Raw genomic sequence first — 1,112,755 nt, 5'->3', positions numbered from 1 at the left:
GGCGTGGTGGTGGGCGCCTGTAGTCCCAGCTACTCGGGAGGCTGAGGCAGGAGAATGGCGTGAACCCGGGAGGCGGAGCTTGCAGTGAGCCGAGATCGCGCCACTGCACTCTAGCCTGGGCAACAGAACGAGACTCCGTCTCAGAAAAAAGAAAAAGAATTCAAAGCGTGGATTGCAAGGAAGCTCAACAAGATCCAAGATGGGGCTGAAAATCAACACAAAGAAACTTCAAAAGCAATGCAGGAAACGAAAGAAGAGATAAACATCTTAAGAAGAAATCAATCACAGCTACTGGAACTGAGAAACTCATTTAAGAAATTTCAAAATATAATGGAAAGCATTAACAAAAGGCTGCATGAAGTAGAAGAAAGAATTTCAGAGCTTGAAGACTGGTCTTTCAAACTAACCCAGCTGGACAAAAATAAAGACAAAAGAACATTAAAAAATTAACCAAGTCTCCAAGAAAGATGGGATTATATAAAGCAATGAAACCTGCAAATTATTGGCATTCCTATGAGAGAAGGAGAAAAAATAAACAACCTGGAAAACATATCTGAGGAAATAATTCAAGAAAATTCCCTAATCTTGTTAAAGAGGTAGACATCCAGATACAAGAAATCCAGAGGACACCTGCCAGATAATATACAAAATGAGCATCACCAAGGCATATAGACAGAGACTAAGTTCAACCCTAAAGAAAAATTCTTTAAGGCAGCTAGAGCAAAAGGTCAGATCACATACAATAGGAACCTCATCAGGCTAAAAGAGGACTTCTCAGCAGAAACCTTACAAGCCAGAAGAGATTGGGGGCCTCATTTTTAGCATTCTCAATGAAAAGAAATTCCAACCAAGAATTTAATATTCCACCAAACTCAGCTTAATAAGCGAAGGAGAAATAAAATCCTTTCCAAACAAGTAAACTCTAAGGGAATTTGTTAACACTAAACTAGCCTTATCAGAGGTCCTTAAGAAAGTTCTAAAGATGGAAATGAAAGAATAAATCTGGTACCACAAAAACACACAAGTGTATAACCACAGAACCTATGAAGCAACTACACCATCAAGTCTACAAAACAACCGGCTAACAACATGATGACAGGATTAAAACTACACTTATCAGCCGGGCACAGTGACTCACACCTGTAATCCCAGCACTTTGTGAGGCCGAGGTGGGTGGATCACTTGAGGTCAGGAGTTTGAGACCAGCCTGGTCAGTATGGTGAAACCCTGTCTCTACTAAAAATACAAAAATTAATTGGGCATGGTGGTGGGTGCCTGTAATTCCAACTACTTGGGGGAATGAGATAGGATAATTGCTTGAACCCAGGAGGCAGAGGTTGCAGTGAGCCGAGATCACACCACTGCACTCCAGCCTGGGTGACAGAGCAAGACTCCATCTCAAGAAAAAAACAAACAAACAAACAAAAAACCCTCACTTATCAATATTACCCTTGAATGTAAATGGTCTTAACACCCCACTTAAAAGGTACAGAGTGGCAAGTTAGATAAACAAGTCCCATGTGTCTTCAAGAGATCCATCTCATATGTAATGATACCCAGGGCTCAAAGTAAAGGGTTGAAGAAAGATCTATCACACAAATGGAAAACAAAAAAGAGCAGAGGTTGCCATTCTTAATATTGATAAAACAGACTTTAAACAAACAATGATCAAAAAGGTCAACAAAGGGCATTAAATAATGATAAAGGGTTCAATTCTACAAGAAGACGTAACTATCCTAAACATATATGCACCCAACATTGGAGCACCCAGATTCATAAAACAAGTACTTTTAGACCTATGAAAAGACATAGACAGCCACACTATAATAGTGGGGGACTTCAACATCCCACTGGATTGTGTTAGACAGATCATTGAGGCAGAAAACTAACAGAAATTCTGGACTTAATTTTGACACTTGAACAACAGGACTTAACAGACACCTACAGAACACACAACCCATCAACCAGAGAATATACATTCTTCTCATCTGCACACAGAACATACTCTAAGATCAACCACATGATCAGCCATAAAGCAAGTCTCAATGGATTCAAAAAAGTTGAAATCATACCAACCATACTTTCAAATCATAGTGGAATAGTAATACTAATCAATACCAGAAGATCTCTCAAAACCACAGAGTTACATGGAAATTAAATGACTTACTCATGAATGACTTTTGGGTAAACAATGAAATTAAGGCAGAAATCAAAAAATGCTTTGAAATAAATGGAAACAGAAGCATAACATACCAACATCTCTGAGATGCAGCAAAAGCAGTGTTAGAAGGAAAATTTATAGCTATAAAGGCCTGCATCAAGGAGTTAGAAAGATCTCAAATTAACAGTGTAATATTGAACCTAGAGGAACTGGAATAATAAGAACTAACCCCAAATCTAGTAGAAGAAAAGAAATAACTAAAATCAGAGCAGAACTGAGTACAGTTGAGACCCCAAAATCTATACAAAGGATCAACAAAACTAAAAGCTGGTTTTTTGAAAGGATAAACAAGATCAATAGACCACTAGCTAGATAATCAAATAAAAAAGAGAGAAGATCCAAATACGCACACTCAGAAACGACAAAGGTGTCATTATGACTGATCTCACAGAAATACAAAAGATACTCAGAGACTATTATGACCACCTTTCTGCACACAAACTAGAAAATTTAGGGGAAGTGGATAAATTCCTGGAAACACACAACCTCCCAAGGCTGAATCAGGAAGAAATCAAAACCCTGAACAGACCAACACTGAGTTCTGAAATTGAATCAAATAAAAAACCCAGCAACCAAAAAGAGCCTTGGACCAGATGAATTCACAGCTGAATTCTACCAGACATACAAAGAAGAGCTGGCACTAATCCTACTGATACTATACCAAATAATTGAGGAGAAGAAACTCCTCCTCAACTCATTCTACAAAGCCACCATGACTCTGATACTAAAATATGTCAAAGACACAACTAAAAAAGAAAAATACAGGCCAATATCCCTGCTGAACACAGATGCAAAAATCCTCAACCAAATCCAGAAACACGACAAAAAATTAATTGGCCATAATCAAGTGGGCTTTATTCCTAGGATACAGGGTTAGTTCAACACATATGCAAATCAATAAATGTGTTTCACCACATAAACAGAATTAAAAATAAAAACCATATGATCATCTCAACAGATGCAGAAAAAGCTTTTGATAAAATCTGACATCCATTCATGATAAAAACCCTCAACAAACTAGGCTTCAAGAGAACATACCTCAAACTAATAAGAGCCATCTATGACAAACACAGCCAACATTATACTGAATAAGCAAAAACTGGAAGCATTCTCCTTGAGAACTAGAACAAGACAAGGATGCCCACTACCTCCACTCCTACTTAACGTGGTACTGGAAGTCCTAGCCAGAGCAATCAGGCAAGAGAAAGGAAGAAAAGGCATCCAAATAGGAAAAGAAGAAGCCAATTTTCCCTTTGCTAATGATATGATTGTATACCTATGAAACCCTAAAGATACTGCCAAAAGGGTCCCAAAATTGATAAATGACTTCAGTAAAGTTTTAGGATACAAAATCAATGTACAAAAATCAGTTGTATTTCTATACATCAATGGTATTCAAGTTGAGAGCAATCAAAATGCAATTCCATTGACAGTAAACACACACACACACACAAACACACACACAAAATATCTAGGAATACAGATAACCAAGGAGGTGTACAGATAACCAAGGCATATGTACCCTCTGAACCTGAAAGTTGACATCAAAAAATATTTTCATTAAAATAAAAGCTTGACCTAATTGGCTTATGTAGAATCTCTTCTCCAACACCTGGTGAAATATTAAACACCTTTCTCCTAAGACATAGACAAGGTTGACCTCTATCACCACTTCTCTTTAATATTATTGGTTGGTGCAAAAGTAATTGCAGCTGTAGACTGTGAATTTTAAATCCTTATAACTAGGCTCATCTTTATTAATCAGAATAGAAACGATTGCAAACAACACACTTTTGCCAACAAGAAATTTGTTTATTCCTCTAGCATAAAAAATCTGTGCTTCAGGATTTGACAAACTCTTGGAAAGCATTTTCTGCATCCTGCTGGTTGTGAAGTATTTTCCCTGCAAAAAGTCATTGAAATGCTTGAAGAAGTGGTAGTCCGTTGGTGAGAGATCGGGTGAATATGGCAGATCAGGCAAAACTTCATAGCCCAATTCGTTCAACTTTTGAAGCGTTGGTTGTGTGATGTGTGGTCGGGCATTGTCCTGGGGAAGAATTGGGCCCTTTCTGTTGACCAATGCCCGCTGCAAGTGTTGGAGTTTTCGGTGCATCTCACTGAGGCACCCACTTATCGAGCTTTTTCACCTTTCCAATTTGCTTCAAATGCTGAACAACCATAGAATGGTCAACGTTGCTTTCTTTGGCAACTTCTGGTGTAGTTGTAAGAGGATCAGCTTCGATGATTGCTCTCAATTGGTTATTGTCAACATTCGATGGCTGGCCACTATGCTCCCTATCTTCAACTGTCTCATCTCCTTTGCAAAACTTCTTGAGCCACCACTGCACTGTATGTTCATTAGCAGTTCCAAATGCATTGCTGATGTTGCGAGTTGTCTCCACTGCTTTATGACCATTTTGAGCTCAAATAAGAAAATCACTTGAATTTGCTTTTTGTATAACATCATTTCCATAGTCTAAAATAAACATAAAATAAACAGCAAGTAATAAGTCATTAGCAAAACAACATAAAGTGAGAAATGCGCATTAAAATGATATATAACATAACCCCATTTATTTAAGAATTATTCCAATATCAAACGGCAAATGTCAACAATGCAAAAACTGTGATTATGTTTGCACAAACTTACTAAAGGTCCTAGCTGGGGCAAGAATTCAAGAGAAACAAATAACATTGTAAGGATTAAAAAAGAAGAAGGAGAAACAAAACGGTCACTCTTTGTAGACGATATGATGGTGTAGCCAAATAATCCAAAAGCTATTGAAATTAATAAGGGGATTTAGATGGTGGCTGAATATAATCAATACACAAAATTTATTTTAGTTATTTACACCAGAAACAAACTAGCAAAGAAACTTTGAAAGCCATACCACCTACAGAAGCGTCCAGAAACATAAATCTCAAAATAAATTTAACAAAATATGTGTTAAGACACTCCCAGCCAAGTTGGGAGGATCGCTTGAACCCAGCAGTTCAAGAATAGCCTGGGAAACATGGCATCTCTACAAAAAACGCAAAATTAGCCGGGGTTGGTGGTGCACACCTGTAGTCCCAGCTACTTTGTAGACTGAAGAGGATCACCTGAGCCTAGCAGGTGGAGGTTGCAGTGAGCTGTGATCGCCACCACCGCCCTCCAACCTGGGCAACAGAGTGAGACCTTGTCTCAAAAAAACCTCAAAAAACAAAAAACCTCTACACTGATAATTACAAAATGGTTTTGAAGGAAGGTAAAGAAAACTTACACAAATGGGAGAATATATTTAAGGAAAACGGCTGTGCTTTGATCAAGGAATAGGCTGACGCAGACACCCGGGCCAGAGTTACTCAGGGAGTTTAGAGTGCAGGCGTATAACTCCACTTGTTATCACAGCCATGTAGCCATAACATGGGAAGGCCATCTCTCGATCCTATGCCACTATTGTCTGTAAAAGGTATAATTGCCCTGCTGACACTGCACAGGCGCTGATGCCAAGAGAAAGAGAGAGCCAAAGCTGTCGGTCTTTGCAGATACACATAGGGGAGTCAGAACACAGCTCTGCTCACTCATGCCCAAAGAGAGAAAGAGTTAAGCTGCTGACCCTGAAGGCAAGGGAGAGCTGGCCATGCACGCAGCTATGTGGGAGCTGCGGGACTAAGCAGCTGAGACAGGGCAGACAGTGTGAGAAAGCTGTTGATGAGAGCTGCTGCTGAGTAAATTCATCTTTCACCTGCCCACAGCCTCCTGAGTGTTCTTTCTGCTCATCCACCCACTCCCTTCGGACCTCAATATGACATTTGGCGTAGTCATGAACCTGACAATATATTACATTCATGGATTGGAAGGCTCAATATTATAAAGATGTCCATTTTCTCCTAATGAATCTATAGACAAAACTCCAGTCAAACTTCCGTTTCGTTTTGTTTTAGTGGAAATAAACCTGGTTCTAAAATTAATAGGGCAATAGCCTAGAATAGCCAAGGCAGTCTTAAAGAGCAGAGTTCGAGAACTACTGAATACTAAACCTTATATTTAAGTTGTAATAATTAAGACAATGTGGAATTGGCACAGGTGAAACAGACCAATAGAATAGATTGAAGAGCTCGAAACAGACACATACATAAAACGTTTGATTTAGTACAAAAGTTGCAATGAAGAGCATTGGAGAAAGTTCAGTCTTCCCAACAAATGGTGATGGTCAATCCATATGAAAACAGACTTTTCCTCATTCCCTCAAGGTCAATATTGGTGGTGCTTATTTAGCAAGTTCAAGTAGAAATCCCAAAAGGATTTTTTTTAAACTTTGCCACAGTTGCCACACCATATGGAGCCTGAGTATCAGGGCTTCTCACGTCCCATCCTCTCTGAGATTCAGAAACAGCTGGACAGCCCTTGGCCTCAAGGAGACAGATTTGTAGAGCCAGCACTCATGAAGGTCAGGCAGTTCCACTGGCAAGTGTCCTCATCCAATAAGGTCAGGTGTCCCAAGAGGCAGTAGGATCACTGCTAGGAAGCCTCTAAGAAAGTCTTCTGTAGGTTTCCAGGAAGATAAGAAGAGTAAGGGGCCAATAATCCCCTAAATCTTCTTAGTATTTGAGTTTTCCTGGGCTTTAGTTTGTCCTGATGTTCCACTACTAGAGCTTTCACTGATCATTCATATTGATCTTGTCTACATCTTTGTTCATTTCCCTCCATAGTTCTAGCAGAAAGCTTTGAATTTGACAATAGCCCTTACTTTCTGTCTATAGTAATAATAATAGCTTCCATTTAGTGTGTATGCAATGTACATCAAGAAAATTATGTTCAATATATTATTTCTTATTCTTGTAACAATCCTCCTAGGCTAATATTTATTATTCCCATTTGACAAAAGGGGAAAAGTAAGGAACTTGCCCAATCTCATCTAGCAAGCAGGCAGTAAAGCCAAGGTTCAAATTCAAGCCTTTTTGATTCCAAAGCCCAAGACTTTCCACTGAAACATACCGCCTCCCGTGTCATCGATATGCCAGGGCTGAGACCCTAGGGATTTGCCTGGCCTGGGGTGAAGGTGGTACTTACTGGCTGCAGAACCCTTCACTGCATACTTCTGAGCTCAGCGGGGCAGTCCTCACCCACAGGAGGAGGGACTCGCAGGTGGGTGAGCTGACACACTGGGAAGGCAAAGGTCCCAGGATGTGCAGCAACACACGCAGTATACCTGTTTTATTACTTTATTCTCTTAACTAGTTTCTTTGGATCAGGTCTACATTTCTGATCACCTCCTGAATTTACAGGCACCTACTCAAAACTTTATGAACAGCTATTTGAAACAAACCCCTTGGCAACAGAGACATCGTTCTCTGTTTCTCCAACTAGTACCTTGCTGGTCACTCCTGCTCAAGTCTCCTTTGCTGATTCCTTATTATCATCTTGATTTCCAGTGTTGGAGTGCCCAGGTCTAGGTCCTTTGTCCTTTTTTTTTTCTCCATTTGTGCTCACTAGATGATCTCATTCAGTCCCATGCATTAAATACCATCTGTATGTTGATGACTTTCCCCTGATCGAAGAATCACACACCCACTTGTTTGATTGAAATTATGACTTGGACATCTAATAGACGTAGTAAATCTGATATGTCCAAAGCCGAATTCTTTATTTCACCCACTCCCTTAAACCTGCTCCTCCCATGCTACCTCCATTCTTCCCTTTGTTCAGGCCAAATTATCTTGGAATCATTCTTGGCTGTTCTTTCTTCTACCTCCATTTCAAATATGTCAGAGAATTCTGTCAGGCCTGAACTATTCTAACCACCTCCACTGCTATTCCCCTAGTCCCAACCACCATCACATCTTACTTGTATTTGGCAAATACCTCCTAATTGGTCTATCTGCTAGGATCATATTCCCCTACAGTTATTTTTATTTTTTATTATATATGTATAGATATATATGCATACACACACACACACACACACACACACACACATATATATATATTTTTCTTTTTTTTGAGACAGAATCTTGCTCTGTCACCCAGGCTGGAGTGCAGTGGTGCAGTCTCGGCTCACTGCAACTTCTGTCTCCCAGGTTTAAAAGATTCTCCTGCCTCAGCCTCCCGAGTAGCTGGGATTACAGGCACCCACCACCACGCCAGGCTAATTTTTGTATTTTTAATAGAGCGGGGTTTCACCATGTTGGCCAGGCTGGTCTCGAACTCCTGACCTCAAGTGATCTACCTGCCTCGGCCTCCCATAGTGCTAGGATTACAGGCATAAGCCACTGAGCCCAGCCTACAGTTATTCTTTTTAAAAATGTAAGCCAGATCATACACTTCTCTGCCCAAATGTCCAGTAGCTTCCTATCACACTAATAATCAAATCCAAAGTCTTCACCATGGCCCAGATGCTCTAGCTCTGGTGGCTGCTCTAACTGGTCACTTACTGCTCTGACACATCCGCCTTGTCCCTCTGGTCTCTTTGTTGTTGCTTGAACATTCAAGCACATTCCTGCCACAGAGCCTTGGTGATTGTAGTTCCGTATGCATGGACTACACTTTTCTAAGCTATAAGCATGGCTTGTTCCATCACTTCATTCTGGTCTCTGTTCAAATGCCACCTTATTAGTGAGGCCTTCCCAAGTAATGCATCAAAAACAACAGCCCCCAATTACTGTATGTCTCCCTTATCTTTCCTCATAGCACTTATTTATTGCCTGAAATATTACCAGTGTATTTATTTATTATCTTTTTTACCCTTTCCCCTACCCCTAGTGTAATTCCATGAAAGCAAATATTCTTTCACGTCCTGAAGGCCTAGAACAGTGCTGGAAGCATAGAGAGTATTGAATAATATTTGTTAAATAAATGAAACTTATATTGAGCTCCTACATGTATAAAGCACTATGCTAAAGGATGAAATAAACATGAAGTAAACACAGTTAACAAAAATCCTGTTATAAATGAGGACAGGATTATATACTCAATCATCAATTAGATTAACCCTAATCATAACTAAACAGAGGGATGGAGGGGATCCCTCTTTTAAAAGCTATACAGGGGATTGAAAATAGTAAGTGATTCCAAGTCATTACATATGTTTATTTTATGTAAAGTTTTAGAATCCAGCCTCAGAGGATGACCAGATTCTAGTGGTGCCTTAACTGGCTCTGGGGGCAGGAGAGCAGGCCGGGTGAGGGGCTAGTCTAAATTTTCATCTTAGGAGCGTGGTGGAGGGAAGAGAGTATTTTCAGGCCCAACAGAGATACGAAACATTTCAATCATCTTCTCCTACCCTTCTTTCAGCTTCTGTGAAACACTGTTCTCATGGACAGTGACAATGCCTCATACTGAAAATTCACTGTTTGATTTTTTTAGTTGAATTTTCACTAGAAGAGGCAAGCTTAAATTCCCAAAGAGAATAGCTATGTATAACTCTTCTGAAACTCAGAACATAAAACTTACAGGGCAGAGGATTCCTTTGGAGAAACTTGGAGCTTGATAATCTGGAGTTTAAAAAAGGTACTAGAAAAGGAACGTTTTCTCCTACTTTCCTGAGCCTAGAGTTTTCTGTTCCTTTTCATTATATTCATAGAAACTTCTACAAGTAATAAATGTCTATATAGTAGCAACTCTAAGTACTCATTTCCAGGCTGGCACCCCCAAACCATGAAAAATTATATACTGGTAAAAGTTTTGGTCAGTACTTAAAGGACTGTTTGAAATTTAAGGACCTAAGTTATTTAGCTGATTAAAATTAAGACCATATATGACAAAGTATACATGTCACAATATGGATTCTAAAGCAACTTATGAAATAAAATGAATCTAATGTGCTGAAGAGGATTGGAGCCAAGAATCTCTGAAACAGTGGTTGCCAGTTGTTAAGGACATGCCTGGAACACATGATCTAAAGGAGAAAGGGCACTTAGTTGCCCTGCTAGCTGGCCCCAGTCAAGTTAGTTATGCACATAAATTAGTTCATTTAAAATACACATTGTGCTTATGTGTGTCAGACAAGTGGAAGACACAGGAAATACGTTGATGTAGCATTCTGATCCTCAAAGAATCTCCCAATCTATCAGAGGATATAAATGCAAAATTAACAATTACAAAACAGTGGGGAAGTGCAATAGAAGGGACTTGTGCAGGAAATATGGAATCACTGAAAAAGTGTCTAACCACCCTGGGGGCAGGGTAGGGAGGAATAGTTAGGGAGGAAGAATGGGGAAGGCGACATCTCCTCTGAGTCTCAGGGGTGAATAGGAGTTGGCCAAACACGGAGGAGAGAAGGGCATTCCGCACAGAAAGAAGAGCATAAGAAGTGAGGCAGAAGCAAGAGAGAACATTTAGGAGGAATGAAAATCAGTTTAGTGTTGCTAGGATGTAAAAAAATGTTTCTGCTTTTGCTCCCTGTCTCTTATTTTAACTCTATCTATCTATCTATCTATCTATCTATCTATCTATCTATCTATCTATCATCTACCTGTCTATCTATATCTATCATGACTTTTCATTCAGAAGTTTTAAATTTTGATCCAATAAAATTTCTCAATAGTTTCCTTTATTTCTTTTACCAACTTTGTCTGATTCAAGTATGCTTTCCCTATTCCAAGTTAATAAAAAAAATCTTGTATATTTTGTAGTGCTTTTATTATACTTTTTTCTTTAATAGTTAGGACTTTAATTCATGTCTTTTCGTGAATGAGATTTAAAAGAGATTTCCCCCCATGTTGGAAGTGCCATTGTTTTTCATATATAAAATTAAGAGTAGACTGTAGCCAAATTGTACAGTGTCCTAGAGGATATAATAAAGACCTTAAATTTTGTTCAAAGTCTGATGACAATAGATTTAAGGGTTTTTTTTATTATTTTAAATTTATTTCGTATCCAGATATAGTAAAACACAGTCTTTTTGGTGTATAGTTCTATGAGTTTTGACAAATTCATAAAGTCCTGTAACCACCATTGCCATGACTATGATACAGTAGAGTTTCATCACTCTCCAAAAACTCAACCCCTTTGTAGTCAAATCCTTCCCTGCTCCTGAGAACCATTGGTCTGTTCTCCTCTATAGCACTGCCTTTTCCAAAATGTTATACGAACGGAGTCATACAGTGTGTAGCCTTTTGAGTCTGGCTTCTTCCACTTAGCATAATTCATTTGAGGTTCCTCCATGGTTCCTCCATGTTTCAAGTGTCAGTATATCATTCCTTTTCATTGCTGAGTAGTATTTCATTGTTCTATAAAGATACCACAGCTTGTTTATCCATTCACTAATTGACTTTCTGAGGCCCTCCCAATTTCCAGTCTCTGAAAACTGGGGTTTAGGGACTAAGGCTATTGTTCAAATATTATATTTTTTGCATTTCATGTTTTCTCTTTTAAAAATCATGTTTGTGCTGTTTTATAAACATGTTGATAACAACATGTAAATTTGTTTAACTGGCTTCAATGCTCACTGCCAGTCCTTTCGTATTCCAACTTCTTCATTTTTTTAATTGTCTAAAATGTTTAAGTTTTTACAATTTCAAAGTCATTAGTAAATCTCAGGTTAACATAAACAACAGGTATTCAATAAATTTTTGATTAATGTAAACCTTAATATGGCCAAATACATTCAGTTTGATTCTATGTTTTGTCTTAAGAACAAATTTTGGTGAATAACTTTCCTGGACAAGTGTAAAACTTGCCTTGGAATTATTTTGTTTCACTTTGTATTATTTCACAAACAAAATCACAATCTCAAATGGTATTTTTTGAATAGATGGAAGTTGCAAAGGGAACTTAAGCTCAAATTTAGTTTTTAAATTTCAAGTATAAAAACTCCAATTACCACTGTACCATGAATATTGACTAATTCATCTAAGTAAGCATTTTTTTTAACTATACTTTAAGTTCTGGGATACATGTGCAGAACATGCAGGTTTGTTACATAGGTATACACGTGCCATGGTGGTTTGCTGCACCCATCAACTCATCATCTACATTAGGTATTTCTCCTAATGCTACCCCTCCCCTAGCCCCCGACCCCCTGACAGGCCGGGTGTGTGATGTTCCCCTCCCGTGTCCATGTGTTCTCATTGTTCAACGCCAACTTATGAGTGAGAACATGTGGTGTTTGGTTTTCTATGCATTTTTATATGTTTTGAACCATCATTCTCAGGAAAGTCTAGATTTTTACAAAATCTTTGAGTGCAAAATGTTTAAGGTTATTCTCCAACTATTTAGATATGACAAACACTTTTACTTCATTTTAACATGGCAATTTATTAACAGTTTTTTAATCTAAGTTTTTCCATTTATTCAAGATCATGGAATTTAAATAAAATAAAGCTGCATTTAGAGCTGATAAGTGGATTCACAGGTGATACTTTGCCTGTTAAAATGAGCTTTTAGGCCAGGCGCGGTGGCTCACGCCTGTAATCACAGTACTTTGGGAGGCCGAGGTGGGCGGATCACTTGAGGTCAGGAGTTCAAGACCAGCCTGGCCAACATGGTGAAACCCCGCCCCTACTAAAAATACAAAAATTAGCCAGACACAGTGGCGCATGCCTGTAACCCCAGCTACTCGGAAGGCTGAGGGAGGAGAATCTCTTGAACCTGGGAGGCAGAGGTTGCAGTGAGCTGAGATACCACCACTACACTCCAACCTGGGCGACAGAGTGAGACTCTGTCCCAAAAATAATAATAAATAAAATTTAAAGTCAGGCACGGTGGCTCACGCCTGTAATCCCAGAACTTTCGGAGGCCAAGGTGGGCGGATCACAAGGTCAGGAGATCGAGACCATCCTGGCTAAAACGGTGAAACCCTGTCTCTACTAAAAATACAAAAAAAATTAGCTGGGCGTGGTGGCGGGCACCTGTAGTCCCAGCTACTCAGGAGGCTGAGGCAGGAGAAAGGCCTGAACCCAGGAGGTGGAGCTTGCAGAGAGCTGAGATCGCACCACTGCACTGAAGCCTGGGTGATAGAGCGAGATTCTGTCTCAAAAAATAAAATAAAATAAATAAAATAAAATAAAATAAAAAATTTAAAAATTAAATGAGCTTGTGGCACCTTAACTAGTAAACTGTAAAAAGAAGAAAACTATTGATAGAGATGTTTATCTCAATATAGGCTGCAATCTATACTACTAGAAAAAACGTTATTATTAAAACAGTAAATATAGTGTCCCATTTCAAAAAGACACAAATAATAAACTAGGGTCTGATCACATCCAAAATGAATCACATCCAAAATGAATAGGCTCATTCACATTGCAAACTATCTGTTAAGCAGAGCACTGTGAACCAGTTATCAGTCCCGGGGGAGCAAAGCATCATACTCTGATTACCAGTTCCAGGGAAGGACTCTAAATACTTCTGCCCTTTGCATATTGACATCAGAGTAGGCAAGGGAAACATAACAAAGTCAAGTGCTGGATGGAGCAACGGGTTAGCTTTAAGAGAAGAGACAGAGCAAGACCAGCTTCAGTAGTGTGTTATGATCTCCCATGCCCAGTGGGTCTCTTCTGGCAGCTGAAGTAGGGCAGTAGGCTACACGTGCCCCTCTCCTGGGGTTGACAAAGGACCCCAACCTCCCAGGGGAGTTTGAAATACTGAAAGCTGGTGGCATGCCTAAGGGCCACTAACGCATACGCTTATGCAGAACAAAGGAGTACATATTGAGTCTAAAACAGGGAAAGATATTCCTATGCAAGGTGATAAGCCCAGTGCAGGTTGTGTGGGCTCTTAGTAAGCAAGTGTGCCCAGCCCAAGGCCCTTTCTTATGTGGCTAAGCAGGAATGGAGAGGCGGCATGCACAATGGCTTTCCCAACACTATCCTTTTTTTTTTCTTGCTTGCTTGCTTGCTTTCTTGCTTGCCTTCTTTCTTTCCTCCTTCCTTCCTTTCTTTCTTTTTCTTTTCTTTTCTTTTTTTTTTCTTTTTTCTTTTTTTAGACAAAGTCTCACTGTCACCCAGGCTGGAGTTCAGTGGCGGGATCTTGTCTCACTGCAGCCTCTGCCACCCAGGTTCAAGCAATTCTCCTGTCTCAGCCTCCCAAGTAGCTGGGACTACAGGCGTGTGCCACCACACCCCACTAATTTTGTATTTTTAGTAGAGATGGGGTTTCATCATGTTGGCCAGGCTTGTCTCCAACTCCTGACCTCAGGTGATCCACCTGCCTCAGCCTCCCAAAGAGCTGGGATTACAGAAATGAGCCACCACGCCCAGCCACCCAACACTATCCTAACCAGCTGTACCTGGGTGACAACTTCTGCTCAACAAGACCGTAAGTCTGAGTACCTCTATGGTTTAACCCTTGACCCTTTTTCTTTTAAAAGCCATACATGTGAAAGCCATCACATAATTTTTAAAAAGATATGGGCAAAAATGAAACTTATGTGAATTCAGACTTTGATAGGTAGCTGCATCTCCCAGAACAAATATGGAGATCATAAAACAAATTAAAGTTACTGTAGGAAAATGAAATATCTATCATGCATATATAGAAACTTGATGGGTTTTAAGTAAATTTAGATAATAAGCCAAACAATTTACTAATGTAAAAAGCCACAAGTAAAGGACATAATTTGAACAGACAGCTATTTAATAACTCACTGAAGAAATATACAAAATCTTGAAACGTTTACCAAAAGTTAAAGATTGACGAATGCTATTGAAATGCAAAAGATTCCATAATATTCTGACAGGCTTTTTTTACACTCCTATCACGAAGATTTCCATTATGTTTTCCCAAATATAATCTCGAGAACACCGGACAGCTCTCACCCAGAGGCTGGTTAGGTTGACAGCTCTGGTCCTGAAAAGAACACTTCCCTCAGGAAACGGTAGTCACACCCCTCAGGTTAAATTTCAGAAGTCCTGCTGAAATACATAGAGATATAACCCTTGCGTTGCTTTATTTTATTTGTTCTAACTTTTCCAGCAGGTATTTCGAACGCAGATGACATTTCTAGGTTAATTATGATGTTATTTCTATTCTTCTACCGCTTATTATCTTGTCTCTGTACATTTCCGGGAGCTAGGGCGCAAGGGGGAGTTTGCTCTCCCACCTGCCCGGCAGGTGATAGAGGCAGGAAGGGAGCGCCGCCCGCCTGGTCTTGCACCGCGCGGGCATAGGATGCTTGGCTGGAGCTGGCGCCGACGCTGAAGGACTCGGCGCGATGCCACGAAGCCCGCGCACTTGCCCTGGATCCCTTCAAGCCGAAGCTCTGCTGCGGCAGCCAGCGCAGGTCCGGGGAGCCCCCAGCCAGCTGGAGCGGCCCCTCCAAGCCTGCAGCAGTGCGCCTCCTCCAGCCTCTTGGGCTCTTGCTTCTGATCCATAATCTCTCCATGAACAAGCCTGCATGTTCAGGTGATTTTTACCAAGTTCTGAGCTTTGCAATATCTTATAATTGGATCACTATTCTCTTTTTCATATTTATCATTTCTCTAATCAGTTTTCTTGTCCAATGTCCTCCACATTTGGGAAGTTTTCTGGTCTGTTCTCCAATCACTGATTTAAATTGCATTAGCCCCTCTAAGACAATGGCAAGTTCAGGAATGCAACTTCATTTCTGATCCAGAGTGCCTTTCTGCAGGTTTGGCATAAAATTTATTCTTAGTTATTCCTATGCTTTCTGCATCCTGGGGTCGTGCCATGCATCTTGCACAGTGCCAAGGGTGGGAAGAGGCTCTTCAAGCAGCCTGTCTCTGCTGCTTTCATGCCACATGTAGGGCCGGAGAAACTGCTCTGTAGCTGCCTTTCTTTCCTCAGGACCTAGGGCTCAGGGAGGAGGAAGAGGACAGGGCATGTCTGTTCTGGGTTAAACTGTTCTTGGAAGCCATTTTACCCCTACCTGGGAATTCTGTCCCTTTCTGGACTTAGGTTTTGGGAAGTAAAACATAGAAAGAAAGAGTTTTCAGGACAATATACCTTTCCATCCTATCTCATATCTCCTAAAACAATAGGCATAAACCCAACTACCTGCGTGAATGAGACAAAGGGAAAGGGGGAAAATAGGGAGGGAAAAACCTCACTGTATTACTTTTGAATATAGTAATATTTCAAAATGCTAAGTAGCCCTCTGCAAATTGTTTATGTCTTCCACCAAAGCCCAAGTCAGATTTCCATTTGGCTATTTAAATTTTGATTTACCTGCATTTCCTTCTTGTCTCTCCAGATCCCTTTTCTTCTCAACTTGTCTGCATCTTATCTTGATTTTCATTGAAGCATGATTTCTCTTTGGGCTTTCTGCTCCATTTTTCAAAAATCATGTCTTCTTTACATCACTTTTAATATACTACACAATTTTTCTGAAATTTTCCTCTGGCTCCTGAAAAAAATAAGTTATATTTGTTACCATGCTTCTTTTTTTTGTTTATTCGTTCTTTTCTTGTCGTGTTTTGGAGGTGGGGTGTTGCTGTGCTGCCCAGGCTGGCATGCAGTGACTATGCACAGGTGCGATCCCTCTACTGATTAGCAGGGCAGTTTTTACCTGCTCCATGTCTGATCTGAGCCAATTCACCCCTCCTTAGGTAACCTGGTAGTCCCATGCTCCCAGGAGTTCACTATTTGGTGCCTAACTTATTGCAGACACCCGATCGGCATAGCACACCATAGTCCAGAACTCCTGGGCTCAAGTGATCCTCCTGCCTCAGCCTCCCGAGTAACTGTGACAATAGGCATGCACCACCACACCCGGCTTATTCATTCTTAACCCAAGGGTGACAGACTAAAGTCTTGCCAAAAGAGGCCTATGCAGCTTATCATTGGCACTTGCTATGGGTTGAATTGTATCTCCCCCACCACCCCCCCCAAATTCATATGTTGAAGTAATAACTGCCAGTACCTTAGAATGTGACCTCATTTGGGAATAGGGTTGTTGCAGGTATAAAGATGAGGTTGTCAGGGTGGGCACTATTCCAATATGGCTGGTGTCCTCACAAAAAGGGGAAATTTAGACACAGACAGACACCCAGGGAGAACACCATGGAAAGATGATGAACACAGAGACTGGGGTGATGTTTCTGTAAGCCAAGGAACTCAAACCTTGACCGCAAACCACCAGAAGCCTAGGGAGAGACACGCAACAGAGTCTTCTCAAAGCCCTCAAGATTTCAATCCCAAAGCCACTCAGATCTATCTAAAACATAAAATTACCTTTGTCACTTCCTGATTTAAAATCTCCTCATTATTTATGAGATAGGAGGATCAAAGCCCCTGGATTTGCTCTGCCTCCTCAGGCTCAAGTCCAGTCTTTTGCTTTCCCCTGCCTTGCCTTTTATGGTCCAGAAATACCAATGAGTTTTTTTTATCCAAACTTACCATGGTGTTCCTTGACTCCTTGTCTTGGCTGTGCAGTCTCATCTGTCTGGCATGACCTCACTCCCACTTCCCATGCCCTCGTCTCTTGTCTGGGTAACTCCTTCTCACTCTTCAAGATTCGGATCCCTTTGCACCTTCTTTGGGAAGCCCCCCAGATGCCCACAGCCAGGGCCAGAAACTCTTCTTGTCTAATCCCGATTCACCTGGAGACATCTTTAACATTTTATTTGCCATGTTATATCATAATCATCTACCAATGTGTCAGTATCTCCAGACTTTAGCCCAGGGTATGCAGTGGGTGCTCAACACATGTGTGTGGAATTAGACATTTATTGAATAAACAATTGCTCCAAGAATGTTGGAACAGCTCTGCCCAATGAATAGATACCCCAAAGGCTGATCCCCTTCATCACTTACCAAGAAATCTTGAATAAGAATGTTTCTGGCAAAGGATCTAAACACAAAGGGTGCACCTCAAAAGGACAAAGATCCAAAAACATGAGGTGGAGATCATGCCAAAGGATGGCTTCTAAGGTGAACTAAACTCCAAGTACTATACGTCATTATGAAATTCAGCAAGGCAAAGAAACCCTCCAAGAGAGTGATCATAAGGTCATTCTACAGATCATAGGAAAATAATAGAAAGGAAACTTTACTCTTTTGTCTCCGAGATTCAGACATTCTAAAACAAGTCACATATGTGTTTCCAAGTAATAATTTTAACCACATGAGTAAATGTAAAAGAGTGAGCTTTTGGCCAGGCAGGTGTCTCACGCCTGTAACCCCAGCACTTTGGGAGGCAGAGGTGGGCAGATCACTTGAGGCCAGGAGTTCAAGACCAGCCTGGCACCATGGCAAAACCTTGTCTCTACTAAAAATACAAAAATTAGCTGGGCGTGGTGATGCGTGTATAATCCCAGCCCAGCTACTGGGCGATTGAGGCAGGAGGATCGCTTGAACACATGAGCCCTGATTGTGTCACTGCACTCGCCTGGGCAACAGAGTAAGACCCTGTATCAAAAAAAAAAAAAAAAAAAAAGTAAAGAAAGAAAGAATTAAAAAAGAGTGAGCTTTTATGGAATTTTAGGCATACAAATATATTTGTACACCTAGGTGTTTTCTCCCTCTGCTTTTCCTTCAGACGAAGCACCCTGGGCAGCTCAGATGTGTGAATTCCCTGCGGGAGGTTCCCCATTACCTGCTCACCATATAATGCATTTCACTTACTGTATAATAGCTCAAACAACAAAGTGAAAACTGTTGAAGGTAATGATTTCTTTTCTGTATTTTGCCCTGTTCCATCATGCTGTAGATGAAATAAAATCCTTCTTTGTCCTGGTGTGGGAGCTTCATCTTTCCCAGACACTCAGGATCAATAGACGGACACAGGAGGGCCTGCAGGGGTTTGTTCATAGAGGCAGGGCACTGGCTGAGAAGGCCTCCTGGCTTGTCCCCTGGCTTCCACATAGTGCTGGAAATAGGCAGACGACCACAGACATCACAAAGAATGCTTCCAATGTAACCTCAGTTCATCTTTGCTCCTTCCCCCACTGTCTGCCTCACATTCACTCTAGGGCTGCAATTCTTCACCTTTAACCAAGTCCTTTCTGCCAGGCAGGACGCACCACTCTGCAATTTCCATTTGTCCGGGAGATTAGAAAGAGGAGGGACAATGGAAGGAGAGGGCCCTGTCATTGGGCTGTGACCTCTCACCTGGCAGCCATGTCCTCATCTGTACAGGGGCCCTATAGTCACGGCATACCAGGAGCCTTGAGGCTTATTGTTAGCTGGAATGTCCCCATTTCACCCTCAGACCGTTCCTAAAGGGATCTAGGAGCCAGTCCTGCCACACCTCCCTGCATAGAAACTGTGTCCCAGCGTGGGTCACAGAATCATGGACTTGTAGGATCTCAGGATGTACAGGGCCTTTTTATGTTTTTTAGTGAAACCCTTAGTTCAATCTTTTGGTTCCCTGCAACAACCTACAAAGTGGTCATCCAAACTGTATCAATAGAAAATATAATTATAACTATCACTTATTATGCCCTTTCCAGGTGCCACTCTAGTTACCATGCTAAGATCTTTACAAGTATTCTTTAATTGCATTTTCACAATATCACTATAACAATAATTACTGTCCCCATTTTATAGACAGGAAAACAGGAGCTTTAAAAGATTAAAGAAGTTGCCTGAGGTCACATAGCAAATGGCACACTCAAATCTATATCTTTCTGACAATAAATCTAATGCTCTGAATGAATACTACATCAAACTGCCTGAAATATAATACCTGCATTGATAGAGAACTCATTACCCCAAATAGCATCACATTCTATCTCTGGATCACCATTTTTACACTTATCTAGAATTTGCCCACCTGTAGTTTCCACTCTTCGGCACTAATTATTTTGCTTAATTGCGTACAGAACAAATCTACCCCGTCCACTGTCTATGCCTTCAAGTATCTGAGAACAGTAATGTCCTGTTCGGTAAGTCATTTTCTCCTTTTCACTCTCTGGTCCTTCCATGGGGCTTCAATCCCCATACACCTCTTTTTTCTAAATTTCATAGGTCAGTTTTCCTGTCTCTTCTACCAGGTTCTACTGAAGATGAAAAAAAGTGCTTTTTTAAACCAAAAGTATTGCAATGTTTATTTTATCTTTGTAAGTTCCTTAGTAATATATACAAATCAAGTAAAAGATATATGTTGCATGTGATATTTTAACTTTTGATATGACTTATTGAAAAAATATATAAGGATACATAGCCATTGTGTGTCTTCAAATCATAGGAAAGTATCATGTCGCGAATGTATTGGGAAGGCAGTTGGGGTATCACGTAGTAGTTGAGAGTTAGGGGGTCAGGCAGATCCTCAGTGTACCATTTACTGGTTCCGTGACCTAGGAGAAGTTATTTAACTTCTCTGAGCCTCTGAGTTTCCTCATCAGTGAAGTGGGAATAACAATAATATATGCCTCCAAAGGCCGCAATGAGGACTAACTGTGTTAAGTTTTGTAAAATGCCTAAAATATTATAGTGTCTGGCACTTGTTCAATGCTATGTATTTGTTAAATACATGACATGAATAAATCTTTCATTGAGTTATGAGGATTAGGTACATCAGGTGCTTAGCATAAAGAGTGATTTATTAATAAGAATAGGCTCATGATGCAGGAATATTCATCACATATGTAAATAATCTGAAGCTCAGAGAAGTTAAGTAATTTGGCCATGCTTACCCAGTCAGTTATTATCTTAGTGAGAATTTGAACATGGGCCTCCTGGTCTCTTAATCACCATGCTATACCACTTATATCAGCATAGAAATGGAATATTTTCTCCTTAACGCAGAGTTTGATAGTCTTTGTCTCTTTGTATTGGGCTGGACTAAGAAAACCCAATCCTGTCCTCTTTCTACTTTTTCTCTGTTCCTAAGAGCACTCCCCTTTCTCTGTTGTATATCAGTTCCTAATGGTAGACACTTGAGCACCACTATTCTGTACAGCTCTCCGACAATCCCACATCTAGATGCCAAGCTGAGGTTGGCATTCTCACTAATTTGCTGTTATAAATATTAAGCTATCATAAGCGTTAGCCTACATATGACTCTTTCATATGTTAGTTAATTATTTTAGGGTAGAAATCCAAAAGTGGAGTTACCAGAAGTGGATATAGACATTCTGGCTGGGTGTGATGGTTCATGCCTGTAATCCCAGCACTTTGGGAGGCAGAGGCAGGCGGATCACTTGAGGCCAGGAGTTTGAGATCAGCCTGGGCCAACACAGCGAAACCCCATCTCTACTAAAAATTCCAAAACTAGCCAGGCATAGTGGCACATGCCTGTACTCCCAGCTACTTGGGAGGCTAAGACACAAGAATCGCTTGAACCCGGGAGGGAGGTGGAGGTTGCGGTGAGCTGAGATTGTGCCACCGTACTCCAGCCTGGGTGACACAGCTAGACTCTGTTTCAAAAAAAAAAAGAAAAAGAAAAGAAAAAAATAGACTTTCTCTTGGCTCAGTGTATACTGCCAAATTGTTTTCCAAAAAAATTGTGTCAATGTATAACACCATCACTAATATAGTATTGATATTATGGTTATTACATTTTAAAATTCATAATTTGTAATTATAACATTCATAATTTATTACTATTTATAATATTAATGTAAATGTATATTATATATAAATGTTATAGTAATTATAACTTTGGTAGTGACAAAGTATTAATTTATTAGGTGAAGTATATGCTTTTTTATTAGTGATAATAAATATATCCTCTCTCCCATTATAAAAGTTTGTATTTCTTCTTTTAGAAATTGATTCTTCTGTCATTTGCACATTTATCTGTATAATTATAACAGGGTATTTCCCAGTGGTGGCTAATGAGAGAATTATGGGAAAGTATAGAACACTATTCAAATGCAAAGCACTGTATGATTTTTATTTAATAGGAAGACATTTTGTGCAGCGATTTCTGATTGACCACAGTTTGATCAAGTGCATTTGTTAATGTGTTCTACATTTTCAAAAAGGAAAGGAGAATTTGTTACATTCAGAACTTGCTGCCACTCCTTTGCTACGTCATAAAGGGTCAGTTGCCCTTGCTCATACTGACCTATTCTTTACCTCTCTGCTTCTTCTTTGTGCCAGAAGAGTAGAAATCTGACCCTTTGGGGATACCACCCTCTCCCCTACTGCTCTCTCCAACCTGAGGCAAACTTTCTCCTACTTCCCAGAGCCTGTCAGAAGTGGTGAAGCCAGCCTGCTCCTTGGAATCCAGAACTACTTTCAGAATCTTGAACTTCTGTGACCTCTCAGGGTCCCCTTGTGTGAAGTTTTTGACGTCAGCTTCTCCTGTGACCCTTAGAAGTCACTCTTGTGTCTAGCACATCCCAGGTGCTCAGTCACCATTGAACTACAGTCATACTATCTCCTGGCAAAGGCTCTTAACTGTCCATGTTAGCCTGATATTAATATCCTGGAAGCTTATACTGTCGTTCTTCCTTCCAGGTTTAAATAAGGCAGCCCCTTTATCCTGTCACAGGTCCTCTCTCCCTACCTATCCTTACCTGTTTTGGATAACAACCTTTCTTATTTCTAATAGATTTATTTATTTCTCACATTTCCTTCCCTTATCATAGTTTTCCTCTCACTTTCTCCTCTAGTTTGTCATACTCTGGCTTTAAAACATGCAAACATGTGCCTTATGGGGAAAAAAAGACAATTTTAATTTACCTTGCTTCTTCTTTACAAATGTATTGTGGCTTCTTCTTATAGTCCAAATCTAAAACTCTTTACCCACCCACTGCCTTGAACTCCTTCCTCGTTGTGAAAGTAGGATGGGGCAAAGAGAGAATGCATGCCCCTCCCAACTGCTCAAACAAGTAAAGGTGCTGTTACAGTTATCTTTTGCTACCTTAATACAATAATTATTTTATTATATCTCACAATTTTATGGATCAGGAATTTAGACTGGGCTCAGCTAGGCGATTCTTCTGCTTTACTGACATCATAGGAGATCACTTGGTGGTATTCAACTGTCAGGTAGGCTTATCTGGAGGGTCCAAGATAGCTGTACTCTGGTGCCTGGTGCCTTGGTAAAGAGGGATGATGATGTGGGGCCTCTCCAGCATGAACAGCCTCAGAGAAGTTTGCTTTCTTACATGCTGGCCCAGGGCTCCAAGAGCAAATGTTGCAGTGAGTAAAGCAGAAGATACAAGGACTTTTATAATCTGGTCTCAGAAGCCACATGGCATCAGTTCTGTATTATTCTATTGGTCAAAACATTCATAAGCCTGCCAGATGCAAGGGGAAGGCATATGTACCCTCATCTTTTGATGGGAGGAATGTGATGGATTTGCAATTATGTTTTAAAACTACTACAGACAGAACCACTGAGAAAGATTCATGGGTAGCTTTGGGGTGAGGACTGGGAATTAACCTGTTGATAGCAGAGGTTCACTAGAGTCAACAAGGAATAAGGTCTCCTCTTGTACACTTTAGTCATACTATACCAACATTCTTAACCACTGCTTAGCCATCAGCCTCACAACATAACAACTCCATCATAGTTGTACTCCCTAAGATCACCAACAATGTTAGAGTCAAATCCGGTAGGTTTTTCTTTGTTTTTGTCCTCCTGACATTTTTTCTAAACTTGACACTGGTCAGACCCAATCTTTCTTTAATCATATTCTTAAATACCAGTTCTATCACTGGATATGTTACTGTTTCTTGTTCTCACTCTACCTTTGACAAAGCCATTCTTTCCAGACTATAACTCTGGGTCTGGGTCCCCCTATGGTTTGGCCCTTGAATTCTTTTCCTAGTCCTATTTGACTAGCCCCATTTTCCCGTGAAAAGCATGCCCCTTTCATTGCATCCATATCATGACTACCAAATACCTCCTCTATTTCTTCCTCTTTTAGCATGTTAAATGCAGCTTCCTAAGCTCTCTATCTGGATATCAACAGTATTCTCTCCAAATAATTCTAAGACTTTAAAAATTGGTTTAATCTTCTTACCCCTAAAATCACCCCCCTTACCAACTGCCTCATGACAATCATTGGTACTGTCACTGAGCTTGCAACCCATGTTCTTAAACATAGAGTAATCTTTGACTCCACATCTAATCATTCATAAAGCTGTATTGTCTATCAAATTAAATCTGACATTTATGTGAGAGCACTTCATAGTCTGTAAAGCACTACACAGGTGATAACATGAAGCTACACTCATAATGGATTTGCAGGCTCTGCTTCTCATTTGGCTTCTACAGCCTCATCCCTCACCAACTTCTTGCCCTACCTCTCTCTTTCTTCCCCATCACCCAATTTCCCAGTCAGTCAGGCCAACAGAATGCATTCTATATACGCGACTTGCTTTCCCCAACATCTTTGCCTGTATGCATGCCACTTATTTGCCTCAGTTGATCTTTATTTCAACAAGTGTTTGCAGAGGAGAAACCTCGCTGGCTCCTTCTCCTTTCTATTTTTTTTCAGAGGCTACCCGTCAGGTCAACATTGCCTTTTTCAGGGAAGCTCTGCAAGCCTGACCTCCCTTGGAAGTGCCTTAGGACTGGCTTCTTGCACAGTACACAACCTTTACTTATAGAGGGTTTGGAGATTATTCTTTATTCATGTCTTATTTCTCCTGCTCCTGGAGGAGATGACTCTGACTTCCACTGACTCTTTTGGGGGGCTTAAGTCAGGGTTGAGTACCAGAGGCCCTAAATAGCTGGACGTGGATTCTGGTAATATCAAATCCATCTTTGGCTTAACTGAGAGGTTCTGAAAGCTGGGACCTGACCTTGTCCATTTCCCTCTTTCTCCAGTTTCCTATTATTTCCCACTGTTTTTTTTAAAAGTTTTTTGTTTTCTTAAGTTTTCACAAGAATAAACATTGAAAATAAAATTTGCACAAAGATCGAACTAGGAAAGGCCACACAACCAACACATATTACATCATTATAGGTAAGTTAGCAGGGAGATTTCAGACCTGGGCTAGCTCTGGAACCACATTTTACACTGTTGAAAATAAAAGCTGGAGTACAGATGACTTTCCCAGGTTCACAGAGTTGGTAAGCTGGAGAGCTGCACCTGGAGCCAAGCAACCTGCCCTGTCCTTTCCACTGCACCCTCTAAGAAATCTAATTAGAAGGAACAGGTGGTATCTCATTTTGTACGGTGCTTTAGCAATGTACTATTTGCTTTCTAGTGTGTCTATTGTCTCGTTTGACATCTTCTCTCAAAAAGTGATGAAACGAAACGCTCTTTTTGACAAGTTCAGAGTGCTCTTGGTTCCTGTGTGGGATTCTTCCAAGTCTGAATTTGGTAGTGGGAAGAGAAGGAATCCGGAGGAAGGAGGATGAGAAGTTTAAAGGAGAGGAAAGGGAAGCAGAGAAGGCCGCAAGGTGCCTGCAAGATGTCTGGGGAGTTGGAGGAATGGAAGAGTGCCCCGCTCTTCCTTCTGGGAGAGCTCCAGCTAGGCAGAACCTTTCACCAAGGCTCTGATATCGTGCTGGTTTCCGAAAGCCCCAGCCGAAGGTGTGCAGCCAAAGGGTGACAGAAGGTGAGGCACGTGCGGGGGCGCGGGTGCTGACCGCCGCGGTGCGCCCTCCCTCCGACGTGCGGTGTGCGGGGCGCAGACAACCAGCGGCCGGCCCAGGGCTTTCGGGGAGCGAAGCAGGGCTCCCGAGGCACCGAGCGAGAATGGGAATGGGAGGGACCCGGTGCTCCCGGACACGCCCCCGGCAGGTCCCACGCCCGGGTCTTCTGAGACCTCGCGCGGCCCAGCCCGGGAGCGGCCCAGCTATATAAGTCCCAGCGGAAGACCGGAACGCAGAGGGTCCTGCTGGCGCGAGGGTGGGTAGGAGGGGACGCGGGGACTCGGCCCCCAACACCGCGCTCCGTCTGCAGCCGCCGCCTCTGCACCGCCGCTGCCCGGCGGTCGGTTCAAAAAACAGAAATCGGGTTTGCTGCCCGGCGGACAGGCGTGAAGAGCAAGGGAAAGGAACTTCCTCCACCTTCGGGGCTGGAGCCCTTTTCCTCTGCATCTCCAGTCTCTGAGTGAAGATGGGGGGCCTGACAGCCTCGGACGTACACCCGACCCTGGGGGTCCAGCTCTTCTCAGCTGGAATAGCGGCGTGCTTGGCGGACGTGATCACCTTCCCGCTGGACACGGCCAAAGTCCGGCTCCAGGTAGCTAGGCAGAGGGGTAAGACAAGGGGTCTCAGGACAGAGGGGACGCTGTTGCGTGCATTCCATTTATTCTCTGCTTTGGTGTAACCACTGTTTCTAGGTAGGGTAGGTGACCTTCCAAAGCAGTCTGGCCTTGTCCCAGGGCTGGTGCTTTAGGATGGGAAACTGGAACTTTTTCTGGGATTAGCTGAAGAACCACCAGGGCCACAGAGAATGGGTTGACCATGACTACTACCAAATTCTCCCAAAATTTAGGGTGCACTTAGTATTTTAAGAGCTGAGAATATTGGCCTCTCCTGAGTTTACTAGTCAGGTGCTTTTTCCTTTCTTTGATTCTTCGGGGGTTCTGTCCTATCCTACTGCCCTAGGGGTTCTGGAGAGTTCCTGGGGAGGGGGATATTCAAAATGTGCATTGTAGCCAGCCTCCCTCCATCTGCGCGTGAGCGAACACACACACACACACACACACACACACACACACACACACACACACACGGTAGAGGGAGGTGGATGGAAGAGGAATGTTGCTGAGAAAAGAAACGGAAAATAGGAACACAGGGGGAAATCTTGGCTTAAGAGTGAACTCAATTTCGCTCCCTTCTGTTCTGCACCTTTCTTATTTCCAGGTCCAAGGTGAATGCCCGACGTCCAGTGTTATTAGGTATAAAGGTGTCCTGGGAACAATCACCGCTGTGGTAAAAACAGAAGGGCGGATGAAACTCTACAGCGGGCTGCCTGCGGGGCTTCAGCGGCAAATCAGCTCCGCCTCTCTCAGGATCGGCCTCTACGACACGGTCCAGGAGTTCCTCACCGCAGGGAAAGAAAGTAAGCCGTGAGCGTTCCTGGGAGGGGCAGAAAAGCCTTGGGCTCCGCTCTGTTCCAAAAAGTGTAACACACAGAGGAGTGGTTTTCATAACAAATTGGCGAGAAAACATTCATATTTGAACTCTCCCTTCCCCAAACATTAGCTCATTGTTCATAGAAAAAAGTATGCAAAATCGATTTTTTAGATGCAGATATATACTTGTAAAGGTCACCCAGTCATGGAAGTTTTGTGCCCAGTTTGGATCTCCATCTGGAGAATATGGGTGGGCTACAGAAAAATGTTTAACTTAAAGTTCTCCAAAGAGGGAAGTATATCAGAAACATCTATGGAGCTTGTCAGAAATCCAAACGAGGACTACCATGGTCCTCTGAGTCTGAATCCTCAGGCTAGAGACCAGAGTGTCTTTCCACAAGCTTCCCTCATCATTTGTGTATGCAACAAAGTTCAAAGCCTTCTGTTTGAAGCAAAGAAAGCCAGACTTTGTGAAGAGAGTTGAAAGGACAGGAAAAGACATATTTCCTCTTAAGAGGTTCCTCATCAGGTCCAGGAAAGACCAGAGCAGAAAAAGTGGACGAATGCTGCAGGGAGTTTGTTTAGGGGAAAAAGAAAAGGAAACATATTTCCTGAGTGCCAGTGCACTCTAAGAATTCCTGTCACTTTAGGTAGCATTTATTTGAGGGCTTAACTATGAACCAGACATTGTTCTAAGTGCTTCAGATACATTATAACTGGAAGGGTATTAGTACCATTATCCCTTGGCAGATGGGAAAACTGAACACAGAGCAGATTCATCACTTGCCCAAGGTCACACAGCTGGGAGGGGGCAGAGCCAGGGTTCAAACCCAGGCAGTCTGGCCTCGGACTCCAGGCTCCTAACCCTGTTCTCTACTGCCTTCTGCACTTCTCATATGATTCTGCCCATCATTCAAACCGCACAACACTGCTGTGAGTAAAAAGTGTTAGCCGAATATCAGGGTAGTTAAGTAACATGCACAAAATCACACAGCTAATCAACATCAGAGGCACTTTCATGTGGAGTAGACAAGCCAGAGAGAAGATGTGCTGATGGCACAATGAATACATTAAGTGAAATCCACCTTGTAGATTTCATCATTTCTGCTGTGAGTAACCTTCAATACTATAATTTTATGGGATAATTTATAAATGTTGTCTATACAAATATATAAGTTATACTTATCCACACAAGTACTTTCAAAGTGAAGATAAAGTCTGGATGTTACTAGATCAAAACTGCATTTTTTTATTTATAGATGTAGCAAGAGAGGAAACACAAAGGAGGTAAAGCTGCCCGTTCAGGTGGTTTTCTTCACAGATTGACTGTTCTACCAATTGTTGTGGACTTTGGGCACCAAATTAATAGGATATATGTTGGCAGTGTTCTATGTTATATAGATTCAGTTTATTTAGTAGGCTTTATTGAACTGCCATGTGCCAGTAACTATGTTAGATGTTTAGATGGCAGATGTGTCTCTAGACAGAGCTTACAGTTGAGAGTATGGGTTGTGTGGGGAGAAGTGAATAGATGACTATATTCCATGATACATGCTGTATTACAATACAGTCCTACTTCACTTAACGATGGGGATACATTCTCAGAAATGAGTTAGGAGGCAAATTGGTTGTTGAATGAACATCACAGAGAGCACTTACACAAACCTAGATGGCATAGCCACACCTAGGCTATATGGTATAATCTATTGCTCCTAGGCTACAAACCTGTGCAGCATGTTGGTATTGAATACTACAGGCAATTGTTACATAAAGTTAAGTGTTTGTGTACCTAAAAATAGAAAAGGTAATGCATTACACTACAGTCTTATGGGGCTGGGATGTCACTAGGTGATAGGAATTTTTCAGCTCTGTTCTAATCTTACGGGACCACCATCATGTATGCAGCACATGACTAACTGTAATTACAAGATGGTGGCTATATTAAACAGAACTACTTAAGCTAGCCATGGAGGTATGGTCCGTGAGATTTTCCTGAAGAATTAACGTCTGGATCAATTCTGGAAGGGCCAGCAGGAGTACTCCAGGCAAAGGGGTGAGAAAGGAGCTTCCAAGTAGAGTGAAGGTCATGTGCAAAGACTCAGTGAGGAGTCGAGTGAACATAGCACAGGGAGGACATGTTGGTGAGGAAGGAGGGGTGAAGCCACAGAGACAGGAGGGAGCCAGATGACAGAAGGCCTTGCAGGCGGTGCTAAGGAGTTTGGATTTTATCCTTACAGTGGTGGGAAGTCATTGTAAAAATATTAAGCAAGGGAGTGGCATAAACAATTTACATTTTCAAAAGATCACTTTGGCAGCAGATAGAGTATATATGTAAAAGGAGTAAGAAAGAGGTAAGTTAGAAAGCAAGAAATGATCAGGGTATGCCCTAAAACACTGGCAATAGGGAAAAAGAGATGTCAATCAGAAAGATTGAGAAAGTATAATTGAATTGACTTGGTGAACAAATAGAAGTAAGGCATAAGGGACAGGTAGAAATATGAGATGACTTCCAAGTTTCTGTTTAAAGATACCCTTTATTGAGAGAGGATGTATAGAAGCTGTCTTAGGGGGAAGACAAGAAATTTGGTTTAGGCCATGTCAACAGGTAATGGCCAGTAGGCACATGATTCAGTTTATTTAGTGGGCTCCTTTTAGGAGAAAATCTGAGCCAGATTCCAGGAAGTCACAGCAGGGACTACCAATAGGGTCAAACAGCAGAGAGTGTGGAAAGGACTGAAAAGTGATCATTGTACATAACAAATAGAAGCTCACTGATTTTCTAGCAAAAACATCTTCAGCAGAGTAGCGTGGTATAAGCTATATTGTAGGGGACTGAGGAAGAAATGGGCTCTGAGAAGTAAAGACAAACAATATGTTTTGTAAATAAATTTCTTTTAGTTCTTAAAAAAAAAGCCTCTTTTCCAGCTTGATTGGGAAGTGAAGAGAGGGATTTGAAAGTTGGAGATTGGAGGATAGGATGAGTACATCAAGATACACTACGTTGTAGTGCAGTGCATTACAAATGTGAGCTAAAAGTGAAGGCATTTGTAATCATATGATATTGCTAATTAAAAGACAGCTGTCAGTCATATGCCCAGCTCCTGGTAAAGCATGATGAGAAGAGTACAATCATGGTAGTGATTTAAAAATTGCTGCCAGTTTTGTGGATTTTCTTTATGCTAGACAGTGTAAGCTCTTTATCAATATTATTTAACTCACACAACTCTAAGAGGTAGATATTATTATCCCTTTTTGACAAATTAGGAAACAGAATTATAATGACTGAGAAAGTCTCTGCTGAGTAAATGTTACTGAACCTTAATTTTATGTTTACTTAATGATAGAAATGAATATTGGGCTTCAAGACTATTTGTACTTAATGAAATCTGTCTTGAGCAACATAAGCTATTTTTTTCAAAATTTTAAGACAAAAATCACTTTCTTCTCTCCTGTCTTCTTATTTTTGTTCCCTTCACATGTTGTAGCCTAACACTACTTGATGGCCCATTTTGGTGCAGTTTGTCCACTGGGCTTCATCTAAGGCCACCAAGTCCCATAATTAACATGATCATTCGTGGGAGAAAGATCAAGCCTCATTGGTGATGGGTGCCTCCTCACAGTCGGATAATACTGAAAAGAGAGCTAAATGTGGGAAAGAACCAAGTTGAACACAGGAAAGAATCAGGCCACTGTGAAAATAAGCATTGTGTTTTCTTGTTCCTTGAAAGTCTTCATTTTTAAAAAATTTCAGACACCTGAAGTTTTCTAGCCTTACTCTGAGTTGACGCACATTTAGTACATGATCAACACATAAACAAGCATTAGAGAAATAGAAAAGCTGTAAGAATACAAAAATATGGGCCAGGTGGGTGGCTCATACCTGTAATCCTAGCACTTTGGGAGGCCGAGGCAGACGGATCACCTGAGGTCAGGAGTTCAAGACTAGCCTGGCCAATATAGTGAAACCCTGTCTCTACTAAAAATACAAAACTTAGCAGGCTGTGGTGGCACGTGCCTATAATCCCAGCTACTTGGGAGGCTGAGGCAGGAGAATCTCTTGAACCCGGGAGGCGGAGATTGCAGTGAGCCAAGATCACACCACTGCACTCTAGCCTAGATAACAGAGCAAGACTCCATCTCAAAAAAAAAAAAAATACAAAAATATGAACCACTGAAAATTAAAAAGACATGCATGCATTCTAGGTCTTTAATTTTTTTTCTTAATAATTTTTTTTCTCTCTGGATAGCAGCACCTAGTTTAGGAAGCAAGATTTTAGCTGGTCTAACGACTGGAGGAGTGGCAGTATTCATTGGGCAACCCACAGAGGTCGTGAAAGTCAGACTTCAAGCACAGAGCCATCTCCACGGAATCAAACCTCGCTACACGGGGACTTATAATGCGTACAGAATAATAGCAACAACCGAAGGCTTGACGGGTCTTTGGAAAGGTAACTAACTTCAAAATGGGTTTTATAACCACCAAAGCACATACATACAACTAGCAACTTATTGTAAAGTAGAGTTAATAAACATTTTCTTTTTTTTTTTCCCCAGGGACTACTCCCAATCTGATGAGAAGTGTCATCATCAATTGTACAGAGCTAGTAACATATGATCTAATGAAGGAGGCCTTTGTGAAAAACAACATATTAGCAGGTAACTTCCCATTTCATATAACAAACAGGTCTGCACCTTTAGAAGTTCATCTTGGAGCTTCTGCAGCCACCTTATACTCAATCTCTTAACTCCAATAGTTTTCTCTTTTTAAAAATTAAGTAATTTTGAACCATATATAACTTTGTGAGAAGCAGGAAAAGACCAAAATATTAAGTTTAAGAAGTTTTGCCACAACAAAAATATTTTGCAACAAAAATAACAGGCAATTTCATGTCAGCATTATTCTCATTTAATACTAATATATGGGACTTTTGTTAGAATCTTATTCTTTATACAGCAGAATTCAGGAGGTAAGTCCATCCTGCATACTATATCCAAAAGATCTAGTTATAAAAGGAGCTTATCAGTGGTCTCATCCAAAAAGTAATACCATAAGATAGGTTCTTAAAAATAATATTCTAACAACTTCTAGAGACATTGAAATTTCCCTTATTTCAATAAAAAAGTATTAGATGCTCATATATTAGGCATTATTACAGGCCTTAAAGGCACAGAGGAAACTAACAGTTTACTTTCCTAAAGTGTTAACAATCTATTAAGCCATTTACTCTTTACCTTCTTTTTCTAGTGCAATACCTTTCTTATTTTATTTTATTTATTTATAAGACATCTTCATTGACCTACTGTTATCAATAGGTTTATAAAGATATGACAGATAACTAAATTGCAAGCCCCCAAAAGTCTGATGTTGACCTGTTTCATCGATCCATTTTAGATGACGTCCCCTGCCACTTGGTGTCGGCTCTTATCGCTGGATTTTGCGCAACAGCTATGTCCTCCCCGGTGGATGTAGTAAAAACCAGATTTATTAATTCTCCACCAGGACAGTACAAAAGTGTGCCCAACTGTGCAATGAAAGTGTTCACTAACGAAGGACCAACGGCTTTCTTCAAGGGGTAAGATATGATCTTGTGTATCTGTAATGTGTTCTGGCTGTCTGTGTGCTTTGGGACACTCTCATGTCAAGCAACCGACATTTAGCTTACAAGCCTTAGTATATTCATATACTTAGTATTGACTTTTCCTTGCCACAGATTTCTCCAATCCACCAATTCCACTGTGCCAGAAAGTAAAAAGCCATGATATTCAAATTTTCTCAACTTTGATCAAAGGCTCATTCAAGACCAGTGCCTTTTCCACTGGTCCCAATCTACTGGAAATGCAGACAGTATTTTGCCTTCTCTGGGCAAGAAAGTTATAAAGTAGAGGGAAATCATAATAGAGAGCTATGAGAGAACAAGATTTGATTTGATTTAATTTGATGGACTCAAGTTTTAACATTGTAAAACTAGAGATAAGACATCACCACCAATCTAGAAAAGTGATGCAGAAAAGTATTTGATTTGGGTAATTATTACACTCACCTAGAAACAAGTGTTGTGTAATAGATTACATATTTCCATAATGCAATGTTGTATCAGAAACTACCTTCCTAAGAAAATATAGTATGGGCTCGGCGTGGTGGCTCGCACCTGTAATCCCAGCACTTTGGGAGATGGAGGCAGGAGGATCACTTGAGCCCAGACTGGGCAACAAAGCGAGACCCTGTCTCAACAAAAAATTTAAAAATTAGCTGAGTGTGGTGGCACGCACTGATGGTCCCCTCTACTTGGGAAGCTGAGGCAAGAGGATCTCCTGAGCCCAGGAGTTCAAGGTTTCAGCGAGCTATGATTGTGCCACTGCACTCCAGCCTGGGAGACAGAGCAAGTCCCTGTCTCAAAAAAGAAGAAGGAGAAGGAGGAGAAAATACAGTATTAAGTAATCTGTCAATATATTCCACAAGGATTACACTAGTGGTTTAATAATAAAATTATATTACCTTTTTAAATTGTAAGGCCATTCCTCAAGCTTTATAAATTAAGCATGAATGCATCATACACATTTTATAAAAAGTTCCAACTCATCATAATCTGTACTTATGATACATTAATACAAATGAAGTTCATTATAAAATTAACTTAAAATGGATATACCAGTTATTAAACCATTAACCATTTAATAATTTTATTTTTTTCAAATTTAAAAACCTTTTGGGGAAGAAATACTACAACATGGATGAACCTTGAAAACGTTATGCTAAGTGAAATAAGCCAGACACAAAAGGACAAATACTGTATGATTACACTTAAATGAGGTACCTAGAGTAGTCAAATTCATAGAGACAGAAAGAATAGAAGTTACCAGGGGCTGGAGGTAGGAAAAAATGGAGAGCTGTTTAATGGGTAGAGAGTTTCTTTTTGGGGTGACAAAAAGGTTCTAGAGATGGATAGTGGTGATGGTTACACACAATGTGTGTGTACTTAATGCTACTGAAATGTAATTTTATGATTTTTTTTTTTTGCAGCAAAATACCCCACATTGGGAAGTGAAGAGAAACATGTTAAGAGACTTGAAGGAAAAAAATTGGGGCAGAGGGGTGTTTTTTATAGGTTAAACAATAAAAGCCATTTAAACAGTAACAATTTCTCTAAGGACAAGAATCGTCAAGATTGAGACAGCACTGATTTCTTGACTCTACTCAATACTTCTTTGGTTTCTCTTCTTCCTTCCCCCTTCTAATAGTTTCCTACCTCCCATTCAGAAAGCAAAGCAAAACAAGCAAAAATTCCCCCTTCCCTCAAAAAAGGAAAGAGTTTTTGAAAAAGTTCATGTCAGTGAAGAAAAGACATGTTTTGGGAGTGAAGGATATTTGTGGATTTGTATAGATGTGATCATCAGGGCTGTGTTGTTTTGAAGTAATATAGGACATCTAGAGGAAAATTTATTTTCAGCAGAGGAGGGAAAGATGAAGAGTAGGTACTTTTAAGCATCTTCACTTGAGGAGTGGCAAAATGAGAAGCATAACCTGCTATAATCACTTTAAGAATTTCAGGCTGAGTGTGGTGGTGCAGTCTCTAGTCCCAGTTACTCCAGGAGGCTCAGGTGGGAGGATCACTTAAGCCCAGGAGCTCGAGGTTGCAGTGAGCTATGATTACACTACTGCATTCCAGCCTGGGCGGCAGGGTGAAGCCTCATCTCAAAAATTAAAAAAAAAAAAAATCAAACAAATTAATCGAACGATGACATGCACTTTTCTAGGTTGGTACCTTCCTTCTTGCGACTTGGATCCTGGAACGTCATTATGTTTGTGTGCTTTGAACAACTGAAACGAGAACTGTCAAAGTCAAGGCAGACTATGGACTGTGCCACATAATCAGCTTCAAGAAAATGATGTAACATACCAGTGGGAATCTTGCTGACTGGATCATAAAAACAAACAAAACTTATTCACTTATTTTAACCTAAAAAGATAAAGGAATTTTGGCAGAGAATTTTGGACTTTTTTATATAAAAAAGAGGAAAATTAATGCCTATTTCATATAACTTTTTTTTTTTCTCAGTGTCTTAAGAAGGGGAAAGCAAAACATTCAGCATATACCCTGGCAAATGTAATGCAGATAAGCTACTGCATTTGACCATTTCTGGAGTGCAATTGTGTGAATGAATGTGAAGAACTTTAACATGTTTTAATTACAATTCCAACTGGTGGAAAAGAAACTGAGTGAAATGCAGTTTATATTTATAAATACTTAAAAATGAAGTTATTAAAAATATTAGTTTTTATTAACCACAGTTGTCAGTTAATATATTCAATAAAGTATTGCTAATACCTTTTAAAGTTTGTCTTTTGAGATCTATACCTGGGTGTAAGAGTCAAGTTCACTAGAATACAAGACTGCCCAATAGCAAATGCAGGTCTTTAGAATCATAGGCATGAACCTACTCTGAATGTTATTAGTATAGATTTTTAATGTTTAGAGTCCAGATTTGATGACATCTCTAACAACTTCTAATCTAAGACACTATATTCATTTTGGCAGGATTGCTACTAGAGTCTTGGTATCTGTGCTAGCATCACATAATTTTAGAGCTGGAGGGTACTTCTGGGAAGACAGAGGAACAGTTTGAGATTCCTACTGAGATGAAAACGAATCTTCATGGAATCTTTCAGCAAAGCCAAATTCAAATTCATCATTAGCACCTGTAGTAACCTTTTCAATGCCTACAAACTGCATGCAGAAGAGATAGGGAAACAGTAAAACAGATATTAAAAGAAGTTTTTAAGACAAAGCCCAGCCTGATTTTAAGCTAAATCCAAGGATTGGCAGCTTGGATGAGCAGGAAGGTTACAGGCTGCCAGACATCATTCTAGTTCTGTTTTAATCAACTCCATGTTACATTTACTATCAGGGATTCTCACCTCACCCTCATGCATGTCTTCCCCATTCATTACCCGCAAAAGTGTCTTGTAGCAGATGTCTTCTGTGTCCCATACATACCATTTTGCTCTTTAGTGCTTGCTGGCCTGACTTCCTATTGTCATGTCAGCATCTGCCCTTTTTAGGGTCTCTGGCCACCAGAGCCAGCTTTACTCACCTGTGCATGGCATTCTAGAAGAGCAGCAGGGAAAATAACACAGCCCCAGTGCAGCCCTTAACCACCAATAACTGGTAGTAGTTGGTGTACAAATATCTCAGTTCCCTCAACTGTCAGGTGGAATACCGCTGAGGGATCAAACTCTAGTAACACACAGTAGTGTTTTGCTTACTATGGTTAACTAAAAAATCACAGGGTCTTCATGCATTTGGAAAGGATACTTTATTTCTTACAAAGGGTTACAGCCTACAAGGTGGTCATTCTGCAGGCTAGAAAGCGTAACCTCCAGCAAAGACCGGAGGCAGGCACTTCTAGGGAAGGAAGAGTAAGACAGAAATTTAAATTGAATGGGTTGGCCAAGTATACATATTCAACAGGCTACAGGTGGATTCATGAATATTCATGAAGGCAGTCCTGATGCATGCATGTTACACCTTGGGGTGGAGGCTTAACATTTAAATGTATTACAGTTAGGCCCTATACATGAAAAGGTGAAGCAGTAACACGAAGGCACACAATGCACCATTTCTGTAAACAGGCCAGAGCCAGTTCACAGTGGTTGGTCTCTTATCATGAGAAAGCTACTAAAATCCTCTTGTCCAGTTAAAACTGTAGTTATGGCTGGTGGAAAATGGGCTGGAGTCAGTCAACACTTGGTGAAGCTGCAGTTGCTTCAGACACTCAAGGCCAGTGTTTGTTTAGCTGCTCGAGAAAAAGAAAAATCTTGTGGCAGTTAGAACATAGTTTATTCTTTAAGTGTAGGAGTGTGTGACTTAATCCTGCCTGGCATGTCCTTAGATCCTGTTTATAATTTGGCATCTTATAGCTCACAAGTGATATGAATGTGTACACAGAAAATCCAAAAGAATTGGCATACATAATAAGAGTTTGGCAAAGTGGCTAATAAAATCAATATTTAAAAGACTAGATACCTAGATTTCTACATACCAGCAAAAGGAAGTTAGAAAATAAAGCTGTAAAAATGTGTAACAGCATTTTAAAATAGTACCTGGGAATAAATATAACAAAAGATGTGTCATATCACTATGGAGAAGACTACATTGCTACAAAGAATATTGCCACAAAGTGTCTGTTCCATCAGTCTGTGATCTCTATTTTAACATTCATGCTGGTCAGTTGCGTCTAAGCCATCCAACGGAGGGAGTATAACAAAGCATGTCTGACCTTCCATTCTATCATGGCCAGGAATTCAGTTTTGAGGGTTTCTCTGGGGTCCCCTTGACCAAGAGGAGGTCCTTTAGTCAGTGGGAAGCTTTAGGATTTTATTTTTAGTTTACAACGTTTGTGGGCTGACTTCTATTCCCTGTCTCAGTTCCCTACTCCTTTACCAGTGTTTCCTGGGATCACCTCCCAAATGAATTGCAAATCCTTTCCTCACGGTCTGATTCACAGAGAATTCAAACTAGGACAAATCACAACCTTCAAATAGCATGTTTCTTTCAAGAATAAGGAAGAAAACATATAACTTTATTTCTTTGCATGGGACCCTGGTCAGGCAACGGGCAGTTGCAAATGGAGGGAAGCAAGTTGGCCAATTCCTGGTACAGAGAAATGTCAGTCATCAGAAGATATTTGAGGATCTGCTATGCTCTAGACACTGTGCATACTACACAGTGGTACATAAAGCAAGCATAGGCTCTGCCCCCATACAGAAGGAAATATAAGGGAATCAATCTGGTATCAGATGGTACCTGGGGATTTACCAAGTGCTTTGATAACAGCCTAAGTGAGCTCATCTGATAGGGACACAACTGTCGGGGGAAAGCCCCTACAGGCCTAAGAATCACCACAAAGTTTTTCTTTTTCATGCAAAGTAAGTGGCAATAACCACAATCTGTTCCTTGTTTAACAAGGCAAGCCGTTACTTGAAACAAGGTAAGATATAAAGTCTACAAATCATTCTTGCTTCTTTTTGTCTTCATTTGTTAAAATTGGAAAATTTTCATTGTGGAATATAACCCACATACATGAAAGTGCATAAAGCAAATGAATATTTTAATGTATTATTACAAAGTGAACTAACAGGTAACCAAAGTGGAGCTCAAGAAACAGAAAATTGCAAGCACTGCAGAACCACCTCCACCCACGGGATCACAACTTGAGACCATCTTAACTTCGCTTTCATGGTAAATGGTTTTCCGCGTGTTTTTATATGGATTCACTATTTAAGTATACATCCCTAAATTATATGGCTTGTCTATTTTTAAACTTCATATAAATGGAATCATCCAGTATGTTTTATGTGTGCATCTTTTGACCAATATTACAAATTTAGAATTCACACAACAGTAGGCTAGTTAGGCAGCTGTGCTAATCTTAGCTGAATTCAGTTGGCCTTTAAATTCAGGCCATGGGTTTTTGACCAGTTCTGATCAACTCCATGTGGCTCTGATTCATCTGGTACCCATGGACAAACTGAGGCATGCTCTTTTTCATGGTGATGGCAGAGGCGCAAGAATAAGCCCAATTGCTCAAACCTATTTCAAGCCTTTGCTTATGTCCACTAACATTCCATTGATCTTGGCAAGTCACATGGTCAAGCCTAACATCAAGGAGCAAGGAAATGCACTCGTTATTGGGAAACGGAGAGGACTGAATATTTGCTGAATAAATCCAAACTGGCACAGCACATCTATTCAACATGGTACTAGAAGTCCTAGCTAGTGCAGTAAGACAAATAAATGGATGGAAAGAAATAAAAGTTACTGCTCACGAGTGATATGAATGTAGACACGGAAAATCCAAAAGAATTGGCATATATGAGTTTGGCAACGTGGCTAATAAAACCAATATTAAAAAGTCTATATACCTATATTTCTATATACCAGCAAAAGGAAGTTAGAAAATAAAGCTGTAAAAATGTATTATATAAAAGCATTTTAGGCCGGGTGTGGTGGCTCATGCCTGTAATCCCAGCACTTTGGGAGACGGAGGCAGGTGGATCACCTGACGTCAGGAGTTCGAGACCAGCCTGGCCAACATGGTGAAAACCTGTCTCTACTAAAAATACAAAAATTTTAGCTGCTCATGGTGGCGGGCACCTGTAATCCGAGTTATTCGGGAGGCTGAGGCAGGAGAATCACTTGAACCCAGGAGGCAGAGGTTACAGTGAGCCGAGATGGCGCCATTGCACTCCAGCCTGGGTGACAGAGCAAGACTCTGTCTCAAAAAAAAAAAGCATTTTAAAATAGTACCTGGGAATAAGTATAACAAAAGATGTGTGGTATCACTATGAAGGCTATAATTCTATTGAAATATTTTTTAAAACTATATAGGTATATAACATACTCTCAGATTGGAAAAAACTGTTTTCACATTTATCTTACAGATTTAATGCAATCTATAGAGTCAAAGCATTTATTTTTCTCATTAATGGTCTGTCCCTAGAGGGAAATGATCTGCATCAAACTGCTCCATAGGTCTCCAGTCTTTCTAAATTTGATTCCAATGTTTTACTGTTAAGTGTATTTGTTGTAGTTTATAAGGATATACTTTATAAAATTAATCACTATTTCTCATTTACTATTTTTTAAACATAAGTGGTGAATTTTTATCAAATGTTTTTTCTGCATCTAAGACCATCATGATTTTCAAATGTTAATATGAAAAATTACTTAGTTTTATTCTGGTGATCAACTGAACTGAGCCATAATTGATCACATATTAAAGCAATATATCTATATATGCAGGTCATTAATATATTTAGTAAGCTTCCAGATTCAGTATGCTAACATTTTGTTTATAATTATTGCATCTAAAGTGACATTGGCATACAATTTTTTTTCACACTGTTCTTGTTGAGTTTTAGTCATCAAGGTTATGATAGTCTCATGAATTGCAGTCTACACTCTATCATTTGCAAGAGTTTGTGAAAAGCGATTTTACTCCTTAGTGTGTCATTCAGCTCACTGATGCAAGCCATATAGAACTGCAGTTTTTAGTGGAAAGGGTTTGAATTGCTAATTCAGTTTAATAGGGCTAGGACTTTCCCCCTTCCTTGTACAGTTTTGGTAAGCTGTATTTTTCTAGAAATTTTTGTATTTCATTAAAATTTTCAAATTTTTGAAAAAATTAATTTTCACCATCTGTAGAATTTGTAGTGATGTCCCATATTTCATTGACATTATTGCTTTCTCTTTTATTCTTAACTAGTATCAAGTTTATCAATACTAGTCTTTCCAAGCAAAAGCTTATTTCTGTTGATCTCATATGCTTGTTTTCTATTCTATGCATTTTAAGCACTTATCTTTAATTCTTTAATATTTCTTTGTCTATTTTCTTTACGTTTATTGTGTTCTTCATCAAACTCCTTAAGATGGATGTTTTGTCTTTAATTTCCAGCCTATTTTCGAATATATACGTATATTTAAACCTATAATTAGCACTAACTTTAATAAAGTTAGTACTAACATATTAACGTAGCCTTATCCAACCAGATCCACCTATTTTTATTTCAAAGTAAGATATACACACATACACACACACACACGCACACAGAAATGCTATGCAGCTGTAAAAAAATGATGTATTAACATGTAAATAGATCCACTTTATGATGGATAATAGAACTTTTACGTAAAGTTAAGAATAAAACAGCGCAGTTTAGCATGAATTATTCCTACTCTTTGTAAGAAGGGGCAGGTGGAGGTGGTGGCATCTTTTTAAATAAAGGAAATTTTCAGTCTCATAACCACTTGTTTCTCATTCAACACTGTAAATAGGTAATCAGCAGTTAACAAGTCAAGAAAATCAAAACTTTTTTCTGTATATTCTGATTTACCTACAGCAACACGATAAGAAAAATAAGAAAAATGTTTAATGAGCATGAATGACTAAATGAGGGAATATGGAAAAAAAGAAGTATCAACAGGAAGGCTTACAACAATTTCAACATGTTTTTTATTTGCTCACTTAACATTCCAAACAAAATGACATTTTACACTATTGCTTTTACTTAAGAAGTCAACTGCCTTATCCAAAGTAGACAAAAATCCCAATTCCTTTAAGTGTCCAAGTGGTACTTTTTCCCCCAGAGAAAGCTACTTGAATACTTTAACAGAAACATAGAATCGTCCTATAATAGTAAGGTAGTAGTTGGGTCTAACCTGTACTACATTTAAAACTTTTCTCATTAAAAAATGAATACAGAAAAAAACCCCAAACACCTCCAGTCATCATTCCTCTCAGATTTTTAACAATTCCACTAACCTTCATTAAAAATTGCTTTTGTAGAGAGGTGTATAAATATGAAAATGGAAAGTAAGCCTCCCCACACCTGTTCATAGAGAAGTGGGGTAGAGCATTTATCCTGAGAAAACTGCTGCTGGTCCCTGTTATTTCAAAAAGGATAATAAACATTATGGCCCACCAAGTCAAACCTCCTATCTTCTGTGCCATGATCATGTGTAACCTTTTCTGTTCTGGCTACGAGCATCTACTTTTCACACTCATGCGATTCTTCTCCTTTGAGCAAATCTTTGATGAAGTTGTATTTCACTGAATGTTCTCAAAGGGGAGAAAGAGTGCATGAGCAATTATAGTACTGGAACAAAAGTGAAGAGTACATATATTTTCACGTAGAAAAAATACATACAAATCCAAGTAGCTCCTAAAAATAGAAATCAGATGGGCATTTTTAAGAAAAAGATTGTTTTCTAAACTGTAAATGGTGCCAGTAAGACACTGATTTTTATATCTAGCTACATCACCATATTTATGTACAAAGAGAGGTTGGTATAGGTTCACTGATACCCCCAATTTCTCCCATTTCTTTAAAGATTGTCTTTCAGATCCTATTAAAACCATAACTGTTAATTTTTTAGACTACTTCCTGTCACTGGCACACTCTCTTCAACCTGGCACATACAAAAATTCATTTCAACATCTATTTACTTTTTTGATGCTAAAACTAACAATTTTTCGGCTACTTCAATGCCACAATATTCTATCACTACTTTGGCATTTTACTAATTATTATAGAAACAGGTAAGATTCTAAATATGGATTTTAAGACTATGTAAAATTCCAACTACATATGTCAAAAGGGAAAGTAGGAAGGTAGACACAATTATATTTTTGTTTTCATGTATATCATTGTCATGAGTCTGAAGCCTCATGTTGCATTCTAATTTACAACTGACATTGGTGACAGTTTGCTTGGCTTCTAGACTCAAACCCTAGAATTTATTAGTGGCTTTTAGATCAATTTGCTGTAAAACTATCTGAAATGGTTGCAGATTATTTTAAGCAAAAACAGAATGATACCTATAATGTACAAATGGAGGTGGATTTAAAGAACATATTATTGAGCAAGCTCTATAATGACATTTTCTTAACATCATCATAGTTTTTCTTCCTAGAAGGGAAAAAACTTACTTAAAATTTTCCCCTTCTTTACTTAAAGCATTCTTAAGTATATTGACAAATGTTTAAATCAGTTCAAGCTCTCAGCTGTTGGAAGATCAAAACACAAAGATAAGCATTTTCAACACAAACATCAAAAGATGAACAGAATTGCTTTCCATGTAATAGTTAATACCTTAATACAATGAACTTGTCAGGATTTTGCGACATATTGTATAGCTGGACAATAAAGCATGAAAATATTTTTTAAAAATTAAGTGAAGATATTCCCAAAGTTGAGATGTCCCCTACAAGAAACCAATTTTTAAATTCCTGTAATACTGAAAAGCTAAATTGCCACTATTGTAATAAAGTGAACCAAATTTTTAAAATAATTTTATCTTATTGAGAAACTAATTTTAACGCAAGCACTTTAAATGTATGTGCTATACAACACTGCATCTTATTTTCCAATTGGATATGTCTTACCACTCTTCTAACAAGTTTGAAAGAAAGAGGTCTGTCAACAGACACGAGCAAATACTTATAAAGTCTCAGGTCTTGCTCTATCACATACTAGCCAGTCCTTAAACACTTGATATATACCCACATTAAAAGGTGTGCTAAATATCGTCATGTTTTAGATGAAATTATGTCCTTAAAAGGTTGGTTTCTGTAGGATTTAAGGAGAACTTAAACTTTGCTGCTTTAAACTTTAGTTTTGCTATCAGTACAAATGTGTAAAACGCACCAAGAAGAAATCATTCCCATAAAAATCTCATCACTATATAATCGTTGACAGCACTTGCTGCCCTCCTGAGATTTTAGGAGAATAAAACTATATAAAATGCACAGTCATCAAGTCATCTTCAAGCTATTTTAGTATCCCACAAACCATTAACATAAAGTTCATACATGGTTATCTAAAAACACCATGGAGTCAAAGAGAAGCAAGAGTTAACAGTAAGTCAAATAAACCAATGATGTTTAACTGAGATTTTTTTAAAACTTAAGCTTTCTTAAGTTTCAAAGACAGTTTTACTTAAACAGAAACTGTCTTTTATAATCTTTTTGTCTTTTATATAATCAAGATTTTCTTGGCAAATACATCTCTTTTCGTAAACATACATAGGTAGAGAAGTTTCATATGTAGGTAGAGCGGTTTCATAAGCATACATAGGTAGAGAAGAAAACACTAAGGTTCTTTTCTACAACTGATAAAAAGCAAATACTGAAGATGAGAAAATGCCTTTAAGCTTTCAAATAACACTGTGGCATTTTAAAGTGTGTTATTTAAAAACAAAAAAGCTAGTCACCAATACTGTCATTCTCTCATCAGTTATGCTCAATAATCACAGAAACCCAAAAGGAGGCCCTAATTCTTTATTCTCTCTGCTGTATCTCTGCTCTATTTGCTACTAATGAAGCAACGTTATGACATGTAATTAAGATGCAAACAAAGAAAACCATAAAGAAACACTTGCTGTTAATTAACCTAGAAATAAAAATCAGACAAAATTAAAAACAGCCATTTCCAAACTAAAAACCAAAAAAATCTTAAAGAGCTTTGAAAAAGATACCAACTTGACCCTATAACACATAAAAACGAAAATTGATTTTACACATTTTAATCAATTTAATACAAATACCTGATTTATACTTTTACACCAACGGGCTAAGTCCCAAGTTCCAAACTGTAGTTCGCATGACTCTACAGAGGGGATCTTTGGAAGGATAAGGTACCTTTGGAGAACAGTGTATAAACAATTGTAAACATACACTGATTGTCCACTAGCTTTCTTAAATAGAATTTCTGAAATATTTTTGTAGGAAATTATATATAAGAGTGTAATTGATCAGATAATTCCTATTACAACATATAAATTCTGTTGAATGTGCAAAATGTGGTAGAAATAGAAGATACAGTGGATGATTTATACTTTTAAAGTAAGTGCTACATTACAATCCAGTAAAAGTCCTTTAATCTTTTCATGAAACTTCTCTCTATACAAATTGAAATACATAATGCTTTCTGGTTCTTCTTCAAACCAAAACTTGTCAAATTCATAGACAAGATAACCTGCAGTTAAAGAAAAACAAAACATTTAATCCTCAATGTTGAAATCACATTCAAACCGTCTCATCTTTACAAAGTATATAACCATCCTTTAAATTCCATATTAGAATACAATAATCAAAAGTAATCTCAAAACTATTAGAAGCCTGAGGGACTTAATAAGACTTAATAAACGATTTAGTGTATATTTACTATTTGTCTCAAAAATCAACAACGTCCCTCAAGTTTAAAAGATATAGTACTTTCACCTGGGAGCAGTGACTCATACCTGAACTCTCAGCACTTTCAGAGACTTAGGTGGGCAGATCGCTTGAGGCCAGGACTTAAGAGACCAGCCTGGGCAACATGGTGAAACCCCATCTCTGCAACAAACACAAAAATTAGCCAGGCATGGTGGCATGCGCCTATTGTCCCAGCTACTTGGGAGGCTGAGGTAAAGGTATCACTTGAGCCCAGGAGGTCAGGGCTTCAGTGAGCCGTGATTGTACCACTGCATTCCAGCTTGGTTGAGAACCTATCTCAAAAAAAAAAAAAAAAAAAAAAAAAAAAAAGATGTAGTACTTTCAAAAGATACCTTGAGAAAAGTTTCCCGAGAAACTTCCAAAGCACAAAAATGCAAGTAACGAAAAAATGTTGGATAAGGTTAAAGTGTAGGAAAGTTATTTCCTACTCGATTTCTAAATCTAAGAGTTATTTCTACTTTTTTTTCAATGAACTATCAGCATCTTCTCTTTTTTAAAAAAATACATCCACTCTAAATCGGCTTAATATTTTTGGCTTTCAATATCCTCATTATGGTAGCCAAATTAACCCCCAAAATGTTAAATGTATTTCATGAAACCGAACTTGTTTATACACACACACACACACACACATATATGTAAACTTAAATGTGAATTTAAAACCACCCAACATCAAAATATCTATCAACAAGTACATAAACAATGTGTAGCATATAATGGAATATTGTTCAGCAATAAAAATAAATGAGCTAATATGTCAATTTTTAAAAAATAACAAATAAAAAAGCTATTAATACACACAACAAATTATGCAGAAAGAAACCAGACCAAAATGAGTAAAAACTGCATGATTCCACTTAAATACAATTCTAGAAAATAAATGCAAACTCATCTATAGTGACAAAAAAATTGTGGTTCCTAGGATGGTGGGGGGAGGAGCAAGAGGCATGGATTACCAAGGAGTACATAAAAACTTTCAGAGGTGGTGACTATATTCACCATTTGGATCATGGAGATGGTTTCACAGGTGTATACATATGTTAAAACTTATCAAATCATACATATTTAAATATGTGCAGTTTATCATATGTCATATAATATGTGCAGTTTATCATATACCTTAACAAAGCTGTTAAAAAGTAAAGCAAAAAATAAAACCACCCCAGTCCTACTTTGTATGTAATCAAATGTATTTATTGAATTATTTTTTAAAATATTTCTACAGTGCTCACTAAATGCTCATATACTGTCAGAGCAGCCCTAGGATGCAAGTACTATGTTGTTATTCCCACTCTACCAAAGATGAAAGAGAGGTGCAGAGAAGTTAAATGATGTGCCCCAAATCACACAGTTTGTAAGTGGTCTCTGTTGCAAAAGTCAATGACTTTACACAAAAGGGTGGCTAGACTATCATGATTGCTTACTATGTAAAATGGAAATCCCATTTTAATAATATTGGTCATACAGCAAACATTAATGGTTAAAATCATCATATTCCCACACTGAAATATCATTTCATAAGAAGGCCAGTTTAAGAAAGATTTTTGGATTATTCTCAATATATGATAAAACAGATTTTTGTCAACCATGATATATGGGTAAAATCAAGAAATGAAGCCTCTGGAGAAATACCATCTGCTATCTCTATCCCCCATACACTGTTAGGGATGTCTAATTAATACATTTAGAGATTAATGTTCTGCCTAGTATGATAAGGCAGATAGCTATCCAAATTTTATGGCCATACCATTTGTTTCAGTATATCTGGTTATTATGTTTTAGATATTTACCATTCTTATGTCCTTTAAATTGCTTTTTCATTACTGTCAGTAATGTGGCCCATTCAAATGACTACATGGGCCTGGAACAAACTGCTCAAGTTAAAGCACTAGGAACTTCTTGCTTCAGAGTGAGGCTATTGATCTATAATATAAATCAGTGTCAGAGAAAGACTAACTTGAAGAACGGAGACTATAATAGCTAAAGTGATTTAATGTGACATCAGGAAACCACAGGAAAAAATACTGAAATTCTAGGAAACTGGCAGGGCCATCCTTGGCATAAGAATCCCAAAGTTTTGCAAAAAGTGATGGAAAAGAGCTGTTTTCCATGATGCACATATTTTGTCCTTTTGAGTCCAGATGTTTGGAATACTTAAGACTCTGTAGAAATTACCATATGAAATGTCTAAACCTGAAATTCCCTGCATGAATTTACTGCAGAGGTTAAGGATTAGAAAATCATAGGAAGGGGGATTAACTGTAAACCTGTATCTCACTGGGGTGATGAAAATGTTCTAAAAGTGGATTATGATGATGGCTACCCAATTTAGCTCATTAAAATCCATTTAAGTGTATATTTAAGATGGGTAAATTCTATGTTATATAAATTATACCTCAATAAAGTTGTTATTGAGACATAACTTTATTATACAAACTTGAGGTGTTACTATTTTTTTTTGGAACCACCAAACCAGAAGTCCAGCTAAAATTTTGGCCCTACAAAACTAGAATGGAGACATCCTAGACCGGAATATACAAAAGACAGAGGTCCCAAAATCCTGAGCCCTCCTGCTGGACTAGTGGTAACTTCCCAGAATCATGGCGGATAGCTGCTCACAGTTTGGACGTACAAGATGACAATGGAGCTAAAAAGCTAAACTACAAACGTTTCCAGCCCTTCCTACACAGGACGCATTAAAACAAAGGCGATCAAAGGAAAAGAGGGAGATGAAGGCAGATCATAGGGAAACAAAAAATGTGGAAACTCATCTCTGAACTGTTCTTCCTTCTGGAGAGAAACTATGACCTTGGAACTAATTTGTGCAAACTAATTTATCCTACTCCTCTACCAAAAAAGTATGCACATTCAAAGACAAGGTTTCAAGTTATTATTCTAGTTAGAACAGGTTCCTCTTAAGAAGAAAAGCAGAACCTTATTTAAGATGTGAAACTTCCAATGGTAATGGGTATAAGAATGAAGTTTTTGGGAAACTTCTGCTTAAAAGGTACATAGGTATATGCATATGTGCATTTTAATGTCTCAAAATAATTGAAAATCATAAGCTTCACTGTTTCCAGGATGATCTACAGCTCTTATAGATTGAGCTGACAGGAGGCAACTGAAAGGGTTCTACAATGACTTTTCTACCTCAGATATTACACTTTAATGTCCTTCCTATAGAGGAGCCAGCCGAGATGGTGTCAGGGTGCTGGAGAGCAACAGTTCCCACAGATCCTCAAGTTCCCTGGTCTTTAGGGGAAAAATACTGCACAAAGGTCATTCTGCACTGCTTTCTAACCTACCACCCTCCTGTATATATTGAGATATGGGAAACTGCTTAATTGTTTGGGGAGTTTTCAAATTCTTTTTTTTTTTTTAATTTTATGAAGATTTATTTTTTAAGTTCTAAGGAACTTTAGTTTTCTTATTTGTAGCTAATTCTCTTCTTAAAATTTATTTATTTTTTACATTAGTCTCTTTACATTTATTTATATATATTTTTATTATACTTTAAGTTCTAGGGTACATGTGCACAACGTGTAGGTTTGTTATATATGTATACATGTGCCATGTTGGTGTGCTGCACCCATTAACTCGTCATTTACATTAGGTATATCTCCTAATGCTAACCCTCCCCACTCCCCCAACCCCACAACAGGCCCCGGTGTGTGATATTCCCCTTTCTGTGTCCAAGTGTTCTCATTGTTCAAGTCCCACCTATGAGTGATAACATGCAATGTTTGGTTTTCTGTCCTTGCGATAGTTTGCTGAGAATGATGGTTTCCAGCTTCATCCATGTCCCTACAAAGGACATGAACTCATCATTTTTTATGGCTGCATAGTATTCCATGGTGTATATGTGCCACATTTTCTTAATCCAGTCTATCATTGTTGGACATTTGGGTTGGTTCCAAGTCTTTGCTATTGTGAGTAGTGCCGCAATAAACATATGTGTGCATGTGTCTTTATAGAAGCATGATTTATATTCCTTTGGGTATATACCCAGTAATGGGATGGCTGGGTCAAGTGGTATTTCTAGTTCTAGATCCCTGAGGAATCACCACACTGTCTTCCACAATGGTTGAACTAGTTTACAGTCCCATCAACAGTGTAAAAGTGTTCCTATTTCTCCACATCCTCTCCAGCACTTGTTGTTTCCTGACTTTTTAATGATCGCCATTCTAACTGGTGTGACATGATATCTCATTTATGTTATTTATGTTCAATAGGTAGCTAATGAACAAGGGATATATTCATTTAAAAAAAAAATTAGAGGCAAGTTAGCAAAGTCCCAGCAACAACACTTTGGAATGGTAAAGGAAAGCATCTCACGCCTGCTAGAAATCTTCAGTACACTTGGGTAGAATCATCAATGCTGTCCTTAGGAACCTGAAATCTGTTCCCTCCATTTAAAGACATGTTGCATTGGCTCCTACTTTGTTTAAGCATCCTCATATGATTCTTTATCCTTATCCATTAAGGGAGAAAAAGGATCTGGACATACAGTTGCTGGGATTAAAGCAGAGGTTGGGCTGAAGATATACATTTTGGCATTTAATGCACATTTGGCATTTCAAGCAAGGGACCAGATGGTACCACTTAGGAAAAGTATGAGGGCTAAAGAGAGGAGTGGGCACAGGGCTGGGCCCTGAGGTGCTCCCTATATCTAGTAAGGCAGTGGATGTCTACAGGAATTCCTGTGGGGCAAAAGAAAAGCCAGGAGAATGTGGCATCAGAAAAGTCATGATAATGTTTCGAAAAGAAACGTGTGGTCATTTATGCCCAGTGCCACTAAAAGGATCAAATAACATGAAGAAAAAACATGGCGATTGTATTAGGCGGCAAAAAAAAGTTGGTGTCTGAGAAAAATCAGTGTGAGCAGAGTCATGGAGAGAGAAACTAAATTGGAATTAGATAAAAACTGGAGATGAAGAAATGAAAAAGCAATTATTGAAAAAGTTTCATGAACAAAGAGAGCAGAGAAATGAAGCAGTATCTGGAGGTGGACACTGCACTAGGGGGAAGTTTTGATTCTGAAGATGACAGCTCCTCACCAAATGCAGTGACTTTGTCTTCTTCTCTGCTACATCCCCAGGGCCTAGAACAACATCTAACACACAGTAAATGAATAAACTTCCCAGAGAAGAGCACGTCTAAACTGAGATTTGGAAGGCGAGAAGGCATCACCTGGAAAGAACAGAGGGAGCTGGAACAGTGTTCAGGCCAAGTGAATGTCACTTGCAAAGGCACAGAGTCAAGAGAGAGCATAATATATTTGAGCAACTAAAAAGAAGACTGGGATGCCTCCACTATAGAGTCTGTGGGGGTGAGAGGGGGGCTGGTATATGGCAAAAGATGAGCCTGGAGAGGTTACCAAGGTTCAGATTATGCAGGGCCTTATAATGGGAATCCTTTGAATAATTTTTGGGAGTGGAGTAAAACGATCAGATTTTCATTTTAAATAACTATACTTTCAATGTGGAGAAGAAATAGAAGAGTGTTACCACAAAAAAACTGCTAAAGGCCATTATAGTAACCTAGTAACAAAGGCCTGATATTGTACAGTTACAATGGGTATAGAAAGAAACAGACACATGCAAGAGAAAGTTAAGATGCAGACAAAACTGGAATTAGGGTGTAAGAAAAGGCAGGAAAGTTTCTGCGAAAAGGAGACATGGATATTTTCAACAATGGAGATGAAGAAATTATGATTTGGCCACCTATTATCTAAGTAGTTTCTTATATGCTACCAACATTCAAATGACATTCTAAAGACATAAAAAGATCAAGAAAAGTACTGTGTGAAGAAAAACTAGATTTGAGTTCTTTGCTTCTGAACAATAGCTTCAGAAGATGGACTCATTCAATTAAACCTTCAGTATTCAAATATTATCACTAAAAGTGAATGGAACAGAGAAAGTAAAGACAGCTTTAGGAACAGTTACTCAGTACCTCTAACCTACCACAAGAAAATTTGGCCTTGAAATTCAAGGCAGGGGGAGGCGAAAAGTTCCTCTAAATTAAATTTCCTTCCAAAAGTAAAAAAATAATCTGCAAATGGTCTGTCCTTAACAGCATTCATTAACCAGCATCCAAGAGGGAAAATACATTTTGTAGTTAGCTGGAAAATGAATGCCTAGAGAAAAATTACATGAATCTTAGATGTGTCTACATGTGAAATATTGCCTTTTATAATCAGCAAATATAAAAACTGAAGTATGGAATACTCTTGGGGACCCATCTTCCACTGTTTTCTTGTTTTTCAAAGACCCTAAGTAATAAAATGATAAACATAAGTTATATACTTCACAGAGACAACAGATTAAAATATATATTATACATTCCTAGTGGTTTAAGAATTATCTTAGAAAGATCTAGTTTTAACTCATTTTAATACTCACAGTAAAACTGATGAAAGTGTTCCATTGTTGGTATACCAGGAACAAGGTTATAGAGATGAAACTTCAAAGCTTCACTCTTCAGTAAGCTATAAGCCATCTCTGTAAGATTGATTCCAACTATTGCATAAGAATACCTATGTCAGAAACATTACCAGTTATACCAGCTAGCCAAATAACTCATAAAATAAATTAAAATTATGTTAGGAATTAGTAGAAAGTGACTTCAGGTTTAACACAGTATTGATTTTATGATAATCTCTACATGGTAAGAAAAATATACTAGAAAGAATTTAACATTTTTGCTTTTTAAAGCCTGTATATTTTTCTGGATATAATCTAAGAAATAAAAATAAAGCTCTGTTCACATGATATCTAAAACTAAAATTCTTAAATAAAAAAGGGGTCAGGGGGACTATAGACACCAAATCTCATTGATTTCTAAAATACACTGGATAATCTGGATAATCTGATATTTTCTTCTCCATTATCAGGGTACTTATTTTTATGATCTAACATTGTTACTATGCTTTTTCAAAGATTAGATACCATCAGAATATTTTTAAAAATAACGGTAAAGCTAATAAAACCACCTCAGTTTGAATTTCACTTTACAATTTTCAAAGCTATTTCCTATTTTCCTATTACTTTTCCAAACTATTTCCTCTTCCTATCTTCAAATCTATTTCTCAAAAGCATTTTATAAGGGCCCTTATCTCCATTGTATAGATAAACTATATCTTGTGATAAAAATATACTGAAATACATACAAAATTGGTTTACAATCACATTTTTCCTTAAAAATAATGTATCATGTAATATCCTTTAAAAAGTTCTTATTAAAATACTTTATTTTAAGAAATACCTTGATATACCTTCAAATTCATTAAATCATCTAATCATTATAAATGCAAGAGATTACGGCTTCTTTAATATACCCAGCTTACCCTAATTTTGGATGATTTGAACGGGAAAGAATCTGATGAGCTTCACTAGTGTAATTTTCACTGAAATACCTAAAAAGTTTAAGAAAAATAATCAAACAAATGTACGCCATTCAAATGTAAGATATCCAGAACCAATTTAAAAAGCTACTGTCAAAATCATAGTCCTAGTATTGCCATGAGTATCCTGATATCTGTCTCAAATCACTTCAGTGATTCACAAATGCTTCTGAATCAAAATTTCCCAAGCTATCAGGCCTATGTAGTACAGAATATAGGTCATTGACAAGACTGTAAAGTATTTTAATAAATAGATAATATAAAAAGAGACTACCTTAAAAAAAAAAAACAACCAAAGTTCTTTTTGTTTCTTTGCTGGTTCTATTTCTATGAAAGAGTCAATATGTACCTGTTAGGACACTCTTCCTTACACTTAGGTTCATTCCTTCTACTACAATTTAAGTCTGTGTTGTTTAGTGCCATTTTCAGTGCAATCAGAAGGGAGTCAACAATCTTTTTGCAATGAGAAACCTCCTTCATCAATCATATAACTAAAATACTAGCTATAAAACAGAAGTATTAGCAGTATAAGAGAGATGTATATGAAACTATCTATTTGTAGGCACATACATCCTTTTGGCCTACACCAAATCTATTTAACCTTAGGATCACCTCAAAATGATAGACACACACACAACTAGATGCTCACGTGAGGATAAAAATAAAAAATAAATGTCCATGGTTTATTTACATTTTAGAGGACAAAATCATTGACATTTTCATAAAGCATAGAAATTTCTAATTAACTCTTCCCTCTTTATTCTTCTAGAGAGTATTAATATACACTTCCTTATTTCTTCACTGGCTCTAATTTTCAACCCATTACACCAGGGGCTGTTAACTTAGAAGTCCATGAATTAATGATAATTTATGAATGAAGGGGAATCCAGGAACCATCTTACATTATGGACTTTTTCTATATATATATTTCCCGGGGAGAGAGTATACAAAGCTTTCATCAGATTCCCTAAGGGATCTGTAAACACCAAAATAGTTTTAAAAGTCTTGCTTAATGCAATGCTTTCCTAAGTCTCTAATTTTTCTACTTTATCCCTAGATTGACTCTAAAATGCCCTCAGTTGACTATTTATATTTCATTTTTGTAATAATTCAGCATTGCATTTTAATAGTCAAACTACTCTTAAAATATTCAATCTGTAATATAGAACAACTTTTAATTTCCTTCCTGAATTTAGTTAACCTCAATCTTAACAGTATCAAATGGTGAAAAATAAACATCTGTAAACAATTAAAAAAACCATCAATATTAACCTAATTTAGCCAATATCAGGATTTTTTCACAGTAAGAATTATCCAAACTTTAATAGTCTAGCCTTCCCATTCTAGACATTTTATAGTCTATAAATCACAATTTCATGGACAGACCCAAACACTACAATTTGTACATTTGCATATCCTTATAGGAGGAAATTAATCTTCCAGGCTATCTTCTAGAATAGTTTTGTCTATCAATTGTGACTTCACTTACATATTTGGGGATTTCGATACATGTAGCTAATCGTAAGTATTAAAGAAGATAAAGGAGAGAAAGTTCATACGGTAGTCTATACCAAGTCAGGAATGCAGGTAGGTAAGTTGTCACAGGTGGTGAAGAACATATATAAAGAGACTTTATTATCACCTTATCTGGTTATATTTGCCAAAATAGAATCAGAGAGCCGAGAGAGAAAAAGCAAGTGAATAAAGGCAGTAGGAGCATACATAATTCTTTAAGAGGTATCAGAATGGAAATCAGAAAGAAAAAGGAGAGGAAAGCATTGGTAAGTAAAGAAATCACATACACAATTATATTTCCACCAATGTCTTTTTTTTTTTTTTTTTAAAGACAGGGTCTTGCTCTGTCACCCAGGCTGGAGGTGGCACAATCATGACTCACTGTAAACTTGAATTCCTGGGCTCAGGCAATCCTTCTGCCTCAGCCTCCCAAGTGGCTGGACTACAGGCAAATGCCACCATGCCTGGCTAATTATTTTTGTAGAGACAGGGTCTCACTATATTGCTCAGATTGGTCTCAAACTTCTGGCTTCAAGTGATCCTCTGGCCTCAGCCTCCCAAAGTGCTGGGATTACAGGCGTGAGCCACTGTGCCTGGCCTCCAATATCTTCATATTGTTGCCAACACATTAGCAAATACTTCCAGCACTGCAGTTATTAAAATTCAGAGATAGTATGAATCAACTAGATCACTTCTTATTAGAAGTAACTAGATCAGAGATTAAATGTAATTTCATTTAGGGAAGAAAAGAAAGTTTACTTTCACTTACACAAGATTGATTAACCCAAGTATGCCCATGCCTCTGAAGTCTGTCTTGGGATCATCACCCTGAAAACCAATTTCAGCCCACTGCTTGGAGATTCTAGCGTTTAACTTCTTCGTGGGCATTAGAAGATTCCAAAGCTGTACAAATATATTTCCATTATTAAGACATTTTCTTTCTCATAGCTTGTAACTAGTAATTTAATGCTATCAAATAACTTTTGTAGAAAAACCATAGGTTAAGCAAAGACTTTAGAACATTTTTCAATTATCCTAAAACACGCAGCACATTTATTCCCATTAAAAAGACTGGTATAAAGAACAGATTTTGAAAAGATAACAAATAATACAGAAAAATATTAAACAATGAGATGTCTTTATTTACTAATTAATACAGATATGCCCAGAACTGGTAAACTGCTTGAGAAAAACACAGTATTTTAGGAACTTAGCCCTTGCTTCAGATACTGTATAGTTAAATAGGCTCTATTATAATGGTGGGTTAATAGTCCCTAATCAGAATGAAAATAGGTATAAGACAGAAGAGCATGAAGAAATGATACTGATAGCATTCCAACTTGTTTTACAAATTTTCAGTTTAAAAAAATATGATTTGGTTTTAAATAAATATCTTTAATGATGAGGATTTAAGAAAAACTATCAAGCTGGGCATGGTGGCTCATGCCTGTAATCCCAGCCCTTTGGGAGGCCGAGGCAGGTGGATCACCAGGTCAGGAGATCAAGACCATCCTGGCTAACACGGTGAAACCCCATCTCCACTAAAAATACAAAAAATTAGCCAGGCGTGGTGGCAGGCTACTCAGGAGGCTGAGACAGGAGAATGGCGTGAACCCGGGAGGCGGAGCTTGCAGTGAGCTGAGATGGCGCCACTGCACTCCAGCCTGGGCGACAGAGCAAGACTCCATCTCAAAAAGGAAAAAAAAAAAAACAAACCAACTATCAAATATTACATACCAATAAACTACTCAATGCAAAATAAAGAAAATTTATTGTTTAAATTCAATACCACAAGCCATCAAATGAAAGAAACTTACGGAAGTTGACTAAAGAAGGTTTGCGAAAATTTGCAAAACAGAAATACTTTCATTTTTTTCCCATTTCATTACCATTTAAAGCACTGTTGAATAAGGACCCCTAATGAAAGGAGTATTCTGTTACCTAAAATAAAATGTGAAGTGACCTTGCTTTAAAACAGGGTCAAGACTGGCTCTGAAGCTAAATCCAATCATTACATTAGGTTTACCTGGTCACTACTTTTATTATCAACACCTGTGACTTGCTTACATTAGCCTCTCTCCATGAATTCTGCAAGGAGTTTGATTATGCCAATGATAAGGCCTCAGTGATGTGGTGAGAGCCACAGTGTAGAACCACTAGTATTAAAAATTTAATATGCATGAATATTGAATTTCTGGGTTCCATTCCTGGAAATTCTAATTTTCTAAGTCTAAGGTGGAACTTTGGAGTGTACATAGTAAATGCTATTTAACGCTAGTAAAGGTGGTCCTTGGACTACACTTAAAGCAAGACAGATTACATAGCTCTTCACCCAGTAAGACTGCTGAGTATGTGTAGTGTAGAACTGAATTTCACCATGAAGCACCAAGGTAAAATTCCCTGGACTAGAGGGCTAGGACTTGTACTTTTTTCCCTCAAAAGGAAAGGTATCGTGTAGCAAGGGCCTAACATGAAGGGAAAAATGATGACAATGGGGACAGAAATAGCAGTTAATCCTCAGTAAGTGCCAGGTACTATTTTAAACACTTTAAATATAAAAACTCCTCCATACAATAACCCTTTGAGATACATATTTGTATCATCCTCATTTAACAAAATACACTTTTAATGAAAAAAAAGCCTTTATTGTTTTTAAACTTGTATCGCTTAGTGTTATTTAGATAGTATCAATGTTGTTTCCACAGTACTTTTTGTTATAAAGAACTCCTAATTCCAACTGCAATGCGCTATTTTCTTTAACGATTTTAAAATAAAATTGGAATAGGTGTAGAGGATGGGCAGGAGATTCAGCTCTGTTCCAGGCCCTACCATTCTAGTACTAAAGCAAATTGCTTCATCTCCCTAGTCCTTAGAGTCTTCATCCCTCAAACAAAGGGACTAGTCTAGATGATCTGTAAAGCTTACTCTAGGTCTATTACTCTTTAATTTTGGCACCTCATTGGCTTTATGCATTTATACTTTAGAAATAAGAAAAAGGAAAATTCTAAGTAAATAATTTTTACTTTCTTAAAGTTTAAATCTTTTGTGGCATTGCTTGGCAATTAACATTCCATAAGTCCCAAAAGATTGGACAAAATAATCTGAAAAGGGACACACATGTTTTCAACTTGTAAGTAGCTGAAAAAATGCTTAACTTATATGAGCAATTTGTATAAAAAGTAGGAGAAAAATCTGAAACTTGTAGACATATACTTTTTGGTTGAAAAGATCTCTATAGGTTTTTATTTCAGAAATAAAAACATTAAAATAAAATTTATTTGAATATATTTATTCATATAAATATATATTCATTATATATTTATAATAATGCTTATCAGAAAATGATAAAAATACCTAACTAAAAATCTTTCCATATCAGTGAAATCCAGCATAATAAAATTCTCTAAGGGCAAAGAAACCATATAAGCCTAGCCATATAAGCCTCTAGAATTTGCAGACTTTACTTAGCTGAAGCCTGATTTATTTTTCTAGCGTTCAACAACTCCACATAAAGAAAACAGAAATTTACCTTCATGAGTAGCTCTTCATGCTGTAGGTTATCAGAATCATATGGCCTTTTCCTCACACTTTCTACATCCAAATACAGCTGTTTATAACCAGTTATCTGCAGTAAGCACATCTTCATGCATATTTTAAAACTAAAAATGATAAAATTATTTTTAAAAAGCATACCCTCTTATCACAATAAAGTCTTTCATAGCTTGTGGTTCATATGTCTATTTAGAAAGCATTTCCTGGCTTTCAGTTTAATATAAGACCCACCAAAGGCCACCTTAAATACAAAACATTATGTAAAGTACTATATAGGATACAAGGCCTAGAAAGAGGGCAAGACATGGTAGGAATGGCAAACTTCACAACTGTAAGGATTTGTGAAGGATTTTCTCTTCATGTTTTCTCTGGGCAATCCTATACATTCCTAAATCTTTATTGCCAGATATCACCAGTAGACTTAATTTTCCGAGTATATATAAAACAAATAGCTCCACAACAGGTTATCTCAGCTCTAAATAAAACTGCTTCTCTTCCCTAAAGAAACATGCTCTTTCTTTAGTGTCTAGATCTATTAATGACATCGCTACCCATTAGTTCCCCAAGCTACAACACTCCAAGTTCTGACCTGCCTCTCTCCATCACAATGTATCAAAAGATCCCCATACGCTAAACCTTTCTATCTCTGAAATGTCCTTCAAAGCAATCCTCATAGCACTCTTTCTCCTACTGTATTTATGCCTTTGTCATTTCTTACCTGAATAACTCAAATTTCCTATTCTTTATTCCTTCTGCCAGCCTCCCACATTATCAAATCTACTCTCCATCTTCCTAAAATACATATCTAAAAATGTAGCTTGTTTGCTTAAAAACCAGAGGACAACATCTACATCCTTCAGTATGGCATACAAGACTCTGCAATGTATCAATCTAGCATTTCACTCATTTCTCCAGCCACTACTCTGCTCATATTCAATGATCCAGCTACAAATAATTCCCTATCATTCCAGATACAAAAGTATTAATATTTCTATGTCTCTGTGCCTTGTTGGCACTGTTCCCCTACCCATTCATCAAGGTCCAGTGTAAATACCACCTCTTGGGTGGAACTATCCTCAGTTCCCTCCTAGACCGTTCCTCATCTCAGCTGAAATAAATTGTTCCTTCCTCTATATTCACATAGAAAATGCTGAATGAAGGAAAAAGTGTGAAATACTATGTCAACATACCAGCGCTGGGAACACAGAAATGGGATAAGTCCTCTTCTTATGGAACTTAGAATTTACAGAGGGAAGGACAAGAGTTAATCAATGACTATAGTACAATGGGTTAAATGGTATGATAGCACTATGAGATGCCACAGCAATGCACCTAACTCAGAATGGAGGAGCCTGGTAGGACCTTACTAGAGGAGGACACAGGAACTGTATTTCAAAAGACATAGTAGCCAAAGTTATTAACCTTGGGAAAGTCATGGTAAGACATCTTGAAGAAGGCAGATGATATACTGGCATTAGTACTGGACTGGAAACCAAGAGATACAGGTTCTAGTCCCGATTCTATCACTGCCCTCTCTGGATCTCAACTGCTCCTCTTGTGAAGTGAGAGCGCTGAATCAGATGATCTCCACAAACCCTTCAGCTCTAAAGTGTTACAACAGTGTGTGATATTGATACCTCACAGGCTATAAATGCATAATAAAAAAGAATAATGTAAAAAACGCACACCTGGCATCCTTCTCAGGGTTAATATTCTTTTCCTTCATAATATCATCTACATATTTGTCCACTTCACTCTGAACAACATGTGTCGCCTTCTGTAAAACCTATTTATGTAAAAGAAAGCCAAATGAGAAAAATTCTTTGTAGCTGAAAAAGACATAGTTGTGAGACATTTAATCAACCTTACAAAGTAGATATTAAAAATGCAAAATAAACCCAGTTTGTTTCAACCAGTTTATTTCACATTTTCTCTAGGGCTAAATTCACATATATATATATAGTTTTATAATAAAAGAACAGCAACATGATGTACCAGAGGAAGGCTTCCTCAACTGAGTCAACAGGTTCTCAGCTGATGAGTTCTCAGCAAATGAGCTGCCACCATAGTGTTTACGAAGTAGATATTTTAATTACATAATAAAAATCTTGAATGCATAAGTTTAAAAAATTAAATGCAGAAAAGAGTTGAATCTCAAAATCTTGTCTCCAGAGATCACCACTGGTAACAAACTGGCATTGACAAAAACAAAATCAGATCAAATTTGAAAACTGTAGGAATTTACTGTGCATACTGAAGAACAGTTCACAAACTAAGACTTCAAATCAAAAATGGTAAGAAAAATAAAAATAGAGTCCTTAGTTTAGATATACCCCAAGGCGAGAGAGAGAGAGAGAGAGAGAGAGAGAGAGAGAGAGAGAAAGAAACAGATTTCCCCAGAGAAAAGTAAAAGGTGAGAAGAAAATGGTCAAAGATCTATTAATAACAATCAGTAAAGATACAGATATGGTCAACAAAGTCTAGCTTGTCCAATCCTGAGATAATATGAGTACAGGAAGAGTGTTGAAGCTTAAATACCAGCACTGGTAAAAGGACTACCTTCGCCATGGGTAGTCATGGCAAAAGCCATACCTTTTGCATGTATTACAAACTCCTAAAACATTAAAAATCCAGTTCAATGTCACTTCCTCTGTGAAGTCTTCCCCAGCCCTAGAGTTACCTACTTCCTTTCACAGTCATACTTCAGTTAGAGAGCACTGACCACACCATATTTTCTCTATGTTCTCCACCAGCATTTGTCTCTCTTATTTACTCTTATATCTTGAGCGTCTAGGATAGCACATTACTGATTACATGCTCAAAACTTTGTTAAATACATTATGAACAAATGACTGATTGAATGAACTTGCCCAAGGCATATATAAATTTAGGGCAGAGTCAAGACGAGAAACCACATCTAGTTTCTAAGCAAATACTCTTTCCTGTATATACTATTCCATTACTTTTTTAAAAATTGATTTATAATTTAAATACAGTGAAAGGCACAGATGTTGTCTGATCTGTTTTGACAAATACATACATCCAGATAATCCACATCCCTACTATGATACAGAACATTTCTATCATCCCAGAAAGTTCGTTTATGCCCCTTTTCAATCAATTCTTCCTTCAAGAAGCAACCACTGTTCTGATTTCTACCACCATAGCTTAGCTGTATGCCCATAAATGGAATCAAAGTACGTACTATTTTGTGTCTGGCTTCTTTTGTTCAACATAACGTTTCTAGGATTCATCCACATTCTTACTCATATCCACATTCTTTCTCATATCTGTAATTTGTCCCTTTTAATTGTTGAGTTGTATTGCATGAATATACCTCAATTTGCTTATTCATTCTCCTGGTACTGGAAATTTGCATTGTTCCCAGTTTGGGACCATACTTTATTATACTTTTGGTAAATATATATTTTCATTTCTTAGACACCTAAGAGTGAAATTACTAGGGCAGTATGTGTTTAACTTTGAATGAAATTGCCAAAACCACTTCCAAAGTGATAATATCATCTTCTGCTCCAACTGGTGTTTCCAACATTAGTGTTGTTCGTCTATTTCATTTAGGTAACTTTTAGGTATGTAGTGTCTTCTCACTGTGATTTTAATTTGCATTTCCCTGATGACTAATAATGCTGAGCACTTTTCCAAGTGTGTATACATACACACACACACACACGTATATATACACTTTTGTCATGTGACTGTTCAAAGCTCTTGCCCATTAAAAATTCTGTTGCCTTTTTATTACTGAGTTATAAAAGTTATTTACTAGATACAAGTCCCTTATCAGATACATATGCTGCAAATACATTCTCAGTCTGTGGCCTGCCTATTCCTTTCCTTAAAGGTATCATTGATAAGCAGTTTTATTTTGATGAAGTTTAACTTTTCAATTTTTTTAAGTGGCAGCATAACTCAAGGTGGAAGATATTCTCCTATGCTTGCTTTCAGAAACTTTAAAGTTTTAGCTTAAACATAGGTCTAACATCCGTATTAAATTAGTTTTCATGTATGGTAAGAGATTGAAGTTGAGGTTTCTTTTTTCCCCCATACATACCCAGTTGTTCCAGCACTATTTATTGAAAAGACTTTCTTCTCCTCATTGAATTGCTCTGATACTCTTGTTAAAAATTGTGACATATTAGGTGTGGTCAATTTCTGGTCTCTCATCTGTTATATTCATCTTTTGACTATAAAGTCTTAAAGTCAGGTAGTAGGGGTCCTTTTAGAAGGTTACGTGGGCTATTCTAGGTTCCTTCCATTTCTTTACAAACTTTAGAATGAGCTTGTCAGAATCTTCAAAAGTAGTCTGCAGGGGTTTTCACTGGAACTGCATTGAATCCATAGATCGATTTGGGAAATAACATCTTAATACTGAGTCCTCCAATGGATGAATACAGTGTATGGTTCCATTTTCATCTTTCTCAGCAATTTTCTCTGGGAGTTTTAGTGCAGAAGTCTTATGCATCTTTCATTAAATTTAGCCCTGAATATTTTATGTTTTCTGGATGCTTTTGTAAGTGGTATTGTTCTTTATTTTCCAAAAGTTTGTTGCTAACATACAGTAGTATACCATGTCCTGTAACACTATTAAATTCATTTACTAATAATGCCAGTAGTTTTTGTAGATTTCTTAGGATTTTCTACATTCACAAAGTACGTCATCTGTTAATATAATTTATTTCTTTCCAATCATTATGTCTTATATTGCTTCTTCTTGCCTTATTGCACTACTTAGGATCTCTAGTATGATGCTGAATAAAAGCAGAGAAAGTACATATATTTGTCTTGTTCCCAGTTAAATGTGGTGAGCATTCAATAATTCAGTGTTATGTATCATGTTAGCTGCAGGTTTTTCACAGCCTTTCATAGGTTGAGAAAGTTCCTTCTATGCCTAGTTGAGATTTTTTAATCATGAATTGGTACTGAATTCTGTCAAAACAGTTTTTCAGTATCTGCTGAAATGTCCATATTTTTCTGATTTACTCTGTTAATGTGGTAAATTACATACATTGATTCTGAAAACTCAACATGACAGGCCAGGTGCAATGGCTCATGCCTGTAATCCCAGCACTTCAAGAGGCAGAGATGGGTGGATCACCTGATGTCAGGAGTTTGAGACCAGCCTGGGAAACATGGTAAAACCCTGTCTCTATTAAAAATACAAAAATTAGCCAGGCATGGTGGTGTGCACCTGCAACCCCAGCTACTCGAGAAAGACTGAGGTGAGAGAACTGCTTGAACCCGGGAGGTGGAGGGTGCAGTGAGCCGAGATCACGCCACTGCACACCAGCCTGGTCAACAGAGCAAGGCTCTGTATCAAAAAAAAAAAAAAAACAACTCAACATGACATATTATCCTTTTTATGTATTACTAGGATCAATTTGCTAGCATTCTGTTAAGGACTTTTGCACCTATATTCATGAAGGACATTGAACTGTAATTTTCATATATTATATTGTCTATATCTGGCTTTAGTATCAAGATGATACTGGCCCCATAAAGTGTGTTTCTTTCTATTCTATTTCCTAGGAGTTAATGTAATAGTGGTATTATTTCTTCTCCCTTAAATGTTTAACACTTCACTAGTGAAGCCAAGATTAGAGATTTGTGAAAAAATTTTAAATTACAGTTTCTATTTCTTTTGTAAGTATACTACTATTTAGATTTTTAATCTCTTTTTGTGTTAGTTTGGTAAGTTGTTTTTCAAGGACTTCGTCCATTTTGTGTAAAATCAAACAATTTACTGGCATAAAGTTGTTCATAGAATCCCCTTATTATACTTTGAATGACTATAGGCTGTAGTGGAAAAGTAGAGGCCCAAAAATGCAAATGTGCATCACTATAGCATTAAAAGAAAACTAAACTAATGCCGTAAAATGTATTTATTATTCAACTATTTAACAGCTACATTATTATTTAAACCCTAAGACGGCAGCTGCAATAAAAAGACAGCCACCAAAAACACCAATAGATTGCCAAAGTATTCCTCCCTAACTTTCAGAAATTCAAATGCCTGTATATGCGTAAGTACAGTGGAGCTTTGCTCCATTGTCATATATTGCATGGAAGCCAGACTTCTTAGCAGAATATTGAATTAGACTCCTCAAATTCGAATAAGTCATTAATTTTTATTTATAAATCCCAGTTTGTTAACCCTTAATATCTAATTGATAAATAGTCCTTAATCTAAAATATAAGCAAATAAGATTCAATTTTTAACAAAGAAAGAATGCACACTGTGGAACAGTGCACAGTCCAACATGATCATACTTCAAGATCACTGCTTTAGGGAATCACTCTGAATAGATTAAAATCACTTTTATTCACAGCAATCATTGGTAATGCTAAGTACTCTCAAGTACCAAAGAGGTTTTCATGAATATCAAATTTCTAAAATGATTATGGTATATATTGGCTTAATTATATTATCATTAATATTATTAGTAACCACTATTTGTTGAATACTTACTAAGTATTGGGCATTCTCTTAGACTGTTTTCATAGTAATATCTCTAATTTCAAAACAACTATGTGGGTATGAATAGCTTTTAGAATGAGAAAATAAGTAACTTGTACACAGTCAAACAACTGGTAATTGATAATATCAGGATTTGAACCCAGACTTTTTTATCGAATAAAAATGTAATTAGGTAAACCAAAATATCACAAAATGAGAAATAGATTTACCCTACAAAGTAAATGGAATATACAAATTAGGTGCAATACACACATAAATTATATTTTTAAATTGATAAGGCTACCTCTGTTTATTGGAAAGTTTGTCTTAGATTTAAAACCTTAAAAGAATAAATCGTTAAGTGATTTAATTTCAGTATTTACCCATTTGTTGACCACTCTCTTTGCAGGATGCCCTCCAAAGTACTATAGCAATTTCTATTTTTGAATAATGAAGTTCATAAGAATACAATTTTAATGTTTACTTTTCAAGTGAACTTTTTAATAGCAAGAAACAGAGGTAAAAAATGATGAACATTTTATTTTTCTTTAACTTGTAACCACTACTTTAAAATCCCCAAACACTCTAGTCTACATTTACCTCTTCCTTCTCTAAACTTCTACTTACAATTACATTCAATTCCAGTCTTCTTTTGTATATCTTTTGAATATCCCAAAGACCCTGGTTGAATACTGAACATGTGGTAGTCATTCAAATCCTTGGACGGATTTGACCAAGGCACTGGAGTTCTTAAATGTAGCATCTTATGTATTGTTCCACTTAAGCTTGGCATGATTTTACCACACATACAATCCCATTAATAAATTCTGTGACCAAAACTGTTGTTACAAATGCAGTTATAACAATTACACTGATAGATGTGATACTGAGTCCCCAGTTCCAGAACCTCTACAGTAAATTAGTAAATAAAAGAAACACTACACTCTATTCTGAAAAAAGTTAATTTTCATTTACTTATTATTCTTTATCCTCTTATTTTTCTCACTTATTCATTCATTCACTCAATAAATATTCAGAGCCTTATCACATTCCAGGCACTGTTTCAGGTACTAGAAAAACATCAGTGAACAAAACAACAACAAAAAATAAACAATGCCTTTTTCTTTTCAGGAATGGAAAAATAAGTAAGTAAAATATTTAGTACGCTAGTGATGGTCTGTGCTATGGTGAAACAATTAAGGAAAGGGGATCATAAAGAGAGACAAAGGTATACCCTTAGGTAGAGAATGGTCATGGAAAATCTCATAGAGAATGTCATAACTGAGGAAAAACCTGAAAATGAGGAAGTGAGCTAAGCTTTTAAGCGGGAGAAGATAATTCTACTTAAACAGAAGACCTGGTGCAAAGGTCATAAACCAGAAGCATGCTGATGTGTTTGGAAAATAACAGGCAGCATAGTGGTGATGACCAGTGAGCAAGGCAAGAACAGTAGTAGATAAAGTCAGAGAGTAATGAAGGGGACCAGATAAGAGTTTTAGTGGACAGCAATGGCAGTGTTGGACAACTTCCAGGCTGAGAGATGTCAAGGTTATTTGGAGGAACACACTACTGAAAAAATTGGTTGGAAGCTGGGATTGTGGGTATAACATAAAGAGCTCAGCTATGGTTTTACTCTCTTTACAATGTCGAGGCTTAAAGAAAACAGATTTCACAGAACAATTCATTCTAGAGGGTTCAGCACCCAAATAGTTCCAAACCAACTTGTTTAAGGTCAGTTTGAAAAACATACACAGTTTCCTATCGAAACAAAGTTAAAGCAGTTATGATCCACAACAGTCCCCAGACAGCATACTAATATGCTATTAGTGCCTCAAGACACTGCCCTCACCAGCAGGAACGGCTGCAGCAGTATCACCTGGGAACATGTTAGAAATGCAATCAGAACCAGACCAGAAATTCCGGGGATGGGGCCCAATAATCTGTGTTTTAATAGGCCTCCAGAAGATTTTGATTCTTCCTTAAGTTTAAGGACTACTCTTGTAATGGACCTGAAATATAACACCTCCCCAAGTGCATCTGCTAAAATTTGTAATATTGTTACTTTGGGAAACTGCATCCTATGTTTCAAATAAAGGAACTATACAAATAAATAAGGTATAAATAAATTTTGAGAACCAGCAACCTGTTAGCTTTCAGGACCTCCACATCCTCATTTTAAAAAATATATTAATCACTCTCTAACAATTCTGAACAAAGGAGTGTAACTCTGGACTCTTCCCCCAAATATTCACTTATATATATGAGTTATTCTTAAATAGACCATTCTTAAAGAGTACAACTAAATCATTAAAGTACCTATTTTAAAGGTTACTCTTCAGAACATAACAGATATGCTTGCAACTCTCAAGAAGGTCTATTTTATTTCTGGCACGATTCATAATACTAGACAGTAGCAAATCAACATTTTTGACCTTGAGCCACATTTTACATCATGATCAATAACAAACATTCATGTGGATGTCCAAAATACACACAGATGTACACAGAAATATTTAAAATAATTATAATAGTATAAAAAATTCCTAAAATATATTTAACCATATTATGACCAATGGTTTCTAAATATTTTCTGTTCTATTCCTATTATTGTTTAATACTGGTTGTGTTCTATTATGGGATTTCAAACAATGGTCTAGATGACCCGTATTCTATCCTTGCCACACCAAATAATCTACATGTAGACAAAATTGTGAACTACAATAGGGAAGTAACAGCATGTGGTAGACTGAATTATTGGTCCCAATTCTTCATTACCTTGTAATTGAATTATACAACCTACTCCCTACCATAGCCTTACGGTGGGCATATCATATTTCTCCACCCCTTGACTTGGGCTTGGCCATGTAACTTGTTTTAACTAACAGGTTGCTAACAGACATGACACAAAGAGACTTAAAATATATTTGTGTAGTTGGGCCTTTAGTTATCCATGGTGAAAACATTCACCAGATACCTGTTAACCCCCTACCTGAGTCCCAGATGAGACAAATGGAATAGACAGGAACTTGGCCCCAGCTTGAAGTAAGGCTTCTCCAGCTGACCCATAGACATATGAGCAAGAAACAACGTATCGTTTTATGCCCCTGAGATTTTATTATAGTTTGTTACACAGCAAAAGCTGACTAATACATAGCATGAATTATGACTTATTTTAGCTCAAAAGGTACACAACCCAGGGTTTTCTCTATCCTAAGTTGCTTTTCTCTCATATAATCTATCCTGAGGACACAGTCTAAAAGACGACTTTCCTCCTAAGGCCCTGCTTTCCTAAAAGCTATCAACTCTTAAAGCAAAATAAACAAATAAAACCTCAGGACAGGACAAATTATTCAAGTATTTTCTTTGAAATACACACGAAAAACACATATATAGAGAAATGTTTGAAAACAGAATATTACCTCTAAACGGGGAAAATTTCACTCAATGCTCACTATAGAAAACACTCTTCTAGCAGGGCACTTTTTTTTTTTTAAGAAAAAATATGTCCACGTTAAGTTTTCTAGAGTTACCACCTTTATGTTATCCTACCTTATTCTTGGAGTATGTCAAGGAATTTTCTGAAATGACAAAAAAAAAAAAAAGATGTTATCACTTAAATGCTGTTTGTCAATTACCCTATAATAAACAACTAGTAAAAATATCAAACCAGTAACAAACTAATAGTTCCAGGAGATATAATTTCTATATAACAGGAAGCATTTTAAAATTTAATCTTACAGTATAAACATATGATTTCAAAAAACTCAACCAAACACAAAATACCTATTCAAAGAGGTGACACCAACCTCATTACCTGGGGTCATATGTTTCTGTTTAGACCCCAAAGTGTCTACTAACCACTGCAAATTCACCCATAATTGTGTCACAGTAGCTCAGGTCCCAGAAACTCATCTTAAGACTACAATGAGAGTGCTCTCTACTGCATTTTCATTTGTTAGCCTGAGCCTTTAGATTTGAGGTGATAGCAACCAAATCGTACAACAAATAGGCAAGGACTTCAGATTATCTGGTCAACCCTTCTGTCACCAGACAAATAGCTTCTCCATTCCTGGTTTCTATATCAAGAATCACAGGAACATTTTTATTGGTCTATTTAAAAAATTTTCTGGCACATTTACGAATAATCTTTTCTCAGCAATTTGAAAAATTTAGGAAAAATGCTTTTGCCACAAACAAATGCCTTTATATATATTCTTCCCCCACACTATAAAACACCAACCCATACTGCCTGAAGAGATTTCTTATCAAGAGGTACTTTGTTCTTTTGAGTAGTCAAAAGGGCAAATTAAAAGAGCAGCAATAATTTAAGTCAACCATGAAGTTGTAAGAAAACTAGGAAAGTAATTAAACTTAATCAACCAGCTGCTATGAGGCAGCGTCTGTCTGTCATTCTTCCGATGTTGTCTTGGATACAGGTTCCATTTGCCAATACTCCACTCTCTTAACCTGACAGGGGTTGATTTCTCAGTCGAAGCACACTTGATCAACACAAAAAAAAAATCTGGCTAATTCACAATTTTCCGTTTAACACAGAGAGCATGAGCTAGAGCACTTCTCTGCTCTTCCTTACCCTGGCTGAAAAGAAGCGACTTCAAAACACAGTTCTTACTCATCTGTGTTCAAATTTTAGAGTAAAATTTTCAATGAAGCACTGAAAACTGATGTATTTTAGAAGGTAACAGAGCAACACTGTTCAACAGAAATATAACACAAGCCAAAATGTGACCCATTTGTGTACTTTAAAATTCTGTATAGCCACATTAAAGTAAAAAGAAACAGATAACATTTTAATATATTTTTAACCCAACATATCCAAAATATTACCATTTCAACATACAAAGAATATAAACAATTACTGGGACTTTTTACATTTTCTTATAAGTCTTTGAAATACAGTTTATATTTTACACTTACAGCACATCTCAATTTAGACTAGCCACATTTCAAATGCTCAATATAATGTGGCTATTGGCTATGGTATTGGACAGTGAGAATGAGTCTAATAATCTTTCCTAGAGACCACTGGATACATAATTACAGGCCTTTCATAAGTAACAGTAAGAAAGTAAAAGACTGATGAAGGATCCTAAGTATAAAAATGGATGTAGACTGAGGCACTCATTCTTCCCACCATGTGAGTGAAAATTTCAAAGGGATTATGTAAGTATAGAAATTTTTCACCAGAAAATAGGTTGCAACTATAATCTAAGGAATAACCGATAAACTTCAGGAGCCAGAGAATTCTTTCCACACATAAGCAATTAAATAACCACTTTTTCTATAAATTCATACAATTTTAGAGCTGAAGGAGTCAAAGCGGGACTTCAGAGCTTATGAAATTCAGTTTAAGTGACTTGTCAGGATACAAAAGAAATACATCTGTCACTGTGAGTCCTGAGAAAAACACTCCGTTAAACTTTTATTAGTACTTTTTCTTTTTGAATAACATTACCTATCCTGTGTGTCCTTTGTGCACCTACATAGGTATCAAATATTCGCTGCAATTCACACTTCCCAGTCATCTGTCGTAATAGCCATTTCATCCAAAATCGAAAAAAGTGCCCATAGAAGAACTCCCACAAAGAAATAAACATTTTTTTTTCCTGGAGGAGGGAAACATACAAGACAAGCTTAATGACCTTAAACTGAATTTTAAAATTTAAAAAGTTTATACAACTGATCAAATCTCAAATTATGTATCTATCATTTCATTGTGTCTGTTTTGACAGTTTAATTAGGCATTTAAAAACAATGGCAGGTGTAATATATACCGCTATTAATTGATGATCAAATGGCCAATTAATCACTTTTTCAAAACTAAAATTCAAACAATGTACTCAAACTATTCAATGGCTTGAAAGAGTAACAGAATGGTTTGCACTTTTTGCTAAATAATTGTATTTCATATCTTAGTTTCCTAACTTCCCATTCTTTGAGAACTGGGGCTCAACAGTTCAAGATCAAGAGGACTCCAACTAATCAACAATTAAAATATATACCAAAACATCAGAGTTGTTTTTATAGAATACACTCTTCTTATCCCATGTGGATAATTCGTTACAACTGTCCCAGTCAGGTGATGCCAGCAAATAAAAACACTACAAACTTAAGTATACAAGTTGAACACTGAGTATATAACACCTTAGCTCATTCTTGATTTTCCATTCAATAGGTCAAGGGCAGAAATACTAACAAGTTTTTGTTTTGCTAAGTACACACTCGATACAACTATATCTTATGCCATAAGAAAATTCTTCAGCTTCTAAATGAAAAAGTCAGGGAGATACTAGTGAGAGGGAGATACTTAAAAACAAAATTGCTCGTCTCCTTCCTGCCTTAAACATTCCCACAGACACGTCACCTCTGGACTAGGGCCTGAGGAGGGACTGTCGAAGTTCGAAGTACCCGCAGGTCAGTGCAGAAAGAGCGCATAGCACAGCTGGGTTGATCATTATCTTGAAAATCAAGCCATCTAGTCCGCGCTCATTAGGACAAAAGCGCAGAACTGCCGAGCAGAGGGGATGCACGCGTAGCGGCGCCTGAGCACCCCAGGGCTCTGGGCGTCTCTGCGCCGACCCCCCTCGCGCGCCGCCCGCGAATGGGAGGGCAGGGCTCGCACAAAGACCCGCCGGCCCAGGCGCCCCCGGGTTCCCGCAGAACCCCGCGGGGCTCGCGAGCCCGCGCGCTCTCAGTGCAGCCGCACCGAGGCATCCGGGGCAAGAGGAAAAGAAACAGCAGCCACCTCACAGGAGCGGAAGAACTAGGGGGAGCAGGAGCTGCCTCGGTTTCCCCACTGCAAACAGCCGGCAACGGAAACGACGGAACACTCCCTTCAAGCACCGCGACCCGGAAGTCAGGGAGCGAGGCCGCGGACCCGCCTTCCCAGGGCCACTGCCCGCCCCGCCCCTCCGGCCTCTTCCGATTGGCCCGCGCTCCACCTATTGCTAACGCTGGAGAGAGGTCGAGCTGAGTGGCCCAGGCGCGAGGGCTCAGATACTAGGGACGCCCAGACGGTTTCCCTGGCAACGGCGGCCAGGAGCCCCGCCCCGCGCCGGAGTAGCGCCTCCTAGCGCTGCGCTGGAGACTTTTCCCTCCTTGAACCTCAGGTCCTTAGCGCGGGTTGACACCTTGTACTATTCCTAGGCTCCAAGCGCGGAAGAAACCCTGTGCTTACGGTAACTTATAGTGCCTTAGTTACAAAAGCGCTTTCATCTGCATTGAATCTTAATTCTGTGAAGTAATTATGAATAACTCCACTTTATGCACGAGAAAAGGGAACCGGCTACTTGACTGTGGCCAATACGTGGCAGATGAGGAAAGTCCATGTGTTGAGAAACGAAGTTTGGACTTTATCCTATAATACTATAGGTCTAAAAGTTAATTTATCAAATGTTTATTCCCTAACTGGTTGTTTTTGTTGAAAAAGTAATTTCGTGATTACTTTTTAAAAACCTCAAGCAGTAAGTTTCTTAATTCAACAAGTATTTGTTGATTGTTAGCACAGGCAGTGTTCCAAAAGGCAGTCAAACACGAAACAAACAGCCAAATATTTAATATGTCAGATGCTACTAAATGTTAAGGGTATAGGGGTTGTTAGCTAAGGGGTAATGGGGAGTCTGTGGGGGAAGTCATTGCATACAGTGTGGTCAAGGAAGTCTCATTATTAACGTGGCATTTTGGCCTCATTGAACGAAGTAAGGGAGTTTACTGTGGGAGTATCTGGAGGGAGAGTGATCCAGGCACCAGAATGACAAGTGCAAAGACCTTGAATTGGGAGGGTTTTTGAAATGTTGGAGGAAGAGCAAGAAGGCCGGGGTGGCTGGAGGAGAAAGAGCAAGGGGGAGAGTAGAATATAAATACAAAGGACAACTGATACTGAAAACAAATTTCCCCATCCACCCAAAACTCCTGATACCTCCGTCACCTTGCTCAGAAGCAACCAGTATTACTTTCTTGTTTCTAATTCCAAAAATATTATATGCAAGTGTATATATGTATATTCCTTCCAACTCCTTGAATTGAAGCAAGTGATACATACTTTCCCACATCTCAACCAGCGTTTAAAAAATGGACTAATTGTAGAACACTAGCCATGTGCAGGGTGCATAAGCCGTCATCCCTGTCCCATACCAACAATGAACTTGGTAATGAAGTCTGGATAGACACTACAATAGTAAAATCACAGAATCTTAAATCTTAAAGAGAACTTATAACTATCATCTAATGTAATTTTTAAAATTATAGATTAAAAGATTTAGAAAGGCAAAGTGCACAGCCGATTTGGCAAATTGACCTGTAAACTAACTTCTATTTCAGGAGGATCTCCATTATTACACAAACTTTTACATAGTAGAAGGTGAGATAATTCTATATGTAATCCTTTTGCCTTTTCAAAGTGCTATACTAAGTGTAGGCAGTGCAGTAGAGGAACTCTCTCCTCCTTGTTTCCCTGCTGCCTGTTTGCCCACTTCCATTTATGTCTTTCCCCAAGAGAAGAGAATGCTGATATGTTTTGTCAGAACCAGAGAAATTGATTAAGCTGCATTTATTATAAGCAGGGTCACTGTACATTAAAACTTCTTATGCATACCTTTTGCCTCTTCCCTTTTCCACTAATTCACTTGCATGTAACTGGCAGATACATTAAACAAATCCTGTTTCTCAGGAAAGATTGTCCATCTCTATTTCTTATTCTCTTTGGTTTTCTTCTTTCTTGTGGCTAGCTAAAGGTTAATTATATCCTAAGATTAAGATTCTGGTTTCATGGAGAAAGTGGGACCTTCTCCATCTAGGTCCCTAGGTCTCTCAACCTGTGTGCATCTACGTGGCCTTATCAGATACACCTACATACAAACCAAAGGCAATAGAGGAAGGAAATTTGGTTATATTTTTTAGTAGTACTGAGGAATCTCTGCTTTCTTGGATTCTCAGACTAAACAGCCATGGAACTGTTGATTTTAGAAACTGCTTATTGGAAAGAGTTCTTTGGTATGACTGTTTTTTGTTATTATACTTTAAGTTTTAGGGTACATGTGCACAACGTGCAGGTTTGTTACATATGCATACATGTGCCATGTTGGTGTGCTGCACCCATTAACATGTCATTTAGCATTAGGTATATCTCCTAATGCTATCCCTCCCCCTTCCCCCTTCCTGTCCCCGGTGTGTGATGTTCCCCTTCCTGTGTCCATGTGTTCTCATTGTTCAATTCCCACCTATGAGTGAGAACATGCGGTGTTTGGTTTTTTGTCCTTGCGATAGTTTGCTGAGAATGATGGCTTCCAGCTTCATCCATGTCCCTACAAAGGACATGAACTCATGATTTTTTATGGCTGCATAGTATTCCATGGTGTATATGTGCCACATTTTCTTAATCCAGTCTATCATTGTTGGACATTTGGGTTGGTTCCAAGTCTTTGCTATTGTGAATAATGCCGCAATAAACATACATGTGCATGTGTCTTTATAGCAGCATGATTTATTGTCCTTTGGGTATATACCCAGTAATGGGATGGCTGGGTCAAATGGTATTTCTAGTTCTAGATCCCTGAGGAATCGCTACACTGACCTCCACAATGTTTGAACTAGTTTACAGTCCCATCAACAGTGTAAAAGTGTTCCCAATTTCTCCACATCCTCTCCAGCACCTGTTGTTTCCTGACTTTTTAATGATTGCCATTCTAATTGGTGTGAGATGGTATCTCATTGTGGTTTTGATTTGCATTTCTCTGATGGCCAGTGATGGTGAGCATTTTTTCATGTGTTTTTTGGCTGCATAAATGTCTTCTTTTGAGAAGTGTCTGTTCATGTCCTTCGCCCACTTTTTGATGGGGTTGTTTTTTTCTTGTAAATTTGTTTGAGTTCATTGTAGATTCTGGATATTAGCCCTTTGTCAGATGAGTAGGTTGTGAAAATTTTCTCCCATTTTGTAGGTTGCCTGTTCACTCTGATGGTAGTTTCTTTTGCTGTGCAGAAGCTCTTTAGTTTAATTAGATCCCATTTGTCAATTTTGGCTTTGGTTGCCATTGCTTTTGGTGTTTTAGACATGAAGCCCTTGCCCATGCCTATGTCCTGAATGGTAATGCCTAGGTTTTCTTCTAGGATTTTTATGGTTTTAGGTCTAACGTTTAAGTCTTTAATCCATCTTGACTTGATTTTTTATAAGGTGTAAGGAAGGGATCCAGTTTCGGCTTTCTACATATGTCTAGCCAGTTTTCCCAGCACCATTTATTAAATAGGGAATCCTTTCCCCATTGCTTGTTTTTCTCGGGTTTGTCAAAGATCAGATAGTTGTAGATATGCGGTGTTATTTCTGAGGGCTCTGTTCTGTTCCATTGATCTATATCTCTGTTTTGGTACCAGTACCATGCTGTTTTGGTTACAAGCATTCTTATACACCAACAACAGACAAACAGAGAGCCAAATCATGAGTGAACTCCCACTCACAATTGCTTCAAAGAGAATAAAATACCTAGGAATCCAACTTACAAGGGATGTGAAGGACCTCTTCAAGGAGAACTACAAACCACTGCTCAAGGAAATAAAAGAGGATACAAACAAATGGAAGAACATTCCATGCTCATGGGTAGGAAGAATCAATATCGTGAAAATGGCCATACTGCCCAAGGTAATTTACAGATTCAATGCCATCCCCATCAAGCTACCAATGACTTTCTTCACAGAATTGGAAAAAACTACTTTAAAGTTCATATGGAACCAAAAAAGAGCCCGCATCGCCAAGTCAATCCTAAGCCAAAAGAACAAAGCTGGAGGCATCACACTACCTGACTTCAAACTATACTACAAGGCTACAGTGCCACATTTTCTTAATCTAGTCTATCATTATTGGACATTTGGGTTGGTTCCAAGTCTTTGCCATTGTGAATAATGCCACAATAAACATATGTGTGCATGTGTCTTTATAGCAGCATGATTTATAATCCTTTGGGTATATACCCAGTAATGGGATGGCTGAGTCAAATGGTATTTCTAGTTCTAGATCCCTGAGGAATCGCGACACCGACTTCCACAATGGTTGAACTAGTTTGCAGTCCCACCAACAGTGTAAAAGTATTCCTATTTCTCTACATCCTCTCCAGCACCTGTGGTTTCCTGACTTTTTAATGATCGCCATTCTAACTGGTGTGAGACGGTATCTCATTGTGGTTTTGATTTGCATTTCTCTGATGGCCAGTGATGATGAGCATTTTTTCATGTGTTTTTTGGCTGCATAAATGTCTTCTTTTGAGAAATGTCTGTTCATACCCTTCGCCCACTTTTTGATGGGGTTGTTTGTTTTTTTTCTTGTAAATTTGTTTGAGTTCATTGTAGATTCTGGATATTAGCCCTTTGTCAGATGAGTAGGTTGTGAAAATTTTCTCCCATTCTGTAGGTTGCCTGTTCACTCTGATGGTAGTTTCTTTTGCTGTGCAGAAGCTCTTTAGTTTAATTAGATCCCATTTGTCAATTTTGGTTTTGGTTGCCATTGCTTTTGGTGTTTTAGACATGAAGTCCTTGCCCATGCCTATGTCCTGAATGGTATTGCCTAGGTTTTCTTCTAGGGTTTTTATGGTTTTAGGTCTAACATTTAAGTCTTTAATCCATCGTCAATTAATTTTTGTATGAGGTGTAAGGAAGGGATCCGGTTTCAGCTTTCTACATATGGCTAGCTAGTTTTCCCAGCACCATTTATTAAATAGGGAATCCTTTCCCCATTTTTTGTTTTTGTCAGGTTTGTCAAAGATCAGATGGTTGTAGATGTGTGGTATTATTTCTGAGGGCTCTGTTCTGTTCCATTGGTCTATATCTCTGTTTTGGTACCAGTACCATGCTGTTTTGGTTACTGTAGCCTTGTAGTATAGTTTGAAGTTAGGTAGCATGATGCCTCCAGCTTTGTTCTTTTGGCTTAGGATTGACTTGACAATGCGGGCTCTTTTTCGGTTCCATATGAACTTTAAAGTCGTTTTTTCCAATTCTGTGAAGAAAGTCATTGGTAGCTTGATGGGGATGGCATTGAATCTATAAATTACCTTGGGCAGTATGGCCATTTTCAAGATATTGATTCTTCCTACCCATGAGCATGGAATGTTCTTCCATTTGTTTGTATCCTCTTTTATTTCCTTGAGCAGTGGTTTGTAGTTCTCCTTGAAGAGGTCCTTCACATCCCTTGTAAGTTGGATTCCTAGGTATTTTATTCACTTTGAAGCAATTGTGAATGGGAGTTCATTCATGATTTGGCTCTCTGTTTGTCTGTTATTGGTGTATAGGAATGCTTGTGATTTTTGCACATTGATCTTGTATCCTGAGACTTTGCTGAAGTTGCTTATCAGCTTAAGGAGATTTTGGGCTGAGACAATGGGGTTTTCTAGATATACAATCATGTCATCTGCAAACAGGGACAATTTGGCTGTCTCTTTTCCTAATTGAATACCCTTTATTTCCTTCTCCTGCCTGATTGCCCTGGCCAGAACTTCCAACACTATGTTGAATAGGAGTGGTGAGAGAGGGCATCCCTGTCTTGTGCCAGTTTTCAAAGGGAATGCTTCCAGTTTTTGCCCATTCAGTATAATATTGGCTGTGAGTTTGTCATAGATAGCTTATTATTTCGAGTTACATCCTATCAATACCTAATTTATTGAGAGTTTTTAGCATGAAGGGTTGTTGAATTTTGTCAAAGGCCTTTTCTGCATCTATTGAGATAATCATGTGGTTTTTGTCTTTGGTTCTGTTTATATGCTGGATTACATTTATTGATTTGCGTATATTGAACCAGCCTTGCATCCCAGGGATGAAGCCCACTTGATCATGGTGGATAAGCTTTTTGATGTGTTGCTGGATTCGGTTTGCCAGTATTTTATTGAGGATTTTTGCATCAATGTTCATCAAGGATATTGGTCTAGTATGACTACTAATCATCAACTTGTCACAGTGTACAGTATTTGATCCACAGAAGACCCAAATTAAATATCAATGCCCCTTTGGGAGTGTGTGAAAAGGGGCATTGATATTTAATTTATACTGAAAAGGAAAACTTTATATCCATTTTGTTAACAGTGAAACTGTTGCTTCTGTGGAAGCATTAAAAATATAAAGGGCAGTGGCAACCCTGCTTGGTTTTATGATGATTAGTGTTGAGCTTCCCTGAATAATATGCCTCTGCCCCAAACTATTGCAGAAATTGTGATTAGGGGGAATCCCTCATGCATAGGTTCCCAGTATGATACTTTTAGTGAGAAAACAAGGATTCGAATATACAGAATGCCAAGGCAGATTTGTTCTCACAGCTACCGATAATGGGTTTTATCAATAAAAAGAAAGTTTAAGCTGTTCAGAAGAAAGCTAATGGGCTGGGGTGAAGATACTGACCAGAATAAGAGAAATAAACATTTAATGAGGTAGAATGATCTTTAAAAATTTTTTGAAGGGCAAGTGAAGGGAGAAAATAGAGAAGGAAGAAATTGACGGGATCCCTACAAAGGGTTTGACAGCACATTAACAATAGCTTACAGAAGGGAAACCTACTCTAGCTCCTGCATCCAGCTCACCTAAGCTACCCTATCAGATCTGTTCCAGTTATCCCAGCCTGGAGGAGTTTAAAGGCAGCAATGATGAAAAAAATAGGAAAATACAGTGTGTTTAGCACAGGGTAATGATTTTAACTTGTCTATTAAGGTTGTGGGTAAAAGGATAAATAATGAGGGAAGGATGGGCACAGTGGCACATATCTATAATCCCAGCACTTTGGGAGGCTGAGGTAGGAAGATCACTAGAGCTCAGGAGTTCATGACCAGCCTAGTGAGACCTCTTCTCTACAAAAAATAGAAAAAATTATTCAGGTGTGGTGGTGCGCACCTGTAGCCCCAGCTACTCAGGAGGCTAAGGTGGGATCACTTGAGCCTGGGAAGTCAAGGCTACAGTGATCCATGACGGCACCACTGCACTCTAGCCTGGGCAACAGAATGAAACCCTGTCTGAAAAAAAAAAAAAAGAAAAAGAAAAAGAAAAACTTGAGAGAGAAGAAATCCTCATATGACCCCTGGCGGGGGGTCCAAGGTTGTATAATATAAGTTAATGTTGAGTGGCAGATGATAGTGGAAACCTTTTTTGGAATTATTGGATGTACCATAATGATGGTGCAAAATGTACCATAATAGCAGGGGAATAAAAAGACAATATTAAGGTATGAAAATGGAAGTTTGGAGCATATCGAAATATTACAGTAGATAACACCAGAATCACTGTGAAGCTACAGATGAAGAAATAAAAAACAAAAATCAAATTCCTGCCTTTACCTGTGTTGATGGAAAGCCAAACTCAGTAAAATATTTTAAGACATTTACTCTGAGCCACATGTGAGGACCATCACCTGTGACATACCCCCAGAGGTCTGAGAACATGTACCCAAGGCCACTGGGTTACAACTTGATTTTATACATTCTAGGGAGACATAAGGCATCAGTCAATACATGTCAGGTATATATTGGCTTGGTCCAGAAATGTGGGAGAATTTGAAGTTCTGGTGGGGAGGGGTTTATAGGTCATGGGTAGATTCAAAGATTTTCTGATTGATAATTGCTTGAAAGAGTTGAGTTATTATCTAAAGACCTGGAATCAACAGAAAGGAGTGTCTGGGTTAAGATAAGGGATTGTGGAGACCAAGGTTCTTATTATGTAGATGAAATCTCATAGGTGGCCGCCCTTAGAGGCAATAGATGGCAAATGTTTTTTCTATTTAGACATTTAAAAGGTGCTAGACTCTCAGCTAATCTCTTTAGGATCACAAAAACACCTGGAAAGGGAAGGAGATTCTCTACAGAATGCAAATTTGTCCATAAGAAACAGCTTTGCAGGGACATCTCAAAATATTTTGGGGTAAAATACTTTGATACTTCCAGGGCCTGCTATATCTGTTGTGTGATGCTATACTAGAGTAAGGTTGGAATTTGGTATCGTACTGCTACAAAGAGTCTGCTTTTTCAGTCTTAAGATCTCTGTTTTAATATTAATGCTGATCAGTTGTGCCTGAATTCCAAAGGAGGAGAGTATAATGAGGGATGTTTGACTCCCCACTTCCCATCATGAGCTTAACTAGTTTTTCAGGTTTCTTTGACATCCCCTTGACCAAGAGGAGGGGGTCCATTCAGTTGGTTGCAGGTGCTTAGAATTTTGTTTTTGGTCTACACCTGAATATGTAATGAGAATGGATGTGATGAAAGGTCTTGTCCTTACCAGCTTAAAGCCAAGCAAAATGTCTTTAAAAGGTAGAGAAGTCTGCCCTCCACTTGGTTTTAATTAGTCAGGCAATATAGAAGCCTTGAGACTCGCACAGACCCTCCTTTGTAGTAAATAATCAGGCAGTGTCAGATTCTGGAAGGACACAAGAAATCTTATCTTTCATTAAGAAACAATGGGAGGGAGAGTGCTAATCCCCACTAATGCTTTCTATTAATCCTATGTGGCCCAGGAGAAAAAGAACAGGCTTTGGAAAGAACAGTTAACTATCATGTTTTAAATAAGGTAGTTTCCATGATTTAAACAAGTGTCTGTTGTGCTAGGCATTGCACAAGCTGTACAAGAGGTCCAGCAAGATAAATTTGACTTTTTTTTGTGCTAGATTAGGCTAATGCTATCCTTTTGATCTCACTCAGAGAAGTCAAGCACAGTTTGCTGTTACATGAGAAGGAATGTAATATATCTTTAGGGTCCTTCCCCAAGGATAACCAACTGCTCCAACTCACTGCTACAATTTGGTGAGATTATCATCATTATCATCATCAAAATGAAGTTAATTCATTATATTGACACTGTGAGGATTTCCTGCTTTGAGGAAAAAACTCAAGGAGAGTTGAGGGCTACAGTGGCAAATAAGACTAGTGGGATGGTTAATCAATCTAGCTGAGATTCAGACTTTAGCCCAGTCCATAAAATTTCTAAAAATAACTTTGGGCCACCAGAGATATTCCACAAACAGTATTATGTTCCCTTTAGGACCCTGCCAATAGAAAGAAGACACAATATCTTGAGGGACTGTTTGACGAGCTGTGAAAATTTGTAATGGGCAGTGGCCCAAGTATGCTACTGGGACCTTAGGATTCTAGCACATTCACACATGATTTTAGAAGTTTCTGACACTGGAATACAGTACATGCAAACCACCTTGTGGCAGCCACTGAGATTTTTTTTAACTCAAGAAGTTCCTGATAATGGGGCTAGAGAGCCCACTTGCTGGCATGCTACTGGACTCCACTGAAATCAGTCCCCATAACTTAAGAGCATCAAATTATATTAAGACTTGAACTAACTGTTATATCACAAGTGATATAAAAATTAGGTTGTAATAAAGAGGAAGCTGCACAACACAATTTTCAAAAGGATTCATGTCAGGAGAGGTGTCTCTGGGGAGTTATAATTCATATGTGAGCAGGTGGCATCCTTGCTTTAGAACTAACTAATTAGGAGACCCCTTCTGTTGCTGAATGATCTAAACCTCATGACTCTCCACCAAATAGAACGAGTTTCTCGGTTTGTCCATGAGAGTTCCTGTATAGCAGGAATGCCAATATAAAAGTCTGCTATTATTTGCCTATGCCCAGTAAAAACTCAGTCAAATAACACAAGGTAAGTTCAGGCAATGGGCTGAGAGCAATGTTCATGACAGTGGAGGAAGAACCACTTAGTTGTTTACCTCAGGGCAATGTTTGGATATTTACAGAGTCAGATAGTAACCAATAGTCTAGCTATGTGGTCAGGAATTTGATTTTTTTCATTATACTTTAAGTTCTAAGGTACATGTGCACGACGTGCCGGTTTGTTACATATGTATACATGTGCCATGTCGCTGTGCTGCAGCCTTTAACTCGTCATTTACATTAGGTATATCTCCTAATGCTATCCCTCCCCACTCCCCCAACTCCATGACAGGCCCCGGTGTGTGATGTTCCCCATCCTGTGTCCAAGTGTTCTCATTGTTCAATTCCCACCTGTGAGTGAGAACATGCGGTGTTTGGTTTTCTGACCTTGCGATAGTTTGCTCAGAATGATGGTTTCCAGCTTCGTCCATGTCATCCTTTTTTATGGCTGCATAGTATTCCATGGTGTATATGTGCCACATTTTCTTAATCCAGTCTATCATTGATGGACATTTGGGTTGCTTCCAAGTCTTTGCTATTGTGAATAGTGCTGCAATAAACATACGTGTGCATGTGTCTTTACAGCAGCATGATTTATAATCCTTTGGGTATATACCCAGTAATGGGATGGCTGGGTCAAAAGTCCCACCAACAGTGTAAAAGCATTCCTATTTCTCTACATCCTCTCCAGCACCTGTTGTTTCCTGACTTTTTAATGATCGCCATTCTAACTGGTGTGAGATGGTATCTCATTGTGGTTTTGATTTGCATTTCTCTGATGGCCAGTGATGATGAGCATTTTTTCATGTGTCTTTTGGCTGCATAAATGTCTCCTTTTGAGAAATGTCTGTTCATATCCTTCGCCCACTTTTTGATGGAGTTGTTTGATTTTTTTCTTGTAAATTTGTTGAAGTTCTTTATAGATTCTGGACATTAGCCCTTTGTCAGATGGGTAGATTGTAAAAATTTTCTCCCATTCTGTAGGTGGCCTGTTCACTCTGATGGTAGTTTCTTTTACTGTGCAGAAGCTCTTTAGTTTAATTAGATCCCATTTGTCAATTTTGGCTTTTGTTGCCATTGCTTTTGGTGTTTTAGACATGAAGTCCTTGCCCATGCCTATGTCCTGAATGGTATTGCCTAGGTTTTCTTCTAGGGTTTTTATGGTTTTATGACTAATATTTAAGCCTTTAATCCATCTTGAATTAATTTTTGTATAAGGTGTAAGGAAGGGATCCGGTTTCAGCTTTCTACATATGGCTAGCCAGTTTTCCCAGCACCATTTATTAAATAGGGAATCCTTTCCCCATTTCTTGTTTTTGTCAGGTTTGTCAAAGATCAGATGGTTGTGGATGCGTGGTATTATTTCTGAGGGCTCTGTTCTGGTCCATTGATCTATATCTGTGTGTTGGTACCAGTACCATGCTGTTTTGGTTACTGTAGCCTTGTAGTATAGTTTGAAGTCAGGTAGCGTGATGCCTCCAGCTTTGTTCTTTTGCCTTAGGATTGACTTGACAATGCAGGCTCTTTTTCGGTTCCATATGAACTTTAAAGTCGTTTTTTCCAATTCTGTGAAGAAAGTCATTGGTAGCTTGATGGGGATGGCATTGAATCTATAAATTACCTTGGGCAGTATGGCCATTTTCAAGATATTGATTCTTCCTATCCATGAGCATGGAATGTTCTTCCATTTGTTTGTATCCTCTTTTATTTCCTTGAGCAGTGGTTTGTAGTTCTCCTTGAAGAGGTCCTTCACATCCCTTGTAAGTTGGATTCCTAGGTATTTTATTCACTTTGAAGCAATTGTGAATGGGAGTTCATTCATGATTTGGCTCTCTGTTTGTCTGTTATTGGTGTATAGGAATGCTTGTGATTTTTGCACATTGATTTTGTATCCTGAGACTTTGCTGAATTTGCTTATCAGCTTAAGGAGATTTTGGGCTGAGACGATGGGGTTTTCTAGATATACAATCATGTCATCTGCAAACAGGGACAATTTGGCTGTCTCTTTTCCTAATTGAATACCCTTTATTTCCTTCTCCTGCCTGATTGCCCTGGCCAGAACTTCCAACACTATGTTGAATAGGAGTGGTGAGAGAGGGCATCCCTGTCTTGTGCCAGTTTTCAAAGGGAATGCTTCCAGTTTTTGCCCATTCAGTATGATACTGGCTGTGGGTCTGTCATAAATAACTCTTATTATTTTGAGATATGTCCCATCAATACCTAGTTTATTGAGAGTTTTTAGTATGAAGGACTGTTGAATTTTGTCAAAGGCCTTTTCTGCATCTATTGAGATAATCATGTGGTTTTTGTCTTTGGTTCAGTTTATATGATGGATTACGTTTATTGATTTGCATATGTTGAACCAGCCTTGCATCCCAGGGATGAAGCCAACTTGATCGTGGTGGATAAGCTCTTTGATGTGCTGCTGGATTCAGTTTGCCAGTATTTTATTGAGGATTTTTGCATCCATGTTCATCAGGGATATTAGTCTAAAATTCTGTCTCTTTGTTGTGTCTCTGCCAGGCTTTGGTATCAGGATGATGCTGGCCTCATAAAATGAGTTAGGGAGGATTCCCTCTTTTTCTATTGATTGGAATAGTTTCAGAAGGAATGGTACCAGCTCCTCTTTGTACCTCTGGTAGAATTCAGCTATGAATCCATGTGGTCCTGGGCTTTTTTTTGGTTGGTAGGCTATTAATTATTGCCTCAATTTTAGAGCCTGTTTTTGGTGTATTCAGGGATTCAACTTCTTCCTGGTTTAGTCTTAGGAGGGTGTATGTGTTGAGGAATTTATCCATTTCTTCTAGGTTTTCTATTTTATTTGCATAGAGGTGTTTATAGTATTCTCTGATGGTAGTTTGTATTTCTGTGGGATCAGTGGTGATATTCCCTTTATCATTTTTTATGACGTCTATTTGATTCTTCTCTCTTTTCTTCTTTATTAGTGTTGCTAGCAGGCTATCAGTTTGGTTGATCTTTTCAAAAAACCAGCTCCTGGATTCACTGATCTTTTTTGAAGGGTTTTTTGTGTCTCTATCTTCTTTAGTTCTGCTCTGATCTTAGTTATTTCTTGCCTTCTGCTAGCTTTTGAATGTGTTTGCTCTTGCTTCTCCAGGTCTTTTAATTGTGATGGTAGGGTGTCAATTTTAGATCTTTCCTGCTTTCTCTTGTGCACATTTAGTGCTATAAATTTCCCTCTACACACTGCTTTAAATGTGTCCCAGAGATTCTGTATGTTGTGTCTTTGTTCTTATTGCTTTCAAAGAACATCTTTATTTCTGCCTTCATTTTGTTATGTACCCAGTAGTCATTCAGGAGCAGGTTGTTCAGATTCCATGTAGTTGAGCAGTTTTGAGTGAGTTTCTTAATCCTGAGTTCTAGTTTTTGATTGCACTGTGGTCTGAGAGACAGTTTGTTATAATTTCTGTTCTTTTACATTTGCTGAGGAGTGCTTTACTCCCAACTATGTGGTCAATTTTGGAATAAGTGCGATGTGGTGCTGAGAAGAATGTATATTCTGTTGATTTGGGGTGGAGAGTTCTATAGATGTCTGTTAGGTCTGCTTGGTGCAGAGCTGAGTTCAATTCCTGGATATCCTTGTTAACTTTCTGTCTCGTTGCTCTGTCTAATGTTGACAGTGGGGTTTTAAAGTCTCCCATTATTATTGTGTGGGAGTCTAAGTCTCTTTATAGGTCTCTAAGGACTTACTTTATGAATCTGGGTGCTCCTGTATTGGGTGCATATATATTTAGGATAGTTAGTTCTTCTTGTTGAATTGATCCCTTTACCATTATGTAATGGCCTTCTTTGTCTCTTTTGATCTTTGTTGGTTCAAAGTCTGTTTTATCACAGACTAGGATGGCAACCACTGCTTTTTTTTGTTTTCCATTTGCTTGGTAGATCTTCCTCCATCCCTTTATTTGGAGCCTATGTGTGTCTCTGCACGTGAGATGGGTCTCCTGAATACAGCACACTGATGGGTCTTGACTCTTTATCCAATTTTCCAGTCTGTGTCTTTTAATTGGAGCATTTAGCCCATTTACATTTAAGGTTAATATTGTTATGTGTGAATTTGATCCTGTCATTATGATGTTAGCTGGTTATTTTGCTTGTTAGTTGATGCGGTTTCTTCCTAGCATTGATAGTCTTTACAATTTGGCATGTTTTTGCAGTGGCTGGTACTGGTTATTCCTTTCCACGTTTAGTGCTCCCTTCAGGAGCCATGTAAGGCTGGCCTGGTGGTGACAAAATCTCTCAGCATTTGCATGTCTGTAAAGGATTTTATTTCTCCTTCACTTATGAAGCTTAGTTTGGTCGGGTGTGAAATTCTGGGTTGAAAATTCTTTTCTTTACGAATGTTGAGTATTGGCCCCCACTCTCTTCTGGCTTGTAGAGTTTCTGCGGAGAGATCCACTGTTAGTCTGATGGGCTTCCCTTTGTGGGCAACCCGACCTTTCTCTCTGGCTTCCCTTAACATTTTTTCCTTCATTTCCACTTTGGTGAATCTGACAATTATGTGTCTTGGAGTTGCTCTTCTCACGGAGTATCTTTGTGGCATTCTCTCTATTTCCTGAATTTGAATGTTGGCCTGCCTTGCTAGATTGGGGAAATTCTCCTGGATAATATCCTGAAGAGTATTTTCCAACTTGGTTCCATTCTCCCTGTCACTTTCAGGTACACCAATCAGACATAGATTTGGTCTTTTCACATAGTCCCGTATTTCTTGGAGGCTTTGTTCATTTCTTTTTATTCTTTTTTCTCTACACTTCTCTTCTCGCTGCATTTCATTCATTTGATCTTCAATCACTGATACCCTTTCTTCCACTTGATCGTATCGGCTACTAAAGCTTGTGCATGCATTATGTAGTTCTCATGCCATGGTTTTCAGCTCCATCCAGTCATTTAAGGACTTCTCTACACTGTTTATTCTAGTTAGCCATTTGTCTAATCTTTTTTCAAGGTTTTTAGCTTCTTTGTGATGGGTTTGAACATCCTCCTTTAGCTCGGAGAAGTTTGTTATTACCGATCGTCTGAAGCCTTCTTCTCTCAACTCATCAAAGTCATTCTCCATGCAGCTTTGTTCTGTTGCTGGTGAGGAGGTGCGTTCCTTTGGAGGAGAAGAAGCACTCTGATTTTTTAGAATTTTCAGCTTTTCTGCTCTGGTTTCTCCCCATGTTTGTGGTTTTATCTACTTTTAGTCTTTGATGATGGTGATGTACAGATGGAGTTTTGGTATGGATGTCATTTCCGTTTGTTAGTTTTCCTTCTAACAGTCAGGACCCTCAGCTGCAGGTCTGTTGGAGTTTGCTAGAGGTCCACTGCAGACCCTGTTCGCCTCAGTATCACCAGCAGAGGCTGCAGAACAGCAAATATTGCAGAACAGCAAATGTTGCTGCCTGATTCTTCTTCTGGAAGCTTCATCTCAGAGGGGCACCCGGCCATATGAGGTATGAGTCAGCCCCTACTGGGAGGTTCCTCCCAGTTACGCTACTTGGGGGTCAGGGACCCACTTGAGGAGGCAGTCTGTCTGTTCTCAAATCTCAAACTCCATGCTGGGAGAACCACTACTCTCTTCAAAGCTGTCAGACAGGGACATTTAAGTCTGCAGAAGTTTCTGCTGCCTTTTCCTCAGGTATGCCCTGCCCCTAGAGGTGGAGTCCACAGGGGCACGCAGGCCTCCTTGAGCTGGGTGGGCTCCACCCAGTTTGAGTTTCCTGGCTGCTTTGTTTACCTACTCAAGCCTCAGCAATTGTGGATGCCCCTCCCCCAGCCTCGCTGGGGCCTTGCAGTTCGATCTTAGACCGCTGTGCTAGCAGTGAGTGAGGCTCAGTGGGCATGGGACCCTCTGAGCCATGTGCGGGATATAATCTCCTGGTGTGCCATTTGCTAAGAACATTGGAAAAGTGCAGTGTTAGGGTGGGAGTGACCCGATTTTCCAGGTACCATCTGTCACGGCTTCTCTTGGCTAGGAAAGGGAATTCCCCAACCCCTTGTGCTTCCCGGGTGAGGCGATGACCCGTTCTGCTTTGGCTCACCCTCCTTGGGCTGCACCCACTGTCCTGCACCCACTGTCTGACACTCCCCAGTGAGATGAACCTGGTACCTCAGTTGGAAATGCAGAAATCACCCATCTTCTGTGTCACTCACGCTGGGAGCTGCAGACTGGAGCTGTTCCTATTCGGCCATCTTGGAACCTTCCTGTTTGTTTTTTTTTTTAAGAAATGTTGTCTTTCTCTGTCACCCAGAGTGGAGTACAGTGGCACAATCATAACTCACTACAACCCTGAACTCCTGGGCTTGAGCACTCCTCCCACCTCAGCCTCTCAAGTAGCCAGGATTACAGGTATGAGCCACCATACCCAGGAGTCTGAGAATCTTGGTAAGTTAACATTAAGAATACCCCAGTGCAGGGGATTTGACTGTGGAAGGCCCTACGGGATTTCCAAGGAAGGATGATAGTGGGTCAAACAGATGCCCAAGATAAAAATCAAATTGATTCTGAAGATGAAGAAAATGTGAAGATGATCACCTGCCATTCCCTAGAAGTAGTCACCTTGGCAATTTCCAAAGCCATGCAAGAATGTGTGAAATAATTATATATTCCACCTGTTCCTTACCTAAGCCACTAATACGACAAGAGACCAATGAATGCTAACCCAAAAATAGCCATTTAAAAACACCATTTGGGAAAATCTCCTGGGCACAGAAGTCTGAGCATATGGGCCAGTGAACTATATAGGATTACTATTTGTAGCCCCCCCAGAGGATTCAAGTAAGCTTAACACATATGTCATCTTGAGCTAAGGCTGCAGCCACAAACACTATCAAGGACTTGGAACAGTGTATTATACAACCATTTGGTTCCCTATCATACATCTCACTGTACAAAAGAAGGTATTTTATGCAGCCACTGTGCAGAACTAGCCCTCTCCCCAGAAAGAATCCTAACATGATATGGTCATGTCAATATCATATTCCACCTATGGAGTAACTGTCAAATTACTTTTGACATGAGAACAGATAATTGAAATATTTATTATTGAAAATACAGTATAAAACATGGGATATGAAGGGCTGGCTGGCTCATTCAGGTGACTGTGTGCTCTGTCCACATACGAGGGGAAGTAAGGGAGAAACAGATTTAAAAAGGCTTTTTAGTGCTAGAGGAGGGAAGGAAGAGGTGGAGGATGCTGCTCTGCTAGAACTCTCTCTCTTTCTCTCTTGCATTTGGATGATCCAGTGGAAGAAAAAATTGCTGCCCAAGACACAACTTCTATTGCTTTGAACATATATGTACATATTTTTCAGGAAACCCCTATGCTGGGTAGTGACTTCATATCATGTGGCCAAACAAGGATTGGCTGTAAGTTCACCCATTTTTCCACTCACCCCATGTAGTGGGAATATAGCTATGTTGCACTTGACTGAGGCAGCCCTGCCACTTCTTCCCAAGAATGGACAAAAGGCAAGGCCCTGGCAAGTTTCCTACTGCTGTCTTCTTTATGGGTTGATGGTATGACTGAACCAGAGGCCCCTGCCTGGGAGACCACATCTATGTTCTGACAGGTGACAAATGGAAAAAAGGTGAAATATTAAGAGAAGGAAAACAGGAGAACAAGTAAATGATGACTCTGGGGAAAGTACTGTCACTCTTAGCCCCCTAGAGTGTCTCAGGGTGAGAAAATAATACACCTGTGGCTCAGGTGTAAGGACACATCATGGTTGATGATGGAATAAATCTTCAGAACTGTTCTCCTCCCAAATCAAATTAAAGCTGATTTCCATGACTCAGGATCCCTGAACCCCTGCCTGAATGGTTGCAGATTGGCACTGTTTTTTCGGTTGTGATTTATGGGTTATGCTTATTTTTCTAGTTCTTTTCTAGGTACTCTATGTGGTTTCCTAGCCTTCATTGGGACCAGGGATGTGCCTTAGGCTTCTCTCACTGCTTCCAGGGGCAGTTGAGGCTTCAGGCAGCCTACACGATGCTTTTTTGTTAATTAGAAAAAGATGCACTCCTTACTCTAAACAGACACAGTCCTGCACCACAGTTTATTTGGAGCAAGTGCCAATCTTTAGCCTTCACCTTAGCCTTCCTTCAGGGCCCCTTTGGTAGGACACAACTCATATAACTATACTCAGTGATCCTGGGGCCTGATGTCTTATTTCAGAATGCCAACCTTGCTGGAAATTGTGTGTGTTTGTTTCTTCCTGGTGCTGACTGCACCTAGCTGAATCTCCAAGTTGTCTCTTATTTATAGATTTTCTATTACTGTCCTATACTTACCTGCTAGGTTCCCTGTATTAGTCAGAAGTCTTTCAGGTACAACCTATAGAAACCTTACCTCAAGCTGATTTAATTGATGAAAGAAATGCATTAGCTCATGCAACTAAAATAACCATATATTAATATAGATTTAGGCATGACTGGATTTGGTAGGTAATCAAATGAAATCCTTCAGAGCTGCTTCCACCCTAGTCAGCATTACCCTCTGGCAAGCTCTCACTTCCTACAGACAAGATGGCCCTAAAAACTCCCGGTCTAGATTGAAAGGTCTCATAATTTAGCCTCTTTTGGCTGATTTAAGTCAAGTGCTGAACTAATCTCTGTGTAAAGGGTCAGAGACTATGATGATTGGTCGGAGCTAGGATGTTTGTGAACCCTTCCTGCATAAAGTTGGCAGAGAGGGCATTAGTTCCTCTATCACTCACCTGTTGCTGCAAAACAAACCATTCCATATGTTGTGGCCTAAAATAACAATTTCTTATAAGTAGGTGGGTTTGCTGAGCTCAGGCAGGCAGTTTTTCTGCTGGTTTTTCTGGAGGTCTCCTATACAGCTGCATTCAGTTGGAGCTTGGCTTGTGCTGGAGTATTCAGGTTGACCTCTCATCACAGTGCTCCTCTCCAAGGAGCTTCTAATCAGTCAGTCGTTTGACTTAGACTTCTTCATAGCATGGCAATTGGGCTCCAAGAAGGAGGATGCAAAAGTTTCCAGTCCTCTTAAAGCCTGGTTCAGGAGACCCAGAATATCTCTTCTGATAATATGTATTCATTAAGGCAAATTATAAGGTCAACACGGAGACTTCGCCTCTTCTTGCGAGGCGCAGCACACAGAGATGAGAATTGTTAGTGAACTACCACAGTTCCCCTAAGAAAAACCAAAGTCATGTTACAGTGGGAAGGACAGTTAAAAGACCACATCAGGGCTGGGCACGGTGGCTTACGCCTGTAATCTCAGCACTTCGGGAGGCGGATGCAGGTGGATCACGAGGTCAGGAGTTCAAGACCAGCCTGACCAACATGGTGAAACCCTGTCTCTACTAAAAATACAAAAATTAGCTGGGCGTGGTGGTGCACACCTGTAATCCCAGCTACTCAGCAGCCTGAGGCAGGAGAATCACTTGAACCTGGGAGGTGGAAGTTGCAGTGAGCCGATATCGCACCACTGCACTCCAGCCTGCGCGACAGAGCAAGACTGTCAAAAAAAAAAGAAAAAGAAAAGAAAAAAAAATCAGTCCCTGTCACTCTCTGTTGGACGCTCTGATGCTTATTACTGGTCTGTACCCTATTCCTGTTTCTGTTCATCCAGTTGTTGGACCACACGTTCTGCTGACTGGAAGGGGCATCCTCCTTTTGTCTGCAGCTCGGACTTTCAATTTGGGACAATCCTAGAACCTGATGCCTCTAAAATTACTGTGTCTTTTTTCAGCTAATCAGGCCAGTCTTGGTATGTCCAAGGATAGTAGAGATAAATTTTTGTAAATATTGTTAAATTCCAGAATATAATGGCCAAGGGACATGATGAAATGTCCCTCACTGGCAGCAAGAAATGTGGTGTTGTTATTAAATAGGTGTTTGGGGATCATTTTGCCAAAGGGGATGGACTGGGTTTTTCTAAGTCTGATCTATGATTCTATGGAATGCTATTGTGCAATGATTCTCAAAGTATGGTTTCTGGACCAGCTGCATTAATAGCATGTGAGACCTGTTAGAAATGCAAATTTTGGGGCCCCAACATTAACTTACTGAATCAGAAATTCTGAGGGTGGGACCAACCATCACCTTGTGTTTAACAAGGTGATTCTTATGCATGCTGAAGTTTAAGAAGAATGGCTGTCCAAAGTCATTATCTTTCAGATTGTTTTCACCTTCAGGATCCTACATACAGATGACACTAGAAAGATCTGTCTCCACTAAGTTTACTTTTCTGTGCTAATAATAGTTATGAGACCACCATTTAGATTAAGGTTAACTAAAGAAGCCTTGATGGGTGTTTGTGACACTGGTAATATCCTCAGAGGATACTCTTTCCATTCCTATTATTTTAGCAAATATTTATCTTTAGCCTGACAGTTCTTGACTTCCCATGGTCTAGATGTAATGTTAACTTAGACAAAAATCACAAAGGAGAACTCTGAAGGTCCTTGAGGATGTTACTGCATCCTCTATCTGGATTTCCTGGAGTAAAATTTACTGTTGGCTTAACTGGTTTTAGGTAGGTTGACTGTAGGTGGAGGCTTATGTTTCAATCAATACCTTTGATCTGTAAGGCACCTTGAAATATGTAGTGTGGAATATGGTATGAAAATGTCAGCCAGGCACGGTGGCTCACGCTGGTAATCCCAGCACTTTGGGAGGCCGGGGCGGGCAGATCCCTTGAGGTCACAAGTTCGAGACCAGCCTGGCCAAAATGGTAAAACCCCATCTCTAATAAAAATACAAAAATTAGCCAGGTATGATGGCACATGCCTGTAGTGCCAGCTACTCAGGAGGCTGAGGCAGGAGAATTGCTTGAACCTGAGAGGCTGATATTGCAGTGAGCCAAGATTGCGCCACTGTACTCCAGCCTGGGTGACAGAGCAAGACTCCATCTCAAAAAAAAAAAAAGAAAAAGAAAGAAAGAAAATGTCATGATCTCTGTCTTCTAGGGACTCATAACATGGTAGAGGAAATAAAACGTGCATAACAATTATATATAATGCAGATTGAGGGCTCTGAGAAAGGGTCCAAGGGCTACAGGAGTTCAAAAAATGCTTCATGGAGGAAGTCCCATTTCAGCTCAGTCCTGACTAGTTTTGATAGGCAGGAATATGAATGTGTTTGGGGTGCAGTCTACATTTGAGCATAAAGAGGAAGCTGAAGTCAAGAACTAGCAGGTGAATATTTATATCCCCAGCACCTCATTCCATAATTGGCACAGAGTAGATGCTCAATAAATATCATGTGTCCTGGTTCATAGACAAACCATTGACCCATTGGCTGAGTAGCAGATTTTTTTGTTTTTTGTTTTTGGGAAAAAAAAGAAGAAATAATATGTTAAATGTAAACATTGATTGGAAGATACATTCTGATTTCAAAAACCTTAAAATGTGAAAGGAAAGTGCTTTTCTGAATTTTGAAAACATGGTATTTAGTGAGTTTGAGCAGAGTAGAACTTTTGAGTACTCCAACAGAGGCATATGCAGCTGGAAAGGCAGATGGAATCAGATTATGGAAGACCCAGGACTCTAGGATAACACTTTTGATTTTTCAGAAGGAATCACGGGAGGATTTTTGAACAGGTAGTCTGCTGTAGGAGAAGTAATAGAGTCAATAAGAAAATTATAACTGCTTTGTATGAATAGCAACAGAGAAAAAAAGAACAAGAACGTATTGAGCACTTACATTAAGACAGGAAGTATGCATATGCTAAGTTCATTTTTTAAAAAATTAAACAATGTTAACATTTTGCCTTTTCCTCCCAATGTACTTGTGTATGTACATGTGTGTATTTGTGTGTGTGTGCTGCATCATATGTATATATATTTGATACAGAATATTTGTACATATTTATGGAGTACTTGTGGTATCTTGTTACATGTCTAGAATGTGTAATGGTCAAGTCAGGGTATTTAGGATATTCATCACCTCAAGTATGTATCATTTCTATATATTGGGAATATTTCATGTCTTCTGTTTTGAAACATGCAATACACTATTGTTAACTATAGTCACCCTACTCTGCTGTCAAACATTAGAACTTATTCCTTATATGTAACTGTATGTTTGTACCCATTAACCAACCTCACTTCATCCTCCTTACCATTCCAAGCCTCTGGTATCTATCATTCTACTCTCTGCTTCCATGAAATCAACTTTTTTAGCTTCCAAATATGAGTGAAAACATGGATATTTGTCTTTCTGTGTGCCTGGCTTATTTCACTTAACACAATGACCTCTGGTTCCATCCAGAGTGTTGTTGCAAATGATATGATTTCATTCTTTTTAATCGCCAAATAGCATTTCATTGCTGAATTATTATGAATGTTATTTAATCTCAGCCAATTTGAACAGATATTGTCTATCCCCTCTTACTGATCAGGAACCCAAATTTAGGGAGGATTAAAAACTCTTCCCAACACTATGTTGCTAGTGAATGATGACACTGTTTACCTTCAAACAAAGTGTAAAAAATAGTTACATATTTAATATGGACATTCTGTTTTCCTTTCTAATAGCACTGTACTCCTTAGTTATACTAATTTCTTGAATCCAGAAACTAGTAATTGACTTATTTGGGAAAGAGGGAGATATTTTGAGAAACATTATCATTTTGATTTCAGTTAAGGTGATGTGTCAGAGATGGATGGCTGACCACCAAAGTTTTGTAATTGGCTTGTGTGGTAGAGGTGTGCAGGGGAAGCAGCTAGCCAACCAGAAACTAGAGTTTCCACTTCTTTTGCCTCTAGTTTTCTCACCAATAGAATTTGAGCAGAATTAAGTTGTGTCAATTCTGGTCAAACTTTCTTCTCCACATTCTTTTTCCTAATCCTCTGGTGGAATGAAGAGGATTTCTAAACCTTAGAGGAGAGAGGAAGCAACAAAATGGAAGGGGCTGTGCCTCTGACTGATCACGTGGAAAGCTACAAACCAACTGGAAACTCTGGGATTAGACATTACTTGAGCAAGAAAAAAAAACAACTCTATTACGCCATGGAGGTTTAGGAGTTTAGTTGTTCCTGGAGCAGGTATTAACTAATTTGTTGCTGATATGTTTGAATCAAAGTTAGGAAGCAAATAAATAGCAAATATGAAGAAAACGTGTTTATTTGGATTTGTGACTTGTATTAGTTATAAAGATTTGACTTATAATGGTATATAGTTTATATTAAAATGCCAAATGTATAGAAAATTTTAAAAAGCAGTAAGCTTTCCTTTTCACTCTTTGGATCTAAAAATATTGATCCAGTTCTAGTGTCTCTGCATTTAAAGAGTTTTGTCACATAAGGTCTCAGTGGTTTGATTAATTATTCTTCTGTGCTTAGCACCATGGTCTCTTCAGGTTTTCCAGTAGAGATGGACTATGTGGATAAACTAAAGCACTAGCTTTAGATAATTCTACTGGTTTTCTCCCTCTGATACCAATGAAAATCTACTGACACTCAGAAGCAATTAGAAAATCTATTGATATTCCCGAAGCAACTTAGAAAGATTTAATAACCAGAACCTCTTGATTATTAAACTAATTTTCCTCAACTTAGCAGTGGAAATGATCCCAGAACTTTATTTTTTTAGGCATATGTACTTGTCCTAGTAAACCTTTTAACACTGCAGTTTTTCTTCATACAACATTGGCCTTGTAAGCTATCGAGATGATTAAGCTTATCAAAATTTTGTTTGGTTCCCACTGTTTGGACTGACCCTACCCACATTATGTATGCCGTCTTGTTTCAATTATTTATTGTTTACTTGATGGCATTAGTTCTCTTTTAGAAATTTCTTTATTTTTAATAGACAATAATTGTATACATGTATGGGGTATAGTGTGAAGTTTTGAGGCATGTATACATTGTTTAATGATCAAATCGGGCTAATTAACATATCCATCATGTCACATACTTATTTCTTTGTGGTGAGAACATTTCAAGTCCACTCTTTTAGGACTTTAGAAATGTACAATACATTATAATTGACTATAGTCACCATGCTGTGCAAGAGATCAGTGGAAATTATTCCTCCTGTCCATCTGAAACTTTGTTGGGAGGGTTAATTCTTAAGCAGCTTTTCCTTCTCTGTTTCCCATGCTCCCTTGTAGAAATGGGATGTCAGCTTCTGCCCACAGCCAGGTCTTTTTAGAACTTGTGTATCATGCATGACTACACAGCAAAGGAATGAGGGAACCCTCTTTTCTCAGGCATCTACCGCAACTATCCTTCCCTAGACCTCCATAACCATTTATGCTAACACGTGTAAGTACATTTCTTTGGACAACTACCAGTAATTCAATCTGCTTTGAATATATTTCTCCCTCAACCATGGGTGTAACTTAGGATCATTTTGGAAGCTCCTATCTGCAAGTACCTAGGGATATATATCAAAATGAAAGGCAGAGGCTTTACATCACCTTGTCCAACCCATGGCTGGTGGGCAGCATGTAGCTCAAGACAGCTTCGAATGCGGCCCAAACCAAATTCGTAAACTTTCTCAAAACATTATGAAATGTGTGTGTGTGTCTGTGTATGTGTGTGTGTGTTTTAGCTCATCAGCTATCATTAGTGTTAGTGTATTTTATTTGTGGCCCAAGACAATTTTCCTTCCAATGTGGCCCAGGGAAGCCAAAAGATTGGACATCCCTGCCCTACATACTAAATAAATTCAGAGAAGGGGAAATCAGAGTGGTCTGCTGTAGCCAGGTTTTGATTCATGAAACAGATGAAACATGAGACCTGACGATGTGGAAAAAATTTCAATGGTCAGAGAGGACACTGGACATTGTGGGCAGGGGGCAGACATAAAGAGAAAAGGCACAGAAGGAGAGAAGTGAACATGACATGTTCAGAGTAGGATTGAAAAAAGAGTCTGGCAGGTGCCAGAGGCATGTAAGGGCGCCCTGGGAGATGAGAAAGCAGTGAGTGGCCTTCGATTGAGTGGGTCCATTTTCATTCAGGAGTGGAGCTACGTAAACAACAGTGACAGCTGACTGTGGTGAACTAGGAAGAGTATCTGGTATTGAAGTGTGGATTGCAGAGGGTAGATCCTGCAGACAGTGAGACCAGTTTGAATGTCACTGTGATCATCTGAGTATTGGGGATAGTAGCTAGCAACAGAAACACAATCCTTTAGGTAACTAAAGATTTTATAAATAATGAGATATAATGAACCAGAGTCCAAATGATTGTAAGAAGAACTATGATGCCACTGATAAAATCAAGGGACTCTGGGAAAACAGCTATTAATAGCTTGGTGAGGAAGTTTGGACATCTTGAATCTGATGTGGGACATTCAAGCTGAAGGGCTGGGTAGGCAACTGAAAATGCAAAAACTGGACCTCAAGTAAGAAGGCAGTGAAATGCTGAGTATGGAGATCTCTCTTTATGCTGAATAGCTTCCTTCTCCCACCCTAATCTTCCCTACGTTTTCTCCAACCTGCTCCACAGCCTAGAAGCCAGGTTTGGACCATCCAGTACATCAAGCTGAACTTTCTTGTCTTCTGGTTTTCAGTAGAGCTCAGCCAAAGGCAAGCACCGGCAACAGACTGAAGGGGTGAAGGAGAACATAGTTGAGGTGTCTCTCCTGGCTCCTTGTTTTGAGATCTGGCTGGGTCCCGGCTCAATGGAAAGTCACAGCTCCTAGCCATTAGCACATGAGAACACGCAGGCTATAGTGGCATCCTCAGGCTGGGGTATGTTCAAATCTTTCTTCCCCTTCAAGGGGACAGAAGCCAGCCCTTCCAACGTGCAGGGCTGATTTGAAGTAGAATGTTCAGATATTATAACAGACTGCCAGTGAGTCCTCAATGAGAGGAGAGCTTAGAGGGGAGAGATCAAGGAGTCCATAGAGAGTCTCATCCTACTGATGCTCTAGTGTTTCTCAGCTTGGGTAAAGCTTTGATAAGCCACTCGAGGAAAGTCACCTAACAGTTATTGCGCACCCACCACGTGCCAGGCAATGGGGCGCTTTCCCTAGTTTATCGTTTTTAACGACCAGTAGCCCTGGCCAGCGGTTTATAGCACGCGCTGAACCCTAGAGCAGGAAGCAAAAGGTGCAGAAGTTCTGTGGCAAGGCGGCTTCCCAGGGCGGGTGTGCTGGGGACCCACGCGGCACCGCGGGGAGGGGGCTCTGCGCGCTCAACCCCGTCCCTGGCATTATCCGCCGCCTCCACCCGCCGGCCTCCCGCAGCCTGGCCAGGGCCATGAGGACCAAGCAGGTGAACTTGCTGATCACCCTGGTCGCCGTCGCGTTGTTCAGCTTCTCTTGCTTCTCCATCTACAGGATAACTCAAACCAGTAAGCGGCGGGCCCTCCTCCCGCCTCCTTTCCCGCCGCGGGGGCTTCGGGGCTGCAGGAATGCAGGCGGGGCAGGGTCGGCGGGTGCGGAGGCGATGCGGGAAGCTGGCGGCGGCCGCCCGCGCTGGCACTGGGAGGCCCGCGTCGGTGCCTTCCCGAGGCCGCGCCTACCCCGGTCAGCGGCGGCTGGGCTGTAACCCGCGCCCCGACCTCCTCCTCCAGGGCCGCGTCCGGCCTGCACGCGCGCTAACGCATCTGGCCCAGGGTACCCGCCGCTCCCTTTTCCTCAAAGGTTCAAGGACCCCGTCTGTGCACTGCTTTTCCCCTCTCCTGTTCTTCCTTCTCGAAACTATGGCTGTCTGACCCCAAGAACTGCTCTTACACAGCCAGCATCTGTCCGCATCTTTCCTCCTTCGTGGTCTGGGTTACATCACCAGGCCCCGCTTCATGCCTCCCTCCTCCCTGGAGTGTTTTTTGCGTACCTGAAAAGAGGTGGTAGAAAGGAGAGGGACGTCCCTGACCACCTACAGCGCCGGCCCAGCGCCTGGACTTCTCCGATGGACCGCAGGCCTGTGTTCCGCTCCCACACACACTCAAGATGCAATTTCTCCTGGCCCATAGAAGTGCCAATTTAGGAAACAAAGGTACAGGTTGCCCAGTTTAATTTCAATTTCAGATAAACAATTATATATTAGTATAAAAAATTGCATGGGACATAATTATTCTAAAATATTTACGTCTTTTTTATTTTAATTTCAAATTTAACCAGGTATCCTATATTTGATCTTTTAACCCTAGTTGTCCGCGGTGTAAAATTTTAGCATTCAAGTAGTTAAATTTTTCAGTTTAAGACTTAGGAACCCTGTAAATTATGAACCCAGCCTTCCACGATTGCTCTTACGTTGTTTTCAGTTAAATTTTCGTTTATTTACACATGTATGACTTAAGTGCACACAAGGTAATCTTGGTAGGAGTGCTGAGGTTGAAGTTTGGGAGTGGCTTCATGTTTTAGCCCTCCAGTTAATACTAGATTTTATCATCATATACACAAAATATTCTATATCCTGCTTGTTTCAAAGATTAGGAATGCATATTAATTTATCTGCATTATAATATTTCTACTAATCTTTATAGTCATTTGACATAGTTTCCCTCCTCTTCATTTTCTATAAAGAACATCATCCAAATGTCTATTTTAGCACAATGAACAATAAGCACACTTATAACAAAAAATAAATGATTTCTTTTAATTAGAAAGCAAAATGTAAAGTTTTATAGTAATTTTTTTTTTAAGACAGAGTTTTCACTCTTGTTGCCCAGGCTGGAGTGTAGTGGCCACTGCACTGCAACCTGTGCCTCCCAGGTTCAAGCAATTCTCATGCCTCAGTCTCCTGAGTAGCTGGGATTACAGGCATGTGCCACCATGCCCGGATAATTTTTGTATTTTTAGTAGAGATAGGGTTTCACCATGTTGGGCAGGCTGGTCACAAACTCCTGCCCTCAGGTGATCCACCCACCTAGGCCTCCCAAAGTGCTGGGATTACAGGCATGAGCCACCACACCCAGCCTAGTAATTTTGGAAGGTAATTTAGAATGTTAACCTCAGAAGTTTTAATACCATTAATGATTTTATAATGAAACTGTAGACTTTGAGATCCTTACAATCATTTTGGTGTGTTTTCTGGTTATGACAGGGAAAAAGAAGTTCGATTCCTCAAAGCATTTATGTCATCATCATTCATATGTTCAAGTTCAGAAGCAAGATACTGTTCTTGAGAATGAAACACTCTTAAAATAACAGACAAATCAGATTTTTTCATTTTTTAGGTATGCCTTTCTGTGGAACTTAGCTCTAAAATAATTAGGATATCAATCCTATAATGAGCTGTTCTCACATCAACAAAAGAAAACACATACTTCACTTAGTTTCTGAAGTAATGATTTTTATAAAGCACCAGAGATAGTCCCAATGTCTTAAAAATTTAATCTATAGTTGTCATTCCTATCAGTGAAAATTTGGGAACGTTTATTAGAAAGATGGCCACCACCTAGTGCTTTATTTTTTCTCCCTCTTTAAAATTAACTAAATTTTGCCAGGCGCAGTGGGGTGGCTCACACCTGTAATCCCAACACTTTGGGAGACTGAGGCAGGTGGATCACAAGGTCAGGAGTTTGAGACCAGCCAGGCCAACATGGTGAAACCTAGTCTCTACTAAAAATACAAAAATTAGCTGGGCATGGTGGTGTGCCTGTAATCCCAGCTACTCAGGAGGCTGAGGCAGGAGGATTGCTTGAACCCAGGAGACAGAGGTTGCAGTGAGCCGAGATCACGCCACTGCCCTTCAGCCTGGGTGACAGAGCAAGACTCCATCTTGGAAAAAATAAAAACTAAAAAATAAATTAAATTAAATTAACAAAATTTTATGGATAGATAACCTTTTTGTTCATTTTTATGAGCTCATAGTATTAACAGTTCATAATTTGATGAACAAATATGCAAGCTCTGTGAGGACAGAACATACTTCCTGTTTTTACCTGTTCTGTTGTGTTCACTACTGTGTCCCAGCATGTGGAAAACTACATGGCATGTAATGAGCATGCTAAATATTGGATGAATAAATGAATGGTTGAAATAATGAAAGACTCAATGAGTTTAATAACTACCTATTCATGTTGTAGGCACCAAGTGAACGGCATCAAAGGACACCCCCTCCCTTTCATGAAGCTTACATTCTGCTTACGGGAAGTAAACAACAAACAAATGATATAATTACTATATGATATCAGGTGTTGGCAGGGTTAGGGAAAGGAAAGTGCTGTTTTAAAGGAAAGGGCTGTCAGAGAAGGATTACCTGAGCAAGTTATATTTGAATAGATTCTCAAATGAAACGAGGAAGCATCATGTGTGGATATCTGGGGGAAGAGTATTTCAGACAAAGGGAAAAGCAAGTACAAAGGCCCTGCGGTGGAATCTCCTTGATTTGTTCGAGAAACAGCCAGGAGGCCAATGTGAACAGGGGGGAGAGTGTTAGAAGTATTATATCATGGGGACCATAGTAAGGACTCTGCATTTTATTGTGAGTAAGATCGGAAGCCATCAGAGTTTTGTGCAGAAGAGTAACATGATCTCACACATACATTTAAATATTATTGGATGTGTGCTATGAAAGAAAGAAGAGAATTGCGGGATGCTCCAAGAATTTTTAATTTAAACTAGGGTTTCTCAACCTTAGCGCTGTTGACATTTTGGGTTGGGTAATTCTTTGCGGGGAGAGGGCAGTCCTATATATTGTAGAATGTTTAGCAGCATCCATGGGTTCTATCCAGGATATGCCAGGAGCAACACCCCCTCTCCCGTTGTGACAGTGTCTCCAGGCATTGGCAAATGTCTCCTGAGGGAGAAATCATCCCTGGTTGAGAATGAGTGGCTTAAATAATTAGATAAATGGAGCTGCCATTTACCGAAATAGCAAAGGCTGGGGTAGGAGCAGGTTTGGGGGTAAGGTCACTATTTCTCTTATGTATGAAGTGCTTATTAGAGATCCCAGTGAAAGTGTTGAATAGGCAGTTGGATATATCAGTCTGCATCAGGATTAGCAGTATAAAGTTGAGAACTGTTAGCATATAAAGCCATGAAATGGGATGAGATCCCCTAGGGAGTGAACAAAAGGAGTAAGTCTTGGGGAATTTCAGTATTTCAAAGTAAAGGAAAAGCTAGAAAACTGAAAGAGCTAAACCAAGAAGATATTTCAAAGAGGAGCGTGCAATAGTGTCAAATAATGCTGCGAGAACATTCTCTAGTAATGAAAAGCCATCTCACTCACAATCTTTGAAGTTATCATTCCCACATTCTTAGTGAATGCAGCAGGCCCTTGATCGCCAGAGTCTCAGTTTGAGTAGTACTTCATCCGGGTCACCTGGAGATGATAATTAAGGTAACTGTTTTGCCAGTGCCTGTCATGGAATTCTAGTGTCCTGTTTTCCATGGGCAGTGTGGTGGGTTGTCATTGCATTTAAGCTCAAGTACATCAGGTAACCAATTCCAGATTTTCTTCTTTGAGAGTGTTTCCTGGGTAATGCAACCACTCCAGGAGCCCCTAGTCATCTGCTAGCTACCTCCCTTGGAAAAGCCAACACTTGCCTGCCACTTCCATTGACAATCCTGGCCCTGTGGCTGGCCTGCTACTACTCTTGCCTCTGGCCACTGCCTCAATGTCTGACACCCCAGCAAAGGCTGGCAGTTTGGTGGAAGAATCACCAAAAGGAGAAATACTACCTCCTTTCATACACCCTCTATTTTAGCACAACTGCCTCCCATTGGCAAAATATAATGAGAATACCACTTGCAAGGAAATCTGGGACAAGCAACAGGTTTCCAGTTTGACCATACAAAGGAAATTTAGAGGGGCCTATAAAGACAGAGTGTCAACAGACACAATTTTTAGAAACTCTTGGAACAAAGAAAACTAAACAGCATCTTATATAGGGACATCCATAAGTATGATAAAATTACATTTTAAAAAATAAAGGAACAGGCCAGGCACGGTGGCTCATGCCTGTAATCTCAGCACTTTGGGAGGCCGAGGTGGGCAGATCACGAGGTCAGGAGATCGAGACCATCCTGGCTAACACAGTGAAACCCCATCTCTACTAAAAATACAAAAAATTAGCCGGGCATGGTCGTGGGCGACTGTAGTCCCAGCTACTGGGGAGGCTGAGGCAGGAGAATGGTGTGAACCCGGGAGGCAGAGCTTGCAGTAAGCCGAGATCGCACCACTGCACTCCAACCTGGGTGACAGAACGAGACTCCATCTCAGGAAAAAAAAAAAAAAAAAAAAAAAGTAAAGGAACAATAAACAGATACAGTTTGGGAGAGTACCGTAGTATCATCATGAGATGGGGTGGGAGAGGAATCAGAGGTGGTAGCCGAGGCATCGGGTAACTTTCAGTTATTAGCTTGAGTGATGAGCTATTAATTTTACATTATGTTGCGGAACTTACCTATGTATTACATGTCTTCTTTTGCATATATAACTTTTTAATCAGTTAAAAGAATTTGTATAGTGGGAATAAGGAAGCAAGAAAATGGAAATGATAGACATACAGTACCCAATTCACTTAAAGATGTAAAAACAATAAGAATGTATTTTTGAAAAAGTTCAACTTGGGATATAAATACAAATGACTTTTTATTTTTCCAGTAACTCCTCATATGTGTTCTATTGAGCCCCCTTCTCTGCTTAGATGTTTAGAGAGACAATGAAGACTTATTATGTGTCTTTTTTGGTCACTTTCGGTTATTCAGTCTCATTCCTGTTTTTAAAGAGCCTGTTTCATTATTTTTAAAACTTTAATCTCCTAGTCAACTTGAAACTTTCTTTTCCTTTCCCTGCTGGACAGGCAAGACTTGTGGTTCAAGGAAAATGGAATGGCAAATGAGAAAATGGCAAAACTTCCACAAACACTAGTGGCTTTAAACAATCAATTTTTTTTTTTTTTTTGAGACAGAGTCTTGCTCTGTCATCCAGGCTAGAGGGCGGTGGTGCAATCTTGGCTCACTGTAATCTCCACCTCCCAGGTCCAAGCAATTCTCCTGCCTCAGCCTCCTGAGTAGCTGGGACTACAGGCGCGTGCCACCACTCCCAGCTAATGTTTGTATTTTTCATAGAGACAGGTTTCACCATGTTGGCCAGGCTGGTCTCAATCTCCTGATCTCGAACAATCACTTATTTTAAACTCTTGATTTAGTAATCAGAAATTCACGAAGGGCTCCACTGGGCAGTTTATCTATAATCTGAGGTGGTGTCAACTGGGACATTTGGAGCTGAAGGCTCTACTACTAAGAAGTCTTTTTCCCTCACAGCTCCAGCATCTCTCTCTCCTCTCCCGACACAGTGGTGCATCCTCCAAAGCCTCTCCTCGTGGCTTGTGTTTGTTTCTCACAACATTGTGGTCTTAGCAATATTATACATTTTCCCCCCCACAAGGCAACTACCTTTTAAAAGGCAGGAAGTGGAAACTGCCAAGCCAGTTAAAGGCTGTACCCCAAGCTAGTACTGCATTACTTTTGCTATATATTACTATAGTGAAAGCAGTCATAGGGTGAACTCAGATTCAAGGAGGTAGAGAAATTGACTTCTTGATGACTGACTGGGAAGGTCAAAGTGCACAACACCATTTGACCTGGAGGCTATCTTTGGAGAAACAGTCTGCTGCACCCCCCTCCTCCTTTCTTGTGCTTCCCTTGTGGTACTAGGGTGGGAAAGAGCTGGGGGGACAGAGGTTTTCTTCCATGACAGGAGCCTGGTGGTTTCAATTTCTCTGGAAGACACTTGGATGTGGCAGATATCTGATGCTCTTGTAGGGGTAGTTTGTGGCTGCTTCTGAGGGCCTGCTGTGGTGTCTCCGCTCTCTGTTCCCTTAAGGGATATCCATCTCCTGCTTGAATTCTTCCTCCCTACCTCTGCCTTTGCCAGAGCCCCTTGTTGCTGGGAATCTTCTGCCTGGCAGATGACCTTCTTGTAGATGACCTGCAATATTCACTTGAGCCACAGCCGACTCCTATGTCTTTGGTGCTTCAAGCTGCATGCCTGCAGGCTACTTCATATGTTCCCCCTCTTGGCTTAGTAGGATCTCTCCCTTTCTCCTGCCCCTTTTCATCTGGCAGCATGAGAATTTTGGTAGGTCTAGCAGTTCCACAATTTTCAGGGTAAAAATGTTCCTCAGCCCCTGAATTGGTGAGGAGAGGGCTCATTCTAGAGCACCCAACTTTATTTCTTGGGGATCTCTCTTCCCTTGATGGAAGGGAAACACCCTCATCTCCATCCAGTTGGGGGAGTGTTTCACCAATGTGTATGACCTTGTGGGAATATGCCGACAAAATAGATTGTTATTACTGTCCATGGGGCAGAAGAGGAGTTCTCAGACGCAGCTGTAAGTAAGCAGAATCCAAGGTCCAAATGTGGGTTATTCAAGAGAATAATTGAAATGTCCTGTGGAATTTAAAATACATGTACAATAACAGTGTATGCCAGCAATTACAAGAAAAGGTAAGAGAGGGAAATGGAGTTAAATTGTACTAGACTTGTAGAACTATTGAGAAGTGAGAATGTAAGAATTGGTATTTGACTATTAAGTCGAGGATTCATGTTGGAATATCTAGTTGAACCACTAAAATAATAGTACAATAGCATAACTATATCACTAATTGCATTAAGTGTCCCAAAAAAGAAATTAAAATATTTCCTGATTGGATATATGACAAAATTCAACTTGATGGTTACTAAAAGAGACATATTTGAATTTTAAAGACAGAAATTTTGGAAGAAAAGGGATGGAAAAATACCCACAAACCCAAACCAAAATAAAGTTGATGTAGCTGCATTATGTTATCAAGCAAATGGGCTCATGGCCCAATGTATACAGAAGCCAATAACTTTAACACTGGCTTTTGAGAAAAGAAATTTTTTTTTGCAAAACCAGCCAGCAAGGAGATCAGACTCAGGCTCAAATGTTTGTCTCTTATTGGGTCTGGGCCAAGTTTTAAGGAATCATAGGACAAGGGAAAAGATTTAGGAACTTTGGCTTGGCAGGGTCTAATTGGAGGGCTTCCAGTCTGGCCATTGATGGTAAGGTATGTTGAGGCAAATTTTAGCTCCAGATCTTCTGGGCCAACAGACCCATCGCATATGAAAGAGTTCCAGCGTTCAGGTTCTGGTCACGTCCCAGGCTTCTTGATTCAGAGGGAGGATTCTTTGGTTCTGGGTGTGGTTAGAGGTCAAAGATTTTGCTATTGCACTTGCCCAGGCTATATGAATTGCAATTTTGGGCTCTGCTACACCTACAAGGTAACTGGACACCTTTCAACAAAGTAGGTCTGGTTTGGGCTGGTCTTGTGGTTTATCAATATCAGCAAAGAAGACTCTAAAACAAAGTGCAACATAAATGTTGAATAAACATAGAAAAACCACTAGCAATCAAGAAAATGCAAGTTTAAAACATGAGTTACCAGTTCATGCTATTCTGTTCCTTAAATCAGGAAATTGGACATTTAGTGAGAATGTGGAGCTTTGGGAATTCAAACTTCCCTTGGAGGAGTACACATTCAGTCTCTTCCGTTATGAAACATATGCCTTTCCTATGTCTTAGGAATTCCACTACTAGTAGGGTTGAAATGAGTGTACAGCCTTATCAATGGTTTATGGCCAACATATGTTCTCACTGATCAGTACCTATACCATATATGTTGTTAAATATTTTAAATAACATCTCTACCACCAGATATATCCTAGGGAAGCTCTTGAACATGTTTACTAGGAGACATGTACCAGAATATTCTTGGTAGCATTTCTTATAATTGTTACCAACAATAGAAGAGACAAACATGTTGTGGTATATTCAGTACATTGGAACATTTTACATCAGTAAAAATGAATAAACTACAGCTTGATTCGTCAATATAAATAAATCTCAAAAGCATAAATTGAGCTAAAGAAGCAAGTACAGAGTTTTATTTATTAAGGTATAAAACCAAGTGTAAGTCAGCTTGCAAAAATAGTAAAACTGTAAAGGAAAGCAATAAATGATTAATACAAAATTCAGGATTCTGCTTATCTGGGGGTAGGGAGGAAGGGGAATTGGATCTGGGAAGGAAACAAGTAGAATATCTAAGGCTAAGGTAGTTTGTGATGGGTTCATGGATGTTCATTTTTATTATTATCCTTTAAACTGTCTTATATACGCTTTGTAATGTCTAATATATTCTGCAATAAAACCTAATGCACAGAGGGGCCACTCACAGGGAATTTAAAGGGCTTAGTACATAGTTTGATTTGATTATTGCAAAGCATACATGGGGGGAGTAATCTGAAATGTACTTTATGTTTTTAGTTTCATCTTCTAGTAATTACCTTAGATATTCTTTATTTGGAACCACATTGGGTACAAGTATACTAATAATAAATTTAAAGTGACCTGCCAATGCTTTATCATTATACCTTTTGCCCTTCTATTTACCCCCTGAGTGACTTACGTACGTTCCCCATGATAAACTGTAGTAGGCCATTCTTGCATTGCTATAAAGAAATATCTGAGACTGGGTAATGTATAAAGAAAAGAGGTTTAATTGGCTCCCAGTTCTGCAGGCCCTACAAACATGGTGCTGACATATGCTTGGCTTCTAGGAAGGTCTCAGGGAGCTTTTACTCATAACAGAAGGCTAGGCCAGAGCAGGCAGGCATGTCACATGGAAAAAGCAGGAGTGAGAGAGAGTGGCAGGGAGGTGCCACACACTTAACCAGATCCCAAGAGAACTCACTATCATGAGGATAGCACCAAGCCATGAGGGATCATCTTCCCCCATGACTCAAATGCCTCCCACATTGGGGATTACAATTCAACATGAGATTTGGTGGGGATAGATATTCAAACTATATCACATACCATACCATTTCACACTCTATGCACTTATGGTGTTGTTTTCTGAGGCTGGAATGCCCTTCCCTTCTTTCTGCTGTAGGCAAGCTTCTGTACATACAAGTTCACAAGTCTTCCTTCTTCTCTGAAACCTTCTCCACCTCTCCTACTCCTCAGTTCTCCTTAAGAATTAATCATTCCTGCCTTCCTGTGCCTGTGGCACTTTGAGGATAATTCCATTTTAACAATATATTATAATTAGTAAAGTTTAAATATATGCACCATTCCCACATTCCTTGCAGTCTGATTGTCAGGAGCCAGATTTTATTCATATCAATTTAATTTAGAGCAGAAACCAGATTTTATTCATGTTTATTTACCTACCACATACATAGCACATGGCAAGTATTTAATGGAAGAATAGAAATCTCAGCATGCTTCTTGCTACTGGAGGTGTTTAGTGAATGAAGTGAGGTCAAGTCACGTTCATGGCCATGTTGTATAGGACCTGGTAGACCAGGGCAAGTAAGCACTCAGGGAACTATTTATAATCTTTGAGCAGTGTTTCCAGAAGATTAATCATTGATTGGAGATGAGAGACCAATTAAGAGGCAATTATAATAGTGCAGCTAAAGGCAATAAAGCTTGAGCTATGGTAGTATCAATGATGATAAAGAGAAAACCATGAAAGTGGTCTGTCACAGCCCTTCTCAAATTTTAATGTGCATAGTAGTCAACTGGGAATCTTATTAAAATGCACAATCTGATTGTCTGCATCTGAAGTCTGGGGTGAGGCCTGAGATACTGCATTTCTAACAAGCTCACAGCTGATGCCGGAGACTTATGCCATCCAGTGTGGTAGTCAGGTGGCTTTGAAGCACTTGAAATGCAGCTAGTGAGTGCACCTGAGAAACAGCATTTTTTATTTTATGTTAACTAGTTTGAGTCTACATTTAATAACTGAAATTGTGCAAAATATTTCTCCATTAAGCAAAACTGTACTGTTTTGGTAGGATTACATTTCACTGTAATTATTAAAATTTAGCATCTGAATTGAGATGTACTGTGAGTGTAAAATACACGCAGGATTTAGAATATTTAGTACAAAAATGTAAAATAGCCCATTGTTTACTTTTATGTTGAAACATTTTGGATATATTGTATTAAATAAAATATATTGTTTAAAATTACTTTCACTTGTTTCATTCGTTTCTTTTCACTTTTTAAAATGTGACTACTAGCAAATTTTAAATTACAGATGTGGCTTGCATTTTATTTCTACTGGAACACAATGCCTTGGAGCCTTGCTGTGAGAGGCACAAATCAGTGGCACTTAGGATCTAGCCTGGAACCTATTTTTAATGTGCAGAAGTCACATTCACCCATTGCACACTTGAACTGGTGTTTGTTTTCATAATTTCACTACAGAGATGCCCAATTGACTCAAAGCATCTAATTATTGTTTATTTCAAACCTTTGCAAAATAGTGTTATAACATTTCATCCTCACTAAATACCTGGGTAAATATGCAAGTAATTTCAATATTTTAAATAGAATATTGATGAATGAATTACCAGGGAAAAATGTACAAGAAGCAGATCTAAGATTAGAGATTATGTCCTTTAACATTTCTTTATGATTGTTGCTGTAAATACTGCTTCCTCTGGAGAAAACTCTTTCTTTTCATGTTTACCAAATTGATCCCTAGGGACTGACCTACAATGTAGAAACCCACATAGGTTGCATCACCCATGATATATTAACTCGGAACACACAATCCATTTTGCAGAGAGAACATTACCTGGGAAACCCTAATATCATGAGCTTAAACTACATCTCCCTCTAAGGTTTGTAAGCATCTTCAAATAGTATCTACAATATGAATATTTAAGGCTTATCTGGATAGGTGCAGTTCTTTTGATTAAAGCATGATTCAGTTTAAGAATCACTAAAATTAGTTCTTATACTGACAAGTCCATTCATTTCATTATTTATTCATCGAGCATATATTTGTATAAGAACTATATGCAAATCGCTGTTTCAGATAGTTGGAATTTAGTAGTAAAATGTTCTCGCTGCTCTCATTCTAGAAATCTCTGGAGTGAAACATGAAAGCAGTCAATACATAATATGAAGTGGTGGTGATAAGTTATTTGAACAATGAGAACACATGGACACAGGGAGGGGAACATCACACACCGGGGCCTGTTTCGGGGTGGGTGGCTAGGGGAGGGATAGCATTAGGAGAAATACCTAATGTAGATGACAGGTTGATGTGTGCAGCACATGTATATCTATGTAACAAACCTGCACATTCTGCACATGTACCCCAGAACTTAAAGTATAATTAAAAAAATAATAATAAGGGAAAGACGGCTGTGCTATCTTACAAAGGATGGCAGGGTAGGCTTCCCTGAGGTGGTAATGTCTTAGCAGAAAACAATGAAATTAGGGACCTTCTGCCACAACAGGATATGTGATAAAACAATGAAAGGATATGGGGGAAGAGCATTCAGTGCTGAGAACACTGCAAAAGCCAAAGCCCTAAGGTAGGAGAGTGTTTGGCTCGTGTGAGGAACAGCAAGGAGGCCAGTGTGGGTGATGCTGGGCTCCCTCAGAGTGAGGCAGGAAGGGTAGGAAATGAGACCAGGGAGGAACTCAGGACTGATCACACAGGGCTTTGTGGGTCATGGTAAGGACTTTGGTTATTTTTCTAAGTGTGATGAGAAATATTTTGGAGGGTTTTGAGCAGGGGAGAGGAATTATCCAATTTTTGCCACAGGCTGTCCACTTGTGTGCTCTTCTTCAGAAAAAACAGATAAGTGAAAAAATATTAAATGTTTCAACCCAAATGTATCATCATTGCTTTTTTTTTTTTTTTTTTTTTTTTTTTTTTTTTTTTTTAAGACAGGGTCTTGCTCTGTTGCTCAGGCTGGAGTGCAGCAGTGCAGTCATGGCTCCACTGTGGCCTTGATCTCCTGAGCTCAAGCAGTCCTCTCACCTTGACCTCCCAAAGTGCTGGGTTTACAGGTGTGAGCCATAACATCCATCCAACATACTGACTTTATTTCCTTTGAATACATAACCAACAGTGGGATTGCTGCGTTATGCAGTTCTATTTTTAATTTTTTTAATAAAATTTATTTTTATTTTTTAATTATTATTATACTTTTAAGTTTTAGGGTACATGAGCACAATATGCAGGTTAGTTACATATGTATACATGTGCCATGCTGGTATGCTGCACCCACTATCTCGTCATTTAGCATTAGGTATATCTCCTAATGCTATCCCTACCCCCTACCCCCACCCCACAACAGTCCCCAGAGTGTGATGTTCCCCTTCCTGTGTCCATGTGTTCTCATTGTTCAATTCCCATCTATGACTGAGAACATGCAGTGTTTGGTTTTTTGTCCTTGTGATAGTTTACTGAGAATGATGATTTCCAATTTCATCCATATCCCTACAAAGGACATGAACTCATCATTTTTTATGGCTGCATAGTATTCCATGGTGTATATGTGCCACATTTTCTTAATCTAGTCTATCATTGTTGGACATTTGGGTTGGTTCCAAGTCTTTGCTATTGTGAATAGTGCCGCAGTAAACATACGTGTGCATGTGTCTTTATAGCAGCATGATTTATAATCCTTTGGGTATATACCCAGTAATGGGATGGCTGGGTCAAATGGTATTTCCAGTTCTAGATCCCTGAGGAATCGCCACACTGACTTCCACAATGGTTGAACTAGTTTACAGTCCCACCAACAGTGTAAAAGTGTTCCTATTTCTCCACATCCTCTCCAGCACTGTTGTTTCCTGACTTTTTAATGATCGCCATTCTAACTGGTGTGAAATGGTATCTCATTGTGTTTTTGATTTGCATTTCTCTGATGGCCAGTAATGATGAGCATTTTTTCATGTGTCTGTTGGCTGCATAAATGTCTTCTTCTGAGAAGTGTCTGTTCATATCCTTTGCCCACTTTTTGATGGGGTTGTTTGTTTTTTTCTTGTAAATTTGTTTGAGTTCATTGTAGATTCTGGATATTAGCCCTTTGTCAGATGAGTAGGTTGTGAAAATTTTCTCCCATTCTGTAGGTTGCCTGTTCGCTCTGATGGTAGTTTCTTTTGCTGTGCAGAAGCTCTTTAGTTTAATTAGATCCCATTTGTCAATTTTGGCTTTTGTTGCTATTGCTTTTGGTGTTTTAGACATGAAGTCCTTGCCCATGCCTATGTCCTGAAGGTAAGGAGCCTCCATATTGTGTTCCATAATGGCTACACTAATTTATATTCCTGCCAACAGTGTGCAAGAGTTTCTTTCTCTCCATATTCTCACCTTTTGTCTCTGATAATAGCCATTCTAACAGGTGTGAGATGGTACCTTGTTTTAATTTGCATTTTGCTGATGATTAGTGGTATCAAGCACTTTTTTATGTACTTGGCCATATTCATGTCTTGTTTTGACAAATATCTATTTGAATCTTTTGCCAATTTTTTACTTTTTTTTGCTATTGTTTGAGTTTCTTATATATTTTAGATATTAACCTCTTTTCAGATGTATGGTTTGCAAATATTTTCTCCCACTGGACAAATTTTAACCCATAGATTGTCTCTTGGGTTGAAATATTTTCAATCCATGTTGTCTCTTCACTCTGTTAATTGTTTACTTTGCTGTACATAAGCTTGTTTAACTTGATGTAATCCCATTCATTTATTTTGTCTTTTGTTATCTGTTATTTTGGAGTCATATCTGAAAAATCATTGCTCAGACCAGGTCAATAAGCTTTTTCCTAATGGTTTCTTCTAGTAATCTTACAGTTTCAGGTCTTACACTTAAGTCTTTCATCCATTTTTAGTTGATTTTTTATGCGAGTTGAAATAAAGATCTAATTTCGTTCTTCTGCATGTGGATATCCAGTTTTCCAAACACGTTTTTATTGAAGACACTGTTCTTTCCCTATTGTGTGTTCTTGGAAACTTTGTCAAAGATCAAGTTACTGTAAATGCGTGAATTTCTGGGTTCCCTATTTTGTTCCATTGGTCTATGTGTCTGTTATTATGCCAGTACCATGCTGTTTTGATTACCATAGCTTTGCAATATATTTTGAAGTCAGGTAGTGTGATGTCTCCAGCTTTGTTCTTTCATTCAAGATTGCTTTGGCTTTTTGGGGTCTTTTGTGGTTTCATATGAATTGCAGGGGTTGTTTTTCTGTTTCTGTGAAAAACGTAATTGGATTTTTTTAAGGATTGCATTGAATCTGTAGATTGTTTTGTGTAGTATAGACATTTTAACAATATTCTTCTAATCTACGAACATGTGATATCTTTCCATTTATTTGTGTCTTCAATTTCTTTCACCCAGATTATATAGTTTTCAGTGCACCATTCTTTCACCTCCTTGGTTAAATTTATTCCCAAGTATTTTATTGTTGCCATTGTAAATGGTGTGGTTTGACTGATTTCTTTCCTGGATAGTTTGCTGTTAGTGGATAGAAACTCTACTGTTGATTTTGTATCCTGAAACTTTAGTTTATGTGCATCAGCACTACATCTTCACAACAGCTCTGAGGCAGAGATTTTTATGTATGCATTTACACCAGAAGGAGCAGAGGCAAATAAAAATTAAGCAATTTTCCCCAGATAACACAAATATTAAGTATATTATACATGATTTGACATCAGAGCCATCAGAACTCTTAAAAGAATATTCTGTAATTTATTTAGCAAATGTCCTACTGTTGGGCACTTTGGTCAGTTCCAATTTTTAAAAATAATGCTAAATACTACGGCCTATGTTAAATATCCTTAGTCCAAATCTGTGTACATATTCCTCATAATTTTCTTCAGATAATTTCTTAGATGTATTTTTGGGGGGTTAATGGGATTACACTGTAATACAAATCTGATACACGCACACCATGGAAAATTTGTAAAACAAAGAAGAGCACAGAGTAATAAAGGAAAAAATCATTTATAATCCCACCTTCCTCATATCACTATATTTAACATTTTGTTCTTTCTTTCCAGTCTTTTATATTTGTACCTATGCACGTATTTACACATGTGGTATATACTATATGTATATAGTACTGTATATATACACATATAATACATATATAGTACTATATATAACTATATTGAAACTTATACTTTACATTCTTACCTATTATAGAAAATTGTGTGACACCATTGCTACATGTACAAATATATACATATGTTTTCATTGCAGATAATCAATTAATTAACTGTAGAAACCATATTTTGGAGTTTAAAGAAAATATGCTACACTTAAGAAACAAAACTGAAAAAAATACCCAAGAGATGATGAAAGTTTTGAATCGAATGAAGTATGAAATTACAAAGAGAGAAATTTTGTCAGGAAACTTAGGTTTGTGTTGATTTTGTTTGTTTTGTTTTGTTTTTGGAAATGTAGATTCAATGTCTTATGATTTTAGGGCCTCTTCTCTCTATAAACTTAACTATATCAGTACTGGTTCTTTTATTGTGAGACGTGCAAAAATCAGGTAAGAGATATCACTGACCTACTTCTTCTCATCTTGACCTCGAAAGTAGTCTTCCTGTGCTTTGTGGCTCCGTGAATTGCACCACCATCCATGATCCATTCAAGAGATGCAACCAGAAACCTGAGGATCACCTCTGACCCCTCGCTCTACCTCTTGCATACTTCCATGTCAGTAAAAGCAATCCTGGTTGATTCACCATTCTATATATCTCAAAAATTTGTCCACATTTTCCATCATCATTTCTGCTACATTAGTCAGGCAACCTTCCTGCTTTACCTGAGTGACTAGTAACATACAGCTAATTTTTCTCATATAAACCTTCAGTGGCTTTCCATTTCTGCAGGACAAAAAGTCCTGCCTTATGCATCCCCTTTGTACTCCAATCCTCCCCCTACTCTTAATCCCTGGCAACCACTGCTCAGATCTCTGTTCTTATTGCTTTGCCATTTCCAGAAGCCATGCAAATGCAATCAAACAATGTGTAACCCTTTGAAACTTGCTTCTATCACTTAGCATAGATTTTCCCAAATTGTCATGTCACCAATTGTTCTGTTTATAGTGCTGAGTAGCATTTCGTTGTATCGATGTTCAATGGACATATTGTTTATCCTCTCACCAGTTGAAAGGCATTTGGGTTGTTTTCAGGTTTGGGCAATTACAAATAGATGTTACTATAAGCATTCATGTACATGTGTTTGGTATGAAGAGAAGTTTTAATTTTTTTAGAATTCATATGTAGAAGTAGGATTGACAGGGCATATGTAAGTATATGTTTAATGTTATAAGAAACTGCCATACTGTTTTCCAGAGTGGCTGTGCCATTTTTCACTCCCTCCAGCAATGTATGAGAGTTTAGTCACTCCAGTTTATTATAGCCATTTTTTTTTAAAACAGGCTCTTGCTCTGTTGCCCAAGCTAGAGGGCAATGGTGCAATCTGGCTCACTGCAGCCTCCACCTCCTGGGCCCAAGCAATCCTCCTATCTCAGTCTCCCAAGTAGCTGGGACTACAGTCATGTGCTACCACACCTGGCTAATTTTATTTTTTGTAGAGATGGGGTCTCTCTATGTTGCCCAGGCTGATCTTGGACTCCTGGCCTCAAGCAAGCCTCCCACCTCAGCCTTCCAAAGTGCTGGAATTACGGGACCATGCCTGTCCTATTATAGCCATTCTAATGTCATGATATCTCATAGCTTTATGTTGTATTTCCCAGAAACTAATGATGTTGAACATTTTTACTATTTGCCATCCAGATATCTTCTTTGGTGAAATGTCTGTTCAAACGGGGAATGCAATGGCACAATCATGGCTCACTGCAGCCTCCACCTCCTGAGCTCAAGGGATCTTCCCACCTCAGCTTCCTGAGCAGCTGGGACTCCAGGCGCATGCCACTATGCCCCACTGCGTGTGTGTGTGTGTGTGTGTGTGTGTGTGTGTGTGTGTGTGTGTGTGTGTGTGTGTGTTTAGAGATGAGGGTCTTGCTATATTGCTCATGCTGTTCTCAAACTCCTGTTTTGCCAGTTTCTTTAACTGGGTGATTTTGTTTTCTCATTGAGTTTTGAAAGAGTTCTACATATTATCCTGGATACATATCAGATGGATATGTGATTTGGAAATACTTTCTTTCAGTTGGTGACACTCTTTCATTCTCTTTCTGATGCTTTCAGGGGGCAAGCATTTTTAATTTTTGATGAAGTCTGATTTGTGAATTTTTCTTTTATGTATTGTTTTGTTTTTTGTATTGTTATATTGTATCTAAGATCTCTTTACCTATCTCAGGGTCATGAAGGTTTTCTTTTTTGTTTTTAAAAAAATTCATAGGTTTATGTTTTACATTTATGTCTATGAACATTTTTAGCTAATTTTTATAAACAGCATGAAAAACAAGTCAATGTTCAGTTTTTTCCATGTAGATGTCCAAGTGTTCAAACACCTTTATCAACTGTCTTTTCTGCATTCAATTACCTTTGCAACTTTGTCATAAGTCAGTCAACCATATTTTTGTGAACCTACTTCTGTATTCTATGATCTGTTCCATTGTTTATATATCTTTTTTTATATAATATCACACTGTTTTGACTACATTGCTATGTATTATGAATTAAAATTGGGCAATGTGCGTCCTCTAACATTTTCTTTTTCAAAATTGTAGAGGCAACTTCTAATGAAGTTTACAAATATAGTCATTAAATTTTAGGGGCTACAAAGCAAAGTTATAAAGATACAAATTTAATAAAGTGATATTAATCAAAGTAGCAGAGTAAGCCAATTACAGCATGTTTCAGTTATACTTTTTTCATTTGGAACTGACAGTTCCATTGTCCTCTGTGTATCTTATAATTCTAGGCTTAAATTACATATTACTTTATAAATAAATATGAATAAATAATAGTTGAGCTATATTTAGCATTATTATTTTAATAATTTACATTTTAGAGTATTTCTTTTATATATTAAATGCCAAATTAATCTGTGAGTTTATTAACACCTCTTTGAAAAAATTATTCCAGGGGGAGAAAAATCCCTATGATCATATACTCAGAAGCATTATTTTTTTCTTTCAGTTGCACAGAAAGCAGACATATTAAATAAAAATGAAACAGTATCTAATACATTTGAAGACTTAAAGTTCTTTTTTCCTCATCTAAGGAAAGAAGGTAGAATTTATCCTGATGTAATCATTGGCAAAGGGAAAACTGGTGGTAAGAAAACTTAGAATTGGAAAATTAAATAAAGGTATTTTGATCTTTGGGGACATACTTTTAAGTTTTAAGATGTAATCCATTATTATCTTAGATTGATATGCAGACTACAGCCTATCTGGCATTAATTTGGATTACTGGAAGTCAGTATATTGTCTGGCAGAAAATAATAGTTTCATAAACACTTGGTGACTTGAATTCAAATTTAGCATAACACAAATGCTTTGAAAATAAGTAATATAAGTCAAATATACATTAAGTATATGCCAAATGTTTGGCAAATCTTTTCTCGTTGTTTTTGGTAAATCTATTCTTACCTGGTTATTTTACTGTTTCCCAGTCTTTCTGGAGACCAAGGTCAGTAATAGCCTTATACAACAGGTGATGTTTGAGGTAAGCCTTGACAAATGAGTTCAAGTTCACCAAGTATACAAGACAAGAAGAAGCTTTGGAGTTTGAAGCAGGAATATTAAGCTAAGTCTCAGGATACCTGCCTTTCCTATAAACCTCACTCATTCCAGTGAGTGAGTCACTCTAGGCCAGGCCCATTGGCTCCATGTTTTAACATACAGTTTTGTTGGAACATAGTTATGCTTATCCATTTACTTGTTGTCTATGTCTGCTTTTGTGCTCCAATGGCAGAGCTGAGTAGTTGCAACAGAGATGGTATAACCCAATAGCCAAAAATGCTTACTATCTGCCCCTTTATTTAAAAAAAAAAAAAAAGTTTGCTGACCTCTGCTCTAGGCAGTTCCTTGGGAATAAGTAGTGTTGTTTTGTATCATATGCCTCTGATGACATCGTTTATCTATTGCATTCTGTGTTCCACTTACTGAGTTCTATGTTTTCTTACATTATCTCATTTAATCTTCACAATCCAATGCAATAGGGCCTATTACTGTCATCTCTGTTTTACACCTGAAAAAACTGAGGCTTAGAGAAATTAAGAAACTTCTTGAGTTCATACTTGTAAAACTCTTTACCTGTATATACATATACATGCATATGTGTTGTGTGAATGTATGAGAAAGTACATGCTAGACAAAAGCTGTAGTTTATAGGATGAGGAAAAGTTGAAAGACACACGCAAGAAAAACAATGCATAGAAATGATAAGATATTAGACACCAAGAATAAACATAACCTTGCATAAGCATCAGCAAATGTAAGTGGAAGCCCATGACACAGAGTGAAAGGAAGGAGAGAGAGACATGGTGGTGTTTGGGTGGAGCAATAGACCTCCTTGTGTAGGGGGTTGGAGGGTTGAGATAACCCAGTTATCAGAGCTGTGTTAAATCCAGAATAATTTTCTAATTCCCCAACAATTTATTGATCTCCAATCATGGTGTACGTATTTATCCTTCTTTTGAGGCCCTTTTGGTGGCTTTTCTCAATTACCAGAAGGGATTTAAGGAAGATTCTGTTCCAGGCAACTAAAAAAATCCTAACACATGAAACATATGTAAGAGGATTGAAGCCTGTGGCAAGGCCTACTAGGGAATCCATCATCAGTCTTGTTTATTCTGTATTCTAATAGATCTTGGATAATTTCTGCTCTCTGTAGCCCCTCTATAACTATTTTTTATTGAGCCCCTCATCATTTTGTGCCTGGTTTATGGAAACATATTTGTAATTTATCTTGTGATTTTAGTATCACCAAAGTCAATCCATTCTTCATACTTTCCTCGAAGATATGTTAGTAAAATTCATCACTGATCATACTTGACTCTTGCTTAAAATCCTTCAGTAGACCCTCAGTGCACATGAGGTGAAGTTAGCCCCTTGGCAGGGTATATGCAGAAAAGGCTGTATCTTTCAAATCTCAGTCTCTGCCATGCCTCTCCTTTCCAGAAACCACAAACCACTTGCAGTTCTCACAAATAGGCCAAGCTCTTTGAGAACAGATAGGACAAGCTTCATATATTCTGCATGTGCTAACCACTGCCTATAATGAACATACCTCCTCTGGCAAACCATAACTGATTTGTAATGTGACTCCCTTATCCAATATGACTTTTCAGCTTAAATGACAACTTCTCTGTGAATTCTTCCACGTCTCCTCATTTAATAAGCTTCTACTCTGTTCTGGGCACTTCTTAGGCCCTGGGATATGGGGTGAATAAGACATAGACCCCACCTTCATAGAGACAAATGATAAGGTAATTATAATATAAAGTGACTGGTGCTGTGATAAGGGAAATACCAGGGTGAAGCCAAAATCCTATGCTATGCTTTCTGGAAGAAGTGTCATATAAGTGACATGAAGGGCAAAAGAATTGGAGTAGACTAAGTAGGGAAGTGGTAGGTGGTGGATAGCGGAAAGTAGAGGGTGGTCATCCAGATAGAGGAAAAGAAACATGCAAAAGTCAGATGGCAAGAAGGCCTAGAAAGGATGTGTGTCTTGCATGCACTATTGGGGCTGGAGGGTATTAGTAGCAAGACCATGGACACAGGCCAAATAATAAAGGGGCTTGCCCCTTTATTATTTATTCAATTTCAATTTATTATCATTACCATGTATCAGTCTTTATGTTAGTGCTGGATTTATAATATAAGCACACATGAAGGTGTCTGCTGTCATCAAGCTGACATTCTAGATAGGAATGAGTTACAACAAAAGGAGTGATGAGTACTATGAAAGATAAGGTAAGAATTCATAGCTGGTGAAAGGATTAAGCATCAATTTGTGATCAAAATGACTAATATTTAGTTGAATCCTGAGAAATAAGTAGAATTATCAAAGGAAATTAGAGGAATAAGAGTATTCTAGGCAAAAAGAATGGCGTGTGCAAAGGCTTCGAGGTAAGAGTGGTATTTGGTCAATTCGAAAAGTGTGGGTAGTTGAAAAAAAGGGATAGATCAGTACCAGGTCACTAAGGGCCTTTTAAATTCTTGTAAATGCATTGTAAGGCATAGGAAGCCATTCCAGGAATTGCTTTCATACTGTATCTTACAGCTTGAAACTTGATTCCTGCCTCAATCTATCCATAAAAATCAATTCCAGGTGGATTGCAGCTCTAAATATGAAAGGCAAACAATAAACTATTAGAAAATCACTCAGAAGAATGTCTTTATGACCTGAAGATAAGCAAAGATTTCTTAACAAGACCCAGAAAACCCAAACAACAAAGAAAATGGATGACAAATTGCACTACATTACAATTAAGAATTTCTCTTCATCAAGGGGCAAAACATTGAAAAGGGAACCAAGAGTGGGAGATAATATTTAATAACACATATAACTGACAAGGGGTTCGTATTCAGAATATATAAAGAGTATCAATACAATCAATAAGAAAAATGCTGACAACTCATTAGAGAAATGGGCAATAGCTTAAACAAGGATTTTACAAAAAAGAATAGCCAAAAGCCAATAAGTGGCCAGGCACAGTGGCACATGCCTGTAATCCCAGCACTTTGGGAGGCTGAGGTGGGCAGATCACTTGAGGTCAGGAGTTCGAGACCAGCCTGGCCAACATGGTGAAAACCTGTCTGTACTAAAACTACAAAAGTTAGCCGGGCATGGTGGTGCATGCCTGTAATCCCAGCTACTCGGGAGACTGAGACAGGAGAATAGCTTGAACCCGGGAGGTGGAGGTTGCAGTGAGCTGAGATTGAGCCATTGCACTCCAGCCTTGGCAACAGAGTGAGACTCCATCTCAAAAAAAAAAAAAAAAAAAAAAGAAAGCCAATAAACATGTGAAGATATGTTCAAACTCAATAGCAATCAGCTGTTCCTTCCAAAGTTCCATAGTTTTTCTTAAGTAAGTACTTCTCAGTTTATCAGGGCCCTGAAATGACTGTTTTGACCTTTTTTTTTTTTTTTTTTTGCAGTTTTATTACCGCTTTCTAGAAAGAGGATTTTCTGAGTTTCTCACTTAGCCATTCTGGAAGTCCTTATCCCTATCTTAAAGAGGGGGACATAAGGCTGGAGATGTTGTGTATCTTGCCTAAGCCCATATGGCCAGGTACCAGTATAGTTACGATTGGTAGCCTCAATCTTAGCTGCACCTGTACAGCCAAGATGTGTACATCTTGGAGCCCTAGTGCTCCAGCTATTCTTGGGCAACAAAAGTTACTTAGAGATGTGGATTCATTCCATCAAATCATTTAGAAATTACTTCATACATTCTTTCACAGATGAAAATATTTCATAGTAATTTTTTCCTGTTTTGGATTCCAGTGTCTTGTTAGGAAAAGAAGAGAGAATCGACCAATATGTGACATTTTATACTCAGTTAGATGAACCTATAGTAAGTGGAAAGTGGTTAGTTTTATTTTTGCTACACCAAAATCTTTTAACATAAGAACATCTTGGAGTCTGTTTAGTGCTTTTACTAACAATCCACTGCAAATTTCCTCAAAAAGAAAATGAAATATGTGATAAAAATTAACATAGTTTGGATTATTTTTGTAATACAGTTTCAAACACTCATTTTGTTACCGTAAGACTAACCCAAACATAGGAATAAGCATAGAATGAATGGTAAACTATGTTTTTCTCTGTGGTATGGAATGATGATTTCATACTCCTATGTCCACAGTTTCTTTTGCGCTGGGTATTTCCACTGTTAACAGAGGAAATTATAGTTACCTGAAACAGACACTGACCTCTGTTGTCTCCAGGATGACGCTCTCCCAAGAGAAGGATTCTGTAGTGATTGTCTTGGTTGCAGATGTACGTATACAAAATAAGGAGCTCTCCTTATCCTCACCCTATGGTCTCCAAATTCCCTTCCTCAATGGTAATAATCATTGTACCATGTTGAAAACTGTTTTCTTAATTTTAAAAAGCTACCCATAGATGCCTTTTTTGGATACCAGACAACATACTTAATACTTCTTCGATACTGCTGAGAAGGAATTAAATATGTAAATCTAAAAGGACAACATAATGGCTTCATGTGGGAAATATAAGATTGCTAAATTTGAATTGCATTTAATATAGAATCCCTGAATCCCTGCCTACTATATGGCTCAGAAGTTATATTTACAAACAAAATTAAAATTATTAAAATCGATGCTAGTAATAAAATGTGCCCAGTCCAATAAGAGTTTGGTATATGAATCAAGAGATAATTTGTATTAAGCAACAACACCTATGATTGAGAGACTTTCTTATGCTTGAGAGATTGTAGATGATTTTTATACACATTTATAACCTGCATTACATCCCTGTGAGGTAGCTATTACTGTCCTGATTTTAGGGATAATGGACCTAGATCTTACAGAAGGTAAGTAACTTGCCCAGTAATTAACAGAGCAGATTCAAGCCTAGATCTCTCTAATGACCCCAAAGATTTCCACTGTTCCTAATACCATTTAAAACTATATAGTACTGTGTGAATATTAGCACCATAAGACTTTTTGGAGAGAAATTTGGCAATGTGTGTTAAATTTAAATGTATATGTACTTTGTCTCAGAAATTCAAATTCTGGGAACTTATCCTAAGGAAATAATCAGGCAAGTGTATAAAAACAGTAAAAATGGTGGGGCATGGTGGTTCATGCCTGTAATTCCAGCACTTTATGGTGCTGGGGCAGGAAGATCACTTGAGCTCAGGAGTCTGAAATCAGCCTGGGCAACATAGCGAGACCCCCATCTCTACTAAAAAAAAAAAATGCTTAGCTAGAAATGATGGTGTGCACCTGTAGTCCCAGCTACTTGGAAGGCTGCAGCAGGAGGATCATTTGAGCCCAGGAGGTAGAGCCTGTAATGAGCCATGATTGCACCACTGCACTCCAGCCTGGGCTACAGAGCGAGGCCCTGTCTCAAAAAACAAACAAATGAACAAGCAAACAAAAACCAGTAAAAATATGGCAGTATAGTATGGAAGTTGAGAACAGACTCTGGATTTAGAAGTCCAAGGTTAAAATGTCAGCTTCTCTACTTCCCAACCAGTGAACTTGAGCAACTTACTTAATTCATCTATGCCTCATTTTCTTTTATCTCTAAAATTGTGATAATCATATTGCCTATGCCATAAGGTTGTTGGGGGATGAAATTAGCTAATATATTTAAAGTACTTAGAGTGATGTGTGGCACATAGTAAGTGCTCAATAAATAATTATTTCAGGATTTTCAGTGCATTGTTGGGTTATGAAAGCATAATATTGGAAACAACCAAAATATCTACCCATAAGAGGCTGATAAAATACCTTGCTATATATCTCCACAATGCAATACTCGATAGTCATTGAAAGAAGAATGAATATCTGTACTCACTGATACAAAGTGATGTTCATGTCCTATTGTTAAGTGAAAAAAAGCTGTAAAGCATCATGTTTAACATAATGTTATCATTATGTTAAATAGGAATGAAGGAAAGAAGGAAAAGATGGAGGGAGGGGAAAATATATAGAAACAAATGAAATATATGAAGAAAAAAGAAAATGAGCAAACTTTGGAATGATATAAAGATATCATCAATATAAATAATGGTTATCTCTAAATGCTGGGATTAAGAAGAACCTTTATTATCTTTTCTTTATTCTTTTTGTTATTGCTTGAATTTTCTATAATAAAGATGTCTTTGAATGCAGAAAAAACTCGAAACAGAACAAGCAATAGAAGAACTATTAGAAAAATAGAAATGAAAGATTAAAATCATTGCATCCCAGTTTAATTTATTAATATTAAAAGAAAGTATGCACATAATCTCCAAAATGTTTCATCCTATTGCCTTATTTTATATATTAGAATCCTTACTTATTTGCTGTTAGCACAACCCATGTCTGTCTAAAATGTTTAGATTTGTAATAAAACATTGGAGGAAGATTTTTAAATGGAATATAAAATGCTTACGAAATATGACTTTGACGCCGTGTTTAAAATACAATATGTTTCAGTGTGAGACAAATAGCTAATGATTCAATTTATGGTTAAGAGCCTCCAGTACTATAAGAGATTTATCTACATCATGTCTGCTATTTTTAAACAAGAAACCTGAGTACATACATCTAGAGTTGCCTTTCAGAGTACTCAGATTCAACAACAGAACTGTGATTGTTCAAAATATTTTCAAAATTTTGTGTTGGAAATGCTTATGGGCCCTGAGGCTACATCTTGTAAATGCCACGTTATTTTTTTAAAAATTATCCCAAGAGGGTAAACCATCAAAAGCTTTTTGCAGGAGTCTGTCATCTAATCTAGCGCACTGTTCAATGAAGAGCAGGTCCACAAAGTTTATTGTCAGGAAGGCAAATTGGAATCAAGCTGAGTAATACTGTCTGGAGAAATATGATGTAATTTTGAAGTAGGCTTATTGTCATATAATACTCAGGAAATGAAGAGTAGTTTTCAAAAGGAGTAGTTGTTTGAAATAAGCCATTCACAGATGACCATTTTTAGACTAAAAACATCTTTAGATATATAATATTTTATGTAATCTTATATATCTAAAAAGTATATAAATTTAAGGGTAAATTTTGGATTGTAATATTTCACATTGTGGCAAAGGGAAAAGAATGAAATATTTCCTGTATTCAAGTCAAATTTTTTAAGAACATGGATATTTTTAAATCTTTTAATAGAAAGTAAAAACACTAAAAATTATTAGTATGCAATAGCATTTCACACACAAATTAGATTTATATGTAGCAAAAGAAGTTGTATTAATAGAACTATGAGACATGCTTAGTTTCAGTAAAATATTTTTCTCATTTTTAGAGTAATGAAGATTATTTACATTCTGTTGTTAAAATGATTACAAAAAAGTAAGTACTGTCTGATATATTTTTACATTAGCCATTCTTTCATTTTTCTATCTTATTTTTTCTGTCCAATTGTATAATTATTTTCTTAGTGATCATATTCTTTTTAATGAGTATAGCTGGCAGAAAGAACCTGTAGTCCTTTCTAAGCTGTGATGAAGTATGGCTTAATGGTTTTCCCAATTTTGCTGGATATCTACCAATTAGAATTTATATTTTTCATGTTATACTGTTTATCCTGCATGATAACCATTGGTACCGAGAGAAGCCCATTGAGTTATTTTTAAAACATTCCTGTATCCTTTACTGTATGAAGTTACTTCACCACTTCTGCTTATAATCTCCTTCAGCTGTAAGCAGCCGAAGCACGTACGGATTAACCAATATGAAGCTCTTTATCAAGCAAGATGCTGTGGAATGGACCCTGCCTTCCAAATCCTAAGTTCAAATAGGTGATACAACTTGAAAAAGAAACGAAAAGAAAAGAGAGAGAAGGAAGGAAGGAAGGAAGGAAGGAAGGAAGGAAGGAAGGAAGGAAGGAAGGAAGGAAACAAAAAGGAGAAAGGAGAAACGAAAGGAAAAGGAGGGCCAGGCATGGTGACTCACACCTGTAAGGCCAGTACTTTGAGAGGCCAAGGTGGGTGGATTGCTTGAGCCCAGGAGTTCGAGATCAGCCTGGGCAACATGGCCAAACCCCGTCTCTACTGAAAAAATGGCCCCCAAAATTAAGCCGAGCCTGGTGGTGTGCACCTGTAGTCCTAGCTACTAGGGAGGCTGAAGTGGAAGGATTGCCAGTGCCTGGGAGGTGGAGGCTTTAGTGAGCCAAGATCATGCCACTGCACTCCTACCTGAGTGATAGAGGGAGACTGTGTCTCAAAAAAAAAAAAAAATTATAAAATAAAGGAAGGAAGAGGCTAGCATTGTCCTAGTGGTGATGGGGAATAAATATGACAACATGTAGACGAAGAGGTATTTAATTTAACTCTACCTGCAAATATCAAGAAGGACTTTCCTGAGAAGGTAATAATTGAGCAGAATCTGAAGGAATAAGTAGACATTCTTCAGGCAGACAGGGGGAAAATGTCATGCCTGATAAATAGAATTGCTGAGGAAGGCAGAGAGACCAAAGGAGCATGCTAGACTTTTGAACATGTAAGTCTATTTTGGAAATGGGTATTTGGAGTTAAGGCGGAAGGACTGGTGGGAGATAAGGCAGGTGCTGTTGACATCACGCAGGGCCTATGCACCATGCTAAGAAATATGCACTCTGTGCTGTAGACCAGGGCTGCAAATGTGGCCTTCAGGCTGAATCTGGCTGACAGGCCGTGTTTTGTTTAGCCAGTAAAGTGTTTTGCTTTGTTTTATTTTTCCTCACCAAATAGCTCTAGTGGCTGAGGCAGTTAGTTGTTCTAGTCAAAACAATTCCAGCTAGTAAGTGTAGAATGAATGAAATTGGAGAATCACCGTTTTGAAGCGCGTCATTAAGTGAGAGGGTTGGGGGAACTTTACGAGGAAGGTATGCCGGTCAGTGTCCGCACAGGAAAACTCCTGGTCGTTCAAATAGAGGAAACAGGCAATTTCACACAAACAATTGGTCAAAACAAGTTTCAGAGGACTGAGAGCACAGAAGGGAGAAGAAAGAGCACACAGCAGCGGGAAGGAGAGGACATTAAACCCGGGGATCAGAGGCCCTGGAGATAGGCCTCCTCAGCAGCTGGAACCTCCGCCACCGCGGGAGCTGAAAGAGGAGGCGCATCCTTGGCTTCGACCGCCTTCCAGGCTCTTGTCACTTACTGCTTCCCGCAGGCAGAGGCCAACCGGTACCCCGCTAGCAAGGGCGTCCCGCAGGACAGGATGCACTGCAGAGCAGAGGGGTGCGATGTGCAGTGTGAGCTGTGAGCAGCCAGGGTCCAGGGACCCCACCCTCACCTCCAGCAGCTCGGGGTCGCTGAAAGTCTGGCGATGGAAATGATGCCAGGAAGAACTATTGAGAGTTATTCCCCCGACTTAAACAAAACAACAAAACAAAAAACCCTGAATGCAATCAAGCCTTAGGAGCTGAATTTCAGTTTACAGGATACACAGCAAAAAAAGGAAGCCATCTGGGGCAAAACAATCAAGAAGTGGGACCTTCTGTAGAAAACTGACCCAGAGTCTTTAAAAAGTGGAATGGGGATGGGGGAAGAAAGAAAAATGACGGTTACCGGTCTAGATAATAAATTTTAAAAAGAAATAGGGATAATCAATTACAATGAGCGACCTTATTTGGGTACTTGTTTGAGCGCCTACTCCCCCAAAATAGGCACTTTTTAGACGACTGGGGACATTTGAAAATTGACTAAGTATTATGTGATGTTAAGTAATCATTTATAGTTTTGCAAAGTGTGAATAATACCATTGTGCTTATTAAATAAATGTCCTTTTTAATATTCACACTGAAGAATGTAAGGGCGAAATGATATCCAGCATTTGTTTTAAAATACTTAAGCAAAAAAGGGGCAGCTGCGTAGATGAAACAAACGTGGCAGAAAATAAATGCTTATTGAAGGAAACTGATTTGGGGTTCATTATATTTCTATTTTTGTGGATGTTTGGTAATTTTTATAATACATATTTAAAGAATGAATGTAGACTATTATCAGTAAGTTCAACTGATAGGAAGAAAAGTCAAAACACCTGTCTTAAGGGACACAAATACTGTTTGGGAGGTTTTGAGGTGGAAGCACCTGGAGTTTTTACTTGTGCTGCAGTAGAGAGAGGAGGGGCTGATGAAGCAAGGCAGGAGGGAACTGGAGACTCAGGTGGAGGGAGCTTTAGACAGTACTGAGACCAAAGAGGAGATGAGAGCAGGTGAAAGAGTAGAAAAATTAATTTGTTGGGGGAAAGACAGTGTAATCATCTTAAAAATCCTTTTTTAAAGATTTCTCTTTTCTCTGTGAAGGAGGTAAGCCCCTGTGTTGAGAAGGAGGGATTCATTGGCAGTGAAGGAACTTAGGGTAGTGAAGGCTTGAAATAGGTGATTTATGTGAAGGGAGAGGGATTAAATAAAGATTAAACAAAACACCATATACATGTAGTTTTTCCCCTAAAAGACTCCCCAGGAAAAAAGTTACCTTATACTTGAACCCTTAAAAAATCTTCTCATACTCAAGGATGCCTTCTCAGTTGCTTTATTCTGAACAATAAACTACTATTTAGAGAAGAGAAGACACATTATCCTGAAGTGGCTTCAATCTATGCTAGTTTGGTATTCTTATAGGAGACTCCTGACAGAATCAATTAAAAAGAAGGCAAAGGTGTAAAACAATTCCTGAAGATATGACCGCATCATTGTAAGCCTTTTGAAGATCACTTAAAAAAATTAGAGTATGTGGTTACTTGTAAAGATCTCCAATAAAAACATTACCTAATGTATGAGAATACTTCTGATTTGCTACAAAATTTTCAGAGACAATGTCACTGGTTTTAGAAATTGCCGTATTGTAGTTAGAATTGAAAATCAAGGATACTGGAAAACTATGTCAGGTGATTCAAAAAGTGATTCTAGTGGTGATAATTATATTGATAATACCAATGCAGGATAAAGAGTTAGAATAAAATTATTTTTTGTGAAAGTAGAGTAAAGCAATAATTTAAAATGTGAATAATATAATAGTGAATATTCACTATTTAATATTCACTATTTTTAATATTCACTATTAAATTATAATAGAATAATTTAATAGTGAATATTAAATTTAAAACATTATCAAAGGTAATATAGACATATAACTTTTAAATTTACATGTCTAAACTTTTGCCTATTCAATTTAGCTAAAAACCCTTTTCCTAGGTTTTCTCATTAGGGTAATGAGAGATTGTTTTATATTTGGATTAGTCCTAGATTGAAACTATATAATTTTTAAAGGACTCATCTATGTTTGTATATAACCTCATATGAAACTGTATATAACTATACACTTTACATAAACCTATAGAGTTGTAAGATTTCCACTCTTGTATGACTATAAGGTAAAATCATTCATTTTTAATGGCAACAACCTAGAGTTATATTATTTTCTCCAGTCATTGGAAACTAGCAATTCCCATATAATTAAGTCAAGGGCTTTTGATGCTGTATATAAATAACCTAACAAGCTATAAAAGTTTTAGAGAGTCCTAGAAAGGTGTCAACACACAAAATTTCAAGTATCTTGCTTAAAACAGATTGAATAAAACCAAGACTGGAATCTTTCTCTCCAACATGACTGGGGAATTATATCATCAAAGTAGAAATTGTAACGTAACTTTTGGTGCTTTTTGGACTTTGGATGGAATTTTCTAGAGGACAAAATTTGTGTATCTCTGTAATCTAAACTTTTTGATGATTGTGTATGCTGCAACTTGATGTTATTTCCCTTTACCTCTACTAAATTGCCGCACAAGATCTTGTAGTTTAAAGTTACACAAATTCATTTAAAAATTTAGATATTATGTTACTAACTTTTACCACAAAGCAAACAACCAAACTCTCCATTCTTTTTTTTTCTACGCCAGTATTTTCTATTCCCCAAGGAACATATTAGAATTCGTTTTTTAAAAATCTTTTCATTTGATATATCATAAAATCAGAGGGCAGCCAGTAAGACTTTCATCCCCTTCACTCCTCCACTTATGCTCCCACCAAAATAAATGACCAAAAACTTTTCCACTAATGTACAGAGCCTGGGAAGAATTCCAGCATGTATTTTGAACAGTTCTTTCCCCCCAAGTTTTTAAGTTACTATTCCAGTTTTACAGATGAGGAAATTAAAGATCAGAAAAAATAAATTACTTCCTTGAAGTTAGGAAGTAAAACAAGCAAAATTGGCACAGAGACTTTTCTAGGTCTAAAACCCATATTCGCTCTAGCACAATATGCTATTCCAACCCCATTTTCGTGATACATACCCATTATAAAACATGAGCTTTCTTCCATGTGTGTTTGTGTGTGTTTATATATACTCAGGCAATCCTTGATTTGCAAGATAGCATGGGGCCATAGAAATGATTGTGCAAGTTGAAACCGTGCAAGCCAATATTAACAAACAATGGGAAAAAAATCACAATTGTTCCATGACCTTTAAACGTATGTTAAAACATTACTCTCTGTCAACTATAAATACATAGAAAAATGAAAAATATTGTTAAGCTAATTTATTACACTGTAATTTAAAACATTAAAATTATTGAGTATTAATGATTTGATTTCTTTTAAAAATTTTATCAAGAGTAATTTAAATGGTCCTTGCCTTTTTCTTATCACAGAACTTAAAATACTGAGCAAATGTCTTTTCTATGCTTCAGCAAATTGTTATACTCCTTTCTAAGTTTGGATCAGTTCCAGCATTTTATCATTTGTGTTTTCAATGTCATGAAATATCTCTGAGAGTTCCTTTAATGTGAAGTTTTTCAGCAGCATCATTTCCTATGTGACATAATTTCACCACAACCATTTTTCTTATTTGTCAGTTAGGTTCACCTTCACTAAGTTCCCTTTGTTGCATCTCTAGAGTCTCTCAAATAGAGGAGGTGTCAACATTCCCATGATCAGCTCTTTTACGGCACATCCAAATTCACTACCAGCATTCACCTTCTGCACTTTCATCTGTCAGCCAATTTCCTCTTTGGATTACCTACTTTTGTTAAATATCATGTAGGCTTATCACTGGGAGGCGAGGCAAGACAACCACATGTTTTGCTGTCAACAGGTGAACTAAATAGTAGATGTACAGTGACCAGTCACCAAAAGACTTTGAAAGAAGTGATGCAATTAGTCACTAATGATGATGTGCATCTGCTATTTATATAGTGATTTGTGCATTGAAGAGCTAGCAGTGAAGTTTGTACTTTACACAATTGTTCACAATATATCATGACTACAGTGTTGTTGTGGGAGACTGGTGTTATTTAACTAAAACACAGTAACTGAAGTTTATACATTCAGAATTGTACAAAGCAAGGACTATTTTGCCCATAATGGAGATTATGCATATAAAACTGTAAGCTTTTAAATTTTTTATGTAGTACAAAATAAACATTTCCTTGAACCTTTAACATGTTAATAAATAATGTAATGCCTAAATTCCAATCTCATTTAAAATCACATTATCTCTAAAGGAAGACCATTTAAAATTTTCTACTTGGTTTCCCATCCTTTACCTTGATGGTACAAGATTTATATTGGAATTTTTGTGATCATATTTTATGTAGTTTAGTGATGACCTTGTTGATCTATCACATTAACGTTTAAAAATAAAGATGCTAAAGAGTACACATAGTCCTCCAATGAGTGGTGGACAAGAGTCTGACTAAATCCTTGCTTGCTGGGGTAATCTAGTTTCAGGAGCCACATTGCTATTCAGTAGGACTCTTATTAAATTCAAAATTATGCATTTAAAAATCATCAAATATTCTTGCTTTCTTGCAGTCACTGTGTTCTCATAATCCATGAGTTTCATTGTTTCAAATGTCAGAGTACACATCTGGCTATAAACTTTAAAAATGTCAAAGTACCTGTAATTTTTATAAGAAGAAACTAATTTTATATTGTGTATTTTAATATGTCTGTTATTAATTTATAAAAAAATGCTTTGGCTAGTTTTATGATGCTGGTATCATGTATCAACATGTGAAATAATTCAAATCAAATATTATGTGGCCATGCATAAGAAAATTATTTTTAAGTATTTATGTTATTCTGGAAAATTAAATATTCAATTATAAGTCTGCATTTACTTCTATTTATAGATTCAAAAGGCAAGTGAGGTCTGGATCCTTAGAGGTCATTTCAATACCTGCCTTTTTATACTCAAGCATGTTAAATGCCAAGCACTTAGCTGAGGCCTCACAAAAATTAGCCAGGTATGTCATATTAGAAAATAGTAGCCTTAAATAACTAACTTCATCTGATAAAATCTTGGAATCAGCTCATATTAGAAACTATTTCAGACACAGTGGTGTTCTGGAGCTGGCTTCTACTGGGTTGCAAGACCCAACTATGTGCATCACTTCCCAACTCTGTATTCAATAACATCGAGTTGATAGCATTAGCCACAGTAGGAGTATTTATACCGTGGAAATGGGCAAAAGCTACAAAGCAGGATGTCCATCCCTCCACCCCCAAGTCAGTTGTTAAACATTTACCAGCACACCACTGATGGTCTATGTTCACATTTACAGACAATAATTAGCAAAGGTATAATAATGAGGAGGGGGAGAGCCTGGGATTATAAATCATTAGAGCTGGATTCTAGTCCCAGCTGTACTGTTTGCTGGTCATTGTAGGCAGGTAATTTCACCTTTTTTTCTTAGCTTTCCTAACTTTCTAGTGTGTATAATGACACCTATATTGCATAATTGGAAGAGTCATTATGAGAATAAAATACATTTGTGAAAGAATCTTAAAAAATTAAAAGCTCTATACACATACAAAGGATTATAATTTGGGGTATTAGTGTGGTAAGTATTATGGGAAATGTAATAATTTGGTCCCTCAAAACTTAATAAAGAAAAAGACATGCCAGAAATCAGAAAAAGGTCTTATCCCAGGAAACTGATTAGCCTTCTTTTGTGTTAAAATTATAAATGGTGTGTCAGAATCTAGGAATCTTTTAAGCGTTTTGTTTTGCTTTTAATTAGTGGTCCACATTATGCCCAGTTTTTAGAGTCACAAAGGTGGGAGTCATCCTGGATCTTTGTTTTTCCTTCAGCCTTTTATATCTCTGTCATTGTTTCTTTTTTAAAATCTCTCTACACATTGTCCCTCTCATCCTCCTTCCATTGGCTTGGATTTAGTTCAGGCCTTCACCATTACAGAGTCCCTACTCCTAGCCTAACCTAGCCTCTCTTACAATTCATTCTTCATGCTGTACCCAGAAGAATATTTTCTCATATGAGATCAAGTCCAAAGTTTCCCACATATCATAAAATATCCTTCATGATCTGGTCTGCCAACCTTGCAATCATTAACTTCCTTCTGTCAGCTCTCTGTGCCCTAAAACTAAGTGGCATGCTCTTCCACCCTTTCCACAACTTTGAAAACTTACTGTAAGATAGCCAACATTGTTGATATCTTCACGTAGCACTTATCTAATTGTTATAATTTTATTATTTTTTTTCATATGAGGTTATGAGACACAGAAGGGCAAGAATGACCTTGGGTACTGCTTTTTTTATATTCAGGACCTGGTCTGGTTTCTAGCTTAGTATGAGAAAAAAGTTTCTTTGGGTGAGTTTATATCCAGGCAACCCTACGAGCAGGGATGAGCTCTTGCCCCAGACTACAAGCCTCCCCACTGAGAAAGCAAGCAGGGCTCTCATGCCTCACCCCTCCCTGCCTGCCCACACCTTCGCACCTTTGGCAGTGGCTTCTGTGCTCATATCTGCATTTCCCATTCACCCTGCCCCCAGATTATGCTCAAGAAAATTTGTGCTCAGTCAAAATTATTACAAAGTTCAGCTAGGAGTTTCCTTCACCCTGTGACCCCTCCCCAGTTCCACTGGCTGCCTTCCCTTCCCCAAAGAACTCTGTGAGATAAGGCCAGGAATGACGTCCCTGGGCTGGGGTTGGGGACCAGGAGTGCCTACAGGGCTCTTCCCACTGCTTCGTCTACTTTTATATTTCTCTTGGCTTCCTAAATCCATTTCAGCTCTAGGTAAGGCTAAATCCTTCTCTCGTGTTCTGGATTTTCAGGTTCCTCAGTGGGGATGTGTGTATGGAGGCCAACTTTTCCCCCCTTACACTTTGGGAACTCGCAGTTTTTCAGCCATCTCACAGAGGTTGCAGTGGCAAGCCAGTTCTTTCAAAGGGTTTGTGAATTCTTTAGGTTTTCCTGGTATGTTGCTGCAGTGTTTCTTGAAGCAAACGTTCACAATGTGAGTCTCCAGGCACTGTTCTGCCTGGCCAAGCAGGAGCTGCGCATTAGTCCTGTCTCCTATCCGCCATTTTTTTGCTATAATTCTCTCCTTAATTCTTTTCAGTTATCATTCAAAATTTTTGACTCCCTAGAGTTCAAATTGCCCCAAATTTGGCCACAATCAATCCGCTGGAGAGTAGTAATTCATACAATTACTCCATTCCCTAGGATTGGGAGAGTTGGGGCAATGTGTGCTCACGCATTTCATCAGAGGCCAAACATAAAGTCACTTTGTGAAGGGAGTTAACATTGGGTTTCTTCAAGAGGACCATGAAGAGTTCCAGAGCTTGTGGAGACTACTTTCAAAATAAAAACAAAAAAAGCCACCTTTCCTTTCCAAGTAAACCAAGGGGTAAGACTTAGGGGAAATGGTTTAAAGACCCGTAAAAAGAAATATTAATACTCTGTAGCAGATAGTTAACCCTAAGAATTGGGGAGAAAACTCTTGGATGATAGAATCAATAAAGAAAGCTGTTAGTAGAGACATTGAAAAAAGAATAAAGTTTCTTTATACTTTCATTTGAACAAGACCTAAAATCAGAAAGAATATTAACACTATTATCTAGATCAAAACTTATCTAGATAGAAATGTAAAACAAATGGGTTGTGCTTATCCTGGTTTAGCAATGGTAGACACTGTTCATTGAATAAAGATGGAAAACTTTTTAGTATAAGATATTCAATTTTACTTAATTGAAATTAATTAAGTAAAATTAGTTACTTAATTGTAGCTAGTACTGTTAGTAAACTGCCAAAGAGTTTTTTAATTACTAAAGTATGCTTATAAATAAAAATTAATAATGACAAATATTAACAGATCTTATTGATTACCTTTAGTTGGCGAATCAAACAGGTATTGGATTTTTGCATTTTGTTGCTGTATGCCCAACCCAAGGCCAAGTATTATTTACAGGTCAGAAATTGTGTGTGTGTGTGTGTGTGTGTGTGTGTGTGTGTGTGTATACACCAATTATATCTGTAGATAGATATAATTTAAATTGAAAGTGTTACTTTCTCCCTCCTTCCTATAATTTCTTCTTCCTCATTGTATTCCTCCACCTTACTTTATATTCAGAAAATAGAAAATACTCACTGTATTAAAATGCCAAAGGAAGTTTAAAATTGATTATATATGAATATTCTTACTAGGTTCACTGTTACAGAGAAAATTATAGTTACCTGAAGCAAACTGAAAAGAAAATCTCAAAAAAACGAAATTGTATGCCTATATTTATTTCTTGGCTTACAATTTTATTAGATTAAGCAAATGCATTTTAAGCATTTGTCAGACATTGTATACACTTATCATTGCTACCCTAAATTTACTCATAATACTTTATGAGTAACACAGTTCTCAGTGCCTTACTGTATTTGTAAAAGTAAATAACTTATATATAGTTTGTACCCTATAAATCTCTCCACATTGTTAAATAATAATGTTGTGTTTCTAAATAGTAAGTATGGACCACACTACATAGACAATGTGCTCTCATTCAAAGAATTTGCAGAAGAGAGTTGTAGACTAGAGAGAAAGTTAGAGAAAGGCCTAAAGCAAGGTCTTCTCTTTCATTGGAAGAAAAAAAAGGTCTCTTTTGATTCCTAGTTAGTGGCAATGTCATGAAAACACAAGATCCAGCCAATGTACTCTTCCCAATTTGAAACACCACAGTTCTATTCTGTGTCCTCATAGTGTGCCTGAGGACTGCCACATTTTTCTTGATTACTTATGAGGCCCTCTTAGTCTACAGATTATGCATAATATATATTAAATAAAAAAGAAAACTCATTTCCATTGCCCTGTCTCTCTTATGGAGGATATTTTTAGGCTTACACCATTATTCTAACCAGCTAGTTGTGGAGTTGTGGATGAGAGTGCTGGTTGCTTTTTGGCTTCTCTTTGCTGGGAACTATCTGGAGATAGAACGTGGCACCTTTCATCACAAGCATAAAGCTACTTAGTCTTAGCTATGGTCTGAATGTTTGCATCTCTCCCAAAGCCTCCCAAAGTTTTGTTTTTGTTTTTTTGTTTGTTTTGTTTTGTTTTTGAGACAATGTCTTGCTCTATCGCCCAGGTTGGAGTGCAGTGGCACAATCGCGGCTCACTGAAGCCTCAAGTAGCTGGGACTACAGGTGCACACCACAACACCCGACTAATTTTTTGTAGTTTTTATATAGGCAGGGTTTGGCCATGTTGCCCAGGCTGGTCTCAAACTCCTGGGCTCAAGCAATCTGCCTGCCTCATCCTCCCAAAGTGCTTGGACTATAGGCGTGAGCCACGGCTCCTGGCCTCCCTCCCAAAATTAATATGTTAAAATTCTCACCCCCAAGGTGATAGTATTTGGAGGTGGAGCCTGTGGGAGACAATTAGATTATGCAGGCAGAGCCTCATAAATGGGATTCGTGCCCTTATAAAAGATACCTCAGAGAGCTAGCTAGCCCCTTTTACTGTGAGGACACAGTGGAAGACATCATCTATGAGGAATAGGCCTTCAGCAGACATAAGCCTGCTAGCACCTTGTTCTTGGCCTTCCCAGGCTCCAGGACTATGAAATATAAATGTTTGTTGTTTATAAACTACCCATTCTATGGTATTTTGTTATAACAGCTCAAATGGACTAAGACAGTCTTAAACTAGAAACTGAAGTATTTGTGAGGATGAAAGTGGATTTAGATAAAGAGACTCTTTCAAAGAGGGATTTAGATGGAATGTTTAGTATTTAGGAAAGAAACAGATACTCTCTTGTCTGGTTAATCTCAGAATCAAACATGGAGCAGGGTGTGGTGTCTCATACCTGTAATCTCGGCACTTTGGGAGGCCAAGGCGGGAGGCTCACTTGAGCCCAGGAGTTGGGAGGCCAAGGCAGGAGGATCGCTTGAGCCCAGGAATTCGAAACCAGCCTGGGCAGCATGGTAAAACCCTATCTCTACAAATAATGTAAAAATTAGCCAGACATGGTGGCACGTGCCTGCAGTCACGCAACTGCACTCCAGCCTGGGTAACAGAGTGAGACCCTGTCTCAAAAAAAAAAAAAAAAAAAAAAAGGAAATCAACTAACTGTAAATACCTTCAATTAATTGAAACTGAAATAAAATTATTATTTTATAAAACCATTTTCTTCAGTATATTCAGTTGTATTTTTTATTTTCAAGCTAATATAGCTTTACTCAATGGAAGCGTCAAAGATATTAATGTCTTTTTGGGTTTTTTTTTTCAGCTAGAAGATGATATCATAGCTAAAGAGATGTACTTTACAAAAATAACAGATTTTGTAGGTAATATCAGTTCAAATAATTGGTTTTTTATTGAGTTTTCAATGCTTGGATTCATAGGTAAGCAATGGATTTACTTTGTTGGATCAAGTTTTTTAGCACACAATAATTTAAAACATTTTAAACAGTTTATCAGTTTGTTTATTACTAAATGAAAAAGAATGGCATGATTTTTATAAAGACACTATTATCTTAACAGTATAATCAGATGCAAGTACCTAAATTCCAGATAATGTATTTTCTTAACCAAACTTTTTTCTAGAGAGATCAAATTGACATTTAGACACATAAGTCATAGAAACATAAAAGAGTTACCATTTATTAAATGCTTGCTGTGAGTCTGGCACACATGTTAGCTGAGTAGCTAAGATGTACTTTTCTCTGCTTTACAAGAATACTGAAACTCAGATAATTAAAATTGTAGAGAAAGGGACTTTAACTCAGTCGCTGCAATTTCCAGTATGCTAAAGCTGACAGTCTTAAAAAATATAAAAACATAATAAAAATTATACCCACCACAGAAAATTTCCAAATACTATACCCATTATGAGATCTTTTTTACTACCCTTCCTTAGATTTTCCTTTTAAATCCTTCAATTTTTCTTTCTTCACTTCCATGCTTTTTTCTTTCCTTTGAACCTCAAGTATTACCATACTGCTTATATTATGGTGCATGACATTATTGATTCATACAGGAGCTCTTCCTTATGTATTCTTTCCTTTTATTCCCAATCCCTACACCCTCTTCCTGCCACTCTTCAATATATTGTTCACTCTAATATGTTCAAAATACACTTATAAATATACAATATCCATGTGAAATATTTGGTGCTTTTCATGTTTGTATATTCCTATTCCTTACATTTTTGTCCTCAAAACTTGATTTCTAAATTATCAGCATGTTGTTTTATGTTCATTTAGTTTATTGGTTTTTTACTGCTACATAAGTGCTGCATAATGATGGTCACTGAAATTTATGCATTCAGAATTGTGCAAAGTGAGGACTACCTGTTTTGCACATAGAGATCATGCATATAAAACTGTAACCTGCTTTTAATTTTTTTACGTCAACAATCCCATGATCAGCTGTCTTATAGTCACATCCAAATTCACTTCCAGCATTCACTGTCTGTGCTTTCATCTGTCATCCAGTTCTTTCTTTTGATTACCTACTTTTGTTAAATGTCATGTGGATTTATCATCAGAAGGCAAGGCAAGGCAACCACACGTTTTGCTGTCTACAAGTGAACTAAATCTGGATGCACAGTGACCCATCACCAAAAGACTTTGAAAGAAGTGATGACTTATCACTTATCACTCACATTTGGCTTATCTATTTCCTGAGTGGCAGACCTTAATTGCTTCCAATTTTCTGCTGCCATGAAAAAATGAAGTGACATATATGTCCCCTAGAGTGGACCACTGAGGATTCACATAGCTCTAAGTACTGCCAATTGCTTTACAGATTGGTTATACGGTTTACGCTCTCATAAGCAGTGCGTAAAAGTTCGTGCTTCCCCATATGCTTGACAACACTTGGTTTTATCTATTATTATATGTATATATTTGCCATTCTCAGTATAAAGCATTTCTGGGATTGCTAGTGAGATCCATCTGTTTTTCATATACTCACTCGATGACTTTTGTTTTTCATGTTTTCTGTAAAATTTTAAGGGCCCAAAGGTTTTTCCTCAGCCTTGGTTAAAATAAGAAGGAAAATTATTGTTAACAGTAATACCCAAAGTAAGGCATGCAGACAAAGTAATCTTGCTGATGGATTAGTCTGAGAATTTAAAATTCTCAAAAAAATTTATCTTTCTCAGCAAAGTCAAGTAAGAGACACATAGAGAATGCTTACATTCTGATCACAAGAGCACATTGAACAAGGAGCACTATTTATGGGATGCCAAATCTTATTCAAGTTTTAACTTACAAAAGTTTTTCTTTTAGTTATCATAATAGCAATTCGGTTATTCATTATTTGCTAAAAATATGAGCTTGCCAACTAGAATTTTACAGCATGGTGACAGCAGGTTAGGAATTGAATCAGCTATTTTATACATCATTAAATCACTTGCTTTGGTTACTACATAAATAGGTGCAAAAAATTAAAAAATTAAAATACAATTATACATTTTATTAAGTGACTCATATAAACTTAAGTTCTAGTGAAGAATGAAGCATGCTTACATCCGACTTTCATATTTATCAAATCATTAGATGTATTTTACATTATTTACTTTGAAGTGAATATGTACCTGAATCTTATCCCTTCAACTTCATTTTAAAATTAAAGATGCAGTATATAAGAAAAAAACTATTAGACCTAATGGAATAATATTTAAAAATATAGTAAATCTTTAAGAATAACAAATATAAAAGAAAAATAACATCCTGTTAAAATAATGCTCAAATACTGAAATGAGAGTACTTTAATAAAATTAAGTACTAACAACGAAAAATGTAGTAGATTGATAAAGTGCTACAAAAATCAGGTAAAAAATACAGTTTGTACAAAATTAAGTAAAAGATTACAACGCCTATATATTTCATTCTATTCACTTGTCTTTCACTTGATTTAGACAATCAATCCTCATGAGTTATCACAATTGATTTCCTGAGAGTATTGACTATTCTAAACCTGCTTATATTCTCCTTCAGATGTGGTAATCCTTAATACTTAAGCAGATATAGTGTTTAATTTTATCATTGTCTAACTTCAGCAGTGCTTTAATCTTTATTTCTAAGGAATGGGACATATTTAAATTTTAATAACTTTTGCTTTTTCCCATGTTAAAGGAATGAACAACTACATATGAATTATTTGCATCTAATTGTATTTTTTTCCATAGGAAAGCTGTTTAGATCTGAGGACTTAACTCACTTTGTACGGTTTTTTTTAATGTTCTACAAAGAGAAACCCATAGACTGGCTCTTGAATGACATTTTTCAGGTAAAGGTGTGTGACGCAGGAGAAGATCTTGTGAGTATTTACTTTATGAATACCAAATATTTTAGGAAAAATATTATCTATCCAACGTAATTACCTAAAATTTGTTTACCAAACCAAATCTGATAAATGCACCAATTTTTAAAATTTCTAATATCCCAAATTTTGATCTTTCTACCTATTAAATGAAGTAATGAGAGACCCCTAAAATGCAGTGAAAAGTAGAAACAGAGGGACAAAAACAGAGTGAACAAATAGAAAAAAAAATGATAGACGTAAATTCAAACATGCCAATACTTACATTAAATATAAATGATTAAAATACACTATTAAGAGTTCATCAGGGTAGATTTTTCAAATGATGCAACTACTGAAGTCAATACTCAGTTCAAATATTATAGATAGGTTAAAACTTGTGGATGAAAAAAATATATACCATACAAACACAAATCAAAGGAGATTTGCAGTAGTAGCTATTTATTTATTTATTGAGACTCATTCTGTAGCCCAGGCTGGATTGCAGTGGCACAATCACAGCTCACTGCAGCCTCAACCTCCCTGGGCTCAGGTGATCCTCCCACCTCAGCCTCCTCAGTAACTGGGACTATAGGTGCACGCCACCATGCCCAGCTAATTTTTGTATTTTATGCAGAGACAGGTTTTTGCCATGTTGCCCAGGCTGGTCTAAAGCTCCTAGGCTCAAGCCATCAGCCCACGTTGCCCTCCAAAAGTGTTGAGATTACAGGCATAAGCCACAATGCCCAGCTTGTAGTAGCTATATTAATATCAGAATACACTTAAAAGCAAAGAAAAAAACAGTCTAGGGATCAAGAAAGATGTTATATATAATAAAAGGGTTAATTTACCAAGAAGACAACAGAGTCTTGAAATACATGAAGCAAAAACTGACAGAACTAAAAGAAAAAATAGACCGATCTACAATTACAGTTGGAGATTTCAACTGTCCTCTCTCTCAGTGATCAACAGAACTGATAGGCAGAAACCCAGCAAGGAGACAAAAGAACTGAACAACACCATCTGCCAACTGGATTTAATTGACATTTAAAAACCACTACATCCAATAACAGTAGAAAATACATTCTCAAAAAACAGATACAACATTCACCAAAATAGCCACATCTTGGATCATAAAACAAAGCTTAACAAATTTAAACTGAAATGATTTTTAATGTATGTTCTTGTACCACAATAGAATCAAATTAGAAATCAACAACATAAAGATAACTGAAAAATCTCAAGCACTTGGCAATTAAACACTTCTCAATAAACCCTAGGTGAAGGAAGAAGTTTCAAAGGAAATTAGACAACTCTTTGAAATGAATGAAAATACAGTGTTACAACGCTTCTGGAATGCAGCTAAAGCACTGCTTAGAGAGAAAGCTTATAGACTTAAATCTATATCTTAGAAGAGAAGAAAGATCTCATATTCATAATCTCCACTTCTACATTAACAAACTAGAAAAAAGAAGGGCAAAATAAAAAGCAAAGGAAGAGAGGGAAGAAAATAATAATAGTAAAAGAAAACAGCAAAATTAAAAGCATAAAAATAATAGAGAAAACCAATAAAACCAAAAGGTAATTTTTTAAAAAGAGCAATAAAACTGCTAAGTTTCTAATAAGAGTGACAAAAAATACAGGTTATCAACATTAGTAAGAAAGTGGGAGTTCCACAGCATACTCCACAGATACTAAAAGGATTTTCCATAAGGGAATACTGCAGGCACTTCCATGCATATAAAAGAGCAACTTAAAAATGAAATCCACCAAAAATTGTAAGCTATCAAAACTCATCCAAAATGAAATTGGTAATCTGAGTAGTCCTATATCTACTAAAGAAATTAAATTATTATTTTTAAATCCTGAAAAGGAAATTTCCATGTCCAAAGGGTTTAAAGGTGCATTCTACTAAACAGAGATGAAATAATAACAATTGTATATAATACCTTCTCCAAAATAGAAGAGGAAAGGGTACATCCCAATTCTTTTCATGAAGCTGGCATTATCATGACATGAAAACCAGACAAAAACAGAGCAAAAAGGGAAACCAAGGCCACATATCCCCCAAGTATATAGACAGAAAAATCTTCCCAGTAATAGTAAATTGAATCCAGCAATATGTAAAAAGAAAAATACACCATACTAATTGGTATTTATCCTATGAATACAAAACTGGTTTGTTTGAAAATCATACAGTGTAACCCACCAATTTAAGATTCTGAAGAAGAAAAGCCACATGTTAATATCAACTGATGCAGAAAAATCATTTGACAAAATTCAAAATTCATACGTAATAAAACCTCCCAGCCAATTAGGAATAGAAAGAAATGTCTCTGACATGTTAAAGAGCATCTAGAGAAATCCCATAGCCAACTTCATGTTTAATTGTTGAAAACTGGATGCTTTCTCTCTAAGATTAAGAAAAAAATAACCATGTCCATCCTCACCACTCCTATTCAACATTTTACTGGAAGTTCAAACCAGTGCAATAAAGGGAAAAACAAAGGCACGTGAATTGAAAAGCAAATGCCATGATTGTCTATGTAGAAAATCACAAAGAATAAACACACACACACACACACACACACACATACATCCTAGAACTGATAAATGGGTTTGAGCAAAGTTGCAAGATACAAGGTCTATACACACAAAACTCCATCATTTTTCTGCAAAATAGCAATGAAAAGTTGAAAACCAAATGTATTAGTCCATTTTCACACTGCTATAAGTAACTACCTGAGACTGGGTAATTTATAAAGAAAAGAGGCTTAATTGATTCACAGTTCTGCATGGCTAGGGAGGCCTCAGAAAACTTACAATCATGACAGAAGGTGAAGAGGAGGCAAGGGACATCTTACATGGCAGCAGGAGAGAGAAAGCCAGGGGGTAATTGCCACACATAAAACCATTAGATCTCATGAGAACTCACTCACTTTCATGAGAACAGCATGGGGGAAATTTACCCCATGATCCAATCACCTCTCACCAACTCCCTCCCCTGAAATGTAAGAATTACAATTTGACATGAAATTTGGGTGGGGACACAGAGACAAACCATCTCACCAACATTTTAAAATTACTTACAATATTTAAAAAACATTATATATAAAATATTTATATATCTATATGTGTATACATTTAACAAAATATGTATATTGTCTATATGCTGGACACCTTAAAATGCTAATAAAAAGAACAGAGAGACATACCATGATCATAGATTGGGAAGCTCAACCTAGTAAAGGTATGAATGTTACCCTAATTGGTCTATGGATGTAACACAATTCTAATCAAAATCTCAGCAGGAATTTTTTGGTAGATATTCTACCAAAGCTGATTCTAGAATTTTTAAGAGAAGACAAACGAAATAGATCTACTAAAATAGTTTTGAAAAAGAAGAATAAAGTTGGGAAAATCACATTATTCAATCTGAAAGCTTACTACAAAGCTACAGTAATCAAGACAAGCCACCTTTATTGGCAAAAGGATAAGCATAAAGTTCCATGGAGCAGAATAGGCAGTCCAGAAATAGGCCCACAAAATATAACGAACTGATATTTTACAAAGTGTATGCAATTCAATGGAGAAAGAATAATCTTATCACAAATGTTTACTGGATCAATTGGTGCCATATCTCTCAACCATAATGCGACCTAAACCTCACACTTTATACAAACATTATTTCAAAATAAATCATCTATCTAAACACAAAAAATCATCTATCTAAACACTAAAACTCTTGGAAGAAAATATAGAAAAAATGTTCAGGACCTAGGGCTGGGTGAAATTTTTTTAAATGACACTAAAAGCATTTTTAAAAATTGATAAATTGGACCTCATCAAAATTAAAAATTTTTGTGCTGCAAAAGGTACTGTTAAGAGGATAAGACACCACAGACTAGGAGAAAATATTTGTAAATTCCATATCCAACAAAGGACATGTATTCAGTATATGTATAGAACTCTCAAAACAGGTAAGCAACTCAATTTTTAAAAGGGCAAAAGATTTGAACAGACACTATCCAGACTCCATAAAAGTAGTGATTGTCCTTACAGCAATATGAAATAAGCTCAGCTTTATCAACAGGTTGTTTTGAGGGTGTATTTGCAAAGCCATTATTTTATATGCTAAACTGTAACTCCTCAACCAATTTTATCTGATGCTAATTTAGTTTCAAATTAAATTAACTCTAGACCATTAAATTACTTTACAGTTAAAAGAGAAACTGTTAATATTTCCTATGTATTAGTACTGGGTAGAAATGCATCTAAATAAATGTGTTATGTAAAAAATTACTATATATATACATTTTAGATTTATTTTTCTGAATCTTCTATGTATAAAAATATATAAAATAATTCTCAGTGATCATCATTATTTCAAATGTTTGTGGGGTTTTTATTGTTTGTTTTGTTTTTGTTTTTGTTTTTTAAAAATGGAGTCTCACTATATTGCCCAAGGTGGTCTCAAACTCCTGAGCAATCCTCCCACCTCACCTCTCAAAGTGCTGAGATTACAGGCATAAGCCACTGTGCCTGGCCTTCAAATGTTTGTTTTTAATAGGAGTGGTGCCATAGGTCATCCTTCTTTTTTTTTTTTTTTTTTGAGAAAATTATCCAGATTCTTTTTCATTGACTATAAATTGGTTCTTTGTTTTAATATTATATTTTTTACTCTCTAAGAAGAAATTGAGGTGATATAATTCAATAAAGAAATTAGTCAATGAATATAGGAAGTGAAAGAATGCTGTAGTCTGACAGATATGGATAGAAAAATAACAAGCATTTTATTTGAGTTATTGTAATTAAAAGAAAGAGAGGAAATATAATTGGTACAACACTAACCTGCTTTTCTAAGACAGAGTTCATGCAAATACATGTTGTAATGAAAACCCTTTTTTACCCCAACTCCTTTGCTCTATTCTTATGAAGAAAAAGCTAAGAATTAAATATTTTGTTTATATTTTTAAATATGAAAATAGAACTCTAGCAAAAACTAATATATAAAAATTCTACCATCAGTAAACGCAATACAAAGCAATACCTGGGTTTTTACAGAAGATTGTTGTTTCTTTTTCCCCAGAGAAACTGTATGAAACGAAAGAAGCAAATACGTATTCAGTATAAACCTTCTCTTTTCCAGCATGTGGGTATACATTCATCATTCCCTAGAAAAGAACAATATGAAAAAGTAAGATTTTGAAATGTAACTTTAGTAACATACAATGTTTTATAAACTTATAAAATACTATTTAGAAAAGAAGTGGTGACATAAGACACTATAAAATATGGTTGTTTAAGCAGAATTCATCTTATGACAGTACTGTATGTTGTGAAGAGCATTTATAAATTAAGCAATCATCTTTTAAAGCCCCAAGTTATCTATCATGGTAAGAAGAATTCAGCCTACATAAACTATTTTGCCTTACTGTTCCCAGTTGTGCAATTTTAAGAAGACTAAAAAAGAGTTTTGAAAATTATAATAAAGTTCACTCTTTTAGTCTAAAATTCAAAATTATACTAGAATATTTCAAAAATAAAATCCCTCTACTATTTAATTTAAATGTATCAGAATTTTTATTTCAGACCACTGTTCGTTTTGCCAGATGAAGAAAAATTTAGCGTTGCTTGAATTTTAGTCATTCTTAAAATTTTGCATCATTTTCAGATATAATATTTTTGATAATTAACTTAGCCCCTTAGTGTAGTAGAAGAAACAAGGAATTCAAGGTCAAAGCACCTAGTTTTCAGTCCTGGTGAACTAGGGAGTACATATATGATATTGGGCAGGCTATAACACTCCTCTGAGCTTTCTTCATCTATAAAAGCTTCAAAGAGTTTAAATGATCCTTCAGGTTTCTTCCACCCTCGACACCTCTACCCTTAGTGTCTTTACACTGTGAAAGAAATGCTTGCTTTAATCCTTTGTCAACTGAATGAGAAATAGACGTATACATCTTCCCATCATTCATGACTCTCCCTCTTTCTGCTTTTTCTACTTTGTGTATTGTAATGCACGGTTTGGAACCATGCCTAGAACATAATGTGAACTCAGTAAATGTTAGCTGTTGGCTATCAAGCAAGGTGGAATCCAATAAAGAAAATGTGTCCAACAAGACAAATATGTGCCTGGAATAATGAAAATGTAACTGTTGTGAATCTTTGTGCAAAAAGTCACACCATCAGAATGCATAGCTGTAGATGTGATGCAGAAATAGATTGGTCTATACCATTCTCTTTTTTGATGCTATTATAACGGGATTCTTTCATTATATTTTTTGGCCAGATATGATATTTTAACCTCACCTTTGTAAATTCATGGCATATTAAGTAAATGTAGACATAAACATTCATATTTTGATGTTATAATGCTGGCTTTTTTCCTTTTGATACCTCACACCACACAAAATAGAAGTCAATAACAATTTAATAATATGTCAAATGTGATTATATTTAAATTATTTGTTAAATTTTTAACAGGATGTCTATTAGGAGTTTCATGTTTCTAAAGCTTTAAAAAGTATCAAAATCATTCTTTGGAAATAATGACATAATAAGAATTAGACTATTTCTCAACTTTCTTAAGCGACTACATCATATTTTAAAATATTAATCCTTCAATAAAGTGGCAAGTATAAGAAAATTGGTATAAATATATAGACAATCATCAGATATTTATTAATTTAATTTTAAGTTATTACATTCTATGAATGTTCAACTTTTGTTGCTGTGTTTCCCTTAATATTCATTTCTTTAAGTCTTTTTAAAAAACTTTTGGGTAAAATTTGTTCTTTAACTAGTTAAATTTTGTTTTACCCTTATGATAAAACTTTTTTTTTTTGAGAAGGAGTCTCACTCTGTTGCCCAGCCTGGGGTGCAGTGGCACGATCTTGGCTCACTGCAAGCTCTGCCTCCCAGGTTCACGCCATTCTCCTGCCTCAGCCTCCCAAGTAGCTGGGACTACAGGTGGCCACCACCATGCCGGGCTAACTTTTTTATATTTTTAGTAGAGACGGGGTTTCACCGTGTTAGCCAGGATGGTCTTGATCTCCTGACCTTGTGATCTGCCTGTCTCAGCCTCCCAAAGCACTGGGATTACAGGTGTGAGCCATCATGCCTGGCCATGATAAAATTTTTTAAATGTAAGATAAATTTTCTACAGTTTTATTAAGCAGAAAAATAATTTTATTTATCTCTATTCATCTAGCTTGTAGTTCAAAAAATAATAACTTAATAAAACAAAAATATGCCTTTTTAGTGATGAACTTTCTTAAATAGTTTTTAAATTTTTTGAAATTTGCCTAGATTGTCAGTTTAAATGCTTTTTATCATTTCATATTCTATGTCTATGATAAACATACAAATTTCTTTTGGAAACAAAATATTTCCACATTTGTTAACAAAACCATACTTTCTGAAAATTCAAATAAAAACTTAAAAGAAAGTTTTTTGCTTAATTGATAAGCTAATCGTGTGTATTTCTATGATTTTCTACCTCTCCATTGTATACAAAAAGTCATTTTCCATTTATTACAGTGCACTGGGCATAGGGCCAATTATTTAAATGTACTGCCAGTAGGGTTGCCAGATAAAATACAGGACACCCAATTAACTTTGAATTTCAGTTAAACAACGACTTTTTTTCATGTATGTCTCATTTGTTTTGTTGTTGTAGTAGTTGTTGCTAAATCTACCAAGCCTAGTTGGAGGTGATGAAGGGGCAGGGAGTAGAAGATACTTCCCATAAAAATGCTTTAACTGAAAAGAATACCCACACTCAGAGAAGAAAGGATCAGCACAAGAACTCCAGCAACTCAAATGACCAGAGTGTCTTCTGTCCTGCAAATGACCACACTAGTTCTCTAGCAAAGGCTCTTAATCAGGCTGAAATGGCTGAAATGACAGAAATAAAATTCAGGATATGGATAGAAATGAAGATCTTCAAGATTCAGGAGAATGTTAATACTTAATCCAATGAATCTAAGAATCAAAATATAACAATACAGGAGCTGACAGATAAAATAACCAGTATAAAAAATAATCTAACTGACCTGATAGAGCTGAAAAACACACTACAAGAATATCCTAATGAACTTGTAAGTATTAACAGTAGAACAGACAAAGCTGAGGAAAGAATCTCAGAGCTTGAAGACTGGCCTCCTGAAATAAGATAGTCAAAAATAAACAAAAAGAGTGAAAAAAGAATAAACAAAGCCTCCAAGAAATATGAGATTATGTACACAGGCCAGATCTATGAATCACTAGCATCACCGAATAAGACAGGGAGAAAGCCAACAACTTGGAAAATTTATTTCAGTATATTGTCCATGAAAGCTTCTCCACCCTCGCTAGAGAGGACAACATTCAAATTCAGGAAATGCAGAGAACCCCTGCAAGATATTAGAAGATCATCCACAGGACACATAATTATCCGATTTACGGAAGTCAAAATGAAAGAAAGAATGCTAAAGGCAGCCAGACAGAAAGGGCAGGTAACCTGTAAAGGGAACCCCATCAGGCTAACAGTAGACCTCTCAGTTGAAACCCTGCAAGCCAGAAGAGATTGGAGGCCTATATTCAACATTCTAAAAGAAAAAATATCTTCAACCAAGAATTTCATATCCAGCCAAACTAAGCTTCCTAAGCAAAGGAGGAATAAGATCCTTTTCAGACAAGCAAATGCTGAGAGAATTCATTACCACCAGACCTGCCTTACAAAACCTCCTGAAAGGAGCACTAACTATGGAAAGGAAGGACTGTTACCAGCCAATGCAAAAACACATTTAAGTACACAGACCAGTGACATTATAAAGCAACCACACAAACAGGTTTGCATAATAACCAGCTAACAACACAATGACAGGATCAAATGCACACATATTAATACTAATCTTGAATGTAAATAGGCTAAATCCCTCACTTAAAAGGCAGAGTGGCAAGCTGGATAAAAAAGCAAGTCTTCAAGAGATTGGTATGCTGTCTTCAAGAGATCCATCTCACATACAGTGACTCTTATAAGCTCAAAATAAATGGATGGAGAAAAATCTACCAACAAATGGAAATCAGAAAAAAGGCAGGGATTGCAATCCTAATTTCAGACCAAACAGACTGTAAACCAACATCAAAAAAGACAAAGAAGGGATTACATAATAGTAAGGGGTTCAATTCCACAAGAAGAGCTAACTATCCTAAATATATATGCACTAAACTCAGGAGCACCCAGATTCATAAAGCAAGCTCTCAGAGACCTACAAAGAGACGTAGACTGCCATACATAATAGTGGAGACTTTAATACCCCACTGACAGTATTATACAGATCATCAAGGCAGAAAATTAACAAAAGATATTTAGGACCTAAACTCAACACTCGACCAAATGAACATAATATATACCTACAGAACTCTCTGCCCCAAAACAAGATATACATTCTTCTCATAACCACATGGCACATACTCTAAAATCGGCCACAAAATTGGACATAAAACAATCCTCAGCAAATGCAAAACAAAACCTCAAAATCATACCAACCATGCTGTCAGACCACAGTACAATAAAAATAGAAATGAAGACTAAGAAAATTGCTCAAAACCATACAATTACATGGAAATTAAACAACCTGCTCCTGAATGACTTTTGAGTAAATAATGAAATTAAGGCAGAAATTAAGAAGTTCTTTGAAACTAATGAGGACAAAGGTAAAACATACCAGAATTTCTGGGACACAGCTAAGGCAGTGTTAAGAGGGAAATTTATAACACTATATACCCAAATCGAAAAGCTAGAAAGATCTCAAGTTAACAATCTAACATCACAGCTAAAAAAAAAAAAAAAAAAAAAAAAAAAAAAAAAAAAAAAACTAGAGAAGCAAAAGCAAACCAGCTCCAAAGCTACCAGAATACAGGAAGTAACCAAAATCAGAGCTGAACTGAAGGAGACTGAGACATGAAAAACCATTCAAAAGATCAATGAATCCAGGAGTTGGTTCTTCAAAGAAATTAATAAGACATATGAACCACTAGTTTAATTGTAATAATGAAGAAAAGAGAAAAGATTCAAATAAACACAATTAGAAATGACAAAGGAGACATTGCCACTGACTCTACAGAAATACAAATAACCATAAGAGACTGTTATGAACACCTCTATGCACACAAACTAGAAAATTTAGAGGAAGTGGATAAATTCCTGGATACATACACTCTCTGAAGACTTAACCAGGAAGAAAGTGAATCCCTGAATAGACCAACAACAAACTCCAAAATTGAATCAGTAATAAATAGCCTACTGAACCAAAAAAGCCCAGGACCAGACAGATTCACAGCCAAATTCTATTAGATGTGCAAAGAAGACCTGGTACCATTCCCACAGAAACTATTCCAAAAAATTGAAAAGGAGGGACTCCTCCCTAAGTCATTCTGTGAGGCTAGCATCATCCTGATACCAAAACCTGGCAGAGACACAACAACAACAAAAAAACTTCAGGCCAATATCCTCAATGAACATCAATGCAAAAATCCATAATAAAAAACCAGCAAACCAAATCCAGCAGCACATCAAAAAGCTAATTGACCACAATCAAGTAAGCTTTATCCCTGGCATGCAAGATTGGTTCAATATACACAAATCAATAAATGTGATTCATCTCATAAACAAAACTAAAGACAAAAACCACATGATAGGCTTTCAATGGTACTGGTACAAAAACAGACACATAAACCAATGGAACAAAATAGAGAGCCCAGAAATAATGCCACACATCTACAGCCATCTGATCTTCAACAAAGCTGACAAAAACAAGCAATGGGGGAAAAGACTTCCTATTCAATAAATGGCGCTGGGATAACTGGCTGGCCGCGTGCAGAAGATTGAAACTGGACACCTTCCTTACACCATATACAAAAATCAACTCAAGTTGGATTAAAGCCTTAAATGTAAAACCTGAAACTATAAAAACCCTGGAAGATAACCTAGGAAATACCATTCTGGACACAGGAACTGATAAAGATCATATGATGAAGATTCCAAAAGGAATTGCAATAAAAACAAAAGTTGACAAATAGATCTAATTAAACTAAAGAGCTTCTATATAGCAAAAGAAACTATTAACAGAGTAAACAGACAACCTACAGAATGGGAGAAAATATTTTTTAAAAACTATGTATTTGATAAAAGTCTAATATCCAGGATCTGTAAAGAATTCAAAGTTACAAGCAAAAAACAAACAACCCCATTAAAAAGTGGGTAAAGGACACAAACAGATGCTTTTTAAAAGAAGACATACATGCAGCCAAGAAGCATATGAAAAAAAATGCTCAGTATCACTAAGCATTAGAGAAATGCAAACTAAACCCAAACCACAGTGAGATACCATCTCACACCAGTCAGAATGGCTATCATTAAAAAGTCAAAAAATAGGGCTGGGCATGGTGGCTCATGCCTGTAATCCCAGCACTTTGGGAGGCTGAGGTGGGTGGATCACCTGAGGTCAGGAGTTCGAGACCAGCCTGGCCAACATAGTGAAACCCCATCTCTACTAAAAAAAATACAAACATTAGCTGGGCGTGGTGGCACGTGCCTGTAATTCCAGCTACTTGGGAGGCCAAGGCCAGAGAATTGCTTGAACCTAGGAGGCAGAGGTTGCAGTGGGCCAAGATCGCACCATTGCACTCCAGCCTCGGCAACAAGAGCAGAACTCCATATCAAAAAAAAAAAGGCAAAAAATAAAAGATGCTGGTGAGGTTGCAGAGAAAAAAGAACACTTATACAGTGCTGGCAGAGTGTAAATTAGTTCAATCATCATGGAAAGCAGTGTGGCAATTCCTCAAATAACTAAAAACAGAACTATCATTTGACCCAACAATCCCATTACTGGGTATATACCCAAAGGAATACAAATCGTTCTACCATAAAGACACATGCACACATATGTTCCTCTATTCACAATAGCAAAGACACAGAATCAACCTAAATGCCTATCAGCGATAGACTGGATAAGGAAAATGTGGTACACATACACCATGGAATACTACACAGCCATAAAAAAGAACGAGATCATGTCCTTTGCAGGCACATGGATGCAGCTGGAGGCCATGATTGTTAGTAAACTAACACAGGAACAGAAATCCAAACACTGCATGTTCTCACCTATAAGTAGCAGCTAAATGATGAGAACGCATGGACACATAGAGGTGAATGACAGATACTGGGGCTTACTTGAGGGAGGATGGTAGGAGGAAGGAAAGGATCAGGAAAAATAACTATCGGGTACTATGCTTAGTACCTGGGTAGCAAAATAAGCTGTACACCAAACCCCCGTGACACAAATTTACCTATATAACAAACCTACACATGTACCCCTGAGCCTAAAATGAAAGCTTTTTTAAAAAAAATACTTTAACTGAATTATTACTTAAGGTCATGCCCTTGACTTTTATTAAAGGATGATATATTAGTACAGTATAACATTTTTGCATTTTCTTCAAAACTGTTATTTAAAGTTTTATGATTCTCTTTTATGTGAAAATACATGCAACAATTCTCTTTTAGAATTTGATGCTGGGAAAAGATATTTCTCAAAAAACTGTCATGATTTATTTGGTTTTGTGTGGGGTTTTTTCCCCTTTGACTAACAAGAAATTCAAAACTCATTTCATATGATATGTAGTATCCATATAATCTTATATTAAAAGCAGAATTTCTTCAGTCCTCATTTTAAATTTAATCTCTGGCTTTCTCTCATATATTATTATTAAAGGATTATTGTGTTTTCACTTTAAATTACCCTAAACCTTTACTATAGTTTTGTTATAAAAATCAAATAAAATAAATGTTTTAAACTATTTATATATTACCTACAATGTTTTGTTGGCTGTAATGATAATCTGACTATAAAGATTTCCCCGGAATCCCACAGATGGAAATCTGCTTTCAATCATTTTAACAACGTAAGAGTATTAAAATTGGCATTGTCTAATACATCTTGAGAATCTTATCTTCTCTCAATATAAAGTTACCTTCTCTATATAAAAAGTGTGGGTGGTATCAAAGAGGATACAATAAGGAAATAATATGATTAAGAAATTGCTATGAAAATAATTTCATCTTTATGAATTAATATATTATTTCTAGATGTTACATTTTTTGTTTTCATTTCAGAAAATATGAAGATAAATAAGAAGAAACTCTGTAATACCTGGAACCTCAGATAACCTTGATATCTAATGGCATGTTTCAGAAATTGTAGTAATGAAAATACATAATTATCTAGCAGATAAGTAAACAATGCATAAACTAGTAGACTTGAAAGTACTAAATGACTTCTTATGTCAAGACAAGGTAGAACATTTATATTGCTTTTACCCTATTACAATTTAATTTAAAAATACTAAAGGCAAGGAAGTTTTTTTTAAATTAAGAACTGCACTTTATTGACTTCGATAGTGAGACCATCACATAATCTCAATAAACAGTTAAAAGTTCGAAAGCTTGCTATTGTCAGGGAGAAGTTTGGGGTGAATTGGTATATGCCGTTATCCATTTTGTTAAGACACCTAAAGAAATAGAAAGCACAAATTTAAACAAGCCTGGATCTGACAGTGCCACAATGTCTTCTTGTCTATTAATAGATGCATTTAAAACTATAAACTTATCCCTATGTGCCATTTGAACCGATTATCAAACATCTTGATATATATGTATTCTTATAGTCATTTAGTTCTAAAGATTTCATAGTTTCTCTCATCATTGCCTTCTTAACACACAGATTATTTGGGAGTTTTTTTCCCAAATATATTGGTTTTCTCCATCTTTTATTGTTAATTTCTAAATTACTTGCATAGTGGTTATAGAACTTTACCTGTGTGATAAAATTTTGAGAATTGTTGTGAATCCTTGTGTTCCATATGACTTTGGAAAGAATGTATAGTTTCTGTATACTCCCTTTTAAATATGTTATATTCATTTGTTTTTAAAAGTGTTGGTTTTGTGCTTTAAAAATATCTCTTAAAAGTATTCCTATCTATTGGGTGCAAAATTCTCTTATATCAGGCTTTCTAATTTGGTTGTTGAAAACTTTTCACTCCTTACTAATTTCTATATGCTTGATCCATCAGTTTCTACAGGGGCCCATTAAAATCTATTTTTCTTCTTGATGTTATTCTGTAAGGTATTACTTATTTTGAGCAATAATAAGTGATATTTATTTGTTATCCTTTAATCAAATATTGTGAAATTCTTCATTTCCCATTGTTGCCTTATTCTTGAGTGCCAAGATCTCACACATTCGCCTCAGTATGAACTGTATCAAATACCAATTTATAAAGATAATATGAAAGACGAACTATTTCTGTGTGTCCATTTCATTCTCACCTTTGAGAAGAAAATAAGGTATTGTATGTATGTTAAAAAGATTTTAAATTTGACTTAAATTTTGAACTTTGGAAATTAAATCTGCCAAAGCATAGTCCCGGATAATATGAAGAATTACAACTAAGTCTAGGAACAGTATTTCTTGAAAAGATAGTAACATTCCTTGAAAAGGTGCTTACTTGGACTTCTTATCCTACCATTGAAGACTAGAACAAAATACCTAAATGATTAAGACCATAAGCTAGGATAAATACTAAAAGAGCCTATCCAACATTCTGCTGAATGTCAAGAGAAAGCTGAGATGATTCCAAGGGAATGCTGCTGCGGTGCTCAGAAAGAGGCATTTGAACCCTGACTGAGATACAGCGAGAGTGAAAGATGCTAGAAGAAAAAAGGGGGAAGAGAGTTAAAGACAGCCTTAAAAGTCCAACCCAATTACCATTGTCATTAAAGAAATGATTCTTGATTAAGAGTGGGTGGCCAGCACAAAGTATTTCTAGAAAATATTTCTAATGCAGCCAAAAGAGATGCCCCTAACTTCCGTCCTCACCCCTGCTGCTTGCAAATGTGGATGCTTAGAGGATCCATTTACCATCCATGGCCTTTGGTCTGAGATACATGAGGAAGGGGAGATTTGGAGAACCCCAGACACTTAATCTGGAGTAGAGCAAAGCAAATAGTGCTTCATTGGTTGGTTTGGGCATTTGTTTTATAGCATTTATGCTGATTTTGCTTTATTAAAATCACTCTTCTTCAAACCTACATGAAGACAAATGATGATGTATAATAGATAAGTTTGTAGAAACCAGATTCTCCTGAAATCTTTTTTCATAAATCTACTTTTGAAGCAAATAGAAGCTCTGCAAACATTAGAGACATAAGTAAAATTATCTCTATTGCCAAAATTTATCTCTCAAGTATTGAGATAAGAAAGCCACGAACACCTGCATTATTTATTATTGACTATATGAAGTAAATAGCAATGTAGAAATATTACTACTAATAATTAGTAATTAATAGCAATAGTCAATGTGGCTCCACTCTTGGGTAGAGGAGAAAGAGACACCCTCTACTAACATAGGTGTGTAAAAATGTCTCAGGGTTAATTGTGTACTCTTGCATAGACCTTTCACCCTGTAGTAGGTTTGTGACAATTGTGAACAAATTTACCAAGATAAATCTGGGCAGGCATTCCCGTGGGAACACATCTCCTTGTGTTTCCTTTTTTTAAAAACAGCCTTGGCTTACATTTTTAGACACCGTGTTCATTTTAATGGTAACTCTGGTAATGAAATATGAGAAAATTTATATAAGCTGACAGATTTTTGTTGTGCTGATATTAGTCTTCTTTCTATAAACCCAGATAAAATGTATACTTTCTTAGAAAACAGTTTACCAAAATTAATGCCAGTAGAGACAGAAAGCTTAAACTAACCAATTTTCATAGAAGAAATAGAGAAAGTTATCAAGAAAAAACAAATGATCACAAAGAGACAACAGACCCAGATAGTCATCTGCACAGGGAAATTCAACCCAACTTTTAGAGACCAAATAGTCCCAATATTTTTAAATTGTTTCAAAGCATGGCAAATAAAGAAAATTTTTAAATTATTTTAATGATATAAATATAACATCAGCACCTAATCCTGGAAATGGCAGCAAAAAAAAGAAAAGTATAGAGCAATATCATTTATGACAATTGATGCGAAGATCTGAAATACAATTTAGAAATAGATTCCCAAGCAACATTCAAAAAAAAAAACACCACAACCATGACTTGATATTTATACAAAGAATGCAAGAACCTGTTAGCATTCTGTTAGGAAACCTACTATTAGAGTGCACAATACTAATAGGACTAAGAAGAAAAATCACACGGTTACCTCCACAGATGCTTAAAAAGCCTTTGAAAAAAATTCAACTTATGTCCTATTAAAAAAAAGAAAATTGCAATGAATTAGTTCTTAACGTGTGGAAATAAACACTCTCATACACTGCTTGTGGGAATAAAAAATGACACAATTCCATGTACCTACAAGACATCCCAGCCATTCCACTCCTAGTTATTCAAGAGACTTGAATAACTCTGTATTAGGCCTTTTTTGCATTACTATAAGGGAATATCTAAGACTGGGTAATTTATAAAGAAAAGAGGTTTAATTGGCTCATGGTTCTGCAGGCTGTATAAACATGGCACCAACATCTGCTCAGCTCCTGATGAGGGCCTCAGAAAGTTCACAATCATGGCAGAAGGTGAAGGGGAGCCAGCATGTCACATGGTGAGAGCAAGAGCAACAGAGTGAGAATGGGGAGGTTCCAGACTCTTAAACAACCATAACTCACATGAACTGAGAACTCACTTATCACAAAGGAGATAGTGCTAAACCATTCATCAGGGATCTGCCACCATGATCCAGTCACCTCCCACTAGGCCCCACCTCCAACACTGGAAACACATTTCAACATGAGATATGGAGGGGACAAACATTTCAACCATATCAGCATCTTTATTTATAACAGCCAAAAACTAAAAACAATCCAAATGTCTATTAAGAGGTGAATGTATAAATAGTTTCATATCTGTATGGTGGAATACTACTGAACAATAAAAAGGAGCAAACTATCGATGCACACAAACACATGTATGGATCTCAGAATCATTATGCTGACTGAAAGAAGCCAGAGAAAAAAAGAGTACATGCTATATAGTTTCATCTATGTATAATTCTACACATGGCAATCTAATCAATAATGACAGCAAACAAATCTGTGATTGCTTAGGGATAGAGGGCAAGGAAAATTTGGGGGTGATTAATATGTTCATTATTTTTGTGGTGTTTCTTGGGTGTATATATGTCAAAAGTCATCAAATTGCATGTCACTCAATATGTCACATTGCAACTAAATATTTTCCCGAAATTTAGGGTTAATCCTGTCACTCTGCTGTTTAAAATAATCTGATGGTTCTATCTGAAGAATAAAGTTTAATTATCTGCCATGACATTCAAGCTCCTTAATAAACTGGCCCCAATGTACTATTCCTGAATCATTTTCTGACATTTACTTTCATGCACTCTACATCTAACTAAAATGGACTAGTTTCCATTCTCCGGATATCTCATGCTGTGACCATGATAGCCAGAATATCCATTTCCTCTGCCTTTGTCACACAGTTCTAATGTCACTTCTTTGATGAAGCTTTCATTTAGGAAGAATGAGTAACAACATACTTTATGCTCCCATAGCATTTTGTCTATGCTACTATTATATAATTTCTCATATATTATAGATATTTGGTTATATGTCTATTTCCCTAACTACATTATTAGCTATTTGAAAGCAGGAACCACGTGTTTGTCAGTCAAAATTTTTGCACACTGCCTAGGACACAGAAGATGCTCAATAAATGTTTGTTAAGACTTCTAGTAAGAAGTGAATAAAAGCACATGAGCCTTCCACTCTGAATTCTTATTAATATATTCATTAAAATAGATAACTAGGTACCCCCTGAAACAACATTCCAAATTGAGAATAAGAATTAAACACATATCAGAAACTTGGAGTTTTACATATTTTCACATCAATGGGTCAGGTTAACAACCTGTTTAGCTCACTTTCTGAGCTAAAACACTAAGACTAGAAGCAAGAGTAGGACTTGGCTGATTTAATGATAGCCGCAAACAAGGAAGGTGAGGAGCGGAGGGAAGCAGAAAGTAAAGCAGGGTCTCAGTGTAAAAGGCAAAAATGTCCTCATGAAAGTTTCTTAGGGAAAAGCTTTTTCTTGATGCTTGCTTTTACCTCTGTGTGCCAATTACATTAGATCTAGTGGTATTTTAAAAAGCCTTGTAACTGGTCTTCAATGAGAAGAACCGTATGTGATGGCATTGTTGTACTTACCACTAGAGAGGAAGCCTAGTGGAAAGCTTCATCTTTCCTTCCTCCAGTTTCTTGTCAATGCCTTTCATTGGCTGACCCCACAGAAACCATTAATGCCATCCATAAAGGCCACCTGCATGGGTCACAGAGCAAAGTGGAAGAGGATAGAGACTACATCTAGTGGGGCAAACAGAAAATATTTAGCATATTTCACCCCCTTTGTTAGCATATATTCTTGTTCATATATCTTGCCTTGGTGAAAAATGTATTCACACAAAATCCCCAGTAACATATCATTATGAGGTGATGCCAAGTCAGTTATACTCTTACCTGAAACCTAAAATCTTAGCTACCACCTGTGCTTCCACATAAGTAGCAAAGGAAAAAAAGGAAGCCAAAGGAAACAGATCACGAGACCCATTCTGAGGTTTGTGATGAGTCCTGGGTTGATTTTCAAACTTCCTTCTTTGATAATTCTTTTATGGTCCTCTTACCCTCTCCTGATAGTTGAATGGAAGGGGTTGTATGAAAATTGGTGTGACTCAACTTTTCTTCCTGTAGAATTTGGGTCCTTGGTGGATGTATCTTCCATTGATCAATACAGTTGAGTAAGGACTTACTAAGAAGTGCTAGGTTTTAGATACAGTTCTCTATTGCCCCCATTTTGTAACAGAAACCTATTTTCTCCTTGGTAATCAAGATCAATCACACTGTATACTAACCTTTCCTGCCTACTGGTTAAGCAGTACAGACTGTTAAGAAACAGCCACACATTCTAATTTAATGGAACTATGATTGTTCCCTCCTCAAAGCATTCCTCCCTGGGGCACTGGGACATTCAAACCCATTGAACTGAAAGTCTTGAGGATAAGAACAAAAATTGTGTTCAGGAGAGGATTTGTTGTAATGAGAGTGGCCACTTCCCCCTCACCCTTGTTTCCTACATTGGTCACCAGATTAAGACATAGTAAATCCAGTAGATCAGCACCCCAATCTCCCAGATGTTATTTTCACGAGGAGCTACAACTGAGTCTTCCAAAAGCCATTCCATCACTCTAACAAGGCAACTTCTTTTGGGTGATGTGGTACATAGTCAGACTAGTGAATCCATGGGGGTAAGACCATTATTGCACTTCCTTCTCATAATATGTATTTCTTGTTGGAAGCCGTATTGTGTGGGCTACCATGGCAATGGATGAGATATTCTGTAAGTTCATAAATGGTAGCTCTGGCAGAAAGGGAATAGACAAATCCACAACCAGAATGTGTATTTCTCCTCTGAGGACAAATAGCTGCTTTTTCCATCATGAAAGCATTCCAGATCCTCAAAATACTGCTAGACATCTGCCTGATCCCCATAAAAGATAATTCCAGCAAGACTTCCACACTGGCCTCTGCTGTTGACAGATTGAGAATTCAGTTACACTGGTAGCTAGATCACCCTCATGAATTAAAGCCCATTTTATTAAATCCATGCATGGCCTCAACACCTGCCTCCATGACCACTTTGTATATGGGGCCTTTGAGCTTGCATTTTTGGCCAGAAAAGGGGGCTGACGTGGATATTCTTATCCATCTGGATTTTGAGAACCTCCTCTGCAGTGGATACCTGTAGGGGGGCTTTATGTGGAACATACATATCTTCACACTCTGTGCCCACTCCAAGAAACCCATCCACAAACCTCTCTTACAACCTGCCTCGCGATCAGCATGTCATTCTTGTTCTTTCTACATCCCGGGTCAGCTAGCCTATCTGCTAGTCCACATATTATGAAGATCTATATTAAGGCTATCTTTCTTTCCACATGAGTGGACAACCAGAAATTCTGCCCACTGGAATGATTTCAGCTCACCCCTGCTTTTCTAGGACTTCCCTGAGTGGGGCTGTAATGTAGCAACTGTCCACTTCTCACTGCTACAAATATAGCAGGGCAGATCCATCCAGAAACCAGGTGGTACTTTTTCCTTCATTGTTAACTGGTCATAGAGGCCTCTTCATCAGGCCATAGATGCAGAGTGAGAGAGAAACAATAAGGAACCGTGTGAATCTGAGCCATCAGCATATGCAGTTTTGTTATGCTTCCTACACATGATCACATCTGTCCAATTTTGTGACTTGGTGAATCAGATTACCTCAATTCAGGTCACTTCATGTCTTATGGGCAGGCATTCAGTGTTTATGAAGATCCAGTAGTACACCAGGAGTTGCTTTTCAAGTGGAGAATTGTTGTCAGCAGAAGAGAGCATCTCTTACTGCAAAATCCTAGTGGTATGTTCTGTGATCCTCTTATTAGAACTTAACAGAAATTCCTCACCATGTCTTTATCAGCCATTGACACTTCTAATGCCACTGAATCTCCTGAGTCATAAGGCCCAAGTACAGGGACACTCTTTCTGTAGTCTGAACCTGTGGCAAGTTACAGGCCCCACTCAAATATGGAAGTTTTACAGATACCCAGGAAATGTGTCCTAGCAATCTGTCCAAATGTGGTGTATGTTATATCCCAAATCTGAGTAGGCCTGCCAGGTGTTGTGTCTCTTTCTTTTTGGGGGGTGGCCCAGGGTACAGCAACTTGTTTCTCACGAGGTGATATCTTGTCATAGCCCTCACTCCATGGAGCAGGGAACAAACACGGGGGATTCTGTTAGTTACTGCATATATTTAGCCCTATTACATATTCTGGAACTAGAGAAATACTACAGGTAGGGGGCTGTGACTTCACTGGACTCCTTTGGCATAGGGACTTAGGCCAAGACTCCATCTAGCATGTGACCTCCATAAATTCACAATCTGAACATAAGTACATGACGGTGCTTGGAGTCTTTAGGAATTAGTGTCAGTTCAGAAACAGTACTTTAAAAACTCTAGAAGGTCTGGATATTTCCCTTCAGCTAGTGCATAGTCACCCTGGTTGCTCTGGGGAAAATTTGGGGAAAGAATCATAATATACATGACTATTGATGCTGTAAGCTCCTTCCTCAAGAAAACAGCCTTCCCTTAGTACAAACGTGCGTCCAGTAACTTTGAATATCTCATTGAATGAATGGTTTTCTGGAAAAAATATTTAAAATTATATAGCAGAAAGTGGAAAATCTGAGTAAATGAATAATAACTCAGGAAAATTCAATGAACCAATCCACCAAAACATTAATGCCCATAAAGTTATAATAAACTTTTCAAAATCTCAAAAAACAATATAAAATTTCATACTATATAAATGATTCCAGGGCATGAGAGAATTCTTAAAACTTCCTAATTCATTGTATAAAATAAACTTAATTCTGTTATCAGATTCAGGCAAGAAAAATTATAGACTATCTCAATTATGCATACATATGTAAAAAGGCTAAAGAAACTTCATAAATAGAACTGAGAAACAAAATAATGGAATAATCAGTTATGAAAAGGTTAGTGTCTTATTCTTTTTGGCTGCTATAACAAAATGGCGTAGACTAGGTGGCTTCTAAACTACAGAAATTTATTTCTCACAGTTCTGGAGGCTGGGATGTTCAAGATCAAGGTGCTGGTAGATTTGGTGTCTGGTGAGGGATTGCCTCCTCAAAGATGGCACCTTCTCACTGTGTCTTCACATGATGACAGGGGCAGAGAGTTCCTGGGGCCTTACCCTTATGACTTTATCACCCCCTATAGTCCCGGCCTCCTAATACCAGACTGTGGGGGTTAGGATTTCAACATATGAATTTTGAAGCAACATAAACATTCAGACCATTGAAGTTGTCTTTATTCCCCAAATGCAAGATTGTTTCATATTCAGGAAATTTATGTATTAATAATCTCAACATGGGTTGAAAAGGCATGTACTGGAATTCAACATTCATTTCTAACTATTAAAAACTACTGAAAAATAAAAACAGGAAATTCATTTCACACAAAGAACAGTATTATACTATGATAATTTTTAATGTTATTTATTTAATTGTACAATTAATGCATAAATACATCTTTGTTATTAAAAAAAACTATTACCAACCAGGCAAAAGTTCTACCTGACAACCAACCAAAATCCCAGTCCTTTTCCCAGAAATTATTTCTGATTTCAATTTGGCGTGAATACTACTGTATATTTTCCTATGCATTTACATACATATGTACTTATTAGAATATATGGTATTGCTTTGGATTTTTAAAAGCCTTTGGTTAAAATGCCAGTTGATTTTTCACTCAATATTTGTTACTTAATTTTTTCTGTGTCACCAACATGGATCTAATTCTTTCTTTTTAACATCAACACAATATTCTAAAATATGAATAGAGCATAATTTATTTAGCATTTCCTCCTCTGATGCAGAAATTGATCCATTACTATTTAAATATTTTTTTCAGTGTTACAACAGTGTTTCAATGTACATTCTTCTGGGTGCCTACTTGAGCATAGAGTCTTTTTCCTAGTTTAAATAATCAGTAGTGGTACTGCTGACTCAAAAGGTATGAATATTTTTTATTTTAACAGATACTGCCAAATTGCCACCAGAAATAGCCATATCAACATATATCCCCAAGAGTAGTGTTTGAAAGCAGCAGTTTTCCCAAGTCTTGCCCTTTGCTATTAGTGAGCTTTGAAATTGTTGCCAGTCTAGTGAAAGCAGTATTTTGTTATAGTCTTAGTTTGCCTTTCTCAAATTACAAGTAGGGTTTAAATTTTCTCACATATTTATATCTTTCCTGATTTTTTATTTGAGATGGAGTCTCGCTGTGTCGCCCAGGCTAGAGTGCAGTGGCACAATCTCGGCTCACCGCAAGCTCCGCATCCCAGGTTCACGCCATTCTCCTGCCTCAGCCTCCCGAGTAGCTGGGACTACAGGCGCCCGCCACCATGCCCAGCTAATTTTTTTTTCTATTTTTAGTAGAGATGGAGTTTCACCATGTTAGCCAAGATGGTCTCGATCTCCTGATCTCGTGATCTGCCCGCCTCGGCCTCCCAATCCTGATTTTTTTAATGAGCTATTTGTCTTCTTCTTCTTCATTTAAATATGAGGTTCTTAAAACACATACAGGAACCTAATTAAACTCCTAAACTAAATATTAATAGTTTGTCATAGGCTAAAATTACTTTTCTCAGAAAGTCTTTTGTCTTAAACTTATTTTGTATTGTCTTTTGACATACAAAATTTTCAACTTTGAGATAGCCAAATATATTAATAATTTCTTTTATGACTTTTTCACTTTTCGTATTGTTTAAAACAACCTACCTACCCACATCAAGCATATAGTCCCATATATTATATTATAAAACTTCTATAATTTTTAAAGTTTAGGTCTCTATTTCCATTAAAATAGTGTGTGTGTGTGTGTGTGTGTGTGTGTGTAATGGTAGAAAATCCAACTCTAAATCTTTCCACCCCAAATGTAGAGCCAGATGGCCCCACTGATTTATATATTTATTAGTCCATTTTCATGCTGCTGATAAAGACATACCTAAGACTGGGCAATTTACAATAGAAAGAGGTTTAATGGACTTACAGTTCCACATCGCTGGAGAGATCTCAAAATCATGGCAGAAGGTTAAAGTCACACCTCACATGGTGGCAGACAAGAGAAGAGAGCTTGTGCAGGAAAATTCCTGTTTTTTTTAAACCATCAGATCTCATGAGAGTTATTCACTATCACAAGAACAGCATGGGAAAGACCCACCCCCATGATTCAATTATCTCCCACCAGGTTCCTCCCATGAGACTTGGGAACTGTGGGAGTTACAATTCAAGATGAGATTTAGGTGGGGACACAGCCAAACCATATCATTCTGCCCTGTCCCCTCCAAAATCTGATGTCCTCACATTTCAAAACCAATCATCCCTTTCCAATAGTCCCTCAAAGTCTTAACTCATTTCAACATTAACTCAAAAGTCTGCAGTCCAAAGTCTCATCTGAGACAAGGCAAGTCCCTTCCACCTATGAGCCTGTAAAATCAAAAGCAAGTTAGTTACTTCCTAGATACAATGGGAGTACAGGCATTGGGTAAATACAGCCACTACAAATGGGAGAAATTGGCCAAAACAAAGGGGCTACAAGCCCCATGCAAGTCTGAAATCCAGCAGGGCAGTCAAATCTTAAAGCTCTCCTTTGACTCCATGTCTCACATCCAGGTCACGCTGATGCAAGAGGTAGGTTCCCACGGTCTTGGGCAGCTGCACCCCTGTGGCTTTGCAAAGTATAGCCTCTCTCCCAGTTGCTTTCACAGGCTGGTGTTGAGTGTCTGCAGCTTTTCCTGGTGCACAGCGCAAGCTGTCAGTGGATCTACCATTCTGGGGTCTGGAGGATGGTGGCCCTCTTCTGACAGTTCCACTAGGTGGTGCCCCACAAGGACTCTGTGTGGGGGGCTCTGACCCCACATTTCCCTTCAGCACTGCCCTAGCAGAGCTTCTCCATGAGACCCCCGCCCCTGCAGCAAACTTCCACCTGGGCATCCAGGCGTTTCCATACATCCTATGAAATCTAGGTAGAGGTTCCTAAACCTTAATTCTCAACTTCTGGGTACCCACAGGCTCACCACCTGGAAGCTGCCAAGGCTTGGGGCTTCCACCCTCTGAAGCAGCAGCCTGAGCTGTACGTTGACCCCTTTTAGCCATGGCTGGAGCAGCTGGAACACAGAGTACCAAGTCCCTAGGCTGCACAGAGCAGAGGAGCCCTGGGCCCAGCCCACAAAACTGTCTTTTCCTCCTAGGTCTCTGGACCTGTGATGAGAGTGGCTGACATGAAGACCTCTGACATGCCGTGGAGACATTTTCCCATTGTCGTGTGGATTAACATTTGGCTTCTTGTTACTTATGAAAATTTCTGCAGTGGAGATTTTCATTTCTATCACATTGTCAGGCTGCAAATTTTCAAACCTTTTATTTTCTGTTTCCCTTTTAAAACGGAGTGCCTCTAATAGCACCCAAGTCACCTCTTGAGTGCTTTGCTGCTTAGAAATTTTTTACACCATATATCCTAAATCATCTCCCTCAAGTTCAAAGTTCCACAAATATCTAAGACGGGGCAAAATGCAGCCAGTCTCTTTTTTTATATATGCTGTGTGGTATGGATTGAAAAATGTACTTATTACATGTGAATATTCAATTGTACCACCACAATTTGTTGAAAAGACTAGGCTTTCTCTACCAACTGCATGTGTACCTATGTTGAAAACCAGTTCCCCACACTGTCTTATTCTGTTTTGTGTTGCTATAACAGAACACCTGGGAATGGGTAATTTATAAAGAAAAGAGATTTATTTAACTCACAGTCTGGCTAGCTGGGAAGTTCAAGGACATGGCTCTGGCTTGTGGTGAGGCTTTTGTGCTAGGCCAAAAGATGGCAGAGAAGGTCAAAGGGGAAGCAGACGCATGCAAAGAGGGAAAACCTGAGGGGCACCCAGCTTTATAACAACCCATTCTCATGGGAATGAATCCAGTCTCGTCAGAGCAAGAACTCACTCACTACTGCAATGGCATCAAGCCACCTACGAGGACAGGACCTTCATGACCCAAATACCTCCCATTAGGCCCCACTTTCCAGCACTGCCACACTGGGGACCAAATTTCAACATGAGTTTTGGTTGGGACAAACCAACCATATCCAGGCCATAATACATACACATGTAAGTCTATATAGAATCTATTCTGTTCCATTGATTTGTTTGCCTTGATACTAATACTCTTTGATAACTCTTTGATAACTATAGCTGTATATCATTCTATAAATCCTAAAGTCGGGTAGTGTTTCTGAGGGGGGTTATCTTGAGACACAAGAAAAAAACTCAGCATGGGCTCATTCTGCCAACTATATAGTTTAACCAGACGAATTCTGGGAAAAACAATGATGACTATTGTCATTACTATTATTTACTATTGTTTGATATTTTTGTTAAAGTAATAAGGAAAAAAACCTCAGAAAATAAGTATAAATATAAGAAAGAAAAGATCATTTTCTGCCATAGACATAATTATACATCTTGAAAATAAAAGTCAACCCACTGGAAATACTTGTGGAATACTTTGTTTCCTTTTCTCTATTTTCTGCACCATTAAAAAGCACATTCCTAAACATATGAAAATATACAAACATTTTTAAAGTATTATTTGAATTATCTAGGTTCTGAGTCCACTCATTGTATTTGAGTTAAAACTTCATTCTGCATAGCTCTTTAATCCTGATAATCGAGGCATTTCCTATATTCTGCATTTTTCAAGTGGCAAGGTGTTGTGGAAAGGGCACAGGCTTTGAATCCTCACTCTGCATCTTAAGATCTGTGTGAATAAGTTATGTAACTGATCTGGGTCTATTTCCTCATAAGTAAAATAAGGATGATACCTGTGGGTCAATTGCATATAGCAACTTGCACATAGTAGAACATTAATAAAACACAGCTCTGATTTTGATTACAAAACAGGCTTCCAACAGGACATCACTCTGTTCCATCAAGGAGCATGAACCTTTCTGCTTTTTTTTTTTTTTTTTTTTTTTTTTTTTTTTGACACAATGTCTCACTCTGCCATCCAAGCTGGAGTGCAGTGGCACTATCTGGGCTCACTGCAACCTCTGCCTCCTGGGCTCATCCCACCTCAGCTTCCTCCCACCTCAGCTTCCCAGGTAGCTAGGACTACAGGCATGCACCACCATGCCCAGTTAAATTTTTTGTATTTTTTTGTAGAGATGGGGTTTCATCATGTTTCCCAGGCTGGTCTCAGGCAGCTCGGCTCAAGTGATCTACCTGCCTCAGCCTCTCAAAGAGCTGGGATTACATGCATGAGCCACCATGCCAGGTCACCTTTCCTGCTTTTTATGTTTTTCTAGATTTCTGATTACTCTAGTCCCTCCAATCTTGATTACATTGCCTTGGTCTCTTCCCAAATCTCTCTTCAACTTTGATGTGTCAGAACACTTCACGACTCTACCATTCAGCATTACATTCTGGGACTCCTCCGCTTGTATTATTAAACACTACATCACTCTCAAAAGCCATACCCCTTGTCTTATTTGCAGATTATTCTTTCTCCTCTGACATTATCACATTGTATTATTCTGATGAAAAGTTGCCTATTAAACAAATTATAAATATTATATTCAATCATCCTTTCAATAAGTGGCAAATAATTTTGGAGATATGTTAAGGCCTTAAATTTCAAGGTTAGAGATTAGATTTCATGCTGTGGGTAATGAAGGGTCATTGGAAACTATTGAATGAGCTGAGGATTAAACTACGAAGTGTAGGTGGGAGGCTCTGAAGGGGGGCAACTAGTTAGGTAACTCTGAACAACAGTTTCTAAAGTAGTGAGAATCTAAACTAGAGAAATGGCACAGGGACTGGAGGGGGTGAGGACCTCTTTTAGATGATTTTATGGAGTTAGAGTTTAATTTATGGAGGCAGTGAATGTAGCAGCCAAAGAGTAAAAAAATGTTCTCAAGGTTTTGAGTACTATGTGACCAAGAAGATACTACTAAATCTTGCAAAAATTCACTATTCTTACATTTTTAGTTTTCAGCTTCCTCACTGCAAACTTTGAATGGATCCTTTAAAAAATCCCTCTCTAGCAGTTCAAGTGTATTTGTTATGGGCCACAGAAGTATGTTGAATAATAGAAGTCAGAAGGACGGAAGAAAGAAATAAAGGGTATAATATTGTTACAAAGTATCTCAAACAAAATGTCTTTTTAACCAGTAAATTTTAACACTATCCAAACACTCTCCCAGAGATGACAAAGTCAAAAGTTTAGAAATGCTGGTCTTAATTAGTGAAGCAATGTGAAAAAACTCAGTGATCTTGACCCCTAGCCAATAATGATACGTTGTGCACGGAATGCCACCAAACCCTTAAGATTGAAACTCTTCAACAAGGGTCTTAGACTCACAAGTCAATTAAATGTTGTTAATTAATCTTCCAATAAAATTAAATTGTTATACCAAATTCAAAGTCAAGATTTACTATAAAATATTAAGTAGTAAAATTAATATTGATCCAATATATAAAAGGCAAAGCAGCTTGTGATTGCATAATCATAGCATAAACTACGTTTATGCTAAGATTTATTTCAATGTGTTTGAAACTACAGGCTCTGAGAGAGACAGGCCTGATTTACATCCCGTTTCCACTGTTTACATGTTGTGTAACTTCGAGCAAGTTGCCATCAGTTTCATCACCTGGGTTGCCACGAAGGTTAAACAATGAATGTAAGCCCCTTAGAGCACAATGAACACAATAAATGTTAGCAGCTCTTATTAATAGTGTTGTTCGAGAGAAAAAGAACATATTGTTTTATATACAATGTATTTATTAACACTTAACGCATCTGTATTTGTCATATACACACACCAGACAGGAAAGCTCCTTATTAATCACCATGACTGCAGATCTGTTAACATCTAGAACTCTGGAGAAAACCTAGAGCCCTAATCTTGCTGCACTTATTACTGGACGTTGTTCATAAATATGATTTACATAAAATTCAGGACCCAATCATTGCGCAACAGGAGGTAGCACGGTCTGCAGAGAGGGCGGGAGCTCAGAGGAGGAAAAGTCTTCGGACTTGCAGGGGGAATTCCTCCTGGGCTAACCCGGGAGCGGGGTCCAGGCCACAACCGGCCGGCGGCGGCACAGGCTCCATGTGCGGCTCCCCCTGGAGGCGGTTGAGCCCCTCGGAGCAGGAGCGCGTAGCACACACCTCGGGCCGCCACCGCCTCCCGCCCGCCACCGCACGCGCACGCGCGGTTAGTAGTCGCTGCTGCGCGGCCGCCGGCGGGACTGGTCTGAAGAGACGCGGGGACCAAGTGGCAACGACTTGGACATCTGAGCTGTCACTGCCGAAAACAGGCCGCAAGAGAGGTGCGTGAGCAGCAGGCCGCGTTCCCGCTGTCCCGCTGCCCTTTGCGCGCAGATTGGGGTGAGGAAGCGGAGTCGTTGCTGCTTCCCCCAGGCACCCCGTTACTTTGCCGCCAGAGGGCTGAACCGGTCGGGGCCAAGTGAGGGTGGATGTTGAGTCTGGCGATGGGGCTGCAGCGAGCTAGGGTCTTGACTGGGCTCTGGCGGCCCCGTGGGTGGACGCAGGAGGTGGTGCCACCTGGGACCCTTTGTGTCTTCAGCACCGCCGCATCCACCTGCTGCGCCCGGGCTGGGGCGGACGAGCACGGGGACAGCTAGGTGCCTAGCCCGGCCGGCCTCCCCTGCGGGCTTGAGGAGCCACCGGGAGCCGAGGCCGTTATTCCAGCGGTTGCCATTGCAGCCCCGTTCCACGCTTGAGCCCGGGGCGCTCTCCCAATGGTTGTAGAGGGGGCCCGGGGCGCGTCTGGGCGCTGCTCACTCTGCTGACTGCTCCTTACAGAAACCCAAACGAGATCAAAATAGGCTCGGCTGTCTCAGTCTCCACCTATGTGGAAGCGAAGGGACCCCACTTCACGGCGGTGGGGCCAGGGACTGTTGGCCGCTCCCTCGATACCCGCGCAGAGCCCATTGTGCGCCGCCGGGGGGCGGGCGAAAGGGCTGGGTTGAATCCAGAGAGGCCCTAATTACTAGACTCATTATCGCCCCAGGCCTGTTTACCATCAATCAGACACTTTCGCTGATTTTATTTATAGCATCTGCCCAAGCAACAAAGAGGAGGTGTTTGCTTGGGAGTTAAAAGCAAATGGCAACCAAAGCTCAGGACTGGGAGAGAAAAGGTAAATAACGTGGCCACAGGAAGAAGTCTCAAATTAGAAAAGAGTTCATTAACGTATAAACTTTTTGTTGCTTAAAAGCAGGCAAAATCCCGATCTCATCTGATGATTTTGCTTGTTTTACAAATGTCGACATCACTCGAGGTAGCCCTCCTTTGGGTCATTGTAAGTTTGACCTGTTTTCAGTTTGGAGTTTTGCCTTCACGTCTTATTGGTTTGATCTTCCAGTAACATTTAGATCTCATCTCCAAATCCTCAGAACAAGATATTCTGTACTCTCTGTCTTAGCTAGTTGATAAGGTTAATTATTGTGTGTAAATGATGTAAGTATGTTGATGCATTTGTCTAGAAATTGAAGTGTTGTAAGTTAGCTGTAGTACTTTTTAAGTACCTAATAAATACTGGTGTTTTTAAATAGAAAACTAGAATTATGAACTTTAAAGAATCTTTGGATTGTCTAGTTCACGTCACAAATGAGAAAACAGGCCCACAGCAGTTTTTATCACTTGTCTTTTTAATAATAAAACTAGAAACTTGGTGCGATTGTGCCATGTTGGGTGTACTTTTTATTATATCATTCTACATTGCATTCCTGAAGCCACATGACAACTAAAACTTTAAGTAATAGGTGATTGTCAAACACCACTTCTGGAATATACCAGTGTTGGTCGGATCCTCAGTCAGCCATTAAAACTGAATAACAGCAGAAAGGCATCGCAGTTATAAGAAATAGCATGTACAAAAAGTGTGTTAAATAGGTGTGTTGAGAGTGAAAGAAGGCCCGGCGCGGTGGCTCACGCTTGTAATCCCAGCACTTTGGGAGGCCGAGGCGGGCGGATCACCTGAGGTTAGGAGTTGGAGACCAGCCTGACCAATATGGTGAAACCCCGTCTCTACTAAAAATACAAAAATTAGCCGGGCATAGTGGCGCGCGCCTATAATCCCAGCTACTCGGGAGGCTGAGACAGGAGAATCGCTTGAACCAAGGAGGCAGAGGTTGCAGTGAGCCGAGATTGTGCCACTGCACTCCAGCCTGGGTGACAGAGCAAGACTCCATCTCAAAAAAAAAAAAAAAAAAAAAAAAGGAATTACAAAAATGTGTCACAGAAACATAAAGTGACTATAGTGTTGGAAAAATGGCAGCTGTAGACTTGTTCAATGCAGTGTTGCCAGAAACCTTCAATTTGTGAAAAATGCAATAAATCAACGTGCAGTAAAATGAGGTATGCCTGTATGTACACACACACACACACACACACACACACACACACACACACCCTATTGATTCTGCTTCTCTGATGAACTCTGACTAATAAAATGACTCTCCTCCAAGTAATGATTCAGGGATTCTGCAACTTCCTACCTTGGAATTTTGCCGTTTTCAACCATGACCTTCAAAATTGCTTGCATCAAACCAGAAGGGGAAAGATCATAAAGAATTATAATTCATAATTATAGGAAGTTTTTATGGGCAAGGGCTGACAATGGCATACAGGTCTTCTATTTACATTCTGTTGGCTGGAACCAGGTAATGGTCACATCTAGTGCCAAGGAAATTACCCTTGTGATCAGCCAGCAACTTCTCCCACACTATACAACACATATTGCATATCCTGTGATTGTCTTTTCTTTGTGTGCCTTACTTACCTTTGATGTGACAGTGAGCATTACTTCAATACCAGTACATGAGCTGCACTTTATAATTTGTAATTTGGGGGTGGTAGTGGAGATCCAGTAGGGTTTTTAGGAGATATTGGTGTAATTATTTAAAGTAGACCAGACTACTTGATCTAGATTTCAAAGATTGGGAAGAATGGTATCTCATTCATGGATAAAGTTACTTGTGCTTCAATTTGTTATTGAACTACCACAGAAGCAGTGCAGAGAACATACATGAGATCAAAGATACGTGTTGGTGCAGAAGGATGTAGTTCTTCAGTGCCTCCCTTCTTATGAAGGCACAACTGATATTTAGTGATCTCAGCAAGCCTCATGGAGTGAGGAATACATAAGAAGCTTGGAACCCTGGGCATGCTACCTTTTAATTTATAAGGAGGGAAGAGGGTGACATTAGCACTAAATGTTCTACCCTATACCATATAAACAAATTCTTGCTGTACTAAAATTATATAACTTAAACAACCATACAGATCAATAAAGAAATAGATAACACCACAAGCCAACTAAACATAATAAACATATGGACAACACTGTACCCAACAATAGCAGAACACACATTTTTCTTAACTGCACATAGAACATTCTCCAGGATAGACCATATTAGACCACAAAACAAGTCTTAATGAATTTTAAAAGATTGAAATCATACAAAGTAAGTTTTCTGAACACAAAGGAAAGGAACTAGAAATCAATAGTAGAAGGAAAACAAGAAAAATTCACAAATATGTGGAAATTAAACAGCACACTCTTGAACAATGAGCCAAATAAGTCTCAAGAAAAGTTAGAAAAACATCTTGAGACAAATGAAAAGGAGAACAAAAGATACCAAAACTTATGGGATACAGTGAAAGCAGTGTTAAAAGGGAAATTTATAGCTTTAAGCACTTACATGAAAAACAAAAGATCTCAAGTTAACAACCTAACTTACACCTTGAGGAACTAGAAAAAGAGCAAATGAAACCCAAAAGTTAGAAGAAAGAGGGAAATAATAAAGATTAGAGCAGAGAGAAACAAAATAGAAAATAGAAAAACAAGAGAGAAAACAAGTGAAATCAAGAGTTAATTCTTCGAAAAGGTCAACAAAAAAATTAACAAACCTTTAGTTAGATTAAGAAAAATGAGAGAAGACTCAAATAACTAAAATTGGTAATGAAAGGACATTACATCTGATTCTACAGAAATAAGAGGGATTATAAGAGAATACGCTGAAGGATTGTATGGCAACAAATTGGATAACCTAGATTAAATGGATACATTCTTAGAAACACACACTCTATCAAGATTAATCATGAAGAAGTAGAAAATCTGAACAGACCTGTAACTGGTAAGGAGATTGAATCAGTAAACAAAAACTTCCCAGCAGATAAAAGCCCAGGACTAGGTGGCTTCACTGGTGAGTTCTACCAAACATTGAAAGAATTAACACCAGTCCTCCTCAAATTCTTCCGAAATATTGAAGAGGAGTAAACACTTCCAGATTCATTCTATGAAGCCAGCATAACCCTGTTATCAAAGCCAAAGACACTACAAGAAAACTACAGAGCAATATTCCAGATGATTATTGATGCAGAAATTCTTAACAAAATACTTGACAACAAAATTCAGCTGCATATTAAAAGAGTTATATACTATGACCATGTTGGATTTATTCCTAAAATTCAAGGATGATTCAACATAAGAAAATCAGTGTACCATGCCACATTTACAATGTAGGGAGGGGAGAACACATGATCATCTTTATTCATGCAGAAAAAGCATTTGACATGATTCAACACTCTTTCATAATAAAAAACACTCAGTACACTAGGAATAGAAGGAAACCACCTCAACATAGTAAAGGTCATATATGAAAAGCCCACAGTTAACATCAGACTAAATGGTGAAAGACTGAAAGCTTTTCCTTTAAGATCTAGAATAAGACAAGGATGCCTGCTTTTTCCACTTCTCCCGAGCCAGAGAAATTAGGGAAGAAAAAGAAAGAAAAAAGACATTCAAATTGAAAAGGAAGAAGTAAAATTATCTCAGCAGATAACATGATCTTATATGTATGTACAAAACCCTAAAGATTTCACGAACACAATACAAAAGTCTGTTAGAAATAATAAATGAAGGCCAGGCATGGTGGCTCATGCCTGTAGTCCCAGCAATTTTGGAGGCCAAGGTAGCCAGATCAGTTGAGTCTAGGAGTTTAAGACCAGCCTGCGCAACATGGCAAAAACCATCTCTACAGAAAAATACAGAACATTAGCTGGGCATGGTGATGCTTGCCTGTAGTCCCAGCTACTCGAGAGGCTGAAGTGGAGGATCACCTGAGTCCAGGAGTTCAAGGCTGCAATGGGCCATGATGGTGCCACTGCACTCCAGCCTGGGTAACAGAGTGAGATCCCATCTCAAAAAACAAACAAATGAATTCACTAAAGTTGCAGGGTAAAAAAACTAGCACACAAAAATTAGTTGCACTTCTGTATACTAACAATGAACAGGAAATTAAGAAAACAATTCCATTTATAACAACATAAAAAAGAATAAAATACTTAGGAATAAATCAAGGAAGTAAAATACTTGTACATGAAAAATTATGAAATGCTGCTGAAAGAAATTAAGAAACAAATATTAATCAATGGAAAGACATTGTGTTCATTGGGATTGGAAGACTTAATAAGATGGAAACACAACCCAAAGTAATCTACAGATTCAGTGCAATCCCTGTCATAATCCTAATAGCACTTTTTGCAAGAATAGTAAAATTCATATAGAATCTCAAGGGACCCCAAATAGCCAGAACAATCTTGGGAAAGAATAAGTTTGGAAATCTCACATCTCTGTTTCAAAACTTATTACAAAGCTATAGTAATCAAATCAGTGTGAGACTGGCATAAAGACAGACATATATATCAATGGGATACAATAAAGAGCCTAGTAATAAATTCCCACATATATGTTCAAATTTTTTTTATAAAAGTGCCAAGACCATTTTGTGAGAAAGGACAGTCTTCTCATGAGATGATATTGGGGAAACTGGCTATCCACATGCAAAAGAATGAGGTTGTAACCTTACCTTAAATCATAGACAAAAATTAACTCGAAATGGATTGAAGACTTAAACATAAGAAAACTATAAAACTGTTAAAAGAAAACATGGAAAGCTTCATGACATTGAATTTGCCAGTAATTTTTATATGACACCAAAAGCACAGACAACAAAAGAAAAAATATATAAATTGGAAAACTCAAAATTAAAAAGTTCTGTGCATCAAAGAACACAACAAAATGAAAAACCTATGCAATGGGAGAAAATATTTGCCAATCATATATTTGATAAGGGGTCAGTATCCAGAATTTGTAGGAACTCCTACAACTCAAAACAAAAACAAAACCTGATTTTTTAAATAGGCAAAGGACTTGAATAGACATGTTTCCCTTGAAGATGTATAAATAGCCAACAAGCACATGAAAAGATACTCAGTATCACTAATCATCAGGGAAATGCAAATCAAACCACAATATGATACTACGCCATATTAGGACCTATTACAATGACTACTATTTAAAAAAACATAATTTTGAACAAATGTTGGCAAGGATGTGTAGAAATTGGAACCCTTGTGCCTTGTTGGTGGGAAGGTAAAATGGTAAAGCCACTGTGGAAAACAGTATGAGGATTCAAAAAAAAATAGAATTATCATATGACCAAGCAATTCAACTTATGGGTATATACTCAAAAGAATTGAAAACAAGGTCTCGAAGAGTTATTTGTATACCCATATTCATTGTAGGATTATTCACAACAGCCAACAGGTGGAAGCAACCCAAGTGTCCACTGACAGATGAATGTATAAACAAAATGTGGTGTATACACACAATGGAATACTGTCCAGCTTTAAAAAGGAAGGAAATTTGATACATGCTACAACATGGATGAAGCTTCAGGGCATTATGCTAAGTAAAATAAGCCAGTTACAGAAAGACCAATACTGTATGATTCCACTTATATGCAGTACCTAGAGTAGTCAAAATCATAGAGATAGATATTAGAAAGATGGTTTCCAGGGGCTGGAGGGAAGGGTAGTGGGGAGTTGTTAAAAGTGTATAGCGTTTTAGTTTTAGAGCATGAAGAAAGTTTTGGAAATTAGTTGTACAACAATGAGAATGTTTTACCACGTGATTTAAAACAATTTTAAATGCATAAATTAACTACTTCATTTTCTTGTAGTATTACCCCAGCATCTGACCTCTCAGAGTTTCAGTACAGACTTGTCAATAGCATACCTCTCTCTAAGAAATGAGATGTCACAAACCTCATAGTTTTGTTTGGAACTTAATAACATGTTGGCACCATTGTGAGACAGATTTCAAGACTGTGAACTTCAGTATCTAATTCTCAATTGTCAGCTGGTGCAGCACTGAAGAATGATAGGATACTGCAGCATTACGCAGAAAGTATTAAGTCTGTATTTCTGATTTTTTTTTTTAAAAAAAAGAACAAATAAAAACAATAGAACTGCATTGTCTACAGAATGCCTTCTAACCAATTGCAGTTCTTTAAAACTCTCTGTTTTTGTTTTGTTGATTAGGAATAGTACCTACGCTATTCATGTCCTGGGCTGTAAAGATTAAATTAGCTAGTTCTTTGATGTAAATATAAGATCATAGAATTTTAAAGAAGAAACAAACTTTCAAGATAAAGTGTTTTCTGAACTGTTTTCTGAAGCATTGGCAACTATTTCTAAGGAAAAGTCAGGAAAAACTATAATATAGAATACAAATAAAACTGGGGTGCTCTGGTTGAGTTAAGGGTAGAGTTCCAGATAGAGCACTACCTGCTTGGCTTCCTCTTAACTCTTTCTTGGCAGCCCAGTACACCAGAGTTCAAACAAAGCACTTAGAATGTTTTTTTTTCAACAAATTAATTGTTTGGAACCTAAAGTGTACATTCATTTGAAAGAGAGGATATGGGTCTAAAGTTATATTAATGTTCATTATTAGTAGTATTATTTTATGTGTTTTTATTTTGCTCAAAAATGATTAATAGCCAGTCAAGCAAAGTGCCTTTTACTATGTAACATGGAAGGCCCTTAGGCTTTTAGAACAATGAAGCTTTTAGAGTTCACAATTAATAAGCAATTTGCAGATATACAAATTTCTGTGCCAATAACTAGGAAATTAAGGAAATAAGCCTATTTCATTGTGTCAAATTGATCCCTTTACATTTACTTCCTATCCCAGTTATACCTCTTTTGTGATTTAGAGAGATCAAATCCTAGTTAATGACAGCACCCATCATTTTTGTCTTTGTCCATAAATATATAAGTAATTATGTAATTGTGGAATTATAGGAATTATATATGCAAAAGAACTTTCTCCATAGCAGTCTACCTGATTACAATAAGCCCTATATTTGTTTGATCTTTTGAATGTGCTTTGATTTTAGTAAAACTCTACCACATTAAATTTGTGATAAAAAAATTTTTGTATCTTTTCTCAGCATTTATATATAAATGTATTTTGGTTTTATAATTATAAAATTTCCATTTTTATGTTTATATACACTTAAGCAACATTATAATAAAAACAATTTCAGTGAACATTTAGGAATCATGATACTTTTAAAGAGGTCTACATATTATTTGTGTTTGATAACTACTATCATCTTTATCTTTAGATTTTTTTTTTATTATACTTTAAGTTTTAGGGTACATGTGCACATTGTGCAGGTTAGTTACATATGTATACATGTGCCATACTGGTGCACTGCACCCACTAACTCGTTATCTAGCATTAGGTATAACTCCCAATGCTATCCCTCCCCCGTTCCCCCACCCCACAACAGTCCCCAGAGTGTGATATTCCCCTTCCTGTGTCCATGTGATCTCATTGTTCAATTCCCACCTATGAGTGAGAATATGCGGTGTTTGGTTTTTTGTTCTTGCAATAGTTTACTGAGAATGATGTTTTCCAATTTCATCCATGTCCCTACAAAGGACATGAACTCATCATTTTTTATGGCTGCATAGTATTCCATGGTGTATATGTGCCATATTTTCTTAATCCATTCTATCATTGTTGGACATTTGGGTTGGTTCCAAGTCTTTGCTATTGTGAATAATGCCGCAATAAACATACGTGTGCATGAGTCTTTATAGCAGCATGATTTAGAGTCCTTTGGGTATATACCCAGTAATGGGATGGCTGGGTCAAATGGTATTTCCAGTTCTAGATCCCTGAGGAATCGCCACACTGACTTCCACAATGGTTGAACTAGTTTACAGTCCCACCAACAGTGTAAAAGTGTTCCTATTTCTCCACATCCTCTCCAGCACCTGTTGTTTCCTGACTTTTTAATGATTGCCATTCTAACTGGTGTAAGATGGTATCTCATTGTGGTTTTGATTTGCATTTCTCTGATGGCCAGTGATGATGAGCATTTTTTCATGTGTTTTTTGGCTGCATAAATATCTTCTTTTGAGAAGTGTCTGTTCATGTCCTTCGCCCACTTTTTGATGGGGTTGTTTGTTTTTTTCTTGTAAATTTGTTTGAGTTCATTGTAGATTCTGGATATTAGCCCTTTGTCAGATGAGTAGGTTGTGAAAATTTTCTCCCATTTTGTAGGTTGCTTGTTCACTCTGATGGTAGTTTCTTTTGCTGTGCAGAAGCTCTTTAGTTTAATTAGATCCCATTTGTCAATTTTGGCTTTTGTTGCCATTGCTTTTGGTGTTTTAGACATGAAGTCCTTGCCCATGCCTATGTCCTGAATGGTAATGCCTAGGTTTTCTTCTAGGGTTTTTATGGTTTTAGGTCTAACGTTTAAGCCTTTAATCCATCTTGAATTAATTTTTGTGTAAGGTGTAAGGAAGGGATCCAGTTTCAGCTTTCTACATATGGCTAGCCAGTTTTCCCAGCACCATTTATTAAATAGGGAATCCTTTCCCCATTGCTTGTTTTTCTCAGGTTTGTCAAAGATCAGATAGTTGTAGATATGCGGCGTTATTTCTGAGGGCTCTGTTTTGTTCCATTGATCCATATCTCTGTTTTGGTACCAGTACCATGCTGTTTTGGTTACTGTAGCCTTGTAGTATAGTTTGAAGTCAGGTAGTGTGATGCCTCCAGCTTTATTCTTTTGGCTTAGGATTGACTTGGCGATGCGGGCTCTTTTTTGGTTCCATATGAACTTTAAAGTAGTTTTTTCCAATTCTGTGAAGAAAGGCATTGGTAGCTTGATGGGGATGGCATTGAATCTGTAAATTACCTTGGGCAGTATGGCCATTTTCACGATATTGATTCTTCCTACCCATGAGCATGGAATGTTCTTCCATTTGTTTGTGTCCTCTTTTATTTCATTGAGGAGTGGTTTGTAGTTCTCCTTGAAGAGGTCCTTCACATCCCTTGTAAGTTGGATTCCTAGGTATTTTATTCTCTTTGAAGCAATTGTGAATGGGAGTTCACTCATGATTTGGCTCTCTGTTTGTCTGTTGCTGGTGTATAAGAATGCTTGTGATTTTTGTACATTGATTTTGTATCCTGAGACTTTGCTGAAGTTGCTTATCAGCTTAAGGAGATTTTGGGCTGAGACAATGGGGTTTTCTAGATATACAATCATGTCGTCTGCAAACAGGGACAATTTGACTTCCTCTTTTCCTAATTGAATACCATTTATTTCCTTCTCCTGCCTAATTGCCCTGGCCAGAACTTCCAACACTATGTTGAATAGGAGTGGTGAGAGAGGGCATCCCTGTCTTGTGCCAGTTTTCAAAGGGAATGCTTCCAGTTTTTGCCCATTCAGTATGATATTGGCTGTGGGTTTGTCATAGATAGCTCTTATTATTTTGAGATATGTCCCATCAATACCTAATTTATTGAGAGTTTTTAGCATGAAGGGTTGTTGAATTTTGTCAAAGGCTTTTTCTGCATCTATTGAGATAATCATGTGGTTTTTGTCTTTGGCTCTGTTTATATGCTGGATTACATTTATTGATTTGCGTATATTGAACCAGCCTTGCATCCCAGGGATGAAGCCCACTTCATCATGGTGGATAAGCTTTTTGATGTGCTGCTGGATTCAGTTTGGCAGTATTTTATTGAGGATTTTTGCATCAATGTTCATCAAGGATATTGGTCTAAAATTCTCTTTTTTTGTTGTGTCTCTGCCTGGCTTTGGTATCAGAATGATGCTGGCCTCATAAAATGAGTTAGGGAGGATTCCCTCTTTTTCTATTGATTGGAATAGTTTCAGAAGGAATGGTAGCAGTTCCTCCTTGTACCTCTCGTAGAATTCAGCTGTGAATCCATCTGGTCCTGGACTCTTTTTGGTTGGTAAGCTATTGATTATTGCCACAATTTCAGATCCTGTTATTGCTCTATTCAGAGATTCAACTTCTTCCTGGTTTAGTCTTGGGAGAGTGTATGTGTCGAGGAATGTATCCATTTCTTCTAGATTTTCTAGTTTATTTGTGTAGAGGTGTTTGTAGTATTCTCTGATGGTAGTTTGTATTTGTGGGATCAGTGGTGATATCCCCTTTATCATTTTTTGCTGCGTCTATTAGATTCTTCTCTCTTTTTTTCTTTATTAGTCTTGCTAGCAGTCTATCAATTTTGTTGATCCTTTCAAAAAACCAGCTCCTGGATTCATTAATTTTTTGAAGGGTTTTTTGTGTCTCTATTTCCTTCAGTTCTGCTCTGATTTTAGTTATTTCTTGCCTTCTGCTAGCTTTTGAATGTGTTTGCTCTTGCTTTTCTAGTTCTTTTAATTGTGATGTTAGGGTGTCAATTTTGGATCTTTCCTGCTTTCTCTTGTGGGCATTTAGTGCTATAAATTTCCCTCTACACACTGCTTTGAATGCGTCCCAGAGATTCTGGTATGTTGTGTCTTTGTTCTCGTTGGTTTCAAAGAACATCTTTATTTCTGCCTTCATTTCGTTATGTACCCAGTAGTCATTCAGGAGCAGGTTGTTCAGTTTCCTTGTAGTTGAGCGGTTTTGAGTGAGATTCTTAATCCTGAGTTCTAGTTTGATTGCACTGTGGTCTGAGAGATAGTTTGTTATAATTTCTGTTCTTTTACATTTGCTGAGGAGAGCTTTACTTCCAAGTATGTGGTCAATTTTGGAATAGGTGTGGTGTGGTGCTGAAAAAAATGTATATTCTGTTGATTTGGGGTGGAGAGTTCTGTAGATGTCTATTAGGTCCGCTTGGTGCAGAGCTGAGTTCAATTCCTGGGTATCCTTGTTGACTTTCTGTCTCATTGATCTGTCTAATGTTGACAGTGGGGTGTTAAAGTCTCCCATTATTAATGTGTGGGAGTCTAAGTCTCTTTGTAGGTCACTCAGGACTTGCTTTATGAATCTTGGTGCTCCTGTATTGGGTGCATATATATTTAGGATAGTTAGCTCTCCTTGTTGAATTGATCCCTTTACCATTATGTAATGGCCTTCTTTGTCTCTTTTGATCTTTGTTGGTTTAAAGTCTGTTTTATCAGAGACTAGGATTGCAGCCCCTGCCTTTTTTTGTTTTTCATTTGCTTGGTAGATCTTCCTCCATCCTTTTATTTGGAGCCTATGTGTGTCTCTGCACGTGAGATGGGTTTCCTGAATACAGCACACTGATGGGTCTTGACTCTTTATCCAATTTGCCAGTCTGTGTCTTTTAATTGGAGCATTTAGTCCATTTACATTTAAAGTTAATATTGTTATGTGTGAATTTGATCCTGTCATTATGATGTTAGCTGGTTATTTTGCTCGTTAGTTGATGCAGTTTCTTCCTAGTCTTGATGGTCTTTACATTTTGGCATGATTTTGCAGCAGCTGGTACCTGTTGTTCCTTTCCATGTTTAGCGCTTCCTTCAGGAGCTCTTGTAGGGCAGGCCTGGTGGTGACAAAATCTCTCAGCATTTGTTTGTCTGTAAAGGATTTTATTTCTCCTTCACTTATGAAGCTTAGTTTGGCTGGATATGAAATTCTGGGTTGAAAATTCTTGTCTTTAAGAATGTTGAATATTGGCCCCCACTCTCTTCTGGCTTGTAGGGTTTCTGCTGAGAGATCCGCTGTTAGTCTGATGGGCTTCCCTTTGAGGGTAACCCGACCTTTCTCTCTGGCTGCCCTTAACATTTTTTCCTTCATTTCAACTTTGGTGAATCTGACAATTATGTGTCTTGGAGTTGCTCTTCTCGAAGAGTATCTTTGTGGCGTTCTCTGTATTTCCTGAATCTGAACGTTGGCCTGCCTTGCTAGATTGGGGAAGTTCTCCTGGGTAATATCCTGCAGAGTGTTTTCCAACTTGGTTCCATTCTCCCCATCACTTTTAGGTACACCAATCAGACGTAGATTTGGTCTTTTCACATAGTCCCATATTTCTTGGAGGCTTTGCTCATTTCTTTTTATTCTTTTTTCTCTAAACTTCCCTTCTCGCTTCATTTCATTCATTTCATCTTCCATCGCTGATACCCTTTCTTCCAGTTGATCGCATCGGCTCCTGAGGCTTCTGCATTCTTCACGTAGTTCTCGAGCCTTGGTTTTCAGCTCCATCAGCTCCTTTAAGCACTTCTCTGTATTGGTTATTCTAGTTATACATTCTGCTAAATTTTTTTCAAAGTTTTCAACTTTTTTGCCTTTGGTTTGAATGTCCTCCCATAGCTCAGAGTAATTTGATCATCTGAAGCCTTCTTCTCTCAGCTCGTCAAAGTCATTCTCCATCCAGCTTTGTTCCGTTGCTGGTGAGGAACTGCATTCCTTTGGAGGAGGAGAGGCGCTCTGCTTTTTAGAGTTTCCAGTTTTTCTGTTCTGTTTTCCCCCCATCTTTGTGGTTTTATCTACTTTTGGTCTTTGATGATGGTGATGTACAGATGGGTTTCTGGCGTGGATGTCCTTTCTGTTTGTTAGTTTTCCTTCTAACAGACAGGACCCTCAACTGCAGGTCTGTTGGAATACCCTGCCGTGTGAGGTGTCAGTGTGCCCCTGCTGGGGGGTGCCTCCCAGTTAGGCTGCTCAGGGGTCAGGGACCCACTTGAGGAGGCAGTCTGCCCGTTCTCAGATCTCCAGCTGCGTGCTGGGAGAACCACTGCTCTCTTCAAAGCTGTCAGACAGGGACGTTTAAGTCTGCAGAGGTTACTGCTATCTTTTTGTTTGTCTGTGCCCTGCCCCCAGAGGTGGAGCCTACAGAGGCAGGCAGGCCTCCTTGAGCTGTGGTGGGCTCCGCCCAGTTCGAGCTTCCAGGCTGCCTTGTTTACCTAATCAAGCCTGGGCAATGGCGGGCGCCCCTCCCCCAGCCTCGCTGCCGCCTTGCAGTTTGATCTCAGACTGCTGTGCTATTAATCAGCGAGACTCCGTGGGCGTAAGACCCTCCAAGCCAGGTGCGGGATATAATCTCGTGGTGCGCCGTTTTTTAAGCCTGTTGGAAAAGCGCAGTATTCCGGTGGGAGTGACCCGATTTTCCAGGTGCCGTCCGTCACCCCTTTCTTTGACTCGGAAAGGGAACTCCCTGACCCCTTGTGCTTCCCGAGTGAGGCAATGCCTCGCCCTGCTTCGGCTCACGCACGGTGCACGCACCCACTGACCTGCGCCCACTGTCTGGCACTCCCTAGTGAGATGAACCCAGTACCTCAGATGGAAATGCAGAAATCACCCGTCTTCTGCGTCGCTCACACTGGGAGCTGTAGACGGGAGCTGTTCCTATTCGGCCATCTTGGCTCCTCCCCCCATCTTTAGATTTTGTGCCATTGGCTCTTTGTTTTTGGATGAAGGCCTGCAGCTATAGAATCTGTTTCCTACAAGATTTGAAGTTTGTATTTTCACTTGCTCAAAGCACAATTTAAATAATTTTGTCAGTGATTTGTTTTAAAAGCCATCCTAGAATAAAGGAGCTATTATGGAGAAATTATTTATTTCTACATATACTTAACACTTATTTTCACAATTTTGTTTTATTTTCACTAATTACTTTTAATTTCACAGATAATCAATATGCATTTCCAAGCCTTTTGGCTATGTTTGGGTCTTCTGTTCATCTCAATTAATGCAGAATTTATGGATGATGATGTTGAGACGGAAGACTTTGAAGAAAATTCAGAAGAAATTGATGTTAATGAAAGTGAACTTTCCTCAGAGGTATGGTTATTGAGAAATGGGTTATAAATTATTCCTTTACATAGTACAATGAAGTGATTGACCTCTGGTGATTCATTTCAGTTCAAATAATCTTCATTTTAGAGCTAGATAGAAAAACATTGATTTTTTTTCTAAGTGTCTTATTACTTTAATTTTTAGAGTGCCCATGTAATTCAGAAATTTGTTCATGGCATCTAGCACAGTTTCTTAAACAAATAAATATGGGGGAGGTTTTTACTATCAAAACAGGAGTTTGTCACGGATTAAAGAGAACTAAGCTAATAGTAAGGTTTTTATTCATACTTTTGACATTGCTAGATCTTTTCAAATAAAAGGCTATATAATTTGCAGTTCCTTGAGAAGTAAAGTATTTGTCTTTATTTCTCTGAGAAAAGAAAATGCTAAGAAGGAGGATGAATTAGAAAAGGAAGTGAGGGTGAGGGGTGGGCATTTAGTAAACCTGACTCGTGTTTCTCTCAGCATTGTTAAAATGTATATTTTGAAGTAGTGATTAACAGGAGTCTGAGAAATTGCAGGGATTTTTGTATACCTTGATGATACATAAGAGCTTTTACATTGAGGAATATTCATATCTAACCTTGTGATAATCAGAGATATTTTTGGTGGTGAGAAAGCATTAATTGTATTCTGCCAGCTACTGTTTGAAGGGCCGAAGGGAATAATATGTAGTTGTTACAGATTTCTTTACTTCATTTCCTCTTATTAAGAATTTTTCATTGGCAAATGTGTTGTTTCATTGTTTAAGGTGAATAGTATGTTTCCCCTGTTAAATTGAAGCTCTGTAAGGACAATTTTTTTTAAAGCCTATTTCTATAATCTGCAGAAAGTAAGTACTCCGAGTACTAATAATTACTGACTTGGATACAGTTACTACAGGGTCTTTGAAGGTTAATATTAATACTTCAAAGAAATTGACAGGTAACTACCACTCGACTTATTTGGTGATACTTTGAGAATATGATAGGAAGTGGGAAAGAATGATTTTTGATGCTTCTAATTTTATAGCATGAGTAATCTACATAGGGTGAAGTATAAATAAAGGGCAAAATAAACTGATTTTAGGGGTGGCCTATCAGAAGGAAGCCTCTTGTGACACCACTGCCCGTTTTGTCAATCTATAAAAATATAGAGAAGAGTAAAGTTGTAATTCAGTAAACTTCATAGAAGATTGGCAGTTTTGGTAGCTGAATCTTGACCCTGTCAGTAATTACGTGGAATTTTGTGTAATTACTGATTTCCCTCCCTTAAACAGACAGGAAGTGTTTTGCTATCAGGGTAGGATAGGGACAGTGAAAATAGAAAAAGTATTTCTGCACCCTTTTCCCTAAAGCCTACTGGAAGAAATCTCACTAATCATACAGATACAATCTAATCTCACTAATCATACAGATACAATCACAACACGCTGATTCTGAGAGGATCCAGACTAACCTATTACTTTAGGCAAATTTTTATTTATTCATCCTCAGTTGAAATTATCTCTTGATAGTTTATCAGTCTTTACTCTTTTAAATTATTTTGTTGGTAAATTCTGTATCATGTAGTAAAAATGTATGAGCTTTGGAGCCAGACAGTCTTGGCTTTATATGTAAGTTCTACAATTATCTAACTGGACAGCAGTAAGCAAGTTACTTTGTCTGTCCCAGTTTCATCATATATAAAGTGGTTACTAATGATACTTCCCCCATAGAAATATTATAAGAATTAAAGGAGCCACTATATCATCAGCAATACCACTGCCACCATCATCATTATTGCCACCCTAACAGCTAACACTTCAAAGGCACTTGAAACAACGCTTTGTTGATAATTGCTTTGCAATGCTATCTCCATAGAATCTTTTCACTCTCTGGGTTCCTAATCTTGGAAAATTATATTATTATCTTTTAGGGTACCTAACAGTAAAACTTAAGAGTTAATTTTAAAAGCCTATGTGCTTACTAAGCTCTACATCTTACATGCTTTTCATTATGCTGTTTCCTTTGCTCCCAAAGAGTTTTATCCATAAATATTGTCACTTGTCAGAGTCCCTTTGTTCCTTCTGTGTTAGAAGGGGTCAGTGTATCCACTGTTTGTACGTATAGTATTTTTGTCATCATGGTATTTGTTATATTTTCTTGTACCTTATCATTACTAGGTACAAAGTTTTGTATCCTATTTGAGTTTGTCACCTCATATCTGTATTACCTGTATGTGCATTACATACTATGTTCTTCACTAGGAAGATTATTTAATTGAAATATTTGTGAAAATGAATAACTTTAGACTTGGAAAATCTCTTTTCTAGATTAAATATAAGACACCTCAACCTATAGGAGAAGTATATTTTGCAGAAACTTTTGATAGTGGAAGGTTGGCTGGGTGAGTATTCATTCAAGAGAATGTTTTCTTTGATTTATTAGCTTTTTTGAAGTTATTAGGTTTTGGCCTATGAAAATTATCTCTACTACAGATCTATAAAAAATTTTAAAGTAGTTTAATTGACAATGTAAATCAGTACTTAGTATATTTTTGTAATTGATAGAATGTTTAATTTGAATAGTTATTTATTCAAAGAAAATATACTAATTCCGAATGCAAAGATGAAATTTATAACATTTCTTTATTCTCTAGGACAGATTAACACTCTTAAGTTCAGATGACAAATATGAGTACTGCTCTACTCTAAATAATGGAAAAAACAAAAGTTAATATTAAATGATTATTATGTGTCAGATGTCCTTAAAAAAAGTAGATAATTACCATATTTAATCCCCATTTTACAGGTGGAGAAACCGAGGTTTCTTGTACCTTACCTGTGATCATACAGCTAGTAAATTATAGATTCCAAATTCGGTTTAACTCTAGCCCTTCAGGATTATGTGTAGGCATCCTTATTTAGCATCTAAGTATGAATTTATTGTTGAATGAAAAGTGACTGTATTGGGTGATCTTTTATTGTGTTTCTGTATGCCTTATATCTATAAATTGCTGCTTTTATTGTCAATGACATATATGTATGTTCAACTTTATTTACAGATGGGTCTTATCAAAAGCAAAGAAAGATGACATGGATGAGGAAATTTCAATATACGATGGTAAAATATTTATTTAAGTATTAGATATAACCAGTATGGCCTGGAGTTCACTAAACTTTGAGATTAGATTTTTGTTAAATTGTGTTGGCTGGAGTCCCCCACCCTGCCTCACAATAAAATGTTCAGTCTTTTATCTTGTCCCTCTTCAATATTTCTGAAAAACCCTTCGCTATTTCTGAAAATCTCACTCTTAAGCCAGTTAATCTAGTTTTCTAACTGAACAGTTGAATTTTCACTCTACTGCTGTTAGTCTTTTGCATTTCCTGAAGCAGTATTTCCCAGGCTACTGCTGTCTCTATGGTTTCATCTCAAGCATAGACACACCTTGATCTATAAATTAAATAAATTATAATTTATGGTAAGATTCTCCTAGCAAGTAAAAAGCAGAAGATAGCTAATGAGAGCTACAAGATATGTGGCTGCTTCTGGAATCCTCATCTCCAGGTCTATATCCATTATCATAGGGTGTCTAATAGGATTATCTTCAACCTTAGCTCTAGAAAGAAATGTCCTATAGGCAGGGGTCATATTGTCTTCCCTAATAGGACTACCCTAGAGTATGACCAAATATTTTCTTCTTTGTGGTCTAAAAACCAGCCTCCTTGATTGTTATATGCTGAAGCAAGATCAGCCTCTTCTCACAGTGACTGATAGTGGTAATTTCTTCTTTCTCAGAGGACCTCATACTCATAAACATGTGGCCCTGCACTCAGACTCTGATAAGCAGTTACATCACAACAGCAAAACAGATAGCATGTTGGATGTCAGCTGTCTGCTTCCTTTTCATAGTTTCTGTTTAGTGTAAGATAAAGATCATACCTGCATGTCTTCCTTTGCATGGTGTTCGCCATCCCAGCAAATCCCCTGTGTATATATATACACATATATACATATATACACAAATATATATACATATACACATATATGTGTGTATATATATGTGTGTGTGTGTATATATATATATATATATATATATGCTTATCAACTCCAAAAAGGACACCACCATATGCACAGAAAAAGCAGTAGTGGGATTTCTGGATCAAATAGTAGATCTACTTTCAGTTTTTTAATAAACCTCCATGCTGTTTTCCATAGAGGCTGTATTAATTTACATTGCACCAGCAGTGTATAAATGTTCCCTTTTTACCACATCCATGCCAATTGTTTTTTGACTTTTTAATAATGGCCATTCTTACAGGGGTAACGTAGTATCTCATTGTGGTTTTAATTTGCATTTCCTTGATGATTAGTGATGTTGAGCATTTTCTAAACATGTTCGTTGGCCATTTCTATATCTTCTTTTGAGAAATGTCTATTTATGTCATTTGCCTACTTTCTGATGGGATTAATTTTTTTCTTGCTGATTTGTTTGAGTCTCATGATTCTGGATACTAGTCCTTTGTCAGATTCATAGGTTATTAATATTTTCTCCCACACTGTGGGTTATCTGTTTACTCTGATGATTATTTCTTTCGCTGTGCAGAAGCTTTTTAGTTTAATTAGGTCCCATTTATTTATTTTTGTTTTTGTTGCATTTGCTTTTGGGTTCTTGGTCATGAATTCTTTGCCTAAGCCAATGTCTAGAAGAGTTTTTCTGGTGTTATCTTCTAGAATTTTCATGGTTTCAGATCTTAGGTTTAAGTCTTTAATCCATCTTGAGTTGATTTTTGTATAAGGTGACAAGTAAGGATCCAGTTTCATTCTTCTATATGTGGCTTGCCAGTTTTCTCAGTACCATTTATTAAATAGGGTGTCCTTTCCCTAATTTATATTTTTGTATGCTTGGTCAAAGATCAGTTAGTTGTAAGTATTTTGCTTTATTTCTGGTTCTTTATTCTGTTCCAGTGGTCTATGTGTCTACCTGAGACCATTACCATGCTGTTTTGATAGTATGGCCCTGTATAATTTGAAGTCAGGTAATGTGATGTCTCCAGATTTGTTCTTTTTGCTTAGGATTACTTTGGCTATTCAGGCTCTTTTTTGGTTCCATATGAACTTTTGGATTTTTTTTCCTAATTCTGTGAAAAATGTTTTTGGTATTTTCACAATAATCACACTGAATCTGTAGATGGCTTTGGGCGCTATGATCATTTTCATGATATTGATTCTTCCAATCCATGAGCATGGGATGTGTTTCCATTTGTTTGTGTCATCTATGATTTTTTTCAGCAGTGTTTTGTAGTCCTCCTTGTATAGATAGATCTTTCACCTCTGTTAAGAATATTCCTAGGGATTTTTTTTTTTTTTTTTGCAGCCATTGTAAAAGTCATTGAGTTCTTGATTTGATTTTCAGTTTGGTCGTTGTTGCTATGTAGCAGTACTACTGATTTGTGTACATTGATTTTGTAAGCTGAGACTTTTATTGAATTGATTTTTCAAGTCTAGTAGTCTATTGGATGAGTCTTTTGGGTTTTCTAGGTATGCAATCATATCATTAGCAAACAGTGATAGCTTGACTTCCTCGTTTCCAATTTGTATGTCCTTTATTTCTTTCTCTTGCCAGATTGCGCTGGCTAGGACTTCCAGATAAAGTTGTTACTTCTTAAAATAAGACCTTTATAGGGGGCGAGAGGCAAACTACAAGTTAGTGATAATACAATTCACCATCAATGTGAGAGAAAGAAAACCAAGTACATTAATCTTTTTCAAAAAAATATAATATGACCAAATCAGGGGGAGAAAGAAAAGAAACTTGGAAACTTAATAAAAACACACACATTTTTAAAAGTCTAAAAATGTATGTACAATTATAGACCAAAAATTACCCCTCTTTGATTTATAAGACTGTGTCTGGTTCTTGCATTATTTTTCTTAGAAAGAAAAAAAATGATATAAGAGCATTTGTGATTCAAAAGTGCTCATTAATGAATATTTTGAGTTGACACAATACTGGAAAATAGCCAGTTTTGTCGAATTGAATTTTCTTGGAATAGGCAATACCTATCATTTTCAAAACAGAAGATTTTACACAAACAAATATAAGTTGATTTTCTATTCTAAAACCAGTAAAGGAGTAAAGTCTAACATATAACTTTTGGGCTATAGGTAGCCCACCTAGCTTTGCATTGTATGTGGCCCATAATCTAATTTCAGGAATGTCCTGATCTTAACATGGAAAATTGTAACACAGAGAAGGCCTAACTCAGTTTTGCCTTGTTGTAGCTTAGCACTTATGCAGTGCTTTGCTGCCTTCCTGGCCAAAAGTTCTGAGAGCTGATTAGTGTACCCTGAGAAGGGTTTGTGTGAATTAAGCATGCAGTTTTCAAAATGAACTTTAAATCTTTACAATAACTGCTGCAAGTAAGAAAAGTAGCTGATGAGTATTGTGCATTTCAAAATAAATAGACTACTCATTTTGTGTTATGTGTCATATGCAGTTTCAAATATGTCATTTTGAAAATACAATATTGACATACCCTATTGAGACAAACCACATTTTATAATTTCATTGATTAAAAACTCTTTCATAGAAAAACCAAACTAATTCAGCTTTAAGAGTGACTTAATTAGACACTATAGTGTTTGCTATTAGTTTTCACAACTTTAGTTAAGAAGATGAAATCATTCTTTGATAGAAAAAAAAAGATAAATGAGCAGGCATACATATATAGTTGAAGATATTTCCTGATTTAAAATTTTTATTTTTCCCAAGTCAGGCTTCCTGGATAAAAATTATTGTTCACAACTGCTGATAAATAATTCTTAGGTCAATGTTTTCTGTTTTAGTTTAATTTGCTTTGCTTTATTTTTTAGGAAGATGGGAAATTGAAGAGTTGAAAGAAAACCAGGTACCTGGTGACAGAGGACTGGTATTAAAATCTAGAGCAAAGCATCATGCAATATCTGCTGTATTAGCAAAACCATTCATTTTTGCTGATAAACCCTTGATAGTTCAGTAAGTGTTGCTATGTTTTTGAATACTTTTTCTGAATTTTGTATTAGCTTTGGCTTCTGAATATAGCTTGTATTTTGAAAATGGATGTGAAAATCTAGATCTTCCTTTTTCGTTTCACTTAGTTAAAACACAAATGTGCATATACACACAAACATATCCATGCTTTCAATAAAAAGCAGGTAAATGATAAAATTATACAAAGATCAACCATTCTTATGGCCTAGTACTAATATTTATATTTGTTTATTTCAAGGAGTTGTATGTGGGCTATTAAGCAGCATATTTCCTTTGGTCTGAGTGCTTGTATTGACTAAATGAGGAATAAATAGTTTGGCTCTCTTAAAAAAATTTAAAAATTATGTGATATATACTGTAATATATACAATTCTGCTGTCATAAACTATATAATGCATAGTAAAAATCACCATTTTTGTTTTACTCTTAAAATTACTTGTTATCGCCGGGCGCGGTGGCTCACGCCTGTAATCCCAGCACTTTGGGAGGCCGAGGCGGGCAGATCACGAGGTCAGGAGATCGAGACCATCCTGGCTAAAACGGTGAAACCCCGTCTCTACTAAAAATACAAAAAATTAGCCGGGCGTAGTGGCGGGCGCCTGTAGTCCCAGCTACTTGGGAGGCTGAGGCAGGAGAATGGCGTGAACCCGGGAGGCGGAGCTTGCAGTGAGCCGAGATCCCGCCACTGCACTCCAGCCTGGGCGACAGAGCGAGACTCCGTCTCAAAAAAAAAAATAAAAAAAAAAATAAAAATAAAAAAAATTACTTGTTATCAAAATATTAAACAATATATTCAGAACAGAATAATAAAAATTGCTATTAAACCAGTGATAAGATTCAAAGGCAGAAAATTTATTTCAAAAATAAATGTTTATGAATACCAGTGTCTTTCAAGCAGGGACCCCTTTTAAAGGTCACATTCTCACAGATAATCCTTTCTTTCAACCTCTCCACCTCCCCACCATGCCTGGCATGGTGCCTCATGCCTCATGTGTGTAATCCCAGCACTTTGGGAGGCCTAGGTGGGCAGACAGCTTGAACCCAGGAGTTCAAGACCAACCTGGCAACATGGCAAAACCCCGACTCTACAAAAAAATTTTAAAAATTAGCCAGGCATGGTGGTGCCCGACTGTAGTCCCAGCTACTCTGGAGGCTGAGGTGGGAGGATCACCTAAGCCCAGGAAGTCGAGGCTGCAGTGAGCCAAGGTCACACCAGTGCATTGCAGCCTGGGTGACAGAATGAGATCTTGCCTCAAAAAAAAAGAAAGAAAGAAAAAAAAAGAGGACCAAGAATTGAATAGCAGTCTTTCATATGTTTAAAAACAATTCAAAGGAGAGTGAATGTTTGTCTCCTCTTAATATTGATAAAATGAAATGGGGTAAATAAAATGAAGAGATTTATATTCAATGCTATAAATGCTGATTTACAACATAACTTTACTATAAAGCTGCTTTTCCCAAATTGTATACATGTTAATATATATGAATATAATTAAAGATGAAGAATATCCTAACTCAAAACGTAGGAAGTAAAGGCCTGGCGCAGTGCTTCACACCTGTAATCCCAGCACTTTGGGAGGCCAAGGTGGGTGGATCACGAGGTCAGGAGATCAAGACCATCCTGTCTAACATGGTGAAACCCTGTCTCTACTAAAAATACAAAAAATTAGCCGGGTGTGGTGGCAGGCGCCTGTAGCCCCAGCTACTCGGGAGGCTGAGGCAGGAGAATGGCGTGAACCCGGGAGGCAGGGCTTGCAGTGAGCCGAGATCATGCCACTGCACTCCAGCCTGGGCAACTGGGCAACAGAGTGAGACTGTCTCAAAAAAAAAATAAATAAATAAATAAAAATAAAATTAAAAAAGGAAGTATGTTAGCTCATTAAAGACTGAGAAGTTCTACATATGAAAACCTGTTTTCAGCATTACTACTGTGTTTCCCAAACACATTTGATCACATAAGTTTATTTTCCCACCTAACAGTAATTGCTATTTCATGGAACAATTTGAGAAATGATACTCTAAAGAAATTAAGGTTACCATATACTCTGCATATGTCCTTGGTTTTCCTATGACTGGAAGTTTAGCAGTAGTCAAGCTGTATGATAAACATTTTGTTGATCCTCTAATCCATTGTGAATCATTTATACTAGGTAAAAGTTAATTATTTGAAAACTCTAAAAGTTTGCAGTATAAGAAATGGACAAGGTGATTGAATCTAGGCATAATGGAACAATGAAACTGTGTTCACATTTATGCAGCCACTGTACAAAATTGTTTTTTCCAATTCTTACCTTTTTACAGAATGCTCTGTCCTGAGATAATCTATTATAAAGCAAAATCTTTTTAATTTTTTTTCTAAAAACAGTGACCTTTAAGTCATATCATGCACCACGTGTTCTACTTATAGTCTTCAAATACTTAAATTCCATGAAAAACAAAATTTTGTCAGCTATTGCTTAAAATAAAGATAAGACTTTGAGGAAAACAAACTGTCCTCTATTTAAAAAATGAAAAAGAACGAAAGAATACCTTCCTTCTGATTATCATAGAAGCATTTTGAGCATGTATTTGCCCCTCATTGGGCATGATATCCTTTAATCATCATAACAATCCTTTGAGGTGTAAGTATGGGCCATGTCTGCATATTATAGATGAGCAAATAGAGACTTAGAGCTTAAATGACTTGCCGTTACCCAAGGAGTCACTAGAGTAAGTGGCAGAATCAAGAATAACTCTCAGGTCATTTTGACTTTAAAGTACATGCTTGTGGCCACTGTTGTAGATAGCTTAAGAAATAAAGCATGGTAAAAAGTATAGGAGAAAATCACCCCTTTCAAATCAGAGATACTTAAAATTTTGTTTCCTTTTTTTTAATACAAAATATGTACACCAATTGAGTTCAAACTGTTAAAATTTTGTATACTATCATGTTTTACCTTCTTGTCACTAAATTTCTTCAGAAACATTTACAACTATAGTCCTTTATTAAAATGATCATTATTTCTGGTTATTTCTCTAGTTTTCATGTCTTTTTGATTTAATTCATTTAATGAAATCATAACCTTTTTTGTTTTTACTGTTTGACAGCCATTTCCTTGTTGATTTTTGTCACATATAATTCGTTAATTTAACAACAAAAAATCTCGTAAGTCTATGCCTCATTGCCATAGCAAGGCTATTTCCTTTTAAAGTTACCAATAAAGAAAAAAAAACTTTGCTGAGAATTACACTGTGTTGTAAATTCATAAGAGACTCTCATGTTCATTCTTTTAGCTGTTATACTAAACAGTGAAAATTTCCCATATCTCCTGGCTGTTTAGGTCTGAAATCCAGCTTATTGACTGAGATTATGAATCTCTTTGCTGGAGCTATTTAATTAAATGTACAACTTATTTAACATGGTAAGGTGTAATGAACTCTAGGTATCTAAGATCATTAGCAATTTCGTAGAAATCTTGCTGTAGCTGTGGTTCTTACGGCCTTTATTTTTTTTTAGTTTATAAAGTGTAAGTATAGTGCTTACCTTATCAGAATTTGAAATTTCCTGTTGTAGTTTTAGTTACAGTATCTTATGCTTAATTTATCAGTTTTGATGGAAAAAAATTTAAACAAATTGATTGGTTTGTCTGCAGTTGATTGTAATCATTCTATTTTTAATATTTTAATGATGTGTCTTGTTTTAGAGTAGTAGAAAAGCGTTTCTGCTTATTTCCTATAGGTTGTAGATATGCTTTATATGAGTTTTCTGATAATGTAAAAAAATTTATACTTACATGAATTGAGAATAATAAGATTATATTTTAAAGAGCAACTAGTAAATTTTATTTATCAGTAGTACGGTTCTTTTTCCCTTTATTCAGATATGAAGTAAATTTTCAAGATGGTATTGATTGTGGAGGTGCATACATTAAACTCCTAGCAGACACTGATGATTTGATTCTGGTATGATATTTTAATATTTAAGAAAACCTTATTAAAGTTAATAAGTATTTTTAAGGAACAAATGATAAAACTGAATATTTTGTCTTCAACTGAAATTGAAAAGAATTGTAGATATCTTTTTTCAATGTGAATTTACATAGCTCTTACAATTCGCCTTCAAGTTTTATATAAAGCTGTGTTACTTGAAGGCATCAATTTTATAATCTTTAACAACATGAAAAAGTTTACCATGTCTGTAGGACAAAAACTACGTGATACTTATAAATTTCTTTTGAAATATAGCTTAGAGTTATTTTCTTTACAGAATAAGACTCTTAAGTTTGTTTAGAGAAGCATAACAAAGCATAGCAGTGAAACAAAATGGCCGAAGAACCAAATTAAAAGGGGTTAGCAACCCACAGAAAGTAACTAATTTTAAAAACTTTTCATGATGAAATAGGTTTATACTTCTAAGAGGTTGTATTAGGACCATTGGAAAGTTGGGGATATTTCTTATAGCCTTCTCCTGTAAAAGGCTGTTTCAGACTTTCTGCATATAACAGAAATACGATAGATGAGACATCAGGGGTATATTTTTCAGAACACTTAGCTGTACATAAGCTATGAAATGTAGATGGGAGACTTTTTCATGTACTACTCATTATTATTAGGATCAAGTGAAGGAGAGGCCATTGGAGTATATGTTGAAGCTCTTGTTTTAGATGAACACTTGAAGGTAGGATGACAAAAAAATCTAATGCCAAGTATTTCTATAAGCACTTTATCTGATTAATTCACTTAATCCTTAGAGAACTCTTATAAGGTAGGTACTATTATCATCTCCATACTTCAGAGGTGATGAAATGGAGGTGCAGAGAGCTTTAAAAAATTTGAGTCAGGGTGACACCCAACTAGTTTAAGAGGCAGTGGTAGGATTTGAACCCCAGTATCTGACTCCATGCCCCATGCTGTTAACCACTATGCCATGCCAAATAAAGAGAAATTCATGTCCTCGTGTCTGTTTTTATGTCTGAATGAATCTCTCTTCATCTTGTGCTCAGAGGGTCATTTTCTGGTATCTTCCTAAGTAATAGTAATGGGTGATAATTTTAGTCTTAAGGCCATAAATATGCTTTCCTCTAATGCCTAATTCTCTCAATAAAAATATTAGTAATATAGATTTACATAGAGAGTTAAAGCATATTATGGTGTTGCTAGAGTATTTTCAGCTTCTGTCCCACATCGTCAGGAAGTAGTGTGTACTTAAAAAAATCTATATTGAAGTAAAATTTGTCATTTTCCCATGTCCTTTATTGTCACTTGTATTAAATAGCTAGCTCTCTGGTGAATTACCATTTAATATATTTTTGTAAACTCTACCCATTGGATAAAATACAGAAATGCATTAAATAGTCTGTGATTCTGGACTAATGCCAACACTCATCTCTCTTTGAAGGAAAACTTTTATGATAAAACATCCTATATCATTATGTTTGGACCAGATAAATGTGGAGAAGATTATAAACTTCATTTTATCTTCAGACATAAACATCCCAAAACTGGAGTTTTCGAAGAGAAACATGCCAAACCTCCAGATGTAGACCTTAAAAAGTTCTTTACAGACAGGAAGACTCATCTTTATACCCTTGGTATACCCTTTTAATTCATTCATGTATTCAAAAATATTTGCTGACTATTGATGTATTCATGGCAAGTGCTTTACAAGAAAACAAATGTGTACCCCATCCTGAAGGAGCTTATCTTTTTCAGAAAATAGGACATGTATAATGACAGCACGGGTAGAAAATAAAGTACCATATAAGAAAGAGAGATGAGGCACAGCTAAGAGTTCACAAGCAATATTACTTCCAGCTTAGAGACTTGGAACAAAGCTAGGAAAGATTATATTTGAACTCGTCTTGAAGTACAGATAGAATGTTGAAGACAGTAGGGTGAAAGGACATTTTAGACGTTGTGACAGTGGTGCTGTAAGAACAGAAAACTAGAAAATAAAAAGGAAGAGGCCAGAACAGAAAACTAAAAAATAAAAAGGAAGAGGCCCTTAATGCCAGACTAAAAAGTTTAGACTTTATTCTGTAGGCAGTTGTGATTATTGTTATGTCCTACCTTGTGTTGGTTGTGGCATGTACTTCGAAAGGAGAAGCATTGAGCAGCCATATATTAATATACTTAAGTAAATAGGAATTTGCATAGATATGGGGGTGAGGGACATCATAAGCAGTTGTTTCTCCCATTCTCAAGTATAATGGCTGTAGAGCTCTGGTCAGCCCACTATCAAAATCAGAGCATATTGGAACCTAATAGGACATTTTGAAATGGCCCTATTGGCTTCCTTTCTCACGTCTCAACTCCACCCAAGATTAAAGTATTTCAATCTTTTTCCCCAAATGCTGCAGTGGTAGAAACATTCATTTTGTCTGCTCGGGCAATGCCCATTTCATCTTCAATATCAGATGTGATATAATAAATATCTTTATGAAATAATTGAAAAAACTAGGCATTTGGGGGAACACCAAGTAAACTGTAGAAATAATGAGAAAATATTACTAGAACAGAATAAATTAATTTTTTGTTATACTTACAACACTTTAAGATGGTATCAAAAAAATTAAATGCTGAAAAAGATTAGCTTGTATTTTGTAACTATAAAAGAGTGAAGCTGACTCGTTATGAGTCCCAAAACAGAGCTATTTGGTATTATTTTTTATTTGAGAAGTAATGGAGCATTTTATTGTAAAAAATGCAGTTTAAAACAAAATTTTATCTTTAGGAAATGTATCTAGTGATTTTAGAATGTTTTAGTTCAATACATTGGTTATTCCTCTATTTCTGGTTGGGAAAAAAGCTTTACCCATGGAGTTAAGGGTAGTTACATTATTTAGAAGATTATCTTTAAAGCGTATATCAAAATGATAACTATAATTTATTTAAATTGGTCCCTTAGTGATGAATCCAGATGACACATTTGAGGTGTTAGTTGATCAAACAGTTGTAAACAAAGGAAGCCTCCTAGAGGATGTGGTTCCTCCTATCAAACCTCCCAAAGAAATTGAAGATCCCAATGATAAAAAACCTGAGGAATGGGATGAAAGAGCAAAAATTCCTGATCCTTCTGCCGTCAAACCAGAAGACTGGTAAGCAAATAATTCGGTAGCAAAGCATTATCTGGCATAACTAGGTAATGAAACAACATATAAGTGAAGTTTACAACCCATGAAGTTTATTTTTTTAAACATCAGAACTACTTATTTTTAGTATTTTGGGTGAAATATTTTCTAAAATGGATTTTACACTTCCCTCCCTGTAATTTTTTTTTATTTCTATTGATAATTATGTTGCATTTTTTAATATATATTTATTTTTTATGTTTTCAATGCTGTGGATTAAAAATTTCATAAATCCAAAATACCAGTGCTTTAATTTTCATTCCTAGTTTGATCTTTATTGTATGTGTGTGAGAGTCCGAGGTGGGCAGATCACCTGAGGTCAGGAGTTCGAAACCAGCTTGGCCAACATGGCGAAACCCCGTCTCTACTAAAAACACAAAAATTAGCGGGCATGGCGGCGGGTGCCTGTAATCCCAGCTACTCGGGAGGCTGAGGCAGGAGAATTGCTTGAACCCAGGAGGCAGAGGCTGCAGTGAGCCCAAGGTCGTGCCACTGCACTCCAGCCTGGTGACAGAGCAAGATTCTGTCTCAAAAAAAAAAAAAAAAAAAAAAAAGAGTATGTTTGCCCTTAAATGAGAGAAACCACATATAACTGCTTCATTCTGATTGTTGAAATGTGTTAGAATTTGTTTTACAAAGTACTAAAAGAAATGCTCCATTAAATTTTAACTTTTGGTTACTCTGAGCACTCAGAAACTCAAGATGACATTGGTATCAGGCAAGCACAAATCTATACATTTGTAAAGTTGATTATTTCTGTTTATTTTGTAACTCATTTGGAAAATCATGAAGTGTCCTCTTGTTTAAAATTTCTATCTTTCTGTAATGATGAAAATTGTATTAGTAGTTCAGTACTTTATGTTTATATACTTCAGAATTTACTAAGTGTTTTGTTTTTGTTTTTGTTTTTGTTTGAGATGGAATCTCGCTCTGTCACCCAGGTTAGAATGCAATGGCGTGATCTCAGTTCACTGCAGCCTCTGCCTCCTGGGTTCAAGGGATTCTCCTGCCTCAGCCTCATGAGTAGGTGGGATTACAGGCAAGCGCCACCACGCCCGGCTAATTTTTGTATTTTTAGTAGAGATGGGATTTCACCATGTTGGTCAGGCTGGTCTCGAACTCCCGATCTCGTGATCCTCCCGCCTCAGCCTCCCAAAGTGCTGAGACTACAGGCTTGAGCCACCACGCCAGCCTAAGTGTTCTTTTTAAAATAAGAATGCTAGAATTAAATAAGGAGAGTTTTAAAAATTATATTGGAATAGGGAAGAACTTTCCAAATATGACATAAAATCCAAGAATCCTTTAAAAATAAGTTCAACTACATGAAAATAAATGATTTGTATATTGCAAAAAAAAAAACCTCCCTAAACTATTTCAAAAAACACACAAGAACCAGGAAAAATTATTTTCAATCATATAGCTGACAGAGAGCTAATTTCTTAGTATAAAGGTAATGAGCTAAGAAAAAATAGTTTTTGTGTATCACTTATGCTACTAAATGTACATTCAAAGTTCAGTGAGATACCATTTTTCACCTACCACATGGGCAGAAATCAAGAAGTTTGGTAACACTCTTCGCAAGGACAGGAGAAAATAGGTACTTTTGCATGCTGCTGGTAGAACCGGAAGTGGAGTGTAACCATTATAGAGAGTAATTTGGATGCTACTATCAAAATTTAAAATGTCCATACTCTTAACAATTATATTTTCACAGATGAGAAATGGCATATATTCTAGGACATTCACTATGGCATTGTTTGTATTAATAATAGTAAAATTTTGGAAACACTAAATGTCCTCCAAGAGGAGATAAGCTAAATAAATTATGGTGTATCCTCAAGTAGAAAACTATGCAACTGTTAAGAATGAAGCTATGTGTATATATATATATGTGTATATATATATATATACATATATATATATATACATATATATATATATATGTATATATATATGCTCCAGCCAGGCATGGTGGCTCATGCCTGTAATCCCAGCACTTTGGGGGGCTGAGGTGGGTGGATCACCTGACGTTAGGAGTTCAAGACCAACCTGGCCAACATAGTGAAACCCCATCTCTACTAAAAATACAAAAACTTAGCCAGGCGTGGTGGCAGGTGCCTGTAATCCCAGCTACTCTGGAGGCTGAGGCAGGAGAATTGCTTGAACCCGGAAGGCAGAGGTTGCAGTGAGCTGAGGTCGCACTATTGCACTCCAGCCTGGGAAACAAGAACAAGACTCCACCTCAAGAAAAAAATAATAATAATGGAGCTCCTCGAACAGTCTTGACACATAGTAAGCATGCAATATATATTTGTTGATGAATGACTGAGTTTTTAAGTAACAAAAGCAAGGTCTAATACATTATGTATAGAATGCTATCATTCGTATTAAAAAAAAGAATGTATACGTGTGTGCATGTATGCATAGAGCACAACAGGGAATATGTACCAAAAATTGGCAAGTTAGCAAAAGATTTAGGTGGGTAGTAGATGAGGACAAATAACAGGCACAAACAAAAGGGAGGGAAATAATTTTATGGTACCTTCTTAGTGTTGTAACATGCATTTTTAAACTTTCTGAATAATTAGTAATATAAAACGTTGTATTTACAGGGATGAAAGTGAACCTGCCCAAATAGAAGATTCAAGTGTTGTTAAACCTGCTGGCTGGCTTGATGATGAACCAAAATTTATCCCTGATCCTAATGCTGAAAAACCTGATGACTGGTAAGCACTCTTCATCTTCAAATGTCGATTTCAAATGTTTCTTACATGCATTTTTGTTACTAGTTTATATGACTGATCTGAGACTTGAGGTTACTGTATTTGCTTTGTTTTAATATCCTAAGGAATGAAGACACGGATGGAGAATGGGAGGCACCTCAGATTCTTAATCCAGCATGTCGGATTGGGTGTGGTGAGTGGAAACCTCCCATGATAGATAACCCAAAATACAAAGGAGTATGGAGACCTCCACTGGTCGATAATCCTAACTATCAGGTAACAACCGCTTGTTCCAATTATTTAGTGAAGTTAAAAATGTTGTGATCTTTTCTATTTAAATATCTAATTACCTATGTCAACTTTTGGAAGTTTCATTTTTAATTTTAAGATGTCAAAGAAAATAGACCTCAACTAATTTATATTTTAAAAGTAGAGCATCAATTATTTAATTTTCTGGGGAAATAAATCACTTCATACTATATTCTTCCCTAATTATCAGTTGATGCTCACTTTGAAATAAAGTTCTATTTTAGAAGTAAATATAAGAAGTGAATTTTGATCAAATAGACTCATATTGTACATTTTAGTAATTAATGCCTGTGCTTAATTAATGTACTTATTATTTAGTATTATTAAAATTCTGATTTTTGGCCAGGTACGGTGGCTCATGCCTGTAATCCCAGCACTTTGGGAGTCCAAGGCGGGCGGATCACGAGGTCAGGAGATGGAGACCACCCTGGTCAACATGGTGAAACCCTGTCTCCACTAAAAATACAAAAAATTAGCCAGATGTGGTGGCGCACGCCTGTAGTCCCAGCTACTCAGGAGGCTGAGGCAGGGGAATCTCTTGGACCCTGGAGGTGGAGATCGCAGTGAGCTGAGATCGTGCCACTGCACTCCCGCCTGGCGACACAGCAAGACTCAAAACAAAAAAACAAAAAAACAAAAAACCTGGCCTGGCGTGATCTTGGCTCACTGCAGCCTCTGCCTCCTGGGCTCAGGCGATTCTCCTGATTCACCCTCCTACGTAGCTGAGATTACAGGCACACCCCAGCACGCCCGGCTAACTTTTGTATTTTTAGCGGAGACGGGGTTTCACATGTTGGTCAGGCTGGTCTCGAACTCCTGACCGTGATCCGCCCACCTTGGCCTCCCAAAGTGCTCAGGTTACAGAAGTAAGCCACCGAACCCAGCCCTGATTTTTTTCTGATATCAATCGACATCTTTTGAGTGTACCTAGCTTTTTATATTAAAAGTTTCTATGTTATCCACTTAACCCTCTAGTTTTATCTTTGTAATTATTTATGGATACGTTCTAACATTATATATATGCAGTTTCATATTCTAATTACTCACTGTAGTTTTTATTAAAAGCATTTAACACAAAATGTTTCTTTTGGTAAATTTTTTTGTTTGATGTCTGTCTCTTTTATTTGACTTTAAACTCCATAATACAGGAACCATGTATGTCTCCATCATCTGGCATAGTGCCTGGCCCAGAATACATACATGTGATGGTGGAGTGAGTCAGTGAGCAATGATATTGTTGAATGTATTTGATTTAATGGACAGTTTAATCATTTAAGATCTAATGGAAGTTTTAGGTTGAGTAGTTGTGCCGAGATTCAACCATACCTGATTAATGATATCTGTCATGGGTATATGTTAAATGGAGTAACTCCATTTTTGCTATACAATGATCTTTCTGATTTGGACAACTTGAATAACATTTTGCAATGAATAACTTTACTAAATCTAAAAATTTGTCCAAAGTAGACAAATTGTGAAATTTATTCACGTTTCTGTTTATGTTGGATTTTCCCTTTTCCTTTTCTTGCAGAATTTAAAGTTAGTATCACTCGTAGGGAACATTGTGTACACAGCAAAAGAAACAAGATTTTATATCCAGTATATTACTAATGAATTAATATCAGTTAAAATTCTCTTTTTTCCAGTTAGCATTGCGAATTTCATTCAACAGCAGCTACTTATTAAGCAGCATTTATAATGAAGTTATTTTATTTGAAAATGTCTTCAATTACTTTTCTTCCAGGGAATCTGGAGTCCTCGAAAAATTCCTAATCCAGATTATTTCGAAGATGATCATCCATTTCTTCTGACTTCTTTCAGTGCTCTTGGTTTAGAGCTTTGGTCTATGACCTCTGATATCTACTTTGATAATTTTATTATCTGTTCGGAAAAGGAAGTAGCAGATCACTGGGCTGCAGATGGTTGGAGATGGAAAATAATGATAGCAAATGCTAATAAGGTATGGTGTTGACCAATAGCAGTAGTGATATAACTATGAATAATAATACTTGGTCTTGGTTGTAGGTTATTCAGATGGCTCTTTTAAATGCAAATAAATGTGCAGTAACTACTAAATGCCAAGGAAATGTGTTTGAATAAGTTTATGTAGACAGAATATTTTGCTTTTTATGTTACTTCATTATGAGCTATATATGCATATGTAAGTCCTCATTTTATTCATTAAATTATAACATCACTAATGGGATTTAATGCTTATTTACTGTTCATAGAAGAAGACTACTTAATATCTTTGTCATCTTGCCAGTTCAAGACCTAAGTGACAATGATAATCTAAATATTACTGTTTATTTAACTATTTTTTACTTAGAGGAATGTACAAAGAATTTATAGTTTAACATTATTAAATTCTGTTCCAGTTTTTTCCCGAAACCTTAACACTGTTTAGAAAAGGTTGGGCTAAATATTTCAACACAATGCATCTTAGAAAATGTATCATTAAATTCAGTTGCTATAAAGAAAAATTCTTACCTTACATTTGGTTCCTTGGGTCACTAGCGAAAAACCATCAAAAGAGTAGGTGAAGAGGGATTCTTGTTTTGAACCTCTTGTAACTAAAACATTTGATTTTTTAAATTTTATTTTAATAAGAGAAATAATATCCTTACTGAGGGTCTTATGTGTGAAATGTGTTTATATAAAAAAGAAAACAATTCTGAGGTATGATTTTTAGTAAGTTCTTTAAAAGTACAGAATGAATGATCAGAGTACAGAATGAATGATCACTTCAAATAAACCAGGTAATACATCCATAAAAGGTAGTTCTATTCTGAAATTTACCAAAAAGGAAAATTACCATTTTTCTTGCCAGTATGTTAGAAGTTTCCACTTTTGTCATAACATACCTTCTGCTATCAAGTCTCACTCAGTGATGCATGCTAATAATTAAATTAGACTTTACAAAGTATAAGGTGGGAAAATGAAACTTCTTTTACTTACGAGTTCATCACTCCTTAATGTAAAATGCCTGAGTAAATAAGTTTTTTTGTATCTTGTGTTACCCAGTAAAGGTTTGTAAAATTTGAATTGCATTTTTATGCTTATCTCGTCTATAGCCTGGTGTATTAAAACAGTTAATGGCAGCTGCTGAAGGGCACCCATGGCTTTGGTTGATTTATCTTGTGACAGCAGGAGTGCCAATAGCATTAATTACTTCATTTTGTTGGCCAAGAAAAGTAAAGGTAAAGAAAATGGATTTCCTTCAACTTTTTTCACCCAAATTTCTTGTTGTTTAAGAGTTCTATAAATTAAGCGATTCTTAAAAGTAATAAACTAAATGTCTCATAAGTTTTACTGATAGTTCATTATGTATGTTATCAATTATTGCAAAAAAACTTTCAAAATAGCACTCTGCCTTTAGTAAAAATAACTTATGTTAACTACCACAGAAAAAACATAAAGATACAGAGTATAAAAAAACCGACATATGTATACCACAAACAAAAGGAGTACTAGAGCAAGAAGAAAAGGAAGAGAAAGCAGCCCTGGAAAAACCAATGGACCTGGAAGAGGAAAAAAAGCAAAATGATGGTGAAATGCTTGAAAAAGGTAAGATGATGAGAGTGATTTATAATGGAGACTCTGGGTAAAGCTCATAAAACTGTATATGGCCTTGAAATAACTAGTTATTATACTTGTTTATTATCAAGTTTATACATCTGAATCTCCCAAGAATATGTGACTGTGGCAAGAAGGAATAATAGTCCTCTGAGCAGCCACCCTGTTTATAGTTTTTGCATTCTAGGAAGAAGGAGATTTAAATAGTGTTCAGTTGCTTGAGAGCCTAGCAGTTAATGAATCCCATAGGCCATAGCTTTTTGCAAGGATGTTTCTTGGCTCTGGGAGTGTAGAAGATGAGATGGAGGGTGATAGAGGGTGTATATCATGGCCTCTGTAGAAAAGGAATAGATATAAAACAGATGATTGCAGCAACAAAATCAACACCAAGTCTTCCAACAGCTATTGTTAGTCAGATGCTTATCATATAGAAGAAATAATTTAATTAATTTTCTGAAAGGATTGCTGAACCTATATCCCCTTCTCACCCTATGTTAAACTCTTGAAGATGTTAGAACTGAAGTCACCCTTTGGTGGCTGTCCGCTGAGACCTCCTTACATAAGGTAGAAATAAAACTATTGATTTGCCCAGTGTCCCAAGCCAAATGTCTTGAAGCACAGTGTTTAACTCACTTAATGAAACAGTTGACTTAAAAACACATATGTGTCTATCTATTTTTTAAGAGACAGTATATATATATATACACACATATACATACACATGTTCATGTGTGTATTAGGATAGGTATCTAAAACAACAAATGTTTCAGGTTGTAAGTTTCCAGCCTTGTTTTTGTAACTTCTTAGTGCTTAGTATATTGATGTCTGGATCAGCCTTATTTAGAGGGAATTTAAGTATCGGAGGGGCCTGCTTGTATAAAGGTACTTTCACCACTTTCATCTATACACGTAGTCCCACATTGGAACTACGTAGAAGAAGTAGAGTTGATTTTTCAACTTCCCTTTCCCCAAAGCCCATTCTTGGTAGGGTAGGAGTTTTTACTTTATATAGCTCCTAGGACGTGCTTAATATCTTTTGGTTAATAATGATGACAAAAGTTGGAGGTTCTGCTAAATGGAATCCTAAGGAGGGTCAATAACTGAAAAAATGCATGATGTCCACAGAGAACAAACATAAGTAAATAACATATTGAAGATTAAAAGATCACCAAAAATTAAAGGAAGTATTTTCCAAGACAGGAACACAGGAAAGATTATTATTTTTTGGTTTTCATATTACATACAGACTGAATGCTTAAGAATTTTTTAAACTTGTCCCCAAACTCAAATATGATTCATTTATAAAATATGATAATATAATGAGTATTTATAATTTTTAAAATTTTGAATGGAAGAAGTTGCTTCTAAATCTTGGAATAAATCTTGGAATTTAAATAAATCCCATTTATTGTATTTAATACTTTTCAGTAGCAAAATTCTAATTTATTGAGTCTTTGCTTTTAACAAAATCTGTATTCTAGAAGAGGAAAGTGAACCTGAGGAAAAGAGTGAAGAAGAAATTGAAATCATAGAAGGGCAAGAAGAAAGTAATCAATCAAATAAGTCTGGGTCAGAGGATGAGGTAACAGAAAATAAGCTGGTTTCTATGTATAGTTGTTATCCATAAAAAGTTTTTTCAATAAAAGCACCAATATGATTTATGAAAGAATTTTTGCCATATTTCTCTCAGCTTTTATAAGAGCCTCTATATTGTTTTTAAAACATATCCATAAGGAAGGAAAGAAAAATACTGTAATTTATATTGTCTCAATGCCTAGTAAAACAGTATAGAGCAAGCCTGTGGCGTACAAAATATAAAGATAGAATACATGTATCCAAAATTATGACTTTCTCATTGAAATTCTATTGAAAAGCATAATAAACACATTGTTTGAATATTTAAAAGATAATTATCATTATTATAATTTTTATAGCTGTTGTAAAACATCTTTATTGTCTCAACATTTTACTCTCACGTTTTAAAATATTTCATTCATTGGGTAGTTGAGTACTATCTGCCTGATAGGGTATTTTTCTCAAATCTTTAGTGAACTTTTCTCCCCCCTTATTAGTCTACCCCTTTTTGTGTCCTGATATAAAATGGAACTTTGCACAATGCTTTTTTTTTGTAAGTTATTATGGAATGAGAAATCCCGAGTATAATTAGAGCCAGAGCTGTCTTTTTTCTTTTTTGTTTTTAATCCAGCATAAACCAAAAACCAGTTTTCTCTGGCCCTTAAAGAGCTGGGTAGCCTTACCCCACAGAGTCACCATCCTAACATATTACATTCCAACTATGTAGGTAGGATAAAAGTACAGTTCTGCCTGCTCTTGCATGTGATGAAATGAATTTTGTATTTTATCTATTTAAAGAAATCCTCCAAATAAATTTGCAATTATTGTTAAGTCTTTCCTAATGTTTAATCAGTACACATACTGTTTGCTGGTCTTCCTGCCCTCTGAGTTTTTATAGGGACTTTGGGACCATTATTTAGTATGAATATCCATATTTAGGGAGAGCTAGGTGAAGAGAATTTCTTCCAGAGCCAAGTTTTAAATAATCATTGTTTCTGCTGTGACTTTCTTAAAATAATACCTGCAGTCATTTACTTGAATATGTATTCTATTTACATTTACTTTACAAAATATTTTGTGTACCTTCGAAAACATCTTAATTCCATCTTTCAGTCTTTCCGTCTTCTTATGTGTATGTGTCAGTGAGCTGGAATACATCGATTTTTGTATAGCCTTGAGAAATAACTATAACTTTATTTCATATAATACCTTCATAATAGCACTTGATTGATAGCACATATATTTTAGAGAATAATAAATATATTGTTTACTACTATCTACTAGTTATGTGTTATACTAAAAGAAACCTTTTCATAATTATTTTTTCTAGATGAAAGAAGCAGATGAGAGCACAGGATCTGGAGATGGGCCGATAAAGTCAGTACGCAAAAGAAGAGTACGAAAGGACTAAACTAGATTGAAATATTTTTAATTCCCGAGAGGGATGTTTGGCATTGTAAAAATCAGCATGCCAGACCTGAACTTTAATCAGTCTGCACATCCTGTTTCTAATATCTAGCAACATTATATTCTTTCAGACATTTATTTTAGTCCTTCATTTCAGAGGAAAAAGAAGCAACTTTGAAGTTACCTCATCTTTGAATTTAGAATAAAAGTGGCACATTACATATCGGATCTAAGAGATTAATACCATTAGAAGTTACACAGTTTTAGTTGTTTGGAGATAGTTTTGGTTTGTACAGAACAAAATAATATGTAGCAGCTTCATTGCTATTGGAAAAATCAGTTATTGGAATTTCCACTTAAATGGCTATACAACAATATAACTGGTAGTTCTATAATAAAAATGAGCATATGTTCTGTTGTGAAGAGCTAAATGCAATAAAGTTTCTGTATGGTTGTTTGATTCTATCAACAATTGAAAGTGTTGTATATGACCCACATTTACCTAGTTTGTGTCAAATTATAGTTACAGTGAGTTGTTTGCTTAAATTATAGATTCCTTTAAGGACATGCCTTGTTCATAAAATCACTGGATTATATTGCAGCATATTTTACATTTGAATACAAGGATAATGGGTTTTATCAAAACAAAATGATGTACAGATTTTTTTTCAAGTTTTTATAGTTGCTTTATGCCAGAGTGGTTTACCCCATTCACAAAATTTCTTATGCATACATTGCTATTGAAAATAAAATTTAAATATTTTTTCATCCTGAATACCCTATTTGACAGGTTATTATTGGGGAGGCTTTATATTATTTTCCTTATTACTAAGGGATTCTAATGGCTGATTTCAATTCTTCATGCTTTTATATATATATTTTTTTCTTGTTTCCAGTGGGGTTGGAATGCTTTTGTATATTTATCTTTTTTTTTTTCCTGAACAAGTTTCAATCTATTTTAAGTCTGTCATCTCATCTATGAATAGCTTCAAAGCTGCCACTGAGGTGGATAGGAGCAACTATTATTATTGCTCTTCTTTTTAAAGCAGTTACCACGTCACTAGACTACATTAAAATGGAGCTGTGTTGTTCCACTTAAAATATTTTATTTATGAAATTCTTGTGTCTGGGTAACAGGTTTAGACTCTTTGGAAGAGGATCTAAATCTTTGAGACCACAGAACTACTTGAATACTAACTACCTAGAAAACTTTCCGCTTGTTAGGTAAGATTTTGGATTCCTTCATAGACGTACACATACCCCATCTTTGGGCAAGCCCTAAACTATTACAGGTTCCCATACAACTCCTTCCCCAGTAGGTAAATTTAGAACTTATGAATAAGGAAAATAAGTCTCTAGCTTCTGCTTTTACTGAAGGAAGCCAAACATAGCCGCTAATACTATTCACTCCTTATTTCAAAGAGTGAATTGAAAAAGAAAATAAGTTATTTACTCCATTGCTATACTCTGAACTTCTATAAATTGGTGCTAGAAAATCTTAATACATAGTATTTAGCCATACTTTGTATTTATTTAATATGAACTGAACACATCTTGCAAGCATTCTCCCTCTCTAGCTCACTTTGCATTTGGAGTGTAATAATCCTAGATGAGAATATTTCTGAAGGTAAATCACTACTTCGGGACTCAAATTTTTTTTAATCAAAACCTTCTTGCCTGGGAAGTCTCTTGCATGTGAACATTTTTTCTAAAGATTGTTTAAAGCTTGTTTATGTTTTTTTACTTTCTTGATTGCAGATTCATTTGTTTGGTTAAACTCCATGAGCTTGCAGTGGTAAAATTTGAGCAACTGAATTTCCCAAGTCACTGCTAATTCCTGTGCACACACTTGTTTGTGGATGTACCATAACTGACAGGTTTAACCAAAACTAAAACTCTAATGTATGACCTGTACTATATCCATGCAATAGACAGTCTTTCTTAATAAACAAATGGCTTTTTCCTTTTACTCCCTGACTTTATTGTTCAAAATGACCTACATTTTATCCATAAAGGAGAGAAATAGTGTATTTTGCTTTTCTTTATTTTTGTTTGCCTTTTCAGAGGCTTTTTAACTTGATCAGTGTAAAGTAACATCCCTTTTCTTGAATATTTTTTACTGATAGTCTTGCTTCCATTAATCATTTCTCCAGGAAAACTTCATGTTTCTAGAATTAGTCTTTTTGAGGTATCAGTCCACATTTGGAGGAGAAACATGATGGAACTGCTTACATGCTAAAATGAACCACTAGAAATGAATTTAATGTATGGTAAAATTTCAGAATTCTAGTCCAAAAATGGTTTTGTATTCAATAGAAACTCTTCAGAATAGTTAAAACATAAATACTTTACACTCTAGGGATCTGTGAACAATTTTTTGTTCTCTTTTCAATTGTGGCTATATGTTTTAACTTTAGCAGGATTTAAAGATTATAAGATGGCTGAAGTAAGATAACTAAATATTTTATATGTGATTTATTAAAACATAAAAGAATATCTGCATAAATTTCAACAATTTCTTCCCCCCCAAAAGTATATAACTCCCATGTATTTCATAGTATGAAAGCTGAGTTTGGGAAATAAAATTATCCCTAATCTGAAAGGTCAGATATGGGGCAAGTTGATGGGAGAGAGAATGCATGGAAAAGCAGAGTAGTTTTAGAGAAGATGGGCAACATGATAACTGGAAAAATGGGCTTTTACCACCTAACATAGTTATCACATATTTTGTGTTTGTTAAATGAATACTTTTTCGGTAAAATTTGGGGATATTTCCAAGTTTTAATAGCACTTGATAAGCCATCTATAAAGTATACATTTTAAAACAAGATAAATACATTGTAAAATTGATTACAATGAATGTACAACTTCAGCTTCTGTTTTCTCTCAACCCACCCTTTCATAGGTCCAAAGGCCAATGGCCAACATAAAGTCCCTGTTATATTAAATGTGCCTTTTTTGTTTGGTTTGGTTTTTGTTTTTTGAGGAGACACAGTCTCACTCTGTTGCTCAGGCTAGAGTGCAGTGGCACCATGCAGCTTTGAACCCTGGGCTCAAACAGTCTTCCCACCTCAGTCTCCCGAGTAGCTGGGACTACAGGCAAGTACCACCATGCCTGGCTAATTAAAAAATCTTTTTTTGTAGAGACATGGTCTCACTATGTTGTTCAGGCTGGTTTCAAGATCCTAGCTCAAGGAATCCTCTTGCTTTGGTGTCCCAAAGAGCTGGGAATACAGGTGTGAGCCACCACACCTAGCCTTGTAAATTGGTCTTTTAAATACCATTAATCTCTGATTTCAGTGAAATAAACTACAGCTAGTTTTCTGATAAGAGTAAGAGGGAATTAAGTTTCTTCCAATTCTTAACCTTTCATGTCTTCACATTATCTGTTCTTTCATGATTTACAAATGGTCTTAACAACTAATCTCTGGTGTCCACTGGCAATAATTTTGGATGCATGCACATTGAAGAAGAATCTGATGACAATCACCACAAAGTGTTCAGGGAATAACAAAATTTTTATTGGGCAAAGTAAAGAATGGCTTTACATTCTAAAGATCTATTTTGCTTTTCTTTGGACCACAAAATTAATTTTAGATTTTATAATTCAACTACCATATTTCTCTTACAAAAGGGACTAGATCACAGGGAAGGGTGACAGGAATAGAGATGTGACATTAACTAGTTGGAACTAAATGCATACATGATTTTGGTTACTCTTCTACAAAAGGTTTTGTTGCTACAATTCCATGACCAAAAATCTCTGAAAAGTTAAAGATTTTCCTAGCATTTTGGCAACAAAACTCACCTGGTAGCTGAGCCTGACTTCCCCGGCAAGGTTTTATGTACATATGTAGTCTTTCTTTATCCTACTTTAATACTCATTTTGCTACAGAAATGTTAATATACTTGATTATAGGTGTTGCCCCAAACCATATTGGTGTCTGAGTCATAATATTTTATAAAATCTGGAAAACTCCAAATTCTAAGACATCTGGCCCTACAAGTTTCAGACGAGGATCTGTGATGTGTAGTAACCTGCTGTGAGTCCAAAGGGACTATAAAGAGGACACATTTTGCATAGAATGGCAGTGTCAATACTGGGGAAATTTGTATTGGGAAACAGTGGGGAAAATGGGTGCCTTAAACTATTTGGGATGCTATAACAAAATATAGACTGGGTGGCTTATAAACAAATTTATTTCTCAGTTTTGGAAGCTGGAAGTCTGAGAGATCAGTGTTGAGGGCCCTCTTCCAAGATGCAGACTGCTGTCTTCTATGTGGCAGAAAGAGAGCTCTCTGGGGTTTCTTTTAATGACACAATCCCATTCATGAGGGTTTCACCCTCATTACCTAATTATCTCCCAAAAGCCCCACCTCCTAAAAGCATCACATTGGGGTTAGGATTTCAACCTAAGAATTTTGGGAGGACACATTCAGTCCATAACAAGGAGTATGCTGATTTTTCCCTACCAAACATTATTCTACCAGCATGTAAACTAGGAAGTATTAAAGGAAAAACCATTCTGACACTTGTTAAAGCAGTAAAGAAGACTTTACTCAGGACTGTATATGTTAAGACCATCACCCAATAAGGGAAAGAAACTGGGCTCAACTAACACAGCAAATACAACTGAGGATTTATAGTCAATGAGCAGTGATGAGGTCAGTGGATGGAAAACTACTAACTGGAGACATCAAGAGTAGGGTGATTCTTGCCAAAGACAGGCCAGGTTGACGATCATCAGTTATTGAGGATGGGATTATCTCTAAACTCATTTAGCAGGATTTTTGCTAAAACTGGACTAGTCAAAAACAGGGCTCAGAGGTGCCTGTCTAAAATTTGGTCGAGTCTTTTCCAGAAGCTGGACACAGTCCCTGTGCACACTGTGTACCACCTATATTTCTAATGAAGAAATTATCCTGAAGTATTGCATAGCAAAAACTAAGTATATAGCATTAGCTTACCATTAACATGACAAGCAGTGGGGATATATTTTGACACCTACTAATCTGATAGCTCTAGCTGGAAAAAGCCAGAATGTTAAGTGAATTGGCTATTCCTTGCTTTCAGCAAGGTATCAAAAAAATTGACATTTTCAAGCAAAGATAGAAGGGAATAGACAAAGTTTTGATACAAGGAACCTCATGAAATTAAGCCAATTGTTTCTGAAGTCTGAATAGCAGCAAAGGTTCAAAATTATTTTTGAGGTGGGGGAGATTGGGGGGAAGCCCATGAAGACTTCTCTACCAATCGTTAAGCCAAAGGAACCCAGCTTTGCAGTGATGATCTGCATGTAACATTCCCAGTGTAATCTTATTTTTAGTTGATCTCAAGATAGCCTCCATTAAAGAAAGGCAAAAATAATACATACTTTGAGAATTTGGTCAAAAGCTTGGTTGTGGTTCCTCGGCATATGCAATCAGAAGCACACTGATAAAAAGGCTTGAGTTTTTGAGAGAATCGTATTCCACAGAAACATGAGCTTGGCCTTAAAATGATGGGCACCAAATTCACACCAGCAGGAAGTGGACTGTCTTCACAATTCCCATGGAGTGAACACCCAATCTCTACTTCTGAGGTAGCCATGGAAGAAAATGGATAAGGAGTAACTTTCCAGAGGGGAAACCATGGAGTTCAATGAACAAGGGAGTCCCCTGCCAGAGATCAGAATCATAGTTGAATCAAGGAACTTCTCCACTGCTAGGGACAAAATCTTCATACATCTCCCAGGAGCATTCCACAATTTTTACGTTTCCCTTTATTCCATTTTCCAAATTGAGACTTTTTATTTGGCCATCCTGTCCCAACTACATTATAAATGGGCAGCAGCAAGGGTGAGAGCAAATAATTTGCCTATCAGTTTAGAGATTGTCAGACTATTAGAAGCCACATGTAAAGGGATGGACCTTTAATAGAGATCCTAGATTGTGAGCTGAATCACTAGCTGGATGAAGAGGGATTACTTTCTGTGTAAGGGAAGATACTTGGTAGCACAAGAAGAGCTGTGGCTGAGGCTGCTAGCAGCCACCAAAATCTTGTATTTATAGCTGGAAGATGGCTTCCCAGCCAGGGACTACATTTCTCAGCTCCTCTTGTATCTAGATGTAACTAAGTCTCCACACCACTGGAATATGAGAAGATATATGAGCCATTTCCAGGCACAGCCCATAACACCTTGCATATGTACACTTCCATGTTCTTTTTCTGCAAATTAGAAGAATAACTAGAGTGACTTGAAAGCCATGATTTAAAATGGCAGCACCATCCTCAGCCAAAGTCCCTGAATAACTGTTTGAACAAGGGCTGCTAGCCTGCAATGCTGACCTTGGAACCACTGGTTGGGAGAGAAACTTCTATATTTATATTCTTTATCACTGGGTCTCTTGCTAAAGTAGCTTAGCCTACCCTAAAAAATACAACTTCCTTTTTCCCTGGAGATACTGGATCCTTTGAGTGCTTTGCTTTTGTTTTCCAAATTAATGTATAATAGCCTATGATATTTATATTGATAACCAGTTATAGTTGTATTAATAAAAATATTATTCCCCTAAATAATCAGTAACTGGGTACTTAAATAAGATACACTATTCTGTGGCATTGAATAACCCTGGATACACCACTATACCTAAATACCCCATTTACTTAGGCAACTATATCAAAACACACACAACCTCTGAAATAGCTTTTTATTAAACGGCAAAGCAGAACTGCAACACAATTTAAATGTCTGTAAATTAGGTCACAAAAGGGATGCAAAATGTTTGCAGTTTGACTATTATATATTCACACAGCTAAAGTCATTCATCAACTCTTACACCAATACATAAGATTATTCCATGATTAAAAGCCCAAATCTAATAACCTTAAGCTACATTAGTGGATCTCTTTTCATATTATAAGATTTTAGCAATACTTCCAATATTGATTTCCTTACCAAATGGAATCTAGAAGCTAAATTTTTAAAAATTGTTAAAGGATGACTAAAACTCTTCAAACCCAGTAGCAGGGTTTACAGAAAATTCTAGAACAAGTGAGATAAAATACTGAGCAAGATAATAAGTATACATGTATAACTTTCCCATTTTATTCACTATTCTAATACTAATACACCATTACGGAATTTTGCAGAAGTTGACCCACTGGGTACAAATCAACTTAGAGACCAAACTCTTTGTAACTGTTCTCATCCAGATGTGGCTAACATAAGGGTAGTCAAACTTAATCCACTTTCATATATATTTCCCAAAAGATCTACTCTGTGCCAGAGAAAACACAAATCTGGAGTGAAAATATTTGGTTACTACTGTTTACCGAGTACTTTTCCACCCTATTTCCATTTTTCCTCAAAATTTTCTATTTTAACATACACATGACCAGAAATTATATATTTTCAGATAATACAAAATGAGTTATTTTGGGCAAAAAGAAGTTTTTAACAACAAATATTCCCAAGTTAATTCAGTTTCAAAGAAAAACCTTCATTTTTAGCCTCCATCTATTTCCAATTAATTAAAGAGACACTAGCATTCCTATCTTAACACTAAATACACAAATGACAAGCCCTAGCTGAGACAGTATCTTATTTTGGTTAAGTTTCAACAATTAAAATACAGGTTACTCTCAGAGATGATTAACTATTAAAATTACTTTTACAAATGTGACACCAATTTTTTTCCTTAGCGGAAGGGAAATAGGAAGGAAGAGGCAAATGGAGAAGAGGCACAAGATGGTGGACAGGGTACATAAAGCTGTGCATTTAGTACATGATTTTGGTCACTTTTTCACAACACGGTGGTTATTTTCTTGTATATCTTACTAATCCTATAATAAAAGACAGTGCTAAACCTACAAATTCAATAAAACATTCATCTTTAAGTTTCATAAATATATGCAATTCTAATCATAAAGTCTCTACAATACATTTGCACGTTTTCATAGACTAACATAATACACAAACTTATGGAAGTCTCCTGTTATTGTGTTATTTTTGTCTACATCTGACATTATCTTCATAAATATTCAATGAAGCCACAAAGGTACTGTAACTTTTGGAATCTATCCAAGTTTTAAAGAAAAAATGATCAGCAGCAATTCCATAAAACAGAAGGGTGTCAATCCCTTACTTTCTTTTGCTTTTTGTGTCAGTTGTTTGAAAAACACTAGAAGCTGACATGAGATTTTCTATATATTGTCCAAGAACTTGGTTTTCTGATTTTAGCTTCAGATTTTCTTCCTTAACTGCATCTACTCTTGCAGAGAGATCTATATAAAAAATAAAAATGCCCATTATCAATAAAACAATGACAATGATTCCATATTACAAAATTCTTAGGATTCATTCTTAAAAGAAATAATACAATCCTTAAATTTTAAGAATTCGGATTTTAGAGACAGCAAGGTAAACAAACTGAGTACAAATTAGTAGACAAATTCCTAAAAAGATATTTCACATTAGACTAAATGCTATTCTTCATAAATAGCATTAATGTTGAGTAATTTTTTAAAAAGACTTTGTTTTTAAAATGTGAATTTTGGTTCATGTCTTATCAACATAAAACTATAACATCTTTACTAGAAATGTTTAAGATATATATCAGGTTAACACAACTGAATTCATATACTGAATACAGGCAGTCAGTTTCCAAGCAACTTATCATCTTGTATTGTAACATTATCAAGACATTGAACACATGCAGTTCCTGATGATCACATAAGAGGTTAATTCCGGCTGGGCACGGTGGCTCGCACCTGTAATCCCAGCACTTTGGGAGGCCGAGGCGGGTGGATCATGAGGTCAGGAGTTTGAGACCAGCCTGGCCAACATAGTGAAACCCTATCTCTACTAAAAATACAAAAAAATTAGCTAGGCATGGTAGCAGGTGCCTGTAATCCCAGCTACTCGGGAGGCTGAGACAGGAGAATCGCTTGAACCTGGGAGGCAGAGGTTGCAGGGAGCCGAGGTTGCGCCATTGCACTCCAACCTGGGCAACAAGAGTGAACTCCATCTCAAAAAAAAAAAAAAAAAAAAAGAAAAAGAAAAAGAAAGCTAATAGGGAAGTCACAGATGACTTTTATTAACTCTGTAAAATGTAAATCAGTGGGAGGTTCTGAGTGACATGATCTGCTCACTGTGGCACCAAAAACACAACCTCTTAATTTCATTAAAACTCAAAAGATGTTTCAGTGTATTAATTTTATGCAAGATTTAGAAAATGAAAAAATTCAGATGAATTCCTTTTTAATCTCCAAGGCTAATACATTGTTTTTACTTTAAAATAAGCTTTATTAAAGCGGACTTAGTAACACATTATGGGGACTTAAAAGGGGGTCTCATACTAGCCAGCATTATGTTAGGCTTCAAAGAGGGAAGCACAATAACAACATTTGACTTGACTGAAGTGTATCTGTTCTTTAAACTACCAAAGCAGGAAGATAGATATATATATGTGTGTACTTTGAAGTTCATTCTTTTAAAAATTATACATCCTAACAAACAAAATTTAGCAATATAAATTTTTACAAGTTCAATTAATTGGCTGTCATTCAAATAAACTACAAAATGCAAGCCAACCTTCAAGTGTGTGTTGGAGTTCCAACACTTGATTAATAAGTCTTGTTTTTTCCTCCAGTTCCACTTGATTTTCAGCATCAACTGCTGTAATATAAAGGTTCAAATTTACTATTAATTAGCATTAGGTACATTTGTGTAGGGTAGCACTTAAAAATCTGCAAAATGTTTTATATTCATTCTTACTTGACTTATACAAGAGCCCTGTGAAATAAAATTTTGTATCCCCAAATTGCAGATAATACCACCAAGGTAAAGAAGATAAAAACAACTTGCCAACCTCTCATAGCTAAGGAATGGAAGCTGCTTTGGTTGGTCCTTTCTAACACTAGATGAGATATAAATAAGTAATTAGCCAAGATCAAAGTCTTCTAAACATGGTTTCTCTGCCCTTTCCATTGCTTAATAAAGCAAAAGCATCCACAAAACCAGGAGTATACAAAAAAGAAAATGAAGAACATACCATCCATGTCAGCATTCATCATCTTGGGTAACAAACTTTTGGGCCTTGGATACAAAATTCTTGAGGAATGGTCTACAATAAGAAAAATTCAGAAATATAGACACATACAGCAATAAACTATAAGCCTGTTTTTCAAAGGAGGATGATTTTGTTAACTATGACATAGTAGGACTTTTCATATGCTTTACTAAGAATAAAATAAATGCCTAATGGGTAAATAAGCAAAGGATATAAATAGTTTGAGAAAATGTTGAGCTTCTTGATAATCAAAAAATACATAAATACCACCGTACAGTTATTATTTTTAAAGGAGATAATGATCAATACTAGCAAAGAGTTATGGAAAAACAAATACACAAACACTGGACACAAATTTTAAATATGTAATCTTTTTGGAAAGCAGTATGATAATAAGATTCATAAAAACATTTACATCTTTTTTAACTGAGTATTTTACCTTGGAAATTTAGGCTAAGGACAATAATGCAAAGAAAGTTATATACATAAAAATCACTTCAATTTTATTTACAATGAAGTCAATCAGAAACAACATAACTGCCCACTCAAAGTCTGGTAAATTACAGTTGTGATTTTCTTTTTAAGAAGACATATTTTTATTTATTTATTTAGAAATGAGGGTCTTGCCAAGTTGCCCAGTCTGTATTAAACTCCTGGACCCAAGCAATCCTCTTTCCTCAGCCTCCTGAGTACAGTTATAATTTCTAATGGAGTGGCTACTGAAAATAATTATGACTATACTACATGAAAAAATGTGTATAAAATTGTATATTCACTGATGTAAATTATGTGAAATATATATAAATATGCATAAAAAACATGAAAATGAAAAAATGCTCTGATATTAAGGATGACGGTATGGATGAAGATAAAATTGTTTCAAATATTCTTCTTCATTAAAGTATTGCTTTACATATACTGTTTAATTTTTTACAAATAAAATTCAAAAGATAAATACTAGACCATCTAAAATATTAATATGGAATAAATGAAAAAATGTCCATTCATCAGCTCCTAGTCAGGGTTAAATCAAAACAGACTAATCAGGATGTAAATAAGTAAATAAATACTAACATTTTATTATTACAATGAAGACTTCTAAATATTAGAACAAAAAATTTCTATAAAACATGTTCTGCTCCATTGCTAACAATCATTTCATTCAATATGTTCAAAATATATTAAATAATGTCACCAGATTATTACTGAAAACAGATTTGTTAACCAATCTAATCTACTACATTGAAGCAACCTAGACCTGTCAGTGTTATTCTTTCAACAAGTATTTACTGAATATCTTCTATGCCCAAGGCATTGTTATGCCTCCGTATCTTAAACAGTAGAAAGCAGACCTATTAAATAAGGATATCTACATACTAGAACTAGAATCACAATAGAGATATCAGTGTATTACACATTCTCTCACAGCTGTTAATACAAATCTTGTTGTACTTCAGATACTAACATGAAATTTGAAAATGCCCAGTGTACATCTACATAAATCCTGTTACACTTTAGATACTAACATGAACTTCAAATTAAAATGCCCAGTGTACATATACATAAACTTCAAGTTTATAGTTCAAGTTAGATAGCACTCACTAGTCTAGAAAAAAATATGAAATATCCCTTGTATAACATTATTAAATAATTAACTACAAATGGTATACAATTAATTTAATAATGCTGAATAAACCTACTCCAAGTCTTCTAGCATCTGTCCCCTTATCTAAACCGCATTTAAAGTTGCTCTGCCCGACCTCTTTTTCACATTATTTAATTCTCAGGTTCTCTGCATTTCAGATTACTAAAATTTTTCCAACAATTCTTTTTTTAAAAGTTATTCAGCCTACTGTAGTATTTAAAGACCACACTCCAAAAACTATTCCTCTCCATTGAATCAACATGTCTCTTTAACTATAATTGAAGAGGAAGAGTGTCAGTGAAAACTTGATTTGACATTTCCCTGACAGAGAAGCACACCTGTAACCAGGTACTACAGTCATTCTCTTTTCATACCATTTCAACCACTGATCCAGCTAAAAGAGGTCTGAGTAAGATGAGAGAGGCAACAGCCAAAAGCAAAAGTGATCGTGGGAGTGCTCAGCAAGAGTAAGCTGCAATTTGGCATCTGTCTTTGCTAAATAATAAATTAAAAGTGCTTCAAATTTCTCATATCCAATGATTTTAAGGCTACAGCTAGAACGAATTTTCATGATAGCTAAGAAGAGTTATAAGATATACAAGCCAAAGCAACAGATAATCAGAAAATCGACACAGCTGATTTTGAAGTCAGATATAATACAGTGATAGGGTAGTCTTCTTTTGCTTATGTTTCAGACTAATATTTAAATTAAACCAAAAAGTCTGCAAAAACACAAGTATTCCAAACTCACCAATATAAGAGGTAAAGAAAAAGAAGCCAGTTTCTGAAATTCTGACCACATATAATTCAAACAATAGAAAACCTATGCATGGTTTAGCAACAGTGTGACTTCATCTGAAAAAGTGAAAGAAAATAAAAAGCAGAAAAACAGGGTGGAGAGGGCTTATTAAAGGAAAAATTACTCTTACACTCAAGATTAGGGTAGAGGCAGGAGCACAAAAGTAGTGCCACAAGAACAGTGCTATAAGGGTATACAACGCGAGAGAGCACAATTCACACCACAGTCTACGTAAGATTGCATCCCAAGTGTTGCACAGTGAAAAAACCGCCCACTGTATCTGGCAGCCCTACGCATAAGGGCATTACTCTTTAGTACAGTGGACCACAGCATTACCTGCTGCCTTTCCACGACAAAAGAACAAGAAGCAATTGTATTTTATTGTGATGTGATCAAATAGACCCATCTCAAAATGCTACTATTGTATTAATATATATTCAAAGTCTTTCAGTAGATTTAGGGCAATAAACTGATTTGTTTGACATATGGGATCAAAAGACTTGCTGAGTTCTTTATGTCAAAGTATTTTAGCCATGGATTTTTTCTTTTAAAATAGTATTGATCCCCAAACTGCCCAAAGTCTACATTAACACAGTACTACATCATAACAGATACTTAATACTGAGCTTTTCAAATTTTTCAACTATAAAATCCTTTTTTACCTATAGTTGCTATAACATCAATCTAATTCCATGTCAAATATGCTCTTAAGAGTTCACTTTCAACTCCTTCTGCTCCTATATATAAACGCAAATCTGATGAAAAACGAGAAAATTAAGACCAAGTCTGCTCAAGCGTGGGAACACTGAAATGAATTTGGGGCGCTGAGGCTGCTCTGCCTATCCTAAACCACCTTACCCCAGAAATGGACATGGTTCGCTGAGATTCTTCAGCTCTGATGTATGGCTAGGTCAGACCTTTCAAAGGTTTCTCAAAAAACACAGTAAATTCGGGTATCTAGCCTTGGTTAGTGGAAGGGAATCTAGAATTACTTTTTTGATTATTTAAGTCCAGGAGGCAGAACGCATAGAGAGAATACAAACCAGGAAATGTGGCAAACATTGGGACAAGATTCATTTAATTAAATAATTTTTGCCATGCACACACACCTGTGACCAAAGACGATCATCTTACCAAATATGCCCCTATCTTATTTTACAGTTATCTCTAATAGTGTACAATATCCACAATATCACTCTCCTCAAGAGGCAGCCTGGCACAATGATTAACAATATGGATTCAGATTACCTGGATTCAAATCCTAGCTCTGCAATTTATAAGCTCTGGAACCCTGGGCAAGGTTAACACCTCGGCCTTAAGTTTCCTCATTTGTAAAATGTGGATAATAACCGTACGTATCTCATGGGTTTGTTGTGAGAATGAGTGGATAGATACAATGTGTTGGCAACAGTACCTAGTACATAGTAGGTATTCAATAAATGTCTGCTATCGTCTTCTCTACCTTTTAGCTCTAATTTGGGCAACAGAAAGAATTTAAAGAAAACCATCTGGTCCAGCTGCTTCATTTTACAAAATCAAGGCCAAAGATGACAATGGCTTACTGAAGACCACAGAAGTAGTTAGCAACAGGGCCAAGACTACAACAAATGCCCAGTGTTTTTTCCACCATTCCACCACAACTATTGTCACATCTGAGCCTGCAGATTTTGAGACTTTTTCCTAATACCCGTCCATCTTCAGCCACTCAACTTTTCTGCATCTAAAATTGATTTCACCATCTGTCATACTGGAGAACTACTAAGACTGCTAAAATAATGTCTTCGTGCATTAATGTGCTAAATGCTTTGCATATGTTATTTCATCAAATCAACAGAAGGAAACTGCAATTTACAGATATGGACACTAAATTTCAGAAAGTCTATATATCTTTCAGAAAAGCTGTTTCAGAGGTTTCACAGCCAATGTCTCTACCAAGAATTTGAACCCAGGTCTAACTTCACAGTCCATGCTTTTTCCATTATGCAATGGAAAAAACTTTAATATGGCCCTAATCTTAAGTTTGCCAAACATTTTGCTACCACTGATGTCAAACTCCTCTGGAATCTTTACTAAGCAACTGAAAATAAACTCCATTCCCTTCAAGCTACGGAACTTCAATATAATGTCTGTTCAGATCTGTTCAAGTTCTGCTTTGACTTGTCCTGGTTAAATAAATCCAGTTTCAAATTCCACAAGATCAAGGAACTGTTTGGCCAAATGAGGATTTAAATGGAAGCTATACTCTCAGAGAATGGCTAGCTACACTGATTTTAATCAGGAATAGAGGTACCAGAATACATGGGCACAGCTTTGGGTCCTCGGGCATAGAAAACGTGTTGGCAACCTGGAATGGCATCTGTCCTTATTGTTGCGTAATAGTGTGAGGTTGACACACTGTATAACAGAAGCCCTGCCTTTCAGGAATGTATCCTCTTTCTCCTTTCCAAACCTTTCTTCCCAAAACTTGTTCAGCAGGACTCTGGGGGAGAAGACGATCAGGAAACAAACCCAGGTGCCGCTTTCGCCGCCTGGAAAAATGGTCCAATCCTTATTTTACGGCTCTCTAGGCTCCCTCCCCACCTCAGCCTCCCCTCCCATCTCTCAGGCTCTCGCAGAGCAGCCACGGGAAGGTCCAGGCGTGCCAGGTCCCATTCCACCCAAACGCCCCTCCCGCAGTCCAATTCCAGAGCCGAGAGCTGCAAAGCGGCTCCCGACCCAGGAGCTGCGGGGAGAAAGCTACACGATGTCTGCGTCAGGGACCGCGAGAGGTCCCTCTCCCAAAGAACGCCTGGGCCTGACAACGAAAACAGGAGAAAAAGAGGTCGCGCAAGGGTTCTGCCGGGAGCCAGGCCTCCGCCGCCCACCAAATGCCCAGGCCCGAGACCGCTCCTCCCGGGCCCCCGGTGCGCAGGGCCGCGTCCAGCCCGCCCCGCCCTCCAGGCCCTCGGAGGTACTGAGGATGCAGCTCTAGTCGCCTGGGGCCAGGCCCTCCGCTGCCCGGGACGGCCCTCACCTTCCGCTTGAGGCGCCGGGAGAAGGAGGGATCCGGCCGACACCTCAGGCCGGGACACTTGGACCAACTGACCCCGGCAGCTCCGCCCACTCCGCCCACAGAACGTGCGCCGTGAGAAGAATCCCATCCCGTCCCAGCCGCTCGCCCGCCAATCCTGACTCGAGAATACACGCCTGCGCATTAGCTGCCCGCCTCACCCCAGTCGTCCAATCTCAAAGCACCGGGATCCACCTTTGCCATAACAAAAGGACACTGACATCCAATCAGGATTGAGGTCGCTGTGGGCGGGACCTGGAACAGCGACAGCCAATGACAGTAAAGAAGCGAAGCTAAGCGGCGCTGGTGAAGCGGCTCATCAGGTCTATCAGGAAACCTGAGAATTGGAGTGAGAATCCCAGTGTGGAAAATCAGGAAAGAGGCTGGTATGAGCGACAGAGAAGTCATTCAGGAAAGAGGTTGGTATGAGCGACAGAGAAGTCATTCAAGTTCGAGAAAAGAGCGTTTGCGAACCAAGCAGAGAAAGTCAACGCGACACCGTCGTTCCTTAATTCTAAAAGCAGACTTTTTCATATTTTTCTTATTTCCGAAATCGGAAAGCTTATAGTTGAGCTAGTGGAATGTTCCTCTCCTCACGCCCCTCCTCCGAAACTATTATTAAATCTGTAGTGCGTGGCCATTTAATATTTTAGAATTGAGAAAATACCCTAGTGGTACTGAGGCATAGCACTTGTGCTTACCTTACCCCTGTGGAGCCTCACAGCAACCCACAGAAAGGAACTGAAGCCTGAGCGTGAACACATTTCTTGCTCAAGGTCACATATACGGTATCAAGAGTGGAGTGTTCTTCGTGACACCGTTCATCGTAATCTAGTACTTGACACAAAGCGGCATCCTGCTTTAATATTCGTTGAGTACAAGGTAGACATCCACAGCAATACATTATTATTTTGGCTTTGGCACAGCCTCCTAAGCTGTAGAGACAAGCCTTATGTCTCCCTGTTTCTTGACTTTTTACTTCTGGCACAGTTTGCTGACACATCGCCTTAATCATTTTAAGAGCTATATAAAAATATCTTCTATTCAGTGTTTTGAGAACTATGCATTTGGCTGCGACTGCAATATTCAGTTTGAGGAAATTTACTAGAATGCAATGTAGGAGCTAAATAAATGAAAAAAAATCCAACATAAATCTAATAGGAGTGCCAAAAAAGAGAGACTAGAGAGAATGGATGCAGGCAGTATTCAAAGAGTAATAACTAAGAATTTTCCAAGATTGTGGAATATTTGAATTTTCAGATTCAAGAAGTACTTATTCTTGAGCAGGATTAATATAAGAATTCTATGCAACGGTGAAATTGCAGGACACCAAAGATCAAGAGAAACTATTAAAAGCAACCTTTTGTTTTTGCTAGAACAGTATTTTTAAATATTTTTAATTGTAGTGAAATATACATAGAATAAAATTTACCATCTTAACCATTTTTAACTTCAGTAGTATAAGATACATTCCACATTGTTCTCCAACCAATCTCCAGAACCAATCTCTCTTTTCATCTTGCCAAACTAAAACTGTATACCTATTAAAGAGCAACTCTCCATTTCCTATTCCCCTCATCCTCTGGCAGTAATCATCTTACTTTGTGTTTATCAGTTTGACTACTCTAGGTACCTCACCTAAGTGGAATAATACAGAATTTGCCCTTTTATGACTGGCTTATTTCATTTAGCATAATGCCTCAGAGTTCATCCATGTTATAGCATATTGCAGAACTTCCTTTTTAAGGCTGAATAGTTCTATATATCATTTATTATGTGTATTATGCCACATTTTGTTTATTCATCTATCAGTGGACGCTTAGGTTGCTTCCTCCTTTTGGCTATTGTGAATAATACTGCTATGGACATGGGTGTGCAAATGTCTCTTTGAGACCCTCTTTTCAGTTCTTTTGGATATACACCCAGAAGTGTGTGTTAATTTGTGCTGAATCATATGGTAATTCTATTTTAAAGCAACTTTTAAAAAAGTGGTATTGACACAAGAATAGACAAAAAGAAAATTAGGAAAAAAAGGGTACCTGGAAGTTGGTATACAATAAAGATGTCTGGTGAGGAATAACTGTTTCTAAGGTTGTGGGGAAAAAACTATTATTCATTACTGTTGGGAGTGTAAATTAGTATAGTAACTGTTCGTGGGATATAGAAAACACAAGTTATGGTGGTTCTAGTTAAATTGGCTATTTATATAAAAATAAGAAATTCAATCCTGATACCACGACAGAAATAAAACTAAATTCCAAATGAAATAATGATCCAAAATGTGACAAACAAAACTCTAAACTTTTAGAAGAAAAGCGTATGTCTGTATATCGCCGTAGGGAAGAAACAGCACGATTCATTAAGGAAAGATGTAAAATATTGATTATTTTAAAATTTGGAAGTTTTACAAACAGAAGAGAAGCCATCTCTAATCAAGTTAAAAAACAAGCCACAGGTTGGCAGAATATAGTAAAACTCTCAAAATATAAAGAATTCAGGCCAGGCGCGGTGGCTCACGGCTGTAATCCCAGCACTTTGGGAGGTCGAGGCGGGTGGATCACGAGGTCAGGAGATTGAGACCATCCTGGCTAACACGGTGAAACCCCGTCTCTACTAAAAATACAAAAAATTAGCTGGGCGTGGTGGCGGGCGCCTGTAGTCCCAGCTACTCGGGAGGCTGAGGCAGGAGAGTGGCATGAACCCAGGAGGCAGAGCTTGCAGTGACATGGTGCCACTGCACTCCAGCCTGGGCGACAGGGTGAGACTCCGTCTCAAAAAAAAAAAAAAGAATTCAGACAAATCAGTAAGAAAAAGACAACTCAAGATAAATATATGCAAATAACGTAAGTAGGCCACTTACAGAAGAGGAAAACTGAACGGCCAGAAAGGTTTTTAAAAAATGTTTACCTTCACTAATAATTAGGTAAAATAACATTAAAACAATTAGATAAAGGGGCATATTCATCAAGAAGACACAAAATCCTAACCACAGTGCTACAAAATAGAAATGAATCAAAAATTAATTGAATTCAAACAGTTCATTACTCCCTGCTCTGCAATTTGTAAAACAACTATACAGATAATTTAAGTATACAGAACTCAGGTCCCAAACTTTTCAGTATATTAGAATCACCTGGGAATCTTTTAATTATTCTAGTGAACAGACCACACCTCAGAATAAATTACAGTCTTAAGGAGTGAGATACAGGCATTAGTATTTTTGAAAGTTACGAAGGTGATTTTGAAAAAAGGCTGGCAAATTTCTGAACTATTGATATAGAAGACCTGAACAATCCTATCAGCCAACTTGACCTAATGGACATTTGTAGAACATTGCACCCAATAACTGAAGAACATGCTTTCTTTTCCAATGCACTTGGAAAATTCATCAAAATAGACTCCACTGTGTATCATCAAACAAATCTCAGCAAATTTAAAATAATTGAAACAGTAAAAATTATTGTCTCTACCCACAAATTAAACTAGAAATCAGTAACAGAAAGATATTTGTAAATCTCCAAATAGTTGGAAATCAAACTATGTACTTCTAAACAAACCATGGGTCACAGGGGAAGTCACACACAAAAAAATTAGAAAGTAATTTTAAACTAAAATGTAAACATAAAAAGGCAGCTCTTGCATGACTCAGCTTTCAGCTTATTTTCAGCTTTCAGACTTGGGAGGCTGAAGCAGGAGAACTGCTTGAACCCAGGAGGTGGAGGTTGTAGTGAGCTGAGATGGCGCCATTGCACTCCAACCTGGACAACAAGAGCGAAACTCCATCTAAAAAAAAAAAAAAAAAAAAAAAAAAAAAAAAAAAAAAATCCCCCTTCTGAATAAGGAAAGGCTATAAGTACAAATAGAAACCACTGAGATTGCATAGAAATATTTGATTATAAGGTGAACATTCATGCGACCTGGACTATGTGAATATTGATAATATAGTTCATCTAAATAAAGGCACAAAATTACATTTTTTTTCCTAGAGAATGGGGGAAGTCCTAATTGAAAACTGTACAAGGCAATATATTATGTGGGGGAAGAAATGATAAATAATGAAATAGAGAACTTCCAATATCTTTTTGATGTTCCAGTCTGGCACACTCTCATTGTGCACATACAAGCTGCTATTTTGTCTTAATTAGAGGGTTCTAAACGTACTGTGGATATTTAAGGTGAAATATGCTAAATGGAAGCATTTTTGATAACTTTCAAGTATAACCAGGTGTGTTGTCTGATGCTTTAAGCTCATTAATTTGCAGAACATGTTCCATCTCATTCCTAAATAAGAACTCACATTTTCTTTTTTACTCATTTTTTTCACTTGAAAGGTTATTGAATTCATTGGAGAATGAATGCTGTTCTGAATTTGGTGAGTAAAGAATATAACCTATTTGTTAAAACTTGATTTCAAAACTAGACGTAATTGTATACTACAGCCTAGTATACTATACTCAACAGTATACCATATAGCTATTTGGTAAATTAAGGTGTTCATGTATACTTTCTCAAGATTATAATTTCTGATAATAACCAAAAGTAAATAAATTTGATGAGTCATTTTCATTTATTTGTTCAATAGGTAGAGGGAATGTAAGAAATTACCAATGTACTTTTAGAGTTTTTTCAAGCAAGAATTCCAAAGGATTTCAAGGTCTTTATGGAATCAAGCTTTGGACTTTATCATAAAAATGGAAATAATTAGGAATGATTCTGTGCAGTCTCGGTGCTGTGAAAGGAGAATAAAAACGTGAGACTCCAGTTCACTCTGCCAGAAGGAAAAAAATAAGCTGAAAGCTGAGTCATGCAAGAAGCTGCCTTTTCTTCTGTTCCTAAGCAGATAGCTACAGATAAAAGGTTAAATATCTCCATAGGTAGCTACTCTATGTTCACCCTATTTCATGTAAAGTGCTGATTTGCTGCACACAAGATGAATGCATCATTCACCATTCCCCTACCTGCGCCTTTTCTCCTGCAACTTAGATTACTATACCCTCGCTCTTACCTCTCCAACCCACTTTTCCCCTTTAAATACTGAAGCTCTCAAAGTCATCCTTGGATAAAGGAACAGACCAGAGACTGTTTCTGTGATTCTGTGTTCTTTTCTTCCAGGTATGTCCTTAACCTTGGCAAAATCAACTTCTAAATTGAATGAGACCTGTCTGAGATACTTTTTGGTTTACAGTCCTTATTTTTCTCTAGATAGTATTTTCAAATTAGCATTTCCCCCAGAATTGGTATTTATACCTCTGGTTGTACAAGATGAATTTTTAAAAATAATTACATGTTTATTTTATTATAATAAATACGAATAATACAAGAAATTCTCAATTCACAGATGTTAACATGTTGCTTAGAATAAAGCTAAGTTCAAAACTGATTTTAATTAAATGGTTAATTTAATGTGGCAAAAATTATGATGTAGGTATATGATTGGTTCAGAAAACTCTGATCTACCAACAACGTGACAAGCATTGGTTTGAAGAAGAAGAAACCTGGGTTCTTGTTCTGGCTCAGCCTAGATTGAATTCATTCCATTCTTTGCTCATTTAAAAGTTTAGTTTTGTGACTATATCGTGAGCTAGATACTGTACAGCATTCAAATATTTGAAATTAACCATGAGACTGCAGGGAGTTAGTCACTTTCCTGTCCACCCCTGTTTCCTCAAGTGAGGGCTTGGAAGAGAGTTCATTTAGCTTCTTAACATGGTGTAAAATAACATTAAGAACTTTATCAAACAACACTACCAGTGAGTTAAGTGAATGGTTCCCTATATTTAAGAGTCAATCTTTGCTGGTAAGATTGTGTCTGACCATCCAGCTTTTGGCACCCTGCCTGCCACAGGTTCTCAAAGCATATTTTCTGAGTGAGTTGTCATTGAGCCACCTCATTCCAGCTTTTGTGATTTTGTGATTCTGTGATTCTCTAAACACGAATCTACATTTTCAATCATGTCAGCTGGGTACTTGCTCACTAAAATTTTATAAAAATAATCTGGCTTTAGACTGGGCACAGTGGCTCACATCTGTAATCCCAGAACTTTGGGAGGCTGAGGCAGGTGGATCATGAGGTCAGGAGATCAAGACCATTCTGGCCAACATGGTGAAACCCCGTCTCTACTAAAAATACAAAAATTAGCCAGGCATGGCAGCACACACCTGTAGTCCCAGCTACTCGGGAGGCTGAGGCAGGAGAACTGCCTGAACCTGGGAGGCAGAGGCTGCAGTTAGCTAAGATCACGCCACTGCACTCCAGCCTGGGCAACACAGCAAGACTCCATCTCAAAAAAAAAATAATCTGGCTTTAAAATCAAGATTAATCATATGTGTCTGGGTCACTAAAGGAGATTCTGTTTTTAACAAGCATAAAGTAATTCTCTGAAGAGCATAGAAGTCAGGGTTACAGTGATAACTAATATTTTTATTTATTTATTTATTTATTTATGAGAAATGGTCTTACTCTGTCACCCAGGCTGGTGTGTAGGGTCTTGCTCTGTTGCCCAGGCTGGAGTGCAGTGGTGCGATTTTGGCTGACTGCAACCTGCACCTCCCAGGTTCAAGTGATTCTCCTCCTCAGCCTCCCGAGCAACTGGAATTACAGGTGCCTGCCATGACACCCGGCTAATTTTTGTATTTTTAGTAGAGATGAGGTTTCACTATGTTGGTCAAGCTAGTCTCAAACTCCTGACCTCAAGCGATCCACCCACCTGGGCCTCCCAAAGTGCTGGGATTACATGCGTGAGCCACCACGCCTGGTCAATAACTAATATTTTATAAAAGAATGCACCTGGCCTTCTTCCTTCTTGCCAAACGCCACCAACATGGTGTTCAGGCGCTTCGTGGAGGTTGGCCGTGTGGGCTACATCCCCTCTGGACCTCGTGCCAGAAAATTGGTTGCAACTGTAGATGTTATTGATCAAAACAGGGCTTTGGTTGATGGACCTTGCACTCAAGTGAGGAGACAGACCATGCCTTTCAAGTGCATGCAGCTCACTGATTTCAACCTCAAGTTTCCACACAGAGCCCACCAGAAGTATGTCAGACAAGCCTGGCAGAAGGCAAACATCAATACAAAATGGGCAGCCACACGATGGGCCAAGAAGATTGAAGCCAGAGAAAGGAAAGCCAAGATGACAGATTTTGATCATTTTAAAGTTATGAAGGCAATGAGGAACAGAATAATCAAGAATGAAGTTAAGAAGCTTCAAAAGGCAGCTCTCCAAAAGCTTCTCCCAAAAAAGCACCTGCTGCGAAGCGTGCTACTGCTGCTGCAGCTGCTGCTAAAGTTCTAGCAAAAAGATGACCGCTGCAGGCAAGAAGGCTCCAGCTTAGAAGCTTCCTGCCCAGAAAGCCACAGGCCAGAAGGCAGCGCCTCCTCCAAAAGCTCAGAAGGGTCAAAAAGCTCCAGCCCAGAAAGCACCTGCTCCAAAAGCGTTTGGCAAGAAAGAGGTGATTAGAAAAGTAATAAAAGTTCTATTTGGGAAAAAAAAAAAAAAAAGAAAGAAAGAAAAGGAGGCACCCAAGATTGCAAGCAAGGCTCTAAAATGCTAGGCTGCTCATGGATTTTTAAAATTGCATTATACAAACATGATCTTTACAGTTTTCTGTTTCCCTGGTAACCATTTATGATAAAAATAATCAACTTGTTAGAGTTCCTCTGTCAGCTTTTGTCAGGATCTGGGATGTTACCCTACAGTTGACCCTTGAATAATGTGGGGCTTAGGAGGTGCCAATACCCTGTGTAATGGAAAATCCATGTATAACTTTTGACTCCCCCAAAGTATAATTGCTAATAACCTATGTTGACTGGAAGCACTACCAATAACATAAACAGTCAATTAACACATATTTTGTATATATGTTGTATTCTTACAATAAAGTAAGCTAGAGAAAAGAAAATGTTATTAAGAAAGTAAGAAGGAAGAGAAAATATATTTACATTACGTGGAAGTGGGTCATCATGAAAGTCTTCATCTTCTTCATTTTCACATTGAACAAGCTGAGGAGAAGGAGGAAGAGAAGGGGTTGGTCTTCCTGTCCCAGAGGCAACAGAGGCAGAAGAGATGGAGGAGAAAAAGGGAGGAAGGAGAGTCAGACACTCAGTGAAACTTTATGAAAATACATTGTAATTTCTGTCTGACTTTTTGCTCCTTTTCATTTCTCTTAGAATGTTTCTATATGGTAACACCTTTCTTCCACTGCTTTGGTTTCAGTGCCTTTATCAAAGAAGTTTCAGTGCCTGTATCATAGAAGCCATGCCATTCTTTTTGTCCAAGAAGTCAAAAGCAGTCTTGAATAACTGGAACCCTTCTGCCAGATTGTCTAATGTCAATTTTTCTGGCACTGCCTCTTCTATGTCTTCTTTCTCATCATGTGGCACTGGTTTGAAAGCACCAATCTCCACCATGTCTTCTTCTGTTAATTCCTCTGCTGTGGTATCTGTTAGCTCTTACATTTCTCCAAGATCCAGATCTTGAAACCCTTCACTTTTCACTTTTTTTTTTTTTTTGCCATATCCATATCTTTCATGATTTCTTTGATTGGCTCTGTGGTAAATCCTGTGAAGTCATGCACAATATCTGGATAGTTTTCTTCAGCAGGAATTTATTATTTCAATCTTGATGACCTTCACAACTTTTTTTTATAACAACGATGACATCTTCAATGGTGTAATCATTCCAGACTGTCATGATGCTCTCTCTATCAGAATTCTCTTCCATGGCATTGACAGTCCTTTCCATTGAGTACCCTGTGTAATAAGGCTTAAGGGTTCTTAAGAGCCAAGGATCTAGAAGCTGAATTAAAGACATTGTGTTTGGGGGCAAGTAGACCACATTGACAGCTTCAGTTTTGACCTCATGGGGTTCTGGGTGGCCAGAGGCACTGTCCAATATCAGAAAAAAATTTAAAGGTAGTCCCTATGGGCAAGGTAATTCCTGACTTCAGGGACAAAGCATTGATGGAAACAATCCAGAAAAAGGGTTCTCATTGTCTGGGCCTTCTTGTTGTACAGCCATTAAGACTGGCAGCTGATGTTTTTCTTTTCCCTTCAAGGCTCAGGGATGAGCAGCTTTATAGATAAGGGCAGTCCTGATCATAACCCCCCTGCATTTGCACAAAACAGTATAGGTAGCCTATCCCTTCCTGCCTTAAATCCTGGTGCTCACTTCTCTTCCTTACTAATAAATGTCCTTTGTGGATTTTTTTTCCAGAATAGGGCACTTTGATCTGCATTAGAAACCTGTTCAGGCAGATATTCTGTCTCCTCAATGATTTTCTTAATGGCATCTGGAAACTTGTCTGCTGTCTCTTGATTGGCAGAAGCTTCTTCTTTAATTATCTTGACATTTTTAAAGCCAAACCTCTTCCTAAAATTATTAAGCCATCCTTTGCCAGCATTAAATTCTTCAGGTTTACATCCTTCGCCTTCCTTTTGCTCTAAGTTGTCATATAATGACTTCGCTTTTTCTCAAATCACATCACAGTAGGTATGCCTTTCTTATAGCAATCCTGCATTCCCACAGAAAAACTGCATTTTCAATACTAGATAAAAAGGTATTTTGCAAAAAGTGTAAGTTTTTCATGCTTGCTGGTGTAGCTGCAGTGATAGCTTCATGAATTTCCTTTTCTTTTTTTACAATCTTTCTTAAGCTGAATTCATTTATCTTGAAACGGTGGGCAACCACAGCTGCAGACTTCAATCTGCAATACATATCAAGCAATTCAACTTTGTCTTGTAATGTCATGAATTTTCTCTGCTTCTTGGGAGCACTTCCAGCATCACTAGTGGCACTTTGTATGGGTGCCATGGTGTTATTCAAGGTTTACAGTATTGCACTAAACACAATGAAAAAACACTAGAGAACCACAAGAGATTACTTTTTACTGCTATAGGCAATTTACCAGAGAGATGAACTGCTCACACAGAGATAATTAGCATCCCATGGCATTTTAAGTGGATACTCACAGCACTTAAGCTCACAGCAATAGCAGCAGGAAGTGGCTGTGAAATTATGATGGTAGTACAGTATGTACTACAGTTAATTTTATGCACTTATGGTTTAATACAGCATCTGTACATTTGTTTACATTTCTCTCAACTGCAAATGGTGCCATGTGTGCTCTGTAAGCATGTGCATAAGTTTTGATAAATTGTAACTTTTTATAATAGATTTGTGATATTTTATGGTAATAGTAACACAGACTAGTATCTACATATGTTTATGCATTTGTGACATACCTAATTTTTTATATATTTCTAGGCTATGAAGTTTGTGAATTTTTCCAAATTGTCACAATCTCCAAAAAATTTTCCATTATATTTACTGAAAAAAATGCATACAAGTGGACTCATGCAGTTCAAACCCATGGTGTTCAAAGGTCAGCTGCACTTACAAGCTAACGATTGCCTGTTTCATGAATGCTGGCGGAAGACATGAGATGTCTGGGTCAGAGTCTAAGGACTCTCTTACTCCCAGCTCATCATGAGCTTCATGCTGATTTGTTGCTGTTACCTATGTCCCCCAAGTCCCACAGGGATGAGGCAGAGGGCCCCTGTAGATGCCTATACATGCAGCGGGTTATAATATAGGAGAGGAACATTGAGTTTGGGGAATCTTTGGCTTTTATGGCAAGTGGAAGCAAGCTTGCTCTTTAACCAGAGAGGCATTACCTCATCCCTTAAAGTTGCTCTCTGAAAACATACCTGAGTAAAGCCTGGGTTGACTGTATTCTTGGCATACCAGCAAGAATATGCAATGACACTCAGGGCCCATCCCAGTTTGCTTCTCCCAAAAACCTCTAAATTGAATGATCTTTAGTTCTGTGTCAAACTCCTGTTTTTCTTCCTCCTTCCTTATATAGTATCCTAAGGGAAATACCACAAAATGTCTCAGAAAATGTTGGTTGGATATCTAAAGTTTAAAAAGGAAGAGAACCACACCAGCTGGAGATTAAAGAAGCATCAGTAGAAGTCAGTGGCCATTAATAGAAATATTTTTAAAATAAGTCAAGTAGTATTTTTGTAGCTCCCTCCCTAACCTTTCTTTTCCACTATTTGACCAAACCCTACAACAATAAGAAGTAACAGCTGGGCACAGTGGCTCACGCCTGTAATCCCAGCACTTTTGGTGGCTGAGGTGAGCAGATCACTTGAGGTCAGGAGTTCCAGACCAACTTGGCCAATATAGTGAAACCCTGTCTGTAATAAAAATACAAAAATTAGCCGGGCATGGTGGCTTGGCCTGTAGTCTCAGCTACTTGGGAGGCTGAGGCAGGAGAATCGCTTGAACCCAGGAGGTGGAGGTTGCAGTGAGCCAAGATCACACTACTGCACTCCAGCCTGGGCAGCAGAGCGAGACTCTCACAAAAAAAAAAAAAAAAGAAGAAGAAGAAGAAGAAGAAGTAAGGACACACCTGTCTTTAGCCGGTCTTTAGTTTGTTTTAAAACAATTGCTTAAAATTAGTAATTACCAGGATAGTTAGTAACACTCATCGCAGTGAAGCAAATCATGCCCAGTGTGAAGCAAAGATATGGCCAGGCTCTCTCTTTCCTTCTTCAGTGAAGGCAGAAAACTAAAGAAAGCCTTGCTACTAAGGGATAGGGGCTGTGTCTGTGTCGTGCTCAGAATCACTCTCAGTGTCTGCTCTAAAGGCTGATGACAACCAATTTAAATCAAGTTCAAGTCCCCTTCAGCCTTAGAAGAAATAGCTCCTCAAGTTATTGAAAGAGCCCAGAATTCCTTGCAACTCATTCTTTATTATAGAATTATGAGTTCTAGAGTTTGTAGATTTTCTTTTTGTACTACATGAAGCGCATTACAAGAAAGTATCTTGTAGCTTTCATTTTGGGAGAAAATAGATGTAGTCCTCAGAGGTATTCTGAATCCATTCTTGTCACTCACAGAAGTTTCTTCACAGGAGATCTCCATGACTCTTTACGTTTCAAGGTATTAATTTTACTTGGAGCATTGTTTGTCCCACCCAAAGAGTTTTACGTTAAAATACATTATTTTATTTATTTAGAGAGAGGATCTCACTTTGTCACCAAGGCTGGAGTGCAGTGGCACAGTCATGGCTCACTGCAGCCTCAACTTCCTGGGCTCAAGTGATTCTCTTGCCTCAGCCTCTCAAATAGCTGGGACTACAGGCACAGAACCATGCCTCGCTAATCTTATTTCTTGTAGAGATGAGGTCTCATTATATTGCCCAGGCTGGTCTCAAACTCCTGGGCTCAAGTGATCCTCCCACCCTGGCCTTCCAAAATGTTGAGATCACAAGTGTGAGCCACTGCGCTGGCCTAAAATACAGTTTAATAGAGTTTTTCCTAACAAGCACCATTGGCCGCAACTGAAGTCAGCATTTTAACATTGTCACGTGACAGTCAGTTCTAGCTTTGATATAAAAGTCCTAAAGTGTACTCTTAGCATCACTTTCCAGAAAAAAAAAAAAAAACCCACTGCCGTGCTGCAAGGGACCATTGACAGAAATGGTGATTACAGTGCCTGTCCCTACAGGTCTGTCAGCAAGATAAAATAAGAAAATCTGAGAGAAGTTGCCTGGCATGGTGTCAGTACTCTTGGCATACCAGCAAAAATATGTAGCGAAACTCAGGGCCCATCCCAGCCTGCTTCTCCCAAAAACCTCTAAATGGAATAATCTTTAGTTCTGTGTCAAATTCCTATTTTTCTTCCTCCTTCTTTATACAGTATCTTAAGGGAAATACTACAAAATGTCGCAGAAGGTGCTGGATGGATATCTAAAGTTCAAAAAGGAAGAGAACCACACGAGCTGGAGATTCAGGAAGCATCAGTAGAAGTCAATGGCCATTAATAAAAACATTTTTTATTAAAATATTGAATCTGAATAGAAACCTCCTGTACTTCATTTCTTAAATCCCTTGAGGGTAGTAACTGCATCTTCTCCATTGATATAGCCCCTGCCAAGCACAGTGCCTGAAGGCAGGTCCACAGACATTGGCTGAATAAACGAGTGCTCTGTTCCCAGTCCGTACTTTCTCTGTGTCATAAAAAAGCTGACATGTCTGTGCTGCATTTGAGGATGACACTGGATTTCCACATTGCCTTTTCGCCTCAGAGCTTATATTACTTCCTATCAAGTTATCTCTCTGCCCCTCATCGCATCCCAGTGAGAAAGCAGAAAATCCTAGAAAGTCATTTTCCTTACTGTTCCGGTGGTGGCTCTTCACGCTTACAGAACGTTAGGTACACTGGGAACATCACCTAGAGGGACACTGACATCACCTCATCATAACATATGTCTCTGACAACTGTCAGGAGATATTCCAAGTAAATGAAAAGACACCGTGAATGCCACTTAGGGGTTCTACACAGGGAACTATTAGTGACAAAAGCCTATTTATTCTCTTTGAGATGGTATGCTGGTGACCTCTAGTGGCAAAATTGGTTCAAAATCAGCTTCTATTTCCCACAAAATTTACTTCTTTATTAATTCATACTTTAATTTTATCCTTTAGTAACATTCTCTACTTGTGGAATGTTCTTAATTATGCACAATGATTTGTGTCTGTTCATATCCAAGTAGCACAATTTTGGCATTTCACGAAATCACAGAACTGTTGAGCTGAAATAGTTCTCAAGGGACCTGTCAGTCTTATTTCATTATACCTGGAAAATGAGACCCAGAGGAGTCAAGTGGCTTGCCTGAAGCCTCACCACAAGGGGGCGACAAAAAGTCTTCTGACTCTAGCACACTGCCTGCCTGGTAGTAGAACCCAAGCGACTAAAGAAAAAATGGGATCTTGTTTAGAGTTCCATGCGGAGGAAGAGCATGTATGCTGTCCTATCCCTCACTATTGTATCCTGGGTGTGTGAGGAGCCTTTAATTCACAGGTCTTTAGAGAGAGTACAAAGCATCTGAAGGACCATCCCTGAGGAGCCTCACTCATATCTGCATGGGCATCTTTAGATCCCACGTCTCCAGCCTGAGTCTGATGTCATATTGAATGAGACTTCTGGGGCGTCTTGAGAGAGTAAATGTATTTTGCATTTGGAAGGATGTAAATTTAGAAGGATATAAATAATCTGTGTCCAGAGGACCAGCTGTGGTGATTTTTTAAATGGTCACAAATCCCTTGACATGCCCTCACAGACATCCTCTCCTACGTTCCTTCCCCTTGAAGCTGAACAGGCTTGGGACTGCTTCCACCCAGAGAGTGTAATGGAAGTGACGCTGTGTGACTTCTAAGAATCAATCATAAAAAGTACACACAACCTTCCTTGTTGGTCTTAGAACATTTACTCTAGGGAAAACTAGCCACCAAGAAGAAATACAATTCCCCCCAAACCACTATACTGAAGAGACCATATGTAGGTGCTCAAAATGACAGCTCCAGCTCAGCTCCCAGCCAGCAGCCAGCTTCCACCGTGGCTGTGTGAGTGAGCCACCTTGGATACACAGCCTGTCTAACTTCAGATGACCGCAGCCCCCACCCACATCTGACTGTAGCTGCAGGAGAGACCCCTAAGGGAGAACTGCTCAGCTAAGCCCTTCCTGAATCACTCAGCCACAAAATAGTGAGCAAAATGAAACGCTGTCGCTCTACAACACAAACTTGTGGGTAAATTGTTACACAGCCATAATATACAGAACAAATAGTTTCTTAAAGACATTTCTCTCATTCTGTAACAAACACTGAATGAAAATGCAAAATATGTTATATACATGTTAAATCCTGGTGGAATTGCACTTAATCTGTTCAACTTTCATAAATCAAAGAGTTCTTGGTCCAAATGAATAGGTATTCTAGGTGACAGAAATATAAGTTCTTCCTCTTTCTTGAAATGGTGATTCCATTTAATAGAATGGTGATTAAAATGGAATGGTGATTCTATTTTAAGAAGGCTAAGTAAATTTTATGCAGTTTTCCAAAGGGAATTTTCTATTTCAGAATCCTAGCCTTTCTCAACCAGGTTTCCCCAAATGAACCACAAAACACAGAAAAGGATTTGAGTGACTACTTTCTGAATTCTCCCAAGGGTGTTGTATAACTAGTACCTTTCTAGATGCAATGAAAGAATTTAATTCAATGCATACAATGAACACCTTAGGAAGGCTTAGTTCCCTCTCAGAACCCAGGCTGAGAAGGCTGGCAGGCACTATAGGCTAACTCAGCCATACAGTAGCCTTATCAACAGGAAACTGAAGTTTAGAGAGGTTAAATAATTTGCCCAATGTTACCACAGCTAGCTGAGCAAGGATTTGATTGCAGGGACTTCAACTCTAGAGCTTGGAAACTTAGTCATTACTCAGTGTTTCTAAGAAAAATACTCCATAAATGGGTAATAAACAAGGGAAATGTTAGCTCTTAGCAGCAATGTTTGTATGTGAACAGTTAATGGACTTAGCAGCAATGATCGTAACTATCTGGTAATGCAAATTACAAGTGCGTAAACTCAAAGTTATCTGAGCCAAAGATTTCTTTTTCCTTTTACTTAAAATAATAAAGGTAAAACTTTTTAAAAAAGTATTCAACTCAGGTGTTGCTTTATCTCCAAACCTGTAAGCCATCAATACAATAGGGAGTGTGAATCAGGGGAAGGACAGAAGAGTGGAGTGCAAAGGTCAGGCCCTGAGACCAGGGCGAGAAAGCAAAGGGATTAGGAGTGCATAGGCGTTAGAGAGAGAGAAAGGAAGGGAAGGAAGACAGAACACAGCAATGGAAAGGAGACATACACCACAGAAAGCACTCAAGAGAGGATCAGAGGCAAGATTACAACAAAGGACACAGTGGATAAAACATTTGTTGAGGGAATGAGGAAAAGGGGAGAAAGAGAAGATGTGGGGTATAACGAATTAAAGATGCTACTATTCGTCATTCTTTATTAGAATGACGAAAATAATACCAACTACGATGGGTTAGGAAAAGTAGTATAGTGAGATGGCAAAGGCAGCTCTGATCTGTCTCACCATTTTGACAAAGTGGCATATCTGATATGTAGAATTTAAGGTCATAATCCTAATGTGAGTCCTGGCTTTGAGATCCAAGTGAAAATACCAATGTTTGGTTTATAAACACCTTATCTCCTTAGGGAAATTAAGGTTAACAACTTCAGGAGCCCAGCCACATGGCAATAGGAACATGCATTGTCTACACCCACTTCCATCCAGTGGCATTCACTGCAGGAGGTGCCAGGCTGAGAGTCAAATCAGATACACGGAACTGACAGCTGGGTATGTAATGGGTGAATGGATAAAGGAATATTCCACTTTTCCTTGTTGAATGCCCTTCCCTATCTCTACTGGTGAAAAATTTGAAGACAAATTTACTGGAGAAGAAATGAAGTGAATATAAGTGTAAATTTGAATAATTCAAGGCAGTAGGAATAGAATCTCTGTACACCTGATTACCATATATAAAAGATTTTAAGGCTGGGTGCAGTGGCTCACACCCGTAATCCCAGCACTTTGGGAGGCTGAGGCAGGCAGACCACTTGAGGTCAGGAGTTCGAGACCAGCCTGGTCAACATGGTGAAACCCTGTCTCTACTAAAAAAAAGTACAAAAATTAGCCAGGTTTGGAGGCAGGCTCCTGTAGTCTCAGCTACTCCAGAGGCTGAGGCAGGAAAATCGCTTGAACCTGGGAGGCGAAGGTTGCAGTGAGCCGAGATTGCACCACTGCACTCCAGCTTGGGCAACAGAGCGAGACCCTGTCTCTAAATAAATGAACAAATAAATAAATAAAAGATTTTAAGGTACTATGTATCTCTTCCTTTTATCCTTCTCTAAGGATATACTGAGGATTATAACTCACTTAATAAATTGGGAAAAAGTAAATCTATTCTGATATAAATAAATAAATAGTTTGATGTGAAATGAAATATTTATATAGTCTCAAAATATCTCCCTCTAAAATACGTGCTAATTACTGAAGGAAAAATGAGTCAGACACCACCCGTAATCAAGAGCTCAAAGTTAACCTCACTGGTAAAGGGAACATAGAAATTATATACCACCTGACAGTATGCAATGAGAAGAACACAGTATCATTCTGCTATATTCTTGCCAAACTTATTGATCATGAGGAAACATCAGAAAACACAAACTGAGAACCATTTTACACAATGACTGCTCTATAATCTTTTAAAGTTATGAAAGTCAAGTAAAGATGGAGGAACTGTTCCAGATTGAAGGAGATGAAGGTGACATGACAGCTACATGCAACATATGATTTTAAAATGATACTTTTTGTAAAGGATATTATCAAGACAACTGGTGAAGCTTCAGTGGGCTTTGAAGATTGGGTGAGAGTGATGTAGGGATGCCATTTTCCTGATGTTATTGGTTGTGTTGTGGTTACGAAGGAGAAAGTCTTCGTTTGTAAGAAATATACACTAATGTATCCAGGAGTGATAGAGCACAGGCAACTTTCAAATAACTTAGGAACAAAACAGAATCTTCTTTAAGTTACTTGAAAATTTTCTATAGTTTGAGATTATTTCAAAATAAGGGATAAAATGCAAAAGACATGACTGTGCTGAAGGGTGTCGTTTACAATTTGTGCCGTGTCTCCTTTACTCTCCACCCTCCATGCCTTGAATATCCTGTAGCTAAATTTGCCACTTTCTCCATTTTATTTTTCCTAAACAACTTTTCACATGTATCACCATAGTGGTGTTGCGACAGATGTCCATAATCCAACCACTGATATTTTCACATGCTTCTGAAAATTATCACCCATGTTAGGATTAATACCTTAGTTCTATATATTAGAAAAACTCTAGTATTAATCTCATTTTTTATGAAAAAAATTGCATAAATATAACATGAAAATCTAATAACCTGTAATCCCTTCACACTAATACATACATTTTTCCGAGTTCCCTTCGCATTCTAGTCCATATATATAAATTACTTTTGCATGGTTGTAATCGCAACATAGATACAATTTTATATTCTATCTTTCATGTCTGAGCATATTCCAATATTGGTAGAGAGCCTCTGGGCTCTTCTTGCCCTCTGATTCTATGATTACATTTTTGAAACAATGACCTCATAACATAACTAGAGGACCATATTTCATTATTCAGTACCTGCAATGCAGGCACCTTATTGCTTCTACCTAGTCAGTACAATGCAGAAATGCTATCTATCTACTAATTTCAATTCTGATGCATTGTCATTTGACAGAGGCTTTGAAGTCACCTAGACCTGGGCTTGAATCCCAGCTCTGCATTGTGCAATGTACTAAACCTTTCCAAGCCCAGTTTTCAATCTGAAAAACAGGGATAATATCAATAGCATGATATTTGTGTGGACTGAGATAATGCATATAAATTTCTTAGCACAGTGCCTGGCATATAATACGTTTTTAATGAATGCTTATTATCATTATGCACCTAAGAGACTGTATTAGTCAGGGTATCATTGTTCTATAACATTGTTTTATATACATTATATATATATATATATATATATATATATATATATATAAAAATATAATGTATAGGCTGAGAAGTTGGGCCAGTCTCACCTTCTTACATTTTTCTGCCTGCTTTATATTCGCTGGCAGCTGATTAGATTGTGACCACCAGATTAAGGGTGGGTCTGGTTTCCCAGCCCACTGACTCAAATATTAATCTCCTTTGGCAACATCCTCACAGACACACCCAGGATCAATATTTAGCATCCTTCAGTCCAACCAAGTTGACAGTGTTAACCGTCACAGAGACACATGACTAGTTAGTAAAGTGTGGGGTTACTCCAAACATTTGAGACTCTTAGTTTTATTTGTGATGAGTGATGACGGGTTGCTTTTTAGATAGAAATAAATACCCAAATAGTTAACTAGGATTTCCAAAGAAACCAACTGATTTTCTAATTGTCACCAGAATTGAGAATCTACAGGAAAACTAGAATGACATTTGATTAATCATTTTTTCCAACTCCTGCATTAATCTTCCTCCCTCAAAAAGGTTTAAAAAAAAAAACCCTTAAGGATATAATCATTAGAACATGCAGTTTGCTTTTTAAAAATAATCAATTAGTTACGAATTTGTCGAATTCCTTTCACAGTCAAATGATTACACGTTACCTAAAAAGCATAAATGTCCCAACCTACAAAATGGACAAATAGAGGAGTTACTGTTTGTGTTGGTAAAAAATATCCTGCAAAAAAAAAAAAAAAAAAAAAAAGTTCTTTGAGAAATTCCTTGAAATGTAGGCTCTCCCAGGGCAATTGTATGTGGACGATCACTAAATATTTCACAGAGAGACACTGGCTGAGAAATGTAGCGGTTAGGGGTCAACAGTCACTGTAAACTGAAGAGTCTCTCAAATTATAACATTTTATTACAGAAATTCCATTTTTACAGTATGGCAAAGGGCTCAAAGCAGAAGGGACAGGAATCCACTGTGTCAGATGAGAAACACTGTGACAGCACAAAGCTCAAGTCATTTAAAATTCCAAAGTAAAAAAGAATGATAAGAAACATTGTTAAAAAAAAAATCTTCTAAACATTTTTATAAAGGAAGCTAACCTCCTAACCACAAATGAAGATGAAAGCAAAATATTCACACGGAGGAACAAACAATAGTAGAGCCTTTTGTCTGCTAAGAAAAGGTAGTAAAGATTTTCAAGAGGGATAAGAAAAGAAGAATGTGTTTTAAAATACAAGCTTTTCAAACAACTTTTACTAACGTCACACTACGAGCAATGAAAACCACGCATGTGCGCAGGCAAGTGCTCTGAGCCAAAGTCATTAAGCTGACAATGAAACATGTGTATGGAGAAAGAAGGGAACAATGATTAAATGGGGAAGAAAGTGAGTAAGGGCTGAAAAGAGCCTGCTGTTGACTGTGTGCATCCCAAGAAGGCTGGTGGAGGGAAGACCCAGGTCACTGTAACAGAAAGGCGGCAAGAGAGGCTCACTGTTCTTCCAGACCATTCATGTGAGCTACCACTGAGTCTTTTGTGTTCCCAATGTTGAGGACTGAAAATGAATACTAGGCCGGCATGGTGGCTCACGCCTGTAATCGCAGCACTTTGGGAGGCCAAGGCGGGCAGATCATGAGGTCAAGAGATCGAGACCTGGTGAAACCCTGTCTCTACTAAAAATACAAAAAAATTAGCCGGGCGTGGTGGCGTGCACCCATAATCCCAGCTACTCAGGAGGATGAGGCAGGAGAATCGCTTGAACGCGGGAGGCAGAGGTTGCAGTGAGTCAAGATCATGCCACTGCACTCCAGCCTGGCGACAGAGAGAGACTTCGTCTCAAAAAAAAAAAAAAAAGAAAAAGAAAAAAAGAAAATGAATACTAACGCCTATCTAGGAAAGCAAAACACCTCTTTCTGGAGCAGTTTTTACAATAACTTTGATTCTGTGATTGGTGGATATATTGTTTCAGCAGTGTCACTTATAAAGCTTTTGGATCATTTAAAATGTTTATTTCTAGGCTCGTGGAGCCCAATAGAAGCTGATTCATCTGGTTTGTCCTGTTCTTTTGGGGCCCGTGTCCTCCTTCTCTCTGTACCCAGACTATCTTTGAAGGCCAAAGGAACCCTTAAGTTCTCTAAGGAAACCAGGCTTTGACCCTGAAATTCTGAACAAGTCAAGCAGGCAGGAAGCCTGTGAGGGAAAGTGTGTCCAAAGCTGCTCCCATCCAACTGGAGCCTTTGTGAAATGAAGGGCCCTGTGTCAGCCCCTCTTCAGGAATGCAGACTTGAGACAGGTCAGCATCTTATTAGCTCATGAGCTCAGGTAAATAAAATTCACCCCTGATTTTCAGGATCTCCTCTGGATTTCTCCCTGGAAAAAATTCACCATAACTATGAAGGATTTTGTACAAATTTAACATGAGAAAATTCTAATGCCCCCCTCCCTTTTTTTGTGCTTATTCTAATGACGTAGAAAAAACATATAGGCAACCAATGGATGTTTTTTGTCTTTGAAAGGAAGAGTCAAAATATTACGACTTATCCTTTGCTGAGAAAATTAGAGAACACTCTCGATTACTGAAAACATTAGATACTGCGCTAACATGCCATTTCTTAAGCTTGTTTACTGAAACTAGTTTTTGCTTTATGCTAGATCATTTATTTCAGTTAAGTGGATTTCTTCTGATTGAAGATTTCTCTGCAGAAAGAGCACTTACAATTTCTAGCAATACACTGGTGACCCTAGAGCCATACCACTCCCAGAAGCTGCTGAGAAGCAGAGTTAATCTCCTTTTTCTTATTGAATCTCTTATGCTAAGTCTCTAAGGCATTTTGCTGGGCCAGGGGAGGTATTCCTAATGCCACTGTCCATATTATCTTTAGCTTACAGGAACAGATATTTTACTCTGCCAATGGCATTATCCATACTTATATGGATCCCAAATGCCAATTAAGATTTGCTGAAACTTTTTGCCATTGCTGGTGCAATTAACATACTTGTTTGATTTCACTAAAAACAACATTTCCAACATACTAGAGATGATCTTTTTCAATACCCTTAAGGATATGGGAATAATCTTTTAAATTAGTATTCATAGCCAAATTCATTGGAGGGTGTAAAGAGAAATGGCACTGGTGGCAGGGGGTTCTCTAGTCCTGACCAGAACACGCTCAGCCAGCGCTCGCCACTTCCTTGTGTACTTATTTAACCATGTCCCCACTCTGGGACTCTCATCTGCGCAGTTGTCTCCCAAGATGTCCAGTGTAACCCAGCAAAGCTGGCAATGGCCGCTTGGCAGACACTTGGGAGCATGGCGCTGGCTGCAAACACTGGCTCCATTCATATCAGAAAAGAAAGGCCTGCTCCCTTTTCACCGACAAGACTCCTGCTATGGCTCAGTGTTCTCTCAGCTGGGGAGCCACAAGTCTATTTCCTTCTTTAGCCCATATTATAATGGAGGATGAGATGAAAAGGAATACAGACCCTTGATACCTTTTACTTAGAGTGCTAACTAATGCAGGGCCTCGTGTCTGATCTTCTGCTTGGCTGAGGGGACGGCAGATGGCCTTCTGAAAGCTTTTCAAACCCGGGCTGCTTTCAGCAGGGCGTGAGGGGGTATTGTTACATTTTCCATATAGTGGTAGGAAGCATCACTGAATAAAAGCACACAACAATTGTGCCACTTCTCTGGGAAGCATATTACAACCTTACAATGAGGGCTAATTGGCCGACACCAAAAGCAGACGCAGACGCAGCTTTGAATATTATTCAGGAGAGGTTTTAGAGAGCAGAGTCAGGACGGAGGCTGAGGCATAAAGGAGAGGAGCGATGGGAAGGACATCGACGGGGAGGCGGCGAGGGCCGGCATGAAGAGGGGAAAGAGTGGCTTCATTATATTCATCAGAAAAGAATCGTGCTCTTGTATAAAGAGTTCCTTCATATCCATCTCCCCTTCCTTATCAGGAGGACGTCAACAGGCAGTCCCAGCTTACAGCGCCATGTCCACAGGACACTGTCGTTACCATGAGAACTGATGTGGCCAAATCTCAGAGCCTTCTTCTTCTTTTTTTTTTTTTTTAGATAAAGTCTCGCTCTTGTTGCCCAGGCTGGAGTGCAATGGCGCGATCTCGGCTCACTGCAACCTCTACCTCCCGGGTTTAAGCGATTCCCCTGCCTCAGCCTCCCGAGTAGCTGGGATTACAGGCACCTGGCACCACGCTCAGCTAATTTTTTTTTTTTAAGTAGAGATGGGGTTTCTCTATGTTGGCCAGGCTGGTCTCAAACTCCTGACCTCAGGCGATCTGCCGGCCTCAGCCTCCCAAAGTGCTGGGATTACAGGTGTGAGCCACTGTTCCTGGCCCAGATCTCAGAGCCTTTTAGGAAACTTTTATGTGAGCTCCTTGAAGTGGGCAACAGAGGAAGGAAAATGTACCAAGCACTCACTTTATGCCAGGCTAGTTCAAGACACCATCTTTATTATTTCATTTAATCTTCAAATCAATTCTGAGACTTACTCTTATGATCATTTTGCAGCTGAGGGAATGGAGGCTCAGGGATGGCAGATAGCTTGCACAAAGTCTAACAGATTCAAATCCAGGCATTTCTGACTTCAAAGTTCAAGCCCTTCCTGCCACACTCCCCTGTGCCAATTCTTCAAATAACCAGGTCCTGCCTACTACCTGGCATATGACAGTAGGTGCTCAATAAATGCGTTCTGAAAACAGAACTAAACTTACCCAGAAGTGTGGATAGAAAGAAGAGACAATAGAAAAGAAGTGTCTAAAAAGTAGAGACAATTTAGGAAAACCAACCCTAGGAGTCAACTCTCAGCTAGGGGCTGGCCTGCCTAAACTGGCACTTATCCCAACACACACAAATTCTATCAGAATTCTTTAATCAAAAGATGTTAAGCCATTCAACTTGTGCTGGATGCTGGGAATACAGATATTTGAAAACCCAGGCTGTGTTTTAGAAGCTCGCAGTCTATTGAATAGTCTGTTCATATACTATGAAAAAAAATGCAGACAGAGATAAGTTAGGGGTTCTTAGAAAGGAGAAAGGAAATCTAACACAGCCTGGGAAGATCAGGGAAAGCTTCCTGAAGGTGGCATTGCCTGAATGGGGTCTGAAAGGGTGAGTAGGAATTGACCAGACAAAAAGAAAGGTGGGTAGTGTTATTCCAAAGTGAGAAGCAGCACAGCATGCAGAGGCATGAACTAGGCACTGTGTGGAGGGAACATTAAGGGTCTCCTACTGAGCTCAAATGGTGTGGCAGGAAATGACACTGAAAAGATAGGGAGAGCTGGGAAAAGGGAGACCTTCAATGCTATGCTAAGTGAATCGGACTTTATCCTTCAGGGGCTGTGAGGCATTGATTGTTCTCTACAGGCGGAGGTAGTGATGTGGCCACTGTGGAGGGTAGATTTGAAGGGATAAAATTTGAAATAAGATAAACCATTGGGAGGCAGGTGCTGTGGTTTGTGTTGGGGATAATAAGGACCTGGTGAGGGAGGTGGTGGCAGGGATGGAGAAGGCCAGATTTATTTGAGAAACATTTCCAAGGTCAAGTCAACAAGAATTGGTGATTGATCAGATTGTGAGAAAGAAGGAATGACATATGGATTTCTAGCTTTCGTAACTGTGTGGATGGTGGGGCCATTAATTAAAATTATGAATATAGGAGTGGGAATAGATTGGGGGGAGAAGGTAAGTTTATTTGACACCTGGGAGATATCTAGGCAAGCAATTGGATTATGAATCATAAACTCAGGAGAGAGGTGAAGACAAGATTTGAGAACAGAAGTCTGAAAATAGTTTCCTCTGCAGTCACATCTGTCCTGCAGATGTGCTTTGTTTGGATCTCTATGCTATTGTTTTTAAAACTAGGATTAGGTGAAAAACATGGAAAAACCAGGAAATTGTACAAAAAATTGAAATATTCAGTGTCTCTTAAAGTTTCCACTTATTTGCATTTCTGTCCCTCCATGACAATAGTTAACCAGAAGCAGAAAGCAGCTCTGCCTTTTGAGCCGGGCACATGCTCTCCAGGGAGCCTCAACCCTCAACCCTCCTGGCTGGACCCAAGGCTCAGTGTTGGTTGTCATTCTGTCATCACAATTGCTCTGTTGTTTTCTTACTGCAGAGTTAAGAGGAAAGTAAACTATGTTGTTCCCTTACTTCAGTCAAAAGTGGAAAATGCAAGAAAACAAATATCCCAATTTAAAAATGGGTAATGAGCCTAAATAGATGTTTCTCAAAAGAAGACATACAAATGGCCAATGGGTATATGAAAATGAGCTCAATACCACTAATCATCAGAGAAATGCAAATTAAAACCACCATGAGATAACATCTCCCAACTGTTAGGATGGCTATTATAAAAAAGATGAAAGATAAGAGTTGGCCAGGATGTGGAGAACAGGGAATCTTTGCACACTGTTAGTGGGAATGTACATTAGTACAGCTACTATAGAAAAGTGTGGAGGTTCCTCAAAACATTAAAACTGGAACTACCATATGATCCAGCACTCCCACTACTGGTATATATCCAAAGGACTTGAAATCAGAATATTGAAAATATATCTGCATGCTCGTATTCATTGCATCATAATTCACAATAGCCAAGATATGGAAACAACCTAAATGTCTGTCGACAGATGAATAAAGAAAATGTGATGTGTGTGTGTGTGCGTATATATATACATATATATACACACATATATATACATACATATACACACACTCACACACACACATACATATAGTGGAAGAATTCAGCCTTAAAAAAGAAGGAAATCTTGCCATTTGTAACAACATGGATGAACCTGGAAGACATTATGTTAGCCAGGCGCAGAAAGACAAATACTATGTGATCTCACTTGTATGTGGAATCTAAAAAAGTGGAACTCATAGAAGCAGACAGTACAATGATGATTATCAGAGGTTGGAGGGTGAGGATATTGCGGAGATGTTGGCCAAAGGATACAAAATTTCAATTCGACAAGATGAATAAATTTAAGAGATCTTTTGTACATCACGGCAACTATAGTTAAAAACAATATATTGTATACTTAAATATTTCAAAGAGAGTAGATTTTAAGTGTTCTCACCACTAAAAAAAATAACTATGTGAGGTAAATTATATGTTCATTAGCTTGATTTAGCTATTCCACTACATATATGTATATGTGGCCGTTCCACTACATTATATATATAATGTACACCATAAACCATAAACATATACAATTTTTATTTGTATTTAGTAAATAAGAAAAAAAGTAGAAAATGAAATCTAGTCCAAGAGGACTGTGTCTCCTAAGGAAAATGGTGAGAAATGAAGAATGTTCCCATAAATTTAACATGCAAACAAAGCATGTCCTTGAAAGAATTAACCTTGAGATGCCATTGTGAAATAAACCATAGTAAGAGTAATGTCTGGTATATGTAAAAGATGCATGATGAAAAACTTGATAAACTAAAAACAGAATTGAAATGTCAATAGCTTGTTTTAGAAAAGTAGGGGAAAAAAATTATGATATACCATTGCCCCTTTCCCACATACACATTGCCTGGCCCTGAAGGTGTTTGAATTTGCGATTTCTGTTTTAGAGTCGCTGGGATATAGCAACGGGCGGTGAGAATGGAACTAGGAGTAGATAGGATCATCCAGAGCGTGTGTCCAGAGAGAGAACAGTAGCCAAGGACAGAGTCTTAGGGAAACGCTGGAGGACACAGGTTCCCAAAAGAGCCTGAGATGAAAGATGAAAGAGGCTGAAGAGGAACCTGAGCCGTGCGGTGGCATCAAAGCCAGGGGAGTGGAAGCATAGGAAGGAAGGAGAGATCAATGCCGTCTAATGTCTTTTGTCCTGCACTGTATGGCTCCCACCTCTAAGGTCCCAGAAGTGGGGCCAGTTCAGCTACAGTACAGTTGAGACCATAGATTCCTAAACTATCTTAGTTTATGGTGCCCTTGGTGTCTCAGTAATTTTTTCACAGTACTCCAAAGCCAAGATAAACACCAAACAGTTCCATATATTAAGTGTTTAGATCCAAACATCTTATTAACATTGTTATGTCCAAAAAACCTAGTAGCCATTAAAAAAAATTACTGTACCTAAATTGAAAGAAAATATATTTTTATTTCATTCTTAAAGGAACGCACTTATTTATGGGATGTGTGCACCTGTTGGGCACTGCATAACTTCTCCAGCCTTCTCAAACTGCCGCCCTCATTATCTGTTCTACAATTGACTTTCATACAGAACTTGCTTTTTATCACAGCAATTGCAGAAAACCCAGGATTGAAAGAGATGATGTCATTGAAAGATACATAGTTCAATCTAGTGTGAAACAATGAGTGACCACCAGCCAGTAGTCCTTTCAGTGTCTGAGAGAGGTTGAGATGCCCTCATAGAACCCCTGTGAGTTTGCTGCAGTGCCCTGGAGCATCTTGGCACACAGTTTGGGAGCCATGTGGTTAGATGGCATGGACAGGTCTGGAATCCTATCATTTGTAATGTTTCTTTGGGGACATTTGTTCTGAATCCATACAACTCACGTACAAGTAAATTTATGAAGCACAACTGGCTTGTGACTTGAGTAACTACTGGCATTGCCCGTTCTCACTGCTCCATACTACCAGGAAGTAGAATTACTTAAATAAATAAAATTCAAAGTAAATGAAAGTTTGATTAATGCCTTCAATCCTTTCCTCAAACAAACCTTCTCAAGAGTTAGTAGAAACTTCCTTCTCCTTTCTCTCGCCTTCCTCTGAATAAGAAAAGAAGCAGTATAAGGGGGAGGCGATGGAGGTAAAAGGAGACAGCGATAGGTCTGACCAGTCACACAGGGATCAGTGCCGGGGACTCGAGGCCTTTCTATTCAGAATTAGAAACAAGTGGTCCTTGTGTGAGAGCCTCTGTATCCAGCAGCTTCCAATACCGCACTCGGCTGGCATCCAGTAGCCGATGTCTTTCTGGACAATCACCAAGGCCAACCCATTAGGGCCTATAATCCTTACAGTTTTTAGAGTTCCCTAAAAGGTGCAAGGCTTTCTCTGGTATCCAGCTCCAACAATCTACCAAAAAGCCCAGCATGAACAAACACCGCCACTGCCACTCAATATCCATGCAGAAACTGTAAGATGAGAAGGGTGCTCAGATGGAATGCCCGCAACCATAGGAGACTTGGATTGGGACTTTGGCTCTATCACTTCCTGGAGAGGCCTTAAGCAAGTTACTAAAAAAATATGAGCTACAGTTTTATCATCTGTAATGTAGGACCATAATATCATGATGATGTTGTAAAGATGAAATAAGATGTTAAAAGGACGTAGCATTGTATCTGGAATCCAGTAAATGTATTGAAACTATTGCATTTAATATTGACTCTATGAATTTATTGAACATAGGAGTTTGAGAAATGCTTCCTTTCTAGGTAGTCTGGCTCTGCCTCTAATTGGCTCTGTGCTCTTGGGCAAGGCATTTAGACTCTCTGGGCCTCCCTTACATATATATATGTATATGTACACATGTATGTGTACACATATGTATGCATATATGTATATTGTAAAAAGAAAAGTAAGAAATTGAACTAAACTTTCTTTTAATATAAGCATACCTTTTTAATGCTTTACTTTTGCAAGGATTCCACAATTTGAATGAATGATGTCTGCTAAACAAGCTCCATTTTTTTATAATAATTTGTTTTCCTATTTTTAGTTATCAAAGCCCAAGAACGTTTTATTAACAAAGATGAACCAGTGTTACCAGGTCAAATGAATAAAATTGTCTCCAAAAGCCAAAGAAACATGGTGTCTTTGTTAACTGGCACATTTTCATCACAAATATATGAACAATTTCCATTTACCATTTTGAAATATGGAAACAGCAGAAATTAATACTAGTTCCTGAGTCCACCACTGGTTATTATGCTGGACCAGCTCCAAAGGCCTTTTGTGCACTGAGATTTTGTGACTCAGTCTAACAAAGGAGAAGGAGGCGGCAATTGGGAGCAAGGGGACGTTGGTCCTCTCGTGTGGTTGCCGGCACTCTCACTACCAACCAGAGAGCGTTGCTCACTCTTTCCTAGTTCTTCAGCGCCCATGCCCACACGTCCAGGCTCCATTAGCAAGCAGCTCCTATGCAGCCCTTCTCAAAACCAGTGCCAACAGTGGACTGGACACCTGAACTTAAATTTCCTGCCCTCTTGCTCTTTCCTCCACTGGAAGTGTGAAAGTGGCAGAAGATGAGACGTGGAGGGGAGAGTTGAAGGGGTGTGATGAGGTGCGTCAGAGAGTCGCTGTAGAAAGGCCTGGCACCACCAACAGTCCCCACTTTCAGGCTCAGCCCATGCAGAAAAAAATTCTGGGCTGAGTCACATTCTAAGCAAGCAAGCTTTCTCTACGAACTGCATCCTCCCACAGCATATAGGGCTCCCCATGCGCATGCTCATCTCGCCTCCCGAAGCTAAGAAACATGGGTTTCCCCTGTCTTTGTTTCCTTCACTGCCTTCTGCAGCTCTGTCTGCTTTCTAAAACACCCTGGTGGGAGCATGTTAAGGACAGCGGTATCCCATTTCTTCAACAGCCCAGTACCTCGTACCTTTCCTCCCCTTATAAAGACTGAAAATACTCCTCTTTGATTTCCAAAGACCCCAGCATGTTTATGCAGTGCCAGGAGGGAAGCTTAGGTCTGGCTGGTGGTTTGTGTTAATTGTCTGGCTGCACTTTAGAAAGACGCTTTTTGAATCTAAGCATTTAGGGAGAAAGTGGAGAAGCGTGGCTGTATGAAAGAGCAATTGATGTTAAATATTCATGCTCTTGCTCTCTGTTAATCAAAATTAGTAACCCCCATTGCTTAGCTGCAGTCTTGCTGGCTTCATACTATGATTGCGCTAAAGGAACTTGGATAGAAAGCAACAACCACCACACGCACACACACCCCACACACACCCAAGGACTTGGGTGCTTGTAGGTTTGAAGTGTTTCCAGTTAACATTGTGCAATTCAGCACTGTCTATTTTTTCCAAGATGTTGAATGAACCATGGTTATCCTTTCCATCAGCATTTTAGAACTGCTCTCCCACTTGGTTCCTTCTCTCATGTTGAATTCAGCAAACTTTAGCCTTAAAAATCAGACATTTTCTGCAATAATCCTTAAAGCTAATTGCAGCATAGTCTAGTTCAGTTTTCAGTAATGATACAATTATTTTACAAGATAGAAAAGAAACTGACTATAATTGAACAAAATGTGGCGATATTATAGGTTGTTTTCGTAGCAACTTTGACATCATGTTTCCTGAACTTTTAGGAAATATTTTGTTTTTATTTATTTTAAAAAGTACATGTTATATAATGACAGCAACTTTAAAATTATCACTTAATTTAAAAGGAAAAAGAAAAACAGCTCTTAATTAAAACCTGTTTTTGTAACTATATTTTTTCAAGTTTTCTACAATGAGTATGCTTTATCATTATACTGAAAATAATAAAAGTTATATTTTTAAAAAACTGAGCTGTTGTTGAATGTATGTTTGAGAAGTTATCCATTTTTTCCTTACCTATGTCATCTGCAAGAGAAATGTTGGTGAATGTGCTGTCTTCCTCCTCCTCTTTCCTGGACCCGTCCATCTTGTTCAATTTTCAGACCTGTTAGTAAGAAAAATGAGGGCAGAGAAAAGCAGCAGTTGTCCCATGTGACCGCCCTTGTTAAATCATTAATCAGTGAACTTCCAAGCAGGTGCTATCTGATCCTTGCACTAGCCACCCTCTTCCTGCTTTCCACCTGAGAAGTTCTCACCTGAGTGTTGCATTCTTAACCGGAAGTGGTAGGAGACCCAAGTTAATGACTTACAACCCTTGACCGGAGGCTGCTGTGCTGGCACGGCTGCTGTACCCTGGCTAGATGCCAAACCCTGCCTTCAAGTTTCCTTAGGCTGAATTGCTCAAGGAAATTGTCCAAAAAGCGTAAGGATAAGGTTGGGGGAAGAAATTGACTTTATATGATTAACATATCTTTTAGATACCCACGGTAAACTTCTCAAGGATTTATCAATGACCAGAGCATGACCTGGGGGTAAGTCACAAACCCTCAGAGCCTCAATGTTCTATCTGTAATATGAGGATAAGTCTGTTGTGAGGATTAAATGGAAACTGCCTGGTACATGTATGAAGAAATAAGATTCATACATGTACATATATGCCATACATATATGCCATACATATATGTAGAAATATATGAAGAAATATTTGAAGAAATAAGAAGAAATATATATGAAGAAATAAGATACATGAAGAAATAAGATTATATATTGAGCTCATCAATACACTCTCATATTACTGTTCAGACACCTCATCCTGTAAAAGTTCATTGAAACAGCAAGGTCTCCCTTTTCTGTTTCTGGAGTTGAGCCCAAGAGGAGAGATGTTGGCTTCATTAGCCCTTAGGCAGGGACCCTTTGTTTGAGGAGGAAGTATTTCTTTACAACTATTTATCCAGGTGCCCTAGTTCACATTTGTATACAGACACAAAGCAAAACTATTTTAGAATTTCAAATAATCACTCCTTTGCGGAAAAAAATAGCCAAATTTGATGAAGCATTTTAAGCAGATATTAAAATTGTTACTACATGCTACATTCTGCACTGTGCTTTGATACATATAATATTTTTTTTATTCAGGCAAGTTCATTGTTACTATATCAAGCAGAATGGATGTGAGCTGTTGGAAATCCTGAATTTTAAAAATTAAATTCACTAGAATAGAATTCCCCCAATTTTTCAATTATATTCTGCAAATATTAAGTGCCTATTCTATACAAGCTGAGCACTTTGGAGGTTCAAAATAAAAGGTTTATTTATTTGCTATTAATAAGCTTATAAAAGTGTTCAAAAACAAGAATCCTGGAGGTTTACAGAAGGGAAAAAAATATATGCAGCTGACAGGACCCTGAAAGGCTTAGAGAAGGGGACATTTGAGATGCATGATCAATGAAAAGTGGGATTCAACAGGCAAAATTGGTCAGGTAGTGAGTGCTTTCTCAGTGAAGGAGTATGGGCAAAAGCTCAGAGACAGGAAGGTATTGGGCACATGCAGAAACCAAGAGTATGAGATACAGGTAAATAAGAGGTGGGAGATATGGTGGAAAATAGGATGTCATATCTAAGAGTGGTTTGAATGCTAGATTGTGTTAGTTCAAGTCCTCTAAGAATCAGACACCAAGATGGGATTAAAAAGATGAGATAAAATAGGGAGGGAGGCAGAAAGGTTGGAGGGACATTAGCCCATGATGCAAGTCTGACAAAGTGAAGTGAAGTGAAGACAAAGTGGAATGGAAGGTCCAGCTTGATCATCAGAATAAAGAAATTTTGACAAAGATGTCAAAGAATACTTGAGCCAAAGTTGACCATAAGAGGAGTCCCATGTCTCCCAGAAATGACCTCCCTTAGTTTTCACACAGCACTTAGTTACTGGCTGGGAGCAGCTGGCAGAAAGTGAGACCTCTGTACAAATGTAGTTATGGATTTCAGAGCACAGTAGCTGAGGTCCTTGATTAGTTACACTCCCTGTAGTTGGAGGTCTACAGGGTACAGGCTCAGGGCAACCACATGAGCTGCTTTTTCTAGCAACTCTGTATATAATCATGGACCAGTATTTTAGGAAGCATAAAAATTCCTCTCTTGGCTGATCCATTTTCTGTCAGTCCTAGAAATAATGACACACACTTTTAAAATGCCTACTATGTGCTAGGCAACAGTCCTACAGGTAGGCACTAATATTATTCCCATTTTAAAGATGAGGGAGCTGAGGCATGTAGAGAGTTTAAAAAGTGACAGAATGTTATGCAGCTAAGCAAGTGGTGGAGCTAAGATTGGACTTCTTGCCCTCTGGCTGTAGGGTCTGTGCTCTTAACCATTCTATTATCTACTCATAATAAAATTATCATGTGAGGGAGGGCATGCAAGAGAAGAGTTAATTGACTTAATAAAAGAATTTATAAACCAAAGGGTGTATTTGCTTTAATGCATACACTTGGTTTTGTTTTTATTATTTACAACCAACTTTATGTTTTGATAGGATTGACTAAGCACTTGATTCTTTGCCTTTTTTCTGATATTCTTCAAGGATATTTCTTATGAAATGTCTATCCTAATGGATGGGGGAATGAAAAGAAAGAAAACTCGGCTGGGCTCATGCCTGTAATCCCAGCACTTTGGGAGGCCGAGGCGGGTGGATCACAAGGTCAGGAGTTCGAGACCAGCCTGGCCAGCATGGTGAAACCCTGTCTCTACTAAAAAAAAAATACAAAATATTAGCCAGGCATAGTGGCACACGCCTGTAATCCCAGCTACTCAGGAGGCTGAGGCAGGAGAATTGCTTGAACCCGGGAGGTGGAGGTTGCAGTGAGCTGAGATCTCGCCACTGCACTCCAGCCTGGGCAACAGAGCGAGACTATCCCTCTAAAAAAAAAAAAAAAAAAAAAAAAAGTTAGGCAGCATTGCTATCATCCCCATATTCACTGAGCAAAAGTTATAATGGAAAAGAGGCTCACTTTTAACTGAGGTAGAGAATTATCTGTGGATTTAAATTATCCATGGTGAATATTTTCCCTTTTGTTTTCTTCTACTAGTTGTATAGTTTTAGCTCCTATACTTAGGCTATTGATTTCTTTTGCATTAATTTTTATATATGGAGTGAGAGGTAGGGATGCAGCTTCATTCTTTTACATTCGGATATCCAGTTGCCCAAAATTTATTTGTTGAAGAAAATTTGTATTTTCACCACATTTTCTTTTCTTTTTTTTTTATTATACTTTAAGTTTTAGGGTACATGTGTACCACGTGCAGGTTTGTTACATATATATACAACATGTATATAACATGTGCCATGTTGGTGTGCTGAACCCATTAACTCATCATTTAACATTAGTTATATCTCCTAATGCTATTCCTCCCCCATCCCCCCACCCCACAACAGGCCCTGGTGTGTGATGTTGCCCTTTCTGTGTCCATGTGTTCTCATTGTTCAATTCCCACCTATGAGTGACAACATGAGGTGTTTGGTTTTTTGTCCTTGCGATAGTTTGCTGAGAATGATGGTTTCCCGCTTCATCCATGTCCCTACAAAGGACATGAACTCATCATTTTTATGGCTGCATAGTATTCCATGGTGTATATGTGCCACATTTTCTTAATCCAGTCTATCATTGTTGGACATTTGGGTTGGTTCCAAGTCTTTACCATTGTGAATAGTGCTGCAATAAACATATGTGTGCATGTGTCTTTATAGCAGCATGATTTGTAATCCTTTGGGTATATACCCAGTAATGGGATGGCTGGGTCAAATGGTATTTCTAGTTCTAGATCCCTGAGGAATCGCCACACTGTCTTCCACAATGGTTGAACTAGTTTGCAGTCCCACCAACAGTGTAAAAGTGTTCCTATTTCTCCACATCCTCTCCAGCACCTGTCGTTCCCTGACTTTTTAATGATCGCCATTCTAACTGGTGTGAGATGGTATCTCATTGTGGTTTTGATTTGCATTTCTCTGATGGCCAGTGATGGTGAGCATTTTTTCATGTGTCTTTTGGCTGCATAAATGTCTTCTTTTGAGAAGTGTCTGTTCATATCCTTTGCCCACTTGTTGATGGGGTTGTTTGTTTTTTTCTTGTAAATTTGTTTGAGTTCATTGTAGATTCTGGATATTAGCCCTTTGTCAGATGAGTAGATTGCAAAAATGTTCTCCCATTCCGTAGGTTGCCTGTTCACTCTGGTGGTAGTTTCTTTTGCTGTGCAGAAGCTCTTTAGTTTAATTAGATCCCATTTGTCAATTTTGGCTTTAGTTGCCATTGCTTTTGGTGTTTTAGTCATGAAGTCCTTGCCCATGCCTATGTCCTGAATGGTAATGCCTAGGTTTTCTTCTAGGGTTTTTATGGTTTTACGTCCAACATTTAAGTCTTTAATCCATCTTGAATTAATTTTTGTGTAAGGTGTAAGGAAGGGATCCAGTTTCAGCTTTCTACATATGGCTAGCCAGTTTTCCCAGCACCATTTATTAAATAGGGAATCCTTTCCCCATTGCTTGTTTTTCTCAGGTTTGTCAAAGATCAGATAGTTGTAGATATGTGGCATTATTTCTGAGGGGTCTGTTCTGTTCCATTGGTCTATATCTCTGTTTTGGTACCAGTACCATGCTGTTTTGGTTACTGTAGCCTTGTAGTATAGTTTGAAGTCAGGTAGCATGATGCCTCCAGCGTTGTTCTTTTGGCTTAGGATTGACTTGGCAATGTGTGCTCTTTTTCAGTTCCATATGAACTTTAAAGTAGTTTTTTCCAATTCTGTGAAGAAAGTCATTGGTAGCTTGATGGGGATGGCATTGAATCTATAAATTACCTTGGGCAGTATGGCCATTTTCACAATATTGATTCTTCCTACGCATGAGCATGGAATGTTCTTCCATTTGTTTGTATCCTCTTTTATTTCATTGAGCAGTGGTTTGTAGTTCTCCTTGAAGAGGTCCTTCATATCCCTTGTAAGTTGGATTCCTAGGTATTTTATTCTCTTTGAAGCAATTGTGAATGGGAGTTCACTCATGATTTGGCTCTCTGTTTGTCTGTTATTGGTGTATAGGAATGCTTGTGATTTTTTCACATTGATTTTGTATCCTGAGACTTTGCTGAAGTTGCTTATCAGCTTAAGGAGATTTTGGGCTGAGACGATGGGGTTTTCTAAATATACAATCATGTCATCTGCAAACAGGGACAATTTGACTTCCTCTTTTCCTGATTGAATACCCTTTATTTCTTTCTCTTGCCTGATTGCCCTGGCCAGAACTTACAACACTATGTTGAATAGCAATGGTGACAGAGGGCATCCCTGTCTTGTGCCAGGTTTCAAAGGGAATTCTTCCAGTTTTTGCCCATTCAGTATGATATTGGTTGTGGGTTTGTCATAAATAGCTCTTATTATTTTGAGATACGTCCCATCAATACCTAATTTATTGAGAGTTTTTAGCATGAAGGGCTGTTGAATTTTGTTGAAGGCCTTTTCTGCATCTATTGAGATAATCATGTGGTTTTTGTCTTTGGTTCTGTTTATATGATGGATTACATTTATTGATTTGCGTATATTGAACCAGCCTTGCATCCCAGGGATGAAGCCCACTTGATCATGGTGGATAAGCTTTTTGATGTGCTGCTGGATTCAGTTTGGCAGTATTTTATTGAGGATTTTTGCATCGATGTTCATCAGGGATATTGGTCTAAAATTCTCTTTTTTTGTTGTGTCTCTGCCAGGCTTTGGTATGAGGATGATGCTGGCCTCATAAAATGAGTTAGGGAGGATTCCCTCTTTTTCTGTTGATTGGAATAGTTTCAGAAGGAATGGTACCAGCTCCTCCTTGTACCTCTGGTAGAATTCAGCTGTGAATCCGTCTGGTCCCGGACTTTTTTTGGTTGGTAAGCTATTATTTGTCTCAATTTCAGAGCCTGTTATTGGTCTATTCAGAGATTCTACTTCTTCCTGGTTTAGCCTTGGGAGGGTGTGTGTGTTGAGGAATTTATCCATTTCTTCCAGGTTTTCTAGTTTATTTGCATAGAGGTGTTTATAGTATTCTCTGATGGTAGTTTGTATTTCTGTGGGATCGGTGGTGATATCCCCTTTATCATTTTTTATTGCGTCTATTTGATTCTTGTCTCTACATTTAATTATCTTAGTATTCTTGTTGTAATTCAATTGGCCATAGATGTTTGGGTTTATTTCTGGAATCTCATTTCTAGTCCATTGGGCTATATATCTACTTTTATGCCAGTACCACACTGTTTTGATTACTGTAGCTTTGTGGTAAATTTTGAATTTAGGGAAGTGTGAGTACTCCAACTTTATTTTTCTTTTTCAGTATTGCTCAGTGTATTTAGAGTCCCTTGCAGTTCCTTATGAATTTGTGGATCAACTTGGATTTGCCACAGGATTCTTAGATTGACACTAAAAGCACAAGCAACAAAAGAAAAAATAGATAAATTGGACTTCATAAAAATTAAAAACTTTTGTGCATCAAAAGACATTATCGAGAATGTGAAAAGCCAATGTACAGAATGGGAAAAAATATTTGCAAATCACATATCTGCTAAGGGTTTAATATTCAGCATATATAAACAACTCTCACAACTCAATAACAAAAAGACAACACAATTTTTAAAAATGCACAAGGAATTTAAATAGACATTTCCCCAAAGAAGATATGCAAATGGTCAATAAGCACATGAAAGGATATTCAACATCTTTGGTAATGAAGGAAATGCAAATCAAAACCACAATAAGCTACCACTTTATACCCACTAGGATGGCTTTAATTTAAAATGAAAACAAAACAAAATGGGAATTAAGCATTGGTGAAGATATGGAGAAATAGAAACATTTGTATATTGCTGGTGGGAATGTAAAATGATGTGGCCACTGTGGAAAATAATTTGGCAGTTCCTCAAAAAGTTAAACATAGAGTTATCATATGACCTAGCAATTGCACTCATACATATATGCCCAAGAGAAATGAGAACATATGTCCACACAGAAACTTGTGCATGAAGATTTATAGCAGCATTATTTATAGTAGCCAAAAGGTAGAAAAAACCCAAATGCCCATCAATGGAGAAATGGATAAATAAATTGTGATACGTACATTCAATGGAATATCATTCAGCAGTAAATAAGAACAAAGTACTGATACGTGCTAAAACTTAGATAAACCTCAAAAACAGTATGCTAAATAAAGGAAGCCAGGCACAAAAGGCCACATATTTTATGATCCCTTTTACATGATATATCTGGAAAAGGCAAGTCCGTAGAGACAGAAAGCAGGTCGATGGTTGTCAGGGGATGAGAGAAGAGGAGAATGGGCAGTGATTACTTAATGGCTATGGGGTGTGTTTCTGGGGTGATGAAAAAGTTTTGAAATTAGTGAAAAGTGGTGGTTGCATCACTTTGGGAATATCACTAAATGCCACTGAATTGTGTACTTTATAATGGCTAAGTTTATATTATGTGAATTTTATACCAACTTTAAAATAAGATTAAAAAATACAATTCAGAGAAAAAAATTATCCATGGTGTCCCTGTCTCTACATAGTATGAATAAATACATTATTTATAAGTGTATTAAATTGTAACTACTTTACAATTCAAATTCAACGGAAGACTAGTGTACCATGTATCATAGAATCAAGAGGGCCAGAATACACCTGCATCAAAGGAGGTCAAGATAAGAATGCACATCTTTATTATTGAAACAATCTTCCCTAAAACAGGACTCAAAAGCATAAACACTGAGGTCAATATGAATATATAATAAATCTCATTTTTTAAGTGGGCAGTGAGATATAAATGTGTGTGTATGTTTGTGTGTGTGCATGCTAATCGGTATTGGGGTTACAGAGCTGAAGAAAGCATAAAATGAGGAAAATTAGTAAATTAATCATCATTCTCACACTCCCTTTGTCATGATCTCAAAATATCAATATCAATAATGAAGAACACTGGAAGCCAGTGTTTGCTATGGGCTTTCTCAGAGCTTTGTATGAACAATAACCAGGGAAATATCTCTAAGAGCTCTCAGTACCAATTATGACATCTGGAGTGTATGCAATCAGGAGATTCCCGGAGAGAAACTGGCATCTCTAAAGAAGGTGCAAGCGTTCCTCTTTGGTATAAAAGGTTCTCTTTCTTTGGGAGTAATTTCATGCGAAACTATTTGGATATTTTTGACAAATTAGTGCAAATTGGATTAATTCAACCCATTAGCTACAAAAGGAGAATGTGATGGTAAAACTTTATTTTCATTATATATAGCTAATAGCAATAGCTAGTATTTATTGAGTGACTACTCTTTGTTCAGAACTATTCTCAGTGTTTTACCTCTATCATCTCATTATCCTCACAACAACTCTCTAAGGAAACAGAAACATGAGGACAAAATGGCTTGCTCATGACCCACAGCCAGGAAGTGGCAGAGCTGGGATCCATGCCCAGGCAGTCCAGGTCCCAAGCCCACACTCTCACAACAGTGGCGGCTTCTATAACACATAGGCATTAAAATACACAATCTGATTAATATGCATATTGTGTTTTTACCTCTACATGTTCATTTTAAAGATGAAAATCAAAGATGTAATAAAGATGTAAAAAGGAAATATTAGGAAATTCTAGATTTCTTACATGTATATATACCTAAACATACACACATACCAAGTGAAATAATCACTTTGTATAATGTCTTCAAGATTCATCCGTGTTGTTGCATATTGCAAGATTTCCTGTTTTTTATTTTATTTATTTTATTTTTGAGACAGGGTTTTGTCATGTTGCCCAGGCTGGTCTTGAACTCCTGGGCTCAAGCAATCCAGCCACTTCGGCCTCTCAAAGTGCTGGGATTACAGGTGTGAGCCATCATGTCTGGCCCATGGGGTGTCTAAAATAGTCAAACTCATGGAATCAGAGAGTAGAATGGTACTGGGGCTGAGGGGAAGAGAAATGGTGGGGAATTGCTATTCCATAGGTATAAAGTCATAGGTATGCAAGATGAATAAGTTCTAGAGAACGGCTGCATAAAATTGTGCCTGTAGTTAACAATATGGTACTGTACCCTTACAAATTTGTTCAGACGGTAGAACTCACATTAAGCGCTCTTACCACAATAAAATAAAAATTAGGAAAAAAAACAGTTTCGCTATTAGTGTTTTTTTAATTAAAATTTTCCCTTAATTATATTCTGTTTTAAATGAATTTATCTTTTTGTTTTCACAAGTGTATTTAAATTATATGTCATTTAAATTATGGATTCAATTTCAGTAAATATACTTTAATATGCTAACAGCTCACATCAAGACAGGAATCTTTACATAAGCAATTAGCTTTGGCAATAAAGTGATAAATAGAAACACAATTCTTGACTTTACTGATGGATATTCTCTTAGAAGACATCAGTCTGGATTCTTCAGCATCAGCAATAATGAAGCATGACATTCATAATATGCTTATTTAGGTAGGCAGATAATACATAGAAATTCTGTTTAATAATAGAATTTGTCTGGGCATGGTAGCACATACCAAGGCAAGATGATTGCTTGAGCCTGGGAGTTTGAGACCAGTCTGGGAAACATAGTGAGACACTATCTCTACAAAAAAGATTTTTTTAATTAGCTGGGCGTGATGGCATGCCTGTAGTCCCAGCTACTCAGGAGGCTGAGGTAGGAGGATCACTTGAACCCAGGAGTTCAAGGCTGCAGTGAGCTATGATCACACCACTGCACTCCAGTATCAGTGACAGAGCAAAACGCTTTCTCTTAAAAATATTAATAATAATAGTAAGAGAATATGGCAGCAATTGGTAAAAACAAAATGCAGTATATATAATGTTTCCTAATTCAACATAACAACAAGGGGTTAAATGATGTGGATTTGTAGCTTCCTGTTTTGTCCAATTATCTTTAAGCCATCTACTCCAGCAACAAGATGTCAGATTTCATTCCACATTCATCAAATATTCATGTGGCATCCACTGTTCTTCCAGGGTAAACACTGTATTTCTTTAAATGCCTTCCAAGACTCCCAGTTCTGCTTGGGCAACACAGAAAGTTTAACACATTTTATTTTACACATTGTATGTAACTTTTAGTCAGTATATAAGTTACCTAGATTCAGTCAACATTAATTCAACAAATATTTATCAAATACCTGCCATGTGCTAGGCATTGTTCCAGGCACTGAGATTATAACATAAATGAAACAAAATACTTCTAATCACAGAGTTTACATTTTTGGTGGAGAAGGCAGACAATGATTAAACAGATAGACATATACATACACAAATATATATACTACATGTGTATTCAAATATATACATTATATGTATATACAAATATATATACCACATGTATGTATACCTAAACACACACACATCCAATGGAGAGGAGAGAAGTGCTATGAAGAAAAAATTGCAGGGTAAGGCACACAGAGAGTGATAGGAGTGTGGGTGTTATTTTATATACGGTGTCAGGAAGGCCTGGCTGATGCAATGACATTGGAGCAGAGACTAAAGGAGTTGAAGGAGCCAGCCCGAGGGCATCTGAAGGAAGAACGCTGGCAGAAAGATCAGCAAGTGCAAAGACCTTGAGGTGGCATGAACAGGTTTGGCATGCACAAAGAAGGTGTTAGAACAGGGAGGTTTGAGTGCTGTTTGGAAATATATCAGGGACTGACCATGTAGAGCCTCACAGGCCCTTTTAAGTTCCTTGGGTTTCACTCTGTGAGATGGGATACGTTATGCAGAGGAGAGGCTTCTGGTTATAGCAGGATGACTCTGACTGTAGTGAAGAAAATAGACACTGGTTAAAGGGTGAGGGGTAGGGGAAGGCAGAGTCAGGGAAGTGAGTTTAGAAGACTATTGCAGTAATCCAGGCAAGAGATGATGCTGTGATCTGGACTTGAGTGGTCGCTGTTGAGGTGGTATAAAGTAGTCAAATCCTGGACAGATTTCAAATCTGGATCCAAAGGCATTTGCCAATATGGAGAGTAAGAGAAAGATCAGTCAAAGATGACTCCAGGCCGGGCGCGGTGGCTTATGCCTGTAATCCCAGCACTTTGAGACGCTGAGGCAGGCAGTTCAAGAGGTCAGGAGATCGAAACCATCCCGGCCAACATGGTGAAAACCCGTCTCTACTAAAAATACAAAAATTAGCTGGGCATGGTGGCACATGCCTGTAGTCTCAGCTACTAAGGAGGCTGAGTCAGGAGAATAGCTTGAACCCAGGAGGCAGAGGTTGCAGTGAGCTGAGATCATGCCATTGCACTCTGCACTCCAGCCTGGGTGACAGAGCAATACTCCGTCTCAAAAAAAAAAAAAAAAAAAAAAAAAAAAAAGATGACTCCAGAGTTTTTGGCATGAGCAACTAAAAAGGGAGGTATCATTAGCTTAGGTGAGAAAGACTATGAAACACATAGAAGGAGAAACTTAAGAGTTTGATTTTAGGCATGTCTCGTATGAGATGCTTTTAAACATCTGATATGGTTTGGATCTGTGTCACCACCCAAATCTCATGTTGAAATGTAATCCCCAGTGCTGGAGGTGGGGCCTGGTAGCAGGCGGTTGGATCACGGGGGCGGTTTCTAATGGTTTAGCACCATCCCACTAGTGCTGTTCACATGATAAGAGTTTTCAAGAGATCTAGGCATTCTAAAGTGTGCGGCACCTCCCCATCTCTCTCTTCCTCCTGCTCCTGCCATGTAAGATGCCTGCTCCAGCTTTGCCTTCCACCATGAGTAAAAGCTCCCTGAGGCTACCCCAGGAGTAGATGCTGCCATGCTTCCTGTACAACCTGAGAAACTGTGGGCCAATTAAACCTCTGTTCTTTAGAAATTACCCAGTCTCAGATGTTTCTTTAAGCAGTGTGAGAACAGATAATACAAAATCCAAATGGAAATGTTCAGTGAGCAGGTGAAGATGAGTCTGGAGTTTAGGATAGAAGCTAGGGGAGATATAAACTTGAGAGCTGTGAAGGTGTGTAAAGCCACAGGACAGATGCCTTGTAGCTGTCCACACTTAGAAATCAGGAAGATAAGGAGGAATCAAACCAGGAGACTGAGAAGCAGCAGCCAATTTGGAAGGGGAAGAAGCAAAAGACTCATGTTCTAGAAGCCAAATGGGGAAATTATCTCCAAAGGACAGAGTGATCAACAGTGTTAAGTGGTCAGATCAAATAAGGTAAGGACTGAGGGATGATCCCATGTAAGATGTTTAAATGGATGTCTGGTTTCAGTTTCTAACCAGCGAGAAAATCTGATGAAGATAGATAGTGGCTACAAAATAAGGAAGTGGGGAGTGATCAGGAAATGAAAACTATAAAGAAAAAGGCCACTTGGGAACTATGGGCAACTCTTTTCCAGCAGGGTGGATTGGAAGCAGAGGAGAACAGGATGGAAAATGTTTATTTTCATAGTTCAGTGGTGAATCCAGAATTTTTCTACAGGAAGAACCTGGGTCAACATTCTGATTGGCAGAAGAGAGGTGGGCAACTAGTCTTGGAAATGCATTTTATATTAGATTAAGAAAATGCTATTGTCCTTATCAAAGAATTGGAGAAAGGAAAGATTAAAAACTCTTCCAAGCATCCCCTTGGAGCCACCATTGCCCAGACTTGAGGGCTGCCACATATGGATGTTAGCCTTGCACAGAGCTGCCTAATAAGGGAAAGTGGGGTCTGAAATCCATCCCATGCTCTGCTCACCAAACCATGCCCTAAACCTCCCAGGTATGCCTTTTCCTAATTTGCATATATACCAGCCGTACGCTGCATTGATGCAATAAAAACTGTTTTTTTCATCCCAATGGGCACAAACTGTATTTATCTATTAAATTCTTGTATTAATGAAGAGAACTGCCAGCACTCAACTCTCTAACTGAAAATTATTCAGAATCTGTAAAGTGTTTTTTAAAGGTGAGCTATTCTTACTTTCATGTCCATATCCTCACAAGGCATTTATTAGTGTTAAAACTTTCAAAGTCATTTGACTCTTACTATTAAAACATGTCTACTATTGAGAAAACAAAGCCATGAATTAAATCTGACTTCAATAAATTTTCACATGCCTTCCTTGAACCAAGCAATTGATACTTGCTTATGTCTCAACTCTGCAGCCCTTGTCTGAAAATCTTGATTTGTAGCTCACTAAGGTCAGTATGTTCCTATTATTGTGGCTTTGTTGGCTCCCTCTGGTGGATAAATTATGGGAACCTTAATTTTAAGTGCTCTTTAACAAAAAGCTTCAGCATTTTTTGTTTTTTAATTTTTAATTTTTTTATTTCAGTAGGTCTTTGGGGGAACAAGTGGTGTTTGGTTACATGAAAAGTTATTTAGTGGTGATTTCTGAGATTTTGGTGCACCCAGCACCCCAGCCGTGTACACTGTACCCAATGTGTAGTCTTTCTCCCAAGTCCGCAAAGTCCAACATATCATATGAAGATTTGTATCTTCATAGCTTAGCTCCCACATATGAGTGAGAACATAGGATGTTTGTTTTTCCACTCCTGAGTTACTTCACTTAGAATAATATTCTCCAATTCCATACAGGTTGCTGCAAATGCCATTATTTCTTTTTATGACTGAGTAAATGGTATATATATACATATACCACACTTTCTTTAGCCACTCATTGACTGATGGGCATTTGGGCTGGTTTCATATTTTTGCAATTGCAAATTGTGCTGCTATAAACATGCGTGTGCAAGTATTATCTTTGTATAATGACTTCTTTTCCTCTGGGTAGATACGTAGTAGTGGGATTGCTGGATCAAATGGTAGATCTACTTTTAGCTCTTTAAGGAAACTCCACACTGTTTTCCACAGTGGCTGTACTAGTTTACATTCCCAGTTCCCAGCAGTGTAAAAGTTTTCCTTTTCACCACATCCATGCCAGCATCTATTATTTTTTTATTTTTTGATTACGGCCATACTTGCAGGAGCGAGGTGGTATTGCATTGCGGTTTTGATTTCCATTTCCCTGATAATTAGTGATATTGAGCATTTTTCCATATGCTTGTTGGCCATTTGTATATCTTCTTTTGAGAATAGTCTATTCATGTCCTTAGCCCACTTTTTGATGGGATTGTTTGTTTTTTTCTTGCTGATTTGTTTGAGTTATTTGTCAATTCTGGATATTAGTCCTTTGTCAGATGTATTTTTGCGAATATTTTCTCCCACTCTAAGGATTGTCTGTTAACTCTTCTGCTTATTTCTTTAGCTATGCAGAAGCTTTTTAGTTTAATTAAGTTCCATCTATTTGTTTTTGTTTTTGTTGCATTTGCTTTTGGGTTCTTGGTCATGAAGTCTTTGCCTAAGCAAATGTCTAATAGGGTTTTTCCAATGTTATCATCTAGAATCTTTATGGTTTCAGGTCTTAGATTTAAGTCTTTGAGCCACCTTGAGTCGATTTTTGTATAAGGTGAGAGACAAGGATCCAGTTTCATTCTCCGACATGTGGCCTGCCAATTATCCCAGCACGATTTGTTGAATAGGGTGTCCTTTTCCCAATTTATGTTTTTGCTTGCTTTGTCAAAGATCAGCTGGCTGTAAGTATTTGGGTTTATTTCTGGGTTCTCTATTCTGTTCCTCTGGTCTATGTGCGTATTTTTATACCAATACGATGCTGTTTTGGTGACTGTGGCCTTATAGTATAGTTTGAAGTTGGGTAATGTGATGCCTTCAGATTTGTTGTTTTTGCTTAGTCTTGCTTTGGCTATGTGGGCTCTTTTTGGTTCCATATGAATTTTAGGATTGTTTTTTCTGGTTCTGCAAAAGCTTCAACTTTTTGAAGCCTTGAGGGCTTTGCTGTTCAAAGTGCATACAGATTTCCTGTGATTATAAGCTAAGTAGATACAGGACATTTTTGGGAGCAGTAGGTTGGGAGATGCCAAGGAAGGGATAGCCAGGGTGGCAGTGACAGTCTTGTAGACATGTGTCAGATGGAATCACTCTTGATAGGCAAAAGGCTTTAAAAAATGTTTAACTGGGTATAACATACATACAATAAAGTGTGCAAATTATAAGAGTACAGATACGTAATATGTATCCAACACCCAGATCAAAACCATTTCCAGAACTTCAGGGTAAGAATTTTTTTAGTTGGTTTTGCTTATTAGCATTCAGGTCAATTTTGAAGCAGAAAAAACAACTTGTAATTACAGGATTGCAGCCAGTAGTGTACCCAAATGAACTGTGAGGAATAATTTGTTAAATGCATTGAGGTGAAAAAATGTTGGGCACAGAGGTCGACTCGAAGGTGGCACACAGAAATTATTATCCTACACTCTGAGGTGAAAATTACTCATTTTTGTCCCTTGCTTGGTTGTGTTCATCAATTTGCTCTTTTTTGAACAATTTTCCAATTCTATTCCCTTTCTTCAGTTCAAAACACTGAGTGTTGTATGCTCAGGACTGTGGATTCAGAGAGGAATAAGTTGTGGTCCCTGCTCCTCAAGAACTGATAGACCAGTTAGGTTTAAAGCAAAAATAGGAGATGGGTGACTGTAATCCAATGTGTTAAGTGTGTCAGTAAGAAGAGCTAACATGATAGAGCATGTCCTGTGTGCTAAGCTTTCTTCTCAGCATGTTCCCTGCATCTTCCCATTTAAAACTCATTACTGGTGAGGAAGCAGAAGCACGAGGAGTCTGGTGATGTCCCCAAGGACTACGTGGCTGGTGAGTGTGGCTGCCAGGACTTGGCTCACGCATATCCACTTCTCAAGTGTGGCGTTGGAGGCACCTGCTGGCAGGGAGATCTTTGAATATCTTGTCCTTTGAGCTGCCCAACAAGCAGCAATGCTCAACACTACAGAAAAAAAAAACATGCCAAACAGCTTCTTTCCCTGATACAGTCCTAGTCCAGCCCCAAACTTGCCATTTCACAGATTCAAACAAAAGCTGGCTGCATCCTTGTAAAAATTCAAAGGCATGTTTTATTTTCATATGGAATACAGCAAAGTGTTGGATTACTCCAGAGTGAACGCTTGACTATTCATTGTTATAGCATGGATTTCTCCAAATCATAGGTAATCAACATAATTAGTTGTCAAGCATTTCAAACAAAACATTTGTTTTGTTTGAAACAGGGTCTCGCTATGTTATCCAAGCTGCCCTTTACCTCCTGGGATCAAGCCCCAGCCTCCCAAGTAGCTAGGACTACAGCCATGTGCCACTATGTCTGGCTATGTGTCAAGCATGTTTTTAAAAATAATTTCTATTTAAATTGCTTGTTGAATTGTCCACTAATAAGTGATTTTTTTTTTCAGTATTGAAAGCACAGTAGAAAGAATTATTGTAACCTTAGAGAGCTCCATATAGTTCAAAACAGATCAGTTTGATGGTGCAGGATTTTGAAATCCCACCTGAGAGTGGTGTTTGCATCTTCCTCCTATCAGAATTTGCTAAAGCAGGCAAAGACTGAAGACAAAGACAGCAGAGCCTTCCCACATAATCACAGAGTCCTCGCTCTTCGAACAGAGGTAAATTCTGTTCATCAGCAACACTGTGATGGCTTCACACTTAACACTCCTTAGAGGACAAGGGCCAAATTTAACATAAACTAAATTTTGTTTATCACAGGTTAGATGCAGGTGGGAACAGGAAAATCATAACAAGGTCTAGTAGTAGTTTTGATGGTGCTGATGTAGGAAGTGATTTTCAACTTCTTCAAGCCATCCTATACAACATCAAGGTTTGCTGTGAAAATGATGTTTGTGTAATCATTAGAAGAGAGAATAAAGGTGGAAACATTTGAGTTCCAACATTTATCATGGCTGCCCACTTCCAAGACTAGACCACAGGCCTCAGGAGCAGAGTCACATTGTGAGCAGTGATTGAGTTTCACCAATGAATGTTATCAGATTGAGCTTTACTGGGGCTCCAGTTCTTTGTGTCTAATTCATAATTTTGTTATGGTCTCCTAGGTGTATAAGAATTGTAAACACAAGCATTTATATATTTGTATGTTTAAACATATGTTTAAAACAAGATAATAAAAGACTTTAGCATTAGAAGTCCACGGGAGGTTTGTTTTCTCCCTAACAGTGTAGGGGGGGGGGTCTGCCTATAACTCATTTGAGAAATGCTGTACTGTAAAGCGTGGGCCTACAGAGGGAGACAAACACAGGCCTTGCTTTTCAGGAGCTCACATTGACAGAATTCACCACAGTGGACACAAGTGAAGAAATTATAAATGAACTTTTTTGAAGTCATGCCACTATATTTATTGCTGTTTTGTTTTTTTGTTTTGTTTTCTTTTGTTTTAACTCTCTGGCACCTTTAAAAGTTGCTGCTCAGCAAATAACTTTTTTCTGTGTTGCCTATTGGGATCTCCCCCTAAACATCCTCGTTGATTTTTTTTTCAATTTGCATACAGTAAAGTTCACTCTTTGTAGACTACTGTTCTATGGGGTTTGAAAATGCATAGAGCCATGTATCCACCTGCCCAAGTAATGTATAGAACCGTTTCATCATGCTAAAAATTACTTCTCATCCAGTCCCTTTGTAGAAAACCTCTCCCGTTTCCCTCAACCCTGCTAACCACTGAACCACTGACCTGTTTTCTATCCCTATAGTTGTGCCTTTTACACGATGTCATAAAAATGAAATCATATAATATGTAGCCTTTTGGGTCTGGCTTGTTTCACTTACAGAATGCATTTAAGATCCGTGTTGTTGTGTAAATCGATAATGCATTCATTTTTATTGTTGAGCAATAGCCTACTGTACGGATATATCACAGTTCCTTATTCCATTACCTACTGAAGGACATTGCAGCTGTTTCTCGTTTGGAATGACTGTGAATAAAGTTGTTATACACATTTTTATATGAATTTTTGTATGAACATTAGTTTTCAACTCATTTGGATAAATGCCTTGGATTGGGATTTCTGGATCATGTGGTAAGTATATGTTTAACTTTATAAGAAATTTCCAAATTGTCCTCCAACCTGGTTGTGCTATTTAGTATGCTCAACAGCAATGAATGAGAGTTCCTGTTGCTTTGCATCTCACCATACTGCCACGTTTTTCTCTATTCCAGAAATTCTGATAGGTGTGTAGTGCTATCACATTATGGTTTTCATTTACATTTTTCTGATAACAAATGATGCTGAACACCTCTTTTATATTTATTTGCTATTGATATCTTCTTAAAGAAATATCTGTTCAGATATTTTGCCCGTTTGTAAGATTGGGTTGTTTCTTATTACTGAGTTTTAACATGTCATTATATAGAGAGAGACATATTATATATACACTCTGGAAACGAGTCTTTGTCAGATATGTGATTTGCAATTTTTTCCCCAGTCTGTGCCTTGCCTCTGTGCCAGTCTTTTTATTTTCTCAACTGCATCTTTGGCAAAGCAAAGATTTAAATTTTGATAAAGTCAAATTTATCAGTTTTTTTCTTTTATGGATTGTGCTTTTATTGTTGTATCTAACAACCCATTGCCAAACCCAAGATCACACAAATTTTCTATGTTTTCTTTTAGACATTTTATAGTTTTATGTTTTGCATTTAGGTTTATTATCCATTTTTAGTTAATTTTTGTTTAAGGTACAGGGAGATTCATTTTTTGCAAATGGACTATTCTGGCATCATTTTCTGAAAAACTATCCTATGTCCATTGCATTGTCTTGGCACCTTTGTTAAAAATCAGCTGACAATATTTCTGTAGATCTATTTATGAATTCTCTTTTCTGTTCCATTGCTCCATGTGTCTGTCCTTTAGCTTATTCAATACTGTCTTGATTAGTATAGGTTTTGAATAAGTCTTGAAATCCTAGCATGAATCCTCCAACTTTTTTTTTTCTTTTTCAGCATTGCTTTGGCTATTCTAGGTCCTTTGCCTTTCTATATAAGTTTAAAAATTAGCTTGTCATCATCTATAAAAAGCTTACTGGATTTTGATTGGGATTTCATGGAATCTACAGATCAAACTGGGGAGAACTGGCCTCTTAATAATATTAATGCTTCCAAATCATGAACACAGTGTATCTGTCAATGTGTTTAGATTTTTCTTTAATACCTTTCATCAGTGTCATTTTCAACATATAGACCATGCACATGTTTTAATAGACTTATACCTAAGTACTTAACTTTTTCAGTGCAATTGTAAATGATCTTGTTTCTTAATATCAAATGACAACTATTCATTTCTGGAATATAGGAATATGATTGGTTTTTGTATATTGACCTTTTTAAATGTACTTATGAGTTCTCGGAGTGTTTTGTATATTTTTGGAATTGTCTACATTGATAACCATGTCATCTTCAATTAAAGACAGGCTTATCTTTTTCCTTTCAAAGCTGTATGCTATTTATTTGTTTTTCTTGGCTTATTTCACTGGCTATGACTTCCAGTCTGGTGTTGATTGGGGATAGTCAGAGAGGACATCCTCGCTTTATTCCCAGTTTTGGAGGGTAAAACATTCAGTATTTTACTCTTAAGTATGATGCTAGTTGTAGGTATTTCATAGCTTTCCTATATAAAGTTAAAGAAGTTCTCTTCTATTCCTAGTTTTCTGAGACTTTTGTCATGAATGGATGTTGAATTTCATTGATTTTGTTTTTGTTTCTATTGAGATGAATGTATATAATATAATGAATTACATTGATTGATTTTTTAAATGTAAGCCTGATTTTCTTTCCTGGGATCTGCTATAAACCCCAATTGGTTATATACTATTCTTTTAATATATTGCAATGTTTGATTTGCTAATATTTTGTTGAGCATTTTTTGCATTTATTTTCATGACGTATCTTGGGCTATAGTTTTCTTTTCTTGCAATGTGCAAGCTGGTTTGAGTCTTAGGGTAATGCTTACCTCACCAGATGAATTCATAAATGTTCTATATTCTGGAAGATATTATGTAGAATTGGGATTATTTCTTGCTTAAGTGTTTTGTAGATTTTATCAGCGAAACCATCTAGGCTAGGAGTTTCCTTTTTAGAAGTTTCAAAACTATAGTTTCAATTTCTTAATAAATATTGGAGTATTCAGGTTAGGTATCTTTCTTAAGTGAGTTGTGGTAGTTTGGCTCTTTAAAATAATTGTTTCATTTTATCTAAATTGTTGAACTTATGGATATAGTGTTGTCTGTACTATTCTCTTATATTTTTAATGTCTGTGAGATCAGTAGTGATGTCCTTTGTTGCATTCCTGATGTTGAGAAATTGTGTCTTCACTCTCTTTTTCTTGGCCAGCTTAACCAGTGACTTATCAAATTTATGACTTTATCTAAGAATCAGTGTATTAGTCCATTTGAATTGCTATAAAGGAATACATGAGGCTGGGTAATTTCTAAAGAAAAGAGATTATTTGGCTCACTATTCTGCAGGCTGTACAAGCATGGCACCAGCATCTGCTTGGCTTCTGGTGAGGAAGTTTTTACTCATGGTGGAAGGTGAAGGTGGAGCACACATGTCACTTAGAGCAGGAGCAAAAAAGAGAGGGAGGAGGAAATGCCAGGCTCCTTTCTAAACAACAAGATCTCATGTGAACTCATTACTGTGGGGAGGGCACCAAGCTATTCATGAGGTATCTGCCCCTATGACCCAACCACCTCCCACCAAGCCCCACCTTCAACACTGGGAATCACATTTTAACATGAGATTTGAAGGGGACAAACATCCAAACTATATCAATCAGCTTTTGGTTTCATTGATTTTATGTATTGTTTTCCTATTTTCAATTTCATTTATTTATGTTCTATATTATTTCCTTTCATCTGGTCACTCTGATGATATTTCTAGGCCTAGCACTCTGGGCCTGTGGTGGGCATGGCGGCCTCTAAAGATCTCCAAAATGCCTTCGGGGCCATTCTCTTGTTGTCTTGATGAATAGCACCTGGATTCCTTCTATCCCTACTAATTTCCTTATCAAATGGTCACTTGGCCACACCCATGATTTTCTTTCCTAAACATGTTTTCTTATTCTTTACGTGGCAGACTGAGATTTTCTGAATGTTTATGTTCTGCTTTTCCTTTAATTGTAAATTCCATCTTTAAATTGTTTCTCTCTTCTCACATTTTACTATAAGCAATTAAGAGAAGCCACTTAGCATCCTAAAATACTTCTCAGCTTCGAGATTTCTTCTGCCAAATATCCTAGTTCATCACATTTAAGTTCTGCCTTTTCCATAAAATCCTAGGACATGAACATAATTCAGCTAAGTTCTTTGCTACTTTGTAACATGGGTGGCCTTTCCTCCAGTTTCCAATGTTTGTTCCTCATTTTCATCTACAACCTCATCAGAATGTCCTTCACTGTCCATACTTCTACCAGCATTCCGTTCATGACCACTTGAGTAATCTCTAAGAAGACTGGGGCTTTTCCTACACCTCTGTTCTTCTTCAGAGCTCTCACCAGAATCACCCTCAATGCTCTTAATGTATTCTCACGGCAATATAGGCTTTTTCCAGCATTCACTCCAAAACTGTTTCAGCCTCTACCCATCACCCAGTTACAAAGTTGCTTCCACATTTGTAGGTATTTATTACAGCAACACCTCACTCCTCTCGTACCAATTTCTGTCATAGTCTGTTTTAGACTACTATAACAAAATACCACAGACTAGACAATTTATTTTAAAGAAACAGACATTTATTTCTCACAGTTCTAGAGGTTGGCAAGTCCAAGATCAAGGTGCTAGCATCTGGTGAGCCAGATGCTAGCTAGAGCTCCTTGCTGCATCCTCACATGGCAGGAGGTGGAAGGGAGCAAACCTACTCCTGCAAGCCCTTTTTATAGCAGCATTTATCCTTTCACAAGGGCAGAGCCCTCATAATCTAAACACCTCCCATTAAGACCCATCTCTAAGACATTGTTGCATTAGGGATTGAGTTTTTAACACATGAATCTGAGGGGGATACATTCAGAACATAAGAATGTCTGTCAGTAATTAGAAAATTGCCAGCAATTATTTCTTAAACATTTCTTCTACCCATTCTTTCTTCTCATTCTGGGATTTCAAATTATGTATATGTTAGACTGTCTAATATTGTCCCATAGCTCTTGGAGATTTTGTCCTATTTTTTTCCACTCTGTTCTCCTTCTGTTTCAGTTTGAGTAAATTTTATTGACCTATATTCCACTTCATTAATTATTTCCTTGACTATATCAAGTCTACTGGTAAGCCCATGAAAGACAGTCTTCATATCTTCTACTGTGTTTTTGATGTCTAGCATTTTTAGTTGATTCTTTCTTGTTGTTTCTATCTCTCTGTTGAACTTATCTATCTGATCTTGCATGTTGTCCACCTTTTCCATTAGTCTTTAACATATTTGTCATAGTTATTTAAAATTCCCTGTCTGATAAATCCAACATGTTTATGAGGCTGGTTCTGTTGATTACTTTGGGAAACACAGTTTTCCATACTGTGTTTTTTCTTGCCTTTTTGTGTACCATGGGATTTTTTGATGAATGGTAAATATGTTATACAGGGCAGTAGATACTATGTAAATATTTTTATGCTTGGAACTGAGCATGCCTTTCCTTCTGCTAGACTTTTAATGTGGGAATTTGTGTTAATTTAGTCCAGAGTTGGACTGGAAGTTTGTTATTGCTATGGTTACCCTCAGGGGTCCAGAAGCTTTAAACTCCCCTAGTGATATATTGTTTCTGTCTCTTCTCTTGGTTTTGAGTCTCCCCTTTGCACTATCCTCCGGAGAGAGTCTGTAAGTAGTTCTCCAAACTATATTCTGATGCAACTCTTGTTAGCATGGTGGCAGAGAGAGGGAGAGGGGCGACCTCTTATATTCTTACGAAGCATCAGTCTTAGCAGAAACTGAAAACCTGGGTCTCAGTGGCTCCTGCAACTTTTCCAGCTGTAGTGCTGGCCTAGCAAATATTCCTGCCCTGCCCCCAAAGTGAAGCTTCTTTTCCCTCGTATTCTCCTCTCCTAGCTGCAGTCAGTTTCCAGTGGTACAGTTTTGACCAACTTCCCTTTGCAGATTAAAGCTTTGTTGGGTAGGGAAGATGAAGGGAATGTATCAGGGTGGTGTTTGGGCAGTGGCTGCTATTCCCCTTCTCCAGCCAGCATCTTGGAGGACATTTTCTGAGGCTTCTCCTTGATCTACCCTGTGAGCTCCTATTGTTCTTGGAGGGAAAAACTGTAAGACAGTGTGAACCCTCTGTGTCTGCAGCCCCTGGGACTTCACACTCTCATGCTAGTGTTACCGGAAACTGGTCCTGATCCACACCCTGAGAAAGGGTTCTTGGATCTTGTGCAAGAAAGAATTTAGGGCAAGTCCATACAGTAAAGTGAAAGCAGTTTATTAAGAAAGTAGAGGCATAAAAGAATGGCTACTCCATAGACAGAGCAGCCCCGAGGGCTGCTGGTTGCCCATTTTTATGGTTCTTGATGATATGCTAAACAAGAGGTGGGTTATTCATGCCTCCCCTTTTTAGACAATATAGGGTAACTTCCTGAGGTTGTCATGGCATTTGTAAACTGTCATGGTGCTGGTGAAAGTGTGTCAGTGAGGACAACCAGAGGTTACTCTTCGTGGCCATCTTGGTTTTGGTGGGTTTTAGCCGGCTTCTTTACTGCAATCTGTTTTATCAGCAAAGTCTTTATGATCCGTATCTTGTGCAGACCTCCTATCTCATCCTGTGACTTAGAATGCCTAACCATCTGGGAACACAGCCCAGTAGGTCTCAGCCTTATTTTACCCAGCCCCTTGGAGTTGCTCCGGTTCAAATGCCTCTGATACTAGCTCACACTTGGCCTTTAGCAATTCTTTAAACATTTCTAGCATAAGCTTCTTACCAGTTTTTTATGCATTTGGCAGTATCTGTTCTAGGTAAGTGTATGCTTGAATACTGTTTCTCCCTGCAGGCCCTTGTCTTTCTCTTGGTTTTAAGAAAGTTATTTGCCTATAACATAAGTTCTCTCATAGGTTCAAAAAAGTTGTTAATTTTGTAGTTTAGTTTTTTTTTTCTCATTGTTAGAATGGGAGAAGTACTTTTCTAACCTCTTAAATCTCCGAGCTTTAACAAGAACCATTATTTATTTTAGAATTTTAAATTTCTCCAGCATTAACTTGATCTTGAAAGTTTTAGAGAATTTTTGCAACAGCCCCAAACCATCTTTCTGTGTATATTTGGAAATTAGAACTGAGAATCACTAGTAAAGATGGTATAAAAATGAGAAAAAAATGAAATTTGGGGTCACTAAATTGTATTTTTTTTTCTTTTCTGTATGTTTCTCTCACTCAAACTTGGAGCTGGCTGTGTTTCATATGGGCTCAAGGAAATTATTTGGTAGCACAGAAAGCAGAAATAACTCCACGAAGTTCTGGGTTTTGGGCCAGGCACAGTGGCTCATGCCTGTAATCCCAGCACTTTGAGAGGCCAAGGTTGGCGGATCACCTGATGTCAGGAGTGTGAGACCAGCCTGACCAACATGGAGAAACCCCATCTCTACTAAAAATATAAAATTAGCCAGGCGTGGTGGCGCATGGCTGTAATCCCAGCTACTCAGGAGGCTGAGGCAGGATAATCACTTGAACCTGGGAGGCAGAGGTTGCAGTGAGCCAAGGTTGTGTGGTTGCACTCCAGCCTGGGCAACAAGAATGAAACTCCATCTCAAAAAAAGAGAAGTTCTGGGTTTTGTTTCCAGAAGCCTGAGCTCACAGTAGAACTTAGAGCGTTTACAATAAAGAAGAAAAAAATGGGAGCCTTGTTAGAAGAAACAAAAAGGATAACTGGAGGAATAGAAGGCTTCCTAGAGTAGAAAAAAGGTTCCTGCACCAGAAGTGGAGATGAAGGGAGGCCTTGGAATAGACAAGAAAAGATGCTGCAAGTGTAGCAGGACGAGCCACAGACAAAACCCCTCAGACACTGAGTTAAAGAAGGAAGGGCTTTTGGGTTGGTTCCAAGTCTTTGCTATTGTGAATAATGCCGCAATAAACATACGTGTGCATGTGTCTTTATAGCAGCATGATTTATAGTCATTTGGGTATATACCCAGTAATGGGATGGCTGGGTCAAATGGTATTTCTAGTTCTAGATCCCTGAGGAATCGCCACACTGACTTCCACAATGGTTGAACTAGTTTACAGTCCCACCAACAGTGTAAAAGTGTTCCTATTTCTCCACATCCTCTCCAGCACCTGTTGTTTCCTGACTTTTTAATGATTGCCATTCTAACTGGTATGAGATGATATCTCATAGTGGTTTTGATTTGCATTTCTCTGATGGCCAGTGATGATGAGCATTTTTTCATGTGTTTTTTGGCTGCATAAATGTCTTCTTTTGAGAAGTGTCTGTTCATGTCCCTCGCCCACTTTTTGATGGGGTTGTTTGTTTTTTTCTTGTAAATTTGTTTGAGTTCATTGTAGATTCTGGATATTAGCCCTTTGTCAGATGAGTAGGTTGCGAAAATTTTCTCCCATGTTTTAGGTTGCCTGTTCACTCTGATGGTAGTTTCTTTTGCTGTGCAGAAGCTCTTTAGTTTAATTAGATCCCATTTGTCAATTTTGGCTTTGGTTGCCATTGCTTTTGGTGTTTTGGACATGAAGTCCTTGCCCACGCCTATGTCCTGAATGGTAATGCCTAGGTTTTCTTCTAGGGTTTTTATGGTTTTAGGTCTAACGTTTAAATCAACTGGATTAAGAAAATGTGGCACATATACACCATGGAATACTATGCAGCCATAAAAAATGATGAGTTCATGTCCTTTGTAGGGACATGGATGAAATTGGAAACCATCATTCTCAGTAAACTATCGCAAGAACAAAAAACCAAACACCGCATATTCTCACTCATAGGTGGGAATTGAACAATGAGATCACATGGACACAGGAAGGGGAATATCACACTCTGGGGACTGTGGTGGGGAGGGGGGAGGGGGGAGGGATAGCACTGGGAGATATACCTAATGCTAGATGACGAGTTAGTGGGTGCAGCGCGCCAGCATGGCACATGCATACATATGTAACTAACCTGCACAATGTGCATATGTACCCTAAAACTTAAAGTATAATTAAAAATAATAATAATAATAATAATACAAATAAAATAAATAAAATAAAATAAAAATGCAAACAGTAGAAAAAAAAAAAAAAGAAGGAAGGGCTTTATTCAGCTGGGAGCGTCAGCAAGACTCATGTCTCAAAAACTGAGCTCCCCCAGTGAGCAATTCCTGTCTCTTTTAAGGGCTTACAACTCTAAGGGGGTCCGCAAGAGAGGGTCGTGATCGATTGAGCAAGCAGTAGGTACGTGACTGGGGGCTGCATGCACCGGTAATCAGAACGGAACAGAACAGGACAGGGATTTTCACAATGCTTTTCCATACAATGTCTGAAATCTATAGATAACACAAGCAATTAGGTCAGGGGTTGATTTTTAACTACCAGGCCCAGGACACGGTGCTGTGCTATCTGCCTGTAGATTCCATTTCTGCCTTTTAGTTTTTACTTCTTCTTTGTTTGGAGGCAGAAATTGGGCATAAGACAATATGAGGGGTGGTCTCCTCCCTAACAAGAACCCATAGAGAAAGAGCTGCATGCAGTATCTAGGCAAACAACACCCCTAAGCCATCTTACAAGAGAGTCCCCTGTCTTAGGTGTGGCTTGGAAGCATCAAAATGTCAGCAGTCCTGAAAAGCCCTTAAGATCATGGACAACGGAAGTGTTCGTGGAAACCTGTGGAACAGACGAAAACAACGAGTCTCCATAGACACCTTCACACTGCAGAATATGCTGGGCACTGACATGACCTTGAGAAGGGAGGGGAGGCTCCGACAATGACTCAGATTATATTTTCTCATGAGCCTGGAGAGATTAGTCAAATTTAATTGATTTCTAGAAAATAAAGAGATTTAGTATTGCTTGCATACCTTAATTTGTAGACTGAGAATCATACCTGCTACAAAAGTAATCCATTCCCAGGCACCTAGTTATCATAGTTTCATTGAAAATATTTTATATTTTAGTAACTGAAGAATTTTTCCACTCCAATGCATCTGAGGGATTCAGCATGCCCTCAATTGTAATGATTCCTTCTGGGGTGCAGTGGGGTGGTCAGGGCAGCAAGGGAAAGGCACTTTGAATAAATCCCCAGGTGATTCTGAAAAGGACTCCCTCCACACACTCACTCCCTTTTTCCACCCCTTCTCTGAGAATCTGTGTTCACCTCTTTTGGTCTACGTGTATGTTTTTCAATTAGGACACTAAAACAAAGACACAGTTTGACTCTTGTAAGCAAGAGGTGTGTTCTTACAAAGGTGCACATAAAGCAAATATATCTATATGCAAACATGTAATGCTATATACATAGATTGAAATAATTGCTGTTAATGGCATTACAGACAACTAAAGAATGGGTATGTTTGTGAATCTGTGGCTAAGAGAGAAAAATCCCTAGATTTCCTTCTAGGAAGTCGTTATTGACTTGGGAAACTGTCCCCGATCTGACCCAGCCTCCCACTGAGGTTGTAAGAAGGATCAAGTGAAACACACATAAGCATCTGAATGAAAATGTCCCCAGAGTGAACAATTGAGAGAATTACCACTATCCTCCCATTCACATCTGTTGACTGAGGCCCTGGAGCTGGCATACTGATGAGAGATGCTTGACATTATCATAACAGAGTTGTGTGACTTTTGTTGGTGTTTCTGCCAATGAGGCCTCATTGGGGGATGGCACATTATATGTTACATTTTCTAGAGCTTCTGTCTGGTGCCAGTGTGAAGAAACACAGCTAGAGACCTGGTGATGGGACTTATTTTCTTATTTCTGGAAATGTTTCACCACCGAAAAAGCCACTGCAACCTGCTATCTTAATGCTACAGTACATGTTGGGCCTATTTCTCTTGTCTAATAAAATCATATGATAGCACATCTTCTCTCCCCTGGGTGGAAAAAAGGCCTGAGGCAGGGATCCCTTGGAAATTGCAGTAAAAAGCAAGAACCAGGTAAAAGTAGAGACTTCGAAAAATCTGGGTTAAAGCGTTCAAAGAGCAAGCTGAGAGTGGTAGGTTATCCCTTGTGATTTTTCAGTGGAACACAGAACACATACCCTGGTTCCACTAGACAGTGCAGGGGTCACAGGAGGCCACTGCAGAAAGTCCTGGGAGTTGCCCAAAGGCTCAGCTACTTGGACCTACTAATAGAATAAATCACTGGGAACAGAAATATCCTGTCAAGAAATTGGATGAGATGTGTTTTTCAGAGTTTGCTTTTAGTATAGCACACTGGTTAAGAATTCAAGCTCTACAGTTAAAACCAAATTTGAACCCCAATTCTACCACTTAACTAAATTGGGTGATCTCCAGTCACTTACTAAAATATAAACAGGGAATAGGATTATACCCATCTGAAAGGGTTGTGGTGAGAATTAGATTAGGTAATGTATATTCAGTGCAGAGCCTAAAGAATCACACAATAAATGTTAGATACTGTTAGGCATACCCGTTCCTTTGAAAATACCTAAGCTACTGTCTACTACTTTGTACTGTTACTCAGAGGTCACTTTAGAATGAACCTCCTTGAAAAGGAATGTCTTTGACACACAGGGGAAGAGTGGAGATTTGCATTTTTATTATTTCACTCACTGAAGAGAGAGAATATGGAGTTCTTTACAGGGAACTTGTTAGGATCAAAAAACCAAGTTCTTTAAGTGGGAGTCCTAACATATAGGGACACTAAATTGCCCCTAGTCCTCAGATCCTTGATAGAAACTGTGACCCAATGTTAGATTCTTTTGGGTTCAAGGGACACAGACCCAAATTTGGTGGTTGGGGGTTATTGTAAGAATGAACAGGAAAGTGAGAAAATGGAAAGGAACATTCAGCAACCACACAACCACACCTTGTGGAGAACTTGGTGGGGGGGTGGAGTTCACAGCTGTTCGGGCTCTCAGATCCCAGTGGCACCCCTGGCCCTGGACATCTCATTGCCTTCTGAGGCCAACTTCTCATTGCTCCCCACGCTAGTGTCTCCACTTAGCACCTCGCTAGCTGCTCTGCCAACTTCCACATCTGCCTCTCTTGCTTCCCTCTCCCCTTAAGATTTATATGCAAAAGAGAGAATCTGCCTGGGATATTTTGCTATTTTCCATAAGAATTCATGAGAATTCTTACTCATGAAAGCATTGGAATCCCAAAAGAACACAAAGAATGAGATCTGGGCTGGGTGGCCAAGATGTAGCTCCCAGTATACTCCATCGCGACTGGCCACTCTGCCCTCAACCCTCAACCCAGCTGAATACGACATATCTCTGGAGACCCAGTGGGCACAAGCTGAGCGATTGGCCATAAGGGCCTGGCCTAAACAGGAATACCTGCTTCAGTACAACAACCCTAACCGCCAAGGGCTCATCCAAAATACTGCCTTGATTTGTTGGACCTATGCAAGATCAGCAAGTGTCTATCCCAATTTTAGACCCGCTCCCAAAAACCCTCTCTTGGGAGCTCTCTGTGGAATTGGGCCCCTCTTCTTCTAGTATTATGTTTTCAAAACTGACAGGGATAGAAAAGAAAAACTTATCCAGGAAGGAAAATTGGGCTGAACATTTAACATCTCATGTCAAGTCTGGCAATGGCAATGATGACCATATGCATTCTTTTTTTTTTTTTTTTTAAACAGGGTCTCAGTCTGTCACCCAGGCTGGAGTACAGTGGCGCAGTCTCTGCACCTCCTGGTTCAAGAAATTCTCCCATCTCAGCCTCCAAGGTAGCCAGGACTACAGGCGAGTGCCACCACACCCGGCTAATTTTTTGTATTTTTAGTAAAGACAGGGTTTTGCCATGTTGGCCAGGCTGGTCTGGAATTCCTGACCTCAAGTGAGCCACCCGCCTCAGCCTCCCAAAGTGCTGGGATTACAGGCATGAGCCACCGCACCTAGCCGACTGTATGTATTCTTGCTTAAATAAATATTCTCTTAATCATTTAAAAAAAAAACAGGACTGAATTCTTTCATGAAACGATGGCTTTTTTGCTTTTACTCTTGGCTTTACATTGCGTATTAGCAAGAGGGTCTTGAATTTAGTGGCTGCCTCCACCGGGATACTAGCTTAGGCTCTTAGGTCCGAGACCTCTATCTCTTAGGTGCAGATGGAAGATTTGCAATAAAAGATATCAATTTTCTGCCATTATTACTCTCCACACTTGTTCATATGCTAAGTTTAAAATCTATATTTCCGCCGGGCACAGTCGTTCATGCCTGTAATCCCAGCACTTTGGGAGGCTAAGGCAGGCACATCACCTGAGGTCAGGAGTTCGAGACCAGCCTGACCAATGTGATGAAACCCCATCTCTATTAAAAGTACAAAAATTAGCTGGGTGTGGTGACACGGGCCTATGATCCCAGTTCCTCAGGAGGCTGAGACAGGAGAATCGAGAATCGCTAGAACCCGGGAAGCAGAGGTTGCAGTGAGCTAGATCGCGCCATTGCACTCCAGCCTGGGCAACAAGAACAAAACTCCGTTTCAAAAAACAAATCCGTATTTCCAGTCTGATAACTTTTTGCTTACAGGATAAACTTCAGGTTAGTGACTTTTAGTTTATTTGTTCGGTGGAAGTACAATGTATGGCAAATGCATTGAATAACATCAGGATTCCCTGGCATGAAAAGGTGGAGGACTGACTTAGCGAGAGTTTCCCTAAAGTACCTCTCACATGGGCTTTCCAGCTGGAAAAGAGAAACAGAACCTAAATGACCATCATTTATGATGTCACTTTTACTCAGTTAACATGTAAAATGTCATCTCAATTTTACAGAAAATTCATATGAAGGCTGATGTGACCTTCAAATTAATTTCTGTCTTGATAGGTCTATAGGTTGTAAAATTCCTAGATGGTATAATGGCCAGAATGTTGAGTTTTTCTTAAAAATTCAGCAAAAAGGCATTCTCTTCTTGTTGTAGCAACAATTACAAGGTTATGACATGTGACAACAAAAATACCTAGATTTAAGGATAATTTTACTTCAAACTACCAATTAAATATATAATTATGTGGACAAGGCACTATGGCTCATGCCTGTAATCCCAGGACTTTAGCAGCCAAGTGAGGCAGAAGGATCACTTGAGGTCAGGAGCTTGAGACCAGCTTGTGCAACATGCCAAGACCCCAGCTCTACAAAAATATATTTTTTTAATTAGCCAGGCATGGTGGTGCACACCTATAGTCCTATCTACTCAAGACTGAGGTAGGAGAATTACTTGAGCCCAGGAGTTCGAGGTTACAGTGAGCTATAACGGCACCACTGCACTCCAGTCTTGGCAGCAGAGCTAGACCTGTCTCAAAAATAAATTAATTAATTAATTAAATAAATATATAACTATGTAATCACATATGTAAATCTTGGCCTCCTTGTACTTTCAGTGCCCCCAGTTCAAATGCAAAGGGTATTTTTAGTTCCTGTTTTTCCTTTTTATCAAGCTTGATCAGTGAACGAGAAAGTCTTATCAATCATCTACTTGTTGGAAAGCATAGAGCTTTTGAACCACACAGCTCATTTCAAAATTAGAAATGCCTCCACTGAGGGGCCCATGTCAAGACCTTCCAGAGGCAGTTGTCACTAGATCTTAGGTCTGACATGTGTCTTTGGGTAAAAGCAGCTAAGAAATGTTTCTGGAGATGGTATGGGTGGAGAAAGCAATAGAAGTCGTATTTCTAATTTTTAACAAGTAAATCCCAATTCATATTTGCCAGAAAGCAATATAACTATTTCTCGCTAAAAGTGTTTGTTCTAAAATGTTTGCAAAACAAAATTATTTTTAAAGTACGGCATACTTTCCCATTGACACATTCTAAAGATGCATCCTCAAGGAAAATTTTTAGGTGGCAGAAAAATATTTTCTTACTATTCATAATAATCACTGACATTTACTGAGGGCTAACTACTTGCCAGGCATTGTTCAAAGATCTTTACACAATTCTTTCATTTTATTTCTCACAATGATCCTACTAGGTATTATCTCAATTTCCCAGGTAAGAAATGTAAGACCAAAAGAGTTTAAGTAAGCAGCCCAAAGTCTTATGGTTGGGGTAAAGAAAAGATTAACTCAAGCAGTCTGACCCCAAGGCACCCCTGTTCCCCACACCACTGTGCTGATATCAACACACATCCAGGCTTACCAGGAGGAAGAGGGCATGTTCCTGGTCTGCCAAGCACTGAGATAAAAATACACTGTAAGTTGGATCATGGGGTGTGGGGTCCTCATCTCCACCCTTGATAACATCCTAAGAATTCATCTAGGATGAATTCTGTTTTTCTTGGCTTTAAACTCATTCATTGTAGATGACTGGATAATGCTAATTGCATGACATAGATTCACTCAACATAAGGGGTTATGAGTTAATGTACTCCCTCCCTAGGGGTATTTACAGCATTGGTAGTTGAATATTAGTTTATGTTAATTGAATGAAGATACTACAGTTTCACAAGTGCTACTGAGAAACAATTGGAGAAATCAGACAAGTGAAGGTTAAAAAAAATCTTTTTTTATTATTTTTAAGAGATAGGGGTCTGTTGCCCAGGCTAGAGTGTAGTGGCACAATCATAGCTCACTGCAGCCTTGAGCTCCTGGGCTCAAGTGGTCCTCCCACTTCAGCCTCCCAAGTAGTTAGTAGTTAGGACTGCAGGTGTGCACTACCATGCCTGGCTAAAAACCTGTTTTATTAAGGATAAGTTAGATTGAGGAGTAGGAGTTAACTGTGGCACAGGCAGACTCTCTAATGTTTTTCCCTAGGTCTAACACTTGGTACATCTCACTCAAGGAAGGGTTGGCTCCTCAGAGCACACACACAGAGCAAAACAGCTGCATCATCTGCATCTGCTATGTCTCTACACTGGAACAAAGTGAGAGCTAGGATTTGAGACCTGGCCCTGGAAGCAGAGCTGGCTCCTAACCCCATCATGACTGCCACCCACAAGACAGGAGGTGGGCAAAACACACCCACCCTCGGGGGGAGATCCGAAGAAGAAGGGACAGGAAGAGCAGAGTTTCCCATGAGCCTGGAGAAACTCCCCACTTCACCAGGCAGCTAAATCATGACTAGTCCCTCAGGGAAAAGTGAACAGGGCTGAGAGGGGCTAAAGCTACTTTTCCCAATGCTTTCAAAAGAATGAAAACTCCTATCATATTGTCCAAAGCAGGAATGCACGAGGGAGAAGGAAGGTTCCCAACAATGCAAGAAATTATGTCAAATGCTCTATGCCTACTGGTTGCTGCTTTACAGACACATTGCACATAGAGCGAAAGTTCCTGAAGGGTTTATTGTTCTTCAGAATTTATTTAAGATTTGACCAGAACCTTGTAAAAAAGGATATACCAATCCCACTGGCAACAGGCAGCTGGTAATGCACCCATAACGTCCTAAGAAGAGTGCTATCCAGGAGAGAAACTTGTGACTTCCCCCGGATGAGAAGCAGCAGAAGCCTATTTGAAATAAGGAAGCATCATCTTTAAAGAGCCTTTAATTAATATTGTATCACTTCCAGCCCTGTAGGAATTCAACAATGGAGCAACCCAACCAAGTACAACTGGTTGAAGATCAATCAGATTTGGATTTTCATGTGACAAAGATTTTTTTAAAATATAAAGCATAAGAATTTACAATAATCTCCTTCACCATATTTTAGGGAAGATTATTGTTTCAGTGGCTCAGTTCCTATGCCTTTGGATGCCTTTGGTGTGCTGGTCAGAGAAATGGGTAGAAAAGATAAAGTATGGGGAGAAAGTAAAGAGAGGTTTACTTGATCTACATGGGAAAGGGCATAGAGCCACCTAAGGAGGCAATGAAAACATTTAGAACTTGGCAAGGATAGCAAGACAGAGGGAAGGAGGGAGTGTCAAGAGAGGCAACCTAGGCTGGAGATTTTGAAAGAGAGAAGAGAAATTTCAGTAGCTGCCATGAGCTGTGGGGTTTGGGGGAGACAGGAATGGAAAAGTGGATTTGTTGCAAGTTTGAATAGGCACTTCAGAGTAACTCTCTTTTACTCCTGTTCAAGGAAAGCTTCAATATATTAATCATTCTTCAAGAATTTGGAATGGTATTTGTTTTTCTCTTGCATATGTTATCATGAGGTAATAGGCTTTAAGGAATGGCAAAGAAGCCCAGATTTATTTGGATATATCTATTTGAATCTTTCTAGAGTGAGTTATTCTGTGGGTACTGTGCTTGTCCACAAAGTATAAAGTGGTGATTGTAAAAGGATGTGCCTGGGAGGTGGCCAGAGTACAGGATGTGACAATGCCTCAGCAACAGAGTGGTGACAAGGCTATGTTAGAAGGGGGCCCAGCAGAAGCCAGAGACCTGAGTGCAGCCACTTCTCCAGCACACTTCCCATCACCTATCAGTGACTCCTCTGACAGAGACTCATGGTTGGTCTTCAGCACATTGTCTTTGGGTCTTCCATTCTGCAGGATGTTTGCCAGAGAATGGCCAGCTGTGAGGTGAGGCTCCACCTGCTGGGCACAGGGTCATGGAAAGTCACTGCTCTAGAATTAAAAGTGCATCACTTCAGGATCAGCACTGGTGCTGCGTGACTCTTCACCTACTTGGCCTCAGTTTCTTCACCTGTAAAACAGCTGTCTTGGGAAGATGGTATCAATGATCCCTTTCAGCTCTTATGCTCAATGATACCTTTCCAGATACTCATTCCTTACTGTAGCTATTGCTCCCACTTTGTCTTACCCCAGGGCCCTGGCCATCTCCAACTCTTCACCCAGATGTTTATTCTACTCACATCATGGCCCTCCCAGTTAGACCTAACTGGGCGTGAGCAAAAACACTGGGGCTGTGGCTAGAGTGCCAAAGCTGCCTGCTCCTGAACTGTAAGCTCTAGACTGGCTGGGGGAAAAAAGAGGGCATCTCATCAGTGACCCAGGCACTCTGGGAACCATGTTCTGCATGCCCCTTCTCCACACACACAGAACAAGACAGTAGAGCCTGTCTCTGGAGCTCAGACAGCTTGCATAGCAGGAGGAAGCAGCTTTGCTTTTCTCCAGACACTTCTCAGAGCCACTGAAACAGCAACTGGATAAATATAGGAGGATGACGCATCAACTCTCAGTGAATGTGAGTGCATGAGCGTGCGTGCACAGACAAGCCGGCAAGCTGCAGGCTGCCACGTGGCTCTCAACCTCCAAGAATCGACACACGGGCTCCCAGAGCCAGAAAATCTTAGCAAAACTTGGTGTCATCAAAGAATCTTGGCAGGAGGGTGATCTGAGGCCATGAGCGCAGTCATGTCCTTGGCTCCTTGGAGCATTCACGGAGGTCATCCTCTGCTCGGCCCTGGCTATATATAGTCCTGCTTTCTCCAGTGTGCATACAGTCTTTCTGAATGAAACACCAGAAATCCTCCCAGGCTCTGTGAAAGCATCAACTGAGTGGCATTTGAAGGTCCTAGAAAATGAGTGGAGGAAACAGAGCAGGTGTTTTGCTCATTGTGAAAGGCAAACGCTGACTTGGAAGGTTTTGAGGTAGGGAATATGGGCCAATCTCAGCACTGCCAATTTTTAATTACTAGCACAATTAGCAGCCTGGCCTAACAACAAGCCTATTTTGTAAAGCTCTGTTTAAGAACCAGCAAATTGTGGCAATAGCACTAAACAGATGAATAGCACATTCATCATATCCCACTCTCTGAAAGCAATGATCTGCCTGCACAGTCCTGAACTTATCACAGCCTCTACCACCAGCAAATACCTGACATCCTCTTCTTAGCCCTGACTAAATTGGCATAAGAGTAAGAATCATGTCTCCATAAAGGCCGTCTTCCTGTGGTTGATCAATCACATTAAGTGAACTATATTAAATCAATGCAATATACATCAACATTAGCTTCTTGGGATAAAATAAAATAGAATCTCCCTGTCCTCTTATTATCATCTCTTGTCATGACCACTATTTGAAATAATTTTGAAATATTTAATGTAAAGGCATACAATCCCTAATGATTGTGAAATAGCATCTCCTTGGAGATAGGATTTCTGTGAGAGACCCAGTATCCATGAGTGTCCATCCGGCCTTGATAGAACTCATATGTGGTTGAATCTGCTACTTAGATCAAACCTAAGAAACTCAGACAGGCCAAGATTGCTCCTCTGGGATGTGCAAGATCCCTGAGGAACAAGAGGGGCTCATAAACAACAATAGAGGATCTTTGTAAGGAAAGGGAAGCTGTAGACTTTTGTAGACCATAAGACTTCATCTCTAGGACTGAGTTAGAGAAGCAGAAACCATAGACTTTGATAAGCACCTCCTGAACTTTAACTGAGCCCCTAGCTCTTGTATTCTTGGGTCAAGACAAGTGATTGCTGATTCTTCACTGAGCTAAACTTTAGGCAATCATAGTGGAAGGAACCTCAGACTGCTCAAAGAAGATCTGGGTAACTCCCTACCTGCAGAACAACACTGATTTTAGCAGAGTATGCTCTACCAGAAGATCAGCAGAGGACTGAGTAGTGTTAATTGCAGAGTTACTGTATTAGGCTGCTGTAATAAAATACCTTAGACTGAGTAATTATAGGCAACAGAAATGTATAAGCAACAGTTCTGGAAGCTGGGAAGTCCAAGATCAAGACACCAGCAGATTTGATGTCTGGTGAGGGTCTGCTTCATAGATGGCCCCTTCTTGCTGCATCCTTGTTTGGTGGAAAAGATGAACAACGTCCCTTGGGCCTCTTGTATAAGAGCACAGACCCCATTAATCACCTCCCAAGGCCCCATCTCTTAATTGCACCATGTTGGGGACTAGGTTTCAACATATGTATTTGGGAGGACACAGACATTCAGACCACAGCAGTCACTAAGAAGAACTTGCTCCCAAATATTGCCTCACTTCATGCCTAATTCCACTATTATAAATCTATTTACTGGAGACAATCATTGCTTCTCTTTGAGAATCATCTACAAATACTGTGCAAGGGAATGTCGATCATTCCCCACCTTCTCCTACCTACAACATACTTCCTAGGGGTCCTGACCAGCTGGCTTCCACTTAAGTTAGGCCAGAGGGAAATCCTAGCAGGAATTAGAGGGCAGGGGAAAGAAAGAAGTGGTAGTATTCCAGCCCCTCTGTCTCTCTGTTTGGGGATGTCTCTGGCAGTGTCCACATTTCCCCTGTGGTCACACCAGGCCTCCAGTGTTGTCTGGGTGGTCCAGGCACATCTCCTTGATACCTCTAGTTCTTGCCATTGCTAATCTTTGCCTCTACATCTCCTGTTTGCTCTTCAGCTCTCACAACCCATTTGTAGCTGATTCCCCTATTCATTTTCTTTATTGAACTACCTGACTTGGGCTGTTTTCTTGTCTATATCCTAACTTACTCAGAGGGGTACTGATATGGTTTGACTGTGTTGCCACCCAAATCTCATCTTGAACTGTAGCTCCCCTAATTCCCACTTGTCGTGGGAAAGACCCGATGAGAGGTAATTGAATCAAGGGGTGGGTCTTTCCTGTGCTGTTCTCATGATAGTGAACACGTCTCACGAGATCTGATGGTTTTATAAAGGGGAGTTCCCCTACACAAGCTCTCTTGCCTGCCACCATGAAAGACGTGACTATGATCCTCATTCACCTTCCGCCACCATTGTGAGACCTCCCCAGCCATGTGGAACTGTGAGTCAATTAAACCTTTTTCCTTTATAAACTACCCAGCCTTAGGTATGTCTTTATTAGTAGCATGAGTACAGACTAATACAGTTAGCATATAGATGTGTTATAAGTGAGCTTAATTATTATTTTTTCTCTCCAAGACCCTATAGTAGAAGGGAAGTCCCAGGAAGCTCAAGAAAGAAGGATTTAAAAAGGGAGAAAAGGTGAATTTTCCCCAGGTCTTCTCTACCTATGAAAGGTCCCCCTGACTCTAGCGTTGTGTGGGAAAGCCATAAAGAAGCAGCTCCCTTCCACAATGCTGACTTGTTACTCTCTGGCTTTACATCATGGAATCTTTGCCCCAGCTGAAATCTGTTTGCTGGCATCCGTGATTCGTGAGCTCCCAATTGCAGACTTTTGCATACCCATCTCCTCCCCTATGACCACCTCTCCCCTACCTTCCTCTCTGTCTATATAGCTATATGGCTCTTCCTCCTTGACAAACCAACTTAAAGCCTAAAATCTGAGCACTGTTATTGTTATACAGCCTGTCAGCAAGTTATAGGTGCAATCTGAGCTTAAATCCTCCTGCATTATTTTGTTCATTTGTTTGTTGGTTTGTTCTTGCCAGAGATCTTGCAGTTTTGATTATAGGTGCTTTCCTATTTGGCCAATAGAATTTTAAGGTCCATACAGATATAAGACAATGTCTGCTATTTCTTTTGCTGCTTGTTCCTGCCCTTCCCTCTGTCCCTCCAGCTCCCAGCAATTATAACATCTAGAACTGCTCTAGTATGTCCAACAAATATTGACATGCTGCCTAAACAAACTTCCTCAGCTAGAAAGACTAGGCGTATACCTATTTGTCAAGACGGCATGCCTTCTGTAGGAGGAATGCTGGTCTGAAAACCCTCAGACCTGTTCTGTCTCTCACAGAACATCCCCAGTAGAATGCAGTCTCCAGGCACAGGGTTTGGTCAGTCATTATTTTCATTTCTCCCTGGGCCTTGTGTGCTTAAACTCTATCTGCAATGCGGTTGTTTTTCCTTCAGTACAAACCTCCTGAAGGGGATTCTTGCTGATGGCATCTGTGGCAGAGACGAGCTCATGCCTGAAGAGATAAATTATTTATGGTGAATGGTGCCCTAATGGATTGTGTGATCAATAATACTTATAATAGCACAGCAGTGGACAAATCACAGAAGGGCTAGAACACGTGTCTACATCATTCTGAGAAGATGGGGTCCACCAGATAGCAAAAGGAGAAAAGGGGTACTTATGTCAACCTCAAATCGGTTCTGGATCAGGAATAAAGGGCAGCGTTAGGTTTGTTGGTTGGTTGGTTTCTTGTTTAAAGGGACAAATCAGTTTCTAGTCATGGGGAACACTGCACCAAAATGCCCCTAATATTATCCCCTTCCCAAAGACCAGCCTTCCTGCTCTAATCTAGCTAAGAGTCTCCCCAAAGTTCTGAGCTTTCCAGCAGCTGTGCAGAGAACAGCCTGAGTTTCTCGCTGGGTACTGGTATATGGGCTGCCTGCAAGTAATGAAGACATTAGTATCTGTTGCTTAGAGTGTTAATTGCTTCACTGTAGTTCTTAGCCCCAGTTCCTAGGCAACATCCAATATCGCAACAGGCCTCTTTGTGCAGATGTATAATCCCAAGTTTAAAATTTCTCAAGACTCTGCTGTCTTTTATTTTTGTGGTTTGTTTTGTTTTGTTTTTTGGCCTGCAGGAAAGTCCTACCAGGATATCTAACTAGAATTTCAAAATCAACATGTCCAGAATCAGTGGCAATATCTCCATATCTCTCCCCGACCTCCTACCTGCTACCTCACCCTCCCACTCCCTGCAAAACAAAACAAAACAACAACAACAAAACCCTGTTTTTGCTCTTGATCTACTGTCAGCCTGTCACCAGTGTCTTGTAGTTATCCATGCCCAGCGCCATATGCTTCCCTTTCCAGGCTTAGCTGAACTATCACTCTCTTTCTGAAGTCTCCCCTTAAATCTGAAAAACATGGTGCTTAGGTTTCTCCCTAAGCACCACTCTTCACTTCTAGCTGATGTGATGGATAGTTGTATGTGTGTCATCTCTCAAATGATACAATGAACTCCGTTTAGGGTATGCAGCATGTCTTAATCAACTTTGAATGTCCCAAAGAGGCTAGCACAGCACAATAATAAACTTTCCATTAGAATTTGTTGAATAAATGATTAAATGAGCAAATCGTATGTAGGTAACGGAGGTGGCACCGGCAATGCTTGTTTTCTTTATCATCTATATCCCTAAAGTGTGCAACAGAAAATAGTGGGAAGGGACTAAGCCACATCAGAGCAATTCTAAGTGAACAGCCCTGAAACTCTGTTCCACTATACTGAGCTCCATTTCCCTATACCTGGATTTGCACAGGCGTTTCCCAAAGGAAGTAAGAGTTCCCAGTATTGTTCCCATAGCTCCAGCTGAACTGAGGAACTCAGAACTTTGAACTGAGGAACTCAGAACTTTCTATAGAAAGGACAGAGGAACCTGGGCTTTTCTAGGCTGATTTGGATGTGGAAAAGCTATGCCAGACATTCCCAAGGCACTAGATAGCTATAAAGGAAAGAGATAGATCAGGATCCTAGCCATGGGCACTGAAAAGTGTTGAGTGTCACCAGGGTCAGGGGCTTCTGTAGTCACCCCTGGGCTCCAATAACCAAGCAAGGTTGGCAGCAGGGCCACAGGGCCTGAGGTCCCATTTTCCCACTCTCATATAGGCATTGTCTCATCTTTTTGAATTGATGGGGTTGTCTTGGTAGGCCAGAGGTAGGAGATAAAGAAAGATAAAATTATTCATGGGTAACATTCATACATGCATCTAGCCAGTACCAGAACACGCAACAAATAATAATTTTTTTTCTGTAAACCCTTCAGTTGGTGCCATCCAAGATGTACTGCTGGGTGTAACTATCAAGATAAAGGCTCTTTGCATAACCCCCTAAAGAAAGCTTTTTTTTTAAGCTCTAGGTGAAGGGCAATAATAAAGTTGCAGCCAATTGTCTGGTCTAGATTTCAGGACCCACATCCCATGTAGTCCCAGCATGTGTGGCACAGCCTCTCCTTGTTAGTAGGGTCCATTGTTGTTGCAGTGAGAACTTTAATTTTGTATTTTCTCACTTGGGTGCAAGTAAATTTTTCAAACATAAAATTGAGCTAATGTCATCATTGAGCATTTCATTTACTTTTTTTTTCTTATAAAAGAAACCGCCCTTGAATATATTTGGCTGTGTGATTGCACAGTCAAATAAGGATACATTTAAATATTCAGCTGGGTAACTACGTCTACAGTCTACTTTTGTTACTGGCTTACAACACTATACGTGGATAGGAACACCTACCTTGATAATGTTCTTGATATTCACTTTGGTCTCTTCTGAATGACATAAGCCTTGCTTAGCTGATTTATTTCCTCTTCTAATCTTAGCAAATCACGTGATTATCATTGAGAATGACATCCATTCTGAAGATACCTTTCAGGATGACTTCAGGACTAGAAATAGTATCTGGCTTGTTTCTAGTACATCTTACCTAAAGTTTCATGTATGAATGGGAGAACGAAAGCCTCAGATTGTCAACTAACTCTACCAAGTCTTACAATAGTTCAGTGTTCATCCAAAAATCAAATCCATAATTCCAGATCATTTCTTCAATTCCTTCAACTCTTCTTTGAAGGTAAGAATCTCAAATCACTATATCCTCAATACTTTTTGGCAACAAGGTTCTCCTTCTCTGTATAATTTATCCCTGGGTCTGTAGTAGGTCTTCAACAATAAATCATTGTTGAGCGCAGGCAGAATGAAAAGACAAAGACCCCTTTGATTTTCTGTGGACAGGAGATGCAATGAGCTTATCTCACAGTTTTATAATCTGAAAAAAAAAGCTGACTCAAATCATTACGTGAGAAATCAAACGCATGTTCCTTGTGCTTTTGGCAATTAGGCTTCTTTTTAGAAATATAAATCCTGGCTGGGCGCTGTGGCTCATGCCTGTAATCCCAGCACCTTGGGAGGCCCAGGGAGGCCAATCACTTGAGCCCAGGAGTTTGAGACCAGCCTGGGTAACATGGCGAAACCCTGTCTATGCAAAAAATACAAAAATTAGTCCAGTGTGGTGGCATGCGCCTGTGGTCCCAGCTACTTTTGGGAGGCTAAGATGGGAGAATCACTTGAGCCTGGGAGGGCAAGGCTGCAATGAGCCAAGATTGTACCACCGTACTCCAGCCGGGGCAACAGAGCGAGAACTTGTTTCCAAAAAACAAACAAACAAACAATAAAAAGAATAATAGTTTTTAGAAAGAAACATAAATCCTCAGAAAAAGTGATTGTGTAATTCCATGGCAGGGAAACAGTGCGTGGAAAATGTAAACTTTGAGTACATGCACGTTCAGCCATGCCTCCATCTGTAACTTCACAGCTGAGACCCAGACTCTCGTCTGATTTTCTAAGCCAGGCAAGACTGATCAAGAATCCTACAAGAAGAAAGTTTTCAGAATCCTGACCTCACTCCAGCAGGTCCAGAACGTTGCTGGTGACAATGTTCTGGAAGACACCTCAGCATGAATCTCTGGAGCCAGCATCTGGTACCACTGCCATCTATGGGGTGAATACTGCAATTAAGAGCCTGACCCTCTATGGTGAATAAAAAGGTTGTGAAATTATATGTAGCAGTGAAGAGTGTGTTGGAATTAATATTTGTACATCTTATGAATATAAGTGTCAGAGGGAAGAGACTTTCAAATTTCATATACCTAATTCCCCCTAAATCCACAGAGATCAGTTGAAGACAGATCATGTTTTGTTGCTGAAAGACCCCGGAACAGAAAATCTAACACCTTACTGGTTTAGAACTTACTAGAAGTAAAACTGAAAGCACAACAGAGTTCCTTCACTTGTACATTCCGCCTCAGATACTCATCCTGCCATCCTAGGACTTCAACCATGCCTCCATCTGAAATCCTAGGTTAGCTTTCTATCACTCTCCATCCACCACTCCCATTCTTGGGTGACCACTGCCTTTCTCCTGGGACCATGAGCTGACAACCTTCGCTCCTTTGTTATAAGCTTGGCTCACTGAGGCAAAGGTCCCTTCTTTGGGCTCCCATTTTTTGAGGCATGTTAAGAAGATGGCTGCCTAAACCAACCAGCTCCTCACACTTGATCCATGGATATCAATGTCACTGCCATTGAGGAGGTGCCAGCCCTCTGTCCTGAGACTCATTGCAGAAGAAGGCTGCCTTGCATATACACACATGTTGTACTTGAAGGCAGGAAATAATATTTCATCTGAAACCACCAGGTTCATCCATTTCCTTAAAACCACTTAGACATTAAAGAGCAGATGCAGAATTCCCACCAGCACTGTTGACATTTTCTGTCTCAGAAGGATTCCCTTTCAATCAACAAAGTGAGTGCTTTCCTGGGCCTGGGCTTGGCTTGAACAATACAAGAGAGACCAAAACACTTCCCTGGCACAGACAGCCTCCATTCAAACACTCGGAAGGTTTTAGTTCCTTCTTCACCCCAAATGCCCAGCAGAGACACCCAGCTTTCTCTCCAGTGCTGTTCTGAGAATCTGCCAACTTCCAGTGATGAAGCTGGCATTCTTTAGTGCTGATGACTCACGTGCTGTCATCAGCACAGGCCAGGCACTGGGGAGTACCTGGGGGAGAAGCCTAGCTGTGACTGCTATTGCCTCAGCTTTCCTAAGAACCCTGTAAGGCTGCCCGTGAGTGTGCAGATGCAGGCTCTAGCCTTGCTGATCCATCCTCCTGAGCAGGGCAGACTGAGATCAGGAAGGGGAGCGAGGAAGTGAGGGAGGCCAGAGGGAAGCGCCATATCTCCCTGACACTCTTTATGATATGAAACAATTCTGGTTCTTTGCTAGCAAAGCTTTAATCACTGGGAGGCTTATGCAGCTAGAGAATTTTGCTCACAAATAAAGCGGGGATGATGCCATGTGCTCATCAAACCTGCGGCCTTTGTCTCCGGGACCCACAGCCAATGAGATTTCCCAGCTCCCTTCAATTAGATGAGCCATATGAGTGAGTTCTGGCCACTGAAAATGAGAAGGAACAATGTGTATTACCTCAAAGCTGGGCCTATAAGACTGTGATGTGATTTTGCACACTCTCTTACCCCCATTAGTGGGCTTAGTGTTCATACCCAGGGTGAACCTGGCAGCCATGCTTTAAAGGCAGAGGGTGGGCCACAGGTGACTGTGGAGAACAAAGGACTGTGAAGTGGGTGGAAAATAAGCATCGTTGTGCTAAGGCACTGAGACACTGGGCTATGATAGCAGCAGCCAGCCCTGCCCACCCTCACTACTACAAGCATTGCCTTCCACATTAGTCCCCAAATTGTGTGACTACTGCTCTAAATTTTTAATATTAGAAATAAAGTCTCATAAATAATAAAAAGACAAACGACGTTACAATTCTAATGGGGGAGGGGTGTACAAATGCTTTAGTTGTCTTAGAATTCGTTTGTATCCAGTACTGCTCAAAGTAAGTAAATTCCATGGGAAAGCTTTGATATCTCCAGTTGAATCACAGATTTGAGCTATAGCAACATTTGTTGATATAGACTCTGACTAGTGTTCTATTTAGCTTCTAACTTTAAGAAATTCCCACTGGCAGCTGAACAGTCCCAATTCTTTAAAAGAAAAAAATTGAAAAAAGAAAAGAATGGTAAAGTGTGAGGGTAATTCTGAACTGATTTTTCTTTCCTTATGAATTCATATGACTTCTGAGTTGGCATTTAGCACTACATTTCTGTGTATGTTTCTCACAAGCAGGGCCTATGCTTTACCACACTTTACATCCCTCACAATGGCTAGCACAGTGTTCTTCAGTTTGCTGGATTTTTAAAATGAAATCAATTGCTTGATTATTATGTATTGCATGCCTACATTAAAATTTCTCACGTAACCCATAAATATACGCACCTACTATGTACCTACAAAAAATAAAAATTTTTTTAAAAAGCTGGACATGGTGGCTCATGCCTGTAATCCCAGAGCTTTGGGAGGCTGAGGTGAGAGGATTGCCCAAGGCTAGGAGTTTGAGACCAGCCTGGGCAACATAGTGAGACCCTGTCTCCACAAAAAAATAGAAAAAATTAGCCAGGCATTTCAGTGTGTGCCTGTGGTCTCAGCTACTCAGGAGGCTGAAGTGGGAGGATCGCTTGGCCCCAGGAGGACGAGGCTGCAGTGAACCATGATCGTGCCACTGCATTCCAGCCTGGGTGACAGAGTAAAGCCCTGTCTCAGAAAATAATAATAATGAATTAATTTATTAATTAAAATTTTAAGAAATCAGTTCTTGTCCACCTTTTATCTTCCATCCCTTGGGTCATCCCTCTATTCAGTCACTTCACATTTTTGGCTTCAAGAAAAGATAACACAGCAAAAAGTTAGAGAAAAGAGGAGTCACTGATTGGCCACAGGAAGGAAGGGAGCTGGAAGAAAGAACTCAGAGGCTGGTGGGTCCCCAAGAACTCAGAGGCTGGTGGGTCCCCAAGAAACATTCCAGAGCCTCCTTTCCAGAGCTTAGCCTGGCACGGGCATGGGGAGAAATGACAGATGTCCTCCTTACCCACCTTGGTTGGTTCTGCCTGCAGAAGGAAGGAACTTGCATTCAGTTTCCCAGCTGGAGCCCAGGAAAGCAACATGATCCCACAGAATAATGGTATGCTTGTGTGCCAACTTAGTGTGAGGCACTGGTATGATCACACGAGTGGCAAAGAAATAAGAAAGGCTTTTGGACAGTCTCTTGGAGATTTCTGAGGCCCAGAATTCTGTGACAGAAACAGATAACACCTTTGTGCCCAGGAGAGTCCTGGAAGTAGCTGAGAGAGAGAGCTGGATGCGAAGAGCCCATGGTCAGGAACCAGGGACGACTCAGCAGCCACCTGGTGAACCAATAACTGAAGACCAGATGGCAAGGTGGACACCTCCGGGGAGGCCAGCATGGATGGCGAACGATCCCGAGAACCAGATGTCCCCTTCCCAATACCTGGCACTGCCTAAGCCTCCAAATGTAAATGCAACCCCAAGGAAAGGGGCTGGGGGAGGCTGGGGAGATAAGCCAAATTAATTTAGATTGAATTTCTACAACCCCAGAGGAATGGAGGCTTAAAAAGAAAGAAAGGGAAACAAAGAATTATGTTTCAGACACATCTGAATATGTGGAATGAAATTGATACCTGTGACGTGTGATCCAAGAAACGGGGGTTTCTATTAACCTTAAAGAAAAGGCAAGAAGGAAGTTAACGAGTCTTGTAATTTCAGGAACAATGGAGAGCCTCCCTCCCCCCACTGTCTCCTGCACCTCTGTGATGGTGTTTGAATTTTCACCATCATATTGTTTTTTTCCTTTGATTTAAAATTTTCCTCTGATCATACACATACTATTCAGTAATGTTCACCTTATTAGTCACTTATTCCTTGATGTATTAATAAATCAGTTTATCCTATGCTTTTTGACAGCAGGGTGCAATCAAGAAATGTTTTTCCTACACAAGGGAAGGAGGGAGAAAGAGGATGGAGAGGAAGGAAAGGTGTGGGAGGGCAGGAGAGAATGAATGAATCAAAGGACCAAATACCATGCAAAAAATGAAGAGTGGTAGCTCTGAACACAAACTTTGTCTACCTTATAATTTTGAGTAGGAGTAGCCAGAGATAAGGATAGAGCCAACTCTGTGTTATGAAAAACTACCTGCTTCTCCTCGAGGTGGCCGCCCTTCCTGGGGAGGTGCAGTGCTTTGTGTGACTCATCTCTAAGTGCTGCGTGGGCTCCGGCAGCAGATACTGACAACAGTGCCCCCCCCCCCACAGTCACCAGAATGCTCTCCTCTCCGGCATTTTCCCTCCGCGCCTCTCCAAAGACCTTGCAAACGGCAGCAAATTCATGAAGCCCAAGAGTACACCTGCAAGGCAGGTGCCAATTCAATCAATTAAGCACCAGTAAACATTATTTCATGGGAGAAATGGTGCTGCTAACTTAGGGCAGAAAATGTGATTCAGAGAAGTCCCAGGGCTTGTGAAATTAGGGCTTTCTGTTGAGGAGTTAAATCAGCCTTTTGTGCGATGAGGCTGCAGCAGGGACAGAGCATATAAAGCAGGTGTTTGCTCTTACATGAATCTGAAAAGTTAAGCCAGGAGAGAAATAGGTAAATAAAAGCGAATGTAAGACCTAAATCCCACAGCAAGGGCAGTGACAGGAGGAGAGTCACTCAGCAGCCACAGAAAGATACTGTTAAGATGGAAGAAAACAACGCCCAGTCTTTTGTGTTCAGGGATAGTGAATTATTAGGTTTTTTTTTTTCTTGTCGTGACCTTGTGATATTGAGTAGCCTCTCTTCAGACAATCAGTGTTGACATCAGCTACATGCTCAGATCAATAGACATTTCAGGGGATGTCGAGAAACTGTGTTCTCAGAGGCAAGGCAGGCAGCCTGCATACCTCGTTCACCCGCCATGTCACCCGGTTTACCAGGAGATTAGGATGTGGAAATGGGTCAGTGTCCTTCAATGGCATCAGCGAGAGAGGCTTTTCCACTGCACTTTTCAGGGATGAGTCAGTCTGTGGGTTATTTTCCACTAACCCAGGCACGTGGCCATTCATTAAATCTGGAAATAAATCATGCACGGCGCCCCTGGGGAACTGTATTTGTTTTGCACGGTTCTTATTCAGCACATCCAGCTAGAAAAGACAGCCGCTCCACCCTTAGTAGTTCTGAAAACATAAACTGTGGCTTATTTTCAGGCTTTCTGCCTTCAGAAATTTTGCCCATTGCTGGTTTGGAGTTTCCTAACAGCATCTCTCACGAAGAACATGCTCATTAAATCCATTTTGGATTTGATCCTTGTGAATATTAATGCCAGTGGGGGCTGTGAAGACCCCTCTGTGATGCGCCTGTCACAACCAGATAATGATTCACACCTAGGCATGTGGATCGACCCTGCCACAACGTGCCTGGAGCAGTGAGTCTGAAATCTTCATTCTCATAACAATCATCCAGGGAACTTTTAAAAAATGCAGATTCCTGGGCCTGGTTCCCACAGATTCTGAGTAAATAGGTCTGTGACAGGGACCCAGGCACCTGCAGCTTTATAAGCTCCAGGTGATTTTCTTTTTTTTTTTCTTTCTTTCTTTTTTTTTTTTTTTTTGAGACGGAGTCTCGCTCTGTCGCCCAGGCTGGAGTGCAGTGGAGCGATCTTGGCTCACTGCAAGCTCCGCCTCCCGGGTTCACGCCATTCTCCTGCCTCAGCCTCCCCAGCAGCTGGGACTACAGGCGCCCGCCACCGCGCCCGGCTAATTTTTTTTGTATTTTTAGTAGAGACGGGGTTTCATCGTGGTCTCGATCTCCTGACCTCGTGATCCGCCCACCTCGGCCTCCCAAAGTGCTGGGATTACAGGCGTGAGCCACCGCGCCCTTCGCTCCAGGTGATTTTCATGCAGGTGGTCTTGTGACGCTACTTAAGAAACTGTCCTGAGCCGGAGCCCAGCCAGCAGGCGGGGCCACGCCGTCTCACTTCTCTCCTTGCTGTTCTTTCTGTCTTTCAGCCCTTGCCCCCAGGAGCTATCCTGCCTGGATTTATTCTGTTACTCCATTGTCAGATCCCACTTGGCCAGCCCAACTCTAACAATTGGCTTCTAGAAAGCACGCCCCTGTGTGGCTCCAACCTCCACATGGCCAAGTATGGCAGAGGTCACATTCACATGGAGTGGTGGGGTGTGCTGATGGGCCTTCTGAGATTTTTTTTTTAACCCATGGTCCAGGCAACCATGGTTCCTTTTCTGTTATTTTACCCCTTACCTATAGACCAAAGATATCAGATGTAAGCTCCTACAAACTCCCACCAAGTGTAAACCTGAAAGGGAGGGATCCCCATCATTATATCATAAGCATTTTCTTCAAGAAGGAAGGAAATATACTACTAAAATCTCCCAATTATCTACACTAATGAAGAAAACCATGACACAGATAATCCAATTATTTTTTACTTTGAAATTAATTGCATGGTTACTTGACAGAAGATATGCTTCCTAACTGTGCTTTATTTAACTGGTGTGTGGCTATTTCCTAAGCTGTATACCAGCTGATTGCTGGTATGGGGTTTAATTTCAAATTTATTATGATAACTACACTTATGCACAATGTGTAAAGCCTCAAATCACAGGGTCCAGACATTTGGACACAGAAAACCTTGGAGAAGAAATAGTTATAAGAGCCAGGGCATGGACAAGTAGCTACTTTTAGCTGTTTCCAGGTCAGCAGAAAGGGAAGCAAATGTGATGTCATCAGGTCTGTACCTCTCCATGACAGTGTCATCAACATTTCAGCTTATGGTGGATTGGGCGGCACGGTTTATGTGGTCCTTTCTAACCTTGAAATCCCATGAACCTAGAACTTGAAACATAGTGGCCAGATGTGGGCCTAGAGAGGAGCATAATCCTTAATGGTCTCCACTAGCCCAAGAAACAGAGCACGGGTCACTAAAATTTTCTGCTGTCAATATTTGGACTCATTTCCTCCAAGTCTTTGAATAGGAGAATTTAGTTGGTTGGTCAGCTGGGTACAATTGTTTGTACCCACAAAAACTCTCTAGGGCCCATTTTTTCCTGACAATGAATTGGGTATTTAGATAGAGAATTGCATTCATGCATGTAGGGGACTTTCAGGCTTAGGCACACCCTGAAGCAATAATGTCTTAAATCAGGAATCACTTAATTTCCACAGTGGCATCCGGTACTTCCATGGGAAGTAAGCTGAGAATTATTATGCAGGTTACTGTCCCCTCCTCAATATCTTTCCTTGGTAGTGACACTACCTTATTCTGCTTCCACACATTCCTGTCCATCATTGGAGAGACTCACTGGAAGTTGAAGGGAAATGGCATTCCAAGTGAGTGATGTGGGCTGACATACCTGGGATGTCCCTGAGGCTGCCACTCTCAGCATGCCTCGGTACTTTGGATGCCATGGTAGTTACCACACCTGCCAGTGTTGGGTTTAGGCCCTGGTTACAAGTGTCTCTGTATTTTGTTTTTTAATGTGTTTTGGACCCAAAGGCCCTTCTTTAACTTCTTTCCATCTTAGCAAAGGAGTAAAAAAGTTATGGCTGAATGGGGAAAGCTAAGTTAAAAGTTGGCTTCTGGGAACCCTCACCCTAAGCTTTTGCTGCCTGGACAACTTCCCCTTACTTTCTGAAGAGCCCCCAGTCACTGGCTCTGCTTTACTCTCCCCTTGATGGCTGCCTCCATGAATCCTATACATGGGGGTGTTCCATCACCATAGTGGCCATGGAAGTGGATCACTCAGATCTCCTTTTAAGGGGATCTGCTGGGAGGCAATGGCTGATTGACAGCCCTCAGCTGCTGCACCTTTGGATACACTGTGGGGTTCTCTGGAGAGCTTCCAGCCAATGACAGGGAATGGTAGGTGTACTGGACCTATCCATTCCTGCCTGGCGTGGAATTCTCTACTCAGCAACTATGGCTTTGGGTCTTCCCATTGGCCTGGCCAAGACTTACCTAAAACTGCACTGTGGTCCATTGCAATCCTTCCTTTCTTCCTATCCAATCCTTCTTTCCCTCTCTTCTTAGTAGGTGTCAGACCGGCATTTCCATCTCAAGACTCTCTGACAACTCCTGCTCCTCTCTTATTCTTTTAGTTTACCTCAACAAATAGCTTACACCTCCAATCCTGTCTTGGCGTGCCCTGCTCAGAAGACACAAGACACACCAGGAGTGACGTGAGGAAACAGGCAGTAAAGATAAGCCTTTGCGACTGGGTTACTCAGACCCTCCCTGACAAGGAGGAGCCCATCTTGAGTGGTATGTGGGGTATGGTTATTCCCTGGCACCTAGTGGCAGCCCAGTTGTTTAAGATTTCATGTGAGAAAACATTCTGTTGGGGGAGAATGGCTTTGCATGTGCAATGATTCAGACTTCTGAAAGATATAGGGGGGAACACATGAGCTACACGTACAGTGGAGTTTGCTGGCTGCTACTAAGTGGTACAAGTGTTCTACAGGGGAATCGTGAGAAACCAAGAGCAGTTGACATACAGATAAAAGCTAAGAGTGGGAGCCAGAGGGCCTTGCTGGTAGTTTATAGGAAGCCTCTTCTCTCCTGCACTGGAAGAGCAGACACAGCTGAGCTGCCAACACAGAATTTGATAATTAAAGTTTCAAAGCCCCAGTGATGCTTAAACCAACTCAGATCTCCTATGAAATCAGGGTCCCAGTTGGGGAAACATGAGACCCTAAAAACTGAGATGGGTACATCTGGGTGGATGGTCCCAAGGGCTTTGTTGCTTTAGATTCCTCTGAAGCCTCAGAGCTTTCAGAGGTGGCTCCCCCAGAATAAGAACTAGAATTTTTCCAATTCAGAAAGATACAGCAACGTCCCCTCCTCGGCAAGGTAACAGGTGGTCCCCTCAGGAATTGTCCCATCTCTTATTCTGGCTTCCAGGCCAATAACTAAGATGAAATTTCAGCATACTTCAGTCAGGAATATGTTGGGTTTCATAAGGAAAAAGGAGATTATATCCCAATGGAGCTGTGAGAATTAGCTAGCATAAGCCATCAAGAACCAGAAGAGTACCAGTCAGGTTCAGTGGCTCATGCCTGTAATCCCAGCACTCTGGGAGTCCAAGGTGGGTGGATCACTTGACATCAGGAGTTCAAGACCAGCCTAGCTAACATGACAAAACCCTGTCTCTACTAAATATACAAAAATTAGCTGGGCATGGTGGCACGCACCTGTAGCCCCAGCAACTTGGGAGGGTGAGGCACGAGAATCACTTGAATCCAGGAGGCAAAGTTTGCAGTGAGCCAAGATCATGCTACTGCACTCCAGCCTGGGTGACAGAGAAAGACCCTGTCTCAAAAAAAAAAAAAAAAACCAGAAGAGTACCGCTGGAAGCAGATTTTGAGCATGCGTGATCAAGGTGGTTGAACATAAGATGGGGGGCAACAGAGATGGTCAGTCAATGAGGATGCTGCCACAATCAAAAGAAGGCAGGAACAGAGGAGCAGGAGGCAGAGGGTGGTCGTTCCAATAAACAGTCATCATCATTCACCTATTTCCCAGGTCTGAGATTTTCAGACCTGGGCCCCATTTACCTAAAAGGTGGCAGGATCCATAGGTAGAATGACACTATAAAACCATGGCAAGCATAAACTATAATGAGTTCTCTAGTCCTTTCTTAAATAAACTACATACACTGGGGAAAGGAAATTCATCAGATATTTTGAGGATGATCAGACACAAGGTCTGAGCTGGCATTGATACCTGGAGACCTGCAGTATTATCACAGCCCCCCCAATAGAGCTGAGAAATCAGATGGATCCTGGAGAATGACCGTTGCCTACTGAAGGCTTACCCAAGCAGTAATCCTGATCAAAGCTGCAGTGCCTGATGTGATTTTATTCCCAGAACATATTAATAAGCGTCAGGTACATGGTACATGGTCATTGATTTGGTGACCGAGAAAGGATATTGATTATAATTCTTTTTTGTTCTGTTGCTTTTCAAACTCACTCACCCTCTGCCATAATACAGTCCCAGGAGACCTGGACCTTGTGGACATCCTGCAGAATGGCATATGGATCCATTACAATGATGACATCATGCTGACTGGGCAAGATGACAAGAGGTTGCTATACACCAGAGGGCTTGGGAAGACACATGCCCTGCAGAAGGTAAGGTATATGAAGAGCCAGGCGGCTGCCACCACGTGAAGTCTTTAGGACTCCAGGATATAATCTCTAAAGTAAAAGACAAATGTCTTGCAGCCCCTATCACAAAAAAAGGAAGCATAGCACCTGACAGGCCTCCCGGCTTCTTTTGGAGATAGCACGTTTCATACCTACCAATACCACACTTAAGAATATTGGGAGACTCAGAAGACTGCCAGCTTTCAGAAAGCCCAGGAGCAAGAATGGGCTCTGCAGCAGATCCAGGCTTGCCCTGCCACTCAGGCCATAAGGTCCAGCAAGCCCTGTTGTGTTGGGAGAGCCAATATTAGAAAAAAGATATAGTGTGGAGTTTATGGCAAGTTCCCAGTGAGAAAACAATAATGCAGGCTTCTGGGGTTCTGGAACAAGGTTATGCCATCTATAGCAAAATTATTATATGCTTTTTGAGAAAGCCCCCACATGTTTCTGAGCACAGAATGCTTAGAATGGAATGCTGGACCATGGAACATCAAGTGACCATGCATACAGACTGTCCACTGTGATGTGGGGTTTGTTCGTTTGTTTGTTTGTTTGTTTTTGAGACAGAGTCTCACTCAATGTTTCCCAGGCTGGAGTGCAGCAGCACGACCTCAGCTCACTGCAACCTTCACCTCCTGGGTTCAAGTGATTCTCCCGCCTCAGCCTCCCAAGTAGCTAAGACTACAGGCACACGCCACCATGCCTGGCTAATTTTTGTATTTTTAGTAGAGATGGGGTTTCACCATGTTGGCCAGGTTGGTGTCGAACTCCTGGCCTCAGGTGATCTGCCCACCTCAGCTTCCCCAAGTGCTGGGAATACAGGCATGAGCCACTGCGCCCTACTCAATCCAGGTTCTTTTGAAACTGCCAATTCATGAGGTCACATAGGCTCAGCAGTAGTCTATTGTAAGATGGAAATGAGTGGAACCAAAGGCATGGGGGAAGTTGCATGAACAGGGAGCCCACCCTCCACAATTCCATCCACTATCCCCAGCTCTTACCTCTTGTCAAATGAGTGTCCCAAGTGACCAGCTGAAGAAAGAAAGAGGAGAAAGCCCAAGGTTGGTTTATGATCTGTGAAGGGTCTGAGATTTTACCCTGCCTGTAAGCTAACAAGTTATCCTGACACTGTTGTATGGCTGCTGGCAGAAGATTTAAGGTCAGAGACAAAGAACTTTATTATTCAGCACAATTGCAGCAGCCAGAGTATCAGCATTTTCTTACACCAGTTCCCTGGGCTCTCATTCCTATACAGCAATGCAAAAAAATGCTAGGTGACACCTGCACATGCAGTGGCTACATTACAGAAGAGACTCTGGGCTGGCCAGAAGCCTGGGAGTAAAAACACTGAAAGATTGGTGAGGAGTCCTGGGGTAGAGGCATGTCAATGGACATATAGCATTAAGCATTAAGTGTCAAGATTGCTGCACCACACTTTAATACCCACTAAAAGTAATGGGTGTTACTTATAATCCTCACAGAAGAGGTACTGAACAACCAAGTAGACAAAATGATGCAGCCAGCTGCTATTAGCCAGTCTTTGTTATCAGCTTTCTCTGAGCTGGCAGGATAAGCACATGAATGGAATCGCCACAGGGACAGAGATGGAGGCTGTGTATGGACCCAAAACTGCTGGCTTCCACTTGAAAAGGCTGATCTGGATACTGCTGCCTTTGAATGCACAACCTGTTGGCACTAGTTCTTAAGGAGCCCAATGGACCATTTGGTGACAAGTCACTTACACTGGGTCCCTGCCATCCTGGAACAGTCAGCAGTTCACAGGTATGGGTACCAATCTCAAAACGAATTTGCCCTGTCTGCCCACAGAGCCTCAGCCAGCACCACTCTCCAAGGGTTTACAGTATCCCTGATCCACAGTCTTAACATCTCAAGTAATACAGCATCCAACAGGAGACCCACTTCACAGTGAAGGAAATGAGGGGGTGGAGCCATGGGACACACTCACTCTATCACCTGTCACACCATCCAAAAGCAGCCAGCCTTGAAATCCCGAAAACTCACTTGAAAAGGGCGGCTGATATGCTGGCTCAGAGGAGATGGGACATCATTCTCTAGGACGCAGTGTGTGCATTAATTCGGAGGCTGCTTTGTGGTGTTGTGTCCCAGTGGGAAAAGTACAAGCAGGAGTGACCCTCCTTAATATCACTCTCTATGACTACTGGTTCAGTTGGTATTTCCTGCCACACAACTCTGGGCTCTGCAATGTTAGAGTTCTGGTCCCCAAAGGAGTACACTTTTGCAAGGGGACATAGCAAGACACATTTGTGTCTCCTAGCATCTGTGTTAATGGTCTGTGTGTGAGGTCATGTATGTTGTGTAGTAGTGAGTGTGTGTGTCATGTGTGTGGACATGGAAGAGATTTCTGCATGTGTGTGCATTGTGTGTGTTGTGTGATCAGGTATGTGGTGTGTGGCATGTGTATGTATGTGATGTATGTGTGGTATGCATATATGGTGGAGCTGTGTATGTATGTGGTATGGGGGTGTGTTTTGTATGAGGGGTATATAGACATTTGTGATATATGTGGGTAGTATGTGGGTATTTACGTGTACTGTGTGAACATGTGTGGTATGCGTAGGGGGTATGTGCATGAGGGTGATGTGTGTGGTGTGTGTACATGTCTGTAACTTGTATATGTGTGTGTAGGGTGTTGGGGCACATGTATGTATATGTGGTATATATACATGTGTGCTGTGTGGTGTTTTGTGTGTATATACTTGGTGTTATGTATGTGTATGATGTGTGTGTATGTGATGTGTGATATGTGAGTGGTATGGGTGGTACATGTGTATATATGTTTGTGGTACGGATATGTGTGTGTGTGCATAGGAGGATTTGTGTATGTGTGTAGTGTTTGTGGTGTGTACTTATGTGTGTAGTGTATAGGATTGCGTTATGTGTGTGATGTGTACATGTGTGATGTGTACCTGTGTGTGTTTTGTGTGGGGTATTTGCATGGTGTTTGCATGTGTATACAAGTGTGCACTGTAAGTGCAGTATATATATTTGTGTGACATGTAATATTTATGTAGGTGTATATGTGTGATCTGTAGGAGGTATGTATTTATATGATGTGTTTGTCTACGTGTACATAGTATGTATAGAATTGTGGGTGTGACACATGCATGTACATGGGGTGTGCATGTGTGATGTGTGGTGTAGGTCATTTTTATGCATGTGTAGTATATCTATGTGGTATCTATACATAAAAGTGTGTGCTGTGTGTGGTGCATGAGTACAGCATGGGGTTGATATGTGCATATGTGTGTGATAAATATAGATATGTATATATGTGTTGTATGTGGCATATGTGTGTGGTATGTGTGTAAAGTGTGGGGTGTATGTACATGTGTGGTGCATGTAGTATGTGTTCATGTGGTATGTGTGCACTCTGTGTGGTATGCATGTGCCCACACACATATGTGGTGCAGGTAGTATGTGCACATATGTTGTGTGTATGTGGTGTGTGATATGTGTGCATGCATATGTCTGTGGTCTGTGTGTCATAGTTATGTGCATAGTGTGTGTCTATGTGTGTGGTATATGTATAGAGTATGTATGTTTACATGCATGGTACGTATAGTGCATGCACATGAGTGTGGTTTGTGGTGTACATATGGTGTGGCCTGTGTGTGATATGCACGTGTGTCCATGTGTTTGGTGTGTGTATGTGTACATATGTGTGACATGTGGTATATGTACCTGCATACTCTGTGTGGCATGTGCATATGCATGTGTGTAGTGTGTGTACATATGTGTGATATATGGTATATGCATGTGCATGGTCTGTGTGGCATGTGTACATGATGTGTGTGTAGTGTGTGTACATATGTGTGGTGTATGGTAGATGTATGTGCATGGTCTATGTGGCATGTGCACATGATGTGTGTGTAGCATGTATGTACATGGTATATGTATGTGCATGGTCTGTGTAGTGTGTGTAGTGTGTGTACATATGTGTGGTCTATGGTTTCTACATGTTCGTGATCTGTGTGGCATGTGCACATGATGTGTGTTTAGTATGTGTGTAAACATGTGTGGTGTATGGTATCTATGTGTGCATGGTCTGTGTGGCATGTGCACATGATTTGCGCATTTAGCATGTGTGTACATGGTGTATGTATGTGCATGGTCTGTGTGGCATTTGCACATGATGTGTGTGTGTAGCATGTGTGTACATGGTATATGTATGTACATGGTCTGTGTGGCATGTGCACATGATGTGTGTGTAGCATGTGTGTACATATGTGTGATCTATGGTATCTATATGTGCATGGTCTGTGTGGCAGGTGCATATGATGTGTGTGTAGAGTGTGTGTACACATGTGTGGTATATGGTATATGTATGTGTATGGTCTGTGTGGTGGGTGCACATGATGTGTGTATGTCGTATGTGTTCGTGGTGTGTGTGTGGTCTTCCAGCTGGGTAGTCAGGGAGCCCTCTGGGGGAACAGCTAGTATCTCTTCTTTCTCTCACTTTCCTCCCAAAGTACCTCTGTACTCAGCAAGATCTTGAGAGTATTGGCTGATGAGAGTCAATTTCCCAAGTAGCTTAGAGGCTGCGTGACTCCCACAGTCGTCCTTGACAGCGGCTCCAGCGCCCCGCCTCCCGCACACACCACACCGCCCAGTATTGGGCCACAAGCTAACCAACCGTGATATTGGCAGTCATGCTTATGCGCTCAAGCCACCCATGTGCACGTGAGGAACGGCGCGGGCACACGGCTGCACATGCCGCCCAGTCTGGGCTCCAAACAGCACTGCATTTTAAATGAGCAGGCTGGCTCATTAGAGGGAAAAGCAGTCTCTAATTCCGTGTTACATCGCCTTTTGGCTCTGCTTTGTCTTTGCAGACACCAGATCTCATCTGTTGGAAGCTGCATATGGCTCGTTAAAAGGACAGAGTTTGGGAGGGGCAACAGTGGGGTTCGCAAGCCAGATGCCACCACCCTATCCCTCCCTCTGTTTTTTGTTTTTTGTGTTTTTTTTTTTCAGCCTTTAACATTTTTCCCTTTCTTGGCTTAGCCTTCTTTCACCTACCCAGTAAAAACGGTGGGCTGGTAATAACTACCATTTATCAAGTACCTACTCTATGCCAGCCACAATTGTATGTGATCTCTGATCCTCACAACAAGCCAGCAAGGTAAGCATTCTTTTTTTTTTTTATTTTGTGATGGAGTCTCGCTCTGTCACCCAGGCTGGAGTGCAGTGGCTCAATCTTGGCTCACTGCAACCTCCACCTCCCAGGTTCAAACAATTCTCCTGCCTTAGCCCCCGAGCACCTGGAATTACAGACATCCACCACCACATCCGGCTAATTTTTGTATTTTTAGTAGAGATGGGATTTCGCCTTGTTGGCCAGGCTGGTCTCAAACTCCTGACCTCAGGTGATGTACCTGCCTCAGCCACCCAAAGTGCTAGGATTACAAGCGAGAGCCACGGCACCCAGCCCAGCAATGTAAGCATTCTAACACCGTGGTGCAGATAAGGAAACTGAGTCTGGGAGATTGGAGGATATGCCTTCATAGAGATGCATGGATGGAAACCAGGTCTGTTTCCAACCATCTGTTGCTCTTCCCTCTGTGTCACTTAAACACAGGGCCACTATACTAACTGCTTAGCAATGTCTTGGTTCATTGAAAAGGGGAAGAGATTTCTAACCTACCTAGCCTGTATTACAAGAGAAATGCTGCATTCTCACTTAAGTATCTCCTGAAATTGTGAAAAGCCCTATTTCTGTACTACTTCTCTTGGCATCTCCTTAATCCAAAAGACAAAAGTTACAATCTAGAGATGCTTACAAAATGCCCTAGCTTTTTACCACCCCATCCTAGAATACAGTGAGCAAAAGCTCCTGTCCTGCCAGCTCTGTCATTGGTCTTTGTCTTTGAGATACTGGCCCCTTGGCCATTGCTGGTTTTCTATAGCAGTAAACCACACCCCACATCAAATAAGTACACTCTCTCCCATTTATTTTAGTTCAGTCATCTGGTATTTTCAAAGACCTGTTTGTGACAAAGATATGCTCTACCACAATTTTCCTCCTATCATCTAAATTATCTCTTCTCTCTTTTGGCTCCTTAAGAAAAACCTGCTCCTGATTACAAGGATATGTCGATTGCAGGGAGGCAGAGGAAGAAATACAACAGGATGTCTATCGAACACAACTTTGGAGTAAGACCTTGGGACCCAACTCCTGTTTGCTTCATATACAAGCTTTGAGACGTGATGAGTTTGCCTCGATTCTCTAAGCCTCAGTTTCCTCATCTGTTGTTGTGAGGGAAATAATGCATGGAAAGCTTTTAACACAATGGCTGGCACACAGTGAAAGTGCAAGACGTTAACCATTATCATGAGAGTTTTCAATTGGAATGAATAGGAGACTTAAATTTGCATGATTGTACTTTTACACTAAGCCATTAATGATGCATTCATTTAGTTTTCTACTCCCAAAGAACATAGATTTGATTAATTATAACAAGAATTTAAAAATATTTCCATTATTCAGAAATAACCTACAGAGTCTAAGCCTGTCCTTTCCTTCCTCCCTTTTTCCCAATCTTTTTTTTTTTTTTTTTTTTTTGAAAGAAATAGCAATTATGTAGTCAGATTCACTGGCTCTTTCTTCTTCTCCCTGGTAACAGGCTAAGTCTTAACCTTGATTAGGCAGCATCGCATCTGATCTAAGTTCTTCCCAGCTTTCAGCCCAGCCTGCTTCCCCAGGCTTCAGAGCGCAGCTCTGCACCACCCTCTCCACCCCTGCTTAGCATCAGAACATTGCCAAAGCTAAGCATCTATGCAATGTTTCTTTTGAATAGTTGTCTACCTACTTGGATATTTTTTTCCTTCTCCCAGAGGCAAAAATTGGACCACTTAATCTATGCTGTAGGACAGTCTTGCCCCTCAGAAAATACTTGAGCATATTAAGTTGTTATGAAATGGATCTGAGAAGCAGAGTTCTGAACCATGCCCGTGAATTTCCCAGCCTCATCACACTGGCATTCTTTCATAGCCCCGAAATACTTTCCACTTGCCCTTCCTATGAATGCAAGTAAAGCAAAGCCTCTTGACAAAGCAAATTAAGAGTAATCAATGGTTTGGGTTTTTTTTTTAATTATTATTTCCTGTGACTCAAATCAAACCTATTTCTCAACTGTAACGTACGAAAAGAGAGAGATCAAGTTGACATTTAGGAAAATTGAACATTGATAAGTAAATTGCCTTCACTCAGTCTCTTAGGTCCTCTCTCCTTTCCCCCTACCCCACGACACCCCGTGGCCCTGCTCTCTCTCACACACACAGCTGAAGGTATCTTTAAAGGGTACCTATTTCCTGCAGATCACGCTTATGTTAATCTCACTTCAAGTACAGATGCACCGAGGACATTACAGGGTCAGTCATTCTTATCCACAAAGCTTTAGATTCCACTACATTATTCAAACTGGACAATGGACTTCCCCATTTTGTGCCCAGACTTGCTCACTAATAGAGTGACCTCCTTGTTATGGGTGAGGATATATTTGATGCTAAAACTGCTACAAATTTTTATCAGCATTTAATCTTGAGACTGTGAATTACTACATCCTGCATGTGTTGGTACCTTACTTTGATTAAAAATGGGATAAATCAATGAGAGAGTCTTTTTATCCAAGGCCATGTTCCTTTCACATGAAGGTCATATACGGGCTAATTGGACAAAATATAAATCATGTTTCTTTCCACATTCAGTTTTAGATCCTGACCTGTTTTGTGTCAAGAAATCACAGGGAGCCCAACCTGTATCATCAAGATTGTTTTGATTTACAGATGATTTCCTTAAATCATAGCATGATGACATTCAATGCAATTCCAAAATTAAGGAATGGAGAGTTCAGAAGGACATTTAAAAAAAAAATGCTTGTAGTGTTATAGGAAAAAGTAATCAGAACTTTGACTCCATTTGCTTTCCTGTGTCATAGAAATGTTGAGGACAGGACAAAAATATAACTCCCACCAGTAACACCAGTCATACCCTCGCTGGGAGAGGTGATGTAGAAGAACTTCTATCATTTTGATCAATTGAGCAGCTGGTCTCTTCTTGCTTTAGGGTTTATTGGTCTGCTCTCTAATTTTTATAAGGTATAGAAAATTTGGCCTTTAGTAAAATGGGCAGGTCTCATTTATTTTTTTCATGTTAAATATTAATTTTGAAGATTTCAATGAAAATTGTGCTAGGATAGCTTAAAAATAAGATGGACATGCTTACAGAGAAAGAAAATGTATAAACCTGTTTCTTGAATGCTAGATCCAATCTTGATGGCAATGAAAAGAAACAAACTTCTTCTCCCTCAGCCTTCCATCTCCCAAATGCAGGTGACCCCAAATGGGGTTGCTAGATAAAATATAAGATACCCAGTTAAATGTGATTTCAAAGAGCAAATTTTATTTTTGTATAAGCATGTCACAAATATTGCATATACTGTTTCCTTTGCTGAAGTTGGCCACCCAACTCCAAAACCTTTAAGCAAATGTTCCACAGCTGTCCTGGGAGTCGGAGCTTAAGAGATTGATAATCCCACAGATTCAAGAGCAGGGAGGTACCTGAATGTCATTAAATCAACCTTTCATTTTACAGATGATCAAACAGAGGTTAAAGAGATAAAAGCCATTTTCTAAGAACACACAGCTGACGATGAAGAGTCAGGTGGAGCTGCATCCTCTAAGGAGCATCGCCCCCCTATAGTGTTACTTGAGGAGTTTGACTTTAGCATTAGCACATGAGCAAGCGTATTCTCTTTCTCTGTGCATCTGTCTAATAAAACAATAGGAATATAGCACAAGTAAACTCTATCACCTCCACAGGAAGGGAAACAGAACTGGCTACCTTCATGGGGACGGGGGGTGGGACAGGGGAGGCAAATTACAGAGAACAAAGCGTAGATTAGTATCTCAATAAATTATCCTGCCACATAGGCTTTCACATGTCAGGTTTTCTTAAAGTGGGGCACATTCATGTTAGCAATTCATGATTACTGTGGTTCATTATGGAATCTTCCCCTGGAGACCTTTCAGAATCAGATAGAAGGCCATTTGTCTTTGTTAGCCAAGTTGCAGCCCTATCAAGGGACCTGCAGGAGGATGAATTTAAATGATTTCCCCAGAACTCTTCTGAACCATGGACTCTATGAAAATTTAAACAACTAATATTATAATGTTCAAACCTAAGACTAGAATAAATGCAAAAGTAGCTTGGTGTTATTACAGAGCTTCAATATTACTCAAGGATTTACAGAATCATGGAAAATCCCTCCAAAGGCCATGGGAATGCCCGGATTGCTTTCCTGAAACATCATAAGGGGGCAGTGTAGCCTATTTGGTCGATGATGATTAAGGGTGTTATTTATATGTATATAGGATACCCAATTTCCTCACTTTTTGCCTGAGATGCATTGTAGAGAGCCCTCAAAACAGGAAAATGCATTTTCCCCCACAAACAGGGATAACTAAGGTCAGAGGCTGAGATACTAGGGTCCCCCCTCGCCCCCTGAGTTCCCCAGAGGCTCTTCCGTTGCTGATTGGCTGCATTTCCAACTCCCATTTCCCATTTCTCTTGCTTTTCCTAAGTAAGCTAGTGAGGTGGCAAGGAGAAGGCTCAAGTGAAACGCCACACTCCCCCTGCCCCAGGTGGTCCTGAGTTGGAGATACGGGGGAGGCCACCTGCTCCCCAGCACCTGCTTCCAGCTGGATGAGGAACTTGCAGGCCAGGTCAGGTTCTCTGGGATCCAGGATGAAAAAGACTGAGGCCACAAAGCAAGAAATAACAGCGCTGCCTAAGTATGCCCCCTACATAACCCAAACAACCAAAAATGTAAGCCATGAGTATTAGGACTGGAAATGTTTCCCATATGTGGAGCCTTGGGATGGCTTTGGAGCTTATTTCATCTAACCTATTCATTTTTCTGTGAACATATGAGGGACTCATTACCAGAAATCAGTCTTTCAATCTTCACTGTTAAGGGAGAACCCTTCTTCTGCACACCTGATGTGTCCCTCCAGGTAGAAGGAGTCTCATTAGCGTAAAATTCCTGGCCTCTCTCCCCACACCTGTTCCTCATTTAAGGGAAGAAAAAGTGACCTAATATGATGGGGACTTGGGGGAAAAAACCTAGGTGAGTGCCACCTCGCCTCTTCCTCCTCTCTTTTTCTTCTGTGGGGAACAAGTTGCCCAGAGGAACACGCTCTGCTTGCCTGCTCCAGGACAGACTCTCTCTCCTATAGAGAGAGGATGAGATGGGATGCCCAGACCACGTGCTGAGGAGTGAGTAAATGTGCATAAATCTTGTATTCAATATCAGAAGACCACTTGTCAAAACATATAAGCCATATTTCTTGAGTAGTAACTTTTGTAGCAATATAGATGAAATTTGACCTCCATCTGCCTCCGTCTTTTGCCTTATTTCTCCATTCTGAATTTCCGCAAATGTATTGGGAGCCCTCAAATCTCCACATCCATGTGAGGGGTTCTTAAACATTTTCAGGTCGCAAATTACTTTGAAAAATCTCATGAAGCGTCTCCTCAGAAAAACACATTTCCTAAAGCCCATATGTGGATCTCAGTTAAAATCTACCCGATGTGTTTTCATGATGAATTTTATAAGGTGATATATACAGAGCAAGTCAAAAAGACTTAATTAGCTCTTTTTAGGAGTCCATGAAAACACAGGCATTTGACAAACATCTGCCTTACCAACATTCAGTTATTCTAGACGCATACCAAGTTTGATTTATTTCATTAAATAAGCAATGACTGAGGGACTGCTCTGTAGCAGGCTCTCAGGTAGGCACTAAAGGGAGAGAGAAGCATAAAGAGAAACAAGACAATACTGTTGACCTCAAGAAACCCAGTCTAATGGGAAAACACAGTGGTGAGTAAAAAATCACAACATGGCCAGGCGCAGTGGCTCCCATCAATAACCCCAGCACTTTGGGAGGCCAAGGTGGGTGGATCCCTTGAGCCCAGGAGTTCAAGATCAGCTGGGACAACATAGCAAAACCCTGTCTCTACAAAAAAACAAAAATACAAATACAAAAATTAGCAGGGCATGCTAGCGCATGCCTGTAATCCAGCTACTCGGGAGGCTGAGGTGGGGGGATCACTTGAACCCAGGAGTTTGAGGCTGCAGTGAGCTGAGGTCACGCCACTGCACTCCAGCCTGAGCAACAAAGCTAGACCCTGTCTCAAAACAAACTGACAAAAAAATCACGACACAATGGACTTTGCAACTCACTGTAGCCATATGATTCAGCTCTTGCCAAAGGAGTGAAATTGGAAGTAGTATGTGCAACTTCCAGTTCACGTCCTTAAAGGGAAATAAAAAACCTTTCCCTTCCATTTTCTCCCTTCACAATAACTAAAATGTATTTGCTATGTTGAAAGCTAGAGCATCCATCTTGGGCCCTTGAGAGAAGCCACATATTGAGGATGGCAGAGCAAGAAGATACAAGAAGTCTGGGTTGCTGACACCACTGAGCCAATACACCTACCCTGGAATACTGGCCTGGGAGAGAGAAAAATGAGAGAGAGAAAAAAATATAAGTTCTGTCTTGTTTAAGCACTGCATTTTTAGGTCTCTTTGTTACAGCACCTAAGGTTTAAACTAATACACTGTGAAATGCACTGAATCACGGGAGAACAGCACAGTTCATGGGATGAGGCTGGTGGCAGCAGGCCTTTTTATTCTTAGGTTATAGACATAGAAACCAAGGCAAATACGTTACATCTTCCAGAAAGTCACAAGAATCGAATCGAAGCTCAAATTTTCCTCTTATGTTCCAATCTAGTACTTATTATTTAGCGTGTCCAGTATCCAAGGATAGTCCTTGAAACAAATTCTTTAAAAAAATTCCAAGCAGTTGACTAGTGGCTGCCATGTGCCAATCACTTCAGTGAGCACTGAGGATGAAATACAAAGCAGAAACAAAGTCCCTGCTTTCATGGCCCTTGTAGTTGGTGACAGAGGTTGCTTAATCACAAAAAATGAGTATACTATTACATATCCATATGAGTTCTCTTGATGAAACAAACATGGACTTAGGAGAATATGTCATAAAGAAATCTGACCTGGATGGGTCTCTGCAAAGGCTTTCCTGAGCTCATGTGCTTGAACTGCACCCTAAAGGAATAGAAGAACTAAACACAGTGGAGAATGAGAGAGAATATTCTCCAGGTGGCAACAACAGCTTGTGCAAAGGCCCTGTGGTGAGAAGCTGCATGAAAAGTGTGAGGAACTAGATGAGGCTGGGTGAAGTGCAGAGGAACAGGGAGAGATTGGTGCAAGATGAGGTGGAAAGGTAAGTAGGGCCAAACTACACAGGATCTTGAGGAGCATATTAAGAATCTTGGTCTTTCACCTCAGAATACTTCATCCCTGGGGAAGGAGAATGAGAGGAAAGGGGAGGACGACATGATTGGTTCTGTTTGTATCAAGAAGAACAGATGGGGTTGGGGGGGCAAAGTGAATACGGGGGAGTGATTGCAACTGCCTAGGCAAAACATTATGATCATTTGGGCCGGAGGTATGGCAGGGAGTGGAGATAGTTGTCAGCTGGAGGCCAATGTCCTGGCATAAAAGGGAATCTCACCTGCTATGATTTGAATATATGTGTCCCTCCAAAATGTATACATTGAAACCTAATCAACACAGTGATAGTATTAGAAGGTAGGGCCTCTGGGAGGTGACTAAGTCATGAAGGCTCCACCCTTGTGAAGGATGAATGCCCTTATAAAAAAGGCTTCACCTGTAATCCCAGCACTTTGGGAGGCTGAGGCGGGTGGACAACAAGGTCAGGAGATCGAGACCATCCTGGCTAACACAGTGAAACCCCATCTCTACTAAAAATACAAAAAATTAGCCAGGCGTGGTGGCAGACACCCATAGTCCCAGTTACTCAGGAGGCTGAGGCAGGAGAATGGCGTGAACCCAGGAGGCCGAGCTCGCAGTGAGCCAAGATTGCGCCACTGCACTTCAGCCTGGGCAACAGAGCAAGACTCCATCTCAAAAAAAAAAAAAGGCTTCAGAGAGCTGCCTCCCTCTTCCACTTTTCCACTGTGAGAGGACACAGCAAGAAGGCATCATCTTGGAAGAGGAGTGTAAGCCTACACCAGACACCAAATCTTGAGTCCTAGTCCTTGATCTTGGACTTCCCAGCCTCTAGAACTGTGAGAAATAAATTTCCGCTGTTTATAAATTATCCAGTCTATAGTATTTTGTTATAGCAACAGGAGCAGACTAAGGCAACACCTTTAGCCAACTATACTTAGTTCACCTAGATAAGTCAGAAGAAGCAAATATACATAGAATTATATAAACTGTGTGAACTGCAAATGTTTCAAGCTTCCAGAATCCACTATGGCAAAGATTTGCTTTTGCTAGAAGTTTTGCCACCTTTGTTTTCTTATTTTTGCATTTGTTTTACCTTCTTCTTCTTCCTCTCCTTGGTAGTGAAAGAGCCAACAAATCTCTAATCCTATAAGTTACATCCAGGATAATTCCCATTTGGGCCTTTCCCTAGAAACAAACATGCATCCTCTGTGTGTGTATTTGTTAAGTGACTAATGCAGAAATCAGTGGCCATCACATTCTCTGGGCATGCCCCTATTGTTTTTTTTGTTTCAGACTTTGTTTGTTTTTATGCTGCTTTTTTACTAAAAATTGGAAAATAATACTCTCTTTGTCTAAAAATATCTCTTTGTACATATTCTTCAAAAGCTTATAAGCTACTTAAGAGAAACTTTTTCCCTCCCTTTTCCACCAGAAGTAGAAAGATAAGTTACTCCTTGATGAAATTATTGACTATACATCCCACAAGACTTCCTTCAATAGCAAGTAAATATTCCCTCCATAACAATGGATGTGGAATGGAATAACAATGGAATAGCACGAAGAATAGGAAAATTCTTAGAGTTTTAATAAAAGATTTCTGAGAGGACCCAAGGAGGCTGGTTTTACACAAAAGAGACTTGGTGATTCACAACAGCTCCCCTACCCCCTGCCCCCCCCAACTCATACAGTGGGGAGGGGGGTCTGCAGCCTAGTTGTGGGTGGCCTCTACCTGAAAGTTATATTCCCTCTTGGCCTATTCCCTCTTGGCCTGTAGGTCATAGGCTTGAGTCTTTGTTAAGCTCTGTCTCTTTAAGCTCACAAAAGAGAAATCACACTCTGAGAAGTGAAATCTAGTTGCATTTCAAACTCTTACTAATTTTTACAAGGGGGAATAACAATATAATTTTTTTAAATTAAATTCTGAAGAGCCTAAAATTCAGACTAATTCACAAGAACTTTCTTTTGGTCCCTATCAAATACACAGAAATTCAGTTTAAGTTTGCAAATTGATCCTTAAAAGACCTCCATGAGGAGAGAGAGTAATATTATTAGCATTTACATTGTTGGTATGTGCATGAGACTTCTTGATCTGCAGTCCAATACTCTGCCTCAGAGCTATACCCCCTCCTGATATGTGTGTGAGACTTCTAACTAAGCTGACCAACTGTCCCAGTTTGCCTGGGACTAAGGGGACTCCCAGACATGGTTTTTTTTTTGCTTTAAAACTGGGAGAGTGGCTGGCCGAGGTGGCTCACGCCTGTAATCCCAGCACTTTGGGAGGCTGAGACAGGTGGATCACCTGAGGTCAGGAGTTCAAGACCAGCCTCCCCAAGATGGTGAAACCCAGTCTCTACTAAAAATGCAAAAAATTAGCTGGGTGTGGTGGCGCACACCTGTAATCCCAGCTAGTTAGGAGGCTGACGCAGAGAGAATTGCTTGAACCCCCGAGGCAGTGAGCCGAGTTTGTGCCACAGCACTCCAGCCTAAGCGACAGAGTGAGACTCTGTCTCAAACAAACAAAACAAACAAACAAACAAAAACCTGTGAGAGTTTGGCCAGGCACAGTGGCTCACACCTGTAATCCCAGCACTTTGGGAGGCCAAGGCAAGCGGATCACTTGAGGTCAGGAGTTTCAGACCAGCCTGGCCAACATGGTGAAACCCTGTCTCTACTAAAAAATACAAAAATTAGGCCGGGTGCGGTAGCTCACGCCTGTAATCCCAGCACTTTGTGAGGCTGAGGTGGGCGGATCACGAGGACAGGAGATTAAGACCATCCTGGCTAACACGGTGAAACCCCATCTCTACTAAAAATACAAAAATTTAGACGGGCGTGGTGGCGGGCACCTGTAGTCCCAGCTACTCAGGAGGCTGAGGCAGGAGAATGGCGTGAACCCAGGAGGCGGAGCTTGCAGTGAGCCGAATAGTGCCACTGCACTACAGCCTGGGCAACATCGTGAGACTCCGTCTCAACAACAACAACAACAACAAAAATACAAAAATTAGCCGGGCATAGTGGCACACACCTGTAGTCCCAAGCACTCGGGAGGCTGAGGCAGAAGAATCGTCTGAACCTGGGAGGCATAGGTTGCAGTGAGAAGAGATCATAGCACTGCACTCTAACCTGGGAGACAGAGCAAGACTCCCTCTCAAAAAAAAAAAAAAAAAAAAACAAACCTGAGCGAGTTCAGGGGAAACTGAGATAAGTTGGGTACCCTCCCTAATATGCAGTTCATTAATTTTCTGAAGGAATTTAAGCATCAATCCCTCAATACGTATTTATTAAGGACTTATGTCTGCTCAGTACTCTGCTAGGCACTGTGAAAGATAAAAAGGGTATAAAACTCATGAGCTCCATCCCTTGTCTGAAATTCTGTGACTCCCTGATTGCTTCCTAGAAGTTAATAATCTAATTTTTCAAAATATGCAACAACTGCTTACTAAACGTTACTTGTCAGGCACTGTGGTTGGCACTTAGGATGCAAACATAAATGAAAGACCAAATCTGGCCACAAGGAGCTTACTGATTTAGGGGGAAGACGGATGTTACAGATAATATGTAATACAATACAACTTGGTAAAGGCTATCATACATCTATGGCAAAGTCTCAGGCACACACAGCATAGCAGGATGTGACTAGCTGGCTGCAGCTATGTGCAAAGACAATGATAGTACCAGGCAGCATGTGATATGTTTCATGCAGGTGGTGGTCTACATTCTGCATAATAAACATTGTAATAGTTCAGAGACAGAAAGAGCCCTCTTAACAGGGTCATTATATCTGTGTATATAGGGAAAGACCTTATTGAAATGAGAGGATTTAAGATAGACTGGAGTAAAAATGTAATATGTATGGATAAATATAAAAGAAGCCTTGCATGGACCAATCATACTAGTTTGTTATGAACCTACGATTACGTTTTATCCAGTTCTGTGAATCTGAGGTGCAAAAACCAACCAACCACCACCAACAAAACATTAATTAGCAGAGATGGGGAAGATAAAATTCCATGCGAATGTACCAGCATCACCAAAGATCTAGATTAGAAGCAAGAAAGATTAACACCCTTTAGCATTAGATGGATTTAACAAAAAAGGAAAGCTTTATGTAGAAGAAAAAGAGAAGAAAAAATAGGCTAAGGTCAAATTATGAAAGATCCTGAATTGCCGAGAAGCTTGGAATTCCTTCCTTAGACACCGAGGAGTGGTTGAAGGCTTTTGAGAAGGGAAGTGCTAGGGTGAAAGTTGTATTTTAGGAAGCTGAATCTAGAAAAAGTGATAACCCAGGTCTTGCATGAATTAGAGAAGATTCTGAGTTAATTAGTTAAAGCCAAGGAAGTTTTATCATGCATGGAAGGGAATATTAAATACAGTTCTCCCTTTTTGCGGCAGAACACAGCTGCTGGCTGAAGGGAGGGAGAGGTTCTTGGCATCTCCCTAAGAGGTTGGGAAGCTGATGCACCTGCCGAGAGAGAAACTGGCACCTCTTCTACATAGAGAAGCATGGCAGCCATGAGTGAACCTTTTGCCTTCATCAGGAGCCCCCTCATAACTGGAGAAGGTCATCTCCAAGGAGAAATCAAAGAAATAAGACCTTCCACCTCCAATTTCCAAATAAAAAACCACCTAGAAAATGGTTACAGCTATATATGCCTAGATTGAACTAAAACAAACAAAAGTAAAGCGAAAGTCTTCCATATCATTCCATATTGTAGACACTTTCAAATTCCTTTCTCATAATCTATGTCTATTTCTAATTCTACCTGTACAAAATATAATCATGCCTGCTTGTAATTACTCATGCATACATGAATACTAGTAAGTTAAACTCGCTCATCTATTTACAAAGACAGGGTGATACATAGTAGCTTAGGAATTGCTTCTTTTCCCTATGATTTTAAATGTACAACGAGTTTCTTTCTAAAACACATATTTGCAGATGTCACTTTAAACACTATTTTCTGAGATTATATTTTCCATAGAAAACAGATGTCTGCAATTATCCCTTTTTTGACCTCTGAGACTTATCAAAGTCAAATAGGTAATCATCCAATCAGACGGGCTATCATTATCAGAAGAAAAGTAATTATAATCTGAATATGTTTGAACATGATTATTATAAGCTTTAAACTGTTACACTTTTGATTGGGGCAGAATTGGAAGACATTATCACTTCATAATTCAAATGATGTAACTTCTCTTGTTTTTGTCATTTAGAATCTGGAGAGCTAAATTTATTTAACAATATAATTCTTTAAACATGAACAAATTATGCAATAATCTCTTTAAAACCATGAGAATGCCTCTCAAAACCTTGACAGTGAAATTAGGGGATTTTTTTTTTTTCACCAGAGCAAATCAGAGCTCGGCACTGAGCCCCGTCAGAGTGGGAAGCTTGAGGCAGACATGTTCATTTCACAGACATTTTGTGATCTGCTTGATTCTTTCAGAGACCAGCTGCTTTCCTGCCTACCTGTTGAGGCCCACACACTGCTGGTCCAAAGCAAAAGGAGAAAATTAGGCCAAATACAGAAATGATCAGAAAGAAAAAAAAAGATGTGTAAAAGAAAAAAATATCTTTCCAAAGAAGATGTATAAACAGAGAAATGAATTAGAACTAAGGATATGAATTTAGAGGGAAAAGAATGTTGAAAACTAAATGTCTCATAGATATAGAGTAAAACATCATTTCCTATTGAAAATAATTTTATAAAACCTGATTACACAGCCCTTCAGTCCAGATGTTTGTTTAACTTGGTGAGGGGTCCTGATTTTTCTCCTTCATCTTTTCCAAGATCTTTTCCCTTTGTATTCTATTGTGTTTTCCAGCCGACCTGCTCATCTCCTCAGGAAGGAGCTGTGGGGATGCCAGGGCATTCCTGTGCTGTTGCTGGGGCCTGAATTAACAGTGACCTGGGGAACGTCGATAAAAATGAGCACGTGGGCCCGTCAGAGAATTTCTGTAGCTCAGAAGAGCTGGGTGTTTGTTTTCTCTGAACATGGCGGAAGGTTAGAAACAGTAAGAAAAGAGGGGCCTTCGGAGAATTTGAAAGGCACTGAATGGATATTTTTCCATAATCAGAACATTTCTTAGACCAATGGTTTAGGAGGCATCATTCAACTTATAATTTTAGTTCAGCAGAGTGAAGACCGGAGCCTTCCCCTCCCCGCCTTCCTTCCCCACCCAAATATAGCAGACCTTTGGAAAAGCCAAATTTGCACTTAATATCTTTCCACTTCCCGTATTAAAAGTATCCCTTTCTTCTTGTTGACACATCTTTTTGACTTAATTTCTTCCCCTCCCCTGCACCCTCCACATCTATGTTTCAATATGCTTCATTCAACAAAGAGCTACTAAGTGCCTAATATGGCCAGGCGCTGTGGATATACCAGTGAACAAAATAGACAAATACCTCTGCCCTTCTGAAGCTTACATTCTAGTTAGATTCTTATCAATGCTGGCTGCTCTGTTATTAACTGATAACAAAGGTATTAAAGGTGTTATCGAGGATGTAAGGTGGTGTTCTTTTATCATTCAGGGAACCTGCATCTTTGGTGAGGGGTAGGGCCCAGTAATGTGCATTATTAAGCTCCCTTGGTGATCTGGACCCTACTAAAGTATAAAAGTGATGACACAGGCTGGGCGCAGTGGCTAACGCCTGTAATCCCAACAATTTGAAAGGCCAGATTGGGAGAATCCCTTGAGCGTAAGAGTTTGGGACCACCCTAGGCAACATAGTAAGACCTGGTCTATAAAAAAAAAAAAAAATTAAAGGTAGGTGGGCATGGTGGTGAGCACCTGTAGTCCCAGTTACTCATGGGGGCTGAGGTGGGAGAAGCCCAGGAGGTCAAGCCTGCAGTGAGCCATGATCACACCACTGTACTTCAGCCTGGGTGACAGAGCAAGACCCTGTCTCAAAAAAAAAAAAAAAAAGTGATGATAGAGAGTGTGACTCCCGCCACAGAAGTGGGAGGCTTGCAAGCTAAGCCATAGGAGGGTCGACCTTGCGCTGCCATAATCTCTGTGGGTGCCTCCTGGAATTTCACCACACAGACAGGCGCCCGTTCATTCCACCTTTCCAAGGCTGGGCTGCACAGACGCCTCCTCTGCTCTCTCTAGTGTGCAAAGACTGTGAGCTCACTACTTTTTAGTACCTCAGTGGCAGAGACCCTGTTTGATTAGCATGACTAATGATGTATAACTCCCTATCACCTAGCACAGTGCCTGGGACAATGTGAGTGCTCAGAAGCATCTAAACGAAAGCCTGGCTGTCAGTTTCACTTCCCAAAAGCTTTGATGCTCTTTTTAGTCCACATGGAAACATCTTCCATTGTCTGTGTGCTCCCTGTTGGTCACAGATTCCCAGCCTAACATATTATCTCACAAGATGCCAAGCTGGAAATTCCCAGCTAGATTCTTACTCTACATTTTACCCAGCTCAGGCACCTAGATTATGGCACTACTTTTAGATGGAGATACTTTCTTGATATTTAGACCACAGTGCCAAACCTTTTGCACATCCATGCACTGCTTCTGATGCATTTAGCTCATTAAAATAGGTGGCATCCAGCTGCATCCAACTTCTGTCTCCTCCTAATCTACTTTCAAATAACCAAGGCAGCCTATTAACACTTGGTGTTTTCATCAGACTTTGCACACTACTGCCTTTGAGCCTTGTGATCACATCATTTCCCATCTTTTCAGAATGTTCTTTCTCCCCAGTTTTGCCCAGACCCATTCTATCCAACTTTCAAGACCCACCCAGCAAACACAATGCCCATCATCCATCGTCTCTGAGTGGGGGCAGCAGCAGTCTGAATGACCCTTTTCCACAAGTCTTCTGTGACCACTACAAGCAATCCCTCCTCCTTCTCATTGCTTCATGCAATTATTTTCTATAGAAATTACTCAGCATCCTCATTTGCTCTGTAAATTATCTTTTTATACAATTATAGATGCCCACATGTATGCTTAATTAGCTCGATGAAGAACAGAATAGCACATTGGTAAGAGCATGGTTTGGGGGGTCCAGCAGACTCAGGTTTAAATCTAGGTCCTCCCCTTGGTGAAGATATGACTTACTTCTCAGGATTTCAACTTTGCCATCTGAAATATAGGGTAATTGTATCTATCTGTATCAAGCAGGTCTTTTTATTCTAATTCTTTGATGTGTGGGACCTTGCTGACCCTGGAGAGATTGCTGCTCCCAAAACTAGCCAACTCCTAGAGATAGTAACCAACTGATCTGTGAATGTGCCTTTCTATGCAAACCAACCAATCTAAAGCCCATACCCACCCATTACCTCCTTTCTCTGGGCTCTCACATTTGGGTCACTAGTCCTGTATCCTAGTCATTGCCAGGGCCAGGTAGCAGGCAATGAGGGGTAGACCCTATGCCTCAGAGCCTGCTAAAATTATTCAAACTATCCAATCCCAGTACCAGCCTGGACAACATAGTGAGACCATCTCTAGAAAACAAAAATTTAAAAATTAGCCAGGCATGGTGGCACGTGCCTGCAGTCCCAGCTACTAGGGAGGGTAAGGTGGGAGGATCCCTTGAGCCTGGAAGGTTGAGGCTGCAGTGAGCTATGATTGTGTCACTGCATTCTAGCCTGGGTGATAAAGCAAGACCCTGTCTCTAAAAAAATAATAATCATAAATTAAAAATAAATAACCCTAACAAATTCCAAGGTGATGCTGATGTATTGTTTAGGTACCATACTCTGAGAATCATTAGCCTAATCATAGTAATACTTCAGTGAATGGTATCCCATAATTATTATTTTATCAGTTCCTTTAGGTCAGAAACTAAACCTTATACCTTGTATCCCCCATATCAAAGGGGCTTGCAGCAGGCACTCAATAAAAGATGCTGAAGGCTATTTGACACTAAAGCTTACTAAATAGTGAACTCTACCTATTAAGATACGTTTGTGACTAGTCTGGGCATGGTGGTTCATGCCTGTAATCCCAGAACTTTGGGAGACCAAGACAGGAGGATCAGTTGAGGCCAGGAGTTGGAGACCAGCCTGGGCAAGCTAGCAAGATCTGTCTCTACGAAAATTTTAAAAATTAGCCAGGTGTTGTGGTTATGCACCTGTAGTCCTAGCTACTTGGGAGGCTGAGGTGGGAGACTCGCTTGAGCCCAGGAGATTAAGGTTACAGTGAGTTATGATGGCGCCACTGCACTCCAGCCTGGGTGACAGAGCAAGACCCTGTCTCTAAAAAAAGAAAAAAGGTACCTTTGTGAATAGACTAGGAACTTGTCTAGTTAGGAATATGTTCTCGTTAGCCATTGCTGCATAACAAATCACCCCAATGCTTAGTGGCTTAAAATAACAACCATTTTATTATATCTCATGATTTTGTGGGTCAGGAATTTGGGCAAGTCTTGGCTAGTCAATCTTCCGTTTCATGAGGCACTGATGGAAGCCATGCAAAGATACTTGACTGGCAGCTGGGCTGATTCATTTATATGGCTGATACCTTGCAGGGATGGCTTGAAGCTGAGCTCCTCCGAGACTGTCAGCTGGAGCTCCTCCATGTGACCTTTCCAATGTAGTGGCTTCAGCGTAGTCAGATGCCTTACACGGCAGCTTAGGGCTCTACGAAAGAGTGTTTCAGTTTGTAAGATGAAAGCTACATGGCCTTTTATGATCCAGCCCCAGAAATCCCATTTTGTCACTTTCACTGTACACTATTGGTCGTCAAAACACTCACAAGCTTCCCCCACTCTCTCCCCAGATTCAAGAGCAGGAGATATGAATCCCTCATTTTCATAGGAGGAGTGTCAAAGAATTTGTGGGCCACATTTCTAAACTATCCCATAATGTGTGGTTGCAGCCCTGTGTCTAGTGAAGGGAATAAAACAAGTAAGCAAATGACCTAGGGCTTTATAATTGTACTCTGCTATTCTCCGTTCTGAACTTTTGATATTGAATCCTCTTCCCCAATATTTCATTGGAAGCCAGGCAGCTTCCCCATGACCGTCTTCATCTTATGACTGTAAGTTGGAATGAGTATCCATATACCCGTCAGAATCGCCTAGTGCAGTAAAACCCACAATGAAATGCTCTTCCCTATTGCACGTTCATTATACAGTATGAAAAATCGCATCCCCCAAGGACACAGTCCCAGTTGGCATTTCTCTCTCCCGCTGTAATCTACAATGCCTGGGATACAGGTGTGCTCCTCATCTGTGTCTCCAGTGTTGGGATGGGAGAATGAACAGCCAGATTCAAACCCCATGCCCCTGTTGTCTCTGAGGGAAGCACCAGCAGTCTGAATGACGCCTTCTCTCATGTCTCCAGGGCTGTACTCCCTTTGAGATCCCCTGCTTTCTGACCAGCACAACATGTCAGCAGGAACTAAATGATGACCTCAGCAGCAGTCCAAGATTATTTTGGTTACATTACTCTCTGTGATTATCCAAAAGGGAAAACAAAAAGTCATTTAAACATGCAGCTCGTGCTCTTCCAGCACAACAAAGGATCTCCTGGAAATCTTTCATTTTTTAAATGACATTATAATGTTATGCTTTGTTTTCATCACTTTTATCATCATTTCTTAGCAGAGGCCCAAGTGGCTCAGCTAGGGTAAAAGGGAAAAAATTATAATGATTCATTTGTATACATTTGTCCTAGTGGGAATTTGACGTGATGGAAACATAAGAATATTAAATTAGAGGCACTCACTCCCTTATTCTCTGTTCTATTTGAACCAGACACAAGATACAAACGTTATATGGGGCCCAAGAATGCGACAGTAATTCAGTGATGCATAAGCCCCCACCAGAACACTTGGTTATTTCTAAACTGAGAGGACATGAGCTTTCTCTGCTCTCTGGTGCCACTGATGCCTCTCTTTTAGTGAATCCTTCACCCCATCCCAAATCAATTCCTCCATTAAAGTCCCTCCCTTAAGATAACAGCTTATGTCGTTCTGGAGAGAATGGGGTCAAGTAAGCCACATACTGGACTGTCCTGAAGTCGGTTGGTTTCCCTACAAACCTCTTTCAGCAAGGCGTCCCCAGGCCGGTCCTTAGCAGCTCTCTTCTAGGAATCAGAGCTGACCAGCTCCGGAGGCCAGTGTATCGGTCGGGATCTAACCAGGAAACAGAAACCACCAGGGAATTCCAGACAGGACTTTGAGGCAGGGATCAATTACACAAGGGATGGAGGAGCCGAGAGGCCAGCCAGGGTGGGGTGAGGAATCCAGACTGCAAAGACAGGAAGCTGACACCACCTCGGGGCAGAGGAAAGGGAGGAGGGGGTTCCCGGAGCTCAGGGTGCCTCGCGGAGTCTCCACGTCACTGGGTGGAGGCTGGACCCTTAGTGGACCTGTCTGGCAACAAATGGAGTGGGAGAGGTGCGCGGCTGGGAAGGAGGGGAGAAGGCCTCGTTTCTCCCTCTCTACCTCCACCATCCAGCCTGTCAGCGCCTCCTATCATCCTCCGATCTTAGAAAAGCAACCTACAAGGGTCAGAACCCTTTGATTTAGAACAGGGTAGAGGAAGGGCAAGAAACAGATCCCAGGAAAACAGAGCCAGAATGTGCACTGCCAGTAACCCCGCAAAGCTGGTCTCACTCAGATCTCCGCAGTCTCTCCAGGCCCCTGCACACATCCACCCCTAGCTCACGTTCAAAGGTCTCAAGCCACTGACGACTATGCTGACAACACTGATGCAACCTTGTGGGATACCAGCCTTTCTCATGAAGGCTCCGCTCCCATCAAATCTCCAGCATCAGTCAACCCGCTCCTTTGGCCTCCCACCCAGTGCTACCTTTAGCTCACTGTGGTTCCCGCTGACTCACCAGTGTCTTTACCGATTTGACTTGATCTTAGATCCATTTCTGTAAGCTGAACTCCAGCTCTAGTGGGTGTGGTCTGGGTTTGGTATCAAATAACCTTCTTTCTCACCACAGAAATATTCTATCCTTTTCTCTTTTCCAGCAGAAGATGGTGTTTTGCTCTCATGATAGGCCCAATTCAAGAGGGAAGGGAGGGAGACTCCACCTCTTTGCAGAAGAGCTTGTAGGGTGAGAGAGATTGCTGTGGACAACTTTGAAAATACAACGAGCCCCAGGAAGAGACTTTATAGATCTCCTCAATACTAATTAATAGTTTTTCTCAAAGATTTCCTCTCTCCCTTACTTTTTCTCTTTCTCCCTTCCTCCCTTTTTATTTTCTTTTAGTACCTAGACACAGGAAAACTTAATCTTTGGGAACCAGCACATTTCTGAATACAGCGTAATTATAGATTAAATTTTGAAAGACTTAATGGCTCTTTATTTTGTCTTGATTTTGTCAGTCTAGACTCTAACACCTTTACCACTAATATATTCTAATATATTAATAGAAGGAAACTGAACTCAGGCCCCATCCCCATGTTAGAGACTGATTGTGCCCTCTCAAATTTAATGTTGAGGTTCTTCCTAATCCCCAATGTGATGGCATTAGGAAATGGAGCCTTTGGGAGATAATTAGGTAATGAAGGTGTAGCACCTCACTCTCTGGGGTGCCCTTATAAAACGAAGACTCCTGAGAGCTCTTAGCCCTCTTTTTAGTTACCAACACAGAAAAGGGCCTTCACCAGAACCTGACCATACTAGCACCCTGATCTGCTACTTCCAGCCTCCAGGTCTGTAAGAAATAAATTTCTGTTGTTTATAAGCCACCAAGTCTATGATATTTTTGTTACAGCAGCCCAAGCTGACTCACACCCCCAAGAAAGCTGTCTCTACTTGCCATCTTCCCCATGGCTATCAGGCAACACAATCATCTTCTAGGTATGACATTATTACCCACAAAGTTTTTCTGCAACTTCTCCGTTTCCATCTTTGGCCATGTCAGGGAGTAAATAGACGCTCTCCCTCCCTAAACAACAGGACTTAACAGCAATCAAATCAAAGATTGGGCCTCAGAATTAATTGTACCAGGCCTACCCAGCAGAGAGCAGGAGCCCTTGAGACCATGGTTCAGCTGGGGAGACAGCCCTGGACAGAGCAGAGGGCACCTCTGCCAAAGTAGGTCCTCCAGCCCTGGCTGCCTTAGTCTTTCCACCAATCCCTGGAAAAGAGGCTTTTCTGGTGTGATCTAGCTCCCACAGCGGGAGAGAGAAGAGTTCACATGCACAAAAGATGGTCTCCTCTTGAAGTTAAGTGTGCTACAGAGATGGGACAGATGGCCACATCTTAATCAGAAACTAGACTTCAAGATTATTGAGGGTAGTGTTAAATCAAGTTTAACCTAAAGCTAAAGGTTGCTCTGTACATCGTGAACTATAGCCTACATGGAAGTAAACAAACTGTAGTCTACTCTTGTGCCAATCACCAAATTTTGATCAATCAAATGTGGCCAGATGTTTAAACCATGTTCAAATAAGGCAAATGCTGAGCTATAACCAATCCAGCTGTTTCTGGACCTCACTTCCATTTTCTGTAAGTCAGTTTCCCTTTTCTGTCCATAAGTCTTCCACCACGTGGCTGCGCTGAAGTCTCAGAGCCTATTGTGGCTCAGGAGGCTGCCCGATTTGCAAATTGTTCATTGTTCAATAAAACTCTTCTAATTTTAGTGCCACTGAAGTTTTTCTTTTAACAGAAGATACATGCAATATACCGAAATGCTCTGACCACCACATAAGCATTTAAATACCCGGCTAAAAGAGAACAGGCAAACTGAGAGCAAGTGAAATACCCTTTCTTTGGGTTCTGATTTCCTTGACTCAGGGACCGACTTTTGGGAACTACAACCATTATGATTATGCTGAGCTTAGCTCCAAAAACCTATCACAGCTAAACCTCCTTTTTAAAACAACTGTTTTATAATGGCCTTTTAATATCCTCAATAAAATTAATATGCATAACTCATCCTCATACATTTCAAGAAGAAATCAACACAATGCCCTAACTGATATAAAAGAGACACAACATTATTTATAATAAAATCATGTGCATTTCAATATATATATATTCACGCCCAGGCATAGCTACGCTAGAAGTCACAATCAAGTCATGAGGCCTCATGATGCGTAGAGGCCTTAGAAACATAATAGTTACAAATGCAGCTCCGACAGGTCATTGTTTTTGTCATCAGTGAGGTGACTTTCTGAAATGGGGAACCACTCCTGACAGCACTCTAAACGAAGCAGAGCATAATCTTCTTGATTGGTATGATCATTCAAAATTCAGTGTATGTGAAAACAATGCAAAAAGAACTCATGAAATTTTTTAAAACTGAGTTAGATTCTAAGTTCCAATAATATTAGGTTTTTCACCTATCGGGATGTGTACATCCCAGATGAGAACACTCAAAAGTCATGTGGGATACAGGATGAATTGTTTTGGTTGGCCTCCACCCACTAAATGATAGTAGTATCCCTATCCTTGTAACCACCAAAAGAAGTCCCTGCCAATGTCCAAAATGACCTCAAGGGCATCGAAACCATTCTCTCAAGTGTTTCTCAGCTAGTCTTTTTGAATGTATTCTAACTGCTAGGAACTTAAGAGTGCTAGGAACTAAGATCTTTATACGTATGAAGGTCTAGGTACAATTATTATTTCCCTGTCACACATAAGGAAACCAAGGCACAAAGAGGTAAAGTAACTTCCTAAGGTCACAGAACAAGGTTGCAAGTTGGGGTGGGAGGCAAAAGTAAGCAGTCCAGAACCCACATTAACCACCACTTCCTTCCAGTCATGGTGGCAGGCACCTATAATTCCAGCAACTCAGGAGGCTGAGAAGGGATGATCACTGGAGCTGGAAGTTCAAGACCAGCCGGAGCAACATGGTGAGACCCCCATCTCTAAAAAACATGTTTTTAAAATTAGCTGGGCGTGGTGGTGCATGCCTATAGCCCCAGCTACTCAGGAGGCTGAGGCAGGAGATTTGCCTGAGCCCAGGAGTTCAAGGCTGAAGTGAACAGTGATTGTACCACTGCACTCCAGCCTAGGCAACAGCAAGCGACCCTGTCTCTTAAAAAACAAAACAATTACCACTCCCTTGCTTTATTTGCCTCTTCATTTGTGAGACTTTTCAACCTGTTTCCTACTGATAGGTCTAGGTTCTGACAAGATGAAAAAGACCTCCAGACAATCCCAGAAGACTCTATTGACTTATTCTGTCCTGTTTCTCTTTCTAAGCATGAAAATCCAGCAACACGGTTTCCACAGGCTCCTGAAAGTGTCCTCGGAGCTCGGTTCTTAGCTCACCTCTGTGACCCTTCCTGAGTTTGCTTTTCACCCATGGGTTGCTGACCTATTTCACCCATTCGGGGTGATATGATAACTAAGCCAAGTAAAAGGGGCATAATTTACTGCCTGCCCCTGCTTTTCCAATTATCCCATTTGAGCCTCGCTAATCTTTTCCTCACCTCTCTCACCTCTCCTCACCTCACCGAGTTCTTCCATTTGCTCTGTCAGACCACTGGGTATAGTGATGATAACCTGCTTTCACTCCCGGTGTCATCTCAAACAAAGGCCTGCTTCACCAAATGGGGTGTTTCAGCAGCGAGCAGCTCACCTCTCACCCACAGCTGCTCTGCACGTGGCTCAGGGAGAGTCTCTGAGCACAGATGTGGAATGCAGAGTCCCCGGCCTCATGCTCACCCTTCTTTTAGCTGTACATCAGCAAATTCTAGTTGGCTTACCTGTGCAAGTTGGTTGGAGTCTCTGTAACACTGATGGTCCTAAATTGCTCTGTGGAAGACAAGGTCTCATGCTTCTCACAGGAACATCATTGCCAAGCAAGTAAACATAAGTCACAAGGTCTTTGAAAATTTGCTAGGTACTCTGGCCATGAGCTCCACTAGACTTCCCTCCAAGGATGACATCCAGCTGTATGAGATAGTTTAAAGAGATGCAAATGCACCCAAACAGGATTATGCACAGGATTTTAATTTGCCTGTGCCTAAACAGTTACTCTAAGAAAATTTTCAAATCAACACTTTGGTGTTATTCTCTGATATGGTTTGACTCTGTGTCCCCACCCAAATCTCATCTCGAGTTGTGATCCTCAGGGTTGGAGGGGGGGCCTGGCAGGAGGTGATTGGATCATGGGGTGGTTTCTAATGGCTTAGCACTATCTACCTGGGGCTGTTTCCTGATAGAAGTCTCAAAAGATCTGGTTGTTTGAAATTCTGAAGCACCTCCCCCTTCACTCTCTCTCTCTCTCTCTCTCCTGCTGCCATGTAAGAGGTTCTTGCTTCCCCTTCGCCCCTCCGCCATAATTGTAAGTTTCCTGAGGCCTCCCCAGCCAAGCCTCCTGTACAGCATGTGGAACTGTGTGTCAATTAAACCTCTTTTCTTTATAAATTAGCCAGTCTCAGGTAGTTCTTTATAGCAGTGTGAGAACCGACTAATACGTTCTCTCATAGCTATTTCTTCCCCCACCTCGCTTTCCTCTGCTCCTATTCAAGGAGCCACTATCATTGAGCCCAACACTCTATAGCAGAAACAGGAGAAGATATAGAAAGACAAGCAAAGAGAGAAAGCACAGCACAAAAGGACTGTAGGGCAGTGTTTTGGAGATTATAGTTTTAATCCAATGTGCCAAAGATAGGAGGTCTTCAACATGGAGTCCTTCAAAGCCCTGAGAGCAAGCCCGGCCTTATAAAGAACACATTTCACCTCAAGCAAGTCACAATCAGAATCCACAATGTTTCTCCTCAATCTTCAGCAAACAAAGGTGCCCATAAACAGAGACCTTGTTCTCTTTCTCCTTTTTCCTTTCTTCCCTCTGTAGTTCCTTCCATTTTTTTCCTGAATAAAACAAACACGGAGGCACTAGTCTAGTACAAAAAGCCTTTCTTTCATAGGTCTAATAGAGACCCTGGTCAAACTACATGGAAATATTCAAAGCCCATCACCCAAGAAAAGGCAGGGAAACAATGAAAATGTATTTTCTGAGTTACATCAGGAAATGGAATGTTTTAATTCATCTTTCAAACACTAAATTCAACTTCTCAGTGATTAAATTGAGGTCTAATAAGAAAAGATGGCATATCTGAGACACCTCTCTTGTGTTTTAATTCTCCTTCTCTGGCCTGCTGCACTCTTTTGACAATAGAATCCAGTCCTGCTTCATATGACACCAGTGTCCCTTGCCTTTCCCTCCTTCCAAGCCCTGGTCACACATTCTCTAACTCCTTGCTGGTCATCTTCACCGGATATCCTTCAACACCTCCAGCCCAAACTCACCTCCCCTTTGCACAACACTCCTCACTCCTTATCCCTCTGTACCTTCAGCCCCCTTTCCCATTCCTGGCTGGAAGCAACCCCATGGTATATTTGCTTATATTCTACTTTGTAACTGGTACATGATGCATCTCAGCACTAGACTGTAAGCTCCTTAAGAGTAGAATCTGTGTTGGATTCATTTTTGTATTCATCACATCATTTAGCAAGTGCCTTGCACATTGGAGTACTCACTAAATATTTCATGAATGCAGAGGGCACTCAGCCTTTTCTGTTGGTGGCAGGGAAATCAAAGGGACCCAAATGAATGGGGAAGGCATGGAGCACTATTGTGGCAAAGTCTGGGGTATGGGAAGGGAGCAACATCCTCTGCAAATGCCTTACAGAGTGCTGGTCATTCCAAATGTTCAGTAAGACATAGTTGACTGACTGACCAATGCTCACTGCTCTTGGAGAGCTGTTGGAGTGGTGGGGTGATGGCATTTTCTTTTCATTAGCCCTAAAGGCACAGAGTCAGGAGCCAGAGCAAGGGGGCATGTTACATACTCTTCTGCCTAGTGCCACGGACAACAAACCCCAAGTCTCTGCTCCTGCTGGACTGCCACAAACATATATAATGTCTACAAACTTTGGATGAAAGGTAATAGGTCATCACCACCATTATCACAGTTTTTCACTTTCCCACTAAACTATGAGCTTCCTAAGAATGAGGATCAATCTACCTTAGTACCTAACTCATTCATCTTGATAGCTATGATGCCTGGCACATAGGTGCTCAATGAATGTGTTGAACATCGAGTTCAACTTAACATAGAGAGCTCTTAATATACATGAGGCTAAAAATATGTATGTAAGGAAATGCAATTATTAAGAAAAACTATTAATCAGCTGTTTTTTAATGTTCATGGCAAATGGTCCTGGAATGAATATGCTTAAACTAAAATTAAAAAAAAATAAATCAGAACAATTTCTTTTCTCTCTCACAGTGTGTTTTACAGACCACCTGCATCAGAATCACCTGGGATATATTACACATAAATAGAATATGTATGTTTCAGATTCATGTGTCCCCACTCCAGAATGAGTGAATGTTATTCTTTGGAGTGGGCCTGGAAGCCTACATTTTAAACATACACTGTAGAAGTTCAGCAAATTTGAGTACACTAAAATTTCAGGACATTGGTCTAGAGTGACAAGTGAGAGAACTGTTATGGGAAGAGCTGATACAGCCCTGAGACTCAATTGCCCAAAATACCTGAGGAATTTTCTCTCCAGGTTCTTCGAGCATATGATAGATCTTTTAGTCTCTGATGACTCAGAGCCAGGAAACTGGTCAAGATGACCTCACAAGATTCTTTCCAGATATGTAATGTTATGAAAAACACACTCGCCATCATTTCAACACGTGCAACTTCAACATGCACAGGAACGAAACTCTGGAACTGTCATTTCTTTGCTGGTGATGAAAATGGCTTCGCTAGTTTGTCTTCCTTTTCAGTTGCTTTCTCTTCTGTTAATTAAGTCCAATATTATTGAATACCTTCTTAGTGCAAGGCTCATGCAAAAGGCTTTGGAAGGAAGTTAGAATATGAATCAACCATCTGTGAGATCTGTGAGGAGTTCACCACACAGGACATATGATGAGAGGTATGCATATGAAAGTTAGGCAGCAACTCAAAACACTAGGGAAAATGTCATGGGACAGTGTTTGCTGAGTGCTCAAAATTAATTATATAAAAATAATGTCTCAGGGTATTCTGTGGAGAGTGATCATTTCAAGCTGGGAGTGAGATTTGACCCAACCTCAAGGAATGGGGGAGGATTTGGAAAGGCAGAAAGGAAAAGGAAGGGCGTATCCAGGAACTGGAATGGCATGAACAAATTTTAGATGAGGAGAGGTAAACCCATTTGACACGAGTAGAGGTTTAATCAAGAATGGCGGGAAATAGATGAGTAAATTGAAGAGCTGCTTCATGGAGGGTTCTAATGCTATACGATGAGAACTTTGGGCATCTTCTTAGAGGGAAATTGGAGGATTACAGGTAAGTAAGTTTTGAGAAAACATTATTTATTTAGCTAGTTAATTTTTGGAGACATGGTCTCACTCTGTCACCCAGGCTGGAATGCAGTGGTGTGCTCATAGCTCATTGCAGCCTGGAACTCCCAGGCTCAAGCCATCCTCCCACCTCAGCCTCCTGAGTAACTGGGACTACACTACCATGCCTGGATAACTTTTTTTTCTTTTTATAGATGGTCTCGAACTTCTGCCTTGACTGCACTCCCAAAGCACTGAGATTACAGGTGCAAGCCACCATGCCCAGCCGAAAAGTAGTACTTTTAAAAGATTAATCCAATGGCAACTGTAGGGCGATTTTTGAAGAGAAAATATGTGCAGTAGGTAGACAATGAGAAAGCTATTGCAATGGACCACACATGAGATAAAAAGAGTCTAACTAGGGTTGGAGCACAGTAGGAACGAAAAGCAAGAAAGAAATGCAAGAGATATTATGAAGTGAAGAAAGGACAACAAAACTCAGTGACCAACTGGACATGGGGTTGCAAAAGAGAGAGGAATCAAAGATGGGCATCCTTTTTCATCTTGTAAGTATTGATCACCTCTTAGCCATATCCAACCTTTTGTAGACAAAGGTGTTTCCTCTGTTTCTGAGCCTTGCCCATGCATTTTTCCCTTGACTTATATTAGCTTCAGTAATAACCCTGTCTGTGCATTTCTAGGCATTTCTGTATTAAATGCTGCTATGAAAGAGACGTCCAATTCCACTTGTTGAGAGCAAACAGAATCTGGTGAAAACCAGGCCATTGTTCAGCGGTAAGTCATATCTTGGCACATCTGCTTTTTAGTGAAAATACTCTGGCTCAGAGGTAAGTGTGTAGCCAGCAAGAAGCCATTCATGGATGATAGATCAATTGATAGATAGATACATGGTGGGAGAACCATGATAAGGAAGAAATGTCAGCACATATGATACGCCATCATTTCAAAAAATGGAACTATAGTTTCTACACTGGATTTGGTTCCTAAGGGAAGAAAATGCAAGCTATTCTTGGGGCTTACTCAACAACTCAGAAAGAGAAGAGAAAGCAGACCCTGAAGCCCTGGAGGAAGATTCACTGTGCTCCAACTCAGACACAATCTAAAGCGCTTCTTCAGCTTCTACAATGAATGAATCTCTGGTAAATAAGGAACTTTAAGTGGTGAGGTCAGAGGAGAGAGAGATTGGCATGGCATTCACCTCCCATCCCAGAGAGAAGGGCAAGTGCTTTGGTTAAGGACGGCCTAATTACATGGAGTGTGTCTTATCTGGAGGAGGGTAGAAAATGTCTTAGGGTAACCCTTAATCAAAAAAATCCAGTGTTTGACGGAGATAGGAATAGAGATGTCTCCTATACATTTGGAAACAGAAGCTGGCCTCAAGGAGAACCAAGGAACACTGCAGAAAATGGTAGATGAGGTTGTACTTCTGGAAAAGGGGACAAGATGAATTCTCCAATTTGATATGGGTAAAATCTGGGGAGAAATAACTACCTAATAAACATCTCATCACAGCCAGAAAATGGGGGTTATTTCCACCCTGGGTCTGGGCCCTCTAGAGCTGTGTGGGCAGAAAGACTCAATGGAGCTCAAGTGCTTGGCGGAGGGTGGAAAGAGCACCTCCGCAGACTGCTCTGGCAACAGTCCACTATGCTGTGCAGGTGTGGCAGGCTGAGAGTGGGAGCAGCCGGACGACCTATGTGAGGAACAGCAGTCAGCAGTGGAAAGAAGAGGCAAGAACTGTCTGAGGACCCCACTCATGCCTGGGATTGGAGTTTCTGCCAGCTTGTCACCAATTCCGCCTGTGCTTGTTCCTTGCCCAAGAGGCAGAGACTGATATGAAGAGTCATGGCACTGTAGCCAGAAGTGCAGCGACATCTCTGGTGTATGGATTCCTCCAGCAGTTCTAGGGACCTGGCAAAGCAAAAGGCTGCCACATGGAAACGGGAGGATAGAAACAGTCATGATCATGATGCTGGCTGGCACTTAAAAGTGCTTATTATGCACTAGGCACTGTGCTGAGCTCTTCACACATTCTATGCTTTCAATCTTCACAATGAACTTATGAGAGCTATTATTATCCCCAAAGAAGACTGAGGCAGAGACAGGTTAAATAACTGACCTATATTTACACAACCCAGGCTCCTCACCGCCGTGAGAGAGCTCAGATGACTCGCCCTCAGTTTGGAGTCTGAAAAAGAAACTCTGAAGAAGAACAGAGACACAGATTGCCAGGCTCTCCCCTAGGCCCAAACCTCCCCCTTAAATACTGGCTCTTACAAGCAGATGCCTTGAACAAAGCCTGTGCCCAGCTAAGTGAAAATCTTTCACTTACCTTCCAGAGGTCACCCTGATGCAGACGAAGAGAAAAGATAAATTTGCTCAGCTTCAGATGTAGCCATCGTTCCTATCATAGGCAAGAGCATCTCCGTAGTGATGAAAAGCTCTATAATTTTAAATGTGTTATTGGTCTAAGCACAATTTACACTAGGGATGAAAAAAAGGAAGAGATTTATGAGATGTAAGATAGAAAGATAAACTCTTGTCCCTTAGTGGCTATTAGAAACATTGCCAACATACCATAAATGTGTGAAAGATGACGTGATTATTTTGCATTTCCACTGGGCATTTCATATGTTGCAAGAATTTACTGGGGCCAAAGTCCCCAGTAAAGATGGTAGAGTCTGGGGAGGGGAGGTGGAGGAGGCCCCACTGACCAAGCCCCCATCTGGGATGGGTATAGGGCAGGTGGCTTTAGGCAGAGAGAGCACACTCTGTTGCCTAAGGTGCAACACCTACCAGCATCCTCTTTATTTCCTGCCTCTAGCCACCTGCTCTGGGGGCAGGTTCGGTGGCCAGGCACTGCCCCATGTTTCATCAGGCTTTGGTGTCAGATTCTGGGTCTAAGTGTTCCAGTCCATCACAAAATCTGAAACAAGAGAGGGCAGCCAGGACAGGAGAACTGGCAAGGTTCATCTAACTACCCCTAAAAGCCTCATAAACATAAGCATCCAGTGAGTTAGTGCCACCAACCTGGCCCCAAGAGACACAGGATATTTTATCAAAGAGAAAGAGATTGGTGATCAGAAAGTGATTTACCTGAAACCCACTTGAATTATTCTCACAGCTGGCCAATCTGGACCGGTTATCCTGGCAGGGACATCATCAACATCAACATCTGAAAGCCCAGTCACAGGAAGTTAGTCACAGGGCAGGCTGCTGAGTCAGGGCTGGGATGAAGGTCACATAGAGTCCTGGGGTTAAACCAGGTGATGTGTCCGAATCTCCTCTGACCCAGCAGCCAGTGTCTTGAGCAGGAGGTAAACTCCAGCTCTGACCCCTGGAGAAATGTGATAGCAGGCTTGGGCTTTTAATTAATTTACTTATTTGTAGAAATGGGGGTCTCATTATTTTGCCCAGGCTGGTCTCAAACTCCTGGCCTCAAGTGATACTCTTGCCTTGGCCTTCCCACACTCTAAGATTACAGGTGTGAGCCACCATGCCCAACTTTTGGTTTTGGTGGGACAGGACAACAACTATTGGGAAATTAGGGTTCTAAGATTTGCTCATGTTTTGGTGACATCAGTCATTTCTTGTGGAGCCAAGTACAGGGTATATGTCCCATGGCCTGTAAGAGAGAAGGCAGATGACTGGGTGAGGTTTCACTTTCTGCAAGTCAGATATCTTTCCAATGGACCCACCACTCTCAAATACAACTGTTAAGAGAATTAGCAATAGAACATCTGCAAGTCAATTGAGGTGTCCTAAGGGGAAGTGCTATGGAAATGGTCTCATGAAGCACTTGTGAAGTTAGCGATATGGAGTCCTTAAATGGATGGAAATGAGGACTACATGTCAGAAGTCCTGGATTTCACTATCGTGACTCCTGTATCTGACCAGGAGAGTACTTTGGTGGCTGTATCCTATATTTAAATTTAGGCTGCAAATGGAAAAACAGTTTTTACAACTCTAAATACACTTTCTACTACAGAGAATGGTGACTGAAGCAAAAGTAAAAATAGCTGCTCGCACCACGGTTTGAGAAAATCTAAATCTGAAAATGATCATTTTTATTTGCATGCTACCAAATAAGGACATTGGGGAAGCAATGAGTCACCAGTATTTTAGCATTTACCAGATTCCAACATGATGTGAGGATATTCTTTAAGATGAGATTTGAATATGCTCTAATCTACGTTAAGCTTTACCCTTGAAGTGTAACCCTAAGTTCCTATCTGAAAAACGGGCCATACTTGGGAGACTCAAGTGGGAGGATCGCTTGAGCCTGGGAGGTGAAGGTTGCAGTGAGCTGAGATTGTGCCACTGCATTTCAGCCTGGGCAACACAGTGAGACCCTGTCAAAAAAAAAAAAAAAAAAGGCCAAATCACAGCTCTACAGCACAGTTACAGCAGTGCTCCAATTAATGATTTCAATGCCTTCAAACGCTCAAATACAAGGGAGTAAGACCTCACATCTGAAGAGTACCTTAGGCTTTTTAAAGTACTTTCACCTACATTATCTCATTTGATCACATTTGATTCTCACAAAATCCTTGAGGCAAGGTGTTTGTAAGTGTGTGGTTGCCATATTAGAATATCATTGAACTGTGGATCCTTCTGTGGAGACAGGATGAATCAGTACCCTGTAGGAAAAAAAAAAAAAAAGGAACAAACAAAGGAAAACTAGGAGGTTTAGAGATCTAAGCTCCCTGTTAACAGGCCCCTGTCACATGGCCCCTGTATAAACCAGTTCTCTTAGAGTGCCAAAACCCAGCAGAAAGCTTTAGAAATTGTTTACAACCCAAGTGTGTTTTCTTCTTTTCTATGCTTTTAGAAGACAGTTTAAAGAGAGTTAGGGAATGCTCTGGCCTTTTGTTTTGAAATTTTCTCTGCTTGTTGTCTGGTTGTCTGCAGACTGTGAGATTGGTCTATTTGCTTTAAACAGACTGAACAACTTTTAAAACAAGCAGGCTGTTATGATGGGTTGACTCATTTTGGATGTGCAAAGATGTTTACTGAGCTTCTCATTTAAAACTTGAAAATTCTTCTGTCTCAGTGTGACACAGTAATAGTTTAAAGGGGAGCGCCGTCTGTTGTAGTGTTTTGGAAGGTGGCATAAGAAAAATGTCTCTGTTCTACAGCATGATCAGCTATCTGCCTCTTCCCAAGGATTTTTCATGAGCCTTAGAAAGAAATCCATATCATTTAAGTTCCCAAGGGCAAACCACCTTTGCCAAGAGACCACTGAGTACAATTTCCAAAGATGGAACACATTTCTTGTTATGCTTCTGGTTTAGCCCAGTATCAGAGGTGGCGCTCAGTCCCTGCATCCCAGGGGAGAATGTTTTCTGGAGAGTTGGGGACAACTGCAATAGGTTTTACATATTAACTTATCACAGCAAAATAATGAAATGAATAAATTAAGATGACACCCACACTGTTCCCCTTCTTCACGCTACAGAGGTGGTGGGGCAGAAAGGGGGGTAAAAGGGATTACCAAGCCAGGAAGCTTGTACTTCTGTCCCCTCGGCCTGAATTAGCACCCATCTTTGTGGAACACAACTCGCTGTGAGGGGGTTTCTCCTGCCAGAAAGGAGGCCATGGAATGAGCAAGTCCAGGAGTGCTGGGCATTAGGACATCAAATAGCAGGTCGTAGGGACCAGGGATTAGGAAACAAGAGGTCTGGTCCTGCCTCCCTCTCTAATTATTTGTGTGACTTTGGACTAGGCATTCTACCTCTTTCATCTGTAAAATGAGAGGGTTGGACTACGTGTTCTCCAAGGTCCCTAACAGCTTCTAAAAAAGAAACATGTAGAGAGGTTGTGAAGCAAAACATGATGATCCCTGTTAACTGTAAAAGGAATAGACCTTGGAAGTGGTGCAAAAATAATCCGCAAGGAATGCTTGCGGTGGGTTGGAAAACTATAAGGAAACGGAGAATTGTGCGTCGTGTATAACATGAGTGGAGATATATGAGACAATCTAAAATGGGGCACATGTAAGCTCACATCTTAAAGCAGAAAAGTCAGGCTTTTGAACCGAGGCTTGCCCTATTCTTTTCTACAATCTCTCCCCATGATAATGTAGCACCTTGTGCACACAATTAAATGTCAGCCACAGAAAACATTTCCCTTGGCTTTGTTGTTCCAGAACGGGATTCTTTTGTCCTCAATATAATGGATATGCAGAAACAATGATAGAACAGAGATTTTTTTTCTAAAGCGATGACAAACACACTACTGCTTCCTCCCTCCCTCCCTCCTTCCTCCTTATCCCCACCCCCAAAAATAAATCATTGTTCCAAAAAAAAAATCCCATTGTCTATTGTCCACGGAGATCAAGATCCGCCTAGGAACAGCTCTGGCGGCCGCCGCAGCAGCCCCGAGCAGCCGGTAGGTGGCGCACGAAGGCAGCGCAGGCGGAGCGCGGGGCCGAGCCCAGAGCCGGGGTCTCGCCGCCCCCACCCCTGCCGCCGCCGCCGCCTTCCACCCCCTCCTCGCGTGCTAATTGCTGGATACTCTACTGGGACTTCGGTCAGGGAAAAAGAAAGCGGGAATGGGAGGCGGGGGTGGCGGGGGAGGTGGTGAATCCGGTTCCGAATACACAAAGCCTCCGGGGCTTCGGCGACCCAGGAGCAGGGCGCCCTCGGCCTCTTCCCCTCCTCCTCTCTCCCTGGGCGCGGGGCTGCTGCGGCCTAGCCGGCCTCGGCTCCCGCCGGAGGGACACACAGACCAGCAGGAGGAAAATGGTGACCGCGTGCACAGCCCCACGCGCCGCGGCGCCTGACGCCTGCCCGAGCCTGGGCGCCTCCCTCCCCAGCTCACCCATCCCGGCCGCGGAGCCCGGACCCACCCCGAGCGCAGGCCCGCCCGACGGGAGTCGCCCTCCCCTCGAGGAATGCCGAGGCCCACAGGAGGATTCCTTGACCTGACCGCGGGCCCCTGAGCAGCGGGTTCTGCCCGAGCCCGAGAGCGGGAGGCCCCACCAGGGGGTGCCCGGGCCGGCGGGCGAGCCCCCTTCCCGGTGGAGCCGCGGGGCCCATGCCCTCTGTGTCGGGGCTAACGCTGTCAGTTCCTGCAAAGATGAACGGCCCATGTGGTCGCCTGACCCCCCAACCTCTGCCTGGTGGAACATGATGTTAAAGAGTTCTGCTGGCCCTAAAGTCAGAAGCCTGGATTGAAACGTGAGCATGGACACCCTGGAGCTCTGTGACCTTGAGGATGTTCCTAAAGTCCCCAACTCCGCACCTCCCCAGCTATCAAATGCGGGGAATAATACTTACTTCCTAGGAATGTTGTGAAGATTTTTAAAAAGTGGTTCTTAACTTGGCAGGAAGCCTGGCATAGAGTACCTATCATTATGAACAACCCGACTCTCCTTGCAGGAGGAGGGAGAGGCACAGTTTGCCGCCCTTGAGACAGACCTGGCATCGCTGTTGCAGAGACTCAGCAGTAGGGGTTCCCAGCCGAGGAAACGTGGCTCCTAACAGGAGCTCCCATCTGTCCTCCGCTGCCCCCAGCCCCCATCCTCCTCCTGCCCTGCTGCTGTGACTGTGTGGGGCACTCCCCCTCTCCCTCCGCTCCCTGGATAGACCTGTGATTTATGCCCCTTCTCTTTTGGAGAGTTCTGACAGAGCCCTATCACCCAGGCTTGGGAGGCAGACCCTGGCTCCCCCATTTGCTAGCTGGGAGTTTAACCTCTGGGGCTTCAGTTCACTCCTCTATAAAATGGTGGGCCTGATACCTACTACACAGGTTTTTTGTGATGATTAAGGGAAATACTGTGTATAAATGCCTGGCATGTACTATCTCTTCAGTACATTTGAAAATTTAAATTTTACAGTTGAAATTAGGTTAGATTATCTTGCAGAAAATGATGGTGGTTCATTGGAATTTCCAGATTTCCATCGAAGGTGAACCCAGCAACTGCTAACAGCTTCTTACTCCCATCTGAGTCAGCAAGGTTATTTCCCTCCAGGAAAAGAGCAGAAATCCAGTGAGGCCGCATTCTCCCCAGAGCCTCACAGGTGTAACTCAGACACTTACTTAGGTTTAGTTGGCCATTTTAGAGCCCGAAGAGTCTCTGGGGGTGGGCCTGGCTTTAAAGTCGCATTCTAAGCCATGATTGTGTGTCTGGCTCATCAGGGCCTCCTTCCTAGCCGTCCCCACATGCACACTGCCGCCCAGCCAGAGGTGTGGTGGCTAGGGCAAGGGACTGAGCCAGCACCCACCTGAGGCAAGTAGGTCAGGAGCTGTGGACCCTTCTCTAAAAGGATACTGGAGAATTTCCGTGAGCATCGGATTTATATAGCTGTTCAGGCATTGGGCAGACTGATTCCCAGAGGCAGTGGCAGGACCAATAGGCAGCTGTGGTTGCTAGCCTCCCAGATGACCTCCAGTGACCCTTGCCTCCTGGTATTTATGTTCTTGTATATTCCCCTCCCCTATGAAGCAGGGCTAACCTGTGTGACCAAGTGAATATTGCAGAATGACAGTGTGACTTTCAAGCCCATGAAAGGCATTGTGGCTTCCACATTGCTGTCTCTTGCGTCATTCATTCTGGGGAAAGTCAGGCACCATGTCATGAGAACACTCAAGCAGTTGCTTGGAGTGGTCCATGTTTCAAGGAACTGAGGCCTCCACCATCAGCCAGCAGCAACTCACCAGCCGTGTGAGTGAGCCTTCTAGGAAGAGGATCCTCTAATGTTAATCACACCTTCAGATGACAGCAGCCCTGGCCAACAGCTTGGCCTGGTAAAGAGACTCTGGGCCAAAATCATGCAGCTAAGCTATCCCTGAATTCCTGACTCACAAAACAACTGTAAGATAAAAATATTTCAGCCTATTTGAGGTGCATAGATGCTGTATAGATGACGAACATGGCAACATGAAAAAAGTCCCAGGCTTCCATTGGCCAACGTGGGGCTGATAATAAGGGTTCTGCCCCCTCAAATGATCAGCTCTGCTAGTTCCATATATGTCTGGGATCTAAAAACCTTTTTTTGACCTCACCTGAGGCCCCACCTTCAAAGGATCTAGGGGAAAAAAACAACAACAACAAAACTCAAACCAGAGTCTCCTAGTAGCAGCAAGTTAATAGTAACCCTAACCTGTGTTTTCAAAAAAGTGTTCAGAGTACGGTATCCCCCTCCCTCCCTGCACCTCTTCCCCACTGTCGGTTCTGGCACCTGGCCTAGGTGTAAAATTGTCAGCACTGTCACTGCTTTTTGGTCTTATTACGAGTGTGTCTGCTCTGATGTGCTGGTTCCAGCATGTCATGGGAGAAGTGTGAGCACAGAAGAGGAGGCTGTGTCAGATCTCTGTCTTCGTGTTAGCAGCCTGCCTCTAAAAAGGCTGCAGGTGAACGGGAGGAGACAGGTTATGATGACCTGAAGGGTACAGAGCCAGGCTGCTCCATGGATCAGGTGTGAATGCTAAAGTGGTCAGGTCACTTTGCTTCTTTCTGAAGTTTCCTGGGTCAGTTCTAGGACCAGTTACCTGTAGATAGAGACGTGAGGCTGAGTCCATGACCCTAGCAGTGGCAAACTCTTGTGTACCGCTATCTAATAGAAGTCTTACAAATTTTCACCATTGCTCACACTTAAGAATCATGTTTTTGGCCAGGCACAGAGGCTCACGCCTGTAATCCCAGCACTTTGGGAGGCTGAGACAGGTGGATCACCTGAGGTCAGGAGTTCAAGACCAGCCTGACCAACATATTGAAACTCTGCCTCTACTAAAAATACAAAAATTAGCTGGGTGCCTGTAATCCCAGCTAATCGGAAGGCTAAGGCAGGAGAATCACTTGAACCTGGGACACAGAGGTCGCAGTGAGCTGAGATAGTGCCATTGCATGCCAGCCTGGGCAACAGAGCGAGACTCGTCAAAAAAAAAAAAAGAATCATGTTTTTAATTTAAGCAAAGCTATTTAAAATAAATCACTAGATAATAGTCTTCGGCTGACCAAATGCTACTTGAAATCTGTACTTTGATGAAATATCTGCCAATGCGTATAGTTAACTCATATTTTTAAGTGTAAACGAATCTAAGATATCTGAGTGGGTGTTTATACTATTCTGCTAGAGTTCTAGGCTGGTTATTTGGTGTAGACTTTAGATCCCCTAGATAGCGGCCTGTAATGGGGTTGGCTTGTCAGAAAACATCAACCTCTTGAAAACCATCCCGATCCCCTAAAATCCATTTCTTATTTTTGATGTGACACTGTTTCAGCTTTTTATTTTTTTCAGAAAGTTTTATTTCTGCTATATTTTTAGATTCAAAAGTATTTATTTAAGGTGAACAAATGATACAGCATACACAACTGCTGGAACTGCTTTTTAATTGAGAACAAAAAGGGAATACCTAGGACAAGAATATGCAATTACCACATTTATTGTTTTCAGTGAATTTTTGTCAAGTTTTATCTTATTGTTAATGTGATGATACAGCAAGCCTTGGAAAAGAATAACACTTGCGTTAAAGAACAAATCTAGATAAAAATGGAAAACTGAGTTAGCCACAACCCACAAGGCCTTCTTTGGGAAGACTCTTGAAGAAAACCGACTCACACTTCACAGAAGAATATGGCACTGTCATTTTTCCCTTTATAGTGCCGAAGTGTTCCTGAACAAAGGCCTCAAGGCATTATCAACTCATCATCTATTTTGTGATGTGCTTTCTATTTTCAGGAACCTGCCCTCCTCCCTCTTTGTTCCTGATGCATCTGATCATTGGTGCCTACTACTTTGGTCCCACACACACTCAGTGTAGCCAGCCCCCACCCGGAGAGTTCACCATGGTGCCCAAGAGCCAGACAGGCAAGGTCATTGTCCACCCACAGGACCAGAGGAAGACTTCAGGCCCCACCCACTCCTCACAGACAAGCTGGAGCTATATGAAGTCTGAAGGAATATAAATTATTCCAAATGATCTGGAAAGAAAGTAATAGACTATAAGTACATTTCCAAGCCCTGGATATTGTTTAAAAAGCAAACAAAACAAAACAAAACAAAAAAACTTCTCTTTTCTCTTGCTGGGATTTCTGATGATACAGTAAACAAGTCCCAACAGGTGACCTAATCAAAAATAGCTATATAGCACTTAGAAATGTATATAGCTCAACCATCAGCCTTGCGGAGTAAGGAAAGAAGAAACCAAAGTATTTATACTTCACTGGTAAACAATGGAATAGATTGTTTCTAAACATGTCTTCCAGCTAAAAAATTCTGCAGTGTAGTTTCTATAAATGACTTCAATCTGATTTTAATATTCATCCATTCAGCCAGATATTCAAAAATTATTTAAGTGCCTGTTATACACTAAACACAGATATACATTAATGAATAAAATAGACACAGGTCCCTCCTACGGGCTACAGCCAACCAAATGACAAACAATTACAGATATACTTACAAACTGCCTACATCTGGGGGAAAAATTAGATTCAGAGATAGAGAATAACATAATGTATCTATATAGACAGACGGATTAGAAATGGCCTCTCTAAGCAGAAAACATTTAAATTAACATTTGAACAATTAAAAAAAAAGGTCTACACTAGCCATGTACAGGGGTGGGAAGTATTGATGTTCCAGGAAAATTTAAAAACACATACACATGGCACACAGCATAGGGAAAGACCCTGAGAAGGAAAAGCATGGTCTATTTAAAGAGTAGAACATTATGGGTACCGACATTTGCAGACTGGAGAACAAGCTAGAATCAAAGCCTGTCAGTGTTTGATTGGGTAATCTAATCTGGCCGTCTGAGCAGTTCTTAAATCCCCATCATAGTATGCCCTCTAAATAGCCAACCAGTACTAGGAGAGGGAGATGGAAAAATAATAAAAATAAACAAATAGCCAACCAGCTTGTGCTCAAGTCTCTCCAACGAGAGGGAATGTACTACCTCTTGAAGTATCCATGCCAATTTGGTTTTAAAATATGAATGTGTTTCACCTTAAGGAAGCTGGAACTGGAATCATGAGTTGTAAGTCCCAGGCCTGCACCTGAGAAAATTTTTTAGTTGAAATGGAAGACGCTACTTAGATAGCCGTATCTCTCATTCATTATTATATAGGATGCCAAGAACAGGCAGCAAGATTTCAAGTTCATCATCTTTTTTGAAGGAGAAAAAAATTTGAGAATGATAAGACAGCTCTCACAAGCTTTCCACACTTTCTGTTGTAGCAAAATTCAGGTCAGCATCCTGGCAAGCCAGTGATGGTCAGTTGTACTCTTGCAAGACAGCCGTGTATTTGGGCTGCAGTGGGGAGGTGGGAGTGACTTTCCTGTGGTACTTGTGGCATGTCACATGGAGGAAGTGCATCGTACCCTCCAAGTTTACAAAGTCTTTGATAACATGAGTTGGCTTCCACATGGCCAGTTATTGCCCTCACTAAAGAAGCTCTGTAGGATCCCAGGAAGATCCTGCCAGTTATTTGCTGGTATTGCCCACAGCCAGCACATACCACCAATAGTTTGAGGCTGGTTTGAGTATTTATTTGTTCCAGAGCACGTAAAGAAACCTAAGTTTCCAGGTCTTAAGGGAGGCACTTCCAACTTTACAGTCCACAGACCATCTTCTCTTAAAGTCATCTATGAATTTTCATATGGTGACCGTTGACCCAGCCTCATTGAAACAGCCTTCAAAGGATTTTGGCTTGTCTTTCAATCCCAGCACTTTGGGAGGCCGAGGCGGGCGGATCACGAGGTCAGGAGATGGAGACCATCTTGGCCAACATGGTGAAACCCCATCTCTATTAAAATACAAAAAGTTAGCCAGGCGTGGTGACGCATGCCTGTAATCCCAGCTACTTGGGGAATCGCTTGAACCTGGGAGGCGGAGGTTGCAGTGAGCTGAGATCGCACCACTGCACTCCAGCCTGGCGACAGAGCAAGACTCCGTCTCAAAAAAATAAAAATAAAAAAAATAAAGTGTGAAAAGTCAAAACATTGACCAAGACAAAATGCGAACCCATGCAAGGAAATCCAATTGGGAGCCAAAGAATTTCACCACTGAAACACAATTAAAAATCACCACAGAATTTCAATTCTCAAATAGGAGTAATGCTCTAAAAATATAAAAGCGATGGAAAAATAGAGAAAAAAATCAGAATATCCTGATGAGGCTGGCAGGTGGAATATGGTGTCCATATGCCTCCTGGTTTTAGACCAAACTAAATAAAAATCCACAGACCAGTGCCGCAAATATCACCGCCAACTTTTTGAGCCAGTTCACGAGCCTATTAGACTGCTTCACATTAAAGGATATGCTAGATTCACCAACATGCCCTGGAGTGCAGCCAGCCCACCAGGACTGAAGGGATGTCTTCTGGGCTGGCCAAATGTTAAGAAGGAATGTCAACAGGATGCTCTTAAAGTTGCCCTGTGGTGAGCTGCAGTGGGACAACTTGAAGGAGCAGGCCAAAGGACCCATGTTAAGACTTACTCAAATGTTGCTTTTTGTGATGACTTCTAGCAGTAACAGCTTTACAGAGACAGCAACAGACCTTGCTGGCCAGCAGCAGGGAGAAACAGAGCAGATCCTTCTGACCAGAGGCATTTGAGGACTGGCCCCGCAAGGGAGCCCATCTGGAAAGAGCAACCAGCCCTGTGAACAAAGATTGGAACCATAAGCCACAGGTCAGTCCTTGACTTTCGTACAACCCAGATGCAACCACCAATTGTTCATCAGTGGATTGTGGCAGTTTGGAACTCAGGTTATAGAATCAGATGGCCTGGGTTCAAATCTTGACTCTATTGTTTAGTAGTCAGATGACCACAAGAGAGTTTCTCAACTTTCCTAAGCTCATTTCTTCACCTATAAAATTATAATAATCATACCTACCTTATAGAGGAGTCTATGAATATGTATGCTACTTGTTAGAACAGCGCCTGGCACATAGTAGCTGCTCAATAAATGTTTGCTAGATTGTTATCAGTCTTTATGGCTCCTCACAGAGAAATGGAGGTCATATTATAGTTTGCCATCGACAGGTCTGTGTTCATATTTCTGCCATTTACTATCAAACACTGAGGGCAAATTATTAAGAATTTTACAGGTCAGTTTCTTCCTCTGGCAAATACAAATAATAATAATACCTTGTGGCTTTTACAAAGATTAATTAGATAATAGGCACTAAACACAAGTGACAGGGTGTGGTATGCTATTGGGGCTCAGTATATGGTAATTATTATTATTTGGTCCTGATGGCCGAAGGTCTGGAAGTTTCTGCTGTGACAGCAGTGTTCCATATCTGTACTGTGTAATGTTGTAGCCATTAGCCACTTCTGGCTCCTGAATACTTGAAAGGTGGTTAGTACAACTATGGAACTAAATGTTTAATTTTAACTTAATTTTAACTTAAATATGCACACATGGCTTGTAGCTCATTCATTGAACAGCATAAGCTAGGTTGCTCAGGCCTTATCCTGTCCTCTCCATATTCTTTCCATGCACATGTCATGTACATCTCATTGACCTCTAGTGTCTATACCAGGGGTTTGGAAAAGAGCAGAGGGTGTAAATGTAGATTTTGGCAGGTTCATAAGTCTTGTGGCATAATCAAAAGAAGAAAAGTTGGTGAGTCTAGGGAGACCATTCCCTTCCCAGCTCTGTGTAATGTCCTTGGGCAGGTCATTTAGCCTCATCTTCAGAAGGGAGGTTTGATACTGACATGATTTCAAAGTTCCCACTTATCATATCACTATGGGGAGTGGATAAGAAATACTACACAAGAAATACTACACAAACTTAGACTTAGATTGTTTTTCAGGTTCTATGAGTTGCATTTAGCTATGTTCAATGTCTCCCAGATTTAAAGATGAGTGATGTAAGTGTTGGTATACAAACTAATATAAATGAATAGGCACAGATAAAAAAGAAATTGAGGCCAAGCAGAAATTAACCTCAGAGCAAAGAAAAAGGATATTGATGAAAAAGCACGTGTGTTCTGTCGGAGCCGAGTGCTCCTGCCATATCTTTTTGCAGCGATGTGGCCTTGTGACAGTGTGGACCAGCGCAGAGAGTGCTGGGGAACACTTGACTAGTGAAGACTTTGGATACATAAACCCATAACATGATGTGTGGTCTCCAGCTGAGTACAAAACCTAAAGGAAATTCTGCAAAACAGATCTCAAATCCACACTGAGTAGAAAGAGCACAGGACAAGGAACCTGGAGGCCAAGATTCCATTCCTGGATCTCTGACCAACCAACTGGGTGACCCACCCTTCATCTGCTAACTTCTTGGAGCCACAGTTTAATCATCTACACAGTGAGTTGGTTGGACCCTACTCCTGCCAGCTTGAAAAATCTGTGATTATGCTTAGAACCCTAGAAATTTCAAAGATGCTTTTCTATGCCAGGAACCTAAAGTGTGAGAAATTACAGGAGCTAAACCTGGTAACAATTCCCACACACAAACACACACACGTGCACACATCTTCTGTTAATCCTGCTGAAGAGTGAGGCCATGCCCTATCTAATATGACCCTGCAGTCCCTATCTGAAGCAACATATGGACCATAGGTGGTGGTACCCGCTTGGTTATAAGCATAATTGTGATGATTAGCCTTGATGGTACCCAAGGAGTATTTTTAGATTATTTAAAGAGACAGAGCAAAGCAATTCTTTGCATTATCAGGTTGTTATTGGTGGTGGTGGTGATATGTGTGTGTCTGTGTTAAGGCAAAATGGGAAAGCTCACCACCTGCTTCTGTGAATGTTGAAATATAATAAACACTGTTCTCACTGGGGATGTGCTGGTTCATAGCAGGAAAAAACAGCCGTGATTTTCAGAAAAGGAAAACCAGTGGCTAATGAAAACCATCCAGATAATTGAGTTTATTAATCTATTTGGCTTTAAGTCATCTTTCTCCACCATTTCCTAGTCTCTAAGTTCACAAGCTGTTTTGAAGCTCAGCTCCCTCCCTAATTCTCCCAAGGCAGCTGTGCGATAAATAACACTCCTTGCCCTCTCCTCAAACAACAGAAAGTGTTGGTTTTGGAGAACACCTGGGGAGTGAGTCCCCAGACATGCACACACCATTTTCAGACCGGGAAGTCCCTTTGAGGCGGTACTCACTGGACCCTGAACCCCAATCATCTCAGGAAGGAAATTAAGAAACTGCAGTGTTAGCTGAGTCCTTTGCCCATGTTCATTCTGTGCTGCTTCTCGGCCTTGCTGCCCCTCCAGCACCCAGACTGGCTACACTCTACACAAGAGCAGTCTCCGCTGCAGCTTTTACTTCCTGGTGACAGCCTGGCTGCCCTAGTAGGCGGGGATTTTCTCTTTTGTTGGAGCCCTTACAACTAAATTTATGACTCTTTTATTAGTTTGGCAGGTGCTTTAAGTGAGAGAGGAAAGAAGTGGCATAGCTTGCAATGTAGTTTCCGTTTGGAAAACGAGGAAATAGAAGTATTTATCCACAGTCATTTTCTGCTAAAAGCTTGCAAAGTTTTCAGGTATCATTAAGAAGGGGCCTTCTCACTGCTTCAAGCCTAGGTTTCTGGAACATGAAGGCTAGAGGGAGTCTGTAAGATCATGAAAACTTCTGCTGGTAGGAAAGGGGCCTAGACAGAGAAGTTAAATAACATGCCCAAGATCCTGCATTGCACAGCGAGCGAGAGCTCCAACACTAATGCCTGGATCAGCTCATTTCCCTGCATCTCACCACAACCGCGCCCCACTTCCTCTTTATCTCAATTTCTCTCTCTTTTCCTCCCTCCTCTGTATCACCTTCAAAAGGAACCTTTTTTGGTGGGCCTAGGAAGAAACAGTAAATCTATGGAAGAGACAAAGAAGGTTGCCAGCCTTTTTGCTTGCCTGCCTTCCTCCCTCCACTCCTTCCTTCCTGCCCTTCCCTTCTTCCCCATTCTTCCTTTCTTGATATTCGCTGTTCTGTCCTTGCCCAGGAAATAAAACTGCATTTTAAAGAAAAGTGCTTGTGCATGTGTGTATATGTGAGTGTGTGTGTGCATGTGTGTGAAGTGTGTGTGTGTGTGTGTGGAGTACATGTGTGTAGTGTGTGTAGTGTGTGTGTGTGTGTGTGTGTGTGTGTGTAACCATGACTATCTTTCCGGAATAAGCCAAAAAAAATGTAAATGGCCTTCCAAGCAAGTGGAACATATAAAATGATAGCTTTGTTTGCCTGTTCCTTGAAAACCTTAAAAATCAGTGTGTGGACAAATGATTCACACACCACAGACCCTGGGTTGCTGCCCTTCCTTTTGTTTTTCGAGATCATCCCATTTCCTTTGGGCTTCTCCCGGCTCTCCTCCAATCCACTCCTACCCTTGCCAAGTTGTCTTTTCCATTATTAGACATCCTAATAAACACTCCTAATAAATGCAGACCCTATAAACCAATCCAGGATGCTGCTTTTGGCTCCTCTGCCACCTTTAGGAAAGACTGATACCTGCATTAACTTTGTCATCTGTCCTGGAGAAACCCAGCTGAGATCTCTAACATATTCTGCTGCAAGCTGCAATATAATGGACATATTTAGTGTACATTCTGTTGTTAAATGGAATCTGCATTTCTAAGTGAACTAAAAATGCTTAATTATTAATAAACTCCCCAGGGATTGGTGACATTTGGAATGATTTTATCATGCTGTAGATATTTAACAACACAATATGTATGGTGGTATCTAATTCAACCTCTTTTGTTTAAAAGAACCTTCCTCCCAAAGTCATTTGGACTCATACACTATGTAGATTAGTCTCTGAGCATCCAGACCCAGGTAGAGGTAGAGGGAAGTCACTGAAAAATGGGATGGAGTTGAAGCTAGGGCAACAGTGCAGGGAGGGGTGGAAAGAGGCACCGAGGAGCCACATCCTGGGAGCTGGAATTGGTTTGGGGTGGGCTACAACAGGAGCTTTCATTGAGGCGGAGGCAATGGTGGCAATAAAAAGTTAATGGAAAGATCACAGGACTAGGAATTAGGGTGCCAGGCTTCTAGTTCTGCACCAATTTGCAGCCTGACTCTGAGCAAATTACCTCTCAGAGACAGAGTTTTCTTCTATATATGAAAGGCATAATTGCACCTTCCTTAGCTACCTTATAGAATTGTACCTTCCTTAGCTACCTTATAGAATTGTGAGCAAGGTATATAAAAGTATACCTTGGCTCCAAAAACTCAAGCATTTCATAACAAACATATTCAAAGGGGGAAAAAGGAAATGGTATTCACTAAGCACTGTCTACGTGCCAGGGGTTGCTTCCAATACTTTTACAAACATGAAGTCAATTAGCCTTTGCAAAAAATCTGAGACAAACCTGACTGCTCCCATTTGCAGAGTAGGAGATTGAGGTTCAGGGCCTTTGCCGAAGGTCACAAAGCTAGTGGCTGAGTCGGGCTGAAAGCCTAAAGGGAACAGGTACATATTTGAGCCGACAATATGTGAAGGAAAATGGGTCACAACTTTAATTTTTAAATAGGAATGTTCCATCAACCTAAGCATTTGGTTGACTTATACATGGTGATACGCATGATCACAACATATGAACATTAACATGAAATTTTAATTATTTTGCCATCCATCTAATTCTTGGCACAGTTCTGATATTAAGGAAGGAAAATCTCTTAGTGTCAAAAATAGATTTTTAAATAAAGTAAATGTGGCTCGGTGCGGTGGCTCACGCCTGTAATCCCAGCACTTTGGGAGGCTGAAGCAGGTGGATCACAAGGTCAGGAGTTTGAGAACAGCCTGGCCAACATAGTGAAACCCCGTCTCTACTAAAAATACAAACATTAGCTGGGTGTGGTGGCACATGCCTGTAGTGCCAGCTACTTGGGAGGCCGAGGCAGGAGAATCGCTTGAACCTGAACCCGGGAGGTAGAAGTTGCAGTGAGCCGAGATCATGCCATTGCACTCCAGCCTGGGGAGCAGACTGAGACTCCGTCTCAAAAAATATATATATAAAAATAAAGTAAATGTTTAGGAAGTCCTGCCATTAGGTTTATAGGATCTTGATCTGTTAGTAGTGGATTGACTGATGATATTGAATTTAACACTCATTACTTCCTCATTTCTGGAATTTCACTGTGAGTCTGGGTTTGGATGGCGTTTTAGACTCCAGTAGTAACAATTATTTCTCCTTCCTCCATTCCTGTTCAGCACCCTGTGTTCTCCCCAGGATGGTGGAGAGCTCATTTGCATACAAATGCTCAGCACGTTGTGGGTCCTGGTTGGCAGCATTCAGCCTGGAGATAAAGTTATTAATGGCTGTTTATAAGAAAGACAAATTGGAGCAGGGTTTGGAGCAAGAGACCAGAAGCCAGTCCATCACCTGCTCCCTCGGTGACCTCGCGTCACCTCTTCATGCTTCAGTTTCTCCATCTGTTGGTGGAAAGAATGATACATGATACCTTGCTCTCAGACTGTCAGGAACATCTTTGGAAAGCACTAGGAGATGCTGGAAGAGGCCCGAAAACCTTCATAGTTGCGTTTATGTGGTAAAATAAAACTTCATCTGATGGTTTATAAATTACAGAAAATATGATTTTTTTCTCTCAAAATAAGAAGATGAAAAAGTACTTATATTTCTTCATTCATTGGTCGACAGTATTTCATTAAATCCACTTCCATGGCTGGACCTAATGATTCATTTAAATATAAACAGATAACCTGTAGAAGGTGCACAAGTAGATGCTATTATTACCAATAGTTAACTTTACTACTGCAAAATGCATTTCTACACTACTTTTAACGTTTTTAGCATGCTTCCTCTCTCCCCCTCACTCCACAGTCACAGACACACACGCTTCCCCATGGTAGAATGGCAGAGAAATGGTATAATCTCCTCTATTTTACAAATGAGAAAACCTAAACTAGAAGAAGTCAGTAAACTGCCAACTCCATGCAGGTAATTACAGACAGAGTTAGAATAATCTAAGCCTTGAAACCCAGCGCTTATCCTTCCCAACTTCATTTTTTATAACCCTGAAGACTGGCTTTTTTTTCTCTTTCTGTTTTTGTACATCTTTTTTTTTTTCCCCTCCACTTACTGATCTCACAGGGCTACAGGTGCCTTCTCCATATTCCTTCTCTAGGAAGGCTTCTAAAGCAACTCTCATCTCTGAGGTTCTCAAGTAAAGTTTGCAGGAAAGTGAGAACTCAGGCATGACTGTTTGCTTGTTAAGCTTGCTCCTCCTTGTAAGCCCGAAGAAAAACCTGCCGAAAATCATATTACTGCGTCACTGGGCCCTCCAGACTGCTCTAAGTGGAGGATCCAGTCATGCTGCACAAGTCATCTGCAGGCTGAAATAGCTGCGTCGTGATGCTATTACGGACATGAGCTTGTATGAGCTTCTAAAGTGTAGCCAGGCTTAAGAATCAGAAGAGAAAGCATGGGTTGAACACCAAAAGAGCACCTTAAACTGATACTTTTTTCCTGTCGGAAATTAAATTGTAAAGCTTATTAGAAACTGATGAAGAGACACAGAAAAGCTATAGCTGATAATGTACCAACCCCATTGTTCACACATATCCAACAACGACTTAATTCTCTGCATCCCATTTGCCAAACCTGTCTGCTATTATTCCTTCCCAGCAAGTGCCCCCGAGTACCTGCCCAGTACCACTCAGCCAGAAAAGTTTCCCGAGATTTTTTAATACTGAAACAAAGAGGTCTGCAAATGGGAAACCCAATATAATAGACAGCTGGCTGCTGCTGGCCATGGCATGACTGCCCAAGCTCAGACAGAAAGAACGAATCTTCTCGAAGATGTTCCTGTCTGCCCCACTTGAGCCACTACTGCCAGGGCAGGCATCCCTGGGAAATTGCCCTGTAAAATGAGCAGCTCCTTTTCAACAGCAGACTCCCAGCTGCTTCCCACCTCGGAGGCTGCTATTGGGCATGACAGGGCAGTCCTCCTGGCCTGGCTGGCGCTCAGTGGGACTATTAGGAGCCTGGGCTGGGAGGCACAGGTGGGTGGGGGCAATGCGGCAGCCCCAGGTGGCACACCTGCCCCTTGCAGGGCCCTCTCCAGCTTTAGATTGACGGGGCTGGTGATTCTAGGGTTGGGTGCCCTTTCCAAGTGTATTGATCTCCCCTCCTCTTCCCAAATTGCGCCATGCACCTTCACCCACGCTAAAGCCCTGCCTGGAAACAGAACGCTGTGGCCAGCCCTTCCCCCAAGAGCCAGAAGGGCCAGCTCTGGCCCACAGCCAGGCTCTAAAGAAACAGCATAGGGCAGAGAGAGGCGGTGGGTGGGGCCAAGAGCCTTGTGTTACACATTCAAAGCCTAATTTTGGATCAGAGTCATCCTTGTAGCCAAGCCTGAAAGATCACTGAGGCCCCAAAATGAACCCGCAGCTCTGAGGCGGGGCCTGGACGAACCCTCAGCTCTCTTGCCCACATGCTGCTCTCCTTAGGGAAGTTAAGTTAGGCTTGTTTGGATTTTCACTGGTATTTTTTTAAGCAACATCAGTTGTCTTTTAGCCTCATGCTAGCCGAGGGCAGTTCACGTTTCCTACCCCTATCTCTCTGTACACATTCACAAAATGCCTCAGCTGAGAGGCTGACCAGAAGCCAGGGCTCCTAGTGCTACTGCCTAAGACACGCCATTCTGCTGGTGGTCACACCAGTCAGACAATAGGCCAGTCGGATGAAGGCAGCTGCAGGTGAAAGCAGGCACCTTCCCATTAACAATAGAACCAGCTCTCTCTGACTGACATGCAAGAGTCTCTTGCGAGAGGAGAAACCGGACCAGAACCAGCGCTGGCCTCTGGAAGCCACAGGAGAGAGAGAAGGGCTGCTCCCTCTTCTTACAAGGGTGTGGGCACTTCCTTCAGAGAATTTGTTGCTGCCAAGATCAGGCTGTTGCCTCCCAGGAACTCGAGGTATCGGGATGCTTGTTTGCAGAGCTGGCCAGCCAGCAGCCCAGAGCAGCTGGTTGTAATTATGCGTTGCAGCTTCAGAGGAAGTTGCTGGCTGCGGAGCGTGTGCTGGGCCTGGCTGCACATTGGCTGCTGGGCTTAAGGGAACAATGGAGATAGAAACCAGTGGCAGCAGGGGAAGGGGAGGAGCGGGACGAGGGTGAAGACAGGCAGAAAGAAAGGGCAAGAGCTGCTCCCAGCGCTGAATATGGAAAAACCCACATCTGCACTCCAAGGATCCGTCTCTTGTTCCCAGACTTAAAACAAAGTGCATGCCCCTCTGTGAACAGCCCCCTGACTTTTCTTTTTAAGCTGTACCTGCTGCACACTGTATTTAGAGAAGTGTGCCTGGGTGACATATTGAATAGCACTCCTCAGCCTGTTTAATCTAAATTGACTGCATCTTTGTAGCAGCTGGCCACAGGGAAAAACAAAAGAATTCATGATGAAAAAGGCAAATCTCTCTTGACGAGAAAGTACCTCAGCAGTGGTAGCAGCAGTTAAACATTTCAGTACCTTGCTAAATGCTGTGCCCAGATGCGTACATCAGGAGGAAAAGAAAAAAAAAAAACTTTATAGAAGTGAAATGTGGGTTAATTAACAAGTTTTTTTTTTCCTGGATGGAGAAAAACTTATTAATGTCTGGTTCTTTATACTTTCCAAGATTTCTTCAGTGTTTCCTAATTAGAACGTAGCAGGAAAACGAACAGAGGGAAACCGGTGAGTTGTTGGGGGTCAGAGGGCTTTCTTCCTGCTGCCTGTGTTTGGAGCCCCCGCCCCACCAACTTCAAACCAGCAAGGATCTTCTATCACATATTTATGGACAGTCACATCTACTTAGTCTTTCTGTGGTTCCTTCCTCCTTCAGCCGGGAGCTTGCTCATAGCATTCACACAGCTCAGAGTTCCCAAAAAGTATGCAGAATCCCGTGTTTCTGCCAGCTCAGGGAATATGTTGAAGGCCCCAAATCAGACAGTGCACAGGCCTGAGAGTCCTGTGGCCTCTTGGTGACCCCTCTCTACTCGTACAACTCCTGATTTATGTTGTTTTAAAAGGGCGGGTGTCCTACCTGTTATTGGGCACCCTTGATGTATAAAACTGACAGCCACGCACAATGACACATTATTGGCTTGGGTTGGTAAATGAGGAGGCAATTTCATTACCTTTTCCTCTTATCCATTGCCTAGCACAAGATTACTTGAAATGCTATCAATCAGTAGGGATGAATGCAGGGAAGTGCCCAGCTTGTGTGTGGGCATGGCAGCCTTGTGCCCTAATGATTACAGAAAATAAATGATGACGCTACTGTCTTTAGGACTGATTGCAGGATCTCCTTATTGCCTGAGTGAAGAGATTATGGTGACAGGTCAAAAGGATTTTTCCAGTAAGTTCTGAGTAGGTACTATTTTTTCTTCTTTTTCCTTCCTTCTCTTTCCTCCCACTTTGGTCCTAGTTTTTTGAGGTTTTTTTGTTTTTGTTTTTTTGAGAGGGTCTCACTCTGTTGCACATGTTGACCATGCAGTGGCATGGTCATAGCTACTACAGCCTTGAACTCCCGGGCTCAAGACATCCTCCCATTTCAGCCTTCCAAGCACGTAGGACTACAGGCACATGCCACCATGCCTAGTTAATTTTTAAATAAACATGTGGTCTCACTTGTTGCCCAGGCTGGCCCTAGCTTTTCTAAACACACATGTACACGTACACATACACGGTTAGTTTTCTAGAGCTGGGCTGTTCAATATAGTAGCCACTTATGGGAATTTAAATGAATTAAAATTAAATAAAATGTAAAACTCAGTCTTACAGTCACACTAGCCATATTTCAACTGCTCAGTAGCCACTGGTGGCAGTGGCTCCCATATTGGACAGCACAAAATTAGAGACTACTTCCATCATTGCAAAGTTCTACTAGGCAGCCCAACCAAGAGCATCTATTTGCTCTTCTATCTCAGGACTCCTGTTCCTTTTAGAATCCTTTACCTATAATTTCTTTAAAGGTGAAACTTTTTTTTAAAATCACAACTTAAAACTAATTAGCTTCCTCCCAGCAACTAAGGGAAAGCTGTCCAGCTACTCTGCTGATAGATCTTCTAGAAGAGTTAGTTTGGCAGGGTGTGGCAGAGTAGACACTGAAAGGACATAAAGTCAGCTAAACTAGTTTCAGGCTGTCTGACCCTAACCTATTTCTTTAGATAATTTTCCTAGATAATTCTTAATAATAGCTAGAAGGAGCCACTCTGAAGCTAAGTGGTGTGTCAAGAAAGATACCGGGGTATCTCCATAAAAATTTGCACAATAAATAAAAAGTAATAGCTCCTTTAGAACTACACGGTACACACTGCACTACGAATTCCTGCAGTGAGGCTTTGAAGTTGGGCGGAGATGCGCAGAGCAATGAAGCACTTTGATGCAGCTGGAAGCATCTTCAAAGCTTCCAGAGGGAAAGATTAAAACAACTACCTGTAACCAATTGTTCAGGTCTTTTGTGTGTGTGTTGGTGGGGGTAGGGGCTGGACCACACAAAAATTAAACAAATAAACCAAAAACTGCATGGAAGCACTGTACCCAAACTAACTACAACAAAATGAAACAAAAGATGGGCTATTTAATTTAATACTTTTGCTGGGAAATAAACTGCACCAAAATTTTTAATTTTTATTTTTATTTTTGAGCTTAAAATATAACCTTGTTCGCATATGGCACATACGTTCAATATTTTTAAATTTTTCATTTCAAGTTCCTTTTGCAAATCTTCCAACTCTGCTTTGTTCTCATCTTTCCTAGTGATAAGATAAACTATGTATCTTATTAACAAGTTAGACAACATGAACACAAAGTTTATCCTGAGCCTCCCACAATTAAATTTAAGATGAAAGTGTTCAAAGTGCAGGCCCTATGAGTATGTTATTATTCACAAATTCTTATGAACTTTTATTCCACTCTATTGTGGTGAGGGTATTGGTGGGTAACGGTGCGTTCCTGGAAGCACATAAACAGGATATTGCCAAAGTTGCTTTTTTAGTCAAAGCTACTTTATCACAAAGCAGCCATTACATGTTACTGCCACAACCCTGGGCGATCAACTGGCCTGATTTTCCCAGTTTTCAAGGCATAAATGTGAACTTGGCCTTGTTGGACAGTGAGGCTGAAACAGGGAGGAAGAGCAGAAAAGAGACTAGACCAGTCAAGTCCAGCTTGGGAAGTTTCTAGGGAAGGAGTTAGAAACATTTAGAGTTCAAGATCTCAGCCTCTTCCTTTCTGACCCCTGCTGGGGAGACTGGGATGAAGATGCGGGGAGGGAGGGCTGTTGAATGTTCCCTGTGGACCATTTCAGAAAAACAGCTGGAGATGTTGTCCTACTCAGTGAGTCAGGGAGACAATCTGACAGAAGCTACTAGCCTGGGTGTCAATAAAACTTCACCCCTTTTTAATCATTTTCCCCATGCCTTGGGCTGTAGACCAAACTTTGAAGTAAGCAGTTCCAGGCCCAAACAATACCTCTGATAGTCAGTTTGGCAGGTTTCATCGTCACTAAGGCTCCTGTGGCAGGTGAAAGCCACAGATCTCTGTTTGTGGCTATCTGTTCTCTTGTTAAACTAGAGGTTCCCTTCTTTATGCTGGAAATAGAGCAAATGAGGAGGAGGGAGGCAGGAGGGTGCCCTCTGACCACTTGCTGGCTGAGGCAGGCTCACTGTTTCACTCAGAGAGTAAGCAAGAAAGGACCAAATGGTACCATGATCCTTGATGAACAAATCCTCTGAAAACAAACCCCCTTCGTAATGAAGCTGGCTGTTTTCTTTTTCTTTAAGTCTTCATAAATCATATGCAGCAGTGTTGGCATGAGTCATATGGCTCGATAGCAAAGCTCCTGCTAAGCCACACAGCTGCACGGGACAAAAATACCTCGGTGAATAGAGCATGTTTGTCCTGCATGGTTTATGGTATAAATAAGAAATCAGTGAAATTTAGGGTTTCCCCAGCCTCTCATTTCTGAGTCTCATAATTCCTGGCTGCCTCCTCTGTCCCTTCAGCTGCCCAGTGTCAACCCATGTCCCAGCATCCTTGCTTCTGTCCAGAAAGCCAAGGATCTGATCAGGGTCATCTTCATGTACTGACTGTCTCATTCATTAATGACCTACACTTTAGTCCAAGTCAGGTTTAGTCAACATGGAACCCCAGCCAGGTAAAAGTACTTGGTCCTTTAATTCTACAGACTAATGAAGGATGGCCACCTTATTAAAGGACTTTTTTTTAGACAGATTCTCACTCTGTTGCTGGAGTCATATGGCACTGGAGTGCTGTGGCATGATCTTGGCTCACTGCAACCTCCAGCCCCCTGGTTCAAGCGATTCTCCTGCCTCAGCCTCCAAAGTAGCTGGGACTACAGGTGTGTGCCACCACGCCCAGATAATTTTTTTTTTTTTTTTGTATTTTTAGTAGAGACGGGGTTTCACTATGTTGGCCAGGATGGTCTCAATCTCCTGACCTCATGATCCGTCCACCTCGGCCTCCCAAAGTGCTGGGATTACAGGCATGAGCCACCACGCCTGGCCTAAAGGACCCTTAATGGATGGGGCAATATGGAGCACAACGAGATTACATATGTGTAACTCCTACCCTGATTTTGCCCTTGTTGGGTTTGGGGGCCTCTTGTGAAAGGTGCCGGTGGGGGTGGGGGGGGGTGGGGGCAGTCAGAGGTGCCATCTCTCCTCTCCAGATAGTCTGTGTCATTGCAGAGACTGGGCCAGACCCAGCTCCCTCTTCAAAGCCTGTTCTGGGCTGTGGGGGGTGATCGAACAGGGCTGAGTTTATTCTGCTGTAATCCAGACTAGTCTAATCTAGTCTATCGCATAGTCTTCTTTTTCAAACCTTTTCTCTGCTTCCCTGGAGGGTCACAGGTTAGCCCTTTGATTCCAGCTTCTTTTTAATTATCTATCCCTATCTTAGAACTTCCAAATACTTGTTTTCTGGCGCTGTTTGATGTAATTTTGTTTAATATTGAATAATGTCATACTGTACCAACCTCTTTTCTGTCTTCCTTGGATGGGTCCTTATGGCTTCTGTGTTATTGCTTCATCAGGCAATGAAGTTTCTGACACTAAAGTGTGCTGCTAGAATGAATTTGCCTCATTAACGGAGGTATTACCATGTGTGTGGGTCACTGAGTATCTGTTAGGTAGCATATCTCATTTACCTTCAGATTAGGGTATCGTTTAATATGTATTTAGGGCCTTGGTTTTAAGAGATGTATTTCTTTAATTAAATACATATTTTGAGTCCTGACACTTGACATGTTTTGCTTATATATAAAATGTTTATATAATTTGCCTAAGTTCAGTGAAGTATAAAATACACTAATGAATGATAGTTAATCATTCTACAAATATAAGGCTAAATTTTTGTGGCTGGACTCGAAATAGCCTAAGACTTTTTGAACATTCTGGGCACTGTTGCTTTTGGATTTATTTTCCTCAATACACAGGATAGATTCTTGCCTGCAATGATACTTTAAAACAGTTTTCCAGCCACATTCTGTTTGGGGACTTTGGGTGTGGAAAACAAGGAGAAAGGTAGAAGGCAAGATGTTTTCAGTAATTGTCTTTTCTCTTTGAACTTTCTGTTTACTTCCCTGATCCTTCTTAATGTGGAAAGACAAAATGAACTTCAATGTCAGAAGGAACTAGATTTGAATCTATTAGCTTATAACCTTGAACAGGTTGCTCAACCTTTCTCATCCTTGTTATTCTCATCTTTAAAAGTGGATGATGATATACATTTCCTAGGTTGGTTGTGAATTAAGGGTGCTTAGCCCAATCCCTATCTATAATGGAATTCAGTAAATGCCAACTCTTTTCCTATCTCTATCTTCACTTAGATATCAGTATCAGATAACCATATTTAGAAGATAATACATGAAGGTGTTTTAGTTTTGTCCCCACCATCTTGTAAGGTAATTAAGCTACATTGTCAAATAGAATGTGCATCTAGAAAGTTCCATTGGTCTCACAGAATATGGATGTCAAAGCATCAAGCCCCAAGGCTCTTTTGTCTGTTCATCTGCAAGCGGTCACATGGAATCAATCCAGTGCGAAACTGGGCAACCAAGAGTCTAGCTAGTCTCCAGGCTGGAGGAGGACCGAGTGAGGTGCATACCTACCTGCTGCCATCAGCTCCTTTCTAGATGTGGTTTGAAGACCACAGACTATTGCCTGCTGCCACCCCACCTCCAACAAGTCTCTGCTTTCCTTTCGTTTAAGAGCTTGTCAGTGAGAAATATACAACTCAAACCTAGCTTTAAAAAAAAAGTTCGACGGGGGGGGGGTGTTGTGGAGTGGGGATCTTACTAGTTCACGTAACTTGAAAGCATAAGAAAGTGACACTGACTTCCAGTACATCTGGAAAACATGTTCACCCACTAAACTAAACCCCATGGTTGGGAAAGGCAATTATTTAATTGGTTAGACTTGAGTCACAAGTCTACCCCTGGAGTAAGGGGTAGAATCAGTCCTACCTAAACTACGTGGACAAAGAGTGAGTATGGGGTGGCTTGCGAAAATAAAAATATTGGTTTCAGCACATACAAATGCAATAGATACAGATTGCAAGCTACTCATAGAGGAGAAAATGTTGTGGGAGTGTTAACATATGAATCCAGATTGTCAGCTGGTATCAGTCGGGTTCAATCCAAAGGCAGAAACTAACCCTGTTATTTTAACAGAAAGAAATATGGTATAAGGAATTCAAAACTAGGCAAAACGTTGTTAACTAAGTAACTGTGGTGGTGGTTAATTTTATGTGTCAACTCGACGAGGCAAAGGGATGCCCAGATAGCTGGTAAAACATTATTTCTGAGTGTGTCTGTGAAGGTGTTTCCAGAAGAGATTAGCATTTGAATCAGTAGACTGAGTAAAGAAGATTGTCCTTACCAATGTGAGTGACCAGCATCCAATCCATTGAGGGGACTGAATAGAACAAAAAGGAGGAGAAAGGGTGAATTTACTCTTTCTGCTGGAGCTGGGACATCCGTCTTCTCCTGATCTTAGACATTGGTGCTGCTGGTTCTTGGGGTTTTGGACTCAGACTGAACTAGACTGACTCTCCTGGGCCTGCAGCTTAGAGATGGCCGCTCAGGGGATTTCTCAGCCTCTGTGATTGCATGAGCTGATCCCTCATAATAAATCTCTTTTTACGTATCTACATAAACCCTATTGGTTCTATTTCTCTGGAGAACCGTGACTAATATAGTAACTAAAAGTATAAAAAGAAGATATTAAGATACCCTAGAGGTCACAGCCACAGGAAGCAGCTTTAACTATTAGGCTTGGGGAAGAAGGGAAAGGATGGAATTGTTAAAACCTAGAAGATTGGAGGAGATGCCCTGCAGACCTAAAACTCAGCTCTCTGAGAAGAGGCACTGCTCAACAAATGCCAGTGACCAAGGGAACACAGCACAGCTGGTCCTGCAAGCGTTGGACAGAATTGACATTAGGTTCACTCATTGCTAGATGAAAAAGAAATGCTGCTTCTCAGTGAAGGAGCATAGCTGCGGGCTGCCCACAGCCATGGCAAGCACACATCAAGCCAAGAGGGAGCAAACAGGAAGGAGGTGGTCCCTTTGCCTCTTCCAACCTTGCAGGCTTCCTCTAATACCCTCTATTTTCAGAGCCTACCATGGACCTGCTGGTGGAGGAGAAACGTGGTTTGTAGAGTCTCCACCTCAGAATCATAAATCCAAGTATACGAGGGCGGGTGTGGAGCCCAGAGACAATACCTTCATGACTGGCAGGTGATCACACCCTAGTGTGCATTTGGTGCTTCCTTAAAGACTAGCAGACAGTGAATGTGCTAAAGAAATGGAAGTTTGCATATACACCATGGAATACTATGCAGCCATAAAAAAGAATGAGATCATGTCCTTTGCAGGGACATGGATGAAGCTGAAAACCATCATCCTCAGCAAACTGACACAGGGACAGAAAACCAAATACCACATTTTCTCACTCATAAGTGGGAGTTGAACAATGAAAACACATGGCCACAGGGAGGGGAACAACACACACCAGGGCCTGTTGGTCAGGGGGTGGTGAGGGGAAGGAACCTAGATGATGGGTTAACAGGTGCAGCAAACCACCATGGCACACGTATACCTATGTAACAAACCTGCACGTTCTGCACATGTATCCCGGAACTTAAAGTAAAAAAAAAAAAAAAGAAAAAAAGAACCATATTCAACTAAAAAAAAAAAAAGAAATGGAAGTTTGTACAGCATTGAATAATGCATGGAGAGCTCAATAATGTTTCTCTGCTACTGTCCAACTCAAGGTCCTTCCTGGGGCAGAGCAGACCTGAAATCAGAGGGGCTATACTAGGTGTGGCCATGAAATAAAGAGAGAGCGTTCCAAGGAAAGCATCTCATCACCTTGAGTGATGCTTTTGGGGGTCCATGCTACAAGTAGGTCAAGCTTTGCCTTTTCGATCCAGGCTGTAGGTAGTCAATGTCTTGGTAATTACTGAGCCATGTTGACCAAAGTTCATCGGAAACTTTCCAATGACTAAGCATAAACAACCTTGCCAGAGGAAGGAGACAGCTTATTTACACAAAATGTTTGTGCTTTTCTAAGGTAAGGTTCTTCTCTTGGTCAAAATTTTTCAATAACTCTGTCACTTGAGATTAGCTCTTGAAGCCCTGAAGTTTCAGAAAAATCTGATTTCTCTGGTTGTTCTAACCATACTAGGATGGCCACTTTGATATCCAAGCAAATTGTGTGTGTGTGTGTGTGTGTGTGTGTGTGTGTGTGTGTGTGTGTGTTTAATAAGGCCAGGTGGAAAACACATATTCTGTAAGCAATAAATGTCAGAACACCAAGTACAATTTGGTGAACTTTAGTAGAACCATTATTAAGCAATACAGCCCTTCTCCTTGCTGCAACAAATTGTAAGGGCACAGCTTTTCAAAAAAGGAGAAAAGCTGAACAGTGCTATTAAACCAGGGCTCCGTTTTTTCCTTATTGTTAGCAAGGGTTGTCGTCAAAACTAAGGTCATGTCTGTTAATAAATAGTAATAAATTACAATTGTTCCAAGTTAGGATAAACTTTTAGGAAAAAAATACGGATCTAGAAATCAGTCTTCGTAAGTGACTTTGAGCATAATAAAAATCATAAAATACTCTAATGTATTTAAGCCAACTGCTTTACAGTTTTCAAAATGGGTTCGTTATCTATCTTTCCATTCAATCCTCACAGGAACTGTGTGAGGTAGGTAAGATTTAGTGTTCAACTTTGCATACATACACATACACACACACACACACACACACACACACACACACACACACACACCCTGATGCTCAGATAAATGGAGGAGCTAGGGTCAAGAACCAAGTTTTTGAATTCTACTTTGGCCCTCTTTTCATTGTTGCTCCTTTATAAACTCCATGGCCAGATTTCATAAAATGTATAAAAGTAAAGGATCATAGTCTGCTATTTCTTACATACGCAAAAGTAGTATATCTATCATTTTAGATACTACACCTGAAATATAACTTACAAATAATTGGGAAGCAAGATTAGGAACCAGAAGAAGAATAATATGAAGAAGGAGGAGGAGGAGGGAAAGAATGGCAAACATGTACTGATGGTAGATACTTGCCAATTTTTCTCCTTATTGTCTTTCCATTTGTGTTGCTATAAAGGAATACCAAGGCTGGGTATTTTATAGAGAAAAGAGGTTTGTTTGGCTCACAGTTCTGCAGGCTGTACGAGAAGCATAGCACCAGCATCTGCTCAGCTTCTGATGAGGGCTTCAGGCTGCTCTCATTTATGGTGGAAGGCAAAGGGGAGCCGGCTTGTGTAGAAATCACAATGTGAGAGCAAAAGTGGGAGAGGGGGTGGGGAGGTACCAGGCTCTTTTTAACAATCAGTTGTCCTGGGAAACTAATAGAGCAAGAACTCACTCATTACCCAAGCACGGCACCAAGCCCTTCATGAGGGATCTGCCCCCATGACCAAAACACCTCCCACCAGGCCCACCTCCAACACTGAGGATCAAATTTTAAACTGAGATTTGGAGGGGCAAATATCCAAACAAATATCATTTATGTAACCCCTAAAACTACCTATGAGGTATATATTTTTTTAGCCTCATTTTGCAAATGAATAAACCAATGTTCAGGTAACCTTCCAAAGTCATTTAGCCAGTAAGTTGCAGAACAAGGATCAAGTCAAGGTTTGTCTGATCTAGAGCACACACTCTTCTCTACTCTTCCATGAAGCTTCAACCAGTGGCAAAGCTATTTTAAATGCTGATCCATCCCATTATCTCAGAACTGCCCAAACACAGAGTAAATAAATAGCATGAGGCCACAGCCTGACGCATTGCAAATATAGCCTCCCTTCAGCTTTGATTTGCTGTATGGTCTTGGGTAAGGCTCTCCTTCATGTTCTTCCTCTGTTAACAGGGAATGGCAATATCAGGGCTATCTCATTGGCTATTTGCCTCTGATTTACCACCATTACACCTGGCCACCAAAAGGGCAGACCACTGACCAGAAAAGTAGACATTTCCCTCTGACTTTGTTTAATAGCTTATAATGAAAGATGACATATAAATCCCCATTATTACCTAATTAACTGTAGTGGATAATATTTTTCATATTGTAGGCCTGAAGGCAGAAACTGAAATTCAATGCTGGTATAAGCAGTGGGGTTTTTTGAAATATTCTTCACAATATAGCATATTTCCCCGCAAGTAGTTTAGTTGTTCTTACTAGCTTTGTGTTGTCTTCATAACATACCAGAGGCATTAATCCATATTATGGACTTGTAACTTTCTTTTCTCTGCTTAAAGTCTAAGCAATTTTCAACTTATAAAACTTAAAAGTGCCTGAAACCACAAAACTTTTTTCAGCGCCCATAACTAAAAAAGAGCTGGCTTTTCCCCCCGGGAGATTTTCATAAGAACTTCGCTCATAGGCTGATGCTTATTAACTGGAGTTCTTTATCCTGACCAACTTTTAATTTCCTGAAAATTGGGGCTTATAATGCAGAGAAGACGCAAAGAAATCCTAATCTAGGATGATGAGCTGGATGGGTAGATGAGTAGATGACTGCTACCCGAAGATTATAATGTCCACAGGTTTTTTTTTTCTTCCAATTAAGTGTAGATGTGATTATCTGAACATGCAGAAGTATTCCTTTAGTAATTGTGCTAGACTAACAATCTAAATTTATTTTATGTAACATTCTTTTTAATAACAGTGTCTATTAAAGACATCTGTCAAAAGTCTGTAAAGCTTATTTCATGGGTAGGCAGCATAAAAGTGTCCTTTAAGAATTCTGTTTTCAGTTTAATGTTATGGGCTGTTAAGGAGAAGGTTTATGGGTGTAACATTATTAGTTGGAATTCGACTCAAATTGAAATCAGGCCCAAGAATTTACTTATCCATAATATTATGAAGGGCTTTTTAAAACATTAAAAAGTTTAACTAAACAAGAATATTAGTACAATTTAATGTTTTACCTGCAGTTCTCAAGGCCATTCAAAACACTTTCTAATCACCAGATTTCAAATTCATATGTTAGCATGTCTCTCATACTACAAGGCTTTTAAAAATCAGAGATTTATTATATCTGGCCAATACTTTAACTGTGACAGAAAAGGGAATATATGTTTTCTGAATTATGTGACTATAAATGAAAAGGAGAAAAATCCCATATGTCATGCACCCTTTGTTAGGATTTGAAGCAGTAGCTGATCCATGGGGATGGTGCTAGAATGGGGAGCCATAGGGCCCCAACCCAGGCTTGGCCTGGACAGAAGCCACCATCCCTAACACCATTGCCAGCTAGAAATTAATCACCCTAATCACCCTACCCATTGGCTAGGCTTAGCATTCCTATAATTTTATTTTAAAACCTCAATGATCAAGATTAAAAGAAAGCAATAAAACATATCAAATTTTTACTAGAGCAGTTTGAAGAGCCCCCCATTCTCCATGTCTGTGGCCTTGACACTTCTTTTGGCATCGCTATTAGTGACATGAGGAATAATTCACCACTGTCAGGGAATTTGGCTGTTTCATCACCTACATAAGAGACCTGCATAACTCCATGGTGATTGCTGTCTAGATGAATTATGTGTATCCTTCATGCACTTTTTGATTGAACAGTGATAACAAATAATGCATTATCCTGTGCCACTGTCGAAGACGAACCTGCTATTTTTTCTCACCGAGCAGTCAAAGAAAGACCTTATAGAGGCATTTAAAATGACATCATGATACCAATCCCAATTTATTACAATCAGTAAGAAGAAATTGCCAGGCCAGATTAAATATAATAAAGGTAAATCTCAGTGACAACACAGTCCATTGTTTACAGCTGCTGCTAATTGGTCATCACGTACTTAGAAAAGCACAGATTAAATAATGCCCAAACTGTGGCTGATAAAATTTATATTATAATTTCATATTCACACCTGCCAGTGGGGATCTACTGGCTTTGCGATTCATTTATTCATTCATTCAACACATATTGTCGCACACCCACTAGAGGCCTGAGCCGGGCACTAGTGATTCAGCAATAAACCAGACAAATAGGGTCATTGCTCTCCAATGGCTTATAGGCAGTTGGGAAGACAGAATTTCAGTACAGCTGACTCGAACAATATGAGTTTGAATCTGCACAGGTCCACTTATACATGGACTTTCTTCTGCCTCTGCCCCCCACAGAGACAGCAAAACCCACTCCTCCTCTTCCTCCTCCTCTTCAGGCTACTCGGCATGAAGACAACAAGGAAGAAGACATTTAGGATGATCCACTTCAGCTTAATGAATAGTAAATATATTTTCTCTTCCTGATAATTTCTTTTTTTTTTTTTTTTGAGACGGAGTCTCGCTCTGTCGCCCAGGCTGGAGTGCAGTGGCGGGATCTCGGCTCACTGCAAGCTCCGCCTCCCGGGTTCACGCCATTCTCCCGCCTCAGCCTCCCAAGTAGCTGGGACTACAGGCGCCCGCCACTACGCCCGGCTAATTTTTTGTATTTTTAGTAGAGACGGGGTTTCACCGTTTTAGCCGGGATGGTCTCGATCTCCTGACCTCGTGATCCGCCCGCCTCGGCCTCCCAAAGTGCTGGGATTACAGGCGTGAGCGATAATTTCTTAATAAGATTTTCTTTCTCTAGCTTACTTTATTGTAAGAGTACAGTATATAATATACATAACACACAAGGTATGTGTAAGTTGACTATGTCATCAATAAGGCTTCTAGTCAACAGTAGGCTATTAATAGTTAAGTCTGGGGGGAGTCAAAAGTTATACATGGATTTTCAACTGTGCAATGGTGCTGGTGTCCCTGACCTCTGCATTGGTCAAGGGTCTAGAGTATTTACAAGTGTGAAGAATATTGGGAAGAGATAGGCAGGATTCTCTAGAAGCATGTCGCAGGAAAACCTAACCCAGTCAGAGTCAGAAAGGCTTCATAAAAGAAATGATGTTTAAACTGAGATCTAAAGGACAGGAGAGACTGGGTACCGTGGCTCATACCTGAAATCCCAGCACTTTGGGAGGCCAAGGCTGGCAGATCACTTGAGGCCAGGAGTTCGAGACCAACCTGGCCAACATGGCAAAATGCTGTCTCTACTAATAATACAAAAATTAGCCAGGCATGGTGGCGCATGCCTGTAATCCCAGCTACTGGGGAGGCTGAGTTGGGAGAATCGCTTGAACCCAGGAGGTGCAGGTTGCAGTGAGCTGAGATTGCGCCACTGCCCTTCAACCTGGGTGACAGAGCGAGACTCCGCATTTAAAAAAAAAAATGGACATGAGACTGGAGAGGGAGCACCATCAGGCAGAGGGAAAGACAAGCACAAAGTCCCTCAGACAGACAGGAGACACAGGGCAAACCTGAGAAACAGAAAAGTCCACTGTGGGTGTGACATAGACAGTGAGAGGGAAGCTGGCCTTATATGAAGTTTACTGATGATCCAAGCTGAGCCGTGAACAATAAACCAAGAGGAAAAAAAAGAATTATTTTATCAATAAGACTTTATTATAGTATTATTACAGAGGCATGGAGAATCTTAAAACTTTTCTTTAATGAGGTATATTTTATATACCGAGGAACACACACACACACACACACATACATACACACAGTCATGCACTGCATAACAACAGTTCAGGGTTCAGTCAATGACAGACCACATATACAACAGTGGTCCTATAAGATTATAATGGAGCTGAAAAATTCCTATCGTCTAGTGTCATAGCCATCATAATGTCATAGGGCAACGTGTTACTCACAAGTTTGTTGTGATGCTGGTGGAAATAAACCTACTGAGCTGCCAGTTATATAAAAATATTGCACATACAATTATGTACAGTACATAATACTTGATAATGATAATAAATAACTGTGTTACTAGTTTATGTATTTACTATACTTATTATTATTTTAGAGTATACTTCTTCTACTTATTAAAAAAAAAAGCTAACTGCAAAACAGCCTCAGGCATGTCCTTCAGGAAGTATTCCAGAAGAAGGCATTGTTATCATAGGAGATGACGTGTGTTATTGCCCGTGAAGACCTTTCAGAAGGACAAGATATGGAGGAGGAAGACAGCGATGTTGATGATTCTGACCCTGTGTAGGCCTAGGTTAATGTGTGTTTGTGTCTTCATTTTTGTTGTTGTTTGCGACAGAGTCTTGCTCTGTTGCCCAGGCTGGAGTACAGTGGCACGATCACAGCTCATTGCTGCTTCAACCCCTTGGGCTCAAGCCATCCTCCCACCTCATCCTTCCAAAGTGCTGGGATTACATGTATGGGCCACTATACCCAGCCTGTGTCTTATTTTTTAACAAAAGTTTTAAAAATTAAAGAAAATTACATAGAATTAAAGCATTTTAAGGATAAAAAGAAAGAATATATATATATATAATTTTAGGAACAGAGTCTTGCCCTGTAGCTGGAGTGCCGTGGCGTGACATTGGCTCACTGCAGCCTCAAATTCCTGGCCTCAAACGATCCTCCCACCTCAGCCTCCAGAGTAACTAGGACTACAGATGCACAACACCTTGCCTGACTAATTTTTTCTTTCTTTTTCTTTTTCTTTTTTTTTTTTTTTTGTAGACTGTCCCTCACTATGTTGTCCAGGCCAGCCTTGAACTCCTGGCCTTAAGCAATCCTCCCACCTTGGCCTCCTAAAGTGCTCCGATTACAGGGGTGAGCCATCATGCTAGACCTGATCTAAAGAAAGAAAATTTTTTTGTACAGAGGTAGGATGTGTTTGTGTTTTAAGCTAAGTGTTATTATAAAGCAATCAAAAAGTTTTTTTAAAAGTTTGTAAGTTAAAAAGTTACATAAGCTAAAGTTAATTTATTATTGAAGAAAGAAAATTTTTAAAAATGAATTTGGTGTAGCTCAAGTATCCAGTATTTATCAAGTCTACAGCAATGTACAGTAATGTCCTAGGTCTCCACATTCACTCACTACTCACTCACTGACTCACCCAGAGCAACTTCCTGTCCTGCAAGCTCTATTCAGAATAAGTGCCCTATGCAGGTGTACCATTTTTTAATCTTTTATACTGCATTTTTACTATGCCTTTTCTATGTTTAGATATGTTAAGATACACAAATACTTACCATTGTGTTACAATTGCCTACTATCATGCTATACAGGTTTGTAGCCTAGGAGCAATAGGCTATACCTAGGTGTGTAGGAGGTTACACCATGTAGGTTTGTGTAAGTACACTCTATGATGTTCATACAATGACAAATCACCTAAGAGACACATGATTGTATATACAGTGTGTGTGTATGTATATATAAAATAAGTATTAAATGTAAATATATAAATATATAATATATATTAAATATATAGGCATATATAAACTATATAGGTATATATAGTTTAAATAACTTACTGAACTATTCATTTTCAGCTCCATTGCTACTTGGAATGAAGATGGGTAACAAAGGCCAGAGATATTAATGAATAAAAAGAAATTTGAAGATTGCCTCTAGATTTTCAAAATTCATAATATTTTGCTTCTTTCACCACAAATTAAAGCTTAGCTGTATATTGAAGTTCTATTCTATTGCCATGAAAGGAAATGTTTGTACATCAATGTGGATGAATCTCAACATATTTTGTGCATAAAAGAAAGTCTCAAAAAATATAGAATATAATTCAGTTTATATAAAATTCAGAGAAACACACAACCGATAAACTGTTAATAATATACATTTATGTGTAAAATAAAAATGAGAGAAAGGAAATATGTTGAAGAGGGTATAAAGAGTGATTTAAAAATTACAGTGATGTATTTCTTAAGCTGGTTGATGGCATGACATGATATAAAATAACCATTTTATTATTTTTATTTAACTTATAATTTGATAAATATATACCTATATAGTTTATATATGCCTATATATTTAATATATGAACAATAACTTTGCCAAATAATACCTGATATTTGCAAAAGACTTACTACTTTCTGCAAGGTGATTATTTAAGCCTCACCACAAATATAGGAAGTAGGCATACCCCAAGTTTTCAGTTCGACAGGTGAGGGAATTGAGGCTTCAAGATATTTGGTGACTTTACTAGGAAGCTCTTGATGTGGCAGAGAGGTACAAAAATCCACTGCTTTTCTCTCTCTCTGCTGCATGCCCATGGATTGATGGGAAATAAGAACAAGAAGGAACTACAGGCTTGAATGACTTGAAAATGTTGTGGTCGGGTGCAGTGGCTCACACCTGTAATCCCAGCACTTTGGGAGGCCGAGGCGGGCGGATCACGAGGTCAGGAGATCGAGACCATCCCGGCTAAAACGGTGAAACCCCGTCTCTACTAAAAATACAAAAAATTAGCCGGGCGTAGTGGCGGGCGCCTGTAGTCCCAGCTACTTGGGAGGCTGAGGCAGGAGAATGGCGTGGACCCGGGAGGCGGAGCTTGCAGTGAGCCGAGATCCCGCCACTGCACTCCAGCCAGGGCGACAGGGCGAGACTCCGTCTCAAAAAAAAAAAAAAAAAAAAAAGTGCCTGGCACATAGTGGGTGCTCATGAAAATTTGCTAAATGAAAGGCTAAATAAATACATGTTTCTTTTTCTCCCTTCCCATTTAGAAGAAATAGAATATCTCTCTGATCCTTTCATCTGTTCCTCCCAGCCTTTATGTCTTATTGGACACCCACCTGTCCCATCTACAATTATGCCAACATTTTCTATTTTCCCATTAATCACCCCATTCTATTGAACTCTCCTGTTTCTGCTGTGCTGTGCTCCTCTTGTCTCCCATTGTTCCAGAGGGTAGGAGACAAGAGGAGCAAAACCTCAGCTGGTTTGTTGTGCTCATCAGTGTCCAGACCCTCTTCCTTTCATTGCAGCCTTTTTTATTTCACATTAGTGTTGCTTAAAGTATAAATGAATGTCTTACAGAATATCCTGCCAATGTCCATTTGCATCCTTTGATTTGTGTGATGTCTCAAGGAACCTGCAGTGGGAAAGCAGCACTTGACTTCTCCCATGACTGGATGATCTTCTTTCTGCTTGACGGGACAGCACAGGTTGAGCCAGGAAACTTGGAGTGGCCACAATGCTTCCCGTTCCCCAAAGACAGCTGCTTCACACCCCCATGCACTGTCTCCTGCCTGTTCCTCCTTCACACAGAATCCATGACCTCTGTCCTTTATTTATTCCTAAGTATTTTCTTCTTTTTGCTGCTATTGTAAATGAGATTGTTTTCTTAACTTCCTTTTGGAGAGCTCATTGTTTTTTGTGTAGAAACACCACTTATTTTGGTATGTTGATTTTGTATTGTGCAACTTTACTAAATTCATTCATTAGTTCTAACAGATTTTTTTGGTGAGTCTTTAAAGTTTTCTACATATATGATCATGTCCTCTGCAAACAGAGATCATTTTAATTCTTCCTTTCCAATTTGAATGGCTTTCTTTCCTGGCCTCCATCCTCTATGCCTGGCCTGTTCTTTGGAGAATAGAGTGTAGCCATTCCTGAAGGTCTCCTCTCATTCCTTAAAGCCTCCTCCTCACAGCCCATCTGTTTTGTGTGAAGGAAGGCAGGGGACTGCCAGCTGCCCTGTGTTTGTTTGTTTGTTTTGAGACATGGTCTCATTCTGTTGCCCAGGCTGGAGTGCAGTGCCACAATCACAGCTCACTGCAGCCTCGACCTCTTGGACTCAAGCAATCCTCCCACCTCAGCCCCTCGAGGAGCTGGGACTATAGGTGTGTCCCACCACACCTGGCTAATTTTTGTATTTTTTGTAGAGACCTGGTCTTGCCATGTTCCCCAGGCTGGTCTCAACCTCCTGGGCTCAACCAATCTGCCTGCCTCAGCCTTCCAAAGTGCTGGAATTACAGGTATGAGCCATCGCACCCTGCTGCCCTGTGTTTTAACACCTCCAAAGTATATTATGTAGGACTCACAAATCCAACTTAAAGTACTTTAATCAAAAAAGGGAACTTTGTGGGAAGGGTACTGTGGAAACTCTTGAGAGTCAAGGAAGAGGCCCCAGGAGAAACAGGCATTCTGGAGCACTGCAGGAGTTCTGTCTCTCCTCTCTACTTCTTTTGTCACATCTGTGGCATTTCCCTCATGCTGCAAACTGGTGTCCTTTGCTCCTTGGTCCACAAGGCAGTTTCATGCGCGTCCATGTGAAGAGACCACCAAACAGGCTTTGTGTGAGCAATAAAGCTTTTAATCACCTGGGTGCAGGCGGGCTGAGTCCGAAAAGAGAGTCAGTGAAGGGAGATAGGGGTGGGGCCATTTTATAGGATTTGGGTAGGAAAAGGAAAAAGGGGGGTTGTTCTCTGGCAGGCAGGAGTGGGGTTCACAAGGTACTCAGTGGGGGAGCTTTTAAGCCAGGATGAGCCAGGAGAAGGAATTTCACAAGACAATGTCATCAGTTAAGGCACGAACAGGCCATTTTCACTTCTTTTGTGGTGGAATGTCATCAGTTAAGGCAGGAACCGGCCATCTGGATGTGTACGTGCAGGTCACAGGGGATATGATAGCTTAGCTTGGGCTCAGAGGCCTGACATTCCTGTCTTCTTATATTAATAAGAAAAATAAAATGAAATAGTGGTAAAGTGTTGCGACAGTGAAAATTTTGGGGGATGGTATGGAGAGATAATGGGCGATGTTTCTCAGGGCTGCTTCCAGCGGGATTAGGGGTGGCGTGGGAACCTAGAGTGGGAGAGATTAAGCTGAAGGAAGATTTTGTGGTAAGGGGTGATATTGTGGGGTTGTTAGAAGGAAAATTTGTCATTTAGAATTATTGGTGATGGCCTGGATACAGTTTTGTATGAATTGAAAAACTAAATGGAATAAGAGAAGGAGAAAAACAGGTATAAAAGGTCTAAGAATTGGGACGACTCAGGACATCTGATTAGAGAGTGCCTAAGCAGATTCAGCATAGTCCTGCCAGCAAAGATTATTTATTTACTTCAAGAGTTAAGAGTGGCAGTTTGGGGATAGCACCAGGAGATATCAGCTGTGATGGCTTGGAGAAACAGTGTAAACCGGCAGTGTAAACAAGAGCAGGGCAGGTATGAGTAGTTGAGAATGGTGAATAGGAGTATGACTAGATAGAAGATAGTAGGGATGACAAGTTTTTTGGGGGCACAGTCTAAGTTGGTCTGGTGTCTGGAATGAGACTGGGGCCTAATAAAAAGGAGCATCTATATAGGAGCTCAAATGGGCTGTACCTTGTAGCATTCTGAGGACAGGTCTGACTTCTGAGAAGGGAAAGTCATAAAAGTATTGTCCAGTCCTTTTTAAGTTGGTGGCTGAGCTTGGTGAGGTGTGTTTTTAAAAGACGTTTAGTCCGTTCTACTTTTCCTGAAGACAGAGGACCGTAAGTGATATAAAGGTTTCACTGAATACTAAGAGCCTGAAAAACTGCTTGGCTGATTTGACTAATAAAGGCTGGCCTGTTATCAGACTGTATAGAGGTGGGAAGGCTAAACCGAGGAATTATGTCTGACAGAAGGGAAGAAATGACTGCGGTGGCCTTCTCAGACCCTGTAGGAAAGGACTCTACCTATCCAGTGAAAGTGTCTACCTAGACTAAGAAGTATTTTAGTTATCTGACTCGGGGCATGTTGAGTAAAGCTAATTGGCCAGTCCTGGGTGGGGGCAAATCGTCCAGCTTGATGTGTAGGGAAGGGAGGGGGGCCTGAATAATCCTTGAGGAGTAGTAGAATAGCAGATGGAACACTGAGAAATTATTTCCTTGAGGACAGATTTCCACGATGGAAAGGAAATGAGAGGTTCTAAGAGGCTGGCTAGTGGCTTGTACTATAGCATAGCCTGCCTTTGCTGGTGTGTGGTGATTAGGCCTGGTGGAACTGCCACCAATAAATCAAGCGTGATCAGGGTGAGGAACAGGAAAGAAGGAAATATGGGGAAATGGGGTGAATGTCAGGTGGATCAGAGAGATACAGTCATGGGGGTCAGGTGTGGTATCTGGAATAATGTGGGAGGCCGGATTGAAGTCCGGGCCAGGAACAATGGTAATTGTGGGACTTAACAAAGAGTGAGTACAGCTGAAGGAGCCAGGGAACAGAAAGTATATGAGTCAGGTATGAGGAAGAAAATAGATTTTGGAAGTTATGAGAAATGTAGAGAGTAAGTTGAGCATAATTTGTGATTTTGAGGGCCTCTAAAAGTATTAGGGTGGCAGCAGCCGCTGCACAGAGACATGATGGGTAGGCTAAAACAGTAAGGTCAAGTTGTTTGGACAGAAAGGCTACAGGGTGCAGTCCTGGCTCTTGTGTAGGAATTCTGACTGCACTAACCATGCCTTGGAAGGAAAGGAGTTGTTGTTTTGTAACGGATTGAGGTTTGGGAGATTAATCGGACATGATCAGCAGGGAAAGCACGTGTGTTTTTATGAGAATTATGCCGAGATAGGTAACAGATGAGGATGAAATTTGGGCTTGATTGAAGTAATGGGGGCTGTCTGTGAAGCCTTGAGGCAGTACAGCCCAGGTAATTTGCTGAGCCTAATGGGTGTCAGGGTCAGTCCAAGTGAAAGCGAAGAGAGGCTGGGAAGACAAGAGCAAAGGAATAGTAAAGAAAGCATGTTTGAGATCCAGAACAGAATGATGGATTGTGGAGGGAGGTATTGAGGATAGGAGAGTATATGGGTTTGGCACCATGGGGTGGATAGGCAAAACAATTTGGTTGATAAGGCACAGATCCTGAACTAACTTCTAAGGCTTGTCTGGTTTTGGAATAGGTAAAATGGGAGAATTGTAAGGAGAGTTTATAGGCTTTAAAAGGCCATGCTGTAGCAGGCGAGTGATAACAGGCTTTAATCCTTTCAAAGCATGCTGTGGGATGGTATATTGGCATTGATCGGGGTAAGGGTGATTAGGTTTTAATAAGATGGTAAGGGGTGCATGATGGGTCACCAAAGAGGGAGTAGAGGTATCTTATACTTGTGGGTTAAGGTGGGGGAATACAAGAGGAGGATGCAAAGGAGGCTTTGGATTGGGAATAAGGGCGGCAATGAGATGTAGCTGTAATCCAGGAATAGTCAGGGAAGCAGATAATTTAGTTAAAGTGTCTCGGCCTAATAAGGGAACTGGGCAGGTGGGGATAACTAAAAGGAGTGCTTAAAAGAGTATTGTCTAAGTTGGCACCAGAGTTGGGGAGTTTTAAGAGGTTTAGAAGCCTGGCTGTCAATACCCACAACAGTTATGGAGGCAAGGGAAACAGGTCCTTGAAAAGAAGGTAATGTGGAGTGGGTAGCCTCCGTATTGATTAAGAAGGGGACGGACTTACTTCCCACTGTGAGAGTTACGTGAAGCTCGGCTTCCGTGATGGTCTAGGGGGCTTCTGAGGCGATCAGGCAGTGTCAGTCTTCAGCCACTAAGCCGAGAAGATATGGGAAGGAGTCAGTCAGAGAGCCTTGGGCCAGAGTTCCAGGGGCTCTGGGAGTGGCTGCCAGGTGAGTTGGACAGTCCGATTTCCAGTGGGGTCCCACACAGATGGGACATGGCTTAGGAGGAATCCTGGGCTGCAGGCATTCCTTGGCCTGGTGGCCAGATTTCTGGCACTTGTAGCAAGCTCCTGGGGGAGGAGGTTCTGGAGGAACGCCTGGCCACTGCGGTTCAGGCATTTGGAAGTTCTTGTGTGCTGGAGATGTGGCTGGGGTTTGTCTCACAGTGGAGGCAAGGAATTGCAACTTTTTTCTATTATTGTACACCTTGAAGGTGAGGTTAACTAAATCCTGTTGTGGAGTTTGAGGGCTGGAATTTAATTTTTGGAGTTTTATTTAATGTTGGGAGCAGATTGGGTAATAAAATGTATTTTGAGAATAAGACGGCCTTTTGACCTTTTAGGGTCTAGGGCTGTAAAGTGTCTCAGGGTTGCTGCCAAACAAGTCATGAACTGGGCTGGATTTTTATATTTGATGATAAAGAGCCTAAACGCTATCTGATTTGGGATAAAGAAAAAGGAGCATTAACCTTGACTATGCCTTTAGCTCCAGCCACCTCTCTAAGAGGAAATTGTTGGGCAGGTGGGGAAGAGCTAGTCACGGAACTAAACTGTAAGCTGGACCAGGTGTGAGGAGGGGAGGTAATAAAAGGATTATAGGGTGGAGGAGTGGAAGCTGAGGAAGAATTGGGACTTAGCCTGGCAACGAGCAGCCTAGGGAGGAGGGGAAAAGTCAGATGGGTCTGTAGAAAAGGAAGACTGGAAAGACTCAGCGACTCTTGGGGTTGGGACTGAGGGGACAGGGTGAAAAATGCCTGGATGTAAGGCACCTCAGACCATTTGCCCATTTTTTGACAAAAATTATTTAGGTCTTGTAGGATGGAGAAATCGAAAGTGCCGTTTTCTGGCCATTTAAAGCCACTGTCAAGTTTGTATTGGGGACAAGTGGTGTTGCAGAAGAAAATAAGGCATTTAGGTTTTAGGTCAGGTGTGAGTTGAAGAGGTTTTAAGTTCTTGAGAACACAGGCTAAGGGAGAAGAAGGAGGAATGGAGGGTAGAAGGTTGCCCATAGTGAAGGAGGCAAGCCCAGAGAAAAGAGAGCATAGAGACATGGAGAGAAGGGGTTCAGGGGTTCTTACCCTCCAGAAAAGTGGGAAAGGGGTCGGGGTGCGGAAATAAGGGATTGGGGGTTCTTGCCCCCTAGAAAAGCAGGACTTGCCGCTAAGGGTGAAGGAGAAGGGGTTGAGGGATACTTGCCCCTCCCCCAGAAAAGCAGAGAAGGGGTATAGACACGGAGAGAAGGGGTTGGGGTACTTGCCCCTCCCCAAGAAAAGCAGGACTTGCCGCTAAGGGCGAAGGACCAAGGCAGGTGTCCCTGCGTGGTCTGACACCTTTGAAACGTGGGTGAATAATCAGGCATCCCTGCAATGATTAAACATGAAGGGAAGGCTGCCTTACCAGTCTGTGACTGGCACCAGAGTTTTGGGTCCATGGATAAAACGTGTCTCCTTTGTCTCTACCAGAAAATGAAAGGAATTGAAATTAAGAGAAGGGAGAGATTGAAGTGTGGTGCCAAGACTGAAAGGAGAAAGAGGTTGAGGGATAGTGAGGGATAGTAAGTAGTGAGCTTCTACTTACATACAGAAAGCATTGTGCTAGGCAGTGAGGATACCACACTGACAGACTCATTTAGTCCCTACCCCTATAGAATTTATATTCCAGTAGGGAAGACACATCATACACATATACTACATTATTAAATTCATGAATTACAAATTGTGATGATGGCTTTTGCTGGCCATGAACATGTGCTGCTTGGTCTGTTGCAGCAAGCATGATTGACTGGTGGCCCCTGGCCGCTGCTTCTCTGGATTTACTGCAACATTTCTGCAGGGACCCACCCACTCCTAATGTGCAGATATACCTTATGGTGACCCCCAGTGAGTCACACCCTGGAAGACAACCCTCCCTTGAGTGCTGGCAGAACTTGTGACTCACTTCTAGCCAAAAGAATACCAGCAAAGGTGAAGGGATTTTGCAGATGTAACTAAGTTCCCAAATCAGTTAACTCTGAGTTAACCAAAAGGGAGATTATCTTGGTTGTGCCTGACTTAATCTGGTGAAAAACCTCTAAAGAGGTACTCAGATCCTCCCAGAGATCAGAGTTCTCCAACTGGCCTTGAAGAAGGGTGCTGCTGTGTTGACAGAGGGCTGAAAATGAGAAGTACACATGGCAGGGGCCTGTGGGTTCCTCTAGGAGCTAGAATGGCCCCTACTGACAGCCAGCAATAATATGGGGGCTTCAGCCCTGCAATCTCAAAGAACGGAATTCTATCGACAACCACGTGAACTTGGAAGAGGATCCTAAGCTCCAGAAAGAAAAACACAGCCTGGCTAACATCTATATTACAGCCTCTGAGAGCCTAAGGAGAGGACCAAGTTCAGCCCCACCCAGACTCCTGACCCACAGAAACTGTGAGATAATCAAGGGTGTTGTTTTAAAACACCAAGGCTGTGGCAATTTACTATGCAGCAGGAGAAAACAAACACATCTGGTAAGAGCTAGCACTTTCCCCATAGTGCCTCATTCCCAAGAGCAACAAGGAGCTGCCCTCCTCGTCTCTGGTTGCCAAGCTCAAAACTAGAGGTACATGTGGAAATCACAAGGTATCTGAGACAGGTCTCAATCAAGTTAGAAAGTTTATTTTGCCAAGCCTAAGGACTCACTCGTGACTCAGTCTCAGGAGGTCCTGACGACATGTGCCCAAGGTAGTCAGGGTACAGCTTACTTTTAGGCATTTTAAGGAGACATGAGACATCAATGAATATGTGTAAGATGTACCTCGGTTCTGTCCAGGAGGGCAGGACAACTTGAGTGGGGGGCTTCCAGGTCATAATTAGATAAGAGATAAAGGTTGCATTCTTTTGAGTTCTTGATCAGCCTTCCACGGAATACACAATTTAGTGTGGCTCAGTGAATCTGCCTTTTTACCTAAACAATAGGGCAGAGGAAGCAATCAGATATGCGTTTGTCTCAGGTGAGCCTCAGCGGGATGACTTTTGAGTTCTGTCTGACCTTTGTCCTCAAGGAATTTCCTTGTGGGCAAATTGTGAGGAAGGTGTGTAGCTTTTTACCTTTGTAGCTATCTTATTTAGGAATAAAATGGGAGGCAGGTTTGACTGACATAGTTCCCAGCTTGACTTTTCCCTGGGGTCCCAAGATTTATTTTCCTTTCACACAAGCCAGCAGAACCTGGCTAGGTATGTGCTGTTCTGATAAGGGAAGAAAGGATGATACACTGAAGGTATATCATCTCTGGTGCAAGCGTTAGTTGTCATGTACCAGCAGAAGCCAGGGGAGTACCCCTGGGATTAGATTTTGAGGGTGTTTGACGGATAGGGTCAAATGTAAGACAGATAAGTAGTATATTAAGGACATCTTCACAGGACACTGGTTTAACAACCTGGTGAGGGCCTCAGGGAGCAGCATGGTTCTTAGAAGCCTAGAGGTAGTGCTGGACAATGCTGGGCAAAGTGCAAATATCTGAGTTGTCCTGGCAGATAGTAGAGGAAGGAAGACAAAGGCTGAAGGATGTGGGCATGATGAAATGGATAGATATATTATGCCCAGAAAATCCATCAGGATTATGTCAGGTAGGAGGGCCCAGAGGACACCACACTGTTTATCAAGCCAATTCAGCTACTGTTGCCTGTGGTTGCCCAATTTGTCAGCAACAGAGGCCAATGCTGCACTCCAATGTGGCACTATTCCTCAAGGAGAACATCTGGCCACTTGGTGACATGTCAATTACATTAGGCTCCTGGTATGCTAGAAGGGCCAGCTGTCTGTGCTCCCCAGGATAGATTCCTTTTCTGGTATGACTTTGTCTTTCCTGCACATAGAGCCCCAGCCAGTACCAACCAGGAGCTTATACAAACATTATGTCCCATACATCATAACGTCTGACCAGGGAACTGATGTCAAAGCAAAAGATGTGTGGGAGTGGGCCTATGACGATGAGATCCACTAGTCATATCACATATTGTATCCTCCAGTCTCAAAGAACAGAAGAACAACCTTCTAATGTCACAGCTGAAGTGTTAGCTCAGATGTAATACTTTGCAAACATAGAGTGCTATATGCATTAAATCAGAGAGAACTGTCTCTGGTGATATGTCTCTAATAAGAGGAACCTATGAGTCCAGAATGAAGGGCTAGAAATAGGTGATACCATTTACCACCACTCCCAGTGACCAACCAAGGAATGAGTTCTAGCTCTGTGATCTTCAAGGTTGGAGGGTCCTAATCCTCTAATCTTGCCAGGGACATATCAAGAGTCCATTGAACTGTAAGATATGACAGGGCAATTTAGACCCTTAGTGTCCAGGGACCAGCAGGCAAAAGAAGGAATCACCCTAGTGGCAGGGTAATTGACTTGATCAGCAGGAGGAGGTAGAATGGTTTATATATAAACAGGGCAGGAAAGAGTATGTGTGGAACCACAGTGATCTCCTTGGATGCTTTCCAGTACCCTTTTTTCCCTTGGAAACTGAGAAGAGTGTGGTAACCAAGAGCTTAGACTCCTTAGGAATGAAGGTTTTGTCACATGAACAGGTAAGTCACCAAGACCTTCTGAGAGGATAGCTGAGCATAAGGGAAAGGTAGAATAGATGGTGGAAAGTGAGAGGATGAGTGTGAGTTGCAGCCCTGAGACCAATTGCACAGATTGGGACTATATTTTGTACCACTAGCTTCCCTTTTCTAAGTTTTCCCTCAGAAGGGGAGGACCATAGGACACATCAAGGAGCTGCTATCTAACCCTGCATGAAAAGGAAATTCATCTGGGACAAGGAGTAGACCCTGGTACCTTTGTCAGCTTGGGCTGCTGTAATAAAACACCTTAACTTGGGTGGCTTAACCACCAGCCACTTACAGTTCTGGAGGCTGGGAAGTCTCACAATTCTATAGACTGGGAAGTCCAAGATCAAGGTGCCAGCGTGTCTAGTGAGGGCTCTCTTCCTGGTTTGCAGAGGGTCCTCATCTTGCTGTACCCTTACATGATGTAGGGAAAGCAAGTTCTGGTCTCTTCTTCTTAGATGGGCACTAATTCCATCATAAGAGCACCAGCCACGTGATTTCATCTAAACCTAATTACCTCCACACAGCCTTACCTCTAAATGCCATTACATTGAAAATTAGGGTATTAACATATTAATGGGGGGGCAGGGAGCACACAGTCAGTTCATAGCACTTGGCAGCCATGAAAATGCACCTGTCAGCCGGGCACGGTGGCTTACGCCTGTAATCCCAGCACTTTGGGAGACTGAGGCAGGCGGATCACGAGGTCAAGAGATCGAGGCCATATTGCCCAACATGGTGAAACCCCATCTCTACTAAAAATACAAAAATTAGCTGGGCGTGGTGGCTGGCGCCTGTAGTCCCAGCTACTCAGGAGGCTGAGGCAGGAGAATCGCTTGAACCTGGGAGGCAGAGGTTGCAGTAAGCTGAGATCGCGCCACTGCACTCCAGCCTAGCGACAGAGCGAGACTCTGTCTCAAAAAAAAAAAAAAAAAAAAAGCCAGGCACGGTGGCTCATGCCTGTAATCCTAGCACTTTGGGAGGCTGAGACAGGTGTGTCACCTGAGGTCAGGAGTTCAAGACCAGCCTGGCCAACATGGTGAAACCCTATCTCTACTAAAAATACAAAAAAAAAAAAAAAATTAGCCAGGCATGGTGATGGGCACTTGTAATCCCAGCTACTTGGGAGGCTGAGGCAGGAGAGTCACTTGAACCAGGGAGGCGGAGGTTGCAGTGAGCCGAGATCACACCATTGCACTCCAGCCTGAATGACAAGAGGAAAACTCCATCTAAAAAAAAAAAGAAAAAAAAATGCACATGTCAGATAACTAACTGCAGGGTTGTAAATGACTAAAGGTCCCAGATACTGCCCTTCTGTACCCATCATTGTGTTTGCAACAAGGCCAAACCTGTGGGCTCCCAACCAATGACTGAGCATGGCACCGGTACTAATGAAGACCCACTCCTACAAGATGAGGGGCTCCTTCTCCAGTGGGTGCCTTTGGCTCAATGATTCCCTGTAGGCCTGGTTGAAACTTTCTCTGACATGTGCCAAAGTTTGAAGCTCTTCAACTCTACTCTTCTTCCTTCCTTTGCTCTCTCCTCACAGGTATCAGACCTGCACTGCAGTCTGATGGCACTCCTCACCTCCTCTTGCTCCCTCTCCCTTTATCCTTCACATGCAATTCCCCCAATAAATCTCTTGCATGTCTAATCCCACCTAACCATCTGCTTCTTATCAGACAAGACTAGGTATTCCATAAAAAATGTAAGAAGTTGGATGCTGTGAAGAAGAATGTGGTGATACAAGGAGGGGGGACTACTTTACATAGGCTAATTGGAGGAAGCATTGGTGAGATTTGATCCCAGACTCTAAGGAGGTAACTTTTGAGTTGGGATGTTAAATAAGGGGAAGCAAGAGCTATGCAGACAGCAAAAGCATTGTATTCTGACATGGGGGAGACCAGGAAGGTTGGAGTCTAGTGGCAAGGGAAAATGGCAAGAATAATATGGAGAGTTCTGCAAAGACAAACCCAGTAGGGTTTTGTTGATCATCTGGATAAGATGAGATAGAGTTACTGTAAACAAGGGGAAAGCAATACTATATGTGCAAATAACACCATAATATAGAATTTACAATTTTGTGTGGCAATGTCTTCCAGTACTAATTTATTCATTCATCTGCTATGTCATTCATGTTGAAGTTTCTACGAAACAGAAAACTATTCTCTGCATATTCATGTCAGGCCCACAGAGCAAAAGCTTGTTTATGGGGATTATAAAATTCTAGGGTCTAGACCTCAGCTTTTCAGGTTCAGAAATGCAATGTTTTCTGTGTCCTAACAAAATATCAGACAGTCCAGGATAGTCTCACTCTAACCAAACTCTATACAGGCTGATGTCTACCCCAAAATTGTACTTATAAAAGCCAAAATGTTAATTGGTCATGGTATTCTTGCTCTATAGCAGAATCTATCCAAAGAGTTAAAATTTAATCACAGAGTTATTTTTATCAACATCCATCTCCTAACAGATGAAACCATCCCTCACTTTCCTCTAATAGTCTATGTTCTAGATTTCACACAGATCATATCCACACTTCTGTTCACACATCATCGGACAGAGCACAGTGCAATTGATTAGATTAAAGCTTTCCTTATTATGATCTCATAACCACCATGCTTCCCTTAGCCTACCTTCCAGGTTATTATGAATGAGTTTGGGATTTTCCTGTAATTTTTCAATTGCACATTTATTGGAAAGCTTCTTGGACTATAAAAATAGTAATTAGTAGTAGCAAATACGATTATAGATGTCATATAATACTTGCTTATTATTGGTTAAGCCCTTTACATAAGTAACTTAATTAGATTCTTAAAACTACTGTGCTGGAAGTCCTAGCTAGAGCAATAAGACAAGAGAAAGAAGTAAACCACATCCAAATTGGAAAGGAAGAAGCCAAATTATCCTTGTTTGCAGATGAAATGGTCTTACATTTGGAAAAACCTAAAGACTCCACCGAAAAACTATTAGAACTGATAAACAAATTTAGTAAAGTTGCAGGATACAAAATCAACATACAAAAATCCCTGATAAGAAATTAATAACCAGAATATATAAGGAGCTCAAGCAACTCATAGAAAAAAATCTAATAACCTGATTTTAAAATGGGCAAAAGATCTGCATAGACATGTCTCAAAAGAACACATACAAATGGCAAACCAGTATATGAAAAGGTGCTCAACATCACTGATCACCAGAGAAATGCAAATCAAAACTACAAAGAGATATCATCTTACCCCAGTTAAAATGACTTTTATCCAAGAGACAGGCAATAACAAATGCTGGAAAGGATATGGAGAGAAAAGGGAATCCTTGCATCTTTTTGGTGGGAATGTAAATTAGTACAACCATAATGGAGAATAGTTTGGAGGTTCCTCAAAAAGCTAAAACTACCATATGATTCCAACAGTTCCACTGCTAGATATGTATCCAAAAGAAAGGAAATCAGTATATCAAAGAGATATCTGCACTCCCATGTTTATTGCAGCACTATTCACAATAGCCAAGATTGGGAAGCAACCTAAGTGTCCATCAATAGAAGAATGGAGAAAGAAAATGTGGTACATATACACAATGGAGTAATATTCAGCCATAAAAAGAATGAGATCCTGTCATTTGCAACAACATGATGGAACTGGAGGTCACTATGTTAAGTGAAATAAGCCAGACGCAGAAAGACAAATTTCACATGTTCTTATTTATTTGTGGAAGCTAAAATTTAAAACAATTGAACTCATGGAGATAAGAGAGTAGAATGATGATTACCAGAGGCTGAGAAGGGTAGTGGGGACAGGGGGGATGAGTGGGGATGGTAAATTAGAACAAAAATATAGTTAAATAGAATGAATAAGATCTAGTATTTGATAGCACAACAGGGTGACTGCAGTCAATAATAATTTATTATACATTTAAAAATAACTAAAATAGTATAATTGAATTGCTTGTAAGAGAAAGAAAGGATAAATGCTTGAGGTGATGGATACTCCATTTACCCTAATGTTATTAGTGTGCATTGTCTACCTGTATCAAAATGTCTCATGTACCCCATGAATATGTATACCTACTTTGTACCCACAAAAATTCAAAATTAAAAAACCCTACTGTGTGCATGAGACATTATAATCCGCTTTTTACAGAAAAGGAACAGGTTTAGAGAAGTTAAGTAACTTGTAACTTCCAAGCCAGTCCTTGATTTCTTCAATTCTCTGTTGTTTTTTGCCTTTTCTCTTCCCCTTTCTCCTTTTCCCTCTTTTTCTCTCTAATTTATATTTTAAAAACTATACATGCAACATATTAAAATATTTCAAAATTACAGAAGGGGATAAGATGAAAAGTAAAAATCCTATCTTATCCACTCTCACTTCCTTACCCCAGCTCTGGCCCACCCTAGAGAAAGTAAATCATTCAGTGTAACAGTTTCTTTTGTATAAATCTCATCATATTCTAAACACATGCACATATGTGTGTATATATGTGTACATGTGTGTATAGTATATATGTGTTTCCCAAAACATACATACTGTGCACAACGGGGTATCTTCAACCTTTTCCCACCTTATTTCTTCCTGATACATTTCACTCTTTTAAATGGATTCATCCAGACGCTACTATTTTCCATTGATCTGCCTATTTGGACAAAGTATTTTAATTGCTATAGACACATTTTAGTATAATATAATTCTTCTTTTCCTTTATTTTTAGAATTTTCTTGACAATCTTCACATTTTTTTTCCAAATGGATTTGAGACACCCCTTTTTCAAGTTCAAAACAATAAAATGATGGGAAAGAAAAAACTGCTTACATTTTGAGTGCGATTGTATTTAGATTACAGACGAATTTAGAGAGAATTGATATTTATATACTATTTTGTCTTGTTATTAAAAAACATGGAGTACATAGTTTAGTTACAAACAGAAAAAACACCCACAATTTTTAAAACTAGTTAACACAATAGAGTGTAATAAGTGTGGAAGCAACGTATGTGAAGGTGTTATGAGTGTGTGGAAAAGAAGAGAAGAGGAGCTCATGAATTCACCTTTGCGGTTGACTTCTGGATTGAAATCCATCTCCCAGTCATCAACTCCCTGGTTCTAGTTATGGCTTCTGAAGCTACTCAGAATTTTATCTCTTCCTAACTGTTGAAGAGAGTGTTCTCAACTCTTTAAAACTTTATTCCAGCTAAACATCACCAATTTTTTAAATGACACGATTTTTCTTTCTCTTATAGACATCAACCTCTGAGATTGTGGTGTCCAGAATTTGATGCAGTGGACCCTTGGCATGTGAGAATTTTTAATTTTGCAGTTTCAATAATTTGTGTGAAGTTTCATGACACCCAAATTTGAAACACAAATTTGAATCATGTAGGCTTCAGTGGAGATGTATATTCACTTATTCATCCATACTTGAGTTCACAATAGTTTATATTGATGCAAGAATAATTCCTTTGTGATACTCTCTGGTTTTCAATCATCTGCATATGAGCCTTACTGAACCGTATGCTAAAGTGCATATGAATCATGTGAGAAACTGTGTGAAAGTTCTATGTGAGGGATATCATCAAATACCTTGCTTTGTATGCTATCTTTCTTTTTTACGGTTTTTTGAGGTATAATTGATGTACGACACACCAGATTTTAATTGTACAATTTGATGAGCTTTTACATATGTAAAAATTCAGGAAAACTTCACCACAGTAAATATAATTAACATCTCCATCTCCCTGCTAAATTTCCTCCTGCCACTTTGTAAGCCCTCTCTCTCTACCCTCCCATCCTTCAGTCCATCCTGAGGCAACCAACTACTGACCTGCTTTCTGTCACTATAGATTTGTTTGCATCCTCTAGAATTTTATATTGATAAAATCAAATGTATATACTCTCTTTTGTCTGTTTTTTTTTTCCACTCAGTATAATTACTTTGAGATTCATCCATGTTGTTGCGTGTACTAATCCCTTATCCCTTTCATTGCTGAATGGTCTTCCTGATATGGATTTGGCACATTTTGTTTATCTATTCACCTGTTTATGGACTTATAGTTTGTTTCCAGCCTGTGACTATTACAGATAAAGCTGTTATAAATATTTGTGCACACATCTTTGTGGAGACATATCTCTCACTTCTGTTGAGTAAGTGTCTAAAATGGAATGGATGAGTTATGTGGTAGATATATGTTTGACCTTTTAAGAAACTGCCAAGCTGTTTTCCAAAGTGGTTGTACAATTTGACATTGCCACCAGCAGTAAATGAGAATTAGAACTGCTCATTATCACTGCAAATACATGGTATGGTCTGTCCTTTTGATTTTAGCCATTTTAGTATGCATGTTATGGTATCTTATTATGGTTTTATTTTGTATTTATCCAATGAACAATGATGTTGAGTATATTTGTCACCTGTATATTTTCTTTGGGAAGTGTCCATTCAAATCTTTACCAATAGAAGATTGCTTTTTTATTATTATTGAATTAAAATGGCTATTTTTTCTAAATACAAGTTTTTTCTTAAATATATGTCTTGAAAATATTTTCTGTAAGTCTGAGGCTTGCTTTCTCACTTTCATAATAGTGCCCTTTGAATAACAAGTTTTTAATTTTGATAAAACCCCATTTATTTGTTTTATCTTTTCTAGTTATGTCTTTTGTGTCCTATTTAATAAATATTTGCCAAAACAAAGGTCATTAAGATTTTCTTCTGGATTTTTTGTCTAGAAGTTTTATAGTTATAGCTCTAACACTTAGGTATGTGATCCATTTTAAGCTAACTTTTAGACATTGTGTCAGGTAATAGTCAGGTTTCTTTTCTTTGCATATGGTTATCCAGTTGTTCCACCACTATATATTGAAAAGATTGCTTCTTTCTGTTGAGTTGCCTTGGCACTTTTGTCAAAAATCAATTGCCCATTGTGAGTCTATTTGTGGATTCTTCTCTTCTATTGATCTATATGTTTATTCTTATGCCAATATCACACTACTTTGATTACTATAGTATTAGAATAAGGCTTAAAATCACATAATGTAAATCTTTCATACTTATTGTTTATAAAAGTTGTTTTAGCGATTGTAGGTTCTTTGCATTTTCATATACATTTTAGAATCAGCTTGACAATTTCTTTTTTTAAGAAGCTTGCTGGGATTTAATTTGGACTGCATTGAATTTATGAGGATAGTTGATGTCTTAATAGTAATACACCTTCCAATTTATGAACATTGGTATATCTCTTATTTATTTTTTTACTTTCTTTCAGCAATGTTTATAGTTTCCAAAGTACAGGTCTTGCATATCCATTGGCAAATGTATTCCAGTATATCATAAAAGTATTTCATATCTTTATGCTCATGTGAATTGTATTTTTTAAAATTTCCATTCCCAATTATTTGTTGCTAGTATATATGGAAATGCAATTAATTTTTCATTAACATTGTATCTTAAATACTTGCTGAACTTGGCCGGGGATGGTGGCTCACGCCTGTAATCCCAACACTTTGGGAGGCCAAGGCGGACAGATCATGAGGTAATGAGATCGAGACCATCCTGGCTAACACGGTGAAACCCCATCTCTATTAAAAATACAAAAAATTAGCCGGGCATGGTGGCACATGCCTGTAGTCCCAGCTACTTGGGAGGCTGAGGCAGGAGAATTGCTCGAACCCGGGAGGCAGAAGTTGCAGTGAGCCAAGATCGCACCACTGCACTTCAGCCTGGGTGACAGAGCGAGACTCCATCTCAAAAAAAAAATAAATAAATAAACAAAAACAAAAAAAACTTGCTGAACTTATTAAGTCTAGTTTTTTTTAATTTCTAAAAATGTTCTGCATAGTTGATCATGTTGTGGCCAAATAAAGACAGTTTTACTTCTTCCCATTAAATCTGCCTATTACCTCAAATACAATGCTAAGTAGAAGGGGTGAAAGGAGACACTTTTGTCTTTTTCCTGATCTTAGAAAATATCATTTTTTTCACCACTGAGTATGTTGCCTATCAGTTCATACTATAGGCATCACAGTATGCTTGTAGGTTCTTTGTAAATGCTTCCCTAACGGTTCTTTGTAAATGGTTTTTATCGGGTTGAAGATGTTCCTTTCTAAGCCTAGTTTGCTGAGAATTATTTTTAGAAGTGAATTTTGGCTGGATGTGGTGGCTCACACCTGTAATCCCAACATTTTGGGAGGCTGAGGAGGGAGGATCACTTGAGCTTAGAAGTTCAAGACCAGCCTGGGCAACACAGCAAGATCTTGTCTCTACTAAAAATTAAAAAAAAAAAATTTAGCCAGATGTGCTAGTACGTGAGGTGGGTGGCCCAGTTGAGCCCCAGAGTTTGAGGTTCAGTGAGATATGACTGCACCACTACACTTCAGCCTAGGCAACAGAACAAGGTCCTGTCTTAAAAAAAAGTAAAATGAATTTTGTCAAATGTTTTTACTGCATCTATTGAGATGATCATGTGGTGTTTTTTTTAGTCTGTTAATATGGTGAATTACATTACTTTTTTAATATTAAGGCAACTTTCCATTCCTGGGGAAAATCCCACTTGGTCATGATGTCATAAAATAATAAAGGATTATTGTCACCAATATCCTCCCTGTATATTATGAGATTTGATTTGCTAAATTTTTGTTGAGAATTTTTATGTCTATTTCTATGAGAAGCATTAGTCTCTAATTTTACTTTCGTGTAATGTATTTGTCTGGTTTTATATCAGGGTAATGCTGGAGTCATAAATAAGTTGAGAATTCTTCTATTTTCTGGAAAAATATGTTTAGCATTGGTGCTAATTTTTAAAAAAGATTTGGTAGATTCACAAGTAAAGCCACATGTGCCTGCAGTTGTTTGAATTTTTGGGTTTTTTTTTTTTTCTGTTAGAAGACTTCAAACTGCCAACTCAATTTAATAAATATAAGGCTAGTCAGATTACTATTTCTTTTTTAATGAACTGTAACAATTTGTGTCTGTCAATTAATTTGTTCATTTCAGCTAAGTTGACAAATATATGGGGATTCAGCTGCTCACTCTACTCTCTTATGTTTTCTTAATCTCTGTAGGAACAATTGTGACATCTTTCCTCTCATTTCCTATAACAAACCCATTTTTGATATAAAGATAGAAATAGGCTTATAGTAAGAGAATGGAAAAATATATACCACCCTAGCACTAATCAAAAGGAAGCTGGAGTTGCTACATTAACATTTTGTATCTTCTCTCTTTTTTTCCCCAACCAACCTGGCTGAAAATATCCTTTGGTCACATTGTTTTTTATGTATTGCTGTTTGAATTTTTAATTAATTTCTGCTCTAATCTTTACTATATTCTTTATTATATCTACTTGGATTTCATTCGTTCTTTTTTCCCTTCTTTCTTAAAGGTTGAAGTTGTTGATTTGAGATCTTTCTTTTCAAGTACTACAATTTAATGCTATAAAATTTCCTCTAATTTTAAATTTTCCTCTTTAGCTGCATTCCACAAATTTTGGTGTTTTCCTTTACATCAGTTCAGAATACTTTCTAATTACTTTTTTTATTTCTTCTTTGACCCATGGGTTATAGAGAAGCCTATTATTTCATTTTCAAATAGTGGAGGAATTTCCAGCTAGTTTTTAAAAATTGATTTTTAATTTAATTTCCTGTGGTCCAGCAACATCTTTTGTATTTTCTGTCTTCTCATTTTATAATTCTTAAGAGAGTTATTTGGAGTCTCATATTATTATAATTATAGTTTTTCTATTTCTGCTTTTGACTCTACCAAAATTTTGCTTAATATATTTTGAGGATCTATTATTAGGTACCTACATGCTTAAAATTATTATCTTCTTTTGATAAATTGACTCCTTTATCACTATGCCATTTAACCTTAGTAATATTCTTTATTTAGAAATCTACTTTGTCTGATGTTAATGTAGCACCTCCAGCTTCCTTTTGATTAGTGCTAGGATGGTATATATTTTTCCATTCTCTTACTATAAGCCTATTTTTATCTTTATATCAAAAATGGGTTTGTTATAGGCAGCTTAGAGTTGGGTCTTGCTTTTTCATGCAATTTGAAAATACTGGCCTTTTAAATGGAGCTGTTTACACCATTTACATTTAATGAGATTATTAATAAATTTGTATTTAAATATAATATGCTGCTAGTTGTTTTCTATTTGTCCCATGTCTCCTTTATTCACATTTTTATATCTTGAATTAACTACATATGATTTTCCCTGTTTTGGTAGCTTATTAGCTATATCTCTTTGTGTTTGTTTTTAGTGTTTGCTTTGGAGTTTATACATTTCCAACTTCAAGTAATCTATCTTCAAGTATTATTGTATTATTTCATGTAGAGTATAAGAACTTAGTGATAGCGTGCTTCCATTTTTCCCCTCTGGGCATTTATACCTTTGTCCTATATTTTATATGTAATTGTTGTAAATGCACAATACATTGTCATTATTTTTTGCTTTTAACAGTCAATTACATTTTAAAGACATTTTAAAAATAAGAAATAGAGCTTTTTATATTGACTGATGCAGTTACAATTTCTAGTGTCCTTTATTCTTCTGTACAGATACATATTTCCATCTGATGTCATTTTCCTTCTGCCTTAGCATGTAATATAGTACTGATCTGTTGGTGATGAATTATTTCAGCTATTCTGTATCTGAAAAGTCTTTTTGCTCTTGCTTTCAATAGGTATTTTATGGTGTATAAAAATATAGATCATATTTTTAAAAATTTAGTACTTAAAAGATGCTTCCCCATTGTCTTCTGGCTTGCATTTTTCCCCACAAAAGTTTGCAATAATTCTTATCTCTGTATGTAATGTCTTTTCACTGTTGCATCCTTTTAAAATGTTATTTTTATCACTCCTTTTAAGCAAGTTGATTGTGAACTGCCTTCTTTATGTTGTTATTATTTCATTGAACTGCTTTCATCTATGAATTTATGATTTTCAGCAAATTTGGAAAATCTTTATTCTTTCTTCATAGGTTTTTTTTCCATCCCCTCTTCCCACTCCTCTCCTTCAGAGACTCCAAATACATTTATATTAAGCTGCTTAAAATTATCCTACAGCTCACTGATACTCTATTTTTTTCCTCAATTATTTTTTTCTCTCAGTTTCACCTTCAATATAGTCTATTGCTATGTCTTCAAGTTCAGCATTTGCTATAGTGTGTATGTTGTGTCCCCTCAAAATTTATATGTTGAAACCTAATCACCAACATGATAGTATTAGGAGGTGGGCCTTTGAGAGGTGATTAGGTCATGAGAGTAGAAGGCTCATGAATGGGATTAGTGTCCTTGTAAAAGAAGCCGCAGAGAACTGCCTTACCCCTTCCACCATGTGAGAACACAGTGAAAAGTTGCCATCTATGAGAAAGAAAGCTCTCAACAGACACTGAATCTGCTGGCACCTTGATCTTGGATTTCCCAGCTTTCAGAACTATAAGCAATGAATTTCTGTTGTTTATAAATTTCTGTTGCCATGGAGCTTTCTGAAAGGGTTGCAGATTTATATGTCATAGAAATAGACATAAAAATTCTCAACAAAATTTTAGCAAATCAAATCTCATAATATACAGGGAGGATATTGGTGATAATAATCCTTTCTTATTTTATGACATCATGACCAAGTGGGATTTTCCCCAGGAATGGAAAGTTGCCTTAATATTTCCATTCCCCAGGAATGGAAAGTTGCCTTAATAACATATTAAAAAAGTAATGTAACTCACCATATTAACAGACTAAAAAAAAACACCATATGATCATCTCAATAGATGCAGTAAAAACATTTGACAATCTAAGGTATTTTGTTTTAGCAGTCTGAATAGACTAAGATACCAATCTTTTCTTCTAAACTCTCTAATCCATTTTTAACACCATCCACTATATTTTTCATTCCAGACATTGTTTTCTCATCTCTAAAAGTTTAATGTATGCCTTTTTTACATCTTGCATGTCTTTCTTTAACATGAATATGATTTCATCTACCTTCTTGAACATATGGGATATAGTTACAAGAACTATTTTAATGTCTTTGTCTACTAATTATATCATCTGTATCATTTCTCAATTGGTTTTGATTTTTTTCTCATGTTTCATTTTCATTTCCTGTTTCTTTGTATGTTTGCCGAGTTTTGATTGGATGCTAGACATTGTGAATTTTACCTTGTTGGGTACTGAGTATCTTGTATTATTTTAAATATTCTTGAGCATTGCTCTGGGACATAATTAAGTTTGAAAACACTTCAGTGCTTTCAAGGCTTGCTTTTAAGCTTGTTTGAGAAAACCAGAGCAGCCTTTATTCTAGGACTAATTTTGCTCCACCACTGAAGCAACATCCTCTGAGTACTCTACCCAGTGCCTCATCTACTATTAGGCTTTTCTACTCTAGCTAGTGGGAACAGGAACTATTCCCAGCCCTGTGTGATTTCCACACATTTTTACCTCTACTCTTTGAGTGGTTCTTTCTTGAGACTTGGGTTATTTCTTCGCATACATGCACCAGTGGTATTTAGCTGATTAACCAAGGAATACACTCTGAAGATCTCTGGAATTTTTTTTCTAGGCAGCTTTATTTTTTCTGATACTCTACCCAATGAACATAAGCGCCTTGGTCTCCTTGAGCTCCCAACTTTATCTCTTCAACGTAGGGAGATTGCCAGTCTCTTCCCGGGTTTCCCCTCCCTGTATTGTGGCCTGAAAACTTTATCTAGGTAGTACATTGAATCAGTTGTAAAGATCAGCTTGTTTGCTTCTCTCTCAGTGATCACTGTCTTGTGCTGCTTGTTATCTAATGTCTGAAAAACAGTGTTTCATATTACTTTCTAGTGTTTTTAGTTGTTTAAGGAGAGAAGGTAAATCTGATCCTTGTTAATTCATCTTGGCAGATGCAGAAATTCCTTATATATTCCTATTAGTGACAACTAAGATTGCTTTTACCCATTTTAAAAGCTAAGTTTTTAGCTTGCCATCTATCACAATCTATGGGTTTTTCATTCTTAGCATTCAAATTCCTGATAGGTAAAATCTCCTTGATCTTGTACTTGTATGATTGATTTATCCATGTGAACTCAGATCTTTTATTTATTCTGTTAAATTTTTTTATATTAATTTTGATCCTTAGGTATTTTTGAATATTGCTTCTGCCATGCATTCTACTGTCTATTCAATTTATGCAATGAATATTTATCGATGCCAGTTACGTGCCTGGAACTGTTCTAGATGATATGGGGCATACAAACACAGTTTTTGTTCTCATGGAATTGATTTTGGGGGTTGGGAAATAAACAATAAACAGATTAAAACAGAAACATAAGTACATTATTTCAGATTAGGATTTCAGCATACAAATTTGGGGGGTGGGAATGGGTACAATCGTTCACTTCTGTAATTCCAATACTTTGAGAGGCCGAGACAAAAGAATCACTTGAGCCCAGGAGTTTGAGGCTGCAGTGAGCTATGATCATGCCACTGAACCCCAGTTTGGGTGACCAAGTGATGCCCTGTCTCTAAAATAACCAAAAAAAAAAAAAACAAAAACAAACTTGAGGGGGCACTACCAATATTCAGTATATAGCAGGTAGTGCTATGAAAAAAATAAAACCGAATACTGTAACAGAGAATAAGCAAGACAGAGGAGTGGCTACTTTAGCTTAGATTTTTCAGGGAAGTTCTTTTAAGAGTTATTGGTTGCAAACAATAGAAGACAATTCTGCTTAACTTAAGCAGGGAAGACGTTTTGTGTAAAAGTGTCAGGTAGCCAATAACATTGATACATTGGCTATTGAACCCAGGTTCAGGAGGACCCAAAGGAGGCAAAGCACAACCAAGATAGAATCACTGGATAGTCTGCGTGTTCGCTCAACACCAACTAGCCACAGCCACTGCTAGTAGAACCACCACTCAACAACCATCACTGTGATGATCATCAACCATCATGTCTGCTAACATTCCACCAGACTATCACGGCACCAGAGTTGCCATGAAACTATAATTGCCCCTGCCCCAATACACCATGCTCTTGAGATATGAAGTCCAGGGTCAGGAACTGATTGGCTACACTCAAGCCCATGTCTTAGTTCTCACAGGGAGTGAAAGAGAACACCTGCCTCTTAGCAGTTTCCATAGTGGGAGCCAAGGATGTTTGTTGGGCAGATAATAAACCATATCTCTACAGCCTCTCTAAAAAGTGACATTTGAAGTGATATTTGAATAAGGAGTAAAGGCAGCCATGTGAAGATCTGGAGCAAACACACTCTCGACCAAGAGAGCAGCAGAAGCAAAGAGTCTAAAACAGGAATCAGCTTGGAGTTTTCAAGGGACAGAAAGTCCCTGGCTGGTTGGAACGTAATGGACAAGGGAAAGAGAGTCAACAAATGGGATCCAAAAGGTGGCAGAGACCAGATATGCAGACTCCTAAAGACCATGGAAGGACATTTGCATGTTATTTTTATTGAACAGGGAAAATATTGGAGAATTGGAGGATTATAGAAAAGGAAGTTATATGATCTTTCCTGACGTTGTGTCACTTAACATTTTAAAAACGTTTTTTCTTTTTTATATTTGGTTGTTAAAATGTTATAGCCACATTAAAGAAGTTTAGAAAAAAATCATTTTAAATTCCATTCTGTTGATCCTATTTTCATTCCTGCCTATTCTCTTCAAATTTGGCCTATGATTTTATATCACTATTTTTATATCACTGCCCATTGTACATTTAATTTTACATTTTATTATTTTTACTGAATATTATGTATTCTACATTGTTCAACACTAGGGATACTGCTATATTATAAATTTGCCCTTGCAAACTTTCTTTAGGATGAACATTTAGGAATGAAACAATCAGGTCACAAGATATGATGTCTTATTTAAAATGCAATGCACATTGCCATGGAGCTTTCTGAAAGCGTTGCAGATTTATAATGTTACTGAAGTCCGTGAGAATATTAGTCTCACTACAGAATAACTTTTAAATAACTTTGTTGACTTTGCAGATGTCGTATGATCAAGGCCACTGTCATTTTCATTTATTTGATGACTACAGCTATCCATGTTCATTGAGGCCACAAGGAAAGAGTGGAACGAGGCAGTGGACTTGTAGGAAGAAGTAAGAGGGGAGGCAGTGTATCTCTGGCCCAGCCTTTAGCCCTATCTATAATGGTGAAACCACAGCCTTCCATGCTGCTCCATTCTTTCAAGCTTGGGGTTCCTGAAGTGTCTCAACAGTGACTGCAAATGGCCACCACGTGGCGTTTTCTTCACCGTGGCTCCCATTAATGGCTGCTTCCAAGTCAGCTCCAAGCCTCAGAGCCTAGGTCCTCCTGCCTTTCTCCCTTTCCCTGACTTCCCACATATCCTCTGCCTTGCTCGACAGGCAGCCACTCCTCCCTTCTACACTTCCAGATCAGGTTGCCGAAGTGGGGAAAATTCCTGCCATCCCCACAGCCACTAGTTTTGCTGCAAAGAGTGCTTTCTGGTCATCTGTTTTCTTAGCAATTCAGAGTCATTCATTCATTCATTCAACACTAATTATTCAGCAATGTATCAATCAAAATCCCAGTGGGTAACAGATGGCACACTCAAACTGGGCCACTGAGAAAAATTTAATAAAAAATTATTTACAAATATGGGAAGACGTTAGGGAAACCAACAAAGGATGATGTAGTACCCAGGGGCTAGCAACAAACAGGAGCTATTGCCACCTAAAGGGCAAGCAGAGAGAGTGGTTACAGGGGTCCAGAGAGAGTAGCTTGAGGGAGAGGGCTTCCTGGCAGGAGCCGTGGCCTTGGAAAGAAGGATGCAGGCAGACAATGGCAACCCCACCAGGAGGACTTCAGGGGAAGGCACACTCCCTGAGTTCACCCTCCTCCTGTCCCTGGTACAGCACCATGCCTCTTACTGGCTGACTGCAACCACACACCAGAAGGCAAGGGAGCCTCTTAACAGATTCTGGAGTTGGAGGACAGAGTGGAAGTATCACTGACCAGGGTTTAACGATGGCCTGGGCATCCTGAGCTTCTCGTGACAGCTAATGTAAACAGGAATGAAGGCCATGATGAAATTCTTCATTGTCTCAAGGCAAATAATACTGCTGAGGCTGCCACTAATATTTGGAGGGGATGAAGGGAAGGATGAGAGTCTTGTCAAGAGTATGCAAAGTTCTGGTGCCACCTCTTCACTCTTCTTAATGATGAGAAAATGTCTGGGGAGGACAGGATTTTGCTGAATTCACCAGCTCTAAGGCCTACTCTTAGACTCACACCATGGGAGTGTGGAGGCCGGGTTGTAATTTTACTTTCTTTGTTTTGCTCAAATCACCCTGCGGCCTCCCACTGTCCCTCTACCAAGAACATGTATGCCACTTATTTCATAACTAACAAGTGTTGGGTCCCTATCAGGTACAGGACTCTGGGAATAAAAGATGCAAGCCATGGTTCTTCCACTCAAGAAGCTTCCAGTCTGATGGGGAAGATTGCACATAAACGTATAATTAGAATACAAAATAATAAGCACAATGAGAAAAATATGGAGAGGATATCGCAGGAGCACAAAAGGGAAGTATCTAATGGCGGAGGTGGGTGTAGATGTCAGAAAAGTCATCCTGGGAGAGGTGATCATCTCTTCTGGTGGAGGAGATTCTCTGCTAAGAGTCTTTTGTCCATTTCACAGACAGAGCTTAGTCGGATGATGATCCCAGACACTCCCTGAGACTCTCACCGCTCTGCACAGTGTGAACTGCTCCTCCTATGAATGTGTCTTTTAAAGAAGTATATTTCCTCCTCTGTGAATTATTGTTTCTATTCATCATGTTTTTTCTTATAAAATTTAACCTAGTTTTTTACATATTATAGATATTATTCTGTCATGTTTGATGAAAATCTTTTTCACAGCCTGATTTTTTTCCTTTTAATATTAGTGATCTTATTTTGCATTGTATGGAAGTTTTTAAATTTCACATATTTAAACCTGTTATTTGTCAGCCTTTTCTGTTTAGATTATGTTTCTTTATAGCTGAGAATATTATCATTCCTCTATAGCTCTACAAATATTTTACTCTATTTCTTTTTTTTTTAATTTTTTTTTTTTTTTTGAGACAAGAGTATCACTTTGTCGGCTAGGCTGGAGTGCAGTGGCATGATCTGAGCTCACTGCAACCTCTGCCTCCTTCGTTCAAGCAATTCTCATGCCTCAGCCTCCTGAGTGGGACTACAGGCATGCACCATTACTCCCAGCTAAATTTTGTATTTTCAGTAGAGACAGGGTTTTGCCATGTTGCCCAGGCTGGTCTCAAACTCCTGGCTTCAAGTGATCCACCCACCTCGGCCCCCTAAGTGCTGGGATTACAGGTGTGAGCCACCATTCCCAGTCTACTTTATCCTATTTTCTACCAGACTTTTGTATAATTTTTAATTACTCGACAATGAGTTTACATGTTTTTAACATATGGACATAAATTAATTCTCCTCCCAAATATGATATAGTTTCTATACCATCCAACTTATTGATAAAACTATGGGAAATTCCAGAGCCAAGCCCGCCACCCAAACCACTGGAAGCTTCCTTTGAGGCTTATCCAATCTATTAATATTCTTGGTAAGTCCCCTACAGATCACCCATTTCATTGTGTATATTTTGCATGGTACTTGTCTCATTCCTGCCAGAGATGGTAATGGTAGGCTCCATGAAGTCAGGAACGAACACACTTACCACCTGACACATATTATTTATTTGGCACTATAAACATTTGTTGAAAGAAAAAAAGAGAAAAGAGAAAGAAATTAGATAGCTGAGAATCCACCCACTATCTTATTATTCATCTTCCTGTAAGTACACAAGGATAATGTGAAAGACTCTCAAATGCTACTTAAGCCACCTGACTTATATTATTTCCTTGATCCACTAGTCTAGTAACCTTATCAAAAGAGAAAATTATGTTAGGCTCAACGCTTGTCCCTAGTGGACTCATACTGACTCCCAATAATCACTGCTGTCTTGTCTAAGTGCTCTCAAAACATCTGCTTAATAATCTTTTCTAGAACCTTGTCTGAAATCTCCAGTAATCTTCTTGACTTCCAGAATCCATTCTCACCTTGCCCTCACTCCTTTTTGAAAACAAGGACAGAGGCCATGTTCTATTGGACTTTGTATCCTCTTTGCTGAGTACTGTTCTGGAAAATAGAAAGTAGTTGCTTAATAAATGTTTAATGCACAAATGACCACATGAAAAATAACCGATTATCATCCAACAAAATCATCTAGACAGCTTAAGTGAAATTATTCAAATAAACATGCAATGTTGAGTAACACGTGCCAACAAATCAGCTCTGTTTCATTGTCCTTCTGGGTATGATGTACAGGCAGCCATGAAAGAGCTCACTGCATTAGAAGGGATTGACAGAGAGGCAAAAATATTAAGCTAGTCCCTAAAGGGGGTTCTGACATCAAAGAAAAGTGCTGCCTGATCAATATGGCAATCCCCAAGTTTAGGTCTTTTGAGCAAGATATGACCTAGACTGTGAAATGGTTGCAGAGATATGGCTTCAACACTGATTTGCTATTGTTTGAAAGGTCTTTTATTCTATTCCTTTGTCATTAAAACAAGGAAGAAAGAAAGCTTCTTGTGCCACAATGTCTTCTCAGGTCTGACTGCTTGTGCAAGGGTCTAAGTTGAATTGCTAGTCTCTGGGTGTACAGGAAAAAATATTTAAAAAGTGAAATAAGCTGCATTAGTGAGTTGTCTGCCTTTGAATATTTAACTTAATTCTTACAGTTATTGCCCACGGATGGTATGTTTAGCACCATTTGTCATAAAGCAGAATAAAGCTAATCTACTGAAGGTCAGGCTGAAGGTCTTCCAGTTTAATGAAGCATCAATATTAAATTGGAATGAATAAATTTGTATTAGGAGGATCTGATAAGCAATGCCCAATCTAGGAAGAGGAATGAATGCAAGGCTAACTAAGGCCACATTCTGTAATGACATGTTCTAACCAAAGATTATCAGGCCCCTCTGCTGGCCTGGAGACCTGTCGGTACAAGTGAAGAGAAAGGGTATACCCAGAATAAGCCCCCCACTCCAGAAGTGATGGGCAACAGGGGTCATGGGAGAGCCCTGCTTGCTGGGCTCCACACCTCCCTGCAGGACTCACATGCCAACCTCCAACCTCATCAAGCTCCTGAAGGCACCCTTGCCCTTCCTGTTCACAGCCTATCACCACCTACCTTGAGACTGTGAGGTTCAAGGTCTTCGTACCCGTAATCACTGTTCATGTCAGTCCCACAAGAAGCCCAAGACTCCCAGATTGCCTCCCAGTGCCAGACTGTCATCTGCAGTATCTCATGTTGCTTTATATGACCCCCATCTCTCACTCCTCCTTGCCTCCTGCAACCCTTTCCCTGTGGTCTCTGAAACTCAAGGTCAATAATCATGAATAAAATCCACTCCACCAGGGTTGGCAAGCTTTTTCTGGAAAGGAGCAAACAGTACATGTTTTAGGCTTTGCGGGCCATATGATCTCTGTTGCAGTGGTTCAGCTCTGCCATTGCAGCCCCAAAGCAGCCATAGACAGTGCATAAATCAATGGGCATGGCTGTGGTGGCTGCAGAAAACCTTTATTTACAAAAATAGGCAGCCCACAGGCTATAGTTTGTTGATATCTGCCCTATATTCTCAGCCTCTTCCAAGAACATTCCTTGACTTTTTTTGGCGGCCTCCTTGAGGATGTGTCTTCCCCTGCAGCCCTGTCGGGTGGTCTGATAGCTATTTATTCTTTGTGTGATGGAGTCAGAGGTGGAATAGATACTCTTCATGTTCTACATTGTTGCTTCAAGCCTAGTCTCCTTCACTTCTTCCTAAAAATGCTCAGCTTTAAATCTCATTAATCAGCTGCTATCACCTCCTCAACCCCTGGTTTCAGCCATCGACTGACCCCAAGGCCAGTACCCCTCATGCCTTCAAAACTGTAGCAACCAATTCACTATCACTCTCTTCAAAACCAGTCCAATTATTATTCCTGTGATTTTAATAATCAAATATTCTTTCCAATGCCTTGGCCTGGCAATTCCTTAATCTCCTTTCTCTAAAGGCCTTGTCCTCGCCTCAATCTCTGCTACTCCCTTCTATGGTTATATCTTTGATCTTTTCATTGTTAATAATTTCAACACCTCCAAAATCTTGATTTCAGACATCCTACTCTCTCACCACCACCTATCATCTCTCCAGCTTGTTCTCTTTGCACCCCAATACAACCAATCCTTCTACAACACCAGGACTTTAATGCAACGATCCTATCTCCTCCCTGTTCAAATCCCTCAGCATCCTCTCTCCCCTCCCTACCCAGTTTCATTCCATGGTCTATCTTTATAAGCATTCCCTTGCATGCAGATTTGACTCCTTTGCTCCTGTCTCTCTCTCTCTCTCTCTCTCTCTCTGGAACTGGCTTGGCTAAACCAAAACCTTAGTTAAATTTCAACTGAGCCTATTGGTCAAGTATCCCCTCACTACCAAATAATTCTTAGCAACAAGCATGTTGTTAGTTTCCCATTTGGAAAAAAAAACAACCCTCTTGACTCCACTGCCCTGCATTTATTAATATCTCTTTCCCTTTATAGCAAAACCTAGGAAAAGACCTGTCTATTCCCACTGTTTGCAATTTCTCTTCTCCCATTCTCCCTTAAGCCCTCTCTAATCAGGCTCCCCTGCCACCACTCCACCAAAGTTGCTCTTATCAAGTCACCACGTTGCTCAGCCTCAGTGGATGGCACTGAGTCCTCATCTCACTGAGCTATCAGCATTTTTTCTGCCTACACACACCTGAGAGTCTGCGGTAAACAGTGCCTCTGAAGAATGGAAATAGGGTTCTTGTTTTATGAAATTAAATTTGTGGGATATGAACAAACCAATCTATAAGAATATGTCTTATAGCTACTCACCCATCTGCCTTCTCCGAGTTAACGATGATTTATGACAGAGAAGTAGTAAGGAATGTTAATTGGCTTCACTTTAGTACACGAAGATTTCTTGCCAGGGACCGTGGATTGATAGGAGAAAAATTTTAAGGAACATTGAAATTTTTGTTTTCCAACTGAAACAGCTCCTCCACTCTTCTATCCATCTTAATAGTGGGAATCACAGAATAGTGTTAGACTTGGAACATATCTTACAAAACAACTAGTCAAACTTTTCATTTGACAGAGAAAGACTATATTAGTCCAGAGAGGCTAAATGACTTCCCAAAGCCTCATAGCCCATTTGAGAGTGGAACTTGAACTTCACATTCTGTGTCCTTTCTATCACACTCACTGCTGCTAAGTACCCTTACGGTTCTCTCAACATTTATATTCTGTGGTGATGCTTTTCATTCATTCTCAAGAATCCTTTTATTCCCCTGGACTGTGTGGGGTCTTTAACAATAACATCCCTTCCACTTGCAGCGCATAGGTTTTCCTTTTTTTTTTTTTTTTTTTTTTTTTTTTGAGACAGGATCTTGTTCTGTTGCCCAGGCTGGAGTGCAGTGGCACAATCGTAGCTCACTGCAGCCTCAAACTCCCGGGCTCAAGTGATCCTCTTGCCTCAGCTTCAGTAGCTGGGACTATGGATGTGTACCACCACACCTGGCTAATTTTTTAATTTTTTGTAGAGACAGGGGTCTCACTTTGGCGCCCATGCTAGTCCCAAACTCCTGGCCTCAAGCAATTCTTGCTCCTCAGTGTCCCAAAGTGCTGGGATTAGAGGCATGAGCTACTGCACCAAGTCAACTGATAGATTTTTGAATGTGTACATTCTATATTGATGCATTTCATTCACTCTTCAAGGGGTCCTATTGTCCTCTTGAATGAGTTGGGATCTCTGGTTCCATCAAGGAACACACTTCACTTATTAGGGCTAAAACTGACAGTGGCTCTGATTTGTTGCTTTGCCCCCAAGTTGTAAGAGAGATATACTTGGCAGAGTCCCAGACTGCATTCCAGAGCCAAACACTTAATGATATTCTTGATTGTGCAACATTTGAAAATACCCTCCTAACATGAAATTCTAGGCTTGCTGCCTGTTCAGCCACCAGTCGAATGCAGTTGCAGTGCTCCGGCTCCATGCTTCCAGGAGTCTTCTGGCCTCTGCACCTCCTGGCACTCTGAGTCCTGTCCAAGTTGTTCTGCAATAGAGTTGTTTTTCTATGTATCTGTATAGTCAGGACAATGGAAGGAGAAATGAGTCATCCTCCTTCCCCAACACACAAATGACAGACCTCTTAGGATGATGATAAGCAAAGACCCCTCTTTTTTAAACCACTTTATTGAAGTTAGATAAAAACGTGTACATATGTAACATATATATCTGGATGAGTTTGGGGATAGGTATACGCCCATGAAACTATTACCACCATCAAGGCCATGACCATGTCCATCATCTCCCAAAGTTTCCTCCCACCATCCTTATTGTTATTATTATTCCTGTTGTAGTTTGGTAAGAACATTTAACAAAAGATCTACCCTCTTAGCCAACTTTAAGTATATAGAACAGATTGTAGGCTATAGGCACTGTGCTATAGAGATCTGCAAAGACCCCTTAACGAGACCAACTGGTTCCAAGAACAGCATAAAGCTTGCTAAAGACTATTAACATACCTAAATTGACTGTGGCAGCTTAAAAGGGGGTTCTTAATAGCAGCAATAATGACGACTAACACTTAACTATGCATCAAATACTATCCCAGGCTCTTCATATGTATTATATTTAATCCACACAACAACTCTATAAAATAGGTACTATTATGGATGAGAGAGCAGATGCAGAGAGATTAAATATCTCCCCAATGTCACATGGCTAGTGCAATGGCAGGACAAGGTTTGAACAAGGGGCATCCTGACTCCAGAGTCTTCACTCTTAACCACTGCATACCCTGTATCTCTGGAAGCTATGAATAAGGGAGCCAGAATCTACCCTTGGCAGAGCCAGACAGGAATGTGAGGATAAAGGGTTTCCCTCTAAATAACCCTGCGGGCAAGGCTATCTCTTTGCTGGAGAAGAGTTCCTCAATGGATGCTATAGCATCTATTTTTCTGAATCTCCACTTATAAACTCACTTTAATATTGTAATTTGGTCCCTCATGAAGCTTAACCTGCAGAGAGAGAATGCCAATCAACACATGGGCATTCTGGTTTTCTTCTCAGACTCTGTGGGTTTTGGTTAACATGAGTCTAACAGTTCCTCTGAATTCACTCTCCAGCTGCTGACAGATCAAATTCAGGGCTGAGAACCAAAGGCCTGAATGTAGCAAGTACCACCCTGGGGAGATCCAGGTGCTGATCTCTCCTGGAAACTGCAGACATCTTGGCACCATGAACCTTTTCCTTTGAAACTTCAATGGGCTTATCTCCCTTATTAGAGTAGTGGCTTCTTGATGGAAACTACAGTATTTTCTATGCCTTGGTTTTCCCCCCTGTGCCTGTCATTGCCCTGCCCAGGTCCCTAGGACATGCCAACATGCTTCAGCTGACTGCCTACTGCCAGAATCTGCATCTCTGTACTGAGGGCTTTCCTGCCCCAGAACAGCAGAGAGGGAAGCCATGCAGCAGGCTGAAATTGCCTGCAAATTAATCTACTCCCCTCCCAGTAGCCCTCAACCAATGATTCTTGGGAATAGGTGTATAAATACCCCAGCACTCTCCTCCCTCGGGGGGAATAATTCTGAGGCTCTGTGTTACACTGTTCCCCTGCAGGATTAAGTTCCAGCACCCACACTGGTATCTGCTTAGTAATATATGTTTACTGGCAGCTTCCCAATCTCTGCTTCACTTCCCCACTCCCCTGCAGCATCCCTTGTGTCCTGGAATCCTTGTCTCTGGGTCTGCTGTGCTTGAAACCCAAAATAAGATAGGGAAGAAGGCAAGTAGTGGTTTCAGAATGCCTGTTGTGCCTGGCATTGCTACAGGTATAATCTTCTTGAGTCCTCACCACAGCCTTGGTATAAAAAAAGCTATTTCATAGAGGTGAAACCTGAAGCACAGAAGGATGCGTAACTTCCTCGTGGTCACCTGGCAGCTCAGTGGTCAAGCTGGATGCTGAATACTCATCCATTCTCTTTGGCCTGATGGCCATCCTGCTTCCATCCTATCCCCGTGGCCTAGGCCAGGGTTTCATACTCTATAATAGAGACGCAAAAATATGTGTAAAATAAATCTGTGGATATTTCTGGAATAAACTCTGATGACTTGCCATCCTATTACCTATTCTGTGGCTACAGCTGCAAAGATAAAACATGTATCAACATAAGCAAGTGTTTTCAAAACACCTTTTCCTCCTCTGTTCTGTCTCTCTTCATAGAGATTGAGACTGTGCCAAAGTTAAGGCAGGGAGCGGGCATGACTCATTAACAGCCTGCTCGGCAGGCTGGACTGTGAAACTCTCCATATACCCACTGATGACACAGACACAGAGGCGAGGAAAGGAGGAGACCAGGTGAGGCATGAAGGCGGATGCCCACACCGATGTGCCTGGCTTGACTCCTGCAAAAATGCTGTGCTTTTGTGTAGACATTGCCTGAACTCCACTGAGAAAGACAGCTCAGTGAAGGGTTAGTGTCTTCTCATATCTGGCAAGAAAGCAACCAGATTTTTTTTTTTAACCTCAGAGGAAAGCTACAGTTTTTAGTCTTTTTTTTTTTTTCCTCAAAGATCTCTCTAGGGTTAGTCAGCCAGTCATTATTGAGCATACATAGAATATAAACTTAGCAACAGGTTCTTATCCTCAAAAACTTTAGGGTCTAATCACAGAACTTAGCAATCGAATCCTCCAGTTGGACTGAAGGGTCCTGCTCTCCCTGTTGTCCTGCCTCACCTGCAACTCAGACCCAAGGGTGACTGCCTTAAGTTGTCCCAGGAGACAGCACTGCCCATTCTGCTGTCTTTTCGGTGATACTCTAGTAAGCGTCTAGCTTCTAGGCAGTCCTCAACCCCGGAGGCAAGGGAAGTGGTGTTGGCTAGGGATTCTCCATCCAGATCACCTGTGAAGACCTTCCCTCTTGATAGGACGAGATGGATTGTCTGTAAGGGAGTAATTGTCCTATATCGCTACTATTGATTAAACGCTGAGAAACATGCTTAGGTTGCATTTGCTGTCAGCCGAACTAGTGATGGTTCCGTGTCTTCCTATAAATTCTTTTCCAGCTGGGCTTTTTTGTGGTTTAGTATTAAAATAGACACTTCCTAATTAGACAGATCTCTGTCGTGAGGATCAATCTGAGAATTTCTGTGGTGTTTTCATATTAGATATCTCTTCACAAATCAGCCCTGTGCTCTCCAGCTTTTCTAAATCATAACTCACTGAATAGCTTCTTAAGCAGGCAACAGCCACATAACTAGTAATTAGAGTCCTGTCAGCTGATATCAGCAGCATTAGTTTTCAGCGGCTGACATCAGCAAGTCCATCATATATTTAAAGCCATAGCTACTCATAGTTGTGATGAATACATCAGGAATATCCAATTAATAAGAAAATTGTTTTTTTAAAAACAAGTAAAACCATGTTTGGGTGAAAATATAGAAAACAAGTTAAAATCAGAATTACAAGCCAAATATCAGCACAAAAATGAGTCTGTAAGAGCCCATAGATCCTAGACAGTCTTCCAGGGTCTGGCACAGACATCTATCATAAATCCACAAACAAGTCTGCTCTTTCTGATTAGAGAATGGAGTTGTTTGGTCAAGGTTATAGAGAACATCTGTTTTAATGACAGAAGTCAGGAGAAGAGCAGCACTTTGAGCATCTCCATTCTTTATTCAGATTGCTCATAAAAGAGCTAGTGATTATTTTCTTTCAAATATGTTCTGATTTAAAATAAAGCGTTGACTCTTATTTGGAAGAAAACACACCATAGAAAGCTTGTGTTTATTTAAAAATTCAAAAACTGAAATTTCAGAATAACACTATTTGAACAATAGCCATATATTTTTCTCAAAATAATTAAGAATTGATATGACCATAATACAGAAGAGGAAAAGTAGAATAATTTCAAATTAATTAAATATAAATATTATGAAAGCTATTTTGTACTTAGAAAATAATCAGAGAAATAATAGTTTTCTTTAAGGAATGTATTTCATCTATTATTTAACTGCTAGTCCTCAAAAATGCTATCAAAGTGATATCTATTTTTAGACTTTGTTCAAGGCTTTGCACCAAATGAATGATGGCTACACCTGCAAAGGCTTGCCTATCAAATTGAGTTAGCATGAACTAGACCGCAGTTGCAACTAAACCTATCAACCTCCAGGAAACTCTGTCTGCTGCCACCAAAATACAAGGGCTAAAATTTAATAAAGGAATTCTAAACAGGTAACATTTTTCTTTCTCCACAATTTGAGACAGCATTTGTTCATCATATAGAAATGGCAAATACGCATGTTGGAAATTCAGAAAACAAATATGTCAGGAAGCATTTTATGCACCATTTAAAATTATATTTAAACAGTTCCCTGGCTGTAAATTAAAGAAAGGAAAAATGATGTGCCTAAGCTTTCATAAATGTCATATACCAAATTCATAGAAATTAATAAATACAAATCAAGTACAATTTATCTTTTTTTCATTAAATAAAGCAGTAATTCACCAAGGCCAAATGAGAGTTACAGACACTAACACATTATTAAAGGGAACAACGATACTGTATTACCAGAAATGTTTGTAACACATTAGATATGTTGCCTCAAATGGACAGGAATAAATTAGAAATAGTATGTATATTTTATGACATATTGATAGTTTTTCTTCCTTGTTTAATCCACCCCTCTTTTCTCATAGTTTAACCCTTCCTCGGGGCAACAAATGCTATCAGCTCATGTCACAAACCAGTTCAAGACGATGCAATGGCTAATAAACCAAGGGCAATGCATAATAAGGAATATTTATATACTTGAGCCAGATCGGAGAATAAAGTGCTGATCCTTCACAAGCTCTTCTTGTTTGTTGACCCACACAGACATCTAATCCTGCTTACATTTTTGAGGATAGTCTGGACAAGGGGGCAATTTATAATGGTGGCTTGTAATTACCTGCAGTGCACTATAACCCAGGGATCTCTATGTGCTCTGTGACCTGGTGCCAATTGGACTAGAGAGGGAGACAAGAAAGGCACAGGGATGAAGGTTGTTTTCTTTATTTAAAAATAGCTTTTTCAGGCCAGGCACAGTGGCTCACGCCTGTAATCCCAGCACTCTGGGAGGCTGAGGTGGGTGGATCACTTGAGGTCAGGAGTTCAAGACCAGCCTGGCCAACATGGCGAAACCCCATCTTTACTAAAAATACAAAAAAAAAATAGCCAGCTGTGGTGGTACACATCTGTAATCCCAGCTACTTGGGAGGCTGAGGCAGGAGAATCGCTTGAACCAGGGAGGTGGATGTTGCAGTGAGCTGAGATTGTGCCATTGCACTCCAGCCTGGGGAGAAGAGGGAAACTCTGTCTCAAACAAACAAACAAACAAACAAAAATATATATATAGCTTTTTCAGATGATAAAATTTATGTTTGTTATACAATCTGGAAAATACAGAAAGATTAAAAAGTAAAAATCATCAATCCCTTAACCTCTCAAAGAAATTATTGTTAAATTTTGGTGTGTTTCCTCCTGGTATTTTAATATATATGTAAAAGACACAATTTGAAGTATATCTTATATCCTGCTTTTATTTGTGGGCATATTTCCATCTTATTAGGTATCTCTCAAATGTATGGGGTGTTTTGTTTGTTTTTTGGCTGTATAGCATTTTATTGCAAATACTGTCATTTATTGACATCCCCTGATATTGGGCATCTAGGTTGTTTCCAATCATTTTGTGCTCCAAATAATTTTGTAGCAAAAACATGCTTGCATCTTTTTTGCAAGAATACGTACATTCTATGTGCATCTTTGATTACTTCCTTGGAATTAATTTCCTATTATGGTAAATGTACTCTTATTACATCTTGCCAGATTCCTTTTTAGAAAATACGATACAGATTCAAGTGGCCAACATCCATGATCAAGGGTAAAACCTAAACGCAGGCTTACCATCACTCATTATTTTACAGTCATACATCACTTAATAACGAGGATACGTTCTGAAAAATGTGTCATTAGGTGATTTCATTGTTGTGGGACTATCACAGAGTATACTTACACATACTTAGATGGTATAGCCTACTACATACACACCTAGGCTATAGGGACTAGCCTATTGCGCCCAAGCTGCAAACCTGTACAGCATGTACTGCACCGAATACAGTAGGCAATTGTAACACAATGGTATTTGTCTATCTAAACATACCTCACCATAGAAAAGAAACAGTAAAAATACCATAGAAAATTTTAAAGTGGTACACCTGTATAAGCCACTTAATATGAATGAAGCTTGCAGGACTGGAAGTTGCTCTGGGTGAGTCAGTGAGTGAGTGGTGAGTGAATGGGAAGGCCTAGGACATTACTGTACAATACTGTAGACTTTAAACCCTGTATACTTAGCCTACACTAAATTTCTCTAAATTTTTTTCTTTCTTCAATAATAAGTTAACCTTAGCTTACTGTAACTTTTTCCCTTTATAATTTTTTTTTTTCTTTTTGAGACAGAGTCTTGCTCTGTCACCTGGGCTGGAGTGCAATGGCACAATCTCAGCTCATTGCAACCTCCACTTGCCAGGTTCAAGCGATTCTCCTGCCTCAGTCTCCCAAGTATCTTGGACTACAGGCACGTGCCACCATGCCCGGCTAATTTTTGTATTTTTAGTAGAGATGGGGTTTCACCAGAAACTTTTACACTTTTTTTAACTTTTTGAATCTTTTGTAAGAACACAGCTTAAAACGCAAACACACTGTGCAGCTGTACAAAAGTGTTTTCTTTTTTTGTATTTTTATCCTATAAGCTTTCTCTGTTTTTAAATTTTAATTTTTTTTTTTTTTTTTTTTTTACTTTTTAAACTTTTTTTTTTAGAAACCAAGACACAAACACACACCTTAGCCCTGGCCCACACAGGGTCAGAATCATCAATATCCCTGTCTTCCACCGCCATATCCTGTCCCACCGGAAGGTCTTCAGGGGAAATAACACACAGGGAGCTGTCATCTCCTATGATAGCAATGCCTTCTTCTGGGTACCTACTGAAGGACCTGCCTGAGGCTGTTTTACAGTCAACATCTTTTCATGAGTAGAAAGAATACACTCCAAAATAACAATTAAAAGTATAGTATAGTAAATACATAAATCAGTAACAGAGTCATTTATTTATTATCATTATCAAGTATTATGTACTATACAAAATTGTGTGTGCTCTACTTTTAGGTAACTGGCAGTAGATTTGTTTACACCAGCATCATCACAAACACATGAGTTGTGTTGCACTGCATGTGATACTATGACAGCTATGATGTCACTAGGCAGTAAGAATTTTTTAGCTCTGTTATAATCTATGGGAGCACTGTTATATATGTAGCCTATTATTGGCCAAAACATTGTTATATGTTAGACGACTGTAAATTTTTTTAAGTGAAAATGCAAATAAGTGAAAATTGTTTTTTAAATTTTAATTGACATTTCTAAGATAAGTGAATTGTGAATATCTATTTCAATAGTTCTTGTTATTTGTATAAAAATACACATGATCATTAAAAATATAGAAAAATTGCAAAGAACATCTATTATCTACTTATAACTGGAGCTAACCATTAAATTTTTTTATTTATCCCTTCTGATATATATATTATATAGATATGAAATTATACTGTACATATTTTATAATCTTTCTGTTCAACAAAATATTTGTACAACTTTCCATATGATATAAATTTGAAGCATCATTTTTAATATTTGCTATGTACTAACATCTTCTTAGCTAGATTCCTATTGATCGGCATTTAGGTGATTCTGAGGAAACTGAACATTTTGATGATTTTTCTTTGTCTTGATTTTAAAAATATAATTTTAAATTTAAATGTTTTAAATAAAATATTTCAAACCTACATAAGGGTGTAAAGAATAATGTAATGAAATTTCTATGCCTATCTCTGAGTTTCAACAAATTCCAACATTTTGCCATAGTTAGCTAAAATCTTTTTAAAGAAATAAAACCATATAAATATGGCTAAGGCCTCTTATGTATATGCTTTCCAATCACATTCCCTTTATTCTATCCCCCAGAATAATTGTTGTATCACGTTCCTATGGCTGGTTTTATTATAAATTATATCAGCAATTACATAGTATATCCATAAACAACATATGTTTTTTGTTCTTAAGCTTTTAATATTATTATGCTCCATATATTCTCCAACTTACTTTTTCGCTCAGCATTATATTAAGCTTTATCCCTATTGAAACATGTAGCTTTAGGTCCTTCATTTTCACAGCTGCACAGTATTTTGCTATATGACTGTATTTGACAATTTACATAGTCATTCTTCTACAGGCATACCTTGAAGATATTGTGTGTTCAGTTCCAGACCACTGCAATAAAGTGAATATCACAATAAAGTGAGTCACACAATTTTTATGGTTTCCCAGTTCATATAAAAGGTATGTTTACACTACATTGTAGTCTAGTGTATGAAATAGCATTATGTCTATAAAAACAATGTAATACCTTAATTTAAAATACTTAATTGCTAAAATATGCTAACGATCACCTGTGCCTTCAGCGAGTCATAATCTTTTTGCTGGTGGAGGGTCTTGCCTCCTTGTTGATGGCTGCTGACTGATCAGGGTGGTAGTTGCTGAAGGCTGGAGTGGCTGTGGCAATTTCTTACAATAAGACAGCAACAATGAAGTTTGTCGTATCAATTTCTTTCTTTCTTTTTTTTCTGGAGACAAAATCTCACTCTGTCACCCAGTGGCACGATCTCAGCTCACTGCAACCTCCGCCTCCCGGGTTCAAGCGATTCTCTTGCCTCAGCTTCTCAAGTAGCGGGGACTAGGTGTGGGCCACTAGGCTAATTTTTGTATTTTTAGTAGAGACAGGATTTCGCCATGTTGGCGAGGCTGCTTTCAAACTCCTGACCTCAGGTGATCCACCTGCCTCAGCCTCCCAAAGTGCTGCGTGCTGCATCAATTTCGAGAAAGATTTCTCTGTAGCGTGTGATACTGCTTGAGAACACTTTACTCATTTCTGTCAATATTAGAGTCAATCCTCTCAACCTCTGCTGCTGTTTCACCAACTAAGTTGATATAATATTCTAAGTAATTTGTTGTCATTTCAACTATATTTAAAGCATCTTCACCAGGAGTAGATTCCGTCTCAAGAAGTCACTTTCTTTGCTCATCCATAAGAAGCAGCTCCTCATTCATTCAAGTTTTCTAGCAAGATGGCAGCAATTCAGTAACGTCTTCAGGCTCCACTTCTATTTCTAATTCTCTTGCTATTTTCACCACATCTGAAATTACAATAGTAACATCAGAGATCGCTGATCACAGATAAAACAGGTACAATAATAATTAAAAAGTGTTAAATATTGCAAGAATTATCAAAATGTGACACAGAGACCTGAAGTGATCACAGGCTGTTGGAAAAAAATGGCCCCAATAGACTTGCTTGATGCAGGATTGCCACAAACCCTCAATTTGTAAACAAAACAAAACAAAACAAAACAAAACAAAACAAAACACAGTATCTGTAAAGAGCAATAAAGTGAAGTGCAATAAAACAAGGTATACCTGTATATTGAAGGTGATTTCTGATATTTTGCTACTACAAATAATGCAGTAATTAATATTCTGGTACATTATTCCTATGTAAGAGTTTCTCTCAACTAGAGAATGTTTTCTAGAAATTGAATTACTGGATGGTTAAGTATAAGCATCTCAACTTTCTGTTCAATTTACTCTCCAAAGCTGTTCTACTAATTTGGACTCCCAACAGTAATAGCATATGAGCCCCTTTTAGAGTCAAACTTTTAATTCTACTAATATGATAGATGTGAAAGGGTATCTCATTTTTATTTGCACATCCCTGATTGTTAGTAAGGTTGACCATCTTAACATATGCTTATTAACCATTCAGTTTTCTTCTATAAATTGCCTGTTTATGCCTTTTGCCCATTTATCTATTGTTTGTCTTACTAACTCTTTGTGAGTTAAATACATAGCAAATATTTCTCTTAGTCTATAGCTTGTCTCTACGTATTTTGGCTTTTGTTGTTGTGTGGTTGTTCTTTATCTGATGTTAAAGTTTTAAATTATAATATTATCATGTGTCCATTTTTTATGGTTTGTGCTCTTATGTCTTATCTAACAAATTTTTCCCTACACTGATTTATTGGAATTAAAGTCCCAAATTTTATCTTAAAAATTTTGCTTAAAAAATTTAATTCTCTAATCCATCAGGAATTTTTTTGCATAGGACTCTTATTTCTTCTCCATATGAATTGTTTTTGTACCATTTATCAAATATTGATATTAAATTGTGATGCAACTGCTCTCCTATACCAACTTTTCCATAGGCCAATTTCTGAACTTTCATATTTTGTCTCATTGATTTGTCTCTTCTTGCCCTAAAATCACACTATCTTAAATATTCTCAGCTGATATTGGTTTGAGATTGTGACATTTTGTTCCACTTCAGAATTTTCTTGGCTAGTTTTTATCCTTTACTATTCCACATGAATTTTAGGATTAGCTTGTCAAATTCTATGAAAAACTCTACTGTAGTTTTGATTGGATTTGTATTTACCTTGTACAATAATTTGAAGGAAATTGACTTCATAGTGTATTAAGTGTTTTTATCTAAGAACATAGAATTTCATTCCATTTTCTTCAAATCTCCTTTCATATTCTTCAACAATGTTTTGTGATTTTTTTCAAAAACTTCTTACACATCTTTGTTGGACTTACTCATAAATAGTTACCATTTTTATTACTCTTGTAAATTATCCTTTGCTTATTATATTTTCATATTTATCATTACTTATGTATAGGAATGCTATAGATCTGTACTTTGATCTTGTATTAAATGTATTTGAAATAGGTCAAATTCTCTTATTAGCTCTAACAGGTTGTTCAAAACTTTTTTTTTGCACTCCTTTTATAGACAATCATATGGTCTACATATAAAAATAATTTGTCTCTCAATTTCCAGTTCTTAGTCCTCAAATCATTGCTTTCATCTTACTGCATTGTTGAACAGCAGAGTAATACCAAATATTCTTGTACCTTTTCTTACTTTAAAGTTCTAAAATTGTTCTATTAAGAAAAGGAGTTCTAGCTGGGTGTGGTGGCACATGCTTGTGGTCCCAGCTACTCAGGAGGCTGAGGCAGAAGGAGCAATCAGCCCCAGGAGTTCGAAGCTGCAGTGAGCTATGATTGCGCTACTGCACTCCAGCCTGAAAACAGAGTAAGAGCCTGAAAAAAAAAAAAAAGATAGAAAGAAAGAAGAAGGCAAGCAAGCAAGAAAGAAAAAGAAAGAAAGAATGGGGTTTCTATCTTTTTAAAATATTTCATACCCATTATCAAATTTATTCTGCCTTTCATTCCACACATTCTTATTCAGAGCTTACTCTTTGCCAGGCACTTCTATAAGTGTTGCATATAGAATGGTCAATGTGACAAAGTCCTTCATGGAGCTTGCAAAATAGTAAACAAAAATATATACATTCTATATTATAGTTATATTATATGTAATAATTATATTTATATGTAATATACACTGTAACATATAATATTATATATGATATATTATAATATATGTTATATATATACACACACTTTCAGGTATGGATACATGATATGAAGGGAGATAAAGAGTGACAGATAATGCATTGTAGATAGAGTGTTCAGAGACAATCTCTCTGAGAAATTAACATGTGAGCCAAGAACTGAATAAGTGGTTTGGGGTGTATTTTGCAGGCTCTGAGACAGAATTCAGTATGCAGGTCATCCAGGAAGTGCCCTTGGGACCAACACCTATGAAAGCAAATGGAAGAAAAGAAGAATGGGTAGAAGGAGAAATTGAATGCATGGCAGGTCCAATCACAGCCTTGCCCAGTTCTGATAGGGAGCGTTGAGCTAAAATGATCCCATTTAGGAGTTAGAATAAGTAGGAGCAAGGGTACTTGGACTTTATAGCCTTGCAATGATCAGACGTTGAGCATGAGCCACCCAGAAAGTAGTAGGAACATGAGCAAGGTTGCTTTCTTCAACTAAGACAATCCCCTGAAGAGGCCATCCACTCAGGGCTGTCCATTGAGATTCTAGCAGGTCAGATAACAAGACCTTCTGAAAAGGATCTGGCTGGTGCACCACAGGCCATGTGACAATCTCTATGCAAGAGGCAATGAAAGAAATGACTGAGTTAGGTATGAGCCCGGTATGTCCAAGAAGCTGAATGAAGGGCAGTGTGACTAGAAGGGAGGAAGCACGGAGACTAGCAGGAGATGAGTCATAAGGTAGACCAGGGTCAGGCCACAAAGATGCTAACAAGAACTTCAGACTTCCTTGGGAGGGAAGACTTTAGGGAATTATAAAATGGAAAATTATATAAACTGAATTATGGGCTGGGCACGCTGGCTTATGCCTGTAATCCCAGCACTTTGGGAGGCCAAGGCAGGCGGATCACGAGATCAGGAGATTGAGACCATCCTGGCTAACATGGTGAAACCCCGTTCTACTAAAAATACAAAAAGTTAGCTGGGCATGGTGGCATGAACCTGTAATCCCAGCTACTTGGGAGGCTGAGGCAGGACAATCGCTTGAACCCAGGAGGCAGAGGTTGCAGTGAGCCAAGATCGCACCACTGCACTCCAGCCTGGGCGAGAGAGCAAGACTTCATCTCAAAAAAAAAAAAAAAATCAAATAAAATAAACTGAATCATGTTTTAAGAAGTTCTCTCTGGCTACTGTTGGTGGAATTAACGGTAGGGGAACAAGAATTGAAGCTAAGAAACCAGTTGGGAAGCAACAGCAATCATGTAAGAGATTATGCTGGCTTGGACCATGTTGGTAGCTATGAAGGTAGCATGAAATGGATGGATTAAGGATATATTTGAAGATAAAACCCACAGGATTTAATGGTGGATTTAATGTAAGGTTGGGGAAAAGAGAGCAGTCAAGGATGAATCTACATTTCTGGGCTTAGCAATTGGTAAAATGGAGTTGCCTTTACAGAGTTACAAAGGACTTAGGGAGGAAAGGGCTGAGGAAAGGGAGGATGTTAACTACAAGGTTGGAGCTGGATGTGGTTTGGATGTCATTAGTGTACGCATGGTATTTGAAGTCACAGGAATGAATGCAATCACAAGGATGGCTGATATAAAGAGACGAGGTAAAACTAAGAAAATATAGGGCTGCGCTCCAGGGAACTTTGATATTTAAATATCAGGAAATTATTGTGGCCCCAGAGAATGAGAATGAGAATGGATGACTATTCATCTAGGAGGAAAAACCAAGGGCATGGAGAGTCACAAAACCCCAGGGAAGAAAGTATTACAGAAAGAAGGGAGAGATTTTCCATGTCAAATGCTGCTAAGAGACTAAAATAATAATTGCCCAATAAATTTGGCAGTGAAATGGTGACGATTATACCCTGATTTAGTTGGGTTGAGGTAAAAATACTAGATAGTGAGTCTAGAAATAAGATAAGGAAATTCCCTTCTATTCATAATTTACTAAGACTTTAAAAAATCTAAAATATTTAATTTTATCCCAGTGTATTTGTGTGTGTGTGTCTATTGAGAATTGTTTTTCTCTTTCATTCTGATAATGTTGGATTACATTTATGTGTTTTATGATGTTGAAACATCCTTGCATTATGGGAAAGCTCCATTTAATAGTGATATATAGATATGCAATACATATGTGTGTTTAATTCAATTTATTCTTATTTTGCTTAAGATATTCATAAATGAGATATGACTGTTTTATGATGATCTTTTCTTGTACTCTCCCCTTCTACTCTTACTTTCAAAGTTATACTAGCTCCATAAAATGAAATTGGTAGGTTTTCTGCTTTTCTAGTTATCTAGTTATCATACAAAATAATTTGTATAACACTAGGATTATCTGTTTAATTTTATAGAACTGTCTGGCCCCAGGGTCTTTGGGGCAGGGGGTTAGGAAGGTTACAGAAGATATTTACCTGTAGATTCCATTGCTTTAATGTTACAAGTTTACTGTTGTTGGGTTTTTTGCTTTTTTCTTCTCCTTGATTTAATTTTGAAACTTGTTTCCTATTTGCTCTCAGGTCAGTTCTCTGTCTTCCTGCTGCAAATTAGATTTAGATTTCTAAGACTCCCTATCCAATCAGTTAGTTTTGATCAATGGGAGGCACTACTAGAAGACTAGTGGGATGGCAGAAAGAGAGAAACCAAGCTATTTCCCCTGCCCTCTTTTCTGCCTCCAGCATTGGCTGTCTCTTCCAGGGTTCCAGGTCCCCACTAGATCACTTTTCCCTGGCGTCCCAGTTCCCTTTCAGCCTCTGTCATAAGTCCAGTTCCCACCAGTGACCCTGGGTCTTACACTCTAGTAATGCCAACTCCCCTCTTGGTCCCTCCAGTCCTAAGGGTGTTAATAACTTCCTGATGTTACTAATCTCAGGGTTGCCTCATCACTCTCTGTTTCGCTTTGAGGTTCTCCCTTTGTAGTGACTCTTCTGTATTAAATTTCTTTTACCAGACTACCTGGAGAGGCTGCAAATCTATAAATCTCAATGTATAAATCTAACAAAATGTGTACAGAAGCAGTATGGTAAAAATTACAAGGATCCAATGAAAACTAAACATGATCTGAATAAATGGAGAGACATCAGGGGCTCATAGATTAGAAGGCTCAACATAATAAAGATGTGAATTCTTCCAAATTGATATACAGGCTTAGTGCAATTCCTATGAAAATATCAGTAAGATTTTTTTGTAGATATAGTTAAGATTATTCTAAAACGTGTATGAAAGGCAAACGAACTTGAGTAGCTAAAAATTTTGAAAAAGAATGAATTGGGAGGAAACAGTCTACTTGATTTCAAGACTTATATAGCTGCAGTAATCAAGACTGTGGAGTATTAGTGGAGGAATAGACGCATTAATCAATGGAACAGAATAGGGAACCCAGAAATGGATCCACACAAAAATACTCAACTGATTTTTGACAAAGGTACAAAAACAATTCAGCGAATGAAGGATAGCTTTTCCAAAAAATAGACTGAACTAATTCGATATCCATAGGCCAATAAATAAATAAATAAAGCCTCGACCTAAAGCTCACACATCTTACACAAAAATTAACCCAAAATGTATCACAGACTTAAATGTAAAATGTAAAACTATAAAACTTTGAGAATATCATTGGAATTTAGACCTAGGCAAAGTTTCTTTTTTTTTTTTTTTGAGATGGAGTCTCGCTCTGTTGCCAGGCTGGAGTGCAGTGGCGTGATCTCACTGCAACCTCTGCCTCCTGGGTTCAAGTGATTCTCCTGCCTCAGCCTCCTGAGTAGCTGGGTCTACAGGCATGCACCATCACGTCCAGCTAATTTTTTTTGTATTTTTAGTAGAGACAGGGTTTCACCATGTTGGCCAGGATGGTCTTGATCTCTTGGCCTCGTGATCTGCCTGCCTTGGCCTCCCAAAGTGCTGGGATTACAGGCGTGAGCCACGGCGCCCGGCTGGCAAAGTCCTTAAAATCTTTTTTTTCTTTTTTTGTAGCGACAGGGTCTCACTTGTTGCCCAGACTGGTGTTGAACTGACTTCAACCCCTCTTCCCACCTCAGCTTCCCAAAGTACTAGGATTAAAGGTGTGAGCCACCATGCCCTACCAAAGTTCTTAAACTTGATGCCAAAAGTGCAATCCATAAAAAGAAAAACGAATAAATTAGACTTCATCAACATTAAAAACCTTTGCTCTGGGAAAGATTCTCTTACGAGGATGAAAAGACAAATTATAAATTGGGAGAAGATATTTGCAAAACACATATCTGACAAATGACTTGTACCTAAAATACATAAAGAATTCTCAGAGCACAACAGTAATTTACAAACAATCAGATAAGAAAGTGAGCAAAAGACATGAACAGATACTTCACCAAAGAGGGCAGACAAATGGGAAATAAGCACATAAAAAGATGTGCAACCTCATTAGCCATTGCTACACATCCATTAGAATGACTAATTATTTTTTTCTTTTTCAGAGATAGGATCTCTCTCTGTCACTCAGGCTGGAGTACAGTGGTGCAACCATAGCTTACTGCAATCTCCAACTCTTCGGCTCAAGAGCTCCTTCAGCCTCAGCCTCCCAAGTAGCTGGCTCTACAGACACATGCCATGCCTGGATAATTTTTACAATTTTTTTGTAGAGATGGGTCTCTCACTATTGTTGCCCAGTCTGGTTTTTTGTTTTTTAAAAATCTCCTTCTTGTCAGGAATGTTCGCTTTTAGTTGATTTCTATAAATAACTACTCAGTTGTGTAAATATATATTTCTATATTGAGGTAAAGAAAATTTAGGACTTTGACTAACTAAATTTTCAAGAGAGTAATGCTTTAAACTCACTCATTCTATTTTACGTAGTTACAATATTCAGAAATTGAGTGCCTATTTTCTGTAAAAATCACTCCTTCGTGGTGATGAGGATTCTTAAAATATCTCATCTTGTTTAGCTCCCTATTTCATTACACTCAGGGAATCAACTATGTGCACCAAACATATTCAGACTGTTCTCACATTCCACAGAATATCAAAATGAAAGGTTGCAGCCATGCAAAAATATAGTGACTTATTTTACTTATTCCTTATTTCTTCTCAGGCAATGCAATGGGCCCGGGTTAATTCGCATGGCTCATAGAGGACAGTAATTGGGAGCCTCCTGGATTCAGAATACTACTGGTCTTGCCACAGTTCTGACAACCTGTCTTCAACTTCCCGTTAGAAAGCACCTCAGACTCATTCTTCTATGCAAGGGAGCCCAAGTTGCCGGGGCAGAACAAAATGTTAGGACGTATTTTCTTTATCAAAAGGAGGTTGACACCAAAGCACTTACTCAATGGTCCCTTTCAATCTGAAAAAATATAGCCGGTTGTCCTGGATTAATTCTGTTTCATCAGGAGTTCAGACTCAAAGTATCCTTTTTATCTCAAAGAATCCCAAGTCCTCAGAAAGTTATGTGCCAGAAGACAAGTCCTCATCTGAAGACCAGCCTCCTCTGAAGTGTTGGTCTGGACTGAATCTCAAATCTGATATTGATTTTTAACTGCTGTGAGGTTGGTTAGAGTCACTGAACAACAACAAGGAAGCCCTCAGTTTTCATCTTGTTGTAAATGGTATAAGATATAGTAGCATCTGCATTTTCAATAGTATTTAATACCCAAAGTTATTCAAACATTTTTCAAGGAGATGAATGTATCACATATCCTTATACTTTTAAAGGATGTATGTATGTTATTACTTTAATCCTTGTTACTATTTTGTTGTAGAGGCCTGTAGCAGTGTTTCCAACTCAAAACATGAGAGTCCCTTTTCTTATCTTTTCCTTGATAGGTCCCTGTATACCCAAATTCACTTTAATACACGAAGTGGAATAACTTTCTTGTTGATTAGCTTTATTTATGAGGAATAAGAGAATTCTGGAGCTGAAAGATGATATAGCTATTAACCTTCTGATATACATAGTCAAGATAACAAAGCACCAGTAAAGTCAAGATCAAACAATTAATTAGTATCAGGCCTAGGATTTTAGAATTTATGTCTCCTAACTCCTGGCCTAATGTTCATGAAAGCAGAAGGGCCTGTGAATAAACAGGAATATAAAGTCCATTGAGAAACCACCTGAGATATCCCTGTATTTTATAATGAGTCTATTAGTAGTATAAAAATGGTTACTTCTGACATGTTATAAACAAAATCAACAATCTCATGGACTCATTATGAAGCACTTAAAAACTATGTTTTGAGGGTTTGAAAGGCAGAGAAAGATAGCCAAAGGAGCTGTCTGCAAACGGACAGCTTTCCCAGATAGCCCCAGAAGGAAGAATCAACAAATTAATGAATCAGACTTCTTTTAATAGTTCTATTATGTTATCAAATCGTGAGTATAAGACCCTATGACTTCATCACAAGGTTTAGCATGCTGGCTGAAAATGTTAACTAAACTTGCATTTTTTTAAAACACTAAAATTTTAACAAGCTCTTGACATTTGGAGGAAAAGAAATCTACAAAGCTCTAAGTTCATCATATACACAAAACCACATTCAGTATCACAAAGATTTTATAAGTCTGGCCTCATCCTCACAGGTAGTTTATTTCTGAATTCTTACTATTTGTTCGTGTATCAGGCAAGCTCACATAATCCTCCAAATAAACCGGTGTGGTAGATCTTATAATCAATATTGCCTCCATGTTATAAACAAAGAAACTAAGATTTACGGAAGTTATATAACTTACCTGAGGTCAGGCAGTTTGTATTAACAGGGCTGGGGATTTGAACCCTAGTTACTGACTGCAGAGTCTAGATCCAAATCACTATGATATATAAGCCCCATTTCATTACAGGTAGAGAGACAGGAAATTTCTATATCTCCAATGCCCAAAATTGTGCGTGACACCTGTGAGTATATAGTAAGTATTTGTTGGATACCTAAATGAATAAATTTACAAAGGTAAAAAGGACGGACTGCATCTTCAAATGGGCTTATAAAGCTCCTACCAAATTTATAACATATGCGTAACCCACGAAGTCATTTCAAATAAGTCTTTGCTGTTACCTTGTTGTTCTCAACTAAATTGTTTCGAAGGTCAAAATGTGAACTGCAGAAGAGTCCACCAAGCTTTCCACTGTCTGTTTACTCTCTGCTGTGCTGTTTAGTCATAACACTGGTAGAGATACTTGATAGTAGGAAATATTTTTATCACTGAGAAGTAAATTTAGGGCATAAGTCTTTTCAATTCTTGCCACTTATTTAGTGTCTCTTAATAAATATGTGAGAAATGCATTCTAATTGGGAGACCTAGCAGTTATGCATGGTGCCTGGAGTCAGCCTGAGCTGGAAGCTAGGCTCCAACTCTTGTCACCTGTGGGACGTTAGTAAAATTATCTCTGCCTCAGTTTCCTCATTCAGAAAGTGTTGTGTGCCCCCTAGGTTGTTGTGGGAACCAAATGAGATAAGTTAAGTACAAGCTGGGCATTGTGCCCAATAAATAGGACATGATCAGTAAATGTTAACTATTATTACATCAAAAGGATTTTGCTTCCTTCAGTGTATAAAGAAAAACTTAATTCATTCATCAGCAAGCAGGTATGAAGTGCCCCTACCCAGCCCCCAGCCCTTACACCAGCCTCTGCTCCATGTGTAGGAAATTGAGAAACAATGCAATTGTCTGCTTTCATGGGCTCAGGTTCTAGAAAGAGAGTTGGAAGATAAATAAAATAAGATGCACTTATGACTGGTGGTGAAAAGGGGCTCAAAGAAGGGTAAGGGAATGTAGGGAGATGTTGGCCAAGAAGGTCTCTGAGGACCACATCTGAAGGAAATGAGGCATGGGCCCTGCAGACATCTGGGAACAGAGCATTTCAAAGGGAGTTCCGGGCATATTAAAAATTTTTTAGGCCAAGTGCAGTGGCTCACGCCTGTGATCCCAGCACTTTGGGAGGCCGAGGCAGGCAGGTCACCTGAGGTCAGGAGTTCAAGACCAGCCTGACCAACATGGAGAAACCCTGTCTCTACTAAAAATACAAAAAAAAAATTAGCTGGGAGTGGTGGCGCATGACTATAATTCCAGCTACTCGGGAGGCTGAGGCAGGAGAATCGCTTGAACCTGGGAGGCAGAGGTTGCAGTGAGCCAAGATCGCGCCATTGCACTCCAGCCTGGGCAACAAGAGCGAAACTCTGTCTCAAAAAACAAAAAACAAAACAAAACAAACAAAGTTTTAAAGGTCCTTGCCTTTTAAGGAAGAGTGAAGGAGGAATTATAGGAGATGGAGCAAAGGAGGGAGAAGGGACAGCCAGATCCTGAAGGAACTTGTACACCACAGTAAGGACTTTGGATTTTACCCTGAATGAGATGGGAACCATTAGTAAGCTTTGAGCAGAGGACGGACATGATCTGATATGTATGAGAAGAGTCACTGAGGCTGCTGTGCTGAAAATTGACTGTATAGGGGCAGGGGTAGTATCAGGGAGACCAGTCAGGACACATTGCATTGGTCCACGTGAGAGATGGCGTAAGTTTAGGCCATGGCGGTAGCAGAAGACAAGATAAGTGGTGGTCAGATTCTGGAAACATTTTAAAGGTAAAGCTGACATGATTTGCTTTTGACTGGATCTTACACATGAGAGAAGGAAGAGTAAAGGTGACCCCAGGGTTTCGTACCAAGGCTTGTAGTCTAGTGTTGTCACTGGAGAAAAAGGATGTGTTAGTCAGGGTTCTCCAGAAAAATAGAACAAATCAAATGAAGAGAGAGACAGAGAATTTATGATAAGGACTTGGTTGAGTGATTATGGAGTCTGTAAATCCCAAGATCTGCAGGGTGAGTTGGCAAGCTGGAGACCCAGGACAGCCAGTGGCATAGTCTCAATCCTAAGGCTGGCGGCCTTAAGACCCAGGGAGAGCCAATGTTTCAGCTCAAGCCCAAGGCAGGAAAAAAACTGGTGTCCCAGTTTGAAGGCAGTCAGGCAGGAGGAATTCCCTCTTACTCAGAAGAGGGTCAGCCTTTCTGTTCTTATCAGGCTGTCAACTGACTGGATGAGGCTCACTCATACTGGGGAGGGCAACCAGCTTTACTCATTCTGTGAATTAAAATGTTCATCTCATCCAAAGACACCCTCACAGAAACACCCATAATGTTTGACCAAATATCTGGGCCCTCCGTGGCCCAGTCACATCGACGCATAAAATTAAGCATCACAGAAAAGGAACAATTTTGGAGAGGAAATTGAAAGTTTTGCTTTGGTCATGTTAATTTGGTTCCATTTATTAGACCTCAAAGGAGACTTGTGGCTAAGCAATTGGGTGTAGAGATCAGTGTCCTGGAGATACGGTATTTTTCTTTTCCCTTGGACATTCCGTATCTAATCCTGATGTGAAATTCCTTATGTTAACATTGACTTTAACTGACTCTGCTTTAGTTCTTAAGATTAAATTGTTAATTTAATGACACTTATTTAGCTATATCACATAACTTATTCCTTAAGACATTGTGACTTCTCACTTTTCTGAATCTTCACTTTTGTTATTTCCTCTTTCTGGATGCCCTCTTCTCATCTGTGCCCCCTGCAAAATACCTATTTAAGATTCATGAGATGGCACCACACCCTCCTTGAATCTTTTCCTAAATAATTTAGGCAAATTTCAGACTACAGACATGGCCATTCTTTCGAAACTCTGTAAAGTCTCCCTCCCTTCCTTTCTTCCTTTCTCTCTCTTTTTCTTTCTTCCTAAAAAAGAGAAAATTGGCCTGGCACAGTGGCTCACGCCTGTAATCTCAGCACTTTGGGAGGCTGAGACAGGTGGATCATGAGGTCAGGAGTTCAAGACCAGCCTGGCCAAGATGGTGAAACGCCACCTCTACTAAAAATACAAAACATTAGCTGGGCATGGTGGCAGGCACCCGTAATCCCAGCTACTCAGGAGGTTGAGGCAGAGAATTGCTTGAACCTGGGAGGCAGAGGTTGTAGTGAGCTGAGATCGCGTCACTGCACTCCAGCCTGGGTGACAGAGGGAGACTCCATCTAAAAAAAAAATAAATAAATAAAGAACAGAAAATGTTCAGTTTCTCTCTTTATTACATATACGTATACAATTAAAGCAATACAGAAAAGAATAAGGTAGTAAAAATCCCAGAGTGGTGATGTTTAACTAGCTTTCTGAAGTTTATTAGATTCATACACACAAAGTTACATGATTTCATAAAATGAAAGTATTTTTGTAACTTGTTTTCTAACCTGCTTTTAATTTTTTGTTTAAAAAAAGTATTTATGCCGGGCATGGTGGCTCACGCTGTAATCCCAGCACTTTGGGAGGCCGAGGCGGGCGGATCATGAGGTCAGGAGATCGAGACCATCCTGGCTAACACGGTGAAACCCCGTCTCTACTAAAAATATAAAAAATTAGCATGGCGTGGTGGCGGGCACCTGTAGTCCCAGCTACTCGGGAGGCTGAGGAAGGAGAATGGCGTGAATCCGGGAGGCGGAGCTTGCAGTGAACCGAGATCACGCCACTGCACTCCAGCCTGGGCAACAGAGCAAGACTCCGTCTCAAAAAAAAAAAAAAAGGATTTATTTATTTTTAAATTGACAAAAATTGAATGTATTTATGGTGTACAATCTGATGCTTGAATATATGTATACATTACAGAATGATTCAATCAAGCTAATTAACATATGCATTGCCTCACATGCTTATTATTTTTTTGTGGTGAGAACACTTAAAATCTACTCTTGTAGCAATTTTCAAGTAAGAATACATTGTTATTAACTGTAATCACTGTATTGTCCAAGTGAACGCTTGAGTTCATTTCTTCTAACTGAAATTTTTTATCCTTTGACCAATATCCTCTTTTGTCCCACCCTGCCAGACCCTGTTAATTACATTTTTCTCTCTGTCTCAGTGAGTTTGATTTTTGAGATTCCACATGTCAGTGAGATCATGTGGTATTTGCCTTTCTGTATCTGGCTTATTTCATTTAACATGATGTCTTCCAGGTTGATGAATGATATTCCATTGTGTATATACTGTATACAATATTTTCTTTATTCATCTGTTCATGGACATAAGTTGCTTCCATATCTTGGCTAATGTGAGTAATGCTGCAGTGAACATGGAAATGCAAATATTTCTTTGACAAACTGATTTCATTTCCTTTGGATATATACCTAATGGTGGGATTGCTGGGTCATATGGTAGTTCTATTTTTATTTTTTTGAAGAACCGCCACATTGTTTTCCATAATGATGTACTAATTTACATTCTTACCAATAGCATATAACTTGCTTTTTAATATTAACAATATGCAATGGAGATCTTTTGATGTCAATCAATATAACTGAATATGTCTTAACAGTTGCTTATTTAAATGTTTATATACAATACATTTTATTTATCCAGGCTTCCAATAATGACACTCAGTTATTTTCACTAGTTTTACTATGACAAGTAATACAATGATTCGTGTGCAGCCTTATGTGTGTCTTTTAAATTGTTGCATGTATTTCATTATTTGGATACAATACAATTCATTTAGCCAATCTCTAATATATTATATTATTTGGATATAATACAATTTATTTAGCCAATCCCGAACATATTTCATTATTTGGATATAATACAATTTATTTAAACAATCCCTAATATAGTTCATTATTTGGATATAATACAATTTATTTAACCAACCCCTAAATGATGGCTATCTCAATCACACTGTGTGTGTGCACATGCACGCGTGCGCGCGCGCACACACACACACACACACACACACACACACACACAGAAAGAATAGAAGCAAGGGCCAGGCGCGGTGGCTCATGCCTGTAATCCCAGCACTTTGGGAGGCCAAGGTGGGTGGATCATGAGGTCAGGAGTTTGAGACCATCCTGGCTAACATGGTGAAACCCCATCTCTACTAAAAATACAAAAATCAGCCGGACATAGTGGCAGCGCCTGTAATCGTAGCTACTCGGGAGCCCTGAGGAGGCAGGAGAATAGCTTGAACCCTGGAGGCAAAGTTTGCAGTGAACTGAGATTGCGCCACTTCACTCCAGCCTGGGTGACAGAGCAAGACTTTGTCTCGAAACAAACAAAAAAAAGAAGAAGAATAGAAGGAAGGAAATAAGGAAAATGTAGAAAAATGGAGAATTATTGGCTTATATAATGAAAATTCTATGGCACCTGGCTTTAGGCTCAGCTGGATCCAGGGCAGAAACTGTGCCAAGAGGACTATCTCCATTTCTTGGTTCTGTTTTCTAGTGGGTTGGCTTTATTTTCAAGCAGACTTTTTCCTGTTATATCAAAGCTGGCAACTTTAAGCTTCTATGATCCTTAACTTCTGGATTCCTAGAGGAGGAAATGTCCTTTTTTTTTTTGGTAATTCCAACAAAATTCCCAGAGGGAGCTTTAATTGGACCAGCCTGAGTCACTGTCTTTGAATCAATCACTATGGTAAAGACAGACATGGCCTGGGTGAGCAACATGCCCCTGGGACCAGGGAATGTTCACCTTCCCTAGCCTTCTGCAAATTTCATGGGCTGAGAAGGTAGGTAGGATGGTTTTGAAAAAATATAAATGTGTTCTGTTACCAGAAGATACAGGCATGCTTATCGTGAAGCCAAAACCATCAATACTGAGGATGGATTAACGTAGTTAAACACTAGTGCTTCTGTGGGGAAGTTTTTAATGATTACAAATCTATAACATCTACCTGTAAGAAGGTGTTCATGGTTTGGAACTTCATTTTAACCAACATATGTTACACTGCTTCTCCATTAAGTTGGAGAAGATTCCTGCCCCTTGCCAATCAGACTTGTCTTCTTGCCTTTTTGCAACATCTGTTTGTTACTCATCCAATGGATGGCGAACAGCGTTGGTTCAATGAACTTTCACTGCCCTGGCCAGCTATTACTTCATCCCTGGGCCAGGTCTGTTCCTTAATGGTAGCTGAGGTATTATCGACTTTTTACTTCTTCTATGATGAAGATTCGTTGTTTTATTTAGTTTTGTTTAGTTTTTTTTAAATTATTATTATTTGAGATGGAGTCTCGCTCTGACGCCCAGGCTGGAGTGCAGTAGCAGCACTTCGGCTCACTACAACCTCCGCCTCCCGGGTTCAAGTGATTCTTCTGCCTCAGCCTCCTGAGTAGCTGGGACTACAAGCGTGTGCCACCATACCCGGCTAATTTTTTGTATTTTTAGTAGAGACAGGGTTTCACTGTGTTAGCCAGTATGTTCTCCATCCTTGATCTCCTGACCTCGTGATCCACCTGCCTCGGCCTCCCAAAGTGCTGGGATTAGGCATGAACCACTGTGCCTGGCAGTTTCTTTCTTTCTTTTTTTTTTCTTTTTTTTTTTTTAATTAAAGACAGAAGCTCACTCTGTTATCCAGGCTGAAGTACACTGGGGCAAGATCACAGCTTGCTGAAACCTTGAACTCCTGGGCTCAAGCTATCCTCCCTCCTCAGCCTCCCACGTAGCTGGGACTACAGACGTGAGCTGCCATGCTAGGCCTGAAGATTTTCTTTAAAAATAATTAATAGGAAAGGATGCAGGAGAAATGAAGAACATTCAGCCCAAAGCTGAGATCTTTGTTTTGAATCTCATGGGAACTAATAATACTCTAATTCTAAAATTGTTATATTTCACACTAGATTATTTTCTGGCATCAAAAGCCAGTGGGTAATCAGAAGCCTGACCGGACCAAAATATGTGGATGTCCTGGGTAGGTTAACCATTTGGTGGACCTGACACCACTTTGGCATTAATACAATGGAGAAACTAAGGATAATGGAAGAGCCTAGGTCACTGGTAGTTCTCTTTTCTCCATAGTCTTAAACTTGCATATCCCACTCAGTAAGATAAAAACCCTATATCAGGACACACCCTTCTTAGTAACCACCTACCTTTGCATGGTTCTAGGACCTCTCAAACTCTACCCCACCACTGCACCAGACAGATGATCCTAGTGTTTCTTCTGAACAGGGCGAGCCCTCTCCTGTATCATCCCCCCTTGATCCACCCTCTGCAGTTATAGTAAATTGTTTTTTCCATCTCCTCACACGTGTAGTTGGGCCATCCTTAAACCTTTCCAGCTCAGAGGAATGACAAGAAATTTGAGGGACCTGACGGTGCACAAGTGGATAAGTAAGCTTTGGAGCCACTGTGAACCACAGTTTGGTGACATTGAGAAGAGAAGTGGAAGAAGCAATCGTACGTGTGTGATGGAGAATGGGGGCTGGGCCAGGGAGGGAGAGAGAGTTTGCCAGCAAAAACAAGATGACTCACAGAACTATTTTCAAACTCTTTTTAGCTGTGGAACCCTTTATTCAAAGCATATCTTGCTCCAATTTGAAAAAGAAGGCAGCTAAGTTGAAGAGGAGCCAAGACCCAGCCCACTTCCCCCTTCCCATACAACAGCCCCTGAAACCCCTCGGAGGGAATTCTTAGGGCTCAACACGGCTGAAAAACTGCTGACCTCGACTGTCTACTGGAGTAAAAGTGAAGAATGCAGTTTGTTCAGAGACAAACTGATGTTGCCTAGGCTTTGTTCCAATGTTAGAAAGGGAGGGCACAGCTAAGGAACAGACAATAGAAACCATTAAACAGATAGATACCTCAGGGCGATTTTTCATCAGACAATGAAAGTGATGCTTTGTGTTCCTCAACATTGTATCTTATTTTTACTTTCAAATAACATGTACAGGATGGGAAACCTTAGTGTTAATATTGGGGGTAATTCTCACTAAGCTTAGGTTAATTTTTTGTTTTCAAATTCTGTTTTTTCTAGTTTCGTTTTAACTGTGACAAACCTTTTCCTAGTCTCCCTTAAACTCTGCCCAATCAAGAACTGACTATACTTCCCTCTTGCTAGCCTATTGTATTATGTACATTTCCTTCTCACCACCAGATTGTTAAGCTCCTTTAGGGAGGAAAATGTTTCTTTTCATGTATGTATCCCTCGCACCTACACAGGACTTGTCAATTGTTAATAAATATTTGCTAAATAAATGGCACTAGCAGAGACAGAATAGCTACGAGGCCCCTACAACAACAACCACCCCACAAATGGGAATTCAGACTGTGTGGTGGTAGGTAAGAAAGAGGCTTTGGACCTGATTTGAATGCAAGTTATGTAAACTCTTTAAGCCTTTGTTTTCTCATCAATAAAACGGGAGTAATAACGTGGTGGAGTTACATCTTTCTCAGGCCTATAGCTGTAATTACCTTAAAATCCCTATGCCTTAGCTTGAACTGCTATAACAAAAATACCATAGACTATTAGCTGGGTGTGGTGGTGCGCGCCTGTGGTCCAAGCTACTCAGGAGGCTGAGGTGGGAGGACTGCTTGTGCCCAGGAGGTCTGCAGTGAGCTCTGATTGTGCCACTGCACTCCAGCCTCAGCAACAAAGTGAGACCCTGTATCAAAACCAACCAACCAAACACTATAGACTAGAACGCTTAAATAACAGAAATTTATCCCATACAGTTCTGAAGGCTGGGAAGTCCAAGATCAAGGTGTGAGGCTGATTTGGTTGCTGGTGAAAGCTGTCTTTCTGGTTTGCAAGTGGACAGCTTCTTGCTGTGCCCTCACATGGCAGAAAGTGGGGGTGGGGTGGGGGGGAAGCAACCTCTCTCCTGTCTTTTGTTATAAGGGCACTAATCTCATTATGAGGGCCCCACCCTCATGACCAAATCACCTCTCCCAAGTCCCACATCCAAATACTATCACACTAGGGATTAGGGTTTCAGTGTATAAATTTTGGCGGGGGACACAAACTCAGTCCATAGCACTTTCTATCAACCATGAGGTAAAGTAAATCTAGTATACAGAGTTTGGCACATTCCTCTATAGACTCTTAGCAACTCCAAAATCTATAGCCCTCATCCCACCATTTATTTATTTATTTAGCTATTTATTTATTTGAGACAGGGTCTCACTCTTGTCACCCAGGCTGGAGTGAAGTGGCATGATCACAGCTCACTGCAGTCTCAACCTCCCTGGCTCAAGCAATCCTCCCACCTTGGCCCCACACGTAGCTGGGACAACAAGCCTGCCACCACACCTGGCTAATTAAAAAATATTTTTAGAGATGTGGTCTCACTGTATTGCCCTGTCTGGTCTCAAACTTTTGGGCTCAAGTGATCCTCCCACCTTGGCCTCCCAAAGTGCTGGGATTACAGCCACCACCTCCAGCCTCTCCATTGTTTATTTGAGTATGGATGAAGTAGATGGACCCATTGAATTAAAAATAAACATATGTTTATTGCAGCACTATTTACAATAGCAAAGACTTGGAACCAACCCAAATGCCCATCAATGATAGACTGGATAAAGAAAATGTGGCACGTATACACCATGGAATACTATGCAGCCATAAAAAGAATGAGTTCATGTCCTTTGTAGGGACATGGATGAAGCTGGAAACCATCATTCTCAGCAAACTAACACAGGAACAGAAAACCAAACACCACACATTCTCACTCATAGGTGGGAGTTGAACAATGAGAACACATGGACACAAGGAGGGGAACATCACACACCGCGGCCTGTCGGCGGGTGGGGGGCAAGGGGAAGGAGAACATTAGGACAAGTACCTAATGAATGCGGTGCTTAAAACCTAGATGATGGGTTGATAGGTGCAGCAAACCACCATGGCACATGTGTAACAAACCTGCACGTTCTGCACATGTATCCCAGAACTTAAAATAAAAGAAAAAAAAAGAGAGAAAACACACACACACACACACACACACACACGCACACACACAGTAAAAATAGTTTTAAGGCTTAAAAAAAAATATATATATATATATATACACACTTTTTTCTTTTTCTTTTTTATTTAACAAACCAGAAGGCATAGTTTAATTCATGTGTGTTAAAAGCACATTTGGGCCAGCTCTGGTTTCCATACATCCTAGGGTTGTTGGGAATATCACATTGGTTAATATATGGAAAATGCGTTGGCCAGTAGCCGACACCTGGCTGTGATGTACAACAAATATGAGCCCCTTCCCCACCTGACAGACAGCAGAGTGCAGTTGGGGTGAGGGGATCTAAGAGGCTGGTTCTCCTCCGCCTCTCTTCCACCTCTGCACCTCTCCAAGTCAATTTATAGAATACCCCAAACCCAGAGACACAGCATTTTGAAATATAAATCATATCGCACTATGATTTTCTTATATTGCATTCAAACAGTTTCTATAGGATGGCAGTGCAGTGCTGCTCTCCTCGGGGGCTACTGCCTGGCACTGGCCACACACAAGTCCCTTTCTGATTTTGTAACTTTGGTAAATTGTGTGCTACCATTCCCTCTTTCATTTACGTGTCCCCCACACACAGTTACAGAGCTCTGTCATGGACAGCCCTGTGTTAGGTCCCAAGACCAATAAAACACAAGTGAGACATAGACAGGTAAATAAACAGTTATAATAGAGTGTAATAATATAAGTACAAAGACAGAAAAATGCCCACTATTCTCAGAGCACTGAGAGGGTGGCTAGCTCAGAATGGGGGCTGAGGGAAGCATGGCCAGAGACAGCTTTCTACAAAAATGACTCCTCAGCTATAACCCCTCTGCAGCAACAAACTTCTGTTAAAATGAGATCTGGGTAAAACACAGTAATTTTATTTTATTTTATTTTATTTTTTTGAGACGTAGTCTCACTCTGTCACCCAGGCTGGAGTATAGTGGCGCCATCTTGGGTCACTGCAACTTCCGCCTCCCAGGCTCAAGTGATTCTCCTGCCCCAGTCTCTCGAGTAGCTGGGATTACAGGCGTGCGTCACCATGGCTGGCTAATTTTTATATTTTTAGTAGAGACCGGGTTTCACCATGTTGGCCAGGCTGGTCTTGAACTCCAGACCTCAGGTGATCCGCCTGCCTCGGCCTTCCAAGGTGCTGGGATTACAGGAGTGAGCCATCGCCCCCAGCCAAAACACAGTACTTTTAGTTTTGTAAAAAGGTAGAATCTTAAAATGAGAAGGAACCTTAGGAACTTGGTTACATATTTCTTCCATAGCTTGGTTCAAATTGGGTCTCTGCCATTTTTAAGCTGTGTGGTTTGGGGAAAGTTCTTTAAGTTTTCTGTGCCTCAGTTTCTATATCAGTGAAATAGAGGATAACAATAGAACCTGGAATAGAGCAAATTTTCAATGACTGTTGGCCATCACAATTAATTATTTCTAACGTTAACAGTTTAGCTGATTATGGGCCTTCAATAAATTTAAAAATTCATAAATATTTTCTTTCAGAAGTCTTCAACTTTGTATATGAAAGCCAGACATTGTTCAAGTCAGATGCCTTATTATATTATTTAACCGTGAGAGTAGAAATATATATGAAACAGAATGAGAGACTTTTAAAAAATTTCTCTGCCATGGACTTTAGATAACCTTTCCCCTAATAACCATGAAACTATTATATACATATTAAAATACATGAATAAGAAAATAAATCCTATTAATTCATACTCCTCTCAAAATTTATGACATGGTCTAGGACTTAGTAAACCCCTTCTTAATAAAAAATGAGAATTAACAACATACACAGAATCTTGCGAGAGGTATTTAAATACTTAAGAAAGCAAATTTTTGAAACACCCCTAGTTCATGAGGCATGTCACCTATATGCAATTGCTTCATAGGTAAAAGGAGATCATTAAAATAGCTCCAAGAGGCCAGTTTTGTTAGGCTAGACAGAGTGCATGCTTCAAATGTAATGAAAATCTATAGCTTTAAAGATATTACATAATCTTTTCAGTTAAATAAGGCCAACCTTTTCTCCTAATAAGGAGGTTTTATTACACAGGGATAGATATTAATATAACATACTCAAAGTACTAATGCTGAAAAAGGCTAGTCAAATTCACCCTTTTGGGATTTTGCCTTTGTGTTGCTACTTCCTCAATATTTAAAGGTCAGAATTCACACACCCAGCTGAGGTTAGGAAGGCCCGGGAGATCTGGACTAGTGATTCTGGTAGAGCAGATGGCAAGGGCCTTGTGGTCGTTGACTTAGGCTACGTGCCCAGGCAATTGTTGTAAATTTAAGTGGATTTAGAACTGCCTTCAGTTTTCACTCTCTCCTATACCACAGAGCTTTCTAGAGTGTGTTCTATTCTGTGGGACATAACAGGATTTTGGCAATGTTAGGTTAAACAAAGTTAAACATGCTTTGCTTCAAGATTTCTTGTGACCTTCAATGTGGTAATAACTCTTTGGAGAGATGCAGTACAGAACATGTCCTAAACTTACTTAGCTCAGAAGCCTTTCTGGTAAAGCATCTTACGGAACCAAGTTTTTCAGACACACTTCTGAAAACGCTATAATAATACATCCACTGCATTGCCAAAGTAAACAGTGTAAATCAGCTTAAGTCCTTTTAATGGCAGCCATTGTCCCAAGGATATAGTCTAAACTGGATGGCCTTGAACAATCCAGGTCCTGCTTGTCTCCCCAGCCTCCATCTCATTTCTCATCACACTCTTTCACACTCACAATCGTGTGAGAAGGAACTACCACTGGATTTTTTTGGAGACGGATTCTTAGCTCCTCCAAGCATGCACTCTTTTGCTTGTTCCTACACCCACTCCATATTAATTCTATTATGGCATATACTGCCCTGATTCTAGTTGGCCGTCATTGAGGTTGGGACTGTGTTCTATACACTGTTATTATGCTGTTCACCCAGTGCCTACCACAGTGTGTGGCACACAGAAGGCCATAAATATATTCATGGAATTATTGAAATGATACCTATTGCTAGACAGCTGAGGGCACATCCCCCGGCTGCTAGTAATTTAGGAGTGCCTGGGCCCCACTTTGGAAAGATATAAAGGTTTGGTTGCTCATATGTGGGCAGCAGAGGGTTCCTATTCTTCTTTAGCCACAAGATACTCTTTTATGAAAGCAGATCTATTGATCCATAGTAAGAGGGAAACAGAGGGGGCACATAGACTGGAATTTCCGCACAAAGGTCTCTTTCTTGTCACTGGGACACTAGGCCTTCTCAGGTGAATATAGGAAGATGACACAGACTTGGTGTAAAGGAAATGGAACCTGGTTGAACTCCTCAGAACTGCCAACTTTGGCTCAGAGCCAGGACAACAGGATAACCTGGTGTAGCTACTTATTCATCAAGCCCTTCTTTCCTTGGCATCCAGAGAGATATCATCACAGTTGGGGATGCAGTCATAGTAATTTCTTTCTCATCACTGCTATGGCATCTCAATTATTATTATTATTATTTTTTGTCATTCAAGAACAATAGCATTGATGCTGTGTCTACCGCTTTCATCCTGAAGTTTTGCCTTGTAGCAGGCTCACAGAAAAGACAAAGATGGTCATGCTGTCAGTGTTGTGCTGTGAGAAGGGACTAAAATTGCTTCTCCAGAACTTGGATTTCTCTATGACTTTCAAGGAGTTCTTTAGGAAGGTGACCAACAAAGCTGGAAACCTTGCAGGACCATATCATGGGATCTGGAAGTAGCCAGCATAAAGGTCTCTGTTTCTTCTAAGGTCACTGGAGTAGATCAACATCTCTAATTCAGGGTGACTGGCATATGTTGCTCAAGATGCAAGCCTTGCTTGCTTCTTGCTTCTTTCTTCTAATCTTCCTGCACAATGAGAATGGGGTTTCTGACCTCTGGTACGTCACAGCAGAGTCCTGCACAGGTCGGTTTCTCAAAGATTCTTCCCCTCTGGCCATCACACAGTTTCACAGTTCTTCCTTTCCCCACATCTGGGGCATGGAGCTTGTGGCTGCCACTCCCATTTTGGAGAGATGAAAGACGGGTGCCTGTGTGTGCGCTTGTTTGTGTGTACACATGTAACAGTTTTTCTTTTGGGTATAGCCCATTCATGCACTAAAATCAGGCAGCAAAGTATACTGTGGTTGTGCAAGAAGAGCTTCATTTGTCATTGGGGAACTCTGTGGTAAAACCACAAAGTGTGCTGTCCCACCTGCTGGTTCCCCAAAGGGAAGGATGCAAATTCTTGTGTCTTTTTGGTTTCCCTTCATGGTAGGAGAGGTAAACAGCTTGAAGGGAATACATGGTGCTGCTATTGTTGTCATTTTTTCCCCAGAATGAGAAACTCTCAATGAATAATTAAATTCTGAGTCACAGGAAAAAGCTAAAATGAGAACCCAAGTCTCAAAAACTAAAGACCCAGTGCTTAAGACCCTCAAATTTGTTGCCTCTGTAAATCAAACTGCAGTCTTTTGTGGGTGATGGAGGCAAGTGAAGGAGGAGGGATAACAATTAAACTACAGTGTGGCCAGGCGCAGTGGCTCACACCTGTAATCCCAGCACTTTGGGAGGCCAAGGCAGGTGGATCATCTGAGGTCAGTAGTTTCAGACCAGCCTGGCCAACATGGTGAAACCCCGTCTCTACTAAAAATACAAAAATTAGCCAGGTGTGGTGGCGTGCACCTGTAATCCCAGCTACCCAGGAGGCTCAGCCAGGAGAATCACTGGAACCCGGGAGGCAGAGGTTGCAGTGAGCCAAGATGGCGCCACTGCACTCCAGCCTAGGCAACAGAGCAAGACTCTGTCTCAAAAAAAAAAAAAAAAAAAAGAATTAAACTACGGTGAAGAGAGAGCAAAGCGAATGCAGAGTCATAGCTTCCCCTCTGTGGCGAAGCCATGTGTTTCCTGAGTTAATAGAGATATTATTTAGTGAATATGTGAAAAAGATAAAGGCCACTTTGCTACCTCTTTTTCTAATTTCTTAAAATTCTCTACATATTTTCAGAATCTGAACGGGCTCTTTTGCTACAGACGTAGTCCAGTTAAATTTTCTGACTGAGACTTGAAGAAGGGCAGTTTGATACAGAAATTTGTATATTAACTAAATAGCCTTCAGAAAAAGTGTGGCAACTTCAATGAAATATACACTCTCTTAAGTTGGTTTTACTGCTTAGAAGTAGCCTCACACCGTATTAAATATTTTGCTGCCCATTTTGCCATATATCCAGTGAATATTAAAAATATCGTTCACTATATAGAACTGATTAATTGAAGAAAAATATAGCTTCTTATCGCTGACATTATGAGGTTAGAAATAGCATCCTGTGCTAATCTGCAATGCCAAGAAATGAAGATGGTTTAAATCAGATCTCATGACTAATGCATAAGATCCAAAGTTCTTTTATTCCTGGCTATTTTAGAAAACTGGGGTGTATTTTTACCCTAAAAACTAATTCTTAAGATTTATTGAAATAATACAAAATGACTTATAATTAACATCTCACAATCAAGATTTATAGTTTACTGATTATTAGAGAAATAATAATTTCTCCATCTTAATTTTTAAAAATATGTATATGCAATGGTTTAAGTCCATATTCAAGAATATTTGATCCTTAGTTGTTATTTTTGTTTTTAGATAATATCGGGAAAGATAATGTGCTTTAATAAAATGGAAAGTTTAGATTGATTTCTGCAGTTGCTAGTCCATTTTAATTGTACTTATTGTGAATTCATTGAAATGGAAAGAAATATATCCAGCAATAAAGTAGGCCTGTTATTTTTGCTTGTTTTTGTTTTGGTCATGACAAACTGTGAAATGCTGTGTTTTTTCTATAGTTCTAGTCTATGAAATCTGCAATCTTTCCACTTGATTTACGAAGGACCTTAATTACTGCTGTCATTAGCACCTAGTGTTCAAAACAGTCTGTTTAAATGTACTGTTAGTCTCACCTCCAAGTCCCTGCTTGCTTTATTTTTTTCCAAGGGTAAGTAAAACAATAATTGACTTAGTAACAACAATCATTATGTACAGTGAGTTAAATATTACACATTTTTGATGCCTATTTCTATTTATTTAGAATTTGGTATTTGTGTGTTCAGTCTGGCCTAGACTTGGAACAAGTGTCCGTAAGTAGCGCTGTTACTAGCGCAGACTTATTACCTGGGTTTTAAAAACAAGTCACTCATTTGCCTTTTTCTTTCCACATGGATAGGGATGACAGACAACTGCTGTAAAGCTTCAATGTTTCTGCCTGGTCATGCACAGTTCTGCAATATAATGCATAAATGTATAACAACAACTTGGGATCGCTTGATACTTTCCTTGGAATAAGGAAACCCTACCAGGCGCGTCCCCGCGCACGCGCGCGCGCATACACAGACACACACACTCACACACGCTCTCACGCACACACACAGGTCAAAAGTTGATTTATTTCTGAGATCCCCCCAGAATCTTTCTTCTCTCCGTCGCCGACGGCTCTGGGCTTCTCGGCGGGGCGGTAGTGTGGTTGGGGGCGTAGGAGGGGCGCCGGGCGCCGAGGCGACGGAGACGGGAGCCGGGTGCTGGTGCGTGCCGCGCCCGCTCCTGCCGGGTGAGAGTCCGGGCCGGGTTTTGCGCCGTGTCCGCGGGCCTGTCTCACGGCCTCCAGCCGCCGCCGCTGCCGTGTTTACTGAGCTCGCGCGTCCTGATATCACTCCGCTGGCATGGAGGAGGAGGAGGAGGTGGAGGAGCGAGAGGAGGAGGAGGAGGCGGCGGCGGCGGCGGCGGCGAGCAGTTGATCATTGTGATGGTGGCAGGAGCAGCGGCGGCAGCGGCAGCCCAGCCGAGCGTTAGGTGCTGCTCTCTGCGCGGCGTTTTGCAAAGGACTTCACCGATCTACTTTTGCAGTCGCCTCGGACTGTCCATGTGTTTACTTCCCCCAGCCCGAGGATTCGATATCTAGGTTCCTGTGAAATGCAACTGAGCAGCCAAAGTACTTTGAGAACACGGGGCGGCATAAACACCAAAACTTTTTTGTGGAAGGAAAATGCAATAAGCAAGCTTGCCGTTTTCCGATGCGGTGTGGAGTGAGTGTGTGTCGCGCGTGTCCGCACTGGAGGCATATGCTTGTGTGTGTACATGGGGTGTGTTTTTCGGTATGTAGGGAGAAAATGCTTGCCAACCACCGGAAATCTCCTGGAATTTATTAGAAAATAATGGATTATAAAAAGAAGGCAAGCAAGGAGCGGATCTCCCCTTGAGTTGCAACCCGATTTGCTGCTGGCTCAGTTTGTTGTGATTCTTTTTGTTGATAGGTGTCTGATGGTATTCCGATAACGTTCCCCCCTTTTCTTCCCCTTGAGCTTTTACAGTTTAAAAAAAGGAAACAAAAACCACCCCAAAATCTCCCCCCCCGTTTTTTTCGCCCCGTCGGGATCGCCGTTTCCATCCATGTGCTTGCGTCTCCCCCGCGTTCCACTTAAACTATTTTAATCCTTGGACCCAAGGAGGAGGCTGATAGGGGGGTGGATAAAAAAAGTTCTTCCAAAATAGTGTGCCCGGGGAGCAGGATGGGGGATTTCGCAGCCCCCGCTGCTGCCGCGAATGGCAGTAGTATTTGCATCAACAGTAGCCTGAACAGCAGCCTCGGCGGGGCCGGGATCGGTGTGAATAATACTCCCAATAGTACTCCCGCTGCTCCGAGTAGCAATCACCCGGCAGCCGGTGGATGCGGCGGCTCCGGGGGCCCCGGCGGCGGTTCGGCGGCCGTTCCCAAGCACAGCACCGTGGTGGAGCGGCTCCGCCAGCGCATCGAGGGCTGCCGTCGGCACCACGTCAACTGCGAGAACAGGTACCAGCAGGCTCAGGTGGAGCAGCTGGAGCTGGAGCGCCGGGACACCGTGAGCCTCTACCAGCGGACCCTGGAGCAGAGGGCCAAGAAATCGGGCGCCGGCACCGGCAAACAGCAGCACCCGAGCAAACCCCAGCAAGATGCGGAGGCTGCCTCGGCGGAGCAGAGGAACCACACGCTGATCATGGTGAGGGCGCACGGGCAGCGGGCTTGCGGCGCGCGTTGGGGGTGGTGGTGGTGGTGGGGGGCGCGTGGAGCTTCTTACATGGGGGTACAAGGGTCTGATTTGCACGGTGGGTGAGGTGGGCTGAAGCCTAAGGGTTAACGTCAACTTTTCTTAGGGAAAAAGCTGCCGTCGTCGCTACCTGTTAATCTGTCAGGGTTGTCAGATTTGGGGAGGAGGGGGCGAGAGGGGAGAAGCCAGTCACGACTGCGAGGGGCGGAGGGAGCCTAGAGGAGCGTCGGAGTGAGGTGCTGGAAAAGTTTCCCCCCTTCCCTTTCTTAAGATACCGATTTGAAAGAGTGAACCCCTGAGTTGAAACCTTGCTCCTCCTCTTCGCCGCTCCCCACCCCACCTCTAGCCGCGCCGCCTCGCCTCCCCAGACCCGTCCCCCTACGCCCACCCCTCTCAGCACATCCGCCGGGTGCGTGGAAATATTGATGCTGTCGCAGGTTCTGGGCGGGCACCAGGCCCTCAACCCCTAGGGGGGAAGCGGGGAAGGAGAGCCTCTCGCCTCCTCTCCCCAGCTCACCCCCTTTGGGCTGAGAAAGTCTGAGAGTTTTGTGAATGAACTTTGAAGTGGGTGAGAAACGAGCGAGGGTGGCTGCGCGCGGGGGTGCTCGCGGGAGCGCGCGCGGATGCGGGGCGCGGGTGCGCTCCGCTCTTTGCTCGCGACTCGGGGCTAGCCCGGCAGGTGGAGCGGCTGGGAGGGTTAAGAGGGGAGCGGCCTGGAGGGGGCGGGAGGGGAAAGCAATACCCAGGGTTTGCGCCAAGAGGCCCCACCACACAACTTCGCTTGGGATTCTTTCCTTTTTTCCTTTTAAACTTGCGTGCACGGAGTCTTTCTCCGCTTGGCGCCCCCTGCCCCGCTGCCCGCCAACTTTGGGGGCCTGCTTAATAAGCCCAGAGCAATGGAAGGTAGCAGGGAGGTAAAAGAGGCTTAAATGGCTGGGTGGGCGGGTTCGAGGTAGGATGAGCAGCCAATGGCTTAACTTCTCCAGGAGGAAGGGGCAGTTCCCACCCCCCAAGCCGGAGGCTAGAATCCTTTCTCTTATCTCCCCTCTCCGGTTCTTTTGCTTTCCTTTCTGGGTGAGGGGAGGCCGGAAGCTTGGGAAAGGTGTGTGCCCCCCCCCCCCGCACCGCGCCGCCCGGGTGCTGGGTGGGCCAGGCGACGGGAATCCTGGAGCGTGCCGGGGCCGCGCGCCTTCGCCTGTTTCCCGTGCAGACCGCCCAGCGATCGGCGGCGCAGAGCCCGGCAGGGGCGGCCCTCCCGTCGTGCGGTTTAGAAATCGCACACGTTCCCGGTCTGTGAGTCCCCGGCGCCGGGGTGGTGCCAGTGCTGCCGTGGGCTTTCGCCGGGGGCTCGGGCCGGCGCTCGGTGACAAAGAGTCGGCTTGGGGGAGGGGAGGCGACGCCGCAGTGCTCGCTCCCCACGTCCCCCCACCCCGCACGTGAAGAGGAACAATTTGTTTATCTTGGGCTTCAAGAATCCTTCCCTCCTCCCAGTTCTCCGGGGGCGCTCAACCCCTCCTCCCTCCCCTCCCAGGTCGGCGCGATCCTGCCCAGTCCCGCCGGCAGCACCTTCCCTCCTCCTCTTCCTCCTCCCCCTCCCCTTCCTCCTCCCTTCCTCCTCCTCCAGCCACTCTTGCCCGCCTTCTTCCTCCCTTTTGGAACGTGGCCGTGGGGGAGGGAGCGGGAGGCGCTTTGTCCGCCTCGCGGCCCAGCTCAGACCCCGGGGCCGCTGGGCTGGGAGGGGTGCTGCGCCCCGTGGCCCTGCCCGCTTCATCGCGGCTGTCCCCGCCCCGCCGCGCCCCCCATGCCCCCGCGTCCCTCCTCTCCGCTCCCCCTGCGGCTGAGCCTGCCCCGAGCGCGAAGAAGGGGCCGTCTCGGTTGGTTTTGAGGAAGAACGACAGTTCGAGTCGGGGGAGGTTCTCGCTTTACAAACAGGAAACCGAAAACCACTGACACACTGTAGTTTTTCTGATTGTAGCCGGAGGCGGGGCCGGTCCCGCATCTCGACTGTAGCTCCGGTCCCTTTCTCCAACCTATTTCTCTCCCAGCCCCCGCCCCCCTAGCGCCCTTCCACGGAGGAGGAGATTCACTTTGTGAACCTGAGACTGAGAATTTAAGAGGCACTGAAGGTTTCATGCCTGCCCACCCCGCGTCCTCTTTTCGTGTATTTGTACACCCCACGCGCATGGATTGCGGAGAAATGGGCTCCTTTCGGGAGGCTCCAAAATTCCCGTGCCACAGAATCTCTCACAACCTTTGGGGATCAAGGACTGCTGTGGCGTTTACCTCGCCAGCTGGGGGACCCTGGAACAAAAGCCAGTGCCGTTCCCAGTGCCGGGTCTCTGGACACGGCAAGATGAGTAGAGTTTGCGACCAGAAACTTTCGGTGTTTGGGTTGTGTTCTCTGGTTTCCGCCCTGGTGGAGGGAGGGCTCGGGTGCGCGCGCCTGGTTTGTGATACACTCGCAGGTGGAAGCAAGCCCAGCCTCCTGACCTTACTGGGAAGAAGACAGCAAGCCCAAGCCACAGCTTACTTTTGAAAATAGAAAGATAATGCTTGCTTCAATAGACAGAGACATCAGCTGTAGATTTCATAGTGAATCCCAGTTTAGCAAATTAGCAACAAATAGACTTGAAAGATGACTGCGTGAAAATAAAATTTTCTGTCATTTTATGACAATGATTTAGCCTGTTGATTAGACTTACGCACTAATAAATGCCAGGGCTGTGTACAGAATAGGAGTGTATTTTAGCTTCAGCTGTTTCACATGCATCTCTCACTGGTATGTGTGATGAGTGTGATGAATGTAATGTAAGCCTTAACTCTTAAGCAGAGTTGCAAGTAAATTCTGTGTACCAAAAAAAAAAAAAAAAAAGAAAGAAACATGCTCTACAAGTTATATTTCCTTTTAAAATAATTAGTTTAAAAGTTAACCTTGGCTTCTGAGAGTATTTTAACAGTCTGTATTGAGGTAAAATCTCAAAAATAGAGGTTGTAAAGAAAACGTTGCTCTTCATTTTCTTGAATTGACTGCAGGATTATAGTTGTACTCCAGTGAGGCACAGAACAATTAAATGTAGTTCTCAGATTGGGCGCTCTATTTGGAAAGCCCTAAAGAAAAACAATGATCACCCACAACCAAATAATAATAACGGTGATATAAAAATAAAGATGAATAGGATTCTTTACTGTTTCATTGGTATTGTTTACTTTCTAAGGACCAATATGTCCGAAGTACTAAATATCGATTAATTATCTTTCTGCCTCGCTTGGATTAAGAAGGCAGTCTAATGAGGGCTTTGCCTCTTTTGATTTGTTTTCCTATCTTACACATTTACAAGAATGGGCATGAAAAACAACAACAAAAAAATAGCAAACAAAAAGCAGAGTGGGTGAGGGGTAAAAAATTTTCCTTGGCTCCAGGCTGCCACAGAGGGGGCTGGGTTCTGTGTGAGTCCTCACCAGCCCTGTTGATAGAGCAGGTGGCACAGACCTGGGTTTGAAGCTGCACTACCTCAGGTATTAGGTCCGTTCTGAACATGTAGTCAAATGATCCCATCCCAACCACCACCACTTTATTGACATAGTTTTTTTCTTCCCCTCAAAGACTTGGTGAAAATTATTGACTTCACCTATCAGAGAGCCTCAGTTGAAAAGATGGCTTTTAATTATTTGTGGTAACAAAAGGGGGCATTGTTTATTTGCTGTATTTGGAACTGAGGTCCTGGTTAAAATTTTAAGGCAAATTTCAATTGACAAGTACATTTTCAAGCTGAGCAGGCACATCAAAAAGCATGACAGTGCACAGTTTTCAAAATTTTAAAATGGTGATAGTCTTAGTTGACTTAGATAAGACCATATTATTTTCATGACCTCTTCACTGTATTAGCACCATCGTAACTTTCAGAGTGTGCTTAATTTATATACAGCTTACAGACTGCATAAATCTATGTGACCCCTGTTCTGAAGAGCTTATCACAAAAAATTCATAACATGCATTTAATAATAAATGCGTTATTACCGAGTATTGGAGACAACTACAACCCATCCAAAATGTTCCATCCATTCCTGGAATAGATTCAGGAAATGTCAACATATTAGTCCACTGCTGAATGTCCTTATACGTTAATCTGGCTTCCCATTTCTTACCCTGTTGAAGGTAAATTACTGGCTCTGTATCAATTTTTTTGGCAAGCTCGTATTACCAAGCTATTTCTACATCTTCCCTATGATAACCTTTTCTTTGGCTTATCCTGTTCTGCCGCTAGCATGGGTAACAGGACAGACTGTCTTTCGGAAAGCTTTCCATTGCCCAACACAGCATGCCTTAAGTTTGTGGAAAACTTTTTGAAATTTTGTTTTTTCTGTCCTTCATATGTATTTTTTTCTTTTAATTCTCAAGAAGCATTTTTTTAAGCTCCAATACATGTTTAATTCTATTATGTTATTTGGTTGTGGTATATTTTATTTAGTACTGGGCAGCCAGTGGTCAGAAAAGTAGAAGCAGAGTTAGTTAAGCATTAATCATAATCTACAAAATGCTCTTCAAGCTGAGTTCCTTCCCAGGGAAAGCCAAGTTTTCAGGAAGCTAGTATGCTTGATACTTTCTATCCTGTCTCATTAGAATTATAAGGGCAAACTTTAGAATCTTTTTTAGGATTTCTGCCACCTGATAGGAGAAAAATGGGCAGTCCTGTACATAGTTTACTGACATCTCTGGAAGAAGAAGGATGAGGAATTTAATAGTAAAATAGAGTTATATGGAGTTATTTTCTGAATATCGCTGTGAGACTAATGGCCAACTGTTGTTAAAGAAGTTTTCCTGCCCATTTGGTTGAGATAGGAATATAAGGCATTTCTCTCTCTCATGCATGCACGTGCACACACACACACACACATTCACTCATTCACTCACTCACCCTGGTGTGAGTGTCATAGAAGGGATCCAGTGTAAGAACCTGTTTTGCATGTTAAATAGTAATTCTTGGATATATTTGAAGTACTTGTGTGATTACTGTTCCCTGTTTGTTAAGTAACAGTCCTGTCTTATACTCTTGAGCTTAAAAAGGCTAAATTCTGTTGTCTTTTTCCACATTACCCATCTTGGAGAACTGTGAAATCAATCAAACAGACATCAGACTCTTATAAAGAGGAACATATTTAAAACTCACTGTCAAGATTTTCATAGTGTCTACCTTTTAAGTCTCCCAAATAGCTTTACATTTTTCACTCTATTATTCAAAGGCTGATGGTTGAGTTTTCAGATCCCCTGGCTGCTTGCTTTGTTTTTCCTTCCCCCCACCTGCTGCCAACCTTTTGGTCTTTTCAGTGATCTTTAACACCGTTATCAAAGAGTGGGAAGAAGCAATAAGAAGAGAAAAAATTTAATTTTGGTGCTCCTGACTCTCAGAACTAATGAAACAATCAGATACAATACCATTTTGGATTTAGTATGGATTTGCCTTTATTCTTACTTAGCACAAATAATAAAGACTGAGTTTCTAATTTCATTCATTCATTCAGCAGCATTGGTACATTGTCCATAGTGTTTCATGGAAGTTAAGATACTAAATCACGCTCTTGCATCCAAGACTTTGACAATATATATTCTCTGTAGATTTTCAGTATTATTCTAGCCAGATTCAAGGGCGTAACAATTTTTTTTTTTTTTTTTTTTTTTTTTGAGATGGAGTCTCACTCTGCCGTCAGGCTGGAGTGAAGTGATGCAATCTCGGCTCACTGCAAGCTCTGCCTCCTGGGTTCAAGTGATTCCCCTGCCTCAGCCTCCCGAGTAGCTGAGACTACAGGCATGTACCACCACGCCTGGCTAATTTTTTGTATTTTAGTAGAGACAGGTTTCACCATGTTGGCCAGGATGGTGTCGATCTCCTGACCTTGTGATCTGCCCACCTCAGCCTCCCAAAGTGCTGGGATTACAGGTGTGAGCCACCGCACCCGGCCAGATTTTTAAAAATCAGTATAGTCATTGGCACTAACGACAGCAGTTTCAGGCTTCAGGGTGTTATATCACCTTTCCATGATTTTTAAGGAAAATATTATAATATGCTTTACTTTCCTGTTGTTTCATACCAATTTGACATTGGTATCTGCCAAATAAGTTAATTTGCAGATGACTGCTCCAAAATTACAGTATCCCCCCACAAATTAAATTTTTATTACAAATACAGCCTGCTTTCCAGACAGATTCCAAAAATTCACTATTTAGTTTTGTGACTTGGAAATGTAGCTTCTGAAAAATCAGCTGTCACCAAGAACTGATTAATTTAGTTTAATTTTTTTGTTGTTTAAATCTAAGAAAGTTTAAAGAACAAAAGAAATAGGGTTAGATAAAATTATGCAGAAAATGGAGTTGAGGGCCTGCTGTATAATAAATACTTAAAGATCATGGGGTTCCATTCAGTGGATCAGAGAAGGAGCACACTTTTTTTAAAGTCTACTTGGCAATTCCATCTGTTAAACAGTGGAGGGGTTTTTGAGTTCCTTTCTCCATTTGGGACAGAAGCACAGCATTCGGCGTTCTCTGAGGGCCGCATGCACGCATGGATAGGAGCAGGAAGTTACTACTATGGCAAGCTGTGTATACTATTCTTGGAGAAATTTAATTAAAAAATCTCAAAAGGTGGCCGGGCACAGTGGCTCATACCTGTAATCCCAGCACTATGGGAGGCCGAGACCGGTAGATCAGTTGAGATCAGGAGTTTGAGACCAGCCTGACCAACATGGTGAAACCCCGTCTCTACTAAAATACAAAAATTAGCTGGGGATGGTGGCACACGCCTGTAATCCCAGCTACTTGAGAGGCTGAGGCAGGGGAATTGCTTGAACCTGGGAGGTGGAGGTTGCAGTGAGCCGAGATTGTGCCATTGCACTCCAGCCTGGGCAACAAGAGTAAAAATCCTTCTCAAAAAAAAAAAAGAAAAAAGAAAAAAAAGGCCAGGCGCAGTGGCTCATGCATGTAATCCCAGCACTTTGGGAGGCCGAGCGGGCAGATCACGAGGTCAGGAGTTCGAGACAAGCCTGACCAACATGGTGAAACCCCATCTCTACGAAAAATACAAAAATTAGCCGGGCGTGGTGGCGCATGTCTATAATCCCAGCTACTTGGGAGGCTGAGGCAGGAGAATTGCTTGAACCAGGGTGGCAGAGTTTGCAGTGAGCTGAGATCGTGCCACTACACTCCAGCCTGGTGACAGAGTGAGACCCTGTCTCAAACAAAACAAAACAAAACAAAACAAAACAAAAAAATCTCAAAAGGCTTGCAGTACTTCCTCTGACATAAAGAAAGTGATTCCTCAATAATAATTTAGGCACCTTTTAATTATATTGGACCTCCCATTGATTGGAAATGACCTTTATGCTGAAGTAGAACCTTTTAAAATGCTAATAACTAACATTCATCCCCCTTTTGCAATGGCTTAACAACTGTAGAAAACTTAAGTGAAATATTTAGTTTTTAACTACCAACTTCCAGAATTTTCCTAACTCCTTTTATTGCCATCCTGTTGAGTAGAATCTGGTTGTGTATCATTTCATGTTTATGGACCCTCCACCCCTCAACTGTTAACAGTGTTTTACTTCCATGGGTAAAGGAGGTTATTAGGTTACACTGCTGTGTATCTCTCCTTCCCTTTCCCAACATCTTTCTCCACCTCCCGAGCACGTCTGGACAGGGGCTTCTATCTCTTCAAAGGAAAAGGCCGAAGTGCTCTAAGTCTATTTGTGTAGATTCAACCTGGGTTGCAACTGTGACTCAAAAGGATTGCACAGCTCTGAAAGACATGCTCTGCTTGTGCCCTTTATTCTCACTCTGGTTGGTTATTTTTCTTTGTTTGTTAGATGCTGAAAGTAGCTCAGCGATTGAGAGTGAATCTAAAAGGCTGGGTACCCAGTAAAGGGCTTGAACTAGTGTTAAGGTAGGAGAGGCAAAAAAGGATGAGCATTTTGGAGGCATCACCTAGAATGGATATCAGAGGAGAGAGACATGTGAGAGCAGGTGTGGGTAAACAGACTATATCCTGGTGCTTTGGGAGTTTACAGAAGTAAAGCATGCTTTTAGTAACCTATTCTGAACTTGGAGAACTTGCTGAAACTCGAATATATATTTTTAAGAGCTAATGGCTATATTGTTTGTACCTGGAAAGCAAATCATGTTCCTGAAATATTTCTGTGCTCTCTTAAATTATTACTACTGCCATGTGAATGGATTTACTGTAGGATTCCTTTAATTCTTTTTTTTTTTTTTTTTGGTTTTGCTTTTTTTTTCGGAGACAGGGTCTCGCTCTGTCACCCAGGCTGGAGTGCAGTGGCACGATCCACCTCCCAGGTTCAAGCAATTCCCCTGCCTCAGCCTCCCGAGCAGCTGGGACTACAGGTGCTCGCCACCACTCCCAGTTAATTTTTTGTTTTTTTGGTAGAGGTGGGTTTTTGCTGTGTTTCCCAGGCTGGTCTCAAACTCCTGAGCTCAGGCAATCTGCTGGTCTCGGCCTTCCAAAGTGTTGGGATTACAGGCATAAGCCACTGAGCCCGGCCTTAATTCATTGATTATTAACTGGTAGAGGTTTGGCCATACCCCAGGAACATTTGGCAATGTAGGGAGACATTTTTGGTTGTCACAGCTGGAGGGCTGCTACAGGTGTCTAGAAGGCAGGGGTAGAAGTGGGTAGAAGGAAGGGATTCTACTAATATCCTACAAGAGATTACACCCGTAACAGAGAATTACCTGATCCAAAATATTGCTGCTGGTGAGGGGCCCTGCTTTAAACAAGGAGCTCTCCTAGGGTTTTGAAAATATGAAAGAAGATGGGTTTACACATGCGGCATTACTCTCAGCTTTTTAAAAACATCATTACTTGAAGAGCAGAGAGAGGCAGAGGTGCCGCGATGAGGTGAAGGATGCCTGGGAAGAAGTTAGAGGACTGCTGTGTTGCATGGCAGCGCCATCCTAGCTGGCCACGTGGTATGATGTTCTGGCTGTTTACTTCATGATTGTTATCTCTTCTTGCCTGTCAGAAAGGTGAACGGTTGTCTTTTTTTGAGACAGAGTCTCGCTCTGTCGCCCAGGCTAGAGTGCAGTGGTATGATCTCAGCTCACTGCAACCTCCACCTCCTGGGTTGAAGCGATTCTCCTGCCTCAGCCTCCCGAGTAGCTGGGATTACAGGCACCCGCCACCACGCCCGGCTAATTTTTGTATTTTTAGTAGAGACGGGGTTTCACCATGTTGGTCAGGCTGGTCTTGAACTCCTGACCTCATGATCCGCCCGCCTTGGCCTTCCAAAGTGCTAGGATTACAGGTGTGAGCCACCGCGCCTGGCCAGTTGTCATTCTTTTCACCTCACAGAGTCATTGATCAATGAGTTAGTATACGTAAAAGTCCTGAACACCTTATGGTGCTGCACAAATGCTAGGCATATTTTAATGAGTGACTTTCATTTCACTTAGTTGTTGCCTTCTGCCCAAATGCAGACTTAAAGTTGAGTGATTTGAGGCTTATTTCACTCGTGCACAAGCCAACGTCTCCTGAACATGTACTGAGCAACTGTTGCACGTTGGGCACTGTTCTAGCCACTGAGGATGCAGTGGTGAACAGGACGTCCTTATTCTCACTGGGCTGCAGCAGGACATAGTTTTACATTTCAAATTAGTTTTATGAAATGGTATTTGTTGTCTTATTAGACATGTAAATGGAAACACTTTAAAAAACTAACATTTAGGAAAATCCTAAGGGCGTCAGATGCTTTGTATCTTCTTGCAAGCATTGCTTTCTGTAACAAAATTCATTTCAAATAAAACTGTGCAGAGGAGAGGATTAGTTGGTGTGGTGGGGAATAAGATTAAGGTATGGTATAGTTGTTAAAAATGAGGCAGATCATTGTCTTTCTTTCCCCCCTTGTTTTTGGGACGAGGTGACCCTTGTAGCATCATGATCATGGCTTGACACTGAGCTTTTAGAGGAAACTAGACAAAGAGGAGAACATTTAGAAAGAAGCATACAGGAAGGTGCAAAGTCTTGAAACGATGTCACAGGAAGAACAGCTGGAAGACCTGGAGGTGTTTAGTCTGATTTAGGGGGTGACAGGATTGCTTTCTTAAAATATTTGAAGGACTGTCACTTGAAGAAGGGATTAGATGTGCTCTGTATGGCCTCAAGGGGATAAATTTAGGATCTCTGGTTGACAGTTATTAGGATCCAGGTTGTGGTTTAATAGATATATTTAAAAAGCCAATCTTATGAAAATTTAAGCTGTTCAAAGATGAAATAGGCTGCTTTGCTGAGTAGAACTGTCCCAGCAAAAGTTGTTCATTTGGCTGGAACATTGGAGAGGGACAGGGACTTTGTCTATTCATTATTATATTTCTATGACTTGAAAGGACCTACATGTACATAGGAGGAACTCTAAATATTTGTTGAATAAATTACTAAATGAAAGAAAATAGGTTAAGAAGTGACTTAATTCCTCCCCTCAATGTTATTTCCTTTCTCAGAAGTAGCTACAGTCTGGAATCTCTTTCTCCAGACCCTCTTCTGTTCACTTACATATATATTATATATTGTACATAATCACATATTCATTTTTTCTACATAAATGGAATCATATTATGTATACTTGTCTGAAATACACTTTTTTCTCTTTCATATATTTTAGAGAGCCATCCAAGTTGGTGCATATAGATCCTCAACTCATTCTTTTTAACTGCTATATAGCATTCCATATTGTGACCATTTCATAATTTATTGAATGATTCTCTATTGATTGATACTTTGGTGGTTTCTTATTTTTTGCTAATTAAATGTTTCTGTAATGAACATCCTTATTCATATATCCTTGTACATATGTGAGCATTTCTGTAGCACAGATTTAGGGTTCTTTCTATAGATATAATATGTATAAAGAGAAAAAAGTTGGCGGGAAAATCTCTTAATCTAATATGGTTTAATATAGCCCCTGAATCTTATTACAGCCCATTTTAGGGCAAATGATAATTATGTCTCCTTAACAATATGGCTTAAAAAAGTATCAACTCTAGTAACTAGTGTTGGTCTTTGCACAGAACATTACTAGTTTTTAAAGGCCGTGTATTTGGCAAATAACACATCTTACAGGAGTGACGTTCCTTTTTCTCAGCTGGCCCTTAAAGAGGTTTTACTGAAGGAGGAACCTGCTCAACCAGGTCCTGCTCATTCTGTGAAAGTGGGAAATTCACTTCCTTGAACAATTTTGTGGTTCTTTTTACCTTTCCTGAGCTTTGTGTTTCACAGGCTTGATTATATGGCTTTATTTGCAAAATGTATTTCAGTGGGTGATACAGAACCTAGGGTGTTCGTGGGTGCAGATTGGAGTGGTCATAAAAATCTCAGGTCTGTGAGTTGCCACTTCCTACAGGTTAAATTACCCTGACTAATCCAGTCATCTGTGTAACATGGTAATAACAACCTGCTGACCTGGCCAACTGTAGAAAATGCATCAAAATGGACTTGCTTCGACAGGCACCTTATAGCATTTGTTTAGACAGTGAGAAGTCCTATCAGTTTTCATTATACACAGGTGCTGCAGTGGTCTGAAGACTGCCCTTCATCAGAGTTCTTAGTTATTTTGCTTTCCCTTTGGCATAGCAGCTCCCTTACACTAAGATAATAATAATTATCGTCTATATTTTCACAGTAGCTGGAGCAACCTGGCTCCAGAATCTGTGCTCTTGGCTACTATATTTTTCTGTCTTCACCTGACTGCAGTGTTTCTTCTTGAAAAGGTTGTCTGAGCAACTGCATTTTCTAAATAGCCGTGTTTTGGCAAAGAGCAGTTCTCATCTATTTGACTTTCCTTTATTGGTCTGAACAGGAGCCACAATTCAGGGACATGGTAGTGCTGGTTCTTGCCAGGCCCTGCTGTTTTATGATGAGGTCCCCAACTTTGCTGTCTCCTGGCCTCACATACCCCTGGCCTTGAATGTTTCTCCTCTCCCCATCTCCTGTCCCACCATATCATGTTCCACCTTTGTGACAGTGACAATAGGACCTGGAACCTTGTACAAGGTACATGTGGCAATGATTTGACCCAGAGAGATAAACCAAGGGTGGGAATGTACGTGATTCGGCGCCTAAACTTTATATGTCATTCTCTACCAAATGATTCCAATAAACTAAGTATTATGCTTCAATTTATGATCTAGATTTGGTTTAGCCTTTTTTTTGCCATTTAGCTGGGCCCATAGCATCTTATTGCTTCCTTCTTTATTCTGAACCTTTGGCTAGCTAAGTTAATGCAGCTATGTGCTCACTGTAAGCTTTAGGAAAGGGGGCTTCCTCATTCCATAGATAGCCAGGTGCCTTCTGTTTCAGTGGCTTAAATAGCAAAAGTTGGTTGTATACATAAAATTAAAAACTTCTCTCTTAATCTTGCACCTAGGCCATCCAGTATGATAAATTAAGAGATTCTTTTTTATTTTAATTTTAATTTTTTTTTTATTTTTTGAGACGGAATCTCACCCTGTCACCCAGGCTGGAGTGCAGTGGTGCGGTCTTCGCTCACTACAACCTCTGCCTCCTGGGTTCAGGCAATTCTCTTGCCTCAGCCTTCCGAGTAGCTGGGACTACAGGTGCGTGCCACCATGCCCGGCTAATTTTTTTGTGTTTTTAGTAGAGACAGGGTTTCACCATACTGGCCAGGCTGGTCTCGAACTCCTGACCTCGTGATCCACCCGCCTTGACCTCCCAAAGTGCTGGGATTATAGGCGTGAGCCACCGCGTCCGGCCCCAAATAAAGAGATTCTTAAAGGTGCTGCTCTGGTCATGCAATAAAATTTCAACCTACAACTTTTCCTTAATTCTTTAGTTTAGCTACTCTACTGTCCCTCTGAGGAGTGCCATCTTATTTTTTGTGTGTTTGCTTCTAATATTTCATGGTTCTATTTCTTTTATTTCTAGCACTAGAATGTTTTCTTTCAAGGATGACTTTCACCTATATGCAAGGTAGACAACTGTCTTGCATTTTGCATGACGTACACTTCCCTTTATATTGATTATAGATAAATGGTTATCTAAATGTTTTGAATACTAGTTATTTCATAGCTATCTGATTATAACAACTATTAGATAAAAACTATTTTCCAAAGACTATCGAGATTACAGCTGTTGCAATAAACATGTAATTTCTAATTCCTTTGGAAAACATTTTATTTTTATTTGAAAGAGTCCGGAGATGATTTATAATAGGTAATAAATGACTAAAATCAAATCTTAACCTTACTATGGATTTTGTTGTTGTTGTTAAGAGATAGGGTCTTGCTTTGTTTCCCAGGCTGGTCTCGAACTCCTGTTTTAAACTATCCTCCTGCCTTAGACTCCCAAAGTGCTGGGTTGATAGGCATGAGCCACTGTGCCCAGCTGGATTTTTGTTTTTAATATAACTCAAAAAGTGAGTGTTTCAGACCGTTTCTTTAAAGAAAAATGTGGCAAAGTTTCAAGACTATTCCAGCCTGGGCAACAGAGTGAGACTCTGTCTCAAAAGAAAAGAAAAAAAAAGACAACAGGGACTTGCTCTGTCACCCAGGCTGGAATGCAGTGGCACCATCTTAGCTCACTGCAGCCTCCAACTCCTGGGCTCAAGGGATTCTCCTGCTTCAGTCTCCTGAGTAGCTGGGACTACAGGTGCCTGCCACCATGCCCGGCTAATTTTTAAAATTTTTTGTAGAGATGGTTTCTCACTATGTTGCCCAGGCTGGTCTCAAACTCCTGATTTTAAGCGATCCTCCTGCCTTGGCCTCTCAAAGTGTTGGAATTACAGGCATGAGCCACTCTGCCTGGCCTAAAGGCTAATTTTGACAGAATAGCCAAATAGCCATATGAATTTATAAATAGGAGTATCTTGTTAACATATACGCAAAGAAATTTGAGATATGTCAGAATTCAACAAAATTTTCTGGATACTAAGTCAAAGAAGATATGAAATTTTAATTCTTTATTCTTGAGTTTGGGCTTCAGGATGCCTAAGTGATAATACTGCCAGAGTCCCCAGCTGGGGCAAAGCATAACATTCCCTTCCTATGCTGCCATCTTCTGTTCCTGGCTCCTTTTGTGCCCAGTTCTAATCCACTGTGGGACTTCAGTCCATCGTTTCCCCTCTCTCACTGGGGAGAGTGTGTGGCGATAGCAGTGGACTCCTTTGCCAAGCATGCAGGTGGCGTTTGTCTTTAATCACTTAAGGTATTTCCTCACGGTGGTGTGTGCAGATCAGCACCTCATGGGTTGTAACATTCTCTTACTATTCCCATCCTGCAGTAGCCCTCTGCCCGGAGATTCTCTGATGTTTGGTAAACAGAGGTGGTTTATATAAAGAAGCAACTTTCTCCGTTTAGAAGTTGTTATGGCTAAATGGTTGAAAATGTATTTTGCAGTTTAACTAGGAATTCTTAAATGGTTTGCAGCTGCTATTGGATTTTTTCACGTTCATTTTCTTCAATGAAGCATGGAGACAATGATTTTAGATTTGGATTTCATGCTACTTAATTCTTAGAACCTATTGAAGGAATATTTGAAAAAGTTGTTTGTGAAAATCGTAAATAACCACACTCAGAAATACTTCTGGCAAGTTGTATTTGTTAGAGTGGAATATGTCTGGATCCCACAGTGAACTAGGAACATGAAATGGTGACTTGGTGGGTGACAAAATGTGACAATCAGGGATGTCTGGCATTCAAGCTATTGAAATTTAAATGGGCTATTGCTTTTTTAGTGTTGGCTCCTGTTCTTAGATTTAAAGGATTTATATGAATCATTCAGGGGCTTTTTATTAACTTTCAGTTTGTGGTTGAGATTGGAATTGGAAGGTTCAGAAAGATGTAACAGTAGTTTCAAGTAAAGGAGCTTAATGATTGTGCCTGTGAGAATCATGCCTTCGTGCCCTCCACGGAGGCACAGGTTGTTTGTGTTACTGGTTTGGTAGGGTTCGTGTTTATCTGTGGTCTGGAATGTCAAAGGATTGCAGACTAGAGAACTTTGCTTTCCTCTTTATTCTGAAGTAATGGTGTAGGAGTTTCTGGTATTGACTTCTGGGGGTGGGGACCACCATATATGGAAGAAGAAAGGAGGATTGGCTGGCTTTGATATTCTCATCCACTTTTTCTAATGCCGTTTTCATTACTCTATTAACAAAGATAGTGCATACTTTGAATATTTATGTCTATCTTTTCCTTCAAAGTGTAATGCACACTTGTTTTCTTCAACTTTTTGTAATATATGTGTTTATGATACACTAAAGAGCAATAAATTTGAGGAGCGAGATAATTAGCTTTGACAGACTTACAGGAATGAGACTGTAAGAGGAAGAAGCAAGAGGATTGCTTAGAAAAATATTTGATTACTGGGCTTGAGGAAAATTATCTAGAAAGAAAATTTTCAATGTTAAAACCCACAACCATATGGGTGGCACAGGTTGTAGGAAGAAGTGACTACTTTTGTGACTTTTTGAAAAAAATTAAACTTTGTTTATAGTTTAAAAAATCTTCTTTAGGCCGGGCGCGGTGGCTCACGCCTGTAATCCCAGCACTTTGGGAGGCCGAGGTGGGCGGATCACGAGGTCAGGAGATCGAGACCATCTTGGCTAACACGGTGAAATCCCGTCTCTACTAAAAATATAAAAAATTAGCCGGGCGCGGTGGCGGGCGCCTGTAATCCCAGCTACTCAGGAGGCTGAGGCAGGAGAATGGCGTGAACCCGGGAGGCGGAGCCTGCAGTGAGCCGAGATAGCGCCACTGCAGTCCAGCCTGGGCGAAAGAACGAGACTCCGTCTCAAAAACAAAAACAAAAAATCTCCTTTAAAATTTTCAAAATAGAATTTTTAAATGGAGAAATTCAAAATACTGAATAATGAAATGGGAGGAAGAAAAAGCAACCCAGCCACTGGTGCTAAATTTCCTAAGGTTGTTCACATAGCCCTTTAACTTTAACCTCTTTCTTAGCATCATTGTTTATCATTTTTTGAGGAATCTTTGTTTAATAGCTAGCTTACCTTAAGAAATAGTTTTCCTTTCCCTTTGGTGGCTCATACATTTGGGGAAGTGACCTTCAAGAAACGTGACTCATTTTGCACCAACTTGACTTAGTCATCCATCCAGCCTCTCCCAATTTGGGGATCCTTTGCAAAGGGAATGATTAAACACTGCCCATGTCTATAAAGAGGGAGATTAACCATGGGTTCGGTTAAATTACTCCTAATATCGTACATTATTTTGTATTTTCTGGACTAATAAGAAAACTTGACAAAGTATAAGCGGTTGATTATGGCACAAAGTGGGGAGGGTTAAGATTCATGTCATCTGAGATAAACACGGCTCCAGTATCGCCATTATTTCTGTGGCCCTTTCTCCCTGGGTTAAATTATGCCCTCATCCACAATGGAGGTCATGATAATATGCGGTGGGGGAGGAGGGGAAGGGATGTATCTAGAACATTTTGGGATATACTGGGCTTATTGCTTATGAGAGAGGCAAGAGGAGGCTTTTTAGGGGAATTTCACTGAAAAATAAAATGTGCAGACACTTCACAGTCAAGGCTATGGGATGAATTACATTTGGCTCCTGCCACCTCTCAGCAGCAGGGTCTCTACACATGAACTAGGGAATTGCTTGAAGGAAGCCCCTCCCAGGAATGAGTGGGGAGAGCCAAAAGGTTTGGATTTCCCTATAAATTGAACCCACTGTCACCAGAGATCAGTGTGAGGGGCTCTGTTATAACGTCCAGCTTTTCTTCTGTCCACACCCAGGAGTTGCTCCTCTTCCTGCCACCCCATTCTTAAGTCTTTTGTTCCTTGAATAAATATTATGTGGTTTGGTGCTCATTACTCTTTGTTATGAAAAAAGGCAATTCATTAGGTTGAAGGAGAAGGGGGAGGGAGATAGCATTTTTCACCGGCGCATCAAGCGTGGTTACACTGATTTGAATTCCCAGAAAAGTAATAAAACAGTGAAAATAATGATAAAACAGCTCCTGGGCTGACAGCTGTGCAGCACATGGGGACACTGAAGACAGGCCCCACTGTTGCAGCAGGACAATATTGTGGAGCATATGGTGCCATGGCAAGCCAGTTGTTGAACTCCGTGGCTGGCTTTTGTTTGGGGAACTCTCTCGGCATTGGGTGTATGGTGGCTCTTCAGAGACGTCTAGTCTCATTGGCAAGAGGGCTCTTGGCCCCATGCCAGCCTTGCTGTACGGTGGCTGACCCAGGCCATGTGGAAAAGCTCATGCTTGGAAAACATTCACTCCTCCTTACTTTGGTCACTAATCAAATCATTTGTTCAACAAATATAAATTGGAATCTTTTTTCACAGCAGCCCAGTGGCTACATTACAGAGGGACAGTTTCCTCCAAGGATGCCAATTAATTATTAAATGCGTTAATTCATTGGTGCTCAGTACTTCTTGTAGGAGTGAAAGTTGTTTTGTTTTTAATGCTTTCAGAGCACTTTGCACATGACATCTTTATTCTTAAGGCTTAAATAGCTAAAATCAGCAAGTGTCTAGAGCCAGGGTTGCTGCTAGAAAGGAGATAGAGTATTCGTCTATGTGGTTTTTACAAGACAGTGTTAAAATAGGCCTTTTGCTGAGCATGGGTCTATTTTTTAAATGTGTGAAGCCAGCATGTGTATGTGCATAAAAAGTCTAATTAACTCCACTTTCCTCCAGAGGGGTCTCCTTGGCTGCCCTGTGAGTGTGCTCCACTGTGGCCAGAGTTGCACCATCCTCCTGAGCCCTTTATGACTTCAACACCTCTGTAGTTATGGACACCCATTCTGGTTTCTTTTCTTTTGATTCCAAAGTGCAAAGGATGATCCAGCAGGGCTACTCGGTCCTGGGAGAGGTTCCTTCAAACGCAGCAGAAGGCGAGGCTCAGAGAGAATCACACTCCATGAGGAGGGGCTGTAGCCCGTGCCATTGTGATTCGTGCCTGAGAATATTTTTATTGCAAGAGCTAAAAGGAGAAAACGGGTGATATTCACACTCTGATCGAAGAGCACCAAATGTCACCATATTCTTGGTCTCTGTGGGACCTTTTTTTGCAGAACACCCATGAAGGTTGGTGGGGTTATGGTGCTGGGACAAGCGAATTTCTTTTTCTCATGAACAAATGTCATTAAAAGGCCAAAATCTACTGGAAAAAAATACACATGTATGTATATGTATATTTATTTCTGTGGTGTTTTTCTAATCACTCATCGGAGTTTATATTTTAACACTGGGCTCTGCAAGGGGAACTGATATTTTTTCAGGCTTTAGTTTTTACATTTTTAATCACTGGTCTTGAAAAAATGTTTTTAAGTGGAGAATAGATCTGTTTACAAATCTGCTGTAAGTAGATATGCACTTGCTGTAGCATTCAGGGTTGGGGAACATCTATGCCTGTGCCCTGGAGGTGATTCAGAGCATCTGGAGAAATGATTGGGGTTCTGTTTTCTTCTTGACTTGCCTCGCTTGACTTGGTTGTACAAGTTCCTTGAGTGTGGGAACATCCTTTCAACCTTTCCTTTCCTTAATGTGTTTATACGAGTCAAAGTTAGGGGAAGTATTTCTGGTTTTACTTTCCCCGTACTTCCTAAGTTAGGGGACCAATCTACATATTCTCCCTTTAAGAAATGGAAGCAAGAAGATAATGAGCCACAAAAGACCTGCAGTTGACTCTTCTTGCCCTGAGCACTGTGGAGCCAGTCATAGATAGCCAGTCCTGGAGGTTTTAATACAACTGTCACAACCTCCCTGGAGGGAGAGATGGGAGAGATGGCAGAAGGGATGAGTATGGAATAAGAAAGTTGGAGAAAGAGGAAAATGGTGAGGGTAAAAATGATCATACATTTTGAGGTGTTAAGTATGGGTAAAAAATCAAATAGATGAAGTATCCTTGTTTCTGTTTAAATCTGTAAATATCTGTATACATACAGCCATTTTATGTTTACAGAATGAGACAGACATTCTGATTATGCAGCATGCTTATAGGATGAGTGGAGCGACAGTGAGACCTAGCTTACTCACTAGGTCACCAAATAAGTAGGTGGCAAAGTAAAAGAAGAAACAGGTTTTTGACTGTTCTACCTTTGCTACAGGTTTTCCAGTTGGATGAAGAAATAGGAATCTGAAAATGTAGCTACGTTGTTTTACAGACTATTAGGAAATATAATCTTCCACGGTTATGGGGACAGTTCAATTAAAAAAAAACTTGCCCCTCCATGTGATTTGTATTATAATTATTTAATACCTGAAGGACTCTTATGATTGAATTTTAGGGTGCTTCGTTTACATTCTAGCTGGTGAGAGTTGCAATACTATCACTTTGTGGTCCTCTAATTGCTGTCCCAAACATTCAAAAAATGCCCTGTGATTCAATTATAAGTATCTTTTGGGGACTGTGTAATTATATACTATGTAGTTATCATTATAAAGCACCAGGGGACATTAAGCCAATCAGATAGCTTTAGTGGCTGGTTGTTCATAACCCTGTAATTGATACCACAAGGTGCTTTGGGTAATGGTACAAATTTTATAAGGCAGGACCACTGTAGTTTTAGGTTCAGGAAAGAGTTACATACTAATTTTTAAGTTACACAAATAGGACTTTTAAAGTAAACTCTCTTTTTTTTCTTTTTGTTGGCTTTTATTTAAACCTAGTCAAACACTGTAAATAAATATTTACCATGTATATGGCATGTAACAGCACATAGTGGCTCCTTTTGATAGAAATCCATCTCTGTTCTCCCCTCCTTTTAAAATAAATACAGGTATCAAAATAATCTTCAACATATTTTTGATAGTACTTATAGTCAGCACTCACATTTTGTAATAAACTCTTATCAAAGAGTGGACTGACCAATTTGTTCAGAATAAATGAAATAGGAAGTTTCACGATGTAGACCAAAAACCTCTACAGCTCTCATTGAAAGGAAGGGGGAGGGTACAGTTGCATATGTAAAGCTATGTCTTTGTGAAACTAAAATTAAAGCAAGAACAATACAAGAAAATATGCCGCATATAGGAAATAATTACTAGATATGTGTACCTAGTAATCTTTGAATTACAGAACAGTGAACAAATGTTTTCAGGGATGTTCGTGCAAAGTGAGAAGTCTTCAGCCTGCTCTTCCCAGGGCACCACGAAGGCATTTGCTTGCAGACGTTGCCTTCTTCGGAGCTCTTTTAAAGTGGTCGCCAACTCTCAACAGCAATTGCTTCTGAGTAGTGTTCAAACAGCCCTGACATGGGTCCCTTGGTATATCATTATCTAGTCTCATATTTAACCTTTTTCTAATAGCCTCCCCAAAGTCCAGAGTTTCCAGTTAGTGCCAGAGGAAGTTAGAAAAGGCGTTTTTTTCCTTGTCTTGACTGCACAGCTGTGAGAAGCACAGGTATCTGAGAGTCATCTTTGTTTTTCCTTTCTTTGTCTATGAGGGACCAGTTATATTGGAAAGTAAAGTGACTTGTTGAGATAGGCCAAGCTTTGCAACGAGTGTCAACACACTAATAAGAACTTCCCTTTTTCCAGTTTTTTACTGAGCTCCTTGTGGATTCACTCTTTTCTTACAGGAGAGAAGGGCAAGGGAGCACGAGCATTCGTGGACTGTGCCTCTCCTCCTTTTCTGTATTCTTCAACTTGCCATTGCAGGAGCATGTGTACCAGTAAGAGGTCCGTACAAGCTGCAGAGTGTGGGCCGGGCCTGAGGACAGTGATTGCATGGGTGTAGGCTCCACCCTGGCACCTCTGTGTGGTGAACAAGACCTGTTTATCCAATTGCCGCACATACACACTCATGACTGCAGTGCCTTTAAATGGATGTTACTTTATTAGGAGAAGCATATGGAAATGATGACATCTCTGATGTCTCAAATAGAGACTGGAGACAGCAATCCTGAATGTATGTGGGTGGAGAACACCCTGGTGTCTCATTTTGAGTGGAGACAAGGGTCAGATGACCCAAAGAGCCTTCACCTTCACCCTTCACAGCCCCTGGCTTGGTGCTGGGACAGCAGTAGACTGATTGCTGATGTTTGGGCACTGCTGCCAACATCACATACCACTGCTGCCCCTGAACTTGGACATGGAGATGGCAGAGGTGGATGAGATGGGCCATGGAGGGGAGAGCTAGATGGAAGAGGGAGGGAAAAAAATGAAATAGAGCAAGGAATGGTAGGTGACATTGGATGTTGACTATTACCCAGAATTAGTTTTTGAAATGGTGAGAGGAAAAGTTACTCCACTTTTCTTAGAGATAGCTTGTAGAAATTCCATTCTACTTTTCCTTCCTGGCTTGTTACCTTCTAAAGCATCTTTGTGGTTCTGCACAAATTCCAAGGTACCTTCTGCCTCTGTACTAAGTTCTATAGCAGAAGTAGCATGGAGGTCTGCAGGAGAAGTAAGCCCGCCTCTTGTGCAGAGCTCTTCCCTCTACTCCCTTACCACTGCTACAATGAACTTTGTGACCTTGAGCAAGTCACTTCATCTTTTAGGACCACACAACTCAAGGTTTGATTCAGTTGACTTTTAAGGGCACGTTACAGTGGAAGGAACAGATTTCAAATTTTTAGTAACTTTGCATAGCGTTATTGGTACTACCTTAAATCCTAGGAATATCTGCATCCTTCTTCCTGGCTACCTAGAGTCCTCCACCACTACAGAAACAAAAGAGGGCTTGACCTTCACTGAAATGACTGGAGGGTTTTGGCCAGCAGATAATAGTTTATTAATTGAATGTGTATGTGCATGCCCCCTGCTTGGAAGTAAGGTGAGTAGAATTAGGGCTAGTCAGCAAGATGTGAAGGGATTTTTCCTAATTCTGCTGGTCCTCTCTATTTAGAACCTGGGTCTTCCCTTTCCTCATGCTCTCCTAGCACCTTATACATGACGTGGCAGTTGTCCTGTGTTGCTTATGGGTGAGTGGCCAGCGCTGGGTGGTGAGCAACTTGAAAGCAAGGTTTGGATCTGACTCATAGGAGGAACTCAATAAATGTTTCTTGAATGAACCTGCATAATATTGACTATTTCATCATATCCTTATTAATTACAGCATTAGTCCTGAATTTCAGGGCTAGCATCTTGTAATATGGCTTGTAAGCTAGGCCTGTAAGCTTTTCTTCTGGTTAGTTGGGGCCACTTTTCTTGTCTTTCAGTTACACTTATCCGTCTGCTACCCAATGGTGAAACCAAGGCATACTTTAAAAATGCAATTTCTAAATGATTTTTAAGTAAAACTCTTCTTTCAGCAAGGCCAAATAATATCCAAAAGGTTTTAATCAGTTTTTAAAAATCATTGTATAAGCTGCAGTGTTCAGGCCTTTGTAGCAGATAGGTGACCCTCAGAACAATTTTTTAGACTCTCAATTTCTTCCTAGGAGACTATCTCATACAACATAATACTGTACCACTTTTAGTTGAACTTCTTTTAGAAATATGCATTTGGGCAGATAAAATTATGGGGGTGAGAAAATGGGCCAACCTATAGGACTCACGATATATGCAAACAATAGTCTGTAAGCGTAGACATTGTTCCTTCAATTCTAAGGGTTCATGTCTGTTTTTGGCCTGGGGTTTACATAGTGATTCTGCTGAGATGCACGGATAAACTGCTTGCCCCATGCCACAATTGAAAAACAAAAAGAGTACCTATTTGGTTTAAGTTTGGAAACAGAAGGTTTTTTTCCCAAGTTAACTTTCTTATCCGTCTTTTATCTTTCAATTATGTCTGTGCCTCTGCTAACACCTAGATTTATTATTGGTGCGTTTTCCACAATTGCGGATTCATTAGAATAGTAACAAATATTAGGTTGTTTTGTTTTGATTCTTTTTTTTTTTTTTGAGACGGAGTTTCGCTCAGGTCACCCAGGCTGGAGTGCAGTGGCACAATCTTGGCTCACTGAAACCTCTGCCTCCTGGGTTCAAGTGATTCTCCTGCCTCAGCCTCTCGAATAGCTGGGACTACAGGTGCACGCCACCATGCCTGGCTAATTTTTGTATTTTTAGTAGAGATGGGGTTTCACCATGTTGGCCAGGCTGGTCTCGATTTCTTGACCTCGTGATCCGCCCGCCTCGGCCTCCCAAAGTGCTGGGACTGCAGGCATGAGCCACCGCGCCCGGCCGTTTTGTTTTGATTCTTAATCACCAGTTAGACTTGGGGTCTTTTCGTTGCTGTATGGATTGCGCAGCAGCCTGAAAATTTCTGTTCTTCCTTTCGTTTCTACACGTTTGGTCTCTCTGGCAGACTGAGACTCAGCCTGTCTTTTCAGAGAACCAAGGGAAATTATCAAGCAGGCAAAATCTACCTGCTCTTCTGCTTTACCTTTTAAAACTATGTGCTGCAGCTGAAATCAGTTTTGATTTAATTTGATCAAAAATAAGTGTCTCATGCAAAGAAGGTATGCATAAGAATTGGGGGTAGGGGGGATTTAGAGTCACCTTCTTTGTAGAATTTTGGTTTGACCTTCAAACGGGACAACTTGTGTTCTAAGTTATTCCTGCATATAGCATCTACGTGGGGTCCACAATTTGTCATGGCCTAGAAGGGGGCTTCCATGGTCCCACTGATGGAAAAAAGTGATAATACTAACAGCTCACATTTTCTGAGTGTGAGACACTTTTAAATGCTTTGCATGTTATCATCTCTTTCAGTTTTCACAATGACCTTCTGAGGCTCGTCTAATTATTGTTTCCATTTAAAAGATGAGGCTACTGAGTCCCCCGAGAGTTTTGTTGATTTGTCACAGTTAATGAATGGTGGAACAGGGATTCAAACCTGGACATTATTGCTCCTGAGGCTGTGTGACTACGACTCTGATGACCTCTCGATGTTGGTCCTAGAAGGAGACCAGTGGATTTAGGTCTTCGGAAGACTACCTATGCTAGTGGAGCGTGATGGAAGGGAAATCTTGAAGGTTCACACCTAGTTGTTACTTGTTCCATTTACTCCCTGCCTGGGTCTCTCCACTCTGCCCTGACCTCAAGGACAGGGAGACGCTTCTGGCTTGCTGGGGTGTTAGTTCTTTCTCTTGCCCTGCATGTGGCCCACTAGCGATGGTTGTTGTGAAGATATACTGTCTACTTTATTTGTTTCCCTCCCAAATTGCCACAGTCAAAGTCTTCTCTGGGCTTGAGCACACATCTAGAGGACCACTGCAGCTGCCTTTGTGTGGGGATAGCCTGTGTGGGTGCACCCTTTTTTGACACACAGAGTGCTTTCCAAGAGCTCCAAGTCCTTGGTGTTAGAAGGATACTCCTGCTGCAAAGATCCCATTGCCCATGGGGAGCTCTGAGCTGACATTCCCTAACAGAACCCAAGTAGTGGTCAGAGCTTGGGGCTCCTTAAAGGCAGGGGTGCTGCTGGGTCTGAAATAGTACTTTGGATATTGCAGGTGCTCCATACATATCCATGGACTTAGTTGATTTTTAGCCCTGCAGGTTGTTCCTCAGCACATGGTTCTTCTCTGAGCTCCATACTGCCCTCATCTTCGCTCATCTGTGACTGTATCTAAACTCTTCTCAAACCTATGAGTATTTTTGGCTTCTGCACCTCCTGAGGTGTGATGAGTTCTCTGTTTTTATGAAGAAGAGATCTTACCTTGTATTGTTCTAAAGCACCATCTTAATTGAAGGTAGGAGGAGGAGTTTGGAGCAAACCAGAGAGGAATATGGACAAATGAGGGGCAAAAGAGAGCCAGGGCACAGCAGAAGGGGCCTCACCAGGGAGAAGAGGAGCTGCCTGTTCTGTCACTTAGCTCTCCATGATGTGCTGGGATGCTGTCTGTGAGGCACTGGACGAAGGCAATTTAGTGAAGTCACATTAAAGTGGCTCCAAGATTTGATGTCACAATAGGTCACTTTGACCTTCTATTTATGATCAGCTCTTGATGTACACATAAAATTTTGGGAAGTAAGTAAAATGTATATGGAGGTTTGGCTTGCGTTCTGGTGAATAAGGTCCAGGAGGTTAAATCTCTGTGCTTTTAGTACAGCTACTTGGTATCTGGGCCTCATTTCCCCACCTGTAAAGCAGGGGTAACAGTAGTTCCTTCCTCATAGTGTTGATGTGAGGACTGAGAGATACAGTTCTTGTAGAATTTTCAGTAAAGTTCTGGATCCACAGTGAGCCTTCTATAAATATCAGCTGTTATTATTAGCAAACCACCAAGATGCCCACTATTGTGCCTCATGATGGCAGGCTCAGTGGGAAGCCAACATGTTTTCTCCAAAAAAGTAGAGCATGACTCTAGGTTTGTGGTGCTTGTTAGATGGAAGAGTCGAGCTTTTGCTGGCTCTCTATACCTCTCGTGTGGAAGGTGCTTAGCATGTTTAGGCCCCATTGCAGTGACTATCAATGTGAGTCCAAATTCCCTCCACACTTTCTGTCACTCCTTTTGGACATACCATATACTGTCTCCCATCATTTATCACTGACTGGCCACATGGCACCGCTTAGGAGCCAGATGCTGGGCTAAACATTGAAGTGACAACCATCTGGTTTACTGCCCCTCCCCTGCAAGAACCTGAGGGCTCCATGGATGGAGGATGAAGGTACAAAACACAGGGCATGAGCAGGGAATCATGAGTGTTTTGGTGCTGTTGAAACAGAAAGCTCAGGACGTAAAGTGGTGGAAGAAGAGGCTGGTGAGAGAGGCAAGGCATTAGGACGTGGAGGGCCTTATCTGCCACGCTCAGAAGCATAAGCCCTATGACATAGGAGAAGAGAAACTATCAAAGGATTATAAACGAGGGTGTGATGTCATCATGACCATACGAAAGATAGGTTTGAGACCAAGACTGGGTGGAGGGAGGTCGGTGAAGATGTTACAGAATACTCAGCAGAAGATGTTGAAGGGCTTCAAGTAGGTGAGTAGTGGGTAGAGATGGAGATAGGAGACCATTTTCAAAATATATTAAGGAGTCCATTGAGTAGACAGGGGGGACTGAGAGAAATCAGGGATGACTTCCAGTTTTCTGGCTTGGAAAATGGTGTTACTAGCCAATTTAGGTTTTGGAGGGAAGATGTTTGGTTTTGGACATGCGACGTTTAATGGGTGTATTTATGGTCCATTCTGAAGGGATGTCTGGTAGTCATTTGGATGTATAGGACTAGAGTTTAGCCAGAGGTCTGGGTTGCGGGTATAGACATTGCAGATGGCTGAAATTTCAGAGTGGATGAAATTGGCAAAGCACGTATAGCAGGAAAAGAGAAGAACAATGGCAGGAACTTTGGGAAACACAAGATTCAGTGTATTTCTGAAGGAGGCGATCCTTCAAAGGAGATGAAAAAGGAACAGTCCAGTTGGCGAGGAGCACCAGGAGAGTGGTGTAGTAAACACTAAGGAGAATATAGTCAGCATAATCACATGCAGCGAGATAAGGACCAGTCTCCTGGGATTTGGCAACTGGAAGCTCCTGGCTTTTTGTTAGAGGGTTTACAATAGGATGGTGTCAGTAGAGGCAGTGGATGAAACGTATGGAAGAGGAGGGGCTGACTTGACTAAGGAAGAAACGGCATGTGTATGAGGGAAGAGACCTCACATTTAAGAGGGGCCCCTTTCAAGTAGTTGGTAAACCTTTTGGGGGTTGGAATGCCTTGAATATGTGTGGCTTCCTTTTTTTTTTTTTTTTTTAAACAATGCTTATTACAGTCCTTTATTATTATTATTACTCTTTTAAAAGAGGGTCCATTAAATGGAATAATGGTATTGCCTCTTTAACACCTGTACCTTGGCCAGGCGCGGTGGCTTACGCCTGTAATCCCAGCACTTTCAGAAGCCAAGGCGGGTGGATCACGAGGTCAGGAGTTCGAGACCAGCCTGACCAACATGGTGAAACTCTGTCTCTACTAAAAATACAAAAATTAGCTGGTGTGGTGGCACGTGCCTGTAATCCCAGCTACTCAGGAGGTTGAGGCAGGAGAATCGCTTGAATCCGGGAGGCGGAGGTTGCAGTGAGCCAAGATTGCACCGCTGTACTCCAGCCTGGGCGACAGAGCAAGACTCTGTCTCAAAACAACAACAACAACAACAAAAACACCTGTACCTTATGGCTGGGCACTGTGGCTCATGCCTGTAATTCTAGCACTTTGGGAGGCCAAGGCTGGAGGATCACGTGAGGTCAGGAGTTTGAGACCAGCCTGGGCTACATAGAGAGACCCTGTCTCTCTACAAAACAAACAAAGAGACAGACAAAAAACCTGTACCTTCTCCTCTACATAGGAGTGATGTGGTCAGTCAGTTTGCCTTGTGCATGAGTAAGTATATATGTGTCATATAATCTGGATTCTTGCAAAGGACAAATAAGAATAAAGTCATGTGATGACCAATACATTTTTAAACGTCTTTATTTTTTTGAAATTACTTTTTTAAAGTTTTTAAATTAAAAGTGAGTTTTAAAGAAAATTAGAGACAATGTCTTGCTGTGCTTCCAGGCTGGCCTCAAACTCCTGGGCTCAAGCAATCCTCCTGCCTCAGCCTCCCAAGTAGCTGGGACTACAGGCATGTACCACTGCACCTGGCTCCAATAAATTACTTTTTGTGGTGAATTCTTCATTGTTTCATATTATACACATTTGAGTAGCTTTTATTTTAAAATGTTCTTTTATTCAGTATATATCATTTATATGTGTTAATATTAATTTATATTCTGATATAAGTTGACATGTCTTTTAATAGAACATACATGAATTGAATGTCTAAATTTCAGAATATAGAAAAATAAGCTAAAGTTGGGCTTAATTAAAAAACCAAAGTCGATGCTCAAACTCTTTAATTATAATTAAAGGACATTAGAAAACAATTAATTTGTATGAATCATTTCTTTTGGAAGAATTTGTTGCTTCTGCGCTGTAGCATCTGACTCTTGGCATTGGATATAGGGCCTCTATCATCTGGGTATTTGCCTGTGAGGCTTGCTTCTGTGTGAGTTTCAGATACTGGAATTGCTCTCGTCATGACCCTAATCATGGCATTCAGGTTGCTCATGGCTCTGCCACCTGCACCAGGGCTTTTCTATATTAATAACAAGGTGTAATCCATGTTTTCTAGCAGTTTACCAGCTAAAGGACTGCAAAGGAGGGCCAACTTAAGACTAATTAGTATTGCAAATAGGTCTGGTAAACCCTGAATGTCCAAATGCTAAATCTACTTTTCTAGCTGTTCCTGCTTTTTAAAGAGGTGCTTAGGCCTCTATTTTGTGATAGCTTTTGATTTCTTCTATTCTTTCACCTAGATTTTATTGTGCTTTTGGGGGTAACTTGTGCAAGGTCTCCAGACGCTTAAGAGAACACTTCCTAATGGTTATATTTTCCCAAATTACGAGAAAACTTGGAGATGTCTGAGCGTGTTTCCCTCCTAGAAACTCTCCCAGCCATACCTAGTCAGTGCTGTTTAAAAGGGGTTTTCACTGCATTAGGCACCAGCTAAGAGCCACGAAATAAGTCAGTATGGCTCTGTCTTGGGCATATTGAGGAGCTAATCAAGAAGGTTGTATCTTGGGCAATGTTTCAGAGTAGCCATCATTTTCAGCTTTCTATGCACAGATTTCAAGGTGCTAACATAGACACGACAGTGTGCGTAGTGTGGTGGATTGAGACTAGATGTTCAAGAAGCCTCAAGGAAACTGGAGAGGAAGGGCAGAACGTGTGATTGTTAAAAACGTCAGAGAAAAGGGCAAGGTTAGGTAAGGCATTTTGACTACTCAAGGTAGAAGTCTGAGAAGAGAGAAAGCTAGTAAGTGGTTACTGATATATGTTTGGAAATTCTAGGGGAGAACTCTGGGTTTTTCCTAAAAACTGGAATAAAACAAGGGATTTTCATTTCAAGCCTTAGTCGCTTTGGGGTTCATTGTGAAATACGATGCAAAAACAGTGTTATTTGTTGTGAAGCTGCCTAAGAAAAGGTCTCACCTCGCACCACCTCAGAAGCCTTACAAAGGTGTAGGGTTTTTCCCTGCACCTTTATCCTTTTTATTATGAATGAGTTCTTTCTTACCTCCCCAACTTCATTTTATTATTCAGAGTCTATGCAGCACCTGCCTACACAAAAAGAAATCAACCATCTTTGAAAGATGTTGGCCCCCTCACAATAGAATTTAAAAACTTTTGCTCCTTAAATGTTTTATCTTATTCAGATCTAAGTGGTGGGGAACAATAATGGACTTCAGATGTGAGTCTTCTGATGGGGTAGGCTGTACTTTTTTTCTGTGGCTCGAAATGACATCCCTCTGGACGGATCAGACTTAGGAACCAGAAAACAGAAGACCTAATGAAAGTTACATTTGAAAGAGAGAAAGAGAAAATAGGAAAATATATTCAAGAAGTTCACCCACCTTGACATCTTAGAATAATCAATTTCTCACCTACTTGTAAAAGTACATCTTTAAAAAAAAAGTACTCACAATTATACTATTCAGTAGTGACATGTACTATGAAGTTGGGGTTTAACTTTTTAGACCTTTATAATTATGTGAATATAAACATAAATGTACCTTTTTCCTTTTTCCAAAATTGTCAATCCCTTATAAATAATTTTATGGTTTATTCTGTGTGTATTTTTGTAAGCTGTCTTAACAAACCTTGTTTGGGACAGGATAGGACTAAATAAATATGAAGTCACATTGTAGTAGAAAAGTAGCTGTGGTCTGAAATGTGCCAGTCCTTTGTTGATTGTAGCTGTATCTTTAAAAAGCTACAGAGCAAAAAAAAAAAAAAAACCGCAGAGCTTTACCTAGAAGAAGTTTGAAATGCTCAGAATTTCTATTTTTGTCTGATTTTGAGTATCATGGCCATATTGGTTTACTAGAGAATAGGAGAGATTGGAGTAGAGAGTAGGAAATAGGATGAGATAGTAAGAAAAGTATTTCAGGAAAGCTCAGACCTTACCAGCAGGTTAAAAACTCTTAAGTATTTGAAGTCCTTAAAGATATTTACTTCAAGTTAACTATTGGTGTGATTTATTTTAAGAAATGATGGCACTTTTAGATTTTCAAAATGGTTTTTTTTTTTTTTTTTTTTGAGACGGAGTCTCGCTCTGTCGCCCAGGCTGGAGTGCAGTGGCGGGATCTCAGCTCACTGCAAGCTCCGCCTCCCGGGTTCACGCCATTCTCCTGCCGCAGCCTCCCAAGTAGCTGGGACTACAGGCGCCCGCCACTACGCCCGGCTAATTTTTTGTATTTTTAGTAGAGACGGGGTTTCACCGTTTTAGCCGGGATGGTCTCGATCTCCTGACCTCGTGATCCGCCCGCCTCGGCCTCCCAAAGTGCTGGGATTACAGGCGTGAGCCACCGCGCCCGGCCCAAAATGGTTTTATAAAATGGACTTGTTTGGTAGGCTAAGGCAGGCAGATCACTTGAGGTCAGGAGTTCCATACCAGCCTGGCCAACATGGTGAAACCCTATCTCTATTAAAGATATGAAAAGTTAGCTGGGTGTGGTGGTTCAGGTCTGTAATCCCAGCTACTTGGGAGGCTGAGGTAGGAGAATTGCTTGAATTGGGAGCCAGAGGTTGCAATGAGCCGAGATTGCGCTATTGCACTCCAGCCTGGGGGACAAAAGCGAAACTCTGTTTAAAAAAAAAAAAAAAAAAAGTCTCGTTTGATTATTCCTGTGAGAAGAATCAATTTCTCACCTACTTTAAAAAATAAGTATTCAAAAAAAATCACTCAAAATTGCACTGTATTAGCCTCAAGACTTGAGTAATTCATAAAGGAAAGAGATTTAATCGACTCGCAGTTCCAAATGGCTGGGGAGGCCTCAGGAAACTTACAATCATGGCGGAAGGAGAAGCAAACACAGCCTTCTTCAAATGGGGGCAGCAAGGAGAAGTGCAGAGTGAAGTTGGGGGAAAGCACCTTATAAAACCATCAGATCTCGTGAGAACTCACTATCACAAGAACAGCATGGAGGTAACTGCCCCATGATTCAGTTACCCCCCACTGGGTCCCTCCCATGACACGTGGGGATCATGGGAACTACAGTTCAAGATGAAATTTGGGTTGGGACACAGCCAAACCATATCATGCACTATTGAGCAGTGGCATGTGCTATGAAATTGGGGTTTAACATTTTCTTTAGATAAATAGTTCCCTTCAGTACCTTTTAAGTATAAATACCTCTAGTATATTTAAATTTTGTCTTGGTCTTTAAAATTTGACTTAGATATCACTTTGAGGGATTAAAGCCAGTTAACAAAGTATGTCTGTAAAACTCTAGTTTTTGCTTTGCCATATTGAGTATCAGCGTAGGCTAAATCAGTGGCTAGTATATAACAATGAAGGCTTTCTCTCTACTTTGAGTCTACACAGCCTAACACCTCTTTTTCCCTTTCAAAGTGGTGCTTTAGTCATGATTGCCAGCCAAAGAACATTTCTGATTGATTGTAGAAATTGATTGTAGAAGAACCTTGGAACTTGTTTACTATTAGAATCAAGGGAAGGACGTGCTATGTCGTAAAGTTGCTGGGATAGTCTTCTAAGGCTTCCAAGAGTGCATTATTTATTGGAAAATAAGGAGTATTTAACATTTTAAATTTCACCTTGGCCATGGTAAGTGCCAGTGAAATATTAATATTTGTATCTATTTGGCACAATTAGGAATAGCTAAATGTCTCTGCTTCGGATACCACTGTGCAAGATAAAAACAATCCCAAAGCTTTAAGAAGCCAAGAAATTGAGCCTGAGTTCATCATAGTTTTATGCGTCCAAATGAAAATGACTTTGCTTTTTGCTATTTCTCTTTGCAGCATATCCACTGGCAGAATTTTCAGTGAAACAACTCTTCTGTAAACTTAGAAAAGTGCAGGCTATATTAGAAGCTTAAAGTTAAGTCTGTCCCTCAGTGTGGATTCGGTGTTTAGCCCAAAAGATTTTTGTTGATAGTAGAAGTACATTTTCCATAAAACCACTGTGTGTATTTTTAATAATGGATAAAGATTGCCACAATGTAACCCATTCCCAAGGATGCTATTGAGTTGTGAACCGAACGTTACTGCAGTGCTTTAGCCCTGGGAACAAGCAGTGAAGGACACCTTTTCCCTATCTGTTTGTAATTTCAAAATGAAAAGAGAGTAAAAAGACCAGTTAATAAAATAATCCATATGTTTCTCTATGAGGAAAAAAAAAGATTAAGGAGAAACTATTCGATCTTAGCTGTGACCAGTCTTTATATGGGAAAAGATTAATTCTGATGGACTAACTATATCTAAAATTAGAACTGTGGGAAAAGGATTATATGCAACAAAATGCAAAAGATTAATGTGGAGGCATGATGCCTAACGATTGGATACCCTTAAAATATTAATCTACATCAGGCACATTTGCAGTTTCATGTACCAATAAGGAAATAGAGAAACAGAAATGATATCATATCAAGAATGATACGAAGCCTTTTAACCAAAGGTTTTGTTAATTTGTCTTTGGTTAATAACTACTTTTATAAGACATCATCTAGCTTTTTGTATATGGTATCAGTAGTAACCTGTAATTTAATACTGCTCATTACTCATTAGGGGAGGCACTCAGATTCACATTGTAGGTGTCACACTTTGGTTAGCTTTTTTTTTTTTTTTTTTTTGAGACGGAGTCTCGCTCTGTCGCCCAGGCTGGAGTGCGGTGGCGCGATCTTGGCTCACTGCAAGCTCCGCCTCCCGGGTTCACGCCATTCTCCTGCCTCAGCCTCCCGAGTAGCTGGGACTACAGGCGCCCGCCACCACGCCCGGCTAATTTTTTGTATTTTTAGTAGAGACGGGGTTTCACCGTGTTAGCCAGGATGGTCTCGATCTCCTGACCTCGTGATCCGCCTGCCTCGGCCTCCCAAAGTGCTGGGATTACAGGCGTGAGCCACCGCGCCCGGCCTTTGGTTAGCTTTTAACCTCAGGAGACAAACTTGATTGTGATTGGAACTCTCTTTTCAAGCCCACAATAATTACTAATTTTCCTCTCTAGAATAGCTAATAGTAGTTGACTAAATAGAGAGATTGAGAGATGTTTGACCACATAAGAGATCCTGTCTTCAAATGCATAAATATTGTGGATCTTGTTTGTGCCTGTGGTCCCAGCTAGCAGGGAGGCTGAGGTGAGAGGATCCCTTGAGCCCAGCAGTTGGAGGCTGCAGTGAGCTATGATTGTGCCACCGTGCTGTATAGCCTGGGTGAAAGAGCAAGACCTCATCTAAAAAAAAAAAGGAAGGGAGGAAGGAAGGGAGGGAGGGAGGGAGGGGGAAAAAATTGTGTATCCCAAAGTGTCTCAGGAAGGAAGGAAGAAAAAAAAATTGTGTATCCCAAAATGTCTCTCCAGAAGATACGATAGAAGAAGTCTGTAATGACTGTATTTAGGTACACTAAACCAGCAGTGCATATCTGCAAATTGGTCATGAGATGTGAGAAAGAAAGGTAAGAAAAGTATATCTAGGAAGGTACTAGGTTAGTTAAATTAAGTTGATTTCTGTCTAATGTAAGACTTTAATGGCTGAATCTGGGTTCCTTTCATGCCTCCTGAAGTGAGTGGGCAAATGGTTACAATGCCATTTCAAGCGCACCTATTAAAAATTGTGGACTACAGTAACATCTTTTAAAGTGGTCTCTAGGAAGGGTTATGTAGTGGAAACTGAATAGGTTTTTCTATTGTGTGAGATTGGAAGTGAGAATAAGATCTTGAGGTTGACCTTATCGGGGTGAATTCTGAAAACGCCCATATACCACACCTGACTTTTGCCTTGAATTCTCTGGGGAATGCCACCATACCCCTTGCCTGTTAATGTATGTATTGAAGCTAGCTTTGACTGAAGCTGCTGCTTACTACCATTCCCCTGGCTAACAAGCCTACATTAATTTCCCAAATCCTTTGTCAAAAAAATGATTAGGTTGGTTTGAATGATTACACTTAGAATGTAGGATGCTGCATCCATTCTGTGTGTGCCGTCAGAGGCCTTGTGTGGGGGAGGTGAACAGAATCTAATCAACTTGGGTTACTTGATCAGAAGTGGCTCTTACGCATGTTATTTTTGCAATCGGAGAGAATGTTAGGCTCTCTTTCCCTGCTACAGCATGATCGTTTCCAATGGGCCATAATACTTTATGAATATTGACCAGAGGCATGAATCGAGGCTTTCCAAAATATATATTTTTAAATTTGAGATAGGATCTCACCATGTTGCCCAGGCTGGTCTTGAACTCCTAGGCTCAAGCAGTCCTCCTGCCTTCGCCTCCCAAAGTGCTGGGATTACAGGTGTGAGCCACCACACCAGGCCCCAAAATATTTTCAATGTTATATACTCTTGGTATCTGTATTTTCACCCTGGAATAGAGGTTCCACAAAGGTAGTCAAGGTTATGGTTCTGCTACCTCATCCTCATTTTCATTGTTTATTATTATTATTAGCTAATACTTATATGCTACTTACTATGTACTACACTGTACTAAGCATTTCATGCTTATTAGATCATTTAATCTTCAACCTAATGAGATAGGTGTATATATATATACAGATGAAGAAACTGAGGCGCAGAGAGGCTAAGTGACTGGATAAAAGTCATACAGCTAGTACACGGTAGGGCTGTGGTTTGGACCCAGGCATTCTGGTTCCAGAAGACTGCACTCAGGACTATTAATTTTTAAAAGATTGAACACGGTAGGGAAAAAAAAAAAACAAACCCACAAATATTTTAACCTGGGGGTTGGTTGTAGCTGATATCAGAGAGAACATTTTTTGTGGTGGTTGTCTAGCTGTAGGCTCTGAAGAAATGCCGGCTGTGGGTGTCATGATTCTCATTTTAGAAGATTAAAAAAAATAAATTTAGTGTGTTCTTTTAAGGTTTTATTTCTTTTGTGTATTTGCATATATTACCATGCGTGGTTATCTGTGAAAATCCTTAAAAATGTGTAACACAAATTACCCTTAGAATTACTAGATTAATCTTTCCTTCTTAATCTGAACTATTGACTTCTGATATTGTCTGATGTGCTTAGAGAAACTGTTGGGCTCCTTTGATAATCTCATGTTTTTGTAATTTTATTAAGGATATACCTATAATTTAGAAACATTTTATTTGTATTTTTATGAGACTTGGAAGGTGGCATCAGATTAGATCAATTTTTCTATTCTCTATTAATAATTTTGAGATTATATATACACATACGTATATATGTGTATATATATATATACCTGTATACACATACATACATACATATATATTTATATATTTTTTTAGACAGGGTCTCGCTCTGTCACCCAGGCTAGAATGCAGTGGTGCAATCATGGCTCACTGCAATATTTTGCAGTATAAAAAACTGATTTGGAATCCCTTGCTTTGTCTCTGATTAAGCATTTGTATATTTTCTTAAGGAAATAAATATTCTGTAAGTCATACTTTTAAAGTTATATAGTTAGAGTATGCTTAAAAACATAAAACCACATTAAAGTTTAACTTATTTTTGGAAGTTAGGTTTTAATGTGGTCAGCAGCACCAAGTAAAAGTGTAAATTTAGAAACAGCTTTTAAAAGTCTTACTTGAAAGAGAATAGTAAGTGTGTAAGAAAATACGAGGGAGATATTTGGATCAATATAATTAGGAACCCCAAACATTTGCTTTGGGTTATAGTAAATAAGATGCCAGATAATGGCTTTCCCCATAATTAGGATTTTGCTTGTAATAAGACCCTAAAAATCACCCCAGATCACACTAAGGGTAAAAGGAAGAGACTAGAGAAATCCCCATTTTGAGAACTTTAAAATTTTTCTAAGGAAGAGGAAATAGAGCTTTTTAAATTCTGCTGTGGAAGAGGAAAGACAGTCCAAGTCTGGAACTCAGCATGTTCTGCAAGCTAGAGATCTAACATGAGTGGAGGTCCTGGGTTAATAGTGAGAACACTCTGAGTGCTAGTATTACAGAAGGTGATCTCCATAGCTATACTCTGTGTCTGTATGTAAAGTGCCCTATGCTTTTAAAAAAATCTCATCTGTGAAGGGAGATGGAAACCCAAGTGCTGATCTTTTGTCATCAATAACAATCCCTAGTCACATCTTTACAAGGTAAGTGTTACCATTCATTTGGGTTGACTGTGTTTAGCTTTCTAAAAACCTGCTGCCATTTCAGTTGAGTGAAGCATGATTCACTTCCTGCCCTGTAGGGTATACACCAGCCTTAATGGTTTCGTCTGGATGTGGCCAGAGCTGTGGAGGATGGAGGGAATGGCAACTTTTGAAGCAGTGGGGTTAGAGGTTAGAGTGGCAGTCTCTAACGTGACTTTCTGAAGGAATTGAATCCAGGCAGTTGGCTCCACGTGACTTGTGTTCTCTTTTGTATTTCTTTGTCAGCCTCCCTGTCCTTTTACTGAAGTAGAATAGACACCGTCTTGGTTTCTGGTGATTGGCAATAGCCCTGAACATGCAAGAGAAATGTTCTCTATATAGGTGTCATTTTCAGGAGGGCTAGTTTTGAGTAAGGATCTTCCTGAATAGGAGCTGATTCCCTGGGGGCCCTGGATATTATAGAGTTGTTTTGAACACATGAACACATGAAAAAAGGTAAAGAATTCAGAAATTTAAGAACACAGTATAACTTGATTAATTTGAGCCCAGATGTTAATAATTTGTGGTATTGTCATAAGGCTTTTTGCCTTATATGAAGGAGTGCTTGTAAACAGACTAATAGTAAATAAAGCAGGCATGGGAAGGACATTTAACCTATTCAGCAAGATAAACTACTTTTATTTAGAATAATCTTTTTTAAAAAAGGGAAACAATGAAATAATTGCAAATAAAATTACCAACTAAAGGATCTTAAAGGACATTTATTTGGCAAATATATGTACTCTATATATTTGTATATACTTAAAAGTAATTCCAATTTTCTATTATTCCATGTCACCTTCCACTAGTGTGAATTAGTAAATATTTTCTATATTTAAATAGACATTTTCATTTTCAGTTTCTTTGTATTTGGTGGGAAAACTTTTTATATTCAAACCTAATTGAAAAAGAATGATTTTTACATTATAAAAAAGAATCTTAATTTCACAAAAATTTGACCTTAATATTCATCTAATGGTAAGATTTTGCCCTACAAATGTTTTGCAGAGACATGTCAATTGGATAAATTGAGTACACTTGCTTTTTGCTCTTTATGTACCTGTTTCCAATTCCAGATTAAGGAATGTTTTGTATGTGTCCAGAGTCACCAAAAAATGAACTTATGTACCTGCTCTTAAGTCTCTCACTTGCTTCTGAATATCTGTAGTCCTGGGGTCTGCTGAAGGCACTGATCACCTCCCAGATCAGTCTTGGTGTTAGTCTCCTGCACTCATTAATTTGTGTTATTGTGGATGAAAATATTTACTCTTATGCATTAATTTGCATGACCACATAAAAATTATAAGGGATATTTGTGGCTTTGCATATTTCATTTGTTTATGAATTGCTCATTGAGAGCAGTTTCTTTCTAGCCATAGTTTTATTTTAGAAGTGAAAATTGAGAGTGAAAGCATTTGTGTTAATTGAGAGTGAGCACTTGAGTTTCAGGAGGAAGAGAAAGAAGTAATTTAAGACTTAAAAATAAAATGTATTGTTATGAGCTATGAATAACTCAAAAATAGTGCTAACTCATATGGAAGTTTTTATGGGATAAAATCTTTGAGTAGAAAGGTAATGAACTGAAAACAAATTATTTTACATATCTCCATAGGACAAATGTTTAATAAAACTTCAGCAGCATAATTAGGGCATTGTATTAAAATGAGACTTCATGTGTCTTGTCCTGAGGAATGTTATGGTTCTATAGGATATGAATTCAGAGCTTTTATTTAAATAGGGCAATTTGTTTATGAGTTGAATGAAGTTATAATGTACTTTTACTGTTGAACATCTTAGTGCAAAAGAATTGGGGCAACTGTAAATTTTAACACTCATTCAATATTTGATGATATTAGGGATTATTATTAAATATGTTTTAGATGTGATAATGGTATTATGGCTATATTGTTGAAAATAGGCCATAACTTTTAAAGGTACACTCCACAGTATTCACAGATATAAGTTCTGGCATGTGCTTTCTATAATATGGAAAGGGAATGTGGGTTTGGGGTATGGATGAAACAAGATAGGCCATGAGTTGAAACTGGTCGCTGGCAATTTATTACATTCTGGCAACGCTTGTATGTTTGAAATTTTGAACAATCCAAAGTTTCTTAAAAGACATACGTGTATACACCCGGCTTATTGGGGAGAAATACATTGATACTTAGTCAAAGGTACGGAGGGTTTCAAGAGAAAGAGTTGCCTAAAAATATCAGAGGTTTGATTGCACTGCAATTATATGCAGCTATATACAGCTACGTAATTTAAAAACCCAATAATATTGTAGTTTTATTTTAATTAAGATAAGCTTCTACTTAAGTGAAAGGAAAAAGAACACTTGCCTTTTGGCTACAGTCTTTAATTCAGCAAACATTTTTTCAAGCCCCTCTGTGCCAGGTACTGTTGAGATTGCAGGAAATTCAAGGAACAGCACAGATACAGGTAAAGTAGCTGGTGAGATTTCTCCACATCATTCCACAGCGTGATGTGATAAGAGCTATAACAGACTTACACAAAAGTATGATTGGCACACAGAAGTTGGAATGATTTTATTCTACTTTCATAGGGTGGAGGGAGCAGGGAAGGGGCATATTTCGCAGGGCAGAGAGTGCAGGGAAGACTGCACAGGGAGTTGGCATCTGATCTGCCTTGAGGAATTAGCAGCATTTTTCTACCCAGAGAAGATGGGAAGGACTTTAAAGGCATAGGAAACAGCATGATCAGTAGCACGAAGGTGGGAAAATGAGTTCAGTGAATGGTGACTGGGTTCACTGAGTGTGAAGCCCAGGATGGGGTAAAACGGGGTGGGAGCAGATACTGAGAACATGAAAGTAAGACTCAGTATGTGGGTTTCTCCCTGCCTGGAGAGCAGCATTGCTTACACCTGTCAGCCTGAGTTTCTAGGTCCTGTTCCAAACTGTGCCTGTGACTTTGGATGGACTTTGATTAGAGCAGTTCTAGGTATCCTAGCTGCAGGGTCACTTCACTTGGGTAGACAAACTGGCATTTGTGCACAGGTGAAGTTAGCTTACAAACACCCAACAAGACTCTACTCCTCTGCCAAACAGGTTGCTCCCAAGCTTTTGTGGGAGTTCTGGTTGCTTTCCTGTTTTATGTTGAAAGATATTGGTGGAGTTTGAAGGCCACCGAGTAGGAATGTAGTTGGTACTGTCTACTGGAATAGAACCTGGAAGATCTGACTCTCCCAAAACAGTGGAAGGGCTGACTGGCATCGTTGAAGAAATAGTCTACTACAGTGCAGGACCTAGTGGTCCATGACAAGAAGGTGGAACTACTTCTGGGCAGAGGAGGACTTTTTCCATGAGACTAATGAAACTTGACCTCAAGTTCCTTCCCTTGCACAGCCCTTTACAAGGTTCAGCGAGGGGCCCTAGAAATTTCATATAGTCGTGCTTTACTTTTTTTTAATTAGTAATTTTATTTTATTTATTTATTTTTTTGAGACCGAGTCTTGCTCTGTCACCCAGGCTGGAGTTCAGTGGCCCTGTCTCGGCTCACTGCAAGCTCCGCCTCCTGGGTTCATACCATTCCCCTGCCTCAGCCTCCTGAGTAGCTGGGACTACAGGCACCCGCCACCATGCCCAGCTGATTTTTTCTATTTTTTAGTAGAGATGGGGTTTCACGATGTTAACCAGATGGTCTCCATCTCCTAACCCTGTGATCCGCCCGCCTTGGCTCCCAAAGTGCTGGGATTACAGGCATGAGCCACTGCGCCCGGACAGTTATTTTATTGTTAAAGGATAAAATATTATAGACTTCAGGCCCTACAAAACTCGAAACTCCCCTTGCTTCTGAGCATTGCATGCAAGTTTCTTTATGCTTTATTTTTTCTTTCTGAAAAGAACAAATAGCAATATTTTCTCTCTCATAGATGAGTCACAGATTACTATGCAATTATATATGTAAAATGGAACCAGATGCAATTTTCCCGACAAGTGGAATGTGATAAATAATTTGGTCCTGGCACAAGCAGGGAAGTAACCCACACCTCCTGGGCAAGCTCTACTGGTTCTGAAGAGTCTTTGCTACATTTGGCCCTGCAAGCAGACTGGCTGGTGTGCTGGCCCTTGTTGCCACCATCTTGCATTATTGCTTTGGAACTCTGATCTCTGTGTTCTCACTTTTCTCCTCCCTGACCTTCAGCTGCCCATGGCTTTCATAGCCCAGCTGTGTGTGGCCAGAAGCAAAGCCAGTTTCAATGTGACTGCAAGTGAGCACATGGAAAAAGCTGCACTCGCTGGCTACTTTCTGCAGATTGACCAGTGATGTTTCCATTCTGCACTGAACAGATTGATGCTTATTTTTATATTGGAAACCACCAAGTCAACATGTTACCTTTAAAAATATGGAGCATGACTTGGAGAAATGGCTACATTCTTGGGCTGGGGCAGGGAAAGTACAACATGGGCCTGAATATCTAGTTGAGCCAGAAAGTAGGGGGAATTGTCAAAGAATCAAAAAGACACAGGGGCCAGTTTGATGGGCTCCCACTGGACTAATTGGGAGAATTTAACCATCAAAATAAATATGGTAATGAATTATAACCAATTAAATAAAATAATAATTTATAAATCCATACTGATATAGAAATTGATGACATAAACAAATGAGGGGAGAGGTAAAAGCTCTTGTTTAGAGAGTCAACTAATAAGTATAAAAAAGGACATAGCATTATTTCTGTGTTAATGTGAAAAGTTACCAGAGTCTAATCATGACGAAACATCAGATGAACCAGAACCAAGGGTCAGTCTATAAAGGAATGAGCCTCTAATATTCAAAAATGTCAAGATCAAGAAGACAAAGAACTACTGAGGAGGGCAAGGGTGAGGGTTGGGGCCACTGACATGGCAAGCTGGAAGAGGAGAACAAATACTTCCACTCTTTCCATTGATTGTGGAAGCTTTGGGTTAAGAGGAGGTTTCTGAGCCAGTTTACAAAGTTTGCTCTTTGAGGTGGTATAGGAGAAATATTCCTTTTAAATGAAGATTACAGAAGACAAGTTACAAGTGGGGTATTCTCCCACAGTAGGGGTGAGTAACAGGAAATTCCTTTACCAATGGCAACTTGAGTTTTCCAGCTCTATTCTATCAAATCATTTATATTTATCTAGCCCTTGTTACCTAAATGATGTCTATCAAATTCCACTATAAGGGGAAGGGGACAAAGCTAGGATGACTAAGTGAAATCCACACACAATTATATGAAAATACTTCATTGAAGTGTTATAAATTGGCAGGATTGATTGGAATGTTCTAGTCCTGGATTGGCCATGTTAACCAAAGATGACTGAACATCCATGTGTTTGCACGCATCTCTATCTGTGATATCCTGTAGAAAATGATGCAAACTATTGAATTTTTCCATTAGTAGGCTAATCCTCAGTTGCATCTCATACTGTCTTTTTCCAGCCTCCTCTGAGGACTGCTAATGAACAAGGAGGTGGCCCAAGGTGATCAAGAAAAAGATAAAAAGGCCCATCCAGCAGCCACCAAATAATTAACGTGGCTGTGTTACAGAGGCCTTTGGCTAATCAGGCTTTCCTTGTTTGTTGTATAATGTACAATAATGTTGTTTAATTATTGTGCTATGCCATGTTTAATACATAGCATAGGTAGTGTCAGTTCATGACTATAATGTGCTGACAGCTGGTTAAATGTTTTATGGCTGTGGTTTTTAGGATTTAGCCATAAATAAAACATTTCGGGCCCATTCTGACAGGTGCACAAATACTAATCTAAGAATTCATTATTTATACTTTCTAAAAAATTACATCACTCTTGTCCTTTCATGGGTTGGTATGTATTCCATCATATGAAATTGCTTATTTTTTCTTACTAGGATATTTTATGCTAACCACAAAGCTAGGTACCACTTCATGTAACTTTATTGGTAGTTAGGGAGTGGATAATGGGCACGATTTTGTTCCTGTGGAAATGACTGACATTCAAGAAGGGTGGAGCAGTCTTACTAGGATTTGAGCTGCCTGCACCCGGAGGGTTATCTTTCTCTGTGCCCTTTTGTCCATTTTTTGCTTTTTGTAGTTTGCTTTTCAAGTCCATGTGACTTTGAATGTTGCCTTTAAATTTAATTACTCTTTCCTGTAAGTACTTTTCTCCACAAGGCTTTTTTCCACAGAAAGTGTTTGCTGGTCAAAGTTCACTTTTTAATACTGCATGAATGAGACTTTGCTCAAAGATGGGGTTGTACCCACCACCAGGAATATGCAGTACTGAATGCAAATGCCGGACAGTCAGGTAGCCATCTTATTATTAGAGCGTATCCATCTTATTATTAGAGCGTGAAGGAAAGGTGTGAAGAATGCTGGAAAAACGACGATAGGTAAAGTGTTCGTGTGGAAGGCATCTGCCGTTTCCCCCTTTCCACTTGCCTGAACCGTTGCACTGTGCAGTGTCGCTGTGCCTGCTGCATGCAGTCGTAGGGGGCTCATTGCCCCTGTGCAAGCGTTTTGTTGGTAGTAATGAAATGCCTTTAGAATAGGCCAAAAACTAGGACATTTTACCGTCTGATTTCCTTACTCAAATTTTAAAAAATCTTGAGATGATCATCGCTGAACTAGAGTTGTTCATGTATCCTTCTTGCTGGCTGGTGCATTCGTTGGCTGCAAAGGGACAGTTCACGCACAGGCGGCTCCACTTATACCAGTCACAGCCTCCTCTTTCTCCCACCCACCCCGTTTTCCACTTAAGATTCCTTTTAGTTTTTGCAAAGCAGCCATGTGAGAGGAATAAAATAATTTTGAAGAGCATTATATGGTGGGAATTTTGACAATGAGTGGAAGATGGTAATTACTCTCTTCCATTAGACTCAGTGGCTTTGGACAGATAAGCTGTATTGAAACGTGTGACCAGGGCATGGGATCATGGATTGTCTTTCACTGTTGTCATGGCGACAGTGATGCAGGTGGCCTATAACTGCCGGGCTGTCAGATCTTATACATCAAACTGGTGCTAAGTGAAAATATGTTAGAGGCATTGGGGAAAAAATTGCCAGCAGTGTTTATAGGATCAGCTGGAGAAAAGCAAGCCTAGTTGAAGGAAAGCTTTCTGTTATAAGCTCTAGGAGATTCTGAAGAAGTAGGAGTTACTTTTTATTAATAAGATGAAAGTGGACTATTAAAAGAAGAAATCGTTTCTGGGTGTTGCGTGGCTGTCTGCATACACATGGTTAACACGATGCCTTTCTGCTTCCCCCTTGATCTACTGTGTTAATGCAGTAGCTTCAGAGGAGGCAAGGAGACACCGTGTGGTCTAGAAGCTTTGCTTGGGGGCTAGGGAACTAGTTCTGCACTCTGAAAGAGGTTTCAGTCCTCCTTTTTCCAGAGAGCACCCCTGAATTTTTGCTAGTGAGAAGTATAAGAAATCATTATCATGAAATTCCAATAGGGCACTGTAACTACTGCATAGAGTATAGAGTTGTAGTCTGTTATGCATACTGGACTACATCTACTTGAATGTAGGAGGATACCTTCAACTGTGGAGGGGTTCCTTTTTGTCAAGCATAGTTATCACACCTCCCCTTTCCTCTTTTTTTCTTCTCTCTTTTCTTAGTCTCTTCTCTTTTAAACATTGATAAATGCCTTCAACTGAAACCTTCAAATGTTGAGACAATAAGTGTAACTTGTATGTGTGAGTGTGTGGTGCTTTGTCTCAACAAGTTGAAACTAGCTTTATAGTTCTCATTTAGCCATGCAGTCTTGTAAATAAGAAGGAAAATATGTTTCTATATCTATGCTATACTTGAGAAAAAAGAGGGACCAGGAAGTTTAAAAAGAAGTAATCCTGGGCTGGGCAGTGTGTTCCTTGGAGAGCCAGGCACAGCAGATGAGGCAGTGGTTGTTTCCTGGTAGGGCCCCTGAGTCAGGCAGTGTGGCCCCAGCTTCTGACATTTCACTTAAGTTATCTTCTTTGGCATATTCTTCAGTATTCAAATTTAACTTAACAAGAGTAGGTGAAAAGATTACTCTTATATCCCATGGGATATAACTGATCAGAGTATGAGAGATTCAGTTTAATCCACCACACATGGATTGAACATACACTAAATGCTGGGAATTTTGCTTGGCCCTGGTAATCAGAAGGAAGTAGAATCTAACATTTGTTGAGCATCTAGTATGTGCTAGGTCATTAAATCTTTTAATCTCCACAATAATCTTGAAAAGTAGATATACCATTATCATTTCGCAGATAAGATCCTTGACAAAACCAAGATTCAAATGTGGTATGCCTGACTTCAGACTCTTTGTAGTTTTTCTTTGATCTGTGGTTTCAAGAAATGTACAGACCAGCCTTGCCATCAGGGAGCTCACAGTTTTGTTGGAGACTCAGGGAAGCATTAAATGACGACAGTGCAGCTTAAGTGCCATAATAGACATGTACTGGGGAGCACGAAGCAGGGGACAGCCTGCTCCCAAGAGTAGCCCGTGGTAGAGCAGGTTATTAAAAGGATAATTTGAAGGTAGATGAAGAGGAAAGGGCATTTCAGGCTGAGGGGCAGCATGAGTAGAGACATAGAACAATGAGGCCGTGGCCCACATGTGTATGTTTGCACATGTGCATACATGGTGGGTTGGGAGGGATAGAGGATGGGGAAAGGTATATAAAGTGATCCTCTAGAGTTTGCAGGACAAGCCCAATATGTCTTTTGTCATATATGTGATTGGGGATTCAAAGATGATGGTTGTGGTTATTTCCTTTTAAGTCTTTACAGGCTAGAGGTTGTTAATTTGCATGGTAGTTCCCTGTAGATTTTGTTTTGTTTTGTTTTTTTCTTCCCCCATTTCTTTTTTGTTCCTCTCGGTGCCTTTTCTCAGCATATGTATTTGCTCACCCCACCGTCATTTTTTTTTTAATCACTCTGGCTGAGGGGTCTTTTCTACCTAAAGAAGCATTTTTTTGGTCGGGCATGGTGGCTCATGCCGGTAATCCCAGCACTTTGGGAGGGTGAGACTGGTGGGTCATCTGAGGTCAGGAGTTCAAGACCAGCCTGGCCAACATGGAGAAACCCGATCTCTACTAAAAATACAAAAATTAGCCATGTGTGGTGGTGGGCGCCTGTAATCCCAGCTACTCAGGAGGGTGAGGCAGGAGAATCGCTTGAACTCGAGAGGCGGAGGTTGCAGTGAGCCGAGATCGCGCCACTGCATTCCAGCCTGGGTGACAGAGCGAGAGTCTGTCTCAAAAAAAAAAAAAAAGCATTTTTTTCATCTATAGTCTGTGAGACCCTAAATAAGAGGACATATCAGACAGAACAGGTGAAGAGACTGGTAACCCATCAGTGCTAGACAAATAATCTAAATCATTAAAATGAGGAAGGTTTATACAGTCAAAGGACTCAATGGTGATGTAAGCCCCAAGTAACTGATTGAAAACTAGACTCAGATTTAATCTCTGTGTTAACCGCTGACCAATATATTTTCATTGTGTAGTTTATATAGTTTATATACATTAAGGAGATTGGTCCTCCATTCAGTAATGTTTATAAATTATCTGCTTTTTTATTTTCTTGTTTCTATAAAAATACCACTCTTTGGCTGGGCGCAGTGGCTCATGCCTGTAATCCCAGCACTTTGGGAGGCTGAGGTGGGCAGATCACCTGAGGTCAGGAGTTAGAGACCAGCCTGACTAACATGGTGAAACCCTGTCTCTACTAAAAATTCAAAAAGTAGCTGGGCATGGTAGCAGGTGCCTGTAATCCCAGCTACTCAGGAGACTGAGGCTGGAGAATCGCTTGAACCCAGGAGGCAGAGGTTGCAGTGAGCCGAGATCATGCCATTGCACTCAAGCCTGGGCGACAAGAGCGAAACTCCATCTCAAAAAAACAAACAAACACCACCACTCTTCTTAAACCTAACTTGTTTATTAACAGGTTTTACTCCAGAATTAATCTCAGGATTTTGCTAAGCCTTCATATTTTAGACTAGAAAAGAAAATCAGTGAATTGCTTTCAAGCTGTGATTGGTTGCCAGTGCTTTACAAATAGTCTGGGTAGTTGCAACACCAATGATTAAGAAAAAAGGTAAACATTAAAGCCATTAAAAGTGATGAAATTGAGTATTGGTGTGTAGCAGTCTCCATGCTGCAATGAATTCCTATACAATTTTAAATCCTAGTACTTTAGAGGTATTTGGAAATACTGATTTTTTTAAATAAGAAAGCAGAGTTAAGGTCACAGTTGCATAAGGAAGATTCTTCATGACTTTCATGGTCACTTCTCCGTGGGTGTGCACACACATGCCCACACACAAATGCATGCTTCTGTTGGATTGGTGCTTCTAAGACTAGGAGCATATAGCAGTTTACCATGTGTATCATGTAAGGAAATTTACTTGGGAGAGTTATAAATCCATTGACCAGAATGGGGGCTTATGATAGTTGAGAGCAATTAGAAGGAAAAGAGTATTTCTGTGACAACCAGGGCTAATTAGAAGGATTAGTCAATCTACCCTTGCTTCCAAGCAGGGAATGTCTAATCAAAGAGAAAGATTTTTGGAAAAACAGGAAATGGAAAATTAATTTGAGCCTCCTCTCCCCAGATTGTTTTAGATGCCTCAGGAGGGGCTCTTTTTTTTTTTTTTTTTTTTTTTCTTGAAGTCAGTTTTACCAAGAAATTTCCTGAAGTAAAGACGACGAGTGATTCCTTCGTTTTGGGATGACTGCCCCTAGTGTATAGCATAATGCAGAGTGATGGAATTATTAGTGAGGAGTCCTAAACGTGGGATTAGGAGTCATTGAGGTAGAAAAACCAGGCTGGCTCATTTCACATCTTTTGAATTTGGAAAGCTATAGCCACCTCGCATTCAGCTATAATTTTTTTAAGGATAGAAATGTTTTCTCCTAGTTATTTCATCAGGTGATTTGCACACCAGGATCCCAGGAATCCAGCATCCTTATCCTGGGCCAGGCCAGTGTCTCCATCACTTGATTGATGTGTGATGGGTGTATTGACCAGACTGGGGAAGAGGATTTTGTTTTTTTCCTCCATGTCCCCCACAGGCAACTTCCCAGAGTTACATGCTCACTTATTAATTTCTCAGTGAAACTATTTAAACAGGCAGCTGTTTGTTATACTTTATCAATACGAGGCTTTGTAAACAAGAAAAATGAGTGCGATCTAACTTGAAAATGCCCTGTAGAGAATAATCCTGTTTTGTCAGACAGAGGATGGGCTGACCCTTTGGGTTTTTTCATGTTTAATTCCTACTATTTATTCCATAAGGTACTAAGAAGGTCTGTGGGAATCCTTGATACTTACCTGGGCTTAGTTTAGCTCTAAAAAAGTAGCACAGGAGCAGGAGACTTGATGAGAACTTAAAATGAAGTGTCTGGCTAAGACCAGGATAGTCGAGTTGCTCATGAAACCTCTGGATTCACCGCTGGGTAAATCTGGTATCATGATTGTTTTGATCACCATTTAAAAATGTCTTTTCTCCAGTTACAAATAAGATGTTTTATCCAAGAATGTGCACTAGCACAAAAGGACTTTATTTTGCACAACATCTTCTCTTTGATAGGACACAATTTTCTCAGGCCTGAGTTACATGATGGGGGTGGTGGCTTTGAGGAACATGGAGGGTCTTTTTGTGGCAGCTAAGTCAGGGAGTTTCAGGATAAGGATGCTGGGACATATTTCTGTTAAGCAGGGGATTCTGGTGGAAATACCAGGACTTTCTTTTACTGCTTACATAAACACTCTGGATCCTCTGTGCCCACTCAGAAAGTTTAGGGAGAAAAGCTGAAAAGGCCTTGAATTAATATCTCAGATGAAGGACAGTGCCACTAACAGTCTATTAAAATACACATTAAAAATATGTAACTTTAAATCCCTTTGGTTTGGTTTAAAAAAAATTAAAGTTTTATAATGATGCCTTTATTCTTTTATTTAAGGTACTTAAAAAATGTATATATTATGGCCAGATGCAGTGACTCATGTCTGTAATCCCAGCACTTTGGAAGGCCGAGGCGGGTGATCGCTTGAGCTCAGGAGTTTGAGACCAGCCTGGGCAACATGGCGAAACCTCATCTCCACAAAAAACACAAAAATTAACTGGGCATGATGTTGCGTGCCTGTAATACCAGCTTCTCGTGAGGCTGAGGTAAGAGGATCACTTGAGCCCAGGAAGTGGAGGTTGAGCCCAGGAGGTGGAGGTTGCAATGAACTGAGATTGGGCCAGTATACTCCAGCCTGAGCCACAGAGCAAGACCTTCTCTCAAAAAAAAAAAAAAAATTATATATATACACACACATACATTTATATATGTATATACACATTCGTGTATATTATATATTATATTATATATTATATAATATATAATATATATATATTATATATATATATAAAATAGGTTTGGTTTTTTTTTTGAGACAGGGCTCACTGCAGCCTTGACCTCCTGAGCTAAGGCAATCCTCCTGCCTCAGCCTCCTGCATATTGGGACCATAGGTATGTGCCACCATGCCTGGCTAATTTTTTAAATTTTTTGTAGACATAGGGTTTCTATTTGTTGCCCAGGCTGTTCTTGAACTCCTGGGCTCAAGTGATCCTCCCACCTTGGCCTCCCAAAGTGCTGGATTACAGGCATGAGCCACTACATTTGTTCTTATTATTTATTTTTAATACCAGATGATCATCTCTATTAAAAACAGAAGTGAGTGATATGATGTGTACAACAGTGCACGTACTGTATCTTTACTGAGAGAATAGTGGAGAAATACCCTTGTTTGAGTCATTTCCTGAACAATAGGATGGGGTGGTTTGTAAACCAAAATTTGGTCTCTGCTTTGGTGAAGCTAAGAATGCAGTTTTGATCTTAATATGCTAGTAGCCAACACAACTGAAGGTGATGCAGCATTTTTACCTCATTAGCAGTGTCTTAGGCTTAGCTGGTAAGGCTTCACCAGCTTGCAGTGCCCAGGAAGCTGACGTAATAAGCAGCAGGTCATGGGCAACACGGATGTCATCTTGGTCCAAGATACATCCATCCTGCTGTGTCTCATATTTGTTGTAGAATGATTCACATAGAAAAACCATTTTGATTTTTCCTGTCTTTTAAAAACAATACTTCAGTTTGTCTTCATGCTTTCTGTAAAGTTGTATCTCCAATATGCCGGTTTAATTTTGTATGAAACTGGAATTTTAGATGAAAGGCTTTCTAATGCACAAAAGAACCTCAGCCCTTTCTCAGAAGCACAACAAACACACACATAAACAACAACAATAGAAGAGTTCCAATTAGGATTTTCAGAACACAAATACCCATTTAAATGTACCTAACATTTCTCTGCTAGAAGCCACTTTAAATTATTGTTCTTTTTAAAAGGAAAATCCAATATAGTTGAAAGCTTGTGCTTTATAAATATGTGATGCTTCCCTGCATTATCTGAAAGAGGGAGAAAAACCATGTCTTGCTTTTTGGGATTTAACCTGTTTTAGCTGATCACAAAATCTTTATTAATTGCATTTATTAGCTATATAGCACTCCAAGGTCTTTGAAATTTTTTGGTTGCAAAAATCTGATGAAAAAATTAAATTGTATATTATCTTGTAATTTTGCAAAAAGCATGTGATTGAGTTGTGCCCTGCCAATGACTTCTAGTAGCAGAGCAAGCAGTGGTCCTTCCTCACCATTGAGAGTGGCGTCGGGGAGTTTCTTGCAGTTACAACAAAGCCCAAATTATGGGGACGGTGAGGGGAGTCTTTGGCCACAGAATAGGTTTGGGTGTGAGCTGCACTTTCTGCCTTGCTAAGTGTCAGTTTTTCTGGATTTTACATTTGTCTTCCTATAGCTTCAGCTTCCCTTCTTTCCTTTACTTCCTACTGTGGCCTTCATTCTCTTCACTTGGTGGTGATGAGTAATTTTACACAAGGCCATTTTCTCTGGACATAGACTGAGGCAGTGATGGGATGGTGAAGTACCACGGATAGTAATCAGGGGGACCACAGATAATGGCAGGGAGCCAGGGTGTCTACCCTGGCTCTGCACTGACTGGCTTGGTGATTTGTAGAGTTCTTAGGGACTGACTCATGTGCCTGCAAAATTCATAGGCTGAAACCCTAATCCTCAATGTGACTGTATTTGGAGGGCGGGCCTTGAAGGAGATAATTAAGGTTAAATGAGGTCATAAGGGTGGGGCCCTAATCCAGTATAACTGGTGTCATTTTAAGAAGGGGAAGAGACATCAGGCATAAGCATGCACAGAGAAAAGGCCACATGTGAGGACACAGATAGGAGGCGGCCATCTGCAAGCCAAGGATAGAGGCCTCAGGAGAAACCAGCCTTGCTTGGCACCTTGATCTTGGACTTCCAGCCTCCAGAACTGTGAGAAAATAAATTTCTGTTGTTCAAGCCACCCTGTGTTATTTTCTTACGGCAGCAATAGCAATTGCTAAATACAAATATAGGAGAAAAATGAAGTCTCTCTAGGATTCCATTTCCCATCTTGAAGATGGGGCTAGAAATCGTTTCTACAATAGAGAGTTATATGAGAATAAACAACATAATGTAATCAATATAGTGCCTCAATTCATGCCTTCTCATAGATGGAGAATTTATGCCCACAAGCACAGGCTAGTGTCCATTTTCTAATAACTCAGCTTTTTGCTGAGTACTTAGCATTAAAACAAAACAACACAAATCATTTATACATGTTAAGTTTCAAGTTTCCCACTTCATTTTGCCTGGCTGATGGCTCTTAGAAGACACAAACTTATGGCACAGATGACTTCTTCTGGTTCTAACTTGTGTTATCTCTTTTTCAAAAGTTAGTTAAATTCTCCATATATTTTAGTGTTGTTCTATTGGCTAGAAAGACAAAACAAGGGGAATCTGGCAAATGTAAAAAAAAAAAAAAAATGCTCAGCTGACCCAGCACGTGGAATTGCATTTACTAATTTAGGCTATTTTATATAGTGGAATAACATATTTGCAAAATGATGATAGTACCTTGAGTTTACCTAGCCTTTTTTTGGCCAAGGAACTGAAGGTGTTTTCAGTCCATAACCTGATTTCATTTCTAATTTACACTGATCTAAGAGGTATCACGTATGCTTCTCTTCATGTGATAGCTAGGCAAATGAAGACACAAACATTTCTTCCTCATATACACAAGAGATGTGGATGGTAAAAGACTGAAATGGAGGGTCTCCTGGCTTCCTGAGTAGAATTCTACCAAATTGTTCCTGAAGTTATTAACCACATTTGCCCCAATATCTGTTGACAGATAGAACAGCTGTGGGTAAACTGAACTTATCTGAAAGAAATGTGTATTATACATTACACAAGTGCATTACAACTGCAACTGTCCAAGAGCCTGGTGAGTTTCTCATCCCTTCAACTAGACCATCAGTGACTTGGGAGCTCTATTCTACACAAGGCCACTTTCCTCCCTTTAGAGGAAAAGTGTTCTATTAGGTAGGGTAGGACGCTGGGCCAAAAGGGATTAAAATTGTGTTCCTGTTACCTATTGCTAACTAGCAAACCACACCAAAACTTGACGGCTTAAACAACCATTATTTGATTATATCTGTGATTTTGTTCAAGCAGGGCTCAGCTGAGTGATTCTTCTATTCCATGTAGCGTCGACTCTGGTCCCTTGCTGTTAGTCAGTCAATGGCTGCTCTGATCTGGAGGATCCAATATGGCTTCACTCACCTTCCTGGCACCTTGGCAAGGATGCCTGGAAGACTGAGCTCCCCACTGGGCCTGTCTGCCTCTCCATGGAGCCTTGGAGCCATTCCATGTGGTTTCTCCATTAGGGTACTCATATTTCTTACAGGGAAGCCCAGGGTTCCAAGAGACCAAGGCCAAAACTGTTAGTCATATTAAGCACTAGGTTTGGAAATGGCATAATATCACTCCCATATTCAAAATCACTCCCATACTTGATTGGTCCAAGCAGTTATAGGCAACTCACCTTTAAAAGTGGTGGACGCAGGTTGTGGAATAGACACATCTGTCCATGGAAGAAGGATCAAAGAATTTGTGGTCATTTTTAATCTACCACATATGGTGTATACCTCTGTGGTTTGCTGAGGTTTTTGAAATCTTTTTTTTTTTTAATACACCTAAGACTTCATTTTAAGTGCATCTTAGTTTTGCCAGAATTTGAAGCACTTTGGGAATGGCTTGCTCCGTTTTTACATTATACAAACATACACACACATATATATGTTTTTCCACTAAGAAATGCCTCTATTCACAGGGGCATTGTTTAGTTACTTCTATCCTCATTCTGTCCTTTCAGTTCAATAAATTATCTGTTTGGTTTTATTTTCTTCTTGCAAGGAAGGATAAAACTTGAGGACTGTTTGTAAAAATGAATACAATTTGGTCTCTGTCATGGAGGAACTGAGTCTAGGGGGGTGGACCCTCATAGATATGGATAACTGGAGAACAAAAGTTTAAATAATAAACTTGAGAAAGGCATAGACACATGAGTGGAGGCTTGAGTCAGCAGAGGAAATCCGGGAACGTTGCAGAGAGGAAGTGGCACTGGGGCTAAGCCTTGAAGGAGACAGTGATCTCTACAGATGGGAGGGGGTGGAGTGGGGCTGGCATCCCGGAGGAGTGGCAGTGAGAGTCCATGCACCAGAGCAGATGGCATGCTCCACTCACAATGACTGGGTGCCTGGAACGTGGGGGCTGCGGTCGTTCAAGGGGCAGGGGTGGGGTGGTCATGGGGGAGTTGAGGCTGAACAGATGGGTTGGGGACACGTGGACTTTCTCTGAATGCAGATTTGTTCTGAATGTTATCACCATAGGAGGATTTGTGACAGGGAGTGCCATGATCAAATTTCTGATTTTTGAATGTTGTTTGTAATAGCAGGTTTGGGATGGTTTGAAGGAGTAGTAGACAAAAGGCTGAAAACCCTGTCGGAGAGCAGTAGTCCAGGAGAGATGAAACTGAGTGATAGAATGGAAAAGAAAGGTTTTGAGAGGTGTGTTGGGGAAGGGAGGTTGGAGAAATAACTTTCTGATTGCCAAACATGTGTTCAGACATTCTGCTCATCCTTTATCTAATTTAATTTTCACCAAAATCCATTTTTCATATGCAGTAACTGAGGCTTTGAGATGTTTAAAAACCTCCTAGCTAGAAGTGAATAGGATTGAGATTCAGAGCCAAGCATGTTTGGCTACAAACTGTCTATGATTTCCCATGAAACCTTGCCTTACCCACTGAAAATAACTCCAGGCGGGAGGATTGCTGGAACCCAGGAGTTCGAGACTGCAGTGAGCTATGATGGTGCCACTGTATTCCAGTCTGGGTGGCAGAGTGAGACCCTGTCTCTAAAAACAAAGACAGAAAGAAAGAAAAAAAAGAAAATAGCTACAGATTTCTTACTTGTGAGACTGGGTGGATGCTTGTGTCAGTAACAAAATTAAGAACTCAGTATTTTGCTTAAGGCTTTTAAAAAAGTTTTGCTCCTGAGTTGTTTGTGTGCACGTGTGTGTGTGTGTGTGTGTGTGTGTGTGTGATATACTTCCAATGTGAACAGAGTTTTATGAACACTTAAAAGTTTTTAGCTAGTGTCTATCAATTCTATCAACAGGAATGTAACAGATCAAAAAGTACTGTAAAACATACAATTCATGTCAATTTTACTGTCCTTATTTTTTTGTGCATAAATTATTCTTGGCCTCATAACTGATTTTATTGCACATTACAATCTTGTAAACAAAGAGCCTATTGTACCACATCTGGAACAGACCGAGACATCAAGGGAGGGCTGGGAAGCAATGGGGAGGAAAAGTAAAAATGAGTCAGAGAAACAATGTAGCAGTTCATGTGGGAACTTCCTCTGAATAGAGGGTATCCCTCCCCCACCTCAAAATAAGTCACCTTTCTCATTTTAAGAGCAAAAAGGCAAGAGAGACAGCAACCTATGTCTCTTAAGTTCTATTTCTGTCTAAACCCTGGAGGCCAGGGTGTGGGTGGCTCCAGGGCTCTGCTTTTGGGTCCCCAGGTGAATAGCCCGATGCAGACCAGTAGCCACATGGCCTTTGTGCCCAGGACTCATGGGCAGCGTGAATCTCACTTGAAAATTCAATCCTTGGTGCAGAGCACCATGAGATATTGAAAATAATGGTGTTTGGCATTGGTACTGCGTCCAGTTGGTTTCATTTTCACAGGCTTTCAGAGCCCCTGAGAAGTCCTGGTGATGATACGGGAAGGATAAGAAAGGGGGAATCTGGCTTCTCCCTTTGGTTGGTGAGGCTCTGTGTTTACAACACAGCCTGGCGTATACGAGGTGCTCAATAAATATTTACTAAATGCATGATTGCTTGAATGCCATGTGCCAGCTTCTGTTAAGTGCTTGCCAGCTGATATTTCACTTAATCTTCATAAAAAATGATGAAACCTAGTTCCCCATTACACAGATGAAGAAAACAAGGTCTAGAGAAATAATTTGCCCAAGGACGTGCGCATTGTATGTAATAGAGCTCGGATTCAAAAAACCTTTGCCCTTTTGAGCATACTGCGAATATTTTGAGTGAACTACAAATGTTCTTTATCACAATATTGTTTGGGTATAAATAAACACACTTCACATATGCAAAATAGAAGTTCTCCCAGTTTTTGAAAATGTGAGAACTCTTAAGAACTCCCTGGACCGAGCACATAATTAATAGGTGTTCAGTAAATGTTGAATAAATGAACGATAGCTTATTCTCTCTATTCTAATACTTCGTAGTGGAGAAAAACGTGGAGGACTTGAAGGCTTTTAGCTTTTAATAAAAATGCTCTTTTCAAGACAGGTTTCTTAATACAGGCAGGTTGACAAAAATGCCAAGCCAGTCAGTGATAGCTGGTTCATGCCCTCTATCCTATGCCAGTTTGGAAATATTTGGTGGAAACACAGTATTGGAAATATTGTGGTAACTTTTCCCATCTGGTTAAAAGTCTTCACTTCCCTCTTGTCACCACGAAGGAACGTGAGCTTGGAGATGAGGTTGTGAAATTTCCAGTTTTGCAGGTATGGTCAGATAAGTGGCCAAACTTTAGCTTCTTTCCCATCATTCTGTCCACTTAACTCTTTGGTATTATTTATAAAATTAACCTTTTTTTTTTTCTGGCCACTCTTCACCCCGTCTTCCTTCAGTACATTCCTTCTTCAGTATCCGGTTTCAGGAAGATTTTCCCTTTAATACTTCCCAACTTTTTTTTAAATCCCATTTCAAAGCCCCATCTTTTTGAAAAATAACCAGGTAGCTCTCATCCTTCCCTTCTTTGGATTTACTTTGGTTGTACTTGCTGACCCACTACGGAAATGACCATGGGACTGTAACAACTCGAACAAAACCTCGGCTTCGTCTTCTCCTTCTAAGCAGCTCCTGTACACTGAAGGAGCTGAGATGAGGTGGTGAAAGGTGGAGGGAGAGAGGAAAGGAGAGAGAGACTGAGGAGAGTGGGTTATCAAGACCAAAAGAAGATTATCATTTCCCAAGTGGAACCTGCCTTGAAATAGACTCATCTCTTATGCTCTTGCCCTGAATTGAAATCTTAGTCCGTTTGTGTTTTGCATGGATGGGGAGGTGTGGGACATTCTATATTTGGTAGTTTTCTGGCAGATAGTGTTTCCTGTTTCACTGTGTTTTAAAATAAAACTAAATATACAAATGTATTCTCCAGGGTATTGGGCTGTTTTAGGCTGTGCACTCTTGGTGGGCAAGGCCTGTGCCGTGGCTACTTAATAGTTCCATGCTGGATGAAGTTAAGCAATGGCTCATTTGTCAGGTATCTCAGCAGCAAAATTTCCAGATAAATGCAATCTACTTCAGTAAATGCTAAAACTCCTTAAAAAAAATCACCTTGATAGAAATCATCTTAAAATATTCTCTCAACTTCCTTTTCTCTGCAGGTAGAAAATATTGCACAGAATGTAACTCTCTCGGTATCTTGCTCATCATCGTGAGGGTAAATATTGTACCTTTGTGTGATGGTGTCATTAGGGTTTGTTAATATGTGTGGAACTCATTGTCCCTCAACATGAGCCATCCCAAGACTACTATGTACTTTGTGTTCTTTTAAGGTTTGTCAGGGTTCTCTTCTGCACTGCTCCCACGTGTCAGTCCCCAGCAGCCTCTTGCCACCTCGCCTCTTCTCATATTTTACATCAAATAACTTGCTGTGACTGAGGAATGAGATCGCATAGATTATCAAGGTGAATGTTAAGCAAGAATAAATAGGCCCTGAATGCAGACTAGATGACCCCTTCCACAAGTTACCTCTTTAACTTGTGTGTGGACAAGCATGTGAACTTTCGGATACGTATTTCAGCTTCTCAGAAGTGTGTCTGACTGAGGGTCCATGCTGTATTCTGGTTAGTTAAGGTTTCAAGATAAATGAGCTGTCATTCTGTGACTCATCGAGAACTGTTTTAAGCAGCTACACAGCCTTGGAGAATAAAGGATGTCTAATCATCTCCAGTTTCCTGTCCTGGTTGACGTCATTGTCACCGTCATCATCTTCAACTCCATCAAGTTATTAAGTACCCCAAAGTGCGTAAGTTGCTAGACAAAATATGTTCCATAGACACAACCGTTGGTGTCTAGGAGTCTGCCTTCTTTAAATAGGTAGCACCAGAATGGGTCTAAGGCATACTTAGGTATTGATTGCCCTGTGGTAGGTAATAGAGAGCATCAGCTAGTAATCTGAAAGTACAAATGCAATATCCCAATTGCTGAGAACCTGCTGTGTGTAACAGGAGCCCACAGTGTGTAACTGGGTGCTGAGACTACACAGGGAAATATTACCCAGTCCCTGCCCTTTAGGAGCTTGATCCAATGACAGAAATGTGTATGAAGCACTTAGCCCAGTCTGGAGGTGGGGAGTCCGTGAACAAAGTCAGAGTTATTAGCTGGGTGAAGGGGAGGAGGGGCCTTTCTCTGGAGAGGGTGGAGCCTGAACAGGAAGCAGGAAGCTTCCTGTGGCGGGGTAGGAACCAGTGCAGGTCCCTGCTGCAAGGATTGAGTGGGTGACAGTGGAGAGGAACATGGGTTCTCAGATGTTATTGGGGGGCTCGGAGGGTAGGGCAGAGGGACACAGGGCAATGGAGTTAGAATTCTGTGTTAGGCGGCCCCTGGAAAGAAGAGGGGGCAAGAAGGGCAGTGAGGAGGATGGATTTGGGCTTGAACTAGGGCTGTGGTCTTATCTCTAGATTCTGGGGGCTGGATTTGAGAAATGTGTGTGAAATAAAATTTAGAAAGCTTGCAGAGGATGTAGGAGATGAGGAGAGGGGACAGTTAAGCCTGACCCTCAGCCTGGAGCGCAGGGTGTTGTTGCCAATTGGGGGTCAAGTGGGAGAGAAAGATGAAGGATTCAGGTTTGGATATGCAGATTTGACCGTCTGTGGAGATGCTCCAGAAGCAGTGGGGGGTCCAGACGAGGCTCAGTGTGATCTCCAACATGGACAGTGGTGGGCCTACTGATTTGCTCTGTGAAAGTTGGGGAGAGCAGCTGGGATTTCTGGGAATAGATTAGGCAGGAAGGAGAGGTTCTTCCTATTCAGGCAAATTGAATCTGAAAAAAGAGAGCAAAGAAAGATGTGTGGCACCCCAAGGGCAGGTACTCTGTGACGTCCTTTGAGAAGGAGGCGGGGCTCCTGCCTGAGGCAGGGTCAGGGCAGCCCCAAGGCTGTGGGTGGCTGCAGCCTGGCTGCGGAGAGGCACCTCTGCTGCAGTCAGGGGCTTGGATCCGTCCTGCTGATTGGCCTGGGTTTTGCTCTTGGCACTCAGTGGCAAGCGTCCAGACCTCCACTGGGCTGCCACGCACAGCTAGAAGGGTGGGAGAAGAGGAACTGGTCTTTCCATACAGCGTCTTCTGGCTTTGAGACAAAAGAAAAAGAACAGCTTATTGCACACTTCATGACACAGAGAGACAGCTATTGATCAGCTGAGAAACATTACAGACAGACAGACAGGAAAGGAGGAAGGAAGCGGGAAGATGATCAAATAGTTTGTTCAGCTTGAAGCCGCATTTTTACAAACACAAAGAGCCCAGAAGAAGAGAAAGTTACTTTTGTGTGGGTCCTTAATTAGGAAGTTCACGTTGGCCACCGGCTATCTTAGGAACTACTCTCCATTGTTTGAAGTGCTCTGTCTTCATCAGAGATGGGTCAGGGTGATGACTTAAATGAGCGAGAAAGGAGTAAATTGGTTCCAAGTTTAAGGTTTTCTTAATTAGAAGGCCTGAGAGAAGATGAGTGAGGACAAATCCGAGTTTCCCTGTGTGTGGCTGGCCATGGTTGGCGGTCGCAGCATCACAGCGTTGGCCGGCTGCTGCTTAGCTTTATTTTACTTGTGATTTTTCTTTGTTATGCACCGAACAGATTCCCCTCTCTGGTATTCAGTGGGGAGCATATAGCCGGAGGATAGCAATTAGCTATAGCTAGGCCTGCTCCTCTTTGCACAGCTCAAGATGACGTGTACAATTACTTTGGCACCTCACCAGCTCTTTCAGACCTTTTCCATGCATGATGGGAAGACAGGTCCATTCTCTGAGAGTCCCTCACTCCCTCCCCCTCCCAAATTCCCCCTTACCTGGATGAAATCCTGATGTAAATGGACCTTGCCTGCAAATAGAACTGAAGGGACCTGTTACGTCATCAGGCCTGGCAGAGCTCATTGGCAGAGAAGTTAAGAGTTTTATTTTAGACCCAGAGACCAGGCTGTGCAGATCCAGCTAGAACAGGTCTCTTCTGGCTCAGCCTCAGCTGCTGGCCCTCCTGCTGTGGTTACTGGGGCTCCAAAGGATGGAATGTCAGGGGGATCATGCTGCACAGTGAGCAGGACAACCTGACGGCCAGACCGAATGCACTCCAAAGGAAATCTCAGGCTAGGGTAATACAGCCAAGGTGCTGCCTCTACAATCATGGGAGGTTTCAACCTTCTGGGAGAAAAGCCCTAATGCAGCACATGATGGTATAGATTTGATCCAGGAAGGCAGAGTAAACAAACTATTTAAAGACATGAGTCTTGGCTGGGCACGGTGGCTCACGCCTGTAATCCCAGCACTTTGGGCGGCCGAGACGGGCGGATCACGAGATCAGGAGATCGAGACCATCCTGGCTAACACGGTGAAACCCCATCTCTACTAAAAATAAAAAAAAAATTAAAAAAAATTAGCAGGGCGTGGTGGCGGGTGCCTGTAGTCCCAGCTACTTGGGAGGCTGAGGCAGGAGAATGGCATGAACCCGGAAGGCAGAGATTGCAGTGAGCCGAGATAGTGCCACTGCACTCCAGCCTGGGCGACAGAGCGAGACTCTGTCTCAAAAAAAAAAAAAAAAAACAAACAAACATGAGTCTTAGCTTTTGTGGTTAGGATCCACTGAGCAACCAGAAAGGATATCTTTGCAGAACTGAAAAATCTGGACACATGGTCTGGCAAGCTTTTTTTCTGATTTAGTTATAAAAAGTCACATCTGGTTGTGCCTTGAAGAAATTTTTTTAAAAATGAAATTGTGTTACCAAGTATAGAATGTATCACCAGTCTATAATATGGCAATAGAATGCAAATATAATTTTTAGATATTTCAACTCAGGACCGCCTAAGAAAATTCATATGTTCCTCACACTTTGGGGCCAAGTTATAGATGGGTGAACAACATCGTGCCTGGAAATCTGCTCGCATAAAAGAGCAGCGAGACCTATAAAGTTTTCCTGTCTTCACATTTGTAGGCTAGCCCTGGGTGGATTTCACAATAATACAGTGCAGGAATCCTTGCCACTTCCTCTACTTGTCTCTTGTCTGCTGTCACACTAAGCTGCTAAAGTTTCTGTTGCTTTAATATCACCATCCTTATTATTGACTTGGTACTTAGGGCTCAAATTTTTCTTTTTGGTTGCCTCAGTGTACAGCCAGGCACAGCACAAAACTGGAGTGTGGTCAGGTAGTTTTGGGTCCCTTCTGGAGCTGTTTTGGGAGCCTCTGCGATAGGAGAATACCTTCCAAGCTCCCACAGAGCAGCAGGGAATGAGGTGTGGGCTCCACCCGCCTCTGGAAGCCAGTCGGCTCTCCTCCCGGTGTTTTCTGTTCTGCTGTCGACTGGGCCTGGCCCCTGATGGCACACATTGAAACGCAAATGACAGCAGTAATTGGCTGAGAGATAAACCACGATGAGTGAGTGAGCAGTGCGGCGGGGAGTTAAGTGGCTAAGTGACAATTACTGCTCTGCAGCCTCCGGGATCAGGAGCGGCCGCGCCGTTTGTTCTCGGTTTTAAAGGAGCAATAGCACATTAATTGGAGGAGGGCTTCTCGGTTAACATGCCTCACCCGGCTTCTCATCTGATGCTGCTTTGAGGAGTAGGAGTAGGTGAAGGATTGCCTTGTTGATGATCTTCCCCCAGTCCCACTCCCCCTTTTGGATTAGAATTTTGGAAACCGGTGTCCTTGATTCTGGTAGAATGATAGTTGGTTTACCTTGAAGATTTTCTGAAAGTTTCCTTGCAGGAGGAAGGCACCTGTTGATGCTCAGTCGCAAGGTTTCGGTGTCTGCATCGGGGAAAAGCAAGGAGTTAAATTAAGTCTGAGTTCCCATCTTTCCCTCCAGACAGTTCATTAACCCTCTGATATTATATATATATACGTATATATATATATACGTATATATATATATACGTATATATATACGTATATATATATAAAGTTTTTATCTCAAAAATGATCTATAAGCTAGATAGAGCAATGGACAACAGAGATGATACCCCACTGCTTTTTGGAGTGTATAGTCTCGTTTGAAGATAGGAAATAAATAGATAGGAAATAAATAAAACTATGGCCTGCTGTTTTACCTGCTCAGAGTGGGGATCCTTAGTAAGGAGAATCCTGGGGTCCTTGGAGAGAAGAAGGTTGCAGTCCTCGAAGAGAGGAAGGTTGCTAGCCTGGGTCTGCCCTGCTTTCTTCGAAAGGCCATTTGAACCCTGTTCTGGGCATAAACAGCCATTAAGATGATTAGTTTGGGCTTGATAAGTAGACTAAACAAACCCTTGAACTAGTTGGGAGCCCTTTCTCTCCTGTAATCTGCCTTTCTACTGCATTCAAACTAATTTCTCAGGGTCTGAATACCTTACAAGTACTATCTAATGGGTGTATTGTTTTTGTTTATGTGGTTTCCTTCAGCCTCAGCAGCTTGGTCCTTGGTCCTGTTTTTTTTTTTTGTTTTGTTTTTGTTTTGTTGTTTTGTTTTGTTTTACACTAATCATTCCCTCTAGTTGAAAGGGTTCTAACCAGCCTCTTGCCTTGTGCAAGGAATTAGTCATTTCAGGAACAGGAACTTGTCTGCTTTGGGACAGATTTCTACCCAGAGGCTTAAACCTACATAAAATAGTGAAAATGATTTAAAGAAAAGGTAGACCCTAACTGGTGGCAGGTAGGAGAAGCTCAGCCCCTCTCTTGGCTTATCTTGGAAGGCTTTAGGAAAAAAATCTTGCCTGTCAGCTAAAGCCAGCTTTGCTGCGAGCAAGGAGAATGGAATAGGAAAAAGCAGTTGTACCTGATTGTGTAAAATAGTGTATGTAGGGCTTTTTGCTATGCAGACTTCATGAAATTACCAGGCAGAGATGGAGATGCTGGCTTTTCCTAATTAGAAAAAGCCCTCTGTCCAATTTCTTTCTCTGTCTTTTTGTTGTTTGTTGTTGTTGTTTTGGTTTTGGTTTTGAGACAGAATCTCGCTCTGTTGCCCAGGTTGGAGTGCAGTGGCGCAACCTTGGCTTACTGCAACCTCCGCCTCCTGGATTCAAGTGATTCTCCTGCCTCAGCCTTCCAAGTAGCCGAAATTACACGCACTTGCCACCATGCCTGGCTAATTTTTGTATTTAAGTAGAGACGGTGTTTCACCATGTTTGCCAGGCTGGTCTCAAACTTGCAACCTTAAGTTATCTGCCAGCGTCAGCCTCCCAAAGTGCTGGGATTATAGGCCTGAGCCACCATGCCTGGCCTGTCCAATTTCTGAAGAAAGCCTAGATAAGAATTTGTGGAAGCATGTAGTAGTAGCCACAGACTCTCCACGAAGATGAATAAGTTATTCTTTCAATGAAGCTTTTCTAGGCAGCTTTAGCTTTGTGGTAAGAGTTAGACTGTCTAGGTTTGCATTCTGACTCCGCCACCCACGGGCCAGTTGACCTTGAGAACATTGTTTGATCTTCTCAACTGTCAAATGAGATAGCAGTATAACCCAGTACAGGATTGTTCTGAGAACTAAATGAGCTACTGTAGCACTTCAGCTGTAGGTAAGCACTTAGAACAGTGCCTGGAACTTACTAAGTGCTGATTAAATGTTAGCTGTTGCTATTATTGCTGTGTTGTTATTGTCATTCCTGTTGTGTGCCTCATATCTTTAGTTTGAATCACAAAGATAACAACAACATTCTAACATTCCATGAAGGCCACACAGGTCCTGGGCAGCCCTAGAATCATTTCCGCTAGAGTTCATTTCGCTGTTTCATTGTTGGATATTCCACACTGGAAAACAGAGCTACACAGAAGCACTCTGTAGAATGTCCATTGAAAGATTAACACCACCACCACCGTAAAAACACACCGCAAATTATTTGGGTGTAAACCTGTTCATCAGTCTTAAAATGGCGACAGTAAATCCAGAAGTTTGGTGTTAATTTCTTGGGGGATATTGTCCAGCTATTATGTCATCAAAGATGCATTGGATTTGGAAAAATAAATTTTCTAATACCTTAAATCATTTTAATTCACATCCAGTAAAATGTACTCTTTTTGGTGTACCTTTCTGTGAATTTTGGCAAATGCCTGGATTAACCGCTACCACATAGGGTAGGGTGCGGTGGCTCATGTCTGGAATCCCAGCACTTTGGGAGGCCAAGGCAGCAGGATGGCTTGAGGCCAGGAGTTCAAGACCACTGCCACAATCAAGATGTGGAACAGTTCTCTTACCCCACCCTCAAAGAACATTTCCTCGTGCTACCCCTTTGTAGTCAAACAATCCCCTGTACCTCCAATCCCCAGTAACCACTGATCTGCTCTCCATCCCTATGGTTCTGTTTTTTCTGGAATGTCATGTGAATATCATCATAGAATAGGTAGCCTTTCGAATCTGGCTTCTTCACTTAGCATTGTGCATTTGAGATTCATTCATGCTGTTATATATATCAGTAAAAAGCTTATTTTAAATACTCATAAATCATTGAATTCTGGAGCTAGATGAAATCTGAAAGATCAGAGCCAAACATTCTCATTTCCCAGGTGAAGAAACAGAGACATCCTAGGGTGAAGTGACTTGCCCAAGGTCATGAAACTAATGAAAGAAAGAACATGAACTTGGAATTCCAACTATGAGTTTAGACAGTGTCTGTTACATCATGCTGGGATTAAGGAGAATGTGTAACTGATTGTCAAGGGGGGGTTTCCATTCTTTTTCTTATTATTATTGGTCAAAATCTGATCAAGCAAACTAAGCCTTGCCTTACTTATAATAACAATTTTGGAAGGATTATATTTTTAGGACATGCAATTTCTTTAGAAAGTATATGGATTAGTGTCTTGGTAACACATTTCTTCCTGAGGCACATCCATATCTTTGCTGGTGTCAGTCATAGGTATGATATGATAATAGAGCTTCACCTGAAGGCCTGTCATTTATTTTGTGTTTACAATAATTTCTTTTCAAAAACAAATTTGTGGGAGTATTTTGAGTATTAGTATCTTCCTTGTCATTGATGTTTTAAATACCAATATGTTTCTAGGTGGCTTATTCTAGAGCACTCAACCAGTGGATTCAATAAAGAGCAATTGGTTCCGTAGTTCATTTGTTCAATGATGATTTGTAGAAATTCCACACTGAAAGCACCGAACTGTGGGAGATACAATTAAGATACTGATTTTACTCAGCTTACATCTGATGACTGGGTATTGTGAAATAGTACACAGAAAACTCTAAATTAGTTCTTTTGAGTACTCTTAGAGTCTTGCTAAGCACTATGATAAGCACACTCACATTCCTTAAGAAGCTTTTAAATACCAAAGGAGATACCAGTGAAGAGCTCCTGGCAATGCGTTTTCTTGGTGAGAGCCAGTTGGGATATGGTTTGTCAGTGCATAAAGCACCTCAGAATTTTGTACACTGCAGAAACAAGGTCAGAGCTGTACTATAGGAAGTTCCTCTGTTAGTACCACGTAGAATAGGACAAAGACTAGAAGCTGGAACATGAGTTTGCTAGTCTGGGCAGAAATGAGGAAGGCCCAAACCGTGGAGCAGTGGGAATGGAAAGGAAGAGGTGTTTTGGACATAGAGATAACTGTTGAGATAAGAAGGAGAATCATTCAAAGGATAAGACTACATCTTGATGACTTTTTGGACAGCCCTGTCATGATGGAGAAATTGGGGTTTGTCTGAAAGAAGGGGATAGGGGAGAGAGGAGGGAAAGGGTTCTCCCTCTTAGACCAGGTAAATTTTCCTTCCTCCCTTCCTTTCTTCCTTACTTTTCTTTCTTTCCCTCCCTCCCGTCCTCCCTCCCTTCCTCCCTCCCATCACACTTTTTTGCCCAGGCTGGAGTGCAGTGGTGAGATCGTAGCTCACCATAACCTCGAACTCCTGGGCTCAAATGATCCTCCCTGTGTAGCTGGGACTACAGGTGTGCACCGCTATGCCCGGCTAATTTTTTAAATTTTTTTTGGAGTTGAGGTCTTGCGATGTCGCCCAAGCTGATCTCGAGCTCCTGGTCTCAAACAATCCTCCTGCCTCAGCTTGGCCAATTTTGTTTTCATGTGCTTATGTGTGAACCTGTTAACAAGTATTTATGCTTGATTGTTACTCATTTTCAGAAGGCTAAATATAATCTCATTTTCCTGAAGTAGAGAATTCTGTTTTTCATCGTAAAGAGTTGGTTGTATAGTTATGATTAAACAATTATTTTTGGCCCCTTCCTCCACCTATGACATGATTCAGTGCTTAAAAAGAGGCAGTGTGAGTAGTGAAGGAGACCCAGGATGAAATATAGATGATAAATTATCACCCTGAAAAGTACACACCCTCATTAGGAGCTGAAAGAACATATATTAAGACAACTTTAAAGTGAAGTTATATGCCTAAGACACTTTAAAAAAATAAATGTGAGTTTTAAACCCAGCGTTGATTAAAATGTGGAAAAACATCTTCACTTACACTTTGGTGATGTTTCTGTAAATGGGTACAATATATCCAGGAAAGAATTTCACAATAATTAAAAAGAGGTAAAACTTTATTGTTCGTAGCGTAGAAACCACAGGAAATTCCAAATCATTGTGAAGAATAAAGTTTCTCATGGTAGCATTATTTCCAGTGAAACTGAAACAGTGCAAATTCCCAAATAACAGAATGTCAAGGCAAATATTGCTTCGTAAGACAAAAATGTCTTTAGAATGGGATGCTATGGCAGGGATGAGTATATGAAGTCATATTCATTGAGAGGATATATAAGATAGCATGGACCCTCTGATTACTAGTAAAAGAGAACATCACTAGTAAAAGAGTCACACAAAAAATAGAAAATTTCAATTCTGAGTAAGGATTGGTAGGAGAATGTTTTGTATTTTCTTTTTTGAGATGGAGTCTTACTCTTGCCCAAGCTGGAATGCAATGGCACGATCTCAGCTCACTGCAACCTCCACCTCCCAGGTTCAAGCGATCCTCCTGCCTCAGCCGCCCTAGTATCTGGGGTTACAGGCACGCACCACTATGCCCGGCTAAGTTTTGTATTTTTAGTAGAGACGGGGTTTCGCCATGTTGGCCATGCCGGTCTCGAACTCCTGATCTCAGGTGATCCACCCACCTCACCCTCCCAAAGTGCTGGGATTACAGGCGTGAGCCACCGTGCCCGGCCTATTTTCATTCTTTTTTCAAAGTGAGCAATAGGGACATAGCTTAAAAGAAAGAAAATTTCTTTTTAAAATCTCTCTTTTTTTTCTCTACTCCTACGACAGGTTAGAAACAAAGAAAATTTCTAGTGAAATGGTTTAATGTTCATGGTCCCCTTCCCCTCTTCTCTCGTTCACCCCACCCCACCTTTAAGTGGTTCAGTTTACATTTAGGTTTACTCTATATTATGAGAGAGAGTAGGAGGATGAATTCACCATATTCGTGAGGGTCTGAACACTGGTACTTTAGTTCTGATTCTGCCATACCTGTAAGATCTTGAGCTGATCGCAAAATAATTGATATTTTAAATGCCTTTTTTTTTCCCTTAAAGAATGATTGAAATTTCTTCATCCTCTCTGTTCTCACATTGATACTGAGAAGATCGTTGGAATAAAGCATGTAAAACCACTTGAAGCATTTGGACGACGAGACAGTGTATTGTTTAACTCTATTGTGGGACAAAAGAAAATGAAAGAAATGGATACTGGAGATGACCTGTTTGAGTCCAAGCATGTGTGCTTATCAAAGTGAGATTCAAGGAAGAGAAGTTTCAGGGGACGCTGATGGGGCAGGGTCTTACCCAGACACATTTGTGAGGTAGCGCCTATGTGCGGATGGTGGAGGGTCAGATCAGCTATTCCCGCCTTAGAGCAACTTTGGACACATCACTGAAGCTTTTAATGTTTTATGTATATGTACAGAGAGATCCTCTTAAATTGGAAAACAAACATTTGAGGAGGGCCTGTAAGAGCCATTTCTTAGATTAGAAAAGACTTGTGCTGAATCCAAGAAAAGAAAACATCACGGTGAAATGGAAAGTTTACATGAGTTTTAGTTAGAGCCAAAATTTTCTTCACTAAAGTAAATTTAGACCAGTAGTAGTTAAAGGGGAAAGCATAAATTTTCCACTGGCAAAAATGATAGAGGCCAAGAAGAAATCTGTAGGACAAATGGCCACAGATATAAAATAATTAAAAAACGACGGTTTTCAGTGCAACTGGAGCTACGGTCTCTGAGAAAATTTGACTAATGAAGGCAGCAGCTACACCCAATAGGTAGGATTTTGGGTGTCTTATTCTTTATTTTGAAACTGTATTTATTATACATGAACATTGAAAGGTACCCGTGGGTTAAGCATGCTCTTGTGTGAGAGACAAGAAAAGCAATCGGAAGTATTTTCAGAATTCTTTTCATGCCCATGTGTTTGCCCGTTTTGGCCAAGCAGCTCTGGAAACAGCTGCCCTGACCCTTCTAAGAGGTTTGCATAAGGGCGCAGAGAATGGAGTTCGTAGCGAGTGGGAGGAACCAGTGCAGGTATCTATCATTTGTTTTCCTTTTCCTGAGTCAAATGGGGGCAAAGTAGAGAACCTTTTAGCTTCTGTACATGTGCACAGTGTGATTCAGGTAACCAGGGGTGGGGAATGGAGTAATTCCCTCCTCGGGTTTTATGAGGGTGCCCTGGGGCCTGCGCTCTGTCCCCTGGGAAACAGATCCAAACTAGGGTGTCCTTTGAAGTTACTGGCTGCTCCACTTAGACCAGCTCTATGACTGCAAAGCAAGATGAGTAACTGGTCGCAAATGTTTAACTACCCATTACCCGTTTGTTAAGAGCTTGGGAAGAAATACGCAAGGAAAACACAAAAACAGATGAGACAACAGGCATTTAGACCTTATTTGTTTCTTCGTGCTGTGGCTGGTATGTAAACAAACCCTTGATTTTGTGAACTCTGTTCACATCCTGCTAACAGCTTCACTGTGGTCTGGGGGCAGATACTGGGATGCCAGAAGCATCAGAGGGGATATTCAGGGGAGCATTTCCAAATTATCACCAAATGATAGCAACAGCAGCCACAACAAGGACTATAACCCAATGTAAACCGTTATAGCTATCCTCCCCTGCCGCCCCCCGATGTTTTTAAGGTTACATTGGACTAGGGTGATGCATTGTAGGGGAAAAAAAGGTAGTATTTTAAATACTAGACCTTTGTATTTTTCCCATCGTTTGACAAAACCTTGAACACAATGTGTTCAAGTCATTTGTTAGTCCTCAAAGTAGGTTAAAGGATTCTCTTTCTTTGGAAAAGTAAGTTTTGTTTCTGGGGCCCAAAAATAGTTGCTAAAATTTTTTCCATTTTGTTTGTTTTGTTTATGAGTCGTTTCATTTTGGAGGTCAGGAAATAAATGCTGGCGTTAGGTCGTGCTTCATAGTAACGAGGTGAAAAGTGGAATATTAGGAATAAAGTGGTGGGAAAGGAGGTAATGGGGAAATCTGAGACATAAATACTCAGATACAGGAAGTTGAAGAATTTAGGAATAAATAAACCTTCAAATGGCTGATCTAGTAGTGAAAATGTATAAAGAAATACACAGCATTACTGTTGTCTTTGAGGAGCCTGCCTGATATTTAGGGTGGCAGTGTGCCAGGTTTCATACCTTCATTCCCTGTGTATACGTGCACATTAGGTTGTGCACGTGGCAACAAACCATCAAAAATAGTTGAGAAGAGTTTTGTAAACAAATAAAATATTTAAGTGATTGTAACAAGACAAGTAGGCCTGGCTGTAAAGTTGTGTCTGCCACTAAAGGGTAAATCCCTGAGTAGTCATCGGCCCTTTGCTTGTCTAGTAATTTAGATTTTCAGAAAGCGTTTGATAAAGTTTCTCTCACGTGCATATTATCAGATAATAGTAATCATTCATTCATGCATTCATCCAATAAATACTTACTGAGTGCTAAGTGATGGTGACATATTATAGATTTCAGATTTCTAGAAATAACCAGAACTGGGGAGATGGGGTTGGCCATTCTCTGCTGGCAGGAGGGTGAGTTCCATTATTCTCTCTCTCTCTCTCTCTCTCTCTCTCTCTCTCTCTCTGTGTGTGTGTGTGTGTGTGTGTGTGTGTGTGTGTGCGCGCGTGTGTGTTTCAATCTAGGGTGTTTCTTTTGCCGTTGGGCTTTTCTGTAGCCTACAGGAGTCAGTGTGTTGGGGCGAACTTAAGGCCTGGAGGAGGAGTGGAGTGGGCCAAATGCTTGTAAACTGCCTGGGAGAGAGGTAGAGAATGGCAAGTGGATCTAAAACAAAATAAAATACCCAGACCCTGCTGTTGGCAAAACATCAATTGGCCTAGTTAATACAGGGGAAACTTAGGGGAACCTTCTGGTTAGACTGAGAGGTAAAACTAAAGAATAACTGGAGTTGCCAGAAAAGTGGATGGTAGCATGATGTCATAAATTTGACAGGCAGACCTGCATGTTAGGAAAAGCACACGGTTCAGGAAAGGCTCAAGTGTCAGGTCTGAGAAGCCCAAATAGCATTTATGTGCAAACAAGGAACATATCCATCTGTATTCCTTCCTGTTTTTCTGACTACTTAAGATTCCATATTAGATGCTCCTGACCTCCCTAAATCTGGCCCAGGGCAAGAAGGGTGACTGTGCATTGGAATGGCATGCATGGGAGTGCTCATTTATTCAGAAATCATTTGCAGAGCAGCAACCATGTATTAGTTATATGTGTAAAAGTAGTGGGCATTTTCTTCCAGCACCTAAGAGGAGTGGGCAATGTGGGGAAAGATAGGGGAAATGTTTTACAGATGCCACAAAGATGAAGCTTCTTTCAGAAGGTGAGCTGTAATGTAGTGGAAAGAGACAGACAAGACCTGAGCTTTATTTGCGGTTCTTTACTTACTAGCTAGGTTCTGAGCCTTCGATTCTTTTCCATAAAATGGAGATAATAATTTCTATCCTTTTCCCTCCTAGATTTGTTGTAAACATGAAACTATTCATAGAAAGAATACAGAGTAAACTGTTAAGCACTATATACATGTTTGTATAATCAGACGATTGTTTTCAAAAAGTAGTAATAGCACACCCTGAGCGGTTAGAGTTGCTGATGAACCTTGCCTGTTTTCAGGGATTGCCTCCTTGGTGGAGCATCATGAGTCCAGTTCACTTGTAAATAGAACCTTCCCTGGTTCTTTTTGAATTTAGGGCTACTGGTACGAGCTCAGCCCCGGTGGGACCCAGGAGTTTCACAGTGGTCTCCAACTTCGGGATTTCTGACAAGCTCCTAATACAGTTTATTTAAAAAAAAAAAAAATCCTAGAGTGGTTGAGTTGCCTTCTGGGGAAAGCCTGGTGGGGGTGCGTTGGTGCCTTGGGATGAGCAGGACTTTGTGCCCGCCCCGTGTGAACTTTTACTTCCTGACAGCAATAGAGATGGACTTGCCTGTGAGGTCGGGAGCTGTATGCTGGGGACTGCAAAGGCCATGCCTTGGTATGGGCTAGTGGCCATAGTAACGACACTACTGTGGGCAGAGCTCCATGTTAGGCCCAACAGGCAACCAGGCAGGGAGGAAGGACGCTGGGAAGCAAATACAGGCAAACAGCATCTTCAGATGTGGAGGTGGTCCCAGCCAGTACTGCAGGCCCACCTTCCTCTCAGAGGCAGTCGCTGCTTTGGCCAGTGTGTCTGTGTGGTTTGTTTTAAATTAGACGAGGCCTGAAAAATGAAAGGAAAACGAGAAGAATTTCACTATGAGAACATATGGAGATGACCAGATTCGTCCCACTTGAGCCCCTGGGCAGAATAAACTTGCACTGCTAGTGGTGAACAGCAGTGTGCAATAAAACATTCTTCCCTTGAACCCTTTGACTGTGAAAGAGGCACAAGGGGAGAACGCAGCAGGAATTCTTTCTTTTCAGCTGCTTCCTACTCTGTTGCTTACATTCACTCCGCAGATCTTATTGGTCTGCTACTGTGTGTGAGAGGGAGAAAAGACTGAGTGTGTGTTTTATGGAGGAGACTGATTAGCTTTGGCCCTGTTTTTGTGTCATTGGTGGTGCTATGGATCCTATTTTATGTTTACTGCCCCTTGACATTTCTTAAAAGGAGTCTTCAAAGCAGAAGGTCCTATTCTGAAGATAGGTTTCTGGGCAGTAAAGTTGACAGGGTTTAACATCAGGAAAATAAACCTAATAGAAAAAGAAAGAAGCATAAACAACTCCAGCTACATTCCACAGTGGCCTTTGATGGGAAGAGGCCTTGTTTATGGAGATCTACGGGCAGCCTAGACGGTTCACATCCTCTGGTGTTGTGCAGTGTGAGGTCTGTTTCCTACCCTCCCCATTAGATGACCCCAGCATTTGTAGCAGCGGCTACATATTAAAGCCATTAGATAAAATCATGCCAATGAGACTTCAATGTTTACTCACAGAATTTCTCAAATTGGGGCACTGTTGACTTATTCCTCCCTCATCTATTTCTCCCTTAGCTCAGCCAATCCCAGTGCTCTCTCTTCTTCAGCCAACCAATGCCTGCATATTTAGTGAATTTTGCATTTATGTTATTGAACTTGAAAGCAACTTGCTTAATATAACCAAGGAAGTACCTAAAAAGCTTTATTTCAGTAAGCACGATATTGGTAAATAAGGAGAGTGTTGTCTTATGGTCCTTGGATATACTATTTTTCTTCTCAGTGATAAGACAGTGAGTTAATGAGGATTTTGCTTGTGGAACTTCGGGTGTAGGTTGTAGATGTGTGTTTACATTTTGTGTTCATGTACAAATGTGTATGTATATTTGTTTTTTTTTTAATGTGTTTAATCTCCTGACAAAGACATGTTATTTTCTTTTTTATACCCATACCTCTTATAAACAGAATTCCAGAGGGAAAAATCTAGGCAGAGGAAGCCTAAAATATTTTTAGCAGATAAAAAGTGATGTTGCTATAACCACAGATATTCAAACAGAAAGTAAAGTAGACGTGAGAGAATGCAATGTGGTCTATGCATTGTAACATTTTCCTTCATAGTAAGGCATGGGGGTTAGGGGGAAGAACCCACCTAACAGCTCATATATTTTGTGTTTAATGATGTGTAAATATTTGGCTATATTTAATAATTAAAACTATGGATTCCATTTTTCTATATAGACGCCTGCTCAATTCAGAATTTCTTTTTATATACAAACAAGCAAAAAGATTGAGTGGGATTTTACCTTATGTGGAATAGCACAACAGTATAAAGCCAGGTGTTGGTTTTAGTGGAATCAGTGTTTCAGGCAAAAATAGCCATCATTGCTGCCTTTTTTCATCAGTTTCTATACTAACCAGGCAGGCCTCTGCATTGGGAAAACATAAGTTGGAGTGGAAACCGAACAACGGGAAGTTTTCATATATTTTCTTACCTCCATGTTGAGTGCTTACCAACTGCAATTTTAGAGGGTAGGTTTTTTAGAGGTGCTCTGCAAACTTCCTATGGTGAAAGACCAGTTTCTTCTCCTTCTATTTCCAATCCATTTCTCACTGTTACATTTAGAAAATACAATAAAAATGTACTACTAGAAAAGTGATCATGTGCTCGAATGTTCCTTTAATTACAGATTGCTGTGGGCCTCTCACCATGCACTTTTAAATTTCTGTGCCCTGTGGGTGTGGAACATTACCGTTTAAAGGATGAGAACCAAGTCCAGACACCATGCTTTGAGTAACACCATCTTTGGGCACATTCAGACCCATGAGTAGAGCTCCTGTCTGTGATGGTTAAATGAGTGAAAAAGCCTAAAGAAGAGACATTTCAGCTGTTTGCCTTTTCTGCAGGCATTTCTGTGCTAGCTCCTTCAAGCTCCCTCTTTAGTCTTTGCCTCCCATTCTTTCTATTGTGTACCTTTGGGTTAATTACACATCTTAACTTCCCGTTTCCTGCAGATTAACCTTCACTTCAAAAATGTAAGTGATTACATGCACTTCTTTTTCCCAAAATTAACTGCCATACACTCCGTATTCATCATTCAAGGGAGTATCGTATTTTTTATTAATACATTTGAAATAAATCCAAACACCTGTCTTGCATTTTGTAAACATTTTCTCAACTCCATGTTGAGTGCTTACCAACTGCAATTTTAGAGAGTAAGTTTGTATCTTAGAGTGAATTACACCTTCTATGAGTACATACATTTTACAGGTCAGTCTGAGACATTTACATAACAATTAAGAAAATTAATATATTGCTGACTTCCTCTCTTTGGCTTTGAATGCCTATAAATGGCACTAAATAAGAAGGTCATGGTATTAGTAATGCAGAATTCAGTCTTTGGTCTGGGGTCATTTGGGAAATATTAACTACTTTCTTATATATGGTTAGACCTTGACTAAATGCTTTTTAGTATTCTTAGGATTTTTGGGGGGATGGGAGTTGTTTACTCTTTAGTTTCCCAATGCAAGGAGGAAAAATATAAATATGTAGAACTATGGCCAGGTGTGGTGGCTCACGCCTGTAATCCCAGCACTTTGGGAGGCTGAGGCGGGCAGATCACTTGAGGTTAGGAGTTTGAGACCATCCTGGCCAACGTGGTGAAACTCCATATCTACTAGAAATACAAAAATTAGCAGAGTGTGGTGGTGGGTGCCTGTAATCCCAGCTACTCTCGAGGCTGAGGCAGGAGAATCTCTTGAACCTGGGAGACGGAGGTTGCAGTGAGCCGAGATTGTGCCACTGCACTCCATGCCTGGGCAACTGAGCAAGACTCCATCTAAAAAAATTTTTTTTAAATTAATTAATTAATTAATAGAACTATAATTTGCTTCATGTTTCCTCCTTTCAGAAGGATGTTCATTCACAAATCTAATTTTCCCTAATTTAAAATTCCTTTTTTAAAAAGTCGGTTGACTATCATGGCTGAAGAGGTTACCTTCCTTTCTGGAAACTGAGTCAGAGGTCTCCTTACCAGTGGTGGGCACTGTATAAAAGAAGGCACTGAGCTCTTGATTCCTGCTTTTGCCTTCCTTCTTATCAACTCCAGCATGGGATTCAGAAGGTGGACTTCCCATATCTGTATCAGCAGAGACCTGCGAGGTTTTTCATATACCATTGTAGACATAATTATAATTTAACACCCACCCAGACTTTCTCTCTCTGTCTGCTGCCTCTTTTTCCTCCTGTGACAATGGTCTCTAAGGCCTGGTGGTTGGAAATGACCCCTCTGTTTCCTTTCCTTTCCAGCCCTCATGGTGGGCCCTGGGAGTTTGTGCTGAGCTGGGAGGGTGAGTCCCTTTTCTTGGAGTCCGGCACGGAGAAGTTCCTTTCATCCTGGCAATGGGAGCTGGAGACAAAGCTTAATTTCTTTGACTCTCTAGCTTTCTTTTCATTTTTATGCCTGCCTTGTCAATTCTTGCTCTAGTCCCTCTTTTCCAGGAATCTTTAGCTTTCCATCATTTTACTGTTGTTCTGAAGGCACAGATTGCTCATCAAACCTTCAGGGAGTTCTGGGTCTTCCGCCCAGGCTCCCTCCTCCAGCCCCACCCTCCCCCATCCTGTGGCAAGTGAGATCCCTGAAAGCAGAGAAGCTTGGAGTGGCCTTCTCTGATTACCACAACATCGCTGGTGTCACATTAACAGCCCTGAGCTCTTGTAGCTTTCCTCAAAGCTCTGTGTGGGAGGCATAAAGTGTAATACAAATAGTAATGATTAAAAGAGTCCTATTTTTCTCTAGCATTCTCCCATTTCTAAAGTAAAGCAAGGGTCGTACGGCTCCTGTTTAGTAGCTTGATAAAGTTGGAAATTATTAGTATGGGAGAGGGTGATTTTTTTTCTTAAAACCAAAACATCTGATGCCTTTTCCTTGGTGCTAGAGCTATGGTGCCTTCTTGTCCTTTGCCTATACTTTTTATCCCTGTTGTTTTCAGACCCTGTTACAAGGACAGGGAGTGAAGAAGGGAGGACTTAACTTCTAGGAAAGACTGTTGCGACTGATTCATTTCCAGAAGTGTTTGGGAACAGAAAAACCTGTCTTTATTTATTTATTTATTTATTTATTTTTTTATTTATTTGAGACGGAGTCTTGCTCTGTTGCCAGGTTGGAGTGCATTGGCACGATCTCGGCTCACTGCAACCTCTGCCTCCTGAGTTCAAGCGATTCTCCTGCCTGGGCCTCCCGAGTAGCTGGGACTACAGGTGCCCGCCACTATGCCCAGCTAATTTTTGTATTTTTAGTAGAGACAGGGTTTCACCATGTTGGCTGGGATGGTCTTGAACTCCTGACCTCATGATCCGCCCACCTCGGCCTTCCAAAGTGCTGGGATTACAGGCGTGAGCCACCATACCCGGCCCCTCTCTTTATTTTTAACCCTGCTTTGCTCAGAAAGGGATAGTGGCTACCTTGGTAAATAATACTAGCCTACTTCTATGTTCTCTGTGCAAAGATTTGATATATATTCTGCCTCTCAAACCCCACCGCAACTGTAAGATAGTTACTATCTATCATCAGCCCCACTTTGAGGATAAGTGAACTGAGGCTTGGAGTGGTTTAGTGGTCACAGAACTTTATGATAGTTGGAATTTGAATTCTAATCTGTTTGGCTCGAAAATTCAATGTTGTATTGAGAAGGGGGCAACGTGATGGAAGAAAGCATTGGCCTTCCCAGTGGAGTGATGCTTCAGGGCTGCCTTTGATGCGGGGCTGCAAGATTTTGTTGGGTGAGGAGGGAACAACCCTCTGCTTCCTTTTATGGCAGTACTGATGGGGGAAGTTTTGTATGAATCAGAAACATTGATTTTGTAAGTTATGTTGATAAGATTCCTGCTTAGACATGGAGAGATCAAGAATGATTCTCTATGGCATTTCAGGTTAAAGAACTTGAAAATGTTTGTTGGAGATAGGATTCCTGCTAGGTGCGGTGGCTCATGCTTGTAATCCCAGCACTTTGGGAGGCTGAGGTGGGTGGATCACCTGAGGTCAGGAGTTCAAGACCAGCCTGGCCAACATGGCGAAACCCCAAAAATACAAAAATTAGCCAGGTGTGGTGGCGGGCGCCTGTAATCCCAGCTACTTGGGAGGCTGAGGCAGAGTGAATTGCTTGAACCCTGGAGGCGGAGGTTGCAGTGAGCCGAGATTGCGCCACTGCACTCCAGCCTTGGCAACAGAGTGAGACTCCGTTTCAAAACAACAGCAACAACCACAACAAAAAAGAAAAAAACAAAAACAACAACAAAAAAACAAAAACGAGATAAGATTCCTTCCCTGTGTCTGCCCGCGAGCTGTCTGGAACCATGCACCAGTCAGGAAATGGCAACTTGTGGCAGCCCATCTTGGGGAAGAACAAACTGGATGGTTAGAAGGGACAGAAAAGATGCAGACAGGTTTCAGGGAAAGATGGTGTCCACACAAAGGCCCATGTGTTAAAGAGGCCAAATACTAGCTCAGAATCAGCAGCTAAGAAAAGGCACTTTCTGGAAGCCTCAATAAATCAGGCAAACCAAATGGCAGCAAGAGAAGTAGGCATAGGTGAAGCAGGACTTCCAGGGGCCTGGAGCCTAAGACTTTGAAGAGACAGGAGAAAACTGCAGAGTCAGTACAGGATGGAGGAGAGTTTTTTCATTTCAACCACAAAAGTCTCATTTGTCTCCTTTTCGTGCTCACACCTTATCCTGAGATCTCCACCAGCCAGGAAGTTTGCCTGAGCTTTATTGCTCTTGTTTTACAAAAAAATGCATTTTCACTTTGAACGTACAAAATTAAAATGGTAACTTAAAAATATATTGGAGAAAATATCTAAGGGAGCATCCTTAGTCCCCATAATATCTTATTTGATCTTCACAGACCTTGGTTGGGGGATAGAGAGGGAATATTCCTAGAAAGAATAAATAATAACTTTTATATTATATTATATATATATAAATGGGCCAGGTGTGGTGGCTCATGCCTTTAATACCAGGGCTTTGGGAGGCTGAGGCAGGACGATCACTTGAGGCCAGGTGTTTAAGACCAGCCTGGGCAACATAGGGAGGCTGGGTGTGGTGGCTCACGCCTGTAATCCCAGCACTTTGGGAGGCCAAGGCAGGTGGATCCCTTGAGACCAGGAGTTCGAGACTAGCCTGGCCAACATGGCAAAACCTCATCTCTACTAAAAAGACAAAAAATTAGCTGGTTGTTGTGGTGCATGCCTGTAGTCCCAGCTACTCTTGAGGCTGAGGTGGGAGAATCGCTTGAATCCGGGAAGCAGAGGTTGCAGTGAGCCAAGATCATACCACTGCACTCCAGCCTGGGCGACAGAGAGAGACCCTGTCCCCCTCCGCCCCCACCCCCAAAAAAGACTAGCCTGGGCAACATAGGGAGACGTCATCTCTACAAAAAAAATTTGAAATTGGCCAGTCATGGTGATGTGTGCCCATGGTCCCAGCTACTTAGGAGGCTGAGGTGGGAGGATTGCTTGAGCCCAAGAGTTCCAGGCTGCAGTGAGTTATGATAGCACCATTGCACTCCAGTCTGGGTGATAGAGTGACATCCTATCTCTAAAAATAAAATAAAATAATATGTATCTATGTTTAACTTTCACATTGTGCTTTAAAATATATAAAGTGCACATACATATATGTTCTTTATAACGCTCTATGAGGAAAATTGGTTAGCGAACTCATTAATTGCTAAACATCTAGATTTTGATGTTAAGAGCACAAGAGACTTGCATTTTGTTAACTTGTTTTTTTCTACACATCTATATTTTACTTTTTTCTTAATTCTTTAATGCAGTTAATTTTGGAAAATCTCAGACAGGTGAAAAGTACCTTGACACTGGAAGGAGACATAACCTGGAACAAATTCCTGTCTCTGCCACTTGCTAGCAATGTGACCTTGGCCAAATAGCTTAAATTTCCCAAACTTCAGCCTTCTTATGGATAAATTGGCACTAATAACCTGCCTCACAGAAATGTTATGAGCATTAAATGAGATGATAGATCTAAAGCACTTAACAGTGCTGAGTCTATCATAAGCGTTCAGTAAAGTAAACTACAGGTTGAGTATCTCTAATCCAAAATGCTTGGGACCAGAAGTGTTTTAGATTTTGGATATTTCTGGATTTGGGAATATTTGCATATATATAATGAGATATCTTGGGACTGGGACCCAATTCTAAACACGAAATTCATTTATTCTTCATATGCACCTTGTACACATAGCCTGGTAATTTTATACAATATTCTTAATAACTTTGTGCATGAAACAAAGTTTGTGTACATTGAACTATCAGAAAGCAAAGGAGTCACTATCTCAGCCATCCATGTGGGCCATCTGTGGTTGTTTGGCATCACCGTCATTCCTGACTGTGAATTTATATGGCCCCTATAAGCAATCATTTTCTTACACTTACACACATAAGTACTTAACACTAAAATATGACATACTATGAATACAGTGAAAACTAATGTGCTCAGGGTAACTAAGCAGCACAGTAGCATCACCAGAAGAGCTGGGATGCGGAATAGACTGCATGTTGTGTGCTTGTATTTTGACTGCGACCTGTCATGAGGTCAGGTGCAGAATTTTCCACGTGGGGCATCATGTTGGCACTCACAAAGTTTCAGATTTTGGAGCATTTCAGATTTTAGATTTTTAAATTAAAAATGTTCAACCTGTATGACTGTTGCTGTTAGCTGACCCTTCCGAGGTCATTTGTGGTGGCAGCTGAGGATTCTGCCTTATATGTTTTCAAAGGACCAGGGGGTTGCTGGTAGGTACAAGGAAGGAAGAAGCTGGGGAATAGCTGGGGATGAATAATGACCCTCTCCCTCATAGTACACATGTCCTCTTTCTTTCTTTCTTTCTTTCTTTCTTTCTTTCTTTCTTTCTTTCTTTCTTTCTTTCTTTCTCTTTCTTTCTCTCTCTCTCTCTTTCTTTCTTTCCTTTCTCTCTCTCTTTCTTTCTTTCTTTTTCTTTCTTTTTCGAAGTCTCACTCTCTCGCCAGGCTGGAGTGCAGTGGCACAATCTTGGCTCATAGCAACCTCCACCTCCCGTGTTTAAGCTATTGTCCTGCCTCAGCCTCCCGAGTAGATGGGACTACAGGTGAGCGCCACCATGCCCGGTTAATTTTTGTATTTTTAGTAGAGATGGGGTGTCACCATGTTGGCCAGGATGGTCTTGATCTCTTGACCTCGTGATCTGCCCGCCTCGGCCTCCCAAAGTGCTGGGATTACAGGTATGAGCCACCACACCTGGCCACGTGTCCTCTTTCTGATTACTTTGCTCCCTGCTCCAAACCAGGCCTCCTGTTTGATTTTGGTGACCCCAGTTTCTCATTAATATCCTCCTCAGAACTTTCCAATCAAGGCACTAAAATGAGTTGCAAAAAGCAACATATGGATTATTTTGAAGACTATTTTTTCTAGCTTTAGAAGCTGTGAATGTTGCTTGACTCACATACACCCCCTGTCCCCAAAATGGCAGGCGGAGGGTATGGATATCCCCATATCTCATGTCTCTTGTATACTGTGGGTGCCTGGCACAATACCTCACAGCCAGGAAGTAGGTGCTCACTGCAGGGTGGGAGAAAGATCAAAACACCAGGGAACTCATCTATAGTACCAGAGTCTCTCTGATGGAAGTCTATAAGAAATTTTGTTGAAAAAGTGAAGGGTTGGGCGAGGTGGTTCACGCCTGTAATCCCAGCACTTTGGGAGACCTACGTGGGTGGATCACTTGAGGTCAGGAGTTTGAGACCAGCCTGGCCGACATGGTGAAACCCTGTCTCTACTAAAAATACAAAAATTAGCCGGGCATGGTGGCAGGCGCCTATAATCCCAGCTACTTGGGAGGTTGAGGCACGAGAATTGCTTGAACCCAGGAGGTGGAGGTTGCAGTGAACCAAGATCTTGCCACTGCGCTCCAGCCTGGGTGACAGAGAGAGACTGTATCTCAAAAAAAAAAAAAAGAAAACATGGATATAAATTGGTATGGAAAGCCAGATGGTTGCAGATTTGTTGATTTCCAGTTCTCCCATAGATTTTATAGTGCTCATGACCAGCCATCCTCCTCCCTCCCTAGACAAACACACTTTCTGTTGGTCAGGTTGAGAGGCGACTTAAATTTAGAGAAATTTCACCCAGGAAATGCTCATATTGGGATGAACACATAGGACCCCCTGTTTCTTTTTACATCTTCTGTGTTAGCCCAGAAGAAGTGACAAAGAAGTGGCAACTTCATGCAGCGTATCCTCTTCTACCTCCCTTTTATATTTTTCTACTGGTGAGGTACAGCTGTCCCTTGGTGTCCATGGGGGATGGCTACAGGACCCCCTGACAGACACCCAAATCCAGGGATGCTAAAGTCCCTGATATACAATGGTGTTGTATTTGCATATAACTTACGGACGTCCTCCTGTATACTTTTTTTTTTTTTTTTTGAGACGGAGTTTTGCTCTTGTTGCCCAGGTTGGAGTGCAATGGCACGATATTGGCTCACCACAATCTCTGCCTCCCAGGTTCAAGCGATTCTCCTGCCTCAGCCTCCCAAGTAGCTGGGATTACAGGCACGCGCCACCATGCCTGGCTAATTTTGAATTTTTAGTAGAGACGAGGTTTCTTTATGTTGGTCAGGGTGGTCTTGAACTCCTGACCTCAGGTGATCCGCCCACCTTGGCCTCCCAAAGTGCTGGGATTACAGGCATGAGCCACCACGCCTGGCCTGTATACTTTAAGTTATCCCTTGATTTCTTATAATACCTAACACAATGTAAATGCTATGTGAATGGTTGTTACACTGTATTGTTGAGAGAATAATGACAAGAAAAAAGTCTGTACATGTTCAGTACAGTCATAATTTTTTCCTTCAAATATTTGGAAAATATTTGGAATATCTGTTGGTTGAATCCACAGATGCAGAATCCATGAATACGGAGGGCTGACTGCACTCATGTCTAGAGAAGGAAGGATTATGGCAGCTACTGAGACCTATCAATGGTTTTCTTCACTTTTAATACTGTTGAGGGAGTGGGTGGAATGAAAGCCGGAAGTGTCTGGGTGACAAACCAATGTTGAGGTACTTGTGGTTGCTTTTTGGATCACAACAGGCTGTCTGTTCTCCCCCTTCCTCCCCCACGTCCACCACATGGGTTCATATCTCAGACATGAACACATTCTTCAAATATTACATTCTAGGACATTCTTGCACCCCACACCAGCCTGCCCAAGGGACTTTCTGATCATGAATGAGAGCTTTCTTAACTAACAATATTCTTGACCATCTGTTCAGCTGGTCACTGAGAACATAAAGCAGATGCGTGCCTTCTCTCTCTCTCTCTCTCTCTCTCTCTCTCTCTAATCCTGGTCCCTGTAAAATTATAAGTGTAAAGATTTTCTGTGTATTGGATCTGAAAGAGAATGTACGCTGATACGTTTCACTGTGGATTTTTTTTTTTTTTTAAACTGTGAGATCTATGTGGCTGTGGGTCTAAGAAATGAAGGGATTTGTTTTTAAGTCCTGGGCTATTATGTATGTGTTTATGTTTATTATCATAGGCCACTTTGCATTTCTTGACATTAAAAAAGTAGATGTCTTGAGTTCTCTGTTTTTAACATTTAAAACTAACAGGGTTAATGGGAATGTCCACGATAGCAGGGCTGGGGACAGGGGTGTCACCTCAGTGTAAAAGCTGTAAAATTAAAAAGCTGGGCAAGTATCTGTGCCTGGATGGTTTCATGGAGCTGCAGGAATGTGTCTTCTGGAGATCCATTTCCTTGCTAAAGAAGGAAAAGGCTGGTGGAGTCAGCTGGATGGGACAAGTTCTGGGCAGCCATGCAGCTCTCTCAGATGGTGTTCCTGAGGGGAAGAGAGGGAGAGAAAGAGAGAGAGTGTGTGCGGAGTCTGTGCACACATGGGTCGTCTGCAGCAGCTCTTTCAGACAGCTTGTGAGAAACGCCAGTTGTTTTTGTCCTCCCAACAATGACAAGGTGCACAGTATGCATCCGATAGACAAAGGAGGCTTCAGAAGATGAGACCTAGGCGAGTGATCCTGGAAGCTGGAGTTCAGGGCAGAAAAATGCTGCCTTCCTCCTTAGGTGGCACATTATTATCTGCTGTGGGAAGTTTGGCAGTGCCCACGAAGACCCCAGCGCCACATTGCAAGGTGGCTGCAAGGCCAGACCTAGCTGTGTGGTTATTAGCACAGAGGAGGTTCCCCTCTGGAGAGGGAAGGGGCCTTTCTACTTCCTAATGATGTTTAATGGATGACTATCTTAACCAAAGGGAGAGGGGAAAAGTCATTTGTGTGTGTGCAAGTCTCAATCAAGTTCGAATAAAGATAATAAGCTAAAGTATGAAGAAGTTGCCTTAGGTAGGAGTCCTACCTTCTGAAGTGGCTCATCTGAAGGCATTTGTCCACTGAGTGTTGAGGCTTTAAAACTGTTCATTGTCACATAGGTGCCATTTGTAGTATTTCGAGGAGTTTTTATGATTCTGACTTGGGCTTTGCTGAACAAATTCAGTTTCATTTCGGTTCTTGGGTGTCAGTTGTAGAGATGCTACAAGGCAGTTTGTCTGCCTTTTCTTTGTGGGTTCTGCTTTCAGTTTTGAAGCTTTTCTCTTTTTGTTCTTCTAGAGTGTGTTCTACTTTATTCTGAATATCTTCATCAGTGAACTGAAAAAGTAAGCTCACCTTCAAAGAGAAGCATTTTAATGATGGCAAAACAGGCTTACTAAAGATTAAAATGAGATTGTCTGTAGGCCTCAAAACCAAAGTACTTGGGCTAAAATATGAAGAGATTTTTTCCCAACCATTTATTTTAACATGAATGTATGCTACTCATTCAACAAGTATTTCTGAAGCACTTGCTAAGTGGGAAATATTGAAGCTGGAATCAGAAATGCAGTGGTGACCAAGACAGTGTCCTTGTCCTCACAAAACTTAGAGTCTGGCTCTTTTTTAGATTTTTATTTATTTATTTATTTATTTATTTATTTGAGATGGAGTCTCGCTCTGTCTCCAAGCCTGGAGTGCAGTGGTGTGATCTTGGCTCACTGCGACTTGTGCCTCCCGGGTTCAAGCAAATCTCCTACCTCAGCCTCCTGAGTAGCTGGGATTACAGGTGTGCACCACCACACCTAGCTAATTTTTGTATTTTTAGTAGAGACAGGGTTTCACCATTTTGGTCAGGCTGGTCTGGGACTCCTGACCTCAGGTAATCCGCCAGCCTCGGCCTCCCAAAGCGCTGGGATTACAGGCGTGAGCCACCATGCCCAGCCTAGATTTTTTTTTTTTTAAGGACTCCAGTTCGATCTTTCTCCATGGTATGATTTTACTATGTATTCTATTCTGTAGTCCTTCTGCTACTAAATGCATCCCGGCTCCTTCTTCTTTCTTCTTTCTTCCTCCTTCTTCTTCTTCTTTCTTTCTTTTTCTTTCTTTCTTTCTCCTTCTCCTTCTCCTCCTCCTTCTTCTTCTTCTTTCTTCTTTCTTTTTCTTCTTCTTCTTCTTCCTCCTCCTCTTCCTCCTCCTCCTCCTCCCCTCCTCCTCCTCCCCTCCTCCTCCTCCTTCTTCTTCCTTTCTCCTTCTCCTTCTCCTCCTTCTCCTCCTCCTCCCCTCCTCCTCCTCCTTCTTCTTCCTTTCTCCTTCTCCTTCTCCTCCTTCTCCTCCTTCTCCTCCTTCTCCTCCTTCCCCTCCTCCTCCTCCTCCTCCTCCTCCTCCTCCTCCTTCTTCTTCTTCTTCTTCTTCTTCTCCTTCTCCTTCTCCTTCTCCTTCTCCTTCTCCTTCTTCTTGGACAGAGTCTTGCTGTGTCACCCTGGCTGGAATGCAGTGGCGCAATCTTGACTACTAGAGAAAAAGCCAGCCCCTGCATAGTGCAACCAAGTCAAAAGACTCCACATTTCCCCTTCTACTATGGGACAGAAATGTTTTGAAGTTGCAATAATCAAGGTGAAATTTTTTTCCCATGTAAAGTCGAAGCTGATAGAATCACATATTGATTATGTGGTTATTCAAGCTACTTAGAAAACCTGATTTTTCTAAAAGCTACCCATCTTGTGGTATTTCCATTGTTCTTTTTCACCTTTTTCAGAATATAAAGAAGGGAGGAATGAGAAGTTCAGAAAGTTTGACCTGTCAAATTATAAAATTCGTCAGCAACTCTTTCAATGTTTGGTTGCAATAGGGAGGTAGAGAGGAAGATAGAAACCAGACAAAGCGAGGGTAGTGGGTCCTAATTACATTAATAGCTAACATTAACTCAATGCTTACTATGTACTAGAGAGTGGCCTAAGACTCTTCAAATAGTAATAATGATACAAAAACAACACATATTTATTGAGTGCCACTATGTGCCTGGCTCTGCTCTTCATCTTTTATAGGTATTTACATATTAAATCCTCACAGCAATATGAGATAGGTGATATTATTTGTTATTGTTTTAAAAATGAGAAAACAGATTTTAGAGAGGTAAAGTAATATATTTTAAAGTCCAGCTTGGAAGTGACCGGGTTAGGATTTAAATCCATATTCGTTTCATTCTAACACTGGGAGAGTGAGCTCCTGGTAGAGTTCTCTTTCCAGAACAGTGCTTGTTTGCATTCTCTTGCAAATTTAAGAAATGACTCAATCAGTCTGAAAAGTGCCTAGGTAGAGAGAGACCCTTGTTTAAGCACTCACACCCACTACATGTCTTTGAAAATTCCTTTGTGAGTGCCTTCAAGTTAGTGATCATACTGTACCTTCCCCTTGAGAAAATAATTCATGATATGCTTTCCAAAGCATTTACTGTGTACAAAGCCTGTGTGTGCTCAGGTTGATGGGAGAGTAAAGTATCTGCAAAGATTATAGAGAATGCAAAGATTAATAAAGCCACTGCGGCAGTTGCAAAACATGGCACCAAAACTAGTTGACACTCTTCCCATTGAGAGGTGAGGTCTATGTCTCCTTGCATCTGGGTGGGCTCGTGACCACTTGGACCAAGAAAATACGTGGGAGTGATGCTGTGTGACTTCCAAGGTTTCCAAGGCTAAGTCAGAAAAGGCCTTTCTGTTCACAAAAAGCAGATTAAGAAAGGTTAAGATTGCCAGGTGCGGTGGCTCACGTCTATAATTCCAGCACTTTGGGAGGCCAAGGCAGGTGGATCACCTGAAGTCAGGAGTTCGAGACCAGTCTGGGCAGTGGTGAAACTTTGTCTCTACTAAAAGTACAAAATTAGCCGGGCGTGGTGGCATATGCCTATAATCCCAGCTACTTGGGAAGCTGAGGCAGGAGAATTGCTGGAACCTGGAAGGCGGAGGTTGCAGTGAGCAGAGATCGTGCTGTTGCACTCCAGCCAGCCTGGGCAACAGGAGTGAAGCTCCATCTCAAAAAAAAAAAAAAAAAAAAGATTAAGATTGACATTTATGTATTACCTGAAATATACATTTTAAATGTTTGAAAGCTTTAAATGTGGGAAGAAATTCAGACTTATGTTATATTTATTATCACAAATAGAATTAGCTGCCTAATCTTGGCCATTGAGTATGCTTTTTAAATATTGAGACAATACAGAAAACTCTGCTGTTTTAGGAACTTAATTCTATCAACCATACCCCTCCCCACCTTAATTATGTTTATATCCTAGGACATGACAATTTAACTACATATAGACATTGTTAGCAAGTTTTATTGTAAATAATACGTATGCTGTCTCCCTCCCTAACCTTGTTGGCTATCCCAAGCACTTCTCTAGAATCTGTGTGACAGATTTGCAAACTCTTGGCCATTTTGATAACTGGGCTCAAGTCATATCCCTGAGCAGTAGAGTAAATTAAATCCTTTCTGAGAGTCTTAGATGTTTTTCTATGTCTCTTCTTTCTTATTCTCTCTCTGTTTCTTTCTCTCACTCACACACACACACACACACACACACCCCTAAAATTTGTTCTGAATGGCCCACTAGGGCTGAATCATTTAGTGACTTCATTGATTACTATCCTGAGTTCTTCTTCCTGCTTCCAGACTAGTGAAAATATTCCAGAAAGCTTTAATATTGGAGAAAAGGCATGCCAAAATGTATTATTCAGGGATTCATAGATGAACATTATTGTTGCGGTTGCTCGTAGAAGTCATGCTGGCCCTAACCCATTTACATAAAAGATTGGAAACCTTTGAGATTAAAAATAGCCTGTGTGGTATAAAATCCCTTTCATTCTGTATCTGAAAAATTGGCACTAAAAGATTTGCAGTTCATCTCTCAACACAGATGTGCAGATATTAGGTTCAAACTGATACTAATTGAGACTTAAATTGGATGGGTTCTCCCAGAAAGGAAGCAGCAGTTGGTGGGATAGGTAGATCTGGGGCAGTCCTGGCACTGCCTGACAAGTGTTTGGCTATTCTAGGCCAGGTCCACACAGGCCTCCTGTGCTGTGTATATTCCCTGCCTCTGGTGACCTTGCAGGAAATAGAGTCATTTTTCAGCAATACGATTTTTTTTCCTGCTCCTGTTTTTGTGGATATCCTTGTATTCTGAACTAAATTGGAATTCCCTGCTCTGAGATTAATTCCTAGGGCACATCTTTCCACATACATGTCAAATTGGGCAAGCTGACTTGTGTGGCCTGAGAAGTCTGTACTTCATTAGGGAGCACTCTGGGTTTTAAGTGTCAGAATGGTGCTTTCTAAAACCTCTGTCAAGAACAGCAAGTAGAGCGATGCCAACGTTATCCAGGGAACCTGTTGCACATATCAGGAGCTGGCCTTTATTCCATGTCTTCTATGCAATAAGGCACTATGTTAGCTACTTAATGATGTAGTTACTCCTGACAGCAACTTCAAAGGCATTATCCCCACCTTCATTGTTAGAAAGCCAAGGCTAGAGTGATTATCAGTCCTGTTTGATAACAAAGTTGTGATTCATACTCAGGTCTGTTTGCTGCTCAAATTCATTCACTTCTCATACACACCAGTTTTGAAAAGCAAAGGTCTAATCTGGGAAGTTTCATATGTCTGATTCACTTATTTTCACACATCTTTTTTGGTCTGGTTAGTGGACACATGGATGTGTTTCTGAAAATTGTGTGTGGGTCAGTCACCAGTAACAGTGTGCACACCAGTTGCACATATCAGAGGTCTGTGTAAGCTCTTACAAATGAGGAAAACTTTGAGTAAATCCTTTTGTAAAGTTAGGATGTCATTTATGCATGGAGCAGATATTTATTGAGCAGCCTCTTCATGCCAGGAGCGGTGCTGTGGTATGTTTCCTTATGGACCTTCCTGTTTGATGGAGGTGCTGGGAATCGTGGTGGTGAGGTGGGCTGGGCAGAGGAAAACCCTTTTTATGATGAGAATAATCTCACATGGATTCAATTGGTCTATAGCTTTTGATATTCATGAGTTCAATTACTTTTTAAAGAGGGAATACAACTTGTAACTTTTGATAGCCTAGGAGAGACATAAGGCAGGTCTGTTCCAGAGTGGGTTCAAAAACCTTAATGTGGATGAGTCAGGGTCCAAATTCTCACAACAAACTCTGCTAGCCTTGCTAGTCTGACAAGTGGTGAAGGTCAGCAGAGACTGTCTGCATCGAGTTTATTCCAGAAGGTCTTGAAGATGGGAAAGCCACGAAGTGTTGATTTTGAAAAGTTACAGCTCTGTGGGTGAAAGGCTGCTCCTGGTTTCCAAAAGCAGAAAGAATGGGCTGTGTTTTATATGAGAAACAGCACCATCAGTAGAGCCAGCTGATATGTACAATAATTACTTCTTTTCTTTCCGCTTCTATAAAATAAATACTAGAGAGATCGGCTTCTACCTTGATGAAATTTTTCTCGGGGAAAAAAAAAAAGCAAACCGTAAGTCCAAATACAACTGAGTGTTCAATGTTAATTTAATGTATACTTTTCACATCTCTCACTATATGTAACTTCACACAGTGGCTTTTGGATTTTACTCTGTAGAAAAGCAAGTTTATACTTCTGTTTTGCTACTAGGTCTTGGCATTTAATGGTAGAGACAACTTCATGGATAAGAGTTTTACCCCACAAGTGACTTTACATGTCCGTGAAAAGGCAGAGACGACCTCAATCCAGACTGACTGGTGGTGATTAGAAAAATGTCATCTCTGTTTTCAATTTAAAGAGTAATTGAGTGATTTGGGTGAAAGAATCTTCATTTTCAGCAGATGGAAAGTTTGGAATCTTTGGAGCCTTCCAGCAATTTGAAAAGGGCCTTGAGAAGACCTTCTAGTAATTAGAAGAGCTTCAAGAAACAAAACTTATAAGTCTCCCCTCAGTTTTAGGGCATAGCTGTTGTTCTGTTGTTTTTGGTAAGGCGAGTAGGGATGAAGGTCAGGAGAGAGAAGTGGTGATTTGCTGATAGGTGGACAGAGAAGGAAGGCGAGTTCTTCTTGAGGGACAGACTGAGCTGATGAATACACTCTACTGTTAAATATTGGCTTCCAAAGAGGACCAGGCCACAGCAGAGTCAAAAGGGACTCAAGTTTTGTTCCTTATTGATCTGCTGGGAACTAGAAGCCCAAGCTGGATGGTTACCTTTTACCTTTCATCGAGGAATCAGCCCAAAAAACTCGTTCTTGAAGTGTGGAAAAGCAGAAAGCCACCCTCTAACCCAACTATGTAAACAACAGAAACATTTACACATCAGTAAAGCACTTTTATGTGCCACCAATTGAGAAAGTTTGGATACTTGTGTTCCCTTTACATTTCATCTTATCAAAACGCAAAAGGCTTTGAATGTCCTGCTTACATTTCCCCTGGCATGAGTGTTATATCAGAATGCTAAGATACCTTGCTTATGAAATAATTGGATTTACCTCTCAATTCAGTCATTGCAGTAGGTACTTTATAGAATACATTTTTTTTCCTGAAATACCTCCACAATGACCATAGATTCTTCAAAGAACCAAATCAAAGGGGATTGTTTGAAATTTAGAAAGCAGAGGCCCATTTATGTGATTAAATATGGATTAGAACCAAATTATTAAAATACAAAGTTTACGTCTGATTTTCCCCAGTAAGAAGTGGGGACGATGTAAGAAATGGGGACAAGGTAAGAAATGGAGTTTTCCCAGGAGTTCTAAGGAGGAGAAGGGGTCTAAGAAGATACAGGGTGTGTCTTGATGCTTGATGAGCACATTCTTAAATAACCTCTTTCAGCATGCCTAGTGTGACTTATTTCATATCCACCTATAGCATCTGTTTGTATATTCAGTGTTCTAGAGAGCACCACACAACGTATCATAGTGCTACCGTATGTTTAGCAAAATCTTGGGCTAAAAGAAAGACAACTTGAAATCTTTCCTTTTACTTTTTTTTTTTAAAGCAAGCAAGCAAACAAATAAACAAAGTAAGAAGTAAAGAAGACATTTATAGTGTTCCAGATGGTCAGTTACTGTCAGTTACAGTATTTCAGTCTTCTGCTGGAAGATTCTAACTTCATGATGTCTGCAAATAAGAAGATGATGTGTGTTTTAAACAAGCTTAAATAATAACTGTAAAGACCCCAAAGCAAGCTATAAAAGGGAATATTGGCCCCTGTGGGAAGTAAATTGGGAAATCCATTAAGGCTACCCAAAATGTGGACCAGGTAGGAAGCAGAGATAGTGCTGAGAGGGCCCCACAGTGAGTGTGTGGGAGGAGGACAGGGGACCTCTCTTACCAGGGACACTGGCAGGCTTTGGCTTTCCAGACAGAATGGCATGACTTGAGTCACTTGTCTTCCTGATTATTTCCTAGGAAGGATCTATCTATGCATCTTTAAATACTGACGGCTTATTACAGTCCTGTCCTCCTCTTGAGATTCATTTTCTCTCTCTGTGGCTTTCATTCCCTCTCTGTGTCTCTGTCTTCTAAGTTTTGAGTTCCGGCCTGGCTGTCTCTTTCCTGCATGGTCAAGAGATATTAATAAAAATAGGTAAAATTGTTTGGCTTTGAAATCCAGCGAACTTGAGTTCTGGCCATGCTTCTTAATAGCCCTATGGTCTTAAGCAGATTACTCAATAGCAAATTGCCTCTGTTTTCTCATCTAGAATGGGGCTAATAATACTTGCATCATGTTGTGAGGAGCTAAGTAAATAATGTATATAAAATGTTTAGCACAGTGCCTGGCACATAGCAAATATTTAATGAGTGGTAATACTTTCTATGAAAAATATTAAGATAAATGTTGCAGTTACTCACTTGTAAACTACAGAAACGTGTTTATCGACCAGAATTCAGTATCCAGCAACCTCTTCTCCTGATGAGTAGACTCAAGGAAGTACTGTGCAGTTGAGGAAATAAGTGGAAAAGACTTCTACATAACCAAAATAGATACTCAAAATCTATGTCCTGGAACTGTGCACTTTCCTCATAGCGGTGCTTTTCCCATTCCTAAGCAGTTGTTTACTCATTTCATCCTACCTATTTGTATTGTATATGTGATTTTAGCAACTGCAACAACTGATTTCTAAGCTTATAGCAGATTAGATACAGCAAATTAGAAGAGAGTAGAACTAACAAAGGCAGCTACCTGGTGGGCAGAAATAAATAATAATAGCAAGTAGTAGGAAAACCCATTGAAAGCAGACAGAAAACTCTCAGAGCGCAGCAATTTAGAGTCATTTAGTAGCTGACACTGGTCGTTAAACCTTAGCCTCCATCACAGTCATCTTGTGGGCTTGCTTAAACATAGATAGCGTGGCCCTGCCCCAAGAATATCTGATTTAATAGGTCTGGGAGGGGTCTGAGTACAGTATTTGCAGTTCTGTCAAGGTGATGCCAGTGCTGCTGGTCCTGGAACCATGATGGTGTGGGAGACAGTTCACCACTGCCTGTTAAACTGTCTGATTTTCATGATCCAGAGATCAAGAAAAAAGTTTAATTTTGTTCATGTTCTCTGCTTAAGAAGGCAAAAGGGTCTGAAGGTATGTTACTCAAAATAATTTTTTAAAAAAACCTTTTTCAGTGTGTGAGGAGGGAAACTTTGAACTATCCAGAAGAGAGATTGCTGTCCACAGTGATGCGTCATCTGAGGCTCCTAAGTAACCAAGTCTGCTGGGTGTTGTTATAATGGGGGCGGGAGGTATCTGTTCCTACTTGACAATGCTATTTATGGTTTTTTGGAGGTATTTGTGTTGGGGATTGCTGTACATTCTCCTCCTTTCTTAGTGACTTTCTAGACAAAAAGACTTCAGAAACAGATGTTTTTTTCTGCCACACCAACTGTCTGATTCAATGTAGCTCTCATAAATAGTTGAGTTTGTTTCAGTAACAATGTCAAAACACTGGGCTCTGTGGCAGTTGCATATACAGGCACCATATTGTCATTCTCTTCTCAGTTCCTTTTGCCAGTTAGTGGTAATTTCTGCCAACACCAAATGAAGTCTAAGTAACAAGCTTTGGACTAAGGTGACCGCTTCTGAGAGAAGCAACAGCCTTCCTCATGAAAACCATTTCCATTCTGAACATCATATTTTCTTATTTTTCATTAAATAGGTGAAAACTATGTCTAGGTTGGCACAAATTTTTACTGGCCAAGGTTGTATTTTAGTAACTGCATGCAAACTTGGTCTTGTTACTTGCCTTGAGTTGACGTACTGGAATTCTTGCATCATGGTGAACTTTGATCATTGTTTTGATTACAGAAATCCTTCAGAATTCTTTCATACCAGAACTTCTAAGAACAGCATTTTGTTTCCTGCCAATCTTAGCTGTGCTAGATTGCTGTCTTCCTCCTGTATCAGAGGCAGTATGTTTTTTGACTAGACAGTGAATGCAGTCTCCCATATCGTAGTTAGGAGGTTACTTTCATTAGGCAGATCTCTCTCTCTGATAAATCTCCTTGGTGCACTGAACTGTTTAACTTACTTAGGGACTGTGTTTTCTTTTGAGTCCGATTCCTGTAAAAAGCGATGACTGTTCCCAGGGTGTTCACTGAAAAATGAAATACGGCTCTAGGATTTGGTGCTGGTGGCTGAGGGAACAGGAAAAATAAAGGGAAGATGAGTAGAGCTTTGACAATCCAATTCTGCTTGTGGGGACCACGTAGAAGTCCACATCAAACGTGCGTGCCTTTTTGTCACTCCTGACTGTATAAAACCTGAGCCATCATATTTCTTCATGGTAACTTGGAATGAAAACAAAGATTTCTGGGGCTCCAGTTGCTGCTTTTCCCTTCCTATTTAACTTAGCAGATGATGCTCTGCTGAATTTCAGCTAGAACCTGGGCCCTGTGACTGAAATCCAATGGCATATGTATGTAGATTTCCACTATTATATGTGGTCACGCTGATTGTTATATTAATATCGTAATTAGGAATAGGTCAAACATTTTACTTTTATATGAATAACAAAATATTCAATACCTGTATTTAAATGAATTCTAGAATATTTGAGGGCATCAGAATATCATTTATAATAGTGACATTTTACTTAGGCAATGGTTATTCAAACACTATTTTATAACATTAATAAAGGATCTGACACTCTTTGTAGGAGAAATCCGTAAAATAAGCAAGACTGTTAACTTTCCTTTTAATTTAGTGTCTGTCTTTGAAATGGCATTCTATGCATTTGCTGTGACTAGACATGCCCTGTTCAAAGATCTAATGCCCTGTTCAAAGAAATTCTTATAATGTTTTTCAGAACTGTGTTACTGAGCTGTATTGGGGAAGCATATTGGGGGTTAAATTAAGAGAACTTAGCCCATCTTGATTCACAGGCCTGACTTTGATTTCAGGCTTGTGACTTTTTTTTTTTTTTTTTTTTGAGACAGAGTCTTACTCTGTCGCCCAGGCTGGAGTGCAACGGCACGATCTCAGCTCACTGCAACCTCCCCCTCCCGGGTTCAAGCAATTCTCCTGCCTCAGCCTCCTGAGTAGCTGGGATTACAGGCACCCGCCACCACACTCGGCTAATTTTTGTATTTTTAATAGAGACTGGGTTTCACCGTGTTGACCAGGCTTGTCTCGAACTCCTGACTTCAGGTGATCCACCCGCCTCAGCCTCCCAAAGTGCTGGGATTACAGGCGTGAGCCACTGCGCCCAGCCTAGGCTTGTAGCTTCTAATGGCTCTATTGTTCCTTTGTTTTGATGTCCTTGCAAACCCCAGCTAAACTTTTCTAGACCTTTATTAATTGAAATAAAAATAGATATTCTATCATATATATCACATCATATCAAAAATTGGGGATCTTTTGACTTTCATATATCATAATTATTTTGTTGGAGAAAAACATTTTTGCCAATGCTTTAGATGCCTTTTGCTGTTCTTTTTGAAAAAGATGCATATTTGATTTTGCCATTATAATGCTATAGAAACCCTGACAATTTCTGCAAAACTAACAAATCCTTTAATTTTTTCCTATATCTTATCTTGGTCTTTAGCTCTTGTAGACACACTTAAAATTATATAGGTCAGTTTTCACCCCAGCCTCCTCTCAGTGAGGAATATGCTAATATGAATTTATGAAATTTGACCTATATCAGACTATCTTCTGGCCTAGATGTGGTAATTCCTTTCTTGACATTCAGCCATTTCTTTATGCATTTCTTTTATGAGTTTTTAAAATAATAAGTATTTTTAAAATCTCCTTAATAATCAGATAATGAGAATGTCAGAGCATTTCTTTTCACCTTTGCCCTAAATCATCCTCAGTCAGCAGCTGTTCCTGAGCACATTCCTTAGGAACTGGGTGTTATCAGATGTTTGAAACTTTTCCATCCATAAGTCTGTGTACAGTAAAGAGAAGTGATTTCCTTCAGGGAAAGGAACACCCTCCCTGCCAGCAGGCATTGCTCTCAGAAGTGTTCATTGAATCCCCACTTTGCCTTGTGACTGTGTTGATTTTACCTGGTATGCTCCCGTGACTGTGCTAGGGATATTACAATGAGTAAGAAAGAGGTTTTCTTTTCTTCCTCAAGCTTAAAGATGCCCTAAAGCTTTTGGTAATATAAAGGTACCTGTTTCTTTGCTTCTTTTAGACAGATTTTTTTTAAATGAAAGTAAAGCTCCAGTAGAAATAATGAGAGTTGTCCTAGAAAGCACTGCCTTCTGATTCTGCTCTGCATTTAAATAATCTAGGCAAAAGTGAAATCACATTGAAAAAAACAATCTTCACCTGAATCACAGTGTTGTTCAGCATATGCAGAAGAACAGATGCCATTACCGGCGTTTTATATAGAAGATGCCATCTTCTCAGGAGAAAACATAGCCCCAGACTCTTCTTTCATTTGTCTCATACCGATTCTCTTTTTCTTTTTCTTCCTTTATTCTCTGTTCTAACTGTGTTTGGATTTCTTATTGGGCCAATAACATGAAGGTCCTTGTTTAGACCCAAAGGATTAATTCAGAAGAACAGGAAAAAAATTATAAAACAAATTAAATGCTCAAATAGGAGACTAATGAAACAAAATGATAGTGGATTAAAATAATGGGAATACCAGAAAGCTAGAACATGATGAGTTAGACACTATGTTAAAACATGAGAACATGAAATAACTGAGACAGGCAAGATACAAATACTAAGAAAATATAGATTAACAATAATGCCATATATATATATATACATGTATTATATCTAACAATATAATTTTATTATATATAATATATGTGATTGTTCATTTTATGTCCAATATCTATCTACTCAGCAGGAATAATGAAAAAATTACATCAAATGTTAGGTTCTCTTTTCTTAGCAAAGAAACTTAAATTAGTAATTTTTAAAAATACTCTAAACTTGGGGCTAGGCACGGTGGCTCATGCCTGTAATCCTAGCACATTGGGAGGCTGAGGTGGAAGGATTGCTTGAGCCCAGGAGTTTGAGACCAGCCTGGGCAACATAGACCCACTACTAAAAAAAAAAGTACTCTGAGCTTGAAGGGCTTCAAAGACAAAGTGTTCCAAAGGGAAAACATGGGTCTATTTTACTTTTTGAAAGAGTCATGCAATTTTTTCCTTCCTTGTCCATTATTTGTTAATATTTAATTTTGAAAGGGTATGGTACCTTTTAACTTCTTAAATGAATAAAGTAAAACTTCTTCAGTAATCTACATTCCATTTTTTTTAAAAAAGCATTTTTAAAAAGGGACAGAGTAACTGTACGTTTAATCAGAGGTCTTTCATCAACCTCAGTCATCTGAACCTGGAAGTGAGTTGAAAAAAAAAACCCCACAACTCAGAGAAAGGTGGTGGTGGCGGTGGGGGCCTTCACACTGAACCCTGGCAAGGCATGGAGTCACTTTGAGATCCTCCATAAGCCAACCATGTATAAAATGAGGAAGAAGACTAGAAGCAGGGTGAAAGCAACAAGGACAAAAATAGCAGAGAACAGGAAGAAAAGAAATACAAAAAGCAGACTTGGAGACCTGGAAGACATGGTATTTGGGGTCCTTGAATGCAAGATCAAAAAGCCCTAATGAGTTTAATACCTCCCCAACCCAAAGATAATTGAATTGCAGCCCATTATTACTACTAATATTCATAACGATGATCTCATAATAAACCATCAAGAATATGGTATTTTCTGTTTAAGAATACAGGAATATAAATATCTAATGTTTTAGAAAGATTTCCATAAAAGTGCCTTTTACTTCAGCGATAATCTTCAAGTTATCTGGATATTCAACTATGCGGAATATTGCGTTTCTCTTAAAGACTGATAAAATATTATCTTAGCCATCACCTTAGAACATTCTTTTGCTGACCAAGGGGCTGTTCTTAGGTTTCTTCTGTTTTAATGTTGGTAAAACAGAAAAGATTTAAGACAAAAAGATTTTGTCTTCTTTCTGTAATTTCAGAAAAAAAAATCTTCTGGCAAATACTCCTGGAGTCCATATTAGTCTTTTGGGGAAATATATATATAATAGAGACAAGATCTCGTTCTGTTGCCCAAGCTGGAATGCTATCATAGCTCATTGCAGCCTTGAACTTCTGAGCTCAAGCGATCCTCCCACATTAACCGCCCAAATAGCTGGGACTACAGATGCATGCCATCCCACCTGGCTAATTTTTAAATTTTTCGTAGAGACGGGGGTCTTGCTTCATTGCCCAGGCTGGGCACTGGTTGGCTTAAATCCTGACTTTGTTATTTATTATGCTTCTGATTTGGGCAAGTTACTAAGCTTTTCTAATCTGCATTTTTTGTTGTTGTTGTTGCCCCAGAATGGACCCCATGTAATAGGACTGTTGGGATAATCCATTAATGTTCCTGGCTTCGTGCCTGCACAGAGTAAGCACTCAATAATCATAAGCTATTATTGTAACTCCTGATTGGTTTTTATGATCAGAAGACTTAGAGTGGGATAGAACCTTTTTTTTTTTTTGAGACAGAGTCTTGCTCTGTCGCTGAGGCTGGAGAGTGCAGTGGCACATCTCGGCTTATTGCGACCTCTGTCTCCCGGGTTCAAGCGATTCTCCTGCCTTAGCCTCCCGAGTAGCTGGGACTACAGGCGCCCACCACCACCCCTGGCTAATTTTTTGGTATTTTTTAGTAGAGACAGGGTTTCACCATGTTGGCCAGGTGGGTCTCGAAATCCTGATCTCAGGTGATCCGCCCGTCTCAGCCTCTCAAATTTCTGGGATTATAGGCGTGAGTCACCGCGCAGGGCCAGAACCTTTTCTTAATGACTCTAGGAGAATACAAAAAGAAAACTAAGGCTGAGGCAGGAGAATCTTTTGAACCTGGGAGGCAGAGATTGCGGTGAGCCGAGATCGCGCCATTGCACTCCAGCCTGGGCGACAAGAGCAAGACTCTGTCTTTAAAAAAAAAAAAAAGAAAAGAAAAGAAAACTAAGATTAGCTGAGGGCATGCTGTGTGCCAGGACTTGAAATAGGTGCTTTTTAGAACAGATGTCATGACACCCTTAGAAAGTACTTGGGAAACTGGAATGTAGAGAGGTGATTTCTTACTCTGAACACCAGTTAATTTGGTAAAGGGAATTCCCCCTGCAGCAGGAGCCATGCCGCATGGAGGACTGCATACACACATGGAGCTGGCGCCCCAGTGCTTTCCAGTATTGGCCTCTGGGAACATCTCAGCCATCCTTTCTTCTCTGTCAGTGTCTGGGGCTCCCAGCCCTTACTTCTAATGCCACACACCCCTGTTGCTGCAGCTGATTCTCATCTTGCCTCATTTTCCCCTTTCTCTTCTTTCCATGTGCTTTTCTTTTTTCTGTTTTCTCTCCTATCATCAGTTCTCCATTTCTAGGTTTTTGGATAATGTCTTTTATAGGTACTGCAAGCCAGTCAATGTATTTCTTACCTTTTTTTTTTTTAAACTACTAACTGGCCCTTCATTTGGTGACCAGTGTAAATCCTTCAGTTAGGATCTGGGTCTTTGGTCACCATCTGTCTCTGGTACTTAGAGCACTGCCTGACTGCCCATGGTGGGTACTGAGTAGATATACTTGATGAAAGAACTCATGATGTGTAATTTTGTACCTTTGGCTTTTTGTAGTCATGTTTACATGTAGCTGAGTGCTCAAGGAGCTATATTTTTACCTCCCAAGAGGTGGTAAAATATCTGTTTCTAAGCTCCTTTTGAATCTGGGGATTTTGCAGAATTCTAAAGGTTCTAGAAAGCCAGATTCAAGATAAGCAAAATATAGATGTATTTATGATTTACATGTTGTCGTCCAGGCAGCTGATTAGTGACAGCAACCCAGTAATATAGTGAAAAGAATAAGCAAACAAATAAACAAAAACAATAAGCAAACCATCCCCAGGGATCTTTCTAAATAAGGGGCAAAAAAATTCTCACTGCTCTGGGATTTTTTTCTTCAGGTTAGTGCTGGTGGTTTATCATACATACCAAGCCTGCTTAAAACAAACTAATTAATACCATCTTTATATACCCATAGAATTTCAAAAAATGACAAAGAAGTAGGTTTTTTTTTATTATCTGTGTTGTGAACTTGTCACCCCTGTTACTTTGAATCACTTAATTTTAAGAAATAAATGAGATATTTGGGGTAGGGGAATAGAGTTCATCAGAATAAGAGATTCTTGAGTGAGAAGGGACTTTAGAGGCCGTGTGGTCTGACCTAAATAATACAGGAATTCCTTCTACAGAATCCCTGACAGATGGTCAGACACTTGTGTTTTGAATACTTTTTAGTGTCAGGAAATTTGTTATTTCAAGAGGTAGCATATTTCATTGTTGGACAGTTCTAAAAGTTAAGAAATATGTTTAAAAATGAAGACAAAATTTCTATCTTTCTTTCATCCACTGATTCTAGTACACTTTAAAAATATTCTACAGTTGTGTTTTAGCATAGGTTGACCAAATCAATAGCTGTCCAGTATTTGTGGAAGACAGAGGTGGGGACTCATCGCTGTGCTTGGTGCCTTGGAGGCCACTGAAGATTCTAAGGTGGTCCCTGCCTGTGGGGAGCTGATATACTAATTAGGAGACGAGATTAAACACACACTAAATTAACTGACAAGTGATGATCAGATGACTGAAGATTTCCCCATACTGTCATAGATGTGGAAGCCTTGCAGGAGAACGTTAGGAAATAAGAAATAAGCCTTGAAATATGAGTGTGATTTTGCCAGGCAACAAACGTGTGAAAACAGGAGAGGTGCAAGGCATCTTAGGCAGATAATGAAGAGACCACCATCCTCATAGAAACTAAGTTAAATAGGAAGAATATGGAGGAAACTGAAAGCTCTAAAGAAATCTTTATTTTAATCAACAAACCAATGAATCAAGTCTTATGTTACTGTTTTTCTTTTTTCTTTTCTTTTCTTTTTTTTTTTTTTTTGAGACGGAGTCTCCCTCTGTTGCCCAGGTCGCAGTGCAGTGGTGCAATCTTGGCTCACTGCAGCCTCTTCCTCCTGGGTTCCAGTGATTCTCCTGCCTCAGCCTCCCGGGTAGCTGGGATTACAGGCATGCGTCCCATGCCCGGCTAGTTTTTGTATTTTTAGTAGAAATGGGGTTTCACCATGTTGGCCAGGCTGGTCTCGAATTCCTGACTTCAGGTGATCTGCCTGTTCCGGCCTCCCAAAGTGCTGGGATTACAGGCGTGAGCCACTGCGCCTGCCCATGTTACTGTTTTTCAGAACATAAAAGTAATATATGTCTATAATAAAATACAGACATGTCTTAATTTAAAAGTGAAGAGAAAAAACCTTGTCTTTTGTTCTACTTCCTCTTCTTAGACCTAACCACAGTTTTAACCACTTGACGTACATTCTGACCCATGAGCCAAAACCCTAGCCTGCCTGATGTTTTGTATGGCCCATGTGCTAAGAGTGATTTTTGCAAGTTTAAATGGTTGAAAAGATTTTCAAAATAATGGTAATGTTTCATGGCATGTGAAAGTTGAACAAAATTCAGATTTTAGTGTCCAGAAATAAAGTTTTGAATTTTGCCAACCAAAAATTTGTAGAAATGTGTTTTCTCCCTACATTAGAGCCTCGATTTTGTCCTTTGGCCCTCAGAACCTAAAATATTTACTAAATGGCTCTTTACAGAAAAAAAGATTTGCTGGCCCCTGATATATTCAGTCAAAAATTTTAAAATAAATATGTGCATGCATGTATGTTACCATGTTTGGTTTTGTTTATAAAAGTAGAATTGCATGGACCATGTTGTGGTGAAGTTCTTTAGATATGGCACGATTAAGTTAAGGTATCTCAAAGCCCGATGGCCCAGAGGAGAAAAGCCAGGATCTGGGAATGTGGCCCCTGCAGTAATACTGGTGTAAAGTGGTATGCTCCCAAACAGAATTACCTAATTCGGATGGGAATGGGAAAGCCAGATGTGAGACATTCCAAAGCAGTGGTCCGAGGGGCATGCTGAGTCAGTGAAGGAGATGAAGGGGAGTAGTAGGAGTGCCCCCCATTTCCAGGTTGGTGTTGAGAGAATGCTGCTGCCATGAAGACATGAAGAATATTGGAAGGGGCTGTTTGGAGAGACAAGTTTCCAAACAGCCTATCCAACACTAAACCAGGAGCACCAGTTGTCGGTGGCTGCTGTTCATATTACCGTCTGAGGAATGTGTAACTACCCAGAGTGTATTTGTCTCTTATCATGATTGACTTAATACACTTTTAGGTTTTGAATGAGGGGGTTTCTGTGGGCCTCTTTCAGCTCTATATACCTCATAAGTGCTGTCTGTTAGGGTGATACTGGATATTGGGCTTTATATTAAAACAGTTTCTGGAAAAGAACTGATTCATGGAGACAAATTTATCACCACTTACTCACTTTCCCTGTTAGGAGGAAATAGTTGCAGATATAAGAATATTTTGAGGGAAGGAGCTTCTCATCAAATAGAAATATATGGGTTTTTTTGCCAGGCACGGTGGCTTACGCCTGTAATCCCAAGACTTTGGGAGGGCGAGATGGGTGGATCACCTGAGGTCAGGAGTTCGAGACCAGCCTGGGCAACATGGTGAAACTCTGTCTCTACTAAAAATACAAAAATTAGCCGGGTATGGTGGTGTATGCCTGTAATCCCAGCTACTCAGGAGGCTGAGGCAGGAGAATCACTCGAACCTAGGAGGTAGAGGTTATAGTGAGCCAAGATCACACCACTGCACTCCAGCTTGGGCAATAAAGTGAGACTCCACCTCAAAAAAAAAAAAAAAAAGAAATATATGGGTTTTTTGAGGGACATTTAAGGATGCCATTTTGAACACCCATACCCCACTGAACAGATTCCTACACGGGGTCTAGGTGATCCATGGCAGAGTCACACAATTACACTTTGCACACCCCACACAGATGTGTGTTCAGGTGTGTTCTGCCAGTGGGAAATTCTATGGAAAAGAATGAAAATGTCACTGTTGTGCTATTAATTGGTTATGTAGCTGGCTACCCCGCAGTGGCTCCACCTTGTGGATCCGTGTCTCAGTGGAGAGCCAGTATAGCTGCTTTTCTAAGTATCCTTTCACTTAATACTCATTTTAGTGCTAAAACATTAGAGTTAGGTAGGTATAGGTGGGTAAATTTAGCCTTTTATTTAACTTATGTGTGAACCATTTCTGGGCTTTTCGTAGGTTTTACTTAAGCCTCCCACATTCTCATTTTTTTCCTTAACCCATTTCATGAAAGCAACTGATAAATGAGGTCACAAAGTAAGAAACTTAAAGAAGAATGGAAATAGGGCCATTGCAACTCTGAGACGGTAACACAAATTAACACACAGGGGTGAGGTATCAGTAAGAGGTCTGAGATAGTCCTCACAGGGCTTCAGAGAGAATTGCCTGGTTCTGGTGGCCCAGTGGCTAAGTCACGGGCTTTAAATCAGGAAGCCTGGTTCTTATCCCGGCGCCTCCACTAGCTTGCTCTGTGACGTTGGATGAACTGCTGAGCTCCTCTGTTTCTCAGTGGGAAAATGAGAATAGCACAATGTAACATCCAGTTATTCCAAGTAGAATGGTTGGGAATAAAAAGCAAAATATTTGCATAACACTTCAAGCATCCAGAAAGAAGGGTAATATTTAAATTTTCAGCATTACTTCTGTTCAGTGTGTACCTATCTTGGTGAAGATTCGTTAGATATTCTTTGTCAAAAATGAAACAAGCTGTACCTCCTGAACCATTAATTTAATTTTTTTTTTTTTTTGAGACTGAGTCTCATCTCTGTCACTCAGGCTGGAGTGCAGTAGCTCGATTTCGGCTCACTGCAACCTCCGCCTCCTGGATTCAAGCGATTCTCCTGTCTCAGCCTCCCAAGTAGCTGGGATTACAGGCATGTACCACCACGCCTGGCTAATTTTTTTGTATTTTTAGTAGAGACAGGGTTTCACCATGTTGGCCAGGCTGGTCTCGAACTCCTAACCTCAGGTGATCCACCTGCCTCAGCCTCCCAAAGTGCTGGGATTACAGGCATGAGCCATTGTGACTGGCCTGAACCATTAATTTTATAATCATCTGACTTACTGCTCTTGACACCTTTAAGATGGTTTTAAACTCAGTGTCTATTTTAGGGTAAGTCAAGGGTTCTGTTAATGATTTTGTTTCTTGCCCTTCCTAGACTTATAGATATTGTCCTCAACATAGAGGAATTTTTGCTATGCCTTCAGAGAAGTATAACTGACTTCCATAATTAAATGGATTTCTTTCTCAATGGGAGGGAATTTCTGCCATCTGACTAAATGCATAGAGTAGAAGGGATGGATTAACTAACAAGCTATTGTATAAACTGGAAGTGGAGTTTCTAGATACCTTGATTGTACTAGTGCTTCATATCATATTTTTCCCTGTATAGCAAAATTCAGTGGATACTGAGTAAAACTTTCATTTTTTTTCCAGGATAACTTCATTGGGTATCAAACAGGATTAACAAGTAATTTCAAGGTAGCGATTCTGAAGGAGGTGTGGGCTCTTCTCAGACTATGTTTTCTGCCTCTTTTGTATAGAATCGCTGCGAGAGTTGGTCACTTTATAGATTGACAGCGTGTTGTATTCCCATGGGTGAGGACTCCTGCCTATAGAAGGCCCTGATTTATAGGTTCAGAGGCCATCCTTAGAATGAGGGGGCTGAAAATTTCCTTCTCCAGGTGTTAGCCCAGAGCAGAGAGAAATGTGTTCAGTGGAGCCCACGGCAGTGGAACACATGGCTGCTTTGGAGAACCTGGGAGGCGGTGCGAGGATGTACAGCTGTACCCCGAGCAGTAGGTGTCACTGTAGTCAGTGGCTTTTACTCCTCAGAGCCTAAGGGGTTAATTGGGTCTGGTTTAGAAGGGCAGACAGAGGCCCATCTGTGCCCTCCAGAGTGTTGGGCTTTGTCTCTAGGGCACCAGTTGACTCCAATGAAAGACCCAAGTTGACTCCCATTTTTTTCTCTACGAACGAAAGAAGGATGCTTTCCCATTTATATTTTAGGGTCTAAGGCTAGGCTGTTAGATGTTATGCAGTGGGGTGGGTTGGGATGGATAAGTAGGTGAGATAATCCTTCTAAAGTTTGGCGGGAAGACCTAGAATAGAGGGGAAGGCAAATTCTATTAAGAGAAATGAAAGAATATGGAATAGCAGAATACATTTCCTTGTTGTTATTGGCAATGAGCCCTGTTATATTCAGGCAGTGTGAGCTTTCAGAACTTCTATCAGCATCCTTCTTAGAAATTTCCCTTTTACCACAAAGGAGGCAAAGGAAAAAAAAATCTTTCTAGCAGAGATGTTTCTCTGCTAGATTTCTCTTTTGCCACTTTCCACTCCAGAAAGTTAATTTTCAAATGCTAAAATGGATTTTAAGATTTAGAAATAGCTACTGTGTTGACTAATTAAAAAAAAAAATCCTGTGATTACGTAGCCAATTGCTTTTTCAAGTACACCCACTTTTACTTTTTCTTTTCTAGTAACACCCTGGTGTGAAAACAAAGTAAAACCGAGTAAACTCACTGTAGAATTTTAGATGCATCTTATCTCTTATTTTTTGCCTAGATAACCATCTTTCTCCCCACCCACCATCCAGGCAGCACAGTGTAGTCTGTCCTTTTAAAAAAAAAGGAAGGCAACATGTATGATTTATACGTAGATACTCATTAAAAATAACTCCTGTCCAGTCTTTGCTCTTCCCCCATAGCCTGCCTGTTGGTTGTTGTTAACACCCTGATTAAGCCTTGCTCTTAATAGTACAATATATTAAGCTCAGCCTGCTCTCTCTTCCCCCCTCCTCTGTTCTCCCTGTGAGTGAGTGGCTCGTTTTAAACCATCCGCACACTTGCTGAGCCAGGTGGCGTTGCTTCCTGCCTCTCCTGCTCGCTGTTGCTAAGTGAGAGGCACCATATCACACATAAAGCTGAACCAATAGCATCCTGACCCCCATAGGCTGGTAAAAGCTGAAGAAAGAGAATCCCACAGCGTTGTCTGTGACCGGTGGGTCCTCCTCTCCCTCCCACCTTTTCTTTTCCAACAGGAAAGGGAGGCGGCGAGGGAGATGGTAGGAGGAAGAGGGAAGAAAGAATGGGGGAGGTGAATCCTAATATGCCTTGCTGTACTTGCGATAAATGCCATTTTTTTTTCTTTGTGAAGAAAAGGAGTGGTAGCTTCTCTTGTGCAATCACAGAGCAGCAGATGCGCTTCTTTCTGCCCCCAAACTGCCTGTGTTGACAAAGCTCAAACTCTGAATAAAGACGTCTGTTGACCTGCATATCTGCTTTGCTCCTCTCTCTTTTTCTTTCTCTCTTGCTATGAATCTTTGAATCCCCACAGTTTTGCACATCTTGGCACCCCTGTTCATTCTTCCTCTTCACCTTTCTTGTTTCATTTCTGTCTCACAGTATTCTTTCCAGAAAGCATTTCCTTTGAATGTAAAAATTAGCAAAGTATTCCGTATATCGTCTTGTGAGGAAGTCATCAGATCATCCTAGGGAATGGGGCAAGGGAAGGGGAATATTTATAAAGGGGATTTTAAAAAACTCGTTACGATTTTCAGTCTTGGCAGGGTCTAAGCAAGCACAAAGTGAAATGTGAAAGGCTGTTCTTAACTGGATAACTGCCAGTATAGACAGCCAGTGGTATAGTTGAGATTATACAGAGGAAATGACCTTTCTCCTGTAATTACCTGGATATTTTTGGCAACATCAGACCCAAGTTACCTGGGTAATTATGGCTTTGTAGATCTGACCTTAGGACAAAACAGATTCCAGTTAAGTTTTCCATGGAAAACATTTGCTATCTTTGGTAATAAACCTAGTGAAGGCACCCACTGTTTTTGCAACCATGGGAAGCCCAGTTACAAGGAGACTTTCTTCAGTTCTATGCCCAGTAGGTTCCCAATAAATTTCTCCTGACCTTTTGGAGATGGCTTTATTATTTGGTCACTTGTATGCCTTTTGAAAAGATAACCTGTGTTTATTTCTGAATCAAGGGTATTGAGGTTTCCTGTAACCTCTTGCTGAATTTGCACATGTTTTGGGAAGATATCAAAAGAATGATATTCATCCTTAAACTGTCCATTTCCCTCAAGAAATTTCCCTTTCATTCTTGAAATACTGCCCTACTATTGGGCCAGAAATCCAGTCCACTCACTCAGGATCACACAGAAAAGTGATCATTAGTCTCCCACTCCACCTGCTTTTTCCCAGCGTTTACACTAACTTTTGTGTTTGTTTGAACCAAAACTAAAATGTCTTCGTAAAGGGACATTTAAAGGAAGTATGTGGGGTCAGATTAAGCAAAAGGGAATTCCTGGGGAAAAGCCTTACCAAATGTTGAGAACTGGAATGTTTTTGTTCTTGTCTGAAGAGCCTATCTTTTTCTTAGTATCACGAAGTTAAAGATGGCCATTGCCGCCAGCGCTGACTTACAATATTTAAAGCTAAAATTCACAGACAGTCTTCAAACTTCACTCCATTTAAGTTCAGTCTCCTCCAAGCTAAACCAGAGCTATTTACAGGTATCCAAATGCTTAGATCTGAGCAGCGCGTCCATCTTCTGCTGTGCCCATTTTGGGGGTGGGGGGTGGGTGTAAATATCAAACTCAAGCTCCAAGAGCGGGCAAAGAAGTTTAAAAATAAAGGACTGGCCGGCAAGTCCTGTAAAACTGGCTTGTCCTGCAGTTGGCCGGTTGGTTGGGATATTATTAGGTATTATTCATTCATCGCTCTTCTATTTTGTGCTCAGCCCTGTGCTGAGAGTTTGGAGCTGGAAGCTCAGCGTGAGCCACGTCCTGGCTCCGCGCCTTCATCTCTGGGTTGCAGCCCTCTCGGTTTCACCAACTTCATTATTCAGATACGGGCGCTGCAATTCCGCCAAGTAAACCTGCCAGGACCAGCTCCTCTTGCTTCTCTTCTTCCTGGTGTATAATTCTCTGCCTTGAAATCCCTGCTTCACACCCACCTCCGCTGCCCTGAATTTCCTAACTCAGCCAGCCAAGCACAAATCCCTCTAAGTCCCTCAGTGCGTTCCCCCCAAATCTGCACTTGCCCAACAGTCTGTCTAGGCACTAGCTATGACATCGCTCTGGATACCTGATCAGTCCTCTGCTTTGTCCCCCTGTGTCTTTGCTTAGGCGGCACCCTCCTTCCAGACCGTTTCTCCCCTGATCTCTCCCTGTGGAAATCTTGGCCTCAAAAGCCCATCTCAAATGCAGTTTCTTCACTGAAACCCTTCTCCCAGTCTCTCAGACGGCATCTTCCAGTCCTTCGAAACACCATGGCCACTTTTTTCCGACCTCTCCTTCAGAACTTTCCACCTTCTACTTAGAGTTGTCTTTACTGTTCCCTTGGTAGTACCAACAGCAGCTCAGAGGAGGTGTTTAGCCACTCTCCTATATTCCACACGAGCCTCTCTGCAAAATTGCCTCAAATAAATATATAATATATATAGACTGCATTTACTATGCAAACACAGCTTCAGTACAGTCCCCCCTACCCCTCCCCCTGCCCTTTGCGACCCAGTTGCCAACCCTAAATTCCTCCTTTGTAGAAAATGTGAAACCGGATCCTCCCTACTTTATCTTAAGTGATTCAGGCCCAGAGCTGTGTCTTCCTCATCTTTGTATTTCCCAGTATTTGTATTTCTCACTTAATGTAACTGTCTTGCAGCCAGTAGGCACTGAAGAAATGCCTGTTGAATTGTTACGTAACGAAGACCAGAAAACCTGAAAGATTATGTCTATAATTCGCCAGGTTTTCAAACTGTATGTGTAGAGAAGAATGAAGTTTTCTGTGAATATTTTAAATTAGATAATGAGATCACAAAGAAGTTCAATTAAATCTTATTTATCAGTCAGGAGAGCCTAGGTGATGGTATAGTAACAAAGAACCCCCAAATCTTAGTGGTTTAAAGCAACAAAAATTTAGTTCTTGCTCATGTTTATTGTGGGTTGGTGGGGAGACGAGATTCTGCTTATCATTGTTACTCAGGGACCCATTCTCACAAAACTAGCCACGATCTCACACTAGTGGTTACGCTGAAGGAGAAAGAGCTCCAGAGGGTCTAACATCAGCAATTTAATGTCCCTGCCCAGAAATGGTCCCCATCACTCTGCTCACAACTTATTTGTCAGAACTAGTAACATGACCTCATCTAACCACACAAGAGCCAGGAAGTACAGCTCTTCCATGTGCCTGAAAGATAATTAGAAATATTTAGACCATAGCATAAATAACTCCCATGTTTTATTATTCTCTCAGGGTTTTTAGAGGGCATTTATATTTCATATTGACTTTGGAAGCATAGAGAATATTCATGCAATTCCTCTCCCTTTGCATATACTATTCTTTTTCTCACGCACCAAAACATGTTGCTGCGCTTAACCCTAGAAGACTAGGCCACGGCAATTAAGGGATAAGTGGTTCTATTTTCTCTAAGTATAAAATGGAGAACTTGCCCATTGTTTATAGCTCTTCAGCTGCTCTTACCAATACTTCAGAGGCTCTTCTGATGGGTCAGTGAGGCTCGAGACCCCTTTCCAAGGGCTGCCCCAGGTTTACTTTGAGTGTTGCCATACTCAGGATCATAGGAAATCAGTACAGGTTTTATAAATTTTTTTCTAAGAAATTAGTCAGAAAGTGTGAAAACATTATATAGTAGCTGAGTTATTTTTTATAGTGAAAAGCTGCAAGGAGCATAGATGTCCAACCACAGGAGATTAGCTGTGTAAGTTATGGTATATGGAGAAAATGGAATACATATAATCTTTAGAATTACACTTTAGAAGAATATTTTAGATTGAAAAAAAGTCCCAATACATTGATTGCAATATTAAAAAAAACAAACAAACAAAAACAGGCACTAGAACACAATATATAGCAGATTCTTTTTTTTTTTTTTTTTTTGAGTTGGAGTCTTGCTCTGTCGCCCAGGCTGAAGTGCAGTGGCACGATTTCAGCTCACTGCAGCCTCCACCTCATGGATTCAAGCGATTCTCCTGCCTCAGCCTCCCGAGTAGCTGGGATTACAGGCACCTGCCACCATGCCCATCTAATTTTTGTATTCTTAGTAGAGACAGGATTTCATCATGTTGGCCAGGCTGGTCTTAAACTCCTGACCTCAGGTGATCCACCCATCTTGGCCTCCCAAAGTGTTGGATTACAGGCATGAGCCACTGTGCCTGGCCCAGATTCTGTTTTTTAAAAATACATTAAAACTGGGAAGAAAAACACTAATATGTGAATGTGAACAAGGCTTATCTCTTTCTCTCTGTGATGATATTTTGAGTAGTTTTTGTGCTTTTTTTCTTTGATTTTTCTTTCTTTTTGTTAAGTAAGCAGGCATGACTTTTGTTGCACATAAGGAGATATGTAAATATCTCTGGCCTCTGAAGTGTGTTAATTTCAAGTAGCTTACATGGTGTTACTTCTTTTAGGTGAGTAGTTTGATATAAGAGGCACACAAATGACTCTCATATGTCTGTGGTGGAATGAGCCTGGTGCCAAGACAGAAATTCAGGAACAGTACTCCTGTGGATCGGGAGACAGTTTGACGTCAGTTCACACATGTCCAGGCATAAGCATTTTACCATTTCTTGCCCTTTCTTCTGCTGAGGCGTTGTATAGATCTTCCATGGCATTTTGACTTGACATTTCACAGCTGCTGCAAATCCACTAAGCAGGGACATGACACAGGCACTTTGAGGCCGCTGGTAGCACATTGGTTTGTAAAGAGATGCTAAATTTGCTGAGATAGTGAAAAACTGGCATGTATTTATTTTGGGATGAAACGGACTCTTGCGAAATAAGGGCCCATTCTGGAAGAACTTGTAACACTCATTCATCTTGTGTTGTGCACTGAGCTATAATGCTACAGCTGTCATCCACTTTCAATGAACGATTGTCATATTGTCAATCCACAATAATACAAAACAATTTTCATTCCCCATGTTGAAGCATCGCCATTGTAATATAATTCAGTTCATATTAACAATGCTTTGATGACAATTCCTTTCCACTCCACCCTTTAAGCCCTCCCTCTCTCCTTTCCTTAACCAAAGGGAAATGTATTTTGACAATATATCTCCAATGTTAACAGTTTTCTGCTTTTAAAACGTCTCGGGCCCATAGCCCTCATTGAAACTGCCGAGAACACACCAATCTTTTTTTTTTTCTTTCTTTCTTATAGAACTGTTTTGGGATTAGGTAGTGCCTTATTCAGGAGAACTGAAAGTATTTTTACCCATTTGTCTTGTTTATTCTTAAAACATCTCCATGAAAAATGAACGGGTATTATTTATTCCCTTTTTATCAGGAGCACAGTTAGAACTTAACTCAGTTCGCTTTAGATTTATAATCTTTTCATTAAAAGACGCTGCTTACTTTTCCTGGTATTAACAGTGATGTCAGTTGCTATTTACATGGAAAAATTAACTACCCTAATGAATTTATATTCGCTGATTTTCTCTAGAGGGGAAATTGATTCTATGTGTGAGTCTTCACTGATTTTCAACGTACTTTTCTGTCACAATAGACTATTTTAAACTGATAGTGTTGTCTTAGTTAGAATAGTCCCAAGAGCTGAATCTAGGTGGGCACGATTGATAAGATTGAAATATACTGTGTGTACCCGTGTAAGCTCTTCCAGGGACAGTGCTGCCATTTTTAAAGAAAAATTTTATTGTGGCTGTTGGCCACTTTCACTTTTCTCATTTTTAAATTCTTTAGTAGCTCAGATACTTGCCTAAAAATATGTGGCAGAATGTGGGGATATGGAGAATTTGAGGAAGGGAAGAAGTTGAATGTCAGAAACCACCAGAAATTTTTGGAAGGTCATGAATCCCCCAGATGACTGCTTGGAAAATGCTACAGTATTGCTTTCCTGGGGCCTGTTTCTCGGCATTCCTATAAAGTAAAAATTAGGGCTTTCAAAACAGCACATTCTTCAAATATAGGAAAACAGATTGAAACTGAATGAGGAAAAGAATTGTGTTTGGGATCTAAGAGGTGAACAGAGCCGTAGGTAAGTCAGTCTAGATAGATTTAGCAGACCTAAGTGTCTCCTATTCTGCATCCGTAAGTGAAGACTTGAGAAATAAAGAGAGAAGAGGGGTGAGAAGCAGAGGGAAAGGGAGAGATACATTCATAAAATATGCAGGTCATGTTCAATTTGTCATGTCCTTAGTGCTATAGGGCATCTGGGAACAGTCCTGAATTTGAATGGCTTGTCTTTTTTTCCCTGTAGGTAGACCTGTTTTTTGTTTTTTGTTTTTTTAAAAAAAATCAGATTTGGGTCCTTGTTCCTGGCTTGGGCAGCATGGTCACTGAGCCTGTAAGGGCATTACACCACTCAAGTCTAAATGCCTCTGAGACTTGAATTATGAGACTCACCCAACATCTTGGAACAGGAAGTGGAGACCCTGCCACTAACCGAAGCTTCAAACTTCATGTAAAGTTTGTGCCCGGGTTGGAATGTTGCCAGGACACCTCTCCTCTAACAGTAAGCAACATGGGGCCCACAGGAAGCTCCGCAGTCCCTTATGCATTTTCATCTCATAGCCAAATCCCCGCAACACTGTCTTGTCACATGGCCCCTGTGTGACTGGGTCAGACAAATGAGACATCAACCTTACTTTTAACTTTGCCACATTTTTTTTTTCTTTTTTTTGAGATGGAATCTCTCTCTCTCACCCAGGCTGGAGTGCAGTGGCGTGATCTCAGCTCACTGTAACCTCCGCCTCCAGGGTTCAAGCGATTTTTCTGCCTCAGCCTCCCAAGTAGCTGGGACTACAGGTGCCTGCCACCACACCCAGCTAATTTTTTGTATTTTTAGTAGAGATGGGGTTTCACCATGTTAGCCAGGATGGTCTCGATCTCCTGACCTCGTGATCCGCCTGCCTCGGCCTCCCAAAGTGCTGGGATTACAGGCGTGAGGCTCTCCCTCAGAGTGGGGTGTGTTTAGGGGAGGGACAACTGTGAGGCATAGTTTTGTTAAGCCATGGTTTGTTCATAAGGCTGTCCTTTGTGGTACAGAAAACTCTGCCAGCAGCCTTTAAAGCCACAAGTTACAAACAGCGAGCATAGCTTTTGCATTCATTCACTTATTCACACATCCACTCATTCACTAATAAAATGGCTGGGTGCTGGGTTGGGAGTCGGATACTTGGGTTTGAATCCCAGCTCTGCCATTTCCTGACTGCATAATTTGGGTACATTACTTATTTCTTATTAGTAAAATGTGGATAATAATACTTCGTACTTCACAGGAGGTTTGTGAAGGTTAAATGAGTTAATACATGTTACCAATGGTACCTTATACCTAGTAAGACCTTAGTAAAGGTTAGTTGTTCTATTTTTATCTCTTGAACAAGAGATTGCTACCCATATAGTCTTACTAAGAACTTCTCTATTAAAAGGTTTCTCATGAAATAGGCTCTCTGGATGAAGGAATTGCAGCCTTCCATTTAAATCCAGAGGTGTGTTTTTTTCTTTGTATTTATCATTGTCTGGACTACTTAAAAAAATATTTTCCCCATGTTAAACATGCTAGAGGTAAGATCATTCCTCCAGTTGTTGGAAGGAGGTGGGATGGATTTAATTCCAGTTCTTCAATTTGGAGTAGTTGATCCTCCTGCCTTCCTTGCCCTCTCTTCCCTTCTCTTCCACTCCCCTTTTCTTTTTGAGGCAGTGTCTCACTCGGTTGCCCAGGCTGGAGTGCAGTGGCGTGATCTCGGCTCACTGCAACCTCTGCCTCCCAGCTTCAACCTGGTCTGCCTTAGCCTCCCGAGCAGCTGAGATTACAGGTGTGCACCACCAAGCCCAGCTAATTTTTGTATTTTTAGTAGAGACGGGGTTTCGCCATGTTGGCCAGGCTGGTCTCAAACTCCTGACCTCAAGCAATCCACCCACCGCTGCCTCTCAAACTGCTGGTATTACAGAGGTGAGCCACCATGCCCTGCCTCTCTTCCACTCTCTGTTCTCTTTCTTCCTTCTTTTCCTTCCTATCTCTGGCCTACTCCATGAAGTCTGAGCTAGCAAAGGCATATTTATCCAGTGGTATGTATATAACCATTCTCATTCAAGTTGATGCTTCAAGACCCACTCACAGAATGTGTAATTTACCTCTCAAAAATTCAGATACCTCTGTATGCATTTGTATAGAAATGCATATTATTGGACATCAAATAACTCCCATCTATATAAAAGAAAATAAAATCTTATTTTAAATGTTGGGAATATAAGCATTTTAAAAATGTTCACAGTCAAATCATTTTGTCAAACAACAAAATGATTCCTTGGTGTCCTCCATGAAAGTTTCATAGACAATTTCAGAGACAAGCAGAATGGGTCAGACACTCGCTAAATAGTAATTGTAGTTCTGTTCTCTCAGGGACTTGAGTTGAATTAAATGTATTAGCTCAGATTGTCATAACGTCTCAAGAATAGAAGGAGGGTAATGTTTTATGTTTATGTAATAAGTGAAAGGAGACTATTATTATGCATAATATATATATTTGAATCCTATTTAAATCGGCAAAGAGTTCATTCTTGACACTGATTCTCCTACTCTGGCAAGATAAGGTCAGTAGGAAAGACATAAATATGGCAATTACTCTGTGTGTAATTTAACATTTGCATTTTCCACAAAATTATAATGTCCTTTTGTTCATCACCGTACCCTGTATTGTTGATTTTTTGAAGGGGTGTGCTTTGAAGTTTCTAATTTCTGTTGAATGTAATATTTTAGTGTGGCGCCCAAGGGCTAGAGGAAGGAGGGATGGACAGATTGGTGGATATCAACCATATAAACGTTGTGTAGGAGAGGGAGAGTTGCATTACTTGTTGATGTTCAGGTGGGAGGGACCCTTGTCCTCTACCTGGAGATGAGTTCTGTTTGTGAATCCCACATAATTTTTGAAGACTGCACTTGATGAGTACCTCCCTCTCTGGAGTTTAGGCAAGTTTTAAGATGTGTCCCGGAGTTCACGGTATATTTCTTTGTTTCCCTTTGCCTCCCACCCAATAGCCATTCACTCTTTCAGATGATTGGAGCTGCTCTCAACACTACAATGGAATAGAAATGAAAATGGGAAAACATTCCTGCCTTCAAGGATCTTGTTAGATGCTCTCTCTCCCACTTCTTCTCCCTGTGTGTCTCTGAGACCAGATATAAGTAAATACCTATAAAGGAAAAAAGTCAGAATTCGGTAGCACCCCACCCCTTTCCTGGGCCTTTTCGACCCTAACCCCTCTCTTGTTGACTGCATTCTGGTCTCACTGGTCTGTCCTCTCATGTCTTTGTGCACTCCATTTTCCTCATTCACTTATTTAGTTTCTGTGAGTGTGCGTTGTTTGCCCGCTCCAGCAGTAGCAAATGAGTTGGCCTTTGAACTTCCTGCGTGTTTCCATTTCTTTCTTGAGGGGTAGGGATAAGAGGAGAGGTTGATAGTGGTGATAATAGAGTATCTTTGCTCCTAAAAGGTAAAAGAGGAAAATCCCAGGCATTGTACAGCAGTGCACTAGCACCCATGTCAGAGTAGCTCTTGTTGCTTGGTGCGTATTAACTCTGGGACAATCCACTGAAGTGGCCTCTTTGTCAAATGCATGCCTGGCCCTGCATTCAGACAGCATTGCAGGGCAGTATGAAATACAGAGATGGAATGAGACAAGCAGTGGCAATGCCATGTCACCTGCACAGTCGGGGTGGGTGGGCTGTGCCTACAGTGCTATGGGGGTCAAGAGGAGGAGCAGATAACGAAAGCCTCTGGGAGAGGAGACATAACCTTCAAGGTTAGGGGCCTGGTGATTCAGAGAATGGTAATGCTTCTGATCAAGGCATGTTTAGTCCTCAGACCACTCATGGCACAAGGGTAAAGACCACCATGCATGGTCAGCCATGGTTCCATGGCTGTGGGCTGTGGGAGTTAGTGGGCCTGTGGATTTCCGCTAGAACATGCCCAATTGACCGTACCAGGGAGCAGTCCAGCAGACAGGTTGGGACATGATAGGACTGTCATCCAAAGCTTCAGCGATGCTTCCTGAAATTTCTGTGAGGCTGGTGTGGTTCTCCCCTTTGAATTTACTCTTCTTTCTGTGATTTCCCTCAGTCTTCATCCCAAGAAAGTTATGGCATTGTGTTTAATTTGCCTTAATTTATCTTTTCTTTTTTTTCTTTTTTTTAGACGGAGTCTTGCTCTGTCTCTCAGGCTGGAGTGCAGTGGCACGATCGATCTCGACTCACTGCAACCTCCACCTCCCAGGTTCAAGGGATTCTCCTGCCTCATCCTCCCGAGTAGCTGGGATCATAGGCGCATGCTGCCACACCTGGCTAATTTTTTGTATTTTTAGTAGCCCGTGTTAGCCAGGATGGTCTCGGATCTCCTGACCTCGTGATCTGCCCACCTCAGCCTCCCAAAGTGCTGGGATTACAAGCATGAGCCACCACGCCCAGGCCTTATCTTAGTATTATTCCTGTATATGCAGAAGTTGCCCTGTCGTTGCAGCTGTCATTTCACAAGCACCTTCATGAATAATAATAGCCGAGCTTGCAAGTGCTAGCCTCTGTTCCCTGTGTTTTATGTAGACTAACTCTTAATTATTGTCATAACCCTGGGAGGTAGGGACTATTATCCTCTTTTACAGATGGGGAAGCTGAGGTACAGGGCATTCAGTACTTGTCCAAAGTCACACGTGTAGTAAGTAGCAGAGCTGGCATTATGGACCCAGGCAATCTGGCCTAGGAGCCATTGCTCTAAATATGTGTGATACTTCCTCAGGACAAACAGTGATCATGTTTGGCCCTAGGAAGTCAGGGAAGGAAAACATATAATCCTTGCCACCAGTAGAGAAAAAAGACACACCCATAAAAATATCAGAAGCCATGTAGGATCTCTCCATACTGATGTGCTGCCTGTTTTGTTTGCTTTTATCAGTCCAAATATTTTTCTTTGGAGCCACAAGAGGTGCACCATTGCCAGCCAGCTGGGTGACCTTGGACAATTCATTTCACTCCCTGCCGTATCTGTAAAATGCAGGTGTGAGATCAAATCATCTTCAGGGTCCTTTCCAGCTCTGAAGTTCTGTGGTTCTGTGGTTTTGGAATGTTTTTGCGTAAAGCACTTGGCAGCACTAGAAACAGTCAGCATTTCCGAGTGCATTTCTTTCTGACTCTCTTCTTCACCCATGTAGAATTTCTGAAGTATCCTGTGATCTTTATTAATCACATAGGGACTGTCATCTTCTCAGACTAGTGGAATGGCTAAGGTGCCCTCTGCAGAAGATATCTTAGCTAATGTTCTCATTACTGACTAATTGGCTAACGAGACTTCTCTCACATTGCATTTAGGCTGATTGATAGTTTTCTATCACCTGATGGGTGGAATGGACAGCCAAACCAATTATCACCACAAAGAGAGCCCCATACAGCAGAGCAGTGTAGCTCGAGACAAAGGGCCCTTATAGATTATGTCTAATCAGGGTGCCTGCTGAGAGTTTGTTAAACAAAATGATTTTCTGAAAAGTACAGTTTAACATGCGTTGAAATACACGTACCTTAGGGTCATATGTAACTCAGTGGGCCTTGTCTTATTGAAAGCAATGTGTTTCTGATTATGTAAATATGGATAGCCTGCATAACTAGTTAGCTGTATAACTAACACTAGTTAGCTTTGTGCTGAATGAAGACGTGCGTTTGTTTGTTCAAAACTGAAGCTGCAGGCCTCCTGTGAGTCACATTGTGGGAGACATGCTCTACTTAGATGGAATCTTGTAGACATAGGGCATTACTCAGATTCCTTTTTGTATTTTCTTTTCATGTTGCTCAGGCTATTTAAAGGAAATAATATTCAGGTCACTTGCTTAGTCATTTAAATTGAGTCCATTTCTTTGTAGCTAATGCATTAATTTATTGAAATCTCTATTTAAAGTGCAAACTCCAGTTTTAGAGCAGAAAGATAATAATGTGCTAAGGATTCGTGTTAAAACCTAACCTGAGGAACTTCTTGATCCGTTCTTAGTTTGTTTTTTGTTTTGTTGCTGTTTTGTTTTTGTTTTTTTTTTTTCAAGCAGAGGGTCAGAAGTCATTTATAGTGCTTCCCTATACACAGTCTTGAGCTTCAGGTTTTCTGGGAACAAAAACATCAGGGTTCTTAGTGCCTCACTTTCCCAGTAATCTACTGAACTGTGTTATATGATCGTCAGTGGACTAAAAGATACCAGTGAATTAATATAAAGTCTTTTAGTTCTATTTCCCCCAAGCAGGGCCACAGCGATGTCAGCTGGGATCCTTGGAACTTGTGACAATATCAGTCTGATATAAATTCTTGTGTTGAAGCAAGTTTCAGTATTGGAAAGTGGGACTGAAGAGCACAGAGCACTGACCATAGCAGCAGCATGTACCATAGTGTGCTTCTGAGCCACCGTCATCTTCAAGGTGTTTTCTAAAATACACACCAAGAGTTGGATTCTAAAGATTGGCTCTAGGAGACAAACTTTTGGGAAAAGAAGTGAAAGAAAGCATGGTTATTTTTATAACTTAACAATTTTCCAGTAAATTATTCTTGTCTGACTGTTAAATAGAGGGACAGAGGAAGAAAGGATATGCCACTTGGAATGGGAAAAGGAGGGCTGGAGCACAAAATTGGCCGTGGTTGAGGTAGAAAATAGGCAGCTGTTCTTCTCATCTTCTCCTGAGCCTTCTGCTCCAGGAGATTCCTGCTGGAGCTGTGCTTGGACTCTCTGGCACACCGTACAGTCTACACTGAGCCATCAAAGAAGTTGCAGGAGAGGTGCTGATCTAGCTCAGCACCCGACTTGAAAGGGTCATTGTGTGGCACAGCAGTGGCATGGCTGTTTTCAAGGGAGCAGGTTTTTAATCGCGGTAGCTGTTTCATCCTCCCTGTAGTATTCTCTGACAGTGAAGATGGAGCCAGTAAATACTCATGTTCCTGCATGCTGGGTGACGGAGGTCTTGCTTTACATCCCTCTCTCCAGCTGCTGTGTCCACTTGAGGCAAATGTATCCAGGAAAGCAGTGAGGCAGGCAACGACAGGGGCCATTGGTAGATGTTCCCTTGGCTCATTTTAATACATACTGCGTCAGAATGGGCCTCACATGTATTAGAAATCACACACACTTGTTATTCAATGAAAACCTTGACTGACACTGTGTGTAAGCTCAGTTAACAGCAGAAGTACTGTTGACAACAGAATAAGGCTGTAACAGTGGCCAGTCATTTAGAAAAGGAATCGGTCCTAATCCTTACTTTCCTGTATAATCTATTCCCTTTCGTGGATATGCTTTGTTTCTGGTTTGAGTTCATCTCAATTCATTCTCAACTATGCTCTTTGTTCTTTGAACTCCCCAGTAAGAAATACATCAGGATAGAACTCTACCCAAAAAGTAGATAATGTGTTCCGAAGGGAATTAAACTAAAGCATTACCGTTCAACCTCAGGTAGAGCAATTTGGTGCTAAACTTTATTAATGTTAGTTTTTTGTTTTTGGGTTTTTTTTTTTTTTTGAGACGGAGTCTCGCTCTGTTGCCCAGGCTGGAGTGCAGTGGTGCAGTCTCGGCTCACTGCAACCTCCACCTCCCGGGTTCAAGCGATTCTCCTGTCTCAGCCTCCTGGGTAGCTGGCGTGCCACCACGCCCGGCTAAATTTTTGTATTTTTAGTAGACGGGTTTTCACTGTGTTAGCCAGGATGGTCTTGATCTCCTGACCTCGTGATCTACCTGCTTGGCCTCCCAAAGTGCTGGGATTACAGGCGTGAGCCACTGTGCCCAGCAATGTTAGCATTTTAATGGAAAGATTTTTACATATATTCCCTAGAGGTAAGGATGTGGTTTGTAATTTAAAAGCTATATGTTATTAAGTGATGATTGCAGTAATTATACTATTGGATAAAACAAGGAGGAAAACCTGGGTCCTGTGTTCAGATATCTGATTTGGAAAGGACTCCGTTGATTTCACATATTTGGAACATGAACTTTCTGTTTTTCAGGGTTTCACCTTAGAATTTCCTTGGCTTGGCCGGGCGTGGTGGCTCATACTTCTAATCCCAGCACTTTTGGAGACTGAGGCAGGTGTGTCACTTGAGGTCAGGAGTTCGAAACCAGCCTTGCCAACATGGTGAAACCCTGTCTCAACTAAAAATACGAAAAAATTAGCCAGGCATGGTGTGGCAGGCACCTGTAATCCCAGCTACTCAGGAGGGTGAGACAGGAGAATTGCTTGTACCTGGGAGGCAGAGGTTGCAGTGAGCCGAGATCATGCTACTGCACTCCAGCCTGGGCAATAGAGCAAGACTCCATCTCAAAAAAGAACTTCCTTGGTTCATATTGTTGGACAACTGAATACATTTTTAGCTTGTGTCTGGTAACTGTTTCCCAGTGGGGTTTGTAGATGTTGCTTTGCCTGCCTCTACCCATGTATAACCTCCATCAATATGTTATTTGATTTGGTTGTATATTATTAACTGGAACTTCCTGGAATTAGACAAGCAGGGATTCAAACTACAATCAAATAATAGCAATGCCCTCTTTGTTACTTTCCTTTCAAATCTAAAGCAAGACAAAAATTCAGCTACTGAATAGTTGAATACTGAAAATCAGAGGTATCTTCACAGAGCTAGTAAGCATCAGACTTGGTTTGAATCCAGGTACTCTGATTCCAGATCTCAGTGCTCTTAACCACTGTGCTATATGGCGTTATGGAGCATCTAGCACAAAATAGACATTCAGTGAGGTGATCAGACATCATTTGGGAGTTGAGGTGCTCCTCAGGTTGGGCCCACCCAGCCTTTCCTTCTGATCCTTGTTCTTCAGTATTCTGCCACTCAAACCCAGTAAAATCTTTCTTTCTCATACCATATGTCTTCCAACTCCATCTCTTTTTCAAGGTATGTGTGAACATTGGACATCAAAACTTCAATGGTTTATTAAGAGTTTAAATTTCTAAGTAATCTACTCCATTTCTGTCTAAGTCAAATCACAACCAGACTATCTCACATCAGATGTTCATTTATAAGGAATTAACTTCCAGGTTGAGTCTAAGGATCAGTTTGTATTTGGTCTGTCTCTTCATAGGCTACTTTGTAAGCTATAAAGAGTCCTAGACAAGAACGCAGAAACCCTGGGTCCTCGTCTTGCCTCCATCCTGATTCTTGTCTGGCTTACCTCATGGAATTCTTGTGAATGAGATAGAAGCCTTTTGTAAACCCTTGGTTGCTATACAAAGCTGTTGTTGCTGTTGTTGTTGTTATTATTATTGGTCCACACTGTGAGAAGGGTGGTATATAATGATGACTCTGAGACCCATTGCAGGGTGGTTAGTCGTCAAAAAACAACTCATTTATGTTCAGGCCATTGTAGTTCCAAAGGTGGGCACATTCTTTTATAGACCTCACAAAGATTTTAAAATAAGAATGCACACTTTAAAAAAGTCTCATAGCACTGCTTAATGCAAGCAGACATTATTCCATTGTGTGCCCAGTGCCATGCCAACATTTGAACATTTATTCAGTCCTTACACATGCATACTTAATCATCCCGATAACCCTGTGTGGTGAGTACTGTTGTTATCCTCATTTTATATATGTGGAAACTGAGAGCTTAGGTGACTTATCCAAGATCACAGAGCTAGTAAGCATCAGAGTTGGTTTGAATCCAGGTGCTCTGATTCTAGAACTCAGTGCTCTTAACCACTGTGCTATATGGCCTTATGGAGCATCTAACATAAAATAGACATCCAGTGAGGCGATCAAATGTCATTCGGGAGTTGAGATGCTCCTCAGGCTGGGCCTGCCCAGCCTTTCCTTCTGATCTTTGTTTTTCAGTATTCTACCACTCAAACCCAGTAAAACCATTCTTTCCCATACCGTACCTCTTCTTGCTCCATCTTTTTTTCAAGGCTGAGCCCTTCTCTGCAAAGCCTTTCCTCGCCACTCAGGTTTTGCGTGAGCTTCTTCCTTTTCTAGATACCTACATTTTGTATTTGGAAATTAATTACGGCCTCTATTCATGGTCATCTTTTCATATGTTTATGTCATTGCCACAGGGCTTAGTTATAAATGGCATGGAAAAGCCCTTGCCATTTGTTTCGAATAGCTCTTAGTGCAATGATGTTCACAGGATGTGTTCAATAAGTGCTTCTAGGTCTATTGATTATGTGCAATCCATATAGGAAAAGGATGTTCAGCCAGAGCCTTATTCTTGTATGCTTTTTGGAAATTCCAAAACAGACTCATGCTCTGAACACCCGTTCATGGTTAGAAGCTGGTGGCTTTTCCCAGGAAACACAGTTTCTCCCTTTCTACAAACTTTTGACCAGAAAGAAAAAAATCACCCAGTGCACAAGAGCCCGATATTTTCTTGAAGGATAAGCAGCCAGTTGCATTCTCTCACTTTTTTTTTTTTTTTTTTTTACAAACAATGAGAGGTTTTTTTCCAATGGTAGAAATGACATAAATTCATTGTAAGGAACTTTGGAATTTATCAAAAAGTGTAAAGGCAGAAGAATAAAAATTGACCATATTCCTAGATGTCGAGTAAGTTTTCCTCAGAATAAATCTTTAGAAATGACGTTGACAGAATGAAGAGGGTTCAAATATTAAGTTTTTGGTAACATACTGCCAAATGCCCTTCAGAAAGTTTGTACTAATTTACCCATTTGTATCATTGATATGGATGTGAGTCTAATACTTTCAGTATTATATAATGTGTAATAAAAATTATTTTCAGATAACTTACAGGTTTAATAGTCAAAGTACAGTACCCAATTGCTTAGACTTGATGAGGAACTGAATGGAAGTAAAATGATTTTAAATATCTGGTTTACTAAAACCAATTAACAATTTCACTTTCCTTAAAAGCAGAATAATTTCAAGTCTGAAGTTTTCATTCAGGTTAAAATCAGTCTACATTCAATGCTAGAGGTTCAACAAATTCTAAGACAGGTCATCCGCTACAAAGATAGGCTGGAGCAGCCACTTTCAATTTTGCCTGAATTTTATCACTAACTGTGATAAAAGGGCACTTAACCTCTTTTAGCTTCCCTTGCCTTGTCTTTGAAAATGAGTGGGTTGAACTAAATTATATCTACGATCATTTCCAATTCTGTGATTCTAGAACCATCAATCTAAATCTACATGGATACAACCAGAGCTATAGGAATACTGTTTAGTGGGTGGGAAAATGAAATGTGCACAGACAGGTAAATTTAAGGCTAAGTAGAGTTAAGATCCAAGTTTCATATTTTCTTTGGAAAAATTTTGATTTATTTAGTGGTTGCTATTTATTAAGACCGTTGGCCAGTCAGCCAAGGCAGACAGAGACTGCAAGTTAGTTCCAGTTGCTGAAAAAGTTGCTTCCAGTAAGAGTTGGGGGTGAGGGAGAAGGCAAGGCTGGAAATAGAAACGTAGGAGAATTTGAGCATATCTCAGAGTACAGAGAGATCACTCTCAGCTGGGGGAGAAGGAAAATCTCTGTGAAAGAAGAAATTTTTCAGATGCACCTTGGCAGGCAGAAATAGTAGAAGGAAGTTTCTGATGAAGGTAATCTTGTCATTCCCAAAATATCATGATGACTAACCCTATGAAAGTTTAAAATGTATGGATAAAAGTTTCCATGCCACTACAGGGTTATTATAAAATTTAACTTAAATCCCACTTCAACAAATGTCAGTCATTGAAGATCTTTGTATAACCAATATTGCAAAACCTTTGCTGATGGATTACTTATTTGAATCAAAATTTAATATAGCAAAATTTCAGTGAAGGAGATGTGACGGGCTCATAGGGTTTGTTGTCTATCCTCTAATAACTTTGTAGTCTCCTCACATCCAGTCACAAACTTCCTCTGAGTTGGAAGCCATATGAAACTTTTTGTTCTCTGCAGCAGTCTATAAGAAAAAATTACTTAGTCCATTTTTAAATATTTATTCTTTCTATAATAATATTATACACACAAAATCTCAGCTTTGACCCTCGGAGGAGAGCCGAAGGTCCAACGTTCTGATGATTTCATATGGACATACACTAGCTGTTATTTGAAGAATAAATATTTAAATCATAGAATGAGTAAGCATTGGAAGAATAATGATGGCGTTTTCTTTGTTGTTAATCTATTTGTGCCTGAATTTGCTTTAAATGCCCCTTTAAATTTTTTTCTAATATAGTGGGACTAAGGAGAGTAATCATAACTCGTGGCAATATCGGAGGACAGGGGTGTGACTGTGGCCATTTAGTGCAGGAGCACAGCATCAGTACAGTCTGCGGCTGTTTTCTGGTGGGTTTTAATCTCTGCTGTCGCTGCCTATCACAAGATAACTGGAGCCCAGGTTTTTCAGACGGTATTATATGCTGATGCTGTGTTACCAACCTCTGTAATTTCTGAGTTTCTCATTATCAAAGGTGGGAGCCTCATCTCTGCTTAACACAGCAGTGCCTGGAGAGGTAATAATGATGATGATTTTTACCATCCCTGGGGTTTAGAATGTCTCCTCTGTTATGAGGCTTGCCCAGTGGCGGGAGGTAGCCTCAGAACTCCCTACCCCTGGAGCACTTAGTTGGCAGCATTTGGAAGTGTGTGCTTGTATCTCCGCAAGCTGGGAGACTGGGATGGAGAGCCAAAAAGGGAGGGAGGAGGTGAAATGCCTAGGGAGTTGAAGGGAAAGAAGTGAGATGAGGTAAAGGAATCTTGAGTTGTCAGGAAATACAGAAGCAAAACCAGGTAGAAAAGAAAAACAAAAACATGGGACAAAAAGGAAAAGGTGGGAGGAGGTGGATGGAGGTGAGGATGGCATGCTTTGAGATAGCTGTTTGGAGCCTGGCCCTTATTTTCCTCTGTCCAGTAAATAAAACTGAATTTTGTCTTCCTGTGGCATTGATCTTCACTCTGGGCAGGTAAGACTTTCCCCTGGTAAGTGTTGAACAATTTAGGGCAGGCCCCCTGCCAAAGCTAGTGTGTGTTGTCCAGTGCCTTATATGGTAGTTTATCAATAGGTGGTTGTAATTTTAAAATAATCTAATCTCCTGTCTCCAAGGAAGCTGCCATGAAGTCACTGACGTGTGATCGGTGGGACATTTAAAGATGAAGAATACAGTTATCCTGAAAATGGGAGGGGAGGAGGGAAATGAACCAGGGACCGCATCAGCACCAGAACTGAAGGAGTGGAAAATAATTAGAAGGGAAATAAGACACAGAGAAACCAGGATGGGCAAAGAGAAATGTGTGATTGGGGAAAAACAATATCCTTACCTCATCCTTTTCGTTTCTTCCTACTCACAGAATGTTAAATGCACTCCTAAATGAAAATAGTGTGGATGTGTGAGTGGCTGTCACTCAGACAGAGGAGGGAAAAAACCCAACTTATTTCATCTTCATCATCTTATTTTGTCAGACCAAGCAGAATCCTCCTCAAACTATCCAGAGTAACTTTGGTTAAAATATGGGTGTGTGGCCAAAAGCTTTGGATAGATTTATTTTGTACGAATTTTAAAAAACAAAATGTTAGCATCTTTGCTTATGGTAGTTTTGAAAGAAAAATATACATATTTCCTAAGCTGATATTAAAAGTGGCATTTATGTAATAATTATGGGTGACTTGTTTCAGTCTTTTTAGAAGACACATAAAATTGAAATGATAGATGTAATATTTATAAATAGTATTATGCTTACTAATATAGTAATAAGCCCTCTTTTTCTGTAGTTTATCCCTAATGAAATATTTTCTCAAAATTTTCCCTATTTTAAAAAATTTATTTTTGTGCTACAATACAAGGTGAAAATTAGTTGGTAATTAATCCAGCAATAACAGTTAACAGTCTCAAATTCAGTTACCACACAAATAAGAAAGGAATACAAAAAGAAGGAGGGGATGTACTTAAATCCAAATGTGAGCATGGATATCACCCAGAAAGAGAGAGAATTCAGCATTTCTCCTAGTTTGTGGTCTTTGAGGCATAACTGATAAGTGGGAAAACAGTTGTTCTAATCGCAGTGGCAGTGTTCAAGGGAGGAACCATTGCTGGAAGTGACCAAGTGTACTATTTTCAGGTGGCAAACTCACCAATAGGGATCATTTCCCTTTTCTCTAGTTGAATTGGTGTTGCTGCTACCCTGTGCTGAGCAGGGTTTGGTTTTACTGATTGACTGAGAAGATGGTACCTGTCCCCCTGGGCTGAGAGCAGGTGTACCTGGGCAGTCTCTGACCATTTAGCTGGGTCCCGTGGTTCTGCAGCACTTGTTACCTTGCAGAATTGGGGCAGGTGCTTTACTCAAGGTCAGCGGTTTCACCTCGAAGACTGGACATCATTGTAAAAACCAGACGCAGTCTAAAAGTGACAATGACAACAGTGCAAAAATAGAAGGAAAAAAAGGAGAAAGCTGAAAGTAAATCAAGTCTGTCTATAGGACTCTCACAGGAGAGCATGAATCATCAAAGAGGTTCCAGAGTTACAACCAAGAAGTATTTATGGCGATCAGTGGTGCAAAGGGTAATAATACAAACATAATAAAGAAGAGAAAGGAAAGCATACTAGAGATAAAGGAGGCCTAGCATTAAATGAATAGGGAGATAAGCTTAATGATTATGCTCAAATGTCTGAGCTATTGATGGCAAAATGGCTGAGCTTTGGAACTGCTTTTTAAAACTGGCCTTTAAGAAGATAAATAAGGATAATTAAACAGTAATGAAGACCCGTTTCATTAAAAAAAGAAGAAAACAAATAAATAGGCAAGATCTTAGATGATGTGTTAGCCAGTGTTAATGGAAATAATAATGAATTCCTCAAAATATGGTAGCTCTCCTTTGGAATCACGAAGAATAATGAGAAAGAGAGAGAGAGAAGGAGAGAGATGGGGAGGAAAGAGAGAGAGAAACAGACAGACAGACACTGGAGTAAAGACTGCATATCCAGTTCTCACTTGTTCAGAGTATCATTGGCAGAGATATCTCAGATTCATTCTCTTGTCTTATTTTAGCCACTTTTTTTTCAGAATCCTTACCCCAGGAACCTCTTTATCAGAACTGCCAGTTAGAAGCCACACATGCTTTCTCTCTTCTTCCTGCTTCATCTATGCTCCAGTGTTGCTAATGTATAGTAAAAATAAAATGAAAAATAGTTTAGGAGAGACATTGTCCTGTACACTTCACAGAACAAGAGCCCCTGAATAATTAATTTCTAAATAGAATTAGTGTTAAACCTATTCCAAACATAATACTTGCCCATAATAAGTATTCCATAAACATTTGTTGGATAAATAAGTGAATTAGGAAAACTACATTGCTAACAAATACTAGAACATTTGAGAGGGTAAATATGTGAACATCTATGAGGTATTAGAGCCAAGAGCTACAAACAGCATAAATCTATAAAGCTTTTTCATGTTATACCAACTTAATCGATTTTTTGTTTTGAAAATTGGAAAACAGTGGACAAAAAGAATACACTAGATATATTATTATATCTAAATACATCCAGATGTTAATGGAAGAATTGATAGCAGGTCTCATGAAATCTAGTTCAGAAAATGAATTCAAATTGACTTGAATGTGTCAAATTGATTGAAAACTGCCTGAAGGACTGAAAGTGTAATGATAAATGGCAATGTATTGAATCTGGACGAGTGTTCAGCATGGTCTTATTTAACATCTTCATTAATTATCTGGGAAAGGATATAAACAACACATTCATTAAATTTGTAGACGCGAACGAGAGAGGTGTTTTTAAGCACTGGGTAGGGCAGAGGGCAACTTGAAGGGAACTACCCTGCTCAAGAACAGAATGATGTTAATAATTTGATGAAAATCTGCTAATGGCCTGGCAGTGTTCTGTGCAGAGCACGATCCCAGGCACTGTAGGTGATTAAAAGATGAGTTAAAGCATCTCAGCAGACAGAGTGCAAACAACTAAAGTATACCACGGGAGAAGGGGAAGGAAGTGCTGCATTAGAAGTGCAAGCAAACTGCAATGGAAGCAAAGAAGTGATGAAATTCTAAAGAGAACAGTCAGGACTGCAAATTCACATTGTTACACCATGAGGAAAACAACTGGAGCAAGAAACATCCCAGAGAAGTAACTAGGGTTAGATAAAGGATAATGCCATGGGCTACCAAGAAGCAACAAGACGGGGATATTTTTCTTCAAGCACGCCATGTGAGTCACAGATAATAGAGTCGGGACATTGGGCTCAGCCAGTGCAAACTCACTGCTCAACAGAACCTGTCTTTTTTTTTTTTCCTTTTTCTACTATTTTTCTTTCTTGTGTTAAGGTAAACTACTAGGTACTGTTTTTAATTTAGTTTTTAATTATGATCTAAGGATCAGTACTATGGAAACACACATAATTATATAAGAAAGTATTGCACATATAAAGCATTATTTATTTTATAATATTAAATAAATGGCAACAATCTAATGTTCAATAGTAGGGGAAAATTTACAAAACTTTACTGTCTGTACTTAACAGGATATTCTCCAGCTACTAATGGGTGTTTATGCGGAATTAGAACAGGAAAAAATGCCCATATTTTAATGTTAGGTGAGAAAACTGGGATGCAAAATTTACCATAGAGTGTGATCAAAAGCAAAAAGCTAGTGCATTTTTAGCAACAAAATGTATCAGTGGCTGTCTTTGTGTAGGGGGAAAGAGGAGGCTAGAAAATAGTATTTGTTGAGTCCAACCAACTAATTTGTTCAATGTTTCTTTCTGTCGTAAAGGTTTTTATTTGCATTTTAATATATGTTTTGACCAGATGTGGTGGCTCAGGGCTGTAATCCCAGCACTTTGGGAGGCTGAGGCAGGTGGAGTACTTGAGGTCAGGAGTTTGAAACCAGCCTGGCCAACGTGGTGAAACCCCGTCTGTACTAAAATACAAAAATTAGCTAGGTGTAGTGGCGCATGCCTGTAATCCCAGCTACTTGGGAGGCTGAAGCATGAGAATCGCTTGAACCTGGGAGGTGGAGGTTGCAGTGAGCCAAGATCACGCCACTGCACTCCAGCCTGGGCCACAGAGTGAGATTCCGTCTCAAAAATATATATAAGTAAGTAAAATAAAAATTTAAAGATGTATATATGTGTATATGCACACAGACACACACACACACATATATATGTTTTGATGAGCCTCTAATAAGGCACTTAAGGGAAGTTTAATGATTTAGTTATATGGTTATTTTCTTGGAAAAAAAAATCGAGGTTCCTAATCATTAAGGGATATTAGTTGTCTTGAAGATTGACGTATGTTAAGCACACCTGGAATAACAAACAAATTTGGCTGTTAGGTATAACCCAATGAGTAAAAGACAAGGATGTGCATTATGACATAGCCACAGTGATCAGGGAGGAGCTGCCCATGCACACAAACTCACACATTCCTGCACACAGGCATACCTCAGTAATGAAACCACGTACCCCTAAGGACTGAGAGCCAATCCATGGGAGAGGTTTTTAAACGCCAAAACACATAAGGTGGGCAGAGATCCGAGACTCATTTTATGTAGTATTTTTCAATCGCGGTTGAGAGCATTGGGTAGAAGGACACTTCTAGATGAAGTCGAAAGTGGCAACAGTATATCTAGAGCTGACAGCTGGTGTTGTAAAATCTTCCTGAAACAATGTTGGCACCGTGGCTGTGTTTCTCTTGTCTTCCTGTCTGTCTCTGGTCCAGGTTGCCCTATGCTCTTCCCTTTATTTCTTATTCTTTTTCCTGGCCTCAGTCCTAGGGGAAGTGAACTGTGTACCCAGGTGTGTATCTGGCATTTCTCTAGCAGGTTTTTAAATAATTTTATCTATCATAATTATTTTCATCAGGACAGAAATCTTTCCATATTCTTTATCAAGATACTCTATCATGAAAATTGTCAAATATATGCAAAAACAAAGAGAATGACCCTTCATATACCATTACTCAGATACACTGAGTACCAAGATTTTGTCATACTCAGTTCATCTGTCGTCTCCCTCTTTTTTGTCAAAGTAAAAATCTCAGATGTGTCATTTCACCCTTATTTACTTTAGGTTATTTCTCAGAAAAATGGAGAGTTCTCATATAACAATGATGCTATTATCAAGCCTAACAATATTAGTATCATCTAATACCTAACCCATAATCAAATTAACTCAATTGTCCCAAAACAGCCTTTTCCAAGTAGGTTTGTGTCAATCAGGATCCCGACAAAGTCCACACATTACATTGGTTGTTATATCTCTTGAGTCTTTTTAATCTGTCTCTGCTTCCTCACTCTCCCCCATTAACACATTAGGGAACATGTTTTGAATAATTTGGAAACATAGCCATCGAGTACTCTTAGGAAAGAGTAATGGGGTTGAGGATGGTTAATTTAGCCCATCCTAACTTCTGTGAGATTTTTTTCAGAATATTTTGGATGGTTCTCTCACTTTTGTTATTAAGCATTTGGGAAGAAGATTCTGCAGCCTACTCAGGTGAGCCAATCTCATGGCATTGAACAGAGAAGATATGTTTTCACGTCTCTAACCAGTGTTTTTCATAGTGTAAGTCAGGCCTTTCTCCTTTGATCTAAGTGGAACCAAGAGGTTAGATACTCCCTTTTCTTTAGTTATATTATGGGCTTCATGTAACTCCAAATTGTATTTCTTCCTCAGCTATTTATATATATTTTTTGGTGGTGGTTCTATTGTTTTACAAATTTAAGCAAGAGGTTGAATAGCAGAGTGATTAAGAGCAAAGACTGCTGGAGTCAAATCTTGACTCTGGGCCGGGCTCAGTGGCTTATGCCTGTAATCCCAGCACACGCCTGTAATCCCAGCACACGCTTGTAATCCAGCACTTTGGGGAGCCAAGGTGGGAAGATTGCCAGAAGCCAGGTGTTTGAGACCAGTCTGGGCAACAAAGTGAGGCACCCATCTCTGTTAAAAATTTAAAAATTAGCCAGGCACAGTGATGTGCACCTATAGTCCCAGCTACTCCAGAGGCTGAGACAGGGAGATCATTTGAGCCCAGGAGTTTGAGGCTGCAGTGAGCTGTGATAGCACCACTGCACTCCAGCCTGGGCGACGGAGCAAGACACTGTCTCTAAAAAAAAAAAAAAAAATCAATCAATCCATCCATCTTGACTCTGCTGCTTACTACTGGTATGTGACCTTGGCAAGTTACTTATCCTATCTGTGCCTCAGTTTCCACATCTTGAAAATTGGATAATAATAGTATCTATTTTATAAGGTTGTTAAGATTGATACACACATATACATTACTTAGAATAATGTTTGTCACATACTAGGCATGTAGATGAGTGTTAGCTATTGCTGTTATATCATTAATATGCTCTTGCTATAAAAACAAGAAAGTAAAAAGTCAGTTTCAACTTGTAGAGAGGTAGTACTTTCCACACTGTTTTAAAGGAGAGTAATATGTAAATAAAAGTAAAAGGTGAATAATTTTGTGAAACTGTGTGACAGTAATATATTTTCAATATTAGGGACAATCCTTTGGCTTATGATAATTTTTCCAAAAGAAAAAGTTAAAATGTCAGAATTAACAGCATTTCAAGTGAAAACATCTTAGAATGTGGCCTAAGAGTGTAGACCTAAAGAATCAGTTGTAAGAATTTGCTTCATTTCTCTGTTTTGGGTGAATTATGTTTATTAAACTTGCATATTTAAATGAAAAAGCACAAGAAACTTTTTTAAAAGCCATGTCTGAATGCCAGCAAATATTTGAAAGAACAAATATAAGCTTGTTTTAACAATTCTCTGCAAATTTCCTCCCTCCACATATCCCCCTGACAAATAGCCTTTGCAATGTGAGTACTTCGCTTGGGCATAAAGGACTGAATGTGAAGATGTGTAAAAGATCCATTGTCTAGGCTGCTCCTGGGTGATGGAAGTCGCTTCTGAGGTGGGCTTAGCAGGAGGGCACATGCTCACTCACCAAGAGTGTATCCACAGACCTCAGCTTCCATGCGCATTGATGATGGCCATGGAAGCACATGGGTTGAAAATACCCTTAGAGCTGCATGACTGGACAGAACGTCTAGCTATTATGTGGTCCATCTCTCAGGAAATTGAAGTCCAGGGAAGCTGGGCAACTTCTCTAAATCACACAGGAAAATAAGATAGGAACTTGATTTGCTCTCTTCCTGGTTCAGAGTTCTCAGTATCATTCTGCACAAAGATGTGAATAGGGGTTAGGTAAAAAGGATTATATGGTCAAAAGGCTTGGGAAAACCTGGGTTCCATATATTATACAGGTGTCTTTCCTGCAAGATGTCTCAGAGCCTTCAATATCTTAAAAGGGGGATTATTATGCAGCATTTCTCAGATTTATTTGACCATGGAACCCCTTTCTTCACTGAATATGCTTTGGGTAAAAGCTACTCTGTGCTGTCCCTTACTTGAATAGAGTATACAACATAAGAACTGAGAGAGAAAGTCACAGCATAAGCTCATAATATTTATAATAGCCATCTTGACCTGTATTTGAACTAGGGTTATACATTCTTCTATTGAGTTAGTAGTGACAGATGAAGACAAGGAAGGAAAGGTAAAAATTGATTAAACTGCTTATTTAGTGGGCAGAGGGAAAAAGAGATGGGCATATTTTGTCTATTCTCAATTCCTTGAATCTTATAAAGAAGAGATGAATTTTTCTTCTGACTGTGCCTCCTGTCCCATTGCTTCTTGTCTGGCCTACACACATTTTGCTATTTCTAGAACCAAGTTAATACATTGTTCTTTGCTGGGCATCTTATTGATCTTCCATGTTATTAATATTCACTTTTGGCTGCCAGATTAGCTCTAATGAACCATTTACATTTATTTTTAGCACACTTAGAAAGTTGGGACGTATTATCCAGATTGCATTCTACTGTGCAGGAATTGTATCTACAAATAATGAGAAGTCTTACTTTCCTCCTTTTTCCGATTTCCCTTACTTTAACTTTACCCCAAACAGAAATAAAGGAAGTCTTCAATTTATGAACAGGCTGTTCCAATAGTTTTTTGGGGGTAACTCAGAATTTATGTTCCCATAAAAACAGTGTTCCTAGGCTAACCCACTAAAAAAACATTTTACCCATAGTGATTTTAAAAGTATACATTTACATGTTATTTACAACAAAAGGGAAGCAATTTGGTTTCACACATCATAGAATGTATTTACCCCTATTTGAAACAGGTCCTCCTCTCTCATGCTCACACTCACTTGCTGGAATTTGCAACTTCCCTTGGGTCCCTCCAGGGCTGTGGCACCGTCTAGAGTAGGGCTGGACCAAGAACTCTGGAGCCAGACTGTTGAGGTTAGCACTCCATCTCTGCTACTTCTGTGTCCTGGTAGGCTATGTTACCTTTTGGTGTCCCAGTTCCCATATCTCTAAAATGGGGATAATAATGGTATCCATCTCATAAGGCACCTGACACGTAGAAAAGTGCTAATAGGTATTTGCTCTCATTATGATGACAGTGCTGATGGAGTGGGGTGGACCTGATGGGGCAGTGGGATTCAGGACAGGACTTAAGCCAAACAAAACTGGAGGAAGGATTGGGATCAGTGGCACCAGGAAGCGGAGGAAGAAGGGAGGTTGGTGAGTGGATTCAGGAACGTTAAACTGGATAAAGAAGAGAAAGAAGAAAGAAATGAGATTCCCAATGCAGTTATGACCTGAGTAGGATTGGAGAAAAAGGAATCAGAGAGGGAAGAGAAATTCTTGGGTCATTGTTTTAAAAATAAGGAAAAAAAATTAGGTAAGGAATATGGGTAGATATTTTTGCCACTTTTCAGCTTCAAGACGTAGATCTAATTACTTAGCTACTTTGAACCTTATAAATTGGGAATAATAGTATTAACCTTGCAGGGATGTATAAAGATTAGAATAGTGTATCCAAAATGCCTGGCACACATTAGGTAGGCCCTCAATAAATGATGATATTTGTTCTTACATAAAGGTTATGCTGCTGAAGTACTTCCAGCAAATCATTCTTTTTTTCCAGCCCTAGTTAATTTCTATTGCTTAAGTAGTCCATACTCACTTCTAAAAGGTAGAAAATTAAAAATAGTTAAGTAACTTATCTAAGCTCACACAGTAATGGAATGGTTAAACTGGGATTCAGAGCTTGCAAGTGTAACTCCAGAGCCCGTTCTCCTAAATAACACACATATTTGTAAGTCCCAGCAGGTACAGTTGTTTTATTTCATATGGCTATAGCTACAGAAGAGAAGCAGTCTTCTTTTCTCCACGTATTGTCTATTTTCATCTCTCTGTAACTCCTTGGGTACTTTAAAAATGAAAAAGTGACCTACACCTTTGTTTCTCTGGATCGGATGTCATCTAGGAAGTATGTATTTGGCTTCAGTTTGTTTCACTGGCAGTTTTTTGCAACTATCAGAGGATGGAATTTTGCTTTGTCATCTGACCCAAGCACAAACTTAGGTAAATTTATGAGAACGGGCCAATTTCTACAGAAAAGCTGACTCTAGTGAAAGATTTTTCTTCCCCAAGTCAATTTTTTAATTTGTATTTGATCTGTTCTGCATGGTGTTTGGCCCTCCTCTTTGCAAGTTTTGCAATTTCACTGTCCAACAAGCAGTATCTGGTAGGAGTTTTAATAAGACTCTTCACCCTTCTTTGTGCTCAAGAAAATATTGTCAGCACTCTTCCATTCCCTCAGAAACAGGATCCCACCCACTCTGACATAGCTGTTCCACACAAGAAACCAAACATGTAAACCCTAAACAAAGAGAGTTTGATGCCAAGGGTTACTTTTTCTCTTTATTCTGTAATATATTTATACACTTTTGCTCAATATCAAACTATTTGAAGTCATTATAAATAAATCCAGAAATATGTGCTTTATAGCCTCAATATGAGCAAATACCAGGCCAGAACTGACCAAATGCACAAACAAAAAAAAAAATCAGCCTCAAATTAGATTTCATGGTGCAATTATTTCATATATTTCTGAAAACTGTTCTTTTAAAATATCTACTGTTTTCTTCCATCTTTTCAATTGTCTCCAAGTCTTCTGCCACCCCCACCTAGAAAAAGAGTCTTTTGTTTGCATTAGGACATTTACATAGGCATTTCTTTTCTGGAGAAATATGACAGCAGCTGAGATAGCACAGGCCTTGTTAATACTTAACACTGAATAAACAGGGCAGGTAATGACCATTGTAATACTTCCAAATGCAGTACAGCAACACAGTTGACAAAGGTCAGGAGGGAAAAAAAATAGCATTGGTGTTTGCAGTGGGAAGAATCTTCTGAAATGAGACTTGAGAAAACAAGGCATATGTCCTGTGTCTTAAAGCCTTTGTTGAAGGGAAGACTACCAAGCTCCCTCAGAACTGGTGTTCCAAGATTTGTAATCTCAATACTGAGAAAGATGGAAACATAAGGACAAACTTTAGTACTAGGAAATCCTCACAGTACCCAGGGCTTTAATATTTCGTCATATAAATTAGGCAGTCAGGTCAACCTACCTAAATATTGTATTAAAGGCACCCTTTTATACCAACTTCGCCCAAAACACTCCCAGCTGCTCATTGTACACTGAAGTTACACAGTGTATCTTTTCAAGGACCTTGCAGTCTTTGTGAAAAGGACTTCGGTGCTTCCAAGAGTAGCTCTCAGGAGACACCTCTTAGATGAGGTGTTGTTTTCTGGAAAGGTGCCTAAGTTCCTAGATTGTATAGCAGTGGAAAGATTGAGGCTCTAACATATATTTCAGAGAGCTGCCTTATGTTGTTGGCCGTGTTCATAAGCAAGATCCAGTCATCTGGGTGAATGAGGAGCTGCCCATCTTCCTAGGCCAGAGGCTTAAGAGTCTATTTGTTCATGCATTCATTCCTCACTCATTAGGTATTTATAGAGTAGCATCTGCTATGGGTCAGGCTGTTTTCTCAGCGCTGGGGATAAATAGTGAACAAAACATTGTCAAAGAGCTTTGGGTCTAGTGGGGAAGACAGACAAGTAAACAGATCATTGTAATATGGTGAAGTAATTAATTACAGGGTGACTAAGGTATACTTCACTCAGGCTTCTGAGGGACCTGCAAAGGTTTTACATAAAAAGTGTCTTTGAAGCCCAAAGATTTATTAGGATTTTGTCAGTGTTGTGTAGGGAGAGTTTTCTAAACTGAAAAAACATATCCAAATCCCTGGAAAAAGAATATGGTCAGTTAGGGGAACTGAAAGTAGTTCAGTGTGGGCGGAGGGCAGAGTTAACCTAAAAGATTAGTGAACAGAAAAACAATTAGAACCCAAGTTTGTCAAGAGGTTGAGGTTTAAACAACAATTTGGAAAAGAGAAAAAAAATTATTCTTCAGTTACTAATTTTGCACATATTAGCAATTTGAATTGAGAGGTTTTGTAAGACTTCATTTATTTTTAAGTATTTTTTCATTTTTCTTGTCTTTTTTATTTCTAGTTTATTGTCAGTTATGACTGCTCTGTGTTAATTATAATTATGAAAAGTTGAGAAAACATATATGTGCCCCAACATTAAGGGATTAGTTACATAAGTTATAATAAGTTAAAAACACTATGTCCCAAAACATTATATACAAAACATTAAACTAAGCCCATTTATTTAAAACATAAAATCATAAAAACATGATTAGCAGAAACCATTTCTATTTTATCTTCTTGCCTCTCTAACTGCAAAGTACCTGATAATAGACTTCCAAAAATTCTTGTGGATGAATTAATGAATGAATGGAAAAAAAGTAAGCATGGCTGCAAGCAACTATTAGACTTTACCTTCCACAAAGAAATGCAGAAAAGTTGACAGAATATTTTGATTATTATTTGCTTGGAGTTTGTAACTCGGGGCCAAATACCTGTCCTTTGCTTTTTCCTATTCCTTCCATGTAGTGACATTATTAATATATTAAGATAAACAAGATTGTTTTCTTCTTTAAAACATTTGCTCTTTCACTGCTACAAAAATATTATAGTTTATGCTTTTGTTTGATCTTTCCATGAGTAGATACATGTGTATTTGTTTCTAATATTTGCACATTCATTTTCCACTTTGACATTGTGTAAAGGGTTTTGGTTTTTTTATTATGCGTTATACATTTGTTTGGCTTTTGTGCGGTTACATATACCAGCAGAAGCTGCCACATAGAAAAGGGGAGCACCCAGAGGTTTAAATTAGAATCTGAGTAGTTCTCAAATTAAAATTTTAGGTTATTTGAATTGGAGATAGCTACACCAGCAGTTGTCTGTAGAAACCCAATTAGACTTAATAGAAAATTAACCCCACCCTAACTAGCACTAATAATCTAGCGTATTCATTCCTTTTTGTATTTTTAAAATTAACCTTTTTATTTTGAGATAACTAGATTCACATGCAGTTGTAAGGCATGATACAGACACATCTCATGTATTCTTAGCCCAATTCCCCCAAATGGTAATATTTTAAAAAACTATAATACAGTCTATCAACCAGGGTATTAACATTGATACAATCAAGATACAGAACATTTCCCTAACCACTAGAATCTCTCATATTGCCCTGTTATAGCTACACCTATTTTTCCTCTATCCCCCTTTCTTAACCACTAGATACTCATTTTTATAATTTTGTCATTTCAAGAATGTTATATAAACAGAATCACATACTGTAAACTTTTGGGATAGGTTTTTTCTTTTTTTCGCCTGCTCAGCATGATTCTCTGTTGTGTGTATCAATAGTTCATTCCTTTTTATTGCTGAGTAGTATGCCATAGTATGGATATGCAATACTTTGTTTAAGCATTCATCCCTTGAAAGATAATTTGTTTTTTATAGGTTTTGGTTATTTATGAATAAAACTGATATGAGCAATCATATACAGGGTTTTCTGTGGATATAATTTTTATTTTTCTGGGATAAATATCCAGGAGTACAACTGCTTGGTCATATGGTAGTTGCATGTTTAGTTTTTAAAGAAACTGCCTATTTTCAACAGGGGCTGTATTATTTTACTTGTCTACCAGCAATGTACAAATGGTCCATTTCTCTAAATCTTTGCCAGTATTTGGTGGTGTCACTGTTTTTTATTTTAGCCATTCTGCTAAGTGTATAGTGATGTCTCATTGCGGCCTTAATTTGCATTTCCCTGGTGGCTAATGATGTTGAACATCTTTTTGTGTGCTTATGTGCCATCTGTATGTCATCTTCAGTGAAATGTCTGTTCAAGTCTTTTGCCCATATTCTAATTGGAATGTTTTCTTACTGCTGTGTTTTGAGAATTCTTTATATAGTCTAGATAGAAATCCTTGTTAGATATATGGTTTGCAAATATTTTCTCCCAACATGTGATTGTTCTTTCGTTCTCTTAAGAGAATCTGTCACAGAACAAAAGATTTTTCACAGAACAAAACTTACCAAATTTTCCTTGACTCGTTATGCTTTTGGTGTTGACTTTAAGAATTCTTTCCTAGCTCTAGCTCCCAAAGATTTTCTCTTACTTTTTTTCCTAAAATCTTTATAGTTTTACATTTTACATTTAAGTTTGTGATCCGTTTTGAGATACTTTCTGTATAAGGTGTGAGGTTTAGGTAAAGGTGGGTATTTTTGGTTTGGTTTTGTTTTATGTTTGTTTTGCCAATGAATGTTTAGTTGCTCTGGCCATTTGTTGAAAAGTCTGTCCTTCCTCCGTGAAATTGCTTTTGCAACTGTCAAAAATAAATTGAACATATTTGTATTAGGTGGATCTATCTCTGGGTTCTCTATTCTGTTTCATTGATCTAGTGTTTGTCTCTTCACTAGTACCCCACAGTCTTGATTACCATAACTATATACAGTAGTAAGTCTTGAAATCAGGTACACTGATGCCTTCTACTTTATTCTTTTTTTCAAAATTGCTTCCATTATATCAGTCTCTTTGCATTTTCACATACATTTTAGAATATTTGTCTTCATCTACAAATCTATTGCTGGGATTTTGGTAAGAACTGTTTTAAACTTGTGTATCAAGTTAAGGAAAAGTCACATCTTACTATGTTGTCTTCCAATCCATTAATGCAGTATGCCTCTCCATTTATTTAGATCTTCTTTGGTTTTTTTCATCAGAATTTTTTAGTTTTCAGCACATAAGTCCTGTATTTGTTTTGTTAGAGTTATACCTAAATATTTCATCTTTCAGTAAGTGTAAATGGTACTCTATTCTCAACTTTGGTGCTCACATATTTATTGCTAGGACATAGAAATATAAATTATATTTTGTATGCTAATCTTGTATCCTGTTATCTTGCTGGACTCACTAGTTTTAGGAGGTCCTTTTTTTTTAAAGATCTCTTGAGATTTTCCATTTACACAATCATGTCATTCATAAACAGGAACCAATCCTTTTTCATCTGTATACCTTTATTTTTATGTATTTTTTTGAGATGGCGTCTTGCTCTGTTGCCCAGGCTGGAGTGCAGTGGCACAATCTGGGCTGACTACAACTGCCGCCTCTTGGGTTAAAGCGATTCTCATGCCTCAGCCTCCTGAGTACCTGGGATTACAAGCGTGTGCCACCACATGTGGCTAATTTTTGTATTTTAGTAGAGACAGGATTTCACCATGTTGGCTAGGCTGGTCTCGAACTCCTAACCCCGAGTGATCCACTCACCTCGGCCTCTCAAAGTGCTGGGATTACAGGCGTAAGCCACCACACCTGGCCCATCTGTATACTTTTAATTTTATTTTCCTGCCTTATTGCCCTGGCTAGCACTTCCAACACTTTGTTGAATAACAGGAGTGAGAACAGACATCCTTGCTTTGTTCGTGGTATCAGGGAGAAAGCATTCAGTCTTTCAACAATAACTATTTTAATGATAGACTTTTTTTAGATGCTCTTCATCAATTTGAGGAAGTTTCTCTCCATTTCTAAAAATTAAGAATTTGAAGAGTAAAGAAGTTCGAATATTATAAATCTTATAGTTTATTATTTTTTACCTTAAGAAATTATAGAGCTTCTGTTCTTGCTAGTTAGTTATGTCTTCAGGACTTATGCAAAACAGGGTAACCCAGAGTGATAGACATCCTTTTTATTGATGTTTCATGATTTTAAATTTCATTCTCTTTTTTCTTTGCGTACTTGACTTTGCTTTTCTTTTTCTGACTTTTTTCTTTTAAAAAGTGCATCAGTAGACAATACTTCTGTGTTGTAATTGGTCAGTGGAAGACTTTTAATTCATACTTTAAAATAATGTATGCTTACAGGGAATATATATTTCAAAGAGCTATCTGAAAATTAGTTTCAATTGGAATTCAAACTAATCTTTATTTGATTTGTACTTGCCTCATTTTCACTTTAAATTTTTAATTACTTTTTAAATTTTTTGAATTTTTGAATTTTGAAATACTTTTCAGTTTTAATTTGAATGTGCAACTTTACTTTCTTCTGTAAAATTTAATATTGCCAGACCAACTCACTTGGATGTCTACTTTTATGAAATAATGCCAGCTTTTCCATTCTTCCTATACACATATAATTAGGTCTTTCAGTATTTTAGTCTTTTCAATATCCTAGTGTCCCTAAGGAAGGGAGTGATTGAAGTTTACCACTTCCTATGACGTTAATGCTGAACTTAAACATCTTCAAGGCAAGGTGTGAACACAGAACAAATATATCTTCAAGTTATGAGCAACAGCAACAACAAAAAAACTAATTCACACAGATTTACTCTATTGTAACCTACCACGTCACCCAGCAATATAAAATTGTTTTTGTCATTATATATACTTCTGTATCATCATTTAGACTCTAAGCACCATGAAGGCAGGTATCATTTCTTTTTCATTTACCTCATGTACATGAGGCACTCAATGAATATTTGTCGAATGACTAATTTCTGATGACTGTGTGGTATTCCGTTGTTTGGACACACCATTGTTTAGTTAAGCAGTCCCTTTCTTTTGGACATTTAGGCTGTTCCTAGTTTTTGCAATAATAAACATGTAACTAATCTTTCCAGCCCCTCCCACTTTGATGAGTCTTCTAATTTTAAATTGTGTCTACATTCGGCTTTTGGACATCTATATTTTTTGATCATTTATCGTGCTTTGTCATTTTAATTTCTCTACTCTCTGGTTGGTTGGATATTTATGTCAAGCTGCTTAACAAATGAGCATATGGCATTGCTTTACTGCTTTACTACAGTGTTGGGAAGTCAGAATAGTGTTAGATGATGAGCCCTTTAGAAGAATTTAGAAAGAAGTTGACTAGAAAAGATGTAAAAGTTGTGAAATATATAAGGCCAATTTAGGAGATCACAGAAAGATGGTTCCACATTGTGGAGCATCTGTAATGTTGCTCCTGCAGCGATTGGCTTTGCCCATACCACTGAAAGAAGCCTCATCCCATTCTCAAGTGCTTTCAGAACAGCTGAAAGTGTAATGGGATCCACACCGCATTCCTATCAGAAGGTCCAAAGAATCTCAGCACCATCATTTATATACCTTTGCTGAGTATCTGTTATGGTCCAGAAAGGTTCTCTATTGGGGACTGTGGAGAGGCACCTAGGTACCCAAAACACAGTGCTTGTCCTCAAGTAATGAAGGAATTTACACTGGGGATGGGGAAGTAAGACTGAAGCCCTATGGCATTATGGTCAGAGCTCATGCTCCAGAAATGGACACACTTGGATTGGAATCAGGCTTTTTCTTGGTTGTATGACTTTGAGCAAGTAATCTAATTTCCATAAAGCTCAGTTTATTCATCTAGAAAATGGAAATAATAGTGTCAAAGGTTATTTTGAAGAATACATGGAAAAATGCATTTAAGACTCTTAGAAAAAAGTTTGGCATGAGGTAGGTGTATATTTTTTCTTGAAAAAGAAAAACGGGCACAAAAGACAGTGTGGTATCATGTCAGAGATAACATAGGATTTGCGGTAACAGAGACTACTTAATGGCTAGTGAGAGTGAGGAGGATGTTATGGAAAAATGTAGAAAATCACTTGCATCTTAAAGAACAGTTAGGATTGCAGGTGGCTGAGGGAAAAGTAAGGAAGATATTCCAGAGGAAGAAACGGCATATGCATAGGCAAGGGGAAGAATGCAGGCTGTGTTCATGGACTGTAGGGAGACAAGATGGCAAGGGTGAAGGCGGACTGAGATGCGTGCGTGCCCCTGATGAGCTAATCATTTGACTCCTTAAATATTTGACATTTTCTAGTGGAAGAGTAAAGGAAAGAATGGTTTTCTATTAATAAAATAGGTATACCCAAATAGTTCTTTCTTTATTTTCAAAATAAGATGTCTGTTATATGCTGGGAATGCAACATGACATTTTAACCTATTTGGACTTGTCTTTCATTTTTTAAAAAGCACTCATAATTGGATATGATTAGTCATACGCACCACGGATAGAGGTCATTTCCGTGGATACCGGCACTTGATCTCTTTGCTCAGGGTATATTGTGTGCTTTTATGGGAATGGCTCTTGTTTACATTTTACCAATGAGTAAGGAGTTTGAGGGTAGAAACCTGAGTTAACCGGCGCTGTATTTCTAATTGATTAGTGGTGTTTCAGTGCCCCCTATGGGATGGTGCCAGGGCAGTTGTCTCATTGGATATCTGCATAATTAGACTCAGGATGAAGGAGAGGAATAGAACCTAGACCTCAAGAGGTGGTTAGGGCCAGATCCTGGGGAAACTTGACTGGCTGGGTAAAAAGGTACAGATTTTAAATTATTAAGCAAAGCGGTCTATAGAAAGGCTGTTAAACAAATGCCCAAGATGGAACTTAGGAACATTTTATTTGGTGGTGAAGTTCATGAGACAATGAAGACAGGAAGCTGATGTGGTGGTCACTTTAGAAATACAAGTGTGAAGTCCTAAGTGCTGGCCTTGGACAGGAGTAAAGTGAATGGGAGGAAACTGAGAACTGTAGGCAAGAGGAAGAAAGAACTGATGAACTGGACGACTGATTGCATACAGGAGGCTGGGAAGAGGGAGCATGCTGAGACAACAGAGATCTTGAGTCTCGTTGACCTTCCAGGTATGTCTGTCACCTACAGCCTATAACACTCATAATTTATGTCCTCTGACACATAAAATATAACAGGTTATTTTCTACCTCGTAGAAACCAAACCAAAGCTTAAATTTCACAAGCAAAACTTGTTTTTCACTCTATACAACATTAATTCTTTTATCTTCTTTTTCTCATTGAATAGCTCCAAAATAAAATTTTTTGGGTTGCCAAACTTATAAGAATTCCCTGTTTTTCAAAACTTTCTATTTTAAGACCCCTTCCTTGCAATAAAATATGGCTGATTGAAGAGGCATTACATAATAGGTAATTGCCTAAAACATCTGTAGACTTTTTTTTTTTTTGAGATTTAGATCACTTCTGTAATGTATGATAAAAATGAACTTAGACTTACTAATTTGGAACTTTTAATAATTTAGGCAGGAAGAAATTTCCATTGTAATTCTCCATAAAAAAGTTTTTCCTCCCTTTTCACCTTTTTTCAGTGGTGGAATGTTTAAAGTGGATTAAATATGAGAATGAATCATTAATTGCATTTTAGAAAAGTGCTTAGTATACTAAAAACACCTGTCCTCTGCATATACAGAAACTGCAGTGCACAAACAGGCAGAGAGGTTAGATGTATTTAGCCAAACCTGAAGCAATAGTAAAAATCATTAAGGCCATTAGTTCACCTGAACCACTCCTCAACCTCCCATAAAAACAAGAAAACGGCCGGGCGCGGTGGCTCACGCCTGTAATCCCAGCACTTTGGGAGGCCGAGGCGGGTGGATCATGAGGTCAGGAGATCGAGACCATCCTGGCTAACAAGGTGAAACCCCGTCTCTACTAAAAATACAAAAAATTAGCCGGGCGCGGTGGCGGGCGCCTGTAGTCCCAGCTACTCGGGAGGCTGAGGCAGGAGAATGGCGTGAACCCGGGAAGCGGAGCTTGCAGTGAGCCGAGATTGCGCCACTGCAGTCCGCAGTCCGGCCTGGGCGACAGAGGGAGACTCCGTCTCAAAAAAAAAAAAACAAAACAAGAAAACCTTGAGTAAAACCAATCAATGTCTTTTCTCTGTTTGGTAAAGTCATCAAAGTAAAGTTTTTTGGGTCTGTTTGTCATATATATATATATATATATGCACACTTTATATATATAACAAAATATATATTTGTCAGATATGTATAAATATATATGACATATATGTCATATATATAAATATATATGACATATGTGTATATATATATATATACACACACACTTTTTTTTTTTTTTCGAGACAGAGTCTAGCCCTGTCGCCCAGGCTAGAGTGCAAGCAGTGCAATCTTGGATCACTGCTACCTCCGCCTCCTGGGTTCAAGCAATTCTCCTGCCTCAGCCTCCCAAGTTAACCAGGATTACAGGCACTTGCCACCATGCCCAGCTACTTTTTGAATAGAGACGGGGTTTCACCATGTTGGCCAGGCTGGTCTTGAACTCCTGACCTCAAGTGATCTGCCTGCCTCGGCCTCCCAAGGTGCTGGGATTACAGGCTTGAGCCACTGCGGCTGGCCTCATGTATATTGTTTAATGGGATCATTATGTCATTCATTTCCCTTAATTCAAGTTAGAAATAGCTTGATATTTTTATCAAATGCACCCCGTTTCAAAATATTTTGGCATTTTTTTTGTTTTCACTGATCTTAAAGGATTTTTCCTAACATGAGCAGACCTTATGAAACTGTTGTAAGTATATGAACATACTCAACAAAATAAGTTCAAGTAGACATCTTAAAAACGTATTACTGGGCAACACTTATTGACTTATTTCTAGTTAGCAATGCACTTAAATAGTATTTCTTTAAATAAAACTTCTTGGTTCTAATTTTTAAATTGTTTAAACTGATCTACCCCGATGAAAAGAAGGAATTAAAAAGCAAATATGACTATACCAACAAATATACATATAGTTACATATTCACTTTCAATGAACGCTGACATTTAAAAAACACCATACGGCACAAACATAAATATGTGTGTGTGTATAGGTGTGCTTAACAGTGGTACAAATTTCCAGTCACCCCAGTCAAAACATCTGATTTAAATTTGTTCCTTCTGCTGAATGCCAGATATGCAGGTTAGGATCAAGTGAAATGAGCCCATTTCAATAAAGTCTAGAACTAACCAGTGCCCTCATATTTGTGGTACACATTAATTTTTTTAAGTGAAGCATAGTAGAGAATCAAGAATGACGTTTTTCTTTGTTCCTTCACTTTATGTTGTAGATTTGATGGTACTCTCATACATGTAAGGGTAAAATTACCTCTTTGCAATGGAAAACAAAATTTTTTGGATGTGGAAGCACCCAATAAAAGCAATGCCTATTTCCACACAGTCTAAGTTGAAAACAATTTCTCTGGATAACCAAAGTTGCTTAATTTTCTATACCATCCAGCCATTTGCTAAACCAGTGGTAAGCCCAGTCCTAGAATGTCTAATTAATGATATTATGAGAAGATACATTCTATCCCAAATGAGTTTAGCTTGAACTGATAAAATTCCTGTGAATCTAAGTACCTTCCCAGATTCTTATGAATCTAGGCAAGCATCTCAGATGTCAGCTCCTTAAGGACAGGGATTTTTGTCTCTTTATTCACTTCTGTATCTTTGACTCCTAGAATAGTTCCTGGTGCACAGCAGGTACTCTTTATGTATTTGTTGAATTAAATCAATGCAATTAAATCTTGTGCCTGGATTGCTCAGAATAGTTTCCTTGACTTAGGGAGAATTTAGTGAAGTGATGTTTAAAATATTATTATAGCATGTTACAGTTGAATGGAAGAACCAACTAATGTAATGATTCTTAAACATTGGTCAGCATGGTTAATGGAGGACAAAAAAAATTATAGGAAAAGATCTCTTGCTAAGAATAAGATTGCCCACAGACAAAGGCTGAGAGAGTGCATTCTCCACTGGACTGTAGTACAGACTAGGGAAAGTGGGTCAGGATCGGGAACATCTGTGAATGGGAGGGCAGCGGGAAAGCTTGTCCTATAGAAAATTAAAAAACAAAAAACAGAGACACTTCCTGTGCAGCACAAGGCCTGTGGGAGCCTGGGGCTTGTTGGTTCGTAAATTTGACCACTCTCTGCCTTCCTGGCAATTCCCATTTAGTAAACCAAAATTCTAGGGACCAAAATGCACATGACTTGTAACAATAGGCACAGGCTGATGTTTTGTCTCAGCATTAGGTGTTGTCAGATTTGAGCATGTGTACAGTAGTGCAGATACATACTATATGTTGGGTATCTATCATGCTATTATATTAAGAACTCAAAGTCACGGAAATTAACTGTAACATTAAATCACAGTTTAAAAGGTATTGGAATTTGGGAAAGATGACCCTTTTAGATATGCAAAGGTTTTAAGATTAAGCCAAATATGCAAATTATAATTTATGAACAATTTTGCGGTCCCTTTTCTGTCAGATTAATTGGTAAAGAGTTTTCGTGGTGGCGAAATAATACACATGGATCCACATCCCTGTAAAGGCTGCCAGGTCAGTGCCTGACAGAAGTGTCTTTTATCGCAAGGAGTCAGTTGCAGATCAGGTTAATGTTTGTGTGTGCGCGTGTATAAAGGTTGTTTACAGATAAAAATTCATCTCTTTTTTTCCATTCTCATAAATTTTATTTGTTTATTGGAGTAAGACACATTGAGATTATCTGGAAGATGAACTATGTATATTCAGCATCTGAAAATCAATATAAAGGCAGGCTTTTAACTTGTGAGAGAAAAAAAAGAGTAAGACCTGTCATTTGCTTTTTCATCTCTTACCAGCTCACAGTTCCACTTCGTAGTTCCTTCAGGGACCAATGTCAAAAGGGAATGATAGGCTGTAAACCGTGTTCCTGATAAACCTACCTTATTTGAAAAAGTGTTTGGTCAGAAAATGCTTGGTCCTTACCATGTGATAGGATTCTAAAAGGTCAGAAACCTGTAAACACCATGCAAAAACACTTTTAAAGATTCTTTTTTTTTTTAATTGAGACTGAGTTTCGCTCTTCTTGCCCAGGCTGGAGTGCAGTGGCGCGATCTGGGCCCACTGCAACCTCCGCCTCCTGGCTACAAGCGATTCTCCTGCCTCAGCTTCCCGAGTAGCTGGGATCACAGGCATGCGCCACCACGCCCAGCTAATTTTTTTGTATTTTTCGTAGAGACGGGGTTTCACCACGTAGGCCAGGCTGGTCTCAAATTCCTGACCTCAGGTGGTCTGCCCACCTTGGCCTCCCAAAGTGCTGGGATTACAGGCGTGAGCCACTGCGCCCAGCCTAAAATCTAACTCTGGGACTAGCCTAGGGTAAATATCACAAATATTAATCCTAGACGTTTGAAATCTCTTTACTCAGCAGTACAAATTGACAACGCTGCCCAACAGTGCCATTTCTTACCGATGAAAAATTCTCTTTGATAGTAGAGCCAAATAAATGACTGTGAGTTACTAGATTAAGGTGACCTACAGGGCCGTGTCCTTAAAATGGCAGGAGGTTTCAGTGCAAGAGCAGAGAAGCAGTTCTGGTGGATGGAAGTCAGTGGCTTCTTCAGGATGGTGTGGGAGAAGGCACAGGGTCAAGAATTGCAGCCTGGTAAGGCTGGTCGCTTTCCCTGCCTCTCTGTTAGCTGTGGAGGAAAGAATGGGATCAGCTTGGCTTTCCCATTTCCAGGCCATCCAATGGCTGGTGGCTTTGGAATATAACCTGATCTTACCCCGACCACCTCCCTTTTGTTCCAAATGGGTGAGAAGGTAAAAGAAACAGATACAGAAACCTTTTTTTGCTGTTTCTCTTTCCTCTTTCTTTCTAGATCTCTGAGGCATTCCCTCCCCACTGCCCTCCCTTTACTGGAATATAATGGAATACAGAAACGTCTCCTTTCGCCTCATCTTCCATTCCCTTATTATTATTTTAGCTACTAGGAATTAGCATTAGGAAGAATCCCAGGAAGGAAAAGCTGTAATAAAGATTATCATTTCCAAGAAGGGACCAGCCCAGTGTTTTGTTTTGTTTTAGATTTTAGGCTCTTTGAGTGCAATTTTCCTCCAGTTGGTGATAAATTTTTAGCCGCTATGAGGTCTTTTCACTTTTTATCACGTATCCTCTTGTTTTCTCTAATCTCTTTTAGATCTTACTTTTCTCTCTACAAAGATTAGTATTCTCTTCAGTGGAAATTTATGAACAAGGCTATTTAAAAAAATGCCGATAAGCTATCCTTGTATGTTTTCTTCATATAAATATTTGCCCCAGCAATATATACGGCAACATCCTATGTTATAGGATATGTGGACTCAGATTCCTTTTCAAAACTATCACCTACCTCTATCCTATTTTACCACCAAAGCTTATTTTACCAAAAAGCTTATGAAGCTTTTTGTTCTTTAAACATAACCAAGTTTATATTCATTTGTATATGGCACCTACCTCAAGGGGTTGACGGGAAGATTAAATGAGTTAATATATCCAAAGTACTTGGATTAGTGCCTGGCAGCGGGTAAGCTCTATGTAAGTCTTTGCTATTATTATTTTTTATTAGCTTTTATTATTTTTATTTGATAGACGACTATAGAATATCAATTTTAATTCATCTCCAGCTATGGTTGGATGCAGTTAGCCCTGCAATTGTTTGAACTTTAGAGGTCAACAGATGTATTTCAGTTGAATGAGAAAATATGCTAACCACCTTTTTTTCTGCTCTGCCCAGGGGTCTTCAAATGTCTCCTAATTCACTTTTTCACTTTTTTTTTTTTTTTTTTGAGACAGAGTTTCGCTCTGTCACCCAGGCTGGCGTGCAGCGGCGCCATCTCGGCTCACTGAAACCTCCATCTCCCAGGTTCCAGTGATTCTCTTGCCTCAGCCTCCAGAGTAACTGGGATTACAGGCACCCGCCACCATGCCTGGCTAATTTTTGTATTTTTAGTAGAGTCGGGGTTTCACCATGTTGGTTAGGCTGGTCTCAAACTCCTAACCTCAAGTGATCCACCCCTCTTGGCCTCCCAAAGTGCTGGGATTACAGGGGTGAGCAACCGCACCCGGCCTGTTTCCTAATTCACTTCTTGTTCACTCTAATACCAACCAGGAGAGGGGAGTGCTATGGACCCCTCCCCCTTCCACTCCCTTTCTTCCTATTGGCCCCCTCGAATTAGGAACAAGACAGAAGCATATGTTTTGGCATCTTATGTGTTCTCATAAAAAAGAGTCATCTTACTCGATAAAGTCCACTTAAATCTGGAAAGCCCTTGCATGGCACACGATATCTCAAGTGGCAGCCTCCAAACAAAAGATGACTATAGAACCCCCGAAATTCAAGGTCAGGAGACTGAATAATGAATGTCTGTTTATCCACCTGGTGCTTTAAAACTGACCTATGTTTCCCATAAGATGTCTTGAGGTTGAATTATGTCACAGCAGTAATGTCTTTAACACTATTGGGTGAGATGATTTGAGAGAGATCAGATTTCATCTGGTGAGTGACAAGGCTTCACTCCCTCTTGCAGTGTATTAAAACAATTAAACATCAGATGCATTTTACTGCAGTCTGTTTGACTCACGTGTGCATATTAGAATATTTTTTTCAAAAACCTATGAAATAGGAGCCTAGCTCCCTGTGAATGTTTATGGCGCTCATTAACAAAGTTCATCTCCAGGATGTATGATTTTCAGTTTTCTCTTTCTAATCTTCTTTTGGGAGGATGGAGGATGGGTAGAAATCAATTTTCCCAGCTAGATCTGCATTTTTCCAGTTAGAAAAGATGTTTCATTTTAATTTGTTGTCTGATGGTATTGAAATATTTTTCCAATCTGTTGTTATTTAAAAGAGCAAGCCCTATTCCTGTCATCATCCATTACCTGGAGCGTTATTTAGTAAGTGCTTTGTTTGTAAACAGATAGTGGTTTTAAACAGATCTAGTCCTGTGGTGATCATGTTTCCAACATTGGAGGACAGCTGCCTGGCAGCAGCACTTTTCTATGTTTAGTTTTTTATTTCAGTTCTTCTGAATTGATTATTTCCTCCTAATGTTTCCAGGTTAAGGAATATTTTATGCATATTATTTGTCAAATTCACATTTCTCTTTCTGCCAAGGAGGATTAGGAATCTCTAGTGAATCAACCTGCTCCAGATAGTTTCTGGGAAAGAGGAGAGGTGAAACAGGAAAAATCCTAGCCCTCTGCATTGTCTTAACCATTTGAACTAACCAGGACAAAGGGTAGCAACACCACTGAGTTAACCCACTGCATTGTTCAAAGCCCGTCCTCCACATTCACCAGCACCCCAGCACACTTAACCAAAATGTTTTCTACCTGTGTTTTTTGAAGTACAGATTTTAGCTACTTTGCTGAACTTTTGTTTTCTTCCTGATTATTTTGTTTCACAAGAATTTCTAAACTCTTAAGGAAACAAAAATCATTCTGTTTGGTTTTTGGTAGTTGAAAATACAGCTATATCTGGGGAATATGATGATAGGGAGGAGTTATTTCTTATGTTAAAAAAAAAACCTAAGGAAAACGGTAGCCCTCCTTTCGGCTAGGAAATGACCATGTGTCTCTCTACTGGGGAGCAGCTGCTGGGAGCCCTGGGCTGGCAGGGAGAGCGGGTCTGGGAAGGGAGCTGCGCCAGGCTCCCTCGCCAGCCCCGTGAGCGCTGCGTTTTTCCTGGAGCCGTCATTGTCTCCCTGCGAGTCTCATGGCGTTCTTTGTCTGCGGTGGGTATCTTGTGTCACACACTCGCAGCCCGTTGCACTAAGCCACTGTTCATCCCATTTTCTTTCTTTCTCTCCTCACTACTCTCCCCTGCCCCCTCCCCAAACCCCTCCCTTTCTTACTGGTTTTGTGATTCAAGGAATTTGAGATCATTTAGGTGAAGTAGACGCTCAGAAGGAGAGGTTTCTTATGAGCTTCAAAGAAGTGAGGAAACAAGATGCGATGCCTTTAAAACTGACAGTGCCCCTGTGTGGATCTGGGAATTACGTTCTTGAAGTAACAGCTTTTAGTTAAAAATACTGGGTGCTAGGGGAGTGGGGGTAAATGGTCCTTCCCTAGCACATTCATAATAAGTAAAGAAACTGTGCCATTGAGTAATACCCCCATCCACCAATATTCTGGGGTGAGAATATTGAGAGAACTGCCAGTGCCTTCTGTGCCATTGTTAATATGAGACAAAGTGTGACAACAAATGCCTTGTGAATTTAAATAGCCAGGTATGGTGTTCAGAAAGGCTTCTGAAATAAACACGCTAATCCACATTCTGTCTCGTGCAAAGTAAAGCATTAAGGGCTTGGTGCAGCCTTACCTTAAAGTGCCTGTGTGCAGTCTCTCTCCTTTTCTTCCCATTGCCTATAGCTTACAATGCTTTCTAAGTGATTCTCTTGCTTGTGCGGAGAGCAGGAATGGGAGGAAGGTTGAGTTGACAGGGCTCTTAAAGCCATTTGTAATTTACACAGAAACTTTCCTTGTGGGAACTTAAAGCACTTCACGTATGGAAATCATATACCTGGGGCAGACTTAATTCAAGGAGCCCAATCCTTGATTGTCACAGACATGGAAACTGAACTTAAGGGATGTTTTGGGATGTTTCCTAGGACACAGAGTTCTAGCTGAGCTAGGACTTGAATCTGGTGCTCTTTCAAGACTCCTTCAGAGGCACATGTTAGTATCTCAGTCCCCTTTGACAGACGTTGCTGGCAAAATGTTATTATCCTCACTTTAAAATGGGGTACACGAAAGCACAGAAAAAGAAAATTGTCTAGTGTTAACCCTTTGTGACAAAGCCAGTGAGATAGGACACTGTATTTCTTGCAGCCCTTCTCAGCTATTCGAGTTGAATCATATTGGCCTCAAGGACATCATCCTTGGCCCCTGACATGCCAGGATTCTCATGTCTGCTTGTCTTTCCTGCACTGTCCCCTAGCCTATTACCCCCCAATACTATTTCGTTCTTTTTCTCCTTATGCCCAAGGAGTGTCTTGTGTTTCTCTTTTACTAGGTACTTTTCTCCCAGTATATCTGGAACTTTGTCCGAGAGCTCCCTCTAGAATTTTCCCTTAGGTAACCCAGACCCAACCATGTTTACAAAGGAGCAATGCTGCTGTCACTTCCAAATGCACCCCAACCCAGTGGTGTAGTAAAAGCAGAACTGGCCTGGGGGCAGGAGGTGAAGTCCTCGTGCCATCAACAGTTCATGATACTGATTAACTCCCATGCCAAGTTCCTTCCAGCTCTAGAACCCTAAATCTTCATAGAAATTTGCAGAGAGGAATTTTGAGAAAGAAGTGGTAAATTGAACCATCCACCAAGTTGAATTGTTTTAAAAGCCTCAGACTTCTGGACATCCAAATTGTTAGTCTGACTTTGGAGCTGGGTGCTTGTCCTTGCCATTACTTTCCTGCCACCGTAGTGGGCATGGTTCCAACAGACCCTGCCAGTGCCTACCTGGGGAACCACTGCTGCTGGTAAAGTAGGTCCCTTGGGAATTCTGCAGTACAAGGGTCACTGTGTAAGTGGACAATGAATTTTAATATGCACAAGTTTCCTTTCTGCCAACTTGGACTGGGTATACCTAGTAAACAAATCAAGCGGTACTTGCCACTATATTGTTTTGGTTTTCTGTGGTGTGAGAATATTGTGACTCTGCTCCAGGGCATATTATCCTTGAGGGCAGCCACATAAATGATACTGTGTTAGGCAGTGGGAGGTTGCTGCGTAATAAGTAGTTAATGATGACAAGTCCTAGATCTTCCGATTATAAGGCTAGTATTTAGAACCTATAGTATGGTGGAATTTAAAGCCATTATTGTCTTCTGAACATTTACAAATGTATCATGAAAATAAATTTGATAGAAAGTTGACCAGTCTTACTGTTTCCCATCGTGACTTATTAAAAATCATATTTGTGTTTTCTGCTTTTGCTTCCACCTCAGACCTCAATGGAAATAACTTTTCAGACTTTACATCTATTCAAAATGTAATTATAAGTTAAACAGGGCAGACATCAGGTAGAGAAAAAAATAAGAAGAATCCAGGCACAGGAAGACAAATGTGCATGATCTCTCTTAAATAGAGAATCTAAAAAAGTTGAACTCCTAGAAGCAGAGAGTAGAATGATGGTTACCAGGAGTTGGGAGTATGGTGGGAGGGGGTGAGAGTTGTTGGTCAAAAGATACAAAATTTTCAATTAGACAAAAGGAATAAGTTCAAGAGATCTATTATACAACGTGGTGACTATAGTTAACAATGTATTGTATACGTGAAAATGGCTAAGAGTAGATTTTAAGTGTTCTCTCCACAAAAAAAAATGATAAGTGTGTGAGGTAATGCATATGTTAATTAGCTCAATTTAGCCATTGCATAGTGTATACATATTTCAAAACATGTTGCACACCATAAACACAATTTTAATTTATGAATTAAAAATTAATTTTAAAATAATACTGTTCATTTGAATTATTTTCATCTTTCCTTTGAAAAAAGCATAGTAGTCTCTGTGTAAACCTGGTTTGTTTTTTTGAAAAGGAAAAAGTAAAAAGCCTCCCAGTATAGACTGGCAGTATTTGTTAGGCCAAGGATATGATTAAATAGAGGTAAACTTTTGTGAAGTACAGATACATTTCATTATCCAAACAAGTTACAGTACCTGGGGATAGACTCACAGTTTTTATAGAATCATCTGGATATACTGGGAAATATTGTTGGGTTAGTTAATACACAAAATAAAACCTTTGGTGGATGCCTGTGTGTATGGACATGCAGACAAGCAGATTATTTCTCTGGCCTTTTGTCCCTTCTGATTTTGAGCTGTTCTTTACATAAGTGGTGACCCAGGACAGGGCCAGCTCGGTGTCTTAAACACAGCTCTGTGCCGACCCCAACAACTTTGACTTTTTCTCACTCTGCGACTTATTAACTCTGAGACCTCTTGGGGGTATGTTTTAAGCACTTGGCTCTTCTTTTACTGGAATTATAATACCTGCTCCCTACCTTCCTTAAATGAATATTGTAACAGTTATCAGGATATATGGGATAACATCTCCCATAAGAAAGCAATTTGGAGCCTTCAAACTGGTTTCATTATAGAGAAGAAGCTCTGCAAATGTGTTTTAACATGGTAAGAACTGAACGTGGCTAAAACTGCAACTGCTCATGGAGAAAACTGGAGTAGTATGTTGCAAATTTAACACACATCTATTCCATTCCAGGCTGAAACAGCAAAATCAATCTATGTTTTGATAGTTTGAGATTTGGTTCTTTGATCATACTTGCTTTGCATTTAAAGCAAAAAAAGGCCAAATCTTTTCTTTTCTTTTTTTTCTTTTTTTTGAGACGGAGTTTTGCTCTTGTTGCCCAGGCTGGAGTGCAATGACATGATCTCAGCTCACCACAACGTCCACCTCCCAGGTTCAAGTGATTCTCCTGCCTCAGCCTTCCCAAGTAGCTGGGATTATAGGCATGTGCCACCAAGCCTGGCTAATTTTCTATTTTTAGTAGAGATGGGGTTTCTCCATGTGGGTCAGGCTGGTCTTGAACTCCTGACCTCAGGTGATCCACCCACCTCGGCCTCCCAAAGTGCTGGGATTACAAGCGTGAGCCACCGCACCCAGCCAAGGCCAAATCTTAAGTCTTTGTTCTTTTTCAATTGAGGGTGTTATTAACACAGCTAGATCATTGAGCCAATCTTTGTCCCGTTCCCCACCGCCATTCTTCTTCTCCTTTAGGAAGAAAATTCTCAAGAAGTGGGCTGGGATAAAGGTTTGGGTAACTGGCCCTATAGTTTGGTTTTGATGTAAGTAGAGGGAGACTGGGCTGTGGTGATTAAAGGTCATTCTGGGCCATTTTTCTGGTTGTTGAACCAATTTGTTACATCATCTCAGGCAAGTACGTTTATGTGCCTTTAAGGAGCTAGTATTGATTTTTAACTTCACCAGCTGTGGTGAGTTTTAGTTGATGATGGCAAAGCTCTTTTTATTCCCAGGTTGAATCATGCCATAGGAAGTGCTGTGTTGTTTTTTTTTTTCTTCAGGGATAGGGGAATAGAGGTTATGGATCTTCTACTGCTTTGCTGGCTCTTTTTATCTCATAATTTTAGTCAGATAGCAATAAAGAGCCATTGAAAGTAATGAACAGTCTTTACTGAGGTAAATGAAGATGACTGTGACAGTTTTAATATATTAATCAAATGGTATTGCTGTTTAACCTTAGCAACATCTCAATCAGATGCTTGCCTGAGATTAACTGAAAAACCCATTGTGACTTTGAAGAGAAAGATCATTCCAAAAAGTAAAATTAGTTATAATTGGATGTTTTGGGGGAGAGACTTTTAAAAAACGGTCATTAATCATATTCTTCATATGACACACTTGGTATACATGTTTGGTGAAACATAGTGGGCAGAAATATCATAGAAATAGGGGGAAAAGCACATTTCTTCCCCAAATGTACCTGGTAATCCACATCTGTGAATCGTGGGTCATTTACTGAGTTCTTAATGTATATCCAGAACTGAGGCCCCAAATGGCTTAACCTAAATCTTTAATTTATCAATTGTGTTTTTATTCCCTTATAAGAAAACAATCCACAGTTTCGAGTTGGTTCTTAAGCACTCAAAAAGACAAATGTTTTATCACACCTACAAATAACTGCATGACATTTGACACTATACAAGTTATATTGGATGGGATGTCAATAATCTAGACTGCCAAGCCTCTCTGTAGTATCCCCAGCATTTAAAAATAAATGTTGGGTGGGACTTCCAGCTATAGCCAAGTAAGGAAGTCAACAAATCTTCTTAAGAAAGCAAATATAAGGCTGGACAAAATGAACAAAAACAATCACTTCAGTGCTTTGGAAATTGAATAAGGCATACGACAATCGGGGAAGCATTTATACTAGAAAAACTGCTGAACTTTTGTTAGAACAGTGGGAATCTGTGGAATTGTTGCCTAGGGTTGCATCCATCCCTAATGCAGTTCAGTTGTCATGGAGATTCTAGGAGTAGAGGACCACAGTCCATAAAGGACAGGCAGGTTGCTGCTGCTGTCAAAGGCCCATTCAATTTGGATGGTGGACAGTGCTCATGACTAGTGGCATTGTCAGTGGCCATAATGATCTTGGTGGCTGTGGGTTGGGTATGGCCAGTGGGCTCTATTTTCCTGAGGTTGCAGTTGTGGTTGGAGTAAGCATATCCCCAGATGAGGCTGCCCACGTATGCAGCAGACAACAAAGAGAGCCCAAGCAATCTACACACTCCTATCTAGTCTTGAGGCTGAGCACATGCATCGAAGAGATGAGGAAGAGTCTAGTGGAAAGCATAGGCTGATATCTACTTGAAAATGGCCTGAACTTAGAGTGTGCACCTCTACCCGCAGATAGATCCATCAGCAGAGAATGGAAGTCTTCCTGGCTCAAGGTGTTTGATCACAATTTGTGTCCAATCATTGGCCAGCCATTAAGCCATGCAGAAACAGGGGTAACAAATAGGAAGCCAGGATTAAAAATGAAAAGAAGAGTTTTTTTTTTAAAGGCTGAGAAGAGACATCAGTGACCTCATACTGCCAGGGAGACAGAATTCACAGAATTAATCCAGGCCAGTTACTAAAGAAATAAACAAAAACAGAAGCAACAACTTTCAGGGGAAAAATACCAGAATCCAGAATTGCTGCATTGTATCATCTTTAATGTCCATTTTCAACAAATATTATGAGCTATGCAAAGAAAGAGGAGAGTGTAACCCATACTTAGGAATAAGAGAAGTCAATAGAATCTGAGTGTCCCCAGATGTTGGACTTTCAGACAAAGACTTCAAAACTGTTACAAATGTGTTCAACATTATGTATAAAACAAGTATAAAAAGACTTTGAAAGGTTGAGGAAAGGCAGACCAGCTTGGGACAAGATCTGGAAGAAACCATGTTTAAAGCATTAAAGGAAAGTATAACAATACTGAATCAATCAAACATGAATCAATAGAGAATCTTAATAAGAAAACAGAAATCTATTTTTAAAAAATTAAAAAGGACCAAATTCTGGAGTTAAAAGTATAAAAATTTAAATTTTAAAAATCATTAGGTGGTCCAACAGCATATTCAACAAGACAGAAGAAACCATCAGCTAATGTGATAGATCAATAGAAATTATCAAATTTGAAGAACAAAGGAGTAAAGGATTGAAAAATTAGCAGAGCCTGAGAGACTTGTGAAACAATTTCAAGCATGCTAGCATACATATAATGGGAATCCTAGAATGAGAAGACAGAGAAAGGAGCAGGAAAATATTTGAAGAAATATAGTCAAACACTCCCCAAATTCCTTAATATACACACCCAACAAATAGAACTAACTCTGTGTAGGATTAATATCTAGATACATCATAGTCGGATTGTTCAAAGAGAAGACATTGACAGCACCAAGAGAAAAATGGCTTACCACATATAGGGAGCATCAGTCTGATGAATGGCTGGCTTCTCATTTTTAAAAAAAAGAATGACAGAATACTAAAAGAAAAAGATATCAGCTAAGAGTTCTGTACCTTCTGTACCTAACCAAACTATCCTGCCAAAACTGAAGGAAAAATTAAGACATCCCGAATTTAAAAAAAAAACAAAAACAGAAAAATGGCTGTTAACATGCCTTTCTTACAATAAATACTAAAGGAAATCCTTAAAGCTAAAAAGATGACTCCAGATAACTGGAATCCATAGGAAGAAATAGCACTGAAAATGGCAAATATGTGGGTTCATATAAGTGACTATATAATTATATTTATCTTATTTTTATACCTTCTTTAAAAGACATGAAATGATATAAAGTAATAATTTTAACACTCTACTATTAAGTCTATAGCAAATGTAGATGTATATGACATATAATATATATCACAGTAACAGCACAAAGAGGGTGGGAGGGAATGGAGCTCTATTGGAGCAAATTTTCTATATTTTACTGAAATTAAGTTCGTGTTAATCTGCAATAGATTGTGATAAGTTAAGGTGCATATTGTAACTTTCAGAGTAACCATGAAGAAAATAACTCAAAAATTAGTAAAATGGAATTAAAGGAATTAAACTGGTAGTCAGAAAATATGTATTTAACACAAAAGAAAGCAGTAAAGGAGGAACAACTACAAAAAAAAGTGACATAGAAAAATACCAAAATGGCCTTTTAAAATCCCAACTGTATCAATTATGTATATATATAATGTGTGTGTATATATATATACACATATATATATAAATATTTTTTTGAGACAGAGTCTCAAAAAAATTTATTTTATTTTATTTATTATTATTATTATTTCTTGAGACGGAGTCTTGCTCTGTCACCAGACTGGAGTGCAGTGGCGCGATCTTGGCTCTTTGCAACCTCTGACTTCCTGGTTCAAGCGATTCTCCTGCCTCAGCCTCCCAAGTAGCTGAGATTACAGGCACGTACCACCACACTGGCTAATTTTTGTATTTTAGTAGAGATGGGGTTTCACCATATTGGCCAGGATGGTCTCGATTTTGTGACCTCGTGATCCGCCCTCCTCGGCCTCCCAAAGTGCTGGGATTACAGGCGTGAGCCACCGTGCCTGGCCCAATAATATATTTAATGTGAATGGTCTAACCACTCAAATCAAAAGGCAGACATTGTCAGACTGGATTAAAACACACACACACACACACACACGATACAACTATATACTGTCCATAGAAACGTTACTTTTGACTCAAAACATATTAGTATAAAAGTAAAAAAGTAAAAAATCATTTGCTATGCAAATACTAATCATTATCATCAACAAAAATATATTTTAAGAACTATTACTAGAGACAGGGATATTTCATAATTATTGATATTTCATAATAATTAAAGGATCAATGAATCAAGAATATACACCAACTATGTATTTATTAATATATTAAACTAAGTACAGAGCCTCAAACATGAAACAGAAACACACAGAACTGAAGGAAGAAATAGACAATAATTCAACAACACTAGTCAAAGATTTCAATACCCCACTCTCACTATTTGATAGGATAACTAGAAAGCAGGGCTTTCTCTAATCACCAATGCTATAGAACACTTGAACAACACTGTTAACCAGCTTAACCTAACTGACATACATAGAACAATCCATTTAACAATTGCAGAATATACATTCTTTTCAAATGCACAGGGAATAGTCTTCAGAATATACTGTATGCTAGGCCATAAAACAAGTGTCAATGAATTTAAAAGAAATCATATGAAATATGTTCTCCAACCACAATGTAATTAAATAATAAATCAATAATAGAAATATTTGGAATTGGACAACACTCCTGAATAACCCATGAGTAAAAGAAAAAGTTAGATAATATTTTGAACTTAATGAAAATGAAAACACAACATATTAAAAATTATGGGATACAGCTAAAACAGTGCTTAGATGGAAATTTATAGCTTTTATTGCCTATTTAAAGAAAGAAAAATGGTATCAAGTAAATAACTTAAGCTTCCACTATATGCAACTAGAAAAAAGCAAATGAAACTCAAAGCAAGCAGAAGGAAACAATAAAGATTAGAGCAGAAATCAATAAAATAGAAAAGAAAAAAAATAGAGAAAATCAGTGAAACCAAAAGTTGTAGCTAGACTGACCAAAACAAAACAAAGCAAAAGACACAATTTAGCCAATCACGAATGAAAAATGAGCCATACTACTGACCCAACAGAATTTAAAATAATTATATGGTAGTATTGTGAGCAACCTCACACCAACAAATCAAATAAATTAAATCACAGACAAATTCCTAAAAGATACACATCACCAAAACTGACTCAGGAAGAAATAGAAAGGATAGAACTATAATAAGTAAGGAAATCAAATTAGTATTCAAAAATCTTCCCACACCGAAAAGCACAGGCCCAGATGGCTTCACTTGTGGATTGCATCATATATATATAAATCCTTCATTAAGCCATTCTGAAAATAGAGAAGGGAACACTTCTGAACTTAGGATACTAATGCCAGACAATGATATTACAAGAATGTCCTCATGAGCATAGATGCACAAATCCTTAACAAAATATTAGCAAATTGAATCCTGAAATATAAAAAAGATAATGCACCATGATCAGGTGGGATTTATCCCATTAATGTAAAGTTGGTTAACATCTGCAAATTAATCAATGTAACATAATGTATTAATAGACTAATGGGCAAAAACCATGTTATCATTTCATTAGGCAAAGAAAAATCATTTGACAAAATCATTTGACAAAACCCAACACCCATCCATGATAAAAACTTCAACAAATAGGAATAGCAGAAAATTTCCTCATCCCGATAAAGGACATCTATAAGAAACCCCCCAGTTAACATCATATATAATGATGAAAGATGATATGGTTTCCCACTAAGGCAGGGAAAAAGTAAAGGGTGTTTATTCTTGCCACTTACATTTAACATTATACTAGAAGTTCTAGACAATGCAATAAGGCAAAAATAAAGGAATCAAAAATGGAAAGTTTATTCACAGGTGACTTGATCCTGTATGTATAAAATTTTAAGGAATACACATACACACACACACACACACACACCCCCCACCAGCACCACCACCACCACCAATTAAAACTAATAAGTGAGTTAAACAAAATTGCAAGATACAAGATTAATATACAAAAACGTTCCATTTCTATTAATTAATTAATTCATTCATTTAATTTAGAGACTGGGTGTCTCTCTGTTGCCCAGGCTGGAGTGCAGTGGCACAATCATAGCTCACAGTAACCTCAGACTCCTGAGCTCAAGTGATCCTCCCACCTCAGCCTTCCAAGTACCTAGAACTTCAGGCATGCACCACCTTACTCCACCAATTTTTCTTCTTAGAGATGGAGTCTTGCTATGTTGCCCAGCCTGGTCTCAACCTCCTGGCCTCAAGCAATCCTCCTGCTTCAGCCTCTCAAAGTGCTGTGGTTACAGACGTGAGCCACTGCACCTGGCTGCATTTCTATTATAAAGAACAAACAATCTGAAAGTTAAATTAAGAACCCAATTCCATTCCCAATAATATTTAAAAAGAAAAGACTTAAGACTAAGTTAGCAATAGAAGTGTAAGACTTATACACTGAAAACTGTAAAATATGACTGAGAGAAATAAAAGATCTTAGTAAATGGAGAGACATTCCAGTTCATGGATTGGAATGAAACAGAATTTTGGGAGTCCAGAAATAAATGCTTATATTATGGTCAGTTGGTTTTCAGCAAAGATGCCAAGACAATACAATGGAGAAAACTATTGTCTTTCATCAGGAACAATTGGATATCCACATTACAAAAAAAGTAGACCCCCATGTCACATGAAACACAAAAATTAATTCAAAATGTATATTTGGCCTCAGTGTAAAAGTTAAAACTATGAAACATCTAAAATCATAGAAGAAAATCTTTGTTACCTGGGTTTTGGCAAAGAATTCTTAGATACAACACCAAAAGTGTAATCTGTACAAGAAAAATCGGTAAGTTGGACTTTATAAAAATTAAAAACTTTTTTTTTTTGAGACAGAGTTTTGCTCTTGTTGCCCAGGCTGGAGTGCAGTGGCACGATCTCAGCTCACTGCAACCTCCGCCTCCCAGGTTCAAGCAATTCTCCTTCCTCAGCCTCCTGAGTAGCTGGGATTACAGGTGCCCGCCACCACACCCAGTTAATTTTTTTGTATTTTTAGTAGAGACGAGGTTTCATCATGTTGGCCAGGCTGGTCTCGAACTCCCAACCTCAGGCAATCCACCCTCCTCGGCCTCCCAAAGTGCAGGGATTACAGGAGTGAGCCACTGCGCCAGGCCAAAATTAAGAACTTTTGAGTATCAGAAGAGGAGATTAAGAAAAGGAAAAGATAAGAAAAAGAAAAGAAAAGAAAAGAACCATACTGGGAGAAAAATGTTTGCAAATTATATATCTGATAAAGGACTTTTATCCAGAATGTATCTATGTAATATATGTGTGTATATATGTATGTCTATTTTTTTTTTTTTTTTGAGATGGAGTCTCACTCTGTCACCCAGACTGGAGTACAGTGGTGCCATCTCAGCTCACTGCAACCTCCACCTCTTGGGTTCAAGCGATTCTCCTGCCTCAGCCTCCCGAGCAGCTGAGATTACAGGGGTGTGCCACCATGCCTGGTTAATTTTTGTATTTTTACTAGAGATGGGGTTTCATCCTGTTGGCCAGGCTGATCTCCAACTCCTGACTTCAAGAGATCTGCCCGCCTCAGCCTCCCAAAGTGCTGGGATTACAGGCATAAGCCACTGTGCCTGGCCCTGTATGTCTATATTTTAAACACTCTTGCAGCCAAATATTAGAATATAAACAATTCAATTAGAAATGAGCAAAAGATTTAAATAGACATTTCACCAAAACAGATAAACATGAAGTATGTGCTCAATATTACTAGTTACGGGAATGTGAATTAAAATCCAAGGAGACACAATTTCACACCACTGGAATGGCTGTATTTAAAAAGACACAAAATAGGCTCGGTGCGGTGGCTCACGCCTGTAATCCTAGCAGGTTGGGAGGCCGAGGTGGGGAGATCACAAGGTCAAGAGATCAAGACCATCCTGGCCAACATGGTGAAACCCCGTCTCTACTAAAAATACAAAAAATTAGCTGGGCATGGTGGTGCATGCCTGTAGTCCTAGCTACTCAGGAGGCTGAGGCAGAAGGATCACTTGAACCCGAGAGGCTGAGGCAGAAGGATCACTTGAACCCAGGAGGCAGAGGTTGCAGTGAGCTGAGATCGCACCACTGCACTCCGGCAACAGAGTGAGACTCCATCTCAAAAAAACAAAAACAAAACAAAAAAAGACACACAATAACAAGTATTGGTAAAAGTGTGGAATCTGAAATTCTCATATATTACTGTTGGGAGTGTAAAATGGCACAGCCGTTTTGGGAAAAAAAAGTGACAACGTCTTTAAACTCTAAGGAAAACTTAACCGTGTGGATCAGCCATGCTACTCTAAGGCCATGACACTCTAAGGAATCTATCCAGGAGAAATGAAAATATAGCCACACAGAAACATACACAAATGTTCATAACAGAATCATTCTTAGCTAAAAACTGGAAACAAGCCAAGTTGTCCATCAACTAGTAAATAAAATATGATACAGCCATATGATGGAGTACTTCACAGCAGTTATAAGGAACTCAATGCCTGCTACAAGATGGATACCCCCCAAAATTATGCTAGTTAAAAGAATCCAGATACAAAAAACTACATTTATATGATTCCAATTGTGTGAAATGTCTAGAAAAGGCCGATTTGTGGAGACACAAAGTTGATCTGGGGCTGCTTTGTATTGGTTGTGGGAGTGGAAATTGACCCTAACAGGCATGATGAGACATTTTTGAAGTGATGGAAGTGTCCTCAAACTGGATTGTGGTGATGATTGCAAAGCTCTCAAATGTATTGAATTGTACACTTGAAATTTTTTTTTTAATTATATACTTAAAATAGATGGTTTGTTGTTGTTGTTTTTCTGAGACAGGATCTTGCTCTGTCACCCAGGCTGAAGTACGGTGGCATGATCATGGCTCACTCCAGCCTTGACCTCCTGGGCTCAATGATCCCCCTGCTTCAGCCTCCCAAAGCTCTGAGATTATAGGTGTGAGCCACTGCATCTGACCTGGTGGACTTTATATGTAAATTTTACCTCAGTAAAACAATTTTTTTCAAAAGAAAATCTATTGGCACAGAAGTAACTTTTTAACCTTCAATAATAATATTTTCAAGAACAAGATTTATGTTGGAAATATGTATTAAATGATATTAGTATTACCATTTAAAGTTAGTAAATACTATTCTTATTCAACATCTTTTCAGCACATGTTGATTCATGATTATTAGAAATAGTTTGGTGACCTAGGTTTTCTTGTAGGGTTTTTATGGTTTTAGGTCTAATGTTTAAGTCTTTAATCCATCTTGAATTAATTTTTGTATAAGGTGTAAGGAAGGGATCCAGTTTCAGCTTTCTACATATGGCTAGCCTGTTTTCCCAGCACCGTTTATTAAATAGGGAATCCTTTCCCCATTGCTTGTTTTTCTCAGGTTTGTCAAAGATCAGATAGTTGTAGATACGCGACTTTATTTCTGAGGGCTCTGTTCTGTTCCACTGATCTATATCTCTGTTTTGGTACCAGTACCATGCTGTTTTGGTTACTGTAGCCTTGTAGTATAGTTTGAAGTCAGGTAGCGTGATACCTCCAGCTTTGTTCTTTTGGCTTAGGATTGACTTGGAGATGCGGGCTCTCTTTTGGTTCTATATGAACTTTAAAGTAGTTTTTTCCAATTCTGTGAAGAAAGTCATTGGTAGCTTGATGGGGATGGCATTGAATCTGTAAATTACCTTGGGCAGTATGACCATTTTCGTGTTATTGATTCCTCCTACCCATGAGCATGGAATGTTCTTCCATTTCTTCGTATCCTCTTTTATTTCATTGAACAGTGGTATGTAGTTCTCCTTGAAGAGGTCCTTCACGTCCCTTGTAAGTTGGATTCCTAGGTATTTTATTCTCTTTGAAGCAATTGTGACTGGGAGTTCACTCATAATTTGGCTCTCTGTTTGTCTGTTATTGGTGTATAAGAATGCTTGTGATTTTTGTACATTGATTTTGTATCCTGAGACTTTGCTGAAGTTGCTTATCAGCTTAAGGAGATTTTGGGCTGAGACGATGGGGTTTTCTAGATATACAATCATGTCATCTGCAAACAGAGACAATTTGACTTCCTCTTTTCCTAATTGAATACCTTTTATTTCCTTCTCCTGCCTAATTGCCCTGGCCAGAACTTCCAACACTATGTTGAATAGGAGTGGTGAGAGAGGGCATCCCTGTCTTGTGCCAGTTTTCAAAGGGAATGCTTCCAGTTTTTGCCCATTCAGTATGATATTGGCTGTGGGTTTGTCATAGATAGCTCTTATTATTTTGAGATACGTCCCATCAATACCTAATTTATTGAGAGTTTTTAGCATGAAGAGTTGTTGAATTTTGTCAAAGGCCTTTTCTGCATCTATTGAGATAATCATGTGGTTTTTGTCTTTGGTTCTGTTTATATGCTGAATTACATTTATTGATTTGCGTATATTGAACCAGCCTTGCATCCCAGGAATGAAGCCCACTTCATTTTCTTACATGTTATTTTAAGCCTCTCAAGTAAATGTAAAGATTTCTCTATAGTGAGGTTGTCTGTATGACTCTATAGAGGTTGTAGTCAGCAATACTTCAGACTCTGAAAAATGTGAAAAGTGAAAAAAATCAAGATTACTTTGTCAAAACAAAACAATTAATTTCTTCTGATTCCATCCTATTTCTTTTCTTACAGTCCTGATTTTTTTCTTTTACCTGACAATATACTTTAAAGATACTTAATATTTAAAATATTTAAATTATTCTGGAAGTGATGGAAGTGAATCTCTCTCTCTCTCTTTCTCTCTCTCTCTCTCTCTGTGTGTGTGTGTGTGTGTGTGTGTGTGTGTGTTTGTTTGTGTGTGGTGGGGTGCAGGGGTCAGCAGTGGTACCAAGGGCAGAGACTGGATGAATAAAATTGTTAAATTACTGGCTACGGCATGAATATATTCACGTGTTCCCTGCTGCTATCCAATCCTTTAAAGGCCTTGGCTTTCAGTGAAGAAGGGTAGCCTGACAAAAACACCTGGGTAGGAAGACAAACAGGAGGAGGCTTTTCACCAATGGCTTGGTGTTGCATGTGGGATAGGAAGCAGGCAGCATTTCTGGGCTTCACTGTGATTCCTGTGGGCTCCATGACTCATGGACCGTGAGTCATAGCATCCCACACTGAAGATGGCTGAGCTGAAAGGTTAGACACATTCAGTGGCAAGTTCAACAAAAACTTTGTCCAGATTTGCATGATACGGGTAATAGGGAGGAAGATCAGGCAGAAGGCAGCAGAAGCCGTCGGGCGTGTTTCATCCTTAGATGCTGCCGCAGGGGAGGCCGATGGTTCTGATTTTCCTGGCCGCCTCTCTGGGCAAGTGCTCCAGAGACCTCATTATTTCATTAATTCTTACAGTGCCCTTGTAGCATAAGTAAGGTGGCACCTATTATTAGCAACACTTTTGTTAATGGGACATGAATGAGTCCATTCAGAGTGGTATTTTATTGGCGGACAATGCCTTTGGTAGTTCTGGAAGCTTTGTATCCTTGGCCAAGATTCCTGCTTCTGTCCCGTCCAGAGCCCTGTCTCTGGAGTGTGCTCTCGATGGACAGAGTTTATAAATCGTCGAGAAGGGGCAGTTCTGCCAACTGAGGCGACTTGCAATTTAGTAAGTCTGTAGCCAGCAGCTGCCTCTGCGAGGAATCAAGAGAAGAAGCAGGTTCAACAGTGAGCAGTCACTTCCATCAATGATGCTGAGCAGGGGTAGAGCAGGGTGATTCCTTCAGGAATGTGTGGTATTTGAAAGTGATTGCCCCCTGTTTAACAGGGGTAAGTAAGATAAGGACACGTCCTTCTCACTTCCTCAGCCAGTGATCTTGCTTGTTAATTGGGAGTTGCTTGTTAGTCCAGAGTGTTTAACCTCAATTTTATTGAGATGAAGTTTACATACAACAAATGCACCAATTTTAAGTACACAGTTTGAGTTCTGACAAATGCATACACCCTTATAACCACCACCCCAGTCAAGATGCAAATATTTCTACTCTCTTAAATGCCCTCTTTTGCCCCTTCCTGTCCCTGTTGTATATAAGTTTACGATGGGACAACTAAAGAACTGAAGTGATCTGTAAATGGCAGTTGGATGGCACCGTTTAATGAACTTAGACTTTTCTGTGCTCTCCAGCTCATGAAACGGGAATTTTTGCTTGTCTGGAAAAACTGTTAAAACCCAGCAAAAAATACACCTCAAGGATTAAGTGTGGGACAACTCTTCTAAGGCGTTTCCCCCATTTCAATTAGTTCCCATTATTGTTAAGCCTAAAAGTCCTTCAAAGTAGTAATGGTGGGACAGTTCACTGTTTCTTTTTTTTTTTTTTTTTTTTTTTTGAGACGGAGTCTCACTCTGTCGCCCAGGCTGGAGTGCAGTGGCGCGATCCTGGCTCACTGCAGCCCCTGCCTCCCAGGATTCAGTGTTTCTTCTGCCTCAGCCTCCCGAGTAGCTGGGATTACAGTCACACACCACCAGGCCCGGCTAATTTTTGTATTTTTAGTAGAGATGGGGTTTCGCCATGTTGGCCAGGCTGGTCTTGAACTCCTGACCTCAGGTGATCCGCCCGCCTCGGCCTACTAAAGTGCTAGGATTATACTGTTTCTTGTTTCTTCTTTCTTCCTTTTTTTTTTTTTTTTTTTTTTGAGACGGAGTTTTGCTGTGTTGCCAGGCTGGAGTGCAGTGGCATGATCTCAGCTCACTGCAGCCTCCACCTCCTGAGTTCAAGCGATTCTCCTGCCTCAGCCTCCCAAGTAGCTGGGATTACAGGTGCCCGCCACCATGCCTGGCTAATTTTTTTGTATTTTTAGTACAGACAAGGTTTCATCATGTTGGCTAGGCTGGTCTCGAACTCCTGACCTCAGGTGATCCACCTGCCTCGGCCTTCCAAAGTGCTGGGATTACAGGTGTGAGCCACGGGGCCCAGCCACAGTCCACTGTTTCATGAAAGACTTGTGCTGAACAAAGTGGCCAGGCGGGAAGGTGCACCAGACTCCACGTACTGACAGCTCTGTGATTCATGCCGAGAACTCCCACACAGTATCATCTTCTAAATGGAGATGACCGCAGGGAGAACAAAGATGCCACACCCCAAGAAGAGAAGGAACAGGTTTATATTTTGACATGCTAGAAACACAGAGAGGCTGATTTTTCTTTTTCAACTTCTCATGGACACCATAAAGAACGGCATAAGATAGAGGCATTCTGAACATTCAGTGATGACGCACGGCGTTCCCACCACAGAACAAAAAGATGAGAAGTGACATCATAACAACCCAATGCTATGGTGACCAGCAGTATTCAGAAACAATCGACATCTGTTTTTCTGCCTTACCATGGCCTCTGCCCAGTCATTTTCTTTGAGGCTGTTTGCTTTCAAAAAACTGCTGACCAGGAGACGTCGTATGATGCCAAAATATTTATAAACTGTCCTCCCTCTGGGAGTGAGGGAGAGGGATACTATTGCTTGTTTTAAAATAAACCTTAATGTAGGGCAGGTGAGTGGCTAATTTATCCATTTATCTTTTTAACACGAAGAAAAAGCAGCCTGCTTTTCTGCCTGGTCTACAGTGGGAACAGTGGCTAGCTCACAGATCGTTTCTCACACAGCCCAAACCTTTTCTAAGTGGCAGGTCGGCAGCCCTCAGGTTGATAGTGCAGAAGTGCTAAGTGCATTTGATTGGTATCATTACTGGTCTCTAGTAATTGATTACTGTCCATGGTGAAATATTCAGGGCAAGCACACAGCCAATAGCAATCACTTAATCCATCATGGCTGTTTGTTCCTCATCTCCTGAGACCTATCAGCCACATGCTATCCAACCCCACCAGGCAAATTGCCGATGGCTGCTTTGTGTGTACAATTTACTGTGTATTTACTGTGTTTCCTGCGTTAACCAGAGCCACTGGCTTTAGTGAACAGGGGAAGGCAAGGGAGGCTCTTGCTTTCCAATGTCAAGTTTGCTCTCCGGTTCACCTCTTTGGCCTCTATTTTTGTAGAGATTCATGATTCATTGGCATTGGTTTTCATTGCTTAAAAAAAAAAAAAGTAAGTCGAACAGTGTAGTGGTTATATTAGGAATATTAATTGTAAGACTTGAGATAGGTTGATTGGAATAAGATCCTGGAGAGTTGTTTGTAATGCTGATTTTTTAGAAACAAGAAGTGGGAGAATAATGAATAACAACCAGAACTAATCAGTTTTGTGTGTGTTTAATCCAGTGATAATGACTAAAAGTAGTTCTGTAGTTCTGTTAAATAAAAAGAAGCAGAAATTCAGTGGCTACACCATTTTCTCGGCTTTCTTCCAAAATGCTTTATCCTTGGATCTTGGCAAATATGCCTGTCCCTGATGTTTGCTAAGGAACTGTGATACTCAGCCCAAGCAAGAACATAATAGGAGGAGGAGGAGGACAGCTGAAAGAAGAAGAATAAACAAATGACTACTACGTGTGACAGCACTCTGATGACAAGGGATGACCCTGTCCACAACGAAACTCGGAAAAAACCCGTTTGTATTTATCAGTCCATAGGAAACAATGAGAGCCATGGGAGGCAGAAAGCACATGCTGGTCTGCTCTTCTGCTTATCCTGACCCTGCTTTCCATAGAGCTGGAAGAAACATAATGAGGGCTAGATATCTGCAAAAGAGGATGCTCCTAGTGAACTTGGGAAGCCAGCAGGAGTGAAGTTGAGAAGAGAATGACGAGGCATGGCCTCAGAGACAGCAAAGAGATCTGGTCTGTTTCCATAGCCACTCTTGAAGAGATTGCATTCCAAAATTTATTTAATGAAATTGCTATTAGGGTCTCATTGGAGATCTTTGTTTCCTCTTCTGGTGTGGTTTGCTTAAACTCTCCCTGGTGTCTGTAGCACATGGTAGAATTCTAGCTAATTCCCCACAGGCTAGGGCAAATATGGCCATGTGTGTGGTGCCTCTGAAGGAGCCTTTCCATGGGCACCTCCCTTCACAGGGCAATCCCTAAACAGCACAGAATCTTAATCTTTGTTAAGATTAATCCCTAAATAAGGAATCTATGCATTCCTTATTTGGGGCTACTTAGCTAAATGACATAAACAGCTGGTTTAAGTGATTCACAAGTTAGTTGGGCAAGTTTCACTGTTGCTTACAATCTATTTTAGCTCAAGGAAATAAATTTGCACACCTAAAGGCACTGACCTTTTGTTGTATACAGTGAGACTTCAGTTGTTGCATAGATTATTGTAATAATCCTTCTGCTTATTGGCCAACATGTGATGTACTTTATGATTTGAAGCTCTTTAAGATTTGAGCATTCCTCCTCCAGAACTCTGCTCCATGGTCATGATCAGGTTTTCCTTCTGTGTCTGGGGTTATGTTCCTACGCTCACTCTTGAGTCATTGGCATTGAAAACTAAAATAGTTGCCTGTAAGAAAGATCAACTTTATTACTTCTAGACTTGGCTTGTGCTGTGCTAATACCTGTCACCTTTTAGGAAAGTTTTAAAACTCTGTCAGCTTGGCCTGTTTTTAAAACTTTCAGAGATAGTCTTTGAGGATGTCTTACTATGCTAAAGAAAAGCTAACTTTTGTGTATAGGAAAATATAATCTAGTGGTGTTTCCATGTCATAATGAATGTCCTCTAATCAAAAACTGCCAGAATCTATATTTGCCATATTAAATTGCAGAAAGCTGCAACAGCTGTCTTGTTCTGTGTTTGCTGTTCCATTTATACCATCTGTGATGGTTAGTCTTATGTGTCAACTTGATGGAGCTATACTGCTCAGTTACTTATCAAACACTAACCTAGCTGTTGCTGTGAAGGTATTTTGTAATGTGGTTAACATCACTAGCCAGTTCACTTGAAATAAAGGAGATTACCCAGGGATATCTGGGTGGGTCTGATCCAATCAGCTGAAGGCCTCAAGAGCAAAAACTAAAGAAAGTCTGTCTCAAGACTGAAGCATAAAATCCTGCCTGAGTTTTCAGCATGCTGGCCTGCCCTACAAATTTCAGACTTGCCAGCCCCCACAGTCGCATGAGCCAATTCCTTAAAATAAATCTCATGTTGGTTCTGTTTTTTTAGAGAACTCTGATACACTATCTAAATAGTATATTTGAAAGAGTAGGAGCAAAGTATTTAACCTTGTCTTGTGATCCTCTTTTGTGTAGGCTATGCTATAATAAGTGGATGCCTAATCATGTCTGAAAATTAGGTATGTTGACTTTTTCATACAAAGCAAGGAACACAGAAATTGGTATCCATGCTTGTTAAAATATGTATGAATCCTCTGGCTACTCCTCCCCATTTACAGTTAATTTTAGCACCTTGGTTACTATCCTTTTCTTTCCATCTCAACCCCTGTCAATATATTTGATGATATCACCATCCATCTATTTTCATGGCTTTGTGGCTTCTTGATCTCCGCATTTGCAATATATTCTCCTCCACCCCATGCGAACCATCTATTCTCAACGCCACACTGTTGACCTGTCATCAGCAATAACTGATCTTACCTTCAAGTAGCCCACTACTCCAGTGCCACCTCCTGTTCTGGCCCCCACTTCCTGACTTTATCAAAACTCATCCCATCTGTGGACCCCACCGTGTTTTCCTGATACATTACTTCCCTCTTAAACCAACTCAGATCTCAGGGTCCATTATTATAATTGCATCTGTATGTCTACCCATTACATTCTCTCCCATCTTATCCTCCATTAAACTTGACTGGCAAAGTCTGCCCTGGTTAAATCCATTTACCCAACTACTGTGTGCCTGCATTGCAGCAGCTGAACATCACTGGAGTAAAACACATGGGGGTGCTGACCATTCCCTCTTGAAACTCTTGACCATGGATTATCAAGTGATACTCCACTGCCCAGCACACTTCTCTGTCTTCCCTAGTGTGTTTGCTTTTCACTTTCCAAATGATATTTTACATCTTCACCCTCCTCTAATACTGTTTTCCATGTTACCAAATCTAGCACAGATCGAGCACCCCAAATCCAAAAATCTGAAATCTGAAATGCTCCACTATCTGAAACTTTTTGAGTGTTGACATGAAGCTCAAAGGAAATGCTTGTTAGAACATTTTGGGTTTCGGATATTTTTTGGATTTCAGATGCTCAACCAGCAAAATACAAGGTAAATATTCCAAAATCCAAAAAATCAAAATTCAAAGCCTTTCTGGTCCCAAGCCTTTTGGATAAGAGATAATCAACTTGAAGTCACTCTTCTGTATTTATTTACCCCTCAGCAACATTTAACCTGTTGACTATTACCTCTCTATTATAACATAGGTATTCTAGCTGGTCTGAAAAGGCTATATATTGTATGATTCTATTTTTATGACATTCTATAAAAAGCAAAACTTTGGAGATGGTAAACAGAGCAGTGGTTGCCAGGGATTTGGGAGGAAAGGAGGATTGAATAGGCGAAGCACAGGGATGTTTTAGGGTGGTGGATATACTCTGTATAACGCCCTAAAGGTGAATATGTGACACTACATTTGTCAAAATCAATGGAGTTTTACAGCACAAAGAATGTACCTTAATGTGTGGAAATTTAAACAAAATATTTAGGAGGTCAGAGGATCCCAAGAAGGAATGCAGACTGTGACAAAAGAATCTAACTATCACGAATAGATGAAATTACCTCACTGAAGGAATTGGGCGATAAAGGTGCCGACCTAAGTAACTTTGAAAATGCATAGAGACTGCAAAACTGAAGGCAAAAGCAGTCGTATTTAAGCATTGTACTCTGATTGATAGTTTTTTCCTAAGGGGGGTGCAGATAAACACTTCTGAAACAACATATGATATATTGGAACTGAATGATTAAATAAGTAGATGGTGGGAGGCAGGTTTCTCACTATTGAAGTGGAGGTTACAGTGAAGCTAGGAGAGTAGGCTAGAGTGGTCTATGTGGTGATGTATTGGAGTTGAAAACATCAGTATGAACTCTTGTTTAGCTTAATATAGATATAGATGTATGCATATACATCAATGTTATAGATACTTTTGTGTATAGGAAAAAAGTGTATGGTATAAAGTATCATATGGTATAAACTATCATATGCTAAAGTATCTATATGGTAAAAAGTATCATATGCTAACCTATGTGGTAGGTTAGCATTCATGTATATATTCCCTTGCTCTGTCAATTGAAAGGGCCTAGAAATGACACTACAGCAACAATGAACACATGTGGGACCCAGACCTTGGTTTCTAATACCATTCTCCAGTAAAAACAACCATAGCTTCTTGAAGGAAGTGGCTGATTGTAGGGCTGGGTGGGGGGAAATATAGGAGCCTGAAATATCTTGTAACAGCAAGAGTTAAGGAAGTATTCAAAAAAACTCCCATAATAATAGGGGTATGTCAAAAGGGCACGGGAGCCAACTGAACAAGTGCCTAAGGTCAAAGCTGGGACAATCTGAGCAAAATAAATAAAGTAGCATGGGATTATAACTGAAAGTATAAAGTAAACATCCATGAATCTATACTGGTATAAATAAATGATGGGAAAAATCAATGTGGAAGAAGACAAATCTATCACACAGAAGAATTTCAAATAATTTGTGTAGAATCTCCACCATCAAGGAAGTGGAGTATAATTTCCCACTCTTTGAATAGATCTGCACATAGTGACTTCCTTTTGAAAAGTACAGTCGAAAAAGGAGGCGGAAAAGAAGGAGTCACTTTACAATGAGGAAAATGGCAAATACTCCCTCAGCCAGATGATGAAGCTTCACATCAGTCGTGATAAATCATGTCGATATCATGCATTCTTGATATGACGTGATGAGAATGGCACTTTATCTCTGTGGTCTTCTTCCTGAAAATCTATAACACGGGTCTAGTCATGAGAAAAACATCAGACAAATCACAGCTGAGACATTCTACAAGCTTGTCAGTCTCCAAATAGCTGGCCCATCCTCTCCAAACTGGTTATCTATAACAAGGAAAGCCTGAGGAACTGTCCCTGCCAAGAGGAGCCTAATGAAACATAATGACTAAAGGTAATGTTGGTATCTTGGATGAGATCCTAAAACACAAAAGTGACATTAGGTAAAAATGAAGAAAATCTGAGTAAAGTATGAATTTTAGTTAATAATAATGTGTCAATATTTGTTCATTAGTTGTGACAAATGTACCATGCTAATATAAGACGTTAATAATAGGAAAAACTAGGTACAGGATATATGGGAACTTTCTGTATTATCTTTGCAAATTTTCTTTACATCTAAAACTATTTATCATGGGCTGAACTGTTCCCAACCCCTGCCCACAATGTTCATATGTTGAATTCTAAAGCCCTAGTACCTCAGAATAGAACCATACTTGCATATAAGGGCTTTAAAGAGGTGATTAAGTTAAAATGAGGCCATTGGGGTAGGGCGCTAAGCCAATATGTCTGGTGTCCTTAAAAGAAAAGAAACACCGGGGTGTCTGTGCACAGAGAGATGGCCATGTGAAGAGGCAGCAAGAAGGCAGCTGTCTGCAAGCCAAGGAGAGAGTTCTCAGAAGAACCCAACCTTGCCAGGACCTTGATCTTGGGCTTCCAGACTCCAGAACGCTGAGAAAATAAATGCCTGTTGTCTAAGCCGCCCAGTCTGTGGTATTTTGTTGTGGCAGCTCTAGGAAACTAATATACTATTTCTAAAATAAAAGATTGTTTTTAAAAACAACATTGGCATTCTTTCTGTTCCCAACCCAGAACTTTTGCCTGGAACTCTTCTTGTAATTCAGATTTTAGCTTAAAATCAACAGAGAGGAGTATTCTCTGGCTACACAATTCTCTACCGCAGTAGCTTATTTTACTTCTCTGAGTGAGGCTGACCACCAATGGTTTTATTATTGTTATTATTATTATTACTTGTTTATTCATGTATTGCCTGTCTTCCTGCAGCAGAATACGAGCTCCTTGAGAGGAAGAACCTTGGCTGTCATGCTCACTGCTGAATCCCTAACACCAAATGCCACCATCAGTGCTGACTACATAGCAGACACTCAGTGGATATTTGTTGAATGGACAATGAATACCCCGGGAGTCTGGTGACTCTTGATTTGGACAACTTAACTCGATCATTAGACTAAAAGCACCTTTATGAGTCTTCCTAAGTTAACCGGGATCTAGAGGGTGAGCAGACTACAATCAGGGTAGCCCAGGGCATTAGATTTTTAATATGTTTGGACTCCATGTAGAGAAGTAAATCAGCCTGGGTCTAAACCAGGAATGGAGGCTAGGGAGATGATGTCTTAGCCAAAACTCTCACAAAGCTTCAGAGACTGGGGGAAAAAATCAAGTCAAAATAAGGCCACAGTAATGGCCAAAGGAGGTGTGTATGCAGAGGGTGGGGGAAGGGAATTTTCTCAGGGATCAAGGTGGAGGGTGACAACTGATTCTTAGAGTGGACCCAGTCTTTATTGTCTGTGGGTATTGAGGTTGTAAAGCCAACAGGATCCTTCTTCCAGATGACATGAGGGATCCCAGAAGCCAGGCCTCAAGCCCTAAGATAAAGAGGCTTGTCTGAACTAGGGCCTCCAGACAGCTAGCTGGAGTCCGGGCTGGGCTTGGCCTCTGGAAGATGCCGAATGCATAAAGGGAGAGCCCAGATCCCAGAAGCTCTGTAGCAGGCCAGCCAAACAGATAGTAAGATAGTCCAGAGAGAAAATAGCTCAGTGCTCAGTCAAGCCCTGAGACTGTCCGTACTCACCTAGACCCTGGGTGGGACAATGGGATATTCCTACTTACTATTGGCAGTTGTTCCAGAGAACCACTGCCTTAGTCCATTTTGTGCTGCTGTAACAACATACCCAGGACTGGGTAATTTATCAAGAACAGAAATTTGTTTTCTCACAGTTCTAGAGGCTGGGAAGTCCGAGATCACGGCACCAGCAGGTTCAGATGTCTGGGGAGGGCTACTCTCTGTCTCCAAGATGGTACCTTGATGCCACATCTTCTAAAGGGGAGGAACACTGTGTCCTCACATGGCAGAAAGGTAGAAGATCAAGCTAACTGAACACTGTGGGAAGCCTCTTTTATAAGGGCCTTACTGCTATTCATGAGGGAGTAGCCTTCATGGCCTCTTAAAGGCCCTGTTACCTCTTGATACTGTCACATTGGCAACACCTGAAGTTTTGAGGGGACACATTCAAACCGTAGCAACCACTAACCCAACTGTTAGTGGCTGGGCATGGATAGAGCTAAAGCAGCAACTAGAGAACACATGTGGACAGTATAGAAGGAGCTCAGCAGACAGGGGCAAATGGAGCTGGGAGGCAGTGGTGTCTATGGAGGGGTGGTTGGACAAGCTCTGCCTCCAAGCAGAAAAATGTGAGAAGGCATGTTTAAATGAATGCCATGTAAAAGAGCTAAAGAGGGAGCTATGAGCCAGGTAAGTCTAGACTCATTTCTAGCATGTTGAAGAGAAAGGCAACTTAGACCAAAATGTTTAAAATTTTATTTACAAGTTCTGTGGTCTCAAATCATTCTAATCCTTAGTTCTCTCACCTTTACAATGGGAGTAAAACTAATACTTTCCTTGCAGGATTGATGAAAGGCTTGTAGATAATGCAGGTGTAACACCTAATACAGAGCCGGACACATACAAAATGCTTCATAAGTAGTGGCTGATATTATGATTTTACTAGTACCACATAAGCAGGCTTGTTCCTTTGTTCTGTCAGTTTCTCTAAGGTAACTAGTCATAGAGCTCTTTGAAAGTAGTCATAGAGCTCTTTGAAAGTAGTCATAGAGCTCTTTGAAAGTGAAAGGAGGATGTGTACTTGTTTCAGTGCCATCTGGAAATGGAGAAGTGGCAAATCCGTTTCCTGCTATATAGCCAGTTCTGTGGGGAGGCCAGGTGGGCAGGCTGACTGGCAAGGTCTCTGGGGGGGATGTCATCCATGGGAGGGCCAAAGAGAGACACCAAGACAGATTAGGGATGGGGGACAAAGAGACCCAAGTCTCTTTGATAACCTGCCAGGGCCCAGATTGGAGCCCCTGAAGGAAGAGAATGTTGTGAATGCCTAGCGCAGTTGTGTGCTCTCTCTCTCTCTCTTTTTTTTTGATGTGGTTGATGCTGGGAAGTCATGGGAGGCATTTGGAAGACATAGTGAGGGTCAACTGCCCTTTACCCAGGAGGAGAAAGGGCAGAGACGCCATCCTCTGCCACTCGTTTTTAAAGCATTTGCAGATTTTCATTTTTGCAGGACTTTCCTTTCAGAGAGAAGTGGCACTTGAGACCACTTGCCACCTGTTGAGGCTCTTCTCTGCTCACTCCAACAGGCTTCCTGGAGAGGTCTTGGCTAATGCAATCTGGGCCTTGGGATAGATCTGCAGCTAGAGTTGGTGCTGAATCTTCCTGTGCTTGGGAGGCTCACCACTCCCAAAGATGGGGAGCCAGGAGTGCCATGCATCTCCACATTAGCTCACTTCCTTTGAGGCTGAAATCAAGAGAGAGACTTTGGTCCAAAGACTTTTTTTTGTAACCTTCTTGGGCTCCATTCTTCACATTTGCTTCCGAGTCAAGGAGAAGGAGCACAGACCTGAGGGATGGAGTGAATTCTAATCCAAGCTCTGAAACTGACCAGCTGGGGCCTGAAAGCAAGACTGTGACCTCAGTCTGCACCACTTCCCCTCCCATCAGTAAAGTGAGAGGATCCATTGTGCTACCTTCTGCAGTCCCTTTCAGCTTTGGTGTTCACTGATTCTGTGATGAATTTCCTGTAATTTCTGTGTAGGAACAGAAAAGAGCATAGAAGATCCTTTTTTTGTTTTTTTTTTGTTTTTTGTTTTTTGTTTTTTTGTTAGGGAGTTTCACTCTGTGGCCCTGGCTGGAGTGCAGTGGCAAGATCTTGGCTCACTGCAGCATCTGCCTCCTGGGTTCCAGCAATTCTCCTGCCTCAGCCTCCTGAGTAGCTTGGATTACAGGCACATGCCACCACACCCAGCTGATTTTTGTATTTTTAGTAGAGACGGGGTTTCACCATGTTGGCTGGGCTGGTCTCGAACTCATGACCTCAGGTGATCCAACCGCCTCGGCCTCCCAAGGTGCTGGGATTACAGGCGTGAGCTACCGCGCCTGGCCAGAACATCCTTTTAATTCTTATCTGGAGACTTAATCTATATGTTCATAATTAGTATTACCAGTAAGGGCAGAATGTTCCAAAGTAGGGTCTGACTGCATTTTTAAACAATGCAATTTGCAGAGCTCCACTCTTCCACTCCTTAGTCTTATGTGAAGGACACACTTGGACTAAAATGGTTATTGCTTTATCATAATTTGGGGATCTCTATCAGAGATGATTTAGGCCAGAGTTTCTCACCCTCGGCACTATCAGCATTTTAAATTAGATTCTTCTCTGTGGCGGGGGCCGTCCTGCGTACTCTGGGATGTTCAGCAGCATCCCTAGTCCATTTGGGCTGCTATGACAAGATACCATTAACTGGGTGGTTTATAAACAACAGAAATTTATTTCTCACAGTTCTGCAGGCTGAGAAGTTGAAGATCAAGATTCAGTGTCTGGTGAGGGCCTGTTTCCTGGTTCATAGATGGTGCCTTCTTGCTGCATGTCTCCTGGTGGAAGGGCCGAAGCAGCTCACCAGGAACTCTTATAAGGGCAAATCCCATTCATGAGGCTCTGCCCTTACGACCTGATTCCCTTCCTAAAAGCCCCACCTTCTAATATGGCACATTGATGATCAGGTTTTAACATATGAATTTTGGGGGAATACAGCCATTCAGACCATAGTACCTGGGCCTCTGTTTAATGGATGTGACACCCTCTTCTCCCCACAGTCGTGAAAACTATCTCCAGACATTGCCAGATGTGCCCTGGAGGGAAAAAAAAATCACCCTAGTTGAGAACCACTGATTTAGTTTTAATTTAGGGTATGTATTTAAAAGGCAGAAAAATAAGTATAGAATCAAACTTAATTAAGCAAATGCCTCTAAAAAACACTGAATTTTAAAAGAGGTAATAGTAAAATTTGAATTTGCAGAAATGTAGGACTTGCTTTTAAAGCTCATATCTTAAGTACATACTAACCACATATGGCTTCTCAACTGTACTTGAGATTTCTTCAATCAGGAAATAAGATCATCCACCTTTTTTTTCCTGAAGGTATCACCTATGATTCTAAGTAATATTGGATGACTGGATGTTAATGTACTATGCCTTCATAATTTCTAAAGAAATGTATGAATAAGATATTAACCTGACATAAATAGTACTTTCTTGCTGTGGCTCTAGTAAAGTCTTAACATCTGCACAGACTGGTAAAGACTTCATCACATCCCCTCTTGCTTTTTCCATTTCCAAGATGCTTATTACACCAAGGCTGATGTTAAAAAGATTTCTTGTCATCTGCTCTGATTACTGTTTTTGGGGGAGGAGAAAACATAATGAAGAGAAGAAGAAGAAAAGAAAAAAAACCAGAAGAACAGGATCTGTCTTTCCTGTATTTTGTGTTCCTGAGAGCTGATAGAGAACAAATTGTGAAATGTGGGAGGCTTTGCCCAGCATTCAGGCTGAAGTTGCCTTAAAAGGAAAGTATGGCACGTTACACATTTCCCACTTCCTTCTTTTTTAGTTTCCTTTTAGCCATTCTCAGAAATGTAAGCAGGAAGAAAATAGCAATCAATTATGTTTGGAAACAACTGAAGTTAAATCTGACTGATATTTGTTTATAAAACTATGCATCATTTTATTTTCAGTACATTTTCAGTTCCTCTTTTGCCCCTAACATTCTCCTAATTCCCATGGTGAATATATTTCCTTTAATCCAGGCCTGAACACTGAGATAGTTAACAGCCCCTGGTTGTTATTTCTTGATGAAGTCTCTCCTAGTCAGCTCCTTTTTTCTTCCCATTGCCTTCCTTTAGTCCAAGTTTTCATAACCTCTAGGCCCTCCACTTTGCAGTTCAATCTGTGAGGTTAATGACTTCACACCTTTTTCATTATATTCATGCCTTCATTCACTGGACAAATAGTTCCTGGGCCCCTATTCTAGGCCAGACACTGTTCTAGGCTTGAGACATACAGCAGTGAATAAAGCAGACAAAACCCCCTTTCCTCATGGAGTTTATACTACCTAAGGGAGGAGGGCAGTGGATAGAGACATTTTAGAAAGTAAATAAATCATATCACATGGTAGAATATGGTAGATGTAATGAAAAAAGTAGAGCAGGGAAGGGAGATAAGGAGGTATATGGGGTGTGTGTGTGTGCATGCCTGCACGCGTGTTCATGTGTGAGCCTGTGTGTATGGAAAGGGTAGGCTGCAATTTTAGATACGGTGATAGGGAAGGCTTCACTGAAAAGTGACATTTGAGCAATTACATGAAGGAGTAGCCAAACATGGAGATACCTGAGGAAAGAGCAGTCTAGGCAGAGGAAACGCATGTGAAAATGCTTGAAGTGTGCCTGGTATATGAGGAAGACTCTGAGGAGGCTGGTGTGGGAGAGGAGGACATAAGGCGACAGTTGATAGGGGTGGAAGAAGCAGATGCTGCAAAGCCTTGCAAGCCCTTGCAAGGACTTTGGCTTTTATCTGAGAGAGATGGGATGCTGCTGGATGGCTCTGAGAAGAGAATGGTGTGATCTGACTTGCAGGTTAATAGGATCATGTCACCAAGTCGTCATATCACTTCCCCTACTTAAATCCACCACTTGACAACATATAATCCCTTTATCCACAGAGACAAATACAAACTCATCTTCCCTGTCCCTAATCAAGAATTTTTCCAGTCACCCTGCACAAGCCCTCTGCACTCTTAGTAAACAGTGACCACCTCCTGCCCCTTTCACATTCTACCCGTCCTTCAAGTCCAAGCTGAAGTTTCTTTTTCCAGAAAACCTTTGCCACCTCAAAATTGATCTCTCTCTTCTCTGACCTCCTATCGTATTGATTATTTATCAATAAATACAATATAATATATGGACTTGACCATATATTATCTGGACTTCACCATATATTATCTTGGATTGTTTTCTACGTAGGCATTGAAAGGTTTATAGAACTTGAGACCTAGAAGAGTCTCGGGAATCATCTCTTCTGACTCCTTCATTTTACCAGTGAGGAAATAGAAGCCCAGCAATGTTTAGGATATTGCCAAATTCGCTCAACTAGCTGTTTAATGTGTACACTGCCTTTCTCAATGAAATTATAAGTACATTAAGGAATGATAACATGCCTTATACTTCTCCAAAATCTCCTATAATAGTGGTTAACATAGTACTCATGTAACAGACACTTACTAAGTTCAATTAAATGGCCGGGCGCGGTGGCTTACACCTGTAATCCCAGCAGTTTGGGAGGCCGAGACGGGCAGATCACAAGGTCAGGAGATCGAGACCATCCTGGCTAACACTGTGAAACCCTGTCTCTGCTAAAAATACAAAAAATTAGCTGGGCGTGGTGGTGGGCGCCTGTAATCCCAGCTACTCGGGAGGCTGAGGCAAGAGAATGGTGTGAACCCGGGAGGCGGAGCTTGCAGTGAGCCGAGATAGCGCCACTGCACTCCAGCCTGGGTGATAGAGCGAGACTCTGTCTCAAAAAAAAAAAAAAAAAACTATTAAATGTAAGAATAAATTGATTTTTAGGTGGTTTGGTTTTAAAGGAACGTTGTAGGCCGTTAATTCATCAACCACATTTTGAATTAACAGATGTTCTAAATGCAAAAAGCTATGTAAAATACTTGTATGTAATTTGGCTTGAATTTTAGGGATTTGCCTGTGAATGTAGTTAGATGGGAGAATGAGAAATTTTGCCTTTCTTGGAGGTTTTTGTTCTGATGTAATGGTGAAAGGTAATTCTATCATCTCTGCATGACACAGCTATTTTTGTTGCTTCAGCAAGATTTATCAAAGCAAGTGGTTTTTGACCATTCTTTGTCTCCAAGGGAGAGACAATTGTGGCAGCATCCCATCCTCTGAGCTGGTTTTTGTTTTTGTTTTTTGGAGAATAAGTGGTTTTGATTACAGGTGTGAACTTGTGGTATTCACAGATGTTGGTGGCCTGTCAGGACTATTTTAGGAGACCTCATTTATCCTTTGACCAAGAAATATCCTGACTGGGGCCTGACTTGAATATATAGCTCCCTGTGGGGGTGATGCCAAGGCTCCCTTCCAGTAATAACTGCTCAAGGAAACAAAGAGTTTCCAAGAGTCTGTGGTCCAGAACCTACACTTACTACACTTAACCTTTACGACGTAGACCCGCCCAAACGAATCAATAATGACTTTCCAGTGTTTTAATCTTCGCCGATAGATTCAGCACTGTTTTGAATTTGGCCTGCATGTGACCTAAACAATGGACTGAAGTAGGGAAAGCGAATTCAGCCTGCCTTTGCTATTCATGCACTGCAGCCAAAACAAAGCTCCTGAGGTTTGAAATGACTTGTTGGAGAAATCCTGCTGGTTTTAGAGAACTCTTTTAAAGCCCAATATTAGTGACCCACGGCCTGGCCCTATGACTGGGTCACTTAACTTAGTTGACCATAGCATGATTTCACTATGCTAAGAAGAAGGATGAAACACCTGAATGAGCCAAGTAGCTTGATTTATGGCTAAACACTGGATTCTTACTCTAAGTAGTCATCCAACAGCTGAATATCAGTGGTCACAAATCCAAGATAAAATGTAAATGGCTCAATGAACTTCATCAGAAACACAGTCTTACTGAAAGAGAATCCAGGTAGTATATTCATCTGAAAGAGAAAATGAAATACCTGGTATTTTTGGTGCATAATCTAGGTAATGTATTCTGTGTTGTATTTTGTTTATAAGTGTATAGTTCTCTAGCTAATCTAAATGATTGTTATTGTTTTGCTCCTTTAGAATTATCAAAAGCTTCATTCATTTATTTTCATACTTAAGATATGGATAATTCCTCTTTGCAAATTGTCGTCAGAATTCACAATTTAAAACTTTTAATTGAGGTATAATTTACATAAAGTAAAATTCACTAATTTTCAGTGCATACTTCTGTGAGTTTAGATAAATGTATACATTTGTATAATCACCATCACAATTATGATATGGAACATTGCCATCTTCCCAAAACCTTCTCTCATTTTAGCACACTTTTGCTATTACTGTTATTTGGTGGCAACTATTTTAGTGGCTTGACTTTGCAGGAAGTGAAAAAAGCATAAGGAGCCAAGTCTAGTGGCTAAGGTGGTTGTTGATCACATGGAGTGATGCATCTCTGAGTCAAAAACAAAATGTGACTATAAAGTCATGGGCCTCTGTTTTCTGATAAGGCTTGTAAACTGGTTCTGATGGTCATTTCAAAGTTGAACTTCAAGGACATTTTGAACAAAGGATTGGATATATTTTTATAATAAACCTTAGAAATGTTGCCCAATGTGGCTACCACTGTAGAGGGCAAGATTTATTTGGTTCCTTAATAGACACCTGGTATTTGCAGATTTAACATTTTGTGGAGAGTGGTGGGGGAAGGAGGGAGAGGATCAGGAAAAATAGCTAATGGATACTGGGCTTAATACCTGGGTGACAGGATGATCTGTGCAACAAACCACCATGGCACACATTTACCTATGTAACAAACCTGTACATCCTGCATAGGTACCCCTGAACTTAAAAGTTGGAAATTTTAAAAAAAAAGAAAAGCATTTTGTGTATTTAAAAGAACATCAAAAGTGTGAGATAGAAAGAAATCTGTAGTTTTGCCAAAGCATAAATTTGAATCTTGAATTTACAAGCTAAAATGGGTTCTGAGAGCAAGTGGGTCCACTAGTGAATGAGCCACGCCCACTGCTGATCCTCCCAATCTCATAGGGCCATGAGAAAGGTCCATTCCAAGTCTGGACCAGGGAATGCTCACACTGTGATTTTTTTTAAGGTGTCTTCTTTAGAAATGGCTCCCCAAAGAAAGTCAAGTGCTAGTATCAGAGATGGAAGTGAAGAAGACTAAGAAAGTAATTCTACCTAACCCAGAAAATGGAAGTATTGACCAGATTAAAGAGTGGTTAAGTCATGGCCATGAATGAATTTACCATATGAAAATAAGAAAAAAAATTAAAATTATTTCAGAGCAAAATATGACTAATGCAAAAATCACTCCTTAAGAGGGAAATAAGTCATTAGGGGTTGAGGAGATCCCTTACATTTTCAGTCATATTTATATTATGAAGCACAAGGCAAATTATATGCTATTGTATTTCTGAATTTGGGAATTCATGAATATTGAGGGTTTATTCTCTAAGGTTCTGTTGTGTTCATTCAGATACCAATATCATTAAATATAGTTATACCTGGTGTGCAGCCAAGAATTTGAGGGAAGTTGACATTTGAAACAGAATCTGTGGAGCTGGAGATAAAGAGAGTCCTTTGGACACTTTCTGTGGTTTAGTCCACAATCACCAAATGAGAGTTGATTGAGAGGGGCCTGGGAGGCTCGTGATGAGTTGTAGTTGCAGTGCAGTTTAGGTAGCCCAGAAGGTACAGTGAGAAGAGTTAGTAATTAGAGGAGATAACTCAGTGAGAAGAGTTAGTAATTAGAGGAGATAAAGAGGTTGGAAGCTGGTGGTTCCACTTTTTGAGAACTAGAAAGGAAAACTGGGATATGAAAAGAATGTGAAACTAACCCCTCGGTCCTTAATACATAGACACATATCATAATTCTAAGGCTTTCTAGTTCTAAGACAGAACTAGTTAACAGTAGAGACAGGAAATTTGGATTTTTTATTTTCTCATCTGTGATTATGGGCGATTCCATATCTTTCTCTGGAAATCAAAACAAATAGAGTAGCATGATTGGGATGTTTGACTGACTGCCATATGCTAGGTGCTCTTCTAGGCCTCTGGAAACAGTGAAAAGCCATAGGCCCTGCTTATAAGGCACTTTTAATGGTAAGAAGACAGACATGAAAGTGAACTGTGAAAATTCAATGGGAGCTGCTGTGATGAAGATCATGTACCAGGTGCAGTTAGAACCTCAGGAGAGTGAGCCCCTAAGTCCGCCTCAAGATATTTAGGCTTGTTGCTTCTCTAGCTGACCTTGTTCCCTCATTTGGAGAAAAGGAGATGGTGCTAAGTCCCTGAAATTGAATGACTTTCCTCATCATCTATTACCTAAACTGCTTGGGCGTCCTCCTAATCACCTTCTGCTTACTAATCTCTTGATTGTCTGATCCATTTTTAAAACCCATGCTCCATTTTCCTCTTAAGACCCTGGGTGGATCTGCACTGCCTGCACAGTAAGTCCAAAGTCCCTACCATGATTTCAGAGCCACCATCTACCTCCCTGTCACCATAGTCCTCCACAGACTGTGCTTCAATCCCCCTGGCTACTCTCCTGCCTTTGTGTGCTGCCAAGCATTTCCTACTTCCAGCTTTTGCTTGTGTTTTCTTGCTCATCTTCTCCACCTATCAAAATCCAACTAATTTCATCCAATGCTCTACTCAAATGCTACCTTGTCCGTGAAGCCTGCTCTAATCCTCTCAGTTCAATTTAATTATTGATTCCTTGCATTTCCACAACACTCATTTGCAGACTTCTCTGACAATAGTTGTACTTTGCTTTGATTGCAGCTCGTGTTTCTATGTCTACCTTTTTCACTAGATGGCAAATATCTGGAAGGCAGGGACTGTATCTTTCATAACCCACTGACCTCATACCCAGTAGTTAATGAAAAATCTTCATCAAATGCTGTTGAATATTGCCCAAGGTCAGATGTTAGTGGCAGATCAAGGTCTGAAAACTTGATTTATTTATATTTCTATCAAAATTTTAGGAACTCCAATATGTTACTTAACATGTGTCTACTCCATCAGGTGCTTCACCTTGGAAACACTTTTTTGTGAGTCAGTGGTGCGGAATCGCCGGTATAGTCAGGGCTGCCAATGTTTATAGTGGCAGCGAGGTTGAGGAGATAGATAGGGGAGGCATGTGTTTAGGTAGAGCATGCTTTTCTCATCTACAGTAGGCCCTATGAATATTTGAAGGGGAGTCTGGAAGCTGTTTCCTATGAGCGAGGTTAAGTTGAAATGCAAGAAGTAAAGATTAAGGAATATTAACATAAAATCTGTATTGTGAATTCTTTTACATAAATATGTTACTATTGCCAGAAGTGGTGTCAGGGAGCTTTTCATATGTCTACATTTTAATACCCAAATGAAAAGTTTGCTGTAAATTATCAAATGTGGAAATTCTTCATGCTTATAAAGGTCCTTGACAAAAGAATGTGCTGAAAGAAGAAAGAGAGAGAGGGTGTGTGTGTGTGTTCATTTCTCCAAACATATTTTTCTGATGCAAAAATGTGGGGAAGTAGAAGGGAGCAGGGGTGAAGTGAGGAGTGACTGGTTCCATCTTGAGTATTTTAAATCAGTCTGTCTCTCTTCCCGTGCCCTGCCTCTCTATCTACCTACCTACCTATCCCACGGCGGGGATGGTGGGAGTGTGCTACAAATCCTGGTCAGCCCATCATTATCTGGTATGCAGTGGAGGGTCTGCAAAGGGGAGAAGGAGACTGCAAACCTTCCCTCCCTTCCACTCAGGAAGCTCCTTCCTCTGCAGGTTATCAAGATCAGTGCTGAGTTCCTGGACCATTCACCTCAGGTCTCCCATTCACTGGCTGGCTGGCTTTGCTCCATCTCCATCCCTTCCCACTCTGGCTGGGATGGGAGGGCCGGCACCCTCTACTTCTGTTTCTCTTGCTCTGCTTGTGTTTTCTGTCAGGTCTGGCTATAGTCACTTGAGTGCTTCCAGGTAGGTTTGGGGCAGCACGCTGCTCTGCTTGCTACCCTGGGACTGGAAAATGCTGGTAGGATACAGCCTCCTCTGTCCTCCAGACATCAGCGGTGGGATTTGCTTTCTGTACTCCCTGCAACCACTAAAGTGTGTGCAAATGAAGGCATTTAAATGGTCATGTATGCTGAAAAAGTTCTTACTGAGAGATGGTAGTTAAGAGCTGGTTTCTGGAGTGGAACTACAGGATTTCAAGCCTGTTCTTCCTCTCAAGGTGGCAGAGTACTTGACCTCCTTGTGCCTTAGTGTCCTCATCTGTAAAATGGGCCTAACAGAACCCACCTCAGGGAGTTTGTGAGGATTAAGTAAATTAATACAGAAAGAGCACTTAGAGAAAGTCTGGACTGTAACAAGCACTATGTAGTCATCAAACTTATTACTGTAAGAATGGTTTTGCCTGCTGACTTGCCAAGGGTCATTAGTAACATTCTTGACCCAAGGAGAAACTGAGGCACTAAGATAAAGCAGCCAGGTAATGGGGGTCAAATTGAGTCCCTAGTGTTGTTTAACTTCAATTGCAAATAAACCTCATATGGGCTCTGGTCTACACTTCACAGATTCTTTTTTTTTCTTTTTTCTTTTTTTTTTTTTTTTTAAGACAGAGCCTCACTCTGTTGCCCAGGCTGGAGTGTAGTGGCACGATCTTGGCTCACAGCAACCTCCACCTCCGAGGTTCAGTGATTCTCATGCCTTAGCCTCCTGACTTAAAAATGTCATTGTATAAAGCCTCCTGACTTAGCCGAGACTATAGGCGTGTGCCCCCATGCCTGGCTAATTTTTGTATTTTTAGTAGAGACTGGGTTTCACCATGCTGGCCAGGCTGGTCTCGAACTCCTGACCTCAGGTAATCTACCCGCCTTGGCCTCCCAAAGTGCTGGGATTACAGGCATGAGCCACTGCACCTGGCTTTTCTTTTCTTTTCTCTTTTTTTTTTTTTTTTTTGAGACAGGGTCTCACTTTTCACAGATTCTTGAGGAAGGACAGATGCCCTAACGTGACTTGAAAGTCATGTGGAGCCTAGGGTGTGTATCTGTGGGGGTGTCTGTTGGGAAACAGAGGTTGACTTTAAATACAAGTATGGCAAGAAAACAATACAGAGTGAGATCTGAATGCAGCACAGGGCTGGCCAAGAGGCAGGGAGGCTGTTTCCCCTTTGTCCAGGCGTTTGAAAAAATCAGTTCCAAACCTGTGCCAACCAGAATCCAGTCCTGCAGACACTATGATTTTGTAATTTGCTTGCATCTGTGTTTTGCTAAAAGCTTTCAGTTTTAGATGCCCTCAAGAACTCTTCAGGCCTGGCAGGAGAGGCACACTCTCTCTCACCGCCTTATGTATGCAACCTCATGATGGCAGATCTCATTTGGGAAACTGCCGGGGATGAAGAATAGAGTGTGTGTGTGTGTGTGTGTGTGTGTGTGTGTGTGTGTGTGTGTGTCCCTTAAAAAGAAAACTAACAACATTTTTTCCACGTTATTTTTTCAAAAGGGGAGTACTGTAGGCCACAGGGAAATAGGGTAAGATTGTATTTTAATGCCAGCTTGATTCTCAATCCCTTTTCCTTCCCCTGTTTCCCACATGCTACCCACAGGAAGGGCACCAGTGAAGAGACAGAAAGGTGACCTCAGGGAAGAGCTGTGAATTTTGAGGGGGCGACTGCCTTTCATTGAACTCCTATAACTCCTCCTTTTCATCATCTGCTTCTCCTCTTTTTACTTAGCAGTGAGAAATTCCCAAATATTTATGAAGTGACCCTCAGAGAAAAAAAGAGCCTCTCTTTTCCATTGTTGCTGTGTTGATTCTTCTAATATTAGGACTTTTTTCAATTTTGATCCTTACTTTAAGTATAATTAAATTTCTTCACAATTGTTAAAAATGGCATGAATATTCTTTTATTTACCAGAATATATCTATGTGTACATGTATGTCCATGTTCATGTCTATGTCCCTCAGATCTTTATTCTTCATGTCTCTTTTTTAGTTCTTGATGTAGCTTCAGCTTATATCCAGGAGGGCTAGTGCACTTGATTAGTGGGAAGTCAGGAGGGCTGTATCGCAGTCATTCAAGAAGGTCCAGTGTTGTGAACACTTTTTCCTTTCATGATGGGTATTTTTGTCATTCTTAAAGCCTGTTAACCAAAGACTGCTCGTTGATGTAAAAAAAATTTGTTAAAATAATGCTGGACTCCAATTTAGTGACAATAATGTTAGCAATTTTGCTCTGTAACTGATCACTAGCCCACATCTCTGGTTACTGTGAAGATCCGCTGGTAGAGTCATCAGGCATCGGTCAGAAACACGTAAGATAGTAAAAGGCTTTTCTGTGGCTAAGAGATTCATCTACATGAGTGGTAAGCCCATCCTATTAATAATCCTGTCAAACTAGAGACAAACCAAGTGAATGTAAATGCATCTTAGGAAAGGCAAAGGCAGGGACATATTCTGCCTGTTTTACCTTTGATGAGCTGACTTCACCATTTTTCTAACATGAAAAATCCTTGCATGTTTCTAGTTCCTAACATCTGGAGAATGGCAGGGGGTGTACTGTGCCGTGTTCTGCATGTGTTAAAACCTAACGTGTTCATCATAAGTGGGGTGCTCGGTTAAAATGAATTTTAAGAAAAGTTCAAAAAATTGGAAGACTTTAGAAGATTCATTTTCGAAGAGTTAACAGGTACACATGATACATATTTCAAATGGTATGAAAGTGAATACAATGAAAGCAAGCAGGAAGACTTGATTGGAAGCAATTTTTTCTTGGTTTGTTTCAAGCAGTATTTTTTCATGTTGACTGCACTGCCAAAATCATTTGTGTTCAAGGTGGTGGGTGAATGGTGGTGGCTTTTTATTTGCTTGGTTTTGGCTTTTGCTGATGGAAAAAGACACAAGTATAGTTATGATGCAAATGTTTTTCTTCAAGTTAATTATATTACTTGGCCAGATAGTTTTTCACCAGTGCCCTCCCTTCCCCCAATCCTGTGAGCTGTAGCCTTCTGTGCTTTTGTGTTCTTATAAGAACCTCACTGGAGCTGGCAGTGGTGGTGTGTGCTGGTAGTCCCAGCTACACGGGAGGATCCCTTGAGCCCAGGGGTTCTTGGCTATCCAGGACAACATAGCAAGACACTCTTTTCTCTAAAAATAAAATAAAAAAGACCCTCACTGGTAATAAGCAGGTGTACTTGTGACTAAAAATATAAAAAACACAGTTTAATAAAGAATCTCAGATAGATTAAAAATAGAATGAAGAAATGATGTGTTAGAAACAGTTATATATGTTAAGTGTGCATAAAACACACCATTGTTACAACATTTTGGCTACAATTGCAGTTTTCTCATTCTGTTGTCCTTTTTAACATAAGACAGCTTTTTAAAAAATTGAAGCAAAGCAGTTCAGATATAGGAGAGGACATGAAGATATTAAGCTGCCATTCTCAAAGGCAATTGTAGGGAACATTTTAAAACATGGTGATGTTTTAGTATTTTCTGCAGATTGTTATGGCCACAGAGGCTGCCTGAGCCATGCCTAATACTTACGGAAGGGAGAGCTTATAATAGTAGGAAAAAACAAAAATGGAAAGGTTCAACTCTCAAGTTCATACAGAATTCCAAACTTTCAGTATGTTTGTGTCATGAAAATCCAAATGGCTTATAAGATTCTGTGGTAATTACACAGATCATGAGACTGTCATTAAAAAAAAAAAAAAAAACTAGCAGGGAGTTATTTTGGGTTTATAAAAACACTCATGGACTTCTACTTTTCAGTAACAAAGTGAAAGCAATTTAAGAGACAAGCTGTCTTGGAATTGTAGAATACTTTTACCCCTGCTAGATTTTTGTAATTTAATTATTAAAACAACAATGTTTTATGTCTTTGGGGTCACTTGCTGTTATGTACTGGAGCAGACTTGTGATTATGTACATTTCTTCCTAATTTTATATTCGGTAAAGCCAAGTTGGTACTTGAAATTGGCCATGCTGAGAGTATTTACATCATCAAAATTGACCAAAGGTACATACCAAGACTTCTCTTTCTTTTTTTACTTTTCCTGGAGAGCTGGTTGTTAGCTATTTGCCAGCATACCACTGGATTTAAAGCCTAATTGAGTTGCATTAATCAAGATATGGAAGAAATCTAAAATAAGTAGAAGTACATCTCTTGTGTACCAATAAAACAGAAAATAAAATTAAAAATAAATAAATAAATAAAGTAAAAGGACCATTGTTTGGAATTCAAACATTGTATAAAGGAGTAAAAAACCTGGTGGAGAACTAGACATGTGGCATTTGTGGCAGTTACCACAAATTGTAAAAAATATGGTTTTTTTTAATTTTTGTTTTTCTTTATTCTAAAAATAAATGGGACACATGTGCAAAATGTGCAGGTTTATTACATAGGTATACATGGGCCGTGGTGGTTTGCTGCACTTATTGACCCGTCCTCTAAGTTCCCTCCCCTCACCCCCATCCCCCATCAGGCCCTGGTGTGTGTTGTTCCCCTCTTTGTGTCTATGTGTTCTCATTGTTCAACTTCCACTTATGAGTGAGAACCATGTGGTGTTTGGTTTTTTGTTCCTGTGTTGGTTTGCTGAGGATGATGGCTTCCAGCTTCATCCATGCCCCTGCAAAGGACATGATCTCATTCCTTTTTATGGTTGCACAGTATTCCATGTTGTATATGTACCACATGTTCTTTATCCAGTCTATCATTGATGGGCATTTGGGTTGGTTCCATGTCTTTGCTGTTGTAAATAGTGCTGCAATAAACGTATGTGTCTTTATAGTAGAACGATTTATATTCCTTTGGGTATATACCCAGCAATGGGATTGCTGGGTCAAAAGGTATTTTTAAAAATATGTTTTTCAGTGGGTGCGGTGGCTCATGCCTGTAAAAATATGTTTTTCAGTTATTCAAAGTCATTAATGGCCTATCTTACCATTTTGGATGGAGTGAAATGAATCATATTGTTGTCAAGTGAATGTCAGCCATATGGCAGGGTTGTCTCCTGTGGAACATAGCCATCATCATCTCTTAAAATGACAGAGTACCTCTGGGAGGCTCTAAGAGTTGTGTGACATTTCTTCCTTAAACTCAAAATATTACTAGTTCTAGTTGCTAATATTGTACAGATACAGAATTTGAGGTATGAGGAAACATAGAGTCCAAATAATAAATAAAGATCAGATCATTGCTTTTACAATTGTCTCTGATGCCTCCCTATCATGGCTGGGGCACTTTGAACAAGAATAGTTACTTCCATTATTGGGATTCTCTGAGCTAATAGTCTGACCCAAGGTATAATGCCATTTTACCAATGCATTTTGAAAATTTGACACAAGGTATTATTGGCCAAGGAAAATAGAAAGTGAGTATCTGTTTGTTGGCAACTGCTTCATACCGATGTTTCATTGTCGGCCACGTAGACAAGATACCATGGTTCTACTTCTGGCCAGTTGCACTTACTTAATTACTAGTTTTTGTACCCTTGCTACTCAAACTATGGTCTGTGGACCGGTAGCTTTGGCATCAAATAGACGCTTTCTACAAACACAATCTTGGGGACCATTCTAGACCTCCCAAATCAAAATGTGTTATTTCACAAGATCCCTAGGAGATTTGTCTGTGTGTTTGTTTATTTATTTAGTTAGTTAGTTAAGACAAAGGGGTCTCGCTATGTTGCCCAAGCTAGTCTTGAACTCCTGGCCTCAGGCTATCCTCCTGCCTTAGCCTCCTGAATAGCTGGGACTACAGGGATGATCCACTGCACCCAACTTGTATGCACATTAAAGTTTGAGAAACCCTGCCTCACCTCTTCACTAACTTCATTCCCAAAACGATCTGAAGAGCTCTTTCTTCCAGGGATGTTAAAAGAAATGGTGGGTTTAAAACACGGAAAAATAAACTAGAAGTTTGGATGAATGGTTAAAAAAAAAATCAGTTTTATTCATGATTATTGCCGTTCCCTTTACCTGGCTGTAGTCTCCATTACATACTTATTTGCAGTGGTAAAAAAAAGAAGCACCAAGGCATTCCCCCATGTAACAAGAGGGTTAACCTGGAATTTCCAGAGGAACCATATTTTCTAAATGAATTGACTACTTCTAAAAGCTTGCTTTTACATGTTATGCTGCTACAGTTGAAGCCTCACTTTCAACAGCCTCTCTCTCTCATTCCTCTCTTCCTCTCTTTTTCTTGGTTTTTAAAAATTAAAGTTTTAATTTTAGAACAGTTTTAGATTTACAGAGAAGTTGCAAAGATAGCACAGAGAGTTCTCAAATACCCTATCCCTATCTTTCTTGCTTTTTGACCGAAGTTGTATTTCTACTTTTCCTAGATTGGCAGAGTTTCCTGGCTAAGAAAGCAAAGTTACAGCACCTAACACAAATAGTATTTGATTAAGGCTAATTACAGTGCTGTCACATAAAAAGGGGAGAAAAGAAAGCTGGCTTTTTCTACCAGCAATGAAATAACCTGCTGTCTATCTACTGACTTAATAGCTTTAATTGCCAGAACATAATCAAGATCTGGTGAATTTGTTTGAACATATCAGCAGGCACCAAATATTTCAATGAGATCAAGTTGTCTAACTAGTTATGCTCTAACTTGAGCTGAAATAGCTCTGACAAAGTGAGTTTTGTAGGCTAAACGGCAACACCTATTGAGAAAGGCCCACTGATATGATGAGTTGATTTATTAACTCTCTGGACAGAGAAAGTTATAGGTTTAACATCACCACTTTAGATAAGCCATAACCCTCTAAAGTGTCTAACTTTAAAAAAAAAAAACAAAAACAGGATCTCACCCTGTTGCCCAGGCTGGAATGCGGTGGCATGATCTTGGCTCACTGCAGCCTTGACCTCCTGGGCTCAAGCAATCCTCCCACCTGAGCCTCCAGCCTCTCAAGTAGCTGGGACCACAGGCACATGCCACCATGCCCACCTAATTTTTTGTATTTTTTTATAGAGACAGAGTTTTGCCATGTTTCCCAGGCTGGTCTTGAACTCCTGAGCCCAAGTGATCCACCTGCCTCAACCTCCCAAAGTGCTGGGATTACAAGTGTGAGCCACCGTGCCCGGCTTTGTGTCTTAGTTCTCATGATGCATTAGGTTAGGAATGTACTTATACTTTATTTGGAGACTCATTTTACTTCCTGTTTATTGAAAACTTTTTTCCAAAGAGTGACATAACCAAATATGGGCATTTCCTTTAACAAACTTTGTAAATACTCTTCAGATCATCAGTAAGGAAGTCACACGTGAAAACAGCCATTCTTCTACATTTTATTGTATTCTACTTTCTGGCTCATAGGAATGCGGAACTAGAAATCCAGGCACATCTAAAACAGTCTGTCCCCAGGAAGTGAACCTAACAAATGACTTCCAAAAAGGGGGGCCCACAACAGGCTCATTGTGGGACCTTGCCAGGATGATGGAATTGACTGGGTCCTCCCCCATTCTGTTTCGACTCCAGGATAATCTAATGGAACGTATTTGTTGGTAGTTGAGTGTGTATACCCTTGAGCTTTTTGAAAACATCTGGTGTTCAGGTGAAAACACCTCTTTCTGTGGAAAAGTAGGAATAATTTGTTCTCTATTTAGTAATCATTGAATTCCTCGAAGGAGTTCAAACTCTTAACAAACAAAAGCATCCAGTCAAAATAATCTCAAAAGAAGATAACTGCAGGTGATGTTTTTAGTAGCTTTGAGAAACAGGCAAAATTGCAGAGGCAAGAAGAAAACACAGCTTAGAGCCCCCATGTTGTTTCCCCAGAGAGGCCACCTCTTCAGGGAGGATGGCTAGTGCTTCTTAGCTGGTAGTGCAGTCGAGAGGTGGTCGTTACCTGCAAACCCAGATCTTTTGCCAGACTGGAACCAGTGACGTAAGCACATCTGAGAAGGCTCCATGCACCCAACAGAGCTATCTCCTGGGTCTTGACTTGAGGCTGACTGACACCTGTGGCTCCTTTTGAACTCAAGTCACCTGGGTTACTGTTGACAGAGACTTGAGGAAAAGGACTTGGGCTAAAGAACATTTGCCTCATTTTTTTTTTCTCTTCCTTCTTTCTTAGCCAGGATTATCTTGACCTATTTGCCACCAGGTTTTCCTCACAGGTCCAAAGTTAAGCAGTGGCTTCTAGGAAGCAGCTGTGGGACTCCGCTCTTTCTGCCGATTTTCAGATGTGCAGAAAAGCTAAGGATGTCAGGAGGACCCTGGGAAGGAACAGAAGTCTGGGGATTTTGCTTTTCAAGTTCCTGCTGTTAATTTTTCCCCCATTTTCCTTTGCCTCATCTACTAACTCTTTGAGGCTTAAGAGACCCAAAGAGAAGTTTGTCCTAATTTTAAACTTGCCTCTGTGGCTGCCCTGTAATTTTCATCCCACAGCCTAAATTGGAACGTGTCTCCATAGGTTGGGCTCAGAACATCTCTTTCTGTGAAGCTTTACCAACCTACCCTTGGTATAGCAGAGGAGCTCCAGCATAAAATCCAGGATTCTGTTTTTCTCTGAAGACCACCATGGGAAGAGCTTTGTCCAATTTTAAAAGGTAGTGAGGGAGAAGGGGCAAATGCAATGCTGAAGCCAATTATCTTTTAAAACAGACACATTTCAGCAGAGTGCACAGGACAGAATGTTCATATTCCTTCTTTGACACAATGAAATTCGAGAATTTTCTATTGAGATGATCCAAGCAAGATTCTTATTCTCTGTGTACTTCCAAGATTCAAGCTATGTCCTTTGTCATGAAGATCATGTAACTCCCTCATTTTCTGTAAAACCCAGCTCCATACCTTCCTCCCCCAATGTAGGGTTTCTGGAATGACCTCAAACCATCACGAGCTTTCCTTTCCTCTGAATTTCTAGGACAAGCATGTACTTGGATCTCTGTGGTTCTCTCCAGCTAAATGATAGTCTCTGCTTTTCAATTTGTCTGTGTCTATGACATGCCAGGCACAGGGTAGGGTATAGAACATGATCCTAGTGAATAGTTTTTTAATTAATGAATTCATTGTTATCTCCTGTAATGATCTAAAAGTCAAGAATTTCCTTACCCTTTTAATCATGGGTACTAATGACCTTAAAAAGTTCTACTTGCATTAGAAAAATGGAATATTTATACTTGTTATACATAAATCTGCCCCTCAAACAAAAGATACATTTATATTTCACTAGCAGCATGGAAGAAATCAGCAGTCATGATCCCAGATAGTTCTTTCCTCAATACCGTCAATGTTTTCCCAGATTAGTCCATTATAGGTAAGCTGTTCACTTCCTTCAGGACCCAGAGTGCCCCGGAAACTTCAATACCTGCCACTCGCTGAGGCGGAAAAGGCTCACATGCTCATTAAAACTGCTGCTGGCCAGTTTTTGTTTGTTTGTTTGTTTTTTAATTCCATGAGCACACCTGAAATCTCACCTTGAAAGCAGCTTTCTTTTCTGCCATAGAGCAGTACCCAGTATGAAGCAGATATGTCTTGAAACATTTCCAAGGCATTTTAAGAACTAAAGTGCTATGGAAGCCTTGGAATAAGGATTTCTGCCTGAAAGCCCCCATAGTCTGAATTCCATGGATGCAGAATCAAGACGGTTAGGAAAGGTCCACACTCCATGCCTGTTCCTTGAACGCACTGATCTATGGGCTACCTGGTTTTTACAGGTAGATGTCAAGAACTGTGAGAGCTCTGAGATTTTACCCCACTTACAAGCTACTCAGTTAACTGCCTTTCTTCATCTAGGAGATTTCAATAAAATGCTTTAGTTCTTTCTCCAGAAAAGACATATCAGTTAAACTAATGTGGTTGGTGAGAGCAGGTAGTTATAATCTGATGCCCAAAAGACCACGCTCCTTGATTCAGTCTCAACACAGACTAGTGAGCCCCACCTAGAAAAAATGGTCTCAGAACTGCAAATCCCATCCCTCACCCAGGATAGCCATTTTACAAAAGTATGCCACTGGTAGCAAGAAAAATCAACAAAGAACAATGGATGTGCTGGCATGAGTCCAATACTATTGCAAGAATAACAATGCAAGCACAAGCTCTACGAAGTAATTAGTATCATTGTCCTATGTGTGAAGGACAATAGAGTATTATTATCATTTTGGTCCTGATATTAGTAGTTTTCTGAAGGCCTGAAAACGGATAAGTACTTCAGACTCATTAAAACAAAATGGGGGTGGAGTTCTATGGACCACAGACGTAGCACAAAATTCAAGACCTGAACGTGAAGATAGGCATCAATCTGGCTCTGGTTTCTTGCATAAGTGACTCTCTTGACATGCCCCAAATTTGCCAGATCTGCTTCTTCTAGGATCACTAATGTCCTGCTTCAATGCCACCTCTCTCATGGAGCATTTCCCAGTCTTCCCCCTGGCAGAAGTCTATTCCTCTTCTGAGTAGGGTTTGGGCTCTGGCAATTGTAACTGTACACCGAACCTTTTAGCTTTATGAGTGCACTATCTGTCTCATCTTTCCTGCTAGACTATGAATTCTTGAGAATAGAAACTCTGCCATATTCATGTAGGTATCCTCCACACTGTCTTTTGAACATAGGTTACACTCAATAAATATTTATTGAAAGAATAAATGAATGAATGATGACAGAATTCAGAGAGAGGTACAGCATCTCTGGAATGTCAGCAGGAGTACCTCATCTAAACATTCTCCATATAAGATGGTCCACATGAAACACCCAGCAAGGAGGGTAGCCAGAAACACAAAAAAGAGGAAATGGATAAATGAAGACATTCATAAATAAAGAGTGATAACGTCCTTAGACTCTACTGTGTCTGGGTCAGCTCATAGAATCCCTTATCTTCATTTTATTTTTGTTATCAAGGATGGGTATTGTTTGTGGAATTCACTCAGGAAAACTTAGTAATTTTCCAACATAGTTAATATTCAGATATGAAAAATCTCTTACAGTTTAAATGGTGAATAGATGCTAATTTATACATATATACTTATGCTCAGAATGCCTAATTAATGATCTTCTGTGTCAGTCACGGATATGTTAATGAGCTTCTTTTGCTCCTGTGTCATAATTGCATTGCTCCTATCTAGCTTAAGGTTGGGGGAACATTTTAGCTGTGGACTAGCAAATGATGCAAAATAACAACAAAACAACTAATAATTATTTGGTGCTTCATAAGTTTTGGAAATGGGGAAGTAAATGATCATAATAATTTAGAGTGAGAAGATGTAAAGACAGCCAAAGAAAAAGCAGTTGGCTACTTTCATAGTAACTCTCCGTTTGTTGGGTATAAAAAGATTTGCTTGATGTGCAGGACTGTCATTCTTTGGTCCAAACACTGGATTCACCATCTTTCTAACACTGTAAACACTAAGGCTCTGTGATAAAGGGAACTCTACCAACAGGCATTATCCTGTATTTAGATGGGTTGTTTTTCTCAGGAACCAGAGGTACCAGCTTCTAAATACGTCCCATGGTCTTTGTTTCCTCTGCCTTCTTAATACATTTTGTTTTCTTCCCCAAACTCATGCTTATTTTCAGCCACAAACTTTCACACTTTAGTCTAGCAGAGCCTGGTTGGATTTGATTCCTAACTTGCTGCATTTTGGCTTTGTGACTTTGGGCAAGTTAATCAACCTCTCTGAGCCTCTGCTTCGTCACCTGTAAAATGGAGTAAGAATGCCAATCATGTTAGAACAGATATCAGGATTAAGAGAGTTAATGTGGCTAAAGCCCATTGCAAGGTATCTAGCAGGTGACAGAATTGCTCCCATTTTCCTTCCGTTTTCTGTTTCTTCCTTAGAAATGGAGTGGTTAAGACCACAGCATCTGAAAGTAGACTGGGCCTAACTCCTGTTTCTGCCATATTCCAGCTGTGTGACGTTGGACAAGTTGCTCAGCCTTGCTATGCATCAGTTCCTTGAGATATAAAATGTCACTTCTTGACATTTAGTAAGTGTGCAAAAAAAGCCAACTATTAATATCTAGCAAGCTAAGCAGCTGGGTGAAAATGGACTGCTAGCAAATCAGTGTGTGTGGATTGGTGTCATCTGTTCTAAGGGTCAGGAAGCCCTTCTCCTGGGTTCGAAGCAGAGTGTCTCGACCTTTTGTCAGGGACAGCAGGGAACACAAGCCCTTGCCCTACTTCTAGATCTGTGTGGAGGCCATTTCTGCTATTTCTCCTTTCCTGTGTGGAGAAATCTGTTTTCTCTGTGAAAGAAACACAAGAATAGATTGGTACGACCTCTCCTGAATGTATATCGCTCCCCATCGCTTTGTGCAGGGGTGGAGTCTGGAATGCCCAATCTCTCTGTTCCTTCCTCCCTCTCCCACTCTGACAGGCTGTGGGAGGAATAAAGGGCTTTGTGCCAAACCTTTCATTCGGGGACTCTATTTTTCCTTTCTTTTTATGCCAAAGGCAAATAGTTGAGTTTGCTTGTTGGAAGTGAGGCTTCTGAAATCATTCAGCTAGCCCTGACATTTTAAAGATTACAAATTATTCTCCAAGTGGTATCAGAATTTGATTTTACATGATCCTTATCTATCACTGAAATGTATTGCTCGACTTTTTAAGAACGATGAAGCAATGAATTCTAATAACTGACCCCAAAGAAGCAGTGAAATTTAGCCCCTTTTCTCCAGCTACATCCACAGCAATAATGCTAGTATTTTACATCTAGAGTTGACTTACAGATTTCAAAACACTTCCAGAAAAACTCATTTGATCCTCTCATATCCGTGAATGGTAGACATGCCAGAAATTATTGTTCCCATTTTACAGTCAAAAAACCTGAAGCTCAGAAAGATTAAGTGACTTGTCTACCAATTATATAAGTAGCAAGTCCAGTATTCTGAGTAGAATTCAGAGATTTCAAACCAGTTGCTTTGCATTAGAAAAGGTAAGGTTGTGCCACAGTAACAAATCTACCCTCCTCTAGCTCCCTTCTTGATTTCACTGGCTTAAGTACAGCCAAATATTCCCTCTATATTTCCAATTCACGTTCGTAGGGGAAGAGTGGGGAGGCTGTGCTCCACCTAGGCACTCAGGGGCCCAGGCTGACAGAAGCTCCACTATGTTATGTGACCTCCATGTTTGGTGCAGCCTGGTAAGGGAATACAGAGAACTCACAGCAGCTCTTTCTCATGGGCTATTGGCCAGACTAGTAACATGACTCCCAGTTAACTACCTGAGAGCCTAGCAAGTCTTCCCACATGCTCAGAAAAGGAGGAGAACCAGCTACCATGAGCTCCAGAAATCCCCATCACAGGCTTTTAGGTGGTCCATTTAAAGAGACTGTGTAATGCATGGGACCCATTTGGAATTAAGCACATTTCATAATAAAATTGCAGCCAGAGCATTTCATTTTTTTGAGAATGATGAAAAAAGAGAAAACAAATGTAAGTAGCACTTGATACATGAGTCAGTTGTTAAAAAGAAGAAAGAAACAATTGTAATCACAGTAGATCATGTTCACCTTATCCTTTTTGGACCTGACCTTTTAAAATTTGGGGTTTCTTCCAAAAGATGACTGGAAAACTTAGGATTTAAATTGAATACCTCTATCCCTTCTCTCCCTAATCTGTTGTACAGAGAAACTTTTAGATTAAAAAAAAAAGTAAAGTTTTCCTTAGAAAACATCAGGTTTGCTCCTAAGATATTTTAAAAATTTAGCAAATCAACCTAAAGTTTTATTATCCACTCAGTTTATTTCCCAGGGAATAAGCATCTATTTAGTTTCCCTTTTCTCTATTTTTGGATAATTGATGTAGAAAAAATTTGCAATCAGGGACTCTGAGTAACATTGAGGGGTTGGGGTTGGATGGCCTTTTAGTCCCAAAGATCTTAGAATATTCAGAGATAAAGACTAGACCTGCAAGCTGAGCAGAAAATAGAACTGTCCAGGGCCAGCCTAAGACTCCTTAAGACATTTCTCCTGCTTTTAAAAAAATGGTAGATGTTAGCTTTCTTTCCCATTATTATTATCATTATCGCTTCTTTTATTATTATCATTGTTATTCTTTAATTTTTAAAAATTTTTATCGATACATTATTTTTGTATATATTTATGGTATACAGGTACTATTTGGTTACATGCATAAACTACGTTATGATCACATCAGAGTATTTGGGTAATGACATGTGCCTGTAATCCCAGATACTCGAAAGGCTGAGAAGGGAGGATTCCTCGAGCCTAGTAGTTTGAGACCAGCCTGGGCAATGTAGTGAGACCCCATCTCAAAAAAACAAAAATAAAGACACTTCTTACGCAAAGTGAATCTCTTGCATCCACCCCCGTTCCATAAAGCAGTCTGCCATAGACCAGTTGCTGCCTGGATTTCCTTGTGTTTGAGCTGCCTTGGCTCCAGCCTCTGGACTCACCTTAATGCAGGGCTTCCCTTATGGCTTATTCCCCACTCCGTGCATTCTGGAAGCAGCTGTACTTGTCATGGGTGGAAGACCCACTGATGCGGACTCCCTGCTAAACACCTAGCAACACAGCAGAAATTCTGACAAAGGTGTTCCACGGAAACACAGACATGTTTTCTATCCCACCTTTTCTTTTTAAAATGAAGTATTTTTGATAAAGTGAATTTTAAAACACAAAATAGCAATCCCCAAAGCACAAGCTAACAATAGTAATTATAATCATAATTGGCACTTGTATATAATGTCATTTTGCAGGGGGTTCAGCCATTTTCACAGGCATCACCTAGTCTCAGCAGACACGTTTGAGTTTCCTAGGTCGTAAATCTCATTGTCTGTATTCTAAGGATATAAAATATGAAAGTGAAGCAACTTATCCAAGGTGGCAGGGAGGACACATGGACAAATGAGAACAGGGTTTCTCAAGTGTGCCTGAGCACAAGAGTCAACTGACACTTGTGAACAATTTGGTTTCCTGAGCTCCACCTCAGAACTACTGAATTAGAATTTTCAGGAAAGATGCCCAAGAATCCTTTTTATGAAGGTGTGTGGTTGACTTGTGGTACCTACATTTAGGAATAAATTGATCTAATAGAAGAAGCAACCCCTGACTCCTCTCTGCTATCAGCCTCCTGTCGCCGTTGGAATGAAAGGAGAGTCTCTAAGAGCATGAGAAAGTTAACCCCAAGAATTCAGATGCAGTATAGGAATAGCAGCTACTGCTACCCCTCCCTTGAGTTTTCAAAGAAAGTACACTTTTATGTATTTTTAAATGTCAACACTTTGTACCACTGGTTTCGAAAAAGGCCCTGGGGACTAGTAGTAGTGTGCATAAGCATTCTCCTGCTGATCTAAAAACTGGATTCTTTTAGAACTTGTGTTTTGTTTTCTTTTTTATGAGACGGAGTCTCGCTCTATCACCCAGGCTGGAGTACATTGGCGCCATCTCAGCTCACTGTAGCCTCCCAGGTTCAGCAATTCTCCTGCCTCAGCCTCCTGAGTAGCTGGGATTACAGGCACCTGCCACCATGCCGTGCTAATTTTTGTATTTTTAGTAGAGATGGAGTTTCACCATGTTGGCCAGTCTGGTCTGAAACTCCTGACCTCAAGTGATCCACCCGCCTCAGCCTCTCAAATTGTTAGGATTATAGGCATGAGCCACCGCACAAAGTTGTTTCATTAAATGTAACTTTTGAGCGGTTAACATATGCCTACGATACAAATTCAAAAGGCTAAAAACAAAATACGGTGAGAGATAAATCTCTTTTCTACCCCTTTCTTCCTGTCTCCTAGTTTCCTTCCCCAAAGGCACCCACTGTTACTATTTTCTAGCGTTTTCTTCCAGAGACGTCTCAAGCATATAGAAGTGTATATGTAGGCACATTCTTTTTTAAAAACCCAAATAATAGCATACCACGTTTAACATCTATGTCATTGTGCCTAATTAATAATTTCCCTCTGACATCACTTAGTGATTTTGTGCAGTTAAAATAACTTTTGTGATAGAGAAACCCTGAAATCCCCAGTGACCTCAAATATGAGTTTTTTTCTCTGTCATCCAACAGTCCAAATCCAGGCATTTTTTGGACAGGCAGCGAGCTCCTTCCACCTTGTAGCTCCTCCACGGATCTTGGAATCTTTTGCTTCCAGCTGGTTGGTGAGAAAAGAGATAGCCTAGGGGATTTGGGGGAGTCCTGACTTTAATGTGCCAAGCCAGGTTTTTATGGGCCAAGCCTAGAAATGGCACACATCATTTCTGTCCACAGTCTTTTGTCAAGAACTAAGTCATATATCCCCTTCTAGAGCAAGAGGAGGTGGGAAATGCAGTCCTTGGCTGGGCAGCCACTCACCAGCATCAAATTTACACAGCTGAAAGGGTGCAGACATCTTTGGTGGGCCACTAGCCATTTCTGCTGCAATTTTTATTCCCCCCAAATGTACTTGGTTTTGTTTTTTTTTAACTGCAGTGGATGGGATTTTGTTTTCCTCTTGGCACATGTGAGGACAGTCCGAGGTTGGTAGGGATTTTTACACCCCAGGTGTGGTCTATAAACTGCAGAGTTTGAGAAGCACTATTTTACGCAGGAGGCCAAACATTAAGTTCAGCTTTTGTCCCTGCTCATGTGTAACCCCAGGTCCCAGAACTGCCCCACTGCATATCTCTGGACAGAGAGACCCCCTGCCTACCTGATCACTTCATACATTGAACCACCTCGAACTAAATAACTTCCCTATTATCTAACCCAGATAGAGCCAAGAAAAGAGGGATTCCAGAATCCCCAACTCACAGTCTGCCTATAAAGCATTATAGTGATATTATAATGGCCCTTCTTTTTGTTTGTTTGTCTTTTGAGATGGAGTTTCGCTTTTGTCCCTTAGGCTGGAGTGCAATGGCACGATCTCGGCTCACTGCAGCCTCTGCCTCCTGGGTTCAAGCGATTCTCCTGCCTCAGCCTCTGAAGTAGCTGGGATCACAGGCACCCGCCGCTACACACGGCTAATTTTTTGTATTTTTAGTAGAGACAGGGTTTCACCATGGCGGCCAGGCTGGTCTCAAACTCCTGACCTCAAGTGATCTGCCCGCTTCAGCCTCCCAAAGTGTTAGGATTACAGGTGTGAGCCACTGCACGCAGCCTAATAGCCCTTCGTAAGCTTTAATTTAATGGCTCCATCCTTCTTCACCCCTTGGCCCCCCTTAATACTAGACTTGCTACCCAGAAATTTTCTGGGATCTTTTTTTGCTTACCAAACTTTCCTGCTACTGGAGACAAAAAAAAAAAAAGAACAAAAACAAATTAGCAATGTAAAGAACATTTGTTGAGTTCAGTGTTGGAGAGAGCAGTTCACAGAGCTGCCGAGAAGCCACAGCTGACCCTTTCCTCTCTCCTCTTGGTAGGAGCCAGCTGCAAGGAGAGGGACCTAAGGTGGTAGAGGGAATGGCTCCCTCCTCCACAGCTCTGCATGCGTCAGCCCCCAAAATAGAAATGCGGGGACCAAGTTGTGATGGCAGGGAAACAGCAGAAAGAGGTGAGGCTGCCTGTGCTCCCTGCCCTCCAGGCCTCCACAGGCCAACCTGTGACCTCACTGGTGGGCCTCCAGAAGCAGGGAAAGACAGAGGCCCAGCATCACCTTTCCATTTCCGCATTTGTTTTCTCTTCCTTGCTGGTGTGCATTGACTCTGTGGTCACTGTTCTCCATGTCAGCACATTCAAAATTGCTGACTGTCAACACTGAAGGCAGCGTGGCTGCTACTGAAGAAGCCACAAGGAAAACAGCTTTGGGCAATGGTGGATGTTCTTGGTGTGACACATTTCTAGCTCCCAGCACAGGCCCTTTACAAAGAACAGGGCTTTGTGGTTTGGGTAGGATGGGGAGAAAGAAAGAGGGAGGGAGAGAGAGAAGGAGGCTTGGCTTGTTGAGATCTTTTGTTAAGGAAATAAATATTGGTTTCCTAGAATTTGAACAGCTGAAATGGGAGATTGGCAGTAAGCAAAATGTGATTGTAACAATCAAACCCACGTGCAGACAGAAGTTGGGAGTCATTAGGGCAATGAGGTTGTTCTTCACGATCTTGGGAGGAAAGAAAAGGTGACCAAAATGCCATTTAGTAACCCGATGGCCTCTTCAAGCCCTTCAGGCTGGCCCAGAGCTGCAGGCAAAGCTTTGATGGTGTGGGTGGTGCTGTTCCCTTGGGCAGAGCTTGGCTGGAGGACTCTTAGCAGGGTGGCCGCAAGTCTCTGGGGCCCCTACTTGGGGACTTACACAGACCAGGCTGTATGTCTTTGTAGCTTGTCAAACCACAACTATTCACAGAAGGCGTGTGGTTTAGAATCTACCACAGTCAAACCCGGGAGAATGTGTTACCCAGTTCCAGAAAGGTTGCTAGTTTGTGTGCTGTAATGGAAAGTGGCCAACTTTATCTTTTCTTATAAGAACTACAATGGGCAATCAGGATGGAGGCTTGATCTACAGGACTCTCTACTGAGGGTCTCCTGTGAAAAAGGTGATAGGAGGGAGGTGCTGGTTGTATTAATCAGAGTCCTCTAGAGACAGAACAAATAGAGGATAAAGAGAGAATTCATTTTAAAGAACTGGCTTATTTGACTGTGGGGGCTGGCAAGTCCAAAATCTGTAGACCAGACTACCAGGCTAGAAATTCAAGTTAAGAGTTAATATTGGCCAGGCATGGTGGCTCATGCCTGTAATCCCAGCACTTTGGGAGACCAAGGCAGGCAGATCACGAGGTCAGGAGTTTGAGACCAGCCTGGCCAGCATGGTGAAACCCCGTCTCTACTAAAAATACAAAAAATTAGCCGGGCATGGTGGTGTGCATCTGTAATCCCAGCTACTCAGGAAGCTGAGGCAGGAGAATTGCTTGAACCTGGGAGGCGGAGGTTGCAGTGAGCTGAGATCACACCACTGCACTCCAGCCTGGGCAACAGATCAAGACTGTCTCCAAAAAAAAATCGTTAATATTGCAGTCTTGAGTCCAAAATCTGCAGGCTGGAAGCATAGGCAGGTTTTCTGTGTTGCAGTCCGAAGGCAGAATGCTGCTTCTTTGGGAAACCTGTCTTTGCTCTTCAGGTGTTCAACTCACTGGATGAGGCCCACCTACATTATAGAGAGTAATCTGCTTTACCCAGAGTCTACTAATTTCAACGTTAATCACATCTAAAACTAGCCTTCCTAGCAACATCTATATTGGTATTTGACCAAACAACTGGACATCATAGCCCAGTCAAGTTAACAACTAAAATGAACCATCACATGAGGAATTCAAGGAAAGTAAAGGCATGAAAATGTCAAGCAGTTAACAATCTTGTCAAAAGGAATTTAAGACAACATTGATATTTTTAGGTTTCATATCTTGATAAATTTCATGTCAATTAAATTTGTGTTTGTAAATTAAAAGTACAACATAATATTCAGATTTCCATAGTATCAAATGATGGGTATTTCTTTAGAATAAAAGTTATGTTACAAGCCAGACTGTTTCAGTGACATGCTTCCTGGTTTTTTGTGACAGATTGTACGTGGCATAATCTCTGATCTAATGGGCATTCATTGGAAATAGTCTTTTTTATCTTGGTGTCAGAAGAATAGTACATGGGCTATCACAGAGCACTGAAAGAGTGGGAGTTCAATTCCTGATACCGCTTCTATCTTATGATAAGAGTCTGAGACTAATTAATTTCTACTACTGGCCGGGTGTGGTGGCTCACGCCTGTAATCCCAGCACTTTGGGAGGCCAAGGCAGGCGGATCACGAGGTCAAGATACCAAGACCATCCTGGACAACATGGTGAAACCCCATCTCTAGGAAAATACAAAAAAATTAGCTGGGTGTCGTGCCGCGTGCCTGTAGTCCCAGCTACTAGGGAGGCTGAGGCAGGGGAATTTCTTGAACCCAGGAGGCGGAGGTTGCAGTGAGCCGAGATCGCGCCACTGCACTCCAGCCTGGCAACAGAGCAAGACTCTGTCTCAAAAAACAAAAAAAGAAAAAAAAAATTTCTACTACCACTTTTGTATTTTAGAAGCATGTCAATAAGGCGTAGAGGCTGCATGGCCATAGGGAAGAGCTTACCCCTGGAGTGAGACTGCCTGTGTTCACATCCCAACTCTGGCACTACTAGTGTATTACCTCTCTTACCTGTGCCTCGGTTTTCTCACACGTACAATGGGGATGATAGTTTCTACCTTACAGGGATCTTGTGAGGTTTAATTGTATTAATATACGTGTCCATACATAGTGTCATGTAAGTGTTTGCTATTTTAACAATTACTGATGGATAATATGAAGAGATAGAGATAAAGTATGAGAAAAGGGTTGAGATGATTGAAGACAAGTTTTTAGAAATAGATTACACTTTGGAGCTTTGCTATAATTCAGTCCATGTTTGAGACCATTTCTAGTGTCATCCTTTAGGGAATTCGGTTCATAATCCTCTTACATGAATTGAAACCAAGATGGAGCCTCCTTACATCAAATTCTGCACTGTAGTTAATAGTGTCATGGAGAATTTCCAGAGTATTAATAATGAGCTAATACACCTATGAATGTTAAATGTCTTGGAAGCAGTTTCCTGATGAGAAAATAGCAGATGTGGCAATGGCCATGGTCTAATTGCCCAAGAGGCAGTTAAATATAGTTTTTAGTCCTTTTCAAAGCAGTTATTTGAAAGCTGAAATATTTTCCCTAAAGGCCCATCAACTGTTCTTAACAGTGAAATGAAGTATTTGGATAAAGCAAAAGTGCTCAGGAGTGTGTTTGCTTCCTGTAAATCTAATTTACCTTTGTAAATTGTTGGGTTTTTCCACATAGACTTTTGTTTTGTATATTTCCACGTTTGACTTTTTAGTGTAGAGTGGTAGTTTTTATTATTTATTTATTTATTTATTTATTTATTTATTTATTTTGAGATGGAGTCTCGCTCTTGTTGCCCAGACTGGCGTGCAATGGCGTGATCTTGGCCCACTGCAACCTACCCTCCCAGGTTCAAGCGATTCTCCTGCCTCAGCCTCCCGAGTAGCTGAGATTACAGGCATGCGCCCCCACACCTGGCTAATTTTGTATTTTTAGTAGAGACGGGGTTTCTCCATGTTGGTCAGGCTGGTCTCAAACTCCCAACCTCAGGTGATCCGCCCACCCCAGCATCCCAAAGTGCTGGGATTACAGGAGTGAGTCACCATGCCCAGCAAGTGGTAGCTTTTAGTGTTCTAGAAATCCTAATTGAGAATAATACTAGTTATTGTTTTGTTTTGTTTTGATTTTTGAGACGGAATCCTGCTGTCGAAACTGAGGCATAGAGAGATTAACTTGCTCCAGGATCACAGCAGGTAGCTAGATTCTAGATACACTTTACCACTAACCCCTAAATTAAAAGGTTAATTAAGCCCCATAAATTAAAATCAGCCCTCCTTTCTGCTAGGGACATGTGGGTGCTTTGCAAGGTGTGGATTGAGCTGCCCTCAGGTCTACAGTTCTTTTAATAAATAGGACAGAGTCCAATCCACCATGCTAGAAAATTGTAATTTTTGTAGCAGCATTGTTAGTGTTACATGAAACCAGACTTTCCCAGGTTCCTGGTGGCAGAGATGTGTGTATAGCTTCTCTTCCATGGACAAGTTTCATCTCTGGAGGCGATCAGGGCAGCCTGTGTAGAAGACTAAGACTTAGGAATTGGGCTGTGAATAGCTATCCATGTCCATTTAGCAAATACCACTTCGCTATTTTAAGAGCAAGAAGGAAAATGCCATTTAAATAGTGATTTAGACTTACAGGAAGGACAAGGCAAGGATAAAATCTACCGAAGATTTTAAGAAAATCTCCACCCTAAATAAAAATTGAAAGCAGTACAATTTTCATGTCTACTGTATGTGTATTTTCAGAAAGGGACTTTTTTATGCAAAGGACACACTGACATCAATGACTAATGTTAAAAAACAACAATTGGAAAGGTTGTGCAATGTGGAGATTCTTCCTCTATATTTAGAATAAAACTTTGTGTTTTTACTGTCAGGATGTGAGCTTAATTATAGCATGTTGCAAACTTTGCTTTTCTAAAGAGAGAGAGAGAGAGAGAGAGAGAGAGTGTGTGTGTGTGTGTGTGTGTGTGTGTGTGTGTGTGGCTTACTCTGCCTGGAGAAATTTGGGTGCTATTTTTGTTTTCCTTTTGAAACATCAAGGGTTGATATAAGGTAGTTTTAGAAGTGTAGTATTTCTTGACCCTCAATGAACTGATGACCTCCCTGAGGCCAGGAAGGATGTTTTATTCAGCTGTTTTAGCTTTTATATTTTATAATCATTATTTACATGAATAAAACCAAGGATGTCACCTGGGCTGTTTGGAAGGATTTCACTTTGATTTTTGTTTAAGCAATGCACAAATTATTCTTCTGGAGATAAAATTTTTTTCTGGCATGAAAACTTGCATTTAGAAAAAAATCTGTAATTATTCATTATATTATTCCCATAATTAGCAGTTATACGTTTGGTATAGTTATTTATTGACTATTCAGGAGTTACCTTTGTGCGTTTGTACATACCTGTGTGCTTAACAAAAAAAAAATTATTGCACTGAGATTATTCACATTGTCAGGCTCGTTATACAGACTGAACAGTATTTGGTTCTAGCTGTAAGTCCTTCATATCAACCATGAAAATTTGCTCAAGCCCACATTCCCTGAATCTGAGAGAATCACCCTAGATGGTTTGTGGAAATAATTAATAAACTTCATCTCACCTTCAAAAACGGCTATTATGAAACTGATGCATATATTATCTTTATCTTTAGCTTCTGAATATAAGATTTCATCACACCTTGCACACAGTAAGTTTTCCAATGTTACATATCTTGAATGATTAATGCAAAAGAAATCAAGGTGGAACTAAGATGAATTCTTTTACAAGCTCACATTTTGGGGCGATAGCGTTCACAAGGTTTGTTGGTATTTTCCATTCTGATTCTACCATCATACCATTTGGGGAAACTTAACATTTTCTCATTAGATGTCTGGTGCTAAAATAGAATGTAGTTAATCAGGACTGAGAAGGTGTGCAGTGCATACACTTATTAAGGAGCAATCCACTGGCTCCTTATTACAGCTATTAGTTCCCAGGCAACACCTTCCACCTTTTTTTGTTTGTTTCCTACAATGGCTTATTAAAAACCACTGCCTGAATAAATGCCTTCGTATGATGTACAAGGAAAGGTAGATGAAACTGCATTGGCAAAATCATGATCTGGAGGAATTAAGCATTTCAACAATTTAAATAAAATTTTAATTTGGTTTTATTATTCATGGGAAAAATACACATTGGACAAATTTATTAAATATCTATCCTATATCAGGCTGCTTAAAATCAGTGAAACAAAGTTTGTGAACCTAGTTTAAAGTTAACATGATTTATTAATATTTGAATATTTTCATGCAATTAAACCTTTGACTTTATAGCTGAAAGAATACAGTGTTGTGGAATATGCTGGCAGCTTGTCTGTGGTTTGGTTTTCATATTAAGTATAAATGTTTGGCTATTTGAAAAGAGGTATTGGCATCCAGCAGTAATCATTCCCTAATACCAAATATGAAACTTCCAGGTATAAGGATAAATCTTTTTTAAAAAAATAAAAATAAAAAATGTTTCTTAAAGTTTTAGACAGTCATATCAGTGTGTTGCTGGAAGTCATTTAAACATCTGAATTCATCAGAAGCACATAAAATGATAATTCAAAGAATCTGCAGAAATAGGAAGAGTTGTTTGCTTTGGAATAATTCAGTCTTAATTGAGAACCTATTATTTAAAAAAGAAGAGAAGCTCATTTTTACTTAATAGCCCAAGTAAATAAGGAGAAAAGGAAGGCTGGGAGAGTCAACAGACCTTATATCAGAACTTCCTGGAAACTGCCTTGGAGGGTTAGGGGGTGGAATTTTCCTTTTTAAAATGTTGTCTTTCATTGTTGGACATTTGGGTTGGTTCCAACTCTTTGCTATTGTGAATAATGCCGCAATAAACATACGTGTGCATGTGTCTTTATAGCAGCATGATTTATAGTCATTTGGGTATATACCCAGTAATGGGATGGCTGGGTCAAATGGTATTTCCAGTTCTAGATCCCTGAGGAATCGCCACACTGACTTCCACAATGGTTGAACTAGTTTACAGTCCCACCAACAGTGTAAAAGTGTTCCTATTTCTCCACATCCTCTCCAGCACCTGTTGTTTCCTGACTTTTTAATGATTGCCATTCTAACTGGTGTGAGATGGTATCTCATTGTGGTTTTGATTTGCATTTCTCTGATGGCCAGTGATGATGAGCATTTTTTCATGTGTTTTTTGGCTGCATAAATGTCTTCTTTTGAGAAGTGTCTGTTCATGTCCTTTGCCCACTTTTTGATGGGGTTGTTTGTTTTTTTCTTGTAAATTTGTTTGAGTTCATTGTAGATTCTGGATTAAGAAAATGTGGCACATATACACCATGGAATACTATGCAGCCATAAAAAATGATGAGTTCATGTCCTTTGTAGGGACATGGATGAAATTGGAAATCATCATTCTCAGTAAACTATCGCAAGAACAAAAAACCAAACACTGCATATTCTCACTCATAGGTGGGAATTGAACAATGAGATCACATGGACACAGGAAGGGGAATATCACACTCTGGGGACTGTGGTGGGATGGGGGGAAGGGGGAGGGATAGCATTGGGAGATATACCTAATGCTAGATGACGAGTTAGTGGGTGCAGCGCACCAGCATGGCACATGTATACATATGTAACTAACCTGCACAATGTGCACATGTACCTTAAAACTTAAAGTATAATAAAAAAAAAAATGTTGTCTTTAGGCCGGGCACGGTGGCTTATGCCTATAATCCCAGCACTTTGGGAGGCCGAGGCAGGTGGATCACTAGGTCAGCAGATCGAGACCATCCCAGCGAACATGGTGAAATCCCCTCTCTACTAAAATTACAAAATATTAGTCGGGTGTGGTGGCGCACGCCTGTAGTCCCAGCTACCTGGGAGGCTGAGGCAGGAGAATCGCTTGAACCCGGGAGGCGGAGGTTGCAGTGAGCTGAGATTGCACCGCTGCACTCCAGCCTGGGCGACAGAACAAGATTCCGTCTCAAAAAAAAAAAAAAAAAAAAAAAAGTTGTCTTTAGGCCCACAACCCAACCTTAAGTTACCATATTGTATTCCAGATGTTTTATAGTGGATAATCAACAGATCGTGTTATCAGAAAGGTGGTATTTAGCATACAAAATCTGCTACTGCAAGAGGATCTCCATTGTACATATTCCAAACAGGTAAATCCATGTACATTCAGTGTAGGCATTGAATTCAAGTTGATACACATCCAGGTTAAGAAGCAAACTCTTCATCCTGGTTCTTTCTATTTGCATTTTAGCCAAACATGATTATGAATGCAATCACTTGGATCCAGAGCTGGCCATTCTCTAGAATTCCAGGAATGCTGCAGTAAGCTTATCTTCTTAAGCCTAAACCAACCTCATGTGTGCCCATCCCCCATAACCCACCTCCCACCCTATGGCTCCAATTACATGGGCTTCTTATTCTTCTCTAGTACTCTGTTTGTTTCTTCTCTACTTCTTTTCTCTATTTTCAAATCGTAGACATTTTATTTTTCCAGCCTCTGGCCACTTGTGACCCCTCTCAAGTCTGTCTCCAGGCACCAACAACTGTGGGCCCTCTTTGTTCTTTTCCTGTCAATCGTGGCTGTCTTCACCAATATCTTGTTTTACATCTGTATGCTGTAAGGATTATGAACTTCATCTCTTCTGTAAGAGAAGCAGCATTCTCTTCTTCAAACTGAAATGATTAGAAGGGGGAGGCGCTATTCAAAACAATCCTATATTTTAAGTTTTTTATTTTGGAGGAATCTTTTTATTTTAGGTGAAACATTCTTTAAATTTTTGTCAGCACCCCCATTTCACATATATAAATGAAATAAATTTTGATCGTACATTTTTGTTTAAAATTATATGGCTTTTGTTGAACAAAAACATTCAAAATACAAATATATCTCTATAAACATTTTATCCTGCAAAAATGTAATATCAGTTGTTTTGAGTTATGATAGCTGTTCTAATAGAACAGAGCAGAAAATGTTGCCCAAATTAACCTGTCAACCTGAAAATGGTTTGTCTCTGTGTGATTTCACAGATATCTGCTTTATTTAGCTTTGGGGAATAAAAGGACCAAATCACGATTCAGTTTTCTAATGTAACTGTTCCAACATGTGTTTCTATATAGTTTACACATAAGAAATATACCTAATCATAGAAAAACTATAAATCTGAGTTGGTTATAATTAATATTAGGAGTATAGACAATAGGGACATAGTTTGGCAAAAAAAAAAAAAGTAATGAAATTATATCTTCTTGAAGGTTGATTTAAATCATCTTTCTGATGACTGATTTAAGTAATATACAGCCTAAAACAAAGGGGGCCGAGTGACCTCATGGCCATGTCATAGGGCAGTGGCTCTCAGATAAGATGTGTCTGCTCCAGTTCCTCTGGACAGTGTTATGTCCACATTAATCACAGAGAACTTACTGCAGTAATCACAAAGTGGTTCCAGGCCACATGTTTGTAGCAGGGCATAGGATAGAAAATAGCAAGGCGTCTGTCTACCCTGTGTTCATCAGCCTTAATGACATGACGCTGTAAGTGGGCATGGACTCCTAAATCTCTTAGCTGGGCTATTAATGTAATAAAATCTTCTGGGTTGTGTTCTTCTTGATATTATGGCTCTTTGTTCTGGTATTAAAGGATGTCTTCCTTCCTGCCTGCCTGCCTGCCTGCCTGCCTGCCTGCCTGCCTTCCCTCCCTCCCTCCGTCCTTCCTTCTTTCTTTCTTTTTGATGGAGTTTTGCTCTTATTGCCTAGGCTGGAGTATAGTGGCACGATCTTTGCTCACTGCAACCTCCGCCTCCCGGTTCAAGTGACTCTCCTGCCTCAGCCTCTGGAGTAGCTGGGATCACAGGCGCCTGCCACCATGCCCAGCTAATGTTTTTTATTTTTAGTAGGGACGGGGTTTCACCATGTTGCCCAGGCTGGTCTTGAACTCCTGACCTCTGGTGATCCATCCACCTCAGCCTCCCAAAAGGTTGGGATTATAGGTGTGAGCCATCGTGACCGGCTTGGTATTAAAGGTTTCTAATGTGAAGTAAGAGAAGATTGTGTAATTCCTTCAGTTATGTGTAATCCTGCTGAAATATAAGAGCATATTAGACCATCGGGCGCAAAGCTGATCATCACTGTCTTGCTCCTAACAAGGTTTAGCATGTATCAACCCCCTAAACACACACATGTACTCAACATATGCTTGCACACATACATGTACATTTTAGTTGATGTCTAGTCATTACTATCATTCTTACTGTCCCCAGAATTCTCCCCCAACCCTGAAAAAATCCACTACCAATACCACCACCACCACCACCACCACCAACAACAACAACAACAACACATTAGGGTTATTAACTTGGTATCCTAGTTTTGCGTACCAGAATTAGGCTACAACATGACCCTTAGGAAGACAACTTCTTAATAAACATAAGTACTCTTGAAAGCTATGTAACTAAAGCATTAACCTGTCTCTGCATGTTGATGACTTTGTTTCAGAAACTTACATTGATACACATCAGTGGATGAGTCCATGGATCATTTTGCAGAATTTGCATAATACCGTAAGAAAACCAAGATTAAACACATATAACTAAGGCTAGAAAGTCTTCCACCCTGAAAAGAATTTTCAAAGATAGTAAAAACATAATTTATTACCAAATTCCATAATCTGGGCAGTATGTGTTGCCAATAATGTACAGCTAAATCTAAAAAGAGAAAACAAGTTTTAAAAAGCAGCATGTTTTTATGAAAACTAACAGTACTAACTCATCATATTGAAACCCTAGACCAAATCTACATTGTAGGGTGAAGAACATTTGAACATTTTAATTTATGATTGTAAATTGAACGAACACAAATGAGAGATCCAACCCATTCATCAGCATCACTTGTGATCTATATTTAACATAGATTATAGGACAATATCATTAATAACAAAGTCTGAAAATTGAACCAACTCCTAAGTTACACAAGTGAATCTTAATCAACAGCAATTCCCTGGTATTATGTCTCCATGTGCTGGGACATGGAAAAATGCAGTGTGAGTTGCAGTCTGCTCTTAGAGTGAAGGGTGGTATGTGCCAGTTATTGCATCATGTTGTGTATGTGAAGAGGGATAAGTAATGGCATCCACATCAAATTATTCAGGAATTCAGTGTGCTATGGAGAAGCCAAGTGGGGTCCCAAGAAAGGGGTCTGGTTTTGAACATGAGTATCGGGGCTCATTCGTGAAGCAGCTAACACAGATTTTGGGAACAACTTGCTTCCTTTCTCAGCTTTCTTTGGCCTGGTCTAAAAGGTACCACATACTGTTTATTGAATGCCTTCTCTGTGCCAGCTGACTTTCTCATATTATTGCCAAAGTAGTCATAACAGAATTGAGGAATTATTATCCCTTTCTACTGGAGAGGAAACCAAGACTCAAAGCAATTAAACACCTTGTTGAAAGTCACATAACCAGGAAGTGAGTTCAGATTCCAATCAATCTTTAGGTGCCCTATTAAATCTTTACATAGTGTGCAGATATGACATAGATTGGGTAGGATACACGTAGAGAAAACAAGCTTCCCCAATACAAGTGTATAATAAATATAAATACTGTTCCTAGTGAGTTAACTGAAGCAACCACAAAGCAGTATTGGTGGTGAGGGTAGTGGAGAGGAGAAGAAAGGAAGACTGTAAGGATACACCTAAAAAACAATTTGAAACAATGTGAAAGAGCTATGGCAGCTGGAAAATTAGGGCACTGACAAATTATTTGGCATGTAGAGGTACAAAACTGGTTTCAACAAGTGTCTATTGGGCTGGACGCGGTGGCTCATTCCTGTAATCACAGCACTTTGGGAGGCCGAGGTGGACGAATCACAAGGTCAGGAGTTCGAGACCAGCCTGGCCAACATGGTGAAACACCGTCTCTACTAAAAATACAAAAAATTAGCTGGGTGTGGTGGCGGGCGCCTGTAATCCCAGCTATTCAGGAGCCTGAGGCAGGAGAATCGCTTGAATCGAGGAGGCGGAGGTTGCAGTGAGCCGAGATCGCGCCACTGCACTCCAGCCTGGATGATAGTGCGAGACTCCATCTCAAAAAAAAAAAAAAAAAAGCAAGTGCCTGTTGAGAACCTACTGTGCACAAAACACTGTACTATGCCTTGTTCAGAGACAGAGGAGGTATCCCGGCCCTCACGGAATGTATAGTTGAATGGAAAAAAGTCACAAATAACAATGTATTGGGAGCTATCATTGGAGATATTAACAAGGTGCTATGGAAGGACAGGAGACAAGAGATTAAATTTTAACAGCAAAGACCCCCTTGTTGAGAATAGGGTTTTGAGCTTGGATTTGGAGAATAGAGAGAGCTGACCAGGGGAGGTGGGGGATGAGAATGGGCGAAAAGGGCATTCTAGACACTGAGATCAGTAGGCAGAAAGAGACATGGTGGGAATCCAAGGAGTGCCCAGAAGATTGGGCCTCAGGCAGTAAACCAGAGACTTTTAGACTCTATTAGCCATGGGGAGCCATGGAAGATTTCTGAGCAACTTAATGACATCTAGAGTTGGACTCTAGAATGATAATTCTGATGCCTCTGTCAAGAATGAGGAGAAGTGAGAATAATTAAAAGGTTTTTGCAATAATAATTTATACAAGAGGTATGGGAACCTCAAGGTCTGTCGCAGTGTGAAAGGAAGAAGCACATACAATCATTAAAGAGGTAGCCTCAGATGAGATGTAGAGAATGAAGAACTGCAGAGTCAGTGATAACAGCTATAGGTCTTCTCAAATAGAGGTATCATGTGTTCCCGAAAGGAAAGAAATAAAGCTGTTTGTAGACCGCAGACTTAAATGAAAAGCCAGTCTTCACAGTGCGCAGAGCGGGGAAGGATGACTGGTCACTGAGCTGTCTTTAGACATATATGCATTAAGAGTTATAAAAAGTTATTAGCAGAATTGCATCTGGGAAAGACTATAGATTACCACACGTTGCATTAATTGGGTTTGTGTATATTCAAAGGTGATTGTGCACTGGGTAGGCACTATGCGTACTGTTCGTTGAACATAAAAATTAGTCTCGTTATTTTAATTACAATACATATAATATCCATATCTTTAAAACACCTTTATCAGGGAAAAAGTGGCCTCCATTGACTTGAATTATCCATTTTTTTAAATTTAGAGTTTTATCTTGATCCATTATGTAACCCTTGAGGCAAAATGAAGGTGTGCCATTTTTTCAGAATGCAGCAGGCTATTAAAAGAGTTCATCCTCTTTCATAACCACCATCACTCTACTCCCACAAGCCTATCAGATCTCATCACCCAGGCACTATTATGATATGTTATGTGCTGACATCGTATGGGTATTAGAATGTCATTGTGTTTTCTGATTGTCTGATCTAGAGGTGGCTTGAATGAGTGTAAAAAGCCTTACTAACTGATAGTAGGCCCAGGTTCTGGCCTTAGCCTGCCTCATACTGGCTTTGTGACCTTGAGCCAATCACTTCATGACTCTGGATCTTAGTGTCCTTTTCTGTAAACGGATGGAGTCAGGCTAGATGGTCGGTAGGGTCTCCCCGACTTGTAGGATACTCTGTGCGCTTGAGGCCCAGGGCTTAGCATTGCTGTTTCCTTTCTCCCAGTCCTTAGTATTGATCATCTACCCAAGAACTGAGAGCAGTTCAAAATGTTTGCTATTGTAATTTCAGAATATGTCATTGCTTATATTTTAAAATCTTTCTGCCTTGGGGGCCACTCATAGCCCTTGGTGCCCAGACTTAGTAGGGATGTAAATATATACACACTGGCATGGGAGGCAGGGAAAGTAGGAGCACTGGGTATATGGATCAAAGCAATGCTTTTACCTTGCAGACAGCCACTAAATCAGTGTTAGTCTTTTTAGCCTCAGAATACAGCAAGGGACATCGAGTGGAAGCCTGTGCATCTTGATCTCTCTGGTTTGTAAAATTTTGAAGTCTAGGAAAATTGCATGTAGGCAGGAAAGGTGTGATGTAATTTATGGATGTAGTTCTCCTAAATTCATAAGCAGAAAGCACATCTGTGTGCAGACAAGCCTAAGAAGAAGAGACACATTAGAGAAGGGCCACCAGAACTAGAGAAGGGACAGCCAAAAGTGGAGTTTCTGCATTTGTTGCCTCTGAGGGTAAGTAATAAATACCCTTTGCTGGCCAGGCGCAGTGGCTCATACCTGTATTCCCAGCACTTTGGGAGGCTGAGGCGGGCAGATCACTCGAGGCCAGGAGTTCAAGACCAGCCTAGCCAACATGGTAAAACCCCATCTCTACCAAAAAATACAAAAATTAGCCAAGTGTGGTGGTAGATGCCTGTAATCCCAGCTACTCGGGAGTCTGAGGCAAGAGAATCCCTTGAACCTGGGAGGCGGAGGTTGCAGTGAGCTGAGATTGCACCACCACACTATCCTGGGTGACAGAGCAAGACTCCATCTCAAAAAAAAAAAAAACTCCTTTGCTAGATCATTGTCTAGACCAGACTTTTGCCACTAACTCTTAATTCACTTTATGTCATCAATAATATGAAATCTTGTGGTGTTTTGTTGTTGTGCATTGAATCTATGAAAGAGGTTAAGAGTAAAGGATTTCATTATAGGTAACAACAATGCAATAATCACATTTCCATGAGGGGCAACATTCAATAAAATTATACAGATTTAATTCATTACTGAAAGAAAAGTATCACTATAAAACTTTTAATTTGAGTGTATCTTTTAGAAAATTTGGCTAGCAAGAAAGACAGGTTAGCAAATAGCACTATGAGCCCTCTCTTTTTTGAAAAACAAAAGTAAAAATTAGCAGATGTTTTCTGACTTATTTTGATGGGAATGTGATAGAGTTGTTTGACACTGGGTAGAAACTTGACTCTCCCTTGTTTTCATTATATAGCAAAATAAACTCCTGGCTCCTGAATTCAGCCTCTTGCCTCCCTTGAGCAAGATGAATTTCTAATGGCCTTGGTTCTTGAAAAGCTCTACTGAAGCCACGATTTAAATAGGACTTTCTTTCAGGGGGGTCACTTTTTAAACGCTATTTAAGTGGCTTTGTTGAGGAGTTGGGGGAAAAGATAAAGAGGAGGAGGTAAGGGCAAACAAAGATATCTCAGGTATTTTTTTCAACTTTTGTTGTTTTTTAGAGACAGGGTCTCACCATGTTACCCAGGCTGGAGTGCAATGGCTATTCACAGGTATGATCATAGCACATTGCAGCCTTGAACTCCTGGCCTCAAGTGATCCTCCTGCCTCGGCCTTCCAAGTAGGTGGAACTACAAGTGTGTGCACACACAAAAAAGAAGATATCTCAGAAAATTTCTGAATTATTTTAGAACAATATTGGTGAGCATGTAAATTGGTACAGCTATTATGAAGAACAGTATAGAGGTCCCTCAAAACATTAAAAAGAGAACTACCATGTGATCCAGCAATCCCACTTTGCTTCCGGATATGTATCTAAAGGAAATGTGTATGTCAAAAAGATGTTTGCACTCCTGTGTTAACTGCAGCATTATTCACAATAGCCAAGATATGAAATCAGCTTAAGTATCCATCGACTGATGAATGAATTTAAAAATGTGGTGTGTGTATGTGGCTGTGTGTTTATACACACATATAAACAATGGAATATTATTCAACCTCTAAAGAGAAGGAAATCCTGCAATTTGTGACAACATGGGGGAAGCAGGAGGACATTATGCTAAATGTAATAAGCCAAGCAGAGAAAGACAGATACTGCATGATATCATTTATATGTGGAATCTAACTCCGATAGAGTAGAATGATGGTTATCTGAGGCTGGGAGGCGGGGAAAATGAGGAGATGTTGGTCGAAGGGTACAAAGTTTCAGTTATGCTGGATAGATAAGTTCCAGGGATATAATGTACAATATGGTAACTACAGTCAGTAATACTGTATTGTATACTTGAAATTGCTGAGAGAGTAGACATTAATAGTTCTCAACACATAGAAAATAAATGGTAACTATGTGAGGTGATGGATATGTTAATTAGCTTGTGATAATTATTTTGCCATGTATACATATATCAAAACATCATGTTGTGCACCTTAAATGTATACAATTTTTATATGCCAATTATGCTTTAAAGAAGCTGGAAAAAATTAGCAGAAAGCACAAAAATAAATTATGAAAAATTTAAAAACTAAAACCCCACAACAAGCAAAAACCAAACCAAAAAAAAAAAACAAAAAAACCCTAGGAAAGCTGAAACACTTGAAACACTGAGAATAAGTGTTAGATAAAGGAAGCCCTATTTTTCCTCCAAGAAAGAACCCCAATATTTGATGTGATGGATTTATGATTTTACCAGGGAAGAGAAGGAGGGCAGGGAGTTGAGGGCTTATTAAGATACTGCCCAAGTAACTTCAGCTTGGTGAATATTAAGCTTACTGGGTATTGTTTGCAGAATATATTTTTATTGCTTAAATCTATTTCACGTATGTTATTTATTTATAACTTTAAAGATAATTCAATATATAAAACCTTCTCTGCTGAAACGTGGGTATTAATTTCCAAGCATCATTTATTGCACTTATGGCTGATGGATTGTTATGAGTCAGAACTAATAAACTTGTAAGGATTAATAGAATATCAGTCCGAAAAAAAAAAAAAAAAGAGGTGTCTTGATGGTTGCCATGTAACTGCATCTGCCTGGAAGGCTGAATTACATGAGAAGTCGGCTGTGTTCTGTGCCTTGCTGAGGAAGGGGGGTGATAGGCAGTAGGGGGAGAGCAGTAAAATGCATGATTAATACCTTCTAATTGAGTGGATATTGGCAGCCGTACGTTGCCCAAGACATTAAGTAGCTGGCAAACTGATACCTTTTGCTAAACATGGTTACACTCTCATGGAAGTGCCTGTTCTGTAGATTAGGCCAGGTGATGCTAAGGAAACCTGGCTTTGTTGAAACAAACCAGGCACAAGATTCAACAAGCAGAAAATTACTCTATGCCTTAGGGTTTATTTTCTCTCTGCAAAAAGAGAATCTTGCACTCCATGTATGTTACAAAGTGTTGTTAGGGCAAAGAGGTTTAGAAAAACAACATCAGCAACCCACCAGATTTCTTTGACATTTAGGGAAGAACACTTTAGTGGTTGAGTTTGGTTTTTTCCTTACTCCCTTGAGGAATACTCTTTAGGAAAAGCTGAAGTCCCTTAACTACACATGCTTTTAAAGTCAGGGGTGGAGACAGCCACATGGTTCATATTTGCCTTTCGATGGGGGTAGAAATAAGAAAGCCGAAGAGCCCCGTGGACGCCCTCACCCTCTTTCTGAGGGGGTGATGGAGAGAAGGCAGCCAGGAGCATCTGCTTCCTGATTAATGGAGAGTGACATCACCGCCGCATGCACAGCTGAAAACTCGGGTCAGGGTTGTTTTTTGCACATGTTAATCTGTATTTCCAGTTGAGAAGAGAATTGCCACATTTTCACACACCCTCTTATTTCCCTTTTATTTTTCTCCTTTTCCCTCCCTCCTCAACACTCACAAATATGCACATTCATGTTCACTCACACGCACACACACCCATAGTCGCACACACACCCATAGTCCCACACACTCTTACACACATTCACACATGCATAGTTATACATTCACATATTCATAAATACATACATCACACACAGACACACACATTCACACACACTCAGACATGCACTCACAAATATTCATAAACACATTCACACATGACATTCACACATACACGTATTCACACACATAGACACACACTCATTCACACATTCATATATTCACACATTGGCACACAAATTCACACACTTAGTGTCACACAGTCCCACACACATTCATATACACTCACATACTCATTCACATATAGTCACACATTCATAATCACATACACTCACAGATATACACATTCACACATATTCACATATAACAGTCACACTCATAATCCCATGCACTCAGACACACACTCGTTCACACACACCCCCACCCCATCCCTCTTCCTTTGGGACGCCTCTTCCCTGCTGTGCTACTCCTGGTTTTCAAACAAAGCCCCAGGCTGACCTCAGGAAGCGGAAGGGTTCTCTGGGTTACAAGCTGCCTGTTACTGTAATCATTTACTACACCTGAAGTTTGATTGGCCAAATTGGATTAATATTTAGCAGGCAGAAGCTGTCCTGACTGTGAACATCAAAGGAGTGTGACAGACTCCACCATGTTGCTGGCATCAGGCCCAAACAGCGTAGCCGCCCCACCAGCTTTACTCACTCCCAGGATGTAGGCCTTGAGAAGCCCAGAAAAAGACCTTTTTGTGGTGCTGTCTTGGTGAAAATTTGGAAATATTTAAGCAAATTCACGTGCATGAGAAGGAGGCTTTTCCGTGTAAAATGCATTACGTGTTGGATGTCTCCCCATCCTGCCCTGTCCCCACCCCTTGCTCCTATTTGGAAGATGGTTTGGGGTGTTTTCGTCTCTTGACAGCAAGTTACAGAGTAAGGAACAACAGCGCCCCAGTTTACCTCAAAGGACAAAGAGGTTGGCTCTAAGGATGCTCATGGGCGGGCCCTGAGTAGGAAGAGCCAACCAGGGAAAATATAGGGACAAACCACTCCCTCCAAGGGGCACAGGTTCCATCTATCATCTGTCTTACATGTGTGGCTATGCGTGTGTCCCTTTCTTTTCTTCCTTCCTTCCCCACTCTTTCCCTCCTTCCTTCCTTGCTTCCTTCTTTTCTCTTTCTTTCTTTCTCTCCACATCTCTGTCTCCTCATAGGAATTTCTTAGTTTCTTGGCTTTCGAATGTGACTCAACCCCTCCCTTGGCCTGTCTGTCTGCTGTGTCGCTTTTAGGTTCTGCTGCCACGGCTAACTATGTTTCCCTGTGTTTCCAGATAAACTTGTGAGGGTCAGAAGCTGACAGACCAAGCTCATTTTTCAAGCCAATCTGTGTCATACAGAGACCACGGGTTTTCCTTGGGTTGGGTCCTTCTACCTGGTTCAGTCAGCTGTGAACAAAACTTGTGGAATTTGGTCGTTTTCCTTAAAATGGAGATACGAGAGATCACCATGGCTGGCGTGAAACTAGTTCTGGATCTGATTGTCTTTTCAATTGTTTGTCCATCAGGTGAACCCACTCTGAAGGGACTTTTGGTAACATTTTCCCCAAAATAAAGATCATTAATTAATTATACTTATTTGAAATGTGTGGTGATTTTAGCTTTTTGGTTGATATCTCCTTGGACTAGCAAAGACTTGGTTCAAAGATAGTGTCTATTAGTATAGAGATAAATGATCTGTAAGGGGGGCATTTAAAACTCTTAACAAGCTGTTTTCCTGCTCCCCTCAAGCACTTTGGAAGCACTCATTTATATGTAAACAATCAATATGCTAATTGCAAATAAGCCTTATCTACTTATTAAAGCACTTAACTGACTCCAAGTCCCTGTTAACGAAGCAACACTTTGTTAACCTTAGTTTGAGGTACTGCATAATCTTGAGATCAATGAAACTTAGTTTCTTTGAAAGTATTTTATGTTTTTCCCCACATGATTACATCCTTCCATTCCAGTTAGTTCAAATTAGGTGACATAAAAAAATTCCAAGATATCAAAAAAAAAATCAAGATAACAAAAACAAAAGCTTATAAACCATCGAGGAACTAATGTAAAAAGTAAGCAATGAAAATCTGAGGAGAAAGTTACTGTCCCTGTTGTGAAAAATAAGAATTGAGTACCTTTTATTTGCATGATGTTTTTTCTTACAAAAATTTGGGCAAAGAAAGGCAGGCAAAAATACTATTCAAAGTAGTAAGCAAATCAAAAAATTATTTCTAAAGTACTTTTTTTTTTGAGACAGAGTTTTGTTCTTATCGCCCAGGCTGGAGTGCAGTGGCACCATCTCGGCTCACTGCAACCTCCGCCTCCCAGGTTCAAGCAATTCTCCTCCCTCAGCCTCCCGAGTAGCTGGGATTACAGGTGCCAGCCATCATGCCCAACTAATTTTTGTATTTTTTTTTTTTTTAGTAGAGACGGCGTTTCACCATGTTCGTCAGGCTGGTCTTGAACTCCTGACCTCAGGTGACCCGCCCGTCTGGGCCTCCCAAAGTGGTGGGATTACAGGCGTGAGCCACCGAGCCAGGCTTATTTCTAAAGTACTTTTACAAAGTTCTTTTTATTCTGCAGAAGGGGAGATTACGGAAGGAGACTGCACAGGAGGATTGTTGAGCCTGGGGCAGAAGTTTAGGCAGAAGGAAGACAAAGGCTTCTGATGAAGAGGATGCAGTCCATCCTAAACTAGTGTCAGGAACTTTATTATAGTAGAAAAAATTAGAGGATACGATCCAGAACATCAGACATCGTATTAAAGCATAAAAACCTAATTAAATATTACCTAAAATAACATGGAGTAGAAAGCATTTTAATACATCCCTGCAATTTTTAGACGGTACAAGGTAAGAGGAAGAAATGACAGCAGGAACCCTGTCGTGTCCTAAGTGTGCTGGTTCATTTTAGTTGCAAGAACGATAGACTTGCTTGGGTTACCACATCTCTCATCAGTGAAGGTTTACGGAAGGATAAATGAGGTAGCCAGAAGAGGAACGTAAAAGGAAGAGCTGAACTGCAGAAGAGCGAGGCTGTGTGGCGCCTGGGACTTGGGGCTTGTTTTAATGCTCTGCTGGCGCTGTCTTGAGATTTTTTTATAATTTTTGATCAAGGGGCCCTGCATTTTCATTTCACACTGGGCTCACAAATTGTACAGTCAGTCCTGCTGCAACCAGAGGTTCCTTCCCAACAACTTGGGACACGAGCCATAACCTTAGGAGAAAGAAGAAAACACAGACTCTGCATTGCTTCTAATTCTTCTCCCCCACATCTGTTACCCCTTTTTTTTAGAGAACGAAAAATGTACCTATAGCAGTCTTTCTCATCTCTGTCAATATACAGAGCCTACTGGCCGAGCTTGAAATGCCTATAGCAATGACGGAGCCTTCAATTTCCTAACTAGAAGCTTAAAAAAAAAATCATGAAATCAGTTGGTAACATAAGAACTGAAGTAACCAACATACTAACATGAAACTAGTAAATAAGTACAGATGTCTAGTGTCACGTTACTCCTCATTTAAACATAAGAAAAAGGGACTACGAAGAGGGTACCTGAGAGCATAGAGACCAGGGAAAGTGGTGACTGAGGGGAGAGTGTGTCATGGGAGGTATGGGGACAGCACATGTGGGTAGAAGATGATTACCACGTCACAGTTTCTGCCTCTACCTATTCCTTGCTACTGTGTTTCAGTGCTTGCATTGACCCTTCAATCCTGCCAACCCTGCTTCCTTTAATTTATAAAGATGTTTCTTAATATGGCAGCTTTGTAATGAGGGAACTTACATCCTGGAGGAGTGGCTGTTTAGTATCTTCCAAGCTGCTGAGTTCCCTGATGGCTGGGACCGTTCCTCTTCGTCTTTGCACTGTCAGCCTGTCTTTGTACTAGTGAAGCCCAGCGAACGGTCTTCATCCGCACCTTTGTGAACTCTGCTCACAAACTCTGCCTGGAAACGTATTCAGGCCATGAGCACCCTTAGATTTTTTAGCATCTGTTGTGAACCTCTTCTTCAATGTGGTTCTTTTGACTCTCCTGAAGAAGAAATAGTTGGCCTCCATCTTCCACGTGGTACTTTCATATCCCAAAGAGGATAATTAAATAATGTCTTTATCTTCTTTTCTGAAATGAAAATTATCTATAATTCTGTGGGAATTGTGTCTGTTTTAGGAACCGTTGTAGCAGCTTTGTTCTGTGAGAGCCTTTGGGGCAGGAGAGACACTTTGTCTAAAATAAGGCTTGAAGTCACTCACCTGTACAAACGGGGAGATGGGAAAGCAGGTGGATGCAGGAGTACTCAGTGAGGACCCATTCCCCTCTGGGGCAAGGCTGGGCATTCACACCAGACTTCCTTATAGCTGACGGGTCTGCAGTTCCAAACTCCTTCCCAATCGAATAGAAGAAAAGTTGCTTGCTCTTTTTCCCTCCACTTCTGTCCTTCCTGTTGCCCTATGACATGGTTAAGTTGTCTATCATCCTGCAAACACATGAACACATTTAGCTCTTTCCTTTCATAATAAGAAAGATAATAAGAACATAATAAACAGAGACTGTGGCACGACAGCAGCTGACTCGCCATTGCTTCTTGAGCCTGAAAGACAGATAGTCTCCGGCAAGCACAGCCTCTGCCCATACGTTATGTACCAACTAATAAGTGTTGTCATGATTGTATAGATGCTAGTATATTTGAGTTTAAGCTGTTCCCTGCAATAAACTGCATCTGAATAGTGATACAACATTAATAGAGTAGCGGTGATGGTTCCATTCTAACTTCAGTGTTCTAAAACTCCCTGGTGACTGAAGTTATATGGCTCTGTTGTAAAAGCCTCGGAGTCATAATGGATAAAATGGGGGCAATTTCTAGTTTAGAGAGTGCTAACTATCTACCTTCAAAGAAAATACCGCTGTGTGGTGATTATCAATGCCAATGGCTAACCGCAACCACAGATAAATTCAATTTCATTGCCATCTAGAAATTTCATTTTGCTTTTTAGTGTAGTTTTCTCCTCTGCTAGAGACTTCCAGTGCTGCTAAAAAGTAACAGCACTGTTTGATATAAAGTCTAATTTTTCCCTCCTTTTTTGTCCACTCACAACAGAGCACTGAAATAGTCACAGGGAAGCGATCTATCTCAACTCTGCATTTGGGGGGCTATTGAACACTTTCCCACCGTCTTGCTTATCTCCTAGTTTCTAGCTTTGGTTTTTAATATCTCCTTTTGAAATCCTGAAGTTACCTTTGACTCTTTTCTTGCTCTTATCAAATTTGTTGTCAAAATTGATTATGCTCATATACTTCCCTTCCTCTTCACAGCTGTTGCCCTTGCCCTAATTCAGACCCTGTCTGATATTCTAAACTATTTCAGTAGCTTCCAAATATTTATCTCCTCCAAAGATCTTCTCTGTCCGCCAAATCCCCCTCCATTCTGAGTTCCACTGTGTCACTCCTGACAGGTCACTTCTCTACTCACAAACTTGCAGGGGCTCTCAACGGCCCACCAGACAAGGCCACATTCCACTGCAGCCAGCAGTTCATGGAGCTCCGGGACCCAGCTGTCCCCACGTGCTTCCCTCACAGGACCCATTTCCCACCCAGACACACAGCTTTTCTGTTTCCTTGACATGCCTTGCCTTACTTCTGTTCCTTTTTGTGCTTTTACTCAAGCTATTCCCATTTCCTTGAGTGCTTTCCCCTAATCTTTACAGATCCATATCCTCCCCATCCTTACAGATCCACAGCTTCTCCATGAAGCCTTTCATTATTTTTTCAATGGGAGTGCATTTCTCCTTCCTCTACACTCCCAGAGCAATTTAGTTGTTTCTCCAAACAGTCCTTACTCTCTGTATTCTTTTAATATGTTTTCTTGTAGCCCATAAACTACCTGAGGGCAGGGCCTAAGATTTCTTTGTAATCCACCCAGAGTTCTACTCCAGAGCCCACGGCCTTCAGCGTGGTACATGCCAAATTAATATTTTCTAAATGAATAAATCCATTTCCAAATCAATCCATGAATGAGTTTAGAGCTTATTATGAAATGTAACTATCTTCTAAGTTAAAGGAGGGTAGTAGAGGTATCGCATTGATGGAGAAACAGTTATGGATACAGAAAGGAGAAGGCCAGCATGAACCCTGTGATGTTGGATTGGAATCAGGCTAGCAGTAACTCATGTTTTTAAATGTACATATATACACACACACAGACACACAGATAGACAGATGCAGAAATATAGCTGTATGTATATAAATGGGTTAGCATACACACGTATATTACTGAGCGCTGTCTGTTGATAAGGCCTAAAAGCAACAGCCCAGTAGCAATAAGCTCACTCAGCACCTGTATCTTGTTTCTAAATGTCATTGTCCAATAAAAGGAACTAAGCCACCCTAGCAAGCAGTTGATTCCAGAGTTCAGGCAGGGCAAACACAAAATAAACCTGAAACATCTTAAAGTGCCAATAAATAAGGAAAGGCACAGAAAAAAGACATGGGCTTGTCAAAAGGACATAGGAGTCCGCATAAATGTGTTCCCATGGCCAAAGACAGAGGAATTTGAGCAGCAAGATAAAAAATGATAGCATTGGATTTTCACCCACAGAATAACGTAATAGCCAGAAGTCCATAGTTATATAAATAAATAATTTTAAGAATACATAGGAGAGAAGGGACAACTCTTTCTTAAGTAGAATTCCAAAGAATACATATAAAAGGAAAGTGGAAAACAGAACCACCATTGGGGAAATAACTGTTATAGACAAGATTCACAGATTGGTGCTAAAATTAGTGGGCAACGATTTGAGGAGAAACGGAATTTGCGTAGTCTCAGCATATCTCACTTAAAATGCTTATTTGCTACCAAGGGAAAAATTAAGTAACTTTACAGTGAAAAAACCAGCATAAACCACCCTAAGCAAGTGATCAAGTGAAATATCATATAATAAGACATATTGACATCATGAACCCCTTTATATGATGTACGAAGAAGGACACAACATCATTTTTATACTATTCTTGCTAAAAATACGTAACCTCATTCCAGTCCATTAAACAAGCCAGGTATGGTGGCTCACGCCTGTAACCCCAGCACTTTGGGAGGCCAAGGTGGGTGGATCACTTGAAGTCAGGAGTTCGAGACCAACCTGGGTGACACAGTGAAACCCTGTCTCTACGAAAAGTACAAAAAGTACAAAAAAAAAAAAAAGAAAAAAGAAAAAAACTCATTAAACACACACAAACTGAAGGACATTCTACAAAATCATTTTCATCAGTTCTCCTCAAAAGTGTCAAGGCCAAGAAAGGCAAGGAAAGACTGAGGAATTGTTATGGCCTGGAAGGCAATACTTCTCTATGGAGAAGTAACAACTAAATGCAATATGGGATCATCCGGAATAGGATTCTGAAACAGAAAATGACAGTGGTGGAAAAGATGGTGAAGTTCTAATGAGGCCTGTAGTTTAATTAATAGTATTGTATGAGGATAATTATGCTATGGTTATGTAAGCATATGGTTAACCTTGAGGGAAGTGGTGTGAAGAATACAAGCTTTGTACTCTGCAACTTTTCTGTAAGTCAAAAAAGTTTAAAGTTTAAAAAAATTAGAGGCTTTAATTAATTACATAAATTGTCATTAATATAGTAGGCATTTCTTTTTTGTTTGTTTGTTTGTTTTGTTTTGAGACGGAGTCTCGCTTTATCTCCCAGGCTGGAGTGCAGTGGTGCGATCTCGGCTCACTGCAAGCTCCGCCTCCCAGGTTGAAGCAATTCTCCTGCCACAGCCTCCCGAGTAGCTGGGACTACAGGCTCCCGCCACCATGCCCAGCTAATTTTTTGTATTTTTAGTAGAGAGAGGGTTTCACCCTGTTAGCCAGAATGGTCTTGATCTCCTGACCTCAGGTGATCCGCCCGCCTCGGCCTCCCAAAGTGTTAGGATTACAGGCATGAGCCACTGCGCCTGGCCCTATAGTAGGCATTTCTTTAACCAAAAAGGATCTAAACTACCTTTAAAGAAAGTCAAGCAGTCAAATATTCTTTTTATTCTTTCTATACATGACTTCTTTCCATGCCTTACATCTATTGTTTCCACTTGTTTGTAGATATATGGGTCTGACAGCGTGAGCAAAATCCTTTTTCCTTCAGGTCAAATAAACAGAGCATATGCCTTCTCGGTATATGGGTGTTTGGTTTTTGAAGCTGATACAGCTCTGTCTGAATCCTCTGTTGAGGGCAAGATGCAGCCAGCAGCATGTCCTCCTTTTTCTGGACCTTCCCATCACCCTAAAAAGTTCTTTGAGCAGGACCGTGGGCTGCCCTCCTTGCATCTGGCATTTCTCCGTCCTCCTCTTTCTTCTTGCATTGTGACTTGGCAGATTGCTCACGATTTTCAGTCCCAAGGTGAATGGACTGACACCCTTCACTTCCTTTGCCTTCTATGCATTCTTCTTTTCTAGTGAACCAGTCAACATACTTTTTATAAAAAACTTTTTATTTTAGAAATGTTCAAACGTACAGAAGAGTAGAGAGACTATAATAAAGCACTTGTCAACTTGATCTTAACCAGACAGGCACCCTTTCCAAAGAAAGGCAATTGTGACTACCTGAAATTAGATGTCATCAATGGTGAGGGTGAAGGTGGCACACTAGCCCCAGTTCCTATCATTCTCTCATCCTTATTTTTATACTCTCAGTTTTTGGACAACACCTTGTTTTTTTTGGCCACTTTATCTTATCAAGAGTACAGGGACTGGGGCCGGATCCAGTGGCTCATGCCTGTAATCCCAGCACTTTGGGAGGCCAAGGCAGGTGGATTGCCTGAGGTCAGGAGTTCGAGACTAGCCTGGCCAACATGACGAAACCCCATCTCTACTAAAAATACAAAAATTAGCTGGGTGTGGTAGCGGGCGCCTGTAATCTCAGCTACTCAGGAGGCTGAGGCAGGAGAAACGGTTGAATCCAGGAGGCAAAGGTTGCAGTGAGATGAGATTGCACCACTGCACTCAAGCCTGCACGACAGAGTGAGACTCCATCTCAAAACAAACAAACAAACAAACAAAAAGAGTACAGGGACTCACTAATCCTCTCTCCCACCCCTTGCACATTGCAGATTGAGGTCATTTCTCGGGATGGTTAATGAAAAAGGAACCTCTCTAAATGTTTTGCTTAGGGGTCCAAAATTTAGTTTGTGCTCAACTCACTTTTTGCTCTAAAGGTCTCATTTTTCTAAAGGAAGCTGAAATCATGTTTTGCTGATTAGGCCTCTGTGTTACTAAACACTGAAAAAAAAAAGTTTAGCGAAAGGTCACCGAACCGGAGTTCCTTCCGTTGTTAATTTGGGTTTTTCCATCATCAGTAATGCAGATTTGGGAATCTCAGGTTTTATTTCTCATGAAGCATTCTAGTAATTTTTGATCCTCAGGAAGTAATGAGCTAAATGAATACTGAAATGAGATCAAGGAAGCTCTTCCCAGAGAAGGTAGTAGATGAATAATAAGATGCTAGTTTCCTAAGGGGAACAAAGATTTTTACATCTGTGTGCAAGTAGGATATCAAAGTGCAAACCCACCCCTCTTTGAGAGAAGTAGTAGTTGGGAGTGAAGTAATGGAACCTCTGGCTTGTTATTCAATATAATCTGCCAGATGATGAAAGTACACTTTAGTATACCTGACTCCAATGATTTTAGTAATCATTTAACAATTGTACAATAGGATATGACTTCTGTTTCATGTTGGTGAGAAGGATAGAATGCTATTTCTTGATCCAGGATAACATAATTCAAGATAACAGAATAACATGGAGAAAACATTTCGTGTGTTACAAATTAGAAAAAGGGAGGAAAAGTTTTATGTAAATAATATGAAAGGTAAAGATTTCAGAGATAGTTCTTTATATATTTGAGGGTAAAATACCTTCTTAATGTACACACAAAAAAGCAATTAAAAGAAGAATACCCTGTCCATTTGTGATTGCCTCTACTCTGATCATCTCAGAATCGCTGTTAACAAAATAGTATCTTTTACCACATTTCTCCATCACTGGAATAGAATTTCCTTCTGTGATTTTATTACAATTCAGCCACTATCTCTGGATTAGAATGACATTATAGAAGCACAGGGATTTTGTGAGTTTCTATGTCTGGGGAGAGGAAAAGAGAGTAATAGGTTGAAGAAGTTTGGCGTTGGTATCACTTTTTTTATTCTGTGGTGATATGTCAAACACTAGGAAGAGAAAAGAAATTAAAATGTTTCTGCTGAGTGGAGATGGGAGTGAGTTCATGTCTTACTGAGGAACAGATCTAACATTCCTACAGACTTTACAGTCTGGAGATATAGCAAGGTACTATCAAAACAGGGTCATAGGGAGTCTCATAAATGTATTGGTCTATCATCTTTTGCAACGTTCTCTTCCTTCATAATAAGGGTAGCCAGTAATCAAGTAACTAGCTTTTTTCCCCTAGACAAACAGCAGATCTGTAACCAACAATAAGGTCAGTAACTTATGACCCTATGAGTTATCAAAAAAAGTTAATTATCTACCTTCTAATAAAGCAGGGAAACATCCAAATATTTTTAGAAAGCTTTTGATCACAGAGGTTTAAAGTCTTTAAAAATTGTTTTTACATTTTTATTAAAAGGTGTACACACACACACACACACACACAAAGACTACCCCTTAAAATATGTACATACAAAACTTAAGTAGAACACTTTGCTTCCCAATATACAAGACGAGCAAGGCATTTATCAATTTTCAGAAGGGGTTTATAATGCACTTATCCATATTTCCAGGCCTGAGATAATGAGGCTGTTCCATGAATGTTAAGTCAGGAAACTAAGGAGAACACAAGAACCAAACATATTGTGTATGTATAATATATGTAAAATCATAATGCCTCACCTGATGTCAACAGTTATGGGCATTGAAGATGACAGTCCTCTACAAGCTCTCATGACTGTTCCCAGTCAGTAACAGAGGGAAGGGGGCAGAGTGTGGTGCCCTACTGCAGGGTGGGGCTGGTAAAGCCTTGCTGTTTGCTTGGTGGAGCTTCCACCGTCTGGATCCCGGGGTGTGGGGAGCTGGAGTTTTTCTAAAGCTGGTGCAGTAAGAAATACAAAGTCAAGTCTAGGGTACAAGGCCAGACCCTCTACTGTTCCAGGGACTCTCAAAATGTGCTAGTCTAGAGACCCTGTCAATGTGCTTTTATAGTGAATACTTTTCAGTGTGTTACGTATCCCTCTGGCACCCTATCATGAGCAGAGCTCCCTCCCCTTCTGAGCACTGGGGTGCAGGGGATCCCGTGAGATTTCAGATCTACCCGGCACCCCTGCAAGCACTCTGTCCTCAAACCCTTTGAAGGAACAGCTCTATCCTTACACCCATTAGATAGGCACTACTGCTGGCCAATGCTGACAGCAGCCCTCTGCTCCATCTTGGCTGTGTCTCCTGTGCCAGGAACCTCAGGAAATAGACAAGGATTTGGCAAAATTCCTGGTGAATGGATGGCACCACGTGAGCATTGTGGGTAGCATTTCTCTGTGTTGCCAGACACATACATTGCTGCTTTCTCACTCTTCCTTGGGAAAGATGGGCCATTTTGGAGCTGATTTTGAAATGAAAAAGAAGGAGAAGTAAAAGAAACCCTAGGCTCCATATCTTTTCATATCCAGAACTTAAAAACAGAGGGAATGATTCACTTTTCTAACTTCTGCTTCTTGGGTGAGAAATAAATGTAAATCGTATGTCTAATTCCCCTGATTTTTCAGACTTAGCTAAGGCAGAAAACCAATCCATTGCATTATCGACTGGTATCATTAGCTTGAGGTTAGGGACCCACCGTTCTCTCTGAAGCAGGCCTGCCTTCTTCTCTCTGCCTGTATGTTATCCCTCTATCATTTTTGCTGTCTCTCTCCATCGCCTTTGATATGGTAATGATCTTGCACAAGAAAAGCCATTTTTTAAATATGAGTGCTTAAGGAATTAAAGGTGAGTGAGAAGGTGGAGGGTGTTAAGAAGGATGGTAGTTTGTCATTAGCAAATAAATAAGTATACCCCTTGGAATTAAAAAGCAAGCAAGCTGAAGGGAGCAGAAGGGGGAGGACAGGCGGGTGTCTTTCCAAACGCAGGAGACAGTATTACTAACAGGCTGGCTTAAAGCCCTCTTAACAATGTGCACTTGCTCTCCCTAGCTCCTGGATTGATTTCCCTCTGCCCTCCACAGACCTGGCTGCAGTTAAGCCTTGTGTCCTCCACGTGATGCTGAGCCGAATCAGATTTTCCTTTTAGTTGTTCGATCAAATTTTCCTTCCTAGAGCTTAGAAGGCACACTTGGGACCATATAGTAATTGCCTCCCCACACTGAACTGCTGATACCTTTATTGGATTGGCATAGGGTTTCAGAGGACTGTGTTTAACATGCAGTGAGCCGCAGCAATGCAAACAGCTCCAGTGTTTAAACAAGCATCCGTTAGGCCAGGAAACAAGGCAGTGCCAGCCCATTTGGTGCTCTGTAGTGCTGGCAGCTTAAGGTGAGCGGGCAACCCAGGTGCTGCAGTGGGAGAGGGCAGGCTCCAGGGAAAGTGGAGGAATTGTAGTGTCAGAGGAGGAGCTGATTCTCTTTAGATTTGCTGAAGGGGGTTTGTGGTGAGGGGGAGAGAGAAGTGTTGTGGCTAGGGACATGTGCAGAGCTCATTAATATCTCATTATGTTAGAATTGCAGTCTCCCCACAGATCGGCGTTAACGTTGGCAGTGCCAGAGGAAGGGCTTTGGGAAGCAGCAGCCCCCCTCCCTCTTTCTGCAAGCCCCAGCAAGCTCTCTATGCTTGTTTTGCACTGAGGGAATGGTGGTGTTGAATTTGTGAAAGAAGGCTGTGAGAAAACCCCACAGGAGCGATAGTGAGCAGCTCAGGAGAGGGTATGAGACTGAAAACTATAGTTTGTAAATAACAAAGTGACCAGATTTCACGTGTGCCAGCCAGCCATAGAGAGGGAAGGAAACTGACCAGAAGCTGGAAAGGAAAATCGTGGAAGTTAAGCACAAGCCACTTGGAGTCTGGATGTGAGTTGGGAGTTCGTGTCAGGGGCAGTAGATAGGCTAGCTCCAGATTCAGACCTCGATTTCCCAGAGAATGTGCCACTGGCCCACTGAGTTTGTCCAGGGCTCCTGGAGGCTCCTGGAGTGTACCAGAGCAAGTAAGGTGGACAGGAGAGGGGGAAAAATGAGGAGGAAAGAGAGCAGAAGAAAGCAGGATTCAGCCAGTGGGATTTGGTGAGACTGCGTTTTCAGCTGATCCCACCTGCCCATGTTGGTGTGAGTGGAGCAAAGGGAAGATTCTAAAGCAGAGAGAAGGTGGTGTGCAAGGGCCTATTCTCCAGATCTGACCTAGCTGAGCCCAAACCAGTCTTTATCCCAGAGATTAAATCCCCCTGTGTGCAGCCCTGGCCCCAGCTGGGCTCCTGCAGGTCACTCACCCCAGACAGTCATCCTGCGGACTCCAGTGCCGGGACTGGGGCCTCCTGGGAGGAAAAGTTGGAGCCATGCTCTGTAGAAATTACAGCCTCCCTGCAGACACTTAATTCTGCTCTATTAAGGATCAGATGTCTCCGTCTGCCCTGGACAACTGTGTGCCCTCCATTAATGAAAGGTGGTTGATGGCCACTTTAGTGAACAGTTATGTAACAGGATGTACCAAAACACAACAGTGTGTGCATGTTGTATTATAAAGGCCCCTTAATGTAATTCATAGTAAAGTTCTTTGAGAATATTCTTTTTCTGCCTTTTTGTTTTGGGGAGTTCTTATTTCTACCTTAGAATGTTCTTTCTGTGGATTTTGGCATTTGGCTTCCACTTCTAGCACCAGTGCACAGACACACCTGCACACATCCACAGAAGTGTTGCTGGTGTGGATACACAGCCAGTCCTGGGCTCAGTAAGCAAATGAAGAAGCACGTGTCCTTGGTTAATATCATATAAAGTGACAGGGCCACAGTTTGCAAGCATGTTTTGTGAAGACCTTTCTGGTCACACTTTGTTCTGACTTAACACAATATTCCATTAAAATATGGATTATTCATTAACTTACAGAAAGGCAAAAAAAGTGAATGTCATTGAAATCTGTGTTCCCTTTGGAAAAAAAATAACTAGAGTCATTAGTCATTAGTTTGTTATGAACAACAGTGCTTGTAATGAACATTTAAAAATAAAATGTATTTGATAATCGCAACCAAGTTTATTTAGGTTAGAAAAACAGTTATGGCATACAAATAGTGCTGAGAAACAAATTTAACAAGGCTTTTTTACAGCATGGCCTCTATAGCAAAAATAGTAAGATTCAGCCTGATGTGTATTAAAATCTATTATTCTTTTGACTCTGCAACTTTAATAAATCAAGCAAGAGTCATAAGAACAAAGAGAGGAAACAGCTGAACTGCTGTAATTTCCTAGCCAAATAGAAGAAAAGTCTGCCTCTTGTCGTTTACATGACTTTACCAAGCTTAATCCCATGAAAACAAATGAACAAACAAAAATGAAGACTCAATAGTTATAAATAGTAAACTAGACCTCTAGGGCTGAACTCCTGTGTTCAGCTGCACCAGGTCCCTGTTGTGGGATGTTCCACATTCCATGAAGTCTTGGCCTGTTTTTCCATGTGCTGTTCGCCTCCCTCAGTCCTTCTCAGTGGCAGGAGCAGAATCCACGCAGAGATTCTCACTTCTGCCTGTCATTCCCAACCTCTGAACTTGTCCATCTTACATCTCTTTGCTTTCCTTTCTAAGAAAGAAAGAAGGAAAGTTAAGTTCCATCCAAACTTTCTACATAAAAAAGTTATGACATCCAAATTGCCCATTTGAAGAGAGAAGGATAGTGATTCAGCAGAATTACAGTTCAAAATAAAATGGGATTTAACTTTGAGATAAAAAGAAAAAGTGAATCCTAGCTCCTTTAAGGCATTTGCCATGAATAAAACTTTAAAGTGAAATATCAGAAAATCAAGGATGAGATGGGACTTAGAGAGATCCTTCATCCCCCTTCCTCCCCCTTCTTCAATGAAGACCATATCTAAATCATCCCAGATGGCTGTTCTATTTTTAAAGATCTCCAGAAAAGGAGATTCTACCACCTCCTCAGTAACTCATTCCAGCATCTCTTGTTCCTCACTGCCAGAATATTTTTTCTGAGAGCCCTCAGAGGAAAAAAGACACACTATCCTAGATTTGGGGACCTGTAGTATTTCTCTTTAGGATTTAACCCCACTGTGCATATAGGAAACTAAGAGACATGGATAATGTCTTTCTCCAGTGAAAAAGATGTTTTTTCTCTAATATTTGGCTTTAAATTACATTTGTGTGCTTCTTGGGGGTCAATCCAAATTTCTCTTGCAGGCCTGAGGTATGCGCGGTACTCTGCTAGGTAAACAGAGGGAGCATTAAGAAACGATTCCTGTTTACATTCTAAGGAGTGAGGTCACACTCAGCTCCAGAGCCCACCTACTATGCCGGACAGAAATGTTCATGTAATCACTTATTCTTTCATTCCAAAGATACGTACTGACCACCAGTCGTGCGCTTATCTCTGCTAGACACTGGAGACAGACACATTAGTGAGCAACACAGACTAGGTGCTTGTCTGCAAGGAGCTTACACTCAAATGGGAGAAGACAATACCAAGGAAAAAGGAAGAAACAAAATGATTATAAATTGTGATCAGTGGTGTGAAAAAGACAAAACAGAAGGACACGATAAAGTACAAGTGGGAGGTGCAGCTGACTGAGCCAGGGTGGTCAGAACAGCCTTTCTGGGGAGAGATGTGAGCTGAAATCTGAAGGATGACAATAAGCCCAGCAAGGAGCTGGGATAAGCGTGTTCCACGTGGAGAGAAGCACCGGTGCAGATGCAGAGGAGGGGAAGAGCCCTCGGAGAGGCCAGCGCGGCCACCTGGAGTGTGGTGGTGAAGGGGAGAAGGGTATGAAGGAGCTGGGAGACACCAGACCATCCAGCGCCTCTTAGGCAAGTTTGACTTTCAGAGAAATGGGAGTCTATATAAGGATTTGAGGCAGAAAGACATACTCTGAAGAATGTTTTTCAACAGTGACTCTGGATGCTGGTGGAGAGTAGACTGGAAAGGGTAAGATGGGAAAAACGGCTAGTGGAACAATAGCGCAAGAGTCCAGGCAGGGAGCAGGCAGGGGAGACTCAGAAAAGGTGACAGATGGAAGGTGTGTGTGCTGGCCACACAGACACAGCGTCCGAACATAGGTGTGACCCATTCTGAGAAAACAAAATACATAAAAATCAAAACTTAAAGAGAAAGTCTGATTATTCCCTTTATAAAGGGACTCGCCTCAAGTATCTATTCTGTAAAGTAAAGGAAGATGTCTATGGGTCTTTGACTATAAATTTTAATAAGAGATATAAAACCTTAATAGACGGATCATGGAATTAGAAGGAATCATAGAGGTCATTTTCTCCTACTTTCCACCCAATAAAGAATCCCCTTTGCAAATCCCTGACAGATGAACATGCAGCCTTGGTATGAAAACTTCAAGGGACAGGAAGCTCATTAGCCTCACAAGGCAGCCCTTTCTATTTTGAATCTCTCTAATCGTTTTTTAAAAGTTTCTCCTTATATAGAGGCTGAATTCTTTCTCCCCATTACTTGCATCCATTGATCTTAGTTCCATGTTCTGGAGCTACATAGATCAAATCTAATTCTCTTCCTACATAGCAAACCATTACCTTTTCAAGAGGAGCTGTGGCATTCCCCCTCCTCAACTCTCCTCTTTCTCTAGCAAAATATCCTCAGCTTCCTCGCCTCCTTTTCACTTGACATGGTTTCTGGGGCCTTCTTTCCCCTGGTACTACCCTCTTGCTGCCCTGCCACCTGATGAGAGTGATCATTTCAGAATGGAAGCCAACCTTATTGGATGGCATCAGTTCAGAGCATAACTATGTCTCCCTGGACTCAGAGAACATACATACATTTAATGCAACCTAGAATTTCAAGAGCACACGGCTTCAAACTTCAAGGAAAACAAAACTGCTTATGAGACAGGTTTTCCTGCCTTAAATGCAAGACTTTACAGCTAGGCCCAGCAAATCTTGCTACTGCTAACCTACAGGAGAGTGGTTCTTGAACTTTTGGAGAGTCATGGGCCGCACTGAGAATCTGAGAAAAGCTTTGGACCTTCTTTCCTGAAAAAGACACATACCCACAAAATTCTGCATACAGTTTTCTAGCATTCTCAGAACTCTGGAAATCCATTTTTATGTAAACCTCCAGTTTAAAAATTCAGCATTATCAATGTCACAGAACCCTTGTTCTGTCATCTAAGAAATGTATATCTGCATTATCTCTATATTTTATTATGGTATTGTACGGGAGGTTAAAGAACGCCCACTTGAAAATCCCTGCAAGTCACTATAAAATTGTTAATGGGAGAGGAAAGTTACAAAAAGTCTTCAAGTACCATTGGTGGATACATTTGCTTATGTACCTTATTTAACCCCTACAACCCTTTTCTGAACTAGGCAATATTAGCCTTATCTTATGAATAAGAGGAAACGTAAAGCTATTAATAAAGAAAAATAGAAAGACCTGGGTGAAGGCAGTGGCTGCCGAGTGCAAATTTTTACAACTCTTGCAATAGAACCATGGTTGGTGGCCCTCTCGACTTTTAAGTGCTGAGGCCATGGCCACCTGGAGCACAGCATACATGCTTACGAGCAGGATTGGTTTCCTGGGAAATGTGTCCTTATATCGGCGCTTCAGTAGTGATATCCCTGGAAAGTGGTCACCAGTAGGATTAGCCATTACCATGACCCCACACAGGTGGCCTGCTGTCACCAACACCATTCTCTTCAGGATCAGGCTGGCATTGGGTTAGTGGCCAATGTATAGTTATAACTCAGTAACTCAGTAGCAGAAATGTTCTGAGAACGGCTGAAAGAACAACAGCCCTCATAGGAGATCCAGTTTCAGAGAGTAACTTCTTATATGCCAGCCAATCATGGAGGGGAGAAAGCAGTTCTGAGGATGCCTTCCTTTTTTTCCTATCTCAGGAGCCAGGCTGTGGAATAGTTTGGAAATGAGAAACACATTTTATTCACAAGTGGTGAGGCTTGTAACAGAGAAGCACAGGCTTTGGAATTCAAATCTCACACTAGCTGTGTGACCTTGGGCAATTTGTTTAATCTCCCTGAGCCCCAGTTTCCTCATTTGTGTAAATGATGTTTATTAACCTACCTTGCGTGGTTGATGTGGGAATTAAGAGAAAAGATCTTGAATTTGCCTGGTATTTAATGGATGCACACACAAGAAAAGCTTGCTGTTTGCTGATAACGTTGAGGAGTGCATAAATGGTTGGGGCCAGTCTGAGTAGCAGTAAATTTGGTTCGTCTGTGTTAGCAGGGTTACTCTGGCTTGGACCCGGATTCCAGAGTGATTCCGGAGGAATTCCTGTCCCCATCCCTACCCCTCATCACCCCAAAATTTTGCTTAAGATAACGAGGAGGTCAGGGCATGTTCACTGTGAACCCCCACTCCATATAAGGTGCCATGTTATAGTGGGTTCAGAGGATCCCCGCCCCCCCGCCAATGCTGCTTAGCCACCAGACTTACAAGGGATACTGGATGCTTTCGTACCTTGGATTCATACACACAGGTTTCTGAGATGAAGCAGTGTGGTAACTTAGCCATTAGTAGATCTCAATCGTAGCCTACACGGACATTTCTGAGAGAATCCTTGGTTAAACAGTACTAAGAGCAGAACTAAATACTGGTTAGGGCAAGTTCTGCCCATGAGGTTCTATGAGGCTCTGTCTGAACGTTAGGTTTAAACATAGAGATGGGGCCAGCTAACCTCATCATTCTGAGTCGTTAGATAGAGACTAGACTTGGTCATCTCCCTTTGCTAATAAGGAAACTGACATAATTAACTGAAGGAAATTAACTTGGATAATTTTGCAGCATGAATCTGCTTCCAAAGAGGAGTTGGTTTTTTTCTCTTCCTGTGAGCTGTTAATTCAAGAGGCTGTGTTAACCTGCTGCTGTTGCCAACTGACAAATGTAGTATTTTCCTGATCAGCCTCTCAAGCCTTTTTCCTTGCTCCTCCAACAACAGAGAGCAGTAATAAACTATCCAGAATATTTTGCAACATGGGAGTCATTTGCATGTCTTTGTAATATGGGAGTTGAATGCCTATTTTCAGTAAATATAAGCCTCCCGGTTGACTTAAGGTAATTGAATGATTTTAGATTCATTGTATATGCCCTTTCTCCTTAGCCACTGGTTTTAAGCAGGCATAAAATCACATCAGAGAAAAAAAAACCTGACTTTTGATATTCAAGTTGGCTCATCTGAATTAAAACCAAAACATGTGGAAATTGGGTTATCCACTCCAGACTTGGCTCCCTTTGTCTGTGAAACCTCAAAGTCTCCAGTGGAGCTGAAGGTAACGTCTTTCTTCAGGTGACACTCTGGGGCAATTCTGGGGAAAAAGACAAGGAGGGAAAGATGTGTTTAACTTTATTCCAGTTGGTTTCATCTTCCTTTTTAATTGATTTTTGTCCTCTCCATCATTTTCTCTCCCAATTAACGTTGAATTTCTCTCATTTAGTTCTAGCTGTTTGTTGTGGTCGGGTTTGGTACATCTGGGTTAGGCATGTTGCTGTGTTCTTTTCTTTCCTTGCCATTAGTTTAAAGGAGGTCTAAGCTCACAGTCTAGCTCTATTTCTGGAGAGACCTGCCACCTTTACAGGATTTACTGTGGTCATTTTCTTTTTTTTTCCTCCCCACAATATGGCGCTTTGTGAATTAAAATCAAGGTTCCTGGGGGCTGGAGGTAGGAATAGGGCAGGAGAAGCCTAGCCACATTATAATCAATAATAATAATAACTGTCTCCCTCTGTTGTGAGCTCTACCAGGCAGACTGTGTCTTATTCATCCCTAGCTTCTTACATAGGTCCTAGTGTATAAATGATGCTCGATGAGTGCCTGTTGAATGAATGAACTAATTTTTGCCGAGCCCTTTATAATGTATAAAGATGCTTCACATAGCAACGTGGGGTGATTGTTTTTAAGACCTTCACAAAACCATTTCCTCCCTCATTTCATTATGATTGTGAAATTGCTTTGGAATTTTGGAACTGTGATACTTTTACTGTATGCCTTTCATAAAAAGCCAAAGTCTAAATGCTTTTAAAAATATATATACGAGGAGCTGTGGAAGGAAGGGAGGAGGGAAACAATTTGTTACTGGATACTTTCTTGTAAAAAAAAAATTTTAATGTAGTTATCACTGGATGTTTTTTCTTTACAATTGCAGTTCACAACTCTTTTCCTCCTCTTTTACTAGGATGAAGGTGAATTTTAACAAAAGCAAGAAATATTTTAAAGGCAGAGAGCAAGTGGGCAGCCAGGGAAAGCTTTGTGTTTGTTTTTATGACTTGTGTTTTGACTTGGCAGATGTTCAAGGTTATTCTGCCTAACCAAATAATCCACACTGCTTCCATATCAGCAATAGCTGAGCTACCCTTCCAAGGGGCGCCCGCCGTAGTCTTCTGTTAAGATGTTATGCGGGACCTAAACCCTTGTCTTGCACTGAAATCAGTGCAGCGCTGACACCCCCACAGCCCCTTGGTTCTTTTGCTCTCACAGCCATTGAACGTCTGCTTCTGAGAGAGTCACCCAGGAGTACATAACCGACAGCTTTTTCTTAGATGGCTTCATCTGTTCGCACTCATCACCAGACCATTAATGCTGACTTTTCCCCCATGAAACTCAAGTGTAAAAGTAGGAAAATAATTGGATTTTTTATCCAAAAATCATTGGCACTTAGGACAAAGACCAAAGTCAGAAAAAGGAAAAAGCAGACAGATTTAGAAATTTTAAAAATTAGATATGTCTTTGACTTTTACAGGTGAAGTAAGAGCCATACTTAGGATTATAATCCATAAAAAAAAATTAGGGGACAAATTAGGTGAAATAAAATCCAGAACTTCCAGATGATGACAGCACTAAGGCATTACTTGTACACATCTACTCCACATATTTCTGCCCCAGGATACTGAGATTTTTTTTCTCCCCTCTTGGTTCTTAGAAGCATACAATTTAGTGTGTTCATATGCATGCCTCATTTATGCCTGGAAAAGACAGAAAGAAAACCCTTTAGTAAGGACTGTGATTCAAAATATGTATTACATTGACTTATTACCTACATTATCACTGTGTGTCAGGAAGCATATTGCTCACAGGTGGGATGCACAGTAATTTGGAAATACTCATTTTGGCCTTGGCATAGGATGACCTTGTCCTACTGCAGATTCATGCCCTGTGGCTATATTAGTTCCTAGGGCTGCCATAACAAATACCACAGACTAGGTGGCTTAATACACTAGAAATGGATTGTCTCACAGTCCTGGATGCTCGAAGGTAAAAATCAAGGTGTCAGCAGGGTGAGCAGGGCCGTGCTTCCTCTGAGACTCTGCAGAGAATCCTTCCTTAACTCTTCTTGGTTTCCAGAAGTTTGTCAGCAGTCTTTGGCATTCCTTAGCTTGCAGCTGCGTAACTCCAGTCTCTGCCTCCGCCGTCAAACGGCACTCTCCCTGTATGTCTTCGTGTTTTCACATGGCTGTCGTCTTATAAGATGATACCAGCTGTGTTGGGTTTTGCCTGTTCTACTCCAGTATGACCTCATCTTAATGAATTTCATCTGCAAAGATCCTATTTCCAAATGAAGTCACATTCTGAGGTACTGAAGTTTAGGACTTCAATATATCATTTTGCTGGGGAGGACGCAATTTAACCCACAACAGTGCCTAGACTTCTGCTTCAGAGCTCAGAATGTTACCTGTTTTCCTGTAACGGACTAGCTGTACGAAACCTTCATTTACTTCTCTCCTCAACCTTTATTTTTTCCTCCTTAGCAGTGTTCTTCCTTGGAGATGATAACCTTGTGTCAAGGTCATTGAGAAAAGAAAGACTATTAGAGCCAAACTTCTTTGTCTCCACCTCTCCCCATTCCATCTCAACAAATCTCTCCCCCACATTTGTTTTTTAATCACTCTTCTGATGGCATTGATATGCCCTTCCTCATTGTCTCAAAAACAAGCACCTCTATGGGAATGTAAAATGATGCAGCCACTATGGAAAACAGTATGTCAGTTTCTCAAAAAAAATTAAAAACAGAATTACCATAAGATCCAATATTCTGCTTCTGGATATTTAGCCACCAGAACTGAAACAGGGTCTACAAGAGATATTTGTATACCCACATGCATTACTAGCATTATTCACAATAGCCAAAATGTGGAGGCAATGAATGAATGGATAAACCAAGTGTGGTATGTACATATGTTTTAGTCTTTCCAGGCTGCTGTAACAGAATACCAAATACTACATGGCTTATAAATAACAGAAACTTATTTCTTACAGTTCTGGGGGCTGGGAAATCCAAGATCAAGGTGCCAGCACATTCTTGTCTGGAGAGGGCCTGCTTCCTGGATCATAGACAACTGTCTTCTTCCGATGTCTTCACATGATGGAAAGAGTGAGGGGGATCTCTGGGGCCTCTTATAAGGGCACTACCTTTCATGAAGGATCCACTGCCATGACTTAATCACCTTCCAAAGGCTGCACCTCCTACCTAATATTAATACCCTCACCTTGGGGGTTAGGATTTCAACATGTGAATTTCAGCAAGGAGACAACCATTTAGACCATAGCAATATACCATGAAATATTTTTCCGCCTTAAAAAGGAAATTCTGGGCTGGGCGCAGTGGCTCACGCCTGTAATTCCAGCACTTTGGGAGACCGAAGTGGGCAGATTGCCTGAGCTCAGGAGTTCACAACCAGCCTGGGCAACACAGTGAAATCCTGTCTCTACTAAAATACAAAAAATTAGCTGGGTGTGGTGGTGTGCGCCTGTAGTCCCAGCCACTCAGGAGGCTGAGGCAGGAGAATTGCTTGAACCTGGGAGGCGGAGGTTGCAATGAGCTGAGATTACGCCACTGCACTGCAGCCTGGGCAACAGAGCAAGACTCCATCGCAAAAAAAAAAAAGGAAATTCTGACATGCTGCAATGCAGGCAAAACTTGAGGACATGATGCTAAATGAAATATTCCAGTCATTAAGAGATAAATATCGTATGATTCCACTTATGTGAGGTACGTAGAGTAGTTAAATTCATAGAGACAGAAAGTAGAGTGGTGGTTGCCAGAGTCCGGGGAATGGAGAGGATGAGGAGTTGTTTCATGAACACAGAGTTTCAGTATTGCAAGATGAAGATTTCTGGAGGTGGATGGTGGAGAGATGGTTGTACAACAGTGTGAATGTACTTAATGCCACCGAACTGTACACTTAGAAATGGCTAAGATGGTAAATTTTCTTTTACTAATATTTTAACCACAATTATATATATCTGTATGCCTGTATTATACTTCTCGGACTTTCCAACACACATTTTCACTTGTCCTTCCTTCCTTAGTGTCAATAGGTCCTGCTTCCTGACTTCCCTTCTCCTTCACACCCACTCAGAACTTACTTCTCCTGAAAAAGCCTTTAACTTCACCTCATGACATACAACCTATGATGCCTTTTTTCCTTCTTGCAACAAGATTTCTTATATAGAAGAGTCACACCTAATATCTCCATTCTTGTTCCTAATATCTCCATTTGCCTCAGTTCCCTGACCAAAAACTGGCATTCATTTACAGTACTATTCTACAACTGTGCTGTCCAATATAATAGCCACTAGTTGCATGTAGCTACTTTGAATTTATTTAAAAATAAATACCTCAGTATTTAAATAAATTTGAATTTAATTTAAAAGCCAGTACCTCAGTAGCACTAGCCACATATCAAGTATTCAGTAGCCACATGCAGCTAGTGACTGAAGTATCGCACAGTGCATCCTCTCAGCAATGTTGGACAAACAACACAGTTCTTGTGCAAGGATTCTACTCATCACAGTCATCTGGAGGGTTTATTAAACCACAGTGTGCTGGGCCCCACCCTCAGAGTTTCTGATTCAGAAAGCCTGGGGACTGGCCGATAATTTGGATTTCTAACAAGTTCCCAGGTGATGTTGAGGCTGCTGAGTGTCATAGAGGAACCCTCGCTCAGATTCTCAGTGAATTACTTGGTTACTAACCTAGTGGTCTCTTAGTTCTCATTTCAGAGCTGCAACTGACACTACAAATTTGACCACAAATTATTCTTCTTTGTTTTGTCCTACTTTCTTGATGATGTTTTATGTTGATCTCTCACCAATACTGTTTTTTTTTATCTCTTTGCTGACTCCTCTCATTTAATTAACAGGACTCATTTCCAACTATGCATTTACTTTCTTAGGGAACTTCTGTGCTTATATATTGTTCAGGCAGACTCATGTGTATGGCTGGATGCCTCATTTCTACGGCCTTATCTTTTTTTTTTTTTTTTTTTTTTGAGACGGCATCGCACTCTGTGGCCCAGGCTGGAATGCAGTGGGGTGATCTCGGCTCACCACAACCTCCACTTCCCAGGTTCAAGCGATTCTCCTGCCTCAGCCTCCTGAGTAGCTGGGATTATAGGCACATACCACCATGCCCAGCTAATTTTTGTATTTTTAGTAGAAATGGGGTTTCACCATATTGGCCAGGCTGGTCTTGAACCCCTGACCTCCACCTACCGCGGCCTCCTCAAGTGCTGGGATTACAGGTGCGGGCCACCGCACCTGGTTTAAGGCCTTATCTTTGGGTTTGTGGGATAACTGTATTTGGCTATACCACTGGTCTTGAACAGTATGATGTTAAAAACTAAGCTGTTCTATGTCTGCCCTCTCTGAGTGGTGAGTTGATGCTTCCCAGGTCTTTGATAATTGTTGGTATGTATTTCTTTCAGCGATGTTGAGATACTTGCATCAAAAGCTCCATAGACGTGTCAAGTATTATGTATACCTGTTCGTTAAATATTCATGCAGTTAGAGAAGTCACCACTGCAGAGGGCTGAGTAATTTCCTTAATGCTTTTCCTCATGGTGGCCAACTGTTTTATAGACATAATCTGACTAATCCTTTCCATGAGGTATAGTAGGGGTCAGATGTGAATATGCCTATTTTCAAATTAGGAATTGAGGTACAGAAAAGTTTAACAGAGTGATCAGAGTCACGAAACTGGTTCTGCTTCTGCCAAGGAACTCCAGTTCGAGTGCAGGAGTCCTATGCTAAGCCCCAGACCTCCACGCAAACCTCTAACTACTAGACAACACTAAGCTTGCAGGTTTAAAACATAAAAAGAAATTGCTAAATGTGATTCAGGGCGTACTTCGCATAATGTATTTCTGTGACACTTCATAGTAATGAGATAATTACCATGGGTACTGTATTAGAGTATACATATTCTGTTAAGTTACAGCTGCAAGAAATCAGTAATGGCCATTAATCATTCCATGTTCATTCTCTGCGAATCTCAGATAGAAGTTAAGCTCAGAGTTCCAACAAACCTAAGACAAATTTTATAGTCATCATTTCTGCTGTTTACATGAAGTTTATGAATACAATAGACTTTCCCTAATTTAAACTAATTTGGGCAAACAGCTGCCTGAATTGAGAAGAATGTGAATTGAAGTATGGTAGTAAATATATACTGCTTGTGATATATTTAAAAGTAACAACAGTAATTCAAACTAGACTAGTGAGCTGTTAGTAAATAAACATCCTTGGGGAACTACTTAAATATCTGAGAAGAATTCATAATACATGTATCAATTGCTTATTTAAATTTGAGTTCTTGAGTTTTTGAGACTCATTTCTATATTAAGTAGGTTAAACATTCCCCTTATAACCTTTATTATACCTATTCTTTTACACAGTAAGCTTTTATTGTACATAAGGATAAATATTCAATTGGCCCTTAGCCAAGTTACAGCTAAATGCAAAATTAGCAGGAATTGGATTAATCAGGTTTTACTACACAGTATACAGAAATAGTGATAGACAAACTTACTATTTTCAAAATCAGGAATTAGTTACATATTTTAGAAGAGAATATGTAAACATATGGTTTACATAAAGTTGAAAGGAAATCTAAAATGTCAGTTTGTTCATCTTCCAACTATACACAAGTAAACCTAGACAGATTATACAATTCTGGGCTGTTAGATCTATAGGGGACTTCAGAGATTTTGTCCAGGGCAAAAATGGCAGCAGAGCATAGTTAACTGAGTTCCAGAGAGGATACAGCTTGGCCATGAGAGACGTGATTCTAGGTCCCAGAGCCCCTCACTCTAAGCTTACAATAGGTCCACCATCCATCTGCTTATTCTAGGTAATACATGCAATGTGGACACCCAGAAAAGGTAGACGGCTTCTATATGTAACCTGGTCCAGTATCTAGTTACCCAAACTGACACGTTCAGACCCTTGATGTCACTTAAGGCCGTTTACTCAAAATCATTCACGGTGAAGAAGAATAGTGCACAGTTGTATAAGTTAGCCAAGTTGTGGTTGCCAGAATGGGATACAACATTGTTGTCTGTGTCAGACAAGTGTTATGCATGAAGGGGAGCATTTTCCAATAGACAGGAGGAAAATTAAAACATGCAACAGCCTACAAATTCCTTTGAAATCAGGAGACTTGTGCATCTTTTGCATCCTCTGCACTCAGCTCAACACCTGACACCCAATGGGCCATCAAAAAGTCACAAATTCTTTTGAATGAGTCATGTAATTTAAACACTTGGTTTTCTGGCATTTTTATAAAAGATAATTGTGATTAGGATTCAAGTGTAATTTTTCTTTCATGTTTACCAAAGTCAAGAAACCTTGGCAGAAGAATGTAATGAATTCTTGTTCTCTGATGTAAAATAAGGATCTTATTTGGTAACTACCTGCCAAGTTCAGAGTTAAGAGTGCCTTCCAGGGTGACTTTGAAAGTAAGTTATTGATTTGTATCCAGAGTCCAAATAGGGACTCTTAGAGCTGGAACAAACCTTGGAGATCATGTAGTCCAACCCTCTCATTTTATAATTGAGGAAACAGAGGTCTGGAAAGGTTAAGTAACTGCTGCCTGATCACATAATTAAGTTTCTTTAGTTACTGTGCTTTGCTGAAATCTGGAAAACACCACATGCATATTTTTGCTTTTCAAGTTCCTGACATTTTCTGTTGTGTACACTCAGGGTATTTTTAAATACTGATAAGCATGTGAATGCAAACCTCATGTAGTCAAATCTGGCAGTGTGGTCAGTCTTCAGTGAAATCTATTACACTGCCTTGCTTGATACCTTTCTGTTCAGCTCTTTTTGATGTGTGGTGTTTAGACAAAAGGTAACAAAATATTCAATGCAGTAAAAATCTTCCTTTCTTTCACATTCACATGACTTCAAAAATATCTCTAAAGTCATCAATTGTTATTACAAAAAAAAAAATTGCTTCTGAACTGAGACCAAGGTGAAAAAACTCTGTCCCAGGGGAGTTTTAGAGAGCTATAACCATGCAAAAGTAGGTAGTTACAGAAAATATTATGCAAACTTAACTGTAGCATTATAATGGAAACTGCATAAATAATATGTGGATGGCTAGGTAAGAAAGATAAAACCATTGAAATACATACTTTTTACTCTACAGTTTTACAGTACGTTTACAATGCACCACAATTTGAACAGAAAGTTGACAAACTCTGAACCTGTTTTAGGCAAAGTGATTTATCGCATGAGGCACTGGGCTGGCGCAAGAATCCTAACCATCATTCCTTGTTCTTCCTCTGAGTTACATTATGGCCCTGGTCTCTATGCCTCGATTTTCCCACTGTACATCTCTCTGCAGTCAAGTGGATTATGGAAAATCATCGTAAAGTGACATTTACTAAGCTGCAGGGAACAAACACTTACTATTCAGAGCCTCCTAAAGTCATGGCAGGCTAACTTTTGCCTCCTCTGAGGTTTTGCTTAGAGTCATCTCTGACTATACTTCTTTGCTAATAGTTAAGGAGTGAATGTGAAGTTTCTTCTGAATTTGGGAGACAAACACTTTTGAAAATATATACATGCTGGGCAGGTGGTATGCACCCATAGTCTCAGCTACTTAGCTACTTAAGAAGCTGAGGCAGAAGGATCACTTGAGCCAGGAAGTTTGAGGCCAACCTGGGCAACATAGTGAGACCCGCCCCCCATCTCAAAATAAGTAAATACATTAATAAAAATAGGAGTATACATATTGTTAAACTCTGAACCAATAGCAGTTGTTGAGTTACTTGCCTCAAGACCAAGTCTGAGCTGTATTGATATGTACGTTAAGGATGGCATTGTCTGTTTGCTTAACCAGCCATGCAAGAATGATATTGGATCATGTAATGGGCTGAGTTGTGTCCTCTCAGATTCATTTGCTGAAGTCCTACTCCCCAGTTTCTCAAAATGTGACAGTATTTGGAGATAGGGTCATTTTAAGTTAAAATGAGGGCATTAGGGTAGGCCCTAACTGAAGATGACTATTATCTATATAAGAAGAGGAAATTTGGACCACAGGAAGATGCCAGGAATGAGTGCTGACAGAGGGAAGACTGTTCAAGGACACAGTGAGAAACTGGCTGCCTGTAAGCCAAGAAGAGAGGCACAGGAGAAACCAACCCTGCAGATACCTTGATCTTGGACTTCCAGCCTCCAGAACTGTAAGAAAATTAATGTATGTTGTTTGAGCCACCCAGTCTGTGGTATTTTGTTATGGCAGCCCTAGAAAACTAATACAGATCACTTCGAATATTTTACCTTTTGTAACCAGCTATAACTGATTTAACTGATTTTTTTTTTTTTTTTTGAGACAGAGTCTTGCTCTGCCGCCCGGGCTGGAGTGCAATGGCATGATCTCGGCTCACAGCAAGCTCTGCCTCCCGGGTTCATGCCATTCTTCTGCTTCAGCCTCCTGAGTAGCTGGGACTACAGATGCCCACCACCACACCCAGCTAATTTTTTTGTATTTTTAGTAGAGACAGGTTTCACCGTGTTAGCCAGGATGGTCTCGATCTCCTGACCTCATGATCCACCCACTTCAGCCTCCCAAAGTGCTGGGATTATAGGCGTGAGCCACTGCGCCCAGCCCTATAACTGATCTTTATCATTACAAAATCAGAAGTTAGCACTAGAAGTGACCATTTTTCCTCCAGTGTCTCCTGAAACCTTCTGGATAAAGTCCAAGCTTCTTACCATGGTACACAGGTCTATACAGCTCTTTCTTCTGCAAGCTTGTTTCTCCACACTTCTGCCCTACACTCTGGCTCAAGCCAGATACAACCACAGTCAGGTGCTACATAATGACATTTCAGTCAACGACAGGCCACATATATGATGGTGGTTCCACAAGATTGTAACGCCACATTTTTCATGTTTTTACTGTACCTTTTCTGTGTTTAGATATGGTTAGATACACAACCAATTACCATTGTGTTACAGTTGCCTATAGTATTCAGTACAGTAACATGCTGTACAGGTTTGTAGCCTAGCAGCAATAGACCCCAGGTGTGTAATAGGATATTAGGCTTGTGTGAATATGATGTTCACACAATGATGAAATCACTTAACACATTTCTTAGAATGAATCTTTGTCATTAAGCAAGTTTTCACTTAAAACCATGCTTCCTTCTCCTCTGACCCAAGGTGGTGCTCTCTCTGCCTGGGCTGTCTTCACCTCACTATGAATGCTTAAGTTCTCGGGTTGTGTGTCAGCCCCAGCAGGAAGCCTTACTTCATCTGGACTGAGTGGCATGTGGTGCTTTGTGCTCCCACAGCGTGGTCGCCTATGCCTACTGCAAACGACACTGTCTTTGCCCATCTGCATTTCTTTCCTCTCCATTCTGAAGGAAAGAGATTGGCTTTTGTTCAGTAGCGTGTCCCTACTTGCTGATACAGAACCCAGCACCCAGTAGATGTTCAGTTAGTTAAATCTAAGCATGAGCAAATTTGTGCAAAATATTCCTTTAAAATATCAATTGAGAGCCAAACCCATCTAAGACACTGAGAGGACAGAGACATGTTCGAACCAAATTATCAGTTTCATTAGTTTGCTAGAGTTGCCAGTACCACACACTGGGTGGCTTCAACAAGAGCAATTTATTCCCTCATAAGGAGGCTAGAAGTCCAAAGTCAAGGTGATGGGATGGTTTCTTCTGAGGCCTTGCAATGGTCTGAATGTTAGTCCTCCAGAATTCATGTGTTGAAACATAATCTCTGCTGTGGTAGTAAGAGGATGGGGCCTTTAGGGAAGTGATGAAGTCATGATGACATCACCCCCATGAATGGATTATTGCCTCCCAAAGGGCTGGAAGGAACTAGCTTAGGCCTTTCCCTTTGCTCTTCTGTGTTTTCACCATGGGAGGACACAGTGTTCCCTTTTGCCTTTCTGTCCCTTCTGCCATGTGAGGATACCTAGATGGTGCCGTCTAATGAGTAATGGCCGTTCACCAACACTGACATTGTGAGTGCCTTGATCTTGGACTTTCCAGCCTCTGGAACTGTGAACAAATACATTTATGTATAAATTACCCAGTCTCAGGTATTTTGTTATAGCAGCACAAACAGACTAAGATTGGCATCTCCCCTTTGCTGGTAGATGGTTATCTTCTTATAAGAACACCAGTCATATCACATTGGCGCCCACTCTAATCACCTCATTTTAACTTAACCTCTGTAAAGACTCTGCTCTAAATGTAGTCACATTCTGAGATACTGGGAGTTAGGACTTCAACGTATGAAGTGGACACAGAATTCAGTCTCTGATCATTAGTCATGAGCACTGGCTTCATAGGTATTTACCACCTTTGTGTATCCCTAGACTGGACGTAGACTGCTACATTGCCGTCCAGAAGGTTATTAGCCGTAAAGATTCTGTAATAAGGGTACATTTTTGTCAAGAAAGGAGCATTTTGTAGTTTGTTGTTTTCAGAGGTTGGAGTAGGCTATTATATTGGGAATTCTACAGCCCCAAGAATAAAGTCCTGGAAGACTGATGTTATGAAATTACTGCAGAATTCATTGCTGAAGCTGGACACAGTGGTTTAAATCTCTAATCTCAGCACTTTGAGAGGCTTAGGTGGGAGGATCGCTTGAGCCAAGGCCTGGGTGACAGAACAAGACGCCATTTCTAAAAATAAAAATTTTTTAAAGAATTCATTGTGAACATTACTGTCTTCACTGGAAATTCCTGTTCTGAAATGGCCAGTACTTGGTTAACCCAGGAAATTCAATGGTCACATGTCCAGTTCCTACCCAGGAGATGAAAACATTGGATCGGAAGGTTTTCTTCCTGTCTTCACTGCTCATTGGACTTTCAGGACTGGAAGAGGTCTGTGGATCACGATGAAGTCTTGTTGTCTTTTAGCTTCAGATTGGACACAGAGGTTTTAGGCTGCCACGTCTTAAAGGGGCACTAAAGGGTCCACCCGGGCTCAGCCTTGGTCACTCCCTGTACATAATTGAAATCGCTGCCCACAGAAGTCAGTGAGGTTGTGCGGAAGAGGCTGTGTAAATGACTCTGACTGTTGCTATAACAACAGTACCTTGGTCTAATTTCTTTTGAAAAATGAATTTCAGCTGGTGGGATGAAGCCGAGCCGCTTTGCCCCACAGATGAAAGCTCTGCCGCCAGGCTCCAGAGCTCTGCTGTTTACGGGCTGAATGTGTGGTGTGTACCTCCGCCTGGCTGAAAATTTTCAGAGCGGCTCAAATGACTTCCATGTTTGCCTGTATGTGAGAACGTGCCTGTCTGTCTGTGGGTATCTTCTTCATCCATGGGGGATTCATCCCGGAGAGAAAAATTCTCTCCTCCTGCCTTGGTTTCTGTTTATTAACAAAGTTACTCAAAAGACATGCAAATAATGACAGTTCCGTAATTGGTCAATGAAGGCAAGTCCCTAAGCCCCCTCAGGTTTGGAGTAAAAATCTGTTGTGAAATGGAGGATGGAGGCCTGGGAGTCAGATGCTGTCTAGAAATAAGAATTATGTCCTGTTTGCTCGCTCATTGAGACGTGTGTGTGTGTGTGCGTGTGTGTGTGCGTGTGTGTGCGTGTGCGTGCGCGCCTGCGTGTGTGTCCAGGGGAAGGAGAGAAGGAGAGAATGAGAGAAACTGGAAATTCTCTTCCAGGAGGGTAGCTCTTAGCTGCCTGGGAGTACTGCTTTATGCAAACTGCATCTCACAAGAAAGAGCAGTGTCTGGCCTCTTTGAGGGAAACACGAGGCTTTTTATCGAGTAAGAGATCTTATTTCAATACTTTTGTTTTCCAAAGGGAGATAAACATGTGATGGGATTTTATTCAAAAGCAGTCTCAGGTCTGGGCACCCTGGCTGTTCGCATCCTGCTAGGCTGGTGCACGACTTCAGTGCTGTTGAGGAAAACAGTCTTTTGGAAGGGCTGAAAACAAAAATGAGAATTCCTTATTGAAAAGAAAGGACATTTTAAGTAAACAATGAAATAAAAAGATTGTTGAATCCTCCCCAAGGGAGAGAAAAATACTCAGCCTCCCTGAAATATTGCTCCTTCCCGCCTCCCTCCTTCCAGAAAATAAACAAATCGAAACCTCACGCTTAGTTCTAACATGCCTATTCTTTGGTCTGTGTTGTTGGTGTAAGTCTCCAGCTGTGAATGATGCAGATAAGATCTGATCTTTTCATTTGCCATCCTCCTCCCTTATGGGGAGGAAAGCCTTCCCTTCTTCCTCACCAACCTCCTTTACCGGCATTTCTTTACAGCTCTAAATAAAATCCCATTAGGAATTTCAGATTGTAAGGCAAGGTCATGTATACAAGCATGTTTGAATAGAAAATGTATTCATGACTTCTAGTGGGAGATTATCAGGAGATATTCCTAAGGATATTGTTTCTTGTCCTTAAAAATAAATGTAATGTTATATGTGTGTGTATTTATGTATATGAAACAACAGAGCAGTACAGGGTTCAGATTGTGGAATGCTGATGGCAACTACCAGTCTCAGTGGAGCTTTTTCCTACAGAAAGCTACTGAGTGAAGGAAGCTACCGCTGGGATGCACACATTTGCTCTCTTCTGAAGTTTTCAGGGCTGCAGCCATCATCACTTCTCAAACACATGCTAAATTTGCAGAGTGACATCTTTCCTTGTAGAGGAAGCACAAGGCTTTTCTGTGAATCAGCCAGATCTGACTCAAAGACATGAACACATCCCCTTTAGAGCGTCATGACACAGGTGTCTAAAACACTTTCCCAGAATTTCTAAGCAGGTTTGCTGCAGTTTGATTGGGACAGAAGTCATCAGATGCAAAATAGCAGAGTAGGTGAGAGCATAGATTTGAGAGGCAGGCATAACTGAGTAGGGCTGTGCTGTGTGCCCTAGGACAAACTACCTGTCCTCTCTGAACCCATTCCTGTCCTTTAAGTTATTGTGAGGGTTAATCGAGGTAAGATATGTAAAGCACTTAGCTCAATGCCTGGCTGGTTAGCTCTCAGTCAATTAGAATATTGTATGACAATAATATATTGAAACATTTAGTAAGCAGTGAGTCAACTTCTGTGATAAAAACTTAGAAGTTTAGAGCATTCTACTGAAAACTACGTGAGATTTGAAAATCATATGGCCTTAGCATTTGCAAAGATAACAGTCTTGCTTTTAATGAGTAGTTGATAATTTTGTTAACACCAGTTTAAACTGCACGTATAGAGTTTGTGAAAAACTTTATAACTTCGGATACAGAGACTACACAGGATTCCTGTGACTTGTGATGAAAATATAATTTATTCATTCCACTGGGAGAAAGCCAGGAGCCTGTAAAAACATTTATGTATTTGGAAATTTGGAGATTTGAGGGGATCTTGGAACTTAGAGTTTCTAAATGTGGAGGACTTCAGCTGCCACTGCTCCTGATGTTTTACGATCCATTCCCAATATGTTGTTGTGCATTCAGTTGGTACTTATTACATGTTTAAGCATAATTAAAGGATAAAAACATACCTAAAGATTCAGCCACACCCCCAAAAAAGATTTAAAATATTTTTAAAGAGTCATTAAATCAGGATGTTGCTTTAGCACTTACAGCTGGAATTGGATGGGTGCTCATGTTCCAAACATTGAAAAGAGGCACCATCAGCCTTATGTACTTCCAAGACTTTTTGGGAATAGAGTTTTAAATGTGAACCATAGCAGAAAGAAAAAAGATCATGGTCATTTCTAAAAATAACCTCAAAGTACCTTAAAATGTTTTGAGTGGTTCTGTCCCCTGGGCTGGGGGCTCCGCGGTGCCCCCGTAGTCCCTTGGGACTCTGCAGCTATTATTTCAGATGCCCACTAAGAGGGTGAGGCCCCTTTAAAGAGGATCCTTTTCTTCCTGGAGGATTTCAGAATGGAGATTTTTAACTGCTTACGGCTGACACCCCCTCCAGAGATCCAGCATTTCCCACTGAACAGGTACAGGGAAGCCGCATTCTGGGATGGTCGAAAGCAGAGGTTTTAAACACTTGGCTCTTATGGCAATATTATATGTGATATATACAGATTATATACATAATTTTAAAATTCAAATTCATTTACTCATAGAGAGTAAAGTTGTTTTCTGTCTAAGTAATGTTAGGAGTCTATAAGATTACCAAGGGAGGCTTCGGGAGTTGTAATAAGATTTTTCTTTTTCTTTTCCTGTTAGTCTGCCCTGCACATAGATCTCTCTAAAACAAATGTATCCAACTTTTTTCAACATATGTGTGGCATGTGGTCACTTTTTGGCATAGACTTTGCTCTGGGGAGTGAGTTGAGCCTTTGGCACCTGGCGCAGAGCCCGACACGCAGACACAGAGCACCCCTCAGTTCACTGAATGAAAGTGAAGGGAAATATATAATGTGGAGGGGGAAATGGTCAGGGATATTACTGTGCTCAGAGAAACCTAAAATGTTTTTAAAAATACACATTTTTATGAAAAATATTCTAGAAATCCAGCAAGCTTCTGCAGAATTCAGAATCCTCTAAGGTTTCAAAAAGCCCCATCTAGAGCACTGTTTCTTAGTTCTGTTTATGAGAGCCCCCAGAGTATCACCAATCAACTCAGGAACATTTTGTAGTGACATTGGATTTGTATGTGTATGCATACTTAAAAAAATCACACCACCAACCTCACAGTGTCAGAATCCAACAGAATTATTAATCTAGATCAGAATTTCTAAAACCTGGGGAATCCTAGGCCAACAGCCCCGGAAGAATCAGGTTTTTATTCAGTTTCTTTAGATACCTGTGCCCCCACCTTGTGTCCCAATCTGGGCTACTTAATTAGAAACTATGAAGGTGGGATCAAGAAATCTGCATTTTTAACAGGTTCTCAGGTCACTAGTTACATTAAAGTTGGAAAATTACTAAAGAAAATCAAACCTCTAAATAACGCTCAAGATCCTTTCTAAGGGCACTTAAATCTAGAAGACAGTTCTGGAAATGTTTTGCGCACTCTTCCTATTCTACTCATTAAAATATCTAGCACATGAGTATTCTGGGTCATTCATTACATAAGCAGGTCAAATTCATCCATGTGTTCATAGGCTTATTACCTGCTGGTAGAATGGAAAGAGAATAAGCATGTGATAATTGATTCCAGTGAATCATCTTCTAGTTTGACCAGAACAGATCAAAATGACCAAAATGTTCTCTTTGAGCCTCTAAACTAGTTATAGCATCTGCAAGCTAAGACTCTCTTATCTTCAAGCCTTGGGAAAGACTTGTGTCTCTACCAGCTGGTGAAGGAAGCTCACTCACACTTTTGGTTGAAGAGGCTGCTATAGTGGGTGAGAACCACTTGAAGCCTTTGTATGGAAATTTAAAATTCAAGTCTGAAAATAAGCAGCGTTTGGGGTTTACATTCATGTGAAAACATGTGACCATGGTAATGTCGCTTAAAGTCTCTGGATTTCAGTTTCAGTTTTCTTTTCCACAAATCACTTCGTATGTTCTCTAGTGGTTCTCATCAGGGATTCCCTGGACCCTTAGAGTCCTCAAAAATATTAAGGAGATAGTCCATTTTCAGTATTTTAAACTAACCAACAGAAATTATACGTTTATTCTGAGAACACTATGCAGTCCAACATTTTCAAGAGCCTGCTTTGGGGATCAATTACACTAACTCATTGTGGTTATTTGAGAGCTCTTTTTAGCATTCATTCATTCATCCATGAAGGAAAATAGTTATAGTGTGATATGAATTAGAATGTCATGGAGGGTCTCTTAACCAACATCAGGAGTTGTAGGAAATGGCTGTCAAGAGAGACTGTGGAGTAGGTAATGTCTAAACTGAATTGTAAAGGACACATAGAATTGGTCAGGTGAAGAAGTTGGTTAAGTGTAAAATATGCAAAGGCTCAGAAAGAGAGAAAACAAATGTGGTATGTCCTGGGAACTGCAAATAATTAAGCATAGCTGAAAGTTTGGAGTTGAGTGGGGTTGCGGGGTAAGTCGGGGAAGATGAGAGGTAATGGCTAAGCCTGGAGAGTTTAGCTGGGATGAGGATCCAGTCAGAAGGCCTGTGTGCCAGACCTGAATGATGCTGAAGATGGTGGACAGCTTTAGAAAAGCTTAAAGTGAAGAACGGGCATGATCAGATTCACAATGTATGGAGAAAACCACAGCCACGATGCAGAGAATGGGTTGGAGGTGGCGAGACTGAGGCTGGTCAGGAGCTGCTACAGAAATTCATGAGAGACATATTGAGACTCTGAATGGGGTAGTGGCATTGTGGGCGGAAGATGAGACTAAAATTCATAGAATGGATAGTTCTTGAGGTTTAATTGGGTATGGTTGGTGGGGAAATGCTGGAACCAAGGAAGATCCCCGAAAGCACAATCTGAGAAAGCATATCACAGGTGGCATCAGAACCCCATGCCTTTGATGAGGGCATGACTGTGCTTCGTCCAGTCCTGGATGAGGGTGCAGTGTGGCTTATGGAGGAGTCAGACCTGAGTTTGAATTTGAATCTGGGTTTAGCCATCTTCTGCCCAGCCCCCTGAGTTCTGTAATTTCAGACACACTGCTTAACCCACGATGCCTCTGCAAGATGATTGTAATAAAACCTATCTTTTAGAATCATTGGGAGCAGGAGAGAAGGAATATGGTGGTTTACTAGAGTTGGACATTAGAAATTGGATGTCTTCCATCTTAGAATCTTCATTATTAATAGTAGCATCACTATCTTTATTCCCAAGCTCTGTGATCCTGCCCAACTTCGTGCAAAATCAGGGACAGGACAGTAAGAGTTTATCTGACTTGCCAGCACTGCTAAAAGTCTAATGGAATAAAAGACCTCTTTGTCATGGACACTCTGGCCCATGGAACACCTCAAGAATCTGCTAGGATTGGGGGCCCCCGTGTCAGCAGAGGCCTGGTAATCTTAGCCATGCTCCTCCTTGCTGTGGGTGTCATGCACCCTCGCCCACCACACCCTCTCCAAAACACTGCCCCTTTCCCTGTAGAACCATCCAGCCAGCACATAGCCTTCCCCACAGGTTTGTGGTGAGGATAAAATATGATTCTGTGTGAAAGTTCTTTGTAATTCCAAAGGCACAGCTATTCTTATTACTACTGGTTTGGACATAATGCACAACCCTCCCACTCCCCATTCTGTCTCTCTCTGCCTCTCAGTTTCACTGTCTGTCTTTCTCTCTCTCTCTCACACACACACACCACATACCACACACACACACACACACACACACCAGTTTCACAGAAACAAGCCATCAAGCCACACTAAATGAGGGACTTGCGCTGGAGCCATTATGGAAGATGAATTGTTTCCTTCAGAGTAATTGACACATGATAGCAGCCCATATTGTCATAGGCATTGGATGAACAGCATACTTCAGCTCCTGGCACCACAGCTTCACCTAATGGGAGAAAACATTTATATGTAATAATAGTAATACAAGAGCAAGGAGGCTGATGCTCAGGAAAGAGTTTCTGTGATTCTTCCACGAGGGTGCAGTCATACTAAGAGGCTTCGGGCTTTGCGAGGCAGAAGGGCCAGGGACTTCCTAAGATAAGGCTATTTGGGATGAGACTCTGCCCTGAGTCTTGAGGAGAGGAAAGTCACAGGGACATTTCCCTGTGCGCAGCCAGGCATTCCCATGTTCTCTGAGCAGGGAGCTTGTGAATCAGCCTTCTCAGCCACATAGCTGGCTCTGTGTCTCCCTCTCCGCCTCCCTCTGTCTCCCATGAGGAACATAAAGAGAATTAGACTCCCAGACCACCTTTCCATATAGCAAAGGATGATGAGGCAGACAGAAGGGATGCTAAGATTGCTCTGCTATTTTGGACATAACAAAACAAAACATAAAAATTATAGCACAGCATCTTCGATAATGTCTTTCTTATATTCCAAAATGCAGATACATGAAATATATAAATCAAGATTTGGGTTAAAGGGGCATGCAGTGGAGAACTTTAGGCCCTGGAGGAAAGGGAACACTCGGAGGCTCCAATCAGGTGGCATGCTGAAAATGTATTTGATTCGAACCTCAACGATCTAGCCTCTGCTGTTCTACAATCTAGGACATGAATGCATTAGCACTTGGACTTGAATTGCAAATTTGATTTTTGTTGTTCATATTAAAAAAGCTACATCAGATGCTTAGAAAACATTAGGGTTTTGCTGGCTAGAGAACAGAAATACCCTACCTATTTGTGTTTTGAAGATCCAGTAAGCATTCCTTCTCAGTTGCAGTTGTAACTATTTGTATCACTGAATTTTGAAAATGGTAAAGCTAAGACTTAGTGGGTGTTTACTGGTATCAGGTGTGAGGCTAAGTGCTCCCTACATTATTTCATTTAACCTCAGACTCACGGTAACTCTGTGAGCTAGATATTATTGACCCACTTTGCAGGTAAGGAAACCAAGGCTTAGGAGAGGTTAAATAAGTTTTCCAGGATTCATTTATTCAACATGTATTTATTGTCTATTCTGAGCTACTGGAAACAAAATGGAAGAACCCCTGCCTTCATGTAACTTATATTCTAATGGAAGGTATCATAGCCAACATTTCTTAAGAACCAGACAATATTGATATGTATTAGCTCCTAGGTAGGTGATGTTGGATTTGAACTCAAGCTTTCTAACTCCAGAGCCAGTGCTCCTGTTTCTCTAATTCTCACTGTACTGCCTCACCCAGCTGCTCACTCAGCCGTAAGAGGTGAAACTTGGGTTTCCAGCCAGAACTGCCTGACTGTATGGTCTTGGCCACCACCATTTTACAGAGAAACAAATGGACCAGCTTCGTTTCCTTCTCTGTCCTGCTCCATTCATTGCATGACCTGGAACAGAGTCATGGACTTGGACTTTCTAAAATCGAGTCAGTTCATTGTTAAGACAAATGCTTATGTTTTGAAGGTTAACATCACTCCAGGAGGTGCCAAAAGCCCTAACCTTCATTTCCTTTAAGTCCTAAAGCTGTGATATTTGATCTTGCTGCTATGTTTGGAGCTATGTTCAAGTATCTTCCATACTTCTGATCAAAACCATGGTATCTTGCCTTGTCCAATAAATAATATCATTTTCTAGCAGTTTCTGTGTAATACAATGAGTTGAGCCAGTATTTTTTTTTCCGTCAAATTCTAACATGTTCCCGTTAGGGCCTTGTGTTCAGCAGTTCGAGGGTCTCTATCAAATGACTATGGGCTGTGTTTGATGTTGTAAAAATATAAGATTTAGGAACAAGGGTTAGACTGGACTTTTACTCAAGGGCCCTTTCTACTCTGTTTACTTTTCTTTCTTTCTTTCTTTCTTTCTTTCTTTCTTTCTTTCTTTCTTTCTTTCTTTTTTAAGATGGAGTCTTGCTCTGTCAGCAGGCTAGAGTGCAGTGGCACGATCTCAGCTCACTGTAGCCCCTGCCTCCCAGGTTCAAGTGATTCTCCTGCCTCAGTCTCCTGAGTAGCTGGGACTATACAGGTGTGTGCCACCACCCCAGCAAAATTTTGTATTTTTAGTAGAGACGGGGTTTCACCGTGTTGGCCAGGATGGTCTCAATCTCTTGACCTCGCGATCTGCCCACCTCAGCCTCCCAAAGTGCTGGGATTACAGGCGTGAGCTACTGTGCCTGGCCATACTTTTCAAATATAATCATCTACTTATGAAAAAGCACCTAGCAGTAAAATGACACTTTGTGAACTTTACCGCATCTGCACATTAGTTTTATTATCCATGGTGCTCCTCTAGAGGCCTGGCAGTTTCACATGTGAGTGTTCAGGTGTCAGGGGCAGAGGGAATCCTCCCCCTCTCTTGCATTGGTTCTGTAATACACGGCACCTTGCCAAGAATAAGAGAGTACCCGAGTGGAAAGACCACTAAGCCTTTTCTCTCCTACCCTGTCATTCTGTCTTCTGCCTGCAACTATGTAAAGTCACTGAAACCCTTCTAACCCCTCCCAGTTGCCCCTCTGTCACTCAGCAAGCATCTCCCCAGTAGCTATTCTATGCCAAGCTCTTTCACCACGGCCACATGCACTGGCCCTTTCTGACAGAAAGGAAAGCAGCACACAGATGAGTTAGGTTTATAATTGATAAATCCATAGAGTTAGCAAGACTTCATAACTGGACTTTTAAAATGAGTCCAGTTAAGTGGATAACACTCTTTAGGGTAAGAGATCTATCACTCCCAAAACCAGGAATGTAGAGGCTGGAATCAGGCATTCCTTATGGTCAATGGGGCTGCCTCCTGCTCAGATTCAAACTCTTCTCTTAGCCCTGTGAATTAGACAATAGAATGATTCATTCCATTTGCAATTGTTTATTAACCCCTGCCATGAACCTGAGGACTGGGTGCAGGCCTGTGGTGCTTACACAGTAAGCACGTCAGCCACGGTTCCTACCTTCTTGGAACTCACCAAACAGACACTTAAGCAGCTGCCCCAAAGTGTGAAAAAGCTATGGTAGTGAAGTACAGACTGCTTGGAAAGACCTATTTCAGGACATCCAACCTAGTATAGTTGGTCAAGGAAGGCACCTAACATATAACTAGGGTGGAGAAGAGTATAAGAGAAGATTTCCTAGAGTAAGTGAAATCTAAGATCTAACCTGAAAAATAAGCAGCTATTACCCAGGGGAAGAGGAGAGGGAGCAGGAGGACGTTCCAAGAAAACAAAACAACATGGACAATGCCCTAGAGGCAGAAGGAAGCTTAGCACCGTAAAGGTGAAAGAATTCTAGGCTCTGAAGAGAAACCGGAGTATCAGCACCTTTAAGGAACTATAAGTCTCAAGAGAGTTTATGGAAAATGTAGGGTAAGGGAGAAGAGGGGAGGAGATGCTGAATAGAGAGGCAAAAAGGTGAGCCTGGAAAGATGAGCAGGAGCCAGGTGGTTTTTGGCAAGAGTCAGTTTGGACTTTTTTTTTTTTTTTTTTTTGAGACGGAGTCTCGCTCTATCACCCAGGCTGGAGTGCAGTGGCACGATCTCGGCTCACTGCAAGCTCCACCTCCCGGGTTCATGCCATTCTCCTGCCTCAGCCTCTCAAGTAGCTGGGACTAAAGGCGCCCGCCACCACGCCCGGCTAATTTTTTGAATTTTTTTTTTAAGCACAGATGGGGTTTCACCGTGTTTGCCAGGGTGGTCTCAATCTCCTGACCGCGTGAGCCACCGCTCCCGGCCCCGATTTGGACTTTAACCTAAAGACAGTGGAAATCATTGCAGAGTTATACACAAGAAAGGCAGTCTATTTTTTTTTTTTTTTTTTGGAAAATGTGGCATTATAAGGAGTAGATTCAGGGAACACAAAACAGTAAATAAAAAAATAGACTAAAGAGCAAATGAATGGAGGCAAAGCGTAAAAGACGAGTTAGAAGATGGCTGCAACAATCTAGTAAGAGATAATGGTATCCTGGCCAAGGACAGTAACAGTAAGGGAGGAAGGAGATGAGGGGGCATATTAGTTATATTTTGGAGGTGGAATCCATAGGACTTGGTGATTGCTGACGTGGGAGGTTTCAAGAAAAATGCTCAAGTATCTGACTTGAATAAATGGATAGATACTGAGATGGGGAACAGTGATGAGGATCTGGTTTGGGTAACAAAGGATAATAAGCTCAGTGTTGAGACATGTTGAGTTTTAGATGTCCATGAAATATCCAGCAGGAGAACATTGGATTTAGTGGAGCTGAGCACTAATCCAATGAGCCTGCTTCAACTATCTTCTCTAGGCTGACGACCCCAAAACAATGTACCCAGCCCAGTTTTGTGAGCCTGGGAAGATGAGCATCTTTTGGGGCCGTCAGCCTAGAGAAGATAGTTGAAGCTGTTGTAATCGATGAAGTTGTCTAAGAAAGAATGTAGAGTGAGCAGAAGGAGAAAAAAAGCTTAAGACAAAACATTGAAGAATCCCATCGTTTAGGAAAAAGAAAGACTACATAAGAGATTGAGAAAGAGCTGGTAAAGGGAGAAAGGAGGAAATTGAGAAGAGTGTGATGTTGTGGAAACCGGTGGAAACGTGCTTTTAGAAAAGAGTGAGCCTATCAAAAGGTTCTGAAAGGTGAGGTCACATAAGAACTTAAAGTAAGTTTGGGATTGCATTAAACATTAACTTTCAATTCTATGCTATTTAGTACATGTGTTAAATTCCATATTCTTAGAAGTTTTTATTTTAGCATTTTTTTTAAATGTTGATTTAATTCCTTGATGTTCTCATTTAAGTTGTGGCAAGAATTTGGGATAGGTATTAACATCGTTTTCAAGTATGTTACATTTTGGTCCAAGTCTCATGTCTAGCATTCATGGTGGCTCACACTTGTAATCCCAGCACTTAGGAAGGCTGAGGCAGGCTGATCACTTGAGGCCAGGAGTTCCAGATCAGCCTAGCCAACAGGGTGAAACCCCATCTCTACAAAAAATACAAAAATTAGCCAGGCATGGTGACGCGTGCCTGTATCCTAGCTACTCTGGAGGCTGAGGCAGCAGAATCGCTTGAACCTGGGAGGTGAAGGTCTCAGTGAACCAAGATAGCACCACTGCACTCCAGCCTGGGCAACAGAGCAAGACTCCATCTCAAAAACAAAAAAAGAAAGAAAATAATAACAGATTATTCTTCCTTGCTGAGAGTATTGCCCTTATTAACTATCTCTTTTCTTTTGTTTCCCACCCTTCAATCTTTTGTTTGTTTTCTATCTCTTAGCCCTGTGAGCTCTGCTTTTAGATAAAACCTTTTCCCATACAATTTGAATTGCAGCGTTGCCTGATTTTGAAATTATAAGTATGACTTCTTTCCTGTGTGTCGTAAACCACTTAAAAGTTAGTTCATCGCAATGCACATCTCAATCCTTAAAGAGTAAAATATGACTTGGAGGTTTAGTCATCCTCTTTCCTGTTTCTTTTCCAGCTACAAGAGACTGTGAAAAGGAAGTTGGAAGGAGCTCGATCACCACTTAATGGAGACCAGCAGAATGGTGCTTGTGATGGGAATTTTTCTCCGACTAGCAAACGAATTCGAAAGGACATTTCTGCGGGGATGGAAGCCATCAACAATTTGCCCAGTAACATGCCACTGCCTTCAGCTTCTCCTCTTCACCAACTTGACCTGAAACCTTCTTTGCCCTTGCAGAACAGTGGAACTCACACTCCTGGGCTTCTAGAAGATCTAAGTAAGAATGGTAGGCTCCCTGAGATTAAACTTCCTGTCAACGGTTGCAGTGACCTGGAGGATAGCTTCACCATCTTGCAGAGCAAAGACCTCAAACAAGAACCTCTCGATGACCCTACTTGCATAGACACATCAGAAACATCTCTTTCAAATCAGAACAAGCTGTTCTCAGACATTAATCTGAATGATCAGGAGTGGCAAGAATTAATAGATGAATTGGCCAACACGGTTCCTGAGGATGACATACAGGACCTGTTCAACGAAGACTTTGAAGAGAAGAAGGAGCCAGAATTCTCGCAGCCAGCAACTGAGACCCCTCTCTCCCAGGAGAGTGCGAGCGTGAAGAGCGACCCCTCTCACTCTCCCTTCGCACATGTCTCCATGGGATCTCCCCAGGCGAGGCCTTCTTCTTCTGGTCCTCCCTTTTCTACTGTCTCCACGGCCACTAGTTTACCTTCTGTTGCCAGCACTCCCGCAGCTCCAAACCCTGCAAGCTCACCAGCAAACTGTGCTGTCCAGTCCCCTCAAACTCCAAACCAAGCCCACACTCCAGGCCAAGCTCCACCTCGGCCTGGAAATGGTTATCTCCTGAATCCGGCAGCAGTGACAGTGGCCGGTTCAGCGTCAGGGCCTGTGGCTGTGCCCAGCTCTGACATGTCTCCAGCAGAACAGCTCAAACAGATGGCTGCACAGCAGCAACAAAGGGCCAAACTCATGCAGCAGAAACAGCAACAGCAACAGCAGCAGCAGCAGCAGCAGCAGCAGCAGCAGCAGCAGCAGCAGCAGCAGCAGCAGCAACAGCACTCAAATCAGACTTCAAATTGGTCTCCCTTAGGACCTCCCTCTAGTCCATATGGAGCAGCTTTTACTGCAGAAAAACCAAATAGCCCAATGATGTACCCCCAAGCCTTTAACAACCAAAACCCTATAGTGCCTCCAATGGCAAACAACCTGCAGAAGACAACAATGAATAACTACCTCCCTCAGAATCACATGAATATGATCAATCAGCAGCCAAATAACTTGGGTACAAACTCCTTAAACAAACAGCACAATATTCTGACTTATGGCAACACTAAACCCCTGACCCACTTCAATGCAGACCTGAGTCAGAGGATGACACCACCAGTGGCCAACCCCAACAAAAACCCCTTGATGCCGTATATCCAGCAGCAGCAACAGCAGCAGCAACAGCAACAGCAGCAGCAGCAGCAGCAGCAGCCGCCACCTCCACAGCTCCAGGCCCCCAGGGCACACCTGAGCGAAGACCAGAAACGCCTGCTTCTCATGAAGCAGAAAGGAGTGATGAATCAGCCCATGGCTTACGCTGCACTTCCATCCCACGGTCAGGTAAGTGTGAAAGTGACACACTCTTCGAGCAGTTCTTGTGGTGCATTTCAGACTGTCGATGTGTGATGTTCTACAAGCTTCCACTGTAGTGGGGTCTAATTGCCTGCAGAAAACCTCTTTACACATCCTCAGGTAGTGGCCAGGTTTGGAGTGTTCTTTTTCCATTTCTCCTAAGAAATGGAAAAGGGTGGCATGATAAACTTTCGTGTATTTCAGTGTCTAGGAATCAAACTTCTTTTATTCCCAACTGCAGATAAGAATTACATAAAATTCTCACTCTGAGGGAGGGAGGCTGCAGAGGTCACTCCACCAAACACGGCACTACCTCTGTAGCTTCTCTCCCAGCTTGCATGATCCCAGGCTCTGGGTGGTGGGAAGCAGGGGACATTCAGGGCTGTCTACAACAGTTTTATAAGGCCCTGAGCAGCCTTCAGCTGTCCTACTGAATTATGAATAATGGGAAATTTGGCTTGTTGATATTCAAATATAGGAGAGCTTTCTGGATTTTCAAAGTGAAGTGGAGGGTAGATTTTTGTAGGACCTTATAATGTTTAAACACTTGCTGCTAGACTAGCAACAGTTAGAAGCTGGTTCAGTCTTCTTACTTGGGAGTGCAATGAAACCTCTCTGATACAATCAGCTCTATTTCAGGAAAATGTGATGGTGAATATATCTTAGTGCTGTATTAAAGTCTCTACTTTCCCACTGTCCTCCTTCATGGGAGGTTGGGCTCTTGGTATGCATGGTAAAAAATGAGCAGCAACCAGTCGGGAAGTGAATAGTCATTGACAAGCTTTTCAGTCTCTTCATCCTGACCAGTGGCAAACAGCCAAAGCTCCTTTAATATAACATTTGTTCTACCCTGAAGGAGAGAGTGGGGAAATGCCCATTAAAGCGACTCCCCCTGCCCTACATGGATGAATTCAAGAGAGATCATCTTACTGCCAGTTGCTGTGCTGTGCCTCAATTCTTCCAGGATGCAGACATGGTCATTTTACTTGGAGAATTTGCAGAAAAGTCTTTGCTTTAGAGGCCCTCATGTCTAAACAGGTTCTAACTAGTGCTTGGGTAGGTGTCCACAGTTGAGTACTTTAGAAGCACTGGGAAATAACGCAGGCAGATCTTGCCTCACTTGGTTATTTGCATCTTGTAGCTCCTGGAGTGCCCCACCCCACCCCCGAAACCCCAAGCTTGATGGAGCTGCAGGGCTGGAGGTGGTGCTGGCCTGCAGAGACAGGCCTGAGCTCTGTGGCTTCATTCTTGTCCTCAGCCTTACAACCCCCAAACCTCACAGTGGCTTCTTGTCTGCACATGCCAGCCGGCTCTAAAGATTCCGTCTGGATAAATAAAAGTATAACTTGGTTTACATTGACTGCAATCAGTAGCTACTAGAAAAATATCATTGAAATGTGAACTTCTATATATTATCTTAGTTTCATTAAGAATATATACCATTGGGGAGATAACAGCATTTTATATACTCCAGATTAAGTTCTGAAGCAGGCAGAAATATAGGCAATATACATGAATGTTTGTAGTAGCCCAGGCGTGTCAGAAGGTTTATGAGATCACAAGCTGTCAGAATGGTCTGTTGTTAATACAAATTGTGCTTCTACATTCGCTGTTCTTACACTAGCTACAGTAGAGTATTTCCTTCAAGCCAGACCAAAGATGAATAATTAATTCCAGTTCACAGGCTCTGCAGACATGTGAGTGCAATGATGCACCTATCCTCACCCCCACTAAATGTCTTTCAAAATGTGCCAACTTGGGACAAGTTCCTGTCTTTGCGGGAACATGAGTTTTAAGGGTACTTCTTTGAGGTCCTTATGCCTGCCTAACTATGTGTCACTGAAGCTGGTAGCTGCAGAGGTCATGTTTTGAAAGAGCTCAGTCAGCTGAAGAAGCAAAGTGATGTTTTTCTGGATTAAATCTGTGTGCTCCTCCTCTCTTCTCTCGTCTCACGAAGTATTTTCAGTGTGGACAGAATGTTCTTTTGTGAGTCCTCATTAGAATAATCACTTCTTAACCTCACAAAATCTCATCAGGTAAAAGCGTGCTTTTTAATGAAATATTAACTCACCACTGTTTGAAACGAGCTTCAAAATACATATATAAACATGTGAATGTCTTTCTGCAAACATATCATTTATTTCTTGTTTTTATCTGATTGTGAAGCAGTATTTACATAGTTCTCAGAATAGTTCATTACATTATATGCGGGTACATTCCACAAATACGAGCACGAATTACAGGTACGATATAAAATATAATTATACATAGGTTTAGTTCAGTTTCGTTTTCTGCTATTGCTAGTGAAAACTCACTTTATTCTTTGTTGATCACAATGACCATGATCAACATTTCGTTTTAATGAATGACTTCAGCAGCAAAGCCTTTTAGGCACGTTTATTTCAAGAAAATTGTCTTTTACAGATGTTTACTTATTTGGAACATTTGTATAAAATGCCATCTCAGAAATGAATAGGAATGCGCTTACTTCCTGTATATTTCAAAAAACAGGGAAACAAAAATAGAAACAAAAGATATTTCAAAATTTTGAATGTGTTTTATCTAGTAATTGCATTTCTCAGAATTTACATATTATTCTTTTTGATCAGATGGTTGAACAAAGATTATGCTCATGGTGTTACTTATGATAGTGAAAACTTTGATCCAAAAATAAGTATTTTGGAAAAATAAATACGTACATGACATTCATGATATAAATGAATGACTAATCATATGGAAATGCTCATAATATGAATAAAATAGATCATAAAACAATTATATGTTACAATCCAAATTGTGACTTTTAATATGTGTAGAAAAATACTGAATAACTAAAATGTTATTTTAGGAATTCTAAATACTGAATTCCTAAAATGTTAGGAATGATATTTATTTCTGGCTGGAAAAATTATGAGTGATTATTGTTTTCCTCTTTATATTTAACTGAATTTTCTAAACTTTCTATCATACATGTGTATTAATTCTACCCTCTGGGAAAATACTTTTTTAAGGAAGGGAAACTCCCTACTTAAAAAAGTTTACCCTTCGTTAATTCTTTTTTTAAAAAAATTCTTAGTTGAATTGATTTGCCAGTTGGATTGAGACAATATCATTATTTGCTATTCATTGACATATATTAGTTGTGAATCCCTGCTTTAGTGAGTAGTCCTAAAACCTGCCTCCCACACTCAGTTTCTTTTCCATTCTGTCTCCTAATCCCTTTACCATGTTCTCATTCCTAGAAAATTTTAGCTAAATTAGTGACAGTGAAAGTAGCAATAACATTTTTTACCATTAAAAGTTTTTGAATCTTCTCTGAGATATGTTCTTATATTATTTCTTTGTTCTTATATTATTTCTTTATTCCCTTTACTTTTTTTCTCTTTCTTTTTTTTTTTTTTTTTTTTTTTTTGAGACGGAGTCTTGCCCTGTCGCCCAGGCTGGAGTGCAGTGGCGCGATCTCTGCTCACTGCAAACTCCACCTCCCGGGTTCACGCCATTCTCCTGCCTCAGCCTCCCGAGTAGCTGGGACTACAGGCGCCTGCCGGCACGCCTGGCTAATTTTTTTTTTTTTTTTGTATGTTTAGTAGAGACAGGGTTTCACCGTGTTAGCCAGGATGGTCTCGATCTCCTGACCTCGTGATCCGCCCGCCTCAGCCTCCCAAATTACTGGGATTACAGGTGTGAGCCACGGCGCCCGGCCTACTTTTTTTTTTGTTTTAAAACCTTCTGGAACTTCTATTCATCATGGACTAAACCTCCCAGATTGTCTCTAATTTTCTTCTTACCAGCTTCACTTTTTAAACATTAATACATAATATTTACACATATTTATGGGGTACATGTGATATTTTGTTACAGGCATAGAATATGTAATGATCAAGTCAGGGTATTTAGGGCATCCATCACTGTATTTATTCTTTCTTTCTTTCTTTTTTTGAGAAAGAGTCTCACTTTGTTGCCCAGACTGGAGTGTAGTGGCACTATCATAGCTCACTGCAGCTTTGAATTCCTGGACTCAAGCCATCTTCCCACCTCATACCCCAAGCAGCTGGGACTACAGGCATGTGCCACCATACCTGGCTAATTTTTTTTTTTTAATTTTCAGTAGAGACAAGGTCTCACTATGTTGCCCAGTCTAGTGTCCAACCACTGAACTGAAGCGATCTTCCTGCCTTGGCTTCCCATAGTGCTGGGATTACAGGCGTGAGCCACCGCACCCGGCCTGAGTATTTATTATTTCTATGTGATGGGAACGTTTCAAGTCCTCACTTGTAACTATTTGAAATATACACTACATGTTCTCCAATTTTTAAAATATGTGTTTTTGTTATGAAATAGAACTTACTATGGTCACATCTGGTTTTTTTCCGTCCTAATCCTGTTGTTTCTCAAGGGCAGGATCTCTCTCTCTTCTCTCTTACACACACACTTTAGCTGATTTTTGCATAGTGCCTAGCACTGTGTCTTAAACATAAGGATATTCAATAAATCATTTGATGGTGATCATCAAAGTTTGGGTCAAAAATATGATTACAGTTGATTATCAGCTCCAATGGAGAAAGCATTAGCACAAATAACACAGAGCCGCTTTTGAGATCAAATAGAAAAGCTGAAAAGGCAAGTCTAGAATGAATCCTTTGATAGGAGGTGATTATCTTGAACCAGCGGAACAACAGTGAGATTGCTGGGAAGGCAACCACAATCCCTGTGTCTGACAAACAAAAAACAATGGAGCAACTATGAAAGAAGTAAACCAAAAGCAGAGACCACTTGCTGGTCAAGGACGGTCACAGGCCAGCCCAGAGCCCAAGAATAACTCCTGTGGGGAAGAGCAGAAAGGGAATCATTTCCAAAATGTGGTGTTAATTTTTCATACTTGCAGTCTTAGGACTAGATACATCATAGGTGACTCTGCTACTTTATTCTTTACACGTATGTTTTCTACATGTGGCTGTGTGCATCATAATGAGTATATGTGCTCATATTTTACAGAATGTTTTTCACTTTCAATTTTATTTTACCAGAATTTGTGGAATGCCCTGTGTGGTATATTATTATAAGCTTTTTAGTCATAAAATCTCCAGAGAAAGAACAGAGCTGCAAAATTCATAGCCATCATGGAAATCTCTTGGAAGATACATTTTCCTTAACTTTAAGCAGCCAGGCGCCGTGGCTCACGCCTGTAATCCCAGCACTTTAGGAGGCCGAGTCGGGTGGATCACCTGAGGTCAGGAGTTCGAGAGCAGCCTGACCAACATGGTGAAACCCCATCTCTACTAAAAATACAAAAAAATTATATGGGAGTGGTGGCAGGTGCCTGTAATCCCAGCTAATTGGGAGTCTGAGGCAGGAGAATCACTTGAACCTGGGAGGCAGGGGTTTCAGTGACTGCCCATTGCACTCCAGCCTGGGCAACAAGAGCAAAACTCTCAAAAAAAAAAAAAAAAAAAAAGACAAGCAATTATTTAAAAAAAAAAAAACTTTAAGAACCTGGAACCCCTTTTTTCAGTTTCCTTGATGTATATATTATTTACCTTATCCAAGTAATACACATGCACAGCTCAGAAAGTCAAATACTGCTAGGGGGATTTTGATGAGAAACAGTAGTCTCCTGCCTCACCCACGCCACTCTTAATTTCTGCTTGCCAAAGGCAGCCACTTCCATGTTGTCTTCTCATTTATCTCCATAAATTGCATTTCTCAAGTTTTCAGTTACTCAATTCTACAGAAGATGGGGGGTGCAGCTACTTATACTACCTCCTGACAAACATACACAACCCCCCCACACACAGTCTCTCTCTTTCTCTTCCCCATCCTCTCAGTGTAACTAGCTATATTACAAATCATGATTTTAAAAAGTAGCCCATGTTTAAAAGACTAATTTTTGCATAGTGCCTCACAGTTTAGCCATGTAGTATACTATGATTTTGTTTCCTTACTTGTATAGCTTTTTGTTTTCCTTGGAATTTATGATTGCCCTTTTGGGCAGGGTGAGGGGCATGTATTGTCTCTGTACCTACTTTTGATCCATCCTTAAACTTTTCTGACCATGTAAAACATTCAATATGATCAAGCACATCAGATAATATAGTTTTTCTCATGTTTCCTTTTCTTTTCCCTCTCTCCCTCCCTCCGTCTTTCCTTCTCTCCTGAAGTTCTCTGCCCTGTTGGTTCTGTCCACTTCTGTCCTGCAGTTTTCTTGGTCTGCTGCTTAACGGAAGTCTTGCAATCACCCTTCACCATCATTCTTGGAACGTTTCACCACCGTTCTGTGTTGCGTCGTCTGTTTTCTCGATCCCACCTCTTTCTTGAATTATTCCCTCAAATTGGTGGAAGTCCTCATAGTTTCTTACAAAAGGGTAAATGGGAGATTGTTCCTATGGAACCAATTTTTGAGACTGTCTTTATCCTTACATTTGATTAATAGTTTACCTGATGTAGAATTATAGGTTTTGTTGTTGTTGTTGTTGTTTGTTTATTTGTTTGTGTTTTTAAGACAGAGTCTCGCTCCATCGCCCAGGCTGGAGTGCAGTGGCTCGATCTTGGCTCACTGCCACCTCTGCCTCCCAGATTCAAGTGATTCTCCTGCCTCAGGCTCCTGAGTAGCTGGGATTACAGGTGCGTGCCACCACACCCAGCTAATTTTTGTATTTTTAGTAGAGATAGAATTTCACCATATTGGCCAGGATGGTCTCAAACTCCTGACCTCAGATGATCCACCTGCCTCGGCCTCCCAAAGTGCTGGGATTACAGACGTGAGCCACTGTGCCCAGCCTATAGAGTTACAGTTTAGAAAACACATTTAATTAGAATTTTAAAGGCATTTCTTCATGGTCCTCTGACTTCCCTACTATTAAGTCCAGGGCCATTTGGATTCCCCACCCTATGTGTGTAACCTGTTTTTTTTTCACTCTGATAACTTTTCTAATATTCTTTACCCTGAAATTTCATGATGATACACCTTATTGCAGCTCTTTTTCATTCACTGTATCTAGTACTATGCACTTTTTAAAAAAAAAATCTGGAATTGTGTGTCCTTAAGATCTTGGATATGTTCTTAGATTATTTCTTTGGTAATTTCTCTCTTCTTTTTTCTCCTTTTTTAACTTTCTGAAACTTCTGTTTATTATGTATTAAACCTTCTGGATTGTACTCTGATTTTCATATCTTTTCTATTTTTCATGTCTTTGTCCTTTTGCTCTATGCTCTGAGATTTCCTTCATCTTCCAACCCAATTATTAAATATTTCATTTTATCACATTTTTAATTTCCATAGGCTCTTTCTATACTCTAATTTATCCTTTTCAATCCAAGGCTATTAATTATCATTTTAAAATGAAGCTTTCCAGGCCTGGAGCAGTGGCTCTCACACCTGTAATCCCAGCACTTTGGGAGGCTGAGGCGGGCGGATCACTTGAGTTGAGACCATCCTGGCCAATATGGTGAAACCCCGTCTCTACTAAAAATGCAAAACTTAGCCGAGCGTGGTGATGCATGCCTGTTGTCCCAGCTACTCAGAGGCTGAGGCAGGAGAATCACTTGAACCCAGGAGGCAGAGGTTGCAGTGAGCGGAGATCGCACCACTGCACTGCAGTCTGGGCAACAGAGTGAGACTCCGTTTCAATAAATAAATAAATACAATTAAGCTTTCCTGTGCTTCCTGCTTTGTCTGTTTCTCCTAAGCATATTTTTTCATATGCTTGTTTTTCTTTCTTTCATAAAAGAAGCTTTTCTCAAATATCTGTTTAAGAGAGAGGCAAAATAAAGCTAATTAGTTGCTCTGTGTGCTTAGATGGGGCTTGTAAAGTGTGGTGCTTTGTTATAGGGTGATTCGCCTAGAACCTGCCCATTTCACTGGGTCAATGTTTGTAGATTGTTTTCCCTTAAGCTAGACAGGAAAGACTTCCATCTCATGGCTGAGGGTTGTAAACTTGGATGCTGGCTTTCTGGAGCTGAATAAGGGTAGGGAGGTAAGAAATGGTGGTGATGCTGAGGGGCGTGTCTTACTAAGTTCTATGTAGACTTTCACTTAATCTCCCTGTTTTCATATGGCTCCTCAACCCACTCTGGCTAGGCCTGGGATCCAGGATTCCAGAGTCCTGTGGTTTCATCTCTGCAGAGTAATCCACCCGCCTTCTTCTTGTCTGAGGGAGGGTATCTGGTCCGATTCTTAATTATACAGGATTGCAGCCAGTTTTCCTTTTTGCACTCCCATCTACCCTGGCATTCAGAGGTGCCTCTGGTTCCTAAGTCTTCACAGCGTTGTTTAGCTTGAATCATCTTGCTTGATTTTTGGCTTCTTCTACTGCAGGATTAGATTCAGCTTTCTCTAAGCTGCTAAGTCGTTTACCACTCAGCCAGCTGATTTTCATCTCCCAAAATTTTGTTGACACCCCTCAATTCCTATTGCCATCTCCCATCTTCTTTGTTCTTAAATATTTATGTCATTTTTATTCCTGTATTGTGATTGTACTGGAGCATCGGAGGAAGCCAAGATTAATGTGGGTGTTCATTCTACCAGAGGCTCCTTCAGTGATTTTCAACACTTTTCTGTTGAATATCGAATATTGTCCAAATTGAAATTTATAATTTTACAGCAGAATTCACATTATTGTTTCTAACACTTTTGGCTCCAATAGAGTGGGTTTCACAAAACCAAAAGTGCTCTCTTAACACAAAATTTACACATGTCAAATACATGTATTGAAAAAGACAACAGTGTCAACATGATCATCATGCTATTTTGGAAGAAGATTTTGTGATTATAACTATTGAGTAGTTTTCAGAATCTTGAAATACTGACTTACTTCAAGGACTATGAAAACAGTTTAGGTTCATGACTCTGACTAAGCCAGTAGTACCTGGCCACTCAGGGGCAAGGTGGAATATGGACAGAACACTCCTCACTGACTGAATCCAGGCCTTCCCTGCTGAGGGGAAACCAGCAAGCAGAAGGGCCCCAAAATCCAGATCTTAAGTGCAGTGCCCCTGCTGATGGGTAAAATACCTCATTTCCGTGTACATCCTGGCATATTTTGGAAACTGATATTCTGTCAGAGTTTTAGAAATATGAGGCTAAGAGAAAGCAGCAGAAAAGGAAACATTTTAGGAAAGGAATGAGCTTTCTAGAAGAAAGAGGTTTTTTGTTTGTTTTTTTTTTTTCAATTTTGAGATGGAGTCTCACTCTGTCACCCAGGCTGGAGTGCAGTGGCACGATCTGGGCTCACTGCAACCTCTGTCTTCTGGGTTCAAGCAATTCTCCTGCCTCAGCCTCTTGAGTAGCTGGGACTACAGGCACAGGCCGCCACGCCCAGCCAATTTTTTGTATTTTAGTAGAGATGGGGTTTCACTGTGTTGCCCAGGCTGGTCACAAACTCCTAAGCTCAGGCAATCCACCCACCTCAGCCTCCCAAAGTGCTGGGATTACAGGCGTGAGCCACCACACCCAGCCCGAAAGAGGTTTTAATTGCACTCCTATGAAAATACTCCTTAAAGGTTTTAGGGGATGAGAATATTCTTGTTTGCTGAGAGAGCTGATAACCCATCGAACAGTGGTTCTGAAACATTTATGGGCCTAAGAATCACCTGGGGAAAGCATTCAAGATGCAGGTAATCAATCAGATTCCACTGCCAAAGGCCCAGAATCTGTAGATCTGGGATGAGGCCTGGGAATGTGCATTTTAATGAACATCCCCACCCCCCCGCCCACATCTCCCAACCACTATCACCACCACGACCATTTTCTCCCAACCACTACCACCACCACCATTTTCTTTCTCTTTTTTCTTTTCTTTTCTTTTCTTTTTTTTTTTTTTTCAGTCAGAGCCTCACTTTGTCACCCAGGCTGGAGTGCAGTGGCACAATCTTGGCTCACTGCAACCTCTGCCTCCTGGGCTCAAGCGATTCTTGAGCCTCATCCTCCTGAGTAGCTGAGATTAAAGGCATACACCATGATGCCCCACTAATTTTTGTATTTTTAGTAGACATGGGGTTTCACCATGTTGGCCAGGCTGGTCTCGAACTCCTGACCTCAAGTGACTCATCTGCCTCAGCTTCCCAGATTGCTGGAATTACAAGCGTGAGCCACTGCACCCGGCCACCACTACCATTTTCAAATGGAGAAATAGTACATAAGATAACACTGCGGGCTGGGCGCAAAACAAACAAACAAAAAGCAACATAACACTGAGACTGCAGTTCAAGCAGCCTGTGTTTATTTCATTGCTAAATATTTGTATATGTTTAAATATGGCAGTTATTGTCCTGTTGATTCTCTGAATAGGACAAAGTAGTCTATCCTCCAGTGGTCCCTTCTCCCCAGTCCCAATGTGGTGAAGAGTGGGATTTTTCCTCCAAGAGAGGGTTTGTTATTCATTTTTCTGTCTCAGGATTTAAGGGCACAGTCTTATAGTGCCAGGCTGCTTTCCTTAAGATCTATAGAAAGACAGACCGCAAAGGAATGGATACTACACACATTAAAGGCGACACAAGGCTTATGTAGGGCCTCTTTCGGGCTGTTCTCCTCAGAGCAAGACTGCTCTCAGGCACAGAGGTCAGCCACAACCCTGTGTTCCGTGTTCTGATGCTCAATCACATCAAGGATGGCAGACAAGCAACTTTCCCAGGTGCTCCTGAGCTTCAGGGAGATGTTGCCTCAGCCGGATGCCCAACTTCATTCCATTTCCAGACTCTTAGATTCCCTTCCTTTCAAGGTGCATTCTGCTACACCCTAGGCCCCTACCCAGTGCACTCACAGGTAAGAGAGTAGGCCCAGCTTTATTTTTTCCCAAGAGGAGCCTACTAGCCTAAGGGTTCGACACAGGTGTAGAAAATTGTAAAATGGCCAATCATATCCTCCCTGTGTATATTCACTCCTCAAAGTCATGATATTATGGACCAAAGCAAGATACCAAAACAGTGTAACCTAGAGTGTCCAGCAATGTGCAGTCTGGTCAGGGAGATAAGGGCGATACAAGGGAGCGAGTAGTCAGTGCTACCTTACTAAATTTTACATTCAGGATTCAGGGCAGGGAGAACAGCAAGGGTCAGTGCAGCCTGGAGAAGACAAGAGCAGCCTCCAGAGGGCAACTGAGCTTCGAGATAGACCAAGAATGAGTAGGAGTTGGCGGGATAGAGGGTGGGTAGAAAGGCATCCTGCTGGCGGCAAAGCATTATTCCTTCCGTGGCCAACTTAGATTATAGCCAGGCTGGAGGGAAGGGTTCCGGTGCGGAATAGCGAGGCAAAATTTGAATGGGAGAACATTTAGAGGACTTTCTACTATTTTGAGTGTGAGACAGTAAGAATGTCTATCTGGACACAGCAGTTAAAATTTAAGAGAACAATGGCCATAGTGGCATTTAGAGGGAAGAAGTAACAGAACTTGGTGCTTGAATAAATGACAAGATAAAAGGAAATGAATCAAATATTTATGATCATAAGATTAAATATTGGGATGGTATAATAGTTTCTGAAAGATGATCACATGTATACATGTAAATAATCAAATCTTATTTACAGTATATTTAAAAGCAATTTAAACACGTAATTTACTTTGCTATTATTTATCTTATTCTTCTGTTTTATATTTCCAGTTTTCTGAGGTACTACTTGTCCCACACTCTGCAAAAGGTGTGAAGCAAGCTCATGGCTATTTTTTAAAAAGTTTTCGCAGCATTGAGCCACAAATAGCTACTCTGTGCTTTATGGTTGGGCTTTTTGTTTTTAGGTGTTTATTTTTTAGTAAATTCATATCACTATGAAAGTGGTTGTTTTTCTTAGAGTAATAACAGACTATCATATGTTCCTTTTGCTTAATATTTTTATTATAAAGATTTACTTCATCATATCTTAGCAATTATTTGAAGAGAGTCCTTTCTAAAGATAGTCTTTTGGAGCACACTTTAAACAGTTCCAAGCTTTAAAGTATATTATGTCATCGTTCATTAACTATTCATACAACTCTGGGCTCTTCTAGAGGTTATAATACTCTTCGGGGGGTGGGGGGAAATGCTGCTTTCCTATACAAAGATACTCTATTATATTTTGGTTCCTGGGCAAGATTCTCTAGAATTCATCCTCTTTATGACAACAAATGGTTTGCAGCGGATCTAGTACATAGAGAATCAAAATATCTTTCATGTTAGTTAGATTTCCAATACATTGTCATGATTAGTTAATATGACACATGAGATTATGCAATTTACCTATATGTTTTATTTAGTCAGCAGTAAATAGTGACCCCAAATTATATCCAAACTAATAACTCCCATTTATTAATATCATGATTTCCTACAGGAGGTTTTATAAACATATCTGCATTCTCTAAATGCTCTTCTTAGATCTGAGATGTTTGGGAATTTATATGGCCTGCTTTTCTGCACTGGGCTCTGGCCAATTCATACAAAGGATGTTTTAATGGGCTTGCTAGGCCAGGAGTACTTTCAGTGCCATGTGGAAGTTAGTCAGGGGTGCAAGAAAAAAGATTGCCTTGGGTGTAGAGTGCAGTCCACTTCAGGCAACGCCTCTGAGCCGATAAACTGCAGCCCCAGCCTGCAGGCACCCCAGGTGTGATGGCAACCCCTTGTGTACCCTCTGCTGGACACTGTTGTGCCAGGCACAAACTGCACAGCCATCGGTGGCAGCCTGGGTCCACATGATCATTCCCTAAAAGCCACTGTGAGTGAGAGCTAGGTTTTAGATCAGTGCAATAAGAATGAGTTACATGTGCCACAGAGTGCCAAAGTGTGCTCTTGCTGGGGCCAGTCAGAGCCTGTACTTCAAAGCCTGCGAATAGAAGGGTGATTGAAGGCCCTGGAACAGGAGGCGATTCACATCTGAGTGTATTGCAGCCTTCCTGGTAGATAGTGTTAGTTTCAATATCACCCATTGGTAAGAGTTTCATTAGTGTGGCAGAAAAAGTCCAGAGACAAGACTTGGAAACACACTTGCCCCTTGCATCCCTCTCAAAGCAGTGACAGGTTTAGAGTTTCCAAACTCTAGAGCAGCACTGTCCAATCAAAATAGAATGCAAGCCACCAGTGCAAACTATGTGATTTTTAAATTTCTATTGGCCATGTTGCAAAAGGTAAAAAGCAGCTGGTGACATTCATCTTAATATATTTTTATTTAACCCAGTATATTTAAAATATGATTATGTTAACATGTAATCAATATAAAGATTACTAATGGCATATTTTACATACTTTTTTTTTCATACCAAGTGTTTGAAATCTGATGTGCCTGTTATGCTTATAGCACAGCCCAATTCGGACCAGCCACATTTCAAGTGTTCAACAGCCACATGTGGCTAGTGGCTACTGTGTTGAACAGCGCGAGTTAGAAAAACACCAAAAATCAGTTCTGTGATCAGAAAAGTAATAGGCAAGACCAGAGGTGATTTTTTTTTTTTTTTTTTTTTTTTTTTTGCTGTTTGTGAGTCTCTTACTCTTTACATTGCCTTTTAAAAACTATGTAATCCTACACTGGATGGAATGAATTAGTGCTTTCCAGTGCCCTCCGCCTGGCCAGGCTCTGGATAAGCCAACCCAGCCGGCTTTGTGCCCATGCTGTTAGAATTCACCTGATCTGTGTGGCTCACTGCCTTCAGAGATTTCCATGGCCATTTGTGTGTAGTGCAGCTGCTTACTGGGAAAGGAACGCCCTTATTCATGACACCCTGTAGTCAACATATAACATTTGTGAGCAGCCCTGGGGCCATATAAACATCCTGCTGTGAGGTCAGGAGCACCTGACCCCCTATTAACATGTCAATGAGAGTGGCTGGTGCGCTGGGCTTGTTTTCTAGGGTTTTGATGAGCCTCATTAATTATGTTGAGAAAGAAAGGTGTGCAGCTGGAGAAGAACCCACTTAGCTCCACGTGAACATGAATAATTGGACAGTTGGCAGAGTGTTAAATTGGCGGTCTAGTGAGAGAAACTGGTGAATAAACACAATTCCCCAAAACACTGCAAAGCAGTCACAGTTCTCTCCGTTTTTGCAGCGCTCCCACCACTTCCACCTTCTCCTGACTTGAGAACTGCCTAGGTATGACATCAGGTAGGATCATATAAGGAGCTGCCTTCGTAGGGAGGGTGGCAGAGTGTAGAGGTCGGGAGTCAGCTCTGAAGCCACAACAGATCTTCAAATCCTGACTTTACCACTTCAGAACTTGCAGGACCTTGGGCGGGTTATATAACCTGTTTGTACTTTAGGTTTTCATCTAGAAGATGGGGATGATCAGCTGGGCATGATGGCTCACGCCTGTAATCCCAGCACTTTGGGAGGCCGAGGTGGGCAGATCACGAGGTCAGGAGATTGAGACCATCCTGGCTAACATGGTGAAACCCCATCTTTACTAAAAATACAAAAAATTAGCCGGGCGTGGTGGCAGACGCCTGTAATTCCAGCTACTCGGGAGGCTGTGGCAGGAGAATGGCGTGAACCCAGGAGGAGGAGCTTGCAGTGAGCTGAGATCGCGCCACTGCACTCCAGCCTGGGCGACAGGGCAAGACTCCATCTCAAAAAAAAAAAAAAAAGGAAAGATAGGGGATGATAATCAATAGAGATATTAGGATGACTCTGTGTATTAGTTTACGTTAAGCATTTAAAATAGTATCAGACCCATAGGATGTACTGTGTTTTTAAAATTAAAAACATTAATCATATCGTGTGATTTGTACTTTTTTAATCCTCTAGGAGAGTGTAAGTTTCTTCAGTTTTCCTTTAAGCCAGTTTCATTCATTCATTCATTCATTCAACATATTTTATGTGCCTGTGGTGTCTAGGCATTGTGCATACAAAGATAGAAAGATTCTGGAAGAAATATATTATCATATATATGTGAAAATTTTATAGACAGGGACTGTAAACAAAATGGTAAAAGTGTATTACTGTTCTCTTTTAAAAGCCAACTGTTAGCAAGTTTCACTGGTGATTTTTTTAAAAAAAATCAATCTTGGCTCTGACAAGATTGTTCCTCCTGCATAATTTACCTCTATTTAAAATAAAAACTATTTATTTTTCATATTTTAAAGTACAATATTAAAATGCCATCTTTTTTGTTTATGTTAAATGATTTTAAATGAGGAAAACATCTCAAGACATAATCTAGCCACTCCCCACTCCTAACTCTAGAGGTCTGTTAGACTCTTTGAGGCCTTACAGTACCCTCATTGTTTCTGGTACCTCAGTAGATGAGAAAAATCATTTCTCTTTGTTAAAATCAGAAGCTAAAAAAGAAGGTGGGATTTAATTTACCTGAACATTTTATAACATCTGATCCATTTACATATTAAATGCAGGTAAACACATATTCCAAAATAATGAAAAGACCTTTTAATAAAACTTAAAAACTTAACTCCAAAGTAAAGAAGAGCTCTATTGGAAAGATTACCATATTAGTTATCTATTGCTGTGTAACAACTTATGCTCAAAACATAGCCACTTCAAACAACAAACATTTATTATCTTACATGGTTTTCAAGGGAATGCAGGAGCAGCTTAGCTGGGTGGTTATGGCTCAGGCTCTTCCATAAGGCTACCGTGAAGCTGTCAAGTGGGCTGCAGTCATCTGAAGGCTTGACTGGGGCTGGAGACTCTACTTCATATGTGGCTCCCTCCCATGGCTGCTGACTGGAGGCCTCAGTTCCTCACCACATGGACCTCCCCACAGGGCTGCTTAAGTTTTCTCATGACATGGCAGCTGGCTTCCCCTGAGTCAGCTTCAAGAGAGACCAAGGAGGAAGCCACAGTTCATTTCATGACATACTATCGAAATCACACACCTTCGTTTCTTCATTGTTTCATTCATTAGAAGCAAAATAATTTAAGTCCAGCCACACTCCAGGAGAGAGGGATTAGGTTCTCCCTTCTGAAGGGAGTGTCAAGAATTTGTGAACATATTTGTGGACACCATAATGACCATGAATGGCTTTGGCATTTTATAACATGCTTAAGTGGTACTGGCTCAGGAAAGCTTAGGATGGGAAGAACTGAGCTGGCAAAGGTGAGCAGCTCCATTTTTGAGGATACATAGATCAGATGTGCTGGAGTGAGAGGAGGGATGAAATCATAGGCTCCAAACATACCAGAAATTTCTTTTCTTTCACTTAGCAGTCCTGGACCTGATATCAAAGCTGTGCCACATAGCAGAGAAGCAATACAACATTCTGTGGTCAAATGTGAAGCCTTGCTTTTATTTAAAGTAGGAAACAAAATATCTGCGTGATTATTTATTTATTTATTTATTTATTTATTTTTTGAGATGGAGTCTCACTCTGTCTCCCAGGCTGGAGTGCAGTGGCACAATCTCAGCTCACTGCAACGTCTACCTTCTGGGTTCAAGCAATTCTTCCTGCCTCAGTCTCCTGAGTAGCTGGGATTACAGGCGCCCACCACCATGCCCGGCTAATTTTTTTAATATTTTTAGTATAGACGGGGTGTTGCCATGTTGGCCAGACTGGTCTCAAACTCCTGACCTTAGGTGATCTACCCACCTCAGCCTCCCAAAGTGCTGGGATTACAGGCATGAACCACTGTGCCCGGCCGTGTGATTATTTTTTTAACTCTAAACCCAACCTTGTTATTGATAGGATTTTTATTTCTGCCTTAAGAATTCTTTCCATCACCTTTTCATTTTAAGACACTTATCATTTCTATCCCTTCCTTTGTCCCCTGTGCTGTCCTTCCTTCTGAAGTTCTCACCCGGAAAGGCATTACATCTTTGATGCTGCAGTTCACTTCTGTGTGCACCCCTGAGTTCTTCCAGTACATCCTCCAGTTCCTCTGCTTTCCATTTCACAACCTGGTTACAGTTAGTCACACTGTAACTTCCTGTTACTGAGTATTTCAGGGGCCAAAGCTCTCTATGCCCTATGCTGTCCACTTAGTCATCTCTCTCCACATTTGTATTATTCACAGCAAGATGCATGCACACAAATCCTTTAAGTCCGTCAGGCTTTTCTTTCCATTTCCCATTCAAATATGAATCACCTAGCAACATTTATTGAAGACCAATTGCACATGAAGCTGTGTTCCCATTATTGTGAGCCTCACAAAGGAAGTAAAAGCCATGGTCCTTGCCATTAAGAAGTTTATCCTCTACTAAAAGCTGGATTAAAAAATTTTTTTTAAAATAATAACAGCATACAGATTCCCGTTTATATTCAATAGAGTGAAATGTTGTCCAAGTTACAATGATCAAATGCAAGGGTTATTTCTCTGTATACCTTTTAACTGAGAAAGCTAGCCATCTTTTGGATTAGGTAAATGCATGTGCCTTGATGAGAAATACTGCTACAAAAAATTAGTGCCTGCTGTTCACTTCCTAGTATTGTAAACACGTTTCACCCAATCTGGTGAAATTTCAAGGCATGTTTTTGAAACTAAAATAAATAAATAAAACATTTATTAATCCTCTGTAACAAAGATACACCCAATTAATGTAACAAGTAGTTACAACCGATAACTGAAGCATAAGCAAAAGGATAATTGTATTAGTGTCCTAGGGTTTTCTTCTTTTTAAAAAGACGTCAGCACTGTGCATTGTTTTACCTTATTTTTAATGGACTGTTGATCAGAAAGGGGAGTAGGGAAACTGGGTTGCGAAGGGTTAATAAGGAACAAAAAGTGCAACCTGAGGAAGACACAGCTCAGGGAGGAGGACCCAGGGGAGTGTGGAAGCCCCTCAAAGCTCATTAGAGAGATTCAGCTTGTGATACAAGAAGCAATGGGTAGTCATTGTAGGTTTCTGAAAAGAGGAGAGTACTATCTCGATCAAAGTGATTGGCAGGAGAGATGCTAGGAAACAGCATACCTGGAACAAAATAATTAGGACCTGACTGCGTGTGACCCTGGAAATAGGTCCAAAGAAAAAGCAAGAGATTGTGGAAGTGACTGTGGGCAGGGGTGGGGACAGGAAAGGAAGAAAGGCGTCAAATTTGACTTCCAAACCTCCATACTTAAAAAAAACTGAGGATGGCCATTGGTTCCTGGCAAAGTGAGAGCTGAATTGACCAAAAGTTGTTTACTCTAATTGGCTTAATTGTCATTTGTACATGTAATGAAAGTTATTTTTCTGTGGAGAAATAAAGGAGTAACAGTGTGAATTTGGGGCTTATCTAGGTGGTAGGTAAAGAAAGACATATGAGTCGAACCACTTCTTGAGGAATGTCATACATGAGAAAAAATGTATAGTCTAGCATCAAGTCTGGAGATAGCTAGAACTAATGACCATGAAAAAATGATATACCATGAAAAAATGATAAGCACACAAGAAATAAAATGTGTGTATTGTGTGACTGCATGTATATTTGTGTATGTACACACAAACATGCATTCCAAAAACATCTGAAAACCCACTCATCATCATGTTAGCCCTAGGTAGTTCTAACTAATGGAAACACAACTGATACTTCTTTTCCTTTCTTTCTTTTTTTGCTTATCTGAATTTCCTCATTTTTCCTGTTGAATGTATATTGCTTGTATAAGTTTCTTCATAGTGAGAAATTGTTTTAAATCTTTGGTGAAATGAAAGATATAGATACAAAAATTAGTCAAGTGTGGTCCCAGCTACTTAGGAGGCTGAGGTGGAAGGATCTCTTGAGTCCAGGAGGTCGAGGGTACAGTTAGCTGTGATTGCGCCACTGAACTCCAGCCTGGGCGACAGAGTGAGACCCTGTCCAAAAAAAGAAAGAGGTAGGAATAGAGTTTTCAAGGTCAGAATTTAGAACAGAGGGAGCCTTGAAATAAGGCTCAAGATGAGGAAACGAAGACCCTGATAGTTATGGGATTTATTGCTAGGCTTTCAAAAGAAGAGTATGCATTTTCTAATGCTTAAAAAGCAATTTTTCATTTCAAGGCTTAAAAATATTAATAAATACATCAAAAGAAGAATGGAGTTATTCTCATCTGCTAGAACTTGGATTGATCTAAAGCAGTGGTTCTCAACCTCAGATGTTTTGTTCCCCAATCACCAACTGGACATTTGGCAACATCTGGAGATAGTTTTGGTTGTCACAACTTGGGGGCCAGGGGTAGGGTGGGGTGAGGGGAACGGGGAATTGACGCTGCTACTGGCACCTAGTGGGTAAGAGAGCAGAGATGCTGCTAAATATCCTACAATGTACAGGACAGTCTCTGCACAACAAAGCATTATCTAGCCCAAAATGTCGATAGTACAGAAGCTGAGAAACTCTGATCCACAGTAAGGTACATATTCACAGTGACCATTCATGGAGCGCTTTATGTGCCAAGACCTGTACTAAGCCCTTGACATGAAACATTTAATCTTCAAACGATCTTGAAATTCAGACATGTAAAGTTAAGTAGTCTGTTTAAGGTCATATGGTCAACACTAGAACTAGGAACCAAAGCAAAGCCTATTTGAATCCAAACCTGAGCTCTTAAACCTTATGCAATTTTGCCTACATGTTGACACTCACCGAATGAAATGGGCACAAGAAAGCCATCTCAAGATCACAGCCAACATTCTGATCTCATATTTTTTTCTACTGTTGCCAAGGCAGTGGCCTGTTAGCTTCAGAACGTTTTATCTCCTAGAAGGTAATAGGTGGTAAAACAAATTGCAATTCTTTTCTATATTTCTTCCCCCTCACTCTTCCCTCCATCCCATCTTTCAGATAAAGGTTTCTTTTTTAATGAATATTACGTGTGTTTTGTTGGAGTTTGGCCGCGGGGGTGGGGTGGTATTTGGTTGGTCATGCACATAGGTGCTGGTGTATTTCTTGTCTGCATGCCTTTTGATCATGGAGAAATACTCTGCAAATGTCTGAGAATTAGTACTTTCTAGCATCATTTTGGCAAGACATTTTTATTTAGCTCTTATCCAGCTTCTTGGGTCTTTTCACCTTTATCTCTGGATAAAGAATTCTTGTCTGCAGCATCCTAAAGTTACTTCAGCCTCCTTGTCATTTTCACTGAAGGACACTGCATATTAAAAACAAAAATTTTATTGCCTTCCAAAAGCTGACTTCCTTGGGTCCTTGAGAACATAGATCCGCAGCTCGATGGATCTAATTGCTTGCTTGTCAACTGGAGTAAAGAGTAGAGTTCCCCAGTATCATGTACCTTCTGCTGCCAGCACTCAGCCTTTCTTTTCTGCAAACTAGGATTTTTAAAGAAGTTTGACTTCCATATACTAAATTGCTATGGAAGCAAAAGAATTGGAACATACCAATCAGGCTTGTCAATCTATCTTCTCTTTGCATGCTTTCCACACAAACATGGGATTGAAATAATCTGTTCTAATGCTGACATGCAGAAAGACCATAGCACAGTTCTTGAGTGCCCCACCCATTTCTGTGGCTCCCTTAAGATTATTTTAGCAATTAAACGTCAACAGCAATAAATAAAATTGAGAAAGAAATTTGGATAAACCTATGCACAGGAAAAGACTTATTTTAGAATTCTTTTCCTGTGAGCTTTTACTGTAAGGATTGTGTTTTAATACCACTGCTATCACTCGTGGAGAAGGAGAATTTTATTTGTCTCCTTTATCCTGTTTTGATTTTTAGAGAGAAATTTTACCAGTTCATTTTTTTTTCACATTCTATTTCTTTTGACACAAAGTTATAAAGACAAAATGCCACAATTTTTAAGTGAAGACAATGTTTCAAGCATTGTTCCACATACTCTGCACACATTTCCTCATTTAATCTTCACAAGGCTTGTCATAAAGGTATTATTACCTCCATTTATATATGAGAAGACCGCGGCCTAGAAACATCAAGTGAATTTTTTCTAAGAGCACGTATCTAGTAAATGGCAGAGCAGAGATTTGAACTCAGAGACCTTTGAGTTTAGGGCCCAGGCTTTGCTTAACTTCCGTGTAAAACTGCCTTTTAGGTGACATATTAAACTTGAATTTCAATGTTATGATCTTTCAAAGAGCTAACAGCACTTTCACATTTTAATTTATTTTCGTAGTATCAAGCTGAGTAGCTAAGTGGAATGAATTCATAATGTCAAATGAATCTTGAATGATCCTATGACCAAACTTCCATATATATCCAATATCAACAGTACTGTCTCTAAATTCCTGCTAAATTTGTAGGTAGTATGCCTTGCAGATTGAACAGGGAGTGTTTCTTATACAACTTGCACAGTTGATTGCACAGTCACCATTTTCCTAAATAGCTCCTAAGTGTAATCAGATGGTCTAAAACAATATGTAGGATTTTAGTTTAAAAAGTGTGGCTGTTTTACATGTATACATACACACACACTCACACCCACAGATGTGTTTCCCTGTTTCCCACAGTGCCTAACACAACCCTAGGTACAAAAGAAGTGCCTTATAAATGCTTGACAGATTGGACTTCTCTCTAGAGAAATGTGAAGGAAGAGAACTCAATTCCAGAAGAATAATTATGGTATGCTGAAGCAAAGACCCAGTTCACTGATTTTTGTTTAAGAGTCCCGGGGCAGCCAGGCCATCCCACAGGGGCTGTGAAGGCAGTGTGGGGCGGTGGCCTCAGCCAGGGGATGGACCTTCACTTACCAGCTGCAGGGTCTTCAGTAAGTTATTAGCTATCCTTGAATTTCATACATATTTCTTAACTTCAGTTTTCTCATCTGTGAAATAGTGATAATAATATTCTCAAAGTTAAATTATTATTTTCATTGTCATCATTATTATTTTAGGTAGGGCACCAGAGAAACAGAAACCATTTTATTGAAAACTTCCAAATTTGGAATCAACAGATTCTGGTTCAGATCTCACATTTGATGTTTAACAACTATGTGCCTGGGGCAAGCCTCTCCAGTTTCCTCATTGGCCAAATGAGATGATAGTGCCTACCTTGCAGGCAACATTAAATATGGTGACTGTCAGGAGCTTGGTATGTAGCAGATGCTCAACAAATGTTAACTCTGATTATCATTTTCTGCTTACCAAAGCTGGTAAATTACTTTCCTAGAACCTTAGCTTCATTTCTGTGGCACCCTCTAGGCCTATGGATTTTAACTTTTTTTTCTTTTTGAAGTAACACATCCCTTTGAGAATGCAATGAAAGCTACAGCAATATCACCAGAAAAATACACATTCCCAAAGCAAACATGGACACATTTGCAGGGGATTCAATGATTCCTGGGTTAAGATTTTCTGGTTTAGGTCCAAGAGGGTAAAAAATACATGACAATCCAGACGGAATGGTTATTGGCTTTGTAAAAGGATTTATTGTAGTATTCCCATTGCAACTTTCCCAGTATCATTAAAATCGGATTCCATTTACAAAAACTGACTTTATTTAGCACATTTCAAGAACACATTTTATTTCATTAAAGCAAGCCTCTTTTAACAAAACATATTTATCAAATGCCCATTATGTGCCTAATAAGGTGGTGGGTGCTGCGAGGAACAAAAGAAGCTTAACATGTGGTCCCTGCCCTCTGCGTTTCTTTCTAATTGGAAAGGCAAGTGAACAAGGCAGCATGAGATGTATTAGCGCTATATGCTGATATAATCAAGTACTAAATTGTGTATGCTTGTGTGGGTGGGCGCACAAGCCTCACATATCATTCTCTGACCTTGAATTGTACACAAATCATTAGCGTCAAACTGGAATTGCCGACTGCTCCCCCACCCTTCGTCTTCGCTTGGCTGACTTCCATCACAGCCTCTCCCTCTATGTCTGAAACATACTTTAGAAAAGAGGGGTGAAACAAGACAGTGAGGAAGAGAGAAGAATCAATAAAGAAAAAAATAGGTCACCTGTCTGTGGTTACTGCCGCAAATAGATTCCATCTTGGGCGGGGTCTGACCCAGGAGCCCCCAAGCTCCGTGAAAACCTCTCTGGGGGACACACAGCAGCTTATCTTCCTTGTTTACAAATTAACTGCCTTCTGTCGGTGACTGAGTCTGAAGAGGCAGAGGGATGGTGCAAAGAAGGCCTGGCTACCAGGAATAGGCACTCAGCCACACTGAAGGTCCAAACTTTGTTCTGTATTCACTGCCTAAATCCATGTGCATTTAGCACTGGAGAAGATCTGCAGGAAAATCGCTGGGTGAGGAGAGACAAGCGTGTCCCTCCCTAACATTTGTGGAGCCCAAGGCAAGAGTGCAGATGTACCACAGGCCTCATCCTTAATTGTTATACTTCAAGCTAACAAACAATTAAGTACAATATGTCCTATCAGCTGATCTTGACAAGTATACCTTCGTGGCCACTGGGAAGGCCAGTTTGATGTAGAATCCCTGCCTCCTGGGGGTTCTGCAGGTTGGGTTCCCTGGACCACCCAATTCCCTTTCCATCCCTGGCTCTGTGTTGTACCTCAGGAGCTTCCTACATTTGTGGGACATTCCTGGCCATACCTCCAAGGTCCACCTGCATGCCCCTTGGCCATTCTTTGGGCCTAGAGGTGCACACAGCTGTGTGGCCACCTTCCAGAAGACGGACCTGGGAAAACAGACTTGAAATTCTCTAAGCAGAGAATCTGGGGCTCCGGGTATCCAAAGAATGGTCTAGAGGTGGGAACACAGGCTCTTGCCTTGCTTCTGCAGACTACTTGCGGTGGTAGACATGTATGTGGTCAGAGGAGGACCCAAGCAGGCTCTCTAAGGCTGAGGCCAGCTCAGGAGCCCCTCAGTGCGCATGTCTAAGGCGTAACTGCAGAAAGGAAGAAAGACTTGGTGAGGAGATTAAGGCAGAGTCATTAAGACTGCCTAGTTCATTTTGGGGGGAAGAGGATAAGTTGGGAAGAGTTAAACAAGAGGAAAAAGAGGCTGATGAAAAGAAGGGAGAAGCCCAGAACCTGGACCACTTCTACAAAGATAGGGACTCCTAATTTATTATTGTGTTTAGTTAGAGAATGAAAAAAAAAAAAAACAAAAAAAAAACCTTTTACAGAGGTCAAAGGGCTCTGTAATTCAGGGACAAGGGATATGAAAGGCAAAAGAAGGATGGTTTTGGAGCTAAAAGCAGGGACTAGGAATGATTTCTCCCCAAGGTCACCTGGATCCATCTTATTTCTGCACCTTCCCCTCTTTCATGATGGATACTGGACCCTTGAACCATTCAAGAAGAAACATTCCACCTTATTGTATCCCCTAAAAGAAAACACAACTGAAGGTTAATTTTGATTCTCCAAGGAGAAAAAGAATAACTATTTAGACAAATAAAGTGAAGTATTTCATTGAATTTTTAGCTAGACAGAGAGAAGATAGTTGCTGTATTTGAAATTGCACTATTTGCAGAATTAAAGAGGAAAGGATATTTTAAATTTTGCCCAAATATGCTTGGTAGAACTGAAGGAAACTCTAATGATATTTCAACATTATAATTTGTCTCCATTTCACAAATTCTTTGTTTTATAAATAAAATGTTTGAGTGATTTAAGAGGGAAGAACATAACAAGTAAAGCTTTGTGGCAAAAAAAAAAAAAAAAAAAAAAAAAAAAAAGCAAGTTTGCATTACTATTTTCCTAAATGTATTTTTATCCATATTTCACTTTTTTTCTGATCAGCTTACTAGTCAGAGAATTTGAGATTCCTTGAGAGTCCTATAATTCTGCGTAACATTGTCCCTCTTGCTCCCAAACATGTTGATGGCAATTATAGGAAGTGAGTAAGTGAACATAGTTGACTTTTAGTCATCAGGAATTTATCATTCAAGATTTCTTTTTCTTTTTTTTTTTTTTTTTTTTTTTTTGAGACGGAGCCTCGCTCTGTCGCCAGGCTGGAGGGCAGTGACGCGATCTTGGCTCACTGCAACCTCCGCCTCCCAGGTTCAAGCAATTCTCCTGCCTCAGCCTCCCAAGTAGCTGGAATTACAGGTACACACCACCACACCCAGCTAATTTTTGTATTTTTAGTAGAGACAGGTTTCACCGTGTTGGCCAGGATGGTCTTGATCTCTTGACCTCGTGATCTGCCCACCTCGGCCTCCCAAAGTGCTGGGATTACAGGCGTGAGCCGCCGCACCTGGCCCATGAAAGATTTTTATTCATCACAAGTGAAGCCAACAAGTAAGTCATAGTATGAGTAATTAATTATTATACTGGAGTGTGAATTTGAAGCCTGTGCAAGGAACACACCCATCAGAAAGTTTGTGAATGAGCCACACCATGGCCCAGAGTCTGTATCTTCCTGCAGCCTCTGCTTCCCTGCCTGTCACCCACCTCAAAGTAGCTCTCATGAAATGATCATTTGTTATTATTCTTCATCACTATTTACCTTTTACAAATGTTATTAAGTTCATGTCTGAAATTGCTACAATAGTGATGTCATTGACACCTATGGTGAAAAATTATATTTTATGGCAGATATTATTTTACAAGCTTCTGTAAGTTTCTTTGGTCCTGTATTTGTCACATCATTATGGACCTGAAGATGTGCCCACTAATGAAATATTTTGTTACAATTTGTTGAGTTTTGTGGGGAAACTTGTCTGCTCTTGCAGTTTGTTCAAATTTGGCATCAAGAATGTTTCTGGATATATTCCCCTCCCATGTCAAGGGTTTTTAGTACAAAAAAAAAAAAAAAAAAAAAAAACCCATGTTCTGGTATTACCACAGAAAGTGAAGGTACAGAAATTAGGAAGTAAACACAAATATAGCACACTAATTGTAACTTGTTACATTTGTAGAGCATTTTATGTTCTGAGTGTTTGAGCAATCACCACTTTCATCTTCCTTTTGAGAGAGGAAGAAACAATGTTACTCTGCTCATTTTATAAATAAGAAAAGGCAGCTGGGCACGGTGGCTCACACCTGTAATCCCAGCACTGTGGGAGGATCACCTAAGGTCAGGAGTTCGAGACCAGCCTGACCAAAATGGAGAAACCCCGTCTCTCCCAAAAATACAAAATTTGCCAAGCATGATGTCACATGCCTGTAATCCCAGCTACTCAGGAGGCTGAGGCAGGAGAATTGCTTGAACCCTGGAGGTGCAGGTTGTCGTGAGCCAAGATCACACCATTGCACTCCAGCCTGGGCAACAAGAGCAAAACTCTGTCTCAAAAGGAAAAAAAAAAAAAAAAAAGGGCACAGGAAAAAGTGTGTAATGTGCCAGAAATCAGAAATCTCACAACAAACAAATGAACAAAGAATAAGACTTACCATATTTTTTAACACCTGAATGTTAAACATTATGCTAAGCATTTCACATATATCAACTCCCACCTTCACAGCAACCCTGTAATGAAGGTACTACTATTTTTTTTTTTTTTTTTTTTGGAGACAGAGTCTCACTCTGTCACCCAGGCTGGAGTGCAGTGGCGCAACCTTGGCTCGCTGCATCCTCCGCCTCCTGGGTTCAAGCGACTTTCCTGCCTCAGCCTCCTGAGTAGCTGGGACTACAGGTACCTGCCACCACGCCCAGCTAATTTTTGTATTTTTAGTAGAGACAGGGTTTCACCATGTTGGCCAGGGTTATCTCTATTATTATTCCCATTTTGTAGAAGAGGCAAGTGAAACTCGATGTATTTTGACAGCCTGAGAAGGGTCCCATAGCTAATAACTGGAGCCAAGGTTCAAATCCAGCCTGTACTGCTCCATATTCCGAGCTTTTCCACTCAACACTGCTACCTACATTTGGGTCTCCAGAGTCCTATTCTAGTTCTATTCTAGTCCAGTGCCCTTTCCACTTCTTATATGGGTATTCATTGACTTATTAATTCATTTGTTCATTACAGAGCACCTCCTCTTTGCCATGCATTGTGTTCTGGGTGGCAGCTACAGAGATAGTGAAGAGGAGGAGTATCCACTCTTACCCAGCACATGTCTGGGGAGACCAATGGGTCAACAGCAAGATTACAGCATAGCATGAGTGGTCTGTGACAAAAACAAAGGGCAACATGAATGGTCAGAAGAGATATTTGAGCTGAATATCAAAGGATGTGGAAGTTTGTCCAAGAAAAAGGGAATTCCGAGACAGTGAGCTGGATGGTCAAACGCAGTTTGGAGTTGGGGAGGCAGTTACTGGAGAGATAAGAAAGTCAGAATGTGAGGGGCATCTGTGGATAACTCTGTGGTTTCCAAACATGTTTGCCCACTAGAATAACCTAGGGTCTTTAAAAAAATGTCAAAATACAGGCCACATCCCTGACCAATGAACTCTTAATCTCTGGGGCTGGGACATAGGCATCAGTTTGTTTTTTTTGTTTGTTTGTTTTTGAGACAAGAGTTTTGCTTTTGTTGCCCAGGCTGGAGTGCAATGGCACGATCTCAGCTCACTGCAACCTCCGTCTCCCAGGTTCAAGCAATTCCCCTGTCTCAGCATCCCAAGTAGCTGGGATTACAGGTGCCTGCCACCATGCCCAGCTAATTTTTGTATTTTTAGTAGAGACAGGGTTTCACCATGTTACTCATGCTGGTCTCGAACTCCTGACCTCAGGTGGTCCACCCCCCTCAGCCTCCCAAAGTGCTGGGATTATAGGATGAGCCACTGCACCCAGCCGGCATTGATAATTTTCAAGGCTCCCCAGGCGATTCCAGTGTGCAGATGAGTTTGGTAACCACTGGCCAAACCAGCTCGTAAGGTCTTAATCCTGGAATGTAATCAACAGGGGCTTATAGAAAAGGAGAGACATAATCAGATTCGTTTCTGGAAAAGGTAACTAGGCCCACTGAGGGTACACCAAGCAGGGAGTATCTGGAGCCACCAGCAGGTGGGAGAAGCAGCTGTGCAAGAGCCCGACAGGAGTTGGAGAGGCTGCCCTTGAATTTCAACAGACCTCAGTTCAAAATAAAGGTCCACCTTTGCCAACTTTCCATTTCAGGCTATTAACTAAACCTCTGTGAGTTTGATTTCCTTATCTGTAATGTGGAATTTCTAATACCTATTTTGCTTGATTGTTGTAAGGCCTGTGAGACTACACACACACACACACACACACACACACACACATCGGCTGGTTAGACATTCATACATCTTAGTACCCTTACACAGAGAATAGTGATAGGATATGTTGGGGTAGACTAGGTGGAATTTCAGATGGTGAGGCAAGCTTGGAGGAGCAGAGAGAAAAATTAAGAAGCAGGGGCCAAGGATGTCTGAGATGGATAAAATCATACAGGGAGAAGAGAATGAGTTGAGGATAGAGCCTTCGGGAATGCCAACATTTAAAGACAGGGCAAGTAAAGAGAAAACAGGGAGAAAGAGAAATAAGAAAGAAGTGATCCAGGAGGTATGAAGACAGCTGGGCAGGAGTGAGATCCCGAGGTCTCAGGGTGGCTACTACAGAAAGATCAAGAGTCAAGGACTGGAAAATGATGCATGGATCGCATTGTGGTTTCAGGTCTGCCAGGGAAAAGGAAGGTCTCATCTTTTAGTATATACAGATGTATATATCTTTATGTATATACATGTATTGTATATACATATATCATATACATCTATGTATATAAAACTGCCTGAGTTTAAAAACACTGAGTACCTACAATACCTCAACACTGGGGATCTAAATGGACACTGAGAAATTTAGAAAATGAACCACAGTTAAGACTGAAATTAATCATTACCGGATCAAAAGTCATCTATAATGAAGAGTTTCAAAATGAGCAGTATCCGTCCACCACAAACAGGACAGAACAAACTCAGTGTTTTTACTGAGTACCTACAATACCTCATACTGTAGGTATATGTATACATAGGTATATGTATACATAGCTTTATCCAAAGGCTCCACTGAGTGCCCTTGCATGCGTATTGTGTGCGCACAGCCTAAGCTGGAGCCAGAGCTCAGAAGATTGATGACGTCACACCTGGCCCAGTCCCTGCCTAAGTGGGTGCAGGACGGTGGACAAAGCCCGCCTTTCCTGAGGTTTGAACAAAATCAAGGAAACGGTTGTCGTATTTGTCTTCATTTTGTGGGAAAACAAAGGTTGGCTTGACTGGGGCAAGAGAAAATATAAGAGAGGGAAGATGAAGAGCCACTGGTGTCCCAGCCTCGTGTTCAGCGAGGATGCCCTCCCGCAACTGCCTGCCTGTTTCCATGGGCTCCAGGGCGCAGGAAATGCCTCATGGAGAACTTTCTGGAAGATGGCCAAGAGAAGCCCCTCTCTCAAGGGCTTTCTGGGAACCCAGGGGACTATCTGCAGAAGAACGTTCTTTGGGGCGCGGTGGGAAGCCAAGCAGGCCTCCTCTTTTGGGCGCTGGTGAACGCAGGATCCGCATGGAAGCGACTCCGACCCCACGGCGTTTCCACGCCTCTGCGGCTTGGGAGGGAGCTAGGGGCTTCAGGAACTCAGGCTGTGGGTTTTCGAGTTGCTTTCCTGATAAATGAAAATCCTCCTGATAACATTTAGATTTTGTCTCTCCAATAGAAACGGCAGCACGTCTCGCTGAGGCCCGCGCCTGCCCCCGGGTACTCGAGGCTCGGTGGCTGCTCCTCTAGCCCCTCCCGCGACGCCTTCGTCCGGTCACTCCGGCCTTGCACCCTGTGGCGCTCAGGCCTCTCCGCTCTCGTTTGCTCTCGTACAGACGGTTTCCCTAAAAAAAATCTTTACACGTTTAAAACCTTCTCGATGTCGATTTTTTGGAAGACCTGAGCTAACACATTATTTAAGAGGATGCGTTTAACAATGCAGGATTCAAGCTTTAGTTCTCAGCTAATTACAAGCAAGGTAATTAACCTCCTTACGTCTCAGATTACTCATCTGTAAATTGGGAATAATTTTAGTATATTTCTCATAAAATTGTTGTGCCTATTAAATAAGAGAATGCCTATAAATCAAGTAACACAGTTCCTAGCACTTAGTAGATACTGCTTGTTATTATTTTTGAAGTTAACACTATTTTCAGTGTTCTTTATCACAATGGTAATAGGTATACTATATGAAGTATACAAGGTATTCTACATAAAATATAGTAGAACTTGGCTGGGCACGATGGCTCACGCCTGTAATCCCAGCACTTTGGGAGGTCGAGGCAGGTGGGTCGCTTGAGCCCAGAAGTTCTAGACCAGCCTGAGCAATATAGTGAAACCCCATCTCTGAAAAAAAAAAAAAAAAATTAGCCAGGCATAGTGGCCTATGCTACTCCGGCAGGAGGATTGCTTTAGCCCAGGAAGTGGAGGTTGCAGTGAGCCGTGATCATGCCACTGCACTCCAGCCTGGGCAACAGACCCAGACCCTGTCTCAAAAAAAAAAAAAAAAATGTAGTAGAACCTCTGCTAATGTTGGTGTCATAGGGTAAAATCAGAGATGTTTTTCATGTTTTTCCTGGAAGTGCATGCCTGGGACATGATTTGACTAACTATATTAGCAACTCCTGGTATCCTGAGGTGCTTTTGAGTGTGGTTTTAATGACTTGGGCTGCCTTTTGATATTCACTGAGAGCTGGTATAGTCATAATCATGATGGTATTCTCAGAGGTGAGGGATATACCTCAAACTTCTGTTTTTACTCTGTTTTCTAGACTCCAGTCTTGTTCATAGTAGACAGATACTGCTCATCTTGAAACCCTTCATTGTAGATGACTTCAGATCCAGTAATGATTAATTTCAGTCTTAACTGTGGTTCATATTCTAAATTTCTCAGTGTCCACTGAGATTCCCAGTGTTGAAGGCATTGTATCCTGGATGTGTTCGCAGGGTTAGTGACATGCGGAAACCATAGACTGGCACATGTGAATAAGAGCTGCCCGGGTGATCACAGAGCGGTCGGGAGCAGAGACACTGCTTGAGAGGAACCCAAAGACCTCAGGCAGTGCCGCCCTCTCAAATCTACTCCATGGCTTTGTGCTTCAGAACACAGGACTCCTTTCAGTGATTTTTACTGAGTATTAACTAGCTGTGTGGGACGCACAAAAGCATGTGACATGGTCTTAGCATTCAAGGAACGTACAATGAATTCATTTTTTAAGTGGAGTCTCATAGTTTGACTGAATGGAATAATTTCCATTGGCATTGCAAAAAAAAAAAAAAAAAAAAGCCAAGAATCATCAGGCTACCCAGCCATAGTTCTGTTCTGGTCAAAATTGTTATGAATGACTTGGATAAAATTATAAAGGGCATGTTTATCAAATTGGACATGACCTAGGGCTGAGAGGAATAATGAATACAGTACATTGAAGAAAGGAATGGAGATCTAAAAAGATCTTCACAGTTTCAAAATCTATCAAATCAAAAGTAGGTGCATAATGAATCAGTGTAAAGCACACCAATTACTGTGTGACTTTAGACAAGTTACTTAACCTCTCTGTGTCTTTGTGCCCTTGGGTGCAAAATAGGAATAATGGTAGCACTTACACATAAGGTTTTGAAATCAGTTTGAAATCAGCACATTAAAGTGCTTGTCTCGCCTGTCACATTGTAGATACTCAGTAAATGAAGCGAGTACTCTTTCCAGTCTGCAGTTGCCTGATGGAATTATATGGTAACCCAGATTAAGGTGGGGTGGTCCACTGTGACTGCACTCGTCAGACCACGCTAGGTGGCATATGTCCATTGAATGCCACACTTGAGAGAGAGAAAGAAATTGGATTTTCAGAGGAAAGTAGCTACAATGGTGAGAAAACTTAAAATCATATGATGGAAGGTTAAAAGAACTGGGTCTGTTTTGCCCGAAGTAGGGAAGACTCCAGTAGTACATAATAGCATTTTCTATTATTTGAAAGGTTCTCATATTGTAGATGGCTTAGATTTATTTTCTATCTAGGGGCCAAAGGTGGATATTTCAGAAAGACAAATTTTGGCTCAATCTAAAGGAGACTTTGCTAATATTCAGAGCTGCTCAAGGATGGTAACAACCTCCTCAGGAGGAAATGAAGTCCTTGTCACTGGAGGTGGTCATAGGCCAAATAGCTACTTGATTAATTGATGGGGAGACTTGGGTACCTTAAATGTCTAACCTCTGAAATTCTGTGATTCTGAGAATCAACAGAGCTATTTTAGCCAAACAATAGGTAAGAAAACTTATTATCAATATGTTGGTTTATTATACACCAATGAAGAAAATCCAAAGTCACTAGATCAGAATCTGGCAGTGGCAACTTTCCTTTCAGGTTTGAAGGGGGTGGGGTGGGGGACCTCTATCATGTTCTGGAGCAAGCGCCCTCTCATCCTCTGTCTCTTGGCTTTGTCGGATGTATTTGAGCCCTCTAGCTCAAAAACAGACCTTCCGCTTGGCTGGGTGCACACAGCCAAATAAAGAGTGGCTCAACAGACAGCTTACTGTTTATCTTTCTTAATCTCTTTTAAACCTCTTCCTGCCTCAGCCAGCAGTAAACCAGTTGCAGAGGTTAAGCTGGCTCCCCACTCCTCTTTCTTGTTGGTGTTTAATGTCGCTGATATTTGTATTTCCTATTTGCTTTGGGTGGAATTTATTGTTTAAAATTACAAAAACTTCATTATGCCTATGCTAATTAATTATCTTCTTTTATGTTTTGTTTTCGTGACTTTTTCTTTCTTGGATTTCCTTCATTTTTTTACTCCTACAATTAAAATTCAGAACCACATAGACAGTTTTGCTTTCCCCTTTGTGTATTTAGATTTATTGTTGCCTTAAGCATCTGTTAATGTTAGAAAATAGCATACAGATATGGGTTATTAGTTGTAGTCTCCTAAGAGTTACAAATTATTCAATAATAACAAAGATTATACTTGTTGATGTACTTTCTTTTGGTGCATAGAATGGGACACCATAATTCTCCTGTACTCTTCACAGAATCACAAAGTTTAGAGGTGAAAGATTGCCGATTTTCTTAAAGGTACAAGCTTTTCAGGGCTTATGTGTGGCTTCAGCTCTGACTCCAGCACTTTACAACTTCACAGAAGTTCGACAAGAGACTTTACTTCAACCTTTAACTACCTGAGTACAACGTATCAGGATGAAGACAACCATTTGCTTTGTGATCACTGACAGTTGACTCTCTGAGTGCTACCTGCTCATTCTGCTTTCCCAATATCTCCATCCAGAAAACTGCTTTATGCTAGAGGAGAGAGTTAAAGTCAGTCGCTGCTTGTGTCCGTCCAGGTCTCTACATTGCAGGTCCTTGTAGTTCTCCTTTTTCCAACAGGAGGATCCCTCTCCTGAGTTCTCTCCTCTGTCTCCATTTGAATTCGACTTCGTAAATGACAAGTTAAATTCATCTTATTGCTTAAGAATATTTTTTGACTGCACTAACAGGCACCCATTTATGCTATACACTTTGCATAAGATCCTCATTTCCAGTGGGCCTTTCTCTCCATTTATTCCACATATACTGGACAGCTACCAAGTGCCTTGCATTGTGCTGGGTAGGAACAGGGGAGATAAAGACAAGACATTGGCATGGCTCTCCAGGAGCTTTTAGTCTCTTGTGGAGATAGACAGACAGTTGCACTGCAGTGTGGAATGAGCTAGAGTCCTGGTAAACACAGGTCCATCTGGAGTCCTGAGGGATGGTCCAGACAAAGGGGACTGAGTCCGTGTATAGCAGAAGGAGTGGGATCCAAACAGTGTTAAAGAGTGACTGGGAGTTTTCCCGAGCCTACATTTGGAATAGAACAATTTTTATACGGAATTTTTATTAGGAAGCATAGAGTGGTTTCCTCATAATAACTTTATTCTGTTTTCCTGTGGACTCATAAAATTTTTTGCTGCCATATGAAAATTAGAACTTAAAAAGAAGGGGTTTGTAATGTAGTCTCCACAGGCCTGGACCAGGCACATGCTCTCCAAATGATAGCAAACCTTTGATGCCCATGATAAAGATGAGATAATGTATATAAAAGCACTTCATAAGGTAAAGGAAGCAATACAAATGTGAGGTTTTACAACAATCAAACATCCTTTTCAGAATATTTTTCACTCCTTATAAATTCTCCGGTGATTTTTAAACCTGAAAAACTGAAATGCTTTGGAAATATGAAGCAAAGAACACTATGCAATGCATGTAGATATGCCACTAGGATGATAAATCTAATACATGTGTTGAAAAACAGAGGAAAAATAGAGAAAGGTCTTTCTAAAATACCTTAACTGTAAAACATCCCTGAAGCCATTTCACTTGGACAAATTTCTTTTCTCTAATATATACATTGATAAACTTTTTATTCTGACGTTGTTTCATCTCTTTGCATGAAATGCTTTTCATCTTACTGCAGCTTCATTCCCTCAGACCTCCAAATGTGTCAGACCCTGAGATTTATTATACACCAGCACGTAGCATAGGATGAAGTTCATATTCAAATAGAGTGAGGACAGAATTGCTTAACATGTAACACCTGCTCCAGCTATACCCCATTCATCCTCTGATGAATCTCCTAGAAACTGCAGACGTCTGAACATGCTCAATTCTAGTGGTAAGAGATGGAGCCGAAGATGCAGAGCCACCCCCAGGCTCAAATCCATTGATTTAGAATTGAAAGTGGATCTACATTAGTGATTAAACAAACTTCATTTCCCTTTCTCCTGGGTGAGAGCACATGGCTGATTTAGGAAATAGAAGGAGGCTGTGGCGGGGAGTTGAGAATGGTCCCAATGAACCTGAGGAGTCTAAGGCTCAGATTCCACAACCAGGCTGGGGCCATCAGCACAGCAGGATATCCTTGCAGTGGAGTCTCACAGCTATACCATGCTGCTGGAGAGACCACCAGATGACCTGAGTCCCCACCACCGTGTTCTGCAACAAAGAGCAGGCCTTCCTCCTGCACTAGCACTCAGCCCTGTAAGTGATCTTGGGCACGGAGTGAGACTGCCCTTAGGACAGAGGTCTCCTGGACTGGGGACTGTGGTCGTGCTCTCCCTGTTGCCACCAGGCCTAAACCAGCATTGAGTGGGACATCTGCAGCTTGAGACTATCCAAGAAAATGTTCCTCACCATTAAAAAAGAGCACTGAAAGATGGTTTTATGGATGATACTGTCACTTAACATCACTGATATGGTAGACCTAGAAGGGCCCTGAGAGCACATCCAGTCCCCTCAATATATGCCTGTCCCTGGGCACACTAGATATCACAATTAGCATAGAATGTGGGGGGAAATTGACTGTAATAGTGGCCACAAGATTAGGTTTATAGCCCATATTTTGCCATTAATTTGAACCTTGTGGATTTAAGCAAGTCACTACACCTCTCTGGCCCTCCATTTTCTCACTGAGAACTGAGGAAGCTGTATAGGTAATAAAACAACTGACATTTCTTGAACACTTCTACATGCCAGGCACTGAACTGAAAGCTTTGTAGACATCAGACTTAATTCTCAAATGACCTGTGAGGCTATATTCCTCAGTTTTTCAGGTGAAGAAACTGAGGCATAGAAAGGATAAAAAAAAATGTGGCCGGGCACGGTGGCTCATGCCTGTAATCCCAGCACTTTGAGAGGACGAGGCGGGCGGATCACCTGAGACCAGGAGTTCGAGACCAGCCTGGCCAACATGGTGAAACCCCGTCTCTACAAAATTACAAAAAAATTAGCTGGGCATGATGGCGCATGCCTGTAATCCCAGCTACTCAGGAGGCTGAGGCAAGAGAATCGCTTGAACCCAGGAGGCAGAGGTTGCAGTGACCCGAGATCGTGCCACAGCAGTCCAGCCTAGGAGACAGAGCGAGACCCCATCTCAAAAAAAAAATAAAAATAAAATAAAAAATTTATCCAAGGTCTCATAGCTGCTCATAGCTGGTAAAAAGCAGAGCTGGTATTTAAACACCCCTCTCCACTCCCACTCCCCCAACCTTGGAAGGTAATGAAGTTTCTTCCCCCATTAACATCTCTGATTTTCTGACTGCAGTGCCTAAAGTCCTCAGCAAGTGCTAATAACACTGAGGTGTTATTATCAGCTTGGCTGTTCTCTTCAGCTTCTCTGGGAGATAAAGCTTGGGGTTGATCAGAGATCATTTGCCTCCTCCTGAAGAGGCTTTTGTGTTCTTATCACCCAGCCTCTAAAGAATGTCCCCTAGGTACCTCCAGGCCATCTCCATCTCCATAATCCTCAAAGCCTCCTTCCTGCTTCCCTCCCCCAACCAAACTCAGCAAATACACCTGCAGGCCCCCCACCTGCCCTACTGTCTCTTTGTTTATTCAAGAATACAAGGATTATTTATTCCCTACCTGGAACATATATACAAGCATCCCCAGCAGGGTTAGTTTAGTTTGATTTTTACCATTTTCAAAAGGGAAACGGATACTATTATCTTGAGGAAAGGAGCAACTTTTTAAATGGTACCATTTGAAATGGATGAACTTTGAATACAGATTAGAAGCCTGTCCTTAGTCTGTATGTATAAGGGAAGCAGAAATGAGAAGTGTAGAGTTCCCTGGAATGTGTGGATACTAGGGCTGACTGTGGTTCTGTAACTGAATCACTTTCTGGTTCTGGTCACCTAGTCATTCTGTAATGTCAGGTCTTGTCTGTAACACAAGAGGGTAGTAGTAAAGTGTGTACTGTGTGTTCCTATTTATAAATCACTTTCACATACATTACTTCTTTTCAATTAGAAAATAAATAAGAGAACTGAGGCCCATCATAGAGAGTACAAGACTTGCCCAAGATTGCCCAACTGGTAAAGGGAAACAAAGCAAGGAGACAAACCTAAGGTGTTCTTTCCATTTCACAATGGCTGAGTCAGTGAGAAAGGCAGAGACATAACCAGAATGCTGCATTTTGGCAAATGTGACGTTCCTGGAATGGATTACTAACAGTCTAGAAACATAGAAAGTACCATGCAATTAAAAACACACAGTCCAGGCCAGGCACGGTGGTGCACACCTGTAATCCCAGCACTTTGGGAGGCTGAGGTGGGCGGATCACTTGATGCCAGGAGTTCGAGATCAGCCTGGCCAACATGGTGAAACCCTGTCTCTACAAAACTACGAAAAAAATTAGCCAGACATGATGGCAGGTGCCTGTAATCCCAGCTCCTCTGGAGGCTGAGTCAGAAGAATCGCTTGAACCCGGGAAGCAGAGGTTGCAGTGAGCCAAGATCTCACCACTGCACTCTAGCCTGGGTGACAGAGTGAGACTCTGTCTCAAAAAAAAAAAAAAAAAAAAAAAAAAACAGTCTTCTGAATTTTGGTGAGCTTTGGAAATACAGAAAGTTACCGACAATAGGTTTCACACTTCTTTGGACCTATGGTGCTTTCTATGTCTTTTACATTTTACTCTGTGACCATGACATGGTCATAAGTTGATTTGCAGAAAGGTTATAAAGAACCAAGAAACTTACCCCCAAAATTGCTATGCCCTGCAAAGTTTTCATCCAGCTTTGTTCAGTACCCTGGCGAGGATATGCTTGATTAAAGGATCTTTAGCAATTGAGAACAAGTGTTCAATAATTCCAAAGTTTGTACTTCCAAATTTGTAAATCTATACATCTGTATTATTCTGTATGTTTACTCTAGCCTGTGACATAGAGCCAGAGTGAAGATTGCTAAGGTGCCAGTCCTGCTCAAATTTCAATTAGCAGCAAGTCCTAAGGTACTCAGGGTCTTAGAACCCGTTGGTTTGTTTTGGAGAGAGACCACGTACAAACTTAGAAGAGCGGCTTTCACTTCTCTGTTTCCTATCAGCAATCCCTCAGCTATTCACTCAAGAGATCTCTAAGGTCAGTTTCTGGCAGGAACATCCCTTCACACTCCTCCAACAATCAGTCATTCACAAGTGGCCATTATTTTAATATGAGCACATATACCTATGCGCCAAGATGATTACAGTCTGCAAGCATAGCCATGTTTTCCTATTTCCTTTGTAATCTCAAGGGTAGTCCTAAAGCCATGTACACAAAATCCATTTTCCACTTAAAGGCCTGAGCCAATGCCCCCAACCAGCCTATCTTACTTTTATTCTTTATGTTAGCCCCATATCGCCAAGTAGGAACATGGTCCTCTGTTTAGAAAACGGAAATAATGAACTGTATGTTGGTTGTCATTGTTTGAAAAGAGAAAACAACCCAAAGACATTCTACATTCTAAGACAATTTGGTTGCTGTTTCTCTTGCTTTTCTTCCAAATTTCTCTCCAAGCTCCAGGGCTTACAGCCTTGGGCACTGGCACTGTAAAGTGGATTTGCAGAGCCAATAGGAGCTGGCCTTCCTCTGAAGAGTCTTAAAAGGCCCTGAAGAAGGAAGTAGTCCAGGTGGCGTGTTATATCTGTGATGTCAAACATGCAGGGCAAACCGGTAGCTGACCTAGACCATAGATAAACAACACCTTTAAGAAGTTGGATGGTCATACTGTCATGCTGTATATTTAAGAAAAGGCTGGCCTTCAGTTCCTAGTTCTGGTCAGTTCTAAGAGCCCCAGAAAGAAGGCTGTAAGATTATAAAACCATTGGTACCTTCAGAGAGCCTGGAGGGACAGTATTTGAAAGGAGAGCATACTTAAAGTTCTAGAACCCAAGTTGCCAGAGTAGTGAATGCTAAAACTCCAAAGATAGTTCATGTAAAATTACCATAATTTCCCACTTTTCTGGAAAGAGGCTCTTAAAATATGGGTAATTTTCTAATGTCAACCATATCTTACATTTTGGTAGAGGGCTCTCTCTCTCTTTTTTTTTTTTTAATCTTGCAAATAATCCTCTTTCTGTCTTAACATAAGTATATGTGTACATCAAAAGCTTTACTCTCAACAATCATTTTGGAAGCAAAGAAAATATACATTGGGAGGCTGAGGTGTGTAAATCACTTGAGCTCAGGAGTTTGAGACCAGCCTCAGTAACATGGTGAAACGCCCGTCTTTACCACAAACACAAAAAAATTAGCCGGGCTTCGTGGTATGCACCTGTGGTCCCAGCTACTCGGGAGGCTGAGGTGGGAGGATCGAGGGTCGTTTAAGTCCGGAAAGCAGAGGTTGCAGTGAGCCGAGATTGTGCCACTGCACTCCAGCATAGGCACCACAGTGAGACCCTGTCTCAAAAAAAAAAAGAAGAATATATAAGGTTGAGGTTTATACCAGTGCTAGGTGTTGATAACAACCTAGCTTATCTCATGGGCTAATAGCCTTGGACAAAACCATCTAATTTATTATCCAAACCAGGGCACTTTTGAGAGTGAAAAGGGGCACTAACCAAAGAGGTCACCAGGACAACTTCTGTAAGCCAGGAAGGTCCTGGCAGATCAGGATGTATGGTCACCTTAGTCATGCAGAGTGAGATTAACTGGATGAACGAGGAGTGCTGAGACAGTAATAGTGACTTGAAACTATCCTTTAGGATGTTGTTTTGCTTTATTTAAATGTTTACATCTATTTTACACAAAATGATATAGAAACTTAGATTTTATAAAACACTGCTTGCTTTTCTTTTTTTAATTGTGATATCAGGTACAAGACAACTGGCTACAAATACATAGGGTGTAGGGGGGGAAATATACTGAATTGAATAAAATTTAGTGTCAGGCAAGTAAGAATTTTAAGCAAACTGAAAAGTTGGTTGACAATACCAGTGCTATTTGTCTGTAAATCTCATGTAAGACATGAAACACATTTTTTATATAGTATAAAGGTCCATGAGTATATTTGTTTATAGTTAGCATATCAAGCCATGTTTCTTCATAAGATCATTTTCTCTGTAACTCCTATAAATGTACCAAATATTATTTAAAATGTTAACAGTTACAGAAAAATCTCCTTTCAGAATTTTATGTAACATTACAAGGAAGCATGCTGATCCACAAATGAACCATAAAAGGATATTTTGATAGGATAGAGCAAACATGACAAATTAAAATCTGAGTGGTTAAGTTACAGTGGATCTCATTGGATTAACTGTTGTGTACTTCAGGGTTCTGTTGCCATCACGTGCAATATTGTTACAGTGCAAGTAATTTTCAGACTCAACATTTAAAATTCTTCTTTCCTACTGAGGCTCCTTTTACCTTCATCATCACCCATTCCTGCTATTCCTCCTTCCTGTGAACAAACTCATGATATAACCTCTTAACTGGGGAGCGCCAACCCCAGAAGCACAGTTTAACCTGTTTATCAGCTTTGAGGTCAGATCTTGTCTTATTTGTCTCTGCCCCGTGTTTCTTGTAGACACAGCGTCTGGACCCTCCTTTCAGTTATTTGCTCTAATCCTTTTCTACAGGAAGTTCCTAGGGACCAATCATAGCCAAGCAGTTCATACAGTTTTCCTTTTAACCACTTAGTCTCTGGTCCAGAGAACCCCTAGAATCCTAATATAGAATCACAAACCTAACTTTGCATTCACACCTACACAGCAATTCAAGTATGTCTGGTTTTGCTCTCTATAATACCTATGTTTGTTCATTATTTTTCCCCTTTTCTATGATCAGGATAGTCATATATACTATTAAATAGGAATCCATTTGAAAAAAGATGATGTTAATGCACAGTGCAAGAAACAGTAAGATCTAATAGTGTTTAAATATATATGTCAGGAAGAACATTGCCAGAAAAGGAGAGCAGTGAAAAGGGGACATAGAGATTGCTGAGCAAGAAGGGAAAGAAACAAAAAGATGTAGGGGCTCATTCTAGCAGGCTGAAAATGGGGGCATTTTTCAATTCAGCTAATCTGTGTTAATTGTTTATAATCTGAGCCCAAAATCATGGCCAAAGAATACATTTGGTGTAATTTCATAGCGTAAAGCATGTCCCTTTTCTGATCACTATATCCTGTGTATTGAATTTCCTCTAGAAATTGACTTGCCTTTTCTCTAGTCTTAGAGGGAAAACAATCTTACTTCCCACCTATTTCATAGCTAAAACTTAGACAAAACTTACTCTATTCTCTTCTTTTGTGTTTATTTATATAAGACGTAAGTGCATATCTCTCAAGAATTTTTTAATGGTCAACATTTTATTATGATATTATTTTGCTTAGCTTGGGATTTTTCATGAACTTTTGTCTTCTTAGAAAAATAATTTGTACAGATTGGCAAAAATAAGAAAATTAAAATCACCAAAATTCACAGTGCCCAAAAATAGCCACTGTCAGAATTGCTGGTGTGTTCAATGTTGTTTTTTGTTCAATCATTAAAGGGCTATTTTTGAGGGAAGGACTCTGCTCATTTCAACATTGTTGTGTTTGTAGATGCATATATCTCACGCATTAATGCTTCTGGATCTATATGAGAATAATTTTGTTAATGACTGGAATATGTAACCAGAAAATATCTGACATATGCAGCTTCTGCCTCAGCTTTAACGGTGCCCTGGTGAGAAGCAGCCGTCGATGCTGTCATTTCTGTGCACACACACAGACATCCATCCATCATGAATATTTAAAATTCAATCATTAGGTGCAGCAGCAGCAGTGGCAGCATATTTGTTGCAACTGATCAGCCACTAATGGTTTAAAAACTTAGAAATTGGGGGCTTCTTTTGTCAATTGAAGAGGATTATTCCAAGCCACTGAAGCTCCTTGTCAGAATGGAAAAGTGTATTAAAAGAGATAAGATTGCACACCCCAGGGTCGCTTACAATATGTAATTTCCTAAGCACACATGCTTAAAAGAAAAATAGATCAAATGGATGAGATTGGAGATCCCTAAAATAGTCTCCTGTCCAGATCAAACATACCACCAAATAAACAAATAAACAAACAAAATAGCCTGAATTCTGTTTCTTCCTGAGTCCCATGTAGATTTCTGGTGAAGAGAGCTGTGCTTTGTGACCTAGGCTTGCCACTCAGTCATCCATCCCTCCAGATTAACTTTCCTTTTCAAGCAAGCTTTTCACAACAATAGAAGCAGCAGTGTATTCAGTTGTCACAATAATCAAGTGAAGCATGTTTTCTTCCATTACCATGAATTTGGTGATCAGCAACAGGGCATAGCTAGAAAGTATTTTTGAAGATTTTACCTCCTGTACTTAATTGATCCTGTTCACCAGGGCAATCAGCTTCCTAGTGCTAGCAATGGCACTTTGTTTCTTAATCAGTTCCCAATTCTCTAAATCATATTTAAAAGGCTTTGTACGGAAGCCCAGAAAACAGTGTTCCAGTTTATCTGATACCTCCCTATGAACTGAGCGGTCCCAAGTGTTTGAGGGAGAGACACAGTATCAGGTGTGCATGGAAACATGTGTAAAACAAGCACTGCGGGATTCCGTGTGACTCTTGCAGGACTCCTTGAACAATATTTTTATGATTTGCTCAACGGATTGAATCTGAGTGATCTTGTACTCTCCATGCTGCCCTCTGCACCCAACTTCCCACACTATTCTGGACAAACTGGGGTCTAGGCTAACCCAGAAGAAAAGAACCATATATATATTTTTGTTTGTTTGTTTTGTTTTGTTTTTTACACAATATAGATACACAATGTGAATAATGGAGGAAAGAGGGAGGGGGAAGAAAGCTGAGAAAGGAAGAAGAAAGGAAAAGAGGAAAGAATGGAGGGAGGGAGATTTGTCAAGTGGTGAAATTTGTACCATTTGCAAATCAGTCAGCACTCAGTCCCATTACCCTGTCTCTGGCCTGTCTTCTCATAGATTCGGAAAATCCTAAGTGTGAACTGTGAAAATCTTACTGAATGATGTGGGAAGAAGCAGATCCCTCCAGTCTCATTACACTTTTGGGGTTTTCCCCACCTTTGTGCTATCAAAGAATTGTGACATGGCCTCACTGGGGAAAACACACAATTTTCCTCCAAAAGATTACAATGAATCACCTTGATTTTCTAAATTAAAGGATATCCTAATAAAGCCATGCAATAGGTATTTGAAGTATACTGGAGAAGGCCAGAAGCAAAAATGTTTTAATGGAGCTGTATTTTAAAGACTGTGCCTGTAAAGAAAAGCTCTGTCTGCTACCAAAAGTCATATAAACTAATGGCTATTTTAAAATACATCTTTAGTCTGGGCATGGTGGCTCACGTCTGTAATCCCTGCACTTTGGGAGGCCAGGGTGGGTGGATTGCTTGAGCCCAGGAGTTCGAGACCAATCTGGGCAATATGGCAGAACCCCGTCTCTGCAAAAAATACAAAACTTATCCTGGTGTGGTGGTGCACGCCTATAGTCCCAGCTACTTGGGAGGCTGAGGTAGGAGGATCACCTGAGTCCAGGGAGGTTGAGGCTGCAGTAAGCTATGATTGTGCCACTGCACTCCAGCCTGGGTGACAGAGTGAGACCCTGTCTCACAAATTAAAATAAATAAAATAAAATACATCTTTAAATATAAAATAATATTTAAACTATTATTAGTAGGTTGTTTCTTTCTTAAACTCTTCCTCTTACAGACAAAAATATGTAGTTTGGTGATAGAGTCTGTCTAGTAAAATAAAAATAAAGTACAGTGCTAGCTTCTTATAAGCCATAGTTTAGTCACCAAGGCTTCTGGCAATCTGTAGGTAGGAAAATTAAGGCATAAAATGATCTATCAAGATTTGCATAAAAAGCCACTCATAAGCCGAGGAGAAAGCATTTCAGCTCCTGGATTTTTTGTCACTGTCAAGCTGTCACAAATAACTATGTCTGCTTGGAGCATTTCAAACTCTGAGTTCTCTGTTTATATAGATGTTGGGATTTCCTCCCACTCCTAAAAATATATTCTAGATGAAGGGGTTAAAGATCAACATTACCCTGCTAAACCTTACTCTGACTCAAGATTTACTTAACGAACTGTAATTTTACTACTGCACAGATTCAATCTGTTGAGCAAATAAAAATCATTTTGAAAATGACCTATGTATTTATTCAGTTTGTATTTCAGAATTATCATAATATCAGGTATAAGGGGATTGTGGTACCAATGAAACTATTCTATACCATTCACCATAGATTTATAAAGGAGACTACAAAAGAGAAAATAAGAGATGACATCATATGAAGTGCTTTAGTTCAGATAAAGGAAACATCCAAAAATACTGAGATGAGTAAAATTTTATTCAAAGTAGGTTCCTGCTTTGTCTTGATCTCAATCCATTCTAACTCCTGATGTCATTTACCGTGTGAGATCTTAGTACAATCATGAAAAGAATATGAGCATTTATCAAAACTCTCTGACATCTGTATGTTTAGAAATGAACTTACACAGCAAAATATGATTTCCTTGCACTTATTTAATTTTTCTAACTTCAATTTCTACCTATGTGTCTCTGCCAGTTTGACCTGATTCAGACACCCAGAACTTGAATAAAGAAGCCCTCTTCTATTTTCATTCTTAATGAATATACCTTTTCCCATGTCCACATTGAGCCTCCCTTCTGTGTACTCTGTCTAATGCAGCCACATGTCTAGTTCCCCCTCTCTGTCACCACCCTCACTTCTTCTTTCCCATCTTCTTACTTCTTTGGTGTGACCTCTCTGTAGGACAACATGCCATTTCTGATTCCCCACACACATACCCTATCATTGATACCTACCCTCAGGATTAGATTCTGTCTAAGTAATTTGTAGAGCCATCAGGCTTTAGTAAGTATTGGACTGCAAGTCAACACCCATTATCTCATCAAAAGGGATGCTGTGTTGGGGCAGAGGGAGAGAGAGAGAGAGAGACAGAGAGAGAGACAGACAGAGAGAGAGAAAGAGAAATAGAAAGTCTCTTCCAGGAGAAAAACCATATTGATGATATCAAAAGGAAAGGAAGGTGAATAGTGTGAGCCAGAATAGGACTAAACAAATGGCAGGCTTTTGTTCAGCTCTCTGGCATCTGGACAGCAGCTCTCTGCTTCTTACTCAACCTGTCCCCAGGCTCTCTGCAGTCTTGTCTTCTGGTCTCATTTTATGTCATCCCACTATTGATGAACAGAAAATTTGGGCAGCTGCCCACCATCCCTATATCCCACCCACACTGTCAACAACAGCATGTGAAGAGGAGCCATGTGGCTGCAGTGGTAAGGAAGGTACAGTCTATGACCAAGAAAGAGACACTAAGTAGATGATTAAGAGCAGTACACACTGCTCTGACAGCCTTATTGTCACAACTGATTTTCAGGATGTTGGCAGTGATTCTGAAGCCTGTAGAAATTATCAGGTTTTAAGGGATTGAGAGTTCACCAGTGGTCCACTCTTGGTGAAGTAGGATGCCTTGCTTGGTATTGTTAACTCCCACATCATCTCTGTGCCAAGAAAAAGACAGCACAATGCCACCAACATCTAAACAGTGGCATCTAATTGATTTCAATCTTAGTTCAACAGTGTGACCAGAAGGATGTTTCAATTACCATCACCATATGGGACACTGAGTGTCTGATTAGTAGGGATGCTCCTGTTCTTCATTCTTTAGGCAACTACTCATTATTGCATAAGATGTTGTCTCTGATGATGAAATTGTATCCCAATGGACTCAAATAGTATGCATAGAAACTTGAAGGTGTTTCGCTTACAGCCAGAGTGCAACAGAGGTTTTGGAACAAGCTGGGTCCTACCAGAGCCAGAGGTGTAGCAGCTGCAGACTTCCACTCTACCCGCACCTCACATATTAGTTGTGAATTTGATAAATGCCATCCTGAAGAGCAATTGATTTATTAATTAGCTGATTCAGAATGTTCTTAGGACTCATTTGGGATATGGAGTCATTATAATTTAAAAATGTCAGCGCAGTGCAATAGAAGATGAAAATGGCACCTCCCAGGGGCCCTGTGGGCCAAGCTTTCTCCTTTGGTGAGTGGGGTTTCTCTCGATGGCTACAATGCCGTCCATGGGAAGTTGCTTCATCAGACCCAAACAGTGAGGTCTCAGGAAGTGAAGAAATGCTCATTTTTTGAAACAGAAGCTGAGGTCCAGACTAGGACGTGATCAGACCAAGCAGGACAGTAATAATTTGGTTATTAAACTGGAGATAGTAGCAATTTCATTAGAAGACTCCGAATTAAGATACTTCAGGAGTCATTTCTAGAGAAACCCCAACTGTATATAATTACCTACATCTATGAACAGGTAATCCTATAAATTTTCTAGCAAAACAGTTGGTGAACTAAGAAGGGAAAATATGGGCTAGATTAACTTATTATGAATGTTAATTCATCAGGTTTTGGGTTTTACTTTTGCCTTGTCCTTAAACATGGGTAATTAAGACCTGTCAGTAGTGTAAGTTGGGATTTGAGTTCAGGATTTTGGAAATATTCTAATTCCCTGTATTGGGACTAGGTAGTAAATCTAAAATTGTGATATATCAAGTTATTTTCTGGTGTGTTTTCTAAATTTGAGCACATGGACCCGAGAGTAGACACATCTTAGTATGTACTCAGCTTTGGGCAAAAGATAGATGGCGTCACCTTTCTTCGCATGCTGAGCTCCATAGTAGATTGAGGACTTGGGTTGGAAGCAGTAAGGTAATTGCCAAAGCCCCATTATCAGGTGGGTACACGTAGAGCTTTTGGGAGGAACAGATGCCATAAGTTATCAGTTTAGTCTTACCTTCTCTTTAGAGGGAAAAGAAGTTGGAGAAAGCGTCTGCAGCTAACAAAAGGAACTGGCCTTGGCTGGACGTGGTGACTGGGGACTGTAATCCCAGCACTTTGGGAGGCTGTGGTAGGCGGATCACCTGAAGTCAGGGGTTCAAGACCAGCCTGGCCATCATGGTGAAAACCCCCCGACTTTACTAGAAATACAAAACTTAGCCAGGCATGGTGGCACACACCTATAATTCCAGCTACTCGGGAGGCTGAGGCAAGAGAATCACTTGAACCAGGAGGCGGAGGTTACAGTGAGCCGAGATGGCGCCACTGCACTCCAGCCTGGGCAACAGAGTGAGACTCTGTCTCAAAAAAAAAAAAAAAAAAAAAAAAAAAAAAAAAAGGCAAGCGGATAACTTGAGGCCAGGAGTTCGAGCCTGACCAACACGGTGAAACCTCATCTCTACTAAAAACACAAAAATTAGCTGGGCGTGGTGGCACACACCTATAATCCCAGCTACTTGGGAGGCTGAGGCATGAGAATCACTTGAACCAGGAGGCGGAGGTTGCAGTGAGCCAAGATTGCACCACTGCACTCCAGCCTGGGTGGCAGAGCAAGATCCTGTCTCAAAACAAATAAAAATAAAAATAAAAATGCCTCCTTTCTAGGATTGTGGGAAGAATTAAACTAGATAATGAGTAGATGCTCATGAATGCAGTAAACGTGAGTTCTCTTCTCTTTCTGTTTTTAGATATGTGATACAGTCACTTACCCATTCCATAATTAGTTTCCTTGTATGTAAAATCAGGGGATAATAATGTCAACAAATAGTTATCTGCTTAACATTGTTTTATTAAAAAGCAGGTATGTTCGCATGAATAAAACAACCTTCCCTTTTAAACTCCTTGTTTGGCATCCTCAAACCTCTCAGCTTGTTTCAGATGGGAACTTCAACCCAATATCAGGTCACAGTGCCCAGGTTGATCTGTACTCCGTGTGGGCTCTGAAAGCATCACCCCTGCAGAGGCTGGAAGCCCTAGTCTTCCCAGGGGATGCCTTGTCTGCAGGTACTGCCCCCAGCCTGCAGTGAACTCTGGACCTTTTATTGATCCTGTGTGCATCTGGCTCCACTCTGATACCAGGAAGAATGGGGGTTGCTGGCCCTGGACTTGGTCCTGGACAAATAAATGTGTTTGTCAAAGCCCTTTCCTGACATCGGTTGTCTCTAGCCCAGGTGGCACTGTGGAGGGTAATTAGTTCTCTTTATTAGAGGGAACATCAGGAAGCTCTGCGCTGCTCACCGTGGACACATGTAAAAAGATTTTGTTAATGCAGCTGTTACTTGCCTTTTCATTATGCTAATGGGCAGCCTGTAAGAAATGTAACTTCCTGTCACTGGCACCAAGCAACACCTATCAGACAAAGCATTGTTTCTTCTCACTGTTGATAAGTGTGACTTGTGGGGACCAGCGATAGGATGCTCATTTTTATCTGCTAAGTGCACAGCGCTTGTAAAAAACCAGCAGTGGCCTTGTTACCACTTGACGTGACACTAGGTTTAGCTGTTTACATTGACACACTGCTGCACCCTTTTAGAGCTGCAGCCAGGGGTCAGATTCATTAGAAAGCGTCAGCGCCGATAGTGAAGCAGCATCTGGTGGGATTCTCTCTGCTCTCCTGTTGGAAGCAGCAAGGCAAGGCGCTTGCATCTTGAAATGGGTGATTTTTAAATCTTTTCTTCGTTTGATTATTTGAGAACCCCTGTTTGTTCCTTGACCCTACATGAAGAAGATGAGAGAGAAAGAGCTGGACATAGCATTCACCCCAGTGATGAAGAATGGGAATGTTGGGGCCTGCTGTTTGTTGCTTTTCTTTTTGCTGATGTGTGGCTCTTCGTTGCCCAAAAGGTCTGCAGAGAGGGAGTTAAATGCATGTGTTTTTCTTGCACAGCAGCAAGGCTAAAATGTGGAAGTAAGCTAAGTAAACCTTTATAATTAGTCCTTTATGTCTTTCTCCTTTTGCCTCCCTATGTATGAGTATTGCCTTGATAAATTTGGTGACCATACTTCCCTTATAATGCTGGAAGCCACATATCTTTTGGTTCTATGTTGTTATCCCTTTAGTCATTTAGGATATGGAGGATGATCACCCAGAATCCTTGGTTCATTTTGCAATCACTGTGACCAGATGAGTTGCTGATAACCTAGAGCAGCCAGAGTGCTTGTTGCATTAAGAGCCAGAGCCCAGGCCTTCACTTTTGCCACATGTGACTCTATGTCCATGAAACTATGTGCAGGACAATGCACACGGCAATTGAGAAGGTTCTGGAGACCTTTCATAATGTTGTGTGAGGGCTCGCTGGCCACCATGGCAGAGAGAGCAACATCCTCCTTACCTTCAGAAACCTCTGGCACCACCAGCATTGCTGACATATCTCACGCCCTGTCACAGCTTCTTAGTTCAACAGGCTGCAAAAGCTCCTCCCCACCTCCACCTGTTCATAAGGATGTAAGGATAATTAGTGCATTTTCTCAAGTTCAATGATACACTCATTTTGAAAAGCAACTACCGCATTATCCTGCCCTTGCCCTTGGGAACTGGATCCCTTCATTTGTCGAGAATACCCCTTGCCAGGCCTTTTCATCTAGCCGCTGCTCACACTGCACCGGGGCTTCTGTCTGGGTGATTCTTGCTGGGTCATGCCAGGAGGTATTTGGCATTTCCCTAAAGCCCATCATGTGAAGTAAGAGTACCACCGAATCACGAAGCTCTGAGAAGTTTTGTTAAGATCAGTCATGGCTTGATCAGTCCAAGCATTAGGATACCTAGTTTGCAAGTCCAGTGTTGTCCACCTGGCCTGGAATTTACCAACTGCTCTGTGGAGAGCTCTCATCCCACTTATGAACTGTGCTGCTTATATCTGCACTTTCTTTTTCTGTATGCCCAGTACGTAGCTATGAAGGGAGGATCCCAGGGGCCAGAAGCCAGGGGACCATGTAGTGTCTTAGTGTGGTTTATATGTCATTGCAGTCTCCATCCAGGTCTTTTCCAGATCCTGGGATGCTGCCAAGAATTTCCATGCACAGGAAGACAGAGATGGTCATGGTGATATACAGACTTATACAGAAGACGTTTTTCTATCTTTGGGGGGCTTTTGACCCCTTTCCACTCACTTGAATTCACACAGAATAATTATATGCTCTTCTGAGGGCTTACTGCTGGGTCAGAAAAGCAGGGAGAGTTGCTTTTGGATAGTAATCCCCACTGCTGGCCACCAGCAGCTGCAGCCTCCACAGCAGCTGCTTCCCCTCGCCTCCATGCCACCATCTCCCCTTCATATCCACTATCTCCTTGTCTCTCTGCAGGTCATTTATAATCAGCAGTCATGGCGTACAGGCCTCATTAGTGATATAGCCATTCCTTCAGTGCTTCAGAAATAATCATTTAGAAAAAAATGCACGGTTTCCATCCCTTGAGAGCCCATGAGTGATGAATTTATTTCAGTTTGGCTGGCTTGGCTGTCTTGCTCAGCCTTATTTCCATATTTATTTCAACAAACAATGTAGGGTGGGAACAAGAAAACACATGCTGGGTGTACACACACGCTGCATATCTGCTCCCTAAGTTGATTCCTCTTGGGGAAGGATGAAAAGGAATGCCAACGAAAGAACCCTCCATTAAAAAAAAAAAAAAAATCTGTTGGACTTGGATGGGGTGCTGTATAGCAGAAGATGAGCTAGTTCACGATGATTTGTATTTGAGAAGGTGTGGGTAACATGGCAAAAGCAATTGATCCTTAGCCCCCCATTCTGGTAGTGGTGTTTCAAGAGTACTTTTGCCCCTCAACCCCCTTGCTCCCGGAGGATCTGATTTATGTCATGGTGGACAGCAATGGACTTTTGATGCCAACAGAGGATCCGGTGCTGCTGTCTGAATCTTTCACCTAGACCTTGTTCCTTGTGATGAGTGGGGAGGGGCGTGTGTGGGGCTCACAGGCTGCTCTGATGAGGAATGATGCCAGCGCGTTCTTGATGGCAAGTGGTGTCCATGAATCAGACTTGCAGATGTGCAAGCCACCTGGCTTCAAGCAGTCAGCTCTCTTAAGACATTTAAGCTTGACTGAGGATTTGGCTAAGGCTTGGCACTTAGCCCACCTGAATTTTTTAGGGTAAATGTTTTCAAGTGACTTCAGCCAAGGGTCAGAAGAGAAGATCTCAGAAATCTGTTTAGAACTATGTTGCTGACACTATGTCAAGGGGCCAAGCAAACCACAACACCATTGTTAACCTCACCATTACAAATCAAGGGAAGGGAGGAGGACACCACATCTTGATTCTGTGGGGATGCTTTGAAAGTGGCAGTGCGTGTTTTATAGTAACAATAATAATAATAAAAGTTTTTCTATTCTAGGATGAAAGGAAATAGAACATGCAGAACAGTATCTTGTCCCAAACATAGCAGAACACCATTTTTCCTATGGAAAACTTGGACAGTGCAACCAATTTACCAGAGAAAGAATGGAAAAAGCATCTTAGAAGAACCAGGAATAAAAATTTTTGATTCAGGGACCTGAACAGCAACACTTTCAGAATCTCTTGTTCTCAGAAATGCATTTTACTAAGCTTAAGATTCCTTTTTCTAAGAAAAAATGGCTTGCTTTCCTCAAACTAAACAAAGCAGGGAGGCTCAGGGGTGAAGAAAAAGATGAATTGAGCAATATCTAATGGATACGCTCCTCCCCAAAATTAGACTCCAAATGATATGAGACAGAGGGAATATCTCAAGGGTAGGGAATCATCTGTAAGATAGGGCAATACTGCCGAAATGCAGTATTTTCAAGGAAATAAACCCCAAAATAAAGCTAAAAATCTAGTGCCTGGTCGAAAATTAACTGTAGATCCACTTACATGCTAATATCACAATTAAGAGTAGCCTTGGGACCAAATGAAAATCTCCTTTATTAACAGAGGGAGCCTTGTTAGAACAGCACATACAAGGTGGCCTCCAGCTACCTTGTGTCATCCTATAATGGTGATCTGGGAAAACATGTCCCAACCCAGGCTTGGCCGATGTACCCATGCTCTCGCTGGGAGCCTCATCTAACATGAATAGATCTCCCAGCCAGCTTATGCTCAAGCCTTTCCATCTAAGCAGACAGTACAGAATGACTCTTATTTACCCAGCCAAAAAGATTTTCATTATCCATATAAATATATATGTATATATTTTTTTCTTTTCTTTTTTTGAGACCGAGTCTCACTCTGTAGCACAGGCTGGAGTGCAGTGGCGTGATCTCGGCTCACTGCAAACTCCAACTCCCAGGTTCAAGCAATTCTCCTACCTCAGCCTCCCAAGTAACTGGGATTACAGGCATGCGCCACCATGCCCAGCTAATTTTTGTATTTTTAGTAGAGACAGGGCTTCACCATGTTGGCCAGTCTGCTCTTGAACTCCTGACCTCAGGTGATCCGCCTGCCTCGGCCTCCCACAGTGCTGGGATTACGGGCATGAGCCACAGTGCCTGGCCTATCCTTATAATAGTATTATAAAATATTCCTGTGATGTAGGAGAAAGTGCCTTTCTTTGCCTTATCTGATTGCTGAACTGTGCTCTTGCGGTAAAAGTGATTTTGTTTTGTTTGTTTGTGTGTTTGTTTGTTTGGTTTTGGAGATGGAGTCTTGCTGTGTCACCCAGGCTAGAGTGCAGTGGCATGATCTCAGCTCACTGCAAGGTCCACTTCCCGGGTTCATGCCATTCTCCTGCCTCAGCCTCCCAAGTAGCTGGGACTACAGGCGCCCACCACCAGGCCCAGCTAATTTTTTTTGTATTTTTAGTAAAGACAGGGTTTCACCGTGTTAGCCAGGATGGTCTCGATCTCCTGACCTCGTGATCCGCCCGTCTCGGCCTCCCAAAGTGCTGGGATTACAGGTGTGAGCCACCACGCCGGCCAGGAAAAGTGATTTTGATAGGGATGGTGTTGGGCTTAGTATTGGAGTTAGTAATTCTTTTTTTTTCTTTTCTTTTCTTTTTTTTTTTTTTTTTGAGACAGAGTTTCATTCTTGTTGCCCAGGCTGGAGTGCAATGGCATGATCTCAGCTCACAGCAACATCCACCTCCCAGGTTCAAGTGATTCTTCAGCCCCAGCCTCCTGAGTAGCTGGGATTGCAGGCATGCACCACCAAGCCCGGCTAATTTTGTATTTTTAGTAGAGATGGGGTTTCTCCATGTTGGTTAGGCTGGTCTCAAACTCCCAACCTCAGGTGATCTGCCCTCCTTGGCCTCCCAAAGTGCTGGGATTACAGGCTTCAGCCACTGCACCCGACCAGAGGTAGTAATTCTTTAGCAAATTAAAGATCTGAAAGTTTCTCATACTGTCTAAGAGAAATAGCCAAATAGCAGTAGCAACTTAGTAAGTGTGAATGATGCTGTATTCCACCAAGAACAACATAGGCCCGGGCTCTCCAGCATTCCTACATCTCTGGAGAAGGGCACAAGAGCCAGGAAGCCAGAAAGGCCCCTCGCCATTCTATCAAAGGAGGGCTCCAGCACTTGGCTAACCTCCTGGGGCTGGCTTGCTGGAACTGTGGTATGCCATTTTTAATTGGTAATTTGACCTCCCCAAAACATGGCATTAAGACAGCAGAAGTTGATAATTGAATAAAGAGGATCATCATTGTTGTTTTGAATTGGAAATAGTTCTCATAACAACCCTCTGAGGGTATTTCCTGTCACCACCCTACCTCCTGCCCCAGTAATCCTATACTGCAGAGGTCTGTGATTTTTATGGCATTGATGCTTTTCTCCCAATTGCCCCTTCTAGCTTTTTTCATTTACTGATGAGCTGGCAGACGATAGGCGGGTGAAACAGACAAATTGATTGAGGAGCTGAAATGTAGATGTGTGTCTGGTCTCTATAACACCTTTGGGGTCCTGTGTGAATTTACCTGTTTATTTATGTGTCTGTTATTTTGGTTCACTTTATGATGTAGTTTATCTATAGAAACTGCCGTGAAAGTGAAGAGACAGAATGGTGAGGTTCAATATCTTCTTACTGGCATTTCAGCCCTAGAGGGCCAAGGGTCACATGATCTACCACCTTTACTGGCTTCCCTGATAAGGTTCTGTGTCATCCGCTGTCTCCTGCACAGTCCCATTGGCCCCCTGTGGTGCAGTCCCCAGACCCCTCACCAGGCACCTTCATGAGTAAGCATCAAAATGTATTCCTGAGTCTCAGCTCCCTGAATTATAATGTTATTCTCTTTTCCATTATATAGATGGAATTTTTCCCATCATCTTTGCGTTTAAATTGACTTCCTTTGAGCCACAATCAGTTCCTTCATGAAGATAACATTTGACTCTTCTGTCATTGTATGAAGAAAATTAAGGCCTTCTTTGGAAAAGTTATATGAAACTTTGGGGGACATGCAGCAGGATGCAACAGAAAAAACTCTCAAGTCAAAGACCTCACCCTACCTAGTTACTCATTTAGCCTCAATGACCATAGGCCACCGAGTAAAAATAGGGCAGGTCCCCGTTGATAAATTGGAGAAGTCAAATTAGATCATCTCTAGTCTCCTTTCAGCCTTAAAACTATTTTTCCAGTCTGTATAGTATTATCATGGGTATCTGTATATTAGGACCCACACCAGAATGGACTTTTAACCTCAGTTATGGACTAGTCTGTTTTCTGGTTCATAGAAAGCCATAGGTTCAGAGTCTGGAAGGAATATAACAAGAACTGAAACAAAATCAGCCTCGGGACGCCTCAAATAATAAATGAAAGCTGAGCTCACATGTCTTTAGTCAGTCAGCAGTGTTCATTGAACACTTAGAATTTGTAGCATAATATCAGGCGCCCTGAGGCATAAACTAAAACTCATTCACTACCAACTTGGGACAGAAGTATAAACATGCATGCAACCAAGCGTGCTTATGCACACTGCTGACACACAGGGCCATCCCTGAGCTGGGATGAAGGGGTCACCTCTCTTCAGCCCCTGCTCTTAGTGAAAACATTTACTTTAGTTAAACTTTAGTTCATTCTAGTTAAATCCAAAACACTATGCAAGAACACACATCAGAAGTGGGGAGATCCCCCTTGTCTTGTTCCCCTCTCCCTATAAGTGGGATTTTTGCCAGAGCTGCTTGTTTCCTCAGCCAACAGGAAACATATTAGTACAACATGAATGAAAGTCCAGAACTCTTTTAAGATTACTTTTCCCTTTGCAGTGATCAAAATTAACTTCTTGGAGTAAACATAAAATCAGGGCCTATTTCACGGTTCATACCCTCTCTCTAACTAGACTTAACCCTCCCTCCCCCTTCTCCCAGAAAGGGGTAGTCACCCTTTGATCAATTTTATGACATCTCCGTGGTTGATACAGAGTTGTTAAAATTATTTTGACTCAAAATTAGTAAAATTCCTAGAGCAATTAAATGCACTGCTTCATGTTGGAGGAACTGTGCTATATTCCAACCTTTCCCCACATTAGCCCAACCTAATGAGGATTGGGCAGGTGTGTGTGAGGGAGGGTATTCTCCAGGGAACCATCAGCATCAGCATCACTTTGGAACTTGTTAGAAATGCAAAGCTCAGGCCCTAGCCCAGACCTACTGAATTGGAATCTGCGTTTGCCAGCTCCCAGTGACTGCAACGCACCTTCAAGAAGCGCTGTCTTACAGAGGGCGCTGGCCGGCCACGGGGATCCCCAGGCCACATACAGAAGTGGCCCAGTCTACGTGCTACCGCCACTAAACTGCCTAGTGGCTGGTGCAAAGCTACTGGGTAACCCCTCCCTCCAGAGAGCTGCCAGATCTTTCAGGCCCACAGTTGTGATCCACAGAATACAGTATTGTATTGTTGCAAGAGGAAGAAAGATCAATGTTTAACCACAGTAGCACACCACTATATCATCAGTTGTGTCTAGTATAGATTCCAACAGAAGTGTGTGAGTCCTCTAGCAGAAAGCTTTTGTGTAGGAATGAAGATAAGTTTCCTATTAAAACCCACGCTGGATTGAAGTCTCATTTCAAAATGGCAGCGTTCTCTATTTGCCATTTCTATTTCCCTTGTGCCTGTCACAAAGTTACATAAGTGATTTTGGGTTTTTGTTAGGATAAAGTTTTAATGTCAACTGAAAGCAGGGGGAGCATCCCCCTGCCCCCAACCTGATTTTTCCCCTTCTTTCACTGGTTTTTCCTCTTAAAGATCCCAAATTTCTTCCCACTCTTCAGGAAGCCCCACCCCCAGCCTAAGCACAATCTATTAAAGAGGCTTTCTGCTAATTCAGGTTCCCGTGTGAGAAGGGATACTGTGATTCATTCTTCTGAAGAGCTGGTGGAGAGCCCCCACCCCCATCCCATCAGTAGCCCCTGGGGACTGAAGCAAATGGGCAAGTCGGTCTATCCCCAAGCCACAACCCCTGCGTAATGATGATGGAGACCTTCAAGCGGCCACCCCTTGGCACTGCAGCCTTTGAATAACAAGGAAAAGCAACAGCTGTGAGAATAAATTCTTGCATGGTAAACTTAGGGCCTCGAACTCAGAGTCGAAGCACTGTATTTCTCATCATATTCCTTCCACTAGGGTTGTGATGATCTTGCCAGAAAGTGTTGTTTCTCGGTTTTCTCCTGTCTTTTCTCTTTCCCCTTGGCTGCCCCCCTTCTTCCTCCCACTCTAGCCTCCACGCCTCTGCTCTCCCACTCCCCAAATCGAACATGTACAGATTTTACGGTTCACTGGAGAATAAGTGGCTGTCATTTCACAGACGGGCCAGGATGTAATTAGCCACAATGCATTGGAGTAATGGAACAGATGTCTCTTTGTAAACTGAGTTTGCCGCCGAGCACCGCGTGTGTGTGACCTGCCGACTGCTCTAGGCGCTTCCACGCGGCCCCCTCCCCCTGTCTTTCTCTGTCTTCCCCAGCCCCTCTCTGGGTTCCCGGGCCAGAGGCTGGGCTAACTTGCGTGTTTGTGTGTTGACTGTTTTTGTTTTTCCTCTGCTTCCCTGGTTGGCTCACTTCTGCTGCTAAGAAGCTGCTGGTGACGTGACGAAGAGTGAGGGAGCTGAACCTCCGTTTATCGATGTAGTCATTCACAACAGAAAAGGTGATACCCCTCTTATGAGATAATTGGTAGTTTCAAGTTGCACTTATTAGTGGATGATAATACACCAGCAAAATCATAAATTACTGTTATGCTCTCTGGCCTGTTGTTTTTTCTTAACTAGAAATAAAGGAGATGCGTCTCCCTTCTTCCAAGGTTATTATTTAAAATTTAAGAGGAAGAATCCAGGCTGATCACTGCGGATGATGTGGACAAATATCAGATACTTAAACTGACTGCCTAATAACCATTGAGTTCATTTGTTTATACAGATTATGTGCTCGTATGGACCTCTGCCTTTCTGCACATTTCACTTTAAATATGAAGGTCATACCTTAAAAAAATTTTTTTTAAGTAATGACTTTTGTACATCCTTACTTTTGAGGCTGAGGATTTAGTAAGTAGGCACCAGGCACAATTCCTGTTGTTGGGTCAATCCCAGAGGAAAGTGTGGGTAACACAAGGTCCATCTGCAGGGGAAGAACGAAGTTGGGAAGAAACAGTGAATAAAGGTGGACGGTGCTTCACTTTTTATAGCTTCTCTTCCCACCCTAGGGGAATGAGTGGTACGGATGGTAAATACACCCAACTCCTCCCTCAAGCTTCCTGCACATTTGAGGGAAACAATCCTTATTAAAATATGGGAGGGGCCAGGTGCGGTGGCTCACGTTTGTAATTCCAGCACTTTGGGAGGCTGAGGCAGGTGGATCACCTGAGGTCAGGACTTCAAGACCAGCCTAGGCAACATCGCAAAACCCTGTCTACTAAAAATAAAAATAAAAAAAAAAATAGCTGGGCGTAGTGGCACACGCCTGTAATCTTAGCTACTTGGCAGGTTGAGGCATGAGAATCACTTGAACCCGGGAGGTGGAGGTTGTAGGGAGCCAAGGTGGCCCCACCGCACTCCAGCCTGAGTAACAGAGAAAGACTCTGTCTCAAAAAAAAAAAAAAAAAAAAAAAAAAAAGGGGCTGGGCATGATGGCTCACGCCTGTAATCCCAGCACTTTGGGAGGCTGAGGTGGGTGGATCACGAAGTCAGGAGATCGAGACCATCCTGGCTAACATGGTGAAACCCCGTCTCTACTAAAAATACAAAAAAATTAGCCGGGCGTGGTGGCGGGTGCCTGTAATCCCAACTACTTGGGAGGCTGAGGCAGGAGAATCGCTTGAACCTGGGAGGCGGAGGTTGCAGTGAGCTGAGATCGCACCACTGCACTCTGGCCTGGGTGACAGAGCAAGACTCCGTCTCAAAAAAAAAAAAAAGAGTGAGAGGGATCAACTCCCTGGAATAGTGCTGGCCTTTGTTCCTCAGGATATCATGTTCGGTTTAATTGATTTTTTTTCTCCTGGCCACACGCCCAGGATCTTGGCTTTGGGTACTCATAGGAGAAGGCGATCCCATGCTCGGGTCTAAGGTTAAGCTCCGGTGTGTGCATATATTTGGTTCCTTTGTCAGGTGAGAAATACTCTTCTGGTTCTCAGCTTGATCACTAGAGTCAGCAAGACCACACCCTCTTGGTCAGGGATAGAATATCTTGCTAGGCCTTTATCAATAAACAGACAGTGTTGTATTTATCATATGGGAAAACTAACTGCAATAAGAGAGTCTAATATTAAAGTCTCTAACTGGGATCTTGGGTTTGAGTTTGGCACTTGGTGTCAGTGAATCTTCAAATGTTTTCTTAATTTAGATTTTTTTATTTTAAGATTTTAGGTGTTATTTTTCCCAAAAAAGATCCAAGGGTCTTCATTTGGGTTTTTAAAAATCATTAAAAGTTTAAAAACAGCAGTCTAATGTTAATTTTTACCCTGAGGATTTTATGATAAATAATAGGTGGAAATAGATCTCTGGTGGATGAAATTGATACTGATACTGGTTTAGCAACAAGTAATTGGAAACCTCCTCACCATGACCTCATTGATTGTCCCTTGATTATGAGAAAGTTGAAACCTCTTCTATTCTCTGAGGGGTTTTGGTGGCCATGATTGTGTCATTGATACAAATTTGGGAGAGAAAATGTCTCATTTTTTACTGATCTCCTTATCGCCAGAATGTGGAGTACCCAATATGCCCTAAGCACTCTATCAATATTGCTTTTTTTGTTTGGGTTTCATAACTCAAAGGAATCCTTTGTATCCTCAAAGTACATTATAACCTCCATTGCTAGTATAACTATGTCTGAATGATTTCTGCTTCCTAATTAATGCCAAATTGGGATCACTCCCCAATTTTGTAAGAGGCCGGTGATTGTTCATGGGATCATTGGCATGCCTTCTTGAGGAAAGGAGAAATAATAGGATCGTGTCTTATTTTTTTTAATCCTCCTTAAAAATTAACACAGTGTAGGCCAGGCGCAGTGGCTCACGCCTGTAATCCCAGCACTTTGGGAGGCCGAGGCGGGCGGATCACGAGGTCAGGAGATCGACATCATCCTGGCTAACACAGTGAAACCCCGTCTCTACTAAAAATATAAAAAATTAGCATGGCGTGGTGGCGGGCACCTGTAGTCCCAGCTACTTGGGAGGCTGAGGCAGGAGAATGGCGGGAACCCGGGAGGCGGCGCTTGCAGTGAGCCGAGATCGCACCACTGCACTCCAGCCTGGGTGACGGAGCGAGACTCCGTCTCAAAAAAAAAAAAAAAAAAAAAATAGCACAGCGTGCAAAAGTATTTATTGATTATTTTAATATGAACTAGATTTCCAGAGATATAAATTGTATAGGATCATTGATTATTTTGAAATTGCAGTTATCTGATATAGCCAGGATGTACTGACATTTTAGAGAATCTTTGGGGAGAAAGGACTGTCAAGGTCCTCCACTTAACCTCTTGCCAAGAGCAGGAGTCTCCTCCAAAACTCTTTGATGAGATGGCCGTGGAGTCCTTGCCTGTCATCCAGTTTCATTTTTTGGATATGGAGTGATTTGAAAGTCCTTCCTTGCACTCAGCTGAAATCTATCTCTATATAACCTCCACTTTGTTCCTACGTTGTGACATGGAGTAAATCTACCCCTTTTTCATAGGCAACCTCTAGAGAGCTAACAAAAGCTTTCATATTTCTCTAGCTTCTCTTTCCCAGCTCAGACATGGCCACTTCCTTCCATTATTCGTTACGTTAACATGACCATCTGACCCATTGTCACAGAGGCTATCCTCTTTCTGACATGCTGATAATAACTGATATTTTTTTAAAAAGTTATATTCCCAGATCTGTGTATAAAATTCCAAATGTCATTTGACCAATACAGACTTCAATAAAAATTAGCAAAACTTGTTTGCTGCCTAAACGTGCTTGAATCCATTATAAACCTCACATAACATAACATAAACCACATACAGACAAGATTTTCCTAGCACAGCACAAGAGCAGTTAGCATTTGTGAATCTATTTGGGTATTAATACTTTCCTGAACTGGTAAGATTTGTATTTTTCTTGTCATTGTCATTCTTCCTGCTTACTCTGCCAGTATACAAGTCACTAATGCAAATAGGAGCAGAATTACTGTGGAGTTGCCCATCACTGCACAGTGGAATCCAGACCCCTTGGTATGTTCAGCTTCCTCATCTGCCTCCTGGCTTCATCTCCTTCCCCTTCCTCATAACATCCGCTGCGATTTACCACGCCAGTTCCTCAAACACAGGCTCTTCATGGCTTCACACCAGTTATTTCTCTACTTGGAATGCTTTGGCCACACTTGATCTGACTTAAAAACTTCTACTAGTCCTCAGTCCTTTAAGGTTTAACTCAGGAATCACCTTTTCTTTCCTTTCCTTTTCTTTTTTCTTTTCTTTCTTTCTTCCTTTCTTTTTCCTTCCTTCCTTCTTTCCTTCCTTTCTCCTTCCATCCTTCCTTCCTCCCTCCTTCCTTTCTTTCCTTTCCCACTTCCTTCCGTGCTTCCTTCCTTCTTTCCTTCCTCCCTCCCTTACTCCTTCCTTCCTTTCTCTTTCTTCCTTTCTTTCCTTTTCCCCTTCCTTCCTTCCTTGCTTCCTTCCTTCCTTCTTTCCTTCCTCCCTCCCTCCCTTAGTCCGTCCGTCCGTCCTTCCTTCCTTCCTTCCTTCCTTCCTTCCTTCCTTCCTTCCTTCCTCTTTCAACAGGGTCTTACTCTGTCACCCAGGCTGGAGTTCAGTGGCACAATCTTGGCTCACCACAACCTCCACCTCCTGGGCTCAAGCGTGGAATCACCTATTCTTAGCCCTATGTCAGGACCATGACAATGGGAGAGGCCACCAGATTTCCACTTCCTAACCAACCCTTGAAGTCAATGTTCCATGTATATTTTTGTTTTGTGAGTAAAGACCGTAATTCATTACAATAAAACTATGTTTTTAAAAAAAAAAAAAAAAAAAAGAAGTGCATCTTCTGCAAAGCCTTCTCTTGCCCATTTTCAACCTTCGTCTCCATGAAGTGCCTACTCCACACTGTCATTGCAACATTTATCATTTATTATGTTGTATTTAACTATTTGTTCATTTGCTTGGCGTCTCTAGACTTTCAACTCCATGATGCTCAGGGCTTTGTTTATTCCGTGGAGTTCCACTATCCAGACAATGCCTAGTCTTTTAGTAGGATTCAATGTGTATGTGATATCTGTACAGGTCCACTAGGACACTTAGCTCTCTCTGTCTAAAGGGATGGACAAAGAAGTTCTATCAAATGCTTTGCTCAAGAACACCCTGTCCTATTAGTGTAGTAATACCATTAAAAAGAAAAGTGAACTTTGGTGACATGTTTGACTTGAATTTTTTTGTTTTGCTTTGTTTTATGCTTTTTAAGAAGCTCAGGCTAGATCCTGGTGTCCTAACATCAAGGCTTTCTGACCATGTGGAGCATCCATGTCACTGACTATCACAAATGCTATTACAGCTCCATCCTAAGCCATGTTATAATTGTTTTTTTTCTAAATGTTAATGGGTTTATGATTAACTATAATTGTATGTAGGAACCTACATAGAGGACTAATTATAGGTGCCTATGCACTCACCTTTTAAATCCCTACTATGTGCAAGTGTGTCAGACAAATAACATCTTGGCAGCACCGTAATGACTATGAATATAATCAGAAGACGAAATGATGCTGGATTCTTCAGTTACAGCCTCACTTTTTCAAGAGTTGACACACCATCACTGTATTTATCACCAATTAAATTTCCTTATAGTAGTTACTTGCAGTAATTTTTGAGGCAATCACCTCAGCTCAAATTGCCATAGCAAACCACATCATCTTACCAAATAGAATTATTATCAGCAGTCATCATCCTCATCAATTCTTTATTAAAGACTCATTTCTCAAACCATTTTAAATCGTGGCTTAGAGTAAGTCATTTATAACCACATTTTGGAAATAGGCACATTATATTTCCACTTCATAAATATGTTTTATTAGTAATGAGTAGTATAGTATTAGATTACTATTAGTATTCTCATCATAGGTTGGAAAAATGCTTAATTAACAAAGATATTGGATTGGAAAAAAATTGACTCTGGGCATATTTCTTCTTGACCAAATTATTTTCTGTTTTTTCCCCCCTAGTCCTTTGTAATTTTTAATTGCATTCACCTATCCCAGAGACTGTGTTTCCAGGAATCTGCATAGAGAAGCTGGAATGCAATAGAAGCACAGGTTCTAAAAAGACATTCCTGTTACTGTGTCAGGATCTTTTAGCATCTTCACCTTAACCCAGTCCACAGCTCCTTTTCAGAAACCCTCAGCAGTCAGTCTTTGTTGGTGAATGGCATTGCTGAGAACTGTTCCTATTACACATCATAGAGCAGCTAGATTCCTGTTCTGGTTGTGGTCGTCTTAAACTGGTATTTGAAATCCAATGCCGTTTTTTCTGTCACTCTTTGGGTGTCTTTATTTCTGAATACATACACCTCCCTATTTTCTATGTTCTGATTTCACCTCACTTTCCAGAAGAACAGTAAGTGCCAGAGGTCACTGTGCCAGGGAAGCCACCAAGACGCTCCTATCATGCACATCAGACTCTGTATTAACCTTGGGCACTCACAGCCCTGCTTTAGCCAGATCCTTTTCTGAATGGTCGTTACTCATTTTTACCTAGAACTTCTGGCTTACTTTCTTTTTGTCCTCAACTCTTGTTGTGATTCTTCCATTGTTTCTTATTTTATTTCATTTGCAGTGGCGCGTTTAGTTTCCCTATCTTGTATGAGAGTGGCGTTCTTTTGATTATTTTCCATTCTTTTTCCAAAGGGAGAGGGATCTTTGTGTGATGGTGCCGTATGTGTCTGCAAGGGTCGAGTCTGTGTTCTCTGAAGCAACAAACCACATTTGTGGATGTTTTGCTAACACAAAAGAGCATGGGTTTGTGTCTCAGCCTAAATGATGGAGTTCTGGACAGCTTAAATCTGAAGTGGCTTGCTGGTTCCCTAGCAGGCAATTATGTTACACTCAGGGAGCCTCTGCGCAGGCTGTTCGTATGCAGATAGTTGTCTGAGGGAACAGGAAGAGCATTCGAAATATGTGAGAGCCATGTGACAATTCCTCAGCAATTGATTGTCCACAATTGTGTCCTAATTGCTGACGCCACCAGTCTATCCATACTACCCATGTTTTGTTCAGGTGTCTTTCCCAAGGTCCCTAGTTATGCGATTCGTGTTCATAAAAGCTTCTAATATGGCCCTTCTGTTCACCCAGCAGGTGAATAATCCCCAAGTTAATAAGAAGGTAAGCACTCTTATGAACACAGCTTTAAAAGGCTTGACCCAACTCTGAATTCACACTGTGAGGGAAAACTACCCTTCACTGATACTCCTTGTGGCATACACAAGCGAGCCAGCCCATGTCCGCTTTCCAGGGTAGAAGGGACATTGACCTGGGATGCTGAGGTGGGGCCCGGGGTCAGGATGGCTCAAATGGATGCCAGGGGAGGCTGCTCAGTAACAAAGACACCGAGAGCACAATCTTCTCACGTGCGAAGGAAAAAGCTTCTGTGAATCAGAGACCCATCCTAGCCAGTGAAGAGGCCAGCCCAGCTTAGCCAGAAGATCCACGACAGATACCCCCTTCCTCCCACAGGGCTCCCATGGAAAAGCCGACAAGAAACACGAAACTGCTCCCAAAGTGATATCCCGACCCCGGGTTACAAATGAGGATTGATGTTCCACTGAGAAACTATAATGGCCTTATCACAGCAATCATCCCAGAACACCCATGCCTCCTCTCTTCTCCCTTCACATCTGACTGGTTATCTATTGTTCCTCATTGCCAGTGCTTGTTTGAAGAGCTCGGCAGCATTTGCAGGTATAAAAGAACGTGCAACTTTTTTTTTTTTTTCCTTCTTCTCTTCCTTGAAGTCATTGTCTATATTTAGGTCAGTGACGTGATGAGAGATGTTGATGTGTTTTGTACCTCGCGCTGCAAATTGCCTCTCTGGATACAGGGGAATGGGGAGGCTCTAATGGCACTGGCCTGTGCTCCGTGCCTTGCAGGAGGAAGCTACCACCCAGCTCATGGCTGCCTGCGGCCGAGGGTAGGCTCTGCCTCCTGCCACCCACCAACGTGCTGCAAAAACACACATGGCCACGGAATCTGGCCTCCCAGATTCTCTGCATGATAGACGGGACTATCTTATAAAAAGATGAGAGGGAAGGTCGTAGGAAGTTGCTTTATCCTTTACCTGGAGTCCTTATCCAGCACTCTGCTCTATCAAGTAGAAAATGTGGCCCTGATAAATCCTGCCCACAAAGGCACTGTGCCTTTTTAACATGCAAATGTTCAGCCAGAGAAAGTAAATAGACATCTCCTCCTTCAGGGAACTAGGAGACAATCACAGCCACCCCTCACCCCACCCCCAATACCGTTTCCCTTTCCTCTTCCTATTCTAAGAGAAAGAAATTCTAATTTTTTTCCCATTATTCTTTTTTTTAAGAGGGAAGGGCTTGCATTGAATTGCTCTGAAGCCACTGTCTTCTACCCCAACTTCCTCCCGTCTAGATAGGCTTCATTAATTTGATAAGCCGACACCAAAAGAGAGGGGTGGCGGTGGAAGGGGGCGGGGTGCTGCAGGAGGGGCTGCCTAGGGGCTGCCCTGAGGTTTTAGAAGATGAACTGCTAATGATGTTGAAGACGTACCTTTTCAGACTGCATGGTCCCTCTGGAAAATCAGGGTCCTTTTTTACTTATTCTGATGGTACTGCAAGAACTGAAAAATAGAGGCCTGGTTGGGATGGAGGGGGTATATGGGCTGGGGCGGGGGTGGTAAGTAGACAGATGCGTCTCCAAGGAGGAATCCGAACACGTCAGTTACACAGCTTGAAGGGCCTTTTCTTTAACAGGGTGTCTGATATTGTCATGCTAAAAAGTCAGAAACTAATGGGGGAAAATAGATTAATTTGCTAGGTCATTTATTGAACAGTCTTGCTTGATACTTACAAACTACTGAAATTAGTGCAAATTGGCAATATGAATATTTTGATCAACATCTGTGACCCTTGAATGCAAACCACAGAGCTTTTAACATGTCAGAGGCACTAATCTTTGCTAGTCCTTTCCCATCTTCTAATATGATGGAAGTTGATTATACCTAAGAGAGCCATCTGTATAATCGTCCCAAGACAGTCCCAGTTTATGCCAGTTGTCCTGGCTTGGGTGAAAAATTATATAGTTACCCTAATTATTACCTCTCAGCAACTGGGAGACGCTGAGAGATGCCCAGCTTGGGTTTGATTCTATTTTTATTCTCTGTTCTCTTGCACACTTTCAAGATCATTCTCAAACATTTACTGAAAACAAATGCGTGCGGCATTCTGAGGATAGAAAGGCATTTAAGGTAGGATCTTTTCTGATTGCAGTTAGTGGCAATATAAGCGACTTGCAGGTATAACAAAAACCTTGAATATTCTCGAATCATAGATCAGAACCATACCCTGGCTTATTTCCTTCTGAAATAAATTCCAAGCTGGGGGTGGGGTGTCGATGGTCATCAGATGTTAAGAGAAAACAACCCAGGCTACTGAACCCCCAGAATTTCTGCTTCAGTATATATTTTACTTCCTCCTCAATTTTACCAAGTGGTAGTGATTGCTTTGTGGACAGCCAGCTGCTTCGTAGAGACCAGGAGCAGCTTTGAGCCTGAAGGGTTGGGGTGAGGGTAAATATTTCAAACACGTGAACAGGTCTTGGCCTGCAGACCTATCAATTGCTTAACTAGAATCTAAATTAGAATGGCTGATAAACATTCATTTATTAAACAAATATTTATAGAGTGCCTGCTGTGTGCCAGCCACTGCTCTAGGCACTTAAATCTGTGAGCGGATAAAAAAGAATAGGAACTCTGCCCTTGTGCAGCTTACGTTCTAGCAGACATTAAGCATCATGAATGAGTGTAAATTACATAGTATGTTAGACAGTTATAAGTGCTATGGAACAAAGAAAAAGCAGAGCGGGGTGAGGGAAGGCGGAATGATGATCCAGGGCACTAGGCTTAGACGCTGCTGATGTGTCTAATTTAATTCCACCCTTGTTCTGCTGCCTCCTGCCCAGAGCAGAGCCCACATGCAAACACCAAGGACCAGGAATGCCAACACGCACATGCAGACACACAGAAGCTGCAGACCCACAAGAGAAGTGACACAGGCAGCAGTCACAGTTCATGGCCTTTGTTGCTCCAGCCCTGGCTGCCACAGCCAGTGGTACTCTGTATGTGTGTCTTTATGAAAGAGCTCAGGGTTGGAGGGTGGGCAAGGATGGTTGTAGGTCCTGCCTTTGAGGTGGAGGGCTGGCCTCTGCAGTCCCAATTCAGTTCAGGGTTCTCAGCTGGAGTTCTGGGTTTCTTTCTGCCTTTGTCAGTGGTCCATCACGTAACCTTCTGTGTGAAACTTATCTATTCCTGACAGTGGTCGTATTCATAGAATCTTAAGGTAATAATAAAATCTGACTGACTTGCATAATGAGGAATCATTTACTGATTTTCTAAGAAGGAAGAAGCCAGCAGTATGAGTTATTTAACACTCAGTGATATTCCAAAGACAAAGCCACACAATGTCCAATATATTTGGTCTATTTCATTCATCTTAAAGCTATGTGTTTTTTTCCTCCTGTCATGTGTTCTACAATTTCAGCTGAATAGGAAGGATCAAGATAAATACCCCCAGGCCCCTGCCTGGTTTTGGAGCACTTTAGGGAGAGATACCACGCAAACTATTTCTTCTGCTCTTCAGAATCAGGGCTGTGCTTCATGTAGCATGGTAAAAACGATGTCATCAATTTGGTGGAAAAAGAAAACAGAATTCTGATTCTTCTCTCCCATTCATTAACTGGAACTGAAATTGGGATTCCTGTCTTCCTCCCTGATTAGGGTTCGAGATGTGGAGCTGATTCCTGAAGTGAGCCTGTTCTGCCCAGTGCAGGCAGCCATCCTGCTAACATCTTGATGTTTGTGTGTACCTCTGCAGCTGCTTTCTTTTTGTTTGTGGTCACTCAAAGGAAGGAATGCATTCAAAGGAAGCTCCAATTCTGATGGAGCAGATGCTGTTCTTAAGTATGAGAACACTTACCCTGGCATAAAAGCCCTGCTGGTATGTCTAGCGCCAATAAGGGGACTCTTAAGACTCAAAAGCACGAGGCCTGATTCTTCCTCTACCAAACCTGTTGCCCAGAGGGGTACAGTGCGGATTTCAGGAGGCCTGATACCCAGAACTTACCCCAGAAACTCAGCATTAATCACAGAACAGGAGGTACAGCTCCCAGCAGCAGCCCAGTCACTGAGCCATTGTCTCCATGGCCTCTACTCCCATATTTGCCACAATGATAGCAATGATGATGATGATGGTGGTGGTGGTGGTGGTGGTGGTGGTGGTGGTGGTGGTGGTGGTGATGGTGATAATGATAATGATGATCCTGATGATGATAATGGTGATGGTGATGATGTTGATCCTGATGATCATGATGGTGATGATGATGGTGATTGTGATGATGGTGATAATGTTGATCCTGATGCTCATGATGGTAGTAATGGTGATGATGATGGTGATGATGATTATCCTGACTTCCAATTGCTTTACCAACAGAAAGAGCTAAGAAAGCTGTGCAAAATTTAAAAACTGGTCCCAAATAGATGGTTTGCTTCTGGTTTTATCAGCTCTCCAAATACTGAACTCCATAGGCAGTTGTGAGCATGGAAATAATCATTTAAAAAAGTAAGTAGTTCTTGGATGCCTACAATTCACATAGTTGTGAATAGTATAGTACTGGGATAAGCATTTTATCTCACTTAACCCTCACACATCTTTTGAATATGGGCACTATTGTCCACATTATGTAAATGATAAAAATTGGCCTGGCACATTTTGTTGTTATCAGTTACTCAGCTACCATGCCACAGTCAGATTTTGAACTTGGAAGTGGCCAGTGGCCAGGAAGCCTAGGCCAGCTTCCCTGGTGTTCTCCTGCTCTCAGCCTCTTCTGTTCTTCAGGTGGAGTGTGGTAGAAAGGTGTGCCCCACAGCAGGGCCTTGCTTACTTAGGTTAGCTTGCTGCCTAATACAGTGGTCCCCAACCTTTTTGGCACCAGGGACCAGTTTCCTAGACGACAATTTTTCCACAGACCAGGGGTCGGCCGGGGGGATGGTTTCAGGATGAAGCTCTTCCACCTCAGATCATTAGGCATTAGATTCTCATAAGGAGCATGCAACCTAGATCCCTCACATGTACAGTTCACAGTAGGGTTTGTGCTGCTATGAGAATCTAATGCCACTGCTGATCTGACAGGAGGCGGAGCTTAGGGGGTAATGCTCACTCTCCCGCCACTCACCTCCTACTGTGCCACCTGGTTCCTAACAGGCCACGGACTGGTAGCAGTCCATGATCCGGGGATTGGGGACCCCTGGCCTAATACATATGTTTCACAACCTTGTAACAGACAGTTCATCTAATTAATTTGAATGGAAACTTAGTGATCGGCTCCATACAGACAGAAAAATAATCCATCCCATTGTGATAACAATAGATTTACTTAGATAATAGAAGTTACTGCTTCCGATCAATTTGGCAATGGTTTTTCTCATAGCAAATTTCAAACTGTGTCACCAGATACTTGAGAAATTACTATGGAACACATGAAAAATGGATATAGAACAATTTAGCAGTATGTGGAGAGCTCCTCAAAGGTGGTCCTACTCCTTGACCTACTGATTCTACTTAAAGAAATGTTTTCCTAAGAACATAATTAGAGATGTGATCAAAAATATATGTATAAGGATGTTTACTCTAGCATTATCTATAGTGGTGAAAAATTGGAAAAAAAAAGACCTTTATGACCAAAAGTAGAGAACTGGTTAAGTACATTATGGTATATTCAACTGAAAGAATATTTCATGGCTATTGAAGTATTTTAGAAGAGTTTTTGATAACATAGGGAAATGTCCACGCTGTAATAAGTGAAAAAGATAGAATATAAAACTACATACGATCCCAATATTTTCAACAAGTGAGAATGTAAATAACTTGAGGTTGGATTTTTGGTTTAGTGAAATGAAGAATAAGTATTTGTTCCTACAACTAAGTCTGAATCTAAATGAAGAATAAGTCTTCATTCCCGTAAACTAAAGATTAGTTTCCATAACTAATCTTTCTTAAAGATTTTAGGAAACAACCTAGAGAAAATGTTGGCAATTGAAGAAACACTTTCATCAGCCTAAGTCCCCAGTGAAATGAGTGATAGGATAGTTAAATATCAGCCTTGAAACTATTAAATACTTCATGTTTCTCTTTATTTTTCTTCTTGACCTTAAAACGAATTTAACCAGAAGTTATATTCTGATAAAAGGTGATGTTTTTGTAATTTCATATTTCTTTAAAAGCAGACTCTTTCAGAGAAAAGCAGAGATATCTATGACATTCGGGTCACAGTTGCTTCACTACCATGATATTGACACAGGTTGGTCAATTGACAAACCTTTATCTGATCAGAGAAATGGCACATTAGAGATTTGCACAGCCAACATGGAAGATGTCTCATATCCACCATCCTGTCTAGTGGCAGTCATATGGATAAGGGAGGCAATTTCTTTTTTATACTACAGGTGGAAATTGGAGAGAGAGGTAGGGTATTGGAGTGCTGAGTACAGCACCATTGCCTGAATGAGAAAGCCCAAGTCATCAAAATACTATCTTAATACTACGGGAATCAGAGCGGAAGAAAATTAGTGTGTTCTTCAACACATGGGAAAACAGCTATAAATGAGAACCATGTATGTCCTGGAAGGACTTTTGTCATAAAGTGTAAAATATCAACACTCATGGTCAGTTAAAGAAAGTCTTCAGATCTGGGTAGGATTAGATTGGAGAGAAATCTGAGTCAAGCATTTGTTAAGAAGCTACCAATTTATACTTAGCTATTTTTGCTAATCTTGTTTTCATAATCATATCTCTGAGAACACTTGGGCGTTTAGAAAATAGTGATAACTACGTGTGACCACTTATCGGGTGGCAGTATAGTCCAATTGGAAAAAAATACCCAAGAAGAAGTTAAAAGTGAGCTGAAGGCCAGCCTTGCAAATCTAGCCAATCAAATGATTGTAGACATCACACCTGTCTTCTTCCCTAAGCCAAATCTGAGAAAAAAAATAAGATATCGAAGCAGCTTCATGCAGGGGATACAATTGGAGCCATGCTACCTATGGAACAAAATACTAGCCTCTTAGCATTATATTCAAGATTATATATAATCTGATTCCAAATACCTTTCAGCTTCCTCTCTGTCTCACCATGTCTCTCATCACTGCAGGAACACTGTTCTTTCTCTTTCTCTTGAGTGAGCCACACACTTCAGGGAGCCAGAACCTCAGCCCATTAAGCTCCCTCCTCCTGGACTGGCCTGAAATGCTCTGCTGCTTTTCTTTGCTTGTCAAGATCACTCTCCCCGCTCCAGGCCCAATCAAATACCACTTCAGCCAGAAATTATCCATCCTTTTCCATACCTGTAGGTTTTATACCTGCCTTCATTTCATGCTTATTTTATTCGGCCTTACATTTTTGCTGGCTGTTTGTTTCTCTCCCCTATCGGATCATTATTCATTTGCGTGCGCCTCTGATGCCAGCCAAATGAGTTCATACAATAGGCACTTAATAAGTGTTTGCCGCATTTAGTCAAGTATAATATGCTGTATGAATATTAAAATGTTTGATACAGGCCATATGTACAACCAGATTTTCTAGACAAAATATATGAAGAAATATGACCTTGGGACAGAATATTTGAAATTGAACTGATACTACAAGACCCAGGTTGCAAAGGCTACTGTAATCCATAATAGTAGTGAATGTTTTGGGGTATTTGCTTCATTCTAGGTATTACACTAAGTTCTTTCCATATAATATCCCATTTGATCATCCCAACACAAGGAAGTGGGCCTCATAGCAGGCACTAGTGTCTTTTGTAACAACTTCCTTCGTTCTGACAATGACAATTTTTCTCCAACTCTCATTGGTATTCTGTAGTGTTTGATGATTTTCCTATTCCTGGGGAACCTCTAAAATGTATCAGCTCTTAGGAGGATGGACTTCTCCTAAGTAAAATAGTCATGAGTAGGAAGGAATTGTGATATGACCTCAATTAGTTAGAAAAAATCTCATGGAAGAGATTAGTCCTGCTTTAGCAAATATTTATGAGCACACACTATGTGGCAAAGTACTTAGTAAACACTGGGGACAGAAAACAGAGATGCTGCCTAACCACAGGCACAGGAGTTTAACCACAAAAACAGACATTAATGAAATAATCACACAGATACATAATTACAGCCCATGATGAGGACAGGTGCTGTGAAGGAAATGTGTAGACAGCCATGAGCATGTCTAAGCTAGCCTAGTGAGGGAGGTGCCAGTCAAGGAAGGTTTCTCAGAGATCCGGAAAACCAATAGACGGTAGCCGGGGCAGTGATTCTCCAAGCGTGGTTCTAGGACTAGCAGGATCAGCATCACCTGGGGACTTGTTAGAATTGTAAATGATCAGGTCCCACCTCAGGCCTACAGTATCAGAAATTCTCAGGAGTGGTGCCCAGTATTGTGGCATTTTAACAAACCCACCAGGCAATTGTGATAGACCCTCAAGTTTGAAAACCACTATACCAGCAGATGAGATGAGCTGGGGATGGTGCTGAGGCAGAGCATTCCAGCTACAAGAAGTCATAACTACAAGAAGCAGTAAGTGAGTCCCCAAGGCTGGGAGGAACACAGTGAGCAGGTGGAGCTGCCAGGAGGCCAGTGCAGAGAGCCAGAGGAAAGTGGGGTGGGGCAAAGCTGGAAGACATACTGGTCAGATGGCTTCAGCGTTGGTGGTAAGATTCTGCCCACTCTCCTGAGAGCTGTGGAAAGTCACTGAAGAGTTTCAAGGAGGAGTGTGATAGGATCATTTTAAAGCATCCCCCTAACCCGGCATAGAAAACTGATGGAGGGGAGTAGATGTGAAGAGATTCATTTGGAGGTGACTTCAGTCCTCTGATCTGAAAAATCACTGAATGGAGGGATAGGACATGTAAACAGAGGGAGGTGATATATATGGAGGAGGTGACAGTGAAAGGGCTTTGGCAATATTTGGAAATGGGGATGGAACCTAGGTTTCTGGCTTATGAAACCAGATTGACGACAGTGGTCCCAGTCACTGACATACAGAAGGTGGAGGTCATGGGTTTCATTTGGATCATATGGATTTTGAGGTATAACCTAGACCCTGGCAGAATTTGCATGGATGAAAGCCACGGAAAAAAAATTATTCTCGAAGGGGAGATATGGTGACCCCTGAGCCAACAAATGGAGATGGAAGTGAGTTTTTTGATGTTTGTTTGTCTGTTTTATGATTCATCCATCCATCCATCCATTCACTCTACCTATTACACCCTTCTAAGTACATAGAAGCATTTGAACAACAGAAGAGGAAGACTGGTAGATAGGATCAGAACCAGCTATGGCAGATCTTGATTTCCAAGCTAATGGTGTTGGATCACCATTGAAGGTAGTCAGAGTGACATCATGGCAGAGGTATGTTTCAGAAGGGTCGCCTAGCACCTAGCCTGTGTTGTACACAGGCGACAAACTAGAAGGAGGAAGACCATCACAGTAGACTCTAAGAATGCAAAAGGACTCTCATTCTTTCTAATTGTAATATAAAGTTAGCATTTAGGAATGACTAGCACATTCACATACATCCATTCATTATATTCCCTCCGTGTGGCTATGTATCTTTAACCTGTATAGCCACACAGTCTGGGAATAGGACAAGATAAATGTTGAGAGCGTGGAATCTAGGTCTTTTTCTCCCTTTTAGTTTTCTAGAACCAAGCAGAGGTTAGGTATTTTAACAGATGCTAATGTTAATTAGAAGTGAAAGACCTACACTTAGTAGGCACTCGAGATCTATTAAATTGAACTGGATTGACATCAGTGGTGTCTTGAAAGAAGATGCAGCACAACACTGGACTTCTCAGGGAGACAGGGCTGAGCCGTGGGGGCCCTTGCATGAGAATTAGGACCTTGGTGACCCCCGTCTGTTCCTCCTTTCCTCTCTCCCTCCCCCACCGCTGCCATGGCGACACGTCTGGAATCACAGTAAGCCTTATACCCCAGAGAAAACAATACTCTGTTCGAATGGTGTAAGTTGGCCTCTAAGCTCACGATCTGCAGGCCCCATCCCCCACAATCAGGGGATTCTTACAAAAGGCAGCTTTTTACCAGAGGGTCGGCCGCACTGCTGCTCATCGATTTCAGCCCATTTTATCCCTCGGCACTTTCACTTGTTTGTTTTTGAACTCACACCACAGCCTCGATGCTGCGGGTTTCATTTTGGCATGAAGTTACTGATGTGACCGTCTGCATCCCCTCCGCTCAGCCCCTCAGAGCACGGTGCTTCTTTCTTCTTTGTGTCTTGTCACTGCTGTTGACTCACCACGCTGGGCTGTTGGAGCTAAACTGAATTAGTAACAATGCAATCAACATCTCTATTTTTATCTTCGCACTCCCCTCTCTTCCTCCCCTCCTGACTGACTCACCATTTCTAGGTCTCAGAGCTTGGCAGTCTTAGAATTATATTGGAGCTGGGGTGAATATATGCACAGATGTGATATTTCTACCATTCGACACAATGAGTGTTTTATTTTTTTTCCTGGTAGCACAAGGGTTCAAGCGTTAGAAGTATTATTTATTATGCTCATCGTCGTCCGTATTGTTGCTGTGTTACTGCTCAAGCTGGTGTTTATCTCCTGAGGTCTAAGATGAATTGTAGGCAAGGCAGGGAGCCAGGATCTGATTTCTGAAACTCGTCTTCAGAGGAAACTTCAGTTTTGAACTAAAACTTTTAACTTTGTCCCAGTTGAGTTCTGGAAACCTGAACTGGAATCTGAAGTATATACTAAACACAAAGTAGTAGTAGTAGTACCTTTAAAAAATGCACCATGAATGCAGAATATCTTATTCTGCCTAGGCCTCTGCATACTGATCATTGTATTAATTTTATAATTGATGGAGATAGATCTATTAAGAACCTGGGCTTTTGGAGCCCAGATTTGAATTCCTTTCTGCCAGTTATTATCTGTAATCTTGAGCAAATTACTTAATTTCTTTGTGTCTTTTCTTTTATAAAATAGAAACTTTTACCTCTCACGCAAATGTCATAGTCCATATCTCATAAAATTGTTTTAAGGATTAAATAAGCTAGTATTTATAAAGCACTTTAAAGTGCCTAGCACATAATAAGCTCTGAATGAATGTGGGCTATTATTATTCAGCAGGCCATATTTACCTGTTGTAAGAGAAATGATTCATTCCTGAAAACAGTTTCTTTTAGCAAGCACAGTACACTTCAGGATCTTACCTTCCCTTATTCCTGAATTTACAAACCATCCATGTTATGGATACTAAGTGGACACCAAGTTCCAGAACAGACCTATTTGTCTTTTATTCATAAGTCGGGCTTTCTAGCTTCCTAGTCTGCCTTTTGCATAGCCAGAATTTTAGTTTCTCATCAAAATTAGGTTTTGGCTCTCATGTGGTCTAAATCCAAGTACACTCACTTTTCTTCTCCAGATAATTATATTTTACATAGAGTGACTTTTCCTTGGCCTATCTAATGCTGCCTCATTAGACTCTAAACCCTAATGATACTCTTTCATTTCTATAGCACAGCCATGGAAATAGCATATAAAACTCTCTGTAGAAAATTCCCTTTGTCTTCCGTTGCCCAGGTTCCTCCAGCCCTACGCTCTTTACTGGGTGTGGGAAGGAAGAGCAGTTGCTGGACTATTTTGGCAAGAATCCAAAGGGAGGGTCACAAAGCTCAGATGCAGGTAGGATTTGGAAGGTCCCCAGAAAACTCCCAGCCACTGTGTGCCCCAGAAACTACATTATCAGCATTGCCTACCAAGTCTTGGTGGTGGGGGGAGGGTGTTACCCACCTTTCAGCTATCGTAGCTGTACCAAAAAGTATCTGAACCACACAGTTCATTACAGTTCGTTCATATCTACACAGCAGCCACAAATCAAGAGAAGCTTGGGCACAGATCTGTGGGAAGCAGTGCTGGGAGTTTTGAAATCGTCCCCCGTGACAGGAAACCCTCTCGGGATGGCTTCCAAAGCCTGAGGGAATTAAACACACTCGAGTCACCTTCAGTCTGATTAGGTGTTCAGGGATAACTAGTTGGCTGTTTTGTTTTTTAGTCAGTATCTTTAGCCAGCTAGTAGTTACATAACTTGAGATCACAGAGTTCTGTAAGGCATAAGCCTTATATGATAGGAAGCATCATCGCCATCCTGATTTCTGCTCTCCAAAGCTTTACAAATTTTTAGCTACTTCTTCTAGTATGAATCTGTACTTCTAAATAACGTGTTTCTGCAGTTATCTCTTGATTATTATGTTTTAGATACTACTTATCGACTTTCTACCATGGAACAGGGAGACCTACCCACAGTTCTCTTTCTGCCTCTCAGATACGCTTCCTCTTCTTCCATCTTCCTACTTATTGATATATCACAACTTTTGGTGAAATCATCATTCTGTGTGTGTGTGTGTGTGTGTGTGTGTGTGTTTGTGTTTGTGTACTGTAGCTAGCTGCATGTTGGGCTTTGATGACATTTCTGTTGCCACTTTTGCTTTTTCTGCAGTTACTGGCTCTGTTTCCTTATTTCCTTGCTCAGTTTTTTGTGGTCCTGTCCTGAAATCATTCACAGAGTCTTCATCAGAAGGGTGAATCTTCTCTCAATACATTTGCAAACATCAGGTAATCAATCCATTTCTTTTTCTTTCTGGGATCCTTCCTTCTGGAGTCCTGCATCCTTTGGCCCCTGTCTGGATGGCTGCAGAGCCGGCACCCCGAGCCTTTGCTTCACCTTGATCCTGTGGGGACCCAGTTCATGGATTCCAAGTCTTCTCTGGCTTGGTTTAGTCCCCATTTCAGTGGAATGTATTCTCTGATCACTGCCTGAGAAAGGGTACATGAGAAGTAAAATTTGGGGCCTTGCATGTATGAAAATAGCTTTATTCTGTTCACATGTCTGACCAAATAGAGGATTCTAGGCTGTAAATAACTTTCAGGAGGAATTTTGAAGCGCTTCATGCATTTTCTTCTTGCTTCCAAGGTTGCCACCAAAAAGTCCACTGCCATTCTAATTCCCACTTTTGGAAACATTTAGGATCTCTTTTATTTTTAGCTTTCTGAAATTTCACAGTGGTGTTCCCTGCTGTGGCCCTTTTTGCACCCATTGTTCAGGGAATTTTCTGGGCCTTTCAACCTGAAAGTTCATGTCCTTCAGTTCTGTGAAAGTTTCTTTTATGATTTCATTGATAATTTTATGATGTTCTCTACTCTATTTTTTCTTCTCGTTTCTGTAACTCCTGTTATTTGGATCTTGTACCTTTTGGACTGAATCCCTATTTTCTTATCTTTTTCTTTTCTATTTTTCATATTTTTTACTTTTGTTCTATTTTTGAAAGATGTTTTTAACCTAACCTTCCCACCCTTTAATATTATTCCTATTACTATATTTCTAATTTATAAGAGTTTTATTTTAATTTTCTAAATGTTTATTTTTATGCCATCCTATTCTTAACTCATAGGTTCTCCCCTTTTTTTTTTTTTTTTACATTTCTGAGAATATATTAGAGATTTTTTAAATGTTCTGTTGCTTTTATTTTCTACTTTCTCTCTTCTCTGTATTTATTTATTCGGAGTCTGCATTTTATATTAGAGGCTTTCCTTAAATGTGTGGCAATCTTTACCTGTACCTTCATTGTGAAGAGTAAGATACTAACAGCCTAACTTGGAGCCCTGTGTTTTCATAAGGACTCTCAAGCGGCAGTGATTGGCCTGAAACCCAGCTGTGGGGAATCCAAGATCTGTTAGTCATTCCTCATAGGCTGGTTAATTTCCCTAGATAGGAGTCTACTGGGCTTCTGTCTAGAAGTTGTAAGACTGGCTGCCAGTGGCTGCCAGTGTTCTTGAAGCCAAGTGCCAGACAGGTTTGGAGTGAGGTAAGATTATCCGACCACTGAATTGTAGATTTCCACTTAATTCCCATTTCTATTACAGCACTCCCAACTTCAACTGCGCTTTGTGTCCTTGTGCCAGAACTCTCTGTTTCTACTTTTTCAAAGAGTAAAACCACCAACCCTTTTAGGGTGGAGAGGGAAAAGTAGGATGGCCATGTACTATGCACGGAATGAGGGATGAGGGAGAAGGTCTCAGGGTCTACGACTTCTAATACAGAATTTCAGCTAATCGTACTGTGTTTTAGCCCCATGTGCACCTTCATCATCAGAGGTACCTAGTGCCTCCAATTCCTAGACTCTTTAAGATTTTCTTTTTTTTGAGACAGAGTCTTGCTCTGGTGGATAGAGTGCAGTAGCACAACCATAGCTCACTACAGCTTTGACCTGGGCTCAAGTGATCTTCTTGCCTCAGCCTTCTGAGTAGCTAGGACTACAGGTGCATGCCACCACACCCAGCTAGTTTTGTAATTTTTTGTAGAGACAGGGTCTAGCTCTGTTGCCAGGCTGGTCTCTAACTCCTGGTGATCCTCCCTCCTCAGCTTCCCAAAATGTTAGGATTATAGGTGTGAGCCACCATGCCTGGCACCTCTTTAAGATTATTAACATACATTAGCTAACTTCTCCTTGGCTTTCCCCCACTGAACGTTTTAATTTCAGCTTTTCCTGCTCTACTGAATTAGTTACCACACATTCATCCACTTTCTAGTTCCCAAAATTATGTTAACACTTCATATATGTTTTTGTCTCCTCTCTGACACTTAATATGTAGAGTTTTGCTTTTCAGAAAATTCTGTCTTTTGTCATTTTTGTGGAGTGTGAGAAGTAAAGTAGAAAAGAAATGGAGATAAACATGTATTCAGTCCTCAATGTTTAACTGCAATCTATGATCTGACCCTTTATGTCTAAGAAATACCTTTACCATCTATGTGCATCAAAATAAAATTGTCAGGTTACTTGGCAAGTCCTTCATTCTGGAATATTTCCACTTGGAGCTGCCATAGTAATACGGGTCTGCCTCAGAATTAAGAAATGCAATGTGATTCTAGAACTATCCCAGGAAACCTAAGTCAGGTTTCCCTGGTTCACCAGTAAGTTGTCTAAAATTCACAGATCAGAACCAACCAATTCCCTGGATTCTGACCTGAGATCCAGACCGTAACTCCAGAGCAGCCTAAGTAGCTAATAGTACTCAAGCCATGGGCTGAAGAGACCAGCCCACACTCACCCCCTTGTCCAAGGCTTTTCTAGACTGTGTGCACTCTGGAAACACAGGATGATGGAGGCCCTTAGTAAATTAAATTTAGGTTCAAATTCCAGCTCTGCCCTGTAATAGGGTATCAGTTCAGATTGCTTTGTTTATATGTTAGAAGCACTCTATAACAGTGGCGTAAGTTTTAAAAAGTTTCATTTTCCTCATGTAATAAGAAGCCAGACACAGGCAGATGAGAGGAAATGTAACTGATGCACAATGTCAGTTATTTCATATCTCCTTCTGTCTTCCTACCCAATGCATGGCTTTTATCCTCATGCTTGTTATCTCAAGGTCACAGAATGACATCTTCACTGCTGGCCTTACGTCTGTGCTCCAGGCCAGAGGAAAATGAAGAAAACAACAGAAGAAAAGGGCAGGGCCAGTCACAAATTCCCAGCATACTTCTATAGACATCTCATTGGCTGGAACTGTGTTACACAGCCATCCCTAGCTGCAAGGGAGGCAGGAAAATCCCTCCTCAAGTACAATCAGGATTCTACTGAAGAGAAGGAATATTAGCTAGGCAGCCAGTGGTGTCTACCACAGTAGGCAACAAATTATTTAAATTCACTTGATTTTTATAACCCTAACTATAAAGTGAGAATAAAAAACCTACCACATAGAGTTGTAGAGAAGAATAAAGGGGAAAATATTTAGAAGATATATACCTGACACATAATGTGCCCTCCATAAGTGTTAGTTTCCTTCTCTGGGATCCTTCTGTGATCACTCACAGATCCCTCTGTGCTCTGATTTCTGAACACACCACAGTATCATATGCTGTGAAGACCTGTACAGATATATATTGATAAAAATTAATTTTAGGCCAGGCATGATGTCCCATGCCTGTAATTCCAACACTTTGGGAGGCCGAGATGAGAGGATCACTTGAGGCCAGAAATTTGAGATCAGCCTGGGCAACATAGCTAGACCCTGACTCTAAAAAAATTTTAAAATTAGCTGGGTGTGGTGGTGTGCCTATAGTGCCAGCTACTCAGGAGGCTGAGGCCAGAGTATCACTTGAGCCCAGGAGTTTGAGGCTGCAGCGAGCTATGATGGGGCCACTGCACTCCAGCCTGGGTGACAGAGCCAGATCCTGTCTCTAAAAAAAAAAAAAAAAAAAAAAAATCAATTTTGGTTTACATATTGCATGATACCTCTTGGCAAAGCATTAGGAAAAATGAAATTTGGAAATCACAAGTCAAAAAAAATGTATTTTTCGCTAGAATGTCTGAATATAAGACTATAAAGATGATTTTACAGTCCATGTCTTTCTTTATTTCTCTTCCCTTTATAACTATCCACCCACAACCTCTCTTTACTAAACTCTTCTCTTGATCCCTTGAGAGGTTCCTCAATTTGTATTTACCATTATTCATCTACAAAGCTTTATTATGCAGTCACTGGAGCATCCGTGTGTGTGTGTGTGTGTGTGTGTGTGTGTGTGTACGTGCAGGTATAAATGTGTATTTCTTTAATCAGCCCAACAACTGACCACCCCTGTGCTTTCTTCACACAGCAAACCAGGTGGGAGTCAGGAAGGTGGGGGCTCACATGTGGGGTGGGTTATGGCCAGCCAAGCCTGCAGCTGAGTATTTATGAAAACAACAATGCTCTGTTAGAGTTTGGGTCTCAGAGGGTGAGAACACATATGGTTTCCGTGGTTTTGGGTCCACAGAGTTTTCCTGCCTGTACTTACGATGGACTGTTTCCCATCCTGCCTTGTTTCCCGCCCCAGGCCCCGTGACTGACGTGTGCCGGTGCACAATCTAGCAGAGGGTGGGGACCAGGGTCACATCTCCATAAGCTACGTTGGAAGGGGCCTTTGTTTTCTCTCTAGCAAAATAAGCATGGGTAACAGAGGGTAGAGGTGTGGTGCTGTGGCTGCTTCTGTACAGTGAAAAAATAAACAATATTCCAATCCCGCATAAGCTAGGCTGCCTCCTAAAATCAGCAGCTAAGAGCACATCCTCTCAAGATAAATACAGAAGGGAAGGAAAGAAAGAAACCTCTCCTTCCCCATTTAAAAATGTTTCCCTTCTCTTGTGGCCCTTGTCTAGCTAGTCTTTGCCTACCTTAAGTTCTGGCTGTCTGTGTAGAAACCAAATGCCACAGTCCAAAGGAGAAGCTCTTTCACAGGGAAAACAAAAGGCAGCTGTCAGTTTAATCCCAAGCTCCCTGATAACATTCCAGCAGAGTTCCTTTTTCTGGAGATGAAATAAGAACCCTGGCAGGCCCTTTTGACTGGTCACATAAATCATTTGTAGTAATTGCTCTGAGAAAGGAGAGCCTCTCAGGCTCCAAAGAGTGAGTGGGGGAGTCACACACCGACATTCTTTCTTTCTCTCTCTCATAAACACACACACACATGCACACTCACAAACACACCCTGTGCCACTGCCACTAGCTGGTCTCACACATGTGTACATTCACCCACACGCACACCCCTTGTCTCAGGGATCGCTGAGAGGAGTTGCTCACACTGGGGTAAGCTCAGTGAGCCATGTATATTTTTCGAAAGCATAATACGGAATATCATAAACAGCTTATGTTTCCTTCTCTTTGAGATTGAGGCCGTGTAAATTATTCTGAGTACAGTTTGGGAGGGGATGTTGGGAGAGTTGACAGGAAATGTGGGAGGGAGAGAACACAAAGGTAAGAGGGGGAATGGCAGTGACTGGCTTTGTTAGGCTTATCCATTGCTGTGTATCCTATAATGTGTCACCTGCTTCCTCCTTTTTGCCTTTTCTGGTGAGAACTGAGATGTGGTCATAAAAATCCCCCATCCTGTGATCTGGGAGTTGCTGCTGAGGCTTGGCAGTTCACTAAGGACCGAACTCTGAAAAGCCACAAAGCTATAATATCCCTTCCCCTCTGTGGCCAATAAAGCTGGTGATAATCAAATAACAGGACTTAGAAGTGGTATGGTGCCTGCAGCGGTTGGCCACAGGCCGGTGATATACACCCTTCACTTGTAGGCTGATGTGTGTTCATTGAAAATATTGAGGCCACCAGTGATGTTGGTGGGGGGCTCCCCCAGGCACACACAGTTGTTTGAAGAATGAATGGATGGATGAATGAATACATGAATGGATAGATGGATGAATGAATGATGGATAAGTTGAGCTCACTGTTATGTTATGAAAATAGCTGGAAAAGTCAGAAAAATTGGATAGCTTGTCTGACAGATGAATGCCTCATCCCTCTCCACACACTGCAAGTTATAGCTGTTCTCAGCATTGTGCCCGTGGATAGAGAAGAGAAAGTGAAGGGAAGGAAGAGCCGAATATGAATGGAGGAGTGTACCTTTCCCCACTCCACTCTTCAGTCCTGATTATAGAACAGCCCTGGCTATGAATCAGTGCTGCTGTTGAACATGCAACTTGCTAAGCTAAAATTCACTGTCATTTTGTTTTGTTTGATAAGAAAATATATCAAATTTGGAGTGTATCATGTATGGGCTATAGGCTTTGTCAAGCTAACAATTGGAGTGTATCATGTATGGGCTATTAGCTTTGTCAAGCTAATAATAAAGTCAACCTTCTTTATTTCTTTCCCAACTTATTTGACACCAGTGATCTAACTTCAAAAGGAGAGCAAACAAGGGTTGGCAAAGAACTGTGTTCCTCCCAGTGTAGCTCACGTGTAAAAGCAGTGTGTTTTCCACCACAAGGCTCTTCTGCCACTGAGGCACGGACTGTTTTAGGGTACGTGTATGCTCCCTTGAGGTATCCTATGGAGTCTGAGCTCAGGCCATCCTTGGTTTGATCTTTCTCCCATCTGCCCCACGCATAGCCTTGGATGTAATTTGTCATTCCTCTCTTGGCTACCAAGCCAGTTGTTAACAGGCCGGCATGTGTAGGTGTACTGAACCAAAGATGGCTCCTGCATATGGCTAAACAAGTGCAGGGTTTAAGGTAATTCCGAATCGAGGCTTTCAGGTATGGGTTAGTAGATTTTTGCTTTAATCTATAAGGTCCACTTAGGTTGGAGTTCTAAACTCAGACATACACACACACACACACACAAAATAATAGCGTATATGCATATGATACTTTACAGTTTGCAAAGCAGCTTTCCGAATGGCAAGTCTTGTCAGTTGTTATTTTTAAGCTGAAGAAACCAAAGTTTAGAGAACGATAAATGGCTTATTTAGGGTCATAGAGCCAACAAGTGGCAGAAACTGGAATAGAAGCCAGGTGATGACACAGCTAATTTAGTTTGCCACTGAACGTATATTGTCTCTTTAAATTATTGTGGTGAATTTTAACAAATTCCTTTTTACATAATATTTTAAGCCTAAAAAGTCTGTTTATTTTAGAAATTTAAAGAACTATGCACCTGATGTGTTTTTAAAATCATGCATAATCCTACCATTCAAGATGATCTCTCTGTATCATTTGGAAGTGATGCATACTAGTTAATTTCTATGCATATGAGACAAATATAATGTCTTGATTTAGACAGCATTAAATCCAACAGCATTTGGTTTTGTATCCTACTTTGTTCACCTATATTATTGAGGTTTTTGGTCATTTAACATTCTTTATAAAACCTGATTTTTAATGCCTGCATAATTTTCCCATAAATTATTTAAAATTTAATCTGTCACCTATTGTTGAACATTTTAGTTGTTTACCTTTTGTTGTTTACGAACATCCTTTTAAATCTATCTTCAGTGGAATTTCTGACTGTTTTCATAGTGTAGATTCTTAAAAGAGCAATTTCTGGGTTGGAAGTTATTAACTAGGATCTTGACGTGTGTTGTATAATTGGTTTCCAGAAAGATCTTATCAATTTATGCTTGCCTACTGAATGAGCTCCCTTACCACATCTTATCCAGCTTTAGGAATTGTTATTTTAATTTTTTTCCAATATAATAGTGAAAAAATATATTTTGTTCTTTTAATTTGCATTTGTATGATCATTAGTGAGACTGAACATCTGTTAAGAATTATTGGCTAAATTATATTTTTCATTCATAAACTGTCTCTATTCATGTCTGTTGCCCATTTTTCAAAAATAGGATATATATTTCTTTTTCTAAAAAACTTACATATTATAAATTTGCATTTATGCCAATATTTTGTCCTAGCTTTTAATCTGCTTGTTAATTTTTAAGGGTTTTTAATGTACAGTTTAAAAATTTATGCAATGAAAACTATTAACCTCTTCCCTTGTAACTTCTAATTATTTTATACTTAGAAAGACTTTATACCAAAATCATGAAATACTGACTTTTAAAAATGTTTTTGGAGTTCATTTTTTACATTTAATTATATGCTCTTCAGAAATGTATTTTGGTATAGTTGCAAGGTGCAAATCTAACTTCAGATATCCCCCCTTATTCTTGTCTATTTCATAATCTTTCCTTTCCCCATATTTTTAACAGATAATGAATTCTTAAGATCTCCTTCTGGACTATCATTTCTCTTGCATTGAACTATTGGTTTTTCCACCGCTCGCATAGTATTCCATTATTCTGGTTTTACAGTAGGTTCTAACATCTCATATTGCCTTCTTTAGCTTCCTTAGCTTCTCCTCCCAGTTTATTTTTCCAGAATAACTATAAAAAATTTATTAAATTCCTAAATGAATCCCTCTGCAATGCTGATTTGAATTATATTAAATCTATAGAATGGTCTGGGAAGAGTTGACTTCTTCACAATATGCAGTCTCTTCATTCAGGAATAAGAACTATATCTCCATTCACTCAAGTCTTTTTTAAAGATTCTCTAATTTTCTTCTTGTAGTTTCTATTCATTTCTTATTAAGGTTATTCTTGGGTAACTCAAGTGTTTAATTATTTCTGTTTCTGAAATCATTGCAAAGTGGCATTTTTAAAAAGAGGGTCTTGATTAGCTAAATTGGGGTTAGACTATGAGAAAACCCAGCAAAACCTGACAAGCCAGAAGTCATTAGTAATTAAATAATTTCTATCTGAAAACTAATTGGATTAAATTAACCCATTTTAAGGTATTATTTCTCAGACAAGAAATGTCCAACTTCTATTTCTGTGTCACCATCAGTGACTATTCCTAATAACATACCACTTTTAGTCATTGCATAAACAGGAGACAAATGAAATTCATGCTTATAATAAATTCTTTTTGTTGTTGTTGTTGTTTTGAGACGGATTTTCGCTCTTGTTGCCCAGGCTGGGGAGCAATGACTACATCTCGGCTCACCGCAACCTCCGCCTCCCGGTTACAAATCAAGCAATTCTCCTGCCTCAGCCTCCTGAATAGCTGGGATTACAGGCCCCTGCCACCTAACCTGGCTAATTTTTGTATTTTTAGTAGAGATGGGTTTTCGCCATGTTGGCCAGGCTGGTCTTGAACTTCTGACCTCAGGTGATCTGCTTGTCTCAGCCTCCCAAGGTGCTGGGATTACAGGTGTGAGCCATCGCGCCCAGCATCATTTTTAAATTAATTGTTATTTGTGAGTACTAAACAGCACTGTTCTAGACACACTATCCTCTACTTCTAAAGCCACACTTCAGACCTTAGCCCAGTAAAACTTTTCTTTTGATTTCCCAAAACATAAATTGTTTCTGTTACAAATGTAAATAGTGTCCTACTACTTAAGTGTATACATACATATGAGACTATAAGCAGATATAAATTAATATGCTTGCAGAAAGAGGATGTATGATAGAATTTTAGAGTATAAGCAGACCTTAAAAATCAACTAGCCCAAGCCATCTAGTCTTACTGGGATCCATGAATGTATTAAAATTCTTAGTGAGGCTTGGCGCTGTGGCTCACACTTGTAATCCCAGCACTTTGGGAGGCCAAAGTGGGTAGATCACTTGAGGTCAGGAGTTTGAGACCAGCCTGGCCAAGATGGTGAAACCCCGTCTCTACTGAAAATACAAAAATTAGCCAGGCATGGTGGCGGGCACCTGTAATCTCAGCTACTCTGGAGGCTGAGGCAGGAGAATCGCTTGAACCCGGGAGGCGGAGGTTGCAGTGAGTCAAGATCACGCCATTGCACTCCAGCCTGGGTGATGAGAGCAAAATTCTGTCTCAAAAAAAAAAAAAATCCTTAGTGAGATCACTTGTGTATGTGTGTATCATGTGTGCATTTTTCTGAAGGAAGAGTCTATAGCTGAATTTCAAGTGGTTGCCAACTATTTAAGACCCTAAAAAGAGCTGAGAATGACTGAGCTACTCCAACCTTCTCACTCATCAGATGAGAAGACTGAGGCCCAAAGTGCTGAGGAGACACACCTTTGGGCACACAGCTCTTCAGGGGCAGAGCCAAGGCAGGAAGTTGGGTCTGCCGATCCCCAGCTTTTTCTGTAATACCTTTCTGCACTCTACATGTGAAGATCATATCAGATCCCTGCATCCTCAGTGTGCCTGCATGGTGTGAGCTGGGTGTGTTGAACTAGTGTGGAATTTGGAACCAAGACCCCACATTGAGATTTAGCTCTGGACTCAACAGTTGTGTGACCTTGGGCAAGATCTTCAACTCTGACCTCAGTTTCCTCTTCTATGAAATTGAGTTGCAGGAGTAAAACTGATCTTACAGGCTTTAAAAGAGGATATAATGAGGTGATGTGTGTAATGCATACATAGCCAGGCACTTTATAGACTGTAAAGTGCTGTGTGGTGTTATTATTTTCATCATGACTCTGGGAGAACTGGGGTAACAGAAGCACAGTGGGGGTATGTGGCAGTATTAGTAACTTTCAGCTGCCACCCTGCATACACCAAACATGTCATCCTTCACCAGAGCCAGGCTCCCTGTGCTAATTAGCCCTCTCTCCTGTTTTCCTAGCAAACATGGTTATTAACTTACACATCTCCCAAACGCCTGCTGACAGAAGTTCTCTATGATCCTATGCCCAAGAAAAAGAACACGCAACTCTTACAACTTCATAATAGGGGTTCTGTTTTTGTTTTGTTGTGCTGTATAAAAATCTTTTTTTCCAAAAATGGTAATCTGTAACATTTGAAGGTTTATGATAAACTATGATTTTAAAAAATTCTTTTAAATCTTCTATCCAGCAGCACTGCATTTCATTTTATATTTTATATATGATTCTTTTTTGAGACAGGGTCTCACTCTGTTGCCCAGACTGGCATGCAGTGACATGATCTTGGCTCACTGCAGCCTCTGCCTCTCAGGCTCAAGCAATTCTCCCGCCTCATAGGACTACAGGTGTGAGCCACTGTGCCCAGTCACTGCATTTTAAATTGGTCCAAAAACCTCATGGAGGGTTCACCACTTCCTGTTATTAAGCATGTTGGAAGAGCCACAAATCTGGATATTGGAGGGGGTAACATTTATAAAGAGAAATAGTTATACCGTTTCTCAGCACCATAATATGTAATCACTTAACACTGTTTGCTATAGAGTAAAATTAGGTATAAGATATTTTTGTCTTTTAGGTAATAATACCTCTTACATTTGGAACATGCTGCTCAGTTTCCAAAGCACTTTAAGTATATATTTAATGTGTAAATACACATCTTATTTAATCCTCTCAACAGTCCTGTTAAGAAGGAATGATTGTCTTCATTTTTAAAATGAAGGAATGGAAGTTAACTGGCTGGAGGCCCACACTTAACTGTCAGCACAGCCCAGACTTGACCCCACTCTACCATCCATCCATCTCTCACAGGCTGCAAGGCAGCCTCACCAGGAAGGCTGTGCCACTGCAGGGGCACTCAGGGAAGCCTGCTCCTACAACAAACAACTGTACTCATTTTGATTTCTTTTTTTTTAAGAAATAGGGATTGTTCGTTATCTTTGTAATTTTATTATTCCAATATTTAGGATAGAGGAAAATATAGAGAAGTATTCAGAGATTGAGTGAACAAGGGGAAAAGCAGTAAGCCAAAGGTAAGGTGATGAGAGGAAGTCGGGCATGGCAGCAAGCAAGGAGGAGTTGCTCATGGGAAAACAGTGAACAGATGCAACTGGATAGGAAGGATAGGAAGCCAAGGAAAGAGAGAAAGGAACACAGTGATAGATCCTAACCCTGCTGCAGCCAGACACTGCGGGGAGAGGTGCACGTTGGAAGATGTATATGATCTTCCAGGAGGCAGTTCTAGCCAACTTAAGAACCAACAAGCGCCATTCCAGTTGTCCCAGTTATAGGATATCTTCAGGCTATCCAGCCTCCTCTCTGCTACCCCATTCTGTAAGAAACTGGACCCCAGTGGAGCTGGAGAGTTAGAGCTCTCCCCCTTCACTAGACTCTGGAATTTAGAAGTAGTCTGTTGCCGATCCGAGCCGTAGGGTTGAAACCCTATAGCCAAAGAGAACCCTTGGTATTGAGAAATAATTACAACCCCCTGAATCACATGTGCAGCCGCATTCTGAAGTGGGCAGTCTGTCTGTCCATCTGGCCCCTTTCTGCTCAGGTCTCTTGGGCATCTGGGGAGCTCAGGCACCCATGGGGAGCCTAGACTTATACAGCAGCCTGCCCTGTACTTAGGAATTAACTCTTCACAAGACTGTACTCCTGTTTGTCACCTGTTCTTCTCATTTAACAACTTTCCCACCTTAGTCATTCTGTCTGCTGCTGATCCTAAGCACCACTGCTACCCGTAAGTTCCAAAGACACAAACATGAACAGACACATGTGCCTGCCCACACAGACAGACACACACACACAGACACACACACACACACACACACACACACACACACACACCCACACACACCCTGTTCCTGCTCTTTTCAAATTAGGTCTCCCTTGGATGCTGACCCAAATCTGAAATCTTTTCTCAGTTTTGCCATCTTCACTAGGATATACATTATGGCTTTCCTTTTGACGGAAAAAGTCCACTGTTTCTCAGCCCATGTTTTATGCTCCTCCCTTCCCCTCCCCTCCTGCCTGCAGGTTTCATCCCTCCCCACAGCGGTGGTGCAGCTGAATCCTGCCCTGTCAGAAGTTTCCTTGTCTTAGGAAAAGGGTTGGCAGTTTTAGAAAACAAACAAACAGAAAAAGGAAACCCAGTTAAATTTGAATTTCAGATGAAAAACAAATAATTCTTTAGTATATATGTATGTTAGTATAAGTTGTTCATCTGAAATTCACATTTAACTGGGTGTTCTATATTTTATCTGGCAGCCCTTTTTGGGGGCCATGTCAGGCAACTCAGTGTCCTCTCAAGAGGAGATCTTAAGAATGGTCACAGCCCTGTGCTAAAAGTGGCTTTTGCCATTGAAACTGGCACATCCCATAGGGAGCTCCTAGCTACTCTTAGAAGCCTGGTTATTTCTAAGAAGTAAGCAGATTCCAACTGGATCTGTCAGTCCAATCCAGGCATCTGAAGCCCAACATGCACCAGGCCAGATCCCTGACAAATCTCCCTACCTGCATAGAGCTCATTATCAGCATCCCAATGTCATTTTATGTTCTCTCTGCCAGGATTTCCTCCAACTTTGCAAATAAGGGCCAGAAACATCACGGATAGCTCAAACAATTTGCCAGCCTTGTCTCTCCTCAACAGGATTACTGGTTGCAAAATAAATGAAATCAGTGTTGTTTACAACTCATCATCTAAAATTATTATTCATTTTGGGCAAATGGCTGTTTGTAAAGCTAGTCTGCCATATTTTGAGTCATTATCTCTCATTTCTTTCAGAAATTAAAGCTGACTTTGAGTTTTCAAATGAAAACAAATCGGAGGCCTTTCTGATTGTTTTATCTTGCGTGTACAATCTTCCAGTGACGGAGGCCTCCTTCGTTGCTAAAGTCTGAGCAGCAGCTGAAGAGGTGCAGCTCTCTGTTCTCCTCCTCTTTTGAAAATCTCTCTCTGCTCTGTAAAACTTTTAAAACAGAAACTTTATACTTTTCAGTAAGTGATGAATTTCTCTTTTTCATCTTCATTTATTCTCATCATCAAGTCAATTACTAAGTGCACAGGTATTTGAGACAGCCCCTATACACAGGAGTTTATGTCCTGGAAAGGCAAAATCTTTATAAATTTGCCTTTGCTGAGACCACACAAGTAGACTTCTGTGCAACACTCTCTGCCTTCTTAAGGAAGACGGGACAGGTAATCATTAAACAATCTAGACATAGAAATGGCCTTCTTCCTGTTCTAACCACTCCTAAATCACTGCATTCATCAACGTTTACCAGGGAACATTCAAGAATATTTACTTCGGTTGATGCACGTAACATTTTTTTCTAAGTATGAGTTGTTAAGGTCTGAAAAAAACAGTCTGATTCTGCTTTTTACTGAAATGAAAATATGGTTTGTCATAAATTTAATAATATATTTATATATTCTTTAGTGTTGTGGAAGAATAAATACAATCCCTTGCAGTACAGTTTTGTTTCATGCAAAGATTTAAGCTTTTTCCTGATATTATAAATATTTTGTCTCATATTCCTTTTTTTCTCCTCTTTCCCTGACTTGTTCTGAAACTTAAGAGGGTAAATACTAAAGTGCATTTGCTTCTGTTTAAATAGGAGTCACAGGGTTTACTGAGAGCCCCTCCTCCAAAAATGAAATTGTAAAGGACTGGAATTGAAATCACTGACAGCTGTGCCTTGCCCTCCTCACTTGATGTCAGAGGGAATTGGTTGATTCAAAAGTCCAGTCTTGAGTTTCCACAGAATAGAAAATGTGCATCACTTTGACCTTGGGGGAAAGATAAGAATGCATCTCCTTCCTGTCTTCCTTCCCTTCTCTTGCCTTAGTCTCATCCATTTCTAATTTATAAGCTTCAATTTCACTTTTCCTTACATGAACCTGAAAATGTACTGTCTTATGAGGACAGAAAGAGAATTTAGTTAACTGCCTTCCTTGGATTTTTGGGTTTTCTTTCCACTGCCCAGGGTTTAAAGTATCTATCTATTTTTCCTTAATACACACATGCACAGTACACACTTTAGCTGTGAGCATTTGTCTAGTTATGTTTTGATTTCAGTCGTTTCAACCTTGAAAGTAGAATAGCTACCTTTATCATTAGCCAATTCATAGCATTAGGTTGATGTATAGTGTCAGGATATTTTTCTTTGCAAGAATCACTCCAAGGACGGTTGATCCCAAACAAATAGAAACAGTTATCACTCATAAAAGTGATTTGCTTTAGAAGTTGGTCGCTTAATTATGTGTAGTACTTCACAAAAAAATGGCAGTACTCACCTACATCAATAAAAGTCATGCTTTTCAATGTTCTCACCCAATCTTTGAACATAGAGGACCAGAGGTTACAATAAGGCTGGCTAGAGTTGGAATGCTCTTATTAACCATGGAACAGAGAAGCAAGCTCGGGATAGAAACTGAAAACCTTGCCCATAAGTTTAGGCTGCTTTTAACTGCCTACGCTAATCACTTACAGACCAAGGAATTCAGCTGCATTTAATCTGCCCAGGTAAATAAATAAACTTATTAGATAAGATATTTAAAATTACAAAATTTAATGGGAAAAGGCCATGAAAGGGCCTGGTAGGACATCAGGATGAGAAAGGAAATGTTTACACATCCCTGCTAAATTGGACAACTTTCCCTATTCTGAAGTACAATACCAAAAGTATTTGCTATTTTGTTTAATTTTGGAGGTAAGGCTAGGACTAAATTTAGAAACTGGCAGAATGTCAGTCTCTGAGGGTTTCTACCATCTGTACTAGGAGGAAGTGGTGTTTTTGTGGAATTGGCCCTGACCTGTTTTACCTCATAGACTATGAATGATGTGACACATGCATAAGGGAGATTCCCAGGTAAATTGCATAGGGAGAGCACATCATGACCAGTGATCAGGGCTGGCAACAGCTATGGCCTTTGTGATGACCTTGTCTTTCTGTTGCACTTGACAATACAGTTACCATAGAAGCTGTTGTTGAAGGTGGGCCAGTGTGGTACCTGTCCCTGCAGAGTATTGCCTGACAACTTTGGACACTGAACTTTTTGCAGAGTTTAGCTCTGTCTAGGATTATGGATAGAATGTCAGAGATGAAAGGCATTTTGAGAGTCTTTGGTTTGGGTTGAGTTCGACCATTTAAAGATGGTGATATTCAACTGTTTTTGATCTACAAAAATAGCAGTTTCATATGGCTCAACCTAATAGTTACCATTCATTCCAAGTACTTGGCACCAAGGCTCAGAAAGCGTAAGTGATTTTTTTCTTATTGTATTATGAAAAACATTTCAACAAAAGAAAGGTTGAGGGACTGCTTCTGTGAACTCCCGTATACCTGCCACCCAAATTCAATTATCAAGGTATTGCCATGCTTTCTTAATCCCTTTTCTTTCTTTCTTTCTTTCTTTCTTTCTTTCTTTCTTTCTTTCTTTCTTTCTTTCTTTCTCTCTCTCTCCTTTCTTTCCTTCCTTTCTTTCTTTTTTTCTTAAGTGCTTTAAAGCAACTCTTATACTTCAGGTCCCTTCACCCCTTCCTTTTTTATATATACATATACAATTCTAAAATATGGATATTTTCTTAGGTAATCACAATGCCATTATCACTGTTATCAGAATTCATAGTCATTGCTTCATCTATAAATACATTGCATCAAAAATGCTTTTTATTGTTGGTTAGGATTCAAACCATTGCACTGGGTGTTACATCTTCAAGTCTTTTTTGGGGGGTGCAGGGGATAGACATATTTATTTTGTTTATTCTTTTTTCCTCTTGTTGAAGTATCTTTAAAGCAAGTTCCAACCAAACATCATATCAATTTACCTCTATATACAGAGTATGTATTTCTGAAAAAGTGAACTACCCCTCAATCTGGTCTCTGCCTCTCTGTGCTCACAGCCAGCCAGCGATGCCCTGGCTGCTCTGTGTCCTTGCTATGAATGGGAGAACACCCCCTTCCACCAAGGATGTGGTGTTTGGATTAAGCCTCTTACTCTGGAACAGCATACACACTCTTTCCTTTGTAGTATATGCCTTTGATTTGTTGAAAAAAACTCAGCCCATTGTCCAGTGTCCATGGGAATGTGTGTCTTTAGCCATGTGACATTATTAGCTTGTACATGATCCTAACTGTGGCCTCTCACCTTACTTTTCTGACCCCACATCCTATATGTAGCATGACCCTGCTGACATGTTCGCTCAGATGGTCAGGATCACTCCATAACTGGACTCTTATTAGTTAAATGTCAGCATGTGTATATGTGTATTTTTATCATGTTTTTATGACTTTAAAATAATGCCAACTTAGGTTGAGATAAACTGTAAAACAAGTTTCACATGACATACATAATATTTTGTTCAATTGTAAGAACAAATTGAAGGCTGCAGCCTCAGTAAGCAATGTCATGTAGGGGGAGTACCTGCTCTGGCCAGGCATGTTGACATCATCACTTTTAGACCTCACAGCAATCCTGTGAATTACCAGGACCATTTTACAGATGAGGAAATTGAGTTTAAGGGAAATTAAATAACCTACTTATGGCTCTCTGTGTCCAAGCCCAGTGCTCAGATACAAAATAAGATCTGGAAAACCTAACTACTGGGTCTTTGTTGTAGTCATCATTCATTCATTCATTCATTCTTGCTGTATTCCAGTCACTGTGCTTGACTTTGGTGACTATCATTTCTCTTTTGATTTGCGATCATTTTAAAGCATATATATTGTAACCTTTTTGCAATTGCTGGTGTAGAGGGGTAGAACTAGCCTCTACCTCATGGTTCATTATATCATATTAGGTATTTGCTCTAGGTTCTGGTAGGGCAAGCTAAACCATGGTCTGTCCAAATCCATCTTGATCGGTTGGTTGATTTTTCAACACATTCGAATCACTAGATTATTCCCTTACTTCTGAGGGTGGAGCCACAAGGTTCACACCCATGGAAATCTCTGATAGGGTACTCTAGCCTGGAGGACATTTAAATGCTGTTGTAAAGCCTGGGAAGAGGGTAGTGTATCTTGAAATCCATGTAGGATCTTTGTACCAGCTGGGCTTCATTTCAGAATCTACTGCTGTCATTACAAAATAGCTATTTTCTCTTTAATCTGTGTGCCACATTGCAGCAATTTTCATCAAAAATATATTAAGCCCCTGCTGTAAATTGGCCCCACACACCCTTGTCAGACATGTGAAGTGTAAAATATCTTCTTTTTTCGAAGTTTCTTCTCTCTATAAAGCCCTAGTAGATATCAGCAGTTCCTAAAGCCTCATAATAGTCATCATATCTGTAAGCCAGAGATTATAAAGCATAACGAATCTGATCCAGTGTCAGAGACAGATCTTATCCTTTGTTTATACAAAATTACAGAAATGGCATTCTAGAAGAAAAAACATGAAGCTCCCACATTTCCATGTCTGATGAAACCTGACCTCACATTGCCCAAGAGAAACTAGTTTTCCAGCCTCAAAAAAGGTTACCACGTGCTACCCAAATGCCCTCAATTATTACATACCTGTGCTAAAGAAGATACAGTCACACTTATAGTGGGGTAAATGGGAAAGTCTGTCTGTGAGAGACAGAAAGAGAGAATGTGTGTATTTACATGTGCATTTGTGTGCACATACATGCGTAGTTACACACCACCCTCTCCTAGAGTAATTTAGGATCCTCCAGAAGGGTTTTACATCTCCACAACAATATGGTACTACCGCATGTTGCAAGTGGGGTCAGCTGGAAGCCTCATTCAGGAGGTCCGCTAAAAAGACAGAAGCTTGTTTCCTGCTTGCAGCTTTCAAGACACTGCATCTCTGTGGTAGGGAGATTTGTCAGGCTGATGCCAAGAATGTCTGCCAGTGTTATGGAGAAAAGAATGGAGTCCGTTACTTACCAGAAATTGTGACTTTTTGAAAATGTCTTCCACTCCCATAAAAGAACACAAGAACCGTGGTGCCTCAAACATTCCCCAGAAGCTCCTATAATAAGATGAATTTGACAATTTAACAGGAAATTGCCTCCAAATATTAAACCATTCTAATTTCACCCTTAACACTCAACTAAAATGCATTCAGAAACGTTTCGTGTATAATATGCATGGCACATAAAGCATGAACCACTCAATTGAATTCAAATTTAGTTGACATCCTTATACTTTTGTTTTTAAAAATCAACAGCCAGAAGTCTACACTTTAAGGGACTTCCAAAGTTACTTGCTTGTGTTCCTCTTCAATAAAATGTCTGTGAAATTCAACATTATGTTAGGTTATTGTCGAATTAGTCTTTTTTTATTACAATTATTAATGAAATTTCAAGTTAGACAGTTTTTCAGCCTTTCCTGAATTTCAGGATGGGTTATTGACATGCTGACAGATATGATGTAAATCTTCCATCGCTTCAGCTGTGCCTTCTCACCTAACTCTGTGGCTGCCCTTTCTGATCCCTGGGGAAGAAGCAATATAACTTCAGTCTCAGTCACTGTCTAAGCAGAGATAACTATATTGGTAAGGCACAGTGATTTTTTTTCCTCGAAAACTTCAGCTATTTGGGAGTTTCTAGGTGTCATTGCCACCAATTCTTACCTTCATTCAGAAAAGAAGCTTTCAGGACAGGCAACCTCTTGGCACCTGACCCTAGTCTGTTAAGCAGTACGAAGACAGAAACAATCTTGGCCAGCTCCACAGAGGAGCAAAGACTGTTGGCAGTGTCATCTGCAAAAATCAAAACCAGATGTGCTCTTCCAGCGTGGAACACAGATTTGCCACCTCAAGCTACATTTTAGCCACAACACAGGGAGCAGAGAGATTGGCATTTTCCCAGTAGGAAATCATTTTGAAAACTGGACAAGAGCTCTTCAGACCAAGTAAAAGCCCAAATTTGCAGGCTGCCTCAGTAAGTCATAGGAGTTGACATTTTAGAGCATAGGAATTGCTAAGGTGGAGATGGAAGCAGTTAGGAATAACAGTGTGCTTAAGCAAAGCCTGGGAGTTGATATAGAGGCAGGATCAGGACCAGGGTGAGGCCAGTAAGGCACCTGGTATCCAGTGCACAGTCAGATTGGGAGTGAAGATGATCCTACTGGGACACCAGGCACCCCACTGATGGCCTGGGTTGATTTTACTGATCGAATCAGCTGACTAGATGTCTGCCTCCCTCCTCACCTTCCCACATGTGGCCTTCCTGGGGCTGTATAGAGAGAAGAAGAGCCTTCCCAGATAGATCATTGTTCTTTGACCAGAAGTGTGTGATGACTTTGTCTGTTATCTGGGATTCTAAGAGAATATGGTGTTCTGGTTCATCTTATTGAAGTAACTAGAATACTGAACATGAATATTATAATTTTTCAAGCAAAATATGTTGTATTAAAATGAAGTAAGTACAGTGTAATCTTCTTTTGATAATGATTTATAAGTTGCTTAAAGATCATAACAAGGCCAGGGGATCACAGCCATGAATATGGAATATCCATGTAGGACTGTTCCTTAGGTACATGAGAACTTCCTGACAATGAGTTCTGGCTACTGTTAAAAGGTGAGTAGCCAAGATGTACAGTGCTGTTCGTTTTTTTTCTTTTCCTTCCTTATTAGAAAGTAATGTATTCTCAGTGTACAACCATAATAATATTCTCCTAGGGCTGTGCCTCACCATTGAACACCATTGGAATATTCAAACAACTACCTATAGATGTTTGCTGATCTAACATGAATAAATTACAGAAGAATGTGTTTAATACCCTCTGGAGCTAAAGATCTGTATTTCTGGACTCAGATAGTGTGTAAGTTAGGTTCTTTGATAGAAAGCAGTGAAAATCAACTCAGGTGAACCTAGGCAAAGCTGTTAGTTAGCCCACAGATTTCAGAACAATGCAGAGCCAGGCTTGGAAAAGCCACAGGAATAAAGAAAACTCTAGGGCTCTTTTGGCAGGAATTAGTATTTAGGATTTTAAGATGCCACCACTGAAATGAGTCGATTCCAGCTGTTTTCCATCCTTGCATCCATCTGCTTGAGATTCGAAGATTTGGGAGAGAGTGTCCACTTGGCCAATGGGTCATGTGTGCACATCTTGGTGATTGGAGAACTAGGCACCTTGCCTTGCAGTTCCACAAAGTCAATGGAGATTTCTCCCCAAGAGGACTCTGGAATGTTATTACTAAGAGGGAGAAAGTGCATACTAGCATTAATAAATGTCCTGTACGGGGAGTTCGCACAGTCACACTGAGTGTTCAGGTCTCTGATGTAAGCAGGTTGGGTTGATGCTCTTTCCAATGAACCTGTAACTCTAAATTTAAGGTAGAGGGGCTGGAGGGAGGTGTGGCTCAAGAGCATAGCACAGTAGGTAGCTCTACTATGAATAAATGTGTTTCGTTTCTTTGGATAAGTAAGAATGGCTCTACCAGTGAGGTAATGCCCACCCATCCTCATCAGCATTCTTAAAGAAAACCAGTTCTGCCGGGCGCGGTGTCTCACGCCTGTAATCCCAGCACTTTGGGAGGCCGAGGCGGGCGGATCACAAGGTCAGGAGATCAAGACCATCCTGGCTAACATGGTGAAACCCCGTCTCTACTAAAAATACAAAAAAAATTAGCCTGGCCTGGTGGTGGGCGCCTATAGTCCCAGTTACTTGGGAGGCTGAGGCAGGAGAATGGCGTGAACCCGGGAGGCGGAGCTTGCAGTGAGCCGAGATTGCACCACTGCACTCCAGCCTGGGTGACAGAGCAAGACTCCGTCTCAAAAAAAAAAAAAAGAAAGAAAGAAAAGAAAACCAGTTCTACCAGAACTAGAATTCTACTATCCAGTGCAATGTTAACAGTATTAATAGCTTTGAAAAATCATGTAACAAAGAGAAAAAGAAGGGCTTTTGGCTTAGTTCCACACTTTGTACATTCCATTTGTTTTGTTGCTGTCTGGGTAGCTTATAAGCAGCAAGTATATAACATTTTAAATGCTGTATATCTGAAAATACAGACCAGAACAGAATAGCTATGCCATGGTGGTTAATTCACTTTGTTTAATTGTGAGATATATTATTATAGAATGTTTGTAACTCAGATCCTTATGAGGATCATAAATTAATATCAAACAAAATTTTTATCCTAAATATTTTTAAACTAAGTTGATATTAAGACATCAGCTTAAATCTCTGTTCCAAAACCATCTATATTGTTTTAAATATGCTATCTGTAAAGGATATCGTTTGCTCATTGTTATAGGAGGAAGTGGAGTAGATGACTTCTCAGATCTCTTAGATTTAATCTACTATGAGTTTGAGTCTCAAACCTTTTGTGTGACAGTAAAAATGTTTTCATTCTGCTCTCTCCATATATCCATGAGCTGAATCGCATGCTTGGAATCCAACACAGTGCCTGAGTCTTAGCAAGTACTCAATAAATGTTAATTGAGTTAAATTGATTTGTTCAATGCAACAAAAATGTATGTAGCGCTGTCTGCATTAATATTTCTCTAGCCTCCAACATGCATCTGCCCAAATACTCAAAGGATCTAAGTTCAAACAGAGATCCCAGTATATCCAGCACCACTAACAGATGGAGCCTCCGTAATTACCATGTCCACCTGTCTGCAGTGGGCTGTTCTGGGAAGGAACACATTCATCTATAATAACAATGCTGGGGAGTTGGCTGCTAAACAATAGCTTATGTTGGTAAGGATGTGATACAGAACAACTGGCTAGAATACAATGGGCTGGAAATACTGTAAAATATGCTCAGGGTTCTGGAATAATACTGGTTTTAGAATAATGTGCTTTGTGACCAAATAGCTCAGTGGTTAACTTTCAGGAGGGACATTTCCCTGTATTATGAGTAAAGCTGCTTTGACTACTATCTTGAAAAGGTAAATAAATGCACTGAAGGGAATTCTTACATGTATTATGAAACTTCTTTATATTATATTTTAGAGGAAATATATTTATAACCTTATAAGTCAGTGACAGTTTATTTAGATAATGGGTGCCTTTTTTTTTTTTTTTTTTTGAGATGGAGTCTCACTCTGTCTCCTGGGCTGGAGTGCAGTGGCGTGATCTCAGCTCACTCACTGCAACCTCCACCTCCTGAGTTCAAGCAATTCCCCTACTTCAGCCTCCCGAGAGTAGCTGGGATTACAGGCACGTGCCACCATGCCTGGCTAATTTCTGTATTTTTAGTAGAGATGGGCTTTTGCCATGTTGTCCAGACTGGTCTCAAACTCCTGACCTCAAGTGATCCACCTGCCTCAGCCTCCCAAAGTGCTGGGATTACAGGCGTAAGCCACCATACCCAGCGGTGGATGAGATGATGTAAGGATAATGGATGAGAATGTACCTCATATATTTTGAAGATTTATATAAGGGTAAGTTTCCATTATTATAAAACTTTTAAAGTTCAGTACATATTAAGAGTTTAAAAGATATTTAAACAAAATATCTATCTAAGTTATCTTTAAGCCTAACTTAATTTTATATCAGTTTAGTTTTCTATTCAAAAATTCTGTTTGTTGCTAATCTGGTCTCTTTAAATGATATCATCTCTTCTGCAAAACTCCCAGAACAAAAAGAGGACACTATAAAAATTTTCAGGTTTCTGTATGTTTCTGTGGGAATTCAGTCAAGAGCTGGTTGGCTAAGGTGATTTTAATATAAAGTTACTCAGGTACAGCATTATTCACAATAGCCAAAAGGTAGCAACAATCCAAATGTCCATCAATAGATGAGTGGATAATCAAAATGTGGTATGTACATACGATGGAATGTTATTCAGTCTTCAAAAAGAATGAATGTCTGATACGTACTACAACATGGATGAACCTTGAAGACATTATGTTAAGTGAAATAAGCCAGACACACACAAAAAAACAAATATTACACAATTCCATCTATATAAGATACCTGAAATGGTAAATTCATAAGACAAAGTAGAATAGAGGTTATCAGGTGCAGGCGGGGAAAGGTGATGGGAAGTTATTGTTAATGGATACAGTTTCTATTTGGAGTGATGAAAAATTCCCTGAAATGGATAGCGGTGATGTTGCGCAACATCGTGAATATACTAATGCCACTGAATTGAACCCTTAAAAATGGTTACAATAGTACCTATGTTATGTATGTTTTCTACAATGAAAAAAAGTGGTTTGTTCTGTACATAAAGCAAAAAAAGAAAGATTACTCAGGAAATTTTTTTAATTTGGCAAGGTATATATATTATATATATAGGGTATATATTATATATAGGTATATATTTTATTTTATATATTTATTTATATATATATATATATATATATATATGTCACTAGGGTGGAGTTGACACATCTCACAGCCTAGGTGGGTGGCCCTTTCCCTCCTCGGTGACCCCTACCTGTTTCTCCCAAGCCGTCTGCCCCAGAGATGAGAACACCATCCTCAAAGAAATTTGTTGGTCCTGGGTCCTGAGAGAGTCGTTAGTTAAAAGTGCCTGAATAATTGCAGTTTTCCATTTGAGCTTCCCAACAAGGTCTGAATGTCCTACATTCCCACAGTCAGCTAGACTTCTCCTGGGATTCTCACACTGGCACCTCAGGCTCAGCATATTCAAAATCTAGTTGACAAGTTCACAAGCTTCTCAGTCACCCAAGTTTAGTCACCTTCGACCCCCATGTCCAAGTCCCTCCACACCTGTTTCATCACCCTTCTCCTTTCTGAATTCACCAACATTGCCATAGTTGAGGTTGGAAAAACAAAAACAAACAAACAAAAAACAACTTTTGAATTAACTTTCTAACTGTTCTGTTTAATCTTCAATACTTTCTCTCTCTGTTCCAAGACATGGTCAAAAAAAAAATTATATATCACTTCTTTGGTCAGAAGACTTTAGTGGCTCCTCAGTACTTACAGACTAATAATTTTTAAAACTGCTTACATGACATTCAAAACCCTGCAGTGTCCCCACCCAGGCCTTCCCCCTGCCATGCCTTCACATCCACCCGTGCCTAGTCACATTGGGCTGCTAGCAGCTCCTACACACGGACTCAACCTGCTGTGTGCTCCGCTTCGCTCATGAGGATCCCTCTTTCTAGATTCTGCTTTCTAGACTCTGCTTGCCCTCTACCCACCCCTCTTGTGAAATACTACTCTTCTTCCAGACTCAGCTCCAACACCCTTTGTGAAGACTTCTTAGGTCCAGACTACCCCACCCCAACCCCTAATCAATTCTAATCCTCCCAGTGTTTCCGTGGAACACTGTGAGTTCCTCTTTTAAGATGCTTGCCACATTCTGCCTGTGTTATTATCAGCTTAGTGATTAAATCTCCTTTAAGGGAAAAACCACATTTTGTAGCATTTTGTATACCCTATGACACCTAGTCTACTGCCTTTCATGTGATAGGTGTTCAGCAAATACAACGAATTGGCCTGTATTTGAAAAGATTGTATTTGATGATCTCTAAGGCTACTCTAGCATTAAAAGGCCTTGGTTATATGAAATAAACCTAAGTCAAGTCTTTCTGTATCAGTAAAAATTAAATACAGCTGCAAATAACAAAGGTCTTCTTTCCTCCTCTTCTTCCCCACAACAGTGGTTTAAACAGCATAGTTTATTTTTCTTTCACAAAGAAAGTGATCCAGGGCTACTCTGGCAGCTCCACAAAGTCATCAAGAACTCAAGCCCACTCTCCACTCTGCCATCCCTAGGTTGTGACCCTCATGGTCTATCAATGGCTTCTAGAGCTCCAGCCATCACATAAGAATTCCAGGCAGAACTTCTGTTCTAGGAACAAAAGAAGGAGGCATGTCCTCTTTGACGGAAATTTCTAAGAAAAGCTATTCAAAATTTCACTGTATCTCATAGACCAAAACTTAGTTTCTTGGCCATCCCTATCTGCAAGAGAAGTTAAAGATTATAGTCTTTTAGCTTGCTAGCAACAGGCCCAGCTAAAAATAGGGACAATGGTAGGCACCTAGCAGTTTTAGCCACACTCTTATTGGTAACTTTAAAAATGGGAGGATTTCATTCTGTCAGATGTGAGGTTCTCTTCAGGATATATAGAGAAAGAGATTGGAGACAGCGAGGAGAAAAGAACTGGAGACAGGATGTGACATATCTTTCTCTTGGTATCTAAGATAAGAAATCAGGAAATAATCATGAAAAAACATCTAGCAAACTAACTGATTCTAGTTTCTATTCAATTAAAAGAAATGCCACCTTGAAGAGAGAGAAATGGGAGGGAGTGCGGAAGGCTCCATTTGACAAGCCCCCTGTTGCCACCACAGGTTGGAAAAGAAGCCAGGATAGAAGGTGCCTGTACAGGAAAATGAGCTGTCTGCTAGGATTTCTCACTGAGTTTTCAATGTAATATCGAAAAGAAATGGGAAACATTTTAGGATCATTTATTCTCAGCACAGAAATAAAGGTGCTTCTTGAGGTTGAATTGGACTCTGGTGCCTCATCTTCAGGACTGTCCTCATTAACTTGTTGGGATCTTTTACATGTCACTTAGCATAGAATCTCACCAAATAATGCTTCATTCTACACCTTTTAAAACCCACTGGTTTCCAAAAGTGTAACAAGAATAGATGGCAAAAGCCCTAAAGTAGAGAGTTAAGTACAAAGCTTCAAATTGACATGGTTAATAAAAAATTAAGGATTGCTATGAGACACTTCAGGCAAAGCTAAACAAACTAGGGGATTGGGTAGTGTGAAAGCAGATGAAATTTAATTTGGTTAAGTGTAAAGTAATGCACTTTGGGAAAAATAATCCAAACTTCTCATAATCTCTGATAGGCTCTGAACTCATAGTAAAATAATTTAAGAGTCATGGTTGATAACTTGGGGAAAATATCTGTCTGGTGTGCAGCAGCAATTTAAAAAGCCAATAGGATGCTTGGGGTTAAAATAAAAAATAATACAGAAAATTTAAGATAACATATAAAACATTAGTGCTATTCTGTGTCCAGTTTGGGTTATCACAGGAGATATTAAATCCCAGAAAAGAGACTTGAAAATTGTTTAGAAAAGTAGTGAGACTTGGGATTTATATAAGCTTGCTGACTTGGAAAATGGCATTTTTGAAGAAGGAAAAGAAGGTGTGATACAGAGAACAGGAATAATAATAATTTAGAAAGGGCTACTTCCTCCTTGGTTCTAGTGTCCCATGGTATAAAAAGGCAACACTTAGTGAATTCAACAAAAAAGAATATGTAACAAAGATAGAAGATGGTCTTTAGCCAGTGTTCCGTAGTTGTAGATCTCCCTGTTCCAGGAGGGGACCTGTATTTGATTAAGGGGCACAGAACTACATTAACATTTATGTCTGTTCAGCTGAGAATGAGTAAGTGAAGTGTAAGGAAATCCCCTGTGGGGCGCAGGACGGAGCGCTGCTGCAGAACGAGGAAGGTTCAGTAGAGTGCTGCTCACAGCCGGGAAGGGAAAGCTGAACAAAAAGGCTCAGTGGCAAACCCAACTGAGGCATGTTCAATTTTTCTATTACATACAGAATATTTATTTTTCCTCCACCTGTACTCTCATGATTCAGCATTTCCCACTGCAGCAATTGGCAGGGCTGTGTCTCTGAGGCACAGTCTGGTGTAGGCTCTGACAAGGGATGTCCCCGGGTGGAATAAGCAGGGGTGGGGAGCAAGGCTAGAAACATGTTTCCCTAAAGTCAATATATCGTGCTGTCTTTCTCCAGTGGAAACTGTACTAGCATTAACCTGGCCCTTGACCCCACTTTAACCTCACCTCCTGAAACCCATAATCCCGGGTTATCCATTTCCCAAATATAAGTAACTACTGAGCCATGCTTCCTGCTGTGAACACAGCCTGCCCGGTGACGGCAGTACTGTTGTATTGACAGATATGTCTGTTACCAGCTGACACCTTGGAGAACTGATTGATTGGCTCAAACAAAAATCTAGAGATTTATTTGAAGGGCCAGATAGGTCCTTCACAGCATTTTCTCAGTTCAAGATGTCACTTCTGCCTTACGCACAAGAAGCTAAAGAGCAACCACACTTTTACAGGTATTTAGCCAACAGAAAACAACCCAATTTCCACCTAGTCCCTGTGAAATTAGCATCTGGGCTGAGATTTACTGGCCACTCTTCATAAGCCATATATCAGCTAAAATGATGCCTGAAATCAATCCCCCAAATACCGTGAGACTCCACTTTTCCCCTTTCCATGGTTTCTCACATCCTTAAAGCACATTAGCACTCATACGCCTTGTCTTAGTCTGCTTGGGCTGCCATAACAAAGTCCCACAGCCTGAGTAACTTAAACAACAGACATTTATTTTCTCACAGCTCTGGAGGCTGGAAGGCTGAGGTGAAGCTGTTGGCCAGGTTGGTTTCTTCTGAAGGCCTCTGCCTCGTTTGCAGACAGCCATATTCTTCCAGTCTTACATGGTCACCCTTCTATGTCTGTGTCCAAATTTCCTCTTCTTAGATGAACACCAGCCATATCGGATTAGTGCCTACCCTAATGACTTCACTTAATTACCTCTTTAAAGGCCCTGTCTCCAAATACAGTCACATTCTGAGATATTGGGGGTTAGGACTTCAACATATGAATTTTGGTGGGAGACACAATTCAGTCCATAACACCCCCATTTTACCATCGGGAACTTAAAATTCAAGATTTAATTACTTTCCCTAGACCATGTGGCAGGCCGCTATTAAATTGTCATTAGAATTCCCAGGCCCCCTTCTCTGTGTATGAGAAGCTTCCAAACCACAAGCTGCCCCCTGCTCACTTGCCAATCAAGGACTCTTCTTAAAACACAGCATAGCTCCACCACCCAAAACCCTCAGTAGCATTTTAAATTCAGGAAATCTGTTTTATCACAGGAAAAAAAAAATTAGTGCAGAGATATGTGAATGAAGGGACAGATCTCTCCATGCAGTGCCCCAGGCGCTGGGGAGCCATATTGTTCGTGCTGGGTGATATTTTTCCAAACAATACTCCGCAGTGCAGCACCAGCCAAGCAACAGCCCAGCAACCACATGCAACCTGTTCCTGCCAGTGGGGATCACCACATTCCGTACAAAAATAAAGAGCTGTGTTTACTGCCCAATTCACTCATCAAGAACACTCTGATCCCAGAGCAAGCATAGGGAACCATTATATTCCTCCTTCACAGCCCTTCCAGGGGAATTAGGAATACAGCTCTGCTGTCATTTTATTTTCTGCCCAGAGCCCTATGAAAGTGAACTCTGATTATTAATATTTTAAGCATGTAAACAGCAAAACCCCATCCATGTCCTCGGTCTTGGTATCAGGATCCGGCACCGTGTGGGAGGACCCAGAAGCTGAGGGGCAGGCTGTGGTTCAGACATTGAGCACCCAGGAGCCATGTGGCTGGGTGTCTGTCAGTTAGGAATCCAGGTATCGGCCCTGGCCTCATGAGTGTTTGTGTCCAAGCTAGCCGCCTTCTTCTTTTGTACAAATGTAAGGGGTACAAGTGTAATTTTGTTATACAGCTATGTTGTGTGATGATGAAATCTGGGCTTTTAGTGTATACATCACCCGAATAAGGTATGTACATAGTACCATTCAGAGATTTCCCATCATCTACCTTCTTTCCACCCTCCCACCCCTCCTCGTCTCCAATGTCTATCATTCCACACTCCATGTCCACGTGCACACATTAGCTCCCACTTGTGAGAACCAAGCTAGCCTTCTAAACCTCTCCAGGATCTTTCTCTGGTGACAACAAAGAAATGAAGCAAGAGAGTGATCGGAGATGAGGGCAGGGGCTGCAGACTTGGCCAAGGCGTAGCGCATAGCAAAGGCCCAAAGAACTGAGTACCCTTCCAGTTTAATTGGTCCTTCAGAAGAATGGAGAGAATAGTACATTGGGGGACTAAGTGGGAAGAGATGAGAATTGTATTAAAAGCAATACAAATGTTTCTTTTTAAGGAATGGAAAGAGATTCTTGAGAAAGGCGACCCACACACGCGCACAAGAAAACATCAGCACTCATGCAGGAACAACGAGAGGCCATAGGGAAGTATTTTTAGCAAGTGGAAGTCAATCACAGCAGGGAGAGAAGAGGGGTGGGTAAAGAAGGGGCCTGGAGCCTCGCAAGTAAGCCCAGAGCCCTGCAGTGGAAGCCACCTAAACCAACACCATTCTCCCTCATCCCGTGCCTCGCCAGGATCGCTTGGAATGCCACTGGAGAGGCAAGATGGTTTTAGAAACAGGAAATTGGAAGTGTTCTGCTTAAAATGCTTCAGGCTCTGTGTGAGAGAGAAAGAGAGGGTCTGTGTGTCGATAAGAGGAGTGCTTGTGTGGACGCTCCCAGGTCGGCTTGCGGGCAGCTGGGCGGCATCAGGCGGGCCTGGCCTTGTTGACTGCTCTCATCAACAAAGGCTCGCTTGTTTTGCTAGCCATTTTCCTTGCATTTCAGAACCAAGGGTCCTTTCTTCTTTTTTCTTCTCTTGCATCAGAGAAAGCTGTTGTGTGCGGATGCTCAGGAAGGTAAACATATGCATTTTAATATCTGTGGCTCCCCCACAGTCAGTGAGCTATTTCCTCCACCCAGGTGGAAAGAGGATAGCGGGCCTCTCTGACATGCTGGTTAGTCTGAAAACAGACCGCTAAATGCGTAATGAAGAGCCTCCGAGGAGTCAATCTGCATGTTAAAATGGTGTTCAGCAGCCCGGGCTGTCACACAACATAACTTGAAGATGAATGTGCATCCAATCAGACGGCCAATCGCTGACTGGGAGGGTCCTGGCTATTAGGATTACCTGACTGCTCGGTGGCAGTGGGGTTTCCAAGGGGCCACAAGTTAACCAGCACCCCCCAAATCTGTGACAAGACAAATGAGCCCTCTCTTGGGCATCCCCAGATTTGCATGGTCAGAATGATGCCGAGAGACAGTCTGAACCAGAGAGGAACAGTTAAAGAAGCGGGTATTGATCCCAACAGAAAGACACAGGGCTTTCAGCACGTTGGAGTCCAGGGGCTGGAAGCGATAACAAAGGAAAATGTTCAGCTTGACACTTGGAAGCAGAAAGGCAGGTTCTGAGCAGCCCCACACCAGCAGGTACTACCTGCCATAAGGTTTGTGTTGCAGCCACTGCAGTCACTGCTGCTGCCACCACAACTACAGTTCATAGCCAGTAACAGCCTTCACATGAATGATGTGTAGACACCACTTTTGTCTCTGAACGCTTGACAACAATTAGGACCTGACTCCAGGAGCAGGACGTCACAGGAACACCGGAATACTGGAGAAATGAGGTTAGAGCAAAGAAATTAGCCATCTGCCTGGTGAAGACTGTGTCCTCGAGGTAGCATTTACATAGGAACAACAGGCAACACGTATCCATTTTCATTATCCTGTGCTACAGATAGACAGAGGACAAAAGGGCTTTAAGAACCGTGTTTTCTTTAAGGCCCCTGTACTTAGCGAGGCTGTATGTCCTTTTTTCCCCTTCATTCAAAATGCCTGCTGGAGCTGCAGCTAAATGACAAGCCCTGGGGAAGGATTCCTATCAGCTGGAAGTTTTATGCATTGCTCCTTTTTTGAGGTTCCCAAACACTGAAAATAGGCAGCCTAAAGCCAAATTTGGAGCATAGGAAAGGGCAGCAAATACAATTGTAAGGCTCTACTTTGAATGTTGCAAATCTCCATCTGAAAGATGGAGGGAAAAAATATTTTTAGGTGAAAGGTGATTCCCAAATTGAGCCCCAAAGATGTTCCAGCAGCTCAGAGCTGTGGGGTTGACATCAGAGGCCTCCTGTCTTAAGTGAAGCCTCACCCATAGACATTGCAGGTTCTGGGTGCGCACACCACTAGCTCTGGCCAGCTCCTCGGCAGTAAAGAAGCTCAGTTTGCAGTTGATCCTTGGCTGAACTTTGCCATTCATTACAGGACAACCAAAAGGGGCACCAGGAAGGCCCACCTCCATTTAGCATGTCTATTGCCCTCCTAAGAGCCCTGTTAAAGTGGGGAAAGCCACTTTTCTACATATATATATCAGCTAACACTTTTATCTTTGTGTCCATGTAAACTGTTAATATTAGTTTCACCATGCCAGCTTGATCAAAAAGTCAGTCCCAGCACAGTGGCTCACACCTGTAATCCTAGCACTTTGGGAGGCTGAGGTGGGAGGACTGGTTGAGGCCAGAAGTTTAAGACCAGCCCGGGCAACATAGTGAGACCCCCATCTTTACCAAAACAATATTTTAAACTAGTTGGGCATGGTAGTGAGCTCCTATAGTCCAAGCTACTCGAGAGGCTGAGGCAGGAAGACTGCTTGAGTGCAGAAGTTTGAGGCTGCAGTGAACTATCATTGTGCCACTACACTCCAGACTGAGTAACAAAGTGAGACCTTGTCTCTAAAAAAATCATAATAAAAAGTCAGTGAAAGTATTGAAAAATGTTTGGCTGATTTTTTTAAAAACTGATTTGACTCGTCATGATTTACGGGATGGGCATATAAATCTAGATTTATTACTCAGATCTCTTTGTCCCCTCCCTTCCACTCCTCAACAAGTTCCCTCAATGCTGCATTCCATGGAACAGTTCCCCGTGGTATCCAGCAACCCTTCCATCCAGTCCAATTCAGCCTCTGTTGGACCAAACTGACACTCATATTATTATTCTATCAAAGAACACAGATGGGTGGTTGCACATGGGGATTTTCTCATCTTTAGCATTTTATGCTGTTCATTTTAGTAAACCACCTTGACCTTAGGGTGCCAGATATTTTCTCAAGTTTTTAAGGAGTAACAGCATCACCATGAATAGATGGCTGGTGTTGAAACCAGTGTCATGCCCCAGCCATGGAACAAGCTTGGCTTGAGCTCAGTGCCCTAAAAGTAAAACCACACTTCACTGCCCTGTGTGAAGCCCGAGTGTTTTACCACATTCTCCCCTCTTTGCCCACCTGTGAAATTAGAACAATATTAATAGTTAATCCTGCCTAATGCAGGAGAACAAATGAAGCTAGTAGAGAAAATAGCCGTAATGGGTGTGCTGTACAGACTATATATATATATATATATATATGAAAATGCTCTGCGATCATTAGAAGAGAGCTCCTACCACAACAATCTAGTAATAGAACTGGGATTTTGAGATTTACCAAACTTTTAAATATCATGAAGTTTGCCAAATTTAAACAGCATACCTCGACCTTTTAAACTATAGAACTCTCTGGCTTTATATCTATTTGTAGATATAAAAGGCTTTCCCTTTCATTGTTCAGGCCCCAAAAGTGAGGCAACTGAATTGTGCAGCATAAATTATGATCCAAATAGGAAAACGTGGGTGGGTTATATTGCTTCATGTTGTAGAGTGTTTCTGGGTTTTCCTCTGCAACTCTATTTTTCAGTGATGATGTACAACACCTTTGACGGTGGTAAATAAATTAAAAATTTAAGAATTTATAATACACAATTCAAGCAACATCCAGAGAGTAATGCATTTTGGGTAAGGAGCTAGTGAAACCAGTTATAGTAGTTGGGCATAGGGATGTGAGTGCTGAGCATTCTAACAAAGATAAAATGATGATTTTGATGGTTTCCTATGAGCAAAGGGGAATTATCAGAGCCTGTGTAATTCTTTGCCGTCAGAACTATGCAACACTTGTCAGGTGCAGTGGCTCACACCTGTAATCCCAGCACTTTGGGCAGCCAAGGCGAGCAGATCACGTGAGGCCAGGAGTTTGAGACCAGCCTGGCCAACATTGTAAAACCCGTCTCTGCTAAAAATACAAAATTAGCTGGCTATGGTGGCGCGCACTTGTAATCCCAGCTGCTCAGGAGGCTGAGACATGATAATCACTTGAACCCAGGAGGCAGAGGTTGCAGTGAGCCGAGATGGTGCCACTGCACTCTAGCCTGGGTGACAGAGCAAGAGCGAGACTCTGTCTCCAAAAAAAAAAAAAAAAAAGAAAAGAAAGAAAGAAATGGGCGACCCATGCACAGCCACATGTAGACAATAAAAAGCAGTTTTTTCAAGGATTACTCAGGAGAAACAATGAAAAGGGGGAAAATACAAGGTAAAGCATTCCACCTGTCTTCTGGAGTTTGGCAGAATAAGCACATGCACATTTGAGGTTGGTTAAGAGTCTCTCCTTGGCTTGAGGTTGTTTGAACTGTGTCCTGAGTGACAGTATTTGTGGTGTCTGCTTTCTAGGTAGATGCATGGCACCCAGAGAATTCTCAAATTCAGTACACCCAATTCTCTTCTTTACCGCAAAGGTAAAGACCTCAGAATCTGTGAACAAAGAAGGAAGGGCCTCCTGGCACCAATTGAGTTTTCTGGGTCAGAGCCGTCCAATGGAACTTTCTGGAATGGGAGAGATGTTCTGTACCTGCACAGCCCAATATAGTAGCCACTAGCCAAGTGTGGCTATGAACACTTGAAAAGTGGCTGACACGCCTGCAGAAATGAATTTTTAATTTTATTAAATTTAAATGTAAATAGTGGGTACCGCCTCGGACAGCATGGCTCTAGGTTACATGGTCTTCATAAGGAACTGGAAGTCAGGAATGGCAGCGCATCTGCTGGCCTAGGGGCGAGGGAACAGAGCAGAGTCTGCAAGCTGACAGAGAACAGCACTTACAGTAGCAGCATATGGCTTGCGCCCTACAACATAACGAAGACTGATCTGTGACAGATTCGGGGAAACATCTTTCCCTGTCGGCCTCCCCTCCTCCACTCATTCTGATTGCAGGGTGGAGAAAGGGCCTCCATAGTCAAGCCTGGTTATTGTCAAGCTCAATTTGCCATGACTTTTATTTTCCAAAAAGCAATCTGGCCAGCTGTGGCTGAAAATGAAATCACCAAAGTGACAGCCCCTCACCCCTCCGCTGATTATTGATTTATAAAGAATCCAGTCCGTGTTCCGGTCTGTCCTCCTATCCTATGGTCATGTGTATTGCTGGCAGATCCCAGGATACAGATGCAGTCTAAGAAATACTTTTTAATATGGGCAGTAAATAGTAACTTGTATTTCTAAATGTGAGGAGATTTTTACTGACCATTCTCAAACATTTTAGAAACAATCTTAAATGTAAAAAATCAGGGCTATAAACCTGAAAGACATAATTAAAATTGTGACCACTAGGACTTTTGGGGTGATGGGGCTCACAAATTATTTTTAAATTAAGTTTCTAAATTTATTTCCATTATCTTCCACTCCACCAGCCACCTGATGATAACACTTTGGGATTTTGAACTGAAGAGCAGCAAAGCCAACTAAAAACCTACCAGAGTTATGCCTTCTGTGAGGTGTGTGAATCAATCATTAGCATTTATAGAGCCCCCCCAAAGACTATTCCTCAGCTCTTTAGGGAAATTAGGGCAAAAATAAAATAGATTACATCAACCTTGCTCAAAAGGCCTTGGCTAACTGGCTGGGGCAATGGTCAGCCATTGTATGTGTGCACGGCCTACAGAAACCTTGCAGTCATATATTCCAAGAGTCCTTCCAACCCTCTTTTGTCCAATTCTGAATCAAAGTAGGCTGTGTAAAGGCAGATTTAGAATAGCTCACAGCATTTTCTTTTTCTTTTTTTTTTTTTTTTTGAGGTGGAGTCTCGCTCTGTCACCCAGGCTGGAATGCAGTGGCGCCATCTCGGCTCACTGCAACCTCCACCTCCTGGGTTCAAGCGATTCTCCTGCCTCAGCCTCCCAAGTAGCTGGGACTACAGGTGCCTGCCACCACACCCAGCTAATTTTTGTATTTTTAGTAGAGACGGGGTTTCACCATGTTGGCCAGGATGGTCTCCGTCTCTTGACCTCGTGATCCACCCACCTCGGCCTCCCAAAATGCTGGGATTACAGGCATGAGCCACTGTGCCTGGCCAGCTCATAGCATTTTCTGTGGGAACGTGGAACCACAAGGGCCTTATAAATGTTATGGAGGTAGTGCTAGAGATTCGCCCTCAGGAAGAGTAAGGGAGGTACCCAGTCTCTAACGATTCTTTATGAAGAAGAAGGAAAATAGTAACTTCAATTCATCCTGACAGGTGATCCAACTCAATGGTTTTCAAGTGAGATAGCAGATCTTAAATCCCCATCTTTTTCTCCTTCCACTGTGGCTGCCCTCTGAGACTTAAGGTCAGCCCTCTGTGCTTTTTCTCTTGCTCAGAGAAACTCCCCTAAAATTCTCTGACCCTGATAAGGATGATGCCCCACTGGGTTTTACTCTTCTCTGGGACCTCAATGGAGGAGGCAAGGCCCTCACTTCACTTCAAAAGTGCACAGCCCTGTGAATCTCTAAGTCCAAAATATCATCTAGTCCATGGTGGTATAAACCATGCACAACACTTTCTTTTTCTCATCTCCAGCTCTCTTGGGATAGCAAGTAACAACCTACTTTTATCACGGTATTCTTTTATTCATCATTTTATTTTTTCATTCAACCAATATTCATTGCATCACCCCAGCGTGTCAGTTGCCTGTCCAAGGCTTGAGAATACCGTCATGAACAAGGTGGATAAAGTTCTCACTCTCAGAGTGTGCACTTTCTAGTAGCCAGAGAAGGCCCATGGAGGTGACACTTGAGCTGAGACAGAATGACAAAAGGAGCCAGCCAAGGGAAGAGCTAGGTCAAGAGTGTTCCAGCCAAGGGAGCAGCTGGCACAAAGAGAGCAAAGCTGGCTTTTCAGGAACAGCAAGAAGGTCAATGTGGCTCAAGAGAGCAGCAGGGAGAGAAGGGTGGGTAAGATAAGGGTTCAGCAGAGGGCAGGAGCCAGCTGATGCACAGCCTGGAAGACCATGGTCAAAAGTGCGAGTTTTAAGCATTATGGGAAGTCTTTGAATAGTGTTAAGCAGGCAAGTAACATCGTCTGATTTATGCTCTAAAAAGCACCCGGGCTGGGCACCATGGTGCATGCCTGGAGTCCCAGTTACTTGGGTGGCTGAGGCAAGAGGATTGCTTGAACCCAGGGAGTCAGGGCTTCTGTGAGCCATGATGATGCTGCTGCACTCCAGCCTGGGCGACAGAGAGAAACCATGTCTCAGATAAATAAATATAAATGTTTTAAAGCAGGTGTCTGGAGAATGGATTGAAGGAGAATATAAGGTTCCTCCTGGCTGGGTCCAAGCAAGTGATGATGATGGCTTGGACTGGGGAAGTGGCAGTGGAGACTGAAGACTGATCAAATTCAGATCTTCTTGTGGCAAGGTCTGCTGAAGGACTGGATTTGGAGCAGGTAGAGGAGGGAAGGAAATGTGAATGATTTCTTGAAATGTTTACTTGGCCAACACAGTAGATGTTGGTATTGTTTTCAGGAGTGGGGAGCAAAGAACCGGAAATTCTATTTTGGACATATTAAGTCTAAGATCCATGTTAGTCAGCCTATATTTTGGGTTACCCTGCCTTTCCATAAGTTCTTCCTTCTGTCTGAAGAACCGTCAGCTTTTCCAGGGCCCTGTACCACATCAGCATTTCATTTAAACCTGTTGCTTTTTGTCAGTTCTTCCTCCCCCAAACCCTGCAGAGGAGTGGATGAGTGTCCCTCCAAAACCCTTCCTATATTTGAATACAGTCACTGTCACCCCTTAACCTTTTTTCCTCCAGGATAAACAATGCAATTCCTTTCATCTTGCTTTGGAGAACCTTTCTTCCATCCCTTTAATTATGGCTATTGCTGCCCTCTGTGCCCCTATAAGTTTTTTACATGCCATTTTGTAGATGCTGGAGCCAAAGTAGGACACAGAAGTCAAATAACAGTGTCACGCCAGTAAAACAAAGAGTGCTTCCTGGCCTTTACATGTCACTCTTTTTCTAAGCCATCCCAGGAAGCCATATCTGGCTGATCCTTGGCCCTGTGACCTCTGCCCCTGGCTTCTGTCTATGCCCAGGCTTTGCCATCCAGTTTTGGTGCCTTTTGTTTTGGGGTTTAAATGCACCATTTTGCGCGTATCTGCTTTGAGTGTGTTTCCATCCTGTTTTTGTGGGGATCATCCAAACACTGTTCAGGGAAAGCCTCAGTCTACCTAAGAGCCTCTGATAAAATGGCCAGTGGCTGCAGCTCTGCACTTTTCCCTAAAGCTGCCGGGAGCTTTGTTATTTTTCACTTATCTATCAGTGTGGTCTTCGGAGTGCTTTCTAATCACTTATCACCTAATCTGCAGAGTCACTTCCTTAACCCTCCCAAGAAGGGTTCCAGAGAAAGCAGAAAGGGAATGTAGGAGGTTTCCAGGGCACTGTATCACGACAGGAGCCATTTCAGACATAATCAGATCTCAAATTTCTCTCTAATTTAGACATATCAGCATGTTACGGCTCTTCCTAGACCATCACAACACCTCTGCAACAAAATACAACAAAAATAAATATCCCAAAATAAAATTAGAGCAAAATACCATAAATTAACAGCAATTGACATCAAAGAACTGTTGATTTACAAAATAATCATTTTTTCAGCCTACATGCATTGGAAGATTGTCTGTGCAGATGCATTTATCATTTGCCTTGGGTTAATACATTCTGATTTGGCATGCTATTTGGTGGGAAATATTTATGTAAGATTTTTATTTCCCATAAATAAGTTAAATGGCAGCCGTAGAAGCAGAGCTTATCTTATTATTATTTGGCTTTGCCCTATTTCCCTGAGTTGGGGGAAGGTGCAGAGTAGCCTAACAGTTGCAAGTTGTACCTTAGAAATATTTCCTAAGCAGTCGGAACCATAAAATGCTTTAAACTAAGCTGAAGGTAAAAGGCTTTTGAGGGAACCCTGAGTGTAGCAGAAAGAAAAATAGGATGGCAAAGGATGTCCACCGTGCTTTTCACCCTGTCAGCAGATGATAGCAACAGTTTGACGTGATATACCGGAAAGATAGAAACAACAACAATGAAACAAGGATGCCTTGGAAAATAAAATGCAAACCTGAAATCAAACGGAATCATTCTGCCCCCCGAACCACTCCTCTCTGCTGCAAACTGCCCCCTATTTTCCTTTCCGGGCCCACAGCTCATGGTTTAACCTGGGAGATTGTAAACTCCAGTTTCGTTCCTCATCCTTAATTTAGCTAGACAGAGCTTTGAAATGGCAACTAAATTACCTTTTGGTGAAATCAAATCTTCCCTACTAGCCTCAAGCAGAGAGGAATCTAGACCGCAAGGGCCAGCTAATGTGTCCCAGCAGCTCCCAGTCACTCTCCTGGAACCCACAGAGGGTGCGCTCTATTGAAGGGTTACTCTCATCCTTTGTACCCCACAGTTTATCCTGTAGGGGGTTATTTTGCACAGCCTTTTCTCTTCTGACTGCCTGCCTAGCAGGAGGTTGCTTAGGGCAGTAAAATGTTTATTACCTGTTTATTGTGTGAGTAACTGCAGTCAAGGAGGAGAAAATATTTCCCAGTTTACCTAGGGCAATGAAAATAGGATTAAGAGTTCTGAGGGCTAAGGAAGGAGCAGTATAAAACCCAGAGAATCATATACCATGCAGCCATGAGAAGCCCAAGTACCCTTGCATTATCCTTTCATTCTAGTCATGGTGACTTTTCCTCTTATTCTCAGACCCGTGTAATTCACCATTATGGATCTGGGGATTGCTGGTGTTCTAAAAGGAAGTCTTTCCCCGGAGAGAGTTTGGCCCCATCCCAGGTGTAGCTATCAAATTGCACCAAAAGAGAGATCATCGGCCTGATTAGCGTTTACATACACATTTATTTCTCTTTCCTCCAAAGTAAGTTACAAACAGCTTAACTTCCACCAACTTTGCAGTGTGGAGATTCAATAAGATATCATATAGCAGTTCAAGCCATTCTGCAACTGCCATTTGTAGTAAATTCTTTTATCATGGTTTAGAATAATTCACGTCTAAGATTTAAAAATTACTATCATAAATCTTCTATTAGTTCTTAAACATGATTTTCCTTCTGCCATCCTCCCCTCCGTCAATTTTTTTCTCTTCTTAAAGACTCTTCCTGTCTTGATCATTAATGGAGCGACAGAGTTTAAGTCCTTTTCAGACTTCACACAATTATACTTAGCCATCTCTGAAGCTGAAATACTAGGGCTTCCTAAAATGCTACTACTCTTAGAAGTGGGCTATAGGATTCAGCTGTAATTACTTCTGGAGTCTGTTATCTCTTCATTCATTCATTGGTTCATTTGTTCCTTTATCCTTTTGGCAGATATGGATTGAACTCCTACTACGTGCCAGCCACAGTGCTGGCCACTTCAGATAAAGCAGTAAACAAAATAGACATAAGTCATCCCTGCCCTCATGTTGCTTACAGACTTGGAGGAGACAGTAACAGAGTATCGCCCAGTTAAATAAACAATTACCAAGTGTAGTAGTTGTCAAGGAGGATTTGTTCAGATGAGACAGTCAAGGTCAGGAACATTTTGACCATTATTTCTGCTCCTGCAGTGAGAGGAACAGCCAAAGCCCAGCTCTGGAGCTCAGCATTCTGACTTGGAGCTGAGCCAAGTCCTGGTGCTCTGCTGCTCTTTTCTGTGGCTCAGGCACATCTCTTGTCCTTGTTTGTAAAGATGAAGCTCACACGGCCTGCTGCAAAGGATGGCCTGCTATGGCTTGCTTGAACTCCTGACCATGTGCTTTAGATCCCAAACTTGAAAACTGTTTCAGAAGTAAAGCACCCAGTTAGAAACAACCCATACATATGGTTTCACAGTGGTCCGGTTGTTTGCAATTTTTCATCAAATTGAACATTTCTCAGTCATCTTCTTCAAGTGCCTGTCTCAAATCTGAGTTCCAAAGCCATCGAGGTGTTTAAGTACAGTCCACACAACATGAATTGAAGAGTGGGCGGTTTGGCAATCTTTATGTCAATATGATACATGGAAAGGTTGCCAGATAATTCAGACTCCACAGATTCACTCTCCTGTTTATCTGAATTGTTAGTTTAATTGATTGAGGAACTTCAGAATCTCCTTTTTTATTTTGTTTTGCACAGGCTCATCTTCTGTACCCATTTACGCTGAGCCTTTTGGTAATGTGCTCACTGCTACCCCATCCTTAGCACTACCTAGGGTTGGAATTATTTTTCTGTAGTAGCAAAGATCCATGGACACGCACACTTTTGACTAGTGAAGAGGAAACTCTAGGGAAATGGAAAACAGGTGCCAATAACCAGCACAGTCAAGCATTTATCCTCTTGAAAATTGTATTTCCCTGGGCATTTAGTGATACCCTTTTGCAGTTGAAGAACCTGAAGCATTGCGAGAGATTTAAGTCTCTGATCTGATGAACACCACTCCGAAGAGTGACAAGGCTTAGCAGTCATCACAGTGCCATTAGATAACAGGATGCTTGGGACTGGGTAGGGCAATGTGAAGATGATGAACTCTTCTGCCTTTTTTCTGTTTGTCTTCATGAGCGTATGGTGAGCCAATACGTTTCAGAGCTGGAATTAAGGCTAAGAATCCTGAAGCCTGTTGATAGTTCTATCCTCAGCTTCTGGACTTCAGTTTTACAGATTGGCTTTCATGCTTCTTTTTAAAACTACCAAAAAAATCTGGGCATATGCTTAGACTTTTTAAAATGTAATACTTGATATATTAAAGCTGATTTTCTTATAATATTATCCTATGATCATAGAGCTAGAGGAAATGTGATACATTATTTTAGGGTTAGGGCCCTCTACTGATACTTTATTCTTTTTTTTTTTTTTAAGTAGAGATGGGGTTTCACCATCTTGGCCAGGCTGGTCTCGAACTCCTGACTTCGTGATCTGCCCTCCTCGGCCTCCCAAAGTGCTGGGATTACAGGCGTGAGCAATACTTTATTCTTTCCTATGGTATTCCTAAGAAGTGGCTTTCCAGCCTCTGCTTGAAGACCTCCAGTGACAGAACATTGACTGACTCATTTTACGTCTGGGAAGTTCATCCTCTTGATGCTTGCTATAATACAAGTTAATGGAGGGCCAATAATGTTAAGATAACTTTGGCCAGGCGCAGTGGCTCACACCTGTAATCCCTGCACTTGGGGAGGCCGAGGCAGGTGGATTACCTGAGGTCAGGAGTTCGAGACCAGCCTGGCCAACATGGGGAAACTGTGTCTCTACTGAAAATACGAAAAATTAGCCAAGTGTGGTGGCGGGCACCTGTAATCCCAGCTACTTGGGAGGCTGAGGCAGGAGAATTACTTGAACCCAGGAGGCGGAGGTTGCAGTGAGCCGAGATCGCGCCACTGCACTCCAGCCTAAGCAACAAGAGCAAAATTCTGTCTCAAAAAAACTAACAAACAAAAAGACAACTTTAAAAATATCTGTGAACTAGGAAAGCAAGAGCTACACCTGAAGAAGTGTAGGTCCTTTTACCTTTTTTTTTTTTTTTTTTTTTTTTTTTGAGAACGGAGTCTCGCTCTGTCACCCAGGCTGGAGTGCAGTGGCGCGATCTCGGCTCACTGCAAACTGCGCCTCCCGGGTTCACGCCATTCTCCTGCCTCAGCTTCCCCAGTAGCTGGAACTACAGGCACCTGCCACCGCGCCCAGCTAATTTTTTGTATTTTTAGTAGAGACGGGGGTTTCACCGTGTTAGCCAGGATGGTCTGGATCTGCTGACCTCGTGATCCGCCCACCTCGGCCTCCCAAAGTGCTGGGATTACAGGCGTGAGCCACCGCGCCCGGACTTTTTTTTTTTTTTACTTTAAGTAGAGGTGACCTGGTGTGGGATGTTTCTTTCAAGACATAGCAATGATTCCCAAACTTCAGTGTATCACCTGGTGAGCTTGTTCCAATTGAAGATACTCGGGCCCCATCCCAGAGATCCAAATCTGGGATGGGCCCCCGAAAGCTACATCTTCAAAGCACCTGTAGCTGATTCTGGTACAGGTGGTCCCTCTGGATTACCTAATTAAGAAACTCTGTCCTAGGCTGGGGAATTTGCAGTTAAATACGCTAAGGGTTTCCTGAGAAATCTTTTACAATCTTCCGTTTTCTCAACCAGAAAATTATTTCCGCCAGCTAAACTCTAGAGGAGCAGTGTATAAACTAGTGAACTCTGCCCTTTATTTTACATCCTGTAGTCCCAGATACTTACATAAAAAATAATGATTGAAGTTTGAATGAATTTCTTCCCAGCATTTGCTAATGAGAGAAAAGTATAGGAGCTTTTGTGTGCATGGCCACAGAATCTTATCCCGCTTCCAGGGAAGGAAAGAACTTCTTCACTACCTGATGTTTTATTTATGCATTGAGTCATTTAAGGTGGCTGGTCACTGGAATAGTTAGGAATGACACTGCAAAAAGGGTCCTTAGATATACAGGATGATCAGCCCATAACATGAGGCTCAGTCTTAGGAAAGTTCTAAGACATGGCTTTGGTTCTTGGACCCAGAACAGTGTACAGTCTATACAATGGCTGCCCAAAACCCTCTCCAAAATACAACCTCTTTAAAGGAAAAGGGCTTCTCGTTTGATGTGCAGCGTAATACATCACTGCCATTTTATAAACTGTAGCTGTAACTTTGGGTAAAGACTTCATGAATGGATAAAACGTAAGATTCCGAGTACTGTAGAGAGCTCTCCAGAAGGAGGGTGTGGTGTGGATCCTTCATGGAGGGTCTTTGAGGTTCCTTGCCACACTTGGTCCTCCTAGAGAATTTTCTAAAGCACACAGCCACATCCAGTTGTTAATCCTTTCACAACCTCTGGGCAGCGTTCCCAACCTGGTATTCTCTGTCTTCAATATCCCCCTCCTCTCCCTAGTCCTATCCACTCATCCTTTCTGCTGGATACATTTTGCTTTACAAATATACAGGCCATCCTATCCTTTCAAGAGAAACTTTCTCTGATGTCATTTACTTTACTGTGTAACATTTTATTGGGGGCCAGAATATCTGGAGGGTCTTTGGAGTTCACCTTTGGGCTGAGGGCTACTGAGCTAATTCTAAAAAGAGATCAGCAGTTGGCTGGCTTCATTCCAGGGAAGATCCCAAAAAAGCAGGGTCAGACTTTTATTTTTAGGAACAAAGAGCAACTTTCCAACTGAGCGCCTGCCTCGCCCTCTGACATCAGTATCCTATTCTGTCCTGCTTCAGCTCAGCCACCACCAATCTCCTCCTCCCTATCCACCAACTCCCTTAGGATCCTGGGAGGAGCTTGTTGCCAGGGACACAAACAGAATAGTCTTTTTAAAAGAAAAAGTATAAGTGAAGAACTAAAGTAGAGACTTCCGTTTTCCTTCCCCTACCTTTGCCCTGTCCATGGGAACAACGGTTGAACTCTTAAAGCTTCCATCCATTTAAGCCAGAAGTGTCCAAATATTTTTTGCCGATACTATATACTTAATTCATAGGCAAAGGTAATGAAAATTTCTAAGATGTCTCTGAATCCTCCTCACAGACAAGGAGCCTTGGCTGGGCACAGTGGCTCATGCCTGTAATGCCCGTACTTTGGGAGGCCAAGGCGGGAGGATCGCTGGAGCCCAGAAGATTGAGACCAACCTGGGCAACATAGTGAGGCCCTGTCTCTACAAAAATAAAATTAAAAAATAAAAAACTAGCTGAGACATGGTAGTATACACCTGTGGTCCCAGCTACTCAGGAGGCTGAAGTAGGAGGATCGCCTGAACCCAGGAGTTTGAGGCTGCAGTGAACCTTGATTGTGCCACTGCACTCCGGACTGGGCAACAGAGGGAGACTGTGTCTTTAAAAAAAAAAAAAAAAAAAAGAGGCTGGGCGCGATGGCTCACGCCTGTAATCCAAGCCCTTTGGGAGGCCAAGGCGGGTGGATCACCTGAGGTCAGGAGTTCAAGACCAGCCTGACCAACATGGAGAAACCCCATCTTTACTAAAAACACAAAATTAGCCAGATGTGGTGGCACATGCCTGTAATTGCAGCTACTCAGAAGGCTGAGGCAGGAGAATGGCTTGAACCCAAGAGGCGGAGGTTGTGGTGAGCCAAGATCACACCACTGCACTCCAGCCTGGGCAACTAAAGTGAAACTCCGTCAAAAAAAAAAAAGAAAAAGAACTTTGACATGGAAGGTCTTTAGACTCACCATATTTTATTGCCGGTTCATAAGTGTCATATTTACATGTAGATTTTCCTGGTGACTGTACTATTGAGCCTTGCAGTCTCCTGTAAGATATACCACTCAAAATAGTTTCCCTAGGAAAGGCTCATCATGGTCAACTAGAGCATGTCACTGCTGTGCAGATGGTCTTCTCTTGTGGATTATAGAACAAAATGGACAAGAGAGCACCCTAATCAAAGCAGCGTGTCTTGTGTTCCATGCACCTGAGATGTGTTCTCAGGAGAGTGTGTTTTGACTCTTCTTCTACTACCTCTGGATTCGGGGACCCCAGAGCCTCTCTGGGCATGAGGGATGCATCTCTCCTCCTGTAGGAGAAGAACACCCACTCTGTATCCCTGCCTGCCTGTTCCCAGCTCCAGGCTGAGTCACTGAAGCCCAAGTCTTCTTTCCCATCCTGAAGGGTTCTGCAAGCTAATGGTAGGACTTCTGCTTCTGCTGAGACTCAGAGTTCCTTTAGTAAACACCAGGAGGCGACCTTTGGAAAAGGACTGGGACTGTTCTTCCTAAACACCTTGTTGTTACCAAAGCAGTCACAGTCAGGACTGGGGCTCAGTCAGCCCCTGGTGCTGCCATTTCCCCATTCCCGTAGAGTCATGTACACCTTCTGTCAATGTTGACCGAAGCCAGGTGAATTTAAACAGTCACATCCTATGTTATCACCTGAAAGAAAAGGGGGGAAAATATATAATTAACCTGAGGGGAAGCAGGATGTTGAAGAGTGAATGCCCAGCATTCCTGTTGGTCCAAGAGAGCCACGATAGCTTTCAGGCCTTGATTTCTGTCTACCCAGACCCCATACATCAGCCAGCACCATGGGGTGCTGCAGCAGGACTGGTCTCTGCCCTGGCCCACCAAGGCTACCTTCTCAACATCAGCGTAGTACTAAGAGTAGCAGCAGGAATCCACATTGGTTTTGCTTTATTTCCTGAACATTAGTAGAACAGTTTAAACATCTGGTGTTACATTGCTATTGATTCATAAGGAGGTATTTACAACTGTAAGCCAAAATATAATACATCTTTATGCTTGAGCCCATACTGTAATATGGCCAAATTAATCTGAGCAATAGTAAATACTAAGACTTGGGAATTATAAAGCAACTTGTTTCTGAGAATCAAGATACTTATCAGATGTTATTTTTTACAAGAACCTGATATTTAAGCAAATAACTTAAACTTGTGGCATAAGACTATCAAAAATATATTTGAGAAAGTTCTAAGTCCTTAAAAGCAAGTGCAACAAAAACAAAAATTATCAATTAGGACCTAATTAAAGAACAGCAACACACACACACACACACACACACACACACACACACACACACACAACTATCAACAGAGTAAAGAGACAACCTACTGAATGGAAGAAAATATTTACAAACTTATGCATCCATGAAAGGACTAATATCCAAAATCTATAAGGAACTTAAATCATCAAGACAAAACTCATTAAAAAGTGGGCAAAGGACATGAACAGGCACATTTCAAAAGAAGACATATGAGTGGCCAACAAAGATATTCCACCAAAATAGGAGACATCATCTGGTGAAAAATTACAAAGAAAATAAAATAAACTTGTTCAGAATTTTGACATAACCTCATCTAGAATATAATATGCCATTCTGGCCATCACATCTCAAGAAATAACTAACCAGAACTAAAAAAGGTTCAAGGAGGAACCAAGTGGTCAAAGGTGGTGGTTCTTAACCTTTTTGGAGTCATAGACTCCTTTGAGATTCTCTCTAACCCTTTACTCCAGAGAAATGCATGTGTGCACACACACAGTTTTGCATGCACTTTCATGCTAATCTATGGCTAACTTGGGGTCCTCAGACCAAAGTTAATAACCTTTCATTTAAGAAATACTATGTGAGAATAAATTTAAAAGTTTGGATTCTTCTGTCTGAATACATAAAGACTGAAAGGAGCTATAATGGGACTCCAAAATCACCAGGTATGTGATTAATGTAATATATCACACACATGTTCACCAAATCCTGGTATAGTAAGACAAAGTCGGAAGGACCATTATGGAGTTTGAAAGAGGCAAATTCAAGAAGAAGAAAAAAGGAAGCATCACTCATTTACATGGCTGGTTTCATAAGCGTAAGGAATTTCATTAATGTAAGATGTGGTAAGACCAGAACTATAAATAGCTTTTAAGACAGCTTAAACCAATTTCATGGATGATAGATCTGTGACGAGATGTTAGCAAAAACTCAGTGGTTTGGTATGTGGCCCTCACAATTTGAGGTTGACATCAACATAGACAACTGTGCTTTCCTAACGAACACATCCGTCAGCATGTCCCTTGGTGCCACCAAAAGAGATTCCGTGCCAAGCTGAATAGCTGAGTGGTAGGCCTGACCCAATGTGGACTTTTTTGGTTAGAATTAATTACCTGTACCCGCTGGAAAGTTGTTGTGGTGCTCATGTTTTATTTTGTCTGTTTCCTTGGGAGGCAAAGGAATATAAGTTGGGTTACAGAGTAATCACATTGACATAATAATAAAGTGGACAATAATAGTCACGTGTATACTTGTTATGTGTAGATAAGGTATTTTTGTGAGGTGGGAAGGAACACATACTGTTACCCCCAGTTTTTCATGTGTGGGTACCAAAATACAGAGGGCAACTAGCTCAGCCTCGCACTTAACGTCTCATGACATTCACTGGCCCCCATGGCCGTGCCTGCAGAGCTGGTCTGCAGGGAGATGGCGCAGTGGCAAACCTTGGTCTTTTCTCAGTTTTGCTCTTCATGTGCCGAGTGCCCAGATGCCAGAACCTTTACCTTCCCTTGACTTAATTTACCTCTTTATCAAATAGAGGGGATAATTTCTAAATCATGGTAGAAGGAAATGGCGGACTTGGAGTTGTCGGGAGAAGAAGGAGAAGATCTGAGCCGTTGTCCATTCTATTGCTGTACTCCAGAGAAAGCAGCTGGGTGTGGCCGGTTACCATAGGTGCCAAGCCCTATTCTGTCATGGTTTCTGGTTGTTTATTGAAGGAACCAGAAATTGTTGGCAGTTCCCCTCATTGACACTACCTTGGCATCTAGAGCTTTAAAAAAATCACTCGTGACTGGGCACGGTGGCTCACGTCTGTAATCCCAGCACTTTGGGAGGCCAAGGTGGGTGGATCACCTGAGGTCTGTAGTTTGAGACCAGCCTGGCCAACATGGTGAAACCCCGTCTCTACTAAAAATATGAAAATTAGCTGGGCATGGTGGTGGGCGCCTGTAATCCCAGCTGCTCAGGAGGCTGAGGCAGGAGAATCGCTTGAACCCAGGAGGCGGAGGCTGCAGTAAGCCGAGATCATGCCACTGCACTCCAGCCTGGGTGACAGAGTGAGACTCCATCCCCCACCCCCACCCCCCAAAAAGAAAGACCATGAAGGGAGTTAACTGAGTAGTGCCTTACGAAACAACCAGTGAGACTCACTTTGTGGGAGGAGAAACAGGGAAAAGGGGGAACTAAGAAGAAATACACAACACCTTGCCCAATGTTCAGCACATAGGTGCTCGATAGACACTTCATTCTTTTTATTTATTTATTTATTTATTTTGAGAGAGGGTCTCACTGTATTGCCCAGGCTGGAATGCAGTGGTATGATCATAGCTCACTGAAGCCATGATCTCCTGGGCTCAAGCAATCCTCCCACTTCAGCCACCTAGTACCTGGGACTACAGGCACGCACCACCACACTTGGCTTATTTATTTTTTTTATTTTTAGTGCAGACAAAATCTTGCTATGTTGCCCAGGATGGTCTCGAACTCCTGGAGCGATCCTCCTGCCTCAGCCTCCCGAAGTGCTGAGATTACCGGCATGAGCCACCACACCTGGCCAATACTTCATTCTTCATTGGTGGAAAAGATTGTAGACTTCTAAGCATTTTCCAAATAAAAAAGCTATGATTTGATTTCCAACTTTTAAACATTGCATGTCCTTTGCCATTTACTACATTCTCCAAAAAAACCTTGAAATGAAGAAGGCCACCCTTAAAATACTTCAGAGGCTGAAAATATGATTATTACATTGGAATCCTTTAGCCTATGTGATATTTCTTTAACTTTGCACTTTCAGGCCCAGTAAAGCCAAAATCAGGGTAACCAATGTCATTTTACAAAATGTTAAAACCCTAATTGCAGTTCCTTTTTTAAATTATTTTAAAGATTACTTAACAACATTAGACAGTGCAAAAAAAGAAGCAAGGAAAGCATTCTTAATTCTACCATCCTAAAACAGCAAGTAATTTCATTTTTAATATTCCCTTCCAGTTTTAGACAATGTGCATACATATTTTTGTCCATGTGCCCCACAGTGACCATCATGGTGAACTTATCATTTTTTACCAGATATAACATGTAAGGCAGATGAGAAGGAGATGAGAACCAAAGAAAATAAATAATAATCCCTTCAGTCAGTGGCAGCCCAAACGGCAGCTGTTAGTGGGGCTGCCTAAGATAAGGTAGGCATCTCTCTCCTCCCAGCTAGGAGTACTGACCAGCCTGGGGGACTGGTCCCAGGGTAGGCACTGGTGATAACTTCATAACCATTCACACTGAGGCTGGGCTCACCTCTGTCTCAGCCCCTGCTTCCCCGTGAACCCAGGCCCAGCCCTGCATTGGGAGCTGCCCAGAGTAGGTGCAGTCACTGAAGCAGGAGTGTGGCCGCGATGCCGGCAGTGAGCCATGCCAAGCTCATTGAAAGCAAGCGGACTTCCTGTGGCCCCTGCTGCTCTCAGTGGGATGTGGACAGTGCTTGTACCTGTGGAAGATGGCACCATCCCACAAAAGAGAACACACTCAATGTCTGTGCACAGCACTCCCTTATCACCGGGAGATGTTGCTGTTCTTTCCCCGCGTTTCCAGTAGAATGCCCAATAACAACAGCAACCACATCCTCCATCAGGTTTCAGGCTTTTGGGAGTCACAAAGTGCTCTCGCATGCATTAGCTCACTAGATCTGCACAGCAACTTCAGGAGGCCACCAGGGTAATCTCTATTAGCCCCACATCAGGCAAAAGGGCAAGTGAGACTTGGAAAGATGAGACAATGTCCTCGGTCACAGAATGAAAGTTCAGTGGCTCTTGGACCTAATGGCCATTCGGGAAAAGGTCGTAGCCTCCTCTGCCCGGCAACATGCAGGGGCACAGACGTCCCCTTGTCCATGCTGTTTAGCAAGCAGCCTTGCCAGGCATGTGCACAGGAGTAAGTAGGGACCTTTCCAGCCGGGCATTGGTGAGCAGGGCGTGGAGTTGCTGATAAGGGAGTCTAGCAAAAGGATGTTTAAAAATAAATGAGTCTTGCCCATGATGGAAAAGGTTTGCTCGTCAGCAGGATTGCTTGTCAGCAGGACTACAGATCCAGGTATGCAGTGTCTTTTTGCTGCTACCATTTCTGTCTCGTGTTATTAAAAAATAATATATTGATTACTGCTACTTCAGTTTGCTCAGCTTAAGAAAGCTATTTATTTTTGAAAAGTGGCAAAATGAGGAAATGACTTTCACTTGGCATAGCTTCTGACACACTTTTTGGAATCTCAGAGCCTACCCTCTACCCCTTCACCCATTTCTTGTGGGTTGAGAAAAGGAGCATACCAGTTCAGTATTATTTTAGCAACAGAAGCACTTCCACTTTGGCTATTTTTAGCATGTCAGGTGCCCTCTGCCTGCCATGAACTTGGTATATTCAAGTGTTTAATTCAGCGGCCTCTCTCATTTGAAAGGGAGACTGTTCCAGCACTCTGCCCACCATAGCTCCACTTTTACAGCTGCTCGTAAATTTCTGAACATGCAGAGATATCTTTAGCTGTGACTCCAGATATTTCCTGTTGAGCTGCAAGATGCAATCCTGCAAGCACACTGAGGCTAAATATACCCTCTCAGTCCAGGATTCAGCCAAATAAACAGGGGCAGCATCAACATGATTTTTTTAATCCAATGCTGAACAGGATTTTTTAGTTAGATTAATTAAGCAATTCTGTTTATTTTGGCAATTGAAGTCATTTCGGCTCCCCCTGAACCTTTAACACCTAAGCATCATTTTCTCTCCTGATTGAAGAACTGACCAGAAGCCCTGGTGCAGGGAACTCACATGTTTGAATACCGTGTGCCTCTTTAGCTCCGTACTTCTCGTTGCTTAAACAGATGGCCCCCTCAGCAGCCGACTCCGAGCAGCTGCCTTGTTCATTCTCACAGAATCCAGACTCCTCTTCAGCTTTGCCTAGGGCCTTAGTCATTCAAGGGAGAATAAACTCTAGGATTCCCTATCAGGAATGTATCCTTTGGGGACTTGACAAAGGAAAAGAATGTTAAAATCTTTCCAGGTGTAATCCTGTGGCAGGAGGAATCTCCTCTGTAGAGTTAAGTTCTTGTCCACAAGGATGCAGATCTTTCAATCAGACCCTAAAAAGTTAGATTGTCATCCCTGGATAAGTCCCTGGGTTCCTGGAGAAAGTTCTATTCCTCCTGAATCTTTAGGACAAGCAGTATCCACCAAATACCACTGGTCAGTTTCCCTTTAACCAAGATCAGCCAGTTGCAGGCCTTCATAGACCAGGAAGACACTGTGCCAAGAGAAGCCAGAGGAAACAATGTCAGGAAGCCTAACTTTGGCACATAGACACGAAATATGCACACGCACCCCCTCTCCAGCCCTCCTCAGGAAAGAAAGGGGGGCTTTCTTTCCTCCATGGGCTGTGCCTGGCCACACCCCACCAGATTAAAGCCCCGTCAGATGGTTGTTAGGGTCAACGAGGTCTACAGAGAACAGTTTATTCTCAACCATTTCTACCTGCCTTTTATCCAGGGTTCACGGGGGTTAAAGTTTTGGCCATGAGTGTAGCGATGGAGCCTCATGTGACACTTGCATACTTTCTCGAGGAGGCCTGCCTGCAAACATAAGTTTTGTATTCCCATTGAGGAAATCAGTTCCTCGATTCTGTCCTTTGAATATCCTTTTTTGGTTTATGATGCTGAATATTTCTGTAACTCTCTGTAGGTTGGGGGCCTCTTTGGGGACCGTTATCATTTGGCAAACACTATTACTCATCAAAATGTATTAATCAGGGCCAGCCACAAAAGCAAAGGTACTATAAGCAGTGGGCTTGAAAAATCAACAAGACAGGAGAAAAAGAAATGCAAATGAATGATAATCACAATCACTGTCCCTTATTCATGCATGCTAGGGCCAAGTGCTCTAAGCATGCTACATATAGCACCTTAGGAAGCCTCACAAAAACCCTGTGAAGCTGCATCCTTTCTGTTCCCATTCTTCCTTTTTAGTCACCTATTGTGTCCCAGGCGCTGGGCTAGACACGGGGGATATAGTGATGAATTAGATGGACAAGGCCCTGCACTCATGGAACAGAGGACATGCATGGTAATGAAACATACAATTGCACAAATATTTTCTAGAGGCCAGGGACTAGTTAGGATTCTGCAGCTCGAACAAGAGTCCTTCATCCATGCAAGTTTCTGCATGTGGCATAGAAGCTCCTAGAAACCCACACTGGGCTCCCTGGGCTCTCGGTCCATCCAACCTCTCTAGCCTGACTTCTTCCTGTCTCATGCCCTATGCTTCACAATCCAGCAATATAGAACTGCTTGTCCACAGGGCTGTTCTTTACCTTCATTACTTTGCTCATGTTGTCCCTCTTCCTCTAACACATTAACCAATTCCCACACAGCTTCCAGGATCTACTCCCGGAGAAAACTCTCCCTGACTCCCCTTGACCCAGCCAGGCTGGGTTAGTTGAGCTTCTTTTGTGATTCCAGAGTCCCCCGTGCTAATCTCTATCACTGCACTTGCCTCACCGTTTCACAGGCATCTGTTGAGGGGCCTGTTTCTCACTAGCCTAGGTGCTCCCTGGGGATATACTTTGTTCATCTTTTTAGCCCCTGTCAAGTAGCACACTTCCTGACCTGTAGAGGGCCATCAGCGAATACTTGCTGGATGAATATGCATCTGTGCATGAGAATGTGCCTTCTGTGCTCTAGTGGAGAAGGTTAGGAACTGGGGGACTCTGTGTCCTATCTAATCATCATTAATGGGATGAAAGGAAGCCTAGTAAGGTCCAGCAGTAGAGGCTGTAGCTGTTGGAGCAGGGAGGAGGAAGAAGGGGAACAACTGTGAAAACCTCTCCAATTCCCCTAACGCCCCCTCCAGACTCTCTTTGATCACTTGCAGTGGTGGGAAATGAAGCAACCTGTTCCATGGTCCATTCTGTCGAAAAGTTTTCCCTTTTGTTAAACAAACTTGGCTGAAGACTTTTAGAAAGCTGTCCTCTAGGGCCGGGTGTAGCGGCTCATGCCTGTAATCCCAGAACTTTGGGAGGCTGAGGCAGGCAGATCACCTGAGGTCAGGAGTTCAAGACCATCCTGGCCAACATGGTGAAACCCCATCTCTACTAAAAAATACAAAAATTTGCCAGGTGTGGTGATGCGTGCCTGTAATCTCAGCTACTCAGGAGGCTGAAGCAGGAGAATCACTTGAACCCGGGAGGTGGAGGTTGCAGTGAGCCGAGATTGCGCCATTGTACTCCAGCCTGGGCAACATGAGTGAAACTCCATCTCAAAAAAAAAGAAAAAGAAAAGAAAAGAAAGCTGTCCTCTAGAACAACAGAGCAATTTGACTCTCTTTTCTATATAACAATTCCTCAAGTATTTCAAGAGAGTTGTCACGACCATCCTGTACTCATTTTTCTTTCTTAAATGATTCTAGTTGTCCAGCTGTTTCTCACTCTCATGTCACACCATTCTGGATACACTCCAGCCTCTTGGTATCTCTTTCAGAACGTGGTGTCCTGAGCTGAACAATATTCCAGATGGCTTCTGATGGGTATAGAATATAGTAGTACAGTTTCTTTCCTGAATCTGCAGCTTAAGTTCAAATTCACGTGTTTTACAGCCTCATCACTTTGTCAGTTCTTACTGTTCCTTTGGGCAATGAAGCGCCTTGGTGTTCTGTATACAATGAACTCTTGTCTGGCCACATTTAATAATTATAAAGTTATTGAGCGTGTCCTGTGCCCATGAGCCAGGCGCTGTGCTAAACATGGTGCCATCAGTCCCTTTTAATTCTCCCACCTACACTGAGGCTGAGTGAGGTTAAGTAATTTTCCCGAAGTGCTGGGATTACAGCCCAGCAGACTGATTCCAAAGCCCACATTCTATCTATCCCACTTCCCTGCCTCCCATCCTGAACTTGTGTAGCTGGTTTCTTGTTCACCTGAATTCTAGATTTACCTCTGTTAAGTTTGACCTGAGTTTCTGCTCAACTTTCAGCATCTTGGAAACTCCACAGGGAGAATTTAGCTCATCTTTTCAGGTTTGTATCATTGTATCTGCTGCCTTCATCTACATCAGTGACAGTGCCTTATCACTCCCCGTTAGAGAACTCTTTCTAGATTGACACCAATCTGGGTACCAGTAGGACCAGACTTTCAGCCAGCTTCCAAGGAACCTACTCTTGACTTCTATGCACTGTTTTCCATTTTGTCCAAAAGTTGTCATGAGAGAGTTTGCCAAATACCGTGTTGTTGAGAAGTATCACATATGTGGCATTCCCCTACTATAATCAGTTAACAGCAGTACAGAATAATGGGAAAGGTGGCCTCTTTGTTTTACATATTTTCAGAAATCCTGTTTAATCTTTTGTCCTAAAACTTTGCAAGAAATCAATATCATGTTCGCCTTTACCCCCTGTGTGAAAGTGGGCTATTGCCTTGCTTCTCTTCATGGTTCATTCCAGTATTCCATTATTTATTCATTCTCGATATTAACAGTGTTTCCATAACCACAGATGCAAAAAAATATTTTTATCTTAAATCATTTTTCTTTTCCCAAAAATATTAAAATAATGCATACTTCTTATAGAAAAATCAAAATAGGTAAAGAAAGCACAAAACAAGGCTGTCTAACAATCCTAGAGACAGCCTCTAACATCTGCAGTTCTTTTAATAACCTAGAAAGCAATTTGCCTAGGTGCTAAAACAATTTATGGCCAGAACCTAGAGTTGGTCTTCCACACCTAGAGCAGGACTACAGCCTAATAGCAGCTAGAAAAATTGTAAGGGAGAGATGCTGGTTCAAGGTGAGGAGTCAGGCCGGGACCTGGGGCAAGGGCAGGGTGGATGTGGAGGGGTAGGAAGCAGGAGTTCCCTGCCACGTGAGCCCCACAGACACCAGCCTGTTCCAGCAGGTTCATTCTGTTTCTGCTGCATACTTCAGTGTGTTGATATTCAAGGCAGTATATTGGAGTCCCCCATCCCTCTGGATGTTATTTCCCTGGGGGAGTAACCAGACTGCTCTTCTGCTGCGGCTCTTCTCTTTCTGTCATAACTGCTGTGCCCTGTACCATCCAGCTGGAGAGTTTTATCTGGACACATTTCTGTCTTCCCCTCAAATGTCAGTTTGAACATCAGGGATCAGAGGAGAAATCACATGGGCGAGAAGGTTCTTTCTGGGTGACTGTGATTTGTTGGACATCTGTCTCCCAAGTACATGATGTTCATTTTAGAACCAGTCTCTCAACCAATCACTGTGATTTTTCACAGATGGATGGATGGACAAACATCTAACAAAATGTCTTGTAGATTCTCATCAAGAGAGGTTCAGGTGCCACGATGCCCAGAGGTCCCTTCCAGCTCAGTGGTTCTCTGAGTGTGTGATTGATATTTTGGAAACAGGGATATCACTTGGTGTATTTGTCAGTGGCTGGTGATCTTCAGGAAACTTTAGTTTGGTCCAGGAAAAGCCTTGAGGAAGATGTGACTAGTATGGGGGAATTTGGAGAAGAGACAAGCTAGTCATCAGATGACATGGATAAGGTGGAAAAGCCAATTCTGAGACAGTTGTTGCTGGAAAATAAACGGGGACATCAGGAGAGGACCAGAAATGTTTGATAACGTACCGAGCATACTCCTGCAGCCGAACATGGCTGGAGGGGAGGCAGGAAACCTGCTGTAACTCTCATGTCAAGAGCTTGGCCCTAAAAGGCCACAATGGGTCATACAAATCGAGGTTTCAGACCCAGATTAAAGTGTGTGTCTGGTATCAAATGAACAGCTGGGCATACATCAGTCTTTCTGGCCACCTCTGCACACACAGATCGATAACAATCAGCTGTAGTAGCCATATCTTAAAATATTAACAAAAAAAAGTTAAAAGATATATTCAGATTCTACCGTGACTCCTTGGTTTTCTTCCTTTACACAGCAACGTATACTCAGGCCACATCTGCTGAGTAGGAAGGCATACCTTCCTTCCCTGGATGGCCAGAACTGTGATTTAGACAGGAGCCTCAGGAAATGCAGACGCCTCTCTCCCAAATCAAATTTTAAAAGTTGTCCTGAGTTGACCTGTGGAGGGTCAGGTAGGAATATAACAAGGTTGCAGGAAGCAGCTAATCACAGACCTATTTTCCATCATTTGTCTATCACTAAGTCATTAGGTCCTAACTGTATGATAGGCACTGCAAGAGGCGAGTGAATACAAAGACAAAGGCTGGCAAGGGACCCTCAGCCAGGGGGAGAGAAACTGATGGGCATGCGGTTGTGACACATGCAATGAGAAGGCTAGTGGAGGAAAGGCAGAAGGTGCTTTGGATATTCAGAGAGGAAGTGACCAGCCACGGTGATGGCAGGGAGGGCTTCCTGGGTGTGATACTAGAGCTCAGAGTTCAAGGATGAGTAGAAGGAGTTAGCCAGGTAAAGAAGGTAGGGGGACTGGAGGCAGAGAAAACAGACAGGGAAGAGCAAGACACATTCAGCCAAATACAAATAGTCTGGTAGGATCAGAGGTAGCATGGGGGCTGGCATGGTGGCCCTCAACAGATGAGGCTGGAGAGGTGGGTCATGAAGTGTGCCCTGATAAGGAATAGGATTCTTTTTTTTTTTTTTTTTTTTTGAAATGGAGCCTCACTCTGTCATCCAGGCTGGAGTGCAGTGGTGCAATCTTGACTCACTGCATCTCCCAGGTTCAAGCAGTTCTCCTGTCTCAGCTTCCCCAGTAGCTGGGACTACAGGCTCACGCCACCTCGCCCAGCTAATTTTTGTATTTTTAGTAGAGATGGGGTTTCACCACATTGGTCAGGCTGGTCTCGAACTCCTGACCTCAGGTGATCCACGTGCCTCAGCATCCCAAAGTGCTGGGATTACAGGGGTGAGCCACCACACCTGGCCAGGAATAGGATTCTTACCCTGCTGGAGTGTGAGTGTGAGGGGGAGTACTGGCAGGCTCAGGACCTGGTGGCTAGAGGGTGTATTGGAGAGAAACCAGAGTGAAAAATGGACAACCAGCCAGGAGAGTAGCAGAGAGCTCCAAGGGAAAGTTGACAGCCTGGACCAATGAAATGCCAAGTAGGGTGCTGTGGAGGAGGTAAAACGCCCTGATTCTCTCATAGCTTGGATATGAAGAGAGGCGGGCAGAAGATGAAGAGTCTAGGATGATCCCCCTGGCTCAGACATCAGGCTAGCAAGATGGCAACAGCATATTCAGAGGCCAGGAACACAGAGGCATGAGTCTGAGACCAGAGCGCAGTGGGCAAGGTCACTGATTTCCTTCTGGTTCTACGGTGAATTATCTGTTGGCTGTGATAATGCGCTTCCAAGCTGCTGTACTGGCGGGAGACTTAGTCATGCATTCATATGAGGTCCTGCAATGTTAAGAGAACCTCCATAAAAATGTTAGGGAGAAGGGCAGGGGTTTTGGCTTTGCAAAACCTGGGTGTTTCCCCAGATAATTATTCTTACTTTAGTTCTCGAAAATATTGTGTGCTGCCATTCAAAAGTAGCAACCTTTTCACGGGTGCCAAACTGTCAGACATTAACTCAATTCAGAGCAAAAAGTTGCAGAGAATGTAGGGGGAAGGTGCAGTGAGCAAAGAGCTGTCCATGCTGGTAGGAGCCTAAAGCACAGCCACAACCAAGTCATTTCCAGAAGTGTTTTATTACGAGCTTGAATTTGCACACCAACTTCTCCAAGGCAGCTTCCCTGTGAGGGAGAAGTTAGCTAGTGCCTCGGGGTCCCTTTAAGGTTTAAGGCTTGGAGTCCTTGACTCTCAGGTATAATTCTTGGGATATTCTATGAGAATGCTGACAGACAACTTTTTAAGGCCAACTTTCTGTCTTCAGCCATGTGTGATTCTGTTACATAGACCAGTATACTACTGGTTTTAGTTCCTGTGTCTTGATGGAGCATAATAAAAATCTCAAAATTAAAGATCCATTTTATTCAATACCATGGACTTTAAAAGTGAATAATGTTTTATCAGTGCACATCATATTTTTCAAAATCATCAACATTTTCATTGGGTGGAGGGAGTGTTCCCTTCAAAGCATACTAAACAACCAATACATTGGGATTAGAAGGTTCAAAGTAGCATTCTTCCCCGGACAACCTACATGCTTTGCTGTTCTTATACTCCTGCAGTATGTTCATGAATACTCTGCAGAAAGTTGCTTTTTTTTCTTCTACTATGTGCCGCTTTCCTAATGAATTATGTAGATGAACAGATAACTTTTGAGTTAACTTTCACACTTAGATTTATTCTTTCCCAGACCATAGCGGGTGTTTTGACGTAAGTCCTGCAGAGCTAGAAATTTAACTTCAAATTTGCAAAAACTATTTTCAACCAACTTTGGACCCCACAGTGTTCATTAAATGAATTAGAAATTACAGAGTTAGGGGGTTTTTTTATTTTATTTTAACTGTTGCCATATCTTGATCCATTGCCTAAAATTCATACAACCAGAAATTTTGGTAGAACTTCCTACACTCTTCAGGCACTTCCTGGCCTGTTGTAGTTTCTTCAACAGACTGCGCAGGGCCCTGTGTTAAATGTGTCAATGTTTACTTAATACTGACATGCAAAAGCTCACTCTTTCTCTTTCTTTTTCTGCTGTTGTAGTAAACCATATATAGGGACCAAAAATTAATTGGAAATCCTGAATCTTGCTCTGTCGCCCAGGCTGGGGTGTAGTGGTGCGATCTCCTCTCACTGCAAGCTCCGCCTCCCGGGTTCACGCCATTCTCCTGCCTCAGCCTCCCATGTAACTGGGACTACAGGCGCCCACCACCACACCCGGCTAATTTTTTGTACATTTAGTAGAGACGGGGTTTCACCGTATTAGCCAGGATGGTCTCGAACTCCTGACCTCGTGATCCACCCGCCTCAGCCTCCCAGCACGCCTGTGCTGGGATTACAGGCGTGAGCCACCATGCTGCGCTGGCACAGTTTTCTTAAATCCACATTGCCGAGGCAGTGGGAGGTCCAAGCCAAATAAGGAGCAGGCTTTCTCTAATGTCATTCCCAGTGCGTTTCACTCCCAGAGTCTACAGGTGCTATTCCGGCTTATGGCTGTTGAAATATGGAACAGCAAACCGGCTGTCATTCATAAGAATTGGTGCCGGCCAGCTGGCCAAGCCAACTACAGGAATAAAGACGTGCCTTTTCACTCTGATACACGGGGCCTTGCTCTGAGCAGACAGCTGAAGAATCTCAGGTGACAACCCCAGGGAAATGGTGTTTGTGGCACTCAGGCATTCGCCACGCCGAAGAGGCAAAGCAACAGACATAGGATGTCAGCGTGCTGATTAAGGAGAACAGAGGCCGACCATGCCTGCTCCTGGGACTTTGGGCAGAGGAAGAGAAACTGAGGGGAAAGCTTAGATGACTACATGTTATAAATAAACTTTAAATAATTTTAAAAATTAGTTTTATTTACAGTGTCTTCTTTATTAGGAAAGAATCATGAAGAATCACAATTGCACTGGGCTGGTCATTTTTTAAAAATTGAACCTAAAGTATAATCCAGACACCCTTGTATATTCCTGATGGAAGTGTAAATAGGTCATATCTTTCCAGAGGGTATTTGATAATATGTACCAAAACAGGAGCCTTAAACACATTCATGCTCTTTGACACAAAACTTCTACTTTTAGGAATTTATTTGAAGGAAATAATCAGAGATATACATAAAAGTTTATGTACAAGAATGTTCATTTCAGCATAAAGTAGTGAAAATTGAAAATTATTTAAATGTCCAACAATAGGCAATTGGTTAAATAAATGATAACAGCTTTATACAATGGAGTAACATGCAGCTATGATCCTTGTCTTGTTTGAATGAATGTTTTGGTTGGAAATACATTGAGTGACTATCATTTTGTGGTAATAATCAGCAGTGATTTTGCTTTCCCATTTTATATTTTTCTGTGTTGTCCACATTTTCCATAGTGGATAAATTTATAATCAAGAAGAAAATAATGTTTAAAGAACTATAAGAACATAAACATGTGATTAAAATTAGTGATTTTTTACATTTAAAAACTCACCCATAATTGACCTCCCTAATACACCTTTGTTTTGCATAGTAATATTGTTTGCATTATGCACTTGTTCAAGTTTTGCAGTTTCAGTCATAGGGCATATGCCAGTTTATATGTTACTATTCAACTAATATTTTAGTCTATAATTATCACATTCATAACTTTATAACATTACAACATATTAATGTACATGTGCATAGTAGGTAGTATTAATTCTTAATTCTGCCTTGGGCAAAGAGGTTTTTCATTAACTCTTACCCCTCCCTCCACCCCAGTCTCCAGACAGAGTTAATCATTCCCTTATCTGTCTTTTGCTCATTACACAATTCTTCATTTCCATTTGTCTCCCTTCTGATGTAGGAGTTCCTTGAGGGCCAGCCATACCCGTGCGTCTTGGTAGCCATGGTGTCCAGCGCTGTGTCTGGCATATGCATGAGAGAAAGGAGAGATGGATCCACAGATGGACAAACAGAAGAAATGAGTGGGGCTAAGCTTTGATAGTTTAACATCTATTTGACTTGAGTAGCCTTGTAAACTTATTAATTCTCACCTCAGCCTCAGGGATGTATGTAGGGAAGGAGCATAAAAGATCTGCAGTTGCCCTAATACAGATATTTTTCCCTTCACTTATTTTGTAAAATTATATTTTATTTTCATGGTAGTTTTAGACTCAAGGTTATAAAGGCCTGCTTATAATAGTTCTCCTACCAGCCTCTGAAACTCATCTTTAATTTTTTTCTGTCAGGATTTTCTCCATCATGCATATTAATCACATTCCTTTCCAAATTTGTATCAATACCCATAACAGCAGTTAAAATGCTCCTAACAAAAAATAGATAGATAGATAGATAGATAGATAGATAGATAGATAGATAGATTAAAAAGAAAAGAAAAAAGCAAAGAAAGGCAGGCTGCTTAATGGGTACAGAGTTTCTGTTTAAGATGAAAAAGTTCTGGAAATAGATCATGGTATCGATCACACAACATTGTGAAGTACTTAATGCCACTGAATTGTACACTTAAAAGGAGTTAAAATGATAAATTTTATGTTATGTATATTTTACCCCAATGAAAAGGGAAAGAAGGAAAATAGGAATTGAGTGGTGTGTAACCCTCTCTTTCTACAAATCTGTTTTTCACTGGCTGAGCCCTCTCCTGAAACAGGATTCAAGACGGTCATAAGTCTTTTTGAAGACAGGAAGAATAAATTCTTCAGGTCTGTATTGTATCCTCCTATTATCTTGACCTAGCAGATAGGTTCAAAAAAATCACCCCAGCCTGCAAAGACCTCGCCATCCTATTTTCTTTCCCCCTGTTAGCTCTTCCCAGTGTCACCACAAGGAAGTAGCTAATGACATCGCATTAACAGCCTGAAGAACTATGGTTATCAATGTAGAGGGACATTTTTTTCCCTTAAAATTATTGCCTGCCTCTAGCTTTTTTTTCTTCTATAATCCAGCTAAAATCATTTAGGTGTTAGTGCTGCGATCTTCGATTGGCCATGTTTCTTCTTATCTGTACACATGCTCTCTCGGGAGAAATATGTATAAATGCTATGTGGTAAAGGTTTTTTATTATTATCATTTAGAAAAATACAGAATGTATTTGTGCCAAGCCTTCTCTGAATGAAGACATGAGAAGTCCTGGCTTCCAAAGCTTCCCATGACCTGCCAGCCACTTTCCCAGCCATCCTCTTTTTGACCCCAAAGAAGACGGTGGGGAGTGGTTATCACTCACCCCCTTTTCATAGGTGGGGTTGTGAGCACAGAGAGAGCCAGGCTAGGTCCAGGGTGGGTGCCACACACTGGAAGAGGAGTTGGGTCCGCCATGCTAGACCTGGTGGTTGTATAGGAGCCTAGTCCCAGGCCTGCGCCCATGCAACCACAGGCCTAAATACCATATCTCATTGATCCTAAGATGCACATTTTTACATCTGTGAAATCAGGATACATCTTACAACTGATGGCACACCATAGTTCTGCAAGGTGCTTTTTTCTTTCTTTCTAGTAGTACGTAACGTGAGCCTTAAAATTTATGAGTCTTAGAGCTAATGAAATAGGAATTATTAGGGAGAACCTACAGATAGCCATCTGTAACATTTTGTAGAAATTGCTGAAGTATCTACCTGCAAGGAAAGTTAGAATTCGAATCCCAAAGTCACAGTCTAGAGAAAAGATAAGGCTATTCCAGAGTTAGGCAGTAATGATAAGCTTCAGATTTCTGCTGCTGGGCTCAGACCATAGTAGTAATAAATGCAATACAGGCTTCCTTTTATATGGAGGCTCCTTGGAGGTCTCTGCTTTGAATGTGTACCTTTCTTTATCAAAAGGAGCTATACTGTAACCTTACATGCAGACACTATAAGAGATAAGAATGGATACTTTGCGGATTAGAGGTCAAAGATGTCATTGTAACTCCATGGCTTGCTGTGGGCAAAATTGTGACCTGGGCTGAGTGTATTCCAGTGTCCTCTTTCCTCCTCCCTCCAGGCACAAGGTCTACCCACTGGCTCCCTGGGGTCCATCAAACCCACCCATCTGTGTACCACCCCTTAGAACCTAAGCACTATTTAGGGTTAGGGGCTATTGTGGGTTATATATACAGGTTGAGCATCCCTAATCGGAAAAGCTGAAATCCAAAATCCTCCAAAATCCAAAATTTTTTGAGCGCTGACATGATACCACATGTGGAAAATTTCACACCTGACCTCATGTGATGGGTCACAGTCAAAATGCAGTCAAAACTTTGTTTCATGCACAAGTTATTTAAAATATTGTATGTAATTACCTTCACACTATGTGTATAACGTGTATTATGAAACATACATGAATTTTGTGTTTAGACTTGGGTCCCATTCCCAAGATACCTCATTATATATATGCAAATATTCCAAAATCCCAAGAAATTCGTAATACTTCTGATCCCAAATATTTTGGATAAGGGATACTCAACCTGAATATGTTAGACTACTCCAAGTAATATTTTAAGTATCATAGTAGTCTCCTAGAAAATCTAAACCCAAATGGGAAAATGTTATATTTAGACAGGGACATGGGAGAGATATTTTTCAGAGGCATTTTGTTATTTGGAAAATACCTATGGGTGACTACTCACCCCATCTTTCTTTGCCTACTCTGCAGGCCAGATCCAGAGTTAGACCCTGAAGACGGACGACTGACCTTCAGGTCTAACAGTCTCTAACTTCAGGAAAAGAGTGATTGAATCACAGGAGGCAGCTTGCCAGGTGTTCCAAATAGGAGTAGACATCTCCACTCCCACTACCCATAAAAGATTGCTTATTTTCAACTGAGGCCTAAGTCAGAAATGTAAAAGCAAAACAAAAACCCTTCTTCTGAAACTTCCTCCCACTTCAGTTTTTAAAAGGGGGTAGGGAGTGGGAGGTAGTGATGAGACCTGAAGATGAGAAATGCTAGGATGAAAATCTATCGCTAACTTTTGAAATTCAAAATAGAGTGCCTTAGGAAGGCCATTTTTAGGTAGAATATACAAAGAAAGTAATTGAGCCTAAAGAGGACCTAACTACCTCTTTAAATTTATATTTTTATCAGCTGCAGGAGGGTAGACTTCTTCACTGGGGTCAGACAGAGTGAACAATGGAGGAGTGAATTCCAGTGTGTCGAGTTTCATCATGTGGCGTAATATGGTTCAGATACAGCTCAATCAGTAACTCTCAAATTCAAAGAGGATTTAAGGCTTAATATCTCCAAGGAACAAAGAGAAGAAAGCCCAAAACTGCACCAAAGGCCATTTCTAGAGTCCACCTGGTTTGCATTTAGTGCAGAGGCAGCAAATGCTGAACCATCCTCAGAAGGAGGACTCACGACCCACCGCCTAGGAGGCCTCTCTTTCCCTCTGATCGGTTGATTTTATTGAAGCTAGAGAGTGACCCACAGGGGATGCTGTGTTGCTTCTAAAGTTTCTAATGCCACCTAGGAAGGACTGGGGAATTGTCACCCCTTCTTCCCTGTCACTTGGAGCTATGGGAGGCACCCAGGGGATCTGAACCCTCCCTTTCTCTTCACTTAGCATTGAAATATCATGTGGGCAATGAGCTACCTTATCTTGGGGGTTTGGAATTCTTGCAGATGAATTCCAAAGCACTCTGCCATTCAGAGTTTCTTGTGTGTTTCACGGCTGTGTTTGGCATCCTATTGGCACTTCAGGGTACAATCAAATTCACTGTCACTCTAGTGACATGAATAATCCATCCATATTAATGAAATGATAGCTGTTCCTTGCCATCTCTTTTCTTATTCTTAAGTTGATTTCAAATAACATGAATTCCACTTTTGGCAGAATAGGGTGGGGGGGGGTTCTTATTCATCTCCACTATGAGAGTTGAAAGGGGGACAAAGAGATAATGGAATGATGGTGATGTAGAATAACTGTAAAATAATTACTGCATTGCTCAAAACTCTGTATTATTCATCTATGTAGTGAGAGCTCCTGTTTGGTACCACACTTGAGTGGCAACCTCACCAATTAGCACTGCCACCGCGGGTCTGTGAATTGCATGTGAAAATAGAATTTGTCCAGAAGTGCTCATGCAAATTGTGCAACACAAATGTGGCCTCCATGTCAAGTCCTTTCACGTGTTCTGACAGACTCATGTCTTTCCAGATTTCTCTGATCGGCGCCCCCCACCCCCTTGACAGTTACCAGAGCTCATAAGCCAAAGGAAATAGTTCCTGTTGCCATGAGTACTGTGTCTGTGGTGAGGTTTATGAGCTGCTCTTAGGGCTGGGTTTTTGCCTGAGAAAACAATCAGATTTCGCTTAGATCTGCAAGAAAGCAGATTAGGAAGGGAATATATGCAAATATCTATGTTAATGCCACCAAACCTATAACTTGGCCTCATGGTGCTTGTGTAGCAGTTCTCTTAGAGAAAACTTTTTTTGCATTTAATATATATTTCATGTTTTTGAAATCTGTGTTAATGCAAAGAAACCTGGAAAGCAAAAGCATTAGGTCAAATATGAACTTGGCTATAATTTTATATAATTGGGGTATATCATATCTTTGTGAACATAGAAACTGTACATTTATAAACCATTCTTTGCCTTTTCTCAATTTGAAGAAAATTCCAGTCTTTCCTGAGGAAGGAAATATATTTTTCCATTTGAGCTCTGTTTAGAGCTTTTGGATTGTTTTTAGTTGGCAGTTTGTGGGGGGCCAGATGGGAAGGAAGAGGTGCCCTCTGGAACTTCAAGGACGTGTGCAGCCACAATCGTGCCCACACTCTATTCACCAAAGAAGCAGGGTCAAAATGGTGTGCATGCAAAGAGGAGCCCCTAAGAGAGGCTCTCTTCGGAGGCCAGCAAAACAAAGCCGGGTTGAGTTTGCAGGCCTTGAAAATGGCCGCTGGCAAAATACCTGGTCAGGCTGAGACCTTCTTTCACTTTTCCCTGCCTTTCTACTGTTCAAAACCTCGGAGCTTGAAATTGCTCAACTTTCCAAAGCTAGTTGCATTCAGACTGAAAGAAAAAAAGAAATTTTACCCCAATTGTGCTTTTGCTCCTTACCCCAGAAACATATAGACTATAGAAAGCACAGCTGTGGTCAAGCTGAACCTCATCCTGATTTGGGGGACTGAGCCGGAAGTGTCCTCCCAGCCAGGGTCTGTTCTTGGCCTCTTCTCAGCCTGACTTTTCCCCAGCAGCCTCCTGCTCCTTCAGTTTTACTCATTTCCACTGATGCATTTTGTCCTGTTCTCTCCCCCTTGTTGTACGTTTTGATGTTCAGGACCAGAGATCCTTTCTCCAGTTGGTTCTCAATCTGAGCTCCACTTCTTTCCATTTCTAGACCCTCCTCCTGGTATTCAGGTCCCTTAGTGACTCTGTTTTGGGGTGTGAGCCTGTTTCTCTGAAGCCCCTGAAAGGAAAGTGATAGGCATCTTGGTGACCAGCCCTAGAAACCCCAGCCTAGGGAGTGTCTTCTCTTATGGCTCAAGTGCCCCAAACCTCAATTCCCATCTTCCTGTTTAGGCCCTGGACAATGTAAAGAGATGGAGGCCCTCTTAGAGCCTGTGGGTATCTGGAAGCTGAATATACCATGGGCAGTGTTCCTGTGAATTTGTTTTCCCATCCTCCTTTCAAAGGCCCACTACCTCTATATGTGCATTCTTTTTTTTTTTTTTTTTTTTTTTAGACGAAGTCTTGCTCTGTCCACCCAGGCTGGAGTGCAGTGGCGTGATCTTGGCTCACTGCAACCTCCACCTCCCGGGTTCAAGCAATTCTCCTGCCTCAGCCTCCCAAGTAGCTGGGATTATAGGCATCCACCACCATGCCCAGCTAATTTTTGTATTTTTGGTAGAGATGGGGTTTCACTGTATCGATCAGGCTTGTGTCGAACTCCTAACCTCAGGTGATCCGCCCACCTTGGCTTCCCAAAGTCCTGGGATTACAGGCATGAGCCACCACGCCCAGCCTATATATGCATTCTTATTACTCTTAGTAAGTATCAGTAATCAAATGATGTGTGCAAGGAATTTTTTTTTTTCTTTTCTGAGAGGGAGTCTTGCTCTCTTGCCCAGGCTGGAGTGCAGTGGCACTATCTCGGCTCACTGTAACCTCCACCCTCCCGGTTCAGGCAGTTCTCCTGCCTCAGCCTCCCAAGTAGCTGGGATTACAGGCACACACCACCACAGCCGGCTAATTTTTGTATTTTTAGTAGAGACGGGGTTTCACCATGTTGGCCATGCTGGTCTTGAACTCCAGACCTCAGGTGATCCACCTGCCTCGGCCTCCCAAAGTGCTGGGATTACAGGCGTGAGCCACTGTGCCCGACCTACAAGGAAGACATTTTTAAAGTTCTTCCCCCTAGAATTCATTCTCTAACTAAAGAGATGCATGCAGATGCTAAAAGGAAAAGTTTCTGTCTAAAAGGTGGGGGAAAGTTGCCCGCGCTCTGCACTCTTCTCCCTCCTCCCACCGGCGCCACAAACTCTCAAGTTACATTTCCTTCCTCAGTGATGCAGAAGGTGTGGATTTGGTATAAGCTTTAAGGGTTCAAATAGACTGGTATTTCCACCCTACAGAAACCATCATTTAAGGATTGACTTCCCTGCACATTCTGAGGACAGGGCTTCCCTCCATCCTCAACCCCTTTGCTTTTCCCAGAGCACAAGACAAAACCACTAAGGGCTGCACAGACTCAGTAGGTTCCAAACACAGGAACAGTGAGAAGCAATTGCTGCAAGCCTTGGGCCATGAGGGAAAGCCACGGCCGGTGGCCCACAATTTCTTAAGATGAACCCCCGACAAAAGCTGGCCTAGTCCAGGACAGCAGACGCCAGCAACCCCCTCCCACCCGATTCTCCCTAGGCTTTTTATTACCTTTACTTGATCAAAGGAAGGAAAGCAATCCGTCTCTCTTCTACTTGTTTCATAAAAGAAAACATAATCATAGTTTGACACATTACTTTTGGTGGGTGCACAGAAAGAATATGCTATATTAGAAAGGGAGAGAGGAGGAGAAGGGGGGAGGTGAAAGGAAAACAAATTGGCTGCCTGCGGAGGTCCAGTGTCAAACGTCTGCGGAATCTTGTTCCTTTAGATACTGTGGGAAAGACCATGGCAACGAGGGGCCCGCAGAGCGAGAGAGACAGATGGGGAGATTTGCAGCCCCTCCCTGGGATTAGAAGACAGAACAAATAGGTGAAGCAATCCATTTTCCAGAGCCCAGTGGTAATTTCAGAGTGTTGTGGACCAGGGTATCTGCTTCTCCTCTGTTGTCTTGATAAGGGGTAGGAAAATTTTTAAAGGGAAGATTTTTCATTTTTTTCAGAGAAGACACTCAGTCTCCAAGTTGGTGATATAAAACATGTTTTTACCTGAAACCACCAAGGTATTCTTAACTTCAATCATAAATTTTCAACAGTCCAACTGGTTGTGTACTGATGAATTATTTTGTTAGAAATTATTCTTATTACCATCTCTAGTTCAGATTTAAAAGGTTAGTGGAATACATGCCATGTTAATTATCTTACAAAAATATAACATACCATTTCTGTTGCAAACAAGATTTAGCAATAAGACCGAGAGTGATTTTCTGACTTTTTAATAAAAAATCCAACTGAGAGCTTATGCTTAGGAAATATTTAGTTATCACATTTGTTATGAAGTCTACTTGTCATGAAAAGTCTTTAATTGGGCCACCATAGAACTTTCGTTATTACTTGTCAGGACTTCTTGAAAAAAGTTGAGTGAATGAAACATTTAGTAGCAGGAGAAAGTTGGAGAAACAAGTTAAGGAAGCACAAAAACTAAAAGGTTTCTTCTTCTCCAAGTTGTTGTGGTCACATTTCCTGTTACTGCCTGCCATCTTTCCTCCATCCCCAGGATGTATTGTTAGGGCTTTGAAAATATTCACAGTATATACCTACTGTTCTACTCCCTGTCAAAAACCAGGTGGTATGTTTAAAATCCTGTATACTAAATTCACATTTAAATAAATTTAGTTTTTTAAAAATAGGGAAGACCAGAAAAACTAGCATTATTTTTACCTGATTTTAAAGCAGGGATCACTATATCTCTGCCAGGTTTCTGGTAGCCATGTGGACTGGGCAGAGCACAATAATAGAGAAGAGAAATGAGTGGGAGGAGGTGGGATCCCAGACCGGAAAATGACCCCAGATATTTGCACATGAGAATTCTTATTCTTGCAGGAATATGCCTGGCAGGTGCATTTGGCTTTTTTCAGTTCCCACAGTCAAGTGCCAAATCTCAGCCAGCTTCCCCTCACCTCCTGATGGGATTACCCCCATGGCTACCTCCCAACCCTTCCTGCCCACTTTTCTCCAGATCCAGCCCTGTTCTAATCTGACACTAGCTTACCTGACACTAGCTTAATCTCCTTAAAGTAATGCATTTAGCGTTTATTCCCTTTAAGAACCTGCTGTGGCTCCTGATGGACGGTGGTCGAGTCGGCTGGATCTGCCTGCATGCAGATCTGTCCATGGCCAGTCCCACCCTGTGAAGCTTTCCTCTCACACATCCCAGCAAACACCCCAACTTTGGGTGGCCACCTCCCTCCTTGCAGGTGGCCGCTCTCCTTCCTTCCTTCTCTTCTCACTCAAATCCAAATCTACACTTCCATCAAGGCTCTCAGTCAAGTCCCTGCTAATCCATGAAGCTCTTTCCAAGTGGAACCAGAGAAATGTTAGAGCGAGTAGAAACCTTGGAGATTACCTGGACTGGCTTCCTCATTTCATAAAGGAGAATACTGAAGCTTAGAAATGTTCAGTGACTTGCCCCAGGTCAAACACTGCCTAGAACTCATGTGCCTTGTATCCACATTTGGGCCTATTTCTACGCCATGCCACCACTCTGCCCATCCCGGGTCTGGTCAGCCTGGCTCTATGGAAATCGAATGGAAACAGAACACACGCCACACAGCTTGCCTCTTGACCAGCTGGTGTCATCTTTGAGCTTTTCCGTGAAGTGCACCTTGTCTCTGCACTAGGATTTCAGTCTCCCTCCAGGACAGGGGCCGTGGCTGCACTGCAGTGAGAGTCTGAGAGTCCCACCATAGCCCCTGCCATTGTGCTGGGGTACTGGGCCTGTGCAGACTCCTTGAGCAATAAAAGTTTTTCAAAAAGTGGGATGCATATTCAAATTGAAAGCAAACTTTAATAGCAAAATATACACGCCACACATTGTGTTCTAGTGCTCAGACTTCAGGGGGAGGTATACTTGTTTTCTGAGCAATATTTGCATGTTAGCCATGCAGTGACTTACTCCACATAAAATCCCAAGCAAAGCTATAACCACAACCCATGCTCCTGGGGGGTGGTATATCATATTAAGCAAGTGGGTTGTTTGCTTATTTGTTTTATTTGTTTGTTTTAGCTGTGAGTGTTCTTTAAGAAAAATCAACTCTAAGATCTGGAAGCTGAGACTGAAAATGACACTAAGGATATGCAATGCTGCACAGCTTGAAGGGAAGGGTCTGAGGCTCCATGTTCTCAAACCAGATCCCTGAACCTCTATTAGGTCAGCCACCCTGGCAATCAATTTAACTGACCTAGTCAGCCTTCCTTATCTAAGTCTCTTAGCAGAAGGTGAATCAGAGTATTCCAGACCTCTCTAGGTTCCTACCCAAGGTGTTTGTGCATCTGACTACAGGATATATTTGGGCTGTGTCCCCAAGAAACCTCTGAGAGGTACTAAGAGTGACTGGGACCCTGCTACAGCAGTGACAACTGTTAGTGACAATGACCATGGCAGGACTCTATGGCCATAGGGATGGCCCCTCCACATGTGAGCTCTCAGCACCCTGTACATGAATGTACATGAGGACTTACTTTTATTTATTAATGGGGACTCAGAGACCCCATCTTTCCTTCAAAATTCTCTGTGACTACATCAAAGAAAAAAGAAATCAAGATTGGCCTTGTCGACCTTTTTTATATGCTTCTAAATATGATTAAGAGGTAGTGTTCTCAAGGCTTTCTATAGAAAGTAACCTTCAGTACAAATTATCCCCTGAGAACCTAAGGAAAATAAAGAAAGGAATCTCACACTGGCTGGCTTTTCCCCGTGTGGTATCCTTGGGATCTGAGACAGATTTCAAGTTCAGTTTCCAGGTTTGTCATCCCCACTCACCCCTCCTCCACTCCTCAGCAAGTTTACAGCCATGTATATTTAGTGTCAGCTTCCAGAAAAGGTTTGGTTGACTTGAGAAAGGTTTAATAATTGCTGATTGAGAAATTGTGTATTCTTAAAATGGGGGAGAGGATAAAGGGAAACAGAAACACAAAGGGGAAAGTAATTATTTGGGCCAAAGTACAAGAAACGGTGTCTATCAGAGAAATGGTCCAAAGGGAAGGAAGACCAGAAACAGGATCCCTAGTGTCCGGGAAGCTTTCTCAGGTTGAGAAGTCTCCTGAACAGCAGGTTAGATCTCCCTGTCCTACTCCAGCATTAATCACCCTGCCCCTCCTGTTCTGCTGTTATCCTCCCACAAGCAGTCACCTTGGAGAGAAGTGGTAATGGTTGCAGCAGCTCTTAAAGGAGGCGTGTAACTTTAGGTGGAGACGTGTATATGTGAATCGTGGTTATGCTGTAAAGCAGCCTGCCTGGATCTGGGAAGCAGAGTGAAGGTGGGTATGAAGTCAACTAGCTAGAGGAGAAATTACCCCAGAAAGCTTTTGGGGAAAAATGAGGGGGTGGTAGTGGGCATTTGAGGGGATATCATGGTAAGGAGGTCAGACTTGGCTTCAGTTTCTGGTGGAAAGAAATTAGGAAACTGGTGCTACATCCCAGATGTTTAAGCAAAAATATTTATGCTTTTAGAAGGGATAGGTGGCAAAAAATACTTGGTGCATAACCTCCATCTTTGAAGGCCTCTATTGTTATAGTCAAAAAGGTGGATTTATTCCTCACTAAAAGTTTCCCATCAACTTCCCAAGGGCAATTATACTGTGCACAGGATAAACACAAGACGTATAAAGAATGTTTATTCTAGGGTCTCATTTCATATTTAGCTACCAACTTAACTTTTATCCTAAGCAAAAGTGGTCATTTGTAAACAGGGATGTTTTCCTTTACACAGCTGAGGAACTGATGTGACCGTTAAGAACCAACAAAATCTGAGCTGAAAATATAGGCCCCACCTAAAGTTTCTAACTTCCTCATTATTAATAGGGACGATACTAAGAGCAAACCTTTATGAGCGCCTACTATAAGCCAAGCACTGCTGAATCATGCTTCCCAAGAAGAGTTCTGATTAAAGAGTGAAAAGTTTAAGACGGCCAGGTGCGGTGGCTCTCGCCTGTAGTCCCAGCACTTTGGGAGGCCAAGGCGGGCAGATTACCTGGGGTCAGGAGTTTGAGACCAGCCTGGCCAACACGGTGAAACCCTGCCTCTACTAAAAATACAAAAATTAGCCGGGCGTGGTGGCACACGCCTGTAATCCCAGCTACTAGGGAGGCTGAGGCAGAAGAATTGCTTGAGCCCGGGAGGCGGAGGTTGCAGTGAGCCGAGATTGTGCCACTGCACTTCAGCCTGGCTGACAGAGCGAGACTCTCTCTCAAAAAAAAAAAAAAAAAGAAAAGAAAAGAAAAGTTTAAGATCTGTAGAGAGGATGATTTCTCATTGTTTCCAGATTCCTTTATCCAGGTTACCATGTGTATGTGTGGCGTGGAGTCAAGGGCTGTGTTAGACCTCTTTGAGTGCTATATTCTTTCTAAAACTTATTTTTATGCCCGTGTGTCTCCAAGTCTTTCAAGGTTAAGAAAATACCTGAGCCATTTCTATTTTTTGGAGTGCCCAGGTATATTTACAAAATGAAGAAATGACAATAGGGCGTTTTAAAAATGCAATGTTTTTATTTTAAAAAATACAGCATAGGGCAATTATACCGTGCACAAGATAAACACAGGACATATAAAGAATGTTAATTGATAATGGACTTAGAGCAGCCCGATCTAATAACAGGGCAGAATTTTTTTTGAGACAGGGTCTCACTCTGTCACCCAAGCTGGAGTGCAGTGGCACAATCACAGCTCACTGCAGCCTCAACCTCCCAGGCTCAAGCGATCCTCCCACCTCAGCCTCCTGAGTAATTGGGACTACAGGTGCACACCACCATGCCCAGCTAATTTTTTTATTTTTAGTAGAGATGAGGTCTTGCTGTTGCCCAGGCTGGTCCTGAACTGAACTCAAGCAATCCTCCCACCTCAGCCTCCCAAAGTGCTGGGATTACAGGCATGAGCCACCACGCTCAGCTCAGGGCACAATTTAAAGCTGTAAAATAGATGCTATTTTTCAATCCTCTCAGGATTTCTCAGTGACTATATATGTAAAACCTTGTTCGAAGAATATGTCTAAAAATCTAAACTCAAGGTTCTTGTGGATGCAAGGCCCAGGGTCAGGTGGTCTTATGCCCTGATCCCCCATAGGCCCTCACGGACCAGGTATGAGCCCTTCTCCTAGACTTGCTTCCTCTAAGAAGCTGGTCGTCAGCCACAATCTTTACATAAGGAGAAGTACCAATCCCAGATTTCTAAGTGTTTCTGTTTTTCATTCTGCTTCCTTGTTTTTCCCTGCTCTAAGTCCTAGCCTCCTCAAACCCCACCACCGCAGCTGGGCAGGCTTCTACTCATAGGAATGGGGGCCGAGGGTGGGGAAAAGGGTAGCCCTCCTCTCAGAGCCTCAGCATCACATAGTCAAACCCAGCTTCCCACAGACAGGTTCAGCAGTCGGGAAACCGGCAGAGCAGGCTGACACGGGCCCTCCCTCTCACGGCCTCTGGAAGGAAGGAAGGAAGAACATGGGGACACCAGAAAGGCAGCTTGTGGAAGGCCTCTTCTCAGGCAGTCAGCACTGATCTCTCTCAGCCCCCCTCCCAAGGCTGTGGCGGTTCTGGAGATGACGGCGGGAAGTGCCCTCGCCTTCCCTCCACAGCATGCCCTGAGCACTCAGCTTCCCTTCCCTTCCCTTCTTCCTGTCTTGTAGTGGTTGCAGCAGAGAGCTCCATTTGGCAGCGTGGTGGTGCTCTTGTCTATTAATGGAAACATTGGCCTGTCTCCCAGTATAACACAAGATAGGCCTATGCATCAGTTATGCAATCTTTGCTTTGATGACTTCATCAGAAAGGGTGGGTACAATAAGAGAGAAAGGCTCGGGTTGGGGGAAACAGTAGCTCAGGAGGGGGAAAAAAATCTCCCTAGCAGCTGAAGACAGCTGAGACTGCTCCCCCTCCCTATTTTTAAATCAAGGAAAGAAAGGTAGCAAACATATGGGTAAAAAAAACCTAATGGAGCAGCTGACAAACCACTTTCAGTCCATGTGTCCTGACAGCGGCCACTTGCATGCCGGCAGAGGCTGTGCTCGTCTCAGTGGTGCAGGTTTCCCAGCCCTGGTGACTCAGGTCTTCTTTCCACGGAGAAGACAGTCTGTGGAGGCAATGGCAGTTTTCACCCACCTCTCGAGTTCTTGAACTCCAAAGGTCTGGCTGGTTCTGGCCATGCACTGTGGCTTCAAGCCTAAGACAGAGAAAAGCCACAGAGAGCTGGGTGGTGCCACAGAGAGCAGGCTTGTCCAGGTAGACCAAAGAATTCTTGGAAGATGGTCAGTACCCTTCCTCTGGGACTTAGGAGCTCTTTGTGGCAGCAATGTAAAGCCGACCTAGTTGCTGAACCTGTATCCAAGCCCAGTTGTGGAAGCCATGTACAGGTTTTAAAAGGGGACCTGCCACTTAAGCATGTCTGTTACACCCTCTAGAGCGTAAGGTGGGCTCAGGGAGAAATAGTCCAGGTCCCAGACATAACCTGGGCCCCTCTTGAACTCTACATTTCATTCCATAATAGTTTAGCCTTATTCTTAACAAGCTTTTAAAAATAATACTAAAAGTAATATATATTCATAATATAAAATTTGAAAAAGTATAAAAATAAAAATCCCTTATAATTCTTGTCTAACAAGACTATCCAGTGGCTAGTGTTTTTAGAAACTGCTTTTTTCTTTTTTTTTTTTTAGTTTTAACACCTGAGGACATAAAAGAAAAAAAAAAAAAAACTGCTTTCCTCCCCTGCCTTTCTTAACTATATATGGTAAGCTTTTTCCTATGTGATTAGATAGTCTAAGGAGGCATGATTTTTATTGGCTGCCTAGTATTCATGGTATGGATGTACCATAATTTATTTAATCAAGCTTCTATTGTTGTACACTAATGAACTTTTAACCAATGTAGAATTGCTTTGGTGGTGGAATTAATCACAAGAAAGGGATCAAAAGGACTCTATAACTTACATCAAAGGCAGACGAAAAGCATAACTCTCAAAGTTGTGTTTCCATTGGAGGGACTTATGGTAACTATGTTCAAAGCACTGATAAGGACAAATGGTATTTTTGTTGCTTTTATCCCTGCAAAAAAGGGCCTTGAAAGGCTGACCTTCCTGTGGCTGGTGGCATTCTCACATTTAGCACTGGACTGCCAACTTTAACCCTTTCTTTAACATTCAGCAGAGGGTCAGCTCAGGAGCTCGGAGAAGCTGTCCATTATAGGGCCATCATTTTGTCATCTCCAGTTATACCTGATGTTGGTTTAGGCTAGAATTCATCCCAGCCAATTAGTCAGTTGAGTTCAGTAAATCTGTATTTTGCTGCAGCTGTGGCCCTAGCTCTGTGCTGGATACTGGGAAGACTCATAGTCTTGGTCCCAAAGGAGCTTAAAAGCCTTGCCAGGAAGGATGCCATAAGGATATCATCCTGCCAGGAAATGATCACTTGGAAGCACTTGGAAAGTTAGAAGCTTCTACCTCTCCCATGTTACTTAGTTAAGAATCAGTAGGTGTGTGTAATTGTGTATATACCATGATCATAAGCATAAAAATATGTTATTGCATCTGGGATAAAACTAGGAGGAAATATAAAAACACATCAAAATATTAACAGTGGTTACCTTTGAGTGTAAAAAATGAGTGTTAGCTTTTTTCTGTATACTTTTTTTCTATCTATACTTTTCTGCATTTTTTTTTCTCTGTACCTTTTTTTCTATCTATACTTTTCTGCATTGTTTTTCAAATGTTCCCCAGCAATTGGGCAGCAGAGGAAGGAATCGGCAAAATGTATATTTTTTAAGTAATTGCCCTATCAATTAAGCATTTAGCTCCTAAAATAATGGGGACCAAGACCTTTTTTTTGTTTGTTTGAGACAGAGTGTCGCTGTATTGTGCCCAGGCTGGAGTGCAGTGGTGCAATCTCGGCTCACTGCAACCTCCGCCTCCCAGGTTCAAGCAATTCTCCTGCCTCAGCCTCCTGAGTAACTGGGACTACAGGCACACGCCACCAAGCCCAGCTAATTTTTGTATTTTAGTAGAGATGGGGTTTCACCATGTTGGCCAGGCTGGTCTTGATCTCCTGACCTCAGGTGATCCACCCGCCTTAGCCTCTCAAAGTGCTGGGATTACAGGCGTGAGCCACCATGCCTGGCCTGACCATGACAAGTCTTGTTCCCCTTTATTTTAGGAGCTAAAGCTAGCACCAGAAACACAGCACTTCCCTCACCCTGAAGGATGCCCTGCATGATCAAGAGGTTTCGGCAGTAAGAATAACAACCACAAGCTGTTTGTTATGTGCCAGTCACTGGGCCCATGGTGGAGCTGAGTTTCTACCCAGGCCTGTGGGGTTCCCCCAATGTACACTGTTCCTTTCTAGAAGCTGAACCAAGAGCTTTGCTGGACCCATTTAGCAGCCTTCGCATTGGGCCCCAAGTTATTGCTGCTTCAGTGATAAGCCTCCTAAATTGATGAACTCTGCCTCAAACTCAATCATCTTGGGGACACAACCATCACACATCACAAAACAAACCTTTTAATCCAATCTTCTTCAATAATCTGCTGAGACAGAGGATATTAGATGGGGTGGGCCCTTTTGGAGCTCTGCTATGAATTTATTGTAAACACCTCTCCAAACCCACAGTAAAAATTTTTCTGGAAAAAGAAAGTTTGTAAAAGAAAACCAAATCACTGCCTTGACACCTGATCAACTTCAAAGGGAATTGTAAGGTTTTATTTTATTTTGTTTCTTCCTTCCACTTATGGTTGAATGATCTAATCTTATGCCCTTTCTTTAAATGTCAAAGTTGATACCACAGAGGCATCCCAATTTTGGGTACCAGACAACATATTAAAAAAAATGATGCATATTTTGGTGCTCTTTCAGTTGCATCCTTTGATCCCAAGGGTTTCTACCTTTTTATTCTATGCCCATTCCTCTCCCCACCCCCTTCCCATTTCTTTTTATTCCAACATCCTCCTGGGTGGTCCGCTCAATTTAGACCAGATGCATGTTATGGTCAGTGGAAAAGTCAGAATCCCAGAGACGCCACCACCAGACAAGTTCCTTAACCTCTCAGAAATTTGGGCTTAAAAAAAAAAAATCAACAAAATGAGTTAAACATACAGGTGAAAGCCCCTAGTAGAGTGTTTTGCAATGAGTAGGTGCCCCATAAGTGTTACATTCTTCATATTTGAAGAACTCTTTCAATCAGAGGGAACTTTCCTCAAATCATAGCTTTCCATAGTTCACCTTATTACACGAGGGACTTGTAAGTCTAGGGATGTCTGATGCTCCCCTTAGCAAGGGCATTATAGGGGACTCGCCCTTCCTCAGTCATGGATGCTCCTCAGCCTCCACAGCACAGTTGCAACTGGAGTAGTCCGTCCTGGAAGAATTGGCTCCTTTCAGCCATGGGCTCCTTTCAGAATTCTTGGGTTTGCATTGCAAACATCACTGGCCTGAGCAACCCTCTGAAAATTTTGAAAATTTTGTTCCAAAGCAGGAAATTTTGCAATAGAAACTAAGCAACTCAGCACCCTGACTTGCTTTTGAAAGTGCAGCTTTGCAATCTAATCAGGGCACAGGATTATTTGCCCCAATGATTCTCTATGGGACATCGTAACCACCTGGAGAGCTTGTTAAAACACCCCCAAAAGTTCTAATTCAGGAGGCCTAGAGGGGAGCCTGGGAATTTGCATTTCTAACAAGCTCCCAGGTGGGGACTAATGCATTTGATCCTGGAACCACACTTTGAGAACCCCTAATTTTTAGTTACTCATTTTTCCCAAATTGCCCATACTGGGAATGGGGAGGTTTTAGAGTATTCTTAGCTATTTCCTTTCTATGACACTTCATTAACTATGTCACCTCCAAAATTTCCATTGTCAAGGAGTCTTATGAGTATGGTTTTCATTTCAGGGGGTGGGGACTGAGAGAGGTCAGATGGCTTGCCTGAACCTCTGGGAGTCACAGCCAGGCGCCTCTGTCTAGCCATCGTGGGTGTTCGATTCATCCTGTGCTGCTCAATAACATAAAACTGCTGCGCTCTTTGGCCAAGCAATTGTCATGTTAGCTTTCACCTCTGATACATACTTTCGCCTTCTCAAACTTACTAATAAAACTTTCAATAGTATCTTTGCAGGAGAAAGCCTCTGGATTCTGGTGAGAGGTTGGATGTAGCTATCTTTTGATATATACAATTTCGTCGAAATCCCAGTTGGGCTAAAGATTCCTTCCTTTAAAAAAAATTTTTTTTTACTTGACCCAATTCAGAGTGAGTGAGTGAGTGAGTGTGTGTGTATGTGTGTGTGTGTCTGAAAAGCACAGGTTTTCTGGGGCATCCTTTTTGTTTATGCATTGATTTATTTTTACTCTTTCCTGCCACGAACAATCCTCATCTCTGTCCTCGTGTCCTTCCCAGCCACTAACACACACGATGTGGCGGGGCCTGGGAAATGCGCCCGCTGGAGCACACCGCAGCCTCGCGGGCTCCCGAGCGGCGCGCGCGGGCCGAGGACCTCCAGGGCCCCTCGCGGGTCTCCCGAGCGCCGCCGCACCGCCCCTGCCCGCGCCCGGGACCGCCTCGTGGGCTTCTTTGTTAGGGCCGCCTGCGCCGAGAGGCAGTCTAGGTCCTGCCGGGGACGCACGGGCCCCACTCCTGACTTCCTAGCCGGAGTCCCCTGAGGACTTGTAAGCATATAGGCTGGAGTCGAGAGGCTAAATTAGGCCCCAGGGGACTTTTTCAATAAAACCCTAAATTTCATTTAGGTTGTTCGTAGGCCAAGCGATTGCAAGGACTCTGAGCCGAAGCAGCGGTGCCGGGCCGACCCGAGGCTCGCTCCTTATCGCCCCCTCCCCGGGCCGGCTTTGTGCAGCTGGGGTCCTGGAACCCGGTCCCTCCCGGGCTGTCGGCCCTGGGGTCTGGTGTCCGCCACCCTCCCCCCCCGGAGGTCGCCACTGCCCCCCTACCCCACTCCCAGCCCTTCCGTTTCCCTCCACGTCCCCTTCCCGCGCCCTCCCCCACTTGAATTCTTCCTCCCCTCCGGCTGGAAGAAAAGTCGGTAATGAGAAACCAGTTCAGTGTCAGTCGGAGGAGGGGGGCAGATAACCCCAGAGATACACGGCAATGGAGAGAGAACTCATTTTGTGCAAAGAGGGCCTCGAGTCACCAGGGAATTCCTGGATTGTCTCAGGCTGTCGTGTGTGATGTCCATCACGCCGTGCGAACACCATCTGCTCGGTATTGTGCTCTCAGTTGCCAGGCTACCTGCTGTACGCAGTAACACTTGACTGCCTGGCTCCACGTTCGCAGCGCTCGCCCAGACGCGCGGGGCGGGGGCCGCGGAGGGGCGGGCGGGAGCCCTGATTAAGCCATCTGCGAGGGGAGGGGGCGCGGGCGCAGCGGCGGCCGGGCACGAGGCCGGGCTGACACCACCATCTGCTGGGGCGCGGGAAGAACGGCAGCTGCTCTGCGTTGCCCCGGCGAGGGACGCCTGGAAAAGGCTGAAGCCCTGGGCGTCCTCAAGCCCGTTATCCACGGGGTCCCCGTCACCCCAGCCTGCTCGCCGCCGGCCGTCTTTTGTGATTCCCTGCTCTTTGGTTCGCCGCCAGCAAGGCTGGCCCCTCTCACCCAAACACTATGCATGTTCTTGAAAACACTTCAGAAAAATAAAGCTTCCCTACGCACAGATTTATAAATAAACAGCTGGCTGTTCTTGGGAGATATTTTTACCACAACTGTTTTTTGAAGTCGAAAACTGCCTGTTTGGGGGAGGTAAGGGTGCTTTTGACACCTCCTACCTCACTCTAGCCTTTAGAAAATTGCTAAGATCTTTTCCCTGGAGGGGAAGATATGTAAAATAGGTTCGTTGGTTTTGATTTCTTTCTCCTCCCTTTATTTTACTGAAGAGTCAGAGGGTTGGGCGAGTAGTGAAGATCTATGTAGCCACAGTTGGATTTTTGAGGGGAAGAAACTGTATTAAGATTCTTGGGAGAAGCAAGGGAGGTCGTTGGGCAAGGAGTGGATTGGAGAACAAGCCAGTAATTACAACTAAAAATACTGCATCATTTGGCTTCAAGGCATTACATCTCGCATGACGAAAGCTCAGCCTGGTTTTCTCTAATTGCACAACACAGTGTGTGTCCTTCTTAGAAACAAGAGCAGTGGCTTGAAATCCTGAAATTTGACAGACTATTTCTCATTAAGCCCTCTGAGACTGGAGGTTAAAAGAAGCCATGTATTATGTTAGTGGCCTCGGCCAGCTTAATGTGTAAGTCAAGTCACTGAGTACATTTTCACACTTTGGAATACACCTCAGAGTCGGGGGCTGTAGGTGTCTCTCATCCACTGTTGAATGCCGCAGAGCTTTGTTGCGAACTAAAGATGTTTCGTATGGAAGGCAGTCCTTTAAGAATGCACATAGTGGCTGGGAGCAGTGGCTCATGCTTGTAATCCCAACATTTTGGGAGGCCAAGGCAGGAGGATTGTTTGAGGCCAGGAGTTCAAGACCAGCTTGGGCAACACAGATGGGCAACAACCCATCTATACAAAGAATTTAAAAATTAGCAGGGCATGGTGGCTTAAACCTGTAGTCCCCCACCTACCCAGGAGGCTGAGGCAGGAAGATTGCTTGAGCCCAGGAGTTGGAGGTTGCAGTGAGCTATGATCATACCACTGCACCCCAGCCTGGGCAACGGAGTGAAACCCTGTCTCTAAAAAATAATCATAAAATAATACATACAGCCCTTCCTGCCTGTAGGTCTTCAGTGAGAAGCCTGAAGGCAAAACCTCTGGGAGGGAATTATTTGGGGAAATACATAATCCTATCCCTTTGGGAGGGTTTTTTTTTTTTTTTTTTCACACTGTGCTTTTGAAGTATTTCTTCTTGGCCCAGGAAGACACGGGCAAAAAGTGGTTTGATGTATCGTCGTCACCCCATTTGCCTCTCTCTTTCTTTTCCCAGTGGAGAGGAGGCTGGGAAAGCAACACTTCTTCACTCCTTACCACTTCCCCAGCTGTGCGGGCTGGTCACACAGGACAAGCATATCTCAAAGTGCACAAAGATAAACAGGGCCATCCCAGACCAACCCTCTCAAAAAATCAAGCTGAAGAAAACTTTATCTTCCCTTGGGCCTCATTTTCTTTCCAACTCTCTCCTCCTTATCAAAACTGGAAAGTATCAAATATACTGAGACAGAAAAAACAAACTACATATCTGCATTTTTGCTGATTGGCTGTTTATATGTCAGTGTGAATTCATTTGTTAAAGTGTAAAGCCAATCAGCCATTTGTCCCTAAAGGTGCCAAGAAACAGCTTTATTTCACTGGAAGGAAGGGCTTGGAAAACAGGTAGCAAATATTTGGGGGAAAAGGGAAGACCCTGAAATATCTAGGCCCCTGCAAGGGTTAGTCCTGAAGTAAACTTTTTGGTAGCACAAAGGTTCCTGGCATTTTTTAGTGTAAGATCTTTTTATTAACATCAAAAATATTTCCTAGCTGTCTTTGTGTATTTATAGAGAAAATACACAAAGGCAAAACATTTTATTAATTTCAGCTACAGCATTTACACATAAAAAATAGAACGCAGTACACTTATGAGAGACACAGTATATAGGTCTACAGGCTGTTCTTAGGTGCACACTTAACACCATGAAGACACTGCCTGGGAGAGGCCTGAGCTAGTAGGAATACTGAATTGAGAATCAAAATCAGCGTTCTGCTTACTCATGTAACCAAATACCACCTGTACCCCGATAACTTATGGAAATTTTTTTTTTAATTTTAAGTTACATTTTTTAAAAAAGTAAAGACAAGCTATCTGTTACAAAAAAAAAAAAAATAGCGTTCTAGTTCTGCTAGTTCTGTGTCTTCCATTCATTGATTGTGTGACCTAAGCTACTGCACGAACAAACCAGAGCTTCTTGGGTGATTGTTTCTAGGGTAAGAGGAGTAGCGTTTTGGTTTGGTTTGGCTTTTGTTTGCTTTGCTGTTTTGTTTTGTTTGGAGGGAAGAAGAGCAACTGAAGATGCAGTTGAAGTCAGTCATAGTGGAGAGGGAAGCCTGCATGGTTCTACAGCACACCACAGAAGGAAGGGAGGAACACAAGCCCAAGCCATAGGGAATCAAATCCAGGACGGTCTCTCTAGGAGAGACAGAGAGAAACTTCACCTATTTGCTTTGAGAAAAAACTGCCAATATGTTTAACGGTATCTGCATTGGAAAGGCAATAAAGTAAAAAGAAGAAAAATGTTAAAATCCAATTTGGATTTAAAAATTTTTAAATGACAGAGTTATTCACATTTGCTTCTTGCTATTTAGGTCTCATAATAGTGCTTCACAAAATGACTGTGAATGTCCTTATATGTGTGCCCATTTAATCTGTGTCAACTCCTCCATTTCACATTAATTACTTGAAACTTCAGTGAGGTAGAAGGAATTTCTGCAGAATGTTCAGAACATACTTGCCACTGCTAGGTAGTCTTGGTAGAAAAAATAGGAAAGGAAGTGTCTAGAAATTGAATCTGGGCCACACACCTTTTCTTCCCATTCACTGTTTTCCCCTAATAGTCTACACTGTCCAGCTCAGAGCATAAACTTCGCCTTTGAGCACATTCTCCATGTAGTCACCTGGGCTGTGTGGAATTAGGTCTTTACCACTTGACCTCCTCTTCCCTAAGGACCAGTCCTTAAAAGTTGCCATCATTCGACTGGCTGACATATAATTATAGAATCAAGAGACCCAATCCAACACCCCATGTTTAAATTATCCCAGACATAGAAGACTCAATTCTTTTTTTTTGAGAAAGAGTCTCACTCTGTCGCCCAGGCTGGAAAGCAGTGGCGCGACCTCGGCTCACTGCAACCTCCGCCTCCCGGGTTCAAGCAATTCTCTGCCTTAGCTTCCCGAGTAGCTGGGATTACAGGTGCCCACCACCATGTCTGGCTAATTTTTTTTTTTTTTTTTTTTTTTTTTTTTTTTTAGTAGAGACAGGGTTTCACCATCTTGGCCAAGCTGGTCTCGAACTGACCTCGTGATCCACCCAAAGTACTGGGCCTCCCAAAGTACTGGGATTACAGGCGTGAGACACCGCGCCCGGCCGACTCAATTCTATTTTTAAAAATATTAGGAGATTACATAGCTTTGATCGGTGTAAAACATTCCCAGTTCTCACCATCAACAACTCTGGCCAGGAGGATTTTTCTTTCTGACATATATCTAAGCTCTCAAATGTTGCAACTCGTTAGAATTCCATCAAATATCAGATCTGTTGATTAACAAATTCCTGCAGTTTTCTGCAAATGTCCCTCCTACTTGCAAAGAAGACGTCCATTTTGGCCAAGTAGACAGTAAGAAATAAGGATTAACAGGTGAGGTCAGGATGTGTCTCGTGTTCCAGACTTTAGGTGAGCTCAGCCTGAGGGCTTATTCCCTTTCCTTGGAGGAACACAGGATGTTAGTTGAAAATCCAGTCTATATGCAATAGTCAGTCCCATCCGAAACAGACTGGACTTGGCCTTGGACTTCCCAGAGCCATGCTCTCTTACTGTCCCTTGTGGCCTCTCTCATTCTACTCAGGTAAGGTCGGGTTTGAAGCTACGTTTATGGAAATGCAATGCGTGCCACTCAAAAACCCTCCAGTCCATAAGCTGGGACTTCTGCCCCGTTCCCTTTTTCCAGGGGCTTCCCTTCAAACAGCAGTGAGTCTCTATGGGGAATCCCTGCATCTCCCTCTCTCTTGTCTTCCCAGGAGCAGCATCCAGTTGGACTTCCCCGAACCACAGGCCCCATGCAGTCCTCCGTGCCCCCAGGCTCAGGTGGCATGGTCTCAGGAGCCAGTCCCGCAGGCCCCGGCTTCCTGGGCAGCCAGCCCCAAGCAGCCATCATGAAGCAGATGCTCATTGATCAGCGGGCCCAGTTGATAGAGCAGCAGAAGCAACAGTTCCTGCGGGAGCAAAGGCAGCAGCAGCAGCAGCAGCAGCAGCAGATTTTGGCGGAACAGGTAACATGCCCCTTGGCGTGATTCATTCATTCATTCAGCAAGCACTTATTCAGCACCTGCCTGCTGCCTGTGAGGAAGTGGCAGTTCACATCCTCCATCAAGATGCTCACGGTCTAGCATTTCCCAGGATCACAAGAGAACCTGAAGAATTTAGACCTTTCAATTAGTTAGGGTTTTTCCTATAATGAATTAATTTGTTCTTAAAAGACAGGCTCCAGCCATCAATTTGAAGGCCTGTGTGCCAGAGACATTTCTTTGATTCAAGTCTGACTCCTTTCCTTCTGATTTCTGGTACAGGGGTCTGTGTAATCAGCACATGGCGGGGACTGTCTCACATGCTCCATAAGCCGTAATATTTCTAGCTTGAAGAAAAAAATAATAATTCAGAGAACTCTGTTTCTTAGAGGAAATTGACAGGAAGAGGAATTGAGAAGAATTCTATAGAATGGGTAATGAACAATGGATCAGGAACAATAGCAGAATAATAAGGCCTGCAGAACTACCTGGAAACCTGAACTCTGGGTCACACACAGGGTGCAAACTTAAGAAAACTCCCCACAGCTTTTAAAACAGCTCAGGAAATCTGTGAGTTAAAGGAAAGCCTAACACAAATACAGCTTTACCTTAAGCATCTTTGTCCACCCTCGCCCTATAATTCCTCAGCTTTGAGAGAAAGCCTTCCCTGCAGACTGCTACTGTAGATTTCAATTTGTTTTGTTTTTAGAGATGCCCATACCTGACTTAGCATTATCCTAGGGAAAGGCCTGAGGCTGTCCACAAGAGATCCCCAGGCGGCTTCTGTGAGGGTCTGCACAGAGAATCTTGCACAGCAGGCTCTTTCTTATAGGAGGTGTGAGGTTGTCATATAAAGCTGAAGGCCCAACATAAGTCTGCCTCACAGTTATCCTTCTAGAATATTCCTGATAGGGTCAGAATTTTATGAATTTTTTCTTAAAGAAATAGAGACGGGGTCGCACTATGTTGACCAGGCTGGTCTCGAACTTCTGGCCTCAAGCGATCCTCCCATCTCAGCCTCCCAAAGTGCTAGGATTACAGATGTGAGCCACCACGCCCTGCCAGAATTTTGCAAATTTACTAAGCATCCACCACCGTGTATCCTGTGTAGGACACGGGCCCATGGAGGTCCCTATTAACCAAGAATAGCAGTTCAAAGTAACACCAGGCATCCCCCAAAGAGAAAAATTGTACTGCTGAGCACAGTTCACTTATGTTCCCTTTTTTTTTTTTTTTTTTTTTTTGCTTTTGTTCCTGAACAGCTGTGTAATTATCTCCCTTTTTACCAAGGTCAGTCAGCCGCCTGGCAGCTATTGTACAAACAAACCTCTATCCCTCTCACCTACATAAGGTGTGCGACAAGGAGCCATGCTAATCTCTCTCAGGCAGTGACAAATGGAGCTGCCGAGGGCAGCTGGGCTCTGTAAATCCTCTCCTCAGCCAATCCCAGGAAATCTCAGGTGTGCCTGATGTTTTGAGTGATGGCTTTTGATATGTGTGCTGTGACCAAAGACACAAAGAAGGCCCAGGGCAAGCAGGCAGAGCTCAGCTGTGCAGCCCAAGGGTGTTCCCACACGGTGAGGCCAGCCCGACCCTGGGGAGCACAGGGTGTGGGAAGAGTGTGAGAAGAGACACGTCAAGATGATGCCCCCAGACAAGGAGGTGAGAGGTCAGGGGAGACCCCTCAGAATCCAGAGCATGGAGAGAGCTGGGGCTTCTTGGGAAAGACAAGGGAAATGGGAAGCCGTGACCTGTGGATCATTCCGTAGCAACTGTGTGTACCAAAAGATGATGAGGGATGAGGGGAGGATCACTTTCCTCAGGGCCAAGATTTGTCCGTTCTTTTGCATGTGATGTGATTTTGGAAAAACCACTAACTTCCCTCTTCATCTGCCAGATTAGGTTTTAATAATTTCCCAGCCCACCTCATGTAGCTGCTTTAAGGATCACATAAGATCATGTGTATAAAATGTTTTGGAAGCTGTATGTGCTGCACACATGTATGTGGGGGCCTGTCACGTGGCCCTGGTGTCAGCGAATGTCATGTGAGAGCTGCAGCCACATGGCCCAGCCAGGTCAGTGGAGCGTCTTGCCTGTACCTGAGGAGGGTGCAGATTTAGTGCAGGTTGTCCAAGTGCAGGTCTACAAGGAGTAAGTGCTCAACTTTTTTTTGTTTGTTTTGTTTTGAGACAGGGTCTCACTTTGTCACCCAGGCTGGAGTGCAGTGGCATGATCTCGGCTCACTACAACCTCTGCCTGATGAGCTCAAGCAATCTTCCCACCTCAGCCTCCAGAATAGCTGGGACCACAGGCAAACACCATCACGCCTGGCTAATTTTTGTATTTTAGTAGAGATGGGGTTTCACCATGTTGGCCAGGCTGGTCTCGAACTCCTGGGCTCAAGCAATCTGCCTGCCTCGGCCTCCCAAAGTGCTGGGGTTACAGGTGTGAGCCACGGCACCCGGCCAGCTCTCAGTTTTTCGTTTTGAGAGTGAATACTGCCAGATCAACACCAATCTTGGTTGCTGCAGCATTGAAAGTGTCCTCACACTTTGGATTTTGGAAACAGATTTTGGGTTTCCTGAAAGGACATGTGAGGGAAAACAGAAGGATTTGGGATCTTACATATTTTGGGAAACTTTAAAATGATTCTCAGTAGACTTGGCAATCAGAGCAGTGCAGGTTGAAAGTAGGCATGAATTCACATTTAATGCCGTATTCTCCAAAAGTTCAAAGCACATAACCTCTCATCCATTCACAAAGGTTAGACAGAACTTAGAAACATTCTACATCATGAAGTCCCATCATTTTACAAATGAGGAACTGAGGTTATGTGGGGAAACTGAGCTTATGTGATTTATATGAGATCACAGAGCTAGAGAGAGACAGAGCCAGGATGGAACTGAGGACTCCTGATTCCTGACTCCAGGATACACCCTCAGTCCCCCACAGGCTGCCAGGGGCTCATTCCTAGTCGTAAGTGGGACAGTTAAATTCTTATATTATATGGGAAGTTTGACTGAGGAGAAGCTGTTAAATGCTCAGCTTACTCTCAGTAATGCCCTTCTATTGCTGCCTAAAAGATTTGTGTGGTTTCTTGTCTACACTTTAATGGTCTACACAATCAATTAATTTCAACAGTTTTCTGTAGAACATTATGGTAGGAACCATGGGATGGGGTCAACGAGTCAGAGGCTGTTTTTTCTTTGGTTGCCAGAATACTGGCTGGCCTTGTAGAGAAAGAGAAAAAGAAAAGAAAATTATAGAGCAGCCCAGGAACAAACACAAGAGAAAAAATTGAAATAAACACAGGCGTTAAGAGGTGGTCAGTGTGTGTTATTTTTATAATGAACACTCTAAAGAACAGGGACCTTGTTGTATATTCTTTATAGCCCTTGCAGATGAAAGGTGCTTAATGAATATTCAGCAGCTGCAGGGAGCAGGTTAAACAACATCCCCAAGGTCACGCAAGCTACTTGACGGCAGACCTAGAACTGAAACCTCTTTCTCTGCTCTTTCTACATCACTCTTATTTTCTTTCCCTTTGCACATACAGCATGATAATGATAATAGCCTTCCCAGCATATTGGTAGCAACACTAGCAGTGCAGCATCCCCGTGAGTGGAAGAAGAAAGACTAATATGCAGGCCTCCTGGTCTGCTGGTATATGTGGAATCCCACATGGTTTCCTCAAAGCAGTAAATGCTGAATAGTTTACATGTAGAGATGTATTTTACAGGCAGTGTGGCTTCATGGGAATAAGATTAGCCTTTTTTGTATAACTCCTGAGGATGTCATCTTCCTATGCCCAAAGCATCCACTTAGGTCATTAAAAAGCAGTTGCTTGTCCCTTTCAACTCAGTCCCCACAGCCTAAGGAAAGCATGCAGGCTGATGTTGGGCAGTCCATGTCAAAACCCCTTCCCTCAGCACGCATTCCTCATGAGCCAGCAAGTCCACACATCAGAAATACATACAGATGTTCACCAAAGGCATGTACAGGAATGTTCATAGCAGTCACATTTGAAACACAAAAACTAGAAACACCAAAGGTGACATCACTAGTAGAATGGGTAAATAAATTATGGTATATTCATATGATGGAATACTATCCAACAGTGAGAATGAACAAGCAACAAGAATTCACATCCACGTGGATGAATCTCACAAATACAGTGGTGAATGCAAGAAGCCAGACACAAAAGCAGCATCATGTGAATCCTTTTCTGCAAAGTACAAAAGCAGACATAACTGCTCTATGTTGTTAAAAGTTAGGACAGTGATGCCCATGGGTCAAGGGAGAGTGATGACTGGAAGGGGCACGAGGGGCTCCTGGCAGCGTTCTGTTTCTTGATGTGGGGGCTGGTGGCCCTGAGTGTGTTCGTTTTGTGAAAACCTACCTGACTCTATCCTTAGACTTTGTGCACTTGCCTGTATGCATATGATTCTTCAACACAAAGTTTAGTTTTGGGGAAAACACTACCTTCCTCGGAACTGCTGGGATATTGAATTGTGTGCTTGCTCCCTATCTCACCTCTCCACCCCTCTTGTGTTCTGTTGTTCTAGCAGTTGCAGCAATCACATCTACCCCGGCAGCACCTCCAGCCACAGCGGAATCCATACCCAGTGCAGCAGGTCAATCAGTTTCAAGGTGAGGCCAGTGCAACCTCTCTCATTTTATACCTTCCAGTGGTGAAGCGTAAGTGAATGTGTAGCCAGAGGCATTGCCTTACTGGCTGTATTTGTGTCCAGGAAATACTCAAAATATGTAACTACTGGTAGGTTAAGAGTACTAACCAATCAGAATGGATTCCTAGAGGCCTCCTGTTGTGCCAGGCATTAACCTTTTGGTCACTGAGTCACAGAGAGGTTCTAGAAGGCACAGGGAAGGGTCAGGGTAGCTGTCGGAGTTGGGACTAGAACAGCTGTTCTTTACCAAAGGTACATAGTATTGTAATAGTTTAACAACCAGTAAAGATATACTGGTGCCTGTTGGCTGCATATCAATTTTGTTTATGTTTAGATCGTCATCTTAGTGACTACAGGGGCAAAAATCTTGTGCCACATCTTTTTTGCTTATCCCAGCAGGTCACCTGACCAAAGCCCTTACCTCTAAAGCTGAAGTGGAAGAATCTGGCTTGCAACAACCACTAGTCTCTTTTGAATGTAGAAGACAAATAGGGCCTTGAGGCTGATTGAACTGATCCTGTAGCCGTTTGCGGGAATCCTAAATCATGACCTAGTAGCAGTGGGCGCACTGTATGTCAGTGTTGGCACTCCTTTATAAATGTGGAAGGCCCGTTCAAATATCAAACCCTTCCATCTCTAATAGAGAGAGCCCTTGGCCGGGTGCGGTGGCTCACGCCTATAATCCTAGCACTTTGGGAGGCTGAGGTGGACGGATCACTTGAGGCCAGGAGTTCAAGACCAGCCTGGCCAACATAGCAAAACCCTGTCTCTCTAAAAATGCAAAAAATTAGCCAGGAGTGGTGATGCATACCTGTAATCTCAGTTACTTAGGAGGTTGAGGCACAAGAATCGCTTGAACCCGGGAGGTGGAGGTTGCAGTGAGCTACTCCAGCCTGGGCAACAGAGCGAGACTCTGTCTCAAAAAAAAAAAAAAAAAGACCCTTGAGGGTCTTATATGGGGTGAAGAAAATAGCCTGAGGAGCCTTCCTAATCTTATCCACAGGAGTTTTCAGGGGGCTACAGGGGTCACCTAGCAGCAGAAATCCTAATCCCATCCTCTGCCCATTTTGTGGGATCTAGATCAATGTGTCCTAGCTTCTCAAAAGTTACCTATTCCTTTAAGTGTCTGCAAAAAGCTATGAAGCCTCTTGCAGAGAAACATATAATATGTAAATATATACAAACTTTTATATAATTTCACAAGTATCCCTGAACTTTATCAATAGACTGGGTGAAAATTTTCTGATCTAAGGTAGCATTTTTAACTTCTCAGATTGCAACACACAAGGTTATTGGAAACAACTTAGTGGGTCACAACCAACATTTTCAAAATGAAATACAACAGAAATTACCAGAGCATATCAGAAACTTTTCTTTCTGTTTTAAACCCACATGTATATATCCTAGATCATGAACTGTGAGCTGTAGTTTACAGTCTGAAAGCCATTGATATTTACTGACAGATCACATTGAAGATCACCTGTAAAAATACTGGGTCTTGAGTAGCTACCACTCCCTTCCACCTCTGGAATGCTTATATCACATTAGATCCTTTGGCCTTGACACAGGGAAGGACAAAAGGAATTGAGTTATCCACAGGTGTTCTGTGCACTAAATCAGTGCCAGTGGTTTTTGAAGAATTATGTTTCTAATTTTGCCATGGGTAGCTTCGGAAGAGTGGGGACTAGTCATCATTACATAGTTGTTGTTGCAGATACAGAGCCCTCCTTTGTATCTGTAGTTCTCAAACTTTAGCCTGCACTGAAAGCACCAGCGGAGCTTGTTAAAACATACACAGTGTTTCTGATTCAGTAAATCTGAAGCGGGGCTTGAGAATCTGCATTTTTTACAAGTTCCCAGGAGTCACTGATTTTGCTAGCTAGGGAACCACGCTTGAGAGCTGCTGCATTATATTATGAACTAATTAAAAACATAAAAGCTGATAAACCCAGCATAATGTCTCTTGAGTTTTCCAGGTTCATAACTCATGTATTATTTGTGGGGGAAAAGGGGAATTATTTAATAATTCCCCTGTGTTACAGAACATAGACACATATGAGCTATTCTGAATGTTTTGGGTCCAGTTAAAAACTTCTATTCCAGGCAGGTGCAGTTGCTCACTCCTGTAATCCCAGCACGTTGGGAGGCCGAGGCGGGCAGTTCACCTGAGGTCGGGAGTTCGAGACCAGCCTGACCAACATGGAGAAACCCCGTCTCTACTAAAAATACAAAAAATTAGCCAGGCATAGTGGCGCATGCCTGTAATCCCAGCTACTCCGGAGGCTGGGGCAGGAGAATTGCTTGAACTCAGGAGGCAGAGGTTGTGGTGAGCCAAGATCGTGCCATTGCACTCCAGCCTGGGCAACAAGAGCAAAACTGTGTCCCAGAAAAAAGAAACAAAAAAAACCAGAGACAAAAATTAAAGTCACCTGAAATCCCACCATCCAGAGATGATCAATCCTATTCTTTTGTTTCTATATAAATAGACACCCACAAAAATTGGGATTGTACTGTACATGGGTTTTTGAAGCTGACTTTTCCACTTAACAGATCCTGATGTAATTCTTGTTTATACTTCAGAAGCAAATTATTTCGCACTCATATAGATATGATATCATCCTCAACCAATAAGATACTATTTTCTTTGGAGGTGAGAGAGAATTCACCTTTGGGGCTAAATTAGAAAGAAATGGCTGATCACTTTGCATTTTCTATTCGTGACGTGGAACACGGTTCAGTAGAGAATACTATCAGTAAAGCCAGTGTGACATTTTAGGGTCCTTGAACTGATTGGTTTGAGATATATAATTTGTTTTACTATCTTCAGTATTTTCATGTGTTTACAGACACCCTAGATAGCATGATGTTATGCATCTGGGAAAATAGCAAACTGAAAAATAAGAAATATCATTCTTGGAGAGAAGTTTTGTTAGGTATAACTTGCATGAGAACCTATCCCATACTCTCACCATTATACATTTCAAAGGTCTTAATGACTGTCTTTCCCTCATTAGGTTCTGGATCTCTGGGCAATGTTACATGACTATGGGGAAATACTTATTTTTTTCACAAATACAGGCTTCTTGTGAGTGAAAATAGAACATAGACTTTTTTAGGAAAAAGTTGGATACTATCATCTGTATTTGAATATACAAGATTTTCTTGGACATTGTGATGTTAACCAGCAGACAAGAAAATTAGATTACAGTGTCTCACAATAATATCTGCTTTAGACCAAAAAAAGAAAAAGAAAACATAATCTGTTGTTTAACACATGTAGTAATCATGTAAAGACAAGTTAATTCCTTGGACACATCTGAATTTTTTTCCTTTGTATATTTAAAATCACGGAAGGCATAAAACTAGATTAATAAAAGTCCTTTTATTTCCCTTAGGTGAAAAAGAATGTGGCAATTGCTGATTTTAAAATGCCTTTTAAAAATAAGAATTACATCAAGATAGTGCAGTCATTTACACTAAATAAAAAATAAAGGTTGGCTTGGATTAATGTATCACTGCCTATTAAAAAGCATTGTAACGCTTCTGCCCTCTAAAGAAAGGAACCTATTTCTCATTCACAAAATTATTCCAGACAGTATCTAGTCCTTTACCATATCCATTATAAATATACCCCAAAATGGCCAAATTATAGATGTCCTTTCATCTATTTCTAGCAGCCCATCAGACTGTTTATATAATTTGGGTCTATCCAATCAATCTCTGACTCAGCAATATTTTTCCCTTAAACTTTTTTTATAAACAACTCAATAACCCATTTCACCACAGTTGATCTTATTGGCCATGCAGCCGATAAAAATTTAGTCGTTAAGGTCACAAAACTGCATGACAATATTACAAGTTGCAGTATATACTACCTTCCAGTGTTTTACTAGGAACTTTCGATTTTTCAAAAAATCACTTAGATATAATGAAGCTTAAAAAAATATATGAAAACATTTCTAGGGATTTCCCCCAGATCTTTCAGGTTTCCTGATAGAAATCGTTTCATTTTTCAATGCAGTATGATATTGATCTCAAGCCACAAAAACTTGAGACATAATCAAAATTCCAGTAATTTTCTTTCTTAAAGAAAGGAAGAAACTATGGAGACATATTTGCAGCCCAGAAATCAATAGCCACATCAGGAAGACAAAAACATGCTTCAGTTATCTACCAGGGTGCCAGGTTTAACAAGGTTAGACTATTCTCATCTGGTTTCTCATCACAGTTCCAGGTGGGATCAAATTTGCTTAGAATATTGACTGGCTCCCATGCTGCACCTTCTTTAAATGTCCAGGAAAAAAACTATTTTTCTTCTTCTCATAGACTCAATCATTAGCAGGGACATAGAAAAATCCGTTTTTGTGTACCTCCTAGACCTTTGCAACGTTGACTGGTGTTCTACTGGCGACATTTCCATTCCCTTGGCTGTTTGGAAATTTCCTGGTAACATGTAAAGAAGGACTCACTCAAATGCCTAATTAAGGTTGAATGACTTGGTATGGACACTCTGGCCACCTTTTAAACAGCATTATTAAAATTGTGTTAGCAATTTGCTGAGAGAAATAGTCGTTGCCGATTTGAAGGAATGGACTTTGCTGTAGAAATGCGTAAAGTTTATGGCCAAGTCGCACGTAGCAGGATGATTTCTTTTTCTAGCTCAGGAAGCTGGCCAGTTTGCAATGACAAGTTATGATTCAGAGAATCTGGAGCATGTTGAAATCTACAGAGTGGATCCGAAAAATGTCCTATCTGTCAAAATAGCTGCTTAGCAGAAGCAGTGGCCTTTAACCTCTCAAATCCTACTCAAGTCTTAAGGGAAATTAGTCTAATGGTCTTTATTGATAGTATTCTCTACTGAACCATGTTCCACTTCACAAATAGAAAATACAAAGTGATCAGCCATTTCTTTCTAATTTAGCCCCAGAGGTGGATTCTCTCTCACCTCCAAAGAAAATAGTATCTTATTGGTTGAGGATGATGTCATACCTATAAGAGTACGAAATAATTTGCTTCTGAAGTATAAACAAGAATTACATCAGGATCTGTTTAGTGGAAAAGTCAGCTACAAAAACACATGCACAGTACGATCCCAATTTTTGTGGGTGTCTATTTATATACAAATAAAAGAATAGGAATGATCATCTCTGGATAGTGGGATTTCAGGTGACTTTAATTTTTGTCTCTGTATTTTTTAACACTTTCAAAATTTTCACAATCAGCATATGCTATAATCAGAAAAATAATCATTTTTGTTACAGATTTATTATCAGAGTAGATCCTTTCATATAAAGGAATTTTGTCATTCCCAAAGAAAATTCCAACATCTTGTTGCAGTATATTGCTTATGGAGAAGAGTGAGTGGTATGTGTCCTCTTTTTCACTGCAGGTTCTCCCCAGGATATAGCAGCCGTAAGAAGCCAAGCAGCCCTCCAGAGCATGCGAACGTCACGGCTGATGGCACAGAACGCAGGCATGATGGGAATAGGACCCTCCCAGAACCCTGGGACGATGGCCACCGCAGCTGCGCAGTCGGAGATGGGACTGGCCCCTTATAGCACCACGCCTACCAGCCAACCAGGAATGTACAATATGAGCACAGGCATGACCCAAATGTTGCAGCATCCAAACCAAAGTGGCATGAGCATCACACATAACCAAGCCCAGGGACCGAGGCAACCTGCCTCTGGGCAGGGGGTTGGAATGGTGAGTGGCTTTGGTCAGAGCATGCTGGTGAACTCAGCCATTACCCAGCAACATCCACAGATGAAAGGGCCAGTAGGCCAGGCCTTGCCTAGGCCCCAAGCCCCTCCAAGGCTGCAGAGCCTTATGGGAACAGTCCAGCAAGGAGCACAAAGCTGGCAACAGAGGAGCTTGCAGGGCATGCCTGGGAGGACTAGTGGAGAATTGGGACCATTCAACAATGGCGCCAGCTACCCTCTTCAAGCTGGGCAGCCGAGACTGACCAAGCAGCACTTCCCACAGGGACTGAGCCAGTCAGTCGTGGATGCTAACACGGGCACAGTGAGGACCCTCAACCCAGCTGCCATGGGTCGGCAGATGATGCCATCGCTCCCGGGGCAGCAAGGCACCAGCCAGGCGAGGCCAATGGTCATGTCTGGCCTGAGCCAGGGAGTCCCAGGCATGCCAGCGTTCAGCCAGCCCCCAGCACAGCAGCAGATACCCAGTGGCAGCTTTGCTCCAAGCAGCCAGAGCCAAGCCTATGAGCGGAATGCCCCTCAGGACGTGTCATACAATTACAGTGGCGACGGAGCTGGGGGTTCCTTCCCTGGCCTCCCGGACGGTGCAGACCTTGTGGACTCCATCATCAAAGGCGGGCCAGGGGACGAGTGGATGCAGGAGCTTGATGAATTGTTTGGTAACCCCTAATCAAGAGAGGCCCCAAGATCCACAACTCGAGTGGTTAAAGCTTAAAAAGTGAAAAAGAAACAGGATGTTGACCCATCCTTGTTTTTTGTTTTTTTGACCCACGTAAACTGAGCAAAACTGCAGCTGGCTGACAATGGAAGATCCAGGTGCCAATCCACAGCCCCACCAGGCCTCATTTCACCTGATTTTCACACAGCAATCGAGATGAGACGCCATGCAGATCCCGGCTGCGAGAGAGGGAGACACCCGGAGGAGCAGGTGGGAAGATGAAGCCGGCCAGAGCCCCTCTGCCCAGCATGCCCTGTGATCGCCTGGCCCAGCAGGAGCTGCTTCAGCCGAGAGGGACTATTACCCAAGAGAGGTATCCTCAGCCCCTCCTGCCCCAGGTCGGGAGACAGCAGCTTTGGAGACACAAAAGAGACAGAGCCTCAGCCAGGGAGAGTGAGTCCCCCAGAAGAGGCTGGGTGGTTGCACAGGCCAGGTGCACAGGTTGGAAATGCACTGAACTCTGGGTGCCGAGAGATGTAAGGCTTTGAGACATGCTACTGAATTTGGAGGGCAGGCACGAAGAACAGTGAGATTGTCAAAAGGAGACAACCACAGATCCTACAGGACTGTCTGTCTCCTGCCCCATGATGACCCTCAGGAATTGCAAAGGCTCTGCTGTCACAAGGAGAGCAGGCTGAGTTTGGAGCAGGGTCCATCCGGCAGTCCTGGGACGGCTTCCCTCTGCTGGTGCCCCTGGTGGCAGTCCCTCCAGGTGGGGCTGGAGCCTGCTGGCGCCCAATACAAAACCCATACATCCAGGTGGGTCACATCTACTTCTGGCGGCCGCAGGGCAGGGAAACCCCTACTGGACCCTGTGTGTCTGCCAGCCTGGAGCCTTTGTCTCCAGCCCTGCCTTTATTCCTCCTTGCCTCCACACCAGCCTCCCCTTGCTTCTCCTTACAGACTATCCAAGAAGTGAAGCTTATGTCTTTAGGGAGCCTTGGGCAGAGTCCACATAAATGCAGGAAGAACTTAGACAATGCCTGAAATGCAAAGGCGACACTGGAGTCTTCTTTCTCTAACGTGTAGCGTTGAATGAATATCTGCCTGGAACCAAGAGGGCTGCTCTGATGTTTGGGAGTCGGTTTTTTGTGAGCCACATCTGATATTTCTGATATCCCCAGGAAGGAGTGGCCTGGAGGTCACTGGTTCAGGCTCCCTTTGGGCGAAATCCTGGGAGTGATGCTCTAAAAATCCACCTTTCCCATCATCCCTACTCATCAGAAAGACAAATATAAAATCCCAGAGAGGTGGAGGAGCTAAAAAAGCAATTGCTCCACCTTACAAATTTGGATAGAAAGGAGATGTAGTTTATTTCATATGGGCAAAGTAGTCCTCTTCCAAAGTCCTGTACAGTTGTTCTCTGCAATTGACGCACATCTGCCCTAAGCGAAATCTGTCAGAAGGAATCAACAAGGCTCCTTGCCTCCCCTCCCAATCCCCCTTTTGGAGGACTTGTGGCTTCGGTGTCGTCCTAAGTGAGAGTGGCGTGTGCTTTTTTCCTGTCCCCTCCTCCCTCCGTGTCCTAGACGCTGGCTGCCTTCTGTGCACTCCCAGGCAGATCACTACGGAAGAGTCGGAGCCTGTGGGGTTGGACTGGCCACACTCAGTCCTGAGAAGGCGAGTTGCCATGGAAAGCTGGGGGCAGAGGTGTTTTTGGAGAGGAGGCGGCAGGCAAACATTGCCTTTGACTTGCTCTCCGCGTACCCGGGGTTGTAGAGCTGCTCAGGAAGGGGCAGGATGTAAGGCCAGAGGTGCCTGGTGGGTGAGAAGCCCAGGCAGGGGCTGGGCGCCCTCTCCGAAGAGGTGGCAGCAGGGTGACCCTGAACTCCCCAAATGGGGAGTGATGCCACTGGGGAAACTGAGTGGATCAAAGAGATGAAACCAAAAAAAAGCAAACAAACAAATGAGAAGACACAAAACATAATTACCTTTTCCTGAAAGGTACAGGAAATAAATATATAAGCAATGATGAGAAACTGGAGGTGGCTAATGGAAGTGAGACAGACAGGGGTGGGGGGCTCCATTATCTTTTAAAAGCTTCCTCCAAATGCTCAGTACTGGGACCAACTAATAGGTAGATTTTAATATGGTGGTTTTGTTTTGGTTTTGTTTTTACTACGGTGCTGATGTATATGTAATGTCTAAAAAAAGTTATTTGTACATAAGTTTTTACAATACTGCAGATATCACTGGGTCTACTATCTGTAAAAAATATACATATAAATATATATATACTGTTTGTTTAAAATAGAGTATTTTTATTTCATTCCTTAACTCATCATCACAGCAGTGGTATTGCACTTCAGATGACATCTAATTACTAATTTGTACTGTATGACCTCTGGCAACTTGCTCCATTTTATTCAGATTTTTCTAGTTTTCTGTTTTTACTTTGTACATTGAGCATTGCTTATTTCCTTTTAAGAAATGTACAGAACGCTGAAATGTAGAAATGAAGTGATGTTGACATACCACTTTTAAAGAAAACAAAAACAAAAATAAAAGATTATCTGAATCAATCCAAAGTATAGTTTATTTTAAGATCCTCACTGGAGCTCCAATCTTAATTAAGCAGACATATTATTCCTGGGTTTTAATTAACTGCAGTTCTTTTCTCAAAATTTTGATATCATTCTTTAAACATTTATTTAATGGGAGAGATCAATCATTCCCAGCCTTTGCATTCAACTGCACAACTGATGATACTTTCTGAATTTACTGCCGCACTCTGAAGGATGTGGCAAAGGGAAGGGAGGAAAGTCAACTTTGCATGGAACATAGTGCAATCCATTTGTAGATTCAGTACCATAACAATTCCATTTCCAACTAGTTCATCTGGAGGTAGGGAGGCTCCACTGGAAAAATAAATATTTTTGTCAAAAAAAGAAAAATCGGAATATATTGAGGGGAAGTAATAAAGGTTCTTGTTCCACTGTAGTGAGCACTGTCAGTAAACAGCCTCCACCACCCCACTCCTACCAGGCCACTTCTTTGCATCTCAAACCATGGCCTGGCTTCACCTGCACCCACAGAATTGAAAGTGCTTAGAAGTTTATACCCCTCTGGATTGACTTTAGCCAGTGACTCACTGGTGCAGGAGTATAAAAGCCCAGTTGACTTGTCTGAACAAACTCAGATATAATTTTGCTCCAGAGCTCTACTGCAAGATCAGGCAAAGGCTGGGACTTGGTTTAAAGGTGCCCCCCAGACCGGGCACTGTAGCTTACACCTGCAATCCCACCCAGCACTTTGGGAGGGCAAGGCAAGCGGATCACTTGAGCCCAGGAGTTTTGTCAGAGGCGTGTGAACCAGAGCAACTCCATGTTAAATAGGAGCTGGGTAAAATGAGACTGAAACCTACTGGGCTGCATTCCCAGACGGTTAAGGCATTCTAAGTCACAGGATGAGATAGGAGTTCAGCACAAAATACACGGCATAAAGACCTTGCTGATAAAACAGTTTGCAGTAAAGGAGCCAGCCAAAGCCCACCAAAACCAAAATAGCGACGAGGGTGACCTCTGGTCGTCCTCACTGCCACACTCCCACCAGTGCCATGACAGTTTACAAATGCCATGGCAAGGTCAGGAAGTTACCCTATATGGTCTAAAAAGGGGAGGCATGAATAATGCACCCCTTGTTTAGCATATCATCAAGAGATAACCATAAAAATGGACAACCAGCAGCCCTCGGGGCTGCTCTATGGAGTAGCCATTCTTTTATTCCTTTACTTTCTTAATAAACTTGCTTTCACTGTGCACTGCAGACTCACCCTGAATTCTTTCTTGCGCAAGAGCCAAGAACCCTCTCTTGGGGTCTGCATCAGGACCCCTTTCCTGTAACACATTTCTCTGTCCTGCAACATATTTCTGGCAACCACCGAAGGGACAATAGTGTAGAAACCTAGACCCAACAGCTACCTTTGGGTAAGTATTGGAGTCCTCTAACATATTTCTGGAGAACGATGGGACGATACTGGGGAGACACCCCCTAACACAAAGGAAATAGACTGCAGCACTGATTGGAAGACTTTGGGTAAGTGGTGGGGTACCTGGGTAAAGAATGGGATTGGGTTAGAGGCCCAGCTTAGTGGAGTTAGAGTCTCTCCTAAGATAGAGGTGGTTAAAGGCTCCCCCTTAATAAAAGGCAAGGATGCTTGACCGACCTCTGGTTAGAGGCCCGACTTAGGAGAGTTAGAGTCCCTTCTAAGATTTAGCGGGTTAGAGGCCCCTCTTCGGTAAAGTCCCTCTCGGCTAAGAACAGGTTCGGCACTATGGGATGTTAACTGCTATTCTCTTTGGATTAATCTCCCTTGTACTTTGCTGATGGCTATGGGTGACAGAATTAGGAATGTACAGGATCCTGGGACATGGGGAGCTTTTTCCTCCCTAACAAGGGAAATTTGAGAGCTGGTAGGATTACTGGAAAAGATCCTTGCTCCACCGACAGCAGCCACCTGAACTTTTTAGTGTCGCTGCAATGGGTGGTTCTTTCTCTGGCCTCCCTGATCATTTCACCTTCCCCGCCCTGCCACAGGCAATGTTTTTCTCTCTCTCCTTTCTCTTTCTTTTCTATTACTCAGGGCGACCATCTTGCCCAGAGACCACATGTTGAAACTCCTAGTCGGAGGTTAGATTAAAGATGACAGGGCCCACCTGAGGGCAAATTTAAGCCTTGCCAGTTTGATATTGGATGCTAAGCAGCCTGGTTAATATCTATGTTTTATTACGCGTATTTTGCTTTGGCCAGAACAAAAAGAAATACTTTTCCTTTATGATGCGGCTTGGCCCCCAAAGGCAGTTGTGCCACAAGCCAGATCACTAGGGCCCCTCAGGGAAAGAGAACCCAGAAGCTTAGCATGCTGGCAAAAGGGTAGGAATTTCTTCCCAGTCAGATTTCTGGCTTCTGTCTCTGTGTGCAAATAGTTAAATGAATGGGGGGAAAAAATCAGTGTTTATGTCCTCTGTAAAGTTTTGATTAATGCCAAAAAGAATTCTAAGGCTAGTCTTAAGCTGGTGTATTTTGTGCCATGAATTCGTTTTTCTGTGTAAAGGGGTACTTTAGGATAAAACATGGGCTTAGAATACCTGTAAGCCCGCTTTTCAGGATGACCTCACAAGCTGGTCAGTAATAAACTTGGCTGCAGGTCCCTGAAACAAACAAAAAACTGGATGAAATCTCCACCTTGTTTTATGTCCTTGGGAGCTTGACCTTTTAACCATGTGGTGGTACCTTCCCGTGGTCTCCACCTTCCAGGAAATAGGAATTTTAGGATTCATGTCATAGCTCTAAAAATCATATTAAATAGTTAAAAGCCTTTGCAAGCTCAAAATTAACTACTCTAGACTCTTCCTGGGAAAGGAACTGGAGACCACGCTTTGCTATAGCTCAGTAGCTAAGATCGTGCACTTTCATATTGGTAGCCAGGGTTCGATTTCCCCGCCTACCATTTCTGGTTTCATATCTGCATGACCTTGTCTATTCTCTTCTTCTCCATGGACTGTCTTAAATTTTCCTTTCACTAAGCACCTAGGAGGTTATCTCTGGTAGAGTTCAGAAGCTAGAAATATTGGCCGCTTGGCATTGTTAAAGTCAGGTAATAAGAGATCCAAAAGTATTTCTTTTTTAAAGAACACTATGGTTAGAAGTCAGCTTAATTAAAAGTAGATAAACAAGCAATAGATATATTTAAAAGGCCATTAATGATTTTCTCTTTTTGGAACTTGTTTTTCTGGAAAAAGGTTTTTTCTTCTCAGTCAACTGAATTATTTTTCTCCTTTTTTTTTTTTTTTTTTTTTTCTGTCTTGCCACTCTTAATGAACACACGAGAGGCCCTAAGATAACTTCTGGTAGCCTGGGACTCCTTGGGAAAAACAAAGGAGGTGTCACAGACTCATTGGGAAAAACAAAGGAGGTGTCACAGACTCCGTTTTGGGAAAAAACCTGTTTTTATCTTGAAACCCCAGGAATTAAAAGCAGATGGATCCCTCTCAAAATCAAATGCTCTGTTCTGTTTTGTATTGTGTTATCTGATGGTTTTGAGTTTGGGGGGTATCAGAAATTACTTTGCATTTTGAGACAGCTTTGCTGTGAAATAACTAGGTAGGAAATATACTTTAAGGGATGGCTAATAGTAGTTATGGAGGGATACTTTGACTCCGCACACTTGGAACAGAGAAGCATGCTTTGCTTTGTTTTTCAGAGTCAAGGAAACTTTTCTTTTGAGCTATTTATAGCTTGTAGCAATTGAGTAAAGCATACTGCTGTGAACAAAATTTGGAACATATTTGTTTCTCTCTAACCTGACTTCAGAATTTGGAAATTAGTTGTGAGTATTCTTAACTTATGGCAATATACTTATTTGCATAAATGCAATACGAATCTGTTTTCTTTTGTAACAGGACACAATTGGAGAAATGGGTCATTTTACCAAGGCTTTGACTGGAATGGTGTGCTTTCCTTTAAGGAATCAAACTTGACTTGTAGAGCCAATAAAAACCCTTTGGGGAACTGGCCTCATACCTTGCCTACACAGTCCCTGTATAGGGTTTCTGACCTATGGTAAGTAAAGAATTTCACTTTCTCACAGGTCCAGGAGCCCCAAGTTATCTTGGGACCTCAAAAGGACAGGAATTTACCTAACTCATAGGTATTTCAGGGTACAAACCCATGGCAGGGCTCGGCTTTTTAAAAAGTCTTATCTGAGATTCCTTATGAAACAGAGTTCCATCAAAGCCAATTAAAATGCCTGTGTGAAAAATAATTATCCTTGCTGTACTTTATACAAATAATCAGGCCAAGTATAATAAAGCAAATCAGTCTTACCATAATTCGTCTTTAGTAAAAATGGGAAACTGGAGCGAGAACTATTATGTTTCAAGAACTATGGTACACTTGTTATTAAATTCTAGTCTCACTAGTTGTTTTTAAGTTTGTTTCTGCAATTTAAGCTAACCCTGTTTATTCCTGTGAACTAACCAGTGATCTCTAACTGCTGCTCAGAGGAAACAAGAGGGATGGGTAATGTAAAAGTCTGGATCAGTATTCTAATTCTGGGCACATTGCAATCAGCTGCCAACCCCATATCAGCTTGGTTTCAACAGTTGCACAGTTGATGGAAAGCCTTCTAATTTAGCTTGCTTGGAATAACTTTACTTATTTTGCTTTACTCTTGTGGAATACATTACTGCTATACTCTTTGTGTAGGAATACAGAACAAGCTTACTGAATGTTTTCTTAAACTAAACACTTATTAATCTTCCAGATATCACCTCTTGTCAAAACTCAAGAGTCATGAATGGCCCTCACCATACTGATGCTTTCTGACTGAGCTCCTCTATACCCTGAATGCAAGAGACCCTCATAGTTAGGCAGGAATATCATCGCCCCTATTCAGCCTGAAGAAGTTACAGAAGATGGATCTTTGTCCCTCTGCAACCCTTAGGATTAAAGGTTCTCTTATAAAAGAAAGGGGGGAAATGTCAGAGGCGGCAACTCCATCTTAAATAGGAACTGGGTGAAATGAGGCTGAAACCTACTGGGCTACATTCCCAGACAGTTAAGGCATTCTAAGTCACAGGATGAGATAGGTCAGCACAAAATACATGTCATAAAGACCTTGCCGATAAACCAGGTTGCAGTAAAGGAGCTGGCCAAAATCCAGCAAAACCAAAATGGCGACGAGAGTGACCTCTGGTCTTCCTCTCTGCTACACTCCCACCAGTGCCATGAGAGTTTACAAATGCCATGGCAATACCAGGGAGTTACCCTATATGTTCTAAAAAGGAGAGACATGAATAATCCACCCCTTGTTTAGTATATCATCAAGAGATAACCATAAAAATAGGCAACCAGCAGCCCTCGGGGCTGCTCTATGGAGTAGCCATTCTTTTATTCCTTTACTTTCTTAATAAACTTGCTTTCACTTTGCACTGAGCACTCACTCGTGCAAGAATTCTTTCTTGCACGAGATCCAAGAACCTTCTCTTGGGGTCTGGATTGGGACCTTTTCCTGTAACATATTTCTCTGTCCTGTAACAGTTTGAGACCAGCCTGGGCAACATGGCGAAACCCCATCTCTACAAAAAATAGAAAACAGCCGGTCATGGTGATGCATTCCTGTAGTCCCAGCTACTCAGGAGGCTGAGGTGGGAGAATCACCTGAGCCCAGGAAGTCAAGGCTGCAGTGGATTGTGATCACGCCACTGCACTCCAACCAGGGTGACAGAGAGAGACCCTGTCTCAAAACAAAAAAAAAAAAAGGGAAAAATAAAGGAGCCCCCTATTTTGGCTTGTTCCCCTTCTCTGTCCTGTTACCCCCACTCTCTTTCTTTTTCCCCTATTGAGAGCCCTTTGTTAATAAATCACATAGATGTGAATCCACCTCTCCACTTCTAGGAAATGACCTAAGACTCCTCATCAAACTTTAAAAAGCTTAGTATCACAACATGTTTCAAAACTGGGTTAAGAGGAAAAGTAGGCCACAGAATAAAGTCATCATCAAATTTAGGCACAAAACAAAGGTAAGTTTTAATATACACAAACCAAAAGAAAGAATTTAATTATGAAGAAGAGGCCATCGCTACCCTTAGTGGGCTATGGTTCCAGACAGGTTGGCAAATAACACCATGTAGGAAACAGCATGGCATTGGGCTTTGTTCTTTTGATATTGGCTTAGCACTCTCCCAGAAAACATGGGAGAGAAAATGAACTGATTCCGGGGTGGAGGGAGGGCACAGGGGGACGCTGACACTAGAAGTAAAAACGTGAAGCTCTGAGAAGTGTTGATTACTCCTAGTTCCAATCAATTCAAGCCACATATTCTTACTTATACTCGTTTGGCACTGGATGAATGGAATACCTTTCTCTTTTCAAATGAGTTCTTACATGTAATCTTACTGACCTTTATAAAATCCTAGTGCAGTAAGTATGGTGATGGGGGAAGAAAGAGGAGAGAATAAACATTTTTCTAGAAAGTCACTAGACATCTGCCCCCAGTGAGAAAGACGTATTTCACTGGTGATTAAGGAACATTCCATAGCATTCAATGAGCTGTTTCTGCCTCTGACCATTCTTTTCAAGGAAGATTGTGTCTGGAGAAAAAGGGTGAACCTCAAATGACCTGATTTTGTTTATTAATGACTTTTTTGGCCATACCCCACCCACCTCCAACCCCTAAAAGAAAAGTGGAACAAGAAAAATTATCTGAAAATGGAACAGAGCTACCTCTTTGGGTAACCAGTCTTTACCTTTTAATTTTCTTTTTGATTTGTTTCCTCTTTTTGTAAATCCGATTTTGTCCTCAATTCTCTTTTAAGTACTAAGGACATTAAATTCCTCCACTAGTGTCCTCTGGAGTAGCTGGCACAGACACCTGCCTCATTTCATGCAACAGGTGGAGGTAATTACTGCAGCTCTCACACATGTGGGGCCCAGGCATCTGTGCCACACCCAGGACAGCTGCCAGGCCAGCATGGATGACTGTGGATCCATCAATACCACTGGATCTCTTAACAATGCTCAACACAGAAAATCTTCAGGGCTACCAAGAATCTGATTTTAGGTTTTAACTTCTCTTCAGATCCTTTAACTCTTTATTATAAACATTTTTAAACAACCAGGAAAGTAGAAATAATAATACAACGAATACCTATACACTTACCAATTAGATGTAATCATTAACACTTTGCCATAAATGCTTCACATATATATTTCGCAGAACCATTTTAAAGTACATCCAACCACTTTACCCCTTAATGCCTCAGGACACAGCTCCAGAGAATTAGGGCATTCTCTTCTCTAGCCACGATATAATTATCACACCTAACACAATTAACATTAATTCCCTAATATCATCTATCTGTATTCCATGCTTAAATTGTTTCCATTGTCTGGCCGGGCGTGATGGCTCACACCTGTAATCCCAGCACTTTGGGAGGCTGAGGTGGGCGGATCATGAGGTCAGGAGATCAAGACCATCCTGGCTAACACGGTGAAACCCAGTCTCTACTAAAAAATACAAAAAATTAGCTGGGCGTGGTGGCGGGCGCCTCTAGTCCCAGCTACTTGGGAGGCTGAGGCAGGAGAATGGTGTGAACCTGGGAGGCAGAGCTTGCAATGAGCAGAAATCGCACCACTGCACTCCGGCCTGGGCGACAGAGTGAGACTCCATCTCAAAAAAAAAAAAAAAAAAAAAAAAAAAAATTTTTTCCATTGTCTCACAAAGGTCATCCATAGTTGTTTTTTTCTTTTTCTTTTTCTTTTTTTTTTTTTTTTGAGACGGAGTTTTGCTCTCGTTGCCCAGGCTGGAGTGCAGTGGTGCCATCTCCGCTCACCACAACCTCCTCCTGGGTTCAAGTGATTCTCCTGCCTCAGCCTCCAGAGTAGCTGAGATTACAGGTGTGTGCCACCATGCCCGGCTAATTTTGTATTTTTAGTAGAGACGGGATTTCTTCATGTTGGTCAGGCTGGTCTCAAACTCTTGACCTCAGGTGATCCACCCACCTCGGCCTCCCAAAGTGCTGGGATTACAGGCGTGAGCCACCGCGCCTGGCCCATAGTTGTTTTTTTCTAACCAGAATTTGATCAAGGATCTCACATTGCCATTTGGTTTTTATGCCACTTAAGGACTAATTTATAGATTCAATGCCATCCCCATCAAGCTACCAATGACTTTCTTCACAGAATTGGAAAAAACTACTTTAAAGTTCATATGGAACCAAAAAAGAGCCCACATCACCAAGTCAATCCTAAGCCAAAAGAACAAAGCCGGAGGCATCACGATACCTGACTTCAAACTATACTACAAGGCTACAGTCAACAAAACAGCATGGTACTGGTACCAAAAAAGAGATATAGATCAATGGAACAGAACAGAGCCCTCAGAAATAATGCCGCATATCTACAACCATCTGATCTTTGATAAACCTGACAAAAACAAGCAATGGGGAAAGGATTCCCTATTTAATAAATGGTGCTGGGAAAACTGGCTAGCCATATGTAGAAAGCTGAAACTGGATCCCTTCCTTACACCTTATACAAAAATTAATTCAAGATGGAATAAAGACTTACGTGTTAGACCTAAAACCATAAAAACCCTAGAAGAAAACCTAGGCAATATCATTCAGGACATAGGCATGGGCAAGGACAAGGACTTCATGTCTAAAACACCAAAAGCAATGGCAACAAAAGACAAAATGGACAAACGGGATCTAATTAAACTCAAGAGCTTCTGCACAGCAAAAGAAACTACCATCAGAGTGAACAGGCAACCTACAGAATGGGAGAAAATTTTTGCAACCTACTCATCTGACAAAGGGCTAATATCCAGAATCTACAATGAACTCAAACAAATTTACAAGAAAAAAACAAACAACCCCATCAAAAAGTGGGCGAAGGACATGAACAGACACTTCTCAAAAGAAGACATTTATGCAGCCAAAAAATACATGAAAAAATGCTCATCATCACTGGCCATCAGAGAAATGCAAATCAAAACCACAATGAGATACCATCTCACACCAGTTAGAATGGCGATCATTCAAAAGTCAGGAAACAACAGGTGCTGGAGAGGATGTGGAGAAATAGGAACACTTTTACACTGTTGGTGGGACTGTAAACTAGTTCAACCATTGTGGAAGTCAGTGTGGCGATTCCTCAGGGATCTAGAACTAGAAATACCATTTGACCCAGCCATCCCATTACTGGGTATATACCCAAAGGATTATAAATCATGCTGCTTGCTATAAAGACACATGCACACGTATGTTTATTGCGGCATTATTCACAATAGCAAAGACTTGGAACCAACCCAAATGTCCAACAATGATAGACTGGATTAAGAAAATGTGGCACATATACACCATGGAATACTATGCAGCCATAAAAAATGAAGAGTTCATGTCCTTTGTAGGGACATGGATGAAACTGGAAACCATCATTCTCAGCAAACTATCACAAGGACAAAAAACCAAACACCTCATGTTCTCACTCATAGGTGGGAATTGAACAATGAGAACACATGGACACAGGAAGGGGAACATCACACTCCGGGGACTGTTGTGGGGTGGGGAGAGGGGGGAGGTATAGCATTAGGAGATATACCTAATGCTAAATGACGAGTTAATGGGTGCAGCACACCAACATGGCACATGTATACATATGTAACAAACCTGCACATTGTGCACATGTACCCTAAAACTTAAAGTATAATAATAATAAAATAAAAATAAAAAAATTTAAAAAAGACTCTTAATGCAGAAAAGTTCTTCTCTATCCCCCACTTCCTGACACTGACTTTTTAAGGCAATGAATCTGATTTCTAAAAATAAAATTGATCAATTTAGTAATATACAAAAAATGTACATGTAATTGTCAAACCGATCAGAAACCCACATCTCTGTGGCCAGAAATGGTTGCTCTCTGTAGCCAAATCTAATAGGAATGAAAATAATCAAAAGGTTGCCTGGTGACAATGCAATTAGAACAAAGGAAAATCTATCGTTTGAATGTTTAAAGTGACAAGGCCTTGATAGTCTGCTACACCCATAGCTTATTTCCACGTGTTTAACCAAAGTGTGTGTGTGTGTGTGTATGTGTGTGTTTTACCCTGCCCAGAGCCAATTTAAGTGCAAAACAGAAATTGCTTAAAAATCTTCAGTTGTAAGATTTGGAAAGTTTCTTTTCAACTTGCAAAGGACATGGTTATGAAGTAATTATGCCTTAGTATCAAAAATTTGCATTCTCATCCTTCATTGGTCTCAGTGTATAAAACAATTAAAATGTCACAATCCAAGTCACGATCATAACTGAAAAGAATATTAAGTAAAAAGACCATAGAATCATAGCTTTTTAGCATATTTGCCCTATTTTACCTAAAAGAAAACCAAGGCAGAGAGCTACAAAGTGCTGGGGTAGCACAGCCAGCAAGTGATAGGACAGGATAGGGTGGTCTGGTTCTGGAGTCTTCACTTCTTTGATTCACAACCTCCTACTGATGGGGTGCCTTGTCCAAATTCAAATGACCAATGAGTAGGGGAACCTGAGCTAGTATGCAAATGTGCCCACTCCCAGGCCAGTATATTCTCAGTGTGCTTTGGGGTATTTAATACTGTACTGCTATTTGGGATGCAGGAGGTTATGTATTATGGGAACACTAGTATTTAAGTGTCTCTCTTTCTTTTTCTATTAATATTTTTCCCGGCCTTTTTAACTTCTATTGTATCCACAAAAAAAGAAAAGTACTACTAAACAATTTTTGAAGATGCCCACACCAGACTCAAGCCCTTTTCCTGACGTCAAAATGTGTTATGTATGCTCATAATTCATTTTGCCTTTTATTTGAAAGCTGTGAGGTAGAATCGTTCTCATTTTACAGATGAAGAAAATGAGGAAAAGTCATCTGCATTTTGCCAGACAATAACTGCACTTCAGGGTCAGAACAGCTTTGGGGGTTCCGCTGTACTTCCCGTATCACCCTCCAAACCCCACATGACACAGGGCATGCAGCAGAACCCAACCCACGTTCTACAGCCGTGAGCATGACCCACCTTCCTCAGCCAAGAGAAAGAATATTCTCTTCGCACTTGTCCCTGGGCAATTCCTTGAAATGGTATCCTTTTTTTACTTCTTCCTCTTGAAATTGTGCCCCAAAGAGTTCAAGAAACCAATAACTAAAGGAAATTCTTGAATTTGGAGGATGGCAGATAAGAAAAGAAATAACTTACTGAAACACTGAAACTCTCTCTCCTTATGAGATTAAAAAAAAACTGGCTGAAATTTGTTGGAACCAAGATGGCTAACTGGAGTCTGCACAGAACAAGCTTGCTGATGTCACAGCCTGAATTTCCATGACATTTCATACTAACTCCTCTGGAATTTGCACATGCTACCTCTGAGGCAGCATAAAGAGATAACTGGACATGCCCAAGGACTTTTCAGACCTCCCCTTTCTTTCCACCAATCACCTACTAATCTCAGAATTTACCCCCTGACATTTTCTAATAAAAATACTGCTTGGAAGCCAGCAGAGGGAGACAGATTTGAGCTTGACTCCTATCTTCCTGTGAGTTGACTTGCAATATAAAGCTTTTGTTGCCCGGGCAGAGTGGCTCACACCTGAATCCCAGCACTTTGGGAGGCTGAAGCAGGAGGCTCGCTTGAGCCCATGTGTTGGAGGCTCCGGCCTGGGTGACAGCAAGACCGTCTCTTTTTTAAAATTAAATTTCTTTCTTTTCCCAAAAACCTGGTTTTACAGTATGGGCATCAGGCAGCAAGCTCTTTTGGCCTGGAAACACTTTTTTCTTTATAAAGTACATTTTTATAATCTGTTTTTGTTTTTCTTTGGGTTTTTTGTTGGTTTGAGACAGAGTCTGTCACCCAGGCTGGAGTGCAGTGGCGCGATCTTGGCTCACTGCAAGCTCCGCCTCCCAGGTTCACACCATTCTCCTGCCTCAGCCTCCCGAGTAGCTAGGACTACAGGCACCCGCCACCATGCCCGGCTAATTTTTTGTATCTTTAGTAGAGACAGGGTTTCACTGTGTTAGCCAGGATGGTCTCGATCTCCTGACCTTGTGATCTGCCCGCCTCGGCTTCTCAAAGTGCTGGGATTACAGGCATGAGCCACCACGCCCAGCCTTCTATAACCTGTTTTGTTTTGTGCTATCAGTTGATGACTCCCTTCTCTGGCTACTCTATGTGTTTGCCTGATGTCCCCCACATGCCTTCCTATCTGTTGTTTTCCTATAACCAATGAAAGGGCTCAGCTGCTTTATCAGCTTCTGTCTGAAACTTTCCATCAAGAGAGAAGCAGTCAGAGTGGCAGGATATGTCAGTAGTCCTCGGAACGGCCAGCACACGGGTCAGGCTGCTGTGTCCCTACACAACCGGTCATGACTTCAGCATGCATTTCTAAAACTAGGGCACAACACACTTCCACTGATGATATGGATGTACCTACCCCAAGCAAATTTCAGTTCTTAAACAGGAAATGTATTCTCTAAAGTGTGTGTTTCTACAAAGCCATTTCAAGAAAAACAGAATAAAGACTTTATTTTTATTTAACAAATGATACCATATTACCTTCATGGTGGGAACAGCTTCTGCAAGTATTAAAGGGAAGAGAAAAAGTTAGAATTGCCGCCTCAGTTTCTTGGCAATATTGAGGTCCAGATATTCATCCAGAAAGCTGTTTGCAATTCCCAGGGCACCTAGGAGGGTCAACAAGGCCAAAATCCCCAGACTCAGTCGGAAACCGGTGATCCTGCAGAGTGGACATGAGGGAGAAAAGTGACAAACTGGACTGTAATAAGGAAGCTGAGAGTCCTGAGGTAGGCTGTCCTATCGTTAACACTGTCCAGAACTTCTATATTTTTGCAATTTGAAAATTTTAGCTCATCACATAAGTTAAAGGGAATGCCTAGCCATAGAGATCACTTGGTTTCTTTGAACATTCAAAGCATTATCAAGGCTAGGCAGGATTATTTCCTCGGTAACTTTCTGGAGACAATGCAAAATTTTTGCAAGGAACTAGAGTCCACATTCAGTGCACAGTTTTATACTTGCATTTTCCCATCTCATGCCTAATTGTGTATGAACTGGCAAGACTTGACCTCAGACAGTATGGATTACTTTTGCCACCACAACTCACAGTGCTGTTAATATCTCTCAGGAGAAGGAAACTGACCCAGACCTTATCCTGCTACTTTTTGCATAAATACAAAATTACTGGGTTCTCCTTACCGTTTTTTAGCAGCTTCTGAATATCCCCAGAAGTATAGGTGACGGCCATATATGTACACCAGACCCAGACAAGTAGCAAAAACTATAGGGGGGTGGGAAAAAAAAAGAAAAGGCACAAAATACAACAGCAGTCTCTTAAGATGTTGTACGACGACTGAGAAAATATTCACAAAACATATATTGGACAAGATACTTATATTCAGAATATAGAGAGAATCCACATAGGAAGGAAACAAATGTGCCAATAATCTCAAGAAAAATGTTTCAACATGATTCAACATCAACAAATTCCCACTTAAATCTATAATGAGGCTGGACGTGGTAGCTCAGGCCTGTATTCCCAACACTTTGAGAGGCCGAGGGGGGGTGAATCACTTGAGGTCAGGAGTTCAAGACCAGCCTGGCCAACATTGTGAAACCTCGTCTCTACTAAAAATACAAAAATTAGCTGGGCATGGTGGCGGGCACCTGCAGTCCCAGCTACTCAGGAAGCTGAGGCAGGAGAATCGTTTGAACCCAGGAGGTGGAGGTTGCAGTGAGCCAAGATCATGCCACTGAACTCCAGCCTGGGTGACAAATTGAGACTCCATCTGAAAAATAAATAAATAAATAAAAAACTATAATGAGATGGCACCACCACACATCCAACAGAATGGCTAAAATTGTAAAAAAAAAAAAAAAAAAAAAAAAAACCAGTAACACAAAATGTTGGTGAGGATGTGAAGCAACTGGAATCCGCACACATCATTGGCAGGAATGCAAAATAGTACAGCCACTTTGGGAAAAGTTCTGGTAGTTTCTTATAAAATCGAACGTAACATTTGACTCAGCAATCTCATTCCTATGTATTTACCCAAGAGAAATGAAAGCATGTGTTCACAAAAGGACTTGTTTAAGAATGTTCATTGCAGATTTATTCATTATAGACAAAAACTGGAAACAGTCCAGAAGCCTATCAACAGGAGAATGGATAACCAAGCTGTGATAGAGTCTATTCAATTAAAAGAAACAGATCTATGCAACACAACATTTTGCAATGAAAAAAAACAGATCTATGCAACACAACATTTTGCTGAGTGAATGAAGCATTATACAGGCTACATACTGTATGATTCCAATTATACGAAGTTCTAGAATGGACAAACCTAACTGATGAAAACAATCAGAAGTGCTTGCATCTGGGAGTGAGAATGGGGACTGACTGGGAGAAGCAGGAGGACACTTTCTGGGTGGTTGTCATGTTCTAGATCTTGATAGAGATCTGGACCACACAGGTGTGTGTACTTCTCAACATTCATTGAAGATTTATGCATTTTATTACATACAAAATTTATCTCAAAAAGAATTATGAAATACAGTATGATGATGTTCTATCATCGCATCCAGTGAAACATATCAATACATATCAATGTCTTCCCTATGTTAGGGCCCCACTCTCTTCCTCAGCACCTCACAGATGCAAGTTGCCAGAGCCCTACTGTAAACATTTGGAGTCTATGTGTGGGACTGCGATATGCTAGATTAAATTAAATTTATTATTTTACTTGGCCGCATGATTTTTTTTTTTTCTTGAGACAGGGTCTTGCTCTGTCACCCAGGCAGGAATGTGTGGCATGATCACAGCTCAGCACAGCTTTAACCTCCTGGGCTCAAGCAATCCTCCCACCTCAGCCTCCTAAGTAGCTGGGACCACTGGTGTATGCCACCAGGCCTGGCCAATTTTTTAATTTTTTTTTTCAGAGAAAAGGCCTCCCTATGTTGCCTAGGCTGGTCTTGAACTCCTGGACTCAAGCCATCCTCCTGTCTTGGCCTCCCAAAGTGCTGGGATTGCAGGTGTGAGCCACCACACCCAGCCCCGTATCTACCATAAACCAGGTATTACTTTAAGGATTGAGGTCGGCAGTGAAAAAGATACAAGCTCCCTGACTTCAGAGAGTATACATTCTCTCAGCAAAGACAGACAACAAAGAAAAAAATGAGAAGAAAAGTGCAAACTTGAAAGTGCTGTGAAAGAAATGAAGAGAGATGGGAGAGAGAGGAACTGGAGGAGGTTGCCAAAATGGGGTATAGGAAGGCCTCTGGAGGGGATGACATCTGTATCGGCACCACAGGACAGGAACGAGCGGACCAAGCAAAGAGCTGGGAAGGAAGAGCTGGTGGACCCTTCCCAGGGTCTGAGGAAGCCAAAGAGTTCTGAACATGGTTCTCAGTTTTGAGACTCCCTGTCTAGGGAGTTACTCCCAGAAAGCCAATGAGAACAGTTCAGGAACAGTTAGTAGGTGACTTACTTTGGATGAGAAAGAATGAAAAGAAATTTCTGACAAGATACTCAAGCAATCCTTTCTGACAGGCAGTCTGCCTCATTCAGCCTATCACAGAGAAATCCAAAGGGTCAAATGGCAGAGACAGAGTCCCATTACCAAAAGGCGCTTTTCTTATTAGTTGTTAACGTGCTCTTACGTGACAAGGAACAGCGGTTTCATTCATGCCCTTAAGCGACACAAGTATAGTTGTAATAAAGTGAAGAAGTCTTTCTCTAAAGGACATTGTACCTGAAATTACTCAGTTCACAGTAAAAACTAAAAGAAAGAGAGTGATGGGGTTGCCTTTGAAAGCAGCTGGATTTTGGTTTATTTAAATCTTGGCAATCAAGTATAGACCAAAATGAGACAGTGAAAGTTACCAGAAAAAGGAGATTGAATTTCTCCAACGAAGGTAGCAGGGGCTGGTCTGACTCACTGTTAAACGCATAAGCCAAGTTTGGAGAAAGCCCTCAGCTCACCAAGGATACCCCAGTCAAATAGAAAGTGGATGTTTGTAGAGTCGCTACATACAAACGGCAGCACTACATACTTGGAGACCTTTAAGAAAAGGTGCATGGGTTGTTGGTACAAATACTTACAGACCCGGCTCTGCACTTGAAAGGAAAAATTTCCCCACATTGGTGAATGTCAAGTTGGAAAAATTACTTAACATCTCTGTACCTCAGCTTCCTCATCTGTAAAGTATAAATTAATTATAGACCCTCCCTCATATGAAGGCTTTAAATCCTGTAAATCTTACACATGGGACAATGTATGCATAAAACTTAAAAACAGTACCTGGTGGCCGGGCGTGGTGGCTCACGCCTGTAATCCCAGCACTTTGGGAGGCCGAGACTGGCGGATCACGAGATCAGGAGATCGAGACCATCCTGGCTAACACAGTGAAACAGCATCTCTACTAAAAATACGAAAAATTAGCTGGGCGTGGTGGCAGGCACCTATAGTCCCAGCTACTCCGGAGGCTGAGGCAGGAGAATGGCGTGAACCCGGGAGGCGGAGCTTGCAGTGAGCCGAGATCGCACCACTGCACTCCAGCCTGGGCAACAAAGCGAGACTCCATCTCAAAAAAAAAAAAAAAAAAAAAAGCAAAACCAAAGACCAAAAAACAAAAACAGTACCTGGCACATAGTAAGGGCTCAATAAATAATAGCTATAATGATAATTATTATTATTTTCTTTTTGAGACAGGGTCTCACTCTGTCACCCATGCTGGAGTGCAGTGGCACTGTCATGATTCACTGCAGCCTGAAACTCTTGGGCTTGAGAGCTCCTCTCACCTCAGCCTCCCAAGTAGCTGGGACTACATGTGTGCCCAGATAGTTTTTTAAAAAAAATTTTGTAGACACAGGGTCTCCTTTGTTGCCCAGGCTGGTCGTGAATTTCTGGCCTCAAGCAATCCCTCCACCTTAGCCTCCCAAATTGCTGGGATTACAGGCATAAGCTTCTGGGCCTCGCCAGCTATAATTATTAATGTGAATTTTTCATTCTGTGTCCTCCTCCTTCAGTTAATTAGAATTATAGGTGACCCTTGAACAACATGGGTTTGAACTGCACAGGTCCATTTATGCATGGATATTTTCAAATAAATATATTGGATTGTGCAGGAGGTGGCTTTACAAAAATAAACATAAATATATTGGAAAACATTTTGGAGATTTGTGACAATGTGACAAAACTCACAAATGAATCACATAGCCCAGAAATACTGAAAAATTAGGAAAAAGGTCTGTCACAAATGCACAAAACAGATGTAGATACTGGTCTATTTTATCATTTACTATCATAAAATATACGCAAATTTTTACAAAGCTTCAGCAGAAAGACTATATAGATATATATATGAATTTTATGCAAAGTTAAAATTTATCAAAGCATACAAACACAGACCATAATGCATGATGCCACTTGTAGTTGAGAGAAATGTAAACAAGTGTAAAGATGCAGTATTAAATCATAACTGCATAAAATTAACTATAGAAATACTGTACTACTGTAAATATTTTGTAGCCACCTCCTGTTGCTATTGCAGTGAGCTCAAGTGTTGCAAGTATCTGCTTAAAAGGTGATGCTAATTATCTCCAACTGAGCAGTTCTTCTTTCCAGAAAATTGCGTATCGCAGTAAAAAGTGATCTCTCAGGGTTTTTGCCTATTTTTCATCAATGTTTAGTGCAATACCATAAACCTTGAATAATGCCATGATACCCATACAGATTGCTACTAGTGGTGCTGAAAGTGCTCCCAAAAAGCAGAGAAAAGTTATGATATTACAAGAAAAAATTGAATGGCTTAATATGTGTCATAGATTGAGGTCTGCAGCTGTGAGCTGTGGTTGACCACCATTGCAAGATAAATGAATTCAGTGCAAGGACCAGTGGAAAAAAAAAAAAGAAGATGAAGAAAGAAGAAAGGAAAAGATAAGAAAAGAAAAAAGAAAGAAAAAGTGATTTGTAAAGCTGTCACTTGCAGCTACACCAGCAGGGGGAAAAACCTTGCACTTTTTCCAAAATGTCTTTTTATCTCATATTGAAATGCAGCTTTTATGTGGGAGCAGGATTGCTATAAGAAACACATACTTGGCTCTCCAACGCCAGCGCCGCCTCTCGCTCGCCGAGCTCCAGCCGAAGGAGAAGGGGGGTAAGTAAGGAGGTCTCTGTACCATGGCTCGTACAAAGCAGACTGCCCGCAAATCGACCGGTGGTAAAGCACCCAGGAAGCAACTGGCTACAAAAGCCGCTCGCAAGAGTGCGCCCTCTACTGGAGGGGTGAAGAAACCTCATCGTTACAGGCCTGGTACTGTGGCGCTCCGTGAAATTAGACGTTATCAGAAGTCCACTGAACTTCTGGTTCGCAAACTTCCCTTCCAGCGTCTGGTGCGAGAAATTGCTCAGGACTTTAAAACAGATCTGCGCTTCCAGAGCGCAGCTATCGGTGCTTTGCAGGAGGCAAGTGAGGCCTATCTGGTTGGCCTTTTTGAAGACACCAACCTGTGTGCTATCCATGCCAAACGTGTAACAATTATGCCAAAAGACATCCAGCTAGCACACAGCATACGTGGAGAACGTGCTTAAGAATCCACTATGATGGGAAACATTTCATTCTCAAAAAAAAAAAAATTTCTCTTCTTCCTGTTATTGGTAGTTCTGAACGTTAGATAATTTTTTTCCATGGGGTCAAAAGGTACCTAAGTATATGATTGCGAGTGGAAAAATAGGGGACAGAAATCAGGTATTGGCAGTTTTTCCATTTTCATTTGTGTGTGAATTTTTAATATAAATGCGGAGACGTAAAGCATTAATGCAAGTTAAAATGTTTCAGTGAACAAGTTTCAGCGGTTCAACTTTATAATAATTATAAATAAACCTGTTAAATTTTTCTGGACAATGCCAGCATTTGGATTTTTTTAAAACAAGTAAATTTCTTATTGATGGCAACTAAATGGTGCTTGTAGCATTTTTATCATACAGTAGATTCCATCCATTCACTATACTTTTCTAACTGAGTTGTCCTACATGCAAGTACATGTTTTTAATGTTGTCTGTCTTCTGTGCTGTTCCTGTAAGTTTGCTATTAAAATACATTAAACTATTAAAAGAAAAAAGAAACACATACTTGTAGACTCTAATAGGATTCGAGAAAAAGCAAAATCCTTGTATGACAACTTTAAGCAAAAGGAAGATGAAGGATCTAAAGCTGAAGAATTTAATGCCAGCAAAGGATGGTTTGATAATTTTAGAAAGAAGTTTAGCTTTTAAAATATCAAGATAACAGGAGAAGCAGCTTCTACCAACCAAGAAGCAATACATGAGTTCCCAGGCACCATTAAGAAAATCATTGAGGAGAAAGGATATCTGCCTGAACAGGTTTTTAATGCAAACAAAAGTGCCCTGTCCCGGGGGAGAAAAAAAAAGTCACAAAGGACATTTATTAGTAAAGAAGAGAAGCAAGCTCCAGGATTTAAGGCAGGAAGGGATAGGCTAACTCTACTGTTTTGTGTAAATGCAGTCAGGTTTATAATCAGGACTGCCCTTATCTATAAAGTTGCTAACCCCCTGAGCCTTAAGGAAAAAGATAAACAGCACCTGCCAGTCATTTGGTTGTACAAAAAAAAAGCTTGGACAACAAGAACCCCTTCTCTGGATTGGTTCCATCAATGCTTTGTCCCTGAAGTCAGGACGGGATTACCTTCTAACATTCTTTTGATATTGGACACTGTCCCTGACCACCCAGAACCCCATGAGTTCAACGTGGAAGGCATAAAAGTAGTCTACTTGCCCCCAAACACAACATCTTTAATTCAGCCTCTAAATCAGGGGGTTATCAGGACCTTTAAGGCTCATGATACAAGGTACTCTATGGATATGATCGTCAATGTTGTGGAAGAGAACCCTGATAGAAACAGCATTATGAATGCCTAGAAGGATTACACCATTGAAGATGCTAGCATTGTTATAGGAAGGTTGTGAAAGCCGTCAAACCTGAAACAATAAATTCTTGCTGAAGAACACTGTGTACAGGCGTTGTGCATGACACTCACAGGATTTACAACAGAGCCAATCAAGGAAATCATGAAAGAGATAGTGGCTGTGGCAAAGAATGTGGGGGATGAAGGGTCTCAAGATATGAATCTTGGAGAAATTCAAGAGCTAATAGACACCACGCCAGATGAATTAACAGAAGATGACTTGGTAGAGACGAGTGCTCTGAACCACTGCCAGATGATAAGGAAGAAGACAGAAGAGGCAGTACCAGAAAACAAATTGACATTAGACAATCTGGCAGAAGGGTTCTGATGATTCAAGTCTGCTTTTTTACTTCTTTTATGACATGGACCCTTCTATGATACAAGCACTGAAACTAAACGTAACAGTGGAAGAAGGATTGGTACTATATAGAAACATTTTTAGAGAAAAAAAGCAAAAACGTCAGAAATGATATTTCTATAAATTTATACCTACTGCGCCTGCCAATTCTGTCTCCGCTTCCACCTCCTTCACCTTTTCTGACTCTGCCACCCTTGAGGCAGCAAAACCAACCCCTCTTCTTCCTCTTCCTCAGCTTACTCAACGTGAAAATGATGAGGATGAAGACCTTTATGATGGTCCACTTCCACTTAATAAATAGTAAATATTTGTTCTTACTTATAATTTTAATAACATTTTCTTTTCCCTAGCTTGCTTTATTGCAAGAATACAGTATATGATACATAAAACATGCAAAATATTTATTAGTAGACTGTACTCAGTAAGGCTTCCAGACCAATAGGATATCAGTAGTCAAGTTTTGGGTTATCAAGTTACATGCAGATTTTCTACTGTGTGTGTGTGGGGCGGGGGGTCAGCACCCCAACCCCTCCATTGTTCGAGTCAACTGTAGATTATTAGATTTGAAGACAAAGCTCATGTCGTTCTCATTCTTGAGTATCTAGCATATAGTTTGTCTCAATATTTTTTTCATTATTGAATTAAATTAGAATGAAGCCAAAGTTCATATACCTGCAACATAGCACTCTGATGCACACACTGTTTATTTTGTTTAGTCTCCAGGATTGGTAGCTATATAGTTGCATATCTGCTCCTTTTTTTGTTTGTTTTTTTGAGATGGAGTCTCTGTCACCCAGACTGGAGTGTAGTGGCACGATCTCAGCTCACTGCAGCCTCCACCTCCTGGGTTCAAGTGATTCTCCTGTCTCAGCCTCCCAAGTAGCTGGGATTACAGGCATGCGCCACCACACTTAGCTAATTTTTGTATTTTTAGTAGAGACAGGGTTTCACCATTTTGGCCAGGCTGGTCTCGAACTCCTGACCTCAGGTGATCCACCCACCTGGGCCTCCCAAAGTGCTGGGAATATAGGTGTGAGCCACCGTGCCTGGCCATATATCTACTCCTTAATCGTTTAAGCATCACAGTCATCATTAGAACACAGTTGACTGTATTTTAACATTACCTTGGTTGAAATACCACCCAGCCATCCACAATGTAATTATGAATATAGGATAAAACTCCACACAGTTTTGTCTGCAGAAAAAAATAAAGACATAGGTTATTTTATGAGAAAAGTATACACTGAAGCATTGATTTTTCATCTAGAGGTAAATGTTCAGCCTATTTTAACAAAATATAAGAACTTACAAAAGAGTTTAAATGACCTTTACATTTAAAATCAATCTTTCAAGGTTGAACATTGTTTAAACCTCAGAGCAGGGCCAAGAATATTCTCTTACGTATTAAGTTGCCGGTAGTAGAAGTGAGTTATAGCACTTTCCCAAAAGACAGGCCTCCTGAGCCTAAAGATCACTCCATATCTTATCTAAAGAACTTAAGAGATTACTCAATTCATATTCAAGAGATTTCTTATTTTAAAAATTCCCTCACATCCATTGCCTTCCACTTGAGTTACCCAGAACATTACAAAATGGTCTTTAAATAATTCCCTTAAAATCTCCTGAAGTAAATCAGTGAGCATATTTCATTCCCATTTTATGGAGGAAGAAACTAAGGCCTGAGAGCCCAGACTGACATGCATTGCAGAGAATCAAAGATAGACAGCATCCATCTCTAGATTCCAAAGCTCTGTCCTAATGTCAAGTCATATTGCCTCTATTCATAGAAGACGTGGATGGAAAATCTGACACTAATTTAAGCAAAAGGGAATAGTTCTCTGGGAACTATAATTAATTCATCTGCATCTAACAAAGGGGAAAAAGATGACTTATATTCATCCTCCCTCCTAAGGTATAACTCCAAGTGATCTTGGTTAGGTTGGCCGAGCTCTTTGCTGACAATTTCACCACCAGAAAGAATTTAACATAATGTGTGATGAGGTCTTGAGTAGATCCTGGTGGAAGGTCATAGTCTACAGGATTGTAAATGACCCCATATCTTTCCTTCAGTAAGCCTCAAAGCTTAAATACTTAATATTACAAGGCAATTGATCTAGAAATAGATGACGCTGGTTGTTGAAGACCTAGGTCTTTTAGCCTGGGTCACCATAAGTGATCTTTTTTCTCTGAATTTAAAAAAAAAAAAAAGCATAATTACAAAGCGTAATTCTTCCCTCATTCTCCATAATCCCACAGAAAACTGCGTCTAGGTCAGCTCAACCTTATCAACTTATGCCTCAACTACATGGGAAAAAACTCCCCAATAATAACTCCCCAGTAATAACTCAATCATCTTTTAAAGCTGGGTAAGAAACATGCATCATTAACAAGCTCAATGCTCACAGAAAGACATGGCTGAGGTAGAGTCCTGAAGCACGTATGGAAAATTTTAACCCCACCAGCAAAGACACCAGCGAGGTTACCCACACACATCTCTAAGGGCCAGGAGAGTGACCATCAGTCCCCTAAAAAATTGGAAATGGATAATATGAATGCAAAATTGCTTTCTTCTTCCTTTTTGGACTGTGGCCATTACCACCCAAAAGGCCACTGGTGACCCAAGGAATGTCTTGTCTAAAGCCTAACACTGATACTCTTGCAAACCGTAACTACAACTTTCTAGAACTCACAGAAGTAACCAAAGTTTTTCCTCCTGCTGCTTCTCGTTCTTGGCATGATTTTGCTTCTGATGGTTGTCTTTCCATTAACATCTTTTTGAGTGGCTATGATAGGTTGAGTGAAAAGATACTTGATAAAATTCATACTTTATATTACGGCTATGCAAGGAATAAACAGCATTCCCACGTTTCTTTTTCCTTGGCTAAATCCATAGGCCTGTTTCCCACGAGGTAAAATGTAGTAGTAGCAGAGGAAGGCTCTAGTCCTTCCACACTCACTGAAAATTTCTTTTTTTTTTTTTTTTTTTTGAGACGTAGTCTTGCTCTGTCGCCCAGGCTGGAGTGCAGTGGCACGATCTCGGCTCACTACAAGCTCCGCCTCCTGGGTTCACGCCATTCTCCTGCCCCAGCCTCCCGAGTAGCTGGGACTACAGGCACCTGCCACCGCGCCCGGCTAATTTTTTGTATTTTTAGTAGAGACGGGGTTTCATCGTGGTCTCGATCTCCTGACCTCGTGATCCGCCCACCTCGGCCTCCCAAAGTGCTGGGATTACAGGCGTGAGCCACCGCGCCCAGCCCACTCACTGAAATTTTATATGAACTTTTTTGGAAACATAACACAATTGTCCCATCATTTATTGTTTTGTAATACACCTTAAATTATTCCAAATGTAAGCATCAAGTTTTTCCACAACATATCTTTATTCAAAATTAGGTGTGATAAGATTGTTTTAAAAGCACCTTCAAAAATAGCCCAGGTTAGCCTTCATAAAAGTCTAATTATTTAGAGGTTTTTCTAGTGGCCTTGGCTTGGCATCTGGGGACAAAGAGATAATATTGTGTAAGAATGTCCTAAGTCCAAACTGCACTGCAGAGGGCAGAAGCCCTTTGGGTGTCTGTCCACATAAATTGATAGGCATGTGTGCTTTTGTGTCTCTTATCTGAAAGAGGAAGAAGGCCTTTGAGCAAGGAGAAAGGAAATAAAAATAGAGGGGATGTTTTGGAGTTCCCCTGCTGCCCTCACAAGCTAGGGAACTAGTTTCACACCTAATGGGAAACCAGAGACCAGAACAGATGCTGACGGATCGTCCTCATGAAAAACTTGGTGAGATTCCAGATACAAGTGGTGCCATGCCTCAGATGACAGAAGAGACAAAGTCGGGGAGAGTCACACCCTTAATCTCCCTCTGCCACAGACCCAGAGCAGCTCCTGGTGGTGGTGGAAGGCACTCCAGAACCTGGGGAGGGTATTGTACTCACAGAGGACTGGGGAGCAGGACAGTGGCATAGCCCCTTGCTTCAGCTGCTTGCCAGCAGGAGCTGTGTCCCTGGGCACATCCCCTGTATTCCCAGAAGGAATTGGGAAGATGGGGAACCGGGGTGCTGGGATCCTGGGTGAGCAGCAGGTGGCTGGAAGCCACTGAGATTTAGGCAAGGATGTGATTGCAGCTGCGTTTGTGCTCACAGGATGGCAACACCTGGAGTACTGGAGCAGCTCAGCACCATATCTCTGTACCTTTCTTTCTCAAGAAATAGGCCCTTTGTCCCCTACAAGTGGCTGGTCACTGCTGAGCTCACCCCAACCTCACGTCCCAGCTGTGCTCATTGTACTTTCACCCTGGTCCCTCTTTTGCTGACCTGCCTCAAGCCTTAGTCCCTTGGAAATGAGACTTTGCCCATTTCTTGCTATCATCTCTCAGAGATTGAAAATAATTGCTGGGCGCAGTGGCTCATGCCTGTAATCCCAGCACTTTGGGAGGCCGAGGTGGGCAAATCACGAGGTCAGGAGATCGAGACCGTCCTGGCTAACACGGTGAAACCCCGTCTCTACTTAAAAAATATAAAAAATTAGCCGGGCGTGGTGGCGGGTGCCTGTAGTCCCAGTTACTCGGGAGACTAAGGCAGGAGAATGGTGTGAGCCCAGGAGGCGGAGCTTGCAGTGAGCCGAGATCACGCCACTGCACTCCAGCCTGGGTGACAGAGTGAGATTCCGTCTCAAATAATAATAATAATAATCATCATCATCATCATCATCATCATCATCATCTGACTGCCAGTGGGGTGCCCTGTTTGTTGCTGACAGTCTTCCCTGCTGCCTGCCTGGTGAAAGCACCAAGTATTGGTTTGGCCTTGAAATACCTGGAATCCCATTCTACCTGCTAATTGTCACCTCCTCCAGCCCCTCCACCATGTGACCATGTCCTTCTGCCTGATTCTGGGTCCCTCCAGGCCTGGATGGTGTCCCACAATAACACGTCCTCAGTAAGCTGTCAGCAGGCATGTTTAACTCAAGGGGACCAAACTCTGAAAATTACTTCTTGACAATCCTGTCAGTGGCTAATTACAGTTTCATTGACATGAAAATAATTTATAGCCTCTTTTAAGTCATGAAGGCAGATATATTCTATCCTCTTATTACAGGGGATCCTCAGGAAAATTTCCCAAATGGAACAGCAAACAGCCTGCAGTAGCTGTCAATCTTCCCTTCCTGTGAGAACAGGGGGTAGAGTTGATTATGACCACTGTCTCCTCTCTGCATGTCCATACTGGAAAAACAGGCTGTCCATGGGAAAACAGGCTGTGTATACTCATTCCCTGGCGAGAGCCCTCTTTGAACAATCCCCTGCTCCTTTGATATTGAAGCTTCCCATGAACGCTATCTTGGTTTGCCTGGGACTGAGGAATTTAGGGGGACATGGAGCTTTAAGTGCTAAAACTGGGTAAGACCCAGAAGAACTGGAAAGAGTCTGGTGGGCACTGTGGAGATTGAGTAGTTAAAGCTGCTGAGACCCCTTGTTGTTCATCCCAGTACCATGGAGCCTGGGCCCTGGGGGCTCAGGACTACTGCACATTCCCACCTGGATCTGGTAACCAGGAGCAGTAAGGATGGCCCAAACTAAGTGCTATTTGGGCCTTGTCTCAGTCAATAAGTATACTACAAAGTTTATGTTATTTGGGGGTGGGAAAAAGAATCAAACTGTGGCCTGGCAGCTCCAAATGTGGCAGTTCCTTCAACACTAGTCTCCAAACTTTTCTGATTGCATAGCTCTAACAGTTGCACAGCCCCATAAAAATATGCACACATCCTCCTGCAGCAGAGGAGGCCCACACCCAGGAGCTCCCACATAGGACCAGACTTGAGCAAGACATGAACTTCCACTGTGTTAAACCATGGAGAATCTGGGATTTATCCATTAGCACAGCTAATACATTCAACTGGAAAAGAATATCATATTCATTATAAAACAAACATCATAAAAATTAAAGGATGGGGGATCAGGAAGCTGGTTCACACCTGTAATCCCGGGCCTTTGGGAGGCAGAGACAGAAGGATCATTTGAGCCAGGAGTTTGAGACCAGCCTGGGCAACACAGTGAGACCTCATCTCTATAAAAAAATAAAATTTTTTTAAAAAAATTTAAGGCCAGGAGCGGTGGCTCACACCTGTAATCCTAGCAGTTTGGGAGGCCGAGGCAGGTGGATCACTTGAGGTCAGGAGTTCAAGACCAGCCTGGACAATATGGTGAAACCCTGACTCTATTACAAATACAAAAATTAACTGAGCATGGTGGTGCGTGCCTGTAGTCCCAGCTACTCAGGAGGCTGAGGCAGAAGAATCGCTTGAACCCAGGAGGCGGAGGCTGCAGTGAGCCAAGATCGCACCACTGCACTCCAGCCTGGGCAACAGAGCAAGGCTCTGTCTCAAAAAAAATTTTTTTTAATTAAAGGATAGGATTTTAAGAATAAGTATAAACAGATGCTCCAATATTTTCCTCACCCTCACAGTGGATTACTTAGTGTATTCCTTCAATGTGGGCACATCACTTGGGAGACTTCTGGCCTAAAACTTTTTATGAATATTTCTCTATTTGACCGTGTCCAACGAACACAATATGCAACTTTGCTTGCAACAACTTTGTTCAGAAAATATGAAACATTCTCCTAAGGAAAACCTCATGAGCCATTTCTAATGCCAGGTTCACAGTAGATCTTTTTCTAAATAAAAACAGACAAAGCAATTCAAAGGAAGTTTGCTTCTTGCAGGTTTTCTGTTTGCTTCTGATTTTTTCTCTTCTTGTTTAGGTGACTCATCCTGAACCAGTGGGCTGTACACTGCCATGAGCCATTTGCACTCTGAATGGATGACCCGGCCTTGGTCTTCTGACTTTGGACCCTGGGCGGTCTTTTGGATGATTACACTGACTGGGATCAGAGCAACAGGTTAATATGCTCAGAAAAGGCTTGGGGATGAGAGGTTGCTGGAGTTAATCTTTTTATAAAGACGTGTAACTGTCTAAATTGCTCCTTGTCAAGTAACTCTGAGTGGGACACAATAGGGAGGTGGCGGCTGGTGGCAGGAGAGCATGAGTCCCACCACTGCCCTTCAGTGGTGCTGCTTGTAGGGAACACAAAGAGCATGCAGGGAAAGGAGATTTGCAGTTCCTCCACCTCCCAGCTCCCTCTTGTCCCCTGACCACCTGGAGAATCTCCCGGATTATGTGACAGATGCTGCTTGGTATTGGTAAGGACACTGGAGTTTGAGGAGCTCATCACACAGAGTCACTCTGTCATTTTGGGAGATCCCTTTTTTTTTTTTTTTTTTTTTTGAGATGGCGTCTCACTCTGTCACCCAGGCTGGAGTGCAGTGGTGTGATCTCAGCTCACTGCAACCTCCGCCTCCTGGGTTCAAATGATTCTCCTGCCTCAGCTCCCAAGTAGCTGGGATTACAGGCATGTGCCACCACGCCCAGCTAATTTTTGTAATTTTTAGTAGAGACGAGGTTTCATCACGTTGGCCAGGCTGGTCCTGAACTCCTGACCTCAAGTGATCCACCCACCTTGGCCTCCCAAAGTGCTGTGATTACAGGCACGGGCCACTGCGCCCAGCCCCCAGCCCTTTATAATAATTCAGTGGATAAGGGCATCTAGTGCTTTCTGCTATTGTCCATGATGGTTACACTTGTAAGAAAACAGGAATATGTTTACTGTCTCTTTTTTTTCCACTTATTACAAAAGCCAGTTGCCCACATTACTGTAATCTTATAGTTGCACAATACCTGAAAAATCACTATTCTTGTAAATTTTCTTTTTCTCCATAGTTTTTAGACATGCATTAAGGTCACTAGTTTTAATTTCCAAATTTCAGAATCAGAATTCAAAATGACATTAAAAAGTTAATAAAATGTAAAAAAAAAAAATACAGAATCACAGTAGAATGAGAAGAGGCTAATATTTCTAAAGGGTACCGAGATTCACGATGATCAGGCTTACCTGTGCCTTGTGGCAGGTTAATTTTGGAACAGGAACTGAATAATTCAGCATTAAGCAAATAGGAGTGCATTCACAAGAACTAAGAAGCAATTCTTCTGTCTTAACCAGCACCAAAGAAACCATTATTAGTATACTAGATATACATCTAGACTCCAGGTTTAGAAATAATATTAAAAATTTTTGTCTAAAGAGAACCAAAATTTCTAAATGGTTGGAGAAAAAAAGCTGAAGAATTAGTGCTCCCTAGCCTCAAAATCCAGAAGATGAAAGATGCTTAATAATGGTCTTTCAGCACATGAAAAGGAGTGAGGTCAGCAGCTATTCTCCCCTTCCAGTGAAGGTAGAATCAGAGGAAATGTATTTAAATTGCAAGAAAATCAATTTATTACTTGGATCTACTTTTTAGATTTTATAAAATGACTTTACTCTAAAGGGATCAAGGTGCTCAGATTAGATGAGATAGAATTTTCTAAATTCAGTAATAACGTAAAGGAATGGTCCTTGGTGAAATTATAGTTGCTATTTTCACAATTTTAAAAAATGTATTCTGGCAAAAGACGGCAAGACTCTAGAGACTGTCATCTGTAAGTCCTCTCCTGTAAGGAAGGGAAGAGGAAGTGAATGGAGATTTTAAGGAGCCCAGGGCTAGTAACTCAGAAAGGCTGGACTCCATATCAGCTCTGGTCACAAATAGATACCCACCCTGAGATGACCTTCCAACAAGAAACAGTCCTTTAGGATCAGTGAACCTTGAAGTGACGCTGATGAGATGTCCAGGTCCACCTAAAGATAGAATTAGTCATAACTTTGGGCTTCTTGGCTATGCTGAGGGCAAAATCAGCAGGAGAAAAGGGTAGGGAAAAGGCTGGACCTCTAAGCTCTAAGTCCTTCCAAAGAGGCAAAGGGAAACCAGTGCTTCTGGTCCAGGAGAGCCAGAAAAGACAGTGCATTCCTCCTCCAGGGAAAAAAACAGATAACCAAGTAGGCTTTGGACTGAACTGGTTATCCCAGGGAATTCTGCTCTAACTACTTCAGATAAAGTCTAAATGGCTTTGCAAGCAATGACTCTTGATTTGGTTTGGCCCGATTTATCCTACGCCTTAGAATCTAAGGCAAAAATTGGGCTAGGGCTGGGAAAATTCAAGAAGAAATTCAAAGTATGGAGTGGAGCCATCCCCATTCACTCTTCAGTGAGAAACCAGGGGAACAACTACTGTGTTGTTGCTCAAAGTATTTCCTGGCTCCAAATCTGTCCTGATTATTGATCGTCATTTTTTAACTACTCTCTGTTCTACCATGATTAATCCAACAAAGCAAAACATCTCTAACAAGGAAACTGGGTTTGTATACAGTACTTACTTTATAAATAGTAACTTGAGAGAAATACTTGGAAATGGTGTTCAGTTTTATTCCTGGGACAAGAGGATTCCAGATATAGAAGAGGAGGGAGAGCAAAATAACTTCAAAGAAAGTCAAATTTGTGGAAACTATGAGAATAAAAATAGAACCAAGAAGTGGCCCAGGGACTTAGCCTCCTTGATACCCAGTAGTTCCCAACAAGTTTTCAGATCATGAAAGACAAAGTGGGAAGATCCGGAATTTCCTCCCGTGATGATTTTTATAAATAGCATAGTGTCTCCCAAACTTCAAGCATTAATCTAACACTGTGAAAGTTTTAGCCTTTTAATGTATCACTATCTTTCTACAAATCAGCTTTTTTGCTTAAATTAAGAAAAAATAAATTTTACATCATTACAAGAGCAGAAAGAGTGTAGCTTTCTAAATAAAGGTTAAGTATAAAAATAAATCCAATGAAAGCAAAAAGTTACTAAATTCTAGTTAGATACTAATGATTGCTGACGGCTCTGACCATGAGATTCTTTCTCTGTTGAATAGGGTGTAAACCAAAAATTAAATTCTAAGGCCCCCCAACCATCTGAATGGACTTCCTCCTCAGCCAGGGCTCTTTTAAAAATTTAACCTGAGAGGCTGTTTCAGGCCATGATGGAAAGTGAGAGTCAGACATACCCCCTTATACCTCTTCAGCATTCACAGCAACACAGACTTTAAGGCTGATAAGAAACGTTTTACAAACTATTCTCTCTGAAGCCTACCATCTGAAGGCTTCCTCTGCAAACAAGAACTTTGGTCTCCATAATCCTTTATCTTAACCCAGACATTCCCTTCTGTTGATCCCAGGTCTTTAGATAAACTCAACCAGTTGTCAACCAGGAAAAATTTTAAATCTACCTATAAGCTGGAAGCCCCCTGCTCCCACCCCACCACACTTCACATTGTCCCACTTTTCTGGACAAAACCAATGTATTTCTTAAATGTATTTGATTGAAGTTTCATATCTCCCTAAAATGTATAACGCCAAGTTGCACCCCAAACAAACTGGGCACGTGTTCTCAGGACCTCCTGAGGGCTGTGGCATGGGCTATGATCACTCATATTTGGCTCAGAATAAATCTCTTCAGGCTGGGTGTGGTGGCTCATGCCTGTAATCCCAGCACTTTGGGAGGCCAAGGAGGGTGGATCACTTGAGGTCAGGACTTTGAGACCAGCCTGGCCAAGATGGTGAAACCCTGTCTCTACTAAAAATACAAAAATTAGCCGGGTGTGGTGGCACATGCCTGTAGTCCCAGCTACTGGGGAGGCTGAGGCAAGAGAATCGCTTGAACCCAGGAAGGGGAGGTTGCAGTGAGCCAAGATTGCGCCATTGCACTCCAGTATGGGCGACAGAGTGAGATTCTGTCTAAAAATAAATAAATACATACATAAATCTCTTTAAGTATTTTATAGAGTTTGACTCTTTTTGTTGACAAGGGAAAATGGGTGTGCACAGGATATCAAAAATGTATCATGATGACTTCCTGTTAAACATGGCAGATTGAACCCATGCTCATTTCTTCTCACTTCTGAAGCTTCACTAAAATGCTAGTTAAAGAAAAAAAAATAGATATGAGTAATCAAGAACAAAGAGAATGAGAGCAGACACAAGAGTAAAAGAGAGGAAGTGAGGGTAATCTGGCTGCAACATCTGTCACCCCATCAATTGCCAGGGTTGATTCGGCTGATCTGGCTGGCTAGGCGGGTGTTCCCTTCCTCCCTCCCCACTCCATGTGCGTCCCTCCCAAAGCTGCATGCTCAGTCAAAGAGGACGACCATCCTCCATAGAGGAGGACCAGTTTTCGGTCAAGGGTATATGAGTAGCTATGCTCCCCTGCTGGAACCTCCAAACAATCTCTCAAGAGTGGAAGAGAGCCATTAGCAAAATTCTGCGGGAAAGACAGCACATGGAGGAACAGTGGCTGGACTGGTAGAGTACAGAAAGCTGAAACCTATGTGCCTGCTGAAGGAAGAAGCAATGAAGACTGAGACCATCCTTACCCCAGAACCAAAAGAAGCTCAGGAATTGGGCACCCCAGGTACCTTAGAGGCCAAAGGCTGGAACTTAAGAGTGGTTGAAAAACTGAATAAGGAGGGCTTAGCTGCCCTCCACCTCTGCTTCCCACTCCTGAGCCCCAGCCTGCTCCCCATCACAGGAGGTGGGAGGCTTATTGCCTGGAGAAACAGAACCAGAGACTGTTAGGGACTTCAGGAATAATAGAGGGTGGGGGTAAAATTCTGTCCTGAAAACAGTCAGAATCTGCATGCTGCACACTGCACAGTCGAAAAACCTTCCTGTCTTTACTACTGCACTCTCAAAAGTCAGGCCTATTATCCTATCTCCACCCCTCTTTCCTTCAACCCCTGAAGGAGGTTTAAAGAGTTTTCTCTAGAGAAACTAAGTGGTACCAGAAAGATGACCTACAGATACTTTGAGGGTTCTCCAGAAGAAAGCTGCCTCCTGACCAATCATAAGCCCCAGCCATGCACATGGAGCTTCCACGTCACTCTCTAATGCCTCTTTCTTAACAGCCAGTTGAGAATTATTAATACCAGATGTTTGGGTAAAACCTCTAAGATCTCCTTTATTCAGATCTCTCTGCAGGACCCTTGTCATCATCTTGACCTCCTGATGCCATCAGGGCTCAGTCCTCTTTTGTTCTTTACCTACTGATATGGTTTGGCTGTGTCCCCACCCCAGTCTCATCTTGAATTCCCACGTGTTGTAGGAGGGACCTGGTGGGAGGTAATTGAATCATGGAGGCAAGTCTTTCCCATGCTATTCTTGTGACAGTGAATATGTCTCACAAGATCTGATGGTTTTAGGCCGGGTACGGTGGTTCATACCTGTAATCCCAGCACTTTGGGAGGCCAAGGCAGTCAGATCACCTGAGTTTAGGCATTCAAGACCAGCCCAGTCAACATGGTGAAACCCTGTCTCCATTAAAAATACAAAAAATTAGCTAGGCATGGTGGCAGGCACCTGTAGTCCCAGTACGCAGGAGGCTGAGGCACAAGAATTGCTTGAACCTGGGAGGCGGAGGTTGCAGTGAGCCAAGATTGTGGCCACTGCACTCCAGCCTGGGTGACAGGGTGAGACTCCATCTCAAAAAAAAAAAAAAAAAAAAAAACACAAAACTGATGGTTTTTAAAAGAGGCATTCCCCTGCACAAGCTCTCTCATTTTTTGCCTGCTGCCATCCATGTAAAATGTGACTTGCCTTTCTCCATGACTGTGAGGCTTCCCCAACCACATGGAACTGTAAGTCCAATTAAACCTCTTTGTTTTGTAAATTGCTCAGTCTCGGGTATGTCTTTATCAGCAGTGTGAAAACGGACTAATACACCTACACACACTCCCCTAAGTGATTTTATCCAGTCTCATGGCTGTAAATCATCTTCCTGTGCCAATGACCCCTGAATTTATATTTCCAGCTCAGCTCTCTCTCCTAAAATGCAGATTTGTTTATCCAGCTGCCTCTCTACTTGGAGGTGTAACCAACAATGTATTTGTCAGTTTATGATGCAATCATAAACAATCCAAATAGCTTAGTAGATCATAATGCTTAAGGCCTCTCCTTAAGTCACATCTCAAACACAACATGTCAAGACAGAACCTCCTAATACTTCCCCAAAACCAGTTCTCCTGCAGCCTTCTCCATCTCAGATCATCGCAAGGCCATCCTTTGGGATGGATGCTCAGGCCAATAATCCAAGAATCATTCTTGACTGTTCTCACACTTCACATTCATTATGTCAGAAAATTCTATGAGTCTACCCTCAAAATATATCCAGAACCTGACCACTTCCCATCATTTCACTGCTATCTCCCTGGCTCTAGCTGACAGAGACAGGAGACAGCCAAGGGTCCCTGGTGAAACCCCACCCTCAAGTCTAAAAAAGCTTGAAGGCTGAAAGCCTGGACTGCTGGTCCAGGATGAAACTTGCCACCCTGAGGGAGAACTGCCCCCGCTTGCCTGCCCTTTCCAAACTGATTCTTTCTGAATAAAGCCTGCATGCTCACTGGAGGAACAGGGTGGAGCCACAGGAAGTTCGAACCTTGTGCAGAGGGAGGAGCCTGGTCTCCAGCTCGTGGGTGGTGACCTGGAATTAATCTGCGAGGCAGGGGCCTGTGAGTAGGACCCCCTCCCGCTTTGTTGAGTTTCTTTTTTTTTTTTTCTTTTTTTCCTTTACATCCAATAAATTCTGCTCTACTCACCCTTCAATGTGTCAGCACGCCTAATCTTTCCTGGCCATGTGACAAGAACCCAGTTTTAGCTGAACTAAGGAGCAAAAATTCTGCAACACAGCCACCATCATCTCTTGCCTGGAATTCTAAATGCATTTTCTGCTTCTACCAATGCCTCTATACAGGCTCTTCTCAGCAAAGCAAACAGGATTCTCCTTTTAAAATATAAGATCATGTCACTCTTTTGCTTAAAACCCTGTCATGACTTTCCATTTCACTCAGAGAAAAGCCAAAGTCCCCTACAGTGGCCTTTAAGGCCCAGTGTGACCCAGCCGTCTATGACCTCTCTGAGTTGACCTCCTCCCACTCCCTGCCAGGCTCCCTGCAGCCCCCTAACCTCCTGACTAACCCACTGGGTGTATCCTCAGCTAAGGGCTTTTCTCTGACTATTGTCTCTGACCCAAGAGCTCTTTCTCTACATGTTCACAAATGCCACCTTCTCAGCGGGACCTACACCCATAGCTTTATTGTATATCACAGACCACCCAACTTACCCCCCAGGAACCCATCCCATACCCTCTTACAACGCTATCCTTTCTGTTTTTGTTTTTTTTTTTTTTAGCACCAATTACCTTCTAACATAATATATGATTTTCTCTTTCATTTTGAGTTGGGGTCTTTCGCTGTTGCCCAGGCTGGAGTATAGTGGCATGATCATAGCTCACTGAAGCCTTGAACTCCTGGGCTCAACCAATCCTCCAACCTCAGCCTCCCAAGTAGCTAGGACTGCAGGTATGTACCCACATGTGGCTAATTTTTTAATTTTTTTTTAATAGAGAGAGGGGGCTCTTGCTATGTTGCCCAGGCTGCTCTTGAACTTCTGGTCTCAAGCAGTTCTCCCGCCTGGGCCTACTGAGTCCCTGGGATTACAGGTGTGAGCTACTATGCCCAGCTTATATTATTTTCTTATAATATCATCTGCTTATTGTTTATTTTCTGGCTTCCTCAGCAAACTCCAAGAGGGCAAGGATTTTTGTGGGATTTGTTCATGGATCTAGGCCAAGCTATTATAACAATGCCCGGTACACAGAAGTGCTCAATAAATACTTAATGGGTAAATAATAAATACAAATGAAAGACAAAGGCCAAAAAAGACACAAAGATACTTGGAAGAAACAGAAATGTTACAGAGAATTTTTAAAATTATAATTAAAATCCTCAAATATAAGAGAATAAACTACATCAATGAAATAAAAAAGTGACGGTTTAACATCAGCACCAACAACTAAAAAGCAATCAGAGAATAAAAATAAGTTATTGGAAATTAAAATTATGATATCTCAAATTTCAGATAAAAAGTTAGAAGTTGAGGAAATTCCTCTGAAAGAACAAAAATCCAAAATTATGAAAACCTGAAGATAAAAGAAAACTAGAGGATCAGTCCTGGAGGTTAACACACAACTAGTATGCGTTTTAAGAATGAAAGAACAGAGAAAATGAAGGAGAGGAAATCTGGGGGAAGAAATAATATTAAAAAATATTCTGGGCCAGGAGTAGTGGCTAACACCTGTATTCCCAGCACTTTGGGAGGCTGAGGTGGGCAGATTGCTTGAGCCCAGATGTTTGAGACCAGACTGGGCAACATGGTGAAACCTTATCTCTACCAAAAAATACAAATATTAGCAGGGCATTGTAGCACAGATCTGTAGTCCTAGATACTCAGGAGGCAGAGGTAGGAGGATTGCCTGAGGCTGGCAGGTCAAGGCTGCAGTGAGGTGAGATTGTGCCACTGTACTTCAGCCAAGGCAACACTGAGACCCTGTCTCAAAACAAAAAAAAAATTCTAAAACAGAAGGACATGAGTTTTCAGGCTGTGAAAAGGCCTCACCTGGGGTTGAGCACAGTGAAGAAAAAGCCTCTCAACAAGCACAATGCTATTAACATCTCGGGACAGTAGGCCAGGCAAGATCCTGAAGCTTCCATAGTTTCCAAACAAAAGGTCCAGAATCAGAATAGCACAGAACATCTCAACAATATCAGTGGGAACTAGGAAGCCATGGAGCAAATTTTTTCAAAAACTCTAAGGGTAAGGATTTCTAATACAGAAATGCATTTAAACAAGCCATCCCTTAACTGTGAGGCAAGATAAAGGTGCATTTTCAGATATGTGAAGTCTCAAAACTTTACCAAACATTCACCCTTTCTCAGGAAGCTTCTGAAGGGTGCACTCCACTAAAAAGAGAGAGAAAACCAATAAACAGGAAAACAGGAGGTCCAGGAAATCCAAATCAGGACAGTATAAGGGAAATTTCTAGGATGGTGACAGGAAGTCCCAGGATAGCAGCTGTGCAGCAAGCACCAAGAGCATCCCGCAACTTGAAGCGAAAAGTGGAGGACTCAGGCAGAAATGACTCCAAGACAGAAAAATGTATTACTAGATTATCTAATGCATTTGAATGTAACGAAAGGAGATTTTCAGTTCTGCAGAAGATTTGGGCATGAAACTAAGCAAACAAAGAAATAAAGAGCAATTATTAACCCTAGGGAAAAAAAATTGCACAAGAAGGAAATGTAACCACAGTATACTATAAGGCCCTGCTTTCAACATTATTTTCTTAATCACAATAATTATAAACATTGGCTATTGATTTAACCTAACAGAGTGATATAATGTTACTGGAAGGATGAGGTAAGGAAAAGAAGAAGTAAAGGAGCATGAAATTATTTCTTCCATAAAAAGAAGCCAACTGACAATGTCTAAAATTTGTGAATCAATAAATAGCAGTGAAAGTATAATGTTTAGAAATACAGAAGTAAATACCCAAAGTAGTAATCAAAAAGGGTTATCTCTAGGGATAGAGGGAGAGGGGAGGTAGGGACAAGGAAGAGTTATTTGTTGTCATAAAACCTGTAATCCCACTTTATCTTCAGATCACGTACATAAATTACTTTGATAAAAATAAACATTAATTTTGAGGTGTGGGACATGCTGGCTCCAAACCAATACTTTCCACTTGACTTAACCATAAGGATTCAAAGATAATTGAAATGAGAATGACTTCTCATCATGTAGTTCAATGTTATTTAAAACCAAGTCTACACACCTCTTACAATTATCTCGTGTACTCCCGGTGGTATTCACCCCACGCTTTCAAGCCTAGGGAGTAGTCTGTAAAACCCTCCTTGGAGCAAGTGGATAATCAAGAGACCAATGTTATCATCTCAAGGACCAAGGCCTACCAAAATTGATTCAAGATGTAACAAAAAGCCTGCCTAGTCCAATAATCATTAAAGAATGCAAATCCCATAATTTAAAAATTTCCCACCAGAAAAACATTAGGCCCAGATTATTTTAAGGCAAGTTCTACACAACCTTGAAGGAACACACTCTTCCAACCTTATTAAAATTATCTGAGAAAGTAGAACAGGATGCTTCCTCCAACTCATTTGACACTAGGTTCATCTGTATCAAAATGAGACAAGAACCAGACAAGAAAGGCAAAGTGTAGGCCAATCTCACTTGTAAACATAAATGAAAAATCCCAAGATGGTAACAAAAGAACCCAATGATATATCAGTGGTGACGCATGAAATGTTTCTTAAAGCACGTATTTTGGGGGATGAAATATAAAGTACGCCCTAGCATTCCTGCAGCAGGCAAGTTCACGGTGTTTATGGTGGAACATTTTGTGTGGGTCTGAAAAAACAAGGAGCACAAGATGATCAAAAAACATGGCGCATGCATGTGAGCTGGCAAGCTTTCTCATTCTTACAGGTTTCTGATTTTAAGAAATGGTTCACAGAGAAACTGGCAAAAGATTAATCCTGATCTACCTCTGTTTTGAAGTAGGGAGGAAAAAATAAGATAGAAAATTGTAGCATAACGAATCCAACTTCAGACTATTGTGGTCTCACAAGGCTCCAGGGGGCCTCTTTGACCCAGTGACCCTCCTTGGGAGACACAGCAGTCCCTCCTGAGATCCCAGCCTTTTCTGTAAATATACCCTGCTGAATTGGTAATAGATGTGGGCAGAGACTTCATGCCCCGAACCCTTCAAACTTTCTGGATTCTGAGAACGGTCTTGGCTGTGAAGAGTGACTTGTTATAACTAGATATTGCACATGAACTTAGGGTCTTCTCCATATCCCTTTCCCCTAGTCAGGAATTGTGTCTGTATGGCAGGCACAGATCCATGAAGGGTGGAAGAAGCATTACTTACTGTGCCCGAAATACTCTCTCAAACTCTGGTGACCCAGTGACTGCTGGGGGCGTAACTTTGTATTTTAATCTTGCCTTTCCAACTTGCAAAGCAAAATAACCTGCAAGTAAAGGGAAATGTTGCGTTAAAGATGGGGCACGTCATTAGTCATTAGTGGAATGCAAATTTAAATCACAATTAGATAGTACTACATACCTATTACAATGTCTAAAATCAAAAAGACAGATGATAGCAATTAAAAAAGACAGGAGAGGATATGAGAGCAACTGAAACTTTCATACAATGCTGGTGGGAATGTAAAACGGTACAACCACTTTGAAAAACAGTTTGGAAGGGAGTCTTTTAGTTAGACATACCTCCAATGTATAACCCAGTCATTCCATTCATAGGTATTTCCCTAAGAGAAACAAAATTGTATGTCCATACTGTAGGGGCCAAAGCCCTTGGCCCCCTGGAGGTTCACTGAAAATCACTGACATGAGGCAGATTAATTAACAGACATTAAAAGAAAGATCACACACATTTATTTCATATGTATACATAGCAGCCTTCAGAACAAAGACCCCGCTCCACAGTGAGGTACAGAAGTTCATATGCCATCTTGAGGCTACAGAAATGTGAAAGGAAAATAAATCTCAGGACCCCAAAATCACTAAGCCAAGGGAAAAGTCAAGCTGAGAACTCCAGCAGGCAAACCTGCCTCCCATTTTAATTCCTAAATAAGATAGCTACAAAGCACAATTTGCCCACAAGGAAAAGCTTATCTTCACAGGTGCTGGACAGAAAGTCACCCTCTGCTCATCTGAGACAAACGCATATCTGATTGCTTATGTAAAAATGTGCCGATCACGGTGGCTCACGCCTGTAATCCCAGCACTTTGGGAGGCTGAGACGGGTGGATTACCCAAGGTCGGGAGTTCGAGACCAGCCTGACCAACATGGAGAAACCCTGTCTCTACTAAAAATACAAAAAATTTGCTGGACGTGGTGGTGCATGCCTGTAATCCCAGCTACTCAGGAGGCTAAGGCAGGATAATCACTTGAACCTGGGAGACAGAGGTTGCAGTGAGCCGAGATCATGCCATTGCACTCCAGCCTGGACAACAAGAGTGAAACTCTGTCTCAAAAAAAAAAAAAATGCAGATTCACTGAGCCAGACTAAATTGTGTATTCAGTGAAAGGCTTATCAAGGACTCAAAAGAATGTAACCTTTATCTCTTATCTATCTATGACCTGGAAGCCCCTGCTTTGATTTGTCCTGCCTTACCTAGACCAAACCAATGTACATGTTACACATACTGATTGATGTCTCATGTCCCTCTGAAATGTATAAAAGCAAGTTGTACCCTGACCATCTTGGGCACATGTCATCAGGACCTCCTGAGGCTATGTCACGGGCATGTCCTTTTATGTCACGGGCATGTCCTTAACCTTGACAAAATAAACTTTCTAAATTGGTTGAGACCTATCAGATATTTTGGGTTCACAGAAGCAATGCAGGCTCAGAACATGGCCAAAAAAACAGGTTATGGTGGTAAGTCAGGTTTTAGTGGCAAGACAGGATATGGGAGGGGAAGAAGAGGAGGCTCAGCTAGCCAAGGGAGTCATGTTATACAGACGAAATCTCACAGATAGCAGCCCCTTAGAGAAAATAGATGGTAAGTGTTTCTTCCAGATCTTTACAGGTGTCAGACTCCATTAATCTCTCCCAGATCTGGACAAGGGAAGGCCTTGCTGCATTCATGGAGATTCTCCACAATGCAAAGTTCCCCCACAAAAAACAGCTTTGCAGGGCCATTTGAAAATCTGTCAAAGAAATCTATCTTGGGTAAAATATTTTTATTTCCTTCAGTACAAAGAATTGTACACAAATATTCACAGCAGCTTTGTTTGTAACAGGAACAACTCTGTGATGGCTAATTTTATGCATCAGCTTGGCTAGCATACGGTGCCTAGTTGTTTGGTCAAACACCAGCCTAAATGTTGCTGTGAAGGTGTTTTTTTAGATGTGATTAATATTGAAATCAATTGACTTGGAGTAAAGCAGATTACCCTCCTTAATGTGGGTGGGCCTCATCCAATCAGTTGAAGGCCCTAGGAGGTAAGACTGAGGTCCCCCAAAGAGAAAGGACTTCTGCCTCCAGACTGCCTTCAACACCAGATTGTAACATCAACTTTTGCCTACCAGCCTTTCCTGCAGATTTCAGACTTGCCAGCCCCCACAACTGTGTGAGCCAATTCCTTAAAATAATTCTCCGTGTGTGTGTCTATGTGTGAGTGTGTGTATTGATTCTGTTTCTCTGGAGAACCCTGACTCACAAGAGTATCCATCAACAGGTGAGTAGATAAATAAATCATGATAGAGCCATACAATGGGATACTACTTAACAATAAGAAAAAGGAATAAACTATTGATACCCCCCAAAAATGAGTGAATCTCAAAATAATTATGCTGAATGAAAGCAAGGATTTTAAAAAAGAGTACTACTGAATAATTTCACTTATATAAAATTCTCAAAATGCAAATGAATCTATAGTGACATAAAGATTGCCTGGAGATGAGGAGGCCAGGAGGGAGGGGCCACTAAAGAGAGCAAAGACCACCTGGTGGCCATGAAGCCGACCATCCAGAGGCAGAACTCCTTATCTGAGGAGTTTAGAAATAATTGATCTTCCCTATATCTAAGGCCGGTTCCAGGCTTCTTTCCCCAAAATTTATATGTAACTAGACTTTCTCTACCTCTATACATCTCCGGAATGCATGCATGACAAAACTCATTGTGCAACCCTTGCTGACATTACGACACCAAAATGTCTACAAATGTAATCATTTATCATGACATATGTGGCTAATATGGACCAAATTACCCCTAAGCTCTTGCTTTAAGGTCCATAAATACCCCTAAGGAAAATCCTCCCCGGCGCGCTCAGTCCTCTCGCTGAGGCAGCCCGCTGCACTCTTCTGCAGCTTTCTCTCAATCTAATAAAACTTTCCTTTTCAAACCTATATTGTTGTCGGTAAATTCTTACTCCCTGTGGGCCAATCACTTTCCATTGCCAGGGCTCTGACACCTTGCCCAGCAGGTACAAGAAAACTTTGGGGATGATGGCTCCTACCTGCCGACGTTTCCCTGTTATAAAACAGTATGACTTTCTTCTCCTTTATTTCATTAGATAATCAACTCTGATGCCTGGGACCACCTTCATCTTGTGATGAGCTCTGTGGACTTCTTTCACTTCCACATCCATACTTCCTCCTCTGTCAGTTTTTGAGCCTTCAGTAGGTCTTGCCTCCTGTCCTTAACTTCCTCTTTTCACCCCATAATAAACTTCTGGCATGGAGACAGAGCAAGGAACACTCTTAGGGACCTGCTAGCCACCTCAAGCACGGAAATAAAAACTCTTGAGTTCCTTCAAGGGAAATTCCAAGCACCTTGCTATCCTTCAGTCCCGCTAAGCGAGAAGATAATAATAGTTTAAATAATAGTCACCCAAATAAGACAGAGTTACAAGACGTTCGGTTCCCTATAGAAACTAAAGACAACGTCTTCACATAAGTTCTTGAGTTGTTTCTCAGAAACCAGGACCTCCACCAGATGGAAAATGCTGACCACTGTCACACAGACCTCAGCTAAGCGGGAACTGAGGACTGAATTCTGACCACCATTCCCTGTTCTAAATTTCTTCCTGAGGGGCCTGCAGAGAATCACACACACGGGTTAAACCTCATGAAAGGAAAATAAATCTTAGGACCCCCAAATCACTAAGCCAAAGGGAAAAGTCAAGCTGGGAACTGCATTGGACAAACCTGCCTCCCATTCTATACCTAAATAAGATAGCTATAAAGATTTTGTTTTTTTAAGAGACAGAGTCTCATTCTGTCACCCAGGCTGGAGTGCAGTGGCATGATCTCAGCTCACTGCAACCTTCACCTCCTGGGTTCAAGCAATTCTCCTGCCTCAACCTCCTGAGTAGCTGGGATTACAGGCATGTGCCACCATGCCCAGCTAGTTTTTTGTATTTTTAGCAGAGATGGGGTTTCACCATGTTGGCCAGGCTGGTCTTGAACTCCTGACCTCAAGTGATCTACCCGCCTTAGCCTCCAAAAGTGCTGGGATTACAGAAGTGAGCCACTTTGCCTAGACACCAGATAAAAAAAGAAAAAAAAAAAAAACTACATAGCTCCCTCACAATTTACCCACAAGGAAATTCCTTGTGGACAAAGGACAGACAGAACTCAAAGTGATTCCTCTGCTCACTTGAGACAAATACATATCTGATTGCTTCCTTTGATTCAGTAAAAGGCTAATCAGAAACTCAAAAGAATGTCTCCTATCTACCTATGACCTGGATATAGACTTTGAGTTGTCTCGCCTTTCCGGACTGAACCAATGTACATCTGACATAAATGAATTGATGTCTCATGTCTCCCTAAAATGTATAAAACCAGGCTGTGCCCTGACCACCTTGGGCACATGTTGTCAGGAGCCCCTGAGGCTGTGTCACGGGCATGTCCTTAACCCTGGCAAAATAAATTTTCTAAATTGTCTCAGATACTTTTTAGCTTAGAACCTTAATATTTCTTTCTGCTGACCCAAGTTTTTAGACAAAGCCTTGCTCCCTTAACCAACTGCAAACCAAAGAATCTCTGAATCCACCTGTGGCCTGTAAGCCCCTGTGTCAAGATATCCTGCCTTTTGAGGCCAAACCAAGGTATAACCTCCATGTATTGATTTATTATCTTTCCTATACCTTCTGCTTTCCTGAAATATACCCCTGCCTTTAAAAACCCTTGCTTGGGCCAAGTCTGTTGGCTCACTCCTGTAATCCAGAATTTCAGGAGGCCAAGGTGGGAGGATCACTTGAGACTAGGAGTTCAAGACCAGCCTGGGCAACATGGTGTGACCCTATCTCAAATTTTAAAAACCCATTTAGGCATGGTGGTTCACACCTGTAATTCCAGCATTCTGGGAGGCCGAGGCAGGAGGACTGCTTGAGCCCAGGAGTTTGAGACCAGCCTGGACAACATAGTGAGAACCCATGTCTAGAAAATAAAAATACAAAAATTAACCAGGTGTGGTGATGGTGCACGCCTGTAGTTCCAGCTACTTAGGAGGCTGAGTAGGCAGGATCGCTTGAGCCTGGGAGGACAAGGCTGCAGTGAGCCAGGATCAATGCACTCCAGCCTGGGTGACAGAGCAAGACCCTGTTTCAAATAACAATAAAATAAATAAAATTTTAAAACCCTTGCCTGAAAGCCATTGGGGAGTTAGGGTCTTAAGCATTAGCTGCCCAGTTCTCCTTGCTTGGCACCCTGCAATCAATGCTTCCCTTTCTGTCACTGCAAATCCTGGTGCTTGTGTTTGTTTCTGTATGCTGGGTGAATGGACCCACGTTCAGTTGGGTTACAGTAACTATTATTTCGCTTCACATTATTTATTTCAGTTTTAGCTCCTTACCAGTTGTCTCCCCCACTATCTCCTTGTCTGACTTGTTTTAGTACCTCAATATCTGTTTCCTACCTGCTAATATTTTAAAAATGTTTCCTTTTAAAATTCCACACCAAGTGTATAGTTTGGGTCTCTCCCTGTGTTAAGAGTATTAGAGGCAATGTGTTTCCTACTGGAACAGGATATGATCTCCCCCTCTCACAAGAAGTCAATATTGATCCTGGTGTAGCAAGGGCTCTCAAAGCAGGCTCTTCCCTTCCACTAATCCCCTTCTGCTACAAATAAGCTGTTGTTTAGGATTTAAACATTGTCACTGAATATCTAAAGTGTGTAAATGCTGTCCGGGCCCAGTAGTAGCTCACGCCTGTAATCCCAACACTTTGGGAGGCTGAGGCTAGTGGATCACTTGAGGTCAGGAGTTTGAGACAAGCCCGGCCAACATGGTGAAACCCCGTCTCTACTAAAAATACAAAAATTAGCTGAGTTTGGTGGTGCACACCTGTAGTCCCAGCTACTCAGGAGGCTGAGACAGGAGATTTGCTGAAACCCAGGAGGCGGAGGTTGCAGTGAGCTGAGATCGCACCACTGTACTCCGAGTCAAAAAAAAAAAAAAAAGTGTGTAAATGCTTGGGATTGGAGTTTTCTCATTCATACTGCAGCCTGAGAGAGCAGAGTGAGGAGAAGGAATGTACAGATGGGCCCTGACTGTCTCCAACCCTGGGCTCCATCCCTCCAGGGCAGCATCAATCTGGAAAGGCCAATGACTCATGGGCTCAGCTAAAGGGATTTGTCCATTGAGGGGGAAATGAGGACTTGGCCACTCTGCACCTGCTATTACCATTGCTTCTAACATGCTTCACAGCCTTGCAGAAAATACTTGGCAAGTCTTCTTGTTTCCACCTATAAAATGGAAATAATGAAAGGTATGTGCTCCTAGACTTATGAATTAGTAATGCACAGGAGCCTAGAGCTTCAAAATGAGGCTGGGAGTAAGCAAGCCTTAAAAGTGCTATCTTTTCTTACGTTAATTGCACCCAATGGGCATCTGTTTGTGACACTAGCAAGTGTGAGGAATGAGCTTCAGTAAATGGAAGAGGTACTGAGATATCCCACCTACTCCCAGTCCAGCCCCAAGAAAGAGGATTCAGCTGGGCTCACCTCCAGCCCCAAGGGATAGAAGCCCTTCTGTTCTCTCAGGTGAGGGGCCTCAGAGAGACCATGGCTATTTTTGGAATAATATGATGAGAGTGGGGCCAGGTGCGGTAGTTCGTGCCTGTAATCCCAGCACTTTGGGAGGTTGAGGCGGGTGGATCACTTGAGGTCAGGTGATCAAGACCAGCCTGGCCCACACGGTGAAACCCCATCTCTACTAAAAATACAAAAATTAGCCAGGTGCAGTGTCGTGTGCCTGTAGTCCCAGATACTCAGGAGGCTGAGCCGGGAGAATCACTTGAACCTGGGAGGCAGAGGTTGCAGTGAGCCGAGATCACACCACTGCACTCCAGCCTGGGCCACAGAGTGAGACTCCCTCTCAAAAAAACAAAAAGAACAACAACAAAAATTAGCCGGGCATGGTGGCGCACCTGTAGTCCCAGCTACTCGGGAGGCTGAGGCAGGAGAATTGCTTGACCTTGGGAGGCAGAGGCTGCAGTTGAGCTGAGATCACACCACTGCACTCCAGCCCGGGCGACAGAGCAGTAGGTCTGAAAATATATATACGTATATATGATGAATATATGATGACAGTGGGGTGCTATTTCACCTCCTTTTCTGTAGAGTTTCAACTTTATTTCCCTTATGAGTTGATTAAAACCTCTAGATAATAATCTCCTTTTGCTTTGCCTGTCTTTCCTCTTTCCCTAGCTTTCTCCAGAGATACACATGTGCTGAGGAGAAACCAAAAATGAAATCCTAACCCCCAAACAACTGAACAGACCCACTCTTGGCCGAGGGAACCCCAGAGAGACCTGAAAAACTGAATTCCCTGCCGTGAGGGGAAGGGAGGTAGGACACACCTGGTTGTGCCCCCTCCCTTTTGGAGTTTAGGCACAACTGCCCAGGATTAAGGTTAAAATGGGGATCATAAGACTAACAAAGCCGGCTGCAGCAAGAAGACATCAAATTGTAGACAAGACCTAAGGCCTTACAAGGCAAGGGTTAAGTCACGCCCTACAAACCATCAAATCTCATTAGGCCAGTTCTTTTAAATTAACCCAGTATGTGGCTTACTTTCCAACTGACTCTGGTATAGCATCACATGACCTCTTTATCTTTTTTTTTTTTTTTTTGAGATAGGGTCTCACTCTCACCCAGTCTGGAGTGCAGTGGCATGATCTCGGCTCACTGCAACCCATGGACTCAAGCAATTCTCACACCTCAGCCTCCCAAGTGGCTGGGATTACAGGTGAGTGCCACAACACTCAGCTAATTTTTTGTATTTTTAATAGAGACAGCATTTCATCATGTTGCCCAGGCTGGTCTTGAACTCCTGGGCTTAAGTGATCTACCCACCTTGGTCACCCAAAGTGCTTGATTAAAGGCATGAACCACCACACCTGGCCACCCCTTCTCTTAATGTAAGCATTTCTTTGTGCTGAATTCAAGTCTTTAAACAAAGCTTTACTCCTTTAACAACTGCAAATCTGAGAATCTCTGAGTCCACTTATAATCTGTAAGCCCCCTGGCTTTAAGATATCCCACCTTTTGGGGCCGAACCAATAGATACCTTCCATGTATTGATTTATGTCTTTGCCTATAATTCCTGCCTCCTTAAAATGTATAAAACCAAACTGTAACCCAATTGCCTTGGGACCACCCACTGAAGGCTTCTTGGGTTTGTGTTTTCTCCGAGCCATGGTCACTCATATTGGCTCAGAATAAACCTCTTTAAAAGATTTCACAGAGTTTGGTATTTCTGTTAACCGCCCCCCCCCCGCCCCCCACCGAAGGAAATCAGAATATTACACCTCAAAATATGACTGAACTAAAGAAGCTGCCTCAAGGTCTTTGTGACCTCTCCACTGCCTCCTGTCTCAACCTGTGGTCTCTACCAAGGCACAGGATGCAGCTGGGCAGTCCTCTGAAACTCCCTTATCTACCTAGAAACCAGACCCCCTAAGACAAACACAATTGCCTGCCGTCTCCTCCCTCAGACCTCATTATCTCATGTGGAAAAGAAGACCGAGGAATGCACACACCTGGACGAACTTTCCCACCAGATTAAGCCTACCCCTCTGGCCAATCAAATTCCAGAGAATCATTGACAAGTTACTTTGTCTCCCAGTCCATTCATTCTCCCTAATAATTGTTTACTACCACTCAAAAGAATTGTCTGCATTCCCCATTTCCTCCCTCCCCTGTGAAGAATGGTATACAAACTGCTGTACCCCTTTGGATTATTGGGCAACCATTCTCTCATGCTGTGCATATTAAAATAAATTGTCACAGCCTTTCTCCTGTTAATCTGCCTTTTGTCAGTTGACGTTCAGTGAACCTTCAGAGGGTGAAGGGGAAGCTTTCTCTGCCCCTTACCCCCTGTGATGCCCACCCAGCCACAGCTGGGTACCTTCACCCTGTCTCTACCTCTCCATGCAGCAGAAACTTCTCTCTTCGAAGAAGGACCTTAGGATGGGAACTGACAGTGCTGAGCGCCTACATGGGGCCAGGAACTATGGTGGGATTTCCTCCCCAGCGTCCCATTAAACCCTCTTTGATGGTAACATTGAAGGGCAGTGTATCCTGAACGGGGACACCCAGCTGGGAAGTGGCTAGACCAACAGATACAGCTCTGTCTGTCTTCAAAACCTAAGCTGCTTCAACCATGGCACATGGTGTCCCGACTCCATGAACATCAGACTTGCAAAAGGAGCAAATTCTGGTTCCTAATGCCAGCTAAACAGTTGTGTCTTCCTCTCTCTGTCTCCCTCTTACACACTCTCTCTCTCCTTTGTAAACCAAAAATAAAATTCTAAGCCCCCCAACCATCTAAATGGAGTCCTCCTCTCAGCCAAGGGCATTCCAAAGTTAACCTAAAAAACGAGTTCAGGCCATGATGGGGAAAAGGTGTCAGATGTGCCTCATTATATCCTCCGCCCTTTGGAATTCAGGCATAACTGACCAGCATTAACATTGAAACAGACCTTAATGTTAGTCCAAACTACACCATTTTGTAAGCCCCCTGCCATTTCACAGGCCTTTGTCAAAGTGAAACATTCCATGGGGGTTCGGGCCCTGAGAAATCCTGCCTAGCCACCTGACCACAAGACACAGGAACATCTTTATCATACCCTGCCAAGCAAAGACCCAACTGAAGAAATATCCCTATCAAATCCTGACAGAGCCCAAGGAATATCCCTGGCCAAACCACCTGAACATAAGAACATCTTATCAATATCCTCCAGGGCAGCAAGCCATACTGCCCAAAACCCTCCTGCCCATACCTGTACATACCCCAGCCTGTAAGCAATGGCGGGCTCTGGCATTAAGCTGGTCCCCCACCTCCACAGGTTTTTGTAATAAACCTGTGTTGTTGTAAAGCCTCTCTCTCTCTCCCTCTCCCCCTCTACCCCCTCCCCCTCCTCTCTCTCTCTCTCTCTCTGTGTCTTTCTTGAACCCCACCTTCCCTTTAAAAAATCTAACACTTAAGACTTTTTGTAGAAATAAGACACCAAATTCCAGCCTGACTCCAGTATAGCATCACATGACAGATAGCAGGCCTTGAAAGAAATTGAAGTATTTTACCCTAAAATATATTTCTTTGTCATATTTTGAAATGGTCCTGCAAAGTTGTCTCTTGTGGGGAAAGTCTACATTCTGTAGAAAATCCCTTTCCCTTGCCAGGTCTTTTCTCTGATCCAGGAGAGAATTAACAGAGTCTGGCACCTTTTCAAGTCTCATAAGAAACATTTACAATCTATTCTCTCCAAACGCTGCTACCTGGAAGCTTCATTTGCATAGTAAGAACCTTGGCCTCCACAACCCCTTATCTTAACCCAGGCACTCCCTTCTATGGATTTGAGGTCTGTAGATAAACTCTTTTAATCAATTGCCAATCAGAAAATCTTTAAATCCACCTATGACCTGGAAGCCCATGCCCCACTTCCAGTTGTCCCGCCTTTTGGGACCAAACTAATGTACATCTTACATGAATTGGTTGATGTCTTATGTCTCCCTAAAATGTATAAAACCAATCTGTAGCCAGACCCCTTTGGGCAGATGTTCTTAGAATCTCCTTGGGCTGTGTCACCGGCCACTCGTCCCTCATGTTTGGCTCAGAATACAGCTTTTCAATTATTTTACAAAGTTCAACTCTTCATCAACATCTTTTTTTTTTCTTTGAGATGGAGTCTCGCTCTGTTGCCAGGCTGGAGTGTAGTGCTGTGATCTCAGTCCACTGCAACCTCCCCCTCCCAGGTTCAAGCGATTCTCCTGCCTCAGCCTCCCTAGTAGCTGGGACTACAGGAGCGTGCCACCATGTCCAGCAAATTTGTGTATTTTAAGTAGAGACGGAGTTTCACCATGTTGGCCAGGATGGTCTCGATCTCTTGACCTCGTGATCCACCTGCCTTGGCCTCCCAAAGTACTCGGATTACAGGGGTGAGCCACCGTGCCCGGCCCTAACACCTTGTCATTAAACATTCCCTGTCCACCATTAATCATCATTCACCCAGTCTCCTCTCCTCTCTCCCCACCCCTACCCCCACTCCATCCAGCCCCCTAACATTCTGGCCCCAGTTCACACAGCCCCCTGCACAAGCAGCAAACAGGGAGGATGAGCACCTCTGTCAGCTTTGGGACATCTGTGGACCTGCAGGCCTAGGATAAAGGCGCATGCAGGTTTGGTAGCACCTGTGAGTCAGGATGCTACCAACAGTGAGCCTTAGACCTGCTAAATTAGGTTTAGCCTAAAGCTGCCTTCTGACATATTTTAAGTTCAGCCTAAAGGTTTCTCCGTACATCGTGAACTATATGCTTCCGTTTTCTGGGAGTCGCTTTCCTTTTTCTGTCCATAAATCTTCTTCTACCACGTGGCAGCCCCAGAGTCTCTCTGAACCTATTCCGGTTCCCCATGCCCAACTGTGAATCGTTCTTTGCTCAATTAAACTCAGTTAAATGTAATTTGTCTAGGGTTTTCCTTTTAACAGATCTAAGTGCTTCTTTAATTAGAAACAAATATCCTGCTCTTCTCCACAACAGATTGTGTGAATCAAACCACAAAACGTGAGTCTGAAGGTTCAAGATCTTCATACAATCTCAAAACAGACTGGCTAGGCAAGACATTGAGCATGCACGGAGGCCTGGACTGGATCCTCAGCTGTGAGGCCTTCCTGCTTCTGGCTGTTTGTGTAACCTGAGCAGTCTACGGCTTGGCCCTATTTCCTGGTACAGGCATACTTGGAAATATAAAGAAATATGCATGCTTGGTAAGAAGTCTTGCACTCTTGCACTCGGACCCCTTTCCCCAGCTGACATTGTAGGTAAGATAATATGAATTGAGCAAATGTGACTCCCATGGAGTAAAAGCCCTCTATTTAACCAGGCAGTCGAGATATTGAATAATCCTAGTGGGAAGCTGTTTTAAAATTTAGAGCTAATTACTTAATCTAAAGCTAATATTTCTGAAGGAAGTTTTTTTCAATCTGATAATCATACCACCATAGGCAGTTTATTTAAGAAAACACATTAATTAAAACATCAACGTTCAAGAAATCACAACCAGGTTTAGAAGCAGGCACGTTTCCTTTGGAACACTTGTAATTAATATTCACACCACTTCCTGCAGGTTAGCAGGCTACTAACGCTCGTTTGAACGGGCTGTGGGTCGTAATCACAGATGATGCAGAATCGCTGAGCTCTGAGGCCCCACAGCGTTCCAGTTGGGAGAACTAATCTCTGGAATGTTCTCAGTCTCTGCTTGCCCCTGGGAAGGAGGGTAGCAGGCGGCATGGGTGACCCTGAGGCGACTGTGCTCTGAGGACCCAGAGCTACCTGCAAGGGCAAGTAGGAAACAAAACACCGGACCCATCTCCCTCCCTCCCTCTCTCTCCCGCAAGCCTTGTCACACACACACACACACGCACACACGCGCACACACACGAACTTCCCATGCCTCTTACTTTGCTGACAGGCCGAGAGAATAGAGACAGCAGCCAGCAGGATCGAGTTCCCGGCCATCTTTCTCACGGAACTATTTGTAGAGCGCACGGGAAGATAAATGGCGCTTCTTGACTTTGAATGCTGACCTTCCTTATCGGGTAAACAAAGTTGGGGACCGGGTGGGGGGAAAAGGCTGATTCAAGCGGCTGAATGACCTTTGCTCTGGAACAGAAGTCAGGAAGGCAGGCAGGTCTGGGGCTGCCGGTCACAGATCTTTATGGGGCTGGGAGTTGCTTCCGGCGTTTGTTTTAAGCCTCTCCCACGGCCAGCGGGCAGGGCTGTAGCTCACTGTGGGACCAGCCCTCCAGCCGCAGTGCCAGTTACACTATCTTCTCTGCCAATGCACAGACTCTCTGGATCCCTTTCATCCCCACGCCCTTCCCTCCTAGGGCCTTGCTGAGACCTTTCTCACCTCCTGTGGAAAAAGTGAGAAGGAACTACTTACTTAATCCTGTTGACATTTTAAATGCTAATTTAAGCCAGTTCTAATGTATTCACGCTCTGAATGGCCGATTTAGGATTTGAACCCAGTCTAGCAGATTACAACTGTGCCCTATCCCCTGCACCAGGCTGCCTCTCACTGTCACCTAGAGACTCTGATAATAATCATACTTTTTTTTTTTAAGACAGGGTCTTGATCTGTCACCCAGGCTGGAGTGTGTGGTGGCACGATCATAGCTCACTGCAGCCTCCAACTCTTGGGCTTAAGTAATCCTCCTGCCTCAGCCTCCCAAGTAGCTAGAACTACAGCCACAAGTCACTGTGCCCAGCCATTTTTAAAAAAATAAACCGGCCGGGCGCGATGGCTCACACTTGTAATCCCAGCACTTTAAGAGGCCAAGGAGGGTGAATCACGAGGTCAGGAGATCAAGACTATCCTGGCTAACACAGTAAAACCCCTTCTCTACTAAAAATACAAAAAATCAGCTGGGCATGGTGGCACGAACCTGTAGTCCCAGCTACGCAGGAGGCTGAGGCAGGAGAATCTGCTCTTTAGAGATGCAGATTCTGGCCTGGAAGGATGGCTCATGCCTGTAATCCCAACAGTTTGGGAGGCTGAAATGGGCAGATGGTTTGAGCTCAGGAGTTCGAGACCAGCCTGGGTAACATGGCAAAACCCCATCTCTTAAAGAAATACAAAAATTAGCAGGGCATGGTGGCACGTGCCTGTAGTCCCAGCTACTTAGGGGGCTGAGGCAAGGGGATTGCTTGAACCCAGGAGCCTGAGACTGCAGTGAGCCAAGGTCGTTCCACTGCACTTCAGCCTGGGTGACAAAGTGAGACCCTGTCTCAAACAAATAATAAAAATAAAGATGCAGCTTCCCAAAAACCAGAGCTGGGGGCCTTTCCTCACCCCATCCTACAGCACCATTAGAGGGTATATCTTGGCTCAAGCTGCTATAACAAAGATACCATAGACTGGGTGGCTTACAATAGCAATTTATTCGTCACAGTCCTGAAGGCTGGGAAGTCCAAGATGACAGTGCTGGCCAATCAGTTCCTGGTGAGGGCCCTCTTCCTGGTTTGCAGAAGGACACCTTCATGTTGGAGACAGAGAAAGAGTAAGCTTCCTGGTCACTTCTTATAAGGGCACAGATCCCATTATGGGGGCCTATGCTCATAACCTCACCTGTAGCTAATTATCTGCCAAATGCCTGATAACATCACGTTGGGGGTTAGGGTCTCAACATATGAATTGCAGAGGGGACACAAACATTTAGTCCCTAGCAGGGAGCTCCCAGTGTCTTCTGGGGAGGGCAGTTGCCTCAGCCTCACACAGACCCTACAATTTAATAACACAACCTTGGGCCTCTCTGAGCCTCCATTTAATAAGATAGGGCTAATAAGAGCTGAAGAGAAGTTTAAATGACATAATCCTATTCTAAGGATTGAATTAGTTAATACTTATAGAGCACTTAAAACAGCACCTGGCATATACAAATGTGTTCTGTGTGTCTGCAAAATAAACACATAAAGTATCTAGACAAGTACTTAGCATATAATGTACCTAATGTTAAAAAATACTTTCAGAGGCAAAAATCATGCCTTTCATACAACATAAAATGAAAACATATCAAAATTTTTATGTAACTCATTCATGAGGGAACCAGTAAGATGTTATAACCAGTTCAAAGTAGAATTCATGGAACTACACATATACAGGAAAGAAGGAATAACAAAATTAATTTATAAATAGTTGCAAGCCAGGTCTGCTCAAAGTTTCTGTTGGTCTTCAGGCTTCCTTGGCTGTTTGCTCTTGAAATCATTGACAACTAAGATTAGATAAGAAAGTAGAGCCAAGAAGCTGGGGCAGCACCAAAACATTCTTGTATACTCAGTTTAATAGTTTTGGGCTTCAGTACATGGCAGAGATTCTAAACTGCAAACTAGCTGCCCTGAACCCATATCACCATCTACTATAATAACCTCCCAAATGACAGATCTCGAAGGAGAGGTCTACATTAGGCCTGGGGACAGGCAGAGGCTCTCAAAGTCAGAGAACGGCTCGGGAAGAGAGGAACAACAGCAGGAGGAGCTGAGCAGAGAATTGTGGCCCTGGCTGATGACTGTAACTTTTGGGTGTTGGTAACTCTTATTTTGAGAAACTCTTGGGTACACCTGTACTAGTCAACTGGTTTAAAATCTACAACTTCCGGCCGGGCGTGGTGGCTCACGCCTGTAATCCCACACTTTGGGAGGCCGAGGTGGGCGAATCACCCGAGGTTGGGAGTTCCAGACCATCCTGGCTAACACGGTGAAACCCCGTCTCTACTAAAAATACAAAAAAATTAGCCGGGCGTGTTGGCGGGCGCCTGTAGTCCCAGCTACTCGGGAGGCTGAGGCAGGAGAATGGCGTGAACCTCGAAAGCGGAGCTTGCAGTGAGCTGAGATCGTGCCACTGCACTCCAGCCTGGGTGACAGAGCGAGACTTCGTCTCAAAAAAAAAAAAAAAATGAAACTTCCCAGCTTCTGGACAAATCCTGAGGTTCCCTACTGACTTCTCCCAGCCAATCTTAAGTCAGTCCCCCAAATCCAGATTCTAAGAGATGGTTGACACAAAGTAAAAAAATAAAAAATCAATTAATCAATAAAATCTCAAGTGCTTCAAAACCCCACGTGTCTATTTAAAAAGATCTTCATTGTCGGTATATGTAGTTATTGCCTCTAGGAAAGTATAAAAGAATAGAGCATTGTATAATGAAATGTTTATCACCTTCTGCAGTGATAAAATTTCCAGGTGACCCACAGCTGAAATACTGCCATAGCATTAACAAAAACTCACAAAAATTAGAGTTTCTCTGTACGTTTTCCCTGGATTGGTTGAAGAGGAATGGCATTTTCCCTGAATGTTGTTCCCATAGATCCTTCTAGTATGTTCCATTTATTACATTTTTCTATGAAAAGGAAAATAAGAGGACAAACAGCATACTGGTAATTGCTATGGTCTGAATGTTTGTCCCCTCCAAAACTCATGTTAAAATTTAACTTCCATTATAATGGTATTAAGAGGTAGGACAATAAGGGGTGATTAGGCCATGAGAGCTCTGCTCCCATGAATGGATTAATGTTGTTATAGGAGTGGATTGTTATAAATGTGAGCTTGGCCCTCTCTTGCCCCCCCGCTTTGGGATGACATAGCACAAAGGTCCTTACCAGATGCCAGCACCTTGATATTAAACCTCCTAACCTCCAGAACTGTGAGAAATAAATTTCTTTTCTTTATAAATTACCCAGTGTGTGGTATTCTGTTATAGCAACAAAATGGAATAAGACAGTAATGATAGTAAAATGTTTTTAAAATATTTTTATTATCTATGTAAACTCAAAAGAAACCTAAAAGACTTTCTGAGGACTTTGGTTACTACTGAATCACTGTTACCAAAACTATACTCTAGGTAAGGTGAAACAGAGAGGCCAAGATTTGATCACATAAAAACAAACCTGAACCATGTAAAAGAACTGCTTTCATGAAATGTGAACTCTAAATGTAACTCTTTCAGTATAATTTTGGTAATAGATGAAAAGAAATGATATATTAAACTATAGAAATGTTTTTCCTCAGCCGGGCATGGTGGCTCACACTTGTAATCCCAGAACTTTGGGAGGCCAAGGTGGGTGGATCACCTGAGGTCAGGAGTTCAAGACCAGCCTAGCCAACATGGTGAAACCCCATCTCTACTAAAAATACAAAAATTAGCCAGGCATGATGGTGCACATCTGTAATCCCAGCTACTGGGGAGGCTGAGACATGAGAATCACTTGAACCCAAGAGGTGGAAGTTGCAGTGAGCCGAGAATGCGCTACAACACTCCAGCCTGGGTGACAGAGCTTGCTCTGCCAAGCTCTGTCTCCATCTCAAAAAAAAAAAAAAAAAAAAAAAAAGGTTTTTCCTCAAACCAATTGCAACCCCCGCAAATTATTCCCTGGTCTCACCCTCTCTGTTCACTTGCTACCCTTCCAAAATTGACAGCACATCATCCAGGTTTCTGCTGAGCACTACAGCAGGGCTGTCCTCACTGCCATCAGGCCAGGTAGCAGAAAGAGACAGAAAATACACCTCTTTCCCAGGAACTATCAGAGTGATCATGATTATCAATGACCACATAACTCTCCATGTACCCAGAGTTCATTACATTATCTTGCTAGAAGTCCTGACTAGTTGAAGAATCTTGTAACTACACAGCAGTTTTTCTGTGTTTTGTTTTGTTTTGAGACAGGGTCTTACTCTATCACCCTGGCTGGAGTGCAGTGACATGATCATGGCTCACTGCAGCCTCAACTTCCAGGGTTCAAGCAACCCTCCCACCTCAGTCTCCTGAGTAGCTGGGTTTAATAGTGGCTTTAACACAGTAAGTTTTTAAGCAAAGCTCAGATAAACACAATTTGAAATTATGCTCCATTTTGCTACATGTTGCAAAAATTTAGGAAATTTTAGTCATCCTACGGAATATTTTCTCCCATTTCAGAAACTGCAGCATTTTGCTTTGTAGCCCTGAGTGTGAAGAAATGAGCTAAAGAAGGCAAAGGCATTTTATTCCCATTGAGGAGACTTTGCCCTGGACCAGACAGGGCAAAGGGTTACAGTTGAATGCCAGCTACCTTCCAGCAGAAACTGCCCACTACCCAGCACCAGTAATGACATATCAAGGCTCAAAGATAAAGACAGAAAAAGAGAAGAAAGGCAAGGAAAATAAAGATCAGTTACCAATGTAGTGTAGAAAAAAAGAGTACAAGGTTTAAGCTCCTATCTCTGTGTCACGGTGGAAAGTTGCTAAACTTCCTGGACATGTGTTTTCAAAGGGAAATAATAATACTGACCTTGCAGGGTTCCTCTGATGAATAAAGGAAGTCATGTGAAGGAAGCAAATAGCACAGAACCCGGCATGATGCTGGCTGTCCACAGGTGTCACCACCCTGCCCATTCTCTCTGCCATCCTGATGCCCTCCAACCCTGGGCGAAAGCAGAAGAGACTAGGCCTATTTGTTGAAAAGGCCATATTACAAAGCAACAGATGATTTTAGAATGCCATTAGAATTTCTGAGACAGCACAGATTTCCCAGAAGAATAGAAACAGAACATTTGAATTGCTTCAAAATGGCTTTTGACAGTAATAGAGGGTCTCAACCTGAGTTGTCTTAAGTTTGCATAAGGCTTAGGAGAGGATAAAATAAAGCAGGATCTAGAGATTGGTGAGGAGAAATAGAAGTCCCCATTCTTGACAGCTCTCAGCACATGCAGCCCTCCCCACACACACAAAGTCACACACACACACATCCAGATTCATACACATTCCTACGCACACACACCCACACTCATAAACACCCACACACACGCACACACACTTGTGCACTCACACATTCACATTCATGTACTCCCATCACACATTCAAAACACACACTCATACACTTACATACTCTACAAAAACTTACGTTCCAAAAGGAAATTTGTAAGCTGAATGTTTAGACCTCAGAACACATATTTTCACAAAAATAATATTATGGCCAGGAGCGGTGGCTCACGCCTCTAATCCCAACTCTTTGGGAAGCCGAGGTGGGCGGATCACTTGAGGTCAGGAGTTCAGGACCAGCCTGGCCAACATGGTGAAACCCTGTCTCTACTAAAAATAGAAAAATTAGCCAGGCATGGTGTCACGTGCCTGTAGTCCCAGCTACTCTACTCAGGAGGCTGAGGCAGGAGAATCACTTGAACCCAGGAGGCGGAGGTTGCAGTGAACTGTGATCGTGCCACTGCACTGCAGCCTGGACGACAGAGCCAGACTCCGTCTCAAAAAATAATAATAATAATATAAATGGTGGCCATGTTTCCAGGTTACCACACATGAAACAAAACTTTCTATTCTTTTTTTTTTTTTTTTGCTTTTGTGTTTTAAATCAAATTTGAACCCATAAATTAGGTAACATACTGCATATTGGCAATTAAGCAACAACAAAAACAACTAATACTATTGGTTTGCCTTTTTCATGGAATCATTACAAACTTTTTAAACTGAATAGTACTTTGTATTAGATACTTTAAAACAGGGTCACTGGCGTGAACGTGCCCTGGCTCCTGTAGGCCATGCTCAGAGCTCGACTGTTGAACTTGCTGGGATAGAGCAGCAAGAGACGGGACAGCCTGGAGCCCAGAGGCCTGAGGTGTTCTGGATGAGCCCAGGGCTGCTGAGAAGGCCTCACTCTGATGGGGGCCTCTCATGCCCACCCTGCCAGCTCCCAAATCCAGTCAACAGAAGGCACTGTACTAGGCCCTATGCCAACCACTGGACAGAATTATCTCAACTAATCTGCATAGTCAAACAGTAAAGTGCATATATTATTCCCATTCTTCAGATGGAGAAACTGAGGCTGAGAGGTTAGTGACTGGCCCAGAGTCAGTACAACCCAGTCCTGCTGCCCCAGAGCCTTTACTCTTAACTTTGGCTGCACATTGGAATCATGTGAGGAGGGGTCATTAAAAATTACAGAACTTCAGATTTAATTAGCTCAGGTTCAGCCTAGGCACCTGAACGTTTTAAAGCTTCCCAGGTAATCCTAATGCACAGCCAGGTGGAGAACCACTGTCTTAACCAATGTTTCTCAGCATAGCCCATACCACTGCTACCACACTGGAGGTGACAGAAACACACAGATGTCTGGGCCTCATCCAGGATCCATTATGACACGCCAGCAAAGCACACATGGTCTCATGTAACTTGCACAAAACTCCCAGGAGCCTGTAAATTATTCCCATTTTATAGATAAGGAAACTGAAACTGAGACCTAGAAAGCTTCAAGAGCTTGACAAATCACTCCATTTGACTGCATCCAAAAGAGGGAAGATGGGGCAGGGCTGTTGAGGGGGTGAATAATCTGGTAGGTGCCCAAAGTGAGCATCAGTGGTGCCAGGATAGAGGAGAAAGGGGTGTGGAAGGTTCTGCAGTGGCAGAAGGGAAGAGGTGAGGCTGGGAATAGATGGGACCTGTAGGCCTCACGGGTGCAGCCCAGGAGAAATGCTGGTTTCCACTGGAGGAGTTTACAGTATGCCTGGGTGGAAGAGAGAAGGACAGACAGACATGGGAGGGAAATCTGAGGCTGAGATGGGGCAACAGGCTCTGAGGCACCAGCAAAGGTAAGTGTGGCTGGAGCCGAGTCTCAGCTGATTGGGCCCAGTACTTCCCCGCCCACTGGCTTTGAAGTGCATGGAGACTGGTGATTCTCACATTAGAATCACCAAGGGCGTTTTTGAAATAAACACTGATTTAACTGAAAAATCTCCAGGACTACCAACTACTGCCTCAGAGAACTTACTGAGATTTCTATGCACCAGAGGAGAGTTTACTCTCTTGAAACCTACAGCATATTATGTGATTGGGCTACTTAAAGAAAAAAAGGGGTACCGTGGCTTCACTTGGTGTCTCTCTGGGGCTTAAGGCAAAAGAAAAAGGGCAAGCTACCCCTCTTTTGATGAGAAAACACAAAAGGTTGGTGGATTAAGAACAAACAGTTAAAAGCAGCTCTTATTCACTTTGAAATGTGGTGCTAAACCTGCATCTGGGCTGACACACCAAACAACAGTCATTTCAACACAGCACAATCCTGTTAGAACATGACTCACAAAAACACCGATGTGTCTAGATCGGAGGCCAAGTCACGTCCTGCACAAAAAGAAAGGAAACACAGCAAAACAAGAAACCTACTGGCCCCAAACAGGAAAGCCCTCCTGTGCATGCGGGCCTGTGACTGCATCCTTCAGCTACCTTAGCAAGATGATAAAGAACTTTGAAAACTGCTTGCCTGCTTCTCTTTTCTTTCTTTCTTTCTTTCTTTCTTTCTTTCTTTCTTTCTTTCTTTCTTTCTTTCTTTCTTTCTTCTTCCTCTTCCACTTCTTCCTTTCCTTTCTCCGCCTCTCCCTCCCCTCCTTCTCCTCCCCTTCCTCCCCCTCCCTTCTCCTCCTCCTCTTCCTCCTTCTTCTTTCTTTCTTCTTGTTCTTCCCTCGTTCTTCTTTCTTTTCTTCTTCCCTCCTGCTTGCCCTTAGGGTGTGCCTGGTTCTCACCTTTGCTTCTGGGACTTGGGCAGGATGATATCCTCAGAATTTCAGTTTCTGGCCATTCCCAGACAAACCTGTCTGGGACAGGAATTCCAGACAAAACAGCTTATCCGCCCTTCCACGCCCTCTCCTGCATGAGCCTATTTTTCATTCTCTTCTCAGAGGTCCCACTGGCTGGTCATCTAATTTCATCCCTAATTTGTAGTAGAAGGATTCTAACAGCCACACATTTAGAGCTAGGAGCTGCAGTTTAAGGTGCTCTATCAAAATAACATATTTTGTGAAACCGCTAGGGGGAGTCAATCCAGGGCTGCCAGACCTGCCGGGATAACACCACCAGAGGCAGCTCAGCTTCCAGGCAAGCCACCCTCTGAGGTCCCTGTGATAGCTTACTCCTCCAGGTTTCCAGAAGTCCCTACAGATGCACATCAGTGAAAATGGAACAAGTCAGTTAACACAAACTGTCAAAATCATCTCTAAATAATGTCCTATAAAAATTCAGTTTTTCAGGTATGAACACATTGACCATTTCCAGCAAGCGACCTGTAACAGTCAATTGCTCAAAACCCACAGGTGCTCAAATGTAAAAATACCAGGATTTAACCGTTAGTCCTGATCCACTCAGAGCTAGACGGAAGCCAAACACAGACGCTGCCCCAGAGACGTACATTCCATGGAGAAGGGTCAGAAAAGGACACTTTACGTTTGGCATCCCTGTGGCAAACTGCGAGGGGATAGAGGAGGGGTGAGAAAAGACACAAGGTTTCCACCTGGTGGTGGGGAAATCCCTAGCCAAGGGGATGCCCGTTTTTTGATCAATATTCCGAGGAATTGGATACCACACCTTGGACTTTGATTTGATCCCTTGATGTACCCCTAGCTTTTAAAGTGGCTTGGTTAAAAAAAAAAACAAAAACTTTGCAAAAATTATTTGGAAAGGAGTGGGTCAGAGAGCTGGGCAGTGTCTGAAGAGTTTCTCAAGATCAGGCAGACAGTTTGGTTGGTAAAACATCCGAGAACTGGGTTTTTATTCATACTGGAATGAGGGTACTGCTTTGCAATGAAAGAGAAAAATCTAAAGCAAGGAAAGGGGGCCAGGTGCAGTGGCTCACGCCTGTAATCCCAGCAACTCAGGAAGCTGAGGCAGGAGGATCGCTTGAGTCCAGGAGTTCTAGGCTGCAGTGAGCTATGACTGCACCACTGCACTCCAGCCTGAGCTGCCATCTCAAAAAAAAAAGAAAAGAAAAAAGAAAGAAAGAAAGGAACAAACCAGAAAATAGCAATGCACATAAGGCCGGGCGTGGTGGCTTATGCCTGTAATCTCAGGATTTTGGGAGGGCGAGGCGGGCGGATCACTTGAGGTCAGGAGTTCAAGACCAGCCTGGCCAACATGGTGAAACCCCATTTCCACTAAAAATACAAAAAAATAGCCAGGTGTGATGGCATGCTCCTGTAGTCCCAGCTACTCGGGAGGCTGAGGCAGGAGAATCACTTGAATCTGGGAGGCAGAGGTTGCAGTAAGCCGAGATCGCCCCACTGCACTCCAGCCTGGGAGACGGTGCAAGAATCCTTCTCAAAAAAAAAAGAAAAAAAAAAAGAATGTGCATAAGTTCATTTATTCATTCATTCATCAAATGCATTGAGTACCTACCACATGCCAAGCTCCATACTAAGTGCTGAGACCCAGGAATAAGCAAGACAGACAACAGCCCTGCTCTTACAGTATTTACAGCAGAGTGAGGAGGATGTACATTAACAAGCCATAACCAAAGCGAATTAATTCATGATCAATGTGGGGAGTGCTGTGAGAGGTCCCAACTGCCATACGAATGTATGTCAGGGGGCCTAACCTAGTCTGGGAGGCAAGAAGAGCCTTCGCAAAAGTGACATTTTGGCTGAGGACTGATCCTAAAGTGTTAGCTAGATGAATGGTGCACAGGTGTGTGTGTGTCAGAGGGTGGACTGGAAGGAGAAAGGGGAATATTCCAGGCTGAGAAAGAACAGGAAAAGGCTTGTAGAGGGAAAGGCTATGGCATGGTCAAAGAATCCTGAATGAAGTCCGGTGTGGCTGTTGCTTAGAGACCTGGAAGAGAGTAGTGTCTGCTGTGCCAGGGTTGGCCCACATAGGGTCATGTTAAGTATGCTTACTTCATACCGGCTGTTCTCAACCTGGGATGATTTTGTCCTCAGGGGACATTGGGTGATGCCTGTAGACATTTTACTTATTACAGCTGGGGAGTGAGGTGCTACTGGCACCTAGTGGGTAGAGTCCAGAGATGCTGCTAAATATCTTATGTTGCACAGGGCAGCCCCCACAGCACAGCAAAGAGTTGCCCCGCTCACAATGTCAGTAGTGCTGAGGTTGAGAGACCCTGTTTACAAGGAGGATGTGAAGCCTGTCATGGGTTTTAAGCTGGAAGGTTTTGTGATGAGATTTGTTTCAAAAAGATCACTCTGACACCAGTGTGGACTGATGGGGCAGTATCACTCGTGTAGATACGAATGGATCTGTTAGGAAAGCATATTATGGTCTAGGCAAGAGAAGATGTTGGCCTGGCCTAGGGAAATGTCAGTGTGGATGGAGAAAGAGATTTAAAAGAACAAATCAATTGCATTTCAGGGCAGATGGGTTGTAGAGGGTCCCTTAGCCCATGCTTTCTAGACAAGGCTGGAATGCTGAGGCTTTATTTGGCGGGTGCAGTATCAGGGCAGCAAAAGTGATGGGAGAGCCAAGTATGGCAGATTGGCCAGAAGCAGAGCATGTCCACGTGGGGTGCTGCTTCAGATGCCCTGTGATGAGATGTAGCCAGTCACTGCACAGGCACCCCAGCCAGCCCTCGGGGAATCTCTGGACAGGCTGAGTGGAGAAACTGCACCTCAGCACAATCCACTGAAGGGAGGAAAGGAGAGGGAACTTATTTTCTTTTATTATATATATTTTTTAACTTTTATTTTAAGTTCGGGAGTACATATGCAGGTTTGTTACATACATAAACGTGTGTCACGGGGTTGGTTGTGCAGATTATTTCATTATCCAGGTATTAAGCCTAGTACCCATTTGTTATTTTTCCTGATCCTCTCCCTCCTCCCACCCTCCACCCTCAGAAAGGACCTGGTATGTGTGTTCCCTCCATGTGTCCATGTGTTCTCAGGACTTTGTCTTCTACACCTCATCTCCCATTGGGGCAGTTTCCCCCATGGCAGTTTTTAAACAGAACTGCAAATTCTTTGCCATTTCTCCCGTCTTGAGGTGGGGACACGCAGCAGGAGTGATGCTGGGCAGCTTCTGCTTTATTCACCGGGGCCCTCATGCTTGGAGCCCTCGGCTGCCATGAGAGAAATCAGCTACCCGAAGGGCACCATGTGAGCCCACGTGTAAGGGCTCTGGGTGACAGCTCCAGCTATGGCCCCAGCACGCAGCCCCACCTGCATGGATATACGTTCATATGATTCTAGCCCACAGCTGTGGGGGCACTCCCAGCCATTGTCTCCTCAGCTGAGGCCTCAGACATTGAAGAGCAGAGACATGCCAGTCCTACCGTGCCCTACTGACCCACATAACTCATTAGAGCCTAATTAAATGGTTGTTATAAACCCCTAAACTTTGGGGTACTTTGTCACACCTGAGTAGTCACCAGAACAACCTCATTGCAAGGTAACAACTCAGCTTCCCAGGGTTCATCATTTGGCTCCAGTGATACCACCCCATGCCCTGCAAGTGTGGCACTTCAGACAGGAGCCAGGGACACCAGGAGTATGGCTGGTGGCCCTTAGGTGGCAGGATTGCAGAGGCCCCACCGGAAGTCAGCTGGCCACAGCAGAGCCAAGGTAGAGTGCATGATTGAAAATTCAGGAGACAGGATGAGCTCCAGAAAATTGGGCGCTGCACTGGACGTGCCTGATAAAGCAAAGAGGGAGAGAAAAGAGGAGTTAAGGATTTCCACATTTCTGGTTTCTGAACAGCTAGATACATTAATGATGGGGCAATTTACTGCCACAGAATTTAGACCAAAGGAGGGGGCTAGGTTTGAAGTGCCTGTGAGTCCATTAGAAATGACAAGAAGTGGGAGCCCAGGTCACCAAAGATGGTCAAGGTCATTGATCTTGAGACCACAGGGCCCCAAGAAGGCTTAAGGGTCTGTCCCTGATTCTTGTTTCCTGTGTGAGAAATATTTTGCAGGTGTCAGGCTGGGACTCTTGACCAGCTGAATTACGTATTTCCAGAACAGGGTGTTAAAGAAGACAGAAGCGACCCCAGGAAAAAGCGTGGCTTCCACAAGAGCTGCCATATACAAACAAGCATGCCCCACAACGCTGGCAGGAGAGATATCATCAGATTTATTTATTTATTTATTTATTTATTTATTTATTTATTTATTTATTATTTGAGACAGGGTCTTGCTCCATTGCCCAGACTGGAGTGCAGTGGCAAGATCTCTCTTGGCCCATCAGATATATATTTTTTAAAAACTGGGAGGAGAAGTGCAGGCGCAGTGGCTCACGCCTGTAATCCCAGCACTTTGGGAGACCAAGGCATGTAGATCACAAGGTCAGGAGTTCAAGACCAGCCTGGCCAATATGGTGAAACCCCGTCCGTACTAAAAATAAAAAAATTAGCTGGGCGTGGTGGCAGGCACCTGTAGTCTCAGCTACTCAGGAGGCTGAGGCAGGAGAATCGCTTGAACCCAGGAGGCGGAGGTTGCAGTGAGTTGACAGTGTACCACTGCACTCCAGCATGGGCGACAGACCAAGATTCTGTCTTAAAAAACAAAACAAAACAAAACAAAAAACTGGGAGGGGAAAATATTTTTTTATTTTCTAATATGTTAGAACCCTTTCTCAATGTGTAACTCTCCTCATTCTTCTCCCTCTCATCTTTAACCAAAATTGTAAATGTTCTACATGTGCATCATGTTAGTCTATCAGGTGTTATTTAGATAATTGGTGCCTTTGACTTACATTCTTGTAAACGTTGCTTTAGTTCATAAACTCATAATATTCCCAGACCTGAAGCCTGTCTTAAAATTGATAATGTAAATCATCTAGGTCTGAATGCCTAAAGTGATGGGGAGCTCACCACCTCTTGTTTCTGGTCATAGGTAGGTGAGATCCCTTCTGCAGCAAGAAGTCAGGGGCAGGCCTGTGACACTAGCTCTGATTCCTGCAAATGACCAAATGAGGGGCAGGGCCTGGTGGTCTCCCAGTCCCAGCTGAGGCTCCCATGACCTGCACCCTCCTGCCCTCCCAACTCTCAGGTTCTCCCAACAGCCCTCCCCCAGCTAATTTCATAAAAGGCACTAAAAACTTTTGATCAGTCACAAAATCATGGGAAGAGAAAGAAATACAAGAAGAGAGAAAGAAGGGAAAGTGGCGTGAATCATTAACAAAGGCACCACATCCCTGATACTGTACTGTTCTGGGTGCTTTTTTCTCAATGAATTCTCACAAAATCCTGTTGGTATTAGTGATTCATATTTCTTACATATAGAAACTGAGTCGCAAAGAGGTTATTACTTAACTTGCCCAAGATCGTACAGCTAATAAGATGCAGAGATAGAGTCCACTTTTGACTCCAGTCCAGTGCTCTTTGCACTATTGCTTTCTTCCCAGGAGTCATTGTATCCACTCCTCTTAAAGAAAGGAAGGCGTTAAGTTTGGGATAGACTGTGTATGCACAAGAACCACTGTACCTCTCCCTGAACGCCACCAGATGGCGCAGTGGAAGGCTAAAATCCTGTTGCTTTTTATCAGTTCACTTGGCGAGACAGGCGTGGGGGAGGCCAGCTGCAGGGAGAATGTCAAAACAGAGTTCTATTTAGGAAAATGAAGCCTTCTGCCTGCCCCGTCTCCCACCGGGATCCTTGGATGGCTCTCGGCAGACTATAAATGAATTCGCTTCTTTCTTCCTTCCCCATCCTACTGCTAACCCACATCTCTGATTCTATTTTCTCTCCATCTCTGACACAAGGGCACTAGTTCCACCCACATCAGAGAATAGTGTGTCCTGAAGACAGAGAGGAGCAGGCAAGATGGGTGGTAGGGAGAATCAAGACCTGCAGTTCCCTGTAGCAACTGGAGGGGCATTTCCCAGACATATCCCTTCCTGCCTGCTTACCCAACACGCACACACACACACACACACACACCATAACACAGACATGCACAACACACACATATCATAACACACACACATCTCATAACACCATAACATGCACATATCATAACATACACATACACATGAACATGCACACAACACACAAGTGCTAATCTAAGGGCCCTGTCTTAGCCTGATGTGGCTGCCATAATAAAGTACCACACACTATGTGGCTTAAACCAGCTTGAGGGAGACCAGCTGCAGGGAGAACGTCAAAAAAGAGTGCTATTTAGGAAAATGAAGCCTTCTATTTTCTCAGAGATCTATTTTCTCACAGTTCTGGAAGCTGTAAGTCCAAGATCAAGGTGTGGATAGGTTTTGTTTCTTCCGATACCTCTCTCCTGGGCTTGCAGATAGCTGCCTTCTCACTGTGTCCTCACAGGGTCTTTTCTATGTGCACCCTGGTGTCTCTCTGTGTGTCCTAATCTCCTTTTCGGACACCAGTCAGATTGCATTAGAGCCCATCCTAACAGCCTTATTTTAACTTCATCACCACAACCCCACCACCTTTTTTTTTTACTTTAAAGACAGGGCATCACTCTGTTGCCCAGGCTGGAGTGCAGTGGCGTGAACATGGCTCACTGCAGACTCAACCTCCCGGGCTCAAGTGATCCTCTCACCTCAGCCTCCGGAGTTGCTGGGACTACAGGTGTGTGCCACCACGCCCACCTAATTTTTAAATTTTTTCTAGAGACAGGGGTCTCCCTATGTTGCCCAGGCTGACCTCGAACTCTTGGCCTAGAGCAATCCTCCCACCTCAGCCTCCCAAATTGCTGGGATTTCAGGCATAAGTCACTGCACCCAGCCTATCACCCGGCCTATCACGTGGCCTGTCTCCAAATACAGTCATATTCTGAGGTACTGGGAGCTAGGGCTTCAACATATGACTTTGGAAGTGGGAGGATACAACTCAGTCCATAACAGGACCGAATCACTTATTTTATTTTATTTTAATTCTGAGTAGTGGGTGCAACTTTGTGCTTAATAAAGATGTTTGACCCCTAGAGGTCACAGGAGAAGTCCTAGGTTACAATATGCTCACTAACAAATGAAGCTCATCAATTGTGTGACACTAAGGGTAAATATGGCTGAAATGATCCAAGTAATTTTAAGATTAATCTTCCCTCCCAGGAGCCTCACATAGTTACCTGGATAGATCTGGTTTGGAGGTCTCTATTGATGACCAGAACATCACCAGTGTCCACTTCTTTGTGAAAAGCTGTCCTTTCTCTGTTCACTCTCCTTTGGATGTCCTCCAAAGCAGACCATTCCTGGAGTTCATAGAACTCCCTCATTCTCTGAGATTTTTCTAACCTGGAAGATGGTGCTGAGAAGGCGTCCTAGATCTACCTGATATAACCTGGGTGACTGTAGAGGTAGCAGAGTTGTCTTCAGGTTGAAAGTTTAAAGCAGAGGGTCTGTTCAACCCAGAAGTGTCCCAGGCCAGGCTACATGGTGCCTTGTTTAGAAGAAAGTCATATAAAATTAAGAAACCCCAAAGAATGAGGATCACTTGAGGCCAGGAGTTTGTGACCAGCCTGGCCAACGTAGACAGTCCACGTTTTACAAAAAAATAAAATAAAATTTTTGTAACTAGCCAGATGTGGTGGCAGACAACTGCAGTCCCGCTACTTGGGAGGATGAGGCGGGAGGATGAGGCAGGAGGATCACTTGAGCCCAGAAGTTGGAGGCTGCAGTGAGCTGTGATTGCACCACTGCACTTTGCAAGGGTAACAGAGCCAGATCCTGTCTCTAAAAGAAAAGAAATCCCAAAGAATTTGTCCCCTCCCAGAGGGAAAATTATATATATACATATATATAGAGAGAGAGAGAGAGAGAGAGTGTGTGTGCGAAGTGAAATAAATAAAGCAGCTTCTGCTTGATGAGGCCAATAAGGCCTGGGGTCTGGGATCAGGGTTTTCTCGAAGCTGGGCGGTGATCATAAGATCACTTTGATACCTGTGGACCTCCAACACCTGCTATTCCCAAAAACCACTCTGCTATCCCCTTAGATGGCAAACTAGCACTGTCTGCTGACCTAAGTAATTCTCAACCCACTCAATGGGGCAGCTTGCCTTATTTAAGACATATGATTTTTGTACTTGAATAAAGTTAAAGTTACATGAAGCTGAAATGCAGCCACAACTGAGTGCAGGCAATAATTGTGAGTCCAGCCTCCTACAGTTAAGAGTTGCTCTCTTTTGGCCAGGCGTGGTGGCTCACGCCTGTAATCCCAGCACTTTGGGAGGCCGAGGCGGGCGGATCATAAGGTCAGGAGATCGAGACCATCCTGGCTAACATGGTGAAACCCCGCCTCTGCTAAAAATACAAAAAAATTAGCCTGGTGTGGTGGCATGCACCTGTAGTCCCAGCTACTCAGGAGGCTGAGGCAGGAGAATCTCTTGAATGAGGGAGGAGGAGGAGGTTGCAGTGAGCTGAGATGGCGCCACTGCACTCCAGCCTGGCAGAGCGAGACTCCATCTCAAAAAAAAAAAAAAGAGTTGTGCTCCTTTGGGGACAGGGAGAGACAAGTAGCAGGGGGCACTTCCCTGAATGCTCTCCTTAGTGGTGGGAATTTGACCTGTTTAGAAGTTCTACTCCATGAGGGTTTTTTCTGGGTTGTTGTTTGTTTGTTTTCGTTTCTTTTTTTTTTTTTTTTTGAGATGGAGTCTTGCTATGTTACCCAGGCTGGAGTGCAGTGGCATGATCTCAACTCACTGAAACCTTTGCCTCCTGGGTTCAAGTGATTCTCCTGCCTCACCCTCCCGAGTAGCTTGGATTACAGGCGCGTGCCACCATGCCTGGCTAATTTTTGTATTTTTAGTAGAGATGGGGTTTCACCATGTTGGCCAAGCTCGTCTCGAACTCCTGACCTCCGGCGATCTGCCTGTTTCGGCCTCCCAAAGTGCTGGGATTACAGGCATGAGCCACCATACCCGGCCTACTCCATGAGGTTTTGATTAAACAGTTCAAAATTTATACTCAGGAATACCTCGTTTTATTGTGCTTAGCCTCATTGCACTTTGCAAATATTGTATTGGTTTGTGGCAACCCTGTGTTGAGCAAGTCTATCTGTGTCATTTATCCAACAGTGCATGCTCACTTTGGGTCTCTGTGTCAGCATTTTTCAGCAATAAGGTATTTTTTAATTAAGGTATGTACATTGTTTCTCCAGTGCAATACTATTGCACACAATAGACTACAGTATAGTTACTTTTATATGTACTAGAAAACCAACAAATTTTTGTGATTCAACCCACTCACTTTTTATGTTATTTGCTTTATTGAGATCATCTGGAACCAAACCCACAATATCTCCAAAGTATTGCCAGTAATGAAGCACTACATCACATCAGGCCCCATGCTAGGTGCTGGAAATACAAAGGTAATAGTCTGCTGGAGGAGACAGGGATCTAATTAAATTTATGTATTTATGTATTTATTTGAGACCAAGTCTTGCTCTGTTGCCCAGGCTGGAGTACAATGGTGTGATCTTAGCTCACTGCAACCTCCGCCTCCCAGATTCAAGCAATTTTCCTGCCTCAGCCTCCCGAGTACCTGGGATTACAGGCGTGTGCCACCATGCCTGGCTAATTTTTGTATTTTTGATAGAAACAAGGTTTCCCCATGTTGACCAGGCTGGTCTCGAACTCCTGACCTCTGGTGATCTGCCCGTCTCGGCCTCCCAAAGTGCTGGGATTACAGGTGTGAGCCACTGCACCCGGCCATCTAATTAAATTTAATACAGTAAGGCATGTGCAATAATAAAAGTTGGTGTAGGGTACAAAACCAGCCAAAAGAGGAAAGAGTTAGTTCTTCATGGAAAGGTCAGAGTGGGCTTTACAGTGGAGGTGACCCATGGACAAGGGTATTTGAAGGATGAGTAAGAGTTCACCACACAAGAAAGGGTGGAACAGAGAAAGCTCCACCCAGAAAGTGCACAAGGCATGGAACAAAAGCAGAGTGATGCAAGACAGTGTATCTCCGGAACTGCAAGCATTTTGGTAAGGTGGAAGCAGAAGTGTGTGTGAAGGAAGAATGTAGGATGAGTTGAGAGGGGTAGGAGACAGATCATCTAAAAGAGCCTCAGGTAAGCTCATGCAAAGAGTTTGAACATTCTTCTGAAAGTCTTTATATGATTTGAAGCAGGCTTGTGGCCTAGTCAGGTGGACATATGAGAACAGCCTGGGGGAGGAAGGATGGTGGCTACTGCAGTCGTCCTAGTGAGATCACATAAGGCCAGTGGCAACGAGCATGAAAAGGAGAGGATGCATTTACCAAATATCTGGGAGGGGTTTAGTGTGTGTGGGAGAGAGAGGGATTTAGATATGATTTCATACTTTTTTCTAGAGTGGCTGGGATGGTGGTGCCAGAGGTGGAGAATGTTAGAAGGGAGTCGATTTGGAATGAGAAGATGAGAATTGTCTTCAGTATGCCATGTTTTTCAGTCAAGTGGGAATGTCAATAGGCCTCTGAATATATGGGTGGTCTAGAGCTTGAGGAAACATCAGAATTGGCAGAAGAGATGCAGGCATCATCAACATATAAGCATTTAAACCACCTATGACGATGAAATATCCCAGGAAGTGTGAGTGAGAAGAGAGAGCAGAGGTTGGAACTATGAGAGGCAACAAAACATAATGGCTCAGCCCATAGGATGGGAGGAAATATTTGCAAATTGTGTGTCTGATAAGAGAATAATATCCAGAATATGGCCAGGTGCGGTGGTGGCTCATGCCTGTAACCCCAGCACTTTGGGAGGCCAAGGCGGGAGGATCACTTGAGTCCAGAAGTTCAAGACCAGCCTGGGCAACATGGTAAAATCCCATTTCTACAAAAAGTACAAAACATAGCTGAACGTCGTAGCGCATGCTTGTAGTCCCAGCTACTTGGGATGCTAAGGTAGGAGGATCGCTTGAGGCTGTGGTGAGCCATGACAGCACCGCTGCACTCCAGCTTCACCCTGCCTAAAAAAAAAAACAAAAAAACAAAAAAACAAAAAACCCAGATTATATAATGAACACTTAAAACTCAACAATATAAAAGCGAACATCTCAATTCAAAAATGGGCAAAGAATGTAAATAGACATTTCTCCAAAGATACGCAAATGGCCGTCTTGGTCTATTCAGGCTCCTACAACAAAATATCATAGACTAAGCAGTTTCTTAAAAACGAAAATTTGCTTCTCAAGTTCTGGAGGCTGGGAAGTCCCAGATCAAGGTGCTGGCAGATTTGATGTGTGGTGAAGGCTGTCTTCTGGTTCATAGAAGACTAATTGCTTCCTAAAGGCCCAGCTTCTTAATACTGTCACATTGGCAATTAGGTTTCAACATAAAAATTTGGGGAGTGGGGGACACGAACATTCAGACATGGCAACATGAAAAGATGCTCAACATGACTAGTCATTAGGGAAATACAAATCAAAGCCACAATGAGATGCCATTTTACACTTGCTGGGATAGCTATGGTATTAAAAATGGAAAATAGGTGTTGGAGAAATTGGAACCATCATACATTGCTGATAGGAATAAACAAATGGTGCAGCTGCTATGAAGAACAGTTTGGTTGTTCCTGAAAAAGCTAAGCACAGAATTATGATATGAGTCAGTGATGCCACTCCTAGGTGGGTACACAAAGGGATTGAAAGCAGGAACTCAGATACTTGTATGCCAACATTCATAACTGCATGATTCACAAAAGCCTAAAGGTGGAAACAATCTGTCTCCATCAAGAGACAAATGGTAAAACAGGCCGGGCGCGGTGGCCCATGCCTGTAATCTCAGCTCTTTGGGAGGCCGAGGCGAGCAGATCACCTGAGGTCAGGAGCTCAAGACCAGCCTGGCCAACATGACGAAACCCCATCTCTACAAAAAACAAAAACAAAAATTAGCTGGGTGTAGCGGCACTCACCTGTAGTCCCAGCTACTCAGGAGGCTGAGGCACAAGAATCGCTTGAACCTAGGAGGCTGAGGTTTCAGTGAGCCGAGATCGTGCCACTGCACTCCAGCCTGGGTGACAACGAGACTCCATCTCCAAAAAAAAAAAAAAAATGATGAATGGAAAAACAAAATGTGTTATATGCATACGGTGAAATATCATTCAGCCATAAAAAGGAATGAAATTCTGACACATGCTACAACACAGATGAACCGGAAAACATTATGCTAAGTGAAATAACCCAGTCATGAAAGCACAAATATTGTATGATTCCACTTATAGGAGGTACCTACAATAGGCAAATTCATGGGGACAGAAAGAAGATTAAAGTTTACCAGGAGCTGGAGAGAGTGGAGAATGGGGAGCTATTGCTTAATGGTTATAGAGTTTCTGTTTGGGGTGATGAAAAAGTTTTGCAAATAGTGATGATGACTGCACAACATGTGAATGTACTTAATGCTACTGAACTGCACATGTAAAAATGCTTAATGATAGGTTTTATGGTATATACATTTTACCATAATTTTCAAAAATTAATAATATAATAAATATGTAATAACTTAATAATGCAGTACACCAAAAACAATGGAATTGTATACTTTAAATGAGTGAATTGTATGCAATGTATCATATGTAAAGATTGAATGGAAGACCAGTCGCAGTGGCTCACGCCTGTAATCCTAGCACTTTGGGAGGCCAAGGCAAGCGAGACCTCATCTGAGGTCATAAGTTCAAAACCAGCCTGGCCAACATGGTGAAACCCCTAAAAATACAAAAATTAGCCAGGCATGGTGGTGCTTGCCTGTAATCCCAGGTACACAGGAGGCTGAGGCATGAGAATCACTTGAACCCAGGAGGCAGAGGTTGCGGTGAGCCAAGATCGCGCCATTGCACTCCAGCCTGGGCGACAGAGCGAGACCCTGTCTCAAAAACAAACAAACAAACAAAAAAGATTGAATGGAGATTTCTCAAAGAACTAAAAATAGAACTAGCATTCTATCCAGCAATTCCACTACTGGATATGTACCCAAAGGAAAAGAAATTATTATATCAAAAAGATACCTGTACCCATATATTTATCCCAGCACTATTCACGATAGCAAAGATATGGAATCAACCTAAGTGTCCATCAACAGATGATTGGATAAAGAAAATGTGCTATACATACACTTTAGGATGCCACTCAGCCATAAAAAGAATGAAATCATGTCTTTTGCAGCCACATGGATGGAACTGGAGGCCATTACATTAAGTGACACAAGTCAGACACACAAAGACAAATACTGCATGTTCTCACTTGTAAGGGGGAGTTAATAATGTGTACACACAGACATAGAGAGTGAAATGATAGACAATGGAGACTTGGATGGGTGGGGGATGGGAAGGGGGTGGAGGATGAAAAATTACTTACTGGGTACAATGTACATTATCCGGGTGACAGATACCCTAAAAGCTCTGACTTCACCACTATGCAATCTGTGCATGTAACAAAATTACACCTGTACCCCATACATTTATACAAAAATTTTTCAATAAGTAAAGATTGACCAGAAGAAGATTTCAATGAAGAAGACAGAGAGGGGCTGGCCCGAGCAGTAGGAGAAGAACCAGAGGAGTGTGACACCGAGGAACTGAAGGAGGAGAGTTTCGAGGAGGAAATGGTCAGCAGGGTCAAGTGCCACAGATGAGAACAAACAAAGCATTCACTGAATTATCACCATTGAGAAATTTACTCAAATAGGCATTCAACCCACTTTTATTGAGCACCACAACATGCCAAGCACTGTCCAGGAAACTGGGAATACAAGACAAATGAGTCCAGCAACTTACGCCTTGGTGACAAAGACAGACAGCAACATCTGTGAGCAGAGGTGCCCCCGCTCAGTGTCATGCAAGCTGGTTGCACAGGGTGCTGAGGAGGAAGAAGGAGAGGCAGCTATACCAGAGGGGAGAGCTCAAGGAGGGCAATGCAAAGCAGGTGACACAAACTGAGTTTTGAAACCTGTAGAAGACGAGGAGGACATTGGTGCTAGCAAGAATAGCACAGACAAAAGCACAGGGATATAAAATGGCTCCTTGCATTTGAGGAACAGCAGCTAATTCGCTGTGGCTGGAGCCAAGGGTGAGTGTGGGAGAATGAGGGAACGGCATTGCCCAGGGAAGGAAGTGTGATGAATGCAGTATGGGCAAGATCAGCAGGGCCTTGGGCTTGGAGGAGTTTGAGGAAGGTGGCGGGACTGCGAGTAGGGAAGCCAGTTAAAAGTTTGTTGCCATAATCCAGCAGAGAAGTAAAGCAGGCGTGAGCTAGAGTGGCAGCAATGGGAGCAGAGAGGAGGGAAAGGGCATTGGAGTACATTCTAGGAAAAAAATGTACTGAGGGCTGTTCAAATATATGGGCGGAAATAGAGGGTAGGATTTGGCTTGGATAAGTGGTACAGTGTGGTGCCTTTCATTAAAATGAGAAATACAGAAGAAATGAGTTTGCAAGAAAGATGACGAATTCATACGCTCAGAGACAAGGGAGCATCTCCCCAAAAACAACTATCAGCAAGAATTCCAGCCCTGAGCCATGTGTGGCTAAGCTAAGTATTTCAGATTGTAAGAGAAAACCAAGTTCCCATCCTCCTGTACTCCCAGCATACCTCAAATCCCTGTTTGCCTTAGTTACTGTCCTCTCACCCTGCAGCTAGGACCTCATCAGGAGCACCCTATGACCACTTGACTACAGAAGACAAAATTCAGGTCTGATTTACAGAGGGTTCTGCCAGATAGGCTGGGCACTATCTGAAATATGAATGGCTACTTAAGTCTGAAGCAGTGGCATGTGCAATACCACAGCAATGAATGAGGCATTCCATAAGTTCACAGGTCATGGTTTAGGCAGACACACTGCAGGCCTGGAAGGCAAATGAGTATCCAGAATAAGTGTCGATCGCAGTGAGAACAAAGTGCTGCCACTTCCATTATGAAAGTGATCTTTTGTAATCAGTCACCTGCTAGCAGGTGACTGGCCATGTTTCCCATTTTCTGAAAGAGCTGGCCTGATAGAATGGTGAGATGGCCTTTATTTTTTATTATTGTGGTAAAAAAAAAAAAAAAAAAAAACAACACCTAACATGAAATCTACTCATGTAACAAAACTTTAAGTATACAGTATTGTTAACTATATGCACACTGTTGTGCAGGGGGATGGCCTTTTGGTGGCCCACTTATGGTACCAGCTCAGTGGCAACCCTTTGTGGAACTGGGGAAATGTCCTCTAGATTGCATGATATTCTAAATCAGCAATGGTGTGGTTCTTTTTCTCCTATAATTAGGATTCACAGGCTTGAATCATTTCGCTATTACACCTAGTGATCCTCTAGGGAACATTTTGCTTCCCATCTATGCAACTTTAGGCTCGGTTAGCCAAGGTATGTTAGTTCCCAAGGAAGGACTGCTTCTTTTTTTTTTTTTTTTTTTAGAGACGGAGTCTCACTCTGTCGCCCAGGCTGGAGTGCAGTGGCGTGATCTCAGCTCACTGCAAGCTCTGCCTCCCGGGTTCACACCATTCTCCTGCCTCAGCCTCCTGAGTAGCTGGGACTACAGGCACCTGCCTCCACGCCCGGCTAATTTTTGTAATTTTTGTATTTTTAGTAGAGAGGGGGTTTCACCACGTTAGCCAGGATAGTCTCGATCTCCTGACCTCGTGATCTGCCCGCCTCAGCCTCCCAAAGTGCTGGGATTACAGGCGTGAGCCACTGCACCTGGCCAGGAAGGACTGCTTCTATCAGGGACACAGCAATGTTTCCATAAAACTGGCCGCTTTGTGTTCCTCATGTCAATGCATCAATAGAAAAAGAAGGGGGTTCTTTACTGGCTAAGATATTGGCCCTGATTATCAAGGGGAATGGGGTTGCAACCATACATTGGGAGTATGAGGAGTATGTCTGGAATGCAGGAGCTTCCCTGGAGTGTCTCAGTACTCATGACCTGGATTAAAGTCAACAGAAAACTACATCATCAGGACTGCTAATGGCCAGACCTTTCAGCAATCATGGCTTAGGTCATCCACCAGGCAAGGGATCATGTCCAGCCAAATTTGCTAAGTGCAAAGGAACTATGGAATAAATAATGGGAGAATGTAGTTATAAATACCAGCTATGAGCCGGGTGCAGTGGCTCACACCTATAATCCCAGCACTTTGAGAGGCCGAGACAGGCAGACCACTTGAGCCCAGGACTTCAAGACCCACCTGTGCAACATGATGAAATCTCATCTCTATCAAAAAAGCAAAAAAATACAAAAATTAGTGCACACGCAGCCCCAGGCTTGGCCTTCTGGCCTCTATCCTAGGCCTCCTCACCTGCCAACCTTGTTTCTTTGCTCAGAGCTCTCCACAGCTGCACTGGCCCCATGGCTGCCTCTAATCCTCTGTCTAGTCTCCTTCTTCAGCAATTAGTCATTTGCTGCTTAGACACCATATTGGATGAACCTTACTTGGGGTTTTGATCATCTCCCATCCCCTTCTTTTACCAAATGGCCCAAGCACTATCTCCTTTCACAGGCTGAATGGAAAGGGAAGCTGGGTTGGTGTACACTAGAGATCAATGAGGCAGGTTGCGCCTTTGCACAGTGGAGTCTGTGATTGTAGCTTTTGTGCCTTCTACACAAATATTTTTGTTTCAAAAAAAAAAAAATTAGTGCACATGTATCCCAGCTGTTCAGAAGGCTAAGGTGAGAGGATGGCTTGAGCCCAGGTGGCAGAGGTAGCAGTGAGCCATAATTGCACCACTGCACTCCAGCCTGTGTGACAGGGTGAGACCCTGTCTCAAATAATAATAATAATAATAAAAAATAAATAAATACCAGGTATAACCATGTGACTACTTTCAGAGGAAAATTGTAATAATTATGAGTATTTATTTCTTATTTTGATACAAATGTATATACATATAAACTATTTTTTCTTTTCCTTTCTTCCGTCCCCCTGCATCTAAATGCATCTTTACGTCTCAAGGAGACAATGTGACTCTGTTAGAAGACAAATAATCATGGCCCAAAGAGGGATAAAGGGACTTTGGATCCTCTTTTGGAGAAAGAGTTAGTATGGGTTTGGTTATATAATGGACAGTTGCATTATGAGATGAAAGAGCTCTTTATTTGGAAGTAAATCTAAGTATCATTTAAAGATGTGTACAGATTCCATGCTGGTATGAACTCTGGTGGGTTTGTAGCATGTTAACTTAGCTAAGCTGGAACTGAGTTCTCCATGTTCTACTCCCTTCCTGAGTAGTTCTGGGTTAGTCTGGGCCACAAAAGAGACATTATGTGTAAGATTTGGAGGGCAGAAGTGCAGCAGCAATGATTGACTTCTGCTACTTGGAAGGTCAGTGCAAAACACAAGATGATGTTGCAGCTCGGGCACATCATCCCTTGTGTGCTGGTCAGCTTGTTGGCAGCAGGCAGCAGGCAGCTGCAGCTGACATCTTGCCTCAGCTGCTTTGTCACTGGGCCAGGTACATGTTGGATTCCATGATGAAGGGCACCAGATTCCACTGGAGATCACTTGCATCATCAGTGTAGGAGGTGGGAGGGGATGAGAGACTGATAGGAGTTTCAGTCCGTCCTCGTGGAGTGTGGCGCATCCATGGAGGTTCATGTGTCCTTGATTCCCCCCTCACACCTGTCTTCCTTTCCCAACTGCCCAGTTGCCTGCCCTATAGCCTTCGGCCAGCAACTGAAGCAACAGCCACATGGAGACTGCATAATCAGTCCCACAATTGCACAAGGTCAAGCTCCTATAGTAAATCCCTTTATATAAATATATGTGTCTACACAGGCATCCTTGTGTGTGTCTAAGTATGTGCGTGTGTGTGTGTGTCTTTCTGTTTTTCACACTGAACTCTGGCTGACACAGAGTGGAAGGGTAAGAACGGATGCCAAGTAACAAAAGGGAAAGACTGTTCCAGTGGTTGGTCTCTTTTATCTTATATCTCTTTCTTATTCTTGCCCTGCTCTGCTCCATATTGTTGGAGCCTTACCCACATGGGCTGAGTTTTCCAGACTTCTTTTTCATCTGGCTTCCAGCTTGGTTTATACACCAGGAAACCCTGTCAGGAGCTAGGAGGATAGTGGGGAGAAAAACTCAAGGAATTTCTCCCTCACATTCTCTGGCTCTATCTGCGACTCTTGCCTGTCTCCAGCTCTTCCCAACATGCCCACCATGCTTTCACCTGTCACTCAGTGACTTTGTTCCTGGGCTGGTGATGTGGTCTCCTCCTTTGTCTCTCCAACTTAAGGGTGGTAGCAGCTTCATGCCGTTACATCTTTGGGCTATCTCACCAGCCCTTGTTTGACTTCTCAGTCCATCCGTTATCGGGGGAACCAGCCCTCAATATTTCTACATAGGTTGTTTCTATTTTCCATAAGTGTTGGCTGGCTGAGAAATAAAGAGAAAGAGTAAAAAGAGAGGAGTTTTACAGCTGGGCCTCCAGGGGGGACATCACATATCGGTAGGACCATGATGCCCACCTGAGCTGCAAAACAGGCAGGTTTTTACTTAGGATTTCAAAAAGGGGTGGGGTGCAAGAACAGGGAGTAGGTCACAAGATTACATGCTTCAAAGGGCAAAAAGGAAAACAAGATCAGATGCTTCTGAGGCCAATAAAGATCACAAGGCAAAGGGCAAAGCAAAGATCACAAGGCAAAGGGCAAAATCAAAAACTTCTGATAAGGGTCTATGTTCAGCTGTGCACGTATTGTCTTGATAAACATCTTAAACAACAGAAAACAGGGTTTGAAAGCAGAGAACTGGTCTGAACTCAAAGTTACCAGGGTGGGATCTTTTCCCCACCCTAATAATCCTGAGGGTACTGCAGGAGACCAGGATGTATTTCAGTCCTTATTGCAACCTCATAAGACAGACACTCCCAGAGCAGCTGTTTACAGACCTCCCCCAAGGAATGCAATTCCTTTCCCAGGGTCTTAATATTAATATTCCTTGCTAGGAAAAGAATTTAGCAATATCTCTCCTACTTGCGTATCCGTTTATAGGCTCTCTGCAAGAAGAAAAATATGGATCTTTTTGCCTGATCCTGCAGGCCCTTAGACCTTATGGTTGTCTTCCCTTGTTCCCTAAAATTGCTGTTATTCTGTTCTTTTTCAAGGTGCACTGATTTTACATTGTTCAAACACACATGTTTTACAATCAGTTTGTACAGTTAGATACAATTATAGTGGTCCTGAGGTGACGTACATCCTCAGCTTACAAAGATAACAGGATTAAGAGATTAAAGTAAGACAGGTATAAGAAATTATAAGAGTATTATTTGGGAACTGATAAATGTCCATGAAATCTTCACAATTTATGTTCAGAGATGGCAGGAAAGACAGGCATAAGAAATTATAAAGGTATTAATTTTGGGAACTGACATATGTCCATATTAAAATGAAATCTTCACAATTTATGTTCCTCTGCCACGGCTCTAGCCGGTCCATCCATTCGCAATCCCTGACTTCCCGCAACATCTCTCCCTTTGTTTTTATATAAATGTGCCATGGCAATGAAGGCTTGTTCATTCTCTCAGTTTTGACGCAGGATTCTTTGATTGGTCCAGCACATTAAAAACAAGCAGATTAAATAGAGAAACATAATTCCAAAATTTACTACAGTGAAGCCCCCAGTAGACTTAATCCAAGTCATGTGGTTTAGTCTAGAAAGACTTTCTGCCACCTGATCTAATGCCTCAGTTTCAGGCACAATGGATAAATGAGCTTGAGAGGATTTAAAAATTTGTTTCTTTAATTTGGTTATGTCCAAGGATAAATTATCTTCCCTACCCAGAAGTTGTCCTTTGACCATTTCCCATGAATGATCAGTCTCATTGTAGGAATATGGTGTGATACAGAAATCAGAAGTATTCCAATTGCACTGCATTTGCATGTGATGTTCGAGACTCATTAGCCAATCCCCAAGCCAAATAACAGACTGTCTTTTTTTTGTTTGTTTGTTTGAGACAGAGTCTCATACTGTCACCCAGGCTGGAGTGCAGTGGTGCGGTCTTGGCTCACTGCAAGCTCCACCTCCCGGGTTCATGCCATTCTCCTGCCTCAGCCTCCCGAGTAGCTGGACTACAGGCACCCACCACCACACCCAGCTAATTTTTTTGTATTTTTAGTAGAGATGGGGTTTCACTGTGTTAGCCAGGATGGTCTCGATCTCCTGACCTCATGATCCACCTGCCTTGGCCTCCCAAAGTGCTGGGATTACAGGCGTGAGCCACCACGCCCAGCCAGACTGTCTTAAATCATTAATTTGATTAGCTAATTTTTGATCAGTGCCTTGTTGAGAATTCCACATTTGAGTAGAATTGGCTTGCCAATCATTAACAAAATGAGCTGTTTGAAGAGATTGATGTAATGCCATTCCGGCAGTGGTGGACAGTGCAGTGACTGTAATTAGGCCCATGAACACAGCGATTAAAGTGAAAACAAATCTCTTAGATCTTTTGAGAATTCGTAGTAACACTACATTAATTAAATGTACTGGGGGGGAAGATTCCCAAGGTCTGGGTACGGTTACCGGTATCCAGATTCCTTCTCGAGTTCGAACCAACATTACACTTCTCCTGGAGTCAAAACGGGAGTTAACACAAGTATATAAATGAAAATTAATGCATTGGACAGTTTGATTGTTCATCCGAATTTTGATATTTCCCACTAACAGCATGTAAGGAGGCTTAACACAACTCTGTATAGGAATAGCCAGGTTAGAGGTAAACAAAGCAGAATGTTTGAATCTACATTGATACTGAGGGAGAAAAGCGGTGGTGGCCATGCCCGATGTTCTCCGCCATAAAGAAGCAATCTGAGATGCCCAGGGATGCCAAAGAGGTAGGGGGCATACCTGGGTTGAGAAGAATTATCATAATGCCAATTGGAGTCCCATAAAGGAGGATTGGCATCAAAAAGAGGAAAAGGATTCAAAGGGGATTTATCATGGGGTTCAGAATCATAGATTGGAGGGGTGGTAGGGAGGACAACAGACAGAAAAGTTTCCCCTTCCCATACTCGCAGTCCGTACATGGCAACAGCCAATTTTCAAAGTTCAAAGTGTTCTGGGCTCAGAATGGGGAATATCATAAGAGGCCTCAGGGGGCAGGGGTAATTCCCTTATCTTCCCATTTTAAGGGAAAGAATGAGCTGAACCTCCCATGCAAAGTAGGATGATGATCCTTGTCCTCCCAATAAGAAATAAAATAAATAGCCTCCAGGCATTCCCTTCCGCCAGAGGAGCAATTGTTTTTTAAATAACCCTTTGGTGCCCAGTCTATTACTAAACCATATGAGTCATTTTTTAATACTACTGCATATGAGTTAACACAATCTTCCCAAATTAAAGTTTTAGATGGGCCTTCAAAATTTTTAGGACATGGTTTTCCTACAGGTTTATATTGAAAGTATGGGGTATCTCCTATTACTCCCCTTTCATTTGTTTTAAAGGAGAAAGGGAGAGGCCGGAGACCAAATGTCCCCGTTGTCTTGTAGCTAATCTCTCCGGAAGATAAGCAGCCCAGACTTGAGTTTCTAGATGGATACAACCAGGTGCGTATCCGAGGCACAGAGGAGGGTATTTATAACCCATAGTAACATTAAGTGCAGTGCCTTCTTCTCCTGGTTGAGCGGGGCAATGGTCATCTGTAGCTCCAGGCATCCACACACTATCCTCAGTATAGATTTCCGCAGGAGCATCCATCCAGGTCAGAGGTCGAATAAGTGGAGGAAAAGGCACATAAGCCCAATAAGAATAATTTTGTGTAGCAGGTAAATCAGTGTGAGGGAAACTGGTGAGATAGAAAGTATAAGGAGGAGAATTATTAAATAAAACCTATTGTAACTGAAATTCAGTGCTAAAGGAGGAAGAGAAGAACAGAGAGATGTTATTTTCAGGCTAATAGAAAGGTTGAGATTTTTAGGTTTGTAAGGAGAAAAAGAAAGGTAATTAGGAGAAGTGGGATTAGTTAGGGGGTCTCCGTTGCCATTAGGGAGGATTGAACCAGACCCATTTTGATTTGGTGTGCCAGTTTCTGAGGAGTCAGCACAGATCTCACCACATATCAGGGCAGTCTCTGACACGGACGTCTTTTCCCTGTGGTTTTCTTTGTCAGTATTCACACGAAGTGTAAGTCTTCTAGTGGGCACCCATACAGGGGATTGATGATCTCCTGGTGAAGCGCAAGCATACCCTCTTTCCCACGTTATAATTGTTCCAGGTTTCCAGGTATTGGTTTAGGAGTTTTTCCATAACACTGGCTTGCCTTCATTTAGGGAGAATTTTTTGCCTGTATAATGGCATTCAGCTGCAGTCAGAGTATTGTCTTTAGGAACATTTAGAAAGTTGAAAGTAAACAATGCTAAATGTAATTGAGGTAAATTTTGTCATTGGACAGAACACATGGCCATTTTATGCTCATGATTCGCATTCTCAAAAGCTAACGTACGAAGGAGAATACCTTGAGCGCGCTCATCAGAGACAGGTTTTTGAACAGCATCTTGTAATTTGACCAAAAAATAAGGATATAATTCATTGTGACCCTGTTTAACAGTAGTAAAAGAAACAGGAGCTTGGCCTGGGGCACGTAATTTATCTCAAGCTCTCATACACACTTTGTTACTTGTTCCGTGGTGAGAGCATCAAAGCCTAGTTGGGCAGTAGTATCAGAGTAATTATCAGGGCCTGTGAGCTGAGCCTGAGTTATTAGAATGCCATCAGCCCGATTTAGCTGAGTCTGCAAAGGGGACTCCTCTGACTGCCTGGTACGGAATTGTAAATGCTGAGATGGACTTAGAACAGCTTTTGCCAAAAGATCCCAGTCTAAAGGAAGCAAAATGACCTCAGTACAAAGAGTCTGTAATACCATTTTAACATATGGAGAAGTAGGACCATACTGAGTACAAGCATCCTTGAATTCTTTTAAAAAGGTAAGATTGAGTGGCGCATATCGACGCACTCCTACCCCTTGAGCATTTGGAGGTTCCAGCGCAACTGGATAAGCCCACGCATCTAATCTACTTGCTTCTTTGCTTTGGCGTAATAAGCGTTGCATGGAAGTTTCAAGAGCAGGCACGTGAGATGGAGTCGGCATAGAAGTGACAGGAAAAGTATGTGTAGATAAGAGAAACTGAAGTTGAGGATGTCGGACTGGTATGAGAGTGTGAGAAGGGGCATTGGGGGAGCAGAAGAGGTAAAAGCATACTGGTGGTTATTGGCGCAATCCTGTGCAACAAGAATGGCAGGGGCATCCATGCATGAAGAAGGGTACAGAGAAGCAGGTTGAGTGGATGGCAAAGTGACCGGTTGAGGGACCGAAATGACAGGAGGATGAGGGGCTGCGGTGGATGGGGGAAGGCCTGCAGAATTACAGGTAAATTGTAGTTTGGTCCTGGGGCCATTAGATGGCTCTGGAGCCAAAGGCTGCAAAGCTTTGAAGAGGGAAAAATTAGCATAGTTATGATCCTGGGCTGTCCGAGTCCGGGCCTCGGGAGCTACAAGTATCGGCTCTTCATGGAAAGAAATAAGATCATCAGGGGGTGAGGTTAAGCCAAAGTCACCGGAGTTAGATATTGAATTCTCACCATCTTCAGGTGGGGGAGGAGTAGGCGAAGGGAGAGGCTGAGCAGATAACAAAGGCCGAGTGGGAGAGGAAAGCTGAGGAAGAGGTAGAGGGTTGCCGGATTCCGAAACTTGTGGTAACTGCAGGGGGTCACAGGATTGGTATGTCATTAGGATGGCACGTACCAAGGCCCAATCACCCCAAACAGTGACGGGAACATAATTCCCTGTTGGGACCAGTTCCCGGAATTTTGCAGCAACACAATCCCATAGTTTCACATCTAACGTTCCCTTTTCAGGAAACCAAGGACAGTGTTCTTCCACTGCCCTGAATAGAGTGACCATATTTTCCACGGGCACTCAAACTCTCCCCTGTTTTAACAGGAGTTTAATATAGCAGAGATAAGCATAACGTTTAGACTCCGCGTGACCCATAGTTACCCCGGACAATACACAGACAACTCAGCAATCGTCAGGGAGCCGAACAAGCGTTTCTGTGGACCGGACGGATGAACGTTTCACTGCACCTACCAAAGGGAATCGGGTTCCCACATGCACTTAGGAGAAAGAAAACCATGTTGGCGCACCAGATACCGGGGGAACCGGCTCCCAATATTTCAGCATAGGTTCTTTCTATTTTCCATAAGTGTTGGCTGGCTGAGAAATAAAAAGAAAGAGTACAAAGAGAGGAATTTTACAGCTGGGCCTCCGGGGCTGAATCACATATCGGTAGGACCGTGATGTCCACCTGAGCCACAAAACCGGCAGGTTTTTATTGAGGATTTCAAAAGGGGAGGGGGTGTAAAACAGAGAATAGGTCACAAGATCACATGCTTCAAAGGGCAAAAAGGAGAACAAGATCACATGCTTCTGAGGCATGATCACAAAGATCACAAGGCAAAGGGCAAAATCAAAAACTCCTGATAAGGGTCTATGTTCAGCTGTGCACCTATTGTCTTGATAAACATCTTAAACAACAGAAAACAGGGTTCGAGAGCAGAGAACTGGTCTGAACTCAAATTTACCAGAGTGGAATCTTTTCCACCTGTTCCCTAAAATCACTGTTATTCTGTTCTTTTTCAAGGTGCACTGATTTCATATTGTTCAAACACACGTTTTACAATCAATTTGTACAGTTAGAAACAATTACAGTGGTCCTGAGGTGACGTACATCCTCAGCTAACAAAGATAACAGGATTAAGAGATTAAAGTAAGACAGGTGTAAGAAATTATAAGAGTATTATTTGGGAACTGATAAATGTCCATGAAATTGTCACAATTTATATTCAGAGATTGCAGTAAAGACAGACATAAGAAATTATAAAAATATTACTTTTGGGAACTGATATATGTCCATATTAAAATGAAATCTTTACAATTTATGTTCTTCTGCCGCAGCTCCAGCTGGTCCCTCCATTCGTGGTCCCTGACTTGCTGCAACAATCCATCGCTTACATAACCAGTTCCCTGCATTACATTCCCACTGTTTGAAACACTTAAAGTAGTTTCTTTTTGCCTGGCTGGACCCAGGCTGACACAGCCCACTTGAAATTTGAGTTCATAAATTTAAAGTGAGACCCATTAAGATGGCATGTGACTTTTCCCAGTGGCATTCAGTTCTTCTTCAGGGGCAGACACAGAGTAGGCAGATTTGGGTGAACTAGGGCTAGAGTTTGGCTGGAAAATTTGAAGGAATGGGGGAAGTTGAAGGTGAAGGATGGCTTTTGGCCAAGTTAGGAGAGAAGTGAAGTTACGAAAGCTGAATGGCAATGTGAAGATGAGACCATCAGAGGCTTAAAAATCCATGTGTGGGTGATCATTGTTAGAGCAGGGGTGCTGCAACAAGTGAGCAGGGAAAATCCAAAAGGGTAATCAGGCATTTTAGGATGCTTGAAAGCAAAATTTTGGAAGAATGCAACAATTAGTAATGATAAGACATATAGTATGACCATGGGAGTGAGTGGCTAGAAGGATTGGAGGCTAGGTTCAGGGAAATGAGATGAAGAAGCTGAGAGGCCAAAGTGTTGAATGGATTCTTTATGGAGATATTGAACCAGTGCAACCCTAAGATTTCTAAAAAACTTGGGTCTCTCATCTCTCACTTAAACCCTAGAGAATGGGGCCCAGCTTGTTCTCTTCTCTTTTCTTTCTGCTGTTCTCTCTCAACCGTTACCCTCCATACATGGCCATGGCTGTTCCTTGTATTCCACAAGCTCCAGTAGCACATAGCTGTTATGTATAATAGACATTCATCAAATGTTTACAGGTAAAAGACCACAGCAAAGCACGAAGCTAGAAATAATTTAAAGCTAAACATTATGCATAATGTCCTAAAGTCCTTGAGAGGAATTTCTCAAGGACCATTTTCCCCTTAAATCTCCACCTCTGCCAGTTTTGTTCAGGTCACTTCCCTCTCTAGAGATTCTTTACGTTTCCTCCTGTCCAGGGCATCTGAAACCACCCTCACAGGTTAACAAGAATGACAAGCCATGCTTTAGGCAGAATTTTAGTTAGGCATTGACCAGGGTGCACAGGTGCACTTTGACCCACTTCCCTGCACCAGCTAACTAACCGAGAGTCACAGAGCAGGCTGACCACCAGCTCCTCTATTGTTCCTATCGATGGAATCTGTGACATTTGACCTTTTTACCCAAGAACTGCTTAAAGTGTTTTTCAGAACCTGAATTCCTGCAGAACGGCTGCCACCAATCGGTTTAAAGACCCCCACCAAGAAACTCACTCAGCACAGGAATGTTGTTTCTTCATCTCCCTGTCCCATGACTTCACTCCTCACTTCTGGACCAATCAACAATCCCCACACTTTAGCCATTTGCCCATACAGAGCCCTTAAAAACCTCATCCCCAATCCTCTCAGGGAGGTGGATTTGAGGTTTCCTCTTGTCTCCTCATTTGGCTGCCCTACCATTATTAAACCCTTTCTCTGTTGCAACTCCTTCTGTTTTGGTGTATTGATCTATTACTGCACAATGGGAAATCAAACCTGGTGTTCCTATAATATATATGATCCTCTGGCCCCCTCTTGCAAGCCTATAGGGAAATACTCTTAAATTCATGTACAGTGAATGTACATGCAGCATGCAGTCCTCTTTTCACAATCCCTGCCCCTGTGGCATCTCATTCTTATTTTTAAAAGTCTTTTCAAGGTATTTCCCAAAGAAAAGAGTCATCAGTCTTTATGATGAATTCTGCTCCTTCTCAGAAACGCATAATTGCAATAATCATAGAATTATTTTGATAAAGAACTTCATAATGTTGCTGTTACTCAAGACAAAATGACATCATGTAGGTGACAGTGTCGGAAATCTGAAAAGCACTTTTGTAATTCAAGTATAAAAGGAGAGAAATATTACATACAATCCCACAACCTAGTCTAGTTAAAAGATGATCCAAAAACTGAAGATCCATTGGTCTACAAGTCCTCAGACATGGCAAACTTGAAGAAACTGGGCTGTGGCTACATGCAATGCTCAGTTGAATGCATACTTAAATAAATGAAAGAAGTGTGCATAGGGTGTAACACAAGGAGATACTTAACTAGGCAGATTTTAGCCATTCCATTGAAAAATGTTTCAGAATCATCATGGAAGCCAGGCTAGGTTGGAGAATGAATGGGAGTGAGAAAATGGAGAAATCAGCATGGCTTTTGTTTTCCTAGAAGTTGAGTGTGAAAAGGAGAAAGACAGCATAGTAACCACTTAGTTTCAGCCATAACACTCCATGGCATGATCCACACTCTCCTCTGAAGTCTGGTTTTTTCACACTCATCCTGTCTCCTAGAGAAGATCCTAATAAAGGGTCCCTTCCAGCATCCAGCTCTCCATTCCTCAAGTGCATTGGGCCATGTCAGACCATTTCCTGAGTTAAGCTTAGTGTAACTGGAGAGACAAGTAAAAGGGACAGGCGTGCAAACATGGAAAGAAAAGCAGGGAGGTATGCTATGGACTAGACTGTGTCCTTCCCAAAAACCCTATGTTGAAGCCCTAATCACCACTGTGACTGTGTTTGGAGTTAAGGCCTTTTAGGAAGTGATTTCCTTAAAGAAGCTTCGAGGATCACTTGAGATTAAATAAGGCCAGAAGAGGAGGGCCCTCCTCCAATAGGACTGGTGTCTTTATAAGAAGAGGAAGAGACACCAAAAGGAAAGGCCATGTGAGGACATGGCAAGAAGGCAGCTAGCCGCAAGCCAGGAAGAGAGGCCTGCTGGCACCTTGACCCTGGATTTCCAGCCTCCAGAACTGTGAGAAAATAAAGTTCTGCTATTTAAGCCACCCAGTCTGTGGTATTTTGTTATGGCAGCCTGAGTAGACTAACATAGGATGGTTAAGAAAAACAAACAAACAAACAAACAAACCTACAGTCATCCTTGGTTATATACAGGGTATTGGTTCCAGGACCCCCACAGATATCAAAATCCGAACATACTCAAGTCCATACTCAAGTCCTACAGAACCCATGTGAAAAGCCAGTCCTCAGGTTTTGCATCCTGGGAATACTGTATTATCGATTAGCTTTGGTTGAAAAAAAAAATCCAAGTATAAGTGGACCCTTGAAGTTCAAACCCGTGTTGAACTGTACAGTGCAGGGGTCAACTGTAATAATAAAGGAGGAGGAGGGGGGAGGGATAGCTTTAGGAGATATACCTAATGCTAAATGACGAGTTAATGGGTGCAGCACACCAGCATGGCACATGTATACATATGTAACTAACCTGCACATTGTGCACATGTACCCTAAAACTTAAAGTATAATAATAATAAAATAAAATAAAAATAAAAAAGAGCAGTAAAAAAAATATAATGATAATAATAAAGGAGGGAACTTGTACTTTGTACTTTTCTTCACAATTTTGGGTAGGTCTGGCTCTAATGGCATAACTTGAGAGAGAAAGGGAGAAGGGGAGTATGTGACACATGTCAATCTGTCACAGCACAGGACACCGGCTCCCACCGGCCTCACCCTCCCTCCCCATCCCTATTTGCTGTCCTCCACTCCCTGGGCTTCTTGGCTGCTGGTCAGCCTCAGAGGTTGCTTAGTTTTAAAATATCCCTGCTTAGACGGCTAATGTTCCGTGGTGGGACTCGTGGATTTTTTTTTCTTCTGATTTATGCTAGGATCAAAAGAAGCTTTAGAGTCTTTCCTGTTGCTATCGACCCATTGAGATCGGCTCTGCAGCCAGAGGCCTCGCTGTGATCCGCCGAACGCCAGGGATTAGTGAAGATTCCACAAGAGATTTGAACAGTACCCAGTGAGTACACCTTGCATTCGTCTTTGAAAGTATATTATGGACCCAAAGTGGTGTATCACCCACAAATTCTTCCTCCTCCTTTTCTTTCTAACCTTAGGGGAGCAAGGCATTAATTAGTTAAACAGTCGAGCAGCTCAAAGGTTTCTTTTCAGCAGCAATGGCTCACGTGGCTGCTTCTCATATGGACAGGTTGCTGCTGCCAAGCGGGGGTAAGGGTGGGCAGCACTTACAGGGAGTGCTTGTTTAAACAAGGCCAATTTCCAGCCTACTTTGCAATGCAAATGCTTTCAAGAGCATCCCGATTGCTCCTCAGAATTAGCTGGAATAAAGACACTTAGGAGGGATGTAGCTTGGTTTGTTTCCAGCCTTTTCTTCTTATGGCTGAAACCAGTTTCTTCAGATTATTATTTGGCTTTGATGTGTTCAGAGTTTATATCATAAGGAAAATCATTTTATTCTACAAGGCAAACAGTTTAAAATGGGAATAATTTAATGTTGTTTTTGTTTCGTTTTAATTTAAAAAATAGTGTCTTTTAAATGGACATTTTAAAACTGTATGCCCTCGAAACGTTATTTTCGTGTGGCCAATTTCAGGCTTCTTGGGCTCTTGGTCATCATGAAGCCATCCTGCTTGCAGAAGCCTGTGGGAGGCCAACGTGGTCTTAGCATTTCTGTGTCTGTCCAGGTGCGTGCCAAGCCCACAGTAAGCCCTCTTTAAATAGCCCCTTTGGTGAATTATTTATAGTGCAATTGAATTAATCTTTTAACTCTAATTCACACCCTAAAATGTTGGTTTGGCCATTTTGCAAATATTTGTCACAAATGAGCTTTTGTCCTGTATTCGTCGGTTAGAAGTTCAACCAAAAAGTGTTACCATGTACTAGAATATGTTCTCTGGTTAATTTAACTTATTACTAAATTAATACCCTTACGTATTACTAAGATTGTCCACTTTATGATAGTTCTTCCAGCAGTGATTCTCCAACTCCTAAGTGCAATGAAGGAGGCACAGCTTTTTGTGTCAAGCTTAGTAATATTTTTAGGTGTACTCCTAAAAAAAAAAAAGCATTCTGGGGCATTTCATTAATTCTTTTGCTCATATATTGACACAAGCATTTTTTTTAAACATTTGTAGAAGTTTTTTATTGAGACAAAATTGTACATATTTATGGAGTACATGTCATATTTTGATACATACTTACAATGTGTAACGATTACATCAGGCTAACTGGAATATCCATCACCTCAAACACTTAGCATTTCTTTGTATGGAGAACATTTCAAATTCTCTCTTCTCGTTATTTTGAAATATACAATAAATTATTGGTAACCACAGTCACCCTACTTTGCTATCCAAAGCTAGAGCTTACTCTTTTTTTTTTTTGAGACAGAGTCTCACTCTGTCACCCAGGCTGGAGTGCAGTGGCGTGATCTTGGCTCACTGCAACCTCCACCTCCCAGGTTCCAGCCATTCTCCTGCCTCAGCCTCCCAAGTAGCTGGGATTACAGGTGTGCACCACCACCCCCAGCTAAATTTTTGGATTTTTGGTAGACATGGGGTTTTACCATGTTGGCCAGGCTGGACTCGAACTCCTGACCTCAGGTGATCTGCCCACCTCAGCCTCCCAAAGTGCTGGGATTACAGGCATGAGCCATGGCACCCAGCCAACTAGAACTTATCCTATCTAACCATATTTTGGGGCCTTTGTTTTTTAATAGAGACAGAGTCTCACTGCATTGCCCAGGCTGGTCTCAAACTCCTGAACTTAAGCACTCCTCTAGCCTCAGCCTCCCAAAGTGATAGGATCACAGGCATGAGCCACTGCGCCTGGCCTAACTGTAGCCATTAACAAAGCTACCAAACTCTCTTCATTCCCATCAGCCCCGTACCCTTCTCAGACTCTAGTAATTATAATTCTTCTCTCCACCTCCTTAAGATCAACTTTTTAAGCTCCCATAAGTGACTAAGAGCATGCAATATTTATCTTTCTGTGCCTGGCTTATTTTACTTATAATGTGCTCCAAGCTCATCCATGGTGCTGCAAATGGCAGGATCTCATTCTTTTTATGGCTGAATAATATTCCATTGTGTATCTATATCACGTTTTCTTTATCCATTTATCCATTGATGTACACTTAGGTTGATTTCATATCCTGTCTATTGTGAATAGTGGTGCAATAAACAGGGGAGTGCAGCTATCTCTTCAATATACTGATTTCCTTTCTTTTGGGTATATACCCAGCAGTGGGATTGCTGGATCATCTGGTAGTTCTATTTTCAGTGTTTTGAGGAATCTCCATACTGTTCTCCATAGTGGTTGTACTAATTCACATTCTCACCAACAGTGTACAAGGAGTGTTCCCCTTTCTCCACATCCTCACCAGCTCTGTTATATTTTGTCTTTTTGATAATAGCCACTTTAACTGGAGTGAGTAATATCTCATTTTGGTTTTGATTTGCATTTCCTTGAAGATTAGTGATGGTGACCATTTTTTCATATACCACACAGACATTCATTGAGTAGACTTCAGCTCTCCTATGAGAAACCCATAATCTAGGGAAACACATAAGCAAATGATTACAAAATAAAGTGATAATGATGGCCATTTTCATAGCTTTTTTATTTATTAAATATCACCATTGGGTTGACTCAGTAGCATCTCATATACCTACCTGATGGGCTGCAGCAGATATTGGCACTCAGACAAGCCAATTTTAGGCATCAGAGCCCTGTAGCCGTGGTAACCTCACCCCTGTGCTGGACGGGAGGCAGGTCGGCTAAGCAGAGGTGCTGGAAGTGTGTGTGGTACCAGGACTGGGCCGCAGGAGCTGCACAGCCTCACAGCACATTAGCCAATGGCCCCATGCCAACCCCCTTGGCTGGGTTTTCTGGAACAGGTACCTCCTTACCATTCCAAGAAAAAGTCTCCTCCTGCCCCCCAAAAGTGGGGGGCAGGTGATCCAAAAGATCACTAAGCAAATGCCTGTTTGTCCTTTGGAATACTCAACCCTGATCAGTGGTGAATACTCAGTCACCAACTATGTGGAAGAGGCACAACCATGGCAGACAACAGATATGGAAAGAGCAGGAATTCTTCTAGCAGGAATTCTTATATCAAATGCAATGGTGGCCATGCCCCCAACAGCTCTGCAGTTGGAAAAATGAAGCCTTCAAGTAAGGCCAAAGTCCTACTGTTTGAGGGCAATTCATCTGGGCCAAATCCCTCAGGAGCAGGGCCATGCGGGGGTTACAACTGTTCATGCAACACAACAGATTGGGCTTAAGCTGGCCAGGGCAGTGACGGGCTTTTCATCTTAATTGTAGTTGTCTGTGTCCCAAGAAAATGTTATCAGCTTTTCAGAAAAACTTTCAAGAGACTCGAGCAAGTCAAACCCAAGCTGCCCTCCTTGTCTGCATATCCTGCTCTGTTTTCCCATTTGGGAAATGAAACCAGCAGCAGCTGAGAGGGAGAAGGTTCTACACTCACTGGTTTTCTCCACTCCTACCACTCCCTCCTTCCCCCTCCTCTCTGTCACCCTGAAGAAATCTCCTTCTGGAATAAGGTGTCATTCATCCTTGTCACCTCCAGTATAGTTATGTCAGATGCAGTGAGGTGCTGGATTTAGATTACAAGAAGCGGGAGGATTCTTGCAAAGAGAGGACAACATTTGCTTAACTATGCCAAGGGTCCCCTTGTCCCCCGACCAAGAGGGCCTTCATGCTCCCTCAGCTTGACTGAACTTTAGGCAGGATTCTTCCTAACCTCCCTTTTTTTTTTAGAGCATTTCTTGTCATTGTACATTTTTTCTCTGCCCCTTTGAGATGTATGTAAATCTCTTCAAAAGCCTCCTGCCAGTTTTACAATCCAGGAATGTCTTTCTCAAGGACCTGGGAGCCCTCCCTTTGAAATGTAATCATCAAAGGAGATGGCACCCCTGTCTCCCAGTCTTTGTGGAGAGTTTTTGTGGGAGTCTAACTTCAGCAGGACACCTTCCTCCAAGTCATAAAACCATCCCTTGTCAAAAGATAGAAGTTTATTAGCAAACACAAATGGCCTACGACCTCTTCACAACATCCTCTGGCATGTTTCACTAGCCTTTAAAAGCCTTTAAAAACTTTGCACCCTCTGCATCAGCAGCATTGAGTTCACACTGAGTTCTAGTCCCTCTCTCCTGTTGCAATAACTTCGGATAAACTTCCTTGCGTGTTTAACTTTTCCAGGCAAGTAATTTTTTTTCTAATACTAATTAGAAAATTTTGCTTTGATGTCCCCCTCCTTACACCTCCAAAATCTGTCTCATTTCTTTGTAGCATTGGTCCTCAAATTTCAAAAAGCATGTTTTTACATAACCTGGAGGGCTAGTTAAAACACATTTCTGAGGATGGACGTGGTGGCTCACACCTGTAATCCCAGCACTTTGGGAGGCCGAGGCAGGCGGATCACTTGAGGTCAGGAGTTTGAAACCAGTCTGGCCAACATGGTACGACCCCATCTCAATTAAAAATATGAAAATTAGCCGGCATGGTGGCACGCACCTGTAATCCCAGCTACTCTGGAGGCTAAGGCAGAAGAATCACTTGAATCCAGGAGGCAGAGGTTGCAGTGAGCCAAGATCGCACCACTGCAATGTGGTTACCAGCCTGGGCCACAGAGCAAGACTCTGTCTCAAAAAACAAACAAACAAACACGTTTCTGAAGCAGGAGGCCTGGGATGGGGCTTCAGAATGACACTTTCAACAAGTTTCCAGATGAATTGGGGCTGGTCTAGAAACCACACCTTTAGAATGACGTTAGCATGTTTTTTGCACAGACAATCTTAACTCCCTGAATTCCCTTTAGTTAATGGAGACTCTAGTACACCATCCTGCAGTGGGGCCATTTCCATAGCTGGTGAAGAAATTTTCTTTCCCACAGTCTTCCTCCTCTCTTTTTCATACTTTTCCCTCTTTTGCTTTCTGGCCATATGCCTTCTTTTGCTTTCCTCCCCTTCCACCTCTAACTCACAGCAATTCTCTTCCCTCTACCAACCAGCCTGTTCCAAAAAAAAAAAAAAAAAAAAAAAAGGTCCCCTTTTATTCCTTAGGGTAGCACTTGTTTTTGTTTTTTAACATCCAAATCCTTCTTGGAGCCCCTTCGTATTCTCTCTCTGAGGAAGACGGAGGGGGCTTCCCTCATCCTCCCTTGTTACCTAGCAACTTGTCTTCTTCCTGACAAGTCACCACCCTGCCAGGATGCCAGCTGATGCACACACAATAAAGGGAAAGTGAGCAGACACCACCACTCCAGTCCACTCATAGAGGACCCTCTGCGCATTAGCACTCCGATGAGTGGCTTGCTATGGGCAGGTCCCCCAGACGCCTCTCCCCCAGTAAGCTGGCCACACTGCTCCTCCAGGGATCTCAGAGAGATGGCAGCTTGTCAAGTTCCTGAGTCGCTGGGTATGTACTGGGAATTTCAGATTTAATCCCTAATTACATCCAGCTCATCACCTTTGTAATAGGAGCCATAATCATCTTTTCATTGTTGTCTTTGAGTCACTGGGGCTGTGTGGAACACTATATCCATATTCATGCATGTGTTTTCTATTTTGCTACTACATCCTCTTCCTTAGACTTCAAAATGAAGGGGGATTTTCTTTTCTCCTGCAAAAGCCTTTATGAAAGAAGGTGTTTGCTTAACACTTTCAAGCTTCCCCATTGACATCCTTTGTTCTTTCTCTACACATTCATGGATTAACTACTTTGGGTCCAGCCGTGGTAACCAACTTCAATTTGTCACAGAAAATGTAGATGTTTTTAGGTAGGGCTTATATAGTGGAAAAGATATGGACACAAACTCCCTTCCTGGACCAACTGAGGAAGGAAGATTTCTCAACCTCACTTTCTGTAATCCTAAAAGAAACAGTAGAATAGGAAAGGAGGAAAGGAGAGAAAGATAGAAAGAGAAAAAAATTAACTCCACTCTAAAAAGGCATTCATAGCAATAATACTTATAACAGAGAACAATGGAAAACTACCCAGATGCTTGGTCAGGCGCGGGGGCTCATGCCTGTAAACCCAGCACTTTGGGAGGCTGAGGTGGGTGGATCACGAGGTCAGGAGTTCAAGACCAGCCTGGCCAAGATGGTGAAACCCTGTCTCTACTAAAAATACAAAAATTAGCCAGGTGTGGCAGTGCACACCTGTAATCCCAGCTACTCAGGAGGCTGAGGCAGGACAATTACTTGAACCCAGGAGGTGGAGGTTGCAGTGAGCTGAGATTGCACCATTGCACTCCAGCCTGGGCAACATAGCAAGACTGTGTCCCCACCACCAAAAAAAGAAAGAAAATTACCCAGTTGCCCAATAGGTAAATGGACAATCATTATAGCAATGCAACAGAAGATAATTAGATCAATTTCATAAATGACAGCCTATGTAAATGGACCATACAAATCACAGAGGTATTTTAATATATATTTAAATATACACAAGCATGCAATGTATAAATATAACTGACATATATTTTAATATAATAATTTATGGGAAAAGAATCCAATAGAGATTAAACACACTGGTTAGATTCATGCAAAAATACATTAGACTGTTCAGAAAAATTAAGAACAATATGTGAAAAGGTATGAGTAGTATAGAGCTGTGCTGTCCAATATGGTAGCCACTAGCCACATGTGGTTAACTGAGTACTTGAAATGTGGCTAGTCTGAATTGAGATTTAAGTGTAAAACTTGATTTCAAAGATGTACTATTAAAATATATATATAAAATATTTCATTAATAATTTTTATGTTGACTCTGTTGAAATGATCTTTTAAATATATCAGATTAAATAAAATATATTGCTAGAGTTAATTCCACTTGTTTCTTTCTACTTTTTAATGTGGTTACCAGAAAATTTTTAATTACATATTAATTAGTGACTTGCTTTGTGGCTTGCGTTGTATTTCTATTGAACAGTGCTGGTTTAGAGTTTAATGTTTACTAGTTCTTTTGTTCTACTAAATTACCACAAAACTTCCTGCTTCATTTGTATTTATGAGGTATATGAGTTGTGGAACGTGGACTGGTTTGAAAGCAATATTTCTGCACAGACAAATTCTAGGGTTGGCTTTTTGCATACTATAATAACTCTAGACAAATCATGGAAATTGTGACTTCCCCAGGAAGATGGGGACTGGGGGGAGTGAAGTATGGAGGAAGGGAAAGGAGGCTTGGAGAGGAAAGGAAGAAGGCCATATACTCCAGAGGCGATAGGATCACTGAAAAAAACTAAATGTGTGGCTTGCAAGAAGAGGAGGTGGCCTCCTTCTAAGATGTCCCTTGTCATTCTGAAGAAGACTTCCTCCCAAACCAACTCTTTCCCATTGGGCAGTCAGCTTGATCTCTTGAGGTTGAGGAAGGCCCTGCTATTAATTGTCCTAGGAGAAAGAGCATATCCACTGAGCTATGAGTCAATGATCTGTCTTAGGGTGGGATTTATTATTTTCATTATTTGTGTGTTTGATTTTCTTGTTAGAGTTCTTTCCTTAGGACTGTTTGTTGCTTTTAACGAGGTGGATGGGGGTGGTAGTGTGCTGAGCAGAGCAGTGCTGATGCTGACAACAACACCACAGCAAACAGCAAACAGGACATGCAAAGCAGGAGGCAAACTCGTCTTCCCAACCAACATTTAGCTGAGGACTAGTCAGGGTGTGTGGCTATTATGTTCTAGTAGCTAGGAGAGTCCCAGCATGTGCTCTTAGAGGCCATTTTGGAGAGGGTGAAATAGAGAAACTAGAAACATTATTCATCTCAGAGACTCTCTGGACCTGAGAGAGAACAGTAACTGTATTCAGGCCTAATCCCTCAGATGGCTGCCTTGGCGGCCACTCTCTTTACCATGAAAATTGCCCCCCAGATGGAAACCTCTTGAACTTGGAAAAACCTCTTTATTTCCAAACAGAAAAAAAAAAAATCACTATGTATTTCTTCTTAAGAAAAAAAAATTGTTATTCAACTACTGTGTCCCATTTTCCCAATAAACATTAATTGAACTGCTAGTGGGCACCATTCATCCATTTAACAAATACTGAGCCCCCACTATGTAGCATATATTGTAAATGAGACCCTAGACTCTGAAAGATCCTGAATTCAAATTTTGGCTCTACTATTTCCTGTCTGGGTGACCATGGAAAATTACTTAATCTCTCTGAGCCTTTCTTCATCTGTAAAGAGGGGAAATAATTAATACAGTGTTGTTCTGAGATTTAAATGAGTTAATACATAGAAAAATACTTTAAAATACATAATAAGCTAAGTGCAGTGCCTCGCGCCTGTAATCCCAGCACTTTGGGAGGCTGAGGCGGGCAGATCACTTGAGGTCAGGAGTCTGAGACCAGCCTGGCCAACATGGTGAAACCCCGCCTCTACTAAAAATACAAAAATTAGCCGAGTGTGGTGGTGCATGCCTGTAATCCCAGCTACTCAGGAGGCTGAGGCACAAGAATGGCTTGAACCCAGGAGGCAGAGTTTGCAGTGAGCCAAGATCATGCCCAGCCTGGGCAACAGAGCGAGACTCCATCTCAAAAACAAAACAAAACAAAACATGATAAATGCTTACAATGTGGAAAATACTGGCACAGAGTAGGTGCTGTAAAAGTATTTGTGGTTATATGCTAGCTAGTGTCTGTTAAGGATACAAAGATGAGCACAACACAAACTTTGCCCTCAAGGAGACTCCACCTGGTGGCCTTTCATACACACTACTTCACTGAACCTTCACTGCCAGACTGTGAGTTAACATTGTTAATCTGAGGTTCAGACAGATTTTTTTTTCTTTTTTTGAGGCAGAGTTTCGCTCTTGTTGCCCAGGATGGAGTGCAATGGCACGATCTTGGCTCACCGCAACCTCCGCCTCTCTGGTTCAAGCTGTTCTCCTGGGTCAACCTCCCAAGTAGCTGGGATTACAGCCGTGAGCCACCACATTCGACTAAATTATTATTATCATTATTATTATTATTATTATTATTATTATTTGTACTTTTAGTAGAGATGTGGATTCACCAGATTGGTCAGGCTGGTCTCGAACTCCTGACCTCAGGTGATCCACCTACCTCGGCCTCCCAAAGTGCTGGGATTATAGGTGTGAGCCACCACACCCAGCTGGTTCAAACAGATTAAATTATCTGCCTGAGATCACACAAATAATAAATGGCAGGTGTGATTCGGAGCTAGTTTTTCTAACCCTAAGTCCAGGGCTCTTTGCTCAAGAGTATGCTGCCTTTTTAGTCTTCTAGAGGCCGAGTCTTAGCTCAGCCTGTGAAGCAGAAGTCTCTAACCCCAAGAGCCTTAATATAGATATTTTTCTTCTGGCAGTATTAGTTAGGGTGTCTAGGGAAGCAAGTAACAGAAAATCCTAACTTACACATTAAGAAAAATTAATTATCTCACATTTTTACAAAGTCTCAATGTAGGTTGCTGCAAGGTTTGATGCTTTAATGACATCATGAAGGACCCAGCCATTCCATCTCTCTGCTTTGCATTCCTCAATGTGTCAGCTTTGTGCCAGAGTCACAAGACGGCTACACTCCTCCAGGCATTGTATGCAGATATAACGACATACCCCAAAAGAAGAGAAGACTTCTCCAGAAGCCTCCCAGGAGACCTTCACACATGGCTTATTAGATCAGAGCCCCTCCTTAAACCAATCACTAAAAAGGAAAATGGAATTGCCATGAGTGGCTCAGCAAAATCATGATTTACCCCTGGATGGGAATCAGGGTCACCTTCAAAGAGCATATGGACATGTGAAGGAGCATAAACACAATCACAAAATTGGGGCTCCCACCATCGGTTGCAGAGGCAGTCGGCAGTGTCTGCTACAAGTGACATCAAGTAGCATCTATCAAGTGGCATTACTTTAACAAATATTAACAATAGGGTCCTCATCTCAGTTTAGAAGAAAAATCCAAAATCAAAGTAGACTGAAGATAAGGTAAACGGTGATGTTTGCCACACTAGTGGTGAGGTTTTCATAGTTTTACCCAAACCAGTTTTTATTTTTAGTGCTTGGTTGGGGTCACTGAAACTTCCAGGTTGTCCTAACCTGTTAAAATCTTTTAAAACATTATTTGTGACTGTTTCTCTTTGGACAGTGCTTTTTGTTAATCACAAAAAACAGGGTAGAAGGTAATAACACATGCAAAGGGATGTGTAGCAATCAAAGGGAAATGTTATCCTTCCTAGGAGACAGGATTTATGGGATTCCTGGATCTTTTTTGTGTCTGATTGTTAAGGTCTTGACAGCCTTTCAATTGAGGAATACGGTCGTGTCTGTTAAACTAATTGTAGCTGTTCACTCCACTATATAATTTTACAACATTTCAGCTTCAAATAGAATGGCTTCAATAAACATAAAGCAGACTGACACATCCCAGATTTCTGCAGTTTATTTTACACCAAGAAATTACATTTAGAGATTTCCAGACACATACTATAAATGAAAATTCAACAGGAAGTTTCTTTCATTTCCTCTAGATCTGACCTATATTTCAAAAATATATGAGTGGGCTATAACCAGGAACTTCTTCTCTTGCTCCCATTATTCACACCGTTTTCTGAAGAGTTTTTTTCTCGTCCGCGACTCTAATGGCCATTAAGGGAATTGCAGACATTGGAAGACTATACAACCCTAAGTGAAATGAGTGAAATGATAAATGTTATCCACAAGATGGCCAAATTGTATGGTTCTGGGCTACCTATCTCCATCAGATTAACTAGAAAAGCTAGACCTCCTCGTGCTTTTAGCATGAAATAGACAACACTCATCCTTTTCCATTTATACAACCTTAGATTTTATTTATTTATTTATTTTTGAGATGGTGTTTCACTCTTGTTGCCCAGGCTGGAATGCGATGGTGCGATCTCGGCTCACTGCAACCTTTGCCTCCTGAGTTCAAGTGATTCTCCTGCTTCAGCCTCCCGAGTAGCTGGGATTACAAGCGCCTGCCACCACGCCTGGCTAATTTTTTGTATTTTCAGTAGAGACGGGGTTTCATCATGTTGGCCAAGCTGGTCTAGAACTCCTGACCTCAGGTGATCCACCTGCCTCAGCCTCCCAAAGTGCTAGGATTATAGGCGTGAGCCACCGCGCCCAGCCAAGCTTAGATGTTTTTAATGTGAGCAGCCATTTGGTAGCTACTTCCCCAGATCATATACCACCCATCTAAAAGAAAAATGTGATGATGAATTAGATCCAGTGTATGTAATTTCTATGGTTTGAATGTATGTGTCTCTTTAAAATTGTTAGAGCTTAAATCTTAAGGTGATAGTGTTAAGAGGTGGAGGCCTTTGGCCAGCATGATGGCTCACGCCTGTAATCCCAGCACATTGGGAGGCCAAGGCAGGCGGAACATTTGAGGTCAGGAGTTCAAGACCAGCCTGGCCAACATGAGGAAACCCCATCTCTACTAAAAATGCAAAAATTAGCCAGGCATGGTGGCGCATGCCTGTAGTCCCAGCTACTCAGGAGGCTAAGGCAGGAGAATTGCTTCAACCCAGGAGGTGAAGGTTGTAGTGAACCAAGATCCTGCCACTGCACTCCAATCTGAACAACAGAGCGAGACTCCGTCTCAACAACAAAAAAAGAGGTGGGGCCTTTAGCAGGTGATTAAGTCATGAAGGCCTCATCCTCGTGAATGAGATTAGTACCCTTCTAAGAAGGCTTGAGGGAACTAGCTAGGCCTTTTGCCCTTCCACCTTCCACCATGTGAGGATGCAGCAACAAAGTATAATGTTGGAAGCAGAGAGCAAGCCCTCACCAGACACCAGACCTGCTGGCACCTTGATCTTGGACTTCCCAGCCCCAGAACTGTAAGAAATAAATTTCTGTTCTTTATAAATTATCATTACTAAACAAGATCTAGTATAAAAGAACAGCTAGGAGAGGTTGAGGTTTTTGTTGTTTGTTTTTATTAGAGATGGTGTATCTCATTATGTTGCCCAGGATGGAGTATGGGGCTTTTCACAAGAGAAATCATCATAGACTGCAGCCTTAAACTCTTGGGCTCCAGTGTTCCTTCCACCCCAGCCTTCCAAGTAGCTGGGATTACAGGTGTGCATCACTGCTGGACTGGAAGATGGCTGCTTTTTAAGGTCTTGGGTATTTCTGCTTAAAATTCAACTAGCCAGGCTCTACGTCAGATAATGTGTAGAACATGGTGTGCGCTAAGACTCATACATAGTCTTGGGTTAAATGAGACGTTGCATGTGAAATCTCTCACAGTGCTCATCATCACATAACAACAACAACAGTAATAACCACCAACACTCATGCAGTCCTCACTACGTCCCAGGCACTCTTCTAAGCACTTTACATATATTAACTCTTTTTTGATACTCAAAACAACTTTATGAAGTGGACTCTACCATCTTATAGGTAAGGAAAGAAAGGCTCAGAGTCATACTATTAAGAAGTGGTGGAGGTTAGATTTGAACCAGGACAGATACTCACTCAATGCTTCTCTACTAAACTCAATATTATTTGAGCTTCAGAAGGATTTCAATGGCTTCCTCATGATCTGGGGATCACACTAACCCTAATTCAATTGATTTAAAGCTTGAATTTCAATCTTTAAAACATTTTTATAGTAAGAAATGCATTTTCCTCATAATCTAGTACACAAAATACACAATACAATACTCACCTTCACAATATGCAATGCACAGGCATTTTCTATTCTTTCCTATTCTGTACCTTTTCTTTCAACCTTGTCACAAATAAATTAATTTCTGTAATTTGAAAATCCCTAATAAAAGAATTTTTTTCTCAGCCCAAATGGATATATGGGTCAAACATTGATTGACATGATGTACAGAAAAAAAAACCTTCATAAGAATTACCACTATTGCCTGATTTTTACCTCCCAAAGATAGGCATTAGCATACTAGCAAAATAGTGAATTCATGTCACTCTCTGCAAGCACAAATACCTCTTTCACAATTGTCATAGTTAAAAAACAATTAGTATACATACAGCACCAAAGTTCGGTCCTTGCAGCAAAATCTCACACTACTGTCCTCTATTCAAATGTCACTCAATATATCTAACTTAAGTCAGCTAAATAAAAGAAATTCACTTTTTTATTTTTATTTTTTTGAGATGGAGTCTTGCTCTGTCGCCAAACTGAAGTGCAGTAGCGTGATCTCGGCTCACTGCAACCTCCGCCTCCCAGGTTCAAGCAATTCCCCTGCCTCAGCCTTCTGAGTAGCAGGGACTACAGTCACACGCCACCATGCCTGGCTAATTTTTTTTTTATATTTTAGTAGAGACAGGGTTTCACCATGTTGGCCAGGATGGTCATGATCTCCTGACCTTGTGATCCGCCCGCCTTGGCCTCCCAAAGTGCTGGGATTACAGGCGTGAGCCCCCATGCCCGGCCGCTTTCCTTTCTTCTTTCTTCACTTATTTTTGGCTTTTAAATTTTCTTTTCTTTTTTCCTTTTTTTCTATTTTCCTTTCTTCTTCTTCTTTTTTTTTTTTCACTGCAACTGTAATAGATAAAACTTCTTTCTTTTTTTTCACCCTTGAATTCAACAAATAAGTATTGAGCATCACCCAGACAGGCACATTCTCTGCCCACATGGAGCTTACAATTCCAATGAAAGAATAAAACAAAGTAGGCAGTTAGCTCAGATAGTTATGTATTTTGTTTTTGTTTTTGTTTTGAGATACAGTCTCATTCTGTCGCCCAGGCTGGAGTGCAGTGGTGCAATCTTGGCTTATTGCAAACTCCGCTTCCCAGGTTCAAGCGATTCTCCTGCCTCAGCCTCCCGGGTAGCTGGGATTACAGGAGTGCACTGCCACAACTGGCTAATTTTTGTATTTTTAGCAGATATGGAGTTTCACCATGTTGGCAAGGCTGGTCTCAAACTCCTGACCTCAAGTGATCTACCCGCCTTGGCCTCCTAAAGTGCTGGGATTACAGGCATGAGCCACCACACCCAGCCTTTACTTTATTTTATTTTTTAGATATTTAGATGTAGATGCCAGTTTAATTCCCTCTTTTTTTATAATAATTGACACATCAAAATATCTCGAGATCGGGCATGGTGGCTCACACCTGTAATCTCAGCACACTGGGGGCCAAAGCGGGCAGATCACTTGAGGTCAGGAGTTCGAGACCAGCCTGGCCAGCATGGTGAAACCCCATCTCTACTAAAAATACAAAAATCAGTCAGGTGTGGTGGTGCTCGTCTGTAATCCCAGCTACTCAGGAGGCTGAGGCAGGAGAATCACTTGAACCCAGAAGGCGGAGGTTGCAGTGAGCTGAGATGGCACCACTGCACTCAAGCCTGGGTGACAAAGTGAGATTCCATCTCAAAAAAAAATATATATATGTGTGTGTGTGTATATATATGTATATATATGTGTGTGTATATATATGTATATATGTGTATATATGTATATATGTGTGTATATATGTGTATATATGTGTATATATATGTGTATATATATGTGTATGTGTGTGTGTGTATATATATATATATATGCAGTTCAATACATATTTTATGTTAAGACACCAGGCATCTAAAGTGAAAACAAATACAAAACCCAATATTTCTCATGTATTATTATGCTTTTTCACTGGAAGAGTTCTGCACAATAATCAAGACCAGAGAAGAAATACATATTTGGCTTTAAAGTAACTTCTCTTCTAGTTCCCTAGGTCAGTTACCTATGATTGTTTATCTTTTCTTTTTTTTCTTTTTTGGTAGAGACGGGGGTCTCACTATGTTGCCCAGGCTGGTCTTGAACTCCTGGCCTCAAGTGATCCTCCCACCTCAGTCTCCCAAAACACTGGGATTACAGGTGTGAGCCACCAGGCTCAGCCCTGATTGTTTATCTTGTCCTTGAGTTTTATAGATATCCTTTGGATTGAGTCCACATACATATAAATCAGACATACTGGAGGCAGCGGGGAAGGACATCTCTGTTTTCACCTAATGTCCAAATAATTGAGACCAAGCTGTATATTATTGGTTACAGTTTTCAGTAACTTGATAATTTAAGTTTGGGTCCTCTGCTTAATAAAAATTCCAAGGAGCCTACAGATGGTACTGTAAGTACAACATCACCCTATAAATAGTAGGTAGCAGATATTATACTGGTGCAAATTTCACTGAGAAATTTTTACAACTATAGAAAAAGAGGAATTGGATATGAGCCCAAAAAACCCGCTCTCCTCCTTCAATTGTTGTCCAAATGCCAGGCTCTCAATGAAGCCTGTCTACGTAGACCCACTCCCCGTTCCCCTGCTCTCTTCCTTTTTTTTCCCATTGTGCTTAACACCTTCTAACATACTTTATGATTAATTTAATATGTTTATATGTTATTATGCTTACTATATTAATAAGATTAGTATGTTGATTGTTGGTTGTTTATTATCTTGGCCCCCCACTTCATCCCCACTGGAAAGTAAATCTCCAATAGAACAGGAGTTTTATCTGTTTTGCTTATTGATGTACACCAAGCCCAATAAATGAACACCCTGATTGATTGATTGATTGATTGATTGGATAAATAAACGAAGACTGCATCTACTGACTATCTAGTATAATCCACAGTGCAAAGTAAGGGCTTTGGAATCAAACTGCCTGTGTTCAACTCCCAGTAATTCTATTTATTATAATGCCCCAATGCCCCGGTTTCCTTAACAATAAAATAAGCACAATAATGATACCTAGCTCTCAAAGATGTTGTAAGAGTTAATTAGAATAATTTTCCTGATGCAGCACATAACTAAATTCTCAACAAATGTTAGCTGTAATTAAGTGTGTGCCTGGTCTCTTCACACACCCTATTTAATGCAGGATCCCAACACTGTGCCAGTGGAGTGCCCCGAAGAATTTTATAAGGACTCTTGGCTGATCTGAATAGAACCCCCAATTTGGGGATCCTTGGTAAAACCAGAATAATTAAAGAATGATCTTAGAATCACATGGAATTTTATGGGAAAGTAAGAGGTACTGACTTTTCTTTCCCCCAAATAGCAAAGAATGAATTCACCAATCATTTCTCCTACATATTAACTTCCCCAAATAGGGGCTCCAAAGTGAAATTCCTGTAAAGATCAGCAAGAATAAGGTTGTGAATACAAGGATAGGTTCTCTTATAGTAAAAATAAGTTGGTCAAGAGCACATTCCAGAAATATTGTCCTTTCAACTGTAGACAATTAATGAGAAAATCACATGTAACCGGCCATTTTCCATTGACAATGGGTCAATACTAAGAGAACCAAATGCTAATACTGTCCCAGCTATGAACATGCTCAGTGTAGGGGCTGAGTGAAATGGAAAGACTGTAATTATTTGCCAATTTTTTTTTTTTTTTTGAGATGGGGGTCTCACTCTGTCGCCCAGGCCAGAGTACAGTGATGGGATCTTGACTCACTGACTGCAGCCTCCACTTCCTGGGCTCAAGTCACCCTCCACCTCAGCCTCCCAAGTAGCTGGGACTACAGGCACATGCCACCATGCCTGGCTAATTTTTACAATTTTTTTGGAGAGACAAAGTCTCTCTGTGTTGTCCAGGCTGATCTCAAACTCCTGGACTCAAATGATCCTCCCAACTTGACCTCCCAAAGTGCTGGGATTACAGGCATGAGCCACTGCACCCAGCCTATTTGCCATTTTATGACAGGTGGGGATACTCACCACCATACTAACAAGGAAGACACTTTGCCAACATTTTAAAGTGTCAGAAATAAGACTTTGTATTTTGTTTTCTGTTGCCTATATTTAAAATAGCCCTTTAAACAGCCAAACTTCAGGGTTTCCAGATAAATAACCTGATCCAATATTTTAAATTTGTTTATAAAACATGAATATGAGTCATTATTCCAATGTTTCACTCCAGTCCCTATATCTCCTTACCAAGAATTGGCACTCTGAGCACATGGAGAGGCAGACCACCTGTGTTCCCCTGGGAATGTGGATTACTGTGGCTTCATCGTAGCTCACTGGAGGAGAAAGGGCAGACACAATTTGACCAAGAATATCTTGTGTTTATTTCTTTTTTCATTTTCTTTTTTTTCCCCACTCAATTCCGTCTTCGGAGAAGACCAGGAATTTCATTTCTAGAATTTACTCTGGGCATGTAATCTAAGACAGGTCCAATGAATTGCCCACAAGAATATTTACTAGAACATTATGTATTTTAATTTAAAAAATGGAGACAGCTGGGGGCAGTGGCTAACGTTTGTAATCCCAGCACCTTGGGAGGCCAAGGTGGGCAGATAACTTGAGTCCAGGAGTTTGAAACCAGCCTAGGCAACATGGCAAAACTCTATCTCTACAAAAAATAAAAAACTATCTGGGCCCAGTGGCACCCACCTGTAGTCCCAGCTACTCAGGAGGCTGAGGCAGGAGGATCGTTTGAGCCTGGGAGATCAAAGCTGCAATAAGCTAAGATCATGCCACTGCACTCCAGCCTGGGCCACAGAGTGAGACCCTGTCTGAAAAAAAAAAAAAAAAAGAGAGAGAGAGAGAGAGACAAACTGATGTTGCGCAATTGGAGATTACATAGATCAGGAGTCAGAAAACTACAGCCCATGGACCAAATCCAGCCTGCCTACCGGTTTTGTAAATAAACTTTTATTGGAACACAGGCCCGTCCATTCACTTATGTATTGCCTATAGCTGCTTTTGGTACAATAGCTGAATTAAGTAGTTGTAATAGAAATCACATCTATTTGTTTCCTATTGCTGCCATAACAAATTACAACAAACTTAGTGGCTTAAATAATACAAATTTATTCTCCTAAAGTTCTGGAGGTCAGATATCCAAAAATCAAGGTGTTGACAGGGCTGCATTCGTCCTGGAGCAACTAGAGATCACCTGCATTCCTTGGCTCTGGGCCCCATCTTCTATCTTCAAAGGAAGTAGCACAGAATCTTACAATTTGTCTCTCTAATCCCTCTGTGTCCCTCTTATAAGGACCCTCGAGATTACACTGTGCCCACCCCGATAATCCAGGATAAACTCTCATCTCAAGATCCCTAATTTACTCACAACTACAAATTCTCATTTGCCATATGAAATAATACATTCTCAGGTTCCAGTGATTAGAATGGGAACATTTTTTGGAGGGCCCATTTTTCAGCCTGCCATACCCTATAACCCCCAAAGCCTAAAACATTTACTATCTGGCTCTTTACAAAAATGTTTGCTGATCCCTGCCTTAGACCTTGGGACTGACACATCAGAGCAGTAACACATGGCCTGTAGAAAGAACTGCTCTGCCACGTAAACCCACAAGAGCTCCCCTCTAAGCCAGTCCTCACTGGAAACACTTACCTGTAATTAACTATGAAAAACCTCAAAAACATATTTAGCATTAGAAGAAAATCTAAATTTTCAAAACATAATCAGGATTGTTTTTGGCTAAACGGTGCCCTTTTTCTTGACTTAGACATCAATTTTTTTTTCTTCTCAATAATATTGGCAGGCATAGCTAATAGCTTAATCAGTATCCATTTTCCTCTTCTTTCTTACCAATGCAACCTCAATTTTTAACCAGGTTGCAATATACCCAGTTTATATTCATCTCTCTAGCCTTGCTTACAACTAGAGATGGCTCTGTGACTCATTTGATCAATGAGTTAAAAGCAGAAATCTGCTGAATGGAGCCTCTGGGAATACTATTGTTTTTATAGCTTAAAAAGAAATGGTGCTGACTCACTCAGTTAATCCCTGCTGCCCTTCACCATATCACACTACCCTGTCCTGCTGCCTGCACTACCCCCTTCTTGCCACTTCTATTCAATATTGTACTGTAGGTTCCAGCCAGGGGAGTTCAGCAAGAAAAATGAAAAAAAAAAAAAAAAAAAAAGGCATCCAGTTAGAAAGGAAGAAATAGTTGGCCGGGCACGGTGGCTCATGCCTGTAATCCCAGCACTTTGGGAGGCCAAGGCGGGAAGATCACCTGAGGTCAGGAGTTCCAGACCAGAATGGCCAACATGGTGAAACCCCGTCTCTACTAAAAATACAAAAATTAGCCGGGTATGGTGGTGCACGCCTGTAATCCCACCTACTTGGGAGGCTGAGGCAGGAGAATCACTTGAACCCAGGAGGTGGAGGTAGCAGTGAGCTGAGATAGCGCGATTGCACTCCAACCTGGACAAGAGCAAAACTCTGTCTCAAAAAAAAAAAAAAGACAAAAAAGGAAAGGAAGAAATAGTTACCTCTATTTGCAGATGACATACTCTTGTCTACAGAAAATCCTAAATAATCTGCAAAAAAATTGATTGCAGCTAATAAATGAATTTGGCAAGGTTGCAGGATACAATATGAATATATAAAGATCAATTACATTTCTATACACTCACAATAAATAACTCCCAAATGAAAACAAATCCATTAACAATAGCATCAAAGAGAATGCTTCTGCTTTACTTGTTTCCAAAATTCTCACCACTCCCTTTACTCTCTCTGTCTCTCTCTGCCTATCCAACCCCTACCCCGTAGCCTCCCAGCCTTCTACTTTCCCCACTTTACACACAAACACACACACACACACACACACACACACTGAATTTGAATTTGTATCACAACAGCAAACAGTTTATTGAAAGCATGGATTTGGATTTGGACTGATCTAACTTTGAATCCAAGTTTCGCTTTTTGTTTGCTTGTGTCCATGAGGCATGTACCTAAGCTCTCTAAGCTGTTTCCTTGTCCACAGAAAGGGGATAATAAGAACACCTACCTCAGGGGGGTTTTGTGATGTTTAAATTAGATGTATATAAGATGTTTAGCCCAGAACCTGGCACACTGTGTGTTCTCACCTAATGGTGTATAGTAGCTGTGACTGCTGCAACTTGCTAACCACCAGAGATGTTTGTAAAAACAAAACAAAAAACTCATCCTGGACTTGTTTCATTCTGCTGAAGATCAGAGAAGAAGAGACCCTGGCTTACCCATGGGATGGCAAGAATTATATCTGTAAATAATAATAATAATTAATAATAATTCCTTGTTCCAGTAGAAATTTTCCTAGACATAATACTCCAGTGTTAAAGTACTGAACTGTCTTGAGATGCTCTCAGTAAATACATGGTTCTATCAAATCTGTTGTTTCTTTTTACTTTTTTTTTTTTTAGACGGAGTCCTGCTTTTGTTGCCCAGGCTGGAGTGCAGTGGCGCGATCTCAGCTCACTGCAACCTCTACCTCCCGGGTTCAAACGATTCTCCTGCCTCAGCCTCCCAAGTAGCTGGGATTACAGGTACATGCCACCATGCCCGGCTAATTTTTGTATTTTTCATAGAGATGGGGTTTCACCATGTTAGCCAGGATGGCCTCAATCTCCTGACCTCATGATCCACCTGCCTTGGCCTCCCAAAGTGCTGGGATTATAGGCATGAGCCACCATGCCTGGCCCAAATTTGTTGTTTCTTAATAAGGAGACTTTTTGGCTTACATATAAAATTATTAAGGGATAGAGCAATAGATACTCTGTGAAAGAGATAATAGGAGCAGGATATGGCTTGGAAAAAAGAAGTCAGGCTATGTGAAATTAATAATGGTCTTCAATAAGGATTTAACAACCTATTATGAAGAGTATAGTGGTCAGTTCTGCTCCATTTCCACTAAAACACAGATGAAGTATGAGGCTTAACTGTGGCATTTAAAGTAGAGATTTAGTCAAGTCTGGATTATACATGCTTAGAAAAGGGAATCAAGGAATGGATAATGAGGACCATTTTATAATCTAAAACTGCATTTGGCCTTAAAGTGAAGTCACTGACATTTATTCAGGGAATGTCTTTATGAAAACAACCATATTGATTGTCTTGAAGATTTTTTTTTCTTGTTGCAGTTGCATTCATTAATTGCGCAATTGATTAGATCACTCAGTAGATCATTCTTGGTAATTTTTCATGCTAAAGCATCTGGTTAATTAGGTTTTATCACGATTAAAAAAAAAAAAGAAGAAAGAAAGAAAGAAACAGCCCATTCTTAGACTGGTTTGCAGACCACGGTCAGCCAAGGGGCACATTCCTGTATTCATCCCAGCCTCCTGGGACCAGGACTTCTCCACTCGCCTGTAAACTGCTCCATCCAGGCTCCTGTCTTTCAGTGAGGATTTGGGCTCCGGCTTTGAACTCTGTCCTCCTCAAGTACCATCAGCATCTTAGGTGACCTGAAGCCTACCTCAAGGACCCATCACACCTGAGTTCCTCACTTCTTTGCTTTTCTTCTCCCCTTCAGCCGCCAATGAGTTAAAAGTACAAATCTGCTGAATGGAGCCTCTGGGAATACTATTGTTTTTATAGCTTAAAAAGAAATAGTGCTGACTCACTCAGTTAATCCCTGCTGCCGTTTACCACATCACACTACCCTGTCCTGCTGCCTGCACTACCCCCTTCTTGCCACTTCTATTCAACGTGGTACTGTAGGTTCCAGCTAGGGGAGTTCAGCAAGAAAAATGAAAAAAAAAAAAAAAAGAAAAGGGGGGCATCCAATGGACACACCTTGATCTTGTCGTCCCAGATCCGCTCCTCTTCTGAAATCAGAAAACTGAAACTTCTTACCCTTCCAACCAGGCGACTCAGTTACTTCCCAGACACCATCTCCTTGACCCCTGCAGCCCCACCTTGTTTCTTGAGTCAACTCTCCTGATCTCCTGCTTCAAATCTCCACCCTTCAATTCTGTCAGCCCCACCTCACCCTCTCAGCAGATCACCCCACCCCATCAGAAGAAAACAGATACTCCCAGAAGAGAAGAAGTGGAACACGTGCCGTCATATCTCTACACTGCTTCCGCCTTCTTCCTTCCCTTCCGTTACGACAGAGGAAGTCACTCATCCGTCCTAGCTCCTGGACGCTGGACCGCTCCTCAACTCCCTGCTCAGGGGGAGACTAGCTCCTCGTATTATGTTCAGTCTCTACGTTTCTCTACAGAAAGGTAGGAACTAGGGAGCATTTAAACACATTTGTTTTTTCCCAATCTTGAAAGTAAAATCAAAGCCCCTTGTCAAACCCCCCTCCAAATCCTAAACTGTCTTTTTCCTCTCCATGGACAGTCGTCTCTTCTCTCCCTCTGCAGCCCTCCCAAGTCCCACGGCAGCTGGGTCTTCATCTCTCCACTGCACCCAGAATCACACGCTGACCCAGATAAAGCTCAATGCAGTGAACACTCTTGGGTTTGTATCTGTTTTACCTCCAGGCAACATTTGTTGCTACAGACTACTCCCTGTTCTCTTCCTTTCTGTAATCCAAGTGCTCTCTAGGTCTCATATTCAGTCTCCCTCCTAGACGCCTCCACCCTGGAATAATGTGTTTCGTGTTTTTTCTTAGGGCTGTGTCCTGCGTTCTTTTCTCTTCTCGCTCTTCCAGCTCTCACTGGCTGCATTTGTTTCCTCTCGAGGCTTCATTTACAATCTGATGTGTGACAACCTTCAGTCCTTTTTCCCTAGGGTAGGCTTTTCTCCAGAGCTCCATGTAGCTAACTAACCACTGGACACCGGTTCTTGGAGCCAGCTCCTTCAAACCGCTCAACTCATCCTGTCTCCAACAAAATCATCCTTAGCCCTTCCTTTCTCCCAAGTCACCCTGCAGGTTCCCTTGCTCCTAGTAATAACGCCATTGTTTACCCTGTTGCTCAAGCCACGAAGTTAGGAGTTACTCCTAAAGCCTCCCTCTCTTGACTCCTCAGATCCAATCAATCATCAAGTCTTCAGTTCTCCGCTCTAGATATCTAGCTAGCTATTTCTAATCCCCACCAGCCCTTGCTTTAGTATAGCAAAACCCTCCTAACTGGTCTCCCTGGTTCCTGCCTGGCTCTTGCACACAGCTTTGAATCTATAAAATGTTAATCCAATTGTGTCCTGCATTCCCTCCCCTTCATCTGAAACCCTCTAAGACTTCTCATGGCCCCTAAGGGAAAAGGCAGCCTCCCAAAGAGGGCTCAGAAGACTCCTGGGGCTCTGCACAATTTGGCCCCCTTACCCAAGCACCGGCCTCACTCCTCTGCACTCTCTGCTGCACTCCACACCTCACTCCAGGGCCTCGTTGCGCTTCCCGCTCTCTCTGGGCAGTCCTCCAGTACTCCTCTCCTTTCCCAACTAGGCTAACCCTTACTCAGGCTTCAAATCTCAGTTTAAATGTCACTTCCACGTGAAGCCCTCTGTATTGGGTGGAATGATGCCCTTTTACTCCTCCCCTCCACAAAAGCTATTCCACATCCGGGCCGGGTGGCTCACACCTGTAATCCTAGCACTTTGGGAGGCTGAAGTGGGTGGATCACTTGATGTCAAGAGTTTGAGACCAGCCTGGCCAACATGGTGAAACCCTATCTCTACTAAAATACAAAAATTAGCCAGGCATGGTAGTGGGTGCCTGTAGTCCCAGCTACTCGGGAGGCTGAGGCAGGAGAATTGCTTGAACCTGGGAGATGGAGGTTGCAGTGATCTGAGATCGAGCCACTGCACTCCAGCCTGGGTGACAGAGTGAGACTCTATCTCAAAAAACAAAAAAAACAACAACAAAAATGCTATTCCACATCCTAATCCCTGGAACCTGTGACTATCATCTGATATGGTAAAAGACGTGATTAAACTAAAGATCTTGAGAGGAAAAGCTTTTCCTGGAGTGTCTGGGTGGGCCCTGTCTCAGTCTGCTCGAGCTGCTGTAAAAAATACCACAGATAGTGTGGCTTAAACAACAGAAATGCTTTTCCTCTTGTTTCTGCAGTCTGGAGGTCCAACATCAGGGAGTTGCCGGGACTGGTTTCAGGTGAGGCCCTGCTTCCTGGCTTGCCTTTTCTCTGTGTCCTCACATGGTCTTTCCTCAGTGCTTGTGCAGGGGGAGAGGGAGGTCTCTGGTGTCTTCCTCTTCTTATAAGGGCACCAGTCCTATTGGATTAAGGCCTCACCCTTTTGACCACATTTACCTCTTTTAAGGCCCTGTCTCCAACTACAGTCACACTAGGGGTTAGGGCTTCAACAGATTTGATTTGAGGGGGGCACGATTCAGTCCACAACAAGTCCTAGATACAATCCCATGTATCCTTATCATGTAGACACACGGAGGAGGAGACACACAGAGAAAAGGAGGCAGTGATGTGACCACAGAGGCAGAGATTGACATGATGCAGCCGCAAGGTGAGAATGCTTGGAGCTGCCCCCAATAAGGGAGAAGGAAGGACCTGATTCTCTCCTAGGGCCTTCCAGGGGAGTGCAACACCTTACTTCAGACTTCTGGCATCCAGAACTGTGAAAGAGTAACTTTTTGTTGTTTTTAGCCCTCCAGTTTGTGATAATTTGTTACAGAAGCCACAGGAGGCCAACATACTTCCATGACCTCATGGATAAGATTAGGTCCCCTGCCAGCTGCTCCCAAGGTCCCAGTACTGTACTTTCCATAATCCCCACCACACTCGATGTTTAAAGTCAATCTCGACCTCTAGACTTTAAAGTCATGAGGACAGGGACTTTGCCTTTCTTGCACACCACTTCTTCCCCAGGGCTTGGTACATAGTAGGTGCTCAATAAATATATGTGAGATGGATGAATTCATGAGCTGATATTGAGAAGCTCTTGGCTGGGAGAGTAAATAACCAACTAGCCTATGAAAACAAGCTAGGGAAGTTCTTTCCTGTAGGAGACATTCTCAGTCCTTTGAAATAATTAGGTGAGGTCTTGTCTGCAGACCACAGGAATGACCTTTCAGGGAGTTTTCTAGTCCCTGATACTGTGACCCTGTGGTTTTCAGTTTTCCTAGCAACTTGAGCTTTGGTGCCCTCTGGTGACAGAAATTACTTGTCTCTTGGTCTCTTGTTCTACATCTGTCAAAACTGACACAAATCTAGTTACCTGTTGCTGTATAGAATTTTCTCATTATGGAGAAATTGAATTTTGTCTGTGCAGTTACAAGAAATCTGCTAGAATTGTGTGATTAACCAGTCTGTAAAAGTTTCATAAAGCACATAACCTCCAAAGACCTTACAGATGCCCATTCAAGTGTTTCCTTTTGAATATGAAGATTTTCTGATGAAACACAACGTTTCAGGTTACGTTTGCTACCATACTTTTCTCCTCAAATAGCTATGTTTTTAATATGAAATTTAATTACTATTTTGAAAACCAACATTGTATTAAGTGGCTGCTTATAATCACTGGAGGCTTACAGTGCTTTCCAATGCCTTTAAACCTTTATTGTGATTGAAAAGCAAGTTGTTAGAAGATTGTGTGTGTGCTGTTTGTAAATGAGAAGTTATGGGTCTGGCTGCCTGTCCGTAAACAGACTTGCTTTATCTCCTGAGCTCGTGCAAATGCTGACAGCTCCACAGTCTTCTGATTTTAATTCTGAGTGAGTGAGTTGTGATCCAGACTGTTCCACATGGCAACTGCACGCACAAGTGTGCTCGGCTTCACACCAAAGATGTGTTTCTCAATGTGTCATTTCAAGACGATTTGAGAGGAGGCAGTAAACACAATTTTCTTTCCTCACGGACAACATAATCCTCTTAGCAATAATTTATCATAATTTCTTTGAGCTTCAAAGGGACAAATGGGTTTGTAAATATTTCAGTTTGAGGGTTTTCTGACCCCAACCACTTAGTCAAATAAATAAGCTGCTATTTCCAGGAATTCAACATTGGTTTCCTTACTAAACTGAAGAATCCCTTATATAATGTAAACAACCACCCTCTTATTTTGTTTGTATATTCTGAGTTTCACTTTCCTATTTATATATCTGTACCTACCCACAAGACACTGATGTCCCCAATCTGCTTCTTACAAAGAGGCAGAGTTATGCAGGCCTCACGATGCAACTGCTTCTGGAAAATGCAACTGCGTGCATGGTGAATCTTCAGCTGGTGAGATATTACAGATTTCTTTTAAAATTTTTTCTAGAGAGAAATGGGTTAAGGAAATAAAGATATTGGAATGGGGCGGGAACGTGAGGTGATTATTTTAAAGACTTGGGAGGGAATAGAGTATAATAGTTGAGTATAGCTTCTAGAGTTAGACTGCCTAGGTTTGAAAGCAAACATTGCTATTTGCTAGTTCCGTGCCCTTAGGAAAGTCACTTAAGCCCCTGCACCTCATATTCCTTATTTGTAAAATGGTGGTAAAGACAGTAGCTATCTTTTAAAGTTGCTGTGAGAATTGAGTGACTCAGTGTTGTAAAGACCCTCGAATAGTGTCTGGCACATAGAAATATAGATATAGTACATATAAAATTATATATACATAATATGTACATATATAATAAATATATAAACATATACATACATGTAATATATGATATATAAAATATATCATATAATAGATAAATATATACATATAATAATTATATGTACATATTTATGTTATATAATTATTATATGTATATATTCATAAGCATATATGTATTTATATATACTTATATATATACATGTATTTATATATACTTATATACATACATGTATTTATATATACTTATATACATATATATTTATAAATATATGCATTTATATATACTTAAAATGTATATATTTATAAATTTTATTATAAATGCATACATATATAACTTATATACAATATATCACATTTATATATAATATATAATTTTTATATGCATATATGTTTATGTAAATTATATATAAATATGTATATGGGCTGGCGTGGTGGCTTATGCCTGTAATCCTAGCACTCTGAGAGGCCGAGGCGGGCTGATCACCTGAGGTCGGGAGTTCCAGACCAGCCTGGCCAACATGGTGAAACTCCGTCTCTACTAAAAATACAAAAATTAGCCGGGCATAGTGGCACACGCCTGTGATCCCAGCTACTACTCGAGAGGCTGAAGCATGAGAATCGCTTGAGCCTGGGAGGCAGAGGTTGCAATGATTTGAGCTGAGACTGTGCCACTGCACTCCAGCCCGGGAGACAGAGCGAGGCTGTGTCTCAAAAAAATGTTTATATATATATATAATCCTTCTCCCTCAGTTACTAAACAGCCTTCCCTGGACCTGACTATCAGCAATGAGAATTACTCTTCTTTGCCCCATTTCTCTCCTTCTGCCTAAGCCAGAACAATCACTTCTCCTGGAGACAGATTCATTATGAAAGGACTTTAATTCTGGTCTGACAGACTGCTTGACATTGGAGTGAATTCTCAAGGCTTATCAAAATCATCTCGTGGAATGATGAGTTGACTTGCACCCACTGAAACGGGGGCAAATCTCCTTCAAAAGATCATGCCAAAGACTGTGTGGGTACCGGAAAGGCTGTGTGGCAGGGAAAAGGTTTGCTCTAACCTAGAAGCCTGCAAGGTCCCCTCTGCACGCCCAAGCAGCGGGCCCGAGTTCATTATGGCCAGCAAAGCCAACTGACACCACAGGAAACAGAGCTCGTGGGACACCCCATGACACGAAGTTTTCAACCTCATTGCTTCCCCCTGAAGTCAAGTTTAGTCACCTGTGCTGTGCTGGACCAGCCATGAAAGTAATGAGGGAACTGGATCACTCCAGGGAAGCCCAGGTGGAATAATAGGTGTCACTCAAAAGTACAGCTTTCAACTTAAAAAGGAAGGAAATTCTGATACATGCTACGTGGATGAACATTGAAGGCATGATGCTAAGTGAAATAAGCCAGTCACAAAACAACAAATATTGTATGATTCCATTTATATGCGGTACTTAGACTAGTCACATTTATAGAAACTGAAAGTAGAAGGGAGGGTGGTTGCCAAGGGCTAGGGGAAAAAGGGAATGGAGTTAGTGTGTAATGGATGTATTTCAGTTTTGCTAGATGAAAAAGTTCTGGAGATTAGTTGAACAATGTGAATGTACTTACTACTGAGTTGCAGACTGAAAAATGGTTAGTATGGGCCAGGCGCGGTGGCTCACACCTATAATCCCAACACTTTGGGAGGCCAAGGTGGGCAGATCACTTGATGTCAGGAGTTCAAGACCAGCCTGGCCAACATGGTGAAACCCATCTCTACTAAAAATACAAAAAAATTAGCCACGCATGGTGGCGCATGCCTGTAATCCCAGCTACACAGGAGGCTGAGGCACGAGAATCGCTTGAACCCAGGAGGCAGAGGTTACAGTGAGCCGAGATCACGTCACTGCACTCCAGCCTGGGCAACAGAGATAGACTCTGTCTCCAAAAAAAAAAAAAAAAAAAAAGTTAGGATGGTAAATTTAATGTTATGTATACTTTTCCACAATTGTTAATTAATTTTTTAAAGTGCAGCTTCTGATGGCACACGTATCTCTCCCTCTTCTTTGTCTCCAGAAGATGAGAGGGAGCATGAGACAGCAGATAGGATGCGTCATCTTATTGCATTTATTTCTGTAGACCATGCATTGAGGCTGTCTGACCTTCAATTATTCATTAAACAAATATTTACTGAGTTGAGTACGTACTACATGCCAAGCATTGTTCTAGAGGCTGGAGTTACAGCAGTGAACAGAAAAAGATCTCCCCAGTTCCCTAGTCACAGGGATCTCACCTTCTAGCAGGTGGAGAAAAACAATAAGTAAATAAGCAAGTAAGATATATGGTATTTATATGGCAATAAGAGCTATGGAGAAAAATAAAGCAAAGAAGGAGGAAGAAGAAGAGTGTTTCAGGGTTGTATTTTTAAATAAGGTGGTCAGGGGAGACCTCACTGAGAGGATGGTATTTGAGTAAGACTTGAATGAGATTAGGGAGTTAGCTATTTAGGTATCTGCAGGAAGAGTGTTTCAGACAAAATAAAAAGTCAGTGCAAAGGCCCTGAGGCAGAAACATGAATGGGGTGTTTAAGGAAAAGCAAAGGGGCCATTGTGGCTGAAAAGGTAAGCAGCAGCAGAGAGACAGTCTAAGAAGAGGTTAGAAACATCACAGAAGCAGCCCAGATCATGAAGGTTGAGACGGAGTCTCGCTCTGTCACCTAGGCTGGAGTGCAGTGGCACAATCTCGGCTCACTGCAACTTCTGCCTCCTGGGTTCCAGTGATTCTTCTGCTATACCTCCCGAGTAACTGGGACTACAGGCACCCACCACCATGCCCAGCTAGGTTTTATTATTATTATTAGTAGTAGTAGTAGAGACAGCGTTTCACCATGTTGGCCAGGCTGGTCTCAAACTCCTAACCTCAAGTGATCTGCCCACCTCAGCCTTCAAAAGTGCTGGGATTACAGGCGTGAGCCACCCTGCCTGGCCCCATTATTTGTAAGAGTTTGACTCATACTCTGAGACAGTAACTAGAGGAATGATATGATCCAACTTCCATGTTAAAAGGATCACCAGGGGTTGGAGGCGGGGGTGTCAAGGGCAGGATCAGGAAGACTAGTAGGACTGCAATACTCCAGGCAAGAGATGCTGAGAGCTCAGCCCAAGCAGGTAGCTATGGAGGTGGTAAGATGTGGGCAGATTCTGGGTATATTTTGAAGATAGGGCCAACAGGATTTACTGAGAGACTGGAGGTAAGGCTCCACAGAAAGAGAAATAAGAGAAACATTAAAGATGACCGTATCGGTTTCCTGGGGCTGCTGTAACACATCACCACAAACTTGGCGGCTTAAAACAACAGAAATTTATTCTCTCACAGTTCTAAGGCCAGGAAGTCTGAGATTAAGGGGTTCTTGCTTCCAGGGGCTCTAGAGCAGCAGTCCTCATCCTTCCGGGGCCGGTTTTGTGGAAGACCATGTTTCCACGGACAGGGGCAGGAGTGCCGGGGGAGAGAGGCAGCAGGGTGGTGGGTGTGTGTGTGGATGGTTTCGGGATGAAACTGCTCCACCTCAGATCATCAAGGATTAGTTAGATTCTCATAAGAGCACGCAACCTAGATCCCTCACGTGTGTGGTTCACAATAGGGTTTGCATTCCCATGAGAATCTAATGGCACTGCTCTGACAGGAGGTGGAGCTCAGGTGGCAATGCTCATGGGGCCGCTCACCTCCTGCTGTGTGGCCCAGTTCCCAACAGGCCATGGACCAGTACCATCGCAGCCCAGAGGTTGCAGACCCCTGCTGTAGAGGATATTCTATTCCTTGTCTCTTCCAGCTTCTGGTGGATCCAGGCGTTCCTTGGCTTGGGGTTACATGACTCTAGTCTCTGCCTTCTCCTCTTTTCTGTGTCACCTGTCCCTTGTAAGGACAACTGTCATTGGATTTAGGACCCACCCAGATAATCCAGGATGATTCCACCATGAAATCCTTAACTTCATTAAATCTGCAAAGACCCTTTTTCTGGCTTACACAAAAATGCTTCTGGTTGTTTTAAAAGATAAACCAGTTTTGTTTAACTTTGTTTACTGCAGGCACTAGAAGTGCAATTGGCCCTCTTGAAATTTGGGATTATTTAAAAATAAAGGCTGGGAGCAGTGGCTTATGCCTGAAATCCCAGCACTTTGGGAGGCCAAGGCAAGTGGGTCACCTGAGATCAGGAGTTCAAGACCAGCCATGGCCAACATGGCAAAACCCAGTCTCTACTAAAAATACAAAAATTAGCCAGATGTGGTGGCAGTTGCCTATAATCCCAGCTACTTGGGAAGCTGAGGCAGGAGAATTGCTTGAACCTGGGAGGCAGAGGTTGCAGTGAGCTGAGATCGCACCATTGCACTCCAGCCTGGGTGACAGTGAGACTCCGTCTCAAAAAAAAAAGATCCTTTTTCCAAATCAGGTCACATTCTCAGGGCCTGGCGTTAGGATGTGGACATACCTTTTTGTGAGCCATGATTCAACTCACTACAGTGACTCTTATTTTAATCTGAGCAACTGTAAAGATGAACTTGCCATTAACTGAGATGGAGAAGAATGCCAGTTTGGGAGAGAAGTCCAGGAGCTCGGTGCTGGACATGTCAGGGTTGAGATGCTTGTCTGACATCCAGTGGAGCTGATGAGTGGGCAGCTGGGTGAATAAGCCTGAAGCTTGGGACAGAAGTATGGGTTGGAGATGGAAATACGAAGGTTCCCAGATGTGGACAGCATCTAAAGCCACGGACCCATGGTCTCAACCAGGGGAGGAGTGTGGACAGAGGAGAAAAACATCAGGGACTGAGCCCTGGGGCACACCAGGATTCAGAGGACCCAGCCAAGAGACTGAGAAGGAGCAGCCGGGGAGAGAGGAGGCAAAACAGCAGAGTGTGAGGTCCTAGAAGGCAAGGGAGGGAACTGCTTTAAGGAGAAAGGAGTGATCAACTCACAGTAGCAAATTTTCAGAACTGGGCATTCAAGTAAAAGTTGAAATTTCCTATGCAGTTTCCTGTAACAAGATTGTGCACTTTTCATGTCACTCCCCTCTTATGATGTGGGAAAGGCAGTGACATCTGCTTAAAATCATCACTAATACCCTTATGTTATAATGAAGCATATTTTCAAAGCGTGTCGTTACCATTTTTATCAGCATAGCTTTTCCTTGGTTCCATGTTCTATGTCTACAACTCAGAAGGGAAAGAAAGGCACATGTTTCAGCCCCACATGGGGTCAGGAGAGACTGTTATGACTGAGTCCTGAGCTGCTGTTGCCTGGAGTCACACCATTTTCCTAATTTTTAGTTCCTGCGGTAAAAGTCTTGTCCTTAACAGCAGCGGGGGCTGTGTGAGGAAAATCAATCAGGGAAACTGTTTTAAAAGGTTTTAAATGATTACCAGAGCATAGTATAATCACTTCAGGAACCAAGACAACAATTTGACAAGTGAAAAACTCCCCAAATTCCACTGGCTTGCCTGAAAGCCTGTTACAAAAAAACAAACATCTGACAAATCAATCAATCTAGCTTAAACATCCAAACAGAGGGCTTTGTCACTGAGTGAGGGAGAAGCAGCATGAGATGACTGGGTGGGTTTTCCACCAAATGGACATCCAGAAGAGACAACTTAAATCTTGAGCTGTTTGGGAGGTTTTTAGTGAATGATAATGAATGGTTAAATTAGAGAACTGAGTGCTAAATCCTGAAGAATAAATATGTTTTGTGGAAATTGTTTTTGTGTCTCTGCAGCCAAAATATCTCAGGCTTCACTCATCTGTGACCACAAATGCAATTGCATCAATATTAATATCCAAATCTCTATGACTCACAGCCTCCACCAGCTTGACTTCAAAATCCCCCTCCCTTAAGTGTATTTGGGAATCCTCAGGGTGTGTACTGTATTTATAGTGTCCCTAAACTTGCATGCCTGGCCAAGAAGGGACTCAGCCCCCACCCCAGAGAAGCCTGTCCAAGCTGATGGCCTCTAGTGGCCTCTCTGCCCACCTGGAGTCACTTGTCCACCTGGGTGCCCACAGGGCTGTATCTCACATCTGACGCCTGTGGAGCTGGGACTACTCTGAAACTCCACCTAGGAGACAAGCCTCATCTCCCTTGTGAAGTAAGAACACTCCCTGGCTACTCCCAGTTGGAGGGTTGACAACGAAAGGTCTCTTGAGCCTCAGATGTCACAAGCCTTAGTCACAAGCTCTTTCAATTTAGGCACAAAGCCCTTTTTTTTCTCCCCCAGGCATGAAGTCGTGCTGCCTGGGTGGGAAGCAGTTCTGGAAACAGCCCTCTTGCAGCCGTTCTACTTGAGTCTGCCTCACTGACAGCAGGTTCCTCTCTTCCTCAGAAGGCTTCTTACCTCTCAGATATATCAATAGTTGTGAATAGATTGATGGGAGGAGGCTACCACCTAACTTTACTTTCCAGAATCTCTGAGTCTCCACTGTCTCCAGCTGGGATACTTTTTTTAGAAAGTCTTTTGTCTTTTTTTAAATTTTTCATTGATATGTAATCATTGTACATATTTATGGGGTACAACATGATGTTTCAACACATGCATAAATTACGTAGCGGCCAAATCAGGGTAATTAGCATATCCATAACTTTAAACTTTTATCATTTCTATGTTATGAGAACATTCAAAAACCTCTCTTGTAGATATTTTGAAATATACAATACATTATTGTTCATTCTACCCATCCTACTGTGCAAGAAAAAATTGTATTAAGGATTGAAAATGTTCTGTCTATAATGATAGCCCAGTAGACTATTTTCAATTCTAGCAAAAGACAGAAATTGTAGGGAAATAGAAGCAGCAGTCAAAACCTTTTGGAAGAGATCCTCTGTTCCTGTTCCTCTGCAGGCCTCCATGCTCTCCACCTGAGGGAAACCCATGGCTTGCTTAGAGCAGAGCTGGGGACACCAGTGGGATTATTCCAGCCTTCACCCAGTCTCCAAGAACCCAAGCAAAGAGAGGGACTCTTTAAGTGGAGACCAGAAGTATTTCTTTCTTTACCCCCAACTCCCTCAGATACACACTATTTGGGTTATTTTGCAGAAAGGAAAGGATTCAGCAATCCAGAGCTTTTCAATAATCGGTCAAATTTACAATAGTAGTGTTAATAAGAAGCAATTTAATTTCTTTGAATATTTACTATGTGCCAGGCACTGTGCTAAACATCACACACACACACACACACACACACTCTCTCTCATTTAATCCACACACCAAGATTATGAAGTAGATTTATTATCCCAATTTTGCAGGAAAGTAAATTGAAGTTCAGAGAATTTTCATCGTCAAGACCGCACAGCTGATAAGTGTTGACTTGAGAAGCCCAACCCAGTAGAACTCCAAAGCCTGGGCTTTTAACCCAATACCATATTAGCTCTTCACATTCAGATGTAAATATCAATTCAAACTCTGGCTGGAAAAAGAAAAGCCCTTCACAAAACACTATTTTATTACAAAAAAAAAATTTTTTTAGAGATAGGGTCTCACTATGTTGCCCAGGCTGGTCTTGAACTCCTGGGCTCAAGTGATCCTCCCGCCTTGGCCTCCCGAAGGATTGCAAGCACATGTCACTGAGCCTATACATAAAACACGATTTTATTGAGTTCCTGTGGACATTATTGCAGTTTGGTCTGTGTTCCATGAAGACTAGTGTGAGTGAGAAAAACACACATCCTGGGGCAGATCCTTGCAAGTTGTGATGCTAGGAGGCCTTAGGAGATCTCATTTCCCTGAAGCCTCCATATCTCCAATGACTGAAAAACGTGAAGTTGCTTGGCGTACAACTCTCTAGGGAGAGCCATGTATGGTGCAGAGCTCTTCCCAAAAGTCTGGAGGCTCTGGTTTTACTTGATTCAGTGGCTGTGTGTCCTCAGAAAAGTGTTGGTGCCTCCCAAGGCTTCCTCACCCCATATCTAGAAGACCAGGCTGAGGCAGCAGGTGAGGTAATGCTCCCACCACCCGCCCTGAGGGAATGTGCAGGAGATTGGGCGAGGCTGCTGAGAGAAATGTTCTATATTGCCAGAGGATAATGCTTTTTATTATTTCAGAAACCAATGAGTTTTGTCTCTCAGGCTATCACTCTGCTTCTGTTCATCACCAAGTAATTTCACTAAAAATGAACTCAGAAATGAAAAATAAAATGGCCATTAAAAATTTTATTACTGTACATGCCCAGTGGCTATTTTAAAATAAAATCCCTTTGAAATTTTATTATTTACATTTTTTCCATCAAATGGTTGGGATTGTTTGATGGATTAAATGAAACTCCACTTTCGAATTATGTTGCTTTTTAACTGCCAAAAAAATGAGGTATTCGTTTTTAGCTCTGCTTCTCATCCAAAAGGAACATCAAATTCAAGTCTAGAGAAAAGCAGTTGTGACGATTTCCTCCTTTTCTACAACATAATTGTATAAGAATTTTAAATAAATCAGTTCAGTTATTAACCTTCAAGAAATGAGGCAAATGTTAAAAACTAGGATGGCAACCAAGACTCACAAGCACCTGGAATCCTTGCAGGAACTGTATGTTGAAGGTTTGTGATAAAATGCACCGACAGAACCAATTCATTTGCATCGCATTTTATAGGATACTAAGTAGAAAAGCTAGTGTCATAATTTTATTATCCTTGTCCCTCATGCATTCTGCATTATGAATTAATGTAGTAATGCAGCATTGAAATCAGCCTGAAAGGAGTAAACATGAAGCTCAGAGCATCTTACTCTAAGGTACATCAATTCTGTCAACTAAAATTTACATCGTTGTGTTATCTCACTCTCTTGCCATAACCTAATGACATCAGAGGCACTGAATCTGGAAACCCTGAAGTGACAGGACTTGCCTCTGTGCTGCATGTAATACTTAGGAGAAGTAAAAAACTGGAAAGAAAACCCACCCCTTGGGAAATGGACAGCCAATGGGAGATTGCTTTGGTGATGTCATGCCTTTTCTCTCTGGTGTGTCCTTGGTTAAATAGAAACAAAGATAACAGTAATGTGCTCCAAGAGTTTGTGAATTCCTTCTGCCTGAGCAACTCCTAGCACTTTGCAGTCATCTCATTGATCTCAGGAGGTGAACATGATCACTATTTAGAGAATGGCAAGGCTTTAAGACGTGGCAACAGGCGAAAGCCCAAAACGACAGATGGGCCATAGCTGCCTCAGAACAGCAACATGACTCTCTCTGTCCCTAGGGTATGCCAGTCTCCCTGGGATGGGTGGCATTACCTGCATTTTTCAGTGATGGTGGGCAAGGACCACTCCAGCTAACAGAGGTGGTGGCGACCCTCCAAGAGTGAAGATGGGCTCCAGGGCATGGCTCTAGCATCTAGTTTCACTACCTCCAGTCTCTCCCACCTGAGCCATTCCAGCCTACCTCCAACAAAGCACAACACTGACCACATCTCTCTCCTGCTACAAATACAGTTCTGGCATCATCGCTGCAATCTTGTCTTTGCAAATTTAGTACCAGCTATTCTCTACCCACACTCCTGCTCCAGCCCAGCCCGACTATTCCCTCACTCACACCTGCGCTTTCCCACCTCTGAGCCTTTTTCACACTGTTCTCTCTGCCTGCAGTGCTCTTCTCTCTCATTTGTATACCAAGTCCTATCCAGTTTCCATGTGACACCATCTTTAATGTGTGTCCCCATCCACTTTTTCCTCCAAGGGAAAAAAACCTCTCTTTAGTCTAAAGATGTAAAAAGGTGCAGGATATGGTGTAGTGGTGCTCAAATATTTTTGCTTGTATATTCCTCAAATAATTTTCTTGTAAGACCAGAAATGTGTAAGGAGACCAAAATATGTCTCCTTACACATTTTAAATTAACATAAAAATATTTTCATTATCAGTTTAAATAGCTGCAAAATATGTAATTTTTGATGCAGTAGTTTTCAAACTTGAATATGTATCAGAATCACCTGGAGGACTTGTTAAAGCCCACCAGTTCTCAGAGTTTCTGATTCAGTGGGTCTGGGTAGGGCCTGAGAATCTGGATTTCTATAAAGTTCCCAAGTGATGTCAAGGCTGCTGGCTCAGGGACCACACTTTGAGAAATGCTTGTCTGGTATATCATAAATATCGACATTTTAAAAATGTCATATCACTCCTTTGAATGTATCCAGTGGAATCTAAAACCATAGGAATTTGAGAGCCACCATGATTTATTTTTAATAATACAAAAATTGGCTGGGCGCGGTGGCTCACGCCTGTAATCTGAGTACTTTGGGAGGCCGAAGCGGGTAGATCACCTGAGGTCAGGAGTTTGAGACCAGCCTGGCCAACATGGTGAAACCTCGTCTCTACTAAAAATACAAAAACTAGCCCGGCATGGTGGGGCACGCCTGTAATCCCAGCTACTCAGGAGGCTGAGGCAGGAGAATCACTTGAACCTGGGAGGCAGAAGTTGCAGTGAGCCGTGATTGCGCCACTGCACTCCAGCCTGGGCAATAAGAGTGAGACTCTGTCTCAAAATAAATAAATTAATTAATTAAAATAAGCTCTTCTTGACAATAGGAAATTTTATATTCTTTTTTCTTTTTGAACTTTTATTTCTATTCGATTTCTCCAGCAAAATATTATGCTAATATAAGATATTTTACTCACAATTTTATCGATTGCTCTCTCACATATCTCTGCTGCAAATATATATAGAAATTGAAATGGAAATTTATTTAAATCTCCTGTGACTATTAGGCTCTGAGTGTTTAAAAATTTTACTCTGGATTAAGTTATCATGACAATTAGTAGTAGTAGATCATTGGAAAAACTAACATAAGTATATATACATTTTGTGAAATCATTATTTTAAAAAGTAAAATTTTATTGAAAATATATCTTAATAAGATAGGACTAGTTTTTCTTCCAAATACTTCTTGTTGTGTTTTTTTGTTTGTTTGCTTTTTGGTTAATATTTCTAATTACTAGAATGAGACAGGTTTCTATATGAATTCTATTCCTACTTTTATTTTTTATAGACACAAGCAAGGAATATTGTTGACATAAGTAGAAATGAATCTTGTAATTGCAATTTTACTTAATTTTCTGAATGCCTTCCAAGTTCTCAATCAACAATCACAGTGATCTGACATCCAAAATTATTTTTAAAATGTTGATACTACCAGCTAAAAACTTGATGAGATTCTCCTTTAATACAGTTGAAAGCAGAGAATTAGAAACCACCTGGCTTGCAAAAAGGTCTGTTACCCAAACATTTGAGTCATTGTCTATTTCACTATTAACATCATTATTTCAAATTCTCCTTTGGTTGCTGCACTGGAGGTTTTGCTTTATTTGTTTGCTGGTTTGGGGTTTTTGTTGTTGTTGTTGTTTTCTGTCTTTTTAACTATATAGGACAGGGGTTGGCAAACTAAGGCCAGTTTGTACTGATCAAATCTTGCCTAGCTTGCTTTCATGCAGCCCTCAGGTTAAGAATGGTTTTCATATTTTTGGTTTGTTTTTTTTTTAAAAGGAAGTACTACTTCTTATTGATCAAATAAATTCTGCTTTCTTATTATCATTATTTTGTATTTGCTCAAGGAAAGCTACTTAAAGACTAAGTAAAGAACAGAGTTGGGAGAGGTAAAGTACCAACTTCTTGACCACATGTAAGGAGTTCTTAGACTGGCCTTCCTGTGTGTATACTTAGGTCTCAATTCACCACCATGATAAGGCCTGCTTTGGCATATACTCTAAACTCAGGGATGATCTCAAAATTATATCTTCTTTTTTTTTTTTTTTGAGACGGAGTCTCACTCTGTCACCCAGGCTGGAGTGCAGTGGTGTGATCTCAGCTCACTGCAAGCTCCCCCTCCCGGGTTCATGCCATTCTCCTACCTCAGCCTCCCGAGTAGCTGGGACTACAGGCACCTGCCACCATACCTGGCTAATTTTTTTGTATTTTTAGTAGAGACGGGGTTTCACTGTGTTAGCCAGGATGGTCTCGATCTCCTGACCTCGTGATCCGCCCGCCTCGGCCTCCCAAAGTGCTGGGATTACAGGCGTGAGCCACTGCGCCCGGCCTAGGTTTTCATATTTTTGAAAAGATTGTAAAACATGCATGCATGCATCCCCAACACACACAGGAGAGAGCAGGTAGCCCACAAATTCTAAAATATGTACTATCTGGTCCTTTCCAAGTAAAGTTTTCTGACCTCTGATCTAGGACGAGGAAGCCTGGCAGGAGTCAGGAGAGGCGGGGACACACCTTTACTTTGAAAAATGAAAAAATAGGCTTTATAAAAGGCACTGTCTTGATCCCAGCTTCCCATCATGATCAATTTTAGAAGAGTATCCATAGAGGATTAGAATCTGGAAAACAACCCCCTATCTATTGCTGCATAGCAAACAACCCCAAACTTAGCCTAAAATCATCACTATCATTTACTCTGCTCACAATTCTATAATTTGGGCAGGGCTCAGTGAGCAAAGCTTGTCCCTGCTCCATGTGGCGTCAGGAAGCAAGGCTTGACCAAGGATGGAGAGTCTGACTCAGAGGTGGCTCCATCTCACAGATAGCACATTGTTATCTGCTGCCAACTGGGATCTCAGTCAGGATGGAGGCCAGAGACTCTGGGCCCTGTGCAGAGAAGAATGAAATAGCAAGTCTGACTGCTATCCTTAGAAAGACCTGTTTGCAAAATTGGTCTTTAGCTGGCATTTGGGAATTAGAATTTGGGGAGGGTTCCCACCACCCTATCACCACCCTGTGTTTAAACTACTTCTACCAAAAATGTGGTAGGCAAGGAGTGCCTACATGACTAGCCCATGATAAGAACCTCAGGCACTGTGCCACTAAACCCTTTCCTGACAGACAACAGTTCACACATGTGATTTGATGTGGTTTGGCTGTGTCCCCACCCAAATCTCATCTTGAATTGTAGCTCCCATAATTCCCACATGTTGTGAAAGGGACCTGGTGAAAATCATGGGGGCAGTTTCCCCCATACTGTTCTCATAGTAGTGAATAAGTCTCATGAGATCTGATGGCTTTATAAGGGGAAACCCGTTTCACTTGGTTCTCAATCTCTCTTGTCTGCCACCATGTAAGATGTGTCTTTTGCCTTCGTCGTGATTGTGAGGCCTCCCCAGCTACGTGAAACTGTGGGTTCGCCTCTTTTTCCTTGTAAATTACCCAGTCTCAGGTGTGTCTTTATCAGCAGCATGAAAATGGACTAATACATGGTTACAACTGGTTGCTGGAGGGATTAAGTGTGTCCTGTGGGACTGCCTGAGAAAGGACTGTTGAAAGCTTGTGCCTTGTTTCTTCCTGATTTTGCCCTGTGTGCCTTTTCCCTTTGCAGATTTTGCCTTATGTAATTGCACTGTAATAAATAAACCACAACCACACAGAGTCCTGTGAGTCCTCCTAGTGAATCATTAAACCTGGAGTGGTCTTGTGGGCCCCCAACACAGTGCCTTCATATGGTCCCCACATGCCTCATGCCTCCCCATGAGGTCTGGGCTTCCTAACTGCATGGTGACTGGGCTCCAAAAGTAAGCATCCTGAGAGACAGCCAGGTGCAAGGTTATGTTATGAACTGTTATGTCCACACCTCAGAAGCCAGGCAGCATCACTCTGCCAACTCTTAGTTGAGATGTTTCACAGAGGCTCACCCAGCATCAAGGGGAAGAGACACAGATTCCTCCTTCCAAGGAGTGAGGCAAGACACCAGAAAAGCAAAAGCAAGTGGATGGGAAATATTGTTTAAGCCATGTTTGGATCATATCCTTAAAACTATCTGTGCCCACATACCCTTTGAAATACCTTTGAATACGTCTGGATTAGATTCCCCAGTTTGAGACCATTGGTACAGGGAATAAAACATTGATTGTTTTTTTTTTTTAGACAGAGTCTTACTCTGTCACCCAGGCTGAAGTGCAACGGCGCGATCTTGGTTCACTGCAACCTCCACCTCCCTGGTTTAAGCGATTCTCCTACCTCAGCCTCCTGAGTAGCTGGAATTACAGGCGTGCGCCATCATGCCTGGCAAATATATATATATATATATATATATATTTTGTATTTTTAGTAGAGATGAAGTTTTGCCATGTTGGCCAGGCTGGTCTCGAACTCCTGACCTCAGGTGATCCGCCCACCTTGACCTCCCAAAGTGGTGGGATTACAGGCGCGAGCCACCACACCCGGCCTAAAACACTGGCTTTTGAGTTAGAAATACTGGATTGGAATCCTGGCTCTGTCACTTCCTGTTTATGTGATCTGGAACAGGGTGTCACTTGCTATCCCTAAACTTCGGTGTCCTTTATTATAAATATCTATCTCAAGGTTGTTTGGAGAATTGCATGAAGTTATTTCTGTAAACCTGCCTGCGGGGCAAGGATGAGTACAAATCAGTTTCCCTTTCCGGGTTCCCCACCCCCAGCATTCTATCTTTGACTCTGCTGTAGCACTTATAACCTTGAACTTGGTCTAATAGTTATTTACATGTAAGTCTAACCTTCCTTACTAGAGCATAATCTCCTTAAGGGCATCAGCTGGCTCTTCCACTTTCGGTCCCACCACCTGTCCCCCTCCCCACAAACACACACATACACAACTCCTAGCCCCGCATCTTAGGCATTGCAGTCATTTGGCAAATCTGTGAGTGCAAATGTATGAACATTTTCTACTGAGCTCAGTTTAGTGTGGATCACAAAGATTGCACAATCAGGGCTTATTGTCTGGCTCTCTGCCACAAGTCCACCCAAGTCACCACCTTGAGTTGCATTGAGGAGAATGTTAGAGCTGTGTGCTCCACAGGAGTGCATAAGCATGTGCTCGCATGCTACACAAATGCCCAGTAGAAAGGCCGTGTGGCTCTCTGTTGTTGCCTATGACTGGGAGAAGGTAGAGTGTGTCTGTACCCCTTTAGCCTGTGAGAGGCTGTACGCATCACGGTAAAGCACTGGCTTTGGAGTCAGACAGTACTTCTCTGATCATCGACCTTCTCGTTACCTACCTCTTTACCTAAATGTTCTCTTCTCCCCAGTTCCAGTCTCTCTGTCCCAGTTCTCTTAATTTCCCTCACCAAAGCCTTCAACTTCTCAAATACAGCAAGGACACAAAGTTAGCTCACAGCCGTCAAGAGCTGGTGGCCTTTCGGGGCCCTCAGTGAGCCCTGGATGAGTGGCCCCACAGTAGAGCTTGGAGTAGACCAGCTAGCCAGATGGAGAAAGTGGTGAGAAGCTCAAGCTTGAATTGGGACGTACAGACAAAATGTAGCCACTTTGTTTTGTCTATAATTAGTCTGATCTTCTTCCTGGGCTCTGACACTGGATATGTCAGAAGAAAATTTACTTGAGTCCTACCATGTTTAACTCTGTTTCAATCTATTCATTTATGTGGGTCATTTTAGGGCTCAATCTTTCTTGGATAAAAATGCGCACTCCTTCAGACTGACAACTGTTGTAGTTGTGGAAATGTTCTACATCTTGATTGGGGTGGTGGTTACACAAGTATGTTTGCCAAAATTCAAACTATACACTTAAAATCTGAGATTTTATTGTATGTAAATATCTCGGTGATGTGATTATAAAAACCAAAAAACAAACTCACTCTTTCAGGTAGCCTTTCCCATCCCTGTGTCTCTTCTGAAATGGCTCCTGGTGTATGGGAAAATGGGCCCCTGTGTCCCTGGCTTGTCTGGAATGGGGAGTCTAGCCAGTTCTCCAACAGAAGAGGAATGAAGAATCCAGCAAGACAAGGAAATGGGTGAGATCCGTGTTTGACTCCCCAGGAGGGAAGACGTAGGGTTTTCCAGCTTGGTGTGATCCAAGTAGCAAAATAGGGCACTTTTCCCCTGGGTCCCAATGTAGCTGTGGTCCAGAGTTCTTTCTTTGTGATCATTCATTCCCTTATTGATGACCATTTTCACCTGTACCGCGGCAGGGTAACCAGCCAGTTTAAAGACTTGCTTGGCATCCTTCTGATGTGTTGATTGGTGTATGTGTCTGTGCTTGATTGTTCTCATGGTGCTGGGTGAAGGGTGTGACCCTGGCTTGGTTCTTGTCTCTGGATGCAATCTGCTGGTCTCTAGACAATGTTCCCCTTCCCTCTGGTGCTACTGGCTTCCAGTGCTGAAACTGGCAACTGCTAGTTCAGCAACTCCAAGGCAGGCAATGCAGAAACATGGCGTGGGGGGATGGGGAATTCCTCTCTTACCAACCCTGCCTCATTTCAGTTTTTGCTTCAGAAGCTTGGGCTTCTCACCACTTTCTCCATCTGGCTAGCTGGTCTACTCTAAGCCCTACTGTGGGGCCACTCATCCAGGGCTCACAGAGGGCCCCAAGGTAAGGCCACCAGCTCTTGATTCAGCTTCCGCACAATGTGGGAACTTAGGACAGCTCAGGAAACCTAACTCAGGGCCTTCCTTCTCCTTACCATACTACTTTACTCTGCTATGGCTGTGTAAAAGACTGAATGGGACAGAGATCTTGTACCAGGAGAGAAACGCCCATTAGTAATTTCCAAGCATGCACACATGTTATAGGTTCTGAGGGCTCAGGAACAGTTGCATGATGTCCAGAGTTCGATTATGAAGCTGAGGAATTTACTAATGTATTCATTCGTTGAATATTTCAGTGTATTTTGCAAGTTGGCACTGTGTGAGTGCTACACTTGGCTCTACAGTGGTTAGCAAATCTGACACAGTCCTCATGGATCTTACATAAGAGGAAAAAACTGACAACCAAATGATCACACAAATGAGTAACTACACAGTATGCAATGCTCCACAAAAGGAGGGTCATGGTGCTATCTTCACGAGAATATAAGCACCACAGTGGTTTTCTTTATTTTGTTCATTGATGTACCTAGAATGGGGCCTCACACATATTAAGTGCTAAATAAGTATTTGTTGAATGAATGAATAAATAAATGCATGAAAGCTATGAGATTACTTCTGAGAGGTCGGGGATGAATTCCTGAGGCAGTGTTATTTTGGCTGATGTTAAAGAGAAAAAAAAATTCTTAGTTCGAATTCTGCTAGATAAATTTATATTAACCAAACTCTCAGAGGACTAATTTATACAATAGGAAACATTTATTATTTTGTAGTGGAAGATAGATCTGATTTAATATTTCCCTAGAGAATATCTCCCCAAAAATGCCAAGGGGAACTATCTTTGGTATTACTGAAATTCTGAAGAGATGAGCAGTACTTAGAGACCTCTCAGGGAGCCCAATTAATTATCAGAACACTAATTTAGAAGAAGTTTGAATTAGTAAAATGGTAAATAAACAGATTAAAGAGATATTCATACAAGTCATTTATACAACTGACATGAAACCACTTTCCCACTCCGGGCATTTCAGGGCATTCCTGAGTCATCATCACAGCTCTCCCGTCTTTGGGTTGTGCTGGGGAGTCACCTTGTCCTAGATTATGAGTGAGGAACTGCATTTTTATGAAATGCCAGGGCCCTATTATTTTGCTTTTGACTGTCCATTACTTATTCTCATCAGGGCAAGGCAGTCTTCTCCTTCTTGAGCTTGTGCCTATTTTACCTTTCTCCTAGTTCCTGGCATTCTCTCTTTTTTTTTTTTTTTTTTCTTCCTTGAGATGGAGTCTTGCTCTGTCACCCAGGCTGGAGTGCAATGCTGCAATCTCGGCTCACTGCAACCTCCGCCTCCTGGGTTCAAGCGATTTTCCTGCCTCAGCCTCCTGAGTAGCTGGGATTACAGGCGCATGCCACCACGCCTGGCTAATTTTTTGTGTTTTTAGTAGAGACGGGGTTTCACCCTGTTGGCCAGACTGGTCTCGAACTCCTGACCTCGTGATCTGCCCGCTTTGGCCTCCCAAAGCTGGAATTACAGGTGTGAGCCACCTCGCCCGGCCTGGCATTCTTTTAACTCAAGATCCACGAGGGCTTTCATGTGCCTCTTACAGCAAGACCCCCATGCATCCATCTGCTTTCTCTGGGTAATGTGTCTGTTTCTCTATGGATGTGTTTGTTGTTTCTGTGTGGCTCTCTCAACATCTGCATGAATGGGCATTTAAATGTATGGGTTTAGAGTCTGATTGCAATGTTTTGCCCCTGACTTCACAAGCTCACGTGAGCATCAGTCTCACTTGTGAGGCACACTGCCCAGTGGTGGATACATGCAGTACACGTCAGGGTGTGGAAGTGTGCATACATGGATTTACTATCACAGGTCCCCCAGGGCACTTTGAAGGCTGCTGGCTCTCCTTAAGTGATAATCTGTTTAAACCAAATGAAAACCAAGTCAAGAGAGAATCTAGAAGGCTGGGCTCCAGTTGGATTCCAGAGAATCCATCATTTGCTGAGCATGGAGAAAAGAAGAGAATGAGTTAATGTGAGTGCTGGCAGATCTCAGAAGAGTATTTTGCTCACTAAAACTGAAAATAGCCTGTGGAAGTAGGACATTTGAGCCGTATGGAAAAGAATTAAATGATATTTTGTAACAAAATGCTGTTAGGAAGGCAGGGGATCTCTACAGCCCCATCTGGATCTATGCACTCTGGATCCAAAGGGTCATTTTTAGCTCGTGAAACATAATAAAGCTAATTTCTTAAAAATGAAGATTTCCCCCATCTGCCTTAAAAAAAAAAAAGACGTTACTAATCATCTACTTCCATATCAACAATAGAACAACAAATTATTTCCTTCAAGCAGCAATGCTGTGGAACTCTTATGGACACCTAGTTCCCTATAATTTCCCCCACTAGATCTGGGAAGCAAGTATCAACAGAGCAGTAAGGAAAGAGTAAGAAGTCGTGGTTGTCTCAAATGGTCCACCCTAAGGCCAGGCACAGTGGCTCACACCTGTAATCCCAGCACTTTGGGAGGCCAAAGGGGGCAGATCACTTGAGGTCAGGAGTTTGAGACCAGCTTGGCCAACATGGTGAAACCCTGTCTCTACTAAAACTATAAAAATTAGCCAGGCATGGTGGCATGCACCTGTAATCCTAGCTACTCGAGAGGCTGAGGCAGGATAATCGCTTGAACCTGGGAGGCAGAGATTGCAGTGAACTGAGATCACATCACTGCACTCCAGCCTGGGCAACAGAGCCAGACTCCAGCTCAAAAAAAAAAAAAAAAAGAAAAGAAAAAAAAGAAAAGAAAAGAAAAAAAAAAAGAAAGAAAAATAAAAAGAAAAGGTTCACCCTAAGACCTCCAAGGTCAATATGTTGGCCTCTCTGAACTGCCCCCTGTGGCCTTGCACCTGCCTCCTCTTCCCCTCTGGGATTGGGCTTTGCCTTCTCATGAGTGTTGAATTATCTTAAATTTAACATTTCATTTTTTAAAAATGCACATTCCTCATGATGTATGGTTAAATCAAGTTTAGCCTAAAGCTTCCTTCTTACATATGTAAGTTCAGCCTAAAGGTTTTTCTGTACATCGTGAACTATAACAATTGGAGGTGTAAACCAACCGTAGCCTACACCTGTGCCACTCACTGAGTTTTGGCCAATCAAATGTAGCCAACTGTTCAAACCATGTTCAAATAAGGCAAACACAGAGCTGTAACCAATTCAGCTCTTTCTGTACCTCACTTCTGTTTCCTATACCTCACTTTCCTTTTGCTGTCTATAAATCTTCTTCCACCATGTGGCTGCGATGGAGTCTCTGAATCTGCTGTGATTCTGGGGGCTGCCCAATTAGCAAATCATTTGTTGCTTAATTAAACCCCTTTAAATTTAATTTGACTGAATTTTTTCTCTTTTTTTTGTTTTTTGTTTTTTGAGACAGAGTTTTGCTTTGTCGCCCAGGCTGGAGTGCAATAGTGTGATTTCAGCTCACTGCAGCCTCTGCCTCCCGGGTTCAAGAAATTCTCCTGCCTCAGCCTCCTGAGTAGCTAGGATTACAGGCACCCCCCACCACACCCGGCTAATTTTTTGTATTTTTAGTAGAGACAGGGATTCGCCATGTTGGCCAGGCTGGTCACGAATTCCTTACCTCAGATGATCCACCTGTCTTGGCCTCCCAAAGTGCTGGGATTACAGCCATGAGCCACCGCACCAGGCCGAAGTTTTTCTTTTAGCAGTATTAGTTACCTCCTCTGAGAGAATCATATTACATCAGGGCTGCTGCCAGTCCACATGGGACTTTTGGACAAATTAGAAGAGGTGGCCCTTATGCTTTACTTTCATCTGTTGAAAAATTGTCATAATATACTGATTCTGTTTGAATAAGACCCTTTAGCACCATCTGCAGGAAAATCATCTGTGATGTCTAACATGTGAACAGGGCTCTCTTAGAGTTAAAATCATGTGGCTTCAAAACCAAACAATTTGGATTCAGCCTCTAGCTCTGCATCTTCCAGCAGCTGACCTTGGGCAAATTGCTTAAGTTTTCTGAGCTCCAGGTTTCCCTACTGGTAAAATGGGAATAATATTTGTAATTATCAAGCTTGTAACCAGGATTAAATGAGATGATGTAAAGCATTTAACATTATGCTCATCAAATACTATGGGTTGTGGAGAAAGGACAGAAACATACACATTAGCAGTGCTCATGATGTACATTAAAAATAGGGAAAATGAGCAGAGAAGTAGCAGGGTGTTCATTAGGCTCTGAGGTCCCATTATCCCTAGAGAGATCCCCCAGCACAGGGCACAGACACACCATGGAAAGATCCCAAGAGTGGGAAACCATCTTTGCAAAAATTGTATCTAAGGAAATTATGATAGTGAAAGAGACCAGGCCTAACCAACTCCACCTTGCTTCTAACCTTTCAGCTGTCCTTGCTCATTCCTGGCCATAGGCCGAACTAACCTTGGGAAGGAATTTAGTTTATGGTTTGATTCTGAAACAAAATTGTTAATAGCCCTTTCCCCACAAGACTCCCTTCTTGCCTGGGGACCCGACTGCCTTTGCAGGACTAACAAATTAGCTACAAGATTACAAATTACAGTTTAGGGGTCTGGCAGCTTCTGGCTGCAAGAGTCTGAACCTCCCCAAATTGTTCCTGGGAATAACATCACCATCGTAAAACCTTAGATCAGTGCTTGAGAGATTTCGCAGCCGCTTCACTTGATGGGTCAGCTGACACCACCCAGACTGGTAATCTGGCTCAACCAGTTCTGCGATCCCACCCAGGAACAGAAGACGCAAGAAAACCTCACTTCAACCCCGCTATGATTCCATCTCCAACCTGACCAATCAGCACTCCCCATTCCTGAGGCCCTACCCGCCAAATTATCTTTAAAAACTCTAATCCTGGAATGCTCAGGGAGACTGGTTTGAGTAATAATAAAACTCCAGTCTCCCACACAGCTGGCTCTTCATGAATTACTCTTTCTCCATTGCAATTCCTGCCCTGATAAATCAGCTCTGTCTGGACAGCAGGCAAGGTGAACCCCCTGGGCTGTTACAAGAGGGGATGGGCCCAATTGTGCTGCACACACAGAAAGAGAAAAAAGCAGGGTGATATGGTTTGGCTGTGTCCTCACCCAAATCATCTTGAATTGTAATAACCCCCACGTGTCATGGGCGAGGACAGGTGGAGATAACTGAATCATGGGGGCGGTTTCCCCTATATTGTTCTTGTGGCAGTGAATAAGTCTCACAAGATCTGATGGTTTTATAATTGGGAGCTCCCCTGCACAAGCTCTCTTGCCTGCCACCATGTAAGACATGACTTTGCTCCTCATTCATCTTCTGCCATGATTGTGAGGTCCCCAGCCATGTGGAACTGTGAGTCAATTAAACCTCTTGCCTTTATAAATTACCCGATCTAGGGTATGTCTTCATTAGCAGTGTGAGAACTGACTAATACACAGGAGAACATCTAGATAACACTGTAGTGCTGGAGCTTCTCGAGCCAGGAAACAGCTTTGGTAGAAAGGGTAGGCTGCAGAGCTCAGTCTCTGGCATCAGCCTCTTTGTCCCTTTGGCTAACCCAGGCAAGATGCCACCAAAGGGGAGGAAATGAGCCCCTAGTGCCATGTGGATTTTCCCTCCTCTGTGAGAGTCACAGAAGAAAACATGAGGAAACAGAAGCATTTGCTCACCCAAGGAATGGGTTGAACTCAGCTTTGCCAGTTTCTATAGCCATGCTGCCTCAACTAACAAGTCAGGCTAGAAATCATTAAACCAGTTTAATTGAAATTAATTCAAAATCTCTTGGAGTCATAAATTGAAAAGGACTTCAGAGATAATGAAATTCGAGCCTATATTTGTAAACAAAAGTGAGACTCAAAGTGGGTTATTTATTTGGTGACCAGTACAAAGTGGCAGAGTCAGGACTTGAACTTTTATCTTCCAAATTCCATTTCCTCCTAAATTGCAATGAAGTGCAATTTAACACACAAGTCACAGAGATCCTATTAAAAGGGCTTTATAGCTTTAATCTAAAAACGTCTGAGGAAAAGAAAGTAGCTTCCAGAGCAAACCAAGAGAGCAAGGGAACCTAAAGATGATTGATTAATTTAGTTTAAAACCTTTGACTGCTGGCCAGGCTCGGTGGCTTGCCCCTGTAATCCCAGCACTTTGGGAGGCTGAGGCGAGCAGATCAATTGAGGTCAGGAGTTCAAGAGCAGCCTGGCCAACGTGGTGAAGCCCCATCTCTGCTAAAAATACAAAAATTAGCCAGGTGCAGTGGCACACACCTGTGAGCCCAGCTACTCAGGAGGCTGAGACACAAGAATTACTTGAACCCAGGAGGCGGAAGTTGCAGTGAGCTGAGATCACACCACTGCACTCCAGCCTGGGTGACAGTGAGTGACTCTGTCTCGAATAAATAAATAAATAAATGAAACCTTTGACTTCCATAAATAACAGGGAAAAACTAGATAATTTAGCAAATAATAAGGAAAACACTATTTATTAAAGCTTATGAGATGTAGTCAATATTTGGTCAAAGAAAAAGTCACAATCTTAAAATCATTTTAGCTTAAGAACAGTGAAGGTGAAGGAAGTAATTATCCAACTCAAGAAAAATAGAAAAAGAATATTTTTTAAAATATAAGGAAAATAGAAGGAAGGAACTAAAAATGAAAGAATATAATTAGTTTGAAAACAACGTTCAAGACCAGCCTAGGCAACATGGTGAGACCCCCATCTCTACAGAAAAATTTTAAAAATTAGCCAGGCATGGTGGCATGCACCCATAGCCCTAGCTACTCAGGAGGCTGAGGTAGGAGTATTACTGAAGCCCAGAAGTTCAAGGCTGCAGTGAGCTAGGGTCGCACCACACTCAGGCTGAGCAACAGAATGAGATCCTGAAAGGAAGAAAGAAAGAAAGAAAAGAAAGAAAGAAAGAAAGAAAGAAAGAAAGAAAGAAAGAAAGAAAGAAAGAAAGAAAGGAAAGAAAGAAAAGAAAGAGAGAGAGAGAGAAAGAAAGAGAAAGAAAGAAAGAAAAGAAAAGAAAGAGAAACGAAGGAAGGAGAAAGAGAGAAAGAAAAAAGAGAAAGAAAAAAGAAAGAAAGAAAAAAAAGAAAGAAAGAAAGAAAGAAAAAGAAAAGAAAGGGCATGAAAGAAAGGAAGAAAGAAAGACAAAATCAGTGGGATTGATTGATTGATTGATTGTTGGGAGACAGTTCTCCAAAATCTCTTGGTTTGTGAATACCTCAGGACAGGGGCAGAGGCAGAGGCACTGGCTGCCTTTCTTGTGGACCATCTCTTCAGGGACGTTTGTATAGCAAACAGCTTTGCAAGACAAAGAGAGGGTCTTTACCCAGAGCCAAGCGCCCAGCTTACTGTCCTTATAAAAGATTCCGGTTCCCTAAATTTAGGACTTAGATTCCTCTCCTGTAACCCACTCTGTGTGCAGACATTATGAGACTTTCATGATGTTAGGTGGAACTGGGGTTAGGGAACTGGCACAAATCTCTCACCTAGGAGACCACTGGCAGACTAACTTGTTAGCCGGCACGTAGGAGAAAAAAAAAATATCAGGCCCTTTGCAGGTCTTCATATGGATAAAGAAATCCAAGAGCTGGTTCCACTGAGGGGAAAAAAAAACAACCAGAAACAATAATAAATAATCCATTAACTGGTCTTGAACAGCGCAAGAAGACAGCTTCAACTCCCCATGATTTCATCTCTGACCTGACCAATTAGCACTCCCCACTCCCCACCCACCAAATTATCCTTAAAAACTCTGATCTCCGAATACTCGGGCAGACTGATTTGAGTAATAATAAAGCAACTCTGGTCTCCCACACAGTCGGTTCTGTGTTAATTACTCTTTCTTTATTGCAATCCCCCTGTCTTGATAAATCAACTCTGTCTAGGCAGTGGGCAAGGTGAACCTATTGGCTGGTTACAGTCTAATTTTAAAAACTAGGGGAAAATACAAATAGATTAACACATATATAGGAAACTATAATTCTTGTAAAAGAATTATTTGCACAACTATATGCTGATAGTTTAAAAATCAGAGTGAAATGGATAATTTTTAGGAAAATGTAAAATATCAAAATTCAAGCAAAAAGAAAAACCTGAACCAAAGGTTTTTCTGAACAGGCCAATCTCATCCAATAAACTGAGAGGCCAAAGCTAAGGTCTTGGTCTACTCAGCAGATAAGCCACATTCTTCCAGGGCCCACCCATTCACTTTCCCCTGGCTCTTAATCAAAGATTGAGACAGCCTCTTCAGTCCCCAGGCCCATGCTAGGCTGTGCTCCGAGTTGAAAATGGAGGTCAAGTTTGCCAGCCTTGACTCCAAACACTATAATATCATCATATGACCAAACTAATTGCATTTTTTTTACTAGAGCAAGAAGAAAGAGAAATAAAAAACAATTTTTATTAAATTATGTTGATATATAGTCCTTATGAGTCCTAACCTTTACATTTGGTGAAGTTTTCTTTATTTATAAAATAATACCTTTGCCCTGGAAATGCTGGCTCAGAAGCAACTGATTTTGATTTGACAGTAAGATCACCAGAAAGAGTCTTTTTGTGCATGTCAGTGCATTCTTTTGGTTTAATCTGCTGCTATATACAAAGACTCTTCCCTGTACAATCCACTTGTTAGAACAGAGCAGAGGGCTGGGCGTGGTGGCTCACATCTGTAATTCCAGCACTTTGGGAGGCTGAGGCAGGTGGATCATTTGAGGTCAGGAGTTTGAGACCAGCTTGTCCAACATGGTGAAACCCCACCTCTACTAAAAATACAAAAACATTAGCCAGGCATGGTGGCACGTGCCTGTAATCCCAGCTACTTGGGAGGCTGAGATAGGAGAATCGCTTAAACTCAGGAGGCGGAGGTTGCGGTGAGCCAAGATCGCCCCACTGCACTCCAGCCTGGGTGACAGAGCGAGATCATGTTTCAAAAAATAAAAATAAAAATAAAAAATAGAGCAGTGGTTCTCAAAGTGTGGTCTCTGAACAAGCAGCATCAGCACATTTTTGGGCCATTCGCTACTGTAATGGACTGAATGTCTGTGTCTCCCACAAAATTCATATGACAAAATCGTAATCCTCAAGGTGATGATGGTACTAGGAGGTGGGGCCTTTGGGAGGTGATTGGGTTATGAGGGAAGAATTCTCATGAATAGGATCAGTGCCCTTATAAAAGAGGCCCTAGGGAGCTCCCATACCCCTTCTGCCATGTGAGAACATAGTGAGAAGTCATTGTCTATAAACCAGAAAACAGGCCTTCACCAGGCACCAAATCTGCCAGCACCTTGACCCTAGACATCCCAACCTCCAGAACTGTGCGAAATAAATGTTTGTTGTTTAAGCCACCCCGTCTATGGTACTTTTTTATAGCAGCCCGACTGGCTAAGATACAGGGTGAATCAGGAACTCTGGGGGTGGAGCCCCGCAATCTGTCTTTCAACAAGCACCCCCAGGTGATTCTGAAGCACGCTCGAGTATGATAAGTACTGTAATAAGCTATATTCATGTGATCTCCTTTAGTATCCACCAGAGCCCACTTCCTGTTGGTTGCATCAACCCTACTCAGAAGGAAAAAATTCCATTCCTTTGCAGCCCCCCTCCCGCTATAAATAGTGAACACTTGCTCACCAGCAGCTGGAGTTCCGGCCCATCCTTGCTGGAGCTCTCCAGGCTCTGTGAGGCAGCTGCTGCAGAATACCAATAGCTGAAAGAACAAGGATATTCACATGTGCTGAAAATTTGACAATCTCTTAGGCCTTGCTCAGTAGAGTTATAAGATAGTTTTGCCTTATAGGAAAGCAAGTATTCCGCACCCCCTTTTTTTAAGTGATGGAGCCAATTCACAGCTACAGCTCCCAATTCTAGCTAAATGTGGGATTTAAAGAGGCAGCAAGATCCAAAGCTGAGGCAACAAAACTAGAAGGACCAGAAACTAGAATCCTTTCTCTGTCTCTGTTCCTAATTCACCATATGACCTTGGGAACATTAGGTAAGCTTTTAATTGTTTAATATTCCTGGATGTGAAATATGAGAGATAATGACCCCTTTTTCCTTTTTCACGGACCAGTATTTAGATTCATTACATGATCTAGAAAAACAGGTTTTAAAAAGAGCCACAGGCAGAGCTGGCCCTTGGTCTAGTCTCTACCCACCTTCTCCCAAACTCAGGGAAAGATTGGGAAGGGCTAGTAATGTAAAGACTCTCTCACTCATACACACACATGCATGACATGAGCCGTTAACCCAGCACCAAAGTCACCATCAAGACAAATTGGGCACTGCAGCCCTTGGCTTGTCTCTCTGACTTCAGCGGTATGAGGGAGGTATAGGGTGCATTTTCATGATTATCTTACCCTATGTTCACCCTGATCAAAATTTTTGAGCCCAAAATAGGGACACATAGCCTAACAAATTGAGGCGACCTATGGGGAAACTAGGCAGGATTTTTAAAATCAAAGGACATAGATTGCAATCCTCTCACCTCCTGGAAAAATCTCCCAGCACTTGCCCTTCCAAGGGTTCTTGTGATCTGCCTCCACCTGCCTCGCCTTGGGAGCACTTTCAGAACCCGAGCCTTTTCTTTGCTGTTCCTTCATGCGTTCCAGGTGCTCAATATGTGTTTGTCGAATGAAAGATAAGAGTGTCTGGATGGATTCTTCCCCTTTGAGGGAGTACTTGATGCACATTTTAGCCCACTTTCACCTGCTTGTTACAGATGGCTGCATACTGCTCTGTGTTAATCCCCACCACAGGCGCCTGGGGCCATTGCTTCTCAAGATGTAGGATTTGATCACAATCAGAAGCCTTAGTTGTTGCTCCTACAACCTTCTTTCACAGATAAACCAAGGCTCAGAGAGAAGAAATGACCTGGATCTATACTTGGTCTAGAAAATTCATTGTTAATGCATTAAGTTATTGAGTGACAATTGCTATAAAAAAAACTTGGAAATCTTCAGAAGCTAATAACGGATTTGGGATATAAAGGACATCTGGATATTGTCTTTGAGGGATGAGGAGCATACTTGCACGCAATTCGGCACTTACCCCTTTGTTACTACAATCAACTAATTCAGCTACAATCACAAAGAGCAAAAGATAACACTTTTGAAACTAGGGCTGATGCAATTTGGCTCCCACAGACCTGCCTGAGTCCTTTCCAGGATTATAGACCTCCCAAAGCTCCAGGCAAGAGGGAATGTGCCCTCAAGGGTTTCTTAATATGTCCCTCAAGGAACACAGCCAAGACTTTTATAGTTGCTCTTGATCTATTGCTTACTGTGCCAATCAGTTTATGAGGGAGGCCTTGGGTTTTAAGCATCTTTGTGTTGAAGAAGCTGGCATTTGGAGAGGGGCTTTCTGCCCGAGTAGAGGAATCATAATTAGGGAAAGAATTCAAAATTCAAAATGAAGGTGCAGCCCGTGCACAGTGGCTCACGCCTGTAATCCCAGCATTTTGGGAGGCGGAGGAGGGCAGATTACCTGAGGTCAAAAGTTTGAGACCTGCCTGGCCAACATGGTGAAACTCCGTCTCTACTAAAAATACAAAAATTAGCCGGGCATGATGGCTGGTGCCTGTAATCCCAGCTACTCAGGAGGCTGAGGCAGGAGAATCACTTGAACCTGGAAGGCAGAGGTTGCAGTAAGCCAAGACTGCACCACTGTACTCCAGCCTGGGCGACAGAGTGAGACTCTGTCTCTGTCTTAAAAACTAAAAATAATAAAGTTTAAAATGAAGTCTACCCAGCAGGGTGAGCCTGGGCAGAATTCTAAGAGGCAGGAGGCTGTCCTGTCTTTAGCATCTCCCCCTTCTCTGCTTATACTTGCCCTGCATCCTTCACAGAGGCTGTGTCTCCTCAACCTCATGCCTACCTAACACCTCAGTGTCCCCCTGGCCTGACTCCATGGTCCTCTCCAGATCCACCTCTGCCTTTGCACCCCAGGCTCTAAACTTAACCTTCTCTCCCAAATGAAAGTTGCTTCTCTTCTGCATTGATCTCATTTGTGCACAGTAAAGTGTTGCTATTTCAGATCTGCCTATGGTAGATCAGAAAGGCGGGTAGATGGACAGAGACAATACCTCCTCCTTTGATAGCAAAGTGACATTTTTGTCTATTCAAGTCCCAAAGGCCAGATTCAAATTATACCTTTTCCTCTGCTGATGTAAGTTACAGGCCCACTGTTGTGCCCTTGGAAGGGTATGTGCAGAAGGCCCAAATAAGTGATAGAAAAGGTCCCCCAAAGTTCCCCAAACGTTATTCTTCCATGATAATAGCACCATGATTTGCAGACTGTCTACCAGGCATTAGGCACTCCAAATCTCACCACCAGCCTATGAGGTGTTATCACCCTCATGTTACAGATGAGAAAACTGAGGCTCAGAGACGTTAGTGTACTAACTGGCTGTTGGTGATAGAGCTTGAATCTGAACCCAGGTCTGCTTGGCTTCAATGAGTAAAACAGGGACTTTGCTCTCTAGTGAAGACCAGGGACCATGAGGATAAATTCTGATGACCATTTGAAATCAAGACCCAGTGAGAGGCTCTGCTGCCAGCTAGAGCGGACAGGAGTGTTGTCTTGTGCTTGTCTGGGTGGAAGGCAGAGAACAGTTCACTGGAAATGAGACAGTTTGTAACATGTTCTTGACAGAGTCCTGCCTGAAAGAATGCTTCTCTCTTTAAACAAAACAAATAATTCGTTTTCAAGTTTACTCACAAACAGAACCAACTTAAGTTTTTGTATCCAAACATTCTTGATAAGTAACAAACTCTTTGGTGATAACATCTTGCAGGGAAGAGACTTTAGACAGCAAAATGTAAAACACTTTTCTTACTTTGGAGAATTTTTGAGAGAAAGAACTGTTACTGTTATGGGTTCAATTGTGTCCAAACCCTAACCCCCAGAACCTCAAAATGTGCTCTCATTTAGAAATACAGGCTTTGGCCAAGCAGAGTGGCTCATGCCTGCAATCCCAGGTGGGAGGACTGCTTGAGGCCAGGAGTTTGAGACCGGCCTGGGCAAGAAAAAATAAGAAATAAAAATTAGCCAGGCATTGTGGCACATGCATCTAGTCCCAGCTACTTGGAGGCTGAGGTGGGAGGATTGTTTGAGCCTAGGAGTTTGAGGCTGCAGTGAGCCAATATTGTGCCACTGCAGAAGGAAGGAAGGAAGGAAGGAAGGAAGGAAGGAAGGAAGGAAGGAAGGAAGGGAGGGAGGGAGGGAGGGAGGGAGGGAGGGAGGAAGGGAGGGAGGGTAGAGAGAGAGGAAGGAAGGAAGGCAGGGAGGGAGACAGAGAGAGAGAAAGAAAGAAGGAAGGAAAGAAAGAAAGGAAGGAAAGAAAGAAGGAAAGAAAGAAAGAGCGAGCTTGGGAGATGTAATCAAGTTGAAATCATGATTAGGGCGGGCCTTAATCCAATATGACTAGTGTCATATTGCGGAAAGTTAGACACAAAGACCGATGTGCACACAGGAAGGCAATGTAAAGACACAGGAAGAATGTGGTCATGTGCCGCCAGTGGCTCACGCCTGTAATCCCAGCACTTTGGGAGGCCAAGGTGGGCTGATCACTTGAGGTCAGGAGTTGGAGGCCAGCCTGGCCAACATGGTGAAACCCCATTTCTATTAAAAATACAAAAATTAGCTGGGCGTGGTGGCATACACTTGCAGTCCCAGCTACTCGGGAGGCTGAGGCACGAGAATCGCTTGAACCCAGGAGGCGGAGTTTGCACTGAGCCAAGATCACGCCATTGCACTCCAGCCTGAGCGACAGCAGCGACTCCATCTCAAAAAAAAAAAGAAGAAGAAGAAGAAGAAGATGGAAGATGGCCGTGTGACTGAAGTGACACATCTACAAGCCAAGGAAACACTAGAAACTTAGAAGCAAGAAAGGATTCCCCGCTATGGGTTTCAGTGGGAGCATGGCCCTGCTGACACCTTGATTTCAGACTTCCAGCCTCTTAACCTGTAAGAAAACACTTTTCCGCTATGTAAGTCACTCAGCTTGTGGTACTTTCTTTAGAGCAGCCCTAAGAAACTGATGCAATCACCAACCTAGATTTTAAAATAATAACAACAGAAGCAATAATGGTGTGAAATAACACGTCCTCATTTAATCCTCTCAATAAACCAGTGAAGTGGGTATTATTATTTTCCTCATTTTAGAAAGAGGCAGGCCGGCACAGCTAAGTAAGGCTGAGAAATTTGCTAAAAAGGGATGGGGCTTTGATTTGACTCTGGGCCACCTGACCTGGAAGCCTTCTATGTTATACTCCTGCTGACACTGTAGAGTAGGCTCCATGGAAAACCTCAACTGCCTGGAAAGGAAACCCACACAACTCCCCAGCCAGGGAGGCCAATATTTATGGCCTTGTCTTATTATTTCAGTTAAAGTAAAATTGTAAGTAGCTACAAAATGTAACTGTTCCAAACACATTACTAAATAAAATGTAAAGTAGTTTTAAATTAGTAATCATCTGGGATTATCTAGACACTGCTTCCCACTATTAGTATAAATTAGTCAATAATTGAGACTCTGTATTTACAATACAGATAATAAAAGAAGTTATGTAAGAAGTGTGACAGTTTTCATTTTTTCCATTTGATAAAACTGAAACGTGGAGAGACAACTGACCTGTCCAGAAGACGTGGCTGCAGTAATAAATCCAGAACTAGAGCCTAGATCTTTTTATCATACTTTTTTTTTTTTTTTTTTGAGATGGAGTCTCCCTCTGTCACCTAGCCTGGAATGCAGTGGCACAGTCTCGGCTTACTGCAACCTCTGCCTCCTGGGTTCAAGCGAGTCTCCTGCCTCAGCCTCCTGAGTAGCTGAGATTACAGGCGCATGCCACGTTGCCCAGCTAATTTCTGTATTTTTAGTAGAGTCGGGGTTTCACCATGTTGGCCAGGCCAGTCTTGAACTCCTGACCTCAAGTGATACACCCACCTCAGCCTCCCAAAGTGCTGGGATTACAGGTGTAAGCCACTGCGCCGGGCTTTATCATAGTCTTAGTCCAGTATGCTCTGCCTCTTTTAAAAGCAAACTTGTACTGATGTATTCCACATATGCCTTAATGCAAAGAGAGGACATATGTAATACAATTCTTATTTTTCCAATGAGATTCCCCTTCCTCCAAATTAGCCTAATTGGATATATAAACTATTAGGATGTAGACAAGATTCAAATGTCTATGATATTTCAGAGATTAATTTGGTTGCACATATATATTACTTTTTAATTGACACATAATTGTATATATTTATGGGGGACAGAATGATATTTTGATACACATACACCATGTGTAATAATCAACTCAGGGTAATTAGCATACCATAACCTCAAACATTTATCATTTATTTGTGTTGGTGACATTCAAAATCTCTCTGATAGTTATGTGAAAATACATAGTAAATTACTGTTAACTATAATCCTACAGTGCTATAAAAAACTGGAACTTATTCCTCCTCTCTAGCTGTAATTTTTTTTTTTTTTTTTGAGACAGGGTCTCACTCTGTGACTCAGGCTGGAGTGCAGTGGCGTGATCTCAGCTCACAGCAACCTCTGCCTCCCGGGTTGGGGTGATCCTCCTGCCTTAGCCTCCCAAGTAGCTGGTATTACAAGTGTGTGCCACCACACTTGGCTAATTTTTGTATTTTTAGTAGAGATGGGGTTTCGCCATGTTGGCCAGGCTAGTCTTGAACTCCTGACCTTAAGTGATCCACCCACCTTGGCCTTCCAAAGTGCTGGGATTACAGGTGTGAGCCACCGCACCCAGCCTCTAGTTGTAATTTTGTATGTTAATCAACCTCTCCCTATTTTCCCTCTCCCTCTACCCTTCCCAACCTCTAGTTACCACTATTCTACTCTCTGCTTCTGTGAGCTCAACGTTTTTAGCTCCCACATAAGAGTGAGAGCACGTGATCTTTATCCTTCTGTGGTTGCACATATGTTTAAATCACACATTACATAAAACAATACCTTAAGAAATATAGCTTTTTAGGCCGGGCGTGGTGGCTCATGCCTGTAATCCCAGCACTTTGGGAGACCGAGGCGGGTGGATCACCCGAGGTCAGTAGTTCCAGACCAGCCTGGCCAACATGGCAAAACCCCATCTCTACTAAAAATACAAAAATTAGCCGGAAGTGGTGACATGTGCCTGTAATATCAGCTACTCGGGAGGCTGAGGCAGGAGAATCACTTGAACCCAGGAGGTGGAGGTTGCAGTGAGCTGAGCTGGTGCCACTGCACTCCAGCCTAGGTGACAGTGAAGCACCGTATCAAAAAAAAAAAAAAAGAAAGAAAAGAAATACAGGCTTTTAAACATTTGTATTAACTTATCAGGTACAAATGTAATTTTGCTACATGCATAGAAATATAGCTATCTTCAATCCCACATTTCCTGAAACAATTTTATTCAAACTCTTCACATACATCTTTGACACTAATGTCTTCATCACTAGACCCCCTTTCAGAATCATCCCATATAATTTTCAAGATCATACTCTTTTTCCTGCCTAAGCACTTAACATTCCATATAAAACACTCTTGTTGGAAATGTTACCCCATTTTGTAATTTGTCCTCTAAATTTAGATTCATCATCTAAAATATAACTATTTACTGCTATTGCTTTTAAGTGATATTTAGGAGTTCATTTACTTGACATAAAACACTTAATAATTATGAAGTACTCCTTGCAGGAATAATTCCTAACTGTGTCTTCAATTTCTTTGCTTCCTTCTTTACCAGTTCTTCTGGGGTACTCTTTCTACAAGCTTCCAAAATTAGGCTTGATTTCAGGATAATGGGTCTTTCCCAAATAGAACACTTCCTTATTCAAAATAGGAGAAATTTCAAATTCTGGAAAAACGTGAGAAATTTTAGAAGACCTCCTCTATAAGGAGATGGCCCCTGCTTTGGGGGCCTTTTAGGAGATAAAAAGCTTTTGCCTCAAAGTAGCAGCACAAATATCAGATATAGGGGGGAAATGCCTGAAATTACCATGTGGTAAACACCAACGAAACTAAAACTGAGCCCATTATTTTTTTAAGATGTAGTATCATGCTTATACTCACATAACTCAGGCAGAAGCTCTCTGAGGAACTCCATGAGACCCAGGAGCCACCCCCATCACACACTCCAATTTCGGCCTCATGGAAGACTTTCTATAGGTTGACTCCAGCCTCCAGAATTCACTGGGGAGAAGTGTGTGCGTCAGCCCCGCCTGCCCTCTGCATGCTGTGCATCTGCAGGAATGTTCCTCACACGGGCTCAGACCTGCCCAGGCCCAGCTGCTCCAGGACAGACTCGGCTTTCGTCCACAGCCCTGTCAGATGCAGGACTGTGGCCTGGCCATGACAGCTGGGCTTCCACTCCGCTCTCTGAATCTTCCACACCCCTGACCCTTGCTGCTTCTTTCTTCTTTGTTGGAAGCTGCTTTTCCCCAAGCACTAATATTCAACATAAACATTTAAATTGTATTTCTTATTCATTTTCCCTGTTGTGTTTCCTAGAATTTAAACGCATTTTGTTTTCTACTTAGCATAGTGGGTTAAATAGGCTTTTGTGGGCTAGTCTGGGAACATTGTTTCCAATGAAAAATGCATTCTGTGTTGGAAACAAACAACATACACAATGAAACTTTCGGAACACAACCTCTTTGTAGAGTGGGGACTGCCTGTCCTGCCTCATGTATCAGAATTAAAGTCTGCAAAGGTTCTCTTTTCAAATCTCGGCAGCTTTAAAAAAAAAACACACAAAACAAAACAAAACAAAAAAACAATCTGGGATGGAAAGGTAGGAATCTAGCCACATCTTAAAGAACATGAGAAACAGATGTGTTTTTTTGTTTGTTTGTTTTGTTTTGTTTTGTTTTGTTTTGAGACGGAGTCTCGCTCTGTTGCCCAGGTTGGAGTGTAGTGGCACCATCTCGGTTCACTGCAACCTCCTCCTCCCGGGTTCAAGCGATTCTCCTGCCTCAGTGTCCTGAGTAGCTGGGATTACAGGTGCCTGCCATCACGCCCAGCTAATTTTTGTATTTTTAGTAGAGACAAGGGTTCACCACGTTGGCCAGGGTGGTCTCGAACTCCTGACTTCAGGTAATCCACCTGCCTCAGCCTCCCAAAGTGCTGGGATTACAGGCATGAGCCACCGCACCCATCGTTTTTTGTTTTTTTAAATCATCCTCTTTCTAATTGGGGGTAGTGGTGGAGGGTGGGGGATGTAGAAATAAAGTGACATAATTGCCCTCTGCCTCCTTAGGAAAACACCAGACCTCTGAGAAGGAGGTGATTAAACCGTTCAGTCACTTGACAAAGATAATCTAATTAATTAATGAAAGGATTTAACACCCATGTCTGGAGCATTTGCAATGTGCTAGACACCCTTCTGCATATGCCGTGACAGCTCTGACATGACAAACAAGGCCTGTGGAGAAACGCAGACTAGGTAACAGAATAAACAAGAATGTGTAAGGTGGTGACAAATGCTATGATGAAAATTAACAAAGGGAAGTATTAAACCAGAGAAGTATTCAATAGAAGTGTGGCTGGGTAGCTACCCTTGGTTGGGTGGCCAGGGAAGACATCTTTGAGGAAGTGACTTTTATGCTGAGACCAAAAACCAGCTAAGAGAAGATAAGGGGAGGGGAATCCCAGGTAAGGAGGAACTGTGAATGCAAAGGTCCCGAGGTAGGACAGAACAAAATGCAAAGGCCCTGAGGTAGGATAGAACAAAGCAGTCTCGGCCTCCCAAAGTGCTAGGATTACAGGCATGAGCCACCACTCCTGGCTACACTGGAAGGCTTTAAGCAGGGCAAAGCCTTATGTGATCTGACTTGAAAGGCCACTCTCCTACCCATGAAGAACAGGCAAGAGTAGAGGCAGAAGCACAAATGAATTAGATGACAGCAGGGATGCTGGTGGCCACTATGTAGTGTACACTCAACCGTGTGCCTGGAGCTCCTTAAAGCCCTTTATCTGCATTATCCATTAATCCACACAACCTCTCTATAGAGTAATTTCTAGAATTTCCATATTACATATACAGAAAATAAAGTCTAGAAAAGTAATGTGCCTCCAGCTGGTAAGGTTTTTTTTTTTTTAACAACCTCTTTTTATAACTATATAAGTCAATAATAGTCATCATAAGAAACATTTTTTAATGAGCAAAAAGAAAAAATTAAATCACTTGAGATCACATCATCCTGTGATAATTACTATTAACATTTTGGCTTATTTTTACTAGATGTTGTTCCATGCAAGTACATTATCTACTGTTCTCAAAAGCATATGATGCTTGCTTCTACACATTAAATAATTTCTAGATTACGAATGTTTACAATTTTATTATTAATTTTAAGAACACTGCCTACGAGTTCATTTTTTTTTTCTTTTAAGTAGAGACAGGATTTCGCCATGTTGCCCAGGCTGGCCTCAAACTCCTGGGTTCAAGTTATCCACCCATCTCGTCCTCCCAAAGTGCTAGTATTATAGGCGTGAGCTACCACTCCTGGCCTACAAGTTCATCTTGAATGACACTATAAAAAAACGGTGGCTTACACCTGTAATCCCAACACTTTGGGAGGCCAAAGTGGGTGAATCACGAGGTCAGGAGTTCAAGACCAGCCTGGCCAAGATGGTGAAACCCCGTCTCTACTAAAAATATACAAAAATTAGCCGGGCGTGGTGGTGGGCACCTATAATCCCAGCTACTTGGGAGGCTGAGGCAGAGAATTGCTTGAACCCGGGAGGCAGAGGTTGCAGTGAGCTGAGATCACGCCACTGCACTCCAGCCTGGGCTATAGAACGAGACTCTGTCTAAAAAACAAACAAACAAACAACAAAAAAACTGTGGCTGGGTGCAGTGGCTCATGCCTGTAATCCTAGCACTTTGGGAGGCTGAGGTGGGTGGATGGCTTGGGCTCAGAATTTCAAGGCCAGCCTGGGCAACATGGTGAAACCCCATCTATATAAAAAAATTAAAAAATTAGCCAGGTGTAGTGGTGCACGCCTGTAGTCCCAGCTACTAAGAGGACACATTTAATCTATGCATATATATGTATGTATATACGTATATATATGTATAGATATTTTTTTGAGACAGAGTCTCGCTGTGTCACCCAGGCTGGAGTGCAGTGGCACAATCTCAGCTCACTGCAATCTCTGCCTCCTGGGTTCAAGCGATTCTTCTGCCTCAGCCTCCCAAGTAGCTGGGACTACAGGTGCACACCACCATGCCCAGCTAATTTTTGTATTTTTAGTAGAGACAGCGTTTCACCATGTTGCCCAGGCTGGTCTCGAACTCCTGACCTTGTGATCAGCCTGCCTCAGCCTCCCAAAGTGCTGGGATTACAGGCGTGAGCCACCACACCTGGCTATGCTTATACATTTTTATAAAGTGTCTGAAAGGGCATATACCAGATTGTTTATCGTAGTTACTGTTGGTTGTTAGGATTTTGAGTGATTTTTACATTTTCTTTTTGATATTCTATTTAATATCTCTCCAATGAATGTTTTTCTTCTAAAATTAATAAAGTAAATGGTGATTTAAAATTATAGATTAAGACTGGATTTTTAAAAAATTAATGAAGTTCGGCTGGGCTCGGTGGCTCACGCCTGTAATTCCAGCACTTTGGGAGGCCGAGCGGGTGGGTCACCTAAGTTCAGGAGTTCGAGACCAGCCTGGCCAACACGTGAAACCCCATTTCTACTAAAAATACAAAAAAAAATAGCCAGGCATGGTATTGGGCACCTGTAATCCCAGCTACTTGGGAGGCTGAGGCAGGAGAATCGCTTGAACCCAGGAGGTGGACGTTGCACTGAGCTGAGACCGTGCCATTGCACTCCAGCCCGGGCAACAAGCAAACTCCATCTCAAAAATAAATAAGTAAATAAAAATTAATGAAGTTCTTCAAAAAGCATTTTTCTGTCTTCCATTTCCACAGCTCAAAAGTCATCTGTCAGCTGTAACTTGCTCCTAAGATGGTCCTCCTTATCCATGGCCAGCCAGCCTGCTCATAGTGAGCTTGTTTGCACTGGGCCCTCAATGGTAGAAGTTTTTCCTGGCAATATGCTTGCCAAACCTCCTGGACACCTGTACGTCCAGCAGCATGCTAGGCACTGTAAAGGATGGCACATCTGCTGCAGAGAGAATCTCTGCCCTCCACTCAGCCACCAGAACCAGAAAAACAAACTGAACAACTTGAACCCAAGAAGTATATCATCTCAAATAAGGGATGGGGGTCACTTGGGACACCTTCACAAAAGCATACCCCCAGAGACAAGACCAAAGCTCTCCTCTGCCACTAGAGGCCAGCCATGTATACGCTTTTGTGATTTTGTCATTTCCCCTGTGATGCAGTTTGGATGTTGTCCCCTCCCAAATCTCATGTTGAAATGTAATCCCCCATATTGGAGGTGGGGCCTGGTGGGAGGTGGTTGGATCATGGGGGTGGATTTCTCATGAATGGTTTAGCACCATCATTCTGGTGCTGTCCTCATGATAGTGAGTGAGTTTTCAAGAGATGTGGTCGTTTAAGTGTGTAGCACCTTCTGCCTCTCTCTCTTGCTCCTGCTCTGTCCATGTGACTGCCTGCTCCCCCTTCACCTTCTGCCATGATTGTAAGTTTGCTGAGGCCTCCCCAGAAGCTGAGCAGATGCCATCATTCTTACTGTGTAGCCTGCAGAGCCATGATCCAATTAAATCTCTTTTCTTTCTAAATTACCTGGTCTCAGGTATTTCTTTACAGCAATGTGAGAACAGATTAACACACTCCATAAGTCCATCTTGTATGGCACCATAAAACTGATGTAGAGCTTCTTTAAGAACTTTTCCTTTACTCAATAATCTAGAATTATTTCTCCAAAACTGTCCTGTTACTTCCATTTCCTCTATCTGTGCCTTTTCATGGTTTGCACAGCTGTGGTTCCAATCCCACTCTCACTACTTATGTGACTCCAGACAAGTTATTTGAACTCACAGTCTCGGGTTTCCTCATCTATAAATGGAGATCATATTCTGTAAGGTCATTTTCAGGATGAAATGAAATGATGTGACTCAGTCTCCTGGGAAACAGCAGACTGTCTCTAAATGCCATCTCTTGTTGCTTCACCCCTGCCCTCCGATGCCCACCCTCTGAGGAGTCTTGTCACTCTGCATGAAGTGTGAAGTATGGCTGAAGACCCAATGGGCCTTGATTTGAGCCTCATTTGGCCACATTTCAGTTGTGGGATCCTGGGAGAGTCCTTAAACATCTCTGGTCTTGGGGATGAATTATTGTGTGGTGCAAATGAGCTCAGAGATGCCAAATTACATTCCATTCAGGATACATTCCATTCACGATAAACCTTTCCAAATACTTGAAAGGTATATGTCAGCAATAAAAATAGCCCCTTAGATGAAAATGAGCCTATAAACAAGATGACTCTGCTTGGATATAACCAATTCCACAATTCTCAATGCACATTTTCAGAAGGATTATTTTGAAATATTAAGGAAAGTTAGTTGCAGATACTCCAAATTCTATAGGATTGGCGAGAAGGGAGAGATCACTGACTTGCCCCTCTCTCTTATCTTGTCTACAACTGAGAATGAACCTGACCTGGTTCAAATCACAACCTTTGCCACACCATCTTGGGGGAGAGCACAGAACAGGGGACACAGGTGAGGTCGAGGTGCCAAGACTTTACAGCTGAGTAATAACCAGGCTCCCTGCTCTGCTGAAGAACTCACACTATCTCAGACTTAAGACATTCCCCAGATGCCAGGTTGGGAAGTGATGCTTATAACTTCAGAAGACCTACTCTCAACTGGCATTTTTCTCCAAGGAGACAGTACAAGGCCTACCACAGGGCTGCTTTCTTTTTGGTCCTCTATCTTGAGCACAGGAGCATTTGAGCAGGGCTCTTTAAATTTGTCTGAAAGACATTCCAAAAGTTGGCCACAGCATCTTTTCCCAAGAATTGATCTATGGACTCAGCAAGGAGGATCAATAAGACCTTAAATGACCTGAAAGGACACGCCAGATCCAAAGAGGCTGCAAGACAGGTCTCCAGCAAATACATACAGGAAGGGCTGGCTTAGCATCAAGCACCTCCGGGTGAGGGCTGCCTGTAGATCGAGGGTTGTCATTTCAGTGCCAGGTCCCAGAAACACTCTAATCAACCTGTCTTTGTTTGTGACTGAGTGAAGAGGACCACATGGGTATTTTCATTTCTGGATATTGGATTCAAAGCCAGACAGTCCCATTTGGAAAATGAAGAGGACACTTTGCCCTCCATCTATGTTATAGTAGATGGAATCTGCATCCTCAAGGTGGCGTTCCGTTGCCTAAGCTATCATAGCAAAGAGCCAACCTCTCCACTCCTGCACAGAATAGAAATATCTTTGAGCTGAGTGCCCAGGAAAACTTGGATGACTGTATCACAGGACAGGCCACGTGGGTCTTAATATGTCTCTGGTCTCTTTCTCAGAAATCATGGTAGCCTAAGAAGGTTGGCCCACTGTTGATGGCTTGTGAAGCAGAAATGAGGTGCTTTCCCAAGAACTTGAGAACCAGGTTGCTCTCAGAAAGTTTGACTACCAAAATCTGCACACTCAATGGTTTTGACTAGAATTCAGTGGGCATAAACCAAGAGAGTGACTCAATTTGTGACTGAGAAGTTTGAGGATTACCTCAAATTCCCATTAAAGTGACTTGGCTGTAATGCCAGGAAGATAGAGAATGTCATTATGACTTAGAAAGTGTAAATCTGCCTAATGGGCTGTATAGGACGCTGTGTGGAGAATCAGGTTTGGAGAAACTAGAGCACGGAGAAAGAAGCTTGAAGCCTCAGAAGCCATAGGGCCCATCTAAGCAGAGGTGAGTGGGATGGGTGGGCAGCCTCATTCTTTCAGAACACTGTATCAGAGTATTTGTCTTGTGGACCACACAACTAATGTCCTTCATTCTACTCCAGATAACTAAGCAAACTTTTGGATGGAATTTGTCTTCTCAAGTGCATTTATTTATATAGAGAGATCTTTTGCCCTGACAGTGTGAGTATTCTGATCTGTCCATCATAATTCAGGCATACATCTCAGTCTCTCGGGGTCTAGTTAATGTGAGTCCACTTGAGGAAGGTCAAGAGCTGACCCTTGATGAATGTTATGACATTTGTGGTAAATAGGTCAGCTGGAAATACTCCTCTGCCCATCCTGGATATTGTAGTGTCAAAAGAGTATACCATGTACCTGCCCTCTGCAATGTCTACTTTTGCAGAGGACCAATTGCAGGACTCAATAATCTTAATTTTAGCCTAGTAAAGTAATTTTTCAAAAACAATTAGAGAAAATAATATCTATGAAAACACATTTGGTTTTGGTGGCGGTTTGTCTTTATTTTTCAAGTTTCTGCAATCCTATTGTTTTTCTAAAGTAATTTCTAAAACAGATGCCCCTTTGAAAACTATTTCCAATTTTTCTTTGTGTGTGTGTGTGTGTGTGTGAGGGTTTTTTTTGTTGTTGTTTGTTTTTTTGAGATGGAGTCTCACTCCGTGGCCCAGGCTGGAGTGCAGTGCAGTGATGCCATCTCGGCTCATTGCAGCCTCCGCCTCCCAGGTTCAAGTGATTCTCCTTCCTCAGCCTCCCAAGTAGCTGGGACTACAGGCATGCACCACCAGTTTTTGTATTTTTGTAATTTTTGTATTTTTAGTAGAGACAGGGTTTCACCATGTTGGCCAGGCTGGTCATGAACTCCTGACCTCAGGTGATCCACCTGCCTCTGTCTCCCAAAGCGCTGGAATTACAGGCGTGACCCACCGTGCCTGGCCTCATTTTTTTTTTTTCAATCATTTCACTCAGCAGCTTCACTAGGCCCAAGCCTGACATAAGAGTTTTCATATCCCATAATGCAAAAAACCCCAAGAACTCTGTGAAGGAACAATATTGGCCCAGAGTCGACCCAAACAGGGAGATCTGGGCTGCATCTTCCCTCCCCTCCCCGCCCCAGAAAGTCTAAATTTAGTTTACTGGATACCCTGCAATGACATTAACATGTCATTGCAACATTAACATGTTGCAAAAACAAGAATCAAGCAAAAGAGAAAGAGGAAGCTTAATGTGGCATGAGGTATTTTAATACCATGGCAACTGTGGTGTCTTCTCTATTATTTAATTCACTTCCTTAGGTCAGGTTATTCTGCCCTCTCTCTCTTGCACTTCCTGTTGCTGTAATCAAATCAGGTCACCCTGAATCTGTAAGTCTTCTTCCTGACTGCACTCATGTCTATTTCCAGCAGAATGAATTTTCTCCATTTCTTTCTTTGCTCCCTGGACCTTTATTTGGTGCCCTTGATGTCCCTGCTCTTCCCAGTGCTCCACAAGCTGCAAACGCTTCCCTTTCATCCCCATCTCCTCCCCCACCCGTCTCCTCCTCGCTGCTCCTCTCCCAGCCCCTCCCTCCAGCTTCTGCAGTTGTCACTAACACAGTTAGCCACTTGATTAGTGACTCAGTGATTCAGAACCCAGGAACCTTGGTTCTCCTAAAACTTCCATGCTTCCCTCCCTAGAGTCAAGATAAAGGTTCTCCCCTCACCTGCCTGCCCAGATAGAGCCATTAACGTGAGAGGACTTGAGTATTCAGTTTGTTGGAGTTGCCCTGGCTTCTTCCCATTTCCTTTTTATGTGCCTTTTCCTGGGGCTTCTCAGGCTCTATTTACCTTTTCTCCAGAAAAGGTGGACAGAGAAGGTTTGAGCTTCGAATTTATGTAGCCCAACTCTTCATTTACAGATGGGAAAACGAAGGCCCCCCCCCCGGCCCCCGCAGAACTGAATTGCCCAGTTGCTTGGCTAGTTCTTGGTGGAACCAAAACAGACAAAGCAAAAACTCAATCAAACTGGCTAATTTGGTGGGAAAAAATCTTGTGAAGGAGTGAGCAGTGCCAAAACGAGACTTGATGATTATTTAAAAGGTCTTTCACTAATTTTATCCTTGTCATCCTGCTGGCGGTGTAAGCAAGTGATGGAAACCAGAGCCAGGCCAGCAACCATAAAGCCACCAGGGCTTCTGGAGAGGCTCTGATGCGACTTCCTACCGCTGAGGTCTCAGAGGCTCCTCCCTCCCAAATACATGGAGACCCAGAAGACTGCTTGGGCCCCTCCACTCCCTGCCAGCGGGCAGGATGAGGAGTCAGTAACAGCCAACAGTAGTGAATCCCACATAAGTTCCACATTCACTACTTGTTTCACAATTCGCTTAGCATGCATAGCAGCGAATTGACAGAATTGTTTCCCCTAAATGTAGGAAGGTGCATAAAATACAAGAAGCTTGTAAAAATATATTTATTGCAAAAGTTATATCAGTCTTGTATGTAAGCACCAGCCTTCTCCAGGGAAAGACAGGGGTGGTAGAATGAATAAAATTAACTCAGTATTTTGACTGCTTGCTGCAATGGAAGAGGGAATTATGTTTCCCAAGCTGGGTATGAAGAGAAGGAATATAGCCTTGGAGGCAATGGAAACTAAGCCAGAGCAGCTTAGAAAAGTCACCCCTCCTCCTGATTCAAGACCAAAGACAGGGAAAAAAAAGTCACTCTCAGTGTGAACATGAAAGCAAGTCTCACCCAGCCTAGATGTTGGATGTCCTGTGCGGTCCCGTTCCTCCCTGGTAGAGCTTGTTCTGTCTCACTGGGATCTGCCAAGTTAGGAGCTGAGCCACACTACTTCTGCTGCTGCTGTTGCTGCTGCACATTGTTTGTGATTAAGAGTTTTATTGATTTTCTAGCCCATGACCACATTGGTGGGGACAGAGTACGACAGGGGAAACTGGTGGAAAGCCAAGTAGAAAGAGAGTTTATGAAATCAGCTCTCAATGAAGAAAACTGTGGGAAAGAATGCGATGGAAGCAGATTTGGGGCCAGTCGATGTGGGAAAGTAGAACAACTCAAAAATGCTCTTCAGATTTGAACTGAAACAAAGCACTTTGCCAAAACATAGGAGGAGAATCCAGTCTGTGAGAAAGCCTCAGCACTGTTTATATAAAACAGAATATTCCTATCTGCAAAATCATTGCTGACAATGCTTAACCCACATTCTGTACCAGGCACTGTGTTGTGTTCTAGGACCATAAATAAGAATCAGTCCGTCTAGAGAAGGAGACTCGAAACATACACAACATGATTTGTAAAGATACAAGTGGATCTTAAGAGAGTCATAAAAACATTTTGCCCCAGCTTTGGGCCCAGAGCCAGCAGGAATGAATGGTGGGGGAAGAGGGATGGGACTGTGTCCCTGCTGCTGCCTGCCTCATGTGCAGATCTGGTGAAGGTTCTCTGTAGTTTGACCCCGCATCACTACTGACTTTGCTAGAAAGACCCTGCTCCCTTCCTGTCCCTGCCTCTTGTAGGTCCAGAGGACCCCTGCTTCACCGACGGCGGGGGCCGGGGTTGGGGGGTGCCGTAGGCAGGGTTTCAGGTGTTCTCAAGGTAGTAGGTAGAAAGGGAGCGCTTGACAGTTTGGGTGCTTAGTACAGGCTGGGAAAACCTCACAGCACCAAGGGGACAGTTGGACACTTGCAACATGATTCCTCCCCTCTCCTTCACTCCCACACGTACCCACCCACCATGAAACTGTGTCTTCTGTACGTCTTGAGAGATTTCTTCCAGCCTCCCAGCCCTGCCTCACTGCCTTTGAGTAAGAGAATAAAGTCTTTTTGCTGCTTCCTTCAGCTTTCAGCATTGTTTTTCACCCTGAAAATCAACTGGAAACTGGGGAAGACGAGTATCTGGTATGTTTTAGTGCACCAGTATAATATGCAAGGGAGGGGGTGATATGTAAAAAGGTTAAATGAGAAAAAATATCATATAATTCAAAACCAGTGAGTGACCGAGCTCAGTAAATGATGGCTTTTTAAAAATCAGATATAAAATCCTGTTTCTGTGGTTCATGTTTGAAAATGATGTAACCTAAAGTGGCTCTTTCATCTTCCACTGCACGTACACCTTCTCTGTTTAGCCTTGGACTCCCAGTATCTGCACTGGAGGACTTTAAGGAGGTCAAACCTAAGCCAAGAGACTTCAGAGAGGTATAGACTAAGCTAGAGGGTGTCTTGCTTGAGCCAAAGAACCTCAGAGTGCTCTAGCCTAAGCCCCAAGGACCTTATGTCAATGTAGACTAAGCCTCTAATCTGGAGGAATTCAGGCTGGCTGGCTGGGCTCCCAAGACACCTCTGCAGGTGAGCAGCACCAGGACTCAAGTCTCCTAACTTCTGGTCCAGGACCCTCCCCTTTCTAAAACAGTCAAAGGGGCTGAAATTCCTGGAAGTGTGTGGGGCTAATGTCCCTAGCATTGTTCTCTTTTTCATAGAGGAAAAGCTGACTTTAAGAAACAAGCCGGCAATACTTGACAAAAATATCTACCATTTAAGCACAGAGCCAAAAGCAAGGAGTAGTCTCCTGGGCGCTGGAAGTATTTTGAAATCCCCAAAGTCTCATTCATTGATCAGAAAACAAAATGGAATTACTTTTTTTTTGCTCCCTCCTCCCCTCCATGCAGTAGCTGTTCTTGGCGGGTGCCCAGAGCGGCACCCGGTAATTCCACGGTACATTGTGTACATTTACATCTGTTTAATCGGCTATTTACAGTCGCCCTTTACCGCCACCTGTAAGAGGCAGCGCCATAACGACACTAAGTGGCCGGGCCGGAAGCCGGGTGCCCAATGGTTTTCTCCACTTGAGGACGCCTGAATCTGTGAAGTGGTTGGCACTTGGAGAAACAGAGAGACAGCTGGGGACATCACACGTACAGGGCGGGAGGCGCGGGAAAGAGGCGCGCCAGACGGAGGGTCCTTCCTTCCTCGTTAGCTCCACTCGGCGGCTCCTTTTCCATTACCACAGCAGCAAGGAGGAACCTGCCGAGCCTTCGGTGCGGCTTGTTTCCTGCCTGACAGAGAGCCCGCTGCCATTTGGATTTGATGAATTTCTGAATCACCCGAGGGCCTGGCGACCCGAAGGAGGGCGGGGAGTGGGGGCGCTGGGGTGGACCCGCCATCCTGCGGAATCCGGGCCAGATAACAGCCCCCGAGCTGGGGAAATCGGCTTGCGGATGTGATGCGGGACCGCGAGGACACCTGCGCTCCCTTGCGTGTCGCACTCGTGCAGCTCCCGGTGGCGACGGGGTGATGTGGGGGCGAGGGTGAGAGGAAGTCCAGGCGCCAGAGCGTCAGAAACGCTTCCTTAGCTTCCCTGGCACTTTGGAGGTTGTCTCGAGGGAACACGGACAGTGCACGACGGACTTTCAAGTTGCTCCCGGCACAACGGGAGGTCGGGAGCTCGGAGCCCCTACGGGCGGTCCAAGTGTCCGCGAGAAGCCCGCAGCGCCCAGGACCGCGTTGAGCGCTCGGGGCGCGCCAAGCCGCACCTAAGCAAAAGAGAAACGCTGACGGGCCGGAGGCGGGTTGGCTGGGACGCGGAATACGCGCGGCCCCGGAGCGCCTTTCGTTTTAAGGAGCCTTACTTCTGGAAAGGGACAGGGAACTGTCAATCAGCGAGGGAGGGAGCGCACCGGCGCTGGGTGATGTCAGCGGATCAGCTGCTCGATAACAAAGAGAGGGTATTACAGGAGAAAGTTGCAGCAGCGGCAGCGGCCAAGGCGGCACACCGGAGCCTCCGAGGCGAGGGGCAAGTGGGCGAAGGGAGGGGGGACGACGGCTGCTGCCGCAGCAGCTGAAGGCCAAGGAATTGAAAGGGCTGTAGGGGGAGGCAGTGCGAGCCAGCCCCGACTGCTCCTCCTCTTCCTCCTCCTCCTCCAAACTCGCGAGCCCCAGAGCTCGCTCAGCCGCCGGGAGCACCCAGAGGGACGGGAGGCAGCCGCGCAGCCCCGAGCTGGGCAGTGTCCCCAGCCGCCATGGATAGCGACGACGAGATGGTGGAGGAGGCGGTGGAAGGTACAAGCATTTCTCCGGGGCCGGGGGAGGAGGCGCAGAGGGCCTGGAGCGCGGAAGGAGTGGCGGGCTGCGAACAGCGCGGCGCCGGGCCCCGCGGCCGCCACTGTCCCCTACACGGGTGGCCGGTTGCCCGGCTCGGGCGGGGGCCCGACAGCCACGGTCACGCCGCCGGGAGCGCGCACTGCGCGGCGGGGCGCAGGCCGAGAATGGGGCTCCGCCAGGCCGGGGGCGCTGGAAACGCACGGCCGCTCCATCCCGCCCGGCCACAGCCTGCATCCACCCTCGGAGTTGCGAAACCTGCCCCGCGCTCTGGCCTTTCCGCCTTTGGGCGCGGAGGGTGGGTGCACTCCGCAGGGCAGCCCCTTGAGGCCGGCGGACTCCGCGGAGCAATCCCCTAGCCCAGTTTTGGCCACCCCGATCCCCTCCCGGCCGCCAGCCCTTCCCTTCTGCTGCCTCTGCGCCCCGCGGCGGCCGCGGCCCCGTCCGGGTAGGTCCCCCGGCGCAGCGCACGGGGCCAGACCAGGCACGTGGCAGCCGCGGCCCAGGCGGCAGCTCTTCCGAAAAGATGAAATCATTGTCGGGCGACGGACAAGTCTCCCGACCCGGGACTCGAACGTGCGCCGTCCGGGAGGCGGGCAGCCCTCCCCTCAGCTGCCCCCGAGCGAACTCAGTCAGGCCTCCCCCTCCCCCTTCCTGCTTGGCTGGGATGCAGCCGCCACGCTGTGCAGGCGCGCCGCGAGTCCGCACCGAGATTGCTGGGTGACACTTAACTTTCTGAATTCCATGCCGTTGGCTGTGGGTGATATCACCGCCTCAGTGTCGTGTTTCTCCGCCCCTTCTCTTCTACCGCCCCTCCCCCGACTTTTCTCGCCACTTTGTTTTGCTGAGTTTCTCCACCTTTTTTTTTTTTTTTTTGTTAGTTCTGAAAAAACGATGTGGGGACGTTATACAATCTCGTTGTTTGTATCATAGGATGTTATGATTTTGTAACAGCGAATACTGGAAAATACTCTTTAGCGTATTTATTTGGTTCCACTCCATACAGTACGTCGTGATGTTTTTCAGTGTGGTGTGGTATGATACCAGAATGTTTTAAACTAAGCATGTGAGTAAATAATTTTTAGCTGTTGGTTGAATCTGGTTTCTGTCTGATTTGTATAAACACAAGTTCTGACGAAGGATAAAGAAAAAAAGTGGCGACACTACAAATGCATAAGGATACATGGTTATTGTTACACTAGGGAAAAATCAGTTTTAATGTTTTCATAAACATAACTCCCTTTGCAGTGCTTCTGAGATCTTAAGGGGAGATTAAGCAGACTAATATTTCTGAACTCTTGAAAAGTATCCAATGTAATGCCAATATTAAAACTTATTTCTTCATCTAACTTCGAAGCCAATTAAAGACTGTGGTTTTTGTTAAGAAAATTTTCACCATGTTGTGAACTCACAGAGCTATTTATCTCTCTAATAAATAAAGCCAATGTTGGGGCTTACTGGAGTGAGGCCCAGATACATTGATTGAGTTGATCCACAGGGAGCCTTCTGAGAAGTTAAAAGTTGTTGACTTCTTGTGCCTCCATGTTGTGAAAGATAAAGGAAAAATGATCTCAGATTGTTAGGGCTTGCTCTCTTTCTTCAACGTTTACTTTTACTTGTAAAAATTAAATACAAACCCTTAATTGCTGGTACTGTTCTCCATGTTAAACCACATCCATTCCCCTTTGAAGCTGTTTACAAACATATGTCCAGTTGTCCATAGTCCTCAGGCTCCTTTGCAGACTGTGACCAAGAGCTTTAGAAATGGCAGTATTGTTTTTTGAGAACATCCACTGGATTCGAAAACAGGGAAGTTCATATAAACAGGGATGGTTTTGTTTTATAGGGTAATTATGTACATTATTGTCCAAAATCAGAACCCCCTTGAGAATGAGAGGGCACACTATTAATAATGATGCTGGGGCAGGTAGCTTAAGCCTTGAATGTCTGGGGCAATCTGGGACACATGGTCACTCAGTTGTAGCTAACTAAACAATTAGAGCAGCACAGAATCTTTAAAAGCCCCTAGAAGCATCTCAGGCTCTAACTTGCACAGTGCCAGGAGTGTGTGTGTGCACATGCAGTAAACCGTACCTGTGCGTGCACTCTTGTCCAGCCATTCTTGGCCTTTTTAGTGCTGTTTGCAATAGTCTTTACATAACATCTAACACTTACATAGGGGACTGGTATAAACTGCTTCTGTTCTTTCCCAAAGAGAAGCTAGTCTGAATATCTTAGTGTTTAAGTACCAACTAATCTACCTCTTTCCATAAACAGAGCCTCTGTTCTCAGTAGTTTCATTGTCATAGCTATTATTATCATTGCTATAATTGTTTAGTTCTTATTAAGTGCAGGCTCTGTGCTAAGTGTTTCACAGACATTATCCATTCAGTCTTATTCAGTCTTATGAGGTGGGTACTAATATTATCCTAATTTTACAGAGGCGGGAACTGAGGCATACAGAAGTTAAGGACTAATCCAAGAACACTCAGTGAGGTGGAGAGACTGGCTTGGACTTCCAAAACAGCCCTCCACCAGACCAAACTGTCTTCCTACATTTTTTATTTTTAATGAGTTAGTCAAATTTATGAAACACTTGATAACTGAGTTTGGAAGCAACAGTTAAATATTATGTCAGTGCCATTTTTTATCAGTGTAACTCTGTAGAGGTTGGTTCTGACAGAGTTCAGTGACTTTCAGAAAAATGTATTTGGGGAGAAAGAACCTGTGTCCTCTGCAATAGCTATCTTTTTTCTTCTTCATTAGAGATTTACTCTGGGGAAGAAATTAGTCTCTTCAGGATTGAGTTTAAATGTCTTATATATCATGTGCATTTGGTTCTCTGTCAGGGTATGATTGTAACTCTGGGAAAGTTCTGAACTCAGAGTGGACAATTCCCTGAGGTGAGGGGAGTGGCGGAGGCTGTGTCGAGAGAGTGTTCTGTGTACTGTGTTGGCTGTGCTCTTGTGGGAAGAAGGCAGCAAGCCCTGGGCCTCAGAGGACCTCAGAGCTCCACCTGAGCTCTGGTGTGGCTTTTGGAAAACACTTTGAGACACACTGGTTCAGTGAAGAGTGATGTTTAGTTTTCCAGTGTTATTCCCCTGGGCATCTGGAAACAGAAATTTATCACAGCATCTATTTCTTTGTCTACCCATAGATACAAAGATGAATATGATGTGGTCTCTAATATGATTTCAAATAAATATATCTATACAGATGAATTGTGATGGTTGAGAGGAAGTAAAAATTAGTTCCAGCTTAGGGAAGTCAAAGGGGAAAGATTTTCCAGAAGAGGTGCCATAGAGCTGAGTCAGGTTGAGAGGGGAACTTTGTGAGTGAAGACACGGAGGCATGGAATTCTGCGGGTGCACCCAGAGAACAGTCATTTGATTTTGCTGCAACATGGAGCTTACAAGGAGAAAAGTGGAGGGGAAGACAGGGAAAGGAGGCTGGGTAGCAGGCTGAGAGCATGGACTGTGTGCTGGAAGCCATGGAAGCCGTGGGGGCTCTTTAGAAAAGGGAATGACAGGATCAAGGCTCCACTCCGGGAAGAGGAACAGGCAGTGGCCAGCAGGACAGTCAGAGGGGCTGACACAGCAGATGAGGTACCTTGAAGTCTCTTTGCAGTGGTCCAGATGCACAGTTATGATGGCAGGAAAAACAGAAGGGCCTGGAAATGTGTAGGAGACATGGAGGAAGAATGATCAAAAAGGGGAAATATCAGAACAAGGGGCCAGAATGAAAATAAGCAGCTCAGTGTTCCACTGCCACAACCCCTTCAAAATATTAAGAATATTTTTTATTAACACTCCCCCTAATATCAGATTCTACTTGTCTCTGCTAAGAGTGCTCATGCCCTGTATCTAGGGAAAATGCATATGAAGTGTATTTGTAGCACCCTTTCTGTGTGGGCCACACATTAAAATCATGACCCTCACAATTAATAGATGAACCCTTGCCAACAATTACCCTTAAAAAAAATTATCCAGGTAACAAACTTTCATATGTACCCCCGGATCTAAAATAAAAGTTGAAATAATTTTTTAAAAACCTAAAAAATTAAAAAATTTTAAAAAGATCAAAACATCAAGTTATGTTTTTAAGAGTTGGTGATTGAATGCATCACCAGGAGGGCATGTTCTTTGCATTAAACAGAATAAGCTTGCCTTTTATTATTGTTGTTTTTTGTTTTTCAATTTATTTATTTATTTAATGAGATGGGGTCTCACTGTATTGCCCAGACTGGTCTCCTGGGCTCAAGAGATCCACCTTGGCTTCCCAAAGTGCTGGGATTACAGGCATGAGCCACCGCGCCCGGCCTATTAATTGTTGTTTTTTAAAGCAATGTTCTAGTGTACAAAACCAACAGTGTGTGCGTAGGGTCTCTGGTTCTAAGGGAAATACTCACACGCCACTCTCAGATCTCTTGTGAGTAAGCCTGAGACATTAAGCAGCTGGGTGTCTGATCCAGAGGGAATTTACTTTGCTGAGATTGAGATGTACATTGCTGCTTAGAATATAGGCCTGGCTCTTATCAGATTCAGGAAGAAGCTCCCTCAGAAGTAACTAGAGGGGAAAATTGTAACTTTCTATCTGTTCAATAGATAATGACCATAGAATAAAGTGAAAAAGTAGACTTGTGAACTGATACTTTTTTCCTTTCTCTAACTTCTGTAAATATTTAAAATCATGCTACAGACAGATACACAGAACATTAGCTCCGGCAACCTTAAAAACACAGAGCAGTCATTCAAGTTAATTTTCCCTGTTGCTTGGGCCTGGTATTCACCCTCTGTTCAGTGGGAACTCGCCTGGAAGGCTGTTGGCTGACTTGGCGCATTTTACAAATTGACCTCATGCAGAGCAAGGAGGACTAGTGTTTCCCTTCAAGTTAGATAACACTTGGAAGAGATAGGACTTTGCAACCGGGACATGCTGTTGGAAACCTGGTGGTTCTGTGTGAATGATCTTAACCACAAAGCCTTCTTCCACTTCCCTGCCAGGGACCTGGGGGTTCCTACCTTTTTAGAGGTACCTTCTTACCATCACCAAGGAAGAGTGTGTTCAACTAGTTTGCCAGTGTCTAGAATGGGAATTAAAGGATTTGGAGAAGGGGCTTTCAGTATTCATCAGCACACTCAGTGTGGCAATGTCTCTTGGGCAAGTCTCATAAAGCATTGGTGTCTTCATCTGTAAGATGAGAATATGGGAGACTGTTTTGAGGCTTACATTTGATAACAGGAAAGCATATAACCCAATGCCGATCATAGTAGATTCATACACTTTTTTTCTCCTCTGTTTATCAGTACCCCTGTGCATTAAATTGACTTACTGACATGACAAAATATTACATGATCTTATTGTCCAAATATTAATGATCTTATTGGCATTTGAAAAAGTTATGTCAGATTCTGTTCTAGCACTAATGTTGAAAGAAGATGTAAGAGCACTGCAACCTAGTCTCTTCTCTTTCTCATGGAAAGTCTCTGTTATTGTTTTGGTTGTGGCTGCTGTTTTAGACATAAAGTTCTACTGCTAGGAAAACTAATCCGGGATATTAAATATTCAGAGTGGAAGTCTCGAATGATCACAACCCTTAATCTCTAGTTCCTTTAATTGATCACACCCTAGGGATGTAAAGAAAACAAAACAAGCCAGGAAGAGGCTCCTGCTGTCGTCGAATAGATTTCAGAATTCTCTCACAACCAGCAATCTAAAAGCCTTCAGAATGATAGGGAGTGGTCACATGTCCAAGCACCTCCTTAATGTGCAAGGTCACCAGAGTAATGGCCATCATTTGGTAGCTCTCCCCTGACCTTGTCTCTCCCAAGAGATTAAGATGATGATAGGGCTCCTCTTCATTTGCCTGTTGAAAGGCACTGAGGCCAGGTGTGGTGGTTCTTGCCTGTAATCCCAGCACCCAAAGTGGGTGGACCACTTGAGCTCAGGAGTTTGAGACCAGCCTGGGCAACACAGTGAGACCCTATCTCTATAAAAAAAAATTTTTAATTAGCCGTTTTGGAGGCTGAGGTGGGTAGATTGCCTGAGGTCAGAAGTTCGAGACCAGCCTGGCCAATATAGTGAAACCTCATCTCTACTAAAAATACAAAAAAATAAGCTGGGCTTGGTGGCAGGTGCCTGTAATCCCAGCTACTAGGGAGGCTGAGGCAGGACAATTGCTTGCACCCGGGAGGCGGAGGTTGCAGTGAGCCAAGATCGCACCATTGCACTCCAGTCTGGACAAAAAGAGTAAAACTCTGTCTCAAAAAAAAATTTTTTTTTTTAAATTAGCCAGTTGTGGTGATGTCTACCTATAGTCCCAGCTACATTGGAGGCTGAGGCAGAAGGATCACTTGAGCCTACAAGTTGAGGTTACAGTGAACTATGGTCTCATCACTGCACTCCAGCCTGAGTAACAGGGTGAGACCCTGTCTCTAAAAAATAAAGGAAGGAGGAAGAGAAAGAGGGAAGGAGGGAGTGAGGTAAGAAAGGAAGAAAAGGAGAGAAGGAGGGAGGGAGGCAAAAAGGGAGGAAGGAAGGAAGGAATAATTCTTCATGGAGTGGAGTTGACATTTTTGTTGTCATCTCAACTGGGATCAGTACTATCCTCCAAGGGCTTACAGTATGTTATATGACACTTTCAACTTTCCCTAATATCTAAATTCCATTGCTGAGGGTGCACCTTCAGTGTTTTATTCAGAAATAGCACAGGGCTGAAGGAAGGTGGAAATTAATTTATATTGGACATTTTTTTCTTAGTGTTCAGATTTATTGTAATTCTCTCAATCTAAAGTGGAATAACACATTTTATCAAACATAAGCTTTTAAAACTCTGAAATATGTGAACTGTTTTCTATGGTGAAAGCATTTTCAACAAGTTAATAAATGCTCTAGTATGAGGCTAAACTGATTATTTGGATATTAATACCTAAATCAAAAGTAGGACACTGAATTTATATGCCTAAATTTAACTTGATCGCAACAACATTTCACTAAAAAAAGCTCTTAGCAATACACTGAGTGGCTTTTTTTAATGAAAAGAAAAAAGCAAATTTAATTTATTTCAATGAGAGAAATGGCATCAGATATTTAGAAAATAATTGTCCAAGTGATTTCATATGACTCAAATGTCATTGAATTTATGTCATGTACAATTAGTTTTTGAGCGAGAAGAAAGCAATTATGGCCTAGTTCCCTTCTGACCATTAATTTCCTGGGCCTTTCCTCTTTTGTGTTAAGAGGAAGGGATCCATATTGATTATGATTTATTTAAGTAGATGTGTCTTATTGTAAGATGTTCTAGGTAACCCATTGTATACAGAGTCAGATGTAGCAATAAAACACTGTAGTTGTTTGCAGCTATTTTATGTTTATGTAATTAATGATACAAATAAAGAGCATATTTATTCTTTTTATTGTTGTTGTTGAGATGGAGTTTCATTCTTGTTGCCCACGCTGGAGTGCAGTGGCACAATTTTGGCTCACTGCAACCTCTGCTTCCTGGGTTCAAGCGATTCTCCTGCCTCAGCCTCCTGAGTAGCTGGGATTACAGACGTCCGCCACCATGCCTGGCTAATTTTTTGTATTTTTAGTAAAGACGGGGTTTCACTGTGTTGGCCAGGCTGGTCTCAAACTCTGGACCTAGGGTGATCCACCCACCTCAGCCTCCCAAAGTGCTGGGATTATAGGCGTGAGCCACCATGCCCGGCCGCATATTTATTCTTTATAAGAGTGTGTACTTACCATCTTTTCCAAGGGCTAATATTCTTTTATCATGTTAGAATAAATTATTTGAGGAGACTAAAGCTTTCACTGTGGTAGTATGGTTTGTGTTGCCTTTTATGTCTGTGAGCCATCTGGAAGCTACATTTCAATGTTTAATGTCCCTGCATTAGACACAGTGTTTAATGTTTTCATACCTTTTCTCTCCATGACCCAGGTTATTACCCCAAGAAAAAGCCAGTAGAATAACTACTGCCTTCATTTTCACCCACCTCTGCAAAATCAGCTCACCAGAATGATTGGGAAGACACCAATAAGGTGATTCCTGGGTTTTGTAAAACATGTAGATAGTAATAAAAAGCATAAACATTGACTGTAAATGTCAGTATTAAACTATACCAATCTTTGACCTAGGAATAACCAGTGACTTAAAAGTCCATGTAATAACTTCTGCTGATGTTCACAATCATTGCTTAAATGACCATGTGCATACTCTGGCTCCATTTAAAACACAAGCCCTCTGAGACACAGTGGTGGACGGTATAGGATAAGGTTATTACTAAACATTCAAAGCTGAAAGATTTTGTAAAGTAAACCAGTAGGTTTAAGGTTAAGCTTAAGTTTAAGGTGAGAAGGACTCTGGGTTTCTGTGTTTGTACAATGAGCTATATAAATCTTAGGGCAGTTTTAAAGATATGACACTGTTCCTTGTGTGAATATAACAATAACAGTGAGATTTTCAGACTGGCTAGCAGTCCTCCACATCATATTATAGAATGATGTATAAAATCATATTGCATACTTAATGTTCTAGAATTAGATAATTTATTCCAAAGACTGTGTATGTGGCAATTGACTATAAAACAGTGGAATCTCAACCACACTTCAGTTAAGCATGAGAGATTGGAGGCATCAATTCCAAATATGAGGACTCTCGGGAGAGTACTTGGTAAATTGTGACATGCCCTGCAGATAATATTACTGATAATGACTCTCAGTTCCAGGTAAAAAGCAAGCTTATTTAAAGTTCATATTCTGGAATGTGTCTAAGTCTGTTCTGGACCTATCAGTTCACAAAGTGTACATAACAATCAATTTGGTACTGCTGGTGCCGATGAGGTGAGAAACTTTTGCACGCTGACTACCCTTTCTTTCCAGGGAGGGGACCCTTTGGCAGCTGGAGGGGAGTTGGGTGGGGGACTTGTCTGGCAGCATCTGAATGCTTAGACGTCAGATGGGAGGAGCACTGAAGATGTTAAGGTTTGCCTTGTGGTTCCCTTTCTCCAGGGCACCTGGACGATGACGGATTACCGCACGGGTTCTGCACAGTCACCTACTCCTCCACAGACAGATTTGAGGGGAACTTTGTTCACGGAGAAAAGAACGGACGGGGGAAGTTCTTCTTCTTTGATGGCAGGTAGCACTCACAGTTTTATTTTGTTCTTTGGGGGTACCGAATTATTTTATGTTAAGGACTAATACAAACGAAAGAATTCAAGTGGAAGTTTTTCTACAATTTATTCAATGGGTAAAATTAACCCCTACCTGTAGGCACTGCTTTGGTGACTGGGGAAGTCACCCTGTGGTTATGGGACAGCCAGCCTAAGGCTTAGCTCTTGTCATCACTGTCTCCCAGAGTGTGCTTGGCCAAAAGATACCAGATTTGGGGGCCCCCATCTTGCATAAGTTGGTTACATGGTCACCCAATTCTTTGATGGATTTCACTTGATCATTCCGGTAGCGCATCTCCCTGAAGTCACACAAGTGGGGATCGTTTTTGTCAGTGGCCAGTTTGCACAGTTCCAGTAAAGTCAGATTCACACTTTTTTCCAAGGGTCACACACACTCTATTGCGTTCAGCACACTCTCCCAGATGTCACAATCTGGCATCTTAGTACCCCGAAGCAAGATTCTGCCACCTTGTTGGTTCTTCTGCTTCATCGGTTTCTCAGCTTGTTGCCTCTCCTCATGAGATTGATGAAAAAATGCTTGGCAAAGTTCTTCAAAGCCACATCATTGCAGTCCCAGTAATAAGACATAAACAGGTACACACAGGAGGGCAACTCTCTAGACTTCAATTTTTTAAATGCCTGTCTTTGGGATAGTTGGTCTTTTTGTGTGATAATTTAATACTAATGTCAGAACTATGATTTTCCACAGTGTACCTCTAGTTACAGTATTTTTCACAACAGGATTTCTTTTATTTTACTCTCATCCCCTGTCTGAGGACACTGAGAGGGAGAGGCTCCTTACTCGCTTGTGATAGATAGGAATGACTATAGGACGTTTTTCTTTCAAGAAGAGATGGGGTTGCCCAGGCCCAGCTTCCCAACAATGACTTTTAGGCCCTGTCAGCTTCAGGAGCAAAGAGTGACCATGTGAATTTCTCAAGCATTTAGTGGAATTCAGAGCCGCAAAAGGGCTAGCTATTTTCAGACCCGTTGGTTGGGTAAAATGGAAACTGACTTCACCAAAGCAGGTTATAGGATTCTGTAGGATACCGCACCACTTACTAAACTCCTGACATTGGTAATAGGCCAGAGCTTCCTTTGGGAAAGAAAATGTCTAAGCTGACAACTGAAGGGTGATGTCAGGGACTGGTATGTGACCCAGAATCCCTTTTCTGCAGGCAAAGTGCGTTGTTTTAAAGGGGGTAACATTTCTCAGGCTCTCAATGATCTGATGCAATGAGGGGTGAGAACAGCAATAAAAACCTTCTAAATGACTTTTGTAAAATTTCATTTTAATTATAATTCCAACCTTCATTTCCCCGTTGCCCCCAACCCCACCTTTTTGTAAAGCAGAGTTTTGCTTACAAACTGTAAATTTTAAATTGTCAGATATTTTACTTCCTTTCTTTTGGGTGGATACTTGAGTGCCATAGAGGCCCATTTCAGTATGTTGGTATTGGCCTGGGCATGTTGGCTCACATCTGTAATCCCAGCACTTTGGGAGGCTGAGGCAGGAGGATTGTTTGAGCCCGGGAATTTGAGAACTGACCAGGGCAACATAGTGAGACCCTGTCTCTGCCACGAGGTGTAGAGACCTTGGGAACTGTGGTCCCAGCTGCTGGGGAGCTGAGGCAGGAAGATTGCTTGAGCACTCCAGCCTGGGTGACAGAGCAAGACCCTGTTTCAAAAAAAAAAAGTTGGTATCACTGCTTTTCTTTCCTATGACTCTTTTAACCTATCCAGAGGGAAACTTTTCCTGCCCCATTTCCACTGCAATTTTTTTATAGCTCTTTTTTCTGAAAAGTGTCACTTTTAACCTTATTCTGCAAATTTTTTTATTCGTTCAACAAGTACATATTTATGTAAATGTCTCCTTCATCTCCAAGGACAGAGGTTTCCTTGAGGGCAGAATCTGTGTCTATTACATCTTTTATGCTTCATAGCACTTTCTCTTAATTTGATACTAAAAAGAAGTCCTTGCTAAGTGAGAGTGGGAGCTGAAAGAGAGGGTAGAATTCACCCAGAACACCCCCTCCGCCTCCCCCTCCACACACAAACACACACACACACACACACACACACACACACTTTAAATCTGGTAGTTTGATGATGATAGCCAGTAACTGATTGACTCTGGGAAAACAGTCCAGCAGATTTGTTTGAATTTGGTGTTGGTTACCTGCTTGCTTTATGGGGCTGATACACAGAGTACTGATGGGCTAGACTAAAATTCTGAACCAGTGTGCCGAGAATGAGCTACTTGTTAGCTTCAAGATGCTGATCCCCTCAGCCCTAGGGTAAGATAGCAAAGTGGGGCCTGAGACTTCCTGGGCACCTGTCTTCTCATATCCAGCTAGTAACTTCTAGCCCCAAACAGCTTCATCCGCTTACCCCAGTGTGTCAGACAAATGCATTAATTTGCAGGTGTGTCACGATATGAACAAGCTGAAGCACCAGGCCAAGTGGCAGCACTAGCCCAGTAACTATCTATAGGCTAGAAATACATTCATTGATTTTTTTTTTCCTTTTGAGGCACGAATTCACCATTCTTTTTATTTTATTTTATTTTATTTTATTTTATTTTATTTTATTTTAGATGGGTTCTCACTCCGTTGCCCAGGCTGGAGTGCAGTGCCATGATCACAGCTCACTGCAGCTTCAACCTCCCTGGACTCGGGTGATCCTCCCACCTCAGCTTCCTGAGTAGCTGTGACTACAGGTGCATGCCACCACACCAGGCTAATTTGTTTTGTATTTTTTATAGAGATGGAGTTTTGCCATGTTGCCCAGGCTGGTCTCAAACTCCTGAGCTCAAGTGATCCACCCGCCTCAGCCTCTCAAGTGCTGGGGTTACAGGCGTGAGCCATTGTGCCCAGCCTAACCAATTCACTAATTTTTGTTTGTTTGTTTGTTTGTTTGTTTGAGATGGAGTCTTGCTCTGTCTCCCAGGCTGGAGTGCAGCGGCGCGATCTCGGCTCACTGCAAGCTCCGCCTCCTGGGTTCACACCATTCTCCTGCCTCAGCCTCCTGAGTAGCTGGGACTACAGGCGCCCACCACCACGCCCGGCTAATTTTTTTTTTTTTTTTGTATTTTTTTAGTAGAGACGGGGTTTCACCTTGTTAGCCAGGATGGTCTTGATCTCCTGACCTCGTGATCCGCCCGCCTTGGCCTTCCAAAGTGCTGGGATTACGGGTGTGAGCCACTACGCCCACCCAATTCACTAATTTTTATATCTACCACTCAAACACCAGTGGAGATGTTGATTAAATAGAATCAAGGAAAAATAGTGTTAGCGAGGACCTCAAGAGATTATCTTGGTTATCTTCAGATAGACGGGAGTTAATATCTTAAGGGGAAAATGTCAGTATCATTGGTTTTATTACACATGATGGAACAGTGTGGTGACAGGATCTCAAAAGGTCGTCCTCATCTTCTTAAACCCAAATACTGATCATGTTACGAGACATCTGCTAAAAGGATTTGCTGTAAAAATTAGTAAGAGAGTCTTACAACTGAATAAAAGGTCGAGAATCTACCAGGGTTTTCTAAGGCAGATGTGGGATTTGATTATGGATAAGTCAGTTGTTTCTACATGAAGCAGTTTTTATTTATATTTGTCTATTACTTTTTCTCCCTGTTCCCATCCCCGGCTTTTAGAGCTTGATGTGTTGGGTAAAATTAAGTGGGAATGCTTTGCCTTTATTGTCAGTCATCAACCTTTGGTCTGGAAAAATTCCTTAAGAAAGGCTGGCATTAGGTTTTGAATAACAAGCGAGGAGACAAAAACTTTGTATTGAAGAAAGTTGTTGAAACCTGTTATGCTGATTTGTGTCCCCATCAAAGAGTTTGTCTGAAATTGTGGGAACCCATGTTCCGACAAGGAAAGAGACAAGGAAAATCACAGTGTAGTAATGGAAGACTTGGCCTAAATATTCTAATTTTATATGAAAACTGAACCCCAGAATATGATTTATGAGAAGTATCCAAACAAATATAAACATATCAAGAAAATTATAGAATCAGTGTTTCCCTTGACATCGAATGAGATAAATCTGAATAAGAATTTCAAATATCCAGATAACTAGGAAAAATAGCCCTGTGAAATTTTAAAACCAAATTTGTAAATAGAAGCAGAATATTTTATTTTATTTTTAAATTGCAAACATAACAAATGCTTAGTGGAATAAAACAAAACTTCAAGAAATTCAGAAATGTGAAAGTGCTCCCCCCCGCTTTTTTTTAACCCCAACCCATGCCATAGAAGTAATTACTATTGGCAGAGAATTTGCACATCTTAACTAAACATATTCAAGGTAAAATATAGAAATAGGCATTTTTAAAGTTTTATTTTAATTGACACATAATTCTACATTTTTCTGGGGTAAAGTGTGATTTTGATACATAAACACATTGTGTAATGATCAATCAGGGTAATTAGCATATCCATCACCTCAAAGATTCATCATTTCTTTCTGGTGAGAACATTCAAAATCCCTTCTTCTAGCTATTTTGAAGTATACAATATATTACTGTTGACTGTAGTCACCCTGTTATGTAATAGAACACCAGAACTTATTCTTGCTATCTAACTGTAACTTTGTACCTGTTGACCAACCTCTCCCCATCCTTCCCTCCTGCCTTCTACTCCCCAGCCTCTGTTAACCACTGTTCTGTTCTCTACTTCTGTAAGATCAGCTTTTTCAGATTCCCCACATACAAATGAGATCATGCGGTATTTGTCCTTTTGTGCTTGGCTTATTTCACTTTACATGATGTCCTCTAGGATCATTCATATTGTCACAAATGACAGGATTTCGTTTTGTTTTTATGCTGAATAGTATACCATTGTGTACGTATATACCACATTTTCTTTATTCATTCATCTGTTAATGGAAACTTGGGTTGATTTCATATCTTGGCTGTTGTGAATAGTGCAATAAACATGGGAGTGCACATACCTCTTCAGCATATGGAAGAAATAGCTATCTATTTCTAAATCAGTTTAAATAGCAAAAATGTACATTGTTTACCTGTTCACAACTGTCTCAGATTCAAAATGTTTGCTAGTTTTGAGATCATAATATTTAGTCTTTTCTTCATTATATGACAAAATGTGGAAGAGAAAAGCTAAGTTACTACAACCAGCTTATTAAGTCAGAAACCTAAAATCAGAATACTCATGCTTTACCAGATGGTTTGCCCTACAAATAAGGAATGAATGAGAACATAACCTTATTTTAAAAATTGTTTTTAAAGTAGATATTGTGTCCATTCCCGCCTCCTCTATTAAAAGGGAAGAAGAAATTATCCTGAGATTCAGTAACTGGGACTTCTTTACATCCACTCGGTCCCGAGATAAAGGAATTGATGCAGCGTGGTGACAGGAATCTTGAGGCTTTGTTGGTGTGGATCTGGAGTCTGTCTGGTACCCGTGGATTTGCTGGAGTACCATGGGGTGTGATGAAAACGTGTAGTGTTCAAAATACTTTGATACACACATCTCTAATTTTTATACTAATCCTAGATTCTGGATGTTTATTTTCATGTATCTTTCTTTAATTGTTCTATTTTGACCATGATTTATGAACCTAAAGGCAAGACTTTTCACAATCCTAGAATGGTGAACAAGAAGGAGATATTTCTTCAGATTGGCTTTGCGGGGGCTATGGAATATTAGGGTCATGTGGTTTTTAGCCTAATTATGAGGTGGAGATGAGGTCATTCATTCAGCTTTATTTGTTTATATTGTTGATGCCTCTCCTTCACATGCCAATTTGATTTTAAAGGATTTACTACTCCACGGCTTCTTTCTCCTGTGCCCAAGTCCTTTTCTGATGTTGCTTGGCTACATTTGCCAAAAGGGCTCCGTGTAATTTATCACTGGCCAAATAACCTGAGCAAGGTCACCCGTCTGATGAGCCACTGAGAAAGGATGGCATTCTCCAGGTGTCAAGTCTATGCAGGATTTCTTGTGTTTAGTTTTCAGAAAGTGCTTGATCACAATTCAGAGAAATTGGAGTTGGATCGGATTTCTGAAGTCATGCATTCCAACCTCCCACATGCGGCAAAAGTTTCTTTTGTGTTCCTGACAGTCCTCTAGCTTTTGTTGGAACCAGACCCAGCAAATATATTCATCTGTATTCCAACAAACAGTTCTGATTGAGGCCAAAAATTTTTGTGACATGCAAGAAGAGAGTGCAAATGAAATGGGTAACATTGAATAACTACCATTTCTTCAACACTGGACACGTGGTCTTCATAACAATCTGGGAGGTGGGTTTTATAATCCCATTTGACATACGAAGAAACTAAGGCACAGAGTGGCTAAATAACTTGCCCCAGGTGACCTAGTTAAAAATGATTGGAGCTGAGACTCACACCAAGGCGAATTCAATTCTAGAACCAACCCTCTTTTTCACTACATCTGCTACCATCTTCCAACTTGAAACAGGGAAATAGCTGTGGGCCTGACTGCCTTTCTTCCATTCTTTAATTTTCCTTGAAGTTACTCATCAGCCATAGTTGTGAAATGTTAAAAGGAGTTCTGGAGTGAATTCAGTTATGTTCTTGTAGGGGCCTTAACAACTTGGGAAGAGCTTGGAAGATTGACAGAAGGTTTTCCTGAGGAATCAATTCAGAAGAATTCTGTTCTAGCTATTTGGCCTCCCTGAACTTCCATTTACTTAATTTGTAAAACGGAGATAATTATACCTGCTTTTCAGGATTGCTGTGATTGAATGAGAAAACCTGTAAAGACCCTTAAAGTGTAGGACACTCAGAAGGTGCTTAGGGGAAAAGATGGATTATTTTATCATTGTTGTTGTTACTATTATTATTAATAATTATTAGGAGAGTGTCTTAGTTTGGGCTGCTACAACAAATTCCATAGACTGGGTGGCTTAGACAACTGAAATTTATTTCTCACAGTTCTGGAGGGTGTGAAGTCCAAGATCAGGGCAGCAGTACACTTTGTGTCTGTCGAGGGCCCACTTCCTGGTTTGTAGATGTCCATCTTCTCCTGATATCCTCACATGGTGGAAAGTAAAGGGAGAGAAAACAAGCTTTCTAATATCTTTTTATAAGGGCATTAATCCCATTCAAGAGGGCTCTGCCCTTGGGACCAAATTACCTCCCAAAGGCCCCACCTCTTAATACCATCATATTGGGTGTTAGGAGTTCAACACAGGAATTTGGGGAGACACAAACATTTAGTCCGTAGCAGAAAGTTTTCTTGAGGTTTGTTTTTAGAAAGCAAAACTAAATTTCATTATTCACTCTTCAAATATTTTACTGTTACTTTGAGGCTTTGTAATAATTAGATCTATAGTAGACTCATAGATCTTTTCTTAAAGGATAGAAAAAGAAAACCTTCAAAGATAGACAGTATGTTATATTATATGGAAGCATTAGAGTTCTCCATCAAACTTGCTCCAACACCTTGGGAGAAGTTGAAGTTTCTGGCTGGAAATAGTTCTAGCAGATGGGTTGCATCTCCTTGTTGCTGCTCTTTGCTTAGTTTGCAGTGTTTCAAAAGATAATATATATTGTCATATAAAATAATTCCTAAAATAATGTATATACTAAGGGTCACAATTCAATTTGGTTAGAGATGGGAGTTTAAGGAGTGATTATTCATTTTTAAAATTTCCTCTCGGTTATTGTATTGCTATGGCTGACAAAAGGAAGGGAACACAGTGGAAGGAAGGGAACAGAATTTAGGCCCCAGGAGGCGGAAGGTCCAAAACCTAGACCCCAGAACCATGAAGAAAAGCCAAAACTGTTAAGTCTCTAAGAACAGTTTTCTATATTCAAACACTAACAGGAATTTTTAATGAAAATACAGCAATATCTGAATAAAATGCAGATATGTAAGTCTAGGAAAACAACTATAAAATTTATCCATTTCTTTGTAAGTTAGATTTCTTAACTGATTTCTCGAAATTTAACTCTTAAGTACAAGAGGTTGGATAAAACAGGAAAAATTGATCTATGTGCAGAAAAAGAAATTTAATTAAAATTTATGTTTTAATTTCCTCAACATTTTCCAGTTTGATTCAGATGATGGTACCAGGAAAATCAAACAATTGCAAGACCATTTTTGTAATTTCTTAACATACTAAAGAATTTGCCAAGATGTTGAAAGGAACTTTAAGAAAATACAAGTTAAGCATGTTAAGAACATTATGTATAGTATGATCCCATTTTTATTAAAATAACAAAAACAGAAGGTAGGAAAATGCGTGGTATAGAAATGAAAAGAGTGGCCAGGAGCGGTGGCTCACACCTGTAATCCTAGCACAGGCTGAGGCGGGTGGATCACTTGAGGTCAGGAGTTCGAGACCAGCTTAGCCAACATGGTGAAAGGCATCTCTACTAAAAATACAAACATTAACCAGGTTTGGTGGCACACACCTGTAATCCCAGCTACTCAGGAGGCTGAGGCAGGAGAATCGCTTGAACCCAGGAGGTGGAGGTTGCAGCAAGCCGAGATTGCACCACTGTATTCCAGCCTAGGCGACAGCAAGACTTCATCTTAAAAAAAAGAAATGAAAAAGTCTTAAATACTGTATGTGAAATTGGGGAAGAGGACTGAGAATTTCTACTTTCTGCATCTTAGTATTGCTTGAATTGCTTTTTATGTGTTTGTTTTACAATGAACACATATTGCTTTTTTTTAGAGGTATTTATTTTCTTCCAGTCAATTGGATCACTCATAAATTACTGCAGATAGGAATTTTTCTTGCTTGTTCTTTAAAAATAGATTTAATGCAGTTTTATAAATTTCTTTATTTCAGTGTTTCATAACTGTTTCTTTGATGATGCTTTTTTTTGATGATGCTTTTTAAACCCAGTTTTTTAGTAGAAAGCTTGCCATCATACACATGAATATGCATGTTTAATAATAATAGCTGCTCTTTATTTAAGCAATCACTATGTGCCAGACCATATTCTAAGCATTTGATATATATTAACCCATTTAACCGTTATAACAACACTCTGAGTAGTCCAGTTTACAAATGAAGAAATGAAGCATAGGAAGTTTAAGAAACTTTCCTCACGTACAGCCTGTATGCATATCGAATTCATATAAGAATGCTCCCTGCACTTGAATAACACTGTTATGTTCCTTCTCAATCTTCTCTTCTCAATGCAAAATGATCCCAGTTTCCATTTCTATTCTTTTGCTTAGGAATTATCAACATGAAGTTTATATGTTGGGGGGATACGTGGATGCATATTTCCTAATTTGTTCCCATAAAGGGCTTACAATCTAGTTAGAGAAATAGGACACGTAAATTTAACATCGATAAAGACATGGAGTGTTCTGTAATAGTACATGCCTAGGCTCTGATGAATAATGTGCATGGCAGGGCTGCCAAGATCAGGATAGATTTACTTTGTAGGAAAACAAGGTTCCCCGCGGATGATGAGTAGGCTCTGTTTAACACAGTGACCAGCAGACTTGCTCTGAAACCCAGCTCTCAATCCAATTTCACCAAGAAACATTAGAAGGCTATTTCTATGTACCCACTTTTCAAATATGACCCGATATTAACATTTTAATGGATACAAGTCTCGCTCTGTTGCCCAGGTTAGAGGGCAGTGGTGCAGCCAGGCGCGGTGGCTCACACCTGTAATCCCAGCACTTTGGGAGGCCGAGGTGGGCAGATCACTTGAGGTCAGGAGTTCGAGAACAGCCTGACCAACATGAAGAAACCCCGTCTCTACTAAAAATACAAAATTAGCTGGGCGTGTTGGCGCGTGCCTGTAATCCCGGCTATTTGGGAGGCTGAGGCAGGAGAATCACTTGAACCTAGGAGGCAGAGGTTGCAGTGAGCCAAGATTGTGCCGTTGCACTCCAGCCTGGGCAACAAGAGTGAAACTCCATCTCAAAAAAATAAAAAATAAAAAAGATTGCAGTGGTGCGATCTCGGCTCGCTGCAACCTCTGCCTCTTGGGCTCAAGCAATTCTCGTGCCTCAGCCTTTCGAGTAGCTGTGGTTACAGGTGCCTGCCACCATGTCCGGCTAATTTTTGTATTTTTAGTGGAGACAGGGTTTCACCATGTTGGCCAGGCTAGTTTCAAATTCCTGACCTCAGGTGATCCTCCTGCCTCGGCCTCCAAAGGGCTGGGATTACAGGCATGAGCCACCATGCCCAGTCTATTTTTTTTTTAAGACAGAGTCTCGCTGTCACCCAGGCTGGAGTGCAGTGGCACAATTTCAGCTCACTGCAACCTCTGCCTCCTGGGTTCAAGTGATTCTTGCACCTCACCCTCCTGAGTAGCTGTGATTACAAGCATGTGCTACCACCCCTGGCTAATTTTTGTATTTTTAGTAGAGCTGGGGTTTCACCATGTTGGCCAGGGTAGTCTTAAACTCCTGGCCTCAAGCGATCCACCTACCTTGGCCTCCCAAAGTGCTGGGATTACAGTCATGAGCCACTGCACCCATTGGCTTCTTTCTTTTTTGATAGAAAAATGCCAGAGATTTCAGAGTATTCATTATTAGTCCATGATTATTTTTGTTTTCAATGAAGAAAAAAGAAAAGAAAAAAAATCATAACTTTTTTTCCCCCGGCTGGCCTTAAGGATTTTAAAAGTTTGCTCCCATATGTATTATGGAAAGCAAGGAAAAATATAGTGTGGAAGCTAAGCTAAATAAAGGTCAGTGAGTAAACTTTCGATATGAGCAGAGCTTTTTAGAGCAGGGATTAGCAAACTTTTTCTGTATGTGGTGAGAGTAAAATCGAGGCTCCGTGGGCCACATACGGTCTCTGCTGCAGCAATTCAACACTGCTGTTGTAGTATGAAAGCAGCCATAGATGATGTAGAAAGGAACATGCATGGCTTTGTTCCAGTAAAACTTTATTTACAAAAGCAGTCAGCAGGCCATAGTTTGCCAGCCTCCTCTGGAAAGAACAGTTAGAGAGAAAGGTAGTGCCTTGAATGCCAGTCTAAGAAACGTATATTTTATTTCCTCAATGACAGAGGATTTTAAAAAATCACTTTTATCACCCTGGAGAACCCAGTTTATGTGTGTAATATGCCCTCTTTTGTCATCAGATTTCATCTAACTTACTATTAAAAGTTGCCAAGAAAGCTAAGCTGTGGCCTCAAGCAGATGGCTGAAAAAATAACGCAGTAAGATTTGCTTTCCAATGCCTTAAGAGTTTGCATTTGTGTACTTTGAGTCAGTTGGGCTAAGAGGGAAATAGCAGTTTGTTCTTCGTACTCTGATAGATGGGATGATGGGCTCCATGGGTAAGGGAGGTTAGGACAAGCCACTGAATACAGTTGGGGGAAATGTCTGCAAGTCCATATTATTTTTTGTCTGATTTGCAAGACCTGTTTCTTGTAGATTTGATCATAACCCTGAGAAATATTGGCAGACTAGTCTGTCAGGGAGTAATATTCTACCCAAACTCACACAGGAACATTTTGAATGCTGCTGAGAGTCCAAAGTCAATAGGGTTGCCAGGATGAGCAAATAAAAATCTAGTTAAATCCAGGACACCCAGTTAAATTGGAATTTGCTCAACAAAAAAAGTAAGTATAATTATATCCCATTCACTATTTGGGACATTCATAAACTAAAAAATTATTTGTTGTTTATCTGAAATTCAAACTTAGCTGGGAATCCTGTATTATACCTGGCAATCCTAAAAATGAAGATAAATGAATAGTTTCTTGCACTACATAAATTACATCATTATGTCACTTGATTAGTACCCTTCACCAATGATTTTTTTTTTAATTGTGGGAGTCTAATGACAGTTGAATCTCATTACTTCCAACCTCACTGTTTTAGAATTTTGATTATTTATGCAAGAGCTATGCTAAAGTGCACTTTATTCTCTTCATGAATTTAGGAAGCCTATTTGTCATTGATAGTACAAATAAAACTGAAAGAAAACTATTTATCTCCTTGGGATACTACAAATAGTATAATTACCTTTTAACCAGAAGCTATCATTATTTAGAATCTGCTTTTCATTTAATAATTATAGATCATTCACAGTTGTTCATTGAAATAAGTCAAGACTTTACCAGACAGAGTCAGGTGCAGCCACCTAAGTCCTGATGGCCCGCTTTGCGTCCCATCTGCTCCAGTTCACAGTGTGTCTTGCCAGTCTCTCCTATACCATTGTGTTTGTTTTGTTCCTTATCCGCTCTAGAGCCTCACACAATGCTTGCTACTGAGAAGGCACACTGTAAATGTTGACTAGTTGTGGCTGGGAGGCCGAGTTGGGTGGATCCCTTGAGCCCAGGAGTTCGAGACCAGCATACGTAACATGACAAAACCTCATCTCTACAAAAAAAAACAAAAATTAACCCGGTGTGGTGACACATACCTGTGGTCCCAGCTACTTGGGAGGCTGAGGTGGGAGGATGGCTTGAGCCCCAGGAGGTCGAGGCTGCAGTGAGCCATGATCATGCCACTGCACTCCAGCCTGGGCAATAGAGCAAGATCCTCTCTCGAAAAAAAAAATTACTAGTTGAATTAATGAATAAATACTCTCTGCCTATGTTAAAATAATCAAGCTGTCTTTGTTTCAAAATTTTCTTACATTTTAAATTTTAAAAATAATTTGAGTTGGTCTTTCCCTATTCCAAATTTTAGTACTTAAAGGGAATTTTGGGTGTTTCATTGCATAGGGCCTTTCAGAGGATAACAATGAAAACATGTTCCTGAACTTGCAAATATATATTACAAGGAGAGAGATGGAGAAGTGCTGGTAAAATCACGTGAGCATCCCTGTGAGCTTTCTTCTGGTATAGGACCGTGGGTCTCAAACTATCAGGATGCTAATGATATCAGCAGGGTGGAGCATTCAGTCTTCCTTACTTGCCCCTACTGGCCATGATCATGGATGTATGTATATACATAGATATACATACATACATACATACATACATAGATATATAGATATACTTAAATAAATCCCCATATGTCTTCCAAGGAGATGGAAGGGATTTCATTTGACTGGATACCAATTACGGCTATTAATGATAAATAATACATTAGTGACTTGAAACAAATGTGTAGACATTCACACACTTTAAGCCACATTTCTATCATTAGAGATTACTATATACAAGCCATCTGAAAGACCCTTGAGAACTACCAGTGAATTCTGGAGCACTCTTGAGGGAAATTAGACATGAATGGTTTGCTTGTGGAACAGGTAACACCAGAATTTCTATTGCCTGAAAACATACTCAAGTGAACTTGTTCTCAGTTTCCATCAGTAGCTTTTTTCTTCTCTATTTTCTCCAGCAGAGTAAAAGGATTCCCAGGAACCATGAGATTGGGTATTAAATCTCCGTCTTTCTTCTCAGTCTTACCCACGTCCATGAAGCACCTTTTCCTAGCAGTCGATGATAATTTAGGAGGCTGCGCTGAATCCATGTCAGGGCTGACACAGCTGGGCATGCAGTTCCTTGGATATGATCCTTTCTTCTAAGAGAGTCAAGTCATGGTCTGACTATTCCTTTTTGTTTTTCCTTTCCTCACAGCACCCTGGAGGGGTATTATGTGGATGATGCCTTGCAGGGCCAGGGAGTTTACACTTACGAAGATGGGGGAGTTCTCCAGGGCACGTATGTAGACGGAGAGCTGAACGGTCCAGCCCAGGAATATGACACAGATGGGAGACTGATCTTCAAGGGGCAGTATAAAGATAACATTCGTCATGGAGTGTGCTGGATATATTACCCAGTAAGCCGTGTGACTGTTCACTCTGCTGGAAAGTAACATACTGTGACTCTTCACAATGAAGAGTAAAATGTATTCTGTGTTAGAACTTGGGAGCTGTGAAACCTGAGAGTCACCACAGCTGACACCAAGAGTTTATGAGGCATGCCCTCTCACTGTTACTCACTATTGGCTTAGATTGTTGGCCCTTGAATCCGTTATTAATTATTTTTCAGCGTTGTTTTGGAAAGGAGTAATTAATCATGATTAAAACAAATTGAGACAAATTGGTTTTATTGTATCACTAATAAAGGCAAAATATATTGCTTTTAATTCTTTTGGCACATAGAGGGAGATAGTGGAAATTTTCATTGTTGCTATTAGTTTTATTTCCTGTTTCTCATATGTAAAAACCAGTCCAGCAATTTTTAATTTGGGAGAGCTTACTGCACTGTTGTTACTTGATTCTACAATTCCACTAACTGCTTTTTAAGGTATTTTATGGTTTATATTGTTTAAATTAAGGTGATTAAAATTAACTTACCTTTGAGTATTTGATAGCATTTTATGATATTTCTGGAGTCTATTAAAGTAAAAAGATATGGCAGAACCCATGGTTGGAAATTAATGCTCTAATTTTTGTTTGCATTTCAAATGTCCCATCTGTTGTTACTGAATTTCCAGAAAATGTTACAGAAAATACACCTTAGAAAACACTTTATCTTTATTTTATTTTATTTTTTATTTATTGAGACAGGGTCTTGTTCTGTTGCCCAGGCTGGAGTGCAGTGGCACGATCTTGGCTCACTACAACCTCCATCTCCCAGACTCAAGCCATCTTCCCACCTCAGCCTCCTTAGTAGCTGGGATTACAGGCCTATGTCATCACATCTGGCTAATATTTTTGTGTTTTCTTTTTTGAGACAGGGTTTCTCTAAAACCTAGTCTCGAACTCCTGGGCTCAAGCAATCCACCTGCCTTGGCCTCCTGAAATGCTGAAATTACAGGCATGAGCCATTGCACCTGGCTAGAAAATATTTTGCTTAATACTTTATTTTGTTCATAACTTAAGTCAAAATACTCTTTTTTTGTTTTGAGACAGAGTCTTGCTCTGTTGCCCAGGATGAGGTGCAGTGGTGCCATGTCGGCTTACTGCAACCTCTGCCTCGTGGGTTCAAGTGATTCTTCTGCCTCAGCCTCCCAAGTAGCTGGGATTGCAGGCACAGGCCACTACGCCCGGCTAATTTTTTTGTATTTTTAGTAAAATGGGGTTTCACCATGTTGACCAGGCACTGGTCTCAAACTCCCGACCTCAGATGATTTCCTTGCCTCGGCCTCCCAAAGTGCTGGGATTACAGGTGCGAGCCACCACACCAAGCTGAAAATATATTTTTACTCTGAAACCTTATGATTAAAAAGTGCTAATAAAAAGAAATGATCAGTTACATATATAACAAGAAAAGTAACCCCAGCTAAATCCACTTACACATCATTGTTCTTAAAAAATAAGTTATAATCTAGGAATAGGGCATAAGAAAAGAATGTTGTAAAACATTTTCTAAGAATTGCTAAAGCATTTAAATATCCTCTTGGTAGGATCCGTGATAGATCAAAAGTTGTAACACGTACTGCTTAGGAGAAGAGAAGCAGAAAGATCAGAAGCGGTGGAGGTGCTGCCCAGGGTAGGAGGACCGAAACCTGGCCTCGTGAGTAGCCAGGGTGGGCATCTTGCTGCCCAGTGCTGGGGCGCTGCTGATGTGACAGTGCATCTTGAAGTCAGGGGAAGTGGAACTCTCTACATAGAGATGAGTATAGGAAGCAGGCAAAGTGTTGGATTACTAGATTCTCCTACTACCTGTCATTTTACTTGTGACATAGTCAATGAAAGTCCCTAGATGGGATCAAAGATGCGCCAAGATTGGTGAATGGATTGGCGTCGCTCAACATGGTTGCATTTTGAAAACCAAAAATATAGCTACATTTTAACCTTTAGCCTTGATTATCATATTAAATCTCAAAGAAGACTCTGCCTTAGGAAGGAGCATTGGTGAGCAGAAAAGCAGCCTTTGTCCTCTTAACCCCTACCCAGTAGAGAAATGGGTGTCAGTAGGTGTCAGACCCTGGCTGCTCACCAGTCAAATTAATGATTTCTCCCCCCACGAGGAGGAGCCAGTGAGCAGAGGAGAGAAAGCAGCCGTTTCTTTCCCCACACTCCCTGACGCCTGATACAGCAGAGGAGGAAATTTCTGTAATGGGCCATAGCAGGAACAAGGGGAGAAAAAAGTGATGATTTTCCCTACAGTCCACACTTGTAAGCTCACCCTAAGGACAGTGTATTTCTTTCAAAAATTTACCTCGAAAAAGTTTTTCATATAAGGTTTTTAATTAAAAATATATAACTCCTTTTGGAAATGAAAGAAGAATTTCTACTTTATCATTCTGGACAAATAAATTCACTCCCTCTGAAACCAGAAATTTAAACATTTAAGGGGAAAGGTGTGAGACCCTGGAAAGACAGACTTCTGTTTTAAATAAATAGTAATATTATCTTATGTTAGTCATGGATTATAAGAAGCACAAATGCTCTTATACCCTTCCATTCAATAATCATCACTAAAAGCCTGAAAGCAGATCTTGCAGGAAGTATCATCTCCATTTATGCTCAATTATTAAGAATTAACTTGAAGAGAAGAAAGAGCAATGACTATATCCCTAGTGCACTTTCTATCCATTAAAAATGCTTCTAAGTATTTTTCTTTCTATGTAAGTGCCATGATTCATTTTTAAATTTACATCCCTTTTCCTAGAAGGCAAAAAAAAAAAAAAAAAAAAGGCAGCATTTGGGATCACTCAAAAGTCATCCTACATCATTGGCTTTGAGTAGCTAGCTGTTCCTAGATCCTCAAGTTGGAGAAATTAACCAAGCTTTTAAAAGATGTCATGGCATTACTATTGTTAAATCAAACTCCCTAAGGTCTTAAATTTTCAAAGTTATACCATGAGGACCTTCTGGATGGAAAAAAAAAAGAAAGAAAGAAAGAAACATCTCTGGCACCCTAGCTTAAATTATTCATTACTTTTTGGTAACCCTGTTCAATTTAAAAAGCGTTTAAGAATCACCTACTGTGTCCCTACCACTTATCAAGGTATAGAATTATATGATAGCCTCTTCCCTAAAGTACTCAATGACCCCTAGCAATGAAGTAAATGGAAGAGTTAAGCATGAAGCTAAGTGCGCTGCTCTGCTAAAAGGAGGCAAGAGGGAGCAGGAAATAGAGTGGAAAGAAAGAATTGAGATGGGAGTGAAATTTAGTTGATCTTTTTTCACTTTTCCTTCTAATTCTAAAAAAGGTGATGGTATAGGAGTCTCAGAAAGGCAGTGTCCAGACATCCTTTTGTTTGCCTCTGAAAAAGTGCAGATAACTCTCTTTACTTGTGTACACTAAATTAATTCTTAAGTACATTTGAACTGAATATTTTCCTAACACACTAGAAATCCAAAATTTAATATTGAGAAGGGAGATCTTATGAATAGTGGGTAGGAGTGTCTTGCTAAAGATCGTCATCATATTTGATTTTGGCCAAAAATAACACTTAGTTACATTTCCTTTAAATATTGGTAATTGATGTTACAAATATCAAAGAAACATCATTTATTTCTTAGTAAACCAACATAGAGTATCAGTAACTTGTCCCGGATTACAAACTGCAACGGAATTTCCCACTCTCTAAATCAGGCATACATGCCCCAAATGCGTATGACTTTCTAGCAGTATATTTGTATGGAGCTGGATGAGGAGCTATGCATCATGTTTTTCTTACCCAGGTGAAAAGCTCTGGGTTCCTAAACTGTTATTATCCCTACTGGTGCTATATTAATAATGGGACTGCAGAAGAGAAATTTCTTGGGACTCATGTCCTAGACATACTATATATAATATTTTCTGGTTTTTGGTTTCTCCCATCAGGATGGAGGAAGCCTTGTAGGAGAAGTAAATGAAGATGGGGAGATGACTGGAGAGAAGATAGCCTATGTGTACCCTGATGAGAGGACCGCACTTTATGGGAAATTTATTGATGGAGAGATGATAGAAGGCAAACTGGCTACCCTTATGTCCACTGAAGAAGGGAGGCCTCACTTTGAACTGATGCCTGGAAGTAAGTTGAATCTGCTTCAGATGGGTTGCTCCAATTCCAAAGCAGGTTGTTAGGGCTGATTTGAGACAAGCTTCTTTTCTTTTCCTCTCTGTATAGTTCTCTTTAATCGTGTTTATTAGTCAGGTTTTATTGCATAACAGACACTGCACCTCCCCAGTGGTTTACAACAGCAACCACAGCTCTGCCGAGCAGCTGTACTCCAGCTGGCTGAGGCTGGGCTTAGGGGGCCAGGCCAGACTTGAGGCTTCTGGTCAGGTTTGAGTCAGCTCTCTTTGTCTTAATTCTGGGGCCTAATCTGAAGGGACAATGGCAATGTGGGGCAACATTTTCCCACAGTGGATCACAGAAGTGTCAGAGCATAAGCAGATACCTGTGATGCCTTTTGAAACCTCACCTTGGAACTGACATGGTGGCACTTTACTCACTTTTCACTGGTCAAAGCAAGTCACATGGCCAAGCCAGACATCAGTGAGACAGGGAAATTACACCATACACATTAGTGGGAGATACTGAAAAGTCATGTGACAAAGGGCCTAGGTATATAATTCTCATATAGGGAGGGAATAAAGAAATGACAGCAGTAATTCAACTGATTTCAAATGGTTATCTCTCCAAAAAACTGTACTATGATAATAAAGAACCAAATCAAGTAGATCTCTAAACTGTAAAGTTGATTGAGCCTGAGCTGTGACTGGAAAATATAAATGCATATTGGCATCTCGAGCCCAACATCTTGCGTGGAGCACAATGTATGAGTGAACCCAATGGAATCCATATTTGAAAAAAGTATTATTTTCCTTTTAGAAGTACACATGTCACACTAAACATTTTTTCTGAGTATAAAATTACTAAGTGTAGAAAATCTGGAAAATATACAAAGAAAAATCAAGATTTTGCATTTTGAGTGGCACAGCTTAAGAAAGCTATTTGAATTGGTCTGATTCCCTGAAAACAATATATGCATGTATTTCTGAGCCAGGTTTGGTTATAGGGAGAAAAAAACAGAAAAGACAATAAATCTGGGCATTAATAGGCTTAAATAGTATTTAGTTATTTGGGATCTGAAGAAGAATCTCCAAAGGAAGCTTGTCCAAAAGTGGAAATTTTAGCATTTATATTTAGGTCCAATTTGGGTTGCTTTAAATGTCTTTTTTGTTTTTTTAAGTTAAAAATGGAGACAGTCTAAATGCAATGTGGGATTCTGGATTGGATCCTGGAAGAGAAAAAGGACATTAGTGGAAAAACTGGTGAAATCTAAATAAAGTCTAGAGTTTTGTACATAGTAATGTATCTGTGTTGGTTTCTTAATTTTGACAAATGTACCATGCACTGTAAGAAGTTAACATTAGGAGAAACAGTGAGGATGCTCTGTGCTTTCTTTGCGACTTTTCTGTATACAGTCATGGGCCCATAACAACTGTGGTACCATAAGATTATGCCATATTTTTGTTTTTATTTCATTTTATTTTTTAAGGGACAGGATTTCACTCTGTTGCCCAGACTGGAGTGGACTGGTGTTATCATAGCCCACTGCAGCCTTGAGCTCCTGAGCTCAAGCAATCCTCCTGCCTCAGCCTCCCCAGTAGCTAAGACTACAGGCATGCACCACAATGCCCAGCTAAATATTTTTAAATTTTTTTGTAGAAACAGGGTCTTGCTGTATTGCTCAGGCTGGTCTCAAACTCCTGGCCTCAAGCAATCTTCCTGCCTCGGACTCTCATAGTGCTGGGATTACAGACATAAACTACTGCACCCAGCTAAGATTATATCATATTTTTACTGCATCTTTTCTGTGTATAGATATGTTTAGATACACAAATCCTTCCCATTAGGTTACTGTTGTCTATGGTATTCCCTATAGTAACAAGCTGTACAGGTTTGGAGCCTAGGGGCAATAGGCTGTACCATTTATTAATAGCCTAGGTGTGTAGTTGGCTATACCATCTAGGTTTGTGTGAGTACACTCTCTGATGTTTGCATAATGACCAACTCACCTCATGACACATTTCTCAAAATGTATCCCCTTCATTAAGTGATGCATGTCGTATATTTGAAATTACTCCAAAATGAAAAGTTTATTTTTTTAAAAAAAGGAAGCAGTAATCTTTGAACTACAAACTGTGATATCTATGCCCTTGATCTATGTTCTGAAAGGAGACAGTGTTATAATATTTAGAAATGAGGAGGCTCGAAACAAGGGAGGATCCCAATTGGTGATGCCAGTTTTAAAACTTCAGAAGTAGCAGCATTTTTAGTGGCAGGTGCCTAAACTTAAGAATCACCTAATTTGAGACCTAGCTCTAACATTTACTATATTATCCTTGGGCAAGTTATTTATTTTTTCAGAACCTGTTTCCTCATTACCAAATGTGGATATTAGCACCTACCATAAAACACTGTAATGAAAGTTGTTATTACATTCTTCTTGCTATAAATAAGAAACAGTAGGCCAGGGCTGGTGGCTCACAGCTGTAATCCTAGCACTTTGGGAGGCTAAGCCAGGTGGATCACTTGAGCCCAGAAGTTCAAGATCAGCCTAGGCAGCATGGTAAGATCCTGTCTCTCCTAAAAAATACAAAAAAAAAAAAAAAAAATTAGCTGGGCATAGTGGCATGTGTCTGTAATCTCAGCTACTTGGGAGACTGAGGTGGGAGGATCACGTGAGCTCAGGAAGTCAGGGCTGCAGTGAGCTGAGTGCACTGCACTCCAGTCTGGGCGACAGGAGTGAGACCCTGTCTTTAAAAAAAAAAAAAAAATTGTTGAGAGTGAGAATTCTAAAGGGAATTATTATTTTTTTAGAATTTCTGGTTGCTTTAGCTGGGTGTGGTAGAGTGTGCCTACAGTCCCAGCTACTCAGGAGGCTGAGGCACAAGAACCGCTTGAACCTGGGAAGTGGAGGTTGCAGTGAGCCAAGATAGCACCACTGCATTCCAGCCTGGGTGACACAGAGACTCTGTCTCAAAACAAACAAACAAACAAACAAAAACAAACAACAACAACAAAAACCTTCTGGTTGCAAATAAACATTCACTTCAAATTAACTTAACGCAGAAAAGAAAGGGGGGATTTATTGGCAAGATTCCTGCAGACCTCAGGTGTTTTGAAATGTTGAATAGTTTGAGCCTCAAAAGGGCCAGGAACCATGGCTGCTCTGGCACTCTGAAGATCCTATAGACCGATCTTTAGTCTAATGTTCTGCCATGTTTGTATCTCTCCTCTGCCCCTTCCAGTTATAATTATTGACCTGCTGACTGGCCAGTGGGTTAGGGGGTACAGGGTCCTGTGACTGTAGCGTCCAATGGTTGGGGAAGGAGAGAAATTAATGCAAATATCTCACATAAAACACTCCTTGACCTGTCGCCTCACCAGCTTCTCCATTTCTCTGTGTGCTTTTGTAACCACAAACTACTTCTAATTCTCTACTTACTTCCTGTGGAGTTTCTCACCTATGCCACTGCTTCTCACCTGATCAGCCCTACTCCACATAGTAACTGCTTTCCTTGGCTAATTCCTACTCCATCTTTAAGGCTTAACTCACTTTTTATAATGAATGTTTGTCCATTGAATAAATGAATTCTAGTCAAAGGGCATAGCATACTATAGAGGAAAGGAGGGAAAGTAAAGGATGTGTAAAATCTGTAAAAGTAAAGGATGTGCCTGCAGCCTGGGCATGTCTAAGGCAGCAGAAGAAGAGACAGTAGGCATTGGAAGAGATAGTGTGCACTCCCTGAAAGCAGCAACAGAAGTTAATCCTTATTGTATCTACACAGTCCCTAGTGTTGTACATGTAGCTGGCACTCAGTAAATTTGTCATAAAAATTTTAGTCTAAGGAGCTAGATGGAATTCATAGGAAAATTTCCACTCAATAGAACATACATTCCACACACAATTTTGGTTATTTATAAAAAGTGACGGCTGGGCACAGCAGCTCACGCCTGTAATACCCGCACTTTGGGAGGCTGAGCCAGGTGGATCACTAGAGGTCAGGAGTTCAAGACCAGCCTGGCCAACAGGGCGAAACCCCATCTCTACTGAAAATACAAAAATTAGCCAGGCATGGTGACAGGCACCTGTAATCCCAGCTGCTTGGGAGGCTGAGGCAGGAGAATCGCTTGAACCCGGGAGGCAGAGGTTGCAGTGAGCTGAGATCACGCCATTGCTCTCCAGCCTGAGTGACAGAGCAAGACTGTCTCAAAAGAAAAAAAAAGTGGGGGAGGGTGGTTTAAATGCTTTTCGTGGATTGCTTGGTGGTCTGTTACCACTTTGCTCTCAGATCCAATCCATTCATCATTCTTTCACTGCCCGCTATTATTGCAAGAGGCTGCTGCCCCTTGCAGCCTGCATTTTTCAGGCTCCTGTGTGTCTGACTTCTGTCTGAGTTTGGCCAAAGGGAGGCCACTGGCTGGCTGGGGACAAAGCAGGAGAAGGCAGCAGGAAGAAGCCCTCTCTGTGTCAACCAGCATCTCCAGCAGTGGCCCCATCACCTCCTGATTCCATCTCCCATGAGGAAGGCCCAGGCTAGTTCCAACTACCCCAGCTCCAGAGCTCCAGGAGCAGCACTGTGCCCTCTGTCCCTCCGGCCTCCAGTGGCAGCTTCCTGCTCTTGCCAGTGTCTGGGCTCTTCACGGCTCCATCTGGCTTGTCAGCATTCCATCCCCTGTATGACCAATTCCCTGAACTGAATTCTTTTTGAAACACTCAAATGGTCCGTTTCTGTGCGGACACTGACTGATTTGGATTGGTTTCTGACTTTTAGTTTCAGGTATTCATTGGGGTTTTGGTTGTACAAAAAAAGCCACTCACAAACAAACAGAAAGAGGACCTAGTAACCATTAGTAACTACTGAAGAATTGCTTAATGGGATTATGAGTTTTCCCTCAGTGTATATAATCATTTGTTTTGCAGGAGTAAGCCCTCTGATTCTAAATCTTGTTTCTTTACCTATCAGTCTTCAGAGCATCTATCTTTAGTGCTGTCTGTGAGGATTCTCTAAAGCTAATCCTTCACAGAGAGCCAGTGTTCCTTCTAGGGTGGTTGTGTGCCTTGATTTCTAGAGTAAATTACTAATTGGCTTCTGAACTACCGTAATAGAAAGGAGATTACTTTGTTAATGCTTTATCAAAAGCAGTGCTGTTCTCCTTAATTCTGGTGAGGCAGAATTTTATTCTTAGTGAAGGAGACAACTGCCAGTGTTCAGTTGTTGGATTCTGTAGACTGTATCTGTAATGAAGAAAACCACCAGAAAAATTTAAAACCATCATCCAATTTGATCTGAGCCAAGAGATCTCAGAATTTCATGACAAAGCATTTTATTGATTCCCAAGCATCCTTTAAGTCATTTTAATAAGGAAAATTCAAGAGTGAATTGGAATGTTAAGAGATGCATCTGATGGCTGTTCATGAAGGCCTGAAAATAAAACTGAAGCGTAAATCTAAAATGTATCCATTTAAATTGAAGAACTTCATTCTAGTTGGTATAACTTGATTAAGATTTTTGGTTTTTTAACTCTTCGTTGTCCCATGAATAGAGAGAAGTGTTATAAATGCTCTTCCCTAACTCTGCACCTATACTGGTATTTTTGTTTGCTTTTCAGATTCAGTGTACCACTTTGATAAGTCGACTTCATCTTGCATTTCTACCAATGCTCTTCTTCCAGATCCTTATGAATCAGAAAGGTAATTTCCTCCTTGGGGTTTTAATTGCACTGTTTATGTGAGGTTAAATAAGCCTAGTGGTAGGAACTTATGCACCTCTTTGGCTCTCTGCCCAGGCTGGGTTCCAGCTCAGACCAAGCTCCTCATGAAAGTGTCCTTTTCCTTTGCCAACCCTCAAATAAATATTTCTATATTCTGAGGAAGAGTGTTTTTATTCTTATGTAGAATCTGACCCTGTAAGAGAGTTTCCTCACCCATAAATCACAGAACAGCTTGTGTGTCTGTCCTAGAGTAAAACCTCCAGGTAGAAAGAGCAGTTGAGGCCAGGCATGGTGGCTCATGCCTGCAGTCCCAGCATTTTGGGAGGCCAAGGCGGGCGGATCACTTGAGGTCAGGAGTTCAAGACCAGCCTGGCCAACATGGTGAAACCCCATCTCTACTAAAAATACAAAAATTAGCTGGGTGTCATGGCGTATACCTGTAATCCCAGCTACTCGGGAGGCTGAGGCACAAGAATTGCTTCAACCTGGGAGGCAGAGGTTACAGTGAGCCGAGATCATGCCACTGCACTCCAGCCTGAGCAACAGAGCAAGACTCCATCTAAAAAGAAAAAAAAAAAAAAAAAAAAAAAAAGAGCAGCTGGGCCAGGCAGCCAGCTGTGTCCTGGCCGAGCATTCCCGTTCTTAGGGTCTGTGCTGCAGTCACATGCTGGCCCTCTAGGGGAACATTTCATGCTCTTTAAAGCTCTAGCCTGTGCACACAGGATGCCTCCATTTCATCTTAGACCAGCGGAGGTGTTCTGGAACACAAGACAATTTCTTTTTTCACAAACAGAAGACAAGAGTGAAACAAAGAAAGTATAAGAGGCATAAAAACATTCTAGCTTATAAATGACAAGTTTCTGGTTTGTAAGCCCACTCCCAGAGGGTCACATCCTGTTCTACTTCATGTCTTATTTATGAGGATGGCTAAACTCTAGCTCTTGAGTCTTGATGTGGCTTTTTCTGGTACCCTCTCTGGGATTCTTCTTATTCCTTAGCAACAGATCTGTTTATGAATAAGCGTACTATCTGAAATTGGTTTTCTCTTTGCCTCGTGTTTTGTAAGCATGGCTTACCTCCCATTCAGTTTCTGTTCCCATCTGAGAAATAGGCCTCTTCCTCCATTCAACTGACAGGGCTGACCCCACAATGTCACAATGATGAATGGACTCTTTTTTGACATGAGGCTCTGGCCCAGTTACAAAGGGAAGGGTTTAGCTTCTTTGTTAGCTCCGAAACACAAGACCATAGCCATACGTGTTAGTCTTTTCTGTTATTATTGTTGTGATGAGGCTGCATAATGATGCCCTCAGAACTTTCAGTGGTTTACAGAATCAAACATTTTGTTTTACACCATAGTTCTATAGGTTGGCTGAGGTTCAGCCACTTCTGACTGGAATCAGCTAAGCTCAGCTGGCCTAGGCTGGACTCCAGGTTTCAAGTTGGGTTCAAGTCTGTTTCACATGTTTTCTTTACAAGAGAAACAGGGAGCAACAGCCCCCTAGGGCATATTCTTCTAATGGAGACAGTGAAAAGTCTGGAGGAGGCCAGCAGAAATTTGCCCCAGCCCTTCACACCTGAGACTTGCCTGCAGCCACTTCTGCCCATGTTCTACCAGCAAAGCAGATCAGATGGCCAAACGAGAAGTCAGTAGGGCAGGATGTATCCTCCACCCACCCTGAGGGAGGCACTACAAGGTCACGTGGCAAAGTGGCAGGATGTATATAATTCTATCACAGCGAAGAAATAAAGAGTTGAAAGCAATAAATCAGTCTTCCAGTTCATGAATAAGCATAAGAGCCATGTAACTAAAATTACAGATGATCAGTTCCTGTAGGGTCATTCCATCCCAGCGTCTGGTTAAATCCAGTTCCGTAATTATGAGCGCTTTTTTCTTTTTTTTTTTTAAGACAGAGTCTTGCTCTTGTCGTCCAGACTGGAGTGCAATGGTGCAATTTCAGCTCACTGCAATCTCCACCGCCTGGGTTCAAGTGATTCTCCTGCCTCAGCCTCCCGAGTAACTGGGATTACAGGCACCCGCCACCACACCCAGCTATTTTTTGTATTTTTAGTAGAGACGGGGTTTCACCATGTTGGCCAGGGTGCTCTTGAACTCCTGACCTCAGGTAATCCACCCGCCTCAGCCTCCCAAAGTGCTGGCATTACAGGCATCAGCTACCACGCCCGACCAGCTGTTTTCTTATAAACCAGTGGTTGGCAAACTTTTTCTGTAAAGGGCCACATAGTAAATATTTTAGGCTTTGCAAGCCATATAATATCTGTTGCAACTACTCAATTCTGCCTTTGTAGAGCTAAAGCAGTCATAGGCAATACTAAGCAAATGGGTATGGCTGTGTCCCAATAAAACTTTACTTACAAAAATGAGCAGCAGCCAGACTGGACCCTCAGGCCATAGTTAACTGACCCCTGTTATGAACCCTTTTGCTGGGAAATGCTTATTGGATATATCTTATTAATTGTTTGTCACTGTTGCATATAGAAGATACATCTTGAGGCTTAACTAAAACAGCCTCCTTTCCCTCCCATCTAACACTGACAAACTTAGATATAGCTTTAATTAACTTTGAAAAAATGTTTACTTGTCCAGTAAGGCAGTGAAAATTGTCATCAACTAAAAACATAAAATTCTTCCAAAAAATACCTCATATCAAGCACTGAGCATCTTTATGAAAATATAATGATAATTTCTATATTAGAAAGCAAATTTTAAACACCACTCCTAAAAGAGACATAACTACCGTTTGTTTAATTTCCAATGCCAAAATATTGTGGTTTAACTTTTTCTTCCTCCCTCCCTTCTTAGTTGGGTTATGAATTGACATTTTGGAATCAGTAGCCTTAATGATATTTTGGCAGTTGATGTAAGGAATGACATATTAAGCTGAAAAGGTCACTATTCAACTCTTTTTTCAATTTAGGGTTTATGTTGCTGAATCTCTTATTTCCAGTGCTGGAGAAGGACTTTTTTCAAAGGTAGCTGTGGGACCTAATACTGTTATGTCTTTTTATAATGGAGTTCGAATTACACACCAAGAGGTGAGTGGGGCTGACAGTGGAAAATCAACTTTGTTGGTTAAAGGGCTTTGCTTCAAACAAAATCCCTTTACCTTAGTACTCACTAGAAAGTTAAAGAAGCAGATTGGCTTTTTTGTAAAAATGATTGGACATTTTCATCCTCTTTATTTTAAGCCTTAATACGATTTTTTTTAAAAGTTCCAGAGCTATTTTATAGAGAGTGGGGTAATGCCATCAATAAGACAGTAATTGGTATATTAGACTGTACCAATGTCTTAAAAATTGAGATCCAGTCAGACTCTGTAAATAACTAACTCATGACCTTGGGTGGGGTGCTTTATAGGAAGGCCCCTTACATCTTCTTGTGCAAAAGCCATGCTATACTATATCCTACATTTTGTCAGGAAGAGTTCTTTTGTCAAAAAAATTAAAAACAAAATGTTAAAGAGTTGAATCACCTCTTACCTTTAAGATACAATCTTTGATATATGTCAAAGGCTTCATATATGTTTTCTGTTTTTGTTTCTTCACTTTACAGTTAATTTCCCTAAGTGTCTGCCTAAGGGCAAAAGTTCAATGTTTTTAGCACAGCTTATGCGCTCCTTCCTTGTCTGACTTATATTACGTGTATGGGACCTTAAGCTTATGGCTAATATTCCACATTTATGTTCACCTTTGCATTTATTCCGGTGGAACAGTAAGAGGGAAAATGCTGTGAAATAATAATAAAGTTATTACACTTTCAAAGCAGTTGCACAGGCAAAAGAGGGCGACGTATTCAAACTGCACTATGGTCTGTCAGACTACGTCCCATGCAAAGGCCAGACTTCTGTCAGCAATCCAGAGAAATTCAGCATACAAAGGGTGACTTTGGGATATTGATATATGATTTACTTACTCATTTTACAGATAGGGAAACGGAAGCCTAGAGAGATTACACAACTTGCTTAAAGTCAAAAATACAGCAAATAGCAGAGTTCAAGTAGGATTTCAAACTGCAGAATCTGGCTTTGTGCTGAACCTCAATATGCTCTATTGTATAAATGAATGTGACACCCTTCTTGCCCTAATGAAATTTAGATTCTGTTGGGGAGATAAGAAAAATACACAACTAATGGCAGCCTAAGGTAGATGGTACCAAGTGCCACATATCAGTATCACATGACTGGTTTTGAATATTAAGGTCCATGAGGCTTTTTTCCACTTTTGATCACTGCTGTATCCCCTGCACCTAGAAGAGTGCCCGGCACATGGTACCGCTTAGTAAACATCAGTTGAGGGACTATCACATATGAATAAAAGCACAATTACAATTTAATAGTGGGGGAAATGGTATACCTTGAGAGTCAACAGTTTTGTATGAAAATGTCATCCTGTTGGCTTCAAAAGGCTGGGCTGCTGTCATCACCAGCTCCTGGGGTGAGTTCATCAGGAGTGGTTTGGAGAAGAGAAGCCTGATTGTTACACTGTTAGTAACCCCTGTTGTAGATAAGAAGGCATGCTGGTAATCGATGGCTGCCTCCTGGTCACAGTGATTTCCCACCTGTAACAAAGGTGGAGGACTTGCCTAGAGTACATTCTTGCATCCCTTACATTTCTGGTTCCATTTGTGTTCTTACTTTGTTTTTTTTTCTTTTGCCTCCTCTTCTTTATCTACTTTTAATACAAGCTATCCAGTTATATTTGTGTGTGTTTTCATCAGGGACTTTAAATCCTTTTTTTTCATATAGAACAAGGAAAAATGAATAAATAGTTAAGTCGAGCTGCCTGGCACTGACCACACATGTCATTTGCACTCTCAGTGTGTGGAGACATGCCTTGTTTTGTTTTGTTTTATTTCATTTTGTAGTGCTCAAACCTTGAAGTTTTGGCTGAGTGTGGTGGCTTACACCTGTAATCCCAACACTTTGGGAGGCCAAGGTGGGCAGATCATCTGAGGTCAGGAGTTCGAGACCAGCCTGGCCAACATGGTGAAACCCCGTCTCTACAAAATATACAAAAACTAGCCAGGCATGGTGGTGCACACCTGTAATTCCAGCTGCTCAGGAGGCTGAGGCACAAGAGTCGCTTGAACCTGGGAGGCAGAGGTTGTGGTGAGCCAAGATCACGCTACTTGCGCTCCAGCCTAGGTGACAGAGTGAGACCCTGTCTCAAAAACAAAAATAATAATAAGATAAATGAGTTAATATCTCTGATGTCCTTTGACCTTTGGGGAGAAAGGTCCTCTCTAAGGCTCGCTTTCTTGTTTTCTGCAGGTTGACAGCAGGGACTGGGCCCTTAATGGGAACACCCTCTCCCTTGATGAAGAAACGGTCATTGATGTGCCTGAGCCCTATAACCACGTATCCAAGTACTGTGCCTCCTTGGGACACAAGGCAAATCACTCCTTCACTCCAAACTGCATCTACGATATGTAAGTATTACCCAGAGCTGCTGGGGCGGATCTATGCCTCAGGGCCCTGAGACGGAGGAGGGCAGTAAAAAGTGTTATTCTGCCTCAGATAAAGGCTGCTTCATCTGAATGACCATGGGTCCTCTGCTATCGGCCTCAGGGTTATGACTTGAAACTCAAAATCTAAACAGCCTCACTCTGTGGCTTTGGCAATCTAAGAAATGGAAAGTGCTTTGAAGAGGAGAAATGGTATGGAAATAGTATACCACACCGAGGGGTTGCTGTTTTATAGCCGCTTTTCTTGTCCTTCAGTTTTCTCGTTTTGGACAATTAAAGATAGTGTTATTTGAAATAATAGTAAAAATTTAAATTACTCTGCACAGTGGAGAAGATGAAGGAGCCCTTTTTTTTTTTTTTTTTTTTTTTTTTTGAGATGGATTTTCCTTCTTGATGCCCAGGCTGGAGTGCAATGGCGAGATCTCAGCTCACCGCAACCTCTGCCTCCCAGGTTCAAGCGATTCTCCTGCCTCAGCCTCTCAAGTAGCTGGGATTACAGGCATGCGCCACCGCACCCAGCTAAATTTTGTATTTTTAGTAGAGATGGGTTTTCACCATGTCAGTCAGGCTAATCTCGAACTTCTGACCTCAGGTGATCCACCAGCCTCGGCCTCCCAAAGTGTTGGGATTACAGGCGTGAGCCACCTCGCCCAGCCGGGAGCCCTTTTATGATGTGAAAGAAAGAAGGAAAATAAAGTCCTAAGCCTAGGGCATGACATCTCAGCGTTGGAAAAGACCTATAAAATCAGAGTCCCTATTATTTGATACTAAAAAGGAATGAAGTACTGACATATTCTACAACATGGATGAGAATTGTAGACACTATGCTAAGTGAAAGATGTATGATTCCATTTATATGAAATGTCCAAAATGTAGGAAATCCACAGAGATAGAAAGTAGATTAGTGGTTCCCTAGGGCTGGGGAGGGGTGATAAGGAGTGTGTGCTAATGGGTATGGGATCTCACTGCGGTCTCATTTTGGACTGATTAAAATGTTCTAAGGCGGGTGTTCTAAAATTAGATGATGGTGATGGTTGCCGAATTTTGTATGTATTTGTGATATTCAGTGGTTGAAAGGCCACTGAATTATCTACTTCAAAAGGTAAATATATATAAAGGAGTACATATATTTATACTCTGTATATAAATTATATATTAACAAAGCTGTTTTTTTTTAAAAAATCAAATAATCCTCTTAGAGTTTGAGCCTTCTCTTCCATCTGCTCATTGAACCTCTTCTTGGAAACCTCCATTGGTGTGGAGCTTACATTATCCACAAAGGTCCAGACAAATAGACAAATGAAATAGACATTACAAAATTAGCTTCTGGGCTCCAATGACTAGAAAATTCTTTTTCATTGTTTTTTTTTTTTTTTTTTTTTTGAGACAGAGTCTCGCTCAGTCTCCCAAGCTGGAGTGCAATGGTGAGATCTCGGCTCACTGCAACCTCTGCCTCCCAGGTTCAAGCAATTCTCCCACCTCAGCCTCCCGAATAGCTGGGATTACAGGCACCTGCCATTATGCATGGCTAATTGTTGTATTTTTGTAGAGATGGGGGTTTCACCATGTTGGCCAGGCTGGTCTTGAACTCCTGACCTCAGGGGATCCACCCGCCTCAGCCTCCCAAAGTGCTAGGATTACAGGTGTGAGCCACCGCCCCCGGCCTAGAAAGTTCTTTATAATAAGCCCAAATGGGTTTCCCTGAAATATTCAGCCCTTGGCTCTAATTGTCTCCCTTTTTTTCCTGTGTCCCATGTCAGACTCTCTTTTACATGGTAGCCCTACAAACACTTTAGTAGTTTTTACATGACCCCTGAACGTGTTCTTCCCAAAGCCAAACATCTCTGACTGTGCTCTAGAGGATATAATTGGGATTCTTTGTGCCATCATCGTTGCTCTCCTTAGCTTGGCCTGAGAATGCCAGCTCTTCCTGGGAGCCAGTGAGCTGCCTGCAACCTTTTCTGTTCAGTTATAGCTTGCAGTCCCTCGGTCATCTTGCTTGTTAGCATAAGCAAAATCAGATCATGTGCATTTAATCTGTAGGCAAATTGCCAGGATTTGGAGGTTCCTCAAGAATGTCCATCCCTGCATCCTTGAAATGGCTTAAAAATTTTCCTGGCAACGACTTGCTCTCCTTGGCAGCCCTTAACAAGCACTGAAGCTACAACTTCTGTTTAAAGGACGGGTAGAAATGGCAAAGGACATGTGTCATGTGAAATGAAACTGACACTGTGATTAACTCCAAGGCTTTCATGGCCAGGGTGAATTAGGCCAAAGTGTCATTCCAAGCTGCACACAGCTTAACAACAACCCTTTAAAGGGGTGGTAACAAACAATCATAAATGCTACTTAAGACCACTCCTTTAAAACAAACCAGGTTGTTGATTTCATTGCAAGGACATGATTTTTCTCACCAAAAGGAAGACAGCACAGGAGACAAGAGAAGATTTCATTTGTACAAAACCAAGTCCCTGTACTCTGCAGGTTTTCATTTTGTTTATTGTTGTTTGTTAGTTTGTTTGCAAGCAAGCCCAGGGTGACCAAATCTTAGTTATTTGGGGTAATGAGAAGACTACTTGAATAATAACCAAATATGAAATTCAGATACCAATTTATGGTATTCATTTGTTTCAAAAATCATTGGTATTGATATGTACCCTTTTTTTTTTTTTTTTTTTTTTGAGGTGGAGTTTTGCTCTTGTTGCCCAGGCTAGAGGTGCAATGGTGCGATCTCAGCTCACTGTAACCTCCACCTCCCAGGTTCAAGTGGTTATCCTGCCTCAGCCTCCCAAGTAGCTGGGATTACAGGCATGCGCCATCACGCCTGGCTGATTTTTGTATTTTTAGTAGAGACGGGTTTATGCCATGTTGGTAAGGGTGGCCTCAAACTCCTTACCTCATGTGATCCACCTGCCTCGGCCTCCTGAAGTGCTGGGATTACAGGTGTGGGCCACCATGCCTGGCCCTGATATGTACACTTTAACATAAACAAAACACTTCCATAAGCTGTTTGAAACGCAATCTAGTACAAAATGCCAAATGGACAAATAGATAAGAGCTGCTTTCCTAGACAACCTGTAGACAAGAGGCTAAGCCACTTGGCACAGAGGTTTGGTTTGACTGCTAATCGTGTAGCTCACGTTTATAGACCACTCACTACGGGCTGGTGCTGTGCTAGATGCTCTTCATGCATTGTCTCATTCAGTCCTCCCAGTAACTCAGTGAGGCCACTGCTATCACCATTGAGATCACAGACAGGAAAAGCAGGTCTCCAAGGCAGAGCAGTTAAGGCTCTTAACCACTGTGCCTTTGGGTCATCTTCAACAATCAACACCTGAAATTGAATTCTTTCTTTTCAGTCTGTCCCTTATCTACACTCTGAAAATGATGATGATAATGAACAGGAAAATGTAAATAAAAGAGGATTATAAGAGAAGCTCTAGGCCTGGAAATTCAACACAGGGTCTGTTTTTTGGTTTTTTTTCAGTGTACCAGAGGTTAACCAACCTGTATTTCAGGAACATTTTTTTTAGTGAAATATGTTAATTTACTTTAATTTTTTTTTTCTGAGATGGGTTCTCTGTCATCCAAACTGGAGTGCAGTGGCATAATGTCAGCTCACTGCAACCTCTGCCTCCCAGTCTCGAGCGATCCTCCCACCTTAGCCTCCCAAGTAGCTGGTACCAACAGGTGCACACCACCACCCCTGGCTAATTTTTTGTATTTTTGGTAGAGGTGGGGTTTCACCATGTTGCCCAGGCTAGTCTTGAACTCCCGAGCTCAGGTGATCTATCCGCCTCAGCCTCCCAAAGTGGTGGGAATACAGGCATGGGCCACTGCACCCAGCCAAGTGAAATATTTTAATTTAAGCAAAGAGTTGTGATTTTCATAAGGAATTCCTGAATCCACAGTCCACGCATCTCTTTGTGGTGGAGTACAGGCTGATAACTGTTCACTTTTGTGTTCACACATGCATGCTCACAGGCAGGCAGTAACCAATATTAGTTGAATCCTACTTTGTGCCAGGCACTGTATAAGGTGCTTTCTATATGTGACCCCATTTTGTCATGACAAAGACCCTATGGGATAACTATTACTAGTATTATCATGATTTTACAGATGAGGAAAGTGAGATTCAGAGATATAAGGTGAACTTTCCAAGAGGATGCAGTAAAAATGTGTTGAATCAGGACTCACACCAAAGTCTTCTGACACCAAGTGTCCTTTCCACAAAACATGATATGATACCCAAGAGGGTGGACATAGAGGCCCCTTTGGTGTGAGGTAAAGGTTGTTCCTTTTTACTCCACATAAAAGAAGTCCCAAAGCTATAGACATGCCCATTCCTCCACCACTGATAGAAGGAACCAGCCAAGTACTTACTATCATGCCCCAAGCACCAATCTTTTTTTTCTTTTTTTTTTTTTTTGAGACAAAGTCTCACTCTGTCATCCAGGCTGGAGTGCAGTGGAGCAATCTCAGCTCACTGCAATCTCCACCTCTTGGGTCCAAGCGATTCTCGTGCTTCAGCCTCCCAAGTAGCTGGGATTACAGGTGTGCGCCACCACACCCAGCTAATTTTTGCATTTTTAGTAGAGATGGGGTTTCACCACATTGGCCAGGCTGGTCTCCAACTCCTGACCTCAAGTGATCCACCCCCCTCAGCCTCCCAAAGTGCTGGGATTACAGAGGTGAGCCACCATGTCCAGCCGCCAAGCACCAATCTAACTTAGGGCCTGGAACCTTCTCCTTTGCTGTCTCACCAACCCTTTGTGCAAAATATGACTATAAACTGGGCACAGTGGCTCACACCTGTAATCCCAGCACTTTAGAAGGCCAAGGTGGGCCAATCACTTGAGGCCAGGAGTTCAAGACCAGGCTGGCCAACATAGCAAAACCCTGTCTGTACTAAAAATACAAAAAATCTTCTGGCCATGGTAGCACACACCTGTAATCCCAGCTGCTTGGGAGGCTGAGACATGAGAATTGCTGGAACCTGGAAGGTGGAAGTTGCAGTGAGCCAAGATCATGCCACTGCACTTCAGCCTGGGCAACAGAGCAAGACTCTGTCTCAAAAAAAAAAAAAAAAAAAAAAAGAATAAGAAAAAAAAAGACTCTAAATGAATGAGATTGATTTGACCAGATGCATATAAAAATAAAGCTGATTTCTTCTGGCCATGCCTTACATGTATCCATTTCAGCAGCTGTTAGGTGAGCTAAGTCTATTTATTGCTTATTTATCTGCCTGTTCTGCAGGGAGCTGTGCAGATGAACAGGATTGGGAGCCTTCGGCAAATGAACATAGCCATAGTGTTAACCTCGTTTCTGGTCCCAAGAGGACTTGTTGTAGGAAGGAGATACTGCTCTCTTCATAGGATGCTTCACAGGGAAATACTAAATAAACAGGTTGGCAGAGAGGTCTAGACTTCCCTCTTGGGAAGAAATCTTCATCTACTTTCATGCTAGAAAATAATATTTCCTCTCTATGTATAGGGTGGAATACAGAGTTTTTGCCTTTGAAAATCCACAGGGCTCTTTCTTACAACTCCAAAAGCACTCTGGTGAAGCCTTCTCCCTGAGATACAGCCACGTAATCTGATGCTGCTGGCCAGACAAGCTCAAATGCTGGCGGGCTGCACTGGATCTGATTTCTCATTAACGACAGATTTTTGTTGTTGATCATGATTGTTGGTTTATAAATGCAAGGTGCCAAATATGCTTTAAAAAACAGAGCAGTGCTTTTCAAACTTTAATACACCAGTGGATCGCCTGGGGGTGTCGCTAAAATGCAGATTGCAATCCAGCAGGTCTGGGATGGGGCCGAGATGCTCCATGTCTAATAAGCTCTCGGGTGAAACTGATGCTGGGTGACCACACTTTGGGCACATACCAGGTGTGCCCAGGGAAGAGTGCCTGGGGGTGATTCCTGTATCAGCCCCTCCCTAGCCTTTGCTTCCAACCTCCTGGTCTGGCCCGGGAATGACTGTGTGCATCTTGATGTTTAGGTTTGTCCACCCCCGTTTTGGGCCCATCAAATGCATCCGCACCCTGAGAGCAGTGGAGGCCGATGAAGAGCTCACCGTTGCCTATGGCTATGACCACAGCCCCCCCGGGAAGAGTGGGCCTGAAGCCCCTGAGTGGTACCAGGTGGAGCTGAAGGCCTTCCAGGCCACCCAGCAAAAGTGAAAGGCCTGGCTTTGGGGTTCAGAGACCTGGAATAGAAACTTGGATCTATGCACTACGTTTATCTGACAATGGGACAACCAGGGACTGCTCATGCTGTGACGTCACATCCTCTCACCATGCGTTAGCAACGACTTTCTCGCATACTAACTAGGTTTGACTGTATTACTCATACCAGATTTAAAATTAGCTAGCCTTGCAACAACGTCCTACTGAGAGGTATTGTCGAGCATTTGACATAAGACAGCGTGATGTTCTTTGGTGGTTCAAGTCTAAATCTGTACCACATTCGGAGATGCCAAATGATTAGACTGAAACAGGGAAACGGGGTTTTTCAGTCATTTTTAGTCAGTGGTTTTTCCATAGTGCTTTTTTCCTATGGCCAGTGCAAATTGTGTTAGCACACTTGCATATGTGCCGTATTAAGGGTTGACAATTACTACATCTTTATTCTCTAAATGTAGTATAATTTGCCTTTTAACCTTTGATCTGTATCTTGCAATAGAATGGCTTTGGTTTTTTTCTTAGTAAATAGGAGCCCACTTCTAAAGTCATTTCACCCCTCAGCCCTATTCTCTTTCTTAGATACCCTTTACAAGAGAAAACTTCCAAATGGATTTTTGCATCAATAGCAGTGTGTAGGTCTCTCTGGTTCTTTCTATATCATCATTTTATTATTATGTCCTAATATAAAGTACTGGCTCATAGGGCCAGGGTATTATTATAGAATATTATTCTCGCATGTAAACAAAGATATCTTTGCTTTAAGATGTGAGAAGAAATGAATTTACTTTGTTTGCATTAAGTTATGGAAGAGTTGTAATATATACTTTAAGAAAGAAGAGAAGAAAACTAGTATCTCTAAGCGGTAACTATGGCAATTTTGCAATATTTTCAGTAGTGCTAGTAATTTTTTCCTCCTTGAGTACACATTAAATGTACATAACATAGCGCGGTCAGGCTTGTGGCACAGTGCATTGAATTCAAAAGTCAAACAGCAAATTTGAATTCTAACAGAATTCAAAAAAAAATTTTTTTAGTCAGTACTACTAAGGCAGACACACTGATTACTAGGTACAAATCAAACCTTGATGCTAAAACTCTTCATCATTGTAATTTCAAAGCACTTACCTGCTTCAAAACATTGTAAACTAAGACTGAACACCTGTATAGTTTAAAAGCAACACTATCAATAGCATTTCAGCCATTTTGCCAGCCATGTGTAATCACAACTGCAGAAATAAGGAGAAAACCCCTGTTTTTTTAGTTTAGCTAATTAGATCTGTAACATCACTGGGATTGCTCTGAATGAATCCTGAGAGTTTTGTTTTTTATAAGCACCCTCACCACATGCCATAGCTTTGTCTCTTTTAGACACCTCGATGCAGCGGCTGGAAGGACTGGAGAGCAGCTGTTGTGCTGATCTGTAGCTGTCAGCTGTGATTCCTGTCACCTGAGTCAGTTTGGTCTGGAAAGCGAAGGCCTTCCAAGCTGTAGCAGATAGTGAGCTCCAGCTGATGAGAGAAGGCTTCAGTGGAAGAAGAGTGAGGACATAGGCAGAAGGAAGTTTGCTATTTCTTGTCAGTTGCACATTGCTTTATGAAGACTACAACAAAAGTGCTTAATCCCAGGCTGCTCATGACTTTCATTTCAGGTGGCCCTTGGGCACATTGACAGAGTTGCCCTTCCCTTCTTTGCAACACCAGGCTTCCTAGAGCACCCGGTTGCATGCTTTGCAGCTAGGTGGCAGTGGTTTCAGGGAGATCCAGTTGGATCCCTGCTTGAAAGCTTAAGCCAATGGTTCACCCATGAGAGGAAGTTGTCAGTGCTTCCAGGAAGATTGCCCACCAAAGGAACTGAATAGTTTTTAGATTTAAAGGCACCAGGATAGGGTCACTCTTACTCTGTAGAAAGAGACCGTTCTATACACTGTGACGGATGGGCCAGGGCCTCTGGACTTGCATTCTGATAGGTGCTTTAATTTAAATGTGCCCAAAGGGAGTGACTGTCTTCAGGAGAAAGATGGCTTGCATTAACCTCGATCAAGTGGGTTGTGCAGCCAGGTCAGGGAATACGGTCAGGGAGAGGATAGTGCTGGTCATGCCCCCGATGCAGCTATGCTCTGAATGATTTCATTCCTGAGAGTGATAGCATTCTGGTCCTGGCTGCAGTGGGGTACAATTTACGTCCTAAGTGGGGGCTACTCTAATTATCCCATTCAAATGGAATTTTTTTCAACATTGGATAGAAGGAATTGAAGAGTTGTAAGTAGTGATTAGTCTGCTAATCAGTTCTTCAGATGAGATATTGAATGGTAACACTCTGAGCTTAAAACTCAGCAGTGTGTCTGTGACCTCCACGCAAATCAGAGGAAGCAATGCATCCACGCTGAGCCTCACCATGTCTTCCTCCCAACTCTCTTCATACTCTCTGTGTCTTCCAGCTCTTCTTTCTCTGGCCGGCTCTCTTTCCTCTTCTCTCTGCATATGTGAGAACGCCTGGGCATCCTGGGTAACAGCAGCCCCAGCTGCCCTCTCCTGTTCCCTGTTCCAAGTCCCCTGCACTGACCTTTCTTGAGTCTCTCTGGCTCTGTGCATGTCTTTGGGACTCTGCTCATCTGGCTTTTCCTCTGTGTGTGCCTCTCTGTTTGCTTATGTCTCTGGCTCTGTCTTCCCCACCCCTCCCCTCACACACACACATACTCCCAAATGTAAGGCTCTGTGGCAGGTTGGAATCGGAGTAAGGCTTGAGATTCACTGAGTTCTGTAGGTAGGGAAAGAAGTCAAGGGAGTGGAGGTTCTATAAGGAATTAACAGCTGAGGACGGAAGGGTTTGTTTCCCGTTTGAACCTAAACGCAAGTGGAAAAGAATACTCAGAATGTATTTTTCTACTTTACATCTGCTGGGGAAGGAAATGTGTCAGGAAGCCGCTGCATCTGGTCATTTCATCGCATCAGAATCACAGCAGACGTGGAAGATTCCATGTGGTGGGGAATAAAGAAATAACTTTATGCTCTCCTGAAAAACAGCGGGAGCCTATGTGTGTGTGCGACACTGTAATCTCAAGGAGATTCACTCAGAGCTGTCTCAGTCCAACTCCTGCATGACCAGATCTTCCCTTAGCATCTTTTCTGTGATGAAATATTATCTTGTGTTAGAGTTAGGAATAGGAACTAACCTGTAGGAGCATGTCCCCAAATGGACATTTGAATGGACTAACAAAAACAACTGGAAAGACTGAATTTCCGACACAAAGGAATGATGGGATCAAAAAGAAAGCAGTGAGGAGTTCTTGAGTCTTGTAGTACCTATTCTTATTTTAACTTGCTTCATCCTTGATCTACCTGAGACACTAAGAAGGAAATTAGTTTTCCAAGAGCTCTTTGAACCTGTCTAGGACTGTAGTTAAACCTATTTGCCCTATGGGGGTTCTTCACACTCGAAAAACTATTTCCTTATCACCAACGACCCACCCAGAAAGGCCAATGAGGCCAAATGTAACAATTTTTAACATTTAAATATAACTATTAAAATTGCATTAATTGTGAACAGTGAATTAAAGGGTTGTCTTCTCCAGGAGACAGTATGTGGCACTTTTCGTAAATTTCATTTAATATATAAAAATTTAAATCACTCACTGCAACATGCATTTAAAATCTTCCAAGAAGGTAGAGGTATCATTTTCTGTTTTGCTTTGTTTTAAAACAGTTGCCTCAAGCTTCTGTCTTAAGAGTAGTGACTTAGAATCCAGATATCTTTTGTTTTAGAAAAACAAGCAAAACTATGTTGCAAGACTGACAGTTGTAATGTTTATTTGCCACAGATCAAAGGTTCACAAAGTATATCAAATTTACATCTACTTGGGGTACCTTGATAGATTATTATTGTTTTTCTTTTATCTTTCCCTTCAGGAATTTGGAAACTCGTTGTCACTTTTTTTAATTTTAAAAATACTAAATTGTAATAGTTTTCTTTTGCCAAATGTGTGCGTACATATTCAAAGCAATGAAACTATTTCAAGCCATACAACCACAGGGGTGGGAACCCTTTTCACAAATTTTAATGTGTTTGTATGTAAATAGATGTTTGTATGAAATATTTTCATGATAGAATGAATATATTTAAATGAAGTTGAATTATTCCAGTGCTACTTAAACACATTACAAAAATTTTGGTGAGAATTATCTGAGTCTATTGAGATGTAATGCAGATCAATTTTGATTTTTAAAAATCAAAAGCCTACAATAACTCTGACTCTCAGCAACTTCCTCGGCGTTGTTGCACCTGACGTGGAGAGAGCTCGTAGGCTTCCCCAGTGCCTCAGCCGCTTCCTGGTGGAAGTTAGGTGCTAATGGAGGTGTGTTCACCTTTTAGTGATATCACTGCAGGCCTTTGAGGGGCCTGAGAGTGAATCAGAGGCATTAGAGACACCGGTGCAGTTATCTGGAGCACAATTTCTTTGCAGGGCAGCAGAATCAGAAGCCAGACTTGGCCATGTGAACCTCGAAACTCGGTTTCCCGGCCGCCATCAACCGCCACCCTTACTGCCTAGTCACACACGTCAGGGAGGCTGCCCTCAGTGGAGTTGGGGTTGAGACCCCAGGGTGGGACTTCACAGTTTTGCCAGCAATCTCTACCTTCTGACTTCTGCCTCGCAGAGAGGAAGGAGAGGGGAGCATCTGGCAAGGGGCCCATTTCTCAGCACAGTACATTTCCTGTCTCAGCTCTGGAAGACTATGCACCCAAGCACCAAACTTCCAACCAGAGAGAGAGACGTCCTCCGATAACAAAAATCCTTGCTTCCTCTGTCTGTGACTTTACACACAGTTGTTCAAAGTTGTTAAATGTCAAGAGTCAATCACATCCCTAGGACATACCTCCCAACTCTCCTGACTCTTATGTTATTGAAAAAACAAACAAACAAAAACTCCTTTATGATGATATTCAACTTGAGTGGGGTTTTTTTTCCACTTTGGTCCTGGATATAATGAAATGATACATATTAGGATAAATTTTCACTGTGTATAGTAGCAATACGAACACACATGCCAATGTATCAACATATCTACTTGGTTACATTTTGGTTTATGATAATTAACCTTGATTCATGTATTGGGAAGCTACAGGGACTACGTAATACCTGCTTATCACATAGGAAAATTATGTCCATGATTCTGAGCTCCCTTCTTCAAAAGTTTCCTCCTGGGTGTTCTATGTTCTCTCTTTATCCTGAAATACATTTATTAGGTTGTGAGGTATGTTGAAGAAGTAGAAGCCAGGGGTATGCTTTCAGCATTTATTGCAACCAAAAGTTAACCCCATCACGGTTAACGAGCATCTTTGGTCTCTTGTGGAATTTGAACTAAAACTATGAGCCTTATTCAATATCTATAATTCTATGATTTTTTTAAATTATGGGAAATTAATGAAAGATGTTTACATGAATAATGTTTGCCCTTACTGTGTTATGAATGAGTTTTTTGTAGTGTGTCTGGGTGCATGATGCAAGAGAGTAGGAAAAATGTTTCTGAAACAAAACTTGACAAATATTTGTAATGAAAGTAAATTTAAAGATTGCTATAATTGCGCTATAGAAACAATGCAAGTATTAAACAAAATATACAATCATCTGTCATTGTCTTCCTTTGGTCATCTAGGTTAGAAAAGCAATAATGGTTTTCTTATAATGTGTCTACCTGTATATTTAAATTACTAAGTGAACTTTACATTTTAAGTTGTTTTAAAATATTATTAGCCATTTATCATTTTCAGAGCATTCTAGTAAGAGCGGAGGATTTGATATGATTCCACATACACCCATAAATCCAGAAGGATTAGCCACACCAACAGAAAGTGTCGGATTGAATACATACATGGTAAGGGTATGGAATGCAAATGAGATGATCAGGGCAAATAGCTGAAAGGAAACTTCAATTCATGATTTAAAGAAAATATAGAAATTTTGTTAGACGTTGTGGTAGATTTTGGCAGTCTGAGGATGAGTCTGAGCTGAGAACCCTGGCAATCCCTTATTCCTGCCCTAATCACAGTCAACATTTCCGTTTTTTTTTTAATCTGAGATGAAGTCTCACTCTGTCACCCAGGCTGGAGTGCAGTGGTGCAATCTTGGCTCACTGCAGCCTCCACCTCCGGGATTCAAGCGACTCTCCTGCCTCAGCCTCCCAAGTAGCTGGGATTACAGGCGCTTACCACCACACTCAGCTCATTTTTGTATTTTTAGTAAAGACGGGGTTTCACCATGTTGGCGAGGCTGGTCTTGAACTCCTGACCTCAAGTGATCTGCCTGCCTTGGCCTCCCAAAGTGCTGGGATTACAGGCATGAGTCACCGTGCCCAGCCAGTCAACATTTGTAAAGCACAAAAGCCAGTGACAAAAGGAGTCAACATAGTACCTCATTATTAGCTGGGCCTTCTGCCCAGGACCCCAAAGAAGTGAATTCTAGGAAGTTTGGCAGGGCTACACGAGGCACAGTTAGGCCTCAAACTGAAGCAGGCCATGAGATCTCCTGCTTTATTTTACCTCCCTCAGTTGCCCAATCCTTGATTTTATCACACTTCCTTCCATGGAAGGAAGGAAACAGAAACGAGTGAGATGACTGGGTCCAAACTGATGTTGGATCAGCTTTTCCACCTGCACAGACACATTCACATGCTAGATCTTTCAGGCAAGGCTTCACCCTCTAACACGCATGGGTCAAATCACAATATTAATATTCTTCTTCCTTGTGGGAAAGGGGAATACAGGATTAAAAATTTAATACAGACTGAGGGAAGCTTAAGAAGCTAACCTTGAAAGTGAAAGATTGGGCAACTTTCATGGGTTAAGATGATTGATTTGGGCCCAAATGTTGTAGAATGAGGTAATGTGAAAATTAAGACAAAATTATGTTAGACCAAATTAGTAACCATCCCAGCTATACTAATGGGATGGTTACCAATATCTGCCTTTGGGTTTAAATGTTTGGAATCATTCAGACTGCTAGTTTATATTAAATGTGAAATTGTTTCAGCAGTCATCTCTAGAACTAGGTAACAGCTATCGAAGGACTTTATGCTGTAGTTTCATTTAGTTTCAATTCAGCATCTGACTGATTTGGGATTGTTCAATAAGAAGCCTCTAGTTGAAAAATAAGAGGAAGAAGAAGAAATTCCATTCCTCCTCTTGAAGCTGAAAAAAAAAGGAAAAACAGAAAAGGGGTTTCTGCTCCAAAAGTATTTCAGAAAATGACTGTTACCTTGCAGATAGATAGATAGATAGACAGATAGACAGATAGATCATGGTAATTCCCTCACGACATAGTGGTTTGCTCGATAAATGTGTTTTTCCTTAAGTTTTGTTTATTTACAAAAACCAAAAGCCAGGGTTTTGAATTTAGAGCTTCACTTCTTATAATGTACACGGAAAAAGATTAATGGATCCATCTAGATTGCTACCAAATTTTTACTTCTGTAAGTATCAGAATGCTTCCAGCTTCAAGAAACATCAAAGCTCAACTCAATATGGCCTAAGTAATAAAGAAGGTTTACTATCTCACATAACAAGAAGTGCTGAGTGGCCCTACAGTTAATTCAGCAGCTCCACCAAGTTCTTCCCATCTTTCCACTCTGCCTTTCTCAGCTTGTCTGCTTTGCCTTCAGGGGCTAGCTCCCTCACAGCCACAACATTGCTGCCCAGGTTCCAGCCATCACAGCCAATTTGGCCCCATCCAATAGATGAAAAGGAAAGTCTCTTCTATGGCCTCTATCACTGAGGAAACTCAGCCAATCACTGGCAATGGCTACAGGGGCACTATGATTATCTGAGTGAAGCATATGGCTGTGTGGCCTGAACCAGTTTGGGGCTCTCCCAGCAAGTAGGAAAGGGAAATGATAGTTGGGTTGACCACTCACAGTGTCTGCCTCATCTGCATCATGAGTTTTGTTTTCTTATTTTCCTCAGAGAAGAAGGGAGGTTAGTCTCTTCAAATAAATTAAATAAATGGATTTTTAAAAATAATTCAAATCAGTTTAGAGAATTTATCAGGGGGGCTGTAGAGGGGGGTTTACAAAGATATATTTATCTAGAGTTTTATCAGGCCGTTTTAAGTGTTTTAGATTATTCATTTAATCTTTTCAACAACCATATATATAGGTACTGTTACCACACCATTTTACAGAAAGAAAAACTGAGGCATAGAGAGGTTAAGGCACATGGTCGCAGAAGTAGAAAGCCATAGAGGCAGAGTCTGAAGCCGGGCAGCTGGGCTCCTTGCTGCTCTCCTAACCATACTTATGGGAGCTCTCTCTCCTGCCCTTCTCTCCGCTTGCTCTCCAGGGGTTAAGGCCAACCTTTAGTATCCTGTGTCTTCCTTTCCCTTGATCATCATCCACTTAGCCTACCAATCAACTGATCTCTTTGACTGGGTCCCTCTTTGATCCAATCCATGCAACACACAGACCAGCTTCTTTTTTTTTTTTTTTTTTTTTCTGAGACAGAGTCTCACTCTGTCGCCCATACTGGAGTGCAGTGGCGCAATCTCAGCTCACTGCAACCTCCACCTCCCAGGTTCAAGCAATTCTCCTGCCTCAGGCTCCCAAGTAGCTGGGACTACAGGAGCATGCTGCCATGCCCCGCTAATTTTTTGTATTTTGGTAGAGACAGGGTTTCACCGCCCAGTCTGGTCTCGAACTCCTGAGCTCAGGCAATCCGCCCACCTCAGTCTCTCAAAATGTTAGGATTACAGGCGTGAGCCACCACCCCCAGCAAGACCAGCTTCTTATAATTTTATTCTCAGCCAATTTCTATCCTGATCCCGAACTTCCACCTCCTCTGCCTGGATTTCCAGCATAGCTTCTCCATCCCATCTCATTTCTCATTCTTTGCCTCCACCACGTGAAGCATCCTCCGTGATGGGGTTTCCCTCTTCCCGCCTCTGCTTCTCTTTTCCTGCCTCTCTGCTGTGGCAGAGGGAGGGTTGTGTGGTGGAAAGGACTTGAGATCTGGAGTCAGACTGGTTTCACCCGGCTTTGCCACTGTCTGTGTGACGCTGGGCTTTCGACTACTCTCTGGCAAATAAGGATTTGCTGTGGGGTTCAGAAGACTGTTTTCATGTCCTCTCTCCCTCTTCCTTCCTGTGCTCCACCCACACCCACCCCCTTGCAGTCCAGGAGAGCCAGGCTTGCCCCGCTCTTGGGCATGTCTTTCTCCCAGAGAGCCACAGGCTCTGCCCTCGTGCCCTTCAAGTCTTTGCTGCATGAGGACTTCATTGACCACCCCACTTAAACTGCAACATTCTCCTCCCCCAGCATTCCGAGGCCACTTTACCCTCCTTTATTTTTCACCATGCTTCTCATTACCTTCTAGCATACCGTAGAACTTAGTTATATTATGTTGATTGTTTATTGTCTTTCTCCTCCCTCTAGAATAGACAGGGATTTTAGTTTGTTTTATTCACTAACATATCCTTAACATTTGATACACTGTAAGCACTCAATAAATACTCGTAGAGTGAGTGCATGAATGAGAGATTGTAATGATTAGGAGAATTGGGTAATCATCTTGGGTTGAAATCCCAGCCTTGCAATTTCTAGCTGTGTGACATAACTTCTTTGTGCCTCAGTTTTTTCTATTTGTAAAATTAAACTGTGATGACAACTGGGGGAAAAAAAGATTGAGTTTTGACCCATGGATTGAGCTCACTAACTTTGCTCCGCCTGCTCTGGGATGCCACCTTTCCAGGCATAGCCACAGCTTGCCTCCTTCCAAGCAGTCCCCCGTGAAGAGCCCCTGCCCCAGGAAGCCTGGCCTGACTCTTCGGGACCTGCCGTGTCTCCGCTGCCCTGCCACATGTGGATGGACACTGCCAGACCATTATTGTGTGTTCTCGATTGTTTAATGAGTGAAGCATCTAGCTGGCCTCTCCCTTAGATGACAGGCTTTGCGGGGATCACTAGGCATATCTTCCTGGATGTGCACAAAGCACTTTCTAGGCATGTGATGTGGGAGTGACTGAACTAGAGTACTTTTATTTATTTATTTATTTATTTGGGGTTTTTTTTTGAGTACCTTTTTAAAAAATATATTTCAATAGCTTTTGGGGTACAAGTGGTTTTTTGTTACATGGAGTAATTATCCAGTGGTGAATTCTGAAATTTTAGTGCACCTGTCACCTGAGTAATGTACATTGTACCTAATATGTAGATTTTTATCCCTAGCTCCCTCCCACCCTCCCCCTTCTGAGTCTCTGAAGTCCATTATGTCACTCTGAATGCCTCTGTGTACTCATAGCTTAGCTCCCACTTATAAGTGAAAACATAACGGGTTTTGGTTTTTCATTCCTTGGTTACTTCACTTAGAATAATGGCCTCCAGCTTCATCCAAGTTCAGCACGAATTTCTTAAGCTTTACCACATAGCAGTCCCTCTTCTGGGCCATTAGCAAATCAGCAGTGAATAAAAACAAAATCCTTGCCTTTGTGGAGCTTGCATTTTAGTGAGGGAAACGGATAAGAAGCAAGTAAATGACTGTATGTGCCTGGGTAAGTGGTATGGGACAAAGAGAGGAGAATAAAGAGGGTGAGGAGGTGTGCAGGGCCAAGAGGGGTGCTATTTTTTTGTGGGGGAAAGTCAGGGAAGACCTCATTTCCTGAGAGAGAGAACAAATTATGGAGATTCCAGGGGAAACATTTCAGGCTGAGGGGGGCCGCAGAGAGCCACGACCTGAGGTGGGAATGCTCAGGGAAGCGCAGGAGGCCAGGGGACCGGCCAGTGGGGAGAGAAGAGAATCAAATTCTACAGGGGCCCCGAAAACTATTTCAAGGACTTTGTTTTAAACTCAGAGTGCGAGGTGCAGTGGTGCAGCCAGTCACGGTGGCTTATGCCTGTAATCCCAGCACTTTGGGAGGCTGAGGTGGGCAGATCATCTGAGGTCAGGAGTTTGAGACCAGCCTTGCCAACATGGCAAAACCCCGTCTCTACTGATAATACAAAAATTAGCTGGGCGTGGTGGTGCATGCCTGTAATCCCATCTACTCAGGAGGCTGAGGCAGGAGAATCGCTTGAAACTGGGAGGCGGAGGTTGCAGTGAGCCAAGGTGGCACCACGGCACTCCAGCCTGGACGACAGAGCAAGACTCCGTCTCAAAAAAACAAAACAAACAAACAAAAACCACCAGCTTTCTTAAACTTAGTTTACTACAGTTTCTGAAAATGCTTTTGAAATTGTAATTGCTGTTAGCCCTTTCATTGGAAGGATCTCAACAGAAGAATGACAAGATCTTCCTCCCACGTGTAAAAGGATCACTCAGGCTGTTGTACTGAGAATAGGCTGGAGTGGGAGTAGGGACCCAGGTGGAAGCAGGGGGTTCATGATGATGGTGGGCAGGACAGAGGGGCCATGGTGAGGAGAAGTGGTTGAACTGGCGTGCATCATAGGAAGAAACAGTAGAATGTGCTGAGATATGGCATTAGGCATTTCACTGATTATTCAGGAATGGTGAGGCCAACAGATCAGGAGACAAATGCCGCTCTCAAAAATTTGCTGAAAAATCAACTCAAAATCAAAAGGCAGATTAATTGGAGAAAAAGCACATACATTTATTTAATGTGTATACACAAGAGCCTTTAGAATGATGATCCAAAGGTATAGGGGAAATTGGCCATTTTTATACTTAGGTTCAATGAAGTATGAAATATGTTTGGACAAAAACGGCATGATCTAATGCTAACAGGCTGAGTGGGAAAACCTAGCAAAACCTCTCTGTCTAGATTCTTCCTGGCCTCTCTGAGCATGCATTCCTTTCTTCTGGGTATGGGGCAGGGTTGTCAGAACCCAGTGGGTTCTTCTTGCCCACTGCCCTGAAAACAAAAAAACAGTGCACTGAGAACAGCAGATGTTGCAGCGAAGAAAGAATTTAATGATCACAGGGCCAGCCAAGCAGGAAGACAGGAGAAATTTCTCAAATCTGCCTTCCCAAGAATTTAGAGGCTGGGGTTTTTAAGGGTACTTTGGTGGGAAGGGGGCTGGGAAACTGAAAGGATTGATTGGCTGTGGATAAAATCACAGGGGTGTCTAAACTGTCTTCATGCAGCTGAATCAGTTCCTGGGAGGGGGGGTCTTGGGACCAGGTGGCATCTCTGGGTCTGCTGAAATGCTAAATCTGAAAAATATCTCAAAGACCGATTCTTCAGGTTTCACAGTAGTAATGTTATCTACAGGAGTAGTTGGGGAAGTTATAAATCTTGCGACTCTGGGGCAGTAAGCAACTTACAGAAAAACAAGCTTGGCAATGGCAGGTCATTGTTTAACTCAGCCTATGCTTTAGCAAAGTTCAAGCCTCTACCATAATTCTAACCTTGCGTCCTCTTGTTAGTCTTTACAAATTCGATTTCCATTTTTGAACAAGGAAGGGACCAGTTCAAGGAAAGGACTATTATGGCCTCCACACAAGAATGAGGACAAGCAAGTTAACCTGGTAGAAGCAAGATAGTCAGTTATGTCAGATTTCTCTGACTATAATTTTGCAAAGGCAGCTTTAGTGCCCTTTCTGGAATGGGGGTCTTCTGACTATAGTCAAACAAGGTAGGTCAGAAAATTTTTTTCTTTTTGAGACAGACTCTTGCTTTGTTGCTCAGGTGGGAGGGCAGTGGTGCAATCTCGGCTCACTGCAACCCCTGCCTCCTGGGTTCAAACAATTATCATGCCTAATTTTTGTATTTGTAAAAGAGACAGGATTTCACCATGTTGGCCAGGCTGGTCTCCAACTCCTGGCCTCAAGAGATCCGCCCACCTTGGCCTCCCAAAGTGCTGGGATTACAGGCATGAGATAATTTCTTTATGGTCAGTTTTTACACAGAAAGGCAGAGGGAAAGTTAGAGTGATATTTTTAGGTTTTATGGCTGGCTTTGGGGAAAAATAGTTCTGGTTGGCAGGATCTGCCTTGGGGTCTATAGGCAGCCTCTGGGAAGGATGGGACTCAGAGACAGAAGGGCAGGAGAAAGTCAGAGAAAAATCTTTGCTCCTGAAGCTGCCTCTGAGGCCTTCATTTCTGGATATTGTCTTCTGAACCCCAACAATAGTTTGTTATTCACAGTTCCCAAGAGGAGGGGGCACACCATGTTACAGGGGCCACATGGGGAAGCACCAGGATCAAGTAGGAGGTAGATGGAGTAAAGAGAAAACGTAGACAAGAACCTGTATTGTGGTGTCTGCAGGAAGAAATGGAGAGGCAGTCAGCAGGCCTGGGATTGGCTAGCTTGAATAACTTCAGTAGATTCTGGGGTGTACCGGCTGTCTTTAGTTGTCTGGTACCTGACCCTGGGGTAATGGTGGCTTGGAGTGGAAGAGGCCTAAGAAGGAAGTGGTTGTAGGCACAGAGGCTGATTTGGTTAGGTTGCATGTGAAAGGTGCCAGGCCTTTGCTATCTCTAGGAATCAGCTAGCCCTGGGTGGGGGGCAGTCCCTCCAGAGCCCACAAGGCCCTAGATGTCAAAGAGTCAGCATTAAAAGACATGCTTTAATATAATAGGAAGTAAGGAATCAGGGATGAACTCCGCAGTTTTTGATCTGAGCAACTGAAAGAATGAAGTAATCACTTAGTGCAAATAACGGTCACCACTGATGATACTGATGGTCTTACCGTAAATCTCCTGCACTTTCCCAGTTTTTATTTCTATTTCCAAAACAACCCATTAATTTCTTCATGGTCCAGCTCCCTCTTGTGGTGAGGATTTATTCTCATACTGTTTCTGACATGCTGTAAAACAAACACCTCTAGGGAAAGGATGATTTAACACATTTTAAAAATCCCAGCACTTTGGGAGGCCGAGGCGGGTGGATCACCTGAGCTCAGGAGTTCAAGACCAGCCTGGCCAACATGGTGAAAACCCATCTCTACTAAAAATACAAAAATTAGCCGGGCGTAGTGGCAGGCGCCGCCTGTAATCCCAGCTACTCAGGAGGCTGAGGCAGGAGAATCGCTTGAACCCAGGAGGCGGAGGTTGCAGTGAGCCGAGATTGCGCAACTGCACTCCAGCCTGGGGAACAAGAGAGAGATTTCGTCTAAAAAAAAAACAAAAAAACAAAAAAACAAAAAAAACATGAAAACTCAGTTGATGTTCTTTCCTATCATCAGGTTGAACTTTGATTAGCTAAATTAAGACACCACTTCCAGGGCTTTTTAAATTTTTTTATTTTTTATTTTATTTTTTTTGAGACGGAGTTTCGCTCTTGTTGCCCAGGCTGGAGTTTAGTAATGGCGCAATCTCGGCTCACTGCAACCTCCGCCTCCCGTGTTTAAGCGATTCTCCTACCTCAGCCTCCCGAGTAGCTGGGATTACAGGTGCCTGCCACCATGCCCATCTAATTTTTGTATTTTTAGTAGAGACAGGGTTTCACCATGTTAGTCAGGCTGGTCTGGAACTCCCAACCTTGGGTGATTCGCCCACCTCGGCCTCCCAAAGTGCTGGGATTACAGGCGTGAGCCACCGCACCCGGACTTTATTTTTAAATGAGCCCAAATTTCAAGAGGGCTAATAGCACTTCTGGCGCCTACAGTAAACAAAGTTGAACAAAACTGGTTTATCTTTTAAAACAAACAGAAGCATTTCTGTGTCATACAGGTCTTTAAAATCTCTCTCTGCCTGGAGCACAGTTATCTGTAAAACACGAGTTATAAGATCATTAGTACTGGCTGGGCATTATAGGCATAAGCCACTGTGCTTGGCCTCTGAAATTTCTTTATCAGAATTATTATAGCACTCGGACTCTGTGTGTGTGCATGTGTGTGTGTGTGTGTACAGGAACACAACTTATCTAAGTACGATTTACAAAACCTACAGCTATGTGGAACACAGCCAGAAACCTGAGACTGAGTGACTTCTGAGCAGTCAATAGCTATTTCAGTTCATGCACTTTACTCTGTAGAAGAACAACCATAACACAGTCCCCGTGGAACATCAGGTTCCAGCCTTAGAGCCTCTGACCCAGTGAAAAGTCAGAGCCAGCAAAAGAGAGGATGGAGAAGATTTAGAAAAATGCAGCTGGGTTTCTAAAAGTCTCCTTTCTGGCTTTTCAGCACCGTGGCTTGAGATCTATGTACCTTAATAATCTCTGAAAACGTTCTCAGCCAGTTGCTTCTCCAATTTCAGTGGCCAGAAGAATCACCTGGGAACGTGTAAAAGAAGCAGATTTGGGGCTCCACTCCCAAAGATCCCACATCTGGATCAAGCGCCCTGGGTAGAACACAGAAAAGCTGGCATTCCTCTTTATAGTGCAGCCCAAGGACTGATGCTCATAATGATGTTCGTGAGTAATTAAGAAAAGATAAAAGCGAATGGAATGAACTCTGCCTACTGATAATGGCAATTGTCAGAACATAGGCTTCCCTCAAGAACTCAAAATCGCACTCTGGGAGCCATTTTAAGATCTGAAAAGAGATACCTAATAAGTTGTGCCAGAGAAATCAATAAATAAAGTCACCAGAGGGGGGAAAAAGACCCTCAAACCAGCAGGACTTGATTAGATAAAATATCTTTTAAAACAATCAGGATATTTGGAATTTTCTTCAGGCTAATATGGGAGATAAGGGAAGTGAAGTGTGGGTGTAGATAAAACCAGACTGACCACATGTGGATAAGGATTTCAGCTGGGTGATGAGTACGAGTTCATGATCTTATATGTGTGTTTTTATATGTTTTTGAAATCTCCACAATAAAAAATTACAAAAAAAGTTTAAACCCAGGTTATTAGGTATAAACGTACCAAAAAAACAGTGTCACAGAGGCAAACATTACCTAACTCTGCCCAAGCAATCATGCTCCTTGAATTTTCTGGCCCCACTGGCAACTAATCCCTATTATAAAGTGAATATATCAGAGATCATTAAACATTACGTTTATATAACTGAAAACTCCCTGATATGGTTTGGATCTGTGTCCCCACCCAAATCTCATCTTGAATTGTAATTCCCATATGTGGTGGGAGGGATCTGATGGGAGGTAACTGGATCATGGCAGCATTTTCCCCCATGCTGTTCTCATGATATTGAGGGAGTTCTCATGAGACCTGATGGTTTAAAAGTGGCAGCTTCCCCTGCTCTCTTTCTCCTGCCGCCTTGTGAAGAAGATGCCTGCTTCCTCTTTGCCTTTTGCCGTGATTGTAAGTTTCCTGAGGCCTCCCCAGCCATGCAGAACTGTGAGTCAATTAAGCCTCTTTCCTTTATAAATTACCCAGCCTCCGGTAGTATCTTTAAGGCAGTGTGGAAATGGACTAACACACTGCCCCTGGTTCTGATTTCCTACTCACTAAGCAATTCTCTGATTGCTGAGGAAAATTTTCCAAGGTAATGAATGTGTCCTGATATAACCTCTAAAAGAAGACAGCCAGGTGAATAAACACCCCATCAGCTTGTGGTTGCCTTCCTTGAATTTCTGGAGAAACAATAGCTGTAATTTATTGAATGACTTACTCTGCAGCAAGCACTGAACTGGGTACTTTTCATTAGTTAATTCATTTAATTTTCACAGTAGAAATGATATTACTTGGAGATATTTCCATCCAAACTGGTTAAAGGAAAAAGTACAAAAGAATGAATGAAAGAGATTGTGCATTAATCTGGAAAAATATGTCCATTTTAAATACTTACTGCTTAAAATCTATAATGTCATATTCTGGCTATAGTGCCATTACATATAATGTTTACATATTTATCTCACAAGATTAAACACTGTTTTTCTAAGTAGAATTTCATGTGCATTCCCCAGCTCATTAAAAAGAATTCTAGTTTCCCATTTAAGATAATATTGTAGTAAATCCGCTTAACCAAGCTCTTTATAAACTCATATTGTCATAATCCATGAAAGTGAGTGAACCGCGAGGATGCTGCTGTTAACCACTCCATGCTGTAGAATCAGAATTCCTGAATTCCATAGGCATAAGGCATGTGCCTGTCCAACATCCAGTATCAATTTATGTATGAGATATTAATAATACTGAACTTCTGTGTCTATGTTGATATCATCTCTAGCCTTACAAACACAGAATTCTAATACTTTTCCCATACTCCAGTGGAATGTCTTTCATATCCCCTGGGGTACATGCTCTACACTTTATCATTCTGCTTGGCAGAACAATATTTCCTAGTGTAACAAAAGACACTGTTTATTGATTTATTTTTCCTCCCATATTTTAGAAGGCTCCTGTCCATTCTAAAGTTAGGTTCAATAACCTAGCATCCTCCCAGCGCCTGTTTAGTCATAATAATTGCTCAGGTATGCTGGATATTGAAGACAGAGTTGAAAGAATGGTTCACCAGTAGACACAGCAGGACATGTGTGACCAGGATCAGTTCATTGTGGGGCCTAGAATAATGAAAGGTAGTGAGAGAGTACATTCAATCTGAGATGAAAAGATCTGGACTCAAGCCCTTGCTCTATTACCTATGATCTTTGTGCTCTTTAACCATCCTCCCCCTTTATAGATTAATCAAATAAGACTTGCCTCGTCTATTTCACAGGCTTGTTTCAGATACAGTGCAGATGACCCTAGTGGCAGATACTGTGGATTGCCTACCCAAAAGACATTCACAAGCCATTTTCCCCTTGTCTTCCTGTGCCTAAAATAATTACATTCCAAGGATCTCTTGCAGCTAAGGCTGGCCACCAGATTCAGTTTTGGCCAACGAGAGGTCAGGCAAGGGAGGCAGGCAGTCACTGAGTGAGCCTCCAGAAAAGTTATGTACAAGAAGTAGAGTCCATTGGCATGCTGCCTTCATTGCTTACCCTCCAACCCACTTTTCACAAAGTAATCAGAGTAATGTAAAACAGTAAAGCAGCCAGCCGCAGTGGCTTACACCTGTAATTTCAGCACTCTGGGAGGCCAAGGTGGGTGGATCACTTGAGCCCAGGAGTTCGAGACCAGCCTGGGAAACATAGCAAAACCCCATCTCTACAAAAAATACAAAAAGTAGCCAGGCCTGGTGGTGCATGCCTGTAGTCCCAGCTACTCGAGAGGCTGAGGTGAGAGGATCACTTAAGCACAGGAAGGCAAGGCTGCAGTGAGCTGGGATTGTGCCACTGCACTCCAGCCTTAGGCAACAGAGTGAGACCCTGTCTCAAAAAAAAAAAAAAAATAGTAAAGTACATCTTGCCATCACCCTGCTGAAACACTTCAATGGCTTTCCATTGCAGCTAGAATAAAATCCAAGCTATTTACAATGGACTGGCTCCTGCTCCCTCTCCAGTATCATTCAGTCCGTTCTCCCCCACCCACTGTACTCCAGCCAGACCTTCTGTTCCTCAAACTTGCCAAGCGTTTTCCTGGATCCAGGCCTTTATACCTGCTGATTACTCTGCCTGTTTGCCTCTAGCTCTTTGCATAGCTTCTCTCTGTCACCCTTCAGCCCTTGACTCACACCGCCCTCATCAGAGGTGCCCTCCTTGACCGTCATGTCTCAGAAGGCCTCCTCAACTTATCTGCTGTCTTACCACCCAAATTGTTTCATTGTTATCCCTAATCCACAGTTATTTTGTGTATTTGTTATTCCTCTGTCTTCTAACACTGTAACATAAGCATCACTGGGGAACAGCCTTTGCCTGTCTTGTTTATTGCTACATCCTTAGTCCCTTACACAGTGCCTGAAACATAAGGGATGCTTGTTTAATATTTATAAAATAAAAGAATGAACTTTCCCTATGAATCTCCATCTCCTAATTTATTCCTCTTCATCAAAGGAAATGCAAGGCTAAACATGAGTGCATAATGGGAATAACAAGTGTTAACACAGGATTTGTGTGATGAGTGGATGACTTCCAGGAAAAAGCAATCAGAGGAGCCAATTTGGTGGTAAAAAAGGAAAGAAAGAAAAAGGAAGGAAGGAAAGGAAGGAAGGAAGGAAGAAAGAAAAAGAAAGAAAGAGAGAAAGAGAAAGAAAGAGGGAGGGAGGGAAGGGGGCAATTGTGATTGGATGAGAGCAGAAAGTAGCGGAAAATGCTGTGTCTGCATTGTCAACCAATAGCAATTTGGATTGCCACAGCTACAGACACCTCAGGAGGTCTTGGAAGAAGGCATGGGGAGGAGAAGGCAGCCTAATCAAGGTGACATACCTGCTTCCTGCAAATTCAAAATCACATGCTGGGGTGAGGTGGCTCTCACTGTCCATATGAATTTCCATTTCTTTTCACTTCCTTTCTTTACCCACCTTCTCTATTCTGCCTCCGCCTGCTACAATTCATCTCCTTTAAGGTTCCCTGTATTGGATAAATTTTAACCCAAGCATTAGGCAGCACACGTTTCTGAGAGGAGCAGAGGCTGCAGAATCAGACAAGCCTGGCTTTAAATTCTTGCTGTATTCCATTGCTCTATTCCTTCTAGCAATATTATTTTAGTAAAGTTAACTTCTCTAAGAGAAGCAATAATACCTGTCTCATAAAGGTTATTGTGAAGATTAAATGAGATACTACATTAAGAACTTGCCCCAGTATGGAGCAGAGTAATAAAGTTATATAACTTCAAAACAAGCAGGGTGAGGCTGGGGAGGAGAGGGGTGGTTAATAAGAAAAAGAAAAAAAAACAGTATTTGTTAAAAACCTACAGGAGACATCATATTTAATGGTGAAATGTCAAAAGCATTCTACTTTAGATAAAGAACAAGACATGGATGTCAGCTGTCACCTCTCTCATTTAATAACATGCTGGACATCTTGCCCAGTGCAATAAAACAAGAGAAATGTAAAAAATTTATAGGAGGTGGAAAGAATGAAAAAAACTATTTTTATTTGAAGGTGATATAATTTTTGTAGAACACCAAAAAGAATCTCCAATAATTAGGATTAATAAATGTTTCACTTGGTTCTTCAATCCAAAATTAATATATAAAAATTGGCCAGGTACAGTGGCTCACACCTGTAATCCCAGCACTTTGGGAAGACAAGACAAGAGAATCGCTTGAGGCCAGGAGATCCAGACCAGCCTGGCCAACATGGTGAAACCCTATCTCTACTAAAAACACAAAAATTAGCCGGGCATGGTGGCACACACCTGTAATCTCAGCTACTCGGGAGGCTGAGGCACAAGAATCGCTTGAACACTGCAGAGATCGTACGTAGTGAGACGAGACAAGATCACACCACTGTACTCTGGCCTGGGCGACAGAGCAAAACTGTCTCAAAAAAAAGAATTCAATCAATCAAACCCTTTAAGAAGAAAATTATAAAACTTCACTGAAAGACATTAAAGAGGCAGGGGATGGTGGCTCATACCTCTAACCCCAACACTTTGGGAGGCAGAGGTGGGAGGATTGTTTGAGCCCAGGAGTTTGCAACCAGCCTGGGCAATATAGCAAGACCCTGTTTCTACAAAAAGTAAAAAAAAAAAATTAGCCAGTCATGGTGGGGTGCACTGATAGTCCCAGCTACTTGGAATGCTAAGCCAGGAAGATTACTTGAGCCCAGGAGTTCAAGTCTGCAATAAGCTATGATTAGGCCACTGCACTTGACAGAGTGAGATCCTGTCTCAAAAAGAAAGAAAGACTTAAAGAAAACCTAAATAAATGGAAAGATTTACCATATTCTTGGCCAGGAAAACTCAATATTGTTAAGATATTGATTCTCCTAAGTGGACTGATAAATTCAAAGCGTTCCAATCAAAATCCCAACATTGTTTTTTATTTGATGAGTTAAATCTAAAATTTAGGTAAACAACAAAGGCCCCAGAATTACCAAAACTGTGGATGAAGAGCAAGATGTGGGACTTGACCTACCAAATATCAAGATAGAAAGCTTTAGGAATTAAGGACGTGTAGTACCAGCCCAGAAACAGACAAATAGGCCAATTAAATGAAATAGCCCAGAAACAGACCCAGGCATATATGGAGCCTTCATTGATAATAGAATGGTCACTATCGTTCAATAGGGAAAAAGTGGGTGACTTAATAAATGGTGTCAGGACAATTAGATATTCATATAAAAAATATAAAATTAGATCCTCAATTCATACTATATAAAAATCAACTATATGTGGATTAAAGACTTCATTTTTTTAATGTGAAAAATACAGCTATAGAACATTTAGAATAACATATAGATGGAACAGTTTTTTTACTTCAGAGTAAGAAAAATGTTATTAAACAAGACACAAAAGCACACACCATAAATAAAATTATCAATAAATTCAGTTGTATTAAAATTAAGAACATCTGTTCTGGCCAGTTGTGGTGGCTCACGCCTGTAATCCCAGCACTTTGGGAGGCTGAGGCAGGTGGATCACCTGAGGTCAGGAGTTCGACACCAGCCTGGCCAACATGGAGAAACCCCATCTCTACTAAAAATACAAAAACTATCTAGGTATGGTGGCGGGCATCTGTAATCCCAGCTACTTGGGAGGCTGAGGCAGGAGAATCGCTTGAACCCAGGAGGCTGAGGTTGCAGTGAGACAAGATCGCACCACTGCACTCCAGCCTGGGCAACAGAGTGAGACTCCGTCTCAAAAAAAAAAAAAAAAAAATCCGTTCTTTGAAAGACACTGTAAAAAGAGTGAAGAGACAATCTATAAATGGAGAGAAGATATTTGCCTCACATATGATCGGCGAAGGAATCATATCCAGAACATATAGAACTTTTACAAATCAGTAAGAAAAAGACAAAGAACCCAACAGAAAAATAAAAGACCTGACAAGAAATTCAAGAAAACAAAGACATTACCAGAATTTAACAAATAAATGAAAAGTTGCTCATTAGTAAACAGAAAAATACAAACTAAAATCATTAGAATCCATTTTACTCTCACTAGATTAACAAAACATCATTTAGTTGGATAATAACAAGTGTTGTGAAGTCCTGCCTCAGGACCTTTGCACATGCTGCCTGCTTGAGCTGGAATACTCTACCTTTACATCTTAGCAGGGCTTGTTCCTTCACTTCATTCAGATCTGGTTCAGTTGTTACCCTACTAAGAGGCTTTTTCTGACCATAATATCCAAATAATGCCCTTCAGCCTCCAACATTCTGTAGCCTGTTACCTGCTTTATTATCATTTTCAAAGCACTTGTTAACATTTTGCTACATTTATTCTCTGTGTGTGTGTGTGTGTGTGTGTATGTACACATAAGGATTCACACACATTTGTTATTATTATTTTGCAGAACCTTTTGAAAGTAGGTAGCTGACATACTAAGTGATTTTCAGATGGCGAACACTTTGGGGAAAAGGATGATTATGTAGAAAACAAATAACATTCAAATAGAGCATACTGACTGTGAAGAGGTGGAGATTATTATAAATCTTCAAGACTACTGTAAGCAGAATTAAGGAAATTAGATCCCCCTCACCGTATAGTTATTGTTATTTTGCAGAACATACTAAAAGCAGGTTGTTGACATCAGGACACTTCACCCCTAAATACTTCCATATGTATCTCCTAAGATTCTCCCACTTAACCTCAATACTATTATCACAAGTAAGACAATTGACAATCATTCCCTAATACCATCTAACACGCAGCCAGTATTCAAATTTCCAAGTACTCCTTTTAGAGGTCATAATCATATCAATTATATTGAAATGCACCCATGGTACCCTAAGGTTTTTCAGAAAATTTTTTAAAAGATAATTTTACTTCTGAAATAATTTAGCTACAATCAAACCACTTAATTTGCAATCAGTTATAGTTTCTTAGCAAGCATAGTACATGCTTGGGAACTCTTTTGAAGGAAAATAATCTAATCCACTTTGTTGGATTGAAGGACAATAATCTAATCCAATTGTTTTCAAATATAATTACATTATATTTTTATGAATACTAACATTTTATCAACTACTAATGTTAGCATTAATTTTTAGTTTGCAGATATTTAATTAAATGCTCTTTAGTTCTGTTTTATTCATTTTTATTTTCATATTTTGGGGTCAATTCTTTTTTTTTTCAGGTCTCAAAAATTTTTATAGGCCATCTGAAAGCTCCTTGGTCCTAGGCATGGTACAGAAGCTGCCTGTAGAGGCCTTGCTGAGGACAGGAGATAGCTTTCAGTGCATGGCGTCTGAAATAGAAACTGACTTAAACCCAGCACTTTCTCCCCACTAAGGCAGCTTCTGTGGTTCAAGTTCTAAAAACTGGATGGGCAGTGAGAAGTCCTGAGGCTCAGAGGGGAAGAAAGAGAGAAAGGTGAAAGCGGTTTCTGGGAGACATCGCTTTTCTGCCTGTGTAGCTTTTTAATGTGTCATTCATGGTGGAAATTGTCTTTGAGAAGGTAACAGGACATCTTCTGAGCAAAACTGGTCAGAAACTCCAGATTGAGGCACGTCGTTTGGAGAATCTGTTGACTTGTTTTGTTTTGTTTTGTTTCTGCTAAGGAGTATATCTGAAATTGAGGGTATTTAATTAGAAATCATTCAAGGCCATATAAGGTTCTGGCTGCAGTAAATTGGGGATAATGAGAGATAATACAAAATACACTAGGAAGTACAGAAGTTTGTATTAGAAACTAGTTTGTCAATTGCAGAATGAAGTCCTCCTTATGTTTCTAAGAGGATTTAATTGGTATAAGTCAATCTGATAATAAGTAAGTGTCTTAAGGCTTAAAAGGGAGCAGGTATTGTTATCATCCCCACTTTGCAGGTGAAAAACTGAGGCTGAGAGAGAGTTTCAGCTGTTTGTAGGAGTCTTGGCTGAGATGCAGCTGGCAGAACTGGATCTTGTTTGCTATCATGATACAAGAGAAAGAGATGAGGAATTCAGTATTTTAAGTTCATTGTATTTTTTAAATTCAGAAATGCAGATTTGTTTTCTTTTTCTTTTTCTTTTTTTTTTTTTTTTTTTTTGAGACAGAGTCTTGCTCTGTCACCCAGGCTGGAATGCAGAGGCACGATCTTGGCTCACTGCAACCTCTGACTCCCTGGTTCAAGCTATTCTCCTGCCTCAGCCTCCTGAGTAGCTGGGATTACAGGCACGCACCACCACACCCACCTAATTTTTGTATTTTTAGTAGAGATGAGGTTTCATCATGTTGGCCAGGATGGTCTCAATCTCCTGACCTCGTGATCCGCCCGCCTCAGCCTCCCAAATGCAGCTTTGTTTTCTTAAGCATAGCAGAGACATTACAAGCAAAGTGACTTTTAATTTTTTACTATCATGTAACAAAACTCTCAGAAGACACATATTCTAGGCAAAGTCTTAGTGCAATTTGGCCATAGCACCATGCTAGGCATAAATTGCTCATTTTCACAAACCATGACTCACCCATCATGTCAGGAACATTTTCCTCTTGTAAAGCTCTTGGAGCCAAATTGTTAAAGAATCAAGAGGAACACTTCAGGATATGAGTGATTTTCAAATGGAAAACACTTTGGGGAAGAGAATTATTTTGTAGGAAACAAGTGACATTCAGTTACAAGATACTAACCACAAAGATGTGGAGACTATTCAACCTAATGAAGGCCACTATAAGCAGAATTAACAAGGCTAGGTGCTCCTTTTCCCCACAAGAATACTCTAGGGGGACTGGAGCAAAGGGAAGATGCTTAGTATAATATAAATCCTCAAGCAGTGGCTCCTGTCTCTGCCTCTTCCCATGCAGCAAAGAGGCCATGAAGCCATGGAGCCACAAAGCTGAAGAAGACACAACTGTCCCTCCGTAAAGGGCTGTTGTACAGACCACTGACACTCTTTAGATCACACCCTTGTCAGAAAAAGTGTTTCAGCAAGCACTTCCAATGCATGTTCATTGGTTCACCGAAAATTATAATCACAAACCATACTAGCTAGTAGATTAAGAAACATTTACAAAATAGAAATTTAAAAGGATGAGGATGAAATAAATAATTTTTAAAATAATTTGTATTTCTTTTCACTTACCAGTCAAAAAAAAAAACCTGTTTATTCACAGATACCCAGCCTATTTTATTGATAATATTTTCTTTTTCTTTTTTTTGAGGCAGAGTCTCACTCTGTTGCCCAGGCTGGAGTGCAGTGGCACTATCTCAGCTCACTGCAACCTCTGCTTCCCGGGTTCAAGCGATTCTCCTGCCTCAGCCTCCCGAGTAGCTGGGATTACAGGCATGTGCCATCATGCCTGGCTAATTTTTGTATTTTTAGTAGAGACGGGGTTTCACCATGTTGGCCAGGCTGGTCTTGAACTCCAGACCTCAGGTGGTCCTCCCACCTCGGCCTCCCAAAATGCTGGGATGACAGGCGTGAGCCAGTGCACCCCTGCACCCATCCAATAATATTTTTCAAAGTCATTTTTTGAAATTAAATATGCTTCATTATTTTGAAAGTTTTGATTTACTACTTCATGATGAAGCAAGGTGAAGGTTGTTTCTAAATGCAGTTTATGTTGATGCTTGCATTTAATAACTATCAATGGTGAAAACAAATGACCTTACAAAGATCCTCAGATCCAAAACGAACAAAAGCATCATCAGCCAGGCTTGTTAAACCCTGATCCAGAGTTTTCAATTCCACCTACCAGCTATGCAGAAGGTGGTATGTTTATACTGAAGTTTAACTTCAGTATAAAGTTATGCAGAAGTTTATACTGGAATTCACTTGCTAGATTGCCATCTCCCCAAATTGCTCTTGCAAACCGATTAAACATTATATTTATATTTTTAACGAAAAGATCCAAAGCCTAGTCTTAGTTTGGAAGAATTTTAAACAGGATGGAAAATTCTAACTCTTAAATGCTTGAGTAGGAGAATTTTTATAGGTGTCACAGACTAGAAAAAAAACACACATCAGATGGAAACATTTCCAAACATCCACTAGGAAGAGATAGATGGTTTATCTAAAAATAACTATTAAGGTAGCATATTCCTTAGCATGAAATATATTTCAAACACTAGCCATCCTGGCTAACACGGTGAAACCCCGTCTCTACTAAAAATACAAAAAAATTAGCCGGGCGTGGAGGTGGGCGCCTGTAGCCCTAGCTACTCGGGAGGCTGAGGCAGGAGAATGGTGTGAACCCGGGAGGCAGAGCTCGCAGTGAGCAGAGATTGCACCACTGCACTCCAGCCTGGGCGACAGAGCGAGACTCCGCCTCAAAAAAAAAAAAGAAAGAAAGAAAGAAAGAAAGAAAGAAAGAAAGAAAGAAAGAAAGAAAGAAAGAAAGAAAGAAAGAAATGGTCAACAATTTGGATCGGTTATCTGTGGGAAAAAAAAAACGTGTAGCACATTTTTTCAGTTTAGTAAGTCTTTTAATTACTCCGTCATGAGATAAACAGTGGACCATCCAAATAGTACAAAACATCTTCATAGTCACCTCTGATAGTTTGTAGAAAGGTCCACAGGTTTTCTGACGGGCTTCTCATTCACAGAATTTACATCTCCTCCCCTTAAAACCAAGCAAGATTTTGCGATTGCTGTTCTACATGGATACAGAGTGACCTTCGAGCTAAGTTAGAAAACGCCCCAGGGCTTTTGCAGGTTTATCTTGCGCCACTTACTCTGGGTGCTTGCAGCCACCATGTAAGAAGTCCTGCTACCTTGAGGCTGCCATACGGAGCAGCACAGAGAAAGAGAGAGCGAGAGATGCCCGAGGAGTGCCGGCTGCTCTGCCCCAGCTGCTGCATATTCTTCACCTGGACTTCAGATGACGGCAACCTCAGGAGAGACCTGTAGCCTGCACTGCCTGCACACTCCTGCCTTGCCACAGCGGCGAGACAACCAATAATTGTGGTCTTATCTACTCAGTTTTGGGGAAGCTTGTTACACAACACTAGATACTACACATATATTATTTCATTCTCACAATAACCCCGTGGGTTAGTGTCAGCCCTTTTTAAAAATGAGGAAATTGAAGCATGGAGAGGTTTGACTTTTAGAACATCTAGGATTCAGGCTGGGCACAGTGACTCATGCCTGTAATCCCAGCACTTTGGGAGGCTGAGACAGGCGGATTACATCAAATCAGTAGTTTGAGACCAACCTGGCCAACATGGCAAAAACCCATCTCTACTAAAAATACAAAAATCAGCTGGGTGTGATAGTACACTCCTGTAATCCCAGCTACTTGGGAGGCTGAGGCAGAATTGCTTGAACCCGGGAGGCAGAGGTTGCAGCGAGCTGAGATCATGCGACTGCACTCAAGCCTGGGCAACAGAGCAAGACTCTCTCTTAAAAAATAAAACATAAAATAATTTGTTTAAAAAAGAACATCTGGGCCAGGCACGGTAGCTCATGCCTGTAATCCCTGCACTTTGGGAGGCCAAGGAGGGCGGATCACCTAAGGTCAGGAGTTTGAGACCAGCCTGGCCAACATGATGAAACCCCGTCTCTACTAAAAATACAAAAAATTAGCTGGATGTGGTGGCACACGCCTGTAATCCCAGCTACTCAGGAGGCTGAGGCAGGAGAATCACTTGAACCCAGGAGGTGGAGGTTGCAGTGACCCAAGATAGCACCACTGCACTCCAGCCTGGGTAAAACTCCGTTTCAAAAAAAAAGAACATCTGGGATTCAGCTTCTTTGTGGTCTCACTCCACAGTTTAAGCGCGGCGTCCTCTGCCTCTCAGCAAGAGAGGACAGAAGCAAGGGTCAAAGGCAGTGGAAGTGATAGATCCAGGTAGGAGACTAGATGTGGGAGTTGGGGGAAGGGAAGCCTCAACAGAAGCTGGAGGTTTTGAGGAAACACAGGAAGAAAAATAAATTTAAGGAGGAAGATTGAGTTTATACATTTTATTTTATTTTTTATTTTTATTTTTTGAGACTGAGTCTCACTGTTGCCCAGGCTGGAGTACAGTGGTATGATCACGGCTCACTGAAGACTCAATCTCCTGGGCTCAAGCGATCCTCCCACCTCAGCCTCCTGAGTAGCTGGGACCACAGGTACAGACCACCACAGTCAGCTAATTTTTAAATTTTTTGTAGAGATGGTGTCTCTCTTTATTGCCTGGGCTGGTCTCAAACTCCTGCGCTCAAGTGATCCTCCCACCTCAGCCTCCCAAAGTGCTGGGATTACAGGTGTGAGCCACCATGCCCCACTGTTTATACATTTTAAATTACATGTTTGAGTGGTCCACAGATACTGCAAAAGAAAGATGGCCCACATGCAGCAGCCAATTCAGGATTTCAGAGGTAAAGGTGAGGCTCTAAACATGGGTTCAGGAATCAAGTAACTCTGAAGGTGAGATCGTAAAGGAAAGGGTGTTCAGCCAGAAGAGGATGGAAGAAAAAGGCTCAGGGAGTGCCTCCCTGTCTAGCTGGTCATACACCTTATCCTACGTGATTAAGTTCCCAATGTTTTCAGAATTAAAAAATGTATGCTCCATAGCACCTTTGGATGTACAATGGAAGAATACACTCTCAGAAGTAGGCAACATTTACTAATCTTACATTTGCATAAGGAGTTTATGAAAATATAACAAATCACCAAATTAGCAAGGATTTTTTAGTTCACACTTTAGAAGTACTTCAGAAATGCATGAAAATAGCAGTATGCTGTGTTTCCCAGTGAAGAGCTTCAGAGGCGTAGTATCACTTTCTGCAGCAGATGCTGACTGGCTTACTCGACGCCTCCCCATCCTCTTCTAGTGTGCTTTCCTGCTGCAGAGCCTGGGATGATAAAACCTGTGATTCCCAAGATATATTTGCAGCTTCAGTTCTAGGAAGTGGGTAGAGACAGGGTCACAGGGAGAATGGCCTTTCTTTCCAGTGTGATGTTGAAGATTTCAGTACTTCTGGGACAGCTTTGGGGACATTTTGTGGCCAGTCCTGAGTGTCATAGGTGCTGAGGAGAGATAGTGGTGACAGTCAACTGTCTACAACATCTGGGCATTTATCTTGGCTACTATTGTCCCTGTCTTTGTAGCATCCAAATTTTGGTCCCAGGTCCTCCTAAAGATAACATAAGCTACCCCAAATTCTCTAAGTTCCTTTCTTCTTCTTCTTTTTTTTTTTTTTGAGACAGAGTCTCGCTCTGTCACCCAGGCTGGAGTACAGTGGTGGGGTCTCGGCTCACTGCAACCTCCACCTCCCAGGTTCAAGTGATTCTTCTGCCTCAGCCTCCTGAGTAGCTAGGACTACAGGCATGCACCACCACTAATTAGCCCAGCTAATTTTTGTATTTTTAGTAGAGATGGAGTTTCACCATATTGGCCAGGCTGGTTTCGAACTCCTGACCTCGTGATCTGCCTGCCTCAGCCTCCCAAAGTGCTGGGATTACAGGCGTGAGCCACCGCGCCCTGCCAGTCCCTTTCTTCTTAAATGAGCTAGGTGAGATCCCTAACGTATACCAGTTCCATAATAGACTTTACACATATATTTTCATACAGTAGTAAAATTGTGTACCATCAATTTTATCACAGACTGACAAATTTTAACAATTTAAAGCTAGATGTACTTTTCTAGGATAACTTAGATGAGGTATTAGTTAAGCCCAAATAACATTGGCTCGAACAAGATGTAAGTCTTCTACTTGACTCTCACTTACTGGTCCAAGCATAACTGTCTGGGGCTGTGATGGTAGCAGCACAGCATCTGGGACCCCGGTTCCTTCTCTTTGGTTGCTCTGCCACTCCTAGGGTGTTGCCTAGGAATGACATCTGCATGGCGCACCCATTGTTCACTAAGTCCCTAAAACGGTGTTTTCCCCTGGCGCAGGTTTAAAGGCTGGTAGAAAGGCACTAACTC

At 41.0% G+C, this 1,112,755-nt stretch overlaps 8 protein-coding genes, 11 long non-coding RNA genes and 7 pseudogenes across 66 annotated transcripts, besides 52 other annotated features; 15 read left to right on the top strand and 11 right to left on the bottom strand.

Moving 5' to 3' along the window:
* RN7SL152P (RNA, 7SL, cytoplasmic 152, pseudogene) lies at nt 16,582–16,879 on the bottom strand (annotated as a pseudogene).
* UCP1 (uncoupling protein 1) lies at nt 25,843–35,373 on the top strand. 3 transcript variants are annotated; one of them, NM_001440546.1, is made up of 6 exons: nt 25,843–26,200; nt 26,827–27,025; nt 31,289–31,486; nt 31,593–31,694; nt 32,431–32,611; nt 34,794–35,373. In NM_001440546.1, the coding sequence occupies exons 1-6, from the start codon at nt 26,075–26,077 to the stop codon at nt 34,906–34,908; spliced, it is 921 nt and encodes a 306-aa protein (NP_001427475.1). In that variant the 5' UTR covers nt 25,843–26,074; the 3' UTR covers nt 34,909–35,373. The 3 variants fall into 3 exon arrangements, with proteins under 3 accessions (NP_001427475.1, NP_068605.1, XP_011530530.1); NM_021833.5 differs by having other exon boundaries at nt 31,286–31,486; XM_011532228.3 differs by lacking the exon at nt 34,794–35,373 and adding an exon at nt 34,060–34,733 and having other exon boundaries at nt 31,286–31,486.
* On the bottom strand, nt 41,034–70,636 carry ELMOD2 (ELMO domain containing 2). 7 transcript variants are annotated; one of them, XR_001741193.2, is made up of 10 exons: nt 70,187–70,636; nt 69,234–69,384; nt 67,310–67,338; nt 58,974–59,071; nt 57,263–57,392; nt 54,503–54,636; nt 52,162–52,230; nt 51,218–51,351; nt 47,247–51,087; nt 45,986–47,208 (listed from the first exon to the last, which is right to left on the bottom strand). XR_001741193.2 is itself a non-coding variant. In XM_005262885.4 (9 exons), exons 1-9 carry the CDS (start codon nt 70,211–70,213, stop codon nt 44,429–44,431), a joined length of 918 nt encoding a protein of 305 aa, XP_005262942.1. In that variant the 5' UTR covers nt 70,214–70,636; the 3' UTR covers nt 41,034–44,428. The 7 variants fall into 7 exon arrangements, 6 of the variants coding, with proteins under 6 accessions (XP_005262942.1, NP_714913.1, XP_011530121.1 ...); XM_005262885.4 differs by lacking the exons at nt 45,986–47,208; nt 47,247–51,087 and adding an exon at nt 41,034–44,574; NM_153702.4 differs by lacking the exons at nt 45,986–47,208; nt 47,247–51,087 and adding an exon at nt 41,034–44,574 and having other exon boundaries at nt 70,524–70,636.
* Nucleotides 70,275–70,394: a silencer, noted in NCBI's record as "silent region_15711". NCBI's record gives its function as "represses an Ori minimal core promoter by ATAC-STARR-seq in GM12878 lymphoblastoid cells {active_cell/tissue: GM12878}" and the evidence as "EXISTENCE:reporter gene assay evidence [ECO:0000049][PMID:35858748]".
* Nucleotides 70,585–70,934: a silencer, noted in NCBI's record as "silent region_15710". NCBI's record gives its function as "represses an Ori minimal core promoter by ATAC-STARR-seq in GM12878 lymphoblastoid cells {active_cell/tissue: GM12878}" and the evidence as "EXISTENCE:reporter gene assay evidence [ECO:0000049][PMID:35858748]".
* Nucleotides 95,990–96,489: an enhancer, noted in NCBI's record as "H3K4me1 hESC enhancer chr4:141419469-141419968 (GRCh37/hg19 assembly coordinates)". NCBI's record gives its function as "activates a minimal SCP1, AML or CMV promoter by ChIP-STARR-seq in naive and primed H9 embryonic stem cells {active_cell/tissue: H9 hESC(naive and primed)}" and the evidence as "EXISTENCE:reporter gene assay evidence [ECO:0000049][PMID:30033119]".
* Nucleotides 96,490–96,991: an enhancer, noted in NCBI's record as "H3K4me1 hESC enhancer chr4:141418967-141419468 (GRCh37/hg19 assembly coordinates)". NCBI's record gives its function as "activates a minimal SCP1, AML or CMV promoter by ChIP-STARR-seq in primed H9 embryonic stem cells {active_cell/tissue: H9 hESC(primed)}" and the evidence as "EXISTENCE:reporter gene assay evidence [ECO:0000049][PMID:30033119]".
* Nucleotides 96,511–152,542, top strand: MGAT4D (MGAT4 family member D). Of its 16 annotated transcripts, none has more exons than XM_011531653.4 (12): nt 96,511–96,675; nt 97,113–97,319; nt 112,319–112,477; nt 115,177–115,314; nt 119,858–119,991; nt 122,983–123,029; nt 129,795–129,908; nt 132,800–132,875; nt 135,178–135,292; nt 138,085–138,215; nt 143,287–143,394; nt 151,360–152,542. In XM_011531653.4, exons 2-12 carry the CDS (start codon nt 97,274–97,276, stop codon nt 151,366–151,368), a joined length of 1,077 nt encoding a protein of 358 aa, XP_011529955.1. In that variant the 5' UTR covers nt 96,511–96,675; nt 97,113–97,273; the 3' UTR covers nt 151,369–152,542. The 16 variants fall into 16 exon arrangements, 15 of the variants coding, with proteins under 15 accessions (XP_011529955.1, XP_011529954.1, XP_011529956.1 ...); XM_011531652.3 differs by having other exon boundaries at nt 97,062–97,319; XM_011531654.4 differs by lacking the exon at nt 97,113–97,319 and having other exon boundaries at nt 135,178–135,235.
* A 14,613-nt stretch (nt 152,543–167,155) lies between these two features.
* Nucleotides 167,156–206,351, top strand: CLGN (calmegin). Of its 2 annotated transcripts, NM_001130675.2 has the most exons (16): nt 167,156–167,267; nt 168,017–168,100; nt 181,717–181,869; nt 184,178–184,251; nt 184,909–184,967; nt 188,721–188,862; nt 192,738–192,819; nt 194,255–194,447; nt 195,764–195,953; nt 198,599–198,712; nt 198,835–198,985; nt 200,763–200,978; nt 202,093–202,218; nt 202,426–202,585; nt 204,076–204,176; nt 205,500–206,351. In NM_001130675.2, exons 3-16 carry the CDS (start codon nt 181,726–181,728, stop codon nt 205,578–205,580), a joined length of 1,833 nt encoding a protein of 610 aa, NP_001124147.1. In that variant the 5' UTR covers nt 167,156–167,267; nt 168,017–168,100; nt 181,717–181,725; the 3' UTR covers nt 205,581–206,351. The 2 variants fall into 2 exon arrangements, with proteins under 2 accessions (NP_001124147.1, NP_004353.1); NM_004362.3 differs by lacking the exon at nt 168,017–168,100.
* Nucleotides 167,950–167,999: an enhancer, noted in NCBI's record as "active region_21935". NCBI's record gives its function as "activates an Ori minimal core promoter by ATAC-STARR-seq in GM12878 lymphoblastoid cells {active_cell/tissue: GM12878}" and the evidence as "EXISTENCE:reporter gene assay evidence [ECO:0000049][PMID:35858748]".
* Nucleotides 180,594–181,159: an enhancer, noted in NCBI's record as "NANOG-H3K27ac-H3K4me1 hESC enhancer chr4:141334799-141335364 (GRCh37/hg19 assembly coordinates)". NCBI's record gives its function as "activates a minimal SCP1, AML or CMV promoter by ChIP-STARR-seq in naive and primed H9 embryonic stem cells {active_cell/tissue: H9 hESC(naive and primed)}" and the evidence as "EXISTENCE:reporter gene assay evidence [ECO:0000049][PMID:30033119]".
* A 2,724-nt stretch (nt 206,352–209,075) lies between the features above and the next one.
* On the bottom strand, nt 209,076–337,496 carry SCOC (short coiled-coil protein). Of its 10 annotated transcripts, none has more exons than NM_032547.3 (5): nt 337,394–337,496; nt 251,096–251,183; nt 215,612–215,683; nt 215,152–215,235; nt 209,076–213,842 (listed from the first exon to the last, which is right to left on the bottom strand). In NM_032547.3, exons 2-5 carry the CDS (start codon nt 251,163–251,165, stop codon nt 213,700–213,702), a joined length of 369 nt encoding a protein of 122 aa, NP_115936.2. In that variant the 5' UTR covers nt 251,166–251,183; nt 337,394–337,496; the 3' UTR covers nt 209,076–213,699. The 10 variants fall into 10 exon arrangements, with proteins under 10 accessions (NP_115936.2, XP_047272023.1, XP_047272024.1 ...); XM_047416067.1 differs by lacking the exon at nt 337,394–337,496 and adding an exon at nt 229,062–229,121 and having other exon boundaries at nt 251,096–251,343; NM_001153446.1 differs by lacking the exon at nt 337,394–337,496 and adding an exon at nt 251,335–251,361 and having other exon boundaries at nt 212,248–213,842.
* Nucleotides 220,869–221,068: a silencer, noted in NCBI's record as "silent region_15709". NCBI's record gives its function as "represses an Ori minimal core promoter by ATAC-STARR-seq in GM12878 lymphoblastoid cells {active_cell/tissue: GM12878}" and the evidence as "EXISTENCE:reporter gene assay evidence [ECO:0000049][PMID:35858748]".
* Nucleotides 220,869–221,475: a biological region, named in NCBI's record as "OCT4 hESC enhancer GRCh37_chr4:141294483-141294984".
* Nucleotides 220,974–221,475: an enhancer, noted in NCBI's record as "OCT4 hESC enhancer chr4:141294483-141294984 (GRCh37/hg19 assembly coordinates)". NCBI's record gives its function as "activates a minimal SCP1, AML or CMV promoter by ChIP-STARR-seq in naive H9 embryonic stem cells {active_cell/tissue: H9 hESC(naive)}" and the evidence as "EXISTENCE:reporter gene assay evidence [ECO:0000049][PMID:30033119]".
* Nucleotides 221,229–221,278: an enhancer, noted in NCBI's record as "active region_21934". NCBI's record gives its function as "activates an Ori minimal core promoter by ATAC-STARR-seq in GM12878 lymphoblastoid cells {active_cell/tissue: GM12878}" and the evidence as "EXISTENCE:reporter gene assay evidence [ECO:0000049][PMID:35858748]".
* On the top strand, nt 221,412–311,078 carry SCOC-AS1 (SCOC antisense RNA 1). The gene is made up of 5 exons (NR_033939.1): nt 221,412–221,541; nt 225,454–225,494; nt 301,381–301,543; nt 303,275–303,414; nt 309,536–311,078. It is a non-coding gene; the product is annotated as an SCOC antisense RNA 1 (long non-coding RNA).
* On the top strand, nt 227,922–228,602 carry RPL14P3 (ribosomal protein L14 pseudogene 3; annotated as a pseudogene).
* Nucleotides 278,218–278,897: an enhancer, noted in NCBI's record as "OCT4-NANOG hESC enhancer chr4:141237061-141237740 (GRCh37/hg19 assembly coordinates)". NCBI's record gives its function as "activates a minimal SCP1, AML or CMV promoter by ChIP-STARR-seq in naive and primed H9 embryonic stem cells {active_cell/tissue: H9 hESC(naive and primed)}" and the evidence as "EXISTENCE:reporter gene assay evidence [ECO:0000049][PMID:30033119]".
* NDUFB4P9 (NADH:ubiquinone oxidoreductase subunit B4 pseudogene 9) lies at nt 280,254–280,641 on the top strand (annotated as a pseudogene).
* Nucleotides 291,169–293,363, top strand: LOC124900785 (uncharacterized). Its single transcript, XR_007058281.1, has 3 exons — nt 291,169–291,472; nt 292,131–292,378; nt 293,120–293,363. It is a non-coding gene; the product is annotated as an uncharacterized LOC124900785 (long non-coding RNA).
* Nucleotides 326,546–327,045: an enhancer, noted in NCBI's record as "H3K4me1 hESC enhancer chr4:141188913-141189412 (GRCh37/hg19 assembly coordinates)". NCBI's record gives its function as "activates a minimal SCP1, AML or CMV promoter by ChIP-STARR-seq in primed H9 embryonic stem cells {active_cell/tissue: H9 hESC(primed)}" and the evidence as "EXISTENCE:reporter gene assay evidence [ECO:0000049][PMID:30033119]".
* Nucleotides 326,546–328,045: a biological region, named in NCBI's record as "BRD4-independent group 4 enhancer GRCh37_chr4:141187913-141189112".
* Nucleotides 326,846–328,045: an enhancer, noted in NCBI's record as "BRD4-independent group 4 enhancer chr4:141187913-141189112 (GRCh37/hg19 assembly coordinates)". NCBI's record gives its function as "activates an origin of replication core promoter dependent on BRD2, P300/CBP, MED14 and CDK7 cofactors, and independent of BRD4, by STARR-seq in HCT116 cells {active_cell/tissue: HCT116}" and the evidence as "EXISTENCE:reporter gene assay evidence [ECO:0000049][PMID:35650434]".
* Nucleotides 337,497–350,884: 13,388 nt separating the features above from the next.
* LOC124900784 (uncharacterized) lies at nt 350,885–355,202 on the bottom strand. The gene is made up of 2 exons (XR_007058280.1): nt 355,073–355,202; nt 350,885–354,692 (listed from the first exon to the last, which is right to left on the bottom strand). It is a non-coding gene; the product is annotated as an uncharacterized LOC124900784 (long non-coding RNA).
* Nucleotides 351,161–351,350: a silencer, noted in NCBI's record as "silent region_15708". NCBI's record gives its function as "represses an Ori minimal core promoter by ATAC-STARR-seq in GM12878 lymphoblastoid cells {active_cell/tissue: GM12878}" and the evidence as "EXISTENCE:reporter gene assay evidence [ECO:0000049][PMID:35858748]".
* Nucleotides 375,395–375,689: a silencer, noted in NCBI's record as "tiled region #8632; K562 Repressive non-DNase unmatched - State 21:Repr". NCBI's record gives its function as "represses a minimal TATA promoter and a strong SV40 promoter by Sharpr-MPRA in K562 cells {active_cell/tissue: K562}" and the evidence as "EXISTENCE:reporter gene assay evidence [ECO:0000049][PMID:27701403]".
* On the top strand, nt 440,620–878,051 carry MAML3 (mastermind like transcriptional coactivator 3). Of its 3 annotated transcripts, none has more exons than XM_047415929.1 (5): nt 440,620–441,944; nt 703,837–705,447; nt 864,137–864,388; nt 868,972–869,053; nt 874,481–878,051. In XM_047415929.1, exons 1-5 carry the CDS (start codon nt 441,477–441,479, stop codon nt 875,479–875,481), a joined length of 3,414 nt encoding a protein of 1,137 aa, XP_047271885.1. In that variant the 5' UTR covers nt 440,620–441,476; the 3' UTR covers nt 875,482–878,051. The 3 variants fall into 3 exon arrangements, with proteins under 3 accessions (XP_047271885.1, NP_061187.3, XP_047271886.1); NM_018717.5 differs by having other exon boundaries at nt 868,969–869,053; XM_047415930.1 differs by lacking the exons at nt 864,137–864,388; nt 868,972–869,053; nt 874,481–878,051 and adding an exon at nt 706,316–706,819.
* Nucleotides 443,059–443,901: an enhancer, noted in NCBI's record as "H3K27ac hESC enhancer chr4:141072057-141072899 (GRCh37/hg19 assembly coordinates)". NCBI's record gives its function as "activates a minimal SCP1, AML or CMV promoter by ChIP-STARR-seq in naive H9 embryonic stem cells {active_cell/tissue: H9 hESC(naive)}" and the evidence as "EXISTENCE:reporter gene assay evidence [ECO:0000049][PMID:30033119]".
* Nucleotides 443,902–444,746: an enhancer, noted in NCBI's record as "H3K27ac hESC enhancer chr4:141071212-141072056 (GRCh37/hg19 assembly coordinates)". NCBI's record gives its function as "activates a minimal SCP1, AML or CMV promoter by ChIP-STARR-seq in naive H9 embryonic stem cells {active_cell/tissue: H9 hESC(naive)}" and the evidence as "EXISTENCE:reporter gene assay evidence [ECO:0000049][PMID:30033119]".
* Nucleotides 455,947–466,789, bottom strand: MAML3-AS1 (MAML3 antisense RNA 1). The gene is made up of 5 exons (NR_147610.1): nt 466,717–466,789; nt 461,687–461,753; nt 459,682–460,755; nt 458,016–458,175; nt 455,947–457,149 (listed from the first exon to the last, which is right to left on the bottom strand). It is a non-coding gene; the product is annotated as an MAML3 antisense RNA 1 (long non-coding RNA).
* Nucleotides 499,720–499,769: an enhancer, noted in NCBI's record as "active region_21933". NCBI's record gives its function as "activates an Ori minimal core promoter by ATAC-STARR-seq in GM12878 lymphoblastoid cells {active_cell/tissue: GM12878}" and the evidence as "EXISTENCE:reporter gene assay evidence [ECO:0000049][PMID:35858748]".
* Nucleotides 501,729–502,580: an enhancer, noted in NCBI's record as "OCT4-NANOG-H3K27ac hESC enhancer chr4:141013378-141014229 (GRCh37/hg19 assembly coordinates)". NCBI's record gives its function as "activates a minimal SCP1, AML or CMV promoter by ChIP-STARR-seq in naive and primed H9 embryonic stem cells {active_cell/tissue: H9 hESC(naive and primed)}" and the evidence as "EXISTENCE:reporter gene assay evidence [ECO:0000049][PMID:30033119]".
* Nucleotides 515,716–516,215: an enhancer, noted in NCBI's record as "NANOG-H3K4me1 hESC enhancer chr4:140999743-141000242 (GRCh37/hg19 assembly coordinates)". NCBI's record gives its function as "activates a minimal SCP1, AML or CMV promoter by ChIP-STARR-seq in naive H9 embryonic stem cells {active_cell/tissue: H9 hESC(naive)}" and the evidence as "EXISTENCE:reporter gene assay evidence [ECO:0000049][PMID:30033119]".
* Nucleotides 531,039–583,169, bottom strand: LOC124900783 (uncharacterized). The gene is made up of 3 exons (XR_007058278.1): nt 565,750–583,169; nt 531,460–531,573; nt 531,039–531,135 (listed from the first exon to the last, which is right to left on the bottom strand). It is a non-coding gene; the product is annotated as an uncharacterized LOC124900783 (long non-coding RNA).
* Nucleotides 544,969–545,504: an enhancer, noted in NCBI's record as "NANOG-H3K27ac hESC enhancer chr4:140970454-140970989 (GRCh37/hg19 assembly coordinates)". NCBI's record gives its function as "activates a minimal SCP1, AML or CMV promoter by ChIP-STARR-seq in naive H9 embryonic stem cells {active_cell/tissue: H9 hESC(naive)}" and the evidence as "EXISTENCE:reporter gene assay evidence [ECO:0000049][PMID:30033119]".
* Nucleotides 545,505–546,041: an enhancer, noted in NCBI's record as "NANOG-H3K27ac hESC enhancer chr4:140969917-140970453 (GRCh37/hg19 assembly coordinates)". NCBI's record gives its function as "activates a minimal SCP1, AML or CMV promoter by ChIP-STARR-seq in naive H9 embryonic stem cells {active_cell/tissue: H9 hESC(naive)}" and the evidence as "EXISTENCE:reporter gene assay evidence [ECO:0000049][PMID:30033119]".
* Nucleotides 615,650–615,699: an enhancer, noted in NCBI's record as "active region_21932". NCBI's record gives its function as "activates an Ori minimal core promoter by ATAC-STARR-seq in GM12878 lymphoblastoid cells {active_cell/tissue: GM12878}" and the evidence as "EXISTENCE:reporter gene assay evidence [ECO:0000049][PMID:35858748]".
* Nucleotides 631,460–631,659: a silencer, noted in NCBI's record as "fragment chr4:140884299-140884498 (GRCh37/hg19 assembly coordinates)". NCBI's record gives its function as "represses an EF-1alpha promoter that drives an FKBP-Casp9 reporter gene in an ReSE screen in K562 erythroleukemia cells {active_cell/tissue: K562}" and the evidence as "EXISTENCE:reporter gene assay evidence [ECO:0000049][PMID:32094911]".
* Nucleotides 663,088–667,740, bottom strand: LOC105377452 (uncharacterized). Its single transcript, XR_007058279.1, has 4 exons — nt 664,787–667,740; nt 664,322–664,655; nt 663,845–663,943; nt 663,088–663,750 (listed from the first exon to the last, which is right to left on the bottom strand). It is a non-coding gene; the product is annotated as an uncharacterized LOC105377452 (long non-coding RNA).
* Nucleotides 685,395–685,689: a silencer, noted in NCBI's record as "tiled region #6454; HepG2 Repressive non-DNase unmatched - State 24:Quies". NCBI's record gives its function as "represses a minimal TATA promoter and a strong SV40 promoter by Sharpr-MPRA in HepG2 cells {active_cell/tissue: HepG2}" and the evidence as "EXISTENCE:reporter gene assay evidence [ECO:0000049][PMID:27701403]".
* Nucleotides 706,618–706,757: an enhancer, noted in NCBI's record as "active region_21931". NCBI's record gives its function as "activates an Ori minimal core promoter by ATAC-STARR-seq in GM12878 lymphoblastoid cells {active_cell/tissue: GM12878}" and the evidence as "EXISTENCE:reporter gene assay evidence [ECO:0000049][PMID:35858748]".
* Nucleotides 718,899–719,622: an enhancer, noted in NCBI's record as "OCT4-NANOG-H3K27ac-H3K4me1 hESC enhancer chr4:140796336-140797059 (GRCh37/hg19 assembly coordinates)". NCBI's record gives its function as "activates a minimal SCP1, AML or CMV promoter by ChIP-STARR-seq in primed H9 embryonic stem cells {active_cell/tissue: H9 hESC(primed)}" and the evidence as "EXISTENCE:reporter gene assay evidence [ECO:0000049][PMID:30033119]".
* Nucleotides 761,559–762,077: an enhancer, noted in NCBI's record as "H3K4me1 hESC enhancer chr4:140753881-140754399 (GRCh37/hg19 assembly coordinates)". NCBI's record gives its function as "activates a minimal SCP1, AML or CMV promoter by ChIP-STARR-seq in primed H9 embryonic stem cells {active_cell/tissue: H9 hESC(primed)}" and the evidence as "EXISTENCE:reporter gene assay evidence [ECO:0000049][PMID:30033119]".
* Nucleotides 768,707–769,247: an enhancer, noted in NCBI's record as "H3K4me1 hESC enhancer chr4:140746711-140747251 (GRCh37/hg19 assembly coordinates)". NCBI's record gives its function as "activates a minimal SCP1, AML or CMV promoter by ChIP-STARR-seq in naive H9 embryonic stem cells {active_cell/tissue: H9 hESC(naive)}" and the evidence as "EXISTENCE:reporter gene assay evidence [ECO:0000049][PMID:30033119]".
* Nucleotides 769,248–769,789: an enhancer, noted in NCBI's record as "H3K4me1 hESC enhancer chr4:140746169-140746710 (GRCh37/hg19 assembly coordinates)". NCBI's record gives its function as "activates a minimal SCP1, AML or CMV promoter by ChIP-STARR-seq in naive H9 embryonic stem cells {active_cell/tissue: H9 hESC(naive)}" and the evidence as "EXISTENCE:reporter gene assay evidence [ECO:0000049][PMID:30033119]".
* Nucleotides 769,335–769,629: a silencer, noted in NCBI's record as "tiled region #693; HepG2 Repressive non-DNase unmatched - State 21:Repr, and K562 Repressive non-DNase unmatched - State 21:Repr". NCBI's record gives its function as "represses a minimal TATA promoter and a strong SV40 promoter by Sharpr-MPRA in HepG2 and K562 cells {active_cell/tissue: HepG2 | K562}" and the evidence as "EXISTENCE:reporter gene assay evidence [ECO:0000049][PMID:27701403]".
* Nucleotides 777,914–778,481: an enhancer, noted in NCBI's record as "H3K27ac hESC enhancer chr4:140737477-140738044 (GRCh37/hg19 assembly coordinates)". NCBI's record gives its function as "activates a minimal SCP1, AML or CMV promoter by ChIP-STARR-seq in naive H9 embryonic stem cells {active_cell/tissue: H9 hESC(naive)}" and the evidence as "EXISTENCE:reporter gene assay evidence [ECO:0000049][PMID:30033119]".
* Nucleotides 778,482–779,051: an enhancer, noted in NCBI's record as "H3K27ac hESC enhancer chr4:140736907-140737476 (GRCh37/hg19 assembly coordinates)". NCBI's record gives its function as "activates a minimal SCP1, AML or CMV promoter by ChIP-STARR-seq in naive H9 embryonic stem cells {active_cell/tissue: H9 hESC(naive)}" and the evidence as "EXISTENCE:reporter gene assay evidence [ECO:0000049][PMID:30033119]".
* Nucleotides 800,371–800,679, top strand: RN7SKP253 (RN7SK pseudogene 253; annotated as a pseudogene).
* LOC124900782 (uncharacterized) lies at nt 803,515–812,664 on the top strand. The gene is made up of 2 exons (XR_007058277.1): nt 803,515–803,656; nt 806,470–812,664. It is a non-coding gene; the product is annotated as an uncharacterized LOC124900782 (long non-coding RNA).
* LOC124900781 (uncharacterized) lies at nt 825,208–831,748 on the bottom strand. 2 transcript variants are annotated; one of them, XR_007058275.1, is made up of 2 exons: nt 829,831–831,748; nt 825,208–825,914 (listed from the first exon to the last, which is right to left on the bottom strand). It is a non-coding gene; the product is annotated as an uncharacterized LOC124900781 (long non-coding RNA). The 2 variants fall into 2 exon arrangements; XR_007058276.1 differs by having other exon boundaries at nt 830,021–831,748.
* Nucleotides 840,186–928,985, bottom strand: MGST2 (microsomal glutathione S-transferase 2). 8 transcript variants are annotated; one of them, XM_017008211.3, is made up of 6 exons: nt 928,727–928,985; nt 916,162–916,261; nt 899,537–899,607; nt 891,268–891,349; nt 890,608–890,788; nt 840,186–841,005 (listed from the first exon to the last, which is right to left on the bottom strand). In XM_017008211.3, exons 1-5 carry the CDS (start codon nt 928,782–928,784, stop codon nt 890,656–890,658), a joined length of 444 nt encoding a protein of 147 aa, XP_016863700.1. In that variant the 5' UTR covers nt 928,785–928,985; the 3' UTR covers nt 840,186–841,005; nt 890,608–890,655. The 8 variants fall into 8 exon arrangements, with proteins under 8 accessions (XP_016863700.1, XP_047271657.1, NP_001191295.1 ...); XM_047415701.1 differs by lacking the exon at nt 840,186–841,005 and adding an exon at nt 852,920–854,502; NM_001204366.2 differs by lacking the exon at nt 840,186–841,005 and adding an exon at nt 854,059–854,592.
* Nucleotides 853,858–854,358: an enhancer, noted in NCBI's record as "H3K4me1 hESC enhancer chr4:140661600-140662100 (GRCh37/hg19 assembly coordinates)". NCBI's record gives its function as "activates a minimal SCP1, AML or CMV promoter by ChIP-STARR-seq in primed H9 embryonic stem cells {active_cell/tissue: H9 hESC(primed)}" and the evidence as "EXISTENCE:reporter gene assay evidence [ECO:0000049][PMID:30033119]".
* Nucleotides 859,717–859,836: a silencer, noted in NCBI's record as "silent region_15707". NCBI's record gives its function as "represses an Ori minimal core promoter by ATAC-STARR-seq in GM12878 lymphoblastoid cells {active_cell/tissue: GM12878}" and the evidence as "EXISTENCE:reporter gene assay evidence [ECO:0000049][PMID:35858748]".
* Nucleotides 882,485–883,684: an enhancer, noted in NCBI's record as "BRD4-independent group 4 enhancer chr4:140632274-140633473 (GRCh37/hg19 assembly coordinates)". NCBI's record gives its function as "activates an origin of replication core promoter dependent on BRD2, P300/CBP, MED14 and CDK7 cofactors, and independent of BRD4, by STARR-seq in HCT116 cells {active_cell/tissue: HCT116}" and the evidence as "EXISTENCE:reporter gene assay evidence [ECO:0000049][PMID:35650434]".
* Nucleotides 893,817–893,866: an enhancer, noted in NCBI's record as "active region_21930". NCBI's record gives its function as "activates an Ori minimal core promoter by ATAC-STARR-seq in GM12878 lymphoblastoid cells {active_cell/tissue: GM12878}" and the evidence as "EXISTENCE:reporter gene assay evidence [ECO:0000049][PMID:35858748]".
* Nucleotides 896,169–897,178, top strand: H3P16 (H3 histone pseudogene 16; annotated as a pseudogene).
* Nucleotides 902,153–902,202: an enhancer, noted in NCBI's record as "active region_21929". NCBI's record gives its function as "activates an Ori minimal core promoter by ATAC-STARR-seq in GM12878 lymphoblastoid cells {active_cell/tissue: GM12878}" and the evidence as "EXISTENCE:reporter gene assay evidence [ECO:0000049][PMID:35858748]".
* RN7SKP237 (RN7SK pseudogene 237) lies at nt 909,377–909,616 on the top strand (annotated as a pseudogene).
* Nucleotides 928,227–929,426: an enhancer, noted in NCBI's record as "BRD4-independent group 4 enhancer chr4:140586532-140587731 (GRCh37/hg19 assembly coordinates)". NCBI's record gives its function as "activates an origin of replication core promoter dependent on BRD2, P300/CBP, MED14 and CDK7 cofactors, and independent of BRD4, by STARR-seq in HCT116 cells {active_cell/tissue: HCT116}" and the evidence as "EXISTENCE:reporter gene assay evidence [ECO:0000049][PMID:35650434]".
* Nucleotides 928,761–928,930: an enhancer, noted in NCBI's record as "active region_21928". NCBI's record gives its function as "activates an Ori minimal core promoter by ATAC-STARR-seq in GM12878 lymphoblastoid cells {active_cell/tissue: GM12878}" and the evidence as "EXISTENCE:reporter gene assay evidence [ECO:0000049][PMID:35858748]".
* Nucleotides 942,955–943,249: a silencer, noted in NCBI's record as "tiled region #6908; K562 Repressive DNase unmatched - State 12:CtcfO". NCBI's record gives its function as "represses a minimal TATA promoter and a strong SV40 promoter by Sharpr-MPRA in K562 cells {active_cell/tissue: K562}" and the evidence as "EXISTENCE:reporter gene assay evidence [ECO:0000049][PMID:27701403]".
* Nucleotides 971,550–976,668, top strand: QKILA (QKI interacting lncRNA). Its single transcript, NR_187398.1, has 2 exons — nt 971,550–971,703; nt 975,703–976,668. It is a non-coding gene; the product is annotated as a QKI interacting lncRNA (long non-coding RNA).
* An 11,432-nt stretch (nt 976,669–988,100) lies between these two features.
* Nucleotides 988,101–998,196, top strand: LOC105377622 (uncharacterized). Its single transcript, NR_171655.1, has 6 exons — nt 988,101–988,206; nt 988,348–988,444; nt 989,994–990,035; nt 990,322–990,403; nt 992,047–992,121; nt 993,233–998,196. It is a non-coding gene; the product is annotated as an uncharacterized LOC105377622 (long non-coding RNA).
* Nucleotides 998,197–1,014,637: 16,441 nt separating this feature from the next.
* LOC105377451 (uncharacterized) lies at nt 1,014,638–1,026,129 on the bottom strand. The gene is made up of 3 exons (XR_939251.4): nt 1,025,862–1,026,129; nt 1,018,424–1,018,499; nt 1,014,638–1,016,393 (listed from the first exon to the last, which is right to left on the bottom strand). It is a non-coding gene; the product is annotated as an uncharacterized LOC105377451 (long non-coding RNA).
* Nucleotides 1,037,428–1,037,597: an enhancer, noted in NCBI's record as "active region_21927". NCBI's record gives its function as "activates an Ori minimal core promoter by ATAC-STARR-seq in GM12878 lymphoblastoid cells {active_cell/tissue: GM12878}" and the evidence as "EXISTENCE:reporter gene assay evidence [ECO:0000049][PMID:35858748]".
* Nucleotides 1,038,338–1,038,447: a silencer, noted in NCBI's record as "silent region_15706". NCBI's record gives its function as "represses an Ori minimal core promoter by ATAC-STARR-seq in GM12878 lymphoblastoid cells {active_cell/tissue: GM12878}" and the evidence as "EXISTENCE:reporter gene assay evidence [ECO:0000049][PMID:35858748]".
* Nucleotides 1,038,585–1,101,830, top strand: SETD7 (SET domain containing 7, histone lysine methyltransferase). Of its 5 annotated transcripts, none has more exons than NM_001306199.2 (8): nt 1,038,585–1,038,706; nt 1,047,755–1,047,884; nt 1,061,438–1,061,639; nt 1,065,584–1,065,773; nt 1,071,369–1,071,450; nt 1,074,410–1,074,527; nt 1,076,762–1,076,919; nt 1,098,283–1,101,830. In NM_001306199.2, exons 1-8 carry the CDS (start codon nt 1,038,667–1,038,669, stop codon nt 1,098,449–1,098,451), a joined length of 1,089 nt encoding a protein of 362 aa, NP_001293128.1. In that variant the 5' UTR covers nt 1,038,585–1,038,666; the 3' UTR covers nt 1,098,452–1,101,830. The 5 variants fall into 5 exon arrangements, 4 of the variants coding, with proteins under 4 accessions (NP_001293128.1, NP_085151.1, NP_001293129.1 ...); NM_030648.4 differs by lacking the exon at nt 1,098,283–1,101,830 and adding an exon at nt 1,082,961–1,088,766; XM_017008661.1 differs by lacking the exons at nt 1,038,585–1,038,706; nt 1,047,755–1,047,884; nt 1,098,283–1,101,830 and adding an exon at nt 1,082,961–1,088,766 and having other exon boundaries at nt 1,061,557–1,061,639; nt 1,065,570–1,065,773.
* Nucleotides 1,038,668–1,038,727: a silencer, noted in NCBI's record as "silent region_15705". NCBI's record gives its function as "represses an Ori minimal core promoter by ATAC-STARR-seq in GM12878 lymphoblastoid cells {active_cell/tissue: GM12878}" and the evidence as "EXISTENCE:reporter gene assay evidence [ECO:0000049][PMID:35858748]".
* Nucleotides 1,038,788–1,038,957: a silencer, noted in NCBI's record as "silent region_15704". NCBI's record gives its function as "represses an Ori minimal core promoter by ATAC-STARR-seq in GM12878 lymphoblastoid cells {active_cell/tissue: GM12878}" and the evidence as "EXISTENCE:reporter gene assay evidence [ECO:0000049][PMID:35858748]".
* Nucleotides 1,039,088–1,039,277: a silencer, noted in NCBI's record as "silent region_15703". NCBI's record gives its function as "represses an Ori minimal core promoter by ATAC-STARR-seq in GM12878 lymphoblastoid cells {active_cell/tissue: GM12878}" and the evidence as "EXISTENCE:reporter gene assay evidence [ECO:0000049][PMID:35858748]".
* Nucleotides 1,043,207–1,043,707: an enhancer, noted in NCBI's record as "NANOG-H3K27ac hESC enhancer chr4:140472251-140472751 (GRCh37/hg19 assembly coordinates)". NCBI's record gives its function as "activates a minimal SCP1, AML or CMV promoter by ChIP-STARR-seq in naive H9 embryonic stem cells {active_cell/tissue: H9 hESC(naive)}" and the evidence as "EXISTENCE:reporter gene assay evidence [ECO:0000049][PMID:30033119]".
* Nucleotides 1,046,353–1,046,539: a silencer, noted in NCBI's record as "fragment chr4:140469419-140469605 (GRCh37/hg19 assembly coordinates)". NCBI's record gives its function as "represses an EF-1alpha promoter that drives an FKBP-Casp9 reporter gene in an ReSE screen in K562 erythroleukemia cells {active_cell/tissue: K562}" and the evidence as "EXISTENCE:reporter gene assay evidence [ECO:0000049][PMID:32094911]".
* On the bottom strand, nt 1,047,916–1,048,526 carry FTH1P24 (ferritin heavy chain 1 pseudogene 24; annotated as a pseudogene).
* Nucleotides 1,066,242–1,066,301: an enhancer, noted in NCBI's record as "active region_21926". NCBI's record gives its function as "activates an Ori minimal core promoter by ATAC-STARR-seq in GM12878 lymphoblastoid cells {active_cell/tissue: GM12878}" and the evidence as "EXISTENCE:reporter gene assay evidence [ECO:0000049][PMID:35858748]".
* Nucleotides 1,090,924–1,090,973: a silencer, noted in NCBI's record as "silent region_15702". NCBI's record gives its function as "represses an Ori minimal core promoter by ATAC-STARR-seq in GM12878 lymphoblastoid cells {active_cell/tissue: GM12878}" and the evidence as "EXISTENCE:reporter gene assay evidence [ECO:0000049][PMID:35858748]".
* Nucleotides 1,096,715–1,097,009: a silencer, noted in NCBI's record as "tiled region #15265; HepG2 Repressive non-DNase unmatched - State 8:EnhW". NCBI's record gives its function as "represses a minimal TATA promoter and a strong SV40 promoter by Sharpr-MPRA in HepG2 cells {active_cell/tissue: HepG2}" and the evidence as "EXISTENCE:reporter gene assay evidence [ECO:0000049][PMID:27701403]".
* Nucleotides 1,101,831–1,112,755: the final 10,925 nt, after the last annotated feature.

This window comes from Homo sapiens, chromosome 4, assembly GCF_000001405.40.
Source record: "Homo sapiens chromosome 4, GRCh38.p14 Primary Assembly".
Taxonomy (NCBI): Eukaryota; Metazoa; Chordata; class Mammalia; order Primates; family Hominidae; genus Homo; species Homo sapiens.
The sequence above is the reverse complement of the archived record's forward strand: the minus strand, read 5'-3'. Positions and strand labels throughout refer to the sequence as shown.

Coding starts and splice junctions, on each gene's coding strand:
- MGAT4D (NM_001277353.2), top strand. CDS start 96,582: ATGAGGACCAAGCAGGTGAACTTGCTGATCACCCTGGTCGCCGTCGCG. Junction 96,676..112,318: donor CTACAGGATAACTCAAACCA/GTAAGCGGCGGG, acceptor TTTTCATTGCAG/ATAATCAATTAATTAACTGT. Junction 123,030..129,794: donor GTTAAAATGATTACAAAAAA/GTAAGTACTGTC, acceptor TTCTATTTATAG/ATTCAAAAGGCAAGTGAGGT.
- UCP1 (NM_021833.5), top strand. CDS start 26,075: ATGGGGGGCCTGACAGCCTCGGACGTACACCCGACCCTGGGGGTCCAG. Junction 27,026..31,285: donor CCTCACCGCAGGGAAAGAAA/GTAAGCCGTGAG, acceptor CTCTCTGGATAG/CAGCACCTAGTTTAGGAAGC. Junction 31,487..31,592: donor CTTGACGGGTCTTTGGAAAG/GTAACTAACTTC, acceptor TTTTTTCCCCAG/GGACTACTCCCAATCTGATG.
- SCOC (NM_001153663.1), bottom strand. CDS start 221,267: ATGCGCAGGCGTGTATTCTCGAGTCAGGATTGGCGGGCGAGCGGCTGG. Junction 215,233..215,611: donor GATGAATGCTGACATGGATG/GTATGTTCTTCA, acceptor ATATTACAGCAG/TTGATGCTGAAAATCAAGTG. Junction 213,843..215,151: donor ACTCCAACACACACTTGAAG/GTTGGCTTGCAT, acceptor TTTTTTATATAG/ATCTCTCTGCAAGAGTAGAT.
- MGST2 (XM_017008211.3), bottom strand. CDS start 928,784: ATGGCCGGGAACTCGATCCTGCTGGCTGCTGTCTCTATTCTCTCGGCC. Junction 899,608..916,161: donor GAGAGAGTATTTCGGGCACA/GTAAGTAATGCT, acceptor TTTTTTCTGCAG/ACAAAACTGTGTGGAGTTTT. Junction 891,350..899,536: donor TGGGTGGTATTTCAACCAAG/GTAATGTTAAAA, acceptor ACCCCCCTATAG/TTTTTGCTACTTGTCTGGGT.
- CLGN (NM_004362.3), top strand. CDS start 181,726: ATGCATTTCCAAGCCTTTTGGCTATGTTTGGGTCTTCTGTTCATCTCA. Junction 194,448..195,763: donor GACTCATCTTTATACCCTTG/GTATACCCTTTT, acceptor TTGGTCCCTTAG/TGATGAATCCAGATGACACA. Junction 202,219..202,425: donor GTTGGCCAAGAAAAGTAAAG/GTAAAGAAAATG, acceptor TAACTACCACAG/AAAAAACATAAAGATACAGA.
- ELMOD2 (XM_005262885.4), bottom strand. CDS start 70,213: ATGCGCTCTTTCTGCACTGACCTGCGG. Junction 69,385..70,186: donor CTTTCTGCACTGACCTGCGG/GTACTTCGAACT, acceptor TCCCTCCTCCAG/GAAAAAAAAATGTTTATTTC. Junction 51,352..52,161: donor TCAAATCATCCAAAATTAGG/GTAAGCTGGGTA, acceptor TTTCTGACATAG/GTATTCTTATGCAATAGTTG.
- MAML3 (NM_018717.5), top strand. CDS start 441,477: ATGGGGGATTTCGCAGCCCCCGCTGCTGCCGCGAATGGCAGTAGTATT. Junction 441,945..703,836: donor GGAACCACACGCTGATCATG/GTGAGGGCGCAC, acceptor TTTCTTTTCCAG/CTACAAGAGACTGTGAAAAG. Junction 864,389..868,968: donor AGCAGATTTTGGCGGAACAG/GTAACATGCCCC, acceptor CTGTTGTTCTAG/CAGTTGCAGCAATCACATCT.
- SETD7 (NM_030648.4), top strand. CDS start 1,038,667: ATGGATAGCGACGACGAGATGGTGGAGGAGGCGGTGGAAG. Junction 1,047,885..1,061,437: donor TTCTTCTTCTTTGATGGCAG/GTAGCACTCACA, acceptor CTTTCCTCACAG/CACCCTGGAGGGGTATTATG. Junction 1,065,774..1,071,368: donor CTTTGAACTGATGCCTGGAA/GTAAGTTGAATC, acceptor TTTGCTTTTCAG/ATTCAGTGTACCACTTTGAT.